Source organism: Ranitomeya imitator, chromosome 4 (assembly GCF_032444005.1).
Source record: "Ranitomeya imitator isolate aRanImi1 chromosome 4, aRanImi1.pri, whole genome shotgun sequence".
Classification (NCBI taxonomy): domain Eukaryota; kingdom Metazoa; phylum Chordata; class Amphibia; order Anura; family Dendrobatidae; genus Ranitomeya; species Ranitomeya imitator.
In genome coordinates this window covers 121,302,614-122,456,046 of record NC_091285.1, presented here as the reverse complement: position 1 = coordinate 122,456,046, position 1,153,433 = coordinate 121,302,614, and the positions used below count along the sequence as shown (strand labels likewise).

The window sequence follows — 1,153,433 nt, the reverse complement described above, 5'->3', positions numbered from 1 at the left end:
AATTACATCCTAAATTACATCCTAAATAGGCAGTGTAAGCGGTTTATACCTTGTGGGAATAAAAGGACTAGAAATAGGAAAAACCCAATGTGGCTAAACAAAGAAGTAAGACAGGCAATTAACAGTAAAAAGAAAGCATTTGCACTACTAAAGCAGGATGGCACCATTGAAGCTCTAAAAAACTATAGGGAGAAAAATACTTTTTCTAAAAAACTAATTAAAGCTGCCAAAAAGGAAACAGAGAAGCACATTGCTAAGGAGAGTAAAACTAATCCCAAACTGTTCTTCAACTATATCAATAGTAAAAGAATAAAAACTGAAAATGTAGGCCCCTTAAAAAATAGTGAGGAAAGAATGGTTGTAGATGACGAGGAAAAAGCTAACATATTAAACACCTTCTTCTCCACGGTATTCATGGTGGAAAATGAAATGCTAGGTGAAATCCCAAGAAACAATGAAAACCCTATATTAAGGGTCACCAATCTAACCCAAGAAGAGGTGCGAAATCGGCTAAATAAGATTAAAATAGATAAATCTCCGGGTCCGGATGGCATACACCCACGAGTACTAAGAGAACTAAGTAATGTAATAGATAAACCATTATTTCTTATTTTTAGGGACTCTATAGCGACAGGATCTGTTCCGCAGGACTGGCACATAGCAAATGTGGTGCCAATATTCAAAAAGGGCTCTAAAAGTGAACCTGGAAATTATAGGCCAGTAAGTCTAACCTCTATTGTTGGTAAAATATTTGAAGGGTTTCTGAGGGATGTTATTCTGGATTATCTCAATGAGAATAACTGTTTAACTCCATATCAGCATGGGTTTATGAGAAATCGCTCCTGTCAAACCAATCTAATCAGTTTTTATGAAGAGGTAAGCTATAGGCTGGACCACGGTGAGTCATTGGACGTGGTATATCTCGATTTTTCCAAAGCGTTTGATACCGTGCCGCACAAGAGGTTGGTACACAAAATGAGAATGCTTGGTCTGGGGGAAAATGTGTGTAAATGGGTTAGTAACTGGCTTAGTGATAGAAAGCAGAGGGTGGTTATAAATGGTATAGTCTCTAACTGGGTCGCTGTGACCAGTGGGGTACCGCAGGGGTCGGTATTGGGACCTGTTCTCTTCAACATATTCATTAATGATCTGGTAGAAGGTTTACACAGTAAAATATCGATATTTGCAGATGATACAAAACTATGTAAAGCAGTTAATACAAGAGAAGATAGTATTCTGCTACAGATGGATCTGGATAAGTTGGAAACTTGGGCTGAAAGGTGGCAGATGAGGTTTAACAATGATAAATGTAAGGTTATACACATGGGAAGAAGGAATCAATATCACCATTACACACTGAATGGGAAACCACTGGGTAAATCTGACAGGGAGAAGGACTTGGGGATCCTAGTTAATGATAAACTTACCTGGAGCAGCCAGTGCCAGGCAGCAGCTGCCAAGGCAAACAGGATCATGGGGTGCATTAAAAGAGGTCTGGATACACATGATGACAGCATTATACTGCCTCTGTACAAATCCCTAGTTAGACCGCACATGGAGTACTGTGTCCAGTTTTGGGCACCGGTGCTCATGAAAGATATAATGGAACTAGAGAGAGTACAAAGGAGGGCAACAAAATTAATAAAGGGGATGGGAGAACTACAATACCCAGATAGATTAGCGAAATTAGGATTATTTAGTCTAGAAAAAAGACGACTGAGGGGCGATCTAATAACCATGTATAAGTATATAAGGGGACAATACAAATATCTCGCTGAGGATCTGTTTATACCAAGGAAGGTGACGGGCACAAGGGGGCATTCTTTGCGTCTGGAGGAGAGAAGGTTTTTCCACCAACATAGAAGAGGATTCTTTACTGTTAGGGCAGTGAGAATCTGGAATTGCTTGCCTGAGGAGGTGGTGATGGCGAACTCAGTCGAGGGGTTCAAGAGAGGCCTGGATGTCTTCCTGGAGCAGAACAATATTGTATCATACAATTATTAGGTTCTGTAGAAGGACGTAGATCTGGGGATTTATTATGATGGAATATAGGCTGAACTGGATGGACAAATGTCTTTTTTCGGCCTTACTAACTATGTTACTATGTTACTATGTTACTATGTTACTCATAGCTGTACCTTGCTCTACAATTTCTAATTCTCTATTTAAAATATATAAAAATGATTCATTGTTTCAGTGCTTTTTTGCTCAAATAATACTAAACTAATTACAATATGTATAGTCTTTATATTATCAAATACAATAAACTGAATAGAACTAACTAGAAACTAAATGGCTAAACTCAATGGAAAACAACAACCTCCTGTGGTGCGACAGTAATGGCCTTAATTACAGAAAAAAAGACGGTGATTAGAGGATGTTAGCTAAAATCCTTCAGGTCATTCCACCTGTCTCTGATTTCCAAAGGTAGAAATGTTAAATGACCCCTCTCTGGGACATCAAGTGTTAAAGCCCCGTCACACATAGCGACGCTGCAGCGATACCGACAACGATCCGGATCGCTGCAGCGTCGCTGTTTGGTCGCTGGAGAGCTGTCACACAGACAGCTCTCCAGCGACCAACGATCCCGAGGTCCCCGGTAACCAGGGTAAACATCGGGTAACTAAGCGCAGGGCCGCGCTTAGTAACCCGATGTTTACCCTGGTTACCATCGTTAAAGTAAAAAAAAAACAAACGCTACATACTTACCTATCGCTCTGTCCTCGGTGCTCTGCTTCTCTGGTCTGGCTGTGAGCGGCAGGCAGCCGGAAAGCAGAGAGGTGACGTCACCGCTCTGCTTTCCGGCTGACCGGCGCTCACAGCCAGACCAGAGAAGCAGAGCGCTGAGGACAGACAGCGATAGGTAAGTATGTAGCGTTTGTTTTTTTACTTTTAGGATGGTAACCAGGGTAAACATCGGGTTACTAAGCGCGGCCCTGCGCTTAGTTACCCGATGTTTACCCTGGTTACCAGCGAAGACATCGCTGAATCGGCGTCACACACGCCGATTCAGCGATGTCAGCGGGACCTCAACGATCAAAAAATGGCCCAGGCCATTCCGACACGACCAGCGATCTCACAGCAGGGGCCTGATCGCTGGTACGTGTCACACATAGCGAGATCGCTACTGAGATCGCTGTTGCGTCACAAAACTTGTGACTCAGCAGCGATCTCGCTAGCGATCTCGCTATGTGTGACGGGGCCTTTAAGTCAGGTCACAGTCCAGGATGAATAACAAGAGATAGCGGGTCAAAAGATGAAGGCCAAGACAAAGTACATGGTCCAAAGGGTCAGGCAGCAGAAGATCAGAACTCAGAGCAACAGAATCAACACTCACCAAGAAGCACAAACTACATCTGGCAGGGATCAGGGGCAGACAGCTCAGTTAAGTAGCTAATGTGATCACCATAACACTGAACACCTGCAGAAAATCCCGCACGTCCCAGTTACAGATCAGACACACCACTAAATGACAAGGTGATATGTGCGTTTCTGTATCACATTTAGCAAGTGAAAAAATAAGATTTAAAATGGTCTACTTAAATAATGGGATGCATTAAAAGAGGCATAGATGCTCATGAGGAGAACATAGTTTTACCTCTATACAAGTCACTAGTTCGACCACACTTAGAATACTGTGCACAGTTCTGGTCTCCGGTGTATAAGAAAGACATAGCTGAACTGGAGCGGGTGCAGAGAAGAGCGACCAAGGTTATTAGAGGACTGGGGGGTCTGCAATACCAAGATAGGTTATTACAATTGGGGCTATTTAGTTTGGAAAAACGAAGACTAAGGGGTGATCTTATTTTAATGTATAAATATATGAGGGGACAGTACAAAGACCTTTCTGATGATCTTTTTAATCATAGACCTGAAACAGGGACAAGGGGGCAACCTCTGCGTTTGGAGGAAAAAAGGTTTAAGCATAATAACAGATGCGGATTCTTTACTGTAAGAGCAGTGAGACTATGGAACTCTCTGCCGTATGATGTTGTAATGAGTGATTCATTACTTAAATTTAAGATGGGACTGGATACATTTCTGGAAAAGTATAATGTTACAGGGTATATACACTAGATTCCTTGATAGGGCGTTGATCCAAGGAACTAGTCTGATTGCCGTATGTGGAGTCGGGAAGGAATTTTTTCCCCAAGGTGGAGCTTACTCTTTGCCACATGGTTTTTTTTTGCCTTCCTCTGGATCAACATGTTAGGGCAAGTTAGGTTAGGCTATGGGTTGAACTAGATGGACTTAAAGTCTTCCTTCAACCTTAATAACTATGTACTTGTGCATGGAGCTGTGATGCTAATCACTACTCACAGAAAGATCCGCCTAGCTAACTAGCTAAAATATAGCAGCAAACAGTCCCTGCATCAGGAGCAGCCTCTCTGCGTTGTTACAGTGTCAAAATAGTGCTAAACCAAGATATCCACTCTATAGATGGAGAGAGACATGTGATTTCAGCAGCAAATGACACAAGTCGTTGTGACAGGACATTGTGGAGGTTTCCTGCGCCCTGATTGAATAACAGCAATGTGCACACAAAGTTAGAAGAAAAAAAAAGTTTGCCCCACATTCATCATACACCACCATTATCATAGCCAAAGTGCTCAAAATACTTTAGTGGCAATGCAAATATTTCCTGCACTTTTTACCAAATGTTTCTGATTTTTTCTGATTTTATAAAATTTTGCTCGTGTTTCCGATCACGAATCCGAATGGGCCATATTAGTACTGATTTTATGTCCGGCAATCATTTTTGCAAACAAATTCTCTCATCGCTAGAAATAACAAAAGAAACTGGTAAATCTGAGTGATTGTTGCAAAAGATGGTATGGTTCTGTATTGTCCTGCATCCATATTTATATGCCATTTATTTTGTATCATAAGCTGCCCTTTTGTAAATTGCTAACTAAAAATTAGGTGTCTGTCTACAGAAGAAAAACAGAAAATCATTATAAAGTTTATAAATGCCAGTTATTTATGTAGCACATCATAAAATCCCTGGGCAATTTTCTGGCCTGAACAGCAATTTATCTCTACTAAACAGAAAGGCAATAATGTCAATAATGGGAAAGAAACAATGAAGTTAATGCCTATAAGAGACACGCATTATTCTAGGGCAGAAAAGCTTTATTGTAGTGCAGGCTAGCATTGTAGCTTTTTTATGTATATGCTTACTTTTGTTCTTAATCCATTTTTGTTCCAATAATATACTTGGTTGTGTTGAGCTGGTTATTCCATTGCAGCTTTCTATGGTGTGCTTTTTAAATCATTCCCTTTAGGCCGGTGTCACACTACCATAGAATATGGGTGAGTGCTATTAAAGAAAACATTGTAGAACATTCGGACAAGTGCTAAACTATGGTGCAGCTCACATCACCGTTTATTTTCTTGGGTGTATTCAGCAGGCACGTAAAATCACAGCATGCTATGATGGTCATCGATACTCGGCCGAGACTCACCAATGCAAGCTTATGGGTTCGAGAAAACATGAGAGTGCTATCCAATTTTTACGCATCAGTGTCCATTGAAAAGCCGGCAAATCATGTGCATACAGCAAAATAACACTGAAAGGTTAGGATAGAATAGATAGAATAGATACATACACATAGAATGCATATTTATATTGATAATAGTGACACACACATGTATACAGCGCTGGCAAAAATTAAGAGACCACTGCAAAATGTTCAGTTTGTCTGATTTTTCTTTTTATAGGTATATTTCTGAGTAAATAGTTGTTTTAGTCTATAAACTTCTGACAACATGTCTCTGAATTTCCAAGCAATAACTGTTGTATTTTTTTTCTGGCAAAGAAAAATGGTCAAAATAATAAAAAAACCCAGAGCATTCAGACCTCAAATAATGCAAAGAAAACAAGTCCATATTCATTTAGAAACAACAATACTAATGTTTAACTCAGGAAGAGTTCAGAAATCAATATTTTGTGGAATAACCGTGAATTTAATCACAGCTTTCATGCGTCTTGGCATGCTTTCCACCAGTTTTTCACACTGCTTTTGGTGCAAAAATTTAAGCAGTTCTTCTTTGTTTGATGGATTGTGACTAGAGATGAGCGGTGTTCGAGTCGAACTGTTCGTCAATTTCAAATTTGAGCTGTTTTGGGCGGTGTTTGAGTTGTTCAATGAACTCGAACAATTTGCTTAAAATTCGGCTGTTCGGGTTTCTGTTCGATAACTGTTCATTCACCAAAAGCCTAACTTGATTTGCACATTAAAACTGTTTATCATTGTTAATAGACTGTTTCAGTGTATAGTGGGCAGGGGGGTGGGGGTGGCGGTGGATAGATCTGTGCAGAAATAATGCCAATCTCCATTTTTTTTCTTTCCCGCATTAACAGTGGGGCGGTGCAGTCTCTCAGCCTATCAGCAGTGCACACACACACAGCAATGTGCATATGATGCACACAAGCAAGAACATGTGTCATTGGCTGTATATGTCACATGTCCTTGCCCTATAAGAACCAGCCATTTGCCCCATCGCCACCATTTCCTCACTGCTGCAGCTTAGTGTCAGATGGCACCGCTGCTGCTGTGGGCGCTATACAGTCTAAGTGGTTTTTTGGAGCAAATTTTTAGAGAGATAGGTTTAGGGAGTCGGGAGGAGTCGGGACTAGTTGTAATATCAGCCCTTTTCAGGGTGGGTTTCAGCAGTTCATAGCACTGTTTGCCAGGCAGGTATGTGCCAGTGCTGTGCAAGTGTTTGTCACAGCATTTGGTGCAATCTAGCTCAGCCAATCCTTTTGGGCTAGTAGCATTGTCTGATAGTCATCTAAGTAGCCCGCCTGTGAAGCTAGCTACACCGCCTGTGTATCTCAATTTTTACTGCATCTAATCCAGTTAATAGTTTTGGGCCTAGGAGCAGTGTCGGCACATCAGCAGAGTAGCCCGCCTGTGAAACTAACTACACCGCCTGTGTATCTCAATTTTTACTGCATCTAATCCAATTAATACTTTTTGGCCTAGTACCACAGTTTGGCCACTCAGTTCTGCTCGGATTTCATCCATCGGTTGTTGTGCCAACAACTACAGATACAGAGTTGCCAATTAGTTAAGCACTAAAATCAGTGGCAAAGGCCTGCTGCTGGTGGAAAGAGGAATAGGCATGTTGGAAAGGGAAAAAAAGGTTGTGTCTGTGGGGTAGGTGGTAAAGCAACAGTAACATCTGCAGAAGAAAGACCATCTTCCAGCCAAAGTAAGATGTCTACTTCTTTTCATGGACAATCTGATATGATCCCTTTCTTACGACCATCGCTACAAGCATCGCCAAAAATTCCAGATGAGGCACAAAAACAGCAGGTGCTTGAATGGATATCAAGTGCTCATTCAAGTGGGCTCTCCTCCATGTCAATTTCAACATCACAACTACTCCAGTCCTCAGAGTTGTCACCCCAATCGCACTTTATTCCTCACAGCTCCCAAGTCTCCAGCCGCCCGTCTGAGCATGGGGTAACACACATGGTTGAGTCTGTAGAGCTGTTTATGCATACTATAGCCTGGGAATCAGAGGTCTGCTCCAGAGCTTCTGTGAATCCAGACGAGGAAATGATCTGCACTGATGCCCAGAATCTTTGTGAGTCGGATCCAGGCCCAGATGAAGAAGGTTCTAAGCATAATGTACACCCTCGTTCCCAAACTGTAACTCCTGTTGGTGGAGACAATGAGGAAGATGATGATGAGACTGTGATACCTGATTGGAACGAAAACTTGACTTTTCGGTCAGGGCAGGAAGCGGTTGGCTCTGAGGATGACGGGTGTGAGAACACACAGGATGATGATGATGAGGTTGTAGACCCCACTTACTGTCAACCCACCAGGCCGCCAGTCAATGAGGTCAGCAGAGGAAGATGCTAGTGACGAGTCTGACGATGAGGTTACGTTGTGCCTTCCTGAACAGAGACGGAGTACAGGAAACACGTCAACAACTGCATCCTCAACCCCAACTGTGCCTCAGACCAGAAGTCATGGTGGCTCTTCAGGTCGCACGGGCTCTAGCCTTGCATAGCCTGGGCATTTTTTGACATTGCAAAGGATGACCCAATGCATGTTGTCTGTAAGATTTGTCAACAAAATCTCAGTAGAGGAGAAAAAATGACTAGCTTGAGTACTTCATGCATGAACCGTCACATGGATATGAGGCATAAGTTGCAGTGGAAAGCTCACTGTGCTACAATGCGGCCTGTGGGCCGGCTCAACCACCGTCTGGCCCATCAAGTGCATCCATGTCCTCTTCATCCTCTGTGACTGTGGGGACAGCAGTCGCACATGGTTTTGGACGCAGACCTTACACCTTTTAACACGCAGCAGCCAGTGTGATTGGCAGGTCATCAGGACATTTGCAAGTGAAAACACCTGCTGTTGCTGAGCGCTCTCCGACATCGACACCACATTTTGATCAAGGCAACATAACATCTCCGCCTGCACCTTCCTCACAGACCAGCAGTTTGCCGGGGACACTCTACTCAACTCCGTCTAAGCACGGCAGCTTGCCCTCAGATGTGGACAAGTAAAAGACCATTTCCTACTAGCCATGACAAAGCTAAGAGGTTGAATTTCTCCATCTGCAAGCTGTTGGCTACAGAAATGCTGCCTTTCTGCTTGGGGGACACAGAGGATTTTCGAGACCTTATGTCTGTTGCAGTGCCCCAGTACCAGATGTCCAGTCGCCACTACTGCTCAAAGAAAGCTGTGCCTGCGCTACACCAGCATGTCGCACACAATATCACCACTTCCTTGAGAAACTCTGTGTGTGACAGGGTGCATTTCACCACAGACACTTGGACGAGTAGACATGGACAGGGGCGTTACATGTCGGTGACTGGGCACTGGGTAACTACGGCGTCATCAGGAGAAGGTGCTGCTGTCCAAGACTTGCCGTCCCCAACAGTTGCTCGTCAATCCTTCTTTATCTAGAAGTTCCTCCACTGCTTCCGCCTCCTCAACCTCCTCTCGGACCTCCACCTGCACCCAAAGCCTGTCTGGTAAAGCCACTTGTGTTGTAACTGCGCAGAAGGAATCCTGCACATCTCTTCACTTTGCTGTCAACAGGGCTCAACGGCATCAGCCAGTGTTTACATTGAAATGTCTGGGAAATGTGAGAAAATTATTTAGAATTGAGAGTCCACAGAGGTTGTCCATTTGTGCACATTTCCTCAGAAGTGGTTTTAGTTCCATAAAGAAGTGGTACATTCTGGTATACTCCATTTTGATACAGGAAAGATATATATATTTGTACCGTGTTAGCCAGTAGATAGCCAGTAAATAATTTTCTATCTACTGGCTAACACGGTACCAAGATATATATTTCACTTTCACTTTGGATCGCGGCGAGGCTCCACGTCCCGGACTTCACTTGGCTCTTTCAGCCCTACAGCCCTGCAGGCTCTGCCGGTCCAAGATTTATTCTCAGTGGGATGTCATATTACCTCCCCATAGAGGGACCTATGTACTAGTAAAAAACACAGATATAACTTGAGAAAGGCATAATAAGCCAAAACGTTGTGTATAAATTGTCTGTGAACAACCATCATGTCTGCATTATCTGTGGCATCATAGTATGAATTTTGCAGAATATGAAAATCATGGATTATCAATAAAGAATCATATGAACTATATTTTTGAGTGCCGGAGTTCATCGCTATAGACTGTTTATATTTCTCCAGAGCACCGATACTTACTGTGAGCACCCCATAAGCAATTTTGTCTTGGGAAATGTGAGTCACACAGCTGAGGAGTTGTGGTCAGCTCTGGAGATCAAGTTCCATCAATGGTTGTCTCCACTCAACCTGCAGCCAGGGAAGGCTGTGTGTGACAATGCTGCAAACCTGGGTGCGGCCATTCGCTGGGGCAATGTCACACACGTGCCTTGTATGGCTCATGTTTTGAACCTGTGGTCCAGCAATTTTTATCCCACTATCCCAGACTAGATGGGCTTCTGCAGAGGGCACGGTCGCTGTGTGCTCACTTCCGCCGTTCGCATCCCGCAGCTCATTGACTTACATCTCTACAGAAGTCGCTGGGCCTGCCAGTTCAACGGTTGAAATGCGATGTGCCCACATGGTGGAATTCAACTCTGTACATATTACAGCGACTGTGGCAGCACTGACGAGCCCTGGTGCAATACGTTATGATGTATAGCCTGGGCCAATGAGATCTGTAGGTGGGGAAATCATGCTGCAGGAGTGGTCTCAGATCAGGGACCTATGCACCCTTCTACACAGTTTTGAAATAGCAACGAAGATGTTTAGTGCTGACAATGCCATTATCAGCATGACCATTCTGGTGATTTACATGCTGGAGCACACCTTAAACAGTGTTCAAAGTCACGTGGTGGAACAAGAGGAGGAGGAGGAGGAACAGGAGGAGTCATATGCGGAAGGGATAATATCTCCAAGGTCAAGAAGGTTGGCAGCACCAAGGCGGCTGGCATTGGAGGCTTGGGGAGAGGGATTACCGAGGGCGCATGGTAGCAACCAAACTGTTGAGGAAGGTGCAGGAGGCGAGGAAGAAGTGGAGGACGAACTGGCACTGGGCATGGAAGACTCATCAGATGAGGGAGACCTTGATCAAATTTCTGTTGTGCAAGGTTGATGGGAGAGGGCAGACGAAGGAAGCATGATTCTCACCTCGCCACCACCAAGACAACAAGGACTTGGTCCTCCTGGATGCGCAAGACACATGAGTGCCTTTTTGCTGCACTACCTGCAACATGACCCTCGGATTGTCAGAATCCAAAGTAATGCCGACTACTGGGTTGCTACACTCTTAGATCCCCTGTACAAAGGTAAATTTGGCGAAATAATTCCTGCCATAGAAAGGGATTCACGCATGCAGGAGTATCAGCAGAGACTGTTACAGAATCTAACATCTGCTTTTCCACAAAACATCAGTGGTGCACATAGTGAATCTCTGAGTTCTAACTTGCCAACCGTGGAACTATCGAGTCATCACTCAAACCGTAACAGTAGCATCGTATCTGGTGGTAACAGCAATTTTTTCCAATCGTTTCAAGATTTTTTTAGACCATTTTTGCAAGGCCACAGGAGACAAGAAGTCTGAGACACAGCCAACGCCTAGAGAGGATGGTACAAGAGTATCTCCAAGTTAACATCAATGCCATGACTGTGGAACTGGACCCTTGCTCATTTTGGGTTTCCAATCTTGAAAAATGGCCTGAGCTCACCACTCACGCCTTGGAGATCTTGTCATGCCTCGCAGCCAGCGTTCTCTCTGAACGTGTGTTCAGCGCTGCTGGTGGTGTGCTGACAGATAAGCGCACGCGGCTGTCCAATGACAATGTAGACAGACTAACGTTCATCAAGATGAACAAATTCTGGATCCGCAAGGACTTTTCTACCCCTGTGTCATCTTGGGAAGACTAAAAGCTTGATGAATTTTGAAAATCACCTCACCAACCGTTTAAAAAAAACGCTGGCGAAATTGATGCCACTTAAGTGGTATCTGTGGCCGAATTTTTGGAAAAAATAGAGACTCTTTATTTAGTCCCCTTGCTGAGTTTTACATGACGTTGCCATACCCAACACCTAATAATATCCCTAGTATACAGCCATGAAGGAAACACATAGATACACCGAAAGAACTACCTTCACACAAAGGCCATAAAGTTAAAAAATAACTTTTATTGATAACAATACTGTATAAAAATCAAATGGCGGGTGAACACCTAAGGCACAGGACAAAAGGTGGGCAACCCAGAGCAGAACTCCATATATAGCAATAACAGCACCAAAAGTACAGTATAATTGGGCATGTGCCGATGTGCATATAGTCATGTACAAATATGCAATAAATGATGGCAAGATAGACAATAAGAATACAACAATAGAAGTAAATATATAGTTATATAGTTACCAAATGGAGCGCTCCTGTGGACCCACCACACCCGACGTGCGTTTCGCATTTCAGTTGACCAGACGTAGAAACTGCAAAAACCAAGAGTAAAGTCCAGCTCCAGGTAAAACCAATGCGTTTATTTGAAAAATAGATTTTTTTTAAAATACATCTTTGTTGTTAAAAAATAGAAAAGTGAGGGGGGAGGGATAGGGCAATGTAATGCATTTTGAACGCGACTCCAGCATTCTTTGTCACAGCTTTTTTTCATGACAAGGATGCACGTTTTAAAAAATATATTTATCAAATAAACACATTGGTTTTAGCTGGATCTAAACTTTCCTCTTGGTTATCCTTCCTCTGTAGTTTACTCCAGGGCATTCTATATCCACTGTTTCTCCCTATTTTGCACAATCCAGCTTTAACTCTACAGTCCTGATCAACAAATCTCCTTTACTTGTTTCACTACTGATGCATGGAACTCCCACTCAAGACCCTTCACTAGTCTCAGTCTCTCATTCCTGTTTAGGCCTGTTACCTTTTCAGCATTACGATCCCATGGTCTCGTGGCTAGGAGTTCCCTCCTATGACCCATCTCTGGAACACCTCTCTGTCTCTCTGTCACTTATCCTAAAGACCTCTCTATCCCTTCTCTTCAGTCTTCTCTCACTCAGGGTCACCTTCCTATGTGGCACTGCTTACTTTGGACTTTGCAGTCCACTCACTTTACACGCCAGACCCTATCTGTAATCCTTCCAAGAAACAGTCATTTTCACTAATATTAGCCCCTCCCACTATGGGCTAGTCTCAACTTTTAACTCTAACTATTCCTATAGTCAACTGTGCATATGCTGACTCATAACACTACTGACACATAACATAGTAACATAGTAACATAGTAACATAGTTAGTAAGGCCGAAAAAAGACATTTGTCCATCCAGTTCAGCCTATATTCCATCATAATAAATACCCAGATCTACGTCCTTCTACAGAACCTAATAATTGTATGATACAATATTGTTCTGCTCCAGGAAGACATCCAGGCCTCTCTTGAACCCCTCGACTGAGTTCGCCATCACCACCTCCTCAGGCAAGCAATTCCAGATTCTCACTGCCCTAACAGTAAAGAATCCTCTTCTATGTTGGTGGAAAAACCTTCTCTTATCCAGACGCAAAGAATGCCCCCTTGTGCCCGTCACCTTCCTTGGTATAAACAGATCCTCAGCGAGATATTTGTATTGTCCCCTTATATACTTATATATGGTTATTAGATCGCCCCTCAGTCGTCTTTTTTCTAGACTAAATAATCCTAATTTCGCTAATCTATCTGGGTATTGTAGTTCTCCCATCCCCTTTATTAATTTTGTTGCCCTCCTTTGTACTCTCTCTAGTTCCATTATATCCTTCCTGAGCACCGGTGCCCAAAACTGGACACAGTACTCCATGTGCGGTCTAACTAGGGATTTGTACAGAGGCAGTATAATGCTCTCATCATGTGTATCCAGACCTCTTTTAATGCACCCCATGATCCTGTTTGCCTTGGCAGCTGCTGCCTGGCACTGGCTGCTCCAGGTAAGTTTATCATTAACTAGGATCCCCAAGTCCTTCTCCCTGTCAGATTTACCCAGTGGTTTCCCGTTCAGTGTGTAATGGTGATATTGATTCCCTCTTCCCATGTGTATAACCTGACATTTATCATTGTTAAACCTCATCTGCCACCTTTCAGCCCAAGTTTCCAACTTATCCAGATCCATCTGTAGCAGAATACTATCTTCTCTTGTATTAACTGCTTTACATAGTTTTGTATCATCTGCAAATATCGATATTTTACTGTGTAAACCTTCTACCAGATCATTAATGAATATGTTGAAGAGAACAGGTCCCAATACTGACCCCTGCGGTACCCCACTGGTCACAGCGACCCAGTTAGAGACTATACCATTTATAACCACCCTCTGCTTTCTATCACTAAGCCAGTTACTAACCCATTTACACACATTTTCCCCCAGACCAAGCATTCTCATTTTGTGTACCAACCTCTTGTGCGGCACGGTATCAAACGCTTTGGAAAAATCGAGATATACCACGTCCAATGACTCACCGTGGTCCAGTCTATAGCTTACCTCTTCATAAAAACTGATTAGATTGGTTTGACAGGAGCGATTTCTCATAAACCCATGCTGATATGGAGTTAAACAGTTATTCTCATTGAGATAATCCAGAATAACATCCCTCAGAAACCCTTCAAATATTTTACCAACAATAGAGGTTAGACTTACTGGCCTATAATTTCCAGGTTCACTTTTAGAGCCCTTTTTAAATATTGGCACCACATTTGCTATGCGCCAGTCCTGCGGAACAGACCCTGTCGCTATAGAGTCACTAAAAATAAGAAATAATGGTTTATCTATTACATTACTTAGTTCTCTTAGTACTCGTGGGTGTATGCCATCCGGACCCGGAGATTTATCTATTTTAATCTTATTTAGCCGGTTTCGCACCTCTGCGATAACAGTATCGCAGTACACATTACACCACCTAACATTGCAATTAAGATTGATATTACACAGTTTTTACAAATGGATGCAGTACAGAATTCACATAACACTACGACAACATGATTGGTGGCTTCAGGAGTAGGAATGTGAAAGCCACAACCATTTCAACAGGACCTATGCTTGCTATTTTATTGGTCTATGCAAAGGGCTATGCCTAGAATTCCCAAGGTTATATACAGCCTGCTACAGTATTTTCTTTTGTGTGACGACACCGTTACTTGCCTTGCACTCCTACCCTTGCTAGAATTACCCTTGAACACTAGGGTTGAGCGACTTTTCTTTTTATAGCATCGGGTCGGGTTTCACGAAACCCGACTTTTTTAAAAGTCGGGTCGAGTGAATTCGGCCGATCCTATAGAAAAGTCGGGGTCGGGGTCGGCCGAAACACGAAACCCAATGGAGTGCATTGGGTTTCTAATGGTTCCCAGGGTCTGAAGGAAAGGAAACTCTCCTTCAGGCCCTGGGATCCATATTTAAGTGTAAAATAAAGAATCAAAATAAAAAAATATTGATATACTTACCATCGGACGCGCCCTGGTTCTCACCGGCAGCCTTCCTTCCTAAGAATGAGCGCCTGAAGGACCTTCGATGACGTCGTGGCTTGTGATTGGTCGCGTGAGCGGTCACATAGGCGTCACGCGACCAATCACAAGCAGCGACGTCATCTAAAGTCCTTCAGGCGCTGATTCTTAGGAAGGAAGGCTGCGGGTTAGAACCAGGGCACGTCCGAGGGTGAGTATATACCTATTAGGAATATACTCACCCTCGGACGCGCCCTCGGACGCTTCCTTCCTAAGAATTAGCGCCTGAAGGACTTTAGATGACGTCGCGGCTTGTGATTGGTCGCGTGACCGCCCATGTGACCGCTCACGCGACCAATCACAAGCCGCGACATCATCGAAGGCCCTTCAGGCACTCATTCTTAGGAAGGAAGGCTGCCGGTGAAAACCAGGGCGTGCCCGAGGGTGAGTATATCAATATTTTTTTAATTTTTATTCTTTATTTTACACTTAAATATGAATTCCGATACTGATTTCCGATATCTTAAACATATCGGAATTCCGATTCCAGATCAGAAGATCGCCGACCTCATGGCCGACCCCACACAGGGGTCGGGTTTCATGAAACCCGACTTTGCCAAAAGTCGGCGACTTCTGAATCTGGCCGACTCGTTTCGCTCAACCCTATTGAACACTGTTAAATATAGGGAGTGCCACACTGAAATATCTTGTAGCTAAGTCAATGCACTACTATAAACAAAGCAATACTAAATACTATATCACGGGTTCAATCAACAGGACAACATAGCTAGTATTATCTTAATATGACTTATCAACTGTACAGTACATATCAATTACACTTAAAAATTAAATTGAAAAAGCAGGTAAAATATTGCTATGCACTAAGACTACCACACTCCAGATCCCAAAGTGTCCATAGTCTGTATACCAGCACAGATGGAGTGACATGGTGATATCATCAAGCTACATAAGTTGGGACGCTAAAGTTCTGACAGGTCAAGTGGGAAGAGCGAGGCTAAGTGCCAGAATTGGTGCATCTTAGAGATGCGCCTTTTCTGGGGCATCTGAGAGGTAATGGTTTTAGCCTGGGGGGCAATATCAATGGCCCCTTCCTAGGCTGTTAATATCAGCCCGCAGCTGTCTGCATAGCCTTTGCTGGTTATTAAATATAGGGGGACCCCACATCATTTTTTGGGGGGGTCCCTCATTTTAATAAGTAGTCAAGGCTAATTATACAGCTGTGAGCTGATATTAATAGTCTGGGAAGCTCCATGGGTAAAAACGATGTGTAAATAACAGATAATTGCTGTATGTAAAAGCTCATGTTAAAATTGCATTGCAATGGGATAGCAAACACACTGCACTCGGATGTAAATCGGATGCTAGGTATGAGTAAAAATTGGATTGTACTTGCATGACATTCACCTAACACTCGCATAACACTTGTGCTACTCTAGGCAGGGAGACTCGGACCAATTTTTCATACGTTTAGTGTGAATCCAGCCTTGGAAGGAGTTCTGTAAACCTCTAATTAGTGCGATGTAACTAAATTTTTATTTAAATCTAAATGATCTGGATGAAAAACTAACAATTACAAAATTGGAGAGTCTTATGGGTATTTCCTTTTCAGTTTGAAGCTTTTTCCACACAGTATCCTGCAAAAAAGATAAGCCAGCTCACCTGCCATAGTTCATGTGTGAAGTGTGGGTGTCGTCCTGACCAGACGCAGAAACTGCAAAAACCAAGAGGAAAGTCCAACTCCAGGTAAAACCAATGCGTTTATTTGAAAAATAGATTTTTTTTTTAAATACATCTTTGTTGTTAAATAATAGAAAGGTGAGGGGGAAGGGAATGGGCAATGCAACACATTTTGAACACGACTCCGGCATTGTCACAGCTCTTTTTTTATGACAAGTATGTACTTTTTTAAAAATATATTTGTCAAAAAACACATTGGTTTTACCTGGATCTGGACTTTCCTCTTGCTTATCCTTCCTCTGTAGTTTACTCCAGGGCATTCTATATCCAATGTTTCTCCCTATTTTGCACAATCCAGCTTTATCTCTACTGTCCTGATTAACAAATCTCCTTTACTACTCCACCACTACTGGTGCCTGGAACTCCCACTCAGGACCCTTCACTAGTCTCAGTCTCTCAGTCCTATTTAGACTTGTTACCTTTTCAGCATTAGGATCTCAAGGTTTCGTGGCTAGGAGTTCTCTCCTATGACCCGTCTCTGGAACACCTCTCTGTCTCTCTGTCACTTATCCTCAAGATCTCTCTATCCCTTCTCTGCAGTCTCCTCTCACTCAGGGTCACCTTATTATGTGGCACTGCTTACTTTAGGGTACCGTCACACAGTGGCATTTTGATCGCTACGACGGTACGATCTGTGACGCTCCAGCATCGTAACAATATCGCTCCAGCGTCGTAGACTGCTGTCACACTTTGCAATGTACGACGCTGGAGTGATAATTTCATAACTTATGTGCGATGTAGAAGCCGTTGGTTACTATGCGCACATCGTATACGATATATGTTACACCATGCGATCATGCCGCCACAGCGGGACACTAGATGACGAAAGAAAGTTTCAAACGATCTGCTACGACGTACGATTCTCAGCGGGGTCCCTGATCGCAGGAGCGTGTCAGACACTGCGATATCGTAACTATATCGCTCGAACGTCACGAATCGTGCCGTCGTAGCGATCAAAATTGCACTGTGTGACGGTACCCTTAGACCTTGCAGTCCACTCACTTTACATGCCAGACCCTATATGTAATCCTTCCAGGAAACAGTCACTTTCACTAATATTAGCCCCTCCCACTATGGGCTAGTCTCAACTTTTAACTCTAACTATTCCTATAGTCAATTGTGCATATGCTGACTCATAACACTACTCACACATAACAGTATCACAGTACACATTACACCACATAACATTGCAACAAGATTAATATTACACAGTATATACAAATCGATGTAGTACACAATTCACATAACACTACGAGAACACGATTGGTGGCTTCAGGAGTAGGAATGGGATAGCCACACCCTTTACAACGGGACCTATGCTTGCTATTTTATTGGTCTATGCAAAAGGCTCTGACTAGAATTCCCAAGGTTATATACAGCCTGCTACAGTATTTTCTTTTTTGTGATGACCGGGTTCAATCAACAGGACAACATAGCTAGTATTATCTTAATATGACTTATCAACTGTACAGTACATATCAATTACACTTAAAGATTAAATTGAAAAAGCAGGTAAAATATTGCTATGCACTAAGACTACCACACTCCAGATCCCAAAGTGTCCATAGTCTGCATACCAGCACAGATGGAGTGACATGGTGATATAATCAAGCTACACGAGTTGGGACGCTGAAGTTCTACTTCTATCTGTGGTTGTGCTGTTCTGTAGACCACAGAGTTAAGCAAACTACAGAATGCATAATGAGGAGTGGCTCCCAGTGCTACTATAAGCTTTAACTATATTGGCATGCTGTGACACATGGCAGTTACTCCAGGTGCTCTTATGGATAAGGTTGGGTCCAGGGTGACTGCCCCCTCTGCTAAACTACTAACCTTAAGGTACATTCCTTTTTTATTTTTGGACCGTAATGTGATTTTCTTTTTTGCTCACTCTTTGAGTGAGAGCCAAAATACCTACATCTTTTATGGCAAACGTTTAAACAATTATATACCAAAATATATCCATTGAGCAAAATGTAAATATTAGTCATATGTGCATAGTAAGTGCTTAGACAATATCTCCCTAGATATCAACATACAAAGTGTATATTTAGAATGTGATACTTATTGTTGGGCAAATTCGAAATCTTGACATCTACAGTAGGTGTGCAATCGTGAACAGTAATTTAATGCCTAATATTACTTGATTTAAGTAGCATGGGGTAGATAATATCCTTGTTTTTTTAGTAGGGTATAACTTGCAGGTTTGTTTAAATTGAAAGTAAAGTTTATTTACTAAACATGAGTAGGAAAGGTAAGTAAGTTAACCCCTTAACGACCGCCGATACGCCTTTTAACGGCGGCCGCTAAGGGTACTTAAACCACAGCGCAGTTAATTAACGGCGCAGTGGAAAAAGTAATTAGCGCCCCCCAGATTCGGGGAGTTTTTTACCGACCCCGCTTTTGGATCGCCGTTAATTAACCGTATACCGGCAATCGCAAAAAAAACAAAAAAACGCGATTTCCCTTTTAATTTCTCTGTCCTCCGATGTGATTGCACATCAGAGGACAGAGAAATGGGGTCCCAGATAGCCCCCCAATACTTACCTGTCTCCCCTGGTGCTCCTCGTGGCTCCCGATGGGTGCCGCCATCTTCTTCCGGCAAAAAAATTGCGGGCACATGCGCAAGGAGGATCTTTGGGGTAGCCGAGACCCCAAAGAACATGAACGGGGTCGGTTTTACCGACCCCTGTTTTGCGATCGCCGATAATTAACCGGTTACCGGCGACCGCAAAAAAAAAAAGCAAAGTGTTCTCTATCCTCTGATGTGATCGGGACCCTATCATACTCACCGGTGTCCCTGGGTCCTCCTGCTGCTCCTCCTGGCCGCCGGCGTCTTCAGGGGAAAAGAAAATGGCGGGTGCATGCGCAGTACGCCCGCCATCTATCGCCATCTGCCGGCCGGCAGGAGAAGAGCAGTTGGGGTTAAAATTAGGGTTAGGGTTAGGGCTAGGGTAAGAGCTAGGGTTAGGGCTAGGGTTAGGGCTAGGGTTAAGGTTGGGGCTAAATTTAGGGTTAGGGTGCTTTCACACTTACGTCGGTATGGGGCCGTCGCAATGCGTCGGCCAGACATACCGATGCACGTTGTGAAAATTGTGCACAACGTGGGCAGCGGATGTAGTTTTTCAATGCATCCGCTGCCCAATCTATGTCCTGGGGAGGAGAGGGCAGAGTTACGGCCACGCATGCGCGGTCAGAAATGGCGGACGCGACATACAAAAAAATGTTACATTGAACTTTTTTTGTGCCGACGGTCTGCCAAAACACAACTGATCCAGTGCACGATGGACGCGACGTGTGGCCATCCGTCGCGATCCATCGGCAATACAAGTCTATGGGCAAAAAAAGGCATCCTACGGGCACATTTTCAGGATCCATTTTTTGTCCAAAACGACGGATAGCGACGGATGCCAAACTCAAGTGTGAAAGTAGCCTTAGGGCTAGGGTTAGGATTAAATTTAGGGTTAGAGTTGGGATTAGGGTTAGGGTTTGGATTAGGGTTGGTATTAGGGTTAGGGTTGGCATTAGGGTTACGCTTGGGATTAGGGTTCGGTTTGGGATTAGGGTTAAGGTTAGGGTTGTGATTAGGGGTGTATTGGGATTAGGGTTAGGTTTGAGGTTAGGGTTGAGATTAGGATTAGGGGTGTGTTGGATTTAGGGTTTTGATTAGGGTTATGGTTAGGGTTGACATTAGGGTTGTTTTGGGGTAAGGGTTGTGATTATCGTTAGGGTTAGTGATTAGGATTATGGATCGGTTTGGGATTAGGGTTAGTGGTGTGTTGGGGTTAGGGTTGGAGCTAGAATTGGGGGGTTTCCACTGTTTAGGTACATCAGGGGGTCTCCAAACACGACAGCCAATTTTGCGCTCAAAAAGTCAAATGGTGCTCCCTCCCTTCTGAGCTCTGCCGTGTGCCAAAACAGTGGGTTAACCCCACATATGGGGTACTAGCATACTCAGGACAAATTGGACAACAACGTTTGGGGTCCAATTTCTCTTGTTACCCTTGTGAAAATAAAAACTTGGGGGCTAAAAAATCTTTTTTGTGGAAAAAAAATATTTTTTATTTTCACGACTCTGCATTATAAACTTATGTAAAGCACTTGGGCATTCAAAGTTCTCAGCACACATCTAGATAAGTTCCATGAGGGGTCTAGTTTCCAAAATGGGGTCACTTGTGGGGGGTTTCTACTGTTTAGGCACATCAGGAGCTCTTCAAACGCGACATGGCGTCTGATCTCAATTCCAGCCAATTCTACATTGAAAAAGTAAAACGGCACGCCTTCCCTTCCAAGCTCTGCGGTGCGCCCAATCAGTGGTTTACCCCCACATATGGGGTATTGACATACTCAGGAGAAATTGTACAACAACATTTGTGGTCTAATTTCTCCTGTTACCCTTGTGAAAATAAGAATTTGTGGGCGAAAAGATCATTTTTGTGTAAACAAATGCGATTTTTTATTTTCACGGCTCTACGTTATAAACTTCTGTGAAGCTCTTGGGGGTTCAAAGTGCTCACCACACATCTAGATAAGTTCCTTAAGGGGTCTAGTTTCCAAAATGGTGTCACTTGTGGGGGGTTTCCGCTGTTTAGGCACATCAGGGGCTCTCTAAACGTGACATGGCGTCCAATCTCAATTCCAGCCAATTCTGCATTGAAAAAGTCAAACGGCGCTCCTTCACTTCCAAGTTCTGCTGTGCGCCCAAAAAGTGGTTTACCCCCACATATGGGGTATTGGCGTATTCAGGAGAAATTGCATAACAACATTTATGGTTAAATTTCTGTTTTTACACATGTGAAAATAAAAAAATGGTTGTGAATTAAAATGTTTGCAAAAAAAAGTTAAATGTTCATTTTTTCCTTCTACATTGTTTCAGTTCCTGTGAAGCACATAAAGGGTTAATAAACTTCTTGAATGTGGTTTTGAGAACCTTGAGGGGTGTAATTTTTAGAATGGTGTCAAACTTCATTATTTTCTATCACATAGACCCCTCAAAATGACTTCAAATGTGATGTGGTCCCTAAAAAAAATGGTGCTGTAAAAATGAGAAATTGCTGGTCAACTTTTAACCCCTATAACTCCCTAACAAAAAAAATTTTGTTTCCAAAATTGTGCTGATGTAAAGTAGACATGTGGGAAATGTTATTTATTAACTATTTTTTGTGACATATCTTCTGATTTAAGGGCATAAAAATACAAAGTTTGAAAATTGCAAAATTTTGAAAATTTTCGCCATATTTCCGTTTTTTTCATAAATAATCGCAAGTAATATCGAAGAAATGTTACCACTATCATGAAGTATAATATGTTGTGAAAAAACAATCTCAGAATCAGCGGGATCCGTTGAAGCGTTCCAGAGTTATAACCTCATAAATTGACATTGGTTAGAATTGTAAAAATTGGCTCGGACATTAAGAACCAAATTGGCTCTGTCACTAAGGGGTTAAGCTTTAAGCAGGTGGCTTGAAGCACAAATTCATTTTCATTCTGCTGAATGCCTTTTTTCTTTAATTCCATAACCTAATTTATGTTCTAATATACAGAGGGGAAAACAAGTATTTAGTCATCCACCAATTGTGAGAGTTCTCCCACTTAAAAAGATGAAAGAGGCCTGTAATTGACATCATAGGTATACCACAACTATGAGAGTTAAAATGAGAAAACAAATCCAGAAAATCACCTTGTCTGATTTGGCAAGATTTATTTAGCAAATTATGGTGGAAAAAAAGTATTTGGTCATTAACAAAAGTTCATCTCAATATTTAGTTATATATTCTTTGTTGGCAATGGCAGAGGTCAATTGTTTTCTGTAAGTCTTTATAAGGTTGGCACACACTGTTGGTGGTATGTTGGCCCATTCCTCCATGCAGATCTCCTCTAGAGCAGTGATGTTTTGGGCCTGTCGCTGGGTAACTAGGACTTTCAGCTCCCTCCAAAATTTTTTCTATGGGGTTGAGATCTGGAGACTGGCTAGGTCACTCCAGGACCTTCATATGCTTCTTACGAAGCCACTCCTTCATTGCCCTGGTGGCGTGCTTGGGATTATTATCATGCTGAAAGACCAATCCATGTTTCATCTTCAATGCCCTTGCTGATGGAAGGAGGTTTGCACTCAAAATCTCACGATATATGGCCCCATTCATTATTTCATATACACGGATCGGTCGTCCTGGTCCCTTTGTAGAGAAACAGCCACAAACATGATATTGCCACCCCCATGCTTCACAGTAGGTATGATGTTCTTTGGATACAACTCAGCACTCTGTCTCCTTCAAACACAATGAGTTTGGTTTCTACCAAACAGTTCTACTTTTGTTTCATCAGACCATATGACATTCTCCCAATACTCTTCTGGATAATCCAAATGCTCTCTAACAAACTTCAGATGGGTCCGGACATGTACTGGTTTAAGCAGGGGGACACGTCTGGCACTGCAGGATCTGAGTCCCTGGCGGCCTAGTAAGTTACTGATGGTAGCCTTTGTTATGGTGGTCCCAGATCTATGCAGGTAATTTACTAGGTCCCCCAAGTAGTTCTGGGATTTTTGCTCACTGTTCTTGTGATCACTTTGACCACACAGGGTGAGATCTTGCATGGAGCCCAAGATCGAGGGAGATTATCAGTGGTCTTGTATATCTTCCATTTTCTTATTATTGCTCCAACAGTTGATTTCATCACACCAAGCTGCTTGCCTATTGCAGATTCAGTCTTCCCAGCCAGGTGCAGGGCTACAATTTTGTTTCTGGTGTCAGCTCTTTGGTCTTAACCATAGTGGAGTTTGGAGTGTGACTGCTTAAGGTTGTAGACAGGTGTCTTTTATACTGATAACAAGTTCAAACAGGTGCCATTACTACAGGTAATGAGTGGAGGAAAGAGGAGTCTCTTAAAGAAGAAATTACAGGTCTGTGAGAGCCAGAAATATCGCATGCTTTTAGGTGACCAAATACTTATTTTCCACCATAATTTGCAAAATAAATCTTGCAAAATCAGACAAGGTGATTTTCTGGATTTGTTTTCTCATTTTGACTCTCATAGTTGTCTACCTATGATGTCAATTACAGGCCTCTATCATCTTTTTAAGTGGGAGAACATGCACCATTGGTGGCTGACTAAATACTTTTTTCAACACTGTATTTTATTTAAAAAGTCCCTATACTTCCCTAACTATCCTAACTGCTTTATTTTTTTTTCTACTACTTCCTTTTTTATTATGCTTTGTATCAGAATCGAAGTGCATGCTGGGATAATCAGCCAAATTGTCATCAGAGGGCAGACCCTGTGATCACTGCCACAGCCTCTGCCCCTTCCCTGAAATTAAATGTCATCAGTCGGTCCAGGGGATGGGCTAGTCCCTGCCCTGCAGAACATACATCGGTTGTCCTTTTCAACAGATGCTCAGTAGATTCTTGTCACTGTGCGATGTGCACAATGACAGTACGCTCTCTTGCTGGCTCTGATTAGAAGTAACGAGCCAGCAGAAGAGCTCACTGTCAATGCACAGTGTGAGACGAATGCCTGACTTGCAGAGACTAGCACTGCCTAACCAAGTGATGTCACCTGCAGAGTCGGTGCCTGTCTCTGCATATCGTATATTCTTAAAGTGCACAGAAGAACCCAACATTTCAGTGTATCTTGCACAGAAGTGTGACACAAGAGCTGGTAAAAGGTTAGAATATCCTTAAAATAAAAGTTAAAGTATTGTAACAGTACGATCACTTATATATCCTGTTAAGGTTGCAGAATGACTTATGTTAAAGAACCTATCAAGCATATATTTGGGCAAGTTCTGAATATTCAACATTTTGTACAAATTGCTGATTATCTCAACAACTTGCTTGCAAACATTTACATTGGAATGTTGCTCTGGGCTTTTTACCACTGACACATCACTCACAAGCCATGCATACAATGCACCTGTTTATGAATTATTGAAGCATACTATATATTTGATATATTAGACCTCCAGATGCATTCTGTGAAAATACCATAAAAATGTCATAGAGATCAATGATCCATTTAAAGTATGCATTAAAAAATCTGTTTGCAGGTGGTACGTCATTGGTGGATACATCATATGTAACACTCCAGGCTAAATAGACCTTCACATTTTTATCTGCTTGGTTCACCTGGAATAATATTGCCAGGAAAAGTTATTATCCAAGGGTATCTGATGTGGGACATTGGCCGTGACATACACTATCTGTGCCAAGTACAGGTTTTTTTTGGTAGCAAATGTTTCTTACCTTTTAATTTTTCCAAATAATGTGTAAGTGGTCTGGTTTTAATACAAAACTGAAAACAACATGGTGGCTATGTTAAGAAAGGGGTAGACAAGGGAATAAATATGGAACATATTTGCCCTTAGACAGGTAAAGCTGTTAGCTCTCTGTGGTAATAAAATAACATCAGAGAAACAAAAAGCATAATACAATAAACAATAAAAAAAAGAAAAAAGGCTGTTTCCCGCTGCCTGAAGTGAACAGATGTGGATGGTTAATTTTTTTGAACTTGCTATGAGATTATGGGAATTAAACATGGCCAACTCTATTACAATGAGTATTCTCATAACACTTTTGTTCAGCGTTACCTTTTTATACAAGTGTATAAGCTATTTATTGAATTGTGATGCCAAAATAGCTTTCAGCTGCTGTTCAGATGTGTAATTGATCTTTCAGAACAAATTCACATATTAATAAAGAGGTAAGAGATATAATCACATTGTTGAATGATTTCAGATGCTATGTTAAGCATTTTGTTTCAGACATAGGGGGGTTCTACTCTTGGTTTTTGTAATGAGCTGAAGACTGTATGTTGAATAACTGATTAATTTGTTTGTAAAATTAATTGGATTAATACTTTTTATGGGAATTAGTGGAGTCAAACCTTATTTATATGCAACAGCATTGTTTTCTCTATTCTTGTGTGTGTTGGGGGTATAGTATAGCATATAGATGTTTCTGCTTTTCAAAGCAAAGACCGTGCTTTGTTTTTGTATTCAAATACTAATTAAATATCCAGTTTGGACAACAGAAAAATGGATAACTAAGCAATTACATAAAAACACAATCATGATATATTTATTTGACTAAATTCTCACTGTGTTTATGTTCAGTAGAACTATTCAGAACAAGTACAGTTTCATGCATACACAGTAGGCTATGTGTATGCGACTTGCATGAGGAATGTCAAGCTATTTCCGGTAGTCCCACTGTCAATGAAAGGAGTAAAATCTGAGCATGCACACTTCCACGCCATTCAGATAGGCCTACACAGCCTCGGCAACACATTTCAGAGCCATAGTCACCAAGGTTCACCGTGGTTCGACCCCAAGTGATCAGCAAGTTAGTCACTTTTATATGGAGAAAGGATAACTTGTGATTTCAGTGATAATGCTTTATGGCCTATGCATGTGTCCATGCCAGTTTAAGGAAATTTCTCATACTGCACCACAAATACTGAATGAATTCAATCTCAGCAATATCACAGCAGACTCTGCTCTCCCTTTCTTCACAATGTTGTTTGCTCTTGATCATTAGATTCTTCCATATGAAAGATTTGGTCAGAGTCTGTGAAAATGGTTGTCTGGTACTTTAATATTGATGGCCTATTGGTGGTCTTAGGATAAGTCAGCAATACAAGATCTGTGGGGTGTGACACCCCACACAACCTCCATCAATTTGCTGCTTCCAGATGCGCGATGTGCTCAGTTGAGGAGTGGAACAGCACAGTTCTGTCAGCTGCAGGTTGCTGCAGATTCAATCCTCTTCATTTGAATAAGGATGGATGTCCAGTAGCCGTCCACAGCCGTGGCCATTTTGCAGGTGATGCAGCTGTGGTGTGCAGCTCTATAGTTGGTCACATCTGGAAGCCGCCAAGACCAGGAACAGTTGATATTAAGGGTTGCTGGGTGTCTCACCAACCCATTTAACTGATATTGATGACCTATACTAAAGATAGGTGAATGATTTTAAAGTACTGGAAAACCACTTTTATGGCTGTTAGCGTGCATGAGGATTTACTGAAACAGCAGGAAGTTAACCTTAGATTTTGGCAGTGATTGTTCTCACACGAGCTGTAGGGGGCAACATGGCAGAGGAGTTAGAGGTGCACAAAGCCGAAGCGGCGTTGGACAGAGGGGATTTATGACCAGGTTGTAGAGTGATTTCGCAGTGACCGCAGACACGATAGACAGGTACTGCTGCATCGATTCAAAGTGAGAGGAGACAGAATTTGTCATTCACCTTTGATTACTGGGCATCTAAACTAGACACCTGGCCTGAATTGGCAGAATATGCATTACAGGAGTTCGCTTGCCCAGCTGCTAGTGGGCTATCAGAAAGAGTCTTCAGTGCTGGTTCAATACTGACCGAAAAAAGGACACGTCTGGCTACCCGAAATGTTGATGATCTAACCTTCATTAAAATGAACCAATCATGGATTTTGAATTATTTTGCACGACCTTCCCCTGCTGACACGTAGCTTGCCTGAAAAATGTCTTGCTTTTGGCCTCCTCTTACTGACTTCTCCAATTCCTCCATTTGCAGCTGCTGAATGTCTACCATAAGCCATTTTTATACCTCCCTAAATGGGCTGACTCCACCCACAGGGCCGTGGTCACCACCTGGTGCAAGCACCCGTGAGAGTGCAGTTTGCCTGGACAGGTGGGTGTGCCCATTCTTGGGCTACGGCACTGGCACAGGGTCCCACATAGTACAATGAAGTGTCTCTGACGGTGGTGGTGCACAACCAACGTCAGACACACCGTCGTAATATGAGGGGCCCTGGGCCAGTACCGCCGCCCACGAGAGAGTGTTCCCCCCAGCTCAAACTGTGCTCTATCACTTGCAAAACTTACCTCTCCCTGCCCCAACACTGTGTAGTCTGTGCTGTTAAATCCTTAAATGGCACTGCCATTACAAATTTGTTGCAATGATAGATGATAGCTAAATATACTGGGGCCCTGGCCTCTATTTAGACCCCTTAATGCTTTGCGCCAACTACCACTGTCTGCAACTCTGCAGAGGAGCCCACCCCTGTACCTCGCTATGCCACCAGTTTATTTATGACCAATTCATTGGCTTACATTTAGCCAACTTTAGTATTTTGACCTACTAACTGTGTCAGCCACTTATAACAGTTGTCCTCCGCTGAACAAACCTATGCCACCTGTGTACTCGTGTTACCAATTGTGAACTGCATGTAGCCTACTTACTTATTTGTGCCTAGTAACTGTGTCAGCCTCTAATAACAGTTGTCCTCCCACACTGAACCAAGGTAGGCCGCCTGGTTAGTCCTGCTATCAGTTTCGACCTGCATTTAGCCACCTTTTTTTATTCTCGGCCTCTGTCTGTCTGTCTGCTCCACACATTACAACTGTCCCCCCCTGAAACAAGCTAGGCTGCCTGGTTAGTCCTGCTAGCAGTTTCAAACTGCATTTAGCCACCTTTTTTATGTTAGGCCTCTGTCTGTCTGTCTGTCTGTCTGCTCCACACATTACAACTATCACCACCTGAAACAAGCTAGGCCGCCTGGTTAGTCCTGCTAGCAGTTTTAAACTGCATTTAGCCACCTTTTTTTATTTTCGGCTTCTGTCTGTCTGTTTGTCTGCTCCACAAATTACAACTGTCCACCCCCTGTTAGGACTGGCGGAATGCACCAAGAAAGATGATATAGATGCGTTCGCAGTCCGGGGTCCACCGTGCAGGCGAAACCCGCTGCTAGTAAATGACAGACTACAGGTCCTTCTCAAAAAATTAGCATAGTAATGAACATTATTATTTGATGGTTTTTTTGTTTGTTATTAAAAAACACTTTTATTTGATTGGATGGGTGAAATATGCTAATTTATTGAGACAGGTTTTTTGGGTTATCAGGAGTTGTATGCCAAAATCATCAGTATTAAAACAATAAAAGACCTGACAAATTTCAGTTGGTGGATAATGAATCTATAATATATGAAAGATTAATTGTAATCATTACATTATGGTAAATAATGAAATTTAACACTATATGCTAATTTTTTGAGAAGGACCTGTATATGGCGGTACTAAAAGTATAAACACGCGGGTTAAACCTCACCCACCGTGAAGAAAGCGATCCTGTTAAGTCACAGGACCACGGTACCGCACATAGAGCGCGAGCAAGTAGTCAGCTAACTTAACCCCAAAAGGGATTGAAGTCCGATTAGACCCTTGCTGGCACAACACCGCAACTGGGTGTGAAAAGAACCTTAACAGTAATATAAGAGCACAAGAGTGCGTGCGATGCCGCACTGACGGACGCCACTAACCACCCAGGCTTGGGTATGGAAAGCGCAAGGCAAGCGCACGGCGCCGTACTGGCAGGCACAGCTAAAGGACGCTGTGATGTGTGTAACATACAGATGGATAGTCGGGCGCTAGAGAGCTACCATCATCCGCGAGCAATCAACAACTCTAGGGAGGGATATTTATGAGCTTTCATCCATCGACATACATCCATCTACACACACACATAATAATTGTACACTAGCGCATGGCCGTGCGGTCATGCGCAGTTTATATAGTTGCAGGACAGGAAGTGGCCACAGAAACTTTGCCCTTCCAAGACCTGCCAAGAGGACCAATGGAATGCGCTGCAGATCCTGAGCACATGACCCTCGATCTCCAACGGGAGATCTTGCCCTGGGCATGCTCAGTGTGCGCAAATAAGGACTTAGTCCCAGAGAAGTCCGCTCGCTGCTGACCAGCACTGACTTTAATGGCAGGAGCTGAAGAAGCAGCAGTAACTCTCTGTACAGAGCGAGACCGAGCAAGACGCTGGGACTGACGTCCCTGCTGAGCAGACTCCACTGCGGCTGGATAAGAATGGGAGACCGCAGCGGAGACGGCCCGAGATTCCCCCTGTGCAGAAGTGGGAACTCAAGACCTAACATGGCCCCCCCCCTCCTTGGGCCTCGCTACGCTCGAAGGCAGCAATGAGCTGTGGGGTCCGAATGTTTTCAGCAGGTTCCCATGACCTGTCCTCTGGGCCATAACCCTTCCAATCCACCAAATAGAACTTTTTGCCGCGTACCACCTTGCACCCCAAAATAGCGTTCACCTCATAATCGTCCGTAGACGAACCCGATGTCCCGGCAGATGACTCGGAAAACCGGGACATGTATACGGGTTTCAAGAGGGACACGTGAAAGGTGTCGGTGATACCCAAGCGTGGAGGAAGAGCCAGACGGTAGACCACGGGATTAACCTGTTCGAGAACCTTGAAGGGACCCAAGTAGTGAGGAGCAAACTTAGTGGATTCAACTCGCAGCCTGATGTTACGGGCGGAGAGCCACACCAAGTCGCCAGGGGCAAAGGTCGGAGCGGGGCGCCGATGAACATCGGCGGAGGACCTCATTCTCTCCTTGGAGGCCTGAATGGCATCCTGAGTGCGGTCCCAAATGTCCCGTGCCTCCACAGCCCAGTCTGCCACCCTGGAGTCAGCGGAAGACACAGGCATGGGCACAGGAACACGCGGATGCTGGCCGTAGTTTAAGAGGAATGGAGTCTGACCGGTGGAGTCGGCTACGGCATTGTTAAGTGCAAACTCTGCCCACGGTAGCAAGGATGCCCAGTCATCCTGCCTGGCAGAAACAAAATGTCGCAGATATGTGACCAAGGTCTGGTTGGCCCTTTCAACCAACCCGTTCGTCTCTGGATGATATGCCGAAGAGAGATTTAACTCAATACTGAGTAGACGACAAAGCTCTCTCCAGAATCGAGACGCAACTGGGGACCCCGGTCACTAACAATTTTGTCTGGCATACCGTGTAGGCGAAAGATATGCTTGATAAACAAGACAGCCAACGCTCGTGCAGATGGTAGCCTTGGAAGAGGCACCAAATGTACCATTTTGGAAAAATGGTCGGTGATCACCCAGATAATGGTGCAGTTACGAGACTTGGGCAAGCCCACCACAAATTCCATCCCGACCATCTCCCAGGGCCTGTCCACCACGGGCAGAGGATAAAGCAAACCAGCTGGCCGTTGCCGAGGAGTCTTGTTCCTGGCGCAAGAGACACACGCCCGAACATACTCCGCGACATCACGGGCCATATGCGGCCACCAGTATGTCCTCGCCAGTAACTCAGATGTCCTTTTAGTACCAAAATGTCCACTCTCCCTGGACGAGTGCGCCCAAGAAAGAACCTCCGGTCGCAAACTGGATGGAACAAAAGTCTTGCCCGGGGGCACAGACATCAGCGAAACCGGAGCCACAGTTCTTAAGCTCTCGGTGGGAACAATAAGCCGAGGCTCCTCCTCCTCCTCCGCAGATGACACAACGGAGCGAGAGAGAGCGTCGGCCCGAATGTTCTTCTCCCCAGAAAGAAAATGGAGGGTGAAATGAAACCGGGAGAAGAACAAGGACCATCTGGCCTGGCGAGAATTCAACCGCTGAGCTGTCTGCAGGTACACCAAATTTTTATGGTCTGTGAAGACTTGGAAGGGAAAACGTGCTCCCTCCAAGAGATGTCTCCACTCCGAGAAAGCCAACTTCATGGCTAGCAACTCCCTGTCCCCGATGGAATAATTCCTCTCTGCTGGTGCGAAGGTCTTGGAGAAAAAGAAGCAAGGATGCTTCCGACCTTGAGCATCCTTTTGGAAGAGGACTGCTCCAGCACCAACAGAAGAGGCATCCACCTCCATGATAAATGGCTTATCAACATCGGGGCGATGTAGAATGGGAGCGCTAGCGAAGTGTGACTTTATAGAGATAAAGGCCTTGGAGACCTCCTCAGACCACAATTTGGGATTCGCCCCCTTCTTGGTGAGGGCAACCAAGGGAGCTACCAAAGTTGAGAAGTGCGGGATGAACTGGCGATAATAATTGATGAATCCCATAAAGCGCTGCACCGCTTTAAGAGATTGGGGTTCCTGCCAGTCTATCACAGCCTGTAGTTTGGCAGGATCCATAGCCAATCCCTGGGCTGAGATGATGTAGCCTAGGAAGGGTAAGGACTCCTGCTCAAACATACACTTCTCCAACTTGGCATAGAGGGAGTTTGCCCGTAGGAGGTCGAAGACTTTGCTAACATCTCTCCGGTGGGAGTCAATATCTGGAGAGTAGATGAGAATATCATCCAGATAGACTACGACCGAGGTGGTGAGCATATCCCGGAAGATGTCGTTCACAAAGTCTTGGAAAACGGCTGGGGCATTACAGAGCCCGAAGGGCATCACCAGATATTCATAGTGCCCATCCCTGGTGTTAAACGCCGTCTTCCATTCGTCCCCCTCACGGATGCGAATCAGGTTGTAAGCACCCCGCAGATCTAATTTAGTAAATACCCTTGCTCCCCGAAGCCTATCGAATAGCTCGGATATCAAAGGCAAAGGGTATTTATTCTTAGCGGTGATGGCGTTAAGACCCCTGTAGTCTATGCATGGACGCAATTCCCCATTCTTCTTCTGCACGAAAAAGAATCCTGCCCCAGCAGGTGACACTGACTTCCTGATGAACCCTCTTGCCAGATTTTCCTGGATGTACTGTGACATTGCCTCCGTCTCCGGGAGAGATAACGGATAGACTCTACCCCGGGGAGGCTCAGCACCAGGCAAGAGGTCAATAGGACAATCATAGGGGCGATGGGGTGGAAGGGTCTCCGCCGCCTTTTTGGAGAACACGTCTGCATAAGACCAATACTGCTTGGGGAGAGAGGATAGATCTGCGGGTACCTCTGTTGTAGCAACCTGAACGCATTCCCTCTGACACCTACCCCCACAAGATTCACCCCATCCCAGAATTCTGCCTGAGGACCACTCGATATGAGGAGAGTGGTAACGTAGCCAAGGTATTCCCAACAGGACCTCATCAATTCCTTCTGGAATGACGAGCAGAGAAATAATCTCCTGATGAGATGGCGACATGGACAGAGTAAAAGGGATGGTCTGGTGTGTTATCTGTGAGGGCAGTGTCGACCCATTCACCACTCGTACCGTTACAGGTTGAGCTAGCATAACCAGGGGTATTGCGTGACGTTGGGCGAAGGCAGAAGACATAAAATTGCCCTCCGCCCCAGAATCCACGCAGAGCTCTACCGAGTGGGAGAATGAGCCTATAGTAATTGTCCCCTTAAAGGACAATTTAGAGGCAAACGTCGCCATGTCTAGTGTACCTCCACCTACGACCACTAGACGCTGACGTTTCCTCGACCGCTGAGGACATCTGGTGGCTAAATGTCCTGACTGCTGGCAAACATGACAGACCCTGAGTGCACAAGCGGTCCGGGACTTAGATCCTGCTTGTGACACTTCTCTGGCCTCATGTGACTCAAGAACCAGGACCGGAGATTCCAGAGGTTTGGCGAAAGTAGGAGCCAGCCGAAACCTCTGCCTACACTGGGCTCGCTCTAACCTCCGCTCGTTAAAACGGAGATCAATTCGAGTAGAGACTGTTATTAACTCCTCCAGTGTGGCAGGAATCTCCCTAGTGGCCAGAGCATCCTTTACGTGATCAGCCAAGCCCCTCCAAAATATGGGGATAAGAGCTTTATCCGACCATTCCAGCTCAGATGCTAAAGTGCGGAATTGGAAGGCAAAATGACTGACCAAGGACTCACCCTGAGTTAATGCCAGCAGTTGAAGCGCAGTATTATGGGTGACTTGAGGTCCTAAAAAGACCTGTTTCAGAGTGCTTAAAAACAGCGGAGCACTCTGCACCACATGATCGCCACGCTCCCACAGCGGCGAAGCCCATTCCAACGCCCTGTCCGACAATAGAGATACAATAAATCCCACCTTAGCCCGCTCTGTGGGGAAGCGTGCAGCCAGGAGCTCAAGATGAATAGAGCACTGACTCACAAATCCCCTACAAAATTTGCTATCACCAGAAAATTTCTCTGGCAGCGGGAGGCGAGAAAATGTCGGAACAGGGGTGGCAATGGACAAAGTTGCTGCAGCCACGCTGGCAGCCTGTACAGCAACTGCGGTAACATCCACAGCTGAGGTTGCGTTCTCGAGAGCCGCCAACCTACCCTCCAGCTGCTGGATATACCGGAGGGATTGCTGTTTGTCTGTCATCACTAGCCAGACCCTGGCGCTAGTGTAATGTTAGGACTGGCGGAACGCACCAAGAAAGATGATATAGATGCGTTCGCAGTCCGGGGTCCACCGTGCAGGTGAAACCCGCTGCTAGTAAATGACAGACTATATGGCGGTACTAAAAGTATAAACACGCAGGTTAAACCTCACCCAACGTGAAGAAAGCGATCCTGTTAAGTCACAGGACCGCGGTACCGCACATAGAGCGAAAGCAAGTAGTCAGCGAACTTAACCCCAAAAGGGATTGAAGTCCGGTTAGACCCTTGCTGGCACAACACCGCAACTGGGTGTGAAAAGAACCTTAACAGTAATATAAGAGCACAAGAGTGCGTGCGATGCCGCACTGACGGACGCCACTAACCACCCAGGCTTGGGTATGGAAAGCGCAAGGCAAGCGCACGGCGCCGTACTGGCAGGCACAGCTAAAGGACGCTGTGATGTGTGTAACATACAGATGGATAGTCGGGCGCTAGAGAGCTACCATTATCCGCGAGCAATCAACAACTCTAGGGAGGGATATTTAGGAGCTTTCATCCATCGACATACATCCATCTACACACACACATAATAATTGTACACTAGCGCATGGCCGTGCGGTCATGCGCAGTTTATATAGTTGCAGGACAGAAAGTGGCCACAGAAACTTTGCCCTTCCAAGACCTGCCAAGAGGACCAATGGAGTGCGCTGCAGATCCTGAGCACATGACCCTCGATCTCCAACGGGAGATCTTGCCCTGGGCATGCTCAGTGTGCGCAAATAAGGACTTAGTCCCAGAGAAGTCCGCTCGCTGCTGACCAGCACTGACTTTAATGGCAGGAGCTGAAGAAGCAGCAGTAACTCTCAGTACAGAGTGAGACTGAGCAAGACGCTGGGACCGACGTCCCTGCTGAGCAGACTCCACTGCGGCTGGATAGGAATGGGAGACCGCAGCGGAGACGGCCCGAGATTCCCCCTGTGCAGAAGTGGGAACTCGAGACCTAACACCCCCTGAAACAAGCTAGGCCGCCTGGTTAGTCCTGCTAGCAGTTTCAAACTGAATTTAGCCATTTTTTTTATTTTAGGCATCTGTCCATCTGTCTGTATGTCTGCGCCACACATTACAACTGTCACCCCTGAAACCAGCTAGGCTGCCTGGTTAGTCCTGCTAGCAGTTTCGAAATGCATTTAGCCACCTTTTTTTATTTTAGGCCTCTGTCCATCTGTCTGTCTGTCTGCGGCACACATTACAAATGTCCTCCGCTGAACAAACCTGAGCCTCAATTTTCATCCGGTGTCAGATATTAAATTGCATTTGGACTACTTATTTGGTTAGGCCTACAAATGGTGTGTGCCGCTGCTTGGTGTTCTCCACTGACTAAAGCTGAGCCTCAATTTTTATCCGGTGTCAGACATTAAACTGCATTTGGCCTACTTGTTTGGTTGGGCCTACTAACGGTGTCTGCCGCTGCTTGTTGTCCTCCACTGAGCAAAGCTGAGGTTCAATTTTCAAGCTTTCAACCTATAGAAAGTATTAAACTGCATTTGGCCTACTTGTTTGGTTGGGCCTACTAACAGTGTCTGCCGCTGCTTGTTGTCCTCCACTGAACAAAGCTGAGCTTCAATTTTCAGGCTTTCAGCCTATAGAAAGTATTAAACTGCATTTGGCCTACTTGTTTGGTTGGGCCAAATAACGGTGTCTGCTGCTTCTTGTTCTCCTCCACTGAACAAAGCAGTGCCGCCTGTTTACTCCTGTTACCAATTTTGAACAGCATTTAGCCTACTTTATTATTTGGGCCTATACCTGTGTTTCCTCCTCATCCTGCCCATTGCCCAGCCACTGCTAGATGAGTCTGCTGGTACATTGACCCAGACCACTACATTCCCCTTGCACTCTACACAGCCAGAACCTGACCCTGCTGAAAGTCAGGTTCCTCTTCCCGCATACTATACCACCTTACACGGGGACAAAGAGGAAGGTGCAGATAAAAGTACAGGTTCCTTCATTAGGTGGGGGGGCATACTCATTGGCGAAGTCACTGGCACAGGGCCCCTCATAGTACCCAAAAGTGTCTCTGCCAGTGGGAGGCACCCCCGCCATCAAACACACCGCTGTACTTTGAGGGGCCCTGTGCCAGTGCCAATGCCAACGAGTGGGCCCCCCCTGCTTGCTCAGGATCACAGTACTTGCAAAGTTGAAATACTTACCTCTCTTTGCTCCACCGCCGTGACGTAGTCCGCGTTTCATGGGCCCACGAAAAACTTGAGCCAGCCCTTCCCCCCCACAACTTTAGCCAAATGACCCCCAATTTTCAATGCCTAACTATTATTATAAAGTAAATTAAGATTGACAAGCTTAAGTAATAAAAATTGATGTTTTGGGCATTAAAAAGGGCACTGTAGGTGTTTTCCTGTCCTCCACTCACTGCCGACTTTGATTCCCCATTGACTTGCATTGGGTTTCGTGTTTCGGTCGGCATGATGTTCGCTTACGATTGGAGCTAATTTTCCATTCAAAAAGTCAAATGGCGCTCCTTCCCTTCCGAGCTCTGCTGTGCGCCCAAACAGTGGTTTCCCCCACATATGATGTATTGGTGTACTCAAGAGAAATTGTCCAACAAATTTTAGGATCTATTTTATCTTGTTATCCTTGTGAAAATAATAAAATGCGAGTTAAAAATTAATTTTTGAGGAAAGAAAAATTATTTTTTAGATTTACAGATCAATTTGTGAAGCACCTTGGGGTTAAAAGTGGTCACTATGCATCTAGATAAGTTCCTTGGGGGTCTAGTTTCCAAAATGGGGTCACATGTGGGGGAGCTCCAATGTTTAGGCACACAAGGGCTCTCCAAACGCAACACGGTGTCCGCTAACGATTGGAGCTAATTTTTCATTCAAAAAGTCAAAAGGCGCTCCTTCCTTTCCAAGCCCAGCCATGCACACAAACAGTAGTTTATGACCACATATTGTTAGGACTGGCGGAACGCACCAAGAAATATGTAATAGATGCGTTCGCAGTCCGGGGTCCACCGTGCAGCTGAAAACCTGCTGCTAGTAAATGGCAGCGTAATATGGCGGTGGAAGTGAACCCGGTAAAGCCACAGGTCCGCAATACCACACTAAAGAGTGCAAGCAAGGAGTCAGCGAACACAACCCCAAGACACAGGATTGAAGTCCGATTAGACCACTTGCTGACACAACACTGCAACTGGGTGTGTTAGGCAACTATAGTAATTAGAGCACCGAAGTGCGAACTGTGCCGTGCTGGCAGACACCACTAAGAGCCCAGACGTGGGTCAGGAAGCGCACTACTGGCGCGTGGCGCCGCACTGGCGGTCACAGCAATAGACGCTGATACGTGTGTGACACGTTGAGTGGTTAGTCGGGCGCTAGATAGCAGCCATACTCCATAAGCGAACAGTCATACAATAGGGTAGGGGTATTTAATGAACGACTTGCACTCACAACAAACACACGTATACAATTGTACACTACCGCATGGCCGTGCGGTCATGCGCAGTTTATATAGTTGCAGCACAGGAAGTAGCTACAGAAGTTTTGCCCTTTCAGGACCTGCCAAGAGGACCAATGGGATGTGCTGCAGTGCCTGAGCATGTGACCCTCGATCTCCAACGGGAGATCTTGCCCTGGGCATGCTCAGTGTGTGCAAATAAGGACTTAGTCCCAGAGAAGCCCGCTCGCTGCTGCCCAGCACTGGCTTTAATGGCAAAAGCTGGAGAAGCAACAGCAAGCCTAAACACCGAGTGAGACTGAGCCAGACGCAAGGACCGTCATCTCTGCTGAGCAGGTTTACCTGCGGCAGGAGAGGAATGGGAGACCGCAGCAGAAGTGGCCCGAGATTCCCCCTGTGCAGAAGCGGGAACTCGACCCCTAACATTACCCCCCTCCTAGGGCCCCCCCTCCTTGTGCCTCGCTATGTTCGAAGGCAGCAATGAGCTGCGGAGCCCGAATGTGCTCAGCAGGCTCCCAGGATCTATCCTCAGGACCGTATCCCCTCCAGTCCACCAAATAAAATTTTTTGCCACGAACCACCTTGTACCCCAAGATAGCGTTCACCTCGTAATCGTCCGTAGATGAACCCGACGTCCCAGTAGATGACTCAGAAAACCGGAACATGTACACGGGCTTAAGGAGGGACGCATGAAAGGTGTCGGTGATACCTAGGCGTGGAGGAAGGGCTAGACGGTAAACCACAGGATTAACCTGTTCGAGGACCTTAAAAGGACCTAAGTAGCGAGGTGCGAACTTAGTAGACTCAACTCGCAGCCTGATGTTACGGGCGGAGAGCCACACTAAGTCGCCAGGAGCAAAGGTTGGAGCGGGGCGCCGATGTGCGTCGGCGGAGGACCTCATTCTCTCCTTGGAAGCCCGAATGGCATCCTGAGTGCGATCCCAAATGTCCCGTGCCTCCACAGCCCAGTCTGCCACCCTGAAATCGGCAGAAGACACGGGCATGGGCACAGGTACCCGCGGATGCTGACCATAGTTAAGGAGGAATGGGGTCTGTCCAGTGGAGTCAGCTACAGCATTGTTAAGAGCAAACTCCGCCCACGGTAGCAAAGATGCCCAGTCATCTTGCCTAGCAGAGACAAAATGTCGCAGATATGTGACCAAGGTCTGGTTGGCTCTCTCCACCAACCCATTCGTCTCGGGATGATATGCCGAAGAGAGATTTAACTCAATACTGAGAAGACGACAAAGCTCTCTCCAGAACCGAGACGCAAACTGGGGACCCCGGTCACTGACAATTTTGTCTGGCATACCGTGAAGGCGGAAGATGTGTTTAATAAACAACGCTGCCAAGGCCCGTGCAGAAGGTAGCCGAGGAAGCGGCACCAAATGCACCATTTTAGAAAAATGGTCGGTGATTACCCAAATGATGGTACAGCCACGAGACTTGGGCAAACCCACCACAAAGTCCATCCCGACCATCTCCCAGGGCCTGTCTGCCACCGGCAGAGGATATAACAATCCAGCTGGCCGTTGACGAGGAGACTTATTTTTGGCACAGGAGACACATGCCCGGACATAGTCTCCGACATCACGAACCATATGCGGCCACCAGTACATTCTCGCCAGCAACTCAGATGTCCTCTTTGCCCCAAAGTGTCCACCCACTCTGGACGAATGAGCCCAAGAGAGAACCTCCGGTCGCAAATTGATGGGAACAAAAGTCTTGCCCAGAGGCACAGACTCTAGTGAAACCGGAGCTACGGTTCTCAGACTCTCTGAAGGGACAATAAGCCGAGGCTCCTCTTCCTCCTCCTCAGTTGACACAAGGGAGCGAGAGAGAGCGTCAGCACGAATGTTCTTCTCCCCGGCCGAGATAATGGAGAGTGAAGTGGAACCGGGAGAAAAACAAGGACCATCTAGCCTGACGAGAATTCAGCCGTTGGGCTGTACGCAAATAGACCAAATTTTTGTGGTCCGTGAAGACTTGGAAGGGAAACCGAGCACCTTCCAAAAGATGTCTCCACTCCGAAAAGGCCAACTTCATTGCTAGCAACTCCCTGTCCCCGATGGAGTAATTTCTCTCCGCTGGTGTGAAGGTCTTTGAGAAGAAGCATGGATGCTTCCGACCTTGAGCATCCTTTTGATAGAGGACTGCTCCAGCACCAACGGATGAGGCATCCACCTCCATAAGGAATGGCTTATCCACATCGGGACGATGTAAGATGGGAGCGCTAGCAAAATGGGACTTTATAGAAGTGAAGGCCTTGGAGACCTCTTCCGACCACAATTTGGGATTCGCTCCCTTCTTGGTGAGGGATACCAAGGGAGCTACCAAAGTTGAGAAGTGGGGGATGAACTGGCGATAGTAATTTATGAACCCCATAAAGCGCTGCACCGCTTTAAGAGAATGGGGTTCCTGCCAGTCCATCACAGCCTGTAGTTTGGCAGGATCCATAGCCAATCCCTGAGCCGAGATGATATAGCCCAGGAAAGGTAAGGACTCCTGCTCAAACACACACTTCTCCAACTTAGCATAAAGGGAATTCGCCCGTAGGAGTTCGAAGACTCTGCCAACATCTCTCCGGTGGGAGTCAATATCTGGAGAGAAGATGAGGATATCATCCAGATAGACTACAACCAAGGTGGAAAGCATATCCCGGAAGATATCGTTGACAAAGTCCTGAAAAACGGCTGGGGCATTACAGAGCCCAAAGAGCATCACCAGATACTCATAGTGCCCATCCCTGGTATTAAAAGCCGTTTTCCATTCGTCCCCCTCACGGATGCGAATCAGGTTGTAGGCACCCCGCAGATCTAGTTTGGTGAAAACCTTCGCTCCCCTTAGCCTGTCAAAGAGCTCAGATATCAGGGGCAACGGGTACTTATTTTTAATGGTGATAGCATTAAGACCCCTGTAATCGATGCAAGGACGTAATTCCCCGTTCTTCTTCTGTACGAAGAAGAATCCCGCCCCTGCAGGAGACACTGACTTCCTAATGAACCCTCTTGCCAAATTCTCCTGAATATATTGAGACATAGCCTCCGTCTCTGGGAGAGAGAGGGGATATACCCTTCCCCGAGGAGGTTCAGCTCCAGGCAAGAGGTCAATAGGACAGTCGTAGGGGCGATGAGGCGGTAGAGTCTCAGCAGCCTTTTTAGAGGATACGTCAGCATAGCACCAATAGCACTTGGGAAGAGAAGAAAGGTCTGCGGGTACCTCGGTAGTAGAAACCTGTACACACTCACTCACACACCTGCCCATACAAGACTTACTCCAACCCAATATTCTCCCTGAGGACCACTCAATATGTGGGGAGTGGAAACGGAGCCAGGGTATTCCCAGCAAAATCTCATCCATTCCCTCGGGAAGAACAAGAAGGGAAATAATCTCCTGGTGGGAAGGGGACATGGACAGCGAGAATGGAACTGTCTGGTGTGTGATTTGCAGTGGAAGTGTCGCCCCATTCACAACTCTAACTGTAACAGGTTTTGCGAGCATGACTAGTGGTATAGCGTGGCGCAGAGCAAAAGCAGAGGACATGAAGTTTCCCTCTGCTCCTGAATCCACACAAAGCTCGACTGATAGAGTGGAGGAGCCTAACAGGATTGTCCCTTTAAAGGACAGTTTGGAGGAAAATGCAGCTGTGTCTAGTGAACCTCCCCCAATGGTTACTAGACGCTATCGTTTCCCGACCGCCGTGGACATTTATTGGCGTAATGTCCTAGTTGATGACAGTTTTTACAAACCATGAGTACTCGAGCGGCCTGAGACTGAGGTCCCGCTCGAGAAACCTCCATGGCCTCATGGGAGTCGGACGCCAAGACAGGAGATTCTAGAGGTTTGGCGAAGGTGGGAGCCAGCCGAAACCTCTGCCTACACTGGGTCCGCTCTAACCTCCGCTCGTGAAAACGGAGGTCAATGCGGGTAGATACAGAAATATGCTCCTCCAGTGTGGCGGGTATCTCCCTGGTGGCCAAGGCGTCCTTCACGTGGTCTGCCAGTCCCCTCCAGAACACCGGAATAAGAACTTTGTCTGGCCACTCTAACTCTGAAGCTAGAGTCCGGAACTGGATGGCAAACTGGCTGACCACGGACGAGCACTGAGTAATAGTCAATAACTGGAGCGCGGTATCGTGGGTAACACGAGGTCCTAAAAAGACCTGCTTCAGAGCGTCCAGGAAGAGAGGAGCACTCTGTACCACACGATCATCTCGCTCCCAAAGTGGCGTTGCCCTTACCAACGCTCTGCCCGACAAGAGAGATAGAATAAATCCCACTCTCGCCCGTTCCGTAGGGAAACGTGACGCCAGGAGCTCAAGGTGTATGGAGCACTGGCTCACGAATCCGCGACATAGTTTACTGTCGCCAGCAAACTTGTCAGGAAGCGGGAGACGGGATAAAGTCGGAGCAGGGGTGGCAGCGGACAAACTGGCTGCGGCTACACTTGCAGCTTGAACAGCGACAGCAGTGACATCCACAGCTGAGGTTGAATGCTCAAGAGCCGCCAACCTTCCCTCCAGCTGCTGGATGTACCGCTGTAAACGCTGATCGTCCGCCATTTACTAGCCAGACCCTGGCGCTAGTGTTAGTGTTCTGTTAGGACTGGCGGAACGCACCAAGAAATATGTAATAGATGCGTTCGCAGTCCGGGGTCCACCGTGCAGGTGAAAACCTGCTGCTAGTAAATGGCAGCGTAATATGGCGGTGGAAGTGAACCCGGTAAAGCCACAGGTCCGCAATACCGCACTAAAGAGTGCAAGCAAGGAGTCAGCGAACACAACCCCAAGACACAGGATTGAAGTCCGATTAGACCACTTGCTGACACAACACCGCAACTGGGTGTGCTAGGCAACTATAGTAATTAGAGCACCGAAGTGCGAACTGTGCCGTGCTGGCAGACACCACTAAGAACCCAGACATGGGTCAGGAAGCGCACTACTAGCGCGTGGCGCCGCACTGGCGGTCACAGCAATAGACGCTGATACGTGTGTGACACGTTGAGTGGTTAGTCGGGCGCTAGATAGCAGCCATACTCCATACGCGAACAGTCATACAATAGGGTAGGGGTATTTAATGAACGACTTGCACTCACAACTAACACACGTATACAATTGTACACTAGCGCATGGCCGTGCGGTCATGCGCAGTTTATATAGTTGCAGCACAGGAAGTAGCTACAGAAGTTTTGCCCTTTCAGGACCTGCCAAGAGGACCAATGGGAAGTGCTGCAGTGCCTGAGCATGTGACCCTCGATCTCCAACGGGAGATCTTGCCCTGGGCATGCTCAGTGTGTGCAAATAAGGACTTAGTCCCAGAGAAGCCCGCTCGCTGCTGCCCAGCACTGGCTTTAATGGCAAAAGCTGGAGAAGCAACAGCAAGCCTAAGCACCGAGTGAGACTGAGCCAGACGCAAGGACCGTCGTCTCTGCTGAGCAGGTTTACCTGCGGCAGTAGAGGAATGGGAGACCGCAGCAGAAGCGGCCCGAGATTCCCCCTGTGCAGAAGCGGGAACTCGACCCCTAACACACATGAGCTATTGTTGTACTCAGGAGAAATTTCCCAATAATTTAAAGAAATTTTTTGTGAAAAAAGGTATTTTTTCATTTTTATGGATCAATTTGTGAAATACCTGGGTGTTCAAAGTGCTCACTATTCATCTGAATAAGTTCCTTGGGGAGTCTAGTTTCCAAAATTGGGTCACTTGTCGGTGAGCTCCAATGTTTAGGCACACAAGGGCTCTCCAAACCTGACATGATGTCCGCTAACGATTGCGCTAATTTTCCATTCAAAAAGTCAGATGGCACTCCTTCCTTTCCAAGCTCTGCTGTGCACCCAAACAGTGGTTTACCCCCACATATGAGGTATTGGTGTACTCAGGAGAAACTGCCTAACAAATTTTAGGATCCATTTTATCCTGTTACGCTTGTGAAAATAAAAAATGTGGGCTAAAAATAATTTTTGAGGAAAGAAAAATTTCTTATTTTTACGGATCAATTTGTGAAGCACCTTGGGGTTCAAAGTTCTCACTATCCATCTAGATTAGTTCCTTGGGAGGGTCTAGTTTCCAAAATTGGGTCACTTGTGGGGGAGCTCCAATGTTTAGGCACACAGGGGCTCTCCAAATGCAACATGGTGTCCGCTAACGATTGGAGTAATTTTTCATTCAAAGAGTCAAATGGCGCTCATTCCTTTCCGATCCCTACCATGCGCCCAAACAGTGGTTTATGACCACATATGAGGTATCCGTGTACTCAGGAGAAACTGCTCAATATATTTTACGATCTATTTTATCCCGTTGCCCATGTAAAAATGAAAAAAAAAATGAGGCAAAAAAATTTTTTTGTGAAAAAAATGCCCTTTTTTATTTTTACAGATCACTTTGTGAAGCACCTGGGGGTTTAAAGTGCTCACTATGCATCTAAATAAGTTCCTTTGGGAGTCTAGTTTCCAAAATGGGGTCACTTGTGGGAGAGTTGAAATGTTTAGGAGCACAGGGGCTCTCCAAACCCGATATGGTGTCAGCTAACGATTGGAGCTAATTTTTGATTCATAAAGTCAGATGGCGCTCAATCCCTTTTGAGCCCTGACATGCGCCCAAACAGTGGATCACCCACCCCACATGTCGGGTTTCAGCGTACTCAGGACAAATGGGACAGCAACTTTTGGGGTCCACTTTTTCCTTTTACCCTTGGGAAAATGAAAAAAAATTGTTGCTCATAATCATTTTTGTGACTAAAAAGTTAAATGTTCAGTTTTTTCCCTCCATGTTGATTCTGCTGCTGTGAAACACCTGAAGGGTTAATAAACTTCTTGAATGTGGTTTTGAGCACCTTGAGGGGTGCAGTTTTTAGAATGGTGTCACTTTTGGGTATTTTCAGCTATATTGACTACTTAAACTGACTTCAAATGTGAGGTGGTTTCTAAAAAAATGGTTTTGTAAATTTTGTTGTAAACATGAGAAATCGCTGGTCAACTTTTAACCCTTATACCTTCCTAACAAAAAAAATGTTTCCAAAATTGTGCTTATGTAAAGTAGACATGTGGAAAATGTTATTTAATAACTATTTTGTGTCATATAACTCTCTGTTTTAACAGAATACAAATTCAAAATGTGAAAATTGCAACATTTTCTAAATTTTCACCAAATTTCCATTTTTTTCACAAATAAACACAAAAATTAATGACCTAAATTTACCACTACCATGAATCCCAATGTGTCACCAAAAAAAAAATAATCTCAGAATCGCTATTATCCGTTGAAGCGTTCCTTAGTTATTACTTCATAAAGGGACACTGGTCAGAATTGCAAAAAATGGCTAGGTGATTAAGGTCAAAACAGGCTGGGTCATGAAGGATTTAATGTGCAACTCACAAACAAAATAAACGGTGTCCTCCAGTTTGCAGCTGGGAAAACAGAAGATAGACCGTGATGGGTTGCCGTGGGCGACTCCACTGCCATGTGTAGTGAGGGTGTCGGGTCTTTTGTCTCCGCTTGCCTGTGTTGCCTTACACAGATGGAGCTCCGCAAAGCTGACTGCTCTCTATTCCTCCAGAAAGCAAACTGACACATCCAAACCCTTCTTGCTGGGTTTTTTTTCCTCTCAACCGGAATCTGTGGCCATGGGCCACTTGTAAGATCCAGCCAGGAGGAAATCGACTGGCCCCACTACCTTCCTGCAGTCCATTTAAAAAAAGCCCATACCAGGTTTTCCTGAACAATTCCTTGGCCACATAATCTGACCAGGTTCATGCTTACTTTTATTCAGCCTTGTGACCCACAGACATCCTGCTATCACCACAAGGTACTCCAGGGGATCTAAAAAGCAACTAACACTAGTCACTGCCTCACGTACCCCCCCATCCTCTGTTCAAACTTGTAGGGATAAAAAATTGTCACCATACATGGGACCCTCGCAAATAACAGTCACAGCCTCACACAAGGAAGTAAAATAAATGTTAAAAAAAATACATAGTGCAAAGGACCAGAGAGGCATTCAATCTATTGGATTAGGAGGCATCAACATGAGTAAGTGAGGGCAAGTGATCCATCAGGATACCTGCCCCACTTTGTTAGCCCTCACTGACCTTTTTCTTGCCTTTTGGCCCACCACATCATGGTGGTCATCCCTGAATCTTTTTAGTTCTTCTTCATGCATGATTGCCCCACAAATCCAGGCAGTATGGTGGTCTCCATAGCCTCCCACACAGTATGATTGTCCCCAACTACCATAGGATGCCTAATATTGTGAGACAGAATTTAAAAATAAACAGAAAATCACATTGTATGATTTTTAAATAATTTAGCATTCTATTGCATTAAATGTGTATTTGATCACCTACTAACCAGCAAGAATTCTGTCTCTCACAGACCTGTTATTTTTCATTAAGAAAGCCTCTACTCTGCACTTATTAGCTGTATTAGGCTAGTTTCACATTTGCGTTTAAAAACGCAGCGTTTTTAACGCAAACGCATGTGGTGAAAAAACGCATGTAAACGCGTGCAAACGCTGCGTTTTTAGATGCATGTGTTTTTGCATGTGGTAAAAAAAAGCGGCGTTTTGACGCGTTTACATGCAATTTTTCCTGCGTTTGCGTTTTTGAAACGCATGATGAGAAGTGTGTGACAGCTGCCAATCATCAAAATCAACTAGAAAACCCACTATAAACAGAAATAGCTAGGGTTAGGGTTAGGGTTAGGATCCCTAGGGTTAGGGTTAGGATCCCTAGGGTTATGATCCCTAGGGTTAGGATCCCTTTAGGGTTAGGGTTAGGATCCCTAGGGTTAGGGTTAGGGTTGGGGGGTGGCTTATCAGTGTGTATTCTTGTGTTTTTCTATAAAAACGCATGCGTTTAAAAATGCAAGCAAATGCATGTGCTTAACAACGCATGCGTTTACATACATACATGCTAGCCACCTTAGGGAGAGACCCAAGTTGGGCTAAATGTAGCGGGACGAAAGAGACCGAAAAGCCCTCTACTTAAAGGAAATACATAGTGGATGCTTTCCTGAAACGGAAAGTACTTGCAAGCAGCATAATACAAAGAATAGCAGGTTTACCCAGAATCCTTTGCAGTAGGCGGAGCTATGCAAATCATCTCTTTCCACCCCTGTCTAATCCACAGCGCTTGGAATCGCCAAGCGTGCAATGCTGCGGATTAGTTTCTAAATTTACACAGCCAACCAATTCCTACCTGTGGACACGTGTTTCGGGCTTTAGGCCCTCATCAGCACAGGGCTGGAATTGGTTGGCTGTATGGAGTGGGGCTCGGTGAGCAAGCGATACATACATGCTCCCTAAGGTGGCTAGCATGTATGTATCGCTTGCTCACCGAGCCCCACTCCATACAGCCAACCAATTCCAGCCCTGTGCTGATGAGGGCCTAAAGCCCGAAACACGTGTCCACAGGTAGGAATTGGTTGGCTGTGTAAATTTAGAAACTAATCCGCAGCATTGCACGCTTGGCGATTCCAAGCGCTGTGGATTAGACAGGGGTGGAAAGAGATGATTTGCATAGCTCCGCCTACTGCAAAGGATTCTGGGTAAACCTGCTATTCTTTGTATTATGCTGCTTGCAAGTACTTTCCGTTTCAGGAAAGCATCCACTATGTATTTCCTTTAAGTAGAGGGCTTTTCGGTCTCTTTCGTCCCGCTACATTTAGCCCAACTTGGGTCTCTCCCTAAGGTGGCTAGCATGTATGTATCGCTTGCTCACCGAGCCCCACTCCATACAGCCAACCAATTCCAGCCCTGTGCTGATGAGGGCCTAAAGCCCGAAACACGTGTCCACAGGTAGGAATTGGTTGGCTGTGTAAATTTAGAAACTAATCCGCAGCATTGCACGCTTGGCGATTCCAAGCGCTGTGGATTAGACAGGGGTGGAAAGAGATGATTTGCATAGCTCCGCCTACTGCAAAGGATTCTGGGTAAACCTGCTATTCTTTGTATTATGCTGCTTGCAAGTACTTTCCGTTTCAGGAAAGCATCCACTATGTATTTCCTTTAAGTAGAGGGCTTTTCGGTCTCTTTCGTCCCGCTACATTTAGCCCAACTTGGGTCTCTCCCTAAGGTGGCTAGCATGTATGTATCGCTTGCTCACCGAGCCCCACTCCATACAGCCAACCAATTCCAGCCCTGTGCTGATGAGGGCCTAAAGCCCGAAACACGTGTCCACAGGTAGGAATTGGTTGGCTGTGTAAATTTAGAAACTAATCCGCAGCATTGCACGCTTGGCGATTCCAAGCGCTGTGGATTAGACAGGGGTGGAAAGAGATGATTTGCATAGCTCCGCCTACTGCAAAGGATTCTGGGTAAACCTGCTATTCTTTGTATTATGCTGCTTGCAAGTACTTTCCGTTTCAGGAAAGCATCCACTATGTAATGCGTTTACATAGATAGCAATACGTTTTTTTGCCGCAAAAAAAGCATGCTTTTTTTTGTGGCAAAAAAACGCCTCTAGAAATTACTACATGTTGCATTTCCGCAACAAAACGCAAGCATAGAAACGACGCATGTGTCGTCAAAATGCGGCAAAACGCATGCAAAAAAATGCATGCGTTTTTAATGTTAAGTATAGATAAAAAAACGCATGCTTTTTTTGCGCTAAAACACAGCGGCAAAAAACGCAAATGTGAAACCAGCCTTACTTTTACGGTTTGAACTCATTGCCTGTACAACAGACACCTGTCCACACAATCAATTACACTCCAACAGCTCAACCATGGCCAAGACTAAAAAGTCTAAGGACACGGCAAAATTGTAGACTTGCACATGGCTGGGATGGACAATAGGCAAGCAGCTGGATGAGAAGGCAACAACGATCTGGTCAATTATTAGAAAATAGAAGAAACACAAGATAGTTGTCAATCTTCCTCGGTCTGAGGCTCCAAGCAAGTTCTCGCCTTGTGGGGTAAGGATCAGTGATTGACAAATATGCTTGGATAAGGCATTATCCAATCATTCTCACGTGCTAACCGAGTGTCTTAGGCGTGCACGAAAAATATGTTTGACCCTAAGCACACAGCTAAAATAACAAAGGAGTGGCTTCAGAACAACTCTGTGACCATTCTTGACTAGCCCAGCCAGAGCCCTGACCTAAACCCAATTGAGCATCTCTGGAGAGACCTGAAAATGGCTGTCCACCAATATTCACCATCCAACCTGATGGAACTGGAGAAGATCTGCAAGGAAGAATGGCAGAGTATCCCCAAATCCAGGTGTCAAAAACTTGTTGCATCATTCCCATATAGACTATTGGATGTACTTGTTCAAAAGGGTGCTTCTACTAAATACTGAGCAAAGGGTCTGAATACTATGTGATATTTCCGTTTTTCTTTTATAATAAATTTGCAAAAATTTCCACATTTCTGTTTTTTTTTTAGTCAAGATGGGGTGCAGAGTGTATATTAATAAGAAAAAAATGAACTGTTTTGAATTTACCAAATGGCTGCAATGAAGCAAAATGAAAAATTTAAAAGGGTCTGAATACTTTGCGTACCCATTGTATATATAAATAGTGTAATGGTTGGCTGGTATAGTGGCTGGTATAGTGTGATGTGAACAGTGAACAGCCTACAAGATGAGAGACAGGGGTTCAAAACCTTCCCTGCTTAAAAATATAATTAAATTAATTACATACCAAGGCTTAGGTGGCTGTTATAGCGTAGTGGTTAAAGTGCACAACTGGGAGACTGAAGTTCATGTCCCGCTTCTGCCCTGTTGGAAATAATATACCAGTAGTGGTCCTTGGCCAAGACTATAGTGCTTTCCTCAATAAACATGAGAGTGTCACGAACAAAGAGAGTTGCCTGGATTAACAAGATCAGTGTCAGATGTGTTAGTCCGCTGCATAGAACTCATGGCTGCTATTTTTTGGTACAAAGATGGGTTGGAACAAGGATGGCTTTCCTATCAATGATATTCAACAAGCCATAACCCTGAAACCGTGGTCCAAGTAATCTGATAACACAAATCTCCAAGAGTGCTCAAACTTTTGCATTGGCTCATTTCCCTTTTCACAATTTTTAGAATGAAAAAAAGACAATATATATTTTTAGTTTGCTTTAAATACAAAGGAAAAGTGTCATTTTTATCTGCTCTTACCCCCATTGTGCTTCATTTTGCATCCCAAAGCCCTTACTGTGACTATTTTACAACACTAAAGTGTGGATTTCCATTGAATTTTATGGAGTTGGGCCAGAGTCAAGTTAAGGTCAAGTTCTTGTACCTGAACCAAATTTTTTTCTCAAGCTCGCCAGAACCCGAAGAACCCTAACTTTCATGGGTCCGCTCATCGCTACTTGTGGAGAATGACATGCCTAGCCTGGCATGCTAATGTGAGGAAGATTAGAAGACTTGCAATGCTCCTCTAAGAAATTAAATATGCCACTTCACTTCAGAGAGGAAGAGAACTTGAACTCTAGTACCGCCTATTGGAAGTAGCAATCCTAAAAGTCACTATCGAGCCTTTAATGAGCTTTGCCAAATGACTTAGGATAAAAGCCAAACCAGAAACTCAATTGCACATCTTGTCATCTTGTCAAATAGGTAAATTGGCTTATGTTCAAATATCATAATCTGTTCAATCTGCAACTAAACAAGCGCAGATGCCATTGAGTGATGCAAGTAAAAAAGACATGTCACTGCTAAGGCCACTGATTAGATGAAGAAGTCCTGTGCCAGAGCAGCATATCACTAGCTGCAAAGACTGGGTAGGTTTTGCCGGCCATCTGCATAGAATTGGCAGAGGGAGGGGAGTGTAGTCTAAGAACATATATAACATGCTGTACTTGTATTGACTAGTGGCTGATTCTTTAATCTAATATCAAATATTAATATGACTTCAAAAATTCCATAATTTAATAATGCCATTAAAATATAAAACAGGAGGAAAAGCACATAGGTAGTAAAATCCGAAAAGAAAATAGGAGTGCACAAGGCTACATGGTAAGATCTAACTCACATGCTAGTAGGAAAAAAAATAATTGCCAATATATGATACAGTCACGGTGCAATATCAACAGTTTCCCACATTATATAGTATCAGACATAATGGGCTGATATCAGATAAAAGTAGTAAAAAAAAATAGTAAAAAATTAACAGTGTAGATTCTAGGGGACAAAGAAAACACCCTTAGCCACTGCAAGTTTCTCTTTAAAGCATCTATATGAAACAAACGTCAAGTGAGGGTGGCTACTTTGTCCTTCACTTTTCATGTGAAAGCTGCAGACAATCACTAGCCTTGGTTTTCTGCTGAGGTCAAAGATTGGCTGAAATGGCCAAGTTAGTAGTCAGGGATGTCATTGTTGCAGAACAAAAAAAAAAGCATGAGGTACCAATGCCACAAATGTGGAATAATAATCACGATGTCTTTTATATTTTATGACATTTCCCCTCTTAGCACAAGTTTTTCTGAAATCATAAAACGCTTCTACAAGAATACATTGATTCTGATATCAGTCATAAATTCCTCACAACAATAGACCCATTGGAGTTGTCCGGTTAGAACACAATAGGTTCTTTCTTCCAAAATGGCACCACCCTTGTGCACAGTTTGTCTGCTGTATAGCACCTTAGACACTTTGTAATATAGCAAACCCAACCCATGGACGGATCTGATGCAGTTTTAATAAGAAAGTAGCCATGCTCCTCTAATCCTTAACATCGGCTTTTAGAAAGTTTCTGCTTTTCTAAATGTGACTCATATATAAAAAGTATTTCTTTGATAAGGCTGCAATTCGATGGTTTTAAAAAATAAATTTCATTTGGAAAGCAACTGATTCCCATGTCATTGCAGTTTCTTTATCAGAACCACCAAATGAATGGAATTGGCTGCGTAATCTGTAATGTTTAGAAGGATGAAGGTGTAATGCTGTAGGATTTACAGATTTGTTTGTCTGTGAGTCTCTCATGCAGAGGTCCCCACAAGACTAATACGATTGCTAGAACCCTTCTGCTTGTCTGGCCTGAACATTCATATACATATGAAAGATTATATTCACTTTGCACAGTAACAACAATGCATGGTTTGTGACGTTACCTTTTTTTATCTTTGTAAGAAGATTAGTTCAATTTTATCGCCAATTTCCAGTATTGCCTACAAACATTAATGTATTTTTCACCTTCAGTTAAAACGATCTTTTAAGTAAAAAGCAAACTATTGTATCAGCGCAACAGGAAGCAGTATTAGAAAAAATAAAAACAGCCTGTGATTATGTATTTTTTGCTGTCTTAGTGGGTGATAATCTTTTATTCTTTTTATCCCTTTGTCACGTGATTTACATGATGGGAACACAATCTCATCCCTTCTAAATTAGATTTTGCTTTGGCAAGAAATTACACAATTTACTTGTTTGATGTATTAAGTTATAGAGCGCGATTTGTGGTTTATAATTATTGTAGAGTAAATGTGTTATTGAATCTGGAAAGTAATGAAAACAGAGTTAGGTAAAACATTGTCCTTTTCCAGACTATATTATGTATAATCCCTTGAAATTAGGAGGTCAAAGGAACAACGTAATTGCTAGCAGAAATGTAACTTGATAGTACAAATGTCATTTAGAAATGTTATTATGAAGCTTTGCATGAATAATCAATTTCACATGCATTTAAGGATCAAAAATTCATTTTATTGAAAGAGTGCAACATTTTGTATCTTCAAGTGAGTGAAATAAGTACGGTAATATGTTTTAAGAATATTCTTATTCTTTGTATTATACCTGTATATAAACATAGCACGTCATCATGAAAGACCTTAGCACCGATTCATTAAGGCGTTTATGCTATAAAACACTTTCAAAAGTCGCAAACTTTTTTTTGCAACACAAAAGTGTGCACAAATTATGTAATTTTGGCCAATTTCATCCAGTTCTGCCAATGTGGAGGAGGGAAGGAGCGGAGATGGGACAAGTGGCAGCAAAGTCTGCTCAAATAATTCATGAACATTTGGGCGTATCATATGCTAGAAATGTTAATCCATATGCATGGAGTCGCACGCCACTGTAAGATGCCACTTAATTCATATAATGGCATCCCCCTCTTAATAAATTAGGCACATCTTACTGTAGTTGCATATGCACTAAATGCCAGTGTTAAAGAATTGAGCCACTTAAATGTGTTTTATGAGTACAGTTTAACTATTGGGTTTGAGATTTGTTTCCAGAATTATCTTTTGTCTTGTCCAATAGTTTAATGGCCTTGTCCTACAGTAAAATATTTTTTTTATATGGATTGCTGGAAATGAAGGCATATTCATCTTTCAGGACCACAGCAGATCTAGTGCAGGCCGCTCTACAAGTCTCTGCCAGCTCTAGTAACGGTATTTGCTCCATTTGGAAGTCGCAGCATCACTGCAGCCTGTAATTGGCTGCCATGGTAATATGATTATAAGGGTAACATAGTAACATAGTAACATAGTTAGTAAGGCCGAAAAAAGACATTTGTCCATCCAGTTCAGCCTATATTCCATCATAATAAATCCCCAGATCTACGTCCTTCTACAGAACCTAATAATTGTATGATACAATATTGTTCTGCTCCAGGAAGACATCCAGGCCTCTCTTGAACCCCTCGACTGAGTTCGCCATCACCACCTCCTCAGGCAAGCAATTCCAGATTCTCACTGCCCTAACAGTAAAGAATCCTCTTCTATGTTGGTGGAAAAACCTTCTCTCCTCCAGACGCAAAGAATGCCCCCTTGTGCCCGTCACCTTCCTTGGTATAAACAGATCCTCAGCGAGATATTTGTATTGTCCCCTTATATACTTATACATGATTATTAGATCGCCCCTCAGTCGTCTTTTTTCTAGACTATATAATCCTAATTTCGCTAATCTATCTGGGTATTGTAGTTCTCCCATCCCCTTTATTAATTTTGTTGCCCTCCTTTGTACTCTCTCTAGTTCCATTATATCCTTCCTGAGCACCGGTGCCCAAAACTGGATACAGTACTCCATGTGCGGTCTAACTAGGGATTTGTACAGAGGCAGTATAATGCTCTCATCATATGTATCCAGACCTCTTTTAATGCACCCCATGATCCTGTTTGCCTTGGCAGCTGCTGCCTGGCACTGGCTGCTCCAGGTAAGTTTATCATTAACTAGGATCCCCAAGTCCTTCTCCCTGTCAGATTTACCCAGTGGTTTCCCATTCAGTGTGTAATGGTGATATTGATTCCTTCTTCCCATGTGTATTACCTTACATTTATCATTGTTAAACCTCATCTGCCACCTTTCAGCCCAAGTTTCCAACTTATCCAGATCCATCTGTAGCAGAATACTATCTTCTCTTGTATTAACTGCTTTACATAGTTTTGTATCATCTGCAAATATCAATATTTTACTGTGTAAACCTTCTACTAGATCATTAATGAATATGTTGAAGAGAACAGGTCCCAATACTGACCCCTGCGGTACCCCACTGGTCACAGCGACCCAGTTAGAGACTATACCATTTATAACCACCCTCTGCTTTCTATCACTTAGCCAGTTACTAACCCATTTACACACATTTTCCCCCAGACCAAGCATTCTCATTTTGTGTACCAACCTCTTGTGCGGCACGGTATCAAACGCTTTGGAAAAATCGAGATATACCACGTCCAATGACTCACCGTGGTCCAGCCTATAGCTTACCTCTTCATAAAAACTGATTAGATTGGTTTGACAGGAGCGATTTCTCATAAACCCATGCTGATATGGAGTTAAACAGTTATTCTCATTGAGATAATCCAGAATAACATCCCTCAGAAACCCTTCAAATATTTTACCAACAATAGAGGTTAGACTTACTGGCCTATAATTTCCAGGTTCACTTTTAGAGCCCTTTTTGAATATTGGCACCACATTTGCTATGCGCCAGTCCTGCGGAACAGACCCTGTCGCTATAGAGTCCCTAAAAATAAGAAATAATGGTTTATCTATTACATTACTTAGTTCTCTTAGTACTCGTGGGTGTATGCCATCCGGACCCGGAGATTTATCTATTTTAATCTTATTTAGCCGGTTTCGCACCTCTTCTTGGGTTAGATGGGTGACCCTTAATATAGGGTTTTCATTGTATCTTGGGATTTCACCTAGCATTTCATTTTCCACCGTGAATACCGTGGAGAAGAAGGTGTTTAATATGTTAGCTTTTTCCTCATCATCTACAACCATTCTTTCCTCACTATTTTTTAAGGGGCCTACATTTTCAGTTTTTATTCTTTTACTATTGATATAGTTGAAGAACAGTTTGAGATTAGTTTTACTCTCCTTAGCAATGTGCTTCTCTGTTTCCTTTTTGGCAGCTTTAATTAGTTTTTTAGATAAAGTATTTTTCTCCCTATAGTTTTTTAGAGCTTCAATGGTGCCATCCTGCTTTAGTAGTGCAAATGCTTTCTTTTTACTGTTAATTGCCTGTCTTACTTCTTTGTTTAGCCACATTGGGTTTTTCCTATTTCTAGTCCTTTTATTCCCACAAGGTATAAACCGCTTACACTGCCTATTTAGGATGTTCTTAAACATTTCCCATTTAATATCTGTATTCTTATTTCTGAGGATATTGTCCCAGTCTACCAGATTAAGGGCATCTCTAAGCTGGTCAAACTTTGCCTTCCTAAAGTTCAGTGTTTTTGTGACTCCCTGACAAGTCCCCCTAGTGAAAGACAGGTGAAACTGTACAATATTGTGGTCGCTATTTCCTAGATGCCCAACCACCTGCAGATTTGTTATTCTGTCAGGTCTATTAGATAGTATTAGGTCTAAAAGTGCTCCTCCTCTGGTTGGATTCTGCACCAATTGTGAAAGATAATTTTTCTTGGTTATTAGCAGAAACCTGTTGCCTTTATGGGTTTCACAGGTTTCTGTTTCCCAGTTAATATCCGGGTAGTTAAAGTCCCCCATAACCAGGACCTCATTATGGGTTGCAGCTTCATCTATCTGCTTTAGAAGTAGACTTTCCATGGTTTCTGTTATATTTGGGGGTTTGTAACAGACCCCAATGAGAATTTTGTTACCATTTTTCCCTCCATGAATTTCGACCCATATGGACTCGACATCCTCATGTCCTTCGCTAATATCCTCCCTTAAAGTGGACTTTAGACAAGACTTTACATAGAGACAAACCCCTCCTCCTCTCCGATTTTTACGATCCTTTCTAAACAGACTGTAACCCTGTAAGTTAACTGCCCAGTCATAATGTGCACACACTGCGGATTTTGCTGCAAATCCGCAGCGGTTCTGACGCTGCGGATCTGCAGCTGTTTTCCATGAGCTTACAAAACCATGTAAACTTATGGAAAACAAAATCCGCAGTGCACATGCTGCGGAAAAAAACACGCGGAAACACAGCGGTTTACATTCCGCAGCATGTCAATTATTTGTGCGGATTTCGCTGTGGTTTACACCTGATCCATAATAGGAATCTGCAGGTGTAAAACAGCAGGTAGAATCCGCACAAAAACCACTGTAAATCTGCGGAATTCCGCAGTAAATCCGCTGGTAATCCGCAGTGTGGTTTAACTGTAGATGTACAAAAACAGGTGAGGAAAAATCCGCAGATATCCCACCTACGTGTGCACATACCCTAAGAGCACGTCATCAGATGATTCTCTGATGACACACTCATTTGCAGCAGCTTAGTAGAGCTAAAGATGTCAATGGTCACATTGTGGCAACTACAGTAAAGCTGAACAAGTCAGGGGTCACACTGTGTCAGTTTAGCAGAGCTGAGTATGTCAAGAAGCACTGAGTAGAGCGTTGATCAGCATCAATACTGTTGGACACCAACTAACTGAATTCTTAAGCAGTATTTTAAGCCTGAGTCAAGCCAAATGTTCTTGGTGAAAGACATCACAGGGGTGCGTCGGGTGGTCATGGGGCTGTTAGAGGCCATGACTTCAGAGGGAGAACTGAGATTTGACACTGGATCCATGAAAGGTGAGTAACAATTACATACTAGTTGTTATTCTTATAATAAGAGATAAAGACATATTAAGATGGCCCTCTACAAATAGTTACAAACATTGACTTTCAATGTGTCTAATCATGTCTTACACACCACATGGACACAAAAAGTATTAAAAATGCTAAAACTATATTTCCTGTGGAATGTTTTTTTCACCATTGAAAGCAAAGCAATTACGCAAATCTGCAGCAAAAACACTGCGTGTTAACTTAGCCCAAGGGGTGGAGGAACATTTTTTTGCTCTTATTTATTTTGCCTTATACACCATTCATTATCCTGGAAAGAATGTTTCTTAACATTTTTCCCAATCAAATCCATTTTAAGTGCGGATATGTATGTTTTATTGTCAGTCCGTAAAAGTGGCATAATACTCTGACCGCATTGATCCCAGCAGCGACCTGGGAATCAGAAATGCTTTCAGGGGTCTTCCCCTTGCTGTTTGCATGCTACCTCAGTGCTGTTTGAATCATTTTTAGCAATTTTTAAACCCTCTCCAATCCTCGGGTTGCAAAAAAAAAATGCTTTAGTTTTCCGTTGACATCCATTATACTCGTTATTCAGGTTGAGTACCCGAGCATTACTATTTGCTTGCTCAAGTAACAAGTACCCAAGCATTTTAGTGCTCACTTATCACTAATGGTCATGTGTGAAAATGGCTGTAATATGGTGGCGTCTCTGAAGCTTGACAAGCTCACACACATGCCTAGCCTATGTATGTGCAGCGGCTCAGTGCTTTCGGAAAACATACCCAGATTTGCCTAAGCTACTTGTGAAGATGCGCAGTGTGTATGCCCATTTCCATATGTCACCAACAGCTGCAGCCAGTCTGGCAGTGTGGCAGCAGCACTTGCAAGTTCCACCTCGCCAACTGGTTTGCAGCCTGACCACGGGGTGGAACTCAACATTACATATGTTGGCAAAAACTTTGTGAGCAGCAGAAGATGGTAGTTGAATATCATGTCAAATATGCCCATTGCTATTTCGGTCAGCCTCCACACATAAGAACCGATGAGTGTGCTTGGATGTCTGACACCTATAAGGTTCTATAAAACTTTGAGGAATCAAGCAAAATAGTGAACGGTGATGATGCCATAATCAGAATAACCATCCCACTACTGTGTCCTCCTCCTCCACCAACATATTTACAGGGTCATGATGCAACCCGCACATTTAATTTTTACATTGTGTGTGTTATATGATGCCCTACTATATAATTTGTACAGGATGTGAATGAGGAATACCTTTACAATTTTATTACATGTATACAGCTCTGGCAAAAATTAAGAGACCACAACATCAAATCCCTGTCATGGACAGCCCAATCTCCAGACCTGAACCCCATTGATAACCATTGGACTGTAATCAAGACTATGATGGATAGTCACAAGCCATCAAACAAAGAAGAACTGCTTAAATTTTTGCGCCAGAAGCACTGTGAAAGACTGGTGGAAAGCATGCGAAGATGCATGAAAGCTGCGAGAGTGTTAGAGGGGAGGCCACAGAGCAGGAGGTTGCAGTGGTCAAGGCAGGAAATGATGAGGGCACGGTCTAGGGTTTTTGCAGATTCTTGGTTGGGAAATATTTTTGAGTTGAAGTCGGCAGGAAGTGGAAAGGGCTTGGATATTTGGTTTGAAGTAGAGATCAGTGTCAAAGATTACCCCGAGACAGCGAGCTTGTGGGATTGGGGGGAGTGAGCAGCCATTTACTACCTCTTGAAGCTCATCAATAGAATGCCAAGAGTGTGTAAAGCAGTCATCAAAGCAAAAGGTGGCTACTTTGAAAAACCTGGAATATAAGACATAATTTCAGTTGTTTCACACTTTTTTGTTAAGTATATAATTCCACATGTGTTAATAGTTTATAGTTAATAGTTTTGATGCCTTCAGTGTGAATGTACAATTTTCATAGTCATGAAAATACAGAAAAAGCTTTAAATGAGAAGGTGTGTACAAACTTTTGGTCTGTACTGTATCTTCATCCTGGTCCCCCATATATATGCATCCTGTTCCCTTGTCATGCCCCCTCCCATAAATCTATCCTGGCCCCCCATATATCGATCATGGCCCCTCATATACTGTACATGCATCCTCGCTCTACCATATATCCATCCTGGTCGTCCATATATGCATTCTAGTCCTTTGTCCTGCCTCCCATATATATCCTTGCCTTCCCATATGTATTCATCCTGGCCACTCACATTAATCCATCCTAGTTATTTGTCCTGCCTCCCCCTTATATCCATCCATAGTCCATTTTTCCTGACCCCCCCATACATCCAACCTGCTGGTCCCCTTATATCTATCCTGATACTTTTTTCCTGCCCCATATATAAATCCTGCCCCCCCTTATATCCGTCCTGTTCCTTATTTCCTGCCCCCCATACATCCATCCTGCCGCCCCTTTATATCCATCCTGGTCATTTTCCTGCCCCCCATATATCCTTCCTGCCGCCCCACTAATATCCATCCTGGTCCTTTTTTCCTGCTCGCCATATTTCCATACTTCAGCCCACTTGTATCCATCCTGGTCCTTATTTCCTGCCCCCTATATATCCATCCTGCCGCCCCTTATATCCATCCTGCTCCTTATTTCCTGCCCCCATGTATCCATCCTGCTGCCCCCTTATATCCATCCTGGTCCTTATTCTTGCCCCCCCATGTATCAATCCTGCTGCCACCTTATATCCATCTTGGTCATTTTTTCCTGCCCCCCATACATGTATCCTGCCGCCCCCTTATATCCATCCTGGTCCTTTTTTTCCTGCCCCCATAGATCCATCCTGCAGCCCCACTTATGTCCATCCTGATCCTCATTCTGCCACCCCCCTTATACTAATCCTGGTCCTTATTTCCTGCCCCGCCATATATCCATCCTGCAGCCCCCCTTATATCCATACTGGTCCTTTTTTCCTGCTTCCCCCATATATCCATCCTGCTGCCCCCTTATATTCATCCTGCTGCCCCTTATATCCATCATGGTCCTATTTTGCCTGCCCCTCAATTATCCATCCTGATGCCCCCCTTATATCCATCCTGGTTCTTTCTTCCTGTTCCCCCATTTATCCACCCTAACCCCATATCCTGGCTTCATGGAGACACAAACAGATAGACAGAGAGACAGACAGAAGATTCCTCTTACCTTAAGGGGCTCCCGGCGGTGGCGGCCTCCTCCTCCTTTCAGCAGGTCGGCGCACACATAGTAAAATGGCTGCCGACCTAGCAGAGGCCGGCGGCTGATGTGTGCCCATCATACGCCGGTGACAACGGGCACACAATTGACAACAACTATCAGGACGCGCACTGCAGCGGTTCAGGTAATGAACGCAGCGTGCGTGCACCTGCGCCCCTGCCCTTTCCCTAAAAACCACAGACTTTTTTTCTTTCTTTTTCTCCTCTCCTGCACCCTAGAGACAAGGGCCCACCGAGGATTTCCCTGATACCCCACCAGGCCAGTCCAACCCTGGGGCCAAGTCAGTGATGCCAAGAGATGAGAGGGTCTGTAGTAATAGGGAATGGTCCACTGGGTCAAAGGCAGAGGACAGGTTCTGGAGGAGGAGGACAGAATAGTGTCGCTTGGCTTAAGCTGTTAATAGGTCATTGGTTACTTTAGTTAGGGGAGTTTCCGTGGACTCATGCTGCCGGAAGCTAGATTGTAACCGGTCGAAGAGGGAGCAAGAAGAGAGGTGGGAGGACAGTTCAAGATGGACATGTTGTTCTAGCAGTTTTGAAGCATAGGAGAGAAGAGATATAGGGCGATAGCTAGATACAGAGGATGGGTCAAGAGAGGGCTTTTCAGGATAGGTGTGATTGAGGCATGTTTAAAGCTTAAGAGGAAAACACCAGTTGTTAGTGATATGGACTTAACTGTACAAAAAACAATCACTTCATTACAAATTATAACAAATTTCACAGTTATCCATCTACTGGATACTAAGATGATGTATTAAGTGATTTAGTGGCTTTGATCATTTTCCTACTTTTCACAGTGCACAGAAATTTCTGATGTTAGTCCTGATATTTTAGAGCAAGCGGACATTTGAAATAAAAATTTTGCCAGCGAATAGCAAATGCAACTTCTGTACAAGATTTAGAATTCAACAACTAAGGCTTCTTTCACACTTCCGTTCTTACAATCTGCACAGGATCAGTCAAAATGTTGAAATGACGGATCCTGTGCAGATTGTAAAAAACGGGTGCACTTGGCCCGTTTTTCTGACGGTCCCATCAATGCTACGTGCACCTGTTGTGTATGCATCTTCGCAGCGGCTTTCTGCTGCGAAAACGCATACACAACAAAACCCAGGTTAAAAATAATTAAAAAAAAAAATCACAATATTCTCACCTTCCGGCGCCCCGCGCAGCGTTACCGATGCTCGCGATGCTCCCGGCAGCTGACGTTCCCAGTAATGCCTTGCGTGCAATGACCTCTGATAACATGCGGTCTCGCGAGACCGCAAAGTCATCGGGTCATTTAGCAATGCATCCATGGGAACGCTAGTTGCCGGGAGCATCGCGAGCATCGGTAACGCTGCGCGGATGCCGGAAGGTGAGAATATTGTAATTTTTCTAATTTTTTTTTATTTTTAACATTATATCTTGTTACTAATGATGCTTCATAGGTAGCATCAATAGTAAAGAGAGAGAGCGCAAGTGAGAGAATTTCCCTGACTGGAAATTCTTCCACGCATGCTCAGTTTCAAAAGACGGAACCCGTCACAGGATTCCTACTTTTGACAGTCAGTGATGGATCCTGCGCCCATAGGCTTCCATTACAGCCAACGACGAGCAACGCAGGACCCGTCACTGAGCAATTTTTTCAACATGCTAAAAAAAACGTTCCTCTGAACATTTTCTCCACCCGACGGACAGCGATTTTCCGACAGATCCAGTGCACGACGGATGAAATGGATGGCCATCCATCACAATCCATCGCTAATACAAATCTATGGGAAAAAGCAGGATCCAGCAGAAAAATTTGCTGGATCCTCTTTTTCCAAAAATCAACGGATTTGGGAGCTAAAAGACGGAAATGTGAAAGAGGCCTAATCAACCTGGTAGAAAATGCACTAAAACAAATTGTGACAAAAGTATACAAATTAAGATATTAACAGTGATAAATTGCCTACAATATGTCACCTTGTTATATTGCACAAATTAATTCCAAATTGTAAGTCCCATTGCGAAGAAGAAATAAGCTTGGCACTTAGCAGGGAACAACATAGAAGAATATTCAAGCAGTATTTGTGTGGTGTGAGATTGACAAATTTTAGCTCACATTGCCAGTTGTATTCTGAGAACACCATAGCCTTGTGCAATTTAACATTCCTAATGATCTTCTGCCTCAGTAGAACTTAGTTTGGCAGTGATTTCTGAGAAGACAATGGCACCATAATCAATCAGCTAATGATCAGTATTAGAAAGCATTTGGGTGACTTACATAAATACCCATTATATGTAGATAAATTTGTTGAGTACACCTTATTTAAATTTAACCTAATAGTGTTTTTATTAACCCTTTCTATTTCCTATTTCTCACACTTCATAGATACATCCTTCCTCTCTCCTCCTGTACCAGTTATGACTTGTATTGTTTAAGATTATTGTACTTGTTTTTATTATGTATACCCCGCCTCACATGTAAAGCACCATGGAATAAATGGCGCTATAACAATAAATAATAATAATAATAATACTACTACATCAGCCTACCTTTTTTTCTATTGAATCACAAAACTGCAAAAGCAGGACAAGGGCACAATCTTTAATTAATTCAGGACAAGATCAAAAGGAAAGTAAAAAAAAACAACATTATTTTACTGAGCAAGTAGATATCCAGCCGGTGTGATTGGAAAATATACAGTAAATGAGCTCAAACGTGCCTGGAATAAACATAATTCTATATATTTATCCTAATATTTATTATAAAATTAAAATAAAAAGCATTTTTTTTAAGATAGACTAGATAGACTTTATGATCTTCTAAATCTTAAAGAGGTTGTCACCTACACACCGCTAGGGCCCGCAATGTTTGACAGATCAGAAGTTTTTATCCCCAATGGAGAACATTTATCCCCATTAGGCTGCCGTCACTAGTGTTGAGCCACCTCCCTGTTCGGGTTCGGGTCGTCGAACAGAGAGGTGTTCGCCGAACTGTTCGTTGAACACCGTCGAACCCCATTGAAACCAATGGCAGGCAAACACAAATACATACAAACACATGGAAAACACATAGAAAACACCTTAAAAGGTGTCCAAAAGCTGACAAACTGCTCAGAGGACACAACAAACATGGAAAAGTCACAACTACATATAGTCATGCGAAAAGAAAAGAGGTGGAGGAGTAAAAGGAGGAGGAGACACAGATATAGGCATGTCATGCCCTTCTAAAATCAAGAAAGGCTGGAGTAAAAATCTAAACTCACTCTACCAACACCCACACGTCTTGACAAAAATAATAAAAAAGAAATATCTTTAGGTAGAATGGCGGCGGGTCCATTCAGAACACTTTCCTTAGAAGACATAGTGGTACCCCCATTGGGAGTTGTGCCAAAAAATGAAGCCAATACATTCAGACTAATCAACCATTTGTCATATCCAAGGGGCAGGTCAGTAAACGACAACATTGACGCGGAACCAAGTAAAGTACTATGTACTGTACCTCCTTTGACGAGGCAATCAAGCGGGCCAAGAAGTTAGTAAGGGGCACCCTAATGGCCAAAACAGACATTGAGGGGGCGTTCCGGTTACTACCTGTGCCTCCGAATAGTGTCCTCCCATTGGGCTGCTTCTGTGAAGGAACATACTACATAGATCGCTGTTTGCCCATTGGGTGCTCCATATCCTGCTCACTATTTGAGGCGTTTAGTTGCTTCCTCGAATGCGTCATCATGGACGTTTGTAAGGCGGCACATATTATCCATTACCTCGATGACTTCTTATGCCTGAGCCCAAAGATTTGCCACAGCGTGAAAACATGCGGTAGTCCACCTGTGAGAAGGAGAGAGCTGGAGGGAGAGTGGACATCCCAGAGCCGAGGGGTTAGATTGAGAAGAAGGCGGTGTAGCTTGCTTCATGGGTGGGGTACTCTGCTGAGTAGCAGAAATTGCTACTAGGCCCAAATGGATTTACTGGGCCAGATGCCGTTAAAAAATAGTACTTAGGTAAACAGGCGGTGTAGCTTGCTTCATGGGTGGGGTACGCTGCTTAGTAGCACTAAATTCTGTTAGGCCCAAACGGATTTCCTGGGCTAGATGCAGTTAAAAATTAGTAATTAGATCAACAGGCAGTGTAGCTTGCTTCATGGGTGAAGTATGCTGCTGAGTAGCACCAAATTCTACTAGGCCCAAAATGATTTACTGGGTTAGATGCCATTATAAAATAGTACTTGGGTAAACAGGCAGTGTAGCTTGCTTCATGGGTGGGGTACTCTGCTGAGTAGCACTAAATTCTATTAGGCCCAAAAGGATTTCCTAAGCTACATGCCATTAAAAATAGTACTTTGGTAAACAGGCGGTGGGTGGCTGGACTATCCTGCTGACTAGCAGACTCTGAAGCTTTGGAGCAGACCTCTGAATCCCAGGCCACAGTATGAGGAAACAACTCTGCAGACGAACCCACCCACCTGGAATTGACGATGGCAATGTCATGTAAAACTCAGCAAGGGGACTAAATAAAAGTCTCCATTTTTTCCAAAAATTCGTCCACAGACACCACTTAAGTGGTATCAATTTCGCCAGAGTTTTAAAAACGGTTGGTGAGGTGATTTTTAAAAATCATCAAGCTTTTAGTCTCCCCAAGATGACACAGGAGTAGAAAAGTCCTTGCGCATCCAGGATTTGTTCATCTGTCTATATTGTCACTGGACAGCCACGTGCGCTTATCTGTCAGCACACTACCAGCAGCGCTGAACACACGTTCAGAGAGAACGCTGGCTGTGGTTCACGACAAGATCTCCAAGGCATGAGTGGCGAGCTCAGGCCATTTTTCAAAATTGGAAGCCCAAAATGAGCAAGGGTCCAGTTCCACAGTCATGGCATCGATGTTAACTTGGAGATACTCTTGTACCATCCTCTCTAGGCGTTGGCTGTTTGTCAGACTTCTTGTCTCCTTTGGCCTTGCAAAGGATGGTCTAAAAAAATCTTGAAACAAATGGAAAAAATTGCTGTTACCACCAGATAATATGTTACTGTTACGGATTGAGTGATGACTCGATAGTCCCATGGTTGGCAAGTTAGAACTCAGAGATTGACTACGTGCACCACTGGTGTTTTGTGGAAAAGCAGATGTAAGATTCTGTAACAGTCTCTGCTGATACTCCTGCATGCGTGAATCCCTTTCTATGGCAGGAATTATTTCGGCAAATTTACCTTTGTAGCGGGGATCTAAGAGTGTGGCAACCCAGTATTCGGCATTACTTTGGATTCTGACAATCCGAGGGTCACGTTACAGGAAATGCAGCAAGAAGGCACTCATGTGTCTTGCGCATCCAGGAGGACCAAGTCCTTGTTGTCTTGGTAGCGGCGAAGTGAGAATCATGCTTCCTTCCTCTGCCCTCTCCCCCCAACCTCGCACAACAGAAATTTGATCAAGGTCTCCCTCATCTGATGAGTCTTCAATGCTCCTGCACCTTCCTCAGTTTGGCTGCTACCATGTGCCATCGGTAATCCCTCTCCCCCAGCCTCCAATGCCTGCCGCCTTTGTGCTGCCAACAAGCTGGACTTTGGAGAACATTATCCCTTCCGCATATGACTCCTCCTGTTCCTCCTCATCCTCTTGTTCCACCACCTAACTCCGTATACTGTTTAAGGTGTGCTCCAGCATGTAAATCACCGGAATAGTCATGCTGAAAATGACAGTCAGCACTAAACATCTTCGTCGCTATTTCAAAACTGTGCAGAAGGGTGCATAGGTCCCTGATCTGAGACCACTCCTGCAGCATGATTATCCCCACCTCTGGATCTCATTGGTCCAGGCTATACGTCATAACGTATTGCACCAGGGCTCTTTGGTGCTGCCACAGTTGCTGCAATATGTGCAGAGTTGAATTCCACGGTGTGGGCACATCGCATTTCAGCCAGTGAACTGGCAGGCCCAATAACTTCAGTAGAGATATAAGTCGTTGAGCTGCGGGATGCAAACGGCGGAAGTGAGCACACAGCGACCGTGCCCTCTGCAGAAGCCCATCTAGTCCTGGATAGTTGGATGAAAATTGCTGGACAACCAGGTTCAAAACGTGAGCCATACAAGGCACGTGTGTGACATTGCCCCGGTGAAGGGCTGCACTCCTCATCCTCTTGTTCCACCACCTAACTCCGTATACTGTTTAAGGTGTGCTCCAGCATGTAAATCACCGGAATAGTCATGCTGAAAATGACAGTCAGCACTAAACATCTTCGTCGCTATTTCAAAACTGTGCAGAAGGGTGCATAGGTCCCTGATCTGAGACCACTCCTGCAGCATGATTATCCCCACCTCTGGATCTCATTGGTCCAGGCTATACGTCATAACGTATTGCACCAGGGCTCTTTGGTGCTGCCACAGTTGCTGCAATATGTGCAGAGTTGAATTCCACGGTGTGGGCACATCGCATTTCAGCCAGTGAACTGGCAGGCCCAATAACTTCAGTAGAGATATAAGTCGTTGAGCTGCGGGATGCGAACGGCGGAAGTGAGCACACAGCGACCGTGCCCTCTGCAGAAGCCCATCTAGTCCTGGATAGTTGGATGAAAATTGCTGGACAACCAGGTTCAAAACGTGAGCCATACAAGGCACGTGTGTGACATTGCCCCGGTGAAGGGCTGCACTCCGATTTGCAGCATTGTCGCACACGGCCTTCCCTGGCTGCAGGTTGAGTGGAGACAACCATTGATGGAACTCGGTCTCCAGTGGTGACCACAACTCCACAGCTGTGTGTGACTCACATTTCCAAGACATTTCAATGTAAACACCACCTGATGCCATTGAGCCCTGGTGACAGCATAGTAAGGAGGTGTGCATGATTCCTTCTGCGCAGTTAGAACGCAGGTGGCATTACCAGACAGTCTTTGGGTGCAGGTGGAGTAGTGAGAGGAGGTTGAGGAGGCAGAAGCAGTGGAGGAACTTCTAGATACAGAGGATCTACAAGCAACTCATGGGGATGAAAAGACTTGGACTGCAGCCCCTTCTCCTGATGTCACCATAGTTATCCATTGCCCAGTCACCGACATGTAATGCCCCTGTCCATGTCTACTTGTCCAAGTGTCTGTGGTGAAATGCACCCTGTCACCCACAGAGTCTCTCAAGGAAGCAGTGATGTTATGTGCAACATGCTGGCATAGCGCCGTCACAGCTTTCTTTGAGAAGTAGTGGCGACTGGGCATCTGGTACTGGGGCACTGCGACGGACATAAGGTCTCGAAAATCCTCTGTGTCCACCAGGTGGAAAGGCAGCTTTTCTGTAGCCAACAGCTTGCAGATGGTGAAATTCAACCTCTTACCTTTGTCATGGCTAGGATGAACTTTTCTTTTACTTGCCCACATCTGAGGGACTGAGGGATGGCTGCTGTGCTTAGACGGGGTTGAGTAGGGTGTCCACGGCAAACTGCTGCTCTGTGAGGAAGGTGCAGGCGGAGATGTTATGTTGCCTGGATCAAAATGTGGTCTTGATATCAGAGAGCGCTCAACACCAGCAGGTGTTTCCACTTGCAAATGCCCTGACGACCTACCAATCACACTGGCTGTTTCAGGTAAATAGGTGGAAGGTCTGCGTCCAAAACCATGTGTGACTGCTGTCCCCACAGTCACAGAGAATGAACAGGATGCGCATGCACTTGATGGGGCAGACGGTGGTAGACCCGGCACACTAGGCCCCATTGTAGCACAGTGAGCTTCCCACTGCAACTTATGCCTCATATTCATGTGACGGTTCATGCATGAAGTACTCAAACTAGTCATTTTTTGGCCTCTACTGAGATTTTGGTGACAAATCTTACAGACAACATGAGTTGGGTCATCCTTTGCAATCTCAAAAAATGCCCAGGCTATGCAAGGCTTAGAGCCCATGTGACCTGAAAAGCCACCATAACTGCTGCTCAGAGGCACAGTTGGGGTTGAGGATGCAATTGTTGATGTGCTTCCAGTACTCTGTCTCTGTCCAGAAATGTGCAACCTAACCTTGTCGTCAGACTCATCACTAGCATCCTCCTCCACCTTCTCTGCTGACCTCATGGACTGGTGGACTGTGGGTTGACAGTAAGTGAGGTCTCCAACCTTATCATCATCATCCTGTGTGTTCTCACACCCGTCGTCCTCAGAGCCAACCTTTTCCTGCCCTGACCGAAAAGTCAAGTTTTTGTTCCAATCAGGTATCTCAGTCTCATCATCATGTTCCTCATTGTCTCCACCAACAGGAGTTACAGTTTGGGAACGAGGGTCTACATTATGCTCAGAACCTTCTTCATCTGGGCCTGGATCCAACTCACAAAGATTCTGGGCATTAGTGCAGATCATTTCCTCATCTGGATTCACAGAAGCTCTGGAGCAGACCTCCCAAGCTATAGTATAAGTAAACAGCTCTGCAGACTCAACCATCTGTGTTTCCCCATACTCAGACGGGTGGCTGGAGACTTGGGAGCTGTGAGAAAGCAAGTGCGATTGGGGTGACACCTCTGAGGACTGGAGTAGTTGTGATGTTGAAGTTGACATGAAGGAGAGCTCACTTGAACAAGCACTTGATATCCATTCAAGCACCTGCTGTTTTTGTGCCTTATCTGGAATTTTTAGTGATGCTCGTAGCTAGGGTTGAGCGACCTTGACCTTTTTAGAGTCGAGTCGTGTTTCGCGAAACCCGACTATCTTAGAAGTCGAGTCGAGTGGAATCGGCCGATTATGGCGAAAAGTCGGGTATCGCCCGAAACACGAAACCCAATGCAAGTCAATGGGGGAGTATAGTCGGCAGTGAGTGGAGGCCAGGAAAACACCTACACTGCCCATTTTAATGGCAAAAACATCCATTCTTGTTACAGAAGCTTGTCAATCGTAATTTACCTTATAATAATTGGAAGGCATTTGAAATTGGGGGTCATTTGGCTAAAGTTGTGGGGGGTAGGGCTGGTTCAAGTAATTAGTGGGCCCAGTAAATCTGGACCACGTCACGGCAGTGGAGCAGGGAGAGGTAAGTATTTCAACTTTGCAAGTGCTGTGATCCTGAGCAAGCAGGGGGGGCCCACTCGTTGGCATTGGCACTGGCACAGGGCCCCTCAAAGTACAGCGGTGTGTTTGCACGGCGGGGGCGCCTCCCACCGGCAGCAACACTTTTGCGTACTATGAGAGGCCCTGTGCCAGTGATGTCGCCAACTAGTATTCCTCCCCCCACCTGATGAAGGAACCTGCACTTTCATCTGCACCTTCCTCTTTGTCCCCGTGTAAGGTGGTATGGTATGCGGGAAGAGGAACCTGACTTTCAGCAGGGTCACAATCTTGCTGTGTAGCGTGCACGGGGAATTTTGCGTTATGGGTCAATGTACCAGCAGACTCATCTATCACTGGCTGGGCAATGGGCAGGATGAGGAGGAAGCACAGATATAGGCCCAAAGAATAAAGTTGGCTAAATGCAGTTCAAAATTGGTAACACAGGACTAACCAGGGGGCATTGCAGTGGAGGACAACTGGAATGAGAGGCTGACACAGAGAGTAGGCCCAAATCAGTAAGTAGTCGACATGCAGTTCAAAATTGGCAACCGTAGTAAACAGGCGGCACAGCTTTGTTCAGTGGAGGAGAACAGCAAGGAGTGGCAGACACCGATAGTAGGCCCCAACCCAACTAGTAGGCCAAATGCAGTCTAACATTAACAACTACTTAACGAGAGCCTGAAAATGGAATTTCAGGACAGGAAACCAGGAGAACAGCAAGGAGTGGCAGACACCGATAGTAGACCCCAAACCAACTAGTACGCCAAATGCAGTTGTTCCATTTAACCACAATTTAATGAGAGCCTGAAGATAGAAGTTCAGGAAAGGCAACCTGGAGAACACCTTGGAGTGTAACACACCATCTCTCTACACCCCATACCCAATTTGTAGGCCTAATGCAGTGTAGTTTTCTACAACTACTAAACGAGAGTCGGAAGACCGAAGCAATGTGGACGAAACCTGGGGAACACCTTGGAGTGGAACACACCATCTCTCTACACCCCATACCCAATTTGTAGGCCTAATGCAGTGTAGTTTCCAACAACTACTAAATGAGAGCATGAAGATCGAAGCAATGGACAGGAAACCTGGGGAACACCTTGGAGTGGAACACACCATCTCTCTACACCCCATACCCAATTTGTAGGCCTAATGCAGCGTAGTTTCCAACAACTACTAAACGAGAGCATGAAGATCGAAGCAATGGAGAGGAAACCTGGGGAACACCTTGGAGTGGAACACACCATCTCTCTAAACCCCATACCCAATTTGTAGGCCTAATGCAGTGTAGTTTCCAACAACTACTAAACGAGAGCCGGAAGATCGAAGCTCAGGAAAGGCAACCTGGAGAACACCTTGGAGTGGAACACACCATCTCTCTACACCCCATACCCAATTTGTAGGCCTAATGCAGTGTAGTTTTCTACAACTACTAAACGAGAGTCGGAAGACCGAAGCAATGTGGACGAAACCTGGGGAACACCTTGGAGTGGAACACACCATCTCTCTACACCCCATACCCAATTTGTAGGCCTAATGCAGTGTAGTTTCCAACAACTACTAAACGAGAGCCAGAAGATCGAAGCAATGGAGAGGAAACCTGGGGAACACCTTGGAGTGTAACACACCGTCTCTCTACACCCCATACCCAATTTGTAGGCCTAATGCAGTGTAGTTTCCAACAACTACTAAACGAGAGTCGGAAGATCGAAGCAATGTGGACGAAACCTGGGGAACACCTTGGAGTGTAACACACCGTCTCATTACACCCCATACCCAATTTGTAGGCCTAATGCAGCGTAGTTTCCAACAACTACTAAACGAGAGCATGAAGATCGAAGCAATGGAGAGGAAACCTGGGGAACACCTTGGAGTGGAACACACCATCTCTCTACACCCCATACCCAATTTGTAGGCCTAATGCAGTGTAGTTTTCTACAACTACTAAACGAGAGTCGGAAGACCGAAGCAATGTGGACAAAACCTCGGGAACACCTTGGAGTGGAACACACCATCTCTCTACACCCCATACCCAATTTGTAGGCCTAATGCAGCGTAGTTTCCACAACTACTAAATGAGAGCATGAAGATCGAAGCAATGGAGAGGAAACCTGGGGAACACCTTGGAGTGGAACACACCATCTCTCTACACCCCATACCCAATTTGTAGGCCTAATGCAGTGTAGTTTTCTACAACTACTAAACGAGAGTCGGAAGAACGAAGCAATGTGGACGAAACCTGGGGAACACCTTGGAGTGGAACACACCATCTCTCTACACCCTATAACCAATTTGTAGGCCTAATGAATTGTAGTTTTCTACAACTACTAAACGAGAGTCGGAAGACCGAAGCAATGTGGACGAAACCTGGGGAACATTTTGGAGTGGAACACACCATCTCTCTACACCCCATACCCAATTTGTAGGCCTAATGCAGTGTAGTTTTCTACAACTACTAAACGAGAGTCGGAAGATCGAAGCAATGGAGAAGAAACCTGGGGAACACCTTGGAGTGGAACACACCATCTCTCTACACCCCATACCCAATTTGTAGGCCTAATGCAGTGTAGTTTCCAACAACTACTAAACGAGAGCATGAAGATCGAAGCATTGGCGAGAAAACCTGGGGAACACCTTGGAGTGGAACACACCATCTCTCTACACCCCATACCCAATTTGTAGGCCTAATGCAGCGTAGTTTCCAACAACTACTAAACGAGAGCATGAAGATCAAAGCAATGGAGAGGAAACCTGGGGAACACCTTGGAGTGGAACACACCATCTCTCTACACCCCATACCCAATTTGTAGGCCTAATGCAGTGTAGTTTTCTACAATTACTAAACGAGAGTCGGAAGACCGAAGCAATGTGGACGAAACCTGGGGAACACCTTGGAGTGGAACACACCATCTCTCTACACCCCATACCCAATTTGTAGGCCTAATACAGCGTAGTTTCCAACAACTACTAAATGAGAGCTGGAAGATCGAAGCTCAGGAAAGGCAACCTGGAGAACACCTTGGAGTGGAACACACCATCTCTCTACACCCCATACCCAATTTGTAGGCCTAATGCAGTGTAGTTTCTAACAACTACTAAACGAGAGCATTAAGATCGAAGCAATGGCGAGGAAACCTGGGGCACACCTTGGGGAGGCAGACACCGTTAGTAGGCCCTACCAAAGTTGTACCCCCAATGCAGTTTTAAAATTCCTAGAGGCTGAAAACAAGACTATTGACGCTCAGCTTTTTTCAAAGGAGCACAGCTGAATTGAGTGGCGCAGACAGACACAGGTAGTAGGCCTTAAACCAAAAATGTGGCTCACTGCAGCTTAAAAAAGTTACAGGGGTACACAAGCAGCAGTGCTCTGGGCAGTGGAGGACAATTTCAATAGTGGACCGCAGACAGACTTTGTACGCCTACTATTAAAAAAAGGATGCTCTATGCAATTAAAAATAGGATCCAGGGGTCCACGGGCAGCAGTGGTGTGGTCAGTGTAGTAGTAGTAGAAAGAACGGACCGCAGACAGGCATCGAAGGCCTAAAATAAAAAAATTGGGCTGGCTGTTGGCAATTTTAAATTGGTTCCAGGGGAACACGGGCAGCAGTGGCCTGGTCAGTGTAGTAGTAGAAAGAACGGACCGCAGACAGGCATCGAAGGCCTAAAATAAAAAAATTGGGCTGGCTGTAGGCAATTTTAAATTGGTTCCAGGGGTACACGGGCAGCAGTGGTGTGGTCAGTGGAGGCCTAGTGGAAGGAGTGACCGCAGACAGGCATCGAAGGCCTAACATAATAACACATGGCTGTAGGCAATTTTAAATTGGTTCCGTGGGTACACGGGCAGCAGTGGTGTGGTCAGTGGAGGCCTAGTGGAAGGAGTGACCGCAAACAGGCATCAAAGGCCTAAAATAAAAAAATTGGGCTGGCTGTAGGCAATTTTAAATTGGTTCCAGGGGTACACGGGCAGCAGTGGTGTGGTCAGTGGAGGCCTAGTGGAAGGAGTGACCGCAAACAGGCATCGAAGGCCTAACATAATAACACATGGCTGTAGGCAATTTTAAATTGGTTCCGTGGGTACACGGGCAGCAGTGGTGTGGTCAGTGGAGGCCTAGTGGAAGGAGGGACCGCAGACAGGCATCGAAGGCCTAACATAATAACAGATGGCTGTAGGCAATTTTAAATTGGTTCCAGGGGTACACGGGCAGCAGTGGTGTGGTCAGAGGAGGCTTAGTGGAAGGAGGGACCGCAGACTGGCTTCGAAGGCCTAACATAACAAAATAGGGCTGTTGGCAATTTAAAATTGGTTCCAGGGGTACACGGGCAGCAGTACAATGGTCAGTGGAGGCCTAGTGGAAGGAGGGACCGCAGACAGGCTTCGAAGGCCTAACATAAAAAAATAGGGCTGTTGGCAATTTAAAATTGGTTCCAGGGGTACACGGGCAGCAGTACAATGGTCAGTGGAGGCCTAGTGGAAGGAGGAACCGCAGACAGGCTTCGAAGGCCTAACATAACAAAAATGTCAATACAATGGTATTGTCAGTGCCAGGCATTGAAGGATGTCAGCGCATAGACTAAACATTGGTGGAACTGTGAGAGATAATTGTGCAAGTGGTAGAGCAATGTTTGAGCTGGGGGGGAACTGTCTTGTGGCCGGCGGTACAGGCCCAGGGCCCCTCATATTACAACGGTGTGTCTGACGTTGGGTGCGCACCACCACCGCCAGAGACACTTTATTGTACTATGATGGACCCAGTGGCAGTGCCGTCGACCAAAAGCGGGCACACCCACCTCTTCAGACAAACAGCACTCTCACGGGTGCTGGCGCCAAGTGGCTATACCACGGCCCCGTGTGGGGAGTTTGGCCATTTAGTGAGGTGTAAACATGTCGTATGCTGGACAATCAGGTGCAGCAAATTACGAGATTGGAAAAGTCATTCAGAATAGTCCACAGGCAAGACCTTTTCATAGGAAAGCTAGGTGTCAGCCGGGCAAGGTGGGCCAAAAGATTTCGAAATCCAGTTGTGGTTCATTTTAATGAAGGTTAGATCATCTACATTTTGGGTAGCCAGACGAGTCCTTTTTTCTGTTAGTATTGAACCTGCAGCACTGAATACTCTTTCTGATAGGACACTAGCTGACGGGCAAGCAAGCTCCTGCAATGCATATTCTGCCAATTCTGGCCAGGTGTCTAATTTGGATGCCCAGTAATCAAATGGGAATGACGGTTGAGGGAGAACGTCGATAAGGGATGAAAAATAGTTTGTAACCATACTGGACAAATGTTGTCTCCTGTCACTTTGAATTGATGCTGCAGTACCTGTCCTGTCTGCGGTCATAGCAAAATCACTCCACAACCTGGTCAGAAAACCCCTCTGGCCAACGCCACTTCTGATTTCTGCGCCTCTAACACCTCTGGTCTGCTGGCCCCTGCAGCTCGTGTGAGAACGATCACGGGCGCTGTGTGCAGGGAATGCCAGAAGCAAACGGTCAACAAGAGTTGATTGTTTGGTTGCTAATATTAGTTCCAAGTTCTCATGTGGCATTATATTTTGCAATTTGCCTTTATAGCGAGGATCAAGGAGGCAGGCCAACCAGTAATCGTCTTCGTTCATCATTTTAGTAATGCGTGTGTCCCTTTTGAGGATACGTAGGGCATAATCCGCCATGTGGGCCAAAGTTCCAGTTCTCAAATCTGCGGTTGTGCTTGGTTGAGGGGCAGTTTTAGGCAAATCCACGTCACTTGTGTCCCTCAAAAAACAAGAACCCGGCCTTGCCACGCCAACAATTTCCAGTGGCCCCGGAAAAGCTTCCTCATTAAAAATATAATCATCCCCATCATCCTCCTCCTCCTCTTCGCCCGCTACCTCGTACTGTACACTGCCCTGGCCAGACAATGGCTGACTGTCATCAAGGCTTTCCTCTTCCTCAGCTGCAGACGCCTGATCCTTTATGTGCGTCAAACTTTGCATCAGCAGACGCATTAGGGGGATGCTCATGCTTATTATGGCGTTGTCTGCACTAACCAGCCGTGTGCATTCCTCAAAACACTGAAGGACTTGACACATGTCTTGAATCTTCGACCACTGCACACCTGACAACTCCATGTCTGCCATCCTACTGCCTGCCCGTGTATGTGTATCCTCCCACAAAAACATAACAGCCCGCCTCTGTTCGCACAGTCTCTGAAGCATGTGCAGTGTTGAGTTCCACCTTGTTGCAACGTCTATGATTAGGCGATGCTGGGGAAGGTTCAAAGAACGCTGATAGGTCTGCATATGGCTGGAGTGTACGGGCGAACGGCGGATATGTGAGCAAAGTCCACGCACTTTGAGGAGCAGGTCGGATAACCCCGGATAACTTTTCAGGAAGCACTGCACCACCAGGTTTAAGGTGTGAGCCAGGCAAGGAATGTGTTTCAGTTGGGAAAGGGAGATGGCAGCCATGAAATTCCTTCCGTTATCACTCACTACCTTGCCTGCCTCAAGATCTACAGTGCCCAGCCACGACTGCGTTTCTTTCTGCAAGAACTCGGACAGAACTTCCGCGGTGTGTCGCCCAAACACTTCATAGCCAATACAGCCTGCTGACGTTTGCCAGTAGCTGCCCCATAATGGGAGACCTGGTGTGCAACAGTGGCAGCTGCGGATGGAGTAGTTGTGCGACTGCGGTCTGTGGACGAGCTCTCGCTTCTGCAGGAGGACGAGGAGGAGGAGGAGGGGGTGCGAACGGCTACAGCCAACTGTTTCCTAGACCGTGGGCTAGGCAGAACTGTCCCAAAATTGCTGTCCCCTGTGGACCCTGCATCCACAACATTCACCCAGTGTGCCGTGATGGACACGTAACGTCCCTGGCCGTGCCTACTGGTCCATGCATCTGTTGTCAGGTGCACCTTTGTGCTCACAGATTGCCTGAGTGCATGGACGATGCGCTCATTAACATGCTGGTGGAGGGCTGGGATGGCTTTTCTGGAAAAGAAGTGTCGACTGGGTAGCTCGTAGCGTGGTACAGCGTAGTCCATCAGGGCTTTGAAAGCTTCGCTTTCAACTAACCGGTAGGGCATCATCTCTAACGAGATTAGTCTAGCTATGTGGGCGTTCAAACCCTGTGTACGTGGATGCGAGGCTAAGTACTTCCTTTTTCTAACCATAGTTTCATGTAGGGTGAGCTGGACTGGAGAGCTGGAGATCGTGGAACTAGCGGGGGTGCCGGTGGACATGGCAGACTGAGAGACGGTGGGAGATGGTATTGTTGCCGCCGGTGCCCTAGATGCAGTGTTTCCTACTACGAAACTGGTGATTCCCTGACCCTGACTGCTTTGGCCTGGCAAAGAAACCTGCACAGATACTGCAGGTGGTGCGGAAAATGGTGGCCCTACACTGCCGGAAGGGATGTTGCGTTGATGACTAGCTTCATTGGCCGAGGGTGCTACAACCTTAAGGGACGTTTGGTAGTTAGTCCAAGCTTGCAAATGCATGGTGGTTAAATGTCTATGCATGCAACTTGTATTTAGACTTTTCAGATTCTGACCTCTGCTTAAGGTAGTTGAACATTTTTGACAGATGACTTTGCGCTGATCAATTGGATGTTGTTTAAAAAAATGCCAGACTGCACTCTTTCTAGCATCGGATACCTTTTCAGGCATTGCAGACTGAGCTTTAACCGGATGGCCACGCTGTCCTCCAACAGGTTTTGACTTTGCCACGCGTTTTGGGCAAGATACGGGCCCGGCAGATGGAACCTGTTGCGATGTTGATGCCTGCTGCGGCCCCTCCTCCTCCGCTTCAGAACTGCTGCCGCCTGCACCCTGTTCCCCCAATGGCTTCCAATCGGGGTCAAGAACTGGGTCATCTATTACCTCTTCTTGTAGCTCGTGTGCAACTTCGTCTGTGTCACCGTGTCGGTCGGTGGTATAGCGTTCGTGATGGGGCAACATAGTCTCATCAGGATCTGATTCTTGATCATTACCCTTCGAGGGCAATGTTGTGGTATGAGTCAAAGGACCAGCATAGTAGTCTGGCTGTGGCTGTGCATCAGTGCACTCCATGTCAGATTCAACTTGTAATGGACATGGACTGTTAACTGCTTCACTTTCTAAGCCAGGGACGGTATGTGTAAAGAGCTCCATGGAGTAACCCGTTGTGTCGCCTGCTGCATTCTTCTCTGTTGTTGTTTTTGCTGAAGAGGACAAGGAAGCGACTTGTCCCTGACCGTGAACATCCACTAACGACGCGCTGCTTTTACATTTACCAGTTTCACGAGAGGAGGCAAAAGAGCTAGAGGCTGAGTCAGCAAGATAAGCCAAAACTTGCTCTTGCTGCTCCGGCTTTAAAAGCGGTTTTCCTACTCCCAGAAAAGGGAGCGTTCGAGGCCTTGTGTAGCCAGACGACGAACCTGGCTCCACAGCTCCAGACTTAGGTGCAATATTTTTTTTCCCACGACCACCTGATGCTCCACCACTACCACTACCCTCATTACCAGCTGACAATGAACGCCCCCAGCCTCTTCCACCAGACTTCCTCATTGTTTTAAAAACGTAACCAAACTAACGGTATTTGTTGCTGTCACACAACTTACACGGTGAGCTATAACTTCAGTATGATTTAGCTACCCCTTTACAGGTGGGTGAGGCCGCAAGGAAAATCAGGCACAATGTTACACACTCTGTTTTTGGTGGCAACAAATGAGAGAGATGCCACACACGCAGGACTGTCACTGAAGCACAAATGTAAATATTAATCTCCCACTGATTTGATTTTTTTTTTTTTTTTCAGGGAGACTTTAGAAAAAAAAATAATAGAATAAAATGATTTTTTCAGGAAGAATTTAGAAACCAAATAAAATAAAATGATTTCTTCAGGGAGAATTTAGAAAACAAATAAAACAAAAAATAGGCTTTCTATGGCCCACCGAGTGAAAGATGACGCACACAGGAGTCAGGAGTGGCACACAAGCCCAGAGGCCAATATTGTTCTCCCAATGATTGATGTAGTGATTTTTTCAGGTAGATTTTGGAACCCAAATCAAGCTAAAAAAATAATAGGCTTTCTATGGCCCACAATTGGAGAGAGAGAGAGAGAGAGATGGCACACCCAGGAGTCAAGACTGGCACACAAGCAGAAAGGGCAATATTAATCTCCCACTGATTTGATTTTTTTTTTTTTTTCAGGGAGACTTTAGAAAAAAAAAAAAAAAAAAAAAAATGATTCTTTCAGGAAGAATTTAGAAACCAAATAAAATAAAACGATTTTTTCAGGGAGAATTTAGAAAACAAAGAAAACAAAAAATAGGCTTTCTATGGCCCACTGAGTGAGAGATGGCACACACAGGAGTCAGGAGTGGCACACAAGCCCTGAGGCCAATATTTTTCTCCCACTGATTGATGTAGTGATTTTTTCAGGTAGATTTTAGAACCCAAATCAAGCAAAAAAATAAATAGGCTTTCTATGGCCCATTGAGTGAGAGATGGCACAGACAGGGATGGCACTCTAGTAGAAATGCCAATCTTAATCTCCCACAAAAAAAAAAAAAAAAAAAAAGGAACTGTCCTTCAATTACTATTTCCCTGCAGTAATCTCAGCCAGGTATGGCAGGCAGCAATAAGGAGTGGACTGATGCACAAATTAAATAAAAAGAGTGGACAAACAAACAAGATAGCTGTGCAGAAAGCAAGGAACAAGAGGATTTGTGCTTTGAAAAAAGCAGTTGGTTTGCACAGCGGCGTACACACAGCAATGCAGCTATCAGGGAGCCTTCTAGGGCAGCCCAATGAGCTACAGCGCAGAGGAAAAAAAAAAAAATGTAGCTTCCACTGTCCCTGCACACCAAAGGTGGTGTTGGACAGTGCAAATCGCTACAGCACAAGCGGTTTGGTGGTTAATGGACCCTGCCTAACGCTATCCCTGCTTCTGACGAAGCGGCAGCAACCTCTCCCTAAGCTCAGATCAGCAGCAGTAACATGGCGGTCGGCGGGAACTCCCCTTTATAGCCCCTGTGACGCCGCAGACAGCAAGCCAATCACTGCAATGCCCTTCTCTAAGATGGTGGGGACCAGGACCTATGTCATCACGCTGCCCACACTCTGCGTTTACCTTCATTGGCTGAGAAATGGCGCTTTTCGCATCATTGAAACGCGACTTTGATGCGAAAGTCGCGTACCGCATGGCCGACCCCGCACAGGGGTCGGATCGGGTTTCATGAAACCCGACTTTGCCAAAAGTCGGCGACTTTTGAAAATGAACGACCCGTTTCGCTCAACCCTACTCGTAGCGATGGTCATCATAAGAAAGTGATCATATCAGATTGTCCACGAAAAGAAGTAGACTTCTTACTTTGGCTGGAAGATGGTTTTTCTTCTGCAGATGTTACTGTTGCTTTACCACCTATCCCACAGACGCAACCTTTTTTTCCCTTTCCAACATGCCTATTCCCCTTTCCACCAGCAGCAGGCCTTTTGCCACTCATTTTGGTGCTTAACTAATTGGCAACTCTGTATCTGTAGTTGTTGGCACAAAAATCGATGGATGAAAACCGAGCAGAGCTGAGTGGCCAAACTGTGGTACTAGGCCCAAAAGGATTTACTGGGTTAGATGCAGTAAAAATTTAGATACACAGGCGGTGTAGCTAGCTTCACAGGCGGGCTACTCCGCTGACGTGCAGAAACTGCTACTAAGCCCAGAACAATTTCCTGGGTTAGATGCAGTAAAAATTTAGATACACAGGCGGTGTAGCTAGCTTCACAGGCGGGCTACTCCGCTGACGTGCAGAAACTGCTACTAAGCCCAGAACAATTTCCTGGGTTAGATGCAGTAAAAATTTAGATACACAGGCAGTGCAGCTCGCTTCACAGGTGGACTACTCTGCTGACGTGCATGCACTGCTCCTAGGCCTAAAACTATTTCCTGGGTTAGATGCAGTAAAAATTTAGATATGCTGGCGGTGTAATTAGCTTCACAGACAGGCTACGCTGCTGACTTGCAGACACTGCTCCTAGGCCCAAAACTTTTTACTGGGTTAGATGCAGTAAAAATTTAGATACACAGGCAGTGTAGCTAGCTTCACTGGCGGGCTATTCCGCTGATGTGCAGACACTGCTACTAAGCCCAAAATGATTTACTGGGTTAGATGCAGTAAAAATTTAGATACACAGGTGTTGTAGCTAGCTTCACAGGCGGGCTACTCAGATGACTACCAGACAATGCTACTAGCTCAAAAGGATTGGCTGAGCTAAATTACACCAAATGCTATGAAAAACACTTGCACAGCACTGGCACAGACCTACCTGGCAAAAAGTGCTATGATCCAGAGAACTAGTCTGATTGCCGTATGTGGAGTCGGGAAGGAATTTTTTTCCCCAATGTGGAGCTTACTCTTTGCCACATGGGTTTTTTTTTTGCCTTCCTCTGGATCAACATGTTAGGGCATTTTAGGTTAGGCTATGGGTTGAACTACATGGACTTATAGTCTTCCTTCAACCTTAATAACTATGTAACTATGTAACTGCTGTAACCCACCCTGAAAAAGGCCGATATTACAACTAGTCCCGACTCCCTAAACCTATCTCTCAGAAAATGCGCTCGCAAAAAAAGACTCTTTAACTGTATAGCTCCCACAGCAGCAGCGGTGCCGTCTAACATTAAGCTGCAGCAGTGAGGAAATGGTGGCGATGGGGAAAATGGCTGGTTTTATAGGGCAAGGACATGTGACATACACAGCCAATGACACATGCCCTTGCTTGTGTGTGTGCACTGCTGATAGGCTGAGAGACTGCACCGCCCCACTGTACATGCGGGAAAGAAAAAAAATTGAGATCGGCGTTATTTCAGCACAGATCTATTCCCCCCCAACCCCACTCACTATACACTGAAACAGTCTATTAACAATGATAAACAGTATTAATGTGCAAATCACGTTAGGCTTTTGGTGAACAAACAGTTATCAAACAGAAACTCGAACAGCCGAATATTAAGCAAATTGTTCGAGTTCAACGAACGACTCGAACACCGCCCAAAACAGCTCGAATTTAAAATTGGCAAACAGTTCGACTCGAACACCACTCATCTCTAGACATCAGGTCACCATGTCAATGATCGGGATCACGCGTCACGTCGCAAGTTCTTTGATCTAAGGGCAGAGGGGCTGTCATCCCTCGGCTGGCTCCTGGAATGCTGCAATCGTGTTTTGATCGCAGCATTTAGGGGGTTAAAGTATCTGGAGTGATGCTGGTCCACTCCTAGCACTTAGTGCCTGGTGTCAGCTGTCAGAATCATAAGTCTTTAGTCACACAGAGTGACTACTTACTCGAGTAACAGAGGAATGCTCACTTACGTACAATACTCACATAATCAAAGTCATTTTTATCTTTTAGGCTCTAGTCTTCCAGTTTATTTCCATGTAGAAAGGTATCCAAAACACTGGAATTCTTCCGAAGAATTAAAGGGGTTGTCTGAGACAAATATATTGATTAATAACACCAGTAATGTATAGATCAGAACATGGCAGCTTCTTATCTTGCTTAAGGGCAGCTGCCCAAAACATTGAGTGGGAGATAAACTGCTGGACTCGGGTGTTTGGATCTGACACCTAACATCATCACTGATCATATGAATGGGAGCTCAAATAAAGGGCACACTAGCAGCCACTAAACAATATGTGAAGCAGCGATGCTCTCCTCAGTACATAGCTTAAATCCAGTTATTGCTGGAGCAGATATTAGCTGATCAAGAAGAATGCCAGGTATTAGACCCTCACTGATTTCAAATGTCAAATAATGGCATTTTCAATACACTACCCTATGCCCCTGGACCTATCTTTAGCGTTGTAACACCAGCATTCTCTGAATTTCTTCAGTACTGCTCACTTATACTGTAGATCATTGCTACTAAATCCTGGATTGCTTGGCTACTCTTCTGACTTGCTTCTCTATGGCATAAGTGGATATGCTATATCATCTTTACCATACCCTGAAATGTCTGGCTATGATCCTTAGAAAGGCACCTGTTGACTGGGATTGTCATCTTATAATATAATAATAATAATTTTATTTATATAGCACCAACATATTCCGCAGCGCTTTACAAATTATAGGGGGGCCTTGTACAGACAATAGACATTACAGCATAACAGAAATCACAGTTCAAAACAGATACCAAGAGGAATGAGGGCCCTGCTTGCAAGCTTACAAACTATGAGGAAAAGGGGAGACACGAGAGGTGGATGGTTACAATTGCTATAGTTATTCGGACCAGCCATAATGTAAGGCTCGGGTGTTCATGTAAAGCTGCATGAACCAGTTAACTGCCTAAGTATGTAGCAGTACAGACACAGAGGGCTATTAACTGCATAAAGTATATGAGAACATAATGCGAGGAACCCAAATATGTTTTTTTTTTTTTTGTAATTTATTTTTTTAATGGGCCACACAGGGATAGTTAGGTTAATGCATTGAGGCGGTAGGCCAATCTGAACAAATGAGTTTTTAGGGCACGCTTAAAACTGTGGGGATTGGGGATTAATCGTATTAACCTAGGTATTGCATTCCAAAGAATCAGCGCAGCATGTGTAAAGTCTTGGAGATGGGAGTGGGAGGTTTTGATTATTGAGGATGCTAACCTGAGGTCATTAGCGGAGCGGAGGGCACGGGTAGAGTGGTAGACTGAGACCAGAGAGGAGATGTAGGGTGGTGCTGAGCCATGGAGTGCTTTGTGGATGAGAGTAGTAGTTTTGTACTGGATTCTTGAGTGGATGGGTAACCAGTGTAATGACTGGCACAAGGTAGAGGCATCAGTGTAATGGTTGGTGAGGAATATGATCCTGGCTGCAGCATTCAGGATAGATATGTTATATTGCTTTGCTACTCCAGTCATCATGCTCCTTGTACAATATGTAATCTGTATACACTTTTGTCGTCATCCAGAGTAATTGTACTTAATTTGTGGTCTTTAGACCTCTATTGTTAATGTTATTTAAAAAAAAATAACCACCTCGCTCTTGAGAGAAAGCTTGCATCAACTGAATATCTCATTAATAGCTGAATTTTGAGGAAATAAGGAGGCTTCAGGTAAATACTCTTGCTGGCAATATGTTTTTTTTGCTGAGTAGAACTAGACAATAATAAATAGTAAGCCAAGGCAAGTATATACAGTTGGACACTGCACAACTGCTGTGAGCGTAGCAAGGTCAGAGATAGTCCCTAAGTCCATGCAAAGTTCATTTTTTGCACATCTTCCATGTTTTGACTCTTTTCTAGTCCACATATTATCCTGCCTTCACTCTCATTCCACATTTTCCTATATTCTCTATGCATATGTCCTTTATGATTCTTAACCCCTTTACCCCCAAGGGTGGTTTGCACGTTAATGACCAGGCCAATTTTTACAATTCTGACGACTGACCCTTTATGAGGTTATAACTCTGGAACGCTTCAACAGATCCTGGTGATTGTGTTTTCTCATGACACATTGTACTTCATGACAGTGGCAAAATTTATGTGATACTACCTGCGTTTATTTGTGAAAAAAAATGGAAATTTGGCAAAAATTTTGAAAATTTTGCAATTTTCCAAATTTGAATTTTTATGCAATTAAATCACAGAGATATGTCACACAGAATACTTAATAAGTAACATTTCCCATATGTCTACTTTACATCAGCACAACTTTGGAACCAAAATTTGTTTTGTTAGGGAGTTATAAGGGTTAAAAGTTGACAAGCAATTTCTCATTTTTACAACACCATTTTTTTTTTAGGGACCACATCTCATTTGAAGTCATTTTGAGGGGTCTATATAATAGAAAATTAAAAGAAGACACAAAAGAGAATAGTAAAACCAAAAACACTCAGTTTGAAAAAATGTTGCAGTAATCCGCAAGTGCTAGTAAAAGATGTAAAAAACAGGGTATTTGGTTGATACGTTTTTTGCAAAAAATGTATACTAAGCTGCTCTACCAATCTTCACGGTATACCCTTATCAGAGCAGTCCTAACTAATGTATGCAATCCCTATCTGATGTATTTAAAAACCTGATCATCTGTATATAACCTGTGTGAACAGGGTTCAGAGAGGAAAAATCCATGTGTGCATACAGGGTAGAACAGCTTTTGTGCAGATAGCCCAAGAGGAGTGGTGGAACTCCCCAGTCTTGTAGACACAAGAGAACAATTATGGAAACAGGAACACATGGGCTACTTGCACAGTGAACAAGTCTGTATGAACATGTTCACACACCACCAAGAAACCCGAAGACACAAAAGAGAATAGTAAAACCAAAAACACTCAGTTTGAAAAAATGTTGCAGTAATCCGCAAGTGCTAGTAAAAGATGTAAAAAACAGGGTATTTGGTTGATACGTTTTTTGCAAAAAATGTATACTAAGCTGCTCTACCAATCTTCACGGTATACCCTTATCAGAGCAGTCCTAACTAATGTATGCAATCCCTATCTGATGTATTTAAAAACCTGATCATCTGTATATAACCTGTGTGAACAGGGTTCAGAGAGGAAAAATCCATGTGTGCATACAGGGTAGAACAGCTTTTGTGCAGATAGCCCAAGAGGAGTGGTGGAACTCCCCAGTCTTGTAGACACAAGAGAACAATTATGGAAACAGGAACACATGGGCTACTTGCACAGTGAACAAGTCTGTATGAACATGTTCACACACCACCAAGAAACCTGAAGACACAAAAGAGAATAGTAAAACCAAAAACACTCAGTTTGAAAAAATGTTGCAGTAATCCGCAAGTGCTAGTAAAAGATGTAAAAAACAGGGTATTTGGTTGATACGTTTTTTGCAAAAAATGTATACTAAGCTGCTCTACCAATCTTCACGGTATACCCTTATCAGAGCAGTCCTAACTAATGTATGCAATCCCTATCTGATGTATTTAAAAACCTGATCATCTGTATATAACCTGTGTGAACAGGGTTCAGAGAGGAAAAATCCATGTGTGCATACAGGGTAGAACAGCTTTTGTGCAGATAGCCCAAGAGGAGTGGTGGAACTCCCCAGTCTTGTAGACACAAGAGAACAATTATGGAAACAGGAACACATGGGCTACTTGCACAGTGAACAAGTCTGTATGAACATGTTCACACACCACCAAGAAACCTGAAGACACAAAAGAGAATAGTAAAACCAAAAACACTCAGTTTGAAAAAATGTTGCAGTAATCCGCAAGTGCTAGTAAAAGATGTAAAAAACAGGGTATTTGGTTGATACGTTTTTTGCAAAAAATGTATACTAAGCTGCTCTACCAATCTTCACGGTATACCCTTATCAGAGCAGTCCTAACTAATGTATGCAATCCCTATCTGATGTATTTAAAAACCTGATCATCTGTATATAACCTGTGTGAACAGGGTTCAGAGAGGAAAAATCCATGTGTGCATACAGGGTAGAACAGCTAATAATAATAGAAAATTACCAAGTGTGACACCATTCTAAAAACTGCACCCCTCAAGATGCTCAAAACCATATTCAAGAAGTTTATTAACCCTTCAGGTGCTTCACAGGAATTTTTGGAATGTTTAAATAAAAATGAACATTTTACTATTTTTTCACAAAAAATTTACTTCAGCTCCAATTTGTTTTATTTTACCTAGGGTAACAGGATTAAATGGAGCTCAAAAGTTGTTGTACAATTTGTCCTGAGTACGCTGCTACCCCATATGTGGGGTTAACCCACTGGTGGGGCGCATGGCAGAGCTCGGAAGGGAAGGAGAGCCATTTGACTTTTCAATGCAAAATTGACAGAAATTGAGATGGGACGCCATGTTGCGTTTGGAGAGCCACTGATGTGCCTAAACATTGAAACCCCCCACAAGTGACACCATTTTGGAAAGTAGGCCCCATAAGGAACTCATCTAGATGTGTTGTGAGAGCTTTGAATCCCCAAGTGTTTCACTACAGTTTATAACGCAGAGCCATGAAAATAAATATTCTTTTTTTCCCACAAAAATTATTTTTTAGCCCCCAGTTTTGTATTTTCCCAAGGAAAAAGGAGAAATTGGACCCCAAAAGTTGTTGTGCAATTTGTTCTGAGTACGCCGATACCCCATATGTGGGGGGAACCACCGTTTGGGCACAAGGGAGTGCTCGGAAGGGAAGGAGCGCCATTTGGAATGCAGACTTAGATGGAATGGTCTGCAGGCATCACATTGCATTTGCAGAGCCCCTAATGTACCAAAACAGTAGAAACCCCCCACAAGTGACCCCATATTGGAACTTATCTAGATGTGTTGTGAGAACTTTGGACCCCCAAGTGTTTCACTACAGTTTATAACAAAGAGCCGTGAAAATAAAAAATCTTTTTTTCACAAAAATTATATTTTAGCACCCAGTTTTGTATTTTCCCAAGGGTAAGAGGAGAAATTGGACCGCAAAGTTGTTGTCCAACGTGTCCTGAGTACGCTGATACTCCATATGTTGGGGTAAACCCCTGTTTGGGCGCACGAGAGAGCTCAGAAGGGAAGGAGCACTGTTTTACTTTTTCAATGCAGAATTGGCTGGAATTGAGATCGGACGCCATGTCGCGTTTGGAAATCCCCTGATGTGCCTAAACAGTGGAAACCCCCCAATTATAACTGAAACCCTAATCCAAACACACCCCTAACCCTAATCACAATGGTAACCCTAACCACATACCTAACCCTGACAAACCCCTAACCCTAATCCAAACCCTATTCCCAACCGTAAATGTAATCCAAACCCTAACTTTAGCCCAAAACCCAACCCTAACTTTAGCCCCAAACCTAACTGTAGCCCTAACCGTAACCCTAGCCCTAACCCTAGCCCTAAACTTAGCCCTAACCGTAACCCTAGCCCTAACCCTAATGGGAAAATGGAAATAAATACATTTTTTTAATTTTTTATTTTTCCCTAACTAAGGGGGTGATGAAGGGAGGGTTTGATTTACTATTTATAGCGGGTTTTCTAGCGGATTTTTATAATTGGCAGCTTTCACACACTAAAAGATGCTTTTTATTGCAAAAAATATTTTTTGCGCTACCACATTTTGAGAGCTATAATTTTTCCATATTTTGATCCACAGAGTCATGTCAGGTCTTGATTTTTGTGGGACGAGTTGACGTTTTTATTGGTAACATTTTCGGGCACGTGACATTTTTTGATCACTTTTTATTCTGATTTTTGTGAGGCAGAATGACCAAAAACCTGCTATTCATGAATTTCTTTGGGGGGAAGGCATTTATACTGTTCCATGTTTGGTAAAATGGATAAAACCGTTTTATTCTTCGGGTCAGTACGATTACAGCAATTCCTCATTTATATAATTTTTTTATGTTTTGGCGCTTTTATACGATAAAATCTATTTTATAGAATAAATTATTATTTTTGCATCGCTTTATTCTGAGGACTATAACTTTTAGTTTTTTGCTAATGATGCTGTATGCTGGCTCGTTTATTGCGGGACAAGATGACGTTTTCAGCGGTTATTTATATTTGTCTTTTTGTACGCGTGTTATTCCACTTTTTGTTTGGCGATATGATAACAAAGTGTTTTTTGCCTCGTTTTTTTACGGTGCTCACTGAAGGGGTTAACTAATGGGACAGTCTTATAGGTCGGGTCGTTATGGACGTGGCGATACTAAATATGTGTACTTTTATTTTTTTTATTTAGATAAAGAAATGTATTTATGGGAACAATATATATATTTTTTAGGATTTTTTTGTATTTTTTTTTTTACACATCTGAATATATATTTTTTTACACTATAACATTGCCCCAGAGGGGGGCATCATGTTATAGTGCAAGATCGCTGATCTGACACTTTGCTGTGCACTGTGTCAGATCAGCGATATGACGTGCACCCCTGGAGGCTTCTCGGCGCCTGCTCTGAGCAGACACTGGTAAGCCACCTCCCTGCAAGACCTGGATGCAGCATCGCGGCCATTTTGGATCTGGGCCTGCAGGGAGGAGAAGGTAAGAGACCTAAGGGTCTCAGGGAAGCACGCTGGGAGCCCCTTCCCTGCGCGATGCTTCCCTATACCGCCGGAACACTGCGATCATGTTTGATCGCAGTGTTCCGGGGGTTAATGTGCTGGAGCGGTCCGTGACCCGCTCCTGGCACATAGTGCCGGATGTCAGCTGCGATATTCAGCTGACACCCGGCCTCGATCGGCCGTGCTCCCCCTGTGAGTGCGACCAATTGCTATGACATACTATCCCATCGGTGGGCATATGGGCCCACCCCACCTCGACGGGATAGTACATCTAATGTCAGAAAGGAGTTAAGGGGATTCTGAGAACTTAATTTAGTCTGTGACTAAGACAAAGAACAGTAGCAGGTTATATTCTTATCAACATATGCTAGGGCTTATCAAGGTGAAAATATAGCTTACGGTATTTTTAAAAAACAAAGCAAAATGGGCCAAATAAGTAAGCATATCATCTGTAATAATCCTGCTGTGAACAAGTCTTCAGACTTCTGGGTGCACAGTTAAATTTCACCTTTTCTCTTTACCCATGACAGCAGACCTGAAAGATGAATCCATCCACCAAGGACAGAAAACCTACTGAAATAAAAGGGTGGCACCTCTCCCCGGCATCAGTTGGTTTCCCATCCTTGAACCTTGCACTGAAATACGCTGTGAAGAAGGAAGAAAAAAAGATCTTATCCAGCCCTGACCTGTAGGCTACATGCCTGTGGCGCTGGCCTTCAGGTCTCTGGAAGCACCTTCCACAAGTTCAAATTGGCATCCATTGTATGTGTGGGCGGCCAAGACTGAGATGCACTCCATGTCTCAAACTGCCATACTACCATCCCATCCTTCCGATCTGTGTGGCATGATGAGGGCATCCGAGATACAGGAAGTGTTGGCACGCTCTGCTTATATTATGGGCGCAAGACACGCTATGATTGGGCGTGCCTGAGTGACGTCACAGGGGGCAAGTCGGGGAAGATGGCAACGCTCGATGAGAGCATCGCCAACCAGGGCATGTTGGGAAATACTGCATCCCAGTTGGATCAGGGGAGAGTTGGATCAGGAACTGGAAAAGGCAGACCCAGAAGGGTGGATGCAGAAAAGAAGCACTGTGGGTCCCAAATAAATTGGGGACAGACCACAGAGGGAAGAGCTCACACACCAACTTCAGTTTTCCTTCCTGATGTGCCCTGGAGGAACAACAGCAGCAGTGGACTCAATATCAGCAAATTGGGCACAGAAAAGGGGGCAGCAGCCACAGCCATCCTAGTCAGAAAAGCAGAGTGTCTCTGGACTCCTCGGTGTCCAGAGAGGATGCTTCATACAGTTCTACTCATTGTTACTGGCACGCTTTCAATTTTTTTTCATAGACTGTACAATATCTTCAGATTTAAAAGGAAATGTACCAACGCTATATTCTCAGGATTTTTAAATTAGTGATCAAAAGTAATACAACAATAAAATACGGTTTTTCAACTTACAGAATAAACAGCATAAACCGGTTCCTGAGAGCATCAAGGTTCACTCCACCAGAGCTGTGGCAACTTCCTGGGCAGATAAAGCAGAGGTATTGATTGATCAGATCTGTAAGTCCGCCACCTGGTTCTCACCTTCTACATTCTTTAGGCACTACACACTGAAACTATCCTCCTCTGCTGACTTAACCCTTGGTAGAAGGGTGTTGCAAGCAGTGATCCCTCCTCAAGATGTTTCATTTGTCTATAAATCTCTCAAGTGTGCTGTCATCAGTGAAGAGAAAATACCAAGGTTACTTACCAGTAACTGTTATTTCCAGAACCCATGACAGCACCCGTATATTTCACCACCTTTTTTTCTTACCATGTGAGTGTGCAATATATAGATTGGGTATTTTTGATGTTGTGTCAGTTATGTATATAATTATTTTTTGCAGCCCTCTCATGCTATGAAATCCCTCTCTTAGGTGTGCTGCCATGAGTTCTGGAAAAAACAGCTACCAGTAAGTAACATTTGTGTTTTGCAATGGCAATTTATGGATTACATTTTTGTACTTGTTCTATTCATTGGCCGAAATTTTTTTCCTTTGTGTGGCGCGTGAAGGACATTAAAAGGGAGTGTCAGTAGTTTTTAGCTTCAGAGATGAAAAATAATACATCACCATGTTGTTGATCAGACTGGTAACAAAACGGAGAAAATTACATTTTAATAACTTGCCATATGCAAACTCATGAGTCTGCCATTCCCAACCCCTCACTTTCCCACTCTTGATTGGCCTCATTAGCATCTTATATATTTTTTACTGTGTACTTTTTGAATACTTTTTCTCATGCTATTTTTATGCTGTCACATCCTTTAGACTCATCTTTGACACTATGTACCCTTTATTTTCTAGTTCAATCTGTTAAATGCTGCAGCTCAATGTCAAACTGTCAGTGTACATGACATCATTATTCACCTGTAAGCAGCATCCATAGACATTAAGCACAATAGTCAATTGTAACTGTGAAGTTTCGATTTTGAATGTACTGTGTGCAAAAATTTCAAAGTCATGAAATACATTTTCTCTGAACTTGACTTTCAGTAGCAGAGGGTTTTTATAGTGTCAAGTGCCGGATGACAGGACTTACATTATCATTGACAAAAGGGATGAATTTTAAAGTAAATCTGGAATGTTTGAGTGTTGGAAATCAGCTAAATGCCCATGTACATTATTATTACCTGTCAGTTTGATTGTTCACAGTATAATCAAAACAGAAATTCAGTTCTATCGTAAGACTCTTTAAAACACCTTAGATTTGTTCTTTAGAACATTGATGACATTTCATGAATATTTTGACACAAGAACTATTCAGTATAGTTATTTAACATGTTTAAATGCAACAGAAGGAACTGTTTCAGATGAAGACTCCTGACATGAAAGAAAATATACATTAAGAACATGCCTTCGGGAAAATAAGTATTTGATACGCTGCCAATTTTGCAAGTTTTTCCACTTACAAAGAATCGAGAGGTCTGTATCTTTTATCGTAGGTACATTTCAACTGTGAGAGACAGTATCTAAAAATACATAAAATATCACAATAAATTATTTTTACATAATTAGTTTGCATTTTACTGCATGAAATTAGTTTATGATACAATTGAAAAACAGAACTTAATAAACTTAATATTTGGTATAGAAAACTTTGTTGCAATTACAGAGGTCAGATGTATCCTGTAGTTCTTGACCAAGTTTGCACACACTGCAGCAGGGATTGTGGTCCACTACTCTATATAGATCTTCTCTAGATCTTGTCTTGAAGGTTTTGGGGCTGTCGCTGGGTAACATTTAGTTTCAGCTGCCTCCAAAGATTTCCTATTGGGTTCAGATCTGGAGATTGGCTAGGCCACTCCAGGACCTTGATAGGCATCTTATAGAGCCTTTCCTTAGTTGCCCTGGCTGTATGTTTCAGGTCATTGTCATGCTGGAAGACCCAGCCACCACTCATTCAATGCTCTTACTTAGAGAACAAGGTTGTTGGCCAAAATCTTGCAATACATAACCCCATCCATCCTTCCTTCAATATGGTGCAGTGTTCAAGTCCGCTGTGCAGAAAAGCACCCCCAAAGTATGCTGTTTCTCCCACTGTGCTTCATGGTTGGGACGGTGTTCTTCGGGTCGTACTCATCCTTCTTCTTCTTCCAAACACAGGGAGTAGATTTGATGCTAAAAAGTTCTATTTTGGTCTGATCTCACCTCATGAACTTCTCCAATGCCTCCTCTGTATCATCTAGATGGTAATTTGCAAACTTTAAATGGTACTGGACATGTGCTGGTGTAAGTAGGAGGACTTTCTGGGCCCTGCAGGATTTGAATCCGTGACAACATAGTATGTTACTAGCAAAATTGTTTGAAACGGTGGTCCCAGCTCTCTTCAATTCATTGACCAGGTTCTCCCGTGTAGTTGTGGGCTGATTCCTGACCTTTCCTAGAATTATCCTTACCCCATGAGGAGAGATCTTGAATGGAGCCCCAGACCAAGGAAGATTAACAGTCATCTTGTGTATCTTCCATTTTCTAATAATTGCACCAACATTTGTAGACCTTCTCAGTAAGCTGCATGCCTATTGTCCTGTAATCCATCCCAGCTTTGTGCAAGTCTACAATTTTGTTTCTGGTGTGCTTAGACAGACTTAAGGTACCGTCACACATAACGATATTGTTAACGATATTGTTGCTTTTTGTGACGTAGCAACGATATCGTTAAGGAAATCGTTATGTGTGACAGCGACCAACGATCAGGCCCCTGCTGGGAGATCGTTGGTCGCTGGGGAAAGTCCAGAACTTTATTTTGTCGCTGGACTTCCCGCTGACATCGCTGGATCGGCGTGTGTGACACCGATCCAGCGATGTCTTCACTGGTAACCAGGGTAAACATCGGGTTACTAAGCGCAGGGCCGCGCTTAGTAACCCGATGTTTACCCTGGTTACCAGCGTAAACGTTAAAACAAACACTACATAATTACATTCAGCTGTCTGTCCCCGGCGCTCTGCTTCTCTGCACTCTTCCTGCATCCTGTGTCAGCGCCGGCCAGCCAGAAAGCACAGCGGTGACATCACCGCTCTGCTTTCTGGCTGACCGGCGCTGACAGTGCAGAGGAAAGCACAGCGCCGGAGGACAGACACGGAATGTAAGTATGTAGTGTTTGTTTTTTTAACGTTTACGCTGGTAACCAGGGTAAACATCGGGTTACTAAGCGCGGCCCTGCGCTTAGTAACCCGATGTTTACCCTGGTTACCGGGGACCTCGGGATCGTTGGTCGCTGGAGAGCTGTCTGTGTGACAGCTCTCCAGCGACCAAACAGCGACGCTGCAGCGATCTACATCGTTGTCGGTATCACTGCAGCGTCGCTTAGTGTGACGGTACCTTTAGTCTTAGGTGTTCCTCTTTTAGATGTTCTGGGTGATGACTATCTCACCATTATTCAGGTGTTCGTAGGTGGATGATAAGTATTATGGATTGATTTCAAACAAAAAAGCATTATCTAAAAGAGTTCTGTAATAGAAAAGAAGAAGAAAAAGGACTTGTTTTGGCCCTCCAAGCTGGTAAAATCACCAAAAATGTATTATGCAATTTTAAAAGAAGGACATTAAAAAAAACAAAAACCCTGATAGTTTCTGGTTCGGTAGTTGCGTCCTTGACTCCTTAGTCATATGAGAATAAGCCTAAAATATATAGAGGAAAAGATCTAATTAAAGTATGGAGGGAAACATTGCATCCGGAAATCAACAGCTGTGCACACACATGACAACACTGTTAAATTGTTTGAAATTGACAAAATCAATATATATATATAATTATTTTTGTGGTTCATACTGTGAGGTTATTTGGTATTAAGGCATAATATCCAATATGCTTCACTGACGGTAAGATGGCCCTGCCAGTTGCCTCCATGTATAGTATACATAACTTTCTTCAAGCAGAAAAACACAAAAGTGGGTAATTTCCCCTTTGTGAATTGATACAAAATGTTTGGTTGTTCCCGAATATGTACTATTTTTGCTAATGATGTTCAGTATATGGTGTACTTTTTTATGCTTTACAGTGGTGCAACCTATATATGGTGTTTGACATAATAAGCAAATAATACAGTAGATAACATAGTTGATGTCAGAATTTAAAAATGAAGTGATGTTGTGACTAACAGTGGAGGACATTGTGATGGACCAAGTTCTCTTAAATTTCATATATATATATATATATATATATATATATATATATATATATATATATATATATATATACGTTGCATCTATTGCCTTCATATTTGTGAAACCCCTTTATGGATAACCAGTTAGATATCAGGGTGGATTGCCTTAAGAGGCAGGAAGAGAGAATGTTTTCTAGCGTAAGTCACTTTCTAGCCACACATCTAAAGCCTTTGCCAATGATTTTGCATAGAGTTTCATCTTGATTGATTATGGGTAGGGTTGAGCGACTTTTCCTTTTTTGAGGTCGAGTCGGGTCGAGTGAAATCGGCCGATTATCTTGAAAAGTCGGGGTCGGGGGATCGGATGTGCCTTTTCTGGGGTGGCTGGGGGCAGATGTTTTTAGCCAGGGGGGCCAATAACCATGGACCCTCTCCAGGCTATTAATATCTGCCCTCAGTCACTGGCTTTACTACTCTGGCGGAGAAAATTGCGCGGGAGCCCACGCCAATTTTTTCCGTGATTTAACCCTAAAATTTAATAGCTACAGTGCCCAAATTTTGCACATACACACTACTAACATTAGTAGTGTGGAATATGCAAAAAAAAATGGGGATATGACATGGTTTACTGTATGTAAACCATGTCTCATATCATAAACATAAGGATGAATGACCTCGGGGAGATCAAAACATGCAACACCGAGGAGACACCATCACGTGTATCTCAACGCAGTGATCCAGAACACTGCTCCCATCCCTTATGGGAAATATGCAAATGCATGTAGAAAAGCCGCAGAGACACCATCACGTGTTTCTCAACGCAAGCAATAAATAGCCAGGTCTTTCACCGGGAAGGAACAACCACGGGAAGGGCAGCATCCAAAAAGGAAAACCACCTTTTTACAACTAATAGCCAGTTTCCTACTCCACACTGATGAGGGGCAAATACCCCGAAACAGCTGTCTGTGGATAGATACCATGTTTTGGCATAGGTGGTTTTCCTTTTTGGATGCTGCCCTTCCCGTGGTTGTTCCTTCCCGGTGAAAGACCTGGCTACTTATTGCTTGCGTTGAGAAACACGTGATGGTGCCTCCGTGGCTTTTCTACATGCATGTCTCCTATCATGTCGGGTTTAGGAAGGAGAAATGAAAAGCCGGCAATTGAATTACCGGCTTTTCAACATTATCGCGCTGAAGTAAAAAATATATACATATTTTCTTATATATATATATATATATATATATATATATATATATATATATATATATATATATATAACGAAACCCCGACTTTGGAGAAGAGATCGCCGACAGCCGACCTGATCCCACAGTGGGATCGGATCGGGTTTCACGAAACCTGACTTTGCCAAAAGTCGGCGACCTTTGAAATTGGCCGATCTGTTTCGCTCCACCCTAATTATGGGTATTTCAAAACAATTATTTTTATATAATTGAATTGAGGTCTGTAAGGAGTCCAAAAAGTGACTGAAGAATGATCATTGTTACAGGATTTTTTATTTTTTGAGGTAATAAATATCTAGGTTTATTAGACATAGGATTTAGGGCATGTTTGATATTGAGGTTGCTGTACCCTCTATGAATTAATCTTTTACTGATTGCGGCGCTCTCTTGAATAAAAGAGTTATGTGTGGAGCAAATACGTCTTGTAGATTTAAACTCTCTAAATTGTATGGTATGTATAGTGTGGAAAGGGTGGCAACTGCAGGAGAGAAAACAGTATTGCTGGAGACATACTTTGTGAAAAGATATGTTTCCACTTTAAGTTGTGCAGTCCCCAATTAAATAAATGTCCAAAAAGAGATTTTGTTTGCAGGGTTGCTGACAGTAAATCTGAGATTAAATTCATTTGCATTAAGGTATGTGGTAAAGCCTTCAATGGCAGTGGAACACTTTGCCATACTAATAATAATTCGTCCACATATCTCTCAAACCATTTAATTTGGCTTAGATAAGGGTCATTGTCAGAAAAAAGTGAAAGCCTCCTCCCACCAGGATATATAGAGAACCGCAAGAGATGGTTAATACTTAGAACCCATCGGGGCACCTAGAACCTGGAGAAAAAAAATGGATGGGAGTCAAAGATAAAAAAATTATGACATAACAAATATTGCAGAGCAAAAATGATAAATTGTTGCAAATTTAACAATTAGTTGCTGAATCTATTCAAATGATGCTGAACAGCAAAGTGATGGAGTATGATGGAATATAAGTTTCACAACATCGCGTGTTACAAAACTAAAGTCTTCATTCCATTCAAATTTGTCAAAGACAATTTAGACAGTGGTCATGTCCTCCAAATATCTTGGAGTTCTTAATACTTTAAAACCGCTTAATACATTATTGGAGATTTTACCTGCTTGAGGCGCTGATACAAGTCCCTTTTTTGCTCCCTTCTATTATGGCTGCACTCACCAACAGGACGGCACTCATCAGCGGCATTCCTAAACTCAGTGTAAAAAGTTAATTACGTGGAAGCATCCAGGACCTCTCTCCCCATCTCTCAAGGAGTACTGATTAACTCTCATAACAAAGGCTAAATAGCCATAGGCTAACCTTCTTCAGTTGATATACATATACCATGGTAGGTTGACTCACTCAGCTGCTTACAGAGATAGAGGTAGGAATGTTTCCTATGGTGTTTTATTTAAATCACAGCATAAACCAGTGCAGGGTTGAAAAAAATCATGGCCTTTCTGGAAAAATTTGGAATAAAAGATGATATTTAGCTCAGTTCTTAGGCCTGCGGGAATCCACCCCCTCAGGGTACAATCAATAGAGTCCAGCACAGTTGCACATAAATGTTTCTCTTGATCTCTCCTGCCTCCAGACCCACAGACAGAAAAAAGAAAACTCAGTGGCTGGACATTCAACTTGCCAAACCACACCCTTGGGGTGGAGATATGATGAGTGGCTACCCCATCCATCTCTTATAACACCTCTCACACACATTGCCAGTGACCCTGTCACAACACATTATCAATATATCACATTCACATGTCAATTTTTTTCTACATATTGGGTGAAAAACCACTGTCTACTCAATCCAGCCCAGAAGCAAATTCCCATATGTGGAAGCTCAGGGGCTCCCCATTGCGGTGTCCCTGAGTTGGTGTGAAACCTTCTGGTTAAAGAGGAAAAATCTTTTATGATGCAAAAATGTAGTAGCTTAACCTTTATAACCCCCAAGCCTGATTACACCTTCACAACCAGGCCAAATTTTACAATTCTGCCCAGTTTCACTTTATGTGGTAATAGCTCTAGAACTTAACGGATCTCACTGATTCTAAGAAAGTTTTCTTGTGATATTGCATTTCAAGATATTGGTAAACTGTATTCAATATACCTTGCATTTATTTGGAAAATATCTGAGTTTTCAAATTTTTATTTCTTCTGCCCTTAAACCCGAGTTATGTCACAAAAAATAGTTAATAAATAACATTTACCTCATGTCTACTTTACTTCTACATCATTTTTAAACTTTTTTTTTTAGTTAGGAAGTTAGAAGAGTTAAACGTTGATCAGCCGTTTCTCATTTTGTCACCAAAACTTACAAAATCATTTTTAGGGACCACATCACATTTGAAGGGACTTTGGGAGGCATATGTGACAAAAAATAATCAAAAGTGACACCATTCTGAAAACAAAACTGCTTAGCATCCTGAAAACCACATTAAATCCATTTTTAACCCTTCAGGTGCATCACTGGAATTAATGAGTGTGGAAGGAAAAACATAACATTTTAATTTTTCAAAAAAAAAAAAAATGGGCCAAAAACTTTGTATTTTCACTAGGATAACAGTAGAAAATGCACCATACAATGCATTGTGCAATTTCTCCGAGTATGCCGATATCCAATCTGCAGAGAAAAACTACTGCGTATTGCAGAGATTGGACGGAAAGAAGCATCATTTGACTTTTCGACCACAACATAAACTGGAATCGTTAGCAAACATTATGTTGCGTTTGGAGAGCTCCTGATGTACCAAGTCATTGCCAACCCCCATAAGTGACTCCATTTTGGAAATTAAATCCCCAAGGGTCTTTAAGTAGGCATTTTGTGAGCACGTTGAACACAGAGGTGCTTCACAAATATATTTTTCCCACAAAAATGTTTTTAGCCCCAACATTTTTATTTTTCACAGGGAGAGCAGGAGGAAATGGACCCCAAAGTTTGTTGTGACATTTCTCCTGAATACACCAATACCCCACATGCAGTTGAATACTACTTTTGAGGTACAGTGCAAAGCTCAGAATGGAAGAAGCATCATACTGGAGTTCAGGTTTTGCTGAAATGGTTTGAGGGTGCAATGTCACATTCGCAGAGCCCCTCTGATGCCAGAAAAGCAGAACACCCCCATAAGTGATCTCATTTTACAAACTTAACCTCTCAATTAATTCATCTAGGGGTGCAGTGATTATATTGACACCACAGGTGTGTCACAGAATTTTATACCATTGAGCAGTGAAGAAAGAATAATTTAATTTTTAGCACCAACATTGATTTACAATCAACAATCAGACTAAAATTTTTGTTTACATTCGTCTTTCTGATTGCATTTTATTCCACTTTTTGTTCAGCTGTATGATGAAAAAGCATAACTTTTTTGTCCCTTTTTCCCTTTTTTTTTTTTAAGGTGTTCACTGAAGGGGTTAACTAGTGTGACAGATTTATGCGGCGGGTCAATCTAGACACGACAATACCAAACGTGTACTATTTTTGTATATATAAATATATATATATATATATATATATACGGATTTAGGTGTCTGATTACTGTGATAATGTATTGAAATGTACCAGCATAGCATTGCGATGCAATATAGCCAGGGTCTGAATGGAATGTCTGATGCCTGCAGGAAGAAATGAAATGACTCTAGGGGCCCACTATACAGCCATATGCAAATACCCGTTAGCCATTATTCCTGTTATAGTGGAGCGTTGACTGTATAACAGAGGAGGCTATTGCACATCTACTGTGCGCACACCATAACTGGTTTGTAAAATTCCAGTAGTTTACATTAAAGGTTATCACCAATTCAACAATTTGCAGGTTAGGTTGACGGTAACTTATTGATTGATGGAATCCGACAACTGGAAACCGCATTTTACTTCACTTATTTGTAAGCCAAAATCAGGAGTGGAACAATCAAAGGAAAAGTTAATAGAAACATGTGCACCACTTCTGCATTTTTGACCCACTACGTCAGGTCACCATGTCAACGATCAGGCCCCTGTAATGAAATTGCAAAGGTGCCAATCCGAGAGCTTAGGGAACACCCTCTCCTTGCCTTCTAAATGCTGTGCTATATCCAAGTCATTCCCAACCGGGAGGTGCTGGGTATGTCTGAGGTCATGAAGGGGTTAAAGCATAAGGCTATGTGCACACGCTGCGGATTACTCTGCAGAGTTTTCCGGACTGATTTTGGTAAATCCAGAGGTAATCTGCACTGTGGATTACCTGTGGAATTGCCGCAGATTTACAGCGTTTTTTTGCAGTTTTTGTGCTGATTTCACCTGCGGTTTTACACCTGCGGATTCCTACTATGGAGCAAGTGTAAACCGCTGCAGAATCCGCGCAAAGAATTGACATGCTGTGGAATAAACAACGCTACGTTGCCACATGGTTTTTTCTGCAGCATGTGCACTGCGGATTTTGTTTTCCATAGGTTTACATGGTACTGCAAACGCAAGGAAAACTGATGCGAATCTGCAGCGGCCAATCCGCTAGGGATCCGCAGCGTGTGCACATACCCTAACTGTTTTAATTTTTATTTCGTAAATCAATAGTACACATGAAAATAAGCAACTTTGTTTATACCTTTTCAGGAAAAATTGCTTCTTTTTCTGCTATAATTGATCAGTTATCAAAATTCTCAATTCTGTATTCAGTGAAGACAAACTTTCACATTGCTGAGGTAGGACAGAAGAGCTGCTACTGCTTATTTTCATGTGTACTATTGATTTCTGAAATAGAAATTAAAATGATGGTTACTCTTAAGGTTAGCTCATTATGGTTGTTATACTGGCAGTTATTCATGGAAAGAAAACAGTTCATTATCTCCAAGTACCTATCATAGCTACTTAGGGAGCATAAGGGTAAGTTCACACTGGGCGTTTTTGCTGTGTTTTTTTGCTGCTTTTTTTGGATAATTTTCAGCTGCATTTTACAATACCAGCAAAACCTATAAGATTTCAGAAATCGAATGCACGCACATTGTTTTTTTGTCATCTGGATTGTATGCCTTGCAGCTTTTTTTTTTTTTACAAAGAGCATGTCACTTATTTCAGCATTTTTTCAGTGTTTTAGCAGTGTTTTTCACCCATTGACTTGAATGGATGGTGAAAAATCACTGCAACTATGCAGGTTGACTTTTTTTGCAGGGTATTGGCTGCAGAAACATCAAGGACAGCAGGATGTGACATCACAGTCAGCTCTGCTACCTCTAGATGACAGGCTGCATGATGCGTCCATGCAGCCTGTCATCCAGCAGAGTGGACCCGAACCCCATTCACTTGAATAGGGGACCCTGACAATAAAGAGTTTGACATGCTGTCATATGCATGACAGCGCGGAAAGCACCACTCTGATTGGCTGTGAAATCATCCCTGCCGGTAAGAGAGCCACGGTTTCCATGCTGTCAAAAGACAGCGTGAGCGCTCCGCTGTGAATAGAGGTATAAAGTTTACCTCCAGTCACTGGTGTCAGCTGATGGGACTACTGCTCCCATCATCCGACACATGCTGACGCTCATAACAGCGAGAGCAGGAGCAGATGATGGGAATATTCATCAGCAATTCCTGCACTGTAAATAAATAATTTAAAAAAACCTGCGTTAGTTCCCCCTATTTTTGATAATAAGCCAGGCAAAACTCACTGCTGGGGGCTGCAACTCAAGAATAGAGGGGTCCCCAAGCTGTTTTTTTAATTATTTAAATAAATTATCAGGCTGGTAAGGAGCCATGGATATTGGCCACTCCAGCCTAAAAATAGAAGCCTGCTGCTGCCCGGAAAAGGCACATCCATTAGCTGTGCCAATTCTGGTGCTTTGCCCGCCTCTTGCCACTTGCCCTATAGTGGTGGCAAGTGGGGTTCATATTTGTGGGGTTTATGTCACCTTTGTATTGTTAGGTGACATCAAGCCAACGGAAAAGTAATGGAGAGTTGTCTATAAGACACCTCTCCATTACTAATCCCATAGTTGTGTGGTAAATAAAGACACAGCCAAAAAAAAGTCTTTATTAGGAATAAAACAAAATACACTTTTCCATTTTTATTTAAAAAATAACAAACCCAGTTATGCTCACCTAAAGCCTATTCCACCGATGCGCTCATTCTCCTGTGATAAAACAAAAAAACAACAATATCCCTCATCTCTCCGTCGTTCTGTCCCACGTAATCCATGTCTGGGGAGAAATAGTTTTCAACCTGGACGGTTCAAAGATGCAACCGTCCAGGCTGAGAACCACTGGTGAATGAGCTGCTGCGAGTGCAGCATCAGTTACCGGAGGTGACGTCATAGAGGTTACCTCCGGTCACTGAGGTTGCGTTCCCAGCTGAGCTGGGCTGAACTGCGGTGACTTCTGTGAGATACCCTCAAGCACCGTGAGAAAGCTCCCAGTGAACTCGCATCTGCACCAGGAGAAAAGTTAATTTCCTCCCTGTAACTGGGCTTTCAGTGCAGCAGCCAGGCTGCATTAAATGGAAGACTAACCCCATATCTGCAGGTTAGTAGGGATTTTGGAAAAGTAAAGATTCCTGGCTCCTGTTTACCATGAAGGGGTTTTACCCGCCGACAAAGTTAATTTTAATCAACATTTTAATCAATAGACCTTTGAAAAATAATAAGTTCCACACTTGGATGTTTTTTTTTTTAAAAATGTCTCCATGTGGAGATAATCTTATAAATGTGCTCCTGCTGTGTACTGTGTAATGTCTGTGTCTGACCATGCAGGGACATGGTCTGATCATACCACAGCTCCTGGGCAGGGGAGGAAGCAAAAGAGTATGCAGACGTTTCCCTGCCAGTTTGTAAACCTGCTTTACCTGAAAGTATCAGCTGTGATCCCCATGTTGTAACGTCTGCACGTTGCGGATTTTGCTGCAGATCCGCAGTGGATTGGCCGCTGCGTATTCGCAGCAGTTTTCCATGAGTGTACAGTACCATGTAAACCTATGGAAAACAAAATCCGCAGTGCACATGCTGCGGAAAAAATGCATGGAAACACTGTGTAGTTTATTCCACAGCATGTGAATTCTTTGTGTGGATAACGCAGCGGTTTACACCCGCTCCAAAATCGGAATCCACAGGTGTAAAACCGCAGGTGGAATCCGCACAAAAAACGAGAAAAAACAGCGGTAAATCCGTGGTAATTCCGCAGTAAATTCACTGTGCGGATTTACCAAAATCAGTGCGGAAAAATCCGTACACCTTTCTGTAACGTATGCATATAGCCTATGACAGATAATCCTTTATTGGTGGCATGCAGGTGCTTTTACTATTCAGATCAAATCAGCGTCCTCTCCAGTCTAGTTAGTTTGGTTCAGTCAGACTATACTGCAACCTAAAATCCAGCAGAAAAAAAGGCAGCACAACTTACCTGCCCAAATCTTAGAACAAATGCACCACAAGGTGCAGCCAGCCCATATAGCAAGATGTTGTCATCACAGGTGCAAAATACTAAATGAACAGCCACTCACCACATACTCATTCATGGAGGGGGTGCCTGCTTAGTATACATTTGCACAATAAAGGCCTGTATTGCTGTTCACATGAAGGACATGCATAGTGTCTGGTTCTCAACCTATTAGTCATGCCCATACAATTCATTTAGGCTGTCTGGCCTGCACTCTCTTAGTGAATCCCAATGTGAACACACCCGTACACAAGACAAAGCGTGCTGGGCTTGGATGCATCTTGGGGCAGCACGGTGGCACAGTGGATAGCACAGCAGCCTTGCCACGAGTCCTGGGTTCAAACCCCACCAAGGACAATATCTGCTGGGTTCAAACCCCACCAAGGACAACATCTGCAAAGAGTTTGTATGTTCTCTCCATGTTTGTGTGGGATTCCTCCGGGTACTCCGGTTTCCTCCCACATTCCAAAGACATATTGATAGGGAATTTAGATTGTGAGCCTCAACGGGGACAGCGATGATAATGTGTGCAACCTGTAAAGCGCTGCGGAATATGTTAGCGCTATTTAAAATTAAAGATTATTATTATACACAATATATATCCTGCAGCCTTACATGTCCATGACGACACATTCGAGGAAGCAACTTAACGCCTCAAATAGTGAGCAGGATATGGAGCACCCCATGGGCAAACAGCGATCTATGTAGTATGCTCCTTCACAGAAGCAGCCCAATGGGATGACACTATTCGGAGGCACAGGCAGTAACCGGAACGCCCCCTCAATGTTTGTTTTGGCCATTAGGGTGCCCCTTACCAACTTCTTGACCCACCTGATTGCCTCGTCAAAGGAGGTACAGTACATAGTACTGTACTTGGTTCTGCGTCGATGTTGTCGTTTACTGACCTGCCCCTTGGATATGACAAATGGTGGATTAGTCTGAATGTATTGGGTTCATTTTTTGGCACAACTCCCAATGGGGGTACCACTACGTCTTCTAAGGAAAGTGTTCTGAATGGACCCGCCGCCATTCTACCTAAAATATTTCTTTTTTTATTTTTTTTTGTCAAGACGTCTGGGTGTTGGTAGAGTGAGTTTACATTTTTACTCCAGGGTTTCTTGATTTTAGAAGGGCATGACATGCCTATATCTGTGTCTCCTCCTCCTTTTACTCCTCCACCTCTTTTCTTTTCGCATGACTATATGTAGTTGTGACTTTTCCATGTGTTTGTTGTGTCTTCTGAGCAGTTTGTCAGCTTTTGGACATCTTTTAAGATGTTTTCTATGTGTTTTCAATGTGTTTGCATGTGTTTGTGTTTGCCTGCCATTGGTTTCAATGGGGTTCGACGGTGTTCGTCGAATGTTCAACGAAAATTTAGTCGAACATGTCCCTGTTCGACGAACCGAACCGAACCCGAACACTAGGGAGGTGGCTCAACACTACTAATGACCTCAAGTTAGCATCCTCAATAATCTGAACCTCCCACTCCCATCTCCAACACTTTACACGTGCTGCGCCGATTCTTTGGAATGCACTACCTAGGTTAATACGATTAGTTACCACAGTTTTAAGCGTGCCCTAAAAACTCATTTGTTCAGATTGGCCTACCGCCTCAATGCATTAACCTAACTATCCTTGTGTGGCACATTAAAAAAAAAAAAACATAATCAGGTGTAACGGGGTCTACCAAGCGGGGGTACCTCTTTCAATACCACCCCGTGTTTCAGGAGGCCCACTCTGCTTTGGCTGGAGTCTGAATGAAGGACGCTGGCTGGAATTGCTTGGTTACATGGGTGCATATAAAAGATCACTGCTTCCCCACGTATTTCCAGTCTCACAACACTTTACTCACAGGACACAGACTATATCACACAGATACAGAGGGCAGGCCAATAGAAAAGCGGCAGGCCAGACATACATTACAATAGCCGCAGGTGGCCGGAGCCTGCTGATATTTACTGTGGGAATTACAAAGGTGGGGGGTGGACAAAAGGGGAATATCGTGTCCCCTCTGCCCAGTGGCGCAGCCTGTGGGCTGATGCATTAGGGACATGCATCTCACATGGAACCTATTATACATACATACTGTATAACTGCACAACATATTATGGGTGCTGAGTGGTTCCGTAACACGTAACATCCGGTTCCTCGCATCATGTTCTCCTACACTTTATGCAGTTAAAAGCCCTCTGTGTCTGTACTGCTACATACTTAGGCAGTTAACTGGTTCATGCAGCTTTACATGAACACCTGAGCCTTACACTATGGCTAGTTTGAATAACTAAGGCAATTGTTACCATCCACCTCTCGTGTCTCCCCTTTTCCTCATAGTTTGTAAGCTTGCGAGCAGGGCCCTCATTCCTCCTGGTATCTATTTTGAACTGTGATTTCTGTTATGCTGTAATATCTATTGTCTGTACAAGTCCTCTCTATAATTTGTAAAGTGCTGCGAAATATGTTGGCGCTATATAAATAAAATTATTATTATTATAGAGAATGGATAGGTATTAGGTAGATATGGGATGGATAGATATTAGATAGATAGATAGATGATAGATAGATGATAGATAGATAGATAGATAGAAAGCTGTAAAAACACATACTTTGAATATTTTTTTTCACATTTAGGCAATTTTAGCATAATTTTGCCAATTAATTAAATTAAATTAATGAATTGCTTAATAGAGTCTAGTTGTCAAAACCTTGTGTCGATCATCTAAGAGTACTGATTCATAATAAGTTTTCCACATAAAGACACGTTAAATTGAGCTATCTTAGTATGCTTTATTCATGCCTACATTTATAGTTTGGGAAATGATTTACAAGTATGATCGCCAACAATCAGAAAAGGGTGGTAGAGATATCATAGCAGTAATATAATGTGGCTTCTGTTAGTCATTTATATAAAAAATCCATGATTTGTAAGAGCATTTACAGTCAGTAATCATTAATGGAAGGCTAAGAAAGCTGCACATTGTAATGTCTGCTGCTTCACAAATGATGCACATCAGCAGCACTCATTCTAGAAATCTTATTATCAATTTGCTTGGGTTTGCATATCTAGTATTAAGCGATAATGTAATAATGAAGATAAAAAATTCACTTTTTTATTATATTATTACGTTTGTAAAACATTCCTGTTACACATACTTAGAAGAAGGGATTGTTTAATTTAGAATCCTTAATACAGTTTCCACACGCTTTAGTGAAATTTATTTTAAGCATGACATTGATATGTGTGCGCTCTACAATTACAGACATGCTTCACCTGATTGGCTGAAATTCACCAAAAATTTAACCCTTTCACGACATGCGCAGTAATAGTTTAATAAGTGTGATTTCTTGCCTTTTATATGGGGTTGGGACCATCTGTTGTGTTGTGCAGAAGTCTGATGGATACACAGCTGATAGTCCTACTGAATAGACTGTTAGAATTTGTATTATGGCAAGAAAAAAGCAGCTAAGTAAAGAAAAATGAGTGGCCATCATTACTTTAAGAAATGAAGGTCAGTCAGTCCGAAAAATTGGGAAAACTTTGAAAGTGTCCCCAAGTGCAGTGGCAAAAACTATCAAGCGCTACAAAGAAACTGGCTCACATGAGGACCGCCCCAGGAAAGGAAGACCAAGAGTCACCTCTGCTTCTGAGGATTAGTTTATCCGAGTCACCAGCCTCAGAAATCACAGGTTAACAGCAGCTCAGATTAGAGACCAGGTTAATGCCACACAGAGTTCTAGCAGCAGACACATCTCTACAACAACTGTTAAGAGGAGACTTTGTGCAGCAGGCCTTCATGGTAAAATAGCTGCTAGGAAACCACTGCTAAGGACAGGCAACAAGCAGAAGAGACTTATTTGGGCTAAAGAACACAAGGAATGCCATTAGAACAGTGGAAATCTGTGCTTTGGTCTGATGAGTCCAAATTTGAGATGAGGCATGCTATTCCATCTGGTTTGCGTTTAGTTGGACCATCATTTATTTTTCAACAGGACAATGACTCCAAACACACCTCCAGGCTGTGTAAGGGCTATTTGACCAAGAAGGAGAGTGATGCGGTGCTACACCAGATGACCTGGCTTCCACAATCACCAGACCTGAACCCAATCGAGATGGTTTGGGGTGAGCTGGACCGCAGAGTGAAGGCAAAAGGGCCAACAAGTGCTAAGCATCTCTGGGAACTCCTTCAAGACTGTTGGAAGACCATTCCCGAAGACTACCTCTTGAAGCTCATCAAGAGAATGCCAAAAGTGTGCAAAGTTGTCATCAATGCAAAAGGTGGCTACTTTGAAGAACCTAGAATGTAAGACATAATTTCAGTTTCACACTTTTTTGTTAAGTATATAATTCCACATGTGTTAATTCATAGTTTTGATGCCTTCAGTGTGAATCTACAATTTTCATAGTTATGAAAATACAGAAAAATCTTTAAATGAGAAGGTGTGTCCAAACTTTTGGTCTGTACTGTATATATATATATATATATATATATAGATAGATATATATATCTATATATCTATATATATCTATATATATATATAGATATATAGATATATATATATATAGAGGCAGAACACACGTATTTTTTCTCAGGCGTATTTGAAGTGCCGGTAAAATGGCAGCATGCTGTGATTTTACTCATATATCATCCGAGACTCGCCAATGCAAGCCTATGGGTGCGAGAAAAACTCAGACATCACACGTACCACACTTGTGACTTGCGAGAAATACGCACACATTTTCCTCGTTTCAGCCCATTGAGCCATAAAATTCAATTTGTAAAATTAGTGAGAAATATAGAGCCATAAGCATGCCATAAACATATCATACGGATGTCATAAACATATCATTCGCATGTCATACGGCTGTCATAGGTGCGAGAAAATCGCATCATCACATTGCAAACGCATTACACACAGATGACCATACGGAGAACACTTGTGCGACTCTCGGCAGGAAGACTCGGACCGATTTTTCACACATTAAGTGTGACCCCGGCCTAAATAACATTTCTGTATATGCTATGGTAAAACTTGAGAGCGAATGTTTGTAAAATTGATCCATCACGAGTGCATATAAAATTTAGTAAAGATTGAATACAATAACCTAGAGATTCCTAGTCGCTGTTCACTTCCATGTTCTAATTCATAAAATACACAACTTTCACATATTCATGCCATTTTAATAGCATTTAAAAAATATAAAGCCTTATTTAGATGTTCGCGCTTTTTCACGGATACATTTTTTTCACTGGCGGATGTGTCGATGCAAGACTCACTGAGACATGTCTTTTTTTCTGGTTTCATGGACTAACAGGGATAAAACAAATCTATGGGTACGTGGAAAAAAAAGGACAACATGTCAGCAGTGTGTAATCCATGTGCTGTCCTTATTTAACACTGCAAAAGATTGGAAAATCTTTGTTATTTATTTAGTCATCAGTGAAAAACACTGATGACACACTGATGGAAAAATAGACACACAGACCAAACACTGATGACACACTGATGGTAAAAACGGACACATGGGCCATACACTGATGACACACTGATGGTAAACACAGACATATGGACCAAACACTGATGACACACTGATGGAAAAATGGACACATAGACCAAACACTGATGACCCACTGATGGTAAACACAGACATATGGACCAAACACTGATGACAACACTGATGGTAAATCGGACACATAGACCAAACACTGATGACCCACTGATGGTAAACACAGACATATGGACCAAACACTGATGACAACACTGATGGTAAATCGGACACACGGACCATACACTGATGACACACTGATGGAAAAATGGACACACAGACCAAACACTGATGACACACTGATGGTAAAAATGGACACATGGACCATACACTGATGACACACTGATGATAAAAACGTACACATGGACCAAACACTGATGACACACTGATGGTAAAAACGGACACATGGACCAAACACTGATGACACACTAATGGTAAAAACGGACACATGGACCATACACTGATGACACACTGCTGATAAAAACGGACACACGGACCATACACTGATGACACACTGATGGTAAAAACGGACACATAGACCATACACTGATGACCCACTGATGGTAAAAACGGACCCAAGGACCACACACTGATCACACACTGATGATAAAAACGGATACAGAGACCAAACACTGATGACACATTGATGTTAAAAAACGGATACACAGACCATATACTGATGACACAATGATGGTAAAAATGGACACACGGACCATACACTGATGACACACTGATGGTAAACACAGACACATGGACCATACACTGATGACACACTGATAGTAAAAACGGACACATAGACCATACCCTGATGACACACTGATGGTAAAAATGAACACATGGACCATAAACTGATGACACACTGATGGTAAAAATGGACCCAAGGACCACACACTGATCACACACTGATGGTAAAAATGGACATACGGAACATACACTGATGACACACTGATAGTAAGAACGGACACACGGACCATACACTGATGGTAAAAATGGACACATGGACCATACACTGATGACACGCTGATGGTAAAAATGGACACATAGACCATACACTGATGACACACTGATGATAAAAACGGACACATGGACCATAAACTGATGACACACTGATGGTAAAAACGGACCCAAGGACCACACACTGATCACACACTGATGGTAAAAATGGACATACGGAACATACATTCATGACACACTGATGGTAAAAACGGAAACATGGACCATACACTGATGACAAACTGATGGTAAAAATGGGCACACGGACCATACATTGATGACACACTGATGGTAAAAATGGACACATGGACCATACACTGATGACACACTGATGGTAAAAACGGACACATGGACCATACACTGATGACACACTAATGGTAAAAATGGACCCAAGAACCACACACTGATCACACACTGATGGTAAAAATGGATATACGGAACATACACTGATGACACACTGATAGTAAGAACGGACACATGGACCATACACTGATGACACACTGATGGTAAAAATGAACACATGGACCATACACTGATGACACACTGATGGTAAAAACAGACACATGGACCATAGACTGATGACACACTGATGGTAAAAACGGACACATGGACCATACACTGATGACACACTGATGGTAAAAATGGACCCAAGGACCACACACTGATCACACACTGATGGTAAAAACGGACATACGGAACATACACTGATGACACACTGATGGTAAAAACGGACCCAAGGACCACACACTGATCACACACTGATGGTAAAACCGGACATACGGAACATACACTGATGACACACTGATGGTTAAAAAGGGAAACATGGACCATACACTGATGACACACTGATGGTAAAAATGGACACATGGACCATACACTGATGACACACTGATGGTAAAAACGGACACATGGACCATACACTGTTGACACACTGATGGTAAAAACGGACCCAAGGACCACACACTGATCACCCACTGATGGTAAAAACGGACATACGGAACATACACTGATGACACACTGATGGTAAAAACGGACCCAAGGACCACACACTGATCACACACTGATGGTAAAAACGGACATACGGAACATACACTGATGACACACTGATGGTAAAAACGGAAACATGGACCATACACTGATGACAAACTGATGGTAAAAATGGACACACTGACCATACACTGATGGTAAAAACGGACACATGGACCATACACTGATGACACACTGATAGTAAAATGGACACACGGACCATACACTGATGGCAAACTGATGGTAAAAACGGACACATGGACCATACACTGATGACACATTGATGGTAAAAACGGACACATGGACCATACACTGATGACACATTGATGGTAAAAACGGACACATAGACCATACACTGATGACACACTGATGGTAAATACGGACCCAAGGACCACACACTGATCACACACTGATGGTAAAAACGGACATACGGAACATACACTGATGACACACTGATGGTAAAAACGGACACATGGACCATACACTGATGGTACAAACGGACACACGGACCATACACTGATGACACACTGATGGTAAAAACGGACACATGGACCATACACTGATGACACACTGATGGTAAAAACGGACACATGGACCATACAATGATGGTAAAAACGGACACATGGACCATACACTGATGACACACTGATGGTAAAAACGGACACATGGACCATACACTGATGGTAAAATCGGACACATTTACCATACACTGATGACACACTGATAGTAAAAACGGACACACGGACCATACACTGATGACACACTGATGGTAAAAACGGACACATAAACCATACACTGATGGTAAAAATGGACACACGGACCATACACTGATGGTAAAAATGGACACATAGACTATACACTGATGACACACTGATGGTAAAAACGGACACATAGACCATACACTGATGGTAAAAACGGACACATAGACCATACACTGATGGTAAAAACGGACACACGGACCATACACTGATGACACACTGATGGTAAAAACGGACACATGGACCATACACTGATGGTACAAATGGACACACGGACCATACACTGATGACACACTGATGGTAAAAACGGACACATGGACCATACACTGATGACACACTGATGGTAAAAACGGACACATGGACCATACAATGATGGTAAAAACGGACACATGGACCATACACTGATGACACACTGATGGTAAAAACGGACACATGGACCATACACTGATGGTAAAATCGGACACATTTACCATACACTGATGACACACTGATAGTAAAAACGGACACACGGACCATACACTGATGACACACCGATGGTAAAAACGGACACATAAACCATACACTGATGGTAAAAATGGACACACGGACCATACACTGATGGTAAAAACGGACACATAGACTATACACTGATGACACACTGATGGTAAAAACGGACACATAGACCATACACTGATGGTAAAAACGGACACACGGACCATACACTGATGACACACTGATGGTAAAAACGGACACATGGACCATACACTGATGACACACTGATGGTAAAAACGGACACATGGACCATACACTGATGACACTCTGATTGTAGAAATGGACACACCGTACATACACTGATGACACTCTGATTGTAGAAATGGACACACCGTACATACACTGATGACACACTGATTGTAGAAATGGACACACCGTACATACACTGATGACACACTGATTGTAGAAATGGACACACCGTACATACACTGATGACACACTGATTGTAGAAATGGACACACCGTACATACACTGATGACACACTGATTGTAGAAATGGACACACCGTACATACACTGATGACACACTGATTGTAGAAATGGACACACCGTACATACACTGATGACACACTGATTGTAGAAATGGACACACCGTACATACACTGATGACACACTATGTTTCACGCAAGTGGTTAAACACAGACATGTGAATGAGGCTTAAATGGTTCTTTTTTTAGGACAAAGCTTGTAAAACTATGATATATATTTTTTGTCTTTGTCAGCAGACACATGTATCATATCTATTAGACCATTATTCTTTCGGGGAGAGTGTTAGCAAGTTAAATATAGTTCAGATATTTGTTTACTCACGTCTTAGCAGGAGAGAGAGAAAAAAGCCCCAGAACATAAAAAAATACCATACAAATGCAATGATCAAGAAAAATACATCTTTTATAGAAAGTAGAATGCACCTTTTGTATTTTAAACTAGCTCTGTTGGCAGTGAATAACCTTGTGCATCATCATTATGCTTTCCTGTTTGTCAGAAATACTTTACCATTAGCAGTTCTTTGTTCAATGGCTGAAAGGTTCAGAACCATAAATATTTGTCTCACGATAACCCACAGCTCTGACAGCTTTTGCATTAAAATAGAAATATTCTTTCCAAGTTTAAAGAAAAATATGTGTATATATTTCTATATTTCAAACCAAAGAGTAGTAATTGGGACCAAAACACAGTAATATTGTGTGTATGTATATGTATATATATATATATATATATATATATAGATATATATATATAGATATATATAGTGCCCTGCTAAAGTATTGAGCCACCTGGAACTTTTCAACCTTTCCCCCCATATGCTTCAAACAAAGATACCAAATGTAAATTTTTGTGAAGAATCAACAACAAGTGTAACACAAATGTGAAGTTGAACAAAATTTATTGGTTATTTTAAATTTTTGTGGAAATTCAAAAACTGAAAAGTTGGGCGTGCAATATTATTCGGCCCCTTTAACTTAATAATTTGTTGCTCCACCTATTGCTGCGATTACAGCTGCAAGTCGCTTGGGGTATGTCTCTATCAGTTTTGTACATCAAGAGTCTGAAATTCTTGCCCATTCTTCCTTGGCAAACAGCTCGAGCTCAGTGAGGTTGGATGGAGATTGTTTGTGAACAGCAGTTTTCAGCTCTTCCACAGATTCTCGATTGGATTGAGGTCTGGACTTTGAATTTACATATCTTGAATATACTCCAGTAATGCTAGTTATGTACAGCTGGCATCATTGGCTCTTGGCTGTCGGCTGTCTGGCTGTCTATATTTTATTAGTCCACCTTAGCGATGTTGGACATGTGCAGATGGCACGATTGACAGCTGGTATTTATCATTTTTAAAAGCCAGAGACAGGTTCTTTCAAAAAGGGGATTGGGTAATGGTAATAGTACCCACTGCAGAAATTAAGCTCATAGCCAAATAGCAAAAGCCATATGAAGTCTGGGAACAGGTTGGGGAGGTGACTTACGGAATATATCTGTCCAGGAAGAGGAAACCCAAATAACTATATCATGTAAATCTGCTAAAAGCATGGAAAGACTGAGAATGTTCGATTACGAATGAAACTCCAATCGTATGGTCTGTGGACCCTCTGATACTGACTCGGGAGGAGGACAGGAGAGAGGTAAAGATAAGTGGCAAACTCTCTAGAAAGCAGCCTCGGGAGGCTCAGAAATTTGTGCAGCAGAGCAACTGTCGCACCCACAAGTGTGGACTAGGGTTAAGCGACTTTTACTTTTATAGGATCGGGTCGGGTTTCACGAAACACGACTTTTTCAAAAGTCGGGTCGAGTGAAATTGGACGATCCTATAAAAAAGTCGGGGTCGGGGTTGGCCGAAACTCGAAACCCAATGCAGTGCATTGGGTTTCCAATGGTTCCCAGGGTCTGAAGGAGCGGAAACTCTCCTTCAGGCCCTGCGATCCATATTTAAGTGTAAAATAAAGAATTAACCGGAAAGAAGCAGGGCGTGTCCGAGGGTGAGTATATTCCTATTAGGTATATACTCACCCTCGGACGTGCCCTGTTCTTTCCGGCAGCCTTCCTTCCTAAGAATCAGCGCTTGCAGGACCTTGCGGTGATGTCGCGGCTTGTGATTGGTCGCGCGAGCGGTCACATGGGCGGTCCCGCGACCAATCACAAGCTGCGACGTCACCGCGACGTCACCTCAAGGTCCTGCAAGCGCTGATTCGAAGGAAGAAAGGCTGCCGGTTAGTACCAGGGCACGTCAGAGGGTGAGTATAGCGATATTTTTTATTTTAATTCTTTATTTTACACTTAAATATGGATTCCGATACCGATTTCCGATATTGCAAACATATCGGAACTCGGGATCGGAATTCCGATACCAGATTCAGAAAATCGCCGACTTCATGGCCGACCCCACACAGGGGTCGGGTCGGGTTTCATGAAACCCGACTTTGCCAAAAGTTGGCAACTTCTGAAAATGGCCGACCCGTTTCGCTCAACCCTAGTGTGGACAGTTGCCAAGTCCTGCTGAAAAATGAAATTTCCATCTCCAAAAAGCTTGTCAGCAGAGGTAAGCATAAAGTGCTCTAAAATTTTCTAGTAGACGGCTACACTGACTTTGGTCTGGATAAAACACAATGGACCTACACCAGCAGATGACATGGCTCCCCAAGCCATCACTGATTGTGGATACTTCACACTAGACCTCAAACAGCTTGGATTGTGGCCTCTCCACTCTTCCTCCAGACTCTGGGACCTTGATTTCGAAATAAAATGCAAAATTTACTTTCATCTGAAAGCAACATCATGGACCACTGAGCAACAGTTCAGTTCTTTTTCTCCTTGGCCTAGGTAATAGCTTCTGGCATTGTAACATAGTAACATAGTTAGTAAGGCCGAAAAAAGACATTTGTCCATCCAGTTCAGCCTATATTCCATCATAATAAATACCCAGATCTACGTCCTTCTACAGAACCTAATAATTGTATGATACAATATTGTTCTGCTCCAGGAAGACATCCAGGCCTCTCTTGAACCCCTCGACTGAGTTCGCCATCACCACCTCCTCAGGCAAGCAATTCCAGATTCTCACTGCCCTAACAGTAAAGAATCCTCTTCTATGTTGGTGGAAAAACCTTCTCTCCTCCAGACGCAAAGAATGCCCCCTTGTGCCCGTCACCTTCCTTGGTATAAACAGATCCTCAGCGAGATATTTGTATTGTCCCCTTATATACTTATACATGGTTATTAGATCGCCCCTCAGTCGTCTTTTTTCTAGACTAAATAATCCTAATTTCGCTAATCTATCTGGGTATTGTAGTTCTCCCATCCCCTTTATTAATTTTGTTGCCCTCCTTTGTACTCTCTCTAGTTCCATTATATCCTTCCTGAGCACCGGTGCCCAAAACTGGACACAGTACTCCATGTGCGGTCTAACTAGGGATTTGTACAGAGGCAGTATAATGCTCTCATCATGTGTATCCAGACCTCTTTTAATGCACCCCATGATCCTGTTTGCCTTGGCAGCTGCTGCCTGGCACTGGCTGCTCCAGGTAAGTTTATCATTAACTAGGATCCCCAAGTCCTTCTCCCTGTCAGATTTACCCAGTGGTTTCCCGTTCAGTGTGTAATGGTGATATTGATTCCCTCTTCCCATGTGTATAACCTTACATTTATCATTGTTAAACCTCATCTGCCACCTTTCAGCCCAAGTTTCCAACTTATCCAGATCCATCTGTAGCAGAATACTATCTTCTCTTGTATTAACTGCTTTACATAGTTTTGTATCATCTGCAAATATCGATATTTTACTGTGTAAACCTTCTACCAGATCATTAATGAATATGTTGAAGAGAACAGGTCCCAATACTGACCCCTGCGGTACCCCACTGGTCACAGCGACCCAGTTAGAGACTATACCATTTATAACCACCCTCTGCTTTCTATCACTAAGCCAGTTACTAACCCATTTACACACATTTTCCCCCAGACCAAGCATTCTCATTTTGTGTACCAACCTCTTGTGCGGCACGGTATCAAACGCTTTGGAAAAATCGAGATATACCACGTCCAATGACTCACCGTGGTCCAGTCTATAGCTTACCTCTTCATAAAAACTGATTAGATTGGTTTGACAGGAGCGATTTCTCATAAACCCATGCTGATATGGAGTTAAACAGTTATTCTCATTGAGATAATCCAGAATAACATCCCTCAGAAACCCTTCAAATATTTTACCAACAATAGAGGTTAGACTTACTGGCCTATAATTTCCAGGTTCACTTTTAGAGCCCTTTTTGAATATTGGCACCACATTTGCTATGACCAATTGTCTATTGGTCATGAGTGGCTTGACACAAGGAATGCAACACTTGTAGCCCATGTCCTGGATATGTCTGTGTGTGGTGGCTCTTGAAGCAATGACTCCAGCAGCTGTCCACTCCTTGTGAATCTCCCCATAATTTTTGAATGGCCTTTTCTTAACAATCCTTTCAAGGTTACGATTATCCCGGTGGCTTGTGCATCTTTTTCTACCACAAATTTTCCTTCCAATCAACTTTCCATTAATATGCTTGGATACAGCACTCTCTGAACAGCCAGCTTCTTTAGCAATGACGTTTTGATGCGTACCCTCCTTGTGGAGTGTGTCAGTGACTGCCTTCTGGACATCTATCAAGTCAACAGTCTTCCCCATGATTGTGGAGCCTACTGAAACAGACTAAGGGACCTTTTTAAATGCTTAGGAAGCCTTTACAGTTTTTTTTGTTAATTATTCTAATCTACTGAGATAATTACTTTTGGGTTTTCATTGGCTGTAAGACATAATCATCAACATTAACAGAAATAAACACTTGAAATAGATCACTCTGTGTGTAATCACTCTATATAATATATGAGTTTCACTTTTTTGCATTGAAGAGATGAAATTAATTAACTTTTTAATGATATTCTAATTTTGTGAGAAGTACCTGTATTTGTTAATTAACATATGTCTCTGTTTTTCTCATTTGTCATCCCTTGTAATTTCTATTTATTGTTTGGTTTATAGCTCTGTGCATTAGGACACGTGCATCAGATGTAATGAAGGTGTTAAGATTAAGTTCCAACAATTAATTTTTGACTTTTTAATGCAGCATCTCACAGTTACAGCAAAGTGTATGTGATTTACAGTAATATAAAGTTCACAATGTTTTGTAATTTCCTTGCAAAAACTTACCTTTGATGCGCATGTCAAGCTGAATTTTTCGGTACAAATTTTCCTGGTACAAATTTTCCTTATAATATTGCATTGAATGCTGAAAATATATAGGTTAAAATGTAATTTAATTTTTAGCTTCATTGTGCTGCGGAAACAAATGTAAAATGATTGTAGTACTCACATGACTGTTTCAATAAAGTTTTGAGAAATGCAAATACCAGGGACTATCAAAAAGAAAGTAGCTTTATTTGAAAAATTAGATATCAAAAGGAGACAAAAATAGCAGTGTCAAAAACTTGATAAAAGTGCATATAAAAAAACACACAAAAGTAATGTCAAAACTGAAAGAAGTATACTTAGGTCAACAGGTGTAATAAAAACCTCACCAAATAATCATTGTGGGAACTTAGCCTAAATTTGCAGCAGCATCAGGAAGAGTAGAAGGCTGTGATCGTCGGAGGCCATGATTCTTCCTACCACCGGAGAGGATCACATTTACCAAGAGGCATGATGTGCTGCATATGAAGGCTGCATATATAGGGGCTGAACAGATGGAGCCATATATACAGTGGCTGAGAAATAAAATACTGTATATGGAGGTTGCATATAAAGAGGTTGAGAAGGGATATACTGCATATGGAGGCTGTGTATAGAGGGGCTGAGAAGCAATGTACTGCATATGGAGGCTCTCTAATGAGAGGCTGTGGAGTGATGTACTGCATGTGGAGGCTCTCTAATGAGAGGCTGTGGAGTGATGTACTGCATGTGGAGGCTGTGTATAGAGTGACTGGGGAGCGATGTACTGCACACAGAAGCTGTATAAAGAGGGGCTGAGGAGAAATATACTTCATATGGAGGCTGTCTAATGAGAGGCTGTGGAGTACTGTACTACATGTGGAGACTGTGTGTGTAGAGGGACTGAGGAGGGATGTACTGCATATAGAATCTATATAAAGAGGGGCTGGGGAGTGATGCAGTGCATATGTAGGCTTTGTACAGAGGGTCTGAGCAGCAATGTACTGCATATGGAGGTTCATTTATACTTTATAGCAGTGTTCCTCAAGAGCCACCAACAGGTCATGTTTTCAGGATTTCCTTAATATTTCACAGGTGATGAGATTCCTTCCTGTGCAGGTGATGCGATTATCATCTGTGCAATAACATGACCTGTTGGTGGCTCTTGAGGACCGGAGTTGGGGAACACTGCTCTATAGCAAGCCTGCCTGTACCATGATGAGGGGCCAGGAAAGGTCTGGGCAGAAGCAGGTGGACTATTGTTGAGTCAAAAAGTATAGCCAAGTCAGACAGATGACCCGTGAGGGCCTGGTGGTGTGTATATTACTTACATTTGAGATTAAGGTGTCTCATAAGCATCATTAACCCCTCTCTGACCTTAGACGTACTATCCCGTTGAAGTGACCTGGGCCTATCTGACCCTCGACGGGATAGTACATCGTAGCGATTGGCCGCACACACGGGGGGAGCGCGGCCGATCGTGGCCGGGTGTCAGCTGACTATCTCAGCTGACATCTGGCACTATGTGCCAGGAGCGGTCACGGACCGCCCCCGGCACATTAACCCCCGACACAATGTGATCAAACATGATCGCAGTGTTCTGGCAGTAGAGGGAAGCATCGTGCAGGGAGGGTGCTCCCTGCGGGCTTCCCTGAGACCCCCGGAGCAATGCGATGTGATCGCGTTGCCCCGAGGGTCTCTTACCTCCTCCTCCCTGCATCAAGCCTGTATCCAAAATGGTTGCGGCATCCGGGTCCTGCAGGGAGGTGGCTTCTCAGCCCCTGCTCAGAGCAGGCGCCGGGAAGCCTCCAGGAGTGCACGTCAGATCGCTGATGTGACACAGTGCATGGCAAAGTGTCAGATCAGCAATCTTACACTATAACATGACGGCTGCCAATCATAAAAATCTGCTAAAAAAACCGCTATAAAAGTAAATCAAACCCTCCTTCATCACCCCCTTAGTTAGGGAAAAATTAAAAAAAATTATTTATATCCATTTTCCCATTAGGATTAGGGTTTGGGCTAGGGTTAGGGTTAGGGCTAGGGTTGGGGCTAGGGTTAGGGCTAGGGTTAGGGCTATTGTCAGGGATAGGGCTAGGGTTAGGGCTAGTGTTAGGGTTAGGGCTAGGGTTAGGGCTAGGGTTGGGGTTAAAGCTACAGTTAGGGTTGGGGCTAAAGTTAGGGTTAGGGTTGGGGCGAAAGTTAGGGTTAGGGTTTGGATTACATTTATGATTGGGAATAGGGTTGGGATTAGGGGTGTGTCAAGGTTAGGGGTGTGGTTAGGGTTACCGTTGAAATTAAGGTTGGATATGTGTTTGGATTAGGGTTTCAGTTATAATTGGGGGTTTCCACTGTTTAGGCACATCAGGGGCTCTCCAAACGTGACATGGCGTCCGATCTCAATTCCAGCCAATTCTGCGTTGAAAAAGTAAAACAGTGCTCCTTCCCATCCAAGCTCTGTCATGTGCTCAAATGGTGGTCCCCCCCCACATATGGGGTATCAGCGTACTCAGGACACATTGGACAACAACTTTTGCGGTCCAATTTATCCTATTACCCTTGAGAAAATACAAAACTAGGGGCTAAAAAATAATTTTTGTGGAAAAAAAAAAGATTTTTTATTTTCACGGCTCTGCGTTATAAACTGTAATGAAACATTTGGGGGTTCAAAGTTCTCACAACACATCTAGATAAGTTCCTTGCGGGTCTAGTTTCCAATATGAGGTCACTTGTGGGGGTTTCTACTGTTTAGGTACATTAGGGGCTCAGCAAATGCAATGTGACGTCTGCAGACCAATCCATCTAAGTCTGCATTCCAAATGACGCTCCTTCCCTTCCGAGCTCTGCTATGCGCTCAAATGGTGGTTCCCCCCACATATGGGGAATAAGCGTACTCAGGACAAATTGGACTACAACTTTTGTGGTCCAATTTCAACTGTTACCCTTGGAAAAATAGAAAACTGGGGGTTAAAAAATAATTTTTGTGGAAAAAAAAGATTTTTTATTTTCACGGCTCTGCATTATAAACTGTAATGAAACACTTGGGGGTTCAAAGCTCTCACAACACATCTAGATGAGTTCCTTAGGGGGTCTACTTTCCAAAATGGTGTCAATTGTATGGGGTTTCAATGTTTAGGCACATCAGTGGCTCTCTAAACGCAACATGGCATCACATCTCAATTCCAGTCAATTTTGCATTGAAAAGTCAAATGGCGCTCCTGCCTTTCCAAGCTCTGCCATGCGCCCAAACAGTGGTTTACCCCCACATATGGGGTATCAGCATACTCAGGACAAATTGTACAACAACTATTTGGGTCCAATTTCTTCTCTTACTCTTGGAAAAATAAAATATTGGGGGCGAAAAATAATTTTTGTGAAAAATATTATTTTTTATTTTTACGGCTCTGCATTATAAACTTCTGTGAAGCACTTGGTGGATCAAAGTGCTCACCACACATCTAGATAAGTTCCTTAGGGGGTCTACTTTCCAAAATGGTGTCACTTGTGGGGGGTTTCAATGTTTAGGCCCATCAGGGGCTCTCGAAACGCAACATGGCGTCCCATCTCAGTTCCAGTCAATTTTGCATTGAAAAGTCAAATGGCTCTTCCGAGCTCTGCCATGCGCCCAAACAGTGTTTTACCCCCACATATAGGGTATCGGTGTACTCAGGACAAATTGAACAACAACTTTTGTGGTCCATTTTCTGCTGTTACCCTTGGTAAAATAAAACAAATTGGAGCTGAAGTAAATTTTTTGTGAAAAAAAGTTAAATGTTCATTTTTATTTAAACATTCCAAAAATTTCTATGAAACACCTGAAGGGTTAATAAACTTCTTGAATGTGGTTTTGATCACCTTGAGTGGTGCAGTTTTTAGAATGGTGTCACACTTTGTTATTTTCTATCATATAGATCTCTCAAAATGACTTCAAATGAGATGTGGTCCCTAAAAAAAAATGGCGTTGTAAAAATGAGAAATTGCTGGTCAATTATTAACCCTTATAACTCCCTAACAAAAAAAAAATGTGGTTCCTAAATTGTGCTGATGTAAAGTAGACATGTGGAAAATGTTACTTATTAAGTATTTTGTGTGACATATCCCTGTGATTTAATTGCATAAAATTTCAAATTTGGAAAATTGCGAAATTTTCAAAATTTGTGCCAAATTTCCATTTTTTTCACAATTAACCGCAGGTAATATCAAATAAATATTACCACTATCATAAAGTACAATATGTTATGAGAAAATAGTGTCAGAATCACCAGGATCCGTTGAAGCGTTCCAGAGTTATAACCTCATAAAGGGACCGTGGTCAGAATTGTAAAAATTGGCCCGGTCATTAACGTGCAAACCACCCTTGGGGGTAAAGGGGTTAAAATGCATATGAGAATTACCTTTATGCATAATTCAAATCTCAAATCATTATTATTCTGTGTCCCATATTATTTATAATAAAAAAAATCTTAAATATCTAAAGAGTTTATTATGGAATTTAACATGGCTATCAATACCAACATGACATCTTGGTTCAAAAACTTATGATTGATGTTGAAACTATATCTGGGATAGGTCTTTTTTGTCACATAACAAGGTTGTAGCACTCCTAATGTCATTGCAATCAGACACAGATGTCATTTATAAAGCTATGTTTGCCCTCAAAGCTTGATCGATCTATCTATTTACAAGCTACTGAAGAGCAATGGTCCCCAGAATTTTAAATACTTTATGAACCACATTCATTTTGATAATCAAGAACCGCATTACATATGCAGTACATAGATAACATGATGATCTCCCATGAAGCCCACCCACAGACCAGGCTTCACAGGACCATAAAGATAGCAGCCATGGGGCCATCAAGCAGGTCCCTGACTGCCCTGATAACTTATCAGCGCCCCATGATTGAGTTTCGGTAAAGGTACCTTCACACTGAGCAACTTTAGAACGATAACAATAGCGATCCGTGACGTTGCAGCGTCCTGGATAGCGATATCGTTGTGTTTGACACGCAGCAGCGATCAGGATCCTGCTGTGACATCGCTGGTCGGAGCTAGAAGTCCAGAACTTTATTTCGTCGCTGGATCACCCGCTGGCATCGCCGAATCGGCGTGTGTGACGCCGATCCAGCGATGTGTTCACTTGTAACCAGGGTAAACATCGGGTTACTAAGTGCAGGGCTGCGCTTAGTAACCCGATATTTACCCTGGTTACCATTGTAAATGGAAAAAAAAAACACTACATACTTACATTCCGGTGTCTGTTGCGTCCCCCGGCGTCAGCTTCTCTGCACTGTGTCAGCGCCAGCCGGCCGTAAAGCAGAGCACAGCGGTGACGTCACCGCTCTGTTTTACGGCCGGCACTTACACAGTGCAGGGAAGCTGACGCCGGGGGACGCGACAGACACCGGAATGCAAGTATGTAGTGGTTTTTGTTTTTACATTTACAATGGTAACCAGGGTAAACATTGGGTTACTAAGCGCGGCCCTGCGCTTAGTAACCCGATGTTTACCCTGGTTACCCGGGGACTTCGGCATCGTTGGTCGCTGGAGAGCTGTCTGTGTGACAGCTCTCCAGCGACCACACAGCGACGAAACAGCGATGCTGCAGCGATCGGCATCGTTGTCTATATCGCTGCAGCGTCGCTTAATGTGACGGTATCTTAACTGTCAAAGTGTCAGGAATGCAGATTTAATCTCTTTTGCTTGCCTCTAATTTATCAAGTGAAGGTAAAGATCTCTAATTTTTCCTTTGACTGAGATATTCATAAATGTACCTGATAGGAAGTGAGACAGTTGAAGATTGTAATAATAAATTGTCAACATTGTGAAAAGATTATGTGACCACAAATACATACACTATTACAGTGAAGTACGTGTTTATCAAAATTGTGGTCTGACTGTTGAGTACTGTTTAGTAGAGGCGAGTGAATCTCTTGAAATTTGAATTCACCGACTTCACTGAATTTTCCCCCAATATTAAATTTTTGTGGCAAATAAGGTCACATGAATTTCAGTACTGAAAATGTTGCAATTGCTTGTAAAATACACAAAAAAAGAAAGATATTGCATTGACCATAAGGGCTTATACTTTATAGGTGAGAGAGTGGGAGAGAGAGCACCCCTGTGGCCTTAAGAGCCTACACTTTGCTTGAGAGAGAGACAGAGAGACTAACTAAAAGAGCTTACACTCTACAGGATACAGAAGAGAGAGGACCCCATTCACCATAAGAGCTTGCACTCTGCAGGATACAGGAAAGAGAGAACCTCACTGATCATAAGAGATAACACTACATGAGAGAAGACCCCTTCTAACCATAAAAGTTTACGCTTTACAGGAGAAGACTCTGCTGATCATAAGAGATTCCATTCGGCTAGCGACAGAGAGTGAGAGGACCATATTGGCCTTAAAGGGAAGGTGCCGCAATTTTGTTTTTGTATTGAAAACGATTGTTTATATAAACAATTATTTTTAATACAAAATTAATTTTTTTTAACTTTCAGATCTTTTTTTATTATTAATTATTTTTTAAGCCACTGGGCGCCGCCCTTTTGCTTTGCAAGAGTGTAAGAGTCCCAGCACGACACTTACACTCTGCAAATACGGCAGCCCTGGGCATAGGAGGCTGCGGTCGGGAGCCGACCCCATACCTGGCATTATAAGCTGCTCTCTGCTCTGATGTGGCCACGCCCCCTGGACTGTCTCCACATCACAGCAGAGGCAGGAGGTCGGCGCCATCTTTCTTCAGCCTACAGTGGAATGTACCTGTGAGATCCACTGTGTCTTGAGAGCCGTGCTGTTATAGGAGGGACAGCTGTCTCTTCTTCACACTGTCAGTGGCCGTTCCCTATCCTCTTCTCTGCTGCCTGGTGTGTGATCTCTAGAATCTCTAGAGATAATGAAGTGCTGCGGTCTGATGTCCTTATCATGCAGAGAGGTAACACGGGGGAGGGGAAGAGTCTCTCTGTGCTGCTCCCGCCCTGCCTCTCACTGCAGCCACTGATCAAGGACATCAGACCGTGTATCTATTAATATGTTGTGTGATACTGACTGCTGAACCATGCATCTAATCCTATCCTGTGTGATACTGACTGCTCTGCTGTGCATCTAATCCTATCCCGTGTGATACTGTTTGCTGAGCCGTGCACCTAATCCTATCCTGTATGATACTGACTGCCGCCCTGTGTATCTAATTCTCTCCTGTGTGATACTGACTGCTGAGCTGTGCATCTAATCCAATCCCGTGTGATACTGACTGCCGCCCTGTGTGTCTGATTCTCTCCTGTGTGATACTGACTGCTGAGCTGTGCATCTAATCCTATCCCATGTGATACTGACTGCCGCCCTGTGTATCTAATCCTCTCCCGTGTGATACTGACTGCTATGCTGTGTATCTAATCCTCTCCTGTGCGATACTGTCTGTTGAGCCGTGTATCTATTCCTCTACTATGCACTCCTCTCCCCCCTGCATGTCTTTCCCCATTGCACACACAGCTCAGTGCGTGCGATAACAGGAGCTATATTATGCTGTATTATGGCATTATGTGTGATTTAGATGACTGTATTATATGTAATCTATATGGCGGTATTATGCTTGATCAGTATTGTGGAATGATGTAAAAGCTATATGACGGTATTATATGAGAACTATATTGTGGGATTATGTGTGATATGTGGCAGTATTATGTGAAAATTATATGGTGATAATGTGTGAGACGTATGTGGCGGTATTATGTGAGACGTATGTGGTGGTATGTGTGATCTATATGGCGGTATTATGTGAGATGTATGAGGCGGCATTATGTGTGATCTATATGGCGGTATTATGTGTGATCTATATGGCGACATTTTGTGTGATCTCTATGGCGGCATTATGTGTGAGCTATATGGTGGCACTGTGTGATCTATATGGCGGCACTATGTGTGATCTATATGGTGGCATTATGTGTGATCTATATGGCGGCATTATGTGTGATCTATATGGCGGCATTATGTGTGATCTATATGGCGGCATTATGTGTGATCTATATGGCGGCATTATGTGAGATCTATATGGCGGCATTATGTGTGATCTATATGGCGGTATTATGTGAGAACACTAAGGCGGTATTATGTGAGAACACTATGGCAGTATTATCTTCAAAAAGGGGACCCATTCTAGGATGGTTCTGGCTGAGCACCTGCACACGGGTCTGGGGTAATAGAGGGGGCAGCATGACCTCCAGTTAGGTGCAGTCAGGGGAAGGCTGGTGAGGCAGCTGAAGAGAGGCATCTCATTTTTATTGTTACTATATGGCTACATTTCCCCCCAGCGTGAAATACTCTGTGCTGCTGTCACCCTACTCCCTCCACCATATATCTCCCAGAATCCTTGCTGCTTGCCATCCTCGGTGTCTACTTGTCAGTATAACTTTGCAATCACCAACAAAATGGCTGCTCACTGTGTTCCTAAATATCATCCTCTCTTATCCCTTAGCAAACACCCAGAAGGAGAGGAGAGTAATGATATCACACACGTCAGCAGACTCCGCCCATATTTACTGCAGTGCTGTAATGTGAGCTAGTTGTACACTAGGTTTTTGTCAAATTTCAGCAGCTGCTCCCCCTAGTGTTTAAAAGTGGAAATGTCAAACCTTTTCAAATTATTTTTCATATTTTACGAAATTATAAACAAATGATAATATGTTTTAAGAAAATGTAAACATTAATTCTGTACATTTTTTCAATTGCTGGAAAAAAGGTTTTTTTTATGGCACCTTCCCTTTAAAAGCTTAAATTCTACAGTTTATATATAAAGTTAACCAGTGATTCTGGAGATGGAACAAACTCTGCATACAAACTCTACAAACCACTGATGTCTTATGGCCGGGTGATAATCAGTAAGATGCTGTAGCAGGAGGCCATTATGGGGTAGCCCACAAAAGCAGCAAAATATATGTGTGCCTGCTCTTTGCGGCTTCAGCAATGTGGGAATATTTTGCAAACAGCCAATTGAATCTTTTAGGAAATTCGAGTCAAACTAGATACTTCCCAGATCGATTCACTCATTTCTACTGTTTATTGTTATTTGTAGCATTAGCTGAGCAGCAGATTCCACATTACATTACATTTTTCTATATATGAAAATCAGCTTCAGCCCTTGGTTTGTTAATCACAATAATCATAAATTTACAATGGCTTAACAGAGATGTTGCAACATGTAGAATATTTTACATTAAGCAGAACACTAATACCCTCTGTGACTTTAGAGATCCAGACAGCACATAAAATGTATTTTGCTTTGTTTATCATCAACTGTTCCGTGATTAGGTCTATGTACTGCATCACAGAAAATACTGACATTGGTTTTTCAAAAGAGATTAAGAATAATCTTCCTATCACAGCTTCTTTGCAGTGACCACCTGCTAGATGCCTTTTAAATGGGCATTCTGTCATAGCAATATACTCTGTTTGTATAGACTTCCTGAACATTTAATCCCATCGCTTATCACTAGATACAGCTAAAGCAGCACATAATATGTGGTCTAGCAAACATTTCTCTTAGTAATATATATTGTATACGAGATAATTGAAATATACATCGCTCTTTGTTTAAAAAAAAAACTGTATAATCTTGCAATAACAAGAGAGTTCTTCCATTTTTAGGTATTGTCATAGGGTAATGGGGAAATACATAGGTTGGAATGAGAACAGCTTCATAGCTAGATCAGCACCAAATTCATCGGTGACATAAACCCCTATATTGGCCAACATCACTAGAGGACAATCCAAAAGAGCATACAAATCCTACAAACAATTAGAAATGCAAATGCCAAATGACATAAAAACACGGTTAATAAGAGAATGCACACAGAAATCTACAGTACAGACCAAAAGTTTGGACACACTTTCTCATTAAAAGATTTTTCTGTATTTTCATGACTATGAAAATTGTACATTCACACTGAAGGCATCAAAACTATGAATTAACACATGTGGAACTATATACTTAACAAAAAAGTGTGAAACAAATGAAATTATGTCTTATATTCTAGGTTCTTCAAAGTAGCCACCTTTTGTTTGATGACTGCTTTGCACACTCTTGGCATTCTCTTGAGGAGCTTCAAGAGGTAGTCACCGGGAATGATTTTCTCTTCACAGGTGTGCCCTGTCAGGTTTAATAAGTGGGATTTCTTGCCTTATAAATAGGGTTGGGACCATAAGTTGTGTTGTGTAGAAGTCTGGTGGATACACAGCTGATAGTCCTACTGAATAGACTGTTATAATTTGTATTATGGAAAGAAAAAAGCAGCTAAGTAAAGAAAAACGAGTGGCCATCATTACTTTAAGAAATGAAGGTCAGTCAGTCCGAAAAATTGGGAAAACTTTGAAAGTGTCCCCAAGTGCAGTTGCAAATCCATTAAGCGCTGCAAAGAAACTGTTTCATATGAGGACCGCCCCAGGAAAGGAAGACCAAGAGTCACCTCTGCTTCTGAGGATAAGTTTGTCCAAGTCACCAGCCTCAGAAATCGCAGGTTAACAGCAGCTCAGATTAGAGACCAAGTCTCTACAACAACTGTTAAGAGGAGACGTTGTGCAGCAGGCCTTCATGGTAAAATAGCTGCTAGCAAACCACAGCTAAGGACAGGCAACAAGCAGAAGAGACTTTTGGGGGCTAAAGAACACAAGGAATGGACATTAGACCAGTGGGAATCTGTGCTTTGGTCTGATAAGTCCAAATTTGAGATCTTTGGTTCCAACCACCGTGTCTTTGTGCGACTCATAAAAGGTGAACGGATGGACTCTACATGCCTGGTTCCCACTGTGAAGCATGGAGGAGGAGGTGTGATGGTGTGTGGGTGCTTTGCTGGTGGGGATTTATTCAAAATTGAAGGCATACTGAACCAGCATTGCTAACACAGCATCTTGCAGTGGCATGCTATTCCATCCGGTTTGCGTTTAGTTGGACAATCATTTATTTTTCAACAGGACTATGACCCCAAACACACCTCCAAGGCTGTGTAAGGGCTATTTGACCAAGAAGAAGAGTGATGGGATGCTATGCCAGATGACCTGGCATCCACAGTCACCATACCTGAACCCAATCGAGATGGTTTGGAGAAAGCTGGACCGCAGAGTGAAGGCAAAAGGGGCAACAAGTGCTAAGCATCTCTGGGAACTCCTTCAAGATTGTTGGAAGACCATTCCTGGTGACTACCTCTTGAAGCTCATCAAGAGAATGCCAAGAGTGTGCAAAGCAGTCATCAAAGCAAAAGGTGGCCACTTTTAAGAACCTAGAATGTAAGACATAATTTCAGTTTCACACTTTTTTGCTAGGTACAGTCATGGCCAAAAGTATTGACACCCCTGCAATTCTGTCAGATAATACTCATTTTCTTCCTGAACATGATTGCAAACACAAAAAAGGGGGTGGACAAAAGTATTGGCACTGTTCGAAAAATCATGTGATTCTTCTCTAATTTGTGTAATTAACAGCACCTGCAACTTACCTGTGACACCTAACAGGTGTTGGCAATAACTAAATCACACTTGCAGCCAGTTGACATGGATTAAAGTTGACTCAACCTCTGTCCTGTGTCCTTGTGTGTACCACATTGAGCTTGGAGAAAAGAAAGAAGACCAAAGAACTGTCTGAGGACTTGAGAAACCAAATTGTGAGGAAGCATGAGCAATCTCAAGGCTACAAGTCCATCTCCAAAGACCTGAATGTTCCTGTGTCTACCGTGCGCAGTGTCATCAAGAAGTTTAAAGCCCATGGCACTGTTGCTAAACTCCCTAGATGTGGATGGAAAAGAAATATTGACAAGAGATTTCAACGCAAGATTGTGCGGATGTTGGATAAAGAACCTCGACTAACATCCAAACAAGTTCAAGCTGCACTGCAGTCCGAGGGTGCAACAGTGTCAACCCGTACTATTCGTCGGCGTCTGAATGAAAAGTGTTGTGAATTCTGTGGCCAAGCTCCCTCCTGTGGTCGTGAGTGGTACTGCGGCTGGTTCTGTCTATAAGCTTCCTTTGGTGGATGAGAGTGGTACTGCGGCTTCTGAGTTTCCTTCCTCAGGTGATGAGGCTAAGTCGTTAGGTGCTGCTCTATTTAACTCCACCTGGTGCTTTGATCCTGGCCTCCAGTCAATGTTCTAAAATTGGTCTTGCTTCCTCCTGGATCGTTCCTGTGGCCTCTCTATCCTGCATAAGCTAAGTTCTGCTTGTGTTATTTTTTGTTTGCTATATTTTCTGTCCAGCTTGCTATATTGGTTTTTCTTGCTTGCTGGAAGCTCTGAGACGCAGAGGGAGCACCTCCGTACCGTTAGTCGGTGCAAAGGGTCTTTTTGCCCCTCTGCGTGGTTGTTTGTAGGTTTTTGTGTTGACCGCCAAGCTATCTTTCCTATCCTCGGTCTATTCAGTAAGTCGGGCCTCACTTTGCTAAATCTATTTCATCTCTGTGTTTGTATTTCATCTTTACTCACAGTCATTATATGTGGGGGGCTGCCTTTTCCTTTGGGGAATTTCTCTGAGGCAAGGTAGGCTTATTTTTCTATCTTCAGGGCTAGTTAGTTTCTCAGGCTGTGCCGAGTTGCATAGGGAGCGTTAGGCGCAATCCACGGCTACCTCTAGTGTGGTGTGATAGGATTAGGGATTGCGGTCAGCAGAGTTTCCACGTCTCAGAGCTCGTCCTATGTTTTTGGTAAATGTCAGGTCACCTTGTGTGCTCTGAACTTCAATGTCCATTGTGATTCTGAATTACCTGTTCATAACAGAAAAGTGACTGTATGGTAGGAGACCCAGGAAGACCCTACTTCTTACCCCGAGACATAAAAAAAACCAGGCTGGAGTTTGCCAAAACTTACCTGAAAAAGCCTAATACGTTTTGGAAGAAAGTTCTCTGGTCAGATGAGACAAAAGTAGAGCTTTTTGGGCAAAGGCATCAACATAGAGTTTAAAGGAGAAAAAAAGAGGCATTCAAAGAAAAGAACACGGTCCCTACAGTCAAACATGGCGGAGGTTCCCTGATGTTTTGGGGTTGCTTTGCTGCCTCTGGCACTGGACTGCTTGACTGTGTGCATGGCATTATGAAGTCTGAAGACTACCAACAAATTTTGCAGCATAATGTAGGGCCCAGTGTGAGAAAGCTGGGTCTCCCTCATAGGTCATGGGTCTTCAGGCAGGACAATGACCCAAAACACACTTCAAAAAGCACTAGAAAATGGTTTGAGAGAAAGCACTGGAGACTTCTAAGGTGGCCAGCAATGAGTCCAGACCTGAATCCCATAGAACACCTGTGGAGAGATCTAAAAATGGCAGTTTGGAGAAGGCACCCTTCAAATATCGGGGACCTGGAGCAGTTTGCCAAAGAAGAATGGTCTAAAATTCCAGCAGAGCATTGTAAGAAACTCATTGATGGTTACCGGAAGTGGTTGGTTGCAGATATTTTGGCTAAAGGTTGTGCAACCAAGTATTAGGCTGAGGGTGCCAATACTTTTGTCTGGCCCATTTTTGGAGTTTTGTGTGAAATGATCAATGTTTTGCTTTTTGCTTCATTCTCTTTTGTGTTTTTTTATTTAAGACAAATTAAATGAAGATAATAATACCAAATAATTTGTGTTTGCAATCATTTTCAGGAAGAAAATGAGTATTATCTGACAGAATTGCAGGAGTGTCAATACTTTTGGCCATGACTGTATGTAACTCCACATGTGTTAATTCATAGTTTTGATGCCTTTAGTCTGAATGTACAATTTTCATAGTCATGAAAATGCAGAAAAATCTTTAAATGAGAAGGTGTGTCCATACTTTCGGTCTGTACTGTATATCACTCATGGAACTCGGATGCAACAGTCAAACTTCAGTATTTAAGAAGAAGTCGCATAATGAATCACATATGCAACACTAGGTATCTGCACCTAATTACAGTGAAAAAAGGCCCTCAATACTAAGGATATAATTGTCATCAAGTGAAGCAATAGCAATGTGGACCGGACAAGTGGCCAATCACAATATAAAAGAATAAACAAGATTATATCTGAAAATAAGGCCAATTGGTCATTTAATCGGGTGGGTCACACACTGCAAAACAAGCCGGAGAGTTATACAGGAATACTAAATTTAAAATAGCTAGATGCGAATACAAGCAATAAGAAAGAATTAATTAGCAAAATTTGAAAAGATATAGCAGAGGACACCCCAACACACACTTCACATATAGCTTCTCTCAGGGGGAGTGAATCTAGGGCAGAAACCATGTACTTTTATAACCTGACTTACTAATAACAATGTAAATGGTTTGAAAGTGGTGCTTGTGATGACAAGAGTTGGTGTCCAACGTCACCAATCATTGCCCCCCATCAGATGTCAGGGTGGAGTGGGGAGTGAGTGAGGTCTGAGGATGGGTTCCCATTAAAACCCGGAGCCAGTCATTCAGGATGAGAGCACACCACCAGCTTATCCCATGGGCAGGAAAGAATCCTATACAACACAATGATGTATAAATGAATAATCCCAGAAACTAACACTGAAGAAGGGCGGGATGCAGAGTAAACATTGGTGACACATATACAGTATGTGAAAAGGATTAATGATTAAAATAAAGTGCACTAAAGAAACAGGAGAACAAATTAAGAAAGACAAAATTCAAAAATCCAATTATTTGGAAAAAGGTAGACATTTTCATCAAAATGTATATTCATAATCCATTGTAATTATCTATATAAGCAGATTAGCTAAGGGGGTGCGTGAAACATCTGAGTAAGCCCCTAACTGGAAGCCCTGATGACAACTATGATGGCGCACTCTTTTTTGTGGGTATAAGGAAACCTCAGCAGATGACCGGGCTGTTAATAAAAATAAATCTACACAAAGACCAACACTTATATTACTGCCATATGGTAACGAATAGTGATAGATACTATTTCTGAAGAACTTTCAGTGCCTCACAAAAGTGAGTACACCCCTCACATTTTTGTAAATATTTTATATCTTTTCATGGAACAACACCGAAAATATGACACTTTGATGCAAAGTAAAGTAGTCAGTGTACAGCTGACCGATTAGCCATCTTCCCTTCCTGGTGTCATGTAACTCGCTAGTGTTACAAGGTCTCAGGTGAGAAGCAGGTGTGTTAAATTGACTCTCACACTCTCTCTTACTGGGTACTGCCTCTTATAGTAAAATGCCATTCTTGTGCCTCCAAGAAAGAATTTTCCCCCCTCACACACAGAATGATGAAATCACCGTATATACCTCCCTTGCAATTTAATGTCCCCAACACAGTATGATGGCCCTCATAGCCCTCCCAGAGCACACACATATAGTATCATACCATTACAATTCACAAACAAAGTTTGATACACACACAGCCCACACACAGTATTATGCCTTGATAGATTCCCAGTTTGGTCACTGCCACTACTGCCATCAGCCTATGCCTGCTGTTGCTGAAAACAGCAAGAACAGATGCCGCTGATGGGAGTATCCATCAGCCGGTGCCTGCGCTTTAAATAAATAAGAAGAAATATGACATGGGGTCTCTTCTATTTTTGATCACCAGTGCAGGCAAAACTGACAGCTGGGGACTGCATCCTTCACCTGTCAGCGTTATCATGGCTGGTTATCATAACTAGAGGGATCCCCATGTGTTTTTTTCTTTAAATATTTAAATAAATTATTTAAAAAATGGCTTGGGGTGCCCCTATTTTGACAACCAGCAAAGCTAATGCAAACAACTGGGGGATGTTATTCTAAGGCTTGTATGGGGTCAAGGATATTGGCACCCCCAGCCTAAAAATAGCTGCCACCCCAGAAAAGGCTCTATTAGATGTGCCAATTCTGGCACTTTGCGCGGCTCTTGCCACTTGCCCTGGTGCGGTGGCATGTGTGGTAATAATTGTGGGCTTGATGTCAGCTGTTTTATGGCCACTGACATCAAGCCCACAGGTTAGTAATAGAAAGGTGTCTATAAGATGCCTCTCCATCACTAAACCTATAGCTAGATTGTAAAAAAGACATTGCCAGAGTAAAATCTTTTATTTGAAGGAAACACTGAAGGAAACACTTTTTTTGAAGGTGTCTATAAGATGCCTCTCCATCACTAAACCTATAGTTAGATTGAATAAAAAGACATTGCCAGAGTAAAATCTTTTATTTGAAGGAAACACTGACTCCTTTATTTGAAATAAAACTAAAAAGCACATTTATACTCATCTTATGCCCATTCCATGGAAGCCCTTTTCCCCTGTATAAAACAGAAAAAAGAAAACAACTATTATACTCACCTAACGCCCATCCCATTGAAGCCCTTGTCATCTGTAATAAAAAAAGAAAAATAATAAACAACCATATCCCTCACCAGTCCGAAGTGAAGATGTCCCATGCCATAATCCATGCCTGAATACAGGTTTCAACATAGATGATGCTATGATGCGACCATAAAGGTTGAAAACAATGTAAGAATGAGGGTGCCATGGACAAGGTTTGTGGAACCACTGTGCCTCGGACTGCGGAGAGTGTGGAGGGGCATGACTAAGCAAACATCGGACTGTTCACTAGAGCCTCTGATGGTGAGGTTAGACTTGGATCCTGATGAAAACAAGGTGTCATTCCATGACAGACCAATGGATGCTTGGAAGCTGGACTCAGAAGAACAGATTGGATGGTGCAGCAGGAAGAGTACATATCAGAGTGCAGCAGACTGAGTGCACGTCAGAGTACAGCAGGCAGTAACTGCACCAGAGTGCAGCAGGCAGGATCTACACCAGAGTGCAGCAGGGAGAGTGCGTGTCAGAGTACAGCAGGCAGGATTTGCACCATAGTGCAGCAAGGACTGGTACGCAACCTTACGCAACTTAGGCTGCAGAACAGGAATGTTGCTCGGCCACCTCCCCAGTGGGGAGGAAGCAATATATACATAATACCCCAAAGCCATTGGCTGGGGAGAAAATAGCAAGTTCACACGCTGTCCTTTAAGAAGGCGGATGCCCAGCTGGAAGCTCTGCTGGAAGCATGCAGAGCATGAGTAAAGGAAGCACAGACCACAGCGCGGGTGAGTGAAGTGACATGCCGGAGATCCTGCCTGTCAGACCAGGGATGCGGCATGTTGCTAACAGAGGTTCTGCGAGCGCAGCCTCAGTAACTAGCGGTGATCTCATAAAGGTTACCGCAGGTCATCGTACATGCGCACAGGAAAGGTACCAGCATGTTTATTATCTATTGACACTGAGAAGGCGTTTGATCGCCTAGGCTGGACCTTTCTACGTGCCTCCCTGAAGCAACTGGGAGTTGGACCTAACATGTTGGAGAGGATTTTTGCTCTGTATCATAGGCCTACGGCCCATCGTAGAGTGAACGGCACCCTTTCCCCGCCCATTGACATAAGAAACGGGACCCTGTTGTGAATTCTGCTCTTGGGCTCCCTCCGGGGGTTATGAGTGGTAGTGCTGCGGTAGTTGGATCGCAGCATTTATCAGGTGTATCTATTTTTTTCAATTTGGGCTGGGCTATAAAGCCTCGCTTGATAATTTAGTCAGTGCCAGTTGTCCATTGTTTTTGGAGAATTCACATCTCTTCTGGTCTCTCCTGTTTGCTGTGCCTTTCTTCAAAGATAAGTCCTGGCTTTGCTTTTGCTGTCCACCTGCTGTGGACCTTATAGTTCTGTGCATTTTCATGTTATTGTGGCTCAGTGGTTAGCACTGCAGCCTTGCAGCGCTGGGGTCCTGGGTTCTAATCCCACCCAGGACAACATCTGCATGGATATCAGGAATGGATAGCTGAAATGGATAGATTACATCGTCTGGAGTCGCTGGTGGCGGATGATGGTGATGCTGCATATGACCAGGGACGCACCTGGTTCCTCTGGCAATCCTTCAAGGAGAGCACAGGGTTCCTGACTGGGCTGCGTACATACTCATAATTCTCAATACGTGGGCGTGTACATTGCTGGGTCTCCCTTAACCCCCCTCCTATCTTCCTCCTTACTCCCCTTCTCTCCCATTCCCCCCCCCTCTTTTTTTTTCTCTTTTTCTCTCTTTCCTTTTCTCCTATCTCTACAATTGCTTTTTTTACAGGTTCTGTATTCTGTATATAAGGTCCATGTCCCGAGGTGATTCTCAAGATGAGAAGCATGTACCCTTTATGTGCCAGTGTCCTTGTTCAACTACACTTGTGTTGTGTTCTCAGAGGCGTAATGTATAGCTCTGGACGTTCCAATGATTCTTTTTATTGTTTTTCTGTTTAAAATTTCAATAAATATATTTACTGAAAAAAAAAGGTCACCGCAGGTCACTGAGGCTGCATTGCCACTGGCACTTCACCGTTAGCTGGGACAATGAATTGGGGTGACCTCAATTCGATCACTGCGAGCACCATGAGAATTATGGCAAACTTTTTTCCAATCTAAATATGGGGTTAGTAATGGATACAAGTCTTATAGAGGCCTGTCCATTAAACCTGTAGGCTTGATGTCAGCTGCCATGTATAAAAGTAGTATTTTTTAGGAAAGTTTGACAAAGCCACAGAATTTTCATGGTTTCATTATTCACAATGGCCTATGGATGCTATGGGTGACAGTCACCCTATAGGATTAGAGTGTGCTGGCCTGTCAGTATTGTGTGTAAAGCCCAGTCATCCAATCTGTGGTTGGGGCATGCTATGCTGTCAGCTTTTTTATTAACGGCCCTGCTGCTCAATCTGGCTTAGCCTGTGGGTGTTCCTCCACATGCCTCCCATCTTTGATTACTTGCTAGCTATTTAGCCGGATAACTATGAGCAGACCATAGTAAGCTGTAGTTTTGCTCTGTTTTGCATGTGGTTTGCTCTCTTTTACTCTTGATGCTCTCTGACCTCAGGTACCTGACCCAGACTTGGCCCTTACTATCCGTTTGTCTTATTCCTTTATCGTAATGTTCCCTCCTGGCATCGGACCCCAGTCTGTTACTTGACCATGCTTTTATATTGCTCCTTTATACTACAAGCCCTCTTGGTATATGACTTTGGATATCCTGACTACCCTGTCTCACAGCTTGTCCATAAGTAGTGACGCAGTATCACAGTCTACTCATCACTCAACCCTTTCACAGCAAGATAATGTTAACTCAGAGAGTGACATAGCCCTCCTCTGCCATCTTAATAGATGGTGTTTTACAATTATGGACTTTCAACTCCAATAAGGAGGATAATAGGGACTATTTTTGTTTTACTATGGGCCTAAGAACTAACAGGCAAGTATCTACCTGCTTGTTCCACCTTCCACTGATTTGTGCCAGCTGGCAATACTGTGGCTTCCGTTGACGTCACATTGACAGAGCAGCTGCTTTTCTTATGATCTGCTGTGTTGATGCGGTGTAACTTCATGTCATACCTATGTATATTTAAGTAGGGTGAAAAAAATATATGCCTAGATAATGTATATATCATGTATTGAAACAACAATTTCAAGAGTGAAGGAAAAGGCCAATACATATGAGATGTGCACACGTAATATGAATAAAAAATATGTTTTAATTAATACAAGCAGACAAACAAACAAATCCAAAAGTTAAAATCATTTAACCCCTTCACCTCAAAGCCTGTTTTCAACTTCTGTCAAGGTCAAATTTTGCAATTCTGACCAGTGTCACTTTATGTGGCAATAACTCTGGAACACTTAAACTGATTCCTCAGATTCTGAGATTGTTTTCTCGTGACTTATTGTACTTCATGAAAGTGTCAAAATTTGTTCGATATGACTTGCTTTTATTTTTGAAAATATCGGAAATGCTGAAAACTTTCCAATTTTCTAAATTTTAATTTTCATGCCCTTAAATCAGAGTTATATCACACAAAATAGTTAATAAATAGCATTTCCCACATGTCTACTATACATCAGATACATTTTTTAAACTTTTTTTGTTAGGAAGTTATAAGGGTTAAGTTGACCAACAATTTCTAATTTGTCAAAGAAAATTTACAAAACCATTTTGAGGGACCACGTAACATTTGAAGTGACTTTGAAGGGCATATATGACAGAAAATATTCAAAAGTGACACCATTCTAAAAACTGCATCATTCAAGGTGTTTTTTAAATATCAAGTGCTTAACATGTAATGTGAAATGAAAAAATGAACATTTAATTTTTTTTCCACAAAAATTTAACTTTATTGTCTCAAAGGTAATTGTGCAATTTCTCATGAGTACGCAAATACCTAAGTGTGGGTGAAAACTACTGTTTTGGTGCACAGCAGAGCAGGCAGGAATACCATTTGACTCTTAAAATTTAAAATACCAGTTTCATACTTTTGTGGGAGTTTGAATATCATACCTATTGACAGCCAGCTCCCTACTGCCTAACTGCAGGAAGCTGTCTGTCAATCAGCATAACATCTGCAGTCACGCCCAGTTGACAGAGTAGCCTGGAATAGGAAGAGCTGTTCTGTTCATTTGAAGAAGCAGAATTATTGGCAAGAGTAGTACTTAACCACTCTGACCCGGCTGCGTGTAGAACAGGCAGGAAGATAGCAACTACCTGTCTGTTCATTCTTAGGCCCATTGTAAAATAATAAACTAGTTCCAGATAACTTCTTTAATGACAATTGTATTATTATGCCTGCAAGAGGATTGGTTGAGAGGAAATATGGCTCATCATCATTCATCTCAGTCACCGAAGTTACCCCTGACAATGACATTGTCAATGTTCTACACTTTCCTTCTTTTGTGCCTTCGTAACAGTGAAACTTTTCCATTTGCAGACTTTTAATTCCACCATAATATCTTCTCTGACCCCTGGTCAGGTGTCTCATTCTTTAAGCCACATCTTTTTTGGTACAAAGGAAGATAGTTGAGAAGGTAATATGCTCAGAATCAGGGCAAATAAATATACCTAGCTACTGTTTTTTCTCCAAGAAATCACCCCTGCTTTGTATGCTCATGTTGCTATAGCTGTGCGTTGTTACTTTGAATTGTCACTGTTGTACAAAGTGCACTTCACTGTTAACAACTGCACTTAGGGCCAGAGATAACCTATGTCTTTCATGCCCCACTGGACTGTAAGTGGTAAATGCATCACCACAACCAGACAAGATTATGACTCCTCCACTGTTGGACAATAGGTCTGGTTCCAACAAGTATACCTTTCATGCACCTCCGTCACCTTGTTATCCATAATGTACACCTTCCCAACTCAAGGACAGAATGTTTCATCAATGTCTCACCCTTTTTCTTTTCTATCTTGTGAGTTGAAGCACTGTGAAGCAGTCCATAAATCTATGAACATGAGTGACATACAATATGCCTTTAGCAGCCTGGTTGCAGCACTTCCTGTCTCTCAGAACTACCAATCCTTATTCTGAGAGACTTCAACATCCCCATTAACAGCCCCACTTCCACATCTGTATCCCAGCTTCTATCACTAACCACTTCTCTAGGCCTCTCACGGCTCTCAACCTCAGAAACACACAAAGACAGTAACACCCTTGACTTGGTCTTTGTCCAGCTTTGTTCAATCTCCTACCAAGAAAACGCACTGCTTCCCCTCTCTGACCTCAACATTCTCTCCTTCACACTCACAATTTCTCATCCACCCCAGCACACTCCTACCTACCACACATTCAGAAATCTACATGGTATTGTGGCACCCCATGGGTCCGGTTGCCACAATGGCATTGCCTTCCTCATGGGAGGAAGTGGTGTCAAGCCTGGTAGTATGGAGGGATCTCCTTGGTAGGTAACACAAATATACCACACCTTCCTGACTCCAGACCAGAAGGGGGAGCTCTAAACCTGGTTTCAGGCGAACATCCCTATAAGCTCTTGTCTGGAGGCTGTGTTAGTCAGTTTAGTGTGAGACGTGAGGAGAGAGACTGGGAATGGAGTACAGCTATTCCCAGGATTAAGTGCAAAAGAAACCAGACACGGCTGTCTGTGGTTGCACGGCTACTAAAGGCCCAGCAGCTAGAACCAGAGGGCAGGAGATTGCAGGTCTCCTGGTCCATCTAGTACCTGGAGGCAACACAGCAAGTGAGGAGCCTGGGGCTGCCAGTGAGAAGACAGTGTCCATGAAAGGCTCATGTTGTCAATCATATGGGTTAGGAGTAACAGACACCAAGCGGGACTTGTGTAAAGCTTCAGGTAGCAAGGGACAGAGAATTCAGAGCAGAAGGAAGGCCTCAAAACCCACCTGACTAAGTGGATCCCAAGTAACTTCCAGATCACCTGGACCCCATCCACTACTGTAACCTGTGCCCTGGACTACACCTGAAATGCGCCAGGAAAAGGAAAAGGAAACTGCAAACCCTGCAAATCATGCAGCTGCGGCGATGCAAACTAAATCTCTGAGCATGCCAAATACTCAGAGACCACCCGAGCATGCTCGGGGAAACCCGAGTGACGAGAATACTCGCTCGTCATTATATGCCTTTTGATCAAACTGAAAATGTCATGCTGGGTAACTGGGTAATTTGACGTGCCCACCGTGTTAGGGCTAGCGGAACGCACCAAATAATAAGACTGATAGTGTACGGTGCGTTCGTAGCCCGGGGTCCACCGTGCAGAGATGGAACCTGCTGCTGAGTAATGACGGACTATATGGCGGTACTCATAAGTATACTCGCGTGGGTTAAACTTCACCCAACGTGAAGGAAGCGATCCTGTTGCGTCACAGGATCGCGGTACCGCACATAGAAGGCGAGCAAGCAGTCAGCGAACTTAACCCCAACTAGGATTGAAGTCCGATTAGACCACTTGCTGACACAACACCGCAACAGGGTGTGTTAGGCAACTCTTATAATTAGAGCACCGAAGTGCGAACTGTGCCGTGCTGGCAGGCACCACTAAGCACCCAGACGTGGGTCAGGAAGCGCACTACTGGCACGTGGCGCCGCACTGGCGGTCACAGCAATAGACGCTGATACGTGTGTGACACGTTGAGTGATTTGTTGGGCGCTAGATAGCAGCCATACTCCATACGCGAACAGTCATACAATAGGGTAGGGGTATTTAATGAACGACTTGCACTCACAACAAACACACGTATTCAATTGTACACTAGCGCATGGCCGTGCGGTCATGAACAGTTTATATAGTTGCAGCACAGGAAGTGGCCACAGAAACTTTGCCCTTCCAAGACCTGCCAAGAGGTCCAATGGAATGTGCTGCAGAGCCTGAGCACTTGACCCTCGATCTCCAATGGGAGATCTTGCCCTGGGCATGCTCAGTGTGCGCAAACAAGGACTTAGTCCCAGGAAAGTCCGCTCGCCGCTGACCAGCACTGACTTTAATGGCAGGAGCTGAAGAAGCAGCAGTAACTCTCTGTACAGAGTGAGAGCGAGCAAGACACTGGGAGCGACGTCCCCGCTGAGCAGACTCCACTGCGGCCGGAGGAGAATGGGAGACCGCAGCGGAGACGGATCGAGATTCCCCCTGTGCAGCAGAGGAAACTTGACTTCTAACATTACCCCCCCTCCTAGGGCCCCCCCCCCTCCTTGGGCCTCGCTACGCTCGAAGGCAGCAATGAGCTGTGGGGCCCGAATGTTTTCAGCAGGCTCCCAAGACCTGTCCTCTGGACCATAACCCTTCCAATCCACCAAATAAAACTTTTTGCCGCGTACCACCTTGCACCCCAAAATAGCGTTCACCTCGTAATCGTCCGTAGACGAACCCGATGTCCCGGCAGATGACTCGGAAAACCGGGACATGTATACGGGTTTCAAGAGGGACACATGAAAGGTGTCGGTGATACCCAAGCGTGGAGGAAGAGCCAGGCGGTAAACCACAGGATTAACCTGTTCGAGAACCTTGAAGGGACCCAAGTAGCGAGGAGCAAACTTAGTGGACTCAACTCGCAGCCTGATGTTACAGGCGGAGAGCCACACCAAGTCGCCAGGGGCAAAAGTCGGAGCGGGGCGCCGATGAACATCGGCGGAGGACCTCATTCTCTCCTTGGAGGCCCGAATGGCATCCTGCGTGCGATCCCAAATGTCCCGTGCCTCCACAGCCCAGTCTGCCACCCTGGGATCAGCGGAAGACACAGGCATGGGCACAGGAACACGCGGATGCTGGCCGTAATTTAAGAGGAATGGAGTCTGACCGGTGGAGTCGGCTACGGCATTGTTAAGTGCAAACTCTGCCCATGGTAGCAAGGATGCCCAGTCATCCTGTCTGGCAGAAACAAAATGTCGCAGATATGTGACCAAGGTCTGGTTGGCCCTTTCTACCAACCCATTCGTCTCGGGATGATATGCCGAAGAGAGATTTGACTCAATACTGAGTAGACGACATAGCTCCCTCCAGAATCGAGACGCAAACTGGGGACCCCGGTCACTAACAATTTTGTCTGGCATACCGTGTAAGCGAATGATATGCTTGATAAACAAGACAGCCAACGCCCGTGCAGATGGTAGCCGTGGAAGAGGCACCAAATGCACCATTTTGGAGAAATGATCGGTGATCACCCAGATAATGGTGCAATTACGAGACTTGGGTAAGCCAACCACAAAGTCCATCCCGACCATCTCCCAGGGCCTGTCAGCCACGGGCAGAGGATAAAGCAAACCAGCTGGCCGTTGCCGAGGAGTCTTGTTCCTGGCGCAAGAGACACACGCCCGAACGTACTCCGCGACATCACGAGCCATATGCGGCCACCAGTATGTCCTCGCCAGTAACTCTGATGTCCTTTTAGTACCAAAATGTCCACCCACCCTGGACGAGTGCGCCCAAGAGAGAACCTCCGGTCGCAAACTAGATGGAACAAAAGTCTTGCCCGGGGGCACAGACTCCAGCGAAACCGGGGCCACGGTTCTCAAACTCTCGGTGGGGACAATAAGCCGAGGCTCCTCCTCCTCAGCAGATGACACAACGGAGCGAGAGAGAGCGTCGGCCCGAATGTTCTTCTCCCCAGAAAGGAAATGGAGGGTGAAATGAAACCGGGAGAAGAACAAGGACCATCTGGCCTGGCGAGAATTCAACCGCTGAGCTGTCTGCAGATACACCAAATTTTTGTGTTCTGTGAAGACTTGGAAGGGAAAGCGTGCTCCCTCCAAGAGATGTCTCCACTCCGAGAAAGCCAACTTCATGGCTAGCAACTCCCTGTCCCCGATGGAATAATTCCTCTCTGCTGGTGCGAAGGTCTTGGAGAAAAAGAAGCAAGGATGCTTCCGACCTTGAGCATCCTTTTGGAAGAGGACTGCTCCAGCACCAACAGAAGAGACATCCACCTCCATGATAAATGGCTTATCAACATCGGGGCGATGAAGAATGGGAGCGCTAGCGAAGTGTGACTTTATAGAGATAAAGACCTTGGAGACCTCCTCAGACCACAATTTGGGATTCGCCCCCTTCTTGGTGAGGGCAACCAAGGGAGCTACCAAAGTTGAGAAATGTGGGATGAACTGGCGATAATAATTGATGAACCCCATAAAGCGCTGCACCGCTTTAAGAGAATGGGGTTCCTGCCAGTCCATCACAGCCTGTAGTTTGGCAGGATCCATAGCCAATCCCTGGGCTGAGATGATGTAGCCTAGGAAAGGTAAGGACTCCTGCTCAAACATACACTTCTCCAACTTGGCATAGAGGGAGTTTGCCCGTAGGAGGTCGAAGACTTTGCAAACATCTCTCCGGTGGGAGTCAATATCTGGAGAGTAGATGAGAATATTATCCAGATAGACTACGACCGAGGTGGAAAGCATATCCCGGAAGATATCGTTCACAAAGTCTTGGAAAACGGCTGGGGCATTACAGAGCCCAAAGGGCATCAACAGATATTCATAGTGCCCATCCCTGGTGTTAAAAGCCGTCTTCCATTCGTCCCCCTCACGGATGCGAATCAGGCTGTAAGCACCCCGCAGATCTAATTTAGTAAATACCCTTGCTCCCCGAAGCCTATCGAACAGTTCAGATATCAAAGGCAAAGGGTATTTATTCTTAACAGTGATGGCGTTAAGACCCCTGTAGAATATGCATGGACGCAATTCCCCACTCTTCTTCTGCACGAAGAAGAACCCTGCCCCAGCAGGTGACACTGACTTCCTGATGAACCCTCTTGCCAGATTTTCCTGGATGTACTGTGACATTGCCTCCGTCTCCGGGAGAGATAGCGGATAGACTCGACCCCGGGGAGGATCAGCACCAGGCAAGAGGTCAATAGGACAGTCATAGGGGCGATGGGGCGGAAGGGTCTCCGCCGCCTTTTTGGAGAATACGTCTGCATACGACCAATACTGCTTGGGGAGAGAGGAAAGATCTGCGGGTACCTCAGTTGTAGCTACCTGAACGCACTCCCTCTGACACCTACCCCCACAAGATTCACCCCATCCCAGAATTCTGCCTGAGGACCACTCGATATGAGGAGAGTGGTACCGTAGCCAAGGTATTCCCAACAGGACCTCATCAATTCCCTCTGGAATGACGAGCAGAGAAATAATCTCCTGATGAGATGGCGACATGGACAGAGTAAAAGGGATGGTCTGGTGAGTTATCTGTGAGGGCAGAGTCGACCCATTCACCACTCGTACCGTTACAGGTTGAGCTAGCATAACCAGAGGTATTGCGTGGCGTTGGGCGAAGGCAGAAGACATAAAATTGCCCTCTGCCCCAGAATCCACACAGAGCTCTACCGAGTGGGAGAATGAGCCTATAGTAATTGTCCCCTTAAAGGACAATTTAGAGGCAAACGTCGCTGTGTCTAGTGTACCTCCACCTACGACCACTAGACGCTGACGTTTCCTCGACCGCTGAGGACATCTGGTGGCTAAATGTCCAGATTGCTGGCAAACATGACAGACCCTGAGTGCACAAGCGGTCCGGGACTTAGGTCCCGCTTGTGACACTTCCCTGGCCTCATGTGACTCAGGAACCAGGACCGGAGATTCCAGAGGTTTGGCGAAAGTAGGAGCCAGCCGAAACCTCTGCCTACACTGGGCTCGCTCTAAACTCCGCTCGTTAAAACGGAGGTCAATTCGAGTGGAGAATGTTATTAACTCCTCCAGTGTGGCAGGAATCTCCCTAGTGGCCAGAGCGTCCTTTACATGGTCAGCCAAGCCCCTCCAAAATATGGGGATAAGAGCTTTATCCGACCATTCCAGCTCAGATGCTAAAGTGCGGAATTGGACGGCAAAATGACTGACCAAGGACTCACCCTGAGTTAATGCCAGCAGTTGGAGCGCAGTGTCATGGGTGACTTGAGGTCCTAAAAAGACCTGTTTTAAAGTGCTCAAAAACAGAGAAGCACTCTGCACCACATGATCGCCACGCTCCCACAGCGGCGTAGCCCATTCCAACGCCCTGTCCGACAATAGAGACACAATAAATCCCACCTTAGCCCGCTCTGTGGGGAAACGTGCAGCCAGAAGCTCGAGATGAATAGAGCACTGACTCACGAATCCCTTACAAAATTTGCTATTACCAGAAAATTTTTCTGGCAGCAGGAGGCGAGAAAATGTCGGAACAGGGGTGGCAATGGACAAAGTTGCTGCAGCCACGCTGGCAGCCTGTACAGCAACTGCGGTAACATCCACAGCTGAGGTTGCGCTCTCGAGAGCCGCCAACCTACCCTCCAGCTGCTGTATATACCGCAGGGATTGCTGTTTGTCCATCATCACTAGCCAGACCCTGGCGCTAGTGTAATGTTAGGGCTAGCGGAACGCACCAAATAATAAGACTGATAGTGTACGGTGCGTTCGTAGCCCGGGGTCCACCGTGCAGAGATGGAACCTGCTGCTGAGTAATGACGGACTATATGGCGGTACTCATAAGTATACTCGCGTGGGTTAAACTTCACCCAACGTGAAGGAAGCGATCCTGTTGCGTCACAGGATCGCGGTACCGCACATAGAAGGCGAGCAAGCAGTCAGCGAACTTAACCCCAACTAGGATTGAAGTCCGATTAGACCACTTGCTGACACAACACCGCAACAGGGTGTGTTAGGCAACTCTTATAATTAGAGCACCGAAGTGCGAACTGTGCCGTGCTGGCAGGCACCACTAAGCACCCAGACGTGGGTCAGGAAGCGCACTACTGGCGCGTGGCGCCGCACTGGCGGTCACAGCAATAGACACTGATACGTGTGTGACACGTTGAGTGATTTGTCGGGCGCTAGATAGCAGCCATACTCCATACGCGAACAGTCATACAATAGGGTAGGGGTATTTAATGAACGACTTGCACTCACAACAAACACACGTATTCAATTGTACACTAGCGCATGGCCATGCGGTCATGCGCAGTTTATATAGTTGCAGCACAGGAAGTGGCCACAGAAACTTTGCCCTTCCAAGACCTGCCAAGAGGTCCAATGGAATGTGCTGCAGAGCCTGAGCACATGACCCTCGATCTCCAACGGGAGATCTTGCCCTGGGCATGCTCAGTGTGCGCAAACAAGGACTTAGTCCCAGGAAAGTCCGCTCGCCGCTGACCAGCACTGACTTTAATGGCAGGAGCTGAAGAAGCAGCAGTAACTCTCTGTACAGAGTGAGAGCGAGCAAGACACTGGGAGCGACGTCCCCGCTGAGCAGACTACACTGCGGCCGGAGGAGAATGGGAGACCGCAGCGGAGACGGATCGAGATTCCCCCTGTGCAGCAGAGGAAACTCGACTCCTAACACACCGAATGCAAGAAAATGCAACATATTGTGTTCCGTGGGCACATCAAAACGACGCATGCGGACGTATCTGTATACAATGCATGTCCCTGAATACCCAATGTTAAAGATAGGTACGCAGGATGCATGCGGAAGTAGGAGGAGCTAATGAAAGAAGTCCGCAGCACCACGCTGAGGACTCAAACGCTAATGGAACCGGCCTTATTGAAGCCTTTCAAAAAGTCTACATTTCTTAGAAAGGATACAAGTTTTATCTACAATGTAATTCCCTTAATAATTAAATTGGAAAAAATACTGACAAGGATGCAACAAGGAATTAAGGCTAAATAGAAAATTCAAAAATGTCCTTACCTGCCAGGTTTGTTTTTTTTTCCTTCCTTTATTGCTTCTAATTGCTTTTTCAGATGCCACATTCTGCCCCTGCGGTTTCACATAGTTATACAGGTTCATCTCACAAAATTAGAATATTATCAAAAAGTAAATTTATTTCAATTCTTCAATACAAAAAGTGAAACTCATAAATTAGGCTGGTTTCACATTTGCGTTTAAAAACGCAGCTTTTTAATCACAAACGCATGTGGTGAAAATACGCGTTTAAAGGGACTCTGTCACCTGAATTTGGAGGGAACAATCTTCAGCCATAAGGGCGGGGTTTTGGGGTTTTTGATTCACCCTTTCCTTACCCGCTGGCTGCATGCTGACTGCAATATTGGATTGAAGTTCATTCTCTGTCCTCTGTAGTACATGCCTGCACAAGGCAATCTTGCCTAAGATAGAGTCATTACAAATAGAGTAATGTATTTCAAGTGTTTCGAGCTGAAGGCTACTATCATAGGAAAAGGAGCATCGACCAAGTACTGAGTGCATTTACTGAACATACATATCAGTAGGCCAACATTTTGGATATTAAAATCATTTTTTCAGGCTGGTGTTATAAAGTATTCTAATTTACAGAGATAATGATGTTTGACTTTTCATTGGCTGTAAGCCATAATCATCAACATTAACAGAATTAAACACTTAAATAGGTCACTCTTTTTAATGACTCTCTATAATATAGGAGTTTCACTTTTTGTATTGAAGAACTGAAATAAAATAACTTTTTGATGATATTCTGATTTTGTGAGATGCATCTATATAACTATGTGAAACAGCAGGGACAGAATGTGGCCTCCTGTATAAATGATGTTAAAACAATTTTTGGATATGGTTAGCAAGAAAATTGAGGCCTTTTTTAGGTAGTTTATTGTACTACTGCCTAACAATGTTTTGTCACATCTCAAGAGATAAGTTATTGCTTCATAATGACTTATTTTATTGAGAAAATAATAATAACAATTTTAAGGATGTTGATTTGTGTGAATTTACCTGCACTAGAAATTTCAATTGTTCTCCTGAACTTGCAGGTAGCGAAAGAGCAGTTCTCCTGGTCACGTAAAATGGATAATTCTGAGGCTGTTTTTGTATTATAAAATGCATTAAAAATCTGTATGTGCTGTGTGTTGTTAACAGGTAGGGATGAGCGGACCCGTGGATGTTCTTGTTCGTCGGGTTTGACCTATCTTTTGTCCGGTTCAGGTATCAGAACTCTATCCGAACTTGAACTCGAACACCATAGAAGTTAACAGGGACCCAAACTTTGGTGCTGTAAAAAGGCTGCAAAATGGTGGTAGTAAAAGCTAGGGGGGCCAAAGAAATCAGAGTCTCTCTCTCACTCCCTCCGGGACTACAAACACTGAAATGAACTTCCAAGAGAAGTTTGTGCTTGAAGTTCAGCACCAAACAATAGATTTGTTTTTCACTGGCAGCTGGGTCAATGAGGTTGAGGACAGGACACACTCTGACATTACTAAGCTTGTGTTTGCAAAAGGGGTTGAATGCAGTGTGTCATGCATGCCTTTTTATCGCTTTTGAAGCATTTGAAGTAGTTTCAATATGCAAATTGAATTTTTTTAAAAATCCTTTTTTAGACAAAGGTATTTAGTTTGCTACAGTTTGGTGCATTTTTTCAGCTGTATACCAAAGAAATATACTTCCACTGGAAACACTGAAGAACTACTGTTTTATGGCATTTGCTAAGGTATGCTCCAATTTTTTGCTCTGCTGCAGTTACTTCAGTTTGGCCTACAGTTCTTACCTACTTATGTCACATGGATTGTTTTCAGATTTACAGATAACTGTCAGGCTGGGTGAAGGATAAGTAAGTGCACAACAAAGGGGAAAGGGAGGAAAGTGGGGAGTGGAGACCCCTAGGCAAATCTAAAACCACCCTATCTGCCCTAACCATCTCTATATAGGTTCTGCACCTATCAATGAGCAGTAACCTACTCCCTGCCTGACTCCAGTGAAAGTCCTTGTTTACGGAGGGGTTGGAGTTGCACTAGTCAGTCCCCACTGCAACGAAAGACAAAGAGGGTAGACGAACAAGGGGGAACTCTAAGCGTGAGAAGACAACTGTGATGTCACGCAAGCAATCCTCCAAGAGTCCTCCGAGATGAAACTAACTGACTGTTAGTACATCCAGATAGACAGAGATAAGTAAGAGCTAACACCAGCAGCATGCTTCTGACACAGAATGAATATCAACCTTCAGCACAGGTGTCTATTTAGCAGCCGAAGGTGGAGATAACCATTGGGTCCTAAAGAGAGATGGATATTGCACGGCAATAGAGATACAAAAATCAAGAAGGTGCTTAAGCTAAAAGCAAAGACCTTCTACAGCCGGATCCAGGATGACTGTCTGTCACACCTGACACACCCTTGACAATAACAATGCTAGGCATATACTGTGTAAATTTACAAATTTTTCTAAAAAAATGTTCAATTTGTCTAGAAAAAAACCCTAAACCCTAAAGAATTGTATAATAACAGTAAATTGAAAGCATATATTTCTGGGCAATAAGGCACATGTTTCTTCCTGAATGACACTGTTTATCAACTGGAAAATAGAATATCCTGATTTTATATCTGTCTGCTGTACTTTACCTTGCAATGCAATGTAAATATTGAATTTCTACAGACACCAATGCAAATCCTATAATGACCTGCATGATGGCCTGTGAAGGAGAAGAGGATTATCTTCAGATCAGATAATATTACAAGTATTGATGAAGTGACGAGTCAGGCTCCTCTGTTTGAAAGCACACACCATAGACTCTAAAGAAACCTTCTTCTAAGATCTCAAGATTAAACTGAATGGAAGCTAGTAATCCTGCTTAGAGGATTTATACTCCTATGATTTGTAGGGCATTAACAAACCAAAAATATAAGAAAGCTTCATGCCCTAGAATAATCTGAAGGTTAACTGTAGACTTTTGAAATGTATTAGTATCCAGCAGTGATGTCAATGAAACAAAGAATATTGGGATTTCCTATGGATTTGAAACTATTTGACACATTGATTGCATGTTATGCTGTTCCTTTTACTGGTGTTGAGCAATACAAGATAGAGGTAGATGTTTACTAAATTACATTAAGACATTCTTCCATTGTTCATTTGTAAAATAACTTTGTTTTACTAGAAAGATAATGATAACACTGGTCAACGCAATTTTTCTGGCAAAAGGTTTTAAAACATATTTTAAGTCAATTCCGGCTGCTGATTATGAATATGAACTCCGTTTTTGGCTATCACATCAGGATTTCGAGATATTTTAAATTTTTGATGAAAATTACTCCTATCTAATGTTTTATTATAAAAACACATGATTTTCGGTTCTACATTTTGTATATTTTTAATCAAGGAATAACAAAGATTACAAATTCTATGTACAGCAAATCAAATATACTTACTGAATTAAACTACAAAATATAAAAACACATATATACGGCACACAGATGAATGACAAGTGGCAGTTATTTGAATTTTCTTTTCTTGGCTGATCTGTGATGCACAGCTTCTGGGTTGTCTCTCATCAAGCTCCAGCAATATTCAGCCATCATATGTGAGCCCCACCGGCCTTGATACCTTTCTTCCATTGTTTTAGTGTCCTGATTAAAACGCTCTCCTTGTTCCTCGCTCACATCCCCAAGGTTCTCTGGAAAAAAGTCCAAATGGCTGTGTAAATAGTGAATCTTTCTTTCTTTCAATTTTCTTTTTATTGAAGAAATTTTGTTATTGAAAGTACAACAATATCAGTGAAAGATTGTAACAACATTCATGTAATCAAGAGAATAACAAGAGTGAAAGATTTCACCCTGTCGACTTTTATAAGCATCTATACAGAAACATTGCAAACAAGTAATTTTAATTAAACAATTCTCGTTTAAACTAAGAATAATTTTAAGGAATACAGTAGGAGAGGAAGGAAAAGGAAGGAAAGTGAAGAGAAGGGGGTGAGTAGAGGGGGGGAGGGAGGGAAGAGGGTGGGTGTACTGGCACCTTGGGATATAAAAATTATTTATGGCGTTAATGTAGCCAAAATTTTAGTCTGGGTTCTAAATTGGATCCGAGGCTTCCAAGTATTATGGAAATTAACCATGGCATGATTCACTCTCGCAGCTAATTCTTCTATGTGATAAAATTGTTCAACTTTGGAGTAAAATTGGTTAGGGGAGGGTATGGTCTCCGTATTGCAAAAAGCTGGGCTCAGGGATTTTCTGGCCGCCATAATAAATTGAGCCATTTTAGAGGCATTCTTGTCATTAGTCCAGAGTGGTAAGTTTAAAAATACAATTTCTGGTTTCAAGGTAATACGTTTCCTTAATATCTTTTGGATAAGAGACAAAATCCCACTCCAGAGGGGGGGAAAGCTTTGGACAGGACCACCATATGTGCATGTAATTACCCTCCTCTGCTCTACATCTCCAACATTCGGTAGTTGTAGTGCGATGCCATCTTTGTATTAGTTTGGGTGCTATATACCATCTGGTAATGATTTTATAGGAGTTTTCTTGGATATGCACACAGTTGGAGGGACTGTGTGAGTTACTGATTATATATGATTGATCTGTGGAGCAGAGAAGGAAACATGTTGTGAATTCTGTGGCAGAGCTCCCTCCTGTGGTCACAAGTGGTACTTCGGCTGATTCTCTCTGTGAGCTTCCGTTGGTGGAGGAGAGTGGTACTGCGGCTTCTGAGTTTCCTTCCTCAGGTGATGTGGTGAAGTCGTTAGGTGCTGCTCTATTTAACTCCACCTAGTGCTTTGATCCTGGCCTCCAGTCAATGTTCTAGTATTGGACCTGTTTCCTCCTGGATCGTTCCTGTGGCCTGCTGCTCTGCATAGCTAAGTTCCGCTTTGCTATTTTGTTTGCTGTTTTTTTCTGTCCAGCTTGTCTATTTGTTTTTTCTTGCTTGCTGGAAGCTCTGGGACGCAGAGGGTGTACCTCCGTGCTGTTAGTTCGGTAGTTCGATGGTCTTTTTGCCCCCTTTGCGTGGTTTTTGTAGGGTTTTGTGTTGACCGCAAAGTTACCTTTCCTATCCTCGCTCTGTTCAGAAAGTCGGGCCTCACTTTGCTAAATCTATTTCATCTCTACGTTTGTCTTTTCATCTTAACTCACAGTCATTATATGTGGGGGCTGCCTTTTCCTTTGGGGTATTTCTCTGAGGCAAGGTAGGCTTATTTTCTATCTTCAGGCTAGCTAGTTTCTCAGGCTGTGCCGAGTTGCATAGGGAGCGTTAGGCGCAATCCACGGCTGCCTCTAGTGTGGTTGGAGAGGATTAGGGATTGCGGTCAGCAGAGTTCCCATGTCTCAGAGCTCGTTCTATGTTTTTGGGTTATTGTCAGGTCACTGTATGTGCTCTGACCTCTATGTCCATTGTGGTGCTGAATTACCTTATCATAACAGAAACACCTATGTTTTTTTCAAAATTGCGTTAGATATGCACGCTTCAGTGTTGTATCTATACTGAGTAATGATTGATATATAATTGAGAGAGTACAGGTGGGACCTCTTGTCCTGGCACAGAGTGTTTCATAGGGGGTTAGGAATCTATTGAGGTCAACTGATCGATAGTATTGGTGGAAGAGAAAGGAGAGTTTTCCATGTTGCAGAAATGTTAGACCCGAAAGGCCAGGTATTTTGTTTAAATCTTGTATAGATAGTAATGTACCATCTTCAAATAGCTGTTCTATTGGTATAAGAGCGGCTCGTTTGGGGAGTGAGTTCAATAGATCCGTGATTCTAGTCAAAGGGGAAAGGGGTGGGGCCAAGTCATGGGATAGTTTTTTCCATATTTTAACTGTGGCTAGCGTGTGAATATTTGTTAGATTGGTTAAGGTTGAATCATTACCTTGTCCAAGCAAAATAGCACGTAATGAGGTAGATGACATTGCTTCTTCTATATTACTATTTCAGTATATCTTCTAAATTTTAACCTGTCATCATTCTAACAAAAGCTAGGACGCTTCATTCGAAATGATTTTTCCATGCATTTTATGCATTGGTAAGCACTATGGGGAAAAGTGTGATATGTTTTCAGGTATCTCCTATACTAAGAGAGCCCCATGCTCACCGGTTTGCCACATGCTGTAGGCCTATGGACTGAACAAGAAACCACCAAAAATTTTAACCTGTCATCATTCTGACAAAAGCTAGGATGCTTCGTTTGAAATGATTTCTCCATGCATTTTATGCATTGATAAGCACTATGGGGAAAAGTGTGATATGTTTTCAGGTATCTCCAGTACAGGTGTGTATTTAAAAAAATGTATTTACAATGATGGTCCAGCCATCTTCAGGGGTGGGGGGTAGATGGAGATAGTGAATGGGCTACACACACAAACATGAAATGATTTTGATTAGTTAACATGGTATGCCGCTCTGAACAAATGTGTTTTGAGCGAGCGCCTAAAACTATGCAAGTTGTGGATGGTCCTAATATCTTAGGGTAGAGCATTCCAGAGGATTGGCGCAGCACGGGAGAAGTCTTGGAGTCGGGAGTGGGAGGTACGGATTAGTGCAGAGGTTAGCCGAAAGTCATTTGCAGAGCGCAGCGGTCGGCTAGGCCGATAGACCGAAATGAGGGAGGAGATGTATGGGGGTGCCGCACTGTTGAAAGCTTTGTGGGTGAGAACAAGTACTTTGAATTGTATACTGTAATGAATGGGCAGCCAGTGTAATGACTGGCGAAGAGCGGATGCACCTGAGTAACGATTAGCCAGATGGACAACCCTGGTTGCCGCATTAAGGATGGACTGGAGAGGGGAAAGTCAAGTGAAGGGGAGGCCAATTAATAGAGCGTTGCAGTAGTCCAGGCGGGAGTGGATCAGGGCAACAGTGAGGGTTTTTGTTGTCTCCATGGTGAGAAAAAGGTGGATTCTAGAGATGTTCTTTAGGTGTAAGCGGCACGAGCGGGCAAGAGATTGTATGTGGGAGGTGAAGGAGAGATCGGAGTCAAACATAACACCCAGACAGCGTGCCTGCTGCCGGGGTGTTATTATGGTGCCACCCACGGAGAGGGAAATGTCAGATTTAGGGAGGTTAGTAGAAGGCGGGAGCAGAAGAAGTTCAGTTTTGGAGAGGTTGAGTTTCAGATAGAGAGCGGACATGATGTTGGAGACTGCAGACAGACAGTCAGTGGCGTTCTGTAGTACAGTGGGGGTAAGGTCAGGGGATGACGTTGTGTTGTCATCAGCATAAAGATTGTACTGAAAGCCAAATCTGATGATGGTCTGTCCAATTGGGGCTGTGTAGAGGGAGAAGAGAAGGGAGCCAAGGACTGAGCCCTGAGGTACCCCAACAGTGAGAGGAAGAGGAGATGAAGTGGAGCCAGAGAACAGAGCACTGAAGGAGCGATCAGAAAGGTAGGAGGAGAACAAGGAGAGAGCAGTGTCCTTAATGCCTAGTGACTGGAGCCTAGAGAGTAGGAGAGGGTGGTCAACAGTGTCAAAAGCTGCAGAAAGGTCGAGGAGAATGAGCAGAAAGTGGTCACAGTTACATTTTGCTGTCAGAAGGTCATTGGTCACCTTGATGAGTGCGGTTTCTGTCGAATGTAGGGGGGCGGAAACCGGACTGTGAAGGGTCTAGGAGGGAATGAGTGGAGAGGTAATGGGTAAGGCGGGAGTAGATCAGTTTTGAGATGAAGGGGAGATTGGAGACCGGTCTCTAGTTGTTTGTGCAGGATGGGTCAATGGTAGGTTTTTTGAGTAATGGAGTAATGATAGAGTGTTTGAAGGAGGGGGGGAAATGCCAGAGGAGAGAAAGAACATAAAAATTGTAGTTAGGTGAGTTGTGATGACTGGAGAGAGAGACTGGAGGAGGTGTGAGGGAATGGGGTCGGTGGTGCATGTAGTTGGACGAGAAGAGGAGAGGAGCTTGGAGACTTCTTCTTCTGTGATGGGATCGAATGTGGAGAGTGAGCCAGGGCTGTTTCACTCTGTGTTTGGAGGTTCTGAGGGTGAGGGGAGCTACTTGGTCAATGGTGCTTCTAAGAGTGTCTAATAGTTGATTAAAATTGAGGGCAAAGAAGTCCTTGTCTGATGCACACAGTTGAATGACTAGATAGGTTAGGCTTTTCGGTTGCCATGGAAAGGGGAACAAAGCTTTAAGTTTATCGACTACTTTGAGTGGCAAGCCTAGGTTTAAAAGTTCAGATTTTGTATTGTTTATTTTAAAATTAGAGATTTTGCTATAACTCTCTAAAATGTTCATTAGGGCTGGGATACTCTTTAATGGTTTAGATATTACTAGCAGGAGGTCGTCCGCAAAGGCCACCATTTTGTATTGGATGTCCTTGACTTGCAGACCCTCTACGTCAACGCATTGTTGTATGGCCTGTAAAAGTGGCTCCAGTGATAGTACAAAAAGTAACGGAGCCAGTGGACAACCTTGCCTTGTTCTATTGAAGATCTGAAATGAGTTTGTAAGGGATACATTTAATATAATTTTAGCTGTGGGTTCAGAGTACATTCCCATGATTGCGGATATTGTTGAAAGAGGGAAACCAAATTTGAATAATGTTTCTTGTAGGGTCGACTGGACGTTCCTATAGAATGCTTTTTCGGCATCTATACCCATTAGAGCCAATGGTCTTTTCTTTTGTAAATAGTGAATCTTGATAATCATTTTACATCCAAGATTTTGCAGACTCATTTGTAGCTCTTCCACAATCTCTTCAAAGTTGTCTGCTTTCTTATTCCCTAGAAAATTCTGCACCACATTACAAAATGCATTCCAAGCTCTTTCTTCTGTCTCATTCATTGATGTGATACAATTTGGATCTCTCATAAGTGTTCTTATTTGAGGTCCATCAAATATTCCAGCCTTTTTCTTCTCTTCACTAAGACCAGGAAAAATTGAACATATATAGTTAAAGCATTCTCCACTGTGATTGAGCGCTTTGACGAACTGCATCATCAATCCAAGTTTTATGTGTAAGGGAGGAAAGACAATGTTCTTCCTATCCACTAGAGGATCATGGATGACATTCTTATCGCCAGATGCCAAACTCTGTCGCTGAAGCCATTCAGTTTTCACCCAATGCTCTGCTTTAGCTCTACTATCCCAGTAGCACAGAAAACAAGGGTGTTTTGTGTACCCTCCTTGCAGACCCAAAAGAAAGTTAACCATTTTCAAATCAACACAAACTAACCACCCATGAACATTATATTGTAACTTCTCTAGAACAATCTTGATGTTTTTATGTTCTTCTTTAAATTTTACAGAATGACCTATTGGTACAGAGCCATACTTATTTTTAGGGTTGAGCGAAACGGATCGGTCATTTTCATAAATCGGCGACTTTTAGGCAAAGTCGGGCTTCATGACACCCGAACCGATCCTACAGTGGGATCGGCCATGCGGTACACGATCAGAGCGCCAAAGTCGCGTTTCATATGACGCAGTCACCGCCATTTTTCATCCAATGAAGGAGGATGCAGAGAGTGGGCAGTGTGATGACATAGTTCTCGGTCCCCACCATCTTTGAGAAGGGCATGGCAGTGATTGGCTTGCTGTCTGTGGCGTCACAGGGGGTATAAAGGGGCGTGCACGCCGACCGCCATCTTACTTCTGCCGATCTGAGCATAGGGAGAGGTGTTGCTGCAGTTAGTCAGAAGCAGGGACAGAGTTAGGGAGGAAATATAAACCCCCAAACCGCTTGTGCTGGAGCGATTTTCACTGTCCCACACCACCTTTTTGTGCAGGGACAGTGGAGGTCATATTTTAGTGCAGCAGCTGCATAGCTGTGTGCATGGTGCTGTGCAAACCAACTGCTTTTTTTAAAGCAAAATTCCTGTTGCTCCTTTCTGCACAGTTACCTATCTTGTTTATTTGTCCACATTTTTGTGTTAAGCAGTCCTTTTTATTGCTGCCATACTTGTCCTGAGCTCATTGTAGGGAGCTTGTTATTTTATTTATTTTTTTTGAAATAATAATTCCAACCACTTTCTGGCACGTTCATAGTGTTGTGTTATACCACTGGGCCAGAGTTGTGCTTCTGTGTCTCCCCCCCAAAAAAAAGGGAGATTAAAATTCGCACACAGTGTATATTCTGCTGTACTGCTTGTGTGTCGTATATATCAGGCAGCCACTTTCTGCCACGTTCATAGTTTACTGTTATAGCACTGGGCCAGAGTTGTGCTTCTGTGTCTCCCCCCCAAAAAAAAGGGAGATTAAAATTTGCACACAGTGTATATTCTGCTGTACTGCTAGTGTGTCGTAAATATCAGGCAGCCACTTTCTGCCACGTTCATAGTTTACTGTTATAGCACTGGGCCAGAGTTGTGCTTCTGTGTCTCCCCCCCCCAAAAAAAAAGGGAGATTAAAATTCGCACACAGTGTATCTTCTGCTGTACTGCTAGTTTGTCATATACAGTGGGGCAAAAAAGTATTTAGTCAGTCAGCAATAGTGCAAGTTCCACCACTTAAAAAGATGAGAGGCGTCTGTAATTTACATCATAGGTAGACCTCAACTATGGGAGACAAACTGAGAAAAAAAAATCCAGAAAATCACATTGTCTGTTTTTTTAACATTTTATTTGCATATTATGGTGGAAAATAAGTATTTGGTCAGAAACAAAATTTCATCTCAATACTTTGTAATATATCCTTTGTTGGCAATGACAGAGGTCAAACGTTTTCTGTAAGTCTTCACAAGGTTGCCACACACTGTTGTTGGTATGTTGGCCCATTCTTCCATGCAGATCTCCTCTAGAGCAGTGATGTTTTTGGCTTTTCGCTTGGCAACACGGACTTTCAACTCCCTCCAAAGGTTTTCCATAGTGTTGAGATCTGGAGACTGGCTAGGCCACTCCAGGACCTTGAAATGCTTCTTACGAAGCCACTCCTTCGTTGCCCTGGCGGTGTGCTTTGGATCATTGTTATGTTGAAAGACCCAGCCACGTTTCATCTTCAATGCTCTTGCTGATGGAAGGAGGTTTGCATTCAAAATCTCACGATACATGGCCCCATTCATTCTTTCATGTACCCGGATCAGTCGTCCTGGCCCCTTTGCAGAGAAACAGCCCCAAAGCATGATGTTTCCACCACCATGCTTTACAGTAGGTATGGTGTTTGATGGATGCAACTCAGTATTCTTTTTCCTCCAAACACGACAAGTTGTGTTTCTACCAAACAGTTCCAGTTTGGTTTCATCAGACCATAGGACATTCTCCCAAAACTCCTCTGGATCATCCAAATGCTCTCTAGCAAACTTCAGACGGGCCCGGACATGTACTGGCTTAAGCAGTGGGACACGTCTGGCACTGCAGGATCTTAGTCCATGGTGGCGTAGTGTGTTACTTATGGTAGACCTTGTTACATTGGTCCCAGCTCTCTGCAGTTCATTCACTAGGTCCCCCCGCATGGTTCTGGGATTTTTGCTCACCGTTCTTGTGATCATTCTGACCCCACGGGGTGGGATTTTGCGTGGAGCCCCAGATCGAGGGAGATTATCAGTGGTCTTGTATGTCTTCCATTTTCTAATTATTGCTCCCACTGTTGATTTCTTCACTCCAAGCTGGTTGGCTATTGCAGATTCAGTCTTCCCAGCCTGGTGCAGGGCTACAATTTTGTTTCTGGTGTCCTTTGACAGCTCTTTGGTCTTCACCATAGTGGAGTTTGGAGTCAGACTGTTTGAGGGTGTGCACAGGTGTCTTTTTATACTGATAACAAGTTTAAACAGGTGCCATTACTACAGGTAATGAGTGGAGGAAAGAGGAGACTCTTAAAGAAGAAGTTACAGGTCTGTGAGAGCCAGAAATCTTGATTGTTTGTTTCTGACCAAATACTTATTTTCCACCATAATATGCAAATAAAATGTTAAAAAAACAGACAATGTGATTTTCTGGATTTTTTTTTCTCAGTTTGTCTCCCATAGTTGAGGTCTACCTATGATGTAAATTACAGACGCCTCTCATCTTTTTAAGTGGTGGAACTTGCACTATTGCTGGCTGACTAAATACTTTTTTGCCCCACTGTATATCAGGCAGCCACTTTCTGCCACGTGCATAGTTTACTGTTATAACACTGGGCCAGAGTTGTGGTTCTGTGTCCCCCCCAAAAAAAAATGGAGATTATAATTTGCACACAGTGTATATTCTGCTGTACTGCTAGTGTGTCCTATATATCAGGCAGCCACTTTCTGCCACGTTCATAGTTTACTGTTATACCACTGGGCCAGAGTTGTGGTTCTGTGACTCCCCCCAAAAAAAGGGAGATTAAAATTCGCACACAGTGTATATTCTGCTGTACTGCTAGTGTGTCATATATATCAGGCAGCCACTTTCTGCCACGTGCATAGTTTACTGTTATACCACTGGGCCAGAGTTGTGGTTCTGTGTCTCCCCCCCAAAAATGAGGAAGTCTGGTGGAAGAGGCCGTGGGTGGGGGTTGTCAGCTGGTACTGATGGTGGTGCTGCATCTGGTGGTAGTGGCAAAAGCACAGTAGCACCTAAGGCTGGAGGTGTTGAGCCTGCGACATCGTCTGGCTACACAAGGCCTTGAAGACTCCCTTACCTGGGAGTAGGAAAACAGCTTTTAAAGCCGGAGCAGCAGGAAAAAGTTTTGGCTTTCCTTGCTGACTCAGCCTCTAGCTCTTTGGCCTCCTCTTCCCAAAGTTCAAAATGTCACAGCAGCCAGTCATCAGTGGATGCTCCCGGTCAGGAACAAGACGTTTCCTTGTGTCCTTCTCCCAAACCAAAAGTGAAGGATGCGTCAGGCGACACAACAGGTTACTCCATGGAGCTCTTTACACATACCGTGCCTTGGTTAGAAAGGGAAATTGTACCCTGCCCATTACAAGAAGAATCGGACATGGAGTGCACTGATGCACAGTCACAGCTAGATTATGATGCTGTTCCATCGAGTCAGATCACTACATTGCCCTCGCAGTTTGCTGAGCCAGAATCTGACTCTGATGAGACTATGGTGCCCTGTCCCGAACGCTATAGCACCTTACACGGTGACACTGAGGAAGGTGCACATGACATTGAGGAGGAGGAGGTGATAGATGACCCAGTTGTTGACCCAGATTGGCAGCCATTGGGGGAAGAGGGTGGCGCTGCCACTAGCTCAGAAGCGGAGGAGGGTTATCCACAGCAGCACCAATCTACATCGCAACAGCTGTCATCTGTCAGGCACGTATCAGGCAAAAAACATTTGACAAAACCAGTTTTAGGACAGCGTGGCCATCCTGTGAAAGCTGCACAGCGTGCAATGCCTGAAAAGGAATTCCATAGTAGGAAGAGTGCAGTGTGGCATTTTTTTGACCAAGATCCCAATGATCAGTTAAAAGTGATCTGTAAAAAATGCTCAAAGACCTTTAGCAGAGGGAAGATTCTTAACAATTTAAATACTTTGTGCATTCGTAGACATTTAAACAGCATGCACTTGCAAGCCTGGACTAACTACCTAACGTCCCGTACCGTTGGTGCACCAGGTCTGAATGAAGGTAGTCAGCACCGCAACATTGCTTCCCTCCCTGTAAGCCCACCAGTTAGGACACCAGCAGCAAATGTGGAGGGATCGTCGCTAGGCCAAAGCAGTCAGGGAGTCAGAAGGTTATTGGTAGGAAGCACTGTATGTAGGCCAACATCACCAACTCACTCTCAATCTGCCATGTCCACAACCACCACCACCGCTAGTTCCACCATAGGCAGCTCTCCAGTCCAGCTCACCCTAGAAGAGACTCTTGTTAGGAAACGAAAGTACTCATCCTGTCATACGCGTACAAAGGGTTTGAACGCCCACATTGCCAGACTTATCTCGTTAGAGATGATGCCCTACCGGTTGGTTGAAAGCAAAGCTTTCAAAGACCTGTTGGCCTACGCAGTACCACGCTATGACCTACCCAGTCGCCACTTCTTTGCAAGAAAAGCCATCCCAGCCCTCCACCAGCATGTCAAAGACCGCATTGTCCATGCACTGAGGCAGTCTGTCAGTGGGAAGGTGCACCTCACAACAGATGCATGGACCAGTAGGCATAGCCAGGGACGTTACGTGTCCATCACGGCGCACTGGGTTAATGTCGTGGATGCAGGGTCCACAGGGGACAGCAATAGTGGGACAGTTCTGCCTAGCCCACGATCTAGGAAACAGTTGGCTGTAGACGTTCGCCACCCCACCTCCACCTCCTCCTCCAGAAGCGAAAGCTCATCCACAGAGCGCTATCGCATGACCACTCCATCTGCAGCTGCCAGTGTTGCACAGGAGGTGTCCCATTAGAGAACAGTGGGAAGCGTCAGCAGGCCGTGTTTGAAATGAAGTGTTTGGGCGACAACAGACACACCGCGGAAGTTCTGGCCGAGTTCTTGCAGCAAGAAACTCAGTCATGGCTGGGCAGTGTACATCTTGAGGCAGGTAAGGTAGTCAGTGATAATGGAAGGAATTTTATGGCTGCCATAGCCCTTTCACAACTCAAACACATACCTCGTCTGGCTCACACCTTGAACCTGGTGGTGCAGTGCTTTCTTAAAAATTATCCAGAGTTACCAGCCCTGCTCCTGAAGGTGCGAAGACTTTGCTCGCACATCCGCCGGTCGCCCGTACACTCCAGCCGTATGCTGAACCATCAGCGATCGCTCAATCTTCCACAGCACCGCCTAATTATCGATGTTGCAACAAGGTGGAACTCCACATTGCACATGGTTCAGAGGCTGTGTGAACAGAGGCGTGCTGTCATGTATTTGTGGGACGATACACATACACGGGCAGGCAGTTGGATGGCAGACATGGAGTTGTCTGGTGTGCAGTGGTCCAAGCTACAAGACCTCTGTCAAGTCCTTCAGTGTTTCGAGGAATGCACACGGCTGGCAAGTGCAGACGACACCATCATAAGCATGAGCATCCCACTTATGCGTCTGCTGATGCAAAGTTTGACGCACATCAAGGAGCTGGCGTCTGCAGCCGAGGAGGAGGGAATCCTTGATGACAGTCAGCCATTGTCTGGTCAGGGAACTGTCCAGGACGAAGTGGCAGTCGAAGAGGATGAGGAGGAGGATGATGGGGATGACTATGTATGGGAGGAGGATGCTTCTCAGGGGCCACTTGAAACTGGTGGCGTTGAAAGGTCAGGTACAGGTTTCTTGCGGGACACTTGTGATGTGGATTTCCAAGAAAGTGCTCCTCAACCCAGCAGGACCAGTGAATTGACACCAGGAACATTGGCCCACATGGCTGAGTATGCCTTGCGTATTCTAAAAAGGGACCCCTGCATTGTCAAAATGATGACCGATGACGATAAATGGTTGGCCTGCCTCCTGGATCCACGCTATAAAGGGAAAATGCAAAACATCATGCCACATGAGAACCTTGAGCAAATATTGGCTACCAAACAAGCAACTCTTGTAGACCGTTTGGTTCAGGCATTCCCAGCACACAGAGGTTGTGATGGTCCTCACTAGGGTTGAGTGAAACGGATCGTTCATTTTCAAAAGTCGCCGACTTTTGGCACAGTCGGGTTTCACGAAACCCGACCCGACCCCTGTGTGGGGTCGGCCATGCGATACGCGACTTTTGCGCCAAAGTCGCGTTTCAATGACGCTAAAAGCGCCATTTCTCAGCCAATGAAGGTGGACGCAGAATGTGGGCAGCGTGATGACATAGGTCCTGGTCCCCACCATCTTAGAGAAGGGCATTGCAGTGATTGGCTTGCTGTCTGCGGCGTCACAGGGGCTATAAAGAGGCGTTCCCGCCGACCGCCATCTTACTGCTGCTGATCTGAGCATAGGGAGAGGTTGCTGCCGCTTCGTCAGAAGCAGGGATAGCGTTAGGCAGGGTCCATTAACCACCAAACCGCTTGTGCTGTAGCGATTTCCACTGTCCAACACCACCTTTTGTTTGCAGGGACAGTGGAAGCTACATTTTTTTCCTCAGCGCTGTAGCTCATTGGGCTGCCCTAGAAGGCTCACTGATAGCTGCATTGCTGTGTGTACACCGCTGTGCAAACCAACTGCTTTTTTCAAAGCACAAATCCTGTTGTTCCTTCCTTTCAGCACAGCTATCTTTTTTGTTTGTCCACACATTTGATTTAATTTGTGCAGCAGTCCACTCCTTCTTATTGCTGCCTGCCATACCTGGCTGAGATTACTGCAGGGAGATAGTAATTGTAGGACAGTCCCTTTTTTTTTTTTTTTTTTTTTAAGTCTCCCTAAAAAAAATAAGTTGTGGGAGATTAAGATTGGCATTTCTGCTAGAGTGCCAGTCCTGTGTGTGCCATCTCTCTTAAATAGTGGGCCATAGAAAGCTTAGTGTTTTTTTTTTTAAATTTGGTATCTAAATTCTCCCTGAAAAAATAAAAAAAAAGTGGGAGATTAATATTGGCCTTTCTGCTTGTGTGCCAGTCCTGAGTGTGCCATCTCTCTTAAATAGTGTGCCATAGAAAGCCTAGTGTTTTTTTTTTTTTTTTAAATTTGGTATCTAAATTCTCCCTGAAAAAATAAAAAAAAACGTGTGAGATTAATATTGGCCTTTCTGCTTGTCTGCCAGTTCTGAGTGTGCCATCTCTCTTAAATAGTGGGCTATAGAAAGCCTGGTGTTTTTTTTTTTAAATTTGGTATCTAAATTCTCCCTGAAAAAAAAAAAAAACAGTGGGAGATTAATATTGGCCTTTCTGCTTTTCTGCCAGTCCTGAGTGTGCCATCTCTCTTAAATAGTGTGCCATAGAAAGCCTAGTGTTTTTTTTTTTTTAAATTTGGTATCTAAATTCTCCCTGAAAAAATAAAAAAAAACGTGGGAGATTAATATTTGCCTTTCTGCTTGTCTGCCAGTCCTGAGTGTGCCATCTCTCTTAAATAGTGGGCCATAGAAAGCCTATTTTTTTTTTTTTAATTTGGTATCTAAATTCTCCCTGAAAAAAAAAAAATAAACAGTGGGAGATTAATATTGGCCTTTCTGCTTCTCTGCCAGTCCTGAGTGTGCCATCTCTCTTAACCCCTTCATGACCAGGGGATTTTTCGTTTTTCCGTGTTCGTTTTTCGCTCCCCTCCTTCCCAGAGCCATAACTTTTTTATTTTTCCGTCAATTTGGCCATGTGAGGGCTTATTTTTTGCGGGACAAGTTGTACTTTTGAAAGACATCATTGGTTTTAGCATGTCGTGTACTAGAAAACGGGAAAAAAATTCCAAGTGCGGTGAAATTGCAAAAAAAGTGCAATCCCACATTGGTTTTTTGTTTGGCTTTTTTGCTAGGTTCACTAAATGCTAAAAATGACCTGCCATTATGATTCTCCAGGTCATTACGAGTTCATAGACACCAAACATGACTAGGTTATTTTTTATCTAAGTGGTGAAAAAAAATTCCAAACTTTGCTAAAAAAAAAAAAAAAAAATTGCGCCATTTTCCGATACTCGTAGCGTCTCCATTTTTCGTGATCTGGGGTCGGTTGAGGGCTTATTTTTTGCGTGCCGAGATGACGTTTTTAATGATAGCATTTCGGTGCAGATACGTTCTTTTGATCGCCCGTTATTGCATTTTAATGCAATGTCGCGGCGACCAAAAAAACGTAATTCTGGCGTTTCGAGTTTTTTTCCCGCTACGCTGTTTAGCGATCATGTTAATACTTTTTTTTATTTGATAGATCGGGCAATTCTGAGCGCGGCGATACCAAATATGCGTAGATTTGATATTTTTATTGATTTATTTTGATTGGGGCGAAAGGGGGGTGATTTAAACTTTTATGTTTTTTTTATTTTTTTCACATTTTTTTAAACTTTTTTTTTTAACTTTTGCCATGCTTCAATAGCCTCCATGGGAGGCTAGAAGCAGGCACAGCACGATCGGCTCTGCTACATAGCAGCGATCTGCTGATCGCTGCTATGTAGCAGAATTGCACGTGTGCTGTGAGCGCCGACCACAGGGTGGCGCTCACAGCGACGGGCAATCAGTAACCATAGAAGTCTCAAGGACCCTCTATGGCTACAATGGAGACGCATCGCCGACCCCCGGACATGTGACGGGGGTCGGCGATGACGTCATTTCCGGCCGCCCGGCCGGAAGCGGTAGTTAAATGCCGCTGTCTGCGTTTGACAGCGGCATTTAACTAGTTAATAGGTGCCGGCAGATCGCGATTCTGCCCGCGCCTATTACGGGCACATGTCAGCTGTTCAAAACAGCTGACATGTCCCGGCTTTGGTGCGGGCTCACCGCGGAGCCCTGCATCAAAGCAGGGGAGCCGGCATCGGACGGTATAGTACGTCCGATGCCGGTAAGGGGTTAAATAGTGTGCCATAGAAAGCCTAGTGTTTTTTTTTTTTAAATTTGGTATCTAAATTCTCCCTGAAAAAAAAAAAACAGTGGGAGATTAATATTGGCCTTTGTGCTTGAGTGACAGTCCTGCGTGTGTGGCATCTCTCTCATTTGGTGCCACAGAAAACAGAGTGTGTAACATCGTGCCTGATTTTCCTTGCGGTCTCACCCACCTATAAAGGGATATCTAAATCATACAGAAGTTAGAGTTCACCTTGTAAGTTTTTTGACAGTAACAAATACCGTTAGTTTGGTGACGTTTTTAAAACAATGAGGAAGTCTGGTGGAAGAGGTCGTGGGCGTTCATTGCCAGCTGGTAATGATGGTAGTGGTAGTGGAGCATCGGGTGGTCGTGGGAAAAACAATATAGCACCTAAGTCTCGAGCTGTGGAGCCAGGTTCTTCGTCTGGCTACACAAGGACTCGAATGCTCCCTTTTCTGGGAGTAGGAAAACCGCTTTTAAAGCCGGAGCAGCAAGAGCAAGTTTTGGCTTATCTTGCTGAATCAGCCTCTAGCTCTTTTGCCTCCTCTTTTGAAACTGGTAAATGTAAAAGCAGCGCGTCGTTAGTGGATGTTCACGTTCAGGGACAAGTCGCTTCCTTTTCCTCTTCAGTAAAAACAGCAACAGAGAAGGATGCAGCAGGCGACACAATGGGTTACTCCATGGAGCTCTTTACACATACCGTCCCTGGCTTAGAAAGTGAAACAGTTAACAGGCCATGCCCATTACAAGTTGAATCTGACATGGAGTGCACTGATGCACAGCCACAGCCAGACTACTATGCTGGTCCTTTGACTCACACCAGAACATTGCCCTCGCAGGGTACTGATCCAGAATCAGACCCTGATGAGACTATGTTGCCCCGTCACGAACGCTATACCACCGACTTACACGGTGACACAGACGAAGTTGCACATGAGCTAGAAGAGGAGGTTATAGATGACCCAGTTGTTGACCCCGATTGGCAGCCATTGGGGGAACAGGGTGCAGGCAGCAGTAGTTCTGAAGCGGAGGAGGAGGGGCCTTCTCCTGCAGAAGCTAAGTTCCTTATTGTTATTTTTGCTCATTGTTTCTTTGTCCAGCTGGTTATCCTGATTTTGTCTTGCTAGCTGGAAGCTCTGGGATGCAGAGTGGCACCCCGCACCGTGAGTCGGTGCGGAGGACCGTTTTGCACACTCTGCGTGGTCTTTTGTAGGTTTTTGTGCTGACCGCAAAGATTTCTTTCCTATCCTCTGTCTATTTAGTAAGTCTGGCCTCCCTTTGCTGCAACCTATTTCATTTCTGCGTTTGTGACTTTCATCTTTACTCACAGTCATTATATGTGGGGGGCTGCCTATTCCTTTGGGGAATTTCTCTGAGGCAAGGTAGGCTTTATTTTCTATCTCTAGGGCTAGCTAGCTCTGAGGCTGTGACGAGGCGCCTAGGGAGCGTCAGGAGCGCTCCACGGCTATTTTTAGTGTGTGCGATAGGATTAGGGCTTGCGGTCAGCAGAGCTCCCACATCCCAGAGCTCGTCCTGTATGAGTTTAACTATCAGGTCGGGTGCTCCTAACCACCAGGTCATAACAAATACCGTCTCCAACCGTCTCTCAGTCTGCCATGTCCACCGGCACCCCCGCTAGTTCCACGATCTCCAGCTCTACAGTCCAGCTCACCCTACATGAGACTCTGATTAGAAAAAGGAAGTACTTAGCCTCGCATCCGCGTACACAGGGTTTGAACGCCCACATAACTAGACTAATCTCATTAGAGATGATGCCCTACCGGTTAATTGAAAGTGAAGCTTTCAAAGCCCTGATGGACTACGCTGTACCACGCTACGAGCTACCCAGTCGACACTTCTTTTCGAGAAAAGCTATCCCAGCCCTCCACCAGCATGTTAAAGAGCGCATCGTCCATGCACTCAGGTAATCTGTGAGTATAAAGGTGCACCTGACAACAGATGCATGGACCAGTAGGCATGGCCAGGGACGTTACGTGTCCATCACGGCACACTGGGTGAATGTGGTGGATGCAGGGTCCACAGGGGACAGCAATTTTGGGACAGTTCTGCCTAGCCCACGGTCTAGGAAACAGTTGGCTGTAGCCGTTCGCACCCCCTCCTCCTCCTCCTCGTCCTCCTGCAGAAGCGAGAGCTCGTCCACAGACCGCAGTCGCCCAACCACTCCATCCGCAGCTGCCACTGTTGCACACCAGTTGTCTCATTATGGGGCAGCTACTGGCAAGCATCAGCAGGCTGTATTGGCTATGAAGTGTTTGGGCGACAACAGACACACCGCGGAAGTTCTGTCCGAGTTCTTGCAGAAAGAAACCCAGTCGTGGCTGGGCACTGTAGATCTTGAGGCAGGCAAGGTAGTAAGTGATAACGGAAGGAATTTCATGGCTGCCATCTCCCTTTCCCAACTGAAACACATTCCTTGCCTGGCTCACACCTTAAACCTGGTGGTGCAGTGCTTCCTGAAAAGTTATCCGGGGTTATCCGACCTGCTCCTCAAAGTGCGCGGACTTTGCTCGCATATCTGCCGTTTGCCCGTACACTCCAGCCGTATGCAGACCTATCAGGGGTCTTTGAACCATCCCCAGCATCGCCTAATCATAGACGTTGCAACAAGGTGGAACTCAACACTGCACATGCTTCAGAGACTGTTATGTGCTGTTATGTATTTGTGGGAGGATATACATACACGGGCAGGCAGTAGGATGGCAGACATGGAGTTGTCAGGTGTGCAGTGGTCGAAGATACAAGACATGTGTCAAGTCCTTCAGTGTTTTGAGGAATGCACACGGCTGGTTAGTGCAGACAACGCCATAATAAGCATGAGCATCCCCCTAATGCGTCTGCTGATGCAAAGTTTGACGCACATAAGGGAGCAGGCGTCTGCAGCAGAGGGAGAGGAAAGCTTTGATGACAGTCAGCCATTGTCTGTCAGGGCAGTGTACAGGACGAGGTAGCAGGCGAACAGGAGGAGGAGGACGAGGAGGATGATGGGGATGAGTATTCTGTTAATGAGGAAGCTTTTCCGGGGCCACTGGAAATTGGTGGCGTGGCAAGGCCGGGTTCTGTTTTTTTGAGGGACACAAGTGACGTAGATTTGCCTGAAACAGCCCCTCAACCCAGCACAACCGCAGATTTGACAACTGGAACTTTGGCCCACATGGCGGATTATGCCTTACGTATCCTCAAAAGGGACACACGCATTACTAAAATGATGAACGATGACGATTACTGGTTGGCCTGCCTCCTTCATCCTCGCTATAAAGGCAAATTGCAAAATATTATGCCACATGAGAACTTGGAACTAATATTAGCAACCAAACAATCAACTTTTGTTGACTGTTTGCTTCAGGCATTCCCAGCACACAGCGCCCGTGATCGTTCTCACACGAGCTGCAGTGGGCAGCAGACCAGAGGTGTTAGAGGTGCAGAAATCAGAAGTGGCGTTGGCCAGAGGGGTTTTCTGACCAGGTTGTGGAGTGATTTTGCTATGACCGCAGACAGGACAGGTACTGCAGCATCAATTCAAAGTGACAGGAGACAACATTTGTCCAGTATGGTTACTAACTATTTTTCATCCCTTATCGATGTTCTCCCTCAACCGTCATTCCCATTTGATTACTGGGCATCCAAATTAGACACCTGGCCAGAATTGGCAGAATATGCATTGCAGGAGCTTGCTTGCCCGGCAGCTAGTGTCCTATCAGAAAGAGTATTCAGTGCTGCAGGTTCAATATTAACCGAAAAAAGGACTCGTCTGGCTATCCAAAATGTGGATGATCTATTCTTCATTAAAATGAACCACAACTGGATTTCAAATTCTTTTGCCCCACCTTGCCCGGCTGACACCTAGCTTTCCTATGAAAAGGTCTTGCTTGTGGACTACTCTGACTGACTTTTCCAAACGCATAATTTGCAGCAGCTGATTGTCCAGCATACGACATGTTTACACCTCCCTAAATGGCCAAACTCCCCCCACGGGGCCGTGGTCTCGCCACTTGGCGCAAGCACCCGTGAGAGTGCCGTTTGTCTGTAGAGGTGGGTGTGCCCGCTTTTGGTCGACGGCACTGCAACTGGGTCCCTCATAGTACAATAAAGTGTATCTGGCGGTGGTGGTGCGCACCCAACGTCAGACACACTGTTGTAACATGAGGGGCCCTGGGCCTGTACAGCCGGCCACAAGTGAGTTCCCCCCCCCCAGCTCAAACATTGCTCTACCACTTGCACAATTATCTCTCACAGTTCCACCAATGTTTAGTCTATGCGCTGACATCATTCAATGCCTGGCACTGACAATACTATTGTGTTGACATGTATGATGGTACTTAACATAGTCAGGGGCAGTTTCCTATATTTACACCAGTAAATAATTAGCGCCAAATTACTAGGTCTAAAACTCAGTAGAGGAGCCCACCCCTGTACCTAAGTATTCCACCCTTTTGTGTTTTGGTTTTGTTGTAATGCGAGACATTAACATCTATTTATTTTTTTGGAGTACTAACTGGCAGACACTCATTACAATCGGCCTCCGCTGACAACACCAATGCTGCCTGCGTACCCCTGCAAGAGAATTGCAAGTGCCTACAGCCAAATTTTGTTATGTTAGGCCTACTTCGCCTGTCTGCGGTCCCTCCTTCCACTAGTCCTCCACTGACCAGACCACTGCTGCCCGTGTACCCCTGGAACCTATTTTAAAGTGCCTACAGCCAAATTTTGTTATGTTAGGCCTACTACGCCTGTCTGCGGTCCCTCCTTCCACTAGTCCTCCAGTGACCTGTCCACTGCTGCCCGTGTACCCCTGGAACCAATGTAAAAGTGCCTACAGCCAAATTTTGTTATGTTAGGCCTACTACGCCTGTCTGCGGTCCCTCCTTCCACTAGTCCTCCAGTGTCCTGTCTACTGCTGCCCGTGTACCCCTGGAACCAATTTAAAAGTTCCTACAGCCAAATTTTGTTATGTTAGGCCTACTACGCCTGTCTGCGGTCCCTCCTTCCACTAGTCCTCCAGTGACCTGTCCACTGCTGCCCGTGTACCCCTGGAACCTATTTTAAATTGCATAGAGCATCCTTTTTTTAATAGTAGGCATACAAACTCTGTCTGTGGTCCATAATTGAAATTGTCCTCCACTGAACAGACCAATGCTGCCTGTGTACCCCTGTAACCTTTTTCTAAACTGCATTGAGCCAAATGTTGTGTTTAAGGCCTACTACCTGTGTCTGTCTGCGCCACTCAATACAGCTGTCCTCCTTTTAAAAAAGCTGAGCGTCAATAGTCTGGTTTTCAGCTTATAGGAATTTGAAAACTGCATTGGGGCTAATACTACTACTTCGCTAGGGCTTACTAACGGTGTCTGCCGCTCCAAGGTGTTCCCCAGGTTTCCTCTCCATAGCTTAGAGCTTCTAGCTCTTGTTTAGTAGTTGTTGAAAACACTGCATTCGGCCTACAAGTTGGGTCTGGGTTGTAGAGATGGTGTCTTCCGCTCCAAGGTGTTCTCCAGGTTTCCTCTCCATTGCTTCAATCTTAAAGCTCTTGTTTAGTAGTTGTTGAAAACAACACTGCATTCGGCCTACAAGTTGGGTCTGGGGTGTAGAGACGGTGTGTTCCACTCCAAGGTGTTCCCCAGGTTGCCTCTCCATTGCTTCAATCTTAAAGCTCTTGTTTAGTAGTTGTTGAAAACAACACTGCATTCGGCCTACAAGTTGGGTCTGGGGTGTAGAGACGGTGTCTTCCACTCCAAGGTGTTCCCCAGGTTGCCTCTCCATTGCTTCAATCTTAAAGCTCTTGTTTAGTAGTTGTTGAAAACACTGCATTCGGCCTACAAGTTGGGTCTGGGGTGTAGAGACGGTGTCTTCCGCTCCAAGGTGTTCCCCAGGTTGCCTCTCCATTGCTTCAATCTTAAAGCTCTTGTTTAGTAGTTGTTGAAAACAACACTGCATTCGGCCTACAAGTTGGGTCTGGGGTGTAGAGACGGTGTCTTCCGCTCCAAGGTGTTCCCCAGGTTGCCTCTCCATTGCTTCAATCTTAAAGGTCTTGTTTAGTAGTTGTTGAAAACAACACTGCATTCGGCCTACAAGTTGGGTCTGGGGTGTAGAGACGGTGTCTTCCGCTCCAAGGTGTTCCCCAGGTTGCCTCTCCATTGCTTCAATCTTAAAGCTCTTGTTTAGTAGTTGTTGAAAACAACACTGCATTCGGCCTACAAGTTGGGTCTGGGTTGTAGAGACGGTGTCTTCCGCTCCAAGGTGTTCCCCAGGTTGCCTCTCCATTGCTTCAATCTTAAAGCTCTTGTTTAGTAGTTGTTGAAAACAACACTGCATTCGGCCTACAAGTTGGGTCTGGGTTGTAGAGACGGTGTCTTCCGCTCCAAGGTGTTCCCCAGGTTGCCTCTCCATTGCTTCAACCTTAAAGCTCTTGTTTAGTAGTTGTTGAAAACAACACTGCATCCGGCCTACAAGTTGGGTCTGGGGTGTAGAGACGGTGTCTTCCACTCCAAGGTGTTCCCCAGGTTGCCTCTCCATTGCTTCAATCTTAAAGCTCTTGTTTAGTAGTTGTTGAAAACAACACTGCATTCGGCCTACAAGTTGGGTCTGGGTTGTAGAGACGGTGTCTTCCGCTCCAAGGTGTTCCCCAGGTTGCCTCTCCATTGCTTCAATCTTAAAGCTCTTGTTTAGTAGTTGTTGAAAACAACACTGCATTCGGCCTACAAGTTGGGTCTGGGGTGTAGAGACGGTGTCTTCTGCTCCAAGGTGTTCTCCAGGTTTCCTCTCCATTGCTTCAATCTTAAAGCTCTTGTTTAGTAGTTGTTGAAAACAACACTGCATTCGGCCTACAAGTTGGGTCTGGGGTGTAGAGACGGTGTCTTCTGCTCCAAGGTGTTCTCCAGGTTGCCTCTCCATTGCTTCAATCTTCTGGCTCTCGTTTAGTAGTTGTTGAAAACAACACTGCATTAGGCCTACTAGTTGGGTTGGGGCCTTCTATCTGTGTCTGCCGCTCCTTGCTGTTCTCCTACAGTGAACAAAGCTGTGCCGCCGGTTTACTACTGTTGCCAATTTTGAACTGCATTTAGAATACTTACTGATTTGGGCCTACTCTCTGTGTCAGCCTCTCATTCCAGTTGTCCTCCACTGAACAAAACAATGCCCCCTGGTTAGACCTGTTACCAATTTTGATCTGCATTTAGCCCACTTTATTCTTTGGGCCCATATCTGTTTCCCCCTCATCCTGGCCATTGCCCAGCCAGTGATAGATGAGTCTGCTGGTACATTGACCCATAATGCAACATTCCCCGTGCACGCTACACTGCAAGATTGTGACCCTGCTGAAAGTCAGGTCCCCCTTCCCACATACCATACCACCTTACACGGGGACAAAGAGGAAGGTGCAGATGAAGGTGCAGGTTCCTTCATCAGGTGGGCGGAGGAATACTCATTGGCGACGTCACTGGCACAGGGCCCCTCATAGTGCGCAAAAGTGTCGCTTCCAGTGGGAGGCGCCCCCGCCGTGCAAACACACCGCTGTACTTTGAGGGGCCCTGTGCCAGTGCCAATGCCAACGAGTGGGCCCCCCCTGCTTGCTCTGGATCACAGCACTTGCAAAGTTGAAATACTTACCTCTCCCTGCTCCACCGCCGTGACGTATTCCACATTTCCTGGGCCCAAGAAAAAATTGAGCCAGCCCTCCCCCACCCCACAACTTTAACCAAATGACCCCCAATTTTCAATACCTAACTATTATTATAAGGTTAATTAAGATTGACAAGCTTAAGTAACAAGAATTGATGTTTTTGACATTAAAATGGGCTCTGTAGGTGTTTTTCTGTCCTCCACTCACTGCCGACTTTTATTCCCCATTGACTTGCATTGGGTTTCGTGTTTCAGTCGGCCCCCCGACTTTTCGCAATGATCGGCCGATTTCACCCGACCCGACTTTTGACAAAGTCGGGTTTCGCGAAACCCGACTCGATCCTGAAAAAGTAAAAGTCGCTCAACCCTACTTATTTCCATTGTGTAACCGAAAACATTTTAAACTTCTTTTGGAACTATCAATAAAAAGCCTCCAATCCCTTGAATCATATGCTGGAAGTCCCATAAAGAGAAGTAACCCTTCAACATCAGTACAATAGACAAGCTTGCCATCTGAATGGAAGTACTTACGCAGTTCTGCTTCCCTGTTACGATAAAATGAGACACTTGTACTGGGTTTCAACATTCGATTCTCTTGTAGTCTTGAAGCCAATAGTTCAGCTTAGTCTTTTCGTAGATAAAGATCTCTAACCAGATCATTCAAAGCAGACTGAGTAAACAGAATTGGTTTGTCACCATCTTCATCACATGGCTGAAAAATATCTGGACTGTCTTCTTCGTCAGTATAACAATGTGAGGAGAGTTCTGTGTCAACGTTTTCTGGAAGCGCAGTAAATTTTGGAACAGGTATGTGTTCACTATGAGCAACTGGTCGAAAAGCTGAAGGGATACTCGGTATTGCAAATATTGCTTGTTTTTCTTATTTAAACCTTTTACATCGTCAAGGCAGAAATGGCAGTCTTCTAAATGATTAGTTGGTTCTCTCCAAACCATAGGAACTCCAAACTGAAGTTTAGCATTCTTTCCTTGAGACCATGATCTCAAGCTCTCAATACAGGCTTTGCACACTTTGTGAGGAGCCCAATGCTTGTCTTGGTCTCCAAGTTTTACTTTGAAGTACGCAAAATACACCCTCTTAACAAAGTCAGTAATGTTGCACCTCTGAGTCTTCACAGTAAAGTTTCCACAGATGTAACAAAAATATTTGGATCATTTGAGCACAGTCTTCTGCGAGATGTAGAGGCCATTGTTAGATCAGCAAAACATCCTGCGGAGAAATACAAGATAAAAGTTGTTAGCTACCTGAGTTGTTCATTGAATTTCTGTCCCTACCCCCCACACACACCTTAGGTATTGATTCACAAACAAAAAACAGAAAAACAACCGGATAAAAACAATAAATATCAAAATTCATTGAAAATTTCAATAAATAAAACAGTACATGAACACGACTGTTGTGTACGTTGAAAAGTGTTTGTTTACTTTCTTATCATAACAAATGGGAATTATGCATGTTCAAAGAAAACAAAGATATAGATATAGATTTATTGGGAGACTAAATGAAAACTAAATTTACCATAGTGAACCGTATAAACCGGCACTTTTCATACTCTACTTATATTTATCATAGATTTCATGAAAATGTGCTATATACCTATAGTACAAAAATGTGATGTGATAGAGAAATCATAAGATCAGATTTGAATTCAGCACCCCCAAATTAGTCTAAAACTGTTCTTAAAGTCCATGCCAGAATTTTTTTTTTGTAGACCAGTGTAATTATATGTTTTCTGGCAGCAGTAGAAAGGTGATAGAACATTTGCATTGTGTATTTGTCAATAGTATATTGTATTATTATATTTTCCTTTTTTGCTTGTGTAGTGAAAATTTATGAATTGAGGTGATTTAAAGTGATTGTCTCAAGTTTTGCATCAGCAGCACAAAACTCAGCAGACTCTTTACTTCCTGGTTGCTGGGGGCGAGCACTCTTCCATGAGTGACAGTTCTGGTTAGTAGCTTCAATTGCTACTTTCAGATATGAATGGTCTGTCATTATTCTGAAGCGCACATTATCACTATGTTTACACACAGAGCTAAAATTGCCGTTGAACAAGCACATTGCTTAGGAAAGTGAGAGTCTTGATTACGATAACAGCTATGAATACTGCTGATGGTGGTGCCCGAGAGATTTTTAGATTGTGATTATGCAGGAAAGCAGCTTGGTTAGGTGCTGAGAGTGATGGGGAAACAAACGAGCAGCTAACTGCGGTATAGATATCAATGAGCTGGAGATAGCTGACTGGGATTTTAGGAATTGGCTCCTCAGCCTGGAATGTAAGTATCGCACACACTGGTCAGGCTCTGGAGGACAATCTCTTTGGAAACAAACTGTACGCTATTTAAGATAAAACTGTAACAATAGGAGCAATCAGTAGGAGTAGAAAAAGCAAGTCAGTTATAAACTTGCTTATTTTCCTGCTGTCTAACTATACCATTATTAATATGAGAAGAACCTTTTAAGGCATGTGTGATTATATAAATAAAGTACAATATAGATTTAAAGAAGATTAAACACGTTTGGTTGTGTGCATTCAGAGTATGCACTTAAGTGTTCTTGGTATATTTGCTGATTGAGCCCTTTATTCACCGTTCTATAAAATGTATAGATATAGAGTATCACTGAAGAATTGCTTTTTACTCAGAGATGTGCAAATGAATCCCAGATAGAGATTACTCACTGTGACTAGTTTAGTCTCAGTATATGCAGTCATAACTCTGCAGACATAACATCTTGTAACGGAAAAAAAAAGCTACCACATAGCTCCATCAGCAGAAAAATAAAAAAAATTATAGCTATCAGAATAAAGCGATGCAAAAATAACTATTTTTTTTATAAAATTGTTTTTGTTGTTTAAAAGCGCCAAAACATAAAAAAATGTAAAATGGGTATTACTGTAACTGTACTGACCCAAAAAATAAAGCTGCCCTACCAATTTTACCACATGCAGTGAATGGATCAATGGGGCTTTAACCCCTTCACCCCAAAGCCTGTTTTCACATAAGTGACAGGGCCAATTTTTACAATTCTGACCACTGTCACTTTATGAGGTCATAACTCTGAAACGCTTCAACGGATCCTGGTGATTCTGACATTGTTTTCACGAGACATATTGTACTTCATGAAAGTGGTAAAACTTCTTCGATATGACTTGCATTTATTTGTGAAAAAAACAAAAATTTGTCGGAAATTATGAAATATTAGCAATTTTAAAAATTTAGTTTTTATGCCCTAAAATTAGAGAGTTATATCACACAGTATAGTTAATAAACAACATTTCCCACATGTCTGCTGTACATCAGCACAATTTTGGAAACATAATTTTTTTTGTTAGGGAGTTATAAGGGTTAAAAGTTGACCAGCAATTTCTCATTTTTGCAACAAAATTTGCAAAACCATTTTTTTTACGGACCACCTCACACTTGAAGTGACTTTGAGGGGTCTATATGACAGAAAATGCCCAAAAGTGACACCATTCTAAAAACTGCACCCCTCAAGGTACTCAAAACCACATTCAAAAAGTTTATTAACCCTTCAGGTGCTTCACAGGAATTTTTTGAATGTTTAAAAAAAATTTAACATTTAATTTTTTTTTCACAAAATTTTTACTTCAGGTCCAATTTGTTTCATTTTACCAAGGGTAACAGGAGAAATTGGACCACAAAAGTCGTTGTGCAATTTGTCCTGTGTAAGCCGATACCCCATATGTGGGGGAAAACCACTGTTTGGGCACATGGCAGAGCTCGGAAGAGAAGGAGTGCCATTTGACTTTCCAATGCAAGATTTGCTGGAATTGAGATCGTAGCCCATGTCACGATTGGAGAGCCCCTGACGTGCCTAAACAGTGGACACCCCCACAAGTGACACCATTTTGGAAAGTAGACCCTCTAAGGAACTAATCTAGATGTGTGGTGAGTAGGGTTGAGCGAAACGGGTCGTTCATTTTCAAAAGTCGCCGACTTTTGGCAAAGTCGGGTTTCATGAAACCCGATCCGACCCCTATGCGGGGTCGGCCATGCGGTACGCGACTTTCGCGCCAAAGTCGCGTTTCAATGACGCGAAAAGCGCCATTTCTCAGCCAATGAAGGTAAACGCAGAGTGTGGGCAGCGTGATGACATAGGTCCTGGTCCCCACCATCTTAGAGAAGGGCATTGCAGTGATTGGCTTGCTGTCTGCGGCGTCACAGGGGCTATAAAGGGGCGTTCCCGCCGACCGCCATGTTACTGCTGCTGATCTGAGCTTAGGGAGAGGTTGCTGCCGCTTCGTCAGAAGCAGGGATAGCGTTAGGCAGGGTCCATTAACCACCAAACCGCTTGTGCTGTAGCGATTTCCACTGCCCAACACCACCTTCGGTGTGCAGGGACAGTGGAAGCTACATTTTTTTTTTTTCCCCTCAGCGCTGTAGCTCATTGGGCTGCCCTAGAAGGCTCCCTGATAGCTGCATTGCTGTGTGTACGCCGCTGTGCAAACCAACTGCTTTTTTCAAAGCACAAATCCTTTTGTTCCTTCCTTTCTGCACAGCTATCTTTTTGGTTTGTACACACTTTTTATTCAATTTGTGCATCAGTCCACTCCTTATTGCTGCCTGCCATACCTGGCTGAGATTACTGCAGGGAGATAGTAATTGAAGGACACTCCCTGTTTTTTTTTTTTTTTTTTGTGGGAGATTAAGATTGACATTTCTGCTAGAGTGCCATCCCTGTCTGTGTCATCTCTCACTCAGTGGGCCATAGAAAGCCTATTTATTTTTTTGCTTGATTTGGGTTATAATATCTACCTGAAAAAATCACTACATCAATCAGTGGGAGAAAAATATTGGCCTCAGGGCTTGTGTGCCACTCTTGACTCCTGTGTGCATCATCACTCACTCAGTGGGCCATAGAAAGCCTATTTATTTTTTTGCTTGATTTTGGTTCTAAAATCTACCTGAAAAAATCACTACATCAATCAGTGGGAGAAAAATATTGGCCTCAGGGCTTGTGTGCCACTCCTGACTCCTGTGTGCATCATCACTCACTCAGTGGGCCATAGAAAGCCCATTTTTTATTTTTTTTTGCTTTATTTGGGTTCTAAATTCTACCTGAAAAAATCAATAAATCAATCAGTGGGAGATTAATATTGGCCTTTGGGCTTGTGTGCCAGTCCTAAGCGTGCCATCTCTCTCTCTCAGATAGTGGGCCATAGAAAGCCTATTTATTTATTTTTTTTTTTAATGGGTTTATAAATTTTCCCTGGAAAAAAAAAAAAAAAGTGGGAGATTAATATTGGTCTCTGGGCTTGTGTGCCAGTCCTGAGCGTGCCATCTCTCTCACAAATAGTGGGCCATAGAAAGCCTATTTATTTATTTTTTTTTGGTTTTATAAATTCTCCCTTAACCCTCCGTCACATACAATATTCGGACTAACGAGTTCACATACAATGTGCCTGTCAGGCGCCTGCTGGAAAAATACCTATAATATCTAATGTTTGCAGTTTCAGTGCTCTAAAAGTGATCAGTGACCTTCATAGGGATGTAATAAAAGAGACTACACATAATCAGTTGCAAAAAAAAACATTTACTTAACATAAAACTAATAACTATGAAATACAAACTTTTCAAAACTCCCGCCAAATAGTCCCCAGTTCGACTCTCTCAAAAAAATGTACAAAGAAAATTTTTGAACACAAACTTAATTTTAAGGTACCTTAAGTACTATTAAAAACATATTCAATCAGAAGTAGATGCTGAGGTTTCCCCAGAAAAGTCACACTTGCAGAGCAAATAGCAAGAATTACACACCATTTTTGCATGTGTCTGGCAAATTGCTTTATGACATTTGAGACATTCATAATTTGAAAGCCTTCTGGTTCCGCTTTCCGTTTGGCAGGTGGTGCATCTCCTTCTTTTGGGAGGTGGTGCAGATGGTGACTTTTCACCATCATCTTCTGGGCGGAACCTTTTGAGCTGAACTTGAAGGCGAGAGGGGATACCGATTGTTTTCACGCTTCTCCTGCGTAGCTCTCCAAGTACTAGTTCATGGGCCAATTTTTTCAGATACAATCGTCTATGGAGTGGTTCAAGCTTGTTTTCAAGATAAATTACTTGTGAATTTATACCAGCCAAATTCAACATAGCAAAAAATATGACCATTGGCCAGCGTTTGATGTTTCTGCTGACATTGAAAGTGGAGCACATCTGATCTGCTGTATCCACACCCCCTTTGGTGGCATTGTAAAATGTAATTATCTCCGGGTTTTTTTCTGCCCCAGTCCCAGGATCGATGGCAGCATCATCATGAAGTGTTGATAGAAGAAGTACGATTTTTTTGGCATGTGGTACATAGGAAACTAAAGCCTTTCCATTATGGAATGCAAACATACTGCTGTACTGTTGTCTCTCTTTCACACTTGCAAACTGTGGCGGCAATTCCCTTTTGTTTTTTCTTACAGTTCCCACATATGACAGCTTCTGAATTTTCAGATAATCAATCAGATCACAACTTGTAAACCAATTGTCAGCTGTAATATTGCAGCCCGATCCAAATAAGGGTTCAGCCAGTCTTATTACAACATCAATGGGTTTGTTGCTCACACAGTAAGGACCTTCTGGTTGTTTTCCTGCATAAACTTCCAGGTTGTAAGTGTAGGTCTTACTGGCATCAACAAGGGCATAAATTTTTATTCCATATTTGTTTGGCTTTGATGGAATATATTGACGAAAGGCACATCTACCACGAAAACCAGGGAGCATTTCGTCAATAGTGAGATTCTCTCCAGGGTAATAACTTTGTTTACAGTTTACAACAAATCTTTGAAATATATCATGAATTGGAGCAAGTCGGTCATGTGTTTTGCGTTCGGTTCGGGTAGTTCTGTCGTCAAACCGAAGGCAACGAATTAGAATCTTGAATCTGTTTATGGACATAACAAGGCTAAACTTTTCAACTCCATCCCCATCTTTACCCCAAAGTTCCTCCAAACTTTGTCTATTTGCCCTATAAGCTCCTGCAAGGTACAGTAATCCAAAAAAAGCACGCAGTTCTATTTCATCTGTGGGCTTGATGGTTCTGTTGCAGATGTACTTGTCCTTTATAATGTCTATATATTGGTTGGTATATGTGACAATAGAGTCCAGAATGTCATCTGTAAATATACTGTTCCAGCATTCAACTGCAGTTTTTGCATTACGTGCAGTTCCTATTACTGCAGGAAGGTGAGTAATAATGTTTAAAGGTTCCCTACGTTTTTTCTGGAATGGCTTCTTGTTCCATTTAGTATTTTTATCTTTTCCAATATAATATGATCCAACTTCTTCATCGTCACCACTGTCACCATCTTGCTCTCTTTCAGAATCCAGGACACATTCTTCCACCTCATCATGAGAATCAATCTCACTTTCCTCTCCTAAATCCTCATTCAGTGTGAGGTCTCTATCATCTAACAGCATGTTTGTTACTTCCTCAACATCAAGTTGTTTGGATAAATTGTACATTTTCCTCTCCATTTCAGCAGATAATCTGAAGCAAGAGAAGGAATATGTTAGGGAACTACTGTATATGCCTGAGCAGCACACTTTCTTTTATAAAATCTCCCTTATTTCTATGAAATATCCTCACATTTTGTGCTATACATTCATAAAACAAGCTAAATAAACTATTGTGATGAATAAAAACATAAAATACCAACCTTACTGAATGTGACGTATTCACATACAATGAGCCTGAGAGATCTGTGCAGCTATATCCTCTCCCCTGAAGCTCTGAAATCCAACTGTGATATCAGGTTTCACAGACCTTCAAGAGACAGGAGACTACCTGGAGGAAGGGGGTTTCCTTACAATCTGGTGAGGAAGGAGAAATGAAAGTAAAAGAGAAGCGCCTGTCAGATCAGTTGTATGTGACGGAGGGTTAAAAAAAAAGGGAGAATAATATTGGCCTTTGGGCTTGTGTGCCAGTCCTAAGCGTGCCATCTCTCTCTCTCAGATAGTGGGCCATAGAAAGCCTATTTATTTATTTTTTTTTAAAATGGGTTTATAAATTTTCCCTGGAAAAAAAAAAAAAAGTGGGAGATTAATATTGGCCTCTGGGCTTGTGTGCCAGTCCTGAGCGTGCCATCTCTCTCACAAATAGTGGGCCATAGAAAGCCTATTTATTTATTTTTTTTTGGTTTTATAAATTCTCCCTTAAAAAAAAAGGGAGAATAATATTGGCCTTTGGGCTTGTGTGCCAGTCCTAAGCGTGCCATCTCTCTCTCTCAGATAGTGGGCCATAGAAAGCCTATTTATTTATTTTTTTTTAAAATGGGTTTATAAATTTTCCCTGGAAAAAAAAAAAAAAGTGGGAGATAAATATTGGCCTCTGGGCTTGTGTGCCACTCCTGACTCCTGTGTGCGTCATCTCTCACTCAGTGGGCCATAGAAAGCCTTTTTTTGTTTTATTTGTTTTCTAAATTCTCCCTGAAAAAATCATTTTATTTTCTTTGGTTTCTAAATTCTTCCTGAAAAAATCATTTTATTCTATTTTTTTTTTCCTAAAGTCTCCCTGAAAAACAAAAACAAACAAAAACAAATCAGTGGGAGATTAATATTGCCCTTTCTGCTTGTGTGCCAGTCTTGACTCCTGGGTGTGCCATCTCTCTCTCTCTCTCTCCAATTGTGGGCCATAGAAAGCCTATTATTTTTTTAGCTTGATTTGGGTTCCAAAATCTACCTGAAAAAATCACTACATCAATCAGTGGGAGATAAATATTGGCCTCTGGGCTTGTGTGCCACTCCTGACTCCTGTGTGCGTCATCTCTCACTCAGTGGGCCATAGAAAGCCTTTTTTTGTTTTATTTGTTTTCTAAATTCTCCCTGAAAAAATCATTTTATTTTCTTTGGTTTCTAAATTCTTCCTGAAAAAATCATTTTATTCTATTTTTTTTTTTCCTAAAGTCTCCCTGAAAAAAAAACAAAAAAAAAACAAATCAGTGGGAGATTAATATTGCCCTTTCTGCTTGTGTGCCAGTCTTGACTCCTGGGTGTGCCATCTCTCTCTCTCTCTCTCTCCAATTGTGGGCCATAGAAAGCCTATTATTTTTTAGCTTGATTTGGGTTCCTAAATCTACCTGAAAAAATCACTACATCAATCAGTGGGAGATAAATATTGGCCTCTGGGCTTGTGTGCCACTCCTGACTCCTGTGTGCGTCATCTCTCACTCAGTGGGCCATAGAAAGCCTTTTTTTGTTTTATTTGTTTTCTAAATTCTCCCTGAAAAAATCATTTTATTTTATTTGGTTTCTAAATTCTTCCTGAAAAAATCATTTTATTCTATTTTTTTTTTTCTAAAGTCTCCCTGAAAAAAAAAAAAAAAACAACAAATCAGTGGGAGATTAATATTGCCCTTTCTGCTTGTGTGCCAGTCTTGACTCCTGGGTGTGCCATCTCTCTCTCTCTCTCCAATTGTGGGCCATAGAAAGCCTATTATTTTTTTTAGCTTGATTTGGGTTCCAAAATCTACCTGAAAAAATCACTACATCAATCAGTGGGAGATAAATATTGGCCTCTGGGCTTGTGTGCCACTCCTGACTCCTGTGTGCGTCATCTCTCACTCAGTGGGCCATAGAAAGCCTTTTTTTGTTTTATTTGTTTTCTAAATTCTCCCTGAAAAAATCATTTTATTTTATTTGGTTTCTAAATTATTCCTGAAAAAATCATTTTATTCTATTATTTTTTTTTCCTAATGTCTCCCTTAAAAAAAAAAAAAATCAAATCAGTGGGAGATTAATATTTACATTTGTGCTTCAGTGACAGTCCTGCGTGTGTGGCATCTCTCTCATTTGTTGCCACCAACAACAGAGTGTGTAACATTGTGCCTGATTTTCGTTGTGGTCTCACTCACCTGTAAAGGGGTAGCTAAATCATACTGAAGTTATAGCTCACCGTGTAATTTGTGTGACAGCAACAAATACCGTTAGTTTGCTTACGTTTTTAAAACAATGAGGAAGTATGGTGGAAGAGGTCGTGGCCGGGGGCGTTCATTGTCAGCTGGTAATGAGGGTAGTGGTAGTGGTGGAGCATCAGCTGGTCGTGGGAAAAAAAATATTGCACCTAAGTCTGGAGCTGTGGAGCCAGGTTCGTCGTCTGGCTACACAAGGCCTCGAACGCTCCCTTTTCTGGGAGTAGGAAAACCGCTTTTAAAGCCGGAGCAGCAAGAGCAAGTTTTGGCTTATCTTGCTGAATCAGCCTCTAGCTCTTTTGCCTCCTCTCGTGAAACTGGTAAATGTCAAAGCAGCGCGTCGTTAGTGGATGTTCACGGTCAGGGACAAGTCGCTTCCTTGTCCTCTTCAGCAAAAACAACAACAGAGAAGAATGCAGCAGGCGACACAACGGGTTACTCCATGGAGCTCTTTACACATACCGTCCCTGGCTTAGAAAGTGAAGCAGTTAACAGTCCATGCCCATTACAAGTTGAATCTGACATGGAGTGCACTGATGCACAGCCACAGCCAGACTACTATGCTGGTCCTTTGACTCATACCACAACATTGCCCTCGCAGGGTGCTGATCAAGAATCAGACCCTGATGAGACTATGTTGCCCCATCATGAACGCTATACCACCGACCGACACGGTGACACAGACGAAGTTGCACACGAGCTACAAGAAGAGGTAATAGATGACCCAGTTCTTGACCCCGATTGGCAGCCATTGGGGGAACAGGGTGCAGGCGGCAGCAGTTCTGAAGCGGAGGAGGGGCCGCAGCAGGCATCAACATCGCAACAGGTTCCATCTGCCGGGCCCGTATCTTGCCCAAAACGCGTGGCAAAGCCAAAACCTGTTGGAGGACAGCGTGGCCATCCGGTTAAAGCTCAGTCTGCAATGCCTGAAAAAGTATCCGATGCTAGAAAGAGTGCAGTCTGGCATTTTTTTAAACAACATCCAATTGATCAGCGCAAAGTCATCTGTCAAAAATGTTCAACTACCTTAAGCAGAGGACAGAATCTGAAAAGTCTCAATACAAGTTGCATGCATAGACATTTAACCACCATGCATTTGCAAGCCTGGACTAACTACCAAACGTCCCTTAAGGTTGTAGCACCCTCGGCCAATGAAGCTAGTCAGCAACGCAACATCCCTTCCGGCAGTGTAGGGCCACCATTTTCCGCACCACCTGCAGTATCTGTGCAGGTTTCTTTGCCAGGCCAAAGCAGTCAGGGTCAGGGAATCACCAGTTTCGTAGTAGGAAACACTGCATCTAGGGCACCGGTGGCAACAATACCATCTCCCACCGTCTCTCAGTCTGCCATGTCCACCGGCACCCCTGCTAGTTCCACGATCTCCAGCTCTCCAGTCCAGCTCATCCTACATGAGACTATGGTTAGAAAAAGGAAGTACTTAGCCTCGCATCCGCGTACACAGGGTTTGAACGCACACATAGCTAGACTAATCTCGTTAGAGATGATGCCCTACCGGTTAGTTGAAAGCGAAGCTTTAAAGCCCTGATGGACTACGCTGTACCACGCTACGAGCTACCCAGTCGACACTTTTTTTCCAGAAAAGCCATCCCAGCCCTCCACCAGCATGTTAAAGAGCGCATCGTCCATGCACTCAGGCAATCTGTGAGCACAAAGGTGCACCTGACAACAGATGCATGGACCAGTAGGCATGGCCAGGGACGTTACGTGTCCATCACGGCACACTGGGTAAATGTGGTGGATGCAGGGTCCACAGGGGACAGCAAGTTTGGCACAGTTCTGCCTAGCCCACGGTCTAGGAAACAATTGGCTGTAGCCGTTCGCACCCCCTCCTCCTCCTCTTCATCCTCCTGCAGAAGCGAGAGCTCGTCCACAGACCACAGTCGCACAACCACTCCATCCGCAGCTGCCACTGTTGCACACCAGGTCTCCCATTATGGGGCAGCTACTGGCAAACGTCAGCAGGCTGTATTGGCTATGAAGTGTTTGGGCGACAACAGACACACCGCGGAAGTTCTGTCCGAGTTCTTGCAGAAAGAAACGCAGTCGTGGCTGGGCACTGTAGATCTTGAGGCAGGCAAGGTAGTGAGTGATAACGGAAGGAATTTCATGGCTGCCATCTCCCTTTCCCAACTGAAACACATTCCTTGCCTGGCTCACACCTTAAACCTGGTGGTGCAGTGCTTCCTGAAAAGTTATCCGGGGTTATCCGACCTGCTCCTCAAAGTGCGTGGACTTTGCTCACATATCCGCCGTTCGCCCGTACACTCCAGCCGTATGCAGACCTATCAGCGTTCTTTGAACCTTCCCCAGCATCACCTAATCATAGACGTTGCAACAAGGTGGAACTCAACACTGCACATGCTTCAGAGACTGTGTGAACAGAGGCGGGCTGTTATGTTTTTGTGGGAGGATACACATACACGGGCAGGCAGTAGGATGGCAGACATGGAGTTGTCAGGTGTGCAGTGGTCGAAGATTCAAGACATGTGCCAAGTCCTTCAGTGTTTTGAGGAATGCACACGGCTGGTTAGTGCAGACAACGCCATAATAAGCATGAGCATCCCCCTAATGCGTCTGCTGATGCAAAGTTTGACGCACATAAAGGATCAGGCGTCTGCAGCTGAGGAAGAGGAAAGCCTTGATGACAGTCAGCCATTGTCTGGCCAGGGCAGTGTACAGGACGAGGTAGCGGGCGAAGAGGAGGAGGAGGACGAGGAGGATGATGGGGATGATTATATTTTTAATGAGGAAGCTTTTCCGGGGCCACTGGAAATTGGTGGCGCGGCAAGGCCGGGTTCTGGTTTTTTGATGGACACAAGTGACGTGGATTTGCCTGAAACTGCCCCTCAACCAAGCACAACCGCAGATTTGAGAACTGGAACTTTGGCCCACATGGCGGATTATGCCTTACGTATCCTCAAAAGGGACACACGCATAACTAAAATGATGAATGATGACGATTACTGGTTGGCCTGCCTCCTTGATCCTCGCTATAAAGGCAAATTGCAAAATATAATGCCACATGAGAACTTGGAACTAATATTAGCAACCAAACAATCAACTCTTGTTGACCGTTTGCTTCTGGCATTCCCTGCACACAGCGCCCGTGATCGTTCTCACACGAGCTGCAGGGGCCAGCAGACCAGAGGAGTTAGAGGGGCAGAAATCAGAAGTGGCGTTGGACAGAGGGGTTTTCTGACCAGGTTGTGGAGTGATTTTGCTATGACCGCAGACAGGACAGGTACTGCAGCATCAATTCAAAGTGACAGGAGACAACATTTGTCCAGTATGGTTACAAACTATTTTTCATCCCTTATCGATGTTCTCCCTCAACCGTCATTCCCATTTGATTACTGGGCATCAAAATTAGACACCTGGCCAGAATTGGCAGAATATGCATTGCAGGAGCTTGCTTGCCCGGCAGCTAGTGTCCTATCAGAAAGAGTATTCAGTGCTGCAGGTTCAATACTAACAGAAAAAAGGACTCGTCTGGCTACCCAAAATGTAGATGATCTAACCTTCATTAAAATGAACCACAACTGGATTTCGAAATCTTTTGCCCCACCTTGCCCGGCTGACACCTAGCTTTCCTATGAAAAGGTCTTGCCTGTGGACTATTCTGAATGCCTTTTCCAATCTCGTAATTTTCTGCACCTGATTGTCCAGCATACGACATGTTTACACCTCACTAAATGGCCAAACTCCCCACACGGGGCCGTGGTATCGACACTTGGCGACAGCACCCGTGAGAGTGCAGTTTGTCTGAAGAGGTGGGTGAGCCCGCTTTTGGTCGACGGCACTGCCACTGGGTCCCTCCTAGTACAATAAAGTGTCTCTGGCGGTGGTGGTGCGCACCCAACGTCAGACACACCGTTGTAATATGAGGGGCCCTGGGCCTGTACCGCCGGCCACAAGACAGTTTCCCCCCACCCCAGCTCAAACAGTGCTCTACCACTTGCAAAATTATCTCACAGCTCCACCAATGTTTAGTCTATGTGCTGACATCCTTCAATGCCTGCCACTGACAATACCATTGTATTGACATTTTTGTTATGTTAGGCCTTCGATGCCTGTCTGTGGTCACTCCTTCCACTAGGCCTCCACTGACCACACCACTGCTGCCCGTGTACCCCTGGAACCAATTTAAAATTGCCTACAGCCATGTGTTATTATTTTAGGCCTTCGATGCCTGTCTGCGGTGACTCCTTCCACTAGGCCTCCACTGACCACACCACTGCTGCCCGTGTACCCCTGGAACCAATTTAAAATTGCCTACAGCCATGTGTTATTATTTTAGGCCTTCGATGCCTGTCTGCGGTCACTCCTTCCACTAGGCCTCCACTGACCACACCACTGCTGCCCGTGTACCCCTGGAACCAATTTAAAATTGCCTACAGCCATGTGTTATTATTTTAGGCCTTCGATGCCTGTCTGCGGTCACTCCTTCCACTAGGCCTCCACTGACCACACCACTGCTGCCCGTGTACCCCTGTAACCAATTTAAAATTGCCTACAGCCATGTGTTATTATTTTAGGCCTTCGATGCCTGTCTGCGGTGACTCCTTCCACTAGGCCTCCACTGACCACACCACTGCTGCCCGTGTACCCCTGGAACCAATTTAAAATTGCCTACAGCCATGTGTTATTATTTTAGGCCTTCGATGCCTGTCTGCAGTCACTCCTTCCACTAGGCCTCCACTGACCACACCACTGCTGCCCGTGTACCCCTGGAACCAATTTAAAATTGCCTACAGCCATGTGTTATTATTTTAGGCCTTCGATGCCTGTCTGCGGTGACTCCTTCCACTAGGCCTCCACTGACCACACCACTGCTGCCCGTGTACCCCTGGAACCAATTTAAAATTGCCTACAGCCATGTGTTATTATTTTAGGCCTTCGATGCCTGTCTGCGGTCACTCCTTCCACTAGGCCTCCACTGACCACACCACTGCTGCCCGTGTACCCCTGGAACCAACATCAGAAAATATAAAAATAAGTATTTTGCTTATAAAAAAGAAAATACTGGAGAGATATCAAATGCAGACATTTTAACATTAAAAACAAACACATACAACAAAAATCTGGTACAGTACTAAAAATGGCCACCAGCTACAATAACTTTCTCCTGCAAGTAGTTAACTGAAAGGTTTTTTCAATTTTAAACACAGATATGGCATCCACCGAGTGTTGTCCTGTCGCGTCTTCTTTATATTATTGCCAAGAAGATGCAAAACAATGAAAATAATAAAATCATTATTTACCAAAAAAATAGAGTAAGTCAAAACCACATTGCAAATAAACATTCATTACAAATAAAGAAGCAGGGCGCGTCCGAGGGTGAGTATATACCTAATAAGAATATAATCACCCTCGGACGCGCCCTGCTTCTTTCCGACAGCCTTCCTTTCTAAGAATCAGCCCTTCCGTGGTGTAGAGAGAGGGTTTGTTACACTCCAAGGTGTTCCCCAGGTTGCCTTTCCTGTGCTTCGATCTTCCGGCTCTCGTTTAGTAGTTGTTGGAAACTACGCTGCATTAGGCCTACAAATTGGGTATGGGGTGTAGAGAGATGGTGTGTTACACTCCAAGGTGTTCCCCAGGTTTCCTCTCCATTGCTTCGATCTTCCGGCTCTCGTTTAGTAGTTGTTGGAAACTACGCTGCATTGGGCCTACAAATTGGGTATGGGGTGTAGAGAGATGGTGTGTTCCACTCCAAGGTGTTCTCCAGGTTGCCTTTCCTGAGCTTCGATCTTCCGGCTCTCGTTTAGTAGTTGTTGGAAACTACGCTGCATTAGGCCTACAAATTGGGTATGGGGTGTAGAGAGATGGTGTGTTACACTCCAAGGTGTTCCCCAGGATTCCTCTCCATTGCTTCGATCTTCCGGCTCTCGTTTAGTAGTTGTTGGAAACTACGCTGCATTAGGCCTACAAATTGGGTATGGGGTGTAGAGAGATGGTGTGTTACACTCCAAGGTGTTCCCCAGGTTTCCTCTCCATTGCTTCGATCTTCCGGCTCTCGTTTAGTAGTTGTTGGAAACTACGCTGCATTGGGCCTACAGAATGGGTATGGGGTGTAGAGAGATGGTGTGTTCCACTCCAAGGTGTTCTCCAGGTTGCCTTTCCTGAACTTCTATCTTCAGGCTCTCATTAAATTGTGGTTAAACGGAACAACTGCATTTGGCGTACTAGTTGGTTTGGGGCCTACTATCGGTGTCTGCCGCTCCTTGCTGTTCTCCTGGTTTCCTGTCCTGAAATTCCGTTTTCAGGCGCTCGTTAAGTAGTTGTTAATGTTAGACTGCATTTGGCCTACTAGTTGGGTTGGGGCCTACTATCGGTGTCTGCCACTCCTTGCTGTTCTCCTCCACTGAACAAAGCTGTGCCGCCTGTTTACTACTGTTGCCAATTTTGAACTGCATTTCGACTACCTACTGATTTGGGCCTACTCTCTGTGTCAGCCTCTCATTCCAGTTGTCCTCCACTGCAATGCCCCCTGATTAGTCCTGTGTTACCAATTTTGAACTGCATTTAGCCCACTTTATTCTTTGGGCCTATATCTGTGTTTCCTCCTCATCCTGCCCATTGCCCAGCCAGTGATAGATGAGTCTGCTGGTACATTGACCCATAACGCAACATTTCCCGTGCACGCTACACTGCAAGATTGTGACCCTGCTGAAAGTCAGGTCCCCCTTCCCGCATACCATACCACCTTACACGGGGACAAACAGGAAGGTGCAGATGAAAGTGCAGGTTCCTTCATCAGGTGGGGGAAGGAATACTAGTTGGCGACGTCACTGGCACAGGGCCTCTCATAGTACGCAAAAGTGTTGCTGCCGGTGGGAGGCGCCCCTGCCGTGCAAACACACCGCTGTACTTTGAGGGGCCCTGTGCCAGTGCCAATGCCAACGAGTGGGCCCCCCCTGCTTGCTCAGGTTCACAGCACTTGCAAAGTTGAAATACTTACCTCTCCCTGCTCCACTGCCGTGACGTGGTCCAGATTTCCTGGGCCCACTAATTACTTGAACCAGCCCTACCCACCACAACTTTAGCCAAATGAACCCCAATTTCAAATGCCTTCCAATTATTATAAGGTAAATTACGCTTGACAAGCTTCATTAAGAAGAATGGATGGTTTTGACATTAAAATGGGCACTCTAGGTGTTTTCCTGGCCCCCACTCACTGCCGACTATGCTGCCCCATTGACTTGCATTGGGTTTCGTGTTTCGGTCGATCCCGACTTTACGTCATAATCGGCCGATTTCACTCGACCCGACTTTTGAGATAGTCGGGTTTCGCGAAACCCGGCTCGACTCTAAAAAGGTCAAGGTCGCTCCACTCTAGTGGTGAGCACTTTGAACCTCCACGTGCTTCACAGAAGTTTATAATGTAGAGCCGTAAAAAAAAATTCTTATTAATTTTCACAAAAAATGATCTTTTTGCCCCAAATTTTTTTTCCCAAGGGTAACAGGATAAATTGGACCCCAAAAGTTGTTGTGCAATTTGTCCTGAGTACGCCGATACTTCATATATGGGGATAAACCACTGTTTGAGCGCATGGCAGAGCTCGGAAGGGAAGGAGCGCCATTTGACTTTTCAATACAAAATTAGCTGGAATTGAGATCGGAACCCATGTCGCATTTGGAGAGCCCCTGACGTGCCTTAACAGTGGAAACCCCCCACAAGTGACCCCATTTTGGAAAGAAGACCCCCTAAGGAACTTATCTAGATGTGTGGCGAGCACTTTTAACCCCCAATTGTTTCACTAAAGTTTAGAATGTAGCGGTGTGAAAATTAAAAAATCATTTTTTCTTTCCATAAAATGATGTTTTAGCCCGCAATTTTTTTTTTAGCCAAGGGTAACAGGAGAAATTGGACCACAAAAGTTATTGTCCAATTTGTCCTGAGTACGCGGATACCCCATATGTTGGGGGAACCACCGTTTGAGTGCATGGCAGAGCTCGAAAGGGAAGGAGCGCCGTTTGAAATGCAGACTTAGATGGATTGGTCTGCAGGTGTCATGTTGCATTTGCAGAGCCCCTGATGTACCTAAACAGTAGAAACCCCCCACAAGTGACCCCAATTTGGAAACTAGACCCCCCAAGGAACTTATCTAGATGTGTTGTGAGAGCTTTGAACCAACAAGTGTTTCACTACAGTTTATAACGCAGAGCCGTGAAAATAAAAAATATTTTTTTCCATGAAAATGATATTTTAGCCCCCACGTTTTTATTTTCCCAAGGGTAACAGGACAAATTAGACCCCAAAAGTTGTTGTCAAACTTGTCCTGAGAACACTGATACCCCATATGTTGGGGGGAACTACTGTTTGGGTGCACGGCAGAGCTCGGAAGGGAAGGAGCGCCGTTTGAAATACAGACTTAGATGGATTGGTCTGGAGGCGTCATGTTGCATTTGCAGAGCCCCTGATGTACCTAAACAGTAGAAACCCCCCACAAGTGACCCCATTTTGGAAACTAGACCCCCCAAGGAACTTATCTAGATGTGTTGTGAGAACTTTGAACCAACAAGTGTTTCACTACAGTTTATAATGCAGAGCCGTGAAAATAAAAAATATATTTTTTTCCACGAAAATGATATTTTAGCCCCCAGGTTTTTTTTCCCAAGGGTAACAGGACAAATTGGACCCCAAAAGTTGTTGTTCAACTTGTCCTGAGAACGCTGATACCCCATATGTTGGGGGGAACCACTGTTTGGGCACACGGGAGAGCTCGGAAGGGAAGGAGCACTGTTTTAGTTTTTCAAAGCAGAATTGGCTGGAATTGAGATCGGACGCCATGTCGCGTTTGGAGAGCCCCTGATGTGCCGAAACAGTGGAAACCCCCCAATTCTAACTGAAACCCTAATCCAAACACACCCCTAACCCTAATCCAAATGGTAACCCTAACCACACCCCTAACCCTGACACACCCCTAACCCTAGTCCCAACCCCAACCCTAACCCTAGTCCTAACCCTAGCCCTAACCCTAGTCCTAATCCTAGCCCTAACCCTAGCCCTAACCCTAATGGGAAAATGGAAATAAATACATTTTTTTACATTTTATAATTTTTCCCTAACTAAGGGGGTGATGAAGGGGGGTTTGATTTACTTTTATAGCGGTTTTTAGCAGATTTTTTTGATTGGCATCTGTCACACACTAAAAGACGCTTTTTATCGCAAAAAATAGTTTTTGCATCACCACATCTTGAGAGCTATAATTTATCCATATTTTGGCCCACAGAGTCATGTGAGATCTTGTTTTTTGCAGGACGAGTTGACATTTTTATTGGTACTATTTTCGGGCAGATTACATTTTTTGATCGCTTTTTATTTCGATTTTTATGAGGCGGAATGAACAAAAACCAGCAATTCCTGAAATTCTTTTAGGGGGGCATTTATACCGTTCCACGTGTGGTAAAATTGATAAAGCAGTTTTATTCTTCGGGTCAGTACGATTACAGCGATACCTCATTTACATCATTTTTTTATGTTTTGGCGCTTTTACACAATAAAAACTATTTTATATAAAAAAAATAATTGTTTTTGCATCGCTTTATTCTGAGAGCTATAACTTTTTTAATTTTTTGCTGATGATGCTGTTTGGCGGCTTTTTTTTTGCGGGACAAGAAGACGTTTTCAGCGGTAGCATGGTTATTTATATCCGTCGTTTTGTTCACGTGTTATTCCACTTTTTGTTCGCCTGTATGATAATAAAGCAATGTTTTTTGCCTTGTTTTTTTTTTTTTTTTTTGCGGTGTTCACTGAAGGGGTTAACTAGTGGGATAGTTTTATAGAGCGGGTCGTTACGGACGCGGCGATACCAAATATGTGTACTTTTATTGTTTTTTTTAATTTACATAAATAAATGGATTTACTGGGAAATTTTTTTTTTTCTTTATTTGGGGATTTTTTAAATTTTTTTTATACATTCTATATATTTTTTTTTAACTTTCTACCATTGTCCCAGGGTGGGACATCACTGTATTAGATCAGATCGTTGATCTGGCAGTGTGCATAGCACTCTGTCAGATCAACGATCTGACAGGCAAGTTTAGGTGGCTTTCCGGCGCCTGCTCTCAGCAACTCTCAGCAGGCGCCGGCTAGCCAGGTCATTTCATGACCCGGAAGGAGTCCCGCTGCCATCTTGGATCCGGGGACTCCTTCCGGGTCACCGGAGCAACGCGATCTCATCGCGTTTCTCCGGTGGGAGAGCGCAGGGAGCCCCCGTCCCTGCGCGATCCCCCTCTATGCCGCTGTTACTACTGACAGCGGCATCAGAGGGGTTAAATGCCCGCGATCGGCACTACCGCCGATCGTGGGCATTGCTGCGGGCTGTCAGCTGTCATATACAGCTGACACCCGCACCCGATCACCGCGGCGCTCAGCGCGAGACCGTGGTGATCGGTGCGCCGTACTAGTACTGCTGCTGGGACAAATGCAGTGCCGGCAGCGCAGTACTAGTACGGCGCATGTCACGAAGGGGTTAATCTGTGACGTCACTGAGATTTAGATGTAAACCCCGATGTAAATGCTCAGTGTAGAGTGCTGGATAAATGTGATCATAAATGTTACGTAAAATGTTCCCAGTAAAAGCTTCAACTAAATCAACAAAAAAGCAAGTCCCCACTCAGGTCTGTCATCTGTTAATGGAAATATAGAGGCTTCCACGTTACTGATAGCACAAAGGCTCTGGAAAAACTAAATGGCTCCACGCCCACCAATAGAAATTTAGCTAATTTTCTTTCTCAAGGCTATTTTCGCCGAATTGCGCATTGGGAGGACGCTCGTGGACCTACTCCTGATTAACTACGGGTAATGATACCTATTGATTTCTGTGTAACATTGATTTTTATGCTGGGAGTTAGATGTTGATTCATTTGGCCTCATGGGTGATGTGCAATATCTGTTATCACATATTGTAGCATTGAATATGACCTGTTCAGTCTTTTTTGATATATTAGATAATGTCCCCCTTTCGCATGTGCTAGTGGGTGCAATCCCCTCCTGTTCCCTGTTTGCACCTGTTTCTTCAATAAATTATTTTTTTCTTGATTATTGTCATTAAGGTTGTGTAAGGATTCTGGACTTTCCTGGTGCCTGTTCGCCCTAATCCAAGATGGAGTCTTGGATCTCGCCCTGTCATGGAACTTCCTGCCTGTCCTGATTATTTAAAGAAGTTGTCCACTACTATAAAGTTTTTTTTTTCATAAATCTTGCTGTTATGTGCCACTGAAAACATCCACTGTCTTTATTTTAGCAATATTACCTGTTATCATGCTGTAGCAGCACATCTTCAGTGCTGGATTCAGCTCTCATGGAGTTAATCGACAACTTCCTTTCTCCTGAGTTATTGTGCTCTAATACTACAAGTTCCATGATGCTTTGCACTGGCCACTAAGCCTGAACCTAGCACACCCACTCCAAAAACACACCCAAACCCCTCCCTCCTCTCCCTCCTCTCTTCAAAAAGATTTGTGATGTCATTTCTGTCCAACTCCTCTTTTACATTTGTCCAACCCACACTCCATTACACACAGATAGATAGATAGATAGATGGATAGATAGATAGATATAAATTAGATAGATAGATAGATAGATAGATATGGGATAGACAGACAGATAGATAGATAGATAGATAGATAGATAGATAGATAGATAGATAGATAGATAGATAGATAGATAGATAGATAGATATGGGATAGATAGATAGATAATAGATAGATGTGGGATAGATAGATAGATAGATAGATAGACACAGACAGACAGATAGATAGAATTAGATAGATATGGGATAGATAGATACATACAGATACAGTGGGGCAAAAAAGTATTTAGTCAGTCAGCAATAGTGCAAGTTCCACCACTTAAAAAGATGAGAGGCGTCTGTAATTTACATCATAGGTAGACCTCAACTATGGGAGACAAACTGAGAAAAAAAAATCCAGAAAATCACATTGTCTGTTTTTTTAACATTTTTTTTGCATATTATGGTGGAAAATAAGTATTTGGTCAGAAACAAACAATCAAGATTTCTGGCTCTCACAGACCTGTAACTTCTTCTTTAAGAGTCTCCTCTTTCCTCCACTCATTACCTGTAGTAATGGCACCTGTTTAAACTTGTTATCAGTATAAAAAGACACCTGTGCACACCCTCAAACAGTCTGACTCCAAACTCCACTATGGTGAAGACCAAAGAGCTGTCAAAGGACACCAGAAACAAAATTGTAGCCCTGCACCAGGCTGGGAAGACTGAATCTGCAATAGCCAACCAGCTTGGAGTGAAGAAATCAACAGTGGGAGCAATAATTAAAAAATGGAAGACATACAAGACCACTGATAATCTCCCTCGATCTGGGGCTCCACGCAAAATCCCACCCCGTGGGGTCAGAATGATCACAAGAACGGTGAGCAAAAATCCCAGAACCACGCGGGGGGACCTAGTGAATGAACTGCAGAGAGCTGGGACCAATGTAACAAGGCCTACCATAAGTAACACACTACGCCACCATGGACTCAGATCCTGCAGTGCCAGACGTGTCCCACTGCTTAAGCCAGTACATGTCCGGGCCCATCTGAAGTTTGCTAGAGAGCATTTGGATGATCCAGAGGAGTTTTGGGAGAATGTCCTATGGTCTGATGAAACCAAACTGGAACTGTTTGGTAGAAACACAACTTGTCGTGTTTGGAGGAAAAAGAATACTGAGTTGCATCCATCAAACACCATACCTACTGTAAAGCATGGTGGTGGAAACATCATGCTTTGGGGCTGTTTCTCTGCAAAGGGGCCAGGACGACTGATCCGGGTACATGAAAGAATGAATGGGGCCATGTATCGTGAGATTTTGAGTGTAAACCTCCTTCCATCAGCAAGGGCATTGAAGATGAAACGTGGCTGGGTCTTTCAACATGACAATGATCCAAAGCACACCGCCAGGGCAATGAAGGACTGGCTTCATAAGAAGCATTTCAAGGTCCTGGAGTGGCCTAGCCAGTCTCCAGATCTCAACCCTATAGAAAACCTTTGGAGGGAGTTGAAAGTCCGTGTTGCCAAGCGAAAAGCCCAAAACATCACTGCTCTAGAGGAGATCTGCATGGAGGAATGGGCCAACATACCAACAACAGTGTATGGCAACCTTTTGAGGACTTACAGAAAACGTTTGACCTCTGTCATTGCCAACAAAGGATATATTACAAAGTATTGAGATGAAATTTTGTTTCTGACCAAATACTTATTTTCCACCATAATATGCAAAAAAAATGTTAAAAAAACAGACAATGTGATTTTCTGGATTTTTTTTTTCTCAGTTTGTCTCCCATAGTTGAGGTCTACCTATGATGTAAATTGCAGACGCCTCTCATCTTTTTAAGTGGTGGAACTTGCACTATTGCTGACTGACTAAATACTTTTTTGCCCCACTGTATATCTATATATCTATTTCCATAGATATGTCCATATCCATGTTTCTAAACCCCTTCACCCCTGGAGCTTTTTTCGTTTATCGCTCCCCTTCTTTCCAGAGAGAGATAGATTGAATTTGAATTGAATTGAATTGATAGATAGATGTTGATGTTATCACCAACTGAGAAAGGCCTCCAAGATCATCTGAAAATCCTAGAGACCTTCAGCAGCACATGGGCACTGCCAATCAACGAGAAAAAAACTAATATCATGGTGTTCCAGAAAAGAAAGCAGAAACCCACTGGCAATCCTACCTTTATGATAGACAACCGTCCACTTACTGAAACCAACAGGTACACCTACCTGGGCCTAGAACTCAGCCAGTCAGGGAGCTTCAAGCAAGCCATAGAGTCACTAAAAGACAAGGCATCCAAAGCCTTCTATGCCATCAGAAGGCGTCTGTACCACCTCAAGGCACCAGTAACCGTATGGCTAAAAATTTTTGACTCCATCATTGCCCCAATTCTTCTATACGGTAGTGAGGTCTGGGGCCCAGTCTCATACCCAAACTGGTCAAAGTGGGACGCTGGGCCGACAGAAATATTCCACCTAGAGTTCTGCAAGCATCTTCTCCAAGTCCATCGGAGCACATCAAATAGCGCCTGCCGAGCAGAGCTGGGCAGATTCCCACTACACATCGCAATAAAGAAGAAGGCGCTGTCATTCAAGGCTCATCTACAAAGTAGCAGTCCCAGCTCCTACCATCACAAAGCCTTCCTACACCAGGAAGCCTCAGGAAGCCTCCCAAGGAAAAGTACCCAAAGCCAGTCTGACCAAGCCATCAACCTCCATGGCCTGACAAAAGGTGAAATCCAGAAAATGGTACACAAAGTCAAAGAGGAATATCTCAGCATCTGGAGGAACGACATAAACAAATCCCAGAAACTGACAATATAACGGAATCTACAGAGGGAGTACAAACTGGCCCCATATCTAGAGAAACTAGAAAACCCCAAAGATCGACAGATCCTGAGCCGGTACAGACTGAGCGCCCACAGCCTACTCATCGAATCCGGGCGGCACCGACAGAACTACAAGCCTCGAGAGAACAGACTCTGCCAGCAGTGCCCCCAGGAGGCCGTGGAGGATGAGGCCCACTTCCTGCTGAGGTGCCCCAAATACTCCGCAGTGAGGGACACTCCCTTCAAGAGGCTGTCTGATCTCCTCCCAGACTTCACCTCCAAGGAGGAGGAAGAGAAACTGCCGATAATACTGGGGGAAGAGGAAAGTGCAGTGGCCGTAGCAGCGGAATATGTCAGTGCCTGCCACAGACTAAGAGGAGCCTGATATGTCATGGACTCCCGTACCCCAACACTGGACATATCCCTATCCCCCGACTAAAGAGCCCGATATGTCATGGACTCCTATACCCCACCCTGGAAACATCCCCTATCCTCTAAAAGGAATTTGATATTCCCTGGACCTCTATATGCCCCACCTCCCCCACCCCCGTATTTTTACCATATGCTTTGGCAATGCTAACATGTACTTAGTCCTGCCAATAAAGCTCATTTGAATTTGCATTTGAATTTGAATTTAGATAGATAGATAGATAGATAGATAGATAGATATGGGATAGATATTCGATAAATAGATAGATAGATATGGGATGGATAGATAGATAGATATTAGATAAATAGATAGATAGATATTAGATAGATAGATATTAGATAGATAGATAGATAGATAGATAGATAGATAGATAGATAGATAGATATTAGATAGATAGATATTAGATAGATAGATAGATGAATAGATATGAGATAGATATTAGATAGATAGATAATATATAAATAGATAGATAGATAGATAGATAGATAGATAGATATGGGATAGATGGATAGATATGGGATAGATAGATAGATAGACACAGACAGACAGATAGATAGAATTAGATAGATATGGGATAAATACATACAGATATATCTATATATATCTATATATCTATTTCCATATATACAGTGGGGCAAAAAAGTATTTAGTCAGTCAGCAATAGTGCAAGTTCCACCACTTAAAAAGATGAGAGGCGTCTGTAATTTACATCATAGGTAGACCTCAACTATGGGAGACAAACTGCGAAAAAAAAATCCAGAAAATCACATTGTCTGTTTTTTTAACATTTTATTTGCATATTATGGTGGAAAATAAGTATTTGGTCAGAAACAAAATTTCATCTCAATACTTTGTAATATATCCTTTGTTGGCAATGACAGAGGTCAAACGTTTTCTGTAAGTCTTCACAAGGTTGCCACACACTGTTGTTGGTATGTTGGCCCATTCCTCCATGCAGATCTCCTCTAGAGCAGTGATGTTTTTGGCTTTTCGCTTGGCAACACGGACTTTCAACTCCCTCCAGAGGTTTTCTATAGGGTTGAGATCTGGAGACTGGCTAGGCCACTCCAGGACCTTGAAATGCTTCTTACGAAGCCACTCCTTCGTTGCCCTGGCGGTGTGCTTTGGATCATTGTCATGTTGAAAGACCCAGCCACGTTTCATCTTCAATGCCCTTGCTGATGGAAGGAGGTTTGCACTCAAAATCTCACGATACATGGCCCCATTCATTCTTTCATGTACCCGGATCAGTCGTCCTGGCCCCTTTGCAGAGAAACAGCCCCAAAGCATGATGTTTCCACCACCATGCTTTATAGTAGGTATGGTGTTTGATGGATGCAACTCAGTATTCTTTTTCCTCCAAACACGTCAAGTTGTGTTTCTACCAAACAGTTCCAGTTTGGTTTCATCAGACCATAGGACATTCTCCCAAAACTCCTCTGGATCATCCAAATGCTCTCTAGCAAACTTCAGACGGGCCCGGACATGTACTGGCTTAAGCAGTGGGACACGTCTGGCACTGCAGGATCTGAGTCCATGGTGGCGTAGTGTGTTACTTATGGTAGGCCTTGTTACATTGGTCCCAGCTCTCTGCAGTTCATTCACTAGGTCCCCCCGCGTGGTTCTGGGATTTTTGCTCACCGTTCTTGTGATCATTCTGACCCCACGGGGTGGGATTTTGCATGGAGCCCCAGATCGAGGGAGATTATCAGTGGTCTTGTATGTCTTCCATTTTCTAATTATTGCTCCCACTGTTGATTTCTTCACTCCAAGCTGGCTGGCTATTGCAGATTCATTCTTCCCAGCCTGGTGCAGGGCTACAATTTTGTTTCTGGTGTCCTTTGACAGCTCTTTGGTCTTCACCATAGTGGAGTTTGGAGTCAGACTGTTTGAGGGTGTGCACAGGTGTCTCTTTATACTGATAACAAGTTTAAACAGGTGCCATTACTACAGGTAATGAGTGGAGGAAAGAGGAGACTCTTAAAGAAGAAGTTACAGGTCTGTGAGAGCCAGAAATCTTGATTGTTTGTTTCTGACCAAATACTTATTTTCCACCATAATATGCAAATAAAATGTTAAAAAAACAGACAATGTGATTTTCTGGATTTTTTTTTCTCAGTTTGTCTCCCATAGTTGAGGTCTACCTATGATGTAAATTACAGACGCCTCTCATCTTTTTAAGTGGTGGAACTTGCACTATTGCTGACTGACTAAATACTTTTTTGCCGCACTGTATGTCCATATCCATGTTTCTAAACCCCTTCACCCCTGGAGCTTTTTTCGTTTATCGCTCCCCTTCTTTCCAGAGCCATAATGTTTCCGTCAATATGGCCATGTGAGGGCTTATCTTTTGCGGGACAAGTTCTACTTTTGAACGACACCATTGGTTTTACCATGTCGTGTAACAGAAAATGTGAAAAAAATTCAAAGTGCGATGAAATTGCTAAAAAGTGCAATCCCACACTTGTTTTTTGCTTGCCTTTTTGCTAGGGTCACTAAATGCTAAGACTGTGTGCACACGTTGCGGATTTGATTGCAGATCCGCAGCGTTTTTTGCCGTACGGAATTGCATCAAATCCGCAGTGTAGTGCACAACCAATGTAAGTCTATGGGAGCCGCAGACTTGATGTGCACATGCTGCATAAAAGGCCGCACCGAAACGCAGCTTTTTTTTTTCTCCGCAGCATGTCACTTCTTTTGTGCCGAACTGCAGCGTTTCTGCACCCTTACGCCGGGATCACAGACAGCGAGATACGGCCATGTCTCGCAGGTTAAAACCAAGCTCTGGCACCGGCACTCTGGAGCGGAGCGTGCGGCCGCACAGCAATACATGGAGCCGCACGCTCCGCTCCGGAGTGCCGGTGCCAGAGTTTGTATTTACCCTGCGAGACTTGGACGTATCTCGCTGTAGTGTGACTCCGGCCTTAGACTTTCATTGAGATGTAAAAAAATATCTGCAGTTTTGCTGAGGATGTGGGTCCGAGAAACGCTGCAGTTCAGGAGGAGGGAAGTGTGTGGGCGGTGACCAGGGCCGGACTGGCCATCGATCACTTCTGGCAAATGCCAGAAGGGCCGGTGCCAGCAGTGGGCCGCTGCACTCTTTCCCCCCTACTCCCGCCAGTGCCGCCGCCGCATTCAACTATACCGGCGTCTATGATGCCGGTATAGTTCAATGCAATGATGGAGGAGAGAGCGTCCGCTGACGCTCCCTCTCCCATCATTCCCCACTCTGCCTCTGACACTGCGGGTGCGCGATGACGTCATATAATCGCACACCTGCTGTGTCCCGGGCAGACTGCCGCCGCCGAGACAGGAGCAGCGCGGGCAAGAGGAAAGGTGAGGAGAGTATGGAGCCATTATCGGGGGGATGAGATGTGGGTTGTGCTGTATATACCACTGTGTGGGCTGTGCTGTGTATATACCACTGTGTGGGCTGTGCTGTGTATATACCACTGTGTGGGCTGTGTATATACCACTGGGTGGGCTGTGCTGTGTATACTACTACATGGGCTGTGCTGTATATACTACTATGCGGGCTGTGCTGTGTATACTACTACATGGGCTGTGCTGTATATACTACTATGCGGGCTGTGCTGTATATACTACGACCCAGGCTGAGATGTATACTACTACACGGGCTGTGCTGTATACTACTACATGGGCTGTGCTGTATACTACTACGCGGGCTGTGCTATATTATGCAGGCTGTGCTATATACTATGCAAGTTGTGCTATATTATATGCGGGCTTTGATATACACTATGGGAGGTATATTATATTCTATGGAGGAGGCCGTGTTATATACTATGTGGCTGTGTTATATACTATTGCGGGGGTATATTCTATTCTATGGGGGAGGTTGTCTTATAAACTATGGGGGGTATATTACATTCTATGGGGAGGCTGTCTTATATACTATGGGGGGCTGCATTATATTCTATGGGGGCTACATTATATTCAATGGGGGCTACATTATATATTATGGGGAGGTGGGCTGCATTATATTCAATGGGGGGCTGTATTAGATTTTATGAGGGATGATTGCATCATACTCTTTGATGGGGCTGCATTATATTCTATGGGGAGGTGGGCCGCATTCTATTCTATTCGGGGCTACATTATATTCTATAGGGGGCTGTATTATATTTATATTCTATGAGGGGTGATTGCATCATACTCTATGGGGGGCTGCATTATATTCTTTGGGGGGTTACATTATACTCTGGGGTGGCTGCATTATACTCAGCAAATTCAGATGTAAGGCTACTTTCACACTTGCATCGGTACGGGGCCGTCGCAAACCTTCGGCCATACGTACCGACGGGCGCTATGCTAAATTTAGCACAACGTGGGCAGCGGATACAGTTTTACAACGCATCCGCTGCCCATTGTGATGAGCGTGCAGGAGGGGGCGGAGTTCCAGCCACGCATGCGCGGTCGGAAATGGCAGACACGTTGCACAAAAAAAGTTACATTGAACTATTTTTGTGCGTTGCGTCCGCCAAAACACAACGGATCTGTTGCTAATACAAGTCTATGGGTACAAAACACATCCTGCGAGCACATTTGCAGGATCCGTTTTTTTTCGCCGGATCTTTTTTTTTTTCGCCGTCTCCGTTTTTTCCACCTGATCGTTTTTTTCCACCAGATCCGTTTTTTTCTCATAGACTTGTATTAGCACCGGAGTGCGTCTGATGGCCACATGTTTCATCCGTTTTTTGCTAGATCCGTCGCTGTGCATTTTTTCGACGTACAGAAAAACCGTTCCTCTGTATGTGTTTTCCGTCCGGCGGAAACAGCTTTTTTGAAGGATCCTGCAAAAATGGATTAAACGTGTGGCCATCAGGCGCAATCCGGCGCTAATACAACTCTATGAGAAAAAACGGATCTGGCGGAAAAAAAAACATCCGGTGGAAAAAAATGGATCCGGCGGAAAAAAACGGATCCGGTTGAAAAAAACGGATCTGGCGGAAAAAAACGATCCGGTGCAAAAAAACGGATCCTGCAAATGTGCTCGCAGGATGCGTTTTACCCATAGACTTGTATTAGTGACGGATCGTGACGGATGGCCAGACATCGCCTCCGTCGTGCTATGGATACGTTGTGTTTTGGCGGACCGTCGGCACGAAAAAACATTCAAGTGAAAGCTTTTTTTGGCCGTCGCGCCCGCCATTTTCTACTGCGCATGCGCGGCAGAAACTCCGCCCCCTCCTCCCCGCACTTCAGAATGGGCAGCAGATGCGTTGAAAAACTTCATCCGCTGCCCATTCTGAAGCACGTCGTGCACAAATTTCACAACGTGCGTCGGTACGTCGGCCCAATGCATAGCGATGGACCCGTACCGACGCAAGAGTGAAAGAGGCCTTAATGAGCGTTGAATAAAAAAAAAAAAAAAAAGCGGAAAAAAACGGCGTGGGCTCCCCCGCAATTTTCTGCGCCAGAGGGAGAAAGCCGACGGCCGGGGCTAATATCTGTAGCCTGCTACGAATACCAGCCCGCAGCTGTCTGCGTAGCCTTTACTGGCTATTAAAATAGGGGGACCCCCCCCAAAAAAAAGTGACGTGGGGTTCCCCTATACTTTATAGCCAGAAAGGCTACGCAGACAGCTGCAGGCTGATATTCATAGCCTAGAGAGGGGCCATGGATATTGAACCCCCCCCCCTCCGGCTACAAATACCAGTCCGCAGCTGTAAGATGTGCCAATTCCGGCACTTAGCCCCTCTCTTCCCACTCCCGAGTAGCGGTGAGACAATGGCTCCTGCAGTGCATCACTGAGGTTACTCTAGTTCACTGATCTCACTTTATGGCAATTGCTGCGTGGGAAAATGTCTCACCCAGCAATGCCAATAGTGAGACTAGGGACTATTTTCTCACAGGGGTGTAGGAATACCTTGTGAGGAATACATGATGGAAGGATACCTTCCATCATTGTGTTCCTGGAGCCCCAGGAGAGCGGTCGCATCAGCTGATGCTCCTGCTCTCCACGGGAGATCGTCGTGGGACACTCGTTTTAATTGGATTTCTGCGGACAGGGAGTATAGTGTTTGTTTATTATTTTAATATTTTTTACAGGTGACAATGGCTTCGGGGAACAAAGTGAAAAGTGATGGTGAGTATGTACTCTATGTTATATGTACTGTATGTCTGTAGTATGTATGTATGTACTTTATGTCGCCTGTTGTCGCATGGTGCATGTTGTCGCATGGTGCATGTCGTCGCATGGTGTATGTTGCATGGTGCATGTCGCATGGTGCATGTCGTAGCATGTCGTCGCATGTTGCATGTCGTCGCATGGTGCATGTCACCGCATGGTGCACGTCATCGCATGTCGCCGCATGGTGCATGTCGTTGCATGTCATTGCATGTCGTCGCATGGTGCATGTCGTCGCATGGTGCATGTCGTCACATGGTGCATGTCGCAGCATGGTGCATGTCGTCGCATGGTGCATGTCGTCGCATGGTGCATGTCGTCGCATGGTGCATGTTGCCGCATGGTGCATGTCATCACATGTCATCGCATGGTGCATGTCGCCGCATGGTGCATGTTGTCGCATGTAGCATGTCGCATGTCGCCGCATGGTGCATGTCGTCGCATGTAGCATGCCGGCGCATGGTGCATGTGTTGCATGATGTCACATGGTGTGTGTTGTATGTATGTATGTATGTATGTACTGTGTATGTGTTTTTTTGGTTTTTTTACATTCAACACATTAGTCGGATGATGGGACTACTACTGTCCCATCATTGGCTAATGTGTCACTCACTGTCAGTGTAGCAGACAGAGCCCAATGGGACTTGTAGTCCCATCGGACGATGCCTGCACACACACACACACACACACACCCCGCAGCGGACCCCAGCGCCGGCCACCAGTCACCGGCGCCCAGACACCGGCCGCCAGACACCGGCGCCCAGACACTGGCCGTCAGACACCAGCGCCCAGACACCGGCGCCCAGACACCGGCCGCCAGACTCCGGCGCCCAGACACCGGCCGCCAGACTCCGGCGCCGGCCGCCAGACCCCCGGCAACCGCTCACCGCAGCACAGCCCCGCCCGCAGATCCCAGCAGCAGTGAGCACACACAGTCAGCCCCGCCCGCCCCAGCACAGCCCCGTCACTCTTTATGAGTGACTGCTGACTGTGAGGCTGGGTCACGCCTGCTGCTGACGACACGTCAATTTTCAGAGCCTGGAAATTGACGTGACGTCGGCGGAAATGAGCGGCGACTGCAGCCTGGGGGTCACGTGGCCCGGACTCAGCAGCCTGAATAGCGCCGCTCACAGGCGAAAACGGCAACGGAAGGTAATTGCACAAATCATTAGGGGCCCCAGGGGGATACATTGGGGGATTAATTGAAAGTAGTGGACAACCCCTTTAACCCCTTAATGACCTTGGGATTTTTCGTTTTTCCGTGTTCGTTTTTCACTCCCCTCCTTCCCAGAGCCATAACTTTTTTATTTTTCCGTCAATTTGGCCATGTGAGGGCTTATTTTTTGCGGGACAAGTTATACTTTTGAACGACATCATTGGTTTTAGCATGTCGTGTACTACAAAACGGGAAAAAAATAACAAGTGCGGTGAAATTGCAAAAAAAGTGCAATCCCACACTTGTTTTTTGTTTGGCTTTTTTGCTAGGTTCACTAAATGCTAAAACTGACCTGCCATTATGATTCTCCAGGTCAGTACGAGTTCATAGACACCTAACATGACTGAAAAAATTCCAAACTTTGCTAAAAAAAAAAGAAAAAAAAATTGCGCCATTTTCCGATACCCGTATCATCTCCATTTTTCGTGATCTGGGGTTGATTGAGGGCTTATTTTTTGCGTGCCGAGATGATGTTTTTAATGATAGCATTTCGGTGCAGATACGTTCTTTTGATCGCCCGTTATTGCATTTTAATGCAATGTCGCGGCAACCAAAAAAACGTAATTCTGGCGTTTTGATTTTTTTTTTCCGCTACGCTGTTTAGCGATCAGGTTAATGCTTTTTTTTAGTTGATAGATCGGGCGATTCTGAGCACGGCGATACCAAATATGTGTAGATTTTATATTTTTTTTTATTGATTTATTTTGATTGGGGCAAAAGGGGGGTGATTTAAACTTTTATATTTTTTTAACATTTTTTTCAACTTTTTTTTTTTACTTTTGCCATGCTTCAATAGCCTCCATGGCTAGAAGCAGGCACAGCACGATCGCCTCTGCTACATAGCAGCGATCTGCGGATCGCTGCTATGTAGCAGAAATGGAGGTGTGCTGTGAGCGCTGACCACAGGGTGGCGCTCACAGCCACCGGCGATCAGTAACCATAGAGGTCTCAAGGACCTCTATGGTTACAATGGAGATGCATCGCCGACCCCCGATCATGTGACAGGGTCGGCGATGACGTCATTTCCGGCCGCCCGGCCGGATGCGGTAGTTAAATGCAGCTGTCTGCGATTGACAGCGGCATTTAACTAGGTAATAGGTGCGGGCAGATCGCGATTCTGCCCGCGCCTATTACAGGCACATGTCAGCTGTTCAAAACAGCTGACATGTCCCGGCTTTGATGCGGGCTTACCGCGGAGCCCTGCATCAAAGCAGGGGATCTGACCTCGGACGTACTATCCCGTCTGAGGTCAGATAGGGGTTAAGTCCAGGTCATGTGTGCTAAGGTGCCTGAGTATTTTGTGTTGCTGGCTCCTGAGCTTCTGCCGATTTGTTGGTGAGCTCCCTGCTTCTTCTGCTCACTTCTCGGTGGTCTGCCTTTCTCCTTTCTTTGCGCACCTGTGGAAGTATCTTCCTTGTTTGCAAAACTTTTCCCAGTGTTGTGCCTCTTTGCACAACCACACCAGGTGAGCAAGATTCAAGTTGTGCTTGTCTCATCCAGAAATATTTATTCATCTGCTACGCTTAGATAGCGCTCTCCCTCTTTTCCCGTCGTCCTCTCTTTCCCAGGACTGCATTTACACAACGCATCATCTGTGAATTATTGGACTCCTACTAACAAGTACTGGCACATGTGTGAGCAAGTTTTGCTTGACTTCCTCATTTAAAGCACTGTGTGCATTCGCACTATAAAATGGACTTCCTTGTTTAAATATCTGTTCGCCTCTAAGTTTGCTGTGATTTACTTTATTGTGCTGAGGACCTTGTTACTACAGCAGGAATATCTGCATTATGCTCTGTTTGCTGCTTACTATATAGAGCTGAAGACCTTGTTGCAATTGCAGAAATATCTGGGTCTATTCTGTTTACATTTCTGTTTCGAGTAAAAATATTATTTGCTGCAACTTTGTTCTCGGACTGGCTTTATCCCATGCTATTAGATTCCATAGTACCCATATAATTATTACAGGTTGGAATATTTTCTCGCGTTTTTTTCATTTGATTATTATGGTTAGTGCGATGGTTCCAGTATAATGTCCATCAATATCTGATCACAGTATTACAATTTTAGATCATTTTGATATAATTGACTGTGATGTATGGTGTTCTCATGAGGTGGTTTCATTTCATAGTGCTCCATATGACCTCATATAGTGACAGTGGTCAGAATTGTAAAAATTGGCCTGGTCAGAAAGGTGAAAACAGGCTTTGGGGCAAAAGGGGTTAAATAACAGTAGCTCAGCAAGCAAGTTGTGATCTGCAGTTGGTAAGTGCCTTGATCAGGCAGTGTGCATGAACCTTTAGGCTGTGTGCACACGTTGCGGATTTTCCACGTTTTTTTCGCTATAAAAACGCATAAAAATCTCATACATTATGCATCTCATCATTTAGAATGCATTCCGCAATTTCAGTGCACATGATGCGTTTTTTTCTGCGAAAAAAATGCATTGCGGTAAAAAATGCAGCATATTCATCAATTGAGCAGATTTTTCACGTTTTTCCTGCTTATTTAATGCATTGGGAAGCTCCAGAAAAAACATGTCAAAAATGCCAAAAAAACCGCATGCAGATTTCTTGCAGAAAATGACCGGTTTTGCTCAGGAAATTTCTGCAAGAAATCCTGAACGTGTGCACAAAGCCTTACGTTGCACAATCTAAATTTGTTTCTATGAGTTGATAAATAGATCCATTCATTATAGTAATAAATAAACAAACTATGTTAGGTGTCAAGTTCCCAAGGGGAATATCGAACCATCTCCGCTGTGGTCTTCCATTCTGCTCCAGTCACAGTGGAGTCTGCTCAGCAGAGACGTCGTTCCCAGCGTCTAGCTCAGGCTGATACTTGACGACTGGTTACTACTGTCCTTCCAGGATCTGTCCTTGTAGCCAGCAATGTTCAGCAGCAGGCAGGTCTTTCTGGGACTAAGTCCTCCTTTTCCTTTACTTAGCATGCCCACGGGGCGACATCCCATTGGAGGTCGGGGTCACATGCTCAGGTCCTGTTGCGGCTCCGATTGGTCCATCTGGAAGGTCTTGTAGCACTGCCACAATGATAGGTTTGCATGGCCGCTCGGCCTTTCGCTAGTGTACACTTGTAAACGTGTGTGTGTTGCTGTGTGAAAGTCATTCATTAATTATCACCTGCCTTGTGTATGACTGCTCGCGCAAGGTGGATGATTGATATCTAGCGCCCGACTTTGCTATCAGTACGTGACACACAAAACAGCGTCAAATTGCTCTGACCGCTAGTACGGCGCCGTGCGCTTTCACAGCCCTTTCCTTACCCAAGCCTGGGTGGTTAGTGGCGTCCACCAGAGCTGCACCGCACACACTCCCGTGCATCTAAATTATTATTTTGGTTACGCTGACAATCCAGTTGCGGAGTCAAGCGCAAGAGGTCTAGTTGTACTCTAATCCCAAGTCTAGGGGTAGAGTTCTGTGACTACTTGCTTGCGCTCTTTGTGCGGTACCGTGGCCCTGTGACGCAACAGGGTTCGCTTTCTTTATACTGGGTGAAGTTAACCCATGTGTGAATCCATGTTGTACCCCCATATAGTCCGTAATTACTTAGCAGCAGGTTCCATCTCTGCACGGTGGACCCCGAGCTGCGAACGCACCTTACTCTGTCTTTCTAATTATTTGGTGCGTTCCGCTAGCCCTAACATTACACTAGCACCAGGGTCTGGCTAGTGGTGGTCAAACAGCAATCCTTGCAGTACATCCAGCAGCTGGAGGGTAGGTTGGCGGCTCTCGAGCGCACAACCTCATCTGTGGATGTAACCGCAGTTGCTGCTCAGACTGCTAGCGTGGCTGCAGCAACCTTGTCCACTGCCACCCCTGTTCCGACTCTATCTTGCCGCCTGCTGCCAGAAAAATTTTCTGGTGATAGTAAATCTTGTAGGGGTTTCGTGAGCCAGTGCTCTATACATCTCGAGCTTCTGGCCGCACACTTCCCCACAAAGTGGGCGAAGGTGGGATTTATTGTGTCTCTCCTGTTGGACAGGGCATTGGAGTGGGCTATGCCACTGAGGGAGCGTGGCGATCATGTGGTGAAGAGTGCTCCGTTGTTCCTGAGCACTCTGAAACTCTAATTTTTTAGTACCTCGTGTCACCCATGATACGGCGCTCCAACTGTTGGCATTGACTCAGGGCTTGTCCTTGGTCAGCCATTTTGCCATCCACTTTCACACCTTGGCATCTGAGCTGGAGTGGTCGGACAAAGCCCTTATTCCGATATTTTGGAGGGGGCTGGCTGACCACAGGAAGGACGCTCTGGCCACTAGGGAGATTCCCGCCACACTGGAAGAGTTAATAGCTGTGTCCACTCGTATTGACCTCTGTTTTCACGAGTGGAGGTTAGAGCGAGCCCATTGTAGTCAGAGGTTTCGGCTGACTCCCACCTTCGCCAAACCTTTGGAATCTCCAGTCCAGGCCTCTGAGTCACATGATGTTATGTTAGTGTAACGAGTGGGATCTAACCGCTCCTGCACTCCAGGTTTGTCATGTTTGCCAGCAGTCAGGACATCTTGCCACCAGATGTTCCCAGCAGTCGAGGAAACGTCAGCGTCTAGTGGTAGTAGGTGAAGGTACACTAGACATGGCGACGTTTGCCTCCAAATTGTCCTTTAAGGGGACAATTACTATAGGCTCATTTACCTACTCGGTAGAGCTCTGCATGGATTGTAGGGCGGAGGGCAATTTTATTTCTTCTGCCTTCGCCCAACATCACGCAATTCCCCTGGTAATGTTAGCTCAACCAGTAACCGTACGAGTGGTAAATGGGTCGACACTGCCCTCACAGATAACACACCACACCATCCCTTTTTCTCTATCCGTGTCACCATCTCATCAGGAAATTATATTTCTGCTCATCATTCCTGAGGGAATTGATGAGGTCCTGTTAGGGATACCTTGGCTACGGTACCACTCTCCTCATATTGAGTGGTCCACAGGCAGAATTTTGGGATGGGGTGAATCTTGTGGGGGTAGATGTCAGATGGAATGTGTTCAGGTTGCTAACACTGAGGTACCCGTAGATCTATCCTCTCTCCCCCAAGCAATATTGGCCCTATGCGGACGTGTTCTCCAAAAGAGCTGTGGAGACCCTCCCGCCTCACTGACCCTATGACTGTCCTATTGACCTCTTGCCTGGTGCTGAGCCTCCCCGGAGTCGAGTCTATCCATTATCTCTACCGGAGAAGGAGGCAAAGTCACAGTACATCCAAGAAAATCTGGCAAGAGGATTCATTAGGAAGTCAGTGTCACCTGCAGGGGCTGGGTTCTTCTTCGTGCAGAAGAAGAACTGGGAACTATGTCCATGCATAGATTACAGGGGTCTTAATGCCATCACCATTAAGAATAAGTATCCTCTGACCCTGATATCTGAGCTCTTTGATAGGCTTCGGGGAGCAAGGGTATTTCCAAAATTAGATCTGCAGGGTGCTTACGACCTTATTCGCATCCATGAGGGGGACGAATGGAAGATGGCTTTTAACACCAGGGATGGGCACTATGAATATCTGTGATGCCCTTCAGGCTCTGTAAAGCCCTAGCCATTTTCCAAGACTTTGTGAACGACATCTTCTGGGATATGCTCTCCACCTCGGTCGTAGTCTATCTGGATGATATTCTTATCTACTCACCAGATATTGACTCCCACTGGAGAGATGTTTGCTGAAACTTTGACCTCTTGCTGGCAAATTCCCTGTATGCAAAGTTGGAGAAATGTGTGTTTGAGCAGGAGTCCTTACCTTTCCTGGGCTATATTATCTCCGCCCAGGGATTGGCTATGGATCCTGCCGAAATACAGGCTGTGATGGACTGGCAGGAACCTCATTCTCTTAAAGCGGTGCAGCGCTTTATGGGGTTCATTAATTACGATCGCCAGTTCATTCCACATTTCTCAACTTTGGTTGCTCCCTTGGTTGCCCTCACCAAGAAGGAAGCAAATCCCAAATTGGGGACTGAGGAGGTATCCGAGGCCTTTCACTCCATTAAGTCACACTTCGCTAGCACTCCCATCCTACATCGCCACGATGTAGATAAGCCATTTATAATGGAGGTGGATGCCTCATCCGTTTGTACTGGAGCAGTCCTTTTCCAAAAGGATGCTCAAGGTCGGAAGCATCCTTGCTTCTTCTTTTCTAAGGCTCGGTTCACATTGCGTTAGTGCAGTCCTTTCAACGCATACGTTAAATGGACTGCACTAACGCAAGTGCAAACTTTGGTACAGCGCTAGCGCAGATGGAGCATCTGCTTGCTCCATCTGCCCTAGCAGTCACGGACCCGGAAACGCTGCAGCCCGCATCTCAGGTCCATCACTCAATGACGGCACATCGCTAGCACACATTGCATTCAATGGCAGCAATGACAGACTACACCATGTGCGGTGTAACGCAGTCCATTTAACGGAGTCACTGAACGCAGTGTGAACCTAGATTAAGACCTTCTCACCAGTGGAGAGGAATTATTTCATTGGGGACAGGGAGTTGCTAGCCATGATGTTGGCCTTCTCAGAGTGGAGACATCTCTTGGAGGGGGCTCGTTTTCCCTTCCAAGTCTTCACAGACCACAAGAATATGGTGTACTTGCAAACAGCCCAGCGGTTAAATTCTCACCTGGCACGATGGTCCATGTTCTTCTCCCAGTTTCATTTCACCCTCCATTTTCTTTCCGGGGAGAAGAACATTCGTGCTGACGCGCTCTCTCTCTCTCCGTTGTATCGGCTTATTGTCCCCACCAAGAGCCTGAGAACTGTGGCCCTGGTTTTGATAGAGTCTGTACCTCCAGGCAAGACTTTTGTACCATCCAACCTGCGTCCAGAGGTTCTCTCTTGGACTCTCTCGTCCATGGTGGGTGGACATTTTGGGTCCAAAAGGACATCTGAGCTACTGGCGAGGGCATACTGGTGGCCGCATATGGCTTGTCATGTCGCAGATTATGTTCGGGTGTGTGTCTCTTGCGCCAAGAACAAGTCTCCTTGGCAATGGCCAGCTGGGTTGCTTTACCCTCTGCCGCTGGCGGACAGGCCCCGGGAGATGGTCAGGATGGATTTTGTGGTGGGCTTACCCAAGTCTCGTAGCTGCACCATTATCTGGGTGATCAAAAATGGTGCACTTGGTGCCTCTTCCACGGCTACCTTCTGCACGTGCTCTGGCAGCGTTGTTCATCAAGCATATATTTCACCTACACGGTATGCCGGACAAAATTGTCAGTGACCGGGGTCCCTGTTATGACCTGGTGGTCAAGACAATAATGGACCTGGTGGTTAAGAGCACACGGAATGACCTGATAGTTACTGATAATAAAGGATGAGCTCTGGGACGTGGGAACTCTGCTGACCGCAATCCCTAAACCTATCAACCACACTAGAAATAGCCGTGGATTGCGCCTAACGCTCCCTATGCAACTCGGCACAGCCTAAGAAACTAGCTAGCCCTGAAGATAGGAAAATAAAGCCTACCTTGCCTCAGAGAAATTACCCAAAGGAAAAGGCAGCCCCCCACATATAATGACTGTGAGTAAAGATGAAAATACAAACACAGAGATGAAATAGATTAAGCAAAGTGAGGCCCGACTTACTGAACAGACCGAGGATAGGAAAGGTTACTTTGCGGTCAGCACAAAAACCTACAAAAAGACCACGCAGAGGGCGCAAAAAGACCCTCCGCACCGACTCACGGTGCGGAGGCGCTCCCTCTGCGTCCCAGAGCTTCCAGCAAGCAAGACAACAAATTAAATAGCAAGCTGGACAGAAAAATAGCAAACCAAAGAAATACAAGCTGGAACTTAGCTTCTGATGGGAAGACAGGTCACAAGAACGATCCAGGTGTGAACTAGACCAATACTGAAACATTGACAGGTGGCGTGGAGCAAAGATCTAAGTGGAGTTAAATAGAGCAGCAGCTAACGAATTAACCTCGTCACCTGTGAAAGGAAACTCAGAAACACCCACCAGAGGAAATCCATGGACAGAACCAGCCGAAGTACCATTCATGACCACAGGATGGAGCCCGACAACAGAATTCACAACAGTACCCCCCCTTGAGGAGGGGTCACCGAACCCTCACCAGAGCCCCCAGGCCGACCAGGATGAGCCAAATGAAAGGCACGAACCAGATCGGCAGCATGAACATCAGAGGCAAAAACCCAGGAATTATCTTCCTGACCTTAACCCTTCCACTTGACCAGGTACTGGAGTTTCCGTCTCGAAACATGAGAATCCAAAATCTTCTCCACCACATACTCCAACTCCCCCTCAACTAACACCGGGGCAGGAGGATCAACGGATGGAACCACAGGCGCCACGTCCGCAATAACGACCTATGGAACACATTATGGATGGCAAATGAAGCAGGAAGGGCCAAACGAAATGACACAGGATTGATAACCTCAGAAATCTTATATGGACCAATGAAACGAGGCTTAAACTTAGGAGAGGAAACCTTCATAGGAACATAACGAGACGACAACCAAACCAAATCCCCAACACGAAGTCGGGGACCCACACAGCGCCGGCGGTTAGAGAAACGTTGAGCCTTCTCCTGGGACAATGTCAAATTGTCCACCACATGAGTCCAAACCTGCTGCAACCTATCCACCACAGTATCTACACCAGGACAGTCTGAAGACTCAACCTGCCCTGAAGAGAAACGAGGATGGAAAACCGAGTAAAAAGACAAATCAATGCCCATCCTAGCACAAAAGGATCGCCAAAACCTTGAAACAAACTGGGAACCTCTGTCAGAAACGATGTTCTCCGGGATACCATGTAAACGAACCACATGCTGGAAAAACAATGGCACCAAATCAGAGGAGGAAGGCAATTTAGACAAAGGTACCAAATGGACCATCTTAGAAAAGCGATCACAAACCATCCAAATGACCGACATCTTTTGAGAGACGGGAAGATCCGAAATAAAATCCATAGACATATGCGTCCAGGGCCTCTTCGGGACCGGCAAGGGCAAAAGCAACCCACTGGCACGAGAACAGCAGGGCTTAGCCCGAGCACAAGTCCCACAGGACTGCACAAAAGAACGCACATCCCGTGACAAAGACGGCCACCAGAAGGATCTAGCCACCAAATCTCTGGTACCAAAGATTCCAGGATGCCCAGACAACACAGAACAATGACTCTCAGAGATAACTCTACTAGTCCATCTATCAGGGACAAACAGTCTCTCCGCTGGGCAACGGTCAGGTCTATCAGCCTGAAATTTTTGCAGCACCCGCCGCAAATCAGGGGAGATGGCAGACAAAATTACCCCCTCTTTGAGAATACCCGCCGGCTCAGGAACACCCGGAGAGTCAGGCACAAAACTCCTTGACAGGGCATCAGCCTTCACATTCTTTGAGCCCGGAAGGTACGAAACCACAAAATCAAAACGGGAGAAAAATAACGACCATCGAGCTTGTCTCGGATTCAACCGTTTGGCAGACTCAAGATAAGTCAAATTCTTGTGATCTGTCAAGACCACCACCCGATGCTTGGCTCCTTCCAGCCAATGACGCCATTCCTCGAATGCCCACTTCATTGCCAACAATTCACGATTACCAACATCATAGTTACGCTCAGCAGGCGAAAACTTTCTAGAAAAGAAAGCACATGGCTCCATCACCGAGCCATCAGAACTTCTTTGCGACAAAACAGCCCCTGCTCCAATCTCAGAAGCATCAACCTCAACCTGAAACGGAAGCGAAACATCTGGCTGGCACAACACAGAGGCAGAAGAAAAACGACGCTTCAACTCCTGAAAAGCCTCTACAGCCGCAGAAGACCAATTGACCACATCAGCACCCTTCTTGGTCAAATCAGTCAACGGTTTAGCAACAGTAGAAAAATTAGCGATGAAGCGCCGATAAAAATTAGCAAAGCCCAGGAACTTCTGCAGGCTCTTCACAGATGTCGGTTGAGTCCAATCGTAAATGGCCTGGACTTTTACAGGGTCCATCTCGATAGTAGAAGGGGAAAAATGAACCCCAAAAATGAAACCTTCTGAACTCCAAAGAGACACTTTGACCCCTTCACAAACAAGGAATTCGCACGAAGGACCTGGAACACCATTCTGACCTGCTTAATATGAGACTCCCAATCATCCGAAAAGACCAAAATATCATCCAAATACACAATCAGGAATTTATCCAGGTACTCTCGGAAGATGTCATGCATAAAGGACTAAAATACTGATGGAGCATTGGAAAGCCCGAATGGCATAACCAGGTACTCAAAATGGCCCTCGGGCGTATTAAATGCTGTTTTCCATTCATCGCCTTGTTTAATACGCACAAGATTATACGCCCCTCGAAGATCTATCTTGGTGAATCAACTAGCCCCTTTAATACGAGCAAACAAATCAGACAGCAACGGCAAAGGATACTGAAATTTGACTGTAATTTTATTAAGAAGGTGGTAATCAATGCAAGGTCTCAAAGAACCATTCTTCTTGGCCACAAAAAAGAACCCTGCTCCTAACGGTGATGACGACGGGCGAATATGGCCTTTCTCCAAGGATTCCTTTATATAACTCCACATAGCGGCGTGTTCTGGCACAGATAAATTGAACAATCGGCCCTTAGGAAACTTACTACCAGGAATCAAATTAATTGCACAATCGCAATCTCTATGAGGAGGTAGGGCACTGGCTTTGGGCTAATCAAATACATCCCTATAATCCGACAAAAACTCTGGAACTTCAGAAGGAGTGGAAGACGAAATAGACAAAAATGGAACATCACCATGTACCCCCTGGCAACCCCAGCTGGACACAGACATAGATTTCCAGTCCAATACTGGATTATGAACCTGTAGCCATGGCAACCCCAAAACGACCACATCATGCAGATTATGCAACGCCAGAAAGCGGATATCCTCCTGATGTGCAGGAGCCATGCACATGGTCAATTGGGTCCAATACTGAGGCTTATTCTTGGCCAAAGGCGTAGCATCAATTCCTCTCAATGGAATAGGATACTGCAAGGGCTCCAAGAAAAAACCACAGCGCCTAGCATACTCCAAGTCCATCAAATTCAGGGCAGCGCCTGAATCCACAAATGCCATAACAGAATAGGATGACAAAGAGCAAATCAAAGTGACAGACAATAGAAATTTAGACTGCACCGTACCAATGGTGGCAGACCTAGCGAACCGCTTAGTGCGCTTATGACAATCGGAGATAGCATGAGTGGATTCACCACAGTAAAAACACAGCCCATTCCGACGTCTGTGTTCTTGCCGTTCAGCTCTGGTCAAAGTCCTATCACATTGCATAGGCTCAGGCCCATGCTCAGATAGTACCGCCAAATGGTGCACAGCTTTACGCTCACGCAAGCGTCGATCAATCTGAATGGCCAAGGACATAGACTCATTCAGACCAGCAGGCATGGGAAACCCCACCATGACATCCTTAAGGGCTTCAGAGAGACCCTTTCTGAAGATTGCTGCCAGGGCGCATTCATTCCACTGAGTGAGCACAGACCACTTTCTTAACTTCTGACAATATATCTCCGCTTCATCCTGACCCTGACACAGAGCCAGCAAGATTTTCTCTGCCTGATCCACTGAATTAGGTTCGTCATAAAGCAATCCAAGCGCCAGGAAAAACGCATCAACATCACGCAATGCCGGATCTCCTGGCGCAAGGGAAAATGCCCAGTCTTGAGGGTCCCCACGTAACAAAGAAATAATGATCTTTACTTGTTGAACAGGGTCACCTGAGGAGCGAGGTTTCAAGGCAAGAAACAATTTACAATTATTTTTGAAATTCAAGAACTTAGATCTATCACCAAAAAACAAATCAGGAATAGGAATCTTAGGCTCTGACATCGGATTCTGAACCACAAAATCTTGAATGTTTTGTATCCTTGTAGTGAGATTATACATCCAAGAGGACAGACCTTGAATGTCCATGTTTACACCAGTGTCCTGAACCACCCAGAGGTAAAGGGGAAAATTGAGACAAAACAAACTGCAAAGAAAAAAAAATGGTCTCAGAACTTCTCTTATCCCTCTATTGAGATGCATTAGTACTTTGGGCCACCTGTACTGTTATGACCTGGTGGTCAAGACAATAATGGACCTGGTGGTTAAGAGCACACGGAATGACCTGATAGTTACTGATAATAAAGGATGAGCTCTGGGACGTGGGAACTCTGCTGACCGCAATCCCTAAACCTATCAACCACACTAGAAATAGCCGTGGATTGCGCCTAACGCTCCCTATGCAACTCGGCACAGCCTAAGAAACTAGCTAGCCCTGAAGATAGGAAAATAAAGTCTACCCTGCCTCAGAGAAATTCCCCAAAGGAAAAGGCAGCCCCCCACATATAATGACTGTGAGTAAAGATGAAAATACAAACACAGAGATGAAATAGATTAAGCAAAGTGAGGCCCGACTTACTGAACAGACCGAAGATAGGAAAGGTTACTTTGCAGTCAGCACAAAAACCTACAAAAAGACCACGCAGAGGGCGCAAAAAGACCCTCCGCACCGACTCACGGTGCGGAGGCGCTCCCTCTGCGTCCCAGAGCTTCCAGCAAGCAAGACAACAAATTAAATAGCAAGCTGGACAGAAAAATAGCAAACCAAAGAAATACAAGCTGGAACTTAGCTTCTGATGGGAAGACAGGTCACAAGAACGATCCAGGAGTGAACTAGACCAATACTGAAACATTGACAGGTGGCGTGGAGCAAAGATCTAAGTGGAGTTAAATAGAGCAGCAGCTAACGAATTAACCTCGTCACCTGTGAAAGGAAACTCAGAAACACCCACCAGAGGAAATCCATGGACAGAACCAGCCGAAGTACCATTCATGACCACAGGAGGGAGCCCGACAACAGAATTCACAACAGGTCCCCAGTTTGCATCTCGATTCTGGAGAGAGCTTTGTCATCTACTCAGTATTGAGTTGAATCTCTCTTCAGCATATCATCCCATTGGTTGAGAGGGCCAACCAGGCCCTGGTCATATATTTACGACATTTTGTTTCTGCTAGGCAGGATGACAGGGCATCCTTGCTACCGTGGGCAGAGTTTGCGATTAACAAAGCCATAGCCGACTCCACCGGTCAGACTCCATTCCTCCTAAATTACGACCAGCATCCGCGTGTCCCTGTGCCCATGTCCGTGACTTCCGCTAACTCCAGGGTGGCAGACTGAGCTGTGGAGGCACGGGACATGTGGGACCGCACTCGGGATGCCATTCGGGCCTCCAAGGAAAGAATGAGAACCTCCACCGAAACACATTGGCGCCCTACTCCAACCTTTGATCCTGGTGACTTGGTGTGGCTCTCCGCCTGTAACTTCAGGCTGCGAATTGAGTTCTCTAAGTTTGCACCTCGCTACTTGGGTCCCTTCAAGGTCCTCGAACAGGTTAACCATGTGGTCTACCGTCTGGCCCTTCCTCCACGCCTAGGTATCACCGACACCTTTCATGTGTCCCTCTTGAAGCCCATATACATGTCCCGGTTTTCCGAGTCATCTGATGGGACATCGGGCTCGTCTACAGATGATTAGGGGTGAACGCTATTTTGGGGTGCAAGGTGATACGCGGCAAAAAATTCTATTTGGTGGATTGGAAGTGTTATGGTCCAGAGGACAGGTCCTGGGAGCCTGCTGAGCACACTTGAGCTCCACAGCTCATTACTGTCTTCAAGCGAAGCAAGATCCAAGGAGGGTGGGTAATGTTAGGTGTCAAGTTCCCGCCTCTGCGCAGGGGGAATCTCTAACCATCTCCGCTACCGTCTCCCATTCTTCTCCAGCCGCAGTGGAGTCTGCTCAGCAGAGGCGTCGGTCCCACCGTTTGTCTCGGGCTGACACTGGACATCTGGTTACTACTCCCCATCCAGGGTCTGTCTTTGTAGCTAGCAATGTTCAGCAGCGAGCAGGTCTTTCTGGGACTAAGTCCTGCTTTTCCCTTACTGAGCATGCCCACGGGACGACCTCCCATTGGAGGTCAGGGGTCAGATGCTCAGGTCCTGTTGTGGCTCCTATTGGTCCATCTGGAAGGTCTTGTAGCACTGCCGCTATAAAAGGTTCGCTCGGCCATGTGCTAGTGTACACTTGTAAACGTGTGTGTGTTGATGTGTTTAAGTCGTTCATTAATTATCCCCTCCCTTGTGTATGACTGCTCGTGTAAGGTGGATGATTGCTATCTAGCGCCCGACTTAGATATCAGCACGTGACACACAAAACAGCGTCAAATTGCTGTGACCGCCAGTGCGGCGCAATGCACTTTCACAGCGCTTTCCTTACCCAAACCTGGGTGGTTAGTGACGTCCGCCAGAGTGGCACCGCACGCACTCCCGTGCATCTAAATTATTATTTTGGTTACGCTGACATCCCAGTTGCAGAGTCGAGTGCTGGAGGTCTAGTTGTACTCTAATCCCAAGTCTAGGGGTAGAGATCTGTGACTACTTGCTTGCGCTCTTTGTGTTGTACCGTGGCCCTGTGATGCAACAGGGTTCGCTTTCTTCATACTGGGTGAAGTATATAGTCCGTCATTACTTAGCAGCAGGTTCCATCTATACACGGTGGACCCCAGGCTGCGACGCACCTAACTATATCTTTCTAATTATTTGGTGCGTTCAGCTAGCCCAAGCAACAAATATATATTCCCAAACAGATGCATCCATTGTTTTGTTGCATGCCTTGGTTTGAAAATGTGGAGATATAATCTCTGCAAGGCTAGGTTCACATAACCATTTGTCTGTTCTGCGCTTACAGGAAAATAAAAATGTAATTTCTGTGTAGAAGGGATTTAGTGAATTACTGAAAAGAACAAAAGCAGAGGGTCCCATTGATTCCTAAGAGATTTGTCTGGGTTTCATTTTTTGTCCATTGTGGTAGATCGGCTCACTGGGCTGAACATGGAGGTAGTCAATGGAACACTTCGCCTTTAAAGATGCACTTGGTTTATTAGTACCACATAAACCACGGTGTGATAAAGAAAATACAGCCCAGCAGATAAACAAAACAAAACGGTAGCACTTTGTGCAGTCCTTGCACTAGTGGGGGTCTTCCTACTCAGGGTTAACAATGTCCTTGCACAAGCACTATGTGCACAAACACGCTCCTCGAGTCTTCCTCTCCAGGCCCTCAATAGCCCAGACTAACTCAGGAGTTCAGCTATTTAAAGGGACACTGTCACCTGAATTTGGAGGGAACAATCTTCAGCCATGGAGGCGAGGTTTTTGGGTTTTTATTCACCCTTTCCTTACCCGCTGGCTGCATGCTGGCTGCAATATTGGATTGAAGTTCATTCTCTGTCCTCCATAGTACATGCCTGCACAGGGCAATCTTGCCTTGCGCAGGTGTGTACTATGGAGGACAGAGAATGAACTTCAATCCAATATTGCAGCCAGCATGCAGCCAGTGGGTAAGGAAAGGGTGAATAAAAACCCAAAAACCCCGCCTCCATGGCTCAAGATTGTTCCCTCCAAATTCAGGTGACAGCGTCCCTTTAAAGGCTGACTATGTGGCTTTCCATCATGTGACTGATCGCATGACCCTGACATCACACAGGTCCTGTCAAGACTCTGCATGAGGAGATAAGTGAGCATTCTCCCTGCCGCTCTATGAATGTTCACTAAAACCAGTCCATAATATAACTTTCAATAAACTGACCCCACACATAGTGTGCTGGAGGAAGCAATTCTGGTTTTACATCACTGATGCCATCATGCGCAGTGACATGCATCTCCCCTCTATCACTTCAACAGTGACTCTGTCACACCATATTAAATAGAAAATTAAAATCACAACATGCAGGATTTTTTTCCACTGAAAACAGGCACCAAAGGGAAACCAAGAGAAACACAATAATAATGGGGCTGAGTTTGTTATGTAATTGATCTGTTTTGTACAAAAGTCCATTTGAATGCTCCTCTAAACAGCATTTGCAACCAGACAAGTGAATATAGCCTAACGCCGAACAGATTTAGTAAAATGTGGATGTTTTTAAACACATGTAAACTTCAGTGATGACTCTGAGTGAACGTGCTCATCAATATTCATGACTCGCTCGAGCATCAGCGTGCTTGGGATGCGATCCTAGGCGAGTATTTTTTTAATGCTCAAGCGGGAACTTGAATCCCTACCCCACGTTTGCACTTTTTAGACAGACATCATGTCTAAGGTCTATGCTTGGTAATATGGATACAGGCTGAGTAGGGAAAGGTATCTGTGAAAGAGGGACAGAATTGTAGTTGCGTATTAGCCAGGGATTCAACAATATATGTATTTCTTTTAAGTGAAACAACAGTCCTTCTTAAGGCTAATTATGATAAAGCACTTGTTATACTTACCTCTCCCTGTTCCACCACTGTGACATCTTCCACATCTTCGAACTGACATTTCGGTTCAGAGGGTGCGATGATGTCACTATTGTGGGCCCTCTGCCTGAAAAGACAGAGGCCAGCGAGGAGAGGTATTTCATTTTTTTTCTATGTTTTGAGCAATATATGGGTCCCATTAAATATGGAGCATTGTATGGAGTCCATTATATAGTGAGCATTTTATGGGGCCGATCATACATGGAGCATTATATGGGGTCCATTCTGTATGGAGCAAGTTACAGTATGGAACCCATCATATACTGTATGGGGCATTACTGTATATGGGACTCATACTGTATGGGGCCCATCCTATACTGAATGGAGCATTATGTGTGGGCCATTCTGTATGGAGCAATATATGGGGCTCATTTTTCTTCATGGAGCAATATTTGTCACCCAATATACTGTATGGAGCAATATTTGGGACTCATTATACCATATATTACAATATATGTGGCCTATTATATACTGTATGCAGCAATATATGGGGCTCATTATTCTGTATGGAGCAATATATGGGGCTCGTTATGCTGTATGGAGCAATTTGTGTGGCTCATTATACTGTATGGAGCATTATATGGGTTCCAATACTGTGTATGGAGCAATACTGTATATGGGGTTCATTATTCTGTATGAAGCACTATGTGGTGCCCATAATACTGTATGGAGCAGTATATGGGGCTCATTATTCTGTATGGAGCGCTATGTGGTGCCCATAATACTTTATGGACAACTATACTGTCTGGTTTCTGAGCTACTGTAGAATTTACAATAGATAGCACTCATGTAATGTGAGAAGTGAAATATTTGGCATTATACTATATCTATATTTCTCTGCCGTGTCTGTGCCTCATGAATTGTTGCATGTGTTAAATGGGCCCACTGAACCTCTTTTGCCCAGGGCCTATGAAAACCTGGAGCTAACTCCAATGCTCAGGCACATGCAAGAAAAGCATTCGGCTACTTGGGCCGAAGTTCAGGGTCCAGAAACAGTGCATGCAGGTGACACCACTGACTCTTCCCCTGTTCTATGTGCACACCAATCACCTGTGCATGATGTAGGTTAAGATGCCTCCCACCCTGCACCTGTCATTGCACACAAGAATCACAGTCAGAAACCATGTCCAAGTCCTTGTCCCAGTGCAACGTTCAGTTGTCCCGACCCCAGTCCTTAGAAGGCAAGCGTAAATATGCAGCCACCCACAGATTACAATACTAAATGGCCACATTTCCACACTGCTTGCCTGGGAATTGTGGCCACTTAGGCTTGTAGACAGTAAAACTTTCCTCAATTTCTTTGCAACAGCCTTCCCTCTGTACTCAATCCCCATCCGCCACTACATCTCCCAAAATGCTGTCCCTGCCTTTCACAAGCACATGTCCCATAACATCAGCCAAGCTCTGAGTAGCACTGCGACTGGGAAATTCCACTTAACCACGGACACCTCAACAAGTGCTTTTGTCCAGGGATACTACATTTCCCTAAAGGCACACTGTGTGAGCATTGTGAAAGCTGGGACACGTACTACCAACATGCAGGCCCTAGTTCAGAGTTTCCCCCACCTTTTACAACAGTTCCTGAACCTCCTCTTCCTTACCCTCCATCTCAGAAATGTCAACATTAGTCGCAAGCTGGAAGCACTGCAGCTCTGCTAAATGGCAACAAGCTCTGCTGAAGATAATCTACTTGGGCGAAAAAACGCACACAGCCATTGAGTTGTTGAAAGGTCTAACAGACCAAACTGATCTGTGGCTTTCGCCCCTGAACCTACAATCAGTCATGGTTGTGCGTGACAATGGCCGGAGCCTGGGGGCAGCTCTGAAGCTTGCCAGCCGCGCACACGTACCATGCCTGTCCCACCTGCTCAACTTTATGGTTCAGCAGTTTCTCCCAATATACCCAGATCTTCCTGAGCTAACTGAAAAAGTACGCCACTTGTGTGCCCATTTTCTCAAGTTGGATACAACTGCCACCACCATGGCAATGCTGCAGCAGTGTCTGCAACTTCCAGCTCACCGACTGGAACTCAACGTTACTTATGTTGGCAAGGCTTTGTGAGCAGCAGAGGGCAGTAGTTGAATAACAGCTTCAAAATGCCTGTCGGTATTCCAGTCAACCTCCTCACATAAGAGCTGATGAGCAGGCATGGATGTCTGACATCTGTGCATTTATCCAAAAACTTTCAGGACATGACCAAGATGGTGGACGGCAATGACATCATAATCAGCATCATCATCCTGCTCTGTTGTACAGTTTTTATTCATTCAGCCGCTGCTGAGGAAGCGGTTTCATAAATATGTTCAGTCGGTTTTATTAACTCCATAAACTTGCTTAACTATAAGAAAAACAAAGATTGCCTTCTCTGGCACAAAGTGAACAACAAATAGAAAATAACCAGTCCATATAGTATTTTGCGTCCGCCCGCTCAGGTCAGTGTCTTTAGCAAACACACTGGAGGCCTCTACACATCCTGTCACAGACACTGAATGAGACCCTTGGTCTCCATTTTGTTTGTCAAACCACACCCATTGTGGAGGAGATATGTGAGCAGTCATTCCCACCCATCTCTTTTGACTACTCATAAAACCGGACACTGGAATGCCCTAATAACTCTCTCAGCTTTCGAGCTTACATCTCCAAAGCTACCAACCTCGATGATACATTTCTCCCCTCAAGTACCTGTCTGCCAGCCATCTTACACCGTGCACTGAAATGCTCGCTGCTTATATTTGAAGAAGGGGCTTTGCAGGTGGAACAAATTGAGATGAAGCAAGAAACTATACTGGGTGATGCTACACAACCCAGGCTCATTTTATTTTATTGGATGAAAAAGAGGAAGAGGATGAACAGGAGTTCGTTGGCTGCCCTACAGATAGTAGTATCCACACCACCTTCATCCCGTCTGTTCAGCGTGGATGGCCTGAAGACGAGAAGGAGAAGGAGGATGGCAAGGAGAAGGACAATGAGGACAATATGGACAGCCATCTGGAACCCCCACCAGGGCCGTCGGGTATTCGGTACTGGGTCAGGTACTCACAGGGGAATGTCATAGTGGCGGCGACCTGGTCCATGGCCCTGGGCGCCCATATTAAAGTGAATGTCCTTAAAGGGGTTTTGAATAAAGTTTATGTTTGTGATGCCACCTGTGGTATTCGGTCAGCCTGTTGCCGCTTTGCTGAGGCAGTGCTGCAGTGCTTCCACCTTCTGACTGATGTGTTCATATCAGAGATGGAGACTGAAGAGGAGGAGGAGGTGCAGGAGCTGTAGACTGTGGGGGCAACCCTGATTGACATAGGGCCCGCAATCCTCAGCGTGGGGAGGATGTGTTTCATCCCAAGGTCCAACTGGGTCCTGACTTCCATTATGATAACCCAATGTGCCATCAGTGAGATGTAGCATCCCTGCCCACAAGCACTTGTACACGTGTTCGTGGTTAGGTGGACAGTAACAGCATTGTTGAGGGCATGGGTAATGTTGTGGGATGCGTGCTGGTGTAATGCCGGTATGGCACAAAGGGAGAAATAGTGGCGACTGGGGACAGAGTACCTTGGGATGGCCGCCACCATCAGGTTGTGGAAAGCTTCTGTCTCAATGAGCCTAAAAGGCAACATTTTGAGTGCAAGCAGAAGAAAAATGTTAAAATTTAGTACTGTGGCCTGTGGGCCGTTGGCTTGGTATTTTCGCTTTCGTTTCAATGACTGGGGTATAGACAACTGAAGACTGTGCTGGGACAAGGACGGGGATGGGCTTGATGATGGTGCGGGTTGACTGTGGGCAACAACAGGTGCAAAGACCGAGGCTTCTTCACAGGCACAGTGAACTGGGGATTGGCTTCTATGCAAAACAGTGGAAGAAGCAGTGTTGTCACCTGCAGACAGTGTCCCTGTAGCCTGGGGTTCAGCCCACAAAGTCGAGTGCCTTGCTGTCATGTGCCTAATTCTGCTGGTGGTGGTCAGGCTGGTAGTTTTGCTACCCCTGCTGATACAGACATGGCGAATGCTGCAAATGGCCTGTTTGGGATTATCGGCAGAGTCTTTAAAAAAATAACCAGACTTAGATCTTTCCAACGGTTGGAATGGCAACTTCCGTCATGTTGGTGTTATGGAGAACGGATGCACGCCTTCTGACTGCAGCCACCACACTTCTTCCTGCCTGCTGGTGTGATGAGCCTCCTTCATCATGTGTGCTGCTGTCCTCGCTCTGCATGTCCTCCTGCCAGGTTGGGTCAGTCACTATGTCATTCACCACCTCGTCTTCCACATCCGCACCCTGCTCCTTCTCCTGACTTTCTGGCAATTGTGTCTCATCATCATCGACCTCTTGTGACACTTTCCCACCATTGCCTTCATGTGACCATGGCTGTTCAAATGTTTGGGCATCGCTACATGTGATCTCATCTGGCTCCACTTCAAGTTGACCATCCAAGAGTACAGAATCTTTAAAGGGAAAACTGAACAGCTCTTCTGAGTGTCCAAGTGTGGAATCAGTTGTCTCAGGGCACTCAGCACGGTTGGAGGACTTGTCCGTGTGGAAAACATGGTGGTGGTGGTGGCTAAGTGAATGGAAGCATTATCTGCTATCCAACCAACAACTGTTTCACATTGCTTTGGCTTCAATAGTTGTGTGCTGCGGTCCTCTAGAAACTGGGACAGGAAGATGCGAGTCTTTGCTGTGGACCACTTTCAGCTTGGCCATGGCCTTGTTCTCTGCATGCACCATCAGAATCACGTCCACTTCCCTGTCCCTTTTCCCTTGCCTTGTCCATTTTAAATGGACTACTGAAATATATGAAAATCTCAATACAAATGGATTTATTTGTAGAAAAATTATATGTGGTTAGTATGCCTGCTAAGCAAAGATTTTTCCAGCACAGGTACACCAGGCCTCAGACTGTGATAACAGACTGTATTTTTTATGCTTTTTGTAATTTTTTGGAAACAATAACAAATGAGTAGAACAAGGCTAGCAGACAGAACTATACAATGTATGCCTGCCAATAAAAGATTTTCCACCACAGATACACCAGGCCTCAGCCTCAGATAACAGACTGTATTCATTTTTTTTATGTTTGTTGGTAATTTTTGACAAAAATAAGTAGAACAAGGCTAGCAGACAGAACTATGCAAAGTATGCCTGCCAACAAAAGATTTTTCTACCACAGATAGATACAACCGTCGTCAGCCTGAGATAACAGAACGTTTATTTTTTTAATGCTTCTTGTAATTTTTTGAAAACAATTAAAAAGGTCTTTTTGCATTGATGAGTTCACCAGTGCTTTCTTTCTTTCTCAGGATGTACCAAACTGTAGATTTTGCCACTCCTAATATTGTAGCAATTTCTCGGATTTTTTTTTCTGTTTTCGCAGCTTAAAGGGACACTGTCACCTGAATTTGGAGGGAACAATCTTCAGCCATGGAGGCGGGGTTTTTGGGTGTTTGATTCACCCTTTCCTTACCTGCTGGCTGCATGCTGGCTGCAATATTGGATTGAAGTTCATTCTCTGTCCTCCATAGTACACGCCTGCGCAAGGCAAGATTGCCTTATACAGGCATGTACTACGGAGGACAGATAATGAACTTCAATCCAATATTGCAGCCAGCATGCAGCCAGCGGGTAAGGAAAGGGTGAATCAAACACCCAAAAACCCCGCCTCCATGGCTGAAGATTGTTCCCTCCAAATTCAGGTGACAGTGTCCCTTTAAGGATGGCTTGTTTCATCTGCATGGAGAGCTCCTTGGACTGCATGTTTACTTCACAGCAAAACATTCCAAATGCAAGCACCACACCTCAAATCAACTCCAGGCTTATTATCTGCTTAATTGAGAATGACCTAATGAAGAGATTGCCCACACCTGTGCATGAAATAGCCTTGGAGTCAATTGTCCAAATACTTTTGGTCCCTTTAAAAACAGGGTGGCACATGTTAAAGAGCTGAAACTCCTAAACCCTTCATCCAATTTTAATGTGGATACCCTCAAATAAAAGCAGAAAGTCTGAACTTCAACGGCATATGAATTGTTTTGTTTAAAATTCATTGTGGTAATGTCTATAACCAAAATTTGAAAAATGTTGTTTCTGTCCAAATATATATGGACCTAACCATAAGTCCGGAGCAGAAGGCAGTAAGCAGGGTGGAGACAGGTCTCTTATAGACCTGATGAAACTATGCAGCCAGCCAATCACTGTAATACCACAACAAAGATGGCTGCGGCATTACAGTGCATGGCAGCCAATCCCTGCATTGTCATTGGCGCTCTAAAGATCGCCAGAATTGCAGGGCGGAGACCTGAGCTCCCACCGAATAATGCCTGAAATACTCAGTGCTTGCCAAGTACACCGAGCACAGTGATACTCGGGCGAGTACTGAGTAGTGGCGAGCACGTTCGCTCATAAATAGTAGCTATAACTTAAAATGTTTGTTTTTTTATATTATAGGATCTGTTATGCTGCTGATCGGTGGGTGTTAGGCTCCTGAGAGCCCCACCAATCGATCAAAACACAGCTTTAATGTGATAAGCTCCTGCATGAGTTGTGCATCCAGAGCTGTACACTGGATTAATAAGTCTACAGGTCTATATACTGATCAGGAACTATGCATATAGGAGCAATATTTTCACCAATTGGTGGGTGTCTCAGGACCTAGACCCTTATTGGCCGACAGCACATTGCAAAGACTTTGCTGTATAAAAAAAATGTATGAACATTTGAACATTTTAGAATTTGATAGTGCCCGTTTAGACTTCATTTTTTGCAGCTTTTTCTCATTACTTGGAAGAAAAACACAATGTAGCTGATAATTTTTGTCTTGTTATAATACATTCATGCTATTTTCCACCTTTCCACCAGTCTATGGGAAAGCACATGCCAAGCCCAGACAATGCCACATTAAAAGAAAAAAAATGTCAAATGCCCAAAAATCTGAACCTAACAAAACTAATTCTTTATATTTTAAGTTACAGTTATCCTTTGACTGCAACCCCAAAGGATACTCTAAGCATCGTTCCCACTCCTGGGTGATGAGTTGACATCTTTATTGGTACCATTTTTAGGAACACAGCATTTTTTGATCACTTTATATTCAGATTTTTAGTAGGCAGAATGAAAGCCAGCATTTCAAGAATTGTTTTTTGGAGGATTTTTTATGCTGTTCCTTGTGTGCTAAAAGTTTTAAGACAGCTTTGTTCTTCAGGTCAATTTGAATACAGCAATAGCATATTTATATCTTTTTTTATTGTTTTGCTGGTTTTGCAATAAAAACTATTTTCTAGGAAAAAAATGGTTTTACATCACTGTGTTCTGAGAGCTATAACTTTCTCATATTTTGTTGGACACGATGACATTTTCAGCTATAACATTTTTATTTGCATTCATCTTTTTTATAGTGATTTATTCCACTTTTTCTTCAGAGGTTTTATGAAAACGTATAGTTTTTGCCATGTTTTCTTTATTTATTTTTGTATGGTGTTCACTGAAGAGATCAAATAGTGTGACATTTTTATAGATTGGGTCGTTCCTGATGCGATGATACCAAATATGTGTACTTTTTTCTTTCTTTTTGTTTTTACATAAGTAAACATATTTATTGGTTTAATATTTATTTATTTTTTTATTTTGTGATAAAAAAAAATATTTACAATTTTTTAAAACTGTTTAAACCTTGGGTTGACATGCAACCATCTGGCTCTTGCAATGATGTCACAGGGGCATCGATTGGAAAGGAGATCCACCTCTCAGCCTCCTAAGTGTTGCGATTGATATCAATCACGGATGGCATTTAGGAGTTAAACAGCTTGGCTTGGCTGTCATATAATCTGTGCTCTTGGTGGCTGATCGTGTGGGCAAAGCTCCTGTGCCCTATATGATCTCCATGACGTACCCATACGTGAAAGGTCGGGGACTTCTTCCCGACCATTAGGTATGAGTAATTCAAAGGTCATGAAAGAGTTAAATATTACCACCAGGCTTTGGAAGTTGGCTATAAATTATTATCTAATTTGCACTCTTTTGGAATGCATTTAGTCTCTAGAAACCTAGAAACTTAAGGGTATATCAATAAGGAATTTTCTCAAGATAAATTTTCATGAGCTCGCAGATCCCCTGCCTTCAATGCACTTACAAATATTGACAGTTTGGGATGGTAGTAATGTTGCACCACTGACCCAAACTGCATACTATCCAATCCTGATTTTTCTCTGCAGCATTGGAGGAACAAAGGAACATTGAAGGTGATTGAATCCAGCAATCCTGCCAGCTTCAGAGCAGCATTTGCAAGCTCTGTAGCAAAAAGTTTGCAAGTGCCGCCCCGCACTCCTTGCGTAGGAGATCAGCCACCTTTGGTAGACTGCAGAGGTGGCTGGTAACCTAGTCGAACAGAAAATCTCTAATTGCATTATAGTAAAATTGCCAAGTAGCTTATTTTTACAGTCACTGTAAAAGTTTAAACCATGGAGATCCTTCTCATGTCATTGTGTACATGCCATTGTGGGATGAGTCCCTTTTCCCACATGTAAACATATATGTATGTCAAGGAGGTTGCTTGTGGTACGGATGGCTTGAGATATTGTAGTTAACAAAAAGTAGCTGTTCTTGTATAAGCTGATTATTTTATAAGGTCAGACAGAGGTTTATTAATAATTTTCATTCTGCAGTTGTTAAGTATAAGCCCTTGTGCCCTTATCAGTGTAACTTATTATGATATATGCGCATTACAGTGAAAAAAAGTGTAAAGATCAAAGTTTTTAATTTATAGCACTTATGTATGGTGTCTATAGAGCCTTAATATAGTTAGCCAATGAAATATTTAAGATATTGTTGTGCTCTACGAGTGTCCAAATGCAAATAAGAAGTAGTAACTTTCTCCTCAAGATTCCAGAAATAGTTGACAATTTAATCTATCCCACCAAGTCCAAAAGTACTTCATTCACACTGCAATAATTACACAGAAACCCTACTGTTTAAAAGAGAAATGCAGACAAAGTGCAATCAACTCCCAACTGGTTAAAAGGTGATAACATTAGCGTTTATTCATACTCCCAAACATAAATGTTAAATACACAAATGCCACAAAATTAGTCACTCAAAGTCCATGGTGGCCTGACTCAAATTAAGGGAAATTGGTTTTGGTGGGGATAGAATTGAATCATCTGATATCCCTGGAATCATTAGGAAAAAGTGAATTAATTTTGGTGCATTTGGACATTGGTAAATGGCAATAAATCCTTTATGGCATTGTGGTAACGGTAATAACTTGAAGACTGTGGCCCAACTTCATGCAGACCAGTGATGTTCATGCTGGTCTTGATAAGGTGGTGTTGTGGAATGCCTAATTTATGAAGAGGCATGAGCCTCGTCATAAATCAGCAGTGTTTGGCAAGCAGTGTGAATCTCTGTGCTCCCAACCACAAATCTTACTCCAGTCTTTAAGTATGAGGTACACCACTGTTCATTATGAATTAGATAACCTGTGGTATCAGGTCCACTGTCCCGTTCTGGGAAAACACCAACAATTGCAACTTATTGGCCTAATTCAGAGTTGCAAAAAAATGTACAACTTTTCAAAGATGTTGATGCCAGTTTTCTGGTGTTAAAGCTTTGATGAATTGGGGTCTTTGTTTTATTGTAAGCTGTGTGTATAAACCTCTTACTTATATGAGAACAAAAACTTTTGCTAGTTTAACCTAAAATAATATAGGAGTAAGAAAAACAGAATACATTAGAATCAGAGAAAAGTTGAGATTGCAGTGATAAGAAAGTGCAAGCCTATCTTTATAGGATTGTTATTTAGGCCAGTTTTATACAGGCATATTTGTTAACATACAGTACATAGTAATGATCCACTATGAAGTCAATAGATGAAACTGCATCTGTATGACAACTGTTTGTAGCATTTTTAAGCTTAAACGCACAATTATCTATGTATAAAATGAGGCCGAAAAATATGTTGCTACAAAAAATTGACTAGACACTTGAAAAGGCATAAGCCATTGATTGTGTGAATTAGGTATGAGCTACAATTTTCTACACCACAATATGTTGATGCAGTTTATGATGTCTATCAAGTTAGAAAATACTACGTATATGCACTCACACTCAGTGTGCAAGGCTACAGCCACAGAGAAGAGCTCCAGATCTGCCCGCTGAGCAACTGCTTATATGTCAGCATTGAGCATCACAACTGTACTACAGAATAATGGGAGAAGATGGCCAGCTATGAATAATCAGTTTTTATTAAGAAATGGCACTAGGTTGTACAAGAAATTCAGAAGAAATTAGAGTGATTACCTTATCAATTTTCTATAGTGAAACTTTTGTTCTGATATTCAGCTGGATGATACCTCTATGTATATATGAATATCTAGCATAATCCTTCATGGAAAAGTTATTTCTTAAAGATTTCATTACCTTGTCTGCCAGGTTAATTTACTCTGCCACAGTGTAATCATTTTTTTACTAATGCATTAGCCATTCAATTTTTAAGCACACATCTCAAAGAAACCATAAAATTTTCATCAGCTACAGTACATCACAGCCAGAACCCAAGAACATATATATATATATATATATATATATATATATATCCTGTGGAAATATAATTTCACAAGTCCCCTACATATAATAAACTTGCCCCGTTTAGTGGAGTTGATTCCACAGCTTTTTAAACTTGATTAACCTAACAAATAATTTAAAAAACAATGTGGGATCTCCCCTATTTTTGATAACCAGTAAAGGAAAACCCTACAGCTGTCAGCTGATATAATAAGGCTGGAAAAGTATATAGTTATTGACCCCTACATAGACTAACAATACTAGTCCTAAGCTGCCCCAGAAATCAAATATTTATCCATCTACCTACCTATCTATCCCATACCTATCTATCTATCTATCTATCTATCTATCACATATCTATCTATCTACCTACCTATCTATCCCATATCTATCTACCTATGTATCTATCTATCAATCTATCCAATATCTATCTATATATCTATCCCATATACAGTATATCTACCCCATATCTATCTATCCATCTATCTACCCCATGTCTATCTATCTATCTAACTATCTATCTATCTATCTATCTATCTATCTATCACATATCTATCTATCTATCTATCTATCTATCTATCACATATCTATCTATCTATCTATCTATCTATCTATCTATCTATCTATCACATATCTATCCCATATCTATCTATATATATATCTATCAATCTATCCAATATCTATCTATATATCTATCCCATATACAGTATATCTACCCCATATCTATCTATCTATCTTTCTATTATCTACCTACCTATCTATCCCATATTTATCTATCTATCTATCCCATATACAGTATATCTACCCCATATCTATCTATCTATTTATCTATCTTTCTATTATCTACCTAACTATCTATCCCATATTTATCTATCTATCTATATATCTATCCCATATACAGTATATCTACCCCATATCTATCTATCTATCTATCTATCTATCTATATATCTATCAATCTATCCAATATCTATCTACAGTGGGGCAAAAAAGTATTTAGTCAGTCAGCAATAGTGCAAGTTCCACCACTTAAAAAGATGAGAGGCGTCTGTAATTTACATCATAGGTAGACCTCAACTATGGGAGCCAAACTGAGAAAAAAAAATCCAGAAAATCACATTGTCTGTGTTTTTAACATTTTATTTGCATATTATGGTGGAAAATAAGTATTTGGTCAGAAACAAACAATCAAGATTTCTGGCTCTCACAGACCTGTAACTTCTTTTTTAAGAGTCTCCTCTTTCCTCCACTCATTACCTGTAGTAATGGCACCTGTTTAAACTTGTTATCAGTATAAAAAGACACCTGTGCACACCCTCAAACAGTCTGACTCCAAACTCCACTATGGTGAAGACCAAAGAGCTGTCAAAGGACACCAGAAACAAAATTGTAGCCCTGCACCAGGCTGGGAAGACTGAATCTGCAATAGCCAACCAGCTTGGAGTGAAGAAATCAACAGTGGGAGCAATAATTAGAAAATGGAAGACATACAAGACCAATGATAATCTCCCTCGATCTGGGGCTCCACGCAAAATCCCACCCCGTGGGGTCAGAATGATCACAAGAACGGTGAGCAAAAATCCCAGAACCACGCGGGGGGACCTAGTGAATGAACTGCAGAGAGCTGGGACCAATGTAACAAGGCCTACCATAAGTAACACACTACGCCACCATGGACTCAGATCCTGCAGTGCCAGACGTGTCCCACTGCTTAAGCCAGTACATGTCTGGGCCCGTCTGAAGTTTGCTAGAGAGCATTTGGATGATCCAGAGGAGTTTTAGGAGAATGTCCTATGGTCTGATGAAACCAAACTGGAACTGTTTGGTAGAAACACAACTTGTCATGTTTGGAGGAAAAAGAATACTGAGTTGCATCCATCAAACACCATACCTACTGTAAAGCATGGTGGTGGAAACATCATGCTTTGGGGCTGTTTCTCTGCAAAGGGGCCAGGACGACTGATCCGGGTACATGAAAGAATGAATGGGGCCATGTATCGTGAGATTTTGAGTGCAAACCTCCTTCCATCAGCAAGGGCATTGAAGATGAAACGTGGCTGGGTCTTTCAACATGACAATGATCCAAAGCACACCGCCAGGGCAACGAAGGAGTGGCTTCGTAAGAAGCATTGCAAGGTCCTGGAGTGGCCTAGCCAGTCTCCAGATCTCAACCCTATAGAAAACCTTTGGAGGGAGATGAAAGTCCGTGTTGCCAAGCGAAAAGCCAAAAACATCACTGCTGTAGAGGAGATCTGCATGGAGGAATGGGCCAACATACCAACAACAGTGTGTGGCAACCTTGTGAAGACTTACAGAAAACGTTTGACCTCTGTCATTGCCAACAAAGGATATATTACAAAGTATTGAGATGAAATTTTGTTTCTGACCAAATACTTATTTTCCACCATAATATGCAAATAAAATGTTAAAAATACAGACAATGTGATTTTCTGGATTTTTTTTTCTCAGTTTGTCTCCCATAGTTGAGGTCTACCTATGATGTAAATTACAGACGCCTCTCATCTTTTTAAGTGGTGGAACTTGCACTATTGCTGACTGACTAAATACTTTTTTGCCCCACTGTATATATCTATCTATCTATCTATCTATCTATCTATCCCATATACAGTAAAAATACAGTATATCTACCCTCTATCTATCTATCTATCTATCTATCTATCCATATCTGTGTAAAATATTACTTTATTTGATTTGTTATGTAACTTAAAGTTACATAGAGTATGTGCGTAAAATACGATGTTGAAAGTGCTTTGCATGCATATTGTATACGCATGTCATACTTATGTCATCGATGCTAGGTGAGAAAAATATTGCTCTTTCGCATTGCACTCATGTGTAGTGTTGAGCATTCCGATACCGCAAGTATCGGGTATCGGCCGATACTTGCGGTATCGGAATTCCGATACCGAGATCCGATACTTTTGTGGTATCGGGTATCGGTATCGGATCAATAGGGATGTGTAAAATAAAGAATTAAAATAAAAAATATTGATATGCTCACCTCTCCGGCGGCCCCTGGACATCACACTGGTAACCGGCCGGCTTCTTTGTTTAAAATGAGCGCCTTCAGGACCTGCGAATGACGTCGCGGGTTCTGATTGGTCGCGTGCCGCCCATGTGACTGGCACGCGACCAATCAGAAGCCGCGACGTCATTCTCATTCACAAAACTCCTAATTCTCGGAATTAAGGACCTGCGAATGACGTCGCGGCTTCTGATTGGTATTTCTGGTGGGCTGTACTTCAGCATTTCTGGTAGGATTCCATCCAGGCCACCGGCTTTTCTACATCTTATGGAGGAGAGTCTCTCGGTTACTTCCTGTAGTGTTATAGGTGTATCCACCGGGTTTTGGAAGTTTTTGATTTTTTCCTCCATTGCTTTTAGTTTCGCCATTATGTTTTCCTGTTCTTGGCTTAGTCTTTCCTTTGGAATGTCTTTATAGAGGTCTCTGAAGTATTGGAGCCAGAGGTTGCCATTTTGGATATGGTTGTTGTTTTTCTTGTCTTTGGTGCCCATGTGGTTCCATAGTTCCCAGAAGGAGTTGTCTTGGAGGGCGTCTTGAAGTTGATTGAGCTTGGTAGAGATGTAACTCTGCTTCTTCCTCCTGAGGATGGTTTTGTACTGCTTTTGTATGAAGTCATAGGCTTCCCTCAGACCCAGGTGGTTGGGGTCTCTGTGTTTCTTGTTGGAGGCTGTTCTCAGGGTCTTCCGTACAGCTTTACATTCTCTGTCAAACCAGCCATTGACCTGTGTTTCTTTTGGTCTCTTGTAGTCGACTTTTTTAAGGTCGGACAGTCTGGCCATTGCGTAGAATATATTGTTGAGGTCCTTTGCTGCTTGGCTCACTCCCTCTGGGTTTGGCATGTACTCGAGGTTGTAGAAGTGGTGGAGCATCCGTTGTATTTCAGGTCTGCTGGAAGCTTCTTTATATTTTATATTATATCTATCTATCTATCTATCACATATCTATCTATCTACCTACCTATCTATCCCATATCTATCTAGCTATGTATCTATCTATCAATCTATCCAATATCTATCTATATATCTATCCCATATACAGTATATCTACCCCATATCTATCTATCCATCTATCTACCCCATGTCTATCTATCTATCTATCTATCTATCACATATCTATCCCATATCTATCTATCTATATATCTATCAATCTATCCAATATCTATCTATATATCTATCCCATATATAGTATATCTACCCCATATCTATCTATCTATCTTTCTATTATCTACCTACCTATCTATCCCATATTTATCTATCTATCTATCCCATATACAGTATATCTACCCCATATCTATCTATCTATTTATCTATCTTTCTATTATCTACCTACCTATCTATCCCATATTTATCTATCTATATATCTATCCCATATACAGTATATCTACCCCATATCTATCTATCTATCTATATATCTATCAATCTATCCAATATCTATCTATATATCTATCTATATATCCCATATACAGTAAAAATACAGTATATCTACCATCTATCTATCTATCTATCTATCTATCTATCTATCTATCTATCTATCTATCACATATCTATCTATCTACCTACCTATCTATCCCATAGCTATATATCTATCCCATATATATCTACCCCATATCTACCTATCTATTTATCTATCTATCTATCCATCTATCTATCAAGATTCAAGATTCAAGATTCAAAGAAGCTTTATTGGCAGGACCAAATACACATCAGTTTTGCCAAAGCAAGTGTATAAAGGCAATAGGGATAGGGACTGTGGTGATGTTGGGTAGGAGCTGTAGGGAAGGTGGATGGGGGCAGATCCATTGTGGGGGCTACAGTCCATGGCATAGGGGAGGTGGATGTGGCAGATCCATTGTGGGGGCTATAGTCCATGGCATAGGGGAGGTGGATGGGGGCAGATCCAGGGTGGGGGCTATAGTCCATGGCATTGGGGGGGGTGGATGGGGAAGATCCATTGTGGGGGCTATAGTCCATGGCATAGGGGAGGTGGATGGGGCAGATCCATTTTGGGGGCTATAGTCCATGGCATAGGGGAGGTGGATGGGGGCAGATCCAGGGTGGGGGCTATAGTCCATGGCATAGGGGAGGTGGATGGGGCAGATCGAATGTGGGGGCTATAGTCCATGGCATAGGGGAGGTGGATGGGGCAGGTCCAGGTTGGTGGCTATAGTCCATGGCATCATAGTTCTCTTTCTCGCAGTCTATGACATTCGCTCACATACCGCGCTGCTATCTCCACTGCTCTCTCTTCTTCTCCCAGCAGGATATATGTTTTCTCTTCCTCCTTCATGGTGATGAAGTCTGGGAAGAGATGTGAGAGTCTCCTGAAGTGAGTGTCCCTCACTGCTGAGTATTTGGAGCAGTGTAGCAGGAAGTGGGTTTCGTCCTCTATGGCCTCCTGGTCACAGTGTTGGCACAGTCTTTCCTCCTTGGGCTTGTAGCTCTGCCTGTGTCGGCCACATTCGATGGCCGGACTGTGGGCAATGAGTCTATATCGGCTCAGGATCTGGCGGTCTCTGGGGTCCGGGAGTTTCTCCAGATATGGGGCCAGTCTGTAGTCTCTCTGTAGGCTCCGGTACATGATCAGTTTCTGTGAGCTGATGATATTCTTCCAGTCACTGACATACCTCTCCTGGCCTTCGTCTGCCATCTTCCTGATACCGGCTTTTGTCAGGTTGCTGTGATTGGTGTTCTGGTCCGGTTGGGTTTGGCTGGGCTGTTCCGAGGGTTCTGGTTTTCTGTTTTACCTACATGGATCAGGGCTTTATGGTGATGGAAGCTTGGATTGCTCCTATGCAGGTGAGCCCGGAATGACAGCGCCCTCTTTAGAACTGTTAGGTGTAGAGGGAAACTGCCCAGCTCGGCCCGACAAGCACTGTTGGAGGTGCTCCGATGGACCTGGAGAAGGTGCTTGCAGAATTCCAGGTGGAATATTTCTGTTGGACTGGAATCCCACTTTGACCAGTCTGGGTAGGTGTGAGGACCCCAGACTTCGCTGCCATACAGGAGGATTGGGGCATTGATGGAGTCGAAGATTTTTAGCCAGACCCTCACTGGTGGCTTCAGATGGTAGAGTGTCCTTCGGATGGCATAGAAGGTTTTGCAGGCCTTGTCTTTCAGGGTCTCTATGGCTTGTTTGAAGCTCCCTGACCGGTGAATCTCTAAGCCCAGGTAGGTATATTTGTCCGTTCCTGTGAGGTCGCAGTTGTTGAGGATAAATAATGGGTGTTGGTCTGATCTTCTCTTTCTCCTCTGGAACACCATGGTGTTGGTTTTCTTTAGGTTGACCGGTAGAGCCCAGGTGGAGCTGAATTTCTCTAGGATTTTCAGGTTGTCCTGGAGGCCTTTCTGGTTGGTGACAGCAGCAGCAGGTCATCTGCGTACAGCAGGAATTTCACCTGGGCGTCGTGGAGGGTGAGACCTGGTGCTGAGGAGGATTCCAGGGCGGTAGCCAGCTCGTTGATGTAGATATTGAAGAGCGTTGGACTTAGGCTGCAGCCTTGTCTGACTCCGCGTCTCTGCTGGAAATAAGCCGTTCTTTTGCCGTTCACACTCACGCTGCAGCGGTTCTCTGTGTAGGAGCTTTTGATGACATCGTAGGTCTTTCCTCCTATTCCACTCTCCAGCAGTTTCAGGAATAAGCCCGGGTGCCACACTGAATCAAAGGCCTTTTTAAAGTCCACAAAGCAGGCGTATATCTTTCCATTCTTTGTATTGTAGACGTGTCTCTGAATGAGGCTGTGCAGAGTATAGATGTGGTCAGTGGTGCGGTGGTTCGGCATGAACCCTGCTTGGCTCTTGCTGAGGACGTTGTGCTCGGTGAGGAAGGTGAGGATCCTCTTGTTCAGGATACCGTTGAACAGTTTTCCCAGGTTGCTGCTGACGCATATGCCTCTGTAGTTGGCTGGGTCATACCTGTCCCCACTCTTGTGGATGGGTGTGATGAGGCCTTGGTTCCAGGTACTATTATTATTATTATTTATTTATATAGCACCATTGATTCCATGGTGCTGTACATGAGAAGGGGTTACATACAAGTTACAAATATCACATACAGTAAACAAACTAACAATGACGGACTGATACAGAGGGGCGAGGACCCTGCCCTTGCGGGCTTACATTCTACAGGATTATGGGGAAGGAGACAGTAGGTTGAGGGTTGCAGGAGCTCCGGTGTTGGTGAGGCGGTAGCTCCGGTGTTGGTGAGGCGGTAGCTTCGTTGGTGATGAGGCAGCAGCGGTGTCAGTGCAGGCTGTAGGCTTTCCTGAAGAGATGAGTTTTCAGGTTCCGTCTGAAGGATCCGACTGTGGTTGATAGTCGGACGTGTTGGGGCAGAGAGTTCCAGAGGATGGGGGATATTCGGGAGAAGTCTTGGAGGCGATTGGATGAGGAGCGAATAAGTGTGGAGGAGAGAAGGAGGTCTTGGGAGGACCGGAGGTCACGTGAGGGAAGATATCGAGAGATTAGTTCAGAGATATATGGTGGAGACAGGTTGTGGATGGCTTTGTAGGTCAGTATTAGCAATTTGAACTGGATACGCTGAGGGAATGGGAGCCAGTGAAGAGATTTGCAGAGGGGGGAAGCGGAGGAGTAGCGAGGAGAGAGATGGATTAGTCGGGCAGCAGAGTTAAGGATGGACTGGAGAGGTGCAAGGGTGTTAGCAGGGAGGCCACAGAAAAGGATGTTGCAGTAGTCAAGGCGGGAAATGATGAGGGCGTGCACAAGCATTTTAGTAGATTGGGGGTTGAGGAAAGGACGGATCCTGGAGATATTTTTGAGCTGGAGGCGACAGGAGGTGGAAAGAGCTTGGATGTGTGGTTTGAAGGACAGGGCAGAGTCGAAGGTTACTCCGAGGCAGCGGACTTCGGGTACAGGGGAAAGCATGATGTCATTGACTGCGATAGATAGGTCAAGTAAGGAAGATTTGTGGGATGGAGGAAAGATGATGAGTTCAGATTTGTCCACATTGAGTTTGAGGAAGCGAGAGGAGAAGAAGGAGGATATGGCTGATAGGCACTCTGGGACTCTGGACAGCAGAGCGGTGACGTCTGGGCCAGAGAGGTAGATCTGAGTGTCGTCAGCATAGAGGTGGTACTGGAATCCATGGGACTTTATGAGTTGTCCCAAGCCAAGTGTATAGATTGAGAAGAGTAGGGGTCCTAGAACAGAGCCTTGGGGGACTCCAACAGAGAGAGGGTGGGATGAGGAGGTAGTATGGGAGTGGGAAACGCTGAATGTGCGGTTGGAAAGGTACGAGGCTATCCAGGATAGGGCGAGGTCTTTGATGCCAAAGGAGGAGAGGATCTGTAGTAGGAGGCAGTGGTCAACTGTGTCGAAAGCAGAGGACAGGTCTAGAAGGAGTACAGAGTATTGTCCAGTAGCTTTGGCGGTAAGTAGGTCGTTAGTGATTTTGGTCAGGGCAGTCTCAGTTGAGTGATGGGGGCGGAAACCAGATTGTAGATTGTCGTACAACAAGTTAGATGAGAGGTGGGAGGAGAGTTCAGCATGGACGTGCTGCTCCAGGAGTTTGGAAGCAAATGGGAGCAGCGATATTGGGCGATAGCTGGACATAGCAGTTGGATCGAGGGTTGGCTTTTTAAGGATAGGCGTGATTGTGGCATGTTTGAACGCAGAGGGGAAGGTGCCAGAAGTTAGTGATAGGTTGAAGAGGTGGGTTAGGGATGGGATAAGTGTGGTGGTGAGGTTGGGGAGGAGGTGGGATGGGATGGGGTCAAGCGCACAGGTGGTGAGGTGGGATTTGGAGAGGAGACAATTAAGTCCCCCTTCAGTGATGTTGGATAGGGAGGTTATGGGGTTTGGGCATTGGTCTGGTATACAAAGGGGTTGTGGTGGTTGAACAATAAAGTCTTGCCTTGTCTGGTCGATCTTATTTTTAAAGTGTGTGGCAAAGTCCTCAGCAGAGATGAGGGAGGTTGGAGGGGGCAGTGGGGGGCGGAGGAGGGAGTTAAATGTTTTGAATAACTGTTTGGGGTTGTGGGATAGGGAAGATACGAGGGTTGTGAAGTAGGCCTGTTTAGCAGAGGTGAGTGCAGATTTGAAAGCGAGTGTTGCTTGTTTGAATACAGTGAAGTCGTCTTGCGAGTGTGTTCTCTTCCAACGCCGCTCCGCAACCCTGGACACTTGCCTTAGCTTTTTGGTGGTGTTATTATGCCAAGGTTGTCTATTGATACGTCGCGCTCTGCCATGGACGAGAGGGGCAACCGTGTCAATAGCTGATGCGAGAATGGCATTGTAGAAAGCAGCAGCACTGTCTGTGTCGTGGAGTGAGGATATGGATGCCAGTGGTAGGATGGAGTCAGAGAGTGTGTGGGTGTCTAGGTGTGCAAGGTTTCTGCGTGGGTGCGCATGTTGCTGGATATGGATGATTGGTGAGGAGGACAGGGATGAGAAGGTGAGCAGATGGTGGTCGGATAGAGGGAGAGGGGAGGTGGTGAAGTTAGATAGAGAGCAGAGACGGGTGAATACCAGGTCTAGTGTATGCCCATCCGTGTGGGTGGCTGCGGAGGACCACTGAGTAAGTCCAAAGGATGAGGTAAGGGACAGAAGTTTGGAGGCTGTTGACTGAAGGGTATCAATGGGGATGTTGAAGTCACCCATGATGATGGTGGGAGGGGTACGAGGGAAGTAGCCGGCCCTCAGAACAATATTGAAGAGTTTAACCATTGCAGCCTGTATTTCTGGTGGGCTGTACTTCAGCATTTCTGGTAGGATTCCATCCAGGCCACCGGCTTTTCTACATCTTATGGAGGAGAGTCTCTCGGTTACTTCCGGTAGTGTTATAGGTGTATCCACCGGGTTTTGGAAGTTTTTGATATTTTCCTCCATTGCTTTTAGTTTCGCCATTATGTTTTCCTGTTCTTGGCTTAGTCTTTCCTTTGGAATGTCTTTATAGAGGTCTCTGAAGTATTGGAGCCAGAGGTTGCCATTTTGGATATGGTTGTTGTTTTTCTTGTCTTTGGTGCCCATGTGGTTCCACAGTTCCCAGAAGGAGTTGTCTTGGAGGGCATCTTGGAGTTGATTGAGCTTGGTAGAGATGTAACTCTGCTTCTTCCTCCTGAGGATGGTTTTGTACTGCTTTTGTATGGAGTCATAGGCTTCCCTCAGACCCAGGTGGTTGGGGTCTCTGTGTTTCTTGTTGGAGGCTGTTCTCAGGGTCTTCCGTACAGCTTTACATTCTCTGTCAAACCAGCCATTGACCTGTGTTTCTTTTGGTCTCTTGTAGTCGACTTTTTTAAGGTCGGACAGTCTGGCCATTGCGTAGAGTATATTGTTGAGGTCCTTTGCTGCTTGGCTCACTCCCTCTGGGTTTGGCATGTACTCGAGGTTGTAGAAGTGGTGGAGCATCCGTTGTATTTCAGGTCTGCTGGAAGCTTCTTTATATTTTATATTATATTATATCTATCTATCTATCTATCTATCTATCTATCTATCTATCTATCTATCTATGTATCCCATATCTATCTACCCTATATCTATCTATCTATCTATCTATCTATCTATCTATCCCATATCTATCTATATATCCCATATATATCTATTATAACTAATATCTTTCTATCATCTATCTATCCATATCTGTGTAAAATATTACTTTATTTGATTTGTTATGTAACTTAAAGTTACATAGAGTATGTGCGTAAAATACGATGTTGAAAGTGCTTTGCATGCATATTGTATACGCATTTCATACTTATGTCATCGATGCTAGGTGAGAAAAATATTGCTCTTTCGCATTGCACTCATGTGTAGTGTTGAGCATTCCGATACCGCAAGTATCGGGTATCGGCCGATACTTGCGGTATCGGAATTCCGATACCGAGATCCGATACTTTTGTGGTATCGGGTATCGGTATCGGATCAATAGGGATGTGTAAAATAAAGAATTAAAATAAAAAATATTGATATGCTCACCTCTGCGGCGGCCCCTGGACATCACGCTGGTAACCGGCCGGCTTCTTTGTTTAAAATGAGTGCCTTCAGGACCTGCGAATGACGTCGCGGCTTCTGATTGGTCGCGTGCCGGTCACATGGGCGGCACGCGACCAATCAGAACCCGCGACGTCATTCGCAGGTCCTGAAGGCGCTCATTTTAAACAAAGAAGCCGGCCGGTTACCAGTGTGATGTCCAGGGGCCGCTGGAGAGGTGAGCATATCAATATTTTTTATTTTAATTCTTTATTTTACACATCCCTATGGATCCCAGGGCCTGAAGGAGAGTTTCCTCTCCTTCAGACCCTGGGAACCATGAGAATACCTTCCGATACTTGATGTCCCATTGACTTGTATTGGTATCGGATATCGGTATCGGCGATATCCGATATTTTTCGGGTATCGGCCGATACTATCCGATACCGATACTTTCAAGTATCGGACGGTATCGCTCAACACTACTCATGTGACATAAGTTCAACCATATTTTCAGGAGCAACATGGGACTGAATTTTTATATGCTAATGTGATCGAGGCCTAAAAGAGTTTTCCACTTTCAAATTGTCCCACAAATGATTGCAATCAAGTTAAATAACAAAGCACAGATAGTGTTCACCATCATCGTGTCCAACACCAGCACTTCAGTGCTGCTTCTGTCTCTAGTGAAGTTACGTCATAGTGTGCATCAGCCTTGCAGCCAATTACTGCGCTCAGCAGCTCTGTTTTCTCACTTTAAGCCCCGAGGGTGGTTTGCACGTTAATGATCGGGCCAATTTTTACAATTCTGACCACTGTTCCTTTATGAGGTTATAACTCTGGAATGCTTAAACGGATCCTGGTGATTCTGACACAGTTTTCTCGTGATATATTGTACTTCATGATAGTTGTAAAATTTCTTTGATATAACGTGCGTTTATTTGTGAAAAAAATGGAAATTTGGCGAAAATTTTGCAATTTTCCAACTTTGAATTTTTATGCCCTTAAATCACAGAGATATGTCACACAAAATAATTAATAAGTAACATTTCCCACATGTCTACTTTACATCAGCACAATTTTGGAACCAACATTTTTTTTTGTTAGGGAGTTATAAGGGTTAAAATTTGACCAGCAATTTCTCATTTTTACAACACCAATATTTTTTAGGGACTACATGACATTTGAAGTCATTTTGAGGGGTCTATATGATATAAAATGCCCAAGTGTGACACCATTCTAAAAACTGCACCCCTCAAGGTGCTCAAAACCACATTCAAGAAGTTTATTAACCCTTCAGGTGTTTTACAGGAATTTTTGGAATGTTTAAATACAAATTAACATTTAACTTTTTTTCATAAACAATTTACTTCAGTTCCAATTTGTTTTATTTTACCAAGGGTAACAGGAGAAAATGGACCCCAAACATTGTTGTAAAATTTGTCCTGAGTACGCTGATACCCCATATTTGGGGGTAAACCACTGTTTGGGCGCATGGCAGAGCTCGGAAGGGAAGGAGCACCATTTGACATTTCAATGCAAAATTGACTGGAATTGAGATGGGATGCTATGTTGCGTTTGGAGAGCCCCTGATGTGCCTAAATATTGAAACCCCCCACAAGTGACACCATTTTGGAAAGTAGACCCCCTAAGGAACTTATCTAGATGTGTGGTGAGCACTTTGACCCAGCAATGCTTCACAAAAGTTTATAATGCAGAGCCATAAAAATAAAAAATCATATTTTTTCACAAAAATGATATTTTCGCCCCCAATTTTTTATTTTGCCAAGGGTAAGAGAAGAAATTGGACCACAAAAGTTGTTGGGCAATTTGTCCTGAGTACGCCGATACCCCATATGTGGGGGTAAATCACTGTTTGGGCGCATGGCAGAGCGCGGAAGGGAAGGAGCGCCGGTTTAATTTTCAATGCAAAATTGACTGGAATTGAGATGGGACACCATGTCACGTTTGGAGAGCCCCTGATGTATCTAAACATTAAAACCCCCCACAAGTGACACCATTTTGGAAAGTAGACCCCCTAAGGAACTTATCTATATGTGTTTTGAGAGCTTTGAACCCCAAAGTGTTTCACTACAGTTTATAACGCAGAGCCGTGAAAATAAAAATTCTTTTTTTTTTTCACAAAAATGATATTTTAGCCCCCAGTTTTGTATTTTAACAAGGGTAACAGCATAAATTGGACCCCAATAGTTGTTGTACAATTTGTCGTGAGTACGCTGATACCCCATATGTGGGGGGAACCACTGTTTGGGTGCATGGCAGAGCTCGGAAGGGAAGGAGCACCATTTGGAATGCAAACTTAGATGGCTTGGTCTGCAGGCGTCACGCTGCATTTGGAGAGCCCCTGATATACCCAAACAGTAGAAACCCCCCACAAGTGACCCTATATTGGAAACTAGACCTTCCAAAGAACTTATTTAGATGTGTTGTGAGAACTTTGAACCCCCAAGTGTTTCACTACAGTTTACAACGTAGAGCCGTGAAAATAAAAAATCTTTTTTTCCCACAAAAATGATTTTTAGCCCCCCCAATTTTTATTTTCTTAAGGGTAACAAGAGAACTTGGACCCCAAAAGTTGTTGTCCAATTTGTCCCGACTACGATGATACCCCATATGTGGGGGTAAACCCCTGTTTGGGCGCACGGGAGAGCTCGGAAGGGAAGGAGCACTGTTTTACTTTTTCAACGCAGAATTGGCTGGAATTGAGATCAGATGCCATGCCGCGTTTGGAGAGCCCCCTGATATGCCTAAACAGTGGAAACCCCCAATTCTATCTGAAACCCTAATCCGAACATACCCATAACCCTAATCCCAACAGTAACCCTAACCACACCCCTAACCCTGACACACCCCTAACTTTACATTTTTATTGGTAACATTTTCTGACACGTGACAGTTTTTGATCGCTTTTTATTCCGATTTTTGTGAGGCAGAATGACCAAAAACCAGCTATTCATGAATTTCTTTTGGGGGAGGCGTTTATCCAATTCCGCATTTGGTAAAATGGATAAAGCAGTTTTATTCTTCGGGTCAGTACGTTTACAGCGATACCCCATTTATATCATTTTTTTATGTTTTGGCGCTTTTATTCAATAAAAACTATTTTATAGAAAAAATAATTGTTTTGGCATCGCTTTATTCTCAGGACTATAACTTTTTTTATTTTTTTGCTGATGATGCTGTATGGCAGCTCGTTTTTTGCGGGACAAGATGACGTTTTCAGTGGTACCATGGTTATTTATATCCGTCTTTTTGATCGCGTGTTACTCCACTTTTTGTTTGGCGGTATATAATAAAGCATTGTTTTTTGCCTCGTTTTTTTTTTTTTCTTTTTCTTACGGTGTTCACTGAAGGGGTTAACTAGTGAGACAGTTTTATAGGTCGGGTCGTTACGGACGCAGCGATACTAAATATGTGTACTTTTATTGTTTTTTTTTTATTTAGATAAAGAAATGTATTTATGGGAATAATATTTTTTTTCTTTATTTAGGAATTTTTTTATTTTCTTTTAATACATGTGGAATTTTTTTTTTACTTTTTGACTTTGCCCCAGGGGGGGACATCACAGATCACTGATCTGGCAGTTTGCACAGCACTCTGTCAAATCAGTGATCTGACTTACAGCGCTCCAGGCTTACCAAGCGCCTGCTCTGAGCAGGCACTTGGTAAGCCACCTCCCTCCGTGCAGTACCCGGATGCCTTGGCTATTTTGGATCCGGGCCTGCAGCAGGGAGGGAGGTAAGGAGACCCTCGCAGCAATGCGATCACATCGCGTTGCTGCGGGGGTCTCAGGGAAGCCTGCAGGGAGCCCTCTCCCTGCGCGATGCTTCCCTATACTGCCGGCACATCGCGATCATGTTTGATCGCGGTGTGCTGGGGGTTAATGTGCCGGGGCAGTCCGTGACCGCTCCTGGCACATAGTGCGGGATGTCAGCTGCGATAGGCAGCTGACACCCAGCCGCGATCGGCTGCTCTCCCCCCATGAGCGCGGCCGATCGCATATGACGTACTATCCCATCACTGGGAATTAAGTCCCAGGGCACCTTGACGGGATAGTACGTCATATGGGATTAAGGGGTTAATGTAGATGGCATGAGCTGCTGTGCTAGTCAAGAGCTGGACTAGGGGAGAGTGAGTAATACTAGTTTATTTTTTGTAAATACAATCTTTTTGGGTTCTTTTTGTTAAAAGTAGAAATCCGCTTTAGCTCTGTAAAATAGCAAGCTACAACATTTCCAGTGTTGTAAGTCATAAGTGAGTTCCTAATCTATCAATTGACCTATCCTGTTGAAATCCTTTTTACTATATAACCCAAACCAATACGCCATAAACAAGTACAAGTAACAAGATAAAGTTTTACTGAAATATGTAGTTTTAATTTGTTATTGTAACTGAATTTTCATTCTCATTACAGTTTTGTGGTCAACCAATTTCAAAATCCTCATTCAAATGCCCATGTTTATTCACATATGTAACACAATGCTCAGTGTTTCATCAGCAACTTTCATGTATGAATAAATAAATTACACAATTTTGCCTAACCATCACAGTGTGAATCATGGACAATACATGGCCTGCACACTGATATCATATGTCACTGTCCCATAGATATGAATTGGAACTTTTATCCATGATTCTGGTAAAAATAGTTATGTTTCTATGACTGTTGCATGAACACATGGTCTGCAAAAAAAGGCCCATAGAGTATAATGGGTCCATGAAAATCACGGATAGAACACGGACCGAAAACACATTTGTATGAGGCATAATTTGACATTTGACTCTTTGAAGAATAACTTTAATGGCCCAGTTAAAATAAAAAGAAATCAAAGTCAATGATTGTCAATAAAATTCATGAGTTCACTTTCCCAGAAAATCATCTCAAGGAAGCAATTACAATTCTGTGCTGCTCTATGCCTGAATATAACAGACAATGATTTGCAGTGACCAAGTTTCCATGTGAGTGTTGATTACGGTAATTTCTACTACACTGTAGACCAATTTTCTGAGTGCAATATATTGGGCAATGAATTAACAAAATAATTGGCTAAGGAACGTGACCTTGTGAATCATAATTCTGGCATTATCTTCTTCAGATGCTATCTATATTCTGTAATCCTATGATTATCCATTATATATGAATAACATTGACCCTTTTATGCCTGATAATGTTCTCAGACATTATTTAATAATAGATTTGTATCACTTTTTGGCAATAACACTAATAAATAACAGATAACAGATGAAGGTGTCATCCTTTACAGTTGAAATTATCTATTTAAAATGATCATAGTCTCAGAGATTCTCATCAAATACTTAAAAGTGTAAGAAAACCTCTCTTTGTTATCTTCTCGCACCTTACAATTTGTCTTTAAAGTGTACTAAGGAATGATTAAAGGGTGAATTAAAACCAAAGAAATACACTGGGAAACTAAGGGATATATATAGAGAAAAATCTACAAAATTCATGTGGAATTTATGGATCTCAGATCAGATATTAATTTAATTTAAAAAAAAGTTACTGATCTTATGAATGACTTCTAGATATCACCTTCTGCACTGGTACCTTGTGAACAATAAGATTTTTTTCTGAATTATTCTAAATCACGCTTTTATTCCAGGATCTTGTTTAACATTTTTAAAGATGCATTAAACTATATATTACTATATATATAAAATTGTGTACACCCTCTATAAAGGTTTTGCATGTGAGGATATTATTGACTTATCCATTGCTCATTAAATCCTAAAATTAAATTAATTTAATCTCATATGAAAAATAACACATAACAGATTTTTATTTGCCATCACTTACTCAATAAATATAAACCATTGTGAAGATGCAATATTTGAAAAATTAAGTGCACCTTGTCTGCTTCCATATCGATGAAGAACTTAATTGAAGGCAGGTGCAACTAATCAAAGATACTTGATTATTAGATCATCAAAAGATGATTTTCTTTTAAATAGCAGTAAGGTCTTTGTCATATACTTCTAGGATGCTGAGTTTTATGTTAAAGAAGTCAGGGTTTAAAAGTAATCTGCAGAGATATTAGAGGAAGAATTGTCCCTAGAGATGAACGGATCTGACCAGTTTTGAATTCACCAAAACTTACAGATTTTAGCAAAAAATTATGTTTGGAACAAATTTATTCTACGCACTTTCAATGCCCCCAGAGCATTATAAACAACACACAGACCAAGTGCCAAACAACAGCCTCCATTATATAGGCTGTAACCACACCCAGAGGTGAGGTATGTGGGCAGCTAGACCTGCCCATCTCTCATAGCTACCTGCAACTCAAACCCAGGAGGAACAAACAAACCTCTTAGTGCTTTCATGCACTAGAGAAAATACTCCGGGCTACATCAGAGGCAAGCCATCTCTGTGACACATACCTCCCATTGACTATGCAACCATTAGCCACACTACAATATATAATCAAAACAGCTGAAGTGCGAGAAAAGATGTGGGTTCAGCGCCGGAGCCCACATCAAAGGAAGGAGTCTGACATCGGCGTACTATTACTCCTGATGTTGGGAAGGGCTTTAAACTCAATATGAGGAAACAGTATCTGTGAAGGGAGAAGCGCACAATAGGGTAAAACCATAATATAAAAGGCAATAAAAACAACAGCTTTGCTCATATTTAGTGTGTGAGGACTCAGCTATAAAGGTTTACATAGCCAGCTGCCGCTGCCCGTGGCCGGGGATTGCCCAGAGGAAATTACCAAAATATGACAAAAACATATTTAAAAATTGACTGCCCTGCGATTTTCTTAGAAGGTTCTTTGTTGTCCACTACCCATATCAATGCTGTACTGGCATCTTTATCAATTCCAGCCTCACAGTCAATTTTTAAATGTGTTTATATGATATTTTGGAAAAAAACAATATGAGTCACTTGCTCTTAACTTCTAAAATATCATAACATTTGTGATTCATGAAATTCAAAGTGCATTAGGCTAAATTCCCACTGCGAGTATTCGGTGCGTTGTCTTGAGTAAAACTGCTTTGTTTTAGATATTTCCTGTTACATAGCTTTGATAAAAGTTTATGGATAAGCTCACATGTGGATTTCATGCATTTTTGTAGCAATTTCTCTGTTGAAACATGCTAAAATTGTATATGGCATTTTTATCTATGGATTTCTGCAGTCTATGGGGAATATTCACAACTAAAATACATATTTATCTCAAAAGAAATTAACATGCTTCTACTTTCAAAATCATACATTTGGATCTAGGTTTCTTTAGACTGAAAAAGAGCACAGTAGACACGATATTTACTGTATATATACTGCAAATACTATTGCTGAAACTGTAATACACTGGGTTAAATGCAAAGTTGGGACCCGACCTTCCTTTATTGAACCCTTAATAGATATTCTGAACAGGGTACAAATGTGTCTAACAATGCAAACTGCATACATTACTAAAAACATCTCTGAGGCTTTTGTACTTAAAAAAAAAATCTTGGACAATCCTTTTTTTAATCATGTTAAGCTAAACATTTCATAAGACCAGCTACAAATAACACAATGTGTTTGAGCAAATTAAAAGTAATACTTGTATGATAACAACAGAGTATGGAGTTAAGCAGGTTTACAAGTTAGAAATTAAATTTAAACTTATTTCAAAAGAATTAAATGTGCTAAATGAATAACCTTCTTTCACAGAGTTGTAAACTGTAATTTAAAATGCTTGGGGTAAGAATATGATAATCCTGGAAAAAATTCATATATGCTGCCTTCGTTGTACAGAGAAAATATTGGGCATGCTAGATGATTGATTATTCACCGACATATCACATCTTAGTTCAATTAGTAAATTGCAAAGTTATAAAAGGGAGCTTTACAATGTCTTCTGGTTAATTTGACAAACTGATTCTAGTGCTATCAGACCACAGAATTTGTGTTCATACAACATTTGTTTTGCACATCTACTAAGAAATTATTTGTTATTCCTTTGCTGTATATAAGCAGAATATTAGCTTGTCTTTCTACAGAACAGATTATAGTATTTATGGTTTCTATTTCCAATTTTCTGTGAAAGTATTTTCTATCTTCTTTTCTACAGATGCTTTGAATTGCTTGTAAAAGAGGGTACTTCAGAAATTGCAATTCTTCCAATAAGGGTAATGAAATACTCACTTGCTGGAATTCGTTAGGGTGGATACCAGTACTGGATATTCAGTAAGACTTTAAAAAATTTGTTTATGGCTATTTTTCTTAGTATGCAATGCTTATACTTATTTTTATTTTTCACTAAGATAATGTTGTGGATTTTGACTCCTGCAATTTGTATTGGTGCATCAAGTCGTGGCTTATGAATTTGGAGGAAAATGCTTGAATTTATATTGACGTTTATGTGTGTTGTATTGTAGTTGACAGTAGAGATGAGTGTATTGATCCATGGAGGATTGACTTAAAGATGAATTTTCTCAAAATAGCAGGTCCACGTTAATTCAAGCAGTTTGTGTTCTGATTTGCGAAAATTGGAAAAAAAAATGCTTGGTGGAATTTCACACACTGCTGATGTCGGAGAAAGCAGGCTAATGACTAAAATTATAGCAGAGCGGGCTTCCCCACAATGCTTTGCAATTATCATATCACATGACCGAGCTCAGCCAAACAGCCAGTATAAGACATGAGTGCCAGCCAAGCAGCCCCATTTTATGATTTTACAGCTTAGGAGGTCAGAACACACAGCTTATTCCACATAGGGATAGAGAAACACCTAAAATGATTTTGATGTTCTAGTGGTAATCTTAGTGCGCAATCAGTCGGCCATGTTACTCACTCTAGTATCACGTTGCAATCTTTGGACTGGCCATCAGCTCTCCTGATCTGAGTGTGACAGCATGTACTGTATTTTCATGCAGCTATCATGCTCAGGTCAGGAGAGCAGACTGCAAGTCCGAAGACTGTGATGCGATCCTTGTGCGAGTAAAATGGCAGTTAGACTGCACCCTTAGCCTGTGAATAATAATCCATATTCAACTGATATAGGGAGGTGCTGTACCTACATAGTCCATGTAACTGTGAATCAATTGATTTGTGATATACTGTATATTATACAGCACCTCAAACACAGCATTTTTTTTACTTTTTGCACATTGGAAAAAAGAAAGTGTAATATCTTGCTGTCCTAATTTTGCTACTAAACACAAATCATGGCATATTATTTGCAAAGCTGGCAAACTTGAATTTCCAACAATCCACTCCTCTCCAGTGGGCAGATATTCACATTATGGATTTATTATTCACTATATGGCGGCCCGATTCTAATGCATCAGGTATTCTATAATATGTATAGCAGTAGATAGCACAGCCCACGCAGTATATAACACAGCCCACGCAGTATATAACACAGCCCACGTAGTATATAACACAGCCCATGTAGTATATAACACAGCCAAGTAGTATGTAGCACAGTCACGTAGTATATTGCACAGCCACATGGTATATAGCACAGCCCATGTAGTATATAGCACAGCGACGTAGTATATAACACATGCCACGCAGTATATAACACAGCCCACGCAGTATATAACACAGCCCACGTAGTATATAACACAGCTCACGTAGTATATAGCAATGTGTGTAGAAAAGCCGCGGAGCCACCATCACGTGTTTCTCAATGCAAGCAATAAATAGCCAAGTCTTTCACCTGGAAGGAACAACCACGGGAAGGGCAGCATCCAAGAAGGAAAACCACCTATGCCAAAACATGGTATCCATCCACAGACAGCTGTTTTGGGGTATTTGCCCCTCATCAGTGTGGAGTAGGAAACTGGCTATTTATTTCTTACTGGATCTTATGTTTCTCTATTAGGAGCAGTGCCTGGTAAAAGGACTATAAACATAAGGATGAATGACCTCGGGGAGATCAAAACAAGGCTATTTATTACTTTCGTTGAGATGGCAGCAGTGTTCTGGATCACTGCTTTGAGAAACACGTGATGGTGTCTCCACGGTGTTGGATGTTTTGATCTCCCCGAGGTCATTCATCCTTATGTTTATAGTATATAGCAATGTGGGCACCATGTCCCTGTTAAAAAAATAATTTAAATAAAAAATAGCTATATACTCACCTTCCGGCGACCCCCAAATCCAGCCAAGGCATTTAGTGATGCTCCTCGCAACACTCCGGTCCCAAGAATGCATTGCGGCAATAACACGTGATGATGTAGGGGTCTCACAAGACCGCATCTCCGGTCATTGTGCAATGCATTCTTGGGACCGGAGCATCACGAGGAGCAGGAAAGGAGCCGGAAGGTGAGAATATAATGATTTTTTATTTTTTTATTATTTTAACATTAGATCTTTTTACTATTGATGCTGCATAGGCAGCATCAATAGTAAAAGTTGGTCACACAGGGTTAATAGCAGCGTTAATGGACTGTGTTACACCGCGTTATGTCTGTTTAACGGACTGCTAAACCATTATGGGGGCACTGACTGGAGGGGAGTAGGGAAGGGCGAATTTGTGGACGGACTGCACCCGTCGCTGATTGGTCGCGACCAGCTGGCCACGACCTGTTAGTGACGTGGGATTTCCGTGACAGACAGACAGACAGACAAACAGACGAAAGAGACCCTTAGACAATTATATAGATAGATTTTTTTATGCTATTTTCTTAACACATTGCTAGGAAAATCAAATAACGGGAAATTCCCTTCTCCAAGATCCTATTCCAATATCTTGTAGGTGTAATAATATTAGCAAATACCCCCAATTAGAAAAGTACTATAGTTCTGTTATTTCACTATGTCAAATACTCATATATTGGGCATTGCAGTAGGTTAGGTATTCATGATTGCGACCACTAGGAACTAGCTAACAGTCACTATGTGTGGTCATAACTAGTGAAGATCAAGCACTAAAATAGCAGAGTGCTCTGTACTCATATCGAGCAGGTTGGACTCTCAACCAGGCTCGAGTCGAGTAACTATTATAATGGAAGTCAAAGGGAAGCTCAAGCATTTTTACGGAAGATCCTATCAGGAGGGCTGGGAGGTAGGAAAATTGTTGAAATGGATGCAAACAGCACTCAAATAGAGTGGGAACAGCTATAGGGAAGATGCCTGGATGCACCTCTGACTCCTAGGTAGATGCTGGGAGCAATGTTGTCAGAATATTATGCAAATTTTATGGACTCCCAAAAAACAAACAAAAAAGCTGAAGATTAATTGGATTTTACAGGAAAAAAGTTAGGAAACATACATTCTTTCCTGTATAATGGCTAAAGTATGGGCAAAATTAAAAAGAGAAAAAAACGAACAAAAATGCTTCCTCTTCCTCACCTTAATAGCCAAGCCATCTCTCACCTTATTTCACCTATGACTACAGTAGAGGACATGATATAGGGGGAAATAAAACTACAACCACTGGTATTTACTGGTAAATGCAGAAGATTGATAACATCAGAGACAGTTTTGGTCACCAACCCCCAGAGCCCTTCCTCCCGACTTCCCAGCCCTCCACCTCCAAAACCAACTTCTCCACCATTACAGAAGATCAACTCTCCACTCTACTCTCAAGATCGCATCTCACCACTAGGACTAGAAATAGGAAAAACCCAATGTGGCTAAACAAAAAAGTAAGACAGGCAATTAACAGTAAAAAGAAAGCATTTGCACTACTAAAGCAGGATGGCACCATTGAAGCTCTAAAAAACTATAGGGAGAAAAATACTTTATCTAAAAAACTAATTAAAGCTGCCAAAAAGGAAACCAAGAAGCACATTGCTAAGGAGAGTAAAACTAATCCCAAACTGTTCTTCAACTATATCAATAGTAAAAGAATAAAAACTGAAAATGTAGGCCCCTTAAAAAATTGTGAGGAAAATATGGTTGTAGATGACGAGGAAAAAGCTAACATATTAAACACCTTCTTCTCCACGGTATTCACGGTGGAAAATGAAATGCTAGGTGAAATCCCAAGAAACAATGAAAACCCTATATTAAGGGTCACCAATCTAACCCAAGAAGAGGTGCAAAACCAGCTAAATAAGATTAAAATAGATAAACCTCCGGGTCCGGATGGCATACACCCACGAGTACTAAGAGAACTAAGTAATGTAATAGATAAACCATTATTTCTAATTTTTAGGGACTCTATAGTGACGGGGTCTGTTCCGCAGGACTGGCGCATAGCAAATGTGGTGCCAATATTCAAAAAGGGCTCTAAAAGTGAACCTGGAAATTATAGGCCAGTAAGTCTAACCTCTATTGTTGGTAAAATATTTGAAGGGTTTCTGAAGGATGTTATTCTGGATTATCTCAATGAGAATAACTGTTTAACTCCATATCAGCATGGGTTTATGAGAAATCGCTCCTGTCAAACCAATCTAATCAGTTTTTATGAAAAGGTAAGCTATAGGCTGGACCACGGTGAGTCATTGGACGTGGTATATCTCGATTTTTCCAAAGCGTTTGATACTGTGCCGCACAAGAGGTTGGTACACAAAATGAGAATGCTTGGTCTGGGGGAGAATGTGTGTAAATGGGTTAGTAACTGGCTTAGTGATAGAAAGCAGAGGGTGATTATAAATGGTATAGTCTCTAACTGGGTCGCTGTGACCAGTGGGGTACCGCCGGGGTCGGTATTGGGACCTGTTCTCTTCAACATATTCATTAATGATCTGGTAGAAGGTTTACACAGTAAAATATCGATATTTGCAGATGATACAAAACTATGTAAAACAGTTAATACAAGAGAAGATAGTATTCTGCTACACATGGATCTGGATAAGTTGGAAACTTGGGCTGAAAGGTGGCAGATGAGGTTTAACAATGATAAATGTAAGGTTATACACATGGGAAGAAGGAATCAATATCACCATTACACACTGAATGGGAAACCACTGGGTAAATCTAACAGGGAGAAGGACTTGGGGATCCTAGTTAATGATAAACTTAACTGGCGCAGCCAGTGCCAGGCAGCAGCTGCCAAGGCAAACAGGATCACGGGGTGCATTAAGAGAGGTCTGGATACACATGATGAGAGCATTATACTGCCTCTGTACAATCCCTAGTTAGACCGCACATGGAGTACTGTGTCCAGTTTTGGGCACCGGTGCTCAGGAAGGATATAATGGAACTAGAGAGAGTACAAAGGAGGGCAACAAAATTAATAAAGGGGATGGGAGAACTACAATACCCAGATAGATTAGCGAAATTAGGATTTTTTAGTCTAGAAAAAAGACGACTGAGGGGCGATCTAATAACCATGTATATAAAGGGACAATACAAATATCTCGCTGAGGATCTGTTTATACCAAGGAAGGGGACGGGCACAAGGGGGCATTCTTTGCGTCTGGAGGATAGAAGGATTTTCCACCAACATAGAAGAGGATTCTTTACTGTTAGGGCGGTGAGAATCTGGAATTGCTTGCCTGAGGAGGTGGTGATGGCGAACACAGTCGAGGGGTTCAAGAGAGGCCTGGATGTCTTCCTGGAGCAGAACAATATAATATCATACAATTATTAGGTTCTGTAGAAGGACGTAGATCTGGGGATTTATTATGATGGAATATAGGCTGAACTGGATGGACAAATGTCTTTTTTCGGCCTGTAAGACTCATGCTGGTGTGGTAGATGGAGGCAGGTATATCTCGCCCAGGTGTTTGTCCTATGTGAACTAGGCCACTCAGTATCTTCAGGGTGCTAATGGGTTAATGATTGCAGGAATAAAAGATGACCAGCTGGGTGTTTCCAGTGTCTGCCTGGGGCACACAGATTACCTGCCTGTGTGGGACAAACGTGAGTGAAGAGCTCTGCTCAAGAATTGTGTGATGTTAGCTGGGTTGGAGAAGCCCCCCCAGTTGTTGAGATAGCAACGTATTTTGTTTAGTTAGTGCCAGACAGGCTAGGATTTATTTTTATGTTTTGTTTTTTGTGTTGCTTTCACGTTAATAAATCTGACCTGAGGTCAGCCTGCTCAGAAACCTGCTGTACGCCTCAGATTCAATGCACAAACCACGTGTCCTTTGACCCCAGCAAAGGCGATCCCAGAGTGTTTTGTCACATTGTGGTGGAGAACGCGGGCATACCGTGGCACAGGCGACATCATGGAATGACGTGGTGAAAGCCTTAGTACAGTCCACTGCCGTACAGCAGCAGGCCACTGCCGCACAGCACGAAGCTAATCGCTTGATGGCCGCACAGCTGAAGGAGTTAGGGGACATGACGGTTGCAGACCGCCAACTTCTCCAACAGGTGGCGCAGCGCCTGGTGAGCATGCCTGACGCTGACCCGGAAGCAGAGTCCAGAAGGATCCATGTGAGTCGATACTGGCAAAAGCTGACTGCAGAAGATGACGTTGAGGCATACCTGACAACGTTTGAGCGGACGGCATTGAGAGAGAAGTGGCCGAAGGCACGATGGGCCGATTTGATTGCCCCGTTTCTCTCCGGCGAGGCCCAAAAAGCTTACCATGATTTGGACCCGGAGGTCGCTCAGGACTTTGAGAAGCTGAAAGCTGAGATCCTGGCCCGGCTGGGTGTGACGACGGCTGTCCGTGCACAGAGGGTACATCAGTGGACATACCAGCAAGATAAACCGGCGCGGTCTCAGATGTTCGACCTGATCTACTTGACAAAGAAATGGCTGCAACCCGAGGTACTGACAATATCCGAAATAATCCAGCGGGTTGTCCTGGACAAGTACCTGAGAGTACTACCCCCAGCGCTGAAAAGGTGGGTAAGCCAAGGAAATCCCACGACAGCGGATCAACTTGTGGAGTTGGTCGAGCGTTATTCCGTGGCAGAAGGACTTCTCGACGACACCGTCAACCCCCGGTCTGTGCCTCCTCCTTGTGGAACCGGTAAGACTGTTTCAGGGACCACGGGTGAAGGAAAATCGCTTAAAACTGTGGGGGAGGAGTCCGGGACTGCTCGCACTCCGAGACCAAGAGTATTGGACGGTGGTCTCAGTAGGGGACCTGTTAGGTGTTTCCACTGCCATGAGAAGGGTCATGTTTCTGCGAACTGTCCTGTTACCGCTGAACCCATGCAGTGCAACGTTATAGACTCTAGAAAACGCATGTCTTTGGTTACACAGCTAGTGAGTGTGAATGCGGGTCAAAATGATACAGTGAAACACCTGTGTGAATTATCTGTTGATGGGAAAAATGTTGTGGCATTACTAGACTCTGGAAGTGTGGTGACTCTGGTGAAAGCTAGTCTGGTGGCACTTCCGTCTGGTCCGTCTGACAAGTTTTCTGTGACGTGTGTGCATGGTGACACCCGCTCGTACTTAACAGCGGTCACAAGGATTTCTACTCCCTATGGGTCAGTGCAGCACAAAGTGGGACTCGTTCCCGCTTTGTTACAGGATGTAATACTGGGCAGGGATTTTCCCTAATTCTGGCAGTTGTGGGAGAATCAGTTGCTCCTTCACGGTAGCTGTACCCGTGAATCTTCTCCCATGCCATCTGGAGGTCCCGAGTCCCTAGAGGAGACCCCACAGGAAGATGTTGCTGGGGAGGTTAGTGAATCTAACCTTCAGTACCCCTTCTCCGTCATGGCGGGGGAAACAGAGGAAACTGAGGAACCTCAGCGAGAGGCGGAGGCAGACAGCCATCCGGCACCCTGCCTGCCAGATTTGGGAGTCCAGGTGGATGACTTCCACAGCGAGCAAATGAAAGAGCCTACCCTGACTCCGGCTAGGAAAAATGTAAAAATGATAGATGGGGTACCCGTAGAACCTGACACTAGGCTAGCGTACCCGTATATGGTTCTTGAAAATGATTTGCTCTACCAGGTAGAAAAAAAAGGGGAAGACACAGTGCAACGGTTAGTGGTACCCAAACCTTATCGGCGGAAGGTACTGGATTTGGCCCACCGACATATAATGGGGGGACATCTGGGGGTACAGAAAACCACAGAAAGGATATTGCATTGTTTTGTGTGGCCTGGAATACATTGTGATGTGCGTAACTATTGTGAGTCCTGTCCAGAGTGCCAAATCGCGGCCCCTAAATCTCAGTTCCGTAGCCCTTTGGTACCCCTTCCTATCATCGGGGTCCCTTTTGAGAGAATTGGGATGGATTTGGTTGGGCCCCTTCCCTGATCCGCACGTGGGCACCAACATATCCTCGTCATCGTGGACTATGCCACTCGTTACCCGGAAGCCGTCCCTTTGCGTAACACAGCTACCAAGACGATCGCCAAGGAATTGGTACAAGTGTTTAGTCGGGTGGGAATTCCAAAACAGATACTCACCGACCAGGGGACTCCCTTTATGTCGAGGGTAATGAAGGAGCTCTGCAGGCTCTTACAAATAGACCCGTTGCGTACGTCTGTCTATCACCCTCAAACAGATGGCCTGGTTGAGCGCTTCAACAAAACCTTAAAACAGATGCTCCGGAAGGCGATAGACAAAGATGGGAAGAACTGGGATTACTTGTTACCCTATTTGCTGTTTGCCATTAGGGAAGTTCCCCAGTCTTCCACAGGGTTTTCGCCTTTCGAACTGTTGTACGCCCGTCGTCCCCGGGGACTGCTGGACGTCGCAAAAGAAACCTGGGAAGGTCAAGTCACTCCCTTTAAAACGGTGATCGACCATGTAACACAAATGCAGGATCGTATTGCCGCTGTCATGCCCATTGTTAGGGACCATATGTTACAGGCCCAGGGAGCCCAGAGGCAAAGTTATGATAGAGGCGCTAAGGTCCGTACATTTGCACCCGGCGATAGGGTGTTGGTCCTAATCCCTACGGTGGATAGTAAATTCCTGGCGAAATGGCAGGGCCCATTTGAGGTCCGAGAAAGAGTTGGTGAAGTGAACTATAAAGTGTACCAGCCGGGTAAGAGAAAACCGGAACAGATTTATCATGTGAATCTGATAAAATCCTGGAAAGACCGCTCTGCCCTAACGGCGGATCTGCCCCGTCCGGTTTGTTCACCTACTGTACCAGAGGTGCAGGTTGCTGAGACTCTCTCAGAACGACAAAAATCTGAGGTTAAGCAATTTTTGTTACAGAACCGACAGTTTTTCTCCGAAAAACCTGGCCGGACTAAGTTGGTGAAACATGAGATTGTCACAGAGCCTGGCGTCACTGTTCATGTGAAGCACTACCGGATTCCGGAAGCCCGCCGTGAAGCTGTCTCCCGGGAAGTGATGGCAATGTTGGACTTAGGAGTCATTGAGGAGTCACACAGCGCCTGGTCCAGTCCAATTGTGTTGATACCTAAACCGGATGGCTCCATCTGGTTTTGTAATGACTTTAGGAAACTGAATGCAGTTTCTAAATTTGATGCGTACCCTATGCCCCGGGTCGATGAGTTGATCGACCGGCTTGGTAAAGCTCGATACATTACGACCCTGGATTTAACAAAGGGGTACTGGCAGATTCCTCTGGCCGAGGCGGCCAGAGAGAAGACGGCATTTGCTACACCGGAAGGTCTGTTCCAGTATGTCTATATGCCGTTTGGACTTCACGGAGCTCCCGCAACGTTCCAGAGATTGATGGATCGAGTCTTGAGGCCTCACAGACAGTACGCTTCTGCCTACCTGGATGACATCGTAATTTACAGCATGGACTGGGAAACTCATCTCCAGAAGGTACAAGCGGTGATTGATGACCTGCGAGATGCAGGTTTAACGGCAAACCCCAAGAAATGCCACATCGGGCTTGAAGAAGCCCAATACTTGGGCTACGTGATTGGCCGAGGAGTGGTTAAACCCCAGATCGACAAAATACAGGCAATTCAGGGCTGGCCACAACCAGTGAACAAGAAACAAGTGCAGGCTTTCCTGGGGATTGCCGGCTATTATCGCCGGTTCATACCCAATTTTGCAGCCATGGCTACTCCCTTGACGGATCTTACCAAGGGGAAGGGTTCCGTCATGGTAAAATGGACCTCAGCTGCTGAAGAGGCCTTCCACAGCCTGAAACAGGCTTTGTGCTCTCAGCCCGTACTAGTGACTCCTGATTTCAGCAGCGAGTTTGTGGTACAAACTGATGCCTCTGATACTGGTGTCGGAGCTGTACTTTCCCAGGTGAGGGACGGAGTCGAACACCCGGTCCTCTATCTCAGTCGGAAACTGAATGTATATGAGCAGAGGTATGCGGTGGTTGAAAAAGAGTGCCTAGCCATTAAATGGGCTCTCGACTCCCTCAAGTGAGTGAAGAGCTCTGCTCAAGAATTGTGTGATGTTAGCTGGGTGGGAGAAGCCCCCCAGTTGTTGAGATAGCAACGTATTTTGTTTAGTTAGTGCCAGACAGGCTAGGATTTATTTTTATGTTTTGTTTTTTGTGTTGCTTTCACGTTAATAAATCTGACCTGAGGTCAGCCTGCTCAGAAACCTGCTGTACGCCTCAGATTCAATGCACAAACCACGTGTCCTTTGACCCCAGCAAAGGCGATCCCAGAGTGTTTTGTCACAGGCCTTACTAACTATGTTACTATGTTACTATGTTACCACCTGTTCACTTGACCCGCTCCCATCCCACCTCATCCCAAACCTCACCACAGTCTTCATCCCAACCCTAACTCATCTCGTCAACCTATCACTAACAACTGGTGTTTTCCCCTCAAGCTTTAAACATGCCTCCATCACACCTATCCTCAAAAAGCCCTCTCTTGACCCATCCTCTGTATCTAGCTATCGCCCTATATCACTTCTCCCTTGTGCCTCCAAACTACTGGAACAACACGTTTACCTTGAACTGTCCTCCCATCTCTCTTCTTGCTCCCTCTTTGACCGCTTACAATCAGGCTTCACACCATTCCACTGAAACTGCCCTAACAAAGGTCACCAATGACCTCTTAACCGCCAAGAGCAAGCGACACTACTCTGTCCTCCTCCTCCTCGACCTGTCGGCTGCCTTTGACACAGTGGACTATTCCCTATTATTACAGACCCTCTCATCCCTTGGCATCACAGACTTGGTCCTATCATGGATCTCATCATACCTAACAGACTGGACATTCAGTGTCTCCCACTCACACACCACCTCCTCACCTCGCCCCCTATCTGTCGGAGTCCCACAAGGTTCAGTCCTTGGGCCCCTGCTCTTCTCCATTTACACCTTTTAGCCTGGGACAGCTCATAGAATCTCATGGCTTTCAGTATCACCTTTATGCTGATGACACACAGATCTACATCTCTGGACCAGATATCACCTCCCTACTAACCAGAAACCCTCAATGTCTGTCCACTATTTCATCCTTCTTCTCTGCTAGATTTCTGAAACTTAACATGGACAAAACAGAATTCATCATCTTTCCCCCATCTCCCGTGACCCCCCCCAACGAACCTATCCATTACAGTAAATGGCTGCCCACTCTCCCCAGTCCCACAAGCTCGCTGCCTCGGGGTAATCCTTGACGCTGACCTCTCCTTCAAACCACATATCCAAGCCCTTTCCACTTCTTGCCGACTTCAACTCAAAAATATTTCACAAATCCGTTCATTCCTCAACCATGAATCTGCAAAAACCCTAGTCCATGCCCTCATCATCTCTCGCCTTGACTACTGCAACCTCCTGCTCTGTGGCCTCCCCTCTAACACTCTCGCACCCCTCCAATCTATTCTAAACTCTGCTGCCCGACTAATCCACCTGTCCCCCCGCTATTCCCTGGCCTCTCCCCTCTGTCAATCTCTTCACTGGCTCCCCATTGCCCAGAGACTCCACTACAAAACCCTATCCATGATGTACAAAGCCATCCACAACCTGTCTCCTCCATGCATCTGTGACCTCGTCTCCCGGTACTTACGTACACGCAACCTCCGATCCTCACAAGATCTCCTTGTCTACTCCCCTTTTATCTCCTCTTCCCACAATCGTATACAAGATTTCTCTCGCGTATCACCCCTACTCTGGAACCCTCTACCACAACACATCAGACTCTCGCCTACCATCAAAACCTTCAAAAAGAAACCTGAAGACCCACCTCTTCCGACAAGCCTACAACCTGCAGTAACCACCGATCGACCAAACCGCTGCATGACCAGCTCTTTCCTCACCTACTGTATTCTCACCCATCCCTTGTAGATTGTGAGCCTTCGCGGGCAGGGTCCTCAACCCTCCTGTACCAGTTATGACTTGTATTGTTTAAGATTATTGTACTTGTTTTTATTATGTATACCCCTCCTCACATGTAAAGCACCATGGAATAAATGGTGCTATAACAATAAATAATAGTAATACTAATAATAAAATGACATTTTTACATTTTAATACCTTATCTGGGCATTTGATGTGTGACATGATCAGACACATCCTGTTTAATCTGTGAAGAAGGGGCTCTGAAACTCACAATGCCTATGCAGACAATGAAAGAACTTCCAAAAATTAGAAGAGGGACTGCAATACACCCTGTACTAGATATATTGGAGGGCATCATATATTATGTTAAAATTGTTAGGTAGTGGGCCTCCTAGACTATTAAAGCCTATGCACAATGTACATGGGCTGCAAAAAATTAGAAGAAAGGACTGCAATACACCCTGAGGACATGTAGACAAGGGTCTCAGAAAACATTGTTTTTTTAAAGAGTGTAACTCTTACACTGGTAAAGCCCATGAACTAAGTGCAAGGGCTGGAAAACATTTACCCCTCCTTGCAAATACTACTCAAGAAGTTAGGTATATTTGGATTTTGGGCGAAATTTCAGAATGAACTAACATGCACTCTAACCTTTTCAGTTGAACCTTTTCTAAACGTTTGAATGCACATGTCCAACTGTTCAATGTTTCAGTACTTTTTGCACAACTTGCTGTTCTCTAACAAGGATCTTAATGGCAAAATTCACAACCAGGTGTTTGATCCATGAATAGCCCAATTAATTTTGAGTTTCAATTAGAATTCATATTTAAACAGTCATCCACATCATGCTGTTCACATTTTGACATCATGAGATCAAGACGACACCTAACAATTGATTAACAGTACCTTGCCATTGCGAAGCTTCAAACAGGATGTTCTTAGATAAAACTGGCTACTGAGTGTGGAGTGTCACAGAGTGTCATAAGCAGGTTGCAACAGAGACACAGAAAGGCTGGTAGAGTCACAGAAAGGCAGAGAAGTGGAAGTTCCTTAGTCACATCCAACCCTGATGACCTCTTCATTGTGAACAATGCCCTTTGAAACCGGATGATGAATGTCAAACAACTCCAGGCACATATATGGGAGGTGAGAGGCACCCAAGTGTCATGTCAGACCATTGAAATCCATTTAAATCAGCATGGTCTGCATGCTAGATGACCTACAAGCATACCTAGGCACAGTAGCATTGGTCAGGGAGCATCTACACTGGACAAAGGAACACTTCACTGATGAAAGTCTATTCAGGCTGAGCAAAAAGAATGGCCGTCAGCGATGTTGGATACATCAGGGAGAACACTATGCATCAGACACTGTTGCCCCCAGACAAGCCTAGTCTAGTCAATACAGAACTGCCCTACACTTTGTGAATGGTACAGTGACAAGCCCCTACTATTTGAATAACATCATTAGTCCAGTCATTGTGTCTCTGCATGGACAATACAAGCCTAATTTTTCCTTCATGGATGACAATGCTCCAGCTCATCATTGTTGCATCGAATCGCTGCTGAAGACTGGAGTACCTAGAATGTAAAGGCTTGCCCTTTCTCCAGACCTGAATCTCATTGAAAACATATGGGTTCAGCTGAGTCTCCATGTAGAAGCTCTTAACTCCATACCCCAAAACTTCAGTGACCTGAGGGCTGTTCTTCAAGAAGAGTAAGACTCCATGCCTCAGCAGACAATAATTTTACTTGTGAACAGAATGAGATGTCGTTGTCATGCTGTGATTGATGCTCAAGGCCACATGACTATTTAATGAAACATTGTCATTTTTGGGGGGATATACAGTTAGGGCCAGAAATATTTGGACAGTGACACAAGTTTTGTTATTTTAGCTGTTTACAAAAACATGTTCAGAAATACAATTATATATATAATATGGGCTGAAAGTGCACACTCCCAGCTGCAATATGATAGTTTCCACATCCAAATCGGAGAAAGGGTTTAGGAATCATAGCTCTGTAATGCATAGCGTCCTCTTTTTTAAGGGACCAAAAGTAATTGGACAATGGACTCTAAGGGCTGCAATTAACTCTGAAGGCGTCTCCCTCGTTAACCTGTAATCAATGAAGTAGTTAAAAGGTCAGGAGTGGATTCCAGGTGTGTGGTTTTGCATTTGGAAGCTGTTGCTGTGAGCAGACAACATGCGGTCAAAGGAACTCTCAATTGAGGTGAAGCAGAACATCCTGAGGCTGAAAAAAAAGAAAAAATCCATCAGAGAGATAGCAGACATGCTTGGAGTAGCAAAATCAACAGTTGGGTACATTCTGAGAAAAAAGGAATTGACTGGTGAGCTTGGGAACTCAAAAAGGCCTGGGCATCCACGGATGACAACAGTGGTGGATGATCGCCGCATACTTAATGTGGTGAAGAAGAACCCGTTCACAACATCAACTGAAGTCCAGAACACTCTCAGTGAAGTAGGTATATCTGTCTCTAAGTCAACAGTAAAGAGAAGACTCCATGACAGTAAATACAAAGGGTTCACATCTAGATGCAAACCATTCATCAATACCAAAAATAGACAGGCCAGAGTTAAAGTTGCAGAAAAACACCTCAAGAAGCCAGCTCAGTTCTGGAAAAGTATTCTATGGACAGATGAGACAAAGATCAACCTGTACCAGAATGATGGGAAGAAAAAAGTTTGTAGAAGAAAGGGAACGGCACATGATCCAAGGCACACCACATCCTCTGGAAAACATGGTGGAGGCAACGTGATGGCATGGGCATGCATGGCTTTCAATGGCACTGGGTCACTTGTGTTTATTGATGACATAAGAGCAGACAAGAGTAGCCGGATGAATTCTGAAGTGTACCGGGATATACTTTCAGCCCAGATTCAGCCAAATGCTGCAAAGTTGATTGGACGGCGCTTCATAGTACAGATGGACAATGACCCCAAGCATACATCCAAAGCTACCCAGGAGTTCATGAGTGCCAAAAAGTGGAACATTCTGCAATGGCCAAGTCAATCTCCAGATCTAAACCCAATTGAGCATGCATTTCACTTGCTCAAATCCAGACTTAAGACGGAAAGACCCACAAACAAGCAAGACCTGAAGGCTGCGGCTGTAAAGGCCTGGCAAAGCATTAAGAAGGAGGAAACCCAGCGTTTGGTGATGTCCATGGGTTCCAGACTTAAGGCAGTGATTAGAAGAGTGGAGAGGCATAAATAACCAGCCCGATTCTTGGGTTCCTCAGCACCTGGGGTAAGAACCGGCTGTGAGCAGTGTTATTTGGTGGGGTTTGCCTTGACGCTCATCTGAGCTGGTTATTTATGCCTCTCCACTCTTCTCACAGTATCAAACTCTCTCCCCTTCCCTGATTGTCTCTCTGCCTATACTTATACCTATTGGGGTGTGACTGTTTATTGAGTTACATGGGCAGCTGATACGGTCTATGGTGGGGGCTCTTTTTTGTTTTGAGGGTATTCATCCTCCACTTTTGTGGAGTATACTGCTATACAGTAATATCTGTTTTTGTATTATTCCGGTCCAGTGTGTACGAGGTCCCCTCTTTTGGTATCTGTATTTGTCGTTTTTTATATGTATGTGGTTTAATGTATTTTTGTAATAAAATTATGTACTATTTTTAAACACTCCCTGTTTTCCTCCTGTTTCGAGAAAATCACTATTGCATGCTTCTACTTACAGGTGATTTTCACAAAATTAGAATTTCATCTAAAAGTTAATTTATTTCAGTTCTACAATTCAAAAAGTGAAAATCATTTAGTATATAGAGACATTACAAACAGAGTAATCTATATCAAGTGTTTATTTCTGTTAATGTTGATGATTATGGCTTGCAGCCAATGAAAACCCAAAAGTCTCAGTAAATTAGAATAATTTATAATAAATACCTGCAAAGGATTCCTAAGCATTTAAAAAGGTCCCTTAGTCTGTTTCAGTAGGCTCCACAATCATGGGAAGACTGCTGACTTGACAAATGTCCAGAAGGCAGTCATTGGCAAACTCCACAAGGAAAGTAAGCCACAAAAGATCATTGCTGGCTGTTCACAGAGTGCTGTTTCCAAGCATATTAATGGAAAGTTGAGTGGAACTAAAAAATGTGGTAGAAAAAGTTGCACAAGCAACCGGGATAACCGTAGCCTTGAAAGGCTTAAGAAAGTACCATTCAAAAATTTGCGAGAGATTCACAAAGAGTGGATTGCTGCTGGAGTCAGTGATTCAAGAGCCACCTCACACAGATGTATACAGGACATGGGCTACCAGTGTTGCATTCCTTGCGTTAAGCCACTCCTGATCAATAGACAATGCCAGAAGCGTCTTACCTGGGCCAATGAGAAAAAGAACTGGACTGTTGCTCAGTGGTCCAAGGTGTTGTTTTCAGATGAAAGTAAATTTTGCATTTAATTTGGAAATCAAAGTCCCAGGGTCAGGAGGAAGAGTGGAGAGGCACACCAGCTGCTTGAGGTCTAGTTTGAAATTTCTACAATCAGTGATGGTTTGGTGAGCCATGTCATCTGCTGGTGTAGGTTGACTGAGTTTTATCAAGACCAAAGTCAGCGAAGCCGTCTACCAGGAAAGATTAGAGCACTTCATGCTTCCCTCTGCCAACAAGCTTTTTGGAGATTAAAATATCATTCTCCAGCAGGACTTGGCACGTGTCCTGTTGTGAATTCTGTTGTCAAGCTCCCTCCTGTGGTCATGAATGGTACTTCGGCTGCTTCTGTCCATGGGCTTCCTCTGGTGGTTGTGAGTGGGGCTGCGGCTTCTGAGTTTCCTTCCACAGGTGACGAGGTTAATTCGTTAGCTGGCTGCTCTATTTAACTCCACTTAGATCATTGCTCCATGCCACCTTGCGGTCAGCAGAGTTCCCATGTCCCAGAGCTGGTCCTGTATTATTAGTAACTATCAGGTCTTTCCGTGTGCTCTTAACCACCAGGTCCATTATTGTCCTAACCACCAGGTCATAACAGTGTCCACACTTCCAAAAGTACCTATACCCAGTTTAAAAACAACAGTATCACTGTGATTGATTGGCCAGCAAACTTGCCTGACTTTATCCCCATAGAGAATCTATGGTTTATTGTCAAGAGGAAGATGAGAGACCCCAGACCCAACAATGCAGATGAGCTGAAGGCTGCTATCAAAGCAACCTTGGCTTCCAAAACATTCCAGCAGTGCCACAGGCTGATCACCTCCATGCCACACCACCTTGATGCAATAATTGATACAAAAGGAGCCAAGACCAAGTATTGAGTGCATTTACTGAGCATATATTTAAGTGGGTCACCATTTTGGAATTTAAAATCATTTTTCAAGCTGCTGTTATAAAGTATTCTAATTTACTGAGATAATGACTTTTTGGTTTTCATTGGCTGTAAGCCATAATCATCAACATTAACAAAAATAAACACTTGAAATAGATCACTCAGTTTGTAATGACTCTATATAATATGAGTTTCACTTTTAGTATTGAAGAACTGAAATAAATAATTTTTTTGAAGGTATTCTTATTTTGTGAGAAGCAACTTTAAATGCCCTACTTTCATGATAAAATATCACTAAAGGTTGAACTTTTCTCGTCAAAGTCAAATATCCCTAATGTTTTGTGATAAATGTATATGTAAGAGAATTGTAGAGGCAAGCTTCATACACATCCTGTAAATATTATGAAAGAGGACTTCATACACACCCTGGAAAAATTAAGAATGTGGGTCTCATGATGAACCTATAAAAATTATAAGGGCTGCCTCTTTACCCTATACATAGTGGCTAGCATATATGTATCTTTACCCTATAAAAATTAGGAAGGAGGATCAAGGTGAGGATTATGTAGTCTGGACTCTTGGCTCTAGAGAGAATAGACCATTTGAAAGACAGGGTGGTGCTGGGAAACATACTGGAAGCGTTATCTGCCACCCAACTGACCACCTGTTTGCACTGTTCTGGCTTCAAGACTGGTCCACCCATCCAGTAAAGTAGGACAGGATGCTAGGTCTTGTAAATTAGCATGTTTGTTTTGCTCCTGTGGAAGGTACAGTTTCACCTGGCCCTTGACCTTGGCCTCTGCATACAGCATCAGCATCACGTGTACTTCCCCTTCCCTTACTGCACATATTGTGAATTTTAAATTAAGTATATAATATATGCCTGCAAACTTTCTGGTATTAATAGGGAAAAGAAAATATACAGCCTTGTAAATGCCTTTTGTTTTTTGATTGTAGCATCATTATACCTTTAACCCCTCTGTGACCTTGGACGTACTATCCCGTCGAGGTGCCCTGGGCCTATCTGACCCTTGACGGGATAGTACGTCCTGCCCTTTAATGCGATACCGCGACTTAAGTCGCGGTGATCGCATTAAAATTCCGACGCCATCTCACCTGGGGGGAGATGGCCTCGGCATCCAGGGCATTGTCGCCGCCCACCCGCCCTCTCGATCGCTGTGATTGGCTGTTCAATTCTGAACAGCCAATCACAGCCATTCTCATTGTTTCAGCCAATCGGAGCGGCTGAAACAATGAGGTCACAGGCTAGGATCGAGTACCGATGTACTCGATCCTAGGTCCGGTGCCTGGCAACGCCAGGCACCGGCAAGAACAGCCCGGATTGGCGCGATCGCCGATCGCATCGATCGCGCCAATCGCAGGGCACCGCGCGGTATTACCGCGCTGTGCCCTGCCGGAACCTGCGTGGATCGGTGCTCTAATAGCACCGATCCTAGGATAGGACACAGTGCAGGCCCAGCAGGGCCTGCAGGAGCCGATTGGCGCGATCGATGTCATCGTCGATCGCGCCAATCACAGGGCGCAGCGGCGATCACTCTGTGACCGCTCTGTGCCCTGCAGGTGACCTGGCTGTGACCTGCCTAGGATGGCGCGAACAGATCCGATCCTAGGCAGGTCACAGCCAGGTCACCAGGAAAGCTCTGATTGGTGGGATCGATGTTATGGTCGATCCCACCAATGACAGGTCACAGCAGCAGCATGACCGCTCTGTGACCTGTCTGTGTCACCTGCCTGACCTGTGTATGACCGCTCTGCAGGGTCCTCATTCTAGCTGAGGATTCCTACAGAGCGGTCATACTGCTGGATCTCCCTGCTGGATTTTGTGCCTGGATCTCCCTGCCGTGCTGGGTATTGTGGTGCCACAGCAGCCTGTAGCACCACAATCCCTGCTAAAGAAAGAAGACAACTAAACGTAAGTTTTATCCCTGATCCCTGCCCAATCCCCGTTCATCCACCCCAATCCCCGTTCATCCACCCCAATCCCCCCTTCCCCCTCTTTTTACCCCCTCCACCCCCATTTGTGCCGCCTCCGTGCGCACATTTAGTAGCCGCCGAGCGTTGATTGGTGACGCAGTTCACCGATCAACGCTCGCGCTCGCTTTTTTTCCCTCGCCCCCGTTGCGCCAACTCCGTACACACATTCCGCAGCCGCCAAAGTTTGATAAGTGACGCAGTTCACTTATCAGAGTTTGTGCCTGCCGTTTTCCTTTTTTTTTTTCACCCCCCTTTTGCGCCACCTGACTACAACCGTACGTTTTGATCACTGATCCCTGCCCAATCCCCACTTCCACCCCCATCTCCCTTCCCCCTCTTTTTACCCCCCTTTGCACCTCCTTCCGTGCGCCCATTTAACAGCCGCCGAACGTTGATTGGTGACGCAGTTCACCGATCAACGCTCGCGCTCGCTTTTTTTCCCTCACCCCCGTTGCGCCAACTCCGTACACACATTCCGCAGCCGCCAAAGTTTGATAAGTGACGCAGTTCACTTATCAGAGTCTGTGCCTGCCGTTTTCCTTTTTTTTTTTTTCACCCCCCTTTTGCGCCACCTGACTACAACCGTACGTTTTGATCACTGATCCCTGCCCAATCCCCACTTCCACCCCCATCTCCCTTCCCCCTCTTTTTACCCCCCTTTGCACCTCCTTCCGTGCGCCCATTTAACAGCCGCCGAACGTTGATTGGTGACGCAGTTCACCGATCAACGCTCGCGCTCGCTTTTTTTCCCTCACCCCCGTTGCGCCAACTCCGTACACACATTCCGCAGCCGCCAAAGTTTGATAAGTGACGCAGTTCACTTATCAGAGTTTGTGCCTGCCGTTTTCCTTTTTTTTTTTTCACCCCCCTTTTGCGCCACCTGACTACAACCGTACGTTTTGATCACTGATCCCTGCCCAATCCCCACTTCCACCCCCATCTCCCTTCCCCCTCTTTTTACCCCCCTTTGCACCTCCTTCCGTGCGCCCATTTAACAGCCGCTGAGCGTTGATTGGTGACGCAGTTCACCGATCAACTCTCGCGCTCGCTTTTTTCCCTTCAGCCTTTTTGCGCAACCTCCGTACACACATCCCGCAGCCGCCAAACTTTGATAAGTGACGCAGTTCTCTTATCAGAGTTTGTGCCTGCCTTTTTTTTTTTTTTTACAGGTTTTTCTTCTCCTTTTAGCATTTTCTTTTCAGATAAGTTTGCACAAATCACTATCCCCCCACACATACACATACAGTTATCAATAAAGTGCACCCAATCACCATATTCACACAAAAATGTCCCGCTCGTCCCGTTCGTCCCAACAGCGCTATTCATTGGAGGAGGCATATGCTTTCCTTGCCTCCGACACTGATAGCGAGGGAGAGGATCCCACTTTTCTTCACTTTTCTGATTCTTCATCCTCTTCCTCCTCCTCCTCCTCTTCCTCCTCCTCCTCCTCTTCCTCCTCGGGTCCTGCGGAACCACCACGCAGACGCCCCAGGACAGAAGATGAGGCAGCCCCCACCACTCCTGAACCAGCGCTCCCCACTGCGGAACCCACATGGACCTCGCCCCCCGAAAATTACGAGCCACTGATTCCTGATTTTGTGGCAGAATCAGGAATCAAGTTTGACACCACGGGCCTCACAGAAACAGACTTTTTCAAAGTCTTTTTCTCTGAGGATTTTATTAACCTCATGGTGGAGCAAACTAATTTGTATGCTCGTCAATTTTTGGAGCAAAACCCCGGTACATCATTTTCCAACTGGTCTCCTGTAGACGCAGTTGAAATGATGCAGTTTTGGGGCCTGGTCCTCCACATGGGGATCGTGAAGAAGCCAGAAATGCGGCAATATTGGAGTGTAGATGTTTTATATAACACTCCAGTATTCCGAATGGCCATGGTTCGGAGACGTTTTGAGGCCATCCATAAATTCCTGCATTATTCCGATAATGCACAGTGTCCCGCACGAGATGACCCCAACTTTGACCGTCTGTTCAAAGTTCGGCCGGTCATCGAACACTTCAACAAAAAGTTTTCTGAAGTGTACGTGCCCAAAAGGGACATCTGCGTGGATGAGTCCTTGGTCCATTTTAAGGGGCGGCTCGGATTCCGTCAATACCTGCCCAACAAAAGGGCCAGGTACGGAATCAAACTCTACAAGCTGTGTGAGAGTGCCTCAGGGTACATCCACAGGTTTAGAGTGTATGAAGGGAAGGACAGCAGGATTGAACCCCCTGAGTGTCCTCCTGTCCTGGGAGTGAGTGGGAAGATCGTGTGGGATTTGGTGCACCCACTGCTGGATAAAGGTTATCACCTCTATACTGATAACTTTTATACCAGCATCCCACTCTACAAATCCCTCTCTGCGCGAGGTACCGCAGCCTGCGGTACTGTGCGCAAAAATCAGAGAGGCCTCCCAAAGACGCTACTTCGGCAGATGCTCAGAAAAGGTGAGAGCAAGGCCCAATGTAGCGACCACCTGCTGGTGGTCAAGTACAAGGACAAGAGGGATGTCCTTCTCTTGACCACCATACATGGTGATGGCAGAGCCCTCAGCACTGTACGGGGTACCTCTACACAGGTCTGCAAACCGGACTGTGTACTGGGCTACAACAAAAGCATGGGGGGGGTTGATCTCTCTGATCAACTCCTCCAACCATACAGTGCTTTGAGAAAGGCCAAGGTGTGGTACAAAAAGTTGGCCGTCCACATCGTACAAATGGCAATGCTCAACGCTTTCCTGCTGTTACGATGTGCACGCCACACCGATACGTCGTACCTTCAGTTCCAGGAGGTAGTGGTTAAGGCCCTGATATTTGGTACTCCGGAAGGAGAGGGCCCCAGTACTTCCGGAACTGAAGGTGCTCGTATCGTACCAGGCCAGCATTTTCCGGGGGTGGTCCCGCCAACCGGCAGAAAAGGTAAGCCGCAAAAAAGGTGCCGAGTGTGTTACAAAAGGGGAATACGCAAGGACACCATTTATCAATGCGACACCTGCCCCGAAAAACCTGGCCTGTGTATGAAGGATTGCTTCAGATTGTACCACACCTCCATGCACTACTAATTTACTTTACAAGAAAGCGTACATTAGTTCCAAAAAGGGGGCACATCTAGATAAGTTCCTTGGGGGGGGTCTAGGTTCCAAAATGATGTCACTTGTGGTTTTTTTTTACTGTTTAGGCACATCAGGGGCTCTGCAAACGGAACATGACGACCGCAGACAATTTCTGCATTCCAAAACGTCACAACTTCCCTTTCGAGCCCCAACGTGTGCCTAAACAGTTTTTTCCCACATATGGCGTACCAGCGTAATCAGGACAATTTGGACAACAACTTTTGATGTCCAATTTCTCCTGTTACCTTTGGGAAAATTAAAAATTGGGGACTAAAATATCATTTTTGTGGGAAAAAATAGGATTTTTTATTTTCACGCCTGGGCATTATAAACTTTAGTGAAGCACGTGGGGGTTCAAATTTCTCACCACACAACTAGATAAGTTCCTTAGGGGGTACAGTTTCCAAAATGGGGTCACTTGTGGGGGGTTTCTACTGTTTAGTCACATCAGGGGCTCTGCAAATGGAACATGATGCCAGCAGAACATTCCATCAAAGTCTGCATTCCAAAACGTCACTACTTCCCTTTCGAGCCCCAACGTGTGCCCAAACAGTAGTTCCTCCCCACATATGGGGTATCAGCGTACTCAGGACAAATTGGACAACAACTTTTGGGGTCCAATTTCTCCTGGTACCCTTGGGAAAATTAAAAATTGGGGACTAAAATATCATTTTTGTGGGAAAAAATAGGATTTTTTATTTTCACACCTGGGCATTATAAAATTTAGTGAAGCACGTGGGGGTTCAAAATTCTCACCACACAACTAGATAAGTTCCTTAGGGGGTACAGTTTCCAAAATGGGGTCACTTGTGGGGGGTTTCTACTGTTTAGTCACATCAGGGGCTCTGCAAATGGAACATGATGCCAGCAGAACATTCCATCAAAGTCTGCATTCCAAAACGTCACTACTTCCCTTTCGAGCCCCAACGTGTGCCCAAACAGTAGTTCCTCCCCACATATGGGGTATCAGCGTACTCAGGACAAATTGGACAACAACTTTTGGGGTCCAATTTCTCCTGGTACCCTTGGGAAAATTAAAAATTGGGGACTAAAATATCATTTTTGTGGGAAAAAATAGGATTTTTTATTTTCACACCTGGGCATTATAAAGTTTAGTGAAGCACGTGGGGGTTCAAAATTCTCACCACACAACTAGATAAGTTCCTTAGGGGGTACAGTTTCCAAAATGGGGTCACTTGTGGGGGGTTTCTACTGTTTAGTCACATCAGGGGCTCTGCAAATGGAACATGATGCCAGCAGAACATTCCATCAAAGTCTGCATTCCAAAACGTCACTACTTCCCTTTCGAGCCCCAACGTGTGCCCAAACAGTAGTTCCTCCCCACATATGGGGTATCAGCGTACTCAGGACAAATTGGACAACAACTTTTGGGGTCCAATTTCTCCTGGTACCCTTGGGAAAATTAAAAATTGGGGACTAAAATATCATTTTTGTAGGAAAAAATAGGATTTTTTATTTTCACGCCTGGGCATTATATACTTTAGTGAAGCACGTGGGGGTTCAAAATTCTCACCACACAACTAGATAAGTTCCTTAGAGGGTCTAGTTTCCAAAATGGGGTCACTTGTGGGGGGTTTCCACTGTTTAGGCACATCATGGGCTCTCCAAACGCGACATGGCGTCCGATCTCAATTCCAGCCAAAGTTAGCTTGAAAAAGTCAAACGGCGCTCCTTTCCTTCTGAGCCCTGCCATGCGCCCAAACAGTGGTTCCCCCCAAATATGGGGTATCAGCGTACTCAGGACAAATTGGACAACAACTTTTGGGGTCCAATTTCTCCTTTTACCCTTGAGAAAATAAAAAATTGGGGACTAAACGATCATGTTTGTGGAAAAAAATAGGAATTTTTTTTTTCACGCCAGGGCGTTATAAACTTTCGTGAAGCACTTGGGGGATAAAAGTGCTCATGACACATCTAGATAAGTTCCTTAGGGGGTCTAGTTTCCAAAATGGGGTCACTTGTGGGGGGTTTCCACTGTTTAGGCACATCAGGGGGTCGCCAAACGCGACATGGCGTCCGATCTCAATTCCAGCCAAAGTTAGCTTGAAAAAGTCAAACGGCGCTCCTTTCCTTCTGAGCCCTGCCATGCGCCCAAACAGTGGTCCCCCCCCACATATGGGGTATCAGCGTACTCAGGACAAATTGGACAACAACTTTTGGGGTCCAATTTCTCCTTTTACCCTTGAGAAAATAAAAAATTGGGGACTAAACGATCATGTTTGTGGAAAAAATAGGATTTTTTTTTTTCACGCCCGGGCGTTATAAACTTTCGTGAAGCACTTGGGGGATAAAAGTGCTCATGACACATCTAGATAAGTTCCTTAGGGGGTCTAGTTTCCAAAATGGGGTCATTTGTGGGGGGTTTCCACTGTTTAGGCACATCAGGGGGTCGCCAAACGCGACATGGCGTCCGATCTCAATTCCAGCCAAATTTAGCTTGAAAAAGTCAAACGGCGCTCCTTTCCTTCTGAGCCCTGCCATGCGCCCACACAGTGGTCCCCCCCCACATATGGGGTATCAGCGTACTCAGGACAAATTGGACAACAACTTTTGGGGTCCAATTTCTCCTTTTACCCTTGAGAAAATAAAAAATTGGGGACTAAACGATCATGTTTGTGGAAAAAATAGGAATTTTTTTTTTCACGCCCGGGCGTTATAAACTTTCGTGAATAACTTGGGGGATAAAAGTGCTCATGACACATCTAGATAAGTTCCTTAGGGGGTCTAGTTTCCAAAATGGGGTCATTTGTGGGAGGTTTCCACTGCTTAGGCACATCAGGGGGTCGCCAAACGCGACATGGCGTCCGATCTCAATTCCAGCCAAATTTAGCTTGAAAAAGTCAAACGGCGCTCCTTTCCTTCTGAGCCCTGCCATGCGCCCAAACAGTGGTCCCCCCCCACATATGGGGTATCAGCGTACTCAGGACAAATTGGACAACAACTTTTGGGGTCCAATTTCTCCTTTTACCCTTGAGAAAATAAAAAATTGGGGACTAAACGATCATGTTTGTGGAAAAAAATAGGATTTTTTTTTTTCACGCCAGGGCGTTATAAACTTTCGTGAAGCACTTGGGGGATAAAAGTGCTCATGACACATCTAGATAAGTTCCTTAGGGGGTCTAGTTTCCAAAATGGGGTCACTTGTGGGGGGTTTCCACTGTTTAGGCACATCAGGGGGTCGCCAAACGCGACATGGCGTCCGATCTCAATTCCAGCCAAAGTTAGCTTGAAAAAGTCAAACGGCGCTCCTTTCCTTCTGAGCCCTGCCATGCGCCCAAACAGTGGTCCCCCCCCACATATGGGGTATCAGCGTACTCAGGACAAATTGGACAACAACTTTTGGGGTCCAATTTCTCCTTTTACCCTTGAGAAAATAAAAAATTGGGGACTAAACGATCATGTTTGTGGAAAAAATAGGAATTTTTTTTTTCATGCCCGGGCGTTATAAACTTTCGTGAAGCACTTGGGGGATAAAAGTGCTCATGACACATCTAGATAAGTTCCTTAGGGGGTCTAGTTTCAAAAATGGGGTCATTTGTGGGGGGTTTCCACTGTTTAGGCACATCAGGGGGTCGCCAAACGCGACATGGCGTCCGATCTCAATTCCAGCCAAATTTAGCTTGAAAAAGTCAAACGGCGCTCCTTTCCTTCTGAGCCCTGCCATGCGCCCAAACAGTGGTCCCCCCCACATATGGGGTATCAGCGTACTCAGGACAAATTGGACAACAACTTTTGGGGTCCAATTTCTCCTTTTACCCTTGAGAAAATAAAAAATTGGGGACTAAACGATCATGTTTGTGGAAAAAATAGGAATTTTTTTTTTCACGCCCGGGCGTTATAAACTTTCGTGAAGCACTTGGGGGATAAAAGTGCTCATGACACATCTAGATAAGTTCCTTAGGGGGTCTAGTTTCCAAAATGGGGTCATTTGTGGGGGGTTTCCACTGTTTAGGCACATCAGGGGGTCGCCAAACGCGACATGGCGTCCGATCTCAATTCCAGCCAAATTTAGCTTGAAAAAGTCAAACGGCGCTCCTTTCCTTCTGAGCCCTGCCATGCGCCCAAACAGTGGTCCCCCCCCACATATGGCGTACCAGCGTAATCAGGACAATTTGGACAACAACTTTTGATGTCCAATTTCTCCTGTTACCTTTGGGAAAATTAAAAATTGGGGACTAAAATATCATTTTTGTGGGAAAAAATAGGATTTTTTATTTTCACGCCTGGGCATTATAAACTTTAGTGAAGCACGTGGGGGTTCAAAATTCTCACCACACAACTAGATAAGTTCCTTAGGGGGTACAGTTTCCAAAATGGGGTCACTTGTGGGGGGTTTCTACTGTTTAGTCACATCAGGGGCTCTGCAAATGGAACATGATGCCAGCAGAACATTCCATCAAAGTCTGCATTCCAAAACGTCACTACTTCCCTTTCGAGCCCCAACGTGTGCCCAAACAGTAGTTCCTCCCCACATATGGGGTATCAGCGTACTCAGGACAAATTGGACAACAACTTTTGGGGTCCAATTTCTCCTGGTACCCTTGGGAAAATTAAAAATTGGGGACTAAAATATCATTTTTGTGGGAAAAAATAGGATTTTTTATTTTCACACCTGGGCATTATAAAGTTTAGTGAAGCACGTGGGGGTTCAAAATTCTCACCACACAACTAGATAAGTTCCTTAGGGGGTACAGTTTCCAAAATGGGGTCACTTGTGGGGGGTTTCTACTGTTTAGTCACATCAGGGGCTCTGCAAATGGAACATGATGCCAGCAGAACATTCCATCAAAGTCTGCATTCCAAAACGTCACTACTTCCCTTTCGAGCCCCAACGTGTGCCCAAACAGTAGTTCCTCCCCACATATGGGGTATCAGCGTACTCAGGACAAATTGGACAACAACTTTTGGGGTCCAATTTCTCCTGGTACCCTTGGGAAAATTAAAAATTGGGGACTAAAATATCATTTTTGTAGGAAAAAATAGGATTTTTTATTTTCACGCCTGGGCATTATATACTTTAGTGAAGCACGTGGGGGTTCAAAATTCTCACCACACAACTAGATAAGTTCCTTAGAGGGTCTAGTTTCCAAAATGGGGTCACTTGTGGGGGGTTTCCACTGTTTAGGCACATCATGGGCTCTCCAAACGCGACATGGCGTCCGATCTCAATTCCAGCCAAAGTTAGCTTGAAAAAGTCAAACGGCGCTCCTTTCCTTCTGAGCCCTGCCATGCGCCCAAACAGTGGTTCCCCCCAAATATGGGGTATCAGCGTACTCAGGACAAATTGGACAACAACTTTTGGGGTCCAATTTCTCCTTTTACCCTTGAGAAAATAAAAAATTGGGGACTAAACGATCATGTTTGTGGAAAAAAATAGGAATTTTTTTTTTCACGCCAGGGCGTTATAAACTTTCGTGAAGCACTTGGGGGATAAAAGTGCTCATGACACATCTAGATAAGTTCCTTAGGGGGTCTAGTTTCCAAAATGGGGTCACTTGTGGGGGGTTTCCACTGTTTAGGCACATCAGGGGGTCGCCAAACGCGACATGGCGTCCGATCTCAATTCCAGCCAAAGTTAGCTTGAAAAAGTCAAACGGCGCTCCTTTCCTTCTGAGCCCTGCCATGCGCCCAAACAGTGGTCCCCCCCCACATATGGGGTATCAGCGTACTCAGGACAAATTGGACAACAACTTTTGGGGTCCAATTTCTCCTTTTACCCTTGAGAAAATAAAAAATTGGGGACTAAACGATCATGTTTGTGGAAAAAAATAGGATTTTTTTTTTTCACGCCAGGGCGTTATAAACTTTCGTGAAGCACTTGGGGGATAAAAGTGCTCATGACACATCTAGATAAGTTCCTTAGGGGGTCTAGTTTCCAAAATGGGGTCACTTGTGGGGGGTTTCCACTGTTTAGGCACATCAGGGGGTCGCCAAACGCGACATGGCGTCCGATCTCAATTCCAGCCAAAGTTAGCTTGAAAAAGTCAAACGGCGCTCCTTTCCTTCTGAGCCCTGCCATGCGCCCAAACAGTGGTCCCCCCCCACATATGGGGTATCAGCGTACTCAGGACAAATTGGACAACAACTTTTGGGGTCCAATTTCTCCTTTTACCCTTGAGAAAATAAAAAATTGGGGACTAAACGATCATGTTTGTGGAAAAAATAGGATTTTTTTTTTTCACGCCCGGGCGTTATAAACTTTCGTGAAGCACTTGGGGGATAAAAGTGCTCATGACACATCTAGATAAGTTCCTTAGGGGGTCTAGTTTCCAAAATGGGGTCATTTGTGGGGGGTTTCCACTGTTTAGGCACATCAGGGGGTCGCCAAACGCGACATGGCGTCCGATCTCAATTCCAGCCAAATTTAGCTTGAAAAAGTCAAACGGCGCTCCTTTCCTTCTGAGCCCTGCCATGCGCCCACACAGTGGTCCCCCCCCACATATGGGGTATCAGCGTACTCAGGACAAATTGGACAACAACTTTTGGGGTCCAATTTCTCCTTTTACCCTTGAGAAAATAAAAAATTGGGGACTAAACGATCATGTTTGTGGAAAAAATAGGAATTTTTTTTTTCACGCCCGGGCGTTATAAACTTTCGTGAATAACTTGGGGGATAAAAGTGCTCATGACACATCTAGATAAGTTCCTTAGGGGGTCTAGTTTCCAAAATGGGGTCATTTGTGGGAGGTTTCCACTGCTTAGGCACATCAGGGGGTCGCCAAACGCGACATGGCGTCCGATCTCAATTCCAGCCAAATTTAGCTTGAAAAAGTCAAACGGCGCTCCTTTCCTTCTGAGCCCTGCCATGCGCCCAAACAGTGGTCCCCCCCCACATATGGGGTATCAGCGTACTCAGGACAAATTGGACAACAACTTTTGGGGTCCAATTTCTCCTTTTACCCTTGAGAAAATAAAAAATTGGGGACTAAACGATCATGTTTGTGGAAAAAAATAGGATTTTTTTTTTTCACGCCAGGGCGTTATAAACTTTCGTGAAGCACTTGGGGGATAAAAGTGCTCATGACACATCTAGATAAGTTCCTTAGGGGGTCTAGTTTCCAAAATGGGGTCACTTGTGGGGGGTTTCCACTGTTTAGGCACATCAGGGGGTCGCCAAACGCGACATGGCGTCCGATCTCAATTCCAGCCAAAGTTAGCTTGAAAAAGTCAAACGGCGCTCCTTTCCTTCTGAGCCCTGCCATGCGCCCAAACAGTGGTCCCCCCCCACATATGGGGTATCAGCGTACTCAGGACAAATTGGACAACAACTTTTGGGGTCCAATTTCTCCTTTTACCCTTGAGAAAATAAAAAATTGGGGACTAAACGATCATGTTTGTGGAAAAAATAGGAATTTTTTTTTTCATGCCCGGGCGTTATAAACTTTCGTGAAGCACTTGGGGGATAAAAGTGCTCATGACACATCTAGATAAGTTCCTTAGGGGGTCTAGTTTCAAAAATGGGGTCATTTGTGGGGGGTTTCCACTGTTTAGGCACATCAGGGGGTCGCCAAACGCGACATGGCGTCCGATCTCAATTCCAGCCAAATTTAGCTTGAAAAAGTCAAACGGCGCTCCTTTCCTTCTGAGCCCTGCCATGCGCCCAAACAGTGGTCCCCCCCACATATGGGGTATCAGCGTACTCAGGACAAATTGGACAACAACTTTTGGGGTCCAATTTCTCCTTTTACCCTTGAGAAAATAAAAAATTGGGGACTAAACGATCATGTTTGTGGAAAAAATAGGAATTTTTTTTTTCACGCCCGGGCGTTATAAACTTTCGTGAAGCACTTGGGGGATAAAAGTGCTCATGACACATCTAGATAAGTTCCTTAGGGGGTCTAGTTTCCAAAATGGGGTCATTTGTGGGGGGTTTCCACTGTTTAGGCACATCAGGGGGTCGCCAAACGCGACATGGCGTCCGATCTCAATTCCAGCCAAATTTAGCTTGAAAAAGTCAAACGGCGCTCCTTTCCTTCTGAGCCCTGCCATGCGCCCAAACAGTGGTCCCCCCCCACATATGGGGTATCAGCGTACTCAGGACAAATTGGACAACAACTTTTGGGGTCCAATTTCTCCTTTTACCCTTGAGAAAATAAAAAATTGGGGACTAAACGATCATGTTTGTGGAAAAAATAGGATTTTTTTTTTTCACGCCCGGGCGTTATAAACTTTCGTGAAGCACTTGGGGGATAAAAGTGCTCATGACACATCTAGATAAGTTCCTTAGGGGGTCTAGTTTCCAAAATGGGGTCATTTGTGGGGGGTTTCCACTGTTTAGGCACATCAGGGGGTCGCCAAACGCGACATGGCGTCCGATCTCAATTCCAGCCAAATTTAGCTTGAAAAAGTCAAACGGCGCTCCTTTCCTTCTGAGCCCTGCCATGCGCCCACACAGTGGTCCCCCCCCACATATGGGGTATCAGCGTACTCAGGACAAATTGGACAACAACTTTTGGGGTCCAATTTCTCCTTTTACCCTTGAGAAAATAAAAAATTGGGGACTAAACGATCATGTTTGTGGAAAAAATAGGAATTTTTTTTTTCACGCCCGGGCGTTATAAACTTTCGTGAATAACTTGGGGGATAAAAGTGCTCATGACACATCTAGATAAGTTCCTTAGGGGGTCTAGTTTCCAAAATGGGGTCATTTGTGGGAGGTTTCCACTGCTTAGGCACATCAGGGGGTCGCCAAACGCGACATGGCGTCCGATCTCAATTCCAGCCAAATTTAGCTTGAAAAAGTCAAACGGCGCTCCTTTCCTTCTGAGCCCTGCCATGCGCCCAAACAGTGGTCCCCCCCACATATGGGGTATCAGCGTACTCAGGACAAATTGGACAACAACTTTTGGGGTCCAATTTCTCCTTTTACCCTTGAGAAAATAAAAAATTGGGGACTAAACGATCATGTTTGTGGAAAAAATAGGAATTTTTTTTTTCACGCCCGGGCGTTATAAACTTTCGTGAAGCACTTGGGGGATAAAAGTGCTCATGACACATCTAGATAAGTTCCTTAGGGGGTCTAGTTTCCAAAATAGGGTCACTTGTGGGGGGTTTCCACTGTTTAGGCACATCAGGGGGTCGCCAAACGCGACATGGCGTCCGATCTCAATTCCAGCCAAATTTAGCTTGAAAAAGTCAAACGGCGCTCCTTTCCTTCTGAGCCCTGCCATGCGCCCAAAAAGTGGTTCCCCCTCACATGTGGGGTATCAGCGTACTCAGGATAAATTGGACAACAACTTTTGAGGTCCATTTTCTCTTTTTACCCTTGGGAAATTAAAAAGATTATTGCTGAAAGATCATTTTTGTGACTAAAAAGTAAAATGTTAATTTTTTCCTTCCATGTTGCTTCTGCTGCTGTGAATCACCTGAAGGGTTAATAAACTTCTTGAATGTGGTTTTGAGCACCTTGAGGGGTGCAGTTTTTAGAATGGTGTCGCTTTTGGGTATTTTCTGCCATATAGACCCTTCAAAATGACTTCAAATGTGAGGTGGTCCCTAAAAAAAATGGTTTTGTAAATTTGGTTGTAAAAATGAGAAATTGCTGGTCAAATTTTAACCCTTATAACTTCCTTGAAAAAAAAAAGTTTGTTTCAAAAATTGTGCTGATGTAAAGTAGACATGTGGGAAATGTTATTTATTAACTATATTGTGTCACATAACTCTCTGGTTTAACAGAATAAAAATTCAAAGTTGGAAAATTGTGAAATTTTCAAAATTTTCGCCAAATTTCCGTTTTTTTCACAAATAAACGCAAGTTATATCGAAGAAATTTTAGCACTATCATGAAGTACAATATGTTACAAGAAAACAATCTCAGAATCGCTAAGATCCGTTGAAGCGTTTCGGAGTTATAACCTCATAAAGGGACAGTGGTCAGAATTGTAAAAATTGGCCTGGTCATTAACGTGCAAACCACCCTTGGGGGTAAAGGGGTTAAAGGGGCTGTAAGGCAATAAACCCTGCCTCTAAGCCTCTAATCCAAAACTATCCATCCTCCTCCATCTATCACTACACTGAATGCATATAACATCAGTTTTACTAAAGAAAGGACAGAATGTAGCCCTGAAAAGGACTTTTCTATTAATGGTAAGGCAGCGGTATACAAGTGCTGCAATAGTAGGTAAAAACTGCCTATATGCCTGCTCTAATCTAAACTCTCGCTCTTAGATCAATTCTCCCTGAACAGCTTTAAGAGAGTATGCTGAGCATCGCGTCAATAGGTCTTATCAGTAGCTACCAGGGGGCAGAGGGGGCGATGGCCCAGGGCCCCACGCTCTGAGGGGGCCCACATGGAGATACGCTACTGCGCGCGCCGATACAGTTACATTCTGAGGCAAATCAGGGATAATTGATCTCCCTGCTCTGCTGCCCGACCTCTATGGGGTCTCTGAGCAGGCGGGGGGTCCCCGGTGCCAGCAGTGGGCCCCCCGCCCGTCATCGGAAGGTCAGCTGTCCCAGCATTTAGCCGATACAGCTGATCGCATTGATGGGAGGAGAGCTACGCTCCTTCTCCCATCACCCCCTCTCAGTGTCTGACGCCACTGACGCAGACACTAACAGGGGCGCGATGATGTCACTGGCCGGTGCCCACTGTCAGGAGACGAGCGGGCGTTCAGAGCTGTGGAGGAAGAGAGGTGTGTATTTATTTATTTTTTACAGGTGATTCCTTATACTACAGGTGCTGCCTTATACTACAGGATCTGCCTATGGGGGTGCTGCCTTATATTACAGGGTCTGCCTATAGGGGTACTGTCTTATACTACAGAATCTGCCTTTGGGGGTGCTACACCCTGCTGTGATCCTCAACCTTCTGAACCGCTACACAATCTGCTCTACCTTCTCCTAGTGTATCCTCACCCATCACCTGCAGACTGTGAGCCCTCGCGGGCAGGGCCTCCCTCCTCCCTCTTTATGTACCTGGTGTGCCTTGTTTTTTTTGTTGCTCATGTTTAATGTATTTGTCTATATTTGCCCCGTATTCACATGTAAACCGCCATGGAATAAATGGTGCTATAAAAATGTATAATAGTAATAATAATAATTATGAGGAGTGCATTATACTACATTTAGGACTATCTGGTGCATTATACTATATAGAGGCTATCTATGGGGCCATCATACAGTGTGGAAATTACAGTGAGGGGGCCATCCACAGTGTGGGGATTACAGTAAAGGGGCCATTATACTGTGTTGGAGCCATCACGCAGTTTGGAGGCTACTAAGGGGTTAGTATACTGTGTGGGTGGTACTATACAATGATGGGCATTATACTGTGTATAAGAGAGCATCATACTTTGTATGGGGAGCTGTACAGGGGGAGACTCGGGACATTATTAAATATAAAGTGGGCACTTATTGCTATAGGGGAACTCAGGTTACTGTTACTATCAAAGGGGCACACACAGGACATTATTATCTTCTAAGGGGCAAAATGTGGGCACTGTTTTCTAGGGCACTTGCACCCGGCATTACTATATTATAGAGGGATGCTTTAGAATTTAGAAGGCACAGAGAATCACACAGCAGGTGCAGTAACAGGGACACATATGGCAGCAGCTGCTCAGTATTGGGATATCAACACACACAAGAGACAGTAAGATAACTGTCACTTCCAAAGAAGCAAACAACCATCCGAATAATAACCCAAATTCTTTTATTAAAGATATAACAAAAAAGATAAAAACAGCCACATATTATATATCCCACCATATGACCCCAAGGAGGGTAACCACACCGTCTATTAGAGTAAAGGAAATGAGAAGATAATAAATGAATAAATAATGAATATTAAATAACTCCATACATCAATATTTCCTTCCCAGCACAAAGAATATTCCCAGAGCAACTGTATCCCGTATAGCGCTGAACATATCCTAGGTGCTACATAGCATCCCTTATAGGTAGATAACCACATATAACCGCAAGGGAACCAGATGCTCTAAATATATATGCTCAAAAGAGGAGGATAAGTATGTCCGATCTAATGAATGATAAAAAGTGAGAACCCATGAAACAGATTCAATAACGAATATCCATATACTTTACCTCCAGACAAGGGTGCTGTAATAGAAAGAGCGGTGCCGGTGTGTGACCCTCCACGCCCCGACGCGCGTTTCGCCCACTAGCTTCTTCCGGGGGCGTGCCAGATGATATTAGGGAGGTCTTTTTATATCCGCAAAGGACCAATGAGAAAGCCGATAAGGCTTCTGTTTACCTACGTGCCCGGTCATTGCCATGGAGCTCTATGACGCATGTGTAGAATCCAAATGCTCCGGATGTATACAAATTCCTTCCTGTCATGTGCCGTGTGAGCCGCATGTATTAAATACACCGGTTTCACTATTGGCGCTGTCAGGAAGGCTCAGAGCATAGATAATGTGCGCATGCGTACCGCCCCCAGGAAGGACAAGAAAGAAGGTGAAAAAAGTGCGCCGTGCCGGGATATATTGAATTTAATGATAATAAGATAATAACAAGAGCAAGTAGGGAGAGGAGATGAACGCAAAAAAGAACCTATACAGAGTACCAATACCCCTGTTAATATAAAGTGTCGCAAGTGAAGTGCTAAAAAAAGAAAAAATAATTAAGAATAAATAAATATAGATATATAGATATAGCTATATGTGAAGTATATACAGAAAAAACATCAATGGTTAATCTCATCTCATTAGATCATAGAATATTAAAGTGACCGCAGTGCATATAAAATATGATCTGTGCCTCATATAAAATATAAGAGCAAATACTATTAAAAGCTGCATAATAAGTGCAAAAATGCAAAAAATGAAGAAAAAAACAAAAAAACTAAGAGAATTGTAATGCAAAAACTGAAAGCTGCCAAAGTGTAGAATAAATAGGTTAAATAAATTGTCCTTAATGTATAATAATAATAATAAATAATGATAATCCTTCTTTTTTTCTTTCTTTTTAGCGCTTAGTAACCCGATGTTTACCCTGGTTACCAGCATAAAAGTAAAAAAAAACAAACACTACATACGTACCTTCCGCTGTCTGTCCCCGGCGCTCTGCTTTCCTGCACTGACTGTGAGCACAGCGGCCGGAAAGCAGAGCGGTGATGTCACCGCTCTGCTTTCCGGCCGCTGTGCTTACACAGGGCAGAGAAGCAGAGCGCCGGGGACAGACAGCCGAATGTAAGTGTGTAGTGTTTGTTTTTTTTTACTTTTACGTTGGTAACCAGGGTAAACATCGGGTTACTAAGCGCGGCCCTGCGCTTATTAACCCGATGTTTACCCTGGTTACCAGCGAAGACATCGCTGAATCGGTGTCACACACGCCGATTCAGCGATGTCAGCAGGAAGTCCAGCGACGAAATAAAGTTCTGGACTTTCTGCAGCGACCAACGACAGCACAGCAGGATTCTGATCGCTGCTGTGTGTCAAACTGAACGATATTGCTAGCCAGGACGCTGCAACGCTAGCTAGCGATATCGTTTAATGTGACGGTACCTTTACCCTATTGTCTGCTTCTCCCTACACAGTCACTGTTTATTCGTCTTTCACAGATGTCTGAATGAGCTGTTACACTTAGCTGGGATAATCTCTTTTGGTAGTCCCAACAAGCACAACTCCTAGAGCAAAAAAAAAATCACAGTTTAAAAATAATCACATACTTATCAGCATGCCCTTTTTGAACTTTTTAAAAGCATGCACTTGCTTAGACATAATGTGCATAAATATCCAAATTCAATGGAAGAAAACACTAAACTAATGAGTTTATTTAATGTAGGAAGCATCCCACATCTCATAGTCTTTTGGAGAGAAAGGGTAAAATTCTTTCTAAGCCCAAAGAGTATGCTTAATTGTGTGCTCTAATGGATTTTCTATTAAGTGACTGTTTTTATTTATTTTATTGAAAAGTATAAATTGTAAAGAAAGACAATGAACCCCAAATTGCTTGATGAAAGTATTACACTGTGTGAGATGAATACCACAATCCAGTATATGTATGTTATTCATCAAGACAAAACTAGTAAAAATGCTTTCAGTGCTCTGGTTTGTTAATTCCATGTACTGTTGCACATAACAAGAATTTTGTTTGATGTCAATGACACCTTGAAGAGATTGTTTTATAAAAAAAAATGATAAATTGTTTCAAATAAAATGTTTAACAATAGCTCTAACGGAAATCCAGAATTGTTGTCACTACACAGCTTTCTTAACTAAATGCAAAGTTCAGACAATGAGAATTTGGTGAGTTTTTGATGCTGCAGACTTTCTGCAGCTTTTCTGTACCAATAAGCAAAATTAGATTTCTTATACTGTGAAAATGAATGGTGCTATACAATTGTGTAAAAGGAATAAATATATGAAGCTGTGACATGCAGCTCTGTTTAACCTCTTCCCGACACGCGCTGTACATATACGGCGCTGCGGAAGCTGCATTCCCGCAAATCACGGTTTATGTATGGAACCACGATTGCACAGGCTCATGCTGAGTGCCGCAGGGATCAGATGCAGATGTTAGCTCTATGTGAGAACTGACACCCTGCAGTAACACCCACGATCGGTGCTTAAACAGATCATGGATGTTTAAGCTCTCTGATGCCACTATCAAATGTGACTGACATCAAGGAGCATCACACAGGGAGTGAGCTCTCTGTCTGATTTCATCAGCACAACACGATGCAATAGAGGTTTGAGATTGTCTCCATGGTGCTCCTGGCCGCAAGATGGCAATAGGGTCCTTCAGGGTACTGCAGGGAGGGTGGATTGTGAGCATCTGCTAAAAGCAGAAGCTGACCCACCTCCCCTGCTTGTCAGTCACTGCTCTGATGCCCAGCAGTGCAGAAGCATTGTAGAGAATCAGATCAGAAATCTGTCAGTAAAAGGATAAAGTACCATAGTGGGACAATGTAAAAAAGTAAAAAAAAAGGTATTAAAAAGTGAAAAAATATTAAATATAGTGATGAGCGAGTGTACTCGTTGCTCTGGTTTTCCCGAGCACACTCGGGTGGTCTCCGAGTATTTGTAACTGCTCGGAGATTTAGTTTTTGTTGATGTAGCAGCATGATTTACGGCTGCTAGCCAGCCTGAGAACATGTGGAGGTTGCCTGGTTGCTAGGGAATCCCCGCATGTATTCAAGCTGTCTATCAGCTGTAAATCGTGCAGCTGAGGCAACGTGTAGGGCGATAGACAGATATGAGAGAGGAGATATAAGGCGGTGCAGAACTGTGGAGAGCTTTGTGGGTGAAAGGAATGAGTTTATACTGGACCCTGTAGCGAATGAACAGCCAGTGTAATGACTGGCACAAGATGGAGGCATCGGTGAAGCGGCTGGACAGAAATATGACCCTGGCTGCCGCATTCAAGATGGATTAGAGAGGAAAGTTTGGTAAGAGGGAGACGGATCAGAATTGAGTTGCAGTAGTCTAGAAGAGAATGAATAAGAGCAACAGTACGAGTCTTAGCAGTTTCAAAGGTGAGAAAAGGTCAGATTCTGGAGATGTTTTTAAGATGCAGGTGACAAGAGCAAGTGAGTGATTGGATATAGGGAGTAAAGGAAAGTTCGGTGTCGAATATGACTCCAAGACAGCGGGCATGCTGCTTGGGAGTTATGGTTGATCCCTCCAAAGTAATTTTGATGTTGGGTAGAGTGAGGTTAGTAGAAGGGAGAAACACAAGAAGTTCCATTTTGGAGAGATTTAGTTTCAGATAGAGGGAGGACATGATGTTAGAGACAGCAGACAGACAATGCTTGGTATTTTGAATTAGGGTAGCGGTTATGTCAGGGGAAGAAGTGTATACTTGGGTGTCATCAGCATAGAGATGATACTGGAACCCAAATCTGCTGATTGTTTGTCCAATAGGGGTAGTGTATAGAGAGAAGAGGAGGGGACCTAGGACTGAGCCCTGCGGAACCCCGATAGTAAGGGGATGATGAGAGGAAGAGGAGCCGGCAAAAGATACAGTGAAGGAGCGGTCAGAGAGGTAGGAGGAGAACCAGGAGAGGGCTGTGTCCTTGAGGCCTATAGAGCAGAGCATAGTGAGGAGGAGCTGGTGATCCACAGTGTCAAATGCGGCAGAGAGATCCAGGGGAATCAGCAGGGAGCAATGACCTTTGGATTTAGCTGTTATTAGATCATTAGAGACTTTAGTGAGGGCAGTTTAAGTGGATTGTAAAGAGCGGAAACCAGATTGTAAGGGGTCGAGAAGAGAGTTATCCAAAAGATAGCGGATTAGACGGGAGTAGACCAAGCGTTCCAGGAGTTTAGAGATGAAGGAAAGGTTAGAGACAGGTCTGTAGTTAGGAGTGCAGTTCTGGTCCCGGGATGGCTTTTTAAGTAAAGGGGTTATGATTGCATGTTTAAATGAGGAGGGAAAGATACAAGAAGAAAGACAGAGGGTAAATATTTTAGTTAGGTGAGTGATGACCACTGGTGAGGGAGACTGCAGGAGATGTGAAGGAATGGGGTCACTGTTGCAGGTTGTAGGCCGAGTAGAAGCGAGGAGCTTGGAAACTTCTTCTTCTGAAACATGCTCAAAGATGCCTAGTGAGCTTGAGGTGCGGCAGGGAAGGGGATCCAGGCAGTGAGGAGATTGAGCTGAGATACCCTGATGGATGTGGTTGGTTTTTCTAGGAAATAAGTGGCCAGATCCTCACCGCTGAGGATGGTGATGGGGGCCTGTACTTTAGGTTTCAGGAGGGAGTTTAAGGTTTCAAAAAGTCATTTTGGGTTGTTGGATAGTGAGGTGATTAGGGTGGTGAAGTAGGATTGTTTGGCAAGATGAAGGGCCGAGTTATAGGTTTTGAAAATTAACTTATAGTGGATGAAGTCTCCTGCTAAGAGAGATTTTCTCCACTGCCGCTCTGCACACTTTGAGCAACGCAGAAGAAAGCGTGCTTGCATAGTGTGCGAGGGCTGCCATTGTCTGTGTCGGGTCTTTCTGCATGTAGAAGGTGCTGCTTCATCTAGAGCATTCTTCAGTGTATTATTGAAGTGTGACAATAAGTCTGGACAGGAGAGGGAGGCGATGGGGCTAAAGATGTGTGCAGATTGTCCATAAGCAGCTGGGTATTAATGGTACGTGTATTCCGATAAGTGTGGTAAGTGGGGATGTCCTGGGTGAGGAGACAATTTTTGACAGAGAAGGAAAGAAGGTTGTGGTCTGAGAGCAGGAGGGGGGAGTGTTATGAATAGGTAATTCAGAAACACAATGGACCTTGAAGTTCAGAGTACAACAAGTGACCTGACAAAAACCACAAAACATTGGACGAGCTCTGAGACGTGGGAACTCTGCTGACCGCAATCCCTAAACCTATCAAACCACACTAGAGGTAGCCGTGGATTGCGCCTAACGCTCCCTATGCAACTCCTAGACCTGAAGATAGAAAAATAAGCCTACCTTGCCTCAGAGAAATTCCCCAAAGGAAAAGGCAGCCCCCCCCCCACATATAATGACTGTGAGTAAGATGAAAACAGAAACACAGAGATGAAATAGATTTAGCAAAGTGAGGCCCGACTTACTGAATAGACCGAGGATAGGAAAGATAGCTTTGCGGTCAACACAAAAACCTACAAACAACCACGCAGAGGGGCAAAAAGACCCTCCGCACCGACTAACGGTACGGAGGTGCTCCCTCTGCGTCTCAGAGCTTCCAGCAAGCAAGCAAAACCAAAAACGCAAGCTGGACAGAAAATAAAGCAACAAAAGTAACACAAGCAGAACTTAGCTTATGCTGAGCAGACAGGCCACAGGAACGATCCAGGAGGAAGCAAGACCAATACTAGAACATTGACTGGAGGCCAGGATCAAAGCACTAGGTGGAGTTAAATAGAGCAGCACCTAACGACTTAACCTCATCACCTGAGGAAGGAAACTCAGAAGCCGCAGTACCACTCGTGACCACAGGAGGGAGCTTGATCACAGAACTCACAACAGGGGAGTTAGTAAAGTCGTGCAGCGAGCCGCGATGGGAGAAAACGAGGTTCAGAGTATTCCTATCCTCATGTGTAGGAGTATTAGCAAACTGTGAGAGGCCGAATGAAGAAGTTAGAGAAAGAAGATGAGAGGCAGATTGGGAGAGGGGATCATTGATGGGGATGTTAGTCTCCCATGATGAGAGCGGGGATGTCGTAGGATAGAAAGTGAGTAAGCCAGGTGGCTAAGTGGTCTAGAAACTGTCGGGAGGAGACTGGAAGGCGATACACAACCGCCACTCGCAAGGGGAAGGGCTTAAAGAGTCTGACGGCGTGGACTTCAAAGGAAGGAAATGTAAGTGAGGGAACTGGGGGGATGACCTGGAAAGCACATTGTGATGAAAGGAGCAAACCAAAACCTCCACCCTGTCTGTTCTCAGGTCGGGCGGTATGTGAAAATTTCAGCCCACCAAACGAAAGAGCGGCAGCGGCGGTGGTGTCTGAATGCTGGATCCAGGTTTCTGTAATAGCCAGAAGGTTAAGGGAATTAGAGAAGAAGAAATTGTGAATGTAATTTAGTTTGTTACACACAGACTGTGAATTCCAGAGAGCACAGTGGAACGCAATAGGAGAAAGCATGCACTGAATGTTAATAAGATTAGCAGGGTTTCCATATGTAGCTGGAGGAGAGTAATGAATGCTGGTGGAGGGAGGCCCAGGGTTGGGGGAGATGTCACCTGCAACTAGTTAAAGGAGAAAAAACAGAAAGAGCAGGTGGTGGGATGATTTGTATGAACGTTTTGAGTGCTGCATGGACATATTGGATGGTTTGGTGTGGATAACAATTGTCAGTAGAGACTCAGAGTTATACATGGGAGAGGGGAGAAGGGAGTGGTCGATATGGAGAGAGTGCACAGAATGTGTTAAAGGGCGGGCGATGTTATAATGCGGTGGTCTAGGAGCAACATGGAACGAGCTCTGAAGGAAGTGGTAACTGTACTGACCGCAGTCCCTAAGCTCAACACAACACTAGAAGCAGCTGTGGAATGCTCCTAACTCTCCCTATGCATCTCGTCACAGCCTAAGAGCTAACTACCCCTAAAGACAGAAGCAGGAAAACTATCTTACCTCAGAGAAAATCACCAAAGGATAGATTAGCCCCCCACAAATAATGACTGAGTGGAGAGGGAAAAAGACATACACAGAATGAAACCAGGATGAGCACAGGAGGCCAGTCTAGCTTGATAGATAGGACAGGATGGAATACTGTGCGGTCAGTATAAAACACTACAAAAATCCACGCAGAGTTTACTAAAAATCTTCACACCTGACTAAAGGTGTGGAGGGTAAATCTGCTTCCCAGAGCTTCCAGCAAGACAGAATTAATTCATACTGATAAGCTGGACAAACATAGAAAGCACTGAACGGATAAGTCCACAATCTGTGAACAGAACAGAGCAAGTAAGAACTTAGCTTTGCTGAACTGGTCAGGAAAACAGGGAAATCCAAAGAGATGTGAATCCAACCAGAAACCATTTACAAGTGGCACTAGCTGAAGGAACAGCCAGATCTAAATAGCCGAACAGAAGAGAAGATAAGTGGAGGCAGCTGATGACAGCTAACTCCAAGGAGCAACCATACCACTTGAAACCACAAGAGGGAGCCCAAGAGCAGAACTCACAAAAGTGCCACTTACAACCACCGGAGGGAGCCCAAGAGCGGAATTCACAACAGGGCGAGTTGTATGAAAGCAGAAATAAAAACAAATAAGAAGCAGATAGATATGATAAATGTATAATGTATTATAACTGACCAAGGAGCATGTGTGTATGAAAAACTTATGCACCTTACCTGTCTCCTGCCCTGTCCAACTGCCATTGTCTAACTGCCAAGCACTTTATACTGTTGCACTTATCTATGCAGTTAGGTCAAAATGTCTTTTTACTAAGTTGTTACATTTGCTATGGTTGTTACTTGATTCAACATTTTTTTTTTATTTACTGAAAATACCTCAGTAGCTGATCATGCGTATTTAAAAAAAATATAGAAGCAGATACAAAAGGAAGAGGAAATATTTTGAGTATTATCTGTCAAATTGACCCCTCAAAGCCACTTCAATTGGAATGTGGTCACTAAAATATGGTTTTGAAAGTTTTGTTGGAAAATTGCAAAATTGCTGGTTAACTTTTAACCCTTGTATTTGCCTTAGAAAAAAAATGCATGTATCAAAAATTGTGCTGGGAAATATTATTTATTACTATTCTTCTTGGTATAGTTATCTGATTTAAGGGCATGCAAATTTAAAGTTTAAAAATGGCAAAATGTTAGTTGTTGAGTTCCCGCCGCTGCACAGGTGGAATCTCGAACCACGTCCACTGCAGTCTCTCATTCTCATCCAGCCGCAGCAGGACCTGCTCAGCAGAGATTGATCCCAGCATCTGGCTCAAGCTGATACCGAGCGCTTGGGTACTGCTGCCTTTCCAGGGCTCTACCTTTGTAGCCAGCACTGTTTAGCAGCAAGCAAGCGCTTCAGGGACTAAGTCCTGCTTTTCCCACACTATGCATGCCCACGGGATGACCTCCCATTGGAGGTCGGGGGTCACATGCTCAGGTCCTGTTGCGGCTCCTATTAGACCATCAGGAATGTCCCGGAGGGTTACTGCTATAAAAGGTTCGCATGGCCATGCACTAGTGTAAACTTATTAACTTTTGTGTGTGTGTGTGAATGACTGTTGATGGATGAAAGCTCCAAATCAATCCCATCCCTAATGTTGTTGCCTGCTTGCGAATGGTATAGCTACCTAGCACCTGACAGTGCTATCCTGAACAATTGAACAAGTGGCTATTCCAGTTAGCAGTGACCGCCAGAGCGGCACCGTGCACAGATAGTGCGCTTTTCTAGCCCTACTTAGGGTAGTTAGTGGCGTTCGCCAGAGTGATGCTGCACGCACTCCTGTGCGGAAGATGTTTACTTTAGTTTCCCTGGCACCGCAATAGCGGTGTCAAGCGCAAGAGATCTAGAGGGACTCTTACCCTGAGTCTTGGGGCAGAGTACTGTGTCACCTTGCTTGCGCTTTCTGTGTGGTATCGCGGCCCTGTGACGCAACAGGGTTTGCTTCCTTCACATCAGGTGAAGCTAACCCGTGTGTGTACTCACATTATGCCGCCATATAGTCCGTCAAGCAGCAGGTGTCTTAGCTGCACGGTGGACTCCGGACTGCGATCGCACATTGTATCATCTCCAATTATTATTTGGTGCATTCCGCCAGTCCTAGCATTATACTAGCGCCAGGGTCTGGCTTGTAATGGCAGACGATCAGCGTCTACACTGATGCATCCAGCAGCTGGAGGGTAGGTTGGCAGGTCTTGAGCATACAACCTCGGCTGTGGATGCTACCCCAGTCGCTTCTCCCGCTGCTAGCATAGCTGCAGCCATTTTGTCCACTGCCACCCCTGCTTTGACTTTATCCCGTCTCCCACTACCTCATAAGTTTACTGTTGACAGTAAGCTGTGTCGGGGATTCATGAGTCAGTGTGCCATACACCTTGAGCTCCTGGCTGCATGTTTTCCCACAGAGCGGGCGAAGGTGGGATTTTTTGTATCCCTGTTGTCGGGCAGGGCGTTGGAGTGGGCAATGCTGCTGTAGGAGAGTGACGATCATGTGGTGAGTAGTGTTGAGCGATACCTTCCGATATTCAAAGGTATCAGATGGTATCGGCCGATATCCAAAAAATATCGGATATCGCCGATACCTGATACCAATGCAAGTCAATGGGACACAAATATCGGAAGGTATCCTGGATGGTTCCCAGGGTCTGAAGGAGAGGAATCTCTCCTTCAGGCCCTGGGATCCATATTCATGTAAAAAATAAAGAATAAAAATAAAAAATATGGATATACTCACCCCTCCGAAGCACCCTGGCTGTGACCGCTGCGAGCGTCTGCCTCCGTCCCTAAGAATGCAGTGAGTGAAGGACCTTCGATGACGTCGCGGTCAGGTGACCGGTCACCTGACCGCTCACCTGACTGCTCACCTGCCCGCGACGTCATCGAAGGTCCTTCACTCTCTGCATTCTCAGGAACGGAGGCAGACGCTCGCAGCGGTGACAGCCAGGGTCCTTCGGAGGGGTGAGTATATCCATATTTTTTATTTTTATTCTTTATGTTTTACATGAATATGGATCCCAGGGCCTGAAGGAGAGTCTCCTCTCCTCCAGACCCTTGGAACCATGCACACCGCACACGCCGATTCCGATATCGCAAAAATATCGGAACTCGGTATCGGAATTCTGATACAGCAAATATCGGCCGATACCTGATACTTGCAGTATCGGAATGCTCAAGACTAGTTGTGAGTGCTCTAAGGTTTCTGGACTCTCTGAGACAGGTCTTTTGGGACCTCGTGTCACCCATGATTCAGCGTTCCAACTGCTGGCTTTGACACAGAATTCATCCATGGTCAGTCATTTTTCCATTCACTTCTAGACTTTGGCATCTGAGCTGGAGTGGCCAGATAAAGTCCTTATTCCTGTGTTCTGGAGAGGACTGGCTTACCATGAGAAGGATGCCTTGGCCACTAGGGAGATTCTGGTCACACTGACAGCCATATCCACTTTCATTGACCTACATTTTCATGAGCGGGGTTTGGAGCAAGCCCAGTGTAGGCAGAGATTTCGGCTGGCACCTACCTTCGCCAAGCCTCTGGAGTCCCCTGTTCAGCCGTCCAAGCCCTATGAGGCCATGGACGATTCTTGAGCGGGTCCTAAGTCTCAGGCAGCTCGAATACCCATGGTCTGTAATGTTTGCAGTTAGGACATTATACCAAGAAATGTCCACAGCGGCAGGGGAAACGACCATGTCTAGTAGCTGTAGGAGGAGGTTCACTAGACACAACGGCGTTTTCCTCCAAATTGTCCTTCAAGGGGACAATTATTTTGGCCCTTCCACTTTTACGGTTGAGCTTTGCGTGGGTTCCGGGGCGGAGGGAAATTTCATGTCCTCAGCCGTCGCCCAACGGCACGCAATACCCGTGGTTATGCTAGCCAAACCAGTGATCGTAAGAGTGGTGAATGGGTCGACACTGCCCTCACAAATTACACACCAGACTATCCCGTTTACATTATCCATGTCTCCATCCCATCAGATCATTTCTCTTCTTGTCATTCATGAGGGAATAGACGAGATTCTCCTAGGGATACCTTGGTTGCGTTACCACTCTCCACATATAGAGTGGTCCTCTGGGAGAATTCTGGGATGGAGTAAATCTTGTGAGGGCAGATGTATGAGGGAGTGTGTTCAGGTTGCCACAAAAGAGGTACCCGCAGATCTTACCTCTCTTCCCAAACACTATTGGTCTTATGCGGACGTAATCTCCAAGAGAGGTGAAGAGACTCTTCCGCCTCAACGCCCCTATGACTGTCCTATTGATCTCTTGCCTGGGTCAGAGCTTCCCCGGGGATGAGTCTATCCCCTGTCTCTCCCGGAGACGGAGGCAATGTCACTATACATACAGGAAAATCTGGCAAGATAATTCATTAGGAAGTCAGTGTCACCTGTGGGGGCGGGGTTCTTCTTTGTGCAAAAGAAGAATGGAGAATTGCGTCCGTGTATTGACTACCGGGGTCTTATCGCCATCACCGTTAAGAATAAGTACCCTCTGCCTTTGATATCTGAGCTCTTTGATAGACTACGAGGGGCGAGGGTATTTACTAGTGTTGAGCATTCCGATACCGCAAGTATCGGGTATCGGTATCGGAAGTGTAAAATAAAGAATTAAAATAAAAAATATTGTTATATTCACCTCTCCGGCGGCCCCTGGACATCTGCGCGAGGAACCGGCGTCCGGCACGGCTTCTTTCTTCAAAATGCGCGCCTTTAGGACCTGTGGTATGACGTCCCGGCTTCTGATTGGTCGCGTGCCGCCCATGTGACCGCCACGCGACCAATCAGAAGCCGCGACGTCATTCCTCAGCTAAAGTCCTAGAATGAGCGCCTTTTAGGACCTGAGGAATGACGTCGCGGCTTCTGATTGGTCGCGTGGCGGTCACATGGGCGGCACGCGACCAATCAGAAGCCGGGACGTCATTCCACAGGTCCTAAAGGCGCGCATTTTGAAGAAAGAAGCCGTGCCGGACGCCGGATCCTCCCGCTGATGTCCAGGGGCCGCCGGAGAGGTGAATATAACAATATTTTTTATTTTAATTCTTTATTTTACACTTTAATATGGATCCCAGGGCCTGAAGGAGAGTTTCTTCTCCTTCAGACCCTGGGATCCATGAGGATACATTCCGATACTTGATGTCCCATTGACTTGTATTGGTATCGGATATCGGTATCGGCGATATCCGATATTTTTCGGGTATCGGCCGATACTATCCGATACCGATACTTTCAAGTATCGGACGGTATCGCTCAACACTAGTATTTACTAAATTAGATCTGCGGGGTGCTTACAACCTGATTCACATCCGTGAGGGGGACGAATGGAAGAGGGTTGTTAATACCAGTGATGGGCACTATGAGTATCTGGTGATGCCCTTTGGGCTCTGTAATGCTCCAGCCTGGAGGGAGATCACTTTCCCTTCCAAGTTTACACTGACCACAAGAATTTGGTGTATTTGCAAACAGCCCAGTGGCTAAATTCTCGTCAGGCTAGGTGGTCCCTGTTCTTCTCCCAGTTCCACTTCACCCTTAATTTCCTATCCGGGGAGAAGAACATTTGCGCTGACGCTCTCTCCTGCTCCGTGATGTCATCTGAGGAGGAGGAGCCTCGGCTAATTGTCCCCTCCGAGAGTCTGAGAACTGTGGCTCGGTGTTGCTAGAGTCTGTGCCTCCGGGCAAGACGTTCGTGCCATCTAATTTGCGACCAGAGGTTCTCTCTTGAGCTCACTCGTCCAGGGTGGGTGGACATTTCAGGATCAAGAGAACATCAGAGCTTCTGGCGAGGACGTACTGGTGGCCGCATATGGCCAGTGACATCAAAGACTATATTCAGGCATGCGTCTCCTGCGCTAAGAATAGGTCTTCTCGACAACGGCCTGCTAGACTACTTTACCCCCGACCGGTGGCTGATAGGCCCTGGGAGATGGTCGGGATGGACTTTGTTTGGGTAGTTACCGATCATTTCTCTAAAATGGTGCATTTGGTGCCTCTCCTACGGTTACCGTCTGCATGGGCCTTGGCGGTTTTGTTTGTCAAACATGTCTTCTGTTTACACGGTATGCCTGACAAGATTGTCAGTGACCGGGGTCCCCAGTTTGCATCTCGGATCTGGAGAGAGCTTTGTCGCCTAGTTAGTATTGAGCTGAATCTCTCTTCAGCATACGATCCCGAGACGAATGGGTTGGTAGAGAGGAAAACCAGACCCTGGTCACATACCTACGACATTTTGTCTTAGCCGGGCAGGATGACTGGGCATCCCTGCTACCATGGGCGGAGTTTGCCTTGAACAACGCCGTAGCCGACTCCACTGGGCAGACCACATTCCTACTTAATTACGGCCAATATCCGTTGGTTCCTCTGCCCATGCCCGTGTCTTCCGCCAACTTTAGGGTGGCACCAGGAGATGGAACAGGATCCTTGATGCAAACAACTGGCTAAGACGATGGTGCAGACAACAAGGATTTGGATTCCTGGACCACGGTGTGAATTACTGGTATGATGGACTCCTCGCCAGAGACGGACTACACCTCAACAAACCTGGGAAACACACATTCGCCAGAAGACTCGCTACACTCATCAGGAGGGCGTTAAACTAGAAGAAGAGGGGACGGGAAGAAAAACATTAGACTCGAACAAAGACGACCCAGGAAAACATACTCAGAAGGGAGGTAAGAACATTTCTAAAACAATCCACAGTGAGGAGATTGGAACAAAACAAAATCCTCTAAACTGCATGCTCGCAAACGCCAGAAGCCTGACAAACAAGATGGAAGAACTAGAAGCAGAAATATCTACAGGTAACTTTGACATAGTGGGAATAACCGAGACATGGTTAGATGAAAGCTATGACTGGGCAGTTAACTTACAGGGTTACAGTCTGTTTAGAAAGGATCGTAAAAATCGGAGAGGAGGAGGGGTTTGTCTCTATGTAAAATCTTGTCTAAAGTCCACTTTAAGGGAGGATATTAGCGAAGGGAATGAGGATGTCGAGTCCATATGGGTTGAAATTCATGGAGGGAAAAATGGTAACAAAATTCTCATTGGGGTCTGTTACAAACCCCCAAATATAACAGAAAGCATGGAAAGTCTACTTCTAAAGCAGATAGATGAAGCTGCAACCCATAATGAGGTCCTGGTTATGGGGGACTTTAACTACCCGGATATTAACTGGGAAACAGAAACCTGTGAAACCCATAAAGGCAACAGGTTTCTGCTAATAACCAAGAAAAATTATCTTTCACAATTGGTGCAGAATCCAACCAGAGGAGCAGCACTTTTAGACCTAATACTATCTAATAGACCTGACAGAATAACAAATCTGCAGGTGGTTGGGCATTTAGGAAATAGCGACCACAATATTGTGCAGTTTCACCTGTCTTTCACTAGGGGGACTTGTCAGGGAGTCACAAAAACATTGAACTTTAGGAAGGCAAAGTTTGAACAGCTTAGAGATGCCCTTAATCTGGTAGACTGGGACAATATCCTCAGAAATGAGAATACAGATAATAAATGGGAAATGTTTAAGAACATCCTAAATAGGCAGTGTAAGCGGTTTATACCTTGTGGGAATAAAAGGACTAGAAATAGGAAAAACCCAATGTGGCTAAACAAAGAAGTAAGACAGGCAATTAACAGTAAAAAGAAAGCATTTGCACTACTAAAGCAGGATGGCACCATTGAAGCTCTAAAAAACTATAGGGAGAAAAATACTTTATCTAAAAAACTAATTAAAGCTGCCAAAAAGGAAACAGAGAAGCACATTGCTAAGGAGAGTAAAACTAATCCCAAACTGTTCTTCAACTATATCAATAGTAAAAGAATAAAAACTGAAAATGTAGGCCCCTTAAAAAATAGTGAGGAAAGAATGGTTGTAGATGACGAGGAAAAAGCTAACATATTAAACACCTTCTTCTCCACGGTATTCACGGTGGAAAATGAAATGCTAGGTGAAATCCCAAGAAACAATGAAAACCCTATATTAAGGGTCACCAATCTAACCCAAGAAGAGGTGCGAAACCGGCTAAATAAGATTAAAATAGATAAATCTCCGGGTCCGGATGGCATACACCCACGAGTACTAAGAGAACTAAGTAATGTAATAGATAAACCATTATTTCTTATTTTTAGTGACTCTATAGCGACAGGGTCTGTTCCGCAGGACTGGCGCATAGCAAATGTGGTGCCAATATTCAAAAAGGGCTCTAAAAGTGAACCTGGAAATTATAGGCCAGTAAGTCTAACCTCTATTGTTGGTAAAATATTTGAAGGGTTTCTGAGGGATGTTATTCTGGATTATCTCAATGAGAATAACTGTTTAACTCCATATCAGCATGGGTTTATGAGAAATCGCTCCTGTCAAACCAATCTAATCAGTTTTTATGAAGAGGTAAGCTATAGACTGGACCACGGTGAGTCATTGGACGTGGTATATCTCGATTTTTCCAAAGCGTTTGATACCGTGCCGCACAAGAGGTTGGTACACAAAATGAGAATGCTTGGTCTGGGGGAAAATGTGTGTAAATGGGTTAGTAACTGGCTTAGTGATAGAAAGCAGAGGGTGGTTATAAATGGTATAGTCTCTAACTGGGTCGCTGTGACCAGTGGGGTACCGCAGGGGTCAGTATTGGGACCTGTTCTCTTCAACATATTCATTAATGATCTGGTAGAAGGTTTACACAGTAAAATATCGATATTTGCAGATGATACAAAACTATGTAAAGCAGTTAATACAATAGAAGATAGTATTCTGCTACAGATGGATCTGGATAAGTTGGAAACTTGGGCTGAAAGGTGGCAGATGAGGTTTAACAATGATAAATGTAAGGTTATACACATGGGAAGAAGGAATCAATGTCACCATTACACACTGAATGGGAAACCACTGGGTAAATCTGACAGGGAGAAGGACTTGGGGATCCTAGTTAATGATAAACTTACCTGGAGCAGCCAGTGCCAGGCAGCAGCTGCCAAGGCAAACAGGATCATGGGGTGCATTAAAAGAGGTCTGGATACACATGATGAGAGCATTATACTGCCTCTGTACAAATCCCTAGTTAGACCGCACATGGAGTACTGTGTCCAGTTTTGGGCACCGGTGCTCAGGAAGGATATAATGGAACTAGAGAGAGTACAAAGGAGGGCAACAAAATTAATAAAGGGGATGGGAGAACTACAATACCCAGATAGATTAGCGAAATTAGGATTATTTAGTCTAGAAAAAAGACGACTGAGGGGCGATCTAATAACCATGTATAAGTATATAAGGGGACAATACAAATATCTCGCTGAGGATCTGTTTATACCAAGGAAGGTGACGGGCACAAGGGGGCATTCTTTGCGTCTGGAGGAGAGAAGGTTTTTCCACCAACATAGAAGAGGATTCTTTATTGTTAGGGCAGTGAGAATCTGGAATTGCTTGCCTGAGGAGGTGGTGATGGCGAACTCAGTCGAGGGGTTCAAGAGAGGCCTGGATGTCTTCCTGGAGCAGAACAATATTGTATCATACAATTATTAGGTTCTGTAGAAGGACGTAGATCTGGGTATTTATTATGATGGAATATAGGCTGAACTGGATGGACAAATGTCTTTTTTCGGCCTTACTAACTATGTTACTATGTTACTATGTAGACAGGGCTGTGGAAGCATGGGACATCTAGGACCGCACACAGGATGCCATCTGGGCCTCCAAGGAGAGATTGAGGGTCTCTGCTGATGCACATCGGCGCCCTGCCCTGACCTTTGCTCCTGGTGACTTAGTGTGGCTCCCCGCCCGCAATAGCGGGCTGCGAGTTGAGTCCACTAAGTTTGCGCCTCGCTGCTTAGGTCCCTTCAAGGTTCCGGAACAGGTTAATCCTGTGGTCTACCATCTGGCTCTTCCTCCATGACTGGGTATCGCCCACACCTTTCATGTGTCTCTCTTAAAGCCCGTTTACATGTCCCGGTTTTCCGAGTCATCTGCCGGGACATCGGGTTTGTCCACGGATGAGTACGAGGTGAATTCTATCTTGGGGTGCAAGATGGTACGTGGCAAAAAGTACTATCTGGTGGACTGGAAGGGTCACGGCCCAGAGGACAGAACCTTGGAACCTGTGGAGCACATTCAGGCTCCGCTGCTCATTGCAGCCTTTGAACGTAGCGAGGCCCAAGGAGGGGGGCCCTATGAGGAGGGGTATTGTTAGGTGTCGAGTTCCCGCCGCTACACAGGGGGAATCTTGAACCATGTCCACTGTGGTCTCCCATTCTCCTCCAGCTGCAGTGGAACCTGCTCAGCAGAGAAGTCGATCCCAGCATCTGGCTCAAGCTGATACTGTGCACTTAGGGATTGCTGCCATTCCAGGCTCTGCCTTTGTAGCCAGCACTGTTCAGCAGCGAGCAGGCGTTTCAGGGACTATGTCCTGCTTTTCTTACACTGAGCATGCCCACAGGACGACCTCCCATTGGAGGTCGGGGGACACATGTTCAGGTCCTGTTGCAGCTCCTATTGGACCATCAGGAAGGTCCCGGAGCGCTACTGCTATAAAAGGTTTGCATGGCCGCTCGGCCATGCGCTAGTGTAAACTTATTAACTTGTGTGTGTGTGGATGAATGCCTGTCGATGGATGAAAGCTCTAAATCATTCCCATCGCTAGTGTTGTTGCCTGCTCACGAATGCTATAGCTACTAAGCGCCCGACAGTGCTATCCTGCACAACTGCACAAGTTGCTATTCCAGTTAGCAGCGACTGCCAGGGCGGTGCCGTGCACAGATAGTGCGCTTTCCTAGCTCTACTTAGCGTGGTTAGTGGCGTCTGCCAGAGTGACACTTCAAGCACTCCTGTGCGGAAAATATTTACTTTAGTTTCCCTAGCACCGGAGTAGAGGTGTCGATCTAGAGGGACTCTTACCCTGAGTTTTGGGGCAGAGTTCTGTGTCGCCTGCTGTGTGGTATCGCGGCCCTGTGATACAACAGGGTTTGATTCCTTCATACCGGGTGAAGCTAACCCGTGTGTGTATTCACATTATACCGCCATATAGTCCGTCATTACCAAGCAGCAGGCGTCTTAGCTGCACGGTGGACCCCAGACTGCTAACGTACCTTATACCATCTCCAATTTTTATTTAGTGCGTTCCGCCAGTCCTAAAACACAAAGTTTTCCAATTTTTTGTCAAATCTTCAATATTTTCATAAATATACGCAAATTATTTCAACCAAAACTTACCACTAACATGAAACACAATATATTATGAAAAATTAATCTCAGAATCAGTGTGATCCGTTGAAGTGTTCTGGAGTTATTACACATAAAGTGACAGGGGTCAGATTTCAAACATTTGTAATGGTCATTAAGGTCAAAATTAGTTCTGTCACTAAATAGCTAAATGGCTAAATAGAGCTGTAAGGGGCGCAATAAGTGACAAAAAGAAAGCAGTTAGAGAATTAAAGGAAGTAGGTAGTGATGAGGCATTAAATAAATAAAGAAAATTAAATAAATTCTGTAAAAAGCAAATCAAGGCAGCAAAGATTGAGACAGAGAGACTCATTGCCAGAGAGAGTAAAAATAATCCCAAAATATTCTTTAACTACGTAAATAATAAGAAAAAAAAAATGATAGTGTTGGCCCCCTTAAAAATAGTCTGGGTGAAATGGTGGATGAGGATGAAGAAAAAGCCAATATGCTAAATGACTTTTTTTCATCAGTATTTACACAAGAAAATCCCATGGCGGACAAAATGACTAGTGATAAAAATTCCCAATTAAATGTCACCTGCTTAACCCAGAAGGAAGTGCGGCGGCGTCTAAAAATCACTAAAATTGACAAATCTCCATAATAACAGGGTCTGTACCACAGGACTGGCGTATAGCAAATGTGGTGCCAATATTCAAAAAGGGGACAAAAACTGAACTTGGTAATTATAGGCCAGTAAGATTAACCTCTACTGTGGGTAAAATCCTGGAGGGCATTCTAAGGGATGCTATACTGGAGTATCTGAAGAGGAATAACCTCATGACCCACTATCAGCATGGGTTTTACTAGGGACCGTTCCTGTCAGACTAATCTGATCAGCTTCTATGAAGAGGTAAGTTCCGGACTGCACCAAGGGAACCCAGTGGACGTAGTGTATATGAACTTTTCAAAAGCTTTGACACAGTGCCACACAAAAGGATGATACATAAAATGAGAATAATGGGGATAGGGGAAAATATGTGTAAGTGGGTTAAGAGCTGGCTCAGGGATAGAAAACAAAGGGTGGTTATTAATGGAGCACACTCGGACTGGGTCGCGGTTAGTAGTGGGGTACCACAGGGGTCAGTATTGGACCCTCTTCTTTTTAACATATTTATTAATGACCTTGCAGGGGGTATACAGAGTGGAATTTCAATATTTGCAGATGACACTAAACTCTGCAGGGTAATCAATACAGAGGAGGACAATTTTATTTTACAGGATGATTTATGTAAACTAGAAGCTTGGGCTGATAAATGGCAAATGAGCTTTAATGGGGATAAATGTAAGGTCATGTACTTGGGTAGAAGTAATAAAATGTATAATTATGTGCTTAATTCTAAAACTCTGGGCAAAACCGTCAATGAAAAAGACCTGGGAGTAAGGGTGGATGACAAACTCATGTTCAGTGGCCAGTGTCAGGCAGCTGCTACAAAGGTAAATAAAATGGGATGCATTAAAAGAGGCATAGATGCACATGAGGAGAAAATAATTTTACCTCTATACAAGTCACTAGTTCGACCACACTTAGAATACTGTGCACAGTTCTGATCTCCGGTGTATAAGAAAGACATAGCTGAACTAGAGCGGGTGCAGAGAAGAGCGACCAAGGTTATTAGAGGACTGGGGGGTCTGCAATACCAAGATAGGTTATTACACTTGGGGCTATTTAGTTTGGAAAAACGAAGACTAAGGGGTGATCTTATTTTAATGTATAAATATATGAGGGGACAGTGCAAAGACCTTTCTGATTTTTAATCATAGACCTAAGACAGGGACAAGGGGGCATCCTCTACGTCTGGAGGAAAGAAGGTTTAGGCATAATAACAGACGCAGGTTCTTTACTGTAAGAGCAGTGAGACTATGGAACTCTCTGCCATATGTTGTTGTAATTAGTGATTCATTACTTAAATTTAAGAGGGGATTGGATACCTTTCTTGAAAAGTATAATGTTGCAGGATATATATACTATATTCCTTGATAGGGCGTTGATCCAAGGAACTAGTCTGATTGCCGTATGTGGAGTCGGGAAGGAATTTTTTTCCCCAAAGTGGAGCTTACTCTTTGCCACATGTTTTTTTTTTGCCTACCTCTGGATCAACATGTTAGGGCATGCTAGGTTAGGCTATGGTTGAACTAGATGGACCTAAAGTCTTCCTTCAACCTTAATATCTATGTTACTAAGGGCTTAAACTATCTAGCAGAACATTCAGTCACTGTAGGAAGCTTCTGAAACACTTATACAGCTGTTATTGAACTCAGTTGTGTAAAGCCCTGTATATAGTACAGTGAGCTCTCGCAGTGACAAATATGTGGCTAAATCTTAGCAATTAAGACAAGAAAAAAACAATTCTTTGGAGGTCCCAACAATTGACCATTGTCACTATATATTAAGAAACAGAAACTGTATGGACAGCACAAATGGCTGAAATATAGTTCCCCATATGCAACAGTCAAGCAGTCTCATTTCCTGTGCGGATTTTACTACATTTTATTTGCATGAGTGCTTTATTTGCTACAAATTTTTATTACTAACACTCATATATTAGAATTTGAAGAAAATAAATGGCTATAGCAATATTAAAAAAAGCACAGCGTAGAATATCCTACGACACATGCTGTCAAACTGAATAAAAAAAAATGTGGGTGGTATCTTGGACTATTTGCCTTGGGCACAAGGAGAGCTTGTTTTGCCCCTGAAAATAACACCAGGAAGTGCCATAACAAAAGTACGCGACAGTAACATCAACATCCGCACACAAAAGCATTTATTTGCTACATGTAACAGATTAAGGGATTATAGAACAAGTATTTTTAAATTACATAGGTGATTAGGTGATCAGTGACAAAAAATGAGCTCCAAGTTTTACAGGGTGCATACATTTCTTTTCCAACCAGTCCCAATAAACTGCCAAACAACTCTAAGCTAGAATCAAGCCTTCCTATGCTGCTTAGGTCAAGGGGTTAATAAGTTGCAAATAACTTTATGGTCTAGTACAGTGAAAGGGTTATTATTACAAGGCAAGTCTCATGGAAAGGTTAGCTACATTAAAGGGTTTATTATATGCTTTATATTACATATCTTGTAATCAAAAGTTTAATGCTTTGTGTGCAGGAGCCAGAGAGATACTAGGGAGGAGTGTGCACCACTAGCAGCAATTGGTGAACTATGTACTCTGTGCAAAGCTGGTATCAGGAGAATTATAGATCATGCAAAGCAACCTGAAAGTGAAATATACTAATAGCCCCTTCACTGAGAAAGAGAACAGGGTCTCCAGTGGAAATAGCAATCCTATTCCTATGGTATAATATTGACTTATTTACAGCATAGGTAGAGATGATTAATTCTGCAGAAACTTGAATTCTCTACATCACAAGAATCTATCAGGGAACTTTGATTCCACTTCAGTCAGAGGCTGTTTGCGTATCAGTGCATGTTGTCCCAGATGGTGATCATTTAACTTTAATGAGTAATACTGCTTCTTATTTCATCTGTGCTCATCACACATATACATACACACACAATCTCAGTACTCTGTCACTGTCACTCCTGCTGGCATTTCTAATCATAGAGTGCTGGAGTTTTGGCACATTGAATACTTACCTTACTCGCTGCATACAGTGGGGCAAAAAAGTATTTAGACAGTCAGCAATAGTGCAAGTTCCACCACTTAAAAAGATGAGAGGCGTCTGTAATTTACATCATAGGTAGACCTCAACTATGGGAGACAAACTGAGAAAAAAAAATCCAGAAAATCACATTGTCTGTTTTTTTAACATTTTATTTGCATATTATGGTGGAAAATAAGTATTTGGTCAGAAACAAAATTTCATCTCAATACTTTATAATATATCCTTTGTTGGCAATGACAGAGGTCAAACGTTTTCTGTAAGTCTTCACAAGGTTGCCACACACTGTTGTTGGTATGTTGGCCCATTCCTCCATGCAGATCTCCTCTAGAGCAGTGATGTTTTTGGCTTTTCGCTTGGCAACACGGACTTTCAACTCCCTCCAAAGGTTTTCTATAGGGTTGAGATCTGGAGACTGGCTAGGCCACTCCAGGAACTTGAAATGCTTCTTACGAAGCCACTCCTACGTTGCCCTGGCGGTGTGCTTTGGATCATTGTCATGTTAAACGACCCAGCCACGTTTCATCTTCAATGCCCTTGCTAATGGAAGGAGGTTTGCACTCAAAATCTCACGATACATGGCCCCATTCATTCTTTCATGTACCCGGATCAGTCGTCCTGGCCCCTTTGCAGAGAAACAGCCCCAAAGCATGATGTTTCCACCACCATGTTTTACAGTAGGTATGGTGTTTGATGGATGCAACTCAGTATTCTTTTTCCTCCAAACACGACAAGTTGTGTTTCTACCAAACAGTTCCAGTTTGGTTTCATCAGACCATAGGACATTCTCCCAAAACTCCTCTGGATCATCCAAATGCTCTCTAGCAAACTTCAGACGGGCCCGGACATGTACTGGCTTAAGCAGTGGGACACGTCTGACACTGCAGGATCTGAGTCCATGGTGGCGTAGTGTGTTACTTATGGTAGGCCTTGTTACATTGGTCCCAGCTCTCTGCAGTTCATTCACTAGGTCCCCCCGCGTGGTTCTGGGATTTTTGCTCACCGTTCTTGTGATCATTCTGACCCCACGGGGTGGGATTTTGCGTGGAGCCCCAGATCGAGGGAGATTATCAGTGGTCTTGTATGTCTTCCATTTTCTAATTATTGCTCCCACTGTTGATTTCTTCACTCCAAGCTGGTTGGCTATTGCAGATTCAGTCTTCCCAGCCTGGTGCAGGGCTACAATTTTGTTTCTGGTGTCCTTTGACAGCTCTTTGGTCGTCACCATAGTGGAGTTTGGAGTCAGACTGTTTGAGGGTGTGCACAGGTGTCTTTTTATACTGATAACAAGTTTAAACAGGTGCCATTACTACAGGTAATGAGTGGAGGAAATAGGAGACTCTTAAAGAAGAAGTTACAGGTCTCTGAGAGCCAGAAATCTTGATTGTTTGTTTCTGACCAAATACTTATTTTCCACCATAATATGCAAATAAAATGTTAAAAAAACAGACAATGTGATTTTCTGGATTTTTTTTTCTCAGTTTGTCTCCCATAGTTGAGGTCTACCTATGATGTAAATTACAGACGCCTCTCATCTTTTTAAGTGGTGGAACTTGCACTATTGCTGACTGACTAAATACTTTTTTGCCCCACTGTATATACACACAAAAATATTTAGAATTGAGAGTTTTCAGTGGTTGATACCTTTTAATGGCTAACTGAAAAGATGGTAACAAATTGCAAGCTTTCGAGACTACTCAGGCCTCTTCTTCAGGCATAGATTAAAAGAAATTCTGGAGAATCACATATTTATGCACAAAACATCACAGAAAAAAAACAAAAAAACAAAACATGAATAAGACAGGTGACATGAAGCAGAATTACCATGGGTGATAAACAGTTATGTCCATAAATATTGGACCAGTTCTTAGACAGGGAATGTTTTATTGTCCTATGATTGGGGTCTGGTTCTGTTGTGATGACCCCACATGGTCTGAAGGGCAAATTCCTTAGTTCCTTAGTTAATGTAAAAAGACATAAATCCATGCGACACATTCATTCCTGCACTAAGACTGTCAAAGGTCATCATCAGTTTATATTGCTATATTCTTCTGTCTCTTTGAGATTTGAAGTTACCTTTTAAAACAAGTAATTTCATGTCCATAATGTTATGATCCGGGAGACAAAAATGTATTGCCACAGGTAGATCCATTCTTTTTTCTCTTATTGTATGGCGGTGAGAATTCATCCTTGTCCTCAGTTTTTGCCCTGTCTCCCCCACATACAGACCCCCAGTTGGACATTTAGTACAAATAATTAGGTACACCACACTAGAAGTGACACAGCTGAAAGTACCTGGTATCTTGTAGTCCTGATTTATCTTGTCCGTGGTCATTAGAAATGGACAAGTTTTACATTTTTTCTGATTGCAAGGAAAGGTACCTGCAGCTGTTGGAGAAAACAGGGAGCTCTTGACAATTCAGGATTCTATTCAGACAGATACAAAACAAAGCCAAAACCTGACAACTTGGACAACTACTCCATTCCAGACACAAAAGCATCTAACTGTGTCATTAATCTCTCAGATTATAAATCCAACAAACTGGAGCTGGCTGTGCTTTCCAGAGGACTCTCATTTTATTCTACTAAGGCCCTGGATAAAACTGAACTCTGCAGTGATATGGAGCATTTTTTCAGGAGACTGCGCTTGAGGGAATATTTCAATGATACAGAATATTCAAAACCCACCAGGAATGAAGGAAAAGGGATCCTAACAACAAAGGAGAGGTCAGACTGGACACCTCCACCTGGACGCAACCCTCATTTGGATAAATATATAGACTCCTTCAGACATTTTATAAAATCCACCATCATGGATACTAACAGAAGACAAGAATCCAACATCAGTGCCCAGGAGAGAAAGTCCATATAGTCCCTGAAAACCAAAAAAGAATTCATCATCAAACCTGCTGACAAGGGAGGTGCAATAGTCATGATGAACACATCAGAGATCAGACTATATGAAGGAAGCAAACAGACAACTTATGGACACACGCTAATACAAAAAATTGGAGTCGGATCCTATACAGGACTATTACAACGAACTAAACAAGCTAATATCTTTTCTGCCTGACAAATCCACAGGAACCAATGACCTGATACCAGATAGTCAAAAAACAGGGACATTCTACATGCTTCCCAAAATCCACAAATCTGTAAATCCAGGAAGACCAATTATTTCTGAGCAGGTATCTGGATGGGTAGAGGGTATTCTTAAACCACTGGTAAAGGATACTCCCAGCTTTATTCAGAACACAACTGACCTATTGAATAAACTACCAGCAATAGGTTCTCTACCAGAAGGAACCATCCTTGCCACCATGGATGTGGAATCTTTGTACTCCAATATCCCACACCAGGATGGATTAAATGCCTGCAAATTCTTCCTGGAAAACACAGGGACTGATGCGGATTCTGTGGTCAAACTTATAAAATTCATCCTCACCCACAATTACTTTGAATTTGACAAGATCTATCTACAGGAGACTGGCACAGCAATGGGAAGTAAAATGGCTCCACAGTAAGCAAATCTTTTCATGGCAAAGCTTGAAAGTGACTTTTTGTCCTCATGTCCCATCAGGCCTCTGACCTACTTCCACTACATTGATGACATTTTAATCATCTGGGTGGAGTCTGAGCAACAGCTAAAGACGTTCCATGAACAGTTTAATCAATTTCATACCACCATCAACTTGACACTCAACTACTCCTGTACTGAAAATAACTTTTTTGGACACCATAATTAAGCTGCAGAACAATAAAATAGAGACATGTCTGAATCAGAAGCCAATCGACTGTCCAACATACCTTAAATGGGACAGTTTCCATCAAAAACACATAAAAAACTCTATTGTCTACAGTCAAGCCATCAGATACAATCGTATATGTTCCAACCCAATGGATAGGGAGGAACACCTTGGTCGCCTCAGAAAGACATTTTTGAATCAGAGCTACCATCCAAGAACAATTGATAACCAGATTACAAGAGCCACCAGAATATCGAGGAATCACCTGCTACATTACAAAGCTAAAGAAGAAAATACCTGGGTGCCTCTAGTAGTCACCTACAATCCAAATCTGGAGGTGATAAGGGGAGCTGCACGGAAATTCCAACCTTTACTACAAAAACATGCCCGCTTACAATCCATTTTTCCAAAACCCCCACTACTGTGTTTTAGGCAGCTGTTATGACCTGGTGGTCAGGACAATAATGGACTTGGTGGTTAAGAGCACACGGAATGACCTAATAGTTACTGATAATAAGGACGAGCTCTGGGACGTGGGAACTCTGCTGACCGCAATCCCTAAACCTATCAAACACACTAGAAATAGCCGTGGATTGCGCCTAACGCTCCCTATGCAACTCGGCACAGCCTAAGAAACTAGCTAGCCCTGAAGATAGAAAAATAAAGCCTACCTTGCCTCAGAGAAATTCCCCAAAGGAAAAGGCAGCCCCCCACATATTATGACTGTGAGTAAAGATGAAAATACAAACACAGAGATTAAATAGATTTAGCAAAGTTAGGCCCGACTTACTGAACAGACCGAGGATAGGAAAGATTACTTTGCGGTCAGCACAAAAACCTACAAAAAGACCACGCAGAGGGTGCAAAAAGACCCTCCGCACCGACTCACAGTGTGGAGGCGCTCCCTCTGCGTCCCAGAGCTTCCAGCAAGCAAGACAACAAATTAAATAGCAAGCTGGACAGAAAAATAGCAAACCAAAGAAATACAAGCTGGAACTTAGCTTCTGATGGGAAGACAGGTCACAAGAACGATCCAGGAGTGAACAGTAGTGTTGAGCATTCCGATACCGCAAGTATCGGGTATCGGCCGATACTTGCGGTATCGGAATTCCGATACCGAGATCCGATACTTTTGTGGTATCGGGTATCAGTATCGGATCAATAGGGATGTGTAAAATAAAGAATTAAAATACAAAATATTGATATGCTCACCTCTCCGGCGGCCCCTGGACATCACGCTGGTAACCGGCCGGCTTCTTTGTTTAAAATGAGCGCATTTAGGGCCTGCGAATGACGTCGCGGCTTCTGATTGGTCGCGTGCCGCTCATGTGACCGCCACGCGACCAATCAGAAGCCGCGACGTCATTCGCAGGTCCTAAATTCCTAGAATTAGGAGTTTAGTGAATGAGAATGACGTCGCGGCTTCTGATTGGTCGCGTGGCGGTCACATGAGCGGCACGCGACCAATCAGAAGCCGCGACGTCATTCGCAGGTCCTAAACGCGCTCATTTTAAACATAGAAGCCGGCCGTTTACCAGCGTGATGTCCAGGGGCCGCCGGAGAGGTGAGCATAGCAATATTTTTTATTTTAATTCTTTATTTTACACCTCACTATGGATCCCAGGGCCTGAAGGAGAGTTTCCTCTCCTTCAGACCCTGGGAACCATCAGGATACATTCCGATACTTGATGTCCCATTTACTTGTATTGGTATCGGATATCGGTATCGGCGATATCCGATATTTTTCGGGTATCGGCCGATACTATCCGATACCGATACTTTCAAGTATCGGACGGTATCGCTCAACACTAGTGAACAGACCAATACTGGAACATTGACAGGTGGCATGGAGCAAAGATCTAAGTGGAGTTAAATAGAGCAGCAGCTAACGAATTAACCTCGTCACTAGTGTTGAGCATTCCGATACCGCAAGTATCGGGTATCGGCCGATACTTGCGGTATCGGAATTCCGATACCGAATTCCGATACTTCCCGCGTATCGGATACCGGAATCGGAAGTTCCCAGAATTCAAACTGAACGCAGCAGCCAATGAGGAATGATTGGAAGTGTGGGCACATCCTGTTTAGCATGGTGGGCATGTAAGTACTGGCAAGGCTGTGATTGGCTGCTGAAATGATGTCACTCTGCACTATAGAAAACGCTGCCACCATTTTGCGCTCACTCTGCTGTGATTTCAGTTAGGGACAGGACGCTGTGTTCTAACTGAGGGCCAGTTGAGATAGCTAATTGCTTTATTTTCCTTTCCCAAGGCTAATTTAGCAAAACGCTGTGTGTTCTTCACTGTTCACCTTGCTCTTGCCTTGCAGCGCTGTTTTAACAGCGTTCTGCAAGGTCTCTGTGTGTGTGTGTGTGTGTGTGCAGCTCACTCTGTAGTCTGTGTGCAGCCATATACCCGGTTGTATTCAGCTCAGGGGGGGTTCACACTGCCTCACACAGTTGTCCTTTTTTGCTCATAGTGCAGCCTGCTGCACATTTTTTCTCAAATTTCCTATTAGTGTTTTTCCACCCGTCTCCAGCTAAATTGTGGAAAAACACTACATAGGATAACCTAGAGGGGTTTTTTTGGGCCTTGCAGCGCCGTTTACGGCTGTCTGCACGGTCTCCGTGTGAGCGCAGCTCGCCCTGTAGTCTGTGTGCAGCCATAGCCGGTTGGATTCAGCTCAGGGTTCGTTACTGCCTCATACCTTGAAAAAAAATTTCCTTTTTTTCAAATAGTGCAGCCTGTTTAAAATTTTTTAAAAAATTTCCTATTAGTGTTTTTCCACCCGTCTCCAGCTAAATTGTGGAAAAACACTACATAGGATAACCTAGAGGAGGGTTTTTGGGCCTTGCAGCGCCATTTACGGCTGTCTGCATGGTCTCCGTGTGAGCGCAGCTCGCCCTGTAGTCTGTGTGCAGCCATAGCTGGTTGGATTCAGCTCAGGGTGCGTTACTGCCTCATACCTTGAAAAAATTTTTCCTTTTTTTCAAATAGTGCAGCCTGTTTAAAATTTTAAAAAAAATTTCCTATTAGTGTCTTTCCACCCGTCTCCAGCTAAATAGTGGAAAAACACTACATAGGATAACCTAGAGGAGGGTTTTTGGGCCTTGCAGCGCCGTTTACGGCTGTCTGCACGGTCCCCGTGTGAGTTAAACTTGCTCTGTAGTCCGATCTGCAGAAAAAAAAAAAAGTAAAGTTCACCAAACACCACTTAACACTTGTGTAGGCCACATTTGAAAAATAATAAAGTTTAGTCCACACTTTACAACATTAGTGTTTCTTACACCTGTTAGGAGGAGCATTTCAGGAATAAGCACACTAAGGCCTTAGTACTTTTCTGCTTATCTTTATCTGTCAACCAAGATGAAGAGGGCAGGGAGTAAGGCACGTGGGCGTGGGCGTGGAGCAGGGAGAGGAGCAGGGAGAGGACGTGGTGATTCTGTGCCTGCTGCGGGCACCGGTGACTCGTCGTCACTCAGTTTCAGCAGGGAACAGTCCTTCATGCGCAGCTTTGTCGGAGAGCGCCGTGCACCGCTGCTGCGTGAAGATCAAATTGAAGCCGTTGTCGGGTGGATGGCAGCTAACGCCTCGGCATTGACTTCAGTTAGTGCCACATCCTCTCAGGCACAGAGCACTGGAGAGCAGCCATCTGTCTCTTCACCACCTGCCAAATTGGCCAGGCAGTCAGAGAGCCCAGGACAGGAGCCGTCTCTACTTCTGTTCTCTGAATCTCTTGGCTTGGAAACAGGGGGCCAGCCAAGCAGCATTGGAGAAATGGAAGAAGAGGCAGTGTGCAGTGATGCCCAACAGCTTTGTCTCTCTGACTCTGAAGAGGCGGGTGGGCCAGTGCCTGCGGTGACCACAGCGCAGTACGCATCTGATGATGAAACTCAGGTGCCGCTTTCTGGTGTGTACTGTGCTGCCGAGACTACCCAGGAGGAGCAGTTGGTGGCAGAGGGTAGTGGAGATGATGAGGTCGTTGACCCATCGTGGCGTGAGGAACAGGAAGGTGGTGGGAGCAGCTCTGAGGAAGAGATTCCCCTTACGGGCCAAAGAGGGAGAGGGAGGGGGAAGACTGCGGAGCCTGTAGCCTCAACTTTGGCACCCGTTAGGAGCCTGTCTCTTTCCAAAGCCAAAAAGGGCGCTCCCAAGACTTGCAGTGCCTGGTCCTTTTTTGACACAGTTGCAGATGACATTTGTTTTGTCAAATGCAAGCTGTGTCATCAGAAAGTCAAAAGAGGGAAAAATGTCAGCAACCTCAATACCACAAATATGTGGAAACATGTGCGGACCAGGCACGCGGTGGAGTTACAGAAACACACTGAAGATGTAGGCCAACCAACAGCGGCAGCTACCACCTCTTCAGCTCGTGTTGCCTCTTCCTCCAGCTCACGCACAGCTGGTTTGGCTTCCTCCCAGGATCGCCATGGAAGAACCTCTGGCACTGTTGTCCAGAGACCTTGTGTAATTCCACCCACAGCACCACCTTCCCAGTCATCCGCACTCTCCCAGTCTACTTTACAGCCATCGGTAGTACAGGCATGGGAGAAAAGGCGGGCATTCTCTGCCAACCACCCCCGAGCACAGACTCTGAATGCAGGCATTGCCAAACTGTTGTCCCTGGAAATGTTCTCATTCAGGCTGGTGGAGACTGACAGCTTCCGTGACTTGATGGCATTGGCAGTCCCACAGTACAAGGTGCCCAGCCGCTTTTACTTCAGCAGGCAAGCTGTCCCTGCCCTGCACAGGCATGTTGAGGGAAACATAAAACATGCGCTACTGAACGCCGTCAGTAGCAAGGTCCACCTCACCACCGATGCGTGGACCAGTCAGCATGGACAGGGGCGATACGTTTCTCTCACTGCCCATTGGGTAAATGTTGTTGAGCCAGGTACAGATCGTGCGAGTGGCGCAGGACGTGTCCTGCCCACTCCAAGGATTGCAGGAATCCAGTCTGTACGCATTGACTCCTCCTCTTACACAAGTTCCTCAGAATCAACTCTGCAGGAGCCGTCACAGTCCACCTCCACATGGACCCGTGAACGTTTACCTATGACCGACATGAGCACAGCCGTGGCCAAACGTCAGCAGGCCGTCTTGAAACTAGTTTCATTGGGGAATCGAAGCCACACAGCGCAGGAGCTCTGGAATGCCATCAAGCAGGAGAGCGATGTGTGGTTACTGCCAGCGAATCTCCAGCCAGGCATGGTAGTGTGTGACAATGGCCAAAATCTGGTGGCAGCTTTGGCCCTTGGCAACCTCACTCACATCCCATGTCTGGCACATGTGCTCAATTTGGTTGTGCAGAGTTTTCTGAGGGACTATCCGGATCTTGATGCACTGCTGCACAAGGTCCGCCTAGAGTGTGCTCACTTGCGGCGTTCCAGCTGGGCAAGATCCCACATTGCTGCTCTGCAGCGCCGATTCCGCCTTCCGGAACACCGCATCATATGTGACCTACCTACCCGGTGGAATTCCACGTTACATATGTTGGAGCGGTTGTGTGAGCAGCAGCAAGCAGTTATGGAGTACCAGCTGCATCAGGCGCAAAGAAGTCGCAGTCAGCGCCGATCAGACTTCACAACCACAGAGTGGGCCACTATGAAGGACGTCTGCCAGGTTTTGCGTCCTTTTGATTATTCCACGCGGATGGCAAGTGCAGATGATGCACTAGTCAGCATGACTGTCCCCCTTATCTGCCTGCTTCAGCAAACTTTGCAAGGGTTAAGGGATGATGTGGTGGAAGAGGTGGAGGATGAGGAGTCACCTTTTCCATCAGCTTCTGGAGAGTCAGCGCCACGTGGTTCCTCACAAAGGGGTACGCAGGGGCCACTTTGTGAGGAGGATGAGGAGGAGTCAATGGAGGAGGAAGAGCTCCGTCCAGAGGAGGGAGCGACACAATTGTCCAGTGGTCAGTGTGTACAGCGAGGGTGGGGTGATGACGAGCGGGCAGAGATCATGTCTCAAGCAGGGGACAGCGTTTCTGGGCCAGTTGGCAGTCTGCAGCACATGGTGGATTTCATGCTGCAGTGCCTGAGAAACGACCGCCGCATCGACCACATTCTCAACATGCCTGATTATTGGGTGTTCACCCTCCTCGATCCTCGCTACCGGGACAACGTCCAAAACCTCATCCCAGCATTGACCCGGGAGCGTAAATTGCGGGAGTACCACGACACACTGGTGAATTCCATCATCTTCTCCAGTCCAACTGAGAGGAGTGCTGCTAGTGCTTTACAAAGCAGCTCAGTGCGTCGAGGCAGTGGGGAGGCTCTGCCCAAAGAGGGAGCAGAAGCAGTGCCTCTGCCCAAGGCAAGCCCAGTATGGCACAACTCTGGCACACTTTTGTGTGCCCGCCGGAAATGTCTACACCATCACCGGCGGCTCCAGTCAGCAGGAGGCAACGGTTCCGTCAGATGGTGTCAGACTACATGGCTTGCCCTCTTACTGTACTCCCAGACGGCTCTTCCCCGTTCAAGTTTTGGGTCTCTAAGCTGGATACATGGCCAGAGCTAAGCCAGTATGCATTGGAGGTGCTGGCTTGCCCTGCGGCTAGTGTCTTATCGGAACGTGTCTTTAGTGCCGCAGCGACTATCCTCCGATAACGTTGACCGGCTTACTTTCCTGAAAATGAACCAGGCCTGGATCTCGCAGGAATTTGCCACTCCTCTGCCTGATTAAGTAATTGGGTGTCATCCAGGTCTCCTGCTGTGTTCATCTTTCTACCACCTGAACTGCTATTCCTGGGCTCCAACACCGCCAGTTGCGGCTCAGAAGTGCAGGATGCACAGTAAAAACATACGACCCAGTGTTATTGGGTTTCAGTAACGTCAGCTGATCCCCAGCTGTGTAGCTGGCAATGTGTCCTGCGACCGCCACGCTGGCACAACAACCTAAATGTAAGGGAACCTGTCCCCCCCCCCGTCGTTTGTTACTGAAAGAGCCATCTTGTGCAGCAGTAATGCTGCACAAGGAAAAGGTAGCTCTTTTAGTTTAGCTCCTTGCACACGCAGAACTTAACACTTATAAAATGTGTTCACTGATACCGTTATACCGTCCCGGAGCTGGGACTTTCCTTCGTAATGTGACGCAGCACAGCCGTCATTCCTACCCCCTTGGTGCCATGCGCTGCCTCCTCAGCGTTGTTTTAAGCTGTCACGGAGCCTTCGCTGTTCTGTTATCCCTTGGCCATGCCCTATTTGCGCTGCCTGTCTTCTGACATAATTTGGTGTCAGGCTGGCTGCGTCTGTGCGGCCGCGCTGCCCGAGATCCCGCCTCGCAGTGTCTTCTGATTGAATCACACTGCGGGCCTGGGATCCATGGGCATGCGCAGTGCATATCTTCCCCTCGGGCTCTCGCTCATCTCCCTCCGCCTTCTTTAGACTGTGCGCCGTCAGCTGATCCCTAATAGCATGCCACGGCCGTGACACCACACAGTCTGAAGAAGAGGGAAGGAGGGGAGTGAGAGTCGAGGATATGCACTGTGCATGCCCATGGATCCAAAGCCCGCAGTGGGATTACGTTAGACGACACTGCGAGGTGGGATCTGGAGCAGCGTGGACGCACAGGCACTGACAGCCTGACACCAAATTATGTCAGAAGACAGGCAGCGCTAATTGGGCATGGCCAAGGGATAACAGAACAGCGCAGGCTCCATGACAGCTTAAAACAACGCTGAGGAGGCAGCGCACGGCACCAAGGGGATAGGAATGACAGCTGTGCTGTGTCCCATTACGAAGGAAATTCGCACCTCCGGGACGGTTTTACGGTATAAGGGGACACATTTTTAGTGTTTACTTCTGTGTTTGCAAGGAGCATAATTAAAAGAGCAACCTTTTCCTTTTGCATCCTTAGTGCTGCACAAGATGGCTCTTTCAGCTACAAACGTCTTGGGGGGGGGTTAAAGGTTCCCTTTCAACTTGCTCCAATCAGGCTTCGGCCTACACTCTGTTCCTCTGCTCCTCCTGCTGTCCCTGGGCTCTAACACCGCCAGTTGGTGCCTGGAAGTGCTGTCTGCACAGTCAACAGTCGCTCCTCTGTTATTGGGGTTCAGTAACGTCAGCTGATCCCCAGCTGTGTGTGCGGCAATACCTCCAATCTGCTCCTCATGCTGTCCCTGGGCTCTAACACCGCCAGTTGGTGCCTGGAAGTGCTGTCTGCACAGTCAACAGTTGCTCCTCTGTTATTGGGGTTCAGTAACATCAGCTGATCCCCAGCTGTGTATCCGGCAACGTGTCATGCGACCACCACGCTGGCACAACTAAAATGTAAGGGGACCTGTCCCCCCCCCCCCCTAGGCGTTTGTTACTGAAAGAGCCACCTTGTGCAGCACTAATACTGCACAAGGAAAAGGTCGCTCTTGAAATTATGCTCCTTGCAAACCCTGAACTACACACTCATGTAATGTGTCCCCTCACACCGTCCAACCGTCCCGGAGGTGGGACTTTCCTTTGTAATGTGACGCAGCACAGCCGTCATTGCTACCCCCTTGGCACCGTGCGCTGCCTCCTTAGCGTTGTTTGATTCCGTCATGGACCCTGCTCTGGTATGTTATCCCTTGGCCATGCACAGTTTGCGCTGCCCGTCCTCTGACATCATTTGTTGTCGTCCTGGCTGCGCCTGTGCGTCCACGCTGCCCGAAATCCCACCTCGCAGTGTCGTCTAATGTGATCCCACAGTGGGCCTGGTATCCATGGCCATGCGCTGTGCATATACTAGCCTCTCAGTCCCCTTCTTCACGCTTCTTCAGACTAGGCGGTGTCAGCTGATCCCTAATAGCATGCCACGGCCGTGACGCCGCACAGTCTGAAGAAGCAGGAAGGAGGTGAGTGAGAGGCGATGATATGCACTGCGCATGCCCATGGATCCCTGGCCCGCAGTGGGATTACATTAGATGACACTGCGAGGTTGGATCTCGGGCAGCTTGGACGCACAGGCACTGCCAGCCTGACACCTAAATGATGTCAGAAGACGGGCACCGCTAACTGTGCATGGCCAAGGGATAACATTACAGCGCGGGCTCCGTGACAGAACCAAACAACGTTGAGGAGGTGGCGCACGGCACCAAGGGGGTTGGAATGACGGCTGTGCTGTGTCACATTACAAACGAAAGTCCCACTTCCGGGACGGTTTGACTGTGTGAGGGGACACATTATATGAGTGTGTACTTCAGCATTTGCAAGGAGCATAATTTTCGGAGCCACCATTTTCCATGTGCAGTATTACTGCTGTACAAGATGGCTCTTTCAGCAACAAATGCCTGGGGGGGGGGGGTTAAAGGTTCCCTTTCAACTTGCTCCACTGCAGGCTTCGGCCTACACTCTGCTCCTCTTTGATTCCCTGGGTTTCAACACTGTCAGTTGCCACCTGGAAGTGTTGTCTACACAGAAAAAACACTAGCTAATGTGTCAGTGGGGTTCAGCACCGCCAGCTGTTCCCCTGCTGTGTAATCGGCAACGTGTCCAGCACAAGCCACGCTGGCACAACAGAACAAAAGCTGCCACCAGTGCAGGCTTCGGCCTACACTCTGCTCCTCTCCTCCTCCTGCTGACCCTGGGCTCAAACACCGCTAGTTTTTGCCCGGAAGTGCTAGCTGCACAGAGAAAAACACCAGCCAATGTGTTAGTGGGGTTCAGCAACGCCAGCTGTTCCCCTGCTGTGTAGCCGGCATCGTGTCCAGCACAAGCCACGCTGGCACAACTGACCAAAGGCTGCCACCAGTGCAGGCTTCGGCCTACACTCTGCTCCTCTCCTCCTCCTGCTGACCCTGGGCTCAAACACCGCCAGTTTTTGCCCGGACATGCTAGCTGCACAGAGAAGAACACCAGCCAATGTGTTAGTGGGGTTCAGCACCGCCAGCTTTTCCCCTGCTGTGTAGCTGGCAACGTGACCTGCAAACGCCACGCAGGCACATGAACTGAAATTGAAGGGAGCCTGCCCCCCACCCCCAGGTGTTTCTATGTATAATAGCCACCTTGTACAGCAGTACTGCTGCATTTGTACAAGGTGGCTGACTTTTTCTCCTTGCCCACGTTTAATTAAACACGTACTAAATGTGTCTCATTGAGACCATTCCACTGTCCCTGAGGTGTGACTTTCCTTTTTAATGACACGCATCACCCCCATTGTTAGCGCTGCCCGTCTTCTGACATCATTGGTTGGCTGGCTGTGCCTGTGCGTCCGCCCTGCCCGACACAACGCCCCTCGTTGTCTCATATATTATGACTGCGAGGGTGTGATTGATGGGCACGAGCAGTGCATATCTTCGCCTGTCTTCACTCCCCTCCTTCCGCCTTCTTCAGACTGTGCGGCCTCATGGCCGTGGCAGGCGATAATGGATCAGCTGAGGCCGCCCAGTCTGAAGCAGGTGTAAGGACATGTGTGAGCGGCGAACATATTTACTGCACAAGGCCACAAATCCCAGCACCGCAGTGTGACTTTATGAAAAGGCACTGTGGTTCTGGGATTTATGGCCATCGTTAACCGCACTGGCCAACATGAAATGAGGTGATAAGACGGCCTGCACTACCAGGGTATTGCCAAGGGATAACACAAGAGCGCAGTCTCCTGTACTGCAAAAAACAACGCTCAGGAATCTGCGCCCAGCACCTAGGTGTAAATTTTGACACCTGTGCTGCGTCTTCTTAAAAAGAAAAGTCACGCCTCCACTACTGTTTGACAGTATAATGGGCTAAATAGTGTACGCGTTTTATTCAGCATGTGCAAGGAGCAAAATTAAGAGAGCTACCTTTGACTTGTGCAGCATTAATGCTGTTCAAGGTGTGGCTCTTGTACCTTGCAACACCTGAGGGGGGGGTTAAAGGTTTCCTTTGAAATTGGTTCAACTAGGCTTCGGCCTACACTCTGCTCCTCTCCTCCTCCTGCTGACCCTGGGCTCTAACACCGCTAGTTTTTGCCCTGAAGTGCTAGCTGCACAGAGAAAAACACCAGCCAATGTGTTAGTGGGGTTCAGCACCGCCAGCTGTTCCCCTGCTGTGTAGCCGGCATCGTGTCCAGCACAAGCCACGCTGGCACAACCGACCAAAAGCTGCCACCAGTGCAGGCTTCGGCCTACACTCTGCTACTCTCCTCCTCCTGCTGACCCTGGGCTCAAACACCGCCAGTTTTTGCCCGGACATGCTAGCTGCACAGAGAAGAACACCAGCCAATGTGTTAGTGGGGTTCAGCACCGCCAGCTGTTCCCCTGCTGTGTAGCCGGCAGCGTGACCTGCAAACGCCACGCAGGCACATGAACTGAAATTGAAGGAAGCCTGCCCCCCACCCCCAGGTGTTTCTATGTATAACAGCCACCTTGTACAGCAGTACTGCTGCATTTGTACAAGGTGGCTGACTTTTTCTACTTGCCCACGTGGAACTCAACACGTACAAAATGTGTCTCATTGAGACCATTCCACTGTCCCTGAGGTGTGACTTTCCTTTCTAATGATACGCAGCACCACCCTTGGTAGCGCTTCCCATCTTTTGACATCATTGGTTAGCTGGCTGCGCCTGTGCGTCCGCCCTGCTCGAAACAACGCCCCTCGGTTTCTTATTTATTTTGTCAGCGAGGGTGTGGTTTATGGGCACGAGCAGTGCATATGTTTGCCTGTCGTCACTCATCTCCTTCCGCCTTCTTCAGACTGTGCAGCCTCATGGCCGCGGCATGCGAGAAGGGATCAGCAGAGGCCGCCCAGTCTGAAGCAGATGTAAGGACGTGTGTGAGCGGCGAAAATATTTACTGCTCAAGGCCACGAATCCCAGCACCGCAGTGTGACTTTATGAAAAGGCACTGTGGGTCTGGGATTTATGGCCATCGTTAACCGCACCGGCCAACATGAAATGAGGTCATAAGACGGGCAGCGCTAACAGGGCATTGCCAAGGGATAACACAAGAGCTCAGACTCCTGTACAGCAAATAACAACGCTCAGGAAGCTGCGCCAAGCACCAAGGCGTTATTTGGGACACCTGTGCTGCGTCTCCTTAAAAAGCCAAGTCACGCCTCCACTACAGTTTGACTGTAGAATGGGCTAAATTGTGTACATCTTTCATTCAGCGTGTGCAAGTAGACAAATTAATATAACAACCTTTCACTTGTGCAGCATTAATACTGCACAAGGTGTGTCTCTTGTACTTTGTAACACCTGAGGGGGGGTTAAAGGTTTCCTTTGAAATTGGTTCAACTAGGCTTCGGCCTACACTCTGCTCCTCTCCTCCTCCTGCTGCCCCCGGGCTCTAACACCGCTAGTTTTTGCCCGGAAGTGCTAGCTGCACAAAGAAAAACACCCGCCATTGTGTCAGTGGGGTTCATCAACGCCAGCTGTTCCCCCACTGTGTAGCCGGCAAAGTGTCCTGCAAACGCAACGCAGACACAAAGCTGCCTCCAGTGCAGGCTTCGGCCTACACGCTGCTCCCCCTGCTTACCCTTTGCTCCAACACCGCTAGTTGGGGCTCTAGGAAGACAATCTTTAATAGGCAACGCATCCGGGTTCCAGCACCGCCAGCTGATTCTCGCCAGTGTTTCTGTCACGGGTACTCCCTCGTGCCCAGCCTGGTTCCAGCACCGTCAGCTGTTTCCGGGTAGTGTCAAGCTCACTGAGACGCCTATGCTTGCCCCGTTGTGTTGCGGTCGAGTTAGCCAACTCCAGGGTGCCTCCAGTTTAGGAGCTTCCTATGTGGGCTGCATGAATAGGTAGTCAAGGCTGGTTCTGTAGTGCCAGTAGGCCAAGCTCCCCCTGTAGGACTGTTGGGGTTCGGTAACTGCGGCTGCCTCGCGGCCTAGCTGTTCTCTCCTCTCCTGTGGACCTTTGGGTCCACCACCTGGTTCCAGCACCGTCAGCTGGTTCCGGGCCGAGCCTTTGGCTTAGGTGCCTCCTCCTGGGTATCCGAGTTCCGCCAACGTCAGGCGGTCTTTGGTAGTGCTTTTAAGCGCAGGCACCTACAGCTTAGTAACTGGGTTCCAGCACCGTCAGCTGGTCCTCGGTTGTGCCATTGGCTCTTGCACACTGGGGCAACGCATCTGGGTTCCAGCACCGCCAGCTGGTTCTCGGCAGTGTTTTTGTCACGGGTACTCCCTCGTGCCCAGCCTGGTTCCAGCACCGTCAGCTGTTTCCGGGTAGTGTCATGCTCACTGAGACGCCTATGCTTGCCCCGTCGTGTTGCGGTCGGGTTAGCCAACTCCAGGGTGCCTCCAGTTTAGGAGCTTCCTATGTGGGCTGCATGAATTGGTAGTCAAGGCTGGCTCTGTAGTGCCAGTAGGCCAAGCTCCCCCTGTAGGACTGTTGGGGTTCGGTAACTGCGGCTGCCTCGCGGCCTAGCTGTTCTCCCCTCTCCTGTGGACTTTCGGGTCCACCACCTGGTTCCTGCACCGTCAGCTGGTTCCAGGCCGAGCCTTTGGCTTAGGTGCCTCCTCCTGGGTATCCGAGTTCCGCCAACGTCAGGCGGTCCTTGGTAGTGCTTTTAAGCGCAGGCACCTACAGCTTAGTAACCGGGTTCCAGCACCGTCAGCTGGTCCTCGGTCGTGCCATTGGCTCTTGCACACTGGGGCAACGCATCTGGGTTCCAGCACCGCCAGCTGGTTCTCGGCAGTGTTTTTGTCACGGGTACTCTCTCGTGCCCAGCCTGGTTCCAGCACCGTCAGCTGTTTCCGGGTACTGTCAAACTCACTGAGACACCTATGCGTTGCCCCGTCGTGTTGCGGTCGAGTTAGCCAACTCCATGGTGCCTCCAGTTTAGGAGCTTCCTATGTGGGCTGCATGAATTGGTAGTCAAGGCTGGTTCTGTAGTGCCAGTAGGTCAAGCTCCCCCTGTAGGACTGTTGGGGTTCGGTAACTGCGGCTGCCTCGCAGCCTAGCTGTTCTCTCCACTCCTGTGGACTTTCGGGTCCACCACCTGGTTCCTGCACCGTCAGCTGTTTCCGGGTAGTGTCAAGCTCACTGAGACGCCTATGCTTGCCCCGTCGTGTTGCGGTCGGGTTAGCCAACTCCAGGGTGCCTCCAGTTTAGGAGCTTCCTATGTGGGCTGCATGAATTGGTAGTCAAGGCTGGTTCTGTAGTGCCAGTAGGCCAAGCTCCCCCTGTAGGACTGTTGGGGTTCGGTAACTGCGGCTGCCTCGCAGCCTAGCTGTTCTCTCCTCTCCTGTGGACCTTCGGGTCCACCACCTGGTTCCAGCACCGTCAGCTGGTTCCGGGCCGAGCCTTTGGCTTAGGTGCCTCCTCCTGGGTATCCGAGTTCCGCCAATGTCAGGCGGTCCTTGGTAGTGCTTTTAAGCGCAGGCACCTACAGCTTAGTAACCGGGTTCCAGCACCGTCAGCTGGTCCTCGGTCGTGCCATTGGCTCTTGCACACTGGGGCAACCAATCCGTGTTCCAGCACCGCCAGCTGGTTCTCGGCAGTGTTTTTGTCACGGGTACTCCCTCATGCCCAGCCTGGTTCCAGCACCGTCAGCTGTTTCTGGGTAGTGTCAAGCTCACTGAGACGCCTATGCTTGCCCCGTCGTGTTGCGGTCGGGTTAGCCAACTCCAGGGTGCCTCCAATTTAGGAGCTTCCTATGTGGGCTGCATGAATTGGTAGTCAAGGCTGGTTCTGTAGTGCCAGTAGGCCAAGCTCCCCCTGTAGGACTGTTGGGGTTCGGTAACTGCAGCTGCCTCGCGGCCTAGCTGTTCTCTCCTCTCCTGTGGACCTTGTGGTCCACCACCTGGTTCCAGCACCGTCAGCTGGTTCCGGGCCGAGCCTTTGGCTTAGGTGCCTCCTCCTGGGTATCCGAGTTCCGCCAACGTCAGGCGGTCCTTGGTAGTGCTTTTAAGCGCAGGCACCTACAGCTTAGTAACCGGGTTCCAGCACCGTCAGCTGGTCCTCGGTCGTGCCATTGGCTCTTGCACACTGGGGCAACGCATCCGTGTTCCAGCACCGCCAGCTGGTTCTCGGCAGTGTTTTTGTCACGGGTACTCCCTCGGGCCCAGCCTGGTTCCAGCACCGTCAGCTGTTTCCGGGTAGTGTCAAGATCACTGAGACGCCTATGCTTGCCCCGTCGTGTTGCGGTCGGGTTAGCCAACTCCAGGGTGCCTCCAGTTTAGGAGCTTCCTATGTGGGCTGCGTGAATTGGCAGTCAAGGCTGGTTCTGTAGTGCCAGTAGGCCAAGCTCCCGCTGTAGGACTGTTGGGGTTCGGTAACTGCGGCTGCCTCGCGGCCTAGCTGTTCTCTCCTCTCCTGTGGACCTTCGGGTCCACCACCTGGTTCCAGGTCAGCTGGTTCTCGGCAGTGTCTTTTGCTCTTGTACCTTCTGCTCCCCATCCTGGTTCCAGTACCGTCAGCTGGTTCCGGGCAGAGCCTTTGGCTTAGGTGCCTCCTTCTGGGTATCCAAGTTCCACCAACGTCAGTTGGTCCTTGGTTGTGCTTTTTAGCACGGGTACCTCCTGCTTAGTAACCGGGTTCCAGTAACGTCAGCTGTTCCTCGGTAGTTCCATTGGCTCTTGGACCTTCGGCTACCCATCCGGGTTCCAGTACCGTCAGCTGGTTCTCGGCAGTGTCTTTTGCTCTTGTACCTTCTGCTCCCCATCCTGGTTCCAGTAACGTCAGCTGGTTCCGGGCAGAGCCTTTGGCTTAGGTGCCTCCTTCTGGGTATCCGAGTTCCGCCAACATCAGGCGGTCCTTGGTAGTGCTTTTTAGCACGGGTACCTCCTGCTTAGTAACCGGGTTCCAGTAACGTCAGCTGGTCCTCGGTAGTTCCATAGGCTCTTGAACCTTCGGGTAGCCATCCGAGTTCCAGTTCCATCAGCTGGTTCTTGGCATTTTCTCAGCCTTCTTGTACCTTCTGCTACATTTCCAAGTTGAAGACCCTAAAGTCGACGACCCGGAAGACCACCCCGATGACAACGACAACGCCGGAGACGACGACGGCGTAGACGACGACCCTGGAGACGACGACCCTGGAGACGACGACATGGAAGACCGAGAAGCAGAAGAACAAGAGGCTGCAGAACAAAGAGCAGAAGAACATTAAGCATAACACTTAATATCAGAGCAAAAGATATTATCTAAATTATATGCAGAAGAAGACTAAGCAGTGTATGGGGGTGAGTCCGTTCCTCCTCGTGGTGCCCCTGGATAAAGCCTGATGCTGCAGGCCAAACTGAACGTGGACAAATGTAACTTTTGTGACTGGCAGAACGGAAGGTGTAATCTTCCAACTTTTATAGATAACAACTACGGGAATGCCTGTCACAAATGAGAATATGATGAAGAAGTAGAATAGGAAGAATAATAATAGTTGAAGAAAATGAATATGTAGAATAGGAAGAATAATAATAGTTGAATAAAATGAATATGAAGAATGTAATAAAAAAAAAATAGGTAGAAGATGAAGAAGAAGCTGAATAAGGTGAAGAAGTTGATGTCAAAGATGCTGATGATGATGATGAAGATGAAAGTGTGGGAAAAGTTAAAAAAAAGGGGAAGGGCGTGGAATAGTGAAACATCAATATCTGACAAAATAAAAAAAAGTTACATAGTCAATATCTTAGTCACTACGAACGTCTTTAAAAAAAAAAAGGCTATTCTATTTGATTGTGCTAAACCTCTATGACTTTAATGTCTCCGGCACCTCCCCAAATACATCCTGCATTATTCTTTGTTGTTTTCCTTCATGTAGAATGAACCTACAAGGAAAGAAAGGGTTTATTTTAATTCCGATATTTTGGTCCCATTGACTTGCATTGGGATCGGGTATCGGCGATATCTGATATTTTTTGAATATCGGCCAATCCTATCCGATACCGATACTTTCCGATATCGGAAGGTATCGCTCAACACTACTCGTCACCTGTGAAACTCAGAAACACCCACCAGAGGAAGTCCATGGACAGAACCAGCCGAAGTACCATTCATGACCACAGGAGGGAGCCCGACAACAGAATTCACAACAGTACCCCCCCCCTTGAGGAGGGGTCACCGAACCCTCACCAGAGCCCCCAGGCCGACCAGGATGAGCCAAATGAAAGGCACGAACCAGATCGGCAGCATGGACATCACAGGCAAAAACCCAGGAATTATCTTCCTGACCATAACCCTTCCACTTGACCAGGTACTGGAGTTTCCGTCTCAAAACACGAGAATCCAAAATCTTCTCCACCACATACTCCAACTCACCCTCAACTAACACCGGGGCAGGAGGATCAACAGATGGAACCACAGGCGCCACGTATCTCCGCAATAACGACCTATGGAACACATTATGGATGGCAAAAGAAGCAGGAAGGGCCAAACGAAATGACACAGGATTGATAACCTCAGAAATCTTATACGGACCAATGAAACGAGGCTTAAACTTAGGAGAGGAAACCTTCATAGGAACATAACGAGACGACAACCAAACCAAATCCCCAACACGAAGTCGGGGACCCACACAGCGCCGGCGGTTAGCGAAACGTTGAGCCTTCTCCTGGGACAATGTCAAATTGTCCACCACATGAGTCCAAATCTGCTGCAACCTATCCACCACAGTATCTACACCAGGACAGTCTGAAGACTCAACCTGCCCTGAAGAGAAACGAGGATGGAAACCAGAATTGCAGAAAAATGGCGAAACCAAAGTAGCCGAGCTGGCCCGATTATTAAGGGGCGAACTCAGCCAACGGCAAAAAGGACACCCAATCATCCTGATCAGCAGAAACAAAGCATCTCAGATATGTTTCCAAAGTTTGATTAGTTCGTTCGGTTCGGCCATTTGTCTGAGGATGGAAAGCCGAGGAAAAAGACAAATCAATGCCCATCCTAGCACAAAAGGATCGCCAAAACCTTGAAACAAACTGGGAACCTCTGTCAGAAACGATGTTCTCCGGGATACCATGTAAACGAACCACATGCTGGAAAAATAATGGCACCAAATCAGAGGAGGAAGGCAATTTAGACAAAGGTACCAAATGGACCATCTTAGAAAAGCGATCACAAACCACCCAAATGACCGACATCTTTTGAGAGACGGGGAGATCCGAAATAAAATCCATAGAAATATGCGTCCAGGGCCTCTTTGGGACCGGCAAGGGCAAAAGCAACCCACTGGCACGAGAGCAGCAGGGCTTAGCCCGAGCACAAGTCCCACAGGACTGCACAAAAGAACGCACATCCCGCGACAAAGACGGCCACCTGAAGGATCTAGCCACCAAATCTCTGGTACCAAAGATTCCAGGATGCCCAGCCAACACTGAACAATGAATCTCAGAGATAACTCCACTAGTCCATCTATCAGGGACAAACAGTTTCTCCGCTGGGCAACAGTCAGGTCTATCAGCCTGAAATTTTTGCAGCACCCGCCGCAAATCAGGGGAGATGGCAGACAAAATTACCCCCTCTTTGAGAATACCCGCCGGCTCAGGAACACCCGGAGAGTCAGGCACAAAACTCCTTGACAGGGCATCAGCCTTCACATTCTTAGAGCCCGGAAGGTACGAAACCACAAAATCAAAACGGGAGAAAAATAATGACCATCGAGCCTGTCTCGGATTCAACCGTTTGGCAGACTCAAGATAAGTCAAATTCTTGTGATCTGTCAAGACCACCACACGATGCTTGGCTCCTTCCAGCCACTCCTCGAATGCCCACTTCATGGCCAACAATTCACGATTACCAACATCATAGTTACGCTCAGCAGGCGAAAACTTTCTAGAAAAGAAAGCACATGGCTTCATCACCGAGCCCTCAGAACTTCCTTGCGACAAAACAGCCCCTGCTCCAATCTCAGAAGCATCAACCTCAACCTGAAACGGGAGCGAAACATCTGGCTGGCACAACACAGGGGCAGAAGAAAAACGACGCTTCAACTCCTGAAAAGCCTCTACAGCCACAGAAGACCAATTGACCACATCAGCACCCTTCTTGGTCAAATCAGTCAACGGTTTAGCAACAGTAGAAAAATTAGCAATGAAGCGCCAATAAAAATTAGCAAAGCCCAGGAACTTTTGCAGGCTCTTCACAGATGTCGGCTGAGTCCAATCGTAAATGGCCTGGACTTTAACAGGGTCCATCTCGATAGTAGAAGGGGAAAAAATGAACCCCAAAAATGAAACCTTCTGAACTCCAAAGAGACACTTTGACCCCTTCACAAACAAGGAATTCGTACGAAGGACCTGGAACACCATTCTGACCTGCTTCACATGAGACTCCCAATCATCCGAAAAGACCAAAATATCATCCAAATACACAATCAGGAATTTATCCAGGTACTCTCGGAAGATGTCATGCATAAAGGACTGAAATACTGATGGAGCATTGGAAAGCCCGAATGGCATAACCAGGTACTCAAAATGGCCCTCGGGCATATTAAATGCTGTTTTCCATTCATCGCCTTGTTTAATACGCACAAGATTATACGCCCCTCGAAGATCTATCTTGGTGAACCAACTAGCCCCTTTAATACGAGCAAACAAATCAGACAGCAACGGCAAAGGATACTGAAATTTGATTGTAATTTTATTTAGAAGGCGGTAATCAATACAAGGTCTCAAAGAACCATCCTTCTTGGCCACAAAAAAGAACCCTGCTCCTAACGGTGATGACGACGGGCGAATATGGCCTTTCTCCAAGGATTCCTTTATATAACTCCGCATAGCGGCGTGTTTTGGCACAGATAAATTGAACAATCAGCCCTTAGGAAACTTACTACCAGGAATCAAATTAATAGCACAATTGCAATCCCTATGAGGAGGTAGGGCACTGGCTTTGGGCTCATCAAATACATCCCGATAATCCGACAAAAACTCTGGAACTTCAGAAGGAGTGGAAGACGAAATAGACAAAAATGGAACATCACCCCAGCTGGACACAGACATAGATTTCCAGTCCAATACTGGATTATGAACCTGTAGCCATGGCAACCCCAAAACGACCACATCATGCAGATTATGCAACACCAGAAAGCGGATATCCTCCTGATGTGCAGGAGCCATGCACATGGTCAATTGGGTCCAATACCGAGGCTTATTCTTGCCCAAAGGAGTAGCATCAATTCCTCTCAATGGAATAGGATACTGCAAGGGCTCCAAGAAAAAACCACAGCGCCTAGCATACTCCAAGTCCATCAAATTCAGGGCAGCGCCTGAATCCACAAATGCCATAACAGAATAGGATGACAAAGAGCAAATCAGAGTAACAGACAATAGAAATTGAGACTGTACCGTACCAATGGTGGCAGACCTAGCGAACCGCTTAGTGCGCTTAGGACAATCGGAGATAGCATGAATGGAATCACCACAGTAAAAACATAGCCCATTCCGACGTCTGTGTTCTTGCCGTTCAGCTCTGGTCAAAGTCCTATCACATTGCATAGGCTCAGGCCCATGCTCAGATAGTACCGCCAAATGGTGCACAGCTTTACGCTTATGCAAGCGTCGATCGATCTGAATGGCCAGGGACATAGACTCATTCAGACCAGCAGGCATGGGAAACCCCACCATGACATCCTTAACGGCTTCAGAGAGACCTTTTCTGAAGATTGCTGCCAGGGCACATTCATTCCACTGAGTGAGCACAGACTGTTGTGAGTTCTGTTTTTGGGCTCCCTCTGGTGGTTACTGATGGTACTGGGTGACTTGTCTTTCCTGGGTTTCTGGGTTCCACCTGTTCCATCAGCATATGAGCAGCATATTTCCTATTTAACCCGGCTTTGCTGGCATTTCCTCGCCGGTTATCAATGTATCCAGTGTGTCTTGTTACCTCTGCTCCCTGCTCCTAGAACCTTCTGGACAAGCTAAGTTTGGATTTTCCTGTTTTGTGTTTTGCTTAATTTGGTTTTTAGTCCAGCCTGCAGATATGTGATTCTCTGCTGCTGGTTGCTCTAGTGGGCTGAAATTGCTTTTCATGTACCATGAGTTGGCACATGAGTTCAAGTAATTTCAGGATGGTTTTTTGAAGGGTTTTTCGCTGACCGCGCAGTTCACTTTTGTATCCTCTGCTATCTAGCTTTAGCGGGCCTCATTTTGCTGAAACTGTTTTCATACTACGTATGTGCTTTCCTCTCATTTCACCGTCATTATATGTGGGGGGCTGCTATTTGCTGTGGGGTATTTCTCTGGAGGCAAGAGAGGTCTGTGTTTCTTCTGATAGGGGAAGTTAGATCTTCGGCTGGAGCGAGACGTCTAGGATCATCGTAGGCACGTTCCCCGGCTACTTTTATTTGTGTGTTAGGTTTAGGGTCGCGGTCAGCTCAGGTTCCATCGCCCTAGAGCTTGTTTGTATCTGTGCTTGTCATTTTCGTGATCCCCTGCCATTGGGATCATGACAGTATAACCGGCCCACAAAGTGTTAATTGTATTGGCTGAAGTAGGAGGATAAGTAGTCTGAGGAAGTTTTTTTTTTTTTTTTTTTTCTTCCCCTTTCCCTCAGAGTTTGTTGCCTAGCCTTATTGCAGCCTGGCTACTTCCTCCTCCTCTTAATCTTTGAATGGCTCTGATCTCAGCTGTTTATCATGGACGTCCAGAGTTTGGCTTCCAGCCTGAATAATCTTGCCGCTAAGGTTCAAGATATACAGGATTTTGTTGTACATGCTCCTATGTCTGAACCTAGAATTCCTGTCCCAGAGTTTTTTTCTGGAGATAGATCTCGTTTTCTGAATTTTAGGAACAATTGCAAGTTGTTTCTTTCTTTGAAATCTCGCTCCTCTGGAGACCCTGCTCAGCAAGTCAAGATAATTATATCTTTCCTGCGGGGTGACCCTCAGGATTGGGCATTTGCATTGGCACCAGGGGACCCTGCGTTGCTTAATGCGGATGCGTTTTTTCTGGCATTGGGTTTGCTCTATGAGGAACCTAACCAAGAGATTCAGGCTGAAAAAGCTTTGTTGGCCCTCTCTCAGGGGCAAGATGAAGCAGAAATTTATTGTCAAAAATTTCGGAAGTGGTCGGTACTTACTCAGTGGAATGAGTGCGCTCTGGCTGCAAAGTTTAGAGATGGCCTTTCTGAGGCCATTAAAGATGTTATGGTGGGGTTCCCTGCGCCTGCTGGTCTGAATGAGTCTATGACTATGGCTGTTCAGATTGATCAGCGTTTACGGGAGCGCAAACCTGTGCATCATTTGGCGGTGTCGTCTGAACCGTCACCTGAGATAATGCAATGTGATAGAATTCAGTCCAGAAGTGAACGGCAAAAGTATAGGCGGAAAAAAGGGTTGTGCTTTTATTGTGGTGATTCAGCTCATGTTATATCAGCATGCTCTAAACGCACAAAAAAGGTTGATAAGTCTGTTGCCATTAGTACTTTACAGTCTAAGTTCATTCTGTCTGTGACTCTGATTTGTTCATTATCATCCATTTCCGTCGATGCCTATGTGGATTCAGGCGCTGCCCTGAGTCTTATGGATTGGTCATTTGCCAATCGCTGTGGGTTTAGTCTGGAGCCTCTGGAAGTCCCTATTCCTTTGAAGGGAATTGACTCTACACCTTTGGCTATAAATAAACCTCAGTACTGGACACAAGTGACCATGCGTATGACTCCCGTTCATCAGGAGGTGATTCGCTTCCTGGTACTGTATAATTTGCATGATGTTCTAGTACTTGGTCTGCCATGGTTACAAACTCATAATCCAGTCCTTGACTGGAAATCAATGTCTGTGTTAAGCTGGGGTTGTCAGGGGGTTCATGATGATGCACCTCCGATTTCTATCGCTTCATCTACTCCATCTGAGATTCCTGTGTTTTTGTCTGACTATCGGGATGTTTTTGAGGAGCCTAAGCTCAGTTCGCTTCCTCCTCACAGGGATTGCGATTGTGCTATAAATTTAATTCCAGGCAGTAAATTTCCTAAAGGTCGTTTGTTCAATCTGTCAGTGCCAGAGCATACTGCTATGCGGGATTATGTTAAGGAGTCCTTGGAAAAGGGACATATCCGTCCATCTTTGTCCCCTTTGGGAGCAGGTTTTTTTTTTCGTGGCCAAAAAAGATGGTTCCTTGAGGCCTTGTATAGATTATCGTCTTTTGAATAAGATTACCGTAAAATATCAGTATCCTTTGCCATTGTTGACTGATTTGTTTGCTCGCATTAAGGGGGCTAAATGGTTCACTAAGATTGATCTTCGGGGTGCGTATAATCTTATACGAATAAAGCAAGGTGATGAGTGGAAAACCGCATTTAATACGCCTGAGGGCCATTTTGAGTATTTGGTAATGCCTTTTGGACTTTCTAATGCTTCTTCAGTCTTCCAGTCCTTTATGCACGATATTTTCCGTGAATATCTGGATAAATTTATGATTGTGTATTTGGATGATATTTTGTTTTTTTCTGATGACTGGGAGTCTCATGTTCAGCAGGTCAGGAAGGTGTTTCAGGTCCTGCGGGCCAATTCCTTGTTTGTAAAAGGCTCAAAGTGTCTCTTTGGAGTCCAGAAGATTTCTTTCTTGGGGTATATTTTTTCCCCTTCTACTATTGAGATGGATCCCGTCAAGGTTCAGGCTATTTGTGACTGGACGCAGCCTACATCTCTTAAGAGTCTACAGAAGTTCTTGGGTTTTGCTAATTTCTATCGTCGTTTTATAACTAATTTTTCTAGTGTTGTTAAGCCTTTGACGGATTTGACTAAGAAGGGTGCTGATGTTGCTAATTGGTCTCCTGCGGCTGTGGAGGCCTTTCAGGAACTTAAGCGCCGGTTTTCTTCTGCTCCTGTGTTGCGTCAGCCAGATGTTTCGCTCCCTTTTCAGGTTGAGGTTGATGCTTCCGAGATTGGAGCGGGGGCGGTTTTGTCACAGAGAAGCTCCGATGGCTCAGTGATGAAGCCATGCGCGTTTTTTTCTAGAAAGTTTTCGCCGGCTGAGCGGAATTATGATGTTGGTAATCGGGAACTTTTGGCCATGAAGTGGGCATTTGAGGAGTGGCGTCATTGGCTAGAGGGTGCTAGACATCGTGTGGTGGTCTTGACTGATCACAAAAATTTGATTTACCTTGAGTCTGCCAGGCGTCTGAATCCTAGACAGGCTCGTTGGTCACTGTTTTTCTCTCGTTTCAATTTTGTGGTTTCATACCTGCCAGGTTCAAAGAATGTGAAGGCGGATGCTCTTTCTAGGAGTTTTGTGCCTGACTCCCTTGGAAATTCTGAGCCCTCTGGTATCCTTAGGGATGGGGTGATTTTGTCTGCTGTCTCCCCAGACTTGCGACGTGCTTTGCAGGAGTTTCAGGCGGGTAAACCTGATTGTTGTCCGCCTGAGAGACTGTTTGTTCCGGATAATTGGACCAGTAGAGTCATCTCCGAGGTCCATTCTTCTGCGTTGGCAGGTCATCCTGGAATATTTGGTACTAGAGACTTGGTGGCCAGGTCTTTTTGGTGGCCTTCCTTGTCGAGGGATGTGCGTTCTTTTGTGCAGTCTTGTGAGGTTTGCGCTCGGGCTAAGCCTTGCTGTTCTCGGGCCAGTGGATTGTTGTCACCTTTGCCTATCCCGAAGAGGCCTTGGACGCACATTTCCATGGACTTTATTTCGGATCTCCCTGTCTCTCAAAAAATGTCCGTCATCTGGGTTGTGTGTGATCGCTTTTCTAAAATGGTTCATCTGGTACCCTTGCCTAAGTTGCCTTACTCCTCTGAGTTGGTCCCTCTGTTTTTTCAGAATGTGGTTCGTTTGCATGGGATTCCTGAGAACATCGTTTCTGACAGGGGATCCCAGTTTGTGTCTAGATTTTGGCGGACGTTCTGTGCTAAGATGGGCATTGATTTGTCCTTTTCGTCTGCATTCCATCCTCAGACGAATGGCCAGACTGAACGAACTAATCAGACCTTGGAAACTTATTTAAGGTGTTTTGTTTCTGCTGATCAGGATGACTGGGTTACCTTTTTGCCGCTGGCCGAGTTTGCCCTTAATAATCGGGCAAGTTCTGCTACCTTGGTTTCTCCTTTCTTTTGTAATTCGGGGTTTCATCCTCGTTTTTCCTCTGGTCAGGTGGAACCTTCTGATTGTCCTGGAGTGGACATGGTGGTGGATAGGTTGCATCGGATTTGGAGTCATGTGGTGGACAATTTGAAGTTGTCCCAGGAGAAGGCTCAGCAGTTTGCTAATCGCCGTCGCCGCGTGGGTCCTCGACTTCTTGTTGGTGACTTGGTGTGGTTGTCTTCTCGTTTTGTTCCTATGAAGGTCTCTTCTCCTAAGTTCAAGCCTCGGTTCATCGGTCCCTATAGGATCTTGGAAATTCTTAACCCTGTGTCGTTTCGTTTGGATCTCCCGGCATCGTTTGCTATTCATAATGTGTTCCATCGGTCGTTGTTTCGGAAGTATGAGGTACCTGTTGTTCCTTCGCTTGAGCCTCCTGCTCCAGTGCTGGTGGAGGGAGAATTGGAGTATGTTGTGGAGAAGATCTTGGATTCTCGTGTTTCCAGACGGAAACTCCAGTATTTGGTCAAGTGGAAGGGTTATGGTCAGGAGGATAATTCTTGGGTGGTTGCCTCGGATGTTCATGCTGATGATTTGGTTCGCGCTTTTCATAGGGCTCATCCTGGTCGCCCTGGTGGTTCTCGTGAGGGTTCGGTGACCCCTCCTCAAGGGGGGGTACTGTTGTGAGTTCTGTTTTTGGGCTCCCTCTGGTGGTTACTGATGGTACTGGGTGACTTGTCTTTCCTGGGTTTCTGGGTTCCACCTGTTCCATCAGCATATGGGAGTTTCCTATTTAACCTGGCTTTGCTGGCATTTCCTCGCCGGTTATCAATGTATCCAGTGTGTCTTGTTACCTCTGCTCCCTGCTCCTAGAACCTTCTGGACAAGCTAAGTTTGGATTTTCCTGTTTTGTGTTTTGCTTAATTTGGTTTTTAGTCCAGCCTGCAGATATGTGATTCTCTGCTGCTGGTTGCTCTAGTGGGCTGAAATTGCTTTTCATGTACCATGAGTTGGCACATGAGTTCACGTAATTTCAGGATGGTTTTTTGAAGGGTTTTTCGCTGACCGCGCAGTTCACTTTTGTATCCTCTGCTATCTAGCTTTAGCGGGCCTCATTTTGCTGAAACTGTTTTCATACTACGTATGTGCTTTCCTCTCATTTCACCGTCATTATATGTGGGGGGCTGCTATTTGCTGTGGGGTATTTCTCTGGAGGCAAGAGAGGTCTGTGTTTCTTCTGATAGGGGAAGTTAGATCTTCGGCTGGAGCGAGACGTCTAGGATCATCGTAGGCACGTTCCCCGGCTGCTTTTATTTGTGTGTTAGGTTTAGGGTCGCGGTCAGCTCAGGTTCCATCGCCCTAGAGCTTGTTTGTATCTGTGCTTGTCATTTTTGTGATCCCCTGCCATTGGGATCATGACAACAGACCACTTTCTAAACTTCTGACAATATATCTCTGCTTCATCCTGACCCTGACACAGAGCCAGCAAGATTTTCTCTGCCTGATCCACTGAATTAGGTTCGTCATAAAGCAATCCAAGCGCCAGGAAAAACGCATCAACATCACGCAATGCCGGATCTCCTGGCGCAAGGGAAAATGCCCAGTCTTGAGGGTCACCACGTAACAAAGAAATAATGATCTTTACTTGTTGAACAGGGTCACCTGAGGAGTGAGGTTTCAAGGCAAGAAACAATTTACAATTATTTTTGAAATTCAAGAACTTAGATCTATCACCAAAAAACAAATCAGGAATTGGAATCCTAGGCTCAGACATCGGATTCTGAACCACAAAATCTTGAATGTTTTGTATCCTTGTAGTGAGATTATCCATCCAAGAGGACAGACCTTGAATGTCCATGTTTACACCAGTGTCCTGAACCACCCAGAGGTAAAGGGGAAAATAGAGACAAAACACACTGCAAAGAAAAAAAAATGGTCTCAGAACTTCTTTTATCCCTCTATTGAGATGCATTAGTACTTTGGGCCACCTGTACTGTTATTACCTGGTGGTCAGGACAATAATGGACCTGGTGGTTAAGAGCACACGGAATGACCTGATAGTTACTGATAATAAGGACGAGCTCTGGGACGTGGGAACTCTGCTGACCGCAATCCCTAAACCTATCAAACACACTACAAATAGCCGTGGATTGGGCCTAACGCTCCCTATGCAACTCGGCACAGCCTAAGAAACTAGCTAGCCCTGAAGATAGAAAAATAAAGCCTACCTTGCCTCAGAGAAATTCCCCAAAGGAAAAGGCAGCCCCCCACATATAATGACTGTGAGTAAAGATGAAAATACAAACACAGAGATGAAATAGATTTAGCAAAGTGAGGCCCGACTTACTGAACAGACCGAGGATAGGAAAGGTTACTTTGCGGTCAGCACAAAAACCTACAAAAAGACCACGTAGAGGGCGCAAAAAGACCCTCCGCACCGACTCACGGTGCGGAGGCACTCCCTCTGCGTCCCAGAGCTTCCAGCAAGCAAGACAACAAATTAAATAGCAAGCTGGACAGAAAAATAGCAAACCAAAGAAATACAAGCTGGAACTTAGCTTCTGATGGGAAGACAGGTCACAAGAACGATCCAGGAGTGAACAGACCAATACTGGAACATTGACAGGTGGCATGGAGCAAAGATCTAAGTGGAGTTAAATAGAGCAGCAGCTAACAAATTAACCTCGTCACCTGTGAAACTCAGAAACACCCACCAGAGGAAGTCCATGGACAGAACCAGCCGAAGTACCATTCATGACCACAGGAGGGAGCCCGACAACAGAATTCACAACAGGCAGCCCCCAAATCTAAGAAGCATCATTGTCAAGAGCTCCCTGTCCTCTCCAACAGCTGCAGGTACCTTTCCTTGCAATCAGAAAAAATGAAATACTGTCCATTTCTAATTACCACGGACAAGATAAAGATCCCCAATTCACATCAGGACTACAAGATACCAGGTACTTTCAGCTGCATCACTTCTTATGTGGTGTACCTAATTATTGGTACTAAATGTCCAACTGGGGGTCTATATGTGGGGGAGACAGGGCAAAAACTGAGGACAAAGATGAATTCTCACCGCCACACAATAAGAGAAAAAAGAATAAATCTACCTGTGGCAATACATTTTTGTCTCCCGGGTCATAACATTATGGACATGAAATTACTTGTCTTAAAAGGTAACTTCAAATCTCAAAGAGACAGAAGAGTATAGGAATATAAACTGATGATGACCTTTGACAGTCTTAGTGCAGGAATGAATGTGTCGCATGGATTTATGTCTTTTTTTCATCAACGAAGGAACTAAGGAATTTGCCCTTCAGACCATGTGTGGTCATCACAACAGAACCAGACCCCAATCAGAGGACAATAGAACATTCCCTGTCTAAGAACTGGTCCAATATTTATGGACATAACTGTTTATCACCCATGGTAATTCTGCTTCATGTCACCTGTCTTATTCATGTTTTGTTTTTTTGTTTTTTCCCGTGATGTTTTGTGCATAAATATGTGATTCTCCAGCATTTCTTTTAGTCTATACCTGATGAAGAGGCCGGAGTAGTCTTGAAAGCTTGCAATTTGTTACCATCTTTTCAGTTAGCCATTAAAAGGTATCAACCACTGAGGACAGTCAATTCTAAAAAATTTTCTATCTACTGGCTAACACAGTACCAAGATATATATCTTTCCTGTGCATAAACACAAAAATTCTGTACTCTGTCTCTGCTACTCCTGCTGGCATTAGTAAGCATAGAGTGCATCTCTGCCCATGTGGTAATGAAACAAAACACCTGAAATAAGATGCTTGCACACCTAAAAACGTAGTTTATGATTCACAACTGTTGTTATTAACTGAGATTTAAATTGTATTGTTAGACACTTTACATAATATCTGTACTGCTCATGTACTGAATACCAGCATTTCAAAAAATCTAGTAGAGAAGAAACTTAAAAAAATTAACAATTGATAAAGCATTTATAAAAATGAATGTCAAAACAGTGCAGTAGCAATTATAATGGGCTATGACTTACTTATTTGTTCATATTTATTCAAGTGCAGAAGTTCAGTGTAGCTTGAAGTCATTCGGGATGAGAAAGAATATCTGTAGTTAGGCATCTAAAAGTATTCTTTATGCAGACTTAATTAGTGCAAACTGTGGTTAGTGGCCAGTAAGTTGTCTTGAAATTCATGACTTAAAAATTATGATTGATATTTATGCTTGAATGAAGATCTAATATACACCAATAATTCTTTGCCAGCAATTGGGGGGGAAGAGATTAAGATAAACAGCTTTTACAATGAAGAACAAAAGCATTCATATTTCATATCAAAGATATATTCAAATATGCAGCAGAGTAACGAGTTTAAGTCCATCATATGGCAGATACTTATATTGGCCTGGAAATAGAAGTGAAGGCAGATTTAGCAATGCTTGTGTTAGGGGTCGAGTTCACCACCTCTGCACAGGGGGAATCTCAAGCCATATCCTCTCTGGTCTCCCATTCCTCTCCAGCTGCAGTGGAGCCTGCTTAGCAGAGACATTGGTCCCAGCGTCTGGCTCAGCCTGATACTGTGCGGATGATTTCTGCTGCTTCCTCAGGCTCAGCCATTGGAGCCAGTACTGGTCAGTGGCAAGCAGACATCTCTGGGACTAAGTCCTGCTTTTTCACTTCTGAGCATGCCCAGGGTAAGACCTCTCTTTGGAGGTCAGGGGTCACATGCTCAGGTACTGCTGCAGCTTCCATTGGTCCTCTAGGAAGGTCCTGAAGCTGCTGCAGCTATAAAAGTTTTGCATGGCCGCACGGCCATGCGCTAGAATCACTTTATGTTATGAGCATGTTAATTGTGGTGGCGCCTGTATGATTGTATTCAGGGACCTGGCTGAAATAAGCCCCTAGAATACCGGCACCTCCGGTGAGGAGTTTTTGTGTGCTTCTCTGTGTGCGTTACCACTGACTGCCATCAGCTCAGCACTTAGCTGTGTTCTCCTGTAATGCTAACAGGGCATAGCGTGTTCTTTTCTGTGTGACTCAGTGAAGTAACTGAGTTCACTTATACCACCATATAGTGCCATCATTTTCTAACAGCAGGTTGTCTCCTGCACGATGGACCCCAGGCTGCGAACGCACCAATTATAACATCCATAGTAACTCGGTGCGTTCCGCCAGTCCTCACAGCTTGTTGCAGACATCTTTCTGGCCAAAAAGACATTATTTCATGCATTGCAATATACGTGAGCAGCTTTGTGATATCAAAGAGAAAACAATATTGGAACAAGAAGATGATATGCCTGTAACATGCAAAACGTTTTTAGGCATTGCTTTTTATTAGTGATGGGCGAGCACTAAAATGCTTGGATCCTCGTTACTCGTTTCAAGTAAGGAGTACAATGGGAGTCAATAGGAAATCCTAAAATTTCTCTGGCAGACCCTACATGGAGGTCTGTGAGGCAATGAAAATGTTGAAATGGATGGAAAAAGTGCTGAATGAAAGGAAAAGACGCCTTGAAACATCTCTCACTCCAAGATCACTGCTGAGAACAATTGTGTCACACTTTTAATCCACTTTACGGCTTGAGAATAAAACATTCAAAATCAATGAGAAATTTGAGTTGACAGGAAAAAAAAGTCTTAGGAATTTTTATAACTAGTGATGAGCGAACGTGCTCGCCACTACTCGTTACTCACCTGAGTATTGCTATGCTCGGCATACACGGCGCGTAGCTAGCATTTCCGGTATTATTCGGTTGTAACTGCAGTCTCCACCCAACAGTTTTGGCGGACTTTAGAGACCCATTCACGGTGCAGGAATTGTCTGCCAGGCCATGAAACGCCGCAACCATCTTTGTTGTGTTCGTGCAGTGATTGGCTGGGCCGTACAGCATCATCCCAGGTATAAGAGACCCGGCGCCACCTTGGTCGCCGCATTCTGTTCCTGTTTCAGTAAGAGTAGGGAGAGCTGCTGCCGAGATAGGGTGAGAATCGTGATTTTAGAGTTAGTGTACAGTAGGTCTGCAACTCTTACATCCACAACTCCTGAGAAACCAAGAGTCCTTTTTAGGGCTAATTTGTGGGTCCTGATATTGCAGCGCTAGGTAGGCAGGGCACAGCATATCCACATCAGTTCAAGGCCTGCAGGCACTGTATGTGCGTCCATTGCTCCCACTGCATCCTTCACAAAGCTCCATAACTGCCTGCTGCTGCCGCTTATTTACTGTCTATATACATTTTTTTTTCAAAAAATTCCCCCCCCCAAAAAAAAAATACAGTCTGTTCTGTCAGACTGAGGCCTGTTGAAAATTTATAGTTTGTCAGGCATACATAGCATAGTTGTGTGTGCTACCCTTTTGCCCCTTTGTTTTTTTTTTGTGTGTGTTTTAAATTCACAGAAAAAAGGCCTCATATATCTGCGTGCTTCAAGCTCGGTCATTGGAGGCCGGTGTACTTATTTTTTGGCTATCTGATACTCAAATTCTATACAGTACTATTTTGCATTAAAAAAAAATTGAAAGGCCACAGATTTGCCAGTGTGGTATTTCTGTTACAGCCATCATATATCTCTATGCTCCAAGTTTGGTCATTGGAGGCCGGTGTACTTATTTTTTGGCTGTGTGATACTCAAATTCTATACAGCACTATTTAGCATCCAAAAAAATTGAAAGGCCACAGACTTGCCTCTGTGGTATTTCAGTGACAGCTGTCATATATCTCTGTGCTCCAAGTTTGGGCTTTGGAGGCCAGTGTACTTATTTTTTGGCTGTGTGATACTCAATTTAAATACAGCGCTATTTAGCATAAAAAAAATTGAAAGGCCACAGATTTGCCAGTGTGGTATTTCCAGTACAAACGTCATATATCTCGGTGCTCCAAGTTTGGGCATTGGAGGCCAGTGTACTTATTTTTTGGCTGTGTGATACTCAAATTCTATACAGCACTATTTAGCATCCAAAAAAGTTGAAAGGCCCCAGATTTGCTAGTGGGGTATTTCCGTTACAGCCATCATATATCTCTGTGCTCCAAGTTTTGAAATTGGAGGCTGGTGTACTTATTTTTTAGCTGTGTGATACTCAAATTCAGTACAGTGCTATTTAGCATAAAAAAAATTGAAAGGCCACAGATTTGCCAGTGTGGTACTTTCTGTTATGGTCGTCATATCTCTGTGCTCCGAGTTTAGGCATTGGAGGCTGGTATACTTATTTTTTGGCTGTGTGATACTCAAATTCAATACAGTGCTATTTCGCATTAAAAAAAATTCCAAGGGCACAGATTTGCCAGTGTGGTATTTCCGTTACAGCTGTCATATACCTCTGTGCTCCAAGTTTGGGCATTGGAGGTCGTTGTACTTATTTTTTGGCAGTGTGATACTCAAATTCTATACAGCACTATTTCACATAAATTAACTTTAAAAAAAAAAAAAATTGAATACAGTCTGTTAGGTCAGGCTGAGGTCTGCCTGGTGTTTGGGTTTGAAAAATCGTAGATTTGTAGGCATACTGATCACATATTATTTCGCTACTAATAAACACATTTGTGTTGATCATTTGAAATAGTACAGTAGTCCATTTAAAATGGTTAAGGCAAGGGGCAAGGGATGGGGAAGTGGATGTGATGCTGATGGTGCATCCAGAGGATGAGGCCATGGCCAAGGTGAAAGTGGGCAACAACAAAGACCTACATCTTTTAGCTCGACCTTCCTGTTCCAGTTTGTAGGGGACCACAGCACACCACTATTGAAGCCAGAGAAGTGTGAAACGGTTGTTGGTTGGATAGCAGATAATGCTTCCAGTCACTTAGCCACCACCAGCACCTTGTCTTTCACAAAGTCAAGTCTGAGTAGCCGTGAGTGTGGCCAGGATATTCCTCACCCTGATCCTCCTTCCTCCTACCATGCCGAGTGCCTTGAGACAACGAATCCTACACTTGGACACTCTGAAGAGCTGTTCAGTCTTCCATTTCAAGATTCAGAAACCTCTGCCAGTCAACTTGAAGTGGGGAAGGATGAGATGAGATCGCATGTAGAGCTGCCCAAAGCTTTGACCAGCCCCGGTCATACGAAGGCGATGGTGGGAAAGTGTCACAAGAGGTGGACGATGATGAGACACAATTGCCAGAAAGTCAGGAGGAGGAGCAGGGTGCGGATGTGGAAGACGAGGTGGTGGATGACATAGTGACTGACCCAACCTGACAGGAGGACATGCATAGCGAATTTCAGGTCAGACTCCACACATAAGAACTCAGGAGTGCACATGGATGTCAGACATATGTAACATTCTCCAAAACTTTGAGGACTGCATCAAGATGATGAGCGGTGATGACGCCATATTTAGCATCACCATCCCGCTTCTCAGCATTCTGAAAAACTTTCTGTTCACAATTAAAGAGGATGCATTGCAGGCAGAGAACGAGGACATGGAGCAAGGAAACATACAGGGTGATGACACGGAAGTCTTGCATGTTAGCAGTCTGGCACACATGGCTGACTTTATTTTGCACCTCATTTCACGTGACCCTCGGATTATCAAAATTTTAGGTGACACTCATTACTGGTTGGTGACCATTCTAGACCCATGCTACAAGGAAAACTTTCAATCTCTTCTGCCTGAGGCAGAGAGGTGTACTAAAATGTTGTAGTACTACAGGGCCCTTGTAGTGAAATTACTTAGAAAATTGCCATGCGAGAAAACTGGCAGCAGACGTCAGAGTTTGCTGTACAACCAAGGACTCCAAGCGAGAGACACAGAAGTACAATCCAGCTCAGGCAGGGGAACAATGTCCAAGTTCTGGGACAGTTTTCTCAGACCCTCCCATCATGGCGGCACAGAGACAAGAGGCGCTGTAACAAGAAATTGAATGTTTGGGAAGATGGTGAGGGAGTACCTTGCAGATCGTACAAACGTCCTCCATGATTCATCTGTGCCTTTTAATTATTGGGTATCCAAGATGGACACGTGGCATGAACTGGCTCTCTACGCCTTAGAGGTCCTGGCCTGCCCTGCTGCTAGCGTTCTGTCAACTGAAAATGCTGACAGGCTGACTTTTATGAAAATTAACAAGGCCTGGATTGGGAAAGACATCTGTACACCACCAAGTGAAAACAGCGAAACATAACCTCAAATACATACTCTATTTTGGGGAGGTGTATTCTCATGCACCTCTTCACAACCACACATGGGTATACGCTTCCAGATTTGGTCTCTTTGTTCTTATCCTCCTCATTAACCTCATCCTCATCCAGAACCACTCTATCACCAGGGTGCATTTTGGCCAAGGGTCCTGTGACGGCACTCTTTTATTTTTTTTAAAAAAGGACAACACATTGGGGAATTGGGCATGACATTAGATTGGGCCTACTTCTTAACTCTGTCTCCTGCAATCTGTCCTGTACCTGCAAGTAGATCACCAGGGTGAACGTGCTCTGTACGGTGCATGTTGGCTAAGGGGGCTATAATGGCACTCTTTTATTTTAAAAAAAGGATTTTACTTTGGGGAATTGGGCATGACATTACATTGGGCCTACTTCTTAACTCTGTCTCCTGCAATCTAAAATGTACCTGCCAGTAGATCACCAGGGTGAGCGTGCTCTGTACGGTGCATGTTGGCTAAGGGGGCTATAATGGCACTCTTTTATTTAAAAGAAAGGATTTTACATTGGGGAATTGGGCATGACATTACATTGGGCCTACTTCTTAACTCTGTCTCCTGCAATCTGTCCTGTACCTGCCAGTAGATCACCAGGGTGAACGTGCTCTGTACTGTTATAATCAAGTGAATTTTGGGCAATGGGGCTGTGATGGCATTATTTTTTAAAGTCCAAAAAGGACAACACATTGGGGAATTGGGCACGACATTCCATTGGGCCGACTTCTTAACTCGGTCTCCTGCAATCTAAAATGTACCTGCCACTAGATCACCAGGGTGAACGTGCTCAGTACTGTTATAGGCCGTTGAAGTTTGGGCTAGGGGCATGCGATGGCACTAGTGTATTTTTAAAAAAAGGTCCCCCATTGGGGAATTGTTTGGCAGATCAAGCACTGCATTACATGTCTCAGAGACCCACACCACTACATTGGCCCTAATTCTTAACTCTGTCTCCTGCAATGTCTCTTCCTTATCTCCGATGACATGACCTGGGTGAACATGCTTTGTACTGTTATAGACCTGTGAAGTTTGGGCAAGGGGGGATGTGATGGCAATAGTATATTTTTAAGTAAGGTACCCCCGTTGGTGAAACCACATCCTTGATGGCAAACATTTCACATTTGTTTACCTTAAAGTGCTCACTTGAAAAGCTCCTTTTTGTGTTGCCTGGTTGCTCAAATTGGAGACAATACACTTCATATAAATTTGATAAAGCAATGCTGTTAGTTTGGCTCAGTAGTTAATTAAAAATATAGCTTTGTCCACTATATTAGTTTCTCTCCTTGGGAGCCATAACTTTGGCTGCCTCAAATGTACAAATGGCGAATACAAAAATGGTGATTTGTAAACAACATTGAAATACTGTACACCGAATGCATTCAGACAATTGCATAGCTGCATGTCTTGTAAAACATTTGCAGATGTGACAGACAATGCTCATAGTGACACAATCTTGATAAATGTTTGTTTACTCTCTTCACAAACAGTTTGAAGCCTCTATATGTTTGCTGTTTGTCATTGTAAAACATTAAGGTTTACTGAAACTCTGCCCTTGGTGGTTTGATCTAAATCCTTGTGGCTTTTATTTTCTAGGGGTTTATGACCCCTCATCTGATGAGTCCATAATATCTCAGTTTCATCCAACCTTGAAAAGTGGCCTCTTGAAGGTCTGGGCGAAACTAGAGTTACTACATAGTGTAAATCACTATATAAGACCTTAGAAACATGACTAAGATAGATGCCCAAACTGTGGTACCTGTACATGTTCAGTGTGCTGATAGCTGCATAATTGGGGACGCCCATGCAGTGTAGGTAATCTCTCAGGGGTTCTGTGTCTTGGTGTTGCTTCTCGGATATTCCAGACAGATGATATTTAAAAGCCTCTTGGTGACGATCTAAGTAGACTGTATGAAGTTAATCTTCATATATACTGTACATAATCAGTATATTTATGTAATCCTTGTATGTACTTATTAACCTTTGTATGTTATTGTTAACATATACAAAAATTTAAGCACACTATTCAATCTTAATATTCCTTGAATTTTGTAGTTTGCAATGAAATTGCTTTGTATTGCAAGTATTAGCCTTTTTACAGCCGTATCTGAACCTTAGTGTTAAAAACATGGCAAACACAATTGCCAAATTCTCCTGTAAATAATTCTTCAAAGAGGAAACCATCATATCATTAAAAAATACGAGTGGATTTTCATAGGCCCATCCAGTAAGTGGGTTGCAAGGCCTAATGGGGTGCATATGACTATGCAGCAGGGCTTGCCTTCCAGCCAATGTGTAAAACAAAGAAGTACGGGAGTACAAAATGCATATTGTGAAGTGGATTTTCTTGGGCTCATCCACTATTTCGGTTCAAAGGCATAATGGGGTGTATATGACTATGTAGCAGGGCTGGCCTTGCCGCCAATGTGAAAAACCAAGGAGTACAGGAGTACAAAATGCATATTGTGAAGTGGATTTTCATGGGCACATAGAGTATGTGGGTTCCAAGGCCTAATGTGGTGCATATGACTGACTATGCAGCAGGGCTGGCCTTGCTGCCAATGTGTAAAATAAAGGAGAACGGGAGTACAAAATTCTTATTTTGAAGTGGATTTTAATGGGCCCATCCAGCATGTAGGTTCCAAGGCCTAATGGGGTGCATATGACTGACTATGCAGCAGGGCTGGTCTTGCTGGCAATGTGTAAAACCAAGGAGTACTAAAGTACAAAATGCATACTATGAAGTGGATTTTCATGGGCCCATCCAGTATGTGGGCTTCAAGGCCTAATGGGGTGCATATGACTATGCAGCAGGGCTCGCCTTCCTGCCAATTTATAAAACAAAGGAGTATGGAGCACAAAATACATAATATTAAGTGGATTTTCATAGGCCCATCAAGCATATGGGTTCCAAGGCCAAATGGGGTGCATATGACTGACTATGCAGCAGGGCTGGCCTTGCTGGCATTGTGTAAATCCAAGGAGTACGTGAGTACAAAATGCATATTGTGAAGTGGATTTTCATGGACACATCCACTATGTGGGTTCCAAGGCCTAATGGGGTGCATAATACTAACTAAGCAGCAGGGCTCGCCTTCCTGCCAATGTGTAAGAAAAAGGAGTACGGGAGTAAAAAATGCATATTGTGAAGTGGATTTTCATGGGCACATCCTGGATGTGGATTCCAAGGCCTAATGGGGAGCATATGACTGACTATGCAGCAGGGCTCTCCTTTCTGGCAATGTGTAAAATCAAGGGATACGGGAGTAGAAAATGCATATTGTAAAGTGAATTTTCATGGGCACATTCACTATGTGGGTTCTAAGGCCTAATGGGGTGCATATGACTGACTATGCACCAGGGCTGGCCTTGCTGCCATTGTGTAAAACCAAAGAGTATGGGAGTACAAAATGCATATTGTGAAGTGGATTTTAATGGGCCAATCCAGTATGTGGGTTCCAAGACCTAATGGGGTGCATATGACTGACTATGCAGTAGGGCTGGCCTTGCTGGCAATGTGAAAAACCAAGGAGTACGGGAGTACAAAATGCATATTGTGAAGTGGATTTTCATGGGTCCATCCAGTATGTGGGTTTCAAGGCCTAATGGCGTGCACATGAATATGCAGCAGGGCTCGCCTTCCTGCCAATGTATAAAACAAAAGTGTATGAAGCACAAAATACATATTCCAGTATGTGGGTTCAAAGGCCTAATGGGGTGCATATGACTGACTATGCAGCAGGGCTCACCTTCCTGCTAATGTGTAAAACAAAGGATTAAAATGCATATTGTGAAGTGGATTTTCATGAGCCCATCCACAATGTAGGTTCCAAGTCTTAATGGGGTGCATATGACTATGCAGCAGGGCTCGCCTTCCTGCCAATGTGTAATACCAAGGTGCATGGAGTACAAAATGCATACTGTGAAGTGGATTTCCATGGGCCCATCCACTATGTGGGTTCAAAGGCTTATTGGGGTGCATATGAATTGGTAGCAGGGCAGGCCTTGAATTCAATACAACACTTTTTCAAGAGTCCCCCCTGGACATCTTATGACAGGGGTATTGTGGTGCGTCGTAATTCTTGGCAGCCCATCCACTCACAGCATAGGCTACAACAGCTTAGGAGACCCACTGTTTCATAATGGCCCTTTAAGAAGATTATTTCCGCCTGATGCACCGGTAAAAATAGGCTCTGTGACTGAGTACCTCCTTCGTAAATGAAATAATATGGGTCTGTTTATGTGTCACACACCACATGGCCAGCTAGAGGTGTTAAATGTTACAATGACATTTCCCAGTGAATGCATTTGTAGTGGTTGAAAGCAATATTAAAGTTGAAAAACGCTTCAAAAACGCTGCGTCTGAACTAAGCCTAAGTGGAGGAGGAAATTTTTGGTCTGGGGTTAAATATTTGGCCTTACAGGCAAGTCATTAACCTGCAAAGGATGTACTTTGATATATTTCCCAGCAAAATCCGTTTTGGTTTCGTTTTAATGTGTTTTTTTGTGGCACCAGGAAAAATGACATCTCGGAAAAAAATGATTAAAGCTGTGAAATAGGAGTCAGGAATGCTTCCAGGGGCAATCCCGATGATGTCCCTGTGTCTTTTGAGCAGTGTTTCCATCATTTTCAGATATTTTTAGATCTTTAAAGGACCCCCGGGGGATCGCGGTAAAAATACTCGGGTCTCCCATAGACTTACATTTGGCTCGTTGTTCTGGCCGAGTACCCGAGTATTCCAATTTGCTTGACCGGAGCAACGAGCACCCGAGGATTTTAGTGCTCGCCCATCACTAATTATAACCTGAATAATAAATTCTATGTAAAGCAAAATTTAAAAAGGATTGTAAAAAAATAATAATTTAATTAGGCCAAATTTGAAATCTATATTCGAAAATTGGAAATGTTATTGTAATTTATGAAGGAAGCAAGAAATGGCAAAAAAATTGTTGGAAGAGAGACTCAGATACACCATGTATTAAAAATAAAGGAGGGCACTATACACATTCTGTTCAAATTGTAATGTAGTGGTACTCCTAGACTCATTAAAGATATTCACTAAATGCAAAGCCTGCCAAAAATTAAAAGCAGGGTCATCCATGCAACTTTAAAGACACCAACTGTAGTACCTAATTCAAATATTGAGGACAAAGTGTAGTTGTTGTACTACCATATTCATAAAAAGTCTGTACACAATGCAAAACCTGCCAAAAAATTACAAACACTGTGATCCATATACCCTTGAAGACACCAACTGTAGTATGTCATTCAAATATTGTGAACAAAGTGTATTTGTGGTACTCTCTCCCTAATAAAAGTTAGGTCTGCACTAAGTGCAAAGCCTGCCAAAAATTACAAGTAGGGTTATTCATTACACCACTGAAAGCACCAACAGTTGCTACTATTTATACTACTACTATATAGGAAAGTCCATCTAACCACGGACATGTGGATAAGTGCTTGTGGGCAGGGATGGTACATCTCATTGACGGCAAACTGGGTTAACATAGAGGAAGCCGGGAACCAGTTAGACATTGGGATGGAAAACATCCTCCCGACGCCGAGGATTGCGGGACCTATGTCACTCAGGGTTGCTCCCACAGTCTGCAGCTCCTGCACCTCCTGCTCCTCCTCTTTAGCCTCCATCTTTGAAATGAGCACATCAGTCAGAAGCTGCTTAGGTAACAAAGTGCACAATGCTGAAGAGTTGTGGACAGCGCTGAAAGAGCAGTCAGATTTTTGGATGACACCACTGAACCTACAGCCAGGTATGGTCGTGTGTGACATGGTCAGAACCTGGCGGCGGTTCTGAGTCAAATTGAGCTCACACATGTACCTTGCCTGGCACATGGGCTTACCTGTTAGGACCTGGTGGTTAGGAGCACCCGGAATGACCTGATAGTTAAAACTCACACAGGACAAGCTCTGGGATGTGGGAGCTCTGCTGACCGCAATCCCTAATCCTATCACACACACTAGAAATAGCCGTGGAGCGCTCCTGACGCTCCCTAGGCGCCTCGTCACAGTCTAAGAGCTAGCTAGCCCTAGAGAAAGAAAATAAAGCCTACTTTGCCTCAGAGAAATTCCCCAAAGGAAAAGGCAGCCCCCACACATATATTGACTGTGAGTAAAGATGAAAGTCACAAACGCAGAAATGAAACAGGTTTCAGCAAAGGGAGGCCAGACTTACTAAATAGACAGAGGATAGGAAAGGTAGCTTTGCGATCAGCACAAAAAACTACAAAAGACCACGCAGAGTGTGCAAAAAGACCTCCGCACCGACTAATGGTGCGGAGATGCCACTCTGCATCCCAGAGCTTCCAGCTAGCAAGACAAAATCATGATATCCAGCTGGACAAGAAAACAATGAACGAATTAGATACTATCAGGAACTTAGCTTCTGCTGGAGTAGACAGGTCACCAGAAAGATCCAAGAGCGAACTGAACCAATGCAGAAACATTGACAGCTGGCATGGAGTAACGATCTAAGTGGAGTTAAATAGAGCAGCCAACCAAAGGATAAACCACGTAACCTGTGTAAGGAACCTCAGAAGCAGCAGCTCCAGAGGGAGCCCACGGACAGAACTCACCGAAGTACCATTCACGACCACAGGAGGGAGCTCGACAACAGAATTCACAACAGTACCCCCCCCTTGAGGAGGGGTCACCGAACCCTCACCAGAGCCCCCAGGCCGATCAGGATGAGCCAAATGAAAGGCACGAACTAAATCGGCAGCATGAACATCAGAGGCAAAACCCAGGAATTATCGTCCTGACCATAACCCTTCCACTTGACCAGGTACTGGAGTTTCCGTCTTGAAACACGAGAATCCAAAATCTTCTCCACCACATACTCCAACTCCCCCATAGGCGCCACGTATCTCCGCAACAACGACCTATGGAACACATTATGGATGGCAAAAGAAGCTGGAAGGTCCATACGAAATGACACAGGATTAAGAACTTCAGAAATCTTATATGGCCCAATGAAACGAGGCTTAAACTTAGGAGAGGAAACCTTCATAGGAACATGACGAGATGACAACCAAACCAAATCCCCAACCCGAAGTCGGGGACCAACACAGCGCCGGCGGTTAGCGAAACGTTGAGCCTTCTCCTGGGACAATGTCAAATTGTCCACCACATGAGTCCAAATCTGCTGCAACCTGTCCACCACAGTATCCACACCAGGACAGTCCGAAGGTTCAACCTGCCCTGAAGAGAAACGAGGATGGAAACCAGAATTGCAGAAAAAAGGAGAAACCAAAGTAGCCGAGCTGGCCCGATTATTAAGGGCGAACTCAGCCAAAGGCAAGAAGGACACCCAATCTTCCTGATCAGCAGAAACAAAGCATCTCAGATATGTTTCCAAAGTCTGATTAGTTCGTTCGGTTTGGCCATTAGTCTGAGGATGGAAAGCCGAAGAAAAAGACAAATCAATGCCCATCTTAGCACAAAAAGGACCGCCAAAACCTTGAAACAAACTGGGAACCTCTGTCCGAGACGATGTTCTCCGGAATGCCATGCAAACGAACCACATGCTGGAAAAACAATGGCACCAAATCAGAGGAGGAAGGCAATTTTGACAAGGGTACCAAATGGACCATCTTAGAGAAGCGATCACAAACCACCCAAATGACCGACATCCTTTGAGAAACAGGGAGATCAGAAATAAAATCCATGGAAATATGCGTCCAGGGCCTCTTCGGGACCGACAAGGGCAAAAGCAACACACTGGCACGAGAACAGCAGGGCTTAGCCCGAGCACAAGTCCCACAGGACTGCACAAAATAACGAACATCCCGTGACAAAGAAGGCCACCAAAAGGATCTAGCCACCAAATCTCTGGTAGCAAAGATTCCAGGATGACCAGCCAACACCGAACAATGAACCTCAGAGATAACTCTACTAGTCCATCTATCAGGGACAAACAGTTTCTCCGTTGGACAACGGTCAGGTCTATCAGCCTGAAACTTCTGCAGCACACGCCGCAAATCAGGGGAGATGGCAGACAAAATTACCCCCTCTTTAAGAATACCCGCCGGCTCCGGAACACCCGGAGAGTCAGGCACAAAACTCCTTGACAGGGCATCAGCCTTCACATTCTTAGATCCCAGAAGGTACGAAACCACAAAATCAAAACGGGAGAAAAAGAGCGACCATCGAGCCTGTCTAGGATTCAACCGTTTGGCAGACCCGAGATAAGTCAAATTCTTGTGATCCGTCAAGACCACCCCCGATGTTTAGCTCCTTCAAGCCAATGTCGCCACTCCTCGAATGCCCACTTCATGGCCAACAACTCTCGATTGCCAACATCATAATTGCGCTCACCAGGCAAAAATTTTCTAGAAAAGAAGGCACATGGTTTCATCACCGAGCCATCAGAACTTCTTTGCGACAAAACAGCCCCTGCTCCAATCTCAGAAGCATCAACCTCGACCTGAAACGGGAGCGAAACATCTGGCTGGCACAGCACAGGGGCAGAAGAAAAACGACGCTTCAACTCCTGAAAAGCCTCTACAGCCGCAGAGGACCAATTGACCACATCAGCACCTTTCTTTGTCAAATCAGTCAACGGTTTAGCAATACTAGAAAAATTAGCGATGAAGCGACGGTAAAAATTAGCAAAGCCCAGGAACTTCTGTAGGCTCTTCACAGATGTCGGCTGAGTCCAATCATAAATGGCCTGAACTTTAACAGGGTCCATCTCGATAGTAGGAGGGGAAAAAATGAAACCCAAAAATGAAACCTTCTGAACTCCAAAGAGACACTTAGACCCCTTCACAAACAAGGAATTCGCACGAAGGACCTGGAACACCATTCTGACCTGCTTCACATGAGACTCCCAATCATCCGAAAAGACCAAAATGTCATCTAAATATACAATCATGAATCTATCCAGGTACTCTCGGAAGATGTCATGCATAAAGGACTGAAACACAGATGGAGCATTAGAAAGCCCGAATGGCATAACCAGGTACTCAAAATGGCCCTCGGACGTATTAAATGCTGTTTTCCATTCATCGCCCTGTTTAATTCGCACAAGATTATACGCCCCTCGAAGATCTATCTTGGTGAACCAACTAGCCCCCTTAATCCGAGCAAACAAATCAGACATCAGCGGCAAAGGATACTGAAATTTGACTGTGATCTTATTAAGAAGGCGGTAATCAATACAAGGTCTTAAAAAGCCATCCTTCTTGGCCACAAAAAAGAACCCTGCTCCCAATGGTGACGACGACGGGCGAATATGACCCTTCTCCAAGGATTCCTTTATATAACTCCGCATACCAGCGTGCTCTGGCACAGATAAATTAAACAGTCGGCCCTTAGGAAACTTACTACCGGGAATCAAATTACTAACACAATCGCAATCCCTATGAGGAGGTAGGGCACCGGATTTGGGCTCCTCAAATACATCCCGGTAATCTGATAAAAACTCAGGGACTTCAGAAGGAGTGGAAGGCGAAATTGACAACAATGGAACATCACCATGTACCCCTTGACAACCCCAGCCGGACACAGACATAGATTTCCAATCCAATACTGGATTATGGACCTGTAGCCATGGCGACCCCAAAACGACCACATCATGCAGAATATGCAACACCAAAAAGGGAATATCCTCCTGATGTGCAGGAGCCATGCACATGGTCAATTGCGTCCAGTATTGAGGTTTATTCTTGGCCAAAGGCGTAGCATCAATTCCTCTCAATCGAATAGGATACTGCAAGGGCTCCAAGGAAAAACCACAGCGCCTGGCAAACTCCAAGTCCATCAAATTCAGGGCAGCCCCTGAATCCACAAATGCCATAACAGAATAGGACGACAGAGAGCAAATCAGAGTAACGGACAAAAGAAATTTAGACTGTACCGTACCAATGGTGGCAGACCTAGCGAACCGCTTAGTGCGCTTAGGACAATCGGAGATAGCATGAGTGGATTCACCACAGTAAAAACACAGTCCATTCTGACGTCTATGTTCTTGCCGTTCAGCTCTGGTCAAAGTCCTATCACACTGCATAGGCTCAGGCCTATTCTCTGAGAACACCGCCAAATGGTGCACAGCTTTGCGCTCACGCAAGCGCCGATCGATCTGAATGGCCAAGGACATAGACTCATTCAGACCAGCAGGCGTGGGAAATCCCACCATGACATCCTTAAGGGCTTCAGAAAGACCCTTTCTGAAAATTGCCGCCAGGGCACATTCATTCCACTGAGTAAGCACAGACCACTTTCTAAACTTCTGACAGCACACCTCCGCTTCATCCTGACCCTGACACAATGCCAGCAAGATTTTCTCTGCCTGATCCATGGAATTTGGTTCATCATAAAGCAATCCAAGCGCCAGAAAAAACGCATCAACATCACGCAATGCAGGATCTCCTGGCGCAAGGGAAAATGCCCAGTCTTGAGGGTCACCACACAACAAAGAAATAATGATTTTTACTTGTTGAGCGGGGTCACCAGAGGAGCGGGGTTTCAAAGCTAAAAACAGTTTACAATTATTTTTGAAATTCAGAAACTTAGATCTATTCCCAGAAAATAAATCAGGAGTAGGAATTCTAGGCTCTAACATCGGATTCTGAACCACAAAATCTTGAATGTTTTGTACCCTTGCAGTGAGATGATCCACACAAGAGGGCAGACCTTGAATGTCTATATCTACACCTGTGTCCTGAACCACCCAAAGGTTTAGGGGAAAAGAAAGACAAAACACAGTGCAAAGAAAAAAAAATGGTCTCAGAACTTATCTTATCCCTCTATTGAGATGCATTAATACTTTGGGCCAGCTGTACTGTTATGACCTGGTGGTTAGGAGCACCCGGAATGACCTGATAGTTAAAACTCACACAGGACAATCTCTGGGATGTGGGAGCTCTGCTGACCGCAATCCCTAATCCTATCACACACACTAGAAATAGCCGTGGAGCGCTCCTGACGCTCCCTAGGCGCCTCGTCACAGCCTAAGAGCTAGCTAGCCCTAGAGAAAGAAAATAAAGCCTACCTTGCCTCAGAGAAATTACCCAAAGGAAAAGGCAGCTCCCCACATATATTGACTGTGAGTAAGGATGAAAGTCACAAACGCAGAAATGAAACAGGTTTCAGCAAAGGGAGGCCAGACTTACTAAATAGACAGAGGATAGGAAAGGTAGCTTTGCGATCAGCACAAAAAACTACAAAAGACCACGCAGAGTGTGCAAAAAGACCTCCGCACCGACTAATGGTGCGGAGATGCCACTCTGCATCCCAGAGCTTCCAGCTAGCAAGACAAAATCATGATATCCAGCTGGACAAGAAAACAATGAACGAATTAGATACTATCAGGAACTTAGCTTCTGCTGGAGTAGACAGGTCACCAGAAAGATCCAAGAGCGAACTGAACCAATGCAGAAACATTGACAGCTGGCATGGAGTAACGATCTAAGTGGAGTTAAATAGAGCAGCCAACCAAAGGATAAACCACGTCACCTGTGTACGGAACCTCAGAAGCAGCAGCTCCACTCACAGCCACCAGAGTGAGCCCACGGACAGAACTCACCGAAGTACCATTCACGACCACAGGAGGGAGCTCGACAACAGAGTTCACAACACTTACCTTCGTCATTCAACATTTTCTCAAAAGCTACCCGGAGCTGCCAGATCTGCTAGTGAAAGTACTTCGCCTGTCTGCCCATTGTAGAAAGTCAGCTACAGCTTCAGCCACCATTGCCATGCTTCAGCAGCATTTGCATCTTCCGGCTCACTGACTTTTGTGTGATGTCCTCACGTGTTCGAAATCTACATTGCATATGTTGGAAAGCATTTGTGAGCAGAAGAGGGCAGTTGTTGACTACCAGCTTCAACAAGTCCATCCTTATTCAGTTCAGACTCCGCACATAAGACCTCAGGAGTGGACATGGATGTCAGACATGTGTACCATCCTCAAATACTTTGAGGACTGCACCAAGATGGTGAGCGGCTATGATGCCATGATTAGCATCACCATCCTGCTTTTCTGCATTCTGAAAACCTCTCTGCTCACAAATAAAGAGGATACATTGCAGGCAGAGCACGAAGACATGGAGCAAGGAACCATACAGGGGGATTACACTCAGCCCAGCCTCATGACATCCCAATGTGAATGGTAGACAATGATTAAGAGAAGGAGGAGGAAGAACAGGAGCTACTTTCATGCTCTATAGCTGGTACTTCAAGCACAGCTGTCATACCGTCTATTCAGCGGGGATGGCCTGAGGACAGGGAGGAGGAGGATGAGGAGGAGAACAGGATGGTCAGTCGTCCTGTTGGTGAGGACATGGAAGTCTTGCCTGTTGGCAGTCTGGCTCGAATGGCTGACTTTATGTTGTGCTGCGTTTCATGTGACCCTCACATTATTAAAATTTTCGGTGACAATCACTACTGGTTGTGACACTTCTAGACCCACGCTACAAGGAGAGCTTTCAATCTCTTCTTCCAGAGGCAGACAGGTGTACTAAAATGTTGACGTACCAGAGGGCCCTTGTAGCGGAATTACTAAAAAATTCACATCTGAGAACATTGGCAGCAGACATCAGAGTTTGTTGTACAACCAAGGAGTCCAAGAGATAGAGACAGAATTACAAGCACACAGGCAGTGGAACAATGGCAAAGGTCTGGGACAGCTTTGTCAGACCCTCCCATCATGCCGGCACAGAGGCAAGGGGTGCTGTCACAAGAAGTGCAATGTTTGGGAAGATGCTGAGGGAGTAATTTGCTGATCGTACAAACGTCCTCCATGATTCCTCTGCGCCTTTTAATTATTGGGTATCCAAGCTGGACACATGGCATGAACTGGCTCTCTATGCCTTGGAAGTCGGCCTGCCTTGATGTTAGTGTTCTGTCAGAGCGGGTTTTTTTGTGGCACTGGTGTAATTATAACATATACAGTAAGTGCATCCACCTGTCAATTGAAAATGCAGACAGGCTGACTCTTATTAGTAGTATAAGAAGTATTACGAAAGTCAATATATTTTTGTGCAAGGGTGTTTTTATGATGCCCGTTAATAATTTGAAACCCCAAAAAATGTAACTCCCCCCTAGGGGAAATGTTTGTCACCCCATACGCTTAGTGTATGGGCATTACAAGTCTAGGAGACCCGCTCCTTTAAATCGGGCCTACATTTTAATGAGGCCTTCCTCAGCATCTCATCATCCACTGCCACTAGATCACCAGGGTTAATGTGTTTCATGCTGCTACAGCCAGTCCAATTTTTGGCAAGGGTATCTATGACGCCCATAAAATATTTTTAACTATTTTACTCCCTCGAGGGTAAATATTTGTCAGCCCACGCACTTAGTGTATGGGCATAATAAGTATAGGAGACCCCCTCCTTTAAAATTGGCCTAGTTTTTAATGAGGTCTTTGTCAACGTCTCATCATCCACCCAAACTAGATCACCAGGGTTAATGTGTTCTGTGCTGCTACAGCCAGTCCAAGTTTTGGTAAGGGTGTCTATGATCCCCAAAAAATATTTTTTAAAAATGTTTCCCCATGGGGAATTAATTTTCAGCCCATACACTTAGCTGTTGTACTGGGACAGTTTTTTTTAATGAGGCCCTCCTCCATGTTTCTTCCAAGGAGGGATTGTGCTGCATGCAAATTTTTGTCAAGGTGGCCCTTGCATTCAATGCATAAGGATACAGTATGGCAGGACCAACTGAAGAATGGTAATCGGGTTTTCCTGTGGCCATCCAGTACCTTGGTTCAAAGCCTTATGGTGTGCATATGACTTGGTAGCACAGCAGGCCTTGCAGTAAATACATAAGAAAACAGTATGGCAGGACCAACTGAAGAATGGGAAGTGGGTTTTCCTGTGGCCATCCAGTACCTGGGTTCAAAGGCTTATTGGGGTGCATATGACTTGTTAGCATGGCAGGCCTTGCAGTCAATACACAAAACAGTATGGGATTACAAAATGACTAATGTGAAGTGTATTTTCCTGTGGCCATCTAGTACCTGGGTTCATAGGATTCTTGGGGTGCATATGACTTGACAGCAGGGCAGGCCTTGCATTTAGGGTTGAGCGAAATGGGTCGGCCATTTTCAGAAGTCGCCGACTTTTGGCAAAATCGGGTTTCATGAAACCTGACCCGACCCCTGTGTGGGGTCGGCCATGAGGTCGGCGATCTTCTGAATCTGGTATCGGAATTCCGATACCGAGTTCCGATATGTTTGCAATATCGGAAATCGGTATCAGAATCCATATTTAAGTGTAAAATAAAGAATTAAAATAAAAAATATTGCTATACTCACCCTCTGATGCGCCCTGGTACTAACCGGCAGCCTTCCTTCCTTAGAATGAAGGGCCTTAGATGACGTCGCGGCTTGTGATTGGTCGCACGACCGCCCGTGTGACCACTCGCGCAACCAATCACAAGCCGCGACATCACCGAAGGTCCTTAAAGCGCTGATTCTTAGGAAGGAAGGCTGCCGGAAAGAAGCAGGGCGCGTCCGAGGGTGAGTATATTCCTATTAGGTACAGGAAAACCCACTTACCATTCTTCAGTTGGTCCTGCCATACTGTACCCTTATGCATTGAATGCAAGGGCCGCCTTGACAAAAATTTGCATGCAACACAATCCCTCCTTGGAAGAAACATGGAGGAGGGTCTCATTAAAAAAAACTGTCCCAGTACAACAGCTAAGTGTATGGGCTGAAAATTAATGAAAATTAATTCCCCATGGGGGAACATTTTTTAAAGATATTTTTTTGGGATCATAGACACCCTTGCAGGGCGCGTCCGAGGGTGAGTATATTCCTACTAGATTGTGGCCCGATTCTAACGCATCGGGTATTCTAGAATATGCATGTCCCCGTAGTATATGGACAATGATGATTCCAGAATTCGCGGCAGACTGTGCCCGTCGCTGATTGGTCGAGGCAACCTTTATGACATCATCGTCGCCATGGCAACCATTATGACATCTACGTCGATACTGTGCCCGTCGCTGAATCAGAAACGTGAGATGTCTACGTCCTTCATGACATCATCGTCGCTGTGCCCGTTGCTGATTGGTCGAGGCCTGGCGGCCTCGACCAATCAGAGAGGCGGGATTTCCAGGACAGACAGACAGACAGAAAGAAAGACAGACAGACGGAAAATCCCTTAGACAATTATATATATAGATTAGGTATATACTCACCCTCAGACGCGCCCTGCTTCTTTCCGGCAGCCTTCCTTCCTAAGAATCAGCGCTTGAAGGACCTTCGGTGACGTCGCGGCTTGTGATTGGTCGCCCGAGCGGTCACATGGGCGGTCGCGCGACCAATCACAAGCCGCGATGTCATCTAAGGCCCTTCACGCGCTGATTCTAAGGAAGGAAGGCTGCCGGTTAGTACCAGGGCACGTCAGAGGGTGAGTATAGCAATATTTTTTATTTTAATTCTTTATTTTACACTTAAATATTGATCCCAGGGCCTGAAGGAGAGTTTCCTCTCCTTCAGACCCTGGGAACCATTGGAAACCCAATGCACTGCATTGGGTTTTGTGTTTCGGCCGACCCCGACCCCGACTTTTTTATAGGATCGGCCGATTTCACTCGACCCGACTTTTGAAAAAGTCGGGTTTCGTGAAACCCGACCAGATCCTATAAAAGTAAAAGTCGCTCAACCTTACTTGCATTAAATGCAACATTTTTTCTGGAGGCCCTCCTGTACTTCTCGTGAAAGGCATATTGGGGTATGTTGTAATTCTTGGCAGCCCAGCCACTCACTGCATAGGCAATAACAGCATATGAGACCCACTGTTTAATAATCGTACTTTAAGAATATTAATGCCGCCTGATGCCCCTCTAAAAATAGGCTTTGTGACTTTAGGAGTCCCTTCTTCATAAATGAAACAAGATACATCTCCTTATGTGTCACACACAACATAGCCAGCTAGGGTTTTTAAATGTTACAATGACATTTCCCAGTGAAATACATAGTGGATGCTTTCCTGAAACGAAAGTACTTGCAAGCAGCATAATACAAAGAATAGCAGGTTTACCCAGAATCCTTTGCAGTAGGCGGAGCTATGCAAATCATCTCTTTCCACCCCTGTCTAATCCACAGCGCTTGGAATCGCCAAGCGTGCAATGCTGCGGATTAGTTTCTAAATTTACACAGCCAACCAATTCCTACCTGTGGACACGTGTTTCGGGCTTTAGGCCCTCATCAGCACAGGGCTGGAATTGGTTGGCTGTATGGAGTGGGGCTCGGTGAGCAAGCGATACATACATGCTAGCCACCTTAGGGAGAGACCCAAGTTGGGCTAAATGTAGCGGGACGAAAGAGACCGAAAAGCCCTCTACTTAAAGAAAATACATAGTGGATGCTTTCCTGAAACGGAAAGTACTTGCAAGCAGCATAATACAAAGAATAGCAGGTTTACCCAGAATCCTTTGCAGTAGGCGGAGCTATGCAAATCATCTCTTTCCACCCCTGTCTAATCCACAGCGCTTGGAATCGCCAGGCGTGCAATGCTGCGGATTAGTTTCTAAATTTACACAGCAAACCAATTCCTACCTGTGGACACGTGTTTCGGGCTTTAGGCCCTCATCAGCACAGGGCTGGAATTGGTTTGCTGTATGGAGTGGGGCTCGGTGAGCAAGCGATACATACATGCTAGCCACCTTAGGGAGAGACCCAAGTTGGGCTAAATGTAGCGGGACGAAAGAGACCGAAAAGCCCTCTACTTAAAGGAAATACATAGTGGATGCTTTCCTGAAATGGAAAGTACTTGCAAGCAGCATAATACAAAGAATAGCAGGTTTACCCAGAATCCTTTGCAGTAGGCGGAGCTATGCAAATCATCTCTTTCCACCCCTGTCTAATCGACAGCGCTTGGAATCGCCAAGCGTGCAATGCTGCGGATTAGTTTCTAAATTTACACAGCCAACCAATTCCTACCTGTGGACACGTGTTTCGGGCTTTAGGCCCTCATCAGCACAGGGCTGGAATTGGTTGGCTGTATGGAGTGGGGCTCGGTGAGCAAGCGATACATACATGCTAGCCACCTTAGGGAGAGACCCAAGTTGGGCTAAATGTAGCGGGACGAAAGAGACCGAAAAGCCCTCTACTTAAAGGAAATACATAGTGGATGCTTTCCTGAAACGGAAAGTACTTGCAAGCAGCATAATACAAAGAATAGCAGGTTTACCCAGAATCCTTTGCAGTAGACGGAGCTATGCAAATCATCTCTTTCCACCCCTGTCTAATCCACAGCGCTTGGAATCGCCAAGCGTGCAATGCTGCGGATTAGTTTCTAAATTTACACAGCCAACCAATTCCTACCTGTGGACACGTGTTTCGGGCTTTAGGCCCTCATCAGCACAGGGCTGGAATTGGTTGGCTGTATGGAGTGGGGCTCGGTGAGCAAGCGATACATACATGCTAGCCACCTTAGGGAGAGACCCAAGTTGGGCTAAATGTAGCCCAACTGCAAAGGATTCTGGGTAAACCTGCTATTCTTTGTATTATGCTGCTTGCAAGTACTTTCCGTTTCAGGAAAGCATCCACTATGTATTTCCTTTAAGTAGAGGGCTTTTCGGTCTCTTTCGTCCCGCTACATTTAGCCCAACTTGGGTCTCTCCCTAAGGTGGCTAGCATGTATGTATCGCTTGCTCACCGAGCCCCACTCCATACAGCCAACCAATTCCAGCCCTGTGCTGATGAGGGCCTAAAGCCCGAAACACGTGTCCACAGGTAGGAATTGGTTGGCTGTGTAAATTTAGAAACTAATCCGCAGCATTGCACGCTTGGCGATTCCAAGCGCTGTGGATTAGACAGGGGTGGAAAGAGATGATTTGCATAGCTCCGCCTACTGCAAAGGATTCTGGGTAAACCTGCTATTCTTTGTATTATGCTGCTTGCAAGTACTTTCCGTTTCAGGAAAGCATCCACTATGTATTTTCTTTAAGTAGAGGGCTTTTCGGTCTCTTTCGTCCCGCTACATTTAGCCCAACTTGGGTCTCTCCCTAAGGTGGCTAGCATGTATGTATCGCTTGCTCACCGAGCCCCACTCCATACAGCCAACCAATTCCAGCCCTGTGCTGATGAGGGCCTAAAGCCCGAAACACGTGTCCACAGGTAGGAATTGGTTGGCTGTGTAAATTTAGAAACTAATCCGCAGCATTGCACGCTTGGCGATTCCAAGCGCTGTGGATTAGACAGGGGTGGAAAGAGATGATTTGCATAGCTCCGCCTACTGCAAAGGATTCTGGGTAAACCTGCTATTCTTTGTATTATGCTGCTTGCAAGTAATTTCCGTTTCAGGAAAGCATCCACTATGTATTTCCTTTAAGTAGAGGGCTTTTCGGTCTCTTTCGTCCCGCTACATTTAGCCCAACTTGGGTCTCTCCCTAAGGTGGCTAGCATGTATGTATCGCTTGCTCACCGAGCCCCACTCCATACAGCCAACCAATTCCAGCCCTGTGCTGATGAGGGCCTAAAGCCCGAAACACGTGTCCACAGGTAGGAATTGGTTGGCTGTGTAAATTTAGAAACTAATCCGCAGCATTGCACGCTTGGCGATTCCAAGCGCTGTGGATTAGACAGGGGTGGAAAGAGATGATTTGCATAGCTCCGCCTACTGCAAAGGATTCTGGGTAAACCTGCTATTCTTTGTATTATGCTGCTTGCAAGTACTTTCCATTTCAGGAAAGCATCCACTATGTATTTCCTTTAAGTAGAGGGCTTTTCGGTCTCTTTCGTCCCGCTACATTTAGCCCAACTTGGGTCTCTCCCTAAGGTGGCTAGCATGTATGTATCGCTTGCTCACCGAGCCCCACTCCATACAGCCAACCAATTCCAGCCCTGTGCTGATGAGGGCCTAAAGCCCGAAACACGTGTCCACAGGTAGGAATTGGTTGGCTGTGTAAATTTAGAAACTAATCCGCAGCATTGCACGCTTGGCGATTCCAAGCGCTGTGGATTAGACAGGGGTGGAAAGAGATGATTTGCATAGCTCCGCCTACTGCAAAGGATTCTGGGTAAACCTGCTATTCTTTGTATTATGCTGCTTGCAAGTACTTTCCGTTTCAGGAAAGCATCCACTATGTATTTCCTTTAAGTAGAGGGCTTTTCGGTCTCTTTCGTCCCGCTACATTTAGCCCAACTTGGGTCTCTCCCTAAGGTGGCTAGCATGTATATTTCCCAGTGAATGCATTTGTATTGGTTGAAAGCAATGTAAAAGTATAAAAACGCATCAAAAAACGCTGCGTGTGAAAATAGCCCAAGTGGTGGAGGAACATTTTGGTGTGGAGTAAATTATTTTGCCTTATATACAAGTCATTACCCTGGAAAGGATGTACCTTAACATATTTCCCAGCAAAATCCATTTTGGTTTCATTTTTGTATGTTTTTTGGTGCATCTGTAAAAATGGCGTGAAACTCTGACAACATTGCTTACAGCTGTGAACTAGGAGTAGGAAAGGGGCGATCCGCATGATATTCCAGTGTCATTTTAGCAGTGTTTCCATCATTTTCAGATGTTTTTAGACCTTAAAAGGACCCCGGGGGGATTGTGGTAAAAATACTCGGATTTCCCATATACTTACATTGGGCTCGTTGCTCAGGTCAAGTACCCAAGTATTTCAATTTGCTCGACCTGAGCAACGAGCACCTGAGCATTTTAGTTCTCTAGCATCACTAGTGACGACTTATTTTTTGCCCTCTAAGGTGATGTTTTTACTGATAAAATGTTGGTGTAGGTATAATATTTCGATCTCCTTTAATTGCATCTCATTGCTGCAGCACAAAAAAATTAAATTCTGGTGGTTTGATTTTTTTTTTTCTCATTACTCTATTTACTGATCTGATTAGTTTATTTTACATTTTTGCTCAAAATTCATAATTATATGAAAAAATGTGACAAGACATCCATTGGATGACTTTTTTATCTGTTGATATACAGTATTACTATGAATTTACAACTATAATTTACAACTATGCTTCATTGAGGCTATGACATTGCATTAAACTTTTTTGTTTTATATTTTACAACTCTCTTTTTTTGTTTATACCAAGCAAGTCCGGAAAAATAATTTAAAATAGAAAATGCATAAAAGTAATATATTGTTTTAGGAGCCCAATGTCCTTATTGCCTGGGGGGCCTAGGCAATTTTTAATTTTTTAATTTTATAATGAACAAATTGTGATTGCAGTACAAATTACTTGTCACATTAAATTGTGCATTTTTCTGAAGCAGTAATGTCTTATATTGGATAGCGTATTCTAAGAGTAATTTAACAAATCCTTCATTAGCTTTTTGGTAATTTTTCTCTGGTCTCTGTGATAGTTTTACAGTATGTTGGTATTTCAACCATAAAAGCCTTGTTTGAAGATGCTACATCATAAATTTTTCAGTGATTACTTTTTGAAGACTTTATTTATTCTTCTTTGCTTTCCTTAGTTTTTAATTACCCATGTCAAATTAGCTCTTGATTTAAGATTCTTCTTTGTGATAACAATTTAATAACCTTTACAGTAATCGCTGTAACTAAATTGTGCTCAACTTTATAGACCTCTCAAGCTTTGAAGAGGTTAATGAGTGTTTAGCATGTTATTTTAAGTAATTTTAAATGTTAAATGTATTACTCAAAGGCAGCAAGTGCTCTTAAACTGTGTTTTGACAAAATGTTAAGTTTTATGCTGTTGTTTACATTGTCATTTAAATTATTTTATACATTTTACCCCACATATTCATCAAATAAAGTTAGAAATCTGAATATTTAAAACAGCAGTATCAAGACACAACACACATGCATATTTACATCAAAAGTAAGTTATATTTCAAGGCTTGCTTTACCTGACAACAAAACGTTTCAAAAATTGTTATCAAATCTGTTTTTACAAATTGAAAAAAAATATAGAGACTTCATATTCTCTTTATGGGCAAAAAAAGGATCAAGCATCTGGTAGAACGAATTTCTACTATGGTAGTGTCATGGTTCCACCCCTCAGCATGTCTGGGCTGCAGTTACTGACAGCTTGGCTGTCTAATCTGGTACAGGGGCATGCTGAAGCTTTCAGTACTTTGATTGACAGCATGACCATCTAGTCTGGTTCAGGGGCATGCTGAGCTGTTGGTGTGTTGATAGACAGCTCAACTAGCCAATCTGTAACTGGGAGGCGTTGGCTGTCTCAGGTGTTCACTATCCCAGGTAATGGCCATGCCTACTTAACTGAGCAGCTTCTCCCAGACCACTGCCTGATGTGCATTCATCTTGTGAGGTTTGTGATCTGTGCTCCCTGTGCCTTGAGTTCTATATGCTCAATCTGTTGCCTGACCTTGGACTTCGTTCTGACCATCCGCCTCTTTAATCCCTTCAGCTCTGTTCCATTATCCTCCTGGTACTCTGACCTCAGAACGTTACCTGACAACGCTTTTGTCTCTTCCTTCTATTTATAACGTACCCTCCTGACTTCAGACCTTGGACTCCCTGACCACTCTGACTCACGGCTTAGCTGTGAGAAGTGACTAGCATCACATGTAGGTAATTAAATTTATGTTGAAACTTTGGTTTTTTTTGTATCATTAGCAAATTTTTCATATAGCCTGAGTGATGCTAGTCACTATTCATGGCATGGCCAAGCTGCAAAGCGGTAGTCAAGAGGTCCATGGTCAAAAGCCAGGAGGTTATGACATAGTCGGAGGAGTAAGAAAAATATGAAGTCATGTCACAATCAAAATTCCAAGAAGGTAGTCAATCACAACAAAAGGGCTAGGCAAATACAAGGTCAAAGGCTATCCAAGTTCCTGCAACAAAGATTCTGATTCTCATGGATTCTGAACCTGATTCTCTTTGCAAGACTAGGAGCACAGAGCACACACCCCTATTGAGCAAAGCTACAATTGGCATTAATCTAAGGCAGAAATCTAGCTAAATAGCCATTTAACTACTCCAAAAAAGACACATGGATTAAGCCCTGGCACACCCTGACCCTGATTGGACAGCTAAACTGTCACTCAAGACATTGACAGCTCAGCACGCTCCAACACCCAATTGAACAGCTGAACTGTCCATCACCATATTGACAGCTCAGCATGCCCCTGTCCTAGATTGGACTACAGTACTGCCATTCACTGCCTCCAGACATACTGATAGGAGGAATCGTGAAAGTAGACCCTCTTCAAGGGGGCAACCAGACCCCTAGGTTTCCCAGGAAACCTACAATGGAAGGTCCTTTATGAAATGAGCTGAAACCCAAGATCTCTCCTTGGGTCTGTATCCCCTCCAATGAATTAGATATTGGAGAGAATTTCAGACCATCCATTACTAAAATTTAAGAAGGGACTGGATGCCTTTCTTGAAAAGTATAATGTTACAGGTTATATACAATAGATTCCTTGATAGGGCATTGATCCAAGGAACTAGTCTGATTACCGTATGTGGAGTTGGGAAGGAATTTTTTTCCCCCAATGTGTAGCTTACTGTTTGCCACATGGTTTATTTGGGCATGTTAGGTTAGGATATAAGTTGAACTAAATGGACTTAAAGTGTCCCTTCAACCTTAAAAACTATTTTACTATGTTACTATGTTACTATCCAAGAATCCACTATCCTCTGCACCTCATACTTCAAACTCCATCAACTGAAACTGGTGGAGGCAGGGATGAAGCAGGCAACACTGTCTGTAAAAAACTTTTGGAATGCGAAGTGTCAGAGGAAGTCTTGATGGTACTTTTAGCTTAATGTTTTTGAATGATAACCAAACCTTATCCTCTACCTTGAAGAGGGGACCAGTTGAACGTTTACAACAGCCTTTTGTTGAAGCTGAGCCACCCCAATATTCTTCTGAACCCCCCTCCAGACATCCACAAGTTTCTGTATGTCAACTTTTACTCTAGGACACCCAGAAATCATCCTAGAAAATTCAACAAAATGGGGATAAAAATCACAATTGTAAAAAAGGGCAGTTCCAGTGAAGTTATTGAACTGACTGTTAAAGGTGAATACAGCAAGACGTAAAAATGATGACAAGTTCTCCTGCTGTGCTGCAATGAAACATCTTAAAATTTGTTCCAATGAGTGATTTAGTCCTTTCTATCTGATTATTGGCATCAAGGTGGTAAGAAGAGGAAAATGACAAATCAATTCTTAATTTCCAACAAAACGCTCTCCAGAATTTTGACACAAACAGCACCCCCTTTTTATATCAAATAGTCAGAGGGATTCCATGCAATCTCATCACATGATTGATAAATAACCTGGAAACTGTTTCAGCATTTGGTAACATGATAATGGAACAAAATGAGCCTGCTACTGAATTGGGCAACTACCACCCAAATGATATACTTATTCCAAGAGTCCTTCTCATGCACCTTTGGCAGCTTCATGCTGACTCAGTTAGACCCCCTACAAGGTCCAAAACCATATAAAATCTAAGATTCCAAGCCAACAGAGAAAATGGGGATAAAACGTACCCTTTATTCCATCCTTAAAAATAACATGATGAAATACAATTGAGGTAGATGAGTGAAGCAATGTTTCGGCCCAAAGGGGCCTGTTTCAAGCCAGACGTAAAATAAAAATTACAGCCATGAAGCGCAGACTACTTGATTGCATTTTTTTATACACTGGAGAAAATGGGCTCCACCTTTTCCTTCTAATCGAAGTCCCTCCCTGCTGTCATGACAACCATCTATTCACCAAAACAAATAAATCATTAAAAAAACTGAAATCTATTTAAAAACAAGTGCACAGCCACTCACAAAACACATAACTGCTGCATTAAAAAGAAAATGGTGTTATGTTCATACCAAGGTGCCCATACCTTGGAAAGCAAACTTTCATAATCATAACCCATAAATGCATTTTATACAGTAGTGTTCAAAATAATAGCAGTCCAATATGACTAACCAAATTAATCTCAGTTTTTGGTATAAATTATATTACCATATGTCAAACAATTTTCCAGTTGATGCAGTAGATTCTAAGAAAAACAACAGACTCAGCACTCATAATCTGCATGTTTTTGAGCCTGTGTGTTAGAATAATTAATTGAAAGGTGAGGTGTTCAAAATAATAGCAGTGTGGAGATCAATTAGTGAAGTCAATCATTCTGTGAAGAAACAGGTGTGAATTGGGTGGCTTTTATTTAAGGGTGTGGCTAAGACTTGTTGTACATGCATTTCTCCTTGAAAGCCTCAAGAATATAGATCATTTGAGACATTGTTCAGAAGAATAGCTTTGATTAAAAAGTTGATTGGAGAGGGTTAAACTTATAATGAAGTGCAGACAATAATGGGCTCACTAAAATGATCCCCAATGCTTTAAAATGGAAAGCCAAACCAGAGAGACGTGGAAGAAAACAGAAGACTACAAGTTGAATAGATGTAAGAATAATCAGAATCGCAAAGGCTAAAGGTACCGTCACACTAGACGATATCGCTAGCGATCCGTGACGTTGCAGCGTCCTGGCTAGCGATATCGTCCAGTGTGACACGCAGCAGCGATCAGGCCCCTGCTGTGCTGTCGCTGGTCGGGGAAGAAAGTCCAGAACTTTATTTCATCGCTGGCTGTCCCGCTGACATCGCTGAATCGGTGTGTGTGTGACACCGATTCAGCAATGTCTTCGCTGGTAACCAGAGTAAACATCGGGTTACTAAGCGCAGGGCCGCGCTTAGTAACCCGATGTTTACCCTGGTTACCATCGTTAAAGTAAAAAAACAAACACTACATACTTACCTACCGCTGTCTGTCTGTGCTTCTCTGCTCTGGCTGTGAGCGCCGGGCAGCCGGAAAGCAGAGCGGTGACGTCACCGCTCTGCTTTCCGGCCGCTGTGCTCACAGCCAGACCAGAGAAGCAGAGCGCCGAGGACAGACAGCGGTAGGTAAGTATGTAGTGTTTGTTTTTTTACTTTAACGATGGTAACCAGGGTAAACATCGGGTTACTAAGCGCGGCCCTGCGCTTAGTAACCCGATGTTTACCCTAGTTACCGGCATCGTTGGTCGCTGGAGAGCTGTCTGTGTGACAGCTCTCCAGCGACCAAACAGCGACGCTGCAGCGATCCGGATCGTTGTCGGTATCGCTGCAGCGTCGCTTAGTGTGACGGTACCTTAATGATCAGCTCCAGGATGATCAAAGACAGTCTCAAGTTACATGTGAGTACTGTGACCGTTAGAAGATGCCTGTGTGAAGCTAATCTTTTAGCAAAAATTCAACGCAAAGCCCCACTGTTAAAAAAAAGTCGTGTACTGAAGCGGATACAATTTTCCAAAGAAAACATCAACTGGCCTAAAGAGAAATGGAGGAACATTTTGTGTACTGATGAAAGCAAAATTGTTCTTTTTTGGATCCTAGGGTTGCAGACAGTTCGTAAGACAATCCTCAAACTCTTCATGCAAGCCACAGTACACTCTGAAGACAATGAAGCATGGTGGTGCAAGCATCATGATATGAACCAGAAAAAAGAGAAGAGCCACTCTAACAAGAACCGCACACCACAATAAAGTATGAATGTACAAAAGGTAAACTTTTATTGATGCAAAATATTAAAAACATCTAAAATATCCCCACAAAAAACCCGAAGATCCTGCCAGACATATTTTCTAGACCTAAGACTGTATGGTAACAGTAAATATAATGTAACTCCCAGCCAAATATAGAATATATAACCTAGCTTAATATGGTGACCAAATCACTAAACATATCACAGAGAGAAAACCAGCATTATATATAGTGTGGTGAAAACAGCCTATATATCAAAATATAATCTAATAACATACCCTCTATCTGAGAGAAAGCTATAACCTGTATGCCAGATAAAAAGAAGCGGACCAAGAGGCAAAAAGGGCTGATGTAAGATCATGTGAATTCCAGATGAAACAAGTGGTGAAATCACCTATTGGCGGTAATGACCGCAAAGTACATATAGCGGTACTGGAGAGAGGTGGACGGCATGCTGGGGCTGGATGAGTACATTAATAGCCATAGTTAAATCTGTAGGCATGCTCACCAGCATATTTATGTATATCATCTGATAGCATGCGTGCAGCATATTGATGGCATTATTGTGTGCTTAGTGGAGTAAAAATCTATTGCTCCAAGGCTGCTTATACCGGGCTCAAACATAAACATACCAAATGTAAATTTTGGGTGAAGACTTAACAACAAGAGAACACAATTGTAAATTGTAAATTTATAGGTTATTTTAAATTTTTGTGGAAATTCAAAAACCGAAAAGTGGGCGTGCAATATTATTTGGCCCCTTTACTTTCAGTGCAGCAAACTCACTCCAGAAGTTCATTGTGGATCTCTGAATGATCCAATGTTGTCCTAAATGCCTAATAATGATAAATATAATCCACCTGTGTGTATTCAAGTCTCCGTATAAATGGACCTGCTTTGTGATAGTCTCAGGGTTCTGTTTGAAGCACAGAGACCATCATGAAGACCAAGGAACACAACAGGCAGGTCAATGATACTGTTGTGGAGAAGTTTAATGCCAGATTTGGAAAAAAATGATTTCTAAAACTTTAACCCTGACATATGACGTACTATCCCGTCGAGGTGGGGTGGGCCCGTATGACCACCGACGGGATAGTATGTCATACGCGATTAGCCGTGCTCACGGGGGGAGCGCGGCCGATCGTGGCCGTGTGTCAGCTGCCTATCGCAGCTGATATCTGGCACTATGTACCAGGAGCGGTCACGAACCGCCCCCAGCACATTAACCCCCGGCACACCGCGATCAAACATGTTTGCGGTGTGCCGGCGGTATAGGGAAGCATCGCGCAGGGAGGGGGCTTCCCTGAGACCCCCGCAGCAACGCGATGTGATCACGTTGCTCCGAGGGTCTCCTACCTCCTTCCTCGCTGCAGGCCCCGGATCCATGATGGCCACGGCATCCGGGTCCTGCAGGGAGGGAGGTGGCTTACCAAGAGCCTGCTCAGAGCAGGCGCTTGGTAAGACTGCAGTGCTCTAAGTCAGATCGCTGATCTGACCGAGTGCTGTGCAAACTGTCAGATCAGCGATCTGTGATGTCCCCCCTGGGACAAAGTAAAAAAGTAAAAAAAAAGTCCACATGTGTAAAAAAAAAAAAAAAAAAAGAAAAATCCTAAATAAAGAAAAATAAAAAATATTATTCCCATAAATACATTTCTTTATCTAAATAAAAACAAACAATAAAAGTACACATATTTAGTATCACCGCGTCCCTAACGACCCAACCTATAAAACTGTCCCACTAGTTAGCCCCTTCAGTAAACACCGTAAGAAAAAAAAAAAAAAAACGAGGCAAAAAACAACGCTTTATTATCATACCGCCGAACAAAAAGTGGAATAACACGCAATGAAAAAGACAGATATAAATAACCATGGTACCGCTGAAAACAACATCTTGTTCCGCAAAAAACGAGCTGCCACACAGCATCATCAGCAAAAAAATAAAAAAGTTATAGTCCTCAGAATAAAGCAATGCTAAAATAGTTTTTATCGTATAAAAGCGCCAAAACATAAAAAAATAATATAAATAAGGTATTGCTGTAATCGTACTGACCCGAAGAATAAAACTGCTTTATCAATTTTACCAAACGTGGAATGGTATAAAGGCCTCCCACAAAAGAAATTCATGAATAGCTGGTTTTTGGTCATTCTGCCTCACAAAAATCGGAATAAAAAGTGATCAAAAATGTCACGTGCCTGCAAATGTTACCAATGAAAACGTCAACTCGTCCTGCAAAAAAAAAGACCTCACATGACTCTGTGGACTCAAATATGGAAAAATTATAGCTCTCAAAATGTGGTAAAGCAAAAAATATTTTTTGTAATAAAAAGCGTCTTTCAGTGTGTGACGGCTGCCAATCATAAAAATCCGCTAAAAAAACCCGCTATAAAAGTAAATCAAACCCTCCTTCATCACCCCCTTAGTTAGGGAAAAATTAAAAAAATGTATTTTTTTCCATTTTCCCATTAGGGTTAGGGCTAGGGTTAGGGCTAGGGTTAGGGTTAAAGCTAGGGCTAGGGTTAGGGTTAGGGCTAGGGTTAGGGTTAGGGCTAGGATTATGGTTAGGGCGATGGTTAGGGTTAGGGCTAGGGTTAGGGCTAGGGTTAGGGTTATGGCTAGGGTTAGGGTTGGGGCTAGGGTTAAGGTTAGGGTTGGGGCTAAAGTTAGGGTTAGGGTTTGGATTACATTTGGAATAGGGTTGGAATTAGGGTTAGGGGTGTGTCTGGGTTAGAGGTGTGGTTAGGGTTACCATTGGGAGTAGGGTTAGGGGTGCGATTGGATTAGGGTTTCAGTTATAATTGGTGGGTTTCCACTGTTTAGGCTCGCCAAATGCGACATGGCGTCCGATCTCAATTCTAGCCAATTCTGCGTTGAAAAAGTAAAACAGTGCTCATTCTCTTCTGAGCTCTCCCGTGTGCCCAAACAGGGGTTTACCCCATCATATGGGGTATCAGCGTACTTAGGACAAAGTGGACAACAACTTTTGGGGTCCAATTTCTCCTGTTACCCATGGGAAAATACAAAACTGGGGGCTAAAATATAATTTTTGTGGGAAAAAAAGGATTTTTTTATTTTCACAGCTCTGCGTTATAAACTGTAGTGAAACACTTGGGGGCTCAAAGTTCTCACAACACATCTAGATAAGTTCCTTGGGGGGTCGAGTTTCCAATATGGGGTCACTTGTGGGGGGTTTCTACTGTTTAGGTACATTAGGGGCTCTGCAAATGCAATGTGACGCCTACAGACCATTCCATCTAAGTCTGCATTCCATAATGGCGCTCCTTCCCTTCCAAGCCCTTCCATGCGCTCAAGCGGTGGTTCCCCCCCACATATGGGTTATCAGCGTATTCAGGACAAATTGGACAACAATATTTAGGGTCCAATTTCTCCTGTTACCCTTGGAAAAATACAAAACTGGGGGCTAAAAAATAATTTTTGTGGAAAAAAAATATTTTTTATTTGCACGGCTCTGCGTTATAAACTGTAGTGAAACACATCTAAGTCTGCATTCCAAATCGCGCTCCTTCCCTTCCGAGCCCTCCCATGCACCCAAACGGTGGTTCCCTCACACATATGGGGTATTAGCGCACTCAGAACAAATTGGACAACCACTTTTGCGGTCCAATTTCTCCTGTTACCCTTGGGAAAATACAAAACTGGGGGCTAAAAATAATTTTTGTGGGAAAAAATTTTGTTTTATTTTTATGGCTCTGCATTATAAACTTCTGTGTAGCCCTTGGTGGGTCAAAGTGCTCACCACACATCTAGATAAGTTCCTTAGGGGGTCTACTTTCTAAAATGGTGTCACTTGTGGGAGGTTTCAATGTTTAGGCACATCAGTGGCTCTCCAAATGCAACATTGCGTTACATCTCAATTCCTGTCAATTTTGCATTGAAAAGTCAAACGGTGCTCCTTCCCTTCCGAGCTCTCCCATGTGCCCAAACAGTGGTTTACCCCCACATATGGGGTATCAGCATACTCAGGACAAATTGTACAACAACTTTTAGGGTCCATTTTCTCCTGTTACCCTTGGTAAAATAAAACAAATTGGAGCTGAAATAATTTTTTTGTGAAAAAAAGTTAAATGTTCATTTTTATTTAAACATTCCAAAAATTCCTGTGAAACACCTGAAGGGTTAATTAACTTCTTGAATGTGGTTTTGAGCACCTTGAGGGGTGCAGTTTTTAGAATGGTGTCACACTTGGGTATTTTCTATCATATAGACCCCTCAAAATGACTTCAAATGAGATGTGGTCCGTAAAAAAAAAAGGGTGTTGTAAAAATGAGAAATTGCTGGTCAAATTTTAACCCTTATAACTCCCTAACAAAAAAAAATTTTGTTCCAAAATTGTGCTGATGTAAATTAGACATGTGGGAAATGTAACTTATTAAGTATTTTGTGTGACATATCTCTGTGATTTAATTGCATAAAAATTCAAAGTTAGAAAATTGCAAAATTTTCAAAATTTTCGCCAAATTTCATTTTTTTCACAAATAAACGCAGGTAATATCAAACAAATTTTACCACTATCATGAATTACAATTTGTCTCGAGAAAATATTGTCAGAATCACTGGGATCCGTTGAAGCGTTCCAGAGTTATAACCTCATAAAGGGACTGTGGTCAGAATTGTAAAAATTGGCCTGGTCATTAACATGCCAACCATGCTTGGGGGTAAAGGGGTTAAACATCCGAAGGAGCACTGTGCAAGCGATCATATTGAAAGGGAAGGAGTATCATACCACTGCAAATCTACCAAGACCCGGCCGTTCCTCTAAACTTTCATCTCAAGCAAGTAGAAGACTGATCAGAGATGCAGCCAAGAGGCCATGATCACTCTGGATGAACTGCAGAGATCTACAGCTGAGGTGGAACAGTCTGTCCATGGGACTACAATCAGTCATACACTGCACTAATCTAGCCTTTATGGAAGAGTGGCAAGAAGAAAGCCATTTTTCAAAGATATCCATAAAAAGTGTCATTCAAACTTTGCAACAAGCCACCTGGGATACACACCAAACATGTGGAAGAAGGTGCTCTGGTCAGATGAAACCAAAATTAAAGGGACACTGTCATCTGAATTTGGAGGGAACAATCTTCAGCCATGGAGGCGGGGTTTTTGAGTGTTTGATTCACCATTTCCATACCCGCTGGCTGCATGCTGGCTGCAATTTTGGATTGAAGTTCATTCTCTGTCCTCCATAGGACACGCCTGTGCAAGGCAAGATTGCCTTGTGCAAGCATGTACTATGGAGGACAGAGAATGAACTTCAATCCAATATTGCAGCCAGCATGCAGCCAGCGGGTAAGGAAATGGTGAATCAAACACCCAAAAACCCCGCCTCCATGGCTGAAGATTGTTCCCTCCAAATTCAGGTGACAGTGTCCCTTTAAACTTTTTGGCCACAATGCCAAACAAAATGTTTGGCATAAAAGGCAACACAGCTCATCACCCTGGACACCATGGTGTTGGCAGCATCATGGTTTGGGCCTGCTTTTCTTCAGCAGGGACAGCAAAGATGGCTGAAATTGATGGGAAGATGGATGGAGCCAAATACAGGACCATTCTTGAAGAAAACCTGTTGGAGTCTGCAAAAGACTTGAGACTGGGATGAAGATTTGTCTTCCAACAAGACAATGATCCCAAGCGTAAAGCAAAATCTACAATGGAATGGTTCACAAATAAAACGTATCCAGGTGTTAGAATGGCCAAGTCAAAGTCCAGACATCAATCAAATCGAGAATCTGTGGAAAGAGCTGAAAACTGCTGTTCACAAACAATCTCTATCAAACCTCACTGAGCTCGAGCTGTTTGCCAAGGAAGAATGGACAAGAATTTTAGTCTCTCGATGAACAAAACTGATAGAGACATACCCCAGCTGTAATCATAGCAAAAGGTGGCGCTGCAAAGTATTAAGTTAAAGGGGCCGAATAATATTGCACGCCCCACTTTTCAGTTTTTGAATTTCCACAAAAATTTAAAATAACCAACAAATTTCGTTCAACTTCACAATTTGTTCCACTTGTTGCTGATTCTTCACTAAAAATTTACATTTGGTATCTTTATGTTTGAAGCATAATTTGTGGGAAAAGTTTGAAAAGTTCCAGGGGGCCAAATAATTTTGCAAGGCACTGTATAAACTACAGAAAAAAGAACAAGAAGTATATGTAGAAAGTAGTGATGAGTGAACGTACTCACCACTACTCGCTACTCGCCCGAGTATCACTGTACTCGGTGAGCAATGAGCATTTCTGGGATTATTCGTCAGGAGCTCGAGTCTACGCCCTGCAATTTTGCTCTTTAGAGCACCAATGAACATGCAGGGATTTTCTGCCATGCACTGTAATGCCGCAGCCATCTTTGTTGTGGTATTACAATTATTGGCACATCTGCACAGTATCATTAAGTCTTTAAGAGACCAGACGTCGCCCTGCTCGGGGCATTCAGCTCCGGAATCAGATAGTGTAGGGAGAGCTGCTGCTGAGATGGGGTCAGAATTGTGCTTTTATTAGTTAGTGTGGGTCTACCATTGTTCAATCCACAAATCCAGCTAAACCAACAGTTCTTTTTAGGGCTAATTAGTGGGTATATAGATTGCAGTGCTAGGTTGGCAGGGGAGTCTATGTGCGCATATCCACATCAGTGCAAGGCATGCAGGCACTGTATATGAGTATATTGATCTCACTGCATGCATCAAATAGGTCCATTACTGTCTGTTGCTGCCTATTTTATATATACCTAGTGTTAGGTGTCGAGTTCCGGCCGCTGCACAGGGGGAATCTCGAACCATGTCCACTGCGGTCCCCAATTATTCTCCAGCCGCAGTAGAACCTGCTCAGTGGAGACGTCGGTCCCAGCATCTGGCTCAAGCTGACATTGTGCGACTAGTTACTGCTGCCTTTCCAGTCTCTGTCTTTGTAGCCAGTACTGATCAGCATCAAGCAGGCCTTTCTGGGACTAAGTGCCGCTTTTCTCATACTGAGCATGCCCACGGGACGACCTCCCATTGGAGGTCGAGGATCACATTTTCAGGTCCTGTTGCGGTTCCTATTGGACCAACTGGAAGGTCCCGGTCTGCTACTGCTATAAAAGGTTCACATGGCTGCTCGGCCATGCGCTAGTGTACACTTGTCAATGTGTGTGTGTAGATGGATGTCTGTCGATGGATGAAAGCTCCTTAATCATTTCCATTCCTTGTGTTGATGACTGAACGCGAATGGTGGAAGCTACTTAGCGCCCAACAGTGCTGCCTGTGCACTCAGCACACGTTACAGTGTCTCTTCGCAGTGCCCTCCAGCGCGGCACTGTGCGCAATCTCTGCGCTTTCCTGACAACCGGTCAGTGTAGGGTGTGAATTCCCGCTTGGACTCTGCATCTGACTCAGGGCATCTTCAGGCAAGGGCTCAAAAGCCACCGAGGGTCAGAGCGAGTCCAATTAACAGTTTAGTGGGGGTGATTCATAGGGATCCGACTATTGTTTTTCAGCTGCACCCTGTGACTGCTAACAGGGCACAACGTATTTGTGGCTACTCTGTGAAGCAACTGAGTTTGCTTCTATTCACACTGGGTGAGATCTAACCCACGTGTGAGCAAGCGTCCATTCGCCATTACTCAGCAGCAGGTGTCATCTCTGCACGGTGGACCCCAGACTGCGAACGCACCTCATATTCTCTATTAATATTATTTGTTGCGTTCCGCCAGTCCTAACATTGCACTAGCACCAGGGTCTGGCTAGTAATAGTGGACAAACAGAGATTACAATGGTACATCCAGCAGCTGAAGGGTAAGTTGGCGGCTCTTGAGCGCACAACCTCAGCTGTGTATGTAACCGCAGTCGCTGTTCAGGCTGCTAGCATGCCTGCAGCCAGTCTGTCCACTGCCACCCCGGCTCCAACATCATTTAGTCTACCATTACAGTTGAGGATTTGTGAGCCAGTACGCTATACATCTTGAGCTCCTTGCTGCATGTTTTCCCACGGAACGAGCTAGAGTGGGATTTATTATATCCCTTCTGTTGGGCAGGGCGTTCGAGTGGGCAACACTGCTGTGGAAGCATGATGATCATGTGGTGCAGAGTGCTCTCAGGTTCCTGGACACTCTGAAAGAGGTCTTTATAGGACCTCGCGTCCCCCATGATTCGGCGCTTCAACTACTGGCATTGACACAGGGTTCTTCCTTGGTCAGCCATTTTGCCGTCCACTTCCAGACATTAGCATCTGAGCTGGAGTGGCCAGATAAAGTCCTGATTACAGTGTTTTGGAGAGGACTGGCTGACCATGTAAAAGACGCCTTGGCCATTAGGGAGATTCCTGCTACCCTGGAGGAGTTAATAACTTTATCCACTCACATAGACCTCCGTTTTAATGAGTGAAGGTTGGAGCGAGCCCAGTGTAGACCGAGGTTTCGGTTGGCGCCTTCCTTCGTCAAACCTCTGGAGTCACCTTGTCCAGGCGTCCGAGCACTATGAGGCCATGGAGGTATCTCGAGCAGGTCCTAAGTCTTGGGCTGCTCAAACACCCATTGTCTGTAGTGTCTGCCAGCAGTCAGGACATTATTCCAGAAATTGTCCACTGCAGCAGAGAAATGACCGCGTCTAGTAACTGTAGGAGGAGGTTCACTAGACATGGCAGCGTTTTCCTCCAAATTGTCCTTCAAGGGATAATTACTTTTGGCTCTTCCACTTTTATGGTTGAGCTTTGTGTGGATTTCGGGGTGGAGGGAAATTTCATGTCTTCTTCCTTTGCCCAACAGCACGCAGTACCCCTGGTTATGCTAGCCAGTGCGGAATGGGTCGGCACTGCCTTCACAGATTACACATCAACTATTTCCTTTAAACAATCCATGTGTCCATCCCATCAGGAGATCATTTCCCTTCTTGTCATTCCTGAGGGAATAGATGAGATTCTTCTAGTGATACCTTGGTTGCGTTACCACTCCCCACATATTGAGTGGTCCTCTGGGAGAATTCTGGGATGGAGTAAATCTTGTGAAGGTAGATGTCAGAGGGAGTGCGTTCAGTTTGCCACTACAGAGATACCCGCAGATCTTAGCCCTCTACCCAAACAGTACTGGTCTTATGTGGACGTTTTCTCCAAGAGAGCTGCTGAGACTTTTCCACCTCACTGCCCCTATGACTGTCCTATTGACCTCTTGCCAGGGGCAAAGCCTCGTCACGGACGTGTCTATCCTCTGTCTCTCCCAGAGACGGAGGCAATGTCACAATACATCCAGGAAAATCTGGCAAGAGGATTCATTAGGAAGTCAGTGTCACCTGCGGGGGCGGGGTTCTTCTTCGTGCAGAAGAAGAGCAGAGAATTACGTCCATGCATAGACTACAGAGGTCTTAACGCCATTACCGTTAAGAACAAGTACCCTCTCCCTCTGATATCAGAGCTCTTTGATATGCTCCGGAGAGCAATGGTATTTACTAAGCTAGATCTGCAGGGTGCTTACAACCTGATTCACATCCCTGAAGGGGACGAGTGGAAGATGGTCTTTAATACCAGAGATGGGCACTATGAATATCTGGTGATGCCCGTTGGCCTCCGTGATGCCCCAGCCATCTCCCAAGACTTTGTGAATGATATCTTCCGGGATATGCTCTCCACCTTGGTAGTAGTCTATCTGGATGATATTCTCATCTTGTCTCCAGATATTGATTCCCACCGGAGAGATGTTTGCAGAGTCTTCGACTTCCTACAGGCAAACTCCCTCTACCCCGAGTTGGATAAGTGTGTTTTTGAGTAGGAGTCCGTGCCTTTCCTGGGCTATATCATCTCAGCCCAAGGATTAGCTATGGATCCTGCCAAGCTACAAACAGTGATGGATTGGCAGGAACCTCATTCTTTCTAAGCGGTGCAGCGCTTCATGGGGTTCGTTTATTATTATTGCCAGTTTATTCCCCACTTTTCAACTTTGGTAGCTCCCTTGGTAGCCCTCACCAAGAAGGGCGCAAATCCCAAATTGTGGTCAGAAGTTCCAAAGCCTTCCTATCAAGTTCCACTTTGCTAGTGCTCCCATTTTACATAGTCCCGATGTAGATAAGCCTTTTATTATTGAGGTGGATGCCTCATCTGTTGGAGCTGGAGCAGTCCTCTTCCAAAAGGACACTCAAAGTTGGAAGCATCCTTGCTTCTTTTTCTCCAAGACCTTCACTCCGGCGGAGAGGAATTATTCTATCGGGGACAGTAAGTTGGCCATTTCAGAATGGAGACACCTTCTGGAAGGGGCTCGCTTTCCCTTCCAAGTCTACAGTTGTCTTTTTTCGGCCTTACTAACTATGTTACTGTATACAAGTATTAGGTTCTGTAGAAGAACGTAGATCTGGGGATTTATTATGATGGAATATAGGCTGAACTGGATGGAAAAATGTCTTTTTTCTGCCTTACTAACTATGTTACTATGTTACTATGTTATACTGACCACAAGAATTTATATATTTGCAGACAGCCCAGCGGCTGAATTCTTGCCAGGCCATATGGTCCCTGTTCTTCTCCCGGTTCCACTTCACCCTTCATTTCCTATCTGTGGAGAAGAACATTCGCTCTGATGCTCTCTCCCGCTCCGTGGTGTCATCAGAGGAGGAGGAGCCTCGGCTAATTGTTCCCTATGAGAGTCTGAGAACTGTGGCTCCGGTATCACTAGAGTCTGTCCCTCCGGGCAAGACTTTCGTGCCATCCAATTTGCGACCGGAGATTCTCTCTTGGGCTCACTCGTCCAGGGTGGGTGGACATTTTGGGATCAAAAGGACATCTGAGCTTCTGGCGAAGACATACTGGTTGCCGCATATGGCCCTTGACGTTAGAGACTATATTCAGGCTTGCATCTCCTGCACCAAGAATAGGTCTCCTCGACAATGGCCTGCTGGGTTACTCAACCCCCTACCGGTGGCTGAATGGCCCTGGGAGATGGTCAGGATCAACTTTGTGGTAGGCTTACCCAAGTCCCGTGGCTGCACCGTTATTTGGGTAGTTACCAACCATTTCTCTAAAATGGTGCATTTGGTGCGTCCTTATGGTTACCTTCTGCATGAGCCTTGGCTGTGCTGTTTGTCAAACATGTCTTCCATTTACACGGTATGCATGACAAGATTGTCAGTGACCTGGGTCCCCAGTTTGCGTCTCGGTTCTGGAGAGAGCTTTGTCGCCTACTTGGTATTGAGCTGAATCTCTCTTCAGCATACCATCCCGAGACGAATGGGTTGGTACAGAAGGCCAACCAGACCCTAGTTAAATATCTACGACATTTTGTCTCAGCCAGGCAGGATGACTGAGCATCCCTGCTACCTTGGGCAGAGTTTGACTTGAACAACATAGTAGCTGACTCCACTAGGCAGACCCCATTCCTCCCCTAATTACAGCCAGCATCGGCGGGTTCTTGTGCCCATGCTCGTGTCTTCTGCCGACTCTAGGGTGGCAGACTGGGCAGTGGAAGCACGGGACATCTGGGACTGTACACAGGATGCTATCCTGGCTTCCAAGGAGAGAATGAGGGTCTCTGCCGATGCATATCAGTGCCCGCTGTGACTTTTGCTCCTGGTGACTTAGTGTGGCTCTCCGCCCACAATATCAGTCTGCGAGTTGAGTCCTCGCTACTTAGGGCCTTTCAAGGTTCTGGAACAGGTTAACCCAGTCTATCGTCTGGCTCTTCCTCCAAGCCTGGGTATCATGACACCTTTCATGTGTCCTCTTAAAGCCCGTTCACATGTCCCGGGTTTCTGAGTCATCTGCCGGAACATCGGGTTTTCCTCGGACGATTATGAGGTGAATGTTACCTTGGGGTGCAAAGTGGTACATGGCAAAAAGTACTATCTGGTGGACTGGAAGGGTCACAGCCCAGAGAACAGAACCTGGGAGCCTGTGGAGCACATTCGGGCTCTGCTGCTCATTGCAGCCTTTGAACATAGCGAGCTCCAGGGAGGGGGGGTCCTAGGAGGGGGGGTAATGTTAGGTGTCGAGTTCCCGCTGCACAGGGGGAATTATTGTGAATTCTGTTGTCAAGCTCCCTCCTGTGGTCATGAATGGTACTTCGGCTGGTTCTGTCCATGAGCTTCCTCTGGTGGTTGTGAGTGGAGCTGCGGCTTCTGAGTTTCCTTCTACAGGTGACGAGGTTAATTCGTTAGCTGGCTGCTCTATTTAACTCCACTTAGATCATTGCTCCATGCCACCTGTCAATGTTCCAGTATTGGTCTAGTTCTCTCCTGGATCGTTCTTGTGACCTGTCTTCCCAGCTGAAGCTAAGTTCCTGCTTGTTTTTCTCTGGTTTGCTATTTTTCTGTCCAGCTTGCTATTTTGATTTTTGTCTTGCTTGCTGGAAGCTCTGGGACGCAGAGGGAGCGCCTCCGCACCGTGAGTCGGTGTGGAGGGTCTTTTTGCACCCTGTGCGTGGTCTTTTTGTAGGTTTTTGTGCTGACCGCAAAGTTATCTTTCCTATCCTCTGTCTGTTCAGTAAGTCGGGCCTCACTGTGCTAAATCTATTTCATCTCTGTGTTTGTAATTTTCATCTTTACTCACAGTCATTATATGTGGGGGGCTGCCTTTTCCTTTGGGGAATTTCTATCTCTAGGGCTAGCTAGTTTCTTAGGCTGTGTCGAGTTGCATAGGGAGCGTTAGGAGCAATCCACGGCTATTTCTAGTGTGGTTGATAGGATTATGGATTGCGGTCAGCAGAGTTCCCACGTCTCAGAGCTCGTCCTATATTATTAGTAACTATCAGGTCATTCCGTGTGCTCTTAACCACTAGGTCCATTATTGTCCTTACCACCAGGTCATAACAGGGAATCTCGAACCATGTCCTCTGCGGTCTCCCATTCTTCTCCAGCCACAGTGGAACCTGCTCAGGGGAGATGTCGATCCCAGCTTCTGGCTCAAGCTGACATTGTGTGACTGGATACTGCTGCCTTTCCAGGCTCTGTCTTTGAAGCCAGTACTGATCAGCAGCAAGCAGGCCTTTCTGGGACTAAGTGCCACTTTTCTCATACTGAGCATACCCACTGGACAACCTTCCGTTGGAGGTCGGGGATCACATGTTCAGGTTCTGTTGCAGTTCCTATTGGACCATCTGGAAAGTCCCGGTCTGCTACTGCTATAAAAGGTTTGCCATGCTCTAGTGTAAACTTGTCAACTTGTGTGTCTCTTCGTAGTGCCCACCAGTGCAGCACCGTGCAAAATCTCTGCCCTTTCCTGACAACCGGTCAGTGTAGGGTGGGAATTCCCGCTTGGACTCTGCATCTGACTCAGGGCCTCCTCAGGCAAGGGCTCAAAAGCCACCGATGGTCAGAGCGAGTCTAATCACCTGTTTAGTGGGGGTGATTCATAGGGATCCCACTATTGTCTTTCAGCTGCACCCTGTGACTGCTAACAGGGCACAGCGTATTTGTGGCGACTCTGTGAAGCAACAGAGTTTGCTTCTATTCACACTGGGTGAGGTCTAACCCACATGTGAGCGAGCGTCCATCTGCCATTACTCAGCAGCAGGTGTGTTATCTCTGCACGGTGTTCCCCGGACGGCGAACGCACCTCATATTCTCTATTACTATTATTTGGTGCGTTCCACCAGTCATAACACCTAGTTGCAGGTATCCTTGGCTAGGAATAATTTTTTTGGCACCTGAATCCTGCCAATTTTATTACAAAGCAATCCTGAGCTCCATTTTTTTTTTTCATCTTTTATTTGCTTGGTAACACTGCAGACTACAGCCAGGTCATTTTAATACAACAGCATGAAAATCAAGCAATTTCAAACAACTTTTTTTGTCCCAGTCATCAGTTCTGAGTGCGCAGAAAATTCTGGCCTTATTTTTGGTACTGTAGTATTTTTTGGAGTGTCTTACAACATTTTTGGACACCATGTTGCTGACCAAAAAATCTTTAGCGGGACAAAAAATATTTAGCTACAGTTTATATTTATCACTGTGTTTTGTATGCTACACGCATCGCATATCATTGCGCTAAATATTTTACAATTTTAGTACTTCAATTTTTTTTATAGTATCATAGCCTACTTATTGACACAATTTTGCTCGGCCAAAAAAAAATCCAGACCACATATTGAACAGTGTTCTATCTCCGTCACATGCCAGATCTATCTGTGGTCTGCAAATTGTGGAATTTCCGGCCTAGATTCCACTGAGTTTGCTGTCTGTTACCCTAGGTGTATACAGTATTTTGGAGTAAAATAAATTAATCTCCAGGCCACATATTGAACAGTATGTTTCCTCCGTCAGACGCCTGGTGTATCTCTGCTTACAAATATTTGCTTTTCAGGCCTACATTCCACTTTTTGAGCTGTCTGCTACCCTAGGTCTATACAGTATTTTGCGGTAAAAAAAAAAAACTGGGGCCACATATTGAACAGTCTGTTATCTCCTTCAGATACCTGGTCTATCTGTGCTCTACATATAGTTGCTGTTCAGTCCTACATTCCACTTTTTTTGCTGTCTGCTACCCTAGGTCTATACACTATTTTGAGGTAAAAAAAAGAATACAGGCCACATATTGAACAGTCTGGTATCGTTGTTAAACGGCTGAGCTATTTGTGGCCTACAAATTGCGGCAATTCAGGCCTACGTTCCACTGTATTTGGTGTCTGCTATCCTAGTTCTGTACACTATTTTGGGGTACAATTTTTATAAAAGAAGGGCACATAATAAACTGTCTGGTACCTCAGTCAAACGCCAACTGTATCTGTGGCCTACAAATTGTGGCATTTCAGGACTACATTCCACTTTATTTGCTATCTGTCACATTATTTTTATTATCTATTTTGGGGTAAAAATTTTAAAAATACAGGCCACATATTGAAGAGTCTGGTATCTCAGTTAAATGCAGGGGCGGATTATCAGAGGGTCAATATGGGCGGTAGCCCAGGGCCCTGTGGTCTGGGGGGGCCCTGGGCTACCGCAGAGATCGACCCTCTGCTAATCATCTGTGAATGCCGTCGCCGGCATTTATGTGCTCCTGCCGTAACCGGTGGGCAGAGAGAGGGGGCCCGCATCGGGCCCCTTCTCATCTGCTCACCGGGCCCCTTCCGGCGCTGCGGCGGTTTCCTATTGACGTGCGGGCGCGCGCCCGCACGTCAATAGTTAACACCAGCCGCCAGCCAATTGGAGGCTGGCGGCTGATGTCGGCCGCGCGCACACGTCGCCGGCGTCTGACGTCATTGTCAGTCGCCGGCGAGTGTGCTCTGTTGGAGGGAGCTCACCGCGGCGCTGGAGCGAGGACAGGTGAGGAGTTTTTTTTTTTTTTTTATAACGGCGGACACACACTGAGGGCAGATGGCTGGAGGACGGACACTGAGGGCAGATGGCTGGAGGACGGACACTGAGGGCAGATGGCTGGAGGACGGACACTGAGGGCAGATGGCTGGAGGACGGACACTGAGGGCAGATGGCTGGAGGACGGACACTGAGGGCAGATGGCTGGAGGACGGACACTGAGGGCAGATGGCTGGAGGACGCACACTGGGGGCAGATGGCTGGAGGACGGACACTGATGGCAGATGGCTGGAGGACGGACACTGAGGGCAGATGGCTGGAGGACGGACACTGGGGGCAGATGGCTGGAGGACGCACACTGGGGGCAGATGGCTGGAGGACGGACACTGGGAGCAGATGGCTGGAGGACGGACACTGGGGGCAGATGGCTGGAGGACGGACACTGGGGGCAGATGGCTGGAGGACGGACACTGGGGGCAGATGGCTGAAGGACGGACACTGGGGGCAGATGGCTGAAGGACGGACACTGGGGGCAGATGGCTGGAGGACGGACACTGGGGGCAGATGGCTGGAGGACGGACACTGGGGGCAGATGGCTGGAGGACACACTGGGGGCAGATTGCTGGAGACAGTGGGGCAGATTGCTGGAGACAGTGGGGCGGATTGCTGGAGACAGTGGGGCACATTGCTGGAGACAGTGGGGCAATGCTGGAGACATTGGGGCAGATTGCTGGAGGACACACTGGGGGCAGATTGCTGGAGACAGTGGGGCAATGCTGGAGACAGTGGGGCAGATTGCTGGAGGACACACTGGGGGCAGATTGCTGGAGGACACACTGGGGGCAGATTGCTGGAGGACACACTGGGGGCAGATTGCTGGAGGACACACTGGGGGCAGATTGCTGGAGGACACACTGGGGGCAGATTGCTGGAGGACACACTGGGGCAGATGATTGCTGGAGACACTGGGGCAGATGATTGCTGGAGACACTGGGGCAGATGATTGCTGGACACACTGGGGCAATGCTGGATACACTGGGGCAGATGATTGCTGGACACACTGGGGCAATGCTAGAGACACTGGGCCAGATTGCTGGACACACTGGGGGTAATATGCTGGACACACTGGGGGCAGGACTGGAGGCATGGGCAGAATGTAGGCACGGGGCATGATTGGAGACATGGGGCAGGATTGGATCATGGGGCAGGATGGATACGATGGAGACAGATGGGGCAGGATGTGGAGATCATATGGGGTAGAATGGATACTCATGAGTGCAGGATGGGAGAACATATGGCTGGAGCCAGGAATGAGATAAACGGAGCCAGGGTGGGGAATATTATTACCATAGGGGCTAATTAAGGGATATTGTTACTGCAGTGATGTATTTATTTTATTTTTTGAGTATACTGTTTTAAATGGGGGGGCGGTCCTGTTATTATGCAGAGTGACACTATATCGCCTTTTCTTCTTCATGTGGTGTAATGTAGAAGTTGTGAAAAATTAAGTAATGTGTTCTGCAAGTGGAGCTCGAGATAACTGTGTTATTTCCTGCAGAAACGAGTCCTGGCTGGAAGGAATGATGGCGGTCTGTGCTGGATGAAAGATGAAGGACTTCACCTAGAGACGTCACTGGTGAGTCAGTGTTACCTATACACTGACACTATACACTGTATACTATATAGAGGTCCTGTGTATAATGTCACCAGTGATCTCAGTATTACCTCTACACAGACACTGCATACTAAGTACAGATCTCCTGTGAATACTGGCACTTATGGTGATAGTATTGTGTTGTTTTTTTTATTACTGATCAGTATTGTAGTATTCAGTCACTATGTGGTGGTAATATGTGGTCTGGAAATGGTGTTGTGGTATTTGTCCCTTGTATGTGCTATTTGGTCACCAAGTGGTAATATGTGGTCTTGACATGGTGCGGTGGTATTTGTTCCTTGTATGTGATATTATTCGATCACTGTGGTTGTAATTTGTGGTCTGGTCAGGGTGCGGTTGTATTTGTTCCTTGTATGTGATATTATTGGTCAAGCTATACCTAAATTGTATTGCAGATTTTAACAAATATTTAATAGGTTACAGTAGAGTAGGGCCCGGCCATTTTTCTGGTATAATCTGGTTCGGGTATATCATGACCCCCGTCACATGACCCCCGTCACATGACCCCCGTCACATGACCCCCGTCACATGACCCCCGTCACATGACCCCCGTCACATGACCGGGGGGGGCCCACAGTGTGTGAACAGCCCGGGGCCCTGGCTACCCTTAATCCACCCCTGGTTAAATGCCAGATGTATCTGTGACCTACAAATTGTGGCATTTCATGACTATATTCCACTGGATTTGCTGTCTGTGACCCTATTTCTATAAACTATTTTGGGGTACAAATTTTAAAATTATAGGGAACATATTGAACAGTCTTGTATCTCAGTCAAACGCCAGATGTATCTGTGGCCTACAAATTGTGGCATTTCAGGGCTACATTCCGCTGTATTTGCTGTCTGTGACCCTATTTCTATACACTAGTTTGGGGACAAAATTAAAACACAGGCCACATATTTTACAGTGTGGTATCTCTGTGACACACCTCATGTGTCTTTGGTCTACAAGTTATTTAATTTGAGGATTCCATCCACCTTTTTTTGCTGTCTTTTTATGTTTTTTTATTTTTTCCCCAAAAATGTCAGAGACCTAGGGTAATCCTAGGTCTATATGTTATTTTTGAGGAAAAAATAAAAAAATCTAGGCCACATATTGAACAGTCTGGTATCGCCGTCAGACGCCTGATCCATCTGGGGGCTACAAATTGTGCCATTTAAGGCCTACATTCCACTGTGTTTACTTTCTGTTACCCTAGGTCTCTACACTATTTTTGTGGAAAAAATAAAAACACAGGCCACATATTGAACAGTCTGGTATCTCGGTGAAAATACTTCTGTTTCAAGTTGTTATGGCTGCTTCAGGACTGTGTCCTAAATTCACCAACTACTAACACCATCATCATCTTCTGCCTAGAGGCAGTCACTGCGCAGATAGAAGGCCTGAGGAGCAGAGGGTAAATGTTTCAGTAGTGTTGTACTACAAAGGTGAAATCTTCTAGATTAAATTATGACTGGAACACACCCCCTTTGCCACACCTATATTTCATCTAACCAACCCAGATCCCCCTGATTCTGATTGAATCATTAACGATATAATTGGACACAACATACTCCCCTCCTCGGGCTTCCCTCCTCCCCTCCCTTGCCTCCTACCCTGTTGTTAGTTTGTCTGTTTGTTTGTCAACCGTTTACATGCTCTCTTATGCACAAACACAGCTCTGTATTGTGATTTGCTATCACTTTATTTGTAAAATGTAAACTTTCAATAAAAATGTATTGTTTAAAAAAAAAAATGACTAGAAGAGCCAGAGCAAGAGCACGTGGAAGAGCACAGGGCCAGGACTCGCAACCGCTGAAGCCTTGTGTTCCTGTGGCAGGATTCTGACAATCCATCACCTACTAATTCTAAACTTGTTGGACGAGGAGGTTAAAAAGGAGCCCCTGCAGTTTCTAGAACAGAAGCTAGAGATTTTGAGATTTTGGCTGTATTTCAAGAGATGTCAATTGGAGAGCATGGTGTTCGTAGATGTGACTTCTACTATATTGTTGTTTCCATTAGACAATCCATCCAACATGTAATTGAATAAAAAAAAAATTCTCGCAACTGTTCAGCTGTGCACAAACTATGTCAAGTTAGTAGCTAGACCCCAGTGGGTCTTGTCACAGTGTCATGTTCCTTACAGTCCACAGATGTTATGTAGATTCCTAATTTTACCTGTACTTTACCAGCATGATGAATTAATAGGAAAATCACGTGGTATTGATGGAGCTGATTTTTTTAGCCAAAGAAATAAGATAAGATCAATGAGGTGGTTGGCCGCAAACGCAATGGAGAAAAAGTAAAGATGACAATTGCTTTCACATTTGAGTTAAACACTTCAACAACTTGCTTTCACTTTTACAAAATGATATTCCGAAGCCTTGAAGAAGATGAATATATTGTGAAGCAAATATGTATGAATAATTATCACCCAAATGATATTACAGAAGTCAGAACATACACAATTTATCTGTGGAGAAATGATTTACCAACGAAATTTTGAAATATGAGACTAGTGTCATCTTGTGGATTGATATTAGCCACAAAGTCCTTCAAAGTGAAACTATTCTGGATGTAATGTACAATTTGGTCTTGAAAATTAGAACATGCCTTCTTTGATGCTTGCATTAAAGAACTGACTGGCCAGATATGTACCGACTCAGGATGACCGGGCGGTGGGTACTTGTGCTGCGCCTGGTCTGAAATGTCAAGGCTGCGTCACCAGTTTCCCGGAGGAAGGAATAAGGGAATGGACAGGCCCATTACTCAGGAAGAGGGGGCATGTTTAGACAGAGAACCTGGCTGGAAGCTGAGGGAAAAAACACATAAAGCAGGAGTGAGTCCCCAGCTGTCAATGTGTGAGAAGCAAGGGTGACAGTGCACTATGCACTCAAAGTGCTGGCGCTGCAACGAACTGCAGCAGACAGACCCAGCGACCTAGAGGCAAAGGGCCAGATAAGAGAAAGCGGGCAAAACAGCAGAGATTTTTTGGGCATGGACAAGCTGCGCAAAGGAGGCTGAGTAGCATGCTCCGTCCTTAGAGTACTGGTGCTGCAAAGGACTGTTCCGTTGACTCCTGCCACTAAAAGCAGTACTGCCAGAGAGTGAGGCGCCATGTGCCCAGTGACCGCCAGAGAGTGAGGCGCCATGCGCTCCATGGCCGTGAGTACAGCTCACATGCGCAGTAGAGAGAGCCAGTTCATTCCATGTGTTCAGCTTTGCAAAACAATAATTATAAGGCACAGAGGAATGATAGAGGACATTGGTGTGGTCAGCAAGGTACTCCCTCAGCATCTTCCCAAACTTTGCACTCCTTGTGAGAGTCCACCGCACCACAGGGCCAGGGCGATGGGAAGCTCTGAGAAAACTCTCCCAGAACTTTGCCAGTGTTTCACTGCCTCTGCTGGATTGGAGTTGTGTCTCTCTCACCTGTACTCCTTGCTGTGACCTCTGCTGCCAGCATTTTCAGATAGGATTTTTTTTAATAATTCCACTAGAAGGGCCCTCTGGTCCTCTAACATTTTAGTACATCTGTCTGCCTCTGGAAAAACAGATATAAAGTTCTCCTTGTAGCTTGGGTCTAGAAGTGCCACCAGTCAGTATTGCCTGTCACCCAAAAGTTTGAGAATGCAAGGGTGATGGAAAAGGCAGCATAACATAAACTCAGCCATGCGTGCAAGACTGGTAACAGTCAATACTTCCATGTCCTCACCAAGAGGACGAGTGACCATGCTCTCATCTTCCTCATTGTCCTCAGGCCTCCATAACTTTCGACTAACCTCCTATTATTGTAAATATATCATTGCAAATACACCCCTGTAGTTTTTATCTCCCCCACCTCATTGTAATTTATATGTTGTCAAGAGCAGGATCGTTTTTTTGGTTTAATTATGGTTTTCATTGTTACTTAGTGTAGATTTTAAGCTGTCATGAGCAGGGTAGCCCTTGCCTCCTCCTGCCCACTACAACTTTATAACATTTCCAGGATCCGTACATTCCAGGAAACTGCAAAAACGTTTGTGCACACCCTCATCATCTCCCGCCTCGACTATTGCAACCTTCTACTCTCTGGCCTCCCCTCTAGCACTCTTGCACCACTCCAACATATCTTAAACTCTGCTGCCCGAGTAATCCAACTGTCCCTCTGTTATTCCCCAGCTTCTCCTCTCTGTCAGGCCTTCCTATTGCCCTGAGGCTAAAGTTAAAAACCCTAACTATTACATACAAAGCCTTCCACAACCTGTCTCCTCCATACATCTGTGACATGGTCTCCTAATGTCTGACTAGGTCATGGCTTCCTCTGCGCTAACCCAGTGTGCCATCAGCGACATGAACCATCCCTGCCCACAAGCACTTGTCAACATGTTCGTGGTTAGGTGTACTTTCCCAGTAACAGGATTGTTGAGGATCGGGGTACCGTTGAGGGACACGTGCTTGCTTGTTAATGCTGTGCCTGCAGACCGGGAGAAATTGTGGCGGCTGGGGACCGAGTACCTTGTGACGGTCACCGCCATCAGATTGCAGAAAGCTTCCATCTCCCACAAGCCTGAAATGCAACATTTCCAGCGAAAGCAGAATTGTGTGAATTTATTACTGCGGACTGGTGTGGTGGAAATGGCCTTTTTGGGGTTATCGGCAGAGTCTTTAAAAAACAGCAAGACTGTTACAGGGACATTCAGTGTCTTCATCTCCCAAACCACCTCCTCACATCGACCCCTGTCTTTCAGTGTACCCCAAGGCTAAGTTCTAGGATCCCTACTCTTCTCCATTTACACCTTTGTCCTGGGACAGCTCATGTAATGGCACGGTTTGCAATATCATCAGTACGCCAATGACACGAAGATCTACCTATCTGTAAATGACATCACCTCCTTACTGACCAAAATCACATCTTCACTCTATTTCATCCTTCTTTGCTGCTCGCTTTCAAAAAGAGGCCATGGCAAAACAGAATACATCATCTTTCAACCATCTCATGCTAAGTAGACATGAGAGCTGTGTATGCATCATTCAATACCACTTTAGTAAGAGGGAAGGTTTGCCCAACAGAAAATGAATTTCCAGATATTCACTGACTTTTTGAACATATTTTACAGCTGTGATCTTCATTCTTCTTGGCGAGGATGTAGTAAAGTTCAAAATCGTCATCAATACCATCATTGTCCATATATTGAAAAGGGGATATCTGGTGTTTCCCAGGGTCGTGGTTATCTACGTTTAGTGGCAGTCCTTTAACAGTGTTCATTACACTAGAACAAATAATTTTCGGCTGTGACATTTGGATGTTATTGGTAAAATCTATGGGTGAAGATGAAGAATCTTGTGTTAGGAGTCGAGTTTCCTCTGCTGCACAGGGGGAATCTCGATCCGTCTCCGCTGCGGTCTCCCACTCTCCTCCAGCTGCAGTGGAGCCTGCTCAGCAGGGACGTCGATCCCAGCGTCTCACTCAGTCTGACTCTGTGAGAAGAGTTACTGCTGCTTCTCCAGCTTCTGCCTGTAAAGCCTATACTGGTCAGCAGCGAGTGGACTTCTCTGGGACCAAGTCCTTGTCTGCGCACACTGAGCATGCCCAGGGCAAGATCTCCCGTTGGAGATCGAGGGGCATGTGCTCAGACTCTGCAGCGCATTCTATTGGTCCTCTTGGCAGGTCTTGGAAGGGCAAAGTTTCTGTGGTCGCTTCCTGTCCTGCAACTATATAAACTGCGCATGACCGCACGGCCATGCGCTAGTGTACAATTTAATACGTGTGTTTGTTGTGAGTGCAAGTCGTTCTTTAAATACCCCTACCCTATTGTATGATTGTTCGCGTATGGAGTATGGCTGCTATCTAGCGCCCGACTTATCACTCAACGTGTCACACACGTGTCAGCGTCTACTGCTGTGACCGTCAGTGCGGTGCCACGCGCCAGTGTGCGCTTCCTGACCCACGTCTGGGTGCTTAGTGGTGCCTGCCAGCATGGCACAGTTCGCACTTCGGTGCCTTAATTATATAATTCCTTTCACACCCAGTAGCGGTGTAGTGCCAGCAAGGGTCTAATCGGACTACAATCCCTGTTGGGGTTTAGTTCGCTGACCACTTGCTCGCACTCTATGTGCGGTACCGCGGTCCTGTGACGCAACAGGATCACTTTCTTCATGCTGGGTGAGGTTTAACCCACGCATGTATACTTTTGAATACCGCCATATTGTCTGTCATTTCCTAGCGGCAGGTTTCACCTGCACGGTGGACCCCGGACTGCGAACGCATCTATATCATCTCTCTTGGTGCGTTCCGCCAGTCCTAACATTACACTAGCGCCAGGGTCTGGCTAGTGATGACAGACAAACAGAAATCTCTGCGGCATATCCAGCAGCTGGAGGGTAGGTTGGCGGCTCTCGAGAGCGCAACCTCAGCTGTGAATGTTACTGCAGTAGCTGTACAGGCTGCCAGCGTGGCTGCAGCTACTATGTCCATTGCCACCCCTGTTCCGACATTATCTCGCCTCCCGCTGCCAGAAAAATTTTCTGGTGATAGCAAGTTTTGTAGGGGATTTGTGAGTCTGTGCTCTATTCACCTCGAGCTCCTGGCTACACGTTTTCCCACAGAGCGGGCTAAGGTGGGATTTATTCTGTCTCTATTGTCGGACAGGGCGTTGGAATGGGCTACGCCGCTGTGGGAGCGTGGCGATCATGTGGTGCAGAGTGCTCCGCTGTTTCTGAGCGCTCTGAAACAGGTCTTTTTAGGACCTCAAGTCACCCATGATACTGCGCTCCAATTGCTGGCATTAACTCAGGGTGAGTCCTTGGTCAGTCATTTTGCCGTCCAATTCCGCACCTTAGCATCTGAGCTGGATTGGTCGGATAAAGCTCTTATCCCCATATTTTGGAGGGGCTTGGCTGACCACGTAAAGGACGCTCTGGCCACTAGGGAGATTCCTGCCACACTGGAGGAGTTAATAACTGTCTCCACTCGAATTGACCTCCGTTTTAACGAGCGGAGGTTAGAGCGAGCCCAGTGTAGGCAGAGGTTTCAGCTGGCTCCTACTTTCGCCAAACCTCTGGAATTTCCGGTCCTGGTTCCTGAGTCACATGAGGCCAGGGAAGTGTCACAAGCAGGATCTAAGTCCCGGACCGCTTGTGCACTCAGGGTCTGTCATGTTTGCCAGCAGTCAGGACATATAGCCACCAGATGTCCTCAGCGGTCGAGGAAACGTCAGCGTCTAGTGGTAGTAGGTGGAGGTACACTAGACACGGCGACGTTTGCCTCTAAGTTGTCCTTTAAGGGGACAATTACTATTGGCTCATTCTCCCACTCGGTAGAGCTCTGCGTGGATTCTGGGGTGGAGGGCAATTTTATGTCTTCTGCCTTTGCCCAACGTCACGCAATACCCCTGGCTATGCTTGCTCAACCAGTAACGGTGCGAGTGGTGAATGGGTCGACATTGCCCTCACAGATAACACACCAGACCATCCCTTTTGCTCTGTCCATGTCGCCATCTCATCAGGAGATAATTTCTCTGCTCGTCATTCCGGAAGGAATTGATGAGGTCCTGTTGGGAATACCTTGGCTACGGTACCACTCTCCTCATATCGAGTGGTCCTCAGGCAGAATTCTGGGTTGGGGTGAATCTTGTGGGGGTAGGTGTCAGAGGGAGTGCGTTCAGGTTGCTACTACTGAGGTACCCGCAGATCTATCCTCTCTCCCCAAGCAGTATTGGTCTTATGCAGACGTGTTCTCCAAAAAGGCGGCGGAGGTCCTTCCGCCTCATCGCCCCTATGACTGTCCTATTGATCTCTTGCCTGGTGCTGAGCCTCCCCGGGGTCGAGTTTATCCGCTATCTCTCCCGGAGACGGAGGCAATGTCACAGTACATCCAGGAAAATCTGGCAAGAGGATTCATTAGGAAGTCAGTGTCACCTGCTGGGGCAGGGTTCTTCTTCGTGCAGAAGAAGAATGGGGAATTGCGCCCATGCATAGACTACAGGGGTCTTAACGCCATCACCGTTAAGAATAAGTATCCTTTGCCCTTGATATCTGAGTTATTCGATAGACTTCGGGGAGCAAGGGTATTTACTAAATTAGATTTGCGGGGTGCTTACAACCTGATTCGCATCCGTGAGGGGGACGAATGGAAAACGGCCTTTAACACCAGGGATGGGCACTATGAATATCTGGTGATGCCCTTCGTGCTCTGTAATGCCCCAGCCGTTTTCCAAGACTTTGTGAACGATATCTTCCGGGATATGCTTTCCACCTCGGTCATAGTCTATCTGGATGATATTCTTATCTACTCTCCAGATATTGACTCCCACCGGAGAGATGTTTGCAAAGTCTTCGACCTCCTACGGGCAAACTTCCTCTATGCCAAATTGGAGAAGTGTATGTTTGAGCAGGAGTCTTTACCTTTCCTGGGCTACATCATCTCGGCCCAGGGATTGGCTATGGATCCTGCCAAACTACAGGCAGTGATGGACTGGCAGGAACCCCATTCTCTGAAAGCGGTGCAGCGCTTTATGGGGTTCATAAATTACTATCGTCAGTTCATCCCCCACTTCTCAACCCTGGTAGCTCCCTTGGTATCCCTCACCAAGAAGGGAGCGAATCCTAAATCGTGGTCCGAAGAGGTCTCCAAGGCCTTCACGTCTATTAAGTCCCACTTTGCTAGCGCTCCCATCTTACATCGTCCCGATGTGGATAAGCCATTCCTAATGGAGGTGGATGCCTCTTCCGTTGGTGCAGGAGCAGTCCTCTATCAAAAGGATGCTCAAGGTCGGAAGCATCCATGCTTCTTCTTCTCAAAAACCTTCTCACCAGCGGAGAGAAATTACTCCATCGGGGATAGGGAGTTGCTGGCAATGAAGTTGGCCTTTTCGGAATGGAGACATCTCTTGGAGGGTGCTCGGTTCCCATTCCAAGTCTTCACGGACCACAAGAATTTGGTCTATTTACAGACAGCCCAGCGGCTGAATTCTCGTCAGGCCAGATGGTCCTTGTTTTTCTCCCAGTTCCACTTCACTCTACATTTTCTCGCCGGGGAGAAGAACATTCGTGCTGACGCTCTCTCTCGCTCCCTGGTGTCAACTGTGGAGGAGGAGGACGAGCCTCGGCTCATTGTCCCTTCAGAGAGTCTGAGAACCGTAGCTCCGGTTTCGCTTGAGTCTGTGCCTCCGGGCAAGACTTTTGTCCCCATCAATTTGCGTCCGGAGGTTCTCTCGTGGGCTCATTCGTCCAGAGTGGGTGGACACTTTGGGGCAAAGAGGACATCTGAGTTGTTGGCGAGAATGTATTGGTGGCCACATATGGTTCGTGACGTTGGAGACTACGTTCGGGCATGTGTCTCTTGTGCCAAAAATAAGTCTCTCCGTCAACGGCCAGCTGGGTTGTTATACCCTCTGCCGGTGGCAGACAGGCCCTGGGAGATGGTCGGGATGGACTTTGTGGTGGGTTTGCCCAAGTCACGTGGCTGTACTGTCATTTGGGTTATCACCGACCATTTTTCTAAAATGGTGCATTTGGTGCCGCTTCCCCGGCTACCTTCTGCACGGGCCTTGGCAGCATTGTTTGTTAAACACATCTTCCGTCTTCACGGTATGCCAGACAAAATTGTCAGTGACCGGGGTCCCCAGTTTGCGTCTCGGTTCTGGAGAGAGCTTTGTCGCCTTCTCAGTATCGAGTTGAATCTCTCTTCGGCATATCATCCCAAGACGAATGGGTTGGTGGAGAGAGCCAACCAGACCTTGGTCACATATCTGCGACATTTTGTCTCTGCTAAACAAGATGACTGGGCATCTTTGCTACCGTGGGCCGAGTTTGCTCTTAACAATGCTGTAGCTGACTCCACTGGACAGACCCCATTCCTCCTAAACTATGGTCAGCATCCGCGGGTACCTGTGCCCATGCCCGTGTCTTCCGCCGATTCCAGGGTGGCAGACTGGGCTGTGGAGGCACGGGACATTTGGGATCGCACTCAGGATGCCATTCGGGCTTCCAAGGAGAGAATGAGGTCCTCCGCCGATGTTCATCGGCGCCCCGCTCCGACCTTTGCTCCTGGCGACTTGGTGTGGCTCTCCGCCCGTAACATCAGTCTGCGAGTTGAGTCCACTAAGTTTGCGCCTCGCTACTTGGGTCCCTTCAAGGTTCTCGAACAGGTTAATCCTGTGGTCTACCGCCTGGCTCTTCCTCCACGCTTGGGTATCACCGACACCTTTCATGTGTCCCTCTTGAAACCCGTATACATGTCCCAGTTTTCCGAGTCATCTGCCGGGACATCGGGTTCGTCTACGGACGATTACGAGGTGAACGCTATTTTGGGGTGTAAGGTGGTACACGGCAAAAAGTTCTATCTGGTGGATTGGAAGGGTTATGGTCCAGAGAACAGGTCATGGGAGCCTGCTGAAAACATTCGGGCCCCACAGCTCATTGCTGCCTTCGAACGTAGCGAGGCCCAAGGAGGGGGGGGGGCCCTAGGAGGGGGGGTAATGTTAGGAGTTGAGTTTCCTCTGCTGCACAGGGGGAATCTCGATCCGTCTCCGCTGCGGTCTCCCATTCTCCTCCAGCCGCAGTGGAGCCTGCTCAGCAGGGACGTCGATCCCAGCATCTCGCTCAGTCTGACTCTGTGAGAAGAGTTACTGCTGCTTCTCCAGCTTCTGCCTGTAAAGCCTATACTGGTCAGCAGCGAGTGGACTTCTCTGGGACCAAGTCCTTGTCTGCGCACACTGAGCATGCCCAGGGCAAGATCTCCCGTTGGAGATCGAGGGGCATGTGCTCAGACTCTGCAGCGCATTCTATTGGTCCTCTTGGCAGGTCTTGGAAGGGCAAAGTTTCTGTGGTCGCTTCCTGTCCTGCAACTATATAAACTGCGCATGACCGCACGGCCATGCGCTAGTGTACAATTTAATACGTGTGTTTGTTGTGAGTGCAAGTCGTTCTTTAAATACCCCTACCCTATTGTATGATTGTTCGCGTATGGAGTATGGCTGCTATCTAGTGCCCGACTTATCACTCAACGTGTCACACACGTGTCAGCGTCTACTGCTGTGACCGTCAGTGCGGTGCCACGCGCCAGTGTGCGCTTCCTGACCCACGTCTGGGTGCTTAGTGGTGCCTGCCAGCACGGCACAGTTCGCACTTCGGTGCCTTAATTATATAATTCCTTTCACACCCAGTAGCGGTGTAGTGCCAGCAAGGGTCTAATCGGACTACAATCCCTGTTGGGGTTTAGTTCGCTGACCACTTGCTCGCACTCTATGTGCGGTACCGCGGTCCTGTGACGCAACAGGATCGCTTTCTTCATGCTGGGTGAGGTTTAACCCACGCGTGTATACTTTTGAATACCGCCATATTGTCTGTCATTTCCTAGCGGCAGGTTTCACCTGCACGGTGGACCCCGGACTGCGAACGCATCTATATCATCTCTCTTGGTGCGTTCCGCCAGTCCTAACACCTTGTGCCACGGATGTATTGATAGCTACGGATGGTGCACTCCTCTTTAAACTTAGTTTTTCATGAGCATCCATCAGTTCGTATGGTTTTCCACCAACACTGATCTGCTTTCTTTAATTCATAATCTCATGAGCATGTTGCACTGTGCCCTTTATACGGACACATGAGTCTTTGGCAAGTATTTTTAATGGCAATTTTTTATGTCGAACTTCACACACACTTCTGTTACACCGATTTACTGATGGGCATGAAACACATCTGGTAGTTGGTGGTGGGCCACCTAAACAACTAATCATTGTAGGCTGTATCCTGGATCTCATACCTCCCATAGCCACCGCTGTTATTAATCCTGTATGAAACTATTCCTGTTGTCATCATGCCTCTTTTCTTGATCACTTCATCCACCGATTCGTTTGCCATATTTTTACTAAAAACCTGCACCTTCCCAGCAGCAACTGTTTAGGAAACCACGTTACTGTTTTCCAAGGTGTTTATGATGCTCCTAAAAAAAGATTTACACACTAAGTTGACATGTACCCCCCAGGGGAAAATGTTTGTGAGGCCATACACTTAGTGTATGGGCATTACAAGTATAGGTGAACCACTCCTTTGTAATGTGAATTTTTTTTTATGAAACACTTCCTCATTTCTTCCAAGGGGGATGTGGTGCGTGCAAATTAGGGCCAGGCCTTGATAATAAAATATGTTTTTTACTTACACTCCTGCATGTCACATCGTAATTTAAAATACTCTTGTCTCTTTAAGGTCCACTAAACCCTTATTGAGTTGTTTTGGCATGAATTTGTATAGCCGCCGGATGTTTAATTGTTTTAAATGTATGTTTTTTTGCATGTATTTTGCTGTATTAATACAATTTGTCATTTTATGGTGATTCCTTTGTATGCATACTTCTTGTTCTTTTTTTCTGCTGTAAAATCTATAAGGCACACCCTGTGGCATGTATGGTTCTTCTGTTACAAAAGCTAAAAATTCCCCCTCTCTCTATTGTTATGAGATAAGAATATGGGTTTTATGCTTTTATGTTATATCATATTGATAATTTTTAATCCAAATAATTAAAGACTTCCCTATCACCACTATATCATACAATAAGGCCCATAAAATCCAAATGTGAAACATAGGATGTCTGAAAAAACAAGGTATTTATCATACATGTTGAACATTATTTTTTATTTTTTTAATACAAAATATTTTTTCATGCAATTTTTCCATTATCATTGTAATAGCACTGGTATACTCACAATCTCCACAATCCCAGTAAGAAGATAGTCAGAAAGTATCCAAAGAATACCAATATTGCTTAGAAAAAAAAGAAAACATTGGAAATTAGAAAACTAAATTAAATGTAATAGATTGTAATCCAAATTCTTTCCCCAAGATCAAAAATGATAGTAGCACACTGGCGCTAAAGGTTAATAGGTTAAAGCTGCTGACACCGGACAGGTGCTGTGCCACCCCTGTCGCACCTACAAGGTAGAAAAAAGAAAAATCTAAAAGTGAGGTATCGCGCTAAAACAGCTACAACAGACTGTAAATACGGTTTTAAACTTATGAAAACTATAGTGTGCCATCAAACAACTAGTACCGAGACTACTACTGCTGGTATCAATCGTGTGTAGAATTAGTAATAAACACTTACTCTTTGCCTAAGTCGTGGAATATGATGCCAGTTGGTGTACAGGTCCTTCTCAAAAAATTAGCATATAGTGTTAAATTTCATTATTTACCATAATGTAATGATTACAATTAAACTTTCATATATTATAGATTCATTATCCACCAACTGAAATTTGTCAGGTCTTTTATTGTTTTAATACTGATGATTTTGGCATACAACTCCTGATAACCCAAAAAACCTGTCTCAATAAATTAGCATATCAAGAAAAGGTTCTCTAAACGACCTATTACCCTAATCTTCTGAATCAACTAATTAACTCTAAACACATGCAAAAGATACCTGAGGCTTTTATAAACTCCCTGCCTGGTTCATTACTCAAAACCCCCATCATGGGTAAGACTAGCGACCTGACAGATGTCAAGAAGGCCATCATTGACACCCTCAAGCAAGAGGGTAAGACCCAGAAAGAAATTTCTCAACAAATAGGCTGTTCCCAGAGTGCTGTATCAAGGCACCTCAATGGTAAGTCTGTTGGAAGGAAACAATGTGGCAGAAAACGCTGTACAACGAGAAGAGGAGACCGGACCCTGAGGAAGATTGTCGAGAAGGACCGATTCCAGACCTTGGGGAACCTGAGGAAGCAGTGGACTGAGTCTGGTGTGGAAACATCCAGAGCCACCGTGCACAGGCGTGTGCAGGAAATGGGCTACAGGTGCCGCATTCCCCAGGTAAAGCCACTTTTGAACCATAAACAGCGGCAGAGGCGCCTGACCTGGGCTACAGAGAAGCAGCACTGGACTGTTGCTAAGTGGTCCCAAGTACTTTTTTCTGATGAAAGCTAATTTTGCATGTCATTCGGAAATCAAGGTGCCAGAGTCTGGAGGAAGACTGGGGAGAAGGAAATGCCAAAATGCCTGAAGTCCAGTGTCAAGTACCCACAGTCAGTGATGGTGTGGGGTGCCATGTCAGCTGCTGGTGTTGGTCCACTGTGTTTCATCAAGGGCAGGGTCAATGCAGCTAGCTATCAGGAGATTTTGGAGCACTTCATGCTTCCATCGGCTGAAATGCTTTATGGAGATGAAGATTTCATTTTTCAGCACGACCTGGCACCTGCTCACAGTGCCAAAACCACTGGTAAATGGTTTACTGACCATGGTATTACTGTGCTCAATTGGCCTGCCAACTCTCCTGACCTGAACCCCATAGAGAATCTGTGGGATATTGTGAAGAGAAAGTTGAGAGACGCAAGACCCAACACTCTGGATGAGCTTAAGGCCGCTATTGAAGCATCCTGGGCCTCATAACATCTCAGCAGTGTCACAGGCTGATTGCCTCCATGCCACGCCGCATTGAAGCAGTCATTTCTGCCAAAGGATTCCCGACCAAGTATTGAGTGCATAACTGAACATTATTATTTGATGGTTTTTTTGTTTGTTATTAAAAAACACTTTTATTTGATTGGATGGGTGAAATATGCTAATTTATTGAGACAGGTTTTTTGGGTTATCAGGAGTTGTATGCCAAAATCATCAGTATTAAAACAATAAAAGACCTGACAAATTTCAGTTGGTGGATAATGAATCTATAATATATGAAAGTTTAATTGTAATCATTACATTATGGTAAATAATGAAATTTAACACTATATGCTAATTTTTTGAGAAGGACCTGTACAGACCTGCGGGTGCTGTTGCTGGGAATTCCGAGTAACCAGGCGGCAGGAATAATTAGAGTAGTTGGAGGGTGCGCAGAGCCAGAAGCACCCCGGCCAGTGGCGTCCCTGGATGCGCGGCTGAAAAAAATGACCGACAGTGCTCTGCAGCGTGTGATGTCACGAGGCTACAGAGCCTTGCTAGGGCAGAAAGCTAACCAACGCGTTTCGAGGGACTCTATCCCTCTTCGTCAGGGTTACCGCCCCTTCACTGCCGATTGCCATATATAGCCGACCCAAGTAGTTATCCTGTTAACCCCCAGTGTGATGGACCAAGAAAGGCTGCGGCCTCATACCAATTGATCTTAGTGCTCATTTGTGTACCGGATCATATCCGCCATGCACTGCATATAATTGCTGACACAAATAGCCTATTTGAACCAGGAACATTGATTTTAGTGTCAATCTGTGTGCGATCTTACTTGCCAAGTAATTATATATTGTTATTATCCCCAATACAGTTATGCCCTAGTTCTGCAATAGAAAAGAGGGATGTGTGTGGGAGCGCTCTAACAATGTATGGAATACTGCAGAAAAACGAGGTTACCAAAAATATTAGAAGTATTTAAAAATTGGAACTATAATTCCTTTATTAATATCTTAATTAAAAATTAGTGTTTAGAACTAAAAGTTGGTATTGGAATATGCTACTGGGACTAAAATTATTTACGTATGCAATAAGCTGATTTGGCAACTGAAACTTTTATTAATAAATGAAAAATAGACATGAAGAAAATAGGGACATGAAAAAAATAAATAAATAAAATATAAAAATATCTAAATGAAAATAGAAATATAAATATAAATAGAATTGGGATTAAAATGTGCTCATACATCTATAACCAAGTATTTATGAATACACTCATCGGTCTATAGAGCACGCTAGTCACTAAATAAATAATGGCTAATAATAAAAGCAATTTTAATAGGCTGTTTTAAATACGCCTTTCCAGGCTTAAAGTCTTTTTACGTGTATTTTTATTTCTATTTTTATTAAAAAACTTGCAAAAAAAAAGAATATATACAGTTAGGTCCATATATATTTGGACAGAGACAACATTTTTCTAATTTTGGTTATAGACATTACCACAATGAATTTTAAACAAAACAATTCAGATGCAGTTGAAGATCAGACTTTCAGCTTTCATTTGAGGGTATCCACATTAAAATTGGATGAAGGGTTTAGGAGTTTCAGCTCCTTAACATGTGCCACCCTGTTTTTAAAGGGACCAAAAGTAATTGGACAATTGACTCCAAGGCTATTTCATGGACAGGTGTGGGCAATCTCTTCGCTATGTCATTCTCAATTAAGCAGATAAAAGGCCTGGAGTTGATTTGAGGTGTGGTGCTTGCATTTGGAAGGTTTTGCTGTGAAGTAAACATGCTGTCAAAATAGCTCTCAATGCAGGTGACACAAGCCATCCTTACGCTGCGAAAACATAAAAAACCCTTCCGAGAAATTGCTACAATATTAGGAGTGGCAAAATCTACAGTTTGGTACATCCTGAGAAAGAAAGAAAGCACTGGTGATCTCATCAATGCAAAAAGACCTGGGCGCCCACGGAAGACAACAGTGGTGGATGATCACAGAATTATCTCCATGGTGAAGAGAAACCCCTTCACAACAACTAACCAAGTGAACAACACTCTCCAGGAGGTCGGCGTATCAATATCGAAATCTACCATAAAGAGAAGACTGCATGAAAGTAAATACAGAGGGTTCACTGCACGGTGCAGCCATTCATAAGCATCAAGAATAAAAAGACTAGACTGGACTTTGCTAAAAAGCATCTAAAAAAGCCAGCACAGTTCTGGAAGAACATTCTTTGGACAGATGAAGCCAAGATCAACCTCTGCCAGAATGATGGAAAGAGAAGGCGTGGTACAGCTCATGATCCAAAGCATACCACATCATCTGTAAAACCCGGCGGAGGCAGTGTGATGGTGCGGGCATGCATGGCTGCCAGTGGCACTGGGTCACTAGTGTTTATTGATGATGTGACACAGGACAGAAGCAGCCGAATGAATTCTGAGGTATTCAGAGCCATAATGTGTGCTCAGATCCAGCCAAATGCAGCCAAACTGATTGGTCGTCGTTTCATACTACAGATGGACAATGACCCAAAACATAAAGCCAAAGCAATCCAGGAGTTTATTAAAGCAAAGAAGTGGAATATTTTTGAATGGCCAAGTCAGTCATCTGATCTCAACCCAATTGAGCATGCATTTCATTTGTTAAAGACTAAACTTCAGACAGAAAGGCCCACAAACAAACAGCAACTGAAAACCACCGTAGTGAAGGCCTGGCAGAGCATCAAAAAGGAGGAAACACAGCGTCTGGTGATGTCCATGAGTTCAAGACTTCAGGCAGTCATTGCCAACAAAGGGTATTCAACCAAGTACTAAAAATGAATATTTTATTTAAAATTATTGAATCTGTCCAATTACTTTTGGTCCCTTTTAAAACAGGGTGGCACATGTTAAGGAGCTGAAATTCCTAAGCCCATCATCCAACTTTAATGTGGATACCCTCAAATGAAAGCTGAAAGTCTGAACTTCAACTGCACCAGAATTGTTTTGTTTAAAATTCATTGTGGTAATGTCTATAACCAAAATTAGAAAAATGTTGTCTCTGTCCAAATATATATGGACCTAACTGTATATATATATATATATATATATATATATATATATTCATTTTTCAGGAACTTATTGTTAAACAAAATACAATAAAATAAAACTATTTTACTAAATTGTAAAATGCTCTTATTAAAATTATAACATTTGTGTTGTTGGGGTCAATTTCGACCCAGGTCTAATATAGGAGTAAAAAAACAATAATAAGTCCCAAAACTGAACTCATAAACACAAGCAAAACTCATAAACAAAACTCATAAACAAAAAACAGACAACAACCCACAGCCAGCTATACCTCCAACAACTTGAGTTAGGGACATGTCCAGGCATGTATGGCCAAATCAGCTTAGAGTTGGTACTTTGCAGAGTATACATCTCCAGTTTACACATGCAACAATGAGGAGAAGATTTGATGTAAGCCAAATTCTGGATTATATCTTAGATGATAATGAATCAGAGGACACACAGCAGCAAACTGATACAGATGAACAGGTTTCTGAGGAGGAAGATGATGTGGAGTATCAACCGGAAGACACAGACAGTTCTGATCAGTCTGATGAGGAGGTCACTGGTGCTGAAGCTGCTCCCACTGAAAGATTCAAATCCAAAAGTGGCAAGATCAGTTGGAGCTCAGTACCTCCAGATGTACATGGCAGGGCAGATGCTGCAAATGTCATAAAAATGACCCCTGGGATCACAAGGTTTGCTGTGACCAGAGTAAGGGTACCGTCACACAGTGGCATTTTGATCGCTACGACGGCACGATTCGTGACGTTCCAGCGATATAGTTACGATCTCGCAGTGTCTGACACGCTCCTGCGATCAGGGACCCCGCTGAGAATCGTACGTCGTAGCAGATCGTTTGAAACTTTCTTTCGTCGTCTAGTGTCCCGCTGTGGCGGCATGACCGCATAGTGTAACAAAGGTGTGCACAATATTGTATACGATGTGCGCATAGTAACCAACGGCTTCTACATCGCACATACATCATAAAATTATCGCTCCAGTGTCGTACATTGCAAAGTGTGACAGCAGTCTACGACGCTGGAGCGATATTGTTACGATGCTGGAGCGTCATGGATTGTGCCGTCGTAGCGATCAAAATGCCACTGTGTGACGGTACCCTAAGTGACATCAAGACATGTTTTGATCTGTTTATGCCATTGTCAATAAAAGAAGTCATTATTGCTATGACAAACCTTGAAGGAAAAAAGTCCACGACAACATGTGGAATGACCTTCATGATGATGTCCTGGATACCTACATTGGTGTTCTTCTCCTTGCTGGAGTGTACAAATCCTGCAATGAGGCCAATGATAGTCTCTGGGACGCATCAACAGGCAGGAATATTTTCCGGGCAACAATGTCACTTCAAAAGTTTCAAATGATATCATGAGTCCTCAGATTTGACAACAGAGACACAAGAACAAAATCTGACAAACTTGCTCCCATCAGGGATGTTTGGGAGAAATGGATGCAGCTCCTTCCACTGATGTTCAACCCAGGGCAAGAGGTGACAGTAGACGAACGTTTTCTCCCTTTCCGCGGAAAATTCCCCTTCCGGCAATACATGCCAAGTAAGCCAGGCAAATACGGCATAAAAATCTGGGCAGTCTGTGATGCAAAAACTAGCTATGCATGGAATCTACAGATTTATTCAATGGAATTTACTGTACATTGAATCTACATCCTCCTCAACCAGGCCTGCCTCAACATCAACCACAACAGCCACAACCCCAGTGAGACCACCTGATTCTAAAAGAAAGAGGTGTCAGGTCTGCCCTAGCAATAAGGACAGAAAGACAAACACATCGTGCTTCGCCTGCAAAAAATACCTCTGCAAAGAACACACAAAAAGTGTAACTTTTTGCCACACATGCATCTAAATACTAATGCATCTAAAAACTAATACTTGATTTCTGTTGATTTGATTTGCTTGATTGATTGTGGTTTGTTTGACCTAGAAAAGCTACTTTTTATTATTATTATTGCTATTAATGTTAATATAATTTTCATCTTTTATTTGTATTAAAGTTCTATAAAAAAAAAAATCTGTTTTTTGCCTTTTTCATTAAGTAGTTAGATATGGGTCAAAATTGACCCGTAACACCATAGATGTTACTAGGGTTAATAATATAAAATATATATGTATATTTTTTTTACATTTAAGAAATGTGTTCTAAAACCCTTCAGTAATAGTCAGGTAATATAACAAACTTTTTTTAAGTTTATATTATTCTCTTGAGGTTCATTTTGCAATATTTTTATATTGAAAATGAAGGGTATGCTCTCAAATGAAAGGCCCAGGGGGCCACAACAAAAATATTAAAATCAATTCTTCCATGGATGAGAAACCCTAACAAGGTAACTAAGAGGTAAGAAACAAATTGGATCATAAATAACTGTTTTTAGGGTATCCTCGGGGTGATTTAAGACACGGGTCAAAATCAACCCGTTAACATAAGAAAGAGTAACAGAAAGCTAACACTAGAGGAAGGTTAAAACAAAAAAACCCCAAGGATCACCCCACTACTACTAATTAAAACACATATAACTCCAACTCATAGATACCTCACTTTTAGATTTTTCTTCTTTCCCCAAGGTGTTAATGTGCCCATTTTTTTTTAATCCATAACATCTCCTTTTTCCTAAGTTTTTGAAGTCTATCGCCACCTTGTACCATATCAATCACTTGATAAAGCAATTGTGAGATGTTATGTCCTGCTTCATTAAAATGTTTAGGGACCGGGAGATCAGATTTTTAGAATGTATGGTCGATTTATGTTGTTCACTTCCTGAGTTGCCTCACCCACATAACACAGTATGCAATGGTATGTCAAGAGGTATATTATGTAAGATTTACATTTATAATATTCGTGGAGTTTATATTTCTTCCCAGTGTAGGAATGTTGAAAAATATCTGTCACAATCCATGTTTGGATCTGTGGCAGATCTGGTTTCCCTCTGATTTAAACCTTTTTTCCTTTCTGGTCATTGGGAGTTATTGCAGTTTCCCCCCCGGTGGCCTCTGGTGTTATTGCATTGCATTGCTACTGGGTCAGCTGATGTGGGTCGTGACCACTCCCACCATCCTTCATAAGGTCACCTGATGCATTAGCTGACTGTTGGTTATACAGGCCCTCTGGGAGACCAACCAAGCTGGAGTCAGTAGTTTGCTGGGTTCAGCGGTGCTTCTGTTGAATTCTGCCATTTGGCACCTGCAATGCTGTGTGGTGCATTGCAGCAGACAAAGCTAAGTGTTGTTTTGTGTTTCCTTTTCCCCTGGTGTTTGTTTTACCTTACCTTGTGTTGTATTAGTGCAGCGGTGGGACCAGTGCTCTCACCTGCCAGTTCCCTACTTATGGATAGGTGCAGGGCAAGTGAGGGTCTAGGTATCCTGGTCGGCGACAGGTTAAAAAAAACCATATAGGGATGGTGGTAAGAGCAGGGCTCATCTTCAGGTGAGTGCAAGAGGTGTCCATTCCCAAATTCCCTAAAGACAGGGCCCACCATTGTTAAAGTGTCCCCGATGTACCCTTGTGTGTTTAGTCATTTTGTGACCAACCACTCATCCAGTCGAGTCACGCTAGGACACTCACTTCATGACATTATAATCAACCGACCCATTTTTTCTGGTGAGCCATAACTCATATGCAGGCCTTTGCCCAACTGCTTCAGACCTTCACCGAGGAGTTTAACCCCTTCATGACCCAGCCTATTTTGACCTTAATGACCTGGTTGTTTTTTGCAATTTTGACCAGTGTCCATTTATGAGGTAATAACTCGGGAATGCTTCAACGGATCCTAGCGATTCTGAGAATGTTTTTTCATGACATATTGGGCTTCATGTTAGTGGTAAATTTAGGTCAATAAATTCTGCGTTTATTTGTAATAAAAATGGAAATTTGGCAAAAATTTTGTAAATTTCGCAATTTTTACATTTTGAATGTTTATTCTGTTAAACCAGAGAGATATGTGACACAAAGTAGTTAATAAATAACATTTCCCACATGTCTACTTTACATCAGCACAATTTTGGAAACAAAATTTTTTTTGCTAGGAAGTTATAAGGGTTAAAATTTGACCAGCGATTTCTCATTTTTACAACGAAATTTACAAAACCATTTTTTTTAGGGACCACCTCACATTTGAAGTCAGTTTGAGGGGTCTATATGGGTGAAAATACCCAAAAGTGACACCATTCTAAAAACTGCACCCCTCAAGTTGCTCAAAACCACATTCAAGAAGTTTATTAACCCTTCAGGTGCTTCACAGCAGCAAAAGCAACATGGAAGGAAAAAATGAACATTTTAACATTTTAGTCACAAAAATGATCTTTTAGCAACAATTTTTTTATTTTCCCAACGGTGAAAGGAAAAACTGAACCACAAAATGTATTGTCCAATTTGTCCTGAGTATGCTGATACCTCATATGTGGGGGTAAACCACTGTTTGGGTGCACGGCAGGGCTTGGAAGGGAAGGAGCGCCATTTGACTTTTTGAATGAAAAATTGGCTCCACTCTTTAGCGGACACCATGTCACATTTCGAGAGCCCTCGTGTGCCTAAAAATTGGAGCTCCCCCACAAGTGACCCCATTTTGGAAACTGGATCCCCCAAGGAACTTATCTAGATGCCTAGTGAGCACTTTAAACCCTCAGGTGCTTCACAAATTGATCTGTAAAAATGAAAAAGTACTTTTTTTTCACAAAAAAATTTTTTCGCCTCAATTTTTTCATTTTCACATGGGCAATAGGATAAAATGGATCCTAAAATTTATTGGGCAAATTCTCCCGAGTACGCCGATACCTCATATGTGGGGGTACACGGCAGGGCTCAGAAGGGAAGGCTCGCCATTTGACTTTTTGAATGGAAAATTAGCTCCAATTGTTAGTGGACACCATGTCGCGTTTGGAGAGCCCCTGTGTGCCTAAACATTGGAGATCCCTCACAAATGACCCCATTTTGGAAGCTAGACCCCCAAAGGAACTAATCTAGATGCATACTGAGCACTTTAAAGGTGCTTCACAGAAGTTTGTGTGTGGTGAGCACTTTGAATCCCCAACTGCTTCACAGAAGTTTATAACGCAGAGCCATGAAAAAAAAAATAATAATTTATTTTCTCAAAAATGATTTTTAGCCCGCAATTTTTTATTTTCCCAAGATTAACAGGAGAAATTTGACCCCAAAAGTTGTTGCACAGTTTCTCCTGAGTACGCTGATACCCCATATGTGGGGGTAAACCACTGTTTGGGCACATGCCGGGGCTCAGAAGTGAAGTAGTGACGTTTTGAAATGCAAACTTTGATGGAATGCTCTACGGGCGTCACGTTGCGTTTGCAGAGACCCTGGTGTGCCTAAACAGTAGAAACCCCCCACAAGTGACCCCATTTTGGAAACTAGACCCCCCAAGGAACTTTTCTAGATATGTGGTGAGAACTTTGAACCCCCAAGTGCTTCATAGACGTTTACAACGCAGAGCCGTGAAAATAAAAAATCATTTTTCTTTTCTCAAAAATGATTTTTTAAGCAAGCAATTTTTTATTTTCACAAGGGTAACAGGAGAAATTGGACCCCAGTAATTGTTTCGCAGTTTGTCCTGAGTACACTGATACCCCATATGTGGGGGTAAACCACTGTTTGGGCACACGTCGGGGCTCGGAAGTGAGGGAGCACCATTTGACTTTTTGAATACAAGATTGGCTGGAATCAACGGTGGTGCCATGTTGCGTTTGGAGACCCCTGATGTGCCTAAACAGTGGAAACCCCTCAATTCTACCTCCAACACTAACCCCAAAAAACACCCCTAACCCCAACTGTAGCCATAACCCTAATCACAACCCAAACCACAACCCTAATTCCAACCCTAACCCTAAGGCTATGTGCCCACGTTGCGGGTTCGTGTGAGATTTTTCCGCACCATGTTTGAAATATCCGCGGGTAAAAGGCACTGCGTTTTACCTGCGAATTTACCACGGATTTCCAGTTTTTTTTGTGCGGATTTCACCTGCGGATTCCTATTGAGAAACAGGTGTAAAACGCTGCGGAATCCGCACAAAGAATTAACATGCTGCGGAAAATACAACGCAGCGTTTCCGCGTGGTATTTTCCGCACTATGGGCACAGCGGATTTGGTTTTCCATATGTTTACATGGTACTGTAAATGTGATGGAAAACTGCTGCGAATCCGCAGCGGCCAATCCGCTGCGGATCCGCAGCCAAATCCGCCCCATGTGCACATAGCGTGTGCACATACCTTTAGAATTAGGCTATGTGCACACGCTGCGGAAAACGCTGCGGATCTGCAGCAGTTTCCCATGAGTTTACAGTTCAATGTAAACCTATGGGAAACAAAAATCGCTGTACACATGCTGCAGAAAAACTGCACGGAAACGCAGGGGTTTACATTCCGCAGCATGTCACTTCTTTCTGCGGATTCCGCAACGGTTTTACAACTGCTCCAATAGAAAACCGCAGTTGTAAAACCGCAGTGAAATGCGCAGAAAAACCGCGGTAAATCCGCCATAAATCTGCAGGGGTTTAGCACTGCGGATTTATCAAATCCGCAGTGGAAAAATCCGCAGAGGACCAGAATACATGTGCACATATCAAAACCCTAACCCTGGTTCTAACCCCAACCTTAGTGAAAAATAAAAAAAATATTTATTTTATTATTGTCCCTATCTATGGGGATGACAAAGGGGGGGGCATTTACTATTTTTTTTTTATTTTGATCACTGTGATAGGTTATATCTCAGTGATCAAAATGCACTTTGGAATGAATCTGCCGGCTGGCAGATTCGGCGGGCGCACTGCGCATGTGCCCGCCATTTTGGAAGATGGCGGCGCCCATGGAGAAGACGGATAGACCCCGGGAGGATCGGTAAGTATGATGGGGTGTGGGGGGAGCACGGGGGTGTGGATGGGAGCATCGGGGGGTGGATCGGAGTGCAGGGGGGTGGATCGGAGTGCAGGTGGGGTTGGATCGGAGCACAGGGGGTGGGATTGGAGCACGGGGGAGAGGACAAGAGCACTGGGGGAGCGGGGCAGTGTGCAGGACTGATCGGTGGCTTGGGAGGGCGATCGATGGGGTGGGGGGGCACATCAGTGTTTCCAGCCATGGCCGATGATATTGCAGCATCGGCCATGGCTGGATTGTAATATTTCACCAGTTATAATAGGTGAAATATTACAAATCGCTCTGATTGGCAGTTTCACTTTGAACAGCCAATCAGAGCAATTGTAGCCATGGGGGGGGTGAAGCCACGCCCCCCTGGGCTGTACTACCACTCCCCCTGTCCCTGCAGATCGGGTGAAATTGGAGTTAACCCTTTCACCCGATCTGCAGGGACGCGATCTTTCCATGACGCCACATAGGCGTCATGGGTCAGATTGGCACCGACTTTCATGATGCCTACGTGGCGTCAAAGGTCGGGAAGGGGTTAAGGTGCTGTGTGGTGAGGTGGTGCAGCAGCTGCTGCAGTTGGTGGGCTTTTGGGCTTTGGCTTAATTACATGCCAAACCAGAACCCAAGATATCTCTCGCTGACATGGTCTCTTGTTGGAGAGATAATTTTTAGTTTTTTCAGGAAGCCTGCAAGTTATACTTAAGGCTTCACCCTCGTTCATCAGGGTGTAAGGAACAGCGTGTGGGGATTATAATCTCCCTTCTTAAGGGTGATCCCCAATCCTGGGCTTTCTCCCTGCCAGCCGGTTCTCCATCTTTACGGTCAGTGGATGAGTTTTTTGCGGCTTTGGTGCTTGTATATGGGGATCCTGATGGCGTCTCCTTGGTGGAATCCAGACAGCGTAAAATCAAGCAGCGGGGTCGGCTGGCAAAGGAGTACTGCTCGGAGTTCAAGAGGTGGGCCACTGAGACCAGTGGAATGACCCTGCCCTTAGGATCCATTTTAGGCAGGGTCTGTCTCCAAGGTTACAGGATACTGTTGTGCGGTACGCCGCCCCCAGGTCATAGGAGGCCACCATGTCTCTTGCCATCTGGATTTAAAGAAGCTTGAGGGAGAGACATACACCAAATGTGCCCCTGGTAGACCTTGCTAGGGAGGGGGACACACCTGAGCAGACAGACAAACCCATGCAGGTGGGAGAAGTTGGTTCCCAAATGGGGTTACCTGTGGTTCGCCGTGGAGTGGGGGCATGTTTTTATTGTAGGCAGATTGGTCATTTCATCAGTGTCTGCCCAGCTCGTGCCAAAATACCTGTATCACCTAAGAAGCCACATCCCCCTGGTCGTGTGGAGGGAGGTGACCAGGGAGTGCATATTTCCTCCATTTTTTTCTCCTCAGTGTACCTGGTCAGCTGAAGTGGTAGTTGGCAAGGTAACTGAGTGTTTACCGGTGTTTGTGTACAGTGGAGCAGGTGTCAATCTGGTGGATGCTCATTTTGTCCAGACCCATAGACTGAGGTGTAGGACACTAAACCCCTAAGCGTCTAGGCCATTGACTCCATACCACTCAGCCAGGGGTGGGTGATCCAGGTCATGGATGATATATACCTTATTAACCTTTCAGAGGTAGTGACATAGGTGCAAGGATATGATACCTCAATCCTGTAGACTGTATAAGGATACTCTCCCCTGTGTCCTGGAAGGTCCTTTAGATGGCATCCATTCGATTTCTGTGTCTCAATTTAGACTGATGCTGGAAAGCAATGAGTAGTGATGTTGTTAAAGAAAAGCAACAATCATCCGGGTGGCACCGTCCCGGAGAAAAAAAAAAAAGGAATCTGCCGTGCACTGACAGAAGAGGCTCCGTCCTAAGATAGAGTTGATGCCCCCTGACGAAGGCTGTGCCGAAACGCGCGTCGGGGTGACGTGGAAGCCTCTGGTGTGTCCCCTCATAAAGATTTGGGCGTTTGCATTCCATCTATCTGGTAAGAATACAATGGCGATACCCTATAATATTTGAATACTGGGAATAATCTCCTCTGTGTTCTATACTATCCTGTATGGAGGAATATCAAATACAGTGGTTTTTGCTTTGCTCACTATATATATGAATGGGGACTATAATTTGTTAGTACTGAAATATAGCATATTGAACTATTATATATGAACAATTTTGTAGGTACTCACACCAGACCTCCCATGTCCCGTTTATGCTGACTCTATTAACATACATGTCCTGTAGGGACACTCACTGTTTCACCTGTTTTATTGTATATAATTAAATAAAGATTTGTTATACCTTTTTCAATATACCTGGCCTATTGTTCGTTGTTTTCTCGTGTGTTTTTGCTTCAGTCTGTATAACGAATGGCCTATCTCTATATAGTCCGCCATACGTAGCATACATGATGTATACCCTTATTGAGGTTTGGAATAGTGGATGTATAAATATTTGAATATGCTACTAATGTGTACTTTGAGACTTGTACTTATAAGATAGAGTCGGCAAGGTGCAGCTTAGCTGCAGAACCTTGCGTGACGTCACCAACACATGATAGATATGTGATAATACAGGATAGGTACTACAAAACCCAGGCGCTAGAGGAAGGCTACTGATTTCCACCTGGATAAGGGGACTCTGGATTTGCCTTCAGACCGGCCGCACTCTGCCTGCCCTGTGATCTGGTGCTCTGGATTGTGGATGCTGAAGCCTTCAGTAAAGGTAAAGAGACTGCAACCTTGTGTCCTCGTTCTTCACTGCGCCTCACACCATCCACCATCTATACACTGGGAAGCCCTGGGGACATACTTCACCTGTGGGAAGGTATACCATCTAGCTGCCATAACATCACCCCAGCGGACCCCTAAGCAGTGTCGGTCACCCTGACCGAATACCACAGGTGGCATCACGAACACAAACTTTATCCCTTTAAAGACCTGTCCCCCTTTAACATGGATGTCCCACGGGCTACAGACCGGGTCAGTCACCGTGACAACCCCCGGAGAACCGAAGGACCCGGTACCGAGTACCCCACTGCCCGCGGGGGCGCTCCAGATGAACAGAGTGGATATTGTAATTCCATTCACAAAATGCAGTTCAAACACATTTATTTTCCCTATATCCTATTGAACTCTGCTTCGAAAATCATTTCAGTATTCCCTTTAGTTACTGATGTGATTAAACTATCTAGTCTACTCACAATTTTTTAATGATTGTAGTACAATACTCATATAGGATAATGAGAGAAAGGCTAAAGGTACGATATATTCTAAATCACAAAAAATGTAAGTCCATTCATGGAAAAACTCAGATCTATCAACTCAATTTGTGCATGAAATGTGTCATTTTGACTTCTCTATCAATTAGTCCTATCACATTATCACAAAATGTCTTGATTGAATCTTGACTCGGGGAAAAAGAGAACAAGAACCCAGTCCTTATAGTTAACAACAATACTGACAAAGAAACAAAGATGCCATAACATGTAGATGACATTGTAAAGAGGATTTTTTATCCATATACAGTAGATGAGATTATGTTTAACACTCTGATTGGTGGTTAATATGTCAGGAACTGTGCCCAGCTATTTTGTCGATTTTTCATATATGTGGAGATGAGACTATGTTGGCTGTTATGCAGAGAAAGCAGACGCTTATCTGTGATACAATCACCAGATTTTGGGCAGGTTTTTAGTTAGACACAGTTAAGGTACCTTCACACTAAACGACGCTGCAGCGATCCAGACAATGATCCGGATCGCTGCAGCGTCGCTGTTTGGTCGCTGGAGAGCTGTCACACAGACCGCTCTCCAGCGACCAACGATGCCGGTAACCAGGGTAAACATTGGGTTACTAAGCGCAGGGCCGCGCTTAGTAACCCGATGTTTACCCTGGTTACCATCGTAAAAGTAAAAAAAACAAACGCTACATACTTACCTACCGCTGTCTGTCCTCGGCGCTGTGCTTCTCTGCTCTGGCTGTGAGCGCCGGGCAGCCGGAAAGCAGAGCGGTGACGTCACCGCTCTGCTTTCCGGCCGCTGTGCTCACAGCCAGAGCAGAGAAGCACAGCGCCGGGGACAGACAGCGGTAGGTAAGTATGTAGCGTTTGTTTTTTTTAACTTTTAGGATGGTACCTGCGCTTAGTAACCCGATGTTTACCCTCGTTACCAGCGAAGACATCGCTGAATCGGTGTCACACACGCCGATTCAGCGATGTCAGCGGGAGAGCCAGCGACCAAAGAAAGGTCTGACCCTCTAGCCCCGACCAACGACATCACAGCAGGATCCTGATCGCTGCTGCGTGTCAAACTAAACGATATCGCTAGCGAGGACGCTGCAACGTCACGGATTGCTAGCGATATCGTTTAGTGTGAAGGTACCTTTAGGGTATGTGTCCACTTTCAGGGTTACATCAGGATTTGATCAAGATTTGATGCAGGTATAATCTGTACCAAATCTGCACCTGAGGTCACTGGCAGGTCACCTGCATTTTTCATGCGTTTTTGACGCTTTTTTTCATGCGGATTTGTGTGTATTTTTGTAAGCTCAATAAAGATATACCAAAAAAAAGAGTGATGTCATTTCTTGTCCAACCTCTTCATTTACATACTCCATTGAAGAATAATGTTTACACACACAGACACATAGTTGATAGATAACAGATAGATCGATAGATAAAAGATAGATAGATAGATAATAGATAGATAGATAGATACGATAGATAGATACGATAGATAGATACGATAGATAGATATGGGATATGGGAAGACTCGCTACACTCATCAGGAGGGCGTTAAACTAGAAGAAGAGGGGACGGGAAGTAAAACATTAGACTTGAACAAAGAAGATCCAGGAAAACATACTCAGAAGGGAGGTAAGAACATTTCTAAAACAATCCACAGCGAGGAGATTGGAACAAAACAAAATCCTCTAAACTGCATGCTCGCAAACGCCAGAAGCCTGACAAACAAGATGGAAGAACTAGAAGCAGAAATATCTACAGGTAACTTTGACATAGTGGGAATAACCGAGACATGGTTAGATGAAAGCTATGACTGGGCAGTTAACTTACAGGGTTACAGTCTGTTTAGAAAGGATCGTAAAAATCGGAGAGGAGGAGGGGTTTGTCTCTATGTAAAGTCTTGTCTAAAGTCCACTTTAAGGGAGGATATTAGCGAAGGAAATGAGGATGTCGAGTCCATATGGGTCGAAATTCATGGAGGGAAAAATGGTAACAAAATTCTCATTGGGGTCTGTTACAAACCCCCAAATATAACAGAAACCATGGAAAGTCTACTTCTAAAGCAGATAGATGAAGCTGCAACCCATAATGAGGTCCTGGTTATGGGGGACTTTAACTACCCGGATATTAACTGGGAAACAGAAACCTGTGAAACCCATAAAGGCAACAGGTTTCTGCTAATAACCAAGAAAAATTATCTTTCACAATTGGTGCAGAATCCAACCAGAGGAGCAGCACTTTTAGACCTAATACTATCTAATAGACCTGACAGAATAACAAATCTGCAGGTGGTCGGGCATCTAGGAAATAGCGACCACAATATTGTACAGTTTCACCTGTCTTTCACTAGGGGGACTTGTCAGGGAGTCACAAAAACACTGAACTTTAGGAAGGCAAAGTTTGACCAGCTTAGAGATGCCCTTAATCTGGTAGACTGGGACAATATCCTCAGAAATAAGAATACAGATAATAAATGGGAAATGTTTAAGAACATCCTAAATAGGCAGTGTAAGCGGTTTATACCTTGTGGGAATAAAAGGAATAGAAATAGGAAAAACCCAATGTGGCTAAACAAAGAAGTAAGACAGGCAATTAACAGTAAAAAGAAAGCATTTGCACTACTAAAGCAGGATGGCACCATTGAAGCTCTAAAAAACTATAGGGAGAAAAATACTTTATCTAAAAAACTAATTAAAGCTGCCAAAAAGGAAACAGAGAAGCACATTGCTAAGGAGAGTAAAACTAATCCCAAACTGTTCTTCAACTATATCAATAGTAAAAGAATAAAAACTGAAAATGTAGGCCCCTTAAAAAATAGTGAGGAAAGAATGGTTGTAGATGACGAGGAAAAAGCTAATATATTAAACACCTTCTTCTCCACGGTATTCACGGTGGAAAATGAAATGCTAGGTGAAATCCCAAGAAACAATGAAAACCCTATATTAAGGGTCACCAATCTAACCCAAGAAGAGGTGCGAAACCGGCTAAATAAGATTAAAATAGATAAATCTCCGGGTCCGGATGGCATACACCCATGAGTACTAAGAGAACTAAGTAATGTAATAGATAAACCATTATTTCTTATTTTTAGGGACTCTATAGCGACAGGGTCTGTTCCGCAGGATTGGCACATAGCAAATGTGGTGCCAATATTCAAAAAGGGCTCTAAAAGTGAACCTGGAAATTATAGGCCAGTAAGTCTAACCTCTATTGTTGGTAAAATATTTGAAGGGTTTCTGAGGGATGTTATTCTGGATTATCTCAAAGAGAATAACTGTTTAACTCCATATCAGCATGGGTTTATGAGAAATCGCTCCTGTCAAACCAATCTAATCAGTTTTTATGAAGAGGTAAGCTATAGGCTGGACCACGGTGAGTCATTGGACGTGGTATATCTCGATTTTTCCAAAGCGTTTGATACCGTGCCGCACAAGAGGTTGGTACACAAAATGAGAATGATTGGTCTGGGGGAAATTGTGTGTAAATGGGTTAGTAACTGGCTTAGTGATAGAAAGCAGAGGGTGGTTATAAATGGTATAGTCTCTAACTGGGTCGCTGTGACCAGTGGGGTACCGCAGGGGTCAGTATTGGGACCTGTTCTCTTCAACATATTCATTAATGATCTGGTAGAAGGTTTACACAGTAAAATATCGATATTTGCAGATGATACAAAACTATGTAAAGCAGTTAATACAAGAGAAGATAGTATTCTGCTACAGATGGATCTGGATAAGTTGGAAACTTGGGCTGAAAGGTGGCAGATGAGGTTTAACAATGATAAATGTAAGGTTATACACATGGGAAGAAGGAATCAATGTCACCATTACACACTGAATGGGAAACCACTGGGTAAATCTGACAGGGAGAAGGACTTGGGGATCCTAGTTAATGATAAACTTACCTGGAGCAGCCAGTGCCAGGCAGCAGCTGCCAAGGCAAACAGGATCATGGGGTGCATTAAAAGAGGTCTGGATACACATGATGAGAGCATTATACTGCCTCTGTACAAATCCCTAGTTAGACCGCACATGGAGTACTGTGTCCAGTTTTGGGCACCGGTGCTCAGGAAGGATATAATGGAACTAGAGAGAGTACAAAGGAGGGCAACAAAATTAATAAAGGGGATGGGAGAACTACAATACCCAGATAGATTAGCGAAATTAGGATTATTTAGTCTAGAAAAAAGACAACTGAGGGGCGATCTAATAACCATGTATAAGTATATAAGGGGACAATACAAATATCTCGCTGAGGATCTGTTTATACCAAGGAAGGTGACGGGCACAAGGGGGCATTCTTTGCGTCTGGAGGAGAGAAGGTTTTTCCACCAACATAGAAGAGGATTCTTTACTGTTAGGGCAGTGAGAATCTGGAATTGCTTGCCTGAGGAGGTGGTGATGGCGAACTCAGTCGAGGGGTTCAAGAGAGGCCTGGATGTCTTCCTGGAGCAGAACAATATTGTATCATACAATTAGGTTCTGTAGAAGGACGTAGATCTGGGGATTTATTATGATGGAATATAGGCTGAACTGGATGGACAAATGTCTTTTTTCGGCCTTACTAACTATGTTACTATGTTACTATGTTACTATGATAGATAGATAATAGATAGATCTATCGTATCTATCTATCGTATCTATCATATCTATTATCTATCTGTAAAAATATCTATTGATACATCTATAGATAGCTAGATATATATCAATAGATAGATAATAGATAGATGATAGATGGATAATAGATAGATACAATAGATAGATAGATAATACCAAGCTCGATGTTTAGTATATCTATGTATCTATAGATATATCTATAGATGGATAATCTATCTATCTATATAATCATCTAAGGGGTACTTCTGTCTGTTTGTCTGTCTGTCTTTCTGTCTGTAACGGAAATCCCAAGTCGCTGATTGGTCGCGGCCGGCAGTCCGGCCGCGAATTGGCCCCTCCCTACTCCTCATCCCGGACCAACTTTTTTACTATTGATGCTGGCTATGCAGCATCAATAGTAAAAAGATATAATGGTAAAAGTAATAATAAAAAATAAAAAATCATGCTATTCTGACCTTCCGGCGCCTCCGCAGCTTTCCCGCTCCTTCCGATGCTCTAAGCAGCTTCTGTTCCCAGAGATGCATCAGGAAATTACACAGATGACTTAGAGGTCTCTGGCAAAGACCGATAAGTCATCTGGGTAATTTCGCAATGCATCTCTGGGAACGAAAGCTGCCGGCGGCATCGAGAGGAGCGGGACAGCTTCGGCGGATGACGGAAGGTGAGTATATAACTATTTTTTATTTTCATTCTATTTGTGTGCTGTGTTATTTACTACATGGCTGCTATATACTACGTGGCTGTGCTATCTACTGCGATGGCTGTGCTATATACTATTGATTCCATTGACTGGGTTCAATATATAAAGAGGAGAGGGCACAAGGTGGTGGGGCTACAATTAACGGGCTAACCAATAGCGACGGAATACCTCCTTAATCCGCTCTCAGTACACCTGGACACCACACATCAGAAGACACATGGGGCCCCATGCGCTCCCGTGATGATAGCGCCATGATACACAGGGCAGAGGAAGCAGTTCCGGGATACTGTGCGGTCATAGGACGCCCGCGCATGCGCATATCATGCCGTTCGGCCATCTTATTGGAGGCTGTAGCCCAATTTGCTGTGCGGCCATTTTGATGTAGTCTGACATGCGCAGATGAAACTGCGTGGCCATATTGGTGAAGACCAATAATAGGGGCAAGCAAATGGAAAGTCAGACAAGGGATATAATAGGGTATAGAGCTTAAGAAATAAGAGTCATCATTAGCCCATCAATTAGCCCTATAACAGCACATCCGAATGAGATGTGACAGAATAACACTGCGACTATATATTAAATAGAAAGATCGCCCCAGTATATACTAAATAATACGCTACCAAGATAGCCCACTCATAACAAGGAAACCATGCAAATCTATGTGCATACATAAAAAACCAAATACAAAAAGCCCGAAAGAAAAAAATGAAAACAAAAAAATAACAATAAGGGAAACCCAACATAGAAAAGAAAGAAGAAGGACAACAAACGTATGCTACAACAAAATAAGAAAAATTAACAACAATGCATAAAGTGAAAACAAAAAACAATCAACATAATAATAACGGTGGGGATAGTCATCATATCAAATATACCAGTTAACATGAGAGCCAAATCATCCCAGCATATGGGAGAAATATCCCCGGATGGAAATAATCATCTATCAATACGGGAAATTAGTTCAACAATAGCGAGCAGAGGAATGGCCAGAGTCCATAATAATATCCCCTTATACATATATATACAGGGAAATAGATATAAGTATAGTCCCAGTGGATTTCTTCGACCAACCCGGTCACATACTGCTCGCTACTTCCTCATTCCGACGATATGTATATGGTCCATATAGATTATTGACCTGCTCCCAGGGTCGTAACCGATGAGTCATCCTTTACGTGCCACAAACATCAGTACTGTAAATAAAAAACACCCATTAAAATCAAAATAAAATCAAGTGCATGCGGGAGTATATACAGAGATCCAGCGGAAGCAACCAGTGGACTACAAAAATGGGGCAAATGAAATATTTTCATTTAAACCTTCCAGGTGGATGGTGTGGAGACGCCAAATCCATTGCGTCTCCAGCATCCCAAGCCTTTTAGAAAGCTGGCCCCCCTGATGTTTATTCTTAGGGTATCAATTCCCCTAACCCTTAGCAATGATGCATTATATCCGTGAAACTCCTTGAAATACCTGGGCAACGTTTTAAGCATAGAAGCATCCGTGTGGCCACGGGCCGCCTGTATCCCCAGAATGTGCTCCCTAATGCGGACCTTCAGTTGACGGGTAGTCAATCCCACATAAATAAGTCCGCAGGGATTTCAAGGAGTTTCACGGAGTCCACTGGTTGCTTCCGCTGGATCTCTTGATTTTAATGGGTGTTTTTTAATTTACAGTACTGATGTTTGCGGCACGTGAAGGATGACTAATCGGTTACGATCTTGGGAGCAGGTCAATAATCTATATGGACCATATACATATCGTCGGAATGAGGAAGTAGCGAGCAGTATGTGACCGGGTTGGTCGAAGAAATCCACTGGGACTATACTTATATCTATTTCCCTGTATATATATGTATAAGGGGATATTATTATGGACTCTGGCCATTCCTCTGCTCGCTATTGTTGAACTAATTTCCCGTATTGATAGATGATTATTTCCATCCGGGGATATTTCTCCCAAATGCTGGGATGATTTGGTTCTCATGTTAACTGGTATATTTGATATGATGACTATCCCCACCGTTATTATTATGTTGATTGTTTTTTGTTTTTACTTTATGCATTGTTGTTAATTTTCCTTATTTTGTTGTAGCATAATATTGTTGTCCTTCTTTCTTTTCTATGATGGGTTTCCCTTATTGTTATTTTTACTATGTATTTGTTTTCATTTTTTTCTTTGGGGCTTTTTGTATTTGTTTTTTTATGTATGCACATAGATTTGCATGGTTTCCTTGTTATGAGTGGACTATCTTGGTAGCATATTATTTAGTATATACTGGGGCGATCTTTCTATTTAATATATAGTCACAGCGTTATTCTGTCACATCTCATTCGGATGTACTGTTATAGGGCTAATTGATGGGCTAATGATGACTCTTATTTCTTAAGCTCTATACTCTATTATATCCCTTGTCTGACTTTCCATTTGCTTGCCCCTATTACCTGCGCTGCGGTCTTCACCAATATGGCCGACTACATCAAAATGGCCGCACAACTAATTGGGCTACGGCCTCCAATAAGATGGCCGAACAGCGTAATATGCGCATGCGCGGGCGTCCTATGACCGCACAGTATCCCGGAACTGCTTCCTCTGCCCTGTGTATCATGGCACTATCATCATGGGAGCGCATGGGGCCCCATGTGTCTTCTGATGTGTGGCGTCCAGGTGTACTGAGAGCGGATTAAGGAGGTATTCCGTCGCTATTGATTAGCCCATTAATTGTAGCCCCACCACCTTGTGCCCTCTCCTCTTTATGTATTGAACCCAGCACTACACCGGCGTACCCCTTGAGAAAGGCATCAGCCAAAACGCCCGTCAGGGGAAACAGGGGGTGAGGTGCCAGTCCACACTTGATATATTTCCACACTAACCGGTATGTATTTAATATATGTTGTGCATGGGCTTTTCTGCAAAATTTTGGACTTTATTGTCCTCTTTATGTAGCTAAACTTGGTTAGTCTGGCGCAACTATTGATCTTCTTAGTGTCTTTCTGTATGGTTAGTCATTGGATCCCTATATATTGTTTTTTTTTTTTTTTTGTAAGTTTTTTGCATATTTATATATATCTGGACTGTTTGCTGCATTTTTTCTTTGATTGGTTTGGTCTCTAGCATTGCAGTTGGTCCATTATGGTCCTATCTTTGGTCCCATTCTCTCTACATATGAGTATACCCCATTTGGGTTAAATAATAATGTTGGTGACCTCGTTCTTTTCCACAATATTGTTCTACATATATACTACGTGGGCTGTGTTATATACTACATCACTGTGCTATATACTACGTGGGTTGTGTTATATACTACGTGGCTGTGCTATATACTACGTGGCTGTGCTATATACTACGTGGCTGTGCTATATACTACGTGGCTGTGCTATATACTACGTGGCTGTGCTATATACTATGTGCTATGTGGGCTGTGCTATATACTATATCACTGTGCTATATACTACGTGGCTGTGCTATATACTATGTGGCTGTGCTATATACTATGCGGCTGGCCGCGACCAATCAGGGATATTGGTGCGGAATTTAACCCCCACTCACAGCACGACGTACATACATATTCTAGAATACCCAATGCATTAAAATCGGGCCACAATCTAGTAGATATGTAATAGCAAGGCCGATGTTTATAAATGAACGTTTAATTTAAAAAAATTGGGGAAAAAACGGCGTGGGCTCCTGCGCAATTTTCTGCACCAGAGGGGGAAAGCTGATGGCCGGGGGCCAATATTTGTAGCCTGGGAAGGGGGTAATACTCATGGCCTCTCTCTAGGCTATGAATATCAGCCTGCAGCTGTCTGCGTAGCCTTTACTGGCTATAAAGATAGAGGGACCCCCCCAAAAAAAGACGTGGGGTCCCCTATATTTTATAGCCAGAAAGACTATGCAGCCAGCTCCGGGCTGATATTCATAGCCTAGAGAGGAGCTATGGATATTGGCCCCACTAGCTACAAATACCATCCCCCAGCCACCCCAGAAATGGCGCATCTGTAAGATGTGCCAATTTCGGCACTTAGCCCCTCTCTTCCCACTCCCATGTAGCGGTGGGATATGGGGTAATAAGGGGTTAATGTCTCATTGCTATTGTAAGGTGACATTAAGCTGGGTTAAAAATGGAGAGGCGTCAATAAGACGCCTATCCATTATTAATCCTAGAGGAGTGAAAGAGTTAACAAACAAATAAATACACAGCCAGAAAAATCTATTTTATTATTCTTAATTTAGCCATACTTACCATACTCAATCACCTGCAAAAAATTAAAAATAATAAACCGTATACTACCTGTCCGCCATAGTCCAATTAATAACGAGTTTCCCACGATTATCTCCCCTATAGAACAGTGACATCAGGTGATGTCACTGCTAGTGTTGAGCGATACCGTCCGATACTTGAAAGTATCGGTATCGGATAGTATCGGCCGATACCCGAAAAGTATCGGATATCGCCGATACCGATATCCGATACCAATACAAGTCAATGGGACTCCAAGTATCGGAAGGTATCCTGATGGTTCCCAGGGTCTGAAGGAGAGGAAACTCTCCTTCAGGCCCTGGGATCCATATTAATGTGTAAAATGAAGAATTAAAATAAAAAATATTGATATATTCACCTCTCCGGCGGCCCCTGGACATCACCACGGGTAACCGGCAGGCTTCTTTGTTTAAAATGAGCGCGTTTAGGACCTGAGAATGACGTCGCGGCTTCTGATTGGTCGCGTGCCGCTCATGTGACCGCCACGCAACCAATCAGAAGCCGCGACGTCATTCGCAGGTCCTAAATTCCTAGAATGAGGAGTTTAGTGCCTGAGAATGACGTCGCGGCTTGTGATTGGTCACGTGGCGGTCACATGAGCGGCACGCGACCAATCAGAAGCCGCGACGTCATTCTCAGGTCCTAAACGCGCTTATTTTAAACAAAGAAGCCTGCCGGTTACCAGCGGTGATGTCCAGGGGCCGCCGGAGAGGTGAATATATCAATATTTTTTATTTTAATTCTTTATTTTACACATCACTATGGATCCGATACCGATTCCCGATACCACAAAAGTATCAGAACTCGGTATCGGAATTCCGATACCGCAAGTATCGGCCGATACCCGATACTTGCGGTATCGGAATGCTCAACACTAGTCACTGCTCTATAAGCCCTCCAGTGACACACTGACAGGAGACAATGGCTCCTGCAGTGCATCACTGAGGTTACCTCAGTTCAGGGTCTCACTTTATGGCATTGCTGCATGGGAACTTTCTCACATAGCAGTGCCACAAGTGAGACTAGGGACTATTTTTTACAGTGGCAGAGGAATACAGTGCGGAATGATACCTTCCTTCATTGTATTCCTGGAGCCCCTGGAGAGCGGTCGCATCAGCTGATGCTGCTGCTCTCCATGGGAGATCGTCGAGGGACACTTGTTTTAATTAGATTTCTGTGGATCAGGGAGTATAGTGTTTGTTTATTATTTTAATATTTTTTACAGATGACACTGGCTTCAGGGATCAAACTATGTACTGTATGTATGTGTTTTATGGTGTATGTTGCATGTTGTATGTTGCATGTCGCATGTTGCATGTTGTCACATGTTGTATGTCACATGTTGTTGAATGTTGCATGTCGCATGTTGCATGTTGCATGTTGTTGCACATCGCATGTTGTTGCATGTCAGCGCATGTCGCTTCATGTTGTCGCATGTTGTCACATGTTGCATGGCGCATGTCACATGTTGTTGCATGTCAAATGATGTCGCATGTTGTCACATGTTGCATGCTGTCGCAAGTTGCATGTCACATGTTACATGTTGCATTGGGCATGTTGTTGCATGTCGCATGTCACATGTTGTTGCATGTTGCATGTCTCATGTTGCATGTTGTCACATGTCATCGCATGTCGTTGCATGTTGTATGTTGTGCGGTGTATGTGCACACAGTGTAGACGAGTTCGGCTCTGCTACATCTGAATACCTGACATGTAGCAGAGCCGGTAGATGATCACCAGAGATAACTCTCCAGCGATCACCTACACTACAGCGTTCTCGCAAACAGCTGATCAGCTGTTTGCGAGAACCAGACTAGTGACTGGAGATAAGTCCCGGTCACGTGCACGGCAGTTCTCGCGATAACATAAGTTATCGCGAGAACTGCAGTGGACGAGGGACTTCCGGCGGCGGGACAGGTGAGCCAGCAGACATGCATAGTAAGCAGTTTCTACGCATGTGACTAATCATTAGATGCAATTTTATCGCATCTAATGACAGTCTATGGTAAATTTACGGCGTGGCGACGGAGCATCGCCTCCTTGTAAGCAGACATGCTGCGATCTGAAAAGACACACCGCATGTCCGTTTACGTGGGTCTACCGCCTGCGTGTTTTACCACATAGTGGAGACGGGATTTCATGAAATTCCCTCCACTATACTGTGACATCTGGACGCCGAGTGTTTGACGTTGTGGCTCTACGCAGCGTCAAACACTCAGCATTTCCTGAACGTGGAAACATACCCTTAGAATATTAAAATTAGTGTAAAAATACAATGATTTCCAGTCTGCTTGATTAAGATGTATGACCATCATTTATTTTCCAATTATAATATGGTTTTCAAAAGTTTGAAACACATATTACCTTTGTTGAAAATACAGTATATGAATATTCAGTGAGTCTACATTTTATAAAGGACTGTGCATGACTCGACTGAGCTATGTATTTTTCTGTATCAAAACATACCAAAATCGACTGTATGAACTGGGTCTTTGAAAGCGCAAATAAATAATAGTATGCAAGTCAACGGTACAGTAGAATAAACTTAAATATTGATGTAAAAATTGCATGCAGTAGGAAAAAGCATATCTGCTTGTACATATTATCTTTATAAAAGAAGATTATATATTCCCTATTCATACTGTTTCCCTGATTTGGTTTTAGTTTCCATTTTCTGGATGCACATTCTCAATCTCTTAGTAATTTAGGTTTATCTGCCTGCTTGGCTTTTTACTTATTTATAATCTTAAAAGCCTGTATTAAAGCCATAGTCCGTTCTCAATTGTATATCTGGTGTTGTAGCACTTGTATGTGTTTGGAATTTATGATGATGATGATGATGTTTTATTTATCAAGTGGCAAACTATTCTACAATTTTTTTTATAACATATTATACATTCTTGATGTGCTAAAGAAATCTGATTATGATCCTATTTTTTCTAAAATACAATAATGCACATAATATTGCAGATCATAAATCTTTTTCCTGTGGTTATTCTGTACATGGCTATTGAAAAGCTATATATTTACATTAAATAGGAGGTACAAGATATAACTTTATTCTGCACCAGTTGACCCGTGTAAAATTTTCGTACATTGGTTGTCAGGGGCGCAGGCAATTTCAGGAAAATCAAACTGGTCAAATGTAAATGTATTTAATGAGATGATGAACACAGAGAGGTACATTATGTGTCTCACTGACATATATATATAAAATATGTATGTATATATATTTTGTAGGGATTTCACTCACTCAGGTGCGATGGCTGATACTCAGGAGGCACGTTCCTTTAAAAGTTCACAGGGTTTATTGCTTCATAAACCACATGGCAAAAATAACAGAAACCAAATAGCCTTTGGCTCAGGAAAGAAAAGCAAGTGTCCAGTCCTTCAGGCTCAGTCCTGGAGCCTTAACACACTCAGGAGGGTTTCACCTCCACACATATCTGCTGTGTAAAGCATTAGCCTGACTTATATAGAGCTAACCACACCCAGGAACCCATCACATGATTAGACATGTGGTCTGACATCACCACAGGTCCTGAAACACATATACAGGTCCTTCTCAAAAAATTAGCATATAGTGTTAAATTTCATTATTTACCATAATGTAATGATTACAATTAAACTTTCATATATTATAGATTCATTATCCACCAACTGAAATTTGTCACGTCTTTTATTGTTTTAATACTGATGATTTTGGCATACAACTCCTGATAACCCAAAAAACCTGTCTCAATAAATTAGCATATTTCACCCATCCAATCAAATAAAAGTGTTTTTTAATAACAAACAAAAAAACCATCAAATAATAATGTTCAGTTATGCACTCAATACTTGGTCGGGAATCCTTTGGCAGAAATGACTGCTTCAATGCGGCGTGGCATGGAGGCAATCAGCCTGTGACACTGCTGAGATGTTATGGAGGCCCAGGATGCTTCAATAGCGGCCTTAAGCTCATCCAGAGTGTTGGGTCTTGCGTCTCTCAACTTTCTCTTCACAATATCCCACAGATTCTCTATGGGGTTCAGGTCAGGAGAGTTGGCAGGCCAATTGAGCACAGTAATACCATGGTCAGTAAACCATTTACCAGTGGTTTTGGCACTGTGAGCAGGTGCCAGGTCGTGCTGAAAAATGAAATCTTCATCTCCATAAAGCATTTCAGCCGATGGAAGCATGAAGTGCTCCAAAATCTCCTGATAGCTAGCTGCATTGACCCTGCCCTTGATGAAACACAGTGGACCAACACCAGCAGCTGACATGGCACCCCACACCATCACTGACTGTGGGTACTTGACACTGGACTTCAGGCATTTTGGCATTTCCTTCTCCCCAGTCTTCCTCCAGACTCTGGCACCTTGATTTCCGAATGACATGCAAAATTTGCTTTCATCAGAAAAAAGTACTTGGGACCACTTAGCAACAGTCCGGTGCTGCTTCTCTGTAGCCCATTTCGGCACCTGTAGCCCATTTCCTGCACACGCCTGTGCACGGTGGCTCTGGATGTTTCCACACCAGACTCAGTCCACTGCTTCCTCAGGTTCCCCAAGGTCTGGAATCGGTCCTTCTCCACAATCTTCCTCAGGGTCCGGTCTCCTCTTCTCGTTGTACAGCGTTTTCTGCCACATTGTTTCCTTCCAACAGACTTACCATTGAGGTGCCTTGATACAGCACTCTGGGAACAGCCTATTTGTTGAGAAATTTCTTTCTGGGTCTTACCCTCTTGCTTGAGGGTGTCAATGATGGCCTTCTTGACATCTGTCAGGTCGCTAGTCTTACCCATGATGGGGGTTTTGAGTAATGAACCAGGCAGGGAGTTTATAAAAGCCTCAGGTATCTTTTGCATGTGTTTAGAGTTAATTAGTTGATTCAGAAGATTAGGGTAATAGGTCGTTTAGAGAACCTTTTCTTGATATGCTAATTTTTTGAGACAGGTTTTTGGGGTTATCAGGAGTTGTATGCCAAAATCATCAGTATTAAAACAATAAAAGACCTGACAAATTTCAGTTGGTGGATAATGAATCTATAATATATGAAAGTTTAATTGTAATCATTACATTATGGTAAATAATGAAATTTAACACTATATGCAAATTTTTTGAGACGGACCTGTATATACATGGTTATGTGCAATAAAGAAATACTCCGGGCTACATAACAGCGACAAGCCACCTATGTGACACATACGTCCCGTCGACTACACACCCGTTAGCCATGCTACAATATATATATATATATTTATATATAAAACTGTATATATGTTTTCACGCACGAGTATTTGAGCCCATGGATCCATTATATATCCATTTTGCAAGCCGGCGAGAAAATCTCGCCATATGGATGTCATACAGATGTCACACGGATGCTTACATGAGAGAAAATCGCATCCTCGCACTGCACACGGATGACATACGGATCACAGGGAACATTTCTGCAATTCTGGTCCGTGTAAAACAGACCAATTTTTTTTTATACCTTGTGTGTGACTCCAGCCTTAAGGAAGATCCCCCAACATTAAACATAATGGTATTTTACTTATTGATCAGAAGGGGTCTGATTGTCAGGACCTTGCAAATGAACAGCAGCATTTTTTCCCCTTCACAGCAGCACTGCCATCTATCTGCAGTGTAGGGAAGTGCAACACAGCCCTATGTATGTGAACGGAGCAGCTCCCTGTACAGCAGTGCCACTTTGACAGTAAAAATGATGGAGAATTGACCCCATATCTAAGCATATTTACACCATTGTATAATAATTGGGTATATCCCTTTTAAAAAAAAAGTATTATCTGCTGATTATTTAACTTTTTTTTTGCCCTACAATTTTTTTTTTCAATTTTTGCAAGGTTGTTTTCACCAGTCTCTCCCATCGGGAAACAATGTGCAGTCTGAGTTATGTCAACCCTGCAGTTTTTTACTTAGAACCAGAGGTGACTCCAGGTCACCAATAAGCTGCAACCTTAGAAGGAAGATAGACTTTTCAATGACTGTCCAATAATATGGAAAATCTGATGGTTCAGAACCTGTCCGGTCCCTTTTAGGCTGCATTCATTTATATCTTCAGTTTTAAAGCTGAAGTTATAAACATGTAAAGTTTTACTTTTATTGTACTTACACATACAGTATGTAGCAAATATTTTATATGTACCTGCCTATAATTGGCTGGGCAAGGAGTTCAGCAAGCTGGAAAACCCCCAAGGCAAATGTTAGGATTAGTTTAAAGGGACTCTGTCACCTGAATTTGGCGGGACTGGTTTTGGGTCATATGGGCGGAGTTTTGGTTGTTTGATTCACCCTTTCCTTACCCGCTGGCTGCATGCTGGCTGCAATATTGGATTGAAGTTCATTCTCTGTCCTCCATAGTACACGCCTGCGCAAAGCAATCTTGCCTTGTGCAGCCATGTACTATGGAGGACAGAGAATGAACTTCAATCCAATATTGCAGCCAGCATGCAGCCAGCGGGTAAGGAAAGGGTGAATCAAACACCCGAAAACTCCGCCCATATGACCCAAAACAAGTCCCGCCAAATTCAGGTGACAGGTTCCCTTTAAGCCTTGTGGTATTGTACTTTGGGGTAGTGTGGTGCCACCTGCAGGTCATTTTTCCTTACTGCAGTTTTATGAGAATTAATGTTTAAAATGTATTTTGTGATCACATTGTGGATGTGTGGTTTGTTTGGCTAATTTCTTGCTAAAAAGGGCAAGTTTACCTTTCAAATGGTGTATCATTTGTATGTGTGGGTGCAGTATGAACAGAGATACAAAGGAATCACCGAAAAAGAGTGTTTTGATATAATATAGAAGGCTTATGCATATCCTTCATATACTGTGTAAAATGTTATGATCCTTCTTCCCTTGTTCAGGGTGGGAGCTGAATTGCTTCAGTTAATGTAGCAGCTCTGGGTAAGACTATCTTGGAGGGTGTCATTCCCGCAGGTGGTGCACGTAGTTTGTAGCCCCACTGTGGCACAGGGCCAGACCTGCCTTGGAAAGGTGTAGCTAAGCTGCTACTTGGTGTTTGCTGAAACTCATGATGGTGGAGACAGACTGGGCTGCAGGTAGCCGCCAGCTACCACCGCTAGGCAGATGCCGATACTGCAGCTGCTGATTCCAGGGGTTGAGTTCTCTGACATGGGGAGACATAACCAAGCTCATAGACAAGCAGGTAACGAAAAATGATGGACTGTACAGACCAGTGGTCCCCAACTCCAGGCCTCGAGGGCCACCAACAGTGCAGGTTTTCAGGATTTCCTTAGTATTGCACAGGGGTTGGAATCATCACCTGTACAGATGATCACATTACCACCGATGCAATACTAAAGAAATCCTGAAAACCTGAACTGTTGGCGGCCCTCGAGGCCTGGAGTTGGGGAACCCTGGTACAGACAAATTGAATATTGAAGATAAGTACTTGTTTACACTTATACATATCAGGAAACAGTTCTGGAGCAGGCCACACTAGGACCAGGGACACTAGGACCAGGGACAAAGGAAGCAGTACTGGTCACACCAGAACCAGGAGACCGGGAACATTTACCGCAGGTTTCTGGATTATGATAGTACCGAAGCGGTCACAGGAACAAGGACAAACTATACTAGGCTAATGAGAACACAAGATAAGAAAATAAATTTAGCAGACTAAAGATGGCGGCACCTGGAAACATACAGTTGCACATACCAACATCACTAAGACCAAATTAAAGGCACCTATTGGGGAGGGTGTCTTTTATACAAGATGCCTCGCAGCTATTGGCTGGGAGACACATTGCAGGAAATCACATTAACTAACTGCCTCCCAAATGTTGTTAGTTGGGGGCAATTTTCCATGTGTGCTTAGTCCCTTTAAAAGCAGGGGAGCGCGCAGTAGACATGCCTCCGGAGCACAGTGTGGCATGCACAGGGGAGAAGGAAGCAGCTCCGGAGGAAGCTACTGAGGACGGGGTGGTGAGTAGGCCAGCTTCCTTACATGCTGAGAGAAGGGGAACCAAGCGGAGGTGCCAGAAGATATTAAAGTACCTGCCTTTACTCCCTCTTTTCTTCAAGCTCCTGAGAACTCCTTGCAGAGAAGATGGAGCCAGATTTTTCTTCCGGAACTCCCACAACCTCTCATCAGAACCATGATCTCTCCAAGCCACTGGAAGAAACGTTACATCTCCAACCTTCTTCTTGGCCATGTTGCCTTTCATCAGCTGGACATCCTCAGAGCAGAAAGGAGAGGATTAGGAAACAGGGACCTTAACATTCAGAGTCTCTTTTAGTCTGGCAGGAATAGCTTTCCCCTTGGAAGAAATGAAGGATTGGGACTCCTCCTCCTGATCGATGGACAGTAGAGACTCAGAAAATGCTTCCGGCTTGATGCTTTCATCCTGTGACCACCTGGAAGTAGAAAATATCTTCTCATAGTCGATCTTCACATTAGTCACACCCAGGATATGTGGAAGATTTTTAGGAAACGGGCCATTGGATCGCCTGTCGGAGATGATGGCAACATTGGCGACTCAGCTGGAAGCCCAGGAACCAGTTAATTCTTGTGACACAACACTCTCGCTTGAAGCACTAATCCAAACTTCCAATCTAACACAGGTTCATGAGTTTTCAGCCATAGAAGACCTAATAGAAGGGAATGAAAAATATCAGCCAGCACATAGAAGGCTATTTTCTTTGAATGGAATGCTCCTATTTGATGACAATGGATGACAATCTTAGTGGTTTATGATGGCGTTAAATTAAAATTTGATACCGATCCACCACGGCCTGTTGTATGCAATTTCCCTCTGAATCAGAGTCTAGAAAGGATGTTTTGTTAATTTAGACTCCTCCACAAGACACAGAAAGGTTCAAAGTCAGTGATGAAGAGCCTCCTCTGTCACCTAGAAACGCTTCACCCACATGTCCCAGGTTTAGGAGTTTAGACCTCTTAGGACAATTACAAATAAACTTCTTCCACAGCCGAATCACACTCCCTTGGCCACTTTCTTGTTGCCATCCCAATATGAATGATGTGCACAGGTTGTGCAAGGATAGCTGTTTCTGGAGGCAGAGAGAGTGGCCTTTGGAAAGACGGAGTCAGACGCAATACTTTCCTCTCAGGCATCACCTCTTTGGTCTGTTCTTGAAACCTGAGGTTAATTTGGATTGCTAGAAAGAATAATTTTTCTACAGAAGCAGGGATGTCAACTTGTCTTTGATCCTTGCAGATAATCCAGAAGGCGACTATCAAAGCATCATAGTTACATCCAAGTTTGGAAGTCAAGGTGTGGTATCAGAAAGCATACTAGCTGAAAGACAATTCTTCCTGATGCAGTCTGAGCAGGAAAGATGCAGTGGAGGAAACATAACAAGGTTCGTCAAAGAAAGTACGAAAGGCCACCAGCCTATATGTAATACTATTGTAGGAACTCGAGGATTCTGGTAGCGTGGGGCAATGAACAGACAGAGATGGGTTTCTTTAGTGCAAATATTGTATTTGTACCACAGCAATAACACCCCAAAACAATATACTGATAACCCACAATGAAACAAGTCCCTTAACCATATACAGCAAATCGGCAGAGTTCTTGGGGCAGAGTCCTCAGCAAGGTGAGTGTGACAGGTGACGTGGTGCAGATCCAAAACACTGTCGGTGCAGAAAGAGTCAAATCCAGGTATGTAGTAAACACAGAGCAAGTCCTCAGGTTAATCGCAGGTGTGGCATAAACACGGGTATGTCCAGAAACAAGTTCTCAAGTTTATCTCAGTTGTGGTATAAACACGGGAAAGTCCAGAACAAGTTCACATTGACCCCTTAAGCCCCGAGGGTTGTTTGCACGTTACTGACTGGGCCAAGTTTTGCAATTCTGACCACTGTCCCTTTATGACGTTATAACTCTAAAACGCTTCAACGGATGCTGGTGATTCAGACAGTCTTTTCTCGAGACATATTCTAATTCATGATAGTGGTGAAATTTATTTGATATTACTTGCGTTTAATTGTGAAAAAATGGAAATTTGGCGAATATTTTGAAAATTTTGCAATTTTAAAATTTGAATTTTTATGCCCATAAATCACAGAGATATGTCACACAAAATACTTAATAACTAACATTTCCCACATGTCTACTTTACAACAGCACAAATTTGGAGACACATTTTTTTTTGTTAGGTAGTTATAAGGGTTAAAATTTGACCAGCAATTTCTCATTTTTACAACACCATTTTTTTTAGGGACCACATCACATTTGAAGTCATTTTGAGGGGTCTATATGATAAAAAATAACCAAGTGTGACACCATTCTAAAAACTGAACCCCTCAAGGTGCTCAAAATCACATTCAAGAAGTTTATTAACCCTTCTGCTGCTTCACAGGAATTTTTGGGATGTTTAAAAAAAATGAACATTTAATTTTTTTTTCACAAAAAATTTACTTCAGCTCCAATTTGTTTTATTTTGCAAAGGGTAACAGGAGAAAATGCACCACAAGAGTTGTTGTACAATTTGTCCTGAGTACACCGATACCCCATATGAGGGGGTAAACCACTGTTTGGGGGCATGGCAGAGCTCGGAAGGGAAGGAGCGCCATTTGACTTTTCAATGCAAAATTGGCTGGAATTGAGATGGGACGCCATGTTGCTTTTGGAGAGAAACTAATGTGCCTAAACATTGAAACCCCCCACAAAGTGACACCATTTTGGAAAGTAGACCCCCTAAGGATCTTATCTAGATATGTTGTGAGATCTTTGAATCCCCAAGTGTTTCACTACAGTTTATGATGCAGAGCCGTGAAAATAAAAATTATTTTTTTTTTTCCACAAAAATTATTTTTTAGCCCCCAGCTTTGTGTTTTCCCAAGGGTAACAGGAGAAATAGGATCCCAAATGTTGTTGTGCAATTTGTCCTGAGTATGCTGATACCCCATATGTGGGGGGTAACCACCGTTTGGGCACATGGCAGAGCTTGGAAGGGAAGGATCGCCATTTGGAATGCAGACTTAGATGGAATGGTCTGCAGTAGAGTTGAGCGACTTTTACTTTTTTCGGATCGAGTCGGATTTCGGGAGCAGGGAGAGGTAAAGTGCTGCGATCCTGAGCAAGCCCACTCGCTGGCCCTGGCACAGGGCCCCTCAGAGTACGGTGGTGTGTTTGACGGCGGGTGAAGCCTCCCACTGGCAGAGACACTTTTGCGTACTATGAGGGGCTCTGTGCCAGTGACGTCGCCAACGAGTATGCCCCCCCAACTGTAATGAGTGACAGACACAGATATAGGCCCGAATAATAAAATAGGCTAAATGCAGTTCAAAATTGGTAACAGGACTAAACAGGCGGCATTGCTTTGTTCAGTGGAGGACAACTGTAATGAGTGGCAGACACAGTTAGTAGGCCCAAATAATAAAGTAGGCTAAATGCAGTTAAAAATTGGTAACAGGACTAAACAGGCAACATTGCTTTGTTCAGTGGAGGACAACTGTAATGAGTGGCAGACACAGTTAGTGGTCCCAAATAATAAAGTAGGCTAAATGCAGTTCAAAATTGGTAACAGGCCTAAACAGGTGGCATAGCTAGGTACAGGGGTGGGCTCCTTTACTGAGTAGCAGACAGTGGTAGTAGGCGCAAAGTATTAACTGGTCTAAATGGAGGCCAGGGCCCCTGTATATTTTAACTATCCTCTATCATTTTAACAAATTTGTATTGGCAGTGCCATTGAAGGATTTAACAGCACAGACTACACAGAGGTGGAACAGGGAGAGGTAAGTTTTGCAAGTGGTAGAGCACTGTTCGAGCTGGGGGGAACACTCTCTCGTGGGCGGCAGTACTGGCACAGGGCCCCTCATATTACGACGGTGTGTCTGACGTTGGTTGTGCACCACCACCATCAGAGACACTTCATTGTACTATGAGGGACCCTGCCAGTGCCGTCGCCCAAGAGTGGGCCCACCCACCTGTCTAGGCAAACGGCACTCGCACGGGTGCTTGCGCCAGGTGGTGACCACGACCCTGTGGGGGGAGTCAGCCCATTTAGGGAGGTATAAAAATGGCTTATGGTGGACATTCAGCAGCTGCAAATGGAGGAATTGGAGAAGTCAGTAAGAGAAGGCCAAAAGCAAGACATTTTTCAGGCAAGCTACATGTAAGCAGGAGATGGTGGGGCAAAATAATTTGAAACCCATGTTTGGTTTATTTTAATGAAGGTTAGATCATCAACATTCTGGGTAGCAAGACGTGTCCTTTTTTCGGTCAATATTGAACCAGCAGCACTGAAAACTCTTTCTGATAGCACACTAGCAGCAGGGCAAGTGAGCTTCTGTAATGCATATTCTGCCAATTCAGGCAAGGTGTCTATTTTAGATGCCCACTAATCAAAGGGGAATGACCTGTGAGGGAGAACATCGATAAGGGAGTAAAAGTAGTTCGTAACCATACTGGACAAATGCAGTACCTGTCGTGTCAGCGGTCATTGCGAAATCACTCCACAAACTGGTCATAAAACCCTTCTGTCCAACGCCACTTCGGATTTTTGCACCTCTAACACCTCTGCCATGTTGCCCCCTAAGGCTCGCTTGAGAACCATCACTGCTGCTGTGTGCTGGGAATGCCTGAACCAAACGGTATACAAGAGTTGCTTGTTTGGTAGCCAATATTTGCTCAAGGTTCTCATGTGGCATGATATTTTGTAATTTTCCTTTATATTGTGGATCCAGGAGGCAGGCCAACCAGTAATCGTCATCGGTCATCATTTTGATAATGTCCCATTTTAGGATACGCAAGGCATACTCAGCCATGTGGGCCAATGTTCCTGGTGTCAATTCACTGCTTGTGCTGGGTTGAGGAGCACTTTCTTGCAAATCAACATCACTTGTGTCCTGCAAAAACCCTGTACCTGACCTTGCAACGCCACCAGTTTGTATTGCCCCTGAGAAGCATCCTCCTCCAATAAATATTCATCCCCATCATCCTCCTCCTCCTCCTCTTCGTCTGCCACCTCGTCCAGGAGAGTTCCCTGACCAGACAATGGCTGACTGTCATCAAGGCTTCCCTCCTCGTCGGCTGCAGACGTCAGCTCCTTAATGTGTGTCAAACTTTGCATCAGCAGACGCATGAGTGGGATACTCATGCTTATGATGGCATCGTCTGCACTTACCAGCCGTGTGCATTCCTCAAAACACTGAAGGACTTTACAGAGGTCTTGTAGCTTCGACCACTGCACACCAGACAACTCCATGTCTGCCATCCAAGTGCGTGCCCGTATATGTATATCCTCCCACAAATAATTACAGCACGCCTCTGTTCGCACAGCCTCTAAACAATGTGCAGTGTGGAGTTCCACCTTGTTGCAACGTCGATTATTAGGTGGTGCTGGGGAAGATTCAGCGATCACTGATGGTTCAGCATATGGCTGAAGTGTACAGGCGACCGGCGAATGTGCGAGCAAAGTCTTCGCACCTTCAGGAGCAGGGCTGGTAACTCCGGATAAATTTTAAGGAAGCACTGCACCACCAGGTTCAAGGTGTGAGCCAGGCAAGGTATGTGTTAAAGGTCTGAAAGGGCTATGGCAGCCATAAACTTCCTTCGGTTATCACTGACTACCTTGCCTGCCTCAAGATGTACACTGCCCAGCCATGACTGAGTTTTTTGCTGCAAGTACTTGGCCAGTACTTCCGCGGTGTGTCTGTTGTCGACCAAACACTTCATTTCTAACACTGCTTGCTGACGCTTACCACTAGCTGTTCGATATTGGGACACCTCGTGTTCAACACTGGCAGCTGCGGATGGAGTGGTCATGCGACTGCGCTCTGTGGATGAGCTTTCGCTTCTGGAGGAGGAGGAGGAGGAGGGGTGGCGAACGCCTATAACCAACTGTTTCCTAGACCGTGGGCTAGGCAGAACTGTCCCACTATGGCTGTCCCCTGTGGACCCTGCATCCACCACATTAGCCCAGTGCAGCGTGATGGACATGTAACATCCCTGGCCATGCCTACTGGTCCATGCATCTGTTGTGAGGTGCACCTTTCCACTGACTGATTGCCTCAGTGCATGGACAATGCGGTCTTTGACATGCTGGTGGAGTGCTCGGATGGCTTTTCTCGCAAATAAGTGCCGACTGGGTAGGTCATAGCGTGGTACTGTGTAGGCCATCAGGTCTTTGAAAGCTTTGCTTTCAACCAACCGGTAGGGCATCATCTCTAACGAGATTAGTCTAGCAATGTGGGCATTCAAACCCTGTGTACGCGGATGAGAGGATGAGTACTTTCTTTTCCTAACTAGAGTCTCTTGTAGGGTGAGCTGGACTGGAGAGGTGCATATGGTGGAACTAGCAGTGGTGGTGGTGGACATGGCGGATTGAGAGAGGGTTGGTGATGGTATTCTTGATGTTGGCCTACATACAGTGTTTCCTAGCAATAACCTTGTGATTCCCTGACAGCTTTGGCCTTGTGATGATACCTACACATTTGCTGCTGGTGGTGTCCTAACTGTTGGGCTTACAGTGAGGAAAGCAATGTAGCGTTGATGACTACCTTCATTCTGAGCAGGTGCACCAACGGTATGGGATGTTTGATAGTTAGAAAAGGCTTGCAAGTGCATGCTGGTTAAATGTCTAAGCATGCATGTTGTATTTAAATTTTGAAGATTTTTCCCTCTGCTAAAGGTCTTTGAGCATTTCTTACAGATAACTTTTGACTGATCATTCGGATCTTGGTTAAAAAATTGCCACACTACACTCTTCCTACTATGGAATACCTTTTCAGGCATTGCACGCTGTGCTACTTTCACCGGATGGCCACGCTGTCCTAAAACTGTTTTTGTTTCTGACAAACGTTTCTGGCCTGATACGGGCCTGCCAGATGACAGCTGTTGCGATGTAGATGGCTGCTGCGGATCATCCTCCTCCGCTTCTGAGCTACTGGCAGCGGCACCCTCTTCCCCCAATGGCTGCCAATCTGGGTCAACAACTGGGTTATCTATCACCTCCTCTTCAATGTCATGTGCACCTTCCTCTGTGTCACCATGTAAGGTGCTATAGCGTTCGGGACGGGGCACCATAGTCTCAGCAGGGATCGATTCTGGCTCAGTACACTGCGAGGGCAATGTAGTGATTTGAGTGAATGGAACAGCATAAAAATCTAGCTGTGGCTGTGCATCAGTGCACTCCATGTCCGATTCATCTTATAATGGGCAGTTAACAATTTCCCTTTCTAACCCAGGCATGGTATGTGTAAAGAGCTCCATGGAGTAACCTGTAGTGTCGCCTGACACATCCTTCACTTTTGGTTTGGGTGAGGGACACAAGGAAACATCTTGTTCCTGACCGGGAGCATCCACTGACGACTGTCTGCTTTTATATTTGGAACTTTCTGAAGAGGAGGCGAAAGAGCTAGAGGCTGAGTCAGCAAGGAAAGCCAAAACTTTTTCCAGCTGCTCCAGCTTTAAAAGCTGTTTTCCTTCTCCCAGATAAGGGAGCCTTTGAGGCCTTGTGTAGCCAGACGATGATGCTGGCTCAACACCTCCAGCCTTAGGTGCTATTGTGCTTTTGCCACTACCACCAGATGCACCACCACCACCACCAACAGTACCAGCTGGCAACAACCGCCCACGCGCTCTTCCACCAGACTTCCTCATTTTTTGGAAAATCTAACCAAAATAACAACAAGGTTATTGGTACTGTAAAACAAGGTAGAAGGTGTATATAAACTTGCTGAGAATTTAAATCTCCCTTTTTTTTGGGGGGGAGACTGAACCAAAACTCTGGCCCAGTGTATATAACAACGCAATGTAAGTGCCAGAAAGTGGAAACAGGACTGAAGTATATCCACTTTGTGAGAATTAGAATCTCCCTTTTTTTTGGGAGGCTGAACCAAAATTCAGGCCCAGTGTACATAACAACGCAATCTAAGTGGCAGAAAGTGGCTGGCTGACATATGACAAACTAACAGGACTGAAGTATATCCACTTTGTGAGAATTTGAATCTCACTTTTTGGGGGGAAGACTGAACCAAAACTCAGGCCCAGTGTATAAAACAACACAATGTAAGTGGCAGAAAGTAGCTGGCTGATATATGACAAACTAACAGGACTGAAGTATATCCACTTTGTGAGAATTAGAATCTCCTTTTTTTGGGGGGGAAACTGAACCAAAACTCAGGCCCAATGTGTTAGGGTTGGCGGAACACACCCAATATATTTGTTAGATGGGATTGGTGCATTCGCAACACGGGATCCACCGTGCGGGAAAGAACCTGCTGCTAAGTAAATGGCGGCACTATATGGCAGTAAGAACCAGCTCTGTTAGCTTCACAGAGCAGCCAAGAAAGCAAAGCTATGTGCCCTGTTAGACTTTCACAGAGGCACAGGCTAACTACCCAAACGAGAGCAGTCAGTGGTCATGCATGCACACAAATCTCCTCGCCGGAGATGCCAACATTCTATTGGCTTATTTCAGGCAGGTCCCTGAATACACACAAACACAATCTCCTCGCTGGAGGTGCCAGCATTCTAGGGGCTTATTTCAGCCGGGTCCCTGAACACATACAAACACATGACCACACTGGCGCAAAGCACATAACATAGGAAGATACTAGCGCATGGCCGTGCGGCCATGCGAGCCTTAAATAGTTGCAGCACGTACAGGACCTTCTTAGAAGGACCAATTGAAGTTGCTGCAGTACTGAGCATGTGACCCTAGATCTCCACTGAGAGATCTTGCCCTGGGCATGCTCAGTGTGTGCAAAGCAGGACTTAGTCCCAGAAAAGCCTGCTCGCCGCAGATCAGTGCAGGGTACAATAGCAGAGCCTGGAGAGGCAGCAGTAACCCTTTGCACAGTATCAGTCCCAGCGAGACGCTGGGACCGTCGTCTCCGCTGAGCAGGCTCCACTGCGGCCGATGCAGAATGGGAGACCGCAGCAGACAGGGATCGAGATTCCCCCTGTGCAGCAGAGGAAACTCAACTCCTAACACAGTGTATATAACAACACAATGTAAGTGGCAGAAAGTGGCTGGCTGACATACGACAAACTAAAAGGACTGAAGTATATCCACTTTGTGAGAATTTGAATCTCACTTTTTTGGGGGAGACTGAACAAAAACTCTGGCCCTGCGCATAAAACAACACAATGTAAGTGGCAGAATGTGGCTGGCTGATATACGACAAACTAACAGGACTGAAGTATGTCCACTTTGTGAGAATTTGAATCTCACTTTTTTGCGGGGAGACTGAGCCAAAATTCAGGTCCAGTGTATAAAGCAACAAAATGTAAGTGGCAGAAAGTAGCTGGAAGATATATGAAAAAATACAAGGACTGTAGTACAATTTCAATCTCCCTACAATGATCTCAGGAAAAGTATGGCAGCAATAAAAAGGACTGCTGCACACAAAAGTGTGGACAAATAAACAATTTAACTGTGCAGAATGGAGCAACAGGATTTTTGCTTTTAAAAAAGCAGTTGGTTTGCACAGCAATGTGCAAACAGCAATGCAGCTATCAGGGAGCCTTATAAGGCAGCCTAATAAGCTACAGAGATGATGCACAAAAATATAGCCTCCACTGTCCCTGCAAAAAAATGGTGGTGTTGAACAGTGGAAATCGCTACAGCACAAGCAGTTTCGGGTTTAATCTTCCCTCCCTAACTATATCCCTGCTTCTGATGAAGCTGCAGCAACCTCTCCCTATGCTAAGATCGGCAGAAGTAAGATGGCGGCCAGCGTGCACGCCCCTTTATAGCTCCTTTGACACTGCAAAAAGCAAGTCAATCACTGTCATGCCCTTCTCTAAGAAGGTGGGGACCGAGACCTATGTCATCACGCTGCCCACACTCTGCGCCCTCCTTTATTGGCTGAAAAATGGCACTGAAAGCGTCATACGAAACGCGACTTTTGCACGCAGATCGCCGACCTCATGGCCGATCCCACAATATGATCGCGTCGGGTTACATGAAACCCGACTTTGCCGAAAGTCGGCGATTTTTGAATTTGTCCGATCCGTTGCGCTCAACCCTAGTCTGCAGGCGTCACATTGCGTTTGCAGAGCCCCTGATGAACCCAAACAGTAGAACCCCCACAAGTCACCCCGTATTGGAATCTAGACTCCCCATGGAACTTATCTAGATGTGTTGTGAGAACTTTGAACCCCCAAGTGTTTCACTACAGTTAATAACGCAGAGCCGTGAAAATAAAAAATCCTTTTTTTTCCACAAAAATTACCTTTAACACCCAGTTTTGTATTTTCCCAAGGGTAACAGCAGAAATTGGTCCCCAAAAGTTGCTGTCCAATTTATCCTGAGTACGCTGATACCCCATGTCTGGGGGGAACCACCGTTTAAGCGCATTGCAGAGCTCGGAAGGGAAGGAGCGCCATCTGCAATGCAGACTTAGATGGATTGGTCTGCAGGTGTCACGTTGCATTTGCAGAGCCCCTGATGAACCTAAACAGTAGAAACCCCCAAGTGACCCCTTATCAGAACGTAGGCGCCCAAGGAACTTATCTAGATGTGTTGTGAGAACTTTGAACCCCCAAGTATTTCACTACAGTTTTTAACGCAGAGCCGTGAAAATAAAAAAATAATTTCTGTCCCACAAAAATGTTTATTTAGCCCCCCAAAATTTTTATTTTCCCAAGGGTAACAAGAGAAATTGGACCCAAGAAGTTGTTGTCCAATTTGTCCTGAGTACGCTGATACCCCATATGTTGGGGTAAACCGCCTGTTTGGGCGCACAGGAGAGCTCGGAAGGGAAGGAGCACTGTTTTACTTTTTCCACGCAGAATTAGCTGGAATTGAGATCGGACACCATGTCGCCTTTGGAGAGCCCCTGATGTGCCTAAACAATGGAAACCCGCAATTTTAACTGAAACCTTAACCCAAACACATCCCTAATTCCAGCCACACCCCTAACCCCAACCCTAACCACAACCCTAACCCTGACACACCTCTAACCCTACATGAAGAAAGAAGAGCAGCATCCATACCAGGTGATGAATATCCAAAAAGTGTCTTTATTCCGCCATAGTAAAATTTTACTATGGCAGAATAAAGACACTTTTTGGATATTCATCACCTGGTACGGATGCTGCTCTTCTTTCTTCATGTACGTTTTTGTCCGCTTGGATCCTTGGGCTTTGGAGCGTGCATCCTCTATCTGAGTGCAGATGGTTGACTGCTTTGCACACCTCTAACCCTAATCTCAACCGTAAATGTAATCTAATCCCTAAGCCTAGCCCCAACCCTAACCCTAGCCCTAACCCTAACCCTAATGGGAAAAAGGAAATACATTTTTTTTCCTAAATAAGGGGTGAAGAAGGGGGGGTTTGATTTACTTTTATAGCGTTTTTTTAATGGATTTTTATGATTGGCAGCTGTCACACACTAAAAGACGCTTTTTATTGCAAAAAAAATTTTTTTGCATTACCACATTTTGAGAGCTATAATTTTTACATATTTTCATCCACAGAGTCATGTGAGGTCTTGTTTTTTGCGGGACAAGTTGATGTTTTTATTGGTAACATTTTCGGGGGGCGTTTATACTGTTCCGCGTTTGGTTAAATGGATAAAGCTGTTTTATGCTTTGGGTCAGTACAATTACAGCAATACCTCATTTAGATTATTTTTTTATGTTTTGACGCTTTTATACGATAAAAACTATTTTATAGAAAAAATAATTATTTTTGCATCGCTTTATTCTGAGATCTATAACTTTTTTATTTTTTTGCTGATGATGCTGTGTGGCAACTCGTTTTTTGTGGAACAAGATGGCGTTTTCAGCGGTATGATGGTTATTTATATCTGTCTTTTTGATCGCTTGCTATTTCCCTTTTTGTTTGGCGGTATGATAATAAAGGGTTGTTTTTTGCCTCGCTTTTTTAATTTTTTTTACGGTGTTCACTGAAGGGGTTAACTAGTGGGACAGTATTATAGGTTGGGTCGTTACAGATGTGGCGATACTAAATATGTGTACTTTTATTGTTTTTTTATTTAGATAATAAAATGTATTTATTGGAACAATATTTATTTTATTTTTTTATTTAGGATTTTTTTTTTACACATGTAATTTTTTAAAAAACTTTTTACTTTGCCCCAGGGGGGGCATCACATTATATTGACAGATCTCTGATATGACACTTTGCTGTGCACTGTGTCAGATCATCAATCACACAGGCACAGCAAGGAGGCTTACCAGTGCTTGCTCTGAGCAGGCACTGGTAAGCCACCTCCCTGCAGGACCCGGATGCAGCCCTGCAGCCATTTTGGATGCGGGCCTGCAGGGAGGAGGAGGTAAGAGACCCTCAGAGCAACGCGATCACATCACGTTGCTCCAAGGGTCTCAGGGAAGCACGCAGGGAGCCCCCTCCCTGCGCAATGCTTCCCTGTACAGCCGAAACACTGCAATCATGTTTGATCGCAGTGTGCCAGCGGTTAATGTGCCGGGGGCGGTCCGTGACCGCTCCTGGCACATAGTGTTAGGACTGGCGGAACGCACCAAGTATAAGGTGTAATGGTATTATGTGCGTTCGCCGTCCGAGGTCCACCGGGCAGGTGAAAACCCTGCTGCTAGTAGAGATGGACGAGATGGCGGTACAATATGAATACACACTTGGGTTAACTTCACCCAGTGTGAAGGAAGCGAACCCCGTTGAGTCACAGGGCCGCGGTACCGCACCAAGAGAATATATTTAGAGGCACGAGAGTGCGTGCGGTGCCACACTGGCGGACGCCACTAACCACCCAGGCTTGGGTTAGGAAAGCGCAGAGAAAGCGCACTGGCGGTCACAGCAATAAGACGCTGTAATGTGTGTACCGTGCTGATGGCTAAGTCGGGCGCTAGGTAGCAATCACCCACCTTCCGCGAGCAGTCATACAATAGGGATGGGATTTTAAAGAACGACTTTCACTCACAACACACACACATTTACAAAAGACAATACTAGCGCATGGCCGTGCGGCCATGCGAGGCTTAAATAGCTGCAGCATGTTTAGGACCTGCCAAAGAAGGACCAATGGAGTGCTGCAGCACCTGAGCATGTGACCCTGGATCTCCACTGAGAGATCTCGCCCTGGGCATGCTCAGAGTGCAAAGCAGGATTTAGTCCTAGCAGCTACAAGGACCTTAGCTTCAGTATCTGATCATGTGACCCTCGATCTCCACTGAGAGATCTTACTCTGGGCATGCTCAGAATGTAAAAAGCAGGACTTAGCCCCAGAAACGTCCGCTCGCCGCTGCCCAGCACTGACTTCAATGGGAGAAGCAGGAAACGCAGCAGTAACTCTAAGCACAGAGTCAGACTGAGCGAGACGCTGGGATCGACATCTCTGCTGAGCAAGCTCCACTGCGGCAGGAGAAGAATGGGAGACTGCAGCGGAGATGGCCCGAGAGTCCCCCTGTGCAGAGGCAGGAACTCGACCCCTAACACATAGTGCCCAATGTCAGCTGCGATAGTCAGCTGACACCCGGCCGCGATCGGCTGGACATACTATCCCGTCACTGGGAATTAAGTCCCAGGTCACTTCAACGGGATAGTACGTCCAATGGGATTAAGGGGTTAAAGTATTATACTGGTGTAGATTTCAGTAGCTCCCACCGGGCGAGTAAATGATGGATTAAGTAGCAAAAACACAGTCCAGCAACATAGTTCCAAAACTCAGTTCAAAAACAGAGTTCTTACCTGGAGTAGTGAACCGAGGGTTAAGTTCCAAAATCAACAGACTAAAGATAACTGAGAGTGTAGCTTACATAGGCAGAGAATGTCCAGAGCCACAGGTAGAAGCACAGTAGAACAAGCAGATGAGCTGAAGGGGAAACAGAAGCAGAATACTCCAGCACGGAGGCTGACACCTGAGCTGGGTTTTAAAGAAATGAACAGGAAGTAGGGCAGAGAAATACAGCAAACCCCATCTTAACAAAGGGCAAGATCATTCACAAGGTGACTTGAAAAACCCGGAATACTGACATTATAGGTCCAAGGTCACAGGATCCCCTCTCTCCCACAATTGGTTAATCCACGGTAGGGCTTCTCCTCCAAGGTGGGACTTCAGGAATTCCACTTTAACCAGATCATTTGGGAACTGATGGGCCAAAAGTTCATAGTGCAGTTTACACTGTCTCAAGAAACCATGACACTGCTTAGTGTCTCTGCTGAATTGTGGAGGAGCTGATAAGCAGAGATTAGCTTCCTGGAGTAAAGGTCGCAGACAGAGTAGGCTCACCCATAGCTGTAGTACCTCGAACTGAAGCAGAAGAAGCGGCCGTGGTTAGAGCATCAATCCAGGTATTTACAGTCCTCAAATATAACAATAATTTTCTTGTGGATCACGCTGACAGGAGAGAGTTCTTGGTAAATATATGAGGCCTGGGTGATATTGTGATCAGTGGAGTCCATGGTCTGAGCAAATATGTTACGCCCGCAGGTGGCGCATATGTTTTGGGCCCACTGTGCCACAGGGCCAGACCTGTCTACGAAGGGGCATAGCTAAGCAGCTACCTGATGTTTGCTGGAGCTCCGGATAGTGGAGACAGATTGGGCTACAGAAAGCCACCAGATACCACTTCTAGGCAGATCTGGCCGTTTGGGACAGTGGGTCCATGAACCATGTGTTTCACCTGATGGCGCAGCAGAGGGTCTGTATCTGTCAATGTCATTACGTATATTCACATAATAAAATCCCCCCAAAACACCATTGAAGTATTATATACATAAGGGAAAAGGGGCCTTGAAGCGAGGATAAAGTGGGATTCCTCTCAAAGTGCTGGGTAATGGCATCAAGGACAAAAGAGCATGGTTCTTGCTTGCCCCATCCAATTTATTGTGGGATTTTTGTGCCAATTGTATTCTCTGATCTCTGTTAAAATTACAGGGCAGAAAAAAAGGGTTTTACCAACACCAAGTCAGATCGCAAAAGCACAAGCAGGATGCAGCAGACCCCAATTATAAAGGCGAGAGCAACATAGGTACAAAGTACTGATAAAAGCAGACATTCACAAACTTACCAATTCATGGAGGGGGTGGCTGCCTAGTAAAAAAATGAACACAAAGTGGTTTGAATAGATCACCAGTCCCACAGGTACATGTGATGCACAGTGTCTGGCATACAGCCTATTATTGACGCCCATAATATTATGTCAGGTGGGGCTGCCCAGTACAATATGCGTGCACCCCACAAGGACAGATGCCCCAGTTCACCCAACCAACAGAAAAGGGCCTGGCTGTATTCTGCAAAAGTGGTACAATTTGTAATAAAAGATGAAAACATGAAAAATAATGTATATGATAAATTCATTAAGTGAGATATTGGTTGATATTTTGGTCAAAATAGACAAGCTTGGACTTGGAACCCAGGTCAAGGGTTCTCATGCTTGTGAGTCCTAACACTAATTTCAAAAACCACAACCTAAATTTTGCCTGATTCACTTATCTCTAGATTTTGCATCAATTCTCAAAACTTGAAAGCAAATTATAATGGGTCAGTCTTAAATGAGTCCTTTTCTTATACAGGCCACTTCTGTGCTAGGTGTGCTATTTCCAACTAAGGTAATGGCTCAAGAATTAAAAGCAATTTTTATTTGATTGCCCATGACAGCACCATGAGAGAGGGGATCGGCCCTTCAGGAACAGGAAACCTGCAGAAACAAAAGGGTGGCACCTCTCCCACGTATCAGTATTCCTTCCAACTGTCCTCCTCAATCCGGCCAACCAGAAGGAAAATAAGCTCCACATTCTAGAGGTTAGTAGATGTCTCCTATAGTACCTATTGGTCACTGATTCCTGGAAGAAGGACATTGCCTTGTTTGTCTCCTTTCAAGGCACGAGGAAGGGTCTTATGGTGTCAAAGAGCACATTGGCTAGGTGGATTAGGGAGGCTATTTCTCTAGCGTGCACTACAAGTGTCAGGCTGGAACCTGAGAAGCTGAGGGAGCATTCCACTCGGTCCATGGCAGCCACGTGGGCGGAGAGGTCGGAAGTTTCCATTGACCAAATATGTAAGGCGACAAATTGGTCCTCTCCAAACACATTTTACAATCATTATAGGTTAGACTTGGGTGCTTCCTCAGACCTCTCCTTCAGTATAAGGGTACTGCAGGCTGTAGTCCCTCCCTAAGTATTATTAGTCTCTGTAATTCTCTCGTGGGGCTGTCATGGGTGAGCGAATAAAGTCTTAGTTACTTACCGTTTATGGTATTTTTCAGAGCCCATGACAACACCTTTAAATTCCCTCCCTTTTTGTACATTGGGTGTGCACTTCTTCCTCTTATAAGGTTCACATGTGTGTAATAGTTAGTCGTTAGAGTATTGTACATAATTTTGCCATTAACCTTTGTCGTCCTCACGAGCTCTGTAATCCAAATGATGCATGGGAGAGGTGCTGCCCTTTTGTATCTGTAGGTTTCCTGTTCCTGAAGGGCAGATACCCTCTCTCGTGGTTGCTGTCATGGGCTCCGAAAAATACCATTAACGGTAAGTAACTAAGACTTTTCTTTTCATAAGTTTATAAAAGTCTGTAGCATATAATAAAATGTTGTTTTTCAAGAAATTCTATTTACTTTTTCCAATAAGTCAGTTATGTTGCTGATGAAATAGTTAATGACATTTGGATACTAATTTAAATTTGTTTTTAATTTTTGTACTGAGTGAGTTAATGGCTGCAATAATTGATATATTCAAAAAATAAATATCAGAATGATGGAATCACTTGTGTATCATCCAGATTAGCATATCATGTAAGCTATTTCATGCCAAGGAAGTACAGTAGGATTTGATTGGTACAACACCTCCTGGTGACTTTTCTGAAAAAGAAAACAATATTTGTAATCATGCTATAATGATTATGCTTGGAAATAAAGACCGTAGTAAGCAGGGTTCCTACTAATTATACAGATAAGATTTTTGTGCATCTTTCTCTATCATTATTGAGTTGGAACTTCATCTATCATTTGAACATGACAAGATCCCCCACAGCTCTGACATTGAAATCTATGGTAAAATGCAGGTAATAGTTTACTTGTTATGAAAACGCACACCATGGATATTTGTAGAAACTCAAAAATCTAATTCAAGTCTAAACTTAAAAACTATATTTGTGGGATGTTAACAAAAAAGGAAAGTTTGTTCTTTTTGGGGACTGTTTTTTAGGTTTGTGTTCACTGTATAATTACATTTTAACTAGCTCTGTTTGGTTATATACATTTTTCTATGGTTTACATTGTGTTTTATGATTTTTTTACTTTAACAAATTAAAAAGATATATATTTATATCACCAGCACCCGGTGGCCAAAACTTTTTTTTATATTTTCATCAATCGAGCTGTGTGTGAGCTCTTTTTTGTTGGGATAGTAGTGCTATTATCGGAACAATCTGGGGTACATACAAGCTTTTGAGCACTTTTTGTTTGATTTTTCTGAAAGACAAGTTTGAATGGCATGCATTTTGAAAATGGTATATTTTATTATGACATTCAATGGCCATAACATGCTCATCAATGAGTGTGAATTCATACAGTCACGGCAATATCATTTTTTTAATTGTTTAAGTATTAAATCAGAGAAAGAGGAGTCTTTACTTTTTTTCTTACTTAACATAGCAACATGAGTTGAAAAAAGACATTGGTCAGTTAAGTTTAACCCCTTAGCGACCGCCGATACGCCTTTTAACGGCGGCCGCTAAGGGTACTTAAACCACAGCGCCGTTAATTAACGGCGCTGTGGAAAAAGTAAATAGCGCCCCCAAGAGTCGGATTTTCTCCGGGGTCTCGGAGCATTTGCGATCGCCGGTAATTAACCGTTTACTGGCGATCGCAAAAAAAAAAAAAAACGCGATCTCTTTTTAATTTCTCTGTCCTCCGATGTGATCGCAGAGAAAAGGGGTCCCAGGTAGCCCCCCAATACTCACGTATCTCCCCCGATGCTCCTCGTGTCTCCCGGTGGGCGCCGCCAACTTCAAAATGGCGGGCGCATGCTCAGTGCGCCCGCCGGCCCCGCGAGAATCTTTGGGGTCTCGGCTGCCGGGGGTAGCCGAGACCCCAAAGAGCATGATCGGGGTCGGTTTTACCGACCCCTGTTTTGCGATCGCCGGTAATTAACTGTTTACCGGCGACCGCAAAAAAAAAAAAAAAAGTCAAAGTGTAATTCTCTGTCCTCTGATGTGATCGAACATCAGAGGACAGAGAAATAGGCGGATTCGGGGACCCTGCCATACTCACCTGTGTCCCTGGATCCTCCTGCCGCCGGCAAAAGAAAATGGCGGGCGCATGCACAGTGCGCCCGCCATCTGTCTCTATCTGCCGACCGGCAGGAGAAGAGCAGTTGGGGCTAAAATTAGGGTTAGGGTTATTGTTAGGGCTAGGGGTCGAGTTTCCTCTGCTGCACAGGGGGAATCTCGATCCGTCTCCGCTGCGGTCTCCCATTCTCCTCCAGCCGCAGTGGAGCCTGCTCAGCAGGGACGTCGATCCCAGCGTCTCGCTCAGTCTGACTCTGTGGGAAGAGTTACTGCTGCTTCTCCAGTTTCTGCCTGTAAAGCCTATACTGGTCAGCAGCGAGTGGACTTCTCTGGGACTAAGTCCTTGTCTGCGCACACTGAGCATGCCCAGGGCAAGATCTCCCGTTGGAGATCGAGGGTCATGTGCTCAGACTCTGCAGCGCATTCTATTGGTCCTCTTGGCAGGTCTTGGAAGGGCAAAGTTTCTGTGGCCGCTTACTGTCCTGCAACTATATAAACTGCGCATGACCGCACGGCCATGCGCTAGTGTACAATTTAATACGTGTGTTTGTTGTGAGTGCAAGTCGTTCTTTAAATACCCCTACCCTATTGTATGATTGTTCGCGTATGGAGTATGGCTGCTATCTAGCGCCCGACTTATCACTCAACGTGTCACACACGTGTCAGCGTCTACTGCTGTGACCGCCAGTGCAGTGCCACGCGCCAGGGTGCGCTTCCTGACCCACGTCTGGGTGCTTAGTGGTGCCTGCCAGCACGGCACAGTTCTCACTTCGGTGCCTTAATTATATAATTCCTTTCACACCCAGTAGCAGTGTAGTGCCAGCAAGGGTCTAATCGGACTACAATCCCTGTTGGGGTTTAGTTCGCTGACCACTTGCTCGCACTCTATGTGCGGTACCGCGGTCCTGTGAGGCAACAGGATCGCTTTCTTCACGCTGGGTGAGGTTTAACCCACGCGTGTATACTTTTGAATACCGCCATATTGTCTGTCATTTCCTAGCAGCAGGTTTCACCTGCACGGTGGACCCCGGACTGCGAACGCATCTATATCATCTCTCTTGGTGCGTTCCGCCAGTCCTAACATTACACTAGCGCCAGGGTCTGGCTAGTGATGACAGACAAACAGCAATCTCTGCGGCATATCCAGCAGCTGGAGGGTAGGTTGGCGGCTCTCGAGAGCACGACCTCAGCTGTGGATGTTACTGCAGTAGCTGTACAGGCTGCCAGCGTGGCTGCAGCTACTATGTCCATTGCCACCCCTGTTCCGACATTATCTCGCCTCCCGCTGCCAGAAAAATTTTCTGGTGATAGCAAGTTTTGTAGGGGATTTGTGAGTCAGTGCTCTATTCACCTCGAGCTCCTGGCTACACGTTTTCCCACAGAGCGGGCTAAGGTGGGATTTATTCTGTCTCTATTGTCGGACAGGGCGTTGGAATGGGCTACGCCGCTGTGGGAGCGTGGCGATCATGTGGTGCAGAGTGCTCCGCTGTTTCTGAGCGCTCTGAAAGAGGTCTTTTTAGGACCTCAAGTCACCCATGATACTGCGCTCCAATTGCTGGCATTAACTCAGGGTGAGTCTTTGGTCAGTCATTTTGCCGTCCAATTCCGCACCTTAGCATCTGAGCTGGATTGGTCGGATAAAGCTCTTATCCCCATATTTTGGAGGGGCTTGGCTGACCACGTAAAGGACGCTCTGGCCACTAGGGAGATTCCTGCCACACTGCAGGAGTTAATAACTGTCTCCACTCGAATTGACCTCCGTTTTAACGAGCGGAGGTTAGAGCGAGCCCAGTGTAGGCAGAGGTTTCGGCCGGCTCCTACTTTCGCCAAACCTCTGGAATTTCCGGTCCTGGTTCCTGAGTCACATGAGGCCAGGGAAGTGTCACAAGCAGGATCTAAGTCCCGGACCGCTTGTGCACTCAGGGTCTGTCATGTTTGCCAGCAGTCAGGACATCTAGCCACCAGATGTCCTCAGCGGTCGAGGAAACGTCAGCGTCTAGTGGTAGTAGGTGGAGGTACACTAGACACGGCGACGTTTGCCTCTAAGTTGTCCTTTAAGGGGACAATTACTATTGGCTCATTCTCCCACTCGGTAGAGCTCTGCGTGGATTCTGGGGCGGAGGTCTTCTGCCTTTGCCCAACGTCACGCAATACCCCTGGTTATGCTTGCTCAGCCAGTAACGGTGCGAGTGGTGAATGGGTCGACATTGCCCTCACAGATAACACATCAGACCATCCCTTTTACTCTGTCCATGTCGCCATCTCATCAGGAGATAATTTCTCTGCTCGTCATTCCGGAAGGAATTGATGAGGTCCTGTTGGGAATACCTTGGCTACGGTACCACTCTCCTCATATCGAGTGGTCCTCAGGCAGAATTCTGGGTTGGGGTGAATCTTGTGGGGGTAGGTGTCAGAGGGAGTGCGTTCAGGTTGATAATACTGAGGTACCCGCAGATCTATCCTCTCTCCCCAAGCAGTATTGGTCTTATGCAGACGTGTTCTCCAAAAAGGCGGCGGAGGTCCTTCCGCCTCATCGCCCCTATGACTGTCCTATTGATCTCTTGCCTGGTGCTGAGCCTCCCCGGGGTCGAGTTTATCCGCTATCTCTCCCGGAGACGGAGGCAATGTCACAGTACATCCAGGAAAATCTGGCAAGAGGATTCATTAGGAAGTCAGTGTCACCTGCTGGGGCAGGGTTCTTCTTCGTGCAGAAGAAGAATGGGGAATTGCGCCCATGCATAGACTACAGGGGTCTTAACGCCATCACCGTTAAGAATAAGTATCCTTTGCCCTTGATATCTGAGTTATTCGATAGACTTCGGGGAGCAAGGGTATTTACTAAATTAGATTTGCGGGGTGCTTACAACCTGATTCGCATCCGTGAGGGGGACGAATGGAAGACGGCCTTTAACACCAGGGATGGGCACTATGAATATCTGGTGATGCCCTTCGGGCTCTGTAATGCCCCAGCCGTTTTCCAAGACTTTGTGAACGATATCTTCCGGGATATGCTTTCCACCTCGGTCGTAGTCTATCTGGATGATATTCTTATCTACTCTCCAGATATTGACTCCCACCGGAGAGATGTTTGCAAAGTCTTCGACCTCCTACGGGCAAACTTCCTCTATGCCAAATTGGAGAAGTGTATGTTTGAGCAGGAGTCTTTACCTTTCCTGGGCTACATCATCTCGGCCCAGGGATTGGCTATGGATCCTGCCAAACTACAGGCAGTGATGGACTGGCAGGAACCCCATTCTCTGAAAGCGGTGCAGCGCTTTATGGGGTTCATAAATTACTATCGTCAGTTCATCCCCCACCTCACAACCCTGGTAGCTCCCTTGGTATCCCTCACCAAGAAGGGAGCGAATCCTAAATCATGGTCCGAAGAGGTCTCCAAGGCCTTCACGTCTATTAAGTCCCACTTTGCTAGCGCTCCCATCTTACATCGTCCCGATGTGGATAAGCCATTCCTAATGGAGGTGGATGCCTCTTCCGTTGGTGCAGGAGCAGTCCTCTATCAAAAGGATGCTCAAGGTCGGAAGCATCCATGCTTCTTCTTCTCAAAAACCTTCTCACCAGCGGAGAGAAATTACTCCATCGGGGATAGGGAGTTGCTGGCAATGAAGTTGGCCTTTTCGGAATGGAGACATCTCTTGGAGGGTGCTCGGTTCCCATTCCAAGTCTTCACGGACCACAAGAATTTGGTCTATTTACCCAGCGGCTGAATTCGCGTCAGGCCAGATGGTCCTTGTTTTTCTCCCGGTTCCACTTCACTCTACATTATCTCGCCGGGGAGAAGAACATTCGTGCTGACGCTCTCTCTCGCTCCCTGGTGTCAACTGTGGAGGAGGAGGACGAGCCTCGGCTTATTGTCCCTTCAGAGAGTCTGAGAACCGTAGCTCCGGTTTCGCTTGAGTCTGTGCCTCCGGGCAAGACTTTTGTCCCCATCAATTTGCGTCCGGAGGTTCTCTCGTGGGCTCATTCGTCCAGAGTGGGTGGACACTTTGGGGCAAAGAGGACATCTGAGTTGTTGGCGAGAATGTATTGGTGGCCACATATGGTTCGTGACGTTGGAGACTACGTTCGGGCATGTGTCTCTTGTGCCAAAAATAAGTCTCTCCGTCAATGGCCAGCTGGGTTGTTATACCCTCTGCCGGTGGCAGACAGGCCCTGGGAGATGGTCGGGATGGACTTTGTGGTGGGTTTGCCCAAGTCACGTGGCTGTACTGTCATTTGGGTTATCACCGACCATTTTTCTAAAATGGTGCATTTGGTGCCGCTTCCCCGGCTACCTTCTGCACGGGCCTTGGCAGCATTGTTTGTTAAACACATCTTCCGTCTTCACGGTATGCCAGACAAAATTGTCAGTGACCGGGGTCCCCAGTTTGCGTCTCGGTTCTGGAGAGAGCTTTGTCGCCTTCTCAGTATCGAGTTGAATCTCTCTTCGGCATATCATCCCGAGACGAATGGGTTGGTGGAGAGAGCCAACCAGACCTTGGTCACATATCTGCGACATTTTGTCTCTGCTAGACAAGATGACTGGGCATCTTTGCTACCGTGGGCGGAGTTTGCTCTTAACAATGCTGTAGCTGACTCCACTGGACAGACCCCATTCCTCCTTAACTATGGTCAGCATCCGCGGGTACCTGTGCCCATGCCCGTTTCTTCTGCCGATTCCAGGGTGGCAGACTGGGCTGTGGAGGCACGGGACATTTGGGATCGCACTCAGGATGCCATTCGGGCTTCCAAGGAGAGAATGAGGTCCTCCGCCGATGTTCATCGGCGCCCCGCTCCGACCTTTGCTCCTGGCGACTTGGTGTGGCTCTCCGCCCGTAACATCAGGCTGCGAGTTGAGTCCACTAAGTTTGCGCCTCGCTACTTGGGTCCCTTCAAGGTTCTCGAACAGGTTAATCCTGTGGTCTACCGCCTGGCTCTTCCTCCACGCTTGGGTATCACCGACACCTTTCATGTGTCCCTCTTGAAACCCGTATACATGTCCCGGTTTTCCGAGTCATCTGCCGGGACATCGGGTTCGTCTACGGACGATTACGAGGTGAACGCTATTTTGGGGTGTAAGGTGGTACGCGGCAAAAAGTTCTATCTGGTGGATTGGAAGGGTTATGGTCCAGAGAACAGGTCATGGGAGCCTGCTGAAAACATTCGGGCCCCACAGCTCATTGCTGCCTTCGAACGTAGCGAGGCCCAAGAGGGGGGGGCCCTAGGAGGGGGGGTAATGTTAGGAGTCGAGTTTCCTCTGCTGCACAGGGGGAATCTCGATCCGTCTCCGCTGCGGTCTCCCATTCTCCTCCAGCCGCAGTGGAGCCTGCTCAGCAGGGACGTCGATCCCAGCGTCTCGCTCAGTCTGACTCTGTGAGAAGAGTTACTGCTGCTTCTCCAGCTTCTGCCTGTAAAGCCTATACTGGTCAGCAGCGAGTGGACTTCTCTGGGACTAAGTCCTTGTCTGCGCACACTGAGCATGCCCAGGGCAAGATCTCCCGTTGGAGATCGAGGGTCATGTGCTCAGACTCTGCAGCGCATTCTATTGGTCTTGGAAGGGCAAAGTTTCTGTGGCCGCTTCCTGTCCTGCAACTATATAAACTGCGCATGACCGCACGGCCATGCGCTAGTGTACAATTTAATACGTGTGTTTGTTGTGAGTGCAAGTCGTTCTTTAAATACCCCTACCCTATTGTATGATTGTTCGCGTATGGAGTATGGCTGCTATCTAGCGCCCGACTTATCACTCAACGTGTCACACACGTGTCAGCGTCTACTGCTGTGACCGCCAGTGCGGTGCCACACGCCAGTGTGCGCTTCCTGACCCACGTCTGGGTGCTTAGTGGTGCCTGCCAGCACGGCACAGTTCGCACTTCGGTGCCTTAATTATATAATTCCTTTCACACCCAGTAGCGGTGTAGTGCCAGCAAGGGTCTAATCGGACTACAATCCCTGTTGGGGTTTAGTTCGCTGACCACTTGCTCGCACTCTATGTGCGGTACCGCGGTCCTGTGACGCAACAGGATCGCTTTCTTCACGCTGGGTGAGGTTTAACCCACGCGTGTATACTTTTGAATACCGCCATATTGTCTGTCATTTCCTAGCAGCAGGTTTCACCTGCACGGTGGACCCCGGACTGCGAACGCATCTATATCATCTCTCTTGGTGCGTTCCGCCAGTCCTAACATAGGGTTAGGGCTAGGGGTAGGGTTAGGGGTAGGGTTAGGGCTAGGGGTAGGGTTAGGGCTAAGGGTAGGGTTAGGGCTAGGGGTAGGGTTAGGGGTAGGGTTAGGGCTAGGGGTAGGGTTAGGGTTAGGGCTAGGGGTAGGGTTAGGGGTAGGGTTAGGGCTAGGATTAGGGTGAGGGCTAAATTTAGGGTTAGGGTTGGGGCTAAATTTAGAGTTAGGGTTGGCGCTAAATTTAGGGTTAGGCTTCTTTCACACTTATGTCGGTACGGGGCCGTCGCAATGCATCGGCCCGACATACCGACGCACGTTGTGAAAATTGTGCACAACGTGGGCAGCGGATGAAGTTTTTCAACGCATCCGCTGCCCAATCTATGTCCTGGGGAGGAGGGGGCGGAGTTACGGCAACGCATGCGCGGTCAGAAATGGCGGATGCGACGTACAAAAAAAGTTACAATGAACTTTTTTTGTGCTAACGGTCTGCCAAAACACTGATCCAGTGCACGACGGACGCGACGTGTGGCCATCCGTCACGATCCGTCGGCAATACAAGTCTATGGGCAAAAAACGCATCCTGCGGGCACATTTGCAGGATCCGTTTCTTGTCCAAAACTACGGATTGCGACGGATGCCAAACGACGCAAGTGTGAAAGTAGCCTTAGGGCTAGGGTTAGGGTTGGGGCTAAAATTAGGGCTAGGGTTGGGGCTAAAGTTAGGGTTAGAGCTGGGATTAGGGTTAGGGTTTGGATTAGGGTTGGTATTAGGGTTAGGGTTGGCATTAGGGTTACGCTTGGGATTAGGGTTAGGTTTGGGATTAGGGTTAAGGTTAGGGTTGTGATTAGGGGTGTATTGGGATTAGGGTTAGGTTTGAGGTTAGGGTTGAGATTAGGATTAGGGGTGTGTTGGATTTAGGGTTTTGATTAGGGTTATGGTTAGGGTTGACATTAGGGTTGTTTTGGGGTAAGGGTTGTGATTATGGTTAGGGTCAGTGATTAGGATTATGGATCAGGTTGGGATTAGGGTTAGGGGTGTGTTGGGGTTAGGGTTGGAGCTAGAATTGGGGGGTTTCCACTGTTTAGGTACATCAGGGGGTCTCCATACACGATAGCCAATTTTGCGCTCAAAAAGTCAAATGGTGCTCCCTCCCTTCTGAGCTCTGCCGTGCGCCCAAACAGTGGGTTACCCCCACATATGGGGCATCAGCATACTCGGGATAAATTGGACAACTTCTGGGGTCCAATTTCTCTTGTTACCCTTGTGAAAATAAAAACTTGGGGGCTACAAAATCCTTTTTGTGGAAAAATATATATATATTTTTTTTTATGGCTCTGCATTATAAACTTCTGTGAAGCACTTGGGCATTCAAAGTTCTCACCACACATCTATATAAGTTCCTTGGGGGGTCTAGTTTCCAAAACGGCGTCACTTGTGGGGGGTTACTACTGTTTAGGTACATCAGGGGCTCTGCAAACGCAACATAACGCCCACAGACCATTCTACCTAAGTCTGCATTCCAAAACGGCGCTCCTTCCCTTCCGAGCTCTGCCGTGCGCCCAAACAGTGGTTTACCCCCACATATGGGGCATCAGCATACTCAGGATAAATTGGACAACAACTTTAGTGGTCCAATTTCTCCTGCTACCCTTGTGAAAATAAAAACTTGGGGGCTACAATATCTTTTTTGTGAAAAAAAAAATATTTTTTATTTTCACAACTCTGCATTCTAAACTTCTGTGAAGCACTTGGGCATTCAAAGTTCTCACCACACATCTAGATAAGTTCCTTGGGGGTCTAGTTTCCAAAATGGGGTCACTTGTAGGGGATTTCTACTGTTTAGGCACATCAGGGGCTCTCCAAACGCGACATGGCGTCCGATCTCAATTCCAGCCAATTCTACATTGAAAAAGTAAAACGGCACTCTTTCTCTTCCAAGCTCTGCGGTGCGCCCAAACAGTGGTTTACCCCCACATATTGGGTATCGACATACTCAGGAGAAATTGCACAACAACGTTAGTGGTCTAATTTCTCCTGTTACCCTTGTCAAAATAAAAATTTGTGGGCAAAAAGATCATTTTTGTAGAAAAAATGTGATTTTTTTTTTTCACGGCTCTACGTTATAAACTTCTGTGAAGCACATGGGGGATCAAAGTGCTCACCACACATCTAGATAATTTCCTTAAGGGGTCTAGTTTCCAAAATGGTGTCACTTGTGGGGGGTTTCCACTGTTAAGGCACATCAAGGGCTCTCCAAACGCGACATGGCGTCCGATCTCAATTCCAGCCAATTCTACATTGAAAAAGTAAAACGGCACTCCTTCTCTTCCAAGCTCTGCGGTGCGCCCTAACAGTGGTTTACCCCCACATATTGGGTATCGACGTACTTAGGAGAAATTGCACAACAACTTTTGTGGTCTAATATCTCCTGTTACCCTTGTGAAAATAAAAATTTGTGGGCAAAAAGATCATTTTTGTAGAAAAAATGCGATTTTTTTTTTCACGGCTCTACATTATAAACTTCTGTGAAGCACATGGGGGTTCAAAGTGCTCACCACACATCTAGATAAGTTCCTTAAGGGGTCTAGTTTCCAAAATGGGGTCACTTGTGGGGAGTTTCTACTGTTTAGGCACATCAGGGGCTCTCTAAATGTGACATGGCGACCAATCTCAATTCCAGCCAATTCTGCATTGAAAAAGTCAAACGGCGCTCCTTCACTTCTAAGTTCTGTGGTGCACCCAAAAAGTGGTTTACCCCCACATATGGGGTATTGGCGTATTCAGGAGAAATTGCATAACAAAATTTATGGTTACATTTCTGTTTTTACACTTGTGAAAATAAAAAAATGGTTCTGAATTAAGATGTTTGCAAAAAAAAGTTATATGTTCATTTTTTCCTTCCACATTGTTTCAGTTCCTGTGAAGCACGTAAAGGGTTAATAAACTTCTTGAATGTGGTTTTGAGAACCTTGAGGGGTGTAGTTTTCAGAATGGTGTCACACTTCATTATTTTCTATCATATAGACCCCTCAAAATGACTTCAAATGTGATGTGGTCCCTAAAAAAAAAATGGTGTTGTAAAAATGAGAAATTGCTGGTCAACTTTTAACCCTTATAACTCCCTAACAAAAAAAAATTTTGTTTCCAAAATTGTGCTGATGTAAAGTAGACATGTGGGAAATGTTATTTATTAACTATTTTTCATGACATATCTCTCTGATTTAAGGGCATAAAAATACAAAGTTTGAAAATTGCAAAATTTTAAAAATTTTTGCCATATTTCTGTTTTTTTCATAAATAATCGCAAGTAATATCGAAGAAATGTTACCGCTAACATGAATTACAATATGTCACGAAAAAATTATCTCAGAATCAGCGGGATCCGTTGAAGCGTTCCAGAGTTATAACCTCATAAAATGACAGTGGTCAGAATTGCAAAAATTGGCTCGGTCATTAAGTACCAAATTGGCTCTGTCACTAAGGGGTTAACCTTTCTCAATCAACTACACAGCATTTGTCACTAGTGTATAAATGACCATCAACCCTTTCCCGACATTGGATGAACTGATATGTCCAATATTGACGAGTGTTCCTGCAAATGGACGTTCTGGTACTGTGCCAGTACGATTAAGGCCAGAAGGTAAGATTAAGTGTTGTGAATTCTGTGGCAGAGCTCCCTCTTGTGGTCACAAGTGATACTTCAGCTGATTCTCTCTGGGAGCTTCCGTTTGTGGAGGAAAGTGGTACTGCGGCTTCTGAGTTTCCTCCCTCAGGTGCTCTGGTGAGGTCGTTAGGTGCTTCTCTACTTAACTCCACCTAATGCTTTGATCCTGGCTTCCTGTCAATGTTCCAGTGTTGGACTTGTTTTTCCCTGGATCATTCCTGTGGCCTGCTGCTCTGCATAGCTAAGTGCTTCTTTGCTATTTGTTTGCTATTTTTTCTGTCCAGCTTGTCTAATTGTTTTGCTGGAAGCTCTGGGACGCAAAGGGTGTACCTCCGTGCCGTTAGTTCGGTACGGAGGGTCTTTTTGCCCCCTTTGCGTGGTTTTCTTTAGGGTTTTGTGTAGACCGCAAAGTTATCCTATCCTCGCTCTGTTAAGAAAGTCGGGCCTCACTTTGCTGAATCTATTTCATCCCTACGTTTGTCTTTTCATCTTACTCACAGTCATTATATGTGGGGGGTTGCCTTTTCCTTTGGGGTATTTCTCTGAGGCAAGGTAGGCTTATTTTCTGTCTTCAGGCTAGTTAGTTTCTCAGGCTGTGCCAAGTTGCATAGGCAGAGTTAGGCGCAATCCACGGCTGCCTCTAGTGTTGTTTGGAGAGGATTAGGGATTGCGGTCTGCAGAGTTCCCACGTCTCAGAGCTCGTTCTATTATTTTGGGTTATTGTCAGATCACTGTATGTGCTCTGACCGCTATGTCCATTGTGATACTGAATTGCCTATCACAACAATTAAGTAATAGTAAGCTTCGGCTATCACAACCAGGGCCGTTGCCCGCACTGCCCCTGGCTGTTTAACTCTTTAAATGCTACAATAAATAGCAACGTGATCTCGAGGGGATGTCAATCACCACCAGTGATGAGCGAATTTGTTTGGAAAACGATCGCCAAACATAAATTTGGCAAAAATATGATACATTCGGAATCGTGATCGGAAACACGGGCAAAATTTTATCAAATCGGAAAAAATCGGTAATATTCGGTAAAAGTGCGGTAAAATATATGCGTTGCCACAAAAGTATTTTCAGCACTTTAGCAATGACAATGGTGGTATATCATGAGCGTTTGGCATGTGTTTGATAAGGGGAGGGGGTTTGCAGAGGTCCGAGGTGATGCGAACTTGTAAACAGTAATTTTTATTTTCTTTCCCCTAACTTTATGTGTGCACATTGCGGCTAGCCAATCAGAGCACAGGAAACACCCAAAATGTCCTGACACAATGGTTTGTGTCATTGGCTGCTGATATCACATGTCCCTCTCCATGTAACTAGAGGACATCTTGCTTTAGTGCCATTTTGACACTGTAGCAGCACAGAGAGGCTGATCCTGGCACTGTTAGCAGCAAGATTTTAGCTAATTAGCTAGGTGGTTGAATATCAGTCAGACAGTGTAGCTAGCTATTGTCCATTGTGGCTGTTAAATTTATCTTCCAGCACTTTCTTTGGGCCATTACAGAGGTAAACAGACAAAGCCAGCAGGGCACATGTCCTACTAGTGTGTTGTGCCCTGCTTCTATTGTGCTCCATGCACGAGTATAGCATACTAAAAAAAATGTTTTCACTAGCTAAATGTGAAACAGCCTGCTGTATCCCACCTTGTCATTTTGTGCTGTGGTAATATGAAACTGTCTGCAGACCTAAGGCACATTAAAAAAATCATAATTTTTCTGTTGCAAAAAGTTAGGTAACTCGCCGTATCACACTTTGTCATTTTGTTGGGTTGAAAATAAGCTGTAGAGGCATCATCCAGAGGCCACAAAAAATTCTTCTGCTCCTAGTGTCATACAGTAGGAGACCTGACTTTCAAATAGTTTGTAGCATCTAGTGTCTTATAAAGACCTGATCCAGAGGCCACAAAAATTCTTGTGTTACTGACATCATACAGTAGGAGACACGACTTTCAAATAGTTTGTAGCATCTAGTGTGTTATGGATGCCTGATACATAGGTGACCAAAAAATGTTCTGTTCCAATAGTAGGGGACATCTCACATTCAAATAGTTTGCAGCATCTAGTGTGTTATAGAGGCCTAATATAGAGGCCACCAATAAATTCTTCTGTTCCTAATGTCATACAATAGAAGACCTTACTTTCAAATAGTTTGCAGCATCTAGTGTGTTGTTGAGGCCTTATCCACAGGCCACCCAAAAATTCTTGTGTACCTAATGTCATACAGTAGGGGACATCTGACTTTCAAATTGTTTGCAGCATATCTTCTTTGTCATAGAGGCCTCATCCAAACTCAAACAATTCTTTTTTTCTCTGACTAAAACGATACAGCATGCCATGTTTCAACTTGGAAATTACTATTGCTGAAATTCAGCTGTTTGCAAAGGTGATGCAGAGTATAAAATCTATTTTTTGTTGCTATTACTGTGCTCCTACCACACTATCTGAGCAACATGACTGGGAAAAAGTGAGGCCATGGTGGAAAGCGAATTAGGTTTGATGTTCAAGGTGTACATGGGGTAGGTGGTATTGTTTGTGAAAGCACTAATGGACCAACGTCATGTCCTATGCAAAGACAACTGACAACTTCTGTTACTGATAGGTCTACACCACTACCTTTCTTTGGCAGACACACAGCGGTATGCCTTGTTGATGCAAAGAAATAGCATGTGCTCGAGTGAATAGCAAGCACAGCTTCAAGTGGCCTCTCCTCCTCTTCCTCCACCTCAATATCACACCGAATACAGTCCACAGAGGTGGCACCCAAATTCCCCTTGCTTCCCTCCCCACATCCCAACTTTCCAACCGTACAACTGACTGTATGGAACCTCAGATGGGTGAGTCTGAAAAGCAGTTCACACATTCTATGCCATGGTTATCAGAAGTGTACTCAAATGCTTCACAGAGTCAAGAGGAGGAATTCTGCACCAATGCCCAAAATTTGGTTAGCTTCGATCCAGGGCAGGACAAAATAGGGTCCGAACAGCATCCTGACCCTCATCATCAAATGTTAACCCCTGGCAGGGGAGGTGATCCTGATGAGACTCAGATATCTGAGTATCTGAGGCTCATGCAGACTGTACTGTGTTGTCAGGGCAGGAAGATGAGGAGGGTGACTCCAAGGAGAGGAATGTGATAACACAGAGGATGATGATGATGAGGTGCTAGATTGTTATGAACTGGTGATTCAGAAACACAATAGACCTGGTGGTTAAGAGCACACAAAATGACCTGATAGTTAATAATAACATAGGACGAGCTCTGGGACATGGAAACTCTGCTGACCGCAATCCCTAATCCTATCACACCACACTAGAGGTAGCCGTGGAGCGCTCCTGACCAGACCTAGGCGCCTCGGGCACAGCCTGAGAAACTAGCTAGCCCTGAAGATAGAAAAATAAGCCTATCTTGCCTCAGAGAAATTCCCCAAAGGAAAAGGCAGCCCCCCACATATAATAACTGTGAGTAAAGATGAAAATACAAACACAGAGATGAAATAGGTTTTAGCAAAGTGAGGCCCGACTTACTGAATAGACCGAGGATAGGAAAGATAGCTTTGCGGTCAGCACAAAAACCTACAAACAACCACGCAGAGGGCGCAAAAAGACCCTCCGCACCAACTAACCAGGAACAAAGAACTAGGTGGAGTTAAATAGAGCAGCACCTAACGACTTAACCTCGTCACCTGAGGAAGGAAACTCAGAAGCCGCAGCCCCACTCACATCAACCAAAGGAAGCTCATAGACAGAACCGGCCGCAGTACCACTCATGACCACAGGAGGGAGCTTGACCACAGAATTCACAACAGTACCCCCCCTTGAGGAGGGGTCACCGAACCCTCACCAGAGCCCCCAGGCCGACCAGGATGAGCCAAATAAAAGGCACGAACCAGATCGGCAGCATGAACATCAGAGGCAAAGACCCAGGAATTATCTTCCTGACCATAACCCTTCCACTTAACCAGGTACTGGAGTTTCCGTCTCGAAAAACGAGAATCCAAAATCTTCTCCACTATATACTCCAACTCCCCCTCAACCAAAACCGGGGCAGGAGGATCAACGGATGGAACCACAGGTGCCACGTATCTCCGCAACAATGACCTATGGAATACATTATGGATGGAAAAAGAAGCTGGAAGGGTCAGACGAAAAGACACAGGATTAAGAACCTCAGAAATCCTATACGGACCAATGAAACGAGGCTTAAACTTAGGAGAGGAAACTTTCATAGGAATATAACGAGACGACAACCAAACCAAATCCCCAACACGAAGTCGGGGACCCACACAGCACCTGCGGTTAGCGAAACGTTGAGCCTTCTCCTGGGACAATGTCAAATTGTCCACTACATGAGTCCAAATCTGCTGCAACCTATCCACCACAGTATCCACACCAGGACAGTCTGAAGACTCAACCTGCCCTGAAGAGAAACGGGGATGGAAACCAGAATTGCAGAAAAACGGCGAAACCAAAGTAGCCGAGCTGGCCCGATTATTAAGGGCGAACTCAGCCAAAGGCAAAAAGGACACCCAATCATCCTGATCAGCAGAAACAAAACATCTCAGATATGTTTCCAAGGTCTGATTGTTTCGCTCAGTTTGGCCATTTGTCTGAGGATGGAAAGCCGAGGAAAAAGACAAATCAATGCCCATCCTAGCACAAAAGGCTCGCCAAAACCTCGAAACAAACTGGGAATCTCTGTCCGAAACGATGTTCTCTGGAATGCCATGTAAACGAACCACATGCTGGAAAAACAATGGCACCAAATCAGAGGAGGATGGCAATTTAGACAAGGGTACCAAATGGACCATCTTAGAGAAGCTATCACAAACTACCCAAATGACCGACATCTTTTGAGAGACGGGGAGATCCGAAATAAAATCCATAGAGATATGTGTTCAGGGCCTCTTCGGGACTGGCAAGGGCAAAAGCAACCCACTGGCACGAGAACAGCAGGGCTTAGCCCGAGCACAAATCCCACAGGACTGCACAAACGAACGCACATCCCGCGACAGAGACGGCCACCAAAAGGATCTAGCCACCAAATCTCTGGTACCAAAGATTCCAGGATGACCAGCCAACACCGAACAATGAACCTCAGAGATAACTCTACTCGTCCATTTATCAGGGACAAACAGTTTCTCCGCTGGGCAACGGTCAGGTCTATTAGCCTGAAATTTTTGCAGCACCCGCGGCAAATCAGGGGAGATGGCAGACAAAATTACCCCCTCTTTGAGAATACCCGATGGCTCAGGCAAACCCGGAGAGTCGGGCACAAAACTCCTAGACAGGGCATCCGCCTTCACATTTTAAGAGCCCGGAAGGTACGAAACCACAAAGTCAAAACGGGAGAAAAACAGCGACCAACGAGCCTGTCTAGGATTCAACCGTTTGGCAGACTCAAGAAAAGTCAAGTTCTTGTGATCAGTCAAGACCACCACGCGATGCTTAACTCCTTCAAGCCAATGACGCCACTCCTCGAATGCCCACTTCATGGCCAGCAACTCTCTATTGCCAACATCATAATTACGCTCAGCAGGCGAAAACTTCCTGGAAAAGAAGGCACATGGTTTCATCACCGAGCCATCAGAACTTCTTTGCGACAAAACAGCCCCTGCTCCAATCTCAGAAGCATCAACCTCGACCTGGAACGGGAGCGAAACATCTGGTTGGCACAACACAGGGGCAGAAGAAAAACAACGCTTCAACTCCTGAAAAGCTTCCACAGCAGCAGACGACCAATTGACCACATCAGCACCCTTCTTGGTTAAATCAGTCAACGGTTTAGCAATACTAGAAAAATTATTGATGAAGCGACAATAAAAATTAGCAAAGCCCAGGAACTTTTGCAGACTCTTCAGAGATGTCGGCTGAGTCCAATCATAAATGGCCTGAAATTTAACAGGGTCCATTTCGATAGTAGAAGGGGAAAAAATGAAACCCAAAAATGAAACCTTCTGAACACCAAAGAGACACTTTGACCCCTTCACAAACAAAGAATTCGCACGCAGGACCTGGAACACCATTCTATCCTGCTTCACGTGAGACTCCCAATCATCCGAGAAGACCAAAATATCATCCAAGTATACAATCAGGAATTTATCCAGGTACTCTCGGAAGATGTCATGCATAAAGGACTGAAATACTGATGGAGCATTAGAAAGCCCGAATGGCATAACCAGGTACTCAAAATGGCCCTCGGGCATATTAAATGCTGTTTTCCATTCATCGCCCTGTTTAATACGCACAAGATTATACGCACCACGAAGATCTATCTTGGTGAACCAACTAGCCCCCTTAATCCGAGCAAACAAATCAGACAGCAGCGGCAAGGGGTACTGAAATTTGACTGTGATTTTATTTAGAAGGCGGTAATCAATACAAGGTCTCAGCGAACCATCCTTCTTGGCCACAAAAAAGAACCCTGCTCCCAATGGCGACGACGACGGGCGAATATGACCCTTCTCCAAGGATTCCTTAACGTAACTCCGCATAGCGGTGTGCTCAGGCACAGATAAATTAAACAGTCGACCTTTAAGAAACTTACTACCAGGAATCAAATCGATAGCACAATTGCAATCCTTATGCGGAGGTAGGGCACTGGACTTGGGCTCATCAAATACATCCCGGTAATCCGACAAGAACTCTGGGACCTCAGAAGGGGTGGATAATGAAATAGACAGAAATGGAACATCACCATGTACCCCCTGACAACCCCAGCTGGACACAGACATAGATTTCCAATCCAATACTGGGTTATGGACTTGTAGCCATGGCAACCCCAAAACGACCACATCATGCAAATTATGCAACACCAGAAAGCGGATATCCTCCTGATGTGCAGGAGCCATGCACATGGTCAATTGGGTCCAATACTGAGGCTTATTCTTGGCCAAAGGCATAGCATCAATTCCTCTCAATGGAATAGGATACTGCAAGGGCTCCAAGAAAAAACCACAGCGCCTAGCAAAGTCCAAGTCCATCAAATTCAGGGCAGCGCCTGAATCCACAAATGCCATGATAGAATAGGATGACAAAGAGCAGATCAAAGTAACGGACAAAAGAAATTTCGACTGTACCGAACCAATGGTGGCAGACCTAGCGAACCGCTTAGTGCGCTTAGGACAATCGGAGTTAGCATGAGTGGAATCACCACAATAAAAACACAGCCCATTCCAACGTCTGTGTTCTTGCCGTTCAGCTCTGGTCAAAGTCCCATCACATTGCATAGGTTCAGGTTTATGCTCAGATGATACCGCCAAATGGTGCACATTTTTACGCTCACGCAAGCGTCGATCGATCTGAATGGCCAAAGACATAGACTCATTCAGACCAGCAGGCATAGGAAATCCCACCATGACATCCTTAAGGGCTTCAGAGAGACCCTTTCTGAAAATTGCTGCCAGCGCACATTCATTCCATTGAGTGAGCACAGACCACTTCCTAAACCTCTGACATTATATCTCTACCTCATCCTGACCCTGACACAGAGCCAGCAAATTTTTTTCTGCCTGATCCACTGAATTAGGTTCATCATACAGCAATCCGAGCGCCAGAAAAAACGCATCAATATCGCATAATGCAGGATCTCCTGGCGCAAGGGAAAATGCCCAGTCTTGAGGGTTACCACGTAAAAAAGAAATAATCTTAACTTGTTGAACTGGGTCACCAGAGGAGCGGGGTTCCAAAGCCAGAAACAGTTTACAATTATTTTTGAAATTCAGAAACTTAGCTCTATCTCCAGAAAATAAGTCATGAATAGGAATTCTAGGTTCTAACATAGATTTCTGAACCACAATGTCTTGAATATTTTGTACTCTTGCAGCGAGATGATCCACACATGAAAACAGACCTTTAATGTCCATCACTACACCTGTGTCCTGAACCACCCAAATGTCTAGGGGAAAAGAAAGGCAAAACACAGTGCAGAGAAAAAAAAATGGTCTCAGAACTTCTCTTTTCCCTCTATTGAGAAGCATTAGTACTTTGGGCCTCCAGTACTGTTATGAACTGGTGATTCAAAAACACAATAGACCTGGTGGTTAAGAGCACACAAAGTGACCTGATAGTTAATAATAACATAGGACGAGCTCTGGGACGTGGAAACTCTGCTGACCGCAATCCCTAATCCTATCACACCACACTAGAGGTAGCCGTGGAGCGCTCCTGACCAGACCTAGGCGCCTCGGGCACAGCCTGAGAAACTAGCTAGCCCTGAAGATAGAAAAATAAGCCTACCTTGCCTCAGAGAAATTCCCCAAAGGAAAAGGCAGCCCCCCCCACATATAATGACTGTGAGTAAAGATGAAAATACAAACACAGAGATGAAATAGGTTTTAGCAAAGTGAGGCCCGACTTACTGAATAGACAGAGGATAGGAAAGATAGCTTTGCGGTCAGCACAAAAACCTACAAACAACCACGCAGAGGGCGCAAAAAGACCCTCCGCACCGACTAACGGTACGGAGGTGCTTCCTCTGCGTCCCAGAGCTTCCAGCAAACAAGAAAAACCAATATAGCAAGCTGGACAGAAAAAAATAGCAAACAAAAGTAACACAAGCAGAACTTAGCTTATGCAGTGAAGACAGGCCACAAGAACGATCCAGGAGAGAGCAAGACCAATACTGGAACATTGACTGGAGGCCAGGAACAAAGAACTAGGTGGAGTTAAATAGAGCAGCACCTAACGACTTAACCTCGTCACCTGAGGAAGGAAACTCAGAAGCCGCAGCCCCACTCACATCCACCAAAGGAAGCTCATAGACAGAACCAGCCGCAGTACCACTCATGACCACAGGAGGGAGCTTGACCACAGAATTCACAACATTAGATCCCAGTTGGCATGAACATAGAGACACACAGCTGAGTAGGTCATCTGAGGAGGGTCAGGAGGTTACACTGTGCTGAACATCGCAGATATGTAGTGATGCTGCCACGACAAGCAATAGGTTGCTAATCCCAGCTCATGGGTAGTGTTCCTATACCAATGACTTTTTGGTATCTTATCTGTTCTAAGTATACTTACCAGCGTATAACCTCCTATAATCTCTTAATTCCCCTATCTTTGGCATTTGTGCTCCTATTTTGGTCCATTTTGAGTTTAATAAAGAAGTGTCATACATATTCAGAATTGCCTTTTGTTAAAATGATGCCGAAGATCTCGATTCTGCTACAGAGTATGTGTGAATGACACAATGTTTTCAACGAAGAATGCGCCTTTTGGCATGTGCACACTGAAGTGCCTTCCCTGTACCAAAATATCGGAAAATGAGCTTCCGGATACGATTGCGCAATACTGGAACTCTTCATTTGTTTTTCCTTTTCCTGACATGCACGTTGTAACAATGAGGATGCCTTTTTTTTGTGCAATGTGTTATGAATAGATGGTGTGAGTCTTGTGCTATGATTGTTTACAGCTGGCATTAATAATTAATTGTTTGTTTGGAAATTGACTGTACTGTATGGAATATTACACGGATATTTTGCACTTTATCACTTTTTGTAATCATGTTCCGATATGTAGTTTTGGAAATCATGATTGTATTGCTGTTACATTGTCACAAATAATGATATTTAATGAGCTGCTGCGTCACCAACCACCCGAGCTGTCGTGTCACTAACCACCCGAGCTGCCGCGTCACCACCACCCGAGCTGCTGTGTCACCAACCACCTGAGCTGCCGCGTCACCACCACCAGAGCTGCCGCCTCATCACCACCAGAGCTGCTGCCTCACCACTATCAGAGCTGCTGCACTCCCGACCTTCTATCTCTTCCCCATTATCCCGTAGAATGTAAGTCCGCAAGGACAGAGTCCTCTCCCCTCTGTACCAGTCTGTCACTGTAAATTTGTTTACTGTAAACGATATCTATAACTCTATACGGAACCCCAAATCTCATGTACAACACCATGGAATTAATGGTGCTATATAAATAAATAAATAATAATAATAATAATAATAAAACCACAGCATTAGCAGCAGCAGCAGCAGCAGCGGTGGTGGAAGTGAAAGAAGCAATTTCTGTGAGTCCTTTGACACTTTTTCAGACCAGCTCAAGCACCCGCACAAGTCCAAGTCTTAGACGTAGTGAATGAATGGAGAGGATGGTGCAGGAATATCTTGGACTGAATATCAATACTGTCAGGTAGCGTTTGTACCCTTTTGCATTTTGGTCTTCCAAAATGGATGAGTGGCCTGAGCTCGCCTCACACACCTTGGAGGTTATATCTTGCTCGTCAGCCAGCCTTCTCTCAGAATGTGTCTTCAGCACTGCTAGTCATGTCCTGACCAATACACGCAAGAGGCTGTCCTGTGAAAGTGTAGACCACGTAACTTTCATCAGGGCTCTCCAAACACAACATGGTGTCCCATCTCGATTCCAGTCAATTTTGCATTGAAAAGTCAAATGGCGCTCCTTCCCTTCCGAGCTCTGTCATGCGCCCAAACAGTGTTTTACCCCCACATGTAGGGTATCGGCGTACTCAGAACAAATTGTACAACAACTTTTGGGGTCCATTTTCTCCTGTTACCCTTGGTAAAATAAAACAAATTGGAGCTGAAGTAAATTTTTTGTGAAAAAAAGTTAAATGTTCATTTTTATTTAAACATTCCAAAAATTCCTGTGAAGCACCAGAAGGGTTAATAAACTTCTTGAATATGGTTTTGAGCACCATGAGGGGTGCAGTTTTTAGAATGGTGTCACAATTGGGTATTTTCTATCATATAGACCCCTCAAAATGACTTCAAATGAGATGTGGTCCCTAAAAAAAATGGTGTTGTAAAAATGAGAAATTGCTGGTCAACTTTTAACCCTTATACAGTGCCTACAAGTAGTATTCAACCCCCTGCAGATTTAGCAGGTTTAATAAGATGCAAATAAGTTAGAGCCTTCAAACTTCAAACAAGAGCAGGATTTATTAACAGATGCATAAATCTTACAAACCAAAAAGTTTTGTTGCTCAGTTAAATTTTTATAAATTTTAATCATAAAAGTGTGGGTCAATTATTATTCAACCCCTAGGTTTAATATTTTGTGGAATAACCTTTGTTTGCAATTACAGCTAATAATCGTCTTTTATGAGACCTGATCAGGCCGGCACAGGTCTCTGGAGTTATCTTGGCCCACTCCTCCATGCAGATCTTCTCCAAGTTATCTAGGTTCTTTGGGTGTCTCATGTGGACTTTAATCTTGAGCTCCTTCCACAAGTTTTCAATTGGGTTAAGGTCAGGAGACTGACTAGGCCACTGCAACACCTTGATTTTTTGCCTCTTGAACCAGGCCTTGGTTTTCTTGGCTGTGTGCTTTGGTTCGTTGTCTTGTTGGAAGATGAAATGACGACCCATCTTAAGATCCTTGATGGAGGAGCAGAGGTTCTTGGCCAAAATCTCCAGGTAGGCCGTGCTATCCATCTTCCTATGGATGCGGACCAGATGGCCAGGCCCCTTGGCTGAGAAACAGCCCCACAGCATGATGCTGCCACCACCATGCTTGACTGTAGGGATGGTATTCTTGGGGTCGTATGCAGTGCCATCCAGTCTCCAAACGTCACGTGTGTGGTTGGCACCAAAGATCTCAATCTTGGTCTCATCAGACCAGAGAACCTTGAACCAGTCAGTCTCAGAGTCCTCCAAGTGATCATGAGCAAACTGTAGACGAGCCTTGACATGACGCTTTGAAAGTAAAGGTACCTTACGGGCTCGTCTGGAACAGAGACCATTGCGGTGGAGTACGTTACTTATGGTATTGACTGAAACCAGTGTCCCCACTGCCATGAGATCTTCCCGGAGCTCCTTCCTTGTTGTCCTTGGGTTAGCCTTGTGTTGTGATAGGCAATTCAGTATCACAATGGACATAGCGGTCAGAGCACATACAGTGATCTGACAATAACCCAAAATAATAGAACGAGCTCTGAGACGTGGGAACTCTGCAGACCGCAATCCCTAATCCTCTCCAAACAACACTAGAGGCAGCCGTGGATTGCGCCTAACTCTGCCTATGCAACTCGGCACAGCCTGAGAAACTAACTAGCCTGAAGATAGAAAATAAGCCTACCTTGCCTCAGAGAAATACCCCAAAGGAAAAGGCAGCCCCCCACATATAATGACTGTGAGTTAAGATGAAAAGACAAACGTAGGGATGAAATAGATTCAGCAAAGTGAGGCCCGACTTTCTTAACAGAGCGAGGATAGGAAAGATAACTTTGCGGTCTACACAAAACCCTAAAGAAAACCACGCAAAGGGGGCAAAAAGACCCTCCGTACCGAACTAACGGCACGGAGGTACACCCTCTGCGTCCCAGAGCTTCCAGCAAAACAATTAGACAAGCTGGACAGAAAAAATAGCAAACAAATAGCAAGAAGAACTTAGCTATGCAGAGCAGCAGGCCACAGGAATGATCCAGGGAAAAACAAGTCCAACACTGGAACATTGACAGGAAGCATGGATCAAAGCATTAGGTGGAGTTAAGTAGAGAAGCACCTAACGACCTCACCAGATCACCTGAGGGAGGAAACTCAGAAGCCGCAGTACCACTTTCCTCCACAAACGGAAGCTCCCAGAGAGAATCAGCCGAAGTACCACTTGTGACCACAGGAGGGAGCTCTGCCACAGAATTCACAACAGCCTTGACTCTTCGGACAAGCCTGGCCTCGGCACGGGAGGAAACTTTCAAAGGCTGTCCAGGCCGTGGAAGGCTAACAGTAGTTCCATAAGCCTTCCACTTCCGGATGATGCTCCCAACAGTGGAGACAGGTAGGCCCAACTCCTTGGAAAGGGTTTTGTACCCCTTGCCAGCCTTGTGACCCACCACGATCTTGTCTCTGATGGCCTTGGAATGCTCCTTTGTCTTTCCCATGTTGACCATGTATGAGTGCTGTTCACAAGTTTGGGGAGGGTCTTAAACAGTCAGAAAAGGCTGGAAAAAGAGATAATTAATCCAAACATGTGAAGCTCATTGTTCTTTGTGCCTGAACTACTTCTTAATACTTTAGGGGAACCAAACAGAATTCTGGTGGGATGAGGGGTTGAATAATAAATGACCCTCTGAAAAGACTTTTCACAATTGTAAAAAAAAATAAACAAAGAAATAACATTCTTTTTTGCTGCAGTGCATTTCACACTTCCAGGCTGATCTACAGTCCAAATGTCACAATGCCAAGTTAATTCCAAATGTGTAAACCTGCTAAATATGCAGGGGGTTGAATACTACTTGTAGGCACTGTAACTCCCTAACAAAAAAAGAATCTTGGTTCCAAAATTGTGGTGATGTAAAGTAGACATCTGAGAAATGTTACTTATTAAGTATTTTGTGTGACATATCTCTGTGATTTAGTTGCATAAAAATTCAAAGTTGGAAAATTGCAAAATTTTCATAATTTTCGCCAAATTTCCGTTTTTTTCACAAATAAATGCAGGTACTATAAAGAATTTTTACCACTATCATGAAGTACAATATGTTTCGAGAAAATAGTGTCAGAATCACTGGGTTCCGTTGAAGCATTCCAGAGTTATAACCTCATAAAGGGACAATGGTCAGAATTGTAAAAATTGGCCCGGTCATTAACGTGCAAACCCCCCTTAGGGGTAAAGGGGTAAATGGCCTAGCAGAGGGAAGGAGGTTATCACTCAGAATTTTATGGTATATGGCTCCAAACATTCTCCCATTGATGTGGTGAAGTAGTCCTGTGCCCTTAGCAGAGAAGCACACTCAAGACATAATGTTTCCACCTCCATGCTTGACAGTGAAGACGGTGTTCTTTGGGTCATAGGCAGCATTTATCTTCCTCCAAACATGGCGAGTTGAGTTAGTGCCAAAGACCTCAATTTTTTCTCATCTGACCACAGCACCTTCTCCCAATCACTCACAGAATCATCCAGGTGTTCATTGGCAAACTTCAGACAGGCTTGCACATGTGCTTTTTTGAGCAGGGGGACCTTGTGGGCACTGCAGGATTTTAAACTTTTACGGCGTAATGTGTTATCAATAGTTTTCATGGTGACTCTGGTCATAGCTGCCTTGAGATCATTAACAAGTCCCCCCCGTGTAGTTTGAGGCTGACCTCTTACTTTCCTGATGATCAGGAATACCCCACAAGGTGAGATTTTGCATGGTGCCCCAGATTGATGTTGATTGCCAGTCATTTTATATTACTTCCATTTTCTTACTATTGCACCAGCAGTTGTCTAATTCTCACCCAGCATCTTACTTGTGGTTTTGTAGCCCATTCCAGCTTTGTGCAGGTCTATGATCTTTTCCCTGACATCCTTTATAAAGCTCTTTGATCTTGTCCAAGTTGTAGAGGTTAGAGTCTGACTGATTAATTGAGTCTGTGGACAGCAGTCTTTTATAAAGGTGACTATGTAAAACAGCTGTCTTTAATGAAGGAAGCGAGTTGATTAGGATTGTGTAAGTGGTCTGTAGGAGCCAGAGCTTTTAATGGTTGGTAGGGGATCAAATACTTATTTCTCACTGCAACAAGCAAATAAATTTATATAATTTATACAATGTGATTTTCTGGATTTTATTTTTGATATTCTATTTTGCATTGTTAAAATTAACCTACTCTTAAAATTATAGACTGTTCAGGTCTTTGTATATGGGCAAACTTACAAAATCAGTATGGGATCAAATACTTATTTCCCCCAATGTATAAGGACAATATAATACTAATACATTTTTTAACAATTTTTTGGAGGCTTATCTACCAACAAAATGTACCCCAGAACAAGTAATATTCTATTGATGAGTAATTGAATCCAGGGACATTTTGTTTTCAAATAATTTTTATTGAACTTTAATGAATTTTAACTGGGGAGGGTAGATCAAGGGGGGGGGGGGAAGGGAGGGAAAGGGAGGGATACGAGTATAGGGAAAGAACCCCTATGGAAATAGGAGAGACAGACCGTCACACAATACAGTAAAAATTTACAAGGTTGAACTGGCGTAAAGATAATACTAGAATAGAATTAAGTAATCTATATATTAGCAAGGGAAAAGATATGTGTAGCTCTCATATTATAAATGAGTATCTTTGACGTTGCGGAAGGGTATGGATTTTATGCTATGTGTAATGTTATGAATTAGGATGGGTAAAACATCGTAATAAACCCTGTAGAGTAGTAGGGTAACCATTATATGATGTAAATGTAACGAATATATGGAAGCCACACATAAACTAGGTTAGATAGACTCTGACGATGTGCAGTAGCTCCAAAAACACAACCTAAAAAACAAAAGGGTTGGTTAAGAAATGCAGAGACATAGATAATGCATTAGCTCTAAAGTGGTCTAGTAATGACATATTATACACGTTAGTATGGGTGACTATAAAGCTGTCCAGTAAAAGTGAATATCATGCGAGGGCCTGTCAGCTCCAGGTCACCTCAGATAACCTTTGGACCGTTGGTGGGGCAATGTCCGGTTCAAATCGGTAGAAATAGCAAGTGGAGAATTAGCAAGTAACATGAGGACTGTTAGTTGGCTGGACTATTTGTGACCAAAAGGAGAGACTACATGGGACAAGAAGAATCTGTTGAGGATGAGAACAAGCAGTTGTGTGAGCCCGATGAGTGAAGTATGCCGATTTTTTTCAAAAAGACAATTCCTTCTTCCGGAGTTGCGATGAGAGTTAGTTTTGACGCATGTTTGACTCGTATGGAGGAAGTTTGAGACCAATAATAGGGAATTCCTGTGCGTAGTAGTTCTCTAGTAACGCAATTGAATGATTTCCTTTTTTGGATCGTGGCTTTAGACAAATATTTGAACAGAGTTATTTTGTCATATGGACATGCGAGGGTTTTTGAATTCTTTGTCAGGTCTAATAGGTCATTTCTTACCCACCCAGGGTAAAAGGATACTATAACGTCTCTTGCAACGTCTGCAGGGAGAGATGGTGGCCTTGGGATTCTGTATGACCTCTCAACCAGATTCGTCACTTTGGATGTGGGTAACAGTTTGGATATCATGGTGGAGATGTAGTTTTTTAATTGGAAGGGTTGGATCGACTCCGGGATCCCTCTGATTTTTAAATTGTTCTTTCTTTTAAAGTCTTCATATTTGATTAGGTCTTCCCTAAATAAGAGGATGTCGTTTTTTATCTTTTCCAGGGAGTCCGAGGATAGGGACGAGTTGTTAGCATCTTTTGGAGGTGGGGTTATACAGTTTTGGAGTGTCTTGTCGGCTGTTTTTGAAGTGAAGGAAAACAGGTTATGTGCCTTGGTAGGAATAGGTTTGGGGGCTTTCACAATGGCTGACAGTGTGTCTGTTAGTAGTTTTTTGATAAAAGCCTCTGAGGCCGTTGCTTCAAGGTCAGATGTCAAATTGTATTTGATGCCGAAGTCTCCTCCAGTGGTATTCACTGATGATAAAAAGGCCTCACACATTTTAACCATAAATCCGACAGATGGAGAATTTTTTGAAGCGGGAATGCTGTCCATTATCAGTAAATTATGGGAGTTTATCTCAGACTCCTTCGAAGTATGCCTCAAATTAGGGTTCTCTGTAGTAGAGTGTTGTGAGAGAGCACCCTGGAAGTCGGGATTTTGGGGATCATTAGGACCCTCTGAGTAAGAGTGTAAAGAAGAGGAATAGGAAGACTCCTCCCTATACGAAAACTCGCTACCCTCCAGAGAAGAGGACTCTGCCGCATCTGATAAGTCCTCCGAGTGGATACTCCCCATCTCCCCCACAGAGTCAGAAAGGACGTCGAGATCAGGGTGTGAGACCTGGCATGAAGTCACTAACTCTAAATGTTCCTCCATATCGTTTCCATCTCCCATAGTAGGGACCGACTCCTCTCCAAAGACCTGAGCTGAATTCAATTTCATGTCCCTATACAGTTTTGCGAATGATGCCTTCCATTCGTCAAGATTAAACTCGTCAGGGCCGTAGGAATAGTCAGGAGGGGAAAAGGTGACGTCCTCCCCTGTTGTAGAGTCAGTAAAATCCAGGGACATTTTGAACATTTTTTGGAGGGTTTGCTATCACAGAAATTTTCCTCAGACCAAGGAATAGTGTATGACTGAGAAATTTAACCCAGCAAGAATGTTTAATGCTTTTTTGGAGTGATGAATAATGAATGGGTGAGTCATTTAACCCATTTTTTTTTTTTACAATTTTTGGAAGTGTTGGATATCAAATAAATGTATTCCACACCACAGAATACTTTATGGGTGCGTAATTAAACCCAGAAATGATGTTAAATGCTTTTTTGTAGTGTTAGATATCACGTAAATGTACCCCACACCACTGAGTATTGTATGGCTGAGAAATGTAACCCATAATGTAACTCTATTGCTGTTTTTGAGTGCTAGCTATCACATTAATACTTTTTATGACCTTGGATGTATCCAAACGTCCAGGTTGGATGGTACTTGCCTATCTCAGACCCATGCAAACGCATGGAGATTTTGCATGCACAGTGGCTTTGTGCACATGATAGATGCCGGATTTCTCACAGCTGACACCAAACACTCAGTGCAGGGGTGGTGCTTTAACCCCCTAAATAATGTGATCACTAGCATTTATCTCGCACGCAGAGAGAGGTTTCCACTGTTTAGGCACATCAGCGGCTCTCCAAAAAGTCAAATGTCACTCCTTCCTTTCCACCCCCTGCTGTGCACCTAAACAGTAGTTTCCCCACCTCTCACCTATCCAAATCAGTTCTCACACTTTGCACTGGTGAGGTCCAATAGCCCAAAACACAGTGTCTGCAAACTGAGATTATGATTTGGCTTTTATCCTGAGTCATATTGGAAGACTCATTAAAGGTTTGATTGCAACATGTAGGATCGATACTTCCAACAGGAGGCGCTATAGTTCAAGTCTTCTTTCTCTCTGAGGAGGCCATTTGCATATATAAATCTGGGCATTTCAGGATTAATAATGGGACACTGTCCCCTAAGGCTGGTTTCACATTTGCGTTTTTTGCCGCTGCGTTTGTAACGCATAAAAACGCATGCGTCTTGTTTTCCTATAGATAACATTAAAAATGCATGCGGTTTCTTTGTACGCGTTTGGCCTCGTTTGACGACGCATGCGTCTTTTTGTCACTTGCGGCTTGGCGCGGAAATGCAACATGTAGTAATTTCTAGAGGCATTTTTTTGCCGCAAAAAAGCATGCATTCGATTGTGTCAAAAAAACCTATTGCTGTCTATGTAAACGCATGCGTTTTTAACACATGCGTTTGGTTGAATGCATGCATTTCCATAGAGAAAAACAAGTCTAGACACTGATAAGCCACCCCCCACCATCAAGGTAATAAAGGTATCCAAACCCTAACCCTAACCCTACCCCTAAGCCAAAAGGGATCCAAACCCTAACCCTAGCCCTAACCCTAACCCTAACCCTAGCCCTAACCCTAACCCTAGCCCTAGCCCTAACCCTAAGCCAAAAGGGATCCAAACCCTAACCCTAGCCCTAGCCATAACCCTAACCCTAGCCCTAACCCTAACCCTAAGAAAAAAGGGATCCAAACCCTAACCCTAACCCTAGCCCTAACCCTAGCCCTAACCCTAAGCCAAAAGGGATCCAAACCCTAACTATAGCTCTAGCAATAACCTTAACCCTATCCCTAACCCTAACCCTAACACCAAAGGGATCCAAAGCCTAACCCTAACCCTAAGCCAAAAGGGATCCAAACCCTAACCCTAGCCCTAACCCTAACCCTAACCCCAAATGGATCCAAACCCTAACCCTAACCCCAAAGGGATCCAAACCCTAACCCTAACCCCAAAGGGATCCAAACCCTAGTCCTAACCCTAACCCCAAAGGGATCCAAACCCTAACCCTAACCCTAAGCCAAAAGGGATCCAAACCCTAACCCTAGCCCTAACCCTAACCCCAAAGGGATAAAAACCCTAACCCTAACCCTAAGCCAAAAGGGATCCAAACCCTAACCATAACCCTAACCCTAACCCCAAAGGGATCCAAACCCTAACCCTAACCCTAAGCCAAAAGGGATCCAAACCCTAACCCTAGCCCTAACCCTACCCCAAATGGATCCAAACCTTAACCCTAACCCCAAAGGGATCCAAACCCTAACCCTAGCCCTAACCCTAACCCTAGCCCTAACCCTAGCCCTAACCCTAACCCTAAGCCAAAAGGGATCCAAACCCTAACCCTAACCCTAACCTCTAACTCTAACCCTAGCCCTAGCCTTAACCCTAACCCTAGCCCTAACCCTAATGGGAAAATGGAAATAAATACATTTTTTTATTTTTTTTATTTTTCCCTAACTAAGGAGTTGATGAAGGGGGTTTGATTTCTATTTATAAGGGGTTTTCTAGTGGATTTTTATGATTGGCAGCTGTCACACACTGAAAGACGCTTTTTATTCCAAAAAATATTTTTTGCGTTACCACATTTTGAGAGCTACAATTTTTCCATATTTTGATCCACAGTGTCATGTGAGGTCTAGTTTTTTGTGGGACGAGTTGACATTTTTACTGGTAACATTTTAGGGGACAGGACATTTTTGATTGCTTTTCATTCCGATTTTTGTGAAGCAGAATGAACAAAAACCAGCTTGTGAAATTTCTCATCATGCGTACCAAAAGCGCAAATGCAGGAAAAAATGCATGTAAACGCGTACAAACGCGGCGTTTTTTTAAACTGCGTGCGACAACACATGCGTCTAAAATACGTAGCGTTTGTACGCGTTTACATGCGTTTTTTTCACCACTTGCGGATGCGTTTAAAACGCTGCAGATTAAAACGCAAATGTGAAACCAGCCTTAGCTATATATCAGTCAGTGAAAGCATTATTCAATGTGCTGCAGGATCCTCAAGGATATAATCAGTGGCTTGAATTAGAATCAAACTGGGGGCCAATAGATGCATCCCCCATAGAAAGTGAGTGTAAAATTCATGTTCACTTACTGGTGGTCAAGTTGGTTACACTGGATCAAGTTGTCTTGGCACTGTTTTTCTTCCATTTCCCAATAATGTAATTGATATATGTTGACGTTGTATAGTTTAATACTATCAATATAATTTAACAAAAATCTCTTTTTACCATTTATAGTAATTTGTGCTATGGTCGCTGTTTTGTTGGATGTGATTAAAAAAGATAACATTTGCTTCCTATGAGTATTAATCAGTTTACTGAGCCCTTTGACCCCGATGCCCTTCACCAGTTGTCTGTCCTTGAATCAGTTTTATTAGGTACATTCCATACCAATCTTTTGGCTTATACAAATATTTAGTGTTGCATTGTGACATTTGTAGGCATAGATGTAAGTGTTAGCACCATGCCGGAGCCATGCTCTGACAGGCAGCGTCTCCAGCATGTCACTATTCTCACCTGTGCTGCGGTTGGTTCTTTCCCTTCCCCATGCTCTGCATGCTTCCAGCAGGGCTTCCAGCCATTTTCTTAGGACACATGGGTGTGCACTCCTGCCCTGTTAAAGGGCCAGCATGTGCACTTGTTATTTCCTCCCCAACCAATGGACAAGAGGCATTGTGTATATATATCTTTCTCCCTACTGGTAAGGTGCCTGAGCAACCTTCCTGTTTTGCAGTCTATGTTGTGTTAGGCTGCATACCAGTCCCTGTTGCGCTCTGGTGCAGATCCTGCCTGCTGCACTCTGGAGCAGATCCTGCCTGCTGCGCTCTGGTACAGATCCTGCTTGCTGCCCTCTGGTGGAGATACTGCCTGCTGCGCTCTGGTGCAGATCCTGCCTGCTGCGCTCTAGTGTAGATACTGCCTGCTACGCTCTGGTGCAGATCCTGCCTGCTGCGCTCTAGTGTAGATACTGCCTGCTGCGCTCTGGTGCAGATCCTGCCTGCTGCTCTCTGGTGCAGATCCTGCTTGCTGCCCTCTGGTGCAGATACTGCCTGTTGCGCTCTGGTGCAGATCCCGCCTGCTGCACTTTGGTGCAGATCCAGCCTGCTGCACTTTGGTGCAGATCCTGCCTGCTGCCCTCTGATGCAGATCCTGCCTGCTGTGCTCTGGTGCAGATCCTGCCTGCTGCGCTCTAGTGTAGATACTGCCTGCTACGCTCTGGTGCAGATCCTGCCTGCTGCGCTCTAGTGTAGATACTGCCTGCTGTGCTCTGGTGCAGATCCTGCCTGCTGCGCTCTGGTGCAGATCCTGCTTGCTGCCCTCTGGTGCAGATACTGCCTGTTGCGCTCTGGTGCAGATCCCGCCTGCTGCACTTTGGTGCAGATCCTGCCTGCTGCCCTCTGATGCAGATCCTGCCTGCTGCGCTCTGGTGCAGATCCAGCCTGCTGCTCTATCCAGTCTGTCCTACTGGGTCCATCTGTTGCACGTCCATTGGTCTGTCCTGGTGTGGTACCTGACATTCATCGGGACCCAAGTCTAACCTCACCATCAGAGGCTCTAGTGAACAGTCAGGTGCTCGCTTAGTCACGCCCCTCCAGGCTCTTCGCGGTCTGTGGCACAGTGATTTCACAAACCACGTCCATGACAGTAAGCTACTATAGGAAGGAAAGAAAGCCTGAGGATGGAGTCACACGGCCCTCAATTCTCTCATGCAAGATAATTGGATAAGTGGGCCAGAAAAATTTGTATATATTGTGTCAAAAAAGGAAATTACACTATAACAAATTTCTATTTATTTTTTGTTCCTGGGTCCAAAGTGTGTTTTCCTAACCCGTTATGCCTAAAACAAACAGAAAATAGTTGTTGTTCCACAAAAAACTTTGCTTCTGTGGTCAGGACAATGAAATTTTGAAATTTGTCTGTCTTCGGGAAAATTCTCCATGCAAATTTAGTACTGAGTAGTCTTCATTGTCCTGATCACAGAAGCAAAGTTTTTGTGGAACAACAACTTTTTTCTATTTGTTTTATGCATAATGGGTTAGGAAAACACACTTTGTACCCAGGAACAAAAAAATTAATAAACATTTGTTACATAGTGTTATGCTCTGTCAGAGTTTGATCTGAGTGTCACATTAGTGTGATTTGATTCTTTTGCATGATAGGGGTGTAAAAGATTTCTCCATCTTCTCCATTATCTATGTCCGCGGTAATCAGACTGCACTCCGATGACTTCAGAGTGTAGTCCAATGTTTCACACGTATCCAATGGAATTGTATGGTGGCACGTGATCCGATTATTAGATGCACTCACAGCATGCTGTGATTGTTTTCTCATGTTAAATCGGCATGACAAAAAAAAGCACTGATCAGCCCTGCCTCATAGCATAACATTAGTCAGAGTGCTATCTGATAAAACATCAGATGTCATTAGTGTGAGAGAGCCCTAATGGTGTATTTAGGCAGGATGACATTTATGTCAGCATAAAAAAATCTGTTCCAGCGACAAAGGAGTGTATTTCTCGTCTGGCGGGTGATCACCAGCTTGTTGGCATTGAACAATGGCCAGTAATAAACTAATTATTGGCACATCTAAATGCACCAGGAGTCACATGGCATTTGTTTGGGATTACTTTTGTTTTTCTGAGTATTTTTGTTGTTGTTCAATTGATCACTGATGTCACTTTAAAAAATACTCAGATTTGATCCTAATAAATGTAAGGTTTTTTATGATTTTTTTTGCTTGTTTTAGAAAATAAGCCACATGAATTCATGCGTAAACAGGACATATTTCCCTCTGAAAAATCTTTATTATTTATGAATGTATGCAAAATACCCTTGCCCTTAATAAATTCATAGATTACACTTAGAAGTTCTAGTAAAAAATAATACTAGATGCTAGGATAAACAATCTAAGCTTAAAAATAGATTCAGGAGTAGTTTCATGTCATTTTCAGATCTCTGTGGACAAATGGAATCCTTGCGAATGATTTACTGTGTCTGCCACTTGTCCCCAGGTTTCTCAAACATGAAGATGATCAGAATCTGCCACCATGCTGTTAAAATGATGCATAGGCCCACCAGCCTTCTGAAATGATCAAGTATTATTGCAGACTCTTAAAAGTTGGCCACTGAGATAATTTGGCTGGTGTTGGAGCAAGTAAGTACTATGACCCCTGCAGCTAAACTTTCATTGAATAAATATGGCATGCTGCTGCTTTTGTTCTCCCTGTATATAAAAGAGCAATTAATGTGTCAAAAAGAAAAATCACAGAGTGCAAAATTTTTTTCAATAAAAATGGTAATTTGACATTCACTTTGCGTCTCAGAGTTATTGTACATTTTATTTCTATAAAACATACTGTACTACACATTTCCAGTATAATTTTTTTTTATCACAACAGAGCTATCACATGAATTGCTGCATTTTAAATTGCTAGAAAAAATGAAAATACAAGACACTTATTGCTTGAAAGGGATCAGATTTTTTTTCAACCCAGCTGTTGACCCCATGGGCAGAATGAGAATTGCAATGAAAGATGGTAATGATACCATATGTATCAATTCAAAACGTCTCAAAGCTTTATGGGCAAATGTGAAATTGATTGTAGTATTATTTTCTTCATTTCACAAAAATAAAATTTCACAAAATCACATAATTTTAAATGCAATGCTTTTGACAGTAGAAATTCAGAAATGTGCTTTGTCTGAAGCGATCTGGATAAACAATACTAATGTCTGGAATATTCAACTTTTATATGCAAATTGTCTCTTCAGGGAGGAGGACTAGAAGTCTAGTGCCAGCTATTGGAAGTAGCAATCCTAGAAGTTAATTTTGACCCTTTAACAAGCCTTGTCACATGACTTAGGATAAAAAAACAAACTATAATCTCAACTTTCAGTCACTGTGTTTCAGGGTACTACCCCTCGTCAGTGCAAAGTATGAAATCAGGTTTGGCTGGGAGAAGGGTGTCTGAGCAGGTTCCAATGGGTAAAAACATTTCTCTTTGTGGAGAGTGATATTGACTTTTAGGATTGCTACTTTCAATAGGTGGTATTAGAATTCTAGTCCTCTTCCTCTCTGAAGAGACAATTTGATTATTTAACTTCCCAGAGGAGCATTACAAAGCTTAAGTCTCCCCAAATTGGCAAGCAAGGCTTGACATGTCGCCCTTCGCAAGGGGAAACATTACCTCTTGGATCCAACTTTTAAACATGCCATAGAACAAATGTGTTAATGCATTTACAATATCACAACATGTGATTGATCTGAGATTTATCAAAACTTTGGAAAAGTGTAAAAAATCTGTTGAAGCATATTTTAAAAAAAATGATTTTTAGCATTAAATAAGGCCCCAATGATTTCATACAGATACATAAAGAAGTTTTGTGTCACATAAGACACAAAATGTGTAGTTTAAGGATTATTGTATCTACATATATGATTATAAGATAAATGGAAAACCACAGACCGTAATATGTGTGTCAGTTAGGTACAAAAGTGGACTAAGTGACAGCCACTTTGGTGCATGGAAATGAGCACTGTTGTATGTCTGAAAGATACTAAGCAACATGACACTATGGAGTATAAGGAGAGCATATTCTCAGAGCACTAGACAAGTTTTATTTAGAACATGTGCTTGTCATGACATTGTCATAAAACATTCTATTGTAGGCAATAGAACACAGGGACTGGAATGACATGCATAATGTAGATTATAGTACACTTATTGCATGGTATACAAGGCTGTCCTGACATTCATGGAATGTCAAGCTCCCATTTATTTGGGTCACATCACTCTGACCAATATGATTATAGAAAAAAAAGGGGTAACTTTTATCTGTAGAGGTGAACGGACCTGTTGAAATTTAAATTTCATGACTTTGCCGAATTTCCAGAGCGTATCTGATTTCCAACCAATAAATTAGCATGAATCCCATAATTAAAATTAACCTAATTGCCTAGAAATTTTGTGTTGAACGCTCTCATTGGATTCAGTTGAACATGTTTTGAGCTCTGTAATGCAAACCCAACCTTTTGTAATGTCCCAATGACTTCAAACTATCTGATTAGCGGAAAACATATGGTAACCAGCCCTGCCATTTTGACACTGTTGGGTACAACAATTATCCATGTCTGTAATTGGTTTGTTTAATAACAAAATGATTAGGCAATTACAAAGGCTTTTTATCCAGTTGTCCTAAAAGTATTCCATTTTTTTTCTGGAGAAAAAACAGATGAACTGTTTTGATTGTGAAGCAGTTATGGATTGTTGTAACCAAGACTTTTAAAAAAAATTTTCAGAGCTATTTCTTAAGGGTACAAAAAAAATGACAGTTCATATCCCCCATTTCCCAGAGGAGCATTGCACGGTGAATAAGCCTCCTTACCTTGACAAGCCAGAGCTGGTATGTCACTCTCCATAAGGAGAAATGTTGCCCCTTGGACCCCAGTCCAGAGTCTCTCATCTAGCCAAATTAGTTCTCATGCTTTGCACTGACGAGGGCCAACAGCCCGAAACACCGTGTCTGAGAATTGAGATACTGATTTGGCTTTTATCCTAAGTCATATTGCACGACTCGTTAAAGGGTTGATTGTGACTTGTAGGACCTCTACTTTCAACAGGTGGCGCTATAGAGTTTAAGTCCTCTTTTCCTCTGAAGAGGCAATTTGCATAGTACTTATCCCAGAATCGATACTACTGTATTTCACTATTTCACAGTTGCAGCCTTGAGGAGTAGGCTGTTCACTGGCTTCGGCAGGAGCAGCACAGTAGAGAATTTAGATAGGGTACACAAAAAATTGTCACAGTGTGACTCGACCCAATGGATGGTCAGTCAGCTAATGGCACAATACAAATACAACGGGGATGGCATAGATGAGAGGAAGATCCTTTCCATAGGGAATGGGGAATGGTCACCACCTGAGCTCAGACCTGAGTCTGTCCCTGCACTCCCCTAAAACCCTATGTGGGTCCTTCTCCCCACCGCAAAGGATGCCTCGTCCATAGTAGTCACCTATTACTGCCCTGGCTAGTGCACTGGCCGGCAAGGAGCACTAGCCTCACCTCTGCAAATAATGCACACAGGAGGCAGTGTCAAACACCAAAGGGACAAGGTAATAAAAACACTACAGCTTATGTACACCGCTGCTAAGATTCACACCGCAGAAAGAAAAAGCAACTGGACTCTAAACACCAGATGTGGCTGATACCAGAGCACTGTAACTGTTAGGCTGGTCTCCAGAAAGGAAATGCATCACCAACAGTCAGCTGAAGAATCAGGTAACCTTCTATAGGATGGTGGGAGTGGTCACTATATGCATCTACTGATGCGTAAATTGCAACAAATCCATAGTGTAGTGCGCAAGCAATGTTAGTCAATGGGAAATCTAGAATTGGTGTGCACATGCTGAGGAAAAAAAATTGCGGATTTGCAGCATTTTATTTTCCTCAGCACGTCAATTCTTTTTGCAGATCTGCATCGTTTCTGCACCCAATGACTACCATTGATTCAGTCAAATCCGCAGAAAAATCATAGGTTTAAAAAGATCTGCGGTTTTGCTGCTGATTTGGGTGCAAGAAACACTGCAGATTGGGAGGAGGAAGAGTGTGTGGGCGGAGTATGGGAGGAGACTGTGTGTGTGGGTGGAGACTGTGTGTTCAGAGATGTGCATGTCTGTGTCAGGGTGTCTGTGTGCATCTGTGTGTGTCTGCGGGGCTTTGTGTGTGTTTGTGTGTGTGTATGTGAGGGTCTGTACATAGGCAGGCATCGTTTGATGGGACTACTAGTCCCATTTGGCTATGCCTGCTACAGTAACAGCTAGCCAATGATGGAATAGCAGTAGTCCCATCATCCGGCAACTGTGTAAAAATAAAAACACATACACACATATACACATACAGTACATAGAGTACATAAAACATACAGTATATACTCACCATATAGCTGGAGTGCCCACTAGGGCCCTGGGGTACCCAGAACCGGGCCGGTTCTTAAAGGGATGTGTCACGGTGCAGTGACCTGGTCTGTGGCCCTGGGCGTCCAATAAAAGGGGCACAGTATATGGAAGTAAAGTCTATGGTAGTAGTGTTTGTGACACCATCTGTGGTATTCATCAGGGATGACGACTCTGCTTAAAGGGGTCCACTGGAAATGATAGTACAACAGCAGAGATGGTGTGGCTTCCCACAGGTGAAGCTGGATCCCCAGGGCTCCCAATGTACTGTAGTAGGCAAAGATTGTGTGGTGCCAGTAAGAATCAAAGGACACAAAGTTGCAATCGCTTTACCTTTACCTGTACTAATCAGCCACAGTCCAGGGTACGGATCACAGGTGATGGTGAGGTCCAGCCAGTTTTGAAGCGATTCAGAAATCCCCCTAGCCAGGTGGGGTTGAAAGCATTTTTTACTGCGCTGTGTTGTAGTCCCTTGCTGCCTAAGCCTTCACACAAGTTCCTCACTTTCTCTCTGTCCTCTTTTGGTAGGACACTACCCACATAACAGGCAACTTGATCCTTTTTACAGGTGTCTTTGGCTATTACTCCAGGCTCTATGTGCTGCTGTGTCTTAGGGTGTTAATGGTGGACAGGCGACTTGAAATCTCCTGTCCGCAGGTTTCTGCTGTGGGTCATACAGTTACCCCCACAACCTCGGTATTCCAGCCCCCGGTATTCTGTGCTTCAGCGTGGAGGAAGTTCAGTCGCAGCTCCCCTCCAGCTCCTTACTTCTCCTGTGCTTCTCCTCCCCTATCAGTCTCCTATAGACTGCTCTGTTTCTCTCGTCTCCTTCCAGGAGCTGCAGAACAACGTGTCTGCACGGCCCTAGCTTTCCAATCCTCACTCTCCTCTCACAGACTAACTAACTCCTCCTCCAGCAAGAATATATAGGAAAGTCACCCTGAATCCGGGTCTAGAGCTCCCCCTTCTGGCCTGGAGTCAGAACAGTGTTGTATGTACTGGTTACCTGGTAAGGAGATCCTAGTCGCTTCCAAGCATGGCATAAACCCTCCCCGTGATGAAGGGAATACCACTGTAACAAACGATTACCTGGGGTGTTACACAGCTAATCTCCAACTCCCTCGATCACTTGTAAAAAAAATAAAATAATAAACCAACGGTATACTCCCTGTTCCGATGTAATCCATTTAGGAACAAGTGTTCCACAACGATATCCCAAGGAGAGCTGTGCCGATGTGAATGCTCTCCAGGGGCTCTGGTGATACAATGACAGGAGGTAATCCTCCACAATGTATCCCTCCGTCGTCATGAGTTCAGCAGAGTTCGTAATGTCACTTGCGGCACTGCTGCGTGGGAGAATTCTCATGCACCAGTGGCGTAAAGTGAGAGCAATGAACTCCTTGAACCCTCAGTGATAACACTACATTAGCCATTGTCTCCTGTCAGTATGTCACTGTAGGCATATAGCGCAGTCACATCTCCTGATATGACTGCTCTAAAGGGGAGATCATCGTAGGACACAAATTATTAAATGGACTACATCGGACCAGGGAGTATTTGTGTTGGTTTATTTTATTTATTTTTTTGCAGGAGATCAAGGCCATCGCATAGATTGGCAGAACAATAAAGATGGAAAAATATGTAGTGTTTTAAATAGTGATGAGCGAGCACTAAAATGCTTGGGTCGAGCAGATTGGAATACTCGGCTACTCGGCCAGAACAACGAACCCAATGTAAGTCTATAGGAGACCCAAGTATTTTTACTGCAATCCCCCCGGGGGTCCTTTTAAGGTCTAAAAACATCTGAAAATTATGGAAACACTGCTCAAATGACACAGGGACATCATGTGGATCGCCCCTGGAAGCATTCCTGAGTCCTAGTTCACAGCTTTAATCCAATTTTTCTCGAGATTCATTGTCATTTTTCTCGGTGCCACAAAAAACAAAACCAAAACGGATTTTGCTTTGAAATATGTCAAGGTACATCCTTTGCAGGTTAATGACTTGCCTGTAAGGCCAAATATTTAACCCCAGACGGAAAATTTCCTCCCCCACTTAGGCTTAGTTCAGACGCAGCGTTTTTGAAGCGTATTTCAACTTTAACATTGCTTTCAACCACTACAAATGCATTCACTGGGAAATGTCATTGTAACATGTAACAACCCTAGCCGGCCATGTGGTGTGTGACACATAAGCACACCCATCTTGTTTCATTTACGGAGGAGGGACTCTTAAAGTCACAGAGCCTATTTTTACTGGTGCATCAGGAGGCATTAATCTTCTTAAAGGGCCATTATGAAACAGTGGTTTTCCTAAGATGTTGTAGCCTATGTTGTGAATAGATGGGCTGCCAATAATTACGACGTACCACAATACCCCTGTCATAAGATGTCCAGGGGTACTCCTGAACGCACCCCATTAGGTCATGGAACCCACATACTGGATGGGCCAGTGAAAATCCACTTCACAATCTGCATTTTGTACTCTGTACTCCTTTGTTTTACACATTGGCAGCAAGGCCAGCCCTGCTTCATAGTCAGTCATATGCACCCCATAAGGCCTTGGAACCCACATACTGGATGGGCCCATGAAAATCCTCTTCACAATATGCATTTTGAACTCCGCACTCCTTTGTTTAACACATTGGCAGCAAGGCCAGCCCTGCTGCATAGTCATATGCACCCCATTAGGCCTTGGAACCCACATACTGGAGGAGCCTAGGAAAACCCACTTGTATTTTTTAATGGTATGATGGTTCCCTCTTTGCAGAATTATTTGCAGGCGAATTTGGCAATTTTATTTGTCATTTTTTTTAGCAGTAAGGTTCAGAAACGGCTTTAAAAAAAGGCTAATACTTGCAATGCAACGCAATTTTTTTGCAAACAAAATTCAAGGAATAATATGATTGAACAGTGTAAGTGCGTACACTTTTGTATATGTTCACATACAAAGGTTAATAAGTACATATAAGTATTAAATAAATATAGTGATTACGTATATACAAAGAATAAATGCATACAGTATATTTAGATCATCACCAAGAGGCTTTTAAACATCATCTGCCTGGAATATCAGAGAAGCAACACCAAGACAGAGAACAACTGGGAGATTACCTACACTGCATGGGCGTCCCCAATTATGCAGCTATCAGCACACTGAACATGTACAGGTACATGTTTTGGCATCTGTCTTAGTCATGTTTCTCTGGTCTTATATAGTGATTTACACAATGTAGTCACTGTAGTTTCACCCAGACCTTCAAGTGGCCACTTTTCAAGGTTGGATGAAACTGAAATATCATGGAGTAATCAGATGAGGGGCCATAAACCCCTAGAAAATAAAAGCCACAAGGTTTAGATCAAACCACCATAGGCATAGTTTCATTGAATCTTAATGTTTTACAATGACAAACAGCAAACATATAGAGACTTAGAACTGTTTGTGAAGTGAATAAACAAACATTTATCAAGATTGTGTCACTATGAGCATTGTCTGTCACATCTGTAAATGTTTAACAAGAAATGCAGCTATGCAATTGTCTGAATGTGAGCAACCAGGCAACACAAAAAGAAGCTTTTAAGCGAGCTCTTTAAGGTACTCAAATGTTATGAAGTTTGCCAACAAGGATGTGGTTTCACCAATGTGGGGTACCTTTTTAAAAAATATACTAATGACATCACAGCCCTCCTTGCCCAAACTTCACCAGCCTATAACAGGACAAAGCACGTTCACCCTGGTGATCTAGTGGCAGTTAAACAAGAGATATTGCAGGAGACAGAGTTAAGAATTATGTCCAGTGTAGTGTTGTGTGTCTCTGAGACTTGTAATGCAGTGCATGATCTGCCGAACAATTTCCCAATGAAGGTACCTTTTTTAAAAATAGACTAATGCTATTGCAGGCCCCTTGGCCAAACTTCACCGGCCTATAACAGTACAAAGCACGTTCACCCTAGTGATCTACTGGCAGGTAAAGGACAGATTGCAGGAGACCGAGTTAAGTAGAAGGCCCAAAGTAATGTCATGCCCAATCCCCCAGTGTGGGATCATTTCTTTAAAAAAATAAGAGTGCCATCACAGCCCCCTTGGCCAAAATGTACCGTATAGAGCACGTTCACCCTGGTGATCTACTGGCAGGTACAGGACAGATTGCAGGAGACCAAGTTGAGAAATAGCCCCAATGCAATGTCATGCCCAATTCCTCTTTGTGGGATCCTTTTTTTGAAAAAATTATAGAGCTATCACAGCCCCTTTGGCCAAAATGCACCATACAGAGCATGTTCACACTGGTACAGGACAGATTGCAGTCGACCAAGTTAAGAAGTAGGCCCAATGTAATGTCATGCCCAATTTCCCAATGTGTTGTATTTTTAAAAAAATAAATAAAAGTGCCATCACAGCACCCTTGGACAAAATGCACCGTACAGACCACGCTCACCCTGGTGACATAGTGGTTCTGGATGAGGAGGATGAGGATAAGGAGGAGGATAAGAACAAACAGACTAAATCTGGAAGTGTATACCCATGTGTGGTTGTGAAGAGGTGCATGAGAATACACCTCCCCAAAAGAGAGAATGTATTTGAGGTTGTGTTTCGCTGTTTTCACTTGGTGGTGTACAGAAGTCTATCCCAATCCAGCCCTTGTTCATTGTATAAGAGTCAGCCTGTCAGCTTTTTCAGTTGACAGGCGGATGTGCTTATCTGTTATACTTCCACCAGAGGCACTAAAAACTCTCTATGACAGAACACTAGCAGCAGCGCAGGCCAGGACCTCCAAGGCGTAGAGAGCCAGTTCATGCAACGTGTCCAGCTTTGATACCCAATAATTAAAAAGCACAGAGGAATCACAGAGGACGTTTGTACGATCTGCAAGGTACTACCTCACCATGTTCATAAACATTGCACTTCTTGTGACAGCACCCCTTGCCTTTGGGCCGCCATGGTGAGAGGGTCTGAGAAAACTGTCCCAGAACTTGGCCATTGTTCCCTTGCCTGATCTGCATTGCAATTCTGTCTCTCTCGCTTGGACTCCATGATTTTACAACATACTCTTACATCTGCTGCCAATGTTTTCACATGGGAATTTTCTAAGTAATTCTGCTACAAGGGCCCTCTGGTACTGCAACATTTTAGTACACCTCTCTTCCTCAGGCAGAAGAGATAGAAAGTTCTCCTTGTAGCGTGGGTCTAGAAGTGTCACCAACCAGTGTCACCCAAAATTGTAATAGCATGAGGGTCATATGAAATGCAGCGCAACATAGACAGCCATGCGTGCCAGACTACTAACAGGCAAGACTTCAGTGTCATCACCAACAGGACGACTGACCAAGCTGCCCTCCTTATCCTTATCCTCATCCTCCTCATTCCTGTCCTCAGGCCTTCCCCGATGAACACACGCTAATACAGATGTGTTTGTAGTACTGTCAGTAGCGCATGAAAGTAGCTCCTGTTCTTCCTCCTCTTCATTGCCTACCAATCCATGTTGAGAAGACATGAGGCTGGGCTGAGTGTAATCCCGCTGTATGTTTCGTTGCTCTATAATCTCGTGCTCTGCCTGCAATGCATCCTCTTTAATTGTGAGCAGAGAGGTTTTCAGAATGTTGAGAAGCGGGATGGTGACGCTAATTATGGCGTCATCGCCGCTCAACATCTTGGTGCAATCCTCAAAGTTTTGGAGGATGTTACATATGTCTGACATCCATTTCCACTACTGAGGTCTTATGTGTGGAGTCTGCCCTGAAATTCGACGGTCTTGTTGTTGTTGGTAGTCAACAATTGCCCTCTTCTGCTCACAAATCCTTTCCAACATATGCAGCATAGAGTTCCAGCGCGTGGGGACATCACACAACAGTTGGTGATCTGGAAGCTGAAAACGCTGCTGAAGCACGGAAAGGGTGGCTGAAGCTGTAGCTGACTTTCTAAAATGGGCATACATTCACTAGCTGATCCGGCAGCTCCGGGTAGCATTTCAGAAAATGTTGAACCACGAGGTTAAGCACATAGGCCAAGCAAGGCACGTGTGTGAGCTCACCTTGCCTCAGAGCCGCCACAAGGTTACGGCCATTGTCACACATGACCATGCCTGGCTTAGGTTCAGTGGTGTCATCCAAATATTTGATTGCTCTTTCAGAGCTGTCCACAACTCTTCTGAATTGTGCAGTTTGTCACCTATGCAGATTAGCTTCAGCACAGCCTGTTGCCGCTTGGCTGAGGCAGTGCTGCAGTGCTTCCAGCTTCGGACTAATCTGTTGATTTCAGAGATGGAGGATAAAGAGGAGGAGGAGGTGCAGGAGCTGTAGACTGTGGGGGCAACTCTGAATGACATAGGGCCAGCAATCCTAGGCATGGGGAGGATGTGTTCCATCCCAAGGTCCGACTGGGTTCCGGCTTCCACTTTGTTAACTCAGTGTGCCATCAGTGAGATGTACCATCCCTGCCCACAAGCACTTGTCCACATGTCCATGGTTAGGTGGACTTTCCCTGTAATAGCATTGTTGAGGGAACGGGTAATGTTGTGGGACACATGCTGGTGTAATGCCGGTACGGCACACCGGGAGAAACAGTAGCGACTGGGCACCAAGTACATTGGGACGACCGCCACCATCAGGTTGTGGAAAGCTTCCGTCTCAACGAACCGAAAAGGCAGCATTTCTAGCGCAAGCAGAAGAGAAATATTTGAATTTAGGACTGTGGCCTTTGGGGCATTGGCGGGGTATTCCAAAGATTGGGTTCCAAAGATTGGGTTATAGAAAATTGAAGGCTGAGCTAGGACAAGAACGAGGACGTGCTTAATGATGCTGCTACTTTACTGTGGGCCACAACAAGTGCAGGGGTAGAGGCATCTTCACAGGCACAGTGTATTTGTGATTGGCTTCTCTGCAAAACAGTGGAAGAAGCAGTGGTGTCATCTGCAGGCAGTTGTCCTGGAGCCTTTGGTTCGGTTCACAAAGTCGGGTGCTTTGCTGCCTTGTGCCTGATCATGCTGGTGGTGGTCAGGCTGGTTGTTTTGCTACTTCTGCTGAGGTGCGCATGGAAGGTGTTAGGGCTAGCGGAACGCACCAAATAATGAGACAGATAGAGTATGGTGCGTTCGCAGCCCGGGGTCCACCGTGCAGAGATGGAACCTGCTGCCAAGTAATGACGAACTATATGGCGGTACTCATGAGTATACACACGTGGGTTAGACTTCACCCAGCGTGAAGGAAGCGATCCTGTTGCATCACAGGATCGCGGTACCGCACATAGAGCGCGAGCAAGTAGTCAGCGAACTCAACCCCAACTAGGATTGAAGTCCGATTAGACCCTTGCTGGCACAACACCGCAACTGGGTGTGTAAGGAAGCTCAATAACAATATTAGGGCACAAGAGTGCATGCGGTGCTGCACTGACGAACGCCACTAACCACCCAGGCTTGGGTAAGGAAAGCACAGAGGAAGTGCACGGCGCCGTACTGGCGGTCACAGCAACTGGACGCTGTAATGTGTGATTAGTGCTGTAGGATAAGTTGGGCGCTAGATAGCAACCATACACCTTCCACGAACAGACATTCAATAGGGAAGGGGTATCCAAGGACGACTTGCACTCACAACAAACACACGTATGCAAATGTACACTAGCGCATGGCCGTGCGGTCATGCGCAGTTTATATAGTTGCAGCACAGGAAGTGGCCACAGAAACTTTGCCCTTCCAAGACCTGCCAAGAGGACCAATGGAATGTGCTGCAGGGCCTGAGCACATGACCCTCGATCTCCAACGGGAGATCTTGCCCTGGGCATGCTCAGTGTGTGCAGACAAGGACTTAGTCCAAGAGAAGTCTGCTCGCTGCTGACCAGCACTGGCTTTAATGGCAGAAGCTGAAGAAGCAGCAGTAACTCTCTGTACAGAGTGAGACTGAGCAAGACGCTGGGACCGACGTCCCTGCTGAGCAGACTCCACTGCGGCTGGATAAGAATGGGAGACCGCAGCAGAGATGGCTCGAGATTCCCCCTGTGCAGAAGCGGGAACTCGAGACCTAACAGAAGGTGCTGCAAATGTCCTGGTTGGGGTTATCGGCAAAGTCCTTAAAAAATAGCCAGACTCGGGAGGATCTCACAAGTGGAATGGCAACTTCACTCATGTTGGTGTTTTACGAGGAACGGATGCACACCTTCTGTCTGTGGCCACCACACTTCTTCTTCCTGCCTGTTGGGGGGATATGCCTCCTTTTCTCTGTGTGCTGCTGTCCTCGCTATGCATGTCCTCTTGCCAGGTTGAGTCACTCACTATGTCATCCAACACATAGTAACATAGTTAGTAAGGCCGAAAAAAGACATTTGTCCATCCAGTTCAGCCTATATTTTATCATAATAAATCCCCAGATCTACGTCCTTCTACAGAACCTAATTGTATGATACAATATTGTTCTGCTCCAGGAAGACATCCAGGCCTCTCTTGAACCCCTCGACTGAGTTCGCCATCACCACCTCCTCAGGCAAGCAATTCCAGATTCTCACTGCCCTAACAGTAAAGAATCCTCTTCTATGGAAAAACCTTCTCTCCTCCAGACGCAAAGAATGCCCCCTTGTGCCTGTCTTCCACATCCGCACCCTGCTTCTCCTCCTGACTTTCTGGCAATTGTGTCTCATCATCGTCCACCTCTTGTGACACTTTCCCACCATCGCCTTCATGTGACCGGGGGTGGTCAAAGCTTTGTGCAGCTCTACATGCATTATCATCTGTCCCCACTTGAGGTTGACTGGCAGAGAGTCTAGAATCTTGAAATGGAAAATTGAACAGCTCTTCAGAGTGTCCAAGTGTGGGATCAGTTGTCTCAGGGCACTTAGCATGGTGGGAAGAAGGAGGATCAGGGTGAGGAATGTCCAGGCCACACTCACGGCTACTCAGACTTGACCTTGTGGAAGACAAGGTGTTGGTGGTGGCTAAGTGAGTGGAAGCATTATCCGCTATCCAACCAAAAACTGTTTCACACTGCTCTGGCGTCAATAGTGGTGTGCTGCGGTCCCCTAGAAACTGGGACAGGAAAGTTGAGCGAGAAGATGTGGGTCTTTGTTGTTGCCCACTTTCACCTTTTCCACGGCCTCATCCTCTGCATGCACCATCATTATCACGTCCACTTCCCCGTCCCTTGCCCCTTGCCTTGACCATTTTAAATGGACTACTGCACTATTTCAAATGCTATACAAAAATATATTTATTAGTAGCGAAATAATATCTGGTCAGTATGCCTGCAAATCTACGATTTTTCTAACCCAAACACCAGGCAGGCCTCAGCCTGATCTAACAGACTGTATTCAATTTTTGGGGCTTTTTGGTGAAGTAAATGTATGCTAAATAGTGCTATATAGAATTAAAGTATTAGACAGTAAAAAAAAGAGGTACACCGGCCTACAATGCCCAAACTTGGAGCACGCAGATATATGAGGGTTGTGACGGAAATACCACACTGACAAATATGTGGCCTTGTTTTAGCTGCTAAATAGTGCTGTATTTAATTTGAGTATCAAACAGCAAAAAAATAGGTACATCGGCCTACAATGCCCAAGCTTGGAGCACACAGCTATACGAGGGCTGTCACGGAAACACCACACTGTAAAATATGTGGCCTTTTTTAATATAAAAATACTTCTCTATAGAATTAGAGTATCAGACAGCAAAAAAAGAGGTACACCGGCCTACAATGCACAAACTGGAGCATGATTAAGGGAGCCTAGTCTCCAGAAACGCATTGAGATTCTTACCCATATGGTTGTGCTGAAGTCTGTATCCTCCAAGTTTAAAGTATGTGAATAAAGAAAACTCTTTTTTACGGAATCAGTGAAGCTGGACATTCCTTTCCTTTTTTAGAAACTGGAGCACACAGATATATGAGGGCTGTCACGGAAATACCACACTGTAAAATATGTGGCCTTTTTTTTTTAAAGATGCTAAATAGTGCTGTATAGAATTTGAGTATCAGGTGGCAAAAACAGTGGCAAGACTGAATAAATTGCAAAAACTTGGAGCACGCAGATATATCAGTCCTTTTACGATGAATTTAAAACACACACAAAAAAAGTGGCACAAGGCTAGCACACACAACTATGCTACGTATGCCTGACAAACTAGGATTTTTCAACAGGCCTCAGTCTGAAAAACAGACTTTATATTTTTGGTTTTTAGGGGTGAATTTTTGGAAAAAAAATGGTATATAGTAAAGAAGCTGCAGCAGCAGACAGCTTTGGGAGGGATGCAGCGGGAGCAATGGATGCACATACAGTGCCTGCAGCCCTTGCACTGATGTGGACATGCTGTGCCCTGCCTGCCTAGCGCTGCAATATTGGGACCCATGAATTTGCCCTAAAAAGGACGTTTGGTTTCTCAGGAGTTGTGGATGTAAGAGTTTCAGACATACACTACCTCTAAAAACCACGATTTTGACCCTATCTTGGCACCAGCTCTCCCTACTCTCGCTAAAACAGGAACAGAATGCGGTAAGCAGGGCGGCGCCAGGTCTCTTATACTCGGGATGATGCTGTGCAGCCAAGCTAATCACTGCACGACCACAGCAAAGTAGGCTTTTCATGGCCTGGAAGACAATCCCTACACCGTGATTGGGTCTCTAAAGTCCGCCAAAAATGCTGGGTGGAGACACCAGTTACCGCCGAATAATCCCGGAAATGCTCGCTGCTCGCCCAGTACACTGAGCATAGTGATAGTGATACTCGGGCGAGTAACGAGCATTGGCGAGCACGTTCGCTCATCACTAGTCTTAAATCATTAAAAGACTTTATTCTGGCTGTGTTTTTATTTAACCCTTAACCAACTATAGGATTAGTAACGGATAAGTGTCTTATTGACACCTCTCCTTACTAAGCCGGCTTGATGTCACCTTAAAATGCAAAGGTGATATTAACCCCTATTACTCCATATACCACAACAGGGCAGTGAGAAGAGAGAGGCTAAGTGCTGGAATTGGCACCTCTTACAGATGTAAGCAATTTCTGGGGTGGCTGGGAGCTGATGTTTGTAGCCGGGTGGGGGTCAATATCTATGGTCCCTTCCTAGGCTATGAATATAAACCCGCAGCTGTCTGCATAGCTTTTTTTTTTTTTTTTAAATTAAACAGATATTACGTTTAAGACCGGGATCACACTTGCAAGAAACGCTCACGAGTCTCGCACCTCAATACCCGACACTGCGGCCGGCACTCGGGACCGGAGGATGCAGCTCATGTATTTCTATGCATTTGAATGCTCCAGTCCGAGTGCCGGGTGCAGTGCCGGGTACTGATGCGAGAGACTCGAGCGAGTTTCTCGCATGTGTGACCCTCGCCTAACCCAAATTTTGCGTGTGTGTGTCTTGACTCTTTATGTACCATTTTATTATGGTTCTTACTAAACATCGTGTTTGGTATTATCTATCTATCTATCTATCTATCTATCTATCTATCTATCTATCTATCTCTCTATCTATCTATAGATCTATCTATCTCTCTATCATCTATCATTTCTCTATCTATTTATCTATCTATCTATCTCATCTATCATCTATTTCTCTATCTATTATCCATCATCTATCTATCTATAATCTATCTATCATCTATCTATCTATTATCGATGTATCTATCACATATCTATCTGTCATCTATCTATCTGTTGTCTATCTATCATCTATCTATTATCTATCTATCAACTATCCATCTATCTATTATCTATCTATCTATCACATATCTATCTATTATCTATCTATCTATCTATCTATCTATCTATCTATCTATCTATCTATCTATCTATCTAGCTAGCTAGCTAGCTATCATCATCATCTATCTATCACATATATATTTATCTATCTATCATCTATCTCTCTATCATCAATCTATTATCTATCTATCTATCTATCTATCAGTGTGTAAGCATTATACAGTTAGGGCCAGAAATATTTGGACAGTGACACAAGTTTTGTTATTTTAGCTGTTTACAAAAACATGTTCAGAAATACAATTATATATATAATATGGGCTGAAAGTGCACACTCCCAGCTGCAATATGATAGTTTCCACATCCAAATCGGAGAAAGGGTTTAGGAATCATAGCTCTGTAATGCATAGCGTCCTCTTTTTCAAGGGACCAAAAGTAATTGGACAATGGACTCTAAGGGCTGCAATTAACTCTGAAGGCGTCTCCCTCGTTAACCTGTAATCAATGAAGTAGTTAAAAGGTCAGGGGTGGATTCCAGGTGTGTGGTTTTGCATTTGGAAGCTGTTGCTGTGAGCAGACAACATGCGGTCAAAGGAACTCTCAATTGAGGTGAAGCAGAACATCCTGAGGCTGAAAAAAAAGAAAAAATCCATCAGAGAGATAGCAGACATGCTTGGAGTAGCAAAATCAACAGTTGGGTACATTCTGAGAAAAAAGGAATTGACTGGTGAGCTTGGGAACTCAAAAAGGCCTGGGCGTCCACGGATGACAACAGTGGTGGATGATCGCCGCATACTTAATTTGGTGAAGAAGAACCCATTCACAACATCAACTGAAGTCCAGAACACTCTCAGTGAAGTAGGTGTATCTGTCTCTAAGTCAACAGTAAAGAGAAGACTCCATGACAGTAAATACAAAGGGTTCACATCTAGATGCAAACCATTCATCAATACCAAAAATAGACAGGCCAGAGTTAAATTTGCAGAAAAACACCTCAAGAAGCCAGCTCTGTTCTGGAAAAGTATTCTATGGACAGATGAGACAAAGATCAACCTGTACCAGAATGATGGGAAGAAAAAAGTTTGGAGAAGAAAGGGAACGGCACATGATCCAAGACACACCACATCCTCTGTAAAACATGGTGGAGGCAACGTGATGGCATGGGCATGCATGGCTTTCAATGGCACTGGGTCACTTGTGTTTATTGATGACATAAGAGCAGACAAGAGTAGCCGGATGAATTCTGAAGTGTACCGGGATATACTTTCAGCCCAGATTCAGCCAAATGCTGCAAAGTTCATTGGACGGCGCTTCATAGTACATATGGACAATGACCCCAAGCATACATCCAAAGCTACCCAGGAGTTCATGAGTGCCAAAAAGTGGAACATTCTGCAATGGCCAAGTCAATCTCCAGATCTAAACCCAATTGAGCATGCATTTCACTTGCTCAAATCCAGACTTAAGACGGAAAGACCCACAAACAAGCAAGACCTGAAGGCTGCAGCTGTAAAGGCCTGGCAAAGCATTAAGAAGGAGGAAACCCAGCGTTTGGTGATGTCCATGGGTTCCAGACTTAAGGCAGTGATTGCCTCCAAAGGATTTGCAACAAAATATTGAAAATAAAATTTTTTTGTTTGGGTTATGTTTATTTGTCCAATTACTTTTGATCTCCTAAAATGTGGAGTGTTTGTAAAGAAATGTGTACAATTCCTACATTTTCTATCAGATATTTTTGTTCAACCCTTCAAATTAAACGTTACAATCTGCACTTGAATTCTGTTGTAGAGGTTTCATTTCAAATCCAATGTGGTGGCATGCAGAGCCCAACTCGCGAAAATTGTGTCACTGTCCAAATATTTCTGGCCCTAACTGTACTTCAATGAAGTATGTAAATGAAGAGGTTGGACAAGGAATGACATCACAATTCTTTTTTTTTTTTGTTAAATAATAGATCTTTATTTAGCATACAAAAACGCATACAAATCCGCATGAGAAAAATGCATGAAAATCCACATCAAAAACGCATCAAAAACACATGAAGTCCGAGTGGATTTTTACGTGCGTTTTCTGTCAAGAGATGCAGAATCTAAGCAGAAAATTCCACAGGCAAATATGCAACATTTGCACATACCCTAATAATTGGCATCACATGTCAATGCTGAAAGTCTGCACTAATGCTTGCCTGATTAATTTTGATAAATATTACATTTTCCATGCTTGTGGCAGAAGACCTGTTTTTTTTGGTGTGACAAATCCATTGGCAGCAGTGAATACACTCTGACATAACATTTGAGGCTGGACACTACAGTGCTCCCATAGCAAACGTGGACAAAGTTGGTCAAATTTGTTGACCCAGAAATCCATGGGATTGGGACTCATGCCTGAGAAAGGACACAGTCTAGGTACAACTGAACATGGTTGTTCAGATTATGTGTGTGTGTGTTTGCTGAAATGCGCCAGGTTGTTACAGTGGCAGAAAAAAAACATCTGGATAATCTTGTGAAATATAATGCTGCATTATGTACCTGTTATAAGCCTACATAGAAAATGGAGCTCTATACTCAGACAGTAAATATAGTGAGACAGCATTTTATGAATAATCAAGCGGTAATTTTATTGACTCACACATGTGCAAAATAATTGGGTTACACAAACCCTAAATACAATATCAAGGAAGAGTATAAATGGGGGAAGGAAACAAACAAAGCGTATGCACGGCAGGGTAAATACGTCACTCAGAAAAGCGCACCAAATATCTGGCATGAATTATAAATAAACCTGATCAAGCCCAAAGAGACCACTGGTTGTCTATGTGACCAAAAAAGGATATATATCCTAAATAGCTGTGACCTCCTGACTGCACCATCTATGTAAAAATGCTAATGTGCTGATAATAGTGCAGATCAGAGATGGTGAACTTTTTAATTTCTTACCCATATGGGAGAGTGGCATGTCTGGCCATGCCCAACCATTGCCCCATGTACCTTAACCATGTCACAGGAACATTTTGTCTGAGTGGATTTCATAGGGGTCTGCTAAACAGCCATGTGGGCAGCTGACCTTAGCTCAATGAATACTTCTTAGATCAAATAACAGAGGTTTTCATGAAAGAAATACAATTTGGACTCCATTTCTACTCCCTTTCAACTGCTGGAAAAAAAATCCCCCATTTTGCTTTTATAGAGGGTGTCTAAAAGTGTGGCCCATGGTTGACTGCTGCTGTGCAATTTGCAAATTTCTACTGTGGGTCAATTGATTCCAGTTTTCATGGTGACTACACCTAATTTTAGCTGCTTGAGAAGCTTTTTGTTACCCCTTAAGGTGTTGTGTATACGTTTGCTTTGGCCTCACATTGAATCTAATGGGGTTTGGGTACGTTCGTCGAATCGATCCGAACCTTGAAAGGTTCGCTCATCTCTAGTAATATCTCTGTAATGCTTCTATTTATCTCAATGATTCTGAGATATTTGTTTTGGGACAAATTGTGCTTTATGTTAATGGTAAATTTAGGTTGATGAGTTTTCCATTTTTTTGTGACAGTATCTCAAATTTGCTGAAAATTTTGCAAAATTAGCAATTTTCAAACGTTGAATGCTTATATTCTTAATCCAGATGGTTACACCGCTCAAAATAATTAATAAAAAGCATCTCCCGTATTTTTACTTTGTCAGCATCGGTTTTCAAATGTCCTTTTTATTTCCTTATAAAGTTTGGTCACGTTCACATGGTCAGGATTTAGTCAGTATTTTACATTAGTATTTGTAAGCCAAAATCAGGAGAGGAACAGTGAGAAAAAAGTATAATAGAAGCAAATCACCACTTCTACGTTTTCACCCACTCCTGATTTTGGCTTACAAATTATTGAGGTTAAGTATTGACCAACTACAAAATGTGTTAGCCCGGAGTCACATTAACCCCTTCATGACCCAGCCTATTTTGACCTTAAAGACCTTGCCGTTTTTTGCAATTCTGACCAGTGTCCCTTTATGAGGTAATAACTCAGGAACGCTTCAACGGATCCTAGCGGTTCTCAGACTGTTTTTTCGTGATATATTGGGCTTCATGTTAGTGGTAAATTTAGGTCAATAAATTCTGCGTTTATTTGTGATAAAAACGGAAATTTGGCGAAAATTTTGAAAATTTTGCAATTTTCACATTTTGAATTTTTATTCTGTTAAACCAGAGAGATATGTGACACAAAATAGTTAATAAATAACATTTCACACATGTTTACTTTACATCAGCACAATTTTGGAAGCAAAATTTTTTTTTGTTAGGAAGTTATAAGAGTTAAAATTTGACCAGCGATTTGTCATTTTTACAACGAAATTTACAAAACCATTTTTTTTAGGGACCACCTCACATTTGAAGTCAGTTTGAGGGGTCTATATGGCTGAAAATACCCAAAAGTGACACCATTCTAAAAACTGCACCCCTCAAGGTAATCAAAACCACATTCAAGAAGTTTATTAACCCTTCAGGTGCTTCACAGCAGCAGAAGCAACATGGAAGGAAAAAATGAACATTTAACTTTTTAGTCACAAAAATTATCTTTTAGCAACAATTTTTTTATTTTCCCAATGGTAAAAGGAGAAACTGAACCACGAAAGTTGTTGGCCAATTTGTCCTGAGTACGCTGATACCTCATATGTGGGGGTAAACCACTGTTTGGGCGCACGGCAGGGCTTGGAAGGGAAGGAGCGCCATTTGACTTTTTGAATCAAAAATTGGCTCCACTCTTTAGCGGACACCATGTCACGTTTGGAAAGCCCCCGTGTGCCTAAAAATTGGAGCTCCCCCACAATTGACCCCATTTTGGAAACTAGACATCCCAATGAACTTATCTAGATGCATAGTGAGCACTTTGAACCCCCAGGTGCTTCACAAATTGATCTGTAAAAATGAAAAAGTACTTTTTTTTCACAAAAAAATTCTTTTAGCCTCAATTTTTTCATTTTCACATGGGCAACAGGATAAAATGGATCATAAAATGTGTTGGGCAATTTCTCCTGAGTACACCAATACCTCACATGTGGGGGTAAACCACTGTTTGGGCACATGGTAAGGCTCGGAAGGGAAGGAGCGCCATTTGACTTTTTGAATGAAAAATTATTTCCATCGTTAGCGGACACCATGTCGCGTTTGGATAGCTACTGTGTGCCTAAACATTGGCGCTCCCCCACAAGTGACCCCATTTTGGAAACTAGACCCCCCAAGGAACTTATTTAGATGCCTAGTGAGCACTTTAAACCCCCAGGTGCTTCACAAATTGATCCGTAAAAATGAAAAAGTACTTTTTTTTCACAAAAAAATTATTTTCGCCTCAATTTTTTCATTTTCACATGGGCAGTAGGATAAAATGGATCATAAAATTTGTTGGGCAATTTCTCCCGAGTACGCCGATACCTCATATGTGGGGGTAAACCACTGTTTGGGCACTCGGCAGGGCTCGGAAGGGAAGGCGCGCCATTTGACTTTTTGAATGGAAAATTAGCTCCAATTGTTAGCGGACACCATGTCGCGTTTGGAGAGCCCCTGTGTGCCTAAACATTGGAGCTCCCCCACAAGTGACCCCATTTTGGAAACTAGACCCCCCAAGGAACTTATCTAGATGCATATTGAGCACTTTAAACCCCCAGGTGCTTCACAGAAGTTTATAACGCAGAGCCATGAAAATAAAAAATAATTTTTCTTTCCTCAAAAATGATTTTTTAGCCTGGAATTTCCTATTTTGCCAAGGATAATAGGAGAAATTGGACCCCAAATATTGTTGTCCAGTTTGTCCTGAGTATGCTGATACCCCATATGTGGGGGTAAACCACTGTTTGGGCGCACGGCAGGGCTCGGAAGGGATGGCACGCCATTTTGCTTTTTAAATGGAAAATTAGCTCCAATCATTAGCGGACACCATGTCACATTTGGAGAGCCCCTGTGTGCCTAAACATTGGAGATCCCCCAGAAATGACACTATTTTGGAAACTAGACCCCCAAAGGAACTAATCTAGATGTGTGGTGAGGACTTTGATGCCCAAGTGCTTCACAGAAGTTTATAACGCAGAGCCATGAAAATAAAAAAAAAAAATTATTTTCTCAAAAATGATCTTTTAGCCTGCAATTTTTTATTTTCCCAAGGGTAACAGGAGAAATTTGACCCCAAAAGTTGTTGTCCAGTTTCTCCTGAGTACGCTGATACCCCATATGTGGGGGTAAATCACTGTTTGGGCACATGCCGGGGCTCGGAAGTGAAGTAGTGACGTTTTGAAATGCAGACTTTGATGGAATGCTCTGTGGGCGTCACGTTGCGTTTGCAGAGCCCCTGATGTGGCTTAACAGTAGAAACCCCCCACAAGTGACCCCATTTTGGAAACTAGACCCCCAAAGGAACTTATCTAGATGTGTGGTGAGCACTTTGAACCCCCAAGTGCTTCATAGAAGTTTATAATGCAGAGCCGTGAAAATAATAAATACGTTTTCTTTCCTCAAAAATAATTATTTAGCCCAGAATTTTTTATTTTCCCAAGGGTTACAGAAGAAATTGGACCCCAAAAGTTGTTGTCCAGTTTCTCCTGAGTACGCTGATACCCCATATGTGGGGGTAAACCACTGTTTGGGCACATGCCGAGGCTCGGAAGTGAAGTAGTGACGTTTTGAAATGCAGACTTTGATGGAATGCTCTGTGGGCGTCACGTTGCGTTTGCAGAGCCCCTGATGTGGCTTAACAGTAGAAACCCCCCACAAGTGACCCCATTTTGGAAACTAGACCCCGAAAGGAACTTATCTAGATGTGTGGTGAGCACTTTGAACCCCCAAGCGCTTCATAGAAGTTTATAATGCAGAGCCGTGAAAATAATAAATACGTTTTCTTTCCTCAAAAATAATTATTTAGCCCAGAATTTTTTATTTTCCCAAGGGTTACAGGAGAAATTGGACCCCAAAAGTTGTTGTCCAGTTTCTCCTGAATACGCTGATACCCCATGAGTGGGGGTAAACCACTGTTTGGGCACACATCGGGGCTCAGAAGGGAAGTAGTGACTTTTGAAATGCAGACTTTGATGGAATGGTCTACGGGTGTCACGTTGCGTTTGCAGAGCCCCTGGTGTGCCTAAACCGTAGAAACCCCCACAAGTGACCCCATTTTAGAAGCTAGACCCCTCAAGGAACTTATCTAGATATGTGGTGAGCACTTTGAACCCCCAAGTGCTTCACAGACGTTTACAACGCAGAGCCGTGAAAATAAAAAATAATTTTTCTTTCCTCAAAAATTATGTTTTAGCAAGCATTTTTTTAGATTCACAAGGGTAACAGGAGAAATTGGACCCCAGTAATTGTTGCGCAGTTTGTCCTGAGTATGCTGGTACCCCATATGTGGGGGTAAACCACTGTTTGGGCACACGTCGGGGCTCAGAAGTGAGGGAGCACCATTTGACTTTTTGAATACGAGATTGGCTGGAATCAATGGTGGCGCCATGTTGCGTTTGGAGACCCCTGATGTGCCTAAACAGTAGTAACCCCTCAATTCTACCTCCAACACTAACCCCAACACACCCCTAACTCTAATCCCAACTGTAGCCATAACCCTAATCACAACCCTAACCGCAACACACCCCTAACCACAACCCTAACCCCAACACACCCCTAACCCTAACCACAACCCTAATTCCAACCCTAACCCTAAGGCTATGTGCCCACGTTGCGGATTCGTGTGAGATATTTCCGCACCATTTTTGAAAAATCCACGGGTAAAAGGCACTGCGTTTTACCTGCGGATTTTCCGCGGATTTCCAGTGGTTTTTGTGCGGATTTCACCTGCGGATTCCTATTGAGGAACAGGTGTAAAACGCTGCGGAATCCGCACAAAGAATTGACATGCTGCGGAAAATACAACGCAGCGTTTCCGCGCGGTATTTTCCGCACCATGGGCACAGCGGATTTGGTTTTTCATATGTTTACATGGTACTGTAAACCTGATGGAACACTGCTGCGAATCCGCAGCCAAATCCGCACCGTGTGCACATAGCCTAATTCTAAAGGTATGTGCACACGCTGCGGAAAACGCTGCGGATCCGCAGCAGTTTCCCATGAGTTTACAGTTCAATGTAAACCTACGGGAAACAAAAATCGCTGTACACATGCTGCGGAAAAACTGCACGGAAACGCAGAGGTTTACATTCCGCAGCATGTCACTTCTTTTGTGCGGATTCCGCAGCGGTTTTACAACTGCTCCAATAGAAAATCGCAGTTGTAAAACCGCAGTGAAATGCGCAGAAAAAAACGCGGTAAATCCGCCATAAATCCGCAGCGGTTTAGCACTGCGGATTTATCAAATCCGCAGCGGAAAAATCCGCAGAGGACCAGAATACGTGTGCACATACCGAAACCCTAACCCTAGCCCTAACCCTAGCTCTAACCCTAGCCCTAACCCTACCCCTAACCCTACCCCTACCCCTAGCCCTAACCCTACCCCTAACCCTAACCCTATTCTAACATTAGTGGAAAAAAAAAATTCTTTATTTTTTTATTGTCCCTACCTATGGGGGTGACAAAGGGGGGGGGTCATTTATTATTTTTTTTATTTTGATCACTGAGATATAATCTATCTCAGTGATCAAAATGCACTTTGGAACGAATCTGCCGGCCGGCAGATTCGGCGGGCGCACTGCGCATGCGCCCGCCATTTTGGAAGATGGCGGCGCCCAGGGAGAAGACGGACGGGACCCCGGCTGGATCGGTAAGTATGATGGGGTGGGGGGGGACCACGGGGGGGGGATCGGAGCACGGGGGGGGATCGGAGCACGGGGGGGGATCGGAGCACGGGGTGGGGATCGGAGCACGGGGGGGGGGGATCGGAGCGCGGGAGGGGTGGAACGGAGCACGGGGGGGCTGGAATGGAGCACGGGGGGGCTGGAATGGAGCACGGGGGGGTGGAACGGAGCACCGGGGGGTGTGGATCGGAGTGCAGGGGGGTGATTGGAGCACGGGGGGGTGATTGGAGCACGGGGGGAGCGGACAAGAGCACGGGGGGGAGCGGAGCACTGGACGGAGGGGAGCCGGAGCAGTGTACCGGCCAGATCGGGGGGCTGCGGGGGCGATCGGTGGGGTGGGGTGGGGGCACATTAGTATTTCCAGCCATGGCCGATGATATTTCAGCATCGGCCATGGCTGGATTGTAATATTTCACCCGTTATAATAGGTGAAATATTACAAATCGCTCTGATTGGCAGTTTCACTTTCAACAGCCAATCAGAGCGATCGTAGCCACGAGGGGGTGAAGCCACCCCCCCTGGGCTAAACTACCACTCCCCCTGTCCCTGCAGATCGGGTGAAATGGGAGTTAACCCTTTCACCCGGCCTGCAGGGACGCGATCTTTCCATGACGCCGCATAGGCGTCATGGGTCGGATTGGCACCGACTTTCATGACGCCTACGTGGCGTCATGGGTCGGGAAGGGGTTAAGCAAATGAAAAATCGGTCCGAGTCTCCCTGCCGAGGGTCGCACGAGTATAATGCGAGTACAATCCAATTTTTCACAACTAGCATCCGATATACATACAAATGCAGTGTGATTGCTATCCAATTGCAAATCAATTTTAACATGAACTTTTACCATACATACAGCAATTCTCTGTCATTTACACATCGTTTTCAAAGGAAATATTCATCAAAATACACAAGAAGATGCCCCCATTAGTAACCCCATAGTCACATTGTAAGAAAACACAGACACCCAGAAAAAGTCCTTTTATTGAAAGAAAGACACAGACTCCTTTAACATTCTTAATTAAATCATATTTACAACCTCACACATTCCCCTGATGCTCTCGTAAGTATGGTTTAATTAAGAATATTAACCCCTTTCTGACATCAGATGTATTATTCTGTCCATGTCACCCTGACCAATTTGACCATGGACGGAATAGTACATCTGGGCGATCGGCTGCGATCACGGGGGATCTGATGAGATCCGGTGAGATCCCGGCTAGCACAGTGAGTGCTCATGGCTCAGAGTGCTAGTGGGGATCTCACAGAAGTTACCGCAGCTCAGCCCAGCTGGGAACGGAGCTCAGTGACCAGAGGTCACCTCTATGTCGTCACCTCCATTCACTGACGGTGCATTCTCAGCATCTCATTCACCAGTGTTTTTAGCAAGAATGGTCTCATCTTGACACTGTCTAGGTTGAAAACAAATTATCTCCCCCAACATGGATTACTGCGTGGGACACAATGATGGACAGGTATGGTATATTGTTGTTTTATTATTTTACTTTTATTATAGGAGAGCGAGGGCTTCGGGGAATTAGGAGTAATAATAAAAATGGAAAAATGTGTTTTGTTTTTATTTCAAATAAAAGACTTTATTCTTACTGTGTCTTGATATACCATACAAATTTAGGATGTGTCTTATAGATGCTTTTCCATCACTAAGCTGTCTGTTTGAAGTCACCAGTGACATCAACCCCCAAATATTACCCCACTTGCCACTGCTACAGAGCAAGTGGGAAGAGCCTGGCAAAGCACCAGAATTGATGAATCTAATAGATGTGTCTTTTCTGGGCAGCTCCAGGCTGCTATTTTTAGGTTGGGGGGTCCAATATCCATGGCCACTTACCAGCCCCCAGCTGTGAGCTTTAGCAAGGCTAGTTGTCAAAAATTAGGGGGACCCCACGCCATTTTTTTAAATTATTTTTTTTAAATAATTAAAAAATATGGCATGGGGACCACATTATTCTTGATAACCAACCTTGCTGAAGCTGACAGCTGAGGGTTTCAGAAACCAGCTGTGACTTTTGTTGGGCTGGTTATAAAAAATAGGGGGGAACCCATGCCATTTTTTTTAATTACTATATTTATTTACAGAGCAGGAGTGGCAGTTGAATAGTCCCATCTGCCACTCCTGCTGTCACCGTTATTAGCAGCAGCAGGGGTAGGCTTATGGAAGTAATAGTCCCATCAGCCGCCGCCTGTTTTCACTTTTATTACTTAAATGTAACTCTCATCATTCTCCCCTGCTCATGCTGATCACTGGCAGAGCAGGGAAGAATGAGGAGAGCCGTGTTCAGCACCCAGCGCCGGGGAACAGCGCTTACTGTAATGCTTCCTCCTCGGCGCTGATGCGTGTCACATGGAAAAAATGGACATGTCAGCCTGTTTTGGCCACGGACACATGGTCAATGGAAACACACTGGCATGTACACATACCCATTCACTTGAATAAGCAAATAGTGCTCCATTCCTCCCAAGTCTCTTTGCATGGCTAAGTAGCACTGTGCAGCCACATATGGGGTATTGCCACATTCAGTAGTAATTGTGAAACAAATTTTCCTGCAATTTTTACCCACTTCTTGTGTGAAAATGTAAAATCTTTGGCTAAAACAAAATTTTGGTGGTAAAAATATAGTTATTTTGTCCTCACTGCCCAATGGTATAAAATTCCGTGACACACCCATGGTGTCAATATGATCAATGCACCCCTAGATGAATTCATTGAGAGATGTAGTTCATAAAATGGGGTCACTTGTGGAGGGGGTTTTGCTGTTTTGGCACCTCATGGGCTCTCCCAGTGGATCATGGCACCTGCAAACCATAACAGTAAAATTTGGCACTTCTTCCCTTCTGAGCTTTGCCATGCACCCAAACAGTGGTTTAACCCCACACAAGGGGTATCAGCATACTCAAGACAAATTGTACAATAACTTTTGTGGTCCAATTTCTTCTGTTACCCTTGGGAAAATAAAAAATATGGGGCGAAAATATCATTTTTGTGAAAAAAATATGAGTTTTTATTTTTAAGGCTCTACATTATAAACTTCTGTGAAGCACTTAGGGGTTCAAAGTGCTCATAACACATACAGATAAGTTCCTTAGGGGGTATAGATTCCAAAATGGTGTCACTTGTGGGGAGTTTCCTCTGTTTAGACACATCAGGGGCTCTCAAAATGCTCTGCCATATATCCACGCAGTAGTTTACATGCACATATTGGGTATCAGCGCACTCAGGACAAATTGCACAACAAATTTTGGGGTCCAATTTCTCCTGTTACCCTTGGTAAAAGAACACAATTTTGGTCTGAATAAAATTTTTGGTGAAAAAAAGTGAAATGTTCCTTTTTTTTTTAAACATTCCAAATATTCTTGTGAAACACCTGAAGGGTTAATAATCATCAAGAATGTGGTGTTGAGCTCCTTGAGGGGTGCAGTTTTGGTCATTAACATGCAAAACACCCTCAGGGGTAAACGGGTTAAAGAAGTCTGTGTCTTTCTTTCAATTAAAGAACTTTTTTCTTGGTGTCTGTGTTTTCTTACAATGTGTCTATGGGGCTAGTAAAGGGGCCATTTTATTGATGCCTCTCCATCACTAACCTCGGGGCTTGATGTCACCTGATGGTGATATCAACCCCCCCAACTATTACCTCACTTGTCACCGCTACAGGAAGAGCAAGGCTAAGTGTCAGAATTGACTCTTCCGGATCACAGCCGGGCACCATATCTTCCAATTTACAGTCACTAAACACGCCAGTCCTCCTTCGGGCACAGGACAGTCTACCTCCGATTCACCACCAAGCACAAGACAGTCCACCTCCGAGGCTAGTTACCGTGGGCAAATGTACCACTGTGCATGCTGTGGATGCCAGGTGTCTCAGCTCCCTTGGCTGCTTGGCTCCACCTCCGTGTGATCGCATTTTTAGATCCTTGGGCAGTGCGGATTTTAAACCACCATATTCCTCATTCATTGCATTGTCAATATAAGGTTTGCATGAGTAAGTCATCATGAAGTAAAAAAAATATACCCATTGGTTGCAATAGAAAGAAGTCATCTTCTTTAACAGGCTACCACAGACAATCTATTATTGTTATTGGCATAAAAAAGTGATGTTTTGTCCGACCAAGAACCATCCTATAAGTCTCTATTCATATCCAAAATTCAAAGTTTGGACAATGTTGCTGTCTGAAAATGGGTTCTTTAGACTAAAAACAGTTGTGTATCTGTGCAATACGTATAATACAAAGTGCATGTTATGCTCCAAGTTGTAATTTAGTTTATATATTGTCTTTATTATCATATTTGGTGCTCAATTATGGACAGTTAAATAAATAGTAGTATTACTGAGTGGTATATCATAAGGGAAAAATTCAGAGGGGAGCAAAAAATGACTGCATTTTTGTAGTTGCGGATCAACATTGTGCGCTTATCAAGTTCTTTACATTTTTTGGACAAATGTTGCAAGGAATATTAAGTACGATACAATGACAAGGTGGTGCAAGCCCCAATGCATGAGATACATGCTGTGTTGTCCTTTAAATACTGGCATACAATTCTGGTTAACCTTTTAGTTTTTTTTCTTCCCCCATCAGCGCCAACAGTCAACATCTTCCTATTGCTTCTGATTAGATTGCATTATACGTTAAACATAAGCTTTCATAATTTATTGTAGATATACATAAGTGTTCAGAAGGCAAAACAGTCCCTAGATGTAAAAATAATCTCAGGCCTTTGTAAACATTAATCAGTTTGATGGTTTTAAATGTAACATCAAATAAAAGTTGCATTTCAGGTAATTGCGCACTGAAAGACTTACAGTTATCTTTCCAAATTACCTATTCATGGTCGTTTTCCCTGACATAGTATCCTGGTCTTTGAAGAAATACTAATTACACCAGATGGCTCACATTCATTGAAAACAAAGACACTTCAGCAAATTGAGATTGTGAAAACATGAAAATGTAAAGGTATAAATTTGATGGATCCATGCGACTGAATTGTTCTGTCTCTCAGCGACCAAAATACTGGCATATTTGATTCTTTTTTTCTTTCCAATCAAGCAGAGCATAATAAAACATACTCTTGAGTTAATCTAAAATATAATATAAAGAATGTAGGGTGCCTCTACTATATTTTATCTACTGTCTTGTATCAGCACTTCTCGTCAAGGGAAATGCATAGCTGCCAATCCCTGGCAAATTTTACAAAGCTGAAGGGGTAATGTGTATAAAACAGATGCTTCTAGACACCAGCCGCTTCTGTCATCTATACCAATATTGAGAAGAGTAAATATTTCAAAAGTTTTCCACTAATTCTCTAAAGTGCATATGAATTGGATTAACTCGGAAATAACTCTCAAACATGTACATATTTATTTACATATACTATATTTATTTAGATATTGCATCAATTAAAAAAAGAAGTGTATGAAAAAATAGACAAAACATTTTTTTAAAATAATTAAGTAAGTTACTAGCGCCCAAAAGAGAAAACATTAGAAGTATCATTGCACTTCTCTTTGGCAGCCTTGCAGATGCACCCACAAGGGGAGAATATTACTGCAAATGTACAGCAGATGTTCTATCCTGTGCACGTGTTTTGGAATGCTTTGCGTCTCTAGAATTATGTCTTGTCTAAATGTGGCCTTTAAATTTGTGCAGTAGGTACACACTGCTTGACATTGAGATTTGCTACACCAACATTGAAAAGTCATGGAAATCTAAATCACAAAATTGATACCGATATGCAAATGATAAAAAATGTAAATAAAATTTTCAATGTCTTCAATGTCAAGTGTTAGTAGGAAGCAAGGAATAGACACACACTTTGGCATGCTATCAATTAGGTTATTAATGCTGTTGGAGCAATGTTCTGCCATGCTGATTGCCCTAGGGCATGCATGTTTAGGTCATGCAGGCTGACCGAAGTAGCAAAAGCACCAGGCAACATGGCATTGTGGTGTTGAAAAACTGCTCGTGAGACACTATGGAAAAATGGCTATACCACAGGCTCCACGCTTTATCCATTCTGTACGTGAAATTAGACATCACTAACGAAGCTTGCGGTGTCAAGCAGTGTTTACACAAATTACATTTGAGACCCCCGTACATGCACTACACCTATGCTTTAGACAATTACTGCTATACTGACTGTTACTTGATAACAAAGTAGCAGTCTAGGGAGCAAGCCTAGATAAAAAATCATATGTCTGATTAAAAATAGCAGCAATAACAAAAACCGTAGAGTAAAAAATAAAAAACTTTCTGTAGCCATAAAAAAAAGTATTATGTCTTCCATTTATAATATAATTAAAAACTGTGTGAAGGAAAACAAAGCCTTAAGTATTATTAAATAAATAATAAATTCCAAATGATAAATGTATTGCTGCCATTAAATTGCTGTATTGTTCGCATGTGAAACATTGTCATTTTATTGATTTGTGCCTGTCCAATGGTGATAGATGATTATTCTTTTCTAAAATGTATTGTTTATTTACTTGTGTTTTTATTAGTAGCACGTTTACAGGTAGGCATTTGTTTGTGCTGACACATTTTTTAAAGTTGTGGTCCATTTATTCTGACAGCTTTGTAATGCACAGTTTGTAGATGATGTTTACTATGCCCTCATATTAAAGTGTGTATTTCTTGCAAGCATATTTAGCTAGTGTTTGATGTACCGTTAGTATAAAGTTATCTCATACCTTTGAATTAACCTACTCAATATCAGTTTGATTATAAAACAGCCATCTATTATCAAAATACACATTCCAGTTTGTCCCAGCCTCTGAGTTTTGGTCTGACAAAGTCACTGGTAAAGTGATGGAGGGGAGATATGTTTCATTACGCCTAATGGCGTCAGTGATAGGAAATCCAGAGTTTTATTTCCTCCTGCAGCGTAAGTGTTGCGAGGGTTACGTTAAGTTATGCTATTGGCTGGTTTGTAAGTGGACATTCATAGAGCGGGTGGGAGTTCCGGACTGGACCAAGGGAACCCAGTAGATGTAGTGTATATAGACTTTTCAAAAGCTTTTGATACGGTGCCACACAAAAGGTTGATACATAAAATGAGAATAATGGGGATAGGGGAAAATATGTGTAAGTGGGTTGAGAGCTGGCTCAGGGATAAGAAACAAAGGGTGGTTATTAATGGAACACATTCGGACTGGGTCGCGGATAGCAGTGGGGTACCACAGGGGTCAGTATTGGGCCCTCTTCTTTTTAACATATTTATTAATGACCTTGTAGGGGGCATCCAGAGTAGAATTTCAATATTTGCAGATGACGCTAAACTCTGCAGGGTAATCAATACAGGTGAGGACAAGTTTATATTACAGGATGATTTATGTAAACTAGAACCTCTGGCTGATAAATGGCAAATGAGCTTTAATGGGGATAAATGTAAGGTCATGCACTTGGGTAGAAGTAACAAGATGTATAACTATGTGCTTAATTCTAAAACTCTGGGCAAAACCGTCAATGAAAAAGACCTGGGTGTATGGGTGGATGACAAACTCATATTCAGTGGCCACTTTCAGGCAGCTGCTACTAAGGCAAATAAAATAATGGGATGCATTAAAGAGGCATAGATGCTCATGAGGAGAACATAATTTTACCTCTATACAAGTCACTAGTTCGACCACTCTTAGAATACAGTGCACAGTTCTGGTCTCCGGTGTATAAGAAAGACATAGCTGAACTGGAGCGGGTGCAGAGAAGAGCGACCAAGGTTATTAGAGGACTGGGGGATCTGCAATACCAAGATAGGTTATTACACTTGGGGCTATTTAGTTTGGAAAAACAAAGACTAAGGGGTGATGTTATTTTAATGTATAAATATATGAGGGGACAGTACAAAGACCTTTCTGATAATCTTTTTAATCATAGACCTGAGACAGGGACAAGGGGGCATCCTCTACATCTGGAGGAAAGGTTTAAGCATAATAGCAGATGCGGATTCTTTACTGTAAGAGCAGTGAGACTATGGAACTCTGCTGTATGAAGTTGTAATAAGTGATTCGTTACTTAAATTTGAGAGGGGACTGGATACCTTTCTGGAAAAGTGTAATGTTACAGGATATATACACTAGATTCCTTGATAGGGCGTTGATCCAGGGAACTAGTCTAATTGCCGTATGTGGAGTCGGGAAGGAATTTTTTCCTTAATGTGGAGCTTACTCTTTGCCACATGTTTTTTTTTGCCTTCCTCTGGATCAACATGTTAGGGCATGTTAGGTTAGGTTGAACTAGATGTACTTAAAGTCTTCCTTCAACCTTAATAACTATGTATCTCCACCTACAGGGTCAGCACCGCCGTGTGCTGACAGGACCTTGGTGATGTCAGTCATGTGATCAATCACATGAGTGAGGAGTCACATGGTCTAGGTTTAAATAGGTGATCTCCAGGGGTAGTCTGGGCTGTTGAGGGCCTGGAGAGGAAGACTCCAGGAGAGTGTTTGTGCACATGGTGCTTGTTCAAGGAAATTGCTAACCCTAAGCGGGCAGACCTCTGTTGTGAATTCCGCTCTTGTGCTCCCTCCGGTGGTTGTAAGTGGCACTTTTGTGAGTTCTGCTCTTGGGCTCTCTTTTGTGGTTTCAAGTGGTATGGCTGCTCCTTGGAGTTAGCTGTCATCAGCTGCCTTCACTTATCGTCTCTTCTGCTCTGCTATTTAGGCCTGGCTCTTTCCTTCAGCCAGTGCCACTTGTAAATGGTTCCTGGTTGGATTCACATCTCTTTGGATTTCCCTGTTGTCCTGACCAGTTCAGCAAAGCTAAGTTTTTGCTTGCTCTTTTCTGTTCATAGATTGTGGACTTATCCGTTCTGTGCTTTCTTTGTTTGTCCAGCTTATCAGTATGAATTAATTCTGTCTTGCTGGAAGCTCTGGGAAGCAGATTTACCCTCCACACCTTTAGTCAGGTGTGGAGATTTTTGTAAACTCTGCGTTGATTTTTTGTAGTGTTTTATACTGACCGCACAGTATTCCATCCTGTCCTATCTATTTAGCTAGACTGGCCTCCTGTGCTCATCCTGGTTTCATTCTGTGTATGTCTTTTCCCTCTCCACTCACAGTCATTATTTGTGGGGGGCTAATCTATCCTTTGGGGATTTTCTCTGAGGCAAGATAGCTTTCCTGCTTCTATCTTTAGGGGTAGTTAGCTCTTAGGCTGTGACGAGATGCCTAGGGAGAGTTAGGAGCATTCCACGGCTACTTCTAGTGTTGTGTTGAGCTTAGGGACTGCGGTCAGTACAGTTACCACGTCCTTCAGAGCTCGTTCCATGTTGCTCCTAAACCACCAGATCATAACAGACCTCCACTAGTGCAAAGAATGCACTAAGTGCTATCATTTTGTTCTGTTTTGCTGTTTTGCCCAGAGGGTCATTTTTATTGTTGTGCTTAAACCTTGGTTTATGCTGGAATTAATAAATAAAGTGCATCCTTAAAAGTGCAGTATTCCTGTTACTACCTCCGCGTGCAGCCGATCTACCACAGCGGTTAATTACTTTTGATGCACATTTTCATCATAGATTGTTAAGCAAAGTTTGAAACTGGATGATGTGCTGAACCAGGCAGATGCCAGCTGTTATACCTACTTCACATGCACTGTATACACGTACACAAGCACACCCATTGATAGATACCTCTCCATTACTAACACCAGGGCTTGATGTCAGCTGTGTTTTTGGACATTTCACAGCTGACATCAATCCCAACTATCATTACTTTGATTGCCAATGCATCAGTGCAATCAGAAAAAGCGAAAGTGAAGGGCCAGAATTGGAGCATTTCATGTGATGTGCCATGCTTGGAGTGGCTATAGTCTGATGTTTAGTCTAGAAAGGGCCCAATAACTATGGACCTTCCCAGTCTGATAATATCAGCTCTCAGCTGCTTGTTTTACTTTTGCCGGTTATAAAAAATGGGAAATACCCAATGTTGTTTTTACTTTTCTTTATTTATTTATGAGGTTTATATCTGTAACATTTGGTCAACATACAGACAAGAAAGAGAGGAGACCCTGCTGACCATAGTAGAATACACGCTACTTTAGAGACTTATCCAGTGACTCTGTAGATGGAAAATAACTCTGCTTTGCAAGCTGCGTTTCACTGGGAATCGCTGTTCTTTGATGGCCTGGTACTGCTCACGACTGTGCAAGATATGATAATTCTTAATATGTGATAACTGCAGGGCATTATGGGGAGGCCAGTGTGGTGACACAAGATGACATTAGCCTGCTCTCTAGTGCTTCAGCAGTGTAGGAAATTATGCTGGGCAATTTTTTTCTTCAAATTACGAATCAAATCTCAAAATGTTCTAATTTACATGAAACCACAAATTTCAAGAAATTTGATGTACACTCTGCCCTCCAATGATCAATCACCCATCTCTAATGCTGTCCTTCTTTAATTTTTTATTTTTCAAATTATGTCTGCAGATTCCATGGTAGCTGGAAGTAAGCAGTTTAAACAGTTGGGGCCAGAATGTCCTTTAAACTATTTAGCGGCTTTTCCCATGTCCTGCAGCTCAGCATGTATTCATTTTAATGAGTGCTAAAGTATGATACCCTGTGCTATGTGTCACACCTGGAATGGGTAAGTCCAGTGGACAGTACAACATAAACAATGGGTTGGAAACAGGGACAGGAAGGTCTTATCAGTAGGGAGCGAGTGATGGGGCACCTCCTAACTCTAACCTGTGCCTATCCCTAGCTCACCTAACATCCTATGCGGGTTCTTCCCATGCTGCCAACACGTACCTTGTCCCTAGCTGTTACCTCACTATACACTGGCTAATGCACTGGCTGGCAAGGATGCTAGCCTCACCATTGCAGATAGTATCAACACAGGGGAAGTGACAAGCATGTGACAGACAAGGATTGGGAAAACAATACTTAGCTCCAGCCTCTGCTGCCAAGCTCCAAAGAGTAGATGATACACCACTGGAAACAGAGAGCAACAAACTCCTCGGCCGGTCTTCATAGAATAACTATTACCAATAATCAACTGATGAGTCATATGACCACTTAACAGATGGTGGGAGTGGTCCCTTCCCACATCAGCTGACCCGCAACAAAGCAGTTGCCAGCAAGGAAACAGACATTTTACAGTTAACAAAAGGAAAAAGCAACATTTAAATTATAGCAGTATCAGAGCTGTCACAAATCTAAAAATGAATCGAGACACTATGTTTGTATTGCAGTATCAAATAAGCACCAAAAAGGCAGAGTTCTGATGGGGAAAAAATAATTGGCAAGAGAATGTTTGAGGAGCAAAATACACATCCAACCTGGCAAGGGGCTTTGCAGAGAGGCAAGATGGGATTACTGATGCCATGCAGCAGTGCTGTTAAGGTACCGTCACAGTAAGCGACGCTGCAGCGATATAGACAATGATGCCGATCACTGCAGCATCACTGTTTGGTCGCTGGAGAGCTGTCACACAGACAGCTCTCCAGCGACCAACGATGCCGAAGTCCCCGGGTAACCAGGGTAAACATCGGGTTACTAAGCGCAGGGCCGTACTTAGTAACCCGATGTTTACCCTGGTTATCATTGTAAATGTAAAAAAAAAATACTACATACTTACATTCCTGTGTCTGGTCACGTCCCTCGCCTTCAGCTTCCCGCACTGACTGTGAGCGGTGCGCCGGCCGGCCGTAAAGCAGAGCGGTGACGTCACCACTGTGCTCTGCTTTACGGCCGGCCAGCGCTCACAGTCAGTGCAGGAAGCTGAAGGCGAGGGACGTGACCAGACACAGGAATGTAAGTATGTAGTGTTTGTTTTTTTTTTACATTTGCAATGGTAACCAGAGTAAACATCGGGTTACTAAGCGCGGCCCTGCGCTTAGTAACCCGATGTTTACCCTGGTTACCAGTGAACACATCGCTGGATCGGCGTCACACACGCCGATTCAGCAATGTCAGCGGGAGATCAGCGACCAAAATAAAGTTCTGATCATTCCCCAGCGACCAACGATCTCCCAGCAGGGGCCTGATCATTGGCCGCTGTCACGCATAACGATTTCGGTAACGATATCATTGCTACGTCACAAAAAGTTATGTGTGACAGTACCTTTAGTGTTATGGCAAGACAATAGTTGACAGATTTCAGTGAGGACAAGTGATTGAAGAGACAGAAAGTGGCAGATGCAATAGAGTAGGCAAGGGGGAAACAGTACCTGCCATGGACTTTGTTAAATTGGCTGAGGAAAGATGGTAGATATACAGAAGTACAGTCAATCAATAAGAGGATTCTATTTGTACTGTGTGGCAAGGCATTGTTTGGCATAAAAGGAATTGGAAGAACAGGCATAAAAAGGAACACTAAATCAGGGAAAGCCAAGTAATGACAGTATTGAAAGTGGTCAGCGGCACTTTGAAGAACCAACAACAAGACATTAGGGGCAGGGATCTGTTGGGGGAGAACGCTAGGGAAATTGAAAGTTCTAGGTATTTCAAATAGAAAGGGGGACACGCAACCTGGAAGTGGCTGTGGCACTCAGCAGAGGAGAAATAATAAGTGGGCAAAATCACTATCATGAGGCAAGAAGTTGACACTAGGTGGCATGGCTGAAAAAAACTGTGTTTTTGATGGGTTTATAATTTACAATGTTGCAACACTGTTAAGATGATTTACCACAATGTACAATATAAATCTACCAACTTTTTACAATGTATTTTGCAACTTATTAATAGAAGGTCAAATCTGAATTTCAAATAAACTTTGGAATTGCTGTGCCACAATAGTTTAATGTGATATTCTAACTGTACAAATAAAATAAATTGTCTTGTTAAAAATCAAGTTCAGCATATAATCGAAGATTCATTTCTCATCCTATAACTGTTTATTAGTTCTATAATAGGCATACTGAATATTTCAACACTCATTATTAAATTGTCAAGTTAAAGATGATCAAATAATGGCATCATTCCTGTACTCCTCAGGATCACCCATTTAAAGATGTGTTTTTCATGCTTACTAATTGATGCAGACTTTTGCTGTCTAAATGGACAAGTATAGGTATCTCAGCGGGGCAGAGTTAAATTGGCTTGTCCAGTAATTGTGTGTCACTCATCCATGTACTGATATTGTCAATTAGTTGGTAAGCCTGCAATGCTTTTGGCATTCTTTATTTATTAATTTTTTTTAATTGGGTCAAAAGTCTGCAAGATACCATTATTTTCCACTATATGTTTACATATTTCTTTACTAAGCTATGTTATCATAAATGCATAGGCAATTGATAAACTTGAAATAAATTAAAAAATAATATAAAATGATCAAAGCGTGTCTAAGACATATAATGCATTTGTCTCTTTGAACTTCATTTCTTTGTATACAATTACCTTGTGCGATGAAAGGAAATTGTAATTAATTTGCCTGATGAGAGGTTCATTAATTGTTCAAGTGCTTGATTTAATTGATCTGATTCAGGTTTGTTTGGAAGCTATTTGCATATGAATACATTATACCACCAGTCTGGTTCCCTGACTTGCTTCTCATTTAGGCTTTTCAAACAAATATTCATCTGCCTGCTATTTTATCAACCACTGGAATTAGTTGATACATCAGTCTCTATCCAAAAATATAAAAAATTGAATTTTATAGCATAGCACTGTTTGTGGACATTCGGTGTTCTTATTTCCTTTTTTAATAACTACTATTTTGTACAATTAGAATAATGGTTGTCAGTAGGGGCACTTGCGCGATAATGTCTTATGGCTTTATACAAGCCATATGATGTCCATGAGTTCTATTGTAACTCAGCAGATTTCTTATTTCATGTAGATTATTTGATCAGAAAAAAGTGGCATGTTTCACTCATTTCACCACGTGGGAAAAGCAGAAACATCATGTGCAAATCCTACATGAAATTTATACATTTTTACTATTCAATTCTGTAACACCCTTGAGTACATAACTCAGTACTCTATATTATTTAAGTAAATTTACGGTGGTTGTAAGTTTAGAAAAATATATTTTTACATACATGTAGAGAAGTTTTGTGTTACAGTTCTCAGGTTAGAATTCTCAACTATTTTTTAATACAAAAGATTACAGAATTATAAATACAATGTGACAAGTACATACCTGAAAACAAAATATATTTACTACTTAGGCCGTCTTTAACATTTGTGTTTCGAGAACAGACCATGATGCACAAACCATGGCACTACTGACATGAACTCGGCATCTTAATATATGCTTTATATATCTGGCCAGTCCATGCATCACGATCTGAATGTGCACCAAAAAGCACCGATATGTAAAACCTGGTTTATTTAACTTATTATTTAGGGGTTCATCTGTTTTGTATAAATTACAGGGAATACCAGCAGTCCCACTTTCAATACAAAAATTCAGTATAACAATCAGCATACACTAAAAGCACCAACTGCCTAAGTGCTGGATAAAATGTATAACCTATGTGCAAGAAGATATGAGCTAATGTGCCAAGGTAACAAAAATGAGATCATTGCTGCAATAAGACCTGAAGGTATGAGTCCAAATGGTCCTGTTCCCATCTGTGAGTGCGATTCCTCTGGGCTTAAATGAAAACCCTCCCTTTTTGGGGCACTCGTGGCTGTATGTGGGGTGTCTCTAACTCAAGCTCTACAATACCTTTATACTAGGTATGGACTGATTAAGCCATTTTTTTTGTTTTACTTGTCTTCCAATATTATGCTGCATGATTTACATATAGACGGACTGATTATTTTTGTCACTATACTGTCTTAATAACGAAAAAATACGGAAATTAGTCCGCTCACCTGACAGGGTTTCGGGCATGGAGTTCCTCGCACAAATGAAGCCAGAGCAGCTGTGGCAAAGACATCAGAAAAAAAGGAGGAATTTAGTGAGGAAACTTGTATATATTTTAAAACTTAGCTTTTAATTAAGCCATATAAAAAGCTCCATTAAGAACTAGTAGGCTATTAAAAAGTGCAAAAAGGGGTCGCAACCTATGCATTTCAATAGAGTGTCTTTATCATGGTCTATTTGCTGTCCAACATACAGGTATTTTCAGGTAGTAAAGATCAAATGGTAGGCGTTACCATGCCATGACATAATTTCCTGTAATGCACAATGCCAAAAGACAATTTTTTCTATATGACGAAAAAAAATATTTCCACAATATATGACAAGCAAACTAAAATCAGATAATATATAAAATAAATAACTAATACTGAAGAATCAGATCCTCTCTCAAATTTAACCCATTAGCAATCTAGTTTCCAACATAAAAATCCAAATTGATTCGCTTTTACGGTAAGTAATATTCATTTATAATGTCCCGACCTTGAGGGTTTTTAAACTTTTTTGATCCCCATGAACTTTAAACTGGAGACATCTCCACCATAGCGTAGAAATAGAAGCAGCATCCATTCCAGGTGAAAGGTATAAAGTCTTTATTCCACCACCATCATACAACGTTTCGGCCTGACATGGCCTTTGTCAAGTACACAATATAGCTCACCTGGCCACCCTAAATAGTGTGGAGCCAAAATCAGGCACCAATCACTGACAAGGGGCGGCCTTTATTTAACAACAATCTTATAAATACATAAATCACACTATTACCCATAAAACATGCAAATGCCCACATTACAATGACATCCCACATACATAGAAAATATACAATAATTAAAAAGGCGTCAGGGATCATTCCAAACAGGAGCTGTAATCCAATCTTGGTTATGTTGTACCCGCTGCCATGACGACAATCCACCAATGAACCCTTATATCCTCCATAACAAGGGTATTCTCCAATCCTGAAGGGTCTTCCTGAGCTGTTATTAATACCCACCAGCCAATCGCCTTACTCCTAACAGACTGCAAACTAAACGCCATATCCGCCGGCCAGAAGCAGCCAGAGCGAGCGTGCAGGTGCGTCACATGCACGCGGTCACATGACCGCAGCAACTACCCAACCTACAGCGCAAGCGCCAGCGGCATCGAGTCGGACATCGCTCACCCACAACGCAGGGAAGCAACCGCGGCCACGTCAGAGCCAGGTAGGAGCGTAGGTAGACCGCCTACACACATCACCTGACCAACACGGGACGCAGTGAATCCCCGTCTATGTGGTAAGAAACGGATACAACCACCTCCATGGTAACCAGCGCATGTAAACCTAAACATCTTATAAATCGCGATTTGACACACAAGGGGACAAGGAAGAAATCGGTGAACAGCACCAGCAATATATACACAGATATACAAAAAACAAAGGAAAAACAGCTCAATGACTTCCAAATCTCCCTGGATGTCAAATCACCAGTGTGCTAAAAGAAAACAAAAGACAAAAATAGCAACATTAAAAACAAGTATACAGATTACAGACAATGCCTGGGAAGAGAGAGGGATCAAAGATTACATATCTGCAGATTATACTCAATATTTAACCCTTTCGGTTGTAATGTATCTAATACAGAGATCCATCTTAGTTCTTTTTGTTTGAGTAATTGTACCCTATTCCCTCCCCTTCTCAGTGTAGGGACCCCATCAATCACCCTAAATCGGAGCTGATTGACAGAATGTCGGCATTCCTCAAAATGTTTAGGGACTGGTAGTTCAAGCAATTTAGTCCTAATTGTGCTCTTGTGCTTGCTTATGGGAGCTCTAATCTCCATTGTAGTCCCCCCTACATACATAAGTCCACAGGGACAAACCAGCAAATAGATGACAAAACTGGAGGAACATGTGTAACGTTCTTTAATCAAAAATTTCTTCCCCGTACGGGGGTGATGAAAACTATCCCCCTTGAGCATATTGCTACAGCAAGCACAGCTAAGGCAAGGAAAATTGCCCATCCTGGGTGAACACAAAGTCCGCTGGATGGCAACCCTCTTAGTACCCACATCGGATTTTACCAGTCTATCTTTCAAGTTTCGCCCACGTCTATAGGACAAAATAGGCCGTGAACGAAAATCTTGAATCTGAGGTAACCTTCTATTCAAAAAGCCCCAATGTCGATTCAAAATGCTCGCAATTCTACCACTAGCTGGACAATAAGTAGAGACAAAAGGCACACGTTTCTCTCTATTCCTATTCCTATGGGATTGTAGTTCCCCATCATTAAGTGTAATCACCTGATTTTTTTGACACATAACCTTCTCTTTAGGATAACCTCTGCAGATGAACTTATTGCACATTTCGTCCAACCTTACATCACATGTGTCATCATCGGAGACAATGCGTTGTACCCGTAATAATTGGCTCCACGGGAGCGAATCAATCATCCTCCTAGGATGGTAACTACCATAATCCAAAAGACTATTCCTATCGGTTACCTTAGTAAACAGATCTGTACACAATCTGTCCTCTTGTTTATATACCATGGTATCAAGGAATTGTATCCTGTCCATCTAATATGTGACAGTAAATTTAAGATGTGCGTGTATATTATTCAGTTCAGACAAAAAATCAAAAAGCTTAGTCTGAGTTCCCTCCCATATACAGAAAATGTCATCAATGTAGCGCCACCAGGCCCGGACATGGCACCAGTGGCTGGAACTGTACACAAATTGGTCCTCCAGTACCACCATATAGATGTTGGCATAAGTGGGGGCCACATTGGACCCCATGGCGGTACCACTTAGCTGGAGATAATAGTCATCCCCAAAGAGGAAAAAATTCCTCCTGAGGATGAACTCCAGCAAGGTGAGGACCAACTGTGCACACGCTGGGGCCAAGTCCGAGCCCGATAGCGCCACATCAACAGCATGTAAGAGACTACATCGAAGGATACCAGGATGGTAGAGGTACCCACCCTGATATCCCTCAATTTGTTCAAAAAGTCATTAGTGTCTCTAATATAGGACCGAGATGAGATGGCAAAACGACGCAAGATTTTGTCAAGGAAGATAGCCACTTTGTGACACACTTTGTGACACATGGAACCCCTCCCCGACACAATAGGTCGCCCTGGGGGGTTACACAAATCTTTGTGTATCTTTGGTAATGTATACAGGACGGGAGTAATAGGAGCATCCACAAAAAGAAATTCAGACAGCTTCTGATCGATGAGTCCACCAGTCAGGGAGTCCTCGATCAGGAGCTGCAAATCCCTCTGAAATTGGCTTGTAGGATTGCCCGTCAATTTCCTGTTTACGGCAGTATCAGCCAACTGTCCAAGAATTTCAGCCTCATACTTAACAGTATCCATAATGACAACCGCACCGCCTTTGTCGGCCGGTTTGATTGTAATTTCAACATTACCTGCTAATCTGTCAAGTGACTGTCTCTCAATGTGCGATAAATTGTTGAATCCTGTATTCCGAAACCCATCTTTCAACTGTTTCACATCTCTCTCTACCAACTCAATGTAAGATTCGACAAAATGATTTTTCACAGGAGGTTGGAAAGAGCTTTTGTTGAATAAGCCCGTTCCTTTCAAAGTGAAGCCATCGACGGCCTCACTACCATAATTATCAACCAACTGTTTGTCTGAAAAATATACAGCAAGTCGTAACCGTCTAAAAAAGGCATGTAAGTCACATTCTATCTGAAACCAATCCGGAAAGTTTCTTGGGCAAAAAGCAAGTCCTTTAGATAATACAGCATAATCAATTTCTGATAAATCTACAGATGATATATTTACCACTAGGTCTTTACAGTCTAATTCACTTTCCGCCGCTCGTCCATATTCCGGGTTCTCATTGGTGACTTGTGAAACTTCCTCCGTTCTCGAATGGTGCCTCCACCTTTTGTGTTTTCGGCCACCTCTCCGGATCCTCCTTTCGTTGCCACACCGTCCGGTTTCCTGTTTCCTAAAAAACCAGAAGAAGAAGAAGCAGCTCCCATATTGGAGTCATCAGTAGAATCGGATTCTGCAGTGGTAAAACCAAAACTCTGGGTGTCTTTATCATAGGGTCTATTTTGTCCTATAGACGTGGGCGAAACTTGAAAGATAGACTGGTAAAATCCGATGTGGGTACTAAGAGGGTTGCCATCCAGCGGACTTTGTGTCCACCCAGGATGGGCAATTTTCCTTGCCTTAGCTGTGCTTGCTGTAGCAATATGCTCAAGGGGGATAGTTTTCATCACCCCCGTACGGGTAGGAAATTTTTGATTAAAGAAAGTTACACATGTTCCTCCAGTTTTGTCATCTATTTGCTGGTTTGTCCCTGTGGACTTATGTATGTAGGGGAGACTACAATGGAGATTAGAGCTCGCATAAGCAAGCACAAGAGCACAATTAGGACTAAATTGCTTGAACTACCAGTCCCTAAACATTTTGAGGAATGCCGACATTCTGTCAATCAGCTCCGATTTAGGGTGATTGATGGGGTCCCTATACTGAGAAGGGGAGGGAATAGGGTACAATTACTCAAACAAAAAGAACTAAGATGGATCTCTGTATTAGATACATTACAACCGAAAGGGTTAAATATTGAGTATAATCTGCAGATATGTAATCTTTGATCCCTCTCTCTTCCCAGGCATTGTCTGTAATCTGTATACTTGTTTTTAATGTTGCTATTTTTGTCTTTTGTTTTCTTTTAGCACAGTGATGATTTGACATCCAGGGAGATTTGGAAGTCATGGAGCTGTTTTTCCTTTGTTTTTTGTATATCTGTGTATATATTGCTGGTGCTGTTCACTGATTTCTTCCTTGTCCCCTTGTGTGTCAAATCGCGATTTATAAGATGTTTAGGTTTACATGCGCTGGTTACCATGGAGGTGGTTGTATCCGTTTCTTACCACATAGACGGGGATTCACTGCGTCCCGTGTTGGTCAGGTGATGTGTGTAGGCGGTCTACCTACGCTCCTCCCTGGCTCTGACATGGCCGCGGTTGCTTCCCTGTGCTGTGGGTGAGCGATGTCCGACTCGATGCCGCTGGTGCTTGCGCTGTAGGTTGGGTAGTTGCTGCGGTCATGTGACCGCGTGCATGTGACGCACCTGCACGCTCGCTCTGGCTGCTTCTGGCCGGCGGATATGGCGTTTAGTTTGCAGTCTGTTAGGAGTAAGGCGATTGGCTGGTGGGTATTAATAACAGCTCAGGAAGACCCTTCAGGATTGGAGAATACCCTTGTTATGGAGGATATAAGGGTTCATTGGTGGATTGTCGTCATGGCAGCGGGTACAACATAACCAAGATTGGATTACAGCTCCTGTTTGGAATGATCCCTGACGCCTTTTTAATTATTGTATATTTTCTATGTATATGGGATGTCATTGTAATGTGGGCATTTGCATGTTTTATGGGTAAGAGTGTGATTTATGTATTTATAAGATTGTTGTTAAATAAAGGCCGCCCCTTGTCAGTGATTGGTGCCTGATTTTGGCTCCACACTATTTAAGGTGGCCAGGTGAGCTATATTGTGTACTTGACAAAGGCCATGTCAGGCCGAAACGTTGTATGATGGTGGTGGAATAAAGACTTTATACCTTTCACCTGGAAGGGATGCTGCTTCTTTTTCTACATTGTGAGTATTGGTCCAGTGGATCCATGGACGTTGGAGCGTGCATCCTGGCTTATTGAGTGCTGCTGGTTGCTGGGTTTTTTTCGGATATATCTCCACCATAGCATCTTGAACAGTGGATTCACCTAAAAAACCTTTGATGTCAACCCATATTTGTGATGAATGTGCATCTATTTTACTTTAAAAAAGACTGGGGGAAAGTATCATACCCAGGCTGAGTGCCCTCTTAGCTACAAATGGCATCTTCTCACTGAAAATCTTTTTAAAGCGATCATCCTGAAAAAGAAATGGTAAGTATCTTTTTATGATGGACACAATTTTATAATATTGGCAACTGTACGTGATTGAGAAATTAATTATGTTGTTATTATTAACATTGGTTGTCTTTCCATGAATGATTTAACACAAATAACGCCCAATGCAGTATTCAATCTAGGACAAGAGAGCTCAGAAACATAGATGCCACAAGATTTGGGGAAGTAATTGAACCACCACAATATGAGTATAATCCAAAATAATATATTAAGCTTTATTAGGCTAGGTTCACATTTGCATAGGGCAGAGCTGCGGAGGGCTGCGTAGTTCCTCTGTTAAGCCCCGCCCACTGCCGCACCTCTTCCATTCAGCCATTCAGCTCCCCTACATCGGCATGCATCCTGCGCACCTATCTTTACCATTGGGTACGCAGGCCATGTGAATGTATGCGAATGCCTCCGCATGCGTCATTTTGATGTTGCACTGAACTGTGTCAAACACAACATGTATTTTGTTGCGGTCGGTGCAGCATCAAAACGACGCATGGGGAGGCATCCGCATACATTCACATACATTCCGCATATAATAAGCATAGCAACGTATTATTATTTATTGTTTGTTTGGCTCTATTTAGGCTACGGCTTACAGTAAGCCCCAACATATCTAATTATAGACGTATTGAAAGGGGGAATTTTGGCTGCTATAGTTTAGAGCCAGATAGGTATTGGGCATTAGATTTCTACCCTCTTTATGTTTGATTGCAATTTGCACTGAGGGATTGGAAGCTATGTAACCAGCCTAGCCCTTTTTGTTTACAATGCTAGGATTATACGCTTAATGTGAATAGTAACCCTTATGGTCCCCCACTTCTGAGATATTTTGGTTTTTTATTACTTGTATGTGTTTTTATATATCATGGGTTTAATAAAAGATATATTTTGTATTTTATGATCAATTTGTGCTTTTTCGGTCTCAATGCTGTTTCTAGCTATTGGTGGCACTGATGGAATTGTTTAGTATCATTAGCACATATTGATTTTGGATCATTAAATTGATTATATCTGCAAACTTTATACAGTTGTGCTTAAAAGTTTACATACCCCAGCAGAATTTTTGCTTTCTTGGCCTTTTTTCAGAGAATATGAATGATAACACCAAAACTTTTTCTCCACTCTTGGTTAGAAGTTGTGTGAAGCTATTTATTGTCAATCTACTGGTTTCTCTTTTCAAATCATGATGAGAACCCAAAAAACATCCAAATGACCCTGATCAAAAGTTTATATACCCCATTTCTTAATACCGTGTATTGCCCGCTCTAACAACAATGACAGCTTGAAGTCTTTTGTGGTAGCTGTGGATGAAGTTTTTTATTTTATCAGATGGTAAAGATGCCCACTCTTTTTGGCAAAAGCCTCCAGTTCCTGTAAATTCCTGTGCTGTCTAGCATGAACTGCGCTCTTGAGATCTTCCCAGAGTGGCTCACTTTGTTCTGCTGTAGCCAATGACTTGGCCTTGTGTTTTGTATCATTGTCATGTTGGAATATCCAAGTACGTCCCATATGCTGCTTTCAGGTTGATGATTGCGAATTTGTCTCCAGTATTTGCTGATAACATGCTGCATTCATCGTTCCTTCAACTTTGACCAAAAAGCCTCCAGTTCCTGTAAATTCCTGGGCTGTCTAGCATGAACTGCAGGCTGGAGATCTCCCCAGAGTGGCTAAATGAAATTGAGGTCAGGAGACTGAGATGGTGACTCGAGAACCTTCACTTTGTACTGCTGTAACCAATGACAGGACAACTGGGCCTTGTGTTTTGGATTGTTGTCATGTTGGAACATCCAAGTACATCACATGTGCAGCACATGGACTGATGATTGCAAATTTGTCTCCAGTGTTTGCTGATAACGTGCTACTTTCATCTATCCTTCAAATTTGACAAAGTTTCCTGTGCCTTTGTAGCTCACACATCCCCAAAACATCATTGATACACCTTCGTGCTTTGCAGTAGGAATAGCGTTCCTTTCATCGTAGGCTTGTTGACCTCTCTCCAAATGTAACATTTATGGTTGTGGCCAAAAAGTTCAATTTTGGTCAAATCACTCTATATTACTTTGATCCAGAAGTTTTGAGGCTTGTCGCTGTGCTGTATTGCATATTGTAGGTGACATACTTTGTGGCATTTGCACAGTAATGGCTTTCTTGCAACTTGAGCATGCAGCCCATTTTTATTCAAGTGCCTCCTTATTGTGCATCTTGAAACAGCCACACTGCTAGTTTTCAGAGTTCTGTATTTCAGCTGATGTAATTTGTGGGTTTTTCTTTGCATCTGGCAGTTGTGGACTACATTTTTATTGGTCTACCTGACCGTTGTTTTGTTTTTACAGAGCCCCTGATTCTCCATTTGTTAATCACAGTTTGAATGCTGCTGACTGGCACTATTAATTCCTTGGATATCTTTTTTGTATCCCTTTCCTGTTTTATACAGTTCAACTACCTTTTCCCGTAGCTCCGTTGACATTTCTTTCGCTTTCCCCATGACTCACAATCCAGAAACGTCAGTGGCTGGGTGTAGGATGCAAGAGTCTTTCTGGGTCCAAGATACTCACTCGGCATTTATGCACACACACTGATTACAAGCAAATAGGTCACAGGTGAGGATGTTACCTTTAGTAGCCAATCAAACCCATTTGTGTCAACTTCTGTGCATGTTATTGGACTAAAATCACAATGGTATGTGAACTTTTGATGTGGATCATTTGGATGTTTTGGGTTGTCATTTTGATTTACAAAGAGAAAACACAGTAGTTTGATAATAAATGGCTTCACCCAACCACTAACCATGAGTGCAGAAAAAGTTTTGGTGTTATCATTCATATTCTCTGAAAAAAGGCAAAGAAAGCAACAATTCTGCCTGGGTATGTAAACTTTTGAGCACAACTGTACATAATTTGTTCCCCAAGAGATTATCTTTGGGGTCAATTTTTCCTTCCCTTATTTATCATTGTTTTTCCTCTGTAACTGGGGCATGCATTGGACAAAGAAAATAGTATGGGCAAATACAGTGCTCACCAATTAAAATAGATTTTTATTAAACATATCAATGAACTTAAACACAATTAAAAACATTTTAAAAAGCCCATGGCTATAAACCCATATCAAATAACCCATAGCTGGGTAAAGTGAGTCCCTTGTTGGTCAAAAATATAAGTATAAAGTATTCAAAACACTGAGATAAGAATAACAAACTTCTATAATACTAACTAAAGTTTTTATGGAGACCCCTTATTTAAATAATGTAAATGCAGAGAACGTGCTGACAGCACAATACCTATAAGTAATCAATTATTAGCATTAGCATTAGGTGATCTAATTTATAGTTGATGGTCCCCACTATCTCATAAATTTCTACTTGGGGCATGCATTGGAGCTCCAGATGAAGGAGTAAACAGCCCTCTACAGTGAAAGTAGTCATTGGCAAAGCTGATCTGGGTATGCTAGCACCCAACAGATCAGCTACAGTATACCAGGCAGAGACTTAACTATCATGTGGTTTCCTGGTCCTGCAGAAGCAACAGGATTGCCAAATGCCAATGTTTATGAACCATACATATCACTCACTGAGTGTTCTGTGGCTTGCAACAGATGAGACAGAAGGGGTCATAAATTGCTTATCTCTTCTCAATAGAGTCCTTAGCTATGTCTGTTACCTAGCAATAGCGGGAACATTAAATATGTGCTGCATGTCTAAAATATGGCATGGCTATTTCCTAGGACCAAAGCACCATAAATATTCAGCTTTTTGTCGTTATAGAGAAAATGTAATTTTCAGCGGATTTTCTACACTATTGTCATCTTGTGAAATTGGGAGTACCACATCCATAAAGGGTATAGAGCATTTATTAGAACTTGATGATGTATTTCCTCCTCCTTTTTCTTCTGTGAGGTCTTATGGGATATTGGTAGTGGAAATGCAAATACGTACCTTTCACTCCTGAGTAGAGATTATCAAGACAAATTTTTTGAAATTTGCAGAATTGAATTGTTTAAAAAGTCTGCAGACTTTTCACATATTTGAGAAGATGGCATCAGTAACAGATGGCTGACAGAACCTCAGGCACAATCTTATGGGCTTCCCAATAATACCTTGCAGCTGTCACATCATATGATATAGAGCAGCCAACCATGTGATACTATCATAGCCTGTATAAAAGCCTAGACAGGTAATGCAGTAGCATTTTAGGGTAATATTAAGATAGTGAGAGTATGTCAGAACTTATAGGTCAGCTACAGATATGTTAAAGGGAATCTGTCACCTGAATTTGGTGGACTATGTAAATGCCCTGTTTTCAGTCCGTTGGGCAGTGTTTCTTCTTTTTCCTTCACCCCATCCTTCCCCGCTGTCCGCAATATTTTCCGGAATTGAAGTAGGTGTCCCCCATAGTTCACGCGTGCCCATCTGCGGGCAAAGCCGAAAAGTATTACTGCGCATGATTAGTCAATTTTTGAGGAAAATGGTTCTGAACCTGGCAAATTCAAATTTCAAAACATTTGGTCATCTATTTTAAACCATGTCATATGTATATGTAAAATAATACAGACAGATGTTGAGTGCTTTAAAACACAAAAAAACCACAGCATAATCATATGCTGCACTAAACTTATTAGGTGCAGAAATTACATGTGTATGAAAAATGCAAGTTACACTCTTCACCATTTACTGCTCTATAATTTCTTGACAACATATGTAGGGTCAAAATGTTTTTTATCTTATCTATTTTACATGAGGGGTAAAGTTACAAAAATCAGGTTTCCTCTGGGAGTTTCTCCTGAACAGCTACCTCAGAGACTACAGAAATGTGCCAAATAGGAATCCTTTATGTCACTATAAGGCCGGAGTCATACTAAACGTATGAAAAAAATCAGTCCCAGTATCTCTGATGAGAGTGGTACGGGTGTATTGCAAGTGTCATGTGAGTACAATCCGATTTTTCCATGTATCCATTGCCCCTTCCTAGGCTATTAATATCAGCCTGCAGCTGTCTGCATAGCCTTTGCTGGTTGTTAATTATAGGGGGACCCAACATCATTTTTTTTAGGTTCCCCCATTTTAATAGCCAGTAAAGGCCACGCATACAATTGTGAGTTGATATTAATAGTCTAGGAAGCTCCATCTCCCCTTCCCAGATTTTAAACATTGGCCCCTAGCTATCAGCGTTCCCTCTGCTGGATTCAAAAAGTACGCTGGAGCCCAAGCCATTTTTTTCAGAAAAATTATCTTTTATTAATTAAATACATGTACAGTAGGCTGCACACACACTGTGCTAGTTGTATTTGTCACAGACATCTGTATATCTACCTATGCCATTTGTATTTACTGTATGTATTCCATCTATTCTATCCTGTCGGCTACTGCTATGATTTTACATTACCCGGCTGCTTTTACTCCAGTGCGTAAAAATCGGATAGCACTTGCATGGTCCTAGTGCAGTGCGATATTTTTCTAGCACCCATAGGTTTGCATTGGCTAGTCTCGGCCAAGTCTTGTGCCAATCGTAGCATGCTGGGCAGCACGGTGGCGCAGTGGTTAGCACAGCAGCCTTGCAGCGCTGGAGTCCTGGGTTCAAGCCCCACCAAGGACAACATCTGCAAAGAGTTTGTATGTTCTCTCCGTGTTTGCGTGGGTTTCCTCCGGGCACTCCGGTTTCCTCCCACATTCCAAAGACATACTGATAGGGAATTTAGATTGTGAGCCTCAACGGGGACAGCGACGATAATGTGTGCAAACTGTAAAGCACTGCGGAATATGTTAGCGCTATATAAAAATAAAAGATTATTATTATTAATGCTGCAATTTTACATGCACGCCAAATACGGCTGAGAAAATAATCACTGATGTGACCTGCTCCATAGATTTACACTTGGCTGAGTGCTATACGATGTTTTCTTTTATAGCACTCAGCCATATTCTATGGTAGTGTGACTCCGGCCTAAGGGGCAAAGTTCTTGTGCATTGAGGTAGCAAATATAATGTTAGTTACAGTGGGCAAAATAAATATTTGATCCCTTGCTGATTTTGTATGTTTGCCCATTGATAAAGACCCGAATAGTCTATATTTTTAAGGGTAGGTTAATTTTAACATTGAGAGATAGAATATCAAAAATAAAATCCATAAAATCACATTGTATAAATTAATCAAATTAATTTGCATTTTGCAGTGAGAAATAAGTATTTGATCCCCTACCCACCATTAAGAGTTCTGACTCCTACAGACCAGTAAGACAATCCTAATCAACTCGTTACCTGCATTAAAGAAAGCTGTCTTACATAGTCACCTTTATAAAAGACTCCTGTTCACAGACTCAATTAATCAGTCAGACTCTAACCTCTACAACATGGGCAAGACCAAAGAGCTTTATAAGGATGTCAGGGACAAGATCATAGACCTGCACAAACCTGGAATGGGCTACAAAACCATAAGTAAGACACTGGGTGAGAAGACAACTGTTGGTGCAATAGTAAGAAAATGGAAGAAATAGAAAATAACTGTCAATCCACATTGATCTGGGGTTCCATGCAAAATCTCACCTTGTGGGGTATCCTTGATCATGAGGAAGGTGAGAGATTAGCCTAAAAATACATGGGGGGAACTTGGTAATCATTCCAAGGCAGATGGGACCACAGTTGCCAAGAAAACCATTGGTAACACATTACACCGTAAAGGTTTAAAATCCTGCAGTGCCAACAAAGTCCCCCTTCTCAAGAAGGCACATGTGCAGGACCATCAAAAGTTTCCCAATGAACACCTGGATGATTCTGTGAGTGACTGGAAGAAGGTGCTGTGGTCAGATGAGACAAAAATTTAGGTCTTTGGCATTACCTTAACTCCCCATGGAGGAAGATAAATGCTGACTATGACCCAAAGAACTCCATCCCCACTGTCAAGCATGGAGGTGGAAACATTATGTTTTGGCAGTGTTTCTCTGCTACTGCACCGCATCAATGGGAGAATGGATGGAGCCATGTACAGGAAAATGCTGAGTGACAACCTCATTTCCTCCGCCAGGACATTAAAAATGGGTCGTATCTGGGTCTTCCAACAAGACAATTACCCAAAACATACAGCCAAGCCAATAAAAGAGTGGCTCAAAAAGAAGAACATTAAGGTCAGAGAGTGGCCTAGCCAGTCTCCAGACCTTATTCCCATAGAAAACTAATGGAGGGAGTTGAAGATCTGAGTTGCCAAGCGAGCGCCTCGAAATCTTAATGATTTAGAGATGATCTACAAAAAAGTGGACCAAAAGTAGAGTAAATATTGAGATAATATAGGTGCGATCGCATCCCCGGGTCCACCGTGCAGGAGTGGAACCTGCTGCTAGTACATAGAGGCACTATATGGTGGTATAACACCTGAATAGACCGTCACCCAGTCTGTATAGGAGTGAACTCTGTTGCTTCACAGAGTCGCCGAGATTAGGATAACGCTGTGCCCTGTTAACTTCACAGAGAATCACAGCTCACTAACAGAGCAGATAGCATACAGTGGTCATACAGTCAGCATAAGCACACAAACAACTCCTCTCCAGAGGTGCCGGAATTCTAGTGGCTTTAAACGAGCCCTAAATTCACACACACAAACTCCTCTCTGGAGGTACTGGAATTCTAGTGGCTATACAGCTGACCCTGAACACATGCAGACACTGACCACAAGGTAGCTAAGCTCATAAACATAGGTTGATACTAGCGCATGGCTGTGCGGCCATGCAAACCTTTTATAGAGAAAGCTCTCCAGGACCTTCCTAGTGGTCCAATAGGAACTGCTTCAAGACCTAAGCATGTGACCCCCGACCTCCAATGAGAGGTCATCCCTTGGGCATGCTCAGCAGCGGAAAAGCAGAACTTAGTCCCAGGAGCATCTGCTCGCTGCAGAACAGTGCTAGTTACAATGGCTGACCTGGAAGCTCAGCAGCAACCAAGTGCACAGTATCTGCCTGAGCCAGACGCTGGGACCGACATCTCCTCTGAGCAGGCTCCACTGCGGCTGAAGAAGAATGGGAGACCACAGCGGAGGTGGTCCGAGATTCCCCCTGTGCAGCGGCAGGAGCTCGACACCTAACAGCATGTGCACAAACCTCATCATCAACCACAGAAAATATCTCATTACTGTGCTTGCCAACAAGGGTTTTTTCACCAAGTATTAAGTCTTGTTTGCCAGAGGGAACAAATGCTTATTTCTCACTGCAAAATGCAAATAAATTTATATAATTTTTTCAATGTGATTTTCTGGATTTTAGTTTTGATATTCCATCTCTCAATGTTAAAATTAACCTACCCTTTAAATCATAGACTGTTCATGTCTTTGACGATGGACAAACTTGCAAAATCAGCAAGCGATCAAATACTTATTTCCCCCACTGTACATGAACAGTTGTGGTTTTTGGTTACAAAAATCAAAACTAAACTCACCCATAGGGTATTGAATCTTTTTGGATACCTTTCATTGTTAAATAAGCCTCAAAAACTTGTTCAAAATTTATTGGCCTCATATTGCTCACTTATAGAGTATTACATCTTCTTGGGTACATTTAGTTGCTATATAAGCCTCCAAAAACTCTTTTTAAAAAAAGTATAAGCTTTATAATGCTCACCTCTAGTCTATTTTGTGGTCTGGAGCACATTTCATTGCTATAAAAACAACTTTTCAAAATATATTGCTCACCTGCAGACTATAACCTGGTCTGGAGTACATTTTGTTTGTATATAACCTTCAAAAAATGTGTTCAATATTTATGGGTATTATATTATTCATCCATAGGGTATTACATCTTCTTGGTTACAATTAGTTGCCATATAAGCCTCAAAAACTTGTTAAAAAATATATCTGCATTTTAGACAGTGTAGATGCGTTTGTGCGTTTTTGTTGCGTTTTTTCTGCACGGATTTGTGAGAAAAACTATAGCAAAACTCGACGACAGAAAAGCGAATGAGAAAGCTGATGTCTCACACACACGTTCAGTATTTTTGACTTGCAGATTCGGTGCAGAAAATAATCTGCTGCATGTCAATTCTTTTTGCATTTTTGTCCTGCGTTTTTCACCATTGACTTCGCTCCAATCAAAAATGCAGGCAAAAATGCACCAAAAATGAGGTAAAAAAGTACCAAAACACGTTTTGCAGCTGCGTTTTTTTCCACCAAAAGATGCAAAAATCATGCATAAAGTTTACTCCACGTGTGCACATAGCCATGGTCTGGATTAGATTTACTTGGTATATGACACTCAAAGGTGCATAGCCTTTATGTGTCTAGGAAAACCAGTACATGACAAATTTAACAGAATGTATATGAGGCCCTCCTTCATGTCAAATACACGGAGTATCTGAGTCCCTCTGAGTCCCTAATTTTTGTCAGTTCTTGCTTCGTTTATAAATTCAACTGAAATTTCCTATTTTTTAATTAAAAAAGCAATTTTGGTCTACTAAAATTATAATTTTTTTAAAATCCTTTTTAAATTTTGCCTTCTGTACAAGTCATTATACAGGATAAAATGTTTTTTTTTTCCCTGCAAGATAGAATTTCTCACCGGTTTGGAATGTTTTATTGTCACTTTTTAAAAGTTTGATACCATTGTTCTCAGTAGAGATCTGGAGTCAGAGATGCTTCCAGCGGTCTGCCCCATGGTGTTTCCACCAATTTGAACATTTTCACAGGCCACAGTCCTCTTTGTAGGGTATTCCAGAAAAAAGCTCCGCTTTCCCATTGACTCCAATATACTCATTAAGGTACCTTCACACTAAACGATATCGCTAGCGATCCGTGACGTTGCAGCGTCCTGGCTAGCGATATCGTTCAGTTTGACACGCAGCAGCGATCAGAATCCTGCTGTGATGTCGTTGGTCGGGGCTAGAGGGCCAGAACTTTATTTGGTCGCTGGCTCTCCCGCTGACATCGCTGAATCGGCGTGTGTGACACCGATTCAGCGATGTCTTCGCTGGTAACCAGGGTAAACATCGGGTTACTAAGCGCAGGGCCGCGCTTAGTAACCCGATGTTTACCCTGGTTACCATCCTAAAAGTAAAAAAAACAAACGCTTCATACTAACCTTCCGCTGTCTGTCCCCGGCGCTGTGCTTCTCTGCACTCACTGTGAGCACAGCGGCCGGAAAGCAGAGCGGTGACGTCACCGCTCTGCTTTCCGGCCGCTCCGCTCACAGCCAGTACAGAGAAGCACAGCGCCGGGGACAGATAGCGGAAGGTAAGTATGAAACGTTTGTTTTTTTACTTTTAGGATGGTAACCAGGGTAAACATCGGGTTACTAAGCGCGGCCCTGCGCTTAGTAACCCGATGTTTACCCTGGTTACCGGCATCGTTGGTCGCTGGAGAGCTGTCTGTGTGACAGCTCTCCAGCGACCAAACAGCGACGCTGCAGCGATCCGGATCGTTGTCGGTATCGCTGCAGCGTCGTTTAGTGTGAAGGGGCCTTTAGGAATTGTTCGCTGATCCCTCGTGCTTAACCTTGTTTACCATCACTTGTTTCGCTAGAAGATTTCATTCCTTACAAATGTGTTAGGAATGTGTTTGCTAGAAACTAATATATTTTGGATATTTAAAGACCAATAAAGTGAACCATGAATTTATGTAGCACTAAGAGCACGCAATTCTACTATTGTTATAATTATCATGACAGGACTTACATTTCGGCACATAATTTGTACATGGTTAGCTGCATAGCTATTAGTCCAAATGACACATTACAGTATTTTTTTACCAAAAATGATCTGATTCAGGTGTTTAGTTAAGTGTCCGGCATTCTGCAGTACTTATTGGTTTCTAATCCAAGCTGGTGCGGAGCATCTGTCATAGACATCTGTATGAGAAGTGTATTCTTGGGGAATATGTTTTACATCTTTGTCCCATAAACAGAAGGGCACTGAGCGGTAGCAATAAACGTCATTATATTATACCCTGAAGCAGATCTGCTAGCTGTAAATTGAAGAAGTGAGGATTTATCTGTATTGTTGATTATTAGAACTCTCCTTCTGCAAGTGAAAAAACACTACAGTTAAAGGAGTGGCCATAGCTATTGTGGCTAAATATGCTTTCAGTGTAGACAATTTGAGTCATTTATGAATATGTATTGAAAGCCACTTAGCAGGATTTGACAAAGATGTCACAATACTGGTGAATGCATAGAGGTTGATAGCTACATTAAACATTCCCTTTTATTAGTGTTTCATCTTTTTGCCAAAGTTAATTTCTTATTTGGGGTTATTTAATTATTGAAACTGCAATAAAATCAAAAGAATAAATCATGCGAAGTGACAGTAATGACTTTAGACTCTTTTATAATGATCTAAAGCATATTTGTTCACCTTCCTTTCCAGGAACTCTGTGGCTAATAATCTGTTTTTTTTTTTATTTGGTGAATTACAAATAAAATTGGCATACAAAATGACCTAATGATATGTTCACATAGGCTTTTAAAGAGAGCTAGTCTCATATTTCAGACTATATTTGTGAACAGGTAATCCCTTAAAATTATTTTTATTTCTTAAAATATACACTGAACCCAGTATGATAAATTCTCAAATGAAAATTAATTGGATTATAGCATTATAGCAATCTGCAAACCATCATAACATGCATGATATCATAGACCCAAACAACATCTTTGAGCAAAATGTAAAATACATAGAAGGTCCCTACTTATATCAAGAGTAGTCTGGTCTGTCTGTGGAGGTTGGCACCCAGAGAGTACGATCATTTGGCACCCCCACTCAGGGGAGGCTGGCCCTGTCTTCCGTGGGCAGTCCTTATTTTAGGCATGCAGAAAAACATAGAGCGATAAGATAAGAAATGGAAACACAGATGACATTTGTGACATTCCCTATCTATGGTAGATTAAGCAATGATAATTACCTTCTCAGGATAAGATGGCGTGATAAATAGCATATTTAATAGATATAGAAAACAAAGCTAAATTCAAAAGCCAGATGTCTGATATGTTTGTATATTGACAACTATAGCTGATAGTGGGGGCAGGCACCCTATAAAAAGCCCTCTTCTTATCATCAACGCCACCTGTCTTTCCTGCTGGAAACAGCAATGGATAAAAGCACAGATGGAACCTGAACCCAATACTGCAAATAATATGAGAACTAAACAGTCTTCACAAATAAATCATGCTGAGGGTTCATAATAAATAGAGTGAGTTAAGGGACTTATCGATGATTATTGCCTGTCCATACGGTTCATCAGGAAGCCCGGTGGATAATGGTGATTTCAAAGATGATGCAGGATGCAATGATGTTGCCAGCTTCCACTATCAGCTCTAGGTGTCAATATCAGACATCTGGGAGTTTAGCCTTATTTTCTGTATCTATGAAATATCCTATTTATCACCTATAAACTACTTACAGGGGCACACCATCTTATCCTGAGAAGAAGGTCATTATCATTGCTTAATCTACCATGGATAGGGAATGTCACAAATTTCATCTGTGTTTTCATTTCATATCTTATATCTATAAGTTTTCCCATCTGCCTAGAGTAAAGGACACCCAAAGAAGATAGAGCCAGCCTCCGCTGAGTGGGGGCGGCAAAAAGTCATACTCTCTAGGGTGCCAACCTCCACAGACAGACAGGAACTACTCAGGTATTTTACGTTTTGCTCAAAGATGTTATTTGGGTCTATCCTATCATGCATGTTTTGATGGTTTGCAGATTGCTATCATTCTATAATGCAATTAATGTATTTTGAGTGCTTGACCTACTGGGTTCGGTGTATATTTTAAGAAATTTAGAAATGAAAATATTTTTTAAGGGATTACATGTTCACAAATCATTACTCCCAAGTTTTGTAGACATATTTCCATATTCCAGACTACACAGATAACTAGAAAACCCATTAATATTGATCTCAGGGTCCTGCATACATTTTTTTTTAAATCTATGAATAACCACTTGGCTAGTGTAATTCCTCAGTTCTCAGGCCCTGTGTCCCATGGCAGTCTTCTGAAATAAAAAAAAAATGACACATGATTGTTGCAGCTAGTTTGCATTGCTAATCAGCTTCTGCCTTCAAATTTTCATCCAAACCAAAAAATACATTATTCTTATGTCTGGCTGCAATCTGCAAAATGACATCCAATCAGCAGGGGGTTATCTTTAGTGGACAATCCTCTGGAGAAAAGTATGGTATAAAGTATGCCTGCACAAATCAAAGGTTTCAAAAAGAAAGATAAATGGTTATACCCATCTGGATATTCTGGCAAATCCTCAGGACATACGATAAAAGCCTATTAGATGTGAGTTCCACATGCATCGCCAGGAATGAAGGTGGCTGTGATTATCTTACGGATATGTCAAGTCCCAGATGGAGCAAGTGCTTTAGAATCAATGACACCTTCCTAAGACATAGAAGGAAAAAATATTGGCTGGAAATCTAGAATAATGCATAGATTTACACTTTATGTCCTGGCAGACTAAGTTAAAAATGGTTAGCTCATAGTGATAATAATAACAATAATCTTTATTTTTATATAGCGCTAACATATTCCGCAGCGCTTTACAGTGAGTGAATATACTCGTTACTCAAAATTTCTCGAGCATGCTCGGGGGTCCTCCGAGTATTTTTGAGTGCTCGGAGATTTTGTTTTTATTGCCGCAGCTGAATGATTTACCTCTGTTAGCCAGCATAAGTACATGTGGGGGTTGCCTGGTTGCTAGGAAATCCCCACATGTAATCAAGCTGGCTAACAGATGTAAATCATTCAGCTGCGGCAAGAAAAACTAAATCTCCGAACACTAAAAAATACTCGGAGGAGCCCCGAGCATGCTCGAGAAATCTCGAGTAACGAGTATATTCGCTCATCACTAGTAGCTCACTGTCAGCTTAACTGGTGTGACAGAGTCACTGGTGAAGTGATGGAGGGGAGATACGTGTCACTGCATGATGGCGTCAGTGATGTAAAACCAGAATAATTTCCTCCAACACACTATGTATTGGGTCGATTTATTGAAAGTTATATTATGGGCTGGTTTTAATGGACCTTAATAGAGCGGGAGGGAGGGAGTCCACCATATCTCCATATGCACAGCACCTGTGTGATGTCAAGAATATGTGATCAATCACATGATGGAGGAGCCACATGTTCTGGACTTAAATGACTGACTGCCAGAGCTTTCATTGTTCAGTGTATGCCTGGAGAGAGAACCCTCCAGAAAAGTGTGTTCTGAACCTGAACAGTCGGCATTGCTGCCTGTGAGCGGGCTGCCTCGCTCTAAGAAAAGGACTGTGTTTACTTTTTGTTTCTTTGTTGTTCTGTTTTGCCAAGAGGGCCGTGTTTACTTTCTCAGCTTGGTTTATGCTGTCTACAGTAAACCAAGCCTTTTTTTAAAGAGACAATGTTCCGGCTAAACCTCTGTGTCCAGCCGAGTGGGCAGCTCTACCACACTAGTCATATAGAGAACCAGAACCATTAAAATGAATATTTCTGCTCATCTAGGACATTTAATTGACAGTAAAGGAGTAATTGACAACAATCCGTGGTGTTCACTATTTACAGTGGCATGCAAAACTTTGGTCACATCTGGTCTAAATTACTGTTATTGTGAACAGTTAGGCAATTTGAAGATGAAATGATCTTTAAAAGGTCTAAAGTTAAAGATAACATATTTCCTTTGTATTTTAGGCAAATAAAAATATTTTGCAATTTTTACCATTGTAAAAGTACAAAATATGGGCCAATGAAAAAATGTGGGCACCCTTGGAGATTTGTGCACTCAAATAACTTTGACCAAAGTTTAAATCCTTAATTAGCCTGTTATGTTAGGGTTATGGTTTGTTCACTATCATTGTTAGGAAAGGCAGGTTGATGCAAATTTCCCAGCTTTATATTAACCCAGCCTCCTCTAACTTTGTGCCAAAAAAACAGAATCCATTTGTTTTTCTAAGCAGCTGCCTAGCATTCTGAAAATGAAAATGGTGGAGGCCCACAAAACAGGTGATGGCTATTACAAGAATACAAAGCCCGTTCCTCAGTTTGAAATATAATTAAGATAAGGCAAATAACAGGAACAGTGATGGTCAAGATAGGAGCTGAAAGACAGCAAAATGTCAGTGAGAGCTCATAGGGTTGTTAGAGAGGCAATTCAGAATCCCCAATTGACTGCAAAAGTTTTTCAGAAAGATTTATTAGATTCTGGAGTTGTGGCACATTGTTCTACTGTTCGGAGACAACTGTGCAAATATGGCCTTCATGGAAGAATCATCAAAAGAAAACCTGTACTGCATCCTCAGCCTTAAAATACAGAGTCAGAAGTTTGCAAAAGAACATCAAAATGATCCTGATGAATTTTGGAAACAAGTACTGTGGACCATTGTGGTTAAAATTGAACTCCTTAGCCACAGTGACCAAAGGTATGTAAAGAGAAAAAATGGCACTCAATTTCAGGATAATAACATCTCGACAACCATTATGCTTTTGTAGTTGTGTTGCAGCCAATGGCATGGGTTAAATTTCCCAGTAAAAGTAAGAATGTATTAAATTAAATTTCAACAATTTCTTGATGCAAACACAACACCATTTGTAAACAAAAGCTGAAGTTCAAAAGAGGAGGCTTCTACAAATGGATAATGATCATAGACACAAGTCAAAATCCAGAATAGACTAGCTCAAAAGGCACGAGCTGAAGGTTTTACAATGGTCACCACAGTCCCCTGATCGAACATCATTGAAAATCTGTGGGTAGACCTCAAAATATCAGTGCATACCAGATGACCCAAGAATCTCAGAACTAGAAGGAATTTTCTAAGGAAAAATGGATGAAAATCCCTCAAACAAAAATGTAAAGACTCTTGGCTGGCTGTAGAAAGCATTGACAAGCTGTGATACCTTCAAAAGGTGCTACAAGGTACTAACCATGTGAGTGCCCAAACCTTTGCATTAGCCAAATTTCCTTTGTGTAATTTTTAAAATGTAAAAGATAAAAGTATATAAGGAAATGCGTAATTGTTAACGTTAAGCCTTTTAGATATCGTTGCATCTTTAACTTGCTTAACTATTCACAATAACATTAATTTTGAACAAAGGTGCACAAACTTTTACGTGCCACTGTAACACTGCTATTTTAGTCATCTCCAAGATCATCTCCATGATGCCAATAACCCATTTGGCTGAGTATGAATTTGACCAAATTAGGAAGGTAAAAAAGATTAGGACTTTGTAAACTATATTTTAGTCTATATAAAATAGTGTTTAAGTAGTTAAAGAGGTTTTTTGACAATAAAGTACAAGTTTTATAAAACAGTATTACATCTATATACAGTGGCTTCTGAATGTATTTATTCATTGGAATTTTTAATGTTTTGCTACCTCACCATCCTGGAATTTCACTGCTTTTTCAAGGGTTTGCAACATTCATGTAAAGAAAAGAACATGTCAGCAACTGTGAACATATGTTTTTCTTTTAATTGTGAAGCAAACAACAAATAGGCCAACATATCTGAAAACTTCAATTACTGCACTATTAAGCCCCCTAAAGTCAATAGTTTGTAGTGCCTCCTTTTGCAGCAATTACAGCTGCAAGTCGCTTTGGATAAGTGTCTATGAGCTTTTCAGATCTTGCCATCTTCAAGTTTTTGCCCACTCCTCAAGGTAAAACTGCTCCAGTTGCTTCAAGTTAGATGGTTTCCTCTGGTGAACAACAATCTTCAATGTTATGTTTGCAAATGACAGGTGTTATGAAGGCAATCCAGAAACACAGTGTGCTTAGCGATCAGAGCGCACACAGTGATCTGACAGATACCCAAAAATACAAGAACGAGCTCTGAGACGTGGAAACTCTGTAGACTGCACACCTGATCCTATCCTAAACACAACTAAAAGCGGCTGTGGATTGCGCCTAACAACTACCTAGGCAACTCGGCACAGCCTAAGAAACTAGCTAGCCTGAAGATAGAAAAATAGGCCTGGCTTGCCCCAGAGAAATTCCCCAAAGGAAAAGGCAGCCCCCCACATATAATGACTGTGAGTAAGATGAAAAGACAAAACGTAGGGATGAAATAGATTCAGCAAAGTGGGGCCCGATATTCTAGGACAGAGCGAGGACAGTAAAGCGAACTTTGCAGTCTACAAAAAACCCTAAAGCAAAACCACGCAAAGGGGGCAAAAAAAACCCCACCGTGCCGAACTAACGGCACGGCGGTACACCCTTTGCGTCTCAGAGCTTCCAGCAAAACAAAAGACAAGCTGGACAGAAAAAAAGCAACAAAAAAGCAAAAAGCACTTAGCTATACAGAGCAGCAGGTCACAGGAACAATCAGGAGAAGCTCAGATCCAACACTGGAACATTGACAAGGAGCAAGGATAACAGCATCAGGCGGAGTTAAGTAATGAAGCAGTTAATGAGCTCACCAGAACACCTGAGGGAGGAAGCTCAGAAGCTGCAGTACCACTTGTGACCACAGGAGTGAATTGAGCCACAGAATTCACAACAGTACCCCCCCTTGAGGAGGGGTCACCGAACCCTCACCAGAGCCCCCAGGCCGACCAGGATGAGCCGCATGAAAGGCACGAACAAGATCGGAAGCATGAACATCAGAGGCAAAAACCCAGGAATTATCTTCCTGAGCATAACCCTTCCATTTAACCAGATACTGGAGTTTCCGTCTAGAAACACGAGAATCCAAAATCTTCTCCACAATATACTCCAATTCCCCCTCCACCAAAACCGGGGCAGGAGGCTCAACAGATGGAACCATAGGTGCCACGTATCTCCGCAACAACGACCTATGGAATACATTATGTATGGAAAAGGAGTCTGGGAGGGTCAAACGAAAAGACACAGGATTGAGAACCTCAGAAATCCTATACGGACCAATAAAACGAGGTTTAAATTTAGGAGAGGAAACCTTCATAGGAATATGACGAGAAGATAACCAAACCAGATCCCCAACACGAAGTCGGGGACCCACACGGCATCTGCGATTAGCGAAAAGTTGAGCTTCCTCCTGGGACAAGATCAAATTGTCCACTACCTGAGTCCAGATCTGCTGCAACCTATCCACCACAGAATCCACACCAGGACAGTCCGAAGACTCAACCTGTCCTGAAGAGAAACGAGGATGGAACCCAGAATTGCAAAAAAATGGAGAAACCAAGGTAGCCGAGCTGGCCCGATTATTAAGGGCGAACTCAGCCAACGGCAAAAAGGACACCCAATCATCCTGGTCTGCAGAAACAAAACATCTCAGATATGTTTCCAAGGTCTGATTGGTTCGTTCGGTCTGGCCATTAGTCTGAGGATGGAAAGCCGAGGAAAAGGATAGGTCAATGCCCATCCTACCACAAAAGGCTCGCCAAAACCTTGAAACAAACTGGGAACCTCTGTCAGAAACAATATTCTCAGGAATGCCATGCAACCGAACCACATGCTGAAAGAACAAAGGTACCAAATCAGAGGAGGAAGGCAATTTAGCCAAGGGCACCAGATGGACCATTTTAGAAAAGCGATCACAGACCACCCAAATGACTGACATCTTTTGAGAAACGGGAAGGTCAGAAATGAAATCCATCGAAATATGTGTCCAAGGCCTCTTTGGGACCGGCAAGGGCAAAAGCAACCCACTGGCACGAGAACAGCAGGGCTTAGCCCTAGCACAAATCCCACAGGACTGCACAAAAGTACGTACATCCCGTGACAGAGATGGCCACCAGAAGGATCTAGCCACTAACTCTCTGGTACCAAAGATTCCAGGATGACCAGCCAACACCGAACAATGAAGTTCAGAGATAAGTTTATTAGTCCACCTATCAGGGACGAACAGTTTCTCTGCTGGACAACGATCAGGTTTATTCGCCTGAAATTTTTGCAGCACCCGCCGCAAATCAGGGGAGATGGCAGACACAATGACTCCTTCCTTGAGGATACCCGCTGGCTCAGATAAACCCGGAGAGTCGGGCACAAAACTCCTAGACAGAGCATCCGCCTTCACATTTTTAGAGCCCGGAAGGTACGAAATCACAAAGTCGAAGCGGGCAAAAAATAACGACCAACGGGCCTGTCTAGGATTCAAGCGCTTGGCAGACTCGAGATAAGTCAAGTTCTTATGATCAGTCAATACCACCACGCGATGCTTAGCTCCTTCAAGCCAATGACGCCACTCCTCGAATGCCCACTTCATGGCCAGCAACTCTCGATTGCCCACATCATAATTACGCTCAGCGGGCGAAAACTTCCTGGAAAAGAAAGCACATGGTTTCATCACTGAGCAATCAGAACCTCTCTGTGACAAAACCGCCCCTGCTCCAATCTCAGAAGCATCAACCTCGACCTGGAACGGAAGAGAAACATCTGGCTGACACAACACAGGGGCAGAACAAAAACGACGCTTCAACTCCTGAAAAGCTTCCACAGCAGCAGAAGACCAATTAACCAAATCAGCACCCTTCTTGGTCAAATCGGTCAATGGTTTGGCAATGCTAGAAAAATTACAGATGAAGCGACGATAAAAATTAGCAAAGCCCAGGAACTTTTGCAGACTTTTCAGAGATGTCGGCTGAATCCAATCCTGGATGGCTTGGACCTTAACTGGATCCATCTCGATAGTAGAAGGGGTAAAGATGAACCCCAAAAATGAAACTTTCTGCACACCGAAGAGACACTTTGATCCCTTCACAAACAAAGAGTTAGCACGCAGGACCTGAAAAACCATTCTGACCTGCTTTACATGAGACTCCCAATCATCTGAGAAGATCAAAATGTCATCCAAGTAAACAATCAGGAATTTATCCAGATACTCACGGAAGATGTCATGCATAAAAGACTGAAACACAGATGGAGCATTGGCAAGTCCGAACGGCATCACTAGATACTCAAAATGACCCTCGGGCGTATTGAATGCAGTTTTCCATTCATCTCCTTGCCTGATTCTCACCAGATTATACGCACCACGAAGATCTATCTTAGTGAACCAACTAGCCCCCTTAATCCGAGCAAACAAGTCAGATAACAATGGCAAGGGATACTGAAATTTAACAGTGATCTTATTAAGAAGGCGGTAATCAATACACGGTCTCAGCGAACCATCCTTCTTGGCTACAAAGAAGAACCCTGCTCCCAGTGGTGATGACGATGACGGGCGAATATGCCCCTTCTCCAGGGATTCCTTCACATAACTGCGCATAGCGGCGTGTTCGGGCACGGATAAATTAAATAATCGACCTTTAGGGAATTTACTACCAGGAATCAAATTGATAGAACAATCACAATCCCTATGCGGAGGTAGAGCATCGGACTTGGGCTCTTCAAATACATCCTGATAATCAGACAAGAACTCTGGAACCTCAGAAGGGGTGGATGACGAAATCGACAAAAATGGAACATCACCATGTACCCCCTGACAACCCCAGCTGGATACCGACATGGAATTCCAATCCAATACTGGATTATGGGTTTGTAGCCATGGCAACCCCAACACGACCACATCATGCAGATTATGCAACACCAGAAAGCGAATTTCTTCCTGATGTGCAGGAGCCATGCACATGGTCAGCTGGGCCCAGTATTGAGGTTTATTCTTGGCCAAAGGTGTAGCATCAATTCCTCTAAATGGAATAGGACACCGCAAAGGCTCCAAGAAAAACCCACAACGTTTAGCATAATCCAAATCCATCAGATTCAGGGCAGCGCCCGAATCCACAAACGCCATGACAGAAAACGACGACAAAGAGCATATCAAGGTAATGGACAGAAGGAATTTGGACTGTACAGTACCAATGATGGCAGACCTAGCGGACCGCTTAGTGCGCTTAGGACAATCAGAAATAGCATGAGTGGAATCACCACAGTAGAAACACAGACCATTCAGACGTCTGTATTCCTGCCGTTCAACTCTAGTCATAGTCCTATCGCACTGCATAGGCTCAGGTTTAACCTCAGGCAGTACCGCCAAATGGTGCACAGATTTACGCTCGCGCAAGCGTCGACCGATCTGAATGGCCAAAGACAAAGACTCATTCAAACCAGCAGGCATAGGAAATCCCACCATGACATCCTTAAGAGCCTCAGAGAGACCCTTTCTGAACAAAGCTGCCAGCGCAGATTCATTCCACTGAGTGAGTACTGACCATTTCCTAAATTTCTGACAATATACTTCTATATCATCCTGACCCTGGCACAAAGCCAGCAAATTTTTCTCAGCCTGATCCACTGAATTAGGCTCATCGTACAGCAATCCGAGCGCCAGGAAAAACGCATCGACACTACTCAATGCAGGGTCTCCTGGCGCAAGAGAAAATGCCCAGTCTTGAGGGTCGCCGCGCAAAAAAGAAATAATAATCAAAACCTGTTGAATAGGATTACCAGAAGAATGAGGTTTCAAGGCCAGAAATAGCTTACAATTATTTTTGAAACTTAGAAACTTAGTTCTATCTCCAAAAAACAAATCAGGAATAGGAATTCTTGGTTCTAACATGGATTTCTGATCAATAGTATCTTGAATTTTTTGTACATTTATCACGAGATTATCCATTGAAGAGCACAGACCCTGAATATCCATGTCCACACCTGTGTCCAGAATCACCCAAATGTCTAGGGGAAAAAAAAAAAGTGAACACAGAGCAGAGAAAAAAAAAAAAAAAAAAATGATGTCAGAACTTTTTCTTTCCCTCTATTGAAAATCATTAGTGTTGGCTCCTTGTACTGTTATGTTTGCAAATGACAGGTGTTATGAAGGCAATCCAGAAACACAGTGTGCTTAGCGATCAGAGCGCACACAGTGATCTGACAGATACCCAAAAATACAAGAACGAGCTCTGAGACGTGGAAACTCTGTAGACTGCACACCTGATCCTATCCTAAACACAACTAAAAGCGGCTGTGGATTGCGCCTAACAACTACCTAGGCAACTCGGCACAGCCTAAGAAACTAGCTAGCCTGAAGATAGAAAAATAGGCCTGACTTGCCCCAGAGAAATTCCCCAAAGGAAAAGGCAGCCCCCCACATATAATGACTGTGAGTAAGATGAAAAGACAAAACGTAGGGATGAAATAGATTCAGCAAAGTGGGGCCCGATATTCTAGGACAGAGCGAGGACAGTAAAGCGAACTTTGCAGTCTACAAAAAACCCTAAAGCAAAACCACGCAAAGGGGGCAAAAAAAACCCCACCGTGCCGAACTAACGGCATGGCGGTACACCCTTTGCGTCTCAGAGCTTCCAGCAAAACAAAAGACAAGCTGGACAGAAAAAAAGCAACAAAAAAGCAAAAAGCACTTAGCTATACAGAGCAGCAGGTCACAGGAACAATCAGGAGAAGCTCAGATCCAACACTGGAACATTGACAAGGAGCAAGGATAACAGCATCAGGCGGAGTTAAGTAATGAAGCAGTTAACGAGCTCACCAGAACACCTGAGGGAGGAAGCTCAGAAGCTGCAGTACCACTTATGACCACAGGAGTGAATTGAGCCACAGAATTCACAACACTTCAAGTCTGACCAGAGATTATCAATTGGAATAAGGTTTGGGCTTTCACTTGGTGACTCCAAAACTTTTACACATTTCCCCTTAAAACACTTGAGTGTTGCTTTATCAATGTGCTTTGAATCCTTGTCTTGTTGGAAAGTGAACCTCCATCCCATTCTCAAGTCACTAACAGACTGAAAAAGGTTTTGCTCAAGGATATCACAGTATTTTACACAGTTCATCTTTCGCTCGACTCAAACAATTTTCCCTGTCTTTATTTCCAAAGAACATCCCCACAGCATGATGCTGCCACCACCATGTTTGTTTGTGGGTATGGTGTACTTGGGGTGATGAGCTGTGTTGATTGTAGTTATAGACACAAACCTATGTTGCCAAAAAGTTCAATTTAGGTCTCATCTGATTACACCACCTTTCTTCATAAATTTGGGGAGTCTCCCACATGTCTTTAAGCAAACTCAAAATGAGCCTTACAATTTTTGTAAGTATAGGTTTTTTTATGCCCACTCTTCCATAAAGCCTACCTCTATGGAGTGTACTGATTACTGTGGTCATATGGACAGAAACTGCTGTCTCTGCTTGGGAATTTTGCAGGTCCTTCAGGCTACCGTTTGGTCTCGGTGTATCTAATTCATGTCCTCCTTGCCCGGGCTGATAGTATTGGTGGTGGCCCTCTCTTGGCAGGTTTGTTGTGGTACTGTGTTCTTTCCATGTGATAATAATGGATTTGGTGGTACTCAAATCCTCAGAGATTGACTTTTTTTAATACCACCCTGACTTGTACTTCTCAATAACTTTGTCCCTGACTTGTTTGGCGATCTTCTTGGTCATCATGATGGTAGTGGTGCCTGTCATGATCTGGTAATTCAGTACCACAATGGACATAGGAGTCAGAGCACATACAGTGACCTGACAATAACCCAAAAACATAGAACGAGCTCTGAGACGTGGAAACTCTGCTGACCGCAATCCCTAATCCTCTCCAACCACACTAGAGGCAGCCGTGGATTGCGCCTAACGCTCCCTATGCAACTCGGCACAGCCTGAGAAACTAGCTAGCCTGAAGATAGAAAATAAGCCTACCTTGCCTCAGAGAAATACCCCAAAGGAAAAGGCAGCCCCCACATATAATGACTGTGAGTTAAGATGAAAAGACAAACGTAGAGATGAAATAGATTTGGCAAAGTGAGGCCCGACTTTCTGAACAGAGCAATGATAGGAAAGGTAACTTTGCGGTCAACACAAAACCCTACAAACAACCACGCAAAGGGGGCAAAAAGACCCTCCGTACCGAACTAACGGCACGGAGGTACACCCTCTGCGTCCCAGAGCTACCAGCAAGCACGAGAAAACAAATAAGCAAGCTGGACATAAAAAAACAGCAAACAAAAAGCAAAAGCGGAACTTAGCTATGCAGAGCAGCAGGCCACAGGAACGATCCAGGAGGAAACAGGTCCAATACTAGAACATTGACTGGAGGCCAGGATCAAAGCACTAGGTGGAGTTAAATAGAGCAGCACCTAACGACTTCACCACATCACCTGAGGAAGAAAACTCAGAAGCCGCAGTACCACTTTCCTCCACCAAAGGAAGCTCACAGAGAGAATCAGCCGAAGTACCACTTGTGACCACAGGAGGGAGCTCTGCCACAGAATTCACAACAGTACCCCCCCTTGAGGAGGGGTCACCGAACCCTCACCAGAGCCCCGAGGACGACCAGGATGAGCCATATGGAAGGCACGAACAAGATCGGGAGCATGGACATCAGAGGCAAAGACCCAGGAATTATCTTCCTGAGCATAACCCTTCCACTTAACCAGATACTGGAGTTTCCGTCTCGAAACACGAGAATCCAAAATCTTCTCCACAATATACTCCAACTCCCCCTCCACCAAAACCGGGGCAGGAGGATCAACAGATGGAACCATAGGTGCCACGTGTCTCCGCAACAATGACCTAGCATACTCCAAGTCCATCAAATTCAGGGCGGCGCCTGAATCCACAAATGCCATGACAGAATACGATGACAAGGAGCAGATCAAGGTAACTGACAGAAGAAATTTTGACTGTACCGTACCAATGGTGGCAGACCTAGCGAACCGCTTAGTGCGCTTAGGACAATCAGAGATAGCATGAGTGGAATCACCACAGTAGAAACACAGCCCATTCAGATGTCTGTGTTATTGCCGTTCAACTCTGGTCAAAGTCCTATCGCACTGCATAGGCTCAGGTTTAAGCTCAGGTAATACCGCCAAATGGTGCACAGATTTACGCTCACGCAAGCGTCGACCGATCTGAATAGCCAAAGACATAGACTCATTCAGACCAGCAGGCATAGGAAATCCCACCATGACATCCTTAAGGGCTTCAGAGAGACCTTTTCTGAAAATAGCTGCGAGCGCACCTTCATTCCATTGAGTGAGTACGGACCACTTTCTAAATTTCTGACAATATAACTCTATCTCATCCTGACCCTGACACAGAGCCAGCAAATTTTTCTCTGCCTGATCCACTGAATTAGGCTCATCGTACAGCAATCCGAGCGCCTGGAAAAACGCATCAACATTACTCAATGCAGGATCTCCTGGCGCAAGGGAAAATGCCCAGTCTTGAGGGTCGCCACGCAAAAAAGAAATAATACTTCTCACTTGTTGAACTGGGTCACCAGAGGAGCGAGGTTTCAAGGCCAGAAACAGTTTGCAATTATTTTTGAAATTCACAAACTTGGCTCTATCACCATAAAACAAATCAGGAATAGGAATTCTTGGTTCTAACATAGGCTTCTGAACCACCAAATCTTGAATCTTTTGTACATTTATAACGAGATTATCCATTGAAGAGCACAGACCCTGAATGTCCATGTCCACACCTGTGTCCTGAACCACCCAAATGTCTAGGGGAAAAAAAAGGCAAAACACAGTGCAGAGAAAAAAAAATGGTCTCAGAACTTCTTTTTTCCCTCTATTGAGAATCATTAGTACTTTTGGCCTCCAGTACTGTCATGATCTGGTAATTCAGTACCACAATGGACATAGGAGTCAGAGCACATACAGTGACCTGACAATAACCCAAAAACATAGAACGAGCTCTGAGACGTGGAAACTCTGCTGACCGCAATCCCTAATCCTCTCCAACCACACTAGAGGCAGCCGTGGATTGCGCCTAACGCTCCCTATGCAACTCGGCACAGCCTGAGAAACTAGCTAGCCTGAAGATAGAAAATAAGCCTACCTTGCCTCAGAGAAATACCCCAAAGGAAAAGGCAGCCCCCACATATAATGACTGTGAGTTAAGATGAAAAGACAAACGTAGAGATGAAATAGATTTAGCAAAGTGAGGCCCGACTTTCTGAACAGAGCGAGGATAGGAAAGGTAACTTTGCGGTCAACACAAAACCCTACAAACAACCACGCAAAGGGGGCAAAAAGACCCTCCGTACCGAACTAACGGCACGGAGGTACACCCTCTGCGTCCCAGAGCTACCAGCAAGCACGAGAAAACAAATAAGCAAGCTGGACAGAAAAAAACAGCAAACAAAAAGCAAAAGCGGAACTTAGCTATGCAGAGCAGCAGGCCACAGGAACGATCCAGGAGGAAACAGGTCCAATACTAGAACATTGACTGGAGGCCAGGATCAAAGCACTAGGTGGAGTTAAATAGAGCAGCACCTAACGACTTCACCACATCACCTGAGGAAGGAAACTCAGAAGCCGCAGTACCACTTTCCTCCACCAACGGAAGCTCACAGAGAGAATCAGCCGAAGTACCACTTGTGACCACAGGAGGGAGCTCTGCCACAGAATTCACAACAGGTGCCTCTTGCTTAATGGTGTTGAAGCCTGAAATTTTTAGGAGCTTCATAGCAAAAGGGTGAATAGATATGAGCATGCCTCTCTTTAGTTATTTGATCCTATAAATTTAATTTATGCTTATATTTTTCTCACTTCACTTCACCAACTTTGAGTATTTACTGCTGTGGTGCATCACACACAAACCGGATTACAAAAATATTTAACCACATCTTGTAATGTTACAAAATAAAAAGCTGCCTGTATTGCTGATACCCTTCCTCATCCAAACTACTGTGCCTGATAACACAGTCATCCTCAAGCAGAGTTTCTGAATGGTGGAGAAGACAGTTATTTGCTGGTTGGATATCATGGTTTCTTATTAGACATTCATCTGCCAGCATCTTTTTTTTCTTCCTCTGATGTATTGTGATCTTCAAGCAGTGACCTTCACCCCCTTTCCTCTTCCAGAATCACTGCTGGGAGATGACTTGTGAGACAGTAACCTCTGATAACTCCCCCCTCAGAATTTCCTCCTCACTTGCTTTGTCTTTTCTATCAGCACGTTACTATGCATGCAGGCCTAATCATTATGTCCTCAAGCTCATTAAAGTAAAGGCTAGGGCTACAAAGCGACATGCCTCATGTGAGACTGAAGTTTCAGTGAAGCGCTGCAACATTGGATGTAATTATGTATTATGTTGTTGCATTATGACATGCTGCAGCTACAAAACCGAGTAACCAATGTTGACAAACGTGTTGGATTTTCTGTTGCTAGTGGTAAGTCGTGCCTGGCACACTTGCCATAGTTGTCAATGCAAGTCACATGCGACATAAGAATTATGTGCAAAATTGAAGGTACTGTATATACTCAAGTATAAGCCGAGATTTTCAGCCCATTTTTTTAGGCTAAAAGTGCCCATCTCAGCTTATTCTCAAGTCATTGTCCCAGTCGGTCGGCGGGGGAGGGGGAGTCACATCATACTCACCTGCTCCCGCCACGGTCTCTGCACTTCTCTTCTTATCTGATTATCTCCGGCGCCCGCAGCTGTTCCTGTGTTCAGCGGTCACGTGGTACCGCTCAATAAAGTAATGAATATGGACATGACTCCTCTCTCATAGCATGGCGCGAATAATTATTACTTTAATGAGTGGTACCATGTGACCGCTGAACACAGGAACAAGCTGCCTGGCGCGCACCAGAGACCATCGGAGAAGCAGGGACATACAGAGAATCTGCGCCAGGATGGGGTGAGTATGACAGGCGAGGGTGAGCCATGCGATATTCACCTGTCCCCGTTCCACTGCCGGGCTCTGTCTTCCGCGTCCTCTGGCTGTGACTTTCAGGTCAGAGGGCACGATGACATGGTTAGTGCTACTGCAGAGACCCGGAAGGCACAGCTGCGTGTTGCGGTGGAATGGGGACAAGTGAGTATCGCAAGTGCCGGTGTCCTAGGCCAGCGGCAACTCCCGCACCTGGCCCCCATAGCTCGCTGGTGTCCCCGCCTGCTCAGGACCCTGGCACCTAGCCCCCATTGGCGAGAGGTGAGTGTGTCATTTTTTTTTAAATCGCAGCAGCATACAGGGCCTATTATTCCATGGAGCACCTTATGGGGCCATCAACCTTTGTGCAGCATTATATGCGGCATAATATTCTATAGAGCATCTTATGGGGCCATCAACCTTTGTGCAGCATTATATGTGGCGTAATATTCTATAGAGCATCTTATGGGGCCATCAATCTTTGTGCAACATTGTATGGGGCATAATATTCAATGGAGCATATTATGGGGCCATCAACCTTTGTGCAGCATTACATGGGGCATAATATTCAATTGAGCATGTCATGGGGCTATCAACCTTTGTGTAGCATTATACGGGGCATAACATTCTATTGAGCATCTTATGGGGCCATGAACCTTTGTGCAGCATTATATGGAGCATAATATGCTATGGAGCATTTTATGGGGCCATCAACCTTTGTGCAGCATTATATGGGGTATAATATTCTATGGAGCATCTTATAGGGCCGTCATTAACCTTTTATGCAGCATTTTATGGGGCATATTTTAATATGGAGCATCTTATGGGGCTCCTGATTCAATATGGATATTCAAAAACACTTAACCTACTGATGTCTCAATTAATTTTAGTTTTATTGGTATCTATTTTTATTTTTGTAATTTACTAGTAGCTGCTGCATTTCCCATCCCAGGCTTATTCTCGAGTCAATAAGTTTTCGCAGTTTTTTTGTGGCAAAATTAAGGGTCTCGGCTTATACTCCTGTCGGATTATACTCAAGTATATACGGTAAGTTGCCGTTTCTATCTACAGCAAAATCACAGCTCTAAAATAGTCACACAACAGTAAATTGCATTCAAGCAACACAGTTCTTTATGTTCTGTAATTACTGTTGTGTCACATATGCTACAGTGCAGTCCTACGATGTCAGCACTACTTTGTGCAGGAGATGCAGTTCTTCAAGGAAGAAGACTGTGTGGTGGAACAGTAAGAATGATTCAGAATACAAATCATATGCTGGGGTAGAGAGAAAGTGCAATAGGGTCTTATCTGGTTCATATAATAAAAACGTATTAAAGGTTATGCTAACTTAATGATGCTGTGATCACACAATATTGAGAAAGCTTGTAATCCCAGCTGCAGTAGGTCCACGGTTCCAGACACCGAGCAGGTTATAAATAATGGAAGAAAGTGGAGAGTCCGTTCTGCTTGTTGATGAATCAAATCCAAATCCACATTGGGATATAAAAACGGTTTTTATTCAGTCTACATGTTTTGAAGTACCATACTTCTTCTTCAGGACATAAAACATTATGACAACTAACAGGTTATAGCCACATATCAAAAGACACATGATGTGTCAAGGTTCACCACAAGCATTTTGAAATTGCAAATGGTGAAGAAGTGGTGATAAAAGGGTTAAAAGGAAATTGATACTATATGTTGATCATAAAATGAACTGATAAAATAAAATAAGAAATAAAACCTTTTTGTTGCCGTGATTTCTTTCTTCTATTAAAATTTATAATTATAATATGTGGGAACCAGTGTATAGGATAGGCTGGAACCCACAGATTCAGATTATAAGGATTAGTGTAAGTGACAGATATCAATGTGCCACACGTGAAAGTGTGGATGAAACAAATAGCAATGAGACCTCTGGAGAACTGGTGCAAGGGTGTGCCATTAATGAGGAGAAATTGCCATCTGCTGACCAGCTGAAATCAAGTGGAACCAAAGCATGCTTCAAGATTTGCAGAGACAACAACCTTGTGTGTTAGACTGGATCAGGTGACTGTCAGGAAAGACTTCCCTGGTATAAAACCCAGACATGGCCATCCATGAGGGAGTTTGGCGCTAGGGAAGAGAGAGGGGCAGACATGCTCCAGGGACACCGCTGAGATCAATGTGGCAGGCCTCAGTGGGGAATCTGCACCTTCCAGGTGCTGATCACCACCTGGCAAGGTCCGAATCCCCAAGAAGGTATTCCCGAGTACAGCTGACACTAGTCAGAGATTAATCTGCACCCTGCATTGGTAAAGACTCCATTGAACATCTATGCCTGTCGAGAGCTGAGGCCCAGTCCTCTCTGCCCCAATCCTGAGAGACTTCAGACCACAGTCAAGCCGAGAAGAGCCGTGCAGAGACTGCAAAAGGAGGAGCACGCCTGCGATGGAGGAGGAACAGTGAGTGTGAGCATGGCTGTAACTTCCAGTTATCACCTGCAAAATAGGCTGGGACTAGGATTACAGTTTGGGAGGGGGCCAGATGGTGCATGGGAGGCTCAAAGGGCTTTCCAGAGTAATTTTCCAAAATATCTTAACTCCAGAAAAGAACCATCTGACTGACTGGTGGCGGCTAATGTCTATCCCAGTAGCAGGAGTAGTGTGGAATTCTGTCTTGGTGTGCGGAAAGTATCTGGGCTGAAAAGGAATAGTGTTGACAAAGGGTTCCGGAGATGGAGGACCTAATGTAATCCTTTTTATGAAAGTGCTAAAAGAAGTGGGACAATTTTTAGCAAAGGGCCCTGATAAAAATAATTGGACCTATGCCACCCGTGACCCAGCCATTAAGAAAGTGTTCCAGCAACTAGTACAAGTAAGCCAAATTCTGGAGTTACCCGCTGCCTCCCAGTATCTCTGCAAAATATTAATACAGCCCAAAGCCACAGTGACACTGCCAGTGGAACAGACTGTACTCACTATGCCAGTACTGGCCCATGTATCCTTAGAGGGTGTAGACATTCAGATTGAGCCTACAGAAGGAGAAGAAGTGATCTCCAGATTATTGGTTGCCCATACTCTGGCCACAGTGTGACAGGGACAAGTACCTGTCAGCTGTATACCCTTAAGTGGAGCAAGTCTACAGTTGATACCCCAATAAGAAGTGGCCTTAGTTTGCACAATTCAAGAAAATCGCCCCAGAGCTGATGCTATAGGCCTGAAACCTGTGGGAGGAGACCCATGGAGCTTAGCAGTGTCGCTCAATAGTCAAGAAAACCAAAGTGAACTACTAGCTGGACGTCACCTCTTGGAGCAGATGGAGTCCAACCTCAGAGTTTTCCTTGGTCTCAAGGATGTCTAAATACCAGTACAAGATCTCCTATCAGTTTAAGTTCCAGAATACACTTGCAGACACCTTGTCCAGAGTCACCAAAGCCATTCCGAAGACAGATGTAGATGAAGAGCTTGAAAGTTATGAGATCCCAGATTTTAGGCAGCTTGCCATGGCTGTAGTAAGCACTCAGCAGTCTACAGAAGTGCTGAGACCCACCCAAATTCTTGGTCATTCAAGAGCCGAGTGGATACACCTGCAGTAGTCTGATACAGAGCTGGCAAGGCTGAGGAAGTGTTTTGCTCTGGGACAAAGGCCTGATCAGGAAGCTAGGGATGATTTGACCCTAAGTATCCTGCAGATCTTGGACAAGTGGGAAAGGCTCTTCCTGAAAGATGGCCTGCTTTGCCAAAGGATTCAACTCTTTTGAGTGTTCAATACTTCCTGAAAAATATTTAGAATTGAGAGTCCTCAGTGGTTGATACCTTTTAATGGCTAACTGAAAAGATGGTAACAAATTGCAAGCTTTCGAGACTACATACGTACATACATACTCTATACATATGTACTGAGTACATACATACGTACTACGTACTACATATATAGTCTCGAAAGCTTGCAATTTGTTGCCATCTTTTCAGTTAGCCATTAAAAGGTATCAACCACTGAGGACTCTCAATTCTAAATATTTTTCTATCTACTGGCTAACACAGTACCAAGATATATTTCTTTCCTGTATCAATATTTCCTGGCAAGTAGTGGCTCCAGAAGCACTGATAAAGGAGCTAGCTACGGGTATTGCTTGATGATGACTGATCATATCACCAAGTTTCTCGTTGGTGATTCCCACCCAGTATCAGACAGCCGAAGCTGCATCCAGATCCATCTGTCAGGACTTTGTTTGCATATATAGATGTCCGAAGCAAATTCACTCTGACCAAAGGGCCTGCTTCCAGGGGTGAGTAATGGACAAACTGTATTGTATCTATGTAATTGAAAAATCTTGAACCATGCCATATTATCCACATGGGAACAGGGTCTGTGAGTGCTTTTATCTGAACCCTATTGCAAATGTAACGGACCCTGGAAGAGGACAAGAAAGTGAAGTGGTCCAAATTTGTGTCTGAGTTGGTATGGGTTTACAATAATCGAGTCCATGTGACTACTGTTGTGAATTCTGCTTTTGGGCTCCCTCTGGTGGTTGTAGGTGGTAATGCAGTTGTCCCTGGGCTGCAGTTCTGGTCAGGTGTATCTGCTGATTGCAATTCTGACTGGGGTATTTAGGTTTGCAGGATTCATTAGTCCTTGCCAGTTTTCAATGGTTCTTGGGAGGTGTTGGACCTCTGTCTGGTTTCTCATGCTTAGCTGCCAATTCAGCAAAGATAAGTGTCTGTTTTTTTTCTATGGCACACATGCTGTGTGCTGGATTTTTGATTGTATTTCTACTCTGTGTGTAGGATTCTCTGGAGTTGCAGGTATACGTTCCACGTCTTTAGTTAGATGGAGGAATGTTTTGTATAATCTGCTGTGGATATTTTTGGAAGGGTTTTAATACTGACCGCACAGTATTCTGTCCTATCCTTTCCTATTTTAGCTAGAGTGGCCTCTTTTGCTAAATCCTGTTTTCTGCCTGTGTGTGTCTTTCCTCTCCTACTCACAGTCAATATTCGTGGGGGGCTGCCTATCCTTTGGGGTTCTGCTCTGAGGCAAGATAGTATTCCTATTTCCATCTATAGGGGTATTTAGTCCTCCGGCTGTGACGAGGTGTCTAGGGTTTGTTAGGCACACCCCACGGCTACTTCTAGTTGCGGTGTTAGATCAGGATTTGTGGTCAGTACAGTTACCACCTACTCCAGTGAAAGTTATTCATGCGGCTCCAAGGTCACCGGATCATAACAGTACAACTGGCCCATAATGAGTTAAATGCATCTCAGAAGAAGGGAAGAGAGGTGTTGAGCCATTTTTTTTTCTCTGCAGTCTGCTTTATCTTCTCTTCCCTCTTTATCTCTGGGTTGCTGAGGAGTCTTGTGTGAGCATGGATGTTCAGGAATTAGCTTCTCGTGTAGACCAGCTTGCTGCTAGGGTACAGGGTATTTCTGATTATATTGTTCAGACTCCTGTTTTAGAACCAAAGATTCCTACTCCTGATTTGTTTTTCGGTGACAGGTCCAAATTTTTGACTTTTAAAAACAACTGTAAACTGTTTTTTGCTCTGAGACCTTGATCCTCCGGTGATTCCATTCAGCAGGTTAAAATCGTCATCTCCCTGCTGTGTGGCGATCCGCAGGATTGGGCGTTTTCCCTGGAATCTGTGAATCCGGCTTTGCTTAATGTAGACTCCTTTTTCAGGCTTTAGGATTATTATATGATGAACCTAATTCTGTGGATCAAGCTGAGAAGACCTTGTTGGCCCTGTCTCAGGGTCAAGAGGCGGCAGAATTGTACTGTCAGAAATTCAGAAAATGGTCGCTGTTGACTAAATGGAATAATGATGCTTTGGCGGCAATTTTCAGAAAGGGTCTTTCTGAATCCGTTAAAGATGTTATGGTGGGGTTTCCCACGCCTTCCGGTCTGAGTGATTCTATGTCTCTGGCCATTCAGATTGACCGGCACTTGCGGGAGCGCAGAACTGTGTGCGCTGTGGCGTTGTCCTCAGAGCAGATTCCTGAGCCAATGCAGTGTGATAGGATTCTGTCTAGAATGGGATGACAAGGATTCAGACGTCAGAATAGGTTGTGTTATTATTGTGGCGACGCTTCTCATGTCATTTCAGTCTGCCCTAAGCGGACAAAGAGGATCGCTAGTTCATTTACCATCAGCACTGTACAACCTAAATTTCTGTTACCTGTGTCCTTGATCTGCTCATTGTCATCATATTCTGTCATGGTGTTTGTGGATTCAGGGGCCGCCTTGAACTTAATGGACTTTGAATTTGCCAAGCGTTGTGGTTTTCCCTTGCAGCCTTTGCAGAACCCTATTCCTTTAAGGGGCATTGATGCTACACCCTTGGCTAAAAATAAGCCCCAGTTTTGGACACAGGTGACCATGCGCATGGCGCCAGCCCATCAGGAAGATTGTCGATTTCTGGTGTTGCATAATTTGCATGATGCTATCGTGCTGGGTTTTCTGTGGTTGCAGGTACATAATCCCGTGCTGGATTGGAAGTCCATGTCTGTGACTAGTTGGGGTTGTCAGGGGGTTCATAATGATGTTCCTTTGATGTCAATCTCCTCTTCTTCCTCTTCTGAAATTCCAGAGTTTTTGTCTGATTTTCAGGATGTATTCGATGAGCCCAAGTCCAGCTTTCTTCCACTGCACAGGGACTGCGATTGTGCGATTGACTTGATTCCAGGCTGTAAGTTTCCCAAGGGTCGACTTTTCAACCTGTCTGTGCCTGAACATACCGCCATGCGGAGCTATATTAAGGAGTCTTTGGAGAAGGGGCATATTCGGCCATCTTCTTCACCGTTGGGAGCGGGATTCTTTTTTGTTGCTAAAAAAGATGGCTCCTTGAGACCCTGTATTGATTATCGCCTCTTGAATAAGATCACGGTCAAGTTTCAATACCCTTTACCTTTGCTCACCGATTTATTTGCTAGGATTAAGGGAGCTAGTTGGTTTACGAAGATTGACTTTCGGGGGGCATTTAATCTTGTTCGTATTAAGCAGGGTGATGAATGGAAAACTGCGTTTAACACGCCCGAAAGCCATTTTGAATACCTTGTGATGCCATTCGGGCTCACTAATGCTCCATCTGTTTTTCAGTCCTTCATGCATGATATCTTCCGGACTTATATTGATAAGTTCTTGATTGTATATTGGGACGATATTTTGATTTTTTCCGATGATTGGGAGTCTCATGTGGAACAGGTCAGGATGGTATTTCAGATCCTTCGTGACAATGCCCTGTTTGTGAAAGGGTCTAAGTGTCTCTTTGGAAGGCAGAAGGTTTCTTTTTTGGGCTTCATTTTTTCTCCGTCGTCTATAGAGATGGATCCGGTTAAGGTTCAGGCCATTCATGATTGGATTCAGCCCACATCCGTGAAGAGCCTTCAGAAATTTTTGGGTTTTGCAAATTTTTATCGCCGTTTCATTGCTAATTTTTCCATCGTGGTTAAACCCTTGACCGATTTGACGAAGAAAGGCGCTGATGTGGCGAATTGGTCCTCTGTGGCTGTCTCGGCCTTTCAGGAGCTTAAACGTCAATTTACTTCTGCTCCGGTGTTGCGCCAACCGGATGTTTCTCTTCCGTTTCAGGTTGAGGTTGACGCTTCTGAGATTGGGGCAGGGGCCGTTTTGTCTCAGAGGGATCCTGTTGGTTCCTTAATGAAACAGTGTGCCTTGTTTTCCCATAAGTTTTCGCCTGCTGAACGCAATTATGATGTCGGCAATCGGGAGTTGTTGGCTATGAAGTGGGCGTTTGAGGAGTGGCGACATTGGCTTGAGGGAGCTAAGCATCGTATTGTGGTCTTGACCGATCATAAGAATTTGATTTACCACGAGTCTGCCAAACGGCTGAATCCTAGACAGGCTCGATGGTCCTTGTTTTTTTACCGTTTTGATTTCGTGGTCTCATACCTTCTGGGTTCTAAGAACATTAAGGCTGATGCCCTCTCTAGGAGTTTTTTGCCTGATTCTCCTGAGGTCTTGGAACCGGTCGGTATTCTGAAAGAAGGGGTGGTCTTTTCTGCCATTTCCCCTGATTTACGACGGGATCTTCAGGAATTTCAGGCTGACAGACCTGACCGCTGTCCTGTGGGGAAACTGTTTGTTCCTGACAGATGGACTAGTAGAGTGATTTCTGAGGTTCACTGTTCCGTGTTGGCTGGTTATCCTGGCATTTTTGGTACCAGAGACTTGGTTGGTAGGTCCTTTTGGTGGCCTTCTTTGTCACGTGATGTGCGTTCTTTTGTGCAGTCCTGTGGGACTTGTGCGCGGGCCAAGCCTTGTTGTTCCCGTGCTAGTGGGTTGCTTTTGCCATTGCCGGTCCCTTAGAGGCCCTGGACGCATAATTCTATGGATGTTATTTCTGATCTTCCGGTTTCCCAGAGGATGTCGGTTATCTGGGTTGTTTGTGACCGGTTCTCTAAGATGGTTCATTTGGTGCCTTTGCCTAAATTGCCTTCCTCTTCGGATTTGGTTCCGTTGTTTTTTCAGCATGTGGTTCGTTTGCATGGTATTCCGGAGAATATTGTGTCCGACAGAGGTTCTCAGTTTGTTTCTAGGTTTTGGCGGGCCTTTTGTGCTGGGCTGGGCATTGATTTGTCTTTTTCTTCTGCGTTTCATCCTCAGACAAATGGTCAGACCGAGCAAACTAATCAGACTTTGGAGACTTATTTGAGATGCTTTGTGTCTGCTGATCAGGATAATTGGGTGGCTTTCTTGCCATTGGCCGAGTTTGCCCTAAATAATCGGGCTAGTTTGGCTACTTTGGTTTCGCCTTTCTTTTGTAATTTTGGTTTTCATCCTCGTTTTTTTTTCTGGGCAGGTTGAGCCTTCTGACTGTCCTGGTGTGGATTCTGTGGTTGACAGGTTGCAGCAGATTTGGGCTCATGTGGTGGACAATTTGGTATTGTCTCAGGAGGAGGCTCAACGTTTTGCTAACCGTCGTCGGTGTGTTGGTTCCCGGCTTCGGGTTGGGGATCTGGTCTGGTTGTCTTCCCGTCATGTTCCCATGAAGGTTTCTTCTCCTAAGTTTAAGCCTCGGTTTATTGGTCCTTACAGGATTTCTGAGATTATTAATGCGGTGTCTTTTCGACTGGCGCTTCTGGCCTCTTTTGCGATCCATAATGTCTTCCATAGATCTTTATTGCGGAAATATGTGGAGCCCGTTGTTCCCTCTGTTGATCCTCCGGCCCCTGTGTTGGTTGATGGGGAGTTGGAATATGTTGTTGAGAAGATTTTGCATTCCCGTTTTTCGAGGCGGAGGCTTCAGTACCTTGTCAAATGGAAGGGTTATGGCCAGGAGGATAATTCTTGGGTTTTTGCCTCTGATGTCCATGCCGCTGATTTGGTTCGTGCCTTTCATCTGGCTCATCCTGATTGGCCTGGGGGCTCTGGGGAGGGTTCGGTGACCCCTCCTCAAGGGGGGGTACTGTTGTGAATTCTGCTTTTGGGCTCCCTCCGGTGGTTGTAGGTGGTAATGCAGTTGTCCCTGGGCTGCAGTTCTGGTCAGGTGTATCTGCTGATTGCAATTCTGACTGGGGTATTTAGGTTTGCAGGATTCATTAGTCCTTTCCAGTTTTCAATGGTTCTTGGGAAGTGTTGGACCTCTGTCTGGTTTCTGCTGCTTAGCTGCCAATTCAGCAAAGATAAGTGTCTGGCTTTTTTTCTATGGCATACATGCTGTGTGCTGGATTTTTGATTGTATTTCTGCTCTGTGTGTAGGATTCTCTGGATTTGCAGATATACGTTCCACGTCTTTAGTTAGATGGAGGAATGTTTTGTATAATCTGCTGTGGATATTTTTGGAAGGATTTTAATACTGACCGCACAGTATTCTGTCCTATCCTTTCCTATTTTAGCTAGAGTGGCCACTTTTGCTAAATGCTGTTTTCTGCCTGTGTGTGTCTTTCCTCTCATACTCACAGTCAATATTCGTCGGGGGCTGCCTATCCTTTGGGGTTCTGCTCTGAGGCAAGATAGTATTCCTATTTCCATCTATAGGGGTATTTAGTCCTCCGGCTGTGACGAGGTGTCTAGGGTTTGTTAGGCACACCCCACGGCTACTTCTAGTTGCGGTGTTAGATCAGGATTTGTGGTCAGTACAGTTACCACCTACTCCAGTGAAAGTTATTCATGCGGCTCCAAGGTCACCGGATCATAACAGACTACTGGTTGCATCCTTTAAATGCTGCTGTTTCGATGAAATGGCCGAGAGATCACTGAACTGGAGCTGCATTCAGCTAGAGGATCGTGTATTGGTGTGGGCCAAATGACCAGGGAACAAGCTGGATCATTGTTGGAAGCCAGTACTCTACCGAGTGGTGAAGAAGGTTCACCCACATAACTCTGTATACGAGGTTAGATTTGAGGGAGATGACACTGTGGCACCTCGGGTGCTGCACAGGAATATGCTGCGACCCTGCTCTTCTAAAGGAGAAGACCATACCAAGGCAGGGCTCCCAACAGAAGTGGCAGAGGTCCCAAAAAGAGGAGTCTCAGAGGAAGAGGAAGAATGGCTTGCAGGACCTATGAGTTTACTAGAGATGACTTTGCCACTCTTGAGTGGGACACAAAATGAACTTACCACTTCCAGTGGCTGCGTTTTCAAGTACCTTCTGTATATAAATAGCATTATATCAAGCCCTGGCTGTTTCTACCTCATGATCTCTGCTCATTACATCCATACACCTGCATTACAAAGTAATTGAAGTGGACTTCAATGGGTGAAGGGGTCAGAGTGCGTGAGATGGGTCAAAAACAAAAGTATAGTGATAGAAAATATTTAAATGTCGATGATCTCAAATTAGAGTCTAAAAGCAGTGTTAAAGGATTTTTTATTAAGAAAGGGGGTAAATATTGCAAGATTATCTGAAGAAAATGCTATAAATATAGCGTCGGAAAATACTATGTCGCAGGAGGTAGTGAACTCTCATGAATAGTGTTGAGAGATACCGTCCGATACTTGAAAGTATCGGTATCGGATAGTATCGGCCGATACCCGAAAAATATCGGATATCGCCTATACCGATATCCGATACCAATACAAGTCAATGGGACATCAAGTATCGGAAGGTATTCTCATGGTTCCCAGGGTCTGAAGGAGAGGAAACTCTCCTTCAGGCCCTGGGATCCATAGGGAGGTGTAAAATAAAGAATAAAAATAAAAAATATTGATATATTTACCTCTCCGGCGGCCCCTGAACTCAGCGCAGGTAACCGGCAGGCTTCGTTGTTCAAAATCAGCGCTTTTAGGACCTGAGAATCACGTCCCGGCTTCTGATTGGTCGCGGGCCGCCCATGTGACCGCCACGCGACCAATCACAAGCCGCGACGTCACCGGAAGCTATTGACGCGCTCATTTTTAAAAATGAGCGCGTTAATGGCTTTGAAAGACATAGCGGCTTGTGATTGGTCGCGTGGCCGCGACCAATCACAAGCCGCGACGTCACCGCAAGCTATTGACGCGCTCATTTTTAAAAATGAGCGCGTTAATGGCTTTGAAAGACATAGCGGCTTGTGATTGGTCGCGTGGCCGCGACCAATCACAAGCCGCGACGTCACCGCAAGCTATTGACGCGCTCATTTCAAAGCCATTAACGCGCTCATTTTTAAAAATGAGCGCGTCAATAGCTTGCGGTGACGTCGCGGCTTGTGATTGGTCGCGGCCACGCGACCAATCACAAGCCGCTATGTCTTTCAAAGCCATTAACGCGCTCATTTTTAAAAATGAGCGCGTCAATAGCTTGCGGTGACGTCGCGGCTTGTGATTGGTCGCGGCCACGCGACCAATCACAAGCCGCTATGTCTTTCAAAGCCATTAACGCGCTCATTTTTAAAAATGAGCGCGTCAATAGCTTGCGGTGACGTCGCGGCTTGTGATTGGTCGCGTGGCGGTCACATGGGCGGCCCGCGACCAATCAGAAGCCGGGACGTGATTCTCAGGTCCTAAAAGCGCTGATTTTGAACAACGAAGCCTGCCGGTTACCCGCGCTGAGTCCAGGGGCCGCCGGAGAGGTAAATATATCAATATTTTTTATTTTAATTCTTTATTTTACAGATCCCTATGTATCCGATACCGATACCCGATACCACAAAAGTATCGGATCTCGGTATCGGAATTCCGATACCGCAAGTATCGGCCGATACCCGATACTTGCGGTATCGGAATGCTCAACACTACTCATGAACCCAGCGCTTGGAGTCTCCCCAATGTGGACAATGAATGATTGGCCAAGGCTGTGACATAATGTGGGAATCAGCCATGCAGAGAGGGGAAAAAGAGAGTCTACAATAAAACCGTTTAGCAGAGCCATGGAGGAAGTCAACATGAGTTTAAATGTTCAAAAAATAATGTGCAACAGACAAAATATGAACACAATTTTATGACAACTTATATTATGCACCATAAAGAAATAAGGGCAGCATACATTGGCGTATTTTGCTGAATGACCGATTCTTGGAAAACAGTTACCAAACAATCCGGCTGTCACTTTCCGAAGGGCCTCTACAGTCAAAAGCACAAGCAGATTGAAATCTCATATCAACAACGTTTCGTACACCGACACTCTGCCATGTGGTGCATTCAAATGCAGAACTGTTACATATTCTTCTTCTTCACCTCCTTCTCCTCCTTATGCAAAAAAGCAACTGTGCATACTCTGCAACCCATATATGTGGAAGCACTGCGCCAAAAGTCGCTGTGTGTACTCTGCAACCTATATCTGTGCTAGTACTGTGCCAAAAAGCTTCTGTGTGTGCACTGCAACCCACATCAGTGGGAGTACTGTGCCAAAAAGTCACTGTGTGTACTCTGCAACCCAAGTCTGCGGGAGTACTGTGCTTTACGTCACTGTGCTGTGTGTAATCTTCACCCTCCACCTGTGGGAGTACTGTGCCTTTAAGCCACTAAGAGTACTCAGCTTTCCCCACCTATGGGAGTACTGTGCCTTTAAGCTGCCTTATATACTCTTCCCCCTGCCTTTGGGAGTACTGTCCTTTAAGCTGCTGTGTGTACTCTGCCCATCATCTGTGGTAGCACTATGTCTTCTTTAATCTGCTGTATGTACTCTGCACCCACTGCTTGTGGGAGTGCTGCCACTCTTCCCAGGGAAATTCATATAATATCACTTAGTTTATTAATTGTGGCACAGAATATGTGACATATTGCATCTGCTGCCTGTTTATGTAAAGTCCAGTACATTCGTTGCACCATATTCAAAATAAAGAAAAGAATTGAGGAACATCTGGCTAATATTCCAAACACTTTGACAATGTTCATAAAGGGGATACTTCCCATTTTGCGTTTTATGCGTTCGAGAAAGTGTATAACCCTTTTCGAGGAGGTAATAGAGTAATAGAAATAAGCTTTTGACTAGACATGGAGCCTTTTGGATTCTAAAACTTGACACCAAATATCCTAAAGGCATGAATTTAAGAAACTATTTGTTTTACGTTTATTGACAGTTTTGTGTTTTTCATTTTTTTTCACTTTGTAACATCTGGTGCTTACTTACGGTAATTTCAATAGTTGCAATAAAAATGTATAATAATAATAATAATAAATAATAAATAATATGTATAATAATGTATAATAATAATAATAAATTGTTCACATGCTTTTGATTGGTGTCCTTGTTCTATATAAGTTTCTGGCACTTTGTATTTTATATCCTATGAATAAGAGCGCTTGTCATGCGCTTGTCATGTTTTTAATTTGGCTTGACATGCTGGAATAAAGTTTTTGATATATTTTTTATGCGGGTTGGTGTGCCGGATCTATTTCCTTTTGCTTCTCCTTACGGCTGTGCTCACCAGTGGAACGAGCACCCACCTGTTTTCCCAAGTAGACTCAGCCCCATTTGGCTTGATTTTGGACTACGTTGACAGCTTCAAGACCTCTCTCTCCTACTGAATGCAGACTCATTGATTTGGACCAGATAACCCCTTTAATACCCAATGATCTATATATCTATCTTGTGCTCCATTATGGCTATATGATGGATATACATGTCATTCTGAGCACGATCACACCAGTATTACCCATTTTCCTGAACAATCAGCAGCAGGAATGCGGCTGATATGCACAACTGATACTGTAGTAACCGGTGAGAACATTGATCCTTTAAACTTAACTTTAACTTATATAGTTCAACCATAATGGGTTAAATTTTATTAACTAGCCTTTTAGATAATTGGCAGAATTTAATTTTTGTGTGTGTGAGGGAGCTGCACCCAAAAAAAATTCCCACTATCTAATTCTCATTAAAATCTGAAAATACATATGATGCTAAATCTTTCTGCAAAGCTATATTTTCACTATATAAGGTTCAGTCCAAATATTTTGCCCACTGTCTGGAGGATATATTCAGGAGGAATGCGCACAGTAAGGATAATTCTGAAGCATCCGTCCACCATAGAGAACAGCTTTACAGGAACATTTACTGCATCATATAGATTTCTTTTCAGTTGCCCTCTGTGTAGGAAAGCACAATCTCCTGCACTTTTTTATGCCGTTAAACCAAGAGTATGCAGGAGCATATTGGCCAGGCAGAGGCTGAGAGTGCACACATTTGCCCTCGTCCTATAAGTAGTCACGTATGGCAATCTTACAGTATACATCAGTAAAAGATCCTGAAATATACACTAGGATAAGTGTGGAGACGCAGTTTGCACATAGCATTACACTCACAATGATCCAGAGATTTAGTTTGTTTGAAACTTACCTTGACTAGAAAAAGGATCACTTTGCGTGTTCCAGACAGGCATATTGTTGAATTTTAAGAGCTGCTATTTTTTGCTGGAAGTATAACAACAGAGGCAGTCCGTTGGATAGAGAGATGGTACAGTTTGATAGATCTACAGTTATCAAGAAAACTATATAATTTCCGCACACTGTAATCAACAATATTGTTTTCTATCTATATTTTTCTGTATTTTTAATTTTGAAACATTTGTCTCTAATCTATTTCAGGTCCTTCCAATATAATAGTAGACCAACTGGCTCAGTATTCCATAGACACATCTGCTGTCAGTAAGTAGTCTTTGTATAATATCTTGTAAATAGGTTGTTTATATCCTCTACCACAGTGCAAAAGGAAATTAAAGTATAAATACACACAAAAAAGTCTACATTTGGATAAATAAACTATAGAAGAAATAAAATGTTCCAAATAAGTTCTCTGACATATGAGCTCAACGTGTAAAATGGCTGGCTGCTAACTTGACACACACCATGATGCCTAGTTTCAACTAATAAACAGACTAATGAGCAACTTCTTGCTGTGGTAGCCTGGCAGTTCGTGTAAAAAGTCATATGCTGTTATTTTCACACTGAACAAATGAATGTGCAATTGGACAGAAATACATTAAACTTTTGATTCATTTTCATATGTAATTCAAAATGTTTTATGATTTTATATTGTGGAATCTTTTTTAGAAACATAATGTGTTACAATTAGAGATGAGCAGATCTTTTGATATTCTAATTTGCTGGCTTCACAGAATTTTCCCCAAAAATTAGATTTGCATGACTTAAATGTTTCTAATTGGCCAGAAAATAAATGTATAATGCTATACAGTTGAGCTCAAAAGTTTACATACCCAGGCAGAATTTTTGCTTTCTTGGACTTTTTTCAGAGAATATGAATGATAACACCAAAACTTTTCTCCACTAATGGTTAGTGGTTGGGTGAAGCCATTGTCAAACTACTGTGGTTTCTCTTTTTAAATAATATTGATGATCCAAAACATCCAAATGACCTTGAACAAAGGTTTGCATACCCTGGTAATTTTGGTCTGATAACATGCACAGAAGTTGACACAAATGGATTTGAAAGTAAACATCCTCATCTGTGACCTGATTGCTTGTAATCAGTGTGTGTGCATAAAAGCTGAGTGAGTGTCTGAGACCCAGATAGACTCTTGCATCTTTCATCCAGCCACTGATGTTTCTGGATTGTGAGTCATGAGAAAAGCAAAAGAATTGTCAACTGATCTATGGAAAAAGGTAGTTGAACTGTACAAAGCAGAAAAGGGATACAAAAAGATATCCAAGGAATTGATAATGCCAGTCAGCAGCATTCAAACTGTGATTAACAAATGGAAAATCAGGGGCTCTGTAAAAACAAAACCACGGTCAGGTAGACTAGCAAAAATTGAATCCACAACTGCCAGGAAAATTGTTCGTGATGCAAAGAAAAACCCACAAATAACTTCAGCTGCAACACTGGACTCTCTTAAAACTAGGGGTGTGGTTCTTTCAAGATGCACAATGAGGAGGCAATTGAACAACAATGGGCAGCATGGTTGAGTCGCCAAAAGAAAGCCATTACTGTGCAAATGCCACTAAGTATTTTGCCTATAATATGCAAAACATCACAGAGACAAGCCTCAAATCTTCTGGAACAAGGTAATTTGGAGTGATGAGATAAAAATTGAACTTTTTGGCCACAACCATAAATGTTACATTTGGAGAGAGGTCAACAAGGCCTATGATGGAAAGAGCACCATTCCTACTGTAAAGCATGGAGGGGGATCGCTGATGTTTTTGGGATGTGTGAGCTACAAAGGCACAGAAATCTTGGTCAAAGTTGAAGGAAAGATGAATGCAGCATGTTATCAGCAAATACTGGAGGCAAATTTGCAATCATCAGCCTGGAAGCTGTGTATGGGACGGAGTTGGATATTCCAACATGACAATGATAGAAAACACAAGGCCAAGTTGAGCTGTCATTGGCTACAGCAGAGCAAAGTGAACCACTCTGGGAAGATCTCAAGAGCGCTGTCATGCTAGACAGCACAGGAATTTACAGGAACTGGAGGCTTTTTGCCAAGAAGAGTAGGCAGCTTTACCATCTGGGATAATAAAGAACCTCATCTACAACTACCACAAAAGACTTCAACCTGTCAATGAAGTTAGAGGCGGCAATACACGGTATTAATGAATGGGGTATGTGAACTTTTTATCAGGGTAATTTGGATGTTTTGGGTTGTCATTATGATTTAAAAAAAGAAAACACAGTAGTTTGACAGTAAATGGCTTCACCCAACCTCTAACCATGAGTGGAGAAAAAGTTTTGGTGTTATCAGTAATATTTTCTGAAAAAAGGCCAAGAAAGAAATATTCTGCTGAGGTATGTAAACTTTTGAGCACAACTGTACATGGTGTCTATTAAAACTATTTGGGTCTCTGTAATGTAAACACAGCCTTCTTAATGTTCAAGTAACTTTAGTTTATGTGCCTAGTGGTAAATGAAAGGTAATAATTATTAGGTAACCAGCAGTCTGACTACACACTGCAGTCTTAGATTTTATAGGCTACTTCATTGTATATTTTTTTGAGATCTGCAAAAGATTTGCTGGTCACAAAATGCAATTACAAAAGTTCTTTATTAGGCTGTAAAAAATGATCCCATTTTTAAGTGTGCAGGACCAGTCTTGGTGTTTTCAAAGTGAAGAAGTGGCTTGTCGCTTTGTATTTCCATAATTTGGCCTTATTTTGCATTATTACTCTAAAACAAAGGGGGCAAGAAGCTTAGAAATTGGATGGTTCTGCTGTGACAGCTATAAAATCTATATGATGAAGAATTAGGATGGGACAGGCAAGGGCATGTCTGACAGTGTAGGAAAAATAATGTCAGGCCTGGCAGCTGCAGTATGATGTAGAACTATACGACACAGTGGTAGCTACATGTGTAGCTGGAATGTATGTACAATGGCAATGCAAATGCCAGAAGATGCAAGGTTGAGAATTATGTTGGAGCAAGAAATATATGACACAGCAGTGGCATCCCTGGCAACAGCAGTACTTCACTATAGATGACATGATGGACAGGGAGTAGATACCTGGTTAATCATGTTACTTCTCTATATATTTGGGCATACAACACATGTGCCACATGGGCAACAGCCATGTATTGGACTTCTATATTCAAATGGATTGGTGGAACTTTCTTTTTATATAATGGTTTTGCACCAGAAGTTCCTGAAAATTCTTAGAACTCCTGTAGGTTATTGCTGGTTTAGAATGTAAGTATTTGAATAAGATAGGATCCAATTGTAATATCTTCCAATGTCGAGATAGTATATTCTGTGCATCACACCATCTTTAATTGCATAAATAAATGAAATGTACCTACGAATCCGCAAAAACTGTGCAACTGGAATACCTTGAATAACGCTATGTTGGTGAGATGAGGACGCATGTAGTAGAGCCTTGATGTAGGTTTGTGATAGACATCTGTGTGGATTAAATGTGTGAATACTGAATAACTTGAGATGTTTTGAAAACTTTGCTTCCTATATTCATTTACATATCATTAACATGTCTATTGATCCTGTGATTTCCAGAAATCCATGACTTGGTGTCGCAATTTCAATGCAGAGTAATATATATATATATATATATATATATATATATATATATATGTAGTGAAGTGCAAAAGGGTAACTATGTTTAGAACTTTTGACTTTCAGGCTCCATATCTCATGAACCACTACTCATCTTGGCTATCCCATACAAGTCCAGATAGAAGAAGTGGAAGCACTCACCAGTCTTGGCAGCAGGTAAACCTTTATTAACACATACTCTTCATGGCTCGGGGGTGCATATTTACAGATGAGTGTACAGGTAAAACGACGGCAGGTATTTCTTCCTAGCGTCATGTCCGCTCCCTCACAGACCTGTTGAAGCGCTCGAGTAGCGCGAAACGGCCGTCGTTTTACCTGCACACTCATCTGTAAATATGCACCCCCGAGCCGTGAAGAGTATGTGTTAATAAAGGTTTACCTGCTGCCAAGACTGGTGAGTGCTTCCACTTCTTCTTCTATCTGGATTATTGCATTGTTATATCTTCTTGGTGAGAGCACCCGAGGTCTTGCTGTTCGGCTGATATCAACGCTTGCTGGGTCCGGTGTGTCGGCTCTGACGTCCTGGTGGTGCGGTCAGCTGTATCTGGATTTACGACTATCCCATACAAGTGCTTCTCATGAAATTATAATATCATCAAAAAGTTAATCTATTTCAGTTCTTTAATACAAAATGTTAAACTCATATATAAGAGCAATTACAAACAAAGTGATCTATTTCAAGTGTTTATTTCTGTTAATGTTGATGATTATGGCTTACTGCCAATGAAAACCCAAAAGAGTTCAGATGTTGCTCCTCGTATCTGTTGTAGCCATTCTTCCAACTTAGGGGTCAGTGCTCCAGGTGCTCATATCACCACTGGAATCACTGTTGCCTTCACCTTCCACATCTTATCCATTTCTCCTTTGAGGTTCTGGTATTTCACCAGCTTCTCATAATCCTTCTGATGTTGCTACCACTTGGCACTGACTGCCACATCTATTATCATTGCTGTCTCCTAATCCTTGTCTACTATCACAATGTCTGGTTGGTTAGCAACACCTGATTTTAGCCCTTTCAATCAACACAGGATTATAACCCTTTCAATCTCCACCACTTTTTCTGGGGTCTCCCACCTGTACTTAGGGTGACTTAGTCCATATGCTGTGCAGATGTTCCTGTATACAATTCCCGCTACTTGGCTATGGCGTTTGGTATATGCTGTCCTGCTTGCATCTTGCATCCTGCCACTATGTGTGGGAGTGTTTCTGAGGTTTCTTTGCATAGTCTGCATCTTGGGTCTTGTCTTGTGTGTTAAATTCCTGCTTCTATGGATCTGGTACTTAGTGCTTGCTCTTGTGCCACTATGACTAGTGCCTCTGTGAAGTATTGGAGACCAGCTTTCTCCAGCCATTGGTAGGATTTCTCCATTTCAGCTACCTCCATTATCTGTTGAAGGTACATTCCAATCAGTGGCTTGTTTTGCCATGGCGCTTCTTGTTCTTGTTCTTCCTTCCAGATCTATTGTTGTTGCTGCATTAGACTTTCTCTAAGCATCTCATGTTTTGGTGCCATTTCTCTGATGTATTCCTGGATACACCTGGTTTCATCTGTGATGGTGGCTTGGATGCTTATCAAGCCTCGACCCCCCCTCTCCCTATTGGTATACAATCTTTGGATGTTAGACTTATGGTGGAGACCTTCATGCATTGTGAAGAGCTTTCGTGTCATCTGTAGCTTCTATCTCTTATTTTGGCTAGCCCCCTATGCCAGCAGGGAATCCGATTACTGGCAGGGCAAATGTAATGATGGCATGGATTTTATTCTTCCTATTGAGCTGGCTCTTCAAGACCTGTCTTACTCTTTGATGGTATTTGGACGTTGCTGCTTTCCTTGCCTCCACTTCATGGTTACCATATCCCTGTGGGATGCCGAGGTACATGTAGCATGTCTGTACATCTGCTATGCGCCCTGCTGATAATTCCACTCCATCAGTCTGTAGATCCTTGTCAGGTGGATAAGTGAATTGATATATTGATATGCATGTATAATGTGTGTGTTTATATATAAGGTAGCACTAAAATGCCACATCCAAGATATCACTGAATTGAATATTTCAGTTGCAAATCTTTATTCATTACATAGTGGGATGCGTAGAGAAGAATAAAACATAAAATGGATCAATCAAAATTAATTTTCCATGGAGGTCTGGATTTGGAATAGTACTCAAAATCAAAGTGGAAAATCAAATTACAGGTTGAACCAACTTCAGTGGAAATGGCTCCAAACAAGGAAATAATGTTCAGAGGTGTGTGGTCTTCATGTGCCTGTATGACCTCCCAACAATGTCAGTCAACTCCTATACAGTCTGTGCTGCAATATGGCATTGGTGGATGGAATGAGACATGGTGTTCCAGAAGTGCTTGATTGGATTCAAGTCTGGGGAACAGGCAGGCCAGTCCATAGCATCAATGCCTTCATCATGCAGGAACTGTTGACACACTTAAGCCACATGTTGCCTAGCATTGTCATGCATCAGAAGGAACCAAGGGCCTGGTGCACCTACATATGGTCTCACAATGGGTCTTAGGTTCTCATCCCGGTACCTAATTGCAGTCAGGGTACTTCTGAATAGCGCATGGAGGGCTGTGCGGCTCTCCAAAGAAATTGCTACCCACACCATTACTGACCCACTTGCAAATTGGTCATGCTGGAGGATGTTGCAGGCAGAAGAATGTTCTCCACAGTATCCCCAGACTCTCTTAAATCTGTCTCATGTGCTCAGTGTGAACATGCTCTTATCTGTGAAGAGCATAGAGTGCCAATGTTGAATCTGCCAATCTTGCTGTTCTCTGGTAGATGCCAATTGCCTTGCATGGTGTTGGGCTGAAAGCACAACTCCCACTTGTGAATGTCGGGCCCTCATACCACCCTCATGGAATCTGTTTCTGACACTTTGAAGAGACACTTGTGTGCTATTGGCCTGCTGGAAGTCATTTTGCAAAGTTGTGGAACTGCTCCTCCTGTTCCTTTTTTTCACAAAGGAGGAGGTAGCGGTCTTGCTGCTAGGTTGTTGCCCTCCTATTGCGTCCTCCACGTCTCCTGGAGTACTGGCATGTCCCCTGGTATCTGCTCCATGTTCTGTACACCGTGCTAACATTTTTGCGACAGTTCACATTGATGTAAATTCCTCGATGAGCTGCACCATGTGCACCTGAGCAACACTGCTCAGACACTGTAGACACTGCTTCATGCTATTGTACAGTACCTCTAGGGTTGAAAGCAATGACAAATTGCAAAAGTGATAAAAATAACAGCCAAAAGCAAAGAAACGACCTGTGATCACACCCTGCAGAACCACTCCTTTATATGGTTTATCTTGTTAATTGCCTGTCATTTCAACATGTTGTCTGTTCCATTTCCACATCGACAGGAGAAATTAATACACATTTGGTGTTGCTTTATAACTGGACAGATTAATTTCTCAGAAGTGTGATTGATTTGGAGTTGCATTGTGTTGTTTAATTGTACCCTTTATTATTTTGAGCAGTGTACACACATATAATAAATGTTTATATATATATATATGTTAGGTGTCGAGTTCTCACCTCTGCACAGGGGGAATCTCAAACCATCTCCACTGTGGTCTCCCATTCTTCTCCAGCCACAGTGGAGCCTGCTCAGCAGAAACATCGGTCCCAGGGTCTAGCTCAGGCTGATACTGGACGACAGGTTACTGCTGCCCTTCCAGGCTTTGTCTTTGTAGCCAGCAGTGATCAGCAGTGAGCAGGTCTTTCTGCGACTAAGTCCTGCTTTTCTCTTACTGAGCATGCCCATGGGATGACCTCCCATTGGAGGTCGGGGTCACATGTTCAGGTCCTGTTGTTGCTCCTATTGGTCCACCTAGAAGGTCTTGAAGCTCTGCTTCTATAAAAGGTTTGCATGGCCTCTCAGCCATGCGCTAGTGAATATTTGAAAACGTTTGTGTGTGTGTATGTTGATGAGTGCAAGTCGTTCTTTAATCATCCCCTCCCTTGTGCATGACTGCTTCGCATAAGGCCGGCATCACACTAGGGGTATGAAAATATGGTCCATTTTTTACGGCCGTAATACGCAGAAATGATCCCAAAATAGTGATGCGTATGTCATCCGTAGGCAGAGTGTGGCAGCATATTTTGCCCATGTCATCCTCCGTATGTAATCCGTAATGCATCCATACAGCGAGATTTTCTTGCCGGCTTGCAAAACGGACATACAATGGATCCATGGGCTCAAATATTTGTTAAAACATATTCACAGTCTACATATATATATATATGTATATGTCAGTGAGACACACATATATACATGTATACTTCACACAGCGGTAGATAGCAGAAAAGCCAGTAATTCAATTGCTGGCTTTTGGTATCTCCTTCCCAAACCCAACAGGATATGAGACATGGTTTACATACAGTAAACCTTTTCATCTCCCTTTTTTTGCATATTCCTCACTACTAATGTTAGTAGTGTGTATGTGCAAAATTTTGGGACTCTAGCTGTTAAAATAAAGGGTTAAAACACGGAAAAAACTGGCGTGGGCTCCCGCGCAATTTTCTCCGCCAGAATGGTAAATGTTATGATCAGGTGACCTTGGAACAGCATGAAAACTTTCACTGGAGTAGGTGGTAACTATACTGACCGCAAATCCTGATCTTAACATCGCAACTAGAAGTAGCCGTAGGGTGTGCCTAACAAAACCTAGACACCTCGTCACAGCCGGAGGACTAAATACCCCTATAGATGGAAATAGGAAATCTACCTTGCTTCAGAGCAGAACCCCAAAGGGTAGGCAGCCCCCCACAAATATTGACTGTGAGCAGTAGAGGAAAAGACACACGTAGGCAGGAAACAGGATTTAGCAAAAGAGGCAAGTCTAGCTAAAATAGGAAAGTATAGGACAGGATACTAAGCGATCAGTATTAAAATCCTTCCAAAAATATCCACAGCAGAAAATACTAAAACTACACCATCTAACTAAAGATGTGGAGTGTATATCTGCAACTCCAGAGAATCCAAGAAGACTGAAAAAACACTGACACAGTCTAAGCTGGACAAGAAAAAACAAATGAAAAGCACTAAATATAAGCACACAGCTTGTGTGCCACAGAAAAAGAAACAGACACTTATCTTTGCTGAATTGGCAGCTAAGCAGGAGAAGCCAGAAAGTGATCCAACACTTCACAAGAAACATTGACAACTGGCAAGGACTAATGAATCCTGCACACCTAAATATCCCAGTCAGAACTGCAATCAGCAGATACACCTGGCCAGGACTGTGACTCAGAGACAACTGCATTCCCACCTTCAACCACTGGAGGGAACCCAAAAGCAGAATTCACAACAGGTAAAGCCAGTGACTGAGGGCAGATATTAAAAGCCTAGAGAGGGACCATGGTTATTGCCCCCCCTGGCTAAAAACATCTGCCCCATCCACCCCAGAAATGCACATCTGTAAGATGCGCCTATTCTGACACTTGGCCACTCTATTCCCACTCCCATGTAGCGGTGGGATATGGGGTAATAAAGGGTTAATGTCACCTTGCTATTGTAAGGTGACATTAAGCCAGGTTAATAATGGAGAGGTGTCAATAAGACACCTATCCATTATTAATCCAATAGTAGTAAATGGTTAATAAAACACACACACATTAGAAAAAAAGTATTTTCTTGAAATAAATACACAGGGTGTTGTAATAATTTATTATACTCTCAATCCAATTGAAGACCCTTGTCACCTGAAACAAAGTTAAAATAAAAAATCAACAATATCCCATACCTTCCGTCTTTCAGTCTTGTCCCACGCTGTAAATCCATCTGAAGGGGTTAAATAATTTTACAAGCAGGAGCCTGCTTGTATTAATCCATTATTGGATTAATAATGGATAGGTGTATTATTGACACCTCTCCATTATTACAATAGCAAGGTGACATTAACCCTTTATTACCCCATATCCCACTGCTACACGGGAGTGGGAATAGAGTGGCCAAGTGCCAGAATAGGCGCATCTTACAGATGTGCCTTTTCTGGGGTGGCTGGGGTCAGATGTTTTTAGTCAGGGGAGCCAATAACCATGGTCCCTCTCTAGGCTATTAATATCTGCCCTCAGTCAATAGCTTTACCATTCTGGCGGAGAAAATGGCGCGGGAGCCCACGCCAGTTTTTTCTGCGATTTAACCCTTTATTTTAACAGCTAGAGTCCCAAAAATTTGCACATACACACTACTAACATCAGTAGTGAGGAATATGCAAAAAAAAGGGACATGAAAAGGTTTACTGTATGTAAACCATGTCTCATAACCTGTCGGGTTTGGGAAGGAGATACCAAAAGCCGGCAACTGAATTTCCGGCTTTTCTGATGTCTAGCGCTGTATGAAATATAAATACATATATTGACACACCTATACACCTATACTATGTGTAGACATTTATTATAGCTATTCTGTTCTAACCTTTCAGTGTGATTTTACTGTACACCGCACAGAATGACCGGCTTTAAAGCTAACTAGCGCTGTATGAAATATTAATATATATACATATATGTGTCTCAATGACATGTATATAACTATTCTATGTGTACACATTTATTCTACCTATTCTATTGTAAGTTGTCAGTGTGATTTTACTGTACACCACACAGAATTACCGGCTTTTCTATAGAACACCACTGCGTATTTCTCGCAAGTCACACTGTTGGTCCGTGTGTAATCCGTATTTTTCTCACCCCCATTGACTTTCATTGGCGTATTTTTTGCGCAATACGCTGACAAACGCAGCATGCTACGATTATCTACGCCCGTACAATACCGTATAATACGGATGCGTAAAATACGGCAGATAGGAGCTGCCCCATAGAAAATCATTGGTCCGTGTGCAATGCGTATTTTCTGCGCCTCTCATACGTCCGTAAAACTTGCTAGTGTGATGCCGGCCTAAGGTGGATGTCTGCAATCTAGCGCCCGGCTGAGATATCCGAACAATAGCGCACAAAACAGCGTCTAATTGCTGTGACCGCTAGTGTGGCGCCTGCGCTTTCCTGACCCAAGTCTGGGTGGTTAATGGCATCCGCCAGAATGGCACAGCATGCACTTTTGCGCATTTAAGTTACTTTCTCAGTTACTCTGATACCCCAATTGTGGTGTCGAGCGCAAGAGGTCTACACGAACTCTAATCCTGTGTCCTGGGATAGAGTTCTGTGACTCCTCGCTTGCGCTCTCTGTGCAGCACCGCGACCCTGTGATGCAACAGGGTTCGCTTCCTTCATACAGGGTGAAGTTAACTGACATGTGTATCCACATTGTACTGCCATATAGTCCATCATTACTCAGCAGCACGTTCCATCTCTGCACGGTGGACCCCGGGCTGCGAACACACCTCATACCTTCTCTCTAATTATTTGGTGCGTTCCGCTAGCCCTAATATATATATATATATATATATATATATATATTACCTCAGTACAGTCATATTTATGTACAAAATAAAAATATATTTATAAAATATATATTCTGCCCCCATTGATTGCCATGAAACATGAAATTGAACTGGAGGTGTTTGCAATCACAATCAGCTGTGCTGTACTCTACAAAGTAGGTGCAGATATTAGAACTGAGAACACGTCTGACTATCATTATATTTCACAGTGGAAAACACATTCTTTCAGCTTCCTTGAGGTGTATTCTTTCTTTTTCTGCACAACACCTCTTGCTTATGATTGGCCGAAATCTCTGGTAATGTCCTTTAGGATTTATGTTAGATTAGAACCTAAGCTTTACAAACTAATATCTTATTAGAGATGAGAAAATAAAAAAAATAAAAATGGATGAAGCTGATTGCTGTAAAAACTATGCAGAAAAAAATGGTTGATGAATTGCTATTTTTTCTACACTCCACCAAAAAAGATACAATTAGGCCGCCGTCACACATGCGAGTTTTACGGACGTAAGAGCGCAGAATCTACGTCCGTAAAACTCGCAAAAAATACGGCACAATTATTCTCTATGCCCCTGCTCCTATCTGCCGTATTTTACTGATCAGTATTATACGGCTTTCTACGGCCGTACAAAATCGCAGCATGCTGCGTTTGTCACCGTACTGCGCAAGAAATACGCCAATGAAAGTCTATGGAAGCGTGAAAAATACGGATTACACACGGACAAGCAGTGTGACTTGCGAGAAATACGCAGCGCTGTTAGAGAGAAAAGCCGGTAATTCAGTGCGGTGTACAGTAAAATCACACTGACAGCTTACAGTAGAATAGGTAGAATAAATGTGTACACATAGAATAGGTATATATATATATATATATGTCAGTGAGACACATATATGTATATATATTAATATTTATTCCAGCGCTAGACAGCTTGAAAGCCGGTAATTCAATTACCGGCTTTTTCCTTCTCCTTCCTAAAACCCGACATGATTTGAGACATGGTTTACATACAGTAAACCATGTCTTCTCTCCATTTTTTTTGCAGATTCCACACTACTAATGTCAGTAGTGTGTATCTGCAAAATTTGGCCGTTCTAGCTCTTAAAATAAAGGGTTAAATGGCGGAAAAAATTGGCGTGGGCTCCCGCGCAATTTTCTCCGCCAGAGTAGTAAAGCCAGTGACTGAGGGCAGATATTAATAGCCTGGAGAGGGTCCACGGTTATTGGCCCCCCCCTGGCTAAAAATATCTGCCCCCAGCCACCCCAGAAAAGGCACATCTGGAAGATGCGCCTATTCTGGCACTTGGCCACTCTCTTCCCATTCCCGTGTAGCGGTGGGATATGGGGTAATGAAGGGTTAATGCCACCTTGCTATTGTAAGGTGACATTAAGCCTAATTAATAATGGAGAGGCGTCAATTATGACACCTATCCATTATTAATCCAATACTAGTAAAGGGTTAAATAAAACACAAACACATTTTTTAAAATTATTTTAATGAAATAAAAACAATGGTTGTTGCAGTATTTTATTCAACGCCCAATCCAGTCACTGAAGACCCTCGTTCTGTGAGTAAAAAAACATAATAAACCAACAATATACTTACCCTCCGCAGATCTGTAACGTCCAACGATGTAAATCCTTCTGAAGGGGTTAAAACATTTTGCAGCAAGGAGCTGTGCTAATGCAGGCTGCTCCTCACTGCAAAACCCCAGGGAATGAGGCTAAAAATAGATCAATGATCTATATTTAGCTTCATTTGCGGTGAGGCACCCTCTGCTGGCTGTTCATAGATCGTGGGAAATTACCTAGAAAGCTCCCTGGCTAAAATACTGCAACAACCATTGTTTTTATTTCATTAAAATAATTTTAAAAAATGTGTTTGTGTTTTATTTAACCCTTTACTAGTATTGGATTAATAATGGATAGGTGTCATAATTGACGCCTCTCCATTATTAATTAGGCTTAATGTCACCTTACAATAGCAAGGTGGCATTAACCCTTCATTACCCCATATCCCACCGCTACACGGGAATGGGAAGAGAGTGGCCAAGTGCCAGAATAGGCGCATCTTCCAGATGTGCCTTTTCTGGGGTGGCTGGGGGCAGATATTTTTAGCCAGGGGGGGCCAATAACCGTGGACCCTCTCCAGGCTATTAATATCTGCCCTCAGTCACTGGCTTTACTACTCTGGCGGAGAAAATTGCGCGGGAGCCCACGCCAATTTTTTCCGCCATTTAACCCTTTATTTTAAGAGCTAGAACGGCCAAATTTTGCAGATACACACTACTGACATTAGTAGTGTGGAATCTGCAAAAAAAATGGAGAGAAGACATGGTTTACTGTATGTAAACCATGTCTCAAATCATGTCGGGTTTTAGGAAGGAGAAGGAAAAAGCCGGTAATTGAATTACCGGCTTTCAAGCTGTCTAGCGCTGGAATAAATATTAATATATATACATATATGTGTCTCACTGACATATATATATATATATATACCTATTCTATGTGTACACATTTATTCTACCTATTCTACTGTAAGCTGTCAGTGTGATTTTACTGTACACCGCACTGAATTACCGGCTTTTCTCTCTAATATATGTGTCTACTGACACATATATATATATATATATATATATATACACATATATATATATATATATATATATAGACAGTATATATATATTTTCTTTTCTTTTTGGGACACATGGATCACTTCTATAGCGGTATGTTGGTTTTGCTAGCCTGCGAGAAAACCACGCAGTACGGATGCCATACGGATTACATACGGAGGATGCCATGCGCAAAAAACGCTGACACACCCTGCCTACGGAGGAGCTACGGACCACTTTTTTCGGGACTTTTCAGCGTATTACGGCCGTAATATACGGACCGTATTGTTTTACGCTGTGTGTGACGCCGGCCTAATACCTTCCTTTTTTATCATACATATTTCAAATGGTGCAAGTGAAAAGTATTTTACAAAGAAAATGAACAAAAATAATTGCAGTCTCCTCATGGCCAACGATAGCCTTTTCCTGATAGGGTAAAAAAAATCTTTTACTGCCATCTTCAAGATATATAATTATATTTTCTTCACGTATACAGTGAACAACTGCAAACTCTTATCAGTGTACTATATTTAAAATTGTATGTTTTGTCTATCTAGATAGATATATTTATTTATATGTCTGTACAACTTCCATAATACAAATATGATGCTTTAGTTTGGAAAACATCTAACATAGTAAAAGTCCCGCTGAGATTTCTTATCAACGGGATGCTTTTTTATTGATTTTCTTCTATATTGTCTGTCACATTTGTGTAGTGTCGCATGTAACACTTTGGAATCATATATATGAATAAGTGAGAGAAGTCCAGCGGAGTGTGTGATGAAAAAAAAATGATTTCAAAGGGAATGGCAGAAAAAAAGAATTGCTAGAATGCAACTGTTATGATGTGCTTAGAATGTACTCTCATGTATAAAATGCATAACATTTCTTTAAATACAGTAAAAACTGGATCTAATTGATTTTACGGTAAATACAGTGAAGTTTTGCAGTTCAACACAATAATGAGTAGCTGTCTGACAAGAAAAAGTTGCATCATAATAGTTTTATGAAAAGGATAGAAACACTGAGGGTATGTGCAAACATACCACATAATTTCCACTTTTCTTTCTGATGTGAATATGTTCATCCACATCTGCATTTGATTCACAGCATGTGTGATTTTTGACTAGATTTTATTTTCATTTCAAATGCTCCAAAAATCATATATACAAAAACAAATTGTCAAAAAATAAAAAGCACCACTAAAATATTTGTAACAATACAGTTTAAAAGCAACTATCTTAGGCTGGTTTCACATTTGCGGTTTTTTTTTTGCATTTTTGCGCAAAAAAAACGCAAAAAAAGCATGCGTTTTTTTTCCCTATACTTAACATTTTTCTCTGCATGCGTTGTGTTGCAGAAATGCAACATGCAGTAATTTCTAGTGGCGTTTTTTTGCCGCAAAAAAAACACATGGGTTTTTTTGCGGCAAAAAAACGTATTGATGTCTATGTAAACGCATGCGTTTTTAAGCACATGCGTTTGCTTGTGTTTTTATAGAAAAACACAAGAATAAACACTAATAAGCCACCCTCCAACCCTAACCCTAACCCTAAGGGATCCTAACCCTAAGGGTTAGGGTTAGGATCCCTAGGGTTAGGGTTAGGGTTAGGGTTAGGATCCCTAGGGTTAAGGTTAGAGTTTGGGTTAGGGTTAGAGTTTGGGTTAGGGTTAGAGTTTGGGTTAGGGTTAGGATCCCTAGGGTTACTAGGGATCCTAACCATAACCCTAACCCTAGGTATTTCTGTTTATAGTGGGTTTTCTAGTTGATTTTGATGATTGGCAGCTGTCACACACTTCTCATCATGCGTTTCAAAAACGCAAACGCAGGAAAAAATGCATGTAAACACGTCAAAACACCGCGTTTGTGTTAAAACATGCAAAAACGCATGCGCCTAAAAAACGCAGCATTTAAACGCGTTTAAACGCGTTTTTTCACCAAATGCGTTTGCGTTTAAAGCGCTGCGTTTTTAAACGCAAATGTGAAACCTGCCTTAGACATTAAATAACATAGGTGTTAGGACTGGCGGAACGCACCAAGAAAGGTGATATAGATGCGTTCGCAGTCCGGGGTCCACCGTGCAGGTGAAAACCTGCTGCTAGTAAATACAGACTATATGGCGGTACACTAAAGTATATACACGTGGGTTCAACCTCACCCAGCGTGAAGGGAGCAATCCTGTTGCGTCACAGGATCGCGGTACCGCACCTAAAGCGCGAGCGAGTAGTCAGCGTACTTAACCCCAACTGGGATTGAAGTCCGATTAGACCCTCGCTGGCACTACACCACAACTGGGTGTGTAAGGAAACTAAGTATAAATATATATATGCACAGGAGTGCGAGCAATGCCGCACTGACGGACGCCACCAACCACACTGGCTTGGGTATGGAAAGCGCAAGGCAAGCGCACGGCGCCGTATAGGCGGACACAGCAAGAGGACGCTGTAATGTGTGTATTGTGCAGATGATTAGTCGGGCGCTAGATAGCTACCAACATCCGCGAGCAGACAACAACTCTAGGGAGGGATATTTAGGAGCTTTCATCCATCGACATATATTCATCTACACACACACATATAACATTATGAGACAATACTAGCGCATGGCCGTGCGGTCATGCGCAGTTTATATAGTTGCAGCACAGGAAGTGGCTACAGCACTTTTGCCCTTCCAAGACCTGCCAAGAGGACCAATGGAATGTGCTGCAGAGCCTGAGCACATGACCCTCGATCTCCAACGGGAGATCTTACCCTGGGCATGCTCAGTACGTGCAGACAAGGACTTAGTCCCAGAGAAGTCCGCTCGCTGCTGACCAGCACTGACTTTAATGGCAGAGACTGGAGAAGCAGCAGCAACTCTTCGCACAGAGTCAGACTGAGCGAGATGCTGGGATCGACGTCCCTGCGGAGCAGACTCCACTGCGGCTGGAGGAGAATGGGAGACCGCAGCGGAGACGGATCGAGATTCCCCCTGTGCAGCAGAGGAAACTCGACTCCTAACAATAGGTTGTAGTGCATGTAAGAGATTGTAAGTGTTACATTGAAATCCAAGACATTGGTGTTGCTTACAGTCACAATTTGATAATCTATCCACTCTCTCAGCATAAAAAACAGCAACAGAGTTACAAATAACATATTTAATAACAAAAAAGAAGACCATAAATTCATTCAACCTGTGCATTTCATGGGGGATAGTAGATGCAATATTTAAGAAAATGTTACAAATGAATAAAAGAAATTTCAAATTATAAAACTGAATCAAACTACCACTAAGAGGAGAAAAGGAAAAATAATTTGCTGTGTTTTAATTAAATTATCAAGTTTGGATTTTCCAACTACAGTATTTTAGCCATATTTCATGAAAGATTTATCTTTGTTTTTTTGTTATGCAAAATCTATTTTAGCTAATTTTGAGTTTGTTATTATATTTTTCCAAACGTCGATAGTGTAGTCTCTAGATGTTTTCCAGGACTTAGTTAACATCACTATCCCAGCTATCATGGTAAACCTATGATTTTATATTTATTTTCCCCTTATCTCTCTTGCTGCCCAAAACACAGTTGAGGGGTTCCATGTGTTCATCCTTACAAAACATTATTTATAACCTGTAAAATTTATAAGAATGTGGGAGCCACAAGCTGTAACAGAATCACCCCAAACAAAAGAACCAGCCATATGAACAATAGTACTGACAAATACAGATGATAATTGACCACCTTTGCATTCAGCAAGTATAATGATGGGGAAGAAACAAAAGACATTTGGACTGAGCGAGATGCTGGGATCGACGTCCCTGCTGAGCAGACTCTACTGCGGCTGGAGGAGAATGGGAGACCGCAGCGGAGACGGATCGAGATTCCCACTGTGCAGCAGAGGAAACTCGACTCCTAGGGCCCCCCTCCTTGGGCCTCGCTACGTTCGAAGGCAGCAATGAGCTGCGGAGCCCGAATGTGCTCAACAGGCTCCCAGGACCTGTCCTCGGGGCCATAACCCTTCCAGTCCACCAAATAAAATTTTTTACCACGCACCACCTTGCACCCCAAAATAGCGTTCACCTCATAATTGTCCGTAGACTAACCCGATGTCCCAGCAGATGACTCGGAAAACCGGGACATATACACGGGTTTCAAGAGGGACACATGAAAGGTGTCGGTGATACCCAGGCGTGGCGGAAGGGCCAAACGATAGACCACAGGATTAACCTGCTCGAGGACCTTGAATGGGCCCAAGTAGCGAGGAGCAAATTTAGTGGACTCAACTCACAGCCTGATGTTACGGGCGGAGAGCCACACCAAGTCGCCAGGAGCAAAGGTCGGAGCGGGGCGCCGATGAGCATCAGCGGAGGACCTCATTCTGTCCTTAGAGGCCCGAATGGCATCCTGAATGCGGTCCCAAATATCCCGTGCCTCCACAGCCCAGTCTGCCACCCTGGAGTCGGCGGAAGACACGGGCATAGGCACAGGTACCCGTGGATGCTGACCATAGTTGAGGAGGAATGGGGTTTGTCCAGTGGAGTCGGCTACAGCGTTGTTCAGTGCAAACTCTGCCCATAATAGCAAGGATGCCCAGTCATCCTGCCTGGCTGAAACAAAATGTCGCAGGTATGTGACCAAGGTCTGGTTGGCCCTCTCTACCAACCCATTCGTCTCGGGATGATAAGCAGAAGAGAGATTCAACTCAATACTGAGAAGACGACAGAGCTCTCTCCAGAACCGAGACGCAAACTGGGGACCCCGGTCACTGACAATTTTGTCTGGCATACCATGCAGGCGGAAGATATGTCTAATGAACAATGCTGCCAAGGCCCGTGCAGAAGGTAACTGCGGCAGCGGCACCAAATGCACCATTTTTGAGAAATGATCGGTGATGACCCAAATGATGGTACAGCCGCGAGACTTGGGCAAACCCACAACAAAGTCCATCCCGACCATCTCCCAGGGCCTATCTGCCACCGGCAAGGGATAGAGCAAACCAGCTGGCCTTTGACGCGGAGATTTATTTTTGGCGCAGGAGACACACGCCAGAACATAATCCCTGACATCCCGGACCATATGCGGCCACCAGTACGTCCTCGCCAGTAGCTCAGATGTCCCCTTTGTCCCAAAGTGTCCACCCACCCTGGACGAATGAGCCCAAGAGAGAACCTCCAGTCGCAAATTAATGGGCACAAAAGTCTTGCCTGGAGGCACAGACTCTAGCGAAACCGGCGCCACGGTTCTCAGGCTCTCGGAAGGGACAATAAGCCGAGGCTCCTCTTCCTCCTCCTCAGTTAACATAAGGGAGCGAGAGAGAGCGTCAGCACGGATATTCTTCTCCCCGGCGAGATAATGAAGGGAAAAGTGGAACCGGGAGAAGTACAGGGACCATCTGGCCTGGCGAGAATTTAGCCGCTGAGCTGTCTGCAAATAGACCAAATTTTTGTGGTCCGTGTAAACTTGGAAGGGAAACCGCGCACCTTCCAGAAGGTGTCTCCACTCCGAAAAGGCCAACTTCATTGCTAGCAACTCCCTGTCCCCGATGGAGTAGTTCCTCTCCGCTGGCGTGAAGGTCTTGGAGAAGAAAAAGCATGGATGCTTCCGACCTTGAGCATCCTTTTGGTAGAGGACTGCTCCAGCACCAACGGACGAGGCATCCACCTCCAGTAGGAATGGCTTATCCACATCGGGACGATGTAAGATGGGAGCGCTAGCAAAGTGGGACTTAATAGAAGTGAAGGCCTTGGAGACCTCTTCCGACCACAATTTGGAATTCGCTCCCTTCTTGGTGAGGGCTACCAAGGGAGCTACCAGATTTGAGAAGTGGGGAATGAACTGGCGGTAATAGTTTATGAACCCCATAAAGCGCAGCAACGCTTTAAGAGAATGGGGCTCTTGCCAGTCCATCACAGCCTGTAGTTTGGCAGGTTCCATAGCCAATCCCTGGGCGGAGATGATATAGCCCAGGAAAGGTAAGGACTCCTACTCAAACACACACTTCTCCAACTTTGCGTAAAGAGAGTTTGCCCGTAGGAGGTCGAAGACTCTGCCAACATCTCTCCGGTGGGAGTCAATATCTGGAGAAAAGATGAGAATATCATCCAGATAGACTACAACCGAGGTGGAAAGCATATCCCGGAAGATGTCGTTGACAAAGTCTTGGAAAATGGCAGGTGCATTACAGAGCCCGAAGGGCATCACCAGATACTCATAGTGCCCATCTCTGGTGTTAAATGCCGTTTTCCACTCGTCCCCCTCACGGATGCGAATCAGGTTATAAGTACCCCGCAGATCTAGTTTAGTAAACACTCTAGCTCCCCGAAGCCTATCGAAAAGCTCAGATATCAACGGCAAAGGGTACTTGTTCTTAACTGTGATAGCATTAAGACCCCTGTAGTCTATGCATGGACGTAGTTCTCCATTCTTCTTCTGCACGAAAAAGAACCCTGCCCCAGCAGGTGACACTGACTTCCTGATGAACCCTCTTGCCAGATTCTCTTGTATGTACTGAGACATTGCCTCCGTTTCCGGGAGAGATAAAGGATAGACTCGACCCCGGGGAGGCTCAGCACCAGGCAAGAGATCAATAGGACAGTCATAAGGGCGATGGGGCGGAAGAGTCTCCGCTGCCTTTTTGGAGAATACGTCTGCATAAGACCAATATTGCTTGGGGAGAGAGGAGAGATCTGCGGGTACCTCTGTAGTAGTAACCTGAATGCCCTCTCGATGACACCTGTTCCCACAAGATTCACCCCATCCCAGAATTCTGCCTGAGGACCACTCGATGTGAGGAGAGTGGTACCGTAACCAAGGTATCCCCAAGAGAACCTCATCAATTCCCTCAGGAATGACGAGTAGAGATATAATCTCCTGATGAGATGGTGACATGGACAGAGTAAAAGGGATAGTTTGATGTGTAATCTGTGTGGGCAGTGTCGACCCATTCACCACTCGTACCGTTACTGGTTGAGATAGCATGACCAGAGGAATTGCGTGACGTTGGGCGAAGGCTGAAGACATAAAATTGCCCTCCGCCCCAGAATCCACGCAGAGTTCCACCGAGTGAGAGGATGAGCCCAATGTTATTGTCCCCTTAAAGGACAATTTGGAGGCAAACGTCGCCGTGTCTAGTGCACCTCCACCAACTACCACTAGACGCTGACGTTTCCTCGACCGCTGGAGACATCTGGAGGCAAGATGTCCAGACTGTTGGCAAAGATGACAAATCTGGAGTGCACGAGCGGTCCGGGACTTAGATCCTGCTCGAGACTCTACCACAGGCCCATGGGGCTCAGGAGCCTGGTCTGGAGATTCCAAAGGTTTGGCGAAGGTGGGAGCCAGCCGAAACCTCTGCCTACACTGGGCTCGCTCTAACCTCCGCTCGTGAAAATGGAGATCAATACGAGTGGATAGAGTAATTAATTCCTCCAGTGTGGCGGGAATCTCCCTAGTGGCCAGGGCGTCCTTAACGTAGTCAGCCAGCCCCCTCCAAAATATTGGAATGAGGGCTTTATCCGACCACTCCAGCTCAGATGCTAAGCTGCGGAAGTGGACGGCAAAATGACTGACCAAGGACGAGCCCTGAGTCAATGCCAACAATTGGAGCGCCGTATCATGGGTGACACGAGGTCCCAAAAAGATCTGCTTCAGAGTGCTCAGAAACAACGGAGCATTCTGCACCACATGATCGCCACGCTCCCACAGCGGCGTAGCCCACTGCAACGCTCTGTCCGACAGAAGAGACACTATAAATCCCACCTTAGCCCGCTCTGTAGGGAAACGAGAGGCCAGAAGCTCGAGATGGATAGAGCACTGACTCACGAAACCCCTACAAGACTTACTGTCACCAGAGAATTACTCTGGAAGCGGGAGGCGAGTTAGAGTCGGGTCAGGAGCGGCAGTGGACAAGGTGGCTGCAGCAACACTAGCCGCCTGAACAGCGACAGCAGTGACATCCACAGCTGAAGTTGAACGCTCAAGAGCCGCCAACCTTCCCTCTAGCTGCTGGATGTACCGCTGTGAAGGCTGATCGTCCATCATTTACTAGCCAGACCCTGGCGCTAGTATTCTGTTAGGACTGGCGGAACGCACCAAGAAAGGTGATATAGATGCGTTCGCAGTCCGGGGTCCACTGTGCAGGTGAAAACCTGCTGCTAGTAAATACAGACTATATGGCGGTACACTAAAGTATATACACGTGGGTTCAACCTCACCCAGCGTGAAGGGAGCAATCCTGTTGCGTCACAGGATCGCGGTACCGCACCTAAAGCGGCACCTAAAGGGTAGTCAGCGTACTTAACCCCAACTGGGATTGAAGTCCGATTAGACCCTCGCTGGCACTACACCACAACTGGGTGTGTAAGGAAACTAAGTATAAATATATAAATGCACAGGAGTGCGAGCAATGCCGCACTGTCGGACGCCACCAACCACACTGGCTTGGGTATGTAAAGCGCAAGGCAAGCGCACGGCGCCGTACAGGCGGACACAGCAAGAGGACGCTGTAATGTGTGTATCGTGCAGATGATTAGTCGGGCGCTAGATAGCTACCAACATCCGCAAGCAGACAACAACTCTAGGGAGGGATATTTAGGAGCTTTCATCCATCGACATACATTCATCTACACACACACATATAACATTATGAGACAATACTAGCGCATGGCCGTGCGGTCATGCGCAGTTTATATAGTTGCAGCACAGGAAGTAGCTACAGCACTTTTGCCCTTCCAAGACCTGCCAAGAGGACCAATGGAATGTGCTGCAGAGCCTGAGCACATGACCCTCGATCTCCAACGGGAGATCTTACCCTGGGCATGCTCAGTACGTGCAGACAAGGACTTAGTCCCAGAGAAGTCCGCTCGCTGCTGACCAGCACTGACTTTAATGGCAGAGACTGGAGAAGCAGCAGCAACTCTTCGTACAGAGTCAGACTGAGCGAGACGCTGGGATTGACGTCCCTGCTGAGCAGACTCCACTGCGGCTGGAGGAGAATGGGAGACCGCAGCGGAGAAGGATCGAGATTCCCCCTGTGCAGAAGAGGAAACTCGACTCCTAACAATAGGTTGTAGTGCATGTAAGAGATTGTAAGTGTTACATTGAAATCCAAGACATTGGTGTTGCTTACAGTCACAATTTGATAATCTATCCACTCTCTCAGCATAAAAAACAGCAACAGAGTTACAAATAACATATTTAATAACAAAAAAGAAGACCATAAATTCATTCAACCTGTGCATTTCATGGGGGATAGGAGATGCAATATTTAAGAAAATGTTACAAATGAATAAAAGAAATTTCAAATTATAAAACTGAATCAAACTACCACTAAGAGGAGAAAAGGAAAAATAATTTGCTTTGTTTTAATTAAATTATCAAGTTTGGGTTTTCCAACTACAGTATTTTAGCCATATTTCATGAAAGATTTAACTTTGTTTTTTTTGTTATGCAAAATCTATTTTAGCTAATTTTGAGTTTGTTATTATATGTTTCCAAACATCGATAGTGTAGTCTCTAGATGTTTTCCAGGACTTAGTTAACATCACTATCCCAGCTATCATGGTAAACCTATGATTTTATATTTATTTTCCCCTTATCTCTCTAGCTGTCCAAAACACAGTTGAGGGGTTCCATGTGTTCATCCTTACAAAACATTATTTATAACCTGTAAAATTTATAAGAATGTGGGAGCCACAAGCTGTAACAGAATCACCCCAAACAAAAGAACCAGCCATATGAACAATAGTACTGACAAATACAGATGATAATTGACCACCTTTGCTTTCAGCAAGTATAATAATGGGGAAGAAGCAAAAGACATTTGGCACAACACTTAATAAATAATAATAATAACAATGTTATTTCTATAGCACCAACATAGTCCACAGCACTTTAAATCTTAGAGGGGACTTGTACAGACAATAGACATTGCAGCATAACAATAAACACATAGATCAAAACAGATACCAAGAGGAATGAGGGCCCTGCTCGCAAGCTTACAGTCTATGAGGAAAAAGAGGAGACATGAAGGGTGGATGGTAACAATTGCTTTTGCTGTTCGGACCGGCCATAGTGTAAGAATTGGCTGTTCATGTAAAGCTGCATGAACCAGTTATCAGCCTAAAGATGTAACAGTACAGACACAGAGGGATATTAACTACATAAAGTGCATGAGAACATGATTGCGAGGAACCTGGTTATGGTAAAAATTTTGAACGGGCAACACAGGGATGGTTAGGTTAATGCATTGATGCGGTAGGCCAGTCTCAACAAATGCGTTTTTAGGGCACTCTTAAATCTGTGTGGATTGGGGATTAATCGCATTAACCTGGGTAGTGCATACCAAACAATTGGCGCAGCACCTGAAAAGTTTTGGAGACTGGAGTGGGAGGATCTGATAATTGAGGATGTTAACCTCAGGTCATTAGCAGAATGGAGAGCATGGGTAGGGTGGTAGGCTGAGATGAGGGAGTTGATGTATGGTGGTGCTGAGCCATGGAGTGCTTTGTGCGTGAGGGTAAAAAGTTTGTACTGGATTCTGGAGTGGATGGGTAACCAGTGTAAGCGGAGACTATGTGCGTGTCTGTCTGTGTGTGTCTGTGGGTGTCTGTGGGTGCAACTGTCTGCGGGTGTCAGTGTGTGTTTGCACTTATCTGTGGGTGTCTGCATCTGTCTGCGTATGTCTGCGTGTGTGTCTGTCTGCGGGTGTCTGTGTGTGCGATTGTCTGCGGGTGTCTGTGAGTGCATCTGTCTGCGGGTGTTTGCACTTATTTGTGGGTGTCTGCATCTGTTTGAGTATGTCTGCAGGTGTGTGTCTGTCTGCGGGTGTCTGTGTGTGCAACTGTCTGCGGGTGTCTGTGTGTGTACTCAGGCATCGTCTGATGGGACTGCTACTCCTATCTGGCTATGTCTGCTGTCACATATAACAGTGACAGCATGTGCTGATGATGGGAGTGTTAGCTCTATGGATTTACAAAAACGCATGAAATCCACAGAAAAACCTTGCGGATTTTCAACTGCGCATTCCGCGCAAAATTTTACACAAGCAAATTCACAACGTGCGCATATAGCCTTAAGGGGTAATATAATAGTTTTTCCTCTGTTAATTTAGATTTGTGATAATAGCGTTCATTTTACTTTGCAGCATTTTTTCCACACTTGCCTAAAACTTATTTATGCACAGTACTGCACTTTTCTTGTATAATGAAGTAAAACCAAGAAACTCACCATCATACATATTATGATTTTATTTATTTATTTCTTGAATTAGAGATTACTGTGCCTCTTTGAGTAGCATTATCAATTCTTAATCCCTATCTAATAATTACTTATATGAGAATTTGGTACTTTCCTTTTTTATTAATCATTTAAATAGATCATTTTATATACATATCTTGAACAGATTCCAATCAGCACTTTTTTTGCTCTAGTGCACTGTCAGACAGTACAGATAAAAATCTAAAATAAAACTGCACTCCAAACGGATGGCATTATTTGTTAAAAAAAAACAAAAAACTCTTCATCATGGTAAGAGATGAACCTGTGGGATCATTATTATGGTCACTCATGTTCACTCAAAATTAAAGTATTACAGATGCTTTTCTACATCTTCACATTTACAAAGTATAAACATTTTAACCCCTTCCTGACCCATGGCGCCACGTAGGCGTCATGAAAGTCGGTGCCAATCAGACCCATGACGCCTATGTGGCGTCATGGAAAGATCGCGTCCCTGCAGATCGGGTGAAAGGGTTAACTCCCATTTCACCCGATCTGCAGGGACAGGGGGAGTGGTAGTTTAGCCCAGGGGGGGTGGCTTCACCCCCTCGTGGCTACGATCGCTCTGATTGGCTGTTGAAAGTGAAACTGCCAATCAGAGCGATTTGTAATATTTCACCTATTATAACAGGTGAAATATTACAATCCAGCCATGGCCGATGCTGAAATATCATCGGCCATGGCTGGAAATACTAATGTGCCCCCACCCCACCCCACCGATTGCCCCCCCAGCCCTCCGATCTGGCCAGTACACTGCTCCGGCTCCCCTCCGTCCAGTGCTCCGCTCCCCCCCGTGCTCTTGTCCGCTCCCCCCGTGCTCCAATCACCCCCCCTGCACTCCGATCCACCCCCCCCGGTGCTCCGTTCCACCCCCCGTGCTCCGTTCCAGCCCCCCCGTGCTCCGTTCCACGACCCCCGTGCTCCGTTCCACCCCTCCCGCGCTCCGATTCCCCCCCGTGCTCCGATCCCCCCCCGTGATCCCCCCCCACCCCATCATACTTACCGATCCAGCCGGGGTCCCGTCCGTCTTCTCCCTGGGCGCCGCCATCTTCCAAAATGGCGGGCGCATGCGCAGTGCGCCCGCCGAATCTGCCGGCCGGCAGATTCGTTCCAAAGTGCATTTTGATCACTGAGATAGATTATATCTCAGTGATCAAAATAAAAAAAATAATAAATGACCCCCCCCCTTTGTCACCCCCATAGGTAGGGACAATAAAAAAATAAAGACATTTTTTTTTTCCACTAATGTTAGAATAGGGTTAGGGGTAGGGTTAGGGTTAGGGGTAGGGTTAGGGGTAGGGTTAGGGGTAGGGTTAGGGGTAGGGTTAGGGGTAGGGTTAGGGTTAGGGGTAGGGGTAGGGTTAGGGTTAGGGGTAGGGTTAGGGTTAGGGGTAGGGGTAGGGGTAGGGTTAGGGCTAGGGGTAGGGGTAGGGTTAGGGGTAGGGTTAAGGGTAGGGTTAGGGGTAGGGGTAGGGTTAGGGTTTCGGTATGTGCACACGTATTCTGGTCCTCTGCGGATTTTTCCGCTGCGGATTTGATAAATCCGCAGTGCTAAACCGCTGCGGATTTATGGCGGATTTACCGCGGTTTTTCTGCGCATTTCACTGCGGTTTTACAACTGCGATTTTCTATTTGAGCAGTTGTAAAACCGCTGCGGAATCCGCACAAAGAAGTGACATGCTGCGGAATGTAAACCGCTGCGTTTCCGTGCAGTTTTTCCGCAGCATGGGCACAGCGATTTTTGTATCCCGTAGGTTTACATTGAACTGTAAACTCATGGGAAACTGCTGCGGATCTGCAGCATTTTCCGCAGCGTGTGCACATACCTTTAGAATTAGGCTATGTGCACACGGTGCGGATTGGCCGCTGCGGATTCGCAGCAGTGTTCCATCAGGTTTACAGTACCATGTAAACATATGAAAAACCAAATCCGCTGTGCCCATGGTGCGGAAAATACCGCGCGGAAACGCTGCGTTCTATTTTCCGCAGCATGTCAATTCTTTGTGCGGATTCCGCAGCGTTTTACACCTGTTCCTCAATAGGAATCCGCAGGTGAAATCCGCACAAAAAACACTGGAAATCCGCGGAAAATCCGCAGGTAAAACGCAGTGCCTTTTACCCGCCGATTTTTCAAAAATGGTGCGGAAATATCTCACACGAATCCGCAACGTGGGCACATAGCCTTAGGGTTAGGGTTGGAATTAGGGTTGTGGTTAGGGGTGTGTTGGGGTTAGGGTTGTGATTCGGGTTATGGCTACAGTTGGGATTAGGGTTAGGGGTGTGGGGGGGTTAGTGTTGGAGGTAGAATTGAGGGGTTTCCACGGTTTAGGCACATCAGGGGTCTCCAAACGCAACATGGCGCCACCATTGATTCCAGCCAATCTCGTATTCAAAAAGTCAAATGGTGCTCCCTCACTTCCGAGCCCTGACGTGTGCCCAAACAGTGGTTTACCCCCACATATGGGGTACCAGCATACTCAGGACAAACTGCGCAACAATTACTGGGTTCCAATTTCTCCTGTTACCCTTGTGAATCTAAAAAAATGCTTGCTAAAACATAATTTTTGAGGAAAGAAAAATGATTTTTTATTTTCACGGCTCTGCGTTGTAAACGTCTGTGAAGCACTTGGGGGTTCAAAGTGCTCACCACATATCTAGATAAGTTCCTTGGGGGGTCTAGTTTCTAAAATGGGGTCACTTGTGGGGGTTTCTACTGTTTAGGCACACCAGGGGCTCTGCAAACGCAACGTGACACCCGCAGACCATTCCATCAAAGTCTGCATTTCAAAAGTCACTACTTCCCTTCTGAGCCCCGACGTGTGCCCAAACAGTGGTTTACCCCCACTCATGGGGTATCAGCGTACTCAGGAGAAACTGGACAACAACTTTTGGGGTCCAATTTCTCCTGCAACCCTTGGGAAAATAAAAAATTCTAGGCTAAATAATTGTTTTTGAGGAAAGAAAACGTATTTATTATTTTCACGGCTCTGCATTATAAACTTCTATGAAGCACTTGGGGGTTCAAAGTGCTCACCACACATCTAGATAAGTTCCTTTCGGGGTCTAGTTTCCAAAATGGGATCACTTGTGGGGGGTTTCTACTGTTTAGGCACATCAGGGGCTCTGCAAACGCAACGTGATGCCCGCAGAGCATTCCATCAAAGTCTGCATTTCAAAACGTCACTACTTCAATTCCAAGCCCCGGCATGTGCCCAAACAGTAGTTTACCCCCACATATGGGGTATCAGCGTACTCAGGAGAAACTGGACAACAACTTTTGGGGTCCAATTTCTCCTGTTACCCTTGGGAAAATTAAAAAATTCTGGGCTAAATAATTATTTTTGAGGAAAGAAAACGTATTTATTATTTTCACGGCTCTGCATTATATACTTCTATGAAGCGCTTGGGGGTTCAAAGTGCTCACCACACATCTAGATAAGTTCCTTTCGGGGTCTAGTTTCCAAAATGCGGTCACTTGTGGGGGGTTTCTACTGTTAAGCCACATCAGGGGCTCTGCAAACGCAACGTGACGCCCACAGAGCATTCCATCAAAGTCTGCATTTCAAAACGTCACTACTTCACTTCCGAGCCTCGGCATGTGCCCAAACAGTGGTTTACCCCCACATATGGGGTATCAGCGTACTCAGGAGAAACTGGACAACAACTTTTGGGGTCCAATTTCTTCTGTAACCCTTGGGAAAATAAAAAATTCTGGGCTAAATAATTATTTTTGAGGAAAGAAAACGTATTTATTATTTTCACGGCTCTGCATTATAAACTTCTATGAAGCACTTGGGGGTTCAAAGTGCTCACCACACATCTAGATAAGTTCCTTTGGGGGTCTAGTTTCCAAAATGGGGTCACTTGTGGGGGGTTTCTACTGTTAAGCCACATCAGGGGCTCTGCAAACGCAACGTGACGCCCACAGAGCATTCCATCAAAGTCTGCATTTCAAAACGTCACTACTTCACTTCCGAGCCCCAGCATGTGCCCAAACAGTGATTTACCCCCATATATGGGGTATCAGCGTACTCAGGAGAAACTGGACAACAACTTTTGGGGTCAAATTTCTCCTGTTACCCTTGGGAAAATAAAAAATTGCAGGCTAAAATATCATTTTTGAGAAAATATTTTTTTTTTTTTATTTTCATGTTTCTGCGTTATAAACTTCTGTGAAGCACTTGGGGGTTCAAAGTCCTCACCACACATCTAGATTAGTTCCTTTGGGGGTCTAGTTTCCAAAATGGTGTCATTTCTGGGGGATCTCCAATGTTTAGGCACACAGGGGCTCTCCAAACGTGACATGGTGTCCGCTAATGATTGGAGCTAATTTTCCATTTAAAAAGCCAAATGGCGTGCCATCCCTTCCGAGCCCTGCCGTGCGCCCAAACAGTGGTTTACCCCCACATATGGGGTATCAGCGTACTCAGGACAAACTGGACAACAATATTTGGGGTCCAATTTCTCCTATTATCCTTGGCAAAATAGGAAATTCCAGGCTAAAAAATCATTTTTGAGGAAAGAAAAATTATTTTTTATTTTCATGGCTCTGCGTTATAAACTTCTGTGAAGCACCTGGGGGTTTAAAGTGCTCAATATGCATCTAGATAAGTTCCTTGGGGGGTCTAGTTTCCAAAATGGGGTCACTTGTGGGGGAGCTCCAATCTTTAGGCACACAGGGGCTCTCCAAACGCGACATGGTGTCCGCTAACAATTGGAGCTAATTTTCCATTCAAAAAGTCAAATGGCGCGCCTTCCCTTCCGAGCCCTGCCGAGTGCCCAAACAGTGGTTTACCCCCACATATGAGGTATCGACATACTCGGGAGAAATTGCCCAACAAATTTTATGATCCATTTTATCCTACTGCCCATGTGAAAATGAAAAAATTGAGGCGAAAAGAATTTTTTTGTGAAAAAAAAGTACGTTTTCACTTTTACAGATCAATTTGTGAAGCACCTGAGGGTTTAAAGTGCTCACTAGGCATCTAAATAAGTTCCTTGGGGGGGTCTAGTTTCCAAAATGGGGTCACTTGTGGGGGAGCGCCAATGTTTAGGCACACAGGAGCTAACCAAACGCGACATGGTGTCCGCTAACGATGGAAATAATTTTTCATTCAAAAAGTCAAATGGCGCTCCTTCCCTTCCGAGCCTTACCATGTGCCCAAACAGTGGTTTACCCCCACATGTGAGGTATTGGTGTACTCAGGAGAAATTGCCCAACACATTTTAGGATCCATTTTATCCTGTTGCCCATGTGAAAATGAAAAAATTGAGGCTAAAAGAATTTTTTTGTGAAAAAAAAGTACTTTTTCATTTTTACGGATCAATTTGTGAAGCACCTGGGGGTTCAAAGTGCTCACTATGCATCTAGATAAGTTCCTTGGGGCGTCTAGTTTCCAAAATAAGGTCACTTGTGGGGGAGCTCCAATTTTTAGGCACACGGGGGCTCTCCAAACGTGACATGGTGTCCGCTAAAGAGTGGAGCCAATTTTTGATTCAAAAAGTCAAATGGCGCTCCTTCCCTTCCAAGCAATGCCGTGAGCCCAAACAGTGGTTTATCCCCACAAATGAGGTATCAGCGTACTCAGGACAAATTGGACAACAACTTTCGTGGTTCAGTTTCTCCTTTTACCATTGGGAAAATAAAAAAATTGTTGCTAAAAGATAATTTTTGTGACTAAAAAGTTAAATGTTCATTTTTTCCTTCCATGTTGCTTCTGCTGCTGTGAAGCACCTGAAGGGTTAATAAACTTCTTGAATGTGGTTTTGAGTACCTTGAGGGGTGCAGTTTTTAGAATGGTGTCACTTTTGGGTACTTTCAGCCATATAGACGCCTCAAACTGACTTCAAATGTGAGGTGGTCCCTAAAAAAAATGGTTTTGTAAATTTCGTTGTAAAAATGACAAATCGCTGGTCAAATTTTAACCCTTATAACTTCCTAACAAAAAAAAATTTTGTTTCCAAAATTGTGCTGATGTAAAGTAGACATGTGGGAAATGTTATTTATTAACTATTTTGTGTCACATATCTCTCTGGTTTAACAGAATAAAAATTCAAAATGTGAAAATTGCGAAATTTTCAAAATTTTCGCCAAATTTCCGTTTTTATCACAAATAAACGCAGAATTTATTGACCTAAATTTACCACTAACATGAAGCCCAATATGTCACGAAAAAAACAATCTCAGAACCGCTAGGATCCGTTGAAGCGTTCCTGAGTTATTACCTCATAAAGGGACACTGGTCAGAATTGCAAAAAACGGCAAGGTCTTTAAGGTCAAAATAGGCTGGGTCATGAAGGGGTTAACTTACCTTTTATATTAGAGACATGTACAGTACTGTATTTTTAGCAGAGCCTTGATATTTTATTGCATTTTAGTATTAACATCAGATGGCAGATTACAAGTATGGAGCAGGCTTAGGAGCTGAGCCCACACCATTGTAGTCAAATGCAATCCGTGTTGCACAGCCATCATCTGACTTTAATGATTTTAATAGGAGTGGAACTCGGATTGGATGATCACAAGTTCAAGTTCCCCATTGGAACTAAAAATTTGAGTTAAAAAAAGTTTTTAAAAGATTAAAAATTATAAAAAAATTAAAATCATCCACCTTTACCCGCATTAAAGATAAAGAAATAAAAATATATAATAAAAAGGTTTAGAATAGCAAAATATACTATGAGTTATCAAAATGTGTTTATAGCCCAAAATGCTTTCAATAAAAACTTCAGATCATCATGAAGTCATCACACAAAAACAATAGAAACTTAATATATTACCTGTCTCAATTTTAATTTCTGAATTAATTTTTCCCCAGCTAAATAAAAGAATTATTAAATAAAATTACCAAAATTATACTGGCCTATACATTCCTATTCCTATTGCTTCATGGGTGGGGTACTCTGCTGAGTAGCACAAAATTCTACTAGGCCCAAAAGGATTTCCTGGGCTAGATGCAGTTAAAAATTATTACTTAGATAAACAGGTGGTGGGTGGGTGGTCTACTCTGCTGACTAGCAGACACTGAAGCTTTGGAGCAGACCTCTGAATTCCAGGCCATAGTATGAGAAAACAACTCTGCAGACGACCCCACCCACCTGGAATTGACGATGGCAACGTCATGTAAAACACAGCATGGGGACTCCAAAAGGAGTCTCCATTTTTTCCAAAAATTCGGCCACAGACACCACTAAAGTGGCATCAAATTCACCAGAGTTTTTTAAAATGGTTGATGAGGTGATTTTCAAAAATCATCAAACTTTTAGTCTCCCCAGGATGACACAGGGGTAGAAAAGTCCTTGCGGATCCAAGATTTGTTCATCTTGATGAACGTTAGTCTGTCTACATTGTCACTGGATAGCCGCATGCGCTTATCTGTCAGCACACCACCAGCAGCGCTGAACACACATTCAGAGAGAACGCTGGCTGCAGGGCACAACAAGATCTCCAAGGCGTGAGTGGTGAGATCAGTCCATTTCTCAAGATTGGAAGCCCAAATTCCTGGGGCCCTGTGGCCTTGCAAAGGATGGTCTAAAAAAATCTTGAAACGATTGGAAAAAATAGCTGTTACCACCAGTTGCGATATTACTGTTACAGTTTGAGTGATGACTCGATAGTCCCATGGTTGGCAAGTTAGAACTCAGAGATTCACTACGTGCACCACTGGTGTTTTGTGGAAAAACAGATGTAAGATTCTGTATCAGTCTCTGCTGATACTCCTGCATGCGTGAATCCCTTTCTATGGCAGGAATTATGTCACCAAATTTACTTTTGTACCGGGGACCTAAGAGTGGGGCAACCCAGTAGTCGGCATTACATTGGATTCTGACAATCCGAGGGTCATACTGCAGGTAGTGCAGCAAGAAGGCACTCATGTGTCTTACGCATCCAGGAGGACCAAGTCCTTGTTGTCTTAGTGGCGGCGAGGTGAGAATCATGCTTCCTTCCTCTGCCCTCTCCCTCAACCTCGCACAACAGAAATTTGATCAAGGTCTCTCTCATCTGATGAGTCTTCCATGCCCAGCACCAGTTCATCTTCTGCTTCTTTCTCACCTCCTGCATCTTCCTCAACAGTTTGGCTGCTACCATGCACCCTCGCTAATCCCTCTCCCCCAGCCTCCAATGCCAGCCGCCTTGGTGCTGCCGACCGTCTGGACCTTGGAGATATTACCCCTTCCGCATACGACTCCTCCTGTTCCTCCTCCTCCTCTTGTTCCACCACCTGACTCCGAAAACTGTTTAAGGTGTGATCCAGCATGTAAATCACTAAAATAGTCATGCTGATAATAGCATCGTCAGCACTAAACAACTTTGTCGTTATTTCAAAACTGTGCAGAAGGGTGCATAGGTCCCTGATCTGAGACCACTCCTGCAGCGTGATTTGCCCCACCTCTAGATCTCGTTGGCCCAGGCTGTACGTCATAACGTATTGCACCAGGGCTCGTCGGTGCTGCCACAGTCACTGCAACATGTGCAGAGTTGAATTCCACTGTGTGGGTACATCTCATTTCAGGCAGGCCCAACGACTTCTGTAGAGATGTAAGTTGTTGAGCTGTAAGATGCGAATGGCGGAAGTGAGCACACAGCGACCGTGCCCTCTGCAGAAGCCCATCTAGTCCGGGATAGTTGGATAAAAATTGCTGGACAACCAGGTTCAAAATGTGAGCCATGTAAGGCACGTGTGTGACATTGCCCCAGCGAAGGGCGGCACTCAGGTTTGCAGCTTTGTCGCACATGGCCTTCCCTGGCTGCAGGTTGAGTGGTGACAACTAGGGTTGAGCGAAACGGGTCGAAATTGTTCAAAAGTCGCCGACTTTTGGCAAGGTCGGGTTTCATGAAACCCGACCCGACCCCAGTGGGGGGTCGGCCATGAAGTCGGCGATCTTTTGAATCTGGAATCGGAATTCCGATCCCGATTCCCGATATGTTTAAGATATCGGGAATTGGTATCGGAATTCAGATTAAAGTGTAAAATATAGAATTAAAATAAAAAATATTGCAATACTTACCCTCTGACGCGCCCTGGTACTAACCGGCAGCCTTCCTCCTTCGAATCCGCGCTTCTAGGACCTTGCCGTGACGTCGCGGTGACGTCGCGGCTTGTGATTGGCCGCGCGGCCGCCCATGTGACCGCTCGCGCGGCCAATCACAAGCCGCGACGTCACCCGCGACGTCACCGAAGGTCCTGGAAGGGCTGATTCTTAGGAAGGAAGGCTGTCGGAAGGAAGCAGGGCGCTTCCGAGGGTGAGTATATACCTAATAGGAATATACTCACCCTCGGAAGCGCCCTGCTTCCTTCCGACAGCCTTCCTTCCTAAGAATCAGCCCTTCCAGGACCTTCGGTGACGTCGCGGGTGACGTCGCGGCTTGTGATTGGCCGCGCGAGCGGTCACATGGGCGGCCGCGCGGCCAATCACAAGCCGCGACGTCACCCGCGACGTCACCGAAGGTCCTGGAAGGCTGATTCTAAGGAAGGAAGGTTCCCGGTTAGTACCAGGTTCGTCAGAGGGTAAGTATAAGGATATTTTTTATTTTAATTCTATATTTTACACTTAAATATGAATCCCAGGGCCTGAAGGAGAATTTCCGCTCCTTCAGACCCTGGGAACCATGGAAACCCAATGCACTGCATTGGGTTTCGAGTTTCGGCCGACTCCGACCCCGACTTTTTTATAGGATCGGCCGATTTCACTCGACCCGACTTTTCCAAAAGTCGGGTTTCGTGAAACCCGACCCGATCCTATAAAAGTGAAGGTCGCTCAACCCTAGTGACAACCATTGATGGAACTCAGTCTCCAGAGCTGACCACAACTCTTCAGCTGTGTGACGCACATTTCCCAGACATTTCAATGTAAACACCTCCTGATGCCATTGAGCCCTAATGACAGCATAGTAAGGAGGTGTGCAGGATTCCTTCTGCGCAGTTAGAACGCGGGTGGCATTACCAAACAGGTTTTGGGTGCAGGTGGAGGACTGAGAGGAGGTTGAGGAGGCAAAAGCAGTGGAGGAACTTCTAGTTCTAGATACAGAGGATCGAATAGCAACTCATGGCGACTGCAAGAGTTGGACAGCAGCCCCTTCTCCTGATGTCACCATAGTTACCCAGTGCCTAGTCACCGACATGTAACGCCCCTGACCATGTCTACTCGTCCAAGTGTCTGTGGTGAAATGCACCCTGTCACACACAGAGTTTCTCAAGGAAACGGTGAAGTTGTGTGCGACATGTTGGTGTAGCACAGGCACAGATTTCTTTGAGAAGTAGTGGCGACTGGGCATCTGGTACTGGGGCACTGCGACGGACATAAGGTCTCGAAAATCCTCTGTGTCCACCAGGCGGAAAGGCAGCATTTCTGTAGCCAACAGCTTGCAGATGGTGAAATTCAACCTCTTAGCTTTGTCATGGCTAGGAGGAAATGGTCTTTTACTTGTCCACATCTGAGGAACTGAGGGCTGGTTGCCGTGCTTAGACGGAGTTGAGTAGGGTGTCCCCGGCAAGCTGCTGGTCTGTGAGGAAGGTGCAGGAGGAGATGCTATGTTGCCTTGATCAAAATGTGGTGTCGATGTCGGAGAGCGCTCCACACCATTAGGTGTTTCCATTTGCAAATGTCCTGACGACCTGCCAAATCACACTGGCTGTTGCGGGTAAAGAGGTGGAAGGTCTGCTGTTGTGAATTCTGCTTTTGGGCTCCCTCCGGTGGTTGTATGTGGTAATGCAGTTGTCCCTGGGCTGCAGTCCTGGACAGGTGTATCTGCTGATTGCAATTCTGACTGGGGTATTTAGGTTTGCAGGACTCATTAGTCCTTGCCAGTTGTCTATGTTTCTTGGGAAGTGTTGGACCTCTGTCTGGCTTCTCCTGCTTAGCTGCCAATTCAGCAAAGATAAGTGTCTGTTTCTTTTTCTATGGCACACAAGCTGTGTGCTTGTTTTTTGATTGTATTTCTGCTCTGAGTGTAGGATTCTCTGGAGTTGCAGATATACGTTCCACGTCTTTAGTTAGTTGGAGGAATTTTTTGTATAATCTGCTGTGGATATTTTTGGAAGGGTTTTAATACTGACCGCACAGTACTCTGTCCTATCCTTTCCTATTTTAGCTAGAGTGGCCTCTTGTGCTAAATCCTGTTTTCTGCCTGTGTGTTTCTTTCCTCTCCTTCTCACAACCATTACTTGTGGGAGGCTGCCTATCCTTTGGGGTTCTGCTCTGAGGCAAGGTAGAATTCCTATTTCCCTCTTTAGGGGTATTTAGTCCTCTGACTGTGATGAGGTGTCTAGGGTTTGTTAGGTACACCCCACAGCTATTTCTTGTTGCGGTGTTAAGATCAGGATTTGCGGTCAGTATAGTTACCACCAACTCAAGTGAAAGTTTTCATGCTGCTCCAAGGTCACCGGATCATAACAGTACAACTGGCCCATAATGAGTTAAATGCATCTCAAAAGAAGGGAAGAAAGGTGTTGAGCCATTTTTTTTTCTTCAGTCTGCTATATCTTCTCTTCCCTCTTTATCTCTGGGTGGCTGAGGAGCCTTGTGCTAGCATGAATGTTCAGGAATTAGCTTCTCGTGTAGACCAGCTTGCTGCTAGGGTACAGGGTATTTCTGATTATATTATTCAGACTCCTGTTTTAGAACCAAAGATTCCTACTCCTGATTTGTTTTTTGGTGACAGGTCCAAATTTTTGAGTTTTAAAAACAACTGTAAACTGTTTTTTGCTTTGAGACCTCAATCCTCCGGTAATTCCATTCAGCGGATTAAAATCGTCATCTCCCTGCTGCGTGGTGACCCGCAGGATTGGGCGTTTTCCCTGGAATCTGGGAATCCGGCTTTGCTTAATGTAGACACCTTTTTTCAGGCTTTAGGATTATTATATGATGAACCTAATTCTGTGGATCAAGCTGAGAAGACCTTGTTGGCCCTGTCTCAGGGTCAAGAGGCGGCAGAATTGTATTGTCAGAAATTCAGAAAATGGTCTGTGTTGACTAAATGGAATAATGATGCTTTGGCGGCAATTGTCAGAAAGGGTCTTTCTGAATCCGTCAAAGATGTTATGGTGGGGTTTCCCATGCCTTCCGGTCTGAGTGATTCTATGTCTCTGGCCATTCAGATTGACCAGCGCTTGCGGGAGCGCAGAACTGTGCACGCTGTGGCGTTGTCCTCAGAGCAGATTCCTGAGCCAATGCAGTGTGATAGGATTCTGTCTAGAACGGAACGACAAGGATTCAGACATCAGAATAGGTTGTGTTATTATTGTGGCGACGCTTCTCATGTCATTTCAGTCTGCCCTAAGCGGACAAAGAGAATCGCTAGTTCATTTACCATCAGTACTGTACAACCTAAATTTCTGTTATCTGGGTCCTTGATCTGCTCATTGTCATAATTTTCTGTCATGGCGTTTGTGGATTCAGGCGCCGCCTTGAACTTAATGGACTTTGAGTTTGCCAGGCATTGTGGTTTTCCCTTGCAGCCTTTGCAGAACCCTCTTCCTTTAAGGGGCATTGATGCTACACCCTTGGCTAAAAATAAGCCCCAGTTTTGGACACAGGTGACCATGCGCATGGCGCCAGCCCATCAGGAAGATTGTCGATTTCTGGTGTTGCATAATTTGCATGATGCTATCGTGCTGGGTTTTCCGTGGTTGCAGGTACATAATCCTGTGTTGGATTGGAAGTCCATGTCTGTGACTAGTTGGGGTTGTCAGGGGGTTCATAATGATGTTCCTTTGATGTCAATCTACTCTTCTTCCTCTTATGAAATTCCAGAGTTTTTGTCCGATTTTCAGGATGTATTCGATGAGCCGAAGTCAAGCTTCCTTCCACCGCACAGGGACTGCGATTGTGCTATTGACTTGATTCCAGGCTGTAAGTTTTCTAAGGGTTGAATTTTCAACCTGTCTGTGCCTGAACATACCGCCATGCGGAGCTATATTAAGGAGTCTTTGGAGAAAGGGCATATTCGGCCACCTTCTTCACTGTTCGGAGTGGGGTTCTTGTTTGTTGCTAAAAAAGATGGTTCCTTGAGACCCTGTATTGATTATCGCCTCTTGAATAAAATCACGGTCAAGTTTCAATACCCTTTACCTTTGCTTACCAATTTGTTTGCTAGGATTAAGGGAGCTAGTTGGTTTACGAAGATTGACCTTCGGAGGGCATATAATCTTGTTCGTATTAAGCAGGGTGATGAATGGAAAACTGCGTGTAACACGCCCGAAGGCCATTTTGAATACCTTGTGATGCCATTCGGGCTCACTAATGCTCCATCTGTTTTTCAGTCCTTCATGCATGATATTTTCCGGACTTATATTGATAAGTTCTTGATTGTATATTTGGACGATATTTTGATTTTTTCCGATGATTGAGAGTCTCATGTGGAACAGGTCAGGATGTTATTTCAGATCCTTCGTGACAATGCCCTGTTTGTGAAAGGGTCTAAGTGTCTCTTTGGGGTGCAGAAGGTTTCTTTTTAGGGCTTTATTTTTTCTCCCTCGTCTATAGAGATGGATCCAGTTAAGGTTCAGGCCATTCATGATTGGATTCAGCCCACATCCGTGAAGAGCCTTCAGAAATGTTTGGGTTTTGCAAATTTTTATCGCCGTTTCATTGCTAATTTTTCCAGCGTGGTTAAACCCTTGACCGATTTGACGAAGAAAGGCGCTGATGTGGCGAATTGGTCCTCTGCGGCTGTCTCTGCCTTTCAGGAGCTTAAACGTCGATTTACTTCTGCTCCAGTGTTGCGCCAACCAGATGTTTCTCTTCCGTTTCAGGTTGAGGTTGACGCTTCTGAGATTGGGGCAGGGGCCGTTTTGTCTCAGAGGGATCCTGTTGGTTCCAAAACAATTCAATTTGTGGTGAATGCATTTGCATGAATCTCAATAGAAGAATGCTTGTCATTGCTCTTAAAATACACTTGGCAAGGGGGATAAGAAATAAATAACCTTGTTGGCAATAAGAGCTTACACTTTACAGTTAATAGAGAGGATCCCGCTGAGCATAAGAACTTGTACTCTACAGAAGATACTTACCCTGAGGCTCTGGAGAGAAAATGACTCTACAGTACAAACTGTGCTCCACTGAGTACTGCTGATTTCTGCTGGCCCATGTACTGACTACCACTGTGCAAGGTATGATAATATGTAAGACATAATAGCTGCAGGGCATTATGAGAAAACAAACACATCAATGAAAAATGACATTTGCCATCTCTGTAATGCTTCAACACTGTGATAAATGATGCCGGGCCAGGATTATTTGTTACAAAGCACCAATCGAATCTCAAAATGTTCAAATTCATGTAAAACCAAGATTCCAGTAGCTTTGACTTGAACTCGATCTTCCGAGGATATAGCAGCTCATCTATAAAGATAACTATGGATAACTGAAGAAGACAACAATTTTCAAACACCAACCCCCTTTAAAGCAATCAAAATGCTCTTACAATTTAATCAGCAGGACAGAGTGATATCAGATGCCTTGTCTTTATGGACAATTTTCCCTGAGCTTGTGAGAAGATCACTGAAATGATGTAAGCAGGTCCTTTTGTGGCAGGGCTATAATTCTCTAAAAATAAGGTTTTTGTGATTGAAGGGAACTTTCAGCAGAATAAAACGCTATTATCATGACTGAAACCGAATACTGCCAGGAGAATAAAGTTTTTTTCTCTTCACAAAGTTCGGCTACGTGCAGGCGCCGAGCAGGTTAGTAACACTATAAACTTGCAGATCAACTTCAATGCAATTTCTTGTTATTCTTCTGATCAAACTTCAAACTGCAATCTCAATGGTTAATTTGAATTGGCACTTTAAAAAACAAAGCATGAAACTGAAAAAAAAAACAAAATTGGTTTCAGTCTCAAAACGTTTGGCTACAACTGTACTCCTTTAATTGAGTACTTATTGCATAAACAAACTGAATCTCTTCCTCAGTCCACGGACCCGTGTTCGGCTACATCTGAGTTATGTTGCTATCCAAGTTGCTATTTTGCAACCCCATCAGGTGAGTTGGCGCTCCATTGGTTTCTCACTGTTTTTACCAGTTAAGACGAGTGATGAGCGAGTGTACTCGTTGCTTTGGTTTTTCCGAGCACGCTCGGGTGGTCTCCGAGTATTTGTAACTGCTCAGAGATATAGTTTCTGTTGTCTCAGCTGCATGATTTACAGCTGATAGCCAGCTTGAATACATGTGGGGATTCCTTAGCAACCAGGCAACCCCCACATGTGCTCAGGCTGGCTAGCAGCTGTAAATCATGCAGCTGTGTCAGCAAAAACTAAATCTAAAGCAGTTACAAATACTCAGAGACCACCTGAGCAACAAGTACACTTGCTCATCATTAGTTAAGACCCTATTGATCTTTTGTTTGCCCCCAGTTTTTTATGCTACTATGTCATAAACAAAGCAAAGCATAGTTGCATACTTAAATAGGTTAGGGTCTATAATGGTTCATAAAGAATTATACAAATGTGGTATATTAGATATATAGTTATTAAATACAAATCCCTTTATACTCGTATATACCAAACACCTGATTAAAAAAATATAGCTTTCTGATCATTTATTTTGTTCATGAAGACATCAGGTCTGTTACAGGCAAAAGCCTAGCTTTGTGTTTCTGTGGAACTATTCTGCATAACCAGCAAGGAATTCAGCCACAAGAGATAACTGAAAAGAAAGTTCTTCAAATGGCTTAGTTTTCTCTTCTTGTTCCATTTACTGAAAATTGAGATAATGATAGTTGAAGGGAAAGATGGCAAGTGGTACTAGAATTAACAAATCCAGATTTGCAATGGGGCAAACAAACCTAGCATTTATTAATAAAACATCCCATTATTTTCAGAAGGGAAAATATCACTGCCAACATTTTTGCAATGCAGCTGAACTAAACTAAAACTTTCATACATCTACATCAATTGTGAATGGGTTACTTGCCCTAGAGCCATTTTGTGTCATTTCTTGAATGCTTGGATGTTCCGTGGCAATGCTCCACTTTGAGAAGCCCTGTTGGTAATATAGCTAAGCCAAGATTCCTGTGCCATTTGCTTATAAAAACAGGTCCAGTGATTGAAGTCTTGCCAAGCACTGTGAGGGATGAATCACTTCAATGCTGCATCATCCATTAAATATGAGATATGAAAATAAGTGAATGTTTAGTTTTATCTGAAAGTCATTTTCAAAAGTTAAAATTCCACACAGGATTTAGGGAACTTGTCAAACTTTACTACCTTGCTAGCTGAAGATTTGATTAAAGTGGCGCGTGTTTATAAACCAGTTAAATTTATTTTGGTTTTATATTTTCTTAATTGTCATCCCAGAAATCACTGTTTACCTCCATATTTAAAGGTAATCTTCACATAAACATTGTTACAATGTTTACTACGCACCTTACTGAAAATGTGGCTACTGGGAGAAAATGAAATTATTTCCTCTTGGCAGCTGTTGACTTTCAACCGTGGAGGTATGGACGGCGTGATTTTAATCATGGCTCACAAGACTGCTTATTATAATGTGAGCTGTGGCTATAAATACATCCTGGAACTTTGTTTGACAGCCAGCTCTCCAGCACAACTGTGCAGAAAGAGCTGTCAGCAATGACTGAAGCTGCTCCATGCCATTCTCATGGCTGAAAGCCAGCAGCTACCAGGAGGAAATAAGTTCATTTTCTCAAGATAGATGCACTTTCCGTAAGGCGGCCAGTATTCTAAATATTTACCTGCAGATTGACCCTATATCTAATGGTATATTGCATTTTGTGAGGTGACCGTGTCCCTTCCAGTATTATATTTTCACTTATAAATAGGATTGAACAATTATTTAGTGTGCAATCATTGTTCTACGGTAACTCTAACTACTGTAATCATCAGTAATAAATATAACTTTGGGTTATATATGTAGCATCAGTATATTATAAAGCTACATTCTAATCTTTACAAATGTAGCAGCAAAATAAGAACAGTCACAAAATAGCACTTTTTAGATGCCACTTCTTGAACTTCAAGTGCCATCTAAACCAGACATGAAGACACATAAATATTATCCTCTGAGTTACAGGCCTTGTCCTTTCACATCAAGGACTTTTTGGTGTCTTATTAGTGAGGCAACCTCTCCACTGTAAGAAGCATTGTTTTAAGATTCGCTCACTTGTGAAGCATTCTTTCCTCTGCAACAGCAAAAGCACAGTGGTTCTGAGTAGAGTTGAGCAGAATTTAATTTTACTCAAATATTGCAAAAATTAGCATTCAGCAAAATTCTGATATTTTCTTTATTCACGTCCATGCAGAAATCATTAAGGACCATCAAAAAGTAAAAAAAAATAATAATAATAATAAAAAAAACACTTAATCTTACCATTCACTTCTTCAGCCCTCCATTCCTAAATTTTACCCATTTGGTCTTTGTTGCATCTTCTAATCGCCGCAGCAAGTGCTTAAAGGAAACCTGTCACCCCCCTCAGGCGTTTGTAACTAAAAGAGCCACCTTGTGCAGCACTAATGTTGCATTCTGACAAGGTGGCTCCTTTAGTTATGATGCCTGCACACGCTGAAAGAAACATTTATAAAATGTGCCCCCTCATACCCGGAAATCGTCCCTGGGGCGGGTCTTTCCTTCCTAAGCCAGACGACTCACAGCCGTCACTCCGGGTCTGTGCGCGCCAGTCGCCACCTCCTCTTGCTTCATTATCGTCCCCAGCGCCTGCGTTGTAAGTATGAAGGGCAGTGCAACTGTGCATGCCTGGAAAAAAACTTAATGCGCAGGCGCCGGGGACAATAATGAAGCAAAAGGAGGCGGCGCCCGGCGCTCACAGGCCCACAGTGACAGCCGTGCTGCGTCTGGCTTAGGAAGGAAAGATCCACCCTGGGACGATTTCAGGGTATGAGGGGGCACATTTTATAAACGTTTATTTCAGCGTGTGCAGAGCGCATAGATAAAAGAGCCACCTTGTCAGAATGCAGCATTTGTGCTGCACAAGGTGGCTCTGTTAGTTACAAATGCCTGAGGGGGGTGACAGGTTCCCTTTAATACCAATGACTCTTCATACTAGGCCAGGACTACTGAATGTAATGAGGCTCAAGATAATTCACACACCTACATGGAAGTCATAGCGCATGATATGAAATCATGACCTTAGACATTCTTGTGCAAAACCATCCAGAGCCTCATCAAATTCACAAGACACTGCATTGTGTAAAGATTATCAGAAATTCAATGTTTATGGCAGTTATTAGAAGATATGCTGATGACTGGAAGAGGGAAGGTGAGGAGCGGAGGGTCCAGAGAGCTGAGCCGCAAGATGATTACACATACACTGCTCAAAAAAATGAAGTGAACACTAAAATCCCACATCCTAGATATCACTGAATGAAATATTCCAGTTGTAAATCTATATTCATTACATAGTGGAAAGTGTTGAGAACAATAAAACCTAAATATTATCCACGTAAATCAAAACTAATATCCCAAAGAGGTCTGGAGTTGGAATAATGCTCAAACTCAAAGTGGAAAATGAAGTTATAGGCTCATTCAACTTCAGTGGAAATGCCTCAAGACAAAGAAAATGATGCTCAGTAGTGTGTGTAACCTCCACATGCCTGTATGACCTCCCTACAATGCCTGTGCATGCTCCTGATGAGGTGATGGATGGTCTCCTAAGGGATTCCAGACCAAATGATGCTCAGTAGTGTGTGTAACCTCCACATGCCTGTATGACCTCCCTACAATGCCTGGGCATGCTCCTGATGAGGTGGTGGATGGTCTCCTAAGGGATTCCAGACCTGAACTAAAGCATCCACCAATTCCTGGAGAGTCTGTGGTGCAACGTGACATTGGTGGATGGTGCGAGACATGAGGTCCCAGATGTGCTCAATCGGATTCAAGTCTGGGGAAAGGGTGGGCCAGTCCATAGCTTCAATACCTTCTCTTGCAGGAACTGCTGACACACTCCAGCTACATTAGTTCTGGCATTGTCCTGCATTATGAGGAACCCAGGGCCAACCGCACCAGCATATGGTCTCACAAGGGGTCTGAGGATCTCATCTCGATACCGAATGGCAGTCAGACTACCTCTGGCGAGCCCATGGAGGGCTGTGCGGCCCTCAAAAGAAATGCTACCCCACACGAAAATCGGTCATGCTGAAGGATGTTGCAGGCAGCAGATTGCTCTCCACGACATCTCCAGACTCTATCAGATCGGTCACATATGCTCAGTGTGAACCTGCTTTCATCAGTGAGGAGCACAGGGTGCCAGTGGAGAATTTGCCAATCCTGGTGTTCTGTGGCAAATGCCATGTCCTGCCCGGTGTTGGGCTGTGACCACAACCCCCATCTATGGATGTTGGGCACTCAGACCATCCTCATGGAGTTGGTTTCCAACCATTTGTGCAGACACATGCAGATTTGTGGCCTGCTGTAGGTCATTTTGCAGGGCCCTGGCAGTACTCCTCCTGTTCCTCCTTGCACAATGGCAGAGGTAGCAGTCCTGCGGATAGGTTGTTGCCCTCCTACAGCCCCCCCCATATCTCCTGGTGTACTGGCCTGTCTTCTGATAGTGCCTCCAGCTTCTGAGAGACACAGCAAACCTTCTTGCCACAACTCGCATTGATGTGCCATCCTGGATGAGCTGCACTACCTGAGCCACTTGTGTGGGTTGTAGAGTACGTCTAATGCTACCATGAGTGTAAAAGCACAACTTTTTATACTTGTCACTTGATTAAAATTATCTATTTTTTATCTAAAAAACACAATAAAGATTTATTTTTAAGCTTGATATGTTGCATTTTATCGTCTTTCCTCAAATCGGCAATTGAGTATGTGCATACAAAAGCACTGATTTCTTGTAGTACATTCCTTGTGATCTTTACATCGCAAAAAGGCAAAATAATATAATTTGTTCTGCTTGCAAATGTTGTACTGTACAGGTATTTTCTATAGTTCAAGAATTTCAACAAATAAAACATGAATTGTCTATTAATTTATTAAACTCATATGAATACTATAAAACTTACATATATGTCATCAAATCAATAGAATACACTCCACTTTCATTTCTTAATAAGGAGCTTAAAATCTCAAAAATTAATAACATTTAATTTAATTTGTAGGACTAAAAGATTGACTGATAGCACACAGAAAATTAGTTAACTGATAATAGAAATGAAATGAGAATTGAAATTAACTGATAGCAAAATTCCATTGAAAACCAAAGTCCTAAATTAACTTATTACAGAAATAGTAATACAAAGCTGATGATAAAACTTTAAATTCAATTTTTAATTTGTTTTACATAGATTTGTAACAGTTTATGGCTTAATTTACCTGATGGGATTTAACATTTTTAATTAATTCTTAGGACATTGGCATCTTAAAGAAATTGTCCACTCTGTGGACAACGTTTTCTCATGCCCCTCGCTTGGCCCCCATCTACTATATAATTGTCTAAGGGTCACTTCTGTCTTTCTGTCTGTCTGTCTGTCTGTCTGTCACGGAAATTCATTGGTCGCGTTTTCTGTCTGTCATGGAAATCCAAGTCGCTGATTGGTCGTGGCAAAACAGCCATGACCAATCAGCGACGGGCACAGTCTGGTGGCAACATGGCCGCTCCATACTCCCCTCCAGTCACCACTCACACAGGGTTAATGGCAGCAATAATGGACCGCGTTATGCCGCGGTGTAACGCAATCCATTAATGCTGCTATTAACCCTGTGTGACCAACTTTTTACTATTCATGCTGCCTATGCAGCATCAATAGTAAAAAGATCTAATGTTAAAAATAATTTAAAAAAATAAAAAATCGTTATATACACGCCTTTCCCGCTCCTCGCGACTCTCCGGTGACCACTCCATGCATTGCGATCTTGCGACATGATGACTTAGTGGTCTCGCAAGACCGCTATGTCATCATCTCGTGAGAGCGCAATACACTCTACAGACCAGAGCACGCGAGGAGCGTTGGTAACCGCTTCAATCCAGGGGCCAACGGAAGGTGAGTACCGTATATACTCAAGTATAAGCCGACCCGAGTATAAGCCGACCCCCCTAATTTTGCCACAAAAAAACTAGGAAAACTTATTGACTCGAGTATAAGCCTAGGGTAGGAAATGCAGCAGCTACCGGTGAAATTCAAAAATAAAAATAGATGCTCCATACCGTACATTATTGCCCCATAAGATGCTCCATATAAAGTTGTGCCACATATAATGCTCCATACATTTCATTATAGCCCCATAGATGCTCTATATAAAACTGTGCCATATAGAATGCTCCATACATTTCATTATGGCCCCATAGATGCTCCATATAAAGCTGTGCCACATATAATGCTCCATACATTTCATTATTGCCCCATAGATGCTCCATATAAAACTGTGCCAGATATAATGCTCCATACTGTTCATTATTGCCCCATAAGATGCTCCATATAAAGCTGTGCCATATAGAAGGCTCCATACCATTGATTATTGCCCCATAGATTCTCCATATAAAGCTGTGCCATATAGAATGCTCTGCACCATTCATTATGGCCCCATAGATACTCCATATAAAGCTGTGCCATATAAAATGCTCTGCACCATTCATTATGGCCCCATAGATGCTCCATATAAAACTGTGCCATATAGAATGCTGTGCACCGTTCATTATGGCCCCATAGATGCTCCATATAAAGTTGTGCAATATATAATGCTGCTGCTGCTGCAATAAAAAAAAAATGACATACTCACCTCTCTTGCTGCCCGCAGCTCCTCAGCATCCCGTCTCGGCGTCTCTCAGCACTGACTGTTCAGGCAGAGGGCGGCGCACAGATTAGTACGTCATCGCGCCTTCTGACCTGAACAGTCAGTGCAGAGGATGGGAAGACGGAGCGGCGCCCGCTGGGTGGAACGTGGACAGGTAAATATGTCATACTCACCTGCTTCCGGCATCCCTGACTCCTTATCCTGGACAGATGGTTTCCGGGTGCCGCAGCCTCTTCCTCTGTCAGCGGTCACTGGCACCGCTCATTACAGGAATGAAAATGCGGCTCCACCCCTATGGGAGTGCCCCGAGAGGGGCACTTTGAGCCCAAAAATTTGGGCTGAAAATCTCGGCTTATACTCGAGTATATACGGTATATAACTATTTTTTATTTTATTTCTTTTTTTAACAGAGATATGATGCCCACATTGCTATATACTACATGGGCTGTGCAATATACTATATGGGCTGTACAATATACTATGTGGGCTGGGCAACATACTACATGGGGTGTGCAATATACTACGTGGGGTGTGTTATATACTACGTGGCTATGTAATATACTACATGGGCTGTGCAATATACTACGTGGGCTGTGCAATATACTATGTGGGCTGGGCAATATACTATGTGGGCTGGGCAATATACTATGTGGGCTGGGCAATATACTACGTGGGCTGGGCAATATACTACGTGGCTGTGCAATATACTACATGGGCTGTGCAATATACTATGCGGGCTGGGCAATATACTACGTGGGCTGTGCTATACACTACGTGGGCTGTGCTATACGCTACATGGGCTGTGCTATACACTACGTGGGCTGTATTATACACTACGTGGCCTGTGTTGTACACTGCGTGACCTGTGTTATATACTGAGTGTGTGGGCTGTTATATACTACATGGCTGTGTTATATGCTATGTGGGCTGTTATACACTCCATGGGCTGTGCTATATACTAAGTGGCTGTGATATATACTCCGTGGGCTGTGCTATATACTACGTGGTTGTGCTATATACTCCATGGGCTGTTATATACTACGTGGCTGTGCTATATACTCCGTGGGCTGTACTATATACTCCATGGGCTGTGCTATATATTACGTGGGCGGTGCAATATACTAAGTGGGCTGCGCAATATACTACGTGGCTGTGCAATATACTACGTGGCTGTGCAATATACTACGTGGGCTATTATATATTACGTGGCTGTGCTATATACTATGTGGCTGTGCTATATACTATGGGCCGGCCGCGAACAATCAGCAACAGGCGCAGTCCGGCCGTGAATTAGCGCAGGCTTTGAACCACGCTTCGCTAATTGGTCGCGGCCGGCCGAATCCTGTGAATTCAATGTATTCTAAAATCTTCATAAATAAACTACATACATATTCTAGAATACCTGATGCGTTAGAATCAGGCTACCATCTAGTAGAGTAATAAAGCTTATACTCACCTCTTGTGAGTGTACTGCACTTGCAATTCAGGGTTCTCATGTGGTTGTTGTGACACATGACGCTGGCTCCCAAGTCCCCAGTCCTCAGACAGTTGTTTTCTCCTGTTTCTGTCCTCCATTCTTAGTGTGGCACAAATAGACACACAATGCAACAACTGAGTCAACATCTACCCTTTTTATCTGGTTTCTGCTGTGATTTTCACATTGCACACACCAGTAACTTGCCACAGGTAAGTTTTTATAAGCATCACATGCTTGAAACAAAGTTGTTAACCCACAATTTTGGAAAGGTGCCAACAATGTTGTCCTGCCCATTTTGGGGTTTTGTCTGACATTATGTTCAATTTGCCTTTTTATCTGTTTTTTGTGTTGTTCCAATACACACAAAGGAAATAAACATGTGTACAACAAAACATTTGTAATTACAATAATTTTCTAGGAGAAATAATACATTTTCAGGAGCAATTTCAAGAGGGTCAACACTGTATGTTAGGAGTAGGGGGAAATGGAAGGAGAAAAATTGGGACAGAAATCACAATAGTAGAAAAAGGCTACCCCTCAACAGAAAGATTATAATATTATTGGAAATGTATGAAAACAATTAAAAAACTGCCATTCCAGACTTAGGCTGGTGGGGGCTGGAATCATGATTTGGGAGCTAAGCATTATTTTATGTTCTTTTTTATCTACACAACTGTAATGGATTTTCTGATGCAAAATTAAAGGGACTCTGTCACCTGAATTTGGAGGGAACAATTTTCAGCCATGGAGGCGGGGTTTTCGGGTGTTTGATTCACCCTTTCCTTACCCGCTGGCTGCATGCTGGCTGCAATATTGGATTGAAGTTCATTCTCTGTTCTCCATAGTACACGCCTGCGCAAGGCAAAATTGCCTTGTGCAGCCATGTACTACGGAGGACAGAGAATGAACTTCAATCCAAAATTGCAGCCAGCATACAGCCAGCGGGTAAGGAAAGGGTGAATCAAACACCCGAAAACCCTGCCTCCATGGCTGAAAATTGTTCCCTCCAAATTCAGGTGACAGAGTCCCTTTAAAAACAATGTTTCAGTTTAGAATTGTTGTAGTCAAACTTTGCACTGTCTAAGAGTTAAAAGTAACTAAACCAGGCATTCAAGTTTGTATATTTTTTTCTTCTTTTAAAATTACAAGAATATTGGTGGGTGTTGAAAAACTCCTGTGAAGTTCACAGCTCGGGAGACAGGAGCACAAAGCTCTGGCATGAGCACACACAGAGCAAAGTGCAGATTCAATAGGAAAGATAGGCTTTGTAGTCAGTGTACGTTTGACGCCTAATAAATCCCAGTTAGTGGAATTTCATTTTTTTCTCACACACAAAACTGTCTATCTATAAGGGATTATATTCCAAAAGCTTCACGTTTTTCCCCAAGAATCATAGATGCACATAACCATGACATACTCATATCAGATCACTGAAAGCTGTAACAATCTGTAAGTATATAAATATTTGAGGATTGCTCTTTCACCTGTCAGAAGCCGTTATATTTGGTTATTAGATGAAAGACTCATCATGGCAGAAAGACAAGCAGAATAAGCAACAACAGACAATAGTGTAAAACCTGCTGTTGTATTTATGGGCCCACTCCTCTCTTCCAGTCAAAGTAAAGTCCAAAACACCTGGACATTGATTAGAAAAACTTCAAGACTCAAAATCATCAAAAATATCTGCTTTATCAATTTTGGATGCACATCTGAAATAATTGTTCAAGGCAACTAAGTTGTCTTTCAGCAGTTGCTTGTCTAAATGTCTCTATTTGAAAGGTAACTTGTCAGGGAAACCAATGGGAATATTATTGTTCAGGAAGACAAATCTGGTGAAACGCTACCTGAGTGTGTTGGGGGACACTCGCTTGGCATGGGATTTAAGCACTCAGACACTGTTTCTCCATGTAAACAGTCTTAATCAGTTTATTAGACATCATAAACCATAGCACAAACAGTTCATTACATACATGAACAGAACACTTCAACCACCAACAGTCTGTTCCAATGGCAGATACGTCTCTACCCGTAACCGCTTGTTATCTGGAGTTACATTACAGGAGCTCCGGCTCCACACACTGACTCCTGCCTGAGCTGGTTCACAGGGGAAAACTGCCTCACTGGGGTGACCAGGGCACCTCAGATAGTCCAGACCCACAGTAGGAACTGTAGCTTCCCCAACACAGAAGCCGTCACAGGCTCTGTAGATGCAGCCTCTCCATGCTCTTTCAGGAAGTCCAGTCACAGGCACTTCCAACACACAGGCCATAAGTCCATGGTCTCACCATGTGCTTCCAGGACTACAGTCCACTCAAGGACAATCTAACACCCTGACCATTCCAGGACTCACACTCTCACCAGGTGCTTGCAGGACTCCAGTCCATTCCAGGACAATCCAACACCCTGAGCATTCAGGCCCACAGTCTTTGTATGTCCTTCCAGGATGTCTCCACTCCCAGGAGACTCCAACACAAACCTAACCTTGTACATAGACCTTACAGATCCAAACACTCTTCACCCCATGTGACCCACACCCTGGTCACATTATGTAGCTGTAACCATCCCCATAGGTGGGTGGTGTGTGTGGTTAGCCAGTTTCGCCCAGCTCACCAGCTAACCCTATAAGCCCGCCCTTATAAGTAAACACAACAAAATCTTGGGAAATTATTAGTCCCAGCATAACCAAATCATTTTGGGCTTACAGTGCAGGCCACCTCTGCGACACTTACCGGCCATTTACAATCCTGCTGGACTTTGTCTCATCACCATATCTATGCCTTCAAGCGCATCCTGAAGCACACACACAGTGCCCCCTTGCTGTAGCATGGGTCACCACACCACACACACCATAAATTTGCTGCCTTTAATACTGGAAGCATAGAAGAGTAGAACTCTCAATAGGATCAAAAGGAGAAGAGTGGATAAAAAATGTTTTCATATTTAATATTTAGACAAGTGTTAAAACTTAAACATAATCTTGTCATATACAGTATTTCCCTGAATTTCCTCATGATGAAAATGAATTTTATTTTTTTACATGGAATGCAATTGCTAATTAAATGTTAAGTTAGTAGGCAGATTCTATCAAACCAGTTGTTATTCACAGTTATGCTAAACTAAATAAATAATGTTCTATTACTATCTCCTACAAATGGAATATTTAAAAAAAATGGAATTGATGTTAATTGTCAAGTTTTTTTTTTCTGCCTCAGATGTGATCTTGTAGGATGATCAAACTGTTCTGGTACTAATCAAATTCAAGTCAACTTCCAGAAATTCACAGCTACAGGTGAACACAAACAATTTGCAATTCCATTTGCACAAACTGCAAAAAAAGAAATGTTCTGAGCCATTTCACACATTGGTGAGGAGAGCGCCATATGGTGTAGCACCACCTTATTAAGGAAGACTATCACAGGCAACAAAAAAGATGTGGGAAGGGAAAACAGCATCCATTTTAGGTTTAAATTGGCTGTTGGTTACCACAATTACCATCCATTTTCTTCTAGAAAGATAGGCTAAAGTGATTGACATTTCTAAGGTTGAATTTCCATTACAAAACTAGAAAAAGTTTCAATCATTCTTTGAGGATTTCTGAGCATCTATTATAAGTAGTTAAGGTTTGTAACATCAAATTCTTTTTTTAAATTAATCAAAGCTGGCAAATTTGAATTTAACTCCTTTCCAACCTCGGGCATATATTTGCACCGGTGTCAGGCTCCCTCCCTTTGATGTGAATAGCTGACATGTGCCCGCAATAGCCGCGGGTGGAATCGCGATATACCAGCTGCTATTAACCAGTTAAATGCCGCTGTCAAATGCTGACAGCATCATTTAACAAGCGCTTCCGGCAATAGCGCCAGAAATCCGCCCCTCAGTGACCCGCGTCACGTCATTGCGGGTCACCGGTGTGATGGCATGACAGTGGTTGGTGCTCGTGGCAAGTGAATAAATCTGCTATATAGAGGCAAGCTGATCATCACTTCTATCACTTCAATCAGTTTGTGGGAGGTTCTAGTCTAACATGGAGACTATTGAAGCATGCCAAAATTAAGAAAAAAATGTTTTTAAAAATATAAAAAAATAAAATAATATAGTATATAAGTTCAAATCACCCCCCTTTCACTCCATTCAAAATAAAACAAAAAAAATATCAAAAATACACATATTTGGTATTGCCGCATTCATAATCACCCAATCTAGCAACAAAGAAAGGATTAACCTGATTGCTAAATGAAGTAGCAAGAAAAAAGTCAAAAGGCCAAAATTTGTATTTTGTGATCGCCACAACATGCAATAACGGAAGATCAAAAGATTGTATCTGCATCTAAATGGTATTGTTAAAAACATCAGCTTGGCATGCAAAAAATAAGCCCACACTCAACCTGAAATCAAGAAAAATGGAGACCCTACGGATATCGGAATATGGCCCCATTTGTTTTTATTTTAACAAAGTTTGGAATTTTTTTTCACCACTTAGATAAACAAGAACCAAGATATGTTTGGTGTCTATGAACTTGAAATGACCTGGAGAATCATAATGGCTAGTCAGTTTTAGAATTTAGTGAACCTAGTAAAAAAGCCAAACAAAAAGCAAGTGTGTGATTGCACTTTTTTGCAATTTCACTGCACTTTTCTGGGGTTAAGGGGTTAAACATATTTGATCTTGAGAATGTTGGGAAACAGTTTGTAATTTACTATCAGTAACATATTAATTTTAACATGCATTTTTTTCACTTTTAAATAGCGACATATAGCATGCATGAATTGATTACTGTTACATTGACAGCAAAATATGCTTAAAATGGACCTGACTGTTAATTGTATACATACTCTGTACAAAGATTTATTAAGCTAAGTGCATCAGAATATTGGCTCAATTTGCATCATAAAACTGTAGGATATGTTGAGTACTACTATTAATTATGTATCTCAGGACTCATTCACACATCCATGTCTCTGTTACATGGGGTGACATTTTTCACACGTACCAGAGACACTGACACACGTAGACCCATTCAAATGAATGGCTCTGTACACATGTCAGTGTGTTTCCACGGACCGAGTGTCTGTGTGCCCCAAACATAGACATGTCCATTTTTTACCATCAGCACGGATGGCAAAATGTCACGAACACGTGGACACAGAGAACACAGATTGATGTCCTTCGTGTGAGATGCATCAGCATCAAGGAAGAAGCACTGTTCCCCAGTGGCAGGTGCTGAAGACGGCTGTCATCATTCTCCCCTGCTCTGCGGGCGATCAACGTGAGAAGAGAATTATGAGAGTTATGATGTAAACGTTGGTGAATGATGCTGCACTCTCAGCAGCTCATTCACCATTGGTTCTCAACCTGGACGGTCGCATGTTGGCACCATCCTGGTTGAAAACTATTTAGCCCCAGACATGGATTACGGTGTGGGACAGAACAACGGACAGGTGTGGTATTTTGTTGTTTTTATTATTTCATTTTTATTATTGGAGATCGGGGGCTTCGGTGGAATTAGGTGAGGTCGTAAGTATGATTTAATTGAGAATATTAAAGGAGTCTGTGTCATTTTTTCTATTAAAGGATTTTATTCTAGCTGTGTCTTTATTTACATATAACTAATTGTCTTATAGACTCCTCTCCATTACTAAGCTATGGGCTTGATGTCACCTGGCAATACAAGGATGACATCAACCCAAAAATATGACGCCCACTTGCCACCGCTATGGGGCAAGTGGGAAGAGCTGGGCAAAGGGCCAGAATTGGTGCATCTAATAGATGCACCTTTTCTGGGCAGCTGCGGGCTGCTGCTTTTAGGGGGGCCTATATCAATGGCCTCTTACCAGCCTTATAATAACAACCCCCAGGCTGGTTGTCAAAAATGGTTGGACCCCCCGCTGTTTTTTAAATTATTTATTAAAATAATTAAAAAAACAATGTGGTGACCTCTCTATTCTTGAAAACCAACCTTGCTGAAGCTGACAACTAAGGGTTTAAGCCCCCAGCTGTGAGTTTTGCATGGTTGGTTCAAGAAAATAGGGGGGAAACCACGCTGGATTTTTCATTCATTTAGTTATATTGCAGGAGGCGGCTGAGGAATACCCCGATCATCCGCTCCTGCTGTCACAGTTATAAGCGGTAGCAAGTGTGGAATGATGGGAGTAAGAGTCCCAAAAGCCCCCACCTGCTGTCATCATTAGGACTTTAATATTTAGTATTGAGAGTCCTCAGTGGTTGATACCTTTTAATGGCTAACTGAAAAGATGGTAATAAATTGCAAGCTTTCGAGACTACATACGTCTCTTCATCAGGCATCAGACATATGTAGTCTCGAAAGCTTGCAATTTATTACCATCTTTTCAGTTAGCCATTAAAAGGTATCAACCACTGAGGACTCTCAATTCTAAATATTTTTCTATCTAGGACTTTAATATAACTCTCATCATTTTTCTCTGCTCGCTTCGATCGCCAGCAGATCAGGGTACAATTATAAGAACCGTCTTCAGCTCCTGCCATCGGGGAACAAAGCTTACTGTAGTGCTTCTTCCCCGGTGGCAGTCTGTGTGGTACTGATTCTGCACAAGGTTGCCTCACGTGTGCCTCAAGTATTATATTCACAACAAACGGACACAAGTACATGATTATCTCCGGTACCAATTTTTCTGGCACTGGAAATAAATGAACAAGTGAAACTAGCCTCAGGAAGTTTTTCTGTCTGCCTTGATAAGTATTTTGAATAACAGAGGCAAGACTGGGTGGAAAGAGGAATGGTCTAGCCTGTTTGGCACAAATTACTCTTTAAAGTAATCTAAAAAATGGTGTCCAGTTTGGCAAAAGAGTTTAAAGATGATAGAAATTGTAATCCATATTTATCCACTTTGATACATTTTTTTATTCTAACAGTTTATATTTTTTCCAATACATAACGGTAGCTAATTAGTCAAGAAGCAAAAAAAATCTTTACACTTTATTAAAAAATCTTGCACTTTTTTAAACTGTTTAGCCTACATATACACTGTCTACAAGTTATGCAAATTTAAAACATTTTCCACCATTGATTATACCAATTTTTAGTTTACTAAAAATACAAAAAACACTATTTGTCATAAGCACTAAAAAAAAGTTCTACCTAATAATAAAATGGGAAGAAAGTTCTCTTTAAGAAAAGTAACAGAAAAGTAATAAGCAATATTGACAATGTTATCAGATTTATTATATTTAATAAGCAGCTGCATAACAGTGTATCCCACATTTAAAATTTGCATTTCCTAAGAAACTCGAAAAAACTTTTTCTTTTCAAACGTACATAAAAGTTCACAATTTGTTCTTTGCTCGAGTCACTGTGGTATTGTAAAATGACCTTACTGTGTGTCCCAGCTGTTGGACAATGACTTCTCATTTTTAACTTGTCAGTTGTTACTCCCTTGTCTATAGCTAATGATACCAGGCAGTTGCTGACCCACTTTGTGTAAATTTGGTGCAGGTGTAATAAATTCCTAAGCGGATTGCCATTAATTCTCTGTGCTCTCACATGAGTGAGAAGATGAAGTATGTTGTTTTACTACAAGCATTCCTGTTGATTACAAGTCAGATTGCACAAGCATTGACTAGTCACATATTTACTCCTGCTTTCAAATAAACTGGAACTGAGCCATGCACGCAAAAGGATGTTCAGAAAATTAATTTAATGAGCATGGAAGCCATTGTTAGCATTTAATTAGTTTAAGCAAACAATATTATTTAGCACAGAATTGTCTAATAAAGTATTTATTGCTAATCTAGTGGAAATTAAAGCCTAGACTTACAACATCCAGTCTAAATCATAACTCATTCCAGACATCAATTGATTTAAGAAAAATATGATTAATCTTTTAAAGTAGACCTCAGCTGGCTCTATTATTGAATCTGGCATAGAGAAATGTTTTTGTATTTATATTATTGGAATATTACAGGTCTTTTCTGTGATGGTCAATCCTTCATTGGACACATGCACTTTATGAGTTAAACATTTTTAGGTTTATGATTGTTTAAGCAGCAAATGGCATTTTGCGTAAGCAGTTATAATTACTGTTACTAGCAGTAATATGCACTAGATGCATTTATGATGTGAATTGTTTTGTAAAGGTGAATCACTGAGATGGCAATGATTCAGACATTTCTCATTTATACAGGTTACACCATCACTTTTGTTCAAGAAAACAATGCTCCGCAGCCTCCTAAATTCCCGCTTGCTGGGAGATAGTGCTCTCCTGCGTGATAGACAATTGGAACCAGCAGTATCATTGCGCAAATGGATCAAGCCGCGATATTTCTGCCAATGCTTTATGAAACAGCATTGAATCTGCAGTAGCACAGTGACACTAATAATGACCAAGATCAAGGACTAACATTGCGCACCAACAATCTGGCCAGCTTTAGAACTGTGCTTACAAGCCCTATCGTTAAGAGCCAATAAGTGTAATGCATATTTTTCAATCTGCTGCTAAGCTAAAGCATTGGCTGGTAACCTAGGAAGTGACTGATAAACTATAAAATTACAAATCTTTCTGTTCTCGAGAATTTAGAGGATATTTAAAAAAAATAAATGCAAAACTGCTTGTTTTTGCAATTTCGTAGCACTTTTACCCCAAAAAAGTACTGTTAGGGCACACGAGATGCATGTGTTGTCATCTTAATGGTCTGCTGCCAAATTATTTTGGAGAAATACACAGGAGAAGAGTAAGTTGTGTCTGAAATGATTTCTGATTTTATTGGTCAATAAGCACAGTTTTTATAGGGAAAAATTATGTGTTTTCAGCACATTACATCATTTGCTTTTCAGCTAGTAATTATTGCAAGTCATTATTGATTTCCCACATTCTATGTCATTTTGTCATTTTCTTTATTACTATATGATCATTACTCTAATGGTTATTGCTCTTAATTTATTTCTGTAATGTTATCACTCTAATGGCTATTGCTAGGTCAAGCTGACATCTGTCTTGTACACATCATATTGATATTGGGTTTAAGATATTGCCAGGTGCAAGTGCATTTACTCTTGATAATCTTGGTAGATTATACTACTAGAGTTGAGCGACTTTTACTTTTTTAGGATCGAGTCGTGTTTTGCGGGTTTATAATAATAATATGGGAGAACACGGCACTCAAATAGAAGAAAGTGTTGGTGGTGCTCAAGTAGGGTATCCAACCCGTAGAATAAAGATGAATAAACTTGGCACTCAATATGAGAAAAAAGCTTCTTATTTATTGATGCAGCCAGACAAAAAAACTGCTAAATGTTTTCACTCCAACACTGGACCTTCGTCAGAGCGTTTCTTTAACATGAACTATGAATACACAAACAGATATAATAGTCACATGATGCAGAGATAAATGTCATATGATGCGAAAAAATAAGATACTGGTGAATTATACAATACTATAATACTAGTGATGCTCCATCCGTTGAGAGAAGCAAGTGCAGGAGAGAGGAATCTATCCAGAAAAGGTGCTCCGTGCGTGGTGGAGGTACAAATCGTGCTGAGTTGCTGGATAAGGGAAGTAATAATGGTGATATGAATAAACGACCACTGCTTAGAGTGCAAACAGTGGCTGCCAAATGCCTGGTATGGCAAAAGAATTTTATGAAGGATACACAGCATATATACATATATATATCTATATACATATATACATATATATATGTTTATATATATATATATATATATATATATATATATATATACAAACACACTTCTTCGGAACGGCAGGGCCCCTCATAGTACGGCGGTGTGTTTGACGGGGGGTGGCGCCTCCCACTGCCAAAGACACTTTTGAGTACTATGAGGTGCCCTGTGCCATTGACGTCGCCAACGAGTATGCCCCCCCACCTGATGAAGGAACCTGCACTTTCATCTGCACCTTCCTCTTTGTCCCCATGTAAGGTGGTATAGTATGCGGGAAGGGGAATCTGACTTTCAGCAGGGTCAGATTCTGGCTGTGTAGAGTGCAAGGGGAATGTAGTGGTCTGGGTCAATGTACCAGCAGACTCATCTAGCAGTGCCTGGGCAATGGGCAGGATGAGGAGGAAACACAGATATAGGCCCAAATAATAAAGTAGGCTAAGCGACATAGCTTTCTTCAGACACAGACACAGTAAGCCCAAAGTAAAAAATTAGGCTAAAAGCAGTTCAAAATTGGTAACAGGACTAAAAAGTCAGCATAGCTTTGCTCAGTGGAGGACAACTATAATGAGTGGCGCAGACACAGTTATTAGGCCCAAAATAAAAAAGTTGGCTAAATGCAGTTCAAAATTGGTAACAGGACAAAACTGGCGGCCTAACTTTGTTCAGTGGAGGACAACTGTAATGAGTGGCGCAGAAACAGTTATTAGGCCCAAATAATAAAGTAGGCTAAATGCAGTTCAAAATTGGTAACAGGACAAAACAGGCAGCCTAACTTTGTTCAGTGGAGGACAACTGTAATGAGTGGCGCAGACAAATTTTGTAGGCCCACAATAAAAGAGTAGGCTAAACGTAGTTCAAAATTGGTAACAGGACTAAACAGGCGCCATTGCTTTGTGCAGTGAAGGACAACTTTAATGAGTGGCAGACACAGTTAGTAGGTCCAAATAATAAAGTAGGCTAAATGCAGTTCAAAATTGGTAACAGGACTAAACAGGTGGCATAGCTGGGAAAAGGGGTGGGCTCCTCGGCTGAGTAGCAGACAGTGGTAGTAGGCCCAAAGTATTAACTGGTCTAAATGGAGGCCAGGGCCCCTGTATATTTTAACTATCGTCTATCATTTCAACAAATTTGTATTGGCAGTGCTATTGAAGGATTTAACAGCACAGACTACACAGTGGTGGAGCAGGGAGAGGTAAGTATTGCAAGTGTAGAGCACTGTTCGAGCTGGGGTGGAACACTCTCATGGGCGGCGGTACTGGCACGTGGCCCCTCATATTACGACGGTGTGTCTGACGTTGGTTGTGCACCACCACCGTCAGAGACACTTCATTGTACTATGAGGGACCCTTTGCCAGTGCCTTCGACCAAGAGTGGGCGCACCCACCTTTCCAGGCAAACGGCACTCGCACAGGTGCTTGCACCAGGTGGTGACCACGGCCCTGTGGGAGGAGTCAGCCCATTTAGGGACGTATAAAAATGGACTATGGTGGACATTCAGCAGCTGCAAATGGTGGAATTGGAGAAGTCAGTAAGAGGAGGCCAAAAGCATGACATTTTTCAGTCAAGCTATGTGTCAGCAGGAGAAGGTGGGGCAAAATAATTTGAAATCCATGATTGGTTCATTTTAATGAAGGTTAGATCATCAACATTCTAGGTAGCCAGACGTGTCCTTTTTTCGGTCAGTTTTGAACCAGCAGCACTGAAGACTCTTTCTGATAGCACACTAGAAGCAGGGCAAGCGAGCTCCTGTAATGCATATTCTGCCAATTCAGGCCAGGTGTCTATTTTAGATGCCCAGTAATCAAAGGGGAATGATCTGTGAGAGAGAACATCGATAAGGGAGGAAAAGTAGTTCGTAACCATACTGGACAAATGCTGTCTCCTGTCACTTTGAATCGATGCAGCAGTATCTGTCGTGTCAGCGGTCATTGCAAAATCACTCCACAACCTGGTCATAAAACCCCTCTGTCCAATGCCACTTCGGATTTGTGCACCTTTGACACCTCTGCCATGTTGCCTCCTACGGCTCGTGTGAGAATCATCACCGCCACTGTGTGCTGGGAATGCATGAACCAAACGGTCTACAAGAGTTGCTAGATTGGTAGCCAATATTTGCTCAAGGTTTTCATGTGGCATGATATTTTGTAATTTTCCTTTATATCGTGGATCCAGGAGGCAGGCCAACCATTAATCGTCATCGGTAATCATTTTATTAATGCTGGGGTCCCTTTTTAGGATATGCATGGCATACTCAGCCATGTGGGCCAATGTTCCAGGTGTCAGTTCACTGCTTGTGCTGGGTTGAGGAGCACTTTCTTGCAAATCAACATCACTTGTGTCCCGCAAAAACCCTGTTACTGATCTTGCAACGCCACCAGTTTCTATTGCCCCCTGTGAAGCATCCTGTTACCATAAATATTCATCCCCATCATCCTCCTCCTTCTCTTCGTCCGCCCCTCGTCCAGGAGAGTTCCCTGAGCAGACAATGGCTGACTGTCATTAAGGCTTCCCTGTTATGACCTTGTGGTCAGGACAATAATGGACCTGGTGGTTAAGAACATACGGAATGACCTGATAGTTACTGATAATAAAGGACGAGCTCTGGGACGTGGGAACTCTGCTGACCGCAATCCCTAATCCTATCACGCACACTAGAAATAACCGTGGATTGCTTCTAACGCTCCCTATGCAACTCGGCACAGCCTAAGGAACTAGCTAGCCCTGAAGATAGAAAAATAAAGCCTACCTTGCCTCAGAGAAATTCCCCAAAGGAAAAGGCAGCCCCCACATATAATGACTGTGAGTAAAGATGAAAATACAAACACAGAGATGAAATAGATTTAGCAAAGTGAGGCCCGACTTACTGAACAGACTGAGGATAGGAAAGGTTGCTTTGCGGTCAGCACAAAAACCTACAAAAAGACCACGCAGAGGGCGCAAAAAGACCCTCCGCACCGACTCACGGTGCGGAGGCGCTCCCTCTGCGTCCCAGAGCTTCCAGCAAGCAAGACAACAATAAAAATAGCAAGCTGGACAGAAAAATAGCAAACCAAAGAAAATACAAGCAGGAACTTAGCTTCTGCTGGGAAGACAGGTAACAAGAACGATCCAGGAGTGAACAAGACCAATACTGGAACATTGACAGGTGGCATGGAGCAAAGATCTAAGTGGAGTTAAATAGAGCAGCAGCTAACGAATTAACCTCGTCACCTGTGAAACTCAGAAACACCCACCAGAGGAAGTCCATGGACAGAACCAGCCGAAGTACCATTCACGACCACAGGAGGGAGCCCAACAACAGAATTCACAACAGTACCCTCCCCTTGAGGAGGGGTCACCGAACCCTCACCAGAGCCCCCAGGCCGAACAGGATGAGCCAAATGAAAGGCACGAACCAGATCGGCAGCATGAACATCAGAGGCAAAAACCCAGGAATTAACCCTTCCACTTGACCAGGTACTGGAGTTTCCGTCTCGAAATACGAGAATCCAAAATCTTCTCCACCACATACTCCAACTTCCCCTCAACCAACACCGGGGCAGGAGGATCAACGGATGGAACCACAGGCGCCACGTATCTCCGCAATAACGACCTATGGAACACATTATGGATGGCAAAAGAAGCAGGAAGGGACAAACGAAATGACACAGGATTGATAACCTCAGAAATCTTATACGGACCAATGAAACGAGGCTTAAACTTAGGAGAGGAAACCTTCATAGGAACATAACGAGACGACAACCAAACCAAATCCCCAACACGAAGTCGGGGACACACACAGCGCCGGCGGTTAGCGAAACGTTGAGCCTTCTCCTGGGACAATGTCAAATTGTCCACCACATGAGTCCAAATCTGCTGCAACCTATCCACCACAGTATCTACACCAGGACAGTCCGAAGACTCTGCCCTGAAGAGAAACAAGGATGGAAACCAGAATTGCAGAAAAACGGCGAAACCAAAGTAGCCGAGCTGGCCCGATTATTAAGGGCGAACTCAGCCAACGGCAAAAAGGACACCCAATCTTCCTGATCAGCAGAAACAAAGCATCTCAGATATGTTTCCAAAGTTTGATTAGTTCGTTCGGTTTGGCCATTTGTCTGAGGATGGAAAGCCGAGGAAAAAGACAAATCAATGCCCCTCCTAGCACAAAAGGATCGCCAAAACCTCGAAACAAACTGGGAACCTCTGTCAGAAACGATGTTCTCCGGGATACCATGTTAACGAACCACATGCTGGAAAAATAATGGCACCAAATCAGAGGAGGAAGGCAATTTAGACAAAGGTACCAAATGGACCATCTTAGAAAAGCGATCACAAACCACCCAAATGACCGACATCTTTTGAGAGATGGGGAGATCTGAAATAAAATCCATAGAAATATGCGTCCAGGGCCTCTTCGGGACCGGCAAGGGCAAAAGCAACCCACTGGCACGAGAACAGCAGGGCTTAGCCCGAGCACAAGTCCCACAGGACTGCACAAAAGAACGCACATCTCGTGACAAAGACGGCCACCAAAAGGATCTAGCCACCAAATCTCTGGTACCAAAGATTCCAGGATGCCCAGCCAACACTGAACAATGAATCTCAGAGATAACTCTACTAGTCCATCTATCAGGGACAAACAGTTTCTCCGCTGGGCAACGGTCAGGTCTATCAGCCTGAAATTTTTGCAGCACCCGCCGCAAATCAGGGGAGATGGCAGACATAATTACCCCCTCTTTGAGAATACCCGCCGGCTCAGGAACACCCAGAGAGTCAGGCACAAAACTCCTTGACAGGGCATCAGCCTTCACATTCTTAGAGCCCGAAAGGTACGAAACCACAAAATCAAAACGGGAGAAAAATAACAACCATCGAGCCTGTCTCGGATTCAACCGTTTGGCAGACTCAAGATAAGTCAAATTCTTGTGATCTGTCAAGACCACCACGCGATGCTTGGCTCCTTCAAGCCAATGACGCCACTCCTCGAATGCCCACTTCATGGCCAACAACTCTCGATTACCAACATCATAATTACACTCAGCAGGCAAAAACTTTCTAGAAAAGAAAGCACATGGCTTCATCACCGAGCCATCAGAACTTCTTTGTGACAAAACAGCCCCTGCTCCAATCTCAGAAGCATCAACCTCAACCTGAAACGGGAGCGAAACATCTGGCTGGCACAACACAGGGGTAGAAGAAAAACGACGCTTCAACTCCTGAAAAGCCTCTACAGCTGCAGAAGACCAATTGACCACATCAGCACCCTTCTTGGTCAAATCAGTCAACGGTTTAGCAACACTAGAAAAATTAGCGATGAAGCGCTGATAAAAATTAGCAAAGCCCAGGAACTTTTGCAGGCTCTTCACAGATGTCGGCTGAGTCCAATCGTAAATGGCCTGGACTTTAACAGGGTCCATCTCGATAGTAGAAGGGGAAAAAATGAACCCCAAAAATGAAACCTTCTGAACTCCAAAGAGACACTTTGACCCCTTCACAAACAAGGAATTCGCACGAAGGACCTGGAACACCATTCTGACCTGCTTCACATGAGACTCCCAATCATCCGAAAAGACCAAAATATCATCCAAATACACAATCAGGAATTTATCCAGGTACTCTTGGAAGATGTCATGCATAAAGGACTGAAATACTGATGGAGCATTGGAAAGCCCGAATGGCATAACCAGGTACTCAAAATGGCCCTCGGGCGTATTAAATGCTGTTTTCCATTCATCGCCTTGTTTAATACGCACAAGATTATACGCCCCTCGAAGATCTATCTTGGTGAACCAACTAGCCCCTTTAATACGAGCAAACAAATCAGACAGCAACGGCAAAGGATACTGAAATTTGACTGTAATTTTATTAAGAAGGCGGTAATCAATACAAGGTCTCAAAGAACCATCCTTCTTGGCTACAAAAAAGAACCCTGCTCCTAACGGTGATGACGACGGGCGAATATGGCCTTTCTCCAAGGATTCCTTTATATAACTCCGCATAGCGGCGTGTTCTGGCACAGATAAATTGAACAATCGGCCCTTAGGAAACTTACTACCAGGAATCAAATCAATTGCACAATCGCAATCCCTATGAGGAGGTAGGGCACTGGCTTTGGGCTCATCAAATACATCCCGATAATCCGACAAAAACTCTGGAACTTCAGAAGGAGTGGAAGACAAAATAGACAAAAATGGAACATCACCATGTTCTTCCTGGCAACCCCAGCTGGATACAGACATAGATTTCCAGTCCAATACTGGATTATGAACCTGTAGCCATGGCAACCCCAAAACGACCACATCATGCAGATTATGCAACACCAGAAAGCGGATATCCTCCTGATGTGCAGGAGCCATGCACATGGTCAATTGGGTCCAGTACTGAGGCTTATTCTTGGCCAAAGGCGTAGCATCAATTCCTCTCAATGGAATAGGATACTGCAAGGGCTCCAAGAAAAAACCACAGCTCCTAGCATACTCCAAGTCCATCAAATTCAGGACAGCGCCTGAATCCACAAATGCCATAACAGAATAGGATGACAAAGAGCAAATCAGAGTAACGGACAATAGAAATTTAGACTGTACCGTACCAATGGTGGCAGACCTAGCGAACCGCTTAGTGCGCTTAGGACAATCGGAGATAACATGAGTGGAATCACCACAGTAAAAACATAGCCCATTCCGACGTCTATGTTCTTGCCGTTCAGCTCTGGTCAAAGTCTTATCACATTGCATAGGCTCAGGCCCATGCTCAGATAGTACCGCCAAATGGTGCACAGCTTTACGCTCACGCAAGCGTCGATCGATCTGAATGGCCAAAGACATAGACTCATTCAGAGCAGCAGGCGGGGGAATTCCCACCATGACATCCTTAAGGGCTTCAGAGAGACCCTTTCTGAAGATTGCTGCCAGGGCACATTCATTCCACTGAGTGAGCACAGACAACTTTCTAAACTTCTGACAATATATCTCTGCTTCATCCTGACCCTGACACAGAGCCAGCAAGATTTTCTCTGCCTGATCCACTGAATTAGGTTCATCATAAAGCAATCCGAGCGCCAGGAAAAACGCATCAACATCACGCAATGCCGGATCTCCCGGCGCAAGGGAAAATGCCCAGTCTTAAGGGTCACCACGTAACAAAGAAATAATGATCTTTACTTGTTGAACAGGGTCACCTGAGGAGCGAGGTTTCAAGGCAAGAAACAATTTACAATTATTTTTGAAATTCAAGAACTTAGATCTATCACCAAAAAACAAATCAGGAATTGGAATCCTAGGCTCTGACATCGGATTCTGAACCACAAAATCTTGAATGTTTTGTACCCTTGTAGTGAGATTATCCATCCAAGAGGACAGACCTTGAATGTCCATGTTTACACCTGTGTCCTGAACCACCCAGAGGTAAAGGGGAAAAGAGAGACAAAACACACTGCAAAGAAAAAAAAATGGTCTCAGAACTTCTCTTATCCCTCTATTGAGATGCATTAGTACTTTGGGACACCTGTACTGTTATGACCTGGTGGTCAGGACAATAATGGACCTGGTGGTTAAGAGCATACGGAATGACCTGATAGTTACTGATAATAAAGGACGAGCTCTGGGACGTGGGAACTCTGCTGACCGCAATCCCTAATTCTATCACGCACACTAGAAATAGCCGTGGATTGCTCCTAACACTCCCTATACAACTCGGCACAGCCTAAGGAACTAGCTAGCCCTGAAGATAGAAAAATAAAGCCTACCTTGCCTCAGAGAAATTCCCCAAAGGAAAAGGCAGCCCCCACATATAATGACTGTGAGTAAAGATGAAAATACAAACACAGAGATGAAATAGATTTAGCAAAGTGAGGCCCGACTTACTGAACAGACTGAGGATAGGAAAGGTTGCTTTGCGGTCAGCACAAAAACCTACAAAAAGACCACGCAGAGGGCGCAAAAAGACCCTCCGCACCGACTCACGGTGCGGAGGCGCTCCCTCTGCGTCCCAGAGCTTCCAGCAAGCAAGACAACAATAAAAATAGCTGGACAGAAAAATAGCAAACCAAAGAAAATACAAGCAGGAACTTAGCTTCTGCTGGGAAGACAGGTAACAAGAACGATCCAGGAGTGAACAAGACCAATACTGGAACATTGACAGGTGGCATGGAGCAAAGATCTAAGTGGAGTTAAATAGAGCAGCCAGCTAACGAATTAACCTCGTCACCTGTGGAAGGAAACTCAGAAACACGCACCAGAGGAAGTCCATGGACAGAACCAGCCGAAGTACCATTCATGACCACAGGAGGGAGCTCGACAACAGAATTCACAACACTTCCCTCCTCCTCGGCTGCAGATGCCAGCTCCTTAATGTGTGTCAAACTTTGCATCAGCAGTCGAATTAGTGGGATGCTCATGCTTATGATGGCGTCGTCTGCACTTACCAGCCATGTGCATTCCTCAAAACACTGAAGGACTTGACAGAGGTCTTGGAGCTTCGACCACTGCACACCAGACAACTCCATGTCTGCCATCCAACTGCCTGCTCGTGTATGTGTATCCTCCCACAAATTAATTACAGCACGCCTCTGTTCGCACAGCCTCTGAACCTTGTGCCTTGTGGAGTTCCACCTTGTTGCAACGTCGATTATTAGGTGGTGCAGGGGAAGATTCAGCGATCGCTGATGGTTCAGCATACGACTGTAGTGTTTACGGGCGACCGGCGGATATGCGAGCAAAGTCTTCGCACCTTCAAGAGCAGGGTTGGTAACTCCAGATAATTTTTGAGGAAGCACTGCACCTCCAGGTTCAAGGTGTGAGCCAGGCAAGGTATGTGGTTAAGTTCTGAAAGGGCTATGGCAGCCATAAAATTCCCTCCGTCATCACTGACTACCTTGCCTGCCTCAAGATGTACACTGCCCAGCCATGACTGAGTTTGTTGCTGCAAGTACTCGGCTAGTACTTCCGCGGTGTGTCTGTTGTCACCCAAACACTTCATTTGTAACGTAGCCGGCTGACACTTACCACTAGCTGTTCGATAATGGGACACCTCGTGTGCAACACTGGCAGCTGCGGATGGAGTGGTCGTGCGACTGTGCTCTGTGGACTAGCTGTGGGCGAACGCCTTCAGCCACCTGTTTCCTAGACCGTGGGCTAGGCAGAACTGTCATACTATGGCTGTCCCCTGTGGACCCTGCATCCACCACATTAACCCAGGGTGCCGTGATGGACACTAAACGTCCCTGGCCCTGCCTACTGGTCCATGCATCTGTTGTGAGATGCACCTTTCTACTGACTGATTGCCTCAGTGCATGGACAGTGCTGTCTTTGACATCCTGGTGGAGGACTGGGATGGCTTTTCTCGCAAAGAAGTGTCGACTGGGTAGGTCATAGCGTGGTACTGCGTAGGCCATCAGGGCTTTGAAAGCTTTGCTTTCAACCAACCGGTAGGGCATCATCTCTAACGAGATTAGTCTAGCAATGTGGGTGTTCAAACCCTGTGTACGTGGATGAGAGGATGAGTACTTTCTTTTCCTAACAAGAGTCTCTTGTAGGGTGAGCTGGACTGGAGAGGTGCATATGTTGGAACTAGCGGTGGTGGTGGTGGTGGAGATGGCGGATTGAGAGAGGGTTGGTGATGGTATTTTCGATGTTGGCCTACATACAGTGTTTCCTATCAATAACCTTGTGTTTCACTGACTGCTTTGGCCTTGCGACGATACCTCCACATTTGCTGCTGGTGGTGTCCAAACCGGTGGGCTTACAGTGAGGGAAGCAATGTAGCGTTGCTGACTACCTTTATTCTCAGCAGGTGCACCAATGGTACAGGATGTTTGGTAGTTAGTCCAGGCTTGCAAGTGCATGCTGGTTAAATGTCTAAGCATGCATGTTGTATTTAAATTTTGAAGATTCTTCCTTCTGCTAAAAGTCTTTGAGCATTTCTTACAGATAACTTTTGACTGATCATTCGGATCTTGGTAAAAAAATTGCCACACTGCACTCTTCCTTCTATGGAATACCTTTTTAGGCATTGCACGCTGTGCTACTTTGACTGGATGGCCACGCTGTCCTAAAACAGTTTTTGTTTTTGACAAACGTTTTTGGCCTGATACGGGCCTGCCAGATGACAGCTGTTGCTATGTAGATGGCTGCTGCGGATCATCATCCTCCTCTGCTTCAGAGCTACTGGCAGCGGCACCCTCTTCCCCCATTGGCTGCCAATCTGGGTCAACAACTGGGTCATTTATTATCTCCTCTTCAATGTCATGTGCACCTTCCTCTGTGTCACCGTGTAAGGTGCTATAGCGTTCGGGATGGGGTACCATAGTCTCATTAGGGTCAGATTCTGGCTCAGTACACTGCGAGGGCAATGTAGTGATCTGAGTCAATGGAACAGCATTATAATCTAGCTGTGGCTGTGCATCAGTGCACTTCTTGTCCGATTCATCTTGTAATGGGCAGTTAACAATTTCCTGTTGTAACCCAGGCACGGTATGTGTAAAGAGCTCTATGGAGTAACCTGTAGTGTTGCCTGACGCATCCTTCACTTTTGGTTTGGGTGAAGGACACAAGAAAACGTCTTATTCCTGACCGGGAGCATCCACTAATGACTCGCTGCTTTTATATTTGGAACTTTCTGAAGAGGAGGCAAAAGAGCTAGAGGCTGAGTCAGCAATGAAAGCCAAAACTTTTTCCTGCTGCTCCGGCTTTAAAAGCCGTTTTCCTACTCCCAGAAAAGGGAGCCTTCAAGGCATTGTGTAGCCAGACGATGACTCTGGCTTAACACCTCCAGAATTAGGTGCTATTGTGCTTTTGCCACTACCACCAGATGCACCACCACCACCACCACCACCATCAGTACCAGCTGGCAACCACCGCCCACGGCCTCTTCCACGAGACTTCATTTTTTGGAAAATCTAACCAAAATAACAACCGTTATATGGTACTGTAAAACAATGCAGAAGGTGTTTATAAACTTGTTGAGAATTTGAATCTCCCTTTTTTGGGGGGAGACTGACCCAAAACTCAGGCCCAGTGTATAAAACCACGCAATCTAAGTGGCAGAAAGTGGCTGGCTGACATACACCAAACTAACACGACTGCAGCAAATCCACTTTGTGAGAATTTGAAACTCCCTTTTTTCTGGGGAGACTGACCCAAAACTCAGGTCCAGTGTATAAAACAACGCAATCTAAGGGGCAGAAAGTGGCTGGAAGATATATGAAAAAATACAAGGACTGTAGTACAATTTCAATCTCCCTACAATGATTTCAGGAAAAGTATGGTAGCAATAAAAAGGACTGCTGCACACAAAAGTTTGGACAAATAAACAAGAGAACTGTGCAGAAAGGAGCAACAGGATTTTTGCTTTTAAATAAGCAGTTGGTTTGCACAGCGGCGTGCAAACAGCAATGCAGCTATCAGGGAGCCTTGTAAGGCAGCCTAATAAGCTACAGAGCTGATGCACAAAAATATAGCCTCCACTGTCCCTGCAAACAAATGGTGGTGTTGGACAGTGGAAATCGCTACAGCACAAGCAGTTTCGGAGCTTAATCTTCCCTCCCTAACTATATCCCTTCTTCTGATGCAGCTGCAGCAACCTCTCCCTATGCTACGATCCGCAGAAGTAAGATGGCGGTCGGTGTGCACGCCCCTTTATAGACCCTGTGACGCCGCAGTAAGCAAGCCAATCACTGCCATGCCCTTCTCTAAGATGGTGGGGACCGAGACCTATGTCATCACGCTGCCCACACTCTGCGTCCTCCTTCATTGGCTGAAAAATGGCACTGAAAGCGTCATGCGAAACATGACATTTTTGTGCGAAGATCGCCGACCTCATGGCCGATCCCACACTAGGATCAGGTCGAGTTTCATGAAACCGGACTTTGCCGAAAGTCGGCGGTTTTTGAATTTGTCCGATCCTTTTCGCTCAACCCTATATACTAACATCTCATAGTCCATTTATGTAAGTTGGTGACAAGAATGAACTTTGTCACAAGGAAAAATCAGAGCACATAAAAACATGATTGAGTACATATGTTCAGCAAAGTGTCCATTTTTAAGTATAACAAATGGACAAATTAGTATTTTTACATCCAAGGTAGATAAGGTTCAATGTGGATAAATGTAAAGTTACATTTGGGGACAATAACCTGCAGTCACTAGTGTTGAGCGATACCGTCCGATACTTGAAAGTATCGGTATCGGATAGTATCGGCCGATACCCGAAAAATATCGGATATCGCCGATACCGATATCCGATACCAATACAAGTCAATGGGACATCAAGTATCGGAATGTATCCTCATGGATCCCAGGGTCTGAAGGAGAGGAAACTCTCCTTCAGGCCCTGGGATCCATATTAAAGTGTAAAATAAAGAATTAAAATAAAAAATATTGTTATATTCACCTCTCCGGCGGCCCCTGGACATCAGCGGGAGGATCCGGCGTCCGGCACGGCTTCTTTCTTCAAAATGCGCGCCTTCAGGACCTGTGGAATGACGTCCCGGCTTCTGATTGGTCGCGTGCCGCCCATGTGACCGCCACGCGACCAATCAGAAGCCGCGACGTCATTCCTCAGGTCCTAGAAGGCGCTCATTCTAGGACTTTAGCTGAGGAATGACGTCGCGGCTTCTGATTGGTCGCGTGGCGGTCACATGGGCGGCACGCGACCAATCAGAAGCCGGGACGTCATTCCACAGGTCCTGAAGGCGCGCATTTTGAAGAAAGAAGCCGTGCCGGACGCCGGATCCTCCCGCTGATGTCCAGGGGCCGCCGGAGAGGTGAATATAACAATATTTTTTATTTTAATTCTTTATTTTACACTTCCGATACCGATACCCGATATCACAAAAATATCGGATCTCGGTATCGGAATTCCGATACCGCAAGTATCGGCCGATACCCGATACTTGCGGTATCGGAATGCTCAACACTAGCAGTCACCAAATGTTCTAGAAGGTGGAAAAGTAGGAGGGTATCTTGTTGAGAAGGATCTGGGTGCACTTGTAGATCACATACTACTGGTAATTACCAGCTTACAATTGCAAATGTCAAGTAGGGAGGACATCATTAGCTGGATGTTTCTTTTTCCAATAACTACATAATAACATTTTCTAATACTGTGTAACAGTACTTTCATGCGCTGGCTGAATATGTATATAAACCAATATATTAATACACAGTCACTTGAATGGACATTCACATACACATATACATAGTGAATCCTTCTTTGAGCAGGGGTATGGACCAGATGACCCAGGAGGTCTCTTCCAACTCTACCATTCTATGATTCCATGATTCTATGGTACAACAATACAGTCAGTCAATAGACATGGAAATACTTATATACTATTTCATTTATACAGTCACTCCACATAGATATGATTGTACACCAATATGTTGATACAAGTCACATGGGTATAAGTATACATAGTATAAAGTTTGAAAATTGTTGTAGCAAACTCAACAATTATAGAGGAAGGTACTATTAGAAAGTGGTAGTCTTATTATTAGCAAGTTTTATGCAGACTCCAACAATAGATGTAAAGTAATAAAAATGTTTATTCACCTATTATAGCACAAAATTTGTGTGAAGGTGTTGAGAAAGTGAACAGTAGTAGCAGTAATGTTTTTAATAACACTTCAGGGTTACTAGAACTCTTAGTGTCACAATACTAATGAATGGATGTAGCTTTGCTCCTGTCTGTAGTATAAAGAATTGAACTTGGGTGCTGTGAGCGCCAACTCATCCCACTTGCACTCCTAATTGGGGTAAGACTACATCCTTTCAATAATACTACACTGTGTGCAGAATTATTAGGCAAGTTGTATTTTAGAGGAATATTTTTATTATTGATCAACAACTATGTTCTCAATCAACCCAAAAGACTCAGATATATCAAAGCTTAATATTTTTGGAAGTTTAAGTGGTTTCTTTTTTAGATTTGGCTATCTTAGGTGGATATCTGTTTGTTCAGGTAACTATTACTGTGCAGAATTATAAGGCAACTTAATAAAAACCAATTATATTCCCATCTCACTTGTTTATTTTTACCAGGTAAAACCAATATAACTGCACAAAATTTAGAAATAAACATTTCTGACATGCAAAAACAACCCCCCCCCCCAAATAGTGACCAATATAGCCACCTTTCTTTATGATGACACTCAACAGCCTTCCATCCATAGATTCTGTCAGTTGCTTGATCTGTTTACGATCAACATTGCGTGCAGCAGCCACCACAACCTTCCAGACACTGTTCAGAGAGGTGTACTGTTTTCCCTCCCTGTAGATCTCACATTTTATGAGGGACCACAGGATCTCTATGGGGGTTCTGATCAGGTGAACAAGGGGGCCATGTCATTACTTTTCTTTTTTGAGACCTTTAATGGCCAGCCACGCTGTGGAGTAGTTGGAGGCATGTGATGGAGCATTGTCCTGCATGAAAATCATGTTTTTCTTGAACGATACCGACTTCTTCCTGTACCACTGCTTGAAGAAGTTGTCTTCTAGAAACTGGCAGTAGGTCTGGGAGTTAAGCTTCACTTTATCCTCAACCCAAAAAGGTCCCACAAGTTCATCTTTGATGATACCAGCCCATACCAGTACCCCACCTCCACCTTGCTGGTATCTGAGTCGGAGTGGAGCTCTCTGCCCTTTACTGATCCAGCCTCTGGCCCATCCATCTGACCCATCAAGAGTCACTCTCATGTCATCAGTCCTTAAAACCTTTGAAAAGTCAGTCTTAAGATATTTCTTGGCCCAGTCTTGTCGTTTTATCTTATGTTTCTTGTTCAAAGGTGGTCGTTTTTCAGCCTTCCTTACCTTGGCTATGTCCCTGAGTATCGCACACCTTGTGCTTTTTGTTACTCCAGTTATTTGCAGCTCTGAAATATGGCAAAACTGGTGGCAAATGGCATCTTGGCAGCTTTTCCTCTATTCATGGGCAGTTATTTTGCACCTTTTTTGCCCAACACGCTTCTGGCGACCCTGTTGGCTATTTGCCATGAAACGCTTGATTGTTCAATGATCACGCTTCAAAAGTTTGGCAATTTCAAGACTGCTGCATCCCTCTGCAAGACATCTCACAATTTTGGACTTTTCAGAGCCCGTCAAATCTCTCTTCTGACCCATTTGCCAATGGAAAGGAAGTTGCCTAATAATTAAGCACACCTTATATAGGATTTTGATGTCATTAGACAATGCCCCTCCTCATTACAGAGATGCACATCACCTGATTTACTTAATTTGTAGTTGGCTCTCAAGCCTGAACAGCTTGGAGTAGGACAACATGTTTATAAAGTATCATGTGATCAAAGTACAACTTGCCTAATAATTCTGCACACAGTGTACAACACTGGGATAAAAAAAAATAGGAGTATTGAAAGATTATACCACTATTTTTTTCACAGTAGCACAAAACATTGTGTGCTATATTTTATGTTATATTTCGTGTACGCATAAAATTTTAAGCATGTATTATGTATTTTGCAGTGAACTTGCTTATATACTAATTCTAATACCATTTTTTTTATTTCTATAGTGCCAATATATTCTGCACATTTAAATTCATAGATAACTTGTACAAACAAGGAAAGGCATTACACAGCAACAAAAAGCTCAATACATACCAAGAGAAGTTAGGGCACTGGTCACAAGCTTACAATCTATGAGATACAGCAATAAACTTATACACAGTCACAACCCGGAACTTGTATGTACATCAACATATTCATACACACATGACTCATAAACATTAGACATAGATTGATTGATCAATAGATAGATATATGATAGACCAACGTCATATACAGATTATAAAAATACATACATATTCAACATATCAACACACTGGTTGGGTTGCTCTATTACGGAGTGTTAAGACCCTTCCCATACTCTGTCCTTGTAGTAAGAAGAGCGTGAATATGGTATCTGGCAACAAAATAACCCGGCCTGATAATACTGATGGAAGCCCAATCTTTTCTGCTATTATCCAGATTTTCCATTTTAACACGTAGTTCCTCTACAATGTTAAGGGTTATGAACTGACAGCTGCTATAGCTGCTACCCCTACTGTTGCTCCACAGATTCCATTTTAAGTTGAATTAAAGGTCACTCACTACCACTTCTGGTTCACGTTTAAGGTGGATGATTTATTTTTTCTTCTCTCATCTACCTTAAACCTTTCTAACAATATGGAAGATCCGCATTTGCATGTTAATCCAAAAGCCACATTAGTCATTTTTACCCTCTTCATCATAAAGGTTCCCACATTGAAACCTTTCAACAACTCATTCTCAATGAGGTCCGCTCCATGTATCTGGGTACCCTAGGCAGCTTATTCGGTAACCGCAATAGCTTGCTGAATAAGCAGGGACCTGAACAAATTCTCTCAATTTTACTAGTAAGTGATCTGCCATATTTTTTCTGGCCAGCTTCCCATTTTTTTCTATTGTCATCAGACACATTTGCTAGATAAGTCGCCTCCTGTGATAAGACCTCTTTGTTGTAGATCCTGGGACAATCTCTATGGGTTTAGTTTCTATTGTCCACCACTGTCCCCTCATTAATTTTGAAAAATTCTAAGACATGACTGACATTGACCCCCTGATAGCCTGCAACCAGTATTGATGCAGGCATCATAAGGGCCTCCTCACCTGAATACCTTCCCCCAATTGTAGACGGATCAACACCAGAGAATGATCTGAAAGAGTTCTAGATAAAAATGCTTAAATATATCTCAGAATGGCTTCTATCTCAATAGCCAAATCTATACATGTTAATGATTGATTAGACAAAGAATAACATGAATATTATATGACATCTGGATAGACTAAGCACCACAAGTCCAGTGTTACTGTTTCTGATAATAGGTAGTGCAGAGCTGTTGGTCTAGCATTATGTGTTATATTACCCAACTGGTGCTTATCCCAAAATGGATTTAGATAAGCATTAAAGTATCCCACCACTATTATAGGAAAATCCGTGTAATCTTCTGTAAAGGAAAGGATCAATTTCAGAACCCCTGAGGAGTAAGAAGGGTTATATAAATTGCTACTATAATTATTTTGTAATATAGACTTCACCAGCAATACATGCATATTTGCCATTTGCATCTATTTTTGTCGCCTGCCTTTAAAATGGGATATTCTTATGCACTTACTCTTCTGGCATGCAACAAATAGACTGAGTGAAACCATTTCCCCACCCTTACTCTTTTTTTTATGTTATCTTTCCTTTGTCATATCTGTTTCTGAAATGCAGAATATACCAGGCTGATATTTGCGTAACCAATCAAACATCCCCCTTTACACGCTCTCCCCCAATTCCCTGGGATTTTATATCACAATGTTAGGCCGGTTTCACACGTCAGTGGCTCCGGTACGTGAGGTGACAGTTTCCTCACGTACCGGAGACACTGACTCACGTAGACACATTAGGGGTGGAGCCACATATTCATCACTGTAATGGGTGGCACCAGGTGACCGCTCATACAGGAGAAGCTGCGGCGAGGAGAAGAAGCAGCGAGGGAGCCGGGTAAGTATTTTATTAACAGCGGGGGGGGGGGGGGGGGGGGCGCACAGGGGGTGGCAGGGGGTTGGGGACAGGGATCTTTTTTTTAAACACCAAAAAAAAAAAAAAGATTTTTCATATCTTCTCTCCAGCGAACGCTGCTGGAGAGAAAAAATGAATGGCGGCTTCAGCACCAGATGCAGGGGACAGTGCTTAACTGTAGCGCTGTCTCCTGCATGGTGCGTGTGATACCCAGTCAGCACATGGGCGGCACACGGATGCCGCACGTGTGCCACACTGATGTGCCACGTGAGCACACGGACACACGGACACGGATAATTCCGGTACCGATTTTTCCGGTACCGGAATTATCTGGACGTGTGAGACTGGCCTTAACTATATTTGCCATTCCAATAAAAGAGGCAACATCTGACAACATAACTTCCAACTCTCAAATGTATATTCCCGTAAATTGTGTTATTTCCAATATTTTACTGATATTTTTTAGCTTCTCTGGTAAATTACCACCTTTTTAAAACCATAACCAATATAAAACAAAAAATTCAACTTAAACCTCCCAATCAGTGAAAGGCAGGCCTGAGTTTAGAATGCATGACCAACATAATTTTCCATAAGATATAAAAACACAAACATTTAAGCACCTTATTACTCGAATCCCCTTATTTACAAGGGATCGATCTTTAAGTTGTAAGAAGCAATATAAAAAGAATATAGTAAGGTTGAAATGTGCTCAGAGTCCCTTCTTTCAAGAAATGCCTCGTTTTCTAATTTCCTGGCACAGCTACTGCTCGTTAGTGTCCAGCCTGGAACCTCTTTAGGCTTATCAAACAAGTGGATTTTCCCTGCTACCACCACTCTAAGACATGTTGGCTATAACATAGAGTATGAGATTTGTTTTACACACAGACTACTTTTTATATCCATGAATTGTGCTCCTCTTCATCTCTGCCAAAAAATCTGGATATATGGACACATCAGCTCCATTTATGAATAATGATTTGTGGTCTCTTGCTTTGTGAAGGATTATGTCCCTATTCTGAAAATGAAGAAGTTTCATTATAATAGAGCGAGGTGGTGCTCCAGGTGACCCTGGTTGTGCAGAGACTCTATGGCAAAGAAGGGGGACAGAGCCTTCTTTCAAAATATGTCCATAAGGCAGGATTTAAAAAGATGACTAGGTCTTGGCCCTCCACTTTTCAGACATCCCCACCACAATGTGCAGATTGTTTTACCATGACCTATTTTCAAGGTCATCCAGAAGAAGCATGCCACAGAGGAAGTGGCACCGTTAACTTCTACTACAGCTCCATAATGTCCTCATAGCCATCCAAACACTCCGATTCCTGAGCTGATGTGCGCTGTGAAAGGTAAGTGAGGGAGACATTCACCAGCCTGGTGAATCTCCCCAGTTTGAGTGCCGTGTCCTCTGACATCCTGACCCTGTCAGGGCTGTTGTGAAGAGGCGGTCCCTCTCCTTCTGAGCCTTGCTGTGCATCATACCCGCCACCAATCTGCACCGAACTTTGCTCCTTCTGCACCGGACACCTTCCCACAGGTCTGGGGTCTGTATTCTGGGCTGATGGTAGAGTATTGCCAGGATGTTAAGTGGGAGATCAGCTCCACATGCATGCCCATCTCACATGGCAGTCAGGAGACGGGTCCATTACTATCATTTTTTAATAGTATAATCTATAGTTTCAATGCATGAATTATGCTACGTTCACATTTGCGTTGTTGGGCGCAGCGTCGTTGACGCAACCCACAACGCATATACACAACGCAGCATTTTTTGACGCATGCGTTGTCATAAAATAGTAAAGTTCAGAAATTTTGGCGCAGGGAAAACGCTACAAGTAGCGTCGTCCGCGCCCTGTCTGGTGCGTCAAAATGACGCATGCATCATAAAACGCATTACAACGCATACCGGCACCTGTCCATGCGCCCCCCATGTTAAAGATAGGGGCGCATGATGCATGCGTCGGTATCCATCGACGACGCTGCGCCCAACAATGCAAATGTGAATGTAGGTTTAGAGTGGCAGTGCTTCTTAGGTCAACACCATTTGCATTCTTTATGTACATTACTATGGAAAAGTTTTAAGCAGTTTGTGAAAAACGTGCTGCAAATTATGAAAATGGGAATGTTAATAGCTTATTTTTACCAATTAACAAAATGCAAAGTAAGTGAACAAAAGAGAAATATAAATCAAGTCAATATTTAGTTTGATCTCCCTTTGCCTTCAAAGCATCAATTTTTCTAGGTACACTTGGACATAATTTTAGAGGAACTCTGCAGGGAGGTTGTTGAGAAATATATTTCAAAACTTAGCATAGATATTTTGTGGGTGCAGACTTGTGCAAATCTTCTTGTCCAGGGGTGTGATTCAGCCGGTTCTCCCCGGTTAGATGGAACCGCTTGTTAAAAAAGCAGCCGGTTCCCCGAAAAAGGGAGATTCAGAGCCGTGATCCAGTATCACACCTCCCAACCTTTCCATATCCCGCTGGGGAGTCCCGATTTGAGAGTGCCCCATGGTCCAGCACTGCAGGGCTTCATCCCTCTACCCGCAGAGAGCCGCACATCACGTGTATGGCTGCCGCTGCTCTGTGCACACAGGACCTGTGATCATGTCACAGGAGGGGAGCAGTCAGGAGTCACATGATCAGGGGCCCCCGTGTATTGCAGGACTCTGCTGTGTTTCATGGTGCTGGACAGTAAGCTTATGTGTGGGGTCAGGAGTTGTTTACAGTGTGGATGTACCAGAGCCGTGTGTGTGTGTACGAGGTGTACGGAGTGGAGCCATGTGTGTATGAGGTTTACAGAGCGGAGCTGTGTGTGTATGAGGTGCACAAAGCGGAGCCGTGTGTGTCTATGAGGTGTATGGAGCAGAGTCATGTGTGTATGAGGTGTATGGAGCAGTGCCGTGTGTGTATGAGGTGTATGGAACGGAGCCATGTGTACAAGGTGTACAGAGTGGAGTCGTGTGTGTATGAGGTGTATGGAGCAGAACCGCATGTGTATGAGGTGTATGGAGCGGAGACATGTGCGTATGAGGTGTACAGAGTGGAGCCGTGTGTGTATGAGGTGTACAGAGCAGAGCCATGTGTGTATGAGGTGTACAGAGCAGAGCCATGTGAGTGTATGAAGTGTATGGAGCAGAGCCGTGTGTGTATGAGGTGTACGGAGCAGAGCCATGTGTGTATGAGGTGTATGGAGCTGAGCCATGTGTATGAGGTATACGGAGTGGAGCCGTGTGTGTATGAGGTGTATGGAGCAGAGCCATGTGTATGAGGTGTACGGAGCGGAGCCGTGTGTGTCCGAGGTGCACAAAGTGGAGCAGTGTGTGTGTATGAGGTGTACGGAGCGAGGCCATGTGTGTATGAGGTGTATGGAGCAGAGCCATGTATGCAAGGTGTACAGAGTGGAGCCGCGTGTGTAGGAGTAAATATGTGTGGCCATTATACTGTACACAATATCATGTGTGACCATTGTACAGTATAGAGCATCATGTGTGGCCATTATACAGTATGGAGCATCATGTGTGGCCATTGCACAGCATTGAGTATCATGTGTGGCCATGATACAGTATGGAGCATCATGTGTGGCCATTATACAGTATGGAGCACTATGTGGGGCCATTATACAGTATGTAGCACTGTGTGACCATTATACAGTATGTAGTATCATGTGTGGCCATTATACAATATGGAGCATCATGTGTGGTCATTATACAGTATGGAGCACTGTGTGGCGATTATACACTATGGAGCACTGTGTGGCCATTATACAGTATGGAGCATCATGTGTTGCCATTATACAGTGTGGAGCACTGTGTGGTCATTATACAGTATGGAGCACTATGTGTGGCCATTATACAGTATGTAGCATCATGTGTGGCCATTATACAGTATGGAGCACTATGTGGCCTACATTCAGTCTGTAGCACTATGTGTGGCAATTATACAGTACGGAGCACTGTGTGGCCATTATACAGTATGGAGCACTGTTTGACCATTATACAGTATGGAGCATCATGTGTGGCCATTATACAGTATGGAGCATCATGTGTGGCTATTATACAGTATGTAGCATCATGTGAGGCCATTATAAATTATGTAGCATCATGTGTGGCCATTATACAGTATTGAGAATCATGTGTGGCCGTTATACAGTATGGAGCATCATGTGTGGCCATTATACAGTATGGAGCATCATGTGTGGTCATTATACAGTATGGAGCATCATGTGTGGCCATTATACAGTATGGAGCATCATGTGTGGCCATTATACAGTATGGAGCATCATTTGTGGCCATTATACAGTATGGAGCATTATGTGTGGTCATTATACAGTATGGAGCATCATGTGTGGCCATTATACAGTAAGGAGCATCATGTGTGGCCATTATACAGTATGGAGCATCATGTGGAGCCATTATACAGTATGGAGCATCATGTATGGCCATTATACAGTATGGAGCACTGTGTGGCCATATTTTTTGCTTATAATTATTGTGTGATCAGCAATGCTAAATGGGTGTGGTTGGGATGTGGATATGGGTATGACTTGTTGTGAAATGGGTGTGGTCAGAGGCGTGGCCTAAAATGTGCCATTGCACGTGCCGCAAACTTTGTCCCTCTTTCCTTTCTTCAAAAGTTGGGAGGTATGGTTTAACTGCTCCCCTACGTGTATATGTTTGAGGAAAAGGTGTGTGTAAATGGGTGTGGCTTAAAAATGGGTATGGTTTTCCTACTCACAAACACAGAACCTGTTGTTAAATTTTGAATCCCACCCCTGCTCTTGTCACTTTATGCAATCCCACACAGATCTCAAACTCACCAAATCACGCCCCTCCAGGCTCTCCTCGGACTATGGCCCAGTGGTTCCACCACTCCCGTTACACAGTGTATAGAAAAACAATCCTGAAAATAATCAATGTCCAGCACAAAGTCCTGGTATAAGCATGATCAAATCTGTGTTAGATTACATGAAGCGACAGAAGGATAGTCCAAGCCTGCATCCAGAGAAGATTTGTGGTTAATTCTTCAAGATATTTGGAACAATCTCACTGCTGAGTTCCTTTAAAGTGAAAGCGTACCTAGAAGAATTGATGTTCTATTGCTGTTTTGAAGTGTTGTTATACCAAATATTGGTTTGACTTAGAGTTTTCTTCAATAACTTTTAATTTTTTTTAAACTAAAATAAATAAGACTTCAATTTTTTAAAGGATTCTTACTTTTCACCATTTTTTTTCACATCTGCCTGAGAATATTACGCATCACTAAACCAGTTTATTGTGTAACGTGTGCATACAACTATGGTGATATTTTCAGGATATTATAACATGAATACTTTTATTAACTTGACTATGCATCTGATGCATTTAAAATTAACTTTTGTGAATGAAGTTATCATTTCTCATATATTAAATGCATCTTATATCCATCCCTGGTATGATGGAGGTCAATTTGCACTCTGTTTTATGGTATACATTGAAGTTTACTTTGTTTTTCTGCATATATTATAATAATAATAGCAAACTGCACTATTTCACACAGCTGCATCCAGTGAGAAATCACGCTGCGTTATATAATAACAATAAGGTCCTATCGGCTTCGATTTCTTTTACCTTGAGTCAGTTCAACCTTGACATGAAATAAGATAAAATAATATTTATTACTTATACTGATATAAAACAAAAGTTAAGCCCATTCTTCAAAACGTCCTTGTTCAAAATAAGCAATTACTGGTTTTGCCATAATGTTGAATCATACTGTTTTATATACATCTGACGGCAAAGAAGTGATGAAGCCATTGTGCGTCTTTGTCCATAATGAACTTACAGTCATTGTATTCAAGAGGCAACTAAGGAATTTCAATGTCAGCCAGCATATACAGTATAATAGTTTTACAAATGCTTAATAGAAAGAAAGAGAGTTTAATAGCATCTCTTGTGTCAACATATCTTTAGATTACACCAAATTGTAGTCACAACATTCAATTCTAATAAACTAAATCTCAAGTTTGTATTTATTACAGAACACAAATTTAAAGCCAATAATGTTGAAAAAAACATAAAAATATCTTGTCTGTTGGATCTTATGCACACTAATCCTACCTGACATTAATAGTAAAGTAGTAAAAAGAAACCCACGGTGGATGGCATTAAAACATGCAACAACTACATCTAGACACGAGAATTTGGGGTCCTGGTTTGAAATCTCACCAAGAACAGCATATTCATGACATTTATATATTCTTCAATTGCATGAGGTTCTTACTGGTTACAACAGTTTTCTTCCACACTCCATATACTAATATGAAATTTAGATTGAATGTTTGAAAAGCGCTTTGGAATATGTTGGTGCTACATCAGCAACAAGCATAATAAAAAAAATAAATAATACATGTTCCAAATTGAAAACTGCTTATATTTTGCATGCTTCAGTGAGTTGATAGATATTCATTTGTGGAGCAATGCTGCATCTCTAACAATGTTTATATAGACACAGTATGCTATGTACTGCAGTCCCATATCCAGGGGTCAGACTCCCACCAATCTAATACTGATCAATGCTTAATTACAGAATTTGCTAATTAGGGATTTCCCTTTGTAGACAGTTCACTTTTATCTTTTTCTTTCTCCTCAGTGAATTGATGGATTCTGGTTTTAGCTTAAAGGGAACCTGTCACATGAAACAATTTTATCATCCTGCATATAGCGAGTTAATAGCGTTCTGAACTTGCCCGGTGCTGCACTTTGAGCCCTGCTGCTGCACTTTGAGCGCTGCTGCAGGGAAAAAAATCAACTTTATTCCTCCTGGTAGCATTCCAGTTTTACTCATGGGGGTTGCACCAGCTTATAGAGAGCGGTGTCTGTAACTGCGCCCCCTGCACTGACTAAAGGCTGGCCCTAATTCTGAGTGAGCTGTCCATCAGTGTCGGGTGCACTTTTACAGCCATCGCTCTCTGTATACAAAGAGTCGTGACTGAACTGGAATCACCCCTGTGACTGATACCTGAATGCTGCCAAAAAGATTGAATGTAATTTCTTCCCGGAAGCAGAGCTCTAAGTTAAGGCGCTGGACAAGTTCAGAATGCTACTAACCTCGTATCTGCAGGTTAATAACATTTTTCACATGACACTTTCCATTTAAAGCACTGTCAATACTGAGAATTTGGGAAATATTAGGATGTTTACAAAATTAGCTTTATCACTCTACCAATTGCTCAGCAAATTCAGTTTACAGTGTTAACATTGCCATGTTAGGCTCTTTCACCTTGAAAGCCTTCAAAATCAATTATTCCAGAGCAAGGGCTACCAATTCCCCCCCAAAAAAACAAATCACTTATTTGCAACTGCGGGTTTTTTGTATAATACATGTAAAACTTAACTTTTATTAGTCATAAAATCATTTATAGTGATGGGCCACCGGTAGGGAAAAAAAAGGGGATTAACCATCTACTAGTGGAATGCTGTATTCCTGAAGCCAATAATAATTAAGGTAGGCAGGCTATGGAAGTGTGGCAGTGGCAATTTTAAAGTCATGTTTGTTTGTTTGTTTTTTGTTATCGTCTGCACCAGCACATTTTTGCACTTTTTTTTGCACTATAAATGATTTTATAACTAAAAAAAGTTAAGTTTTATATATATATTATCCAAAAAACCTGCTGTTGCAAACCCTTCAAAATCAACATAAAAAAAACCTAAAAAAGCCTACAGCTGGTGCCACACTACATTATAGATAACTACTATTCCCATCTTCTGTCTCTTTACCCTTTTTTGGAGATAAAATGTCCTCACTAGCAATGTCCTTTCTTCTTATATACCAGTTTGTCAGTAAGTTACGCTTTGTTTTTTGTACATATTTTGCAGATTTGGACACATACACCTGGTTCCACTATTATCCTTGGTCTTTGGACCCGTGTCCTGCAGCAGCTAATCTATGCTTTTTACATGTTTCTTAGTTATAACAAAGCAAGAAAGATTCCAATAAGAGCAGCGGGATATCAGAAGATGCAATAATGACCGGATGAGTGCTGGTAAATAGTGAATAGTTCACGGACGTGAACAGTGAGGTGACTAGAAGGTTTTTTTTAATGTAAACCCTTTGATGGCTCATTGAGTCAGGAGAATGGTGACCAGCAGTCACCATCTTGCTGAATACATGCTGAATTTCAATGCACATTTAAGTGTAAAGTAGTAAGTGTAATTGACAGGCACGCTCAGACACGCTCATTACTACATCGAGTGCCAGTGCCATAATCGAGTCCTCATATTTGCCACCTGTTAGACAGCTAATAAACATGTGGGGATTGCCTGCCATACACGGTAACACCGTAGCCATTGTGGCTACTGGCATTACTGTGATTGGCCAGCCAGATCACGTCATCATGGGGTCTTATATAAGACCCGGTGAGTGACCCAATGCTCATCACACTGTCCTCATGAAGCAGATCAGAGAGAGTTTTTAAAGGAGGGAGATCATATTTTGGAGCAGGCATATAGTCAGTTCTTATATAGATAAACTGCTGCTGCAACCTAAATACAGCAGTTCTTCTCAGGGCTAAATATTTTCCTCTATCTAGTAAAATCACTGTAACCTGTAATCAGTGGAGGGAAAGTTTAGGATTAGAGACATCTAGGCAGAGTTTAATATTGCTATTGCACTACTTAAATGCTGCACTGTTAAAAGAAAAGTCCATTTTCAAGGCTGCATATATTATTTTCCCTATTAATCCTGGATAGTGTGCAGGCATACCTACCTCATTTAAATAAATTTTTAAATATGCAAAGTGTGCAGTAAAGGACAGTGAAGTAGACATACTGATGGTTGTTCATGCAGAGGCCAAGGCCGTGGGTCAGATGAAACTATGCCTGCTGTGGTAGCACAACAAACATAAGACACAGTTGCCAACAAGTGATGTTGTTAGGTCAACAAGTCAGGAGGACCAGAGTGTGGAAGTGGAAGATGAGATGATGGACGATTAAGTAACTGACCCAACTTGTGGCGATGGCATGCATAGCGAGCTCTGCAGCGCAGAGAGAGGGGATCTGAAGCACTGCAGCAGGCAGGAAGATGCAGTGAGGTGGCTAGAGGGAGAAGGCAGGCAACTGCTAACACCCTAGAGCACCTATATGAATCATGTTCCCCCTTCTGGTACTTTTTTAAAGAAAATGCAGATGATAAAAGAATGGTAATTTGCAACCTGTTCCATACTAAGATCAGGAGGGGCCTGACCACTACCAGCCTGACCACCATCAGCATGCTCAGGCATGTGCCATCAACGCCTGGGTCCACAATCAGTGTCTGCGAGTGACTTCACTGTCTCTTCTGTAACAACTCTGCTGGCATCACAGCATGGCCTCACATCTCTCACACAATCTTACCCACTGCTCCAGGTCATGTTGTGGTTTCTCTTTAATGCCAGCTCCATGTTCTATGTCTTTGCTCTCTGCATGCCTCATGGCTGTGTGTGTAGGGGGCCGGCGCCTGAACTCTCTGGTTCTTATGGGAATCAGGTGCACCTGTCCAATCAGTTCCTGACCAATTACCAAGAGGCCTCCTGTATATAGTGCAGCTCCACCCTGTGGTCTGGGCCTGTGCAATGTTTAGCTGCTGAGTTTGCCTGGTCTTGCTCTGGGTTTCTCCTCTGAGCTTTTCTCTGTGCTTTTGCCTTGTTATTGTAGTCCGCCCTCCAGGAGGCAGAATATCCTGGTCCCTGTGTCTTTGTCCCTGTGTCTTTGTCCCTGTGTCTTTGTCCCTGTGTCTTTGTCCCTGTGTCTTTGTCCCTGTGTCTTGTTCTATTGCCTTGTCTGTACTTTGTCTTTTCTCGGTCTCCTTGTCTGTGGCTTTCTTCCCTGCTTTCTTTCCTTGTGTTTTCTGTCTGCTTACTCTCCGCACTCTTGCGGCTCTGCACTCAGATCTTGCTTTGCACTCTCTGGCTTTGCTCTGTGGCTCCGCTCCTTGCGGTTCTATCTGGCTCCGCTCTTTGCGGTACTATCTGACTCTGCCTCTTGTGTTTCTGCACTTTGCTCCGTCTCTGCTCTTGGCTCCGCCTCCAGCGTCTCCGCTCTTGGCTCCGCCTCCAGCGTCTCTGCTCTTGGCTCCGCCTCCAGCGTCTCCGCTCTTGGCTCCGCCTCCAGCGTCTCCGCTCTTGGCTCCGCCTCCAGCGTCTCCGCTCTTGGCTCCGCCTCCGCTCTTGGCTCCGCCTCCGCTCTTGGCTCCGCCTCCAGCGTCTCCGCTCTTGGCTCCGCCTCCAGCGGCTCTGCTCTTGGCTCTGCCTTCTTCTCCTCTTCTCTTAGTTCCACCTTCTACTAGTTACTTGGTCCTCCTGTGTGAACAGGTCCCTACCTGTTCCTTCTTTCTCCTTTCCTTCTCGCTTGTTTCCGTACCTGCATCTTCTGTGTGTACAGGTCCCTACCTGTTCCTTCATCACACTCACAATAGGACTGCACTCGGGTGTCATCAGAGTGCAGCCTGATTCATACATCACATCAACCCGTCCTGTGTATCCTGTGTTCCTGCCAGTCCTGCCGTTCGTGTCCTGCCTTCCTGCCCTGTGTTCTCTGCCGTGTCTCTGCCAGCCCTGTGTTCCAAACCACATACCTGCCTGCAGACCGGTCCCTACCGGTTCTTCCTATGTTCCAGCCGTACCCGCCTGCCTATCAGAGAGCCAGCCGTGTCCGCCTGCCCGCCAGTGTCTCTGTTGTACCCGTCTGCCTGTCTGTGTCCCAGCCGTGCCCGCCTGTCAGCCAGAGTGCCAGCCGTGCCCGCTCCGTTCCTTAGTGGGATCAGCAGCCACAGCCAGACATCACCCTGGAGTGGCACCTGGTAGCTTCCTATTGCACAAGTCTGACCTCACCATCAGAGGCTCCAGCGAACACCTAGGAAGCTACTTAGTCACGCCCCTTCCAGGGTAGTCTGGTTTGTGGCACAGTGGGGCCACAAAACCCCCGAGCTCACGCCCATCAGTCAGGGCGTGAGCGTAACATCTTCCCCTTTGCTATGTGCTTGCCAGTGCCCAATCCCTTGTCCATTATGCAGGTGCAGAAGTCTCCTTCCCTACACATGTTATAACCATGTCCAATTCCCTAACCTAGCACAGCGTTCAGCTGTGCCAACCCCAGTCCCTGGAGAACAAGGGAAAGCACCCAACCACCCAGCTACAGGTCCAAATGCTAAATGAGCACATTTCCAAACTGTTTTCCCTGGAAATGATGCCATTTAGACTTATGAACAATGAGGCTTTTGGCAATGTCATGGCAGCGGCTGTCCATTGGTACTCAGACACCAGCTTCCCCTATTCTTCCTAGTACAAGAAAGGGAAGGGGGAGAAAGAGAGCCAGCTCACAAACAGTGTAGCAGCAGGAACAAGCTGGCCCACATGCTCAACTTAGTGGTTTCCATGGTTCCTAAAAACCTAATCAGATTTCCCTGAGCTACTTGCGAAGGTACACTGGATGTGCTTCCATTTCAGCAGTCAGTTACAACTGCCATTGGTCTGCAAGTGCCAGCTCAACGTTTGGTACGACATAACTATGCTCTGGTACTCTACATTACATATGTTGGCAAGGCTTTGTGAGTAGCAGAGGGCAGTAGTTAAATACCAGCTACAACATGTCTGTTTGTATTCTGGTCAGCCACTGCACATAACAACTGATGAGTGGGCATGGATGTCTGACATCTGGGAGGTTCTCCAAACTTTTAAGGAATCAAGCAAGATGTTGAGCATTGAAGATGCCATAATCAACATAACCATCCCACTTCGGTGACTACTCAAACGCTTGCTGATCACAATAAAAGAGGTAGCTTTGCATGAGAACCAGGGGGAGATGGAAAAAGAAAGTACACAGGGTTATACTACCCAGCCCAGTCTCTTCTCATCACAGATTGGGTGATAATGAGGAGGTGTCTGAGGACACGGAAGAACAGGAGATGGTTGTCTGCACTACAGACGGTACTACCAACACCAGCTTGATCCTGTCTGTTCAGCGTAGGTAGACTGAAGAGTTGTAGAAGAAGGAGAGGGAGGAGGAGGAGATAGTCACCCTCCTTGTGGGGACAAGGAAGCCTTGCCTGTTTAGAGTCTGGCAAAAATGTCTGCCTTTCCTTTGACCATCATGTTACATGCATTTTGGCCATCACTAATTACTGGTTATTCACCTGTGGCACCCCTAGGGGTATTTGCCACAAAAACAGTTACTGACATTAAATACAAATACTAAAATAGCAAGACTGCACTACCACCTCCGGCCAGAAGGGGGAGCTCCAGAGACTCCCCTTGATCCATTCTGGTCTGAGAGAAGAAATGGCAGTTGGGCTAAGGAGTTGAAAGTGAGAGGTCATACAGCTGAATTTCTAACAGCCCTATGACGGTTTCCAGGCCCAAATCACCGGCCTGAGGAGAAGAGGGACAGAGAAAAAGGACATTGTGAGAACCGGGTAGCATTAATCACTACCCAGAACAGGCGCAAAGACGGATACCGGATCCGCGGCTGTATTCATTATATATAATACAGCAACCGGAAAAACGTGAGGTGATATCAGCTTCACTAGGGCCGGACGCAGCAACAGACACAGAGTTCAGCGGTACTCCCGGAGGGGGTAAGCCGATAAAAGGACTCGGGTTGCCCGTCGAACCAGGGCCCGGAGGGGACAGATTGGGCCGGCAGCCAGTTCACATACAGCAGCAGGGCCACACAGAAACTGCGTACAATAAGAGGCGAAGACCCCGGCAGGGTCAAAGTAACTCAGAGTTCCCATACAGACTCCGGTGTCAGGACTGGTTGTAAATCCCTTTATGTTGAAGTAAACTGGTTAAATGTTTCAGTGCCTCAGTCTTTCATTTGGACAATAGCCATCTATCCAGGATCGGGATCATCACCGCTGGGAGAACATGCTGCTGATCGAGTAAGTGCCTGTTCCCTCACGATACCCTTACACTGTGCATTGCCTGAGGCCACAGCACCGGGTCAAGCCACCCGTGACATCCCCCTCAAGAGACAGACCCCATTGGTCCGGTGCTGGGTACCCCGGTCTCCTGGGCGTCACACACCATTCTTAGCCCAGCCTACAAGGAGAACTTTCCATCTCTCCTTACTGTGATGGAGAAGGCTTGTAAAATGGTTCAATACCAGAAGACCCTAGTTGAGCAACTAGTACAAAAATTTTCTTTGGACAGTGTTGGTCATAGAGGTCATAGATCCTTGTGCAACTAAGGAGGAGAGATGAGGGAGGCCCACAGCAGGTCAAAGGGAAACACTTAATGGCTGGGACAGTTTTATTAGACCCTCCCAGGCCTTGCTTTGCAAGGTATTCTGACAAGGAGAGAATCGTTTTTGAAGATGGTGAAGAAGAAACTTGCCGATCATAATAGTGTCCTCCGTGTTTCCTCTGTGCCATATAACTATTGGGTATTTAAGCTAAACACGTGGCATGAACTTTCCTTCCACATCATGGAGGTTTAGGCTTGTTCTACTGCTAGGGTTTTGTCAGGGCAGGTTTTTATTGCCCCTAGGGGCATAATAATTGATAGGCGCATCCGCCTGTCAGCTGAAAATGCTGAAAGGCTGACTTTTATCATAATTATCATCAGGTTTTTCGCACTCAAAATCTTTATAGGGTTATCAAGCAGCCCTCATCAGGCGCCAATAATAAAATCTTTATGGGGTCAATAGGAGGCCCTCACTCAAAAATTTTACAGGTTCATCAGGTGGCCCTCACTCAAAATCTATATAGGATCATTAAGCAGCTTTAACTTAAAATTTTTAGAGGGTCATCCTGCGGCCCTGGCTCTTAATTTTTCCAGGGTGTGTATGATGCCCTCCTACACAATTTTTACATGATGTGCATGAAGCTTTCCTCCACAATACTTTTACATATTTATATGTATACTCCCCAGGGGTAAATGTTTTTCAGCCCTTGTACTAAGTGCAACGGTTTTACCAGTCTAGGAGACCCACTGTGTTTTCCATGGAGTACTGCAATCCCTCCTAATTTTTGGCAGCCATTCCACTTAGTTCATAGGCTTTACCAGTCTATAAGTCTGTGTGACATCTGTATGGCTTCCATAAGGTGAGATTTTCTTGCCGGCTTGCAAAATGGACATATAATGGATCCATGGGCTCAAATATTTGTGAAAACAAATTGTAGCGTGGCTAAGGGCCGTATCGTCGACAGGAAGTATGTATAACAGAGATGGTTTGTCTCTGTGATGTAACCCGGAGTGTTTTCTTTAATGCACATAAGCACTAAGGGATCATTTAGTACATTTGGGTCCGGGTTACGAGTAGCTGTGAGAGATGGGAGGGTCTGGCTACCCATATACCTCACCCCTGGGTAGGGGCATCACCTTACCTCTATATGTGTTTGAGGACCTGCGGTGATGTCACAACCACGTGACTGATTATGTGATGGGTTCCTGGGTGTGGTTATAGCTATATAATGTAGGCTACTGCTTAACATAAGACCTGTATGTGGGGAGGAGGAAGCCTCCAGAGTGTGTTGAGGCTCCAGGGCTGAGCCTGAAGTATTGGACACTTATACTTTCTTTTGCCTGAGCTAAAGGCTATTTGCTTTTCTGTTTTATTTGTGGGTTTGTGAATCAATAAACCCTGTGAACTTTTAAAGGACCATGCCTCCTGATTGCCACCCACCGCACCTGAGCAAGTACAACCCCTAAAATATATACAGTCTAAATATATATATTATATATATCTTTATATTTCATACAGATAGCAGAATAACCGGTAATTCATTTGTCGGCTTTTGCTAAATCAATACAGAACCCAACAGGATATGAGACATGGTTTACATACAGTAAACCACTGCATATCCATTAGATTTTTATATGTCCCTCACTAATAATGTTAGTAGTGTGTGTGTAAAATTTTGGAGCCGTAGGTGTTAAATTGAAGGATTAATTCACAGAAAAAACTAGCGTGGGCTCCAATTTTCTCCCCCAGAGAGGGAAAGCCAATGACTGAGGGCAGATATTAATAGCCTAGAGAGGGACTATGGTTATTGATCCCCCTGGCTACAAAACTCTGCCCCCAGCCACCCCAGAAAAGGAGCATCTGTCAGATGCACCTATTCCGGCACTTAGCCTCTCTCTTCCCATTGCCCTGTGGCGGTGGCATAAGGGGAATAAGGGGTTAATGTCACCTTGATCTTGTAAGGCGACATTATGCCTGGTTAATAATGGAGAGGTGTCAATAAGACACCTCTCCATTATTAATCCAATAGTATGAAAGGATTAAAAATACACACGCATATTAAGAATAAAGTCCTTTAATGAAATAATTAAACACACAGGTTTAACATCTTTTTTTCACTCTCAATCCAAGTGAAGCCCTCGTTCTTCTGGTAAAAAAAAGCAAAACAAAAAAGCAACAATATCCCATACCTGTCTGCCGTACAGTGAAGTCCCACGCAGCAATCTATCTCAAGGGGTCAAATAGTTTACAACTGGGAGCAATGCTAATGCTACCAGCCGGGCTGTAAACCACGAAGGAATGTATGAAAATTTGCCTGCGCTAGCCTCCCCGCCTGACCGGACATGAACTCATTAGCGTGGGAAAGTTTCTGAACATTTTCTCACGCTGTCAAGGTCGCCGGGTGAGGTGGGGAGTCAGCGCAGCCTAAATGACGTCACTGAGATAACTTAGTCCATCTTCTTTCTAATTTTTGGCGGTTCGTGCATTGTCCGTATAGGCTTTGTGAGTTTTAGAATCCCTTCTTCATAAATTAAACAGGATGTGTCTGACCATGTCACACACACCACATGCTCAGATAAGGTAGTAAAATGTTAAATCTAAATTTACTAGTGACTACCAGTGAGTGTAGTTTTATTTTCCCCTCTACTATGTCATCCACTGTAGTAACAGGTGATGCGGAAATACTGTGAGAGATGGCCTGGCTATTAAGAGGTGGAGGAGGCATTTTTTTTTTCCTTCTTTCATTTTGCTTTATATGCAAGTTATTATACAGGAAATTCTATTTCCTAATATTTTTCCCTGTAAAATCAATTTTATTTTTGGTTTTGTATGTTTTATTGTCAGTCCATAGAAGTGGAGTAATACTCTGACAACATCGTTCTCATCAGTGACCAAGGAATCAGAGATTCGTAATCTTCCCCATGCTGATCCCATTTCACTTGAGCTCTGTATTTATCCATTTCAAAGATTATCCTGCACATGCCCCAGTGCGTCTGTTAGGGTCTTTCGGAAAAATGTTCAAGTTTCCATTGACATACAATATACTCGTAACTCGAGTCAAGCCAGTCGGAGCATCTAACCTGCTGAATACCGAGCACTCAATCATTTTGGTGGTCGATTATCACTAGCAATATCCTAAGGTAATATTGCATAAAGATTTGCTGTTTATCTAATATTTGTTTAGGAGAGTATTCCAGTGAGGCCAAACATTGCTTGACAAAGTCTAATATTCATAGTCAAGAAGTAAAATATTATAAGATTTTATAAAAATAGCTTTGAATATAGCACCATAATCATTAAAACTAATTTTTATATTATTATATGGACTGTCATTGTTTAAATTCAAACAAAAATTAATCATAATGCAGATTCCAAGGATAGACATTGACATTAACCCCTTCACATCTGGGCCAGTTTCCATTTTTTCATTTTCATTTCTCCTTCCCTTTCTTCCAAGAGCCATAACTTTTTTATTTTTCCATCAATATAGCCTTATTGGGGCTTGTTTTTTGGTGGACAAGTTGTCCTTTTGACTTTCACCATTCTTTTTACCATATAGTGTCCTGGAAAACTGGAAAAAAAATTCCTAGAGTGGTGAAATTGCAAAAATAGTGCAATTCCACTATTGTTTTTTTAAGTTGTTTATTTACCTTGTTCACTATATGGTAAAAATTACATGTCAATATGATTCTCCAGGTAAGTATAAGAACTCAGACAGCAAACATATATACTTTTTAATTTAAGTAGTAAAAAAACATTTGGAAATTGGTATGATTTTCTTTTTTTTGCATTTGTGGCATTTTCAGAGACAATTAGCTTTTTCATTTTTCCGGAGTTGGGCCTGTGTGAGGGCTTATTTCTTACAACCTGAGTTGACTTTTTACAGATTTTATTTTGAAGGAGATATGATGTTTTGATTGCCTTTTATGCAAATGTTTAGGTGACCAAAAAAAAGTAATTCTGTATTTTTGATTTCTTTTGCATTACGCTGTTTACCGATGGGATTCATTTATTTTATATTCTGAAAGCAGTGATATTAAATATGTGTATTTTTATTGTATTTTATTGCTTTTTTCAATGGGGTAAAAGTGGGGTGATTTGAACTTGTGTTTTTTATTTTTTCATATTTTATAAACTTTTTAAAAAACTTTTTACCGTGTTTGTTAATACCCTTAAGGGACTTGAAGCTGCAATTTTCCGATCGCTTGTAATATACATAGCAGTGCTTCAGTACTGCTATGTACAGCAGAAATCAAGATCATCTATGAATGAAAGCTACAGGGATCATCAGCAAAACGTACAGTAATCACCAAATCTTAAATAAATTGGATGAGGCCTAAGGTAAATGCACAGCACTGTTTGATCGCATGGAGAGAGATTGGTGTCCCCTGGTGAACTTTGATAACACAGGGAGGAAAGCGTCAGGACTAGGGTTGAGTGACTTTTACTTTTATAGGATCGGGTCAGGTTTCACGAAACCCGACTTTTTCAAAAGTCGGGTCGAGTGAAATCGTCCGATCCTATAAAAAAGTCGGGGTCGGGGTCGGCCGAAACACGAAACCCAATGCAGTGCATTGGGTTTCCAATGGTTCCCAGGGTCTGAAGGAGAGGAAACTCTCCTTCAGGCCCTGGGATCCATATTTAAGTGTAAAATAAAGAATTAAAATAAAAAACATTGCTATACTTACCCTCTGACGCGCCCTGGTACTAACCGGCAGCCTTCCTTCCTTAGAATCAGCACGTGAAGGACCTTAGATGACGTCGCGGCTTGTGATTGGTCGCGCGACCGCCCATGTGACCGATCACGCGACCAATCACAAGCCGTGACGTCACCGAAGGTCCTTCAAGCGCTGATTCTTAGGAAGGAAGGTTGCCGGAAAGAAGCAGGGCGAGTCCGAGGGTAAGTATATTCCTATTAGGTATATAATCACCCTCGGACGTGCCCTGCTTCTTTCCGGCAGCCTTCCTTCCTAAGAATCAGCGCTTGAAGGACCTTTGGTGACCTCGCGGCTTGTGATTGGTCGCGTGAGCGGTCACATGGGCGGTCGCGCGACCAATCACAAGCCGCGACGTCATCTAAGGTCCTTCACGCGCTGATTCTAAGGAAGGAAGGCTGCCGGTTAGTACCAGAGCGCGTCAGAGGGTAAGTATAGCAATATTTTTTATTTTAATTCTTTATTTTACACTTAAATATGGATTCCGATACCGATTTCCGATATTGCAAACATATCAGAACTCGGTATCGGAATTCAGATACCAGATTCAGAAGATCGCCGACCTCATGGCCGACCCCAAACGGGTCGGCCATTTTCAGAAGTCGCCGACTTTTGGCAAAGTCGGGTTTCATGAAACCTGAACCGTTTCGCTCAACCCTAGTCAGGACTAGTGTTGAGCATTCCGATACTGCAAGTATTGGGTATCGGCCGATATTTGCTGTATCGGAATTCTGATACCGAGTTCCGATATTTTTGTGATATCGGAAATCGGTATCGGAGTGTGCGGTGCGTATGGTTCCAAGGGTCTGGAGGAGAGGAAACTCTCCTTCAGGCCCTGGGATCCATATTAATGTAAAAAATAAAGAATAAAAAAAAAATATGGCTATACTCACCCCTCCGAAGAACCCTGGCTGTCACCGCTGCGAGCGTCCGCCTCCGTTCCTGAGAATGTAGTGAGTGAAGGACCTTCGATGACATCGCGGTCAGGTGAGCGGTCACATGAGCGGTCCGGTCACCTGACCGCGACGTCATCGAAGGTCCTTCACTCTCTGCAATTCTCAGGATCGGAGGAGGACGCTCGCAGCGGTGACAGCCAGGGTCCTTCGGAGGGGTGAGTATAGCCATATTTTTTATTTTTATTCGTTATTTTTTACATTAATATAGATCCCAGGGCCTGGAGGAGTTTCCTCTCCTTCAGACCTTGGGAACCATCGAGGATACATTCCGATATTTGTGTCCCATTGACTTGTATTGGTATCGGCGAGATCCGATATTTTGCCAGTATCGGCCAATACCATCCGATACCGATACTTGCAAATATCGGAAGGTATCGCTCAACACTAGTCAGGACTAAAGGTACCGTCACATTTAGCGACGCTGAAATGTTTGAGGTAAGTCCGTGGTGGTGCAGAGGAGAGCGAGAGAGATTCTTAGAGCATTTCGTGTATCCATTATTTTCAGTTAGGTTTGGGTTATGGTGGAAGTTTGGGTACTGTTCTGGTACCTGATCCAAATATTCTAAAAAGTTTTAGCCAGGTACCAGGACTCAAACTTTAATCGGGTCTACCCATCCCTACTCGTAATCAAAAATTTTCAGCGATGTAGAATGCCTCTCCTTTTACCTCTTTTTGTATTCTGGAAACCCAATCACAATTGGGCAACTCTTAACTTCTAATCCTTCTTGGCATGCACAGACATGTTGATCTGAATTCCTGTGTCTACCTATTAAATTCACAGTTAAAAATTGTGTATTATATCACCCCATTTGCAGCAACATTTTCATTTTCTTAGTATTGTGAATAATTTTGAAGAGTTTACCAGTGTCATGACCACTGAAAAATAGGATATGACTGGCATTGTATACAGCTCTGTCTGACTGTCCACACTAGGAACAGGTAAAAGTGCTACCTGTGATTCCATGCAAAAATTCTAGTGTGTAAAACAGGCCAGACTTGAGTAAGCTGTTATTTTTGGCAAATCTCTCTTAAGCACCACTAGCACATTGGTTAATAATGGGAAGCGTACTGTTCACTGAGCACTAGTGTTGAGCATTCCGATACCGCAAGTATCGGGTATCGGCCGATACTTGCGGTATCGGAATTCCGATACCGAGATCCGATACTTTTGTGATATCGGGTATTGGTATCGGATCAATAGGGATGTGTAAAATAAAGAATTAAAATAAAAAATATTGATATGCTCACCTCTCCGGCGGCCCCTGGACATCACGCTGCTAACCAGGAGGCTTCTTTGTTTAAAATGCGCGCCTTTAGGACCTGCGAATGACGTCCCGGCTTCTGATTGGTCGCGTGCCGCCCATGTGACCGGCACGCGACCAATCAGAAGACACGACATCATTCGCAGGTCCTTAATTCCTAGAATTAGGAGTTTTTTTGAATGAGAATGACGTCGCGGCTTCTGATTGGTCGCGTGCCGGTCACATGGGCGGCACGCGACCAATCAGAAGCCGGGACGTCATTCGCAGGTCCTAAAGGCGCGCATTTTAAACAAAGAAGCCTCCCGCTTAGCAGCGTGATGTCCAGGGGCCGCCGGAGAGGTGAGCATATCAATATTTTTTATTTTAATTCTTTATTTTACACATCCCTATGGATCCCAGGGCCTGAAGGAGAGTTTCCTCTCCTTCAGACTCTGGGAACCATGAGAATACCTTCCGATACTTGATGTCCCATTGACTTGTATTGGTATCAGATATCGGTATCGGCGATATCCGATATTTTTTGGGTATCAGCCGATACTATCCGATACCGATACTTTCAAGTATCGGACGGTATCGCTCAACACTACTGAGCACATGTAATGAGCACTGACTCAAAATATGTCAGTGTTACTCCATACAGCATCTTCTGGAGGCCATTTTTTATCCCAGCTGATTATTCCAATGTGACACAGTTCAGTAAATTTGTGCAATCTGTCAATTTGGTACAAATGTAGTCAAGGATTTTACCCTAGATTTAACTCTATTTATAGCAAGGATAAAATCACTATTTTTTTAAAAAAAGAATGCAGAGCTATAAAGCTATGCTATGTAACAGTGTACACCTCTATAATGACTTATAGGTAGTGATTTAGGATTAGTAAAAAGGATCTGGTATGGAATGTTGCAAGGCCACAATACCAAACACTGACTATGTTAAGTCAATTTCTCATTTTTTCAACATATTTACAAAACTGGATTACAGCTGCTAGTACCAAAAAAAGTCATGTGCACATACTTTATACTTATTGGTAATAATAACAGCAATTCAATTGAAGGCCCACAGCCATAATGTGAATCCACAAAACATTCTAAAATATTTAAGTCATATTTACAGACTATAACATTTTTTTCTGTGAATTTGCTGAGAAAAGTACTAAAAAAGGAAACCAGTTTACAATGCTGACATTGACTTCTTTTCCATTGTGCAAGGTGAAGAGTTAATAAATTATAGTTACTGTAGATTTAAAAAAATACAGTTATAAACATGTTCCTTTATTATTATTTGCATTGATATCAGAGGCATCAGACACGTTACTTTGTCCATATCCTTCCAAAATAATGTGAAGCGAGTAAGTGCTGCATGCTTACGTTCTCTCCTGCATCATTGATCTTGTGTCACCAGTCTTTGTAGCACGCACACACAGTTGAATTGCTTTTCCTCAGGGGAACCAGTGTCTCCAGGTGTGCTAATAATAAAATTAATAGCCTAGAGAAACTGCTAGCTGCAGCAATAGGACGTGAAGATGAATTCCAGTGTTTAACTGTCCTAATTCCACAGTGTACATTCTACTCAGCTTCCAATGAGCAATGTTCAGGCAGTTCCACATCTGATCAATATTATGGATTACCTATTAGAATCAGCTGTAGGTATCAGAAAGACTTTTAGATGGAAATGTATAGTCTAAAACGTGATAAACAAAAAGGATCCACACAACGTCTACAATTATACAGTCAATACCCCTTGAACAAATACTTGTAATAATATTGTTAAAAGGAATGAGTAATTAATGCCACTATCCTGCAGCTAATGAATCTTAAATAAGAGCTCCTGTGCTCTGAAATCGGTACATTAGGTCATGCTACAGAAGCTTTTACATTGTCAAAAGTTGCAATCATTTTGTTTACAAAATAAAAAAGTTAATAATTAAAACCTTAAGCAAATCAGGGTGCTATTAATATAAAAGTGTTTAAGCGTTTATAGAAGAAAACAGCCATCTTTTTCTAAGGTTCATTTCACGCACAGTGTTTTTAGGAAAAACAAGTTCTCCCTTTTTTTCCTTAAAAATAAATGCAGCAGCTAGATATGAGCTTCAGTGGGGGAAATAAGTATTTGATCCCTTGCTGATTTTTTAAGTTTGACCACTGATAAAGACTTGAACAGTCTATAAATTTAAAGGTAGGTTAATTTTAACTTTAAGAGATAGAATATCAAAAATAAAATCCAGAAAATCACATTGTATAAATTATAGAAATTTATTTGCATTTTGCAGTGAGAAATAAGTATTTGATCCCCTGCCATCCATTAAGCGTTCTGGCTCCTACAGACCAGTTAGACGCTCCTAGTCAAGTCGTTTTAACAACTCTGGCATCACGGCATGGCCTCTCATTTCTCACATTATCTTACCCACTGCTCCAGGTCATGTTGTGGTTTCTGTTTGTTGCCAGCTCCATATTCTGTGCCTCTGCTCTCTGCATGCTTCCTGGCTGTGCGCATAGGGGGCGGCGCCAGAACTCTCTGGTTCTTATAGAATCAGGGCGCACATGTCTAATCTGTTCCTGACCAATTATCAAGAGGCCTCCAGTATTTAGGACAGCTCCACCCTGTGGACTGGGCCTGTGCAATGTGTTTACTCAGTATGTATTTTGCTTCTGAGCTGCCAGGCCTTACTCCGTGTCTTGCCTTCTCTGAAGGCTGTTCTCCTTGCTTTGTCTTGTATCTTGTTTGTCTGCCCTTCAGGAGGCTGAATATCCTGGTCCCTGTGTCTTTGTTCTTGTTCTTTGTCTTGTTCCATTACCTTGTCTGAACTTCGCCCTATCTCTGTCTCCTTGTCTGTGGTTTCTTTCCCTGCAGTGCCTCTCTGCTCTGCTCTCGGCTCCGCACTCTGCGACTTTGCTTTGCTCTTGGCTCTGCACTCTGTGCCTTCACTCTGCACTCTGCCTTCACTCTGCTCTTGGCTCTGCACTTTGTGGTTCTACCCTTGTCTCTCTGCGGCTTTGCCTCTGCTCAGCACTCTTGTGGTTCTGCTCCATTCTACTCTGCTCCACTCCTGCTGCTGCAGAAATCTCTTGCTGCAGCTCCTCTCCGCATTCCTTGCAGTTCCGCTCTGCCTAGCTTTTGTTGCTGCGCTCTCTCTCTTGCTGCTCTACCTGTTCCTTCATTCTCCTTTCCTTCTGGCTTGTTTCCATACCTGCATCTCCTGTGTGAACAGGTCCCAACCTGTTCCTTCATACTTCATTCCTTCCTGCTTGTTTCCTTACCTGCACCTCCTGTGTGAACAGGTCCCTACCTGTTCCTTTATACATCACATCAACCTGCCCTGTGTCTCTGCCGTTCCTGCCAGCCCTGTCTCTGCCGTGCCTGCCAGCCCTGTGTCTCTGCCGTGCCTGCCAGCTCTGTGTCTCTGCCGTGCCTGTCAGCCCTATGTCTCTGTGTCTGTGGCCAGACGGAGTACACAGTGGATCCATTATGCGGAATCTTCACCCAGGGGTTCAGTCTGAATCATGCATTTTGGAGATTTTCATGGAAATCCTGGTGTGAGCTCTCAGCATTAGAGTTGAGCGACCTTGACCTTTTTAGAGTCGAGCCGGGTTTTGCGAAACCCGACTATGTCCAAAGTCGGGTCGAGTGAAATCGGCCGATTATGACGTAAAGTCGGGATCGACCGAAACACGAAACCCAATGCAAGTCAATGGGGCAGCATAGTCGGCAGTGAGTGGGGGCCAGGAAAACACCTAGAGTGGCCATTTTAATGTCAAAACCATCCATTCTTCTTAATGAAGCTTGTCAAGCGTAATTTACCTTATAATAATTGGAAGGCATTTGAAATTGGGGGTCATTTGGCTAAAGTTGTGGGGGGTAGGGCTGGTTCAAGTAATTAGTGGGCCCAGGAAATCTGGACCACGTCACGGCAGTGGAGCAGGGAGAGGTAAGTATTTCAACTTTGCAAGTGCTGTGAACCTGAGCAAGCAGGGGGGGCCCACTCGTTGGCATTGGCACTGGCACAGGGCCCCTCAAAGTACAGCGGTGTGTTTGCACGGCGGGGGCGCCTCCCACCGGCAGCAACACTTTTGCGTACTATGAGAGGCCCTGTGCCAGTGACGTCGCCAACTAGTATTCCTCCCCCCACCTGATGAAGGAACCTGCACTTTCATCTGCACCTTCCTCTTTGTCCCCGTGTAAGGTGGTATGGTATGCGGGAAGAGCAACCTGACTTTCAGCAGGGTCACAATGTTGTTGTGTAGCGTGCACGGGGAATGTTGCGTTATGGGTCAATGTACCAGCAGACTCATCTATCACTGGCTGGGCAATGGGCACGATGAAGTGGAAACACAGATATAGGCCCAAAGAAGAAAGTGGGCTAAATGCAGTTCAAAATTGGTAACACAGGAATAACCAGGGGGCATTGCAGTGGAGGACAACTGGAATGAGAGGCTGACACAGAGAGTAGGGCCAAATCAGTAAGTAGTCGAAATGCAGTTCAAAATTGGCAACCGTAGTAAACAGGCGGCACAGCTTTGTTCAGTGGAGGAGAACAGCAAGGAGTGGCAGACACCGATAGTAGGCCCCAAACCAACTAGTACGCCAAATGCAGTTGTTCCATTTAACCACAATTTAATGAGAGCCTGAAGATAGAAGCTCAGGAAAGGCAACCTGGGGAACACCTTGGAGTGTAACACACCATCTCTCTCCACCCCATACCCATTTTGTATGGCCTAATGCAGTGTACTTTTCTACAACTACTAAACGAGAGTCGGAAGACCGAAGCAATGGCAAGGAAACCTGGGGAACACCTTAGAGTGTAACACACCCTCTCTCTACACCCCATACCCAATTTGAAGGCCTAATGCAGTGTAGTTTCCAAGAACTACTAAACGAGAGCCGGAAGATCGAAGCTCAGGAAAGGCAACCTGGGGAACACCTTGGAGTGTAACACACCCTCTCGCTACACCCCATACCCAATTTGAAGGCCTAATGCAGCGTAGTTTCCAACAGCTACTAAACGAGAGCCGGAAGATCGAAGCTCAGGAAAGGCAACCTGGGGAACACCTTGGAGTGTAACAAACCCTCTCTCTACACCCCATACCCAATTTGTAGGCCTAATGCAGCGTAGTTTCCGACAACTACTAAACGAGAGCATGAAGATCGAAGCTCAGGAAAGGCAACCTGGGGAACACCTTGGAGTGTAACACACCCTCTCTCTACACCCCATACCCAATTTGTAGGCCTAATGCAGCGTAGTTTCCGACAACTACTAAACGAGAGCCGGAATATCGAAGCTCAGGAAAGGCAACCTGGGGAACACCTTGGAGTGTAACACACCCTCTCTCTACGCCCCATACCCAATTTGTAGGCCTAATGCAGCGTAGTTTCCGACAACTACTAAACGAGAGCCGGAATATCGAAGCTCAGGAAAGGCAACCTGGGGAACACCTTGGAGTGTAACACACCCTCTCTCTACACCCCATACCCAATTTGAAGGCCTAATGCAGTGTAGTTTCCAAGAACTACTAAACGAGAGCCGGAAGATCGAAGCTCAGGAAAGGCAACCTGGGGAACACCTTGGAGTGTAACACACCCTCTCGCTACACCCCATACCCAATTTGAAGGCCTAATGCAGCGTAGTTTCCAACAACTACTAAACGAGAGCCGGAAGATCGAAGCTCAGGAAAGGCAACCTGGGGAACACCTTGGAGTGGAACACACCATCTCTCTACACCCCATACCCAATTTGAAGGCCTAATGCAGAGTAGTTTCCAAGAACTACTAAACGAGAGCCGGAAGATCGAAGCTCAGGAAAGGCAACCTGGGGAACACCTTGGAGTGTAACACAACGTCTCTCTACACGACGGAAGGGCTGATTCTTAGGAAGGAAGGCTGTTGGAAATAAGCATTGCGCGTCCGAGGGTGATTATATTCTTATTAGGTATATACTCACCCTCGGACGCGCCCTGCTTCTTTATTTGGAATGAATGTTTATTTGCAATGTGGTGTTGACTTTCTCTATTATTTTGGTAATTAATGATTTTATTATTTTCATTATTTTGCATCTTCTCGGCAATAATATAAAGAAGACGCGACAGGACAACACTCGGTGGATGCCATATGTGTGTTTTCAATTTAAAAAAACTTTCAGTTAACTACTTGCAGGAGAAAGTAATTGTAGCTGGTGGCCATTTTTAGTACTGTACCAGATTAGAGTTGTGTGTTTGTTTTTAATGTTAAAATGTCTGCATTTGATATCTCACCAGTATTTTCTTTTTTATAAGCAAAATACTTATTTTTATATTTTCTGATGTTGGTTCCAGGGGTACACGGCCAGCAGTGCCCTGGTCAGTGTAGTAGTAGTTGAAAGAATGGACCGCAGACAGGCATCGAAGGCCTAAAATAATAACACATGGCTGTAGGCAATTTTAAATTGGTTCCAGGGGTACACGGACAGCAGTGGTGTGGTCAGTGGAGGCCTAGTGGAAGGAGTGACCGCAGACAGGCATCGAAGGCCTAAAATAATAACACATGGCTGTAGGCAATTTTAAATTGGTTCCAGGGGTACACGGGCAGCAGTGACCTGGTCAGTGTAGTAGTAGTTGAAAGAATGGACCGCAGACAGGCATCGAAGGCCTAAAATAAAAAAATTGGGCTGGCTGTAGGCAATTTTAAATTGGTTCCAGGGGTACACGGGCAGCAGTGGTGTGGTCAGTGGAGGCCTAGTGCAAGGAGTGACCGCAGACAGGCATCGAAGGCCTAAAATAATAACACATGGCTGTAGGCAATTTTAAATTGGTTCCAGGGGTACACGGGCAGCAGTGACCTGGTCAGTGTAGTAGTAGTAGTTGAAAGAATGGACCGCAGACAGGCATCGAAGGCCTAAAATAAAAAAATTGGGCTGGCTGTAGGCAATTTTAAATTGGTTCCAGGGGTACACGGACAGCAGTGGTGTGGTCAGTGGAGGCCTAGTGGAAGGAGTGACCGCAGACAGGCATCGAAGGCCTAAAATAATAACACATGGCTGTAGGCAATTTTAAATTGGTTCCAGGGGTACACGGACAGCAGTGGTGTGGTCAGTGGAGGCCTAGTGGAAGGAGTGACCGCAGACAGGCATCGAAGGCCTAAAATAATAACACATGGCTGTAGGCAATTTTAAATTGGTTCCAGGGGTACACGGACAGCAGTGACCTGGTCAGTGTAGTAGTAGTTGAAAGAATGGACCGCAGACAGGCATCGAAGGCCTAAAATAAAAAAATTGGGCTGGCTGTAGGCAATTTTAAATTGGTTCCAGGGGTACACGGGCAGCAGTGGTGTGGTCAGTGGAGGCCTAGTGGAAGGAGTGACCGCAGACAGGCATCGAAGGCCTAAAATAATAACACATGGCTGTAGGCAATTTTAAATTGGTTCCAGGGGTACACGGACAGCAGTGGTGTGGTCAGTGGAGGCCTAGTGGAAGGAGTGACCGCAGACAGGCATCGAAGGCCTAAAATAATAACACATGGCTGTAGGCAATTTTAAATTGGTTCCAGGGGTACACGGACAGCAGTGACCTGGTCAGTGTAGTAGTAGTTGAAAGAATGGACCGCAGACAGGCATCGAAGGCCTAAAATAAAAAAATTGGGCTGGCTGTAGGCAATTTTAAATTGGTTCCAGGGGTACACGGACAGCAGTGGTGTGGTCAGTGGAGGCCTAGTGGAAGGAGTGACCGCAGACAGGCATCGAAGGCCTAAAATAATAACACATGGCTGTAGGCAATTTTAAATTGGTTCCAGGGGTACACGGACAGCAGTGGTGTGGTCAGTGGAGGCCTAGTGGAAGGAGTGACCGCAGACAGGCATCGAAGGCCTAAAATAATAACACATGGCTGTAGGCAATTTTAAATTGGTTCCAGGGGTACACGGACAGCAGTGACCTGGTCAGTGTAGTAGTAGTTGAAAGAATGGACCGCAGACAGGCATCGAAGGCCTAAAATAAAAAAATTGGGCTGGCTGTAGGCAATTTTAAATTGGTTCCAGGGGTACACGGGCAGCAGTGACCTGGTCAGTGTAGTAGTAGTTGAAAGAATGGACCGCAGACAGGCTTAGAAGGCCTAACATAACAAACTTGGGCTGGCTGTAGGCACTTTTAAATTGGTTCCAGGGGTACACGGGCAGCAGTGGTCTGGTCAGTGGAAGTCTAGTGGAAGGAGTGACCGCAGACAGGCTTCCAAGGCCTAACATAACAAACTTGGGCTGGCTGTAGGCACTTTTAAATTGGTTCCAGGGGTACACGGGCAGCAGTGGTCTGGTCAGTGGAAGTCTAGTGGAAGGAGTGACCGCAGACAGGCTTCCAAGGCCTAACATAACAAACTTGGGCTGGCTGTAGGCACTTTTAAATTGGTTCCAGGGGTACACGGGCAGCAGTGGTCTGGTCAGTGGAAGTCTAGTGGAAGGAGTGACCGCAGACAGGCTTCCAAGGCCTAACATAACAAACTTGGGCTGGCTGTAGGCACTTTTAAATTGGTTCCAGGGGTACACGGGCAGCAGTGGTCTGGTCAGTGGAAGTCTAATGGAAGGAGTGACCGCAGACAGGCTTCCAAGGCCTAACATAACAAACTTGGGCTGGCTGTAGGCACTTTTAAATTGGTTCCAGGGGTACACGGGCAGCAGTGGTCTGGTCAGTGGAAGTCTAGTGGAAGGAGTGACCGCAGACAGGCTTCCAAGGCCTAACATAACAAACTTGGGCTGGCTGTAGGCACTTTTAAATTGGTTCCAGGGGTACACGGGCAGCAGTGGTCTGGTCAGTGGAAGTCTAGTGGAAGGAGTGACCGCAGACAGGCTTCGAAGGCCTAACATAACAAAATTGGGCTGGCTGTAGGCACTTTAAATTGGTTCCAGGGGTACATGGGCAGCAGTGTATGGTCAGTGGAAGTCTAGTGGAAGGAGTGACGGCAGACAGTCTTCGAAGGCCTAACATAACAAAATTGGGCTGACTGTAGGCACTTTTAAATTGGTTCCAGGGTAACACGGCCAGCAGTGGCCTGGTCAGTGTAGTAGTTGTAGAAAGAAGGGACCGCAGACAGGCTTCGAAGGCCTAACATAACAAAAATGTCAAAACAATGGTATTGTCAGTGCCAGGCATTGAAGGATGTCAGCGGCTAGACTACACATTGGTGAAGCTGTGAGAGATAATTTTGCTAGTGGTAGAGCACTGTTTGAGCTGGGGGGGGGAACTGTCTTGTGGCCGGCGGTACAGGCACAGGGCCCCTCATATTACAACGGTGTGTCTGACGTTGGGTGCGCACCACCACCGCCAGAGACACTTTATTGTACTATGAGGGACCCAGTGGCAGTGCCGTCGACCAAAAGCGGCCACACCCACCTCTTCAGACAAACAGCACTCTCAAGGGTCCAAGCGCAAAGTGGCGATAGCACGGCCCCGTGTGGGGAGTTTGGCCATTTCGTGAGGTGGAAACATGTCGTATGCTGGACAATCAGGTGAAGAAAATTACGAGATTGGAAAAGTCATTCAGAATAGTCCACAGGCAAGACCTTTTCATAGGAAAGCTAGGTGTCAGCCGGGCAGGGTGGGGCAAAAGATTTTGAAATCCAGTTGTGGTTCATTTTAATGAAGGTTAGATCATCTACATTTTGGGTAGCCAGACGAGTCCTTTTTTCTGTTAGTATTGAACCTGCAGCACTGAATACTCTTTCTGATAGGACACTAGCTGCCGGGCAAGCAAGCTCCTGCAATGCATATTCTGCCAATTCTGGCCAGGTGTCTAATTTGGATGCCCAGTAATCAAATGGGAATGACGGTTGAGGGAGAACGTCGATAAGGGATGAAAAATAGTTTGTAACCATACTGGACAAATGTTGTCTCCTGTCACTTTGAATTGATGCTGCAGTACCTGTCCTGTCTGCGGTCATAGAAAAATCACTCCACAACCTGGTCAGAAAACCCCTCTGTCCAACGCCACTTCTGATTTCTGCCCCTCTAACACCTCTGGTCTGCTGGCCCCTGGAGCTCGTGTGAGAACGATCACGGGCGCTGTGTGCAGGGAATGCCAGAAGCAAACGGTCAACAAGAGTTGATTGTTTTGTTGCTAATATTAGTTCCAAGTTCTCATGTGGCATAATATTTTGCAATTTGCCTTTATAGCGAGGATCAAGGAGGCAGGCCAACCAGTAATCGTCATCGTTCATCATTTTTGTAATGCGTGTGTCCCTTTTGAGGATACGCAAGGCATAATCCGCCATGTGGGCCAAAGTTCCCGTTGTCAAATCTGCGGTTGTGCTTGGTTGAGGGGCAGTTGCAGGCAAATCTACGTCACTTGTGTCCCTCAAAAAACCAGAACCCGGCCTTGCCACGCCACCAATTTCCCGTGCCCCCGGGAAAGCTTCCTCATTAAAAATATACTCATCCCCATCATCCTCCTCATCCTCCACCTCCTCTTCGCCCGGTACCTCGTCATGTACACTGCCCTGACCAGACAATCGCTGACTGTCATCAAGGCTTTCCTCTTCCTCTGGTGCAGACGCCTGATCCTTTATGTGCGTCAAACTTTGCATCAGCAGACGCATTAGGGGGATGCTCATGCTTATTATGGCGTTGTCTGCACTAACCAGCCGTGTGCATTCCTCAAAACACTGAAGGACTTGACACATGTCTTGAATCTTCGACCACTGCACACCTGACAACTCCATGTCTGCCATCCTACTGCCTGCCCGTGTATGTGTATCCTCCCACAAAAACATAACAGCCCGCCTCTGTTCGCACAGTCTCTGAAGCATGTGCAGTGTTGAGTTCCACCTTGTTGCAACGTCTATGATTAGGCGATGCTGGGGAAGGTTCAAAGAACGCTGATAGGTCTGCATACGGCTGGAGTGTACAGGCGAACGGCGGATATGTGCGCAAAGTCCACGCACTTTGAGGAGCAGGTCGGATAACCCCGGATAACTTTTCAGGAAGCACTGCACCACCAGGTTTAAGGTGTGAGCCAGGCAAGGAATGTGTTTCAGTTGGGAAAGGGAGATGGCAGCCATGAAATTCCTTCCGTTATCACTCACTACCTTGCCTGCCTCAAGATCTACAGTGCCCAGCCACGACTGCGTTTCTTGCTGCAAGAACTCGGACAGAACTTCCGCGGTGTGTCTATTGTCGCCCAAACACTTCATAGCCAATACAGCCTGCTGACGTATGCCAGTAGCTGCCCCATAATGGGAGACCTGGTGTGCAACAGTGGCAGGTGCGGATGGAGTGTTTGTGCGACTGCGGTCTGTGGACGAGCTCTTGCTTCTGCAGGAGGACGAGGAGGAGGAGGAGGAGGGGGTGCGAACGGCTACAGACAACTGTTTACTAGACCGTGGGCTAGGCAGAACTGTCCCAAACTTGCTGTCCCCTGTGGACCCTGAATCCACCACATTTACCCAGTGTGCCGTGATGGACACGTAACGTCCCTGGCCATGCCTACTGGTCCATGCATCTGTTGTCAGGTGCACCTTTGTGCTCACAGATTGCCTGAGTGCATGGACGATGCGCTCTTTAACATGCTGGTGGAGGGCTGGGATGGCTTTTCTGGAAAAAAAGTGTCGACTGGGTAGCTCGTAGCGTGGTACAGCGTAGTCCATCAGGTCTTTGAAAGCTTCGCTTTCAACTAACCGGTAGGGCATCATCTCTAACGAGATTAGTCTAGCTATGTGGGCGTTCAAACCCTGTGTACGCGGATGCGAGGCTAAGTATTTCCTTTTTCTAACCATAGTCTCATGTAGGGTGAGCTGGACTGGAGAGCTGGAGATCGTGGAACTAGCGGGGGTGCCGGTGGACATGGCAGACTGAGAGACGGTGGGAGATGGTATTGTTGCCGCCGGTGCCCTAGATGCAGTGTTTCCTACTACGAAACTGGTGATTCCCTGACCCTGACTGCTTTGGCCTGGCAAAGATACCTGCACAGATACAGCAGGTGGTGCGCTAAATGGTGGTCCTACACTGCCGGAAGGGATGTTGCGTTGATGACTAGCTTCATTGGCCGAGGGTGCAACAACCTTAAGGGACGTTTGGTAGTTAGTCCAAGCTTTCAAATGCATGGTGGTTAAATGTCTATGCATGCAACTAGTATTGAGACTTTTCAGATTCTGACCTCTGCTTAAGGAAGTAGAACATTTTTGACAGATGACTTTGCGCTGATCAATTGGATGTTGTTTAAAAAAATGCCAGACTGCACTCTTTCTAGCATCGGATACCTTTTCAGGCATTGCAGACTGAGCTTTAACCGGATGGCCACGCTGTCCTCCAACAGGTTTTGGCTTTGCCACGCGTTTTGGGCAAGATACGGGCCCGGCAGATGGAACCTGTGGCGATGTTGATGCCTGCTGCGGCCCCTCCTCCTCCTCTGCTTCAGAACTGCTGCCGCCTGCACCCTGTTCCCCCAATGGCTGCCAATCGGGGTCAAGAACTGGGTCATCTAATAACTCTTCTTGTACCTCCTGCGCAACTTCGTCTGTGTCACCGTGTCGTTCGGTGGTATAGCGTTCGTGATGGGGCAACATAGTCTCATCAGGGTCTGATTCTTGATCAGCACCCTGCGAGGGCAATGTTGTGGTCTGAGTCAAAGGACCAGCATAGTAGTCTGGCTGTGGCTGTGCGTCAGTGCACTCCATGTCAGATTCAATTTGTAATGGGCATGGACTGTTAACTGCTTCACTTTCTAAGCCAGGGACGGTATGTGTAAAGAGCTCCATGGAGTAACCCGTTGTGTCGCCTGCTGCATTCTTCTCTGTTGTTGTTTTTGCTGAAGAGGACAAGGAAGTGACTTGTCCCTGACCGTGAACATCCACTAACGACGCGCTGCTTTTACTTTTACCAGTTTCACGAGATGAGGCAAAAGAGCTAGAGGCTGAGTCAGCAAGATAAGCCAAAACTTGCTCTTGCTGCTCCGGCTTTAAAAGCGGTTTTCCTAATCCCAGAAAAGGGAGCGTTCGAGGCCTTGTGTAGCCGGACGACGAACCTGGCTCCACAGCTCCAGACTTAGGTGCAATATTTTTTCCCCCACGACCACCTGATGCTCCACCACTACCACTACCCTCATTACCAGCTGACAATGAACGCCCCCGGCCACGACCTCTTCCACTAGACTTCCTCATTGTTTTAAAAACGTAACCAAACTAACGTTATTTGTTGCAGTCACACAACTTACACGGTGAGCTATAACTTCAGTATGATTTAGCTACCCCTTTACAGGTTGGTGAGACCACAGCGAAAATCAGGCCCAATGTTACACACTCTTTTTTTGGTGGCTGCAAATTAGAGAGATGCCCCACACGCAGGACTGTCACTGAAGCACAAATGTTAATATTAATGTCACACTATTATTTTTTTTTTATTTTTATTTTTTTCAGGAACACTTTAGAAACCCCCCAAAAAAAAAAAAATAGATTTTTGCAGGGAGAATTTAGAAAACAAATGTAACAAACTATATGCTTTCTATGGGCCACTGAGTGAGAGATGACGCACACAGGAATCAGGAGTGGCACACAAGCCCAGAGGCCAATATTTTTCTACCAATGATTGATGGAGTTATTTTCTCTGGTAGATTTTGGAACCCAAATCAAGGAAAAAAAATGTAGGCTTTCTATGGACCACAATTGGAGAGAGAGAGAGAGAGAGATGGCACACCCAGGAGTCAAGACTGGCACACAAGCAGAAAGGCCAATATTAATCTCCCACTGTTTTTTTTTTGTTTTTTTTTTTTTTGTTTTTTTTCAGGGAGACTTTAGAAAAAAAAATAATAAAAAAAATATGATTTTATCAGGAAGAATTTAGAAACCAAATAAAATAAAATGATTTTTTCAGGGAGAATTTATAAAACAAATAAAAACAAAAATAGGCGTTCTATGGCCCACTGACTGAGAGATGACGCACACAGGAGTCAGGAGTGGCACACAAACCCAGAGGCCAATATTTTTCTACCAATGATTGATGTAGTTATTTTCTCTGGTAGATTTTAGAACCCAAATCAAGGAAAAAAAATATAGGCTTTCTATGGACCACAATTGGAGAGAGAGAGAGAGAGAGAGAGAGAGAGAGAGAGAGAGAGAGAGAGAGAGAGATGGCACACCCAGGAGTCAGGACTGGCACACAAGCAGAAAGGCCAATATTAATCTCCCACTGTTTTTTTTGGTTGTTTTTTTTTTTTTTTTTTTCAGGGAGACTTTAGAAAAAAAAATAATAAAAAAAATATGATTTTATCAGGAAGAATTTAGAAACCAAATAAAATAAAATGATTTTTTCAGGGAGAATTTATAAAACAAATAAAACCAAAAATAGGCGTTCTATGGCCCACTGACTGAGAGATGACGCACCCAGGAGTCAAGACTGGCACACAAGCAGAAAGGCCAATATTAATCTCCCACTGTTTTTTTTGGTTGTTTTTTTTTTTTTTTTTTCAGGGAGACTTTAGAAAAAAAAATAATAAAAAAAATATGATTTTATCAGGAAGAATTTAGAAACCAAATAAAATAAAATGATTTTTTCAGGGAGAATTTATAAAACAAATAAAACCAAAAATAGGCGTTCTATGGCCCACTGACTGAGAGATGACGCACCCAGGAGTCAAGACTGGCACACAAGCAGAAAGGCCAATATTAATCTCCCACTGTTTTTTTTTTTTTTTTTCAGGGAGACTTTAGAAAAAAAAATAATAAAAAAAATATGATTTTATCAGGAAGAATTTAGAAACCAAATAAAATAAAATGATTTTTTCAGGGAGAATTTAGAAAACAAATAAAACCAAAAATAGGCGTTCTATGGCCCACTGACTGAGAGATGACGCACACAGGAGTCAGGAGTGGCACACAAACCCAGAGGCCAATATTTTTCTACCAATGATTGATGTAGTTATTTTCTCTGGTAGATTTTAGAACCCAAATCAAGGAAAAAAAATATAGGCTTTCTATGGACCACAATTGGAGAGAGAGAGAGAGAGAGAGAGAGAGAGAGAGAGAGATGGCACACCCAGGAGTCAAGACTGGCACACAAGCAGAAAGGCCAATATTAATCTCCCACTGTTTTTTTGGTTGTTTTTTTTTTTTTTTTTTCAGGGAGACTTTAGAAATAAAAATAATAAAAAAAATATGATTTTATCAGGAAGAATTTAGAAACCAAATAAAATAAAATGATTTTTTCAGGGAGAATTTAGAAAACAAATAAAACCAAAAATATGCGTTCTATGGCCCACTGACTGAGAGAGAGAGAGAGATGGAACGCTTAGTACTGGCACACAAGCCCAAAGGGCAATATTAATCTCCCTTTTTTTTTCCAGGGAGAATTTCTGAAACCCAAAAAAAAAATAAAATAGGCTTTCTATGGCCCACTATTTGTGAGAGAGATGGGACGCTCAGGACTGGCACAGATGGCACGCTCAGGACTGGCACAGAAGCCCAGAGGCCAATATTAATCTCCCTTTTTTTCTGGGAGAATTTATAAAACCAAAAAAATATTTAAATAGGCTTTCTATGGCCCACTATTTGTGAGAGAGATGGCACGCTCAGGACTGGCACAGATGGCACGCTCACAACTGGCACACAAGCCCAGAGGCCAATATTAATCTCCCTTTTTTCAGGGAGAATTTCTAAAACCCAAAAAAAAAATAAAATAGGCTTTCTATGGCCCACTATTTGTGAGAGAGATGGGACGCTCAGGACTGGCACAGATGGCACGCTCAGGACTGGCACAGAAGCCCAGAGGCCAATATTAATCTCCTTTTTTTTCTGGGAGAATTTATAAAACCAAAAAAATATTTAAATAGGCTTTCTATGGCCCACTATTTGTGAGAGAGATGGCACGCTCAGGACTGGCACAGATGGCACGCTCACAACTGGCACACAAGCCCAGAGGCCAATATTAATCTCCCTTTTTTCAGGGAAAATTGATAAAACAAAAAAAAAATTAAATAGGCTTTCTATGGCCCACTATTTGTGAGAGAGATGGCACGCTCAGGGCTGGCTGGCACAGATGGCACGCTCAGGACTGGCACACAAGCCCAGAGGCCAATATTAATCTCCCTTTTTTTCTGGGAGAATTTATAAAACCAAAAAAATATTTAAATAGGCTTTCTATGGCCCACTATTTGTGAGAGAGATGGCACGCTCAGGACTGGCACAGATGGCACGCTCACAACTGGCACACAAGCCCAGAGGCCAATATTAATCTCCCTTTTTTCAGGGAAAATTTATAAAACAAAAAAAAAAATTAAATAGGCTTTCTATGGCCCACTATTTGTGAGAGAGATGGCACGCTCAGGGCTGGCACAGATGGCACGCTCAGGACTGGCACACAAGCCCAGAGGCCAATATTAATCTCCCTTTTTTTCAGGGAGAATTTATAAAACCAAAAAAAAAAATAAATAGGCTTTCTATGGCCCACTATTTGTGAGAGAGATGGCACACTCAGGACTGGCACACAAGCCCAAAGGCCAATATTAATCTCCCACTGTATTTTTATCAGGGAGAATTTATACACCCCACAAAAAAAAATACAGAAAAATGAAAAGGCTTTCTATGGCCCACTATGTGAGAGAGATGGCACACACAGGGATGGCACTCTAGCAGAAATGCCAAATTGCCAATCTTAATCTCCCACCAAAAAAAAAAAAAAACAGGGAATGTCCTACAATTACTATCTCCCTGCCTGCAGTAATCTCAGCCAGGTATGGCAGGCAGCTACTATCTCCCTGCCTGCAGTAATCTCAGCCAGGTATGGCAGGCAGCAATAAGGAGTGGACTGATGCACAAATGAAATAAAAAGTGTGGACAAACAAAAAAGATAGCTGTGCAGAAAGGAAGGAACAAGAGGATTTGTGCTTTGAAAAAAGCAGTTGGTTTGCACAGCGGCGTACACACAGCAATGCAGCTATCAGGGAGCCTTCTAGGGCAGCCCAATGAGCTACAGCGCTGAGGGGAAAAAAAAAAAAAAAAAAACTTCCACTGTCCCTGCACACCGAGGGTGGTGTTGGACAGTGCAAATCGCTGCAGCACAAGCGGTTTTGTGGTTAATGGACCCTGCCTAACGCTATCCCTGCTTCTGACAAAGCGGCAGCAACCTCTCCCTAAGCTCAGATCAGCAGCAGTAAGATGGCGGTCGGCGGGAACGCCTCTTTATAGCCCCTGTGACGTCGCAGACAGCAAGCCAATCACTGCAATGCCCTTCTCTAAGATGGTGGGGACCAGGACCTATGTCATCACGCTGCCCACACTCTGCGTTTACCTTCATTGGCTGAGAAATGGCGCTTTTCGCGTCATTGAAACGCGACTTTGGCGCGAAAGTCGCGTACCGCATGGCCGACCCCGCACAGGGGTCGGATCGGGTTTCATGAAACCCCGACTTAGCCAAAAGTCGGCGACTTTTGAAAATGTTCGACCCGTTTCGCTCAACCCTACTCAGCATAGATGTGAGCCAAGCCTTTTTGCAAACTTTGGGAGGCAGAATGGCCAAATCAACAGAAGGTGGATAATTGCTTTTATTTATTTCTTATGCCATTCCTCATGCGATAAAAATGATTAGACAACTTTATTCTTCAGATCGGTGCAATTACAACGATACCAGAGTTTTATATTGTATTTTATGCTGCATAGCCATGTTTTGACAGCTATAATTGTTCCATATTTCTGCAGACAGGGTCATGGGAGGGCTTATTTTTTGCCGGACAACTTGACTTTTTTTGGTACCATTTTTGGACCTATGACTTTTTTGATTGCTTTCTAACCCTATTTTTAAAAGGCAGAATGAACAATAAACAGCCATTTAGGATTTCTTTATGCTGTTCTGCATGTAATAAAATTAATAAGGCAGCTTTATTCATCAGGTCAATACAATTTCAGTGATAGCGCATGTATATTTTTTCATGTTTTGATGCTTTTACACTATAAAAACTATGTTATGTAAAAAATAATTATTTTTGTATCACTTTTTTCTGAAAGTTATAACATTTTTACTTTGTAGCTGATTGAGCTGTATGGCTGCTTATTTTTTGCAGGACAATATGGTGATTTTATTGATACCTTTTTAAACTCTTTTTATTCCACTTTTTATTCAGTGGAATGATAAGAAAGCATTATGTTTTGCCATATTTTTTTTTAATGGTGTTCACTGAAGGGGATAACTAGTGGGACAATTTTACAGGTAGGTTCGTTCTGAAATTGGCGATACCAAACGTGTACTTTTTTCATAACAATATTTATGGGCATAATATATTTTTTTAAAGTATTATTTTGAGATTTTTTATTAAAATATTTATGCAACTTTTTTTAACTTTTTTACTTAATTGAACTATGGGACTTTCACTTTTTGCAGTCATATTGCCGTTATAAAGTATTGTAATGCATGAGCATTGCTATGCTTTATAGCCTGTAAGTCCTGCATACACAAGTTTTTTAGATCATGCACTGCACATGATGTATCTTGCTAAAGTCTAGTGACCCAAATGTCATCATGACAACATTGGGCCACCATGGCAGCAATCAACCTCCCATGATGACGTTGCGGGGGTGCCAATCAAAGGGCAGAAGGGACACCTTCCTTCTGCCTGCCTTCTAAATGCTTCGATCAATATTCATTGCAGCATTTAGGAGGTTAAAGTACTTGGAGTGGTAAATGCATCACTTCTCGCACTGAGTGCCGAGTGTCACCTGTCAGAATCAGAGTCCCTGTGCTCACAAAATAGCTTATTCATTCGGAAGTTTGGTAAGTACTTACCAACCTGGACATATAGATTGTCCAAGGTCATAAAGGAGTTAAAATATTTTTTTGATCCTGCTTCATTGCTTCAATAATCTTAATTTGGATGTGTACACAACACCTGAATACAGCTGTAGATTTGCATGTGCTTCTTATTTGGATTTGAGTCAACTTAAATTTCCTGGTCACATCTTATTTACTAAAGGCCCATGAACTTTTTTCTGTCATGGCAGCTAATGGACACTTTCATCAGATGGCGCCTGGGCGCTAAATAAATAATTTAAATAAACTGACGTGGGTTCACCTGTATTTTTGATAACCAGCCAGGCAAAACTGACAGCTGTGGGCTGCAATCCTCATCTGTCAGCTTTATCAAGGTTGGTTATCAAGAATAGAGGGGTCCCTAAGCTGTTTTTTTAAATAAATTAATTAAATAGTTAAAATAAACAGGATGGGTTTCCCCCCAATTGTGACAAGATACCCCTCATTTTTTACAACCAACCAACTTTGCTAAGCGGACAACTGGTGGCTGGTAGTGTTGAGCATTCCGATACCGCAAGTATCGGGTATTAGCCGATATTCGCGGTATCGGAATTCTGGTACCGAGTTCCAATACTTTCAGTATATCGGATACCGGAATCGGAAGTTCCCATAAGGCAAAATCCCGATTTTATTTAATTCAGCCAATGAGGAATGATTACAAGTGTGGGCACATCCTGTTCTGCATGGTGGCCATGTACCTACTAGCATGGCTGTGATTTGCTGCTGAAATGATGTCACGATGCCCTATAAAAGTCGCCGCTGCCATTTTGGGTTCACTCTGCTGTGAATTCAGTTAAGGACAGGACGCTGTGTTCTGACTGAGGGCCAGTTTAGAGATAGCGATTTGCTTCATTGCACTTTGCCCAGGCTAATTTAGCAACCGCTGTGTGAGAACCTTGCTTTTGCCTTGCAGCGCTGTTCACAGCTGTCTGCAAGGTCTCTGTGTGTGTGAGTGCAGTTCACTCTGTAGTCTGTCCACAGACCGGTCGTGGTCAGCTCAGGGTGCATCACTGCCTCATAGTGCTCAATCAATTGTCCTTTTTTGCAATTAGTGCAGCCTGCTGCACATTTTTTCTAATTTATCCTATTAGTGGCTTTCCCTCCGTATCCTGCTAGATTGTGGAAAAACACTATATAGGATTACATAGAGGAGCTTGTTTTGGCCTTGCAGTGCCATTCACGGCTGTCTGCATGATCTGTCTGTGAGTGCAGCTCACTCTGTAGTCTGTTCTACCGCCACAGCTGGTTGTAGTCAGCTCAGGGTGCATCACTGCCTCATACCGTTCCATTGTCCGTTTGTCAATTAGTGCAGCCTGCTGCACATTTTTTCAAATTTATCCTATTAGTGGCTTTCCCTCCATATCCAGCTAGATTGTGGAAAAACACTATATAGGATTACATAGAGGAGCTTGTTTTGGCCTTGCAGTGCCATTCACGGCTGTCTGCATGGTCTGTCTGTGAGTGCAGCTCGCTCTGTAGTCTGTTCTACCACCACAGCTGGTTGTAGTCAGCTCAGGGTGCATCACTGCCTCATACCGTTCCATTGTCCGTTTGTCAATTAGTGCAGCCTGCTGCACATTTTTTCAAATTTATTCTATTAGTGGCTTTCCCTCCGTATCCAGCTAGATTGTGGAAAAACACTATATAGGATTACATAGAGGAGCTTGTTTTGGCTTTGCAGCGCCGTTCACGGCTGTCTGCACGGTCTGTGTGTGAGTGCAGCTCACTCTGTAGTGTCTGTTCTGCAAAAAAATAAATAAATAATAAAGTTCACTAAACACACCACTTTTCAGTTATGTAGGCCACATTAGCTCATATTAAAGTGTAGTCCACACTTTATAAAATTAGTGTTTTTTATACCTGTTAGCAGCTGTTCAGGAATAAGCACACTAAGCCCTTAGTACTTTTCTGCCTAGCTTTATCAGTCTACAAAGATAAAGAAGGCAGGGAGTAAGGCACATGGTCGTGGGCGTGGAGCAGGGAGAGGACGTGGGAATTCTGTGCTTGCTGCGGGCACCGGTGACTCATCATCCCCCAGTTTTAGCAGGGAACAGACCTTCATGCGCAGCTTTGTAGGAGCTCGCCGTAACCCGCTGCTGCGGGACGAACAAATTGAACCCGTTGTCGGATGGATGGCAGCTAATGCATTGACTTCAATTAGTGCCACATCCTCTCAGGCACAGAGCACTGAAGAGCAACCATCTGTCTCTTCACCACCTGCCAAATTGGCCAGGCAGTCAGAGAGCCCAGGACAGGAGCCATCTCTACTTCTGTTCTCTGAATATCTTGGCTTGGAAAGAGGGGGCCAGCCAAGCAGCATTCTAGAATTAGAAGAAGAGGCAGTATGCAGTGATGCCCAACAGCTTGTTCTCTCTGAATCTGAAGAGGCGGGTGGGACAGTGCCTCCGGTCAGCACACCTCAGTACGCATCTGATGATGACACTCAGGTGCCACTTTCTGGTGTGCACTGTGCTGCCGAGACAACCCAGGAGAAGCAGTTGGTGGAAGAGGGTAGCGTAGATGATGAGGTCCTTGACCCATCATGGCATGAGGTACAGGAAGGTGGTGGGAGGAGCTCTGAGGAAGAGATTCCCCGAACGGCCGGGAGAGGGAGGGGGAAGACTGCGGTGCCTGTAGCCTCCACTTCGGCACCCATCAGGAGCATGCCTATTCCAAAAGCCAAAGCGGGCGCTCCCAAGAGTTGCAGTGCCTGGTCCTTTTTTGACACAGTTGCAGATGACTTTTGCTTTGTCAAACGCAAGCTGTGTCATCAGAAAATCAAACGAGGGAAAAATGTCAGCAACCTCAATACCACAAATATGTGGAAACATGTGCGGACCAAGCATGCGGTGGAGATCCAAAAACACACTGAAGACCTAGGCCTACCTACAGCGACACCTACCACCTCTTCAGCTCGTGTTGGAGCCTCTTCATCCAGCTCACACACTGCTGGTTCAGCTTCCTCACAGGATCGCCATGGAAGAACCTCTGGCAGAGACCCACTGCAATTCCACCCACAGCACCATGTTCCCAGTCATCCTCAAACTCCCAGCCCAGTCTACAGCCATCAGTAGCACAGGCATGGAAGAAAAGGCAGCCATTCTCGGCAAACCACTCATGAGCACAGGCTCTGAATGCTGGCATTGCAAAACTACTGTCCCTTGAAATGCTGTAATTCAGGCTGGTGGAGACTGACAGCTTCCGTAACTTGATGGCATTGGCAGTCCCACAATACAATGTGCCCAGCCGCTTTTATTTCAGCAGGCAAGCCGTCCCTGCCCTGCAAAAGCATGTGGAGGGAAACATTAAACATGTGCTACTAAACACCGTCAGTAGCAAGGTCCACCTCACCACCGATGCGTGGACCAGTCACCATGGACAGGGAAGATACCTTTCCCTCACTGCACATTGGGTTAATGTTGTGGAGCCAGGTACAGATCGTTCTGCCAACTCCAAGGATTGCAGGAATCCAGTCTGCACACATTGACTCCTCCTCATACTCCAGTTCCTCACAATCATCGCTGCAGGAGCCGTCATGGTCCACGTCCACATGGACCCGTGAACGCTTACCTGATCTGACTGATATGAGCACAGCCGTTGCCAAACGTCAACAGGCCGTATTGAAATTAATTTCTTTGGGGAATCGAAGCCACACAGCGCAGGAGCTCTGGAATGCCATCAAGCAGGAGAGCGACGTGTGGTTTTTGCCAGCGAATCTCCAGCCAGGCATGGTAGTGTGTGACAATGACCGAAATCTGGTGGCAGCTCTGGGCCTAGGCAACCTCACTCACATCCCATGTCTGGCACATGTGCTCAACTTGGTTGTTCAGAGTTTTTTGAGGGACTATCCATATCTTGATGAACTGCTGCACAAGGTCCGCCTAGAGTGTGCTCACTTGTTGCGTTCCAGCATGGCAAGATCGCGCATTGCAACTCTGCAGCCTCTGATTCTGCTTTCCGGAACATCGCATCATATGTGAACTACCCACCAGGTGGAATTCAACGTTACATATGTTGGAGCGGCTGTGTGAGCAGCAGCAAGCAATAATGGAGTACCAGCTGCATCAGGCGCAAAAAAGTCGTAGTGCGCCATTCAGATTTCACAGCCACTGAGTGGGCCACTATGAAGGACGTCTGCCAGGTTTTGCATGCCTTCGATGATTCCACGCGGATGGCGAGTGCAGATGATATATTAGTCAGCATGACTGTCCCCCTTATCTGCCTGCTTGAAAGAACACTGCAAGCGCTAAGGGATGAGGTGGTGAAAGAGGTGGAGGATGTGGAGGTAGAAATGCCATCTGCTTCTGGACAGTCTGCGCCACGTGGTTCCTCACAAATGCCTAGGCAGGGTACACTTTGTGAGGAGGATGAGGAGGAGTCAATGAAGGAGGAAGAGATCTGTCCAGAGGAGGGAGTTACACAAATCTCCATTAGTCAGTATGTAGAGTGAGGGTGGGGTGATGCAGAGCAGGCACAGATCACGCCTCAAGCAGGGGACAGCATTTCTTGGCCAGTTGGCAGTCTGCAGCACATGGTTGATTTCATGCTGCACTGCCTGAGAAACAACCGCCGCATTGCCCACATTCTCAACACGGCTGATTATTGGGTGTAAACCCTCCTAGATCTGCGCTACCATGACAACTTACAAACCCTCATAACACCATTGCAGTCGGAGCGTAAACTGCGGGAGTACCAAGACAAACTGGTGCAGTCCATCATCTTCACCAGTCCAATCGAGAGAAGTGCTGCTAGTGCTTTACAAAGCAGCTCAGTGCATCGATGCAGTGGAGGAAGCTCTGCACAAAGAGGGAGCAGAAGCAGTGCCTCAGCACAAGGCAAGTCCAGTCTGGCCCAACAGTGGCAAAGTTTTGTGTGCCCGCCACAAATGTCTACACCATCACAGATGGGTCCACACAGCAGGAGGCCACGTTTCCGTCAGATGGTGACAGACTACATGTCTTACATGTTGTGAATTCTGTGGTCAAGCTCCCTCCTGTGGTCATGAGCGGTACTTCGGCTGGTTCTGTCTATGAGCTTCCTCTGGTGGATGTGAGTGGGGCTGCGGCTTCTGAGTTTCCTTCCTCAGGTGACGAGGTTAAGTCGTTAGGTGCTGCTCTATTTAACTCCACCTAGTTCTTTGTTCCTGGCCTCCAGTCAATGTTCCAGTATTGGTTTTGCTCTCTCCTGGATCGTTCTTGTGGCCTGTCTGCCCTGCATAAGCTAAGTTCTGCTTGTGTTACTTTTGTTTGCTATTTTTTCTGTCCAGCTTGCTATATTGGTTTGTCTTGCTTGCTGGAAGCTCTTGGACGCAGAGGAAGCACCTCCGTACCGTTAGTCGGTGCGGAGGGTCTTTTTGCGCCCTCTGCGTGGTTGTTTGTAGGTTTTTGTGCTGACCGCAAAGCTATCTTTCCTATCCTCGGTCTATTTAGTAAGTCGGGCCTCACTTTGCTAAAATCTATTTAATCTCTGTGTTTGTGTTTTCATCTTTGCTCACAGTCATTATATGTGGGGGGCTGCCTTTTCCTTTGGGGAATTTCTCTGAGGCAAGGTAGGCTTATTTTTCTATCTTCAGGGCTAGCTAGTTTCTCAGGCTGTGCCGAGTTGCATAGGGAGCGTTAGGAGCAATCCACGGCTACCTCTAGTGTGGTGTGATAGGATTAGGGATTGCCGTCAGCAGAGTTCCCACGTCTCAGAGCTCGTCCTATGTGATTAGCAACTATCAGGTCATTTTCTGTGCTCGTAACCACCAGGTCCATTGGGGTTCTGAATCACCTGTTCATAACAGTACTGGAGGCCCAAAGTACTAATGCTTCTCAATAGAGGGAAAAGAGAAGTTCTGAGACCATTTTTTTTTCTTTGCACTGTGTTTTGTCTTTCTTTTCCCCTTTACATCAGGGTGGTTCAGAACACAGGTGTAGACATGGACATTCAAGGTCTGTCCTCTTTGATGGATAATCTCGCTATAAGTGTACAGAACATTCAAGATTTAGTGGTTCAGAATCCTATGTTAGAACCTAAAATTCCTATTCCTGAGTTATTTTCTGGAGAAAGAGCTAAGTTTCTGAATTTCAAAAATAATTGTAAACTATTTCTGGCTTTGAAACCCCGCTCCTCTGGTGACCCAGTTCAACAAGTACAAACGAAAAGAGAAAGGGTGTTTTGCTTTATAGTACTACCGATTGTCTCTATATTTTGGGTTGTGCATACTATTTTTAGTCTACCCTTTCTCTTTTCGTTTGTCCTGTTCTATTTATAGACTAAGTATTGCACCCCTTGATGGTGACTGTGACATTATATATTGGTGCGCCCCTTTCTATCTTTACTCTTGTGCCAGTTCAACAAGTAAAGATCATTATTTCTTTATTACGTGGCGACCCTCAAGACTGGGCATTTTCCCTTGCGCCAGGAGATCCTGCATTATGTGATATTGATGCGTTTTTTCTGGCGCTCGGGTTGCTTTATGATGAACCTAATTCAGTGGATCAGGCAGAGAAAATCTTGCTGGCTCTGTGTCAGGGTCAGGATGAGGTAGAGATATATTGTCAGAAATTTAGGAAGTGGTCTGTGCTCACTCAATGGAATGAATGTGCTCTGGCAGCAATTTTCAGAAAGGGTCTCTCTGAAGCCCTTAAGGATGTCATGGTGGGATTTCCTATGCCTGCTGGTCTGAATGAGTCTATGTCTTTGGCCATTCAGATCGATCGACGCTTGCGTGAGCGTAAAACTGTGCACCATTTGGCGGTATTACCTGAGCATAAACCTGAGCCTATGCAATGTAATAGGACTTTGACCAGAGCTGAACGGCAAGAACACAGACGACGGAATGGGCTGTGTTTTTACTGTGGTGATTCCACTCATGCTATCTCTGATTGTCCTAAGCGCATTAAGCGTTTCGCTAGGTCTGCCACTATTGGTACGGTACAGTCGAAATTTCTTTTGTCCATTACTTTGATCTGCTCTTTGTCATCCTTTTCTGTCATGGCATTTGTGGATTCAGGCGCTGCCCTGAATTTGATGGACTTGGAGTATGCTAGGCGCTGTGGGTTTTTCTTGGAGCCCTTGCAGCATCCTATTCCATTGAGAGGAATTGATGCTACGCCTTTGGCCAAGAATAAGCCTCAGTATTGGACCCAACTGATCATGTGCATGGCTCCTGCGCATCAGAAGTATATTCGCTTTTTGGTGTTGCAGAATCTGCATGATGTGGTCGTGTTGGGGTTGCCATGGCTACAAGTCCATAACCCAGTATTAGATTGGAAATCAATGTCTGTGTCCAGCTGGGGTTGTCAGGGGGTACATGGTAATGTTCCATTTCTGTCTATTTCATCATCCACCCCTTCTGAGGTCCCAGAGTTCTTGTCAGATTACCGGGATGTATTTGATGAGCCCAAGTCCAGTGCCCTACCTCCGCATAGGGATTGCGATTGTGCTATCGATTTGATTCCTGGTAGTAAGTTTCCTAAAGGTCGACTGTTTAATTTGTCTGTACCTGAGCACGCCGCTATGCGGAGTTACGTAAAGGAATCCTTGGAGAAGGGTCATATTCGCCCCTCGTCGTCGCCATTGGGGGCAGGGCTCTTTTTTGTGGCAAAGAAGGATGGTTCGTTGAGACCTTGTATTGATTACCGCCTTCTAAATAAAATCACAGTCAAGTTTCAGTACCCCTTGCCGCTGCTCTCTGATTTGTTTGCTCGGATTAAGGGGCCTAGTTGGTTCACCAAGATAGATCTTCGTGGTGCGTATAATCTTGTGCGTATTAAACAGGGCGATGAATGGAAAACAGCATTTAATACGCCCGAGGGCCATTTTGAGTACCTGGTTATGCCATTCGGGCTTTCTAATGCTCCATCAGTGTTTCAGTCCTTTATGCATGACATCTTCCGAGAGTACCTGGATAAATTCCTGATTGTATACTTGGATGATATTTTGGTCTTCTCGGATGATTGGGAGTCTCACGTGAAGCAGGTCAGAATGGTGTTCCAGGTTCTGCGTGCGAATTCTTTGTTTGTGAAGGGGTCAAAGTGTCTCTTTGGTGTTCAGAAGGTTTCATTTTTGGGTTTCATTTTTTCCCCTTCTACTATCGAGCTGGACCCTGTTAAAGTTCAGGCCATTTATGATTGGACTCAGCCGACATCTCTGAAGAGTCTGCAAAAGTTCCTGGGCTTTGCTAATTTTTATCGTCGCTTCATCAATAATTTTTCTAGTATTGCTAAACCGTTGACTGATTTAACCAAGATGGGTGCTGATGTGGTCAATTGGTCTTCTGCTGCTGTGGAAGCTTTTCAAGAGTTGAAGCGTTGTTTTTCTTCTGCCCCTGTGTTGTGCCAACCAGATGTTTCGCTCCCATTCCAGGTCGAGGTTGATGCTTCTGAGATTGGAGCAGGGGCTGTTTTGTCGCAAAGAAGTTCTGATGGCTCGGTGATGAAACCATGCGCCTTCTTTTCCAGGAAGTTTTCGCCTGCTGAGCGTAATTATGATGTTGGCAATCGAGAGTTGCTGGCCATGAAGTGGGCATTCGAGGAGTGGCGTCATTGGCTTGAAGGAGCTAAGCATCGCGTGGTGGTCTTGACTGATCACAAGAACTTGACTTATCTCGAGTCTGCCAAACGGTTGAATCCTAGACAGGCTCGTTGGTCGCTGTTTTTCTCCCGTTTTGACTTTGTGGTTTCGTACCTTCCGGGCTCTAAAAATGTGAAGGCGGATGCCCTGTCTAGGAGTTTTGTGCCCGACTCTCCAGGTTTGCCTGAGCCGGCGGGTATTCTCAAGGAGGGGGTAATTTTGTCTGCCATCTCCCCTGATTTGCGGCGGGTGCTGCAAAAATGTCAGGCTAATAGACCTGACCGTTGCCCAGCGGAGAAACTGTTTGTTCCTGATAAATGGACGAGTAGATTTATCTCTGAGGTTCATTGTTCGGTGTTGGCTGGTCATCCTGGAATCTTTGGTACCAGAGATTTGGTGGCTAGATCCTTTTGGTGGCCGTCTCTGTCACGGGATGTGCGTTCGTTTGTGCAGTCCTGTGGGATTTGTGCTCGGGCTAAGCCCTGCTGTTCTCGTGCCAGTGGGTTGCTTTTGCCCTTGCCAGTCCCGAAGAGGCCCTGGACATATATCTCTATGGATTTTATTTCGGATCTCCCCGTCTCTCAAAAAATGTCGGTCATTTGGGTGGTTTGTGATCGCTTTTCTAAGATGGTCCATTTGGTACCCTTGTCTAAATTGCCTTCCTCCTCTGATTTGGTGCCATTGTTCTTCCAGCATGTGGTTCGTTTACATGGCATTCCGTAGAACATCGTTTCCGACAGAGGTTCCCAGTTTGTTTCGAGGTTTTGGCGAGCCTTTTGTGCTAGGATGGGCATTGATTTGTCTTTTTCCTCGGCTTTCCATCCTCAGACAAATAGCCAGACTGAACGAACCAATCAGACCTTGGAAACATATCTGAGATATTTTGTTTCTGCTGATCAGGATGATTGGGTGTCATTTTTGCCTTTGGCTGAGTTCGCCCTTAATAATCGGGCCAGCTCGGCTACTTTGGTTTCACCGTTTTTCTGCAATTCTGGTTTCCATCCTCGTTTCTCTTCAGGGCAGGTTGAGTCTTCTGACTGTCCTGGTGTGGATACTGTGGTGGATAGGTTGCAGCAGATTTGGACTCATGTAGTGGACAATTTGACATTGTCTCAGGAGAAGGCTCAACGTTTCGCTAACCGCAGGCGCTGTGTGGGTCCCCGACTTCGTGTTGGGGATTTGGTTTGGTTGTCATCTCGTTACATTCCTATGAAAGTTTCCTCTCCTAAGTTTAAGCCTCGTTTCATTGGTCCGTATAGGATTTCTGAGATTCTTAATCCTGTGTCTTTTCGTTTGACCCTTCCAGCTTCTTTTTCCATCCATAACGTATTCCATAGGTCATTGTTGCGGAGATACGTGGCACCTGTGGTTCCATCCGTTGATCCTCCTGCCCCGGTTTTGGTTGAGGGGGAGTTGGAGTATATAGTGGAGAAGATTTTGGATTCTCGTATTTCGAGACGGAAACTCCAGTACCTGGTTAAGTGGAAGGGTTATGGTCAGGAAGATAATTCCTGGGTCTTTGCCTCTGATGTTCATGCTGCCGATCTGGTTCGTGCCTTTCATTTGGCTCATCCTGGTTGGCTTGGGGGCTCTGGTGAGGGTTCGGTGACCCCTCCTCAAGGGGGGGTACTGTTGTGAATTCTGTAGTGAAGCTCCCTCCTGTGGTCATGAGCGGTACTTCGGCTGGTTCTGTCTATGAGCTTCCTCTGGTGGATGTGAGTGGGGCTGCGGCTTCTGAGTTTCCTTCCTCAGGTGACGAGGTTAAGTCGTTAGGTGCTGCTCTATTTAACTCCACCTAGTTCTTTGTTCCTGGCCTCCAGTCAATGTTCCAGTATTGGTTTTGCTCTCTCCTGGATCGTTCTTGTGGCCTGTCTGCCCTGCATAAGCTAAGTTCTGCTTGTGTTACTTTTGTTTGCTATTTTTTCTGTCCAGCTTGCTATATTGGTTTGTCTTGCTTGCTGGAAGCTCTGGGACGCAGAGGAAGCACCTCCGTACAGTTAGTCGGTGCGGAGGGTCTTTTTGCGCCCTCTGCGTGGTTTTTTGTAGGTTTTTGTGCTGTCCGCAAAGCTATCTTTCCTATCCTCGGTCTATTTAGTAAGTCGGGCCTCACTTTGCTAAAATCTATTTCATCTCTGTGTTTGTGTTTTCATCTTTGCTCACAGTCATTATATGTGGGGGGCTGCCTTTTCCTTTGGGGAATTTCTCTGAGGCAAGGTAGGCTTATTTTTCTATCTTCAGGGCTAGCTAGTTTCTCAGGCTGTGCCGAGTTGCATAGGGAGCGTTAGGAGCAATCCACGGCTACCTCTAGTGTGGTGTGATAGGATTAGGGATTGCGATCAGCAGAGTTCCCACGTCTCAGAGCTCGTCCTATGTGATTAACAACTATCAGGTCATTTTCTGTGCTCGTAACCACCAGGTCCATTGGGGTTCTGAATCACCTGTTCATAACACTTACCCTCTCAGCGTACTCCCTTCCCCCTTCAAGTTTTGGGTCTCTAAGCTGGATACATGGCCAGAGCTTAGCCAGTATGCATTGCAGGTGCTGCCTTGCCCTGCTGCTAGTGTATTATCGGAACATGTCTTTAGTGCCGCAGGTGGTGTACTAACAGACCGTCGCATGCGACTATCCTCCGATAACATTGACCGGCTTACTTTTCTGAAAATGAACAAGGCCTGGATCTCACAGGAATTTGCCACTCCTCCTCCAGATTAAATACTTGGTTGGCAACAGTATCCAGGTCTCCTGTTGTGTTCATGTTTCTACCACCTGAACTTTAATCCCTGGGTTCCAACACCGCCAGTTGCTGCTCAGAAGTGCCGGCCGCACAGTCTACACATGACCCAGTGTTATTGGGGTTCAGTAACGCCAGCTGCTCCTCTGCTGTGCATCCGGCAACGTGTCCAGCGACCATCACGCTGGCACAACAACAGACATTAACCTGCCTCCATACTGCTCCTCCATGATTGCCTGGGCTACAATACCGCCAGTTGGTGCCGGGAAGTGTTGACTGCACAGAGAAAAACAATCCCTCATGTGTCAGTAGTGTTCGGTAATGCCAGCTGTTCCCCTGCTGTGTATCCGGCAACGTGTCCAGCAACCGCCACACTGGCACAATAACAGACATTAACCTGCCTCCAGTGCAGGCTTCGGCCTACACTCTGCTCCTCCTCGATTCCCTGGGCTTCAACACTGTCAGTTGTTGCCCGGAAGTACTGGCTGCACAGAGAAAAACACTCACTCATGTGTCAGTGGGGTTCAGTAACGCCAGCTGCACACTTGCTGTGTATTCGGCAACATGTCCAGCTACCGCCACGCTGGCACAATAACAGACATTAACCTGCCACCAGTGCAGGCTTCGGCCTACACTCTGCTCCTCCTGGATTCCCTGGGCTTCAACACTGTCAGTTGTTGCCCGGAAGTGCACTCGCTCATGTGTCAGTGGGGTTCTGTAACGCCAGCTGCTTCCCTGCTGTGTATCCAGCAACGTGTCCAGTGACCACTACACTGGCACAACAACAGACTTTAACTTGCCTCCATTCTGCTCCTCCATGATTCCCCAGACTCCAATACCACCAGTTGGTGCCCGGAAGTGCTGGCTGCACAGAGAAAAATACTTGCTCATGTGTCAGTGGGGTTCAGTAACGCCAGCTGTTCCCCTACTGTGTATTCGGCAACGTGTCCAGCAACCGCCACGCTGGCACAAGAACAGACATTAACCTGACTCCAGTGCAGGCTTCGGCCTACACTCTGCGCCTCCTGGATTCCCTGGGCTTCAACACTGTCAGTTGTTGCCCGGAAGTGCACTCGCTCATGTGTCAGTGGGGTTCTGTAACGCCAGCTGCTTCCCTGCTGTGTATCCAGCAACATGTCCAGTGACCACTACACTGGCACAACAACAGACTTTAACTTGCCTCCATTCTGCTCCTCCATGATTCCCCAGACTCCAATACCACCAGTTGGTGCCCAGAAGTGCTGGCTGCACAGAGAAAAATACTTGCTCATGTGTCAGTGGGGTTCAGTAACGCCAGCTGTTCCCCTACTGTGTATTCGGCAACGTGTCCAGCAACCGCCACGCTGGCACAAGAACAGACATTAACCTGACTCCAGTGCAGGCTTCGGCCTACACTCTGCGCCTCCTGGATTCCCAGGGCTTCCACACTGTTAGTTGTTGCCCAGGAGTGCAGGCTGCACAGAGAAAAACACTTGCTCATGTGTCAGTGGGGTTCGGTAATGCCAGCTGTTCCCCTGCTGTGTAGCCAGCAACGTGTCCTGCGACCGCCACACAGACACAACAGACATTTAACTGCCTCCAGTGCAGGCCTTGGCCTAGATTTCCTGGGCTCCAATACCGTCAGTTGGTGCTCGGACGTGCAGGCTGCACAGAGGAAAACACTCGCTCATGTGTCAGTGGGGTTCGGTAACGCCAGCTGTTCCCCTGCTGTATAGCCAGCAACGTGTCCTGCGACCACCACACTGACACAAAAGACATTTAACTGCCTCCAGTGCAGGCCTCAGCCTACACTCTGCTCCTCCTAGATTCTCTGGGCTCCAATACCACCAGTTGGTGCTCGGAAGTGCAGGCTGCACAGAGAAAAACGCTCGCTCATTTGTCAGTGGGGTTCGGTAACGCTAGCTGTTCCCCTGCTGTGTAGCCAGCAACATGTCCTACGACCGCCACGCAGACAAAACAGACATTTAACTGCCTCCAGTGCAGGTCTCGGCCTACACTCTGCTCCTCCTAGATTCCCTGGGCTCCAATACCGCCAGTTGGTGCCCAGAAGTGCAGGCTGCACAGAGAAAAACACTCGCTCATGTGTCAGTGGGGTTCGGTAATGCCAGCTGTTCCCCTGCTGTGTAGCCAGCAACGTGTCCTACGACCGCCACACAGACACAACAGACATTTAACTGCCTCCAGTGCAGGCCTTGGCCTAGATTCCCTGGGCTCCAATACCACCAGTTGGTGCTTGAAAGTGCAGGCTGCACAGAGAAAAACACTCACTCATGTGCCAGTGGGGTTCAGTAACACCAGCTGTTCCCCTGCTGTGTAGCTAGCAACGTGTCCTGCGACCGCCACGCAGACACAATAGACATTTAACTGCCTCTAGTGCAGGCCTCAGCCTACACTCTGCTCCTCCTAGATTCTCTGGGCTCCAATACCACCAGTTGGTGCTCGGAGGTGCAGGCTGCACAGAGAAAAACACTCGCTCATGTGTCAGTGGGGTTCGGTAATGCCAGCTGTTCCCCTGCTGTGTAGCCAGCAATGTGTCATGCGACCGCCACGCTGGCACAACATCACATAAAACTCCCTCCAGTGCAGGCTTCGGCCTACACTCTGCTCCTCCTGCTGTCCCTGGGCACTTACACCACCAGTTCGTGCTCAGAAGTGCTGTCTGCACAGTTAACAGCTGCTCCTCTGTCATTGGGGTTCAGTAACGTCAGCTGATCCCCTGCTGTGTATCCGGCAATGTGTCATGCGACTGCCACGCTGGCACAACATCAGATATTAAACTGCCTCCAGTGCAGGCTTTGGCCTACACTCTGCTCCTCCTGCTGTCCCTGGGCACTTACACCACCAGTTCGTGCTCGGATGTGCTGTCTGCACAGTTAACATATGCTCCTCTGTCACTGGGGTTCAGTAACGTCAGCTGATCCCCAGCTGTGTATCCGGCAATGTGTCATGCGACCGCCGCGCTGGCACAACATCAGATATTAAACTCCCTCCAGTGCAGGCTTCGGCCTACACTCTGCTCCTCCTGCTGTCCCTCGGCACTTACTCCGCCAGTTCGTGTTTGGAAGTGCTGTCTGCACAGTTAACAGCTGCTCCTCTGTTATTGGGGTTCAGTAGCATCAGCTGATCCCCAGCTGTGTGTGCAGCAATTATTAGTCAGTTTCTAGCTATGACCCTGGGCTCCAACACCGCCAGTTGATGCTCAGAAGTGTCTTTGACACGGGTACTCCCTCCTGCCAAGCCTGTTTCCAGCACGCCTGCTGTTTCCGAGTAGTGTCAAGGTCACTTAGACTCCAAAACAATGTCCTGTCGTGTTGCGGTCAGGTTAGCTGACTCCAGGGTGCCTGCAGTTTAGGTGCTTCCTATGTGGGCTGCGGGAAGTAGCAATCAAGGCTGGTTCTGTAGTGCCAATAGGACAAGCTCCCCATGTAGGACTGTGGTTTTTCGGTAACTGCAGCTGTCTCGCGGCCTAGCTATTGTTTCTTTTCCTGTGGACCTTCTGCTGCCTATCTGAGTTCCAGCACCATTAGCTGGTTCTTGGGAAGACAATCTTGACTAGGTCCCCCTGGATCCAGCACCGTCAGCTGGTTCCAGGCAGAGCCTTTGGCTTAGGTGCCTCCTTCTGGGTATCTGAGTTCCGCCAACATCAGGTGGTCCTTGGTAGTGCTTTCAGGCACGGGTACCTCCTGCTTAGTAACCAGGTTCCAGTACTGTCAGCTGGTCCTCAGTCGTACCATTGGTTCTTGCACCTTGGGCAATGCATCCGGGTTCCAGTGCCGTCAGCTGGTTCTCGGCTGTGTCTTTGGCACGGGTACACCCTCCTTCCCAGCCTGGTTCCAGCACGCCTGCTGTTTCCGGGTAGTGTCAAGGTCACTTAGGCTCCAAAACGTTGTCCTGTCGTGTTGCGGTCGGGTTAGCCGACTCCATGGTGCCTGCAGTTTAAGTGCTTCCTATATGGGCTGCGGGAAGTGGCAATCAAGGCTGGTTCTGTACTGCCAATAGGCCAAGCTCCCCCTGTAGGACTGTGGTTTTTCAGTAACTGCGGCTGGCTCGTGGCCTAGCTATTATTTCTTTTCCTGTGGACCTTCTCCTGCCGATTTGAGTTCCAGCACCGTTAGCTGGTTCTTGGGAAGACAATCTTGACTAGGTCCCCCTGGTTCCAGCACCGTCAGCTGGTTCCAGGCAGAGCCTTTGGCTTAGGTGCCTCCTTCTGGGTATCCGAGTTCCGCCAACGTCAGGTGGTCCTTGGTAGTGCTTTCAGGCACGGGTCCTCCTGCTTAGTAACCGGGTTCCAGTACCGTCAGCTGGTCCTCGGTCGTGCCATTGGCTCTTCTACCTTCGGGTCACCATCCGGGTTCAAGTACCGTCAGCTGGTTCTCGGCAGTGTCTTTTGCTCTTCTGCCTTCTGCTCCCCATCCTGGTTCCAGCACCGTCAGCTGGTTCCGGGCAGAGCCTTTGGTTTAGGTGCCTCCTCCTGGGTATCCGAGTTCCACCAACGTCAGGTGGTCCTTGGTAGTGCTTTCAGGCACGGGTACCTCCTGCTTAGTAATCGGGTTCCAGTAACGTCAGCTGGTCCTTGGTTGTTCCATTGGCTCTTGTACCTTCGGCTAGCCATCCGGGTTCCAGTACCATCAGCTGGTTCTCGGCAGGGTCTTTTGTTCTTGTACCTTCTGCTACATTTCCAAGTTCAAGATCCTAAAGATGACGACCCTAATGTCCGAGAAGCAGAAGAACAAGAAGCTGCAGAACAAAAAGCAGAAGAACATTAAGCATAACACTAAATATCAGAGCAAAAGATATTATCTAAACTATAAGCAGAAGAAGACTCAGCAGTGTATGGGGGTGAGTCCGTTCCTCCTCGTGGTGCCCCTGGAAAATACCTGCTGCTGCAGGCAAAACTGAACACGGTCAAATAATGTTGTAAATCTTTTGTGACAGACAGAATGGAAGGTGTAATCTTCAAACTTTTATAGATAACAACTACAGGAATGCCTGTCACAAATAAGAATGTTATGAAGAAGAATATGAAGAAGTAGAATATGAAGAAGAATAAGAGTTGAATAAGAAGAATATGGAGAATTTTTACAAAAAGAATAATAGGAAGAAGGTGAAGAAGAAGATGAATTAGGTGAAGGAGATGTTGATGAAAAAGATGCTGCTGCTGAGGAAGAGGAAAGTGTGGGAGAAGTAAAAAAAAAGGTGCAGAACATGGAAGTAGTGAAACATAAATATGTGACAAAATATTAGAAATCTAAACATAGTCAATATCTTTGTAACTCCAAACGTCTTAAAAAAAAATGAATTCCTGCTCTTCCATTTCATTTGAGCTAAACCTCTATGCCTTTAATGTCTCCTCCACCTCCCCCGATACATTCTACGTTATTCTTTGTTGTTTTCCTTCATGTGGAATTAACCACAAGGAAAGAAAGGGTTTATTTTAATTCCAATATTTTTGTCCCATTGACTTGCATTGGTATCGGGTATCGATATTGGCGATATCCGATATTTTGTCGATATCGGCCGATCCAATCCGATACCGATACTTCCGAATATCGGAAGGTATCGCTCAACACTAGTGGCTGGTATTCTCAGGCTCAGAATGGGCCAAGGATATTGCCCCAGAAATGCAGCTAAGGCATATAGTAGAATAGGCCGTGTCTAAATCCTCTGGATCACAAATAGAATTAGCTATGGAGGATATCCCCTGTATAAAACATAACTTTTAATATATATAATTAAAATACTCAGATCCTAACAAACACATACATAGACACTAAACAATGTGCTCAAGTGAATCAGTGCTCAAGATAAAAAATTGGAGCGGTCTTACCAATTAGACGGACAAACAGAAAGAATCTCTCACGTTCTGTAAGGGAGGTGGTTCCAAAAAGGTAAACATCAGGCTAGAGGGTAGGGAAATGATGTGTCACTACTGTCTTCCCTGTAAACTCTCCAAAGAGTTCCTGTCCTGACAAGGACAGGCCCCAAGTAGGTCCTGCTATGGACACCCACCAACCAAATAATGACTAATATGTCTCTCTTCTCCCAACGCGTTTCAACTCCGATGAAGGAGAATCATCAGGGGAGTTTATATAAAGTGCGAAGTAGTGACCAGTGGGTCTGTTAAATAGTCCAGAAAAAATTCAGTCACAGTGAATCCGTACAGGTCCGTATAAGTCCGTGCATCTATGGGTCCCGCAGTGGCAAGGAATCCCAATACACAGTCCACAGATGTCAACTGTGTCCGCAACGTAGAGTAAGTCCCTTACACTTACGTTGCTACCAATTCATATGCACCCCAATAAGCCTTAGAACCCACACACTGGAAGGGCCCATGATAATCCACTTCACTATATGCATTTTGTACTCCCATACTCCTTTGTTTTACACAATGGCAGCAAAGCCAGCCCAGCTGCATAGTCAGTCATATGCACCCTATTAGGCCTTGGAACCCCCATACTGGGTGGGCCCATGAAAATCCACTTCACAATATGCATTTTGGACTCCCGTACTCCTTTGTTTTACACAATGGCAGCAAGGCCAGCCCAGCTACATAGTCAGTCATATGCACTCTATTAGGCCTTGGAACCAACATACTGGATGGGCCCATGAAAATCCACTTCACAATATGCATTTTGTACTCTGTACTCCTTTCTTTTACACATTAGCAGCAAGGCCAGCCCTGCTGCATAGTCATATGCACCCCATTAGGCCTTGGAACCCACTTACTGGATGGGCCCATGAAAATCCTCTTCACAATATGCATTTTGTAGTCCCGCACTCCTTTGTTTTGCACATTGGCAGCAAGGTCAGCCCAGCTTCATAGTCAGTCATATGCACCCCATTAGGCATTGGAACCCACATTCTGGATGAGCCCATGAAAATCCACTTCACAATATGCATTTTGTACTCCGTACCCCTTTGTTTTCCATATTGGCAGTAAGGCCAGCCCAGCTACATAGTCAGTCATATGCACCCCATTATTCCTTGGAACCCACATACTGGATAGGCCCAGGAAAATCCACTTCACAATATGCATTTTGTACTCCGTACTCCTTTGTTTTCCATATTGGCAGCACGGCCAGCCCTGCTACATAGTCAGTCATATGCACCCCATTATTCCTAGATGATCCACCTGATATGCCTTTGCCACAATAGCTTATATTTTTCTGTTGCAAGCCTTTAGAAGGTAAGAAAGCATTAAAATACATGGACAAACTATAGCACCCTAAGGTGCTCTGTTGTTTACATGAATAAGTTTTAATCTACTTGCCTGAGTACATTGAGTGGTCTGAATTAAACACATCTTAACAAGCAGTTAATGTGAAGCAAAATTTCATGCAGCATGTTTCTTAATTACTTATAGCATATAAATGAAAGCCTAACGTTAAAAGCTTTTTTTTACCTTGTTTTGAATATTTTGCAAACAGGGCTATAATAAAACATCAATGTCCAAGCAAGTATTATTTGATATTCATTTTTTCATTGCAGTAAAATTAGAATGCATTAAAATGGCTCAGGAGCAAAAATGATTTTTTTTAATTGTGTTCTCACAGTCACGAAAAGATAGAGGCCAGAGAAAAACAAACATGCAGTTTTACCTGAAGCAATCTGCCTGGTCCTGTAGAGTGTGAGAATACATCACACTTTTTTCCTCATTTATCTAAAGTTGAATTTTCCAATGGTGTTATAAAAATAATACAAAAGCTGAAAAAATGTATTAAAACATTGCATTTTCAAATCCATAATATCATTTGTGTTTTTATTGATAAGGTGGTTGCAGGGAATAAATATCAGTAACACTTAGGCCGGCCTCACACTCAGCGTATAAAAATACGGTCTGTATTTTACGGCCGTAATACGCCACAAAATTCCAAAAATGGTGATCCGTAAGTACTCCGTAGGCAAGGTGTGGTCGCGTATTTTGCGCATGTAATGTTGCGTATGTAATCCGTATGCCCACCGTAACGCGTATTTTTCACGCAACCTGACAAAATGGACATTTAATGGTTTTTGAGGCTGAAATTGATTTAAATCACCATAATCAACCCTATTTAAGGCCTCTACAACAGGTGGCTCACTCCCATATGGCCATTTTGTGGTTTTGCATCTGTTGGAGTGTTGTGGTAACGTTTGCACCATGTCTGACCTACTGCACTTCAGCCCAACGCAGCGGGTTTTGTTTAACTGGGTCTTGCCGCGTCGGTTTGGCCAGCCATATCCTGTGATTGTGGATCCACGAAGGAGGAGCGGAAGAATGTGGGTGCATCCTCTTTTGACTAAACGCCTCACTAAAGGCCATTTTCATAGGCTATATACAGCTCTGTGGGACCATCCAGAAAAATTCTCTCTACTGTCGCATGGCAATCCGAACATTTGATATATTGTTGAAGATATTACGTCCAGGAATCACATATCAGGACACAAGGATGCGCAAAGCCATATCCGCAGAGGAGCATCCTCTCCTTACCTTACGGTATGTATTCAACATCCTCACATACTGTATGTTGATGATCTTTTTTTTATGTGTTTGTTTCTATCAGGTATTTTCATGTATATGTGTACATTAGGTCACAAGCAGATCTAAAAAAGTTGGGGAAATGTTATAATTAAGCACCCTAAGGACATTTTTCAGTTTACAATGTTAAGCATGTTTGTGAAAATATAAAATATGATTGTGCTTCTTCATGTTTTGTGTGAACTCTTGAAACCTACCTAATATTGTTTTTTGTTCACTTTCAGATTCCTGACCACTGGATTGTCATTTGCGGGACTCCACGTGGAGTTTTTGATTGGCCGATCAACAATTTCTGGCATTGTGTGGTCAACCTGTAGGCAAATATGGGATAGACTCAAGGACCTTGTGATGCCTGAGCCAAAACAGGCTGATTGGCTAAAAATAGCCCGTGGGTTCCAGGACAATTGTGACTTTCCAAACTGCATTGGAGCAGTGGATGGGAAACATATCAGGGTACGTAAGCCGCCGAAATCTGGCTCCCAATTCTACAATTATAAGCAGTTTTTCTCTGTAGTTCTGTTAGCTGTAGTTGACAGTAACTACAGGTTTATAATTGTAGATATTGGGGCCTATGGCCGAACTGGAGACTCTAGGGTATTCAATTCGTCCATTATGGGTCGGCGGCTACGTGACAACCAGTTAGATCTCCCACCACCACAACAACTCCCAGGCTCCACTGCAGAAGCAGTGCCTTTTGTTTTTGTTGGAGATGAGGCGTTCCAACTCACCAGACACATCATGAGGCCTTATCCCCGGCGCAACCTCGACCACCGTCGGAGGATCTTTAATTTGCGCCTTTCAATGGCGCGGAGACTGTTGGAGTGCGCCTTTGGTATTCTGTGGCCAAATGGCGTGTCCTCCAGACTGCCCTACAGCTCAGTGAGGCTACAGTCAATGAAGTAATCAAAGCCTCAGTAATTTTGCACAATACCCGCATACATGATTGCTTCTCAGATGCTAATGATAAACACATGTTGAGTGCTGTAATTAAGCCTACACCACATGGCCCTCCTCCACACCGTCCCCTTTCTGGCATAAAAGTTAGGGATATTTTCATAAATTATTTTATTTCTCCTCAGGGTTCTACTCCCTGGCAAGATTATGCTGTTTCTCAGTTGTGATTTACTTATTTTCCATATATATTTGTCAATTATAATTTTTTATGCCACTGCAACAGTACTGTGTGTGTGTTGTCTTTCCTTAATGACCAGATGTTTATGATCAGAGCATATGTGTGTGATGTAATAATGATTGGTCCACAAACATCAATTGGCTTTTGTCAAAATTGTTTACTACCAGCAAAGCCTTTTTTGTTAAACATGTAACCATATTTTAGGCATATGGTTTTTTTTTTTGGCTTTTTTTGTTTTGTAAAACAAGTAAGCACAGCAAAGTGCAAATACTGCACAAAAAAGACAAAAATATGGTTTGCCCCAAACACAAACAAGAATATAAACAAACAAAAAAAAAACTTTACAGATCCCTGTAAGTTGGCGCGGGGAGATGGCGTCAGCTCAGGGTCCTGTTCAGGGGGCCTTTGTTGGGCCAATTGTCCTTCACCCTGTGAGGATGCTGTGGTTTGAGGAGCAGAATACTGGCATTGTCCATATTGGCCAGTTGTGTATTGTCCATAAGGTAATTGTCTCTGGCCCTCATGCTGACGGACATATTGGCTGGCCTCATACCCAACCCCAAAATGGCCATGTTGTCCAAACCCAGGTTGGGACCAGCCTACATCACTGGGTCTGGAAAAGTGGCCATATTGGGAATGTGGGTTGTAGGCTGCCATTTGGATCAGTGCTGGCCTTTGTAGATTTTGGGGTGGGATGGGTTGAGATGTAGGCATACGTGGAGTACGTGCTTCAAATCCTGATTGATCCTGCACCTGTTGAGTGAATTGAAGGCGCAAGAGGTTTGTTTGGGAAAGCTGCCTTCGCTCCAGAAATTCAAACACCTCATAGGGGTTATTTGGAGGGGTGCTTAAATCAATCAGGATTTGAATACACCCTCTCACACATAGCCTCACCTCACGGGGAAGGGGTCAAAGGTAACAAGCAAGGCTGCGAGCAAAGGCCTCCTCTCCATCATCCGTGGCTGCCCTGGCCAAATAATTGAGGACACCAGCATCCACATCACTCCTTGTGGCTTGCAGCTCTCTCCTTTTGCGGCCTCTACGTAAAGCCCCAGCTGCCTGTGGGGAGGACACCAGTGGGCCTGTAGGGCTGCTGCTATGGGCATGTTCATCATGGCTTCCCCGATCATGTGCTGCTGAGGGTGGTGGTGCTGCATCTTCCTCACTTGCTGCTGGCTGTAGTGATGTCGAAGCCGATGGCCCTTCAAGGATGGATGTAGAAGAGGCCAAAGATGGGCCTGCCACCTCTTCTTCCAGACTTACGGGATCTATCACAGCCTCCGAATCAGACCCGGTCTCCCACTCTGTGAGGTTGGACTGTGTTCTGTTATTAAACAATAAAGCAAAGAAAAATTAATTAAAAGGTTATTTATTTGTGAACATTATTTCATTACACATCTGTGAGCTCTTCTCACAATAATTACCTACACACAACCTCAGATCAGCACAAGATCCCCTTCTATACTCCCCTCTTATCTCATATTCCCACAATGGTAGACAAAATTTATCTTGTGTATCACCCCTACTGTGGAAACCACTACCACAACACATCATACTGTCGCCTAGCATTGAAAGCTACACAAACAACATGAAGACCCACCTCTTCAAACAATCAGATAACCTGCAGTAACCACCCATCGAACAAACCACTGCATGAACATCTCTAACCTCGCATACTATATTCTCATCCATCCCTTGTTGTAGCTTATGAGGCTTTGCGGGCAGGGTCCTCTCTCCTCCAGGACCCTTTTTACATTTTTTGGTGTAAACATTATTTTTGGGACTAGGTTTACCCATCCTTACATGTAATTCGCCATGGACTAACCATAACAAATAATCTTAACCCCTTCCCGACCCATGAAGCCACGTAGGTGTCATGAAAGTCGGTGCCAATCCGACCCATGACGCCTATGTGGCGTCATGGAAAGATCGCGTCCCTGCAGATCGGGTGAAAGGGTTAACTCCAATTTCACCTGATCTGCAGGGACAGGGGGAGTGGTACTTTAGCCCAGGGGGTGGCTTCACCCCCTCGTGGCTACGATCGCTCTGATTGGCTGTTCAAAGTGATACTGCCAATCAGAGCGATTTGTAATATTTCACCTAAAAAACTGGAGAAATATTACAATCCAACCATGGCCGATGCTGCAATATGATCGGCCATGGCTGAAAACACTGATGTGCCCCCCCACCCCATCGATCACCCCCCCAGTCCACCGAACTATGGTCCGCTCCCTTCCGTCCTGTGCTCCGCTCCCCCATCCTCCTGTCCGCTCCCCCCGTGCTCCTATGCCACCCCCAATGCTCCGACGCCCCCCCGTGCCCCGATCTCCCTTCCATTATACTTACCGAGGCTCCCAATGTCCGTCCATCTTCTCCATGGGCGCCGCCATCTTCTAAAATGGCGGGCGCATGTGCAGTGCACCCGCCGAATCTGCCGGACGGCAGATTCGTTCCATGTACATTTTGATCACTGTGATAAAACCTATCACAGTGATCAAAATAAAAAAAAAGTAAATGAACCCCCACTTTATCACCCCCATAGGTAGGAACAATAATAAAATAATTTTTTTTTCCACTACAGTTAGAACTAGGGTTAGGGTTAGGGTTAGAGTTAGGGCTAGGGCTAGGGTTAGGGTTAGGGTTATAGGGAATGTGCACACGTATTCTGGTCCTCTGCGGATTTTTCCGCAGTGGTTTTTATAAATCCGCAGTGCAAAACCGCTGCGGATTTATCGCGGATTTACCGCGATTTTTCTGCAGATTTCACTGTGGTTTTCTATTGGAGCAGTTGTAAAACCGCTGAGGAATCTGCAGAAAAAAGTGAAATGTGCGGAATGTAAACCGCTGCGTTTCCGCGCAGTTTTTTCCGCAGCATGTGCGCAGCGTTTTTTGTAAACTCATGGGAAACTGCTGCGGACCCGCAGTGGCGGAAACGCTGTGGATCCGCAGCGTTTTCCGCATCGTGTGCAAATACCCTTAAAATTAGGCTATGTGCACATGGTGCGGATTTGGCTGCAGATCCTGTTATGGACCTGGTGGTTAGGAGCACCCGAACTGACCTGATGGTTAAACTAACACAGGACAAGCTCTGGGAAGTGGGAACTCTGCTGACCGCAATCCCTAATCCTATCACACACACTAGAAATAGCCGTGGAGCGTACCTAACAGGCCTAGACGCCTCGGCACAGCCTAAGGGCTAGCTACCCCTAGAGAGAGAAAGTAAAGCCTACCTTGCCTCAGAGAAATTCCCCAAAGGAAAAGGCAGCCCCCCACAAATATTGACTGTGAGATAAGATGAAAGTCACAAACACAGGAATGAAAGAGGTTTCAGCAAAGGGAGGCCAGACTACCTAAACAGACAGAGGATAGAAAAGGTAACTTTGCGGTCAGCACAAAAAACTACAAAAGACCATGCAGAGTGTGCAAAAAGACCCCCGCACTGACTCACGGTGCGGAGGTGCCCCTCTGCCTCCCAGAGCTTCCAGCTAGCCAGACTGAATAATATTAGGAAGCTGGACAAGAAAACAAGAACAACAAAATAAACCAGCAGCGACTTAGCTTCTGCTGGACTAGACAGGTCACCAGAAAGATCCAAGAGTGAACTGAACCAGCACTGGAACATTGACAGGTGGCATGGAGTAACGATCCGGGTGGAGTTAAATAGAGCAGCCAGCCAAAGAATTAACCAGGTCACCTGTGGAAGGAACCTCAGAACCAGCAGCTCCACTCACAGCCACCAGAGGGAGTCCATGGACAGAACTCGCCGAAGTACCATTCATGACCACAGGAGGGAGTTCCAAAACAGAATTCACAACAGTACCCCCCCCTTGAGAAAGGGTCACCGAACCCTCACCAGAACCCCCAGGCCGATCAGGACGAGCCAAATGAAAGGCACAAACCAGATCAGCAGCATGAACATCAGAGGCAACAACCCAGGAATTATCTTCCTGACCATAACCCTTCCACTTGACCAGGTACTGGAGTTTCCGTCTCGAAATACGAGAATCTAAAATCTTCTCCACCACATACTCCAACTCCCCCTCGACCAACACCGGGGCAGGAGGGTCAGCGGAGGGAACCATAGGCGCCACGTATCTCCGCATCAACGACCTATGGAACACATTATGGATGGCAAAAGAAGCTGGAAGGGCCAAACGAAATGACACAGGATTAAGAACTTCAGAAATCTTATAAGGACCAATGAAACGAGGCTTAAACTTAGGAGAGGAAACCTTCATAGGAACATAACGAGACGACAACCAAACCAAATCCCCAACACGAAGTCGGGGACCAACACAGCGACGGCGGTTAGCGAAACGTTGAGACTAGGGTTGAGCGAAACGGGTTGTTCATTTTCAAAAGTCGCCGACTTTTGGCAAAGTCGGGTTTCATGAAACCCGATCCGACCCCTGTGCGGGGTCGGCCATGCGGTACGCGACTTTCGCGCCAAAGTCGCGTTTCAATGACGCGAAAAGCGCCATTTCTCAGCCAATGTAGGTAAACGCAGAGTGTGGGCAGCGTGATGACATAGGTCCTGGTCCCCACCATCTTAGAGAAGGGCATTGCAGTGATTGGCTTGCTGTCTGCGGCGTCACAGGGGCTATAAAGGGGCGTTCCCGCCGACCGCCATGTTACTGCTGCTGATCTGAGCTTAGGGAGAGGTTGCTGCCGCTTCGTCAGAAGCAGGGATAGCGTTAGGCAGGGTCCATTAACCACCAAACCGCTTGTGCTGTAGCGATTTCCACTGCCCAACACCACCTTCGGTGTGCAGGGACAGTGAAAGCTACATTTTTTTTTTTCCCCCTCAGCGCTGTAGCTCATTGGGCTGCCCTAGAAGGCTCCCTGATAGCTGCATTGCTGTGTGTACGGCGCTGTGCAAACCAACTGCTTTTTTCAAAGCACAAATCCTCTTGTTCCTTCCTTTCTGCACAGCTATCTTTTTGGTTTGTACACACTTTTTATTTAATTTGCGCATCAGTCCACTCCTTATTGCTGCCTGCCATACCTGGCTGAGATTACTGCAGGGAGATAGTAATTGAAGGACACTCCCTGTTTTTTTTTTTTTTTTTGTGGGAGATTAAGATTGACATTTCTGCTAGAGTGCCATCCCTGTCTGTGTCATCTCTCACTCAGTGGGCCATAGAAAGCCTATTTATTTTTTTGCTTGATTTGGGTTATAAAATCTACCTGAAAAAATCACTACATCAATCAGTGGGAGAAAAATATTGGCCTCAGGGCTTGTGTGCCACTCTTGACTCCTGTGTGCATCATCACTCACTCAGTGGGCCATAGAAAGCCTATTTATTTTTTTGCTTGATTTTGGTTCTAAAATCTACCTGAAAAAATCACTACATCAATCAGTGGGAGAAAAATATTGGCCTCAGGGCTTGTGTGCCACTCCTGACTCCTGTGTGCATCATCACTCACTCAGTGGGCCATAGAAAGCCCATTTTTTTTTTTTTTGCTTTATTTGGGTTCTAAATTCTACCTGAAAAAATCAATAAATCAATCAGTGGGAGATTAATATTGGCCTTTGGGCTTGTGTGCCAGTCCTAAGCGTGCCATCTCTCTCTCTCAGATAGTGGGCCATAGAAAGCCTATTTATTTTATTTTTTTTTTATTGGGTTTACAAATTTTCCCTGGAAAAAAAAAAAAAGTGGGAGATTAATATTGGCCTCTGGGCTTGTGTGCCAGTCCTGAGCGTGCCATCTCTCTCACAAATAGTGGGCCATAGAAAGCCTATTTATTTTTTTTTTTTTGGTTTTATAAATTCTCCCTTAAAAAAAAAAGGGAGATTAATATTGGCCTTTGGGCTTGTGTGCCAGTCCTAAGCGTGCCATCTCTCTCTGTCTCTCAGATAGTGGGCCATAGAAAGCCTATTTATTATTTTTTTTATTGGGTTTATAAATTTTCCCTGGAAAAAAAAAAAAAAAGTGGAAGATAAATATTGGCCTCTGGGCTTGTGTGCCACTCCTGACTCCTGTGTGCGTCATCTCTCACTCAGTGGGCCATAGAAAGCCTTTTTTTGTTTTATTTGTTTTCTAAATTCTCCCTGAAAAAATCATTTTTTTTTCTTTGGTTTCTAAATTCTTCCTGAAAAAATCATTTTATTCTATTTTTTTTTTCCTAAAGTTTCCCTGAAAAAAAAAAAAAAAAAAAACAAATCAGTGGGAGATTAATATTGCCCTTTCTGCTTGTGTGCCAGTCTTGACTCCTGGGTGTGCCATCTCTCTCTCTCTCTCCAATTGTGGGCCATAGAAAGCCTATTATTTTTTTAGCTTGATTTGGGTTCCAAAATCTACCTGAAAAAATCACTACATCAATCAGTGGGAGATAAATATTGGCCTCTGGGCTTGTGTGCCACTCCTGACTCCTGTGTGCGTCATCTCTCACTCAGTGGGCCATAGAAAGCCTTTTTTTGTTTTATTTGTTTTTTTTAAATTCTCCCTGAAAAAATCATTTTATTTTATTTGGTTTCTAAATTCTTCCTGAAAAAATCATTTTATTCTATTTTTTTTTTTCCTAAAGTCTCCCTGAAAAAAAAAAAAAAAAAAAAAAAAATCAGTGGGAGATTAATATTGCCCTTTCTGCTTGTGTGCCAGTCTTGACTCCTGGGTGTGCCATCTCTCTCTCTCTCTCTCCAATTGTGGGCCATAGAAAGCCTATTATTTTTTTAGCTTGATTTGGGTTCCAAAATCTACCTGAAAAAATCACTACATCAATCAGTGGGAGATAAATATTGGCCTCTGGGCTTGTGTGCCACTCCTGACTCCTGTGTGTGTCATCTCTCACTCAGTGGGCCATAGAAAGCCTTTTTTTGTTTTATTTGTTTTCTAAATTCTCCCTGAAAAAATCATTTTATTTTATTTGGTTTCTAAATTCTTCCTCAAAAAATCATTTTATTCTATTTTTTTTTTCCTAAAGTCTCCCTGAAAAAAACAAAAAAAAAACAAATCAGTGGGAGATTAATATTGCCCTTTCTGCTTGTGTGCCAGTCTTGACTCCTGGGTGTGCCATCTCTCTCTCTCTCTCCAATTGTGGGCCATAGAAAGCCTATTATTTTTTTTAGCTTGATTTGGGTTCCAAAATCTACCTGAAAAAATCACTACATCAATCAGTGGGAGATAAATATTGGCCTCTGGGCTTGTGTGCCACTCCTGACTCCTGTGTGCGTCATCTCTCACTCAGTGGGCCATAGAAAGCCTTTTTTTGTTTTATTTGTTTTCTAAATTCTCCCTGAAAAAATCATTTTATTTTATTTGGTTTCTAAATTCTTCCTGAAAAAATCATTTTATTCTATTTTTTTTTTCCTAAAGTCTCCCTGAAAAAAAAAAAAAAAAACAAATCAGTGGGAGATTAATATTGCCCTTTCTGCTTGTGTGCCAGTCTTGACTCCTGGGTGTGCCATCTCTCTCTCTCTCCAATTGTGGGCCATAGAAAGCCTATTATTTTTTTTAGCTTGATTTGGGTTCCAAAACCTACCTGAAAAAATCACTACATCAATCAGTGGGAGATAAATATTGGCCTCTGGGCTTGTGTGCCACTCCTGACTCCTGTGTGCGTCATCTCTCACTCAGTGGGCCATAGAAAGCCTTTTTTTGTTTTATTTGTTTTCTAAATTCTCCCTGAAAAAATCATTTTATTTTATTTGGTTTCTAAATTCTTCCTGAAAAAATCATTTTATTCTATTATTTTTTTTTCCTAAAGTCTCCCTTAAAAAAAAAAAAAAATCAAATCAGTGGGAAATTAATAATTACATTTGTGCTTCAGTGACAGTCCTGCGTATGTGGCATCTCTCTCATTTGTTGCCACCAACAACAGAGTGTGTAACATTGTGCCTGATTTTCGTTGTGGTCTCACTCACCTGTAAAGGGGTAGTTAAATCATACTGAAGTTATAGCTCACCGTGTAATTTGTGTGACAGCAACAAATACCGTTAGTTTGTTTACGTTTTTAAAACAATGAGGAAGTATGGTGGAAGAGGTCGTGGCCGGGTGCGTTCATTGTCAGCTGGTAATGAGGGTAGTGGTAGTGGTGGAGCATCAGCTGGTCGTGGGAAAAAAAATATTGCACCTAAGTCTGGAGCTGTGGAGCCAGGTTCGTCGTCTGGCTACACAAGGCCTCGAACGCTCCCTTTTCTGGGAGTAGGAAAACCGCTTTTAAAGCCGGAGCAGCAAGAGCAAGTTTTGGCTTATCTTGCTGACTCAGCCTCTAGCTCTTTTGCCTCCTCTCGTGAAACTGGTAAATGTCAAAGCAGCGCGTCGTTAGTGGATGTTCACGGTCAGGGACAAGTCGCTTCCTTGTCCTCTTCAGCAAAAACAACAACAGAGAAGAATGCAGCAGGCGACACAACGGGTTACTCCATGGAGCTCTTTACACATACCGTCCCTGGCTTAGAAAGTGAAGCAGTTAACAGTCCATGCCCATTACAAGTTGAATCTGACATGGAGTGCACTGATGCACAGCCACAGCCAGACTACTATGCTGGTCCTTTGACTCAGACCACAACATTGCCCTCGCAGGGGGCTGATCAAGAATCAGACCCTGATGAGACTATGTTGCCCCATCACGAACGCTATACCACCGACCGACACGGTGACACAGACGAAGTTGCACACGAGCTACAAGAAGAGGTAATAGATGACCCAGTTCTTGACCCCGATTGGCAGCCATTGGGGGAACAGGGTGCAGGCGGCAGCAGTTCTGAAGCGGAGGAGGAGGGGCCGCAGCAGGCATCAACATCGCAACAGGTTCCATCTGCCGGGCCCGTATCTTGCCCAAAACGCGTGGCAAAGCCAAAACCTGTTGGAGGACAGCGTGGCCATCCGGTTAAAGCTCAGTCTGCAATGCCTGAAAAGGTATCCGATGCTAGAAAGAGTGCAGTCTGGCATTTTTTTAAACAACATCCAATTGATCAGTGCAAAGTCATCTGTCAAAAATGTTCAACTAGCTTAAGCAGAGGACAGAATCTGAAAAGTCTCAATACAAGTTGCATGCATAGACATTTAACCACCATGCATTTGCAAGCCTGGACTAACTACCAAACGTCCCTTAAGGTTGTAGCACCCTCGGCCAATGAAGCTAGTCAGCAACGCAACATCCCTTCCGGCAGTGTAGGGCCACCATTTTCCGCACCACCTGCAGTATCTGTGCAGGTTTCTTTGCCAGGCCAAAGCAGTCAGGGTCAGGGAATCACCAGTTTCGTAGTAGGAAACACTGCATCTAGGGCACCGGTGGCAACAATACCATCTCCCACCGTCTCTCAGTCTGCCATGTCCACCGGCACCCCCGCTAGTTCCACGATCTCCAGCTCTCCAGTCCAGCTCACCCTACATGAGACTATGGTTAGAAAAAGGAAGTACCTAGCCTCGCATCCGCGTACACAGGGTTTGAACGCACACATAGCTAGACTAATCTCGTTAGAGATGATGCCCTACCGGTTAGTTGAAAGCGAAGCTTTCAAAGCCCTGATGGACTACGCTGTACCACGCTACGAGCTACCCAGTCGACACTTTTTTTCCAGAAAAGCCATCCCAGCCCTCCACCAGCATGTTAAAGAGCGCATCGTCCATGCACTCAGGCAATCTGTGAGCACAAAGGTGCACCTGACAACAGATGCATGGACCAGTAGGCATGGCCAGGGACGTTACGTGTCCATCACGGCACACTGGGTAAATGTGGTGGATGCAGGGTCCACAGGGGACAGCAAGTTTGGGACAGTTCTGCCTAGCCCACGGTCTAGGAAACAATTGGCAGTAGCCGTTCGCACCCCCTCCTCCTCCTCTTCGTCCTCCTGCAGAAGCGAGAGCTCGTCCACAGACCGCAGTCGCACAACCACTCGATCCGCAGCTGCCACTGTTGCACACCAGGTCTCCTGTTGTGAATTCTGTGGCTGAATTCACTCCTGTGGTCACAAGTGGTACTGCAGCTTCTGAGCTTCCTCCCTCAGGTGTTCTGGTGAGCTCGTTAACTGCTTCATTACTTAACTCCGCCTGATGCTGCTATCCTTGCTCCTTGTCAATGTTTCAGTGTTGGATCTGAGCTTCTCCTGATTGTTCCTGTGACCTGCTGCTCTGTATAGCTAAGTGCCTTTTGCTTTTTTGTTGCTTTTTTTCTGTCCAGCTTGTCTTTTGTTTTGCTGGAAGCTCTGATACGCAAAGGGTGTACCCCGTGCCGTTAGTTCGGCACGGTGGTTTTTTTTTGCCCCCTCTGCGTGGTTTTGCTTTAGGGTTTTTTGTAGACTGCAAAGTTCGCTTTACTGTCCTCGCTCTGTCCTAGAATATCGGGCCCCACTTTGCTGAATCTATTTCATCCCTACGTTTTGTCTTTTCATCTTACTCACAGTCATTATATGTGGGGGGCTGCCTTTTCCTTTGGGGAATTTCTCTGGGGCAAGTCAGGCCTATTTTTCTATCTTCAGGCTAGCTAGTTTCTTAGGCTGTGCCGAGTTGCCTAGGTAGTTGTTAGGCGCAATCCACAGCCGCTTTTAGTTGTGTTTAGGATAGGATCAGGTGTGCAGTCTACAGAGTTTCCACGTCTCAGAGCTCGTTCTTGTATTTTTGGGTATTTGTCAGATCACTGTGTGCGCTCTGATCGCTAAGCACACTGTGTTTATGGATTGCCTTCATAACACCTGTCATTAGCAAACATAACAGTACAAGGAGCCAAACTAATGATTCTCAATAGAGGGAAAGAAAAAGTTCTGACATCATTTTTTTTTTTTTTTTCTGCTCTGTGTTCATTTTTTTTTTTCCCCTAGACATTTGGGTGATTCTGGACACAGGTGTGGACATGGATATTCAGGGTCTGTGCTCTTCAATGGATAATCTCGTTATAAATGTACAAAAAATTCAAGATACTATTGATCAGAAATCTATGTTAGAACCAAGAATTCCTATTCCTGATTTGTTTTTTGGAGATAGAACTAAGTTTCTAAGTTTCAAAAATAATTGTAAGCTATTTCTGGCCTTGAAACCTCATTCTTCTGGTATTCCTATTCAACAGGTTTTGATTATTATTTCTTTTTTGCGCGGCGACCCTCAAGACTGGGCATTTTCCCTTGCGCCAGGAGACCCTGCATTGAGTAGTGTCGATGCGTTTTTCCTGGCGCTCGGATTGCTGTACGATGAGCCTAATTCAGTGGATCAGGCTGAGAAAAATTTGCTGGCTTTGTGCCAGGGTCAAGATGATATAGAAGTATATTGTCAGAAATTTAGGAAATGGTCAGTACTCACTCAGTGGAATGAATCTGCGCTGGCAGCTTTGTTCAGAAAGGGTCTCTCTGAGGCTCTTAAGGATGTCATGGTGGGATTTCCTATGCCTGCTGGTTTGAATGAGTCTTTGTCTTTGGCCATTCAGATCGGTCGACGCTTGCACGAGCGTAAATCTGTGCACCATTTGGCGGTACTGCCTGAGGTTAAACCTGAGCCTATGCAGTGCGATAGGACTATGACTAGAGTTGAACGGCAGGAATACAGACGTCTGAATGGTCTGTGTTTCTACTGTGGTGATTCCACTCATGCTATTTCTGATTGTCCTAAGCGCACTAAGCGGTCCGCTAGGTCTGCCGTCATTGGTACTGTACAGTCCAAATTCCTTCTGTCCATTACCTTGATATGCTCTTTGTCGTCGTTTTCTGTCATGGCGTTTGTGGATTCGGGCGCTGCCCTGAATATGATGGATTTGGATTATGCTAAACGTTGTGGGTTTTTCTTGGAGCCTTTGCGGTGTCCTATTCCATTGAGAGGAATTGATGCTACACCTTTGGCCAAGAATAAACCTCAATACTGGGCCCAGCTGACCATGTGCATGGCTCCTGCACATCAGGAAGTTATTCGCTTTCTGGTGTTGCATAATCTGCATGATGTGGTCGTGTTGGGGTTGCCATGGCTACAAACCCATAATCCAGTATTGGATTGGAATTCCATGTCGGTATCCAGCTGGGGTTGTCAGGGGGTACATGGTGATGTTCCATTTTTGTCGATTTCGTCATCCACCCCTTCTGAGGTCCCAGAGTTCTTGTCTGATTATCAGGATGTATTTGAGGAGCCCAAGTCCGATGCCCTACCTCCGCATAGGGATTGTGATTGTGCTATCAATTTGATTCCTGGTAGTAAATTCCCTAAAGGTCGATTATTTAATTTATCCGTGCCCGAACACGCCGCTATGCGCAGTTATGTGAAGGAATCCCAGGAGAAGGGACATATTCGCCCATCGTCATCACCACTGGGAGCAGGGTTCTTCTTTGTAGCCAAGAAGGATGGTTCGCTGAGACCGTGTATTGATTACCGCCTTCTTAATAAGATCACTGTTAAATTTCAGTATCCCTTGCCATTGTTATCTGACTTGTTTGCTCGGATTAAGGGGGCTAGTTGGTTCACTAAGATAGATCTTCGTGGTGCGTATAATCTGGTGAGAATCAGGCAAGGAGATGAATGGAAAACTGCATTCAATACGCCCGAGGGTCATTTTGAGTATCTAGTGATGCCGTTCGGACTTGCCAATGCTCCATCTGTGTTTCAGTCTTTTATGCATGACATCTTCCGTGAGTATCTGGATAAATTCCTGATTGTTTACTTGGATGACATTTTGATCTTCTCAGATGATTGGGAGTCTCATGTGAAGCAGGTCAGAATGGTTTTTCAGGTCCTGCGTGCTAACTCTTTGTTTGTGAAGGGATCAAAGTGTCTCTTCGGTGTGCAGAAAGTTTCATTTTTTGGGTTCATCTTTACCCCTTCTACTATCGAGATGGATCCAGTTAAGGTCCAAGCCATCCAGGATTGGATTCAGCCGACATCTCTGAAAAGTCTGCAAAAGTTCCTGGGCTTTGCTAATTTTTATCGTCGCTTCATCTGTAATTTTTCTAGCATTGCCAAACCATTGACCGATTTGACCAAGGAGGGTGCTGATTTGGTTAATTGGTCTTCTGTTGCTGTGGAAGCTTTTCAGGAGTTGAAGCGTCGTTTTTGTTCTGCCCCTGTGTTGTGTCAGCCAGATGTTTCTCTTCCGTTCCAGGTCGAGGTTGATGCTTCTGAGATTGGAGCAGGGGCGGTTTTGTCACAGAGAGGTTCTAATTGCTCAGTGATGAAACCATGTGCTTTCTTTTCCAGGAAGTTTTCGCCCGCTGAGCGTAATTATGATGTGGGCAATCGAGAGTTGCTGGCCATGAAGTGGGCATTCGAGGAGTGGCGTCATTGGATTGAAGGAGCTAAGCATCGCGTGGTGGTATTGACTGATCATAAGAACTTGACTTATCTCGAGTCTGCCAAGCGCTTGAATCCTAGACAGGCCCGTTGGTCGTTATTTTTTGCCCGCTTCGACTTTGTGATTTCGTACCTTCCGGGCTCTAAAAATGTGAAGGCGGATGCTCTGTCTAGGAGTTTTGTGCCCGACTCTCCGGGTTTATCTGAGCCAGCGGGTATCCTCAAGGAAGGAGTCATTGTGTCTGCCATCTCCCCTGATTTGCGGCGGGTGCTGCAAAAATTTCAGGCGAATAAACCTGATCGTTGTCCAGCAGAGAAACTGTTCGTCCCTGATAGGTGGACTAATAAACTTATCTCTGAACTTCATTGTTCGGTGTAGGCTGGTCATCCTGGAATCTTTGGTACCAGAGAGTTAGTGGCTAGATCCTTCTGGTGGCCATCTCTGTCACGGGATGTACGTACTTTTGTGCAGTCCTGTGGGATTTGTGCTAGGGCTAAGCCCTGCTGTTCTCGTGCCAGTGGGTTGCTTTTGCCCTTGCCGGTCCCAAAGAGGCCTTGGACACATATTTCGATGGATTTCATTTCTGACCTTCCCGTTTCTCAAAAGATGTCAGTCATTTGGGTGGTCTGTGATCGCTTTTCTAAAATGGTCCATCTGGTGCCCTTGGCTAAATTGCCTTCCTCCTCTGATTTGGTACCTTTGTTCTTTCAGCATGTGGTTCGGTTGCATGGCATTCCTGAGAATATTGTTTCTGACAGAGGTTCCCAGTTTGTTTCAAGGTTTTGGCGAGCCTTTTGTGGTAGGATGGGCATTGACCTATCCTTTTCCTCGGCTTTCCATCCTCAGACTAATGGCCAGACCGAACGAACCAATCAGACCTTGGAAACATATCTGAGATGTTTTGTTTCTGCAGACCAGGATGATTGGGTGTCCTTTTTGCCGTTGGCTGAGTTCGCCCTTAATAATCAGGCCAGCTCGGCTACCTTGGTTTCTCCATTTTTTTGCAATTCTGGGTTCCATCCTCGTTTCTCTTCAGGACAGGTTGAGTCTTCGGACTGTCCTGGTGTGGATTCTGTGGTGGATAGGTTGCAGCAGATCTGGACTCAGGTAGTGGACAATTTGATCTTGTCCCAGGAGAAAGCTCAACTTTTCGCTAATCGCAGACGCCGTGTGGGTCCCCGACTTCGTGTTGGGGATCTAGTTTGGTTATCTTCTCGTCATATTCCTATGAAGGTTTCCTCTCCTAAATTTAAACCTCGTTTTATTGGTCCGTATAGGATTTCTGAGGTTCTCAATCCTGTGTCTTTTCGTTTGACCCTCCCAGACTCCTTTTCCATACATAATGTATTCCATAGGTCGTTGTTGCGGAGATACGTGGCACCTATGGTTCCATCTGTTGAGCCTCCTGCCCCGGTTTTGGTGGAGGGGGAATTGGAGTATATTGTGGAGAAGATTTTGGATTCTCGTGTTTCTAGACGGAAACTCCAGTATCTGGTTAAATGGAAGGGTTATGCTCAGGAAGATAATTCCTGGGTTTTTGCCTCTGATGTTCATGCTTCCGATCTTGTTCGTGCCTTTCATGCGGCTCATCCTGGTCGGCCTGGGGGCTCTGGTGAGGGTTCGGTGACCCCTCCTCAAGGGGGGGGTACTGTTGTGAATTCTGTGGCTGAATTCACTCCTGTGGTCACAAGTGGTACTGCAGCTTCTGAGCTTCCTCCCTCAGGTGTTCTGGTGAGCTCGTTAACTGCTTCATTACTTAACTCCGCCTGATGCTACTATCCTTGCTCCTTGTCAATGTTTCAGTGTTGGATCTGAGCTTCTCCTGATTGTTCCTGTGACCTGCTGCTCTGTATAGCTAAGTGCCTTTTGCTTTTTTGTTGCTTTTTTTCTGTCCAGCTTGTCTTTTGTTTTGCTGGAAGCTCTGAGACGCAAAGGGTGTACCGCCGTGCCGTTAGTTCGGCACGGTGGTTTTTTTTTGCCCCCTCTGCGTGGTTTTGCTTTAGGGTTTTTTGTAGACTGCAAAGTTCGCTTTACTGTCCTCGCTCTGTCCCAGAATATCGGGCCCCACTTTGCTGAATCTATTTCATCCCTACGTTTTGTCTTTTCATCTTACTCACAGTCATTATATGTGGGGGGCTGCCTTTTCCTTTGGGGAATTTCTCTGGGGCAAGTCAGGCCTATTTTTCTATCTTCAGGCTAGCTAGTTTCTTAGGCTGTGCCGAGTTGCCTAGGTAGTTGTTAGGCGCAATCCACAGCCGCTTTTAGTTGTGTTTAGGATAGGATCAGGTGTGCAGTCTACAGAGTTTCCACGTCTCAGAGCTCGTTCTTGTATTTTTGGGTATTTGTCAGATCACTGTGTGCGCTCTGATCGCTAAGCACACTGTGTTTCTGGATTGCCTTCATAACACCTGTCATTAGCAAACATAACAGTCTCCCATTATGGGGCAGCTACTGGCAAACGTCAGCAGGCTGTATTGGCTATGAAGTGTTTGGGCGACAACAGACACACCGCGGAAGTTCTGTCCGAGTTCTTGCAGAAAGAAACGCAGTCGTGGCTGGGCACTGTAGATCTTGAGGCAGGCAAGGTAGTGAGTGATAACGGAAGGAATTTCATGGCTGCCATCTCCCTTTCCCAACTGAAACACATTTCTTGCCTGGCTCACACCTTAAACCTGGTGGTGCAGTGCTTCCTGAAAAGTTATCCGGGGTTATCCGACCTGCTCCTCAAAGTGCGTGGACTTTGCTCACATATCCGCCGTTCGCCCGTACACTCCAGCCGTATGCAGACCTATCAGCGTTCTTTGAACCTTCCCCAGCATCGCCTAATCATAGACGTTGCAACAAGGTGGAACTCAACACTGCACATGCTTCAGAGACTGTGTGAACAGAGGCGGGCTGTTATGTTTTTGTGGGAGGATACACATACACGGGCAGGCAGTAGGATGGCAGACATGGAGTTGTCAGGTGTGCAGTGGTCGAAAATTCAAGACATGTGTCAAGTCCTTCAGTGTTTTGAGGAATGCACACGGCTGGTTAGTGCAGACAACGCCATAATAAGCATGAGCATCCCCCTAATGCGTCTGCTGATGCAAAGTTTGACGCACATAAAGGATCAGGCGTCTGCAGCTGAGGAAGAGGAAAGCCTTGATGACAGTCAGCCATTGTCTGGCCAGGGCAGTGTACAGGACGAGGTAGCGGGCGAAGAGGAGGAGGAGGACGAGGAGGATGATGGGGATGATTATATTTTTAATGAGGAAGCTTTTCCGGGGCCACTGGAAATTGGTGGCGCGGCAAGGCCGGGTTCTGGTTTTTTGAGGGACACAAGTGACGTGGATTTGCCTGAAACTGCCCCTCAACCAAGCACAACCGCAGATTTGAGAACTGGAACTTTGGCCCACATGGCGGATTATGCCTTACGTATCCTCAAAAGGGACACACGCATAACTAAAATGATGAATGATGACGATTACTGGTTGGCCTGCCTCCTTGATCCTCGCTATAAAGGCAAATTGCAAAATATAATGCCACATGAGAACTTGGAACTAATATTAGCAACCAAACAATCAACTCTTGTTGACCGTTTGCTTCTAGCATTCCCTGCACACAGCGCCCGTGATCGTTCTCACACGAGCTGCAGGGGCCAGCAGACCAGAGGAGTTAGAGGGGCAGAAATCAGAAGTGGCGTTGGCCAGAGGGGTTTTCTGACCAGGTTGTGGAGTGATTTTGCTATGACCGCAGACAGGACAGGTACTGCAGCATCAATTCAAAGTGACAGGAGACAACATTTGTCCAGTATGGTTACAAACTATTTTTCATCCCTTATCGATGTTCTCCCTCAACCGTCATTCCCATTTGATTACTGGGCATCAAAATTAGACACCTGGCCAGAATTGGCAGAATATGCATTGCAGGAGCTTGCTTGCCCGGCAGCTAGTGTCCTATCAGAAAGAGTATTCAGTGCTGCAGGTTCAATACTAACAGAAAAAAGGACTCGTCTGGCTACCCAAAATGTAGATGATCTAACCTTCATTAAAATGAACCACAACTGGATTTCGAAATCTTTTGCCCCACCTTGCCCGGCTGACACCTAGCTTTCCTATGAAAAGGTCTTGCCTGTGGACTATTCTGAATGCCTTTTCCAATCTCGTAATTTTCTGCTCCTGATTGTCCAGCATACGACATGTTTACACCTCACTAAATGGCCAAACTCCCCACACGGGGCCGTGGTATCGACACTTGGCGACAGCACCCGTGAGAGTGCAGTTTGTCTGAAGAGGTGGGTGAGCCCGCTTTTGGTCGACGGCACTGCCACTGGGTCCCTCCTAGTACAATAAAGTGTCTCTGGCGGTGGTGGTGCGCACCCAACGTCAAACACACCGTTGTAATATGAGGGGCCCTGGGCCTGTACCGCCGGCCACAAGACAGTTTCCCCCCACCCCAGCTCAAACAGTGCTCTACCACTTGCAAAATTATCTCACAGCTCCACCAATGTTTAGTCTATGCGCTGACATCCTTCAATGCCTGCCACTGACAATACCATTGTATTGACATTTTTGTTATGTTAGGCCTGCGATGCCTGTCTGTGGTCACTCCTTCCACTAGGCCTCCACTGACCACACCACTGCTGCCCGTGTACCCCTGTAACCAATTTAAAATTGCCTACAGCCATGTGTTATTATTTTAGGCCTTCGATGCCTGTCTGCGGTCACTCTTTCCACTAGGCCTCCACTGACCACACCACTGCTGCCGGTGTACCCCTGTAACCAATTTAAAATTGCCTACAGCCATGTGTTATTATTTTAGGCCTTCGATGCCTGTCTGCGGTGACTCCTTCCACTAGGCCTCCACTGACCACACCACTGCTGCCCGTGTACCCCTGGAACCAATTTAAAATTGCCTACAGCCATGTGTTATTATTTTAGGCCTTCGATGCCTGTCTGCGGTCACTCCTTCCACTAGGCCTCCACTGACCACACCACTGCTGCCCGTGTACCCCTGGAACCAATTTAAAATTGCCTACAGCCATGTGTTATTATTTTAGGCCTTCGATGCCTGTCTGCGGTCACTCCTTCCACTAGGCCTCCACTGACCACACCACTGCTGCCCGTGTACCCCTGGAACCAATTTAAAATTGCCTACAGCCATGTGTTATTATTTTAGGCCTTCGATGCCTGTCTGCGGTCACTCCTTCCACTAGGCCTCCACTGACCACACCACTGCTGCCCGTGTACCCCTGGAACCAATTTAAAATTGCCTACAGCCATGTGTTATTATTTTAGGCCTTCGATGCCTGTCTGCGGTCACTCTTTCCACTAGGCCTCCACTGACCACACCACTGCTGCCCGTGTACCCCTGTAACCAATTTAAAATTGCCTACAGCCATGTGTTATTATTTTAGGCCTTCGATGCCTGTCTGCGGTGACTCCTTCCACTAGGCCTCCACTGACCACACCACTGCTGCCCGTGTACCCCTGGAACCAATTTAAAATTGCCTACAGCCATGTGTTATTATTTTAGGCCTTCGATGCCTGTCTGCGGTCACTCCTTCCACTAGGCCTCCACTGACCACACCACTGCTGCCCGTGTACCCCTGGAACCAATTTAAAATTGCCTACAGCCATGTGTTATTATTTTAGGCCTTCGATGCCTGTCTGCGGTCACTCCTTCCACTAGGCCTCCACTGACCACACCACTGCTGCCCGTGTACCCCTGGAACCAATTTAAAATTGCCTACAGCCATGTGTTATTATTTTAGGCCTTCGATGCCTGTCTGCGGTCACTCCTTCCACTAGGCCTCCACTGACCACACCACTGCTGCCCGTGTACCCCTGTAACCAATTTAAAATTGCCTACAGCCATGTGTTATTATTTTAGGCCTTCGATGCCTGTCTGCGGTGACTCCTTCCACTAGGCCTCCACTGACCACACCACTGCTGCCCGTGTACCCCTGGAACCAATTTAAAATTGCCTACAGCCATGTGTTATTATTTTAGGCCTTCGATGCCTGTCTGCGGTCACTCCTTCCACTAGGCCTCCACTGACCACACCACTGCTGCCCGTGTACCCCTGGAACCAATTTAAAATTGCCTACAGCCATGTGTTATTATTTTAGGCCTTCGATGCCTGTCTGCGGTGACTCCTTCCACTAGGCCTCCACTGACCACACCACTGCTGCCCGTGTACCCCTGGAACCAATTTAAAATTGCCTACAGCCATGTGTTATTATTTTAGGCCTTCGATGCCTGTCTGCGGTCACTCCTTCCACTAGGCCTCCACTGACCACACCTCTGCTGCCCGTGTACCCCTGGAACCAATTTAAAATTGCCTACAGCCATGTGTTATTATTTTAGGCCTTCGATGCCTGTCTGCGGTCACTCCTTCCACTAGGCCTCCACTGACCACACCACTGCTGCCCGTGTACCCCTGTAACCAATTTAAAATTGCCTACAGCCATGTGTTATTATTTTAGGCCTTCGATGCCTGTCTGCGGTGACTCCTTCCACTAGGCCTCCACTGACCACACCACTGCTGCCCGTGTACCCCTGGAACCAATTTAAAATTGCCTACAGCCATGTGTTATTATTTTAGGCCTTCGATGCCTGTCTGCGGTCACTCCTTCCACTAGGCCTCCACTGACCACACCACTACTGCCCGTGTACCCCTGGAACCAATTTAAAATTGCCTACAGCCATGTGTTATTATTTTAGGCCTTCGATGCCTGTCTGCGGTGACTCCTTCCACTAGGCCTCCACTGACCACACCACTGCTGCCCGTGTACCCCTGGAACCAATTTAAAATTGCCTACAGCCATGTGTTATTATTTTAGGCCTTCGATGCCTGTCTGCGGTCACTCCTTCCACTAGGCCTCCACTGACCACACCTCTGCTGCCCGTGTACCCCTGGAACCAATTTAAAATTGCCTACAGCCATGTGTTATTATTTTAGGCCTTCGATGCCTGTCTGCGGTCACTCCTTCCACTAGGCCTCCACTGACCACACCACTGCTGCCCGTGTACCCCTGGAACCAATTTAAAATTGCCTACAGCCATGTGTTATTATTTTAGGCCTTCGATGCCTGTCTGCGGTCACTCCTTCCACTAGGCCTCCACTGACCACACCACTGCTGCCCGTGTACCCCTGGAACCAATTTAAAATTGCCTACAGCCATGTGTTATTATTTTAGGCCTTCGATGCCTGTCTGCGGTCACTCCTTCCACTAGGCCTCCACTGACCACACCTCTGCTGCCCGTGTACCCCTGGAACCAATTTAAAATTGCCTACAGCCATGTGTTATTATTTTAGGCCTTCGATGCCTGTCTGCGGTCACTCCTTCCACTAGGCCTCCACTGACCACACCACTGCTGCCCGTGTACCCCTGGAACCAATTTAAAATTGCCTACAGCCATGTGTTATTATTTTAGGCCTTCGATGCCTGTCTGCGGTCACTCCTTCCACTAGGCCTCCACTGACCACACCACTGCTGCCCGTGTACCCCTGGAACCAATTTAAAATTGCCTACAGCCATGTGTTATTATTTTAGGCCTTCGATGCCTGTCTGCGGTCACTCCTTCCACTAGGCCTCCACTGACCACACCACTGCTGCCCGTGTACCCCTGGAACCAACATCAGAAAATATAAAAATAAGTATTTTGCTTATAAAAAAGAAAATACTGGAGAGATATCAAATGCAGACATTTTAACATTAAAAGCAAACACATACAACAAAAATCTGGTACAGAACTAAAAATGGCCACCAGCTACAATAACTTTCTCCTGCAAGTAGTTAACTGAAAGGTTTTTTCAATTTTAAACACAGATATGGCATCCACCGAGTGTTGTCCTGTCGCGTCTTCTTTATATTATTGCCAAGAAGATGCAAAACAATGAAAATAATAAAATCATTATTTACCAAAAAAATAGAGTAAGTCAAAACCACATTGCAAATAAACATTCATTACAAATAAAGAAGCAGGGCGCGTCCGAGGGTGAGTATATACCTAATAAGAATATAATCACCCTCGGACGCGCCCTGCTTCTTTCCGACAGCCTTCCTTCCTAAGAATCAGCCCTTCCGTGGTGTAGAGAGAGGGTTTGTTACACTCCAAGGTGTTCCCCAGGTTGCCTTTCCTGAGCTTCGATCTTCCGGCTCTCTCTAGTAGTTGTTGGAAACTACGCTGCATTGGGCCTACAAATTGGGTATGGGGTGTAGAGAGATGGTGTGTTCCACTCCAAGGTGTTCCCCAGGTTTCCTCTCCATTGCTTCGATCTTCATGCTCTCGTTTAGTAGTTGTTGGAAACTACGCTGCATTAGGCCTACAAATTGGGTATGGGGTGTAGAGAGATGGTGTGTTACACTCCAAGGTGTTCCCCAGGTTTCCTCTCCATTGCTTCGATCTTCCGGCTCTCGTTTAGTAGTTGTTGGAAAATACGCTGCATTAGGCCTACAAATTGGGTATGGGGTGTAGAGAGATGGTGTGTTACACTCCAAGGTGTTCCCCAGGTTTCCTCTCCATTGCTTCGATCTTCCGGCTCTCGTTTAGTAGTTGTTGGAAACTACGCTGCATTCGGCCTACAAATTGGGTATGGGGTGTAGAGAGATGGTGTGTTACACTCCAAGGTGTTCCCCAGGTTTCCTCTCTATTGCTTCGATCTTCTGGCTCTCGTTTAGTAGCTGTTGGAAACTATGCTGCATTAGGCCTACAAATTGGGTATGGGGTGTAGAGAGATGGTGTGTTACACTCCAAGGTGTTCCCCAGGTTTCCTCTCCATTGCTTCGATCTTCCGGCTCTCGTTTAGTAGTTGTTGGAAACTACGCTGCATTAGGCCTACAAATTGGGTATGGGGTGTAGAGAGATGGTGTGTTACACTCCAAGGTGTTCCCCAGGTTTCCTCTCCATTGCTTCGATCTTCCGGCTCTCGTTTAGTAGTTGTTGGAAACTACGCTGCATTGGGCCTACAAATTGGGTATGGGGTGTAGAGAGATGGTGTGTTCCACTCCAAGGTGTTCTCCAGGTTGCCTTTCCTGAGCTTCGATCTTCCGGCTCTCGTTTAGTAGTTGTTGGAAACTACGCTGCATTAGGCCTACAAATTGGGTATGGGGTGTAGAGAGATGGTGTGTTCCACTCCAAGGTGTTCCCCAGGTTTCCTCTCCATTGCTTCGATCTTCATGCTCTCGTTTAGTAGTTCTTGGAAACTTCGCTGCATTAGGCCTACAAATTGGGTATGGGGTGTAGAGAGATGGTGTGTTACACTCCAAGGTGTTCCCCAGGTTTCCTCTCCATTGCTTCGATCTTCCGGCTCTCGTTTAGTAGTTGTTGGAAACTACGCTGCATTAGGCCTACAAATTGGGTATGGGGTGTAGAGAGATGGTGTGTTACACTCCAAGGTGTTCCCCAGGTTTCCTCTCCATTGCTTCGATCTTCCGGCTCTCGTTTAGTAGTTGTTGGAAACTACGCTGCATTAGGCCTACAAATTGGGTATGGGGTGTAGAGAGATGGTGTGTTACACTCCAAGGTGTTCCCCAGGTTTCCTCTCCATTGCTTCGATCTTCCGGCTCTCGTTTAGTAGTTGTTGGAAACTACGCTGCATTAGGCCTACAAATTGGGTATGGGGTGTAGAGAGATGGTGTGTTACACTCCAAGGTGTTCCCCAGGTTTCCTCTCCATTGCTTCGATCTTCCGGCTCTCGTTTAGTAGTTGTTGGAAACTACGCTGCATTAGGCCTACAAATTGGGTATGGGGTGTAGAGAGATGGTGTGTTACACTCCAAGGTGTTCCCCAGGTTTCCTCTCCATTGCTTCGATCTTCCGGCTCTCGTTTCGTAGTTGTTGGAAACTACGCTGCATTAGGCCTACAAATTGGGTATGGGGTGTAGAGAGATGGTGTGTTACACTCCAAGGTGTTCCCCAGGTTTCCTCTCCATTGCTTCGATCTTCCGGCTCTCGTTTAGTAGTTGTTGGAAACTACGCTGCATTGGGCCTACAAATTGGGTATGGGGTGTAGAGAGATGGTGTGTTCCACTCCAAGGTGTTCTCCAGGTTGCCTTTCCTGAGCTTCGATCTTCCGGCTCTCGTTTAGTAGTTGTTGGAAACTACGCTGCATTAGGCCTACAAATTGGGTATGGGGTGTAGAGAGATGGTGTGTTCCACTGTAGAGAGATGGTGTGTTCCACTCCAAGGTGTTCCCCAGGTTTCCTCGCCAATGCTTCGATCATCATGCTCTCGTTTAGTAGTTGTTGGAAACTACGCTGCATTAGACCTACAAATTGGGTATGGGGTGTAGAGAGATGGTGTGTTCCACTCCAAGGTGTTCTCCAGGTTGCCTTTCCTGAACTTCTATCTTCAGGCTCTCATTAAATTGTGGTTAAACGGAACAACTGCATTTGGCGTACTAGTTGGTTTGGGGCCTACTATCGGTGTCTGCCGCTCCTTGCTGTTCTCCTGGTTTCCTGTCCTGAAATTCCGTTTTCAGGCGCTCGTTAAGTAGTTGTTAATGTTAGACTGCATTTGGCCTACTAGTTGGGTTGGGGCCTACTATCGGTGTCTGCCACTCCTTGCTGTTCTCCTCCACTGAACAAAGCTGTGCCGCCTGTTTACTACTGTTGCCAATTTTGAACTGCATTTCGACTACTTACTGATTTGGGCCTACTCTCTGTGTCAGCCTCTCATTCCAGTTGTCCTCCACTGCAATGCCCCCTGATTAGTCCTGTGTTACCAATTTTGAACTGCATTTAGCCCACTTTATTCTTTGGGCCTATATCTGTGTTTCCTCCTCATCCTGCCCATTGCCCAGCCAGTGATAGATGAGTCTGCTGGTACATTGACCCATAACGCAACATTTCCCGTGCACGCTACACTGCAAGATTGTGACCCTGCTGAAAGTCAGGTCCCCCTTCCCGCATACCATACCACATTACACGGGGACAAACAGGAAGGTGCAGATGAAAGTGCAGGTTCCTTCATCAGGTGGGGGGAGGAATACTAGTTGGCGACGTCACTGGCACAGGGCCTCTCATGGTACGCAAAAGTGTTGCTGCCGGTGGGAGGCGCCCCCGCCGTGCAAACACACCGCTGTACTTTGAGGGGCCCTGTGCCAGTGCCAATGCCAACGAGTGGGCCCCCCCTGCTTGCTCAGGTTCACAGCACTTGCAAAGTTGAAATACTTACCTCTCCCTGCTCCACTGCCGTGACGTGGTCCAGATTTCCTGGGCCCACTAATTACTTGAACCAGCCCTACCCACCACAACTTTAGCCAAATGACCCCCAATTTCAAATGCCTTCCAATTATTATAAGGTAAATTACGCTTGACAAGCTTCATTAAGAAGAATGGATGGTTTTGACATTAAAATGGGCACTCTAGGTGTTTTCCTGGCCCCCACTCACTGCCGACTATGCTGCCCCATTGACTTGCATTGGGTTTCGTGTTTCGGTCGATCCCGACTTTACGTCATAATCGGCCGATTTCACTCGACCCGACTTTTGAGATAGTCGGGTTTCGCGAAACCCGGCTCGACTCTAAAAAGGTCAAGGTCGCTCAACTCTAGTTGAGACTTCTCCTGGGGCAATGTCAAATTGTCCACTACGTGAGTTCAAATTTGCTGCAACCTGTCCTCCACAGAATCCACACCAGGACAGTCCGAAGGCTCAACCTGCCCTGAAGAAAAACGAGGATGGAAACCAGAATTACAGAAAAAAGGTGAAACCAAAGTAGCCGAGCTGGCCCGATTATTAAGGGCGAACTCAGCCAAAGGCAAGAAAGACATCCAATCATCCTGATCAGCAGAAACAAAGCATCTCAGATATGTTTCCAAAGTCTGATTGGTTCGTTCGGTTTAGCCATTTGTCTGAGGATGGAAAGCCGAGGAAAAAGACAAATCAATGCCCATCTTAGCACAAAAGGACCGCCAAAACCTCGAAACAAACTGGGAACCTCTGTCCGAGACGATGTTCTCCGGAATGCCATGCAAATGAACCACATGCTGGAAAAACAATGGCACCAAATCAGAGGAGGAAGGCAATTTAGACAAGGGTACCAAATGGACCATCTTAGAGAAGCAATCACAAACCACCCAGATGACCGACATCCTTTGAGAGATAGGGAGGTCTGAAATAAAATCCACGGAAATATGCATCCAGGGCCTCTTCGGGACCGGCAAGGGCAAAAGCAACCCACTGGCACGAGAACAGCAGGGCTTAGCCCGAGTACAAGTCCCACAGGACTGTACAAAAGAACGCCCCTCCCTTGACAAGGAAGGCCACCAAAAGGATCTAGCCACCAAATCTCTGGTACCAAAGATCCCGGGATGACCAGCTTACACCGAACAATGAACCTCAGAGATAACTCTACTAGTCCATCTATCAGGGACAAACAGCTTCTCCACTGGACAACGGTCAGGTCTATCAGCCTGAAACTTCTGCAGCACCCGCCGCAAATCAGGGGAGATGGCAGACAAAATTACCCCCTCCTTGAGAATACCATCCGGCTCAGGAACATCCGGAGAGTCAGGCACAAAACTCCTTGAAAGGGCATCAGCCTTCACATTCTTAGAGCCCGGAAGGTAAGAAACCACAAAATCGAAACGGGAGAAAAACAGCGACCATCGAGCCTGTCTAGGATTCAACCACTTGGCAGACTCGAGATAAGTCAAATTCTTGTGATCCGTCAAGACCACCACGCGATGCTTGACTCCTTCAAGCCAATGTCGCCACTCCTCGAATGCCCACTTCATAGCCAACAACTCTCGGTTGCCAACATCATAATTACGCTCAGCAGGTGAAAACTTTCTAGAAAAGAAAGCACATGGTTTCATCACCGAGCCATTAGAACTTCTCTGAGACAAAACAGCCCCTGCTCCAATCTCAGAAGCGTCAACCTCGACCTGAAACGGGAGCGAAACATCTGGCTGGCACAGCACAGGGGCAGAAGAAAAACGACGCTTCAATTCCTGAAAAGCCTCAACGGCCGCAGAAGACCAATTGACCATATCAGCACCTTTCTTGGTCAAATCTGTCAACGCTCTAACAACACTAGAAAAATTAGCGATGAAGCGACGGTAAAAATTAGCAAAACCCAGGAACTTCTGCAGACTCTTCACAGATGTAGGCTGAGTCCAATCATAAATGGCCTGAACTTTAACAGGGTGCATCTTGACAGTAGAAGGGGAAAAAATGAAGCCCAAAAATGAAACCTTCTGAACTCCAAAGAGACATTTAGACCCCTTCACAAACAAGGAATTAGCATGAAGGACCTGGAACACCATTCTGACCTGCTTCACATGAGACTCCCAATCATCCGAAAAGACCAAAATATCATCCAAATATACAATCATGAATCTATCCAGATACTCTCGGAAGATGTCATGCATAAAGGACTGAAACACAGATGGAGCATTAGAAAGCCCGAATGGCATCACCAGGTACTCAAAATGGCCCTCGGGCATATTAAATGCTGTTTTCCATTCATCGCCCCGTTTAATACGCACAAGATTATACGCCCCTCGAAGATCTATCTTGGTGAACCAACTAGCCCCCTTAATCCGAGCAAACAAATCAGACAGTAGTGGCAAAGGGTACTGAAATTTGACCGTGATCTTATTAAGAAGGCGGTAATCGATACAAGGTCTCAAAGAACCATCCTTCTTGGCACCAAAAAAGAAGCCTGCTCCCAACGGTGACGACGACGGGCGAATATGCCCTTTCTCCAAGGACTCCTTTATATAACTCCGCATAGCGGCGTGTTCTGGCACAGATAAATTGAACAGTCGGCCCTTAGGAAACTTACAACCAGGAATCAAATCAATGGCACAATCACAATCCCTATGAAGAGGTAGGGCACCGGACTTGGGCTCATCAAATACATCCCGGTAATCCGACAAAAACTCAGGAACTTCTGAAGGAGTGGAAGACGAAATTGACAGCAATGGAACATCACCATGTACCCCTTGACAACCCCAGCTGGACACAGACATAGATTTCCAATCCAATACTGGATTATGGACCTGTAGCCATGGCAACCCCAAAACGACCACATCATGCAGATTATGTAACACCAAAAAGCGAATATCCTCCTGATGTGCAGGAGCCATGCACATGGTCAATTGAGTCCAGTACTGAGGCTTATTCTTGGCCAAAGGCGAAGCATCAATTCCTCTCAATGGAATAGGACACTGTAAGGGCTCCAAGAAAAAACCACAGCGCCTGGCAAACTTCAAGTCCATCAAATTCAGGGCCGCGCCCGAATCCACAAACGCCATAACAGAATAGGACGACAAAGAGCAAATCAGAGTAATGGACAAAAGAAATTTAGGCTGTACCGTACCAATGGTGGCGGACCTAGCAAACCGCTTAGTGCGCTTAGGACAATCAGAGATAGCATGAGTGGAGTCACCACAGTAAAAACACAGCCCATTCTGACGTCTGTGTTCCTGCCGTTCAGCTCTGGTCAAAGTCCTATCACACTGCATAGGCTCAGACCTATGCTCAGAGAATACCACCAAATGGTGCACAGCTTTGCGCTCACGCAAGCGCCGATCGATCTGAATGGCCAAGGACATAGACTCATTCAGACCAGCAGGCGTGGGAAATCCCACCATAGCATCCTTAAGGGCTTCAGAAAGACCTTTTCTGAAAATTGCCGCCAGGGCACACTCATTCCACTGAGTAAGCACAGACCACTTTCTAAACTTCTGACAATCTACCTCCGCTTCATCCTGACCCTGACACAAAGTCAGCAAGATTTTCTCTGCCTGATCCACTGAATTTGGTTCATCATAAAGCAATCCAAGAGCCAGAAATAACGCATCAACATCACGCAATGCAGGATCTCCTGGCGCAAGGGAAAATGCCCAGTCTTGAGGATCACTGTTGTGAATTTGCTTTTTGGCTCCCTCTAGTGGTTACTAGTTTTTTGACTCTGGTTTTTCTGTCTTTCCTTTTATCCGCACCTGGGTCGTTAGTTAGGGGCGTTGCTTTATAAGCTCCCTGGACACTCAGTTCTATGCCTGGCAACGTAGTTATCAGAGCTAATCTGCTGTGCTCTTGTCTACTGTTCCTGGTCCGGTTTTTCAGCTAAGTCATTTACTTTGCTTTTTGCTATTTGTTTTTGGTTTTGTATTTTTGTCCAGCTTGTTCCTAATCTGTATCCTGACTTTTGCTGGAAGCTCTAGGGCGCTGGTGTTCTCCCCCCGGACCGTTAGACGGTTCGGGGGTTCTTGAATTTCCAGTGTGGATTTTTGATAGGGTTTTTTGTTGACCATATAAGTTACCTTTCTATATTCTGCTATTAGTTAGCGGGCCTCTCTGTGCTAAACCTGGTTCATTTCTGTGTTTGTCATTTCCTCTTACCTCACCGTTATTATTTGTGGGGGGCTTCTATCCTGCTTTTGGGTCCCTTTCTCTGGAGGCAAGAGAGGTCTTTGTTTTCCTCTACTAGGGGTATTTAGATTCTCCGGCTGGCGCGAGTCATCTAGGATCAACGTAGGTATGACCCCCGGCTACTTCTAGTGTTGGCGTTAGGAGTAGATATATGGTCAACCCAGTTACCACTGCCCTATGAGCTGGATTTTTGTATCTTGCAGACTTCCACGTTCCTCTGAGACCCTCGCCATTGGGGTCATAACAGTTTGCCAGGCCAATATTAAATGTTTAATGCATTGCAAAAGAGGGATTATAAGAAAGAAGATTCTGAGTTTTTTTTTTTCTCCTCTCTCATTTTTTTTTTTTTTTTTTCTTCATCCCCTTTACCTCAGAGTGGCTTATGCTTGCTGCAGACATGAATGTCCAGACCTTGATTACAAGTGTGGACCAGCTGGCTACTCGTGTGCAGGGCATACAAGATTATGTTATCAGAAGTCCTGGGTCAGAACCTAAGATACCGATTCCTGAACTGTTTTCCGGAGACAGGTTTAAGTTTAGGAATTTCAAGAATAATTGTAAATTGTTTTTGTCCCTGAGACCCTGTTCATCTGGAGACTCCGCTCAGCAAGTAAAAATTGTTATTTCGTTCTTACGGGGTGACCCTCAAGATTGGGCTTTTTCGCTGGCGCCAGGAGATCCGGCATTGGCTGATATTGATGCGTTTTTTCTGGCGCTCGGTTTACTTTATGAGGAACCCAATCTTGAGATTCAGGCAGAAAAGGCCCTGCTGGCTATGTCTCAGGGGCAGGACGAGGCTGAAGTGTATTGCCAAAAATTTCGGAAATGGTCCGTGCTGACACATTGGAACGACTGTGCACTGGCCGCTAATTTTAGAAATGGTCTTTCTGATGCCATTAAAGATGTTATGGTGGGTTTTCCCATTCCCACAGGTCTGAATGATGCTATGGCACTGGCTATTCAAATTGACCGGCGATTGCGGGAGCGCAAGACCGCAAATTCCCTCATGGTGTTGTCTGAACAGACACCTAATTCGGTGCAATGTGATAGAAAAACCGCAAATTCCCTCATGGTGTTGTCTGAACAGACACCTGATTTAATGCAATGTGATAGAATCCTGACCAGAAATGAGCGGAAAATTCATAGACGCCGGAATGGCTTGTGCTACTACTGTGGTGATTCTACACATGTTATCTCAGCATGCTCTAAACGTATAGCTAAGGTTGTTGGTCCGGTCACCGCTGGAAATTTGCAACCTAAATTTATTCTGTCTGTAACTTTGATTTGCTCACTGTCGTCTTATCCTGTCATGGCGTTTGTAGATTCAGGTGCTGCCCTGAGTCTTATGGATCTGTCATTTGCTAAGCGCTGTGGTTTTACTCTTGAACCATTAGAAAATCCTATTCCTCTTAGGGGTATTGATGCTACGCCATTGGCAGCAAATAAACCGCAGTATTGGACACAGGTTACCATGTGCATGACTCCTGAACACCGCGAGGTGATACGTTTTCTTGTTTTACATAAAATGCATGATTTGGTTGTTTTAGGGCTGCCATGGTTACAGACCCATAATCCCGTCCTGGACTGGAAGGCTATGTCAGTTTCTAGTTGGGGCTGTCGTGGTATTCATGGGGATATCCTGCCTGTGTCTATTGCTTCTTCTACGCCTTCGGAAGTTCCGGAGTATTTGTCTGATTATCAGGATGTCTTTAGCGAGTCCAGGTCCAGTGCATTGCCTCCTCATAGGGACTGTGACTGTGCTATAGATTTGATTCCAGGCAGTAAATTTCCTAAGGGAAGACTCTTTAATCTGTCGGTACCTGAACATACCGCTATGCGTTCGTATATCAAGGAGTCTTTGGAGAAAGGACATATTCGTCCGTCTTCTTCCCCTCTTGGTGCAGGATTCTTTTTTGTGGCTAAAAAGGACGGATCTTTGAGGCCTTGTATTGATTATCGGCTTTTAAATAAGATCACTGTCAAATTTCAGTATCCTCTGCCGCTGTTGTCTGACTTGTTTGCCCGAATTAAAGGTGCCAAGTGGTTCACCAAGATAGACCTTCGTGGTGCGTACAACCTTGTGCGCATTAAGCAAGGTGATGAATGGAAAACCGCATTCAATACGCCCGAAGGTCATTTTGAGTACTTGGTGATGCCTTTTGGGCTCTCCAATGCGCCTTCAGTTTTTCAGTCCTTTATGCATGACATTTTCCGGAAGTATCTGGATAAATTTTTGATCGTTTATCTGGATGATATTTTGGTTTTTTCTGATGATTGGGACTCGCATGTGGAGCAGGTCAGGTTGGTCTTTAAAATTTTGCGTGAAAATTCTTTGTTTGTCAAAGGCTCAAAGTGTCTCTTTGGTGTACAGAAGGTTCCCTTTTTGGGGTTTATTTTTTCCCCTTCTGCTGTGGAGATGGACCCGGTCAAGGTCCGAGCTATTCTTGATTGGACTCAGCCCTCGTCAGTTAAGAGTCTTCAGAAGTTCTTGGGTTTCGCTAACTTCTACCGTCGTTTTATCGCTAATTTTTCTAGCGTTGTGAAACCTTTGACGGATATGACCAAGAAGGGCTCCGATGTAGCTAACTGGGCTCCTGCTGCCGTGGAGGCTTTCCAGGAGTTGAAACGCCGGTTTACTTCGGCGCCTGTTTTGTGCCAGCCCGATGTCTCACTTCCCTTTCAGGTTGAGGTGGATGCTTCGGAGATTGGAGCAGGGGCCGTTTTGTCGCAGAGAGGCCCTGGTTGCTCTGTTATGAAACCTTGTGCCTTTTTCTCTAGGAAGTTTTCGCCTGCCGAGCGAAATTATGATGTGGGCAATCGGGAGTTGTTGGCCATGAAGTGGGCATTTGAGGAGTGGCGTCATTGGCTCGAGGGTGCTAAGCATCGTGTGGTGGTCTTGACTGATCACAAAAATCTGATGTATCTCGAGTCTGCTAAACGCCTTAATCCGAGACAGGCCCGCTGGTCATTGTTTTTCTCCCGCTTTGATTTTGTTGTCTCGTATTTACCAGGTTCAAAGAATGTGAAGGCCGATGCTCTTTCTAGGAGCTTTGTGCCTGATGCTCCTGGAGTCGCTGATCCTGTTGGTATTCTTAAGGATGGAGTTATCTTATCAGCTATTTCTCCGGATCTGCGACGTGTGTTGCAGAGATTTCAAGCTGATAGGCCTGAGTCTTGTCCACCTGACAGACTGTTTGTTCCGGATAAGTGGACCAGCAGAGTCATTTCCGAGGTTCATTCCTCGGTGTTGGCAGGTCACCCGGGAATTTTTGGCACCAGAGATCTGGTGGCCAGGTCCTTTTGGTGGCCTTCTTTGTCAAGGGATGTGCGGTCATTTGTGCAGTCCTGTGGGACTTGTGCTAGAGCTAAGCCTTGCTGTTCTCGTGCCAGCGGGTTGCTCTTGCCCTTGCCTGTCCCGAAGAGACCTTGGACACATATCTCCATGGATTTCATTTCTGATCTTCCGCTATCTCAGGGCATGTCTGTTATCTGGGTGATATGTGATCGCTTCTCCAAGATGGTCCATTTGGTTCCTTTGCCTAAGCTGCCTTCCTCTTCCGATCTGGTTCCTGTGTTTTTCCAGAACGTGGTTCGTTTGCACGGCATCCCTGAGAATATTGTGTCAGATAGAGGATCCCAGTTCGTTTCCAGGTTCTGGCGATCCTTTTGTAGTAGGATGGGCATTGATTTGTCGTTTTCCTCTGCTTTCCATCCTCAGACTAATGGACAGACGGAGCGAACCAATCAGACTTTGGAGGCTTATTTGAGGTGTTTTGTCTCTGCTGATCAGGACGATTGGGTGACATTCTTGCCGTTGGCTGAGTTTGCCCTTAATAATCGGGCTAGTTCCGCCACCTTGGTTTCGCCTTTTTTCTGCAACACTGGTTTCCATCCTCGCTTTTCTTCAGGTCATGTGGAGTCTTCTGACTGTCCTGGGGTGGATTCTGTGGTGGATAGGTTGCAGCGGATCTGGAATCATGTGGTGGACAACTTGAAGTTGTCACAGGAGAGGGCTCAGCGCTTTGCCAACCGCCGCCGCGGTGTGGGTCCCCGACTACGCGTTGGGGATTTGGTATGGCTTTCTTCCCGCTTTGTTCCTATGAAGGTCTCCTCTCCCAAATTTAAACCTCGTTTTATTGGTCCTTACAAGATATTGGAAATCCTTAATCCTGTATCTTTTCGTCTGGATCTTCCTGTGTCGTTTGCTATTCACAATGTATTTCATAGGTCCTTGTTGCGGCGGTACGTTGTGCCTGTAGTTCCTTCTGCTGAGCCTCCTGCTCCGGTGTTGGTTGAGGGCGAGTTGGAGTACGTGGTGGAGAAGATCTTGGATTCTCGCCTCTCCAGGCGAAGACTTCAGTACCTGGTCAAGTGGAAGGGCTATGGTCAGGAGGATAATTCCTGGGTGGTCGCCTCTGATGTTCATGCGGCCGATTTAGTTCGTGCCTTTCATGCCGCTCATCCTGATCGCCCTGGTGGTCGTGGTGAGGGTTCGGTGACCCCTCACTAAGGGGGGGGTACTGTTGTGAATTTGCTTTTTGGCTCCCTCTAGTGGTTACTAGTTTTTTGACTCTGGTTTTTCTGTCTTTCCTTTTATCCGCACCTGGGTCGTTAGTTAGGGGCGTTGCTTTATAAGCTCCCTGGACACTCAGTTCTATGCCTGGCAACGTAGTTATCAGAGCTAATCTGCTGTGCTCTTGTCTACTGTTCCTGGTCCGGTTTTTCAGCTAAGTCATTTACTTTGCTTTTTGCTATTTGTTTTTGGTTTTGTATTTTTGTCCAGCTTGTTCCTAATCTGTATCCTGACTTTTGCTGGAAGCTCTAGGGCGCTGGTGTTCTCCCCCCGGACCGTTAGACGGTTCGGGGGTTCTTGAATTTCCAGTGTGGATTTTTGATAGGGTTTTTTGTTGACCATATAAGTTACCTTTCTATATTCTGCTATTAGTTAGCGGGCCTCTCTGTGCTAAACCTGGTTCATTTCTGTGTTTGTCATTTCCTCTTACCTCACCGTTATTATTTGTGGGGGGCTTCTATCCTGCTTTTGGGTCCCTTTCTCTGGAGGCAAGAGAGGTCTTTGTTTTCCTCTACTAGGGGTATTTAGATTCTCCGGCTGGCGCGAGTCATCTAGGATCAACGTAGGTATGACCCCCGGCTACTTCTAGTGTTGGCGTTAGGAGTAGATATATGGTCAACCCAGTTACCACTGCCCTATGAGCTGGATTTTTGTATCTTGCAGACTTCCACGTTCCTCTGAGACCCTCGCCATTGGGGTCATAACAGATCACCACGTAACAAAGAAATAATGATTTTTACTTGTTGAACTGAGTCACCAGAGGAGTGGGGTTTCAAAGCAAGAAACAATTTACAATTATTTTTTAAATTCAGAAACTTAGATCTATCCCCAGAAAACAAATCAGGAATTGGAATTCTAGGCTCTAACATTGGATTCTGAACTACAAAATCTTGAATGCTTTGTACCCTTGTAGTGAGATGATCCACACAAGAGCACAGACCTTGAATGTCCATATCTACACCTGTGTCCTGAACCACCCAGAGGTAAAGGGGAAAAGAAAGACAAAACACACTGCAGAGAAAAAAAATGGTCTCAGAACTTCTCTTATTCCTCTATAGAGATGCATTAACACTTTGGGCCACCTGTACTGTTATGGACCTGGTGGTTAGGAGCACCCGAACTGACCTGATGGTTAAACTAACACAGGATAAGCTCTGGGAAGTGGGAACTCTGCTGACCTCAATCCCTAATCCTATCACACACACTAGAAATAGCCGTGGAGCGTACCTAACAGGCCTAGATGCCTCGGCACAGCCTAAGGGCTAGCTACCCCTAGAGAGAGAAAGTAAAGCCTACCTTGCCTCAGAGAAATTCCCCAAAGGAAAAGGCAGCCCCCCACAAATATTGACTGTGAGATAAGATGAAAGTCACAAACACAGGAATGAAAGAGGTTTCAGCAAAGGGAGGCCAGACTACCTAAACAGACAGAGGATAGAAAAGGTAACTTTGCGGTCAGCACAAAAAACTACAAAAGACCATGCAGAGTGTGCAAAAAGACCCCCGCACTGACTCACGGTGCGGAGGTGCCCCTCTGCCTCCCAGAGCTTCCAGCTAGCCAGACTGAATAATATTAGCAAGCTGGACAAGAAAACAAGAACAACAAATTAAACCAGCAGGGACTTAGCTTCTGCTGGACTAGACAGGTCACCAGAAAGATCCAAGAGCGAACTGAACCAGCACTGGAACATTGACAGGTGGCATGGAGTAACGATCCGGGTGGAGTTAAATAAATTTGCCGTGCCTCCAGTCATCTGGCTCGGTAGCCTGGCTGGGCGGGGTGATTGCGGCGTCGGGGGCCATGGACGCATGCGCCGCACATTAGCAACCCTGCTGACTTCCGGGTCACATGATCCTTCATGTGACCGGAAGTACTGGATATAAGGATTCCGTGGTGGAACATGGACACTTCCCCTTGAAAAAGCTATAGAACGCCAAAGCGAAATGTACGTCGGGGGTGCTGCCTAACTAGATCCATCCCTTCACCTGGGTAAGAGGAGCTTTGGGAGACTGTGGTTACTGCGTCTATTACGCTATATGTTTCTATGACACTGGCAATCTGACTAGTCTCTTACAGCGTGTCTTGGACTGTGTACCTTTAGTGGTATATCACCTTGTGAAATAGCCTCATATAGGTCCATACTGGGGACTATAGAGAGATTGTGGTGACGTTTGTAGCTCCATTACCTCATGGGGCTATGTATGGCCGTGGTTATCACTATGTAACACTTTTGTGTCACACTCATTTTTGTATTATATATGTGTGATACTCTTCATGACCGCTACGGTTGTTAGGGGTGGCCCTTTTAGTGTCCTTATTTTAAGTATATGGTTGTATGTGTTTTTTTGTATTCAATAAAATTTTGTATATTTTTAATTTGGTATTTCGAATGCTCCTTTGTTCTCCGTTAATTGAGGAGTTAAATAGAGCAGCTAGCCAAAGAATTAACCAGGTCACCTGTGGAAGGAACCTCAGAACCAGCAGCTCCACTCACAGCCACCAGAGGGAATCCATGGACAGAACTCGCCGAAGTACCATTCATGACCACAGGAGGGAGTTCCAAAACAGAATTCACAACAGGATCCGCAGCGGATTTGGCTGCGGATCCGAAGCGGATTGGCCGCTGCGGATTCGTAGCAGTTTTCCATCAGCTTTACAGTTCCATGTAAACCTATGGAAAACCAAATCCGCTGTGCCCATGGTGTGGAAAATACCGTGCGGGAATGCTGTGTTGTATTTTCCGCAGCATGTCAATTCTTTGTGCGCATTCCGCAGCGTTTTACACCTGTTCCTCAATAGGAATCCGCAGGTGAAATCTGCACAAAAAACACTGGAAATTCACGGTAAATCCGCAGGTAAAACGCAGTGCCTTTTACCCGCAGATTATTCAAAAATATGCGGAAAAATCTCACACGAATTCGCAACGTGGGCACATAGCCTTAGGGTTGGGGTTGGAATTATAATTAGGGTTGGAATTAGGGCTAGGGTTGGAAATAGGGTTAAGGTTAGGCTTATGGTTAGGTTTATGGTTAGGGGTGTGTTGGGGTTAGGGTTGTGGTCAGGGGTGTGTTGGGGTTAGGGTTTGGATTAGGGTTAGGATTATGTTTAGGGTTGGGATTAAGGTTAGGGGTGTGTTGGGGTTACGGCTGTGGTTAGGGGTGTGTTAGGGTTAGGGTTGTGATTAGGGTTATGGCTAGAGTTGAGATTAGGGTTAGGGGTGTGTTGGGGTTAGTGTTGGAGTTAGAATTGAGGGGTTTCCACTGTTTAGGCACATTAGGGGTCTCCAAATGCAACATGGCGCCACCATTGATTCCAGCCAATCTTGCGTTCAAAAAGTCAAATGGTGCTCCCTCGCTTCCGAGCCCCGACATGCACCAAAACAGTGGTTTACCCCCACATATGGGGTACCAGCATACTTGAGACAAACTGGGCAACAACTATTGGGGTCCAATTTCTCCTGCTACCCCTGTGAAAATAAAAAACTGCTTGCTAAAACATCAATTTTGAGGAAAGAAAAATTATTTTTTTCACGGCTCTGCGTTATAAACGTCTGTGAAGCACTTGGGGGTTTAAAGTGCTCACCAAATATCTAGATAAGTTCGATTGGGGGTCTAGTTTCCAAAATAGGGTTATTTGTGGGGGAGTTTTACTGTTTAGGCACATCAGGGGCTCTGCAAATGCAACATGATGCCCGCAGACCATTCCATCAAAGTCTGCATTTCAAAACGCCACTACTTCCCTTCCGAGCCCCGACGTGTGCCCAATAAGTAGTTTACCCCCACATATGGGGTATCAACATACTCAGGACAAACTGGGCAACAACTGTTGGGGTCCAATTTCTCCTGTTACCCTTGTGAAAATAAATAATTGCTTGCTAAAACATCATTTTTGATGAAAGAAAAATGATGTTTTTATTTTCACGGCTGTGCGTTGTAAACTTCTGTGAAGCACTTGGGGGTTCAAAGTGCTCAACACATATCTAGATAAGTTCCTTGGGGGGTCTAGTTCCAAAAATGGGGTCAATTGTGGGGGGTTTCTACTGTTTAGGCACATCAGGGGCTCTGCAAATGCAACATGACGCCTGCAGACCATTGCATCAAAGTCTGCATTTCAAAGCATCACTACTTCCCTTCCAAGCCCCGATGTGTGCCCAAGCAGTGGTTTACCCCCACATATGGGGTACCAGAATACTCAGTGCAAACTGTGCAACAACTATTGTGGTCCAATTTCTCCTGTTACCCTTGTGAAAATAAAAAATTGCTTGCTAAAACATCATTTTGAGGAAAGAAAAATTATTTTTTTATTTTCACGGCTCTGCGTTGTAAACTTCTGTGAAGCACTTGGGGGTTCAAAGTGCTCACCACCACATATCAAGATAAGTTCCTTGGGGGGTCTAGTTTTCAAAATGGGGTCACTTGTGGGGGGTTTCTACTGTTTAGGCATGTCAGTGGCTCTGCAAACGTAACATGATGCCCGCAGACCATTCCATCAAAGTCTGCATTCCAAAACGTCACTACTTCCCTTCTGAGCCCTGACGTGTGCCCAAACAGTGGTTCCCCCCCACATATGGGGTATCAGCGTACTCAGGACAAACTGGACAACAACTTTTGGGGTCCAATTTCTCCTGTTACTCTTGTGAAAATAAAAAATTGTAGGCTAAAATATAATTTTTGAGGAAAGAAAAATTATTTTTTATTTTCACGGCTCTGCGTTATAAACTTCTGTGAAGCACTTTGAGGTTTAAAGTGGTCAACGCACATCTAGGTTAGTTCCATCGGAGGTCTAGTTTCCAAAATGGGGTCAAATGTGGGGGAGCTCAAATGTTTAGGCACACAGGGGCTCTTCAAAGGCGACATGGTGTCAGCTAATGATTGGAGCTAATTTTTCATTCAAAAAGTCAAATCGTGCTCCTTCCCTTCCAAGCCCGGCCGTGTGCCCAAACCAATCAGTGGTTTACCCCCACATGTGAGGTATCACTGTACTCAGGAGAAATTGCCTAATACATTTTATGATCCATTTTATCCTGTTGCCCATGTGGAAATGAACAAATTAAGGCCAAAATAATTTTTTTGTGAAAAAAAGTACTTTTTCATTGTTAAGGATCAATTTGTGAAGCACCTGGGGGGTCAATGTGCTCACTATGCATCTAGATAAGTTTTTTGGGGGGTCTAGTTTCCAAAATGGGGTCACATGTGGGGGAGCTCCAATGTTTAGGCACACAGGGGCTTTCAAACGCGACATGGTGACTGCTAACGATTGGAGCTAATTTTTCATTCAAAAAGTCAAATGGCGCTCCTTCCCTTGTGCCCAAACAGTGGTTTACCCCCACATGTGAGGTATCAGTGTACTCAGGAGAAATTGCCCAATAAATTGTAGGATCCATCTTATCCTGTTGCCCTTGTGGAAATGAACAAATTGAGGCTAAAAGAAATTTTTTGTGAAAAAAAGTACTTTTTCATTTTTACGGATCATTTTGTGAAGCACCAGGAGTTCAAAGTGCTCACTATGCATCTAGATAAGTTCCTTGGGTGGTCTAGTTTCCAAAAAGGGGTCACATGTGGGGGATCTCTAATGTTTAGGCATACAGGGGCTCTCCAAACGCGACATGGTGTCCGCTAAAGATTGGAGCCAATTTTTCATTGAAAAAGTCAAATGGCGCTCCTTCCCTTCCGAGCCCTGTCGTGCACCCAAACAGTAGTTCCCCCCCACATATGGGGTATCGGCGTACTCAGGACAAATTGTACAATAACTTTTGGGGTCCAGTTTCTCTTTTTACCCTTGGGAAAATAAAAAAATTGTTGCTAAAAGATCATTTTTGTGACTAAAAAGTTAAATTTTCATTTTTTCCTTCCATGTTGTTTCTGCTGCTGTGAAGCTCCTGAAGGGTTAATAAACTTCTTGAATGTGGTTTTGAGCACTTTGAGGGGTGCAGTTTTTAGAATGGTGTCACTTTTGGGTATTTTCAGCCATATAGACCCTTCAAACTGTCAAATGTGAGGTGGTCCCTAAAAAAAATGGTTTTGTAAATTTCGTTGTAAAAGTGAGAAATCGCTGGTTAAATTTTAACCCTTATAACTTCCTAGCAAAAGAAAATGTTGTTTCCAAAATTGTGCTTATGTAAAATAGACATGTAGGAAATGTTATTTATTAACTATTTTGTGTCACATAACTCTCTCGTTTAACAATAAAAATTCAAAATTTGAAAATTGCGAAATTTTCAAAATGTTAGCCAAATTTCCTTTTTTTTCACAATTAAACGCAAAAATTATTGACCTAAATTTACCCCTAACATGAAGCCCAATACGTCATGAAAAAACAATCTCAGAACCGTTAGGATCCGTTGAAGCGTTCCTGAGTTATTACCTCATAAATGGACAGGTCATTAAGGTCAAAATAGGCTGGGTCATGAATGGGTTAATACAAATATTTTTGGGGAAAAATGTGTTGAGTGGTTATTACTTACTGTCTTATTGTCCATACTGCCATCCAAAAAGGAAAGACAGTCGTAATAAATATATTTTTTTCTTTTTCGGTGGGGCTGCTGACCCTCTTCTTGCACGCTGCTGCCTTTCTACCAATACTGGTCCCTGATCATCAGATCGCTGCTATGTAGCTGAATTGCAGGCTTGCTATGAGCGCCGACCACAGGGTGGCGCTCACAGCAGGCTGGCATCAGTAACCATAGAGGTCTCAGGGACCTCTATGGTTACTATCCTGATACATCGCTGACCCCCGATCATGTGACGGGGTTGGTGATGCACTCATTTCCTGCCCAATGGCTGGAAGCACCGGTTAAATGCCGCTCTCAGCATTTGACAGCGGCATTTAACTAGTTAATAGCGGCAGGTAAATCGCGATTTCACCCGTCCCTATTGCGGGCCTATGTCAGCTGTTCAAAACAGCTGACATGTCCCTTCTTTGATGCGGGCTCACCGCCGGAGGTCCCGTCCGAGCTCAGAAAGAGGTTAAAATCTACTGTCCAGTTCCAGTTGGAAAAAAAAACCTTTAACCCCTTAGCGACCGCCGATACGCCAGAGTCGGATTTTCTCCGGGGTCTCGGCTGCCGGGGGTAGCCGAGACCCCAGAGAACATGATTCGGGGGGGATTTAACCCACCCCGCATTTGCGATCGCCGGTAATTAACCATTTACCGGCGATCGCAAAAAAAAACAACACAATCTCTTTTTAATTTCTCTGTCCTCCGATGTGATCGCACATCGGAGGACAGAGAAAAGGGGTCCCAGGTAGCCCCCCAATACTTACCTGTCTCCCCCGATGCTCCTCGTGGCTCCCGGTGGGCGCCGCCATCTTCAAAATGGCAGGCGCATGCGCAGTGCGCCCACCGGCCGGCCCCACGAGAATCTTTGGGGTCTCGGCTGCTGGGGGTAGCCGAGACCCCAAAGAGCATGATCGCCGGTAATTAACTGTTTACCGGCGACCGCAAAACAAAAAAAAAAGTCAAAGTGTAATTCTCTGTCCTCTGATGTGATCGCACATCAGAGGACAGAGAAATAGGGGGATTTGGGGACCCTGCCATACTCACCTGTGTCCCTGGGTCCTCCTGCTGCTCCTCCTGGCCGCCGGCAAAAGAAAATGGCGGGCGCATGCGCAGTGCGCCCGCCATCTGTCTCCATCTGCCGGCCGGCAGGAGAAGAGCAGTTGGGGCTAAAATTAGGGTTAGGGGTAGGGTTAGGGTTAGGGTTAGGGCTAGGGTTAGGGGTAGGGTTAGGGGTAGGGTTAGGGTTAGGGGTAGGGTTAGGGGTAGGGATAGGGTTAGGGGTAGGGTTAGGGGTAAGGGTAGGGTTAGGGTTAGGGGTAGGGTTAGGGTTAGGGTTAGGGGTAGGGTTAGGGGTAGGGTTAGGGCTAGGGTTAGGGGTATGGTTAGGGCTAGGGGTAGGGGTAGGGTTAGGGGTAGGGTTAGGGGTAGGGTTAGGGGTAGGGTTAGGGTTAGGGGTAGGGGTAGGGTTAGGGCTAGGGCTAGGGGTAGGGTTAGGGGTAGGGTTAGGGCTAGGGGTAGGGTTAGGGCTAGGGTTAGGGCTAGGGTTAGGGCTAGGGGTAGGGTTAGGGGTAGGGTTAGGGCTAGGATTCGGGTTAGGGCTAAATTTAGGGTTAGGGTTGGGGCTAAATTTAGGGTTAGGGTTGGGGCTAAATTTAGAGTTAGGGTTGGTGCTAAATTTAGGGTTAGGCTTCTTTCACACTAACGTCGGTACGGGGCCGTCGCAATGCATCGGCCTGACATACCGACGCACGTTGTGAAAATTGTGCACAACGTGGGCAGCGGATGTAGTTTTTCAACGCATCCGCTGCCCAATCTATGTCCTGGGGAGGAGGGGGCGGAGTTACGGCCACGCATGCGTGGTCAGAAATGGCGGATGCGATGGACAAAAAAAGTTACATTGAACTTTTTTTGTGCTGACGGTCCGCCAAAACACTGATCCAGTGCACGACGGACGCGACGTGTGGCCATCCGTCACGATCCGTCGGCAATACAAGTCTATGGGCAAAACACGCCTCCTGCGGGCACATTTGCAGGATCCGTTTCTTGTCCAAAACGACGGATTGCGACAGATGCCAAACAACGCAAGTGTGAAAGTAGCCTTAGGGCTAGGGTTAGGGTTGGGGCTAAAGTTAGGGCTAGAGTTGGGGCTAAAGTTAGGGTTAGAGTTGGGATTAGGGTTAGGGTTTGGATTAGGGTTGGTATTAGGGTTAGGGTTGGCATTAGGGTTACGCTTGGGATTAGGGTTAGGTTTGGGATTAGGGTTAAGGTTAGGGTTGTGATTAGGGGTGTATTGGGATTAGGGTTAGGTTTGAGGTTAGGGTTGAGATTAGGATTAGGGGTGTGTTGGGTTTAGGGTTTTGATTAGGGTTATGGTTAGGGTTGACATTATGGTTGTTTTGGGGTAACAATTGTGATTATGGTTAGGGTTAGTGATTAGGATTATGGATCAGGTTGGGATTAGGGTTAGGGGTGTGTTGGGGTTAGGGTTGGAGCTAGAATTGGGGGGTTTCCACTGTTTAGGTACATCAGGGGGTCTCCAAACACGATAGCCAATTTTGCGCTCAAAAAGTCAAATGCTGCTCCCTCCCTTCTGAGCTCTGCCGTGCGCCCAAGCAGTGGGTTACCCCCACATATGGGGCATCAGCATACTCGGAATAAATTGGACAACAACTTCTGAGGTCCAATTTCTCTTGTTACCCTTGCGAAAATAAAAACTTGGGGGCTACAATATCTTTTTTGTGAAAAAAAATATATTTTTTATTTTCACGACTCTGCATTCTAAACTTCTGTGAAGCACTTGGGCATTCAAAGTTCTCACCACACATCTAGATAAGTTCCTTAGGGGGTCTAGTTTCCAAAATGGGGTCACTTGTGGGGGGTTACTACTGTTTAGGTACATCAGGGGCTCTGCAAACGCAACATAACGCCCACAGACCATTCTATCTAAGTCTGCATTCCAAAACGGCGCTCCTTCCCTTCCGAGCTCTGCCGTGCGCCCAAACAGTGGTTTACCCCCACATATGGGGCATCAGCATACTCAGGATAAATTGGACAACAACTTTAGAGCCGTGAAAAAAAATGGTTCTGAATTAAGATGTTTGCAAAAAAAAGTTAAATGTTCATTTTTTCCTTCCACATTGTTTCAGTTCCTGTGAAGCACATAAAGGGTTAATAAACTTCTTGAATGTGGTTTTGAGAACCTTGAGGGGTGTAGTTTTTAGAATGGTGTCACACTTCATTATTTTCTATCATATAGACCCCTCAAAATGACTTCAAATGTGATGTGGTCCCTAAAGAAAAATGGTGTTGTAAAAATGAGAAATTGCTGGTCAACTTTTAACCCTTATAACTCCCTAACAAAAAAAAATTTTGGTTCCAATATTGTGCTGATGTAAAGTAGACATGTGGTAAATGTTATTTATTAACTATTTTTCATGACATATCTCTCTGATTTAAGGGCATAAAAATACAAAGTTTGAAAATTGCTAAATTTTAAAAATTTTCGCCATATTTCCGTTTTTTTCATAAATAATCGCAAGTAATATCGAAGAAATGTTATCACTAACATGAAGTACAATATGTCACAAAAAAACAATCTCAGAATCAGCGGGATCCGTTGAAGCGTTCCAGAGTTATAACCTCATAAAGTGACAGTGGTCAGAATTGCAAAAATTGGCTCGGTCATTAAGTACCAAATTGGCTCTGTCACTAAGGGGTTAAATTATATATTCACACAAGACAAAAAAAACCTATTAAGGATTCTGTCGCTGATTTACTGTGGCTTTTATTTTTCTCAGTGCAAAGAGTGAAATATGCCACTGTTAAATCAGGAGTGCAGGTTAGTTACCACATAGAAATTATTCACATTGAGTTGACTGAAATTTTATTTCCTTTGCTGCTTGTGATATCCGTTGTAAATTTTCTTACTAGACTTGTAATAAAATCCTTTGACTTTTTTCATGCATAGTATTTTTTGCAGCATTCCTTTCTGCTCAGAGTAAACAACAGAATATTAACACTTTGTGCATCTTTTTTTTATTAATTCATGCAAGTGATGGAAAGGGACTGAAAATCATCTCTGACATTTGAGAACAGACAGGTCCACTTTTTCTGTGGTAAATGTGTAATATACAGTATCTTGCATTTGTGGGTTACAGCTGTCTTTGTGAGTGGAAGGGAAACACAGCTTGAGTTTAGCTGTGTCACGTTATAAATCCTTTTATTATTTTTGGAGCACCAACCAGGTCCATGAGGTACTCGGGCCAGATAGTGTTAGGTGTCAAGTTTCCATGGCTGCACAGAGGGAAGCTCAAACCATGTCTGCTGTGGTCTCCCATTCTCCTCCAGCCACAGTGGAACTTGCTCAGCAGAGACATCGCTCCCAGCGTCTGGCTCAGCCTGATACTGTGTGAATGGTTACTGCTGCCTTTCCAGGTTCTGTCTTTGTAGCCAGCACTGGTCAGCGGCGAGCAGGCTTTCCTGGGACGAAGTCCTGCTTTTCACACACTGAGCATGCCCACGGGAGGACCTCTCATTGGAGGTCAGGGCCTGAGCGTGTGACCCCTGTACAGCTAGTATTGGTCCACCAGGAAGGTCCTGAAGAGCTGCAACTATAAAAGGTTCGTATGGCCACACGGCCATGCGCTAGTATCAAATGTGTTTGGCTTATGCCAGTGGATACTATACCACTCTATTCATATGTGGTGTGAGGCTGTAGCTTTGGGACTGTACACTCAGGCAGGCAGCTAGCGTCAGTAAGGGCAATAAGCCGTTGGCTTAGCATCTGGTTCCTTCATGTGTGCGGTTAGCACAGAAGACTTCCAGAGCAAGCACAAACCTAGTTAGGGTAATAGTTTTGTATACAGCGCGACTCAGTGAGACAACAGAGATTGCTGCCAGATCAAAAGGGGTGAAGCTTAACCCACGTGTGAGCTCAAAGTTTATGCGCCGTTACTTTGCAGCAGATATCTCTGCATGGTGGACCCCGGGCTGCGAACGCACCTTGTAGCTACCTATCTATACTCGGTGTGTTCCGCTTGCCCTAACAGTATACTAGCGCCAGGGTCTGGCTAAGTAATGGCGGACAAACAGCAACTGCAGGGGTACATCCAGCAACTGGAGGGCAGGTTGGTGGCTCTCGAGCATGCAACCTCAGCTGTGGATGTTACCGCAATAGCTGTTCAGGCTGCAGCAACTTTAACCACTGCCACCCCTGTTCCGACCTTATCCCATCTCCTGCTGCCAGAGAAATACTCTGATCACAGTAAATCATGTAGGGGTTTCATGAGCCAGTGTGGTATTCACCTCGAGCTCCTGGCTGCACATTTTCCCACAGAGCGGGCAAAGGTGGGATTCATTATTTCCCTTCTGTCGAACAGGGCATTGGAGTGGGCTACGCCGCTGTGGGAGCGCGACGATCATTTGGTGCAGAGTGCTCCTCAATTTCAGAGCACTCTGAAACAGGTATTTTTAGGACCTCAAGTCACCCATGATACAGCAGCAGAGTTGATGCTGCTCTCCACCGGAAGAGATGGGCCCCAGGGCAATCATAGTGTTAAAGTCAATGATGGTGAATGTTTGTGATGCAGGGCAGGTGGCGCAGTAATAATTCAGAGGACACAGCAGGGTGCAGTTTTCCACAGTTTACTCACAATTCTTAGAAGCAGTCTCCAGCCGGTGTGCAGTGTCCTATGGGTTTGTGGTCCAGCCTGTCCTCAGGTAATTTTGAGTACACTTAGCCAGGGCCCCCTTCTTATGTTCCTTTCCTGGCCATCTCACTGCAATGGCTCCCGTTTCTTCTTCACGCACAGTGTCCCAAGCCAGCAGCCTCGGACCTTGTCGGGAGATGTCCTTCTGGTCCCCTTGATCCTATGTGGCTGCATTTTCAGACAGTGTGTGATTGTGGCTGTGGCATGTACAGATACCACAGTCTCCGGCTGGCTAGGCGAGCCTTGTAGTTCTCCACTAGTCTGGGGGCCGGTTCTCTCACTGTGACCTGGTCCTTCCACCCAACTACAGTCGGCGTGGATTCAGGCCCCACGGGTGGATTCCTCACTACCTGTGCCCCTAGGATCCCTTCTTCCTCTCTCACTCTCTGGAACTTCTGTCCTCTGGTGCTGGGACGAGCTCCTCACTCCTCAAGTCCCCAGCTCCAACTCACTGTTCACTGCTCTCGTCACTGACTGACTATCTCCTCCCTCTAGTTTCCATGACAACTCCACGCTTTCCACCCACAACCTCTACCTAGTTATCTCCAGGCCTATAGAGGTCTAGTGTATATTGTGTTGATTAAATTTATTTGTACACGTGACGTACTTCAATAAAATATTTTTTTCTTGTTTGATGGGATGTTGTGTATACTCCATTTCTTTGTTGATATTATTTCTGGGAGCAGTCCTTTTCATTCACTGTTTTTTTGGTGTTTACTTTGGGAGAGTGATACCGTATTTTTCGGACTAAAAGACGCACTTTTTCCCCCCAAAAAAGGGGGGAAAATGGGGGGGTGCGTCTAATAGTCGCAATGCAGGCTTACCTAGGTGGCAGAGGTGCGGTGGCAGAGGTCCGGTGGCAGAGGTGCGGTTGCGGGGGTGTGGCGGCAGAGGAGGCGCAGTAAGCGGGGTCCCTTTCCCCGGTATGGTGATGCAGCAGGCCCGGTATGCAGCAGAGCCGGGTGAATCCTCTTGTTATTGGTGGTGGCGGCCATTTTCCGGAGGCCGCGCGTGCGCAGATGGAGCGCTCTGCTTCCCGGGGCTTCAGGAAAATGGCCGCCGCGATCTCCATCTGCGCACGCGCGGCCTCCCTAGAAATTTTCCTAGAAAGCTCCCAGGCTCGAGATCATAAGAGGGCGCCCTCTGCTGGTTGTCCTCATATGAACTCGAGCCAGGGAGCTTTCTAGGAAAGTTCCCACGATCTAGGGACAACCAGAAGAGGGCGCCTCACCGCAAATGAAGGTAAATATAGGTAATTGACCTACTTTATCTATATTCTCCGGGGTTTTGCAGACATGAGCAACGTTGCATTAGCAAAGCTCGTGGCTGCAAAATATTTTAACCCCTTCAGATGGATTTACATCTTTGGACGTGACAGATCCTCGGAAGGTATGTATATTGTTGGTTTATTATTTTTTTTTTTATTTACAGATCGAGGGTCTTCAGTGAGTGGATTGAGAGTAGAATAAATTAATACAACAACCTTTGTGATTTTTTCATTAAATTAATTTTTAATAATGTGTGTGTGTTTTTTTAAAACCCTTTACTAGTATTGGATTAATAATGGATAGGTGTCATAATTGACGCCTCTCCATTATTAATCTGGCTTAATGTCACCTTACAATAGCAAGGTGGCATTAACCCTTCATTACCCCATATCCCACTGCTACACGGGAATGGGAAGAGAGTGGCCAAGTGCCAGAGTAGGCGCATCTTCCAGATGTGCCTTTTCTGGGGTGGCTGGGGGCAGGTGTTTTTAGCCAGGGGTGGGGGGGGGCAATAACCGTGGACCCTCTCCAGGCTATTAATATCTGCCCTCAGTCACTGGCTTTACTACTCTGGCGGAGAAAATTTTGCGGGAGCCCACGCCAATTTTTTCCGCCATTTAACCCTTTAATTTACTAGCTAGAACGGCCAAATTTTGCATAGACACACTACTGACATTAGTAGTGTGGAATATGCCAAAAAAATGGGGAGAAGACATAGTTTACTGTATGTAAACCATGTCTCATATCATGTCGGGTTTAGGAAGGAGAAAGCAAAAGCCGGTAATTGAATTACCGGCTTTCTGCCATATCGCGCTGGATGAAATATTAATATATATATATATATATATATATATATATACATATATATATATATATGTGTGTGTCTCAATGACATATATATACCTATTCTATGTGTACACATTTATTCTACCTATTCTACTGTAAGCTGTCAGTGTGATTTTACTGTACACCGCAATGAATTACCGGCTTTTCTCTCTAACACCGCTGCGTATTCCTCACAAGTCACACTGCTGGTCCGTGTGTGATCCGTATTTTTGGGGCTTCCATAGACTTTCATTGACGTTTTATTTGCGCAATACGGTGACAAACGGCCGTAGAAAACCGTATAATACTGATCAGTTTAATACGGCAGATAGGAGCAGGGGCATAGAGAATAATTGTGCCGTATGTTTTGCGAGTTTTACGGACGTAGTTTCTGCGCTCTTACGTCCGTAAAACTCGCAAGTGTGACGCCGGCCATATTCTTGCAAGAGATAAAGAAGGCAAGTTTTTGCCCACTTTTGGTAGTATTACTGCCAGAATGGCTGGTGCCAAGTGGTTGTGGTGGTGCTACGGCAGCTAGCAGCTCCCCCCTTCTTAGATGTGGTTTGTTTGTTTTTTTATTTCACATTATAATGCCTATTGCCATTGCAAATTTTTCTTTAACCATACTTTTGCACCCAATATAATCAATATTCTTTGCTACAAATAATTAACATTTAATAATAGGTAGGTAATGTGACACCTAAAGAGCGTAATACTACAGTCAATAGTATTAATGTGGTGCATACAGTCCTCAAATGCTATTACTTAAACAAGTGCATAAAAACAGACATCCACAGTGAAATATGTAATATTTTTTATACATTTACTTTTTAGTGTTGTTGAACAAATTAAATGTCTCTTCCCAAAAGGGTCAAACCAAAAATGGATGGTTAGGAATCCATCTGGAAAGTAAAATGCTGCAACAGGACATGTCTTTTCCTGGCATATACGATTGTGAAATTGGACTAGTAAATACAGGTACATTATTGTCGCCATCTACAATTGACAAAATAAGCAATTTGCAATTTTAATGAGTCATTTTTATTATTGAACAACTAAACAACTGTCAGTCAATACAAAAGGTTAATAAAAACTTAATACTTGTAAATTTAAAAAAGTAAAAGTTTTTTTTTTTTTCCGTAGAAGAATATCTATGTTAGAAGAAATTTCTTCTTCTAAAACCTGGCAGTGGGTTTGTGAGTTGATTTTGAGTCCATTTTCAACCTAAAAAGGTACAACAAGCTCATCTTAATAATACTGCCATTAGAAGTACCCCATCTCTACCTTGCTGGTGTCTAAGTGGAAGTGGAGGTCTGTGCCTATTACTGATCCAGTCAACGGCTCATTCATCTAGTCAGTCAAGAGTCACTTTCTTTTCAACAGTCCATAAAATCTTTAAGAAATCTGTCTTTAGATAATTATTGGTCCAGTATTGACTTTTAACTGATGTGTCTTGTTCAGTGGTGGTCGGGTTTCAATTTTCTTTCACTTGGCAAAGTCTTTGAACAGTAAACACCTTGTACTTCTGGGCACTCCAGAAAGATTGCAGTTCTGAAATATGACAGCACTGGAGTATAACGGGTTCATGGTCACTTTGCAATTGATTCTTCTTAAATGTTTGGCATTTAATATACATCTTATTTCACAACTATTTTTGGTGCCTTGTTGAATAGTTGCAACAAATCTTTTGATGATTCTGTGATCATCCCCAGATATATTAGCAATTTTGAAGGTGCTACTTCTATTTGTTAGACTTTTTATAAATTTTTTACTTTTCAAAATCAGTTAAACTTCTTTTTTGGCCCATTTTGTGTTATGAAAACCTCCTGCTTAATATGCATACCTTGATAAAGAGTGTTGATATCCTCAGACAAGACGTGAGCAAAGTGTGGCCCCCGGGCCACATCCATCCCTCTGGCTATTCTAGTCCGGCCCTAGGACCAAGACAGCAGAGGAGCTGAAAACAGTGGTTCACAGACAGCACTGTACCCTGTGCCGCCTGTTTATCACATGTTCACTGTTGCGGCTCGCTGTCACCGCTCTCTGCATATGATGCAGACAGGGTTGAATCCATTGTTGGTGGAGGGCGTGTGAGAAAGCTGACTCATTTAAGTCATTTTATCTCGTCAGTTGTGCAATACAAAGAATCAGAGAGAGGTGAATATGTGGTGTTTTTTCATGTGTATGGGATGTTTCTATATAAAGGAGGCTATGTGCTCATACTGTATATAGGGCAGCTCAAGCTGTTTTTAGGAGGCTATGTGATGTACATGCTTTGTATAGGAGTAGTTAAAGCTGTATATAGGAGGCCATGTGGGGTTTATGTTGTACATAAGTGGCTATGTGGAGCTTATACTGTATAAAGGAGGCTATATGGGGGCCCATGCTGTAAATAGGAGGCTATGAGGGGGCTCTTACTGTATATATGAGGCTATGTGGTGGCTCAAATGGTATATAGGGGCTGTGTGGGTGTTTATATGGCATATAGGGGGCTGTGTGGGTGCTCATGTGGTATAAAGGATGCTGTGTGCAGGCTCATGCGGTATATAGTATATATAGAAAACTCCAATTCTTTATCATAATAATCAAGACATAAAATGTATAGATACCGTACATAAAAAGGAGTGTTTCAAACACCGGCAAATCCATACAAAAAAGTCATAAATTACAACTGACGTTAATCACTAAATGGTAATAACGGCCTCAATGTTAACATACAGTATATATCAATAACGAATGCAGGTATATGGTGGGAATAATCCATACCACAAAGATTACACAAAGGATATGACAGAAAAATTCTGTTATAAAAAGTCCGAATATCCCCATGACATACAGTATGTCCCTTAACAAAATGTTGTATGGAGGATATGAGATAAAACCCAATTACCGTATATACTCGAGTATAAGCCGAGATTTTCAGCCCACTTTTTTGGGCTGAAAGTCCCCCTCTCGGCTTATACTCGAGTCATACCCAGGGGTCGGCAGGGGAGGGCGAGCGGGGGCTGTCTAATTATACTCACCTGCTCCTGGTGCAGTCCCTGGTTCTCCGGGCACTGACAGCTTCTTCCTGTACTGAGCGGTCACATGGTACCGCTCATTACAGCAATGAATATGCGGATCCACCTCCCATAGAGGTGGAGCCGCATATTCATTACTGTAATGAGCGATAATGATGACCGCTCAATACAGGAAGAAGCTGCCGGTGCCGGGAAGCCAAGGACCGCACCGGGAGCAGGTGAGTCTAACGGGGAAGGGGAGTGCAGCGCTGCCATAATCAACATTTGTGCAGCATTATATTGGGCAAATGTGTCTATGGAGCATCTTATGGGGCCTTTATTAACCTTTATGCAGGATTATATGGGGCATATTTTAATATGGAGCATCTTATGGGGCCATCATAAACTTTATGGAGCATTATATCGGGCTCCTGATTCAATATAGTTATATAGGTTATGAGGGAGTTATGCAAGCCACTGCAGATTTCACAACTCAGAACCTCAGTGTACCATCCACAGACAGATGGACTGGTGGAGCTGTTTAATAAAACCTTGAAGACCATGTTGCGGAAACCAATGAAGGACAGCCAAGACTGGGACTATCTGGTTTCCTATCTGCTATTCTCCATCATGGAAGTTCCCCAAGTTTCCACAGGCTTCTCACTTGAAGTACTCTATGGCCGACACCCTCAAAGGCTCTTGGATTTGGTGAAAGAGTCCTGGGAAGCTGAGACCACACCCTATAGAGGCATAGTGACGCATATTGCTCAGATACAAGATAGGATGGCCAACATGATGCCCATTTTGAAGGAGCACCTCCTCAAGGCACAGGAAGCACAGTTCAGAGTGTACAAAAAGTCAGCCAGGGTGAGACAGTTCAATCCAGGGGATTGAGTACTTGCGCTCATGCCCAAAGTGGAGAGCAAGTTCCTGGCAGAATGGCAGGGCCCCTATGAGGTGTCAGATATAGTTGGTGAGGTAAATTATAAAAACCGCCAACTGGGAGAAGAGCAATCCCTTACCAGGTTTACCATGTAAACCTGATTAAATTGTGGCATGACACAGAACCCGTGGAAGCTCCTTGTCTAGTGGCCAAGTCCGATGTCAGCATGGAAGATGTTAAGGTGGCAGACACTTGTCCCGGTCACAGAAACAGCAATGTTGGGAGGTGTTGCAGAGAAATAAAGCCTCACTCAGGTTATAGAGCCTAAGGTAATCACAGAGCCTTATGTTCATGTCAATTTGAAGCTGTATCAGATTCCAGAAGCCCCCAGAGAGGTGATCTCAAAAGAGGTGAACTGGATGCTGAATCTAGGGATCATTGATGATTCCTAGTCTAATCTAGTCCCATAGTGTTGGTGCCAAAACCAGATGGGTAGTGACAGTTCTGTAATGACTACAGGAAGCTCAATGAGGTTTCTAAGTTTGACACCTACCCAATTCCTAGGGTAGATGAGCTTATTGAGAGGTTAGGACCAGATCAGTACATCACCACCCTGGACCTCAGTAAAGGATACTGGAACATTACCCTGTCCAAAGATGCCAAAGAGAGGATGGCCTTCTCTATGCCAGATGGATATCATCAGTATGTCAAAATGCCGTTTGGGTTGCAGGGAGCTCTGACCACTTTCCAGAAAGCCATGGACTGGATCTTAGCACCCCAAAAAAGTATGCAGCGACCTACCTAGATGACATTGTCAAATTCAGCCAAGTCTAGGGAAATTTTTTTTGGCAGAGTTAAGGCCATATTCGTTGCCCTAAGAAAGGCAGGCTCTACCACCAACCCCAAAAAATGTACTATGGGGATGGATGAAGCCAACTATCTGGGCTACATGGGAGGTAGAGGTGAAATTGATCCTCAAATACATAAAGTGGTAACGATCCAGAGCTGGCTATAGCCCCTCTTGAAGAAGCAGGTCAGGGCATTTATAGGTATCGTGGGCTACTATAAAATATTTGTCCCTAACTTTGCCCTGATAGCAGCCCTGCTGATGGATCTTCTGAAAGAAATAATGTCATATATGACTGAGGTTGCCTTCCAAGAACAAAAACCAGTCCTTTGTAAACAGCTAGTTTTGGTGGCTCCCACCTTCTGCAAATTGTTTATTGTCCAGACGGACGCATCAGATGTCAGGCTTGGAGCAGTTTTGCCTCCGGAGATTAACGGAGAGGAACACCCTGTAATGTACCTTAGTTTGAAGCTGTTCTTATGTGAGAAAAACTACTCCATAGTGCATGGGTGGGTAACCTTTTTCTAGCCTGGGGCCATTTGGAAATTTCTACCATCATTAGGGGGCCACACAAAGATGATCACCTAGAAAATAACCCTGGTATATTTAGTCAGACAATTAATTACGGTAACTCACCCTTAATTGATGGATGGAGCTGCTTCTCTTTGGTGCAGCTGTGATGTTAGGTGATACTGATCATGTTGCTTCTCACAGCTGCTTTTCCAGGTTTGTGTCGGCCAGGAGAGCTGTCAACTTTTTTCATAAGTTTTGTAAATCATTTACATCACACAGGAGACGCTGAGACTATTGTATATACCTCACATGAGAGACGCTGATACAGCTGTATATATACCACATAGAAGACAATGGGACTGCTATATAAGCATCACATAGGAGACACTGTGACTGCTGTCTATACATCACATAGGAGACGATGGGGCTACTGTACGTACATAACGTAGGAAACATTGAGATGCATCACATGACCCTGGTAATGTCGAGCAGTTGGGGTATAAAACAGCACAACCCTTACCTTTGATAACTCCTCCCCCGTAACCCATATCCTCTTACCCCTAAATAAAGACTCCAACTACGTATTCTTTTGGAATAATGTCGGCCACAGCAGCCTTTTTATTTAAATACAAACAAAACATCATAAATAATAACATCGAATAACTTTTAAACTAGGAGGGGTCCTTGGAGCTCCCATGGATCTGGTGATCAAAACACAGCACAACGTGAACGTTACCAAAACCAAATTACTCCCAGCCGATACCGCCTGGCTCAGGAGCACCAAAACCCCAGGGGGTTCCCTGTTCACGTTACAATTCCTGGGGAACCGACTACCCCCGCCGGAACCCCCCAAGTCACCAGATCCAAAACCAGTTTTAACACAAAATACCGGGGAGCCATAAGCCAATGAATCCCCCCAACCCAATTTCCATCAACTCCAAGGACTCCCCCCAGCCACCACGGCCACAATGACCCATGTTACCTAAAATACCACCCCAAAAGGTGAAATAAAAAACCCACCTAAACCAAAACAATTAGGGCGGAGAGGGCGGGACACTTGCTGCCTGGAGAGCGGGAACTGACCAGGCCACACCCCCCACTGCCTAGTTAAACTAACAGTTTCCTCTATCCCCACCTCTTAATCATTAACCCCTCCCTCCATCCCATGGTCATGATGTGCCTACCCTTACGCCGCGGGGGGAGGGGCGGCTCCAGCTCCGGCCATTACTTGACCCTGGTAATGTCGAGCAGTTGGGGTATAAAACAGCACAACCCTTACCTTTGATAACTCCTCCCCCGTAACCCATACCCTCTTACCCCTAAATAAAGACTCCAACTACGTATTCTTTTGGAATAATGTCGGCCACAGCAGCCTTTTTATTTAAATACAAACAAAACATCATAAATAATAACATCGAATAACTTTTAAACTAGGAGGGGTCCTTGGAGCTCCCATGGATCTGGTGATCAAAACACAGCACAACGTGAACGTTACCAAAACCAAATTACTCCCAGCCGATACCGCCTGGCTCAGGAGCACCAAAACCCCAGGGGGTTCCCTGTTCACGTTACAATTCCCGGGGAACCGACTACCCCCCCCGGGACCCCCCAAGTCACCAGATCCAAAACCAGTTTTAACACAAAATACCGGGGAGCCATAAGCCAATGAATCCCCCCAACCCAATTTCCATCAACTCCAAGTACTCCCCCCAGCCACCACAACGAGGGACTTTGAAACCTTAAAGACCCGAGACCCCACCACTCCGAAACGCTATGGCTTTTCTCCACACCTTCCTGCAGCCCAAGTGCCCAAAAATCAATCCCAACGGCATTCAGATGCACACCGTCTGCTAGCCAGAATGCCCCGTCATCTTTTTCCAACTCAAAATGCCTTACGGCTACTCCACAATTCCTGGCCACAAACGCGGACACCGCTCTGTTAACCTTGATTCTGGCCTTATTAAGTTTATCCAATGATCGCATGTTCCTCCACCGTTTTCGCGGTACAATCTCCGACCAGACCACTGATATCCCCGGATATAACCGCCACAACCGCAACAAGTCCTGCTTGATGTCTTTAATTAGTTCTCTGAATGGGCGCGAACCCAAATCATTTCCTCCCACGTGTAGCACCAAAATATCCGGTGACCTGTCCAAAACTACCGCAGCATTGATCTCCTTCAGCACCCTGTTCCAGGCCAAACCTCTAAAACCAATCCACCAGACCACCGCTACCGACCGATCAAAACCGAGTTGTCTACCCTCCGACCGTACATCAGCGCGCCGGGCTCCCCAATGCACATAGGAATGGCCGAAAATCCACACCAAAAATGGTAAGGAACCTAAAAAATACAAACACAAAGGTCAATCAACCAACTAAAAACCCACCAACTTCCTAAACGCACCTCTTCAGGATGAGAAACGCACACCACCCCTAACACCTAACATAACTGCGATATCTATTCGACTTCCATCTCCCAATACGCTTGATAGCCGCCGCATCCAAACCTCCAGCGGCCGCATCCGTAGCTGCCCCAATCCGAAACGAATGAGGAGTAAAACGCGAATCATCCAACCCCAACACATCAACCGCTCTCTTAAAAATCGTCTGAAACTGATATCTAGACAAAGCAGAACCGTCCTCATGACAAAGTAAAGATCCCTCCCTGCGAGGCCCTACCCCCCAAAAACCTTTCAAACAACTAACTGGGCACATCAGTGAACCAGCTACCTCACCCAGCTCAATTTTCTTACCGCGCCCCACTAGATCCTTCTTGGATCGACGCAACCAGAACTCCACACGTCCTTCGGACAAGAGAACATCCCTTGCCAAAACTCCCCCAGCTGTATACTTATTAGGAGACACCAATTCACTAATTCTCATTGCACCAAAATATGCCCACGAGAAAGCCAAACTGAAAAGACGTTGTTCAAACAGCGACCCACAACAGTCACCAAAAATCTCACCCAATCGCTCCAACATCGCGAAAGACACAGGACGCCGAGAATCCACCCTACCATATTGTCTCCAGAAACCTTTTACAGCTTGCCTCACCAGGAAGGCTTTAGTCAAATCACACTGCCCCCTCAGTTTGAAACCAAACGCCAAAGCAGCCAGTAAACGTGATACCTTCGCCCACGACCAACCTCATCAAAACCACGGCTAATCCAGGACAACAAAATCCCTACCTGATCATCGGCATTGCCTCCACCCGGGCAGGATGCCAAGACCCCCTCCCAAGAAGACCAAACCAACTGATAAGTCTCCCATGTTTTTGGAGCCAACGACGATCTTATCAGATCTCCAGCGTCCCCGATGCCACGAGCCAAAGGTCCGCTGGGCAATCCAAACCGATGGTTTCTGCTTCCGGAGCCAAAGACCGGAAACGCTCGAACTGAAAACGAGAAAGGGAATCAGCTATTGAATTCCTCGCCCCAGGCACATGCGTCGCAGTGACTTGCGAATTCAACTCCAAACAAGATAGGACCAATCGCCTGAGAACCCGAATCACAGGCGGTGATGAAGCAGTAAGTCCATTCACCGCACACACCACCCCCATGTTATCACAGTTAAAGCGAATGCGCCTGTTGCGAAATTCCTGCTTCCACAAATGAACCGCCACCAGGATCGGAAAAATTTCCAATAGCACTATGTTACGGACCAGCCCTGATGAAACTCACTCCGCCGGCCAGGGTGCTGCACACCATTGCCCTTTGAAGTAAGCCCCAAAACCACTGCCCCCCGCCGCGTCCGTAAACAAATCCAAAGAATCATTGTCGACCGCTTCCTCCATAAACAAGGAACGACAATTGTAAGATCCCAAAAAGGAACTCCAAACCGCCAAATCTTCTTTCAGCTCCGCTGACAAACGAATGAAATGGTGCGGCGCACGGACTCCGGCCGTAGCACTCGCCAACCTTCTGGAAAAAACTCTCCCCATTGGCATCACCCGACACGCGAAGTTGAGTTTTCCCAACAACGACTGCAATTCTCGCAAAGTCAATTTCTTTACACGCCGCGCCCGGGCCAAATCTTCCCTCAACCCTTCAATCTTGTCAACGAGAAGCCTGAACTCCCACCCGACCGTATCAATGACAATCCCCAAAAAACTCAAGCACGTACACGGCCCTTCCGTCTTCCCGGGGGCCAATGGAACCCCGAAACGTTCACACACCCATTCAACAGCCCGTAAAAGGCGAGAACAACGATCTGACCCAGCCGGGCCCACACATAGGAAATCATCCAGATAGTGTATCACCGAATCACAATCGGAAACATCCTTAACCGCCCACTCCAAAAACGAACTAAACATCTCAAACAAAGCGCAAGATAGGGAACAACCCATAGGTAGACACCTATCTACGAAAAAGAAACCCTCCCAAAAACAACCCAAAAGCTTAACACTATCAGGATGAACTGGCAACAGCCTGAACGCCGCTTCAATATCCATCTTGGCCAACAAGGCCCCACGACCAAACTTGCAAACCCAAGCGACAGCTTCATCAAATGACGCGTAAACCACCGAGCAAAGCTTAAGCGCAATACCGTCGTTAACGGACAACCCCCATGGGTAAGACAAGTGGTGAATCAGACGGAATTTACCAGCTTCCTTCTTAGGAACCACACCTAGAGGTAACACCACCAAATCCTCAAATGGAGGAGACAAAAAGAGGCCCGCCATCCTTCCCAACGCGACCTCCTTTTTCAACTTCTCTGAAACCACCTCCCCATGTAACACCGCCGACCTCAAATTTTTAAGCGTCCGAGGAACCACAAACGAAGGGGCCGGAATAACAGGAAGGGGACCATCTTTTCCAGACTCACTGGCGTCACCCCCTTGAGAATTCCCCGACCCTGACTTGGACTTAGCTTTTTTTAAACATTTTGAGGCCCCATGGGAAGAGCCACTGCAGTGTGAACACAAGTGCTTGAATTTGCAGTTAACCCTGAACTTACATTGCCCGTCGTTGAACTGCCAACACAAGCCTGCTTTGTGACCCCCCGCCTGACTGGACTGTCCGGCCGATCCCGCCGAACTGGATTGACTACTCTGACCGGAACTACCGGCCCCCCCTGAAAGGAATGGCCAAATTTGTACTGCGCCATCACCCGCAGCCAAAGCCCGATATCCTTCTGATCCCACCGAAGCATTGGACGTATAGCCTTCCTCTGCCGGAATTGCTCATCATACCTCGACCAAGACTGTCCGCCATAAACCCTATGCGCCTCTCCAATAGAGTCCATGTAGCAAAAAAGGCCCGAACAATTCTCGGGCGCCTTCTCCCCAATTACACTCGCCAAAATAGCAAACGCCTGCAGCCAATTTATGAAAGTCTGAGGAATCAAACGCCACCTCCGTTTCTCCTCCTCCTCCTTCTTACTATCCTCCTTCTTCCCTTTGTCCAAGTTAACTTTTTCTAACGGGAGCAGCGAAAAAATTTCAACATACTCATCCTTCATGATCTTTTCTTTTACCTCCTTCTTAAGATGCGCCCCCAAAGGGCCCTCAAAACAAACATAGACCTCTCCATGAGCCCTATCATCTAAATGGACCCGACACTCCGTCTCTTTCTCCGTTTGTACCGAAACCGACACCGGCGCCCAGGAACCCGACGCCGCTTCTTTCGAACCTGTAACCCTCTGCGACCCCATCCACGCCGCCAAATGCCGTTGATCACTCGTTCCCCTCTCCAACCGCACCAACAAATCCCTCACATTTTCTAACACCGCCCTGACACCCCCCACATCAGCCCCGACAACGCCACTAACCCCAAAACCCGTAGCCAAACCCCCTTGTGCCCCCACACGCACCGGAGACGGCAAACACTGTACAGGTAGCAAAGACATGGACAAACACTCACCAGGCTGCGGGGGAGCTGTGATCCCCGCAGCCGGAGTCCCAGGATCCAACCACCGCTGTCCGTGGAGATCTAGCACATCAGGAGGCAACTGCCACAGGGGAGTCTGCGTTGCATCTTGCTGTGATGATGAGGCCTGAGGTGAAGGAAGCGCAGCCTGTACCGTCCCTGCTTGCTGGCGCTGGTCTGTCCTCCAAACGGCCGAGCCCCCATCCCCACTGTGTGAGGCCGCCGCTGTGTCCATCAATCCAGCTGCAGGGGCAAACCCTGCTGATGCAACCGGGGCCAGCCCCACACCCGGACCTGCAGGGCTACCCGCCACCGCTCCTCTCCCCCGTCTTGCTGCAGGTGAGACAGAGGCAGGCCACGCGGAAGGAGCATCCCCGCCGCGGCCCCCCGATGTACTAGGCCTCAAACGCTGCCCGGCTCGCGCTGGCTCCGCCCCCGCAATGCCGCGAGGTGAAGGCCTTGCAGCCGCTGCCGGACCCCGCCTGGCATTCGGATTCCTCCCAGGCCGGGGCCTGCTGGTGCTGCTATTTAAAGGCGCCCGACCTGGAGGGTCCCTGGAGGGGCTCCTGCGCCGACGGGGGGCCCGGGGAGCTGAGTCGGGCGACAGCCGGTCCGGAGGCCTTGTCCGACGCGCGCGCCTCACCGGAGACACCGCCGTCGTCGGTGCTGCTGTCACCGCCGACCCTCCGCTCCCGATGATTCCGGCTACCTGCCTTTCCAGCCAGCCTGGAGGGTGCCCTGCTGCCGTGGCCCTCAGGCTCTCCAGGATGCTGTCCACAGTGGCCATGGTAGGTGCACACTTGCTGCCTGGAGAGCGGGAACTGACCAGGCCACACCCCCCACTGCCTAGTTAAACTAACAGTTTCCTCTATCCCCACCTCTTAATCATTAACCCCTCCCTCCATCCCATGGTCATGATGTGCCTACCCTTACGCCGCGGGGGGAGGGGAGGCTCCAGCTCCGGCCATTACTGGAGACTCTTGGGTTATATAAATTACAGGAGGGCGTGGGGATGCATAGACATCACAGGAGATGCTGAGACATTTTCATCACTAGGGAGGCTGGGGGAAATAGACATCACTGACGGGCTATATATATCACTAGTAAGCATATACAGCACTGGGGGTATATATGTCCCTGGGGGGAATATACACCATTGGTGGGGTCACATACATCACAGGGGGCTATATATGGCACTGGAGGCTATATACATCACAGGTGGGGGATATACAGCATTGGGGGCAGTATACAGGACTCAGTGGGATATACAGCACATTTGGGGCAAATGTATCACTGGGGAATATATATATCACTTGGGGCACATACAGCCCTGGGGGAAATACAGCACTGGGGGGGGGCAGGCATCACCGGGAAGGAACAGAGATCACCAGGGGGCACACAGAACACCGGGGGCGCACAACGATCACTGAGGGGGCACAAGGCTCCCAGAGGGGCACAGAGATCAAAGGAGCCCAAAGCTCACTGGAGGGCATAGCTGGGAGGCACGTAGCTGGAAGGAACAGATCACAGTGGGCACAAAGATCACAGGGGAGCACAAATATCACAGGGAAGTACATAGCAGGGGCACATAGATCACAGGAGGCACAAAGTTGGGAGCCACAGAGATAACAGAGGTGCACATAGCTGGATGGCACAGAAATCACAGGCGGCATATAGCTGGGGGGCAGATAGATCACAGGGAGAACAGAGATCACAGGAGGGCACATAGCTGTGGGTACTGAAATCACAGGGGGCACATAGCAAGGGGGCACAGGGATCACAGGGGGGCACTTAGCTGGGGCCACAGAAGTCACAGTGGGGCCCAGAGATCACATCATATAGTTGGGGGGCACAGATCACAGGGGGCACATAGCTGGGGGTACAGAAATCACAGGGGCACCTAGCTGGGGGCATAGAGATCACAGGGGGGACATAGCTGGGGCCACAGAGATCACAGGTGGGGGAACAGAGATCATAGGGGGCACATAGCTGGTGCCACAGAGGTCACAGGGTGGCACAGAGATCACATGGAGCACATTAGTGGGAGGCACAGAGATCACGGGGGGCATATAGTTGGGGGGCACAGAGATCAAAGGGGGCACATAGTTGGGTGGAACAGAGATCATATTAGGGCACATAGCTGGAGGGGAGGCACATAGCTGAGGCACAGAAATCACCAGCAGACAGGCACAGAGCTTCCAGCATGCACAGAGATTGCTCTGGACTCTATGGCAGCAGCTCCTCTTCCGGGACAGGAAGACGGGAGCGCATTGGGCGCTAATCCCGCAAACCCGGATGCATACCCCACCCACCCTGATGGTGTCACCATTCATGTGCAGGTAGACAGAGTTTTGTAATGAACGCTACATTCTGTGCACTTGTGAGTTAAATGGCCAACAGCTTACAGGATATGGATAGGATTGAGGACTCCGGGGTCATGCTTGTGGGCCGCATGAAAAGCTGGAGGTTCCCCACCCCTGCCATAGTGGAAAAAGAATGTATGGCCATCAAGCGGACATTAGACACTGTGTGACATTACCTGTTAGATATAAGGTTAAGGTTAGTGTCGGATCATGCCCCACTAACGTGGATGCAAGAGAAGAAGGGAAACAATACCCGAGTAATTAGATGGTTCCTAGCCCTACAAGACTTTAGTTTTCAGGTGGAGAATAGGCCAATGAAACAACATGGGAATGCAGATGCCATTTCAAGGGTCTATAATATGTTGACAGAAGGTGCCAATGCCCCTGGATTTGAGCAGAGGGGGTATGTAAGGTAGCAGCTGGACAGGTCATGGATGGGAGTCATGTTTCCCCGAGGTGACAAGCCATGGTGATGTAGAACCCAGAGAAACAGACCCCAGCACACTGAGAGGTGTTTTAATGTGCCCTGATTATGGGTCCATGTTTTACTAGCAGCTGAAAGAGCTGGGTGGAGTTGGCTGCTCACTTACCTGCAGTCCAGTTCTTGGATTGTCTGATTGAAGGCAGCTTGGGCTGTCTCATCTGGTCTGTGTGTTTTGCAAGGTGAAAAGACCTTGCATGTGCTGGAGTCTGAGAGGAAAGGACTTGTTACCACTTTCAGTTTATGAAATTTTAATAAACTGCCTGCTTGTTTGAATCAATGAACTAAATCACGTGTCTGAACCAGTGTTTACCTCGGAGCCAATTCCCCACAATATATATATTTTTAGAACATTATTTCCCTCTTCACATGTAAAATATATATATAAAGTATATACACTGTTCAAAAAATAAAGGGAACACTAAAACACCACATCCTAGAGGTCTGTAGTTGGAATGATGCTGGAAAATTAAGTAACAGGCTGATTCAACTTCAGTGGAAATTCCTCAAGACAAGGAAATGATGCTCAGTAGTGTGTGTGGCCTCCACATGCCTGTATGACCTTCCTACATTGCCTGGGCATGCTCCTGATGAGTTGATGGATGGTCTCAGGGATCTCCTCCCAGACCTGGACTAAAGTATCCGCCAACTCCTGGACAGTCTGTGGTGCAATGTGACATTGGTGGATGGTGCGAGACATGATGTCCCAGATGTGTTCAATTGGATTCAGGTCTGGGGAACGGGCGGGCCAGTTCATAACTTCAATGTTTTCATCTTGCAGGAACTGCTGACACACTCCAGACACATGAGGTCTGGCATTGTCCTGCATTAGGAGGAACCCAGGGCCAACCGCACCAGCATATTGTCTCACAAGGGGTCTGAGGATCTCATCTCGGTACCTAATGTCAGTCAGGCTACCTCTGGCAAGAACATGGAAGGCTGTGCGGCCCTGCAAAGAAATGCCACCCCACACCATGAGTTTGTAACGTCTGTCACATGCTCACTGTGAACCTGCTTTCATCTGTGAAGAGCACAGGGCACCAGTGGCGAATTTGCCAATCCTGGTGTTCTGTGGCAAATGCCTAGTACCTTTGAGCACAACCTCCATCTGTGGACGTCGGGCACTCAGACCATCCTCATGGAGTCGGTTTCTAACCGTTTGTGCAGACACATGAACATTTGTGGCCTGCTGGAGGTCATTTTGCAGGGTCCTGGCAGTGCTCCTTCTGTTCCTCCTTAAACAAAGGCTGATGTAGTGGTCCTGCTGCTGGGTTGTTGCCCTCCTACGGCCCCCTCCATGTCTCCTGGTGTACTGGCCTGTCTCCTGGTAGCACCTCCAGCCTCTGAACACTATGCTGACAGACAGCAAACCTTCTAGCCACATCTTGCATTGATGTGCCATCCTGGATCAGCTGCACTACCTGAGCCACTTGTGTGGGTTGTAGAGTCCATCTCATGCTACCACGAGTGTGAAAGCACAACTAGCATTCAAAAGTGACCAAAACATCTGCCAGAAAGCATTGGTACTGAGATGTGGTCTGTGGTCCCCACCTGCAGAACCACTCCTTTATTGAGTGTGACTTGATAACTGCCAATAATTTCCATCTGTTGTCTATTCCATTTGCACAACAGCATGTGAAATTGATTGTCAAACAGTGTTGATTCATAAGTGGACAGTTTGCCGCCGCAAGGTAAATCACAGGGCCCTGTGTGTGGGGTACGTTGATTCCGGATGTGTGCAATGAACACATCCGGCACCATCGCGTCTCCAGAAGGGGGCGGGGCTTTGGGCAGAGCGAGTTTTCCGCTCCGTCCAAAGCGCCGGCCATCCTGACGGTGGACACGTACCCTTAGATTCTGCTGTTAATATGGCTTCTAAATGGTTGGGGGGCTCCCTCTTTGCACCGTTCGCAACCCCATCTGCACCCTCTGATCATGATTGTGCGGTCTTAATGTTTGCTATGGCAATTCACGGCCAAATAGTGGCCTTTGCGTTTGCTGGCAAGTGAAGTGTCCAGATATTAGCAACATTTAGGTGGTAAAAACAGCATTTTTCTTTCCTGTCATGCAAATTGCATTCATTCCTGAAAAGCACCCGAATGGGTAATAAAGTACCTGACAACAGTTTTGAAACTGATCAGGTGTGCTATTTTTAAAATGGCATCACTTTTGGAGGTTTTCCAATATATAGCTCCCCCCCCCTTCAAAACTGAATAGGTCTCTAAAAAGGTTTTGCAAATTTTCTTGAAAAATTTCTGATACAATTGAAAACTTCTAACATCCTAATAAAATAAAATAACCTTTTACAGATGGTGCTGATGTAAAAGAGACATGAGGTAAATGTTATTTATTAACTATTTTGTGCTGTAGGACAGGCTATATTAAAGGGATAATCATTAAAATTAAAATTGCTATTTTTTTTACCTTGTGTTAAATTTCTGATATTTTTATACATATAAGCAAAACATATCATCCTAAACTTACAATTATCGTAAATTATAATATGTAATTTAAAAACAATCTCAAAAGCCCTGGGATATGTTGAAACATTCCAGAGTTATTGCCATATGATGTGACACTGGTCAGATTTGAAAAATTAGGCCTGGTCACTAAGGGGTTAAACATATTTATTATTCATGGACAACTACTCCTATTTTCTGTCTTAAGTGTTGCATTAATACATAATACTTTGATTGCTATATTTGCCCAATGTTTTAGCACTTTCTCTCAAATCTTTTCTGCGTAAATATGTAGTTTTTGGTTATCTCTCTAGGCTGTAAAACCCTTAAATGCATGCTGATTTCCCTGTATCAGCTTTTATAGTGGCTATGATAGTCTCTTCTGATTGGCTGCACTTTAGAAGGTGATCTGATTGCTGCTGCAAGTTATTATGTGCAAGCTAATGATTCCATTTCTGATGTCATGTGAGGCATGAGTTAGCTGATGCAATCTTTTATAATGTGTATATGGCATGAAGGTTTTTTTAGACAATTTTTGAATTAAATAGAGTTTGCTGGGGCCTGTGCCTGCAAATTTCATAAAAAAAAATTTATTCATTTTTAGTACATTAAAATGATTTTCATTAAAGAACTGAGCAAGTCCTGTTTTAAATTTGTGACTCAAATTTTTTACCTTTATTTTTATGAGTAACTGTCTCTCCAGAGGAGAGATATACAAAACATTTTTGGTTGGCTGACAAAAATCTTTTCAGAATGAGAAATAGCTACAAACCACAGTAAGTTGATACACTGACCTACAAAACCACTAACAATTTCCATAAAATCACCATCTTGATGTTTAGATTCTGTGCTAGCTTCCTAGAAGTAAATGATTGTTCACAAGTAGAAAGAATGTTTAGATATTAAACTGAGCTGCACTGCCACCTAGCTTCTGCCAATAATGAATGCTTTTAAAAGACAAAGCTGCTCAACATGTAGTGTAGATGCAATGAATATATGGTCCATGATCACTTTCAGTTGAATGGAATGGTATTGCAGGAGAATTAACACTTTGGGTACATAGAACAGATAATTATTTTCAAGAGGGTATGGACACATTCCTGTTTATTAGCATTTTACATCAAATCAAGTATTTTTTTCAGCTATTGGCAAACCAGTTTAAAACACAATCACAAAGTTAAAAGGTGAGCCTGAAATCCAACAACTTCATAGGTAAATGTGTTGCCTTAACATTTATTAGCACAGCCTATTTTTGCAAAGAAAATTAAAAATAATTAACTACTGAGGAGTTAAAGACAGCAAGCACATTAATAAAGTTTATAGATGAGCATGCTTGCATGCTGCTATACTTCAATGGGCCATTTTTGCATCACACTGTCCATTATAACTTTGTTGTCACAGATGCTGGATAAAAACTGTTTGTTTTTCAGGCAGATGTGGCCGGTTCAGTGATCCTGTGCAACTTTTCAATTTAGTATGGAGCTGTACAGGTTTCATGCAATGCTATAAATGTAGTGCTTCTAGGGAAGAATACCTCTATATACATGTGTGATTAGGGCAGAGCATCAAATGTCAGAATGGTGACCGTCTGACCCTCAGCACCTCCATTGATTAGCTGTTGCTGGAGCTGATAACTGATCAGTGGAGGTTGCGGGACTCAGATCCATACTGAACTGATACTGATGATGGAAACAGGAACACATGGGCTACTTGCACAGTGAACAAGTCTGTATGATCATGTTCACACACCACCAAGAAACCTGAAGACACAAAAGAGAATGGTAAAACCAAAAACACTCAGTTTGAAAAAATGTTTGCAGTAATCCGCAAGTGCTAGTAAAAGATGTAAATAACAGGGTATTTGGTTGATACGTTTTTTGCAAAAAATGTATACTAAGCTGCTCTACCAATCTTCACGGTATACCCATATCAGAGCAGTCCTAACTAATGTATGCAATCCCTATCTGATGTATTTAAAAACCTGATCATCTGTATATTACCTGTGTGAACAGGGTTCAGAGAGGAAAAATCCATGTGTGCATACAGGGCAGAACAGCTTTTGTGCAGCTAGCCCAAGAGGAGTGGTGGAACTCCCCAGTCTTGTAGACACAAGAGAACAATCATGGAAACAGGAACACATGGGCTACTTGCACAGTGAACAAGTCTGTAAGAACATGTTCACACACCACCAAGAAACCTGAAGACACAAAAGAGAATGGTAAAACCAAAAACACTCAGTTTGAAAAAATGTTTGCAGTAATCCGCAAGTGCTAGTAAAAGATGTAAATAACAGGGTATTTGGTTGATACGTTTTTTGCAAAAAATGTATACTAAGCTGCTCTACCAATCTTCACGGTATACCCATATCAGAGCAGTCCTAACTAATGTATGCAATCCCTATCTGATGTATTTAAAAACCTGATCATCTGTATATTACCTGTGTGAACAGGGTTCAGAGAGGAAAAATCCATGTGTGCATACAGGGCAGAACAGCTTTTGTGCAGCTAGCCCAACTGATGATGATACTGATGATACTGATGATGGGTTGGTCTTCAAAATAGAATTTTTGGAAGAATTTAGAGCTGTGGACATTGGGAATTACCGTAATCTGACCCCATGGGTTAGCACAGTATACAGACGTTGTGGTGCATAACAAAAGTTGTGAAAGCAAAAGTTGGACGTTCAGAAAGATAGCCTTAAATCATTGGCTTAATGTAATGAGCAATTGGTGAAATGACTGGAACAGTATAGTAGTTACACAGAAAGATGAGCATTAGTGTCACGGAGTTATTGCGACAGAGCAGTACCAGAAGATCGCAGCGTCTGATGACTCCTGCTTCGCCACTGAGAAGAAGCAATTCTCTGGCATATTAAAGGCGTTTGTTTTCTTTCAGCAGGACAGGGGTTAATAGGACATGTGGAAATCCCTGCTTTCAGCTGTGCTAGGTTAGCCACTCCTCTCTCCTATAAAAGCTAGGCCTTCTGGCCAGATCCTTGTCTGAGATAGCACTTGCTAGATAGACCTGGAGTAGTGAGGAGCTGGTGTCTGGAGAGGTGGAGGACTTTATTGTGAGACAGTTGTTTGGTTTGTATGCTTGGAAAGCCCTCATCCTTACCTGCTTTATTTACCTTCCCCGTCCTTCACACCCTGGTGAATACCTTTGTTATTTGTGAGAGTATATTTTGTGTGAGTGGAGTTTTCTTTCACCCTTGTAGTCTTTGTTCCCTTCTGTCGGGCTGGTGTACTGCGGTACACGGCAGCGCCTCTCTTCCTGGGTGGGGAAGGGGTCAGACGCAAGGCTGCAGTTAGGAGACAGGGCAAGGACGGAGGCCCCGGCATCTTCGCCATCTGAGGTATCCTGGGAAACAGGGCGAGTTAGGGTGCCCCCTTGTGCTAGGGCAAGGAAAGGTGCCCCTGGTTCCAGTTTATTTGCCAATCCAATCGTGACAATTAGGCTACGTTTACACTTTGCATTTTTGCTGCATTTTTTCTGCAGGCAAAACCTGCTCTTGGCACTAAAGCAGCTGCTTACAAAAAGCATTTGTCTCCTGTCATACCTGTGGTTTTTCCTGTTTTTAGACTTACTCATTGCTTTTTATGGGTGAAAATACGCTGCAAAAATGACATGCTGCAGTTTTAAAAAACGCAGCCGTATTCCGATTTAGACAGGAAAAAATAACAATGTGTGTGCATGAGATGTCTCATAATCTCATAGATGTTGTTGCAACTGTAAAACACAGCATAAAATTTGCATTAAAAAAGCAGCAAAAAAAAAGCGCAGCAAACATGCATATGTGAACATAGCGTTAGGGCACACATTGACCAATAATTGTGAACTAGCATTTCTAGGAATATTTGTTTCCTGATAACCATCCTAACTAAACAGATTGGCAATCACCCAAACAATGGGCAAAATGCTCCTTCATCTACTAAAATCTGTATTTTTGCTTAATAGGATAAGCCATTTATGTATATGCTGGAACACATAGCTGTTAAAAAATTTAAATTTTCTTACGTGTAGCCAGTTACCGATTTTTCAGTGTCCGTGGTGAGGAAGTGCTAATAGAGGTGCTTCTCAAAAAATTAGAATATCATCAAAAAACAGAATGATCTATTTCAAGTGTGTATTTCTGTTAATGTTATTATTATAATTATTATTATTATTTATTATAGTGCCATTTATTCCGTGGCACTTTACATGTGAGGAGGGGCATACATAATAAAAACAAGTACAATAATCTTAAACAACACAGGTCACAACTGGTACAGGAGGAGAGATGACCCTGCCCACGAGGGCTTACAATCTACAAGGGATGGGTGAGGATACAGTAGGCAAGGGTAGAGCTGGTCATGCTGCGGTTTGGTCGATCGGTGGTTACTGCAGGTTGTAGGCTTGTCAGAAGAGGTGGGTCTTCAGGTTCTATTTGAAGGTTTCGATGGTAGGCAAGAGTCTGATATGTTGTGGTAGAGAGTTCCAGACTAGGGGTGATGCGTGAGAGAATTCTTGTATGCGATTGTGGGAGGAGGAGATAAGAGGGGAGTAGAGAAGGAGATCTTGTGATGATCGGAGGTTGCGTGCAGGAAAGTACCGGGAGACGAGGTCATGGATGTATGGAGGAGACACATTGTGGATGGCTTTGTATGTCATGGTTATGTGGTGAGGCCACAGAGCAAGAGGTTACAATAGTCGAGGCGGGAGATGATGAGGGCATGGACTAGGATTTTTGCAGATTCTTGGTTTAGGAATGTACGGATCCATGACATATTTTTGAGATGAAGGCGGCAGGAAGTTGAAAGGGCTTGAAGGAGTGTCAAGGATTACCCCGAGTCAGCGAGCTAGTGGCACTGGGGAGAGTGGGCAGCCATTTACTGTAATGGATAGGTTTGTTGAGGGGTCGTGTGAGATGGGGGAAAGATGATGAATTCTGTTTTGTCCATGTTAAGTTTTAGAAATCTAGCGGAGAAAAAGGATGAAATGGCGGACAGACATTAAGGGATTCTGGTTAGTAGGGTGGTGATATCTGGTCCAGAGATGTAGATGTGCGTGTCATCATCATAGAGATGATACTGAAAACCGTGAGATTCTATGAGCTGTTCCAGGCTAAAGGTGTAAATGGAGAAGAGCAGGAACCCTAGAACTGAACCTTACGGGACTCCGACAGATAGGGGGCGAGGTGAGGAGGTGGTGTGTGAGTGGGAGATGCTGAATGTCCGGTCTGTTAGGTATGACGAGGTCCAGGATGGGGCCAAGTTTGTGATTCCAAGGGATGAGAGGGTCTGTAGTAATAGTCCACTGTGTCAAAGGCAAAGGAGAGGTCCAGGAGGAGGAGGATAGAGTAGTGTTGCTTGCTCTTGGTGGTTAAAGGTCATTGGTGACCTTAGTTAGGGCAGTTTCAGGGGAGTGGTGTGACCGGAAGCCAGATTGTAAGCTGTCGAAGAGGGAGTAGGAAGAGAGATGAGAGGACAGTTCAAGATGGACATGTTGTTCTAGTAGTTTTGAGGCATAGAGGAGAAGTTATATAGGGCGATAGCTAGATACAGAGGATGGGTCAAGAGAGGGCTTTTTGAGAATAGGTATGATTGAGGCATGTTTAAAGCTTGAGAGGAAAATGCCAGTTGTTATTGATAGGTTGAAGAGATGGGTTAGGTTTGGGATGAAGACTGTGGCAAGGTTTTGGATGAAGAGGGATGGGATCGGGTCAAGTGCACATGTGGTGAGATGCGATCTTGAGAGTAGAGTGGAGAGTCGATCTTCTGTAATGGTGATGATTATGGCTTATAGCCAATGAAAACCCAAAAGTCATTATCTCAGTAAATTAGAATACTTTATTACATCAGCTGGAAAAATGATTTTAATATCCGAAATGTTGGCCTACTGAAATGTATGTTCAGTAAATGCAATCAATGCTTGGTCGGGGCTCATTTTGCACTAATTACTGCATCAATGCGGCATGGAAGGAATCAGCCTGTGGCACTGCTGAGGTGTTATGGAAGTCCAGATTGCTTTTATAGCAGCCTTCTGCTCATCAGCATTGTTGGGTCTGGTGTCTCTCATCTTCCTCTTGACAATACACCATAGATTCTCTATAGGGTTAAGGTCAGGCAAGTTTTCTGGCCAATCAAGCACAGTGATACTGTTGTTCTTAAACCAGGTGTAGGTAATTTTGGCAGTGTAGACAGGTGCCAAGTCCTGCTGGAGAATTAAATTTTCATCTCCAAAAAGCTTGTCGGCAGAGAGAAGCATGAAGTGCTCTTAAATTTCCTACTAGATGGCTGCGCTAACTTGGGTATTGATAAAACACAGTGGATCTACACCAGCAGTTGACATGATTCCCCAAACCATCACTGATCGTGGAAACTTCACACTCGACCTCAAGCAGCTTGGACTGCGTGCCTCTCCACTCTTCCTCCAGACTCTGGGACATTGATTTCCAAATTAAATTCAATATTTACTTTCATCTGAAAACAATTCTTTGGACGACTGAGCAACAGTCCAGTTCTTTTTCTCCTTGGCTCAGGTAAGACGCTTCTGGCATTGTCTATTGGTCATGAGTGACTGGACACAAGGAATGCGACACTTGTAGCCCATTTCCTGGAGATATCTGTGTGTGGTGGCTCTTGAAGCAATGACTACAGCAGCAGTCCACTCCTTGTGAATATCCATCAAAGTTTTGAATGGCCTTTCCTTAACAATCCTTTCAAGGCTGTGGTTATCCCGGTTGCTTATGCACCTTTTTCTACCACACTTTATCCTTCCATTCAACTTTACATTAATATGCTTGGATACAGCACTAAGTGAACAGCCAGCTTCTTTAGTAATGACCTTTTGTGGCTTACCTTCCTTGTGGAGTGTGTCAATGACTGCATTGGTTTGGGACCCTGCTTGAGCACCTCATCGGTTGTGCCACGATTTTTCTTTAATGACTGCCTTGTGGACATCTGTCAAGTCAGCAGTCTACTCCATGATTGTGGAGCCTACTTAAACAGACTAAGGGACCTTTTTAAACACTTAAGAAGACTTTGCAGATGTTTTTTGTTAACTATTCTAATTTACTGAGATATTTGACTTTTGGGTTTCATTGGCTATAAGCCATAATCATCAACATTAACAGAAATAAACACTTGAAATAGATCAATCTGTTTGTAATGACTCTATATAATAAATTAACTTCACCTGTAAGCACCTGTATATCCTTACTGGTGAATTCTAGATAGAACAAAGATTGGATTCTTTTGAAAAGTGAACAATTAGTATTGAAATAACAGTAAAGTATTAAGCTGAGAATACATCAGGGCCGCAATATGTGTTTTGGCTGTTTCCACAGTAACAAAAGAGTAGATTCTTCTTCTTTCACATGCAAGTGATATGCACAAGCAATTGATTTAAGATATGGAGTAAAGGACTGATCTGAGCATGAAGTAAAGACAGAGGAGTGCGTTACTTACACTTGGAGTTAGTACTTGATACTAAAAAATAAATATCCGATTAGGCAGGATAGCAGATAGTGAGAACACAAGAAGCTCAGCTTTTGAAAGATTAAGTAAATAGAGGACATGATGTTAGATACAGAGGATAGACAATCACTGTTGCATTGTACAGGGATTATGTGACAGTGGCAACAGAATCCAGATAGCACTAATAATAATATTTTTATATAGCGTTAACCTATTCCACAGAGCTTTACATTTTTCACACATTATCATCGCTGTCTCAGATGAAATCTAAATTTCTCTATCATTATGTCTTTGGAATATGGGAGGAAACTGGAGTACCCAGAGGAAACCCATGCAAACACGGGGAGAACATACAAACTCCTTGCAGATGTTGTCCTTGATGGAATTGGAACCCAGGATTCCAGCGCTCCAAGGCTAAAAGCCAAATCTACTGATAATTTGTTCTAGAGAAAATGTACAGAGATAAAAATTGGGATGAATCTGGGAACGAACTCTGAGGAACCTCAACAGCAAGGGTTAAAGCTAATATTTGACTGAAAGCAGTCAGAGAGCTAAAATAAAATAGAAAGAGAGCAGTATTGGAAAGGATAATTCAGTGAAATGTAAAGAGTGCTCAAAACTCAGATTCAAGAGTTCAGTGCATCAAGCTAACAGCATACTCATTGGGAGCTAGTGGTCTACAACGTTAAACATCGCTCAAAGACAAAATATTAGAGTGATTCATTACTAATTACTTTTACATTTAATAGTCAGGAATATAAGAGACATTAAGACGACATTATTTAGTTAGAGCTTAAAATATTTAATCAATATCATCCAAATTGATAAAGTAGCGCAAAAAAGAAAAGAGGCCATAAGCCACAGTAATGCCAAACTCAATAGGGGGAGGAAAAGCCGAAATATAGAATGAATATGGAGTCATAACTCACGATCTATAATAGACAATGAGGTTTATTAAAAAACACAAATATGAAAAAACATCAAGAATATCAACAATTAAATGAATATATACAGAATTCTAACTGCACAGTGAAGTACAGTAATCATCCTATTCATTATACAACGAAGATTTAATGCTTATATTGTATGGAGATAGTATTGTGAAGCACAATATTCCTTTTACAAATGCAAATGCAATATTCCTTTTACAATGTACAGTTACCGCGAACTTGCCAGCAGGATTTTGCTAAGTAAACTACAGGCATTCTCATATCGCCACTGATATCAGATTAAAATGATACCTAGTGTAATCAGTGCTAAAAGTTTTCAGTTAATGATATGCCCATACTCCAGGACAGGACTGTAGGCAGAGTCTTATATTCCTGGGGAACCGAGGGGGGAAAGATTAATCTGGCACTCCCATCCTGAATAAAATGGTAACATTTTATTAAATCAAATTAAAAAACATAAAAAAAAACCTAACGCGTATTTTCCGGGCATACCAAAGACACTCGGTTAGCACACGAGCATACTGGGGCAACTCCTTTTCCGAGCTCGTTCACTCATCACTATTAAATACTGATTTCTCAAAACAGTTTTTAGGTGTGTGGCAATATAGCCCTTTTCTATCTTGGGGATTCAGAGCCTGGGAAATCAGGGCACTTTGAGAGATTTATTGTAATGTTTGGAAGATTGGGGACAATGATGACTGTAAAGACTTTCTGAATTGTTGAGTGTTATCAGTAGATCAGGCATAAGAAGACGTTAATGGACTACTCTTGTTTTCACGAACACATCAAAAATGCTCAATATGATTGAGATCGGGGGAATACAGAGGCCATGATAACACTTTGAACACTTTACCATGTTCCTCAAGCCATTCTCGAATATTTTTTTCCTTTTGGCAGGGCACATTTTCTCGCTAGAGGAGACCACACCCATGAGGAAACATCATTAGTCTAAATGGGTGTAGTTGGTCTACACTGTAGACTCTACTGCAATGTAAGGTGGTACTTGACAAGATAAACATTCCAATGAAAGCTATGTGCAGCACGCACCCCATGTTTAGCAAAGACTCCATTATACCACTGTGCACAGTACAAGCTGCTGCTGTCCGGCTGGGGAAAAGAAGACTGAATACACTTGAACTCATTATCTCCTTAACACTTTATTTGTGCTAAAATGTTCTTAAGGTCTACAAGACCTATTTATATAATGTACTGTACATTGGTAAGCCTGGTGACAATTCACGACATGCGCAGTAATAGTACGGCACATGTCGTGTCTCCCCCTTTGATGTGGGCTCCGGCGGTGAGCTGACATGTGCGCACAATGGCGGCGGGTGAAATCGCTATTCACCCGCCGCTATTAACCTGTTAAATGCCGCTGTCAAATGCAGACAGTGGCATTTAACCGGTGCTTCCGGCCGGGCGGCCGGAAATGATGTCATCGCCGACCCCGTCACATGATCGGGGGTCGGCGATGCATCAGGAAGGTAACCATAGAGGTCCTTGAGACCTCTATAGTTACTGATGCAGGCCTGGTGTGAGTGCCCCCCTGTGGTCGGCGCTCACAGCACACCTGCATTTCTGCTACATAGCAGCGATCTGATGATCGCTGCTATGTAGCAGAGCCGATCAGGCTATGTCAGCTTCTAGCCTCCCATGGAGGCTATTGAAGCATGGCACAAGTAAAAAAAAAAGTTTTAAAAAATATGAAAAAAATATAAAAAATATAAAAGTTTAAATCACCCCCCTTTCGCCCCATCCTAAATAAAACAATAAAAAAAAAACCTACTCGTATTTGGTATCACCGCGTTCAGAATCGCCCGATCTATCAATAAAAAAAAGCATTAACCTGATCGCTAAACAGCGTAGCGAGAAAAGAATCTGAAACGCCAGAATTACGTTTTTTTGGTTGCCGTGACATTGCATTAAAATGCAATAACGGGCGATCAAAAGAACGTATCTGCACCCAAATGGTATCATTAAAAACGTCAGCTCAGCACGCAAAAAATAAGCCCTCACTTGACCCCAGATCACAAAAAATGGAGACGCTTCGGGTATCGGAAAATGGCACTTTTTTTTTTTAAGCAAAGTTTGGAATTTTTTTTCACCACTTGGATAAAAAATAACCTAGACATGTTAGATGTCGATGAACTCGTAATGACCTGGAGAATCATAATGGCAGGTTAGTTTTAGCATTTAATGAACCTAGCAAAAAAGCCAAACAAAAAACAAGTGTGGGATTGCACTTTTTTTGCAATTTCACCGCACTTGGAATTTTTTCCCCCTTTTCTAGTAAAAGACATGGTAAAACCAATGGTGTTGTTCAAAAGTACAACTCGTCCCGCAAAAAATAAGCCCTCGAATGGCCAAATTGACGGAAAAATAAAAAGTTATGGCTCTGGGAAGGAGGGGAGGGAAAAATGAAAACGCAAAAACGAAAAAGGGCCGCGACTTGAAGAGGTTAATGCAATTATCAGAGGTTAAAATTATTATTCTGCTATACATATTGAGTGTTACATATGGGACAGAATCAAAAGTATTATTAAACCAGATATATATTTAAATCCACATATTTCTCCATCTCTATATCTCTGACATGTGGCAGGATAGCAAAGAATTTGTATTCACAAGTTAATGTGTCATTAGCAATGCTCCTTCACGCTTTCTTGGTGTGTTTTTCACACAGTGTTAAAACAATTAACTAATATTAAACAGCCATGGAGAAGATTTGAATTGGATTGAAGCTTTACAGGATGAGCTGTTTATGAGGGTTAATAGCCAATGTTAATCAATACACATGGAAGATCTGCTTCCAATACGGGGGCTTTTTTTTTCTTTTAACTAATGAATCCTTATTATAACTATCGACTTGCTTTGAATGACAAGTCTGAAAGTACTTTAGTCGGCTCTAGATGGATTGGCTGTGATGCTAAAATTATACACAAGAATGCAGTGAACATTTTGTTAACGTGGCTGGCAGGATGCAATAGCCACAGATTCATTGAAATGAGTAGGAAATGAAGCATGGCTAGTCTTTATAATTAGAATCTTCACAAAATGACCTAATATATTCTCACATGGGATTGGTCATACTGTCTCTTTAATTAGATATTGAATAAATGATACACTTTAATCAATGTTACTTTGGATGCTCCATCTGTTAACCCTTGTTGTTACACATGGGCAGAACTATCCAAATGCCTGCTAGGTAATTCAATCCCATGTGGCATTAGAAGTGTTAACTAGTAAATATAGATTAAGTGTAATATTCACTTTATTGTGTACACCTCAAAGACGATTAAAGTTCCCCAGAGTATCAATAAACTTACCTTTCCTTATTACAGGAATGTGAAAGATAAGAGAAAAAGAGAACAAATGGCAGAATTTAATTTCCCTATTAACTAAAATAACAGCATATAGATACACAGATAATGACTCTTGGCAGTATTTGCTTATTAGAATTTTAATGACAGTAATGACCTCTATAGAAGGGTTACCTTTGAGATAAGCGCTGATATCTTTTATGACTGCAAGAAACTCATTCTTGGAAGTATTATCATTTTCTATGTTAAATATTTTTAATAAAATCAAAAGACAAAGAAAACGTCATAATATTATCATAGGGGTGTATTCGAATGAATAAAGCATAATGTACTGTCAGAATAAAGACCTGCAGTAACAATCTCTTTGGATTTTAAAACATGCTGTGGATTTGAAGCTCTGTGGAATTGTAGGATGTTTATGCATATAGATCAGTGTTTGAAATGTATGTTTTACATGAGCCCATCCTTAAAGGGAAGGTGCCATCAAAAAATTTTTTTTAAAAATGTAAAAAATTGAAAAAATGTAAAGAATTAATGTTTCAAATTTTCTTAAAAAATATTACATAGTAATAGTAAAATATGAAAAATAATTTTAAAAGGTTTGGCATTTCCACTTTTAAACACTAGGGGGAGCAGCTAATGAAATTTGACAAAAACCTAGTGTACAACTAGCTCACATTACTGCACTGCTGTAATTATGGGCGGAGTCTGCTGACGTGTGTGATGTCTCCTCTCCTCCCCTTATGGGTGTTTGCTAAGGAATAAGAGAGGATGATATTCAGGAACCCAGTGAGCAGCCATTTTGTTGGTAACTGCAGAGTAAGGCTGGGATCACACATACGTGAAATACGGCTCTGGCGCCGGCACTCCATAGTGGAGCGTGCAGCCGCACAGCAATACATGGAGCTGCATGCTCCACTCCGGAGAGCCAGAGCTGGGTTTTCACCTGTGAGACTCGGCCGTATCTCGCGTATGAGTGATCCCAGCCTTATACTGACAAGTAGACACCGAGGATGGCAGGCAGCAAGGATTCTGGGAGATATATGGTGGAGGGAGCAGGGTGACAGCAGCACAGAGTATTTCAGGAGAGCAGTGTGCTGGTCTATAGGGGGCCCCTGTTGGGTGCACGAAGCAGCCAGGGATTATACATAGAGCGCTGTCTTTTATACACATGGATGGACCGTCTGCTCCACAGAAATCCAGGAAACATTTCTGTGGATTGACGGCCTGTTCTGATCCAGACATTGCATACAGACCCCATTCCCCTCCTCAGATCCTGTCCTGGCGATGTGTGAAAGTGAGGCGACAGGCGCAGTCGGGGTGATGCTGGGGGGAAATGTAGCCATATAGTAACGATAAAAATGAGACCCCTCTCTTCAGCTGCCTCACCAGCCTTCCCCTGACGGCACCTAACTGGAGGTCATGCTGCCCACCTTCCCTTTAAGGCCATCTTACATATTAGATTAATGTAGGTACATTTACACTAGAAATCATAATTAGGTTTATGTAGGCCATTCATGCCAATTTTGTTGAGACTGGCTGACCATTCAATGTGTCCATCAGCAGCTTGCAGAATTTAATATACATGTACACCAGAGTAAACAGACCCTGCACTTGTATGAGAAGTTGAAAGGAATAGCTCACCCAACAAGGGTTTGCCCAACAACCATCTAGACTGTATGGACAGTCTTGGCTTCAGCTTGAAATCAAGCAAGACAATTCTAGTAAAATAGTAATGAAAGAGAAAGTCCTGAATAACCTCTGTGGGATTTATTTCACCTTTCAATTTATAAAGCAGGGTTTTTATGGTTGAGTTCGACTGACAGACGTGTCTATTTCCAGCCAAAGTACTGTGTGTAACTGCCATAACTGGATAATAAGTAGATGTACAATGCTCAGTGAAAATAAGCTTTGGGGCTAAGGGTAATTGTCCCAGATGTCCTTGTAACAGCTTTCACTATGACAAATCCACCATCGTAAGCATTAGATTAGATTGTCAGACTAAAGATCACTGCTCGTGGCTACCATTATAATCAAATGCTAAAAAAAACTTGTTATGGTTCTGAGAAATATAATGGAAAAAAGTCCTCTTAGAACATCTCTGGCTCATTTATTCTTTCACTTACACATTGCAAGTACTGCACGGAAAATACGTATAAAGGACAAGTGTAGAGCAGGCTTGATTTCTCTTTGCTTTCTCTAGTAATCTCACTTTGCATGATTGTATTCTTACCACTGGAAACAATGGAATGTGTAAACAAGAGGGATTATGATTATGATAATCAACTCCGTAATTGTGTTATAAGGTAGCCCTGCAGTTGTGAAAGCTGCTTCTGTTTTAACCTCGAGGAGTGTAGAGTTAATTGAGCAATCTATTGAATTATGTGCAGCCATTCTGTTTTGTAGTATATACGTGGGCATGGTTTTTATGAAGCAGAGAAGAGGAGGCTAGACTCCATTTCTAATCACTTCACATTTTCTTTTTATTCACTATAGTATTCTTACTCTATTTCTTATAATAAACCACTGAATCATTTGCCATCATCGTAAATATATCGTATGTGTGATTTACATGAACATATATGCACGTGTCTTGACCGAACATATTACCGTAAGTGTAAAGGCTTTGAGAGGTGTCTCAAGGGCTGTAATAAAAGTATGAAGGAGTTTGCATTTACCATTTCCTATCTAGTTTCTCTATGGATTTCTATATGAGTGCATGTATTCACTGTCAATGGGGTAGTTTATTTAATCCAGTTTATGGCAAAACAGGGAATAGCAGCACTTTTATGACTAAACTTAATTTTATTCAATTGCAATAAAGGTTATTTATGGATGACTGAGTACAACAAAGTGTAAATAACCCGATTTACAGCAGATGTGGGGATATTGCATTGTATTTATCTCTATTAAGCTGGGACCCTTAGAAGCCAAGGTATTTTTTCACTGTTTAATGCTAACAAGTGCTAAAAGAATGTTTGGATGAGAACACCCCCTCCATACAAGTATGGTAAAGTTTAAAAGAGGTGGATGAAGACACATATCTAATAAGTCACAAGTAGGGTTGAGCGAAACGGATCGGTAAATTTCATAAGTCGCAGACTTTTGGCAAAGTTGGGTTTCATGAAACCTGACCCGATCCCTGTGTGGGGTCGGCCACATGGTTGGCGACCTTCATGCCAAAGTTGCGTTTCATATGATGTGTTCAGCGCCATTTCTCAGCCAATGAAGGTGGACGCAGAGTGTGGGCAGCGTGATGACATGGTTCTCGGTCCCCACCATTTTAGGAAAGGGCATTACAGTGATTGGCTTGCTGTCTGTGGCATCACAGGGGCTATAAAGGGGCGTGCACGCCGACCGCCATCTTACTGCTGCTGATCTGAGCATAGGGAGAGGTTGCTGCCGCTTCGTCAGAAGCAGGGATAGCGTTAGGCAGGGAATATAAACCCCCAAACCGCTTGTGCTGTAGCGATTTCCACTGTCCAACACCACCTTTTCCTTGCAGGGACAGTGGACGCTACATTTCTGTGTATCAGCTCTGTAGCTTATTAGGCTGCCTTATAAGGCTCCCTGATAGCTGCATTGCTGTTTGTACGCCACTGTGCAAACCAACTGCTTTTTTCAAAGCACAAATCCTGTTGTTCCTTCCTTTCTGCACAGCTATCTTGTTTGTTTGTCCACACTTTTGTGTGCAGCAGTCCTTTTTATTGCTGCCTGCCATACTTTTCTGAGATTACTGTAGGGAGATAGTAATTGAAGTACAGTCCCTTTTTTATATATATCTTCAAGCCACTTTCTGCCCCTGAAACTGTGTAGTGTGAAACAGTGGGCCTGTATTTTTCTGCACTGTCCCACACCTAAAAAGGGAGATTTATATTGCCAATCAGTGCATCTGTGCCAGTCCAGTTAGTGGTATTGGTCTGTCATTTTGTGCCTCAGAACTCAATCCCACAACACAGGATTTGAGTACATAGACCACATGCGCTCGACACCGCTACTGGGGTGTCAGAGTGACAGAAATAGAAGCAAGAGAGTGCATGCAGTGCCGCACTGGCGAACACCACTAACCACCCAGGCTTGGGTAAGGAAAGCGCTGTGAAAGCGCACAGCGCCGCACTGGCGGTCACAGCAATAAGACGCTGTATTGTGTGTTTACGTGCTGATGGCTAAGTCAGACGCTAGATAGCAATCCTTCATTCGTGAGCAGTCAACAACACTAGGAATGGGAATGATTTAGGAGCTTTCATCCATCGACATACATCCATCAACACACACACATTATCAAGTCTATACTAGCGCATGGCCTTGCGGCCATGCGCAGCTTATATAGTTGCAGCACGTTCAGGACCTTCCAATAAAGGACCAATGGGAAGCTGCTACTGAAGTTTTGCACTTTCATGACCTTCCTGGAGGACCAATGGGATGTGCTGCAGTACTTGAGCATGTGACCCTCGAACTCCAACGGGAGATCTTGCCCTGGGCATGCTCAGAAAGAGAGCTCGCCGCTGCCCAACACTGACTTCAATGGCAGAAGCAGGAAAAGCAGCAGTAACTCTTTGTACAGAGTGGGACTGAGCAAGACGCTGGGACTGACGTCTCCACTGAGCAGACTGCACTGCGGCTGGAGATGAATGGGAGACCGCAGCGGAGATGGCTCGAGATTCCCCCTGTGCAGAAGCGGGAACTCGACACCTAACAAATAGTGGGCCAGATTTATTCACTAGTCTCCCATATAAAAAAAAGAAGGGGAAATTAATATTGGCAAATCTGTGCCAGTCCAGTCTCTGGTATCGGTCTGTCATTTTGTGCCACTGAAACAATACTGTAAAACAGTGGGCCAGATTTATTCACTAGTCTCCCATCAAAAAAAAAAAGAAGGGGAGATTTTTATTTCCAGTGTGTGCATCTGCGTCAGTCCTGTTAGTGGCATATCTGTAAGCCACTGAAACTGTGTACTGTAATACAGTGGGCCTGATTTTCCCTGCAGTCTCACACACCTATAAAGGGAGATTTAAATTCACAACAATTTTGCATCCACCTTGTAACTGGTTTTACAGTACCAAATACTGTTTTAGTTTGGTTACATATTTCCAAGAAGGAGGAAGTCTGGTGGAAGAGGTTGTGGCCATGGGCGGTCATTGCCAGCTGGTAATGATGGTAGTGGTGGTGAAGCATCAGGTGGTCATGGGAAAAGCAATATAGCACCTAAGTCTCGAGTTGTTCAGCCACTGTCATCATCTGGCTTCATAAGGCCTCGAACGCTCCCTTTTCTGGGAGTAGGAAAACCGCTTTTAAAGCCGGAGCAGCAGGAACAAGTTTTGGCTTTCCTTGCTGACTCTGCCTCTAGCTCTTTTGCCCCCTCTTAAGAAAGTGCAAAATGTAAAAGCAGCGAGTCGTCAGTGGATGTTCCCAGTCAGGGACAATTCGCTTCCTTGCGTTCTTCACCCAGAACAACAGAGAAGGATGCATCAGGCGACACAACGGGTTACTCCATGGAGCTCTTTACACATACTGTTCCTGGGTTAGAAAGGGAAATTGTTAACAGGCCATGCCCATTACAAGATGAATGGGACATGGAGTGCACAGATGCACAGCCACAGCCAGATTATTATGCTGTTACTTTGACTCAGATCACAACATTGCCCTCGCAGTGTACTGATCCAGACTATGGAGCCCCGTCACGAACGCTATAGCACCGGCTTACATGGTGACACAGAGGAAGGTGCACAGGACATAGAAGAGGAGGTCATAGATGACCCAGTTATTGACCCCGATTGGCAGCCATTGGGGGAACAGGGTGCAGCCGGCAGTAGCTCTGAATCGGAGGAGGAGCAGCAGCAGGCATCAACATCGCAACAGATTCCACCTGGCAGGCCCGTCTCTGGCCAAAAACATGTGGCTAAACCAAAAAAAGTTGTAGGACAGCGTGGCCATCTGGTCAAAGTAGCTCAGTGGGCAATGCCTGAAAAGGTATCCAATAGTAGGAAGAGTGCAGTCTGGCATTTTTTTAACCAACATCCAAATGATCAGTGCAAAGTAATCTGTAAGAAATGCTCAAGGACCTTCAGCAGAGGTCAGAATGTTAAAAGTCTAAATACAAGTTGCATGCATAGACATTTAAATATTATGCACTTGCAAGCCTGGACTAACTACCAAACGTCCCTTAACGTTGTTGCACCCTCTCACAATGAAGCTAGTCAGCAACGCTACATCCCTTCCCTCACTGTAAGCCCAACGTTTACCATACCACCTGCAGCAAATGTGGAGGTTTCGTCGCAAGGCCAAAGTAGTCAGGGAATCACCAGGTTCTTGGTAGGAAACACTGTATGTAGGCCAACAGCAAGAATACCATCACCAACCCTCTCTCAGTCTGCCATGTCCACCCGCACCCCCGCTAGTTCCACCATATGCAGCTCTCCAGTCCAGCTCACCCTACAAGAGACTCTCATTAGGAAAAGGAAGTACCCATCCTCTTATCCGCGTAAACGGGGTTTGAACGCCCACATTGGTAGACTAATCTCGTTAAAGATGATGCCCTACCGGTTAGTTGAAAGCGAAGCTTTCAAAGCCCTGATGGACTACGCTGTACCATACTACGAGCTACCCAGTCGACACGTCTTTTCAAGAAAAGCCATCCCAGCCCTCCACCAGCATGTAAAAGACCGCATTGTCCGTGCACTCATGCAATCTGTGAGTAGAAAGGTGCACCTGACAACAGATGAATGGACCAGAAGGCATGGCCAGGGACGTTACGTGTCCATCATGGCACACTGGGTTAATGTGGTGGATGCAGGGTCCACAGGGGACAGCAATATTTGGACAGTTCTGCCTAGCCCACGGTCTAGGAAACAGTTTACTGTAGGCGTTCGCCCACCCTCCTCCTTCTCCTCGTCCTCCAGCAGAAGTGAGAGCTCGTCCACAGACTGCAGTCGCACGAACACTCCATCCGCAGATGCCACTGTTGCACACGAGGTGTCCCATTATGGAACAGCTAGTGGCAAGCATCAGCAGGCTGTATTGGCAATTAAGTGTTTGGGCGACAACAGACACACCGCGGAAGTTCTGTCTGAGTTCTTCCATCAAGAAACTCAGTCATGGCTGGGTAGTGTACATCTTGAGGCAGGCAAGGTTGTGAGTGATAACGGAAGGAATTTTATGGCTGCCATAGCCCTTTCACAACTGAAACACATTCCTTGCCTGGCTCACACCTTAAACCTGGTGGTGCAGTGCTTCCTGAAAAGTTATCCAGGGTTACTCGACCTGCTCCTGAAGGTGCGCAGACTTTGCTCGCATATCCGCCGTTCGCCCATACACTTCAGCCACATGCAGAACCATCAGCGATCTTTGAACCTTCCCCAGCATCGCCTAATCATCAATGTTGCAACAAGGTGGAACTCCACACTGCACATTCTTCAGAGACTGTGCGAACAGAGGCGTGCTGTTATGTATTTGTGGGAGGATACACATACACGGGCAGGCAGTTGGATGGCAGACATGGAGTTGTCAGGTGTGCAGTGGTCAAAGCTACAAGACCTCTGTCAAGTCCTTCAGTATTTTGAGGAATACACATGGCTGGTTAGTGCAGACAACGCCATAATAAGCATGAGCATCCCCCTAATGCGTCTGCTGATGCAAAGTTTGACGCACATAAAGGAGCAAGTGTCTGCAGCCAAGGACGAGGGAAGCCATGATGACAGTGAGCCATTGTCTGGTCAGGGAAATCTACTGGACAAGGTGGCGGGTGAAGAGGAGGAGGATGAGGAGGATGATGGGGATGAGTATTTTTTGGATGAGGAAGCTTCTCAGGGAGCAATAGAAATTGGTGGCGTTGCAAGGCCAGGTTCAGGGTTTTTGAGGGAGGCAAGTGACGTTGATTTGCCCGAAAGTGCTCCTCAACCCAGCACAAGCGATGAATTGACAACTGGAACATTGGTCCACATGGTGGATTATGCCTTGCGTATCCTAAAAAGGGACCCCCGCATTATAAAAATGATGACCGATGACGATTACTGGTTGGCCTGCCTCCTGAATCCATGCTATAAGGGGAAACTGCAAAACATCATGCCACATGAGAATCTTGAAGAAATATTGGCAACCAAACAAGCAACTCTTGTTGACCGTTTGATTCAGGCATTCCCAGCACACAGTGCCGGTGATGGTTCTCACATGAGCTGCAGGGGGCAACAGGGCAGAGGTGTTAGAGGTGCACAAATCAGAAGTGGCATTGGACAGAGGGGATTTCTGACCAGGTTGTGGAGTGATTTTGCAATGACTGCAGACAGGACAGGTACTGCAGCATTAATTCAAAGTGACAGGAGACAATATTTGTCCAGTATGGTTACTATTTTTCCTCCCCTATCGATGTTCTCCCTCACCCTTCATTCCCATTTGATTACTGGGCATCCAAAATAGACACCTGGCCTGAATTGTCCGAATATGCATTGCAGGAGCTCGCTTGCCCAGCAGCTAGTGTGCTATCAGGAAGAGTATTCAGTGCTGCTGGTTCAATACTGACCGAAAAAAGGACTCATCTGGCTACCCAAAATGTTGATGATCTAACCTTCATTAAAATGAACCACTCATGGATTTCTAATTATTTTGCCCCACCTTTCCCAGCTGACACCTAGCTTTCCTTTAAAAAGGTCTTGCTTTTGGACTGGTCTTACTGACTGTTCCAATCTCTTAATTTGCAGCTGCTGTATGTCCAGCATACGACATGTTTACACCTCCCTAAATGGGCTGACTCCCCCCACGTGGCCATGGTCTCGCCACTTGGTGAAAGCACTTGTGAGAGTGCGGTTTGTCTGAAGAGGTGGGTGTGCCCAATTTTGGTCGACGACACTGGCACCGGGTCCCCCATAGTACAATGAAGTGTCTCTGGCGGTGGTGCCGCGCACCCAACGTCAGACACACTGTTGTAACATGAGGGGCCTTGGGCCAGTACCGCCAGGCACGAGAGAGTGCCCCCAACCCCCCAGCTCAAACTGTGCTCTACCACTTGCAAAATGATCTGTCACTGCTCCACCGCTGTTTAGTCTATGCGGTGAAATCCTTCAATGCCTGGCACTGACTATACCAATTTGTTGACATGTATGATGCTACTTAAAATATTCAGAGGCCCTGTCCTACATTTACACCAGTAAATACTTTGTGCCAAATAACAATGTCTGAAAGTCAGCAGAAGAGCCCACCCCTGTACCTAAGTATGGCACCCTTTCTTTTGTTTGTTTTGTTTTTTTGCGAGACATTAACATCTATGTATTATTTTGGAGTACTAGCTGTGTCAGACACTCCTTCCAATTGTCCTCCGCTGACCACACCAATGCTGCCTGTGTACCCCTGCAAGATAATTGAAACTGCATTGAGCCTACTTTTTTATGTTAGGCCTAGTAAGTTTGTCTGCGGTCCCTCCTTCCAATAGTCCTCCGCTGACCACACCAATGCTGCCTGTGTACCCCTGCAAGATAATTGAAACTGCATTGAGCCTACTTTTTTATGTTAGGCCTACTAAGTCTGTCTGCGGTCCCTCCTTCCAATAGTCCTCCACTGACCACACCAATGCTGCCTGTGTACCCTTGCAAGATAATTGAAACTGCATTGAGCCTACTTTTTTATGTTAGGCCTACTAAGTCTGTCCGTGGTCCCTCCTTCCAATAGTCCTCCACTGACCACACCAATGCTGCCTGTGTACCCCTGGAACCTATTTAAAATGCATAGAGCCACCTTTTTTATGTTAGGCCTAGTAAGTCTGTCTGCGGTCCCTTCTTCCAATATTCCTCCGCTGACCACACCAATGCTGCCTGTGTACCCCTGCAAGATAATTGAAACTGCATTGAGCCTACTTTTTTTATGTTAGGCCTACTAAGTCTGTCTGCGGTCCCTCCTTCCAATAGCTCTCCATTGACCACACCAATGCTGCCTGTGTACCCCTGGAACCTATTTAAAAGTGCATAGAGCCTACTTTTATTATATTTTAGGCTTAGTAAGTCTGTCTGCGGTCCCTCCTTCCAATAGTCCTCCGCTGAGCACACCAATGCTGCCTGTGTACCCCTGCAAGATAATTGAAACTGCATTGAGCCTACTTTTTTATGTTAGGCCTAGTAAGTTTGTCTGCGGTCCCTCCTTCCAATAGTCCTCCGCTGACCACACCAATGCTGCCTGTGTACCCCTGCAAGATAATTGAAACTGCATTGAGCCTACTTTTTTATGTTAGGCCTACTAAGTCTGTCTGCGGTCCCTCCTTCCAATAGTCCTCCACTGACCACACCAATGCTGCCTGTGTACCCTTGCAAGATAATTGAAACTGCATTGAGCCTACTTTTTTATGTTAGGCCTACTAAGTCTGTCTGCGGTCCCTCCTTCCAATAGTCCTCCACTGACCACACCAATGCTGCCAGTGTACCCCTAGATCCTATTTAAAAGTGCATAGAGCCACTTTTTTTTGGCCTACTAAGTCTGTCTGTGGTCCCTCCTTCCAATTGTCCTCCACTGGCCACACCAATGCTGACCGTGTACCCATGTAACCTTTTTAAAACCTGCATCGAGCCAACTTTGTGGTGTAAGGCCTACTAGCAGTGTCTCTCTGCGCCACTCAATACAGGAGAACACCTTGGAGCGGCAGACACTGTTAGTAGGCCCCAACCAAACTAGTAGCTCCACTGCAGTTGTTCCATTTAACAACTATTTAACAAGAGCCTGAAGATAGAAGCTCAGGAAAGGCAACCAGGAGAACACCTTGGAGCAGCAGACACTGTTAGTAGGCCTTAAACAAAGTAGTAGCCCCCTTGCATTTGTTCCATTTACAACTATTTAACAAGAGCCTGAACATAGAAGCTCAGGAAAGGCAACAAGGAGAACACCTTGGAGCGGCAGACACTGTTAGTAGGCCCCAAAGTAGTAGCCCCCTGCATTTGTTCCATTTAACAACTATTTAACAAGAGCCTGAACATAGAAGCTCGGGAAAGGCAACCAGGAGAACACCTTGGAGCGGCAGACACTGTTAGTAGGCCCCAACCCAACTAGTAGCCCCACCGCAGTTGTTCCATTTAACAACTATTTAACAAGAGCCTGAAGATAGAAGCTCAGGAAAGGCAACCAGGAGAACACCTTGGAGCGGCAGACACTGTTAGTAGGCCCCAACCAAACTAGAAGCTCCACTGCAGTTTTAAAATTCCGATAGTCTGAAAACCTGAAAATTGCAGGTCCTTTTTTTTCTTAAAAAAAGACCTGCAATTTTCAGGTTTTCAGACTATCGGAATTTTAAAACTGCAGTGGAGCTTCTAGTTTGGTTGGGGCCTACTAACAGTGTCTGCCGCTCCAAGGTGTTCTCCTGGTTGCCTTTCCTGAGCTTCTATCTTCAGGCTTTTGTTAAATAGTTGTTAAATCGAACAACTGCGGTGGGGCTACTAGTTGGGTTGGGGCCTACTAACAGTGTCTGCCGCTCCAAGGTGTTCTCCTGGTTGCCTTTCCCGAGCTTCTATGTTCAGGCTCTTGTTAAATAGTTGTTAAATGGAACAAATGCAGGGGGCTACTACTTTGTTTGGGGCCTACTAACAGTGTCTGCCGCTCCAAGGTGTTCTCCTTGTTGCCTTTCCTGAGCTTCTATGTTCAGGCTCTTGTTAAATAGTTGTAAATGGAACAAATGCAAGGGGGCTACTACTTTGTTTGGGGCCTACTAACAGTGTCTGCTGCTCCAAGGTGTTCTCCTGGTTGCCTTTCCTGAGCTTCTATCTTCTGGCTCTTGTTAAATAGTTGTTAAATGGAACAACTGCAGTGGAGCTACTAGTTTGGTTGGGGCCTACTAACAGTGTCTGCCGCTCCAAGGTGTTCTCCTGGTTGCCTTTCCTGAGCATCTATCTTCAGGCTCTTCTTAAATAGTTGTTAAATGGAACAACTGCAGTGGGGCTACTAGTTTGGTTGGGGCCTACTAACGGTGTGTCTGCCGCTCCTTGCTGTTCTCCTGGTTGCCTTTCCTGAGCTTCCATTTTCAGGCTCTCATTAAGTAGTTGTTAATATTACACTGCATTTGGCCTACTAGTTGGGTTGGGGCCTACTAACGGTGTCTGCCGCTCCTTGCTGTTCTCCTGGTTTCCTGTCCTGAACTTCCATTTTCAGGCTCTCATTAAGTAGTTGTTAATATTACACTGCATTTGGCTTACTAGTTGGGTTGGGGCCTACTAAAGGTGTCTGCCGATCCTTGCTGTTCTCCTGGTTTCCTGTCCTGAACTTCCATTTTTAGGCTCTCGTTAAGTAGTTGTTAATATTACACTGCATTTGGTCTACTAGTTGGGTTGGGGCCTACTAACGGTGTCTGCCGCTCCTTGCTGTTCTCCTCCACTGAACAAAGCAGTGCCGCCTGTTTACTACTGTTACCAATTTTGAACTGCATTTAGACTACTTACTGATTTGGGCCTACTCACTGTGTCAGCCTCTCATTACAGTTGTCCTCCACTGAACAAAGCAATGCCGCCTGTTTAGTCCTGTTAACAATTTTGAACTGCTTTTAGCCAACTTTTGTATTTGGGACTATATCTGTGTTTCCTCCTCATCCTGCCCATTGTCCAGCCAGGGCTAGATGACTCTGCTGGTACATTGACCCAGACCGCAACATTCCCCTTGCACGCTACACAGCCAGATTCTGACCCTGCTGAAAGTGAGGTTCCCCTTCCTGCATACTATACCACCTTACACGGGGACAAAGAGGAATGTGCAGATGAAAGTGCAGGTTCCTTCATCAGGTGGGGGGGGATACTCGTTGGCGACATCACTGCCACAGGGCCCCTCATAGTATGCAAAAGTGTCGCTGCCGGTGGGAGGCGCCCCCGCCGTGCAAACACACCGCCATACTTTGAGGGGCCCTGTGCCAGTGCCAATGCGAACGAGTGGGCCCCCCTGCTTGCTAAGGATCATAGCACTTGCAAAGTTGAAATACTTCCCTCTCCCTGCTCCACTGCCGTGACATGGTCCACGTTTCCTAAATACTTTACCCAGCCATACCCCCAACAACTTTAGCCAAATGACCCCCAATGTCCAATGCCTAACTACTATTATAAGGTAAATTAAGATTGGCAACCTTCAGTACCAAGAATGGATGTTTTTGCCATTAAAATGGGCACTGTAGGTGTTTTCCTGGCCTCCACTCACTGCCGACTATGCTTCCCCATTGGCTTGCATTGGGTTTGGTGTTTCGGTCGATCCCCGACTTTTCGCGATAATCGGCCGATTTCACTCGACTCGACTTTTGAGATAGTCGGGTTTCGCGAAACCCGACTCAACCCTAAAAAAGTAAAAGTCGCTCAACCCTAGTCACAAGTAATTGTAAGCTATGAAACTCACTGCTTCAATCTGTTATACAGTGTGAAAAAGGGTTAAGCAAATGTGGAAAAATGTCCCAAAGCAAGCATGCTTTAAAAAATAGAAGTGTTAATAGCTTCTTTTTATCAATCAAAATGCAAAGTGAATAAAAAAAGGTGAAATATAAATTAATTCAATATTCGGTATGATCATTACTTTTCTATAAAACTGCATCATAGCATCAGTTACTTTAAATACTTTTGCACTCAGTTTTTGAAGGTTTTTATCTTGGAAAAATAACCACAAATCTGGCACAGAAGCCACTACAAAGGTAGCACAGACTGCAATAATGCGAGATCAATGCATGACACTTAAAACTACACCATCACCTTAAGTAGAAGAAAAGAAAAGGGAATATCCAGCACGTCCATCCAGTGTAAGTAAAATATCCAAAATTTATTAGAGCATTTTAAAAAACAATATTAAAAAAAGAGAGAGGCTTTGTCTCTGTTTTTTTAATATTGTTTTTTAAAATGCTCTAATAAATTTTGGATATTTTTTACTTACACTGGATGGACGTCCTGGATATTCCCTTTTCTTTTCTTCTACTTCAGCTGAAATCACCAGCAGGTACGGCACCCACCAGCTACATTAATTTGCAACGGCTTACAGATGCATGTCTCGGCGTGTCAAGCTCCTAACCTTCCCTCTCCCCCTCCTCTTTTTCTTGAATACACCATCACCTTGTCTGCCCAGTCGGCGACTGTTGTGCAAAAGTCATTGGAGATCCATTAATTGTTCACCTTGTTGAAAGTTAGGTGGACTACACTTTCAGGGAACAGCTGGATGTGCTCATCTGTCAGGACTCCACCAGTAACGCTAAAGACACATTCTGAGAGAATGCTGGCTGCCGGGCATGACAAGACCTCCCATGCATGACAGGCGAGCTCAGGCCACTCTTCCATTTTTTAAGACCAAAATGCAAAAGGGTTCAAACCCCCCTGATGGCATTGATATTGAGATCTAGATACTCCTGCACCATTCTCTCCAGTCGTTCACAAAGTGGCAGACTTGTACTCTGTTCTGCTGGTGCACAGGCTGGTCAAAAAAATTTTTTAAATGACTCAAAGAAACCTCTTATGCCACTTACACTGATGCTGCTACTGGTGCTGCTAATGTTTTTGTTATCACGCCTTGACATTCCCTGGGTTGGATATCTACAACTGGGATGCACACTGTGTGCCTCACTGGTGTCTTGGGGAAAGCTGTTATGGCTGGCAATCAGGCAACACAGCGTGCAATAATCAGCGCACATACAGAGATCTGGCAATAACCAAAAACAATAGGACGAGCTCTGAGACGTGGAATCTCTGTAGACTGCAGTACCTGATCTATCCTCACACAACTATAAGCAGCAGTGGATTGCGCCTATAACTACCTATGCAACTCGGCACTGCCTGAGGAGCTGACTAGCCTGAAGATAGAAATACAAGCCTGACTTACCTCAGAGAAATACCCCAAAGGAATAGGCAGCCCCCCACATATAATGACTGTTAGCAAGATGAAAAGACAAACGTAGGAATGAAATAGATTCAGCAAAGTGAGGCCCGATATTCTAGACAGAGCGAGGATAGCAAAGAGAACTATGCAGTCTACAAAAAACCCTAAAACGAAAACCACGCAAAGGGGCAAAAAGACCCACCGTGCCGAACTAACAGCACGGCGGTGCACCCCTTTGCTTCTCAGAGCTTCCAGCAAAAGTTAATAGCAAGCTGGACAGAAAAAACAGAAAACAAACTAGAAGCACTTATCTAGCAGAGCAGCAGGCCCAAGGAAAGATGCAGTAGCTCAGATCCAACACTGGAACATTGACAAGGAGCAAGGAAGACAGACTCAGGTGGAGCTAAATAGCAAGGCAGCCAACGAGCTCACCAAAACACCTGAGGGAGGAAGCCCAGAGACTGCAATACCACTTGTGACCACAGAAGTGAATTCAGCCACAGAATTCACAACAGTACCCTCCCCTTGAGGAGGGGTCACCGAACCCTCACCAGAACCCCCAGGCCGACCAGGATGAGCCACATGAAAGGCACGAACAAGATCTGGGGCATGGACATCAGAGGCAAAAACCCAGGAATTATCTTCTTGAGCATAACCCTTCCATTTGACCAGATACTGGAGTTTCCGTCTAGAGACACGAGAATCCAAAATCTTCTCCACAATATACTCCAATTCCCCCTCCACCAAAACAGGGGCAGGAGGCTCCACAGATGGAACCATAGGTGCCACGTATCTCCTCAACAACGACCTATGGAATACATTATGTATGGAAAAGGAGTCTGGGAGGTTCAGACGAAAAGACACCGGATTGAGAATCTCAGAAATCCTATACGGACCAATAAAACGAGGTTTAAATTTAGGAGAGGAAACCTTCATAGGAATATGACGAGAAGATAACCAAACCAGATCCCCAACACGAAGTCGGGGTCCCACACGGCGTCTGCGATTAGCGAAAAGCTGAGCCTTCTCCTGGGACAAGGTCAAATTGTCCACTACCTGAGTCCAGATCTGCTGCAACCTGTCCACCACAGAATCCACACCAGGACAGTCCGAAGACTCAACCTGTCCTGAAGAGAAACGAGGATGGAACCCAGAATTGCAGAAAAATGGAGAGACCAAGGTAGCCGAGCTGGCCCGATTATTAAGGGCGAACTCAGCCAACGGCAAAAATGACACCCAATCATCCTGGTCAGCGGAAACAAAACATCTCAGATATGTTTCCAAGGTCTGATTGGTTCGTTCGGTCTGGCCATTAGTCTGAGGATGGAAGGCCGAGGAGAAAGATAGGTCAATGCCCATCCTACCACAAAAGGCTCGCCAGAACCTCGAGACAAACTGGGAACCTCTGTCAGAAACAATATTCTCAGGAATGCCATGTAAACGAACCACATGCTGGAAGAACAAAGGCACCAAATCAGAGGAGGAAGGCAATTTAACCAAGGGCACCAGATGGACCATTTTAGAAAAGCGATCACAGACCACCCAAATGACCGACATCTTTTGAGAAACGGGAAGGTCAGAAATGAAATCCATCGAAATATGTGTCCAAGGCCTCTTCGGGACCGGCAAGGGCAAAAGCAACCCACTGGCACGTGAACAGCAGGGCTTAGCCCTAGCACAAATTCCACAGGACTGCACAAAAGCACGCACATCCCGCGACAGAGACGGCCACCAGAAGGATCTAGCAACCAACTCCCTGGTACCAAAGATTCCTGGATGACCGGCCAGCACCGAACAATGAAGTTCAGAGATAACTTTACTAGTCCACCTAGCAGCAGAAAATTTCCTGGAAAAGAAAGCACATGGTTTGAACACTGAGCAACCAGAACCTCTCTGTGACAAAACCGCCCCTGCACCAATCTCAGAAGCATCAACCTCGACCTGGAACGGAAGAGAAACATCAGGTTGACACAACACAGGGGCACAGCAAAAACGACGCTTCAACTCCTGAAAAGCTTCCACGGCAGCAGAAGACCAATTAACCAAATCAGCACCCTTCTTGGTCAAATCGGTCAATGGTCTGGCAATGCTAGAAAAATTACAGATGAAGCGACGATAAAAATTAGCAAAGCCCAGGAATTTCTGCAGACTTTTTAGAGATGTCGGCTGGGTCCAATCCTGGATGGCCTGAACCTTAACCGGATCCATCTCGATAGTAGAAGGGGAAAAGATGAACCCCAAAAATGAAACTTTCTGCACACCGAAGAGACACTTTGATCCCTTCACGAACAAGGAATTAGCACGCAGTACCTGGAAAACTATTCTGACTTGCTTCACATGAGACTCCCAATCATCTGAGAAGATCAAAATGTCATCCAAGTAAACAATCAAGAATTTATCCAGATACTCACGGAAAATGTCATGCATAAAAGACTGAAAAACAGATGGAGCATTGGCAAGTCCGAACGGCATCACCAGATACTCAAAATTACCCTCGGGCGTATTAAATGCCATTTTCCATTCATCTCCCTGCCTGATTCTCACCAGATTATACGCACCACGAAGATCAATCTTAGTAAACCAACTAGCCCCCTTAATCCGAGCAAACAAGTCAGAAATCAATGGCAAGGGATACTGAAACTTAACAGTGATCTTATTAAGAAGGCGGTAATCAATACACGGTCTTAGCGAACCATCCTTCTTGGCTACAAAAAAGAACCCTGCTCCCAATGGTGACGACGATGGGCGAATATGTCCCTTCTCCAGGGACTCCTTCACATAACTGCGCATAGCGGTGTGTTCAGGTACGGACAAATTAATTAAACGACCCTTAGGGAATTTACTACCAGGAATCAAATCGATAGCACAATCACAATTCCTATGCGGAGGTAGGGCATCAGACTTGGACTCTTCAAATACATCCTGAAAGTCCGACAAGAACTCTGGGATGTCAGAAGGAATGGATGACGAAATAGACAAAAATGGAACATCACCATGTACTCCCTGACAACCCCAGCTGGTTACCGACATAGAGTTCCAATCCAATACTGGATTATGGGTTTGTAGCCATGGCAACCCCAACACGACCACATCATGCAAATTATGCAGTACCAGAAAGCGAATAACTTCCTGATGTGCAGGAGCCATGCACATGGTCAGCTGGGCCCAGTACTGAGGCTTATTCTTGGCCAAAGGTGTAGCATCAATTCCTCTCAACGGAATAGGACACCGCAAAGGCTCCAAGAAAAATCCACAACGTTTAGCATAATCCAAATCCATCAGATTCAGGGCAGCGCCTGAATCCACAAACGCCATGACAGAATACGATGACAAAGAGCACATTAAGGTAATGGACAAAAGGAATTTTGACTGTACAGTACCAATAACGGCAGAGCTATCGAACCGCCTAGTGCGTTTAGGACAATTAGAAATAGCATGAGTAGAATCACCACAATAGAAACACAGTCTGTTCAGACGTCTGTGTTCTTGCCGTTCTACTTTAGTCATAGTCCTGTCGCACTGCATAGGCTCAGGTTTACTCTCAGACAATACCGCCAGATGGTGCACAGATTTACGCTCGCGCAAGCGACGACCGATCTGAATGGCCAAGGACATAGACTCATTCAAACCAGCAGGCATAGGAAATCCCACCATTACATCCTTAAGAGCTTCAGAGAGACCCTTTCTGAACAAAGCCGCTAGTGCAGATTCATTCCACAGAGTGAGTACTGACCACTTCCTAAATTTCTGACAATATACTTCTACATCATCCTGACCCTGGCATAAAGCCAGCAGATTTTTCTCAGCCTGATCCACTGAATTAGGCTCATCGTAAAGCAATCCCAGCGCCTGGAAAAATGCATCAACATTACTCAATGCAGAATCTCCTGGTGCAAGAGAAAACGCCCAGTCCTGTGGGTCGCCGCGCAAAAAAGAAATAATAATCAAAACCTGTTGAATAGGATTACCAGAAGAATGAGGTTTCAAGGCCAAAAATAGCTTACAATTATTTCTGAAGCTCAGGAACTTAGTTCTGTCACCAAAAAACAAATCAGGAATCGGAATTCTTGGTTCTAGCATCGATTTCTGATCAATAGTATCTTGAATCTTTTGTACATTTACAACGAGATTATCCATTGAGGAGCACAGAGCCTGAATATCCATGTCCACAGCTGTGTCCTGAAGCACTCTAATGTCTAGGGGAAAAAAAAGACTGAAGACAGAGCTAAGAAAAAAAAATGATGTCAGGATTTCTTTTTTCCCTCTATTGGGAATCATTGGGTGGCTCCTTGTACTGTTATGGCTGGCAATCAGGCAACACAGCGTGCAATAATCAGCGCACATACAGAGATCTGGCAATAACCAAAAACAATAGGACGAGCTCTGAGACGTGGAATCTCTGTAGACTGCAGTACCTGATCTATCCTCACACAACTATAAGCAGCAGTGGATTGCGCCTATAACTACCTATGCAACTCGGCACTGCCTGAGGAGCTGACTAGCCTGAAGATAGAAATACAAGCCTGACTTACCTCAGAGAAATACCCCAAAGGAATAGGCAGCCCCCCACATATAATGACTGTTAGCAAGATGAAAAGACAAACGTAGGAATGAAATAGATTCAGCAAAGTGAGGCCCGATATTCTAGACAGAGCGAGGATAGCAAAGAGAACTATGCAGTCTACAAAAAACCCTAAAACGAAAACCACGCAAAGGGGCAAAAAGACCCACCGTGCCGAACTAACAGCACGGCGGTGCACCCCTTTGCTTCTCAGAGCTTCCAGCAAAAGTTAATAGCAAGCTGGACAGAAAAAACAGAAAACAAACTAGAAGCACTTATCTAGCAGAGCAGCAGGCCCAAGGAAAGATGCAGTAGCTCAGATCCAACACTGGAACATTGACAAGGAGCAAGGAAGACAGACTCAGGTGGAGCTAAATAGCAAGGCAGCCAACGAGCTCACCAAAACACCTGAGGGAGGAAGCCCAGAGACTGCAATACCACTTGTGACCACAGAAGTGAATTCAGCCACAGAATTCACAACAGAAAGCCACTCTTAAGATTGTCTACAAGTGTGTTTCGATACTCCAGCATGTGCACATCCCTTTCCAGTGGGGGGGAGCACTTGGCTAAAATTACTCTTGTACCATGAATCTAACAGAGTGGCAACCCAGTAGTCAGCACTATTTCTAACTCTAAGAATACAGGCATCATGTTGCAGATAGCAAAGCAAGAAAGTGCTCATGTATTGGGCGCTTCCATGAGGTCCAAGTACATTGTGTGTTGATGGTGGGGTAACACTCAAGGTTGCTTCCTTCATCCCCAACCGCCATCCACGGACAACAGATAGGAGATTATCAATGTCATCTAAATCTCCTGACTGTTGCACGTCTATCACCTGGTCCTTCTCCATTTGTTCCTCGACTCCAGCACCTTCACAGTATGTCTGGTACAATGAGCCCCAATTAATCGCTGAAGACCACCCTTCTGTGGCGTACGTCTGTGTGACCACAGTCCAAACATTTGAGATATCATCCCTTCCGCCTCCTCCCCTGCTTCCACCTCTTCCTCTGGGACCACCACCTCCTCTTGAAGATGATTCAAAGTGTGCTCCTGCATGGAGATGACCAGAATAGTGATGATGATGATGGCATTATCAGTGCTAACCATCTTGGTAGGTATTTTAAAACTGTATAGAAGGCTGTAGAGGTCTTCCATCTGTGCCCATTCCACAATTGTGATTTGCACCATGTCCATTCTGCATTGGCCCAGGGCTATGTAAAAAGGACGCACTGCACCAGAGCATGTCACTGCTGCCACAGTTGCTACAACATGTGCAGAGAGGAATTCCACCGTGCTGGAACATTGCAAATCAAACAGTTAACCAGTAAGCCAAAAGACCTATGTAGCGATGCAAGTCAAAGACCTGCTGGGGGTGATCAATGGAATTGAGCACACTATAACCATGCTTTCTGCAGCAGTGCATTCAGGTTGGGATAGTGGCCAAAAAATTGATGTACCACCAGTTTGAGGATGTGTGCCATGCAAGTCAAGTGTGCGAAGTTGCCCCGGCATAGGGCCACCAGCACATTTGCACCGTTGTCACACATGGCCTTCTTTGGCTCCAGGTTGAGTGGAGACAGCCATTGCTCTAACTCTGCATGGATACCTGTGCACAACTTTTGAGCTGTATGACTGCAATCTCCAAAGCATATTAATTTGAACACTGCCTGATTGCCATGAGCCATGTCTGTGCAGTATAGAGGTGGGGGGATTCTATTTGCGCTGTTGGAATGCATGTCTGATTAAGGGAGAGGTTGAGGACACAGGTGGAGACCCTAGAGGAGGTGGTGGAGCCAGAAGCAGTGGAGGAACTATTTGACACAGAGCTTTGTTCCACAAGCCTTAAGGATTCACAGGCTTGTGGAGCAGCCCTTTGACCACCTTCACCCACAACCATCAAAGTCACCTAGTGCCCAGTCAGTGAGATTTAACGCCCCTGCCTAGGTTTGCTTGTCCAGGTGTCAATGGTGAAATGCACCTGAGAGATATATATTTTTTCAGGGAATGGGTGACATTGTTTGCAACATGCTGTTGTAGTGCAGGCACAGCTTTCTTAGAGAAGTAATGATGACTGGTCAACTGGTACCGAGGGACTGTGACAGTCATCAACTTTACCAGGCAGAAATGCAGCATTTCTGTAGCCAACAGATTGGAGATGGTGGAGTTCGTGTTCTTGGCTTTGGCATTTGTAGGAGGAAACATTCGTTTACGTGACCACAACTGCGGGACCAAGGGCTGGCAGCTATGCTAAGAGAGGGTGGAGCACAGAGAACAGGACACACTGTTGGACTGAGAGTGAGGAGCAGGCGATGATTTTATGGTGGATTGAGAAAGATGTGTTGTGCTAGGTCACTGGTCCCCAACTCCAGGCCTCGAGGGCCGCCAACAGTGCAGGTTTTCAGGATTTCCTTAGTATCGCACAGGGGTTGGAATCATCACCTGTGCAGATGATCACATTACCACCGATGCAATACTAAAGAAATCCTGAAAACCTGCACTGTTGGCGGCCCTTGAGGCCTGGAGTTGGGAACCCCTGTGCTAGGTGATGCAAAAACAGCAGAGTGCATGTCAGAGTCAGAAACCCCAGGGCAGAATAGTGAAAATGATGAACATCACACACCAAAGGAATTAAGAGACTTTGCAGAGGATTGGATGGGCAGTTGAAAGTATAAGCAATTGGTGTTTTTTGAAAGTCCTTGTGGCCCTTTAATGCCTTAATGACACACAACTTGCAAGATACCTTATATGCCATCTTTCTGCTTTTTATGCGGGCTCGCAAATAGAGACCACTTGTTTGCTGGTAGATGATGGCTGATTTAATCAGCTATCATCTGTCTGTAACACCTGCGTGTGGATCAGAGCTCATCCTTCGACTATTAACTTGTCAAATGTAGCTGTCATTCTGTGACAGCAGCATTAACAGCGCACCAGCTGTTCTTTGTGCTCATTAGCATTCTAGCATTGGGATTGTGGGAGCTGATGGGTTGCTATGATGGCCAGTGGTTTTCTGAAGACCACTGTGCCTGTCATGATGATATTCCTGTAAAAGTCATGCTATGGCTGGCGTTCATGGAAGTCCGTGATTTTTTTGATATGTAGCATTACTATGGTATGGTATCAGATGATCACTGGTTTAAGTCCCCTAAATGGACTAACAAATACAACAAAATGTTTAAAAAAAAGTCCAAAAATCTGAAAAAAAAAAAAGAAATTTATCCCATTAAAAATTAAGAAATAATTAAAAAAAAAAAAAACAACACATATTTGGCATGGCCGCATTTGTAAAAATCAGTTCTATAAAAGCATGAATAAATTAATCAAATCGGTAAGCTGAGTAACGAGAAGAATAATCTAAACATTAGAATTTTATTTTTTGCCCGCTTCAAGAACAACAAAAAAATGTAATAAGAGGCGTTTAAAACATCATATCTACCTAAAATGTTATCAATAGAATCATGAACCCCATGCACAAACAATAAGCCCTCACACAGCTCCATGTTCTGAAAATTGAAAAGGTAACAGCTCTCAAGCAATGGATTCACAAGCTATTTTTTTTTTTTAATTTCTATTACCGTATATACTCGAGTATAAGCTGACCCGAGTATAAGCCGACCCCCCTAATTTTGCCACAAAAAACTGGGAAAACTTATTGACTCGAGTATAAGCCTAGGGTGGAAATGCAGCATTTACCGGTGAATTTCAAAAATAAAAATAGATCATTATTTCCCCATAGCTGTGCCATATAGTGCTCTACACCGTTCATTATTTCCCCATAGCTGTGCCCCATATAGTGCTCTGCACCGTTCATTGTGCCCCATAGCTGTGCCATATACGGTGCTCTGCACCGTTCATTGTGCCCCATTGCTGTGCCATATACAGTGCTCTGCACCGTTCATTGTGCCCCATATCTGTGCCCATATACGGTGCTCTGCTCCGTTCATTGTGCCCCATTGCTGTGCCATATACGGTGCTCTGCACCGTTCATTGTGCCCCATATCTGTGCCCATATACGGTGCTCTGCTCCGTTCATTGTGCCCCATTGCTGTGCCATATACGGTGCTCTGCACCGTTCATTGTGCCCCATATCTGTGCCCATATACGGTGCTCTGCACCGTTCATTGTGCCCCATATCTGTGCCCATATACGGTGCTCTGCACCGTTCATTGTGCCCCATTGCTGTGCCATATACGGTGCTTTGCACCGTTCATTGTGCCCCATTGCTGTGCCATATACGGTGCTCTGCACCGTTCATTGTGCCCCATAGAAATCTCTGCCGCCGCTGCTGCAATAAAAAAAAAACACATACTCACCTCCCTTGATTGCAGCTCCCGACGTCTCGTTCTGGCGCCTCCATCTTCCCGGCGTCTCTGCTCTGACTGATCAGGCAGAGGGCGCCGCGCACACTGTATGCGTCATCGCGCCCTCTGCCTGAACAGTCAGAGCGCAGACGCCGGGAAGATGGAGGCGCCGGCCGGGAAGATGGAGCGGCGCCCGGCGGCTGGAACGAGGACAGGTGAATATGCTATACTTACCTAGTCCTGGCGATCCTCGCGCTGTCCCTCTGCCTGGTCTTCGGTGCCGCAGCTCTTCCTGTCAGCGGTCACCGGCACCGCTGATTAGAGGAATGAATAGGCGGCTCCGCCCCTATGGGAGGTGGAGCCGCTTATTCATATCTCTAATGAGTGGTCCCACGTGACCGCTGAAGAGGGGAAGAAGCTGCAGCACAGAAGCCCGTGGGACGGCAGGGACAGCGCGAGGATCGCTGGGACTAGGTAAGTATACCTCAGCGCCCTCACCCCCTCACCCGCCGACCCTGCCACCCACATTGACTCGAGTATAAGCCGAGAGGGGCACTTTCAGCCCAAAAATTTGGGCTGAAAATCTCGGCTTATACTCGAGTATATACGGTAACTATTTTTACCACTTAAATAAAAAAAACTATGCATGTCTATGTATCTGTTTAATCATACTGACAGTGAGAATAATATTGCCAAGTCATTCTTACTGTAAAATGAAGGCTGTAAATAAAAAAAAAACAATTAGGCAATTGTGGGGCTTTATTTTTGCTATTTTTCCACACTTGTAATTTTTTTTCCTGCTTTTCAGTACATCACATGATAAAGTGGATGGTGTTATTCAAAAATACAACTCATTCCATAAAAAATATGCCCTCACCCAACTATATTGACAAAAGCGTTAAAAAAGGTAAGGCTGTTGGACTAAGGGGAGGATAAAACGAAAGCACAAAAACTAAACAAATCGCCTGGTCCTTAAGGTGTTATTCCAGCAAGATAGTGACCATTCGCCATCTTGCTGGATTCACACAAAGCAAGTTGCCCAAAATTTGGATTCACCTGAATCCACACAATTTGTTGTAGAATTTCACAATCTCTAGTACTGTATTTTCCAGCGTATAAGATGACTTTTTAACCTCTGAAAATCTTCTCAAAAGTCGGGGGTCGTCTTATACGCCGGGTGTCATCTTATATTGCGTGCGCGGAGCTCTGCGTCCCGATGACGATCCTATACCTCCTTCTTTCACCGGTCTGGCCCACCCTTTTCTGCCGCTCAAGTGTTCGGAGGATGTGAGTGATGCCGCTCCTTCTCTTTCACCTGTCTGGCCTGCACTACTCTGCCTTTCAAATCTCACGAGGATGGAAATGTAGCGGAATATCTATATTTTGTAAATGGAAAAGTTGGTCATCTTATACTCCCAGTCATCTTATACGCAGGAAAATACAGTAAGCATTTGTTTAATCAATTATGATACAATTTAGAATGTGCATATTAATTAGTTAAAATAAGTTATCAACTTATAATCACTTCTATGGCAACTGTTTGTTACTTTACTAAATATGTTATTTTTCTTGTTTTTATGCCTAATTTAGTGTAGATAAAATGGAAAATATACTGTAATTGTACACACATATTCACATTGAAAGAAATATTATGCAAACAACCACATACAATCACTATATATGTTAGGTATGGGATAAAATAGTCTAAAAAATAGAAACATTAATTGTACATTCTATATTTACTATAATATTACCTTGCCTCTTTTTAGTCTAAGTTTTGTACACAGGCATATTCTAATGGTGAACGACAAAAATAAGACATAAATAAATAGATTTTTGTCTTTTTATGTCAAAGGGTCTCCAAACTTTTTCTGTATGTGATACTTAGAGACTGGCGAGACTTATTTATATTTTTGGGCATTTTTTCAAGACGAGAGAAGCTGTTAGAAAGTTCCTTGGGGATGTCAAACCATATAAACTCATGGAGTTTAAGCAATAGTTTCTGAGGTTTCTAAAAGACTGGAAATAGTCCAAGTAAAAAAAAGGCCAAACAATTGTACCTGAAACTAGAGAATCAATATTCAATTCAAACATAGACAAACAGGATATTTTTAGGATATTTTTATTATTTCTTACATATTCTTAAAACTCTATATACAAAATATTTTAATTGCAATAGCTGGTTCAAATTAAGCTACTGCTTGCATATTTACATGGAATTGAATTGTACTCTGATTTTTCAAAAGTCCGCATTAGCCAAAATGCAGATTTTTCAGTAATTTGCTTCTGTGCAGATTCAGCAAAGAGTGCCAGCTAGCTACCATTTTTCAGAACCTTAGAGGTCTTTTAAAAAGTTGGAGAATAAAAATTAAATACTTGTACTCACCTTAATGCTCACCTCTCCGACCCCTCTGCTTTTCATCCCATTATTTTATTGCTACCATGAGTGCTAAAATCCTACAGGCCCTGGGAGGTTTCTGCACATGCTTACACAGTGCATGTCATGTTGTTATGACCTTTTGCACTCTTGCTCAGACCTGGGCAGGAGGGGCCCAAGAGCATAACAATGGATGTTAAATTTGTGTAGAACAAAGTCTCTCTGAAAAGAATTTACCTGGGAAATCTGCGCAAATAGGCAAATTTGAATTTTGCCTAATCTGTGCATCTCCAGTTGCTATGCATTCAATACTACATTACCGATAATTCATAACTAACAAATTAAAGCTGGACTGTGAAGTGCTATAAAATGTAAACATTGTAAACAATGTCAAATATCAAACAACTGACCGAAACTTAAAAAAAAAAGACAAGTGTGAACAGGTGCAAATTAAGAGAAACATTCTATATAATTAACAAATTATAGCTTCACTCTGAAATGTTGTATGTAAACATTGAATATATTAACCCCTTAATGACAATCAATATGACAAAACTGACCTGCGATATTGGAAAATAGAATCTTCCGACAGGTGACAATCCAGCATCGGTCAGCTGTACACTATAACTGACAGCTTGCTTCATCAGGCATGATCAGTGTTGGCACTGACCATGGCCGTTTAACCCCTTAAATACTGCTGTAATTAGTGACTACATAATCTAAATGGTTAACAGAGTGTGGGAGCTCCCTCTTTAATCCCATCGGCACACTGAGGTGTTGATCGTGTGGTCCTGATGTTTGTGATGGCAATTCATGGCCAAATAAATGGCTTAAGTCTTCCAGTTATAGTGACCTGTTCAGAAACTAGAAACATTTATGTGGTAAAAATAAAAAATTTTCGTTCCTGTCATGTCACTTTGCATCAATTTCTGAAAAGCACCTGAAGGGTTAATAAACTACCTGAAAAGCAATTGTGAATATGTTGAGGGGTGTTGTTTTTAAAATGGTATTATTTTTGCGGGATTCCAATACATAGGACCCTCAATATCATTTCAAAATTGAATTGGGCTCTAAAAAATAAATAAATTCTGCAAATGTCCTTGAAAAAAATGAAAAATTACTGCAACGTTTTACTTTTTTAAAATGTTAACATAAAATAACATTTTACACATGGTGCGGATGTAAAGCAGGTAGGGTTGAGCGACCTTTACTTTTATAGGATCGGGTCGGGTTTCACGAAACCCGACTTTTTCAAAAGTCGGGTCGAGTGAAATCGGCCGATCCTATAAAAAAGTCGGGGTCGGGGTCGGCCGAAACTCGAAACCCAGTGCAGTGCATTGGGTTTCTAATGGTTCCCAGGGTCTGAAGGAGCGGAAACTCTCCTTCAGGCCCTGCGATCCATATTTCAGTGTAAAATAAAGAATTAAAATAAAAAATATCATGAAACCCGACCCGACCCCTGTGTGGGGTCGGCCATGAAGTCAGCGATCTTCTGAATCTGGAATCGGAATTCCGATACCGATTCCCGATATGTTTAAGATATCGGGAATTGGTATCGGAATCCATATTTCAGTGTAAAATAAAGAATTAAAATAAAAAATATCGCCATACTTACCCTCTGACGCGCCCTGGTACTAACCGGGAACCTTCGTTCCTTAGAATCAGCCTTCCAGGACCTTGCGGTGACGTCGCGGTGACGTCGCGGCTTGTGATTGGCCGCGCGGCCGCCCATGTGACCGCTCGCGCGAACCAATCACAAGCCGCGACGTCACCGCGACGTCACCGAAGGTCCTGGAAGGGCTGATTCTTAGGAAGGAAGGCTGCCGGAAAGAAGCAGGGCGCGTCCGAGGGTGAGTATATTCCTATTAGGCGAGCGGTCACATGGGCGGCCGCGCGACCAATCACAAGCCGCGACGTCACCGCAACGTCACCGCAAGGTCCTGGAAGGCTGATTCTAAGGAACGAAGGTTCCCGGTTAGTACCAGGGCGCGTCAGAGGGTAAGTATGGCGATATTTTTTATTTTAATTCTTTATTTTACACTGAAATATGGATTCCGATACCAATTCCCGATATCTTAAACATATCGGGAATCGGTATCGGAATTCCGATTCCAGATTCAGAAGATCGCTGACTTCATGGCCGACCCCACACAGGGGTCGGGTCGGGTTTCATGAAACCCGACTTTGCCAAAAGTCGGCGACTTCTGAAAATTGCCGACCCGTTTCGCTCAACCCTAAAAGCAGGCATGATGAAAATGTTATTTATTAATGTTTTTATGTAGTGTGACTATATGGATTAAAGGGATAACTATTCAATGTATGAACGGTACTAATATTTTGACATTTTTGCCAAATTTCTGATATTTTTGTTAATAAAAACAAAACATATCAACTTAAGTTTACCATTATCATAACGTGTAATGGGTCACGACTAGGGTTGAGCGAAACGGGTCGTTCATTTTCAAAAGTCGCCGACTTTTGGCAAAGTCGGGTTTCATGAAACCCGGTCTGACCCCTGTGCGGGGTCGGCCATGCGGTACGCGACTTTCGCGCCAAAGTCGCGTTTCAATGACGCGAAAAGCGCCATTTCTCAGCCAATGAAGGTAAACGCAGAGTGTGGGCAGCGTGATGACATAGGTCCTGGTCCCCACCATCTTAGAGAAGGGCATTGCAGTGATTGGCTTGCTGTCTGCGGCGTCACAGGGGCTATAAAGGGGCGTTCCCGCCGAACGCCATGTTACTGCAGCTGATCTGAGCTTAGGGAGAGGTTGCTGCCGCTTCGTCAGAAGCAGGGATAGCGTTAGGCAGGGTCCATTAACCACCAAACCGCTTGTGCTGTAGCGATTTCCACTTCCCAACACCACCTTCGGTGTGCAGGGACAGTGGAAGCTACATTTTTTTTTTCCCCTCAGCGCTGTAGCTCATTGGGCTGCCCTAGAAGGCTCCCTGATAGCTGCATTGCTGTGTGTACGCCACTGTGCAAACCAACTGCTTTTTTCAAAGCACAAATCCTCTTGTTCCTTCCTTTCTGCACAGCTATCTTTTTTGTTTGTCCACACTTTTTATTTAATTTGTGCATCAGTCCACTCCTTATTGCTGCCTGCCATACCTGGCTGAGATTACTGCAGGGAGATAGTAATTGTTGGACACTCCCTGTTTTTTTTTTTTTTTTGTGGGAGATTAAGATTGACATTTCTGCTAGAGTGCCATCCCTGTGTGTGCCATCTCTCACTCAGTGGGCCATAGAAAGCCTATTTATTTTTTTGCTTGATTTGGGTTATAAAATCTACCTGAAAAAATCACTACATCAATCAGTGGGAGAAAAATATTGGCCTCAGGGTTGTGTGCCACTCTTGACTCCTGTGTGTGCCATCTCTCAGTCAGTGGGCCATAGAAAGCCTATTTATTTTTTTGCTTGATTTGGGTTCTAAAATCTACCTGAAAGAATCACTACATCAATCAGTGGGAGAAAAATATTGGCCTCAGGGCTTGTGTGCCACTCCTGACTCCTGTGTGCATCATCACTCACTCAGTGGGCCATAGAAAGCCCTTTTTTTTTTTTTTGCTTTATTTGGGTTCTAAATTCTACCTGAAAAAATCAATAAATCAATCAGTGGGAGATTAATATTGGCCTTTGGGCTTGTGTGCCAGTCCTAAGCGTGCCATCTCTCTCTCTCAGATAGTGGGCCATAGAAAGCCTATTTATTATTTTTTATTGGGTTTATAAATTTTCCCTGGAACAAAAAAAAAAAAAGTGGGAGATTAATATTGGCCTCTGGGCTTGTGTGCCAGTCCTGAGCGTGCCATCTCTCTCACAAATAGTGGGCCATAGAAAGCCTATTTATTTTATTTTTTTTGGTTTTATAAATTCTCCCTGAAAAAAAAAAGGGAGATTAATATTGGCCTTTGGGCTTGTGTGCCAGTCCTAAGCGTGCCATCTCTCTCTCTCAGATAGTGGGCCATAGAAAGCCTATTTATTATTTTTTTTATTGGGTTTATAAATTTTCCCTGGAACAAAAAAAAAAAAGTGGGAGATAAATATTGGCCTCTGGGCTTGTGTGCCAGTCCTGAGCGTGCCATCTCTCTCACAAATAGTGGGCCATAGAAAGCCTATTTATTTTTTATTTTTTGGTTTTATAAATTCTCCCTGAAAAAAAAAAGGGAGATTAATATTGGCCTTTGGGCTTGTGTGCCAGTCCTAAGCGCGCCATCTGTCTCTCTCAGATAGTGGGCCATAGAAAGCCTATTTATTATTTTTTTTATTGGGTTTATAAATTTTCCCTGAAAAAAAATAAAAAGTGGGAGATTAATATTGCCTCTGGGCTTGTGTGCCAGTCCTGAGCGTGCCATCTCTCTCACAAATAGTGGGCCATAGAAAGCCTATTTATGTTTTTGGTTGATTTGGGTTCTAAATTCTACCTGAAAAAATCAATAAATCAATCAGTGGGAGATAAATATTGGCCTCTGGGCTTGTGTGCCACTCCTGACTCCTGTGTGCGTCATCTCTCACTCAGTGGGCCATAGAAAGCCTTTTTTTGTTTTATTTGTTTTCTAAATTCTCCCTGAAAAAATCATTTTATTTTATTTGGTTTCTAAATTCTTCCTGAAAAAATCATTTTATTCTATTATTTTTTTTTCCTAAAGTCTCCCTGAAAAAAAAACAAAAACAAATCAGTGGGAGATTAATATTGCCCTTTCTGCTTGTGTGCCAGTCTTGACTCCTGGGTGTGCCCTCTCTCTCTCTCTCTCTCCAATTGTGAGCCATAGAAAGCCTATTATTTTTTTAGCTTGATTTGGGTTCCAAAATCTACCTGAAAAAATCACTACATCAATCAGTGGGAGATAAATATTGGTCTCTGGGCTTGTGTGCCACTCCCGACTCCTGTGTGCGTCATCTCTCACTCAGTGGGCCATAGAAAGCCTTTTTTTGTTTTATTTGTTTTCTAAATTCTCCCTGAAAAAATCATTTTATTTTATTTGGTTTCTAAATTCTTCCTGAAAAAATCATTTTATTCTATTTTTTTTTTCCTAAAGTCTCCCTGAAAAAAAAAAAAAAAACAAATCAGTGGGAGATTAATATTGCCCTTTCTGCTTGTGTGCCAGTCTTGACTCCTGGGTGTGCCATCTCTCTCTCTCTCTCCAATTGTGGGCCATAGAAGCCTATTATTTTTTTAGCTTGATTTGGGTTCCAAAATCTACCTGAAGAAATCACTATATCAATCAGTGGGAGATAAATATTGGCCTCTGGGCTTGTGTGCCACTCCTGACTCCTGTGTGCGTCATCCCTCACTCAGTGGGCCATAGAAAGCCTTTTTTTGTTTTATTTGTTTTCTAAATTCTCCCTGAAAAAATCATTTTATTTTATTTGGTTTCTAAATTCTTCCTGAAAAAATCATTTTATTCTATTATTTTTTTTCCTAAAGTCTCCCTGAAAAAAAAAAAAAATCATATCAGTGGGAGATTAATATTTACATTTGTGCTTCAGTGACAGTCCTGCGTGTGTGGCATCTCTCTCATTTGTTGCCACCAACAACAGAGTGTGTAACATTGTGCCTGATTTTCGTTGTGGTCTCACTCACCTGTAAAGGGGTAGCTAAATCATACTGAAGTTATAGCTCACCGTGTAAGTTGTGTGACAGCAACAAATACCGTTAGTTTGTTTACGTTTTTAAAACAATGAGGAAGTCTGGTGGAAGAGGTCGTGGCCGGGGGCGTTCATTGTCAGCTGGTAATGAGGGTAGTGGTAGTGGTGGAGCATGAGCTGGTCGTGGGAAAAAAAATATTGCACCTAAGTCTGGAGCTGTGGAGCCAGGTTCGTCGTCTGGCTACACAAGGCCTCGAACGCTCCCTTTTCTGGGAGTAGGAAAACCGCTTTTAAAGCTGGAGCAGCAAGAGCAAGTTTTGGCTTATCTTGCTGACTCAGCCTCTAGCTCTTTTGCCTCCTCTCGTGAAACTGGTAAATGTCAAAGCAGCGCGTCGTTAGTGGATGTTCACGGTCAGGGACAAGTCGCTTCCTTGTCCTCTTCAGCAAAAACAACAACAGAGAAGAATGCAGCAGGCGACACAACGGGTTACTCCATGGAGCTCTTTACACATACCGTCCCTGGCTTAGAAAGTGAAGCAGTTAACAGTCCATGCCCATTACAAGTTGAATCTGACATGGAGTGCACTGATGCACAGCCACAGCCAGACTACTATGCTGGTCCTTTGACTCAGACCACAACATTGCCTTCGCAGGGTAATGATCAAGAATCAGACCCTGATGAGACTATGTTGCCCCATCACGAACGCTATACCACCGACCGACACGGTGACACAGACGAAGTTGCACACGAGCTACAAGAAGAGGTAATAGATGACCCAGTTCTTGACCCCGATTGGCAGCCATTGGGGGAACAGGGTGCAGGCGGCAGCAGTTCTGAAGCGGAGGAGGAGGGGCCGCAGCAGGCATGAACATCGCAACAGGTTCCATCTGCCGGGCCCGTATCTTGCCCAAAACGCGTGGCAAAGCCAAAACCTGTTGGAGGACAGCGTGGCCATCCGGTTAAAGCTCAGTCTGCAATGCCTGAAAAGGTATCCGATGCTAGAAAGAGTGCAGTCTGGCATTTTTTTAAACAACATCCAATTGATCAGCGCAAAGTCATCTGTCAAAAATGTTCAACTACCTTAAGCAGAGGACAGAATCTGAAAAGTCTCAATACAAGTTGCATGCATAGACATTTAACCACCATGGATTTGCAAGCCTGGACTAACTACCAAACGTCCCTTAACCCTCCGTCACATACAATATTCGGACTAACGAGTTCACATACAATGTGCCTGTCAGGCGCCTGCTGGAAAAATACCTATAATATCTAATGTTTGCAATTTCAGTGCTCTAAAAGTGATCAGTGACCTTCATAGGGATGTAATAAAAGAGACTACACATAATCAGTTGCAAAAAAAACATTTACTTAACATAAAACTAATAACTATGAAATACAAACTTTTCAAAACTCCCGCCAAATAGTCCCCAGTTCGACTCTCTCAAAAAAATGTACAAAGAAAATTTTTGAACACAAACTTAATTTTAAGGTACCTTAAGTACTATTAAAAACATATTCAATCAGAAGTAGATGCTGAGGTTTCCCCAGAAAAGTCACACTTGCAGAGCAAATAGCAAGAATTGCACACCATTTTTGCATGTGTCAGGCAAATTGCTTTATGACATTTGAGACATTCATAATTTGAAAGCCTTCTGGTTCCGCTTTCCGTTTGGCAGGTGGTGCATCTCCTTCTTTTGTGAGGTGGTGCAGATGGTGACTTTTCACCATCATCTTCTGGGCGGAACCTTTTGAGCTGAACTTGAAGGCGAAAGGGGATACCGATTGTTTTCACGCTTCTCCTGCGTAGCTCTCCAAGTACTAGTTCATGGGCCAATTTTTTCAGATACAATCGTCTACGGAGTGGTTCAAGCTTGTTTTCAAGATAAATTACTTGGGAATTTATACCACCCAAATTCAACATAGCAAAAAATATGACCATTGACCAGCGTTTGATGTTTCTGCTGACGTTGAAAGTGGAGCACATCTGATCTGCTGTATCCACACCCCCTTTGGTGGCATTGTAAAATGTAATTATCTCCGGTTTTTTTTCTGCCCCAGTCCCAGGATCGATGGCAGCATCATCATGAAGTGTTGATAGAAGAAGTACGATTTTTTTGGCATGTGGTACATAGGAAACTAAAGCCTTTCCATTATGGAATGCAAACATACTGCTGTACTGTTGTCTCTCTTTCACACTTACAAACTGTGGCGGCAATTCCCTTTTGTTTTTTCTTACAGTTCCCACATATGACAGCTTCTGAATTTTCAGATAATCAATCAGATCACAACTTGTAAACCAATTGTCAGCTGTAATATTGCGACCCGATCCAAATAAGGGTTCAGCCAGTCTTTTTACAACATCAATGGGTTTGTTGCTCACACAGTAAGGACCTTCTGGTTGTTTTACTGCATAAACTTCCAGGTTGTAAGTGTAGGTCTTACTGGCATCAACAAGGGCATACATTTTTATTCCATATTTTTTTGGCTTTGATGGAATATATTGACGAAAGGCACATCTACCACGAAAACCAGGGAGCATTTCGTCAATAGTGAGATTCTCTCCAGGGTAATAACTTTGTTTTCAGTTTACAACAAATCTTTGAAATATATCACGAATTGGAGCAAGTCGGTCATGTGTTTTGCGTTCGGTTCGGGTAGTTCTGTCGTCAAACCGAAGGCAACGAATTAGAATCTTGAATCTGTTTATGGACATAACAAGGCTAAATTTTTCAACTCCATCCCCATCTTTACCCCAAAGTTCCTCCAAACTTTGTCTATTTGCCCTATAAGCTCCTGCAAGGTACAGTAATCCAAAAAAAGCACGCAGTTCTATTTCATCTGTGGGCTTGATGGTTCTGTTGCAGATGTACTTGTCCTTTATAATGTCTATATATTGGTTGGTATATGTGACAATAGAGTCCAGAATGTCATCTGTAAATATACTGTTCCAGCATTCAACTGCAGTTTTTGCATTATGTGCAGTTCCTATTACTGCAGGAAGGTGAGTAATAATGTTTAAAGGTTCCCTACGTTTTTTCTGGAATGGCTTCTTGTTCCATTTAGTATTTTTATCTTTTCCAATATAATATGATCCAACTTCTTCATCCTCACCACTGTCACCATCTTGCTCTGTTTCAGAATCCAGGACACATTCTTCCACCTCATCATGAGAATCAATCTCACTTTCCTCTCCTAAATCCTCATTCAGTGTGAGGTCTCTATCATCTAACAGCATGTTTGTTACTTCCTCAACATCAAGTTGTTTGGATAAATTGTACATTTTCCTCTCCATTTCAGCAGATAATCTGAAGCAAGAGAAGGAATATGTTAGGGAACTACTGTATATGCCTGAGCAGCACACTTTCTTTTATAAAATCTCCCTTATTTCTATGAAATATCCTCACATTTTGTGCTATACATTCATAAAACAAGCTAAATAAACTATTGTGATGAATAAAAACATAAAATACCAACCTTACTGAATGTGACGTATTCACATACAATGAGCCTGAGAGATCTGTGCAGCTATATCCTCTCCCCTGAAGCTCTGAAATCCAACTGTGATATCAGGTTTCACAGACCTTCAAGAGACAGGAGACTACATGGAGGGAGGGGGTTTCCTCACAATCTGGTGAGGAAGGAGAAATGAAAGTAAAAGAGAAGCGCCTGTCAGATCAGTTGTATGTGACGGAGGGTTAAGGTTGTAGCACCCTCGGCCAATGAAGCTAGTCAGCAACGCAACATCCCTTCCGGCAGTGTAGGGCCACCATTTTCCGCACCACCTGCAGTATCTGTGCAGGTTTCTTTGCCAGGCCAAAGCAGTCAGGGTCAGGGAATCACCAGTTTCGTAGTAGGAAACACTGCATCTAGGGCACCGGCGGCAACAATACCATCTCCCACCGTCTCTCAGTCTGCCATGTCCACCGGCACCCCCGCTAGTTCCACGATCTCCAGCTCTCCAGTCCAGCTCACCCTACATGAGACTATGGTTAGAAAAAGGAAGTACTTAGCCTCGCATCCGCGTACACAGGGTTTGAACGCCCACATAGCTAGACTAATCTCGTTAGAGATGATGCCCTACCGGTTAGTTGAAAGCGAAGCTTTCAAAGCCCTGATGGACTACGCTGTACCACGCTACGAGCTACCCAGTCGACACTTTTTTTCCAGAAAAGCCATCCCAGCCCTCCACCAGCATGTTAAAGAGCGCATCGTCCATGCACTCAGGCAATCTGTGAGCACAAAGGTGCACCTGACAACAGATGCATGGACCAGTAGGCATGGCCAGGGACGTTACGTGTCCATCACGGCACACTGGGTGAATGTTGTGGATGCAGGGTCCACAAGGGACAGCAAGTTTGGGACAGTTCTGCCTAGCCCACGATCTAGGAAACAGTTGGCTGTAGCCGTTCGCACCCCCTCCTCCTCCTCTTCGTCCTCCTGCAGAAGCGAGAGCTCGTCCACAGACCGCAGTCGCACAACCACTCCATCCGCAGCTGCCACTGTTGCACACCAGGTCTCCCATTATGGGGCAGCTACTGGCAAACGTCAGTAGGCTGTATTGGCTATGAAGTGTTTGGGCGACAACAGACACACCGCGGAAGTTCTGTCCGAGTTCTTGCAGAAAGAAACGCAGTCGTGGCTGGGCACTGCAGATCTTGAGGCAGGCAAGGTAGTGAGTGATAACGGAAGGAATTTCATGGCTGCCATCTCCCTTTCCCAACTGAAACACATTCCTTGCCTGGCTCACACCTTAAACCTGGTGGTGCAGTGCTTCCTGAAAAGTTATCCGGGGTTATCCGACCTGCTCCTCAAAGTGCGTGGACTTTGCTCACATATCCGCCGTTCGCCCGTACACTCCAGCCGCATGCAGACCTATCAGCGTTCTTTGAACCTTCCCCAGCATCGCCTAATCATAGACGTTGCAACAAGGTGGAACTCAACACTGCACATGCTTCAGAGACTGTGCGAACAGAGGCGGGCTGTTATGTTTTTGTGGGAGGATACACATACACGGGCAGGCAGTAGGATGGCAGACATGGAGTTGTCAGGTGTGCATTGGTCGAAGATTCAAGACATGTGTCAAGTCCTTCAGTGTTTTGAGGAATGCACACGGCTGGTTAGTGCAGACAACGCCATAATAAGCATGAGCATCCCCCTAATGCGTCTGCTGATGCAAAGTTTGACGCACATAAAGGATCAGGCGTCTGCAGCTGAGGAAGAGGAAAGCCTTGATGACAGTCAGCCATTGTCTGGCCAGGGCAGTGTACAGGACGAGTTAGCGGGCGAAGAGGAGGAGGAGGACGAGGAGGATGATGGGGATGATTATATTTTTAATGAGGAAGCTTTTCCGGGGCCACTGGAAATTGGTGGCGCGGCAAGGCCGGGTTCTGGTTTTTGGAGGGACACAAGTGACGTGTATTTGCCTGAAACTGCCCCTCAACCAAGCACAACCGCAGATTTGAGAACTGGAACTTTGGCCCACATGGCGGATTATGCCTTACGTATCCTCAAAAGGGACACACGCATAACTAAAATGATGAACGATGACGATTACTGGTTGGCCTGCCTCCTTGATCCTCGCTATAAAGGCAAATTGCAAAATATAATGCCACATGAGAACTTGGAACTAATATTAGCAACCAAACAATCAACTCTTGTTGACCGTTTGCTTCTGGCATTCCCTGCACACAACGCCCGTGATCGTTCTCACACGAGCTGCAGGGGCCAGCAGACCAGAGGAGTTAGAGGGGCAGAAATCAGAAGTGGCGTTGGCCAGAGGGGTTTTCTGACCAGGTTGTGGAGTGATTTTGCTATGACCGCAGACAGGACAGGTACTGCAGCATCAATTCAAAGTGACAGGAGACAACATTTGTCCAGTATGGTTACAAACTATTTTTCATCCCTTATCGATGTTCTCCCTCAACCGTCATTCCCATTTGATTACTGGGCATCAAAATTAGACACCTGGCCAGAATTGGCAGAATATGCATTGCAGGAGCTTGCTTGCCCGGCAGCTAGTGTCCTATCAGAAAGAGTATTCAGTGCTGCAGGTTCAATACTAACAGAAAAAAGGACTCGTCTGGCTACCCAAAATGTAGATGATCTAACCTTCATTAAAATGAACCACAACTGGATTTCGAAATCTTTTGCCCCACCTTGCCCGGCTGACACCTAGCTTTCCTATGAAAAGGTCTTGCCTGTGGACTATTCTGAATGCCTTTTCCAATCTCGTAATTTTCTGCAACTGATTGTCCAGCATACGACATGTTTACACCTCACTAAATGGCCAAACTCCCCACACGGGGCCGTGGTATCGACACTTGGCGACAGCACCCGTGAGAGTGCTGTTTGTCTGAAGAGGTGGGTGTGCCCGCTTTTGGTCGACGGCACTGCCACTGGGTCCCTCCTAGTACAATAAAGTGTCTCTGGCGGTGGTGGTGTGCACCCAACGTCAGACACACCGTTGTAATATGAGGGGCCCTGGGCCTGTACCGCCGGCCACAAGACAGTTCCCACCCCCAGCTCAAACAGTGCTCTACCACTTGCAAAATTATCTCACAGCTCCACCAATGTTTAGTCTATGCGCTGACATCCTTCAATGCCTGCCACTGACAATACCATTGTATTGACATTTTTGTTATGTTAGGCCTTCGAAGCCTGTCTGCGGTCACTCCTTCCACTATGCCTCCACTGACCACACCACTGCTGCCCGTGTACCCCTGGAACCAATTTAAAATTGCCTACAGCCATGTGTTATTATTTTAGGCCTTCGATGCCTGTCTGCGGTCACTCCTTACAATATGCCTCCACTGACCACACCACTGCTGCCCGTGTACCCCTGGAACCAATTTAAAATTGCCTACAGCCAGCCCAATTTTTTATTTTAGGCCTTCGATGCCTGTCTGCGGTCCGTTCTTTCTACTACTACTACACTGACCAGGCCACTGCTGCCCGTGTACCCCTGGAACCAATTTAAAATTGCCTACAGCCATGTGTTATTATTTTAGGCCTTTGATGCCTGTCTGCGGTCACTCCTTCCACTAGGCCTCCACTGACCACACCACTGCTGCCCGTGTACCGCTGGAACCAATTTAAAATTGCCTACAGCCAGCCCAATTTTTTTATTTTAGGCCTTCGATGCCTGTCTGCGGTCACTCCTTCCACTAGGCCTCCACTGACCACACCACTGCTGCCCGTGTACCCCTGGAACCAATTTAAAATTGCCTACAGCCATGTGTTATTATTTTAGGCCTTCGATGCCTGTCTGCGGTCACTCCTTCCACTAGGCCTCCACTGACCACACCACTGCTGCCCGTGTACCCCTGGAACCAATTTAAAATTGCCTACAGCCATGTGTTATTATTTTAGGCCTTCGATGCCTGTCTGCGGTCACTCCTTACAATATGCCTCCACTGACCACACCACTGCTGCCCGTGTACCCCTGGAACCAATTTAAAATTGCCTACAGCCAGCCCAATTTTTTTTATTTTAGGCCTTCGATGCCTGTCTGCGGTCCGTTCTTTCTACTACTACTACACTGACCAGGCCACTGCTGCCCGTGTACCCCTGGAACCAATTTAAAATTGCCTACAGCCATGTGTTATTATTTTAGGCCTTCGATGCCTGTCTGCGGTCACTCCTTCCACTAGGCCTCCACTGACCACACCACTGCTGCCCGTGTACCCCTGGAACCAATTTAAAATTGCCTACAGCCAGCCCAATTTTTTTATTTTAGGCCTTCGATGCCTGTCTGCGGTCACTCCTTCCACTAGGCCTCCACTGACCACACCACTGCTGCCCGTGTACCCCTGGAACCAATTTAAAATTGCCTACAGCCATGTGTTATTATTTTAGGCCTTCGATGCCTGTCTGCGGTCACTCCTTCCACTAGGCCTCCACTGACCACACCACTGCTGCCCGTGTACCCCTGGAACCAATTTAAAATTGCCTACAGCCATGTGTTATTATTTTAGGCCTTCGATGCCTGTCTGCGGTCACTCCTTACAATATGCCTCCACTGACCACACCACTGCTGCCCGTGTACCCCTGGAACCAATTTAAAATTGCCTACAGCCAGCCCAATTTTTTTATTTTAGGCCTTCGATGCCTGTCTGCGGTCACTCCTTCCACTAGGCCTCCACTGACCACACCACTGCTGCCCGTGTACCCCTGGAATCAATTTAAAATTGCCTACAGCCATGTGTTATTATTTTAGGCCTTCGATGCCTGTCTGCGGTCACTCCTTCCACTAGGCCTCCACTGACCACACCACTGCTGCCCGTGTACCCCTGGAACCAATTTAAAATTGCCTACAGCCATGTGTTATTATTTTAGGCCTTCGATGCCTGTCTGTGGTCACTCCTTACAATATGCCTCCACTGACCACACCACTGCTGCCCGTGTACCCCTGGAACCAATTTAAAATTGCCTACAACCAGCCCAATTTTTTTATTTTAGGCCTTCGATGCCTGTCTGCGGTCACTCCTTCCACTAGGCCTCCACTGACCACACCACTGCTGCCCGTGTACCCCTGGAACCAATTTAAAATTGCCTACAGCCAGCCCAATTTTTTTATTTTAGGCCTTCGATGCCTGTCTGCGGTCCGTTCTTTCTACTACTACTACACTGACCAGGCCACTGCTGCCCGTGTACCCCTGGAACCAATTTAAAATTGCCTACAGCCATGTGTTATTATTTTAGGCCTTCGATGCCTGTCTGCGGTCAATCCTTCCACTAGGCCTCCACTGACCACACCACTGCTGCCCGTGTACCCCTGGAACCAATTTAAAATTGCCTACAGCCAGCCCAATTTTTTTATTTTAGGCCTTCGATGCCTGTCTGCGGTCACTCCTTCCACTAGGCCTCCACTGACCACACCACTGCTGCCCGTGTACCCCTGGAACCAATTTAAAATTGCCTACAGCCATGTGTTATTATTTTAGGCCTTCGATGCCTGTCTGCGGTCACTCCTTCCACTAGGCCTCCACTGACCACACCACTGCTGCCCGTGTACCCCTGGAACCAATTTAAAATTGCCTACAGCCATGTGTTATTATTTTAGGCCTTCGATGCCTGTCTGCGGTCACTCCTAACAATATGCCTCCACTGACCACACCACTGCTGCCCGTGTACCCCTGGAACCAATTTAAAATTGCCTACAGCCAGCCCAATTTTTTTATTTTAGGCCTTCGATGCCTGTCTGCGGTCCGTTCTTTCTACTACTACTACACTGACCAGGCCACTGCTGCCCGTGTACCCCTGGAACCAATTTAAAATTGCCTACAGCCATGTGTTATTATTTTAGGCCTTCGATGCCTGTCTGCGGTCACTCCTTCCACTAGGCCTCCACTGACCACACCACTGCTGCCCGTATACCCCTGGAACCAATTTAAAATTGCCTACAGCCATGTGTTATTATGTTAGGCCTTCGATGCCGGTCTGCGGTCACTCCTTCCACTAGGCCTCCACTGACCACACCACTGCTGCCTGTGTACCCCTGGAACCAATTTAAAATTGCCTACAGCCAGCCCAATTTTTTTATTTTAGGCCTTCGATGCCTGTCTGCGGTCCGTTCTTTCTACTACTACTACACTGACCAGGCCACTGCTGCCCGTGTTCCCCTGGAACCAATTTAAAATTGCCAACAGCAATGTGTTATTATTGTTAGGCCTTCAATGCCTGACTGCGGTCACTCCTTCCACTAGGCCTCCACTGACCACACCACTGCTGCCCGTATACCCCTGGAACCAATTTAAAATTGCCTACAGCCAGCCCAATTTTTTTATTTTAGGCCTTCGATGCCTGTCTGCGGTCCGTTCTTTCTACTACTACTACACTGACCAGGCCACTGCTGCCCGTGTTCCCCTGGAACCAATTTAAAATTGCCAACAGCAATGTGTTATTATGTTAGGCCTTCGATGCCTGTTTGCGGTCACTCCTTCCAATAGTTCTCCACTGACCAGACCAATGCTGGCCGTGTACCCCTGGAACCCAGCTGAAAGTGCATGTAGCCTCCTTTTTTTCTTTGTTTTATATTTAGAAAGCCCAGATGAACTACGCTGTGCAACGGTTCAAGCTACCCAGTCGACATTTCTTTTGCGAGAAGAGCCATCCCAGCCCTCCACCGGCATGAAAAAGTCTGCATTGTCATAGCACTCAGGCAGTCAAACAGTAGAAAGGTGCACCTGACAAGAGACGCATGGACCAGTAGGCATGTCCACAAAAAGTTACGTGTCCATTACGGCGCACTGGATTAATGTGTTGGATGCATGGTCCACAGGGGACAGCCTACAAAGTCTGTCTGCAGTCCCTAATTCCAATTTTCCTCCGCTGACCACACCACTGCTGCCCGTGTACCCCTGGAACCAATTTTACAGTGTCTACAGCCTAATTTTGTTATGTTAGGCCTACTACGCCTGTCTGCGGTCCCTCCTTCCAATACTCGTCCACTGACCACACCACTGCTGCCCGTGGACCCCTGGAACCTATTTTTAATTGCATAGAGCATCCTTTTTTTAATAGTAGGCGTACAAAGTCTGCCTGCGGTCCACTATTGAAATTGTCCTCCACTGCCCAGAGCACTGCTGCTTGTGTACCCCTGTAACTTTTTTAAGCTGCAGTGAGCCACATTTTTGGGTTAAGTCCTACTACCTGTGTCTGTCTGCGCCACTCAATTCAGCTGTGTTCCTTTGAAAAAAGCTGAGCGTCAATAGTCTTGTTTTCAGCCTCTAGGAATTTTAAAACTGCATTGGGGGTACAACTTTGGTAGGGCCTACTAACGGTGTCTGCCTCCCCAAGGTGTGCCCCAGGTTTCCTCGCCATTGCTTCGATCTTAATGCTCTCGTTTAGTAGTTGTTGGAAACTACACTGCATTAGGCCTACAAATTGGGTATGGGGTGTAGAGAGATGGTGTGTTCCACTCCAAGGTGTTCTCCAGGTTGCCTTTCCTGAGCTTCGATCTTCCGGCTCTCGTTTAGTAGTTCTTGGAAACTACACTGCATTAGGCCTACAAATTGGGTATGGGGTGTAGAGAGATGGTGTGTTCCACTCCAAGGTGTTCTCCAGGTTGCCTTTCCTGAGCTTCAATCTTCCGGCTCTCGTTTAGTAGTTGTTGGAAACTACACTGCATTAGGCCTACAAATTGGGTATGGGGTGAAGAGAGATGGTGTGTTCCACTCCAAGGTGTTCTCCAGGTTGCCTTTCCTGAGCTTCGATCTTCCGGCTCTCGTTTAGTAGTTCTTGGAAACTACACTGCATTAGGCCTACAAATTGGGTATGGGGTGTAGAGAGATGGTGTGTTCCACTCCAAGGTGTTCTCCAGGTTGCCTTTCCTGAGCTTCGATCTTCCGGCTCTCATTTAGTAGTTGTTGGAAACTACGCTGCATTAGGCCTACAAATTGGATATGGGGTGTAGAGAGATGGTGTGTTCCACTCCAAGGTGTTCTCCAGGTTACCTTTCCTGAGCTCCGATCTTCCGGCTCTCGTTTAGTAGTTCTTGGAAACTACACTGCATTAGGCCTACAAATTGGGTATGGGGTGTAGAGAGATGGTGTGTTCCACTCCAAGGTGTTCTCCAGGTTGCCTTTCCTGAGCTTCGATCTTCCGGCTCTCGTTTAGTAGTTCTTGGAAACTACACTGCATTAGGCCTACAAATTGGGTATGGGGTGTAGAGAGATGGTGTGTTCCACTCCAAGGTGTTCTCCAGGTTGCCTTTCCTGAGCTTCGATCTTCCGGCTCTCGTTTAGTAGTTCTTGGAAACTACACTGCATTAGGCCTACAAATTGGGTATGGGGTGTAGAGAGATGGTGTGTTCCACTCCAAGGTGTTCTCCAGGTTGCCTTTCCTGAGCTTCGATCTTCCGGCTCTCGTTTAGTAGTTGTTGGAAACTACGCTGCATTAGGCCTACAAATTGGGTATGGGGTGTAGAGAGATGGTGTGTTCCACTCCAAGGTGTTCCCCAGGTTTCCTCGCCAATGCTTCGATCTTCATGCTCTCGCTTAGTAGTTGTTGGAAACTACACTGCATTAGGCCTACAAATTGGGTATGGGGTGTAGAGAGATGGTGTGTTCCACTCCAAGGTGTTCTCCAGGTTGCCTTTCCTGAGCTTCGATCTTCCGGCTCTCGTTTAGTAGTTGTTGGAAACTACGCTGCATTAGGCCTACAAATTGGGTATGGGGTGTAGAGAGATGGTGTGTTACACTCCAAGGTGTTCTCCAGGTTGCCTTTCCTGAACTTCTATCTTCAGGCTCTCATTAAATTGTGGTTAAACGGAACAACTGCATTTGGCGTACTAGTTGGTTTGGGGCCTACTATCGGTGTCTGCCACTCCTTGCTGTTCTCCTGGTTTCCTGTCCTGAAATTCCATTTTCAGGCTCTCGTTAAGTAGTTGTTAATGTTAGACTGCATTTGGCCTACTAGTTGGGTTGGGGCCTACTATCGGTGTCTGCCACTCCTTGCTGTTCTCCTCCACTGAACAAAGCTGTGCCGCCTGTTTACTACGGTTGCCAATTTTGAACTGCATTTCGACTACTTACTGATTTGGGCATACTCTCTGTGTCAGCCTCTCATTCCAGTTGTCCTCCACTGCAATGCCCCCTGGTTAGTCCTGTGTTACCAATTTTGAACTGCATTTAGCCAACTTTATTCTTTGGGCCTATATCTGTGTTTCCTCTTAATCCTGCCCATTGCCCAGCCAGTGATAGATGAGTCTGCTGGTACATTGACCCATAACGCAAAATTCCCCGTGCACGCTACACAGCAAGATTGTGACCCTGCTGAAAGTCAGGTTCCTCTTCCCGCATACCATACCACCTTACACGGGGACAAAGAGGAAGGTGCAGATGAAAGTGCAGGTTCCTTCATCAGGTGGGGGGAGGAATACTAGTTGGCGACGTCACTGGCACAGGGCCTCTCATAGTACGCAAAAGTGTTGCTGCCGGTGGGAGGCGCCCCCGCCATGCAAACACACCGCTGTACTTTGAGGGGCCCTGTGCCAGTGCCAATGCCAACGAGTGGGCCCCCCCTGCTTGCTCAGGATCACAGCACTTGCAAAGTTGAAATACTTACCTCTCCCTGCTCCACTGCCGTGACGTGGTCCAGATTTACTGGTCCCACTAATTACTTGAACCAGCCCTACCCCCCACAACTTTAGCCAAATGACCCCCAATTTCAAATGCCTTCCAATTATTATAAGGTAAATTACGATTGACAAGCTTCTTTAACAAGAATGGATGTTTTTGCCATTAAAATGGGCAGTGTAGGTGTTTTCCTGGCCTCCACTCACTGCCGACTATGCTCCCCCATTGACTTGCATTGGGTTTCGTGTTTCGGGCGATACCCGACTTTTCGCGATAATCGGCCGATTCCACTCGACTCGACTTCTAAGATATTCGGGTTTCGCGAAACACGGCTCGACTCTAAAAAGGTCAAGGTCGCTCAACCCTAGTCACGACAACACAGTATCCAAATCAATAGGCTACGTTGAAGCATTCCAGAGTTATTGCTACGTAAAGTGACAATGGTCAGATTTAAAAAATTTGGCCAGGTATTAAGGGGTTAAATTGGATCTGCATTACTGCTGTAGAAAACATGCTAAAAAATTAACACAATTCATGTGACCCCAGCAGCCAGCGACAATTTGTGCTCCAAGTACCTTAATTATTTTACATATTTTCTACAGCAATAATGCTGTTACAATTTCATATGTTCAATGTTTAGATTATATAGCATTTCAGAGTTAAGAAAAACACAAAATAAATAAAAGGAATTATAGAATTGCTGGATTTTAATTGCTAATTTATGTGGCATGTGAAAGTAGCAAAACATAAAAAAATATATACATCTGGCAGTTGAAACTTTGTACTGCACAGTGAATGAAGTATAAAAAATAATAACCAATTCTAGAACTGATGTTAATTTGTTTATTCTGCCTACCAAGAATCAATAAGGCTTTTTGGATTTCTAGTTTCCCCCAAGATGTTATTCAGCTGAAACCCTGATGGAAATTTTATTATATCCAGTCAAATGGATTCACTTTGGATTCTGTCTGGCCTTTGTTCTGGCACTGTCTGTTTTTTAAGGGAACAAAAGTAAAGTTAACCACAGTTGTGTGCATACCTAAAAATACAATCACTAAAGGAACAGAGGTCAGACAGAATCCAAAGTGACTCCATTTCCTTCATTATGGTGAATGGTTTCATCAGGGGTTTTGTCTAATTCAAATTTTTTGTGGTTTTAGAAAAGAAAAGTAGAAGCTTAGCATAGCGCAGAAAACAAATGTGCACTTAGCTTTTAAAGCAGGGGTGGGGAACCTTTGTCCAGCTGGGGGTCATTTGGACATTTCTATCATTATTGGAGGGCCACAAAAAAATGATCACCTTGAAAATTACCCTGGTATATTTAGTCAAACAATTAATTATGGTAACTCACCCTTAATGTGACAGATGGAGCTGCTTCTCTTTGGTGCACTAAATACAGCGCAAGTGGAGATAAAACATAACTTTTACTAGAACAATATAAAAGTACAAATCAAAAAAAGCCACCCAAAAGTGATATAAACTATATAGGGTGAGGTCCCAACAAAGAGACCCCCCGAAGAAACCCTTAGAGGGATTCAAAAATTACCGCCTGCAAAGATGCTTGCGGATAAAAAGCAGACCAATATATGATTCACAAGTTAGCTAGCAGAAACAACTACATAAGAGTCATGAAGCAATATTACATATAATTGGTTGCATGTAAATAGATAAATATTGCACAATGGCACAAAAAAACGGCATCTAAACCGCGATGTCATTAATAGGAGTCAGGATAAAAAAAAGGAACATTCTCACCGACTCCAACGTAGATAGGCAGGAGACCCGGAAAGCCTATTGCACAGGCAGCGATCCGGAACATGAAGAAGGGAACTGACAATACCCTGTCATTCCCTATGGGACTAACAGTAGTCTATCCCCACAGCTCCTGCCCTTACAAGGGCAGTCCACAACTACCCCTGCAAACACATGCCCTGCACTCTCCCTGCGGTCAGTCCCGACACGTTTCCTACAAGCTAATCATCAGGGGACCTGCTTGATTATAGAGAAAAGTGCTCAAAAGGGAGACATAGGTTGCTGCCACCCTCTATGCTATCCTGCAGAGGGTGGATAAAGTGTGGGGCTGGTCTTTAAATAGGAAGTAGCCAAGAAAACCAATTGACCACTTCAAATGGGAAAAAGACGTAACCTGCGTGATTGTACTGAGTAACAGGTGATATGTCTGTCAGGGAACCTATCAGTATCACTACACAAATCGGCATCCACATCTCATAAAATGAAACACGGACAATATGGGCGGTGACAGGAGCATGATGCCCTATATATGACTCCTTTTGTGCTGCAATTCATAAATTGTTTGATATCATATTTCCTGCCAGTAACGTTGCTCACATTGACATGTTGACAAAACGTACAGTGTCCGCATCTGTGACATCCCGTGATGTTACTTCTAAGCCAAGTCTCATTTACTGGGCCTGAGAAGTGGCTATGAACCAGTCTGTCATTAAGTGAACGTGCTTTTCTGTACGTGATAGTAGGGGTGTCACCCAAAAACCGAGAGATGTCTGAATCCATCTGTAAGATGGACCAATATTTTTTAAAAATATCCCTTACCCGGGTGGCACCATTGTCATAAGTGGTAATGAACCGTACTGTTTCATCGTTCTGTGTCTCACGAGTAGAATTTAATAGAGAAGTTCTATCTCTGCTTTTAGCATTATGATACGCCTTTTTTAGGACTCCAGATGGATAGCCCCTATCCTCGAAATTCCTTCTCAATTCCCTGGCTTGAGACTCAAAGGTTACCTCATTAGAACAATTTCTCCGAATTCTGAGGTATTGCCCCTTTGGAATCCCTCTTTTAAGGTGTTCAGGGTGATGGCTATCCCAATGGAGCAAAGCATTGGTGGCTGTAGGTTTTTTGAAATTGGATGTAACCAACTCACCATTTGAGCCTTTAGAGATAAGGATATCTAGGAAGGGCAAAGACATAGCCTCAATTACAGATATGAAAAACAGCCCAATAGAATTGTGATTGAGCCTGTCCACAAAATCCTTAAAGTCATCTCTAGAGCCCGTCCAAATCAAAAAAACGTCATCTATGTAACGTGTCCACATTTCTGTGACACGAAACATAGAACACTCCTCCTCTTCAGAGTCATCATTCCAAACCACAGTCTCCTCCCACCAGCCGAGGAAGAGGTTGGCGTAGGCCGGGGCACAGGGACTGCCCATAGCCGTCCCCCTCAGCTGGTGGTAGATATGGCGGTTGAATGTGAAATAATTATGAGTTAAACAAAACCGGAGGAGTTTGAGAATGAAGTGGTTATGGTCTTGCAAATGCTGACCTCTTGTTTGGAGAAAAAATAATACAGCCTCCAAGCCCTTTTCATGTGGAATTGAAGAATAGAGGGCCTCCACATCAATACTTGCGAGAAATGCTTCAGAACTGATGGTAAGGCCATCAAGTCGACGGAGCAAGTCAGGAGTGTCCTTTACAAATGATTGCAAAGAAGACACAAAAGGGGACAACACGCGGTCCAGGTAAATACCTGCGTTCTGGCACAAACTCCCTACCCCTGATACAATGGGCCTGCCTTTCAAAGGGTTCAGGCCCTTATGTACCTTCGGGAGGCAGTAGAAGGTAGACGTCACAGGATGCAGAGGGAAGATGAAATCAAATTCTGTTTTATCAATAACACCTCCCTCCAAACCTTCCTGTAAAATCTGTCTCAACTCCTCACAGTATTCCTTAGTTGGATTGCGTGCCAAGACCTCATAAGAGTCTCTATCAGCAAGTATAGACTCACACATCTGCTGGTACTGAGTGACGTCAAGAATGACAATATTCCCGCCCTTGTCAGAGGACTTGATTTCAATGGAATCGTCGTGTTCCAGGCGGTTAATTGCCTCTATTTATTTACTAGAACAATTATATTTACATAGTATACGGGAATAGGACAACTCAGTAAGTTCTGACGTAACCAAATTAGAAAAAACATCTATAGCTGACAAATCACCAGTAGGAGGAGGCATTCTATGACTTTTTTCTTTCAGTTGTGTGAAAGGACCCCTACCTCGTTGGTTGGGATCAGTCTCCCCAATACTGTGTAACAATTTCACATCAGGCAACATGTCCACTGGGATCCCCAGATCAGCACATGTGCGAGAATCCTGTTTGGAGAAAAACTTCTTCCATCTGATTTTATGCAAAAAGAGGTTAAGGTCCTTCACAGTTCTAAACAGATCAAAGTCACTGTTAGGGACAAAAGATAGACCCTTTTTCAATACAGACATTTCGTCACAATCAATATTTCTCGTAGAGAGGTTGATAACTTGGATACTTTGTTCAGTCGTAGACTCAGGGGAATGAATAGAAGGTATCTCCCTTAAGCAACCCTCTCCCATCATTTCCTTATTGGTAACGGTCTGTTGCGTAGAGCATACACCTGGTCCAAAAAACCCCCCCTGAATTATGGTCTGATCTCTCGGCGGGTCCCCGTACACCTCTCCCCCTTCCTCTGCCTCGGTAGCGTCCCCTAGAGGGTCGGGTTCTAGTCTCAGATTCTGAAAAATCTGTGTCAGTTGAGGATAACTCTGTATCCCTATCTATAGGGGTCGGTCTAGGGGTAAGCACCAGGTATGCTTTGTTGTCCTTAAAATCCTGTATGTCACGCATATACTGACGATGTTTCCTATCCTTGAGGTGGTACTGGAAACGTTCAATATGTGTCTGCAACTTAGTTTCTTTGGCCACGAATTCTGTTTCAGCAGAGAATTTTTTAGTAATTTCAATTTGTTCCCTCAGTTTATCATTCAAAATGGATAAGGAGGCTCTCTCCTCCTCAAGCAACAACTGCATGAAGCGGAGAGAACTCTCTGTCGCCTCCCTCTCCCACTTTTGTATAAAAGTGGGGTTTCTATGTCTATTACCCGCCGTCAGATTTATTCTCAAGCCACGTGGGACTATTTTCGCCTTTAGATAATTTTCAAGGCTTTGAACCTCCCACCAGGAAGTAATCTGATCACGGTAAATTTGTTGAAGTTCCTTGAAAGCCACATTAAAGGTAGGGAGATATTTCTTCTGAGTGAATGTCTGATCTGAAAAAACCTCTTTAGCTTCAGATAGCCAATTGTCAGTATTAAGGCCCACAGTTAAAAAGCCAGCCATATCCTGAATAATAAGCAACAAAAAATAGCAATAACTCTGTATGTGGATTAACAACACAGATGTACCCACTAAAACAGTTCACTAAATACAGCGCAAGTGGAGATAAAACATAACTTTTACTAGAACAATATAAAAGTACAAATCAAAAAAAGCCACCCAAAAGTGATATAAACTATATAGGGTGAGGTCCCAACAAAGAGACCCCGCGAAGAAACCCTTAGAGGGATTCAAAAATTACCGCCTGCAAAGATGCTTGCGGATAAAAAGCAGACCAATATATGATTCACAAGTTAGCTAGCAGAAACAACTACATAAGAGTCATGAAGCAATATTACATATAATTGGTTGCATGTAAATAGATAAATATTGCACAATGGCACAAAAAAACGGCATCTAAACCGCGATGTCATTAATAGGAGTCAGGATAAAAAAAAGGAACATTCTCACCGACTCCAACGTAGATAGGCAGGAGACCCGGAAAGCCTCTTGCACAGGCAGCGATCCGGAACATGAAGAAGGGAACTGACAATACCCTGTCATTCCCTATGGGGCTAACAGTAGTCTATCCCCACAGCTCCTGCCCTTACAAGGGCAGTCCACAACTACCCCTGCAAACACATGCCCTGCACTCTCCCTGCGGTCAGTCCCGACGCGTTTCCTACAAGCTAATCATCAGGGGACCTGCTTGATTATAGAGAAAAGTGCTCAAAAGGGAGACATAGGTTGCTGCCACCCTCTATGCTATCCTGCAGAGGGTGGATAAAGTGTGGGGCTGGTCTTTAAATAGGAAGCAGCCAAGAAAACCAATTGACCACTTCAAATGGGAAAAAGACGTAACCTGCGTGATTGTACTGAGTAACAGGTGATATGTCTGTCAGGGAACCTATCATTATTACTACACAAATCGGCATCCACATCTCATAAAAAGAAACATGGACAATATGGGCGGTGACAGTGGGACTAACCTCTATGATGGCGTCACACGCCATAAGCCACGAGGAGACCGGGCGCCGCATAGAATGTACCGCACGCCGGCATACAGAGGGAGACCTCTATGATGACGTCACACGCCATAAACCACGAGGAGACCGAGCGCTGTGGAAAGTATGCTGCACGCCGGAAGCAGCCGACCTGCGCAGTGAGAGCCGGAAACTCATCAGCTCACCCAGAGGCCTCCATTGACATGCGCACTGCGGACATATGGTCGCTAAGCGACCAAAACGCCGGATTGCCTGATGCACTACGGAGATGCCCAGCGGCCGCTGACAAGCGCCAGAGGAGCCAGAAATAAAAGCTCCCCAGCGCAACTAGAGACAGACGCTGTATCACATATATCTCAAATAAACGGTTATGGTAGCTGAGCGCTAAACATGCGCACCTAACCACAACACATAAATGCACCTGTATGAAAGGAGGGCGGTAATCATGACCTTCCAGAAGCCAAAAAGATACCCAGATACAATAACATGAATTAAAGACACAGATGACAATCCCATATATTATAGAAAAAAATAGCGATTTACATGCAAATCCCAAAAGAGAATGGGTGACCAAAAAGGATTTTGGCAAGGACAGAAATAAATAAAATGACTGTGTAATAATTAAGGAAGGCTACCAAAAAAAAAAAAAAAAAAAAAAAAAAGCACATAAGAGACTAATTCAAATAAAACAACTATAATTAATTTGATCATTAAGGCCATTAGGCGTCACAGTTTTGAGATAAAAGATCCATTTGGCCTCTCTCTGAAGGAGCAACCGATCCCAATCACCCCCTCGTGTAGGCTTTGTGACCTTCTCAATGGCCATAATTTAAAGATTGTTAGATTGACCGTCATGCGATAAATTAATGTGACGGGAAATGGGGGTATCCCTCCCATGTACCACATCACCCAGATGTTTACCAATTCTTTTTTTTTTTTTTTTTTTTTTATGGCCATTGAGAAGGTCACAAAGCCTACACGAGGGGGTGATTGGGATCGGTTGCTCCTTCAGAGAGAGGCCAAATTGATCTTTTATCTCAAAACTGTGACGCCTAATGGCCTTAATGATCAAATTAATTATAGTTGTTTTATTTGAATTAGTCTCTTATGTGCTTTTTTTTTTTTTTTTTTTTTTTTTGGTAGCCTTCCTTAATTATTACACAGTCATTTTATTTATTTCTGTCCTTGCTAAAATCCTTTTTGGTCACCCATTCTCTTTTGGGATTTGCATGTAAATCGCTATTTTTTTCTATAATATATGGGATTGTCATCTGTGTCTTTAATTCATGTTATTGTATCTGGGTATCTTTTTGGCTTCTGGAAGGTCATGATTACCGCCCTCCTTTCATACAGGTGCATTTATGTGTTGTGGTTAGGTGCGCATGTTTAGCGCTCAGCTACCATAACCGTTTATTTGAGATATATGTGATACAGCGTCTGTCTCTAGTTGCGCTGGGGAGCTTTTATTTCTGGCTCCTCTGGCGCTTGTCAGTGGCCGCTGGGCATCTCCGTAGTGCATCAGGCAATCCGGCGTTTTGGTCGCTTAGCGACCATATGTCCGCAGTGCGCATGTCAATGGAGGCCTCTGGGTGAGCCGATGAGTTTCCGGCTCTCACTGCGCAGGTCGGCTGCTTCCGGCGTGCAGCATACTTTCCACAGCGCTCGGTCTCCTCGTGGTTTATGGCGTGTGACGCCATCATAGAGGTCTCCCTCTGTATGCCGGCGTGCGGTACATTCTATGCGGCACCCGGTCTCCTCGTGGCTTATGGCGTGTGACGCCATCATAGAGGTTAGTCCCACTGTCACCGCCCATATTGTCCGTGTTTCGTTTTATGAGATGTGGATGCCGATTTGTGTAGTGATACTGATAGGTTCCCTGACAGACATATCACCTGTTACTCAGTACAATCACGCAGGTTACGTCTTTTTCCCATTTGAAGTGGTCAATTGGTTTTCTTGGCTACTTCCTATTTAAAGACCAGCCCCACACTTTATCCACCCTCTGCAGGATAGCATAGAGGGTGGCAGCAACCTATGTCTCCCTTTTGAGCACTTTTCTCTATAATCAAGCAGGTCCCCTGATGATTAGCTTGTAGGAAACGCGTCGGGACTGACCGCAGGGAGAGTGCAGGGCATGTGTTTGCAGGGGTAGTTGTGGACTGCCCTTGTAAGGGCAGGAGCTGTGGGGATAGACTACTGTTAGCCCCATAGGGAATGACAGGGTATTGTCAGTTCCCTTCTTCATGTTCCGGATCGCTGCCTGTGCAAGAGGCTTTCCGGGTCTCCTGCCTATCTACGTTGGAGTCGGTGAGAATGTTCCTTTTTTTTATCCTGACTCCTATTAATGACATCGCGGTTTAGATGCCGTTTTTTTGTGCCATTGTGCAATATTTATCTATTTACATGCAACCAATTATATGTAATATTGCTTCATGACTCTTATGTAGTTGTTTCTGCTAGCTAACTTGTGAATCATATATTGGTCTGCTTTTTATCCGCAAGCATCTTTGCAGGCGGTAATTTTTGAATCCCTCTAAGGGTTTCTTCGCGGGGTCTCTTTGTTGGGACCTCACCCTATATAGTTTATATCACTTTTGGGTGGCTTTTTTTGATTTGTACTTTTATATTGTTCTAGTAAAAGTTATGTTTTATCTCCACTTGCGCTGTATTTAGTGAACTGTTTTAGTGGGTACATCTGTGTTGTTAATCCACATACAGAGTTATTGCTATTTTTTGTTCTCTTTGGTGCACCTGTGATTTTAGGTGATACTGATCATGCTGCTTCTCACAGCTGCTTTTCCAGCTTTAAGTTGGCCAGGAGAGCAGTCAACTTTTTATCATAAGTTTTGTAAATCATACACATCACATAGAAGACGCTGGGACTGCTGTATATACATCACATAGGAGATGCTGAGACAGCTGTATCTACACCACATAGGAGACGCTGAGACTGCTGTATATACACCACACAGGAGACGCTGGGCCTGCATTATCTATATCATATAGAGGATGCTGAGACAGCTTTATATACATTACATAGGAGACACAGGGACTGTTGTGTATATACATCACATAGGAGATGTTGAGGCAGCTGTATATACACCACATAGAGATGCTGGGACTGCTGTATATACACCACACAGGAGACGCTGGGACTGCTGTATATACATCACACAGGAGACGCTGGGACTGCTGTATATACATCACACAGGAGACGCTGGGACTGCTGTATATACATCATACAGGAGACACAGGGATTGCTGTATATACGTACATCACATAGGAGAAGCTGGGACTGCTGTACATACATAACATAGGAAACATTAGGACTGCTATATATGCATCACAGGAGACTCTGGGGTCATATCAATTACAGGAGGGGCTGGGGCATAGATATCACAAGAGATGCTGGGACATATTCATCACTGCGGAGGCTGGGGGAATAGATATCACTGAGGGGCTGCATACATCACTAGGAAGCACACAGCACTGGGAGTATGTATGTCCCTTTGGGGAATATAGATCTCTGATGGGGTCACAGACATCACTGCGGGCTATATATATCACAGATGGGGATATACAGCACTTTTGGGGTAAATGCAGCACTGGAGAATATACACATCACCTGGGGACACATACAGCTGTAGGGATGATATACAGCACTGGGGGGACAGACATCGCTGGGGAGGCACATAGATCACCGGGGTGGGGGGCTCATAGATCACCAAGGGGCACATAGCAGGAGAGGACAGAGATCACAAGGGGCACAGACATCATATGGATATCACAGGGGGTACATAGCAGGGGTCACAGGGATAACCAGGGGGCACATAGATCACAGGGGGCACAAAGCTGGGAGCCACAGATATCACAGGGGTGGATATAGCTGGGGGCACAGATCACAGGGGGCATATAACTGGGGGGCACAGATCAAAGGGGGCATATAGCTTGAGGCACAGATCACAGGGGGCATATTGCTGGGGGGCACAGAGATCACAGGGGAGCACAAAGCTTGAGGGCACAGAGGTCACGGGAGGACATATAGCTGAAGGGCACTGAAATCACATATTGATGGGGTACAGAAATCACAGAGGGTATATACCAGGGGAACAGGGATCACAGGGGGACATATAGCAATGGGACACAGAGATCATGGAGGGGGCACAAAGTTGGGTCCACAGAGATCACAAGGGGCACAGATCACATGGGACACATAGCTGGGAGGTAGAAAGATCACAGGGTGGCATATAGTTGGGGGGTCACATATCACAGGGGGGAAAATGTCACATGGGGCACATAGCTGAGGGGCACAAAGATCATGGGGGCACATAGATCACAGGGGGCACATATCACCAGTAGAAAAGCACAGAGCTGCCAGCACGGAGATCCCTGGGGAGGCACAGAGCTTCCGGAACAGAGATCGCTCTGGTCTCAGCAGCAACTCCTCTTCCGGGACAGGAGAGCATTGGGCGCTAACCCCACCCACCCTGGCGATAACTCCGCCCACCCAGATGATGTCATCTTTCATGAGCAGGGCAGGAAGCGTTGTATGATGAACGCTGTGTGCCATGCACTTGGGGGTTAAAGAGGCAGCAGCCAGCAGGAAACGGCTGCCACCCGAGCATTGGGGACTCCGGTGACCTGCCAAGAGGCTTCATTTGAGTCGCTCACCAGGGCCGCGGGGTACTTGGCACCAGGTCTGGTTGCTATTAAAGGGGATGTCATGGTGGCTGCGACCCGGTTTGTGGCCCTGGGACTCACTGTAAAAGGGAACGGTCTTTATTGGGAATTGTGATAGTCGGTCGTGATGCCACCTGTGGAGTTTGGTCAATAGCGGACTTTAAAGGGGCCCTCAGGGGATGCTGTTGCAGTAATGATGGTGATACTTCCCAGAGGTGAAACGGGGTCCCCTGGATTCCCAAGGTGTATGGCGATGATGGTGTATGCCAGTCAATGAGTAAAGGACACGGCGTTGCAGTCTTTACCTAGTTTAATGAAGATGTAACAGGCCTCAGTCCAGGGTACCGGCAACATTTACATTAGGTGTCCAGGCAGCCTGGAAATAAGTGAAATCCCCTTGTCAAGTCAGGTTTGGAGCCTTACACTTTGTGCTTGTTATATGTCCCTTGCTGCCTGAAGTGTCCTAACAATGTCCTGGTTCTTTCCCCTGTCCTGGCACAGGTACCTGTATGGTAGGCAGCTTGAACCGTTTCTTCTGGGGTCTCTGCACGATGACTCCAGGCTCCAGAATGCTGCTGTACCACAGGCTTAATTTGGCAATATACGTGTAGTTCTGTGCCCTCCGGTTCTGCTATGGGGCTTGCAGCTCCCCACAGCCACAGGCTCCGGGTACACGGTCTCTGCTCTCTGGCTCCTCGGAGGCCCACTCTCAGCCTCCTTGAGCCCTATTCTCTCCTCTGCGCTCATTTCCTATCACTCATCTGCCCCAGACTGAACTGCACTCATTGGTCTCTCTGGACTGACTGTCTGACTCCTCCTCTAGACCAGGATCTTTATTCAGGGAAGCTGCCCTAAAACCATGTTTTGAGCTCCCCCTCCTGGCCTGGATTCAGAAGGTGTTGTGTGTGTGAGGTTACCTACCAAAGAGATCTCTCTTGTTTCCAGGCATAACACTAACCTCCCCAAGAGAAAGGCACTACTGTGATACCCAAACTCCTTGGGTGCCACATTCGCCCCCATTAAATCCAGTACTCCTGGACTGGGAAAATAAAACATGAACAACAGGATACAAGGTGCAAAAATATTTTGAAATACATAAAACAGATTTAAATGTATTCTTCCCTTCCGGGAGGCACTTTTGGCTTGAATGGTGCAAACAACTTTATAAATGTACATCTGGTCCTATACCAGGGTGTACTTGTTTATAAAAACAGTACCAAAGTGAGGGACACCATTATTTTTTTCATCTTTTCTCCTCTTCCCGAAGCGAGGGACCCATCATAAACCCCCAACGTAGGGTTGGGCGGGCTACAAGGTTTATCTAGACCCAGGGTTCGGCGGCGCCAGACGGTTTTAGCTTCAGGTCTGAAAAAACAAGGCCCTACCCATGCCGGCAAAGTGGGTAGAACCAGGGTGCACCTTGAGGGTGACAACTATTTACAAAGACAGTTTTTAGGAAATCCACTGTCCATTACCCCATTGTCCACTTTAAACCTGTAACAAATATATGCAAACATTTCAAACAGAGAGCACCAATTATTGACATTTTTAGTCCCTGTAACAGGCTGGGATTTGACCCTTGGTGCTACGAGTAGGCCTACATAGTTCCTGGTCTAACATATTTGCTGTTGTGTACCCACTAGTGTCTGTAGTACTTGTAGGCCTACATTGTATAGGTAAACTGGGTAATTGTCTGCGACTTCTGAGATTCACCATGGGTCTGACAGATTCACCGATAGCAGAGGATGGATTCTCTGGTTCCATAGCTGGTGTCACATTTGCTGCTTGAGATCGCTGGTGTAAAGTCTCTTCTGGTTCAGGATTGTTCTGAGTCACTTCTGGTATTTCCAATTGGGAAAAGTCAGGACAGGTATCACTATGGCCTGATGTATTTGAGTCCAAGACTGGGGAAAATCTCCAAGAAAAGTGTGGATATTTTTTTCTTATTCCTCCATTGGTTGAGAAGTCCCTGGGTCCTTTTCTTTTTCTCTCAGTTTGCCAGGGCATACTTTAAGGTGATCTCTGGATACCGCAGTTGAAGTTTCTCCTCTATCTTTACTTATGAGGCACACATTTGTATTGCTAAAGTTGTATGGTAAGATGGTTTATGGTTCTGCTTCCCACTGGTCGTCAAGTTTATGCATTCTTCTCTTACGCTTTAGTACTTGTTCACTTGGTGACAAGTGAATTCAGGGGCATGTTTATTATAGTTTCTCTCTTGTTTTTGTCTCGCATGGGACAAGCTTTTTTTCTACACACTCTTGTACTTGGTGGTATTTCTGTTGTCGCTCTGTATCCCAATCTGCATCTGGTGAGGTTGCTTCTGGGGTAAAGGCTCCCATGTCTAGATCAACAGGTAATTTGCTAGATCTTCCCCTCATCAGGTATGCTGGAGTGCAGTTGGAGGAATTCACTGAGATGTGATTGTACAAATCTACCAAGTCTGGCAACTTCTCTGGCCATAAGATTCTTTCGTGCAAATGCAAGGTCTTAAGTAGGTCAATTACTATTTGATTCATCTTTTCATACATACCATTGATTTGTGGGTGATACGGGGTTTTCCTTATATTCTTGCATCAGTACAGGTTGCAGAACTCTTGAAACACTTCTGCTTCAAAGGCTAGGCCTTGGTTGGTTAATACCTTCTCAGGGTATCCATGTGACCAGCAAAAGTGTTGCTGGAAGGCTTTGGCTGCTGTCTTTGCTGTCTGGTCCTTGACAGGTACAACTACCAGGAATCTGGAGTAATGATCCACAATGGTCAGAGCATATACATAGCCTGACCGGCTTGGAGTTAGCTTCACGTGGTCTAAGGCCACCAGTTCAAGTGGCTGTTTGGTGACTATGGGCTGTAGGGGAGCCCTCTTGCTGTCACAGTCCTTTCTGCGCAGGTTGCATGGGCCACACTCTCGGCACCACTTTTCAATGGCTTTTCTCATTCCAATCCAGTAAAACCTTCCACGTAGTAGGATCTCTAACTTCTTCCATCCGAAGTGTCCTGCTTAATCGTGGTATGCTTCCAGAACCACTGGCACATCTTGTCTTGGGACCACACTCTGCCAGACCAACTCATGAGTGCGTGGGTCAATATTCCTCCGGCACAGCTTACTGTCGTAGATAAACAATTTGCCCTTCTCCTTCCACAGCTGTTGAGTCTCTTGTGGAGCATCTGGGCCAGGGTATGAATCTGCTTGCGTCAGCAGCTCTTTGACCAGATGAACCGCGGGGTCACTGTCCTGCATCTCTGCCCATCCCTGGTGGGGCAATAGGTTCAACGTAGCTTTTTGCTTGTTATTGCGCCTGTTCCTCGCATAATGAGAATACTGAGTTGCTCTGGGGCGATGGAAAGCTGGTAACTCTATCTCTTTAAGTGCTTCCGGATCTTCTTCCACCTCTGGTAAGTTAGGCATCCTGGACAGTGCATCAGCATTTGCATTCTTGTGCCCTGCACAGTACTTGATGGTTAATTCATAGTTGAACAACCGAGCCATCCATTGCTGCTCCAAGGCACCTAGTTTTTCTCTCTCCAGGTGAGTCAGCAGATTGTTGTCCGTGTAAATTGTGAATCTTGCTGAAGCCAGGTAGTGCTTGAAGCGCTCTGTTACCGCCCAGACTATGGTGAGGAACTCCAGCTTGAAGGAACTGTAGTTTTCGGGGTTCCCGTCAGTGGGACCAAGCTTCCTGCTGGCGTAGGCAATTACTCTTTCTTTGCCTTTCTGTACCTGGGACAGTACTGCTCCCAATCTCACGTTGCTGACATCCATGTAAAGCACAAATGGTTGGTCATATTCTGGGGAGGTCAGTACTCATCTCCCGTGAGAGCCAACTTCAAACGAGTGAAGGATCCCTCCAGCCCGTCGTTCCAGTCGAACCGGGTATTTTTACCCTGGGTTTTCTTGGATTGGCCCACTAACAGGTCTTGCAGTGGGGTGGCTATCTTAGTGAAGTCTTTGATAAATGTTCTGTAGTAGTGTACCAACCCGAGGAACTGTCGGACTTCATGCATGTTGCTGGGCTTCGTCCAGTCTCTGATCATGGTGACCTTGTCAGGGTCTGGTGCCACTTCTTCAGAGCTTACTACATGACCCAGGTACTGCACTTTGGATTTCAACAGGCAACACTTAGATGGTTTTACCTTCAGGCCAAAGTTGGACAGAGCTTCAAATACGTCGGTTAGGTGCTTCTGGTGGTCCTCATAAGTCTTGGAGAAGACGATGACATTGTCCAGATACAACAAGATGGTTTTAAAATTATTGTGCCCGAGACAGCACTCCATCATCCTCTGAAATGTTCCTGGTGCGTTGCACAGTCCGAACGGCATGTACTTGAATTCAGAGAGACCCGTCGGTGCTGTGAAGGCCATCTTTTCTTTATCCACCTCTGCCACGGGAACCTGCCAGTACCCACTGGTGAGATCCAAGGTGGAAAAGTAGTTAGCAGATTTTAAAGCAGCCAAGGATTCTTTGATTCTGGGCAACGGGTATGCATCCTTATGTGTAATGTGGTTTATCTGCCTCTAATCAACACACATCCACATTGTACCATCCTTTTTCCTGGCGATGACTAAAACAGCTGCCATGGGGCTACAACTATCCTGGATTACCCCAGCCTCCTTCATCTCTCGCAACATACTTTTGGAACACTGGTAATGAGATGTAGGTACAGGCCGGTACCTCTCCTTAATTGGTGCATGGCTTTCCGTGGGGATATGATGTTGAACCCCTTTTACCTGCCCCACATCTATTGGGTGCTTGCTGAATACCAGCTCATACTCGTGGCCACCTAGTAAGCTCTTTTTTTTGTGATGGGGTAGAGTCAGTTCCCATGTGTAATTTCTGACACCAATCCTCCATTTGTCCTGCAGAGCTATTGTCCTCCGCCTGGTTGGATGGGATCAAGGGTTCTGTTGCCTGTATTACATTATTATCAACAGTAAACAGTTTGGCAAGTGTGGCATATCTGGTTAAGTGAACCTCCCTCTCTCCACAGTTAAGAACACGAACTGGTACCCTCCCCTTGCGGACTTCAACCACCCCTCAGGCTGTCAGGATTGTGGGCCTACTATCTGAATACACAGGTTCTACCAAGCCTGGTAGTCTTTACCTCTGAGGCCTATTGTTGCCCAATACCATATTAACATTCCACTCCTGGGGGGGTATTGCAATGGGGATTGGATCACTCACCGTGACACATACAATTTCTCCAGCAGACAGTTCTAACTGTTGTCTCTGCACCAGGACTCTGATTTCTTTGCTCAGTGGAACCAGCATTTTCAGCCACCTGTTGTAGTAAGACAATAACCTCAGCAAGACAATTTTCAATGACATTACTACCAATGGTCATCATAGGGTTACATTCACGTCGGTCAATATCAACAATCACCATTCCATAGGCCTTCAATTCTACCCGCCCCACATTAATGGTGATCTCTAGGGTTGAGCGAAACGGATCGGTCATTTTCATAAGTCGCAGACTTTTGGCAAAGTCGGGATTCATGAAACCAGATCCGATCCCAGCGTGGGATCGGCCATGCGGTACGCGACCTTCGCGTCAGTCGCGTTTCATATGACGCGTTCAGCGCCATTTCTCAGCCAATGAAGGAGGACGCAGAGTGTGGGCAGCGTGATGACTGGTGTTGAGCATTCCGATACTGCAAGTATCGGGTATCAGCCGATATTTGCTGTATCGGAATTCCGATACCGAGTTCCGATATTTTTGTGATATCAGAAATCGGAATCGGAGTGTGCAGTGCCTATGGTTCCAAGAGTCTGGAGGAGAGGAAACTCTCCTTCAGGCCCTGGGATCCATATTTATGTAAAAAATAAAGAATAAAAATAAAAAATATGGCTATACTCACCCCTCTGAAGGACCCTGGCTGTGACCGCTGCAAGCGTTCGCCTACATTCCTGAGAATGTAGGGAGTGAAGGACCTTCGATGACGTCGCGGTCAGGTGAGCGGTCATGTGAGCGGTCAGGTGTCACCTGACCGCGATGTCATCGAAGGTCCATCACTCTCTACAATTCTCAGGAACGGAGGCGGACGCTTGCAGCGGTGACAGACAGGGTTCGCCGGAGGGGTGAGTATAGCCATATTTTTTATTTTTATTCTTTATTTTTTACATTAATATGGATCCCAGGGCCTGAAGGAGAGTTTCCTCTATTTCAGACCCTGGGAACCATCCAGGATACCTTCCGATATTTGTGTCCCATTGACTTGTATTGGTATCGGGTATCGGTATCGGCGAGATTCGATGTTTTGCCGGTATCTGCCGTTACCATCCGATACTGATACTTTCAAATATTGGAAGGTATCGCTCAACACTAGTGATGACATAGTTCTCGGTCTCCACCATCTTAGAGAAGGGCATGGCAGTGATTGGCTTACTATCTGCGGTGTCACAGGGGCTATAAGGGGGCATGCATGCTGACTGCCATCTTACTGCTGCCTATCTGAGCATAGGAAGAGGTTGCTGCCGCTTCATCAGAAGCAGGGATAGCGTTAGGCAGGGAATATAAACCCCCAAACCGCTTGTGCTGTAGCGATTTCCACTGTCCAACACCACCTTTTCCTTGCAGGGACAGTGGAGGCTAGATTTCTGTGCATCAGCTCTGTAGCTTATTAGGCTGTCTTATAAGGCTCCCTGATAGCTGCATTGCTGTGTGTACGCCGCTGTGCAAACCAACTGCTTTTTTCAAAGCACAAATCCTGTTGTTCCTTCCTTTCTGCACAGCTATCTTGTTTGATTGTCCACACTTTTGTGTGCAGCAGTCCTTTTTATTGCTGCCTGCCATACTTTTCTGAGATTACTGTAGGGAGATAGTAATTGTAGTACAGTCCCTTTTTTAATATACCGTATATACTCGAGTATAAGCCGACCCGAGTATAAGCCGACCCCCCTAATTTTGCCACAAAAAACTGGGAAAACTTATTGACTTGAGTATAAGCCTAGGGTGGAAATGCAGCATTTACCGGTGAATTTCAAAAATAAAAATAGATCATTATTTCCCCATAGCTGTGCCATATAGTGCTCTACACCGTTCATTATTTCCCCATAGCTGTGCCCCATATAGTGCTCTGCACCGTTCATTGTGCCCCATAGCTGTGCCATATACGGTGCTCTGCACCGTTCATTGTGCCCCATTGCTGTGCCATATACAGTGCTCTGCACCGTTCATTGTGCCCCATATCTGTGCCATATACGGTGCTCTGCTCCGTTCATTGTGCCCCATTGCTGTGCCATATACGGTGCTCTGCACCGTTCATTGTGCCCCATATCTGTGCCCATATACGGTGCTCTGCTCCGTTCATTGTGCCCCATTGCTGTGCCATATACAGTGCTCTGCACCGTTCATTGTGCCCCATATCTGTGCCCATATACGGTGCTCTGCTCCGTTCATTGTGCCCCATTGCTGTGCCATATACGGTGCTCTGCACCGTTCATTGTGCCCCATATCTGTGCCCATATACGGTGCTCTGCACCGTTCATTGTGCCCCATATCTGTGCCCATATACGGTGCTCTGCACCGTTCATTGTGCCCCATTGCTGTGCCATATACGGTGCTCTGCACCGTTCATTGTGCCCCATTGCTGTGCCATATACGGTGCTTTGCACCGTTCATTGTGCCCCATTGCTGTGCCATATACGGTGCTCTGCACCGTTCATTGTGCCCCATAGAAATCTCTGCCGCCGCTGCTGCAATAAAAAAAAAAACCACATACTCACCTCCCTTGATTGCAGCTCCCGGCGTCTCGTTCCGGCGCCTCCATCTTCCCGGCGTCTCTGCTCTGACTGATCAGGCAGAGGGCGCCGCGCACACTGTATGCGTCATCGCGCCCTCTGCCTGAACAGTCAGAGCGCAGACGCCGGGAAGATGGAGGCGCCGGCCGGGAAGATGGAGCAGCGTCCGGCGGCTGGAACGAGGACAGGTGAATATGCTATACTTACCTAGTCCTGGCGATCCTCGCGCTGTCCCTCTGCCTGGTCTTCGGTGCCGCAGCTCTTCCTGTCAGCGGTCACCGGCACCGCTGATTAGAGGAATGAATAGGCGGCTCCGCCCCTATGGGAGGTGGAGCCGCTTATTCATATCTCTAATGAGCGGTCCCACGTGACCGCTGAAGAGGGGAAGAAGCTGCAGCACAGAAGCCCGTGGGACGGCAGGGACAGCGCGAGGATCGCTGGGACTAGGTAAGTATACCTCAGCGCCCTCACCCCCTCACCCGCCGACCCTGCCACCCACATTGACTCGAGTATAAGCCGAGAGGGGCACTTTCAGCCCAAAAATTTGGGCTGAAAATCTCGGCTTATACTCGAGTATATACGGTATATATCTTCAAGCCACTTTCTGCTCCTGAAACTGTGTAGTGTGAAACAGTGGGCTTGTATTTTTCTGCACTGCCCCACACCTAAAAAGGGAGATTTATATTGCCAATCAGTGCATCTGTGCCAGTCCAGTCTGTGGTATCTGTTTGTCAGTCATTTTGTGCCACAGAAACAATACTGTAAAACAGTGGGCCAGATTTATTCACTAGTCTTCCATGTAAAAACAAAAAGGGGAGATTAATATTGGCAAATCTGTGCCAGTCCAGTCTGTAGTATCTGTCTGTCATTTTCTGCCACAGAAACAATACTGTAAAACAGTGGGCCAGATTTATTCACTAGCCTCCCATCAAAAAAAAAAAGGGGAGATTAATATTGGCAAATCTGTGCATCTCTGCCAGTCCAGTCTGTGGTATCTGTCTGTCATTTTCTGCCATAGAAACAATATTGTAAAACAGTGGGCCAGATTTATTCACTAGCCTCCCATCAAAAAAAAAAAGAAGGGGAGATTAATATTGGTAAATCTGTGCATCTCTGCTAGTCCAGTCTGTGGTATCTGTCAGTCATTTTCTGCCACAGAAACAATACTGTAAAACAGTGGGCCAGATTTATTCACTAGTCTTCTGTATAAAAATAAAAAGGGGAGATTAATATTGGCAAATCTGTGCATCTGTGCCAGTCCAGTCTGTGGTGTCTGTCTGTCATTTTCTGACACAGAAACAATACTGTAAAACAGTGGGCCAGATTTATTCACTAGTCTCCCATCAAAAAAAAAAAAAAGAAGGGGAGATTAATATTGGCAAATCTGTGCATCTCTGCCAGTCCAGTCTGTGGTATCTGTCTGTCATTTTCTGACACAGAAACAATACTGTAAAACAGTGGGCCAGATTTATTCACTAGTCTTCCATGTAAAAAAAAAAGAAGGGGAGATTTTTATTTCCAGTGTGTGCATCTGCATCAGTCCTGTTAGCGGCATATCTGTCAGCCACTGTCTGCCACTGAAACTGTGTACTGTAATACAGTGGGCCTGATTTTCCCTGCAGTCTCACACACTTATAAAGGGAGATTTAAATTCACAAGAATTTTGCATCCACCTTTTATCTGGTTTTACAATACCAAATAACGTTTGTTAGTTTGGTTACATATTTCCAAGAATGAGGAAGTCTGGTGGAAGAGGTTGTGGCCGTGGGCGGTTATTGCCAGCTGGTAATGATGGTAGTGGTGGTGGAGCATCAGGTGGTTATGGGAAAAGCAATATAGCACCTAAGTCTCGAGTTGTTCAGCCACCGCCATCGTCTGGCTACACAAGGCCTCGAACGCTCCCTTTTCTAGGAGTAGGAAAACCGCTTTTAAAGCCGGAGCAGCAGGATCAAGTTTTAGCTTTCCTTGCTTACTCTGCCTCTAGCTCTTTTGCCTCCTCTTCAGAAAGTGCAAAATGTAAAAGCAGCGCGTCGTCAGTGGATGTTCCCGATCACGGACAAGTCGTTTCCTTGCGTTCTTCACCCAGAACAACAGAGAAGGATGTGTCAGGTGACACAATGGGTTACTCCATGGAGCTATTTACACATACCGTTCCTGGGTTAGAAAGGGAAATTAACAGGCCATGCCCATTACAAGATGAATCGGACATGGAGTGCACAGATGCATAGCCACAGCCAGATTATTATGCTGTTCCTTTGACTCAGATCACCACATTGCCCTCGCAGTGTACTGATCCAGAATCTGACCCAGATGAGACTATGGAGCCCCGTCACGAACGGTATAGCACCGGCTTACACGGTGACACAGAGGAAGGTGCACAGGACATAGAAGAGTAGGTCATAGATGACCCAGTTGTTGACCCCGATTGGCAGCCATTGGGGGAACAAGGTGCAGCCGGCAGTAGCTCTGAAGCGGAGGAGGAGCCGCAGCAGGCATCAACATCGCAACAGGTTCCATCAGGCAGGCCCGTATCTGGCCAAAAACGTGTGGCAAACCAAAACCAGTTGTAGGACAGCGTGGCCATCCAGTTAAAGTAGCTCAGTGTGCAATGCCTGAAAAGGTATCCAATAGTAGGAAGAGTGCAGCCTGGCATTTTTTTAACCAAGATCCAAATGATCAGTGCACAGTCATCTGTAAGAAATGCTCAAGGACCTTCAGCAGAGGTCAGAATGTTAAAAATCTAAATACAAGTTGCATGCGTAGACATTTAACCACCATGCACTTGCAAGCCTGGACTAACTACCAAACGTCCCTTAACGTTGTTGCACCCTCTCACAATGAAGCTAGTCAGCAATGCTACATCCCTTCCCTCACTGTAAGCCCACCGTTTACCACACCACCTGCAGCAAATGTGGAGGCTTCGTCGCAAGGCCAAAGCAGTCAGGGAATCACCAGGTTCTTGGTAGGAAACACTGTATGTAGGCCAACAGCAAGAATACCATCACCAACCCCCTCTCAGTCTGCCATGTCCACCATCACCCCCTCTAGTTCCACCATATGCAGCACTCCAGTCCAGCTCACCCTACAAGAGACTCTCATTAGGAAAAGGAAGTACTCATCCTCTCATCCGCGTACACAGGGTTTGAACGCCCACATTGCTAGACTAATCTCATTAGAGATGATGCCCTACCAGTTAGTTGAAAGCGAAGCTTTCAAAGCCCTGACGGACTACGCTGTACCACGCTACGAGCTACCCAGTCGACACTTCTTTTCGAGAAAAGCCATCCCAGCCCTCCACCAGCATGTAAAAGACCGCATTGTCCATGTACTCAGGCAATCTGTGAGTAGAAAGGTGCACCTAACAACAGATGCATGGACCAGTAGGCATGGCCAGGGGCGTTACGTGTCCATCACACTGGTTTAATGAGGTGGATGCAGGGTCCACAGGGGACAGCAATATTGGGACAGTTCTGCCTAGCCCACGGTCTAGGAAACAGTTGGCTGTAGGCGTTCGCGCCCCCTCCTCCTCATCCTTCAGCAGAAGCGAGAGCTCGTCCACAGGCCGCAGTCGCACGACCTCTCCATCTGCAGCTGCTACTGTTACACACTAGGTGTCCCATTATGGAACAGCTAGTGGCAAGCGTCAGCAGGCTGTATTGGCAATGAAGTGTTTGGGCGACAACAGACACACCGCGGAAGTTCTGTCCGACTTCTTGCAGCAAGAAACTCAGTCATGGCTGGGCAGTGTACATCTTGAGGCAGGCAAGGTAGTGAGTGATAACGGAAGGAATTTTATGGCTGCCATAGCCCTTTCACAACTGAAACACATTCCTTGCCTGGCTCACACCTTGAACCTGGTGGTGCAGTGCTTCCTGAAAAGTTATCCGGGGTTACCCGACCTGCTCCTGAAGGTGTGCAGATGTTAAAAATGGTTATTTCGCACATATATTTAATCAGGACTATTCACCAGGTGCTTACTCTTAAAAGAAAAATGTCATGATATTCTGATGAAAAGTATAGTGGTTTATTGAATTATCCACCATTGCAGCAAAAACATAAAAGTAGAGGAAATAGTTACGAACAGATTGTCCATGTGTAAATATCAGCGCTTGTCTTGTTACTCATCTTTCCCAAGGTCCTGAATGGTAAAACCGACTGTCTGTGTGAAGTCTGAAGGTCATCATGGCTTCCGCTATCAGCTGCTGCTTCTTCATCTGTTGTCCATGGAGAATGATGTGCAGGCAGGAGGTGACCGCCCCACATGACAAAAAAAACCCCACACCCTCCTTAGAGACCTTATTTAAATGTTCAACAGACCACGTGTTCTCGGTATATGGCATTAACTTTTACTCTGAGCTAAATACACAGAAATAGCTTTTGTAATGTCAGCAAGAAGCAATGTGCTCAGTACAGAATAAGAATGATTCAATTAATTAATATTTAACAGCAGACTTTGCTCGCACATCTGCCGTTCGCCAATACTCTCCAGCCATATGCATCGACGTTGCAACAAGGTGGAACTCCACACTGCACATGCTTCAAAGACTGTGTGAACAGAGGCGTGCTGTTATGGATTTGTGAGAGGATACACATACACGGGCAGGCAGTTGGATGGCAGACATGGAGTTGTCAGGTGTGCAGTGGTCGAAGCTACAAGACCTCTGTCAAGTCCTTCAGTGTTTTGAGGAATGCACACAGCTGGTTAGTGCAAACAATGCCATAATAAGCATGAGCATCCCCCTAATACATCTGCTGATGCAAAGTTTGATGCACATAAAGGAGCAAGTGTCTGCAGCCGAGGACGAGGGAAGCCATGATGACAGTCAGCCATTGTCTGGTCAGGGAAGTCTACTGGACGAGGTGGCGGGCGAAGAGGAGGAGGACGAGGAGGATGATGGGGATGAGTATTTTTTGGATGAGGAAGCTTCTCAGGGGGGAAATAGAAACTGGTGGCGTTGCAAGGCTAGGTTCAGGGTTTTTGAGGGAGGCAAGTGACATTGATTTGCCCGAAAGTGCTCCTCAACCCAGCACAAGCAGTGAATTGACAACTGGAACATTGGCCCACATGGCAGGTTATGCCTTGCGTATCCTAAAAAGGGACCCCCGCATTATAAAAATGATGACAGATGACGATTACTGGTTGGCCTGCCTCCTGGATCCACGCTATAAGGGGTAACTGCAAAACATCATGCCACATGAGAACCCTGAACAAATATTGGCAACCAAACAAGCAACTCTGGTTGACTTTTTGATTCAGGCATTCCCAGCACACAGCGCCGGTGATGGTTCTCACACGAGCTGCAGGGGGCAACAGGGCAGAGGTGTTAGAGGTGCACAAATCAGAAGTGGCATTGGACAGAGGGGTTTTCTGACCAGGTTACTATTTTTCCTCCTCTATCGATGTTCTCCCTCACCCGTCATTCCCATTTGATTACTGGGCATCCAAAATAGACACCTGGCCTGAATTGTCCGAATATGCATTGCAGGAGCTCGCTTGCCCAGCAGCTAGTGTGCTATCAGAAAGAGTATTCAGTGCTGCTGGTTCAATACTGACCGAAAAAAGGACTCGTCTGGCTACCCAAAATGTTGATAATCTAACCTTCATTAAAATGAACCACTCATGGATTTCTAATTATTTTGCCCCACCTTTCCCGGCTGACACCTAGCTTTCCTTTAAAAAGGTCTTGCTTTTGGACTGGTCTTACTGAGTGTTCCAATTTCTCCATTTGCAGCTGCTGTATGTCCAGCATACAACATGTTTACACCTCTCTAAATGGGCTGACTCCCCCCACGTGGCCGTGGTCTCGTCATTTTGCGAAAGCACCCGTGAGATTGCCGTTTGTCTGAAGAGGTGGGCGTGCCCACTTTTGGTCGACGGCACTTGCACCGGGTTCCTCATAGTACAATGAAGTGTCTCTGGCGGTGGTGGTGTGCACCCAACGTCAGACACACCGTTGTAACATGAGGGGCCTTGGGCCACTACCGCCGGGCACGTGGGAGTGCCCCACACCCCCCAGCTCAAACTGTGCTCTACCACTTGCAAAATTATCTGTCACTGCTCCACCGCTGTTTAGTCTATGCGGTGAAATCCTTTAATGCCTGGAACTGACAATACCAATTTGTTGACATGTATGATGCTACTTAAAATATTCAGTGGCCCTGTCCTACATTTACACCAGTAAATACTTTACGCCAAATAACAATGTTTGCAAGTCAGCAGAGGAGCCCACCCCTGTACATAAGTATGCCACCCTTTTTTTTTTTGTTTTGTTTTTTTGCGAGACATTAACATCTATGTATTCTTTTGGAGTACTAACTGTGTCAGACACTCCTTCCAATTGTCCTCCGCTGACCACACCAATGCTGCCTGTGTACCCCTGGAACCTTTATTAAAAGTGCATAGCGCCTACTTTTTTTATTTTAGGCCTACTAAGTCTGTCTGCGGTCCCTCCTACCAATAGTCCTTCACTGACCACACCAATGCTGCCTGTGAACCCCTGCAAGATAGTTGAAACTGCATTGAGCCTGCTTTTTTTATGTTAGGCCTACTAAGTCTGTCTGCGGTCCCTCCTTCCAATAGTCCTCCACTGACCACACCAATGCTGCCTGTGTACCCCTGGAACCTATTTAAAAGTGCATAGAGCCTACTTTTTTTATTTTAGGCCTACTAAGTCTGTCTGCGGTCCCTCCTTCCAATAGTCCTCCACTGACCACACCAATGCTGCCTGTGTACCCCTGGAACCTATTTAAAAGTGCATAGAGCCTACTTTTTTTATTTTAGGCCTACTAAGTCTGTATGCAGTCCCTCCTTCCAATAGTCCTCCGCTGACCACACCAATGCTGCCTGTGTACCCCTGCAAGATAATTGAAACTGCATTGAGCCTACTTTTTTATTTTAGGCCTACTAAGTCTGTCTGCGGTCCCTCCTTCCAATAGTCCTCCGCTGACCACACCAATGCTGCCTGTGTACCCATGTAACCTTTTTTAAACCTGCTTCAAGTCAACTGTGTGGTGTAAGGCCTACTAGCAGTGTCTGTCTGTGCCACTCAATACAGCTGTCCTCTTAAAAAAAATGACCTGCAATTGTCAGGTTTTCAGCCTATCGGAATTTTAAAACTGCAGTGGGGCTACTAGTTTTGTTGGGGCCTACTAATAGTGTCTGCCGCTCCAAGGTCTTCTCCAGGTTGCCTTTCCTGACCTTCTATCTTCAGGCTCTTGTTAAATAGTTGTTAAATGGAACAAATGCAGTGGGGCTACTAGTTTGGTTGGGGCCTACTAACGGTGTCTGCTGCTCCTTGTTGTTCTCCCGGTTTCCTGTCCTGAACTGCGATCTTCAGGCTCTCGTTAAGTAGTTGTTAATATTACACTGCATTTGGCCTACTAGTTTGGTTGGGGCCTAATAACGGTGTCTGCCGCTCCTTGCTGTTCTCCTGGTTTCCTGTCCTGAAATTCCATTTTCAGGCTCTCGTTAAGTAGTTGTTAATATTACACTGCATTTGGCCTACTAGTTGGGATGGGGCCTACTAACTGTGTCTGCCGTTCATTGCTGTTCTCCTCCACTGAACAAAGCAGTGCCACCTGTTTACTACTGTTACCAATTTTGAACTGCATTTAGACTACTTACTGATTTGGTCCTACTCACTGTGTCAGCCTCTCATTAAAGTTGTCCTCCACTGAACAAAGCAATGCCGCCTGTTTAGTCCTGTTACCAATTTTGAGCTGCTTTTAGCCTACTTTTGTATTTGGAACTATATCTGTGTTTCCTCCTCATCCTGCCCACTGCCCAGCCAGTGCTAGATGACTCTGCTGGTACATTGACCCAGAGCGCTACATTCCCCTTGCTCGCTACACAGCCAGATTCTGACCCTGCTGAAAGTCAGGTTCCCCTTCCCGCATACTATACCATCTTACACGGGGACAAAGAGGAAAGTGCAGATGAAAGTGCAGGTTCCTTCATCAGGTGGGGGAGAATACTCGTTGGCGACGTCACTGGCACAGGGTCCCTCATAGTACGCAAAAGTGTCGCTGCCGGTGGGAGGTGCCCCCGCCATGCAAACACACCGCCGTACTTTGAGGAGCCCTGTGCCAGTGCGAATGAGTGGGCCACCCCTGCTTGCTCAGGATCAGAGAACTTGCAAAGTTTAAATACTTACCTCTCCCTGTTCCACTGCCGTGACGTGGTCTACGTTTCCTGGACCCACTAAATACTTGAACCAGCCATACCCCCACAACTTTACTTTTCAACAAATGTCTATAAATGGACTATATATGGCACTTCAACCAACTATATCATCAAAAAAGCGGATTTAAATTCAATTCACTGCATGAAGAGATCCATACAATATAAAAAAATAACAATTTTATTAGTATAACAATATAAAAACATACACAAAAGACAAAACTTGATATACAAAAACAAAGTGCCCAATGGGGGGAGAGACAACAACCACATCCACCGCAGGAAATATTACAGAATCAGAGAATATATGTAACCATGACCACTGGAAAAGCTACTGCTGAATAACAGAGAGGAGGGGATGGTTACATCAGTGTTAATACCTCTAATGTAGTTAGGAAGGAAAAATACAAGGAGGAGCTCAAAATGCCCCCACGCACTGGCGCAGTAACCTTGTCCAAATACCTAACACAATACTTCATACCCCAATATCCTCACTATACAAAATATGGCAGGCTAAGTACCCAGTAGAATAAGCATATTACCCGGTGGTGCGGTGTGTCTCGATTCCCCCAAGCGCCCCGACGCGCGTTTCGCCCAAGCTTCTTCCGGGGGCGTGACAACTTTAGCCAAATCTATTATTATAAGGTAAATTAAGATTGACAAGCTTCAGTACCAAGAATGGATGTTTTTGCTATGAAAATGGGCACTGTAGGTGTTTTCCTGGCCTCCACTCACTGCCGACTATGCTTCCCCATTGACTTGTATTGGGTTTCGTGTTTCGGTCGATCCTCGACTTTACGCGATAATCGTCCGATTTCACTCGACTCGACTTTTGAGATAGTCGGGTTTCGCGAACCCGACTCGACCTGTTATGGCTGGCAATCAGGCAACATAGCGTGCAGTAATCAGCGCACATACAGAGATCTGGCAATAACCAAAAACAATAGGACGAGCTCTGAGACGTGGAATCTCTGTAGACTGCAGTACCTGATCTATCCTCACACAACTATAAGCAGCAGTGGATTGCGCCTATCACTACCTATGCAACTCGGCACTGCCTGAGGAGCTGACTAGCCTGAAGATAGAAATACAAGCCTGACTTACCTCAGAGAAATACCCCAAAGGAATAGGCAGCCCCCCACATATAATGACTGTTAGCAAGATGAAAAGACAAACGTAGGAATGAAATAGATTCAGCAAAGTGAGGCCCGATATTCTAGACAGAGCGAGGATAGCAAAGAGAACTATGCAGTCTACAAAAAACCCTAAAACGAAAACCACGCAAAGGGGCAAAAAGACCCACCGTGCCGAACTAACAGCACGGCGGTGCACCCCTTTGCTTCTCAGAGCTTCCAGCAAAAGTTAATAGCAAGCTGGACAGAAAAAACAGAAAACAAACTAGAAGCACTTATCTAGCAGAGCAGCAGGCCCAAGGAAAGATGCAGTAGCTCAGATCCAACACTGGAACATTGACAAGGAGCAAGGAAGACAGACTCAGGTGGAGCTAAATAGCAAGGCAGCCAACGAGCTCACCAAAACACCTGAGGGAGGAAGCCCAGAGACTGCAATACCACTTGTGACCACAGAAGTGAACTCAGCCACAGAATTCACAACAGTACCCCCCCCTTGAGGAGGGGTCACCGAACCCTCACCAGAACCCCCAGGCCGACCAGGATGAGCCACATGAAAGGCACGAACAAGATCTGGGGCATGGACATCAGAGGCAAAAACCCAGGAATTATCTTCCTGAACATAACCCTTCCATTTGACCAGATACTGGAGTTTCCGTCTAGAGACACGAGAATCCAAAATCTTCTCCACAATATACTCCAATTCCCCCTCCACCAAAACAGGGGCAGGAGGCTCCACAGATGGAACCATAGGTGCCACGTATCTCCTCAACAACGACCTATGGAATACATTATGTATGGAAAAGGAGTCTGGGAGGGTCAGACGAAAAGACACCGGATTGAGAATCTCAGAAATCCTATACGGACCAATAAAATGAGGTTTAAATTTAGGAGAGGAAACCTTCATAGGAATATGACGAGAAGATAACCAAACCAGATCCCCAACACGAAGTCGGGGTCCCACACGGCGTCTGCGATTAGCGAAAAGCTGAGCCTTCTCCTGGGACAAGGTCAAATTGTCCACTACCTGAGTCCAGATCTGCTGCAACCTGTCCACCACAGAATCCACACCAGGACAGTCCGAAGACTCAACCTGTCCTGAAGAGAAACGAGGATGGAACCCAGAATTGCAGAAAAATGGAGAGACCAAGGTAGCCGAGCTGGCCCGATTATTAAGGGCGAACTCAGCCAACGGCAAAAATGACACCCAATCATCCTGGTCAGCGGAAACAAAACATCTCAGATATGTTTCCAAGGTCTGATTGGTTCGTTCGGTCTGGCCATTAGTCTGAGGATGGAAGGCCGAGGAGAAAGATAGGTCAATGCCCATCCTACCACAAAAGGCTCGCCAGAACCTCGAGACAAACTGGGAACCTCTGTCAGAAACAATATTCTCAGGAATGCCATGTAAACGAACCACATGCTGGAAGAACAAAGGCACCAAATCAGAGGAGGAAGGCAATTTAACCAAGGGCACCAGATGGACCATTTTAGAAAAGCGATCACAGACCACCCAAATGACCGACATTTTTTGAGAAACGGGAAGGTCAGAAATGAAATCCATCGAAATATGTGTCCAAGGCCTCTTCGGGACCGGCAAGGGCAAAAGCAACCCACTGGCACGTGAACAGCAGGGCTTAGCCCTAGCACAAATTCCACAGGACTGCACAAAAGCACGCACATCCCGTGACAGAGATGGCCACCAGAAGGATCTAGCAACCAACTCCCTGGTACCAAAGATTCCTGGATGACCGGCCAGCACCGAACAATGAAGTTCAGAGATAACTTTACTAGTCCACCTATCAGGGACGAACAGTTTCTCGGCCGGACAACGATCAGGTTTATTAGCCTGAAATTTCTGCAACACTCTCCGCAAATCAGGGGAGATGGCAGACACAATGACTCCTTCCTTGAGGATACTCGCCGGCTCAGATAACCCCGGAGAGTCGGGCACAAAACTCCTAGACAGAGCATCCGCCTTCACATTTTTAGAGCCCGGAAGGTATGAAATCACAAAATCAAAACGAGCAAAAAATAACGACCAACGGGCCTGTCTAGGATTCAAGCGCTTGGCAGACTCAAGATAAGTAAGGTTCTTATGATCAGTCAAAACCACCACGCGATGCTTAGCACCCTCAAGCCAATGACGCCACTCCTCGAATGCCCACTTCATGGCCAGCAACTCTCGGTTGCCCACATCATAATTACGCTCAGCAGCAGAGAATTTCCTGGAAAAGAAAGCACATGGTTTGAACACTGAGCAACCAGAACCTCTCTGTGACAAAACCGCCCCTGCACCAATCTCAGAAGCATCAACCTCGACCTGGAACGGAAGAGAAACATCAGGTTGACACAACACAGGGGCACAGCAAAAACGACGCTTCAACTCCTGAAAAGCTTCCACGGCAGCAGAAGACCAATTAACCAAATCAGCACCCTTCTTGGTCAAATCGGTCAATGGTCTGGCAATGCTAGAAAAATTACAGATGAAGCGACGATAAAAATTAGCAAAGCCCAGGAATTTCTGCAGACTTTTTAGAGATGTCGGCTGAGTCCAATCCTGGATGGCCTGAACCTTAACCGGATCCATCTCGATAGTAGAAGGGGAAAAGATGAACCCCAAAAATGAAACTTTCTGCACACCGAAGAGACACTTTGATCCCTTCACGAACAAGGAATTAGCACGCAGTACCTGGAAAACCATTCTGACTTGCTTCACATGAGACTCCCAATCATCTGAGAAGATCAAAATGTCATCCAAGTAAACAATCAAGAATTTATCCAGATACTCACGAAAAATGTCATGCATAAAAGACTGAAAAACAGATGGAGCATTGGCAAGTCCGAACGGCATCACCAGATACTCAAAATGACCCTCGGGCGTATTAAATGCCGTTTTCCATTCATCTCCCTGCCTGATTCTCACCAGATTATACGCACCACGAAGATCAATCTTAGTAAACCAACTAGCCCCCTTAATCCGAGCAAACAAGTCAGAAATCAATGGCAAGGGATACTGAAACTTAACAGTGATCTTATTAAGAAGGCGGTAATCAATACACGGTCTTAGCGAACCATCCTTCTTGGCTACAAAAAAGAACCCTGCTCCCAATGGTGACGACGATGGGCGAATATGTCCCTTCTCCAGGGACTCCTTCACATAACTGCGCATAGCGGTGTGTTCAGGTACGGACAAATTAAATAAACGACCCTTAGGGAATTTACTACCAGGAATCAAATCGATAGCACAATCACAATTCCTATGCGGAGGTAGGGCATCAGACTTGGACTCTTCAAATACATCCTGAAAGTCCGACAAGAACTCTGGGATGTCAGAAGGAATGGATGACGAAATAGACAAAAATGGAACATCACCATGTACTCCCTGACAACCCCAGCTGGTTACCGACATAGAGTTCCAATCCAATACTGGATTATGGGTTTGTAGCCATGGCAACCCCAACACGACCACATCATGCAAATTATGCAGTACCAGAAAGCGAATAACTTCCTGATGTGCAGGAGCCATGCACATGGTCAGCTGGGCCCAGTACTGAGGCTTATTCTTGGCCAAAGGTGTAGCATCAAATCCTCTCAACGGAATAGGACACCGCAAAGGCTCCAAGAAAAATCCACAACGTTTAGCATAATCCAAATCCATCAGATTCAGGGCAGCGCCTGAATCCACAAACGCCATGACAGAATATGATGACAAAGAGCACATTAAGGTAATGGACAAAAGGAATTTGGACTGTACAGTACCAATAACGGCAGAGCTATCGAACCGCCTAGTGCGTTTAGGACAATTAGAAATAGCATGAGTAGAATCACCACAATAGAAACACAGTCTGTTCAGACGTCTGTGTTCTTGCCGTTCTACTTTAGTCATAGTCCTGTCGCACTGCATAGGCTCAGGTTTACTCTCAGACAATACCGCCAGATGGTGCACAGATTTACGCTCGCGCAAGCGACGACCGATCTGAATGGCCAAGGACATAGACTCATTCAAACCAGCAGGCATAGGAAATCCCACCATTACATCCTTAAGAGCTTCAGAGAGACCCTTTCTGAACAAAGCCGCTAGTGCAGATTCATTCCACAGAGTGAGTACTGACCACTTCCTAAATTTCTGACAATATACTTCTACATCATCCTGACCCTGGCATAAAGCCAGCAGATTTTTCTCAGCCTGATCCACTGAATTAGGCTCATCGTAAAGCAATCCCAGCGCCTGGAAAAATGCATCAACATTACTCAATGCAGAATCTCCTGGTGCAAGAGAAAACGCCCAGTCCTGTGGGTCGCCGCGCAAAAAAGAAATAATAATCAAAACCTGTTGAATAGGATTACCAGAAGAATGAGGTTTCAAGGCCAAAAATAGCTTACAATTATTTCTGAAGCTCAGGAACTTAGTTCTGTCACCAAAAAACAAATCAGGAATCGGAATTCTTGGTTCTAGCATCGATTTCTGATCAATAGTATCTTGAATCTTTTGTACATTTACAACGAGATTATCCATTGAGGAGCACAGAGCCTGAATATCCATGTCCACAGCTGTGTCCTGAAGCACTCTAATGTCTAGGGGAAAAAAAGACTGAAGACAGAGCTAAGAAAAAAAAATGATGTCAGGATTTCTTTTTTCCCTCTATTGGGAATCATTGGGGGGCTCCTTGTACTGTTATGGCTGGCAATCAGGCAACACAGCGTGCAGTAATCAGCGCACATACAGAGATCTGGCAATAACCAAAAACAATAGGACGAGCTCTGAGACGTGGAATCTCTGTAGACTGCAGTACCTGATCTATCCTCACACAACTATAAGCAGCAGTGGATTGCGCCTATCACTACCTATGCAACTCGGCACTGCCTGAGGAGCTGACTAGCCTGAAGATAGAAATACAAGCCTGACTTACCTCAGAGAAATACCCCAAAGGAATAGGCAGCCCCCCACATATAATGACTGTTAGCAAGATGAAAAGACAAACGTAGGAATGAAATAGATTCAGCAAAGTGAGGCCCGATATTCTAGACAGAGCGAGGATAGCAAAGAGAACTATGCAGTCTACAAAAAACCCTATAACGAAAACCACGCAAAGGGGCAAAAAGACCCACCGTGCCGAACTAACAGCACGGCGGTGCACCCCTTTTGCTTCTCAGAGCTTCCAGCAAAAGTTAATAGCAAGCTGGACAGAAAAAACAGAAAACAAACTAAAAGCACTTATCTAGCAGAGCAGCAGGCCCAAGGAAAGATGCAGTAGCTCAGATCCAACACTGGAACATTGACAAGGAGCAAGGAAGACAGACTCAGGTGGAGCTAAATAGCAAGGCAGCCAACGAGCTCACCAAAACACCTGAGGGAGGAAGCCCAGAGACTGCAATACCACTTGTGACCACAGAAGTGAACTCAGCCACAGAATTCACAACATCGACCCTAAAAAACTAAAAGTCGCTCAACCCTAGTGATCTCCTTGTACCCCACCTGTGCCAAAGGCTGACCATTACTGGCTACTATTATTAAATCAATATCTGGGCCATGGGTAATGACTGTCAGCCCAATAATGTTTATACAGAATATTTTATTATTATTATTATTATTATACATTTTTATAGTGCCATTTATTCCATGGCGCTTTACATTTGAATACAGGGCAAAGACAGAAAAATACATTAAACATAAGCAAAAAACAAGGCACACAGGTACATAAGAAGGGAGGACCCTGCCTACAAGGGCTCCCAGTCTACAGGACATGGGTGAGGATACACTAGGAGAGGGTAGGGCAGGTTGTGCGGTGGTTCAGTAGGTTGAGGATCACTGCAGGGTGTAGACTTGTTGGAAGAGGTGAGTCTTCGTGTTCTTTTTGAAGGTTTCTATGGCTGGCGAGAGTCTGATGTGTTGGAGTAGAGAATTCCAGAGTATGGGGGAAGCACGGGAGAAGTTTTAGATGCGGTTGTGGGAAGAAGAGATGAGAGGGGAGTAGAGAAGAAGGTCTTGAGAGGATCAGAGGTAGCGTGTCAGTAGGTACCGGGAAACCATGTCATATGTATGGAGAAGATAGGTTATGGATAGTGTTGAGCATTCCGATACCGCAAGTATCGGGTATCGGCCGATACTTGCGGTATCGGAATTCCGATACCAAGATCCGATACTTTTGTGGTATCGGGTATCGGTATCGGATCAATAGGGATGTGTAAAATAAAGAATTAAAATAAAAAATATTGATATGCTCACCTCTCCGGCGGCCCCTGGACATCACGCTGGTAACCGGCCGGCTTCTTTGTTTAAAATGAGCGCGTTTAGGGCCTGCGAATGACGTCGCGTCTTCTGATTGGTCACGTGCCGCTCATGTGACCGCCACGCGACTAATCAGAAGCCGCGACGTCATTCGCAGGTCCTAAATTCCTAGAATTAGGAGTTTAGTGAATGAGAATGACGTCGCGGCTTCTGATTGGTCGCGTGGCGGTCACATGAGCAGCACGCGACCAATCAGAAGCCGCGACGTCATTCGCAGGTCCTAAACGCGCTCATTTTAAACAAAGAAGCCAGCCGGTTACCAGCGTGATGTCCAGGGGCCGCCGGAGAGGTGAGCATATCAATATTTTTTATTTTAATTCTTTATTCTACACCTCACTATGGATCCCAGGGCCTGAAGGAGAGTTTCCTCTCCTTCAGACCCTGGGAACCATCAGGATACATTCCGATACTTGATGTCCCATTGACTTGTATTGGTATCGGATATCGGTATCGGCGATATCCGATATTTTTCGGGTATCGGCCGATACTATCCGATACCGATACTTTCAAGTATCGGACGGTATCGCTCAACACTAGTTGTGGATGGCTTTGTATGTCATTGTGAGGGCTTTGAACTGTAGTCTCTGGGCGATAAGAAGCCAGTGAAGGGTTTGGCATAGGTGAGAGTCTGGGGAATAGCAGGGAAACAGGTAGATTAGTCGGACAGCAGAGTGTAGGATGGATTGGAGGCATAGTTGTAACCTGAGAACCGGTGTCCAAACAAAGCATTCATCGGGATGCCGTCGATCACAATGGGGAGGACAGGTCTTCCTCCGGCATACTTGGCTTGCCAGTTTTGTGGGCGTGGTCATCCTACTCCTGGGGGTTGGCCCTCTGCCCCAGGGGTCGCTAGTTTAAATGACAATACTTTGCAATGTGTCCTGCCTGGTTGCAGCGCCAGCAGATGCGTCATCTATCCGGATGATAGCGGTCGTCTCTTCCTCTGGTCGGCGGGATCCTCTTCTGTCATCGCCAGGGGACATGCTTGGGTCTGAAAGTCAGCTTGATCTTCTCCTTTGGAGGTTCCTGTAGGAACTGCATGGTCATGGCGAGTGCATCTACACTTTTTGTCAGGTCCAGCATCTTGAGGCGTAGTCCTGTGGAAGGATCATCATCCAGGATCTGTGCGTCAACCTCAACGGGGACCTGAGGATATGATGCCATCTCCTGGTGGTATGTGAGGGCTGGACGCCTAGGGGGCACTGTGCGGCTGGGCTGAGGTTTGTGCAGCACCCAGATGGCCCTGTCTTTAAATTCTGCAAAGTCCAGGTCAGGGTTTTGCAAGGCCAGGATGTGTAGCTGGGTCCTGTGGGTGCTGGACAGGAGTCCCTCAATGAACTTCTCCTTTAAGAGCTTGTCTCTATCCTGCACGCTGTTAGGATCAACATGTTTTATGGCCCGTAGTGCCTCTTGCAGATTAAGGGCATAGTCCCATATGCTATCCTGTGTCCTTTGCTTACACCCGAAGAACTTTATTTTTATTTCTGCAGTGGTGCGGGTGTCAAATGAGATGTTTGGCAAAGATCTGCTGCACAGTCCTTTTTTTATATCTGGCCAGGATTTTACCTCTCTTAGGGCCGCGCAATCAGTTGGCCAGTTAAGATGCTGATCTTCTGGTGATCTGTCAGGGGATACACGTCAAATAGGCTGCAGAGTCTTTCCTTAAAGTCACTTAATGTATGGGACTCTCCGGAATATTGTGGCAGCCAGGCCGCTCCAGGAATATATGGCATGAACAGCAGCACTATGGGTGCTGTAGCAGTGGTGGGGTCTGGCCGGGTTATTGGAGCTGTGGGCATTGCAGGACCTGGTGGCAGTATGGGGCCTGCGGCTGCATCCAAGACAGGGCCTGTTGGCATCACTGGGCCTACAGGTGTGTCCACTGCGAGGCCTGGGGTACTATGGGGCCTGCGGCTGTGACTGCCTCCAATCCTCCTCCCGGGACAGACATGGCTTTCCCCCTTGATAATTTGGTAGAAGCTGGCGTCCCTCCTCCTGAATCTGTAGTGGTTCCTCCAGTGCGCAGTCTGCAGAGCGTCCCGATCCTCCGTCCAGCACTTTGCGGCATCCTCACTTCTGACTCTGCTGCACGGCTTCTTCACTTCCAGCATTCCTCTCAGCGTGGCACCCATTTCTTCTTTTCTTTGCGCTCTTTTCAGCCAGCTCTGCCCACGAAGGTACGTCTCTTCCCCATCGCACTCCACGCGGTCCGGCAATGTCGGTTTTCAAACAAACTGTCAGTCTCTGGCGCACAGTACCCGGGGATGCCAGGGCACGAAATCCTGTTTGTGATTCCAAAATATAAGTCTCCCACCAGGGCAGCGGGGTACTCGGCACCGGGTCTGGATGATATTAAAGGGGATGTCACAGTGGCTGCGACCCGGTCCGTGGCCCTGGGACTCACTGTAAAAGGGGAACGGTCTTTAATGGGAATTGTGATAAAATCTCTCATGATGCCACCTGTGGAGTTCGGTCAATAGGGGGACTGATGCTGTTTTAAAGGGGTCCTCTGGGGGATGTTGTTGCAGCAATGATGATGATGCCTCCCACAGGTGAAGCGGGGTCCCCATGGCTCCCAAGGTGTATGGCAATGATGGTGTATGCCAGTCAATGAGTAAAGGACACAGCGTTGCAGTCTTTACCTGGTTTTCTGAAGATCTAACAGGCCTCAGTCCAGGGTACTGGCAACAGGTACATTAGGTGTCCAGGCAGCCTGGAAACAAGTGAAATCCCCTTGTCAAGTCAGGTTGGGAGCCTTCCACTTTGCGCTCGCTATAAGTCCCTTGCTGCCTGAAGTGTCCCAACAAGGTCCTGGTTCTTTCCCCTGTCCTGGGACAGATACCTGTATGGTAGGCAGCTTGAGCCGTTCCTTCTGAGGTCTCTGCCCGGTGACTCCAGGCTTCAGAATGCTGCTGTACCACAGGCTTAATTTGGGCAATATACGTGAAGTTCTATGCCCTCCGGTTCTGCAACAGGGCTTGCAGCTCCCCACAGCCTCAGGCTCCTGGCTCCCGGTCTCTGCACTCTGGCTCTTCGGAGGCCCACTCTCAGCCTCCTTGAGCCCTATTCTCTCCTCTGTGCTCCATTCCTATCAGTCGTCTGCACCAGACTGAACTGCACTCACTGGTCTCTCTGGACCGACTGTCTGACTCCTCCTCCAGACCAGGATCTTTATTCTGATAAGCGGCCCTAAAACCGGGTTTTGAGCCCCCCTCCTGGCCTGGATTTAGAAGGTGTTGTGTATGGGAGGTTACCTGCCAAAGAGATCCCTCTTGTTTCCAAGCATAGCACTACCCTCCCCGAGAGGAAGGCAACACTACTGTGTTACCTGATCTCCTGGGGTGCCACACATGAAAAGCCAACGCATGCAGCCCGCGGGCCAGAGGTTTCCCACCTCTGTTTTAAAGCTATCAAAAATGCCATGAACCCTCATTCTGCCAAACAGCAAGATCCCACTAAAATCAATTTTCTGGGAATATAAATATAGGGGGAGGTGTCAACAGCAGCGCAAGGGCTCTGGAAAAGAAGCATGGCAAATGACCCTGCCCTTCGGAGCCTTGTTGTTAGATTCCACATGTTTAGCATTATTGTAGCAGAAAATGTTAACTTGACAAGTTGCTAGGTGTGTGTCTCCAGAAGCACAAACTGGGTACATTGCCTATTACTGAGCACTCAGCTTTTCATATTTGCAACATCCACTATGTGCTTTTTCCTGTAAAACACCTTTTTGACCGAAATAATTACTGCACTCGCAGATTAATTGAGGAGATAGTTTTTTTTAAAATGGGGTCACTTTTTTCTGTCCTGGCAATCTGGGGCTATGAAAAGGTTGCTTGCAAACTATTCTGGCATATCTGTGTTGCTAAAGTCAAATGGAGCACCTTTCTACTTAGTTCTGCTGCATGACCGAACAATAATTTCTAATGTCATATGGGTTATCAATGCAGTTGGAAGAAACAGGGAATTAAATAGTGGAGGGGGGGGGGGCATTTTCTCATTTTACCCATTATGAAAAAAAATTACAGCTAATATAACATTTTAATGGTAAAAATCTGTCTTTATTTTTACACCCCAATGTTATAAGATTGTGTCTGACACATATCGGTTCAAAATACATAGTTCACTTTTTCTCATTAGTGTACACTCTGCACCCTCTCTGGACTGAAAAGAAAACAGAAATGTAGAAATTTTTTTGCAAATTTATTAAAAAAGAAAAACTGAAATATTACATGGTTATAAGTATGCAGACCCTTTGCTCAGTATTGAGTAGAAGCATCTTTTTGAGCTAGTACAGCCATGAGTCTCCTTGGGAATAATGCAACAAGTTTTTCACACCTGGATTTGGGGATTTTCTGCCATTCTTCCTTGCATATCCTCTCCAGTTCTGTCAAGTTGGATGATGAACGTTGGTGGACAGCCATTTTCAGGTGTCTCTAGAGATGCCCAATTGGGTTTAGGTCACTGTTCTAGCTGGGCCAGTTAAGAATGGTCACAGAGTTGTTCTGAAGCCACTCACTTGTTATTTTAGCTGTGTGCTTAGGGTCATTGTCTTGTTGGAAGGTGGACCTTGGACAAGTCTGAGGTCCAGAGCACTCTGGAAGAGGTTTTCATCCAGGATATATCTGTACTTGGCCGCATTCATGTTTCCTTCAATGGCAACCAGTCGTCCTTGCCCTGCAGCTGAAAAAGACCCCCATAGCATGATACTGTGATAGAAATATTTATATCATGTAGATCTCACTTGCATGTATACTCCTCTATAATCATATATACTCATATAACTGCAAATATATCTATATACATTATAATCAATGGCTTAAAATGGCTGACATAAACTAATATAAGCCAGACAGACTGTTCGGTGTTTTCCACCCAAAAAGCAGAAGAACTCCAAATGTATTAAGTGCTGATGAGATGTCTAAACTTTGTCACAGATGCAGAGAACTTTATTTTAGTTGCTTAATCAGCAGTCATATGTGCATTAATCACAATATTCCATATATATTCAGATAACCAATAACAGAGGAGCTAGACAATATGTTAATTAACTAACCACTCCTTTCTATATGCAATTATAAAACTATGTATCAGGAAATAAAGAGTCAGTATTGATGGAATGCTTTCCTGTCACAATCGTGTACAGTTTCATTCTTGAGCGCTCAAAATACTCAGTCTTATTGGGAATGGCCACAGAACACACGGGATAGATTTATCCAACCCAAATTTCCATATCAAATGGCGCCCAACGAGGCATGGATGAAACACACGGCGACCCCGCTGACCTGAGAGACGGAGATGTTGGCCTACAGGCACCCCCCAAGCCGCAGCAGGCTTCCCCCAGGCAAACCCAGCAGCAGGCAGCTCAGGTCCGGGGACGGGGGGGGGAGACAGGCATCACCATCAGATGGTGATCAGTATCCCCGGTCAGAGCAGTCAACATTCACACCACAATGGAACTATATGCCTAGTCCACCACAGCTTCAGCAAGGGGGGAGACATCCTCACACAAAAAGGCAACTTCTAAGTGCAAAATCAGCCAGTGTATGACCCCAGCACACGCTATCACAAGTATTCCTCTGATGAAGATGAAGAGGGAACATCATACATGCTGCCCAGTACCAGGAAAAGAAACCCACAGGCATCAAGAATGCAGGGGCAGATAGAGGCACCACCATTACACTATGTGCACTTCAAGTCAGGTGACAATCTGACAGACCCAGGGATGCATCCCATGCCATTTTACTGAAGAATGTAGCAGAACCAGTGAACATATATAGCCACCTGGAATGATCTCTGGGCCACAAATGGAACTGAAAAACAGGTGATGCACTCTGGCCAATCATGAAGGAACAATTCAAACTTCCAGCAGAATTAGATGTACACGCTTGGGAGTCAGGGCCACAGCTAATTGAACAGCTCAGAGTGTGAGCCAAAGGCAGATTGGCAGGACAAGCCCTCAGCTTACATGACATGAGCCAAGACAAGATAGAGTCTGTAAAGAAGTTTTCATGGCATAGTAATGCAAGTATTCCAAGACTTGGGCTTCACCATTCATGACCAGATACACACGCAAATGTTGGCACAGGCCTTTGTGCATGGACTGAGACAGCCAATTAGGAAACCACTGATAGTGGCTAGGCCTGAGAACAGGTCAATAGCAGTGGACTGACCCAGCAAAACGGGTTATGTGCGCCTGGGAGACTGTTTATTGCCAATTGTCACCAAAACTGCTGCCATTATAGCGCCACAAAGAGCGCGAAGAAGGAAACGGGTGCCGTGCTGCTGAGAACGCCGGAAGGGGAGCCAGAGGTGAAGACGCTGCAAAGTGCCGAACGACACACCGGAAGAACCGCTGCAGACTCTGGAGAGGAGACACCAACCTCAATAAGGTTAGCAAATGTGAGAAGCTATGTCAAAGCAGGAGGAAGAAGTAATGGCAGATGCGGCCGCAGCCCCTGTAATGCCCTAAGACCTTGGGTTGGATGCAGCCACCATTCTCATGGCACCCCCGAGCCTCGCCAAGGACGCACCTGTAGGCTCCATCTTACCACCGCAGCTTCATTCAGCAGGCCGGACCCCGCTGCCGCTACAGTGTCCATCATGCCGTTGTCCACAGTAGTCAAAGGGATTGAGTCCCAACCAGGAGTGCAGAAGACAGCCCCCCTTACCTGCGCGGGGACAGTCCCTCTCATGGTGACCACTGACCTGGAAGCGCAACCACCCTACAAAGACAGAGGAAGTGTCAAGTGTTGCATCTATGGCAAGTTTGGCCATTTCTGAAACCAGTGCAGAGCACCCATGCAACCCAAGAGTTGGTCCAGAGAAACAGGTCAAGGAAGAAGTGCAGAAGGCAGTGAAGTACCCGGTCCATGGGACAAGGGTAAGCAAGCCAGGTCTGCAAGACACTACGCTCCTGACATGTAAAACCCCGTCTGCGGGACCAATACCTCAAATTGCCCTGAAAGTGGATGGCGTTGTCAGATCTTTTCTTCTGCACACCGGTGCAGCCAGAAGTGTGATGAGACCTGCGGAACTCGCTGATCCCACCTGCCTATCAGAATCCTCTGTGTCTCGCATGGGCATTGATGGTCAAGTCAGACATTCTCAGCTTACAAAGCCTCTGAGCGTGTGCACTAAGCCAGGACACTCTATCCTATCCCAGTTTGTGGTGTCAAGAACCTGCCCACTCAACCTACTGGGGGCAGACCTTCTACAGAAACTAAAAGCAACCATAGTCTTCCAGGAAGATGGGACCGTGACCCTTTCTTCACCTCTGACCCAGGAAGAGTCAGTCATGCTGGCAGCCTTACAGGAACCTCAAACAACCCATGAAGGCCTACCCAAGGAGGTACTGGACGTAGTACCAGAAAGTCTATGGTCTAAGGGACCCCAAGATGTGAGAAAACTTCAGGTTGCCCCGGTGCGGGTATCGCTCAAGCCAGGTACTCCATATCCTCGTAAGGCCCAGTATCCCTTGTCCATCGCACAGAGTTAAGCCGTCTCCGACCAATTGAAGGTGTTCCTGGAAATAGGGGTCGTTGTCCCCTGCACCTCTCCTTGCAATACCCCGCTTTTCCCTGTCAAGAAAAAGACTGTAAAAGGAGAGTCAGCCAAGTTCAGAATGGTACATGACCTAAGAGCGGTGAATGACGCTACAGTATTTGAAACTCCAATTGTGCCAAATCCACACACCCTGCTCTCAAATGTGCCTTCCACAGCAACAGTGTTCACGGTGATCGACCTGGCAAATGCTTTCTTCAGTGTTCCCCTCCATCCAGACGACCAGTTCCTGTTTGCCTTCACGCATCAGGGGGCACAGTACACATGGGCGGTGATGCCCCAGGGGGCCCAGAACAGCCCCTCGCAATTCACCAAAACAATGTCCACAGTTCTCGGCAATTGGATCACAGAACATGCAGAAGTGACCCTGCTACAGTACGTGGACGATCTACTCCTTTGTGCAGTTGACTTTGACACGTGTAAAGCACATTCCGTGTCTCTCCTACTCTACCTGGCGAAACAACACTGCAAGGTCTCAAAGAACAAAGTCCAGTGGTGTCTGAAGCGAGTTACGTTCCTTGGGCACTGCATTGCTCACCAGACTAAACACCTGACAGATGACCGGAAGACCACAGTGGAGAGGATGGCTCTCCCAACATCTCCAAAGGCACTACAAGCTTTTCTTGGTCTAGTATCGTACTGCAGAACCTGGATCCCTGATGCCTCAGTCCTAATGCAACCTCTGTATGACTGCGTTAACGTAACCCCGTTCCTGCTAACAGATGTGGCCTTCAGTTCGTTCAAGAAGCTAAAAGACTCAGTAGTCTCAGCGCCAGCGCTAGGCCTACCTGACTACGAGAAGCCATTCCGTCTCTACCTGATGGAGAAAGAAGGCCATGCTACTGGAGTCCTGACACAGACTCACGGGGGAAGACAGAGACCTCTAGGCTATTTTTCAGCTCGCCTGGATCCAGTTGCAAGGGGAGCCCCCTCCTGCATGAGAGCAGTATTTGCAGCACACGCCCTCCTGGACAAAACAGCTGACATCATTCTTGGACATCCACTGGAAATCCTGGCTCCACATGACATCTCAGCAATTCTCAATCAAACCCAGCCAAAACATCTCTCCACAGCAAGACATCTTCGTCTACAGTGCTCCCTACTACTGCCTGACAACGTCACCATCTCCAGATGTACAGTCCTCAATCCGGCCACTCTACTCCCACTCCCAAGGGGGGATACAGATACGAACCCTCCAGATCAAAATCTGCATGATACCTTCCACAAGGATCTGGATTTGACCCGACCGGATGATCATGATTGCTTCAGCATCATGCAACAGGAAACAGCAGGACTACCCAATGTGGCAGAAGAGCCACTGGCCAACCCAGAGTTGATCCTCTATGTAGATGGCTCCAGATTTGCAGATGATGAAGGAAGATTTCACACGGGATGTGCAGTGACCAGCAATCAAGAAATCCTGTTGTCCAGGAGTCTGCCACCTAGCCTGTCAGCCCAGGAAGCAGAACTGATAGCGCTGACGAAGGCTTGCCAGATTGCAGAAGGCAAAACTGCGAACATTTACACTGATTCAAGGTATTTGCATGGCATAGCACACGACTTCGGACCCATCTGGGCTGCAAGAGACTTCATCTCAGCAAGTGGAACAACCATAAAGCATCATGGAGCTATTAAAGACCTACTGAGCGCACTCCAACTCCCAAAAATGGTGGCATCTACTGAAGGTCAAAGCACATGGAAAACTGAACACAGTTGAGGCACGGGGCAACAACATGGCGGATATGGCAGCCAAAGAAGCCGCCAAAGGAAGACAGTATGGAGAAATGGGAGAGGTCGTAGAGCCGGACGGCTACTACGTGGCAACTGAGGACAAGACACCAGATGAGATGACGTCTTGGGATCTATTCAAGAAGTTGCAAGAACAAGCCCCAAAGGAGGAGAAGAATTGGATGTGGAAGGGTGCAACACATCAAGAAGGAAGAGTATACTCAATGGACTACAAACCCTGTTTACCCCGAAGCATGTACCCTATGGTGGTCCAGTGGGCACATGGGCCCACGCACAGATCAAAGACACAGATGAATGATCTGATTGGTGCTTACTGGTTCGCTCCAGGGATCTCCACCCTAACAGCCAAGTTCACTAGCAGCTGTCTGACCTGCGACAAATGCAACCCTGGAAGAATGGAGAAAGTTCCCACACATCATCTCGCCAGACCGCTGTACCCCTTCCAGAGGATCCAGATAGACCACATCCAGATGCCGCCAAGTGGAGGATTCGAATATGCTCTTGTGGTCGTGGACGTGTTTTCAGGATGGCCAGAAGCTTTCCCAGTGAGGAATCAGTCAGCAAAGACTACTGCAAAGAAGCTACTCTCAGAGATCGTGTGCAGATACGGGGTTCCAGAAGTGATAGAGAGTGATCAGGGGCCCGCATTCACAGTAAACCTCACAAGGGAGATCTGGTCAGCAGTAGGGTCAGACTTAGGCCTACACACTCCCTACCACCCCCAGAGTAGCGGGAAAGTAGAAAGACTGAATGGGACACTCAAAAACAGGATGTTAAAAGTTGCCCAAGAGACACGCAAACCATGGCATGAAACACTCCCCATCGCACTGTTTAGTGTCAGGCACACTCCCCAGGGCCCAGAAAAGTTGTCACCTCATGAGATTCTGTTTGGGTCTAATCCAAGGTTAGGGGTATTCTTCCCTCAGCAGCTGACTATGTAATATGATACTTTGTCTGCTTATGTAATTGAACTCACCAAGAAACTTGCTAACATCCACTCTCGAGTTTTTTCTTCATTGTCAGATCCAGATTCAGTGTCCGGTACGCATTCCTTGAAGCCAGGAGACTGGGTGTTGGTGAAAAAAGTTTGTGAGGAGAACGCTCGACCCCAGATTTGACGGTCCCTTCCAAGTGCTGCTGACGACACCAACCTCTGTGAAACTAGAGGGAAGGCCCACTTGGATCCACGCATCGCACTGCAAGAAGGCTCCCGTACCAGAAGATACGCCTAAGCCAGAATGATCCTGATGAAGGAAAAGACAGTCAAGGAAACAACAAACCTGATGCCGCATCTCCTCCTGGACGAACCTATCCGAATTCAGATTCACCCACCTGATGGCTCCTCCAATCCTGATGACGACGAATATGTGGAACTGATTGAACAGAGTCGCCAATATGAGACCATGCATGTTTCTACCCCCGTTTAGGGACAGATCTCCTGATCGCCCATTGCGAAAGTCTGTACGGTGTAGGGCGTAGGCACTAGGCTTGCGTCAGTTCGCCGGCAGCACAAAAGAGTTGCAGCGCTTTGGGACAGGAGGCTAGGTTTAGGGCAAGTGATATCTAAGGGGGGCTTGTGATAGAAATATTTATATCATGTAGATCTCACTTGCATGTATACTCCTCTATAATCATGTATACTCATATAAATGCAAATATATCTATATACATTATAATCAATGGCTTAAAATGGCTGACATAAACTAATATAAGCCAGACAGACTGTTCGGTGTTTTCCACCCAAAAAGCAGAAGAACTCCAGATGTATTAAGTGCTGATGAGATGTCTAAACTTTGTCACAGATGCAGAGAACTTCATTTTAGTTGCTTAATCAGCAGTCATATGTGCATTAATCACAATATTCCATATATATTCAGATAACCAATAACAGAGGAGCTAGACAATATGTTAATTAACTAACCACTCCTTTCTATATGCAATTATAAAACTATGTATCAGGAAATAAAGAGTCAGTATTGATGGAATGCTTTCCTGTCACAATCGTGTACAGTTTCATTCTTGAGCGCTCAAAATACTCAGTCTTATTGGGAACGGCCACAGAACACACGGGATAGATTTATCCAACCCAAATTTCCATATCAATACTGCCACCACCATATTTTACTGCTGGGATTCTATTGGGCAGGTGATGAGCAGGAGCAGCGCCTCATTTTCTCCACACATACCACTTAGAATTATCACCAAATAGGTCTATCTAGTCTGGCAGACCTTCCTGTGTTTTTTAGCAAACTCCATGCGGGCTTTCATATGTCTTGCACTGAGGAGAGGCCAGAGGCGTATCTAGGGTTTCTGGCACCCCGGGGCAAGAATTCATTTTGAAACACCCCCCCCCCCCTCCAGGACATATGCGATTTGCACACTTAGTCATGTAACGACGAGCTCCCCTCCTTAATGCTCTCAATATTTAGTGAAAAACTGAGAGAATCAGAAGAGAAGCTCGATGTCACAGGACCATAAGTATGAAAATCGCACGAGTGAAGTGTCCATTTGACTACTACTGGAACCTGCAGAGCTGAATCCTGACATCGCAGGCTTCTCAATTCTCACAATTAATGCACTGCACACTTTTAAGACTCTCCCTTGCCGGTGGACAGTCATGTCAGCACAAGCATGCGATTTTCTTTACTTCTGACCACATTCCGACTAGACGTGCCCGGACTCTCTCAGTTCATTTTCATTGACTGAGGCCACACATATCTAGTCAGCACGTGACCGCACATATGTAAAATCGCCAGCACGAGAGAATCCTGACAGCATGCAGTTCGCACTGTGAGAACTCAGAATTCCGCAGTCACAAAGAATGACTGCAGACTCCTCACAAACCTGGACATCCCCTTTAATTCTCCTAACATAAATAAAAACATGAGAGTTAGTTAGTATCACAAATAACATTTACATCCAGGTACCTTATAGATGATGCCGTCTCTCGAGCCGTTCTCCTTTTCTTCATCTTGTCCAGATCCCATGATGAGTTTTCTCATCCACAGCCGTCTCTGCAGACTTCCATCTTCTCTGCTCTTTTGCAGAAAATCTCCACATGATGCCCTTAAAGATAGAAGTGTCATTATTATGCTCCTGAATGAATAATTGCCCCTCACTATATTGTCTGCACAAAATATGACCCCCATACTGTCCCTCTTATAGTACATGCTCTTCACACTGACCTCTCCTTTGCATACCGGCCCCCTCTTCACACTGTCCTCTCACACTGTGTCCCCCCTATAGGGCCCAGTATTTATACTGTTTTCTCATCAGACCCCCCTCCTTGGTATACTGTCCGCTCCTGGCTGTGCCCTTACACTGTCCCCCCATGCTACGAACCCACTACTCAGTTTCTATTCTGTGCCCACTCACTTTTTTCCCCCATACTATCTCCTCACACTATTCCCCTCCCTCCTCATACTGTCTCCTCTCACATTCCTCCTGTTCACCATACTGTCTCCTCATATATTTACCCCTCACTTTCTATACTGCCGGCTCACTTGACTCCCTATAATGTGTCTGCACACATCCCATCACCCTCACTCCCCTTACTCTGTCCACATACATTTTTCACATTGCTACTCATACTGTGTCCGCATAAATTCCCCGTTCGCTCCTCATACTGTCTGCACCCATCCCCCATACTGTTTCCTTAGATATGCCCCCATTCTCCTGTACTGTTTCCTCATACATGCCCCCAATTCCCCAGTACTGTTTCCTCATACATGCCCCCCATTCTCCTGTACTGTTTCGTCATATATGCCCATTATTTTCTTCTACCCCACCCCATCATTGCTCTCTTCACCACCTCCATCTTTGCCTTCTCCATCACCACTTTCATTGCTTTCTCCCCCACCACCCCATAATTTCCCATTCCACAACCTCCATCATTTCCTCCTTTGCCTTTTCCACCATATCCATCATTTTCTCTTCCCCCACGATCCCCATCTTTGCCCTTTCCACCACCATCATCATTGTCCTTTCCGCCGCCATCACCATACTTGCCCATTCCACCACCTCCATCATTTTCTCCCCCTCCAATATCATCAGTGTGCTTTCCACCACCACCATCCTTGTCCATTCTACCACCTCCATCATTTCTCCCCCCCTCATTATTGCCCTTTCCACCACCTCCATGATCTCCTCCTCCCCCCATCATTGCATTCTCCCCCCACCACCATCATTGCCCATTCCAATTTCCACCTCCATCATTGCCCATTCCACCTCCATCATTGCCCATTCCACCACATCCATCATTTCCTCCTCCCCCTCCATCCCAATTATTGCCCTCTCCCCGTCAGCCCCATCATTGCCCTCACCTGTCCTCCCCGTACACACACACAAAACCATTCACGTCTCTGCACATTCACCCGCAGTGCTACACATGCACGCACAAACACACACACACATATTGCGTACAGTATAGTGGCCACACCCAGTTACTCCTACACACGCGGCTGAGCTCCATATACCTCGTACACACGTGGCTCCACTCCATTCACCTTGTACACACGCGGCTCCACTCCGTACAGCTTGTACACACGCAGCTCGGCTCCGTACACCTCATACACACGCGGCTCTGATCCATACACCTTGCGCACACTCAGTTCCACTCCGTACACCTTGTACACACACGGCTCCGCTCCATGCACCTTACACACACCCAGTTCCGCTCCATACACCTCGTACACACACGGCTCCCCTCTGTACAACTCGTACACACGGATCCTCTCTATACACCTTGTACACACACTGCTCCGCTCTGTACACCTCGTACACACACGGCTCTGCTCCATACACCTTGCACACACCCAGTTCTGCTCCGTTCACCTAGTACACACACGGTTCCACTCCATGCACCTTACACACACCCAGTTCCACTCCGTACACCTCGTACACACATGGCTCCACTCTGTACACCTCGTACACACACAGATCCGCTTTATACACCTCGTACACACACGAATCCGCTCTGTACACCTCGTACACACACGGCTCAGCTCTGTACACCTCGTACATACACGGCTCTGCTCCATCCACCCTGCACACACCCAGTTCCGCTCTGTACACCTCGTACACACACTGCTTCGCTCTGTACACCTCGTACACACACGGCTCTGTTCCGTACACCTTGCACACACCCAGTTCCGCTCCGTACACCTTGTACACACACGGCTCCGCTCCATGCACCTTACACACACCCAGTTCCGCTCCGTACACCTCGTACACACACGGCTCCACTCCGTACACCTCGTACGCACACGGCTCCGCTCCATACACCTCGTACGCACACGGCTCCGCTCCGTACACTTCATACGCACACAGCTCCGCTCCATACACCTTGCACGCACCCAGTTCCGCTCCATACACCTCGTACACACAAGGCTCTGCTCTGTACACCTCGTACCCACGAGGCTCCGCTCTGTACACGTCGTACACACACAGATCCGCTCTGTACAAGTTGTACACACACGGATCCGCTCTGTACACCTCCTACACACACGGCTCCGCTCTGTACACCTCGTACACACACAGCTCTGCTCCATGCACCTTGCACACACCCAGTTCCACTCTGTACACCTCATACACACACTGCTCCACTCTGTACACCTCATACACACACGGTTCAGCTCCATACACCTTGCACACACCCAGTTCCACTCCGTACACCTCGTACACAAACGGCTCTGCTCTGTACACCTCGTACCCACACAGCTCCGCTCCATACACTTTGCACACACCCAGTTCCGCTCTGTACACCTCATACACACACGGCTCCGCTCCATACACCTCGTACGCACACGGCTCCGCTCCGTACACTTCATACGCACACGACTCCGCTCCATACACCTTGCACGCACCCAGTTCCGCTCCGTACACCTCGTACACACAAGGCTCTGCTCTGTACACCTCGTACCCACAAGGCTCCGCTCTGTACACCTCGTACACACACGGATCCGCTCTGTACAAGTTGTACACACACGGATCCGCTCTGTACACCTCCTACACACACGGCTCCGCTCTGTACACCTCGTACACACATAGCTCTGCTCCATGCACCTTGCACACACCCAGTTCCACTCTGAACACCTCATACACACACTGCTCCGCTCTGTACACCTCATACACACACGGCTCAGCTCCATACACCTTGCACACAACCAGTTCCACTCCGTACACCTCGTACACAAACGGCTCTGCTCTGTACACCTCGTACCCACACAGCTCCGCTCCATACACTTTGCACACACCCAGTTCCGCTCTGTACACCTCATACACACACGGCTCAGCTCCATACACCTTGCACACACCCAGTTCCACTCCGTACACCTCGTACAGAAATGGCTCTGCTCTGTACACCTCATACCCACACAGCTCCGCTCCATACACTTTGCACACACCCAGTTCCGCTCTGTACACTTCATACACACACGGCTCTGCTCCTTACATACCCAGCTCCGCTCCATACAACTTGCCCACATGGCTTCTGCTCTGTACAACTCGTACATACACGGCTCTGCTACATCCACACAAACCACTCCTGACCGCACACAAAAGCTTACTTTTGTCCAGCACCGAGCACCATGACAACCAGCAGAGTCCTGCACTACCTGGAGGCCCTTGATCATGTGACTCCTGACTCCTCCCTTCCTGCGACCCCATCACAGGTCCTGTGCGCACAGAGCTGCGGCAGCATTAGCAGTGGTGTGCGGCTCTCTGTGGTGGAGGGGCTCAGCTGCGGGACAAGTGCAGTCCCACCCGAGCCTCCTTGGACCGCCGCATCATCAGGTGGCCCGCTGGCGGCCCCCTGTCGGCTGCGCCTGGGGCACATGCCCCGGCTGCCCCCCCCCCTAGATACGCCACTGGAAGAGGCTTCCGTCTGGCCACTCTGTCATAAAGGCCCAACTGTTGAAGGGCTGCAGTGATAGTTCACTTTGTGTAACTTTCTCCCGTCTCCCTTCTGCATTTCTGGAGCTCAGCCACAGTGATCTTGGGGTTCTTCTTTACCTCTCTCACCAAGGCTCTTCTCTCACGATTTCTCTCACATAGTCATAAGTATTCAGATCCTTTGCTCAGACACTCATATTAAAGTCACATGCTGTCCATTTCCTTATGATCCTCCTTCAGATGGTTCTTCTCCTTCATTGGAGTCCAGCTGTGTTTAATTAAACTGATAGGACTTGATTTGGAAAGGCAAACACCTGTCTATATAAGACCTCACAGCTCACAGTGCATATCAGACCAAATGAGAATCATGAGGTCAAATGAACTGGCCAAGGAGCTCAGAGACAGAATTGTGGCAAGGCTCAGCTCTGGCCAAGCATCCAAATTAATTCTGCAGTAATCAAGGTTCCTAAGAGCACAGTGGCCTCCATAATTCATAAATGGAAGAAGCTTGGGACCACCTGCTTTCATGCTCAGCTACACTCATGTGGCACAAATAACAATTTTGTAGACTACTATTGTCAGAAATCCTTAACCCTTTAAGCCCCAAGAGTGGTTTGCATGTTAATGACCGGGCCAATTTTTACAATTCTGACCACTGTCCTTTTATGAGGTTATAACTCTGGAACGCTTCAACGGATCCAGACGATTCTGACATTATCTCATAACATATTGTACTTCATGATAGTGGTAAAATTTCTTTGATATTATGAAAAAACTTGCATTTATTTGTGAAAAAAAACGGAAATTTGGAGACAATTTTTTCAAAATTTCGCAATTTCCAAATTTGAATTTTTATGCCCTTAAATCACCGAGATATGTCACACAAATTACTTAATAAGTAACATTTTCCAAATGATTACTTTACATCAGCACAATTTTGGAACAATTTTTTTTTGTTAGGGCGTTATAAGGGTTGACCAGCAATTTCTCATTTTTACAACACCATTTTTTTTAAGGGACCACATCACAATTGAAGTCATTTTGATGGGTCTATATGATAGAAAATAACCAATTGTGACACCATTCTAAAAACTGCACCCCTCAAGGTGCTCAAAACCACATTCAAGAAGTTTATTAACCCTTCAGGTCTTTCACAGGAATTAAACCTTTTTTCACAAAAAATGTATTCCACTCCAATTTGTTTTATTTTACCAAGGGTAACAGGAGAAAATGGACCCCAGAAGTTGTTGTACAATTTGTCCTGAGTACGCCGATACCCCATATGTGGGGTAAATCACTGTTTGGGCGCATGGCAGAGCTCAGAAGGGAAGGAGCGCCGTTTGACTTTCCAATGCAAAATTGATTGGAATTACGTTGGGACGTCATGTTGCATTTGGATAGCCCCTGATGTGCCTAAACATTGAAACCCCCCACAAGTGACACCATTTTGGAAACTAGACCCCTTAAAGAACATATCTAGATGTGTTGTGGGAGCTTTGAACCCCTAAGTGTTTCATTACAGTTTATAACGTAGAGCCGTAAAAATAAAAATCATTTATTTCCACAAAAATTATTTTTAGCCCCCAGTTTTATATTTTCTCAAGGGTAACAGGAGAAATTGGACTCCAAGCATTGTTGCCCAATTTGTCCTGACTACGCTGATACCCCATATGTGGGGGAACCACCATTTGGGCGCATGGCAGAGCTCGGAAGGGAAGGAGCATCGTTTGGAATGCAGACTTAGATGTAATGGTCTACAGGTGTCACATTGCATTTGCAGAGCCCCTAATGTACCTAAACAGTAGAAACCCCCCACAAGTGACCCCATATTGGAAGCTAAACCCCCAAGGAGCTTATCTAGATGTGTTTTGAGAACTTTGAACCCCCAAGCGTTTCACTACAGTTTATAACGCAGAGCCGTGAAAATAAAAATCTTTTTTTTCCACAAAAATGATTTTTTAGCCCCCCCAATTTTTATTTTCCCAAGGATAACAAGAGAAATTGGACCCCAAAAGTTGTTGTCCAATTTGTCCTGAGTACGCTGATACCCCATATATTGGGGTAAACCCCTGTTTGGGTGCACTAGAGAGCTCGGAAGGGAAGGAACACTGTTTTACTTTTTCAACGCAGAATTGACTGAAATTGAGATCGGACGCCATGTCATGTTTGGAGAGCCCTTGATGTGCCTAAACAGTAGAAACCCCCAATTCTAAGTGAAACCCTAACCCAAACACACCCCTAACCCAAATCCCATCTCTAACCATAACCCTAACCAAAGCCCTAACCCGAACATGCCCCTAACCCTAATCCCAACCTTAACCACACCCCTAACCAAAACACACCACTAACCCCAACACACCCCTAACCCTAATCCCAACCGTAACCCTAACCACACCCCTAACCCTGACACACCCCTAACCCTAATCCCAACCGTAAATGTAATCCAAACCCTAACCGTAACTTTAGCCCCAACCCTAACCCTAACTTGAGCCCCAACCCTAACTGTAGCCCTAGCCTCAACCCTAACTCTAGCCCCAGCCCTAGCCCTAACCCTAGCCTAACCCCAGCCCCAACCCTAACCCTAGCCCCAACCCTAACTCTAACCCTAGCCCCAACCCTAATCCTAGCCTTAGTCCCAACACTAACCCTAATGGGAAAATGTAAATAAATACATTTTTTTAATTTTATTTTTTCCCTATCTAAGGGGATGATGAAAGGGGGTTTGATTTACTTTTATAGGGGTTTTTTAGTGGATTTTTATGATTGGCAGCTGTCACACACTAAAAGACGCATTTTATTGCAAAAAATAAGTTTTGCGTCTTCACATTTTGAGAGCTATAATTTTTCCATATTTGGGCCACAGAGTCTTGTGAGGTCTTGTTTTTTGCGGGACGAGTTGACGTTTTTATTGGTACCATTTTCGGGCACGTGACTTTTTTTATCGCTTTTTATTCCGATTTTTGTGAGGCAGAATGACCAAAAACCAGCAATTTATGAATTTCTTTTGGGGGGGGGGGCATTTATACCGTTCCACGTTTGGTAAAATTGATAAAGCAGTTTTATTCTTCGGGTCAGAGCGATTACAGCGATACTTCATTTATTTTTTTTATGTTTTCGCTCTTTGATACGATAAAAACTATTTTATAGAAAAAATAATTATGTTTGCATTGCTTTATTCTGAGGACTATAACTTTTTTATTTTTTTGCTAATGATTCTGTATGGCGGCTCGTTTTTTGCGAGACAAGATGACGTTTTCAGAGGTGCCATGGTTATTTATATTCGACTTTTTGATTGCATGTTATTCCACTTTTTGTTCGGCAGTATGATAATAAAGCGTTGTTTTTTGCCTCGTTTTTTTTTTCTACGGTGTTCACTGAAGGGGTTAACCAGCGGGTCAGTTTTATAGGTCGGATCTTTACGGAAGCGGCAATACTAAATATGCGTACTTTTATTGTAATTTTTTTTTAGATAAAAAAATGTATTTATGGGAACAATATATATATTTTTTTCTATATCTAGGAATTGAGCAGGCGCTTGCAAGCCACCTCCCTGCAGGACCAGGAAGCAGCCCCACGACCATATTGGATCAGGGGCCTGCAGGGAAGAGGAGGTAGGAGACCCCCTCCCTGCACGATGCTTCCCTGTACCGCCGGAACGCTGCGATCATCTCGGAGGCCTACTCCTACAGGCAACACGCTTGAAGGAGACCCAACCAGGAAACTACAGATTTACAAAAATTAGTGGCAGACACCAAAGTGGCATCATGTTCACAAGAGTAGAAATAGTATAATAGGGATCGACATCTCTTCCAGTACAGCAAACCCATCACATAAACATTAGGGCCTGACACCACTGAAGTGGCATCAATTTGACCAGAGTAAAAATAGTGTAATTGAGAATGATATCTCTTTCACTACAGCTACACAAGTGACTGGTGCAGTTTCCGCTTTCAAGTTGTCTATATTATAAATGAAACCTTAAAAAATATGCCAACGACCAAGAAACCTAAAATGATGTTGATAAAGATGCTTAAAAAAAACACTGCTGCGGTTTTCCTGAAGTGTTTACTGCTTCCAAAACTATTCGGGTGCATCACATCTAAAATATGTCATGTACACATAACCTCAGAGTAATATCAGATGTGTAGCACCTCCTGCAGTGACCAAGGACTGCAAGTTTTTGTTTCCGAAGAGGTTGTACAGCTAAAAGCACACACCACTGCATTTAGGTGGACTAGTCCAGAAAAGGGACAGTGGCTCAGGCATGCAAAACACAGTGTGCATAGGAGAAGCTGGCAGCCATTTTACATGAAAATTCAATGAGCAGAGAAAAAGATTAAAAGGAGAGCACCTTGCATTTTAATTCTGAAATATAAATTTATTGTGATATGTTTATTTAAATGTGGAGGTTCATTTTAGAGATCCTTGGTTATGGTGTTTGGCAATTAGATGCAATGCTTTTGGAATGAATGCTTATGTTTACCCTTTAGTGACAGAGCCAATTTGCAGCTTAATGACCAAGCCAATTTTAACAATACTGACCACTGTCACTTTATATGGTTATAACTCTGGAGTGCTTCAATGGATCACACTGATTCTGAGACTGTTTTTTGTGACATATTGTACTTCATGTTAGTGGTAACATTTCTTTAATATGACCTGCATTTATTTATGAAAAAAAAACCCGAAAATATGGCTAAAATTTTGAAAATTTAGCAATTTTCAAGCTGCCCTTAAAACAGAGAGTGGTGTCACACAAAATTCTTCAGCACAATTTTGGAAACCAAATTATTGTTTAAGATGTTTTAAGGGTTAAAAGTTTACCAGCAATTTCAAATTTGTCTAACAAAATGTACAAAACCAATTTTTAGGGACCACCTCACATTTAAAGTGAGTTTGGGGATCAATATAACAGAAAATACCCAAAAGTGACACCATTCTAAATACTGCACCCCTCAAGGTGCGCAAAACCACATTCAAGAAGTTTTTTTTTTCATTTATTTTTTTTTCAATGTTCTTTTTATTTAATGATAATAAATCAAACAGTGAAAGATAAACTATACATGAAAAGACAAATCATACATTCAAAGACAATATCATAACCATATTAGTTTTGTAAGGCATGCAGTAGAATGTAAACAATTAAAAGGTAGATATTACAATAATGTAAAGCGATAACTCCAGTGTCGTCTTGGCTGTCTGGGAAGTTAAAGTTCCACAACTATGCAGAGGCTCAATGACAGCACAAGAGTGTATAGCTATAGGAAAGGAAAGCATCAAAGTAAGGAAATGAAGAGCCTAGAAAGGGTGGAGAGGTGGGGCAAGGGCTGAAGGTGGGAGGAGGGGGAAGGAGGAGGAGCATCTCGGATGTTGTGATCAATGTTTAGATAAGATGAGATACAAAGGTTTGGATCTAAAAAGGATCCTAGGTTGCCAGGTTTCACAGAATTTATTAACACAGTGGTTCACTCTGGCCGCTAATTCAGCAATATGGTAGATTTGGTCTATCTTGTGGTAAAGTTGCTGTGTTGTGGGTATAACAGGGGACTGCCAGTATCTGGGGATCAAGGATTTCCTGCTGTGATTATAGATTCCGCTAGTTTAGAGTCTAATTTATTATTAGGCCAAATTGGCAGTTTCAGGTGTCAGGGTGAACGGCTTAACTATGACTTCAGAAATAGTCAAGGATAGTGTTTTCCAAGATACCTGCAGGGTTGGGCAAGATCACCATATGTAGAAGAATCCTCATTCATCTTTGCAGCACCTCCAGCATGTATCAGGCGCTGAATTGTGCCATCTGTGAATCAGCTTGGAATGGTATACCACCTAGTTATTATTTTAAAGGAATTCTCTTGGATTCGTACACAATGCAAAGGTCCATGTGAATTTTGGTATATATGCTTTATCTGTGCATCAGAAAAAATGTGGCCAAGGTCTTTTCTCCAAAGTGCTAGGTATGCCCGTTTCAAAGTAGCATCAGTTTTTAGTAGTTGCTGGTATATTACAGAGAGCACTCAGGTGGGGAGTTTGGCTTTGGAGCAGAGATCTTCGAAAGGTGTGAGAGGTCTATCTAAGTCAAACTGTTGTTTGTGAAAGAAAGAGGACAATGTCCCATGTTGAAGAAATGTAAGATCTGATAGCTCTGGTATTTTGCTCATTTCTTGTAGCGGTTAGAGTGCATCATCCACAAAGAGCTGATCAAGCAGGATTTTGTTCTCCCCTTAAGAGGGGATTGCTAATAGATTCATTATTTTTGTTCGTGGGGAGAGGGAGGCTATCACAGTGTGAGATGCCCTCTTCCAGATTGTGATTGTGCTTTGAGTGTGTGCATTGGTGTAATGAGGTGAATCCTGAATATTGTTTGGGGTTCAGCAGCGAGCTTAGCGAGCAAGGGAACATATACTCTTCTATTTTGACCGACTGTTTATCTTTGCCACCTCTGATCCAGTCCTAGTAAGTTGGGCTGCTTGTTAATATTTTGCAATGTCAGGAGCCCTCATTCCACCCAAGTTTTGGGTAAAATAAGTGTTTTACAATTGATATGGGGGGTTGCATTTCTGCCACATATATTTGAAAAATATTGAGTGGATTTGCATTAAAAAGTTTGAGGGAATTGTGATGGGAAGCATGTTAAATATATATATATATATATATATATAGTACATTTTTGTTGGATTAGGATTTCTAAGATATTCTTCCTCCCCATTAGGGTTGAGCGAAACGGGTCGGTCATTTTCATAAGTCGCCGACTTTTGGCAAAGTCGGTTTTCATGAAACCCGACCCGATCCCTGTGTGAGGTCGGCCATGCGGTTTCAATGACGTGAAATGCGCCATTTCTCAGCCAATGAAGGTGGACGCATAGTGTGGGCAGCGTGATGACATAGGTCTCAGTCCCCACCATCTTAGCGAAGGGCATTGCAGTGATTGGCTTGCTTTCTGCGGCGTCACAGGGGCTATAAAGGGGCGTTCCCGCCGACCGCCATCTTACTGCTGCTGATCTGAGAATAGGGAGAGGTTGCTGCTGCTTCGTCAGAAGCAGGGATAGTGTTAGGCAGGGTACATTAACCCCCAAACCGCTTGTGCTATAGCGATTTCCACTGTCCAACACCACCTTTTGTTTGCAGGGACAGTGGAGGCTACATTTTTTTTCCTCAGCGCTGTAGCTCATTGGGCTGCCCTAGAAGGCTCCCTGATAGCTGCATTGCTGTTTGTACACCGCTGTGCAAACCAACTGCTTTTTTCAAAGCACAAATCCTGTTGCTCCTTCCTTTCTGCACAGCTTTCTTGTTTGTTTGTCCACACTTTTGACCTTTTTGTGCAGCAGTCCACTCCTTGTTATTGCTGCCTGCCATACTTTGCTGAGATTACTGCAGGGAGATAGTAATTATAGGACAGTCCCTTTTTTTTTTGTTTCAATATATCTCTTCAAGCCACTTTCTGCCACGGAAAATATACTCTAATACAGTGGCCCAGATTTATTCACTAGTCTCCCTGAAGAAAAAAAAAAAGGGTGCAGATTAAAATTGGCAAATCTGTATCAGTGGCAGTCCTGTGTGTGGCATCTGTGTCTCATTTTCTGGCACAGAAAACATACAGTCTAACAGTGGGCCTGATTTCTTGCCAATTCTCCCATAAATAAAAAAAAAAAATAGTGGGAGATTAAGATTGGCAATTTTGCCTCAGTGCCAGTGCTGTGTGTGACATCTGTCTCTAATTTTGTGCCACATTAAACCTAGTGTGTAATACTGGGCCAGATTTCTTTTAAATTCTCCCTGGAAAAAAAACAGTGGGAGATTAAGATTGGCATTTCTGCTTCAGTGCCAGTCCTGTGTGTGCCACCTGTCTCAAATTTTGTGCCACATTAAACCTAGTGTGTAATACTGGGCCAGATTTCTTTTAAATTCTCCCTCAAAAAAAAGTAGTGGGAGATTAAGATTGGCATTTCTGCTTCAGTGCCACTCCTGTGTGTGCCACCTGTCTCAAATTTTGTGCCACATTAAACCTAGTGTGTAATACTGGGCCAGATTTCTTTTAAATTCTCCCTGGAAAAAAATTGTGGGAGATTGAGATTGGCATTTCTGCTTCAGTGCCACTCCTGTGTGTGCCACCTGTCTCAAATTTTGTGCCACATTAAACCTAGTGTGTAATACTGGGCCAGATTTCTTTTCAATTCTCCCTGAAAAAAAAATTGTGGGAGATTAAGATTGGCATTTCTGCTTCAGTGCCAGTCCTGTGTGTGCCACCTGTCTCAAATTTTGTGCCACATTAAACCTAGTGTGTAATACTGGGCCAGATTTCTTTTAAATTCTCTCTGAAAAAAAAGTAGTGGGAGATTAAGATTGGCATTTCTGCTTCAGTGCCACTCCTGTGAGTGCCACCTGTCTCAAATTTTGTGCCACATTAAACCTAGTGTGTAATACTGGGCCAGATTTCTTTTAAAGGGACTCTGTCACCTGAATTTGGAGGGAACAATCTTCAGCCATAGGGGCGGGGTTTTCGGGTGTTTGATTCACCCTTTCCTTATCCGCTGGCTGCATGCTGGCTGCAATATTGGATTGAAGTTCATTCTCTGTCCTCCATCTCAGTCAGTCCAGCTCACCCTACATGAGACTCTCGTTAGGAAAAGGAAGTACTCATCCTCGCATCCGCGTACACAGGGTTTGAACGCCCACATTGCTAGACTAATCTCATTAGAGATGATGCCCTACCGGTTAGTTGAAAGCTAAGCTTTCAAAGCCCTGATGGACTACGCTGTACCACGCTACGAGCTACCCAGTCGACACTTCTTTTCGAGAAAAGCCATCCCAGCCCTCCACCAGCATGTAAAAGACCGCATCGTCCATGCACTCAGGCAATCTGTGAGTACAAAGGTGCACCTGACAACAGATGCATGGACCCGTAGGCATGGCCAGGGACGTTACGTGTCCATCACGGCACACTGGGTTAATGTGGTGGATGCAAGGTCCACAGGGGACAGCAATATTGGGACAGTTCTGCCTAGCCCACGGTCTAGGAAACAGTTGGCTGTAGGCGTTCGCGCCCCCTCCTCCTCCTCCTCATCCTCCTGCAGAAGCGAGAGCTCGTCCACAGACCGCAGTCGCACGACCACTCCATCCGCAGCTGCCACTGTTGCACACGAGGTGTCCCATTATGGGACAGCTAGTGGCAAGCATCAGCAGGCTGTATTGGCAATGAAGTGTTTGGGCGACAACAGACACACCGCGGAAGTTCTGTCCGAGTTCTTGCAGAAAGAAACTCAGTCATGGCTGGGCACTGTACATCTTGAGGCAGGCAAGGTAGTGAGTGATAACGGAAGGAATTTTATGGCTGCCATAGCCCTTTCACAACTGAAACACATTCCTTGCCTGGCTCACACCTTAAACCTGGTGGTGCAGTGCTTCCTGAAAAGTTATCCGGGGTTACCCGACCTGCTCCTCAAAGTGCGCAGACTTTGCGCGCATATCCGCCGTTCGCCCGTACACTCCAGCCGTATGCTGAACCATCTTTGAACCTTCCGAGAGCATCGCCTAATCATCGACGTTGCAACAAGGTGGAACTCCACACTGCACATACTTCAGAGACTGTGCGAACAGAGGCGTGCTGTTATGTATTTGTGGGAGGATACACATACACGGGCAGGCAGTTGGATGGCAGACATGGAGTTGTCAGGTGTGCAGTGGTCGAAGGTACAAGACCTGTGTCAAGTCCTTCAGTGTTTTGAGGAATGCACATGGTTGGTTAGTGCAGCAAAACGCCATAATAAGCATGAGCATCCCCCTAATGCGTCTGCTGATGCAAAGTTTGACGCACATAAAGGAGCAGGCATCTGCAGCCGAGGAAGAGGAAAGCCTTGATGACAGTCAGCCATTGTCTGGTCAGGGCAATCTACAGGATGAGGTAGCGGGCGAAGAGGAGGAGGACGAGGAGGATGATGGGGATGAGTATTTTTTGAATGAGGAAGCTTCTCAGGGGCCAATAGAAACTGTTGGCGTTGCAAGGCCGGGTTCAGGGTTTTTGAGGGAGACAAGTGACGTAGATTTGCCTGAAATTGCCCATCAACCCAGCACAACCGCAGATTTCACAACTGGAACTTTGGCCCACATGGCAGATTATGCCTTACGTATCCTCAAAAGGGATCCACGCATTATTAAAATGATGACCGATGACGATTATTGGTTGGCCTGCCTCCTTGATCCTCGCTATAAAGGCAAATTGCAAAATATCATGCCACATGAGAACCTCGAACAAATATTAGCAACCAAACAAGCAACTCTGGTAGACCGTTTGATTCAGGCATTCCCAGCACACAGCGCCGGTGATGGTTCTCACACAAGGTGCAGGGGGCAACAGGGCAGAGGTGTTAGAGGTGCACAAATCAGAAGTGGCGTTGGACAGAGGGGTTTTCTGACCATTTTGTGGAGTGATTTCGCAATGACCGCAGACAGGACAGGTACTGCAGCATCAATTCAAAGTGACAGGAGACAACATTTGTCCAGTATGGTTACTAACTATTTTTCATCCCTTATCGATGTTCTCCCTCAACCATCATTCCCATTTGATTACTGGGCATCCAAAATAGACACCTGGCCTGAATTGGCAGAATATGCATTGCAGGAGCTTGCTTGCCCAGCAGCTAGTGTGCTATCAGAAAGAGTATTCAGTGCTGCTGGTTCAATATTGACCGAATAAAGGACTCGTCTGGCTACCCAAAATGTTGATGAGCTAACCTTCATTAAAATGAACCACTCATGGATTTCGAATTATTTTGCCCCACCTTTCCCGGCTGACACCTAGCTTTCCTATAAAAAGGTCTTGCTTGTGGACTGGTCACCTCCCTAAATGCGCTAACTCCCCCCCATGGGGCCGTGGTCTCGCCACTTGGCGGAAGCACCCGTGAGAGTGCCGTTTGTCTGAAGAGGTGGGTGTGCCCGCTTTTGGCCGACGGCACTGCCACTGGGTCCCTCATAGTACAATAAAGTGTCTCTGGTGGTGTTGGCGCGCAACCAACGTCAGACACACCGTTGTAACATGAAGGGCCCTGGGCCTGTGCCGTCGGCCACAAGAGAGTTTCCCCCTCCCAGCTCAAACAGTGCTCTACCACTTGCAAAATTATCTCTCACAGCTCCACCAATGTTTAGTCTATGCGCTGACATCCTTCAATGCCTGGCACTGACAATACCAATTTGTTGACATGTATGATGCTAGTTAAAATAGTCAGGGTCAGTGTCCTATATTGACACCAGTAAATACTTAGCGGCGCCAAATTACTATGTCTGAAACTCAGCAGAGGAACCCACCCCTGTACCTAAATATGCCACCCTTTTGTTTTTTTGGTTTAGTTGTTTTGAGAGACATTAACATCTATTTATTTTTGGGGAGTACTAACTGTGTCAGACACTCCTTCCAATCGTCCTCCGCTGAACAAACCAATGCTGCCTGTGTATCCCTGCAAGATAATTCGAACTGCATTGAACCTAATTTTTTTATTTTAGGACTACTAAGTCTGTCTGCGGTCCATCCTTCCATTTGTCCTCCGCTGAGCACACCAATGCCGACCGTGTACCCATGTACCTTTTTTTCAACCTGCAGTGAGCCAACTTTGTGGTGTAATGCCTACTAGCAGTGTCTGTCTGTGCCACTTAATACAGCTGTTCTCCTCTTTAAAAAAAAAAAAAAAAGGCTGGTTTTCAGCCTGTCAGAATTATAAAACTGCATTGGGGCCACAAGTTTCGTTGTGGTCTACAAACTGATTCTTCCGCTCCAAGGTGTTCTCCTGGTTGCCTTTCCTGAGCTTATATCTTCAGGCTCTTGTTAAATAGTTTTTTAATGGAACAACTGTAGTGGGGCTACTAGTTGGGTTGGGGCCTACTACCAGTGTCTGCCGCACCAAGGTGTTCTCCTGGTTGCCTTTCCTGAGCTTCAATCTTCAGGCTCTTGTTAAATAGTTTTTTAATGGAACAACTGCAGTGGGGCTACTAGTTGGGTTGGGGCCTACTACCAGTGTCTGCCGCACCAAGGTGTTCTCCTGGTTGCCTTTCCTGAGCTTCAATCTTCAGGCTCTTGTTAAATAGTTTTTTAATGGAACAACTGCAGTGGGGCTACTAGTTGGGTTGGGGCCTACTACCAGTGTCTGCCCCACCAAGGTGTTCTCCTGGTTGCCTTTCCTGAGCTTCAATCTTCAGACTCTTGTTAAATAGTTGTTAAATGGAACAACTGCATTTGGCGTACTAGTTGGGTTGGGGCCTACTAACGGTGTATGCCGCTCCAAGGTGTTCTCCAGGTTGCCTTTCCTGAGCTTCAATCTTCAGGCTCTCGTTAAATATTTTATTAATGGAACAACTGCATTTGGCCTACTAGTTGGGATGGGGCCTACTAATGGTGTATGCCGCTCCAAGGTGTTCTCCAGGTTGCCTTTCCTGAGCTTCAAACTTCAGGCTCTCGTTAAATATTTTTTTAATGGAACAACTGCATTTGGCCTACTAGTTGGGTTGGGGCCTACTAACGGTGTATGCCGCTCCAAGGTGTTCTCCAGGTTGCCTTTCCTGAGCTTCAATCTTCAGGCTCTTGTTAAATAGTTTTTTAATGGAACAACTGCAGTGGGGCTACTAGTTGGGTTGGGGCCTACTACCAGCGTCTGCCGCTCCAAGGTGTTCTCCAGGTTGCCTTTCCTGAGCTTCAATCTTCAGGCTCTTGTTAAATAGTTGTTAAATGGACCAACTGCATTTGGCCTACTAGTTGGGTTGGGGCCTACTAACGGTGTATGCCGCTCCAAGGTGTTCTCCAGGTTGCCTTTCCTGAGCTTCAATCTTCAGGCTCTTGTTAAATAGTTTTTTAATGGAACAACTGCAGTGGGGCTACTAGTTGGGTTGGGGCCTACTACCAGTGTATGCCTTTCCAAGGTGTTCTCCAGGTTGCCTTTCCTGAGCTTCAATCTTCAGGCTCTTGTTAAATAGTTTTTTAATGCAACAACTGCAGTGGGGCTACTAGTTGGGTTGGGGCCTACTCCCAGTGTCTGCCGCACCAAGGTGTTCTCCTGGTTGCCTTTCCTGAGCTTCAATCTTCAGGCTCTTGTTAAATAGTTTTTTAATGGAACAACTGCAGTTGGGCTACTAGTTGGGTTGGGGCCTACTACCAGTGTCTGGCGCACCAAGGTGTTCTCCTGGTTGCCTTTCCTGAGCTTCAATCTTCAGGCTCTTGTTAAATAGTTTTTTAATGGAACAACTGCAGTGGGGCTACTAGTTGGGTTGGGGCCTACTACCAGTGTCTGCCGCACCAAGGTGTTCTCCTGGTTGCCTTTCCTGAGCTTCAATCTTCAGGCTCTTGTTAAATAGTTTTTTAATGGAACAACTGCAGTGGGGCTACTAGTTGGGTTGGGGCCTACTACCAGTGTCTGCCCCACCAAGGTGTTCTCCTGGTTGCCTTTCCTGAGCTTCAATCTTCAGACTCTTGTTAAATAGTTGTTAAATGGAACAACTGCATTTGGCGTACTAGTTGGGTTGGGGCCTACTAACGGTGTATGCCGCTCCAAGGTGTTCTCCAGGTTGCCTTTCCTGAGCTTCAATCTTCAGGCTCTCATTAAATAGTTTTTTAATGGAACAACTGCAGTGGGGCTACTAGTTGGGTTGGGGCCTATTACCAGTGTATGCCGCTCCAAGGTGTTCTCCAGGTTGCCTTTCCTGAGCTTCAATCTTCAGGCTCTCATTAAATAGTTTTTTAATGGAACTACTAGTTGAGTTGGGGCCTACTACCAGTGTATGCCGCTCCAAGGTGTTCTCCAGGTTGCCTTTCCTGAGCTTCAATCTCCAGGCTCTTGTTAAATAGTTTTTTAATGGAACAACTGCAGTGGGGCTGCTAGTTGGGTTGGGGCCTACTACCAGTGTATGCCGCTCCAAGGTGTTCTCCAGGTTGCCTTTCCTGAGCTTCAATCTTCAGGCTCCTGTTAAATAGTTTTTTAATGGAACAACTGCAGTGGGGCTAATAATTGGGTTGGGGCCTACTACCAGTGTCTGCCGCACCAAGGTGTTCTCCAGGTTGCCTTTCCTGAGCTTCAATCTTCAGACTCTCGTTAAATAGTTTTTTAATGGAACATGTTGTGAATTCCGCTCTTGGGCTCCCTCCGGTGGTTGTAAGTGGCACTTTTGTGAGTTCTGCTCTTGGGCTCCCTCCGGTGGTTTTAAGTGGAATGGCTGCTCCTTGGATTTAGCAGTCTGCAGCTGCTTCCACTGATTGTCTTTCTGCTCGGCTATTTATTCCTGGCTCTTCCCTTCAGCAGTGCCACTTGTCAATGGTTCCTGGTTGGATTCACATCTCTCTTGGATTTCCCTGATATCCTGAGCAGTTCAGCAAAGATAAGTCCTTTCTTTGCTCTTTTCTGTCCACATGTTGTGGACTTATTCGTTCTGTGCATTCTATGTTTTGTCCAGCTTGTCAGTATGGATTAATTTCAGTTAAGCTGGAAGCTCTGGGAAGCAGATTTACCCTCCACACCTTTAGTCAGGTGTGGAGTTTTTTGTAAACTCTGTGTGGATTTTTGTAGTCTTTAATACTGACAGCACAGTATTCCGTCCTGTCCTATCTATCTAGCTAGACTGGCCTCCTGTGCTACATCCTGGTTTCATTCTACGTATGTCTTTTCCCTCTCCACTCACAGTAATTACTTGTGGGGGGCTATCTATCCTTTGGGGATTTTCTCTGAGGCAAGATAGTTTTCCTGTTTCTATCTTTAGGGGTAGTTAGTTCTCAGGCTGTGACGAGGTGCCTAGGGAGTGACAGGAGCATCCCACGTCTACTTCTAGTGTTGTGTTGAGCTTAGGGACTGCGGTCAGTACAGGTACCACCTCCTTCAGAGCTCTTCCCATGTTGTTCCTAAACCACCAGTTCATAACAGTACAAGTGGCCAAAAATGAATTAAATGCATCTCAAAAGAAGGAAAAAAAAATTCTGAGCCATTTTTTTTTCTGTGCTCTGTTTTGTCTTTTTTTCCTCTTGATCTCTGGGTGGTTCAGGATTTATGCTCTGGCATGGATGTTCAGGGTTTGTTTTCTCGTGTGGATCAACTTGCTGCAAGAGTACAGAGTATCCAAGATTATGTTGTCCAGACACCGGCTTTGGAGCCTAAAATTCCTACTCCTGATTTGTTTTTTGGGGACAGATCTGTTATGATAGGCAATTCAGTAACACAATGTACATAGCGATCAGAGCACATACAGTGATCTGACAATAACCCAAAATAATAGAACGAGCTCTGAGACGTGGAAACTCTGTAGACCGCAATTCCTGATCCTCACCAAACACAACTAGAGGCAGCTGTGGATTGCGCCTAACGCTCCCTATGCAACTGGGCACAGCCTGAGAAACTAACTAGCCTGAAGATAGAAAAATAAGCCTACCTTGCCTCAGAGAAATACCCCAAAGGAAAAGGCAGCCCCCCACATATAATGACTGTGAGTAAGATGAAAAGACAAACGTAGGGATGAAATAGATTCAGCAAAGTGAGGCCCGATATTCTAGACAGAACGAGGATAGGAAAGATAACTTTGCGGTCTACACAAAACCCTAAAGAAAACCACGCAAAGGGGGCAAAAAGACCCTCCGTACTGAACTAACGGCACGGAGGTACACCCTTTGCGTCCCAGAGCTTCCAGCAAAACAAATAGACAAGCTGGACAGAAAAAATAGCAACAAATAGCAAAGAAGCACTTAGCTATGCAGAGCAGCAGGCCACAGGAATGATCCAGAGAAACACAAGTCCAACACTGGAACATTGACAGGAAGCAAGGATCAAAGCATCAGGTGGAGTTAAGTAGAGAAGCAGCTAACGACCTCACCAGATCACCTGAGGGAGGAAACTCAGAAGCTGCAGTACCACTTTCCTCCACAAACGGAAGCTCCCAGAGAGAATCAGCTGAAGTACCACTTGTGACCACAGGAGTGAACTCTGCCACAGAATTCACAACAGTACCCCATCCCCCTTGAGGAGGGGTCACCGAACCCTCACCAGAGCCCCCAGGCCAACCAGGATGAGCCACATGAAAGGCACGAACAAGATCGGGAGCATGGACATCAGAGGCAAAAACCCAGGAATTATCTTCCTGAGCATAACCCTTCCATTTAACCAGATACTGGAGTTTCCGTCTTGAAACACGAGAATCCAAAATCTTCTCCACAATATACTCCAATTCCCCCTCCACCAAAACCGGGGCAGGAGGCTCAACAGATGGGACCATAGGTGCCACGTATCTCCGCAACAATGACCTATGGAATACGTTATGTATGGAAAAAGAATCTGGAAGGGTCAGACGAAAAGACACAGGATTAAGAACCTCAGAAATCCTATACAGACCAATAAAACGAGGTTTAAACTTAGGAGAGGAAACCTTCATAGGAATATGACGAGAAGATAACCAAACCAGATCCCCAACACGAAGTCGGGGACCCACACGGCGTCTGCGATTAGCGAAAAGTTGAGCCTTCTCCTGGGACAAGGTCAAATTCTCCACTACCTGAGTCCAAATCTACTGCAACCTGTCCACCACAGTATCCACACCAGGACAGTCCGAAGACTCAACCTGTCCTGAAGAGAAACGAGGATGGAACCCAGAATTGCAGAAAAACGGCGAAACCAAGGTAGCCGAGCTGGCCCGATTATTAAGGGCGAACTCAGCCAAAGGCAAAAAGGACACCCAGTCATCCTGATCAGCAGAAACAAAGCATCTCAGATATGTTTCCAAGGTCTGATTGGTTCGTTCGGTCTGGCCATTAGTCTGAGGATAGAAAGCCGAGGAAAAAGACAAGTCAATGCCCATCCTACCACAAAAGGCTCGCCAAAACCTCGAAACAAACTGGAAACCTCTGTCAGAAACAATATTCTCTGGAATGCCATGCAAACGAACCACATGCTGGAAGAACAAAGGCACCAAATCAGAGGAGGAAGGCAATTTAGACAAGGGTACCAGATGGACCATCTTAGAAAAGCGATCACAGACCACCCAAATGACTGACATCTTTTGAGAAACGGGAAGGTCAGAAATAAAATCCATAGAGATATGTGTCCAAGGCCTCTTCGGGACCGGCAAGGGCAAAAGCAACCCACTGGCACGAGAACAGCAGGGCTTAGCCCGAGCACAAATCCCACAGGACTGCACAAAAGTACGCACATCCCGCGACAGAGAGGGCCACCAAAAGGATCTAGCCACTAACTCTCTGGTACCAAAGATTCCAGGATGACCAGCCAACACCGAACAATGAAGTTCAGAGATAACTCTATTCGTCCACCTATCAGGGACAAACAGTTTCTCCGCTGGGCAACGATCAGGTTTATTAGCCTGAAATTTTTGCAGCACCCGCCGCAAATCAGGGGAGATGGCAGACACATTTACTCCTTCCTTGAGGATACCCGCCGGCTCAGATAAACCCGGAGAGTCGGGCACGAAACTCCTAGACAGAGCATCCGCCTTCACATTTTTAGAGCCCGGAAGGTACGAAATCACAAAGTCAAAACGGGCAAAAAACAACGACCAACGAGCTTGTCTAGGATTCAAGCGCTTGGCAGACTCGAGATAAGTCAAGTTCTTATGATCAGTCAATACCACCACGCGATGCTTAGCTCCTTCAAGCCAATGACGCCACTCCTCGAATGCCCACTTCATGGCCAGCAACTCTCGGTTGCCCACATCATAATTTCGCTCAGCAGGCGAAAACTTCCTGGAAAAGAAAGCGCATGGTTTCATCACTGAGCAACCAGAACCTCTCTGTGACAAAACAGCCCCTGCTCCAATCTCAGAAGCATCAACCTCGACCTGGAACGGAAGAGAAACATCTGGTTGACACAACACAGGGGCAGAAGAAAAACGACGCTTCAACTCTTGAAAAGCTTCCACAGCAGCAGAAGACCAATTGACCAAATCAGCACCCTTCTTGGTCAAATCGGTCAATGGTTTGGCAACACTAGAAAAATTGCAGATGAAGCGACGATAAAAATTAGCAAAGCCCAGGAACTTTTGCAGACTTTTCAGAGATGTCGGCTGAGTCCAATCATGGATGGCTTGGACCTTAACCGGATCCATCTCGATAGTAGAAGGGGAAAAGATGAACCCCAAAAATGAAACCTTCTGCACACCAAAGAGACACTTTGATCCCTTCACAAACAAAGAATTAGCACGCAGGACCTGAAAAACCGTTCTGACCTGCTTCACATGAGACTCCCAATCATCCGAGAAGATCAAAATGTCATCCAAGTACACAATCAGGAATTTATCCAGGTACTCACGGAAGATGTCATGCATAAAGGATTGAAAGACTGATGGAGCATTGGCAAGTCCGAATGGCATCACTAGATACTCAAAATGACCCTCGGACGTATTAAATGCAGTTTTCCATTCATCGCCTTGCCTGATTCTCACCAGATTATACGCACCACGAAGATCTATCTATTTTAGTGAACCAACTAGCCCCCTTAATCCGAGCAAACAAATCAGATAACAATGGCAAGGGGTACTGAAATTTAACAGTGATCTTATTAAGAAGGCGGTAATCTATACACGGTCTCAGCGAACCATCCTTCTTGGCTACAAAAAAGAACCCTGCTCCTAATGGCGACGATGACGGGCGAATATGCCCCTTCTCCAGGGATTCCTTCACATAACTGCGCATAGCGGTGTGCTCAGGCACGGATAAATTAAACAGTCGACCTTTTGGGAATTTACTACCAGGAATCAAATTGATAGCACAATCACAATCCCTATGCGGAGGCAGGGCATCGGACTTGGGCTCATCAAATACATCCCGGTAATCAGACAAGAACTCTGGAACCTCAGAAGGGGTGGATGACGAAATTGACAGAAATGGAACATCACCATGTACCCCCTGACAACCCCAGCTGGACACCAACATGGAATTCCAATCCAATACTGGATTATGGGCTTGTAGCCATGGCAACCCCAACACGACCACATCATGCAGATTATGCAACACCAGAAAGCGAATAACCTCCTGATGTGCAGGAGCCATGCACATGGTCAGCTGGGTCCAGTATTGAGGCTTATTCTTGGCCAAAGGTGTAGCATCAATTCCTCTCAATGGAATAGGACACTGCAAGGGCTGCAATAAAAACCCACAACGTTTAGCATAATCCAAGTCCATCAAATTCAGGGCAGCGCCTGAATCCACAAACGCCATGACAGAATACGACGACAAGGAGCATATCAAGGTAACGGACAGAAGAAATTTTGACTGTACAGTACCAATGGCGGCAGACCTAGCGAACCGCTTAGTGCGCTTAGGACAATTAGAGATAGCATGAGTGGAATTACCACAGTAGAAACACAGCCCATTCAGACGTCTGTGTTCTTGCCGTTCAACTCTGGTCATAGTCCTATCGCACTGCATAGGCTCAGGTTTAATCTCAGGTAATACCGCCAAATGGTACACAGATTTACGCTCACGCAAGCGTCGACCGATCTGAATGGCCAAAGACATAGACTCATTCAAACCAGCGGGCATAGGAAATCCCACCATGACATCCTTAATGGCTTCAGAGAGACCCTTTCTGAAAATGGCTGCAAGCGCAGATTCATTCCATTGAGTGAGCACGGACCATTTTCTAAATTTCTGGCAATACAGCTCTATCTCATCCTGAGCCTGACAAAGAGCCAGCAAATTTTTTTCTGCCTGATCTACTGAATTAGGCTCATCGTACAGCAATCCAAGCGCCAGGAAAAACGCATCGATATCACTCAATGCAGGATCTCCTGACGCAAGAGAAAATGCCCAGTCCTGAGGGTCGCCACGCAAAAAAGAAATGACGATCCTAACCTGTTGCGCTGGGTCACCAGAGGAGCGAGGTTTCAAAGCCAGAAACAGTTTACAATTATTCTTGAAACTCAGAAATTTAGTTCTATCTCCAAAAAACAAATCTGGAATAGGAATTCTCGGTTCTAACAAAGAATTCTGAACCACAAAATTTTGAATATCTTGAACTCTTGCCGTGAGCTGATCTACACATGAAGACAGACCTTTAATGTCCATTGTAACACCTGTGTCCTGAACCACCCAAATGTCTAGGGGAAAGAAAAGACAAATCACAGTGCAAAGGAAAAAAAATGGTCTCAGAACTTCTTTTTTCCCTCTATTGAGAAGCATTAGTACTTTTGGCTTCCTGTACTGTTATGATAGGCAATTCAGTAACACAATGTACATAGCGATCAGAGTACATACAGTGATCTGACAATAACCCAAAATAATAGAACGAGCTCTGAGACGTGGAAACTCTGTAGACCGCAATTCCTGATCCTCTCCAAACACAACTAGAGGCAGCTGTGGATTGCGCCTAACGCTCCCTATGCAACTCGGCACAGCCTGAGAAACTAACTAGCCTGAAGATAGAAAAATAAGCCTACCTTGCCTCAGAGAAATACCCCAAAGGAAAAGGCAGCCCCCCACATATAATGACTGTGAGTAAGATGAAAAGACAAACGTAGGGATGAAATAGATTCAGCAAAGTGAGGCCCGATATTCTAGACAGAACGAGGATAGGAAAGATAACTTTGCAGTCTACACAAAACCCTAAAGAAAACCACGCAAAGGGGGCAAAAAGACCCTCCGTACCGAACTAACGGCACGGAGGTACACCCTTTGCGTCCCAGAGCTTCCAGCAAAACAAATAGACAAGCTGGACAGAAAAAATAGCAACAAATAGCAAAGAAGCACTTAGCTATGCAGAGCAGCAGGCCACAGGAATGATCCAGAGAAACACAAGTCCAACACTGGAACATTGACAGGAAGCAAGGATCAAAGCATCAGGTGGAGTTAAGTAGAGAAGCAGCTAACGACCTCACCAGATCACCTGAGGGAGGAAACTCAGAAGCTGCAGTACCACTTTCCTCCACAAACGGAAGCTCCCAGAGAGAATCAGCCGAAGTACCACTTGTGACCACAGGAGTGAACTCTGCCACAGAATTCACAACACAGATCCAAGTTTTTGAACTTTAAATATAACTGCAAATTGTTTTTTGCTTTGAAACCCTGTTCTTCTGGTGATCCCATTCAGCAAGTTAAAATCATCATATCTTTGCAGTGTGGTGACCCTCAGGACTGGGCATTCTCCCTTGAATCAGGGGATCCGGCATTGCTGAATATAGACGCATTTTTTCAAGCACTCGGATTGTTGTATGACGAACCTAATTTTGTGGATCATGCAGAAAAAACCCTGTTGGCCCTGTGTCAAGGTCAGGAAGCGGCAGAATTATACTGCCAGAAATTTAGGAAATGGTCTGTGCTGACTAAATGGAATGAGGATGCTCTGGCTGCTATTTTCAGAAAAGGTCTTTCTGAAGCCCTTAAAGATGTTATGGTGGGCTTCCCTACGCCTGCTGTTTTGAGCGAATCTATGTCTCTAGCCATTCAGATTGATCGGCGTCTGCGCGAGCGCAAAGCTGTGCACCATATGGCAATATCCTACGAGCAGAGTCCTGAGCCTATGCATTGTGATAGGATTTTGACTAGAACAGAATGGCAGGAATTCAGACGTCAGAATAGGCTGTGTTTTTACTGTGATGATTCTGCTCATGTTATTTCTGATTGCCCTAAGCGTACTAGGAGGGTCGCTAGGTCTGTTACCATCAGTACTGTACAGCCTAAATTTCTTTTATCTGTGACTCTGATTTGCTCATTGTCGTCCTTTTCTGTCATGGCATTTGTGGATTCAGGCGCTGCCCTGAACTTGATGGACTTAGAGTTCACCAGGTGCTGTGGTTTTTCCTTGCAGCCTTTGCAGAGCCCTATTCCTTTGAGGGGCATTGATGCTACACCATTGGCCAAGGATAAACCTCAGTACTGGACGCAGATGACCAAGTACATGGCTCCAGCACATCAGGAAGATTGCTGTTTTCTGGTGTTGCATAACCTGCATGATGTTGTTGTACTGGGTTTTCCATGGTTACAGGAACATAATCCGGTGCTGGATTGGAAAACTATGTCTGTGACTAGTTGGGGTTGTCAGGGGGTACATAGTGACGTTCCTTTGATGTCAATTTTCTCTTCCCCCTCTTCTGAGGTCCCTGAGTTTTTGTCGGATTTCCAGGATGTATTTGATGAGCCCAAGTCCAGTTCCCTTCCTCCACATAGGGACTGTGATTGTGCTATTAACTTGATTCCAGGTTGTAAGTTCCCTAAGGGCCGACTTTTCAATCTGTCTGTGCCAGAGCATGCCGCCATGTGGAGTTATGTTAAGGAATCTTTGGAGAAGGGGCATATTCGGCCGTCTTCGTCACCATTGGGAGCGGGTTTCTTTTTTGTTGCTAAGAAGGATGGCTCCTTGAGACCCTGTATAGATTATCGTCTTCTTAATAAGATCACGGTCAAATTCCAATACCCCTTGCCTTTGCTTTCTGATTTGTTTGCTCAGATTAAGGGGGCTAGTTGGTTTACTAAGATTGACCTTCGAGGGGCATATAATCTTGTTCGTATTAAACAGGGTGACGAATGGAAAACTGCATTTAATACGCCCGAAGGCCATTTTGAATACCTCGTGATGCCTCTCTAATGCTCCATCTGTGTTCCAATCTTTCATGCATGATATTTTCCGCAATTATCTTGATAAATTCATGGTTGTATATTTGGATGATATTTTGATTTTCTCCGATGATTGGGAGTCTCATGTGAAGCAGGTCAGGATGGTATTCCAGATCCTTCGTGATAATGCTTTATTTGTGAAGGGGTCTAAGTGCCTATTCGGAGTTCAGAAGGTCTGTTTTTTGGGTTTCATTTTTTCTCCCTCGTCTATGGAAATGGATCCTGTTAAGGTCCAAGCTATTCATGACTGGATTCAACCCACATCTGTGAAGAGCCTTCAAAAAATTTTGGGCTTTGCTAATTTCTATCGCCGTTTCAGTGCCAACTTTTCTAGTGTGGTTAAGCCCCTTACTGATTTGACGAAAAAAGGCGCTGATGTGACGAATTGGTCCTCTGCGGCTGTTGAGGCCTTTCGGGAGCTTAAGCGCCGATTTACTTCTGCCCCTGTGTTGCGTCAGCCGGATGTTTCTCTTCCTTTTCAGGTTGAGGTTGACGCTTCTGAGATTGGGGCAGGGGCCGTTTTGTCTCAGAGGGATTCTGATTGTTCTTTGATGAAACCGTGTGTTTTTTTTTCCAGAAAGTTTTCGCCTGGGGAACGCAATTATGATGTCGGCAATCGGGAGTTGTTGGCTATGAAGTGGGCGTTTGAGGAGTGGCGACATTTGCTTGAGGGAGCTAAGCACCGCGTTGTGGTCTTGACTGATCATAAGAATCTGATTTACCTCGAGTCGGCCAAGCGGCTGAATCCTAGACAGACTCGATGGTCCCTGTTTTTCTCCCGTTTTGATTTTGTGGTCTCGTATCTTCCGGGATCTAAGAATGTTAAGGCTGATGCCCTCTCTAGGAGTTTTTTGCCTAATTCTCATGGAGTCCTTGAGCCGGTTGGCATTCTTAAGGAAGGGGTGATTCTTTCTGCCATCTCCCCTGATTTGCGGCGGGTGCTTCGGGAATTTCAGGCTGATAAGCCTGACTGCTGTCCAGTGGGGAAGCTGTTTGTTCCTGATAGATGGACAAGTAAGGTAATTTCTGAGGTTCATTGTTCAGTGTTGGCTGGTCATCCTGGGATTTTTGGTACCAGAGATTTGGTTGCTAGGTCCTTTTGGTGGCCTTCTTTGTCGCGGGATGTGCGTGCTTTTGTGCAGTCCTGTGGGACTTGCGCCCAGGCCAAGCCTTGCTGTTCCCGCGCTAGTGGGTTGCTTTTGTCTTTGCCGTTCCCTGAGAGGCCCTGGACGCATATTTCCATGGATTTTTATTTGGATCTTCTTGTTTCCCAGAAGATGTCTGTTATCTGGGTTGTTTGTGACCGGTTCTCTAAAATGGTCCATCTGGTACCTTTGCCTAAGTTGCCTTCCTCCTCAGATTTGGTTCCATTGTTTTTTCAGCATGTGGTTCGTTTGCATGGCATTTCGGAGAATATTGTGTCTGACAGAGGTTCTCAGTTTGTCTCTAGGTTTTGGCGGGCCTTTTGTGCTAGGATGGGCATTGATTTGTCTTTTTCTTCGGCGTTTCATCCTCAGACTAATGGCCAAACGGAGCAAACTAATCAGACCTTGGAAACCTATTTGGGATGCTTTGTGTCTGCTGATCAGGATGATTGGGTGGCTTTCTTGCCCTTGGCCGAGTTTGCCCTTAATAATAGGGCTAGTTCGGCTACTTTGGTTTCACCTTTCTTTTGTAATTTTGGTTTTCATCCTCGTTTTTCTTCGGGGTAGGTTGAGCCTTCTGATTGTCCTGGTGTGGATTCTGTGGTGGACAGGCTGCAGCAGGTTTGGACTCATGTGGTGGACAATTTGAAGTTGTCTCAGGAAAAGGCTCAACGTTTTGCTAACTGCCGTCGGTGTGTTGGTGATTTGGTTTGGTTGTCTTCTCGTCATGTTCCTATGAAGGTTTCTTCCCCGAGGTTTAAGCCTCGGTTTATTGGTCCTTATAAGATTTCTGAAATTATCAATCCGGTGTCTTTTCGTTTGGCTCTTCCAGCCTCTTTTGCCATTCACAATGTTTTCCTTAGATCTTTGTTGCGGAGATATGTGGTTCCCGTTGTTCCCTCCGTTGATCCTCCTGCCCTGGTGTTGGTTGAGGGAGAGTTGGAATATGAGGTTGAGAAAATTTTGGATTCTCGTTTTTCGAGGCGGAGGCTTCAGTATCTTGTCAAGAGGAAGGGTTATGGCCAGGAGTATAATTCTTGGGTTGTTGCCTCCGATGTCCATGCCGCCGATTTGGTTCGTGCTTTTCACGTGGCTCGTCCTGATCGGCCTGGGGGCTCTGGTGAGGGTTCGGTGACCCCTCCTCAAGGGGGGGTACTGTTGTGAATTCCGCTCTTGGGCTCCCTCCGGTGGTTGTAAGTGGCACTTTTGTGAGTTCTGCTCTTGGGCTCCCTCCGGTGGTTTTAAGTGGAATGGCTGCTCCTTGGATTTAGCAGTCTGCAGCTGCTTCCACTGATTGTCTTTCTGCTTGGCTATTTATGCCTGGCTCTTCCCTTCAGCAGTGCCACTTGTCAATGGTTCCTGTTTGGATTCAAATCTCTCTTGGATTTCCCTGATATCCTGACCAGTTCAGCAAAGTTAAGTCCTTTCTTTGCTCTTTTCTGTCCACATGTTGTGGACTTATTCGTTCTGTGCATTCTATGTTTTGTCCAGCTTGTCAGTATGGATTAATTTCAGTTAAGCTGGAAGCTCTGGGAAGCAGATTTACCCTCCACACCTTTAGTCAGGTGTGGAGTTTTTTGTAAACTCTGTGTGGATTTTTGTAGTCTTTAATACTGACCGCACAGTATTCCGTCCTGTCCTATCTATCTAGCTAGACTGGCCTCCTGTGCTACATCCTGGTTTCATTCTACGTATGTCTTTTCCCTCTCCACTCACAGTCATTACTTGTGGGGGGCTATCTATCCTTTGGGGATTTTCTCTGAGGCAAGATAGTTTTCCTGTTTCTATCTTTAGGGGTAGTTAGTTCTCAGGCTGTGACGAAGTGCCTAGGGAGTGACAGGAGCATCCCACGGGTACTTCTAGTGTTGAGTTGAGCTTAGGGACTGCGGTCAGTACAGGTACCACCTCCTTCAGAGCTCGTCACATGTTGTTCCTAAACCACCAGTTCATAACAGGAACAACTGCAGTGGGGCTACTAGTTGGGTTGGGGCCTACTACCAGTGTCTGCCGCTCCAAGGTGTTCTCCAGGTTGCCTTTCCTTAGCTTCAATCTTCAGGCTCTTGTGAAATAGTTGTTAAATGGCACAACTGCATTTGGCCAACTAGTTGGGTTGGGGCCTACTAACGGTGTATGCGCTCCAAGGTTTTCTCAAGGTTGCCTTTCCTGAGCTTCAATCTTCAGGCTCTTGTTAAATAGTTTTTTAATGGAACAACTGCAGTGGGGCTACTAGTTGGGTTGGGGCCTACTACCAATGTCTGCCGCACCAAGGTGTTCTCCTGGTTGCCTTTCCTGAGCTTCAAACTTCAGACTCTTGGTACATAGTTTTTTAATGGAACAACTGCAGTGGGGCTACTAGTTGGGTTGGGGCCTACTACCAGTGTATTCCGCTCCAAGGTGTTCTCCAGGTTGCCTTTCCTGAGCTTCAATCTTCAGGCTCTCGTTAAATAGTTTTTTAATGGAACAACTGCAGTGGGGCTACTAGTTGGGTTTGGGCCTACTACAAGTGTCTGCCGCTCCAAGGTGTTCTCGAGGTTGCCTTACCTGAGCTTCAATCTTCAGGCTCTCGTTAAATAGTTTTTTAATGGAACAACTGCAGTGGGGCTACTAGTTGGGTTGGGGCCTACTACCAGTGTCTGCCGCTCCAAGGTGTTCTCCAGGTTGCCTTTCCTGAGCTTCAGTATTCAGGCTCTTGTTAAATAGTTGTTAAATGGAACAACTGCATTTGGCCTACTAGTTGGGTTGGGGCCTACTAACGGTGTTTGCCACTCCAAGGTGTTCTCCAGGTTGCCTTTCCTGAGCTTCAATCTTCAGGCTCTTGTTAAATAGTTTTTTAATGGAACAACTGCAGTGGGGCTACTAGTTGGGTTGTGGCCTACTTCCAGTGTCTGCCGCACCAAGGTGTTCTCCTGGTTGCCTTTCCTGAGCTTCAATCTTCAGGCTCTTGTTAAATAGTTTTTTAATGGAACAACTGCAGTGGGGCTACTAGTTGGGTTGGGGCCTTCTACCAGTGTCTGCCGCTCCAAGGTGTTCTCCAGGTTGCCTTTCCTGAGCTTCAATCTTCAGGCTCTTGTTAAATAGTTGTTAAATGGAACAACTGCAGTGGGGCTACTAGTTGGGTTGGTGCCTACTAACGGTGTATGCCGCTCCAAGGTGTTCTCCAGGTTGCCTTTCCTGAGCTTCAATCTTCAGGCTCTTGTTAAATAGTTTTTTTTAATGGAACAACTGCAGTGGGGCTACTTGTTAGTTTGGGGCCTACTACCAGTGTACGCCGCTCCAAGGTGTTCTCCAGGTTGCCTTTCCTGAGCTTCAATCTTCAGGCTCTCGTTAAATAGTTCTTTAATGGAACAACTGCAGTGGGGCTACTAGTTGGGTTGGGGCCTACTACCAGTGTATGCCGCTCCAAGGTGTTCTCCAGGTTGCCTTTCCTCAGCTTCAATCTTCAGGCTCTTGTTAAATAGTTGTTAAATGGAACAACTGCATTTGGCCCACTAGTTGGGTTGGGGCCTACTAAGGGTGTATGCCGCTCCAAGGTGTTCTCCAGTTTGCCTTTCCTGAGCTTCAACTTCAGGCTCTTGTTAAGTAGTTTTTTAATGGAACAACTGCAGTGGGGCTACTAGTTGGGTTGTGGCCTACTTCCAGTATCTGCCGCACCAAGGTGTTCTCCTGGTTGCCTTTCCTGAGCTTCAATCTTCAGGCTCTTGTTAAATAGTTGTTAAATGGAACAACTGCATTTGGCCCACTAGTTGGGTTGGGGCCTACTAACGGTGTATGCCGCTCCAAGGTGTTCTCCAGTTTGCCTTTCCTGAGGTTCAATCTTCAGGCTCTTGTTAAGTAGTTTTTTAATGGAACAACTGCAGTGGGGCTACTAGTTTGGTTGTGGCCTACTTCCAGTGTCTGCCGCACCAAGGTGTTCTCCTGGTTGCCTTTCCTGAGCTTCAATCTTCAGGCTCTTGTTAAATCGTTGTTAAATGGAACAACTGCATTTGGCCTACTTGTTGGGTTGGGGCATACTAACGGTGTATGCTGCTTCAAGGTGTTCTCCAGGTTGCCTTTCCTGAGCTTCAATCTTCAGGCTCTTGTTAAAAAGTTTTTTAATGGAACAACTGCAGTGGGGCTACTAGTTGGGTTGGGGCCTACTACCAGTGTATGCCGCTCCAAGGTGTTCTCCTGGTTGCCTTTCCTGAGCTTCAATCTTCAGGCTCTTGTTAAATAGTTTTTTAATGGAACAACTGCAGTGGGGCTACTAGTTGGGTTGGGGCCTACTACCAGTGTCTGCCGCACCAAGGTGTTCTCCTGGTTGCCTTTCCTGAGCTTCAAACTTCAGACTCTTGGTACATAGTTTTTTAATGGAACAACTGCAGTGGGGCTACTAGTTGGGTTGGGGCCTACTACCAGTGTATTCTGCTCCAAGGTGTTCTCCAGGTTGCCTTTCCTGAGCTTCAATCTTCAGGCTCTCGTTAAATAGTTTTTTAATGGAACAACTGCAGTGGGGCTACTAGTTGGGTTGGGGCCTACTACAAGTGTCTGCCGCTCCAAGGTGTTCTCGAGGTTGCCTTACCTGAGCTTCAATCTTCATGCTCTCGTTAAATAGTTTTTTAATGGAACAACTGCAGTGGGGCTACTAGTTGGGTTGGGGCCTACTACCAGTGTCTGCCGCTCCAAGGTGTTCTCCAGGTTGCCTTTCCTGAGCTTCAGTATTCAGGCTCTTGTTAAATAGTTGTTAAATGGAACAACTGCATTTGGCCTACTAGTTGGGTTGGGGCCTACTAACGGTGTTTGCCACTCCAAGGTGTTCTCCAGGTTGCCTTTCCTGAGCTTCAATCTTCAGGCTCTTGTTAAATAGTTTTTTAATGGAACAACTGCAGTGGGGCTACTAGTTGGGTTGTGGCCTACTTCCAGTGTCTGCCGCACCAAGGTGTTCTCCTGGTTGCCTTTCCTGAGCTTCAATCTTCAGGCTCTTGTTAAATAGTTTTTTAATGGAACAACTGCAGTGGGGCTACTAGTTGGGTTGGGGCCAACTACCAATGTCTGCCGCTCCAAGTTGTTCTCCAGGTTGCCTTTCCTGAGCTTCAATCTTCAGGCTCTTGTTAAATAGTTGTTAAATGGAACAACTGCAGTGGGGCTACTAGTTGGGTTGGGGCCTACTAACGGTGTATGCCGCTCCAAGGTGTTCTCCAGGTTGCCTTTCCTGAGCTTCAATCTTCAGGCTCTTGTTAAATAGTTTTTTTAATGGAACAACTGCAGTGGGGCTACTTGTTGGGTTGGGGCCTACTACCAGTGTATGCCGCTCCAAGGTGTTCTCCAGGTTGCCTTTCCTGAGCTTCAATCTTCAGGCTCTCGTTAAATAGTTCTTTAATGGAACAACTGCAGTGGGGCTACTAGTTGGGTTGGGGCCTACTACAAGTGTCTGCCGCTCCAAGGTGTTCTCCAGGTTGCCTTTCCTGAGCTTCAATCTTCAGGCTCTCATTAAATAGTTTTTTAATGGAACAACTGCAGTGGGGCTACTAGTTGGGTTGGGGCCTACTACCAGTGTATGCCGCTCCAAGGTGTTCTCCAGGTTGCCTTTCCTGAGCTTCAATCTTCAGGCTCTTGTTAAATAGTTGTTAAATGGAACAACTGCATTTGGCCCACTAGTTGGGTTGGGGCCTACTAAGGGTGTATGCCGCTCCAAGGTGTTCTCCAGTTTGCCTTTCCTGAGCTTCAACTTCAGGCTCTTGTTAAGTAGTTTTTTAATGGAACAACTGCAGTGGGGCTACTATTTGGGTTGTGGCCTACTTCCAGTATCTGCCGCACCAAGGTGTTCTCCTGGTTGCCTTTCCTGAGCTTCAATCTTCAGGCTCTTGTTAAATAGTTGTTAAATGGAACAACTGCATTTGGCCCACTAGTTGGGTTGGGACCTACTAACGGTGTATGCCGCTCCAAGGTGTTCTCCAGTTTGCCTTTCCTGAGCTTCAATCTTCAGGCTCTTGTTAAATAGTTTTTTAATGGAACAACTGCAGTGGGGCTACTAGTTGGGTTGGGGCCAACTACCAGTGTCTGCCGCTCCCAGTTGTTCTCCAGGTTGCCTTTCCTGAGCTTCAATCTTCAGGCTCTTGTTAAATAGTTGTTAAATGGAACAACTGCAGTGGGGCTACTAGTTGGGTTGGGGCCTACTAACGGTGTATGCCGCTCCAAGGTGTTCTCCAGGTTGCCTTTCCTGAGCTTCAATCTTCAGGCTCTTGTTAAATAGTTTTTTTAATGGAACAACTGCAGTGGGGCTACTTGTTGGGTTGGGGCCTACTACCAGTGTATGCCGCTCCAAGGTGTTCTCCAGGTTGCCTTTCCTGAGCTTCAATCTTCTGGCTCTCGTTAAATAGTTCTTTAATGGAACAACTGCAGTGGGGCTACTAGTTGGGTTGGGGCCTACTACAAGTGTCTGCCGCTCCAAGGTGTTCTCCAGGTTGCCTTTCCTGAGCTTCAATCTTCAGGCTCTCATTAAATAGTTTTTTAATGGAACAACTGCAGTGGGGCTACTAGTTGGGTTGGGGCCTACTACCAGTGTATGCCGCTCCAAGGTGTTCTCCAGGTTGCCTTTCCTGAGCTTCAATCTTCAGGCTCTTGTTAAATAGTTGTTAAATGGAACAACTGCATTTGGCCCACTAGTTGGGTTGGGGCCTACTAAGGGTGTATGCCGCTCCAAGGTGTTCTCCAGTTTGCCTTTCCTGAGCTTCAACTTCAGGCTCTTGTTAAGTAGTTTTTTAATGGAACAACTGCAGTGGGGCTACTAGTTGGGTTGTGGCCTACTTCCAGTATCTGCCGCACCAAGGTGTTCTCCTGGTTGCCTTTCCTGAGCTTCAATCTTCAGGCTCTTGTTAAATAGTTGTTAAATGGAACAACTGCATTTGGCCCACTAGTTGGGTTGGGACCTACTAACGGTGTATGCCGCTTCAAGGTGTTCTCCAGTTTGCCTTTCCTGAGCTTCAATCTTCAGGCTCTTGTTAAGTAGTTTTTTAATGGAACAACTGCAGTGGGGCTACTAGTTTGGTTGTGGCCTACTTCCAGTGTCTGCCGCACCAAGGTGTTCTCCTGGTTGCCTTTCCTGAGCTTCAATCTTCAGGCTCTTGTTAAATAGTTGTTAAATGGAACAACTGCATTTGGCCTACTTGTTGGGTTGGGGCATACTAACGGTGTATGCTGCTTCAAGGTGTTCTCCAGGTTGCCTTTCCTGAGCTTCAATCTTCAGGCTCTTGTTAAATAGTTTTTTAATGGAACAACTGCAGTGGGGCTACTAGTTGGGTTGGGGCCTACTACCAGTGTATGCCGCTCCAAGGTGTTCTCCTGGTTGCCTTTCCTGAGCTTCAATCTTCAGGCTCTCGTTAAATAGTTTTTTAGTGGAACAACTGCAGTGGGGCTACTAGTTGGGTTGGGGCCTACTGCCAGTATCTGCCGCTCCAAGGTGTTCTCCAGGTTGCCTTTCCTGAGCTTCAATCTTCAGGCTCTTGTTAAATAGTTTTTTAATGGAACAACTGCAGTGGGGCTACTAGTTGGGTTGGGGCCTTCTACCAGTGTCTGCCGCTCCAAGGTGTTCTGCAGGTTGCCTTTCCTGAAATTCAATCTTCAGGCTCTCGTTAATTAGTTTTTTAATGGAACAACTGCAGTGGGGCTACTAGTTGGGTTGGGGCCTACTACCAGTGTCTGCCGCTCCAAGGTGTTCTCCAGGTTGCCTTTCCTGAGCATCAATCTTCAGGCTCTCGTTAAATAGTTTTTAAATATGCCAAAACATAAAAAGATATAAATGTATGTAAACTTTAAAAAAAAAAATCCTGAATTGATGGAATTGTTCAGCACGGTGGCGCAGTGAATAGCACAGCAGCCTTGCAGCGCTGGAGTCCTGCGTTCAAGCCCCACTAAGGACAACATCTGCAAAGAGTTTGTATGTTCTCTCCGTGTTTGCGTGGGTTTCCTCCGGGTACTCCGGTTTCCTCCCACATTCCAAAGACATACTGATAGGGAATTTAGATTGTGACCCCCAACGGGGACAGAGATGATAATGTGTGCAAACTGTAAAGCGCTGCGTAATATGTTAGCGCTATATAAAAATAAAGATTATTATTTATTCTGCCTCCCAAAAATCAGAACAGAAAGCAATCAAAAAATGTGTCTGAAAATGGTACCAATAAAAACATGAACTTGTCCCACAAAAACAAGCCCTCACATGACTCTCTCAGTCAAAATGTGGAAAAATGATAGCTGTAATCACACTAATCCAAAAAACAAAGTCGTCTACTCACTTATACAGCATGGGGAATTTTGTAAAACATAAATAAAACCAATTCTTCACATGCTGTTCAGTTATTCATTCTGCCTCACAAAGATCGCAGTAAGGCTAAGGGCACATTTATCCTGAGGTCTACGCTGAGTGGTTTTCGTGTATATCTCTAAAATAGTCGATTCAGACTGAACCCCAGCATAAAATTCCCTACAAAAAGGCAGATTGAGGCATTGTGGACGCCGTCTGGCCTATAATCCGACAGTGCCCTTCTTTTTAGATATGCATAAAAGCATGGTTCACCACAGTTTTGTGCACTTCTGAAAAGGACGCCACTGAACAGAGGTCAGATGAAGTCCGGAGTAGCCCTGCTGCCCTGCCATGCACTCAAACAGTGTCAATTTGGGTATTTTCTGTCATTTAGGACCCTCATAGTCATTTAAAATGTTATGTGGATAGTCAAAAAATGAAAAATGGTTTTGTAAATTTTGCTGTAAAAATGAGAAATTGCTGACTAACTTTTAACCCTGATAACTTCATAACAAAAAAAATGATGTCTCAATAATTGTGCTGATATTAAGTAGATATGTGGAAAATGCTATGCATTAACTATTTTGTGCGACATGACTCTTTAATTTAAGTGCATAAAAACTAAATTTTGAAAAATGCTAAATTTTCTAAATGTTTGCCAAATTTCCCCTTTTTTTTCAGATGGTCATACCAAATAAATGTTACAAGTTTCATGAAGTACAATTGGGGAAATAAGTATTTGACCTCTTGTTGATTTTGTAATTTTGTCCATTGACAAAGGCATGAACAGTCTATAATTTTAAGGGTAGTTTAATTTTAACATTGAGAGATAGATTATCAAAAACAAAATCTCGAAAATCACATTGTGTAAATTATGTAAATTTACTTTTTAAGGACCAAAATCACATTTAAAGTAACTTTGAGAGGCTTACTCAGAAAATACCCAAAATGACACCATTCCTAAAACTACACCGCGCAAAGTGCTTAAAAACCACATTCAAGAAGTATATTCCCCATTCAGGTTCTTCACGGGAATTAACCCCTTCATGACCTTGGGATTTTTCATTTTTCCTTGTTCGTTTTTTACTCCCCTCCTTCCCAGAGCCATAACTTTTTTATTTTTCCATCAATTTGGCCATGTGAGGGCTTATTTTTTGCGGGACAAGTTGTACTTTTGAACGACATCATTGGTTTTAGCATGTCGTGTACTAGAAAACGGGAAAAAAATTCCAAGTGCGGTGAAATTGCAAAAAGAATCCAAACCCACACTGGCTTTTTGTTTGGCTTTTTTGCTAGGTTCACTAAATGCTAAAACTAACCTGCAATTATGATTCTCCAGGTCAGTACGAGTTCATAGACACCTAACATGACTAGGTTATTTTTTATCTAAGTGGTGAAAAAAAATTCCAAACTTTGCTAAAAAAAAAAAAAAATTGCGCCATTTTCCGATACTCGTAGCGTCTCCATTTTTCGTGATCTGGGGTCGGTTGAGGGCTTATTTTTTGCATGCCAAGTTGGCATTTTTAATGATAACATTTTGGTGCAGATACGTTCTTTTGATCGCCCGTTATTGCATTTTAATGCAATGTCGCGGCGACATAAAAAAACGTAATTCTGGCGTTTCAAATTTTTCTTTTGCTACGCCGTTTAGCGATCAGGTTAATGCTTTTTTTTAATTGATAGATCGGGCGATTCTGAGCGCGGCAATACCAAATATGTGTAGATTTGATTTTTTTTTATTGATTTATTTTGATTGGGGCGAAAGGAGGGTGATTTAAACTTTTATATTTTTTTTATTTTTTTACATTTTTTCAACTTTTTTTTTTCACTTTTGCCATGCTTCAATAGCCTCCATGGGAGGCTAGAAGCAGGCACATCTTGATCGCCTCTGCTACATAGCAGCGATCTGCTGATCGCTGCTATGTAGCAGAAATGGAGGTGTGCTGTGAGCGCCGACCACAGGGTGGCGCTCACAGCCACCGGTGATCAGTAACCATAGAGGTCTCTAGGACCTCTATGGTTACCATCCTGACGCATCGCCGACCCCCAATCATGTGACGGGGGTCGGCGATGACGTCATTTCCGGTTGCCCGGACGGAAGCGGTAGTTAAATGCCGCTGTCTGCGTTTGACAGCGGCATTTAACTAGTTAATAGGTGCGGGCAGATCGCGATTCTGCCCGCGCCTATTACGGGCACATGTCAGCTGTTCAAAACAGCTGACATGTCCCGGCTTTGATGCGGGCTCACCGCGTAGCCCTGCATCAAAGCAGGGGAGCTGACCTCGGACGTACTATCCCGTCCGAGGTCAGATAGGGGTTAAAGGAATGTGGCAGAAAAAAATGAACAATTTATTTTTAATCCAAAAAATGTTATTTTAGCCCCAATTTTTTTTATTTTCAAAACGGTAACAGGAGAAATTGGTCACCAACATTTGTGGTGCAATTTCTCTCAATTAATGTAATACCCCATATGTGGGGCAAAACTATTGTCTCGGCACATGGCATGACTTGAAGGGGAAAGGAGCACAATTTGATTGTTTGAACGGAAAATTGTCTGGAATTGTGAACTGATGCTATGTAGCGCTTTTGTCGAGCCCTTGTTGTCCATAAATAGTGGAGACCCCCACAAGTGACCCTATTTAGGAGCCTAGACCCTGTTAGGGTTGGCCGAATGCACCAAATATATATATATATATATATATATATATATATATATACAGTGGGGCAAAAAAGTATTTAGTCAGTCAGCAATAGTGCAAGTTCCACCACTTAAAAAGATGAGAGGCGTCTGTAATTTACATCATAGGTAAACCTCAACTATGGGAGACAAACTGAGAAAAAAAAATCCAGAAAATCACATTGTCTGTTTTTTTAACAATTTTTTTGCATATTATGGTGGAAAATAAGTATTTGGTCAGAAACAAACAATCAAGATTTCTGGCTCTCACAGACCTGTAACTTCTTCTTTAAGAGTCTCCTCTTTCCTCCACTCATTACCTATAGTAATGGCACCTGTTTAAACTTGTTATCAGTATAAAAAGACACCTGTGCACACCCTCAAACAGTCTGACTCCAAACTCCACTATGGTGAAGACCAAAGAGCTGTCAAAGGACACCAGAAACAAAATTGTAGCCCTGCACCAGGCTGGGAAGACTGAATCTGCAATAGCCAACCAGCTTAGAGTGAAGAAATCAACAGTGGGAGCAATAATTAGAAAATGGAAGACATACAAGACCACTGATAATCTCCCTCGATCTGGGGCTCCACGCAAAATCCCACCCCGTGGGGTCAGAATGATCGCAAGAACGGTAAGCAAAAATCCCAGAACCACGCGGGGGGACCTAGTGAATGAACTGCAGAGAGCTGGGACCAATGTAACAAGGCCTACCATAAGTAACACACTACGCCACCATGGACTCAGATCCTGCAGTGCCAGACGTGTCCCACTGCTTAAGCCAGTACATGTCCGGGCCCGTCTGAAGTTTGCTAGAGAGCATTTGGATGATCCAGAGGAGTTTTGGGAGAATGTCCTATAGTCTGATGAAACCAAACTGGAACTGTTTGGTAGAAACACAACTTGTCGTGTTTGGAGGAAAAAGAATACTGAGTTGCATCCATCAAACACCATACCTACTGTAAAGCATGGTGGTGGAAACATCATGCTTTGGGGCTGTTTCTCTGCAAAGGGGCCAGGACGACTGATCCGGGTACATGAAAGAATGAATGGGGCCATGTATCGTGAGATTTTGAGTGCAAACCTCCTTCCATCAGCAAGGGCATTGAAGATGAAACGTGGCTGGGTCTTTCAACATGACAATGATCCAAAGCACACCGCCAGGGCTACGAAGGAGTGGCTTCGTAAGAAGCATTTCAAGGTCCTGGAGTGGCCTAGCCAGTCTCCAGATCTCAACCCTATAGAAAACCTTTGGAGGGAGTTGAAAGTCCGTGTTGCCAAGCGAAAAGCCAAAAACATCACTGCTCTAGAGGAGATCTGCATGGATGAATGGGCCAACATACCAACAACAGTGTGTGGCAACCTTGTGAAGACTTACAGAAAACGTTTGACCTCTGTCATTGCCAACAAAGGATATATTACAAAGTATTGAGATGAAATTTTGTTTCTGACCAAATACTTATTTTCCACCATAATATGCAAATAAAATGTTAAAAAAAACAGACAATGTGATTTTCTGGATTTTTTTTTTCTCAGTTTGTCTCCCATAGTTGAGGTCTACCTATGATGTAAATTACAGACGCCTCTCATCTTTTTAAGTGGTGGAACTTGCACTATTGCTGACTGACTAAATACTTTTTTGCCCCACTGTATATGAGACAGTAGGTGCGTTCGCAACCCAGGGTCCACCGTGCAGGAGAGAAACCTGCTGCTAGTAACAGGCGGTACTACAGGGTGGAGCGCGGTAATCTGCTGATTTGGGAATGAAATAAAAAAATTATGATCATTAGAAAAATTTATTTTATATTTTAATTATACTGAACAGTAATGGAATTTTTAAATTACATGGTTTTAAATAGTGTATCTGGCAAATGTCGACCTTCGCTATCCACACACTGCTGCATACGTTTTCTGAAGTTTTCATGAACTCTAACAAGCATGTCCACTGGTATTCTGCCAATTTCAGCTTCAATATTGTTCCTTAGGTCTTCCAAGGTGTTGGGACGGTTGATATACACCTTAGACTTCAGGTAACCCCAAAGGAAAAAATCGCATGGGGCTAAATCTGGTGAGCGTGCTGGCCAGTTCACATCTCCCCTCAAAGAGATAAGCCGTCCAGGAAACATTTGCCTCAAACAATTCATGGTAACCCTCGCTGTGTGTGCAGTGGCACCATCCTGTTGGAACCATGTATCCTCTAGTTCCATTGCCTCAAGAGCCGGCTGAAAATAATCCTGTATCATAGACAAGTACCGTTCGGAGTTCACAGTTATGGCACGACCATTATCCTGAAAAAAGTAAGGACCAATGATGCCTACTCGTGATATGGCGCACCACACAGTGACGCGGTCCGAATGCAGAGGTCTCTCGTGAACTTCTCTGGGGTTTGTTTCACTCCAGTAACGCATATTTTGTTTGTTTACACAATCCTTCTCTCAGGTCCCCTTCGTACACATGACACATTCCCTGCTGTTCTGAATGCATTCACCCAATTTACAATTGATTGCCGTCCAGGAACACGTCCGCGTGGAGGAACAGCGAATTGTAAACGAAAAGCACGCTGCACTGCAATGATCGAGTGGGCATTTGAAAAATACGCTTCAACACAAAATGACCTCTCCTCACGTGTCCACTGCATGATGGCAACTGAAAGGCAGAGGAATACAAATCTCCCATCAGCCACTGTAAGCCACACCCACTCTCCCCTCTCTTCGACCGACAGTGCCGCCACAGCATGCAGTGCAAAAAAGCAAATTACCGCGCTCCACCCTGTATATAGCTGTATAAGCAAACTCTGTTACTTCACAGATTCACTAAGAAAAGAGAACGCCATGCCCTGTTAACCTCACAGGAGATCACAGCTACCTAATAGAGCCAACAGTGGTCATGCAGATAGAATAGCACACAAGCAACTCATCTCTGGTGGAGCCTGAATTCTAATGGCTCTACGCCAGCCCTGAATCCACATACACAAAACTCCTCATCGGAGATGCCGGTATTCTAGGGGCTAATTTCAGCCAAACCCTGACCACATACAACCATGAACACACTGGCGCTGAGTTTATAATGTAGGTTTGATACTAGCGCATGGCCATGTGGCCATGCAAACTTTTTATAGTTTTAGCACTCAAGGACCTTCCTAGTGGTCCAACAGGAACCGCTTCAGGACCTGCGCATGTGACCCCCGACCTCCAATGGGAGGTTGTCCCGTGGGCATGCCCGGTATGGGAAAAGCAGGACTTAGTCCCAGAGAGATCTGTTCGCTGCTGATCAGGGCTGGCTACAAAGGCAGAGCCTGGAAGAACGGTAGTAACCAGTCGCCCATTATCAGCCTGAGTCAGATGCTGGGACCGATGTCTCCGCTGAGCAGACTCCACTGCAGCTGGAGAAGAATGGGACACTGAGACGGTTCGAGATTCCCTCTGTGCTTAGGCGGGAACTCGACACCTAACATTACCCCCCTGCTTGGACCTCACTATGCTCGAAGGCAGCAATGAGCTCGAATGTGCTCAGCAGGTTCCCAAGACCTGTCCTATGGCCCATAACCCTTCCAGTCCACCAAATAAAATTATTTACCACGTACCACCTTGCACCCCAAAATAACGTTCACCTCGTAATTGTCCGTAGACAAACCCGATGTCCCAGCAGATGACTCAGAAAATCGGGACATGTATACGGGCTTTAAGAAGGACACATGAAAGGTGTCGTTGATACCTAGGCATGGAGGAAGGGCCATATGATAGACAACAGGGTTAACCTGTTCGAGAACCTTGAATGGACCCAAGTAGCAAGGTGCAAACTTAGTGGACTCAACTCGCAGCCTGAGGTTACGGGCGGAGAGCCATACTAAGTCACCAGGAGCAAAGGTCGGAGCGGGACGTCGATGTGCATCGGCAGAGGACCTCATTCTCTCCTTGGAGGCCCAGAGGACCAAATATCACGTGCCTCCACAGCCTAATCTGCCACCCTGGAGTCGGCGGAAGACATGGGCATAGGCACAGGAACCTGCGGATGCCGGCCGTAATTAAGGAGGAAAGGAGTCTGACCGATGGAGTCGGCTATGGCGTTGTTAAGCGCAAAATCCATCCATGGTAGCAAGGATGCCCAGTCATCCTGCCTGGCAGAAACAAAATGTCATACATATGTGACCAGGGTCTGGTTGGCCCTCTCTATCAACTCATTCATCTCGGGATGATATGCTGAAGAGAGATTCAAATCAATGCTGAGTAGACGACAAAGCTCTCTCCAGAATCGAGACGCAAACTGACAATTTTGTCCGGTATACCGTGTAGGCGAAAGATATGTTTGACAAACAATGCCGCCAGAGCCCGTGCAGAAGGTAGCCATGGAAGAGGCACCAAGTGCACCATTTTGGAAAAATGATCGGTGATCACCCAAATAATGGTGCAGATGCAATACTTGGGTAAGCCTTCCACAAAATCCATCCAGACCATCTCCCAGGGCCTGTCCGCCACCAGCAGGGGGTAAAGCAACCCAGCTGGCCATTGACGAGGAGACTTGCTCTTGGCGCAGGGGACACATGCCCAAACATAGTCTGCGACATCACGGGCAATATGCGGCCACCAGTATGACCTCGCCAGTAGCTCAGATGTCCTTTTGGTCCAAAAATGTCCACCCAACCTGGACGAGTGAGCTCAAGAGAGAACCTCCGGATGCAAACTTGATGGTACAAAAGTCTTGCCCAGAGGCACAGACTCTAGCAAAACTGGGGCCATGGTTCTCAGGCTCTCAGAAGGGACAATAAGCCGAGGCTCCTTTTCCTCCTCCTCAGATGATATAACGGAGCGAGAGAGAGCGTCGGCATGAATGTTCTCCCCGGAAATAAAATTGAGGGTGAAATGGAACCAGGAGAAGAATAAGAACCATCTGGCCTGGCAAGAATTTAACTGCTGGGCTGTCTGTAAATAGACCAAATTCTTGTGGTCTGTGAATTCTTGGAAGGGAAAGCAAGGCCCCTCAAAAAGATGTCTCCACTCTGAGAAGGCCAACTTCATTGCTAGCAACTCCCTGTCCCTGATGGAATTATTCCTCTCCGCTGGTGTCAAGATCTTGGAAAAGAAGAAGCAGGGATGCTTCGGAACTTGAGCATCCTTTTGGAACAGGACTGCTCCAGCACCAACGGATGAGGCATCCACCTACATTATAAATGGCTTATCTACATTGGGGCGATGTAGGATGGGAGTGCTAGCAAAATTAGATTTAATAGTAGACACAGCTATTAACTCCTCCAGTGTGGCGGGAATCTCCCTAGAGGCCAGAGCATCCTTCACGTGGTCAGCCAGCCCCCTCCAAAATATAGGGATAAGGGCTTTATCCGACCACTCCAGCTCAGATGCTAGGGTGCGGAAGTGGATGGCAAAATGGCTGACCAAGGACGAGCCCTGAGTCAATGCCAACAGTTGGAGCACCGTATCATGGGTGACTCGAGGTCCTAAAAAGACCTGTTTCAGAGTGCTCAGGAACAGCCAAGCACTCTGCACCACATGATCGCCATGATCCCACAGTGGCGTAGCCCATTCCAATGCCCTGTCCGACAGGAGAGACACCTGCTCTGTGGGGAAACATGCGACCAGGAGCTCGAGGTGTATAGAGCACTGGCTCACGATGCCACTACAAGATTTGCTATCACCAGAAACTTTTTCTGGCAGCGCAAGGCGATATCAGGTTGGAACAGGGATGGCAGTGGAAAAGGTCAACTGCGGTAACATCCACAGCTGAGGCTGTGCGCTCGAGAGCCGCCAACTTACCCTCCAGCTGCAGGCCGTACCGCAAGGATTGCTGTTTGTCCGCCATCTACTAGCCAGACCCTGGGCTAGTATTATGTTAGGGTTTGGCAGAACAAACAAAATATATACTGTATATGAGACCGTAGGTGCGTTCGCAAATCGGTGTCCACCTTGCAGGAGAAAAACCTGTTGTTAGTAACAGGTGGTACTATATGGCGGTATAAGTGAACTCTTTTACTTCAGATTCACTAAGAAAAGAGAACGCTTTGTCCTGTTAACCTCACAGGAGATCACAGCTACCTATTAGAGCCAACAGTGGTCATGCAGTCAGAATAGCACACAAGGAACTCCTCTCTGGTGGAGCCTGAATTCTAATGACTATATGCCAGCCCTGAATCCACATACACAAAACTCCTCACCGGTGGTGCTGGAATTCTAGGGGCTTATTTCAGCAAAACCTTGACCACATACAACCATGACCATACTGGCGCTGAGCTCATAACATAGGTTTGATACTAGCGCATGGCCGTGCTGCCATGCAAACCTTTTATAGTTTTAGCACTCAAGTACCTTCCTAGTGGTTCAACAGGAACCGCTTCAGGACCTGTGCATGTGACCCTTGACCTTCAATGGTAGGTTGTCCCATGGGCATGCCCAATATGGGAATAGCAGGACTTATTCCCAGAAAGATCTGCTGATCAGCGCTGGCTACAAAGGCTGAGCCTCGAAGAAAAGTAGTAATCTGTCGCCCAGTATCAACCTGAGTCAGACGCTGGGACCGACGTCTCCACTGAGCAGGCTCCACTGTGGCTGGAGAAGAATGGGAGACCGCAGAGGAGATGGTTCAAGATTCCCCCTGTGCAGAGACGGGAACTCGACACTTAACAGACCCCTCAAGGAATTTATCTAGATGTGTTTTGAATACTTTGAGTCCCCATGTGCTTAATTTTATTATGTGGAGCCATGAAAATAAAACATCTCAATTTTCTTTAAAAATATTGTTTTACCCTCAAATTTTTCATTTTCACAAAGGAAAAAATGGTCCATACAATTTGTTGTGCAATTTATCCTGGGTATACAAATACAGCAAATGTTGTGGAAAAGTACAGTGTGGTAGCTTGGCAAGGCTCATGACCCACAGATGTGGTAGAAAATAACTGTTTTGCCGCATGGCTGGGCTCAGAAGGGAAGAAGTGCTATTTGACTTTTGGAATGAAAAATTGTCTGGAATAAATAGCAAATGTCAATTTGCATTTGCAGAGCCCCTGTGTTAAGGACCGGCGGAACGCACCAAGTATAGATAATAAGAAACTAGGTACGTTCGCAGTCCGAGGTCCACCGTGCAGGTAAAAGACCCTGCTGCTAGTAAGACGGACTATATGGCGGTACTAAGTATACACACATGGGTTAACTTCACCCTGCGTGAAGGAAGCGATCCTGTTGCGTCACAGGACCGCAGTACCGCACATAAAGCGCGAGCAAGAAGTCAGCGGACTCAACCCCTACACAGGATTGAAGTCCGATTAGACACTTGCTGGCACAACACCGCAACTGGGTGTGTCAGAGGAATATAAATAATAATATAAAAGCACAAGAGTGCGTGCGGTGCCGCACTGACGGATGCCACTAACCACCCAGGCTTGGGTCAGGAAAGCGCAGAGCAAGCGCACGACGCCGTACTGGCGGACACAGCAACTGGTAGCTGAAATGTGTGTTTCGTGCTGTTGGATAAGTCGGGAGCTAGATAGCAAACATACACCTTCAGCGAACAGACATTCAATAGGGAGGGTTATTTAAAGAGCGACTTTCACTCACAACACACACACATATTTACAAGACAATACTAGCGCATGGACGTGCGGTCATGCGCAGTTTATATAGTAGCAGCACAGGAAGCAGCTCCAGAAGTTTTGCCCTTCCAGGACCTGCCAAGAGGACCAATGGGATGTGCTGCAATACCTGAGCATGTGACCCTCGATCTCCAAAGGGAGATCCTGCCCTGGGCATGCTCAGACAGAGAAAAGCAGGACTTAGATCCAGAAACGTCCACTCGCCGCTGCCCAGCACTGGCTTCAATAGCAGAAGCAGGAAAAGCAGCAGTAACTCTTCGCACAGAGTCAGACTGAGCGAGACGCTGGGATCGACGTCCCTGCTGAGCAGACTCCACCGCGGCTGGAGAAGAATGGGAGACCACAGCGGAGACGGATCGAGATTCCCCCAGTGCAGCAGAGGAAACTCGACTCCTAACATTACCCCCCCTCCTTGGGCCTCGCCACGTTCGAAGGCAGCAATGAGCTGCGGGGCTCGAATGTGCACAACAGGCTCCCAGGACCTGTCCTCGGGGCCATAACCCTTCCAGTCCACCAAATAAAATGTTTTGCCACGTTCCACCTTGCACCCCAAAATAGCGTTCACCTCATAATCGTCCGTAGACGAACCCGATGTCCCAGCAGATGACTCGGAAAACCGGGACATATACACAGGTTTCAAGAGGGACACATGAAAGGTGTCGGTGATACCCTGGCGTGGCGGAAGGGCCAAACAATAGACCATAGGGTTAACCTGCTCGAGGACCTTGAACGGACCCAAGTAGCGAGGAGCAAATTTAGTGGACTCAACTCGCAGCCTGATGTTACGGGCGGAGAGCCACACCAAGTCGCCAGGAGCAAAGGTCGGAGCGGAGGACCTCATTCTCTCCTTAGAGGTCCGAATGGCATCCTAAGTGCGTTCCCAAATATCCCGTGCCTCCACAGCCCAGTCTGCCACCCTGGAGTCGGCGGAAGACACGGGCATAGGCACAGGTACCCGTGCTGACCATAGTTGAGGAGGAATGGGGTTTGTCCAGTGGAGTCGGCTACGGCGTTGTTCAGTGCAAACTCTGCCCATGATAGCAAGGATGCCCAGTCATCCTGCCTGGCTGAAACAAAATGTCACAGGTATGTGACCAAGGTCTGTTTGGGCCTCTCTACCAACCCATTCGTCTCGGGATGATAAGCCGAAGAGAGATTCAACTTAATACTGAGAAGACGACAAAGCTCTCTCCAGAACCGAGACGCAAACTGGGGACCCCGGTCACTGACAATTTTGTCAGGCATACCATGTAGGCGGAAGATGTGTTTGATGAACAACGCTGCCAAGGCCCGTGCAGAAGGTAACCGTGGTAGCGGCACCAAATGCACCATTTTTGAGAAATGATTGGTGATGACCCAAATGATGGTACAGCCGCGAGACTTGGGTTAACCCACAACAAAGTCCATCCCGACCATCTCCCAGGGCCTATCTGCCACCGGCAAGGGATAGAGCATCCCAGCTGGCCTTTGACGCGGAGATTTATTTTTGGCGCAGGAGACACACGTCAGAATATAATCCCTAACATCCCGGACCATATGCGGCCACCAGTACGTCCTCGCCAGTAGCTCAGATGTCCTCTTTGTCCCAAAGTGTCCACCCACCCTGGAAGAATGAGCCCAAGAGAGAACCTCCGGTCGCAAATTAATGGGCACAAAAGTCTTGCCCGGAGGCACAGACTCTAGCGAAACCGGCGCTACGGTTCTCAGGCTCTCGGAAGGGACAATAAGCCGAGGCTCCTCTTCCTCCTCCTCAGTTGACATAAGGGAGCGAGAGAGAGCGTCAGCACGGATATTCTTCTCCCCGGCGAGATAATGAAGGGAAAAGTGGAACCGGGAGAAGAACAGGGACCATCTGGCCTGGCGAGAATTTAGCCGCTGGGCTGTTTGTAAATAGACCAAATTTTTGTGGTCCATGTAAACTTGGAAGGGAAACCGCGCACCCTCCAGAAGGTGTCTCCACTCCGAAAAGGCCAACTTCATTGCTAGCAACTCCCTGTCCCCGATGGAGTAGTTTCTCTCCGCTGGCGTGAAGGTCTTAGAGAAGAAGAAGCATGGATGCTTCCGACCTTGAGCATCCTTTTGATAGAGGACTGCTCCAGCACCAACGGACGAGGCATCCACCTCCATTAGGAATGGCTTATCCACGTCGGGACGATGTAAGATGGGAGCGCTAGCAAAGTGGGACTTAATAGAAGTGAAGGCCTTGGAGACCTCTTCCGACCACAATTTGGGATTCGCTCCCTTCTTGGTGAGGGCCACCAAGGGAGCTACCAGAGTTGAGAAGTGGGGAATGAACTGGCGGTAATAGTTTATGAACCCCATAAAGCGCTGCACCGCTTTAAGAGAATGGGGCTCTTGCCAGTCCATCACAGCCTGTAGTTTGGCAGGATCCATAGCCAATCCCTGGGCGGAGATGATATAGCCCAGGAAAGGTAAGGACTCCTGCTCAAACACACACTTCTCTAACTTCGCATAAAGAGAGTTTGCCCGTAGGAGGTCAAAGACTCTGCCAACATCTCTCCGGTGGGAGTCAATATCTGGAGAAAAGATGAGGATATCATCCAGATAGACTACAACCGAGGTGGAAAGCATATCCCGGAAGATGTCATTGACAAAGTCTTGGAAAACGGCAGGTGCATTACAGTGCCCGAAGGGCATCACCAGATACTCATAGTGCCCATCTCTGGTGTTAAACGCCATTTTCCATTCGTCCCCCTCACGGATGCGAATCAGGTTATAAGCACCCCGCAGATCTAGTTTAGTAAACACTCTAGCTCCCCGAAGCCTATCGAAAAGCTCAGATATCAAAGGCAAAGGGTACTTGTTCTTAACTGTGATAGCATTAAGACCCCTGTAGTCTATGCATGGACGTAGTTCTCCACTCTTTTTCTGCACGAAAAAGAACCCTGCCCCAGCAGGTGACACTGACTTCCTGATGAACCCTCTTGCCAGATTCTCTTGAATGTACTGAGATATTGCCTCCGTTTCCGGGAGAGATAATGGATAGACTCGACCCCGGGGAGGCTCAGCACCAGGCAAGAGATCAATAGGACAGTCATAGGGGCGATGGGGCGGAAGGGTCTCCGCTGCCTTTTTGGAGAACACGTCTGCATAAGACCAATATTGCTTGGGGAGAGAGAAAAGATCTGCGGGTACCTCTGTAGTAGCAACCTGAACGCACTCTCGATGACACCTGTTCCCACAAAATTCACCCCATCCCAGAATTCTGCCTGAGGACCACTCGATGTGAGGAGAGTGGTACCGTAACCAAGGTATCCCTAAGAGAACCTCATCTATTCCCTCAGGAATGACGAGTAGAGATATAACCTCCTGATGAGATGGTGACATGGACAGAGTAAAAGGAATAGTTTGATGTGTAATCTGTGCGGGCAGTGTCGACCCATTCACCACTCGTACCGTTACTGGTTGAGATAGCATGACCAGAGGAATTGCGTGACGTTGGGCGAAGGCTGAAGACATAAAATTGCCCTCCGCCCCAGAATCCACGCAGAGTTCTACCGAGTGAGAGGATGAGCCCAATGTTATTGTCCCCTTAAAGGACAATTTGGAGGCAAACGTCGCCGTGTCTAGTGCACCTCCACCAACTACCACTAGACGCTGACGTTTCCGCGACCGCTGGAGACATCTGGAGGCAAGATGTCCTGACTGTTGGCAAAGATGACAAATCTGGAGTGCACGAGCGGTCCAGGACTTAGATCCTGCTCGTGACTCTACCACAGGCTCATGGCGCTCAGGAGCCTGGTCTGGAGATTCCAAAGGTTTGGCGAAGGTGGGAGCCAGCCGAAACCTCTGCCTACACTGGGCTCGTTCTAACCTCCGCTCATTGAAACGGAGATCAATACGAGTGGATAGAGTTATTAATTCCTCCAGTGTGGCGGGAATCTCCCTAGTGGCCAGGGCGTGCTTAACGTGGTCAGCCAGCCCCCTCCAAAATATTAGAATGAGAGCTTTATCCGACCACTCCAGCTCAGATGCTAAGGTGCGGAAGTGGACGGCAAAATGACTGACCAAGGACGAGCCCTGAGTCAATGCCAACAATGCCAATGCCAATGCCAACAATGCCAACAAAACCAGGGATTCAAGCTTCAGGAGGCTAATTTGCATATTCCAGGTGCCTTCTGGGAGAAGCGAAGTCTCCCTAAGCTAGAAGATCGTTGGGTACAGCCGGGACCAGCTGCTTCGAAAGCATCACCAAACCAGGGATTCAAGCTTCAGGAGGCTAATTTGCATATTCCAGGTGCCTTCTGGGAGAAGCGAAGTCTCCCTAAGCTAGAAGATCGTTGGGTACAGCCGGGACCAGCTGCTTCGAAAGCATCACCAAACCAGGGATTCAAGCTTCAGGAGGCTAATTTGCATATTCCAGGTGCCTTCTGGGAGAAGCGAAGTCTCCCTAAGCTAGAAGATCGTTGGGTACAGCCGGGACCAGCTGCTTCGAAAGCATCACCAAACCAGGGATTCAAGCTTCAGGAGGCTAATTTGCATATTCCAGGTGCCTTCTGGGAGAAGCGAAGTCTCCCTAAGCTAGAAGATCGTTGGGTACAGCCGGGACCAGCTGCTTCGAAAGCATCACCAAACCAGGGATTCAAGCTTCAGGAGGCTAATTTGCATATTCCAGGTGCCTTCTGGGAGAAGCGAAGTCTCCCTAAGCTAGAAGATCGTTGGGTACAGCCGGGACCAGCTGCTTCGAAAGCATCACCAAACCAGGGATTCAAGCTTCAGGAGGCTAATTTGCATATTCCAGGTGCCTTCTGGGAGAAGCGAAGTCTCCCTAAGCTAGAAGATCGTTGGGTACAGCCGGGACCAGCTGCTTCGAAAGCATCACCAAACCAGGGATTCAAGCTTCAGGAGGCTAATTTGCATATTCCAGGTGCCTTCTGGGAGAAGCGAAGTCTCCCTAAGCTAGAAGATCGTTGGGTACAGCCGGGACCAGCTGCTTCGAAAGCATCACCAAACCAGGGATTCAAGCTTCAGGAGGCTAATTTGCATATTCCAGGTGCCTTCTGGGAGAAGCGAAGTCTCCCTAAGCTAGAAGATCGTTGGGTACAGCCGGGACCAGCTGCTTCGAAAGCATCACCAAACCAGGGATTCAAGCTTCAGGAGGCTAATTTGCATATTCCAGGTGCCTTCTGGGAGAAGCGAAGTCTCCCTAAGCTAGAAGATCGTTGGGTACAGCCGGGACCAGCTGCTTCGAAAGCATCACCAAACCAGGGATTCAAGCTTCAGGAGGCTAATTTGCATATTCCAGGTGCCTTCTGGGAGAAGCGAAGTCTCCCTAAGCTAGAAGATCGTTGGGTACAGCCGGGACCAGCTGCTTCGAAAGCATCACCAAACCAGGGATTCAAGCTTCAGGAGGCTAATTTGCATATTCCAGGTGCCTTCTGGGAGAAGCGAAGTCTCCCTAAGCTAGAAGATCGTTGGGTACAGCCGGGACCAGCTGCTTCGAAAGCATCACCAAACCAGGGATTCAAGCTTCAGGAGGCTAATTTGCATATTCCAGGTGCCTTCTGGGAGAAGCGAAGTCTCCCTAAGCTAGAAGATCGTTGGGTACAGCCGGGACCAGCTGCTTCGAAAGCATCACCAAACCAGGGATTCAAGCTTCAGGAGGCTAATTTGCATATTCCAGGTGCCTTCTGGGAGAAGCGAAGTCTCCCTAAGCTAGAAGATCGTTGGGTACAGCCGGGACCAGCTGCTTCGAAAGCATCACCAAACCAGGGATTCAAGCTTCAGGAGGCTAATTTGCATATTCCAGGTGCCTTCTGGGAGAAGCGAAGTCTCCCTAAGCTAGAAGATCGTTGGGTACAGCCGGGACCAGCTGCTTCGAAAGCATCACCAAACCAGGGATTCAAGCTTCAGGAGGCTAATTTGCATATTCCAGGTGCCTTCTGGGAGAAGCGAAGTCTCCCTAAGCTAGAAGATCGTTGGGTACAGCCGGGACCAGCTGCTTCGAAAGCATCACCAAACCAGGGATTCAAGCTTCAGGAGGCTAATTTGCATATTCCAGGTGCCTTCTGGGAGAAGCGAAGTCTCCCTAAGCTAGAAGATCGTTGGGTACAGCCGGGACCAGCTGCTTCGAAAGCATCACCAAACCAGGGATTCAAGCTTCAGGAGGCTAATTTGCATATTCCAGGTGCCTTCTGGGAGAAGCGAAGTCTCCCTAAGCTAGAAGATCGTTGGGTACAGCCGGGACCAGCTGCTTCGAAAGCATCACCAAACCAGGGATTCAAGCTTCAGGAGGCTAATTTGCATATTCCAGGTGCCTTCTGGGAGAAGCGAAGTCTCCCTAAGCTAGAAGATCGTTGGGTACAGCCGGGACCAGCTGCTTCGAAAGCATCACCAAACCAGGGATTCAAGCTTCAGGAGGCTAATTTGCATATTCCAGGTGCCTTCTGGGAGAAGCGAAGTCTCCCTAAGCTAGAAGATCGTTGGGTACAGCCGGGACCAGCTGCTTCGAAAGCATCACCAAACCAGGGATTCAAGCTTCAGGAGGCTAATTTGCATATTCCAGGTGCCTTCTGGGAGAAGCGAAGTCTCCCTAAGCTAGAAGATCGTTGGGTACAGCCGGGACCAGCTGCTTCGAAAGCATCACCAAACCAGGGATTCAAGCTTCAGGAGGCTAATTTGCATATTCCAGGTGCCTTCTGGGAGAAGCGAAGTCTCCCTAAGCTAGAAGATCGTTGGGTACAGCCGGGACCAGCTGCTTCGAAAGCATCACCAAACCAGGGATTCAAGCTTCAGGAGGCTAATTTGCATATTCCAGGTGCCTTCTGGGAGAAGCGAAGTCTCCCTAAGCTAGAAGATCGTTGGGTACAGCCGGGACCAGCTGCTTCGAAAGCATCACCAAACCAGGGATTCAAGCTTCAGGAGGCTAATTTGCATATTCCAGGTGCCTTCTGGGAGAAGCGAAGTCTCCCTAAGCTAGAAGATCGTTGGGTACAGCCGGGACCAGCTGCTTCGAAAGCATCACCAAACCAGGGATTCAAGCTTCAGGAGGCTAATTTGCATATTCCAGGTGCCTTCTGGGAGAAGCGAAGTCTCCCTAAGCTAGAAGATCGTTGGGTACAGCCGGGACCAGCTGCTTCGAAAGCATCACCAAACCAGGGATTCAAGCTTCAGGAGGCTAATTTGCATATTCCAGGTGCCTTCTGGGAGAAGCGAAGTCTCCCTAAGCTAGAAGATCGTTGGGTACAGCCGGGACCAGCTGCTTCGAAAGCATCACCAAACCAGGGATTCAAGCTTCAGGAGGCTAATTTGCATATTCCAGGTGCCTTCTGGGAGAAGCGAAGTCTCCCTAAGCTAGAAGATCGTTGGGTACAGCCGGGACCAGCTGCTTCGAAAGCATCACCAAACCAGGGATTCAAGCTTCAGGAGGCTAATTTGCATATTCCAGGTGCCTTCTGGGAGAAGCGAAGTCTCCCTAAGCTAGAAGATCGTTGGGTACAGCCGGGACCAGCTGCTTCGAAAGCATCACCAAACCAGGGATTCAAGCTTCAGGAGGCTAATTTGCATATTCCAGGTGCCTTCTGGGAGAAGCGAAGTCTCCCTAAGCTAGAAGATCGTTGGGTACAGCCGGGACCAGCTGCTTCGAAAGCATCACCAAACCAGGGATTCAAGCTTCAGGAGGCTAATTTGCATATTCCAGGTGCCTTCTGGGAGAAGCGAAGTCTCCCTAAGCTAGAAGATCGTTGGGTACAGCCGGGACCAGCTGCTTCGAAAGCATCACCAAACCAGGGATTCAAGCTTCAGGAGGCTAATTTGCATATTCCAGGTGCCTTCTGGGAGAAGCGAAGTCTCCCTAAGCTAGAAGATCGTTGGGTACAGCCGGGACCAGCTGCTTCGAAAGCATCACCAAACCAGGGATTCAAGCTTCAGGAGGCTAATTTGCATATTCCAGGTGCCTTCTGGGAGAAGCGAAGTCTCCCTAAGCTAGAAGATCGTTGGGTACAGCCGGGACCAGCTGCTTCGAAAGCATCACCAAACCAGGGATTCAAGCTTCAGGAGGCTAATTTGCATATTCCAGGTGCCTTCTGGGAGAAGCGAAGTCTCCCTAAGCTAGAAGATCGTTGGGTACAGCCGGGACCAGCTGCTTCGAAAGCATCACCAAACCAGGGATTCAAGCTTCAGGAGGCTAATTTGCATATTCCAGGTGCCTTCTGGGAGAAGCGAAGTCTCCCTAAGCTAGAAGATCGTTGGGTACAGCCGGGACCAGCTGCTTCGAAAGCATCACCAAACCAGGGATTCAAGCTTCAGGAGGCTAATTTGCATATTCCAGGTGCCTTCTGGGAGAAGCGAAGTCTCCCTAAGCTAGAAGATCGTTGGGTACAGCCGGGACCAGCTGCTTCGAAAGCATCACCAAACCAGGGATTCAAGCTTCAGGAGGCTAATTTGCATATTCCAGGTGCCTTCTGGGAGAAGCGAAGTCTCCCTAAGCTAGAAGATCGTTGGGTACAGCCGGGACCAGCTGCTTCGAAAGCATCACCAAACCAGGGATTCAAGCTTCAGGAGGCTAATTTGCATATTCCAGGTGCCTTCTGGGAGAAGCGAAGTCTCCCTAAGCTAGAAGATCGTTGGGTACAGCCGGGACCAGCTGCTTCGAAAGCATCACCAAACCAGGGATTCAAGCTTCAGGAGGCTAATTTGCATATTCCAGGTGCCTTCTGGGAGAAGCGAAGTCTCCCTAAGCTAGAAGATCGTTGGGTACAGCCGGGACCAGCTGCTTCGAAAGCATCACCAAACCAGGGATTCAAGCTTCAGGAGGCTAATTTGCATATTCCAGGTGCCTTCTGGGAGAAGCGAAGTCTCCCTAAGCTAGAAGATCGTTGGGTACAGCCGGGACCAGCTGCTTCGAAAGCATCACCAAACCAGGGATTCAAGCTTCAGGAGGCTAATTTGCATATTCCAGGTGCCTTCTGGGAGAAGCGAAGTCTCCCTAAGCTAGAAGATCGTTGGGTACAGCCGGGACCAGCTGCTTCGAAAGCATCACCAAACCAGGGATTCAAGCTTCAGGAGGCTAATTTGCATATTCCAGGTGCCTTCTGGGAGAAGCGAAGTCTCCCTAAGAATTTTTGCCTGTAGGACATTTTTGCAAGAGAGCTTGGCTGAGTAGATTACACAAGAAGGAAAACACACAGCAAGTCAGCAGGATCTAGGAGCAACATGGCAGATGTGACAACCTACATGGTGAGCTGCATGTGCTACATGTTCACAGATCGACCAGAAGAAGAATTAAATTTCACCTGTCAGAAGTGTAGACTAGTGGCTCTTTTAGAAGAAAAGGTGCGGGGTCTGGAAGAAAGAATAGCAACTTTGAAACTCATCAAAGAGAATGAAGACTTTCTAGACAGAACAGAAGCATCTCTACTGGTCACAGAAGGTGCAAAAAGTGTCAGAGAACCTCCAAAAGCAGATGAGTGGAAGCATGTGACCAAAAGAAGCAAGAAGACCATGGAGAAATCACCAACCACACAACTGAAGAACCGATATCAAATCTTTGTAGAGGATGAAGATGGCACACCTAAGAATGAAGCAATACCAGCAAGCAAAAAAGAAAAGGGCACACAGCAACAAGTGACAGCAAAAAGTACAGCCAAGAAGCAACGAAGAGTGGTGGTGGTGGGAGACTCACTACTGAGAGGCACAGAAGCAGCCATCTGCAGACCGGACATAACTGCAAGAGAAGTATGCTGCCTTCCAGGTGCGATGATCAAGGATGTGACCGATAGGATACCAAAGCTCTTCAGCTCCAAGGACGTCCACCCATTTCTTCTGATACATGTTGGCACCAATGACACGGCAAGGAAGGACCTACCGACAATCTGCAAGGACTTTGAAGAGTTGGGGAAGAAAGTAAAGGAACTGGATGCACAGGTAGTTTTTTCTTCTATCCTTCCAGTAGACGGGCATGGCACCAGGAGATGGAACAGGATCCTTGATGCAAACAACTGGCTAAGACGATGGTGCAGACAACAAGGATTTGGATTCCTGGACCACGGTGTGAATTACTGGTATGATGGACTCCTCGCCAGAGACGGACTACACCTCAACAAACCTGGGAAACACACATTCGCCAGAAGACTCGCTACACTCATCAGGAGGGCGTTAAACTAGAAGAAGAGGGGACGGGAAGAAAAACATTAGACTCGAACAAAGACGACCCAGGAAAACATACTCAGAAGGGAGGTAAGAACATTTCTAAAACAATCCACAGTGAGGAGATTGGAACAAAACAAAATCCTCTAAACTGCATGCTCGCAAACGCCAGAAGCCTGACAAACAAGATGGAAGAACTAGAAGCAGAAATATCTACAGGTAACTTTGACATAGTGGGAATAACCGAGACATGGTTAGATGAAAGCTATGACTGGGCAGTTAACTTACAGGGTTACAGTCTGTTTAGAAAGGATCGTAAAAATCGGAGAGGAGGAGGGGTTTGTCTCTATGTAAAGTCTTGTCTAAAGTCCACTTTAAGGGAGGATATTAGCGAAGGGAATGAGGATGTCGAGTCCATATGGGTTGAAATTCATGGAGGGAAAAATGGTAACAAAATTCTCATTGGGGTCTGTTACAAACCCCCAAATATAACAGAAAGCATGGAAAGTCTACTTCTAAAGCAGATAGATGAAGCTGCAACCCATAATGAGGTCCTGGTTATGGGGGACTTTAACTACCCGGATATTAACTGGGAAACAGAAACCTGTGAAACCCATAAAGGCAACAGGTTTCTGCTAATAACCAAGAAAAATTATCTTTCACAATTGGTGCAGAATCCAACCAGAGGAGCAGCACTTTTAGACCTAATACTATCTAATAGACCTGACAGAATAACAAATCTGCAGGTGGTTGGGCATTTAGGAAATAGCGACCACAATATTGTGCAGTTTCACCTGTCTTTCACTAGGGGGACTTGTCAGGGAGTCACAAAAACATTGAACTTTAGGAAGGCAAAGTTTGAACAGCTTAGAGATGCCCTTAATCTGGTAGACTGGGACAATATCCTCAGAAATGAGAATACAGATAATAAATGGGAAATGTTTAAGAACATCCTAAATAGGCAGTGTAAGCGGTTTATACCTTGTGGGAATAAAAGGACTAGAAATAGGAAAAACCCAATGTGGCTAAACAAAGAAGTAAGACAGGCAATTAACAGTAAAAAGAAAGCATTTGCACTATTAAAGCAGGATGGCACCATTGAAGCTCTAAAAAACTATAGGGAGAAAAATACTTTATCTAAAAAACTAATTAAAGCTGCCAAAAAGGAAACAGAGAAGCACATTGCTAAGGAGAGTAAAACTAATCCCAAACTGTTCTTCAACTATATCAATAGTAAAAGAATAAAAACTGAAAATGTAGGCCCCTTAAAAAATAGTGAGGAAAGAATGGTTGTAGATGACGAGGAAAAAGCTAACATATTAAACACCTTCTTCTCCACGGTATTCACGGTGGAAAATGAAATGCTAGGTGAAATCCCAAGAAACAATGAAAACCCTATATTAAGGGTCACCAATCTAACCCAAGAAGAGGTGCGAAACCGGCTAAATAATATTAAAATAGATAAATCTCCGGGTCCGGATGGCATACACCCACGAGTACTAAGAGAACTAAGTAATGTAATAGATAAACCATTATTTCTTATTTTTAGGGACTCTATAGAGACAGGGTCTGTTCCGCAGGATTGGCGCATAGCAAATGTGGTGCCAATATTCAAAAAGGGCTCTAAAAGTGAACCTGGAAATTATAGGCCAGTAAGTCTAACCTCTATTGTTGGTAAAATATTTGAAGGGTTTCTGAGGGATGTTATTCTGGATTATCTCAATGAGAATAACTGTTTAACTCCATATCAGCATGGGTTTATGAGAAATCACTCCTGTCAAACCAATCTAATCAGTTTTTATGAAGAGGTAAGCTATAGACTGGACCACGGTGAGTCATTGGACGTGGTATATCTCGATTTTTCCAAAGCGTTTGATACCGTGCCGCACAAGAGGTTGGTACACAAAATGAGAATGCTTGGTCTGGGGGAAAATGTGTGTAAATGGGTTAGTAACTGGCTTAGTGATAGAAAGCAGAGGGTGGTTATAAATGGTATAGTCTCTAACTGGGTCGCTGTGACCAGTGGGGTACCGCAGGGGTCAGTATTGGGACCTGTTCTCTTCAACATATTCATTAATGATCTGGTAGAAGGTTTACACAGTAAAATATCGATATTTGCAGATGATACAAAACTATGTAAAGCAGTTAATACAAGAGAAGATAGTATTCTGCTACAGATGGATCTGGATAAGTTGGAAACTTGGGCTGAAAGGTGGCAGATGAGGTTTAACAATGATAAATGTAAGGTTATACACATGGGAAGAGGGAATCAATATCACCATTACACACTGAACGGGAAACCACTGGGTAAATCTGACAGGGAGAAGGACTTGGGGATCCTAGTTAATGATAAACTTACCTGGAGCAGCCAGTGCCAGGCAGCAGCTGCCAAGGCAAACAGGATCATGGGGTGCATTAAAAGAGGTCTGGATACACATGATGAGAGCATTATACTGCCTCTGTACAAATCCCTAGTTAGACCGCACATGGAGTACTGTGTCCAGTTTTGGGCACCGGTGCTCAGGAAGGATATAATGGAACTAGAGAGAGTACAAAGGAGGGCAACAAAATTAATAAAGGGGATGGGAGAACTACAATACCCAGATAGATTAGCGAAATTAGGATTATTTAGTCTAGAAAAAAGACGACTGAGGGGCGATCTAATAACCATGTATAAGTATATAAGGGGACAATACAAATATCTCGCTGAGGATCTGTTTATACCAAGGAAGGTGACGGGCACAAGGGGGCATTCTTTGCGTCTGGAGGAGAGAAGGTTTTTCCACCAACATAGAAGAGGATTCTTTACTGTTAGGGCAGTGAGAATCTGGAATTGCTTGCCTGAGGAGGTGGTGATGGCGAACTCAGTCGAGGGGTTCAAGAGAGGCCTGGATGTCTTCCTGGAGCAGAACAATATTGTATCATACAATTATTAGGTTCTGTAGAAGGACGTAGATCTGGGTATTTATTATGATGGAATATAGGCTGAACTGGATGGACAAATGTCTTTTTTCGGCCTTACTAACTATGTTACTATGTTACTATGTAATTGGAGCGCCGTATCATGGGTGACACGAGGTCCTAAAAAGACCTGTTTCAGAGTGCTCAGAAACAACGGAGCACTCTGTACCACATGATCGTTACGCTCCCATAGCGGCGTAGCCCACTGCAACGCCCTGTCCGATAGAAGAGACACTATAAATCCCACCTTAGCCCGCTCTGTAGGGAAACGAGAGGCCAGAAGCTCGAGATGGATAGAGCACTGACTCACGAAACCCCTACAAGACTTACTGTCACCAGAGAATTTCTCTGGAAGCGGGAGGCGAGTTAGAGTCGGGACAGGAGCGGCAGTGGACAAGGTGGCTGCAGCAACACTAGCAGCCTGAACAGCGACAGCAGTGACATCCACAGCTGAGGTTGAACACTCAAGAGCCGCCAACCTTCCCTCCAGCTGCTGGATGTACCGCTGTGAACGCTGATCGTCCATCATTTACTAGCCAGACCTTGGCGCTAGTATTATGTTAAGGACCGGCGGAATGCACCAAGTATAGACAATAAGAAACTAGGTGCGTTCGCAGTCCGAGGTCCACCGTGCAGGTAAAAGACCCTGCTAGTAAGACGGACTATATGGCGGTACTAAGTATACACACATGGGTTAACTTCACCCTGCGTGAAGGAAGCGATCCTGTTGCGTCACAGGACCGCAGTACCGCACATAAAGCGCGAGCAAGAAGTCAGCGGACTCAACCCCTACACAGGATTGAAGTCCGATTAGACACTTGCTGGCACAACACCGCAACTGGGTGTGTCAGAGGAATGTAAATAATAATATAAAAGCACAAGAATGCGTGCGGTGCCGCACTGACGGATGCCACTAACCACCCAGGCTTGGGTCAGGAAAGCGAAGAGCAAGCGCACGGCGCCGTACTGGCGGACACAGCAACTGGTAGCTGAAATGTGTGTTTCGTGCTGTTGGATAAGTCGGGCGCTAGATAGCAAACATACACCTTCGCGTCCGAGGTTGAGTATATACCTAATAGGAATATACTCACCCTCGGACACGCCCTGCTTCTTTCCGGCAGCCTTCCTTCCTAAGAATCAGCCCTTCCAGGACCTTCGGTGACGTCACGGTGACGTCGCGGCTTGTGATTGGTCGCGCGAGCGGTCACATGGGCGGCCGCGCGGCCAATCACAAGCCGCGACGTCACCGCGACGTCACCGCAAGGTCCTGGAAGGCTGATTCTAAGGAAGGAAGGTTCCCGGTTAGTACCAGGGCGCGTCAGAGGGTAAGTATTGCGATATTTTTTATTTTAATTCTTTATTTTACACTAAAATATGGATCGCAGGGCCTGAAGGAGAGTTTCCGCTCCTTCAGACCCTGGGAACCATGGAAACCCAATGCACTGCATTGGGTTTCAGGTTTCGGCCGACCCCGACTTTTTTATAGGATCGGCTGATTTCACTCGACCCGACTTTTGAAAAAGTCGGGTTTCGTGAAACCCGACCCGATCCTATAAAAGTAAAGGTCGCTCAACCCTACTCAACACTAGTGATTAGATGACTTTGCTTTTTGTGTCGATGCGATTATAGCAATACCAGATTTGTATAGTTTTTATGTTTGATTGCGCTCACACACAAAAAGTTACTTTTTTGCATAATAAAGGTTTTGCAATGCTATATTTAAAGAGCTATAATTTTTCCACATTTATGCTGGCAGTCACATGATGGCATCTTTTTTGCAGGACAAGTTGGCTTTTTATTGTTACCATTTTCAGGCACATGCAAATTTTTTTGATCGCTTTGCATTCTGATTTTTGGGAGGCAAAATGAACAAAAACCAGCAATTTATAGCAATTACTTTTTGTTTTTCTTTTTCTATCACGCACCATGTGGTAAAATTGATAAGACAGATTTATTATTTAGGTCAGTATGATTACAGTAATACCACATTTATATAATTTTGTTATGTTTTGTCACTTCTACACAATAAAAACAATTTTATAGAAAAAAATATTGCTTTTGCATCACTGTATTCTGAGGGCTATAACATTTATGTTTTCCACTGATGGAGCAGTATAGCTGCTTGATTTTGAAGGACAAGATGATGTTTTCAGGGATACCATTTGTATTTTCATTGATCTTTTTTATTGCGCTTTATTCCCTTTTTTTCAGCAGGATGATAAAAAAAACATTGTTTTTTTGCCAATTTTGTTACCGTATTCAATGAAGAGGGTAACTAGTGTTACAGTTTTATAGGTCAGGTTATTCTTGATGTAGCAATACCAAATGTGTGTACTTTTATTGTTTACTTTTCTTTTTACATCATGCATTGCAATGCATGAGACCTTTGGCTGGATGTAACAGGTCACTGTGCATGGCACACCAGGGGTCATTGTTTGACTTTGTGTCTCATGAAAACCATTGGCTCCCCAAGATTTTGCCTTGGAGTGCTGAAGGGGGTGAGAGAGGGAGCCTACTCCCTCTTGCAGAGTTCTAAATGTCATTAACTCATTCATTAACAGCACTGAGATCCTGCTGTGATTGTGTGGGAGGTGCTGATATTATAACACTCACCTGTTCTTACTATTAATGGGGCTATATACTTTTCCCATAGAGCTCTATATCATAGTGCCCATACCATGGAGAGCAGCGCGATGCACGGAGCTATATGGTATTGCTCATGGCACTCTGGGTATGGCTAATCTAGCCTTAATTATGTAGCACTACTTTCGGTACATTGATGGGGCGCATCTATAAGGAATTTTATTAGCAGCAGACTCTGATTCTTGCATCCCATGGCTTGGGCAAAATGACTGGCAGGTTTCCCTTAAGAGCCAACATTATAGCTCCAAAAGACTTGAGTACCTGAAAATGGCATTGTTAAAGCCTCATTGGCAACCTGACATCAGTCCAACATTAGTTGTACCTCATTGTAAGTGAGCCGCTAAGAATGCGTGACCACTGACACTGGAACCAAACAGTATCACAAGAGCATGACAAAGAACCATAATAGAGGTAAAGCAAAATCTAGACAAAGGAAAACATTTAAATTGAATATTATTTTTTGCTTGATCTGACAAAATCGTTATTAATTTGTGGAACAATTCCTTTTAAAATCAACATTAGCCATATGTCACATTTATAAAAAAAAATAGATAAGTATCAAAATCTTACCATATCAGTGAAGCGATGTTCTTCAGATACTGTAACAGGAATGTTGGGAAACATTGTATAGAGAGAGAAGAAAAAATTATACTTTTTTAAGATGTAGTCATTCATCTAATGATAGTGAAACAAATCACAGCCTACTGCAATAATTCATATTATTCAAGTGGATCTGTGATTGTAAAGTTACCAGTGAAAGTCAATTCTGAAAATAATAAAGCTTCCATTTTTTAAGTTAAGTATCAAACTGAAAATGATTAACAAAAGGTTCAGCAAAAGCTTGACAGTCTTAGTTGTACAATATGTACCATGCTATTTCATAAATGCTAAAATTGTTCTTACACTGTGCATCCAATCAGATTGCTATAATTTACACTATGGGGGACACATAAAAGCAAACATTTCATAAAAATACACTGCCTGAAATGGGAAAAGTTTTGTACCGTTTCTTTAATGGAGACATCGTGCACAGACTTTCTGAAAAGTTGGATGCATTTCTGAGTATAGGTCATTGCGGTTAAATATAAACTGCATTTAGGGAGATCGAGTACCAAAATAATAATCATGCAAATAGACTACTAAAACCAAAGGAAGAGGTGACAATGTGATGACATACACAAATCATTAAAACAAAAGTGAGTCTATGCAGTAAATGAGTTGCCTTCTGGCTACACCTTCAGCAAATTAGGAATATTTCTGTAAAGTTTGCATTTCTATATTTTGAATGCATGTATTTTGTGCGTTAGTCTAATGTCGCTCAAGATTTATTGTGAAGATATATGCATATGTATATCCAAATGTACTACTAAGAAAGGAAAGTCATGGGGCACACTGATTTAAAGAAATCTGCTTATAGAGATGTAGAATAAAGATAGGTACTGGAAATGAGTGAAATTAGTTGCAAGATAATGATCCATGGCTGACGAGCGAGAGTCCTGTAAATCTTCCCAAATATGCTGCTATCGGTCATGCTGCAACAAAGATGTAGAGATGAATTTTTTCTGGGCCTAGACATTTGAAGGTCCCCATCCTCCAGCCATGGACTACCAGAGTCCTGCCAATCATTTTGCTCATCTGTAATAGGGTCTCATATCAATCTTACTACTCTTACTAGGAAAAGACAATAACAATATGGTTTTGTTCCTATACCTGATGAGGCCGTGTACAGTCATGGCCAAAATTTTTGAGAATGACACCAAAATTCTATTTTCACATGATCTGCTGCCCTCTGGTTTTTATTAGTGTTTGTCTGATGTTTATATCACATACAGAAATATAATTGCAATCATATTATGAGTACCAATAGGTTATATTGACAGTTAGAATGAGTTAATGCAGCAAGTCAATATTTGCAGTGTTGACCCTTCTTCTTGAAGACCTCTGCAATTCTCCCTGGCATGCTATCAATCAACTTCTGGACCAAATCCTGACTGATAGCAGTCCATTTTTGCATAATCAATGCTTGCATTTTGCCAGAATTTGTTGGTTTTTGTTTGTCCACCCGTCTCTTGATGATTGACCACAAGTTCTCAATGGGATTAAGATCTGGGGAGTTTCCAGGCCATGGACCCAAAATCTCTATGTTTTGTTCCATGAGCCATTTAGTTATCACCTTTGCTTTATGGCAAGGTGCTCCATCATGCTGGAAAAGGCATTGTTGGGCGCCAAACTGCTCTTGGATGGTTGGGAGAAGTTGCTCTTGGAGGACATTCTGGTACCATTCTTTATTTATGGCTGTGTTTTTAGGCAAGACTGAGTGAGCCGATTCCCTTGGCTGAGAAGCAACCCCACACATGAATGGTTTCAGGATGCTTTACAGTTGGCATGAGACAAGACTGGTGGTATCACTCACCTCTTCTTCTCCGAATAAGCTGTTTTCCAGATGTCCCAAACAATCGAAAAGGGGATTCATCAGAGAAAATGACTTTGCCCCAGTCCTCAGCAGTCCACTCCCTGTACCTTTTGCAGAATATCAGTCGGTCCCTGATGTTTTTTCTGGAGAGAAGTGGCTTCTTTGCTGCCCTCCTTGAAACCAGGCCTTGCTCAAAGAGTCTCTGCCTTACAGTGCGTGCAGAAGCACTCACACCAGCCTGCTGCCATTCCTGAGCAAGCTCGGCACTGCTGGTAGTCCGATCCCGCAGCTGAAACAGTTTTAAGATACGGTCCTGGCGCTTGTTGGTCTTTCTTGGGCGTCCTGGAGCCTTTTTGACAACAATGGAAGCTCTCTCCTTGAAGTTCTTGATGATGTGATAGATTGTTTACTGAGGTGCAATCTTTGTAGCTGCGATACTCTTCCCTGTTAGGCCATTTTTGTGCAGTGCAATGATGGCTGCACGTGTTTCTTTAGAGATAACCATGGTTAACTGAAGAGAAACAATGATACCAAGCACCAGCCTCCTTTTAAAGTGTCCAGTGATGTCATTCTTACTTAATCATGACTGATTGATCGCCAGCCCTGTCCTCATCAACACCCACACCTGTGTTAATGGATCAATCACTAAAACGATGTTAGCTGCTCCTTTTAAGGCAGGACTGCAATGATGTTGAAATGTGTTTTGGGGGTTAAAGTTCATTTTCTGGGCAAATATTGACTTTGCAAGTACAGTAATTGCTGTTAAGCTGATCACTCTGACATTCAGGAGTATATGCAAATTGCCATTAGAAAAAATGAAGCAGTAGACTTTGGAAAAATTAATATTTGTCTCATTCTCAAAATTTTTGGCCATGACTGTATATGGTGAAACAGATCCGGGGGGACTTATGTTTAAATCTGAGTGCCTTTTTCTGCTTACAAAGATGGCACCCCGGGGTGCCATCGTGGGATAATTAGAAGCAATCTCTCTTTCAATATATAGTGTTAGCAAATTAGGGACAAATCATTTTTAATTCTTCACCTGTAATACTCTCATTTCTTTTTGTTCCTGAATGAAAGTTAGGTTTTATAACCTATTAGAGAGGGTTACGCAATGGGGTTCTCCCCTTCTGTTTTCTTTCAGTAATATATCCCTCCCAGGTCATTTGTACCCCACTAGTTTTTCTATTCTACAGATTAATACGATCACGGTAATGCCAAACTTACATTGTTTTTATTATGTTGTTCTACTCTTTCTTTTTTTAGAAATATAATAAGGCTTATTTTTGTGACAACCTTAAAAAAAACAACAGATTAATTTGGAATTGCTTTCCACTGGATTGGTTATGTGCAGGACTGTACAGCAGAACAGTGAGTTCATAACTTTCTGACAACTGTTCCTAAACGTAATTCATGTGTGTTAAAACTGAATCCTTCGTGGTCGGACATTATTCTAATCTGTGTGTTGGCACTGTGTAGTGTACACAAAACAGGTTACCTTTCCCAGCTTTTAACCCACTTAACTGTTTGTAAATGTGATTAACCTAGTTGTTTTTTTCATTACTTGTATTTAATAGTCATACATTATCTGATAATGTTTGATATAGCTGTTATCTGCGTTTTTATTGAGGGAGTGACCACAACTCCTTAATCACTTTTTATTAAATTATTGTGCTGAGCGAACACCCCTTGGTGTCCTCAGAAGCAGCTTAAGGGAGTTTGCAGTCTTTTATGACTGGCCTTTTAGAGCAGTGGTAATTTTTGTTTAACCCTTTCACCCCTAAGCCATTTTCCACTCTTTATTTTCGCTTTTTGCTCCTCTTTTTCCCAGAACCATAACTTTTTTATTTTGCTGTCAATTTGGCCATGTGAGGGCTTATTTTTTGTGGGATAAGTTGTAGTTTTCAATGATGCCATTGATTACAGCTGTAGGTGGATCACAATTGTACCCACAGCTCTTAAAGACACTTGACAGCTGATGAAATCAAAGTATTGGTGGTCACTAATTGTTGGTTAAATCTCAATTTGCAATTAACTCTATGCTGGAGGGAGGAGACTAGCTTGTTTGGTATATGTCAAATCCAGCACATCACACAGAGAAGGATTACTTCTCTGAATTTTTTAGACAAGCAGCAACAGTAAGGAGGATATTACACAGCCAAAATGATTAGTCTATGTACGAATTTCACCAGTGGAGACTACACAATCTTTATTGTGTCAAGGGCTGGCATTAGCGGCAGGCAGACCAGGCAGCTGCCTAGTGCCCCCGCTCCCCCAGGGACCCCCAGCCAGTCGCCCGCCGCCAGCGCCAACTCCCCTCCGCAAGCACCGACTCATTCAACTATACAGGCTGATGCTCCCTCCATCATTCCCCTCTGCCTTTGACACTGCGGGTGCGCGATGACATCACATCATCGTGTACCTGCTGTGTGCCAGGCAGACTGCAGCTGCTGAGACCGGAGCCGAGCCGGGAGCAGAGCGAGGCACGAGGAGAGGTGAGGATTGTGTTTTTTTTATATATATATGAATGAGTGAGGGGAGGGGGGAAGGGTCGGCTACATTATATTCTATGGGGGGCTGTATTAGATTCTATGGGGTGGTTGCATTATATTCTATGTGGGGCTGTATTATCTTATATGGGAGGCTGTATTATATTCTGTGTTGGGCTGTATTATATTATATGTGGGATGTATTATATTCTATGTGGGGGCTGTATTATATTATATGTGGGCGCTGTATTATATTCTGTGGGGGATGTATTATATTCTATGGGGGGCTGTATTATAATCTATGGGGTGGTGTATTATATTCTATTGGAGGCTGTATTATATTCTATAGGGGCCTACATTATATTCTATGAGGGGCTGTATTATATTCTATGGGGGAGGATTGCAACAAACTCTTTGATGGGGCTACATTATATTCTATGGGGAAGTGGACTGTATTATATTCTCTGGGGGCTACATTATATTCTATGTATTAAATGTATTCTATGCATTAAATTTATTATATTCTAAGAGAGGTGATTGCATCATACGCTATGAGGGGGCTACATTGTATTCTATGGGGGGCTGCATTATATTCTATGGGGAGGCTAGATGATTTTGTATTGTATGGGGTGCTTCACTATACTATATGAGAAGGGCTACATTATATTCTATGGGGGGCTGAATTATATTCTATTGGGGGCTGCATTACACTACATGAGTAGGCTGCATTATATTCTAAGGCGGTTACATTATTTTGTATGGCGGGGCTGCATTATACTCAGGAGGTTACATTATATTCTGTTGTGGTTCTATGTGGAGGACTGAGTGTATTTTAATATATGGAGGACTATGAGGAGTGTATTATACTATGTGGAGGACTATGAGGAGTGTATTATACTATATGGAGGACTAAGTGTATTTTAATATATGGAGGACTATATTACACTACATAGAGGACTATGAGTAGTGTATTATATTATATGGAGCACTGAGGAGTGTATCATACTATATGGAGGACTGAGCAATGTATTCTAATACATGGATGACTATGAAGAGTGTTTTATACTATAAAGAGGACTTAGTAGTGTATTATGCTATATGCAGTGTATTTTAGAATATGGAGGACTATGAGGAGTGTATTATGCAGGACTATAAGGAGTATTTTATGCTATATGGAGGACTGAGGAGTGCATTATACTATATGGAGGACTGAGCAGTGTATTTTGATATATGGAGAACTATGAGGAGTGTGTTCTACTATATGGATGACTGGGGAGTGCATTTTAATATATGGAGGACTGAGCAGTCTATTATACTATATGGAGGACTATGGGTAGTGTATAATACTATATGGAGGACTGACGAGTGTATGTTAATATATGGAGTACTATGTGGAGTGTATCATACTATATGGAGTACTAAAGAGTGTATGTTAACCCTGCTGTTCTGTTCGGTCTGGGGAGACCTATTTTGAACTTTGGTATTTTTTGGGGTGTTCAAGATGCGGTTCTGAAACTTGTGGTTGATTGACTTAAATGAGGATTGGTCGGTCGGCCACGGGTTTCAGAGCCGCATCTTGAATATTTTAAAGAATATTGAAGTTCAAAGTCGGTCATTTTTGACCAACAGAACAGCAGGGTTAATATATGGAGGACTGAGAAGTGAATTATACTATATGGAGGACTATGGGTAGCGTATAATATATGGAGGATAGAGGAGTGTACTTCAATATATGAAGGACTATGAGGAGTGTATTATACTATATGGAGGACTATGGGTAATGTATAATACTATATGGAGGACTTAGGAGTGTATTTTAATATATGGAGGACTATATGGAGTGTAATATACTATATTGAGGAACATGGGGAGTGTATTATACTATATGGAGGACTATAGGGATTGTATTATACTACATGGAGGACTATATGAAGTGCATTATGCTATATGGAGGACTATAGAGAGTGTATTATACTATATGGAGGACTATGGGCACATTATATTATATGAAGGAGTATGGGGTTTGCATTTTACAATATGGAGGACTGTTGTGCACATTATACTATGCGGAGGACTATGGGGTGTATTATACTAAACAAGCAAAATGTTGCATATTCTTCGAGTGATTGGATTGCTTATGCCGGAACAGAGATCATCGTTTTCAGCAGCACATCGCCTGGTGTAAACTGTAGATGTGCTGCTGATAACATGATACTGTATTGGACAGATTGATCTAATTGTGATTGTTCTGTTCCCTTCATTCTTTTCAGTTGGTGTTAAGAGGACAGAAAAAAAAGTGAATCACTTCAGCATTGTCAATTACACTCATTTAGCGGCCTGAACTCAGGGCATGTAAATACAACAGAAATGCTTCTGTGTGATGTGCAATATGCTAGCATTTGGGGCCTCACTTTGCCTTAAAACCGGCCCTGATTGGGTCTTTGTCTGCTCTGTATGTTTCCTAACTCTGCTTCTTTCTCCTCTCTAAGCTCCACAAAGTATGGACATCATCAAATCACAGCTGATACATTGAATAGATGTAAGCATAAAATCTCATAATGAATCCTGCGTATCAATAATGGATTCAGGAAAATTGTCAATGTGAATAGTTTTCATCTGTACCATATTTCAATATCTTTAAGCTATAGATGTAGGTAGTTTGCTCTTCATTTCATCTTGCATTCAATCCAAGTACTGTACATATTAATTAAAAGGCTACAGAAAGAAGTTTATTTATTGCTTTGAAGTAAATGCAGCTTGGGATGAATAATGTTCTCCATATTTCTTTTCAAGAGCCAAATGCATGTTTTTCTGTCCATGATATACTACATAGTACTAAAGCATTATAACTTAATGGAAATAATAACTGTCTTAAGACACAATAAAATAGAAGTATACTAAGTACATTTATATTATAAGCAAATTATATGATATATGAGGAAAGCTGTAGTTAGAAAATTTACTGCTAATAATTTGCTGTTACAGTTGCATGGCAATATTTGTATAAATTACTGAAGAAATCATCGCATCTTGTAATGTAGCCAAACTAAAAATGCTACTTCTGCAACCATAATGAATATTTGTTACAGTAAAAGTAAATTTGTAATAAGATAAGTCAACCCAAAAAGCCATGGACCTAGCAATAAACTGTACACTAGGGTTGAGCGAAACGGATCGGACAAATTAAAAAATCGCCGACTCTCGGCAAAGTCGGGTTTCATGAAACCCGACCCGATCCTAGTGTGGGATCAGCCATGAAGTCGGCGATCTGCGTGCAAATGTCGCGTTTCGTATGACGCTTTCAACGCTATTTTTCAGCCAATGAAGGAGGACGCAGAGTGTGGGCAGCGTGATGACATAGATCTTGGTCCCCACCTTCTTAGAGAAGGGCATGACAGTAATTGGCTTGCTTTCTGCGGCATCACAGGGGCTATAAAGGGGCGTGCACACCGGCCGGCATCTTACTTCTGCCGATCTTAGCATAGGGAGAGGTTGCTGCAGCTTCATCAGAAGAAGGGATATAGTTAGGGAGGAAAGATTAACCCCCAAACTGCTTTTGCTGTAGCGATTTCCACTGTCCAACACCACCATTTTTTTACAGGGACAGTGGAGGCTATATTTTTGTGCATCAGCTCTGTAGCTTATTTGGCTCCCTGATAGCTGCATTGCGGTTTGCACGCTGCTGTGCAAACCAATTGCTTTTTTAAAAGCAAAAATACTGTTGCTCCTTTCTGCACAGTTATCTTGCTTATTTTTCTACACTTTTGTGGGCAGCAGACCTTTTTATTGCTGCCATACTTTTCCTGAGATCATTGTAGGGAGATTGAAATTGTACTACAGTCCTTGTATTTTTTCATATATCTTCCAGCCACTTTCTGCCACTTACATTGTGTTGTTTTATGCACTGGGCCAGAGTTTTGGTTCAGTATCCCCCCAGAAAACTGAGACTCAAATTCTCACAAAGTGGATATACTGCAGTTCTGTTAGTTTGTCGTATGTCAGCCAGCCACTTTCTGCCACTTAGATTGTGTTGTTATATACACTGGGCCTGAGTTTTGGTTCAGTCTCCCCCCAAAAAAAAGTGAGATTCAAATTCTCACAAAGTGGATATACTGCAGTCCTGTTAGTTTGTCGTATATCAGCCAGCCACTTTCTGCCACTTACATTGTGTTGTTTTATACACTGGGCCTGAGTTTTGGTTCAGTCTCCCCCCAAAAAAGGGAGATTTAAATTCTCAACAAGTTTATATGCACCTTCTACCTTGTTTTACAGTACCATATAACGGTTGTTATTTTGATTAGATTTTCCAAAAAATGAGGAAGTCTGGTGGAAGAGCCTGTGGGCGGTGGTTGCCAGCTGGTACTGATGGTGGCGGTGGTGGTGGTGCATCTGGTGGTAGTGGCAAAAGCACAATAGCACCTAAGGCTGGAGGTGTTGAGCCAGCATCATCGTCTGGCTACACAAGGCCTCAAAGGCTCCCTTATCTGGGAGTAGGAAAACAGTTTTTAAAGCCAGAGCAGGAGGAAAAAGTTTTAGCTTTCCTTGCTGACTCAGCCTCTAGCTCTTTCGCCTCTTCTTCAGAAAGTTCCAAATATAAAAGCAGCGAGTCGTCAGTGGATGCTCCCGGTCAGGAACAAGACGTTTCCTTGTGTCCTTCACCCAAACCAAAAGTGAAGGATGCGTCAGGCGACACTACAGGATACTCCATGGAGCTCTTTACACATACCGTGCCTAGGTTAGAAAGAGAAATTGTTAACTGCCCATTACAAGATGAATCGGACATTGAGTGCAATGATGCACAGCCACAGCTAGATTATTATCCTGTTCCATTGACTCAGATCACTACATTGCCCTCGCAGTGTACTGAGCCAGAATCTGACCCTGCTGAGACTATGGTGCCCCGTCCTGAACGCTATAGCACCTTACATGGGAACACAGAGGAAGGTGCACATGATATTGAAGAGGAGGTGATAGATAACCCAGTTGTTGATTCAGATTGGCAGCCATTGGGGGAAGAGGGTGCTGCTGCCAGTAGCTCAGAAGCAGAGGAGGATGATTCACAGCTGTCATCTACATCGCATCAGCTGTCATCTGGCAGGCCCGTATCAGGCCAAAAACGTTTGTCAAAAACAAAAACAGTTTTAGGACAGCGTGGCCATCTGGTGAAAGTAGCACAGCGTGCAATGCCTGAAAAGATATTCCATAGTAGGAAGAGTTTAGTGTGGCAATTTTTTAACCAAGATCCGAATGATCAGTCAAAAGTTATCTGTAAGAAATGCTCAAAAACCTTTAGCAGAGGGAAGAATCTTCAAAATTTAAATACAACGTGCATGCTTAGACCTTTAACCAGCATGCACTAGCAAGCCTGGACTAACTACCAAGCGTCCCGTACTGTTGGTGCACCTGTCTGAATGAAGGTAGTCAGCAACGCTACATTGCTTCCCTCACTGGTGCCCTAGGCCACCGATTAGGGCACCACCAGCAGCAAATGTGGAGGTATCGTCGCAAGGCCAAAGCAGTCAGGGAATCACAAGGTTATTGTTAGGATACACTGTATGTAGGCCAACATCAAGAATACCATCACCAACCCTCTCTCAATCTGCCGTGTCCACCACCACCGCTAGATCCACCATATGCAGCTCTCCAGTCCAGCTAACTCTACAAGAGACTCTCATTGGGAAAAGAAAGTATGCATCCTCTCATCCGTGAACACAGGGTTTGAACGCCAACATTGCTATACTAATCTCATTAGAGATGATGCCCTACCGGTTTGTTGAAAGCGAAGCTTTCAAAGACCTGATGGCTTACGCAGTACCACGCTATGACCTACCTAGTCGACACTTCTTTGCAAGAAAAGCCATCCCAGCCCTCCACCAGCATGTCAAAGACTGCATTGTCCATGCACTGAGACAATCAGTCAGTGGAAAGGTGCACCTCACAACAGATGCATGCACCAGTAGGCATGGCCAGGAATGTTACGTGTTCATCACGGCGCGCTGGGTTAATGTGGTGGATGCAGGGTCCACAGGGGACAGCCATAGTGGGACAGTGCTGCCTAGCCCACGGTCTAGGAAACAGTTGGCTGTAGGTGTTTGCCACACTTCCTCGTCCTCCTCCTCCTCCTCCAGAAGCGGAAGCTCATCCACAGAGTGCAGTCGCACAACCACTCCATCCGCAGTTACCAGTGTTACACACGAGGTGTCCTATTATTGAACAGCTAGTGGTAAGCATCAGCAGGATGTGTTACTAATGAAGTGTTTGGGCGACAACAGAAACACCGCGGAGGTACTGGCCGAGTACTTGCAGCAACAAACTCTGTCATGGTTGGGCAGTGTACATCTTGAGGCAGGCAAGATAGTCAGTGATAATGGAAGGAATTTTATGGCTGCCATAGCCCTTTCAGAACTTAAACACATACCTTGCCTGGCTCACACCTTGAACCTGGTGGTGCAGTGATTCCTCAAAAATTATCCGGAGTTACCAGCCCTGCTCCTGAAGGTGCGAAGACTTTGCTCACACATCTGCCGGTCGCCCGTACACTCCATCCGTATGCTGAAACATCAGCGATCGCTGAATCTTCCCCAGCACCACATAATAATCGAAGTTGCAACAAGGTGGAACTCCACACTACACATAGTTCAGAGGCTGTGTAAACAGAGGCATGCTGTAATTATTTTGTGGGAGGAAACACATACACGGGCAGGCACTTGGAGATGGAGTTGGCTGGTGTGCAGTGGTCGAAGCTACAAGACTTCTGTCAAGTCCTTCAGTGTTTTGAGGATTGCACATGGCTGGTAAGTGCAGATGACGCCATCATAAGCATGAGCATCCCACTAATGCGTCTGCTGATGTAAAGTTTGACGCACATTAAGGAGCTGGTGTCTGCAGCCGAGGAGGAGGGAAGCCTTGATGACAGTCAGCCATTGTCTGCTCAGGGAACTCTCCTGGACGAGGTGGCAGATGAAGAGGAGGAGGAGGAGGATGATGGGGATGAATATTTATGGGAGGAGGATGCTTCTCAGGGGGCAATACAAACTGGTGGCGTTGCAAGGTCAGGAACAGGGTTTTTGTGGGACACAACTGATGTTGATTTGCAAGAAAGTGCTCCTCAACCCAGCACAAGCAGTGAATTGACACCTGGAACATTAGCCCACATGGTTGAGAATGCCTTGTGTATAGAGTTGAGCGACCTTGACCTTTTTAGAGTCGAGCAGGGTTTCGCGAAACCCGAATATCTCAAAAGTCGGGTCGAGTGAAATCGGCCGATTATGGCGAAAAGTCGGGATCGACCGAAACACGAAACCCAATGCAAGTCAATGGGGCAGCATAGTCGGCAGTGAGTGGGGGCCAGGAAAACACCTAGAGTGCCCATTTTAATGTCAAAACCATCCATTCTTCTTAATGAAGCTTGTCAAGCGTAATTTACCTTATAATAATTGGAAGGCATTTGAAATTGGGGGTCATTTGGCTAAAGTTGTGTGGGGTAGGGCTGGTTCAAGTAATTAGTGGGCCCAGGAAATCTGGACCACGTCACAGCAGTGGAGCAGGGAGAGGTAAGTATTTCAACTTTGCAAGTGCTGTGATCCTGAGCAAGCAGGGGGGGCCCACTTGTTGGCATTGGCACTGGCACAGGGCCCCTCAAAGTACAGCGGTGTGTTTACACGGCGGGGGCGCCTCCCACCGGCAGCAACACTTTTGCGTACTATGAGAGGCCCTGTGCCAGTGACGTCGCCAACTAGTATTCCTCCCCCCACCTGATGAAGGAACCTGCACTTTCATCTGCACCTTCCTCTTTGTCCCCGTGTAAGGTGGTATGGTATGCGGGAAGAGCAACCTGACTTTCAGCAGGGTCACAATGTTGTTGTGTAGCATGCACGGGGAATGTTGTGTTATGGGTCAATGTACCAGCAGACTCATCTATCACTGGCTGGGCAATGGGCACGATGAAGTGGAAACACAGATATAGGCCCAAAGAATAAAGTGGGCTAAATGCAGTTCAAAATTGGTAACACAGGAATAACCAGGGGGCATTGCAGTGGAGGACAACTGGAATGAGAGGCTGACACAGAGAGTAGGGCCAAATCAGTAAGTAGTCGAAATGCAGTTCAAAATTGGCAACCGTAGTAAACAGGCGGCACAGCTTTGTTCAGTGGAGGAGAACAGCAAGGAGTGGCAGACACCGATAGTAGGCCCCAACCCAACTAGTAGGCCAAATGCAGTCTAACATTAACAACTACTTAACGAGAGCCTGAAAATGGAATTTCAGGACAGGAAACCAGGAGAACAGCAAGGAGTGGCAGACACCGATAGTAGGCCCCAAACCAACTAGTACGCCAAATGCAGTTGTTCCATTTAACCACAATTTAATGAGAGCCTGAAGATAGAAGCTCAGGAAAGGCAACCTGGGGAACACCTTGGAGTGTAACACACCATCTCTCTCCACCCCATACCCATTTTGTAGGCCTAATGCAGTGTACTTTTCTACAACTACTAAACGAGAGTCGGAAGACCGAAGCAATGGCAAGGAAACCTGGGGAACACCTTGGAGTGTAACACACCATCTCTCTCCACCCCATACCCAATTTGTAGGCCTAATGCAGTGTAGTTTCCAAGAACTACTAAACGAGAGCCGGAAGATCGAAGCTCAGGAAAGGCAACCTGGGGAACACCTTGGAGTGTAACACACCCTCTCTCTACACCCCATACCCAATTTGAAGGCCTAATGCAGTGTAGTTTCCAAGAACTACTAAACGAGAGCCGAAAGATCGAAGCTCAGTAAAGGCAACCTGGGGAACACCTTGGAGTGTAACACACCCTCTCTCTACACCCCATACCCAATTTGAAGGCCTAATGCAGCGTAGTTTCCAACAACTACTAAACGAGAGCCGGAAGATCGAAGCTCAGGAAAGGCAACCTGGGGAACACCTTGGAGTGTAACAAACCCTCTCTCTACACCCCATACCCAATTTGTAGGCCTAATGCAGCGTAGTTTCCGACAACTACTAAACGAGAGCATGAAGATCGAAGCTCAGGAAAGGCAACCTGGGGAACACCTTGGAGTGTAACACACCCTCTCTCTACACCCCATACCCAATTTGAAGGCCTAATGCAGTGTAGTTTCCAAGAACTACTAAACGAGAGCCGAAATATCGAAGCTCAGGAAAGGCAACCTGGGGAACACCTTGGAGTGTAACACACCCTCTCTCTACACCCCATACCCAATTTGAAGGCCTAATGCAGTGTAGTTTCCAAGAACTACTAAACGAGAGCCGGAAGATCGAAGCTCAGGAAAGGCAACCTGGGGAACACCTTGGAGTGTAACACACCCTCTCTCTACACCCCATACCCAATTTGAAGGCCTAATGCAGCGTAGTTTCCAACAACTACTAAACGAGAGCCGGAAGATCGAAGCTCAGGAAAGGCAACCTGGGGAACACCTTGGAGTGTAACAAACCCTCTCTCTACACCCCATACCCAATTTGTAGGCCTAATGCAGCGTAGTTTCCGACAACTACTAAACGAGAGCATGAAGATCGAAGCTCAGGAAAGGCAACCTGGGGAACACCTTGGAGTGTAACACACCCTCTCTCTACACCCCATACCCAATTTGAAGGCCTAATGCAGTGTAGTTTCCAAGAACTACTAAACGAGAGCCGGAAGTTCGAAGCTCAGGAAAGGCAACCTGGGGAACACCTTGGAGTGTAACACACCCTCTCTCTACACCCCATACCCAATTTGAAGGCCTAATGCAGTGTAGTTTCCAAGAACTACTAAACGAGAGCCGGAAGATCGAAGCTCAGGAAAGACAACCTGGGGAACACCTTGAAGTGTAACACAACGTCTCTCTACACCACGGAAGGGCTGATTCTTAGGAAGGAAGGCTGTTGGAAATAAGCATTGCGCGTCCGAGGGTGATTATATTCTTATTAGGTATATACTCACCCTCGGACGCGCCCTGCTTCTTTATTTGGAATGAATGTTTATTTGCAATGTGGTGTTGACTTTCTCTATTATTTTGGTAATTAATGATTTTATTATTTTCATTATTTTGCATCTTCTCGGCAATAATATAAAGAAGACGCGACAGGACAACACTCGGTGGATGCCATATCTGTGTTTTCAATTTAAAAAACCTTTCAGTTAAATACTTGCAGGATAAAGTAATTGTAGCTGGTGGCCATTTTTAGTACTGTACCAGATTTTAGTTGTGTGTTTGTTTTTAATGTTAAAATGTCTGCATTTGATATCTCACCAGTATTTTCTTTTTTATAAGCAAAATACTTTTTTTTTATTTTATGATGTTGGTTCAAGGGGTACACGGGCAGCAGTAGACAGGTCAGTGGAGGCCTAGTGGAAGGAGGGACCGCAGACAGGCTTCGAAGCCCTAACATAATAAATTGGGCTGCCTGTAGGCAGTTTAAAATTGGTTCCAGGGGAACACGGGCAGCAGTAGACAGGTCAGTGGAGGCCTAGTGGAAGGAGGGACCGCAGACAGGCTTCGAAGCCCTAACATAATAAATTGGGCTGCCTGTAGGCAATTTAAAATTGGTTCCAGGGGAACACGGGCAGCAGTAGACAGGTCAGTGGAGGCCTAGTGGAAGGAGGGACCGCAGACAGGCTTCGAAGGCCTAACATAATAAAATGGGCTGGCTGTAGGCAATTTAAAATTGGTTCCAGGGGAACACGGGCAGCAGTAGACAGGTAAGTGGAGGCCTAGTGGAAGGAGGGACCGCAGACAGGCTTCGAATGCCTAACATAATAAAATGGGCTGGCTGTAGGCAATTTAAAATTGGTTCCAGGGGAACACGGGCAGCAGTAGACAGGTCAGTGGAGGCCTAGTGGAAGGAGGGACCGCAGACAGGCTTCGAAGGCCTAACATAATAAAATGGGCTGGCTGTAGGCAATTTAAAATTGGTTCCAGGGGAACACGGGCAGCAGTAGACAGGTAAGTGGAGGCCTAGTGGAAGGAGGGACCGCAGACAGGCTTCGAAGGCCTAACGTAATAAAATGGGCTGGCTGTAGGCAATTTACAATTGGTTCCATGGGAACACGGGCAGCAGTAGACAGGTCAGTGGAGGCCTAGTGGAAGGAGTGACGGCAGACAGACATCAAAGGCCTAACATCATAACATTGGGCTGTTGGCAATTTAAAATTGGTTCCAGGGGTACACGGGCAACAGTGGTCTGGTCAGTGGAAGTCTAGTGGAAGGAGTGACGGCAGACAGGCATCAAAGGCCTAACATAATAACATTTGGCTGTTGGCAATTTAAAATTGGTTCCAGGGGTACACGGGCAACAGTGGTCTGGTCAGTGGAAGTCTAGTGGAAGGAGTGACGGCAGACAGGCTAAGAAGGCCTAACATAACAAAATTGGGCTGGCTGTAGGCAAGTTTAAATTGGTTCCAGGGGAACACGGCCAGCAGTGGCCTGGTCAGTGTAGTAGTTGTAGAAAGAACGGACCGCAGACAGGCTTCGAAGGCCTAACATAACAAAAATGTCGAAACAATGGTATTGTCAGTGCCAGGCATTGAAGGATGTCAGCGCATAGACTAAACATTGGTGAAGCTGTGAGAGATAATTTTGCTAGTGGTAGAGCACTGTTTGAGCTGGGGGGGGAACTGTCTTGTGGCCGGCGGTACAGGCCCAGGGCCCCTCATATTACAATGGTGTGTCTGACGTTGGGTGCGCACCACCACCGCCAGAGACACTTTATTGTACTATGAGGGACCCAGTGGCAGTGCCGTCGACCAAAAGCGGGCACACCCACCTCTTCAGACAAACAGCACTCTCACGGGTGCTGGCGCAAAGTGGCGATACCACGGCCCCGTGTGGGGAGTTTGGCCATTTTGTTAGGAGTAAACATGTCATATGCTGGACAATCAGGTGCAGAAAATTACGAGATTGGAAAAGTCATTCAGAAGAGTCCACAGGCAAGACCTTTTCATAGGAAAGTTAGGTGTCAGCCGGGCAAGGTGGGGCAAAAGATTTCGAAATCCAGTTGTGGTTCATTTTAATGAAGGTTAGATCATCTACATTTTGGGTAGCCAGACGAGTCCTTTTTTCAGTTAGTATTGAACCTGCAGCACTGAATACTCTTTCTGATAGGACACTAGCTGCCGGGCAAGCAAGCTCCTGCAATGCATATTCTGCCAATTCTGGCCAGGTGTCTAATTTGGATGCCCAGTAATCAAATGGGAATGACGGTTGAGGGAGAACGTCGATAAGGGATGAAAAATAGTTTGTAACCATACTGGACAAATGTTTTCTCCTGTCACTTTGAATTGATGCTGCAGTACCTGTCCTGTCTGCGGTCATAGCAAAATCACTCCACAACCTGGTCAGAAAACCCCTCTGGCCAACGCCACTTCTGATTTCTGCCCCTCTAACACCTCTGGTCTGCTGGTCCCTGGAGCTCGTGTGAGAACGATCACGGGCGCTGTGTGCAGGGAATGCCAGAAGCAAACGGTCAACAAGAGTTGATTGTTTTGTTGCTAATATTAGTTCCAAGTTCTCATGTGGCATAATATTTTGCAATTTGCCTTTATAGCGAGGATCAAGGAGGCAGGCCAACCAGAAATCGTCATCGTTCATCATTTTTGTAATGCGTGTGTCCCTTTTGAGGATACGCAAGGCATAATCCGCCATGTGGACCAAAGTTCCAGTTGTCAAATCTGCGGTTGTGCTTGGTTGAGGGGCAGTTGCAGGCAAATCTACGTCACTTGTGTCCCTCAAAAAACCAGAACCCGCCCTTGCCACGCCACCAATTTCCAATGACCCCGGGAAAGCTTCCTCATTAAAAATATACTCATCCCCATCATCCTCCTCATCCTCCACCTCCTCTTCGCCCGCTACCTCGTCCTGTACACTGCCCTGACCAGACAATGGCTGACTGTCATCAAGGCTTTCCTCTTCCTCTGGTGCAGACGCCTGATCCTTTATGTGCATCAAACTTTGCATCAGCAGACACATTAGGGGGATGTCATGCTTATTATGGCGTTGTCTGCACTAACCAGCCGTGTGCATTCCTCAAAACACTGAAGGACTTGACACATGTCTTGAATCTTCGACCACTGCACACCTGACAACTCCATGTCTGCCATCCTACTGCCTGCCCGTGTATTTGTATCCTCCCACAAAAACATAACAGCCCGCCTCTGTTCGCACAGTCTCTGAAGCATGTGCAGTGTTGAGTTCCACCTTGTAACAACGTCTATGATTAGGCGATGCTGGGGAAGGTTCAAAGAACGCTGATAGGTCTGCATACGGCTGGAGTGTACAGGCGAACGGCGGATATGTGCGCAAAGTCCACGCACTTTGAGGAGCAGGTCGGATAACCCCGGATAACTTTTCAGGAAGCACTGCACCACCAGGTTTAAGGTGTGAGCCAGGCAAGGAATGTGTTTAAGTTGGGAAAGGGAGATGGCAGCCATGAAATTCCTTCCGTTATCACTCACTACCTTGCCTGCCTCAAGATCTACAGTGCCCAGCCACGACTGCGTTTCTTGCTGCAAGAACTCGGACAGAACTTCCGCGGTGTGTCTGTTGTCACCCAAACACTTCATAGCCAATACAGCCTGCTGACGTTTGCCAGTAGCTGCCCCATAATGGGAGACCTGGTGTGCAACAGTGGCAGCTGCGGATGGAGTGGTTGTGCGACTGCGGTCTGTGGACGAGCTCTCGCTTCTGCAGGAGGACGAGGAGGAGGAGGAGGAGGAGGGGGTGCGAACGGCTACAGCCAACTGTTTCCTAGACCGTGGGCTAGGCAGAACTGTCCCAAACTTGCTGTCCCCTGTGGACCCTGAATCCACCACATTTACCCAGTGTGCCGTGATGGACACGTAACGTCCCTGGCCATGCCTACTGGTCCATGCATCTGTTGTCAGGTGCACCTTTGTGCTCACAGATTGCCTGAGTGCATGGACGATGCGCTCTTTAACATGCTGGTGGAGGGCTGGGATGGCTTTTCTGGAAAAAAAGTGTCGACTGGGTAGCTCGTAGCGTGGTACAGCATAGTCCATCAGGTCTTTGAAAGCTTCGCTTTCAACTAACCGGTAGGGCATCATCTCTAACGAGATTAGTCTAGCTATGTGGGCGTTCAAACCCTGTGTACGCGGATGCGAGGCTAAGTACTTCCTTTTTCTAACAATAGTCTCATGTAGGGTGAGCTGGACTGGAGAGCTGGAGATCGTGGAACTAGCGGGGGTGCCGGTGGACATGGGAGACTGAGAGACGGTGGGAGATGGTATTGTTGCTGCCGGTGCCCTAGATGCAGTGTTTCCTACTACGAAACTGGAGATTCCCTGACCCTGACTGCTTTGGCCTGGCAAAGAAACCTGCACAGATACTGCAGGTGGTGCAGAAAATGGTGGCCCTACACTGCCGGAAGGGATGTTGCGTTGATGAGTAGCTTCATTGGCCGAGGGTGCTACAACCTTAAGGGACGTTTGGTAGTTAGTCCAAGCTTGCAAATGCATGGTGGTTAAATGTCTATGCATGCAACTTGTATTGAGACTTTTCAGATTCTGCCCTCTGCTTAAGGTAGTTGAACATTTTTGACAGATTACTTTGTGCTGATCAATTGGATGTTGTTTAAAAAAATGCCAGACTGCACTCTTTCTAGCATTGGATACCTTTTCAGGCATTGCAGACTGAGCTTTAACCAGATGGCCACGCTGTCCTCCAACAGGTTTTGACTTTGCCACGCGTTTTGGCCAAGATACGGGCCCGGCAGATGGAACCTGTTGCGATGTTGATGCCTGCTGCGGCCCCTCCTCCTCCGCTTCAGAACTGCTGCCGCCTGCACCCTGTTTCCCCAATGGCTGCCAATCGGGGTCAAGAACTGGGTCATCTATTACCTCTTCTTGTAGCTCGTGTGCAACTTCGTCTGTGTCACCGTGTCGGTCGGTGGTATAGCGTTCGTGATGGGGCAACATAGTCTCATCAGGGTCTGATTCTTGATCAGCACCCTGCGAGGGCAATGTTGTGGTCTGAGTCAAAGGACCAGCATAGTAGTCTGGCTGTGGCTGTGCATCAGTGCACTCCATGTCAGATTCAACTTGTAATGGGCATGGACTGTTAACTGCTTCACTTTCTAAGCCAGGGACGGTATGTGTAAAGAGCTCCATGGAGTAACCCGTTGTGTCGCCTGCTGCATTCTTCTCTGTTGTTGTTTTTGCTGAAGAGGACAATGAAGCGACTTGTCCCTGACCGTGAACATCCACTAACGACGCGCTGCTTTTACTTTTACCAGTTTCACGAGAGGAGGCAAAAGAGCTAGAGGCTGAGTCAGCAAGATAAGCCAAAACTTGCTCTTGATGCTCCAGCTTTAAAAGCGGTTTTCCTACTCCCAGAAAAGGGAGGGTTCGAGGCCTTGTGTAGCCAGACGACGAACCTGGCTCCACAGCTCCAGACTTAGGTGCAATATCTTTTTTCCCACGACCACCTGATGCTCCACCACTACCACTACCCTCATTACCAGCTGACAATGAACGCCCCCGGCCACGACCTCTTCCACCAGACTTCCTCATTGTTTTAAAAACGTTACCAAACGAACGGTATTTGTTGCTGTCACACAACTTACACGGTGAGCTATAACTTCAGTATGATTTAGCTACCCCTTTACAGGTGGGTGAGACCACAACGAAAATCAGCCACAATGTTACACACTCTGTTGTTGTTGGCAACAAATGAGATGGCACACACGCAGGACTGTCACTGAAGCGCAAATGTAAATATTTATCTCCCACTGATTTGTGTTTGTTTTTTTTAAAAGGGAGACTTCAGAAAAAAAAAAATAAAAAAAAAATTATTTTTTACAGAAGAATTTATAAAACAAATAAAATGAAATGATTGTTTCAGGGAGAATTTAGGAAAAAAAAAAAAAAAAAAGGCTTTGTAGGGCCCACTGAGTGAGAGAGGACGCACACAGGAGTCAGGAGTGGCACACAAGCCCAGAGGCCAATATTAATCTCCCACTGATTGATTTAGTTATTTTTTTTGGTAGATTTTGGAACCCAAATCAAGCAAAAAAATTAATAGGCTTTCTATGGCCCACAATTGGGGAGAGAGAGAGAGATGGCACACCCAGGAGTCAAGACTGGCACACAAGCAGAAGGGGCAATATGAATCTCCCACAGATTTTTTTTTTTTTTTTCAGGGAGACTTTAGAGAAAAAAAAATACAAAAAAAATGATTTTTTTCAGGAATAATTTAGAAACCAAAGAAAATAAAATGATTTTTTCAGGGAGAATTTAGAAAACAAATAAAACAAAAAATAGGCTTTCTAGGGCCCACTGAGTGACAGATGACGCTCACAGGAGTCAGGAGTGGCACACAAGCCCAGAGGCCAATATTAATCTCCCACTGATTGATTTAGTGATTTTTTTTGGTAGATTTTGGAACCCAAATCAAGCAAAAAAATTAATAGGCTTTCTATGGCCCACTATTTGTGAGAGAGATGGCACGCTCAGGACTGGCACACAAGCCCAGAGGCCAATATTAATCTCCCATTTTTTTTTTTCCAGGGAAAATTTATAAACCCAATAAAAAAAATAATAATAAATAGGCTTTCTATGGCCCACTATCTGAGAGAGAGAGATGGCACGCTTAGGACTGGCACACAAGCCCAAAGGCCAATATTAATCTCCCACTGATTGATTGATTGATTTTTTCAGGTAGAATTATGAACCCAAATCAACCAAAAAAATAAATAGGCTTTCTATGGCCCACTATTTGTGAGAGAGATGGCACGCTCAGGACTGGCACACAAGCCCAGAGGCCAATATTAATCTCCCACTTTTTTTTTTTCCAGGGAAAATTTATAAACCCAATAAAATAATAAAAAAATAGGCTTTCTATGGCCCACTATCTGAGAGAGAGAGAGATGGCACGCTTAGGACTGGCACACAAGCCCAAAGGCCAATATTAATCTCCCACTGATTGATTTAATGATTTTTTCAGGTAGAATTTAGATCCCAAATCAAGCAAAAAAATTAATAGGCTTTCTATGGCCCACTGAGTGAGAGATGGCACACACAGGAGTAAGGAGTGGCACACAAGCCCTGAGGCCAATATTTTTCTCCCACTGATTGATTGATTTTTTCAGGTAGAATTATGAACCCAAATCAACCAAAAAAATAAATAGGCTTTCTATGGCCCACTATTTGTGAGAGAGATGGCACGCTCAGGACTGGCACACAAGCCCAGAGGCCAATATTAATCTCCCATTTTTTTTTTTCCAGGGAAAATTTATAAACCCAATAAAAAAAATAATAATAAATAGGCTTTCTATGGCCCACTATCTGAGAGAGAGAGATGGCACGCTTAGGACTGGCACACAAGCCCAAAGGCCAATATTAATCTCCCACTGATTGATTGATTGATTTTTTCAGGTAGAATTATGAACCCAAATCAACCAAAAAAATAAATAGGCTTTCTATGGCCCACTATTTGTGAGAGAGATGGCACGCTCAGGACTGGCACACAAGCCCAGAGGCCAATATTAATCTCCCATTTTTTTTTTTTCCAGGGAAAATTTATAAACCCAATAAAAAAAATAATAATAAATAGGCTTTCTATGGCCCACTATCTGAGAGAGAGAGATGGCACGCTTAGGACTGGCACACAAGCCCAAAGGCCAATATTAATCTCCCACTGATTGATTGATTGATTTTTTCAGGTAGAATTATGAACCCAAATCAACCAAAAAAATAAATAGGCTTTCTATGGCCCACTATTTGTGAGAGAGATGGCACGCTCAGGACTGGCACACAAGCCCAGAGGCCAATATTAATCTCCCACTTTTTTTTTTTTTCCAGGGAAAATTTATAATCCCAATAAAATAATAAAAAAATAGGCTTTCTATGGCCCACTATCTGAGAGAGAGAGAGAGATGGCACGCTTAGGACTGGCACACAAGCCCAAAGGCCAATATTAATCTCCCACTGATTGATTTATTGATTTTTTCAGGTAGAATTTAGAACCCAAATCAAGCAAAAAAATTAATAGGCTTTCTATGGCCCACTGAGTGAGAGATGGCACACACAGGAGTAAGGAGTGGCACACAAGCCCTGAGGCCAATATTTTTCTCCCACTGATTGATGTTGTGATTTTTTCTGGTAGATTTTGGAACCCAAATCAAGCAAAAAAATAAATAGGCTTTCTATGGCCCACTGAGTGAGAGATGACACAGACAGAGATGGCACTCTAGCAGAAATGTCAATCTTAATCTCCCACAAAAAAAAAAAAAAAGGAACTGTCCTTCAATTACTATCTCCCTGCAGTAATCTCAGCCAGGTATGGCAGGCAGCAATAAGGAGTGGACTGATGCACAAATTAAATAAAAAGTGTGGACAAACAAACAAGATAGCTGTGCAGAAAGGAAGGAACAAGAGGATTTGTGCTTTGAAAAAAGCAGTTGGTTTGCACAGCGGCGTACACACAGCAATGCAGCTATCAGGGAGCCTTCTAGGGCAGCCCAATGAGCTACAGCGCTGAGGAAAAAAAAAAAAAAAGGAGCTTCCACTGTCCCTGCACACCGAAGGTGGTGTTGGGCAGTGGAAATCGCTACAGCACAAGCGGTTTTGTGGTTAATGGACCCTGCCTAACGCTATCCCTGCTTCTGACGAAGCGGCAGCAACCTCTCCCTAAGCTCAGATCAGCAGCAGTAACATGGCGGTCGGCGGGAACTCCCCTTTATAGCCCCTGTGACGCCGCAGACAGCAAGCCAATCACTGCAATGCCCTTCTCTAAGATGGTGGGGACCAGGACCTATGTCATCACGCTGCCCACACTCTGCGTTTACCTTCATTGGCTGAGAAATGGCGCTTTTCGCGTCATTGAAACGCGACTTTGGCGCGAAAGTCGCGTACCGCATGGCCGACCACGCACAGGGGTCGGATCGGGTTTCATGAAACTCGACTTCGCCAAAAGTCGGCGACTTTTGAAAATGTTCGACCCGTTTCGCTCAACCCTACTTGTGTATCCTTAAAAGGGACCTCCGCATTATCAAAATGATGATCGATGACGATTACTGGTTGGCCTACTTCCTGGATCCACGATATAAAGGAAAATTACAAAATATCATGCCACATGAGAACCATGAGCAAATATTGGCTACAAAACAAGCAACTCTTGTAGACCGTTTGGCTCAAGCATTCTCAGCACACAGCGGCGGTGATAGTTCTCACACTAGCCATAGGGAACAACATGGCAGAGGTGGTAGAGGTGCACAAATCCGAAGTGGCGTTGGACAGAGGGGTTTTATGACCAGTTTGTGGAGTGATTTCGCAATGACCGCTGACACGACAGGTACTGCTGCATCGATTCAAAGTGATAGGAGACAGCATTTGTCAAGTATGGTTGCGAACTACTTTTCCTCCTTTATCGATGTTCTCCCTCACAGGTCATTCCCCTTTGATTACTGGGCATCTAAAATAGACACCTGGCCAGAATTGGCAGAATATGCATTACAGGAGCTCGCTTGCCCAGCAGCTAGTGTGCTATCAGAAAGAGTCTTCAGTGCTGCTGGTTCAATACTGACTGAAAAAAGGACACGTCTGGCTACCCAGAATGTTGATGATCTAACCTTCATTAAAATGAACCAATCATGGATTTCAAATTATTTTGCCCCACCATCCCCTGCTGACACGTAGCTTGCCGGAAAAATGTCTTGCTTTTGGCCTCCTCTTACAGATTTCTCCAATTTCTCCATTTGCAGCTGCTGAATGTCCACCATAGGCCATTTTTATACCTCCCTAAATGGGCTGACTCCCCCCACAGGGCTGTGGTCACCCCCTGGTGCAAGTACCCGTGCGAATGCCGTTTGCCTGGACAGGTGGGTGTGCCCACTCTTGGGTGACAGCACTGGCACAGGGCCCCTCATAATACAATGAAGTGTCTCTGACAGAGGTGGTGCACAACCAACGTCAGACACACCATCGTAATATGAGGGGCCCTGTGCCAGTACCGCCGCCCACGAGAGAGTGTTCCCCCCAGCTCGAACAGTGCTCTACCACTTGCAATACCTACCTCTCCCTGCTCTACCACTGTGTAGTCTGTGCTGTTAAATCCTTCAATGGCACTGCCAATACAAATTTGTTGAAATGATAGATGATAGTTAAAATATACAGGGACCCTGGCCTCCATTTAGACCAGTTTAAACTTTGAGCCTACTACCACTGTCTGCTACTCAGCAGAGAAGCCCACCACTGTACCTAGCTATGCCACCTGTTTAGTCCTGTTACCAAATTTGAACTGCATTTAGCCAACTTTTGTATTTGGGCCTACTAACTGTGTCTGGCACTCATTAGAGTTGTCCTCCACTGAACAAAGCAATGCCGCCCGTTTAGTCCTGTTACCAATTTTGAACTGCATTTAGTCTACTTTAGTATTTGGGCCTACTAACTGTGTCTACCACTCATTACAGTTGTCCTCCACTGAACAAAGCAATGCCACCTGTTTAGTCCTGTTACCAATTTTGAACTGCATTTAGCCTACTTTAGTATTTGGGCCTACTAACTGTGTCTGCAACTCATTACAGTTGTCCTCCACTGAGCAAAGCAATGCCGCCAGTTTAGTCCTGTTACCAATTTTGAACTGCATTTAGCCTACTTTAGTATTTGGGCCTACTTACTGTTACAGTTGTCCTCCACTGAACAAAGCAATTCCGCCCGTTTAGTCCTGTTACCAATTTTGAACTGCATTTAGCCTACTTTAGTATTTGGGCCTACTACCTGTGTCTGCCACTTATTACAGTTTCCTCCACTGAACAGAGCAATGCCTCCCATTTAGTCCTGTTACCAATTTTTAACTGCTTTTAGCCTAATTTAGTATTTGGGCCCACTAACTGTGTCTGCCACTCATTACAGTTGTCCTCCACTTAACAAAGGAATGCCTCCAGTTTAGTCCTGTTACCAATTTTGAACTGCATTTAGCCTACTTTAGTATTTGGGCCTGCTAATTGTGTCTGCCACTCATTACAGTTGTCCTCCACTGAACAAAGCATTGCTGCCCGTTTAGTCCTGTTACCAATTTTGAACTGCATTTAGCCTACTTTAGTATTTGGGCCTACTACCTGTGTCTGCCACTCATTACAGTTGTCCTCCACTGAACAAACAATGCCACCTGTTTAGTCCTGTTACCAATTTTGAACTGCATTTAGCCTACTTTAGTATTTGGGCCTACTAACTGTGTCTGCCACTCATTACAGTTGTCCTCCACTGAACAAAACAATGCTGCCCGTTTAGTCCTGTTACCAATTTTGAACTGCATTTAGCCTACTTTAGTATTTGGGCCTACTAACTGTGTCTGCCACTCATTATAGTTGTCCTCCACTGAACAAAGCAATGCCGCCCATTTAGTCCTGCTACCAATTTTGAACTGCATTTAGCCTACTTTAGTATTTGGGCCTGCTAACTGTGTCTCCCACTCATTACAGTTGTCCTCCACTTAACAAAGGAATGCCTCCAGTTTAGTCCTGTTACCAATTTTGAACTGCATTTAGCCTACTTTAGTATTTGGGCCCCGCTAATCGTGTCTGCCACTCATTACAGTTGTCCTCCACTGAACAAAGCAATGCTGCCCGTTTAGTCCTGTTACCAATTTTGAACTGCATTTAGCCTACTTTAGTATTTGGGCCTACTACCTGTGTCTGCCACTCATTACAGTTGTCCTCCACTGAACAAACAATGCCACCTGTTTAGTCCTGTTACCAATTTTGAACTGCATTTAGCCTACTTTAGTATTTGGGCCTACTAACTGTGTCTGCCACTCATTACAGTTGTCCTCCACTGAACAAAACAATGCTGCCCGTTTAGTCCTGTTACCAATTTTGAACTGCATTTAGCCTACTTTAGTTTTTGGGCCTACTAACTGTGTCTGCCACTCATTACATTTGTCCTCCACTGAACAAAGCAATGCCGCCCATTTAGTCCTGCTACCAATTTTGAACTGCATTTAGCCTACTTTAGTATTTGGGCCTGCTAACTGTGTCTGCCACTCATTACAGTTGTCCTCCACTGAACAAAGCAATGTCACCCGTTTAGTCATGCCCATTGCCCAGCCACTGCTAGATGAGTCTGCTAGTACATTGACCCAGACCACTACATTCCCCTTGCACTCTACGCAGCCAGAAACTGACCCTGCTGAAAGTCAGGTTTCCCTTCCCGCATACTATACCACCTTACACGGGGACAAAGAGGAAGGTGCAGATGAAAGTTCAGGTTCCTTCATCAGGTGGGGGGGCATACTCTTTGGCGACATCACTTGCACAGGGCCCCTCATAGTATGCAAAAGTGTCTCTGCCAGTGGGAGGCGCCATCTGTTGTCAAACACACCGCCATACTTTGAGGGGCCCTGTGCCAGTGCCAACGAGTGGGCCCCCCTGCTTGCTCAGGATCATAGCACTTGCAAAGTTGAAATACTTTCCTCTCCCTGCTCCACCGCCGTGACGTATTCCGCGTTTCCTGGGCCCACGAAAATCTTGAGCCAGCCCTACCCCCCACAACTTTAGCTAAATGACCCCCAGTTTTCAATGGCCAACTATTATTATAAAGTAAATTAAGATTGACAAGCTTAAGTAATAAGAATTGATGTTTTTGGCAATAAAATGGGCACTGTAGATGTTTTCCTGTCCTCCACTCACTGCTGACTTTGATTCCCCATTGACTTGCATTGGGTTTCGTGTTTCAGTCGGCCCCCGACTTTTCGAAATAATCGTCCAATTTCTCCCGACCTGACTTTTGACAAAGTCGGGTTTCGCGAAACCCGACTCGATCCCAAAAGAGTAAAAGTCGCTCAACTCTACAGTTATGTTCTTGTCATGAGAATCTATTTTTTACATCCCATTATATTTTATTTGCCTTGGCAGCAGCTGCCTGGCGTGGGTAACTAAAGTTAAATTTAGAATTGAGAGTCTTCAGTGGTTGATACCTTTCAATGGCAGACTGAAAAGATGGTAACAAATTGCAAGCTTTCGAGACTAATCATCAGGCATAGACTAATACAAAATCTGAAGAATCACATATTTATGCATAACACAGTGCAGAAATAATGACATAGATAAGACAGGTGACGTGAAACAGAACTACCAGTACTTTCAGCTGCATTACTTCTAATGTGGTGTACTAAATTATTTGCACAAAATGTCCAACTGGGGGTTTGAAAGTAGGGAAGACAGGGCAAAAGCTTAGAACAAAGATGAATTCTCACTCCCACACAATAAGAGTAAAAAGAATGGATCTACCTGTGGCAAAACATTTGGACATGAGATTACTTGTATTAAAAGGTAACTTCAAATCTCAGAGAGGCAGAAGAGTCTGGGAATATAAACTTATGGCAAACCTTTGACACTCTCAGTGCAGGAATGTGTCATATGGATTTATGTCTTTTTACATCAATTAAGAAATTTGCTCCCCAGACCTTGTGGGGGCATCACAACACAGAACCAGACCCCAATCTGTTAGGTGTCAAGTTCCAGCCACTCCACAGGGGGAATCTCGAACCATGTCAACTGCGGTCTCCCATTCTCCTCCAGCCACAGTAGAAAGTGCTCAGCAGAGTCATAGATCCCAGCTTCTGGCTCAAGCTGATACTGTGCACTTGGTACTGCTGCCTTTCCAGGTTTTGCCTTTGTAGCCAGCACTGATTAGCATCAAGCAAGCGTTTCTGGGACCAAGTCCAGATTTTGTTCGAATGGCCACTCGGCCATGCGCTAGTATAGACCTGTTATTGTGTATGGTTGTATGCCTGTTCTGGTGATTGCTCCTTAATCATTCGCATTCCTAGTGATGTTGAATGCTCATGTCACGAATGTTGGAGTTAGCTAGCGCCTGACAGGGCTAATCAACACACAAGAGAACTATCTGTACTGCGTCTAACCAGCAGTGACCGCTAGTGCGGCACTGTACGTACTCTGTGCGGCCATCCTTCAATTACTCCTGACAATTGGTCAGTGTAGGGTGGGAACTCCCGCATGATCCCAGCATCTGACTCAGGCGCGGGCTCAAAAGCCACCGAGAGTCAGAGCGGGAACAATCACCAGCATAGTGGGGGTGAATTGCAGGGATCCCACTAGTATTCATTTGCTGCACCCTGGGACTGCTAACAGGGCACAGCATTTCCTTGATTCCCTGCGACTCTGTGAAGCAACAGAGTTTGCTCCTATACAGAATGGGTGACGGAACTCATGTCAATTCTGGTGTTGTACCGCCATATAGTGCCGCCATTAACTAGCAGCAGGTTCCATTCCTGCATGGTGGACCCTGGGCTATGAACGCATCTTTACTATCGCTATTTTTACTCTGTGCATTCCGCCAGCCCTAACACAATCAGAGGACAATAAAACATTCACACTCCTTATCTATGAACTGTTGCAATATTTATGGACACAGCTGTTTATCACTCTCCCATATTGGTAGTTCTGCTTCACATCACCTGTCTTATCCATGTCATTATTTCTGCGCTGTATTATGCATAAATATGTGATTCTTCAGATTTTGGATTAGTCTATGCCTGATGAAGAGACCTCAGTAGTCTTGAAAGCTTGCAATTTGTTGCCATCTTTTCAGATCGCAATTAAAAAGGTATCAACCACTGAGGACTCTCAATGCTAAATATTTTTCTATCGGCTAACACGGTACACAGATACAGATATCTTTCTTGTAGTAAAGCTAAATTTGTCCACACGCCTGTCCCACGCTGTAATCAGACATGTTTGATAAGACGTATACATCCATCATAAATTTAAATTTATACTGCACCATTAACCTTCATAGTAATTTAAAGTACCTAAAACATTTGATTTTTCAATTTAAAACCATGAAATTTAAATGGCATAAATGCTATAAGAAAATTTCCCCATATTTTTGCTTTCCTGCAAAAAAACAGATGCAAAACTGTGCTGTTACATTTTCTTTAATCTATACACCACATTTTGTGTATGGTTTGACCAACTTTAAGAAGGAATAGTCTTCACAGTTTGTGCCTCCCAGCAAGAAGAGAATAAGAGCAGAGTTTGAGCAGTGCTCTCATTGTGATGCTATATAGTAAGAATGATGTGCAGAAGCAGAGTCTGCACAGAATTCTTACTACAAACATATATTACTATACTATATATTTGATTGGTTTATACAAAGGCAGAAAATACATACTTCGAATATCTCCTACTTCTAAATTAGTGCACTTGTTGCTAGGACCACGGTCTGCACGTCTGCTCCATGATTCCCAGTCATGCACAGAACTTTCTGAATCTAGCAACATTACAATCACGACAGTTGTATTGTGCAGGCCCAGTTGGTAGATCTGTATAGAAGATATTACACAGATCTAAGAAATTGTGATATCATAATTCAAAATAACATAATAACATAGTTAGCAAGCCCGTAGAAATGCATTTGTCTATCCAGTTCAGCTTACGTATATTCCGTCAGAATAAATCTCCAGATCTACGTTCTTCTAAAGAACCTAATAGCTGTAAGATACAATATTGTTCTGCTCCAGGAAGACATCCAGGCCTCTCTTGAACTTCTCGACTTAGTTCATCATCACCACCTCCTCAGGCAAGCAATTCTAAATTTCCACTGCGTTAACAGTAAATAATCCTCTTCTATGTTGGTGGAAATACCTTCTCTCCTCCAGACGCAAAGAATGCCCCCTTGTGACCGTCATCTTGGTATAAACAGATCCTCGGAGTGATATTTGTATTGTCCCCTTACTGTATATACTTATACATGGTTATTAGATCGCCCCTCAATCATCATTTTTCTAGACAAATTAATCCTAATTTTGCTAATCTCTCTGGGTATTGTAGTTCCCCCATCCCCTTTATTAATTTTTTGCCCTTCTTTGCACTCGCTCTAGTTGCATTATATCCTTCCTGGGCACCGATGCCCAAAACTGTACACTGTACTCCATGTGCGGTCTAACTAGGGATTTGTACAGAGGCAGTATAATCCTCTCATCATGTGTATCCAGACCTCTTTTAATGCACTCCATGATCCTGATTGCCTTGCCAGCTGCTGCCTAGCACTGGCTGCTCCAGTAAGTTTATCATTAACTAGGACCTCCAAGTCCTTCTCCATGTCAGATTTACCTAGTTGTGTAATGGTAATATTGATTCCTTCTTCCCATGTGTATAACCTTACATTTACTGTATCATTGTTAAACCGCATCTGCCACCTTTTGGCCCAAGTTTCCAACTTATCTAGATCCATCCGCAGCAGAATAATATCTTCTCTTGTATTGACTGCCTTGCATAGTTTTGTATCATCTGCAAATATCGATATTTTATGTGTAAACCTTCTTCCAGATTGTTAATAAATATGTTGAAGAGAAAAGGTCCCAACAGCGACCGACAGATTCACTATCCATTTTTTGCAGTGTGACAGCAAAATATGGTTATCAATGCTATTAAAATATGTATAGAAACAATATATCCAACTTTAAAGAGAAAAAAAAAGTTTTAGTTTTTCTTTAAAACCATCCAGGTAGAATCTCAAAGAAAACTTTTTCTTAGAAACCTAGCGCTATGGATTCACATGGTGAGGTAGCTTCTCTAAATCATAGATCTGGGGGGTCAAAACAGAGGCTATGGTGCAGTGGAGCAGGTCTTGACAGCAGAGAAGGTTGCACAGATGAAGCAGAACCAAGTGTATGAATACGCAGGGGATCACTAACTTTGTGGGACACTGGTTTTATATGTCATGGAAGAAGCTATTCACAGTAATGTAGTCTGGTATCTTCCAGTAGGGCTGGTTAATACTAGTGAAGTAATGGAGAAGTAAATGCAGTCTGGTGTCTTCCAAAAGGACTTTCTAGCAAAGAAATGGTTAACTGCAAGAATGCAATGAAGTATGGTTAAATATATGTAGACACATTTGAAATCAATGTAGCACATTTCTTTTGAGTCAAGGTGTTATCAGAATTGAAAACAGATGTGAGAAGTAGGTCACTTGCATGCTGAGAGTTTGTTGTGGACAACATCTAGCCAACTAGAAAATGGGCTGATAGTGCCATGGAAATCAGGAGTTACAGGAGAGATGATGAATATCTGGATGGAGCTGTGCCAAGTGATGTATTCTCCTGACAAACTGGAGGCAACTGAAGCAATGCCACTTAATACAAAAGCACCTGTGCTCTGCCTGAACTGGCATAAAATGGCCTAGGGTAATGTCTGAGGAGTTGTCCAGGTTAGTTCAGAAACTCAGCTTGTACTACTGCAAAACGAGATGGCCATAAGGGAAGGAAGCAAGGCCCAGTACTCTAGCCAGAACAGCAAAATAACACTTAGAAAACATTTCACACACAATGAAGATTAAAGTTTCAAGCTTATAATATCTAGAGTAACTTTCTAACCCTTTTTTTAATATTAGCATATTTCCTATGCATCAGTCCCGTAAAATAGACTCCTTATCATTACTAAGTCTTTAAATAAAAAAGTTATAACACAAGGCAGGGTAACTCTCCCATTTGCACGGAATGATTATAAATACCAAAAAAATGACATGCTGCAAGGATAGTTATTTACAATAGCATACATCTTTATATATGCAATTTCACATAATAAAAAAGGGGGGAGTGAGTAATGTGGGAATAAAATATTCAACATGGCAATAGCAGATATGCAAATGGGGGTTGATCACAGAAAAAATATATAAAATGCATATAGGAGTATCAAAGCGTTGATAGATCATATAAGATGTACCCTGATAAATATCCAGATATAGTGAAATGATAATGTGTCAAAACTAAGGAAGAATGCTGTGTACAGCAAGGAACAAATGATAAAATGTAAATAAAGTTTAGATAGAGGTGCCAAAACTATTTGAAAATCTCATAAGTATAATAAATATAAAGTGCAAAGATGCAAAAATATTTTGAAAGGAACAAATAGTGGACCAAAGGCAAAGATGTTCACCAGACGCATGTTTCACTAATGCTTCATCAGGGACTGTTGGCATGGCATAGGTATCAGGTGCATATATACAGTGGGAGAAATAAATATTTGATCCCTTGCTGATTTTGTTAGTTTTCCCACTGACAAAAACATGAACAGTCTATAATTTTAAAGGTAGGTTAATTTTAACATTGAGAGATAGAATATCAAAAATAAAATGCAGAAAATCACATTATATAAACTATATACAGTAAATTTATTTGCATCTTGCATTGATAAATAAGTATTTGATCCTTCTGGCAAACAAGACTTAATACTTGGTGGCAAAACCCTGGTTGACAAGCACAGCAGTCACGGTAAGGAAACACGGCACTCAGTAGATATGAGGGTTGGCGGTGCTCAAGTAGGGTGTCCACCCCTTATATTAAAGATGAATGAAACTTGGCACTCAATTTTTGAGAAGAAAAGCTTCTTAGTTTATTGATGCATCCAGACAAACAAAACCGCTAAACGTTTTCAGAGCGTCGCTCTCCTCTGCTCTGCACTACTAGCGCTCAGGATCCAGCGCCCTTACTCCCTCCAGGCTTTGTGCCTCTCCTCTGGCGCTTCACCTTCCTTTGTGATCCTGCAGCAGACTGCAGCTCCTATATCCCGTGCTCTGGCTGACGCTCATTCAGGCTCATTAGCTTCCTCATCCAGTCAATGTCTAAGAAACGCTCTGACGAAGGTCCGGTGTGGACCGAAAACGTTTAGCGGTTTTGTTTGTCTGGATGCATCAATAAACTAAGAAGCTTTTCTTCTCAAAAATTGAGTGCCAAGTTTCATTCATCTTTAAAGCACAGCAGTCAGACATTTTTTGTAGTTGATGAGGTTTGCACACATGTCAGAAGGAATTTTGATCCACTCCTCTTCACAGATCATCTCTAAACCATTAAGATTTTGAGGCTGTCGCTTGGCAACTCGGAGCTTCAACTTCCTCCATAAGTTTTCTATGGGATTAAGGTCTTGGGACTGGCTCAGCCACTCCGCGACCTTTATGTGCTTCTTTTTGACCCACTCCTTTGTTGCCTTGGCTGTATGTTTTGGGTCATTGTCTTGCTGGAAGACCCAGCCGTGACCAATTTTTAATGTCCTGGTGGAGGGAAGGAGGTTGTCACTCAGGATTTTACGGTATATGACTCCATCCATGCTCCCATTGATGAGGTGAAGCAGTCCTGTGCCTTAGCAGAGAAACATCCCCAAAACATAATGTTTCTACTTTCATGCTTGACAGTTGGGATGGTGTTTTTTGGGTCATAGGCAGTATTTCTCTTCCTCCAAACAAGGCGAGTTGAGTTAATGCCAAAACCTCAAATTTGTCTCATTTTACCACAGCACCTTCTCCATTCAATCACAGAATCATTCAGGTGTTCATTGGCAAACTTGAGATGGGCCTGTACATGTGCCTTCTTGAGCAGGGGGACCTTGTGGGCACTGCAGGATTTTAAAGCTTTACGGATTAATGTGTTACCAATGATTTTCTTAGTGAATGTTGTCCCAGTTGCCTTGAGATCATTAACAAGTTCCCACCATGTATTTTTAGGCTGATCTCTCACCTTCATGATCAAGGATACCCCATGAGGTGAGATTTTGCATTGTGTCCCAGATCGATGTCGATTGACTGTCATTTTGTATTTCTTACTATTGCATCAACAGTTGTCTCCTTCTCACCAAGTATCTTACGTATGGTTTTGTAGCCCATTCCATCTTTGTGCAAGTCTATGATCTTGTCCTTGACATCCTTATAAAGCTCTTTGGTCTTGCCCATGTTGTAGAGGATAGGGTCTGACTGATTAATTGAGTCTGTGGACGTGACTCTTTTATAAAGGTGACTATGTAAGACAGCTGTATTTAATGAAGGTAACGAGTTGATTACTTCCTACAAAACATAGGTTCTATTCTTTGCTGTTTTTATCTGATTCAGTCATGCTTACTGGACAATGCCAAGTTCCTATTGTTGGGTTTGGATGTACGGATATATTTTTGTAAAGAGGGGGGATGTACTATAAGGATATCACAATGCTTTATCACAGTGTGCACAATTATTAGGCAGCTTCAAACGTAAATTAATAAAAAATAATAATAATAATAATAATAATAATTTTAGTTATATAGAGCCAACATATTCCGCAGCGCTTTACAAATTAGAGGGGACTTGTACAGACAATAGACATTACAGCATAACAGAAATCACAGTTCAAAATAGATACCAAGAGGAATGAGGGCCCTGCTCGCAAGCTTACAAACTATGAGGAAAAGGGGAGACTGAGAGGTGGATGGTAACAATTGCTTTAGTTAGTTAGACCAACCATAGTGTAAGGCTCAGGTGTTCATGTAAAGCTGCTTGAACCAGTTAACTGCCTAAGTATGTAGCAGTAAAGACACAGAGGGCTATTAAATGCATAAAATGTATGAGAACATGATGCGAGGAACCCAATTATGTTTTTTTTTTTTTTTGAATGGGCCACACAGGGATAGTTAGGTTAATGCGTTGAGGCGGTAGGCCAATCTGAACAAATGAGTTTTTAGGGCACGCTTAAAACTGTGGGGATTGGGGATTAATCATATTAATTTAGGTAGTGCATTCCAAAGAATCGGCGCAGCATGTGAAAAGTCTTGGAGACGGGAGTGGGAGATTCTGATTATTGAGGATGCTAACCTGAGGTCATTAGTGGAGCGGAGGGCACGGGTAGGGTGGTAGACTGAGACCAGAGAGGAGATGTAGGGTGGTGCTGAGCCATGGAGTGCTTTGTGGACGAGGGTAGTGGCTTTGTACTGGATTCTTGAGTTGATGGGTAACCAGTGTAATGACTGGCAAAAGGTAGAGGCATCGGTGTAACGGTTGGTGAGGAATATGATCCTGGCTGCAGCTTTCAGGACAGATTGGAGCTGGGAGAGTTTGGTAAGAGGGAGGCCAATTAGTAGAGAGTTACAATAGTCCACACGAGAATGAATAAGTGAAACAGTAAGAGTTTTTGCAGTCGAAAGTAAGAAAAGGGCGAATTCTAGAAATGTTTTTGAGATGCAGATAAGAAGAGCGAGCCACTGATCGGATGTGGGGGGTGAATGAAAGCTCGGAATCAAGTATGACCCCAAGGCAGCGTGCATGTTGCTTTGGAGTAATGGTGGAACCGCACACGGAGATGGCAATGTCAGGCAAAGGTAGATTAATAGAGGGAGAAAACACAAAGAGTTCAGTTTTTGACAGGTTCAGTTTCAGATAGAGGGAGGACATGATGTTAGAGACAGCGGTAAGACAATCACTGGTGTTTACTAAAAAGGTCGGCGTGATAACAGGAGAAGAAGTGTATAATTGGGTGTCGTCAGCATGGGGATGGTACTGGAAACCAAATCTACTGATTGTTTGTCCAATAGGGGCAGTATGCAAAGAGAAGAGGAGGGGGCCTAGGACTGATCCTTTGAGGAACCCCAACAGTAAGGGGAAGGTGAGAGGAGGAGGAACCAGCAAAAAATACAGTGAAGGAGCGGTCAGAGAGAAAGGAGGAGAACCAGGAGAGAACGGTGTACTTGAGGCCGTTGGAGCGGAGCATAGTGAGGAGGAGCAGATGATCCACAGTGTTAAATGCTGCGGAGAGATCCAAGAGAATTAGCATGGAGTAGTGACCATTAGATTTAGCTGTTAGTAGGTCATTAGAGACTTTAGTGAGGGCCGTTTCAGTAGAGTGTAAAGAGCGGAAACCAGATTGAAGAGGGTCTAGAAGAGAGTTATCTGAGAGATAACGGGTAAGACGGGAGTGGACCAGGCGCTCGAGGAGATTAGAGATGAAGGGAAGATTAGAGACAGGTCTATAATAAGCAGCACAGTTTTGATCGAGGGATGTTTTTTAACTAATGGATGTATGATGGCATAATTAAATGAGGATGGAAAATTACCGGAAGCGAGAGAAAGGTTGAACATTTTTGTTAGGTGAGAGGTGACAGCCGGGGAAAGGGACTGGAGGAGATGTGACAGAATGGGGTCACTGGTGCAAGTGGTTGGGCGAGAAGATGCAAGGAGCCTGATTACTTCTTCTTCTGTAACTGGTTCAAAGTCAGAGAGTGAACTAGATGCAGTGGGGGAGGGAGGACAGTGCATGTTATGAAGAGATTGGGAGATGATTTCCTGTTGAATGTGGTCAATTTTTTCTTTGAAGTAATCAACCAGATCATCAGCGCAGAGATCTGTGGTTGGGGCCTGCACTCTTGGGTTGAGTAGGGACTGGAAAGTGTCAAAGAGACATTTAGGGTTAATGGACAGCGAGGTGATGAGGGTGTTGAAATAGGTTTGTTTTGTGAGGTGAAGGGTAGAGTTGTATGTTTTTAGCATGAACTTATAATGGATGAAATCTTCGGGTAGATTAGATTTTCTCCACAGACGTTGGGCGCACCTGGAGCACCGCTGCAGGAAACATGTTTGCAGCGTGTGCCACGGTTGTCGCCGTCTGTGCTGGGTTGTTTTATTTATAGGAGGAGCAGCTTCATCCAGTGCACTTTGCAGGATTTCATTGTAATGCTTCAGAGCAGAATCAGGACATGAGATGGAGGAGTTTGGGGCAAGTTCTTCATAAGTTTCTGGGTGATAATGGCCTGTATGTTTCTATAAGTGTGGAAAGTGGGGGTGACCTGAGCGGGATGGCAGTTCTTGATAGAGAATGAAAGAAGGTTGTGGTCAGAGAGCGGGAGGGGGGAGTTTGTGAAATCATCCACTGAGCAAAGCCGGGAGAAGACCAAGTCGAGGGAGTTTCCATCTTCATGCGTTGGAGAGTTAGTAGAGAAGCAGATGGGGAGAGGGGAGAAGCAATGGGGATGCTGAAATCACCCATGATGAGGGTGGGGGTGTCACAGGAGAGAAAATGTGGAAGCCAGGTGGTAAAGTGATCCAGGAACTGATGAGAGGGGCCGGGAGGACGATACACCACCGCCACTCACATGGAGAAGGTGATGTAGAGTCTGACAGCATGGACCTCAAAGGAAGGGAAGACAAGTGAGGGTACTTGGGGGATAACTTGGAAGGAACATTTGGGTGAAAGGAGCAGACCAACGCCTCCATCTGCTCTGTTGTCCGATCTCGGGGTATGAGAGAAATGTAGTCCACCATATGAAAGCGCAGCAGCAGCAGTGGTGTGTGACTGCTGGATCCAGGTTTCAGTAAGGGCCAGGAGATTAAGAGAATTAGAAAGGAAGAAGTCATGGATGAAGGAGAGTTTATTACACACAGAGCAAGAATTCCAAAGGGCACAATTGAAAAAGACAGAAGGCATGCATGGAATATTGATAAGGTTAGAGGGGTTTCTGAGTGTAGCAGTTGGGAGGTTTGACTGGCTATAACACGGAAGGCCGGGGTTGGGAGAGATGTCTCCAGCGACTAGGAGAAGGAGGATAGAAAGAGTGAGCAGATGGTTAAGTGTTTTGTGAGAGCATTTCTTGTGTTGGATGGTGGGACTGAATGGATCTGTGCTGTTGAGCAATGTGAACAGAGCATGAGTGCTATACATAGGAGAGGCAAGGTCAGAGGGGCCTATATGGATGGAGTGTAGAGAGTTAATGCAAGGGCGGTGAATGTGAGTGAAGGCGGCTGCCAGGATATAGAATATACAAATACATATGGTGAATATTTGTTCTGTTCCAAATGAACAGGGAATAGATTTAGATTGTCTTAGCTGTCTCCTGCCCTGTCCAACTGCCATGTTATAACTGCCAGCACTTAGAAAAAGTACTTTGAATAAATGTACACGAATAATAGTGCACGAATGCACCCCTGCACGAATGCATCCCCAAAGTATGTCTACATTTATAGAAGGTTAGCTCTTAGATCTCACTTTTTTTTTTTAAGCTCGTTAGCAATCAATCTAACTCAGTTGAGACAGCAGGACACAGTAAATGTAGTGAACAGATAAACAAATGTCCAGGTCTACATGGATTATAAACTGCTTTGAAACAGTTATGTGATCTCTTTGCATGAGGACAAGCAGAAGTGAGTTAAACAAAAACAATTGCATACTAAGATTGCTAACAAATATAGATATATGCAGGAATACATTATCCTCCAATGCTGCCGAATTCCAGAACTACATCCGCCCTGGATAATACTGTGTTCTGTACTCAGAGACATGGCCATGGTAAAGAAGTCAGAAATCTGACCACCACTGAACAAGACACATACGTTTAATCATTAACACTGCTCCAAGAAATGGCTAGTCAAGAAGTGGGGTACTTTGATTAATGCCATGGAGAATTATCCTGCGTAAAAATCATGATTTTCCGGAAGTGTCTTCTAAAACCTGGCAGTGAGTCTGTGAGTTTATTTTGAGTCCATGTTCAACCTTAAAAGGTCATCTTTAATACCAGCCCATGGCAGTACCCCACCTCCACCTTGCTTGTATCTGAGTTAAAATTGATGTCTGTACCCATTAGTGATGCTATGGGCCCATCCAACTGGTCCGTCAAGAGTCACTATCATTCATTCCATCAATAATAGTTGTGAGTCTGTTCTCAGATGTTTTTGTTTGGCCCACTCTTGACATTTTAACTTAGTTGTCTTATTCAGTGATGGTTGGGTTTCAGTCTTCTTTACCCTGGCCACGTCTCTGAGAACTGAACATCTAGTACTTCTGGGCACTCTAATGAGGTTGCAGCTCTGGAATATGATAGTACTGAAGATCTCCTGGTTGCTTTACATTTGATTCTTTTCAAATATCTGGCAGATAAAGCACGTCTTTTTGCCCAACATGTTTGTTCTCAACCTGTTAATTGCAACAAAACTTGATGGTTCTGTGATCAAGCATCAATTTCAACAGTGTTGCTCTGAAAAATTTGGCCCATTTTGCCTGAGGAAAACAAGCTTGACAATTCTGCCCACCTTGAGGAAAAGTGTTGATATCCTTAGACCATACATTCCATCATTATACAAATACACATCAACTGACATGTTCATCCAATCAGCATTCAAATATATACAGCTTGGAGTTGGAGAATATGCCTTAAAAACGATGATATGGTCAAAATAATTATTTGGTTATTAATTCTGCACCACAGTGTACATCAGCATTTTAAAATGTACATGATCAATTAATTTCCTTGTTTAATATTTGCAATGTATCCATAAAAATCAGAAGCAATATGGATGTCTTGTATGTGGCTGAATATTTTTTTGCTCACTCATAAAACTGCCTTCTGACTTGTGTGCTGTCCAATTTTTACTTTGACAGCATGTGTATGTATAATGCGCTCATCTCAAGCCCTAAAGAAAATAAGCATCCATAATATATCTATTAGAAAATAGATAGATAGATATTAGATAGATAGATAGAATGATAGATAGATAGATAGATAGATAGATAGATAGATAGATAGATAGATAGATAGATAGATAGATATGGGATGGATAGATATTAGATAGATATGGGATAGATAGAAGAAAAGCCGACAATTCATGTGCTCTATACAGTAAAATCATGCTGACAGGTAAGAATAGAATAGAGAGAATAGATATATACACATAGAATACATAGATATATAGATTATATAAAACCTACAAGAAACAAAATAAACGAAAAACCCTGCTGTACCTAAATAAGAAAAAATAAAGTTCATCTAAATTACTCAGGGTTCTTAGTAATACTGTTTTAGATAAAAAAAAATAGCATAAAAGCCATTCTACCATCATCAAGGTGCCCTGATCGGGACGGTCCTATGCTGTCTAATATTAAAAACCTCACCATGTGTCGGAATTAACCTCAGTGTGCGACTAAGGGCAGACAAAATGATCGAGTCCCAATCTATGGACACCAGTCTGGGGAAGCCTTTAAGTGTAAATTCCTACACTGTATTTCTTTCCATGGATGCTATGTTAGTATTCAGGACTGCTAACCAGACACTGCTCAATGTTTTACGTTTCAAAGAAAGAGTATAGTAACAAAGGTTTTCCCATCAGAGATAACTCATACATGTATTTGGTGAAGATTGTCAAGGAACAAAGGCTGAGGAAGGGACCTCTATGTTCTTCTTAGGTGGGGAGGCTTCAAAGGAAAGGTGAAAATAGTATTTTTTCCTCCCGACTTGGCACTCAGCTGAACAGGTTGTACTGTTCTCAGTATAGTCTAATAAATGATTCCCCATAGCTTTGCATTCCACTGCTTTCTCCAGATTATTTTATAAATGAGAGGCTCAGGCTGCTAAGTTAACAATACAAAATATGACTTTATTTATAAAAATCAGTGCTGGATTAATTCCTGTGGGTTGAATTGCAACATAACTTCCTTAGTTTTCTCCTTTTTGAAAATAATCTCAACATACTGTAATTGTTTAACACAAAGAAGCAGAGAAAGGAAACAGTAAATGAGCAAGAAAATTAGATAATTATTATTATTATTATTATACATTTTTATAGCGCCATTTATTCCATGGCGCATTACATGTGAATACGGGGCAAATATAGACAAATACATTAAACATGAGCAGATAACAAGGCACACGAGTACATAAGGAGGGAGGACCCTGCCCGCGAGGGCTCACAGTCTGCAGGGGGTGGGTGAGGATACACTAGGAGAGGGAAGAGCTGGCTGTACGGCTCATAATATGATAATATGAATGCTCAGAAAAATATACAATTTGAACAATACTGTAGATTTGCTTATATATTGTTTTGTACATATTAATATCCAAAGTCTAGCCTAGATATCAAGGCATAATTGGGACTCATTGCAAAAAAATATTTACTGCACAGGCTGCGACCCTTTCTTATACAGTTTAACAAGTGTTAAAGGGGTTGTCTGTTATGGGGAAATATATGAATGGAATGCAAATGTTTAACCCCTTAGTGACAGAGCCAATTTGGTACTTAATGACCGAGCCAATTTTTGCAATTCTGACCACTGTCACTTTATGAGGTTATAACTCTGGAACGCTTCAACGGATCCCGCTGAATCTGAGATTGTTTTTTTGGGACATATTGTACTTCATGTTAGTGGTAACATTTCTTAGATATTACTTGCAATTATTTATGAAAAAAACGGAAATATGGCGAAAATTTTTAAAATTTTGCAATTTTCAAACTTTGTATTTTATGCCCTTAAATCAGAGAGATATGTCACGAAAAATAGTTAATAAATAACATTTCCCACATGTCTACTTTACATCAGCACAATTTTGGAAACAAAATTTTTTTTGTTAGGGAGTTATAAGGGTTAAATTTGACCAGCAATTTCTCATTTTTACAACACCATTTTTTTTTAGGGACCACATCACATTTGAAGTCATTTTGAGGGGTCTATATGATAGAAAATAACAAAGTGTGACACCATTCTAAAAACTACACCCCTCAAGGTTCTCAAAACCACATTCAAGAAGTTTATTAACCCTTTACGTGCTTCACAGGAACTGAAACAATGTGGAAGGAAAAAATGAACATTTAACTTTTTTTTGCAAACATCTTAATTCAGAACCATTTTTTTTTATTTTCACATGTGTAAAAACAGAAATGTAACCTTAAATTTTGTTATGCAATTTCTCTTGAATACGCCAATACCCCATATGTGGGGGTAAACCACTTTTTGGACGCACCGCAGAACTTAGAAGTGAAGGAGCGTTGTTTGACTTTTTCAATGCAGAATTGGCTGGAATTGAGATGGGACGCCATGTCACGTTTAGAGAGCCCCTGATGTGCCTAAACAGTGGAAACTCCCCACAAGTGACACCATTTTGGAAACTAGACCCCTTAAGGAACTTATCTAGATGTGTGGTGAGCACTTTGAACCCCCAAGTGCTTCACAGAAGTTTATAACGTAGAGCCGTGAAAATAAAAAAATCGCTTTTGTTTACACAAAAATTATCTTTTCGCCCACAAATTCTTATTTTCACAAGGGTAACAGGAGAAATTAGACCACAAAAGTTGTTGTGCGATTTCTCCTGAATACCTCGATACCCCATATGTGAGGGTAAACCACTGTTTGGGTGCACCGCAGAGCTTGGAAGTCAAGGAGCGCCGTTTTACTTTTTCAATGTAGAATTGGCTGGAATTGAGATTGGACGCCATGTCGCGTTTGGAGAGCCCTTGATGTGCCTAAACAGTGGAAACCCCCCACAAGTGACCCCATTTTGGAAACTAGACCCCTTACGGAACTTATCTAGATGTATGGTGAGCACTTTGAACCCCCAAGTGCTTCACAGAAGTTTATAACGTAGAGCCGTGAAAATAAAAAATCGCTTGTTTACACAAAAATGAACTTTTGCCCACAAATTTTAATTTTCACAAGGGTAACAGGAGAAATTAGACCACTAACGTTGTTGTGCAATTTCTCCTGAGTATGTGGATACCCAATATGTGGGGGTAAACCACTGTTTGGGCGCACCGCAGAGCTTGGAAGAGAAAGAGTGCCGTTTTACTTTTTCAATGTAGAATTGGCTGGAATTAAGATCGGATGCCATGTCGTGTTTGGAGAGCCCCTGATGTGCCTAACCAGTAGAAATCCCCCACAAGTGACCCCATTTTGGAAACTAGACCCCCCATGGAACTTATCTAGATGTGTGGTGAGAACTTTGAATGCCCAAGTGCTTCACAGAAGTTTATAATGCAGAGTCGTGAAAATAAAAAATAATTTTTTTTCCACAAAAAAGATTTTTTAGCCCCCAAGTTTTTATTTTCACAAGAGTAACAAGAAAAATTGGACCCCAAAAGTTGTTGTCCAATTTGTCCTGAGTATGCTGGTACCCCATATGTGGGGGTAAACCACTGTTTAGGTGCACGGCAGAGCTCGGAAGGAAGAAGCGCCGTTTTGGAATGCAGACTTTGATAGAATGGTCTGCGAGCATTATGTTGCGTTTGCAGAGCCCCTGATGTACCTAACCAGTAGAAACCCTCCACAAGTGACCCCATTTTGGAAACTAGACCCCCCAAGGAACTTATCTAGATGTGTGGTGCAAACTTTGAATGCCCAAGTGCTTCACAGAAGTTTAGAATGCAGAGTCGTGAAAATTAAAAATATTTTTTTTTTCACAAAAAAGATATTGTAGCCCCCAAGTTTTTATTTTCACAAAGGTAACAGGAGAAATTGGACTGCAATAGTTGTTGTCCAATTTATCCCGAGTACGCTGATTTGCCATATGTGGGGGGAAACCACTGTTTGGGTGCACGGCAGAGCTCGGAAGGGAAGGAGCGCCGTTTTGGAATGCAGACTTTGATAGAATGGTTTGTGGGCGTTATGTTGCATTTGCAGAGCCCCTGATGTATCTAAACAGTAATAACCCCCCACAATTGACCCCGTTTTGGAAACTAGACCCCCCAAGGAACTTATATAGATGTGTGGTGAGAACTTTGAATGCCCAAGTGCTTCACAGAAGTTTATAATGCAGAGTCATAAAAAAAATATATATATATTTTTCCACAAAAAAGATTTTGTAGCCCCCAAGTTTTTATTTTCACAAGGGTAACAAGAGAAATTGGACCCTAGAATTTGTTGTTCAATTTATCCCGAGTACGCTGATGCCCCATATGTGGGGGTAACCCACTGTTTGGGCGCACAGCAGAGCTCAGAAGGGAGGGAGCACCATTTGACTTTTTGAGCGCAAAATTGGCTGTCGTGTTTGGAGACCCCCTGATGTACCTAAACAGTGGAAACCCCGCAATTCTAGCTCCAACCCAACTCCAACACACCCCTAACCCTAATCCCAACCTGATCCATAATCCTAATCACTAACCCTAACCATAATCACAACCCTTACCCCAAAACAACCCTAATGTCAACCCTAACCATAACCCTAATCAAAACCCTAAATCCAACACACCCCTAATCCTAATCTCAACCCTAACCTCAAACCTAACCCTAATCCCAATACACCCCTAATCACAACCCTAACCTTAACCCTAATCCCAAACCTAACCCTAATCCCAAACATAACCCTAATGCCAACCCTAACCCTAATACCAACCCTAATCCAAACCCTAACCCTAATCCCAACTCTAACCCTAACTTTAGCCCCAACCCTAGCCCTAACTTTAGCCCCAACCCTAACCCTAGCCCTAAGGCTACTTTCACACTTGCGTCGTTTGGCATCCGTCGCAATCCGTAGTTTTGGACAAGAAACGGATCCTGCAAATGTGCCCGCAGGAAGTGTTTTTTGCCCATAGACTTGTATTGCCGACGGATCGTGACGTATGGCCACACGTCGCGTCCGTCGTGCACTGGATCAGTTGTGTTTTGGCGGACCGTCGGCACAAAAAAAGTCCAATGAAACGTTTTTTTGTCCGTCGCATCCGCCATTTCTGACTGTGCATGCGTTGCCGTAACTCCGCCCCCTCCTCCCCAGGACATAGATTGGGCAGCGGCTGCGTTGAAAAACTACATCCGCTGCCACGTTGTGCACAATGTTCACAACGTGCGTCGGTATGTCGGGCCGACGCATTGCGACGGCCCCGTACCGACGTAAGTGTGAAAGAAGCCTAACCCTAAATTTAGCCCCAACCCTAACCCTAAATTTAGCCCTAGCCCTAACCCTAGCCCTAACTCTAGCCCTAACCCTAGTCCTAACCCTACCCCTACCCCTAACCCTAGCCCTAACCCTAGCCCTAACCCTAACCCTAGCCCTAACCCTAGCCCTACCCCTAAGCCTACCCCTAACCCTACCCCTACCCCTAACCCTAACCCTAACCCTGCCCCTAGCCCTACCCCTAACCCTAGCCCTAACCCTAGCCCTAACCCTAGCCCTAACCCTAACCCTAACCCTAACCCTAGCCCTACCCCTAACCCTAGCCCTAACCCTACCCCTAACCCTAATTTTAGCCCCAACTGCTGTTCTCCTGCCGGCCAGCAGATGGAGACAGATGGCGGGCGCACTGCGCATGCGCCCGCCATTTTCTTTTCCCCGGCAGCCAGGAGGAGCAGCAGGAGGACCCAGGGACAAAGGTGAGTATGCTAGGGTCCCCGAATCCCCCTATTTCTCTGTCCTCTGATGTACGATCACATCAGAGGACAGAGAATTACACTTTACTTTTTTTTTTTTTTGCGGTCGCCGGTAAACCGTTAATTACCGGCGATCGCAAAACAGGGGTCGGTAAAACCGACCCCGATCATGTTCTTTGGGGTCTCGGCTACCCCGGCAGCCGAGACCCCAAAGATTTTCCCGGTGCCGGCCGGCGGGCGCACTGCGCATGCGCCCGCCATTTTGAAGATGGCGGCGCCCACCGGGAGACACGAGGAGCATCGGGGGAGATAGGTGAGTATTGGGGGGCTACCTGGGACCCCTTTTCTCTGTCCTCCGATGTGCGATTACATCGGAGGACAGAGAAATTAAAAAGAGATTGCGTTTTTTTTTTTTTGCGATCGCCGGTAAACGGTTAATTACCGGCGATCGCAAATGCGGGGTCGGTTAAAACCCCCTCGAATCATGTTCTCTGGGGTCTCGGCTACCCCCGGCAGCCGAGACCCCGGAGAAATTCCGACTCTGGGGGGCGCTATTCACTTTTTCCACAGCGCCGTTAATTAACGGCGCTGTGGTTTAAGTACCCTTAGCGGCCGCCGTTAAAAGGCGTATCGGCGGTCGCTAAGGGGTTAAATTAAAAACCGGTGGCATATTCACCTCCAAGCGTCTCTACACTTCCAGCCCAGACTTATTCGAATGTCTTGTTCGAAATCGAAAAATAAAAGATATTAATAATCTTAAAATAAAAACTGGTGGCATACCCACCTTCCAGTGCCCAACTCTGCAAGCAATATATGTTCTATCCTGAAGTCAGAGATCTGGTGCAGTGATCAGGAGATCTAGAAGAGCATGTCACCAGAGAAACAGACTTCTGAACGGAGCATGTCAACAGATGTCTGACGTTCGAATTGAGCAGGCATCGCTTACATAGCCTGTGGCGGTCTCTGGATCTACCTGTGCTGGGTTCACAGAGGCCCTGGAAGGTGAGTATGCCAATGTTTTTTACTTTAAGAAACTTTATGTCTTTTATATTTTTTGTCAATATCAAATAACCTCTTTAAATTATGCCACTGTAAAAGCTCCTTCTCATGCAATACGGGTACGACCACCAGGGGAAGCGGAAGGGAGGTAACAGGAGCTCACCTGAAGCAAAGATCTGAAGAGCTGGGCAAATCTACGCTAGAGGGCAGTAGGGTAGTCGTAGAAGCCAAATGAACTAAGCCAGGGGTCAGAAGTCAGTCGGGAGCGCATTACTAAAAGAACAAGATGAAAACACAGCCAGAAGCATGCCAAAGATCACAGCCAGAAGGACAATCCAAAACAGGAATGCAAGACGGAAGGGCAGGTCAGAAATCAAGCCAGGTCATACACAGTGGGGAACAGACACACAGGAAGCACCAAGTCAGTGGTCAGGTACAGGGCAAATATGAACACATGCAGATTGGTAGCAAAGGACACACTCAGGGTACGATAGGTCAGCTGTTCTAGCTGAAGATATGAACTACAGTATCATTGACATCAGCTGCCAGCAACAATAAGAGCTGTAGAACTCATTTCTTCCAAAGTGTTTTATCAATTTAATGGAAATGTTTCCTAAATGAAAGTGTTAGGTGTCGAGTTCCTGCCGCTGCACAGGGGGAATCTCGAACCATCTCCGTTGCGGTCTCCCATTCTCCTCCAACCACAGTGCAGCCTGCTCAGCAGAGACATTGGTCCCAGCGTCTGGCTCAAGCTGATACTGTGTGGCTAGTTACTGCTGTCCTTCCAGGCTCAGCCATTATAACCAGTACTGATCAGCAGCGAGCAGGCGTCCCTGGGACCAAGTCCTACTTTTCTTCTTCTGAGCATGCCCAAGGGACTACCTCTCATTGAAGGTTGGGGGTCACATGCTCAGGTCCTGTAGCAGCTCCTATTGGACAACTAGAAAGGTCCTTCCGCTATAAAAGGTTTGCATGGCTGCACGGCCATGCTCTAGTATAAACTTAGTAACGTGTGTGTGTGGATGTATGCCTGTCGATGGATGAAAGCTCCGAATCATTCCCATCCCTAGTTTTATTGACTGCTCACAAATGGTGGAAGCTACCTAGCACCTGACAGTGCTAGTCCGCACAGCTAGCACACTATACAACATCTGAGAGCAGTGACTGCCAGTGCAGCGCCTTGCCCTAATAGAGCACTTTCCTTGCCCAAGTCTGGGTGGTTAATGGCGTCTGCCAGAGCAGCACTGCATGCACTCTTGTGCATTAAATTATTATTTCTGTTTATCTCTGACCCCCCAGTTGCGGTGTCGAGGGCAAGGTCTAGAGGAACTCTTTCCCTAGCATCTTATACATTTTGAATGTCAAAGAACAATTCTACTTGCTATAAAAATTTTACTTTTACTTACTATTTTTCTATTTTTTTTAAACTGCTGTTTACCGAGCTCCCCTTGAACATTTTTAAAGAAAAGATCTCTGCATGATGTTGTGTTATTTCTGATATATTTAGTGCTCACTATAGGTAGATAACTGCCAAATAATGAGGTTAATGCTGTTCTGTTACTTCAAGCTTGTTGCCCTAATGGAAATTATTATGCACAGCCTCCCATGCTGTTCTCAAAGTATACTTGAAGAGGTGGTATTTGGATGACTTTAGAGAACCTCACAAAATAATATGCACATTAGCAACTTTATAGAAATTACTGCATAACCATTAAACTTGCAATAGATTTCTGTTTTATTATTTTAAGTTGATTACTGTAATGTCAAATATAATTAAAAGCCATCATGAAGCTAATCCTTATCAATAGTTGCACTAACAACAAATAGTATAACAAACATTTAAAAATGTGTAACTTATAGATTCATAGATAATTTCATATGCAATATTGTTTAACCCATTTGGCTGAAATTTAAATTCGCAAGAGGGTTATGTTTTTGAAACAATTCATTTTTATTATGAATATGTCCATTGAAACTAAGTTTCTCAAGTGGTCTTCAACATGAGGAATCCTCAATAATAAGCTCAGAATTGTAGTGGAATACAATGTTTAGTTTAGTTTTGCAATGTTTAGTTTTCCAGTGAAACCAAGGAGGATTTTTGTAACCACTCTCTTCTCTTACTTATAGATGAGAGTCCTTAATTCAAAATGCAAAGTAATTCAATTTGGTACCTGGGTATGGTGTTTGAAAATATTTTTTTCCAAATTAGACAACCTGCAACTCTAGCAAGGAGCTCCATACTACCTACTCAAAATACGGTCGTAGCCTCACATGTTGGCCACCACTCCATTTATTGTCTAAGGAACTGTAAATATTCATAACTGCACTCACTCTCTCTATTTCTGATACTGTCACCAGGCAAAGTAGCATCTTTATTGAAGCTGATGCAGGGTGACAATGCAGCAGTTCCGCTTAATATTCTGGGACATATGGTGCTGTCCAGGCAGAGAACTTATGGTAATTCCAGAATATGGGTTTTTATTTTATCCTTTTTGTGAGCCAGGGACAGGGCTTAACAGTTTAGAAATCCCCATCTCCTGCCTCATAAGCCAGTTAATTCAACTTACTCTGTACATTCCCATTTATCTGCTCCCACTTTACTTGTTTGACTCGTATTTATGAACTCAACCTGTATTTTTTTACTATTTTGCTGCCTTATGATTCTATTCCTGACATACTCGTTAGAGATGAGCGAACCTGAATAGTAAAGTTCGGCGTCCATACTGAACACCTACTGTTCGGCCATGGACATCGAACATGGTCTTCACCAGGAAGTCCATGTTACTGTTCAAGTTTGGCTGCCCAAACACTGGGTGTTTGTCACGCTGTCATGTGTATGATAGCGTGGCAAACACCGCTTCTGATCGGTGGTAAAATCATCAGCGCAGTCAGACAGCCACGGTTCCCATGCTGTCAAATGATAGCGTGAGCCTGCAGCTGTGACATGAGGTGTAAAGTTTGCCTCCAGACATTGGTGTTGGTTGATGGGTCTACTTCTCCCATCAGCCGACGCCTGCTGCTGCTAACAGCCGTGAGAACAGGAACGGCTGATGGGAATATTCATCAACCAACTCCTGAACTTTAAATAAATAATGTAAAAGAAACCGACGTGGGTTCCCCTGTATTTTTAATAACAAGCCAGGCAAAACTCACAGCCGGGGGCTGCAACCCTCAGCTGTTAGCTTCAGCAATGCTGGTTATCAAGAATAGATTATTATAATTATTTAAATAAATAATTTTAAAAAACGGCATGGGGTCTCCCCATTTTTGACAACCAACCTTGCTACAGCAGAGAGCTGGGGGCTGGTATTCTCAGGCTGGTAAGGGACCATGGATATTGATGCCCAGAATAAAAATAGCAGTCTGCAGCCACCGAGAAAAGGCACATCTATTAGATGCACCAATTATTGTGCTTTGCACAGCTCTTCCAGCTTGCCCTGTAGAAGTGGCAAGTGAGGTTCATATTTGTGGGGTTGATGTCACCTTTGTATTGTCTGGTGACATCAAGCTCATGGTGATAACACAGAGGATAATTATAATGAGGTGGTAAATCCCAGTTGGTGTTAACACAGTCACAAAGCTGAGTAGGTCACATGAGGAGGAATACGAGAAGTTTTTGTTGTGCCGTACATTGCAGATATGTAGTGATGCAGCCACGACGAGCAATGCATCCTCATCCACATCTGATGCTGAGTCCAGCAGTGTCCGTGGGTCTGCAGCTCGCAGGGGTGGCAAATGTTGCCTAGCCAGGGCCTTTTTTGACACTGCAAAGGATGAGCCAACTCACGTAATCTGCCAACTTTTCAAAAAAAAATATTGGGTAGATGTAAAAAGTGCAGTCATTTTACCACTATATGAACCTTCACATGTGCAATCAACATGTGTTAGGCTACGTTCACATTTGCGTTGCGTCGGGCGCAACCGCGGTGACACATGCGTCATGCGCCCCTATATTTAACATGGGGGGCGCATGGACATGCGTTGTGCTGCGTTTTACGACGCATGCGTTTTGTTTGCCGCAAGCGTAGGGCGCAGAGGACGCAGCAAGTTGCATTTTTTTTGCGTCCAAAATTCGGCAAAAAAGGACGCATGCGTCACAAAATGTTGCGTTTTAGCGTGTGTTTTGTTGCGTTTTTGTTTGCGTTGTGCGTTGCGTCTCCGATGCAACATCGCACAACGCAAATGTGAACGTAGCCTTACTCTGGGAATCTCATTGCGCTAAAATGTGGATCGGCGGACCTTAACAGGCATCAGCCACCTTATAATCGCATCTGCTGCTTCTTTCTCCTCCTCTATTACTGTGCCAACTATTGAGATGCTGGTTTCTGACTGTAGAATCCCAGGTTCTTTACCTGATCAAGTTACGTTGACTGAGAGCGCGCCATCAGCTGTCAGAGAACGAGCATACCACAAGTTTCTCAATCCACCATAACATCTCCGCCTGCAACTTCTTCACTTTCCAACAGTTTGTCCAGTTCAGCATACTCTGCCCTCTCTCAGTACTACAGCCAGCCCACAGTGCTACAGTTTTGGTCACGTAAAAGATTGTTTCCTCCTATGCATGACAAAGCTAAGAGATTTAACTCGACCATTTCCAATCTGTTGGCCACAGAAATGCTGCCTTTCTGCCTGGTAGATACAGATGGTTCTGAAAGCTGATGGTCATTGCAGTCCCCCCAGTACCAGTTGCCCAGTCGTCATTACTTTTCTAAGAAAGCTGTGCCTGCACTATACCAGCATGTCGCAGACAGCATCACCTGTTGCTTGACTAAATCTATGTCTGCTAAGGTTCATTTCACCACAGACATATCCAATGGTATTACATCTTGCTGACTGAGCACTCGGTGACTCTGATGGCTGTGGGGGCAGGTGCTGCTCCACAAGTCTTGGAATCTCCAAGGCTTGCAGGACAAACCTCTATATTTAACACTTCCTCCTTTTCTTCTGCTTTCATTACTATCTCCTCTAGGCCCTCCATCTGCACACTTAACCTCTGCCATAATGAGACAGGCGTTCCAACAGTGCAGAGCGAATCCCCACCACCTCCATACTGCGCAGTCAGGGCTCACCACAATCAGCCAGTGTTAAAATTGATATGCCTTAGAGATTGCAGTCATTCAGCTGAAGAGTTGTGGACAGCTCTCCAGGCTGAATTTTAGCAGTGGCAGTCTCTGCCGATCCTACATCTAGCGAAGACCTTGTCCGATAACGGTGCAAATCTGGTGGCGGCCCTATGGCAAGGCAAGCTCACACATGTGCCTTGCATGACTCATGTCCTCAACCTGGTGGTACAGCATTTTCTCTACCACTATCCTTGGTGAGCTGCTGCAGAAAGAACAGAAGCTGTGTGCTCACTTCCACTGTTAGCATCCCTCAGGTCGTCGACTTGCATCGATACAGAAGTCTTTGCTCATGCCAGTTAACAGGTTATGCTATGTGCTGACACGGTGAAATTCCACTCTGCACTTTTTGCAGCTACTGAGGCAGCAGCAAGCCCTAACACAGTATGTCATGTCATATAGGATGAGCCAATGCAGTACTGACGTGGCGAATATCACATTTATGGAGTGGGCACAGATTTAGGACCTCTGATCCTTTCTGCACAGTTTCAAAATGGCTAATAAGATGGTTAGTGCTGATGACACCATCATCAACATCACCATTCCCGTCATCTATATTCTGTAGCTGACTTTGAATAGCCTGCAGGAGGAGGTGGTGATCACAGAGGAAGAGGTGATGAGCCAGCAACTGTCAGGAGATAAAAAGGATAAGCATCCCCTCTCTGTTATTCGTGGTTTGCGGAAAGGGACAGAGGAAACAAGCAGTGGTGCCAGGCTCTCTTTCTTGAAATTTGAAAAGTCCTGGTTGGATGTCCGTCTGCTGGCTTGGGTGTAGTGGGATTATCAGTTGGTCCCTATTATACTATTTATACTGTAGTAAAATTTTTGCCACTTCAGTGGTATCAGGCCCTCATTTTTTTTAAATTTGAAAACTTCTGGTCGGGTGTCCATCTGCTGGGTTGGGTGTAATGTAAGACGCGTTGGTTCCCATTATATTATTTTTACTATCATGAAATTTATGCCACTTTGGTGGTGTGAGGCCCTCATTTTTTGAAATTTTTAAACTCCTGGTTAGGTGTCCATCTGCTGGGTTGGGGGTAGTGGAAGACCTGTCGGTCCCTATTATACTATTTATACTGTGGTGAAATTGATGCCACTTCAGTAATGTCTGCCAATAATTTTTGGAAATGTGAACACTCCTTGTTAGGTGTCAATCTGCTGAGTTTGGTGTAGTGGAAGACCTGTCAGTCCCTATTATACTATTTATACTGTGATTAAGTTGATGCCACTTTATTGGTGTCTGCCATTCATTTTTTAAATGTGAACACTCCTAATTGGGTGTCCAACTGCTGGGTTGGGGGTAGTGGAAGACCTGTTGGTCCATATTATACTATTTCTACTGTACTAAAATTGATGGCACTTTATTGGTGTCTACCACTAATTTTTATAAATGTGTAGACTCCTGGTTGAGTTATCTTCATTTGTGCAGCATGTAGCAGTAGTCCTCCAAGACCGTTAGGCTTCCTCTTCATTGGAATCAACGATCCGTGTTACTACTATCCTTACATTTTTCTGACATAGGTAATCTATGAAACTGATATTTTTGCCACCTGACTGTGCCTCAGCATGAAAGCAGCTTGAGCTGTTGTATGTGGTATCAGGGCTTCCAGCACAGCAGGCCTACACCGATACCTCACCCACCTCATCTTACTTTGACTTTCAGTTGAAATCTGTAAATGCTGGCCCAGACCATGATGCCTCAGTCATGGTTGATTGCTGCAGTGCCATGTTACAATTTGTACTGTGGGTATATTGAGATAACTTTCCTGGTGTTTGTCCCTCATTTGATGTGTTTTTGATAGCCTTTGGGGCCATTAGAAGCTTTGTGCATGCGTTTGTTTTTGCCTCCCATTGACTTGAATGAATTTCAGCCATGTCAGACAAATAAGTCGGCGAACATTGAAAATTTGTCGATCATAATCTGAACCGATCATTGACATATTCGCTCATCTCAACTCAAAAGTCTCACAGTGCAGCACTGAGCTCAGACAGTTCACTAGGACAAATGAGAAATTTCTCCTGGTGAACTCACCTCTGCACCTTGAAACTCGTCATCGAGGTATGTGTTTATTTATAATGAAACTATAGGATTAGTAATGGATAAACTAAACTGTGATCTTGATGTCACCGAACAATAAAAAGGTGACTTTAACCCTACAAATATGAACCCCACTTGCCACCGCTACAGGGCAAGTGGGAAAAGCCAGCCATGAAAATGCCAGCCCCCAGCTCACTGCTTTAGCAAAAAACTACAGCTTGGGGAATGCTGTATTCTTGATAACCGGCATTGCTGAAGCTGACAGCTGAGGGTTGCAGCCCCAAGCTGTAAGTTTTGCCTGGCTGGTTATCAAAAATATAGGGGAACACATGCCGATTTATTTTTTATTATTTATTTACAGAGGTAAATGTATACTAGGTAGTATAGAATTTTGTAGTTGCACAACATACCTATTTGTTCATTCTGTGGGTATATAATTTATTTACAGAGGCAGCAAGCGTCGGCTGATAGGAGCAGTAGTCCCATAAGCGACACTAGTTAGTCCCTAGTTAGACCGCACATGGAGTACTGTGTCCAGTTTTGGGCACCGGTGCTCAGGAAGGATATAATGGAACTAGAGAGAGTACAAAGGAGGGCAACAAAATTAATAAAGGGGATGGGAGAACTACAATACGCAGATAGATTAGCGAAATTAGGATTATTTAGTCTAGAAAAAAGACGACTGAGGGGCGATCTAATAACCATGTATAAGTATATAAGGGGACAATACAAATATCTCACTGAGGATCTGTTTATACCAAGGAAGGTGACGGGCACAAGGGGGCATTCTTTGCGTCTGGAGGAGAGAAGGTTTTTCCACCAACATAGAAGAGGATTCTTTACTGTTAGGGCAGTGAGAATCTGGAATTGCTTGCCTGAGGAGGTGGTGATGGCGAACTCAGTCGAGGGGTTCAAGAGAGGCCTGGATGTCTTCCTGGAACAGAACAATATTGTATCATACAATTAGGTTCTGTAGAAGGACGTAGATCTGGGGATTTATTATGATGGAATATAGGCTGAACTGGATGGACAAATGTCTTTTTTCGGCCTTACTAACTATGTTACTATGTTACTATGTTACTAGTGACCGGAGGTAAACTTTATATCTCTGATCACAGCTGCAAGCTCATGCGGTTATGCCTTCACAATAACTCAATTTTCTGATCATGTATTCCCTTTAACTCCATTATTAGCTTTGCTCTGTTGAATTGTACAAGTTTAAATCAGTTAGAGAATTTCTAAGAGAGAGAGAGTTACGTGTCAAAAGGAGGGTTTAGTCAGAAAATGTCAGAAAAAAAGGCAGAAACATTTAAGTTATTAATAATGTTCCAGCTACTTGTGTTAAGAACATCACTATATCAGTAATTTTATGTTTGTAGTTTAAATTCTGGAGAGTGGACCCTAGAAAGATGATTTCACAAAATTTATTTATGGAGACTACTAAACAGATGATAAAACCATAATCTTTGTCCTGTCTTATGTATTATTCTCAAATCTCCTTCTCTATATGCGTATCCTAGGATACTATTTTTATAACTTTTGGCAAGTTTAAACTGTATATTTCAGATATTACCAGCTTTTTACAAAAGATGAAAATACTGTTTTACGTATTGCAGTTTATGCCACTTTGAATACAGTGATAATGAATTGTATGCCAACTTTCATGAAAGATACAAATTAATATTCATACCACCTCTTTACTTGTGTGGGATTTATTTCCTATTTGATTTGATTCCAAAACACACTATGGGAGGGGGAATTTATCATTTATGATTTTTCCTTGCTTCTTTTAAAACAAAACAGCTTCCAGACTCAATTATTCATTGACTAGATGCTGCAACCATCATTTAAATCGATTTGAAATAATTTTTCTGAATTTTTGCACATAAATAGTAGATATAATAAGTTATTTGACATGTGTTTTATATTGAGGTTTCAGACAAATATGCTAAAATACCAGTGTTCGACTCAATTTCATCAAAAAATGCAATGTTCCCTGGTCTTCATGAGAGAGCTTGTTGGAGTCAGACACTTTTGATTCATTAAAAAAAAGTGATGCAATATGAACACCTTTTGTATTGATTAGCAATAGAGATTCAGGGAATATTTTTAAATTAGAATTCACCAGGTTTCTAGAGTTTTTCCCGAAAAATTCAATTCACAGCAAATTGAATCGAAATATTGCAATGCCTGCAATTGCTTTGAAACGATGTGGGACTACATCCATGCCCTTTCAAGTTCCTTAATGCAAACACAACGTTAGTAAGTCATAGTTACCTCACTGTAGAAAGGAATGGTATACAGTAGTAGTCAGCATCCCATTCAACAACACAGCATAATGACAGACTTTTCATGTTTCTTTAAATTAAAAAGAGTCCAAATATTATTCCTTTCAGTCATTTATTATCAGACTGGTCTTTGCAGAATACTAACTCAAACTGACAGTGACATTGTCAGAAGTTAAATAACCTTGCTTTGTCTGGGATTAGTTGTATACCATATACTAGATAATGTGCTCTGCTTCATACCCAATAATAAGATTTCCACAGGCCTGTGTTCCTCAGCACTAATACTTGGATGGTGCCATTGGGGGTGGAGATGCTTCTGCTGCCATTACGGGCTCCGATATTCTTAAGTGTATTTATTTACACTGCACTGTTTATTGCCATTGCCCCTTTTTCTTTTACAATATACAGCACTTTGTACATGTTAAAACACAGACACACCAAGGACACCATTCAATTAAAATATATCAAGATGAAAAAATCACATATAAATATACCAAAAATTAGATGATATTGGCAGACCCAATCATTTGCAAATATATTCCTCAATAATGCAATCCAAAATATTAAATACATTCATAAAAAATCATGATAAACTGTGCAGAGAAAACAAACAATGAGGTTTAGTGTATAAGGTAAAAATCACAAATGTGTGCCAAAAAAGTGCAAAGTGCAAGGCAAGGAATTTAATAGACCAGTAGTATGGTCGCTACAACCAAATAATCAAACAATAAATAAAGTGCTGCGTGCAAGGAGGAAATATAAAAATACAAGTATATACCTTTAAGGGTCGCTATGTCCCGTGATCGCGCACCCTGACGCGCGTTTTGGGAAAACTTCCTTTGTCAGGGGGATTTTGTACATACACTATAATTAACTTTTAGCAATATTTTCAACTTCAATTATTCAAAATCCAACAAAAGAAAAAAGTTTGTAGGATGACACTATCGGGAGTACCGGGATAATCCCAATGTGAGACTCAGGTGTAAATCCACAGGTCATGTAAATGTCAGCCACACATCATCAATCCGGGTGCTCTTCTTAGAAAAGCAAATACTTCCAAAGCCATATATAAGAAAAAAGAACAAAGGCACTCACAATAATGAAAATCCCAATCTTTAATCAATCTTCATATAAAAATCCCATGGCCGGGGGAGTGAAATATGGAGCTTTTGTGAGCAGGAGATGATGACGGCTGTTTCGCGCTGTGCTTGCGCTTCAACGGGTCAACATGTTGACCCATTGAAGCACAAGCACAGCGCAAAATGGCTGTCGTCGTCTTCTGCTCACAAAAGCTCCGTATTTCACTCCCCCGGCCATGGGATTTTTATATGAAGATTGATTAAAGATTGGGATTTTCATTATGTTGAGTGCCTTCATTCTTTTTTCTTATACATAGCTTCAATTATTCCACCCATTCCCAAAGGAGGGTAACTAAAAATGCTAGGTAGGTAGGTACATGTACAGAAAATAAAACGTAGCAGCTGATGGCAGTATAGGCCTGTCATTGTCAAATTAGACTAGTAAAACAGGTGTGCAAAAACAAAATATGCACGGATAAATGTTATTTTTTTTTTTTACCAAATTCAACTTCTTGCCCAAAAATGATGTAGTAAGAAATGCTAGCTCTTTACATGTCAAAACAGGTAGTACTTACAAAAGTGCACTGTATTGGCATGATGTGTACAGATGTAAAATTTGACTAAGAGAAAAATTTTTTTGCAATGTAAACTTTGTTGAAGAAGACATTCACAGTTACATTTCTTGGTTTGGGGGGTATTTTGTTTTGTAGTATTAATAATAATAATAATTTTATTTTTATGGCACCAACATATTCTTCAGCACTTTACATTTTAGAGTGGACTTGTACAGACAATAAAAGACATTACAGAATAATAATAATCACATAAATCAACATATACTGAGAGGAATAAGGGCCCTGCTCACAACCTTATAATCTATGTAGGAAATAAGTGAGACACAAAAGGTGGATTATAAGGAAACTATTCTAACTTTCACATAAAGAATTGCAGAAGAAATTAAAAAAAAACTCAGTACAATCACTTCTGACTAGCAAGCACACCATCCCTGACTGACACTCATTTCAGATTTTTATTCTGAAAAAAATATTGTGCTGTCTTGCTTTGGCTTTCTAGTTTATTATAATTTAAGACAAAAAAAATTGTCGTAATTCAAATGTATTAGGAAATATTTTAGTTACATCATATCAATAATCAATCACACAGAGTTTGGGACTGCTGCAGCTGTCAGCCCCTCTTATCTCTCCTGTCTCAATTCAATATTTGTATTATTTGCAGACTACTACTCATATTCTTTATTGCTGCAGTTAACATATTACAGTAAGGAATAGAAGTCTAATCTTTTAGGGCTTTCTCATTCTGTTTTTATTGCTGAGCTGTTAGCTCCGACAAACTCGCACTATGCTAAAATCACCATATAATGGCTGCTACATTCTCTGTCTCGGCTATTAATATACAGTAGTTCTTAATTGGCTGTGTTATGTGTGATATGAGAGCTGGTGGTCTGTATCCACGCCGCCAAGTGATGAAGAAACATCAATTTCCGGAGATAACGTAAAAAAAAGTTTTTTGTTTTTTTTTCTACACATTTGCAACTGTAACCCACTTCTTCATGAAACAAAAAACATGGATATTTCTTCATCACCTGGCAGCGTGGATACAGATCATAAACTTTCCATTTTTTACATATTTTTCGGGTGAAATTACCCGTGAATCTGTGATAGCCATGCAACCTGGGATCAGGTCAGTGTATAGTGATACAATTTTTAGTAATTTCTATCGAATAAGACCCTATTTTGGGCTATTTTTTCTCCTTAGTCGTTTATATCTCTTACTACAATGATAGCTGAAAGGCACTAGTTAGAAGCCTGCACAGTCGTGACTTCTATACAAGGTATGCAAACATTGCCTTGTTAATATATATGTATGAAGAATCTAGATTGACTTCTAGGATTGCTGCTTCTAGAAGGTGACACTAGAGTTCAAGTCATCTTCCTGTCTGAAGAGACAACTTCTATATCTAACTTCCAACAGCAACATTGATTACCCTATAAGTAGTGTTGAGCATTCCGATACTGCAAGTATCGGGTATCGGCCGATACTTGCTGTATCGGAATTCCGATACCGAGTTCCGATATTTTTGTGATATCGGAAATCGGTATCGGAGTGTGCGGTGCGTATGGTTCCAAGGGTCTGGAGGAGAGGAAACTCTCCTTCAGGCCCTGGGATCCATATCAATGTAAAAAATAAAGAATAAAAATAAAAAATATGGCTATACTCACCCCTCCGAAGGACCCTGGCTGTCACCGCTGCAAGCGTCCGCCTCCGTTCCTGAGAATGTAGTGAGTGAAGGACCTTCGATGACGTCACAGTCAGGTGAGCAGTCACGTGAGAGGTCAGGTGACCGCAACGCCATCGAAGGTCCTTCACTCTGCAATTCTCAGGAACCGAGGAGAACGCTCGCAGCGGTGACAGCCAGGGTTCGTCGGAGGGGTGAGTATAGCAATATTTTTTATTTTTATTCTTTGTTTTTTAAATTAATATGGATCCCAGGGCCTGAAGGAGAGTTTCCTCTCCTTCAGACCCTGGGAACCATCGAGGATACATTCCGATATTTGTGTCCCATTTACTTGTATTGGTATCGGGTATCGGTATCGGCGAGATCCGATATTTTGCCGGTATCGGCCGATACCATCCGATACCGATACTTTCAAATATCGGAAGGTATCGCACAACACTACCTATAAGACTTCTCAAACTGGCATATCAAGCATGGCACTCTTCACAAGGAGAGACATTACTCTTGAAACCCATGTAAGAGGTCTTTCATTCAGCCAAATGAGACTGCATGCTTTGCACTGCAGAGGGCAAACACCCCGAAACACTTGTAGTACCAGTCTAGTGCCTGGTGTGGCTTTTATCCATTCCTAAGCTATGTGGCAAGTCTTGTTAAAGGGTTGAAATTGGCTTTTAGGATTGCTGCTTCTGTAGGTGGCACTAGAACTCGAGACCTCTTTCACTTTGCAGGGGCAGTTTTCATATGCCTTGTGAATGTAGTCTTGCTTTACATGTCAGCATATTATATTGATGGCCTACAGCCTGCAGTGATCCTCAACCTACTGAACAGCCGCGCAACCTGCCCTACCCTCTCCTAGTGTATCCTCACCCACCCCCTGCAGACTGTGAGCCCTCGCGGGCAGGGTCCTCCCTCCTTATGTACTCGTGTGCCTTGTTATCTGCTCATGTTTAATGTATTTGTCTATATCTGCCCCGTATTCACATGTAAAGCGCCATGGAATAAATGGCGCTATAAAAATGTATAATAATAAAATAATAATGTTATTCCCGCACATTATTTTTTTTGTGCAATGGATTTAGAGAAATGTCATAAATGTAGCTGCATAGCTGCTCACATGCTTGCATAACAACACTCACAATTAAATGTTGCAATTTTCTTTAGTCTTGTAAAACTAAAGCACCATGTTTATATTTTGATTTTTACAAGCATATATTTTTGTGACATCTTATTTATTTGTGTTTTCTATGTATTTTATTATAGTAATACTGAAATAAAGCAAAAACAAAAATGAGGAAAATGGGAAGCCTAGGGCATGCAGTTTTAACCCCTTTATGATGAATGACGTACTTGTATGTCAAAATGGGAAAGGTCTTCTCTTTACCGTGATGTACAGGTACGTCAGGGTGATTAAGTCACACTTAGCGACGCTGCAGCGATACCGACAACGATCCGGATCGCTGCAGCGTCGCTGTTTGGTCGCTGGAGAGCTGTCACACAGACCGCTCTCCAGCGACCAACGATGCCGGTAACCAGGGTAAACATCGGGTAACTAAGCACAGGGCCGCGCTTAGTAACCCGATGTTTACCCTGGTTACCATCCTAAAAGTAAAATAAAACAAACAGTACATACTTACCTACAGCCGTCTGTCCTCCAGCGCTGTGCTCTGCACTCCTCCTGTACTGTCTGTGTGAGCACAGCGGCCGGAAAGCAGAGCGGTGACGTCACTGCTCTGCTTTCCGGCTGACCGACGCTCACAGCCAGTACAGGAGGAGAGCAGAGCACAGCGCTGGGGACAGACAGCGGTAGGTAAGTATGTAGTGTTTGTTTTTTTTACTTTTAGGAAGGTAACCAGGGTAAACATCGGGTTACTAAGCGCGGCCCTGCGCTTAGTTACCCGATGTTTACCCTGGTTACCAGTGAAGACATCGCTGAATCGGTGTCACACACGCCGATTCAGCGATGTCTACGGGGAGTCCAGCGACCAAATAAAGTTCTGGACTTTCTTCCCCGACCAGCTACAGCACAGCAGGGGCCTGATCGCTGCTGCGTGTCACACTGGACGATATCGCTAGCGAGGACGCTGCAACGTCACGGATCGCTAGCGATATCGTCTAGTGTGACAGTACCTTAAGAGAGTACAGTCATTTGTGCACGCACAATTAACACCTGGAGCTCAGTGTAGCATCTAGCCAAGCTATTGTGGTAATCTCTAGCAGCCCCTGGCTGTTTATCCCATTAAAAGTCCCAATCATTAGTGATCATATCATTTAGAAAATTGTGAGACAGCAAACTCAGTCATTCCATCACCCCCCCCCCCCCTTCAAATGTGACCACGAGAGCTTCATTCATATAATGACCTCGGGGTCTCCCAGTCATGGAGGACTGTTAGGCACTGTAATAAGACAACAGGCGTCTTGTCACTGTGGGGGTAAAGGTACCGTCACATTTAGCGATGCTGCAGCGATATAGACAACGATGCCGATCGCTGCAGCGTCGCTGTTTAGGTTGCTAGGAGACGTCTAACACCGGCAACGCAGAACGATGCAGGAGCGATCCAGTGACGTACTTATCGTTCTCACTGGTTGTTCGCTCCATGAAGAAACATTGCAGGCATCATTGCTTTTGCTGTCAAACATGACGAATCACGCCGACCTGACGACCAAATAAAGTTCCAGACTTCCAGCAATGACCAGCGATGTCACAGCAGGATCCTGATTGCTGCTGCGTGTCAAACACAACGAGATCGCTATCCAGGACGCTGCAACGCCACGGATCATTGTCGTTCTCGTTGTAAAGTTGCTCAGTGTGAAGGTACCTTTACACTGTGCAACAGCAATTATTTGACAAGTCACGCAACGAAAACCATTTTCACAAATTGCTGTTGCACGAATATTTTAGAACTTTGGCTTTGCTGCAAATAATGCTGCTAAGGCTACTTTCACACTTCCATCTTTATAAAGATGTTGCAATGCGTCGTTCTGTGCAAAAAACGCATCCTGCAAAGTTGCCCGCAGGATGCATTTTTTGCACATAGACTTGTATTACCGACGCATCACGACGTATGAACACACATTCCATACGTCGTGCACTGGATGCGTCGGTAATTGGCGGACCGTTGTCACAAAAAAATGTTCAATCTAACTTTTTTGTGCGATGTGTCCGCCGAATCTCCGCCCCCTCCTCCCCGGAACTCATAATGGGCAGCGGATGCATCTGAAAACTGCATCCGCTGCCCACGTTGTGCACTATTTTGCACAACGTCCATCGGTTTGTCGGGCCGACGGTTTGCGACAGCCCCATACCGACGGAAATGTGAAAGAGGCCTAAGTTGCCGGCAAGTCGCATGATAGTTGCATAGCACGTATGACTTAGGGTGGTTTCACACTTGCGTTTTTGTCTGCAGCGTTTTTTTTCAAAAAAACGCATGCGTTTTTTTTTCCTATCTTTAACATTGAAAACGCATGCGTTTTTTTGTGTACGCGTTTGGTCGCGTTTTTTGACGCATGCGTTTTTTTACTGCATGCGTTCATTTTCTGAAATGCTACTTGTAGTATTTTTAGAAGCGTTTTTTGGACCAAAAAAAAACGCATGCGTTTTCATGCGTTTTTTTTGGGTCAAAAAATACATTGGAGTCAATGGGGACGCATGCGTTTTTTGGTGCATGCGTTTTTTGCGGTAAAAAACGCATGCGTTTTTTTATTAAAAAACCAGAAAACACACTGATATGCCACCCCCCAGCATAAAGGTGATAAAGGGAACCTAACCCTACCCCTAACCCTACCCCTAACCCTAACCCTACCCCTAACCCTAAGGGATCCTAACCCTAACCCTACCCCTAACCCTACCCCTAACCCTAACCCTAACCCTACCCCTAACCCTAAGGGATCCTAACCCTAATCCCTTTATGGTTAGGGTTAGGGGTAGGGTTAGGGTTAGGGGTAAGGTTAGGGTTAGGATCCCTTAGGGTTAGGGTTAGGGGTAGGGTTAGGGGTAGGGTTAGGGGTAGGTTAGGGTTAGGGGTAGGGTTAGGGTTAGGATCCCTTAGGGTTAGGGTTAGGGGTAGGGTTAGGGTTAGGGGTAGGGTTAGGGGTAGGGTTAGGGTTAGGGGTAGGGTTAGGGTTAGGATCCCTTAGGGTTAGGGTTAGGGGTAGGGTTAGGGGTAGGGTTAGGGTTAGGGTTAGGATCCCTTAGGGTTAGGGGTAGGGTTAGGGGTTCGATCCCTTTAGGGTTAGGGTTATGATCCCTACCCCTAACCCTACCCCTAACCCTAACCCTAACCCTAACTATTTCTGTTTATAGTGGGTTTTTTACTTTATTTTGATGATTGGCAGTTGTCACACATTTTTCTGCATGCGTTTAAAAAACGCAAACGCATGAAAAAACGCATGTAAACGCGGTAAAACACCGCGTTTTTTTCACCACATGCAAAAACGCATGCGTCAAAAAAACGCAGCGTTTACATGCGTTTTTTCACCATGCGTTTTTTTGCGTTTTTTACCGCAAAAACGCACCCGAAAAAGCGCCAATGTGAAACCAGCCTTATATTGACGTTTATGGCAAGAATATGGAGTGTGACTTGCACACAGCAGTAGAAAGTCCAACACATTTGGAAACATATGCAACTTTGTGTCGCAGGTTGCATGGCTGCACAATAGAAAGTCATAACATCAAGTGTTGCAATGTTGTCACTGTGATTTCAGTTTCACGTGCCATATGTCGCCATGTAGCCATAGCCTAAAGCTGACAAGTTTAAAGCATTGCAAGACAAGTGCAAACACTTTCAAGAATGCAGTTTTTTCATCATACTGCTGTACAAAGATAGAATAAAATGCTATCAAATTGTAGTATACAAACAATGGCATTGCTGAGCGCATCATCTCGTCTTGTCGAAAACAAGGCTTCTTTCAGCAAAAAAACAGAAAAGTTACAGTTCCCAGAATATGGTGATGCAAAAAAACGAATTATTTTTAGTGAAATATTGGTTTTAGCATGCAAAAATAGCAAAACATAAAACAAACTACGATATATACATCTTTTAGCTCTGATTCTACTGTCCTGAGCAATAGAACCACCTTATTACTTTCACTGCTTTGTGAACAGTATAGAAAAAATAAATGCTATTCATAAATTGCTGTTTTTCTGTTTTCCAAAAAATAGAGATCCAAAATGTTATGTACCCTAAAAGGGTTAAAAAAACCCCTTCAACTCATTGTTAGGGCTAGCGGAACACACCAAATTATAAGAGATGGTATAAGGTGCGCTCGCAGCCCTAGGTCCACCGTGCAGAGATGGAACCTGCTGCTGAGTAATGACAGACTATATGCTGGTAAAATGTGGATACACACACGGGTTAACTTCACCCTGTGTGAAGGAAGCAAACACTGTTGCGTCACAGGGCCACGGTACCGCACCAAGAGTGCAAGCAAGGAGTCTCAGGACTCTATGCCAAGACTCAGGATTAGAGTACGTTCAGACCACTTACGCTCTAAACCGCAACTGGGGTGTCAAAGTAACAGAAAATATAACTTAAAGCACAAGAGTGCGTGCTGTGCTGCTTTGGCAGACGCCACTAACCACCCAGACTTGGGATAGGAAAGCGCTCTATAAGCACACGGCGCCGCACTGGCAGTTACAGCAATAGACGCAGCATCATGTGTCTTTATGTTGACAGCTTAGTCGGGCGCTAGACAGCAAGCATCCACCTTTTGCGAACAGCCATATACAAGGGAGGGGATTTTAAAGAACGACTTGCACTCATCAACACACACAATTCAAAATGTACACTAGCGCATGGCCGTGCGGCCATGCAAACCTTTTATAGCTGCAGCAAGAACAGGACCTTCCCAGAAGGACCAATGGGAGTCAGCCACAGAAGATGAACACCTTCAGGACCTTTCTAAAGGACCAATGGGATTTGCTGCAGTATCTAAGCATGTGACCCTTGATCTCCAATGAGAGATCTTGCCCTGGGCATGCTCAGAAAGGGACTTAGTCCCAAACACGTCTGCTCACCGCTGCCCAGTACTGGCTACAATGGCAGAAGCTGGAAAGGAAGCAGTAACCAGTCGTCCAGTATCAGCCTGAGCTAGACGCTGGGACCGACGTGCAAACTTAGTGGACTCAACTCGCAGCCTGATGTTACGGGTGGAGAGCCACACCAAGTCGCCAGGAGCAAAGGTTGGAGCGGGGCAGAGGTCCTCATTCTCTCCTTGGAGGCCCGAATGGCATCCTGAGTGCAGTCCCAAATGTCCCGTGCCTCCACAGCCCAGTCTGCCACCCTGGAGTCAGCGGAAGGCACAGACATGGGCACATGGGCGGATGCTGGCCGTAATTTAGGAGGAATGGATTCTGACCGATGGAGTCGGCTACAGCGTTAAGCGCAAACTCTGACCACGGTAGCAAGGAGGCCCAGTAATCGTGCCTGGCAGAAACAAAATGTCATAAATATGTGACCAGGGTCTGGTTGGCCTCTCAACCAACCCGATCGTCTCGGGATGATATGCCGAGGAGAGATTCAACTCAATACTGAGTAGATGACAAAGCTCTCTCCAGAATTGAGATGCAAACTGCGGACCCCGGTCACTGACAATTTTGTCCGACATACCATGTAGGCGAAAGATATGCTTGATGAACAACGCTGCCAGAGCCCGTGCAGAAGGTAGCTGTGAAAGAGGCACCAAGTGCACCATATTTGGAAAAATGGTCGGTGATCACCCAAATAATGGTGCATCAATGAGACTTGGGTAAGCCCACCACAAAGTCCATCCTGACCTTCTCCCAGGGCCTGTCTGCCACCGGCAGGGGGTAAAGCAACCCAGCTGGCCATTGCCAAGAAGACTTGTTCTTGGCGCAAGAGTCACACGCCCGAACATAGTCTGCGATGTCACGAGCCATATGCGGCCACCAATATGTCCTTGCCAGTAGCTCAGATGTCCTTTTGGACCCAAAATGTCCACCCACCCTGGACGAGTGAGCCCAAAAGAGAACCTCAGGACGCAGATTGGATGGTACAAAAGTCTTGACCGGAGGCACAGACTCGAGCAAAACCGGGCCACAGTTCTCAGGCTCTCGGTGGGGACAATAAGCCGAGGCTCCTCTTCCTCCTCCTCAGATGATACAGCGGAGCGAGAGAAAGCGTCGGTATGAATGTTCTTCTCTCTGGAAAGAAAATGGAGGGTGAAATGGAGCCAGGAGAAGAACAAGGACCATCTTGCCTGGTGAAAATTTAACCGCTGGGCTGTCTGCAGATACACCAAATTCTTGTGATCTGTGAAGACTTGGAAGAGATAACGAGCCCCCTCCAGGAGGTGTCTTCACTCTGAGAAGGCCAACTTCATGGCTAGCAACTCCCTGTCCCCGATGGAATAATTCCTCTCTGCTGGTGAGAAGGTCTTAGAAAAGAAGAAGCAAGGATGCTTCCGACCTTGAGCATCTTTTTGGAAATGGACTGCTCCAGCCCCAACAGATGAGGCATCCACCTCCATTATAAATGGCTTATCTACATCGGGGCGATGTAGAATGGAAGCGCTAGCGAACTGTGACTTAACAGAGAGAAAGGCTTTGGAGACCTCCTCAGACCACAATTTGGGATTTGCTCCCTTCTGGTGAGGGCAACCAAGGGAGCTACCAAAGTTGAGAAGTGTGGAATTAACTGGCGATAGTAATTAATGAACCCCACAAAGCGCTGCACCGCTTTAAGAGAATGGGGTTCCTGCCATTCCATCACAGCCTGTAGTTTGGCAGGATCCATAGCCAATCCCTGGGCGGAGATGATATAGCCCAGGGAAGGTAAGGACTCATGCTCAAACACACATTTCTCCAACTTTGCGTAGAGGGAATTTGCCCGTAAGAGGTCGAAGACTCAGCAAACATCGCTCTGGTGGGAGTCAATATCTGGAGAGTACATGAGAATATCATCCAGATAGACTACGACCGAGGTGGAGAGCATATCCCAGAAGATGTGGTTCACAAAGTCTTGGAAAACGGCTGGGGCATTACAGAGCCCGAAGGGCATCACCAGATATTCATAGTGCCCATCCCTGGTGTTAAAACTGTCTTCCATCGTCCTCCTCACAGATGCGAATCAGGTTGTAAGCACCCCGCAGATCTAATTTTGAAAATACCTTTGCTCCCCGAAGCCTATCAAAGAGCTCAGATATCAGGGGCAAAGGATACTTATTCTTAACGGTGATGGTGTTAAGACCCCTGTAATCTATGCATGGATATAGTTCCCCGTTCTTCTTCTGTACAAAGAAGAATCCAGCCCCCACAGGTGACACTGACTTCCTAATGAATCCTCTTGCCAGATTTTCCTGGATGTACTGTGACATTGCCTCCGTCTCCGGGAGAGATAACGGATAGACTCGACCCCGGGGAGGCTCAGCATCAGGCAAGAAGTCAACAGGACAGTCATAGGGGCGGTGAGGCGGAAAGGTCTCTGCAGCTCTTTTGGAGAACACGTCCACATAGGGCCAATATTGCTTGGAGAGAGAGGATAGATCTGCGGGTACCTCAGTAGTAGCAATGTGAACACATTCCCTCTGACATCTACCCCCAAAAGATTCACCCCATCTGAAAATTCTGCCTGTGGACCACTCAATATGAGGAGAATGGTACAGTAGCCAAGGTATCCCTAACAAGACCTCATCAATTCCCTCAGGAATGATGAGCAGAGATATAATCTACTGATGAGATGGCAACATGGACAGAGTGAAAGGGATGGTCTGGTGTGTTCTCTGTGAGGGCAGTGTCGACCCATTTACCACTCGTACTGTCACTGGTTGAGCTAACATTACCAGGGGAATTGCATGACGTTGGGCGAAGGCAGATGACATAAAATTGCCCTCCACCCCAGAATACATGTAGAGCTCTACCTAGTGGGAAAATGAGCCTTTAGTAATTGTCCCCTTAAAGGACAATTTGGAGGCAAATGTCGCCGTGTCTAGTGTACCTCCACCTACTCCCACTAGACGCTGACGTTTCCTCGACCGCTGGGGACATCTGGTGGCAAGATGTCCTGACTGCTGGCAAACATGACAAACCTGGAGTGCACGAGTGGTCCCGGACTTAGATCCCGCTCGTGACACTTCCATGGCTTCATGCAACTCAGAGGCCTGGACAGGAGATTCCAAAGGTTTGGCGAAGGTGGGAGCCAGCCGAAACCTCTGCCTACACTGGGCTCGCTCCAACCTCCGCTCGTGAAAATGGAGGTCAATACGAGTGGACACTGCTATTAACTCCTCCAGTGTGGTGGCAATCTCCCTAGTGGCGAGAGCGTCCTTCACGTGGTCAGCCAGCCCCCTCCGAAATATCGGAATAAGGGCTTTATCCGACCATTCCAACTCAGATGCTAGGGTGTGAAAGTGGACGGCAAAATGGCTGACCATGGGCGAGCCCTGAGTCAATGCCAACAGTTGGAGCGCCGTATCATCGGTGACACGAGGTCTAAAAAGACCTGTATCAGAGTGCTCAGGAAAAACGAAGCACTCTGCACCACATTATCGCCACGCTCCCACAGCGGCGTAGCCCACTCCAACGCCCTATCTGACTGGAGAGACACATTAAATCCCACCTTAGCCCACTTTGTGGGGAAATGTGCGGCCAGAAGCTCGAGATGCATAGAGCACTGACTCACGAAACTGCTATAAGGCTTACTATCACCAGAAAATTTTTCTGGCAGTGGGAGGCAAGATAGAGTTGGAACAGGGGTGGCAATGGACAAGGTTGCTGCAGCCACGCTAGCAGCCTGAACAGCAACTGTGGTTACATCCACAGCTGAGGTTGTGCGCTTGAGAGCTGCCAACCTACCCTCCAGCTGCTGGATGTACAGCATGGATTGCTGTTTGTCCATCATCACTAGCCAGACCCTGGCGCTAGTGTAATGTTAGGGTTAGCGGAACGCACCAAATATAAGAGAGATGGTATAAGGTGCGTTCGCAGCCCTAGGTTCACCGTGCAGAGATGAAACCTGCTGCTGAGTAATGACAGACTATATGGTGGTACAATGTGGATACACACACGGGTTAACTTCCCCCTGTGTGAAGGAAGCAAACCCTGTTGCATCACAGGGCCACGGTACCGCACCAAGAGCGCAAGCAAGGAGTCTCAGGACTCTATCCCAAGACACAGTATTAGAGTACGTTCAGACCACTTGCGCTCTACACCGCAACTGGGGCGGCCATGCAAACCTTTTATAGCTGCAGCAAGAACAGGACCTTCCCAGAAGGACCAATGGGAGTCAGCCACAGAAGAAGAACACCTTCAGGACCTTCCTAAAGGACCAATGGGATTTGCTGCAGTTTCTAAGCATGTGACCCTTGATCTCTAATGAGAGATCTTGCCCTGGGCATGCTCAGAAAGGGAAGAGCAGGACTTAGTCCCAAACACGTCTACTCGCCGCTGCCCAGTACTGGCTACAATGGCAGAAGCTGGAAAGGAAGGTAGTAACCAGTCATCCAGTATCACCCTGAGCTAGATGCTGGGACCGACATCTCGGCTGAGCAGACTCCACTGTGGCAGGAGAAAAATGGGAGACTGCAGCGAAGATCGTTTGAGATTCCCCCTGTGGAGAGGCGGGATCTCAACACTTAACACTCACCCCACCCAAATGAAAAAACAAGTCCTCGTACAGCTCTGTTGATAGAAAAATGAAAATTTTTAGATCTCAAATTGTAGGAAAACAATTTTTTTCTTTTTTTTCTTTGGAAAAAAGAGCATTTTTTGTAAAAGTAGAAAAAAAAAGATATATACTGTGTATAAGTTGCCGTGCGGCGTTCTGAGAGGGGGTCGTCATGTTTGGGAGGGCTTCACATTGCTTGCCATGGTGGGTATTGGTATCGGAGCGTTGTCTGGCTGGGCTTGCCTCTGGTGAGGACTCTATCTGTTGATTGACTGATTGCGCGGAGGGCCAGGTTTCTCCATTTACTAATTGCCAGCGTTACAACCTATTCTCCTGGCCATGATGTTTTAACCGTTTGAATAAAGCATGAAGTTTTAAGGACCGTTGAGTGCTATCCACGTTCTTCTTCTCTACACACTTATATATATATTTGCTACTCCTGTATTGCACTGATCCTAACAAATAAGTTGTCAAATTACACCGCACAGCAAACATAAAAACATTTAAATAATTCTAAAATCGCTGTTTACTTGTTTATTCTGACTTTGAAAATCATAAGACCAGGTTCAGATATAACAGAGAGATGGAGGGCACCATCCAACACAATAGCAAAAAGCAGGGGTTCAACCCACAGCATGACCTATAGTAAGATCCGTAAACACCAAGAAGAAGATGTCATGCTATATAGAGGGGACCGCCAAACAATAACCAAAAATATAGAAGTAACTTCAAATACTTTATTATGTCGACCAAAAAACACACAAAACAACACACTACAATTTTAAAAACATTTAAAAACACACAAATGCGACATCATAGATTCCAATAAGGAACCTCCCCCTGGACATGTAATATATTATATGTTATATTCAGCATTTAGAGGAACAAAAGCCCACTATAGAGGACGTGCCCCTGACAAAGCCACTTCGGTGGCGACACGCGTTGGGCCTTTGCCCCCTGGACCTCTGTATGGATGGGTATTATGGTCATGTTCTATTAGCGTCACCACTTTATATTTGTACGGAGATGGTAGCATTTTGCCCTCTATAGTGGGCTTTTGTTCCTCTAAATGCTGCATATAACATTATATGCTGGTTTCCCCTAGGATTGTTTGCCTGGTTTGAGGGTCACTCCGACACCCAGACATGGTCTTTGTGTATACGGGACAAATGCAATTGCACCTTATGTGAATCTCAGCATTGGGGGCTCATTACCTTTCGGCTGCCATTTCATTCTATATATGTGTGGGTCACAATATGGGCGCTTAATGTAGATGTACCTCCTTAGTCTTAGACATTACCTAATTATTTTTATTTTATTCTGGTTATTATATGTCTAATAGGGGTACATCCCTTACTTACATATTTGGGTATTTGCCTGCCTAAAAAATACGACATCTTATCTGGCCTATTCCGGCACTATGGTCATTATTTGTGTATATGGGTATACCCGCTATATATGGGCTTTGGTTTTTGCTCATGCTATAGCAGGATAGCCTACTGGTTTTTCTTTAGGCATATATATATATATATATATATATATATATATATATATATATATATCTTTTTGCATCTCTTATCTTCATATTTGTTATACCTGTGTATATAGAAGTTGCCCATTACAATAACGGGACCACATTTCTGTGTATTAGTGCTTGATATTTAATGCTGCGAGCTGGGCCAGGTACAAACTTTCACTATTTTCATTATGTACTGATTTGTGTGACTATAAGCTGGCTATGCCATGTTGAGCTTTACCATCTTGAATATGTGTTTAGGACAGTTGTACCCATGAATAAAACAATTAGCTGAACCTCTATCATATTACATGTCCAGGGGGAGGTTCCTTATTGGAATCTATGATGTCACATTTGTGTGTTTTTAAATGTTTTTAAAATTGTAGTGTGTTGTTTTGTGTGTTTTTTGGTTGACATAATAAAGTATTTGAAGTTACTTCTATATTTTTTGTTATTGTTTGGCGGTCCCCTCTATATAGCATGACATCTTCTTCTTGGTGTTTAAAGACCAGGTTCAGATGCGCACCTCTAAAAAGACAGGCAATGTTGAACACAGCCAGACATTCGAATGTTACTCCATCTGCCTCATTTTAGTAACTGGTTCTGTCTGAATCTTATTATTTGCAGCTTTAAACAGTTTAAACCCGACACTCATTATAGAGCAGTGGAAAAATGTGAACTAAAAACAAACATCTTACAAAGAACAAACCCCCATGCAGTTCTTTTATATGTCAAAGAAAAATAAGGAGATTTCTGATATCTCAGAGGTTATGGAACAGCAGACTAATTCCTCGCCCAAAACTCCCCCAAAACAATCCAGTAAAGTATATGCTCCCTAAGCCAAATGCCCTTCCTCCTGAGCCTTGTAGCTATCATCCACATGTATGACATTACTGCAGTGGAGCAAACCTTTTCAACAATTTGTGTGGTACAAGTTTCCAGAAGCCCAAACTAGGCACAATGTGCAGGCACTAGCGTGGCATACTTGCATATTTCACTCTGCAACATCAACTCAGGATTACTTCAGAAAAGGATTTGTGAAATCTGAATAGTATTTACACCATAAGATAAATTCCCAGAGGTATGTAACTCCAGGTCAATTACACTTCTGTGAAATCAGCCTGTCCAGTTAAGAAGCAACACCAATTGTGAATCAACTTCTCCTGCTGTTGGAACAGACAACAGGTAAAAATGATAGGCAATTAGAATGACAATCCCTATAAGGCCGGCGTCACACTCAGCGTATAAAAATACGGTCCGTAATGTACGGCCGTAATACGCATAAAAGTCCCCAAAATAGTGGTCCATATCTCCTCCGTAGGCAGGGTGTGTCAGCGTATTTTGCGCATGGCATCCTCCGTATGTAATCCGTATGGCATCCGTACTGCGAGATTTTCTCGCAGGCTTGCAAAACCGACATACGGACATACAATGGATCCATGTTCTCAAAAAATCGCAACATCATATATACTGTCTATATATATATATATATATATATATATATATATATATGTCAGTGAGACACATATATATATATATATATATATTAATATTTCATCCAGCGCGAGATAGCTTTAAAGCCGGTAATTCAATTGCCGGCTTTTGCATATTCCACATTACTAATGTTAGTAGTGTGTATGTGCAAAATTTGGGCGCTCTACCTATTAAATTAAAGGGTTAAATGGCGGAAAAAATTGGTGTGGGCTCCCGCGCAATATTCTCCGCCAGAGTATACGACTACTAAAAAGAGGGCACCATCAAATATTCTGATTTAAGTGCTCAACCCGCTGCATGTCAAATACAAGTCATCTCAAACCAGAAGAAAAGAAACATGCATATTCGCAGGGATCACAAAATATAATAAAGTTTATTGATAACAGGTCCTTAAACCACATACACAAGCTTAAAAACAGTTAAAAAGTCCAAACTGACAAAAATACACAAGGGATCCCAACCACCCCTCCCCCACACCATCCTCACCTCTAGCTTTGAAGCGACGTATAAGTCTGGAAAATATCCCGCCCCAATACAGCTATAGCCAATAGTTATATCAAAACAAACATATGTTAATGACTAAACAGGGGTACCTGATGCAGAGAGACAAATACCATTAAAGCATTAGGGCAGGTGTAAGCAAAGCTTGGCGGACAGATCAGTGTGGACACCGCTATGTAAGAATCTTGGTATCAATAACTACAATGTATTCCTAATGGACAAGCTCATGTCTAATCATACCACTCAGGAGGAAAAGTGAGGTAGAGGGAGCCGGTTCCCATGGGGTCCACCCAACGCGTGTCGTCACCTATGTGACTTCATCAGGGGTAACGAGAGATATTCTCCGCCAGAGTAGTAAAGCCAGTGACTGAGAGCAGATGTTAATAGCCTGGAGAGGGTCCATGGTTATTGGCCCCCCCCTGGCTAAAAACATCTGCCCCCAGCCACCCCAGAAAAGGCACATATGGAAGATGCGCCCATTCTGGCATTTGGCCACTCTCTTCCCATTCCCGTGTAGTGGTGGGATATGGGGTAATGAAGGGTTAATGTCACCTTGCTATTGTAAGGTGACATTAAGCCAGAATAATAATTGAGAGGCGTCAATTATGACACCTATCCATTATTAACCCAATTGTCTGAAATGGTTAAAAAACACACACACACACATTATTAAAAAGCCTTTTAATGAAATAAGGACACAGGTTGTTGTAATATTTTATTAGACTCTTAATTCACCTGAAGACCCTCGCTCTGTAACAAAGGAAAAATAAAAAAACAACAATATCTCATACCTTCCGATGATCTGTCACGTCCCACGATGTAAATCCATCTGAAGGGGTTAAATTATTTTACATCCAGGAGCTCTGCTAATGCAGCTGTGCTCGTGGCTGTAAAACCCCAGCGAATGAATGGAAAGTAGGTCAATGACCTGTAGTTACCTTCATTCGCGGTGATGCGCCCTCTGCTGGTTGTCCTCATATGACCTCGAGCGTGGGAACTTTTCAGAATATTTTCCCAGCCTCGAGGTCATATGATGACAACCAGCAAAGGGCGCATCACCGCAAATGAAGGTAACTACAGGTCTTTAACCTACTTTCCATTCATTCGCTGGGGTTTTACAGCCACGAGCACAGCTGCATTAGCAGAGCTCCTGGGTGTAAAATAATTTAACCCCTTCAGATGGATTTACATCGTGGGACGTGACAGATCATCGGAAGGTATGAAATATTGTTGTTTTTTTATTTTTCCTTTGTTACAGAGCGAGGGTCTTCAGGTGGATTAAGAGTCTAATAAAATATTACAACAACCTGTGTCTTTATTTCATTAAAAGACTTTGTAATAGTGTCTGTGTGTGTTTTTTAACCAATTCAGACAACTGGATTAATAATGGATAGGTGTCATAATTGACGCCTCTCCATTATTAATCTGGCTTAATGTCACCTTACAATAGCAAGGTGACATTAACCCTTCATTACCCCATATCCCACCGCTACACGGGAATGGGAAGAGAGTGGCCAAGTGCCAGAATAGGCATATCTTCCAGATGTGCCTTTTCTGGGGTGGCTGGGGGCAGATGTATTTAGCCAGGGGGGGGGCAATAACCATGGACCCTCTCCAGGCTATTAATATCTGCCCTCAGTCACTGGCTTTACTACTCTGACGGAGAAAATTGCGCGGGAGCCCACGCCAATTTCTCCGCCATTTAACCCTTTAATTTAATAGCTAGTGCGCCCAAATTTTGCACATACACACTACTAACATTAGTAGTGTGGAATATCCCCCAAAAATGGGGATATGAGATGGTTTACTGTATGTAAACCATGTCTCATATCATGTCAGGTTTAGGAAGGAGATCGCAAAAGCCGGCAATTGAATTACCGGCTTTAAAGCTATCTCGCGCTGGATGAAATATTAATATAGATATATATGTGTCTCACTGACATATATATATATATATAGAGAGAGAGAGAGAGAGAGAGACAGTATATATGATGTTACGATTTTTTGAGAACATGGATCCATTGTATTGTATGTCGGTTTTGCAAGAAAATCTCGCAGTACGGATGCCATACGGATTACATACGGAGGATGCCATGCGCAAAATACGCTGACATACCCTGCCTACGGAGGAGATATGGACCACTATTTTGGGGACTTTTCTGCGTATTATGGCCGTAAATTACGGACCGTATTTTTATATGCTGAGTGTGACGCCGGCCTTAGAGGTGCTGTACAGTAGCATAACGAGGGGTCTACAACCCACAGTAGTTGCTCAGGTAGTGCAGATCAATAGGTGGATAGCGCATCAATACAAGCTGTGGCAAGAAGGGTAGCTGTGTTTGTCAGCACACTGTCCAGACAATGGAACAGATACCAGGAGACAGGCCAGTACACCAGGAGATGTGCAGGGGGCCGTAGGAGGGCAACAAACCAGCATCAGGATCGCTACCTCTTCCTTTGTACAATGAGGACTACGAGGAGCAGAGCCCTGCAAAATTACCTCCAGCAGGCCACTAGCATACACGTGTCTGCTCAAATTGTCAGAAACAGACTCCATGAGAATTATATGAGTGCCGACATCCACAAGTGGGTCTTGTGCTTACAGACCAATACCATGCACGATTATTAGCATTTTCCAGAGAACCCCAAGTTTGCCAGATTCAACATTGTCACCCTGTGCTCTTTGTGGATGACAGCAAGTTTACAATGAGCACATGTAACAGACGTGACAGAGTTTGTAGACAACTTGGAGAACGTTCTGTTGCCTGCAACATCCTCCAGCATGATTGGTTTGGCAGTGAGTAATGGTGTGGGGAGGCATTTATTTGGAGGACTGCACAGCCCTTCATTTGCTAGTTTGAGGTACTCTGACTGCCATTAGGTACCTGCCTTTTTGTAAGGAGGAACAGGAGAAGCACTGCCAGAGCCCTGCAAAATGACCTCCAGCAGGCCAGAAATGTGCATGTGTCTGTACAAATGGATAGAAACCGACTCCATGAGGATGGTCTGAGTGCCCAATATCCACAGAGGGGGCTTGTGCTCACAGCCCAACACCATGCAAGACGCTTGGCATTTGCCACAGAACACCAGGATTGGCAAATTCGCCACTGGAGCCTTGTGCTCTTCACAGATGAAAGCAGGTTCACACTGAGCACATGTGACAGATGTGACCAAGTCTGGAGATGCCGTGGAGAGCAATATGCTGCCTGCAACATCCTTCAGCATGACCGGTTTGGCACTGGGTCAGTAACGGTCTGGGATGGCATTTCTTTGGAGGGCCGCACAGCTCTCCATGTGCTCGCCGGAGGTAGCCTGGCTGCCATTAGGTACCGAGATGAGATCCTCAGACTCCTTGTGAGACCATATGCTCATGCGGTTGGCCCTGGGTTCCTCCTAATGCAGGACAATGCCAGACCTCATGTGGCTGAAGTGTAACAGCAGTTCCTGCATGATGAAGACATTGATGCTATGGACTGGCCCGCCCATTCCTTACACCAGAATCCAATAGAGAACATCTGGGACATCATGTCTTATTCCAAAAGAAAAAAGGGAAGAAAGCCTTCATAAAGATGCACACCACAGGAGCATGAAACACAAATAAGTCACATATAAGAAACAAGAAGTTTATTGGCACACCACACAAAAATTTAAAACATAATTAAAACAATACAACATTAAAACTTAGTCCATCTATAATATAACGGTGGGAGCGTCACTCTGTCCGAAGCTTTTATAGACTGCGCAAGCGCGACGCACCGCACCTGCGCAGTCTGGACCAGAGTGACGCAGCCGAACTTAATTATCCCCCCCGTAATATACCGGCCGTGGGGGCTCCACCCCCCTCCCACCCCCTGTGCGCACCCCCCTCCCACCTCCTGTGCGCTCCCCCCCCCCGTGTGCCCCCCCCTGTGATTAAAATACTCACCTAGCTTCCGGATCCTTCACCGCATCGTCCTCTTCTGGCCGCAGCCTCTAATGTATGCGGTCACGTGGGGCCGCCGATTACAGTACTGAATATGCGGCTCCGCCCCTTTGGGAGGCGGAGCCGCATATTCATGATTTTAATCGGCGGCCCCACGTGACCGCATACAGGAGAGGCTGCGGCCAGAAGAGGACGCTGCGGCGAGGGATCCGGAAGCTAGGTGAGTATTTTAATCACAGCGGGGGGAGGCGCACAGGGGAAGGCGGGCGCACAGGGTGGGGGGGCGCACAGGGGAAGGCGGGCGCAAAGGGAGGGGGGGCGCACAGGGAGGGGGGGCGCACAGGGAGGGGGGGCGCACCGGGGGTGGGAGGGGGGGCGCACCGGGGGTGGGAGGGGGTTGACCTGGATCTGCATTTTAAACACTAATATTCATATGTTCCCTGCAGCAAACGCTGCTGCAGGGAACATATGAATCGCGGCTTCAGCACCAGTGGGGGGGACAGCGCTTAATGTAGCGCTGTCTCCTGCACGGCACACGGACTGCACACGGACAATGTCCGTGTGCAGTACGTGTTTTACACGCCCAGCACAGCCGCCCCAGCACAGCCACGCACAGCCACAGCCACCTCCAGCACAGCCACGCACAGCCACCCCAGCACAGCCACGCACAGCCACCCCCAGCACAGCCGCCCCCAGCACAGGCACGCACAGCCGCCCCAGCACAGCCACCCACAGCCACCCCAGCACAGCCACAGCCACGCACAGCCGCCCCCAGCACAGCCGCCCCAGGACAGCCGCAGCTACAGCCACGCACAGCCGCCCCAGCACAGCCACGCACAGCCGCCCCAGCACAGCCACGCACAGTCACCCCAGCACAGCCACGCACAGCCGCCCCCAGCACAGCCACAGCCACGCACAGTCGCCCCCAGTACAGCCACAGCCACGCACAGCCGCCCCCAGCACAGCCGCCCCCAGCACAGCCACAGCCACGCACAGCCGCCCCCAGCACAGCCGCCCCCAGCACAGCCACAGCCACGCACAGCCGCCCCCAGCACAGCCGCCCCAGCACAGCCACAGCTACAGCCACGCACAGCCGACCCAGCACAGCCATGCACAGTCACCCCAGCACAGCCACGCACAGCCGCCCCCAGCACAGCCACGTACAGCCGCCCCCAGCACAGCCACGCACAGCCGCCCCCAGCACAGCCGCCCCAGCACAGCCACAGCCACGCACAGCCGCCCCAGCACAGCCACGCACAGCCACCCCAGCACAGCCACCCACAGCCGCCCAACAGCACAGCCACGCACAGCCGCCCCCAGCACAGCCGCCCCCAGCACAGCCACGCACAGGCACCCCAGCACAGCCACGCACAGCCGCCTCCAGCACAGCCGCCCCAGCACAGCCACGCACAGCCACCCCAGAACAGCCACACACAGCCACCCCAGTACAGCCGCCCCAGCACAGCCGCAGCTACAGCCACGCACAGCCGCCCCAGCACAGTCACGCACAGCCGCCCCAGCACAGCCACGCACAGTCACCTTAGCACAGCCACGTACAGCCGCCCCCAGCACAGCCACAGCCATGCACAGCCGCCCCCAGCACAGCCACCCCAGCACAGCCGCCTCCAGCACATCCACAGCCACGCACAGCCACCCCAGCCACGCACAACCGCCCCCAGCACAGCCACAGCCACGCACAGCCGCCTCCAGCACAGCCGCCCCCATCACAGCCGCCTCCAGCACAGCCACAGCCACGCACAGCCGCCCCCAGCACAGCCACGCACAGCCACCCCCAGCACAGCCGCCCCCAGCACAGCCACGCACAACTGCCCCCAGCACAGCCGCCCCAGCACAGCCACGCACAGCTGCCCCCAGCACAGCCACAGCCATGCACAGCCGCCCCCAGCACAGCCACGCACAGCCACAGCCATGCACAGCCGCCGCAGCACAGCCACAGCCACGCACAGCCGCCCCCAGCACAGCCACGCACAGCCGCCTCCAGCACAGCCACCCCAGCACAGCCGCCCCAGCACAGCCACCCCAGCACAGCCACGCACAGCCGCCCCCAGCATAGCCACAGCCACACACAGCCGCCCCCAGCACAGCCGCCCCCAGCACAGCCGCCCCCAGCACAGCCGCCCCCTGCACAGCCACAGCCACGCACAGCCGCCCCCAGCACAGCCGCCCCCAGCACAGCCACAGCCACGCACAGCCGCCCCCAGCACAGCCGCCCCAGCACAGCCACAGCTACAGCCACGCACAGCCGACCCAGCACAGCCATGCACAGTCACCCCAGCACAGCCACGCACAGCCGCCCCCAGCACAGCCGCCCCAGCACAGCCACAGCCACGCACAGCCGCCCCAGCACAGCCACGTACAGCCACCCCAGCACAGCCACGCACAGCCGCCCAACAGCACAGCCACGCACAGCCGCCCCCAGCACAGCCGCCCCCAGCACAGCCACGCACAGGCACCCCAGCACAGCCACGCACAGCCGCCTCCAGCACAGCCGCCCCAGCACAGCCACGCACAGCCACCCCAGAACAGCCACACACAGCCGCCCCCAGCACAGCCGCCCCCAGCACAGCCACGCACAGCCACCCCAGCACAGCCGCCCCAGCACAGCCGCAGCTACAGCAACGCACAGCCGCCCCAGCACAGTCACGCACAGCCGCCCCAGCACAGCCACGCACAGTCACCTTAGCACAGCCACGTACAGCCGCCCCCAGCACAGCCACAGCCATGCACAGCCGCCCCCAGCACAGCCGCCCCAGCACAGCCGCCTCCAGCACATCCACAGCCACGCACAGCAACCCCAGCCACGCACAACCGCCCCCAGCACAGCCACAGCCACGCACAGCCGCCTCCAGCACAGCCGCCCCCATCACAGCCGCCTCCAGCACAGCCACAGCCACGCACAGCCGCCCCAGCACAGCCACGCACCGCCACCCCCAGCACAGCCGCCCCCAGCACAGCCACGCACAGCTGCCCCAAACACAGCCGCCCCAGCACAGCCACGCACAGCTGCCCCCAGCACAGCCACAGCCATGCACAGCCGCCCCCAGCACAGCCACGCACAGCCACAGCCATGCACAGCCGCCCCAGCACAGCCACAGCCACGCACAGCCGCCCCCAGCACAGCCACGCACAGCCGCCTCCAGCACAGCCACCCCAGCACAGCCGCCCCAGCACAGCCACCCCAGCACAGCCACGCACAGCCGCCCCCAGCACAGCCACAGCCACACACAGCCGCCCCCAGCACAGCCGCCCCCAGCACAGCCGCCCCCAGCACAGCCGCCCCAGCACAGCCACGCACAGCCACCCCAGCACAGCCACGCACAGCCGCCCCCCAGCACAGCCACGCACAGCCGCCCCCAGCACAGCCACACCCACACACAGCCGCCCCAGCACAGCCGCCCCCAGCAGAGCCGCCCCCAGCACAGCCGCCCCCAGCACAGCCGCCCCAGCACAACCACGCACAGCCACCCCAGCACAGCCACGCACAGCCGCCCCCCAGCACAGCCACGCACAGCCGCCCCCAGCACAGCCGCCCCCAGCACAGCCACGCACAGCCACCCCAGCACAGCCACGCACAGCCGCCTCCAGCACAGCTGCCCCAGCACAGCCGCCCCAGCAGCCACGCACAGCCACCCCAGCACAGCCACGCACAGCCGCCCCCAGCACAGCTGCCCCAGCACAGCCGCAGCTACAGCCACGCACAGCCGCCCCAGCACAGCCACGCACAGCCGCCCCAGCACAGCCACGCACAGTCACCTCAGCACAGCCACGCACAGCCACCCCCAGCACAGCCACAGCCACGCACAGCCGCCCCCAGCACAGCCGCCCCAGCACAGCCGCCTCCAGCACAGCCACAGCCACGCACAGCCGCCTCCAGCACAGCCGCCCCCATCACAGCCGCCTCCAGCACAGCCACAGCCACGCACAGCCGCCCCCAGCACAGCCACGCACAGCCACCCCCAGCACAGCCGCCCACAGCTGCCCCCAGCACAGCCGCCCCAGCACAGCCACGCACAGCTGCCCCCAGCACAGCCACGCACAGCTGCCCCCAGCACAGCCACAGCCATGCACAGCCGCCCCCAGCACAGCCACAGCCATGCACAGCCGCCCCAGCACAGCCACAGCCACGCAAAGCCGCCCCCAGCACAGCCACGCACAGCCGCCCCCAGCACAGCTGCCCCCAGCACAGCCACGCACAGCTGCCCCCAGCACAGCCACAGCCATGCACAGCCGCCCCCAGCACAGCCACAGCCATGCACAGCCGCCCCAGCACAGCCACAGCCACGCAAAGCCGCCCCCAGCACAGCCACGCACAGCCGCCCCCAGCACAGCCGCCCCCAGCATAGCCACAGCCACGCATAGCCGCCCCCAGCATAGCCACGCACAGCCGCCCCCAGCACAGCCACACACAGCTGCCCCAGCACAGCCAGAGCCACGCACAGCCGCCCTCAGCACAGCCACGCACAGCCGCCCCAGCACAGCCACGCACAGCTGCCCCCAGCACAGCCACCTCCAGCACAGCCACACACAGCCGCCCCCAGCACAGCCAGAGCCACGCACAGCCGCCCTCAGCACAGCCACGCACAGCCGCCCCAGCACAGCCATGCGCAGCTGCCCCCAGCACAGCCACCCCCAGCACAGCCACGCACAGCCGCCCCCAGCACAGCCACCCCCAGCACAGTCACAGCCACGCACAGCCGCCCCCAGCACAACCACGCACAGCCTCCCCAGCACAACCGCCCCAGCACAGCCGCCCCCAGCACAGCCACAGCCACGCACAGCCGCCCCCAGCACAGCCAGAGCCACGCACAGCCGCCCTCAGCACAGCCACGCACAGCCGCCCCAGCACAGCCACGCACAGCTGCCCCCAGCACAGCCACGCACAGCCACCCCCAGCACAGCCACGCACAGCCGCCCCCAGCACAGCCGCCCCCAGCACAGCCACAGCCATGCACAGCCGCCCCCAGCACAACCACGCACAGCCGCCCCCAGCACAGCCGCCCCCAGCACAGCCGCCCCCAGCACAGCCACGCACAGCTGCCCCCAGCATTGCCACGCACAGCCGCCCCCAGCACAGCCACACACAGCCACCCCCCAGCACAGCCACGCACAGCCACCCCCCAGCACAGCCACAGCCACGCACAGCCACCCCCAGCACAGCCACGCACAGCCGCCTCCAGCACAGCCACGCACAGCCGCCCCCAGCACAGCCACGCACAGCCGCCCCCAGCACAGCCACGCACAGCCGCCCCCGCCACGCACAGCCGCCCCAGCACAGCCATGCACAGCCACCCCAGCACAGCCACGCATAGCCGCCCCCAGCACAGCCACCCCCAGCACAGCCACAGCCACGCACAGCCGCCCCCAGCACAGCCGCCCCAACACAGCCACAGCCACGCACAGCCGCCCCAGCACAGCTACGCACAGCCGCCCCAGCACAGCCACGCACAGTCACCTCAGCACAGCCACGTACAGCCGCCCCCAGCACAGCCACAGCCACGCACAGCCGCCCCCAGCACAGCCGCCCCCAGCACAGCCACAGCCACGCACAGCAGCCCCAGCACAGCCACGCACAGCCACACCAGCACAGCCGCAGCCACGCACAGCCGCCCCCAGCACAGCCGCCCCATCACAGCCACGCACAGCCGCCCCCAGCACAGTCACAGCCACGCACAGCCGCCCCCAGCACAGCCACGCACAGCCACCCCCAGCACAGCCGCCCCCAGCACAGCTACGCACAGCTGCCCCCAGCACAGCCGCCCCCAGCACAGCCACCCCCAGCACAGCCACGCACAGCCGCCCCCAGCACAGCCACAGCCATGCACCGCCACCCCCAGCACAGCCACGCACAGCCGCCCCAGCACAGCCACGCACAGCCGCCCCCAGCACAGCCACGCACAGCCGCCCCCAACACAGCCACGCACAGCCGCCCCCAGCACAGCCGCCCCCAGCACAGCCACAGCCACACACAGCCGCCCCCAGCACAGCCACGCACAGCCGCCCCCAGCACAGCCACAGCCACGCACAGCCGCCCCCAGCACAGCCACGCACAGCCGCCCCCAGCACAGCCACAGCCGCCCCCAGCACAGCCACACACAGCCGCCCCCAGCACAGCCAGAGCCACTCACAGCCACCCTCAGCACAGCCATGCACATCCGCCCCAGCACAGCCATGCACAGCTGCCCCCAGCACAGCCACGCACAGCCGCCCCCAGCACAGCCACGCACAGCCGCCCCAGCACAGCCGCTCCCTGCACAGCCACAGCCACGCACAGCCGTCCCCAGCACAACCACGCACAGCCGCCCCCACCACAACCACGCACAGCACAGCTGCCCCCAGCACAGCCACGCACAGCTGCCCCCAGCATAGCCACGCACAGCCGCCCCCAGCATAGCCACGCACAGCCACCCCCCAGCACAGCCACAGCCATGCACAGCCGCCCCCAGCACAGCCACGCACAGCCGCCTCCAGCACAGCCGCCCCCTGCACAGCCACGCACAGCCGTCCCCAGCCCAACCACGCACAGCCGCCCCCAGCACAGCCGCCCCCAGCACAGCCACGCACAGCTGCCCCCAGCACAGCCACGCACAGCTGCCCCCAGCATAGCCACGCACAGCCGCCCCCAGCATAGCAATGCACAGCCGCCCCCCAGCACAGCCACACACAGCCAACCCCCAGCACAGCCACAGCCATGCACAGCTGCCCCCAGCACAGCCACGCACAGCCGCCCCCAGCACAGCCACCCGCACTCGGGCAGTAGAGCCAGAGAGAGAAAGATAGGAGCAACATATGGCAGAATGGAAACAGGAACAGGCAGAATGGGTGCAGCACATTACAACAGAATGGGGGCACAGGATGGCAACAGCACATGACAGAATGGTTGCGCACCATGGGAGCAGCACATGACAGAATGGGGGTGCACGATGGGAGCAGCATATGACAGAATGGGGGCGCACACATGACAGGATGGGGGTGCAGGATGGGAGCACATGATAGGATGGGGTGCAGGATGGGAGCACATGACAGGATGAGGGTGCAGGATGGGAGCACATGACAGGATGGGGGTGCAGGATGGGAGCACATGACAGGATGGGGACGCAGGATGGGAGCAGCACATGACAGAATGGGGGTGCAGGATGGGAACGGCACATGACAGGACGGGGGCGCAGGATGGAGCAGCACATGACAGGATGGGGACGCAGGATGGGAGCAGCACATGACAGAACGGGGACGCAGGATGGTGCAGCACATGACAGGAATGGAGACCATATACTAATATAAATGCTTGCCACCCGGGCGTAGAACGGGTTCAGTAGCTAGTATATATATATATATATATATATATATATATTTATATATATATATATATATATATATATATATATATATACAATAACATATAGTATTTTGATAAATAATCACATGCCTGCACAAAACCATAGATGTAAGTTTACCTCCCGGCTCATGGGACTGAAGCAAAAAATGCTGTAATGAATCCGCATATAGACCGCCCGTATCCAACAGGCAAATGGAAAAGGATAAACCCAAGAAAAGCGGAACGTAACCTGACTGCAATACCCAGTAATAAACCACCCAGTAAACGCAGGTGGATGGAAATGGATATTCCCCACAGGAGCAGATCAGAACCTGCCAGCAATATGCAGTTTTAGAATATTTAGAACGCCCAAAATAGAACCAGAACATACAGCATTACCAAAAATAGAATTAACAGGGGACGAGGTCCCCGTGTGCAGGCAAGCTCGACCAAGTACATTGTAGTAGTGCGCTCGGTGTTCCTTGTTCTTTTCATATCCTGTCTTATTCCATCTGTTAAAAGCCAAGTTGCACCAAAGACTGTCCTGGAGTTGAATTTATAATAGGCCTGGGTGCAGTTCCTTCAGAACAGCCGCCGCTTCATCAGGAGCATGCCCAGGCATTTTAGGCCATACAGGCGTGTGGACGCCCCACGCACTACTGAGCATCAGTTCCTATAGAGACATTTCCACTGAAGTTGGATAGGCTAGTAATTTGATTTTCCACTTTGATTTTGAGTATCATTCAGAATCCAGACCTCCATGGGATATTCATTTTAATTTAGATTGATCATCCTTATGCTTTATTGTTCTCACCACATTCCACTATGTAATGAATAAAGATTTGTAACTGGAATATTTCATTCAGTGATATCTAGGATGGAGTATTTTAGCTTTCCATTTATTTTTCTGGGCAATATAATTAATTATTATAAAATTATATACATACATATATACACACTAGATGATAGCCCGATTCTAATGCATCGGGTATTCTAGAATATGTATGCGTAGTCTATAGCAGGGGTGTCAAACTGCATTCCTCGAGGGCCGCAAACCATGTGTGTTTTCAAGATTTCCTTAGCATTGCACAAGGTGCTGCAATCATTATGTGTGTAGGTGATTAAATTATCACCTGTGCAGTACAAGGAAATCCTGAAAACATGACCTTTTTGCAGCCCTCGAGGAATGCAGTTTGACACCCCTGGTGTATAACACAGCCCACGTAGTAAATTGCACAGCCCACGTAGTACATTGTGCAGGCCCACGCACTACATTGCGCAGCCCATGCAGTACATTGCGCAGCCCACGCAGTACATTGCACAGCCCACGCAGTACATTGCGCAGTCCACCTAGTATATTGCGAAGCCTACGTAGTATATTGCGCAGCCCACATAGTATATTGTGCAGCCCACGTATTATATTACACAGCCCACGTTGTATATTGCAAAGCCCATGTAGTATATTGCAAAGCCCACGTAGTATATTGCGCAGCCCAAGTTGTATATTACGCAGCCCACGTAGTATGTTGTGCAGTCCACGTATTATATTGCCTAGCCCACATTGTATATTGCGCAGTCCATGTTGTATATTGCGCAGCCCACGTAGTATATTGTGCAGCCCATGTTGTAAATTGCACAGCCCACGTAGTATATTGCGCAGCCCACGTAGTATATTGCCCAGCCCACGTAGTACATTGCGCAGCCCACGTTGTATATTGCGCAGCCCACGTTGTATATTGCGCAGCCCACGTAGTATAATGCACAGACCACGTTGCATATTGTGCAGCCCACAATGTATATGGCGCAGCCCACGTTGTATATTGCACAGCCCACGTAGTATATTGCCCAATCACGTAGTATATTGCGCAGCCCACATAGTATATTGCCCAGCCCACATAGTATATTGCGCAGCCCACGTTGTATATTGCACAGCCCACGTTGTATATTGCCCAGCCCACGTAGTATATTGCACAGCCCACATAGTATATTGCGCAGCCCACGTTGTATATTGCCCAGCCCACATTGTATATTGCCCAGCCCACGTAGTATATTGCCCAGCCCACGTAATATATTGCCCATCCCACATAGTACATTGTGCAGCCCACGTTGTATAATGAGCAGCCCACGTAGTATATTGCACAGCCCACGTAGTACATTGTGCAGGCCCACGCACTACATTGCGCAGCCCATGCAGTACATTGTGCAGCCCACGCAGTACATTGCACAGCTCACGCAGTAAATTGCGCAGTCCACTGTTGTGAATTCTGTTGTCGAACTCCCTCCTGTGGTCGTGAATGGTACTTCGGTGAGTTCTGTCCATGGACTCCCTCTGGTGGCTGTGAGTGAAGCTGCTGCTTCTGAGGTTCCTTACACAGGTGACGTGGTTTATCCTTTGGTTGGCTGCTCTATTTAACTCCACTCAGATCTTTACTCCATGCCAGCTGTCAATGTTCCTGCATTGGTTCAGTTCGCTCTTGGATCTTTCTGGTGACCTGTCTTCTCCAGCAGAAGCTAAGTTCCTGATAGTTATTATTTGTTCATTGTTTCCTTGTCCAGCTGGTTATCATGATTTTGTTTTGCTAGCTGGAAGCTCTGGGATGCAGAGCGGCATCTCCGCACCGTTAGTCGGTGCGGAGGTCTTTTTGCACACTCTGCGTGGTCTTTTGTAGTTTTTTGTGCTGACCGCAAAGATACCTTTCCTATCCTCTGTCTGTTTAGTAAGTCTGGCCTCCCTTTGCTGAAACCTGTTTCATTTCTGCGTTTGTGACTCTCATCTTTACTTACAGTCAATATATGTGGGGGGCTGCCTTTTCCTTTGGGGAATTTCTCTGAGGCAAGGTAGGCTTTATTTTCTATCTCTAGGGCTAGCTAGCTCTTAGGCTGTGAAGAGGCGTCTAGGGAGTGTCAGGAACGCCCCACGGCTATTTCTAGTTGTTGTGATAGGATTAGGGCCTACGGTCAGCAGAGCTCCCACATCCCAGAGCTTGTCCTGTGTGAGTTTAACTATTAGGTCGTGCCGGGAGCTCCTAACCACCAGGTCATAACAGTACAGCTGGCCCAAAGTATTAATGCAACTCAATAGAGGGATAAGAGAAGTTCTGAGACCATTTTTTTTCTTTGCACTGTGTTTTGTCTTTCTTTTCCCCTAGACCTTTGGGTGGTTCAGGACACAGGTGTAGATATGGAAATTCAAGGTCTGTCCTCTTGTGTGGATCATCTCACTGCAAGGGTACAAAACATTCAAGATTTTGTGGTTCAGAATCCAATGTTAGAGCCTAGAATTCCTATTCCTGATTTATTTTCTGGGGATAGATCTAAGTTCTTGAATTTCAAAAATAATTGTAAACTGTTTCTAGCTTTGAAACCCCACTCCTCTGGTGACCCCGTTCAACAAGTAAAAATCATTATTTCTTTATTGCGTGGTGACCCTCAAGACTGGGCATTTTCCCTTGCGCCAGGAGATCCTGCATTGCGTGATGTTGATGCGGTTTTTCTGGCGCTTGGATTGCTTTATGATGAACCAAATTCAGTGGATCAGGCAGAGAAAATCTTGCTGGCTTTGTGTCAGGATCAGGATGAAGCGGAGGTGTACTGTCAGAAGTTTAGAAAGTGGTGTGTGCTTACTCAGTGGAATGAGTGTGCCCTGGCAGCAATTTTCAGAAAGGGTCTTTCTGAAGCCCTTAAGGATGTCATGGTGGGATTTCCCACGCCTGCTGGTCTGAATGAGTCTATGTCTTTGGCCATTCAGATCGATCGGCGCTTGCGTGAGCGCAAAGCTGTGCACCATCTGGCGGTATTCTCTGAGCATAGGCCTGAGCCTATGCAGTGTGATAGGACTTTGACCAGAGCTGAACGGCAAGAACACAGACGTCGGAATGGGCTGTGTTTTTACTGTGGTGAATCCACTCATGCTATCTCCGATTGTCCTAAGCGCACTAAGCGGTTCGCTAGGTCTGCCACCATTGGTACGGTACAGTCTAAATTTCTTTTGTCCGTTACTCTGATTTGCTCTCTGTCGTCCTATTCTGTTATGGCATTTGTGGATTCAGGTGCTGCCCTGAATTTGATGGACTTGGAGTTTGCCAGGCGCTGTGGTTTTTTCTTGGAGCCCTTGCAGTATCCTATTCCATTGAGATGAATTGATGCTACCCCTTTGGCCAAGAATAAGCCTCAGTACTGGACTCAATTGACCATGTGCATGGCTCCTGCACATCAGGAGGATATTCGCTTTTTGGTGTTGCATAACCTGCATGATGTGGTCGTTTTGGGGTTGCCATGGCTACAGGTCCATAATCCAGTGTTGGATTGGAAATCTATGTCTGTGTCTGGCTGGGGTTGTCAGGGGGTACATGGTGATGTTCCATTGTTGTCAATTTCGCCTTCCACTCCTTCTGAAGTCCCTGAGTTTTTATCAGATTACCGGGATGTATTTGAAGAGCCCAAATCTGGTGCCATACCTCCTCATAGGGATTGCGATTGTGCTATTAATTTGATTCCTGGTAGTAAGTTTCCTAAGGGCCGTCTGTTTAATTTATCTGTGTCAGAGCACGCCGCTATGCGGAGTTATATAAAGGAATCCTTGGAGAAGGGTTATATTCGCCCGTCGTCGTCACCATTGGGAGTAGGGTTCTTTTTTGTGGCCAAGAAGGATGGCTCTTTGAGACCTTGTATTGATTACCGCCTTCTTAATAAGATCACAGTCAAATTTCAGTATCCTTTGCCGCTGCTGTCTGATTTGTTTGCTCGGATTAAAGGGGCTAGTTGGTTCACCAAGATTGATCTTCGAGGGGAGTATAATCTTGTGCGAATTAAAAGGGAGATGAATGGAAAACAGCATTTAATACGCCCGAGGGCCATTTTGAGTACCTGGTTATGCCATTCGGGCTTTCTAATGCTCCATCTGTGTTTCAGTCCTTTATGCATGACATCTTCCGAGAGTACCTGGATAGATTCATGATTGTATATTTGGATGACATTTTGGTCTTTTCAGATGATTGGGAGTCTCATGTGAAGCAGGTCAGAATGGTGTTCCAGGTCCTTCGTGCAAATTCCTTGTTTGTGAAGGGGTCAAAGTGTCTCTTTGGAGTTCAGAAGGTTTCATTTTTGGGTTTCATTTTTTCCCCTTCTACTATCGAGATGGACCCTGTTAAAGTTCAGGTCATTTATGATTGGACTCAGCCGACATCTGTGAAGAGCCTGCAGAAGTTCCTGGGCTTTGCTAATTTTTACCGTCGCTTCATCGCTAATTTTTCCAGTATTGCTAATCCGTTGACTGATTTGACCAAGAAAGGTGCTGATGTGGTCAATTGGTCCTCTGCGGCTGTAGAGGCTTTTCAGGAGTTGAAGCGTTGTTTTTCTTCTGCCCCTGTGTTGTGCCAGCCAGATGTTTCGCTCCCGTTTCAGGTCGAGGTTGATGCTTCTGAGATTGGAGCAGGGGCTGTTTTGTCGCAAAGAAGTTCTGAAGGCTCGGTGATGAAACCATGTGCCTTCTTTTCTAGAAAATTCTCGCCTGCTGAGCGCAATTATGATGTTGGCAATCGAGAGTTGTTGTCCATGAAGTGGGCATTCGAGGAGTGGCAACATTGGCTTGAAAGAGCTAAACATCGCTTGGTGGTCTTGACGGATCACAAGAATTTGACTTATCTCGAGTCTGCCAAACGGTTGAATCCTAGACAGGCTCGATGGTCGCTCTTTTTCTCCCGTTTTGATTTTGTGGTTTCATACCTTCCGGGATCTAAGAATGTGAAGGCTGATGCCCTGTCAAGGAGTTTTGTGCCTGACTCTCCGGGTGTTCCGGAGCCGGCGGGTATTCTTAAAGAGCTGGTAATTTTGTCTGCCATCTCCCCTGATTTGCGGCGCGTGCTGCAGAAGTTTCAGGCTGATAGACCTGACCGTTGTCCTACGGAGAAACTGTTTGTCCCTGATAGATGGACTAGTAGAGTTATCTCTGAGGTTCATTGTTCGGTGTTGGCTGGTCATCCTGGAATCTTTAGTAGCAGATATTTGGTCGCTAGATCCTTTTGGTGGCCTTCTTTGTCACAGGATGTGCCTTCTTTTGTGCAGTCCTGTGGGACTTGTGCTCGGGCTAAGCCCTGCTGTTCTCGTGCCAGTGGGTTGCTTTTGCCCTTGCCGGTCCTGAAGAGGCCCTGGACGCATATTTCCATGGATTTTATTTCTGATCTCCCTGTTTCTCAAAGGATGTCGGTCATTTGGGTGGTTTGTGATCGCTTCTCTAAGATGGTCCATTTGGTACCCTTGTCTAAATTGCCTTCCTCCTCTGATTTGGTGCCATTGTTTTTCCAGCATGTGGTTCGTTTGCATGGCATTCCAGAGAACATCGTCTCGGACACAGGTTCCCAGTTTGTTTCGAGTTTTTGGCGGACTTTTTGTGCTAAGATGGGCATTGATTTGTCTTTTTCTTCGGCTTTCCATCCTCAGACTAATGGCCAAACCGAACAAACTAATCAGACTTTGGAAACATATCTGAGATGCTTTGTTTCTGCTGATCAGGATGATTGGGTGTCCTTCTTGCCTTTGGCTGAGTTCGCCCTTAATAATTGGGCCAGCTCGGCTACTTTAGTTTCTCCTTTTTTCTGTAATTCTGGTTTCCATTCTCGTTTCTCTTCAGGGCAGGTTGAGCCTTCGGACTGTCCTGGTGTGGATACGGTGGTGGACAGGTTGCAGCAGATTTGGACTCATGTGGTGGACAATTTGACATTGTCCCAGGAGAAGGCTCAACGTTTCGCTAACCGCCGGCGCTGTGTTGGTCCCCGACTTCGAGTTGGAGATTTGGTTTGGTTGTCATCTCGTCATGTTCCTATGAAGGTTTCCTCTCCTAAGTTTAAGCCTCGTTTCATTGGGCCATATAAGATTTCTGAAGTTCTTAATCCTGTGTCATTTCGTTTGGACCTTCCAGCTTCTTTTGCCATCCATAATGTGTTCCATAGGTCGTTGTTGCGGAGATACGTGGCGCCTATGGTTCCCTCCGTTGATCCTCCTGCCCCGGTGTTGGTCGAGGGGGAGTTGGAGTATGTGGTGGAGAAGATTTTGGATTCTCGTGTTTCGAGATGGAAACTCCAGTACCTGGTCAAGTGGAAGGGTTATGGTCAGGAAGATAATTCCTGGGTTTTTGCCTCTGATGTTCATGCTGCCGATCTAGTTCGTGCCTTTCATTTGGCTCATCCTGATCGGCCTGGGGGCTCTGGTGAGGGTTCGGTGACCCCTCCTCAAGGGGGGGTACTGTTGTGAATTCTGTTGTCGAACTCCCTCCTGTGGTCATGAATGGTACTTCGGCGAGTTCTGTCCATGGACTCCCTCTGGTGGCTGTGAGTGAAGCTGCTGCTTCTGAGGTTCCTTACACAGGTGACGTGGTTTATCCTTTGGTTGGCTGCTCTATTTAACTCCACTCAGATCGTTACTCCATGCCAGCTGTCAATGTTCCTGCATTGGTTCAGTTCGCTCTTGGATCTTTCTGGTGACCTGTCTTCTCCAGCAGAAGCTAAGTTCCTGATAGTTATTATTTGTTCATTGTTTCCTTGTCCAGCTGGTTATCATGATTTTGTCTTGCTAGCTGGAAGCTTTGTGATGCAGAGTGGCATCTCCGCACCGTTAGTCGGTGCGGAGGTCTTTTTGCACACTCTGTGTGGTGTTTTGTAGTTTTTTGTGCTGACCACAAAGATACCTTTCCTATCCTCTGTCTGTTTAGTAAGTCTGGCCTCCCTTTGCTGAAACCTGTTTCATTTCTGCGTTTGTGACTTTCATCTTTACTCACAGTCAATATATGTGGGGGGCTGCCTTTTCCTTTGGGGAATTTCTCTGAGGCAAGGTAGGCTTTATTTTCTATCTCTAGGGCTAGCTAGCTCTTAGGCTGTGAAGAGGCGCCTAGGGAGTGTCAGGAACGCTCCATGGCTATTTCTAGTTGTTGTGATAGGATTAGGGCCTACGGTCAGCAGAGCTCCCACATCTCAGAGCTTGTCCTGTGTGAGTTTAACTATCAGGTCATACCGGGTGCTCCTAACCACCAGGTCATAACAGTCCTAGTATATTGCGAAGCCTACGTAGTATATTGCGCAGCCCACAAAGTATATTGTGCAGCCCACGTAGTATATTGCACAGCCCATGTTGTATATTGCAAAGCCCATGTAGTATATTGCAAAGCCCATGTAGTATATTGCGCAGCCCACGTTGTATATTACGCAGCCCACGTAGTATGTTGTGCAGCCCACGTATTTTATTGCCCAGCCCACATTGTATATTGTGCAGTCCATGTTGTATATTGCGCAGCCCACGTAGTATATTGCGCAGCCCATGTTGTAAATTGCACAGCCCACGTAGTATATTGCGCAGCCCACGTAGTATATTGCCCAGCCCACGTAGTACATTGCGCAGCCCACGTTGTATATTGCGCAGCCCACGTTGTATATTGCGCAGCCCACGTAGTATATTGCGCAGACCACCTTGCATATTGCGCAGCCCACAATGTATATGGCGCAGCCCACGTTGTATATTGCACAGCCCACGTAGTATATTGCCCAACCACGTAGTATATTGCGCAGCCCACATAGTATATTGCCCAGTCCACATAGTATATTGCGCAGCCCACGTTGTATATTGCACAGCCCACGTTGTATATTGTCCAGCCCACGTAGTATATTGCCCAGACCACTTAATATATTGCCCATCCCACATAGTACATTGCGCAGCCCACGTTGTATATTGCGCAGCCCACGTTGTATATTGAGCAGCCCACGTAGTATATTGCACAGCCCTCGTTGTATATTGTGCAGCCAACGTAGTATATTGCGCAGCCCACGTTGTATATATTATGTAGTATATTGCCCAACCACGTAGTATATTGCGCTGCCCACGTAGTATATTGCCCAGCCCACGTAGTATATTGCGCAGCCCGCGTAGTATATTGCGCAGCCCACATAGTATATTGTGCAGCCCACATAGTATATTGCACAGCCCACGTTGTATATTGCAAAGCCCACATAGAATTTTGCAAAGCCCACGTAGTATATTGTGCAGCCCATGTTGTATATTATGCAGCCCACGTAGTATGTTGTGCAGCCCACGTATTATATTGCCCAGCCCACATTGTATATTGCGCAGCCCATGTTGTATATTGCGCAGCCCATGTAGTATATTGCGCAGCCCATGTTGTATATTGCACAGCCCACGTAGTATATTGTGCAGCCCATGTAGTATATTGCCTAGCCCACGTAGTACATTGCGCAGCCCACGTTGTATATTGCGCAGCCCATGTTGTATATTGCGCAGCCAACGTAGTATATTGCGCAGCCCACGTTGCATATTGCGCAGCCCACATTGTATATTGCGCAGCCCACATTGTATATTGCGCAGCCCACGTAGTATATTGCCCAACCACGTAGTATATTGCGCAGCCCACGTAGTATATTGCCCAGCCCACATAATATATTGCGCAGCCCACGTTGTATATTGCGCAGCCCACATAGTATATTGCGCAGCCCATGTTGTATATTGCACAGCCCACGTTGTATATTTCCCAGCCCACGTAGTATATTGCCCAGCCCACGTAATATATTGTCCATCCCACATAGTACATTGCGCAGCCCACGTTGAATATTGCGCAGCCCACGTTGTATATTGAGCAGCCCACGTAGTATATTGCACAGCCCACATTGCATATTATGCAGCCCACGTAGTATATTTCCCAACCACGTAGTATATTGCGCCGCCCACGTAGTATATTGCACAGCCCATGTAGTATATTGCGCAGCCCACGTTGTATATTGTGCAGTCCACATTGTATATTGCGCAGCCCACGATGTATATTGCGCAGTCCACGTTGTATATTGCGCAGCCCACGTAGTATATTGCCCAGCCCACATAGTATATTGTGCAGCCCATGTAGTATATTGTGCAGCCCACGTTGTATATTGCGCAGCCCACGTTGTATATTGCCCAGCCCACGTAGTATATTGCCCAGCCCACACAGTATATTGCCCAGCCCACATAGTACATTGCGCAGCCCACATTGTATATTGCGCAGCCCACGTTGTATATTGAGCAGCCCAAGTAGTATATTGCACAGCCCACGTTGTATTTTGTGCAGCACACGTAGTATATTGCGCAGCCCACGTTGTATATTACGCAGCCCACATAGTATATTGCCCAACCACGTAGTATATTGCGCCGCCCACATAGTATATTGCCCAACCCACATAGTATATTGCGCAGCCCATGTTGTATATTGCGCAGACCATGTTGTATATTGCGTAGCCCTCGTTGTATATTGCGCAACCCAACTTGTATATTGCCCAGCCCACATAGTATATTGCGCAGCCCACGTAGTATATTGCGCAGTCCACATTGTATATTGTGCAGCCCACGTAGTATATTGCGCAGTCCACATTGTATATTGCGCAGCCCACGTTGTATATTGCGCAGCCCACGTAGTAATTGCGCATCCCACGTTGTGTTTTGCGCAGCCCACGTTGTATATTTCGCAGTACACGTTGTATATTGCACAGCCCACGCAGTATATTGCCCAGCCCACGTAATAAATTGCACAGCCCACGCAGTCTATACCAATGTGGGCACCATATCCCTGTTAAAAAAAAAAGAATTAAAATAAAAAATAGTTATATACTCACTCTACGTTGGCCCCTGGATCGAAGCGGTTACCGATGCTTCTCGCACGCTCCGGTCTGAAGAGTGCATTGCAGTCTCGCAAGATGATGATGTAACGGTCTCGCAAGACCGCACATCATCATCTCACAAGACCACAATACATGGAGCGGTCACCAGGGTGTCGCGAGAAGCCGGAAAGGCCGGTTCCTGATCCGGGGGGCCACCGGAGGGTAAGTATATAATGATTTTTATTTTTTTTTATTATTTTTAACATTAGATCTTTTTACTATTCCTGCTGCATAGGCAGTATGAATAGTAAAATGTTGGTCACACAGGGTTAATAGCAGCGTTAACCGAGTGCATTACACCGCGGCCAACACTGCCATTAACCTTGTGTGAGCGCTGATTGGAGGGGAGTATGCGGGCGCCGGACACTGACTGCGGGGAGGAAGGAGCAGCCATTTTCTTCCGGACTGGGCCCATCGCTGATTGGTCGTGGCGGTTTTGCCGCGACCAATCAGCGACTTGGACAGACAGAGGCCGCGACCAATGAATATCCGTGACAGACAGAAAAACAGACAGAAAGACAGACAGACAGGCGGAAGTGACCCTTAGACAATTACATAGTAGATATATATATTACAAACTATAATACGATTGGTGACTTCAGGGGTAGGAAAAAAATTGCACAGTTCACCATCCTTACACATATTTTATTGAATGAAACATGCTTTCATTTTTTGTCAGCCCCATTTTCACCTATAGTACATCACATGACATAGTAACTTGCAAGGTACATTAATTTGGAGAACCGTTAGAAAGTAGGTCTGCATGCACTAATACCTTCTTCGTTGTCTGAGTGGTCTGTCTTCATTTAGTCTATTTATAATTGCAGGCAGTAGGTCAGATTATTTGAGGCAGAGCTCATCATCTTGCTGAGGCTGTTCTTGTTTCAATACAAGTGGACTCTAGATGCGGCACCTGCTAATGTGAAAGAAATTGAGTCGATCAAGTTACACAGTTTAAGTCGATCCCAGAAGACTTATTTCTCTGCACATTACAATCTAACACACCATATTAAACACAAATGTTCTGCATATAATTGCTTATCATGCTCTGCAAAGTCCACTTATCAGTATACGCTATGCCGAAGGATACTGAATACTTTTTTAATGGATAGCTCATGATTTAGGGCACTTCTAGCATTTGAATATTTATGAATTCATAAAAGCCATCCAGTCTACCAGGTTTGTACGTAAGTACTTCACGTAGTACAGCAGTTCAATATAAACTGCTTTATAGACAACAACTTTGTTCCACGTAAAATACAAATATATAAACACCTTACAGTCACATTCCAATCATTCAGGAGCTGTAAAACAAGACAAATGTCAGGTTGCTAATGGGAACTCCACCAATTTATTTATACATGTATTTGAAAAGGAAAAGTTATATGAAGCAAGCGCTGAAGATTGATGTGAGACTCTTGCAATGCTCATGTCAACCATGTAGAAAAATCTGATTAACAAAAGATACTTTGGAAACTGACGCAATGCAAAATTAGTTCAATAACTAGAGAAATATAATTTGACCAATAAGCTATTCTAATTATAGGTGAGGTGCTGTAAAAAACAAATTCAGCTTTTTTTTGGAGCTTTCTTTTTCACCATGATTTTAGATAGTTACAGAGAAACTCAATTTATATATGTTTTATGCTTTAGAACTTGTTATAAATATTGTACTATGGTGTCTACCAATATGGGTGTATAAGGGCTTGTTTGTTATAATAATAATTAGCTATAATTTATCTGATTTTTAGATTTGTGTACACAAATCATTGTAAGTAGTGAGTGCTTGTATACAGATTGGAACGATTGCAACAATAACATAAGTATTTTCTTATTTTCTGTTTTTGAGAAATATTACATACTAATACATATATATGTATATATATATATATATATATATACAGTATATATAAACAGTATTTATATGTATATACAGTGCCTACAAGTAGTATTCAACCCCCTGCAGATTTAGCAGGTTTACACATTTGGAATTAACTTGGCATTGTGACATTTGGACTGTAGATCAGCCTGGAAGTGTGAAATGCACTGCAGCAAAAAAGAATGTTATTTCTTTGTTTATTTTTTTTTTAAATTGTGAAAAGTCTTTTCAGAGGGTCATTTATTATTCAACCCCTCAACCCACCAGAATTCTGTTTGGTTACCCTAAAGTATTAAGAAGTAGTTCAGGCACAAAGAACAATGAGCTTCACATGTTTGGATTAATTATCTCTTTTTCCAGCCTTTTCTGACTATTTAAGACCCTCCCCAAACTTGTGAACAGCACTCATACATGGTCAACATGGGAAAGACAAAGGAGAATTCCAAGGCCATCAGAGACAAGATCGTGGCTGGCAAGGGGTACAAAACCCTTTCCAAGGAGTTGGGCCTACCTGTCTCCACTGTTGGGAGCATCATCCGGAAGTGGAAGGCTTATGGAACTACTGTTAGCCTTCCACGGCCTGGACAGCCTTTGAAAGTTTCCTCCCGTGCCGAGGCCAGGCTTGTCCGAAGAGTCAAGGCTAACCCAAGGACAACAAGGAAGGAGCTCCGGGAAGATCTCATGGCAGTGGGGACATTGGTTTCAGTCAATACCATAAGTAACGTACTCCACCGCAATGGTCTCCGTTCCAGACAAGCCCGTAAGGTACCTTTACTTTCAAAGCGTCATGTCAAGGCTCGTCTACAGTTTGCTCATGATCACTTGGAGGACTCTGAGACTGACTGGTTCAAGGTTCTCTGGTCTGATGAGACCAAGATTGAGATCTTTGGTGCCAACCACACACGTGACGTTTGGAGACTGGATGGCACTGCATACGACCCCAAGAATACCATCCCTACAGTCAAGCATGGTGGTGGCAGCATCATGCTGTGGGGCTGTTTCTCAGCCAAGGGGCCTGGCCATCTGGTCCGCATCCATGGGAAGAGGGATAGCACGGCCTACCTGGAGATTTTGGCCAAGAACCTCCGCTCCTCCATCAAGGATCTTAAGATGGGTCGTCATTTCATCTTCCAACAAGACAACGACCCAAAGCACACAGCCAAGAAAACCAAGGCCTGGTTCAAGAGGCAAAAAATCAAGGTGTTGCAGTGGCCTAGTCAGTCTCCTGACCTTAACCCAATTGAAAACTTGTGGAAGGAGCTCAAGATTAAAGTCCACATGAGACACCCAAAGAACCTAGATAACTTGGAGAAGATCTGCATGGAGGAGTGGGCCAAGATAACTCCAGAGACCTGTGCCGGCCTGATCAGGTCTTATAAAAGACAATTATTAGCTGTAATTGCAAACAAAGGTTATTCCACAAAATATTAAACCTAGGGGTTGAATAATAATTGACCCACACTTTTATGTTTAAAATTTATAAAAATTTAACTGAGCAACAAAACTTTTTGGTTTGTAAGATTTATGCATCTGTTAATAAATCCTGCTCTTGTTTGAAGTTTGAAGGCTCTAACTTATTTGCATCTTATTAAACCTGCTAAATCTGCAGGGGGTTGAATACTACTTGTAGGCACTGTATATATATATATATATATAAATATATACTAGATGGTGGCCCGATTCTAATGCATCGGGTATTCTAGAATATGTATGTAGTTTATTTATGAAGATTTCAGAATGATGCAATGAATACACAGGATTCGGTCGGCCAGGCACGACCGATTAGCAAAACGTGGTTCAAATCCTGCGCCAATTCGCGGCCGGTGTTATGAACAGGTGATTCAGAACCATAATGGACCTGATGAATACGAGCACAGAAAATGACCTGATAGTTGCTAAACACATAGGACGAGCTCTGAGACGTGGGAACTCTGCTGACCGCAATCCCTAATCATATCACACCACACTAGAGGTAGCCGTGGAGCGCTCCTGACCAGACCTAGGCGCCTCGGGCACAGCCTGAGACACTAGCTAGCCCTGAAGATAGAAAAATAAGCCTACCTTGCCTCAGAGAAATTCCCCAAAGGAAAAGGCAGCCCCCACATATAATGACTGTGAGTAAAGATGAAAATACAAACACAGAGATTAAATAGATTTTAGCAAAGTGAGGCCCGACTTACTGAATAGACCGAGGATAGGAAAGATAGCTTTGCGGTCTTCACAAAAACCTACAAACAACCACGCAGAGGGCGCAAAAAGACCCTCCGCACCGACTAACGGTACGGAGGTGCTTCCTCTGCGTCCCAGAGCTTCCAGCAAGCAAGACAAACAAATATAGCAAGCTGGACAGAAAAAATAGCAAACAGAAGTAACACAAGCAGAACTTAGCTTATGCAGGGCAGACAGGCCACAAGAACGATCCAGGAGAGAGCAAGACCAATACTGGAACATTGACTGGAGGCCAGGAACAAAGAACTAGGTGGAGTTAAATAGAGCAGCACCTAACAACCCAACCTCGTCACCTGAGGAAGGAAACTCAGAAGCCGCAGCCCCACTCACATCCACCAAAGGAAGCTCATGGACAGAACCAGCCGAAGTACCACTCATGACCACAGGAGGGAGCTTGACCACAGAATTCACAACAGGCCGGACTGCGTCTGTCACTGATTGTTCACGGCCTGCCGGACACGACTAATCAGTGAAGCCAGGGCCAGCTCCAGGTTTTTGAGGGCCCCGGGCGAAAGAATCTCAAAGCCCACATAGCATATAACAGCCCATATAGTATATAGCAAATCCACGTAGTATATAGCACAGCCACGTAGTATATAACACAGCTACGTAGTATATAGCACAGCCACATAGTATATAGCACAGTCACGTAACATATTGCACAGCCACGTAGTATATAGCACAGCCACATAGTATATAGCACAGCCCACATAGAATATAGCACAGCCCATGGAGTGTTTAACACAGCCCATGCAGTATATAGCACAGTCCACGTAGTATATAGCACAGGCCACACATTATATAACACAGCCCATGTAGTATATAACACAGCTCACGTAGTATATAACACAGCCACGTAGTATATAACACAGCCACACAGTATATTGCACAGCCACGTAGTATATAGCACAGCCCACATAGTATATAACACAGCCCACGCAGTATATAATAATGCCCATGCAGTATATAACATAGCCCATGTAGTATATAGCACAGGCCGCACATTATATAACACAGCCCATGTAGTATATAACACAGCCCACGTAGTATATCACACAGCCCACATAGTATATAATACAGCCACGTAGTATATTGCACAGCCACATAGTATATAGCACAGCCCACGTAGTATATAACACAGCCCATGCAGTATATAACACAGCCCATGCAGTATATAACACAGCCCACGTACTATATAGCACAGGCCGTGCAGTATATAACACAGCCACGTAGTATAGAACACAGCCCACACAGTATATCACACAGCCCACATAGTATATAACACAGCCTGGATGTGGAAGTGTCAGATGGGCAGGGTGATGTCTGCCTGCAGCCCGGCTCCCACACCAGGCTCCGCTCCGGGCTCACAGCCTCTGGACACCCGGCAGCACGGAGGCTCCCTGCACAGAACAACAAGGCAATCTTGCCTTGCGCAGGCGTGTACTAACAGGACAGAGAATGAACTTCAATCCAATATTGCAGCCAGCATGCAGCCAGCGGGTAAGGAAAGGGTGAATCAAACACCCGAAAACCCCACCTCTATGGCTGAAAATTGTTCCCTCCAAATTCAGGTGACCGAGCCACTTCAACTCTATCCAGGAAGCACAGTCCTGTCCCTATGACTAATCAATCCCCCTGTGGGCTAGTTCCAACATTTAACTATATCTGTTCCTGCAGCCTGCTGTTGGGCAGATCTCCATTACAAACCCTGTACATCATATAACACTATCCCTCCGTCACATACAACTGATCTGACAGGCGCTTCTCTTTTACTTTCATTTCTCCTTCCTCACCAGATTGTGAGGAAACCCCCTCCCTCCAGGTAGTCTCCTGTCTCTTGAAGGTCTGTGAAACCTGATATCACAGTTGGATTTCAGAGCTTCAGGGGAGAGGATATAGCTGCACAGATCTCTCAGGCTCATTGTATGTGAATACGTCACATTCAGTAAGGTTGGTATTTTATGTTTTTATTCATCACAATAGTTTATTTAGCTTGTTTTATGAATGTATAGCACAAAATGTGAGGATATTTCATAGAAATAAGGGAGATTTTATAAAAGAAAGTGTGCTGCTCAGGCATATACAGTAGTTCCCTAACATATTCCTTCTCTTGCTTCAGATTATCTGCTGAAATGGAGAGAAAAATGTACAATTTATCCAAACAACTTGATGTTGAGGAAGTAACAAACATGCTGTTAGATGATAGAGACCTCACACTGAATGAGGATTTAGGAGAGGAAAGTGAGATTGATTCTCATGATGAGGTGGAAGAATGTGTCCTGGATTCTGAAACAGAGCAAGATGGTGACAGTGGTGAGGATGAAGAAGTTGGATCATATTATATTGGAAAAGATAAAAATACTAAATGGAACAAGAAGCCATTCCAGAAAAAACGCAGGGAACCTTTAAACATTATTACTCACCTTCCTGCAGTAATAGGAACTGCACGTAATGCAAAAACTGCAGTTGAATGCTGGAACAGTATATTTACAGATGACATTCTGGACTCTATTGTCACATATACCAACCAATATATAGACATTATAAAGGACAAGTACATCTGCAACAGAACCATCAAGCCCACAGATGAAATAGAACTGCGTACTTTTTTTGGATTACTGTACCTTGCAGGAGCTTATAGGGCAAATAGACAAAGTTTGGAGGAACTTTGGGGTAAAGATGGGGATGGAGTTGAAAAATTTAGCCTTGTTATGTCCATAAACAGATTCAAGATTCTAATTCGTTGCCTTCGGTTTGACGACAGAACTACCCCAACCGAACGCAAAACACATGACCGACTTGCTCCAATTCGTGATATATTTCAAAGATTTGTTGTAAACTGTAAACAAAGTTATTACCCTGGAGAGAATCTCACTATTGACGAAATGCTCCCTGGTTTTCGTGGTAGATGTGCCTTTCGTCAATATATTCCATCAAAGCCAAACAAATATGGAATAAAAATTTATGCCCTTGTTGATGCCAGTAAGACCTACACTTACAACCTGGAAGTTTATGCAGGAAAACAACCAGAAGGTCCTTACTGTGTGAGCAACAAACCCATTGATGTTGTAAAAAGACTGGCTGAACCCTTATTTGGATCGGGTCGCAATATTACAGCTGACAATTGGTTTACAAGTTGTGATCTGATTGATTATCTGAAAATTCAGAAGCTGTCATATGTGGGAACTGTAAGAAAAAACAAAAGGGAATTGCCGCCACAGTTTGTAAGTGTGAAAGAGAGACAACAGTACAGCAGTATGTTTGCATTCCATAATGGAAAGGCTTTAGTTTCCTATGTACCACATGCCAAAAAAATCGTACTTCTTCTATCAACACTTCATGATGATGCTGCCATCGATCCTGGGACTGGGGCAGAAAAAAAACCGGAGATAATTACATTTTACAATGCCACCAAAGGGGGTGTGGATACAGCAGATCAGATGTGCTCCACTTTCAACGTCAGCAGAAACATCAAACGCTGGCCAATGGTCATATTTTTTGCTATGTTGAATTTGGGTGGTATAAATTCACAAGTAATTTATCTTGAAAACAAGCTTGAACCACTCCGTAGACGATTGTATCTGAAAAAATTGGCCCATGAACTAGTACTTGGAGAGCTACGCAGGAGAAGCGTGAAAACAATCGGTATCCCCTCTCGCCTTCAAGTTCAGCTCAAAAGGTTCCGCCCAGAAGATGATGGTGAAAAGTCACCATCTGCACCACCTCACAAAAGAAGGAGATGCACCACCTGCCAAACGGAAAGCGGAACCAGAAGGCTTTCAAATTATGAATGTCTCAAATGTCATAAAGCAATTTGCCTGACACATGCAAAAATGGTGTGTAATTCTTGCTATTTGCTCTGCAAGTGTGACTTTTCTCGGGAAACCTCAGCATCTACTTCTGATTGAATATGTTTTTAATAGTACTTAAGGTACCTTAAAATTAAGTTTGTGTTCAAAAATTTTCTTTGTACATTTTTTTGAGAGAGTCGAACTGGGGACTATTTGGCGGGAGTTTTGAAAAGTTTGTATTTCATAGTTATTAGTTTTATGTTAAGTGAATGGTTTTTTTTGCAACTGATTATGTGTAGTCTCTTTTATTACATCCCTATGAAGGTCACTGATCACTTTTAGAGCACTGAAATTGCAAACATTAGATATTATTGGTATTTTTCCAGCAGGCGCCTGACAGGCACATTGTATGTGAACTCGTTAGTCCGAATATTGTATGTGACGGAGGGCTATACACTAAGCTTATTACACTTACAATGCCTATTACACTCCATATTGTGTCCTACTTCTTAATCTATGCTTTACCCTATGCTTATTCTGCACTGTACACTACTCACATTAAACATAACCTTTATATTACCCAAAACATTTGAAACCATGGGACATAACTCACACTTCACATGACACTTCATATCATATTTTAAGAACTATAAGATGCACTGGCCCATAAGACCTAGAGATTAGAGGAGGAAAATAGAAAAAAATTCAATAACAAAATGTGGTCAGTTCTGTAATAATATTGTCCATTCTGGTATATACGGTATATGTCCCCAATCCAGGTGTACTTGGTCCCCTTATCCCTATCCTGGTATGCGTAGCTCCCTTATCCTTATCCTGGTATGCATGACCCCCTCATCCCTATCTTTGTACGCATGGCCCCCTCATCTCTATTGTATGCATGGGCCCCACCCCCATCCTGGTATGCATGGCTCCCATCAGAAAAACATTAAAAAAAGATAAAGAATTCTACTTAATTTCCCTGTGCTCCCTCACAGCATTCTGTTCTGAAGCAAGCAGCTGATTTATACTTGTAAGCAGCTCATGGCAGAGAACTCACACTCTGTTTACAAGCAGAGGACTATCAGCGTGTGGAGCAGTGAATATTCATTGATCTTTAATAGAGGGCACAGTAACCTCAGCCTCAAGCTTCATGCAGCTGTGGGGTAATTATGTGTACCCGCTACTAAAGGGAATGAATATTCACTACTCCCACTACCATGGGTGTGGAGAGCAGTGAAAATTCATTCCCTTAACCCCTTCACCCCGAAGCTTGTTTTTACCTTTCTGACCAGGCCAATTTTTATAATTCTGACCACTGTCAATTTATGAGGCCATAATATGGAACGCCTCAATGAATCCCACTGACTCTGAGAAATTTTTTTCATGACATATTGAACATCATGATAGTGGTAAAATTTATTTGATATGTCTTGGATTTATTTGTGAAAGAAACCGAAATTTGATGAAAACTTCTAAAATTTCGCAATTTTCAAACTTTTAATTTGTATGCCCTTAAATCAGACAGTCATATCGCACAAAATAGTTAATACATATCACTTACCATATGTCTACATTACACCAGCACAATTTTTGAAACATCATTTTTTCTTGTTAGGAAGCTATAAGGATTACATTTGACCAGCAATTTCCATCTTTTATAACAAATTTTGCAAAACCAGTTTTTTTAGGGACCACCTCACATTTGAAGTGACTTTGAGGGGACTATATGACAGAAAATACTCAAAAGGGACATCATTCAAAAAACTGCACCCCTCAAGGTGCTCAAAAAAACATTCAAGACATTTATTAACCCATCAGATGCTTCACAGGAATTTTTGGAATATGGAAGGAAAAAATAAACATTTACTTTTCTTTCACAAAGATTTTCTTTTAGACCTATTTTCTTTTACTTTCACAAGGGTAACAGGAGAAAATGGATCATTGAATTTGTTTTCCAGTTTATCCTAAGCATGCCGATACCCCATATGTGGGGGAAATCTGTTGTTTGGGCACACGGCAGGGATTGGAAAGGAAGGTGCATCATTTCACTTTTTGAAAGTAACATTTGCCGGCATAATTAACTGACGCCATGTCATGTTTGCAGAGCCCCTGACGTAAGCAGTGGAAACCACCAATAGTTGACAACGTTTTGGAAACTAGAGCCCTTAGGGAACTTATCTAGATGTGTATTGATCACCTTGAATCTACAGATGCTTCACAGAACTTTATAACATAGAGCCATGGAAATAAAAAAAAAATAGTCACATTTTTCCAGATAAATATTTTTTTGCTCAAAATTTTGCATTTTCATAAGGGTAAAAGGATACATTTCCAATTTGTTGTGCAATTTATCCTGAGTGCTCAGATACCCAATATGTGGAGGAAAACAACTGTTTGGCTGCACATCGGGGTTTGGAAGGGAAGGAGAGCCATTTGACTTTTTGAATGTAAAATGTACTGGAACCTATCTATATGTGTATTGAACACCTTGAACCCCCTGGTGCTTCACAGAAGTTTATAATGTTAAGCAATGAAAATGAAAAAAAAAATATTCACATTTATCCCGCACAAATCTTTAGCTCCAAATTTAGTATTTTCACAATAGTAGCAGGAGAAAATGGACCCCAAAGTATGGTGTAAAATTTCTCCTGAGTTCACCGATACCCCATATGTGGTTGAAAACTACTTTTGAGTCACAGTGCAAAGCTCAGAAGGGAGGTAGAGCCATATTACAGTGCAGATTTCGCTGCACTGGTTTGAGGGTGCCATGTTACATTGGCAGAGCCCCTAATGTGCAAGAACAGCTGAACGTCCCATATGTGACTCCATTTTACAAACTAAACCTCTAAATTAATTCAACTAGGGGTGCAGCGATTATATTGACACCATAGGTGTGTCAGAATTTTATAACATTGGGCAGTGAAGAAAAAATAATTAACATTTTTACCACCAAAATTGTGGTAGCCCAAAATGTTAAATTTTTATACTTGGAAAAAGGTAATAATGCCACCAAAATTTATCCCACAATTGTTGCTTAACGTTGCAACACCCCATATGTGGCTGTACAGTAATGCTTTGCCATACGGAGAGACGGAAGGAACAGAGATCTATTTGCCTCCTGGAGCGCAGATTTTATTAGAATAGTTTGCAGACTCCATTTACAGAGCCCCAAAGTGGTAGAAAAGCGGAATCCACCACCAAGTGACTCTATTTTGGAAATTATACCCCTTTAGGAATTTATCTACAGCTGCTACCTGATGAAGACGGAGCTGCTCCGTCAAAACGCGTTGTGGATTTCAATAAACAAAGAAGCTTTTAATCCTTTCATCTGTGTCCTGTGCGCTCCCATGTGACCGGAGCATCCTGCAACTCACTGTTAAATTTAGCTTAGGCACACTGGGGCTCAGATGGGAGTGGGGGCATAAGGATTTGGAAGCAAAGATTTTGCTGAATTTCATTTGGGGGCCGAGAAGTCATTTAGTTTTTCCAGAGCCTTTGTGCTAACAGTAACGTGGAAGCCCCTATATTTCAGTTAACAGATGACATGCTTGAGTGAGGTCTTGCTTTTTTTGTGGATTGAGTTGAAGCTTTTTTACATAACATTTATCACAGTTATTCGGCACTCTACGATGAGCACATACATCGGTGTTTCCATCTAAATCTCCGAGTGACATGACATATGAAACCCCGAAAAGATCCATTCACTATAATGAGGCAGCAGAGATACTCTGGACTTCATCTGGACTCTGTTCAGTGTTATGCTTCTTTTCAAAAGTGCACAAAACTGTAGACAGTGGCACTTTTATGCAGTCCTAAAAAAACGGACACCGACGGATCACAGGTCCTATGGCATCCACAGTGCCTCTATCTGCCTCATTATAGGGAATCTTCCACAAATCACATATTTCAGAGATTTACATTGAAACCCCAGTGTAAGCGCTCAGCGCAGAGAGCAGGATAAATGTGCAATCTTTGGGAAGCAGAATGAAAAAAATCAACAGTATGTGAAGAATTGGTTTTATTTACTTTTTTATACCGTTCCTTGTGCAGTATAAGTGATTAGTCAACTTTATTCTTTGGGTCAGTGCGATTACAGAGATACCAGATTTATATTGTGTTTTTTTATGTTTGCCTGCTGTCCCACACTAAAAGAAATGGAGTATTGGCCTTCACTCTGTCCAATAGCGAGGTGCTGGTGTAATGGGCCGATGGAACCCATGTCAATATAATCAAAATTCACCGCACACTCTGGTACCTGGGTGATGCTAGAAAAAATATATTAAAATCAGTGAAAGTCAGGAGAAAAAAAATGAGCAAAATAAGATAACATAACAAAAGCATCTATATTCAATCGTAGATGTTTCAACTTATCCAGGCCTTTATTCATTACGTCGCTGTAAGAGAGAAAATTTAATGAGCAACAAATTCACATGTACAGGAAATAAAAATCACGAAAGAGCTAATTACATAACATACTAAAGGCGTTCGTTGATTAGACAGTATTCTATATAGTATAATCCCTGGGGGTATATATAAATCAGATTAGCATAGTGATATCCATTCTGTTCATAGTGGATCGAATCATGTTCCAAGAATGGGGCAGACCCCAGAATATGAGAATATAGTCATCGTACATCGTCCTGTCCATAGTGTCCTCTGGACTCAGCAGGAGGGCACCGCGTCACTTCCTGTGATGCACTTCCGGTGCGAGTATGGAGCGCCGATATTTAAAGCCCTCCAGTGTTAACACACTCACATGCTCAGAACTAGAGGCAAAGCGCTGGAGCACCACCACTCTCCAGCACAGGTACAGGAGGACACCTTCACTACGCCACCGGTATTATTAGGAGACATCTTTGGGTGATTACACTATTAACCATCTCTATTTAATCCTACAGCACACCATTACACCAGGAAGTACAGGATTACAAAGGTACCTCACATCACTGCAATTTACTACACAACTGTAATCTGTACATACTTACCCTCTTTGTCCCCCGCAGCTCTCAATATATATATATAGGCTTGAGAAATGTCCATGTCTGGACTGAAACGTCGCACATGGGCCAATAAAACACCCTTATTTTTTCTATTGGAGTGCTGCCTTCATTTTTCTGGACAATAGCATGAGGTTTGGTATATACCTCGAAGGATTTTTTGCATCCTCTGCCTTCTTTTGGTGCTGCTTTTTGTTTGCTATATATATATATATATATATATATATATATATATATATATATATACACACATAGGTACATCCAGACTATAAGACACCCTCTCATTTTCCTCCTAATTATTGTACTAAATATAAGTAACTGTAGCATAAAATAATTAAAAGGAGTCTGTGAGTCTGTCAGCACAAAATTGATTTTAAAAACTAAGCATGTGCACTCATTACATTCTCAGCATGGCCAAACATTGTTTTCCCATTTCTACCCCCTCCTCTTTGATTAACCCCTTACTGACATGCACCATACATATACTGCTCTGCGGGAGGGGCGTTCCCGCAAACAACAGTATTTGTACGGTGCACTGATCGTGTTGCCTCAAGCTTAGTGCGGGTGTCAGCTGTATGTGATAACTGACACCCCGCAGCAATGCCCACAATCGGTGCTAGCACTGATCACAGGCATTTAACCCCTCTGATGCCATTCTCAGTAGTGACAGCAATATAGAGAAGCATCGCTCAGGGAGGGGGATCCCTGTGTGCTTCCAACAGGTCATCGCAAACTCATCACAATGTCCTGATGGTCTCCATGGAGACCCCCGGCATGGAGATCTCCAGCACCAAGATGGCTGCGGGTCCTTCTGGGTCCTGCAGGGAAGGTGGCAGATGGGCATTATACTCACGCTCCTCTCATAAAAACTCTAAGATAAGTCCTTTTGATGTAGGACTGCATATCAGTATGTTCTCCTGAGGAACCAAATAATGGGGAAACGCATCAAGATTATATGTGCTGACATTATCTTTATGTGGTGCAATTGAACTGGGAGTGTCTATAGGGATATGTGCAAATCTTCTGCTGTTCTTGCACCTCAGGGGCACTACCAATGTGAAAAAGCACCCTCAAACAAGTGCAGCAAAATCTGCACTGTAATATGGTGCCACTTCCCTTCTGAGTTTTGCACTGTGCCCAAAAGTAGTTTTTGACCACATATGGGGCATTATTGAACGCAAGAGAAATTGTACAACAAACTTTAGGGTCCATTTTCTCCTTTTGCCCTTGTGAAAATATAAAATTTGCAGCTAAAAAAACATTTTTGTGGGGAAATTGTGATTTTTTTATTTTTATTTTCACGGCTTAACATTATACACTTCTGTGAAGCACCTGTGGGTTCGAGGTGCTCAATACACATCTAGATAAGGCCCAAAAGGGGTCTAGTATCCAAAATGGTTTCACTTGTGGGGGGATTCCGCTGTTTAGGCACATCAGGGGCTCTCCAAATATGACATGGCGGATGCTAATTATGCTAGCAAAATTAACATTCAAAAAGTGAAATGGCGCTCCTTCTCTTCCACGCCCTGCTGTGTGCCCAAATAGTAGATTTTCCCCACATATGGGGTATCAGTATGCTCAGGAGAAATTGCACAACAAAATGTATTGTTCATGTTATCTTGTTACCCTTGCAAAAGTGAAAAAAGGTCTAAAGGAACACTTTTATGAAAGAAAAGTAGATGTTTATTTTTTCCTTACACATTCCAAAAATTCCAGTGAAGGGTTAAAGGGAACCTGTCACCCCGTTTTTTGAGATTGAGCTATAAATACTGTTAAATAGGGCCTGCGCTGTGTGTTCCTATAGTGTATGTAGTGTACCCCAATTCCCTATGTATGCTGAGAAATAACTTACCAAAGTCGCCGTTTTCGCCTGTCAATCAGGCTGGTCAGGTCGGGAGGGCGTGGTGACATCGCTGGTTCTTCCTCAGCTTTACGTTGGTGGCGTAGTGGCGTAGTGGTGAACAAGCAGCGCGCGATCTGCGCTGTAATCCCTTGCATCGGTGGGGGCGGCCATCTTCCTGGGGCCGCGCGTGCGCAGATCGAGTGCTCTGCTGCACGGGGCTTCAGGAAAATGGCCGCGGGATGCCGCGCGTGCGCATTAGAGATCGCGGCGGCCATTTTCCCAAAGCCGAGATGCAAACTCGGCTTTGGGAAAATGGCCGCCGCGATCTCTAATGCGCACGCGCGGCATCCCGCGGCCATTTTCCTGAAGCCCCGTGCAGCAGAGCACTCGATCTGCGCACGCGCGGCCCCAGGAAGATGGCCGCCCCCACCGATGCAAGGGATTACAGCGCAGATCGCGCGCTGCTTGTTCACCACTACGCCACTACGCCACCAACGTAAAGCTGAGGAAGAACCAGCGATGTCACCACGCCCTCCCGACCTGACCAGCCTGATTGACAGGCGAAAACGGCGACTTTGGTAAGTTATTTCTCAGCATACATGGGGAATCGGGGTACACTACATACACTATAGGAACACACAGCGCAGGCCCTATTTAACAGTATTTATAGCTCAATCTCAAAAAACGGGGTGACAGGTTCCCTTTAATAAACTTTTTGAATATAGTTTTGATTTTTTTAGGTGCAGTCCCTAAAAAAATGGTTTTGCAAATTTTGTTGTAAAAATGAGAAGTCGCTGATCAACTTTTAACCCATATAACTTCCTAACAAAAAAATGATGTTTCCAACATTGTGCTGATGTAAAGTAGACATGTGGGAAATATTACTTATTAACAATTTTGTGCGATATGACTCTCTGATTTAAGGGTGTAAAAATTAAAAAATGCTACATTTTAAAAATTTTCACCAAATTTCTTCTGTTTTTTTTTTTAACAAATAGATGCAAGTCATATCAAAGAAATTTTACCACTATCATAAAGTACAATATGTCATGAGATAAGTCTCATAACCACCGGGATCCGTTGAAGCGTTCCAGAGTAGTGTTGAGCGACTTTTACTTTTATAGGATCGGGTCGGGTTTCACTTTTTCAAAAGTCGGGTCGAGTGAAATCGGCTGATCCTATAAAAAAGTCGGGGTCGGGGTCGGCCGAAACTCGAAACCCAATGCAGTGCATTGGGTTTCCAATGGTTCCCAGGGTCTGAAGGAGAGGAAACTCTCCTTCAGGCCCTGCGATCCATATTTAAGTGTAAAATAAAGAATTAAAATAAAAAATATCGCTATACTTACCCTCTGACGCGCCCTGGTACTAACCGGGAACCTTCCTTCCTTCGAATCAGCGCTTCCAGGACCTGCGGCGACTTCTGGAAATTGCCGACCCGTTTCGCTCAACCCTATTCCAGAGTTGTGATCTCATAAAGTGACAGTGGTCAGAATTGTAAAAATTGGCCTGGTCAGGAAGGTGAAAACAGGCTTTGGGGAGAAGTGGTTAAGAGCTATATATTTACAGAAGTTAGAGGAGCATGGAGACAAAAGAACACAAGTCGATGAAAAGGTGCAATGGTCTTGTCGGGCATGCCATGGAAGCAACACATTCCTGTGCTTGGTTTGAGCAGTCATGTTGTACTGACAGACTCCATTTAAACCAGCAGTCCCAGAAAAATTTAGAAGCATAAGTTCCTTAGTAACATGCATGTTATATAGTGTGTATGTGTTTATATACTTATTTATCACTGTCTTTTCTTGCTCCTCCTCTTGATATTGTGTAGAGATGAGCTAATTTGTTCGGATTCGGTTCCGAATATGACAGGATTAGAATATTGTTTTTTCAATATTCGTCGAACACAGCTGAACTTCATTAGAGTCAATGGGAGAAGAAATTGCCGAATATGTTCGGAACCGATCATAAGACATACATTCGGCATGAATAGTGTTCGAATATGGCCTGAATATGTCAAAATCAGATTTGGGGCCAAAATCTGAACAAATTCACTCATCTCTAATCTTGTGACCACATTTTAGATTAAACAGATCATACAGCATTTCCTTTGTGGACCAGAAGTTTATTTTCTCAATATAATTGTCAGTATTCCGGGTTTTCCAAGTCACCTTGTGAATAATTTTGCCCTTTGTTAAGATGGAGTTTGCTGTTTTTTTCTGCCCTACTTCCTGTTTGTTTGTTTAAAACCCGGGTCAGGTGTCAGTCTCTTTGCTGGATTATTCTGCATCTGTTTCTCCTTCAGCTCAGCTGCTTGTTCTACTATGCTTCTACCCGTGGCTCTGGACATTCTCTGGCTATGTAAACTACACTCTCAGTCTGTTGGCTTTGGAACTTAACCCTTCGTTCACTCCTCCTGGTAAGAACTCTGTTTTGGAACTGTGTTTTTAGAACTATGTTGCTGGACTGTGTTTTTGCTACTTAATCCTTCATTTACTCCCCCGGAGGGAGCTACTGGAAATTACACCAGTATAATACTTTAATATGAACTTGTTCTGGACTTACCCATGTTTATGCCACAACTGAGATCAACTTGAGAACTTGTTTCTGGACTTACCCGTGTCCATGCCACACCTGGGATTAACCTGAGGACTTGTTCTGGACTTCCCTGTGTTTACTACATACCTGGATTTGACTCTTTCTGCACCAACAGTGTTTTGGATCAGCACCACGTCACCTGTCACACTCACCTTGCTGAGGACTCTGCCCTAAGAACTCTTCCGATGTTCTGTATATGGTTAAGGGACTTGTTTCATTGTGGGTTATCAGTATATCGCTTTGGGTGTTATTGCTGTGATACAAATGCACTATTTGCACTAAAGAAGCCCGTCTCTGTCTGTTCATTGCCCCACGCTACCAGAATCCTAAAGTTCCTACAATAGTATTACAATAATCCTATGAGACCCACATGGAGGACTGCAAAGGATTATAATGGGAAAGTTATTCCGGTCTACACAAAAGATGCAGTGTGAGACAACTGTATTCAATGCGGATATATAGCGATGACAAGAATTGGAATGTAAACAGAAGAGAAAAAATCTATCAATGCAATCCCATCCTATAGTACATGACCAGCCACATCTGTGTATAGCCCCTCTTGCAGAACATCATTCCTTTCAGCCCCCAGGGCCAAGAGATCAAGTCAGGTTTGCTTTTTATTCTCTTTACTGGATTGAAAATTCTCTTTTCACAACTTTGAACAAAGCTGATTGATACCTCACAAACTTTATCCATGCATAGTGGAGTGGATTGCCCAGGAAACTAGGCTGAACCACATACATATATTGTATATTGGATGGGGTGAGCTGCATCTACAAACTTTTTTATGTTACTGACCAGACTAGATAAGCTGGACTTATTGACTGGAAATGGAAGCCAGAGGTTCAGAGGTTTAAATAGCAGACAGCTTTTTCCCAAAGGAAGGAATAATCTAAACCAGACAAAAATTAACCCCATAGCTTCCTCATTAAGTGACACTAAAAGTCCCTGGAATAAAACAGGACTGTCGCCGTCACCCACAATAAAGAAGCAGCTGAAGCACAAACATTTGGGACAAAAACCAACACAGATATTACATTAGCGATTTTCAGGTCTCACAGTGCCCAGAAGTAAACAGTGTAATGAGCCAGGAAACCAGAACTCCGAACACTGTAGTGGTTGTCTTTTGGTATTGCAATTCAGCACCATTCACTTTAATGGTAACTGAGGTGCAGCACTTGAGAATGGCCACCACACAGCATATGCTCTGACATCTCTGTACATGGTGTATAGCTTATTAACGATAGTGCTAGGTGCCAGACCCACACACATGAGATATCAAAGTCCTGGACAACTCCTATAAAATTAAAAGAAAGTGTTAAAATAACACTGGCACTAATACACTTATGTAAATGCAGTATGTTGTATGTTTCTAATTTGTTTTCTTTGACAGTTTGGCAAAATGAGATTTTCAGCAGGATTCACTGAGAAATATTTATTTGGTAGGCTAAGTGATTGAGCAAAAAAAAAATCACCCAAACTCCTGAAAAATAATATGTTTAGGAAAAGAATTCCATGTTTTTGTGTTGTAATTATAACCTTCTTTGATAAACGTCTCATCTATTTTTAGCATAAACCTCATAGACTACAAAACATAGAACAGATGCACGCAGTATAATAAGCTTAAAGCCATAAACAATCAGTAAAGTTTATAACTCAATAAAAACAATAGCGTGGTAAACAATTTATGAAACGTAAAATGTCAGTGTACAGTTGACATTTCACTACTTTCAATTAGTATCTTAGCTAAAAGTAGTACAGGGTTTCATAAAAGCAGTAAGTACTTTCCCAGATACGTGGTAGACAGCAGCCATGATTATAGAAACTGCTGGATATTATATTAAGTAATAGAAAAGCAAATTGGAGTGTGAATAAAAATATGAAGCACTTAGAGAATTTTTGGACCTTACACTGATTACAGCATTATGTTTTGCAGGACTGGCAGGGCTCACGGCAATAAAAAACACAATGACATGTCCTCGTGGACCATTTGAAAATGGCAGAATGCAGGCATATAATTCTTAAATTGATGTGATTTCATTACTCTTAAATCTGGGGTTTAGGCTGCAGTAAATCATTTGAATTTAATTTAATCTTTCTCTTCTGTGCCAATGAATAAGCAGCCCTTGGAGATAGTTGTTGATTTCAATACAAACTATTATTTGAATTATGCTTAGCTCAATCCTAGTTAAAGAGCTCAGATATTAAATTATTTTTTTTACTTTTCATTTGGTTTTGATCTTGCATAGAATAGATCTGAATGCAGCATTTTATTTTTCTTGTTCTGTTTTCTATGGTACCTGTAATTTCATTGGTCTCACGACAAGGATTATTATAATGAAGCAGTGTATTTTAGAATACTCTAGATATTACTTGATTTTTTTATTAAATTCTCCAAACTTAGATCCTAATAGCTTACACACATTTTGAAAATTGAATGTCATGAGCAGTTTCCTTGTATTTGTTCAATGGGATTGTGCATCAGAAGGGTAATGTAGTACACTCTTCCAGAAACAATGCCATATCTGTCTATGAATTGTTTTTGGCATTGAAGTTCAGCTACCAAACCATACAGCTCGTGGACAGGGATAGCACTGTTTTTTAAAGAAAACTACCATGATTTTCTAATGCTGTACAATCCTTTAACCCCTTCACAACATCTGACGCCCCAATACATCATGGTCAGGCAAGGGTTTTCGACCAATGACATATAGGTACATCATGGCGATCGTGCATGGCACAGGAACTGTGCACACTCATTTGGCCCCGGGAGCTCAGCTTAAGTAATAGCCAAGCTCCGACTGTCTGGCTGACCTCACCCTTCCAATCAACAACACCATGACATCATCGTGAGGGCCCTCGGGTTGTCATGACGACCTCTGGGTCTGCTAGCTGACATTGGTTAGACCATGCCAGGATCTTGGTCTTAGAGGCTTCTGTCAGTGCAGCACTGACAGTTATAATGGTTTGCAATGCATTTTTGCACTATTTAACCCCTTCAGTGTACACAGTAAAAAATAAAAAACAATGCAAAAAACTATGGTTTTAGTAATAATAATAATAACAATTTTTATTTATATAGCGCCAACATATTCCACAGCGCTTTACAAATTATAGAGGGGACTTGTACAGACAATAGACATTACAGCGTAACAAAAACACAGTTCAAAATAGATACCAAGAGGAATGAGGGCCCTGCTCGCAAGCTTACAATCTATGGGAAAAAGGGAGACACGAGAGGTGGATGGTAACAATTGCTTTAGTTATTCGGACCAGCCATAGTGTAAGGCTCAGGTGTTCATGTAAAGCTGCATGAAGCAGTCAACAGCCTAAGTATGTAACAGTACAGACACAGAGGGCTATTAACTGCATAAAGTGTATGAGAACATGATGTGAGGAACCTGATTAGGTTTTTTTTTTTTTTGAATGGGCCACACAGGGATAGTTAGGTTAAGGTGTTGAGGCGGTAGCCAGTCTGAACAAATGCATTTTTAGGGCACGCTTAACCCCTTCATGACCTTGGGATTTTCCGTTTTTCCGTGTTCGTTTTTCGCGCCCCTCCTTCCCAGAGCCATAACTTTTTTATTTTTCTGTCAATATGGCCATGTGAGGGCTTATTTTTGTGAAGCAAGTTGTACTTTTGAAAGACATCATTGGTTTTAGCATGTTGTGTACAAGAAAATGGGAAAAAAATTCCAAGTGCGGTGAAATTGCAATTGCAATCCCACACTTGTTTTTTGTTTGGCTTTTTTACTAGGTTCAATAAATGCTAAAACTGATCTGCCATTATGATTCTCCAGGTCATTACAAGTTCATAGACACTTAACATGTCTAGGATATTTTTTATCTAAGTGGCGAAAAAAAATTCCAAACTTTGCTAAGAAAAAAAAAACAATTGCAACATATTCCGATACCCGTAGCGTCTCCATTTTTCATGATCTGGGGTCGGTTGAGGGCTTATTTTTTGCGTGCCGAGCTGCTGTTTTTAATGATACAATTTTGGTGCAGATACGTTCTTTTGATCCCCCGTTATTGCAGAAAGGGGTTAAAACTGTGGGGATTTGGGATTAATCGTATTAACCTGGGTAGTGCATTCCAAAGAATTGGCGAAGCACGTGAAAAGTCTTGGAGATGGGAGTGGGAGAGTGATTATTGACGATGCTAACCTCAGGTCATTAGCAGAATGGAGAGCACAGGTAGGGTGGTAGACTGAGACCAGGGTGGAGATGTAGGGTGGTGCTGAGCCATGGAGTGCTTTGTGGATGAGGGTAAAAGTTTTGTACTGGAATCTGGAGTGGATGGGTAACGAGTGGAGTAGTTATTAAGGTAGAAGGAAGACTTTAAGTCCATCTAGTTCAACCCATAGCCTAACCTAGCATGCTCTAACATGTTGATCCAGAGGAAGGCAAAAAAACCCATGTGGCAAAAAGTAAGCTCCACATTGAGGAAAATGATTCCTTCCCGACTCCACGTATGGCAATCAGACTAGTTCCCTGGATCAACGCCCTATCAAGTAATCTAATATATATAACCTGTAACATTATACTTTTCAAGAAAGGCATCTAGTCCCCTCTAAAATTTAAGTAATGAATCACTCATTACAACATCATACGGCAGAGAGGTCCATAGTCTCACTGCTCTTACAGTAAAGAATCCACATCTGTTATTATGCTTAAACCTTCTTTCTTCCAGACGTAGAGGATGCCCCCTTGTCCCTGTCTCAGGTCTATGAATAAAAAGATCATCAGAATGGTCTTTGTACTGTCCCCTCATATATTTATACATTAAAATAAGATCACCCCTTAGCCTTCATTTTTCCAAATTAAATAGCCCCAAGTGTAATAACTTATCTTGGTATTGCAGACCCCCCAGGTCCTCTAACAACCTTGGTCGCTCTTCTCTGCACCCGCTCTAGTTCAGCTATGTATTTCTTATACACCGGAGACCAGAACTGTGCACAGTATTGTAAGTGTGGCCGAACTAGTGACTTGTATAGAGGTAAAATTATGTTCTCCTCATGAGCATCTATGCCTCTTTAAATGCATCCCATTGTTTTATTTGCCTTTGTAGCAGCTGCCTGACACTAGCCACTGAATGTGAGTTTGTCATCCACCCATACACCGTGGTCTTTTTCATTGATGGTTTTGCCCAGAGTTTTAAAATTAAGCACATAGTTATACATCTTATTTCTTCTACCCAAGTGCATGACCTTGCATTTATCCACATTAAAGCTCATTTGCCAGTTGTCAGCCCAAGCTTCTAGTTTACATAAATCATCCTGTAGATGTAATGACTGGCACAAGGTAGAGGCATCGGTGTAATGGTTGCAGTGTCGAAAGTAAGAAAAGGGTGAATTCTAGAAATGTTTTTGAGATGCAGATAAGAAGAGCAAGCCAATGATCAGATGTGGGGGGTGAAGGAAAGCTTGGGATCAAGGATGACCTTGAACATATATATACTGAGGGGAAAATGAGAGGTGTGAGGTGAAAATTAGGGGTGTGAGGTGAAAATGAAAAGGTGTGAGTGCAAAATGAGAGGAGTGAGGGAAAATAGTGGAGTGATCGGAAAATGACAAATGTTAGGTCGAAATGACAAGTGTTAGGGGGGAATGAGAGGAGTGAGGGGGAAAATAAGAGGAGTGAGGGGGAAAATAAGAGGTGTAAGGGAGAAAAAGAGAGATGTGAGGGGGAAAATGAGAGGCGTGATAGGAAAATAAGAGAAGTGAGGTGCTGTAACTTACCACAGATATTTACTATGCCCAGGCAACGCCGGGCTGTTCAGCTAGTACATACTATATGCATAATAAATAGATGATTTATACAGTATTTAATTTGCAGATATACAGTCCACGTGATGGCATGTCGGTTTTAATTTCGACAGATTTAATGACAGGTCTGGTAATCTTTATCATTATCTATGACTGTTGTTTTCCAATATTTGGCTTATAATTGGTCTACCAGGTTTTCATCATGCCTTAGTTCATATTTTGCTTAATAGAATCATGCAGTGTCATACACTGTATGTAAAATTAAGAAAAAAAATAACAAATAAAATTGAGGTGAAGAATAAAAAAAGAGAAAAAAGATTTTTTTAAAGTGTGTTTATTCAAGAAGCAGTGGCTTTTCTTAAAAGGTAAATGACAATGAGCTACAGTACCAGACATAGACCATAGCAAAACAACCGTCAATCTTTTTCCACTGGGATATGTGACAATAGAATGCTACACAATTCAGGTCAGTGGTTAATCGTCCAGAACTGTCGCTTTGCAGCTCTGCGGTCTTTGGTTGGATAGAGTTTGCATTTTTTCCCCATATTTGCAAGGATGTCTTCTGGGTACTTTAGTTTCCTCCCACACACCAAAAATATAGTGTATTGTGAACCCCACTGGAGACAGTGACTCATGACTATCTCTGTAATGTGCTGTGGAAAATGGCGGTGCTAAATAAAGCAAGATAATTAGATGTAAAAACTCTATGAAATAAATTGTAAACCCTGGCGCTTTCCAATTACTTCTTCATAGCAAGGAAGCAAGTTACAAAGATCCTGTAAAGCATCAGGGTTTGAAATACTGCTATACAGAGTTAACTGCCTGCTTTAATTAAATCTTCTGAATTATACAATGAGGTGGGAAGACAAAATCATTGAAATAAAAAGATTGAGATTTGTATTGTATTAATTCTCAATAAAGGAGGTCCAGACCAATTTTTAACTGTACCTTATTGCATCCTTATGTTATTTTTTTTCCCAAATTCATTGGTTCAAATACAATGGTTAAAAATATGAAGAGTAATCTTATGGTTTTTCATAGAAAATTAGTAGCAAGCCAACAAATTATAATGCTAGAAGATGTAGTATCACATGCCCTAACCCTCATCCCTGGACATCTTCTGGGCATCATGGATGGATAGCCAACCTTCTTCTTCCAGCGAGCCTACAGAGCTTGTGAGGCAGCAGAGTGCAAACATGCAATGCCACAATGGAGCCATGATTGACAATTTCCTTGCTGCCAATCTCAGGGCTGTTAACTCCATTGTCACTTACGCATTTTTAATAAAAAATCATCCTGCTGCACTCTGATGCTAGTGTTTAACTTCTTTACCCCCGAGGGTGGTTTGCACGTTAATGAACGGGCCACTCTTTACAATTCTGACCATTGTCCTTTTATGAGGTAATAACTCTGGAATGCTTTAATGGATCCTGGTGATTCTGACATTGTTTTTTTTAAGACATATTTTACTTCATGACAGTGGTAAAATTTATTGGATATGACTTTATTTTTGAAAAAAACTGAAATTTGGCGATAATTTTGAAAATTTTGCAATTTTCCAAACTTGAATTTTCATGCCCTTAAGTCACAGAGATATTTTCCACAAAATACTTAATTGGTAACATTTCCCACATGTCTACTTTATATCAGCACAATTTTGGAACCAAAATGTTTTTTATTCAGAAGTTATAAAGGTTAAAAGTTCTTATTTTTACAACTTTACAACACCATTTTTTTAGGGACCACACCTCATTTCAAGTCACTTTGAGGGGTCTATATGATAGAAAATACAGAAAAGTTACATCATTCTAAAAACTGCACCCCTCAATGTGCTCAAAACTGCATTTAAAAAGTTTATTAACTCTTCAGGTGCTTCACAGGAATATTTGAAATGTTTAAAAAAATGAACAATTAATTTTTTTTTCACAAAAAAATTACTTCAGATCCAATTTTTTATTTGACCAAAGGTAACAGGAGAAATTGGACCCCAAAAATTGCTGTGCAATTTGTCCTGAGCAAAATTGGCTAGAATTGAGATCAGATGCCATGTAGTGTTTGGAGAGCCCCTGATGTGCCTAAGCAGTAGAAACCCCCCACAAGTGACACTGTTTTGGAAACTAGACCTCCCAAGGAACCTACCTAGATGTGCTGTGTGCACTTTGAACCCCCAAGTGCTTCACAGAAGTTTATAATGTAGAGCAGTAAAAACAAAAAATCGTATTATTTCCACAAAAATGATATTTTAGCCCCATTTTTTTATTTTCCAAAAGGTAACAGGATAAATTGGACCCCAAAAGTTATTGTGACATTATTTCCTGAGTATGTTGATACCCCATATATAGGAGTTAACCACTGTTTGGGCGCATGGCAGAGCTTGGAAGAGAAGGAGTACCGTTTGATTTTTTTCAACACGAAATTGGCTGGTATTGGGATCGGACGCCATGTCGTGTTTGGATAGCCCCTGATGTGCCTAAACCATGGAAATCACCCACAAGTGACACCATTTTGGAAACTAGACCACCCACGGAGACCCACGGAGCCTACCTAGATGTGTTGTGAGCACTTTGAACCCCCAAGTGCTTCACAGAAGTTTATGACATAAACTTTTTTAGGCTTTGGGGTCAATATTCATGGCCCCTTACCAGCCTGAGAATACCAGCCCCCAGTTGGGAGCTTTAGCAAGGCTGGTTGTCAAAAATGGGGGAGACCCCACGCCATTTTTTTACATTATTTAAATATTTTTTTAGAAAAACAGCATGGGGACCCCTCTATTCTTGATAACCAACCTCGCTGAAGCTGTAGCTGAGGGTTGCAGCCCCCAGCTGTGAGTTTTGCCTGGCTGGTTATAGAAAATACAGGGAAACCCATGCTATTTATTAATTTATTTATTTATAGCCAGGCGGCAGATGATGAATACCCCATCAGCCGCTCATGCTGTCACTGTTATTAGCAGCAGAAGGGGTAGGCTGATGGGAGTAAAAGCCCCATCAGTTGCCGCCTGCTGTCTCTTTTATTACTTAAGTAAAACTCTCATTATTCTCCCCTACTTGCGCCAATTGCTGTTGCTGAGGAACAGTGCTTACTGTAATGCTTCTTCCCTGACACCCGTTCATGTGGTACTAATGCGGCACACGGTTGCCACTCGTATGCCACCTGTTTTACAAACACGGATACTGACATCTCCGGTACTGGAAATATCAGGATATGTGAAAGAGACCTTATAGCAGGTTTTTATCTTTGGCTGCTGTCACACACACTAAAAGACACTTTATATTACAAAAAATTGTTCTTGCATCATCACATTTTGAGAGCTATTATTTTTCCATATTTTGTCCCACAGAGTTATGTAAGGTCTTGTTTTTTGTGGGATGAGTTGACGTTTTAATTAATACCATTGATGAAGCATCTGCATGCCATAGAAGCTGTCAGCTCTGCACTGACAGGGAGACTTGCTGATCATGCACTGCGCATGTTCCCCAAGTTTCCTAGCTCTGATGATGACATCGGGTTGCCATGGTAATGAATGGGTACCCCTCGTCACACTGCGGAGTCTCCGATCCAAAGGCAGAGGGAGTGTCAGCCCTCTGTCTGCTTCCGGAATGCTGCAATCTAGTGATGGGTGTCAACTGTAAGAATCAGGTGACACCCGGCGGTGAATGCCCGTGCACCCCCCATGAGCGCAGACGACCGTGATGATGTAATATTCTGTCCACGGTCAGTTAGGCCCAGGTCACATGGTAGGAATATTACATCCAATGTCAGAAAGGGGTTAATGAACCTAAAACTCTTAGGACATCAATTAATGAGTACAAATATGTTTAGCAACACGCCGGCAGGGAGAGAAAACTCAGTAAAAAGAATATTATTTTCTCCAAGCATAACAGCCAAATACAAAAATATTAAAGTGAAACAGTTTTCTCTTATTATTTATATCTAAATTATAAGGTTACATTAAACTTAAGCCACTACTGCTGGAAATACTTCTTCCTTTAATCTCCGGTTTTGTTTCTTTAAGATGAGGCAGAATTATAGAACCCTAGAGGGCAAGTCTCATTAACTTTCTGCTGCTCTCAGTATTAACAGTTTACATGCACAATTAATTTTTGCCTCAAGAACTTACAATTCAATTTAGGTCGCAAGAAACATTCCCTATAACGCAGCTTATTAGACTTGTCAGTTTACAAGCAATTACCTCAAAGCCCAATATTAGCAAACGTCGTTTAGAGTCACATTGTGTAAAATGTATATTGCCAGGCGTCAGAATATTGCAAATAAATGACCCATTAGATCTTGTAGCTTCTATTCTTAAAATTGAAGTTAGAGATTAATGTATCAAAAAGGGTGCTTTTAATGTCAGCTTGATAAAAAGATGCATGAAACCCGTAAAACTAGACAAGGTGCAACGTATTGGAGCAAAATGAATGACTATGTTAAGAGCGCTGAACAAAAGACTATTTGATCATTTTATTTTATTATGCATATTAGGCTTCAAGAATTGTCATGAAAACAATGTCATGAAACAATATGACTATTTGTATCTATTCATGCTGATCTCAGGAGACTTCGTATCCATCACAAAACAGAGAGACTTTGTATCATTCAGACACAAGATTCCAGTTTTAGAATAGATAACAGTTTGCATTGTAGCAAAAATAGATTGAAAACTTCTCAAGTACTCATTAAAAAGAGATAAATGCTTTGGGAGCCTTTCAATGTACATCAGTAGACCTTGCTGGGCATTCCTCTGATCATCAAATGTGACTTCAGCAGTTGTAATCTACTAATAGTGCAAATTAACAGCTCATCTATGACTCAGTCTTTGGCCCATTTGTTAATCTAACTTGCAATCCCTGCAGCAAAAAGCAAACTTGATACAAAGGATTGTATTGATTAACATCACCGCAGCCATAATGTGCCAGAGTGCATGGGTGTAATTCAGCCTTTTCTAAAATTAATTGTAAAACAAATTGTAATTTGTAGCCTACAATTTAACTTTGATTTCTATAAACAACAAAATCCCCCCCAAAAAAGATAAAAACACAGTGCACATGCTAAGTGCAAGCACAAATAAATCCAAAGCAGCTTCCAAAAGATGACCTTTGTGTAACCATAAACCTTGTTATGGTTTACATTATTGGCATTAGTCTCAATGTGCATTAAAAATATACAGGGTATTATAGCGATCTCAACTTCATAGGACAGGTGGCAATAATGGGATTTTATCTTTAAGGCCAGTGTCACACTTGGAACTGCAATACGATAAACTCACGTGAGTCTCTCGCCTCAACATCTGGCACTTCCGCCATTATTCGGGAACGGAGCGTTCAGCTGCATAGAAACACATGCAGCTGCACACTCTGGTCCCGAGTGCCAGCGACAGTGCCAGGCATTGAGGCGAGAGACTTGCACGAGTTTCTCGCATTGCAGTTGCAAGTGTGACTATGGCCTATGAGTTGGGATCCCTTCTGTCATATCAATGGATTCTTGTCCTTATAAGGCTGGAGTCACACTAGTGTTTTGCATCCGACGCGAGAGCATTGGATGCGATATGCTAATGACGCTTGGCTCCTGCTCTGCTACAAGCAGGAGCCGAGTGTCATGTGTCTGTGCTCCGAGCCTCTCACACAGAGCGGATCAGAGTACAGTTGTGGAGGAGGCGGAAAAGCTAATTTCTCCATCTCCACCATTTCTGGGGTTAGTGTATAATGCACATCACTCGGATGATATCCCAGTGATGTGTGTTGTCTCACTCGCACCCATAGGCTTATATGGGTGCAAGTGAGCCAAGACGAAACGATGATGGGAGCTGCCCCATAGAGGAATACTGGTCCGAGTGCTATGCAATTTTTTATAGCATAGCACTTGTCCATATTATACGGTAGTGTGACTCCGGCCTAAGTGTAGTACCATACTGTCCCAATTATTTTTGACTCCCTGGTTACATACAGTCACTTCTTGTAAGGAGCATAAACATGGAGAGGCCCATTAACTGGATAGGTGTCTATGCTTGATGGAATTGGTCCTGAAGTCAAAGGCATGTATGGTCAGTTGTGTTTAAAGCCACCCATTTGCTGATTTTGAAATTATACTGTCACTTATATCAACTTCATTTAGGAAAATCTTTCAACATTGCGTTACCTAAATTAGGAACTACATTTTATGTTTCACATATCTGTTTTTTATTTATATGCGTGTTATCCCTTATGTTTTCAGATATATCACTGACCCATTAAAATCAATGTACCTTGTTACATTTTTGAGGACCGAATATTGAATTCCATAATAAATGATAATAAATACAAACCATTACCTTTATGCATGTGGCTGAAATCCTGGGCCATGTTTCAAAACACTGTAAGCTCTTTCAGGCAGTGAGTTACCAGTAATGAGTTGCTGTGGCACCTCGATTTACAGTACACCATTATGATTTATATTGATGTTGATCAGCGGCAGAGCTGTTATACTCATCTCTGCTCCTATTGCAACTGCTGACATTCTGGAGAACTCCAATCCAGAGAGTTTACTTCCGCAGTTCCGCAATCAAACATGATCTTAAAACTGTAGAAAGGACAGAGCCTCAAGGTAAAAAAAAGGGGCATTGCGACATAACAGTAGTACTGGCATCTTCATGGAGATGACTAAGGGTACCGTCACACTATACGATTTACCTACGATCACGACCAGCGATATGACCTGGCCGTGATCGTAGGTAAATCGTAGTGTGGTCGCTGGGGAGCTGTCACACAGACAGCTCTCCAGCGACCAACGATGCCGAGGTCCCTGGGTAACCAGGGTAAACATCGGGTAACTAAGCGCAGGACCGCGCTTAGTAACCCGATGTTTACCCTGGTTACAAGCGTAAAACTAAAAAAAAACAAACAGCACATACTTACATTCTGGTGTCCGTCAGGTCCCTTGCCGTCTGCTTCCCGCACTCACTGACTGCCGGCCGTAAAGTGAAAGTGAAAGCACAGCCGCTGTGCTCTGCTTTCACTTTACGGCCGGCAGTCACAGTGCGGGAAGCAGACGGCAAGGGACCTGACGGACACCAGAATGTAAGTATGTGCTGTTTGTTTTTTTTTAGTTTTACGCTTGTAACCAGGGTAAACATTGGGTTACTAAGCGCGGCCCTGCGCTTAGTAACCCGATGTTTACCCTGGTTACAAGCGAACGCATCGCTGGATCGCATCGCTAGATCGCTAGATCGGTGTCACACACACCGATCTAGCGATGACAGCGGGAGATCCAGCGATGAAAGAAAGTTCTAAACGATCTGCTACGACGTACGATTCTCAGCAGGATCCCTGATCGCTGCTGCGTGTCAGACACAGCGATATCGTAACGATATCGCTGGAACGTCACGAATCGTACCGTCGTAGCGATCGAAATGGTATAGTGTGATGGTACCCTAAGGCCCAATTCATCAAGATTTGCATTGTTCATGCGGGTCTTGATGAGGGGGCGTGCTGAAGTCAGATGCTATTGATTCATGAAGCGATGCATGCTTTTTCACGAATCTGGAGCATCTAATGAGTCTAATGTGCCAGCATCATTTATTGGTGTAAGATTTCTGGGGTTGGGGAACACCACAGCTTTTCGTGAATTAGATGGACTGTGGCATCATGTCCTCACCACATCTCATCCCACTGCAGCTTTCCCCATTATGCCACAGCTGGGAGAAACTGGTATGAAGACTTCAAATGTCACCAAATTTTGAGCACAACTTCAAGTTGCTCCTAAATTGTGTGACTTTTCAAAGCTTTACACCAGAATTCTGATGTGAAAGTTGTAAAGACTAGGGCCCTTAGTATTTATACTATGTCTTAATAAGCACCTGTGCATATCTTTTATAGTGTTAATGCATAATATATATTTGTATAATTGTTTAAATCCTTTCATTTTTTATTTCCAATTTCACCTTAGGCTGAAAGGATTTTTCCAAAATTCACTAAATAAAACTGCTAAGAACAAAATGGATATAAAAGATCGAAGACACAGATCTTTGACTAGAGTTCGCTGTGGAAAAGAATGTCGATACACCAGCTCATCGTTGGATAGTGAGAACTGCAGAGTGCCTACTCAGAAGTCATACAGCTCCAGTGAAACATTAAAGGCATATGATCATGAAAACAGAATGCATTATGGGAATCGTGTTTCTGACCTAGTTCACAGAGAGTCAGATGAGTTTCCAAGGCAAGGTACGTCTGTCTTACTGTAAAGGTGCCTGACCTTTCTGTCAGCTTATTACAATCTTCCTAAATGGATCTAACAAATTGTGAGTGAAACCCGGTGCTGTTATATTCTTTTTGCACCGATCTAGTAGACCGTACTGCTTCAGGGATACACTGCTTAACAACATTACTGTCACTACACACTGTGTAAATGAATTTTCCGATATTGGTTTAACAGTCAGAATCGTATCAGTAAGACACAGCAAATCTCAGTGAGAATGTAATTCAGTACCCAGTGATTAAGCGTCTGAAAAGAATTCCTGGCTCTATAATTTATTGAGCTAGCACTAGTTATAGATTAGAGAAGGTATCAATATTAATTAATTAAATTCGACGTTTGATTAGAGAATAGTCAATGGAAATCTCATTGATAATGCTGTAAGGAAAATGGTCCTGCACAGAAAAACAACATTCTACTGCCAGATCATATTTAGGATAAGAAAAAGTAAGGAGAAATATGGAATGAAAGCTTATCACAGCTGGCTAAGAACTAGACCAGCTTCACAGTTAAAACCAAGCCATATGCTTAATATGCATATGGATAATATTAGACGAGGGAGTATATAGTAATTGATGGGCAGGATAAGAAGCACGGATAATGTTAATAGAATGAGAAATTGCTGTATATAATTGTGTGCATTTCCAGTGAAGGTAAATGTATGTTGCTATAATTAGAGACTATGGTAGAATGCAAAAAAAAATTCTGGCTATTGAGTTTAAGACACTGTTTAAATTTTACAGTGCAGTGAACAAGATGTAAAAAATCCGTTTTGCATAAAATGGCATGGTGGTTTCTTTATTCTTCAGAGAATCTCATTGCTAACTTTTTTTAACTTCTAATTCTTAAATAGTATCTCCACTTATAGTATGTCCGAGGCAGTGTGTCATAGCAGAAATACAAAGAGTGGTACAGCCAGTAAAAGTAATGGTCTGATGACCCTAGAATATTCTTTGCACAAGGGGATTTTGGATTTGTATGACTGTAACTACTTATCTGTTCTGTCCTCACTAGCTGAGGCAGGCTCATACGTAGCTATACAGTCAGCTAAACCGCTATACCGGAGTCCAATAAGGAGACTGTGGTTGAGTCTGTGCTTTATTAAACGTAGTGGTATATTGATGCGGTGAAACTGTGAACAATGATACACATAGAATCAGTGCATGGCATAGAACAGATACATAATACACATGATATACATTATGCATAACATTTAGAAGGCTAGTGACTAGGGTTGAGCGAAACGGGTCGAACATTTTCAAAAGTCGCCGACTTTTGGCTAAGTCGGGGTTTCATGAAACCCGATCCGACCCCTGTGCGGGGTCGGCCATGCGGTACGCGACTTTCGCGCCAAAGTCGCGTTTCAATGACGCGAAAAGCGCCATTTCTCAGCCAATGAAGGTAAACGCAGAGTGTGGGCAGCGTGATGACATAGGTCCTGGTCCCCACCATCTTAGAGAAGGGCATTGCAGTGATTGGCTTGCTGTCTGCGACGTCACAGGGGCTATAAAGAGGCGTTCCCGCCGACCGCCATCTTACTGCTGCTGATCTGAGCTTAGGGAGAGGTTGCTGCCGCTTTGTCAGAAGCAGGGATAGCGTTAGGCAGGGTCCATTAACCACAAAACCGCTTGTGCTGCAGCGATTTGCACTGTCCAACACCACCCTCGGTGTGCAGGGACAGTGGAAGTTTTTTTTTTTTTTTTTTCCCCTCAGCGCTGTAGCTCATTGGGCTGCCCTAGAAGGCTCCCTGATAGCTGCATTGCTGTGTGTACGCCGCTGTGCAAACCAACTGCTTTTTTCAAAGCACAAATCCTCTTGTTCCTTCCTTTCTGCACAGCTATCTTTTTTGTTTGTCCACACTTTTTATTTCATTTGTGCATCAGTCCACTCCTTATTGCTGCCTGCCATACCTGGCTGAGATTACTGCAGGCAGGGAGATAGTAGCTGCCTGCCATACCTGGCTGAGATTACTGCAGGCAGGGAGATAGTAATTGTAGGACATTCCCTGTTTTTTTTTTTTTTTTTTTTTTTGGTGGGAGATTAAGATTGGCAATTTGGCATTTCTGCTAGAGTGCCATCCCTGTGTGTGCCATCTCTCTCACATAGTGGGCCATAGAAAGCCTTTTCATTTTTCTGTATTTTTTTTTGTGGGGTGTATAAATTCTCCCTGATAAAAATACAGTGGGAGATTAATATTGGCCTTTGGGCTTGTGTGCCAGTCCTGAGTGTGCCATCTCTCTCACAAATAGTGGGCCATAGAAAGCCTATTTTATTTTTTTTTGGGTTTTATAAATTCTCCCTGAAAAAAAGGGAGATTAATATTGGCCTCTGGGCTTGTGTGCCAGTCCTGAGCGTGCCATCTGTGCCAGCCCTGAGCGTGCCATCTCTCTCACAAATAGTGGGCCATAGAAAGCCTATTTAATTTTTTTTTTGGTTTTATAAATTCTCCCTGAAAAAAAGGGAGATTAATATTGGCCTCTGGGCTTGTGTGCCAGTTGTGAGCGTGCCATCTGTGCCAGTCCTGAGCGTGCCATCTCTCTCACAAATAGTGGGCCATAGAAAGCCTATTTAATTTTTTTTTTGGTTTTATAAATTTTCCCTGAAAAAAGGGAGATTAATATTGGCCTCTGGGCTTGTGTGCCAGTTGTGAGCGTGCCATCTGTGCCAGTCCTGAGCGTGCCATCTCTCTCACAAATAGTGGGCCATAGAAAGCCTATTTAAATATTTTTTTGGTTTTATAAATTCTCCCTGAAAAAAAGGGAGATTAATATTGGCCTCTGGGCTTCTGTGCCAGTCCTGAGCGTGCCATCTGTGCCAGTCCTGAGCGTCCCATCTCTCTCACAAATAGTGGGCCATAGAAAGCCTATTTAATTTTTTTTTTGGTTTTATAAATTTTCCCTGAAAAAAGGGAGATTAATATTGGCCTCTGGGCTTGTGTGCCAGTTGTGAGCGTGCCATCTGTGCCAGTCCTGAGCGTGCCATCTCTCTCACAAATAGTGGGCCATAGAAAGCCTTTTTAAATATTTTTTTGGTTTTATAAATTCTCCCAGAAAAAAAGGGAGATTAATATTGGCCTCTGGGCTTCTGTGCCAGTCCTGAGCGTGCCATCTGTGCCAGTCCTGAGCGTCCCATCTCTCTCACAAATAGTGGGCCATAGAAAGCCTATTTAATTTTTTTTTTGGTTTTATAAATTTTCCCTGAAAAAAGGGAGATTAATATTGGCCTCTGGGCTTGTGTGCCAGTTGTGAGCGTGCCATCTGTGCCAGTCCTGAGCGTGCCATCTCTCTCACAAATAGTGGGCCATAGAAAGCCTATTTAATTTTTTTTTTGGTTTTATAAATTTTCCCTGAAAAAAGGGAGATTAATATTGGCCTCTGGGCTTGTGTGCCAGTTGTGAGCGTGCCATCTGTGCCAGTCCTGAGCGTGCCATCTCTCTCACAAATAGTGGGCCATAGAAAGCCTATTTAAATATTTTTTTGGTTTTATAAATTCTCCCAGAAAAAAAGGGAGATTAATATTGGCCTCTGGGCTTCTGTGCCAGTCCTGAGCGTGCCATCTGTGCCAGTCCTGAGCGTCCCATCTCTCTCACAAATAGTGGGCCATAGAAAGCCTATTTTTTTTTTTGGGGGGGTTTTAGAAATTCTCCCTGGAAAAAAAAAGGGAGATTAATATTGCCCTTTGGGCTTGTGTGCCAGTACTAAGCGTTCCATCTCTCTCTCTCTCTCTTAGTCAGTGGGCCATAGAACGCCTATTTTTGGTTTTATTTGTTTTCTAAATTCTCCCTGAAAAAATCATTTTATTTTATTTGGTTTCTAAATTCTTCCTGATAAAATCATATTTTTATTATTTTTTTTTTTTCTAAAGTCTCCCTGAAAAAAAAAAAAAAAAACAACCAAAAAAAACAGTGGGAGATTAATATTGGCCTTTCTGCTTGTGTGCCAGTCTTGACTCCTGGGTGTGCCATCTCTCTCTCTCTCTCTCTCTCTCTCTCTCTCTCTCCAATTGTGGTCCATAGAAAGCCTATATTTTTTTTCCTTGATTTGGGTTCCAAAATCTACCAGAGAAAATAACTCCATCAATCATTGGTAGAAAAATATTGGCCTCTGGGCTTGTGTGCCACTCCTGATTCCTGTGTGCGTCATCTCTCAGTCAGTGGGCCATAGAACGCCTATTTTTGGTTTTATTTGTTTTATAAATTCTCCCTGAAAAAATCATTTTATTTTATTTGGTTTCTAAATTCTTCCTGATAAAATCATATTTTTTTTATTATTTTTTTTTCTAAAGTCTCCCTGAAAAAAAAAAAAAAAAACAACCAAAAAAAACAGTGGGAGATTAATATTGGCCTTTCTGCTTGTGTGCCAGTCTTGACTCCTGGGTGTGCCATCTCTCTCTCTCTCTCTCTCTCTCTCTCCAATTGTGGTCCATAGAAAGCCTATATTTTTTTTCCTTGATTTGGGTTCCAAAATCTACCAGAGAAAATAACTCCATCAATCATTGGTAGAAAAATATTGGCCTCTGGGCTTGTGTGCCACTCCTGATTCCTGTGTGCGTCATCTCTCAGTCAGTGGGCCATAGAACGCCTATTTTTGGTTTTATTTGTTTTATAAATTCTCCCTGAAAAAATCATTTTATTTTATTTGGTTTCTAAATTCTTCCTGATAAAATCATATTTTTTTTATTATTTTTTTTTCTAAAGTCTCCCTGAAAAAAAAAAAAAAAAACAACCAAAAAAAACAGTGGGAGATTAATATTGGCCTTTCTGCTTGTGTGCCAGTCTTGACTCGTGGGTGTGCCATCTCTCTCTCTCTCTCTCTCTCTCTCTCTCCAATTGTGGTCCATAGAAAGCCTATATTTTTTTTCCTTGATTTGGGTTCCAAAATCTACCAGAGAAAATAACTCCATCAATCATTGGTAGAAAAATATTGGCCTCTGGGCTTGTGTGCCACTCCTGATTCCTGTGTGCGTCATCTCTCACTCAGTGGCCCATAGAAAGCATATAGTTTGTTACATTTGTTTTCTAAATTCTCCCTGCAAAAATCATTTTTTTTTTTTGGGGGGGTTTCTAAAGTGTTCCTGAAAAAAATAAAAATAAAAAAAAAATAATAGTGTGACATTAATATTAACATTTGTGCTTCAGTGACAGTCCTGCGTGTGGGGCATCTCTCTAATTTGCAGCCACCAAAAAAAGAGTGTGTAACATTGGGCCTGATTTTCGCTGTGGTCTCACCAACCTGTAAAGGGGTAGCTAAATCATACTGAAGTTATAGCTCACCGTGTAAGTTGTGTGACTGCAACAAATAACGTTAGTTTGGTTACGTTTTTAAAACAATGAGGAAGTCTAGTGGAAGAGGTCGTGGCCGGGGGCGTTCATTGTCAGCTGGTAATGAGGGTAGTGGTAGTGGTGGAGCATCAGGTGGTCGTGGGGAAAAAAATATTGCACCTAAGTCTGGAGCTGTGGAGCCAGGTTCGTCGTCCGGCTACACAAGGCCTCGAACGCTCCCTTTTCTGGGATTAGGAAAACCGCTTTTAAAGCCGGAGCAGCAAGAGCAAGTTTTGGCTTATCTTGCTGACTCAGCCTCTAGCTCTTTTGCCTCCTCTCGTGAAACTGGTAAAAGTAAAAGCAGCGCGTCGTTAGTGGATGTTCACGGTCAGGGACAAGTCACTTCCTTGTCCTCTTCAGCAAAAACAACAACAGAGAAGAATGCAGCAGGCGACACAACGGGTTACTCCATGGAGCTCTTTACACATACCGTCCCTGGCTTAGAAAGTGAAGCAGTTAACAGTCCATGCCCATTACAAATTGAATCTGACATGGAGTGCACTGACGCACAGCCACAGCCAGACTACTATGCTGGTCCTTTGACTCAGACCACAACATTGCCCTCGCAGGGTGCTGATCAAGAATCAGACCCTGATGAGACTATGTTGCCCCATCACGAACGCTATACCACCGAACGACACGGTGACACAGACGAAGTTGCGCAGGAGGTACAAGAAGAGTTATTAGATGACCCAGTTCTTGACCCCGATTGGCAGCCATTGGGGGAACAGGGTGCAGGCGGCAGCAGTTCTGAAGCAGAGGAGGAGGAGGGGCCGCAGCAGGCATCAACATCGCCACAGGTTCCATCTGCCGGGCCCGTATCTTGCCCAAAACGCGTGGCAAAGCCAAAACCTGGTGGAGGACAGCGTGGCCATCCGGTTAAAGCTCAGTCTGCAATGCCTGAAAAGGTATCCGATGCTAGAAAGAGTGCAGTCTGGCATTTTTTTAAACAACATCCAATTGATCAGCGCAAAGTCATCTGTCAAAAATGTTCTACTTCCTTAAGCAGAGGTCAGAATCTGAAAAGTCTCAATACTAGTTGCATGCATAGACATTTAACCACCATGCATTTGAAAGCTTGGACTAACTACCAAACGTCCCTTAAGGTTGTTGCACCCTCGGCCAATGAAGCTAGTCATCAACGCAACATCCCTTCCGGCAGTGTAGGACCACCATTTAGCGCACCACCTGCTGTATCTGTGCAGGTATCTTTGCCAGGCCAAAGCAGTCAGGGTCAGGGAATCACCAGTTTCGTAGTAGGAAACACTGCATCTAGGGCACCGGCGGCAACAATACCATCTCCCACCGTCTCTCAGTCTGCCATGTCCACCGGCACCCCCGCTAGTTCCACGATCTCCATCTCTCCAGTCCAGCTCACCCTACATGAGACTATGGTTAGAAAAAGGAAGTACTTAGCCTCGCATCCGCGTACACAGGGTTTGAACGCCCACATAGCTAGACTAATCTCGTTAGAGATGATGCCCTACCGGTTAGTTGAAAGCGAAGCTTTCAAAGACCTGATGGACTACGCTGTACCACGCTACGAGCTACCCAGTCGACACTTTTTTTCCAGAAAAGCCATCCCAGCCCTCCACCAGCATGTTAAAGAGCGCATCGTCCATGCACTCAGGCAATCTGTGAGCACAAAGGTGCACCTGACAACAGATGCATGGACCAGTAGGCATGGCCAGGGACGTTACGTGTCCATCACGGCACACTGGGTAAATGTGGTGGATTCAGGGTCCACAGGGGACAGCAAGTTTGGGACAGTTCTGCCTAGCCCACGGTCTAGTAAACAGTTGTCTGTAGCCGTTCGCACCCCCTCCTCCTCCTCCTCCTCCTCGTCCTCCTGCAGAAGCAAGAGCTCGTCCACAGACCGCAGTCGCACAAACACTCCATCCGCACCTGCCACTGTTGCACACCAGGTCTCCCATTATGGGGCAGCTACTGGCATACGTCAGCAGGCTGTATTGGCTATGAAGTGTTTGGGCGACAATAGACACACCGCGGAAGTTCTGTCCGAGTTCTTGCAGCAAGAAACGCAGTCGTGGCTGGGCACTGTAGATCTTGAGGCAGGCAAGGTAGTGAGTGATAACGGAAGGAATTTCATGGCTGCCATCTCCCTTTCCCAACTGAAACACATTCCTTGCCTGGCTCACACCTTAAACCTGGTGGTGCAGTGCTTCCTGAAAAGTTATCCGGGGTTATCCGACCTGCTCCTCAAAGTGCGTGGACTTTGCGCACATATCCGCCGTTCGCCTGTACACTCCAGCCGTATGCAGACCTATCAGCGTTCTTTGAACCTTCCCCAGCATCGCCTAATCATAGACGTTGCAACAAGGTGGAACTCAACACTGCACATGCTTCAGAGACTGTGCGAACAGAGGCGGGCTGTTATGTTTTTGTGGGAGGATACACATACACGGGCAGGCAGTAGGATGGCAGACATGGAGTTGTCAGGTGTGCAGTGGTCGAAGATTCAAGACATGTGTCAAGTCCTTCAGCGTTTTGAGGAATGCACACGGCTGGTTAGTGCAGACAACGCCATAATAAGCATGAGCATCCCCCTAATGCGTCTGCTGATGCAAAGTTTGACGCACATAAAGGATCAGGCGTCTGCACCAGAGGAAGAGGAAAGCCTTGATGACAGTCAGCGATTGTCTGGTCAGGGCAGTGTACATGACGAGGTACCGGGCGAAGAGGAGGTGGAGGATGAGGAGGATGATGGGGATGAGTATATTTTTAATGAGGAAGCTTTCCCGGGGGCACGGGAAATTGGTGGCGTGGCAAGGCCGGGTTCTGGTTTTTTGAGGGACACAAGTGACGTAGATTTGCCTGCAACTGCCCCTCAACCAAGCACAACCGCAGATTTGACAACGGGAACTTTGGCCCACATGGCGGATTATGCCTTGCGTATCCTCAAAAGGGACACACGCATTACAAAAATGATGAACGATGACGATTTCTGGTTGGCCTGCCTCCTTGATCCTCGCTATAAAGGCAAATTGCAAAATATTATGCCACATGAGAACTTGGAACTAATATTAGCAACAAAACAATCAACTCTTGTTGACCGTTTGCTTCTGGCATTCCCTGCACACAGCGCCCGTGATCGTTCTCACACGAGCTCCAGGGGCCAGCAGACCAGAGGTGTTAGAGGGGCAGAAATCAGAAGTGGCGTTGGCCAGAGGGGTTTTCTGACCAGGTTGTGGAGTGATTTTTCTATGACCGCAGACAGGACAGGTACTGCAGCATCAATTCAAAGTGACAGGAGACAACATTTGTCCAGTATGGTTACAAACTATTTTTCATCCCTTATCGACGTTCTCCCTCAACCGTCATTCCCATTTGATTACTGGGCATCCAAATTAGACACCTGGCCAGAATTGGCAGAATATGCATTGCAGGAGCTTGCTTGCCCGGCAGCTAGTGTCCTATCAGAAAGAGTATTCAGTGCTGCAGGTTCAATACTAACAGAAAAAAGGACTCGTCTGGCTACCCAAAATGTAGATGATCTAACCTTCATTAAAATGAACCACAACTGGATTTCAAAATCTTTTGCCCCACCCTGCCCGGCTGACACCTAGCTTTCCTATGAAAAGGTCTTGCCTGTGGACTATTCTGAATGACTTTTCCAATCTCGTAATTTTCTTCACCTGATTGTCCAGCATACGACATGTTTCCACCTCACGAAATGGCCAAACTCCCCACACGGGGCCGTGCTATCGCCACTTTGCGCTTGGACCCTTGAGAGTGCTGTTTGTCTGAAGAGGTGGGTGTGGCCGCTTTTGGTCGACGGCACTGCCACTGGGTCCCTCATAGTACAATAAAGTGTCTCTGGCGGTGGTGGTGCGCACCCAACGTCAGACACACCGTTGTAATATGAGGGGCCCTGTGCCTGTACCGCCGGCCACAAGCCAGTTCCCCCCCCCAGCTAAAACAGTGCTCTACCACTAGCAAAATTATCTCTCACAGCTTCACCAATGTGTAGTCTAGGCGCTGACATCCTTCAATGCCTGGCACTGACAATACCATTGTTTTGACATTTTTGTTATGTTAGGCCTTCGAAGCCTGTCTGCGGTCCCTTCTTTCTACAACTACTACACTGACCAGGCCACTGCTGGCCGTGTTACCCTGGAACCAATTTAAAAGTGCCTACAGTCAGCCCAATTTTGTTATGTTAGGCCTTCGAAGACTGTCTGCCGTCACTCCTTCCACTAGACTTCCACTGACCATACACTGCTGCCCATGTACCCCTGGAACCAATTTAAAATTGCCTACAGCCAGCCCAATTTTTTTATTTTAGGCCTTCGATGCCTGTCTGCGGTCCATTCTTTCAACTACTACTACACTGACCAGGGCACTGCTGCCCAAGTACCCCTGGAACCAATTTAAAATTGACTACAGCCATGTGTTAATATTTTAGGCCTTCGATGCCTGTCTGTGGTCACTCCTTCCACTAGGCCTCCACTGACCAAACCACTGCTGCCCGTGTACCCCTGGAACCAATTTAAAATTGCCTACAGCCATGTGTGATTATTTTAGGCCTTCGATGCCTGTCTGCGGTCACTCCTTCCACTAGGCCTCCACTGACCACACCACTGCTGCCCGTGTAACCCTGGAACCAATTTAAAATTGCCTACAGCCATGTGTTATTATTTTAGGCCTTCGATGCCTGTCTGCGGTCACTCCTTCCACTAGGCCTCCACTGACCACACCACTGCTGCCCGTGTACCCCTGGAACCAATTTAAAATTGCCTACAGCCAGCCCAATTTTTTTATTTTAGGCCTTCGATGCCTGTCTGCGGTCCATTCTTTCAACTACTACTACACTGACCAGGGCACTGCTGCCCAAGTACCCCTGGAACCAATTTAAAATTGCCTACAGCCATGTGTTAATATTTTAGGCCTTCGATGCCTGTCTGTGGTCACTCCTTCCACTAGGCCTCCACTGACCACACCACTGCTGCCCGTGTACCCCTGGAACCAATTTAAAATTGCCTACAGCCATGTGTGATTATTTTAGGCCTTCGATGCCTGTCTGCGGTCACTCCTTCCACTAGGCCTCCACTGACCACACCACTGCTGCCCGTGTACCCCTGGAACCAATTTAAAATTGCCTACAGCCAGCCCAATTTTTTTATTTTAGGCCTTCGATGCCTGTCTGCGGTCCATTCTTTCAACTACTATTACACTGACCAGGGCACTGCTGCCCGTGTACCCCTGGAACCAATTTAAAATTGCCTACAGCCATGTGTTATTATTTTAGGCCTTCGATGCCTGTCTGCGGTCACTCCTTCCACTAGGCCTCCACTGACCACACCACTGCTGCCCGTGTACCCCTGGAACCAATTTAAAATTGCCTACAGCCATGTGTGATTATTTTAGGCCTTCGATGCCTGTCTGCGGTCACTCCTTCCACTAGGCCTCCACTGACCACACCACTGCTGCCCGTGTACCCCTGGAACCAATTTAAAATTGCATACAGCCAGCCCAATTTTTTTATTTTAGGCCTTCGATGCCTGTCTGCGGTCCATTCTTTCAACTACTACTACACTGACCAGGGCACTGCTGCCCAAGTACCCCTGGAACCAATTTAAAATTGACTACAGCCATGTGTTAATATTTTAGGCCTTCGATGCCTGTCTGTGGTCACTCCTTCCACTAGGCCTCCACTGACCACACCACTGCTGCCCGTGTACCCCTGGAACCAATTTAAAATTGCCTACAGCCATGTGTGATTATTTTAGGCCTTCGATGCCTGTCTGCGGTCACTCCTTCCACTAGGCCTCCACTGACCACACCACTGCTGCCCGTGTACCCCTGGAACCAATTTAAAATTGCCTACAGCCAGCCCAATTTTTTTATTTTAGGCCTTCGATGCCTGTCTGCGGTCCATTCTTTCAACTACTACTACACTGACCAGGGCACTGCTGCCCGTGTACCCCTGGAACCAATTTAAAATTGCCTACAGCCATGTGTTATTATTTTAGGCCTTCGATGCCTGTCTGCGGTCACTCCTTCCACTAGGCCTCCACTGACCACACCACTGCTGCCCGTGTACCCCTGGAACCAATTTAAAATTGCCTACAGCCAGCCCAATTTTTTTATTTTAGGCCTTCGATGCCTGTCTGCGGTCCATTCTTTCAACTACTATTACACTGACCAGGGCACTGCTGCCCGTGTACCCCTGGAACCAATTTAAAATTGCCTACAGCCATGTGTTATTATTTTAGGCCTTCGATGCCTGTCTGCGGTCACTCCTTCCACTAGGCCTCCACTGACCACACCACTGCTGCCCGTGTACCCCTGGAACCAATTTAAAATTGCCTACAGCCATGTGTGATTATTTTAGGCCTTCGATGCCTGTCTGCGGTCACTCCTTCCACTAGGCCTCCACTGACCACACCACTGCTGCCCGTGTACCCCTGGAACCAATTTAAAATTGCATACAGCCAGCCCAATTTTTTTATTTTAGGCCTTCGATGCCTGTCTGCGGTCCATTCTTTCAACTACTACTACACTGACCAGGGCACTGCTGCCCAAGTACCCCTGGAACCAATTTAAAATTGACTACAGCCATGTGTTAATATTTTAGGCCTTCGATGCCTGTCTGTGGTCACTCCTTCCACTAGGCCTCCACTGACCACACCACTGCTGCCCGTGTACCCCTGGAACCAATTTAAAATTGCCTACAGCCATGTGTGATTATTTTAGGCCTTCGATGCCTGTCTGCGGTCACTCCTTCCACTAGGCCTCCACTGACCACACCACTGCTGCCCGTGTACCCCTGGAACCAATTTAAAATTGCCTACAGCCAGCCCAATTTTTTTATTTTAGGCCTTCGATGCCTGTCTGCGGTCCATTCTTTCAACTACTACTACACTGACCAGGGCACTGCTGCCCGTGTACCCCTGGAACCAATTTAAAATTGCCTACAGCCATGTGTTATTATTTTAGGCCTTCGATGCCTGTCTGCGGTCACTCCTTCCACTAGGCCTCCATTGACCACACCACTGCTGCCCGTGTACCCCTGGAACCAATTTAAAATTGCCTACAGCCAGCCCAATTTTTTTATTTTAGGCCTTCGATGCCTGTCTGCGGTCCATTCTTTCAACTACTACTACACTGACCAGGGCACTGCTGCCCAAGTACCCCTGGAACCAATTTAAAATTGACTACAGCCATGTGTTAATATTTTAGGCCTTCGATGCCTGTCTGCGGTCACTCCTTCCACTAGGCCTCCACTGACCACACCACTGCTGCCCGTGTACCCCTGGAACCAATTTAAAATTGCCTACAGCCAGCCCAATTTTTTTATTTTAGGCCTTCGATGCCTGTCTGCGGTCCATTCTTTCAACTACTACTACACTGACCAGGGCACTGCTGCCCGTGTACCCCTGGAACCAATTTAAAATTGCCTACAGCCATGTGTTATTATTTTAGGCCTTCGATGCCTGTCTGTGGTCCCTCCTTCCACTAGGCCTCCACTGACCTGTCTACTGCGGCCCGTGTACCCCTTGAACCAACCTAATAAAATATTTAAAAAATTAATTTGATTATAAAAAATAAGATCGTGTTGAGATCTCAAATGCAGACATTTTAACAATCAAAACAAACACACAACAAATATCTGGAACTGTACTACAAAGGTCCAACAGCTACAATTTCTTTCTCCTGCAAGAAGTTAACTGAAAGTTTTTTGGAGTTGTTAACACAGATATGGCATCCACCGAGTGTTGTCCTGTCGCGTCTCCTTTAAATTATTTCCAATAAGATGTTAAACTATTAATTTAATAAAATCAATAATTAAAAAAATAATTGAGTAAGTCAAAAGCACATTGCAAATAAACATTAATTACAAATCAAGAAGCATGGCGCGTCCGAGGGTGAGTAGATACCGAATAAGAATATAATCACCCTCGGACGCGCAATGCTTATTTACAACAGCCTTCCTTCCTAAGAATCAGCCCTTCCGTGGTGTAGAGAGAGGTTGTTGTTACACTCCAAGGTGTTCCCCAGGTTGCCTTTCCTGAGCTTCGATCTTCCGGCTCTCGTTTAGTAGCTGTTGGAAACTACGCTGCATTAGGCCTACTAATTGTGTATGGGTGAAACAGTGGCGCATCTGCGGTCCCTCCTTCCACTAGGCCTCCACTGACCTGTCTACTGCGGCCCGTGTACCCCTTGAACCAACCTAATAAAATATTTAAAAAATTAATTTGATTATAAAAAATAAGATCGTGTTGAGATCTCAAATGCAGACATTTTAACAATCAAAACAAACACACAACAAATATCTGGAACTGTACTACAAAGGTCCAACAGCTACAATTTCTTTCTCCTGCAAGAAGTTAACTGAAAGTTTTTTGGAGTTGTTAACACAGATATGGCATCCACCGAGTGTTGTCCTGTCGCGTCTCCTTTAAATTATTTCCAATAAGATGTTAAACTATTAATTTAATAAAATCAATAATTAAAAAAATAATTAAGTAAGTCAAAAGCACATTGCAAATAAACATTAATTACAAATCAAGAAGCATGGCGCGTCCGAGGGTGAGTAGATACCGAATAAGAATATAATCACCCTCGGACGCGCAATGCTTATTTACAACAGCCTTCCTTCCTAAGAATCAGCCCTTCCGTGGTGTAGAGAGAGGTTGTGTTACACTCCAAGGTGTTCCCCAGGTTGCCTTTCCTGAGCTTCGATCTTCCGGCTCTCGTTTAGTAGCTGTTGGAAACTACGCTGCATTAGGCCTACTAATTGTGTATGGGGTGTAGAGACAGGTTGTGTTACACTCCAAGGTTTTCACCAGGTTGCCTTTCCTGAGCTTCGATCTTCATGCTCTCGTTTAGTAGGTGTCGGAAAGAAGGCTGCATTAGGCCTACAAATTGGGTATGGGGTGGAGAGAGATGGTGTGTTACACTCCAAGGTGTTCCCCAGGTTTCCTTGCCATTGCTTCGGTCTTCCGACTCTCGTTTAGTAGTTGTAGAAAAGTACACTGCATTAGGCCTAAAAAATGGGTATGGGGTGGAGAGAGATGGTGTGTTACACTCCAAGGTGTTCCCCAGGTTGCCTTTCCTGAGCTTCGATCTTCATGCTCTCGTTTAGTAGGTGTCGGAAAGTAGGCTGCATTAGGCCTACAAATTGGGTATGGGGTGGAGAGAGATGGTGTGTTACACTCCAAGGTGTTCCCCAGGTTTCCTTGCCATTGCTTCGGTCTTCCGACTCTCGTTTAGTAGTTGTAGAAAAGTACACAGCATTAGGCCTACAAAATGGGTATGGGGTGGAGAGAGATGGTGTGTTACACTCCAAGGTGTTCCCCAGGTTGCCTTTCCTGAGCTTCTATCTTCAGGCTCTCATTAAATTGTGGTTAAATGGAACAACTGCATTTGGCGTACTAGTTGGTTTGGGGCCTACTATCGGTGTCTGCCACTCCTTGCTGTTCTCCTGGTTTCCTGTCCTGAAATTCCATTTTCAGCCTCTCGTTAAGTAGTTGTTAATGTTAGACTGCATTTGGCCTACTAGTTGGGTTGGGGCCTACTATCGGTGTCTGCCACTCCTTGCTGTTCTCCTCCACTGAACAAAGCTGTGCCGCCTGTTTACTACGGTTGCCAATTTTGAACTGCATTTCGACTACTTACTGATTTGGCCCTACTCTCTGTGTCAGCCTCTCATTCCAGTTGTCCTCCACTGCAATGCCCCCTGGTTATTCCTGTGTTACCAATTTTGAACTGCATTTAGCCCACTTTCTTCTTTGGGCCTATATCTGTGTTTCCACTTCATCGTGCCCATTGCCCAGCCAGTGATAGATGAGTCTGCTGGTACATTGACCCATAACGCAACATTCCCCGTGCACGCTACACAACAACATTGTGACCCTGCTGAAAGTCAGGTTGCTCTTCCCGCATACCATACCACCTTACACGGGGACAAAGAGGAAGGTGCAGATGAAAGTGCAGGTTCCTTCATCAGGTGGGGGGAGGAATACTAGTTGGCGACGTCACTGGCACAGGGCCTCTCATAGTACGCAAAAGTGTTGCTGCCGGTGGGAGGCGCCCCCGCCGTGCAAACACACCGCTGTACTTTGAGGGGCCCTGTGCCAGTGCCAATGCCAACGAGTGGGCCCCCCCTGCTTGCTCAGGATCACAGCACTTGCAAAGTTGAAATACTTACCTCTCCCTGCTCCACTGCCGTGACGTGGTCCAGATTTACTGGGCCCACTAATTACTTGAACCAGCCCTACCCCCCACAACTTTAGCCAAATGACCCCCAATTTCAAATGCCTTCCAATTATTTTAAGGTAAATTACGCTTGACAAGCTTCATTAAGAAGAATGGATGGTTTTGACATTAAAATGGGCACTCTAGGTGTTTTCCTGGCCCCCACTCACTGCCGACTATGCTGCCCCATTGACTTGCATTGGGTTTCGTGTTTCGGTCGATCCCGACTTTACGTCATAATCGGCCGATTTCACTCGACCCGACTTTGGACATAGTCGGGTTTCGCAAAACCCGGCTCGACTCTAAAAAGGTCAAGGTCGCTCAACTCTACTAGTGACTAAACTAGGAGTACAACTGGTTAAACTAAGCTAATATAGAGCAGAAATATCTATAGGAAGCATAAAGACATACCGGCAATGCAATCGCAAGGGGGATGAAGTGAAGCGTCTTTCCTTGAAGGCAAACTGAAGAAAGTGAAAGGAAAAATGGAGGGAAGTGGAGGCTGAGCTACCATAATGCATTGCAAAGGAGGAGGAGAATCAGACATGGATAATACAAAAACAAGATTGAACTGCCAACATAACTCTGACCGCTAGAGGCAGCCAAAGCATCACAGATGAATAAAGGCATGAATATATCAATGCTGTATACTGAGGAAACTGCAATTATGCAAGCAAATAATCAGGGTAACAATATTAGATGGCGGAGACAGAACACTCCCCGTCTGGCATCAACGGATGTCACTACTCCTTTCTTCCGAAGGCAACAATAGGACCAGTTCAGATACCGGTCTGGAAAATGTCTTAGGTTCATTCCCTTTGGTCATCCTTAGCTCAACTTTGCGGACGTTGCCGTCCTTGCTCGGGAACGTTGCGGTAACTAGACCAAGTGGCCACTGGTTCCGGTGAATCTGACAGTCTTTCACAAGAACAAGGTCACCTATGTTCAGATTAGGTTTAGTAGATTGCCACTTTGTACGTGGCTGCAGGGTAGACAAATATTGTTTGCGCCACCTGTCCCAGAAAGTATTTGCAAGACTTTGTACCTGTCTCCATTGGCGCTTGTAGAGGTCCTTCGCGTCGAATCCTCCTGGAGGGGCACTGGACAGTCCTGTTTTCTGGGTAAGTAAAGTAGCTGGAGTTAATAACAAGGGCTCCTCAGGGTCGTTAGGAACTGGAACCAGGGGTCTTGCATTGATTATAGCTGCAGCTTCAGCCATGAAGGTGATTAGGCTTTCGTGGGTGAGCCTCGCTGCTCCTTCTGAAAATAGTCTTCCTTGGTGCTTGACCAGATTGTGGTAATGTTGTACGATTAGGTAGGCAACATGACATTTTCCGGGAAGTATAAGAGGGAATTTCTCCACAAACTCCATCTCAGCTTCTTTGAGTCGGCCTCCTACTCTCAGTAGGCCGCTGTTGTCGATGAATGGGTCGAGTTTTCTCAATACGCTGCTCGCTGGTATTGGAGCTTTGTTAGTAAGACATTGGATTTCTGCTAAGTAGGTTTCTCTTTGAACAGTGAGGATGATGTGATTTCTAGAGAACTCTAAGTCGGAGGTAACGTAGGTATTTTTACAAAGATGCCAACCTTTACATTTTTCTGTGCCACAAGTTCTGGTAGCCATGAATGAGCGAGCTATATGTGTCAGGCAGGTAATGGCTCGAGTAAGTGACTTCCAACTTGAGAATCTGTCGAACCTGCAAGATCCAAGCTGGATAACAGAGGTCATTGTATGTAGTGTAGACACCTGAGGGCGGATTTCAGCATCTGAGTCCTCTCCTACAAGTTCGAAGGTGTCTGGAAAACATTCCTCAATGTACAATAGTTTTGGTCCAGAGAGCCACGTTGTGCTTCCTAGTCGACTTGTGTCAACTGCTCTAGTTGCATGATCTGTGGGATTCTGGTCTGTGGGTATGTAATGCCACTGCTGTGGGTGAACTGATCTCCTGATTCGTAGCACTCTGTTATTGACATAAACGTAGAATCGCCTGGTTTCGTTGTGGATATATCCCAGGACTACTTTGCTGTCTGAGTAGAACTTGGCTTGTGTCAGGTCGATATCCATTTCGGATGCGATGAACTCCGCTAACTCAATGGCTAAGACTGCGGCACAAAGCTCTAACCTGGGTATAGTGTGCTCTGGTTGTGGTGCGAGTTTGGCCTTTCCCATGACGAAACCAATGTGGCACTGACATTTGGAGTCTACAGTTTTGAGGTAGGCAACAGCGGCAATTGCTTTGACAGAAGCATCTGCAAATACGTACAGTCTTTGGCTCTGTATCTCAGTAGATGGCACAGGGGTGTATGGCCTTGGCATATGCAAGTTGGAGAGTGCCGCTAACGAGTTCTTCCACTCTTCCCACTGGATCCTCTTATCAGGTGGCAGAGGTGCATCCCAGTCAGATGTTTCCCTAGTTAAGTCTCTTAGTAGGGCCTTGCCTTGTATAGTAACAGGAGCTGCGAAACCCAAAGGGTCGTACAGACTGTTGATGTTAGACAGGACGCCTCTACGTGTGAAAGGCCTTTCTTCCTGGCTGACCTGAAAGGTGAAAGTGTCTGATTGTAGATTCCAGAGAAGCCCGAGGCTGCGTTGCATTGGTGCGGAGTCTGACCCCAGGTCCAGGTCTCTGAGACCATTACATAGGTCTTGAGAAGGGAACGCTTCCATGAGTTCTTGGCTGTTTGAGGATATTTTATGAAGCCTAAGGTTCGAGTAGGCAAGCATGTCCTGAGCTCTCCTGAGAAGACTGATGGCAGTCTCATTTGAAGGCATGGCTTTTAGACAGTCGTCGACATAAAAGTCCTTTTCTATGAATTGTCTGACATCTGCTCCGTATTCTGGTTCTCCTTCCTGAGCTGACCTTTTGAGTCCGTAAATGGCGACTGCAGGTGAAGGACTGTTGCCAAAGATGTGCACTCTCATGCGATACTCTGTGACTTCTTTAGTAGGATCATTGTCTCTGTACCAGAAGAATCTTAGGAAGTTCCTGTCTCTCTCTCTCACAAGGAAACAATGGAACATTTGCTGGATGTCAGCGATGAAGGCAATGGAATCCTTACGGAAGCGCATAAGTACACCCAGTAGTTTGTTATTGAGGTCTGATCCTGTCAGCAGAACGTCATTCAGGGAGACATCATTAAATTTAGCACTGGAATCAAACACGACTCTGATCTGGCCTGGTTTCTTAGGGTGGTATACTCCGAACATGGGTAGGAACCAGCATTCTTCAGAGTCTTTGAGAGTGGGAGCTAGTTCTGCGTGACGGTTTTCAAAAATCTTTGACATGAAGGAGAAAAAGTGATCTTTCATCTCTGGTTTCTTTTGCAGATTACGAATGAGAGAGGAGAAACGTTGTAATGCCTGATTTCTGTTGTTCGGTAGACGTGGTCTGTGGGTTTTGAAGGGAAGAGGTGCGACCCAGCTGTTGGTCTCATCTTTAACGAGTCCCTTGTCCATTACCTCTAAGAACAACTTGTCCTCTACCGACATTGCCACTTGGTTGTCCTGCTTAGTTCTCTGGAAGACTGTGCCCCCTAACTGATCCTCATAGCTTCCCGACACTATACTGCTGTCGTGAGTAAAGTCTATTAAATGATCAGGTAGTTGGATGCTGTGTGGCAGTTCCCTGACATGGAACTCATTGTTACAAGGATGAAACAGAGATGGACGTCCTTTCTCCAATGTATTTGTCAGCATGCTTGTCACAGAAGATGGGGCGTGCATGCGTCCCAAGCATACGTTGCCAATTATGACCCATCCTAGGTCTAGCCTTTGGGCATAGGGAGCATTGTGGAGTCCGTTGATATGACGTCTCACTTTATGAACCTGTAGGATATCTCTCCCCAACAGCAGAATTATCTGGGCCTGATGGTCGAGTTCCGGTATGAGGTGTGCTATTTGTTTTAAGTGAGCGTGATGGATTGCTACATCTGGCGTAGGGATTTCAGATCTGTTGTCTGGGATCTGGTTACATTCGATGATCGTAGGTAGTGGTAGGCAGAATTGTCCGTCTAAAGACTCGATCTGGTAGTCAGTAGCTTTCCTGCCTGCTGTTGTCACAGTACCTGCACACGTCTTTAAAGAGTAGGGAGTGCTTGGCCCTTTGATGTTGAATAGGTCAAAGAACGTTGATCTAGCCAAGGATCGATTACTTTGGTCATCTAAGATAGCATACAGTCTTACAGCTTGGTCTCTATGGCCCTTCGGGTATACTTTGACGAGGCATATTTTTGAACAGGACCTACTGTCTATTGTCCCTTTGCAGACCTCGGTACATTGTGAAGTGATCTCTGGCGTAGCTGTATCAGTGCTCCTTTCCTCCCCGCCATGCTCACTGTCAGCTGGTGTGTTCTGTGTAATCCATGGAGCTGGGCCAGGGTGTAGAGCGGTGTTATGATCTGTGGTGCCACATTCTGTGCATTTTACACTGACCTTGCAATCCTTGGCGAGATGAGCTGTGGACGAGCAGCACTTGTAGCAGATACCGTTTTCTTTCAGAAAGCTTCTGCGATCTGGCATAGATTTTCCTCTGAAGGCTCTGCATTTCAGGAGAGGATGAGGCTTCTGATGAAGTGGGCACTGCTTGTCAGGGTCCTGCACCTTTGTCTCTGATTGGGAGCAGCCAGCAGACCTGTAATTAGAACCTGGAGAAGAAACATAAGTCTTGTGTACTTCCACAGATGTTCTGCGTGGATTTGCAGGTGGTGACGGTGTGGCATATGGTATTGCAAAGTCAAAGCTGGGATCGTTTCTAATTCTTGCTTGTTGGTGTATGAAGTCAACAAAAACGGAGAAGGGAGGGAATGGAACGCTGTGTTTGTATTTGTACGTGGAACCATGTGTGAGCCACCTCTCCTGTAGATTGTAGGGCAACTTCTGGACTATAGGGTTAACACCTCTGGCTGTGTCGAGAAATGCAAGTCCCTGTAGGTCGTCCTCGTATTTGGCAACTTGGACTTCCTTTAGCAAGTCGCTTAGCTCTCAAAGTTTCTGGAGACCTTTGTTAGATATTTTAGGAAAGTCATCGATTCTTTTGAACAAGGCTCTTTCTATTACTTCTGCTGAGCCGTAACAGTCATCCAGCCTTTTCCAGATCTCTTTGAGGCCAGTCTCAGGGTGGTTTATATTAATGTCTCTGATCCTTACTGCGTGTTTGACTGACTCTTCTCCCAGGTATTTGACTAACAGGTCTATCTCTTCCCTGTGTTGTAGCCCCAAGTCTCTAATGACATTTTGGAAGGAAGTTTTCCAAGCTCTGTAACCTTCAGCTCGGTCAGTGAATTTCATGAGTCCCTTGGCAACCAGTTCACGTCGTGTGAAGAACTTGGCAAATTCTGTCGTGAACCGGTTGTCAGCAGAGTATACTGGTGATGGGTCGCCCTGATAATGATGTGAGGTGCGTTCATACCTGTTAGTGTCCTCAGGGTGGCGCCAGCCGGTGTCGTATTGCTTCGGTCTGACGTAAGGTGTGTCAGCAGAGTGATTCATGTTGGTTACCTGGTGAGGGGCAAGGTAGTCATTAGCAGAGTTGTTTTGCCTCACATTTTCGAGTTTGTTTCTGTCCTGAGCCTCGTGACGACTCTCGCTCACTCCGCTGGAGGTGTCGTATTCTGGTTTTGGTACTGGTTCAGGGTTATAGTTTGGATCAGGAAGGTCATTAACATACTGAGATGTGCGTTGTGGTGAGTCTTGCAGTGGAAACTCCAGACTCGACGTACTGCTTTGGCTATGCAGCTTGGGATTTTGCGCGGCTCCTAGCGATTCTGCTTCGGCGAGGGCTGCGGCAGCTTACCTTTTTGCTGCTAGGCTTTCTAAGGCGGCATCCACACGTGCCTTCTCTAACTGCGTTCTTCTCTCTTGGTCGGCTCTCTCTAAGCGTGACCTTCTCTCTTGCTCGTCTCTCTCTAAGAGTGACCTTCTCTCTTCGTCATCTAGGCGTGCTTTTTCTAATTTAAGTTGCATCTCTTGGTCAGCAAAGCTCGCTCGTATTTTGGCGGCTTCAGCATTTGCGCGGGCAATGGCGACCGTGCTGCTGATGGATGTTGTCTTTGAGGAGACGGAAGTAACAGATCTTGTCCTATGTGATTTGTGAGACATGGTGTCTTGGGAGAGTGCTTGGCTGTGCCGAGATTGCTGCAGCTGTATTCAGTCTCTGTGTAGCCGGTGACTTGAATCCCACTAGTTGGATGGCTGCCATTTCACTGTTCTGTCCTCACTAGCTGAGGCAGGCTCATACGTAGCTATACAGTCAGCTAAACCGCTATACCGGAGTCCAATAAGGAGACTGTGGTTGAGTCTGTGCTTTATTAAACGTAGTGGTATATTGATGCGGTGAAACTGTGAACAATGATATACATAGAATCAGTGCATGGCATAGAACAGATACATAATACACATGATCTACATTATGCATAACATTTAGAAGGCTAGTGACTAAACTAGGAGTACAACTGGTTAAACTAAGCTAATATAGAGCAGAAATATCTATAGGAAGCATAAAGACATACCGGCAATGCAATCGCAAGGGGGATGAAGTGAAGCGTCTTTCCTTGAAGGCAAACTGAAGAAAGTGAAAGGAAAAATGGAGGGAAGTGGAGGCTGAGCTACCATAATGCATTGCAAAGGAGGAGGAGAATCAGACATGGATAATACAAAAACAAGATTGAACTGCCAACATAACTCTGACCGCTAGAGGGAGCCAAAGCATCACAGATGAATAAAGGCATGAATATATCAATGCTGTATACTGAGGAAACTGCAATTATGCAAGCAAATAATCAGGGTAACAATATTAGATGGCGGAGACAGAACATTATCATCTAGCTAACTCTACTGCCATTACCTTTAAAGGGAATCTGTCACCACATTTGACTTATCTAAACTATTAATATGTACCTTATGTACCTGTGTGCCTTGTTTTTGCTCATGTTTAATGTACTTGTCTATATTTGCCCCATATTCACATGTAAAGCACCATGGAATAAATGGCACTATAAAAATGTATAATAATAATAATAATAATAATAATAATAATAAAACAAATGGGCACACAGTATTATTGACTGTTGGAAAAAGCCATTCCTGTATGCCTTATATCAGATGTCTTGTTGTTGATAAATCATCTTTTATCACTTCATATAATTGACCTCTTCGAGGCTCTGAAAAGTACACTGCCTGGAAGATAACTCTACCTCCAGAGCTTATTCTACATGAAATGGAAGTTACCAGTGACCAACCAAATAACCAAATAACCAACACAGAACAAGAGAGATTAAATTTGTCTTCCGTGTAAACACATTTTTTTCCTTTATCTGAGCTCTGCTATTGTAACCCTCTCAGCCTCTCAGATTGAAACTGGAGCTGAGCAGAACCTGCAGATGTGTCAAGTATAATAACACACAGCTCTGCAGTGAGATCAGAAGAGCAGTTCTCTATATAGTATAATGTGCCCTATAGTCCTCCATATAGTGTAAAACCATCCCCATACCCCTACAGATAGTATAATATACTCCCCATAGTACTCTGTATAGTATAATATACTCCCCATAGTCCTCAATACACAGTAGTATAATGCATAACATAGTCCTCTGCACATTGTATAATGTACCACGATAGTCCACCCTTTAGTAAAATGCACCAATCATAGTATAATGCACCCCATAGTCCTTCATATAGTATAATGAACCCCATAGTGCTAGCAGCGTGGTTGTAGGTGTAGTGATTTTGGTCCGTCATTTCTCTTTTTTTTAAATCACTGCACCTGCCGCCATGCTGATAGCACTGTTGTACTTTTTGTCAACTGTCCAAAATTAAATGAAAATTAAAAAGGACCGAATTATCTTCAAAATAAAGATGAGTGCTGACTTTCTTAATTTTGTTACTTTGACTACCATTCGTAACACACTATGCTATCATGGATTAAAATCTGCTAGGGCACAGAAGATCCCCCTTCTCTCATCAGCACATGTCCAGGAATTATTGAAGTGCACCAATGAACATCTGGATGATCCAGAAAAGGCATGGGAAAAAGTCATGATGTCAGATGAGACCAAAATAAAACTTTTTGGTACCAACTGTACTCACCGTGTTTGGAGGTAAAATAATGAGTACAACCCCATTTAAACCCTGTTTAAACCATGAAGCATGGTAGGGGAAGCATCATACTTTGGGGGTGTTTAACTGCAAATAGGACAGGACGACTTCACAGTATTGAAAGCAGGATAGATGTGTTACGTATAGTGAGATTTTGGCCAACCTCCTTCCCTCAGTTATGCACACTGAAGATGGGTCTTGGCTGGGTCTTCCAGCATAACAATGACCCAAACCACACAACCAGGGTAACTAAGGAGTGGCTCCATAAAAAGCATTCATGGTCCTGGAGTGCCCTAGCAAGTTTCAGACTCAAGCCCAATAGAAAATCTTTGGAGGGAACTGAAACTCAATGTTGCCAAGCGACAGTATCGAAACCTGAAATATCTGGAGAAGATCTGTATGGAGGAGTGAGCCAAAATCCCTGCTACAGTGTGTGAAAACTAGGTCAAGAACTACAGGAAATGTCTCACCTCTGTAATTGCAAACAAATATTACATTCTGCAGCCTCCACATAATTTAATGTAGACCCAATATAGTGTAATGCAGCCCCATGGAGTATAATGAAGCTCCTCATAGAGTATAAAGCAGCCCTATAGAGTATGATACAGCTCAATATAGTATAATTTAGTCTCATAGACTATAATGCAGCCTCATATAGTATAATGCCATCCCATAGAATATAATGCTGCCCCCACAGAGTATAATACAGCCTCTCGTAGACTATCATTCAACCCCATATAGTGTAATGCAGCCACATAGAGTATAATGCAGCCCCATGAATTATAATTCAGCCCCACATAGAGTATAACTCAGCCATCAAAGTGTACAATACAGCCCCATAGAGTATAATGCAGCTCCACATACAGTATAACGCAGCCCCCATAGAGTAAAATGCTGCCCCATAGAGTTTAATGTAGCTCCCATAGAGCCATAGATTATAATGCATGCCCAAAGAGTCTAATGCAGCCCCCCATATAGTATAATGCAGCTCCACATAGAATACAATGTAGCCCCTATAGAGAATAATGTAGCTCCTATAGAGTATAATACATCCCCATAGAGTAAAATGCAGCCCCATAGAGTATAATGTAGCCCCCATAGAGTATAAGGCATCCCTCCATAGAGTAAAATGTAGCCCCATATGGTATAATGCTTGCCCATAGAGAATAATGCATACACCATAGAGTATAATGCATCTCTCATACAGTATAATGCAGCCCCCATAGTACTACAGTATTAGCGCCACCACTGATTTAAAAAAATAAATACAATACTCACCTTTTCTCGTTCTCCTGAGGCTACGGTTAATTTGAGCCCCTTAAAGGAGTTGTAAAAGTTTTTCTTTTTTCAGGAGTGCATTGCAGTTCATTTCTAAAATTGACATTACAGTTGAGTCGCATGGTGCTGCTGGTCTGAATTCTTCAACATCAAATCAGTACAAAGACCCTGAAGCTGACCATGGATTCAGCCAGCTTTAGATTTGCATTTGCAATAGTTATTCCTGGTTTATTATTTGTCCATTAGTAGTGAATCTTGATATAGATTTTCAAAGCACTGTGGGCATATGCAACAAAAAACATATGTCAACTTGCCAATAGATGTTAATGTGTTATCTCCCTAAAAAAAAACAAGTTATCCCTTTTCAGGAAGATAATTCTACAACCACTGGGACCCTCAGCAATCCTGAGATCGGGGCTCTAGAACCCCAAGAATGGGGCTCTGCAGTCCAGTCATGAGTGATATAGAGGTTTGCATGTCTGATTTCCGCTCTATTCATTGTATATAGTACTGCACTGGGTCGACACAGACAGCTTGGGGCCCCTGTACCGGTGACAAAACTATATACATACACTATATATATATATATATATATATATATATATATATGCTGTTAACCTGCAATTTCTGAGGCTGGTGACTTGGATAAATGTATCCTCAGAAGCAGAGGTGACTCTTGGTCTTCCTTTCCTGGGGTGGTCCTCATGTGAGCCAGTTTCTTTGAAGTGTTTGATGGTTTTTGCAACTGCACTTGGGGACACTTTCAAAGTTTTCCCAATTTTTCAGACTGACTGACCTTCATTTCTTAAAGTAATGTTGGTCACTCATTTTTCTTTACTTAGCTCCTTTTTTCTTGCCATAATTCAATTTCTAACAGTCTATTCAGTAGGACTTTCAGCTGTGTATCCACCAGACTTCTGCTCAACACAACTGATGGTCCCAACCCCATTTATAAGGCAAGAAATCCCACTTATTAAAACTGCCAGGGCATACCTGTGAAGTGAAAACCATTCCCGGTGACTACCTCTTGAAGCTCATCAAGAGAATGCCAAGAGTGTGCAAAAGCAGTCATCAAAGCAAAAGGTGGCTACTTTGAAGAACCTAGAATATGACATATTTTCAGTTGCTTCACACTTTTTTGTTAAGTATATAATTCCACTTGTGTTAATTCATAGTTTTGATGCATTCAGTATGAATTTAAAATTTTCATAGTCATGAAAATACAGAAAAATGAGAAAGTGTGTCCAAACTTTTTGTCTGTACTCTATATGTACACACATACATACTAAAGGACTGTGCTATACATACAGTAGGTGAGTTCACTATATACTAAGGGACTGTGTTAGACATAATAATCAATAATAATGTCTTCCTCCACCTCCCAGTCCTTAAATATATTATAAATCCCCTTTCCTCCCATCCCACTCCCCCACACCCCTCATTGTCCTCCTCCCCCCGCATCCCATGATTGCCCTCTCCCCCACCCCCTGATTGCCCCCTTCACCACCTCCATTATTGCTTTATCTCCACCACCCCATTATTGCCAATTCGCCACCTCCTTTATTACCCCTATCATTGCCTTCTCTGTCAACCAAATCATTGCCTTCTGCCCCATCACCCCTATCATTGCCCTCACCTCCACCTACAAACACACACGTGCTCCTCTCTGCATACACACACACTCTCCACACCTCACCTCTGCTCACGGTATCCTGAAGCTTCACCATTGCCGGAAGCTTCCTGTCTTGCACAGCCACTGCACTGAATGATGATGTCATTCAGCTGCTGCTGTGTGAGACAGGAAGAGCGAGCAGTAAGCAGGACCGACCCATTCCCTGCAGCTCCACTCCACTGCCATTTTCTCCTGCAGGCTGCTGAGCTACAGGGCTTCCTCCCTGCCCACCGCACATGAGGGTAATCTGGCCAGGGGCCCCCAGGAGCCTCGGAGTCAGATAAACTGGCCAGATTGGCCTCAATATTAGCCGCTCTGCAGGCAGGGATGGTTTTAGGAAAAGTTTAAAATGGGGCACCAAATGCTAAGCTATTGCACATCACACAGAAGCATTTCGGTTGTATTTGCATGTGCTGCGTTCAGGCCACTAAATGAGTGTGATCGACAATATTGAAGTCGTTCAATGCTTGTTTCCCGGCCTCTTTCCACCCTCTGAGAAAGAATGATGGAGACAGGATGATCACTAATAGATCACTAACAGATCACCATACAGGATCATGTTATCAGCAGCACATCTACAGTTTACAACAGTGATGTGCTGCTGAGAACACTGATTTCTGTTTCGGCATAAACAATCCAATCATTTGATGAATATGCAGCATTTTGCTTGTTTAGTATAATACACCTCATAGTCCTCCATATATTATAATGTGCACCACAGTCCTCAATATTGTAAAATGCACACCCCCATAGTCCTCCATATAATATAATATGCCCCATAGTCCTCCATATAGTAAAATACACTGCTCAGTCCTCCACATAGTATAATGCACTCTTCATAATGCTTCATATAGTATAATGCACCACCATCATCATCTGTGTGGTACAATTCACTTCCCATAGTTTATTAGTTTTAGTATATTCCCCATAGTCCTCCATACAGTATAATGCAGCCCACATATAGTATAATGCAGCCACCCTGTAGAGCATAATGCAACCACCCCACAGAAAATAATGTAACCCTCCATAGAATATAATGCAGCCCCCTCATATAGTATAATGTAGCCCCCTCATAGATTATGATGCAATCACCCCTCATAGAATATAAATATAATACAGCCCCCCATAGAATATAATGTAGCCCCATCAAAGAGTATGATGCAATCCTCCCTCATAAAATCTAATACAGACCCCCAAACAATATACTGTAAAACAGCCCACCTACCCATAGTATATAATGTAGCCCCCCATAGAATTTAACACAGCCCCATAGTATATAACATAGTATAATGCAGCCTCCCCCATAGAATATAATGTACCCCCATAGTATATAACACAGCCTCCCCCATAGAATATAATGTATAATGTACCCCCATATTATATAACACAGCCTCCCCAATAGAATAGAATATGCCCCCATAATACATAACACAGCCTCCCCTATAAAATATAATATACCCCCAATAGTATATAACACAGCCACATAGTATATAACACAGCCCCCCATAGAATATAATATACCCCCATAGAATATAATCTACCCCCATAGTATATAGCACAGCCCATGTAGTATATATCACCGCTTGTGTAGTATATAGCACAGCCACATAGTATATAGCACAGCCACATAGTATATAGCACCGCCGCAAAGTAAATAGCACTGCCATGTAGTATATAGTACAGCCATGTAGTATATAACACAGCCCACGAAGCGTACAGCATAGCCCATGTAGCATACAGCACAGCCATGTAGCATATAGCACAGACACATAGCATATAGCATAGCTACTTATTATATAGCACAGCCACGTAGTATATAACACAGCCCATGTAGCATATAGCACAGACACGTAGCATATAGCGTGGCCACCTAGTATATAACACAGCCCACATAGTACATAGCACAGCCACGTAGAATATAGCACAGCCACATAGCATATAGCAAAGCCACATACTATATAGCACAGCCATGTAGTATACAGCACAGCCATGTAGTATAAAACACAGCCCATGTAGTGTATAGCACAGCCATGTAGTAAACAGCACAAGCCACATAGCATATAGCACAGCCATGTAGTATATAGAACAGCCATGTAGTATATAGCACAGCCCACGTAGTATATAGAACAGCCATGTAGTATACAGCACAGCCCACATAGTATATAGCACAGCCCACGTAGTATATAGAACAGCCATGTAGTATATAACACAGCACACGTAGTATATAGCACAGCCCACATAGAATATAGAACAGCCATATAGTATACAGCACAGCCCACATAGTATATAGAACAGCCATGTAGTATATAACACAGCCCACGTAGTATATAGCACAGCTCACGTAGTATATAGAAAAGCCATGTAGTATACAGCACAGCCCACGTAGTATACAGCACAGTCCACATAGTATATAGCACAGCCATGTAGTATATAGAACAGCCATGTAGTATACAGCACAGCCCACATAGCATATAGAACAGCCATGTAGTATACAGCACAGCCCACATAGTATATAGCACAGCCCACATAGTATATAGAACAGCCATGTAGTATATAGCACAGCTTGCATAGTATATAGAACAGCCATATAGTATACAGCACAGCCCACATAGTATATAGAACAGCCATGTAGTATATAGCACAGCCCACGTAGTATATAACACAGCCCATGTAGTATATAGAACAGTCATGTAGTATATAGCCCAGCCCACGTAGTATATAGCACAGCGACTAGTATATAACACAGCCCACGTAGTATATAGCACAGCCACTAGTATATAACACAGCCCACGTAGTATATAGCACAGCCCACGTAGCATATACCACAGCCCACATAGTATACAGAACAGCCATGTAGTAGACAGCACACATAGCATATAGCACAGCCCGCATCTCCCTTCCCCCCAGAATGGCCCTACAGTCCAATACTCACTGTTATAGTATAAAAAAACACTCCTCATCTCTCCTCATGCCCGCACTGCTCCCAGCTCCTGTCTCGGGAGCTGCCGCTGCACTGCCTGGCACACAGTGAGTGTGCAATGACGCCATCGTGCACCCGCAGTGTCAGAGGCAGAGCGGGGAATGATGGGAGAGGGACCGTCATCTGACGCTCTCTCCATCATTGCTTTGAACTGTACTGGCAGTCACCTATATAGTTCTACTTCAATGCGGCGGGGGAGTTAGCGCTGGTGGCAGGCGGCCCCTCTGCCTCACAGGGGCCCCATAGGGGCTGAGTGATGTGCCGCTAGCTGAGGGCCCCTGGGGAGCGGGGGCCCTAGGCTACTGCCTGCCCCTGACACTGGCCCTGCCACAAGAGCCTCCGGACCCCGGTGCAGCCACAACGGTTTAACCGGTGGTATGTCTGCCCATGGGACTGCAGGTGACAGCCGAGTGCTCTTCTATGTCCATTTGGAATAGGTTGTGATCTTTCAGCCCCAACTATATTGAAACATTTACTTCAATGTAAAGTTTTTTTAGTTGTAGACTAAGGTTGCATACATCAGTCAACTTGTATAAGTTCAACATATGAAAACACTATTGAGGCTTGGCCTCCACTCAATTAATTGTCCATGGGACTGTTGGATATAGTTAAGTGTATGCTCAGCAGTTTTATAAACAATGAATGGAAGCCAAGTATGAGCACCTCTGCTCCTTTCAGGATGGGCTTATAGAGTCCCAGTCACAGGGTTCTAGAGCCCCAACCTCAGCATTGCTGGTGTCTCAGCAGATGAACCCCTAGCAATCAGCAAGTTATCCTTTATGACCGACCCATAGGATAGAGGATAACTATCGATAATAACCTTCAACTGTACCAATAAAATGCATATTTTTCTACCAAAGGTGCAGCTAAATGCAAAGATTGGTTTGTAATTTTATTCAGATATTGTAATAATAATTCATCTAAAGCATCTAAAAGGATTTACTTTCCAAAAATGAATCTCAAACTAAGTAAAAGATGGTTTACTTTTAGCCCCATTCCACTACAATATAACTCTTTTCCATTTCATAGATTTATTTTCTCTACAGACCCATTTTTTAATGTTTGCTTAAAGTAGTGTTTGTAGTTAATACTGTATGTTTCCTTTTCATCTTAGCTGTATTTATCATCTAGCATCCTCTGCTCTTTGCCATTTGTGACCATTTTATCGAAGAAACATAAATGTTATACATAGGTGTTGTCACAAGTCAGCTTTTAAAACCACAAAGATGCCTTCTTCAGTACTGATGATTTTACTTTTCATAGGTAGCACATAAAAATTATACATAGATGTTATTTGGAAATAACCCCTGTGAAAGCAGCAAAATCATCTACAGTACATCATGTATCAGCTTTACTACAGTCCAGAATTAAGAGGATCATTTCTAGAGTTCACCTTGTTTAGGTTGCCTCTCTTTTAACTTTTTCTTATTTAATGAAGTTTGATTGTTGTACTCTTTATTTTTGTAAAATCAGCAGATTAACGAAAATCTCTCCAACATCTGCACCTAAGAGCCACACACAGAAGGCTGTATGGCACCAGCTGAAGTTACCTGTTGCTCCCTATTATTCAGCTGGAAGATACTTTTCTATATAACATTGACAATATTCTTCAAAGCTTCTAGAAAAGAGTGTTTTGCAGACATGAACTACATCATGCAACATTTTAGTTCGGTTAGATTCTTATTGAAAAGAACCAAAATACTGATTTATCTTTAGGGGTGACCAATAGCTCTCTGTACAACAGAAATACTGTATGTTATCCAGGTTTGCATCAGGTCAGATAGAGCGAAGTACAATCAAGGTGTCCAAATTCAAAGATACTCGGTAAAAATATATTCTACCTCTGTCCTTGGTGTCTGGAAAGAAAAGAATGTTTTTTTTTTTAAGAAACTAAGAGAACGTTTGCATATTCACTCACACTATGCTGGATTTAGAGACATCTATTTTGCTCTTTGGCACCTACTCAGTGTTTTGCTTTACATAAAGAGAAACAAATGGTACTTATGTCTGGTATTATTTGTGACCACCATATCCTAGATAAGTAACATAGTAATACATGCACCTGACCTTGTTATTGAGACTACAATAATTCACATTATGCTGTCAACATGATCTTTAAGTGCACATGATCTTAGAATTATCTGCCGAGAAAAATAGATTGGAAAACCAGACCATGAAAGATATGCACTGCTTTATAATGTTACTATAAAAGTTATATTTCTGAGCCTGACTATAGAATGGCAAAGTAGCGCAACCTTGGGAGGGGTAAGAGTGAGAGAGTTTGTCAGTGGGACACTTCCTGTTTCTCAGTCAGTCAGTGGGAGCAGTGTACAGTAATGTGTTATAGTTGTAACATTAATAAAGTGCTGGAGAGTGATTTAGGGGAAGGCAGGACAAGCCAGAGGGCCACACAGTGCGGAAAGGCCCAGAACGCTTGGGAAAAGTAGAATGAGGTCAGCCGCCACTTGGTACAATGGTATCCGATAGAGAATCCAGGGCCTATGGCTTGAATAAGGACAGAGGAACCTTTTCATCTCCCAGTGAAAGCGTGCTGGATTGGGATCCAGTACGAGAAAGTGGGCACAGGAATATGGAGACACCTGAGGCAGGACAAGCATCTCAGAGGCTAGAGAAGCCAGCATTAAGAAGGAAGCTCATGCTGAGTATGGGACCGCAGCGACAAGAAGAGCATCTCAGAGGCAGCATTGAGAGGGAAAGCTCAGGCTGGAAATATCAACTTGAGCTGTACTGAAATTGCCATGGATTGTTTGTTATAAAGTAAAGTTGCACTGTTATAGCGGGAGTGCGTGATATCGCCGAGAGACGGGACTATGGGATCAGCAGGATCTGCAAACGCAAGCGTGAGGTTTGTGCAATACTCCTATGCCACACAACAGATGGGACATTGCTTTCTTTCCGAGGTGCCAGGGAGTGCCGGAACAGCAGCCTCTCACCATGACTACCACCCTGGCCACCTCACAAAGTTGGAGTAGTAGGCAGGATATAGATTCTTCGCTTTCTGAAAGTGGATGAACCCATTTTTAGATGGTGTTCTCTTTTTGTACACTAAGCGGACAGTTTCGCTTCTTCAATTTTATTGCAATGTTACTGCTTGCCAAAAAAACGTGATTCTGGAGTTTCATTATTTTGTTGTTGTGCTGTTAACTGGTTGGAATAATTTGTTTTATATTTCAGAATTTTACGAAGCGGTGATACCAAATATGTGTACTTAGTTTTTTAACTGTTTACTTTTAATGGGGAAAAGGGGGGTCATTTGAACTTTTGTATTTTTTTCTTATTTTTTCATATGTTTGAAAACATTTTTTCCACTTTTAACTGAATAAGGGGACTAGAAGCTGCTATCGTATTGTATGTTGACTTGTACTATACATACAAAGTGCACTGATCAGAAGAGACAAAGAGAGTGCTCTCCCTCTGTCAATCATGTACCTCTGTTACTATTGACTGAGAAATATGAGGGTTTAAACTGCTAGAATTGGGGAGAACACTAATCTTTGCAGTTGTAGCAGGAGTCTGGCAGTAAATATGCATTTGCCTCATGCAGCTGATAGCTACAGTAAAGAAACTGAACTAAGCAACAGCAAGAAGGATATATAGCTATCATAAAGCACAAAGTGACAACTGGATATGTACGTCAAACAGTGTTTTTGGATTAAATGGTAAATGTATCTTTCCTTCATATATAGCTATTATTTTAAGATATAAATATTAGTTTTATTATTAATTTATTTGCTTAGGCTGTATTGTTCCATGCTACATTCTCTGAGGTCAGAAGTTTCATTCACATAAGCATTTTCTAATTGAGAAATGCAAATTTCCTTTGTTTCTTAATGAAAAAAGTGAAAATAAACCCGGAAGCCATTGTTGGGCCTCAGTTGCCAACAACACCTCGGGATCAAGTTGTGGTGCATAATGAGGCTTCATACAAAGCACTTTTCTTATAGGAATCTTCTAGTTGCCACAGTTGCTAATGACCATGGGGAGCCTAAAGGGTTAAACCGCTCTAGAACCAACTTGGCCTTTGCAGCAGGGTGTCAGCTGTCCTCTCTTTCTAGTGAAGGCCAACTCCTTGGTTTGCACAACAACAGTATTGCTATAATAGTACATCATTTTCCTTTAAAGCCCTTCTCCCAAGGACACAATACTGCATCCTGGGGAGTTAAGTTTATTTCATATGTTCGCAAAAAAAATGTTTTTTTCCCACCCCATTGCCTGACAGCCACCAAGAATAACGGTAATGGAGATCAAAATGGTTTTCAATTAATAATTTTTACTGTGTTAGAGGAAGAAAGATTTTTTTCCTTGTTATTACCATTATCTAATTAAAATGACCATCTGGATACAATTCTGTACCAGTGTCTAAGATTTCTTCATACTGCTAGCAAAATCATCATTCAGATTACAAAACTCTTTGAAAAACATTTTATTAAGACAATTACATCTCTAGGCACTCAGTAAACGTTACATGTATTCATTCACCATATTTTGTTTTCATTTTTTGCAGCATATGCTTGTTTCTAAAGCAAATCTGAAAACTGTAAAAGAAATATGCAAGCTTTCTTGCTGCTCTTCTTAAGGGAGCACATTTGTATCCAGATTGTTTGATCTATTTAGATCTTTGAGTGTTATATTGCTATTTAAACCCATAAGTCATTGAAAAAACATATTAGAATATTTTAAAATTCTGTCTTTCTTTCGGTCATGTGAACTTTTTTTTACTGTAAGCAACTGTAGCCAAAGATATAGACGATTCTTGTAGTATTGGAATTTTTTTTCCCATCTGATAAATTCATTATTTTAAAATTGGAATCTCTAGAATCCTCATTTAAATTTGATAATTAAGAGGAAATAGTGCTAGTGCCTCATCATCTTCAGTGTTTATGCCTTGCCCAGTAGCCACCAGCGAACCATCTGTGTGGGGAACTACAGCATTGCTTCTTTAGAGTGGTTAGGACCAACTGCAGCTCCCTACACAGTTTTCAGTACTGCCTTGCAGACTAAAAATAGAAAAGGATGGAGTGCTATATCAGAGCTGTGACCCAATTCATGCTTAGATTAGCTGGGGTACACAGAGGTCAGACTTAGAAAACCCTTTAAAGTTATGCACAGAGTTTAACATGGGCACTAGCCATCAGTTTTTCTTATTTTTATGGTAAATGGATGATAAAAGTTTATTTGTAAGGCTGTGGAATCTATGTAAAAAGGTCCGAAATTCTCATTTTTATCATTATTAGAATAGAACCCTATTCATGCACCCTTTGAGGAGTGCCACTCAGCCCTTTTTTGTATGTAAAAAGGGGAACCACTCCTGGAGGTCTCCTGTCCCATAGCGTAATTCCTCCATTATAATCCATTTATTATGTCATGGCATGGGTTGCTTACAGGATGCAATGTAGCACAAGTCAAGTTTACAAATGTAATTGTGCATGGAGTATGTGCCTAAATAAAGCAAGATTCAAGTCTGTCCATTCCTCTTCCAACTTGTTCCCACTCTGTAAAATTGTAGTGATTGGTTGATGTAAGCAAAGGATCAAAAGCCAGGCAATTGGATCATTTCACCTAATTTTCTCATGCTCAGGCTTCCTTCAACCAGTTTATTTGCACTGAGAAAGAAATAATGGCTTTCTCCTCCTTTCTGCCAAACCTAATCTGAGTCAACATCACCATTTTCTCACTCACTGGGGCCTCTGGAATAACTCCACCCTTGGTCTTGGCAAAAACAACATTCCTAAGCCATTTCAAGTGCTCTGACTTCAAGAAGTTAGTCTGAGCTCCCTTCCTCTGTCACCAATTCAGCATAGTTTACCCACTTTTTCAACATGTACAGTAATATTACTGTTAAACAAATTATTTTCAGCAATAACAAAATTGTGTTTAAGAGTAACCATTGTCTAAATATCTAATTGATCAATAAATAGAACACATGAAGATAAGCAACTTTGAAATATATCTTATCAGAGACGATTGCATCTTACTGCTCAAGGAGTGATCTTTTATTCTCAAAATTTGCAATTCATAGTTGGTGAAATGTAGCTGTTGTTTCAGGAGAACTTGCAGCAGATTCGCTGTCTACCTCAATCTCCCCCCTCACCCGCCACTCTCCATAAAATGTTGTAAGTCCCAGGAATCATCTTCTATTTCAGTAATGGTCAAATGTGTCGTCATTGAATACAAATTTTAACCATGAATCGAGAGCGAGAGAGGTAAATCCAGGAGGTAAAAAATAAAATCATCTGATAATATATATTACAATGTTGTTTATTTTTATAAGTACTATTGAATAAAATAAATAAAAATTAAAATGATTGTTGTATTTGAATATTTTAAATAACTGCAGGTTAGACAAAGTTTTGGCTAAAGGAAGGGAGGGTTTCACTATGAGTGACATCATTTTTGGATGCTCATTTTTACAGTATGTGCATTTGAGCCTTTTATTTTGCAATAAACTGAGCAAGGATACATTACATGCCTAATCTGACCTATGACCTAACCTGTCACAAGACCGGTCACACATCTGTATAATGTATAAAAATGATTGTTGTCAAAAATGTAAAAAGTTTCTGATTAGCACAATTACAGGCCGTAAGACTAAAGGTCGTCATACATTTTACTTACTTGTCCTCCAGCTGACAGCTTGGTTCTGCGTTCTTGTGCAGTACTGTAGTAAAAAAAAAAAGCGATCATGAAAACTTTCTGTTAAGGACTCAGAGGTTTGTATGAGAATATTAGGAATTAAATAGCAATCATGAAAACCAAGGAACACACCAGGTTGAAAAGAGTAAAACAGGCTTAGGTTATGAAAAATAGCCCAAGCTCTGAACATCTCACAAGCACTGTTCAATCCATCATCCAAAAATGAAAGGAGTATGGAAAAATTGCAGTATGATACAACTTACCAAGACAAGGCTGTCTACTTAAACTGATATCCCATACAAGAAGAGACCTAATTAGAGAAGCAGTCAAGAGACCCATGGGCAATCTATAGGAGCTGCAGGGATCCACAGCTAAGGTGAGATAATCTGTTCATAGGACAACTATTAGTCATATACACCACAAATCTGGCCTCTATAGAACAATGGCAAGAAGAAAGACATTTTTGAAGGCAAGTCATGAGAAATCATGTTTGCAGGTTGCAAAAAGCCAAGAGGTTCAGAGCTAGCATGTGGAAGAAGGTACTCTGGTAGGATGAAACCAAAGTAGAAATTTGTAGGCTAAATGCAAAACGCTATGTGCTGCAGAAAACAAACAATTTACATAACCCAGAAAATATCCCACTATCAGGGTATGTGCACACTTTGCGGATTTGTCAGCAGAATTTTCTGCACAGAATCTGCACCACTTGGCAGAAAGCGCAGGTAAAAATCAGCAAGAATTGTGATGTAATTTCTTTGTCCAACCTCTTATTTTACATATTCCATGGATGAATAGATAGATAGATAGAAAAAAAGTATATAAATAGTTAAAGACACACACATGTACAAAATCTGCATGCAATATCTTTAATTAAAAAAAAAAGGCGTGGGCTCCCGCGCAATTTTCGGCGTAAGAAAGGCAAGCCGACAGCCGGAGGCCAATATTTCTAGCCTGGGAAGGGGTTAATACACATGGAGCTTTCCATGCTATTGTTAGGACTGGCGGAAAGCACCAAATAATAATATTATAGAAAATGAGGTGCGTTCGCAGTCTGGGGTCCACCGTGCAAAGATGAGACCTGCTGCTGAGTAATGGCGGATGGACGCTTGCTTACACGTGGGTTAGACCTCATCTAGTGTGAATAGAAGCAAACTCTGTTGCTTCACAGAGTCGCCATAAATACGCTGCTCCCTGTTTGCAGTCACAGGGTGCAGCTGAAAGACACTAGTGGGATCCCTATGAATCACCCCCCACTAAACTGGTTATTGGACTCACTCTGACCCTCGGTGACTTTTGAGCCTGCGCCTGAGGACGCTCTGAGTCAGATGTGGAGTCCAAGCGGGAGTTCCCACGCTACACTGACCGGCTGTCAGGAAAGCACACTGATTGCCCACTGTGCCGTATAAGCGGGCACTGCGATTAGACGCTGCAATGTGTGCTAAGTGTGCAGGCTGTACTGTCGTTCGCTAGGTAGCTTCCACCATTCGCGAGCAGTCATCAACACAAGGAATGGGAATGATTAAGGAGCTTTCATCCATCGACATACATCCATCTACACCCACACGTTATCAAGTTTATACTAGCACATGGCCATGCAAACCTTTTATAGAAGTAGAGCTCCAAGACCTTTCAGATGGTCCAATAGGAGCCGCAACGGGACCTGAGGATGTGACCCTCTGACCACCAATGGGAGGTCGTCCTGTGGGCATGCTCAGTATGGGAAAAGCTGGACTTAGTCCCAGAAACGTCTGGTCGCTGCTGATCAGTGCTAACTACAAAGGCAGAGCCTGGAAAGGCAGCAGTAATCAAGCGCACATTATCAGCTTGAGCCAGACGCTGGGATCTATGTCTCTGCTGAGCAGGTTCCACTGCGGCTGGAGGAGAATGGGAGACTGCAGTAGGCATGGTTCAAGATTCCACCTGTGGAGCAGCGGGAACTCAACACCTAACAGCTATGAATATCAGCCAGCAGCTGTATATTTAGCCTTTACTGGCTATTAAAATAAGGGGGCCCCCTATAATTTATAGCCAGAAAGTCTACGCAGAAAGCTGTGGGCTGATAGTCATAGACTAGAAAGCTGCCAAGGATATTGGCCCCCTGGCGAAAAATACCAGCACCTAGCCACCCCAGAATTGGTGCATCTGTACGATGCGCCAATTCTGGCACTTATCATCTCTCTTCCCATTGCCGTGTAGCTGTGGCATATGGGTTAATGTCAATATTGATTGTAAGGTGACATTAAGCCTGGTTAATAATGGAGAGGCATCAATAAGACGCCTATCCATTATTAATCCTATAGTTATTAAGGGGTTAAAAAAAGACACAGCCAGAAAAAAGTATTTTAATGAAATAAAACACTACACATTTTTTCATAATTTTTAATTTGCCTTATCCAAATGATGCCATCGATCACCTGCAAAAAAATTTAAAAACAAACACAAATACTCCCTGGTCCGACGCAGTCCATTTAATAACGAGTGTCCCACGACGATCTCCCTTATAGAGTGGCCACATCAGCAAATTTCACCACTCTATAGGGCCTCCGATGACACACTGACCAGAGATAACCCTCCCGCAGTGTGTCATCAGAGTTCACTTCATGGCACTACAGCAGTGAGAAAATTCTCATGCTGTTGTGCCGCAAGTGACAGGTGAACTCAGGTGATCTGTCAGCGGTGGAGTGATGCAGTGTGGAGGATTATCTTCGTCATTGTATCACCGGAGTCCCTGGAGAGCGGTCTCATCTGCTGATGTGACAGCTCTTCACGGGAGATCATCGTGGAACAATCGTTATTAATTGGATTACCTCGGACACAGGGAGTATACTGTTTGTTTATTATTTTAATTTTATTTGCAGATGATAGATGGCTTCGGAAATTAGGTGTATGTAGTAAGTATGTACTATATGTGTACTGTATGTGTTTTTTTTTTTTTAATATTCAACATATTAGCCGGATAATGGGACTACTTTCCCATCATTGGCTAATGGTTTCACTGTAGCATGCATAACCAGATGGGATTAGTAGTCTCATCGGACAATGCCTGCCTATACAAAGACTCACACGCACACACCCGCACACACACACAGATTCATGCAGACACCGGAACACATACTGTGAGATAGCACTCCCTAACGGGTTGGGGAATACTCGCTTAGCAGCGGGATAAACATAGACAGGCACGGTTTTTCACATAAACAGTCCATGTGATTTATTATACACTCAGCCTAAACCACTGTAGGCCATGTTACACATCACAGACCTCACATAGTCCTTAGCACTTCATAGTATACGGCTTCATCTCACAGACACTAAACATGCTGGAACCTTACCTTGTCCAGTTGCCATGGATGACCACCTGCTGCACAGTTCATTAGTTCATAGCTGTTAAAAATCGTTATTGCGCAAAAATATCTAATCAAGACTTAACCAGGTGCGTTATTCTTAAAAGAAAAATGTCATGATTTTCTGACGAAAGTATAGTGGTTTATTGAGTTATCCACCATCGCAGCAAAAACATAAAAGGTAGATGAAACAATTACAAACAGAGTGTCCATGTGTAGATATCAGCGCTTCTCCTGTTACTCATCTTTAAAAGATAGAATGGTAGAAGTCATCTGTCTGTGTGAAAGTCTGAAGTCATCATGGCATGGAGTAGCTAACAGCTGTTGTTCCTCGTGTCTTGTCCCATGTCCATGGAGAATGATGGTGAAGGAAGGGAGGTGACCGTCCCACGTGACAAAAAGCCCCCCACCCCCTCCTAAGAGACGTTTATATATGCTCAACACTGATCACGTGTTCCCTGTATATGGCGTTAACTTATACTCTGAGCTACATACACAGAAATAGCTTTAGATAGTGTCAGCAAGAAACCATGTGCTCGGTACAGAATAAAAATAAGAATAATTAATATTTAACAATTCCCCCTTTTGAGGGTGACAGACATTGATTGGAACCCTCAAATTAAAATAATAATAAGATCTTCTTTCTTCTTTGGCAAAATGATGTAATAAATAATATCAATAATAATGTTATATGTTCTCAATAATATAATGATATATAAATTCATGTTATGGTAAGCCGTGACCAATATTCATATAAAATATATATATATATATATTTCCCTATATCTACTTGAAGCATCTCAGGTGTGATGTCATCTGATGTCATCTGGTCTTCATCTTGGTTCTTCTTCTTGGTTCTTTCAAACAATCTTTAATATGTCTTTTGCAATAGATGATAGCATGTAGATATGTAGAGACCGTGTGTCATGTGTCAATCAAAGTCCATAAATTCAAATGTTGATAAGAAAACAAAGTCCATAGATGAAATGTAGCTTTAATATCTGTGCAGTGTCACCTTTATAGACCTGGACTTACATTGGCTCGCCTTGGAAATCATCTAGAATCCTCATATCATCCGCACTGGTCTTGGAACAGGTGTGACGTCTTTGGTCAGCACAGCAAGGGTTACATTGACTCTTCCTTGCCAAATATAGCACCATAACCAGTCCTTAGTGCACAGGACACATGTCAGGGTTGTAGCGTCCTGACAATTACCTGAGTGTTCACCAGCTTTCATGGAAGTCTTACAGGTGATAGGAAACCACTGGAACGTAATAACACAGTTCATCTTTGATACTGTACTCATAGTCAGTGATGGATGCTGTAGTTGTGAATGGTGACATGAATTGTATTTGACACAGTCTATTATTACTCAGAAATCAGAGCATTGTTACCTTGTGGAACTTCTGGATAACAGCTTTTCTTCTTGTAACTTTTAAGAATCAATTGAATTTAGAAAAATGAAAAGTCTTTATTAACGTATCTCCGGTATCTTGATTGAAGTCTTCATTCCCTATTCTATACCAAATCTGGTAATTTTCCCTAACTTATAACATCACAGCGTACCATAGCAATCAATAATATCCATATAATTATTAAATTATATTAATATGAAATTTATATTTAGAAAATAAAATAATAATAATAATAATAAATGATATATTATTTACCATATTCTTCATGTGATTGGACATTTTTATGTCGTAGGTGTAATTTCTTCTTGAACCCATAGATGTCAGTGTGTCTTTTATGTAACAAGTGCTGATATTTATTATTAAAACTTTATTAATTTATGTTCAGTAAACCAATAATATGTAAGTATGTATAGTCATGAACCAAAATAAGAATATATATATGAATAAATAAATGAATGAATGAAAGAATTGTTGTATTTAACTCAGAATTGAAATTTTCTTATATAATGAAACCATATGATCACTATATTTGATAAAGCAATATGCTTGTAGACATTACTCTATTAAATATTGATTTTTCCTTGATGAAAAATAAGAATGAAAAATAAAAATTGAAAGAAAAGTGGGAAAAAAATGAAAAATAAAAATGAGAATAAAAAATAAAAATAAGGCCTTTATATGTTGATGACAAATGCTGAGATTGTTTCAGTAACACACTCCCTTAATATTTTCCCCATGTAGATGTTGTCATAACCTTGGATCACCAAAATATTGAAATTATGCAGCTTTGCATATAATACCCTTCATAAGAGAAAAAAATGATATTTATAATATTTATTGTTATTGTACCCAATAATACCTTATTAATATTTCTTCTTTATTAAAATGTGTGAAGAAGAGGTATTGATGAAATGTGATGATGTGATCAGGATCAAAAACACATTTCCCCCTTAATATCAAAAAATATTATTTTATGAAAAAATTAATTCGTAAAAACCCAAGTGAAAAATCATTATTTTTATAACTGTCATATCAACTTGTGCCATATATTTGTTTGAAGATGTATACTCATCTATGTAAATATAAAAAAACACTGAAATATGAAAAAATTATCATTAGGAAAAAATGTTCTAAATGTAGGTTTTCTAGAAAAATCATATTGATGTATTATTGTACTTATTAAATAATAATCACCAAAGAAATATATGTTGCATAATAATATTTAAATATATCTTAATATTCTAATAATTTAACTGAATCCTATTATTATTATTTTTTTTAAACACACAGTTGTTGGGTTTTTTTTCTGACATACCATAAATCATGAGGCCTCAGTCAAACTGTGCATCCACATTCCACATTCCACATTCCACATTCCACATACCACGCTCTGGTCACTCTTACATCACATCTCATGTCAAATTCACTCAGCAGCTGCTCATATGTTCTCTCACCTGTCACATGTGACTCACATAGACGTTCACAATACATTTCACATACAAAGAATAAAAAACATGTATATTAACCCAAAATATTGTATCCTAATTATCAATCAATGCGCATTGTAATCTATTAAATTTAGTATTCTAATATTCCTTTGAATATTCCCCAAATATTATTTAACAGTATCAGTATGTTTTAAACTATAGAAAGGACTGGACTCATTTACAAGAAACTTGAGTTGAATGTTCTAACGCTATTTCGGTACAAGCCTGTAACTAAGACCCTTTGAATGTAAGGCTGAGGAAAATTCACAAAATTAAAAAACAAGGCTATATGATATTCCTTAACTCACAGCTGTCACACCATGCACCATGCAGTGGGAGGAAAAAAAAACACGTTTTAGATTATTACAGAAAGAAAATTTACATGTAGTACACACATTTTTAGGTTGTTAGATATATTATTTATTTTGTTAGTGTTAAATATATATATAAAAATCATGCAGTTAATATAGCTTCCTGTGTGAATAAGACATAAATTCATGAAACAGGTATTTTTTGTTCAATCCTCGCTTTGAAAGTAAAATTCTAAGGGAAATGAAAGATAAAGGTTAATTTCATATTTATTTCAAAACAAAATAATTTAAATATCTTATACATATGTATATATTTAATAAATGTATTTAATTGTAATTCTAAATATTTTTTTACTGGAGTAAATTTTAAATAATTTCACTATATATATATATAAAAATACAGTTAATATAATCTCTACTTATACAAATATGCTACAGTATTTACTGTATATTATATTAATATATGTAACTGCAGAATTATATTGAAATAAAATAATTACATATTAATAAATAATACATTGTATAACTCATCATATAATATAATTACATATTTAGCCAATTCCTATCCCAAAATGTAACTCTCTGTCGATTATCTGAAATGCTGTATTTAGTAAGGTCAGTTTTAACCCTATGGACTCTTTGAAGAACTGCTGTGATAATGGAGTGTTCAGCTGAGCTCCCCCTGGGATACTCACCTGCTTCCGTCTGTCAGTTTCCGCCATCTTTAGAGACAGATCTGACCCTTCAGATTTTAAATCTTTCAGAGAAATTTCTTTAATAGACTCCTGAATCTTTTCATACGGTTTGTAACAAATATGTAATTTTCTTCGTACTTCATAGATTTGATTTTGGATCAGATTTGAAGATTTTGATTTTGGCTTTTGATAAGATTGAATTCTGACTGGTTTCAAAAACTTAGTAAAATGTGTTTTCCTTTCAAGATTCTCGTGTTTTCTAGAAAAATCTAGGGATTTTGCGCATTCGTATAAGGAATTTTTCTGTGAAGCAATTATACGAGATACAGGATTTAAGAATTTAAACTTGTTTACAAAACAATTTATCATGGATTGTTGATTCAAATTCGTACAGACCAATTTATAAATCCTTTCAAAAATGGCCATAAAAGTAAACGTACATTCTTCCCGGCCAATCTTCAATTTTAGAAGAATATCAAGATCTGGATAATTTTCTTTCAATCCACAGAAAATCAAAATTCTTAATCTTTCTACATCAGTCATATTTTCATACTCCTCATTCTGCATTTCTAATGAATATCTTCTCATAAAAGTTACTGGCAGCCAAATTTTAAACAAATTATTTTTCTCCTGATTAGTCAAATCAAACTTATCAGCAAAACTTTCAAATATCTCTGAATTTCTGCACACATGGATTTTGTCATCATATGCAGGAATGATTTTGCATAATTTTAGCAGGATTTTCCTAGATTTAAGTTGGAGTTGGGCCTCTGAGTCGTCTATTTTTAGTGGCCCTTGTACATCTGTCCCTCGTAGATCATCTTTGTCAATTGTCATGTCTCCTTCACTTCTTCCATCTTGTTTTTCATCTTGTGTCACAAAGTCAATGTCACTTTGGGTGGTCATCGTCATCACAGATACGTGTGTCACATCTTTCTCACTCTTCTCATTACAGTCAATCTTGGGAACATCATTCGTTTCCTTAGAAATTCTTTCTACACTGTCTTTTTTGGACTTCTCTGTCACAAACTCGTTAAATACATAAACCATATGTAAAATATTTTTAAGTTGCTCTTTTTCTTTTTTCTTAGACATTAGCTTAGAATCTAAATTCAAATTCGAATTCGCTATTCTGCATTCTGCAAATAAATTAGACCAAAATATTTCTAAGCTAGATCCGTACAAACTTACAAATTCTATCTGACTTGATTTAGCATATGAATTTATCAAATCCATTTGTCTTACCTTGAAATCTCAGCTTGTAATCCCTTTGCTTTTACAACGCTGGGCTCCGGACTTCAGCACGGCTATTTTTAGCACGTCTGTTCTTCAGCACTACCAGTGCTTGCTGTCAATCCGTACAACACCTGTTAGTCTCCGTCATTCGTAGGTTCTTGTGAGATCTTTGTGACTTGAAATTTTGAAGTGGAATTCCTGAATACTTGCACAATCTAGCGGAACTCTTCTGTCTTCCCCCGTGTGCAAGAAGAAGGAAATTCACGCAAAAATAGCACAAAAAATCAAAACTGGCTGGCTTGGCCAAATGTTAAAAATCGTTATTGCGCAAAAATATCTAATCAAGACTTAACCAGGTGCGTTATTCTTAAAAGAAAAATGTCATGATTTTCTGACGAAAGTATAGTGGTTTATTGAGTTATCCACCATCGCAGCAAAAACATAAAAGGTAGATGAAACAATTACAAACAGAGTGTCCATGTGTAGATATCAGCGCTTCTCCTGTTACTCATCTTTAAAAGATAGAATGGTAGAAGTCATCTGTCTGTGTGAAAGTCTGAAGTCATCATGGCATGGAGTAGCTAACAGCTGTTGTTCCTCGTGTCTTGTCCCATGTCCATGGAGAATGATGGTGAAGGAAGGGAGGTGACCGTCCCACGTGACAAAAAGCCCCCCACCCCCTCCTAAGAGACGTTTATATATGCTCAACACTGATCACGTGTTCCCTGTATATGGCGTTAACTTATACTCTGAGCTACATACACAGAAATAGCTTTAGATAGTGTCAGCAAGAAACCATGTGCTCGGTACAGAATAAAAATAAGAATAATTAATATTTAACAATAGCACACAATAAGCACCAACAGTCTGTGGAGGTACCATACGGGAGCTCCTGCTCCACCTGCTGACTCCTTGTCAGTCCTCTCTCCCTGAGAAAGCTGCCTTATGGGGATCACCAACTTGCCTGGCAGGCACACCTCAGTCATTCCAGACCCACCAAAGGACGGTAGCTTCCCCAACACAGTAGCCATCACCAGTTCTGCAAGTCCTTGGCCTCACCTCATGCTCTTTAGGGATCCGGTCCTGCTCCTAGGACCTCCCAACACAGAGGCCACATAAGTTCAAGGCCTCACCAGGTGATATTCTGGGATCCAGTCCCCACTCTGGACCTCTCAACACCCAGGCCTTTCCTTTCACAGGACCTTCCAGCCAAGATCCTTTCCGGTCCATACACAGGAACTATACACAGGAACACGTGACCCACACCCTGGTCACAATATCAAGCTGTAACCACTCCCATAGATGGGTTGTGTGTGTGTGTGGCTAGTTTGACCTGCCCAGCTCTCAGAACTAGCCTTGCCAGCCTCCCTCTAAAGCAACACAATTACTTGTAGGACTATGGGTCCCTGAACAACCTTACTTCAGGCTGACAGTGCAGAATATCTTCCTCTGCAACACACATACCGGATATTCACAATAATGCTGGACTTTGCCTCATCACTATAGTTATGCCTGCGACTGCCATGCATTCCTATGGCCTAAATACGCCTCCATGTGTATTCTGGGGAGACTGTTATGACCTGGTGGTCAGGACAATAATGGACCTGGTGGTTAAGAGCACACGGAATGACCTGATAGTTACTGATAATAAAGGACGAGCTCTGGGACGTGGGAACTCTGCTGACCGCAATCCCTAATCCTATCAAACACACTAGAAATAGCCGTGGATTGCGCCTAACGCTCCCTATGCAACTCGGCACAGCCTAAGGAACTAGCTAGCCCTGAAGATAGAAAAATAAAGCCTACCTTGCCTCAGAGAAATTCCCCAAAGGAAAAGGCAGCCCCCCACATATAATGACTGTGAGTAAAGATGAAAATACAAACACAGAGATGAAATAGATTAAGCAAAGTGAGGCCCGACTTACTGAACAGACCGAGGATAGGAAAGGTTACTTTGCGGTCAGCACAAAAACCTACAAAAAGACCACGCAGAGGGCGCAAAAAAGACCCTCCGCACCGACTCACGGTGCGGAGGCGCTCCCTCTGCGTCCCAGAGCTTCCAGCAAGCAAGACAACAAAAAAAATAGCAAGCTGGACAGAAAAATAGCAAATCAAAGAAATACAATCTGGAACTTAGCTTCTGCTGGGAAGACAGGTCACAAGAACGATCCAGGAGTGAACTAGACCAATACTGGAACATTGACAGGTGGCCTGGAGCAAAGATCTAAGTGGAGTTAAATAGAGCCTGATTGAAAGCGGTCGAAGAAGGAGCAGGAAGATAGAAGGGAGGACAGTTCAAGATGGACATGTTGTTCCAGTAGTTTTGAGGCAAAGGGGAGAAGTGATATAGGGCAATAGCTAGATACAGAAGATGGGTCAAGAGAGGGCTTTTTGAGGATAGGTGTGATTGAGGTATGTTTAAAGCTTGAGGGGAAAATGCCAGTTGTTAGAGATAGGTTGAAGAGATGGGTTAGGGTTGGGATGAAGACTGTGGTGAGGTTTGGGATGAAGTGGGATGGGAGTGGGTCAAGTGCACAGGTGGTGAGATGCGATCTTGAGAGTAGAGTGGAGAGTCCGTCTTCTGTAATGGTGGAGAAGTTGGTTTTGGAGGTGGAGGGCTGGGTAGTTGGGAGGAAGGGTTCTGGGGGTTGTTTACTAAAACTGTCTCTGATGTTCTCAATTTTCTGCTTGAAAAATGAGGCAAAGTCTTCAGCTGAGATGAGTGGGGAGGGAGGAGGTGCTGGGGGACGGAGGAGAGAGTTGAAGGTGTTGAATAACTGTTTGGGGTTGTGAGACAGGGAGGATATGAGAGATGAGAAGTAGGTTTGTTTTGCTGTGGCGAGCGTGGTTTTGAAAGTAGTGAGGGACTGTTTGAATGCGATGAAGTGCTCGATGGAGTGGGATCTTTTCCATCTGCGCTCAGCAGCTCTGGAAGCTCGCCTCAGTTCTTTGGTCATGCTGGTGTGCCAGGGTTGTCTGTTGATTTTGCGAGCTTTGGTATGTGTGAGAGGGGCAAGAGATTCCAAAGCTGCAGCTATTGTGGTGTTATATAGAGCGGCAGCATCATCCGCATTGTGTAGGGAGCTTATGTCTGTGAGAGGGAGGAGGGATTCAGAGAGTGAGTGAAGATCAAGGTGTTTAAGATTTCTGCGAGGGTGTGAGAGTTTGTGGGGTGGGGGTTGTAGACAAGGAGTGGAAAGGGAAGAGAATGTAAGTAGGTTGTGGTCAGAAAGAGGAAGAGGTGAGTTTGAGAGGTTAGATAGGGAGCAGAGGCGGGTGAAAATGAGGTCCAGTGTGTGACCATCTTTGTGGGTGGCTGTAGAAGACCATTGAGTGAGGCCAAAGGAGGAAGTGAGGGATAGAAGTTTAGTGGCAGCTGAGAGGGAAGTGTCAATGGGGATGTTGAAGACGCCCATGATGATAGTGGGGATGTCAGCGGCGAGGAAATGGAGTAGCCAGGTGGTGAAGTGGTCAAAGAAGGTGGTGGCTGGCCCTGGGGGGCGGTAGATGACAGCCAGTTGGAGGTTGGAGGGGGAGTAGATGTGCACAGAGTGCACCTCAAAGGAAGGGAGGGTAACAGAAGGTGGCAGTGGGATTGGGGTGAAGGAGCAGTTATCTGACAGGAGAAAACCAACTCCTCCGCCATGCTTGCTGCTGGGGCGGGGTGTGTGAGAAAGGTGGAAGCCACCGTAAGAGAGTGCCGCAGGGGAGGCTGTGTCAGAAGGGGTGAGCCCCTGGTGAGGCAGTATGCTCAAAACATTTCGGTTCAACATGAACATGAACATGTGGCAGTGTGACAGAGGTATATAGGGAACATACTGTATACGGAATACATATGATGAATGTTCCCTATATACCTCTGTCACACTGCCACATGCCCATTACTGGTCCTGCACTTTCCCCCCTTCCCTACACCCATATTTGATTGTTGCACAGATTTTGGCTTGTGTTCTCTGTCAGATTTATTTCTGCTATATATTATGCATGATTACATTGTATTTGACTGATTTCTTCTTCTTTTTTGTATATACTTTTGTTGTTTTGTTTCTTGCATTTATTTGCACTTTTTGCATTTTGTAGTAACTGAAGAAGGTTCATGTTGAAACGTTTTGAGTATACTGCAAAATAAAATTCTTCTGTTCAAGCATGCCAAGTTGAGTGCTAAGTTCTATGTTGATTTAGTATATGGCGTGGGAGCCTAACTATAGCACCACTTAGTAGCTGTGCTCACGGTGTTGTTTCACACACAAGTTCCCTTACGTGTCTAGCACGCTACCCGGTCATGTCCACCACTACCACATTTTCATACAACGCAGAGGAAACAGCCAATATCCTAGCATAGTCTAAAATCTCCAATGAATTCCTATTAATTCCCCGAGTGAGACTCGGGGCAGGGACCTTGAGCGCGAACCACCAATATTGAACTACACTGCGCTACCCTCTTGGAATATTTGGGGGTACAACGCATTCCACGAGGCTTACGGGTTTCTCTGCATCCCACTTTGTTTCGTGAATCACCCGAGTTTTGTGCTAAATTCTAACAGATATGGAATAACTGCTCTCTTGACCTCATAACCCTAACAGTTGAATTTCTCCAGAAAGCAATCAGTTCTAGCTCCGAGAAAATCAAGGTCATCGAGGACCAGCTGTCAACAACAGGCCCCCCCGAAGGAACTCACTACTTTAAAATCTGAGATTAAAGATTGTCTCACCCATCACAAATGGGATATCGAAACAAGAAAACGGAACAAGTTTGCCCGGGACGCTGAGGACTATAGACTAAATCGAGTATACAGATGGCAGGACAGTTCGAGGTGCACGTCTACACGTCAACCTCTACATACATCTTCTGACTTCTCCACCTCTGGCTCCGACCAGGAGCAAGGACTAACCTCTGTTACCGCAGTTCCATTTTTAGGTCAACGCAGCCGCCCCAACTTCATACAAAAACGCGACGGGGACAGAAACGCAAGAAGGGACCAGGACTCGGGACGCATCACCCGCTCCAAGGTATGGACAACTTGGTAGTCAATATTTCATCAAGAACATTGAGCCTTTTGGAACACTTTCTGCTACAGAAAAAGCTGTCATTCTGCCCCTCCTATCGTTGTCGAATGTTGGACCTTGAGATGGATCTATGTTTTTTCAGATTGATTAGACTAAAGGCGCATTTCTCCTCTATCTCTTCTTCAGGTAATTACCCCCCAACTACCACTAACCCCAAATGCATTTCAGCCCATAGTTTGGGCCTACAGAGTAAGGGTTCTTTTCGTCCGCCTGACACCTTACATGCGGTCAAAACCTTCGTGACGTTTGTACAAAATTCCTTTCATACACTGCGACATGACATTGAAAGAGGGGCCCTGTTTTACCCATCCAATCTTCCATTGGAGGAACGGCATGCTCTGACGGCCTTACAGGAGGACAACTCTATAATTATAAAACCAGCAAACAAAGGGGGTGCTTTGGTAGTAATGGACAAATCTCTCTACCTGGCGGAAATTGCACGACAACTAAGTGACCAGTCGGTTTACCGTCCTCTCAATAAGGACCCCGCTTATAAAATTAGACATGATATTGAAGCGATCCTTCACAGATACCTCGGCCTGGGGATCCTAGACCAAAAAGCTTGCGATTTCCTTACTAACAATAACCCCATCACTCCGATGTTTTACACTCTCCCCAAAATCCACAAAAACTTACAAAACCCCCCGGGGCGACTGATTGTGGCATCGACCAACTTCATTCTGTCACCTCTAGCAATTTACTTAGAGAAAATTCTCACCCTCTGATTAAACAGACACCATCCTCCTTATTGGATACCAACGCTTTCCTGGATACCATACGCCAAATCGGCTCCATCCCTATCAATGCACTGCTAGTCACTCGGGAAGTAAAAGACCTCTACACCTCTATTCCCCATCTAGAGGGTGTAGCCTTTGCACAGAGACTCTTGTCTTGCACAAACATGGACCCGGACCAGATCCAGATGTGCATTGCATTGAACTCCTGACAGTGGTACTCACCTCCAATTACTTCCGCTTCAAGATGACTTTTTCCTTCAGATACGCGGGACCACAATAAGCTCTAATGTGGCGCCCCGCTATGCTAAAGCTTATATGGCGGATTTCGAAGCTACTACCATATATGTCAATGATTTATTTTGCAACCACGCAATTGTGTGGAAATGCTATATAGATGATGTATTCTGCATTTGGGGTGGCCCATTAGAGTCCCTCTTGCTCTTTCTTGACTTTTTCAATCACTCCTGGCCAGGGATTTCCTTTACCATGGGGCATGACCAACAACGGGTCAACTTCCTGGACACCATGGTCATTAACCCCTTTACCCCCAAGGGTGGTTTGCACGTTATGGACCGGGCCAATTTTTACAATTCTGACCACTGTCCCTTTATGAGGTTATAACTCTGGAACGCTTCAACGGATCCCAGTGATTCTGACATTGTTTTCTCGAGACATATTGTACTTCATGACAGTGGTAAAATTTCTTTGATATTACCTGCGTTTATTTGTGAAAAAAAAGGAAATTTGGCGAAAATTTTGAAAATTTTGCATTTTTCCAACTTTGAATTTTTATGCAATTAAATCACAGAGATATGTCACACAAAATACTTGATAAGTAACATTTCCCACATGTCTACTTTACATCAGCACAATTTTGGAACCAAAATTTTTTTTTGTTAGGGAGTTATAAGGGTTAAAAGTTGACCAGCAATTTCTCATTTTTACAACACCATTTTATTTTAGGGACCACATCTCATTTGAAGTCATTTTGAGGGGTCTATATGATAGAAAATACCCAAATGTGACACCATTCTAAAAACTGCACCCCTCAAGGTTCTCAAAACCACATTCAAGAAGTTTATTAACCCTTCAGGTGCTTCACAGGAATTTTTGGAATGTTTAAATAAAAATGAACATTTAACTTTTTTTCACAAAAAATTTACTTCAGCTCCAATTTGTTTTATTTTACCAAGGGTTACAGGAGAAAATGGACCCCAAACGTTGTTCTACAATTTGTCCTGAGTACGCTGATACCCCATATGTGGGGGTTAACCACAGTTTGGGCGCATGGCAGAGCTCGGAAGGGAAGGAGCGCCATTTGACTTTTCAATGCAAAATTGACTGGAATTGAGATGGGACGCCATGTTGCGTTTGGAGAGCCACTGATGTGCCTAAACATTGAAACCCCCCACAAGTGACACCATTTTGGAAAGTAGACCCCCTAATGAACTTATCTAGAGGTGTGGTGAGCACTTTGACCCACCAAGTGCTTCACAGAAGTTTATAATGCAGAACCGTAAAAATAAAAAATCATTTTTTTTCACAAAAATTATCTTTTCGCCCCCAATTTTTTATTTTCCCAATGGTAAGAGAAGAAATTGGACCACAAAAGTTGTGGCACAATTTGTCCTGAGTACTCTGATACCCCATATGTGGGGGTAAACCATTGTTTGGGCGCATGGGAGAGCTCGGAAGGGAAGGAGCGCCGTTTGACCTTTCAATGCAAAATTGACAGGAATTGAGATGGGACGCCATGTTGCGTTTGGAGAGCCACTGATGTGCCTAAACATTGAAACCCCCCACAAGTGACACCATTTTGGAAAGTAGACCCCCTAAGGAACTTATCTAGAGGTGTGGTGAGCACTTTGACCCACCAAGTGCTTCACAGAAGTTTATAATGCAGAACCGTAAAAATAAAAAATCATTTTTTTTTCACAAAAATTATTTTTTCGCCCCCAATTTTTTATTTTCCCAATGGTAAGAGAAGAAATTGGACCACAAAAGTTGTGGCACAATTTGTCCTGAGTACTCTGATACCCAATATGTGGGGGTAAACCATTGTTTGGGCGCATGGGAGAGCTCGGAAGGGAAGGAGCGCCGTTTGACCTTTCAATGCAAAATTGACAGGAATTGAGATGGGACGCCATGTTGCGTTTGGAGAGCCACTGATGTACCTAAACATTGAAACCCCCCACAAGTGACACCATTTTGAAAAGTAGACCCCCTAAGGAACTTATCTAGATGTGTGGTGAGCACTTTGACCCAATAAGAGCTTCACAGAAGTTTATAATGCAGAGCCGTAAAAATAAAACAAAAATTTTTTCCCACAAAAATAATTTTTTAGCCCCCAGTTTTGTATTTTCCTGAGGGTAACAGGAGAAATTGGACCCCAAAAGTTGTTGTGCAATTTGTCCTGAGTGCTCTGATACCCTATATGTGGGGGAGCACCAGCGTTTGGGCGCATGGGAAGGCTCGGAAGGGAAGGAGCGCCATTTGGAATACAGACTTAGATGGAATGGTCTGCAGGCGTCACATTGTGTTTGCAGAGCCCCTAATGTACCTAAACAGTGGAAACCCCCCACAAGTGACCCCATATTGGAAACTAGACCCCCCAAGGAACTTATCTAGATGTGTTGTGAGAACTTTGAGCCCCCAAGTATTTCACTACAGTTTATAACGCAGAGCCGTGAAAATAAAAAAAAAAATTTCCCCTCAAAATTATTTTTTAGCCCCCAGTTTTGTATTTTCTCGAGGGTAAAAGGAGAAATTGGACCCCAAAAGTTGTTGTCCAATTTGTCCTGAGTGCGTTGATACCCCATATGTGGGGTGGAACCAGCGTTTGGGCGCATGGGAGGGCTCAGAAGGGAAGGAGCGCCATTTGGAATGCAGACTTAGATGGAATGGTCTGCAGGCGTCACATTGCGTTTGCAGAGCCCCTAATATACCTAAACAGTAGAAACCCCCACAAGTGACCCCATATTGGAAACTAGACCCCCCCGCGAACTTATCTAGATGTGTTGTGAGAACTTTGAGCCCCCAAGTGTTTCACTACAGTTTATAACGCAGAGTCGTGAAAATAAAAAATCTTTTTTTTTCCCACAAAAATTATTTTTTAGCCCCCAGTTTTGTATTTTCCCAAGGGTAACAGGAGAAATTGGACCCCAAAAGTTGTTGCCCAATTTGTCCTGAGTTCGCTGATACCCCATATGTTGGGGTAAACTCCTGTTTGGGCACACGGGAGAGCTCGGAAGGGAAGGAGCACTGTTTTACTTTTTCAATGCAGAATTGGATGGAATTGAGATCGGTCGCCATGTCGCGTTTGGAGATCCCCCTGATGTGTCTAAACAGTGGAAACCCCCCAATTATAACTGAAACCCTAATCCAAACACACCCCTAACCCTAATCCCAATGGTAACCCTAACCACACCTCTAACCCAGACACACCCCTAACCCTAATCCCAACCCTATTCCCAACTGTAAATGTAATCTAAACCCTAACCCTAACTTTAGCCCCAACCCTAACTGTAGCCCCAACCCCAACCCTAGCCCTAACCCTAGCCCTAACCCTAACCTTAGCCCTAACCCTAACCCTAGCCCTAACCCTAGCCCTAACCCTAGCCCTAACCCTAGCCCTAACCCTAATCCTAGCCCTAACCCTAGCCCTAATGCTAACCCTAGCCCTAACCCTAACCCTAGCCCTAACCCTAGCCCTAACCCTAGCCCTAGCCCTAACCCTAGCCCTAACCCTAGCCCTAACCCTAGCCCTAACCCTAGCCCTAGCCCTAACCCTAGCCCTAGCCCTAGCCCTAGCCCTAACCCTAGCCCTAACCCTAGCCCTAACCCTAATGGGAAAATGGAAATAAATACATTTTTTTCATTTACTTTTATAGCGGGTATTTTAGCGGATTTTTATGATTGGCAACCGTCACACACTGAAAGACGCTTTTTATTGCAAAAAATATTTTTTGCGTTACCACATTTTGAGGGCTATAATTTTTCCATATTTGAGTCCACAGAGTCATGTGAGGTCTTGTTTTTTGCGGGACGAGTTGACGTTTTTATTGGTAACATTTTCGGGCACGTGACATTTTTTGATCGCTTTTTATTCTGATTTTTGTGAGGCAGAATGACCAAAAACCAGCTATTCATGAATTTCTTTTGGGGGAGGCGTTTATACCGTTCCACGTTTGGTAAAATTGATAAAGCAGTTTTATTCTTCGGGTCAGTATGATTACAGCGACACCTCATTTATATCTTTTTTTTATGTTTTGGCGCTTTTATGCGATAAAAACTATTTTATAGAAAAAAATAATTATTTTTGCATCGCTTAATTCTGAGGACTATAACTTTTTTATTTTTTTGCTGATGTTGCTGTATGGCAGCTCATTTTTTGTGGGACAAGATGACGCTTTCAGCGGTACCATGGTTATTTATATCCGTCTTTTTGATCGCGTGTTATTCCACTTTTTGTTTGGCGGTATGATAATAAAGCGTTGTTTTTTGCCTCGTTTTTTTTTTTTTCTTACGGTGTTTACTGAAGGGGTTAACTAGTGGGCCAGTTTTATAGGTCGGGTCGTTACGGACGCGGCGATGCTAAATATGTGTACTTTTATTGTTTTTTTTTTTATTTAGATAAAGAAATGTATTTATGGGAATAATATTTTTTTTTTTTCATTATTTAGGATTTTTTTTTTTTTTTTTTTTTACACACTTGGAAATTTTTTTTTTTTACTTTTTTACTTTGTCCCAGGGGGGGACAATACAGATCGGTGATCTGCCAGTTTGCACAGCACTCTGACAGATCACCGATCTGTCTGAGAGCAGTGCAGCGTTACCAAGTGCCTGCTCTGAGCAGGCACTTGGTAAGCCACCTCCCTCCCTGCAGGACCCGGATCCGCGGCCATCTTGGATCCGGGACTTACTGCAGGGAGGGAGATAGGAGACCCCCGGAGCAACGCGATCATCTTTGATCGCGGTGTGCCGGGGGTTAATGTGCCGGGGGCGGTCCGTGACCGCTCCTGGCACATAGTGCCGGATGTCAGCTGCGATAAGCAGCTGACACCCGGCCGCGATCGGCGGCGCTCCCCCCGTGAGCGCGGCCGATCGCGCTGGACGTAATATTCCGTCCTTGGGAATTAAGGCCCACCCCACATGGACGGAATATTACGTCCAATGGCAGAAAGGGGTTAAAGGGACTCTGTCACCTGAATTTGGAGGGAACAATTTTCAGCCATAGAGGCGGGGTTTTCGGGTGTTTGATTCACCCTTTCCTTACCCGCTGGCTGCATGCTGGCTGCAATATTGGATTGAAGTTCATTCTCTGTCCCCATAGTACACCCCTGTGCAAGGCAAGAATAAGGCACCACTTTATTACTAAGGGACATAATATTTCCTAGTTGAGATGCCAAATCATTGAACACGTACCACTCCCATGCAGGGGAGGTAAAAGGATTCTTTTCTTGAAAAAACGTGAGGCCTTCTGGATTCACACACTTGACACCATGAATCCAAAGGGTCTCAACAGGGAATACGAAATATCAGCATTTATCTAATGTGCTTTTTTCTGTATTGTTATTTTTTCTGTACTGTTAATTTTGTCATCTATGTCATGCCTTTTCCATGCTCGGTGTATCCACATACTAATATATTGTTCTGTTCCCTAATAGAGCCGCTTATACTAATGCGATTGGAAGTCACCAACATGAATCCTCTCCTGCACATCTACAATATGGGGCACATCTATTCCTTCAGCTTCCGGACACTACTCTGCACCTAGTTTTACCTTTTGCAGTCTATGGGCACTTCCCCTGCTATACATGGTGCACACTTTTCCATAGAAGTATATGCTGCACCCATCAACACACCCACTGCTCACTGCATCTCCCCTCTTTCTTTACCTGTATTCAACATCCAGTGTCCCCTCTTTTCCCCTACTTCTCCCATTACACCCACCGCCTTTCTATTCATGGGTACCAGTTACCAGCTAGGCTATATTCCGGTTTGCTTCATATTTCTAGCACTGCTACATCTAGCACTGCTTACATTTTCATTTATTTTTTTCTGCAGCGATATGTCACTTTCGACCGGGGCCTTCCATTCATTGGCTGCCGGCTGATTTGTCCCGCCTCTTCCCCTTTTAGACTCCGTACGGAGTCCTCATCCCCAGACAAGCGGTGGACTCCGCGTCTTGCGGTATACATGCCTTTACCCGACTCTCCTACAGGTAAACAAAACTCCTTCTTGCTTCACCTGCTTACTACCATTATCTTCATACTTTTGTAGTACCTCTCTCCGCATATCACGACTGCATCGTAAGTAACATACCCACTTATATGATTCTCCATGGTTTTTTGCCTTATCCTCTGGTAACCCAATTGCTTTCTACAGTCCCCTCTTAGATTTACTTTGGCCCGCTGACTTCCCAGCACGTTCATCATATGTATTCCATATACGGTATGTTCCCTATATACCTCCGTCACAATGCCACATACCCATTACTGGTCCTGCACTTTCCCCCCTTTCCTACACCCATATTTGATTGTTGTGCAGATTTTGGCTCGTATTCTCTGTCAGATTTATCTCTGCTATATATTATGTATGATTACAATGTATTCGACTGATTTCTTCTTCTTTTTTGTATATACTTTCGTTGTTTTGTTTCTTGCGTTTATTTGCACTTTTTGCATTTTGTAGTAACTGAAGAAGGTTCATGTTGAAACGTTTTGAGTATACTGCAAAATAAAATTCTTCTTTTCAAGCATCCCAAGTTGAGTGCTAAGTTCTATATTGATTTAGTATATGGCGTGGGAGCCTAACTATAGCACAACATAGTAGCTGTGCTCACGGTGTTGTTTCACATGTCTGTGTCACTAGACCTTTAGTCACCACATTTTTCCAGTACGCCCTTTTACCCAGCCTTTCTCTCCATGGCCGCTACCCACGGTTGGTGCAGTCATGAGACCCACTGACAGTTGAGCCTGCTGTCTGGTCTAGGTCTGAGTCTGAGTCTGTCTTGTCTAACATTTGACATGGGCTACTCTCCAGGTCTCTCAGCCTCGTACTGGAAATAGAACTGCCACTTGCAGGTTTTTGTCATCCTAGTCTTGTTGAGCATCTTTGGCTGTCAGCAATTCCATTATTTGGAGGGCCGCTTCTGTTCTCTTTTCCTTGCGTTGAAGGCGGCCACCATCTTCCATCAATTTGGCAAAACAGTCCTGTAAGGCGCCATCTTTCAAGCCTTAGCTGCTACATCTCTCTTAGATACGCCACCCGATACTCCAGCAGAGTCCATATTTCACTAAGACTCTCCTCTGTTCCCACAACGAAGAAGGGAACCAAACCTGTTATGAAAGGCAATTCAGTATCACAATGGACATGGAGGTCAGAGCACATACAGTGATCTGACAATAACCCAAAATAATAGAACGAGCTCTGAGACGTGGGAACTCTGCAGACCGCAATCCCTAATCCTCTCCAAACACAACTAGAGGCAGCCGTGGATTGCGCCTAACGCTACCTATGCAACTCGGCACAGCCTGAGAAACTAACTAGCCTGAAGATAGAAAAAATAAGCCTACCTTGCCTCAGAGAAATACCCCAAAGGAAAAGGCAGCCCCCCCACATATAATGACTGTGAGTAAGATGAAAAGATAAACGTAGGGATGAAATAGATTCAGCAAAGTGAGGGCCGATATTCTAGACAGAACGAGGATAGGAAAGATAACTTTGCGGTCTACACAAAACCCTAAAAAAAAACCACGCAAAGGGGCAAAAAGACCCTCCGTACCGAACTAACGGCACGGAGGTACACCCTTTGCGTCCCAGAGCTTCCAGCAAAACAAATAGACAAGCTGGACAGAAAAAATAGCAACAAATAGCAAAGAAGCACTTAGCTATGCAGAGCAGCAGGCCACAGGAATGATCCAAAGAAACCCAAGTCCAACACTGGAACATTGACAGGAAGCATGAATCAAAGCATTAGGTGGGGTTAAGTAGAGAAGCACCTAATGACCTCACCAGATCACCTGAGGGAGGAAACTCAGAAGCAGCAGTACCAGTTTCCTCCACAAACGGAAGCTCCCAGAGAGAATCAGCCGAAGTACCACTTGTGACCACAGGAGGGAGCTCTGCCACAGAATTCACAACACAAACCCTTTTCCCGGGGTAACTGGTCTTCAAGGACACCTGGAATTCTCAACTTCACCACTCCAGACTTAGCCACCATCTCTTGCATGGCTTGACCATTCCTTCCAATGACTTTGTTCGACATAGAGACGGGCACCTGTATTACACCTTCCTGAAGTCTCCGAGCTTTCCTCATATGCTCCATTCGCCTAGCAGCATCTTCATTCCTCAGTTGGACCATCCACTTTGTTCGTACTTATCTCAAGTGCATGTCACTCAGGGTAGCTACTCTCTTCGCTGTGACATCAGTTGTGGACAATATCACTAACTGACTAGTTTCTGGGGTCCAGTTCACCTTACATGCCCCCACAGTCTTCTTGAACTCTTCATGCATAGACTCCCTGGCACATGCCTCTCTCAGGTCTCCAGGTATGTCTATCAAGTATTTAAACAGAGAAGTCTCTTTCTCTCCTGTTGTCATTAGACACTCATCTTGTTCAGCTCTCAGGGCCATCTTCCTCTGTATGTCACCTGCTTCCACATGTTTGGCCAGGATAGACACCTGCCGCTCCATCTTCTTCAAGGCTGTTACATTCATCGACTGGCTTTCTGCCAGGCGACATCTGAGCTCCACTATCTCTTTCTGTAAGGCACCCTCATGGCACTCAGCAGCTTGTCTACAAAGCTCCTCTTGCTTCAACCGGGCTTTTACAGTCTCCTGGACCCTCCTTAGCTTGCTTCCTCCATCATCTAGATTGGTTGAGCTTTCATCACACGAGGAGGTTTCTACTTCACACCCCACTTCTTTGGTGACCTCCTCAACTTTGGCACCCTTGGTCTTCTCCTAGGATTCAGCAATGGCATCTTCAGCCCTCTCTTGGGTATTCGGGTACCCCAGCTTTTCTGCATCAAGTACTATGGAGCCTTCACCACACTCCGCTATTTTACCCCTCTCTGTCACCACAGACGTGGGTCAACAACAGGTCAGTTCCTCATTACCTCTGTGGATTCTCACTCCATCAGCGCTCTCCAGGTTTTCTTCTCCTATCATCTTGCCGGTCTTCCAACTCCAAGCTAGAGGTTGCTAGGGGCAACATGAACGCATCTATCTTCCTTGTACAGTCTGGAAGTCAATTCACACCTTGAACAAAAGCACAAGACACTGTTTTTCCTTTATTCCTTTCTTCACCAGGTGCAACTGGTTTAACTTCTTTGCGCCCTTTATGTCTCCGGCACCAGGAGGACTTCTTGTGGGGCTATTCTTTACTGTACTCCCTTACTTCCTTATAGCACAGTCACCCCTGGAGTCTGTGTCACACCGTACAGCATGGTGAACCCACAATTCACTCTCTACCTGGGTGTCAACTCCACTCTGTTTAACAACCACATCATTATCAGCCACATTGTGGTACCCTTCAGAGGACCTCAAGTCAGTAAGTTTGGCAGACGCATCGTTTCCTCCGGTCACCATTACATCTGACCCTTCAATTTTGGGAGGTAATACCGTCTTTAAGTATGCAACCCCAGCCAAGAGCCCTCCTTTCTTCTGCTGTAGAGAAGCTCCCCTCTCCCACAGGTCTGTGAACAGCTCAGAGTCCCGGCCAATTATCAGCAGACAGGGTAAGTTTGAGACTATGGCAACATCATGTATTGCACTGTCCCTAGCCATCTCGAGGACCACTGGATAGTCCTTAGTACGCCCATGGATGGAGGTAACACTGACCCTCCTATTGAGTTTTTCAAATCCCTCAGGTGCAACCCTCACTAGAGTCATCGGGCTCCCAGAATCGACCAATCTCCATATTTATTTGTCATGCATAAGAAGGGCACACCCCCATAAACTCTCACCAGGTGGATAGCTCACATAGCAGACTGGACAAACATAATTAATTTGCCCCGGGCAACAGTTAATCTGTGGCACCCCTTCGGGGCACTCTGCCCCCTTTTGGGAAACTACCATTCCCTGAGACTCCACCCCCTTTTGGGCTACTATCCCTGTTCAGGTTACCACCCCTTTTGGGACTCCACCCCTTTTTGGGCAACCACCCCTGTTTGAGTTACCACCCTTTTGGGATTCCACCCCATTTTGGGTAAATATCCTTATTTGGCTTACTGCCCACTTTTGGGACTCCACCCCTTTTAGGGATGTCACCTCTTTTAGGGACACTACCCCTTTTAGGGACACCACCCTTTCCCTGGGGTACATCCCTTGGACTCCCCCACAGTACTCTCAGGCACAAGTTTGCACAGTACACCAATATATCTCTCTGCTTGCATTGGCCCTTTAAGAGTCTGCACGACCTGGACCAAAAATGTATTTTTGACACCTCACCGGCTCCTGCTGCAGTCACAAACCGCCGGCACCTCTGGCTGCCCATCACCAGCCAGACACTTGTCAGCTTCGTGGACCCTCCGATCCACAGCAAGCATCGTAACCTGTTGTGAATTCTGTGGCTGAATTCACTCCTGTGGTCACAAGTGGTACTGCAGCTTCTGAGCTTCCTCCCTCAGGTGTTCTGGTGAGCTCGTTAACTGCTTCATTACTTAACTCCGCCTGATGCTGCTATCCTTGCTCCTTGTCAATGTTTCAGTGTTGGATCTGAGCTTCTCCTGATTGTTCCTGTGACCTGCTGCTCTGTATAGCTAAGTGCTTTTTGCTTTTTTTGTTGCTTTTTTTCTGTCCAGCTTGTCTTTTGTTTTGCTGGAAGCTCTGAGACGCAAAGGGTGTACCGCCGTGCCGTTAGTTCAGCACGGTGGTTTTTTTTTGCCCCCTTTGCGTGGTTTTGCTTTAGGGTTTTTTGTAGACTGCAAAGTTCGCTTTACTGTCCTCGCTCTGTCCTAGAATATCGGGCCCCACTTTGCTGAATCTATTTCATCTCTACGTTTTGTCTTTTCATCTTACTCACAGTCATTATATGTGGGGGGCTGCCTTTTCCTTTGGGGAATTTCTCTGGGGCAAGTCAGGCCTATTTTTCTATCTTCAGGCTAGCTAGTTTCTTAGGCTGTGCCGAGTTGCCTAGGTAGTTGTTAGGCGCAATCCACAGCCGCTTTTAGGTGTGTTTAGGATAGGATCAGGTGTGCAGTCTACAGAGTTTCCACGTCTCAGAGCTCGTTCTTGTATTTTTGGGTATTTGTCAGATCACTGTGTGCGCTCTGATCGCTATGCACACTGTGTTTCTGGATTGCCTTCATAACACCTGTCATTAGCAAACATAACAGTACAAGGAGCCAAACTAATGATTCTCAATAGAGGGAAAGAAAAAGTTCTGACATCATTTTTTTTTTTTTTCTGCTCTGTGTTCACTTTTTTTTTTTCCCCTAGACATTTGGGTGATTCTGGACACAGGTGTGGACATGGATATTCAGGGTCTGTGCTCTTCAATGGATAATCTCGTTATAAATGTACAAAAAATTCAAGATACTATTGATCAGAAATCTATGTTAGAACTAAGAATTCCTATTCCTGATTTGTTTTTTGGAGATAGAACTAAGTTTCTAAGTTTCAAAAATAATTGTAAGCTATTTCTGGCCTTGAAACCTCCTTCTTCTGGTAATCCTATTCAACAGGTTTTGATTATTATTTCTTTTTTGCGCGGCGACCCTCAAGACTGGGCATTTTCTCTTGCGCCAGGAGACCCTGCATTGAGTAGTGTCGATGCGTTTTTCCTGGCGCTCGGATTGCTGTACGATGAGCCTAATTCAGTGGATCAGGCTGAGAAAAATTTGCTGGCTTTGTGCTAGGGTCAGGATGATATAGAAGTATATTGTCAGAAATTTAGGAAATGGTCAGTACTCACTCAGTGGAATGAATCTGTGCTGGCTTTGTTCAGAAAGGGTCTCTCTGAGGCTCTTAAGGACGTCATGGTGGGATTTCCTATGCCTGCTGGTTTGAATGAGTCTTTGTCTTTGGCCATTCAGATTGGTCGACGCTTGCGCGAGCGTAAATCTGTGCACCATTTGGCGGTACTGCCTGAGGTTAAACCTGAGCCTATGCAGTGCGATAGGACTATGACTAGAGTTGAACGGCAGGAATACAGACGTCTGAATGGTCTGTGTTTCTACTGTGGTGATTCCACTCATGCTATTTCTGATTGTCCTAAGCGCACTAAGCGGTCCGCTAGGTCTGCCGTCATTGGTACTGTACAGTCCAAATTCCTTCTGTCCATTACCTTGATATGCTCTTTGTCATCGTTTTCTGTCATGGCGTTTGTGGATTCGGGCGCTGCCCTGAATCTGATGGATTTGGATTATGCTAAACGTTGTGGGTTTTTTTTGGAGCCTTTGCGGTGTCCTATTCCATTGAGAGGAATTGATGCTACACCTTTGGCCAAGAATAAACCTCAATACTGGGCCCAGCTGACCATGTGCATGGCTCCTGCACATCAGGAAGTTATTCGCTTTCTGGTGTTGCATAATCTGCATGATGTGGTCGTGTTGGGGTTGCCATGGCTACAAACCCATAATCCAGTATTGGATTGGAATTCCATGTCGGTATCCAGCTGGGGTTGTCAGGGGGTACATGGTGATGTTCCATTTTTGTCGATTTCGTCATCCACCCCTTCTGAGGTCCCAGAGTTCTTGTCTGATTATCAGGATGTATTTGAAGAGCCCAAGTCCGATGCTCTACCTCCGCATAGGGATTGTGATTGTGCTATCAATTTGATTCCTGGTAGTAAATTCCCTAAAGGTCGATTATTTAATTTATCCGTGCCCGAACACGCCGCTATGCGCAGTTATGTGAAGGAATCCCTGGAGAAGGGACATATTCGCCCATCGTCATCACCACTGGGAGCAGTGTTCTTCTTTGTAGCCAAGAAGGATGGTTCGCTGAGACCGTGTATTGATTACCGCCTTCTTAATAAGATCACTGTTAAATTTCAGTATCCCTTGCCATTGTTATCTGACTTGTTTGCTCGGATTAAGGGGGCTAGTTGGTTCACTAAGATAGATCTTCGTGGTGCGTATAATCTGGTGAGAATCAGGCAAGGAGATGAATGGAAAACTGCATTCAATACGCCCGAGGGTCATTTTGAGTATCTAGTGATGCCGTTCGGACTTGCCAATGCTCCATCTGTGTTTCAGTCTTTTATGCATGACATCTTCCGTGAGTATCTGGATAAATTCCTGATTGTTTACTTGGATGACATTTTGATCTTCTCAGATGATTGGGAGTCTCATGTGAAGCAGGTCAGAATGGTTTTTCAGGTCCTGCGTGCTAACTCTTTGTTTGTGAAGGGATCAAAGTGTCTCTTCGGTGTGCAGAAAGTTTCATTTTTGGGGTTCATCTTTACCCCTTCTACTATCGAGATGGATCCAGTTAAGGTCCAAGCCATCCAGGATTGGATTCAGCCGACATCTCTGAAAAGTCTGCAAAAGTTCCTGGGCTTTGCTAATTTTTATCGTCGCTTCATCTGTAATTTTTCTAGCATTGCCAAACCATTGACCGATTTGACCAAGAAGGGTGCTGATTTGGTTAATTGGTCTTCTGCTGCTGTGGAAGCTTTTCAGGAGTTGAAGCGTCGTTTTTGTTCTGCCCCTGTGTTGTGTCAGCCAGATGTTTCTCTTCCGTTCCAGGTCGAGGTTGATGCTTCTGAGATTGGAGCAGGGGCGGTTTTGTCACAGAGAGGTTCTGATTGCTCAGTGATGAAACCATGTGCTTTCTTTTCCAGGAAGTTTTCGCCCGCTGAGCGTAATTATGATGTGGGCAATCGAGAGTTGCTGGCCATGAAGTGGGCATTCGAGGAGTGGCATCATTGGCTTGAAGGAGCTAAGCATCGCGTGGTGGTATTGACTGATCATAAGAACTTGACTTATCTCGAGTCTGCCAAGCGCTTGAATCCTAGACAGGCCCGTTGGTCGTTATTTTTTGCCCGCTTCGACTTTGTGATTTCGTTCCTTCCGGGCTCTAAAAATGTGAAGGCGGATGCTCTGTCTAGGAGTTTTGTGCCCGACTCTCAGGGTTTATCTGAGCCAGCGGGTATCCTCAAGGAAGGAGTCATTGTGTCTGCCATCTCCCCTGATTTGCGGCGGGTGCTGCAAAAATTTCAGGCGAATAAACCTGATCGTTGTCCAGCAGAGAAACTGTTCGTCCCTGATAGGTGGACTAATAAACTTATCTCTGAACTTCATTGTTCGGTGTTGGCTGGTCATCCTGGAATCTTTGGTACCAGAGAGTTAGTGGCTAGATCCTTCTGGTGGCCATCTCTGTCACGGGATGTACGTACTTTTGTGCAGTCCTGTGGGATTTGTGCTAGGGCTAAGCCCTGCTGTTCTCGTGCCAGTGGGTTGCTTTTGCCCTTGCCGGTCCCAAAGAGGCCTTGGACACATATTTCGATGGATTTCATTTCTGACCTTCCCGTTTCTCAAAAGATGTCAGTCATTTGGGTGGTCTGTGATCGCTTTTCTAAAATGGTCCATCTGGTGCCCTTGGCTAAATTGCCTTCCTCCTCTGATTTGGTACCGTTGTTCTTTCAGCATGTGGTTCGGTTGCATGGCATTCCTGAGAATATTGTTTCTGACAGAGGTTCCCAGTTTGTTTCAAGGTTTTGGCGAGCCTTTTGTGGTAGGATGGGCATTGACCTATCCTTTTCCTCGGCTTTCCATCCTCAGACTAATGGCCAGACCGAACGAACCAATCAGACCTTGGAAACATATCTGAGATGTTTTGTTTCTGCAGACCAGGATGATTGGGTGTCCTTTTTGCCGTTGGCTGAGTTCGCCCTTAATAATCGGGCCAGCTCGGCTACCTTGGTTTCTCCATTTTTTTGCAATTCTGGGTTCCATCCTCGTTTCTCTTCAGGACAGGTTGAGTCTTCGGACTGTCCTGGTGTGGATTCTGTGGTGGATAGGTTGCAGCAGATCTGGACTCAGGTAGTGGACAATTTGATCTTGTCCCAGGAGAAAGCTCAACTTTTCGCTAATCGCAGACGCCGTGTGGGTCCCCGACTTCGTGTTGGGGATCTGGTTTGGTTATCTTCTCGTCATATTCCTATGAAGGTTTCCTCTCCTAAATTTAAACCTCGTTTTATTGGTCCGTATAGGATTTCTGAGGTTCTCAATCCTGTGTCTTTTCGTTTGACCCTCCCAGACTCCTTTTCCATACATAATGTATTCCATAGGTCGTTGTTGCGGAGATACGTGGCACCTATGGTTCCATCTGTTGAGCCTCCTGCCCCGGTTTTGGTGGAGGGGGAATTGGAGTATATTGTGGAGAAGATTTTGGATTCTCGTGTTTCTAGACGGAAACTCCAGTATCTGGTTAAATGGAAGGGTTATGCTCAGGAAGATAATTCCTGGGTTTTTGCCTCTGATGTTCATGCTTCCGATCTTGTTCGTGCCTTTCATGCGGCTCATCCTGGTCGGCCTGGGGGCTCTGGTGAGGGTTCGGTGACCCCTCCTCAAGGGGGGGGTACTGTTGTGAATTCTGTGGCTGAATTCACTCCTGTGGTCACAAGTGGTACTGCAGCTTCTGAGCTTCCTCCCTCAGGTGTTCTGGTGAGCTCGTTAACTGCTTCATTACTTAACTCCGCCTGATGCTGCTATCCTTGCTCCTTGTCAATGTTTCAGTGTTGGATCTGAGCTTCTCCTGATTGTTCCTGTGACCTGCTGCTCTGTATAGCTAAGTGCTTTTTGCTTTTTTTGTTGCTTTTTTTCTGTCCAGCTTGTCTTTTGTTTTGCTGGAAGCTCTGAGACGCAAAGGGTGTACCGCCGTGCCGTTAGTTCAGCACGGTGGTTTTTTTTTGCCCCCTTTGCGTGGTTTTGCTTTAGGGTTTTTTGTAGACTGCAAAGTTCGCTTTACTGTCCTCGCTCTGTCCTAGAATATCGGGCCCCACTTTGCTGAATCTATTTCATCCCTACGTTTTGTCTTTTCATCTTACTCACAGTCATTATATGTGGGGGGCTGCCTTTTCCTTTGGGGAATTTCTCTGGGGCAAGTCAGGCCTATTTTTCTATCTTCAGGCTAGCTAGTTTCTTAGGCTGTGCCGAGTTGCCTAGGTAGTTGTTAGGCGCAATCCACAGCCGCTTTTAGTTGTGTTTAGGATAGGATCAGGTGTGCAGTCTACAGAGTTTCCACGTCTCAGAGCTCGTTCTTGTATTTTTGGGTATTTGTCAGATCACTGTGTGCGCTCTGATCGCTATGCACACTGTGTTTCTGGATTGCCTTCATAACACCTGTCATTAGCAAACATAACAGTAACCCTGCTGAGTTACAACCAGACACTTAAAATCTTTGTGGCCCCCTCCGAACCAAACCAATTACCTCCACACGTGCTTCCTGGACCGTTGCCCGCAGTCTAGCACCATATGTGAGATAGCACTCACTGACGGGTTGGGAAATACTCACTTGTCCTCAGGATGAACATGGACAGGTACAGTTTTTCATATAAACAGTCCATGTGATTTATTATACCCTCAGCATAAACCACTGTAGGCCATGTTACACATCACAGATCTCACATAGTCCTTACAACTTCATAGTATACGGCATAATCTCGCAAACAGTAAACCTTACTTTGTCCAGTTGCCATGGGTGACCACATGCCACACAGTTCATTAGTTCATAGCACACAATGTGCACCAACAGTCTGTGGAGGTACATTACGGAAGCTCCTGCTCCACCTGCTGACTCCTTGTCAGTCCTCTCTCCCTGGGAAAGCTGCCTGACGGGGATCACCAACTTGCCTGGCAGGCACACCTCGGTCAGTCCAGACCCACCAAAGGACGGTAGCTTCCCCAACACAGTAGCCGTCTCCGGCTCTGCAATCCTTGGCCTCACCTTGTGCTCTTCAGGGATCCGGTCCTATTCCCAGGACCTCCCAACACAGAGGCCACTCAGGATCACAGCCTCACCGCGTGCTATTCAGGGATCCGGTCCCCACTCTGGACCCCCCAACACCCAGGCCACTCAGGATCACGGCCTCACCAGGTGATATTCAGGGATCTGGTCCCCACTCTAGACCTCCCAACACCCAGGCCTTTACTTTTACAGGACCTAAGATCCATTCAGGTCCATTCAGGTCCATACACAGGAACATGTCCCCCACACCCTGGTCACATTATCAAGCTGTAACCACTCCCGTGTGTGTGTGGCTAGTTCGAACTGCCCAGCTCTCAGAACTAGCCCTGCCAGCCTCCCTCTAAAACAGCACAATTAGTTGTAGGACTACAGGTCCCAGAACAACCTGATAGTGCAGAGTATCCTCCTCTGCGACGCACATACCAGCCATTCACAAGAATTCCGGACTTTGTCTCATTACCATAGTTATGCCTGCAACTGCCATGGATTCCTATGGCATCAATACGCCTCCATGCGTATTCTGGGGAGACCATGCAGTGCCTCCTACCTGTAACAGGAGTCACTGCATCACAACACATACAGGCAGACTCACACAGCCCCGCACACACACACAGCCCCACATGCAGACACAGATTCACGCAGGCACCGGCACACACACATACGCGCAGACTCACACAGCCCCGCACACACACACAGCCACACATGCAGACACAGAATCACGCAGACAACAAAACACACACATAGACACAGACCCTCGCACACACATGCACACACATAGCTCTGCCCACACTCCGCCCACACACTTCCCTCCTACCTATCTACAGCGTTTCTAGCACCCACATCTGCAGCAAATCCGCAGATATTTTTTCCATTTCGGCATGGATTTTTCCACAGCATGTGCACAACAAATCTCCATTTCCCATAGATTAACATTGGCTACACATTACACTGCGGATTTGATGCAAATCCGTGCAGCCAAAAACTCTGCGGATCCACATCTAAATCTACAATGTGTGCACATAGCCTCAAACATGATGACGGCAGTATCATGCTGTGGGGATGCTTTTCTTCAGCAGGGACAGGGAAATTGGTCAGAATTCATGGGTAAACAGAAGGAGCTAAAAGGGTTTTCCCAAGAATAAATGTTCATTTTAATCAATAAATCTTGGAGTAATAATAATTTCCTCAATTGGATGTGTTTAAATACAATGTTCCTGTCCTGAGATAATTTTCTAAATGTGCCCCTGCTGTGTACTGTGTAATGTCTGTGTCTGACTGTACAGTAACATGGTCTGATCATATCGCAGCTCCTGGGCAGTGGAGGAAGTAAAAGAGAATATACAGACATTACAGCAGGGGATCACAGCTGATTCTCTTTGTGAGGTAAAACATATCACTACCTGTTTTTACATGTTTTACCTCAAAGAAAGAATCCTGTGTGATCCCATGCTATAATGTCTCTCTCTCTCTCTCTCTATATATATATATATATATATGTATATATATTCTGCCCACACCAGTCCAGGAGCTGAGGTATCATCAGACAATGTACGGTAAGACACAGGCGTTATACAGGACATAGCAGGGGCACATTTATAACATTATCTCAGCACAGGACCATTTTTTAAACAAATCCAAATGGGTAACTTATTATTATTCAAAGATCTATTGATTAATATTAACTTTTGTTCGTGGAAAAACCCCTTTAACCCCTTTCTGCCAGCTGACATAATAGTGCGTCAGCTGGCAGTATCCCCCGCTCTGAGGTGGGTCCGGTGGTGAACCCACTTCAAAGCCGCAGCATGTCAGCTGTTTTCAATAGCAAGTAGAAACGATATATCTTGGATCCTGATCAGATGCCTCTCAATCGGCCAAACCAGATCTCCACTTTGCACTGACGAGGGGCAGTACCCCAAAACAAAGTGTCTGCAAATTGAGATCTGGTTTGGCTCTTATCCTAAATCATGTGACAAGGCTCGTTAAAGAGTCGACATTGACTGTTAGGATTGCTACTTCCAAAAAGTGGCACTAGAGTTCTAGTCCTCTTCCTCTCTGAAGAGACAATTTGCATATTTCCCAGAGGAGCATTGTGGCTTTAAGTCTCCTCACCTCAAGATGCTTAACATGTCACTCTCCGCAAGAAGAAACGATACTTCTTGAATCCCGGTATTCTTTTAGTTTTTTTTTATGTCACGCATCACACAGAAAAAGCAAAGAAATATGTGTATACTCTGCATCATTACAGAGGCAACAATACCAATTAAGTGTTTTTAGAGAAAGTTTTGCCAAAACAAACCATATTTTAATGTTTGCATAGATTTTTTTTTAACTTTGTTGAAAAATGTTTTATAATTTTATTTACAGAAAATCTTTGATTGCTCAAATACCTCCTAGCTAAAGAAACGTTAATCCCTTTGTTGACATGACCCAAAGATCAAGCAACCCCAATCACCGGCCATAGCATTCTAACATGCTACAAAAATACTTGCTAATCTAATTAACCCCTTCATGACCGGAGGTATTTTTGTTTTTGCATTTTCGTTTTCTGCTCCCCTTCTTCACAGAGCCATAACTTTTTTATATTTCGGTCAATATGGGCATGCGAGGGCTTGCTTTTTTGCGGGACGAGTTGTACTTTTGAAAGACTCCATTGGTTTTAACATATCGTGTACTGGAAAATGGGAAAAACATCCAAGTGCAGTGAAGTTGCAAAAAAAGTGCAATTCCACAATTGTTTTCCTTTTTGCTTTTTTACTATGTTCACTAAATACAAAAACTGACCTGCCATTAGTATTCTCCAGGTCTTTACGAGTTCACAGACATAAAAAATGTCTAGGTTCTTTTTCATTGAAAAAATTCCATAGTTTGCTTTAAAAGAAATGTGGCATTTTCCAATACCCATAGCATCTCAATTTTTCATTGTCTTGGGTTGGATGAGGGCTTAATTTTTACTTACTGAGTTGACATTTTTAAAGATACAATTTTGGTGCATATGCAATCTTTTACCGTCCGTTATTGCATTTAATTAAAAACAGCTGACATGTGATGGAAAAGATGTGTGCTAACCGCCGGAGTCCACATCAAAGGGAGGGTGTCCGACATCGGCATATTATTACTCCCAGTGTCGGAAAGGGGTTAAAGAAGAGATTAGTCATAACTAGAGATGAGCAAGTAATTTCAGGCTAAATTGATTTTGACTCAAATTTTACAAAAAAATCATTAGATTCTCTTGAATCCGTTTTTTTTTAAAATTTGACTCATGCAACCTGTAGAGGTTCACCTGTACATCCACCATACATCCCAAACAGTGCTCCATAAACTCTGTCTGACTTCTTCTCTACAACACTCCATGTCCTTGTGTACCTTTTTCACTCTGCCCTTGGGCTCCAGTAAGCCTATGACATCATGACGCATTTTGTGAAATCACAACATCATAACCATGTCAGTATTGTCATGTCATACACCTACTCATCAGTGCAAGGGAATACATACAATGGGGGAAATAAGTATTTGATCTCTTGCTCATTTTGTAAGTTCACTGACAAAGTTCCACTGACAAAGACATGAGCAGTCTATAATTTTAAGGGCAGGTTAATTTTAGCATTATAATAGAATATTAAAAATAAAATCCAGAAAATCATATTGTATAAATTATATAAATTTGATTTTTGCAGTGAGAAATAAGTATTTGATCCCCTACCAACTATTAAGAGTTTGGGTTCCTACAGACAAGTTAGATGCTCCTAATCAACTCGCTTCCAGCATTAAAGACAGCTGTCTTACATAGTTCCCTTATTAAAAGACTCCTGTCCACAGACTCAATTAATCAGTCAGACTCTAACGTCTACAACATGGGCAAGATCAAAGAGCTTTATAAGGATGTCAGGGACAAGATCAAACACCTGCACAAAGCTGGAATGGGCTACAAAACCACAAGTAAGACACTGGGTGAGAAGGAGACAACTGTTGGTGCAATAGTAAGAAAATGGAAGAAATACAAAATGACTGTCAATCGACATTGATCTGGGTCACCATGCAAAATCTCACCTCCTGGGGTATCCTTGATCATGATGAAGTTGAGAGATCAGCCTAAAACTACACAGGAGGAACTTGTTAATGATCTCAAGGCAGCTGGGACCACAGTCACCAAGAAAACCATTGGTAACACATTACGCCATAAATGTTTAAAATCCAGCAGTGCACGCAAGGTCCCCCTGCTCAAGAAGGCACATGTGCAGGCCCATCTGAAGTTTGCCAATGAACACGTGGATAATTCTGTAAGGGATTGGGAGAAGGTGCTGTGGTCAGATGAGACAAAAATTGAGCTCTCTGGCATTATCTCAACTCGTTGTGTTTGGAGGAAGAGAAATGCTGCCTATGACCCCAAGGACACCGTCCCCACTGTCAAGCATGGAGGTGGAAACATTTTATTTTGTGCTTGTTTCTCTGCTAAGCGCACATGACTGCTTCACTTCATCAATGAGAGAATGATGGAGCCATGTACCATAAAATCCTGAGTGACAAACTCCTACCCCTCGCCAGGTCATTAAAAATGGGTCATGGCTGGGTCTTCCAGCAAGACAATGACACAAAACATGCAGCCAAGGCAACAAAAGAATGGCTCAAAAATAACATTAAAGTCATATATAGGCCTAGCCAGTCTCCAGACCTTAATCCCATATGAAACTTATGGAGAGAATTGAAACTCTGAGTTGCCAAGCGACAGCCTCAAAATCTTAATGATTTAGAGATGATCTGCAAAGAGGAGTGGGCCAAAATTCCTCCTGACATGTGCGCAAACCTCATCACCAACTATAAGAAACATCTGACTGCTATGATTGCCATCAAGAGTTTTGCTACCAAGTATTAAGTCTTGTTTGCCAAAGGAATCAAATACTTATTTCTCAATGAAAATACAAATACATTTATATAATTTATAGAATGTGATTGTCTGGATTCTATTTTTGATATTCTATCTCTTAATGTTTAAATTAACCTACTCATAAAATTATAGACTGTTCATGTCTGTCAGTGTGCAGAGTTACAAAATCAGCAAGGGATCAAATACTTATTCACCCACTGTATCATGATTACATTTCTTAAATCTTAGGTGTTGACATCATGTTTAACTTCAAATTAAAGGGAACCTGTCACCCCCAAAATGGAAGTTGAGCAAAGCCCACCAGCATCAGGGGCTTATCTACAGCATTCTGGAATGCTGTAGATAAGCCCCCGATGTATCCTGAAAGATGAGAAAAAGAGGTTATATTATACTCACCGAGGGGTGGTCCCGCTGCAGTCCAGTCAAATGGGAGTCACGGTCCAGTCTGGGGCCTCCCTGTTATGAACAGGTGATTCAGAACCACAATGGACCTAGTGGTTAAGAGCACACAAGTGACCTTATAGTTACTAACATAGGACGAGCTCTGAGACGTGGGAACTCTGCTGACCGCAATCCCTAATCCTATCATACCACACTAGAGGTAGCCGTGGAGCGCTCCTGACCAGACCTAGGCGCCTCGGGCACAGCCTGAGAAACTAGCTAGCCCTGAAGATAGAAAAATAAGCCTACCTTGCCTCAGAGAAATTCCCCAAAGGAAAAGGCAGCCCCCCACATATAATGACTGTGAGTTAAGATGAAAATACAAACACAGAGATGAAATAGATTTTAGCAAAGTGAGACCCGACTTACTGAATAGACCGAGGATAGGAAAGATAGCTTTGCGGTCAGCACAAAAACCTACAAACAACCACGCAGAGGGGGCAAAAAGACCCTCCGCACCGACTAACGGTACGGAGGTGCTCCCTCTGCGTCTCAGAGCTTCCAGCAAGCAAGAAAAACCAATATAGCAAGCTGGACAGAAAATATAGCAAACAAAAGTAACACAAGCAAAACTTAGCTTATGCAGGGCAGACAGGCCACAAGAACGATCCAGGAAAGAGCAAGACCAATACTGGAACATTGACTGGAGGCCAGGAACAAAGAACTAGGTGGAGTTAAATAGAGCAGCACCTAACGACTTAACCTCGTCACCTGAGGAAGGAAACTCAGAAGCCGCAGCCCCACTCACATCCACCAGAGGAAGCTCATAGACAGAACCAGCCGAAGTACCACTCATGACCACAGGAGGGAGCTTGACCACAGAATTCACAACACCTCCCATATTAATAGGATGACGTCCTCTTCTTGTCTTCATGTTGCGGCTCCGGCGCAGGCGTACTTTGTCTGCCCTGTTGAGGACAGAGCAAAGTACTGCAGTGCGCAGGCACCGGGCCTCTCTGACTTTTCCTGACGCCTGCGCACTGCAGTACTTTGCTCTGCCCTCGACAGGGCAGACAAAGTACACCTGCGTCGGAGCTGCAGCGTGAAGACAAGAAGAGGACGTGATCGTAAGAAGATGGGAGGCCCCAGACCGCAACGCCCATCTGATTGGACTGCCTGTCCAAGTGAGTATAATCTAACCTCTTTTTCTCATCTTTCAGGATACATTGGGGGCTTATCTAGAGCATTCCAGAATGCTGTAGATAAGCCCCTGATGCTGGTGGGCTTAGCTCAACTTCCATTTTGGGGGTGACTGTTTCCCTTTAAATGTTTCAGGGACAAAGTAGGAGACTAGTGGGGCACAATCTGCAACTTGATCTGTATTTGACACCTTTAGCATTAGACCTGTTAGAAATGTTTTCTTTTCTGAAACCTAGAAGAGATTTAATTCCCAGCTTTTCTTGTCTCTTCCCTATAGCTAAATTCTGCTATCCTCTATACATTGTATTTTTTTATTTTGACTAACTGTTCAATTTAAATACAAGGTATCAAGGGAATCTCTCTGTTTGTCAAGTTAAGCAGTACTAAAACTAATTATTTAAACATGCCAAGCTGTCTGAAGCTAAATGATAATCAGCCTTTAAAAGCTAGCATTAAAGAGACAGGTAATAAAACCTCTAAGATAGATACAATCGCATGCAGGCTGGCACATGATTGCCTCTGGTAGATGTGAAAGTTACATTTTTTAATTAGTATTCAATGTCAAAGACCAATTGTTGGTGAAATAGCAAAGGGGACATTTCACATTTCAGAGAAAGAAACAAATTAAGGAGATACTATCTTAAAATATTCAATACAAATTCTTCAGGTCACTGCTTTCAGCATTAAATATACTTATCATTTTCATGATTAAAGGGTTTGGCCATGGATTGGCCATTTATGTGTCACTAATATATAGTTATTAGCAGATCAGTGCTTATCTTTTTCTATGAAGAATCACCTCCCTGTTAGCATGCTCTTCTATTTAGACTGCACAGTGCTCCTGTAATGAACATGGCCTCTGTTAGAGGACACCTACTATAACTTGTCACATTCATTAACACCCACCATCCAGAATCACTGAGCATGGGCAAATACAAATCATGTATATGCAGTATTTTTTTCAATATAGACTGTTGATAAATGTCTTGGATTACATGCCTCTCTATGAGACCACCTTTAGGACACGAAGACTAGACAGTCCGTGAAGAAGACTAAAGTAAAAATTGAGCAGTATGTCAAAAAGAAATTAGCACTGATCAGCTAATAACTATATAATTAAGTAGTGCATAATGATGTTTCTAGAATAGAGAAAATAGTTTTCTTTCTGTGATTTTTCCTGAATATTTTCTTGTGAATGTCTTCTTCACTCTTGACTTTGTTGAAAAATCAATAGCACCATATGGTGTGGGAAATTTTTAAGATAGTTAGATTGACATGATCCAAAGATTATTCCTAATTCTTATTGACTAATTACAGGAACATATTTGTTTTTCCAATAATTTTTATTGTTTTTATACATTTTATAACGGGGAAGGGTAAAGAGTAAGGGAAAGCAAGGTACCAATGTAACATAGTAACATAGTTATTAAGGTTGAAGGAAGACTTTAAGTCCATCTAGTTCAACCCATAGCCTAAGCTAACATGGCCTAACATGTTGATCCAGAGGAAGGCAAAAAAAAACCATGTGGCAAAAAGTAAGCTCCACATTGGGGAAAAAATTCCTTCCCGCCTCCACATACGGCAATCAGACTAGTTCCCTGGATCAACGCCCTATCAAGGAATCTAATATATAACCTGTAACATTATACTTTTCAAGAAAGGCATCCAGTCCCCTCTTAAATGTAAGTAATGAATCACTCATTACAACATTATACGGCAGAGAGGTCCATAGTCTCACTGCTCTTACAGTAAAGAATTTGCGTCTGTTAATATGCTTAAAGCCGTAGAGGATGCCCCCTTGTCCCTGTCTCAGGTCTGTGATTAAAAAATCATCAGAAAGGTGGCACCGTATCAAAAGAGGGGTAGGTAGAGGGGAAAAAAGGAAAATAAAACATATAACATGGGGAAAAGGGATAAAAGAGGACAGGTATACATACAGACATTCCCGTAGGTTTACACAGCACAACTGTCGCTTAATATCAGCACCTGAAATAAAAACTCAAACAATACATGTATACAATTGCGTATGACATCAAATTAAATGTTGCTCAATATCAGCATCTGAAAATAAAAGTCAGTATATATTATGTAAAGTATGAGACCCTGTCAAGTCTGGGAACACCTTAAGGTGACCCTAAGACTGGCTGGAGGGCAATGTTGGGTTCTTTTTAGTAAAATAACAAGTGGAATAAAGGTCTTTTCAAGTAGGATGTATATTTGATGAACACAGAGAGAAGTTATCGGAAGAAACAGCAGAAGATGTCAATCCTGTTCTTTTCAGAAAGTTCATTCCTTCCTCGGGAGTTGAGATAGTGAACAATTTTGAAGCGAATTTCACTTATAGATTGGAAGTCTTTGTCCATTGGTAGGGTATTCCAGCGTTTAGAAGTTCCCGAATGGTTTGAAAGAATGATTTTCGCTTTCGTAGGGTATCTTTAAACAAGTCCTTGAAAAAAGATAAGTTGCTGTACGGAGATGGAAGGTGTTTTGAGTCTCTTGTGAGTATACGGAGATTGTTCTTTACCCCTGTAGGATAGAGGGACACAATGACGTCTCGAGCAATGTTTTTAGGGAGATAGAGTGGCCTTTAGATTCTGAGAACCTTCTCGATCAGATTTTTTCCTTTGTTTTTGGGTAATAAGTGAGAGATCATTGAAGAAATATAATTTTTTAACTGTGAGGGCTGGACCGACTCCGGTATTCCTCTGATTTTTATGTTATTTTTCCTTTTGAAGTCTTCATTATTCATTCATTATTAGCCAAGCAGTCTCTAAAAAAGGTGATGTCTTTTTGGATCCTTTCCAGAGAGTCCGAGAGTATGTGTGGACTATGAGCATGGATAGAGGGCGAGATCCGGTAGTTTTTGTCTAGAGTCTGTTATTTTTGAGTCTTGAAGGGGGCATCAATGGCCTTGGTAGAATTTAAGTTAGTCTTTAACTATAAAATGTAGTGTATCTTTAAATAGCTTTTTGTTAAAAGATTCAGAGGCTTTTACTGTATTTGATTATACTGTATTTTAGATTCGTATCCACGTGTATTAGTACCCTTTTCCAAGATGTTTGCCGATGTTAAAAAGGCTCTGCAGATATTGATTATAAAGCTCTCAGATGGGTAGTCATCCTGGTATGTTATCTATTAAAGAAACATTAGTGATATGGTCCTCAGGCCCTGCATCCGATTTCTCTTAACCCAAGTTAATTTTATTTGGTTGGAATAGGAATTTTCCTTTGGGCTCATAAGTCTCGTATTCAGTAGAACTCTCTGAGGAGGAATGTTGGGATTAATTTTTGGCAGAATCTGTAAAATTAGTGCAGTCGCTGTCCCCATAGTCAGAGGTGTCCATCATGTTGGTAAATTCTTCTGAGTGGACACTTTCTAGCCCCTCTGATGAATTAGAAGAATTATCTGTATCATGGTTTACATCCAGCTGTTCCTTTTGATCTACTGTGTCGCTATTGTTTTTGTCAGCTGGTTCCATAGTAGAGGTCAAATTAGGAAGGTTTTTTTTGGATTATTCCTTCAAAGCTTTTAATATAAAGAAGCCTGGTTTTTTATTGTATAGGTTTTTGTTGTGACCGTATTTGTTTAAAGGGGTCACTTTCTGATGTGTCAGATGACTAGTCACAGCCATTCCAATTTGTTGATAAAACTCCTTTAACAGATGGGCTTCTACATAGTTGCCCCTTGTTGTCAGGGTTTTCATGAGTTTCCCCCATGATTTTTGGGGTATCAAAAGAAGGTTTAAGGGTGGCACCTCTCCTCAATGTAGGAAGAGGTTGTGAGGCATTATATAACTGTAGCGGTGTTCCAATCGCTATTTCACCACTTTGTAGTGGCAAAACTCCCTCCTCCCTAACTGTCACGGCATCAGCCTCTTCACCTTCTCTAGTGTAGCTCTGCATGATTGCCTCTTATTGTTGAGGTTATTGTCAATTTCCCCTGTGATTTTTCGGCAATTATATGAAGGATTAGAGGTAGCACACCTCTCTGAAGCAATCAGAGGCTGAGTGGTGCTATATAGTAGTGGCGGTGTACCATTCGCCGCTTCACAATACAGCTGAACACCACACAGCGGCAGGACTCGCTCCTCCCTCACCGCTGCTGCATCAGCTGCTCTGCATGCCATGACGTCACAAACCGCTGCTGCATCAGCTGCTCTGCATGCCGTGACATCTCAAGTGGCCGGTGGGGGAATCACTGGGCTGCATCGGGCCTCGCTTCCCAGCCCCCACCAGACTGAGTCGGTCCTGAAGGACTTGCCTGGTGTTAAGGTAAGGGACAAGTCCTGAGGTCCTTCCTTCCACAGTGTCATGGCTCCCGATCTCACCTCAAACTCCCGGCTCTTCTTCCCCTCCTTTTCAGCAGGTTACAGTGCCACGGGGAGTGCAAGGTTCTTCGCTGGTGGCAGTGCTGATTTCGTCCGGCATCTCACCTCCACATCAGCTGACAACAATTCAGCACAGCCATTGGTACTTTACTGTCTTAAATCTCGGTTGTCTGGGGGAATATCTGAGGTCCTTCCCAACACCGGAGCATAAGGGACTTTTCTCACATCTTTTACCGGAAACTTCTTGGCTTCAGCTCTTTCTGTTCCATGGGTGACAGAGACCCTGAAGGACTTTCCTTTCATGTTTGCCTGTGTGGCAGCCATCTTGATTGGAGGCCTTGTTACAGGCTGAGAAGCTGTAGTGATTGTTGTCCTTGTAATATCCATTATATTATTTATTGTATTTGTTGTAGATAAGGACCAAAGGTTTTCCAAGACTACAGATCTATAAGTTCCATTTTTTGGGAGCCAAAAGTAGCTCAATATAGGGGATTATTCAGGAGATCTGTAAAGTCATGTCTGCTCCTGTCCCCTGCAAATCACGCCCCCCCCCATAGGAACATATTTGTGACCATTGAATTGGTGTCTATGATATGCGTCTGTCACGAGAGTGTCACATCCCCCTGGGAGATCAGGAGTTAGATGGTCATGTCAGGTAATGAATCACAGGTCTTCTTTACATATGGTGTGATTTGTGTCCCATCTTAAATGGATTTAGTTTCTTCTAGTGCTGAAAAGGTAATGATGACCTGTTGTACGCTGGTCAGAAACCAGCAGCTCCATTTCAGCTGCTTTTGATCTGGTCATTACCTTTTCCTTTTTAAAATGGTCAGACCTTCTTGTCCATGCTGATGGAAGCTTTGTCTTGTGCTGTTTACTAAAGCTACGTGGTGGAAGTAGAGTTGTTGGAGAAGTGTTCTGTGGTTTGCTGTCATTAAGTGCATAGAGGCTTCTCACTGGGAGCTCCTTTCTTGTTATATCTTGCTATATCTTGAAAGATTTTCCTACTCCTATTGTGTTAGGCCTTCCCTGGCTATCTATCCATAATGTGGTTATTAACTGGCAGTCCAGAGAAATAGTCAAATGGAGTGATTTCTGCAAGAATGATTCCCTAGGTACCATAATTTCTACTGTTTCCATTAAAACCTTACCCTCTTTGCCACCTTATTTTTTTATGTGTTGTCTGAAAAGTGGTGCCAGGATCTTCCTCCCCACTGAGTGTATGATTGCCCCATAAACCTACTCACTGGAGCGAAATTACCCAAAACCAGAGTATACAATCTGTCTGGCCTGATAAGGTCCATGCAGTTCTGGAATGGATCCACCAGAAAATCTGAAAGCGTTGCAATGCTTTTTGGGGTTTGCTAACTAGTATGGTAAGTTTATCAAATTCTTCTCATCAATTGTCAAACCCCTCACTGACATGACAAAGAAAGGTACGGACTTTGTAGGAGGCGAAGCTAGGGTTTTGGTTCAAGGGGTGAAACTTCTGAGTGGGCCCCTAACCTTGATAACAACTGGGTGACACCCTAATAGTGGGGGAGAACCTCCGTAGATGACTGTGCTGTTACTAAAAATAATCTCTATATAAAGATCAATATTGATATTACCGCCATATGGTCAGTGGTAAATACCAGTACTAAAGAACATATAAGAGATCACAGCACAGTTACAAATAATGACTTAACGCTGATGTTCTTTCTGATGGATTTGTTCACTTTTCCCGTCTTTTCCATCTGGCCCAGACCAACATGACAACTTCTTCCAGCCACGACTCGTCTGAAGAAATTACAACAAAGACACATTTCACTTTTCATATTTTTGTCACTTTCCTCAATGAAACTATTCCCATCCTGCACAAACTTCTACTGATACCCCAATGCTGAGCCACTGCTGCCATATATGTCCCCATTGCTGTACCCAATACCCCAATACTGATCCTTTGTCATATGTGTCCCTATTTCTGCAGCTGCTGTGTGGTTCTCTGTGACCTTTAGATGGTAAAACAAGCCTATAGAATATAGTATTGTCGTGTGCAAGTGCCCTAGAAAACAATGCCCACATTTTGTAACTTAGAAAGTAATAATACCCTGTTTGCCCATTTGACAATCACAGTAACCTGAGTTCCCCTATAACAATAAGTGCCCACTTTACAATTAATATTGTCCCTAGTCTTCTCCCTTTAAAGCTCCAATATACACAATATGATGCTCTCTTAAACAGTCTAAGGCTACCTCACTGTATATATCCTTTCCCCTAAACTGTTTGATAGCTCCAAAACCCCCTAGATAGCCTCCATATAGTATAATGCACCAGACAATCCTCAATATAGTATATTGCACTCTCCGTAGGCATCTATATAGTATAATGCACACCCCATAGACTTCAATATAGTATAATGCACTCCCCATAAGCAGACTTTATATAGTATAATGCACCCCCTATTGGCAGACTCTATAGTATAATGGACTCCCCATAGGCAGACTCTATTGTATAAAGCATTTCCCATAGCAGACTCTATACAGTATAATGCACACCCTATAGGCAGACTCTCTAGTGTAATGCAGCCACTAGTTTAATGCACTCCCATTGGCAGCCTCTATAGTATAATGTAGCCCCTAATATAATGCACCCCATAGGCAGCCTCTATAGTATAATGTAGCCCCTAATATAATGCACTCCATAGGCATCCTCTATAGTATAATGCAGCACCTAATATAATGCACCCCCATAAGCAGCCTATATAGTACAAAAACAACCACTAATATAATGCACCCCATAGGCAGCCTCTATAGTATAATGCAACCCCTAATATAATGCACTCCCATAGGCAGCCTCTATAGTATAATGCACCCCCCTAAAAAATACAATACTCACCTCTCTTCTCCTCATTCCTCCTCTGGTCTGAGCACACATCTCCAAACAACGGGCACCGAATAGTGACGTCATCGAGACCCCCTGTCAGTGTCAGCATCCGTGACATCAGACACTGAGAAGGGGATGATGGGAGAGGGAGTGCAATGCTCTTTCTTTCATCAATCCAGTTAGTGGTATATCAAGTATAGAAATATACCGCACACTCAATTCTGGTATGTTGCAAAAAAAGGAAGGTTTTGTGCCAAATTTATTTAAATACAGAATACAAAAAGTTGCCACATTGAAAATGGTGGCATAGGCATCTAGCCGATACAGTTGAACCTGCGATGACCGGATGGGGGCCCATTGCTGGCACCATGCCCCCCACCACCTATTCAGGGGCCCCATATTGGCTGGGTGGCAGAGCGGGGAGATCGATTCTCCCTGCTCTGCCACAGAATGTAGCTGTATCAGCGTGTTGTGCACGCCAATACAGTTACAGTAGCGTCGCTCCGGGTGGGCCCCTTCAGAGCGCATGGCCCATGCGACCGCCCCCTCTGCCCCCCCGGTAGCTACACTACTGATCTTCCTTTAATGAATGTGCATGTTTTAAGACCCTGCATACTCGACCGTCTTGGGCTCTTCTACTATTAACCACACCTGACTGGTCATGGACACTTTTATCCATGGATTTTATTACAGATATTCCTTTCTCCTCCTGTAAGACTGTTATCTTAGTTGTGGTGGATAGGTTCAGAAAAATTGCACACTTCATTGCTTTACCTGCTCTCCCCAATGCTAACACGCTGGCTCAGTTGTTTGTCAACAAGATTGTGAAGCTTCACTGGGTTCCCTCCAGTGGTGTCAGATTGTGGGATCCAATTTGTATCTAAATCCTTTTCTTTGGAGTTTCAGCCTCAATTTAATGATCATACTGAATGTTTAAACCAAAGTCTGGAGACATACCTCAGATGTTTTGTGTATGATAACCAGGGGGATTGGTCATCTTTTCTTCCATTAGCTTCCATTAGTTTGCCTGGGAGGGAAAGCTATTTATATCGTCATTGGCCAATGACAGAGAGGCACATTGCCTTTCTTAATTATGAATATTTCACAATCCTGCATGTTTGTTACCCTAGGAACAAGATGTGTGGTCAGACCAGATGGTTCAGCATATTGAAGAGCCTGGGCTGCAAATCAGTATTGCATTTTAACAGGAGGAAGTACATCCCCTGGAACGCATCAATTAATTCCGGGTATCGGGGAAAGAGGAAATCAGGTGACTTCAGCACGTGATCCAGGGTAGCAAATCACTTCCGGGTGAGCGAGACGGAGGTTAAACGATGGGGCCACATAATCAGAGCATCAAAGGGAATGGGGTAATATGAAATTTATATTCATGAAATGGGGAGTAAGCAACAAAATGCGGCAGCGTTCGGGAGCAAGAACACCATCAAAATTAATACTCTGTCTCGTTTCCTATACAGTTTTCTAACCACTCCCATTTCTCCCCCTCACATGTTTTTCAACAAACTCTGCACTACCTTGGTTAGACCTGTCTGGGGCATATCAAGGCCTAAATAGGCTTGTAAACACTAGTTCCTCTTAGATCTACTGGGGGGACAGGTCTTCAAATGCTACTGGGTGTGGTGATTTTTTTTAATCTGATTAGGAAAAGGGATTTTTACTCACTCATTATCTCTCTGTTGCTTATAGTGCTCAGGAAAACAAATTACAAAATTATCACAAGATGTATAATTTCCTGTTAAAGTTATATGTTATTATTCTCTCAGTTGCTGACACATGCTAGCTTTGAACAAGGAAAAAGTGTGATGTTCTACAACTTATGGATTGCAGTAAAATTAAACTTTTTTTTTGGGAAAAAGTATTTTCAGCATACCATGTGGTTACTGGGAGTAGAGTCGTAAACCATCCTCAGATAATTCTTTTCATTGTAGCCTTTTAATTTAGCTCTCAAAAGAAAGATATACTTCTTATTTGTGTAACGTCAGACTTCTCACATCATTGGCGGTTGACCCAAATACCTACCACAAATGAATGGTACACAGAAAGGGTTAATATTTGCCATGCCAAAGGCCTTTCTGCTGAGAGCTCTGGGCACTCAGATACATTTTGGAGAATTTAGATTTTGTTCCAGGAATCTTCAGATTTTCAAAATGTATTTTAGTAAATGCAGAGTATTCTTTTTGTCCGACCTGGATTGGAGTCGAGTGTCCTGTCCTGTCCTTTGCATTTTGTTTCTCTTTCCTCCCCCTTTCTTTCTTTCCACTACCTTCTCCCCCCTTTCCATTAAACCTATTCTTTGGACTATGATCTTTGGTTCCAACCACCTTGTCTTTGTGTGATGCACAAAAGGTGAACAGATGGACTCTACATGCCTGGTTCCCACCGTGAAGCATGGAGGAGGTGTGATGATGTGGGGGTGCTTTGCTGGTGACACTGTTGGGGATTTATTCAAAATTGAAGGCATACTGAACCAGCATGGCTACCACAGCATCTTGCAGCGGCATGCTATTCCATCCGGTTTGCGTTTAGTCGGACCATCATTTATTTTTCCACAGGACAATGACCCCAAACACACCTCCAGGCTGTGTAAGGGCAATTTGATGAAGAAGGAGAGTGATGGGGTGCTATGCCAGACCTTAACCCAATCGAGATGGTTTGGGGGAGCTGGACCGCAGAGTGAAGGCAAAAAAGAGCCAACAAGTGTAAGCATCTCTGGGAAACGCCTTCAAAATAGTTGGAAGACCATTTCCGGAGACTACCTCTTGATGCTCATCAAGAGAATGCCAAGGGTGTGCAAAGCAGTCATCAAAGCAAAAGGTGGCTACTTTGAAGAACCTAGAATATAAGACATATTTTCAGTTGTTTCACACTTTTATGTTAAGTATATAATTCCACATGTGCTAATTCATAGTTTTGATGCCTTCAGTGTGAATGTACAATTTTTATAGTCATGAAAATACAGAAAAATCTTTTAAACAGAAGGTGTGTCCAAACTTTTGGTCTGTACTGTAGAAGAATCTAGAGTCAGTTCTCTTTGTTATTTTCACTACCCGAACTGTTCTGTTGTATGCTTCTTCCTCTACAAGACATTTTCTTTATTACATGTTGGTATCGGGGACCAGATTGCTTTGTAATACTGCAAAGCGTTTCATTGCTAATTCTTTATTTGCAATATTTGAAAAAGTTTTTCTTTAATAAAAACAGATTGAACATAATTTTGCTATATTGAACCTCAGATTAACAACACACAACAAATTTCACCTTGTCATAATTTATTTATTAACAAAAACTAGGCAGTCAATATACAGAAGCAGGGTGTGAAAAATTATTTCCACCGTTTTTTCCCCTTTATTTTACAGTAACCATTTTATGTGTCTCGATAGCACTTTGCTGATTTGTCTTCCTTAAAGCAGTTTGCAGCTTAAATGCCCTATGACATAAGGGGGAACATAGTCTCAGAAACTGACTGATTTGTTATGTTTAAGATACACTTATAATCTGAAATAACAGCTCTGAATTGCCAACAGCTGTAACTGTCTGTTTCGTATATTAGAGTTTATTGCTGGATGAACCCACAGAGCAAAGAAACTTCTCCAGTTGGTGTCACTCCGGCCTTAACCCTGTTTACCCTGTAATAGTTGATAGCTTTAAATCTCAGTGTTCCAAGTTTCAAAATAATAGGACTTTATTGTGTAGAATGCAGCTTTCCTACTAAACAAATTATGGAGGATTCAGCAAGAAGTAATGTCACCGTATGCTGAGTAGTGGCCTATGCATGCAATCTTATTTTTCTTTTCATTTAGATTAATGATAGTCTCAAATGTAAAAAAGCATAACCCCATTTGTCATTTTTTTTGCATTTGAATTATATTTATTTATGAAAATTTCAACCGCAGAACTTTTTGGCAGGATTAGGTGAAAGAATGATCATTTTTTTGCTCTTACTATACTATTTTCCAGATAGATGCTAAAGCTTAATATTGCAAAAAATATATAAAAAATGTAAACCTATATTTGAACACATTTGAATATGATTTAATTTGCATCAAAAAGCTAGTATCAAGAACTAGTTAATTAGTTATATGTAAGCCAAGGTTCACCCTCTGTTTGGCAGATAATTTCAAACAGTCATGAAGAACATACTGTAATCTCAGAACGAGACATTAAAGGGGTTGCATGTACCGTATTCCAAAAATACCATTGAGCCTAATATATTTTAACTTGGATGCAGATGATTATATATATATATATATATATATATAGTCCAAATATAGCATACCGAGTGGGTTGCGGCATTGGTGAAAGGGGATCACAGGAGGCAGGGTCCCTTCCTCAGGAGAGGTGGTGGCAGAAGAGATGTGATTCTGCGAGCCCGGTGTCAACGGTGAGGAAGAGTGGAGTTCAATGCTTTCTCAGTGGTCATTTCCCAAAGCCATAGACTGCTGGAGGTAACACCTTCGCAGACTGGGATCTCGGCCCAGCCAAGACCTCAATCTGCACAAGCGCCGCCTCCGGGGGCAATTTCCCTGAAGCCCATGGCCGATATCCCATTCCGCACAGTTGCTGATTACAACAGCCCACAGCTTTAGGATAATGTCCTCCAGAAAAGTGATGCACTATGCTCTGCCTCACCACTGACATCAGACCTGCAGCTTTCACTCTGCCTCACCGTGGACACCAGGCCTATAAGCATTATTTTGATGGGGCACGCACTTCTCCCACCCAGAGACTGCATCATTGCCTCACTATGGCTGCCGCCTCCCTACTATCTGAGGAAGGAACCATGCCTCCTGTGACCCTGATCCACTGCCACCACCCCCAGGTAAGATGTCTTAAATTCGGACTACAAGAGACCCCATTTTATGAAAAAAATCTTTCTTTTTCTATTTTATTTGGTGAGGTATGTCTGATAAATACATTAACTATATCAAACATTTATAGTAGAAACGCTGAATTTCCTTTTGTATTTATTTTTTTTTAAATGTGGCCTCAAAAATAAAGATAACTTTAAACCAAATAAAATCAATGTGTCCTTCCTAGCCTTCATCTTGGCTCAACACATCCTGAGATGTGTGGAGTAAGAAGAACAGCTTTAAAAAACAAACAAAAAAAAAACATAATTTTACTATTCTCTGTCCAAAGAATATTATGCTGAATTCATCTGTGTGACCACTTTGTGGTTTCAATGTGAATTGAATTGAATAAACAAAACAACAATTAAGAGGGGGGCGGGCGTGAAAGAAAATGTCCAAAAAATAATTCCTAGAACAAAATGTAACAATGGATTGTCTCACTGCTCAACATTCATTGAGTAACCAGCCTTAGAAAATGATCTTCCATGTAAAGTTCTACTTTCTTTTACTTGAAGCTTGAAACTTGAAGATGTCTGATATTATACTCTTTGTCACACCGCAAGTGAAATGGAAGTTAGTTATAATAATTCTTTTACTGGTAATACTAATATGTAGAGTAAATGCGAACAATCACATCGATATTTGCGCAATAGAATTAAACCAATACAAATGTAGATGCACAAAAAACATCTCACTCATAGTAGCCTGTGTGCGTTCACGTAGTGCAATGGAAAACAGCCCCAAATTTTCACGTGGGCTTCCTCAGGGGGGCTGTGTCTCTATGTGCGCTTAGTTGATAATATATAGGAGCAAGTTCATTAATCAGATTACCTCCAGGTGTCTCGCTCTGCAGCAGGCAAGAAAGCGGCGCATGCGCCATGGAGCTCATCATTACCGTGACGCTGCTTTCGGCATTCGTAGTGGCGCTGTGGGTAGAGAAATTCCCAAGTTATGTCATTTCCCACGATCGAGCGCTATCTGCAGTGCCGATACACATATGACTACAAAGCTCATGCGTCCAGCCTAAACTGCTTAACGGGAGGAACAAAACAATATGGTATCCTAGCAAAAAAAGGTAAATATCTAAATAGATATCTACCGATCACATACTTCAAATTCAGCAGTGCAAATTACATATGTACAGGTAACAAAGTGTAGTTGTGCATATGGGGTGACAATACAAATTATAAACATTAATATTATTGATAATAATAACAACACCTATTCCACAATAAAATACAGTACAAAATACTTAAAATATTTAAAGGACAGAAAAGGTCAAAGTCATTAATCCAAATAAAATGTACAAAATACATTAATCCACATAGGATGTATCCATTTTGACTTGGTGATCATTCAGAAGTGAAGAGTGAATGTGTTATAAATAAGAAGTTGATCCAGAAGTATGCAATAAGTCCATACTAGATGTTGATCCATTTCTTTGAAAAGGATGAAGTCCCATATTATCCTTTGCTGTTAAATGAACGCTCTAAAAAAGATAACGGATTAAAACTAGGAACATTAAAAACAAAAAATACAAAAAACACACAATTAAAATAAGGTCCAGGCAAAGTAAAGAATTTATAAAAATGAAGAGAATCTCAGCTGTTCATTTAAGCCTGCTGGTGTCATAGTGCCAAGTAGACTAATCCAGCGGCATTCTAATTGCGCCAGTTTTTCATTCAGGTCCCCCCTCGGACTCCTCCCTTAATCCTATCAATCCCCCTTACTTTAAATCCCACAGGATTACAATGATGGTATTACTTAAAGTGGCGTGGGATTGTTTTCAATGTTGCAATGTCAGATACTGTTGTGAATTCTGTGGCAGAGCTCCCTCCTGTGGTCACAAGTGGTACTTCGGCTGATTCTCTCTGTGAGCTTCCGTTGGTGGAGGAAAGTGGTACTGCGGCTTCTGAGTTTCCTTCCTCAGGTGATGTGGTGAACTCGTTAGGTGCTGCTCTATTTAACTCCACCTAGTGCTTTGATCCTGGCCTCCAGTCAATGTTCTAGTATTGGACCTGTTTCCTCCTGGATCGTTCCTGTGGCCTGCTGCTCTGCATAGCTAAGTTCTGCTTTGCTATTTTGTTTGCTGTTTTTTTCTGTCCAGCTTGTTGATTTGTTTTTTCCTGCTTGCTGGAAGCTCTGGGACGCAGAGGGTGCACCTCCGTGCCGTTAGTTCGGTGCGGAGGGTCTTTTTGCCCCCTTTGCGTGGTTTTTGTAGGGTTTTGTGTTGACCGCAAAGTTACCTTTCCTATCCTCGCTCTGTTCAGAAAGTCGGGCCTCACTTTGCTAAATCTATTTCATCTCTACGTTTGTCTTTTCATCTTAACTCACAGTCATTATATGTGGGGGCTGCCTTTTCCTTTGGGGTATTTCTCTGAGGCAAGGTAGGCTTATTTTCTATCTTCAGGCTAGCTAGTTTCTCAGGCTGTGCCGAGTTGCATAGGGAGCGTTAGGTGCAATCCACGGCTGCTTCTAGTGTGGTTGGAGAGGATTAGGGATTGCGGTCAGCAGAGTTCCCACGTCTCAGAGCTAGTTCTATGTTTTTGGGTTATTGTCAGGTCACTGTATGTGCTCTGACCTCTATGTCCATTGTGGTACTGAATTACCTTATCATAACAGTACTGGAGGCCCAAAGTACTAATGATTCTCAATAGAGGGAAAAAAGAAGTTCTGAGACCATTTTTTTTTCTCTGCACTGTGTTTTGCCTTTTTTTTCCCCTAGACATTTGGGTGGTTCAGGACACAGGTGTAGCGATGGACATTAAAGGTCTGTCTTCATGTGTGGATCATCTCACGGCAAGAGTACAAAATATTCAAGACTTTGTGGTTCAGAATTCTATGTTAGAACCGAGAATTCCTATTCCTGATTTGTTTTTTGGAGATAGAACTAAATTTCTGAGTTTCATAAATAATTGTAAACTATCTCTGGCTTTGAAACCTCGCTCCTCTGGTGACCCAGTTCAACAAGTTAGGATCATTATTTCTTTTTTGCGTGGCAACCCTCAGGACTGGGCATTTTCTCTTGCGTCAGGAGATCCTGCATTAAGTAATATCGATGCGTTTTTCCTGGTGCTCGGATTGCTGTACGATGAACCTAATTCAGTGGATCAGGGAGAGAAAAACTTGCTGGCTCTGTGTCAGAGTCAGGATGAGATAGAGGTATATTGTCAGAAATTTAGAAAGTCGTCCGTACTCACTCAATGGAATGAAGGTGCGCTCGCAGCTATTTTCAGAAAAGGTCTCTCTGAAGCCCTTAAGGATGTCATGGTGGGATTTCCTATGCCTGCTGGTCTGAATGAGTCTATGTCTTTGGCCATTCAGATCGGTCGACGCTTACGTGAGCGTAAATCTGTGCACCATTTGGCGGCATTACCTGAGCTTAAACCAGAGCCTGTGCAGTGCGATAGGACTTTGACCAGAGTTGAACAGCACGAACACAGACATCTGAATGGGCTGTGTTTCTACTGTGGTGATTCCACTCATGCTATCTCTGATTGTCCTAAGCGCACTAAGCGGTTCGCTAGGTCTGCCACCATTGGTACGGTACAGTCAAAATTTCTTCTGTCCGTTACCTTGATCTGCTCTTTGTCATCGTATTCTGTCATGGCATTTGTGGATTCAGGCGCTGCCCTGAATTTGATGGACTTAGAGTATGCTAGGCGTTGTGGGTTTTTCTTGGAGCCCTTGCAGTGTCCTATTCCATTGAGAGGAATTGATGCTACGCCTTTGGCCAAGAATAAGCCTCAGTACTGGACCCAGCTGACCATGTGCATGGCTCCTGCACATCAGGAGGTTATTCGCTTTCTGGTGTTGCATAATCTGCATGATGTGGTCGTGTTGGGGTTGCCATGGCTACAAGTCCATAATCCAGTATTAGATTGGAAATCCATGTCTGTGTCCAGCTGGGGTTGTCAGGGGGTACATGGTGATGTCCCATTTCTGACTATTTCGTCATCCACCCCTTCTGAGGTTCCAGAGTTCTTGTCTGATTACCAGGATGTATTTGATGAGCCCAAATCTGATACCCTACCTCCGCATAGGGATTGTGATTGTGCTATCGATTTGATTCCTGGTAGTAAATTCCCAAAAGGTCGACTGTTTAATTGATCTGTGCCTGAGCACGCCGCTATGCGGAGTTATGTGAAGGAGTCCTTGGAGAAGGGGCATATTCGCCCGTCATTGTCGCCATTAGGAGCAGGGTTCTTTTTTGTAGCCAAGAAGGATGGTTCACTGAGACCTTGTATAGATTACCGCCTTCTAAATAAGATCACAGTTAAATTTCAGTACCCCTTGCCGTTGTTATCTGATTTGTTTGCTCGGATTAAGGGGGCTAGATGGTTCACCAAGATAGATCTTCGTGGTGCGTATAATCTTGTGCGTATTAAGCGAGGCGATGAATGGAAAACTGCATTTAATACGCCCGAGGGCCATTTTGAGTATTTAGTAATGCCATTCGGACTTGCCAATGCTCCATCAGTGTTTCAGTCCTTTATGCATGACATCTTCCGAGAGTACCTGGATAAATTCCTGATTGTGTACTTGGATGACATTTTGATCTTCTCGGATGATTGGGAGTCTCATGTGAAGCAGGTCAGAACGGTGTTTCAGGTCCTGCGTGCTAATTCTTTGTTTGTGAAGGGATCAAAGTGTCTCTTTGGTGTTCAGAAGGTTTCATTTTTGGGGTTCATTTTTTCCCCTTCTACTATCGAGATGGACCCTGTTAAGGTCCAAGCCATCCATGATTGGACTCAGCTGACATCTCTGAAAAGTCTGCAAAAGTTCCTGGGCTTTGCTAATTTTTATCGTCGCTTCATCTTCAATTTTTCTAGTATTGCTAAACCATTGACCGATTTGACCAAGAAGGGTGCTGATGTGGTCAATTGGTCTTCTGCTGCTGTGGAAGCTTTTCAAGAGTTGAAGCGTCGTTTTTCTTCTGCCCCTGTGTTGTGTCAACCAGATGTTTCGCTTCCGTTCCAGGTCGAGGTTGATGCTTCTGAGATTGGAACAGGGGCTGTTTTGTCGCAGAGAGGTTCTGATTGCTCGGTGATGAAACCATGCGCCTTCTTTTCCAGGAAGTTTTCGCCTGCTGAGCAAAATTATGATGTGGGCAATCGAGAGTTGCTGGTCATGAAGTGGGCATTCGAGGAGTGGCGTCATTGGCTTGAAGGAGCTAAGCATCGCGTGGTGGTCTTGACTGATCATAAGAACTTGACTTATCTCGAGTCTGCCAAGCGGTTGAATCCTAGACAGGCTCGTTGGTCGCTGTTTTTTGCCCGTTTTGACTTTGTGATTTCGTACCTTCCGGGCTCTAAAAATGTGAAGGCGGATGCTCTGTCTAGGAGTTTTGTGCCCGACTCTCCGGGTTTATCTGAGCCGGCGGGTATCCTCAAAAAAGGGAGTAATTGTGTCTGCCATCTCCCCTGATTTGCGGCGGGTGCTGCAAAAATTTCAGGCTAATAAACCTGATCGTTGCCCAGCGGAGAAACTGTTTGTCCCTGATAGGTGGACGAATAAAGTTATCTCTGAGGTTCATTGTTCGGTGTTGGCCGGTCATCCTGGAATTTTTGGTACCAGAGAGTTAGTGGCTAGATCCTTTTGGTGGCCATCTCTGTCGCGGGATGTGCGTTCTTTTGTGCAGTCCTGTGGGATTTGTGCTCGGGCTAAGCCCTGCTGTTCTCGTGCCAGTGGGTTGCTTTTGCCCTTGCCGGTCCCGAAGAGGCCTTGGACACATATCTCTATGGATTTTATTTCAGATCTTCCCGTCTCTCAAAAGATGTCAGTCATTTGGGTGGTCTGTGATCGCTTCTCTAAGATGGTCCATTTGGTACCCTTGTCTAAATTACCTTCCTCCTCTGATTTGGTGCCATTGTTCTTCCAGCATGTGGTTCGTTTACATGGCATTCCAGAGAATATCGTTTCTGACAGAGGTTCCCAGTTTGTTTCGAGGTTTTGGCGAGCCTTTTGTGGTAGGATGGGCATTGACTTGTCTTTTTCCTCGGCTTTCCATCCTCAGACTAATGGCCAGACCGAACGAACCAACCAGACCTTGAAAACATATCTGAGATGCTTTGTTTCTGCTGATCAGGATGACTGGGTGTCCTTTTTGCCTTTGGCTGAGTTCGCCCTTAATAATCGGGCCAGCTCGGCTACCTTGGTTTCGCCGTTTTTCTGCAACTCTGGGTTTCATCCTCGTTTCTCTTCAGGGCAGGTTGAGTCTTCGGACTGTCCTGGTGTGGATACTGTGGTGGACAGGTTGCAGCAGATTTGGACTCATGTAGTGGACAATTTGACCTTGTCCCAGGAGAAGGCTCAACGTTTCGCTAATCGCAGACGTTGTGTGGTCCCCGACTTCGTGTTGGGGATTTGGTTTGGTTATCTTCTCGTCATATTCCTATGAAGGTTTCCTCTCCTAAGTTTAAACCTTGTTTCATTGGTCCGTATAGGATTTCTGAGGTTCGTAATCCTGTGTCTTTTCGTCTGACCCTTCCAGATTCTTTTTCCATACATAACGTATTCCATAGGTCATTGTTGCGGAGATACGTGGCACCTATGGTTCCATCTGTTGATCCTCCTGCCCCGGTTTTGGTGGAGGGGGAGTTGGAGTATATTGTGGAGAAGATTTTGGATTCTCGTGTTTCAAGACGGAAACTCCAGTATCTGGTTAAGTGGAAGGGTTATGCTCAGGAAGATAATTCCTGGGTCTTTGCCTCTGATGTCCATGCTCCCGATCTTGTTCGTGCCTTTCATATGGCTCATCCTGGTCCTGGGGGCTCTGGTGAGGGTTCGGTGACCCCTCCTCAAGGGGGGGGTACTGTTGTGAATTCTGTGGCAGAGCTCCCTCCTGTGGTCACAAGTGGTACTTCGGCTGATTCTCTCTGTGAGCTTCCGTTGGTGGTGGTGGAAAGTGGTACTGCGGCTTCTGAGTTTCCTTCCTCAGGTGTTGTGGAGAAGTCGTTAGGTGCTGCTCTATTTAACTCCACCTAGTGCTTTGATCCTGGCCTCCAGTCAATGTTCTAGTATTGGACCTGTTTCCTCCTGGATCGTTCCTGTGGCCTGCTGCTCTGCATAGCTAAGTTCTGCTTTGCTATTTTGTTTGCTGTTTTTTTCTGTCCAGCTTGTCTATTTGTTTTTTCCTGCTTGCTGGAAGCTCTGGGACGCAGAGGGTGCACCTCCGTGCCGTTAGTTCGGTGCGGAGGGTCTTTTTGCCCCCTTTGCGTGGTTTTTGTAGGGTTTTGTGTTGACCGCAAAGTTACCTTTCCTATCCTCGCTCTGTTCAGAAAGTCGGGCCTCACTTTGCTAAATCTATTTCATCTCTACGTTTGTCTTTTCATCTTAACTCACAGTCATTATATGTGGGGGCTGCCTTTTCCTTTGGGGTATTTCTCTGAGGCAAGGTAGGCTTATTTTCTATCTTCAGGCTAGCTAGTTTCTCAGGCTTTGCCGAGTTGCATAGGGAGCGTTAGGCGCAATCCACGGCTGCTTCTAGTGTGGTTGGAGAGGATTAGGGATTGCGGTCAGCAGAGTTCCCACGTCTCAGAGCTCGTTCTATGTTTTTGGGTTATTGTCAGGTCACTGTATGTGCTCTGACCTCTATGTCCATTGTGGTACTGAATTACCTTATCATAACAAGATACATCCCTAGCCGCCATAATATCCCTAATATGCTCACGGACTTGTATACGTAACTCCAATGACGTGAGTCCTATATATATGGATCACAAGCCCATGTCGCATAGTACATGACATGATCGGTACTGCACAAAATGTACTGTGTGATCCTGTATTCTCTATTGCGGTCAGATGAAAAGAAGTTTGTAGATCTTATCATATTGCTACATGCCAGACAGTCACCGCAAGGGAAAAAGCCCCATCTCTGTTTTTAGGTTAACTGACATAATGGCTATGGACAAGGATGTCGCGGAGGTTCTTACTTCTCCTAGCTGTCATAAAAGGGGTTTGAGATAGGGATTTGGACAAAGTGGGTTCTGTCATCAGAACCTACCAATGTCAGCTCAAAATTTTACGCATTGTCTCCCACTGATGGTTGTAAGTGGAGATAAAGCATATTGCAGAATCTTCCTTCTTATTTTTAGACCCCGCCAACAGATCATCCTCTTTACTATTCTTGGCTCGCTGATAACCCTTTTTGATGGATCTTTTGCTATACCCCCTATCCACAAATCTTTTCCCAAGATCAAGGGTCTGTTGTTTGTATTTCGAATCTGATGAGCAGATCCACCTAGCTCGGAGGAACTGTCCAATTGGTATTGCCTTGATGGTAGAAGCAAAGTGGGCAGAGGAGGCATGTAATAGAGCATTGGTGGATGTCTCCTTGCAGTAAAGATTTGTTTCTTCACGTCCATCTTCCCGAACACTGAGATGGATATCCAGAAATGAGATCTCTCTTAGGTG

General features: G+C 44.5%; 1 long non-coding RNA gene across 1 annotated transcript; it reads left to right on the top strand.

Annotated features, from left to right (window-relative positions):
• Positions 1 to 248,984: 248,984 nt before the first annotated feature.
• Positions 248,985 to 1,059,017, top strand: LOC138673968 (uncharacterized). The gene is made up of 3 exons (XR_011320397.1): positions 248,985 to 249,082; positions 568,703 to 568,762; positions 1,058,757 to 1,059,017. It is a non-coding gene; the product is annotated as an uncharacterized lncRNA (long non-coding RNA).
• Positions 1,059,018 to 1,153,433: the final 94,416 nt, after the last annotated feature.